The sequence below is a fragment of the Achroia grisella genome, unplaced genomic scaffold, assembly GCF_030625045.1.
Source record: "Achroia grisella isolate CSIRO2021 unplaced genomic scaffold, CSIRO_AGI_Agris_v1 utg157, whole genome shotgun sequence".
Classification (NCBI taxonomy): domain Eukaryota; kingdom Metazoa; phylum Arthropoda; class Insecta; order Lepidoptera; family Pyralidae; genus Achroia; species Achroia grisella.
This window is the reverse complement of record NW_026712653.1, coordinates 605,229-1,758,661: the sequence shown is the minus strand read 5'-3', so window position 1 is coordinate 1,758,661 and position 1,153,433 is coordinate 605,229. Positions and strand designations below refer to the sequence as shown.

General features: G+C 34.5%; 11 protein-coding genes and 1 non-coding gene across 14 annotated transcripts; 7 read left to right on the top strand and 5 right to left on the bottom strand.

Moving 5' to 3' along the window:
- Window positions 1–17,289: 17,289 nt before the first annotated feature.
- LOC131841018 (uncharacterized) lies at window positions 17,290–17,904 on the bottom strand. Its single transcript, XM_059189248.1, has one exon. The coding sequence runs from the start codon at window positions 17,902–17,904 to the stop codon at window positions 17,290–17,292; it is 615 nt and encodes a 204-aa protein (XP_059045231.1).
- A 134,721-nt stretch (window positions 17,905–152,625) lies between these two features.
- LOC131841040 (prisilkin-39-like) lies at window positions 152,626–153,849 on the top strand. Its single transcript, XM_059189273.1, has 2 exons — window positions 152,626–152,664; window positions 153,124–153,849. The coding sequence occupies exons 1-2, from the start codon at window positions 152,647–152,649 to the stop codon at window positions 153,739–153,741; spliced, it is 636 nt and encodes a 211-aa protein (XP_059045256.1). The 5' UTR covers window positions 152,626–152,646; the 3' UTR covers window positions 153,742–153,849.
- A 162,348-nt stretch (window positions 153,850–316,197) lies between these two features.
- On the bottom strand, window positions 316,198–771,428 carry LOC131841043 (protein tiptop). 3 transcript variants are annotated; one of them, XM_059189277.1, is made up of 5 exons: window positions 771,305–771,428; window positions 674,776–674,815; window positions 629,132–629,230; window positions 328,827–329,001; window positions 316,198–319,418 (listed from the first exon to the last, which is right to left on the bottom strand). In XM_059189277.1, the coding sequence occupies exons 3-5, from the start codon at window positions 629,187–629,189 to the stop codon at window positions 316,391–316,393; spliced, it is 3,261 nt and encodes a 1,086-aa protein (XP_059045260.1). In that variant the 5' UTR covers window positions 629,190–629,230; window positions 674,776–674,815; window positions 771,305–771,428; the 3' UTR covers window positions 316,198–316,390. The 3 variants fall into 3 exon arrangements, with proteins under 3 accessions (XP_059045260.1, XP_059045259.1, XP_059045261.1); XM_059189276.1 differs by lacking the exon at window positions 771,305–771,428 and adding an exon at window positions 717,153–717,611; XM_059189278.1 differs by lacking the exons at window positions 328,827–329,001; window positions 629,132–629,230; window positions 674,776–674,815; window positions 771,305–771,428 and adding an exon at window positions 321,183–322,862.
- On the top strand, window positions 639,759–639,989 carry LOC131841045 (large ribosomal subunit protein eL39-like). Its single transcript, XM_059189279.1, has one exon. The coding sequence runs from the start codon at window positions 639,780–639,782 to the stop codon at window positions 639,933–639,935; it is 156 nt and encodes a 51-aa protein (XP_059045262.1). The 5' UTR covers window positions 639,759–639,779; the 3' UTR covers window positions 639,936–639,989.
- Window positions 771,429–771,796: 368 nt separating the features above from the next.
- Window positions 771,797–824,108, top strand: LOC131841037 (zinc finger protein 808). Its single transcript, XM_059189270.1, has 6 exons — window positions 771,797–771,909; window positions 813,625–815,543; window positions 815,628–816,125; window positions 822,604–822,696; window positions 822,978–823,134; window positions 823,874–824,108. Exons 2-6 carry the CDS (start codon window positions 813,625–813,627, stop codon window positions 824,093–824,095), a joined length of 2,889 nt encoding a protein of 962 aa, XP_059045253.1. The 5' UTR covers window positions 771,797–771,909; the 3' UTR covers window positions 824,096–824,108.
- Window positions 798,260–798,331, top strand: Trnam-cau (transfer RNA methionine (anticodon CAU)). The gene has a single exon. It is a non-coding gene; the product is annotated as a tRNA-Met (tRNA).
- Window positions 824,109–825,893: 1,785 nt separating the features above from the next.
- On the top strand, window positions 825,894–886,189 carry LOC131840992 (ankyrin repeat domain-containing protein 29). The gene is made up of 8 exons (XM_059189216.1): window positions 825,894–826,361; window positions 873,187–873,297; window positions 878,730–878,828; window positions 881,033–881,131; window positions 882,602–882,700; window positions 883,129–883,326; window positions 884,753–884,848; window positions 885,918–886,189. The coding sequence occupies exons 1-8, from the start codon at window positions 826,350–826,352 to the stop codon at window positions 886,125–886,127; spliced, it is 924 nt and encodes a 307-aa protein (XP_059045199.1). The 5' UTR covers window positions 825,894–826,349; the 3' UTR covers window positions 886,128–886,189.
- Window positions 886,190–895,687: 9,498 nt separating this feature from the next.
- On the bottom strand, window positions 895,688–900,747 carry LOC131841029 (lymphokine-activated killer T-cell-originated protein kinase-like). Its single transcript, XM_059189260.1, has 5 exons — window positions 900,486–900,747; window positions 899,674–899,969; window positions 898,152–898,347; window positions 896,577–896,786; window positions 895,688–895,894 (listed from the first exon to the last, which is right to left on the bottom strand). Exons 1-5 carry the CDS (start codon window positions 900,583–900,585, stop codon window positions 895,734–895,736), a joined length of 963 nt encoding a protein of 320 aa, XP_059045243.1. The 5' UTR covers window positions 900,586–900,747; the 3' UTR covers window positions 895,688–895,733.
- Window positions 900,748–930,086: 29,339 nt separating this feature from the next.
- Window positions 930,087–944,595, top strand: LOC131841016 (uncharacterized). The gene is made up of 3 exons (XM_059189247.1): window positions 930,087–930,184; window positions 940,674–942,024; window positions 942,484–944,595. The coding sequence occupies exons 1-3, from the start codon at window positions 930,087–930,089 to the stop codon at window positions 944,278–944,280; spliced, it is 3,246 nt and encodes a 1,081-aa protein (XP_059045230.1). The 3' UTR covers window positions 944,281–944,595.
- Window positions 944,596–961,457: 16,862 nt separating this feature from the next.
- LOC131841015 (nuclear receptor-binding protein homolog) lies at window positions 961,458–969,960 on the bottom strand. Its single transcript, XM_059189246.1, has 10 exons — window positions 969,913–969,960; window positions 965,315–965,539; window positions 965,112–965,242; window positions 964,775–964,953; window positions 964,351–964,525; window positions 964,120–964,238; window positions 963,752–963,905; window positions 962,896–963,103; window positions 961,818–961,937; window positions 961,458–961,571 (listed from the first exon to the last, which is right to left on the bottom strand). Exons 1-10 carry the CDS (start codon window positions 969,958–969,960, stop codon window positions 961,458–961,460), a joined length of 1,473 nt encoding a protein of 490 aa, XP_059045229.1.
- Window positions 969,961–1,027,284: 57,324 nt separating this feature from the next.
- On the top strand, window positions 1,027,285–1,028,100 carry LOC131841014 (uncharacterized). The gene has a single exon (XM_059189245.1). It carries the CDS (start codon window positions 1,027,285–1,027,287, stop codon window positions 1,028,098–1,028,100), a length of 816 nt encoding a protein of 271 aa, XP_059045228.1.
- Window positions 1,028,101–1,139,968: 111,868 nt separating this feature from the next.
- LOC131841013 (uncharacterized) lies at window positions 1,139,969–1,141,700 on the bottom strand. Its single transcript, XM_059189244.1, has 2 exons — window positions 1,141,689–1,141,700; window positions 1,139,969–1,141,456 (listed from the first exon to the last, which is right to left on the bottom strand). The coding sequence occupies exons 1-2, from the start codon at window positions 1,141,698–1,141,700 to the stop codon at window positions 1,139,969–1,139,971; spliced, it is 1,500 nt and encodes a 499-aa protein (XP_059045227.1).
- Between the last annotated feature and the right edge of the window lie 11,733 nt (window positions 1,141,701–1,153,433).

Genomic DNA, 1,153,433 nt, shown 5'->3' with positions numbered 1-1,153,433 from the left:
TGAAAATTTAAATTTGATGATTCTTGACATTCTTGTATTGTATAATTACTATTATTAATATATAATAATCAAGTTGCATTAAGACAATAATTTATAATTATGAAAGATATTATTTTTTAATTCTAACATATTTCAAATTTTCATGCATCATTTCAAATTGGGTCAAATAAACAGTTGCTAATAATAAACCTGGACGTCATCTAACTATTTTCTGCAAATAAATTAATTTCATATAAGAAAACAATGTTTGACGGTCAGTTAGTTAGTAATTAATCCGGCTCGAAGAACCAATAATATGGCTGGAAACTGTAAAATATATTTTCTGGTAAAATAAATAAATATATTTTATAAAGAGGTCTGTCTGTCTGTCTGATTATAACCCCGCAAACGTTGTTCTGCCATAAAAATAACGCTATTAGCTTCTATTTTTAAGTCAACATTATAAAAAAAAATATTTTGTTCAAATAATAAGTAAAAAATGTTAAGGATTTTAACTTTTATCACTTAGGAGTATGAAAAATAGATAGTAGCCGATTCTCAGACCTACTGTATGTGCATATAAAATTTCATAAAAAACGGTCAAGCAGAGGAGTACAGTCATAATATCACTAGTATTATGACACGACACTTTTATATGTAAGATAACAATGTTTGTTATACATAAAATTGTTGTGTTAAAATAAGAAAATATTATAAAGAGGTCTGTCTGTCTGATTATAAATGTTTTCACATTGATTTGTCAAGATGTTTAAATGTTTAATACGTAATAAAACGGATTTGTATGGAATTCGGCACAGTATTCACTCGAACATGCCTCGCCGCATTACGTTATTACCCGTAATAACCCGTTCGCGCTCGATGAAAAGTATCGCTGTAATTAGCTACGTCCCGGCGGGACGGGTCGCAACGACCAGCGCCATAAACATGTCCCAGTTAATTCTGTCCCAGGTGCGCCGTACGTCTGCCAACATGACGCGTTTAGATAACCGCTGAATTTTGATAATGCTAACGGGTTAATGATTTGTTTGCGGGTTCACGATTATTTTTAATTATCATGTATGGAAATTAATTTCTTAAAAGCGCTTTTGCGAGTAATATATGTATTTACTAGCTGTGACTGCGGTTTCATCAGGGTTAAATTTCGATAAAAAATATAGCCTATATGTTATTCTGATACACAAGCTACATTACTGTAATGGTTCATCAAAATCTGTTTAGTAATTTTTGCGTCAAAAAATAAACATCCCTACTTACAAACTTTCGCATTTATAATATATAATAATAATAATAATATAATAATAATCTCAGGACAACTCACACAGGACCAACTAGTCCCAAGTTAACCTAAATAAAGCTTGTGTTATGGGTGCTAGATAACTGATACAAATATACATAGATACAATTTTTTTTGTAAATAAATACATAATATACATAGAAAACTATCATACTCATGAATACAAATATTTGTACCGTGCGAGGAATCGAACCCGCGACCATCGGATAGTAACGTGGTGTGCTAAACCACTCCACCGAAATCGAATTTATCCACTTAGGGGTGGAATTTATCAAACTCCTAGTAGCTTTATGCATGCAAAGTCTCAGCCCAATCGGTTTAAAAATGACAAACTTTCATATAAACTTTCATCCCCTATTTTATCTCCTTGGGGGTAGAATTAATCAAAATCCTTTCTTAGCGAATGTCTACGTCATAACATCTACCTGCATGCCAAATTTCAGCCCGATCCGTCCAGTGGTTTGGGCTGTGCGTTGATAGATCACTATGTCAGTCACCTTTGAGTTTGAGATATTTAAATTAAGATGCTCACAAATTTTTACGTTTCACATCTCTTTTGCATATTTTATAGTCATTCTACTATAAGATAGACTTCCACCGACTAGCGCATTTTTTTTATGGATGATTATGACCCGCTCAACTTCGTCTGTATCATATTTGATTTTATCATTTTATCATTATATAATGTCTTCTTAAATTAAAGCTTACGTGTTACTCTGTAAATATGTTATTGTACATTTAAAATTAGTGCTAGTTGGTAGTTTGTATTCACACATTTCGACTTAAAAATGTAAAGTCAAAACGATTATATTTAAAACAGCAACGCGCAAGTTTCTTGCTCGTTCTTCTTGTGATGAGACAGCTTTCCGAATGAGCGGTAGATCATAAGAAGGATAAGTGTGACTATTCAGAAGTGTTTATATTTATTTGAATAAAGGATTTTCTATTCTCTTCTATATTAAGTTTCATCAAAATCAGTTTAGTAGTTTTCGCATGAAAGAGTAACAAACACCCATCCATACTCACAAACTTTTGCGTTTATAAATATTATGTTATCTGTGATATTAGGAAGATAAATATATATATATATATATATATATATTTATTCATGTGGTTAGGATCTCCTTTCAATACAGCGGTTGAAAAGTGAAACACAACAGTTTGTTACACTTTTACTGGAGTCGACGGCATGCAACGCAATTATACTTAGTATGAAAGTACTACCAACCACAGACGATCAGTCACTCAAAGTTGGTTTAATTCTGATTAAAAATTTTTAATTCGCTCGTGATATATTGTATATGTACTATAAACGTATTTGTTGCGGTTTCCTTACTTGTAGGCTATAGGCCTATAGGCCTTTTATATTTAACATAGATAAATATATTCAAATATGCAATATTTCAAATTCAAATTCAAAATATCTTTATTCCTGTAGGGCTATTACAGACTCTTATGATATGTCAAATCTACCGTCAGTTCGGAATGATATCGAGATGAGAAGAACTGACAAGAAACTCAGCTCGTATTTTTTTCAAATAAATAGTGGAACATGTTTATGATAAATACAGTTATTAAAATTCAAATTTGGGAGAATAGAGTGACCAGCATATGCTATCGCAAAGAACAACAAATTTAATCAGTGTTCACAACCTGAACAGACCAGTCCCCACAAGCAGCACCCGTTCACGAGTATGACGTATGAGCCAGCCATCATTGTACTCAACCATATTTGAGGGAGCACATCGACCCGGCCCACCACGCCGCCACAAGTTTGAACTTTATAGCGAGCATGACTGTTTCAGGTTACTCCACTACGTCAATTATATTATTTACAGCATAGGCTGTACCGATCACAGTTTTCACCCATTACAATATTAAATTTACATTATTTAATTTACAATATGTCATTACAAAATTTATAATAAGTTTCTTTAATGTTATTACATTATCCATGTCAATGGGAAAAATTATATGCCTCATAACAAAAGTTAAAATTGTAATTAAGTCCACACATTGTAGTCATTTAAGTAGACGTTTATTTTATAATAAGCTTTAGAGCAATAATATAAATAATATAAATAGTTATGAAAAATAGAATCTTTGATTTTATTTAGTTTTAATGCGAAAGTATAATAATATTCCCAGTTTCTCAATGAATATGAACATTGACAGGTTATTTATCGGCGTGACCTCACATATTGAGTCACGGACAACTAACAGAGGCATCAAATCATCAGCACTTACCTCGCTGGAAGGTAACCCGACAAATTGAGGTGACACTCAATCTCCCAGCGTCCCTATGTGTGCGCCCGCCCACAAATTAATCCGGTTAACGTTGGTTAACGGGCCATCACCTGAAGGCGACCCCCCCCCCCTCACTCTCCGCCCACCATTTCTCACGATGTTGACATATGACCACTGGATGTGATACTTATATCTTATTAATATTATGCGAAAGTTTCAGTATGGACAGATGTTTGTTATTCTTTCACGCAAAAACTACAGAACGGATTTTGATTAAACTTTACAGTGATATACGTTATACAGAATAGCATATGGGCTACAAGTATCATCAAGGTGAAACCGCAGACAGCAGCTAGTATTAAATAATATGAAATCAAAATATATTTAAAGGTTAGGTCTCGTATAAAATTCTTACACTTAATCTTTTTCCTTTTTTAATTATTTAGTGATAATTATTATCAATTAGATTAAAAAAATAGTAAATTCATCTTCGGACATAGCTAAAAATCGGTGTTTTTCTCTACAGTATGCTATGAGTAATTTTTTATTGCTGTAGTGCAGGTTTATCCATATTGTATTGTATTGGTCTAAATATTCTGTAATGTAATTAAGTCTGTATGTGAGTACAGAAATACAAATATAACTTATATATCTATTATATAAAATACTCTCATATTAAAGGTACTTATGATAAGTGAAATTTACTGTTAGTTCAGAATACAATCCGAATCGTGAACGACTGACAAGATTTTGATAGAAAATATTAGAAGATATTGAATCCTTCAAGAAAAGGGGCTTATTACCTCTTAAAAGGCCAATAACATTTCAATTCCCCTGTTGTTGCGCGTGCTCATGGGCAGCGGTCTCTTACCAGGTGACCCGCAAGCTCGTTTGTCCCCTATACTATGAAAACAAGTTTAAGGTCAATATAGTAACAGCACACGTATATGCTATTAGAGAAAAAAGAGGCAAATATTCTCCGTTGCTTCTCAAATATATTCAAATATCCTAATAAACAACCGACTTCAAAATCCGCGTAATTTTTAATACTAGATTTAATCAAACTTGCTGTTTATCGTTTAGAAACGTAATATTTTTATGGTTTATAAAAATTTACTAATATACTATATCCCTTAAATAAATTCAAAACATCTGTTAAATCATATTTACTGAGCAATGCCTATTACTTGAATGACGAGAGTGCATGGCAATAGTTTTCATGTTCAGGATTTTCATTTAATGTTTAGACACCTATATAACCTATATTGTAAATAAACTAGATTAAAAAAGCGCGCGTTTTAATTTGAACTATAAACCGAACTCGGTAGGGAAAAAAATATAATGTAAAAACTTGACGTTCATAAGCGGCTTGTCCATGAATAAATGATTTTTGAATTTGAATTTGAATTAAAATTATTATCACTAAATAAACTAAAACACTAAATAATTCATTGAATAGACAAAGGACATCCTACGTAAATTCAAAGGTTGCAATGCAATTGGGTTACAATGAAATAAATAAAAACTAGTAAACCGCCCAGGTTTACGTGGTTCAAGTATATGACGGAGGTTGTATTACACATATAACCTTCCGGAACAATTTCTTGAAACGATGCTCAAAATGATATCAGTATCCGTTGGTTTAAGAGATGCCGGTAGAACAAACATATGAAAGCCAAAACTTTATATATTTATTTATTTATCCTTTATTGCACTATCTAAAGTATTGTACAATTGGCGAAATGCCATAATGTGTTTCGTAAAAACAGAAAGCGGTTGAAGGGCAGTAATGGGGAAACGCATACTATTAATACTTAATAAATAGTATAAAAATATTTACCTACTTAGTAAATATATTTATACTATTTACTACCAGCGCCGAGAATCGTTCGGGTGTATATGTATTATAAATATAAACCTTCCTCTTGAATAACTCTATCTATTAAAAAAAACGCTTCAAAATCCGTTGCGTAGTTTTAAAGATTTAAGCATACATAGGGATGGACAGACAGCGACAGCGACTTTGTATTATACTATGTAATAATGATAAAGACTTTGTCATTTCCAGATGACTTATATCCTAGGCCACCCATCAATATATGCTGACAACAGGAAAGGAACACGGTGGGAATTAGACAAGACTGTTTGTGTTACGGCGACCGTATGTTATTGGGACAGACCTGCGATATTTTGTCTTCCTGGAGATGAGAATTGCCAACCTTAAAAAAAATGCCTCGTATGAAGACAAAACGTTTAGCAGACGGACTTGGTGGTCTAGCGGTTTAGTACATTGCCTTACGTCCGATGGTAGCGGGTTCTATTCCTCACACAGTAAAAACACCACTCCGATTGATCCCCCATCTAATTCAAACGGGGATCGAATTCGGGCTCAGCCGAAGTTCGAACCCCTAGCGGTGCCCTCAGATTGAAGTCGTATTCGTCAGGCCTGCGGTGTTTTGTCTTATTGGGCATGAGAATTACCAACCTTAAAAAAATGCCTCGTATGAAGAAAAAAAGTTTAGAAGATGGACTTGGTGGTCCAGCGGTTTAGTACATCGCCTTACGTCCGATGGTAGCGGGCTCTATTCCTCACACAGTAAAAACACCACTCCGATTGGTCCCCCATCTAATTCAAACGATCGAATTAGGCCTCAGCTGGGTGGTCCAGATCGAAGTTCAGGCGTGAGTTCTTCACGGCAACCGTGTGTTATTGGGACAGACCTGCCTTCCTGGAGATGAGAATCCGATGCCTCGTATGAAGACAAAACGTTTAGAAGACGGACTTGGTGGTCTAGCGGAATAGAATATTCTATTCTATTCTACTTCCGATGATAGCGGGCTCTATTCCTCACACAGTAGAATAGAATAGAATATTCTATTCTATTCTACTTCCGATGATAGCGGGCTATATTCCTCACACAGTAGAATAGAATAGAATATTCTATTCTATTCTACTTCCGATGATAGCTGGCTCTATTCCTCACACAGTAAAAATACCACTCCGATTGATCCCCCATCTAATTCAAACGGGGATCGAATTAGGCCTCAGCCGAAGTTCGAACCCCTAGCGGTGGTGCCCTCAGATCGAAGTCGTATTCGTCAGGCGTGAGTTCTTCACGGCAACCGTGTGTTATTGGGACAGACCTGCGATATTTTGTCTTCCTGGAGATGAGAATTGCCAACCTTAAAAAAATGCCTCGTATGAAGACAAAACGTTTAGAAGACGGACTTGGTGGTCTAGCGGTTTAGTACATCGCTTTACTTCCGATGGTAGCGGGCTCTATTCCTCACACAGTAAAAACACCATATAGATCCCCCATCTAATTCAAACGATCGAATTCGGCCTAGAAGATTCGTATTAGTCAGGCGTGAGTTGTTCACGGCGATCGTATGTTATCAGGACAGACCTGCGGTGTTTTGTCTTATTGGGGATGAGAATTGCCAACCTTAAAAAAGCCTCGTATGAAGACAAAACGTTTAGAATATAACTTGGTTCTATTTAGTACTATTTACTTCCGATGGTAGCGGACTCTATTCCTCGTGTAGCGGTTTAGGATAGCTCCTTACCTGTGTCTGATGTATGATCGCGTTTGTAAAAGAGTAACAAACATCCATACTTACAAACTTTCGCGTTTATAATATTACTAGCTACTCGCCCTGGCTTCGCACGGGTGTACATGTATTATATATATAAACCTTCCTCCAGAATCACTCTATCTATTTAAAAAAACCGCTTTAAAATTCGTTGCGTAGTTTTAAAGATTTAAGCCTACGTAGGGACGGACAGACAACGACAGCGACTTTATTTTATACTATGTACTGATTATGTGTGATTTTCTAAATGTTAATTTGTATGTTTGTCTTAATGTCCTCAGGTACATAAAATATTAATTTTTAATTTTAATTTTTCATAAACTATTCCATTAAACTCCATAAATTGAATAAAACATTTTGCTTTCTTTTAGTTTCAAAGATATTAGCATACATAGGGACGGACAGATAGCAAGAGCGACTTTGTTTTATACTATTTTTTTTTGGACTACTCTAATGCTGTTGGCCGTAACTTCACCAGACGATAGGGGGCGAGTGCAGATGGCACTCCAAACCCGCGGAAGTACTTATGGAGCGACTGAAGGCCAACTCCCGTCTGACGGATACGACTTTAGTCTGAGGGCACCACTAGGGGTTCGAACCTCGGCTCAGGCCGTCGTAACATCGGTCCCCGTTTGAATTGGACGGGGGATCGATCTGAGGGGATTTATGCTATGTAATGATTAAGATGTATGATTGGCACTATGGCCATAAGACATAAAAGGTGAGATTACTAGTAATAATATTTAATTTTTAATTTAATTTATTCCATTGACCGATTTAATATCCATTAGCTTATATTAGTAATGTATTGTACTTACACATAGTTAGAGAACTATCGAATATCTATTGGGAGCCACACACTATCTCATGTTTAAATTTATTAACTAACTTGGGCAGTTTGTATCGTGCATGTGCAAGTTTGCCGCTATACCACATAAATTGATAAGCTTGCATGCTACACACTGATTTACTGTTCCTATTGATTACTGGCTGTTACCCCCGACTTTGTCTGCACAAACTTCTATCCCCTAATTCAACTACGGATTAATAATAATAATAAACTTGTCACCTTGTATATACTGCCAATTACAGGAGGCTGTAATTCTAAATACATAAAATATAATATTATATATAAAGACATAAAAATAACATATATATGTATATATAAACATAAACTATTTCATATATAAATAATGTAAACATGTCATCTATATAAATATATATAATAAACACCTAGAGAAACACATCTAGCCGTACGAAAATTTCTGCTGTATCAAATCGCAGCTGAAGTCAATATGTTAATAAAAAAGAATAATGTCAGATAAAACAAATAAAATAAAAAAAATATACATGCCGCGTAGTTAGAAAATTTCTTCAAACAGATCAGGCCGATGTCCAAATATATTCACGTAAAAATATAACATTGTTATGTACATAACTTAGGTCCGTACGTAGCAAAAATTCCGATGAAAACTGAGAAGAATTATAATAATAATACAGCACACACTGTACTTATTTGGTGTCGGACCGTAAGTGTCAAAAATATGACCAAAGCTGAGAAAATAAGACAACTATTGGTCAAAATATTCTGCTACCAGATTAGATCGCCAGATCAAATATATCGATAATATATCGATCTATCGCTTATATATATAATATATAAGCGATATATCGAATTGAGGTAAGTGTCAAAAATATGACCAATGCTGAGAAAATAAGACAACAGTGAAAATGATAATAATAAATTAAACATATTAGAAATACTTAGTTAGTATGACCCGTAACTCTATGTATTTAAAAAAACCGCTTAAAAATATGTTAGTTAGTTTTAAAGATATAAGCATACTTAGGGACGGACAGACAGCGATAGCGACTTTGTTTTATACTAATATATGTAATGATATATATGACTGTCTCGGTGGTATATGTAACAACCTTTGCTTCTGATAGTCGCAGGTTCGATTCTTCGCACAGTCTAACATTTGCATTCATGAGTTTGATTGTTTGTATCACTCTAGATGTTTTCTATTATGTATGTATTTGCAAAATAATGTAACTATGCATTTATATCAGTTGTCAACACAAGCTCTGCTTAAAATGAGACTAGATGGCGTTGTGTGAATTGTCCTGGGAAAAAAATCTTTACAACATATATCATACTGCAAAGTGACTTTACTTTATACATATAAAAGACAAACAGACGAGTGTGTAAAACGGTGCGCCGTCGGTGTAAGTAAAAATTAATGATGACAAACGCTAGAGACAGGGATGCCAACCGTACGAGGATATTCGTAGAAAAATGATATTTTTTATCTTTGGTACTGGGACATTTTCACCTCTGTACAAGATTTTACCAGTTTTGATGGACGTAATGGTCAAAATATACTACCAGATTAGATCGCCAGATCAAATATATCGATAATATATCGATCTATCGCTTATATATATAATATATAGAATTGAGGTAAAGTACAATATAATATCACATTTTTATGTTTTAGTTGATGTTAGGCTGAGTGTTTTAAGTTTGGCTTGTACGAGTTTTTGACCTACGAAAATGGGTCAAAATGCTATAATGTACTAGATTAGATCGCCAATTTGATATATTGAATGAGAATTTTTGAGATTTTTTAGGTTTTTGTTTGAGGCTGAGTGTTTTAACTTTGGCTTGTACGAGTTTTTGACCTACGAAAATTGGTAATAATGCTATGATGTATAAGGTTAGATCGCTAAATTGAAATAACTAAATTAACTTGTACGAGATTTTATCACAGTTTTTATTTTTTAGTATGAGCCTGAGTGTTTTAAGTTTGGCTTGTACGAGTTTTTGACCTACGAAAATCGATCAATATACTATGCGATATATGAGGTTAGAGAGAAATGAGAATTTTGCCAATTGAGTGAGATTTTAGCAGATTTTTTATTTTTTAGTACAAGGTTGAGTGTTTAAGATTGCTTTGTACGAGGTTTTGACCTTAGAGAGTCAAATTGCGTGCAAAATTCTCATTTTGGCTCTCTAACATACTAACTAACTACTAACGAGGCTGAGTGTTTAAGATTGCTTTGTACGAGTTTTTGACCTTAGAGATAAAGTATGAGAAAATTAAATTAAATTGAGGTAAAGTATGAGATTTTAGCAGATTTTTTATTTTTCAGTACGTGGCTGAATGTTTCAAGTTTGACAACCCTGGACCGCGGCCTGTTCTCACGTGAACATGTCGCCAGGTGTACCGCCATGTAGCTGTATGAATTTTAAGCCACTCGTATGATTTACAAGACTTTTTTATGGGTTTAAGTGAGATGCTGAAAATAATGATAATAATAACAATTTTATATTATTTAGCGGTTAGTTGGACTATTAGTATATTTTTAGTTAGACATAAGTGTAATGGGATAGAAATTACACAATATGAAGTAATGTGTATACAGGTAAAATTGGTATAATTTTTTTTTTTGGGATAAATCTAATGCTGTTTGCTGTAGCTGGTATTTACAGCTTCACCAGACGATAGGGGGCGAGTGCAGATAGCACTCCAAACCTTACGGAGCGGCTGAAGTCCAACTCCTGCCTGGCGGTAGGCGCTAGTGTAAAATGGTAAAGTTCGCGGGATCGAACCTCGGCTCAGGCCGTCGTAATTTCGATCCCCTTTAGAATTGGATGGGGGATCAATCGGAGGGGGAAATATTAACAAACTGCTACTACTTATACATTGTTTCAAAATGAAAACATCGCGTGTTGAAGGAATTGAAAAACGTCATTCAGTGACAATTCATAATAATAATATTGTATCTTTACGACTGAAAGGCCAAATGGGGTAGTCTAAGCACTGTCAAGTGACGATTTCGTGGTAAACGCAATACTTAACATGGCCATCTACATTTCAATATATTTGAACCCAACGTGGCAAGAGAACAAGCCTACCACCGTCTCTAGTTTAATTTGTTACCTGTGTTTCCATCGTTAGAGAGTCAGTTAAATCTTGACAAAGTAAATATTGTAAACGCAAAAGTGTTTTGGTATTGGTCAGATTCGAAGTCACGACTTTTCCTGCTGAAACCATTAGGCTAGTATATTCTTAACGTACGGTATCAGTCAATATAAATCTGCGGTCACGTGAGTGCGTTATATGCACCGGGTGCATATTACGCACTATATCTATATATATCACCCGGGTAAGATCCATGGCATGGTATCGAATATGGCACTTACGCAGTTACTGGACCATTGATAAATGGCTTTACATAGATTAAAGTTTAGGTATATAGATGTAGATACCGGGGGATACCCAGGCTAACAGCATGATGTACTGGATTGACTGATAGAGGAGAAGTCCTCGGAACCTGTATGAATAGAAATAAAGTAAGAATTGTATGTAAGAATTCAAGCTAAATACTTAAGTATATTGCCTTCTCCTTAAGAGATTTGCCTCATCTGAAAATGAATACGTTTAGGTATATATGTCAAATGATTTTATAGAACTAAATAATGTTTGAGAAAATTTAAAAAGTTGGAAAAAAATACAAAAAAATCTTTATTGAAATAAACTTAAATTTAAAACTTTTGATATATTATTATTTATTCATGTAGGATATTTTACCGGATAAGGTAGTCAAGTTGTTTCTGATAACGCTTTTTTCCTAATATTACTTTACTATTTTTATTATTATTTAAAATAACATTATTTACTTATAAGCAAGTCATATAGAATAAATAAAAATATCATAGTCACTGTTTAAAAAAATTGTAAGTAAGTAAAATCTTTTTATTTTTGTTAATTTAGAGACCTTGTCCATTTTCCGCGCCAAAAATAGATAAAGACACAATCCTATCGTACCTTAACCTCAAAAATAAAAATATTACACAAATTTGAGTAGCAAATATTAGTCGTAACTTGTCTTTTTGAATAAGTGTTTAAAGTAAAATAGCGATTATAAACTTTATAAACAAACATTATCTACATCTCAATGCACGCTTGTTACTGTGTGATAATAAATAACTCCATACTTGCAAGCACGCAACGCGGATGGCGTTGCTATCGAAAAATTGTAATTGATTTTTTCACGGGTGATGCGTCAAGCGCGGACGCAAATGGCTTACGTCGGCCATATTGAATTAGTGCGTGGACGACGACGTCCTGCCGACGCGGGAGGCGTTGAGTCGCCACCAACCAAAATTATTTTATATTTTCTTGTACTATAAATAAATACAATTAGTTTTACGGTGATAAAACACCTTAAAATTGATTGCACTAATTGTTATGAAATAGGTTCAAATTATAAATTACCTTTTTGAATATCTTGTGTATATACAGTTGATACTTAGTATATTATGATGACATAAATATAAAATAGATACTATAATATGAAATGTAATATCAGACATTTTTCATATTGTTTTAAAACAATATGAAAATACGAGAAATGATATTATCTGTTCAATTTGCTAGCAAAAAAAATAATGGCGATCCCTGTTGAAGTGTGCGACAAGCATATACTGAATTAAATAATAAAGCTTATATTAATAACTTAGGTAAAAGTTAAATTAATATAACTTTATAAAAATATTCTCATAATTGAAGCAAATAAAAGTATAAATTCAATGAATTTACATTTATAAACTTTATTACTTTTAATATTCAATATACTTTCTTGTGCACACTGCATACTTGCTGATTAATATAAGAACTACTTTTGGTTTGAAAAAAGTTTGTGACATTATATTTATTTAGGGCATACCCTCTATAGCACTTTTGTCCCGCAACGAAATTCACTCATGAAATTAATTAAAAAACACTTCACGCCGGTGATTCTGCCAAATTGACGGAGAGCGGCCTGTGACTTTACTAATGGACCGACACTGTTGCTTAATTTTTGCCCTAACTGCATTACTTAAGTTTCGTTAATTATAAAAAACGCGACGCCTGCTAAAAATAAGGTCACAAACGTCTAAGACAAAGACAAATCCGTTATATCACATTCAATTATTAACTCAAGAAACAATTCAAATTAAAAAAAAAAATATTAATAATTTTGGACAATTCACACAGCGCCATCTAGTCACAAGCTTAGCTTATATTATGGGTACTATACAACTGATATAAATACTTACGTATAGTTTTTGTTAATACATACAAACACCCTGACCGATATAAACAATCATACTCATGAGTTCAAATGTTTGTACGGTGCGGGGAATCGCACCTGCGACCATCGGAAGTAAGGCAGTGTGATAAGCCGCTAGACTATCTAGACCAATATAAACTATCATACTGTTAAATATAAATGTCGAATCGAACATGCGACCGTTGGAAATAAGGCTGTCTGCTAAACAGCTAGACCACCGGCCATCATATAAGGCAGTTTAAGTAGCTTTATACATATACTAGCTACTCACCCCAGCTTCGCACGGGTGTATATGTATTATATAAACCTTCCTCTTAAATCACTTTGTCTATTAAAAGAAACCGCTTCAAAATCCGTTGCGTAGTTTTAAAGATTTAAGCATACATAGGGACAGACAGACAGCGACAGCGACTTTGTTTTATACTATGCAATGATAATGAAGCGTCATACTTGGAGGATTAAAAAATATAAAAATATGTGTTGTTCATTATTAATAATTTGTTATGTTATTGCCTTTATGATGCCACTTTTTCTCTTTACTGCCGCCTTTTGTGCCGCCTCCTAATACTCTGTTATTTTTGAGTCTTGTTATTTCTATGGTGAGTATATAGTACTTTTACACATGCATATGAATATAAATACGGTACATACACCAAAATAACATTTTTTACAATTTTTGTCTGTTTGTTTCGGCTAATCTTTGAAATGGCTGAATAAATCTTAAAAATAGAAGTTCGCCGGAAGTCCCTTCACCTTCCTTCAGAAGGTTATGAATGAGAAAATAATAATAATAATAAAAAAGGAGTTCGTCGCGAGGCCAAATCTTCACCCCTCTAGAAGGTATGTACGACCTGTGTTATATAATAAAATATAAGATAAAAAAGATCAGTTGTAATCAATCAATCTAGTGATTGTAGTCAGATGGTCTCAATCAATGTATGAAACTATTTAGACGGCCATATATATATATACGACCCGCTAAATAGTTTTAACTATGTTGTAGGATTAAAAAAAATGGGTTCCAATGGAATTTCTAACCATCATCCGCAAGGGGTATGTATGACCTGTATCATATCAGGAAATATAAGATAAAAAAAGATCAGTTGTAATCAATCAGTCTAGAGATAGTAATCACATGGACTCAATTAACAGAATCTGCTTTGGGATCCGCTGCGCCCGCGATATTCCGCACGCCCTCATAAATTGACAAACTGTCCAACTCACATGAGCAAGGAATAAGTTTGCGCTTCCGGTCAGTGCACGAAACAGCATTGAAACACACGGTCCCGAAGTTGTAGCGGTTCTGCTGAGGTTTTTTTTTTATTTTATCATGAACAGACACACGTCACTTTAGATTTATTAAAAAGAATGATTATTACAATACTATATATATAAGATTGTAAAAAAAATGCTTAAGTTAAATTCTTGCAATTTTAATTACAACCGTAATAATGAGAAAATTGCAAAGATATTATTAAATTCAATTTAATTTATTTCATTTTTAAATTTTACATAGATTAACATTTACATTTGTATATAGATTTACATTTACATGTTTACAATATAATACAATTTTTATATATTTCTATTGTCTGTACTCCCCAAACTAGTAGTATCTTGGGGGCTGGGAGCGCGGATACCAAAAATATGCAGTATATCACTTCAATTGACTATTTTACAATTATATATACATGTAATAAATACCAGAACGTGTTTCCCACATTATATTTATTTATTTACCTATATTTGGAAAACCTAGGTCATTTACAGGCATAATTATAAATATAAACAAAATAGGGAAGTCACTTATAAGACACTATTAAGCATGTCTTACATGTCTTAAAATCTATTAAAAATAGATACTGAAATATTTAATGATAAGTGTTGTGATCCATAAAGTAAACACCGCTTCACATCCTATGTGGTTGTAGCCCACTCATGCATAAACAAAATCTCTCCTTTGGAAAGTTTACATACACTCTTTCCCGAGGAGATAAAAACCATGGCTCCTAAGAATATCCTTCAATTCTTGTCCCTGACGGGTCTGGGTAACGAACTTTGAAAAGGGCGAGCACAATAGATCTATGTAGGTCACAGTGCTACAGGTGTTACACATATGACAATAGCCTAAACAACCCAATAAAAAATAAAAAAATCCATTAAGTGCTGAAATCTATAAAAAAATAAAATCATATTTAAAAAGTAATATAAATCAACTAAAATGTTAATAATCAAAATTGATTACTTTAAAAAAATTATTCCTTATCGTGTTGTATAGAAGGTATTCCATTAGATTGAGATTGCTATTTGCTCTCCACATACCTAAAGTTTTGCCTAAAGTTTGATGAACCTGATGACAAATACATACCAAAAATATGCCGAGAAATCATCCAAGCTAATATAAATAATCAAACATACTCATGACTAAAAAGGTTTCTACAGTACCGAGGATCGAAACCCTGACCAGCAAAAAGTAAAGCGGTGCTCTAAACCAATAGACCACCATGGCTTTTAAATTAAGCAAAATGCCTGTGAAAATCTCTCGTTTCTATACTGTAAACAATCTATCTATATATATAACTCAAAGGTGACTGACATAATGATCTATCAATGCACAGCCCAAACCACTGAACGGATCGGACTAAAATTGTCATGCAGGTAGATGTTATGACGTAGGCATCCGCTAAGAAAGGATTTTGATCAATTCTACCCGCAAGGGGATAAAATAGGGGGTGAAAATTGGTATGAAACTTTGTCAATTTTAAACCGATCGGGCTGAGACTTTGCATGCATAAATGACGTAGGCATCTCCTAAGAAAGGATTTTGATAAATTCCATCCCTAAAGGATAAATTAACGCGAGCGAAGCTGCGGGCAAGAGCTAGTAAAATATATTTTTTTTAGTTTGCTAGCGTGTTTAATGCGCGTATATAGTTCCAATGTTTAGACGTATATCTTATTAGCAAGGTCCGCAGGCACAGAACGTGATTTAGCATCCAACTTGGCCGGTGTCCTGCTGCTAGTAGTCATACGGAACCAACCGTTGTTTGGTTAATGAACCATGAATTCCTATTTGTTGTGAACTGTCCAGGTAATTAACTTGTACGTTATTGTCGGTAATATCATATAATTTTGCCACTGATTTCAAAACTATTGTCAAAATTCTAAATTTAAAAATGACTAGTGGTCGAAACTATGTTCGAAATTCGACTATAATTATTTGACGTTCAGTGACTATAGACAAATGTTATTAAAAATAAACAGTATTCAACTTGAGCACAGACCAGTGATCGAAATTCGACCTTAACTATTTGACATTCAGAGAGATTATATACAAAAATATTAAAAACAGACAATATTATTCTATACTTAATTTGAGCACAGACTATCTATTGCCGACAGATCTTTATAACATATTCTTATTTTGAATCATATTTTTTTATATACACATTTTGTTTCTTAATTTATGTTAATTCTATACTTTTGTGTCAAATATACTCACACTGTCAGACGTTGCCGGTATTTTTAACAATACATTTTGTTGTTGTTATTAATAGGTATATATGCTATCAGCCGCCAAGCAGCTTGTTTTTAAGCTATTGTTGAAGGGTAAGATGTGGTACAGTAACTATAAATGAGGAGTTATTCTTCAGAGAAGAGATCTCACTGGTACAAACAACAATAATTTGATGAAGAAAATTTCAGTCCAAATCTATTTCTTCGTTGGAGAAGAAAAGAGTTACGGAAGTTGAGAAAAATATAGTGACTCACTAGTTACTGCCTTTCATTTAAGGAAAAACATTGGTTCCTGAAAAATAAACTTCTGAAGAACAGAATTAGACTAAGAAAGAGATCTTAATTTGTTGTATTATATATAAGTACATAAACTCAGTATAAATAATAAAAAAAGTAAAAATTTTATAAAAAAAAATAATTTATTACAAATACTATTTACAAAATCACTTATGCTAAAATAAATACAATAATTAAAAATTACAATAATTAAATTAGTAACTACCTACAATTAAACATTCAAACTATAATACTATTAGAGATCGTGCAATCAATTTGTCCAAACGCTTCATCTATGAACGAATCCAAGCCGTCTTTATTCTCTTCTACTTTTTCAGAAACAATAGTATCATCAAACGATAGGCCATCGTACGATATACTACGTTCAACAAATGAAGGAATAACTCTCTTTCTCTTGCCCGGCTTCTCTTTGCAACGAATTGTGCTTGTTGTGCAACAAAATATCTCCGCAGATTTGAAGATCTCATCAATCTCTTCGCATATATTCTCAACTGACGCCGCTGATAGGACTTGACCACCGACGTAGTAAAACTGCTTAGCAGGTTGATCGCTCGGATCGAATTGCTCTAAATCTTCAATGAAATCTGCATAATCCAGTGAGGGTATTTTCGTTGGCTTTCTGTTTACTTTCTTCGTCTTTTTGATCTTGAAAAGATGTGATGAATTAAACGTAGTCCTTTTCAAATCCAATGTATCGCATAGAGGTTTGGACGTTGATGGCATGAAGTCCTCTTCTGTGTCTAGATCCACAGGTTTTCCCCATTGTTCTTCGAGACGCCTCCACTGCTCGTTTGTAGCAAGTATCTCGTCTATGTCAAGAAGATAAGACGCCATTTTGTTTTCAAAGCCTTCTGATAGCGTGTCAACGTCACTGCAGTGTTTATATATTTGACGGGGTCTGGAATTGTGACGCCGCTTATATAGTCTCTAAGGGCAGGCAATTAGTTAATTGACGTTGCGGCTCAATATACGTGTTATTATATTTTCTTTCTTGTATCTATTGTTTAAAGTATATTGTTATAATTTAACATTTAACTTGACATTATACTTGTTTTGTTTAAAATTATTGTATATTCTTATTATTATCGTCGCATATAAAAAAAAATTAAGTAATAATTATTTATAAAGCGAAATGCAATGCAGAGGAATATTGTTATATAAAATAGAAAATTTGGGCGTTAGTCTTTTTTTTATTACCATTTATATGTTAAATTAGTCAAAATATTATTATTATATATATAATGTGTTGTGAGCTACCAACAGGACAATATGACCAATTTCCTTCTGGTTGAGATTTTAAAAGGCGATAAATTTTAATTTTTTTTTATTGTTACAGTAATTATTACGTTGTATATATTTATTTTTTCGCTTGACTTACACCACCAAACCACATGCATGAAATCACGAGCATGAACAGTTGTCAATAGATGCATAGTTAATTACTTATTCTAGGAATGACCAACAGTCCTAGCACTAATTGTTATGTTTATTTCAAAACTGCAAAATAAAATAATAACAAATTAACTATCACGAGACTTTCCACAATAGGCATTAATAGCTGTGATAAACTTGGTACAAACAATGACAATAAAATAATAACAACGCCGCCCGGGCATCGGTCATTAGTTAATGACTTTGCCCAAATAGTATTAATTCGCATAATGCCTTTATTGACATTGGCTATTGTTTTCTTTTAACAATAGCAGCATGTTGCGAACGTTTGAATACTATAAAACTGCTGTTATCATATGACCTGTTATCAGTCGTACTGTAACTTTGACGACATAAACACCTAATTTGTACACAAGCTAAAACAAAATGGCTTTTATTCTGGATACAGAGGAAGTACTCTCTAGAAGCGAATATTGGAAAAGGCTTGAAGAAGAATGGGGTCAGCCTGTAGACCTAGATACAGAAGACGATTTATCGACTACAGATTCTAGTATTTTGAATTTCGGAATCACGCAATTTGATTCATCGACCAGATTCCAGAAATCAATAAATGAACCTGCTGACGACTTCAATGAGTTTATAGAAGATTTGGAAGACAACTCCATGCAGTTGGATTATGATAACTGCTGTAACGCTTCGTCGATGACGTTTGAAGAGATATGTAACAGAATTGACGTCATGTGCAACGAGATCGATGATATGTTCGAGTCTTTGGGGATATTTCCGAGTTCTGGCAGTACGTCTCAGCATGAATCGATATCAAGTCATTCAGAAAATGGCGGAGATGTCATCGGAAGTTTCTCTAACGATGGAATATCAGAAGAGGCATCCAGTACTGAGTCTCTGATTGAAGAATCGCCATCAGTAACGGAGCTGGTCAAGAAGTTCAGTTCCGCATTGAACAGTCCGGCAATCAGATGCGAGCGACGGAGACGAAGAGAGTTTGGCCAGTTGATGGATCTTTGGAAACATCGAGAATCCCATTAGTTATTAGATGTAGTAGTTATTGTAAATAGATGTAAAGCTGTACAGTTATATTATATAATAAATATTTTATATTTTTAAATATACTGGTTTTATTCAATATACTATAATATCTATATATATTGTGATACATCATATAGATATAATGTATGTTAGTGTTTTTTTGATATTCATCGGATACAAAATTATAATTAAATATTATTTAGTTCAGGAAAATCTGAATAAAAAGGCTGTTTTTGATTTTGACACAGCACGAGCAATCGATAGATCTTATAATATAGCACGCCAGTAGATGCATCGATATTTAAAAGATTATTCGTGGCTATTATTTTCTGTAGCTTTATAGAATTAAAACATGGAATTACCTAATCATTACATAGTATAAAACAAAGTCGCTGTCGCTGTCTGTCCGTCTCTATGTAGGCTTAAATCTTTAAAACTACGCAACGGATTTTGACGCGGTTTTATTAAATAGATAAAGTGATTCTAGAGGAAGGTATATAATACATGTACACCCGTGCGAAGTCGGGGCGAGTAGCTAGTGTTATAATGAAATACTCTATTGTGATTACTTTTTACAATTCTTACACGTTTAGATACTGGTAAATACAGATTGCATCATTCTGTATATACAAATCTACTGTACCTTAATCTTATTTATCGCATTTGCAAAGCATCCGTGGCAATTAAACGCATCCAGCGCTTGCCATGTATCACGGACAGTAATCCGGGGGACAGGATCATAATAACAAAAAACAATAAAAATAACGAATTACCCCGTGAACTGAGCTCGAATCGGGGCTGAGGAGAAGAACATGAAATGGCGTGGAGACGGTATGTGCTTCTAATATTCTAAAGCTGATAATTTTATTTATTTATTTAAACACGCTACATTCACAAATTACTAATACGAATTATAAAAAAAATAAAGTGTTAGATATATCGAGGTAGAATATATTATATAACATCACGCTACGATTAATCGTACGATTAATCGTATCCAATTAATTGGAGCGGAGTAATAATGAATATGTATAGTATAAAAAGGTGAAAAACTGACGCAGATGGATTTGTGGAGAGCAAGTCAATCAATAAAGTTGGTAGAAGATGAAAACTTTATGGTGATTTATAAATTACTGTTCGAAATTTTAAACCTTAGTATTGTGTATGGAAAATGTACTTTACATGTGCCTGGAAATATTTTTATAGTTACAATAGATTTAGAAAAACTTACTTGTTCCTGACACCACGGTAAGCTCCGTGATTGTTACCGTGGGTTGATAACTGTGTTTGTTATATTTGAAATCTCTCACAAAAAGTTTAAATTTAGTCTCTCACTAAATCTATCACTTCTTTCTATCACCCAATTACATGATTTTTAAATGTAATATTGTTTTACAGAATGACGGTGATACTTTTGAGCAACAACACTGTTCTCAGTTATGACAATGCATGATACTCCGAGCGAAGTCTTTAAGTAATGATGTATATTTTCCATCAGTACTATATAAAACGCAAACCATTAAAAAAGTTAAATTTTGTATTTCAATTTTTATCTAATTGCAATTTAAAGTAATCATTTGCGACTCCATATAAGTTTGTGTTCGGAATCCACATTCTGTTTGTGCTCATTCTTAATATGGGGCAAAACAGTTGGAAGAACAACAGTTTTTGTTGTATATTTTATGTCGTGTGACGCCATAACTCAGTCGTGTGACACGCCGCCCTGAGCCGCTGTGGAGTACAGTTAGACTACTCCACTGTTATTTATATTGGGCAGTTATTTTTATTTATATACTTGTTTTATTGGTTTATTGCGTTACGGGCTGTTGGTTGCGCTTTTGGTTTTAGTTAAGTGGCTTTAGTTGTTATAGATCATGTAATAAGTTTGTCCTCGATGGTAGATATGATTTGTATTCGTTAGGTAATTCTGTTACAGCAAATATGTAATAAAAAGGAAAGATATGGGTTGTTTTATTAAAAAAAAACAAAGCTCACAATGAAAAAATTCACTAAACAAATTTAAATGCAAATTTGTTAATTGCAGAGAAATGCGAGATTCGAATCATATATAGATTTTTTATTGTGTATAGGAGATGTTAAGTATCTTATAAAATTAGTTATGAATATCAATAATATCTCAGGACAAATTAAACAGCGCCATCTAGTGCCACGCAAAGTAAAGCTTGTGTTATGGGTACTAGACAGCCGATATAAATACTAATAAACGTTTTTTATAAATAAATAAATAAATAACCCTGGACAATTAACACAGCGCCATCTAGTCCTACGGTAACAGAGCTTGTGTTATGGGTATCGGTATCGGTTGTCTAGTACCCATAATGCATTATGTATGTATTTATATAAATATGCACTTAGACATTTTTTTGTATATACATATATAATAGAGATATAAGAAATATATAAGAAGAGTATGTTCAGATATGACGAACGATAGAGAGCAGTGGAAGAGAATACTGCGCCGACCACAAATAATGGGATAAAGGCAAGGCAATGATGATGATGATATATAATATACATAGAAAACACCCAGATCAATAAAAAAATCATACTCATGAATACAAATGTTTATTCGGTGCGAGTTTTATGAGTACTAGACAACTGATATAAATACATAAATACATATAAATATTTTTTTGTAAATACGTATATAATATACATAGAAAACACCCAGACCACTACAAACAAACATACTAATGAATATTTATACTATATGAAGAATCGAACCTGCAACCATGCGAAGCAAGGTGGTATACTAAACCGCTTAATATATAAAGAAAACACCTAGAGCAATACAAAAAATCATAGTCATGAATATTTGTACTATATGAAGAATCGAACCTGCGACCATGCGAAGTAAGGCGGTATGCTAAACCACTAGATCACTGCGGCCGTGATACACACAATAGGTGCATCCACAAATGTATTAACATTACAATCGTCCGCCGTGCACAAAGCGTTGACACGGAAATGTAATGGGGTAATTATTTAACCGGTAATTAATTTACGATAATGTTCCGATAAAGGTTTTCGGATATTAACGATATAATGCGTTGTGTATGGACAGTACAGCGTTGTGTGTAACATTTCCAACTGACGCCGGTGGTCTGCCGGTTAACACGTCTTTCTTGGTCGCGGGTTCTATTCGCGGAAGATACAAACATTGTTATTCATGAATTTTCTTCTTTTTAGTCTAATACTATTATAATATTAAAAATAAATATAGATGTATGTGTTATTGAGGAAGTCAGATACTTTCTAGTAATGCGACAGATATTCAGTATTATAGTATAGCTTTATGTACGACTAGCTACCCACCCCGGCTTCGCACGCGTGTACATGAATCTATACATAAATAAAATAGAGTGTCTGTTTGTAATATTGAAATAACCGTTTTTTACTACATGCATATGAATATAAATACGGTATATACACCAAAATATCATTTTTTTACAATTTTTGTCTGTCTGTCTGTTTGTTCCGGCTAATCTCTGAAATGGCTGGACCGATTTTGACGGAACTTATACTTATACTTAACGGAAAAAATAAAGGAGTAAATTAGGCTACTTTTATTTTAGAAAAATAAAGTCAAATTCCACGTGGACGAAGTAAGCAGTAGGAAGACGCGGGCGTGTACAGCGAGTTATACATATAAACATTCCTCTTGAATCACTCTATCTATTAAAAAAAACCGTTCAAAATCCGCTGCGTAGTTTTAAAGGTTTAAGCATAAATATAGACAGACAGCGATAGCGACTTTGTTTTATATTATGTAATGATATATGTAGTTTATATATAATAATAATATAATAATTCACTCATATATAATAATGATAATGATATCTATGCTTCTTAAACTACATGAAATATATCAATTATACATATTTTAATAAACATTAAAATATCTATATTAATAATTCCGTAAAGAGGTACGGTAGACTCGAACGAAACCTTATATGAATAACAAAACATAAAAAAATATTGATTTCGAGTCGACAACATATATCCGCAAAATTCGGATTATAGAGTATTTCGTTAAATTCTAATGACACTGACAAACAAACCGCAGTCGCCATCTTTTCATTTCACTAGCTAACAACCAATCAACACATCGCGTGAGTTCTGACTACATAAAACCACAGATAACATAATGTAAAACGAAACGTCTTGCCGAAACCAAACAGTGAAGCCTAACAAAATTAATTTTTTTTTCAGTCGTTAACGTTTCGCGAAAAGACTTTGGCACTTTTTATATTTATAAAACGACAATGAAATAAGCTATATGCATCTATGCCGTGCTTACGTTTAATATGAAGCCTTCATGAAGGAGGACTACTGGCCGAAGGGGGTGGTCTATCGGCGCTACCGTGGCAGATTGCCGTCGTCAGTGCCGTGACCATAGAGACAATTTTATTTACATATTTTATTATTATTTCTTATGTATGTTAGTCTATAAGGTATTTATAATATGGGCCATGTAGCCTGAATTGAATAATAATAATAATAATGTCTCAGGACAATTGACACAGCGCCATCTAGTTCCAAGCTAAGCAGAGCTTGTGTTATGGGTACTAGACAACTGATATAAATACATGGATACATTTTTTTTTGGAAATAAATACATATTATACATAGAAAACACCCAGACCGATACAAACAATAATACTCATGAATACAAATGTTTGTACCGTGCGAGGAATCGAACCCACGACCATCGGATAGTAAAGCGGTATGCTAAACCACTAGACCACCGAGGCTGTCAAATAAATAAATAAATATTCCTTGAGAACCGATGACTACAGAAATATCTACCTACATTTCACCAGAGCGAAGATGTGTTTTCATCTAGTGTGGGTATAATTAAACAAAACTAATGGCAGTTATAAAACATCAACTAAAACAAGGTGCAATCATAACAATGACAGAATATCGTTACGGCACGGGATCGGTACGCATGAAATTACCATTACTGCAATCGTAAAGCCGTCATCGAGCGCGATAGACCGCGTGATTCCGCTGCATCGCTGCGCTTAGGACAATTTATAACGCAGCATAGTTTAGCGGACGGGTTATAGTTGCTGTTAAGTGTTATGAGCCACTTCGAATTGTGTTATTCATAGTGAAGGGACTTAGTAGTAATTAATGTATTTATATTTTAAAATCTAAATATATATCACTGAAAGGTGACTGACTGACATAGTGATCTATCAACGCACAGCCCAAACCACTGGACGGATCGGGCTGAAATTTCGCATGCAGGTAGATGTTATGACGTAGGCATCCGCTAAGAAAGGATTTTGATTAATTCTAACCCCAAGGGGATGAAATAGGGGATGAAAGTTTGTATGAAACTTTGTCAATTTTAAACCGATCGGGCTGAGACTTTGCATGCATAAAGCTACTATGACGTAGGCATACCCTAAGAAAGGATTTTGATAAATTACACCCCTAAGGCGTTAAATTAACGCGAGCGAAGACGCTGGCAAAGCTAGTAATGCATAAAAGTATATTATATTTATTTATTTACTCTTTATTGCATCAAACGTATGTTACAAAGAACATAAATGCATAATAAGTAATAAGGCTCAAAAGGTGGTCTTATCGCGTAAGCAATCTCTTCATATTAAGCAATCCTTCTATCATTATAGTGATACAATAAAATTCGAAACAATAGTTATTATTAAGAATAAATAAATATAATAAAATAACAGTGAATCAATAAAGTTGGTAGAAGATGAAAACTTTATGGTGATTTATAAATTACTGTTCGAAATATTAAAACTTAGTATTGTGTATGGAAAATGTACTTTACATATACCTGGAAATATTTTTATAGCTACAATAGATTAAGAAAAACTTACTTGTTCCTGACACCACGGTAAGCTCCGTGATTGTTACTGTGGGTTGACAACTCTGTTGTTATATTTGATTTTGAAATTTCTCACAAAAAGTTTTAATTTAGTTGAAATCTATCACTTATTTCTATCACCCAATTACATGATTTTTAAATGTAATATTGTTTTACAGAATGACGGTGATACTTTTGAGCAGCAACACTGTTCTCAGTTATGACAATGCATGATACTCCGAGCTAAGTCTTTAAGTAATGATGTATATTTTCCATCAGTACTATATAAAACGCAAACCATTAAAAAAGTTAAATTTTGTATTTCAATTTTCATCTAATTGCAATTTAAAGTAATCATTTGCGACTCCATATAAGCCTGTGTTCGGAATCCACATTCTGTTTGTGCTCATTCTTAATATGGGGCAAAACAGTTGGAAGAACAACAGTTTTTGTTGTATATTTTATGTCGTGTGACGCCATAACTCAGTCGTGTGACACGCCGCCCTGAGCCGCTGTGGAGTACAGTTAGACTACTCCACTGTTATTTATATTGGGCAGTTATTTTTATTTATATACTTGTTTTATTGGTTTATTGCGTTACGGGCTGTTGGTTGCGCTTTTGGTTTTAGTTAAGTGGCTTTAGTTGTTATAGATCATGTAATAAGTTTGTCCTCGATGGTAGATATGATTTGTATTCGTTAGGTAATTCTGTTACAGCAAATATGGAATAAAAAGGAAAGATATGGGTTGTTTAAAAAAAAAAAAAACAAAGCTCACAATGAAAAAATTCACTAAACAAATTTAAATGCATATTTGTTGCAGGGAAATGCGAGATTCGAATACTATATAGATTTTATATTGTGTATAGGAGATGTTAAGTATCTTATAAAACTAGTTATGAATATCAATAATATCTCAGGACAAATCAAACAGCGCCATCTAGTGCCACGCAAAGTAAAGCTTGTGTTATGGGTACTAGACAGCCGATATAAATACTAATAAACGTTTTCTAAAAAAAACATGTATAAATAAATAAATAACCCTGGACAATTAACACGGTAACAGAGCTTGTGTTATGGGTTGTCTAGTACCCATAATGCATTATGTATGTATTTATATAAATATGCACTTACATAGTTATTTGTATATACATATATAATATACATAGAAAACACCCAGATCAATAAAAAAATCATACTCATGAATACAAATGTTTATTCAGTGCTAGTTTTATGAGTACTAGACAACCGATATAAATATTGTTTTGTAAATACGTACATAATACACATAGAAAACACCCAGACCACTACAAACAAACATACTAATGAATATTTGTACTATATGAAGAATCGAACCTGCGACCATGCGAAGCAAGGTGGTATGCTAAACCGATTAATATATAAAGAAAACACCTAGAGCAATACAAAAAATCATAGTCATGAATATTTGTACTATATGAAGAATCGAACCTGCGACCATGCGCAGTAAGGCGGTATGCTAAACCACTAGATCACTGCGGCCGTGATACACACAATAGGTGCATCCACAAATGTATTAACATTACAATCGTCCGCCGTGCACAAAGCGTTGACACGGAAATGTAATGGGGTAATTATTTAACCGGTAATTAATTTACGATAATGTTCCGATAAAGGTTTTCGGATATTAACGATATAATGCGTTGTGTATGGACAGTACAGCGTTGTGTGTCACATTTCCAACTGACGCCGGTGGTCTGCCGGTACACGTCTTTCTTGGTCGCGGGTTCTATTCGCGGAAGATACAAACATTGTTATTCATGAATCTTCTTCTTTTTAGTCTAATACTATTATAATATTAAAAATTAATATAGATGTATGTGTTATTGAGGAAGTCAGAAATTTTCTAGTAATGCGACAGATATTCAGTATTATAGTTTAGCTTTATGTACGACTAGCTACCCAACCCGGCTTCGCACGCGTGTACATGAATCTATACATAAATAAAATAGAGTGTCTTTTTGTAATATTGAAATAACCGTTTTTTACTACATGCATATGAATATAAATACGGTACATACACCAAAATATCATTTTTTTACAATTTTTGTCTGTCTGTCTGTTTGTTCCGGCTAATCTCTGAAATGGCTGGACCGATTTTGACGGAACTTATACTTATACTTAACGGAAAAAATAAAGGAGTAAATTAGGCTACTTTTATTTTAGAAAAATAAAGTCAAATTCCACGTGGACGAAGTAAGCAGTAGGAAGACGCGGGCGTGTACAGCGAGTTATACATATAAACATTCCTCTTGAATCACTCTATCTATTAAAAAAAAACCCCTTCAAAATCCCCTGCGTAGTTTTAAAGGTTTAAGCATAAATATGGACAGACAGCGACAGCGCCTTTGTTTTATAGTATGTAATGATATATGTAGTTTATATATAATAATATAATAATTCACTCATATATAATAATGATAATGATATCTATGCTTCTTAAACTACATGAAATATATCAATTATACATATTTTAATAAACATTAAAATATCTATATTAATAATTTCGTTAAGGGGTACGGTAGCCTCGATCGAAACCTTATATGAATAACAAAACATAAAAAAATATTGATTTCATATATCAAAATCCTTGGCAAAATTCGGATTATAGAGTATTTCGTTAAATTCTAATGACACTGACAAACAAACCGCAGTCGCCATCTTTTCATTTCACTAGCTAACAACCAATCAACACATCGCGTGAGTTCTGACTACATAAAACCACAGATAACATAATGTAAAACGAAACGTCTTGCCGAAACCAAACAGTGAAGCCTAACAAAATTAATTTTTTTTTCAGTCGTTAACGTTTCGCGAAAAGACTTTGGCACTTTTTATATTTATAAAACGACAATGAAATAAGCTATATGCATCTATGCCGTGCTTACGTTTAATATGAAGCCTTCATGAAGGAGGACTACTGGCCAAAGGGGGTGGTCTATCGGCGCTACCGTGGCAGATTGCCGTCGTCAGTGCCGTGACCATAGAGACAATTTTATTTACATATTTTATTATTATTTCTTATGTATGTTAGTCTATAAGGTATTTATAATATGGGCCATGTAGCCTGAATTAAATAATAATAATAATAATAATAATGTCTCAGGACAATTGACACAGCGCCATCTAGTTCCAAGCTAAGCAGAGCTTGTGTTATGGGTACTAGACAACTGATATAAATACATGGATACATTTTTTTTTGTAAATATACACACATAGAAAACACCCAGACCGATACAAACAATCATACTCATGAATACAAATGTTTGTACCGTGCGAGGAATCGAACCCACGACCATCGGATAGTAAAGCGGTGTGCTAAACCACTAGACCATCGAGGCTGTCAAATAAATAAATAAATATTCCTTGAGAACCGATGACTACAGAAAAATCTACCTACATTTCATCAGAGCGAAGATGTGTTTTCATCTAGTGTGGGTATAATTAAACAAAACTAATGGCAGTTACAAAACATCAACTAAAACAAGGTGCAATCATAACAATGACAGAATATCGTTACGGCACGGGATCGGTCCGCGTGAAATTACCATTACTGCAATCGTAAAGCCGTCATCGAGCGTGATAGACCGCGTGATTCGGCTGCATCGCTGCGCTTAGGACAATTTATAACGCAGCATAGTTTAGCGGACGGGTTATAGTTACTGTTAAGTGTTATGAGCCACTTCGAATTGTGTTATTCATAGTTAATGTATTTATATTTTAAAATCTAAATATATATAACTGAAAGGTGACTGACTGACATAGTGATCTATCAACGCACAGCCCAAACCACTGGACGGATCGGGCTGAAATTTCGCATGCAGGTAGATGTTATGACGTAGCCATCCGCTAAGAAAGGATTTTGATTAATTTTACCCCCAAGGGGATGAAATAGGGGATGAAAGTTTGTATGAAACTTTGTCAATTTTAAACCGATCGGGCTGAGACTTTGCATGCATAAAGCTACTATGACGTAGGCATACCCTAAGAAAGGATTTTGATAAATTCCACCCCTAAGGCGATAAATTAACGCGAGCGAAGACGCTGGCAAAGGTAAAATGGCAATAATGTATAAATGTATATTATATTTATTTACTTTTTATTGCACCAAACGTATATTACAAAGAACATAAATACATAATAAGTAATAAGGCACAAAAGGTGGTCTTATCGCGTAAGCAATCTCTTCATATTAAGCAATCCTTCTATCATTATAGTGATACAACAAAATTCGAAACAATAGTTATTATTAAGAATAAATAAATATAATAAAATAACAGTGATTACCCTGGATAATTCACGTTATCTAGTTCCAAGCTAAGCAGAGCTTGTGTTATGGGTACTAAACAACCATACATTTTATTTTATAAATACATATATAATACACATAGAAAACACCCAGACCGATATAGACAATCATATTAATGAATACAAAATTTGTGCCGTACGTGAATCGAACCCGCGACCATCAGTCATCAGATTTAAGTAATTACAATTTACACTATGTAATAATTAAACACAATATAAAGTGTTCAGAATAAATTAAATTAAATTACAGTATAGAATATATGTATTAGGTACATAAAGTAACAGAATGACGTCATTACCCCAACCATAGCACGGCAGCCATTCTAAAATACGACCGTAAAATTAGCGAGCGTCCCAATATCTGTTATTTATTGTCGCAGCACTCAATAATATCGCGCGAACCGTGATAATGACTGCACTAAATATGATTTAGAGATAATCAGGCAAAGCCCGCTATTTGTAATGTGAGCTAACGGGTCGCACCCTTATTTAGTCTACGTGTTTATACTTATTTATATAATAATTGTGTAAAAGTAACAAAACCTTCATGGATGTTATCTTATTTAGTCGACGTCTTTATACTTATTTATATAATAATTGTGTAAAATTAACAAAACTTTCATGAATGTTATCTTATTTAGTCTACGTGTTTATACTTGTTTATATAATAATTGTGTAAAATTAACAAAACCTTCATGGATGTTATCTTATTTAGTCTACGTGTTTATACTTGTTTATATAATAATTGTGTAAAATTAACAAAACCTTCATGGATGTTATCTTATTTAGTCTACGTGTTTATACTTATTTATATAATAATTGTGTAAAATTAACTAAACTTTCATGAATGTTATCTTATTTAGTCTACGTGTTTATACTTGTTTATATAATAATTGTGTAAAATTAACAAAACCTTCATGGATGTTATCTTATTTAGTCTACGTGTTTATACTTGTTTATATAATAATTGTGTAAAATTAACAAAACCTTCATGGATGTTATCTTATTTAGTCTACGTGTTTATACTTATTTATATAATAATTGTGTAAAATTAACTAAACTTTCATGGCTATTATCTTATTTAGTCTACGTGTTTGTACTTATTTATATAATAAATGTGTAAAATTAACAAAACCTTCATGGATGTTATCTTATTTAGTCTACGTGTTTATACTTCTTTATATAATAATTGTGTAAAATTTATTAACAATTAAAAGCTTCATGGATGTTATTCTACATGGCTTCGGTGGTATAGTGGTTCAGTACGCCGGTTTAGTACTGATGGTCGTGGGTTTGTATCCTGGCACGGTACAAACATTTGTATTCATAAGTATGATTTTTTGTATTGTTTTCTGTGTATAATATGTATGTATTTACAAAAATATATATAGTGTAATATACCTTTATGGATGTTATTATATACGACCTCGGTGGTCTAGCGGTCTAGCACGCCGCTTTACGACCGATGGTCGCGGGTTCGATTCCTCGCACGGCACAAACATTTGTATTCATGAGTAAGATTGTTTGTATCGGTCTGGGTGTTTTCCATGTATAATATGTATGTATTTACAAAAAAAAAACTATGTATTTGTATCAGCTATCTAGTACCCATAACACAAGCTTTAGCTAGCTAGCAAGCTTAACTTGAGTCTAGATGGCGCTGTGTGAATTGTTCTGAGATTATTATTATTGTTCTATATGAGTATTTATCATATCAGTTGTCTAAATATCTTGAAACTAACTAACGCCGTGTGGATTATTCTTCTTTTATTAATATTATTAAATCCAAATGAAATAATAAATAATTTGCACTGAATTGATACAAAAGACATCAACGAGCGCGGTTTGAACTCGATGTATAATATAAAATACCTAACTTTGTAAATACTAGTACATACATAAAATACATAGGAAACATAACCAATACTAATGTTTGTACCATGCGAGGAATCAAACCCGCGAAGGACTATAAAACTACTACAATAAATAAAGAAAATACTATTATTAGATACACATACGTTTATTTTATTGATACTTTAAAACTAATAAGTGATTGAGAGCACTGTAGAGAAGAGAGAAGTATGTTCTAAAACCTAACAGGATACATCTATACATATAAATAAAATCGGAGAGTCGGTTTGTCACCCCGGCTTCGCACGCGTGTACATGTCTGTACATATGTAAATAAAATAGAGCCTCTGTTTGTAATATTGAAATAACAGTTTTTTACTATATCCATATGAATATAAATACAGTACATATACCAAAAATACATTTTTTACAATTTTAGTCTGTCTGTTTATTCCGGCTCATCTCTGAAATGGCTGGATCGATTTTTACGGGACTTTATTTGGCAGGTAGCTGATGTAATAGGGAGTAACTTAGGCTACTTTTATTTTAGAAAAATGAAGTTCAATTCCACACGGACGAAGTCGCGGGAACAGTTTGTCCTAAATATATTAGAACTTAAAGGAACTGAACATGTTAGAGATTCGACAGAATACTGTAGTATCAAAAAATAATAGAATTGAACTACATACGAGGTATAACGTAACAGTAAATCAACTAAAATTGTCTAATTCCATTCAGCGGACATCTTCCGTATGCACAATTGGTGCTAGTACTAAATCCAGTACACAATGTTCCACTCGCAGCCTGCGCCCAAGTAATAGCTACTCAGATATTGCCAATACACGGTCGGCAGATTTAAGATGGCCGACGTAGACTTGCCTTGTTTTAATTGGTCAGTTTGGTGACTAATTATATAGAGATGTTAATACCTCAACGAGGTTTTAAAGTTTTTTATGCTTCGTTGTTCTTGTGATGAGGCTACGTTCCGATTGAGTGGTAGATTTAAAAAATATGACTTTACAAAAGTGATTATATATATTCTTTGAAGAGATAATTTCTATTCTATTCTATATTACTTTATGAACGACATGTTATATATGCTTACGCTAGCGGTATATGCTGGCGGGCTACTAATTATGCTGATCATATAGTCAGGTACGCTGGCCCATTGCGTCGTGGCGAATTCACCAGAAATAAACTATAGGGTTTTCTAGAAGGAGACCGAGTAGGTCGATCTGACATTTCTAACGATGAAGCTACTAGTCACCATTACTAATAATACCTTTTTTCCTATTTTTAAGTATGTGTTGGTTTATAATAATTATTTTGACGACCTATTCTAGTGATCTAGCACACCGCTTTACGACCGATGGTCACGGGTTCGATTCCTCGCACGGCACAAACATTTGTATACATGAGTATGATTGTTTGTATCGGTCTGGGTGTTTTCTATGTATAATATGTATGTATTCACAAAAATAATCTATGTATATGTATCAATTATCAAGATAACACAAGCTTTAGCTAGCTTAACTTGGGTCTAGATGGCGCTGTGTGAATTGTCCAGAGATTATTATTATATTATATATTAATTATGATTAATTTTATAATTCTACTATAATTAATAATTTGAAGTGCATCTATCTGTCTGTAGGTCTCCTTGCAAAGCAAGTACGGAAGAACACCAACAGACTGCATATATATATAGATAACGAACACTACTGTCTATTAGATTACAGGAAAAGGATCACAAATTTAGAATGTAGGCTACCAACTTCCTTACAATCACAACAGTCATATGATACAATACATTTACTGACAAGTATATTTTTAAAATGGGGATCAAACTAAGTGACAAAATCAACTGGGACATCAGACAGAGAACAAAAGTAACAAATGTACTCTCTAGAATACACCATTTAAAATGGAGATGGACTGGGTATATACTGGTGAAAGAAATGGAGCAAGCAAGTGACTCTCTGGTATCCTAGAGACGGGTCCAGAAGACAGGGTCGCCAAAGAACACGCCAGATGATATCAACCTGACTCTGGGATCGTTCTGGAACAGGGTTGCGGAAGACAGAGCTCAGTGTAGAGAGCTGGAGGAGGCCTATGACAAAAGGTACACCGAGTTGCGTGATATTTTGTAAACATCAAAATATATCCCAACTTTCGGAAAAAAGGGCTATATTATTATTATATTTTTAAAACGTCAAATAATACGTTTACTAATTATTGATCTGAAAAGTTGTTACATTTAATTTTTATATGTTCGTCATTTTATATTAATTCGTCCATTACTTTCACTCCGTCTGTTATCCACACGTCAACTAAACTACTCTGGTCATACCCTATTGAACATTTTCATTTGAAATATTTGGAAGATAAAATATAACGGCATCTATTGTACGAGACAGTAATAAAAGCACTACACTTTTAGCTCGAATAGCTGAAAATATAGTTTTCTCAAGTAGAAGGGCAATTCGCTATTTAAAAAATTACTAATGAATCAACTATGGTAATAACAGCTCTGTATAGATTGCTGGCAGTAGCAACAAACCGCACGGCTCAAGTTACGGCGCGCTGCGTGTGGACAACGTCCGTATTGCAGCACAGTTTATTGCACAGTCACATCGCACAATTGCACAGACACACCCGCCACACTCGTGTGAAGTTTCCGCACCTATGAATTTTTGCATAAAACATTCATTCATACAGGGCTATGAGAGTTGTTATTACCCGTGACTTTGTTTACTATTAGTTAGATAAAAGATAGATTGTACGTACTACGAGGACATACAGCGTCCTCGTAATACGTACAATCTATCTTTACGTCAAATTTCATTAAAATCTGTTCAACTGTTTAATATATAACGGATATGTTATCCATAGATATCTAAAGATATACTGGAATTACCTTTAAATAAATTCAAAACATCTGTTATATCATACTTGCTGAGCAAAGCCTCACTCATTACTCACTAAACGATTACTTGGATGACGAGTGTGCATGGCAATAGTTATTCATGCACGGGATTTTCATTTAATGTTAGACATAGACACCTATATAAATATACATTGTAAATAAACTGGATTTAAAAAAAAGTAATTCAATTGAATTCCTCAATTGGATCTATATACTAAACTGGACGGTAGGGAAAAATTAAAATTATAATGTAAAAAAATTTGACTGAACGTCAAATTTTTTTACATTATAATTTTAATAAATAAGAGGCTAAAATGTCCTACATGAATAAATGATTTTTGAATTTTGAATAACATTATTAACAAGAGATATGTTACAGTCACTGGTAGTACGGTATAAACATTTGTATTCATGAGTATGATTGTTTGTATTGATCTGGATGCTTTCTATGTATATTACGTATGTATTTAATTTTATGTATAAGTACATATAATACAAGCTCTGCTTAGACGCTGAATTACCCTCGAGTTATTATTATTATACTACTGCTCGCCAAGAAAACTCCTAGAAAACACCTAGACCGATACAAACAAACTTACTCATGAATACAAATATTTGCGCCGAACTGGGAATCAAACCCTAAACTGTGCTAAACTGCTAGACCACCGAAGCCGTCGATTAATATATAGCTTACTAACTACTCGCCCCGGCTTCGCACAGTTATACATGTATTATATACATAAACCTTCCTCTTGAATCACTCTATCTATTAAAAACCGCTTCAAAATCCGTTGCGTAGTTTTAAAGATTTAAGCATACATAGGGACGGACAGACAGCGTCAGCGACTTTGTTTTATATGTACTATGTAGTGATTAAATCTATGCTAGGATGTTATATCAATAACATTATTAAAAAGCGATATGTTACAGTCATTAGTCGCAACGGTACGCCGAATTAAAACTGCATCGGGTCCCGTATAAACGATAATTGTGTGTAATTAGAACGGACGCGGTTGTACGGCTGTAACGCTAAAATGAATTTTATTATCGCAAACGGCGAGAAAATTATTTTTGTATTACCGTTTTTATGGCTTTGTATTGAGTTGAAAAGAAACTGATTTTAACTAAAGTACGATTATTAATTCCAGTCAGTAAAATGACAAGTGCAACTGTCATTGATACAAAAAAGGGTGACTCGCTACAATAGTGATGTGCGGAAATCAATAGACTTAGACATTTAGTCATGCTTTATTTTATTAGGTATCGAAGACTTTTTTTTTAATTTTTAAATATTTAATACATATCGTATTAAACAATACGATTTTAGAAATATGGACCTTACTAGCATATTAAAATTTCTCACTACAACATTATTACAAAAGCTGAGAAAAAATGTAAAAAGAGATTCAGAGGAATTGATACTAGAATTTTTATTTGTATAAAGGCAATTTGATATTGAATAAAAAAATGTAATCTCGACTAACTTTTAATTGTAAAAACTTGATTCTACCACATAACTATTTATTTGGGACTAATAACCTGCAACACTGGAAATGTCATTTTACTGACTGGAATCAATAATCTTACTTTACAATATTATGGCAATAAAGTCTTTTTAATACCTATTATTCCATCATATATATGACAAATTTGAATTGATAACTAATATTAAAAATGCGAAAGTAACTCTATCTGCGTGTCGCGCTACGACGCCACAACTACTGAAACGGTTGAAACGAAATTTGGTACACAGATAGGCGAGATCCTGAGAAAGAGTGTTTTTATCGAGATTTTTGATTTCATGGCTGTTGATTAAATATAAATGAATATGACATTCAAAGTTTGTAAAAATGTTACCGTTAAGGGTGTAAAATAAAATAGGGGATGAAAATATGCACGGAAATATTTTATTTTTGAAGATAGAACCATGAAACTTTTTTAATTTGTCTTTTATGGATTACATTACTTACTGTTATGGTTACTACATAACTGATACAAATACATAGATTTTTTTTCATACATTCTCGTCAATACAGACATAGAGAATTGAATTGAAATATTTGTTATTAACAGAGTTGCTTATTTATAATATTTATTTACAATGTTAATGACTCATCTTTACCCTCAGAGAACTTTGTAGTAAGTCATCTGCGTGGGTACTGTTACGGAGTGGATCTAAGGATAGTTTTTAAAAAAACAATCTAAATATATATAACTCAAAGGTGAGTGACATAGTGATCTATCAACGCACAGCCTAAACCACTGGACGGATCGGGCTGAAGTTTGGCATGCAGCTAGATGTTATGACGTAGGCATCCACTAAGAAAGGATATTGGTTAATTCTATCCCCAAGGGGATAAAATAGGGGATGAAAGTTTGTATGAAACTTTGTCAATTTTAGACCGATCGGGCTGAGACTTTGCATTCATAAAGCTACTATGACGTAAGCATCCCCTAAGAAAGGATTTTGATTTTCCCCTAAGAGAGGAAATTCCACCCCTAAGAGGATAAAATAGGGGATGAAAGTTTGTACAAATCTTCTTGGATTTTCGATTGATTGAACTGAAATTAAAGATTGGAGCTACTATGATGAAGACGTTCGCTTAAATAGGATTTTGATAAATTCAACCCCCATGGGGATAAAATAAGGCATTATGCAGGATGTAAATGTATTACTCTGAACCTATCAGTACCTAATGGAACAAATCAATTAATAAGAACAAAATAATTTTTAGATCTTTAGAAATTCTTTTATTTTAGAAAAATAAAGTTAAATTCCACGCGGACGAAGTCGCGGGAACAGCTAATTATGTATATTTTAAGAGGAAAAGCGCATCTTAGGTGAAGATCAATAACAGACTGCTCATTTCAGTCGTTGTCTCATAGCCGAAAACCGCGAGGAATACGAAAGGAATGTATTAAAAGGGTATTGTATTTGTATATTATATTGTATATGTAGCGCGGTGGTATCCTCATCACTGTAGCGTTATATATGTTGTGATGAGGTCACGCTACATAATATATTATTTATTGTAGTACATAGGTAGTGAGTGTACCAGTATTATGATTGTACTAGTTATTAAACATTATTAAGTTTATTGGTAGTGTGCTATATGGTTTATTAATAACGCATCCAGTCGACGCGCAGTCAGGACGTAGACTGATTTTACACTTAACTTAAATCTATGTTAGTGGAGGCGTTAACTAAGGGAAGTGTTGTCAGAAATACTACAAGTGTAGGCACAAATATATTGATGTGGAAAGCTAACACGGCTATTTCGGACCCGTAAGTATCGTGATTGTGAAACTGTAAAGTACCTCAGTTTCTTCAAAAGTGTTTTGTAGGACACTTGACTTTATACAAAGTCTACCATTCATAATTCAGAACACGCTCTTGTTGGTAAAAGTTGGTGCCACCACTTTCCACGATCATCCTATTTAAATGTTGATATGAAACAACTCCAATTTTGACTTTAATTTGCTTGATGTAGTTTTCCATTAGTCATCCACTACCAGTATTTCCTTCGATATTTCTAAAATAATAAATTTCATAACTACATTGTGCCATATATTTAAACCTTCTAGAAATATTATTGTCAATAATAATTATCTTTCTTAATTATATTTTCTACCGTATTTACAAAAATAAAATTTAAGTGTCTGTGTATAATTTATAATTAACAGCTTTTCATTTAGTAAGCATCTGAAAATATATACGGTACTTGCATAAAAAAATGCATGTATATCTGTATGTTCTTGTTAATCTCTGGAACGGCTGGACTGTTTTGTTGGGACTCTCACTGTCAGATATCTAATGTTATAAGAATTAGAAATAGAAATAATCTCTATTAAAAACTCATATAAGAACTTTTGAATAATCATTTTTCTATTCTACCACTCATTCGGAACGCAGATTCATCTCAAGAAGAATGACCAAAAACTTGTGTATTGCTCTTTTGAATAAATGTTAAAGGATAAGAATAGAATAGAAAATCATTTATTCAAATAAACTTACATTGAAGCACTTTTGAATAGTCATTACATTTTTTAATCTACCGCTCGTTCGGAAAGCTGTCTCATCACAAGAAGAACGAGCAAGAAACTTGCGTGTTGCTCTTTTAAATAATTTTATTATTACTTTACATTTTTAAGTTTAAGTGTGTGAATACAAACCACCAATTAGCACAAATTCAATGAAATACTCAAAAAAAAATATATTGAATATATAACCAACTGGTTAAACAATTAATAAGAGGAAATCAGTCATAGTGATTAGAGCAGACCAGTCCCTACAAGCAGCACCCGTTCACGAGTATGACGGATGAGCCAGCCATCACTGCGCTCGACCATATTTTAGGGAGCCCAATGACCCGGCCCACCACGCCGCCACAAGTCTGGACATTTTAGTGAGCATGACTACTCAAAACACTAGACCACGTCAAAGTAAGGAGTAACTTATGGTACTTTTATATTAGAATATTCATTTATTTTAAATCCACGCGTAAGAAGTCGCGGGTAAAACTAGTTGTTGTATAAAAGCAATCAGACCTCGAAATCAAATACAATGTTGAACATTTTAAACCGAGTGGCAATGAGTTGAAACAATTTAACCGTATTTATGCCGCTATTATTATGCTGCCAGTGAATAGTGTTGGCTGTAATTATCGTAAAATGTTACATGTTTATGTATTTTTAATTCCGTCGTATATTCTGCGATGGTGACGATAAAGCGCCAATACGGGACATTCGGATATCGGTTACAATAAACTCACTTTAATACATTGATACTGTGTAATGGTTCTTATAATATATTTTTTTTAAATACTTATTATTTTTCCCTAATAATTCGATAATACCTATACATACAGGCCAATGTTTTTAGAGTAGTTTCTATACCTATATTTTTATTATTGATTTGAGCCGTGAAATCTTACCCTTCTGGAATGGTAACGTATAGGTGGTATCACTGGAGTTAGATGTGAATGTAATGTAAGTAGTGCTATTCATGTATACATATAGGCAAGAGTTACCGCTTACCATGAGGTAGGCCGTAAGCTTGTTGTCATTTAAATATATATAACTCAAATGAGACTGACATAGTGATCTATTAACGCCCAGCCCAAACCACTACACGGATCGGGCTGAAATTTGGCATGTAGGTAGATGTTATGACGTAGGCATCCGCTAAGAAAGGATGTTGATTAATTCTACCCCCAAAGGGATAAAATAGTGGATGAAAGTTTATATGAAACTTTGTCAATTTTAAAACGATAGGGCTGAGACTTTGCATGCATAAAACTACTATGACGTAGTCATCCCCTAAGAAGGGATTTTGATAAATTCCACCCCTAAAGGGACAATTTAACGCGAGCGAAGCCGCGAGCAAAAGCTATTTCTAAAAATAATAATCTCAGGACAATTCACACAGCGCCATCTACACCCAAGGTATGGGAACTAAAGGTTGTATTATGGGTACTAGATAACTGATACATCGATATATTTTTTTCGTAAACAAATAAATAAATATTACATATATTATATATAGAAAACACCCAGACCGTTACACATAATCGTATTCATGAATACAAATATTACCACCGTGCGAGAAATCGAACCCGCGACCATCGGAAGTAAAGCGGTATGCTAAACCGCTAGACCACCGAGCCAGTCAAAGAGTTATTATATAGTTATAATAGCTACTCGCCCCGGCTTCGCCCGGGTGTATATATATTATACAAGCTAAGCTTCCTCTTGAATCTAGAATAAATATAGAAATAGAAATAATCTTTATTCAAATAAACTTATATATATATATAAGCTATATATGTTAGTTATATAGCTATAAGCACTTTTGAATAGTCGAGTTTTTTTTCTACGGCTTATTCGGAATGCAGGTTCATCACAAGAAGAATAAGCAAGAAACTTGTGCATTGCTCTTTTAAATAAATATTGATTTACTTATATTTAATTAACAACAAGGATTAGGCATGCGACAATCCACTTAGAAACCGCTACGCACTTAATCATCTATCTATTTAAAAAAACCCGCTTCAAAATCCGTTCCATAGTTTTAAAGATTTAAGCATATATAGGGACAGACAGACAGCGATAGTGACTTGTTCATTTTATAGCTTTATATTACTTTTCATGTAAAAAAATAATTCAATTTATATATTGGAATATAACGCGGATGAAACCGCCCGCCGGCACATATACATAATTTTATGTAAAAAAAAATCAAAAGAGCATACCTCCAATTGGATGTAGGCATTAAACTCATAGCCTGTATCTGCAGTTATATTTAAACTAAACCAATACTAAACCGTAACCGATCGAACGGCTGTAATAAACAGAGTATAACGACGGTCATTCTATCGGATGGCCGCTGTGGCCACTAGATACCGTCAATCCGCTATGTCCATCACCCGGCGCTGTCGTAAAGTAGGGTTAAACATGCGGATTTGGATGGTCCGCCGCGCCGTGCTGGTTAGTTTCGGGCAGTAGTAAAAATTGGTTGGTAGGTATATGGGATCTGACAGAAATCGTTCGTTCGTTCTTGTGATAAGACAGCTTTCCGAATGAACGGTAGATTAAAAATGTGATGACTATTCACAAGTGCTTCGATGTAAGTTTATATGAATAAATGATTTTCTATTCTATTCTATATATCTTCAGAGTTATATCATTATGAGAACGGGAAATAAAATATATTTTTTATTGAACTTTCTATAAATGCAATTTTTTTAATAAGAGAAAGAATAAATTAAAATAAGAAATTATTATTACTCTTATGGTATGGATGGACACTAGGGTCCTTGTACCCTACAAGGAATCGAACCCGTGACTATGACAAACATTTTCATTAGTATGACTGTTTGTACTGATCTGGGTGATTTCTAAGTTTATTAATATATATATATATTCATTTACAAAACAAATGTATTTACTTATATCTATCAGTCTTAGTACCCATAACACAAACTGTGCTTAGCTTGGGACTAGATGGCGCTATGTAAATTGTCCTTGGTTGTTGTAATAATAATAACACTACTAGAGAAGTGATATACATATTGTTTAAATATACATTCATATATGATATACGTAGGAATTGCCTACATGCAAAATGAAAAAATATAATTTCAATGAACGAGGTAACTTCTCTTCTTCTTTGTCGGTTCCTCTGAGACCTACCTAAGACGAGGGTCGTGACCACCAGGAATGCTTCTTCCAACCAATACTCTCCAGCCATTTCTATCTTGTGCTAAATGGACCGCCGATTGTATATTTTGTTTGACTGCTTCTCGTACAGGATCAGTCCAACGTGCAGGTGCCCTACCTCTGCCCCTTCTACCGTCCGTGGCCTAACATTATAATTTTTTCCAAATTATCTGGTTGGTTTTCGGCGGGCCACGTGGCCGAAAAAAGTTAGCAGACGCTGGAAGCACACAGTAGAGAGACGGGTTCTGATACCCAGTTGTTCCAAAACAGATGCATTAGTGCGGCGCTCCGTCCATGATATTCCTAACATTTTGCGCCAACACCACATCTCGAAAGCATCTATTTTGGATTTTACGTGTGATTTCCAGGTCCATGTCTCAGAAGCATACAAAAATATGGAGAAGATTAGAGTCCGTATTAGCCTAATCTTGGTGTTTCGAAATATGTTTCTGTTTTTCCATATCTTCTCTAGTTGTTTTACCGCTGTTTTAATTTCTCTATACACCATCTAAACCGTGGGGGTTGAGGTGGTGAATAGAGAAGTTACCTCGAGTACGGCACGGCGAAACGCCATATCTCACATTTAAGTCATTTTCATTCGTTCTTCGCCGCAAAACGCAGTTATTCACAATACAAATAGCATACCGACCGTAAAATTTAATTCACCATCTTTATAACAATGAGAAAACGACAAATTTGTATAACTAGCCACGAAGAATGCGAGGAGTTTGATACTACGTTCAAATCAAGTTGCAACACATTAAGTATAAGAGCTTAGCTTGCTCCGCGAGATGATATAAGAATAATACAGTGGATACGACTATAAGAAAATATTAAATTTTATTTTTTAGAAAGCTTACAATATAACTTCAAAAATTCATTATTCATGTAGGACATTTTAGCTATTTATGAATATCAAATTTTTTGTTAAAATTATTTTGTTTCCCTATCGTCCAGTTCAGTATACAGATTCAACTGAGAACTGGCAGGAAAGACAATTGAATTAATTTTTTTTTAAATACCAGTATTATATAATAACTTTATACTAACTCAATTAAATTTTTTTATTTTTAAATGCAATTTTATATATAATATTTTTTATTATGGTTGAATCTCGACCTCTGGGCGTAGTCACCCAGAAAAAAATACAAAAAGATCTTTGAATTAGCAATAGTAATTAAAGAAACGAGTATATCTATAATTTCGCACTCCTGCGTACGAAATTTTACACTCTCGGTTTGTATAGAGAAGGAGTGCAGAATTTCGCCCTTTTCAAAGTTCGCTACCTAGATCAGAAGGATATTCTTAGGAGCGATGGTTTTTATCTCCTAAAGAAAGGGAAAGAGTGTAAATTTTCCAAAGGAGATATTTCTTTTTTTTAGTTGATAACTTTTTTTTTGTAAAGGTACGTCCACACTATCCCAATGCGGCGGCACCACAGCACGGGAAACCAACAAATTCTCGGCTCATTTGTTTTTTATTCATCCACCGGCAGTGTAATCGAAAGTATAAATTCGCTTTAACTGCGCTCGCAGGCCTCGCCGGCCGATAACACAGCCCTTGTTAACTGGTAATAAGAAAAATACACTTAAATTATACTTAAGTCAGACGGTGGCTTATGAAATATCAAAGTTGAAACTGAGGACTAGTGGCGGCGCGGCGGGCGTGTCGCTTACGTGGATTCTTTTATTGGTTGTACTCAAGGTGTAAAACGAAATCTTTATATAATATATATATAAATTCGAAAAGGATTAACTGTGTGTATGTTTCTACATCAATGAGCCATAGTTTAGAAGTCATTAATTTGAAAACTGTAATTGAATTTACTTTGGGTACATTTGAAAAATATATATTTTTACTCTCTTTTTAATTAGACCCCAAATGGAATCTCAACATCATCTAATAGCTCGAATAATGTTTTCTTTTAAGTTATGGATATAAATAAAATTTTTGTTTTGCTCTTAAAATCTTGAATATTTATCGTTGTCAAAGATATTTCAGTAAAAGAGTCACAATATACCTAATATAACTAGCACAGTTTTAAGGAATCATCAAAAATTCATCACGTCAATTTGAATTTATATTACATAAATATTGACGACCTCGGTGGTCTAGCTGTCTGGCATGTAAAGGCGTAAAGCAGTGGCTTTACGTCCGATGGTCGCGGGTTCGATTCCTCGCACGGCACAAACATTTGTATTCATGAGTACGATTGTTTGTATCGGTCTGGGTATTTTATAATATGTATGTATTTACGGAAAAAAATATCTATGTATAGCGGCGGGTCTAGTCGCATAACACAAGTTTTAGCTTTTATTGGTTGATGGCAAGGTGTGAAACGAGATTATTATAAATATTATATATTTGTTAATCACTATATTAAATATATGTATACAGTCTTTGTTGCACTTGTAAATTAATATGATTTGACAAATTAATACGGTTGTATCTTTATTATTTTGATAATGAACTTGTAGTTTCTATTCACATATTTCTACTTAAAACTGTAAAGTTACAACTAATGTTTTCTTTTAAGTTATGGATATAAATAAAATTTTTGTTTTCTTCTTGTGAAATCTTGAATGAATTTCGAATTTCAAAGATATTTCAGATTAAAAAAAATGTGATGACTATTCAAAAGTGCTTCAATGTAAGTTTATTTGAATAAACATGCCAACTTTTTTAAAATTTATAATATGTATATATATTTATAATAGAAATAGAAATAGAAATAGAAATAATCTTTATTCAAATAAACTCATTACAAGCACTTTTGAATAGTCATATTTTGATTCTACCACTCATTCTACTAATCATTGAATGCAGATTCATCACAAGAAGAACGAGCAAGAAACTTGTGTGTTGCTCTTTTTAATAGATGTTTTTTTTTATATAAATAATTACAGTGTAACAAATAAGAGGCATGCGATAATCAACATAGTCCTGAGACTCATTATTATAAATCATTATATATATTGTCAATCACTATATTTATATGTATAGTCTTTGTTGCACAGTAACATTATTATGTTAACGAATTAATCAATTTTATAGTTATTATTTTGATAATGAATTAGTGTAACTTTGTTTCTATTTAAATATTTTTTAAAACTGTAAATTTATAACAGACTTGTATTTTATTGTAAACCTTACGCAATTTCTAAAACGTTCTTCTTGTGATGAGACATGAATTTGCGTAAAATCAGTTTGTTATTGTTACGATTAAAAAAAATTAGTGCAATCACTAACTCAAAAACTGTCTATATTTATTTGAATAAACATGATATTTTTAAATATATTGAAATTTATAATATGTATATATATATATAATAGAAGAAAGTTGGAGTAAGTAAACGGCTATAACAGTCATTCAATACCTCCACAGTATACTAAGAAAGGCCTCTTAAGCCCGGGCAAAGTTAAAAAATAATTAATGCTTTCGTAAATATTCATACCTTGAGAGGAGTTAGAGTTAACCCTCCAGATTTGAAAACATACGACGTTGTATTGCGCGCGCGTCCTTCGCTGTTATATGTAGACCTGCTTATTCAAATTAATATAAAATTTAGCCTATACCACCCGTATAGGCTAACTTTTATGTATATACCTAAAATAAAATCAAATAGATACATTGGTATGTAATATAATGTATTTAAATAAAAAATAATGACAGTGAAGTATCTGCCTTTTTCCTGAATTCGAGATAGCCGTAGTGTTGTGCAATTTAACATACTGCCTTTCTTGGCCGCGGATTCTATTCCTCGTTCCGTTAATTTTTTTTATTTTAGTTATTTGTACCTTTGAATTTATGAAATTGTTTGTATTGGTCTGGGTGTTTCCCGTATATATTATGTATGTATTTATAAAAAATGTATTTAAGTGTATTTCTATCAGTCGTCTAGTACTTAGCTACACGAGATCTGATTAGCTTGGGGAGAGATGGTTTGTTTGTTGATGAATTGTCCAGGAATATTATTATTATTATTATTATTATTATTGAAAGTATGAATTTTATGTACAGTAGTGACAACTTAAGTAAATATTTTTTTAATTTTGATTTTTAGTAATCATCGTAATCGGCACGAATGCGAACCCGTGTATCCCCAAATGAAGGGTTGGTCGAAACCCCTCCGATTTAATTTAAGTCCAGGCGCCGTTATCGCCAGCGCCCATTGTTTTTCTTTCTTGAAATTTTACGGTCAATTTGACGTGATTCGCGTTTTTTTACGATTAATTTGAATTTAATTAGTTCCCAGCATTGTCGGGATCCGTTTCGACGGCGCTCGTTCAACATTCGATCTTGTATTTTTCATAAAGTTAATTAATGAACGTTTAATATTTGAATTGCGAGATTTTAGATCCGGTGATTAAATTGCAGTATTAACTGTTTTAAAATGGATTTTTTTATATTTTACTAATTTAAAATAGTTATTTGATAAAATTTGATAAAAGCTCTAGGACTATTTTAAAATATAGAGATGTAAAATGTTATATATAACTAGGAGACTTCTTGGGTATTATACATACATATACAATTATTACAGTTTATTATTAAATATTATAGTGGTAGTTTTCCCTGACACTAGGACTATTTTGCAATGAAAAATAGCAATTAAACATCAATATTTTAATGATGATATAGTTTATAAATAGTATAATTTCATACTCATATCTTCATCGCAGTTAATTACCGGTTATTTCCGATTTTTATTCCGGTTATTAATTATAGTAATAACTTATAATTTATTTGTTACATTTTAACGTTTAAACGGCTGAACAGATTTTAATGAGATAGATCGTACCGTGACTGATATAGACTATCTTAAATTTCAAAAAATAATCCCGAAGGGGTGAAATAGGGGATGAATGTTTGTGCACACTTTTATGTACTTTACGCGTCCAATCAAACAAAGGCCTCACTAAACACGCTCTATTCAAAGATAAACTGCGTACATAACTCAATATAAAGCTAAGTACCCACAAGCACCCTAAATCCTGACACAGTGCAAGTGTGGAAAAAATCTCCTTCTATATATATCCTTAGATATTGGCGTATGTTGACATATTTACGATCTTTCCGACTATTAAGTGGTGATTTACTGTAGGCATATCGGGATGGATACGTTTTTATCGTCTGCCATATATCCAGTGGGCTCCTGGCTCTATTATGTGCGCCATTGTGACTCGGTTAGGAGATTTCCAGTTGTATATAAGATTTGTTGTAAATGAATGCGTAAGTTTTTTTCTTTTTGTATTAATAGCGAGGTTTAGGTGTATGAATTGGCGGTTTATTGCTGTTGTGTTTGGTTATTTAAAAATTGTGTTCCTCCGATTATTTTTTTTATTGACTTGTTATTTCTGTGGATTATGTGAGAGATTTTCGAGAGTTGTGGGGCACAAGATGGCGGCCTATGAACAGTGATTCGGACACAAGAAAGTCATACAAGCAGCTCGCGAACGGAACGGATGAATTATGCGCCTAATATGTATGTGTCTAATATAATTTCATATTTTGACATTATTAGACAAATATATATATATATATAGATATCTATCTATATATATATAATATAGAATACTATTTTTTATGAAAAATTAGGAAAGTGAATAATATTATGGTGTACCTACACTAAATTTAAAAATATATCAGTCTGTATGATTTATGTATATGTTTTTAATAACAATGAGTTAATCTTTTACAATATTTCACAAACTATTCTAACCTGACAAAGGTTAGAATAGTTTGTGAAAATTTACCATACTTACACCATATTCAAAAAGATAACAAAACAACCATTCGATTTTGCTTTTATTTACTTACTTTTATTGATAATAATAGAAATAGAAAACTAAAATTAGAACCTAAAACAAAATGAATTCGGAATTTCAAAATGAAGTAATTTGAAGTCAATATATTTAAAATTAAAACATTTCGAATTACAAAATTCAATATTAAGAAATTTCGAATTACGAATTTTTTTTATTTATACTACGATGGTGGCAATCAAGCATATGGCCCATCTGATGGTAAATGGTACTGTAGCCTATGGACGCCTGAAACACCAGGGGTATCACGTGCGCGTTGCCGATCCTTAAGAAACCTTAATATACCCTTCTTGAAAACCCCATGATGTAGTCTCGTGGGAAGCCCTCGGCAGGATGTTCATTCCACAATCTAAGTGTAAGTTAAATTTAAAATTAAGGAAATTCGAATTATGAAATTCTTCAGACGCCATTTTATTTCATCGTAGATACGCTCTCACTTCTCATACGACACGTTGATCTTCCAAACGGCCGGAGAGCAACCTTCTGGGGCAAGTACAAGTTAATTCTTAACATTAATCTATGGATATTTACTGTTTACCTTTGACGAGGTAATCATGGGCATTGTTTTAATACTGACGCCCGCAGAGGGAGATCTATACGTAGATGTAGTATTACTAGATGAGATTTTATATTTTTTTGATGAATCTTATTAATATTATAAAAGTGAAAGTTTGTGATTATTGGTGGATGGATAACATATCCTTATCCTTACTTCCTTACTAATATTATAAATGCGAAAGTAACTCTGTCTGTCTGTCTGCCTTGCTTTCACGCCAAAACCACTGATCCTATTGAAAATAAATTTAGTACACAGATAGTTTAGATCCTGAGAAAGGACATAGGCTATTTTTTAATGCGTTAAAAGGGTTGTAAGGGGTTAAAAGGGGAGTTGAAAGTTTGTATGCAAGTGTTGTTATTTTTAAAGCTAGAAGCTTGAAACTTATTCTTTAGGCGGTTGATTAAATATAAATAAATATGTCATTAAAAGATTGTAAAAATGTTACACTTAAGGGGGTAAAATAAAATAGGGGATTAAAATTTGTATGGAAAATCATTTATGAAGTGAGGACGATGAATTTTTTCATTATTTGGTCAAGGTCTCTATAACACGAGGACGAAGTCGCAGGCACAGCTAGTAGGCTATAATTTAAAAATATAATGATAAATGTCAAGTAAGTGTGATGCAGATATAGACGAAGTTGCGCGAGTCATATATTAAACACGAAGATTGGTGAGTATGGATGGATGTTTGTTACTCTTTCACGCAAAAACTACTCAACGGATTTTGATGAAACTTTACAGTAATGTACTTTAGACATTAGAATAACATATAGGCTATAAACTTCACGTGGGTGAAAGAGTAACAGTCCCTAACTCGTACCTATTGCTGACAGCTGCTGAGCAGCTTGCTTTGTAAACTACAATTCGATTGATGGATACGATTAGACGGTGAAATAAGAGGCATGATATCTTAATAATGAATCATAAGTATTTATATCTGTTGTCTAGTACCCAAGCTCTGTTTAGCTTGGGACGTGATGGCGCTGTGGGAATTTTCCAAAAATAAAATATTTATAATGCTGTTCATTTGTATCGTTCGACGGTTACCATTTACCATCAGGTAAGTCGTTGCAGTTTTTGTCATTCTAATTACAAATAAAAATCTGAATAATCCGTTATTGTCTCACTTCTAGATGCTGTCTCTAAATAAGAAGACGATATTAATTTATTACTATGATATTGAGGCGACTTCATATAGAAGAACTCGATGAGATATGGCAGTCAAATGGTAGTGTCCGATGCACTATACAGTAGTCTTTATAATAGCAATGTATATGCATAGAGAGGCCAGCCTCCCGTCATCTATTTGAGCAATTAGGTTTATTACCAATATTGTGCACCAAATAAGTGATTTCTGCAGCTCATAAAAAATTGATAAAATGCATATATTCTATTTTGAAGAAACAGAGCATATTAATGCTCTTTTCCTTAAATGGAAGTAATCAATATAGTTTTCGTTCAAAATTAAAATATCTTTATTCATGTAGGTCTATTACAGACTCTTATTAGGTATATGTCAAATCTACCTTCAGTTCAGAGTGCTTTCGAGCTAAGAAGAACTGAAAAGAAACTCAGCTCTTCATTCAGGAATATAAATAAATCAAAATCAAAAATATTTTTTTTTATGTAGGACATTATAGACTCCTATAAACGTAAATTTTTTATATTAATATTTTCAGTGTCCAGTTTAGTATACACATTTAAATAAGAAGAACTGCTAAGAAACTTAACTGAATTTCTTTTTTTTTTTTAATGCCATAGACAATAAAGATTCAGTTGAGAAGAAATGGGAAAAATCTCAACTGAATTAATTTTTTTGTAAATGCCATAGACAATAAAGATTCTCAAACTCAACTGAATTTCTTTTATTTTTAAAGTTATAGTAGTGAACTATCGGATCTAGATGTGTAGATATCCTGGATAGTAATCTAAGGTATAACAATATCGGTCGGTTACAACGCTCCGTAAGGACGCGTAGCCTGTAATGGTTAATGCCTTAATCTTGAGACGTGGACGCTGATAGAAAGGTTTGTATGGATTTATAGGTCCGAAAATGGAAAATAATATTCATATAAGAATATTATTTTCCGTTTTCGGACCTATCATACATTGTGATTCTTAAGTATTAATGTTTTATTTGACGAATTCTATTCTATAAGTAAAATTAGGAAATCAACACACAACACGGTTTCTTTTAAAGTTTTATTTTTTCTATTAAAACAAATAACACGGCGTAAGATTCCATGATTTTTCCAAATTTTAAAAAATAATGATCGCGACAAATTAAAAAAGCATTCCATTCTTTTTTTATTGTAATGGTGTAAGTTCTAAGTTAGTCTTACTAACAAAACGGGTAGACAGATTTGTGTCGAAATGATAACAAACGGACAGACTTTCAAATTTATAATGTTACCACCAACTTGCTTAGACTGCAAAGGACAGTTCCTCAATTGCAGTTTCTACTAGTTAGCTACTTTTCCCATTTAAATGTATAAGAAAGCAAAGAATATATTTTTATCGAATTTGATGTTACTGATAATTTTGAATATGGTAGTAGATACAATAACGGTAGGAATTCATAACTAATAAAGAAGGTCGTAAATCTTCTAATAGCCATGGTCAGGATTCGGTATTAAATATTAGTAATTTCACACATGCTAATGGTAGTAATAAACAAAATAATACAAATCCATCCGCACTATAATATAATGATAGCGGAATAAAATAAAACAATACAAATACATCCGCACCGTAATATGCTAACGATAGCGGAATAAAATAAAACAATACAACTCCATCCGCACCATAATATGCTAATGATAGCGGAATAAAATAAAACAATACAACTCCATCCGCACCGTAATATGCTAACGATAGCGAAATAAAATAAAACAATACAACTCCATCCGCACCATAATATGCTAACGATAGCGAAATAAAATAAAACAATACAACTCCATCCGCACCATAATATGCTAACGATAGCGGAATAAAATAAAACAATACAACTCCATCCGCACCATATATGCTAACGATAGCGGAAATAAACAAAATAACACAAATCCATTAAGTAAGCAAAGAATATCCTCACAAATCCAACATCCGTGGCCGTATCACCTTGAAGGTGTCTCCCCAGGCTATAACTCTTAACGGCGAGGGCTCCGTCGACGCGTTGAGGAATTATTATTATGCGAATAAATACTCCAAATGTCACGACTAAATGTCTCCCCTCTGCCCGTATAATCCGGGGGGTGACGGGTGGGGGGACCAGACAAATGCCGTTCGATTCAGCGGAATGTTCGGGTAATAGTTTTAAAGTGGAGACACTTTCGTCGCGTTATGGAGTAAAAGTTTGACGGTAGTGTTTAGTTTTTTCAGGCCTTTAATGGATGAATATGGGATGTATGGGATGGAGTATCAGTGGTGGATGATAGGATGAAGTCATAACTCTGTCAGGTTGACATCCCCCTTGGAAACCATTATAATCTATTTCTGGTGAATTTGTCACGATGGCGTAATCTTATCATCTTCTACTGGTGCCCTACCACTGACAGCTGGAAAATAAGTTGAAAAACTTTTTCCATTGTATTTTCAATATGGGAACTTGATATTTAATTGATATTTTGTTACCAAATCTGATCTGAGATTTTAGCAATAAATTACTATATTAATCTTTAGCTTAAAAACAATTTGGAATCCACTTATTTATTGTGTTTCTAAGTTGTAATATGTGTAGGTATTTAACTGTATGCTAAATTTGCAATATTTTATGGAAGTTTGGTTATATCTTTAATGAGCATTGAATTGTACCTATTACTTTTAAATTTAGATGGCAATTTATATGTTTTTATATATGCCACACTGGATTCAAATATAATCGCCCAAATGCGAACGGATCGTAAGTTGGCAATGCCTTATGACCACCTCAGTTGAGATATCAGTCTTTAAGATAAATTATCAAAAATTTTAAAAAAAAAGCCTTCAACAGTCTAGAAGTAATCTTGAACTCTTTATCATCACCATATCACTCGACCCCCATACATCATACTCCCAAACGCTGACTCCACTGAAACTTGCCGGGAACTTTTCAGGCGGACACCTTAAGGCCATTAAGGCCTTAATGACTGCCTGTAAATTGGCCATAACTCAGGCCAGGCCGTAAATAACGCGTGATAAGGGCCGCTGACTCGTCGCAAATGTCCAAACGTGTCTATCTTAGTTTAGCATGCGAGTGGATTTATGGGTGCCCATTTATTTAGTGTGTGAACTTACCAGTCTTAGTAAATTAAACTTGTTTTCGATAGACAACTGTTGGGGTGGGGGTGAATGTTTTACCGACTTCATAAAAGTGAAATTTTAATAACAGGATTCCTTGTATTTTATATTTTTATTATCAATTTCGCGACTTCGTCCGCGTGGAATATAAGCTTAGTTTTCTAAAATAAAAGTAGCCTAAGTTACTCCTTATTACATCAGCTACCTGCCAAAAAAGTCCCGTCAAAATCGGTCCAGCCATATCAGAGATTAGCCGGAACAAACAGACAGACATATAAATATTATAAAAAATGTTATTTTGGTGTATGTACCGTATTTATACTCATATGCATGTAGTAAAAAACAGTTATTTCAATATTACAAACAGACTCTCCAATTTTATTTATATGTAAAGATATCGTAGTATCTCTATCTTATCAGAGCTTCATAATTTTCTATTGTAATCATTTTATTATTAAAAATCCACTATATTATGTTTACATAGTACGTACATATACACAATAATGAAACGATAACAGAGTTAATTTGTTGACACAAAAAATAACTTACAAAAATTTGAGAAAATGAGCAAAATCCATTAAAGACAACGCTAAGTTATTTAAAAATACATATAGAATGAACAAACCTTCCCTTTTTCTGTCAGTCGACAAAACATAGCTTCAGGAGACCTTAGATTCTTTCAGGAGAGCTACTGCACTTAAAGATCTCAAAATATAACATAGAATAGAAAATCATTTATTGAAACTTATATTGAAGCACTTTTGAATAGTCATAACATTTTTTTTTTAATCTACCGCTCATTCGGAATGCTGTCTCAGCACAAGAAGAACAAATAAGAAACTTGTGTGTTGCTCTTTTAAATAATTTATTCTTACTTACAATTTAAGTTTAAGTGTGTGAATAGTCATAACATTTTTTTTTCAATCTATCGCTCATTAGGAAAGCTGTCTCATCACAAGAAGAATGAGTATATTTAATGAGATTATATAATACAAGTATTATAAATAGTATTATTTTCCCATTTCCCCATTACTGCCCTTCAACCACTTTCTGTTTTTACCCCATGGTTAGCTGGTAGAGAATGCCATATGGCATTACGCTCGCCAATTGTACATTATTTTAAATAGTGCAATAAAGGATAAAATAATAAATAAAAGTGAGCAAGAAACTTGCATGTTGTTCTTTTAAATTATATATATATAAAATAAAAATAAAAAATTAGGGGTGGATTACCATTAACATTTAGGGGGATGAAAAATAGATGTTGGCCGATTCTCAGACCTACTCAATACGCTCACAAAATTTCATGAGTATCGGTCAAGCCGTTTCGGAGGAGTATGGGAACGAAAACACGAGAATTTTATATATAAGATAATAATAATAATCTCAGGACAATTAGACCCAAGTTAAGCTAATTAAAGCTTGTATTATGGGTACTAGATAACTGATACATATACATAGATATTTTTTTTTTGTAAATACATACATATTATACATAGAAAACACCCAGACCGACACAAACAATCACACTCATGAATACAAATGTTTGTGCCGTGGAATCGAACCCGCCGAATCGACCGCTAGACCACCGAGGTCGTCAATATGATATATATATATATATATTGATAAATATCAAACCTTACCTTGTATGTTGGGCCCAAAGCTATCAACATATCAAAGAATCTTCCACGTAGTTCTGTCTGAAAATGGATTGAGGAGAACTTGGTTAATTCCTGAAGAAATTACCACAATCGATTAAATAACTTTATTTTGTTATTACTCTGTCTTTTTTTACTGATTCCCCACCACATGCCATTATGCGGATCTCTATTCTAATATCATTACATACAGTATAATATAACCTCATTTTCTTTACATAGTATAAAACAAAGTCGCTGTCACTGTGTGACATACATAGTGATGTATGCTTAAATCTTTAAAATTACGCAACGGATTTTGAAGCGGTTTTTTGTAATAGATAGACTGATTCAAGAGGAAGCTTTATATATATAATACATGTACACCAGCGGGCGAGTAGCTAGTATACTATAAAATGATGTTGCTTTCGCTGTCTGTTCGCTTAGATCATCTAAACTACGGAACGTATTTTAATACAAGTTATTAGCAATAGATAGAGTGATTCAAGAGGAAGTTTTATATGTATAATACATGTACACCCATGCCAATCTAAAATTAATTTCCAATCACTAGTGTAAGAATTCAAACATGCCTATTTGAAAATATTTTTATAAAGAAGAACAATTTCATAACTATTTTGTGTCTAAGGGTTAAACTCAAAAATACTTAAAAGATATTAAAAATGTATAATTTGATTATTTGTTAGCGTATGACAGCGAGTAATATTGGATGTACATATACATATATATAATTTTGTAAAATAATCGTGTTCTCTAATATAATAGCGCCTGTGTAAAACCGCAGCAGGTGGTTAGTGTAATATATTCAATACTAGCTGTGCATGCGGTTTCATCCGCATGAAATTTATAGCCTATGTGTCATTCTGATGTATAATCTATATCAAAATCCGTTACTTAGTTTGTGCGTAACAGAGTAACATCCACCCATCCAACTATATATACTCACATTTCGCGTTTATAATATTAGTTTAACTTTATCGAAAAGAATACAGACGAGGCAGCTCGAATTAAGCTAATTAGCATACTCCACTCGCCGCTAGATGTCGCTACAGACACATCGATACCGCCCAAATCCCGAAGCGCATAGACAAAGGCACAAACAAACAATTATGGCACCCGCCCTTCCTGCCGAAATTAGCAATTACTTAGCTGAAATCTTCTCGGCCGCGCCATTATCTCGCGTCGGTCGTAACTCGGCTGCTAACTGTTATTGCCATCATTCCGCGCTTGATTTAAACAAGACGTTACGCTACAGTCTCTGGCTCATCAAATACAAAGAAGTGGGAAACGTTGTAATTATCATTTTGATGCGGCACATTTTATGATAATTTTTATCAAATCTAATCAAAATATCTTTATTCTTATATGTCTATTACACTTATGATACGTCAAGTCTACCATCAGTTTGCTTTCAGCTAGATGTAATTCAAATGATATAACATAAAGCAAGCACTCTTAAAGTGCTGTTATGAACAGCATGCCGCGCTTGATTTAAACAAGACGTTACGCTACAGTCTCTGGCTAATCAAATACAATGAAGTGGGAAATATAATTATAATTTTGATGCGGCACATTTTATGATAATTTTTATCAAATCTAATCAAAATATCTTTATTCTTGTATGTCTATTACACTTATGATACGTCAAACAATCAGTTGCTTTCACGATAATTCAAATGATATAACTAAAGCAAGTTAGTCTTAAAGTGCTGTTATGAACAGCATGCCGCGCTTGATTTAAACAAGACGTTCACAGTCTCTGGCTAATCAAATACAATGAAGTGGGAAATATAATTATAATTTTGATGCGGCACATTTTATGATAATTTTTATCAAATCTAATCAAAATATCTTTATTCTTGTAGGCCAAAAAAGACTCATACGATACGTCAAAATTAGTTCAATTTAAATCAAACATAGTTATTAAGGTGCCGTTATTAACAAATGCTCGTTTGATTTAAATTATAATTTTGATGCAGCAATTTTATGATAATTTTTATCAAATTATATAACTTGTCTTTGTATGTACAACATCTTTTTATAATTATTAGTATAGGAAAAAACAAAATTAAGATATGAATGTGTTAAATATTGCTAAAATAATCTTATTAACATCATGATCATTTTGATTTAAACAATCAACAAATAAGTAGGGAAAAATTGTTATAAATTTTCTTTTGAGAGGAGAGGCACATTTTACGATAATGTTTATCAAATTAAAATATCTTATTCATATAGTCGTTAAATATCACAAGAGTCTGTGATAGTAGTAGACCTATTATTACAGACTCTTATGATATTTGAAAGGTACCGTGTCAGTTCGGAGTGCTTTCCAGCTAAGAAGAATTCAAATTATGTAACTTATCTTTATATATACAACTGATTTTTTTATAGTTTTTAGTATAGGCGTACACAAATATAAAGTAGGTGTTAAAAATAGCTATTAAAATGATGTTATTAACATCATGCTGATTTTGATTTAAACAAACAACAAATAAGTAGGGAAAAATAATTATAAATTTGCTGAGGCACATTTTACGATAATATTTATCAAATCAAAATATCTTATTCATATAGTTGTTAAATATCATAAGAGTCTGTAATAGAATATAGTAGTACAGACTCTTAAGATATTTCAAATCAACCGAATACTAAAACTGACGCGTCAGTTCGGAGTGCTTTCGAGTCAGGAAGAATTCAAATTAAGTAACTTATTTTTATAACAAACTGATCGTTTTATAGTTTTTAGAATAGGCTTAATAATAGCTATTAAAATGATGTTATTAACATATGCTAATTTGATTTAGACAAGATATTACGCTACAGTCTCTGGCTCATCAAATACAAAGAAGTTTCCTACTTCCCTGTTTGTTTATAATTATAATGCGGCACATTTAATATCAATAAAATTTATCAAATCAAAATATTTTTATTGATAATATAGTCCTGTCCATTCTTGTCACATCACATATCCGTTTCAAAATTATTTTTATAATGAAAGAGTATCATGAGTTTTTATAATTTGTCGCAAAAAATAACTTTATTACTAATATCTAAGATGCAAAGTTGAATGCGGCAATTCTTATTTTTATTGTCATACTTTTAATATATTTTAAATATATATATAATTCACTTTTTTTTCCATTTAACTCTCTTTAGTTCTGTGACTGTCAGACTATTTGGTATATATTTAAGTTTATTGCATATATATGTATGTATTTATGTGTATATAGGTATCATATTTGTATATATTTATGTTATATATCATTGTATCTCTTAAGTATATATATATATATATTGTATATATATTTTTGTTCTGTTTATATTTTGTTGCATTTTGTTTATGATTATAATTTTGCACCGCCAACAATTATTCTCTGCATCATCTATGGTTGGCTGGTAGAAAATGCTGCATGGTGTTAAGTCCGCCAAATGTACTGTACTATATATTATATTGTGTGCATTAAAGTTAAATAAATAAATAAATATATATATTGTTCTGTATACAGAGTTCCAGCGACTTTGTAATACTGGAATATTATATTTAAAATCTAAAATTCAACGTATTAATACAGATATCAAAATATCACCTTCAATCAAAATGTCTGGTATGACTGAAGGCAATATTTCGATATCTTTTCTATGTTAAATTTTAGTTTTTAAGTAAATCTCGGTGATAAATTACCAGTCCATCTAAATGACCAGTTCTAACGTAGGAATCTAACGATCTAACGACGGCTTATTTTTTATTGTTAATTTTGAACACCCAAGCAAAAATTATTAGGAGAACAGTATATTATAATAGACTTATATTAGCATTGAATTAACTCGAATATTTTGTGCTTGTATTCTTGTTTTTGTTTGTTTACTTACAAATAAGTCTAAGTTCATTTGCAAAAGAGGGATTTTTGCTTTAAGTGAGGATAGCGGGATAGATATAGACAATCCAAAGTGTTCCCGTATTGATTATTTAGCATTTACCACAGCTATGCCAATAGATGTCGTAAATGAACGTTTTAAACATATTAATTGTATAAAAGCAATAAATCGGCCAGAACAATAAGTGCGCTATGATTTGTAACAAAACGACCACAGCGGTCGACAATGGAATTCATTACAGTGGGCGTCGCGTCGCTGCAAATGATAAGCTCATTTGTGAACGAAACTGGAATGAATCAAACGAGCATTAAAGCATTGTCATACGGGAGAATTATTGTGACGCCTCTCGTTAGCGGTACACTTCGACGCTGCCGGCGCGCGGCGGGTTGGCACACACAATCTGTGGATACGACAGTCATAAAAATTTTGCGAGGAGTTGTGTCCCACAAAAATTTCAGGTGACATGTGGCGGGGAAAACCTGCAAAGTTGATAGTTGAGTTAAGGCGAATTAATTAAACAAACAAACTTACTTTGGCATTTGGAATATTATAATTCTTTATTAGAAATATCAGGAAAATGTAGATTTTATAAGTTCATACTTAGGCAAAGCTATGTTAGTTCATTGTGATACATTGCAGAGGGCTAAAGTACTAGAAAGCGTAGCCTTATAAAATAGTCTGACCTAATTTATTACATATCTTTTTAGGCCATAACTATATAGAACAGCTGACAGGGTGGAAAATAAACTTAAAAGAAGTCATAGCTCAAAACACTAACCTAATTTTTACAAGATCTTAATTGCACAATATTCCCATTGTGCCAGAAACCGACATCGAAAGACGTCATTTATAACCGATAAACCGACATAATAGTGTACATACCTGAGACAATTATTGTATAAATTTATAGTCAATACTGCTCCACGGATCCCGTAGCCAGCAAATTTTGCATTATCGCCCACCAGTATGACAGTCCAATGATATATACTCGATCGTATTATAAAAGCAATAAATAAATAAATTTTGGGAAATTTAGAACAGCACCGATTTTATTATGCCGATAATATAATGAACGGTGCTTTGTCGCCGCCATTTTGGTTTGACAAGCCCTTTGTGTTTTCATTATCGAGATTTATAGTGGTGTGCCAAATGATTTGAATATTATCCCGAAATTTATTTTACCTGTGGAAGCAAATTATGTAATTCACAAACGTTATTAATTTCACCACATACGCGAATGTATCTCCATAGTTTTCATTTTGAATATATAATCTACATATTTTGCAACAAACAAAAGTTGATTGATTTTTCTAAATTTGATAAAACATATTTAAACATTTAAGTTTGCGTACTATATTTTGCGTGGTATGTTTTCGTGCTATATTTAGCAATATATGTTGTATGTAGAATATGTTGTAAGTGTACCTATATAAGATGCGGTTTTAGTAGCGAAATAATAATTTGTCTCTCAATAAAAATATATGATTATATTTTTATATTTTCTTTATTAATATTTAGAATATAATGAATATTAATTTAAAATATAGAGTTGATTGAAATTATTAATGCTAGCCACGGTGAGCTAGAATTCTCTGTCAGTCCAGCTTTTTACTTGGTTAATAATTATTTCAAGAAATAAATAAAATGTTATGAAATTATCCAAATTTAGTGAATTTTTTTTAATGACACATCAATTATTATTTAAACTAGTTGTGACAGTAATTTCACTCGCGTGAAATTTATAGCTGATGTATAAGCTATATTATTATAAATTTAAATTAAAATTAAAATCTATTCAGTAGTTCTTGCGTGAAAGAGTAACAAACATTCATCCATCCACACTCCCAAGCTTCTACATTTATAATACTAGCAAGATGGGATAAATAAAATTGTATACCTTTATCATTTGTCTAGTCTTTATAGTATAAGCTACTTAGTATAGCACTAACAAGTGCTGTGTGTGTGTGTTGTGTGGAATGATTTATTAATTATAATGGTCGAAGTCATCACTAGTAAAACCCGATTTTAATCAGTTTTATCTAGTTTTTGTGGTAAATGACATCGCGGCAACGTCCGGATGTGCATTGTTTTGACATCTGTGGCATATACGCGATATACATATATAAGTATATACGGTGCTTTAGTATTATTGAATGTGGATGGATGGATCCATCCAGGATAAATGTTTGTTAGTCTTAACAAACATTCATACGTCTATTCACACTCACAAACTTCTACGTTTATAACATTAGCAAGATGTGTTAAACAAAATTGTAGATCTCTATCATTCACAGTCTAGTGTTTATGAACACTAGACTGTGAAGAGCTTGTAGAGAAGTAAGTAGAGCCTGTACTATGGTACAGGCTCTACTTACTTCTCTACAAGCACTAACAAGTGTTGTGTGTGTGGAATTATTTATTAATTATAATGATCGAAGTCATCACTAGTGAAATCCGGTTTTAATCGGTTTTATCTAGTTTTTGTGGTAAATGACATCGCGGCAACGTCCGGATGCGCATTGTTTTGACGTCTGTGGCGTGCACACGCGCTCACGAATAAATATAAACTCATTTTTGTAATAATGAATCGCATTTAATGTGCGACTGTGTTTGATTGCGGTAATGGACATTCGTTTGTAGTGTCCGCATGTAATTAATAATTACGTTTCTATTTTTAGTTACAGTATTTGTTCATAATAATAAAATGCCTAGACCAGTGTTTTCCAATTAGTGGTACACGTACCCCTAGGGTACGTAAAGTTGCATCAAGGGGTATGTACGGCTATCAGTATAAACATACACACACACTCACAAACTTTCATATATATAATAATTGTGTGATTGGTACAATAAGAGGTACGCGAGGTTTGAGATCTTATTTGAAGTGGTATGCAGCAAAAACAATCTGGGAACCACTGGCCTAGACAATTCACACAACGCCATCTAGTTTCTAGCTAAGCAGAGCTTGTTAAGGTTACTAGAAATCTGCAGATTTTGTCAAACTGAATAGGAAATGCCACCACGCATCCTATGTGGTTGTAGCCCACTCATGCATAAACGAAATATCTCCTTTGGAAAGTTTACACTCTTTCCTGAGGAGATAAAACCATCGCTCCTAAGAATATCCTTTAATTCTTGTCCCTGACGAGTCTAAGTAGCGAACTCTGAAAAGGACGAGCACAATAGATCTATGTAAGTCACAGTGCTACAGGTCCATGCACGTGACAATAGCCCAAACAACCCAATAACAAAAAATACTAGATAGTTGATAAAAATTATATGGAACGTGAATAAAATATTTTTATTATATGTTTTGAAAATTTACTTACTGATTAATTAATAATTTCTTAAGGAGGGAGGGGGTGCTCTTTTATGGAAAGCCTAAGGTGAGGAATGTCCGTAAAAAGGTTGGGAAACATTATGTAACTTATTGCATTCTCTCAGTCCTTATTTGGAAAGTGCAGAGATACTACATTGATAGTACTATCCTATTATCTACCGCTCATTTGGAAAGCAGACTGAACAAGAAGATCGAGCAAGAGACTTGCGTATTGCTCTTTCAAATAAATATTTTTCAGAAATATATTTTCAATAAAGTGTCATTTCTATTAAATAGTAAATAATACTAATTACGTAATATCCATTCTCAGAGTTGACAACTTAACATCAACTTATAGGATTAATTAACAGACGTTAGACGGAACGAATCGAACGCTAAGTCGGTAAATATCAACTTATAGATTTAATTAACAGACGCTAGACGGATCGAATCGAATGCTAAGTCGGTAAATATCAACTTATAGATTTAATTAACAGACGCTAGACGGATCGAATCGAATGCTAAGTCGGTAAACATAAACTTATAGATTTAATTAACAGACGCTAGACGGATCGAATCGAATGCTAAGTCGGTAAACATCAACTTATAGATTTAATTAACAGACGCTAGACGGATCGAATCGAATGCTAAGTCGGTAAACATCAACTTATAGATTTAATTAACAGACGCTAGACGGATCGAATCGAATGCTAAGTCGGTAAACATCAACTTATAGATTTAATTAACAGACGCTAGACGGATCAAATTGAATGCTAAGTCGGTAAACATCAACTTATAGATTTAATTAACAGACGCTAGACGGATCGAATCGAATGCTAAGTCGGTAAACATCAACTTATAGATTTAATTAACAGACGCTAGACGGATCGAATCGAATGCTAAGTCGGGTCTTGTGTAAATGCTTTAAAAATGATATAACCCCGTATTCAATATGCAAACACAGCTCACCGTGGTCATCATTCACCACCTTTCGTTTAGACAAACGAAGAGATTGAGAGAGCACGGAATCAGTGCCCTTTATTTATTTGGATGTAAACTTATGCGATTAATAGATATGACAAGTTATTTTTTTAACCTCCTTTATAATGTAATTCTGAACCACATTTATTTAAAAGCGCTTCACGCAAGTTTCTTGCTCGTTCTTCGTGTGATGAGTCTGCGTTCCGAATGAGTGGTAGAATAAAAATATAGGACTTAAAAAATATAGAAATTAAATTGAAAGATTATTTTTATTTCTATTTCGAATGGTAGCATGGTGGACTCCTTTTCTAATTCCTTCCCCTTTATAAAAGGCTGGCAACTCATCTGTCCTTGGTGAGTATGAGGTGAGTGTTTACTGCAGCCTATAAATACCCATGAGCTGCTGTAATGTCACATCATTTGATGGGCTATATAAGTACTACAATTTACAATCATAAGTAGAAATACAAATAACATTTATTCAAATATACTTAATATAAACACTTGTCAATAATCATATTTTTTAGATTCTAGTACTCATTCGGAACGCAGACTCATCGCAAGAAGAATTGAAGAGCAAGAAATTTACGTGTTACTCTTTTAAATCAATTTTGTTTTAAAACATTAACAAGTAGGAGGCATACGATAATTAACATAGAAACCGCTACGCACTCAATCAGACAATATCGTCAGCACTATTGATTTGAATTTTTTTTACAAAAACATTATTATCGTTAGTAATAATCAAAATTGTAGTAAAAATAAAATAATCCTTGAAATAAATTAAATTGTATTACCAATTGAAGCGTCTGTTCTAGACGTTTCCAATGCACATATCGTAGCAGCAGGCGATGATCGATTCATTCTACCGATGACGAACTGCTCGAGCGATCTCATGCAAACGTAAACACTGCCACAACTGTACCCGTGGGTGACCATGCTACAGTCAAATGTAGGACATTCCTGACAAAAATAAAAACATCGATAAAGTGTTATTTTTATACTTTCTTCTTTAATATACATTATTTATATTATTAAACGAGTCTTAACACGAATAATTTTGGGTCGAAACGTTGTGAGAGGTGACCTTTATTTGCCATAATATTATTCGTGTTAAGACCCGGTTAATAATATAAATAATCAATGAAGTGTTTTCATATTTTAATGTCTTTTTAGTTAATATTATGCTTTAGTAGATATTAAATTAATTAAAAACAAGAACAAATAATTTCTTCAAATAAAACAATTGTTAAACTTGACTTAAAAATGATTAGTGTTTAGTGATATGCGTGATGATATGCATGAAAAAATACAATAATACCTAGAACAATGACTTATTATTTAATACTGTACACTTACATATAAAAATTTCAATAATTCTAAAGATGACAATATATTTGTACTTAAAACTATTTGCTCAATATGTATTTATTTAAAAAAAATTATCTTAATAACTCTTATTTGTATATATGTATATAATGTTCGTTCTCATTATATATCTAATCTTCTTATAGAATCAATCCTTGAACTTGAATTGAATGAAATAACTTTGTACAAAGTCATAAATCATATATACCACTGCTTCACTTCGGTCTACAGTTGCTTGAGCTTGTTTTGGAAACTCATAATCAATGTAACAGTATATCAATTAAATTACAGGGTACATCACTATACTGTAACATTCAGGTATGGCAACACTTGAGAAATGGAGGCTACGTGTATTTATTTTTTATCAAATTGGGTATTACTTTGTGGAAGTCTATTTTATTACATAAAAGATTTATAGTGTTTTGTCTAATTCCGCTAGCATTAGCATGTGTGAGACTATAAATATTCAGTGTGGAATCCTGACCACCGCTGTTGGTGGTCAAATTCTGATGACCTATATTGCGAAGCATTACGACCTTCTCTATTGGTGGTCAAATTCTGAAGACCTATATTGCGATATATTTAAGTGTATATAGTGACATCCATCACATATAACACATTGTTTCCCATTCCAGTAAAATATAAACATTTCATAGGACAAAAACAGGACTGTTCTCTGATTTGCGTTAATGTGGTCACCTTACCTGCGCGGACGCACGTTTCTTGATTTAAACGCTACAACAAAATATGTACTGTTTTACGCAGAACCAACGATGGATTTATATGCGCTAACGGTCTGAATCATGGCGTTGTTGCCATATAGCTTTTTACGAGGTAAATATTTATACTAATGGTAGATGCGGGCGTGATGGTTATCGGGATCGTTATTGTAACGTGAGTCAGCTATGAATGTAACGGCCGTGTTGAATTATGCAATCTGTACATAAATACTTAAGTTATTTTGGGTTTTGTCTATGGAAGTTTGGTTATGGGCAGGTTTATTTTGTGTTCTATTTTTTAATGTGCTAAAGGAGCATGATTGGCCACTTTAGATGTTAGAATAAGTAATCGACATATGTTCCATTCTTAAAATAAAAGTTCTAAATTAAAATTAATTAATTCAAATTATGTTTGATAAGTATATGGTAGATTTGATGATTATGAAAGTGGCACCGATGTCAGAGAGGTTAAAGAGTAATCGTCTATCGTGGTATGGGCATGTAATGCGTAGGAATGAAGATCATATCCTAAGGACGGTGTTACATATGAATGTAAATGGTTATATGGGTAGAGGAAGACCGAAAAAGAGATGGATGGACTGTGTGAAAGATGATATGGTGAGAAAGGGAGTAAATAACGGAATGACTGCGAACAGAGATGAATGGAAGAGAAAACATATTACGCCGACCCCAAATAAATGGGATAAGGAAGAAGCAGATGATGATGAAGTATATGGAAGATTTGGTTACATAGAATACGCTATCAGCATATGTTCGATTCTTAAATTTAAATGTTCTAAATTTAAATTAAATCCAAAAGGTATGTTTAATTAATCTGACGTAAATCTAGTTATATACTATTTTATTTTGTGTTCTATTTTTAAATGTGCTAAGGGATCGCTCATTGGCCACCTGTTAGAATACGTAATCAGCATATATTCGACTATTAAATTGAAATGTTCGAAATTTAAATTAAATCCTTTAAATACGTTTTATGTTTTATTTATGTTTATTAGTCTATCCACAGATAACACAATGTTACATATGTATCGTGCTTTTGGTTACATACTGTTTAATTTTCTGTTCGATATTCAAATGTGCTAGAAAACTTAAGTATTGGAATTTACTTATGTACGTAAATTATTAAGTTATTTTTGATACGCGTATTATTGTATTTGTGTTATTAATGTATTTGTGTTCGATTTTCAAAAATACTAAAAGACCAGTGATCGGTTATCTTAACTGTTGGAAATACTGATGGTTCTCCTGATGAAAATTGTACGTCTGTTAACAAACTTTTATAGGCAGTAATATGGTTTATTGAAGATTTCAATATCGTATTTATGCGGAAAAACTTATAAAAATACAAATTAACAGTGATATAGCTGATCTCTTCAATTCACTGTTACCACAAGAAGTCTCCGTGGGTACCTCTATTGTCTATTTAAATATTAAGAAACACCCAGACCAATACAAACATAGATTTATGTATTTAAAAAATGTAAGTATTTCTAACATTTGTTTATTAACCATAACAATGGGTACTAGATAATCGATGCAAATACATAGATTTGTTTTTTTTCGTAAACACATACATTATACATAGAAAACACCCAGACCTATACAAACAATCATACACATGAATACAAATATTTGTGCCATGCGAGGAATCGAACCCGCGACCAACGAAAGTGAGGCAGTGTGCTAAACCGCAAGACCACCGACGGCTTCCGGCCGTCCTACCAAAACTATTACTGTATCATTATTATATATTTTATAAGCTAGACTTTCGCTAGTATAAATATAATTATTCTGCATCCTACCAACGTTATGTTATAACAATGCACTCGTTAATGCATTTAGGCGCGCTCGCCAAAAACTAAGCTCTAAAAAGGTGCAAATCTCCCTGTTTGCACGCCAAATTTAATATCTGTTTAGGGTAGTTGCAGGCTGCTCGGCGCGGGGTGGCCACACGGGCGCCGTAAACAGGGACACACTTGCAGTTTTTGCGTCGCGAACTTGTGGTCACTGCATAATTAAGGAGAATATTTATTGCTTGTAATTTTTCGGTGTTAATTTGTTTTTGTGTTTGTATACGATAGAAATTCGAGGATGTATCTCGCCGTGGTAATGACTGTATAGAGCGTCTCGGGAAAAGAGGGAGGCACCAGGCTACGTGGTAGATCACCATGAAATGGACAGAACAGATCAAGGCCGCAACTAAGTGCTCAGTTTACGAATGTACCCGGAAAGCTGCAGGCCACGAACCAAAAACCTCACTCATCGTGATTCAAAATGTTGACCACAACCACTCTGACAAAAGTGTACCGACTAAGAAAAAGAAGAATACGATAGTAATAGAAATAATCTTTATTCAAATAAACTTTATATTTTTTTTAATGTTCTATCACTCATTCGGAATGCAGATTCATAAGAAGAAAGGTATATTCTCAGAAATGGGATAACCAATTATTTTTTCTATACTAATATTATAAAGAGTCAACGTTTGTGAGTTTGTATGTTTAGAGCAATCTTCGGAACTAATGATCCGATTTTGAAAATTCTTTTAGATAAATAGATAGTATCTATCTAAGTGCAAATTACTCCTTTATCTAGATAGATTTCAGCAAATATTGGACATGATAATAAGTTTTAGTGTTGGATTTATCGAGGACTAGCTACTCGCCCCGGCTTCGCATGGGTGTAGATGTGTTATATACATAAACCTTCCTTTTGAATTACTCTATCTGTTAAAAAAAATCGCTTCAAAATACATTGTGTAGTTTTAAAGATTTAAGCATACATAGGGACGGACAGACAGCGAAAGCGACTTCGTCTCGTACTATGTAATGATAATAAAGAACATATAAGATGCTATATCAATACAATGAAAAATTAAAACTGATGCAAAAATAGAGAAAATGCGCGGTTCAAGTATAAAATTAATAAATAGAAATAAAACAACAAAGAAATTTTAAGTAGCTATTGTAACAAATAGGAATTCAAGAATAAATCTAATACATAGAAAAAAAAATTGAAAAAAAAAATATTTACAATAAAAATAAAGAGAATGTGTAGTAACTTCTCCTTAACTACGTAGCAGGTATTTAGTGCAATATTTATGGCAGTCAGTTAAGAGGCTGAGTTAACTCCGATCTGAGCGGATATTAAACTATTTCGTGCATTCTGTTCTCCTTACATTATATAATAGAATCTGACAGTATGCTAAACAGGTTCCGTATGAAAACATATTAAAAGTACATTATAAATTTATTTTTTTATCCTGGTGAATATGGTTTGAAAGTTGCGCCAGTTGCTAAGTAACAGATTGAGCTGGTACGGGCCTGTTATGTGGAGGAACGAGGACCATGTCTTAAGGAAAGTGTATATGAACGTGGATGGATGGAATGGGAGAGGATGCCCTAAAAAAGATGGATGGATTGTGTGAAAGATGATATGAATAAAAGAAGAGAATGCTCAGATATGACGACCGATAGAGATTAGTGGAAGAGAATGACATACTGCGCCGACCACAAATAATGGGATAAAGGCAACGCAATATTGTACTGGTCAATACACAACAAGAGCTCAAACTAAGAAGACACTCCAATTTTATTTATATGTATAGATTAGTTTATTATATTAGTGTGTCTGTGTGTAATTATATACATATGTATGTGTGTATATGTATGCTAATTTAATTTCATCTACGCTATTTTGTAATTATTATACGAATACAATATTTAGCACATCGCTTTACTATCCCATGGTCACGGGTTCGATTCCTCGCACGGCACAAATATTTGTGTTCATGAGTATGATACAAACAGTATCAGTCTGGGTGTTTACTATGTATAATATTTATGTGTTTACGAAAAAAAACATATCTCTGAATTTGCATCGATTATCTAGTACCTATTGTTATGGTTAACAAACAAATGTTAGAAATACTTACATTTTTTAAAAACATAAATCTATGTTTTGTATTGGTGAACACCTAGTGTTCTTAATATTTAAATAGACAATAGAGTTACCCACGGATACAACTTCTAGTAATAGTGAATTTAAGAGATCAACCATATCAAAGTTAATTTGCATTCTTATAAGTTTTCAAAAAAAAATGCGTCTAGTACCCACAACACAAGCTCTGCTTAGCTTAGGTCTATATGACGTTGTGTGAATTGTCCTGAGATATTATTATTATTATTTTTATCAGTTATCTAGTGCCCATAACACAAGTACTACCTACCTTACCTTGGACCTAGATGGCGCTGTGTCAGTTGTCTTGAGATTATTATTCTTATCGGATGAGATAAGATAGTGACATTACTGGATAGGAGGCATGACATTTCAATCCTTTGCAATAGCAACAATTAGATAGATAAAAAATTTATTCACGTTAAAGACACACACACAAGGCACTGTAATATTAAGAACAAAAATAAAAACAGATGTACAATTACATTAGTCAAATCAAACAAAATACAATACATAACAGAATAGAATAGAATAGAAAATAATTTATTCAAATAAACTTACATTGAAGCATCTTTGAATAGTCATTACATTTTTTTAATCTACGGCTCGTTCGGAAAGCTGTCTCATCACAAGAAGAACAAGCAAGAAACTTGCGTGTTGCTCTTTTAAATAATTTTATTATTACTTTACATTTTTAAGTTTAAGTGTGTGAATACAAAGCACCAATTAGCACAAATTCAATTAAATACTCAAATAGAAAAAATATTGAACCAACTGGTTAAACAATTAATAAGAGGAAATCAGTCATAGTGATTAGAGCAGACAAGTCCCTACAAGCAGCACCCGTTCACGAGTATGACGGATGAGCCAGCCATCACTGCGCTCGACCATATTTTAGGGAGCCCAATGACCCGGCCCACCACGCCGCCACAAGTCTGGACATTTTAGTGAGCATGACTAACATAACAAATATACAGATAAAATAAAATGCAATACAGTTAATAAAAAAGAAAAAAAATGGTATGAGTAATGTAGTGTGTGTGCATAGCCCATACGCAAAAAGGACCTCAGTGTATTGTTTGCAGCATCCAAGCAGCAAACCACTAATTACTAGATAAGGCTGATCTTAGCCCTCTGAAATAGCAACGCTTGAGTGTCATGATGACGTGATTACGTGATGCCACATGATGACGTGATTACATGATGTGTTGCCACTATAACGAACTACCTAATGGCAAGTGACAACATAGACTACAGTAAGTTAACGAAATCATTTCGCAGTCTAATCTTATAAATAAGATTGATTTTTTTTTATAAATTTGCTGCGATGTCCTCGACAATTAAGTTCCGATTTTGATGATCCTTTTTTGTAATTAACTAGCTACCCACCCTGACTTCGCGCGGGTGTACATGTATTATACATATAAACCTTCCTCTTGAATCACTCTTTCTATTAAGGAAAACCGCTACAAAATCCGTTGCGTAGTTTTAAATATTTAAGCATACATAGGGACGGACAGACAGCGACAGCGACTTTGTTTTATACTATGTAATGATAAGGTTAACTTAATAACAATTTTGGTTAAGATTGAAATCAAATGTTAAAGACGTTTACACTTTATATATTTGTGTATCCTAGATCTTATTTAATATATTTTTTTTGTGTTTAAATTATATGTATCTGTATGTAGTAAAAAACCAGCATCTTAGTTTTTTTTTATGAGTAATGGGGGCTGCCTGAAAACCAGCGCTGTATAGGTGCATCTCACTAAGGTTGTGCTTATATCAGCAACAGCTGAGGCAGCTCCTATTGCCAACTTCCATGTTATTATTTATTTCTTATTTTGTGTCTTATTGTAAATTGTATTATTTGAGTTATGTTGGCAATAAATCAATTATCTATCTTATCTATCTATCTTATCGATCTATCTTATCTATCTATCTTATCTATCTATCTTATCTATCTATCTTATCTATCTATCTTATCTATCTATCTTATCTATCTATCTTATCTATCTATCTTATCTATCTATCTTATCTATCTATCTTATCTATCTATCTTATCTATCTATCTTATCTATCTATCTTAGAGTACCGACTACCTCCCCTACGATATCAGGCGCGAAGATATATTTTTAAGACAGAGGCTTCATTTTGAAAACTCTAACTCGGTTGGCAGCCGCACTGCATTTAGATAGGAATTTTAAGTGTAACAATACCCTTATATATAAGGCTGCGCACACACTGTCGCACGGCGCATTGTCGCACTGATGTACGCGACCGAGCCACCCGTAAAGATTGCCACCTGGCTTTACTAAACAGTACGGAAAGATTGCACCGACAGCAAAACAAATTGTTTTTATATCTTACTAATATTATATACGTAAAAGTTTGTGAGTAGGGATGTATGTTTGTTTAATCTTTCACGCAAAAACTATTGAACGGATTTTGATAAAACTTTTCAGTAATATAGCTTATACATCGGAGTAATACGTGGAGTATAATTTAAGAAGATATTTCGTAAATTGGGAGAAATAGTGTGTGCGTGTGATGCAGACGAAGTTGCATGGGGCAGCTAGTATATATATAAAATTCTCATGTCACAATGTTACAAAATCGTTTAAGCCGTTTCGAGAAGGCAACTAGCTATATTTCGCTGAAACTTTACCGATTTTGATGAAATTTTATTATATGTACAGTCGGTCTCAGAATAGGTTGAAATATTTTTTATACTTCAAAATGTGGGTGGTCCATGCTAAAATAGTTTTTTTTATTTTTATGTTTAAATCGTTATTTTATACGTACACTCCTAAATTTTCACAGCATCAGTCCTAAGTTTTAATAATGATATTAATGTATATGGCAACACAACGTTTGCAATGTTTCTATATTGAAACTTTACAATCGAAAATTAAGAAAGACGAACCACATGAGCACTTTTTTTCACGAGTTATTACTTATGAAAACCCACCAGGTAAAGGAAAACCAGTACTGTAAGTCTATTTTTTTTTTAATTTTAATTTGGTACTTTTTCCGCTGACGGTAATTCTAACCTGCAGCGCCCAGTATCGGAGATATCAAAAAGCTTACGTCGAGTTAGAACACTCGATTAAGCCTTGTTTGCATCGCTGCGGCTGCATGAATTTGCTGACCATACACACTGGCGAAGTTAAGCTACTTTATTGTAATTAAAAATTTAACTACCTTGCCTTATATACATATGTACTTATTAGAGTACTTGTGTATTTATTTTACTCCATTTAGCAAAGAGAAATATATATACTAGTGTACCTACAAATTTCATCTTTATTGAGCAAAGCATATTAAGATAGGAAGGTAAGAAAGAAAATATATCTTGTATACGATACAATTACTCAATACACGTAAAATAAACAAAGGATTATTAATTGTGATATAGAAAACGCTCAAAATATGCAGCGACATAATATATATATATATATATATATATATATATATATATATATATATATATATATATATATATATATATATAAGGTATATATATATATAACTACATATAAACGATTACTTAAATAACAGAACGTGCATGTCAATAGTTGTCCATGCACGGGATTTTCATTTAATGTTAGACATAGACACCTATATATGTAAACAAAGTAAATAAACTGTCTTTAAAAAATAACAGTTGTGTTTCTTTCCAGTACTTCCCAATTGTATCTGTATACTGAACTGGACGGTAGAGAATAAAATATTAATATAAAAACAGAACACCTATAATCAGCTAAAATGTCCTACATGATTAAATAATTTTTGATTTGATTTAATAATAATAATAGTAAAAGATTTAGGAGGATTCTTAGTAATGTGTTAAGAATCTCCTCCCCTGTAATGGACCTATTGCTAGGAATATACCACGTCAAGTTGACCTCCACGCGGTTCAACTATACCGAAACCATTGTTATAAACCCCGGGTGAATTTGCCACGAAAATTTTAGTGACCATAACTCAAAATACTCGACCACTTCATATCTCATATCTACTTAGACTTACTTAGAAATATTACATACCCATTTCTAAGTAAGTCTAAGTAGATACTTGTACTACAACTACGTACTTATAATATAGTGTTTCTTTTTTATTTTAAACTTATAAATAACATTTTATGCATACAAATTCTATTTATTTAAAGCAAACATGTCAAGTACAAGGTACGAACTTTGCAGAAGATGGTCTATACTATTTTAGGGTTCAGTAATCATGTTTAAAGAACCTTAAATAAACTGAAGTAATCTGTCTATATGCTCTGGAAATTAATTCGGATCTATCGACAACGCAATCCAATATTATATACATTTACTAGCTACTCGGCCCGGCTTCGCACGGGTGTACATGTATTACATATATAAACCTTCCTCTTGAATCACTCTATATATAAAAGAAAACCGCTTCAAAATCCATTGCGTAGTTTTAAAGATTTAAGCATACATAGCGACGGACAGACAGCGACAGCCACTTTGTTTTATACAGTGTAATGATTTATTTCCATACCTCGTATTAGATGAAAAGATAACTGACATTGTAACTAATCGCTTTATTTAGTTTAATCTTCATTATGTTTCAAATAATAATATTAATATCTCAAAACAATCCACACAGCATGAACTTGAGCTTAGCTTGGCTAAGCAGAGTTTGTGTTATGAGTATTCATAAATACATAGATATATATTTTTTTGTAAATACATTTATACATAGAAACACCCAAACCTAACTATACATGCATACAATGGATTATACCGTACGAGAATCGAATCATCGACCATCGAAAGTAAGACGGTGTGCTAAACCGCTAGATCACTGAGGCCGTCAAATGAAACAGAGAACATTTCAATTTAGTAATAAAAAAACTTATCAAAAACGCTTTGACAAGTTTGAGTACGGATATATCACGGTGCATTTTATTTTCAGTAAAATTAAACAACACTGGGCAGAATGTTCCGCTATATATAAACTTTATTCTTCTAGTATTATACTACTCCAAACCTGTACTATAAATTATAGAATTAGATTGATAGAAAAACATAATTACATTAAAAAATGTAAAATTTTGAATTAATAAATATTAATTCCAAATTTTCCTATGCCAATACAAAGATATACTCATAAAAACAATTGTTTGTAACTTGAGACGATCGAACATTAAAGCTGTGTAAACACCCTAAAGTAAATTTTATTACATGACCATAATAAATATTCATTTATTCTGCATTCCATGGTGTTACTGTAATGGTTGACATAATATTATTATAAGAGCACTATGTACCCTAATGGGCGCAGCAAGCTACAATGAGATACAATGGCGTTCATTCATTCATAATTTAAGAGCTGTGCTCTTGTCGGTGGAGCTCCCGCCATCTTCCACGATCTTCTATCAGTCCCTTTAGCTGTTGATACGACACGACTCCAACTTTTTCTTTAACTTGCCTAATATAGCTGTGTCTTGGTCTTTCCCTTCCTCTCTTTCCATCTATTTTTCCTTCTATAATGTTGTTAATTAGTTCGTCGTATCGTATCAAGTGCCCCAACATTTTTCCCTGCCTATTCTCAATAATATCTATGATCTGTCTCTTTTCTTTAATCCTCTCAAGCACTTCTTGTGGCGTTAACAGAATTTAATTATTAATCTGATCGATTTGTATACATTATTATTGTATACAGACTTCATAATTTATATGTCAAATATTCGATGACATTATTCAAATTCAAATTCAAATTCAAAATATCTTTATTCATGTAGGTCTATTACAGACTCTTATGATATGTCAAATCTACCGTCAGTTCGGAATGAATCGAGATGAGAAGAACTGACAAGAAACTCAGCTCATTATAATAATATTTCGTAACACACACGGAACTCTTAACATTCCAAACACCTCTCTACTGCGTTTGTATTAAAAAAATCAACACAAACTCTTTCTTTGACGGGCACCGGCCACTCGTTACGTCGCGCACACAAAGCCGATGCGATTACATAGAAAAACGCGAGAAACGCTTAAAAGAGGGGGGGTGACCCGGCCGGGTGGGGCGAGGGGGTGGAAATGCAAATATGAAATATGAAAATGAAGATGGCATGTAATAAAAGTGATATACTGGGCTCCGTAGAGCCATTCCGACGCGGGGTACTCGCTCTCTCGTCAGTTTTATACTGGGCCGTCCATCATTTTGTGACAGTGTTCATGGTTGCCTCCTTGGAGTGAAGTGTTGCCATCTTTGTGGTTTTACCACTGGAACTGAATTTAATATATAAAATATTTAATAGAATATATAATAGAAATATTTATAAGAATAAACTCAACAAAGAGAGGGTTTTGTTTGTTTGTTTTGTTGGGTGACGATTTGCTTCTGTACGGGATGTATTTTCTTTGTATATCAATGCGCAAGTTTTTTACGATAAAAGTATGTTTGTTACTCTTTCACACGCAAACTACTAAACCAATTCGAAATATTTTTTACACAGGTATGTCATATTCTGTGGTGGAGCGAGGATAATGTCTTAAAATGAGTATTTATTTTGAACATGGATGGATAGAAGCAGATCCGTTTCATCCATCCATGAGAAATAACGACAGAAAAAGATGTGTGGATTGTGTGTAAGACGATATGTATAAAAGGAGAGTGAACTCAGATATAATGACCAATAGAGATCAATGGAACAAGACAGCATACTACGGCAACTAAAAAATAATATGAAGTAAGGCAATGATGATGCAGTATAGCAAACTCTAATTTATTAAATTAGGACTCTGATTTTATAGTGATAGAATAGTTTCTAACACGTAGCTTACGAATAGAATAGTTTTACACGAATTCATTTTAATAACATTTATTTATTGGTAAATACTAATTAAAAAAAGTATCTATAACTTACATATTAGAAATTGTCTGTAATTAATTTACCGTTAGTGATAATAATACGATTTTAAGATATATATTAACGTTGTATGTCTATGTGATGAATCTAAAACAATATCTTAATAATATTGTAAACGCGAAAGTTTGTATGTATGGATGTTTGTTACTCTTTCACGCAAAAACTACTGAACACAGCTTATGCATCAGAATTATACATAGGCTATATTTTATATTCAAATTTAATGCAAGTGAAACTAGTTAAATATAAAATAAATTATGCACCATCACAATTTAGCAGTTGCATTAATAAACATTTTTTTTGTTTATTTTTATCACGGTCCAACTACAGGCCTTGCTCAATCTATGTTGGCAACACTGACACTGAAGTAGGGGTGGAGGGGCCGTTTGGACCCCCGGTCCGTCAGATTTATTATTTCAATGTTGACGGGGGATGTTTTATATTTGGGCCCTGGTGTCTGATGCTTTTGAGTGCTGACGGATTGTTGAGGTTGCTGTCTTCAAGACGGTAGCCCTTATTGTTAGTGGATAACGGTTTATGCTTGAATTAACCTTCGTCGGATATTTGTGGATATAATTTTAACCGCCTTCTAGAAAAGTTGTTATTTTTATTTATTTAGTTTTTATTGTTAATAATAATCTTATTGACTGATTTAATCTTATTGCATGATTATATTTGACCCAAAAAATTAGTGCTTGTTAGTAGTTTGTATTCACACGTTTCGACTTGTAAATGTAAACTTACAAAGATTATTTAAAAGAGCAACACACAAGTTTCTTGCTCGTTCTTCTTGTGATGAGACAGCTTTCCGAACGAGTTGTAGATAAAAAACAAATTGTTATGACTATTCAAAAGTGCTTAAATTAAGTTTATTTGAATAAATGATTTTCTATTCTATTCTATTCTATTCTATTCTATTCTATTGTATACAGTGCATTGACAATATTGGATGGCGTATTAAAAATGAATACAAATTTATATGTTTTATTTTTGTATGATTTTAAGATTACTTTAGTCTATATGTTCACCAATAACAACATATTATTTGAAAATTTAAACGTAATGTCAGCTTAAACAACGTAGTCGCGTCGTATTTCTCGTAAAGCCAGGTGTTAGGTGAAAGCTAAAAGTACAAACAGATAATCAGTTTTCACTCTCGTTTTCACACCCGTCGCTATTTACTTTTTATTTATATTATATAGTATATAAAATTCTCGTGTCACAATGTTAGTTACCATACTCCTCCGAAACGGCTTGACCGATTTTGAAAATTTATATACATGTTCAGTATGATTGACAATCGGCTACTATATATTCTTCATATTCCTAAATGATAAGGGTTGTCCGACCTAACATTTTTTTTTATTTTTGTATAAATTGGCGTTAATAAATATATACAACAATAAATTTTCACCCTTCTCTAACCTCTATTATTCTATATATAGGTTATACATACATACCGATTTTAATTTATAATGAAAAACAACGTTTGCGGGCCTGCTAGATAGATGAACAGCTAGATTTATATATATGCTAAAAACCTATGCTATAATAACCACATTTAGGGCAAAATTCTGAAAATAATATATGTATGTACGATATTATATGTATAGTCTAAAACATATGGTATACGATTAATTTGTTAAAACTCAATTGAAGTTCGCAACATATTATGCAATTCATTTTACAGTATTAATTTGACAACCCTTGTGATATATACCAAGCTATCAATTATCAAAGTGGGAGTCGGTACCAGTAGATCTTGCATAGGTGGCGAGTAATAATTCCTCACCATTCGTACACGGGAACAATACCGAAATTAATTAGTGCCCGCCCCAAGCGTTGGCCGTGTTAGAAATGGGCAAAAACTTGGTCAAATCATTATTAAAAATAATATTCAAAATAAATAAAAACAGTGGTTTTTAAATAAAGAATTAAATTAAGAAGAATTATTGTAAATACATTTTAAAAAAAGTTGACAAAACGTCAACAGTCAGTTGCTTAATATTGTCTATTGATTAAGCGATTGACTACTTTTTATCAATTGAGTCCGATTGACTAATCGATTAATATTACAGTTAAACAATTAATGATCGGACTCAATCAATTTATTTAAGAATTCAACTAAAAAGGATTATTGTAAATCTTTTTTTTATTGAAGTAATTTGCTGCAATAATTATAGATTTGCAAAAAGTCAATAGTCAGTTGCTTAATCTATTGATTAAGCCATTGACTATTGAGTATTTGTCAATTGAGTCCGAATGACTAATTGATTAAATATATTATAGTTAATCAATTAATCATCGGACTTAATTAATTTATTTAAGAATTTAACTAAAAAGGATGTGTAAATCGTGCACCGCCATACTATCTCTGATCAACGCTACTGTTGACTGGTAGAGAACGCCATCAGGCATTAAGTCTACCATGTATACAATTTTGTGTGCAAAAGAATAAATAAATTAAATAAATAAATAATATTAATTATGAGCTGGCTATTTTTAATAACTGTCTAAAAGCTTAAAAATAGTTTTTCCTATTAGATTTAATTTGGGTTGTTATCGCCGTATACCAACATTTAATTAACGAGTGTCTAATTCCATTTTATTTATCACAATGCATCTAACAGTTCGATAAACATCTGGATATCGATAAAGCACTTGAATTTACTAACTCTGTTTCTTTTATGATTAATAATTATTCAATAACCACCTGCTTATTTTCAAAGCACTCTTCGCTCACCATAAAAGCACGACCCTATTTCTGAGTTTCTGTCCCTGTTCTCTCTGACTTGCCGTAGATATGTACAGCCAACAAAATTATAAAAGGGTAAATAAAACAGAAAGCTTACACAAGTCATAAATTTGATTTATAGAGATTAAAAAAGGCGCTTTAGAAACGGCTCGAACGAAAATTTTCGGTGGGACGAATCGGGAGACGGGCGCACGGTTTGAAGGGAATTCAGCAAAAAAGTCATGGCGTTTAACTAATTTTTTTATCGCAATCAATTTTTGTTACAAAAATCATTAAAGACATGATATGATATGTTGGTTTATATTGTCATGTCCTTGTACATATATATTTAGTTTCGTAGTTTTGGATTGAAATATGTTTTTACAGTTTTGGTATATTACTTGAAACCAATAAACAAAAAAATCTATCTAAATTATTACCCATTATAAAAATAGAGGAAAATTCTTACTTTTGAATATTATTTTTTATATCTATTTATTTATTAATTTATGTAAATTTATGCACTCTTAAATATTTGTAAAATAGAAATCTTGTTTTCATAAAATAAATTACCTATCCTATATCTATATCCTATTTTATGACTAACCAATATGTCATAAAATAGGATACACACTAATATTATCAAGAAACTTTAATTTTAACACTTTTTGTATATAACAATTTTTTTTATTGCAAGATTATTTAATTAAATTAGTGCCAATCTGTAGTTTGTATTCACACACTTAAACTTAAATTGTAAAGTAAGAATTAAATTATTTAAAAGAGCAACACACATGTTTTTGTTCGTTTTTCTTGTGATGAGACAGTTTCCGAATGAGCGGTAGATTAAAAAAAATGTGATGACTATTCAAAAGTGCTTCAATGTAAGTTTATTTGAATAAATGACTTTCTATTTTTTTATTTTAATATTTACAAAATATTTAATTAAATGAAATAATATATTTGCAGAATACAATGCTTATAGGTACAATATTAATATAATGTCCAGTGTATTCAGCTTGCATACAGACGTGCAAATTTACAATGAAACTACTATAGTAGTAGTGAATATAAGAATTTTATCTAATTTTAAATAATGGAAAATATTTTTTATTCTCATTTCATTATCAAATTCAAATTCAATTCAAAATATCTTATATTCATGTCGGTCTATTACAGACTCTTATAATATGTCAAATCTACCGTCAGTTCGGAATGATTTCGAGATCATCATCATTATCATTACATAGTTTAAACAAAGTCCTTGTCGCTGTCTGTCCCTATATACGCTTAAATCTTTAAAACTACGCAACGGATTCTGAAGCGGCTTTTTTAAATAGATAGAGTAATTCAAGAGGAAGATTTATATATATAATACATGTACACCCGTGCGAAGCTGGGCCGAGTAGCCAGTAACTGTATATAATATTGGATTGCGTTGTCGATAGATCCCAATTAATTTCCAGAGTATATAGACAGAACGTTTGTTGTGCTTTAAACATGATTACAACCCTGTATAGCGCATATTCTGCAAAGGGGCTAGTTTTGTATATAATAGAAAAGAACGTTTGTTGTGCTATCTGTACACATGTCAGCGCACTGTCGATGTTCCCGAGCGTCAGAGGGGGTGTCGTAAGAAAATTTACAGGCCCCGCCGTATTTCACCTCGCTTTTTCTGTTAATCTACCCTCTTAATGCGCCGCTTTGTTTACCTGCTGACCCTCCAGTGACGCGGTTTGATAGTCCATTGTTCTATTGCTGTTTCAATACCGGATAGTGGGGGCACTAATTTATTAGTTTCGTTTCCATCCACTTTGGAACGTTTGGGAAATATTCTAAACCTGTATTTTATTTTTAATTAATTAATTTAGTATTTTTTTTTAATTCACTTTTTAAGGAGTCGTAACGTGGGTATCTGTGCCTACCTGTTTTAGCAAGCTGTTTGCTTTGTAAGCTGTCCTGAAGAGTAGTTGATTGAAGGTTGTTATATCATACGTTTAACACACCGCCTTAAAGACGGTCGCGGGTTCGATTCCTCGCATGGCACAAACATTTGTATTCATAAAAATTATTGTCTGCATCGGTCTGGGTGTTAACTTGAGTCTAGATGGCGCTGTGTGAATTGTTCTGAGAACACAAAAATTGAAATTTTTATGAGAATAAAAATTTCCGGACATACCTACAAGTGTTACGTATTATTATTGTTATTATATTATTATTTAACAAACTATTAATAGTAGATAGATAGAAAAATCTTTTATTTGCACTTTTATCTCTCTTAATCTTAATCTTTTTTTGCTCGTATAATAATAATAAATAAATAAATATAAAGTAAAACATTAAATATATAACTAAGCACCTACAAAATTGAATATTACTTAAAATGTATATAGGTACATACACTTTTTCATTGATGTCTTTGAATTGAACAACCCAAAAACACATTTTTTCATACATATAGTATTTTTAGAGCGACAACTCAACAACATTTTTTTTATTTCAAACAACGACAACTACAAAACAAATGATTATTGTTATATTGTTATTTAACAAACTTTCACATTGTTTTACAATAGGAATAACATCTTCAACGCAACATTCGGGACGTGATGTAATAATACGAACTATTATGACGGCGGGCAGAGTTTCCCCAAAAGGGAGACGTATATTTTCCGCACGATGGACCGCGGATCTAACAGGCTGAAGGGACGGCAATCTTCAACGTCTGTCAAAGACATATGGATACAGTTTGATAACGGTCCTGATAGCGTCGTGGATGAGTATCTCTTTTCATGGGTTCAGATCTCCGTTGGAAAATTTGGCAGTAACAGTTATTAATAGTAAATAGGTAGATAAGTCATTTGTTTGCATTTTTAGGTTCGTACAATTAATAAAAATAAGAAAAACTTTTATTTCTGAAACTTATAATATTAATAAATAAAAATAAACATTAAATAGATAACTTAGAGGCAACAAAATTAAATATTATTTAAAATGTATATACATAAACTAGTGTTTTCATTGCTATGTTTGAATGAAACAAGAAAAATACATTTTTGTTTATTTCCGTGCATATAGTATTTATATTGTATTAAATTACAACCCAACTATTTTTTTAATTTAACTGTTAAATATTTTATACAGGTGTATGCTTTATGAAATATACGATGTACAACTATTGTATAAAGGAGGCAGTCTGTCTATATGTGTAATATTTGCCAATTAAAAAAATATATTTTGATATAACAACCTTACATTTATTAACTAGCTGTGCCCACTTTTTATCCGCATAAAATTGATAGTATTGTTTTTCTGGGGTTTTAGCGTTACGAATTTTGATGAAACTTTCCTATAGTGTAAGCTATACTAGGAAAGTTTCATCAAATTCGTTTCTTAACTTTTGCATGAAAGAGTAACAAATACATCCATCTATCTATCCATCCATACTCAAAAACTTTCGCGTTTATAACATTAATAAGATAACAACAGTTTATTAATTTTGTATTATTGCATTTTAAATAAAACACCTCATTATTCTGAGTAAACTATAAAAAGCGCTGATTAATATTATCTTCTGATATAAAAAAAATCAAGAGTAGTTATTACCAATTTAAAAAAAAACCTAAATAAAAGAACAAATACCTTAATGTCGTTTAAATATAAAATTGTTGTAAAAATAATGTTTAAAAAGACTCATTGTCTGTGTAACGCTAAAAAAATATGTTACTGTACTCTTAGGTGTATCGTCATTGCCTTATATTTATCCCATTATTTGTGGTCGATGCAGTATATCATTCTCTTCCACTGCTCTCTATCGGTCGTCATATCTGAGCATACTCTTCTTTTATTCATATCATCTTTCACACAATCCATCCATCTTTTCTTAGGGCCCCTCCCTTTACATCCACCCACATTTATATTATACACTTTGTTTATTTATTTGTATTGATTTTTTATACTTATATAAAGAAGAATTAAATAAAAAAATATAAAATTCACAATAAAAATTACGACATATACCTTTAGTTACCATTATTCTAACTAGATGGCAGCACATGCAGGAAAAGTCGAGTTGCGTATTCTTATTACATGCATTTGTTTAGACTGTATACCCTGATTTTGCTTCCATTATCTCGAATGATATGATATGATTATGTATTTAAGTATAATGTGCAGTAATTTAATAAAGTCATTATATTTACCGTCTTTCACTGGAATTCCACTTTATTCAGAAGTGTTTTTAAGGGTAAATGCTGCAAAATTCAAATTCAAATTCAAAATTTAAATTCAATAATCATATATTTATGTAGGACATTTTAGCCGCTTATGAACGTCAAATTTTAACATTCTAATTTAATTTTTCCCTACCGTCCAGTTCGGTATATAGATCCAATTGAGAAGAACTGGCAAGAAACTCAATATAATTTTTTTTAAAGCCAGTTTATATACAATGTATATTTATATAGGTGTCTATGTCTAACATTAAATGAAAATTCAGTGCATGAACAACTATTGCCATGCATGCTCGTCATTCACATAATCGTTTAGTGAGTAATAGGCTTTGCTCAGTATATATGATCTAAAGATTTGCAGCATATCGCCTTACACTTAGTATAGTAAGTTTAATATTAATTATATTATATACCTTACTAGCAACTCGCCCCGGCTTCAGATGGGTGTACATGTATTATATATATAATCCTTCATCTTGAATTAGTCTATCTATTAAAAAAAACCGCTTCAAAATCCATTGCGTAGTTTTAAAGATTTCAGCATACATAGAGACGGATAGACAGCGACCGAGACTTTGTTTTATACTATGTAATGATGTAATGATTAAAACTTAAAATTTAATTAAATTCTAAATATAAAAACTTTAAACATAAGTTTATATCCCGACATACTACTTTTTTATCTGGTCTCTGTACGAAAGATATAAGAATTATTATTATTTCCCGAGTAACAGCACAATATGTAACGTGGTCCAGCCAGCTAGATTTACCACTACCTTAACTCCGATGGTCGCGGGTTCGATTTCTCGCACTGTATATTCTTAAGTATAATTGTATTAGACTAGGTATTTTCCATGTATATTTTTATAATAAAATATATTTAAGCACATCTATCAGTTGTCTATCAATAACACAGTGCTTAGCTTAACACTAGATCGCACTGTAAAAACCGTCCTGGATTATTATTATTATTAATTATATGACGCACAAGAGGTAACTGAGTTTTGACAAAAAATAAATACGTAATGTAAAAATATGTAAATACGTATATATGTACAATATATGAAACCATTTGAAACCATATGCTTGCAAATTACCACCAATAGAGAAAAGTTGGCCAATAGCGCGGGCCGAAGTTATGAGCTTAGCTTACTTTTCGATTTGGCAAGCGGAGTCGCAATATCGAATCTTGTTACGTACGGGACAGGCAACATTATGTTTGTTTCCATTCGACTTACAATATGTCCTGATATTGTTGTTGGTATTGAAATACTTAATATTTAGTTCAGTCATCCGTCATACTCGTGAACGAGTGCTGCTTGTAAGGTCTAGAGGACTAGTCTGCTCTTATCACTACGACTGATTTAGTCTTATTGTGTATTTTTATTTGACCACAATAAATTAGCGCTAGTTGATGGTTTGTATTCACACGTTTCGACTTGTAAATGTTATTTAAAAGTGCAACACACAAATTTCTTGCTCGTTCTTCTTGTCATGAGAGAGCTTTCCAAATGAGCTGTAGATAAAAAAAAATATAAATAAATTAAGTTTATTTGAATAAAGGATTTTCTATTCTATTATTTTATTTATTTTATTTATTTATTAAAACTTTAATGCACAAATACATAAATAAAGGTCATAACACCTTCTCCCAGATTATTATTCATATTCTAGTTGTAACAAGTTTACATGATTGTTATCACGCGAAGTAATTTTTTTAAATGGTTGATAATGGAATAAGCGGGTGCTTGTGCTAACGGTTTACGCTAACTCTCTTGCTCATCTTGTTATCCTCGACTGGTGGGGCACCAGTGGAGGCCGCTTGCCTTAACTGTTTACGTGAGATCTCTTGCGACATGCTCATCTTATTATTCTTCACTGGTGCCTATTAACCTCCACTGGTGGGGCACTATAATAAGATGAACAGGTCAGGACATCCATAGTGATTAAATAAATCAGAAATTAACCACGATAGTTTCCAGGAGAAACCACTTCTCCTATACACACAGACAATGTTACTGATAGAACAAAGATTAAGTGTGTAGCGGTTTCTATGTTGATTGTCACATGCCAAATCCTTGTTACTGTACATTTACTTAGAACTACATTTATTAAAAAGACAACAGTTTCTTGCTTATTCTTTATGTGATGAATCTGCATTCCGAATGAGTGGTAGAATAAAAATGTAACTATTCAAAAGTGCTTATATTAAATTTGTTAGAATAAAGATTATTTCTATTTTTATTTATTTGATTTTCCGTTTTAGTCTGCGACCATTTTGGCTCACTTTCATCAGTGTTTTTGCTAAGCGATTGCGATTTTTGTATAGTTTCTTTGTGTAATTTTGTTGGTTTCAAACCTTCTTGTTTTATAATGTTAACCTTCAGATCTTTAGATCTTCAGATGCAGCTGTTCATTTGTGACATACCAAGGTGCGTTGGATACTATTCCAAGTAATGAAATGAACTTCCGTCCGTTTCATTACTAATTAAAATAACATCTAATTCTATAAACAAATACTATAAAATAATTACTAGCAGACCCGGCCACGCGTTGTTGTAGCTAAGGTTCTTGAATAAAATAATATTGCGGCTATAAATTGAGGTGTAAGCTATCTATATCTTTCAAGTTGGATTCAATTACACACTATGTGCAAATCAACTTTGCAATCGGTTCAGTAGTTTATACATAGTCCATCGCGGACAAACAACGTGACAGATATTTTTTATGTATAAAGATAGTTAAATATTCCAGTTTCCCTTCCTCCACCATCAGTTTAGAATCTAGACTAAAACCGGGTAATTTCAATGAAAATGTTAATGAATGGTAATAATAAAAAGTCCGGATACTGTAGCCCGGACGCAGCCGGATCAACTGCAATCCGAGCGATAGAATTTTACGAGGCCAGCGGTCGGTAAGCAGTGCCCGTAAATAGTAGAATCATGATGTAGAGTGCAACTAGAATAGAATAGAATAGAATAGAAATAATCTTTACTCTAATAAACTTAATATAAGCACTTCTGAATAGTCACATTTACTTTACTCTACCATTGTTTCGGAATGCACACATCAAAAACAATCAGTATTAAGGTGACGCCTATACTGGAGCATATTTTGAAGAGTCTCCTAAGGTGGTACGGTCATGTCATGCGGCGACCGTCAGACTAGAGATGTGTCAACTCAAGTTAACTGGAGTTGTGCTGAATTCAGGTTTATTCGAGTTGAATTCTGAAAAATGGCGGGTTTTAAGAGGAAATCCCTTATTTGGAACATTCTCGAATCGCTAGTGAATGGACGTGTAAAATGTAAGAAATGCTCGTATTAATTTTAAATATGTAAGAAATACGAGGTCGTTATTGAATAACTAGCTATTCCCGCGGCTTCGTCCGCGAGGAATTTAACTTTATTTTTCTAAAATAAAAGTAGCCTAAGTTACTCCTTATTACATCAGCTACCTGCCAAAAAAAGTCCCATCAAAATCGGTCCAGCCAATTCAGAGATTAGCCAGAACAGACAGACAGACAAAAATTATAAAAAATATTACTTTGGTGTATGTACCGTATTTATATCCATATGCAAGTAGTAAAAAACGGTTATTTCAATATTACAAACAGACACTCCAATTTTATTTATATGTACAGATTACCACATCTAGTTGTTTGCACAGCATCCGTTGCCTTGCACATTAATGCCACACAACTGTACCTAACTATTACATAGTGAGTTGTGGATTTGTTTTGCTGTCCCGATTGCTGAAAATATGAAAATTAGTTTCAAGTTTCCCTGAAGAAGCAAACGCTGATGTATTTTTATTGCCAAACTAGACGGTTGCTTTAAAATCATTAGTATCCGAACGAAAATAGGTATTAAATAAGAAACAGAAACCGAAATTCGGTTTTATAAAACTTTTTAAGTATTCTATGTTATATGGTATTATATATTTTTAAGCTTGTATTAAAGTTAAATATATGTTATAGCTGTTGCTAGTAAGAACATTGCTGATGAGGAGCACAGCCTTGTACTTTGTGCCCATACATCGAAAATGACGAGGCAGCGCTCCACATCTTCGTTGCTCCACCGCGCTAAGCAACTGCTGACTAGACACCGTATTGCAGTGTTTCCGCAGCTCATTGTCCGAAGATAATTATAGTTGTACTAGCTGTCCCGGCAAACGTTGTTTTGCCTTTAAATCATAAAAAAAAAATTAGGGGTAGACTACCCCTAACGTTTAGGGGGATGAAAAATAGATGTTGGCCGATTCTCAGACCTACTCAATACGCTCACAAAATTTCATGAAAATCGGTCAAGCCGTTGCGGAGGAGTATGGGAACGAAAACTGACACGAGAATTTTATATATAAGATTTTAATTTGTAATATTTTATTTTTAACTAGCTGTACCCGAGACTTCATCCGCGTGGTTTTTAACTTTATTTTTCTAAAATAAAAGTAGCCTAAGTTACTCCTTATTATATCAGCTGCCTGCCAAAAGAAGTCCCGTCAAAATCGGCCCAGCCATTTCAAAGATTAGCTGGAACAAACAGACCGAAAGACAGACAGACAAAAATTATAAAAAATGTTATTTTGGTATATGAACCGTATATATATTCAAATGCATGTATGGTACGGTCATTTCAATATTACAAATAGAGATTCCAAATTTATTTATATGTATAGATGAATATTCGTATCTTACTGAGCCACAGAATAATAAGTGTCCACAGAAAATTAACATCATATATAAAATATTTGTATACAGTAATGAAAGACCTATCTATATGTCAAAAAAAAAATATATTTTTAAAGAATTTTGTAAGGATTAAACATCATATGTTTAATTCTTACAGATAAATTTTTTTTATACAAGTAGTGGTATACTAATTAATATTTTTTCATCATATATAAAATATTTGTAAACAATAATGAAAGATACTAACCTACCTATATGTTAGTATTGAGGCGGTCGAGTCCCGGTGCCCCGACAGATGAACAGATTTCAAATATTAAAGTATATTGAATGACGAGCGGTGGGTGACGCGAGACGGACAAAGGTGGAAGATTGCTCTCACCACCCTTTAAGGGGAAGGTTATTAACATTTTTTTTATTTATAATATTTTCACGTAAATTATAACTATATTGTTGGGGCTCCCTCGGTTCTGTAGCGCATCAGAGATGTTTGCAGCAGCGCGGGTAGATGGATTTGAAGCCATAATGCGTAAAAGAGCTGCATCACTGATGTCTAGAATTCATGGGAGCTCAAACAGCATCCTAAAAACTGTTGCGAATATACCTGATTGTCCGCTCCAGAGGCACTGGATAACGTTGCATTGTGGACCCAGTGCTTCTGGACGTGGACACAGATATATGAATTAAATATATCTACGTATATGTATATTATAAGTTACTAACATAGTTTTATAAGTTTTTACTAACATAATATGGATGTAATCCGAATTAAAATTAAATAAATAAATAACATTTTTATGTACTTGTCTTAGGCCCGTACATACCAAAATTACTGGCGACGGCCGAGAAAAAAAATAAAAAATAAATTTATTTTTGTTCTAATCATATTGGATTGCAATTCTGAGAAAATATTCCGAGGATGTCAATATTTTTATACTCGCGGCCAATGCGGTTTTCTTATTACTGAAAGACTTTTTATTTTTCAAAGATAATCTTATATATAAAATTCTCGTGTCACAGTTTTCGTTCCCATACTCCTCCGAAACGGCTTGATCGATTCTCATGAAATTTTGTGAGCGTATTGAGTAGGTCTGAGAATCGATCAACATCTATTTTTCATCCCCCAAAATGTTAGGGGTAGTCCACCCCTAATTTTTTTTTTATTTTAAGGCAAAACAACGTTTGGCGGGACAGCTAGTGTATTATAAATATATTAACATATACTATCCCATTCTAAGACACTGGGTGGGACAGGTGGGACAGTAAATTAAAAGTTACATTTTTACTTAGTTTCTATTTTTATTTTATATTTTATTACTAACATAGTATAAGTTATGTTATTAAGCTGTTACTAACGAAATGGATCATGCTATCTGAAGATAAAAAAAATAAATATTATTTACAAAGAATTTTGTAAGGATTAAACATCATATGTTTAATCCTTAACACATTAATATGTTTAATCCTTACAAATTAAAAAAAATTTTTTTGAAGTAGAAGTGGTATACTAAATAATATTTTTTCAGTTTATTAATTCTATCAAAAAATATTTTTAATCCTAAGAAAATTATTTCAGATAAACGGGAGTGGTACTTAGTTTACCTTTTGGTTTATAGAATGTACTAAATACTTAGAATACTCTTTTACGTGGTAATGATGTTAGAATACAAAATGATTTACGGAAGATATGTATTCTTACGAGTATAAAGCTATACAAATAAATAAAATTCAATTTACAGCTTTTCTTCAATAAATACATAAGAAAGTACATACTTATACTTACATTATAAAGTTAATAAAAAAAATTGTAACTCTGTCTGTTTGCTTGTGTGTCTTGCTAATCTTTGAAATAGCTAAACCGATTTTGATAGAACTTTCACTCACAGATAGCTAATATTATAAGGAGTATCTAAGTTATTTTAAAAATTAAAATAATTTTCGTACATGCTGTAAATTAATGATAGTGTATAAAAATGAATAGTTACATAGTACACATATAAAAATTAAAATTTCATGCGAGCGAAGTCACAACCAGTCTGATAATAAATTTCACCTGAGATAAATATTCCATTTACAAAGATAAGTTTATTACGATTGAAATTTCAAGACGGGGGAAAGGTAATAGGACGTTTTATTAGAGACTGTTTCAATTGTAACCAGTAATGGAAAGATGTGTTTCCCCTTAAATGCGGATGCAGCGGATTTCAAGACGGGGGAGAGGTAAAGGGGTCAAACGTCATCGATCGACTGTACCGTCCACTCGACCCTACACCACTACATACTCGAGTTTTATTAGAGACTGTACCTCTAGTATGATCAATTGTAACCAGTAATGGAAAGATGTGTTTCCCCTTAAATGCGGATGCAGCGGATTTCAAGACGGGGGAGAGGTAAAGGGGTCAAACGTCATCGATCGACTGTACCGTCCACTCGACCCTACACCACTACATACTCGAGTTTTATTAGAGACTGTGCCTCTAGTATGATCAATTGTAACTAGTAATGGAAAGATGTGTTTCCCCTTAAATGCGGATGCAGCGGATTTCAAGACGGGGGAAAGGTAAAGGGGTCAAACGTCATCGATCGACTGTACCGTCCACTCGACCCTACACCACTACATACTCGAGTTTTATTAGAGACTGTGACTCTAGTATGATCAATTGTAACTAGTAATGGAAAGATGTGTTTCCCCTTAAATGCGGATGCAGCGGATTTCAAGACGGGGGAAAGGTAAAGGGGTCAAACGTCATCGATCGACTGTACCGTCCACTCGACCCTACATCACTACATACTCGAGTTTTATAAGAGACTGTGCCTCTAGTATGATCAATTGTAACCAGTAATGGAAAGATGTGTTTCCCCTTAAATGCGTATGCAGCGGATTTCAAGACGGGGGAAAGGTAAAGGGGTCAAACGTCATCGATCGACTGTACCGTCCACTCGACCCTACACCACTACATACTCGAGTTTTATTAGAGACTGTACCTCTAGTATGATCAATTGTAACCAGTAATGGAAAGATGTGTTTCCCCTTAAATGCGGATGCAGCGGATTTCAAGAAGGGGGAAAGGTAAAGGGGTCAAACGTCATCGATCGACTGTACCGTCCACTCGACCCTACACCACTACATACTCGAGTTTTATTAGAGACTGTGCCTCTAGTATGATCAATTGTAACTAGTAATGGAAGATGTGTTTCCCCTTAAATGCGGATGCAGCGGATTTCAAGACGGGGGAAAGGTAAAGGGGTCAAACGTCATCGATCGACTGTACCGTCCACTCGACCCTACACCACTACATACTCGAGTTTTATTAGAGACTGTGCCTCTAGTATGATCAATTGTAACTAGTAATGGAAAGATGTGTTTCCCCTTAAATGCGGATGCAGCGGATTTCAAGACGGGGGAAAGGTAAAGGGGTCAAACGTCATCGATCGACTGTACCGTCCATACCCTACATCACTACATACTCGAGTTTTATAAGAGACTGTGCCTCTAGTATGATCAATTGTAACCAGTAATGGAAAGATGTGTTTCCCCTTCAATGCGTATCGTCATCGATCGACTGTACCGTCCACTCGACCCTACACCACTACATTTTATTAGAGACTGTACCTCTATAACCAGTCATGCGGATGCAATAAGAAGGGGAAAGGATCAAACGTCATCGATCGACTGTTTCGACCCTATACATACTCGAGTTTTATTAGAGACTGTGTATGATCAATTGTAACTAGTAATGGAAGATGTGTTTCCCCTTAAATGCGGATGCAGCGGATTTCATGATATATATACCCTACACCACTATATACTCAAGTTTTATAGGAGACTGTGACTCTACTATGATCTATTAAATCTCAAATAAGGGTAACTTTAATAATTTGGAATAGACATAATGACGGTCTCGGTAACCTAGCGGTTTTACACACCACAATATATTCGAAGGTCGCGGGTTCAATTCCTCGAACGGTACATTTATAGTCATGAATATGATTGTTTCTATCGGTCTGTGTATTTTGAATGTACGTTATATATGTATATATACATAAAAAATGTCCCTAAGTATTTATGTCAGTTCCCATAACATAAGCAATGATTAGCTTAAGTCAAGATGGCGCTGTGTAAATTAGCCTCGAGGTATTATTATTATTATTAAAAAAAAACTACATGTAACCTCTCAATAATTATTATTTTAAAATGAAATAATAACTATATTATAAAAAAAATATGCCTCTTTATTTCCAATGAATATAATGCCTGGGAACAAAATTTGACTGGACCTTTTTTGAAATATTGCATAAGGCCTTTTTAACTGCATTCTAGTAACATAGATTCAAGACTGTTCCTAGATGGAGTTGTCAAACTCAACACATGACGTACTTACATTTCCCCACATTTGATTGAACCTAACATGTACTAGAACTTACCGTAATTTTTCGGATAAATTTAATATATTAACGGTTTTTTATAGGATAGTGAGACAAACGCTTGCGGCTCAAATGATGATTTTTTTATTGGATTGTTTGGGTTATTGTTAGGTGCTTAGACATGTAGCTCTGCGACCTACATAGATCTACTGTGCTCGTCCTTTTTCAGGGACAATAATTGAAGGATATTCTTAGGAGCGATGGTTTATCTCCTCAGGATAGAGTGTGAAACTTTCCAAAGGAGACATTACTTTTATGCATGAGTGGGCTACAACAACATAGGATGTGTGTGACTGTGACCACCTGGTGGTAAATGAACCGCCGCCCATGAGTATCCCAACACAGATGGAATTGCAAGTGTGTTTACTTTTAAGAAGGAATAATATTTTTTCTTGAATATATCAATATCGTTTCGGAAATACCATTGCTAATTAATTATGTTGTTTTTTCTTTTTATGTTTGATGTACATATTAATTTATGTAATTATTCTTTCTGTGAGAAGAACAATAAAGTGTTTTCATTTCATTTCATTTCATTGCTGGAAAGTGATTCTACATTGTGTATTCCAATGAAGTACCCATAACACAAGCTTTAGTTAGCTTAACTTGGGTCTAGATGGCGCTGTGTGAATTGTTCTGAGATTATTATTATTATTATTATTCCAATCACAGAGAGTATAAAAATAATACAAAAGTTTTTTGATGTCTGTCATAATCGAATTCACTACCTATAAGTCGGAGTAATAAACCGCGGCTATCACGACCTACGCTCTTACAACGCTCTCTTTGGAGTGCATGCACGGTATTTGCAATATATTTTAGTAATTTCAAAGGAGATTGCCAGGCGCATTCCCTGATGGCTGCGCGTGCAGGGATGAGTCAAAGCGACGGCAGATAACTTAACACCTTACTTAAGCGGTAATGGATGTTTAATAGTGGTCACTTTGAGAGGACACACGTCGCTCACAGTAGCACATTCGAGAGACGGCGTGTTTCCATTGTTCCCTTATATTAATATATTAATACGTGAAGCAAAAACTTTATACACCTTACGAAAACCACGCGGACGGAGCCGTACGAAATTCTGCACACTTACGGCCTTATTACAAAAAGATAAACCTGGTTTAGCACTAGTAATAAACCATTCACCAATGTATTCCTTATTACAAAATGAAGTTTATCTCTAAATCGTGATTCGTCTATGGTCTAAAGTTAGACCTGCGATGCCCCTAGTTTAACAGTGGTCTAAATGCAAAAAGTCAAACTCCATTTTAAAAATTGTATTTTAAGTTGTTGATTTAACTGTAGTACTAAGTAGTCCTCTGTTAGATCTGGATTCGTAATAATGTTAGGTTTATTCCAAGTATTAACTTTAAGAATGGTTTAAACCTCGACCATTTAGACCACGTTTCGTCCGAGTTTTAACAGATTTTTTGTAATAAGACCGTTATAGTTTATGTAGAGAAGAATAGAAGAGGCGCAGAATGCAAATATTTTTTAGAAACTAATATGTATATACTGCATATAATTGATGAAGTGACACGGATTGACTTTTCTTTTTATCTTTATTATTTTTTTTTCTTTTGATACTGTTATTGTAATTGATTTTGGTTTTTGTGAGCATTGAATATTGTAATTCATTTTATATATGTATATTTATATTTGTGTATCCTAGATCTTATTTAATACATTTTTTTTTGTTTAATTTATATGTATCTGTATATAGTAAAAAACCCGCATGTTGATTTTTTTAATGAGTAATAGGGGCTAATAGGGATAAGGGACTAATAGGGGCTGCCTGAACACCAGCGCTGCAATAGGTGCACCTCATTGAGTTTGTGCTTATATCAGCAACAGCTGAGGCAGCTCCTATTGCCAATGTTATTATTTATTTATTATTTTGTGTCTTATTGTAAACTGTATTATTTGTGTTATGTTAGCAATAAATCAATTATCTATCATATAAAATACATTATTATTATTATTATTAAATAAATAAAAAACATTAAACACTATTAATTAAATTATACGACTGATAATCAAACGTGAATGTCAATATTGTAATTGTTAAATCAGTTAGGTTTGTTAGTTATGCAGTTATCGAAGTATCTATACATATAAATAAAAACGGAGTGTCTGTTTGTAATATTGAAATGACAGTTTTTTACTACATGCATATATAAGTATGGTACATATACCAAAATAACATTTTATAAAAATTTTGTCTGTCTGTCTGTTTGTTCCGGTTAATCTCTGAAATGGTTGGACCGACTTTGACGCGACTTTTTTGACAGGTAGCTGATGTAATAAGGAGTAACTTAAGCTACTTTTATTTTAGAAAAATCAAGTTAAATTCCACGCGAACGAAGTCGCAGGTACAGCTAGTAATAAATGTTATATATAGTATGTGTTGTAAGTCTTTATCAATTGAACCCTAATAATGTTCAATCATATAATGTAAATTAATTATGGTCGTATTTCGACCATTTCCCGTTCACTAGTCTATATTAATATTAATATTTGGGGGATTGGACTGTTCTCTGATGGGGAAAATAGATATGTATGAGAGAGATAGAAAGCTAGCGAGAAAATCAAAAGGGTAATAGGCTAAACAATAATAGGCTATAAGTATAGCAATACGATGTTGAAATTGATTAGTATCTTTATTACAGTTTTGGGCAACCATACGTACCCGAAATACTACCGGTCTTATTACAAAAAATCTGTTAAAACTCGGACGAAACGTGGTCTAAATGGTCGTGGTTTCAACCATTCCTAAAGTCAATACTTGGAATAAGCCTAACATTATTACGAATCCAGATCTAACAGAGGACTACTTAGTACTACAGTTAAATCGTTCATTATGTATTCCATACAGAAATCAGTCACTCATGTCTGTTAGCGTACAATTACGTTCCGTTTTACCAGAAAACTGAAACGATCAAAAATAATATTACTTAAAATAAAAATGTATGGACTAAAAATAAATTTATTTCTATTTATCTATGTCTTCATTATAACTATTTCATTAATATATAATATTTGTTAATGTATAATACTATTAGGCTGAAAATCAGTTTTAAATTACAAGTAGGAGACCTATACGGAGAAAAGGAACGGCGGGATATTTTTATTGGATCGATTCGAATGACTATTTCAAAGTCAAATGAGTGAAAAAATAACAAATAACGTCTTTTATATATTTTTATTATCGTAAAATTAGCTTTAAATTTATTTAGTTAATATATTTTTAATTTAGTTAAAATATTTTTCGAAAAACAACAATTACAATATAAATTTTAAAATGGAGTTTGACATTTTGCATTTAGACCACTGTTAAACTAGGGGCATCGCAGGTCTAACTTTAGACCATAGACGAATCACGATTTAGAGATAAACTTCATTTTGTAATAAGGAATACATTGATGAATGGTTTATTACTAGTGCTAAACCAGGTTTATCTTTTTGTAATAAGGCCGTAGGAGAATTACTGACAGCAGGACAGATCCGTCTGAATTAACCATTTCCCGTGCCGTCAATAACCTTGGAAACATTTCCTCGACCACCTCTATAAAGGCGTGACCACACGAACTGTCTTACCACACCTCTCTTTGTAAAGGTCCCCTCAATACAGAGCTTGCATATTTCAACTAGCTGCGGCCACAGCCAGCTCCGTAAACGCTATCTTCGCATCTTAAACAGAAATTTCACGTGGCATATGTTAAAAAAATTAAGCCAAATTCAACCTTAAAACTTTGTTACTAAAGTTGAGGTTTTAAATGCGAACAGTAAATGTATGTTTGGAGAATTGAAAGCACTAGCCATTAGTCGCGCTTGAAATATTAGTATTTCGGTATATCTGGATGTGTGCATTCATGGGGACAGCTATCACACCTGAGGTATTTGGATGTTTGGTCTTCTTAGAGTTTTGCAATTTGAAGTGCTTGTTCTGTAAAATCCATTCAGACTGTACCTAAGTCTAAGTCTGATTTGTTTTTATGTAATCTAATATGTATTCTTGGACTATTCTACGAGCCATCTAGCCCCAAGTTGAGTAGAGTATGTGTTACGGGTTCTAAACAACTGATATATCAATCACTAGCTGTACCCGCGACTTCGTCCTCGTAAAATAGTGACCTTGACCAAATAATGAAAAAAATATTTAATGACCTAACCCAATAAAAGCCAAATGAAAAAGTTTCATCGTTTCATCTTCAAAAATGACGACACTTCTATACATAACTCTTTCAACCCCTTATAACTTTATAAAAATGGTAGCAATATTAGTAGTAACAAGATGACCAGACTAAGAAACTGGGACCAGATTAAAAAAAAATGCTGTAGGAACCAGCTACATACATAAATGACACCAGTGACTTTTTTTTTGGACTACTCTAATGCTGTTGGTCGCAGCTGGCCTTTACAGCTTCACCGAACGATAGAGGGCGAGTGCAGATGGCACTCCAAACCCGCGGAAGGACTTATGGAGCGGCTGAAGACCAACTCCCGCCTGACGGATACGACTTTAGTCTGAGGGCACCGCTAGGGGTCCGAACCTCGGCTCAGGCCGTCGTAATATCGATCCCCGTTTGAATTGGACGGGGGATCGATCGGACGGGGCACCACTGACGTACCACCAATTATGTGATACCTATGCATTACCACTCCTAATGACATGTAATGCTTACGTACTTTATAATTTTTTTTAATATCTCACCATTATATAGAAACACAGCTTACAAATTAAACTGCTTGGCGGCCTAAAAAGTGAGTTATAGGTATCCTATGCCTTATCATGCAGACGAGGTTGTACGAAGTCCATACTCGTATGTAAAATTTCCAGTCGATCCAAGACCAGAATCCTTGTAAACAACGTCAAAATATCGGGAACTCATAAAAACATAACCACGGCTAATATTCCGCTCTACAAAGTACGGTACATACAGTAACCAAAGTTTTGCAGCTGAAAATAATTAGTATCTTTCATTTCACATCCGCAACCAAAACACCGCGGACCATTGTTCTTGGGGGCGTATGAAAAATAATTGGTCGCAAAACTATTGTTCTTGCCTGTAAACTTGATGAGTTCGTACCAACTACTCAGATGGTAAACATGACATGCGTTTCTGCGAGATAGTCATTTTATTTCGCAGTTCATCTGTAAAGAAAGTCAGACAAAATACACTGCAAATATTTGTAATTTCGTTCACTTTGGAACAAACTGTACAATAATTGTATATAAATATTTATTTTACATGTATAAGTAAATTAAATCAATTCAAAATATTAAACCAGTAATTTACAACGATGGTTGAGCTGAGTACATTGCTGGTAACGGCGATAATAGCAATTCCTTTCTACCCGCAGGAATACAGTGGTGAAATGTTAAGGTTGGTGTGTTAGTAGCAAATGAAATAAAATGGATTTTGGAGCAAAATTTTAAACTAAAAGTCAATTTAAAAAATAATAAGTAAAACAAACGTCTTTTAGAATTGTTATATTAAAGAGGAAAGATTGTGTTTTTAGTTGCAATGAACACATTTTAATATATTCTTTCATATATAGAAAGACATAACATCAGGGAGTTACATGGATTTAATTTAATTTGTGAGAAAGTAAGAAAATTGGCTTCAATACGTCTTTCAACAAATATGTACGAAATTTAAAAATTCATATATAAATTTAGACGATTATACATTCTGAGAGAATATACAAAAAATTGTATATTTATATTACCTGTGCTCATATTTTAATAGAAAACCAAACAAACAAGTGTCACACCCTGTGCCCTGCTAGTTACAGACAGCAGACACTGGTTTCGCCAGGCGAAAAAATTAAAATAAACAAAAGCAACAGTCGCCCCATACCCTGGAGCGGGTCGTAATAAAGCTTTTGTCCCAAGATTAGTTTCAAGAAAGGCTTTAATATGAGCGTTTGTGTGACTGCTAAATTAGGAGTATACGCTCTTGTTTTTGTGACTGTTCTGTTGAAACGATGATCAGTAGCTGTGTAACAAAAGATGTTACATTGGTCGCAGTCTTGAGCAAGTCATATTGAATAAAAACAAAATCTACTTTTTAAGAAACATAAGATAGGCAAAGAAACTGGTGGCTCCAGCTACCAGCTAAATGGTACTATAATTGAAAACAGATTTGAAATTAAACGCACTAACAATTGTTGATGACACAAAATATTTGTCAGGGCATAGAGAAAAGTGTCAATTATATTTATACATTCAACACACCAGCAATATTTATAACTAGCTTTTGCCCACGCCAGATTTATGCATGCAAAGTCTCAGCCCGATTGGTTTAAAATTGACAAAGTTTCATACAAACTTTCATCCCCTATTTTATACCATTGGGGGTAGAATTAATCAAAATCCTTTCATAGCGGATGCTTACGTTATAACATCTAACTGCATGCCAAATTTCAGCCCGATCCGTCCAGTGATTTGGGCCGTGCGTTGACAGATCACTATGTCAGTCGCCTTTGAATTATATATATATAGGTAGATATAAGGTAATAAAATCTGACAAAAGCTGATCGCAAATAGACAAGAAAAAGAAAAGAAAGTGCACCAGAAATTTTCTAATATTGCGTGCAAACTTTGCTATCTGTATTGTAAAAAGTATAAATATATAAGCTACAAGATCCTAAGTGCCCAAACTACAATTCGGAATACAGTAAACGAAAATGCACCCCGAAATGAACCCGCGAATACGGAGTCAAAAAAAAAGGAAAACTCTAAAGACGGCAGGATAACTGTAACACATTTTCGTCGCGGGGTCTAACATTTCCAAGTGAACTGTCCCATAAATCTGGGGCACCCTGATTGATACATGGCGGTGGGTTGACGCCCATTCAGTAATTTAGTGCCTCTCCCCGCCCATCGCGCTGATACTCAGACTTTTGTTTTGCATTAATTCCTTTTGGATTCCTCCATCGAGTCGGCAAATTCGTATTTAAGAGTGCTGCTTGCTCGTTTGAGGGATGGGGCGTCGCTGGTAAAGTTTCCGTTCTTTTAGGCTTATATATACGTTTGTGGAAATTATTGTATTTATAATTGCTAAATATATATTTAAGATTTATTCTTATTTATTCGTAGGAATGGTTTCATTCTCATTTCTCGAAGTATTGAGACAGCCCGAACAAAATTTGTACTATTAAATTACTGCTGACTTGATGAAAACATTAATAGAAATATAGAAATGTAAATCGTATTTATTCAAATAAACTTAATATAATAATTAAGTGTAAATTGTTAAAAAAAAAAATTTAATCGTCAGATTTATATACATAGTAAGTACATAGTAAGTATTTCTCTGTATATTTTTATACGTGTTACTTTTATATTATATTTTGGCTTATATATTTTTTTGACATGTCTCATTTATATTAGTTCACCACCAACAATCTTTCTCTGCACCACTCATGGTTGCCTGGTACATAATATCGCAAGGTCTGTCACATGCATACTTTATTTCTGTGCATTGAAGTTAAATAAAATAAATTATCTATAAAAAAACTTTTGCTTAATTTATATATATGAGTTATTTTTTATATTTTATATATATTTTGTCTTATATATTTCTTTGACCGTAGGGTCTCACTACCGACCCTACCGTCAAACGACCCTACCGGTAGGACGGTAGAGAAAAAAATTATAATGTAAAAACTTGACGTTCATAAGCGGCTAAAATATCCTACATGAATATATCATTTTTTAATTTTGAATTGTGAATTTTGACCTGTACTATTTATATTACGGAGTGCACGGCCAACAATCTTTCTCTGCACACTCATGGTTGCCTGGTACATAATATCGCAAGGAGTTAAATCCGTCACATGTACACTCTATTTCTGTGCATCGAAGTCTCTCGCTTAATTTATGTTATTTTTTATAGTTTATATATATTTTGACTTATATATTTTTTTGACCGGTATCATTTATTAGTGCACCGCCAACAATATTTCTCTGCACCACTCATGGTTGCCTGGTAGATAATATCGCAAGGTCCGTCACATGCATACTTTATTACTGTGCATTGAAGTTAAATAAAATAAATTATCAGTAGGAATACTCTCGCTTAATTTATGTTATTTTTTATAGTTTATATATATTTTGGCTTATATATTTCTTTGACGTATTATTTATACTCGTGCACCGCCAACAATCTTTCTCTGCACCACTTATGGTTGCCTGGTACATAATATCGCAAGGTCCGTCACATGCATACTTTATTTCTGTGCATTGAAGTTAAATAAAATAAATTATCAATAGGAAAACTATCGCTTAACACAAATAGCATCGTTTACAAGCGAAATTACCGTTCGCACGCGTCCTTTGTCGAACGACATGGTTATGGCGTTTTGACGTAAATGGGAAAAATGCTTGCGGACACAACGCTAATTTCCTTTGCAGTCTGCTCGTCCCGTGACGTCACTCTGCCGTGACACTGCTTTCATGTTTCACTGTGTGTTCCCGTCACACATGTATTGTTAACGTGATGATATTTGTACAAACTCCTCACAGTCAAGCGTGACATTTAACTTTTTTTTATTAAGTATTTTTACGGCTCTGGAAATTTCCTTTGAGTCAAACAATTACATTGTAATACAAGTCAGCTATTAATTACTAGATATTATTACAGCGTCCTCATAGTATTGAGGATGAATTCATATAAAAATGGACAACTTGTGTTAAAATGTTTTATAAAAAAAAGCATATTACCGTCAATTAATCACATGATTTTCTTTTCACATGTAATTCAAAGGATTAAGAATTTTCATAGTAAGATGATTTAAACTATAACTTGATTATAAATAGATTAATTCATATAAGACATTCATTTGATGGTCACGGTGGTCTAGCGGTTTAGCACACCGTCTTACTTCCGATGGTCGCAGGTTCGATTTCTCGTAAAGTGTAAATATTTGTATTCATGAGTATGATTGTTTGTACCGGTCTGGGTGTTTTCTATGTATTTTAGAAAAAACCCGTCGGAAGCAAAACGGTGTGGTAAACGGTAAGCTAGCAAGACTGGTTATGACTCTATGTCTCCCTCCTCCAATACCCCGTCCAAAACAAACTAAGATCGAAATTACCACAGCTCAGTCGAGGTTCGAACCCCTGGCGGTGCCCTCAGACTAAAGTCGTATCCGTTAGGAGTTGGCCTTCAGCCGCTCCATAAGTCCTTCCGCGGGTTTGGAGTGCCATCTGCACTCGCCCCCTGTCGTCCGGTGAAGCTGCAAAGGCCAGCTGCGGCCAACAGCATTAGAGTAGACCGAAAGATTTAAAGATTTAAAGACAAATTTGCTGTCCCCAAGTATCGTTTAGAAAAAGTTAATAGGTCTTTTATGGGAATAGGTATAAAAATTTACAATAAGATACCAAAGGATATGTTGGAATTACCCTTAAATAAATTCAAAACATTTGTTAAATCATATTTACTGAGGAGAAGGGTAGTACGTAGGGAAAAAAATAAAATTATAATGTAAAAATTAGACGTTCATAAGCGGCTAAAATGTCTCATATATATATATATATATATATATATATATATATATATATTAAAAAAATATATGCCTCTGGCTTATAAAAAGGTATATTATCGTAAATTGAATTATATTTATAGTCATAAACACGCTCGATATGATAGTACATCATGCAATAGTTTACGCAGTTCATCAAATGCATTCCCGTGAATGAACCATTATATATATACAGCCAGTGTTGTATAGTTCGCTAAAGAAATAGTTCAAATGAGCGGTTCCAAATACGAACTAAGGAAACGAGCTTTTTTTATATACTTGAAATGTTTAAATCGCTGACGGCCTACGTTTCATCACATCATAAGGGGTAACCGTTTTTATATAAGATTGTTATACAAACTTAATAGACGCGCGTTATATTACTCATGGATTGCAATTCTGGAGAACTAAGATGTCATACTTCTTATCTGTCTTTGTATTCATGGGTATGAGTATTTGTGTTGGTCTGAGTTTTTTTTATACACATACATTATGTATATATTTAAGAAATAAAGGTATCTAGTATTTTATTTATTATCTAGTAGACGTACTACCTCGAATAAGGAGTGAATTAAAAGAACGAACTAGTTTGCAAATGAACTGAGAACTAAACTGAGCGATCGCAATACCGAACTATTATGTCCAAGACTAGTGGCCGCTCTATTCTGATTGGCAATAACTCCTGCCCAAGTAATTACCTGGAAGTGTAAAACAGGCATCAAATAAATTCAGTACAACACTAACACACTCGTATCGTGTAAACATGACACGTGGGTGTACGGAAACTTTTTACAACCGACTTCAGAAAAAGGATGAGGTTCCTAATTTGGCTAATTTTTATTTGTATATGTTGATAACTCTGATTGTTTGAATAGATTTTGATAATTTTTTTTTCGAAGGGCACGTCTTTTTGCCATAAAATTTGACTAATAATCAATCCAATCAAAATATATTTATTAATATAGGTCTATTATAGACTCTTTTGAAATATCAAATTTACTATCATTTCTGAGCACCTTCGCGCTAAAAAGAACTGACAAGAAACTCAACTCGCATACTTTTCAAGTGAGTTTGTACATGATTACAAAAATATAGATTTCCTTTTAAATAATTTAGTGAATTAGAAGTAACTCGAACAGACCAGTGCTGCTAGACAAGCAACACCCGTTCACGAGTATGACGGACGGGCTCATGCATCATTGCGCACAACCATATTATTATTGTAATAGTGCAACCGCCTGCTCTGATGGTATACGCTGGCGAGGCCCATCAAGTCCATCGCGGAAAATTCACTAGGAATTTACCACGATCGTTTCTAGAAGGACTTATTAAAGACATATTTGTATCCTACATTCCTACATTATTAGCAACCCCTATTTAGAAAATACTCATAGGTTGAGACCTATGAGTATTTTCTAAAGCATGCTAAAGGAATGGGGTACCAGCCTACCAGCTAACGGTTTACGCTGCGAGGCACCTGTAGAGGATGGTACTAGTATCGCCCATCCTACCAAAATTACCAGGAATTTATCACGGTAGTTTCCATGGCAACCGTTTGGAGAACTGACGAGTATTGATAAATACGTTTTATCAATGCGAACGTTTATAAATCTGTAGCCAGGCTTTCCATCACGGCACCCGATTAGAGCCGATAAGGCGAGGTGCAGATAAGCCGTTTCATTACAGACGCGTCCCGCAAAATGAATGGCGACACAAATCTCGCGCTCTGAGTTATTTGTTGCTCTGTGCATGTCACTGATCTGTTTGCTCCCTAATCTGTAACCTAAAAACATTAACTTATGTTTAATACATTGTTTTGTTTTAACATCATAATAATAATCTCAGGACAATTTACACAGCGCCATCTAGACCCAAGTTAAGTTAGCTAAAGCTTGTGTTATGGGTACTAGATGACTATTAATACAATTAAATATTTATTTTATTAAATAAATACATATTATATATAGAAAACACCCAGACCGACACAATCATACTAATGAATACAAATGTTTGTGCCGTGCGAGGAATCGAACCCGCGACTATCGGTCGTAAATCGGTGTGCTAGAACTTTAGACCAACGAGGTCATAAAAAAATAATATATTAAGTTTATTTGAATAAAGATTCTCTCCCTCTTCTCCGCTGATATAAACATTGTATCATCGGAGAATTGAACCTGCCAATATCGAAAGCAATAAGGTGTGCTAAACTATAGACTAACAGGGCCACCTGGTCTTTTCCTTATCCATTCCAAATACTATATAAAAATTCGTGACGTTAGGTTAAGCTATTATTGTTTCTTATTATTATTGACGACCTCGGTGGTCTAGCGGTCTAGTCTACCGCTTTACGACCGATGGTCGCGGGTTCGATTCCTCGCACGGCACAAACATTTGTATTCATGAGTATGATTGTGTCGGTCTGGGTGTTTTCTATATATAATATGTATTTATTTAATAAAATAAATATTTAATTGTATTAATAGTCATCTAGTACCCATAACACAAGCATACACACCCATAACATTCATGAGTATGATTGTTTGTATCGGTCTGGGTATTTTCTATGTATAATATGTATGTATTTACGAAAAAAAAAATATATCTATGTATTTGTATCAGTTGTCTAGGACCCATAACACAAGCTTTAGCTAGCTTAACTTGGGTCTAGATGGCGCTGTGTGAATTGTCCTGAGATTATTATTATTATTATTATTATTATTATATTTAATTAAGAAATCTCAATCGTCTCGTTTATTGTTGTCATTACACACGTTGTGGACGCTTTCAAATTGATGTACGACAATGAGTTTCCCACGGTATAATACGTAGGTATGTAACTGTACAAACAATGGCGTAATTAGTATTTTCACTGAGTATTTAAACCGGATATTATATGGTTAACTGGCCTTTGCCCGCGGCTTTGTTCGCGTTAATTTATCCCCTCAGGGGTGGAATTTATCAAAATCCTTTCTTAGGGGATGCCTATGTCAAAGTAGCTTTATGCATACAAAGTCTAAGCCCGATCGGTTTAAAATTTAAAAGTTTCATATCAACTTTCATCCCCTATCTTATCCCTTTGGGGGTAGAATTAATCAAAATCCTTTCTTAGAGGATGCTTACGTCATAACATCTACCTGCATGCTAAATTTCAGCCCGATCCGTTCAGTGGTTTGGGCTGTGCGTTGATAGATCACTACGTTAGTCACCTTTGAGTTATATATATTTAAATGGAGGCAAAAGTATGGTTCTTATACTGTTTTATTGAATTTGATATAATCTATGGGTGTATCTCTAAGTTTCAAGTCGAAGATTTGGATAACGTAATGTATTTTTCAGTATAGGACGCAGGTTAATTTACCGCCGGCTATAGATTTAATATTGTGTGTTATCAGCTATCATAGAACAGTCAATCTATACATATAAATAAAATTGGAGTGTGTGTTTGTAATATTGAAATAGCCTTAGCTTGACCAAATAATGAAAAAATTTTTAGTAATTTAACCCATCAAAGACCACACGGAAACGATTTATTAAAACCTATATCTGGAGTATAGCCTTGTATGCGTGTGAGACGTGGACATTAAATCAAAAGGAAAGAGACAAACTGGAGGCTTCTGAAATGTGGTATTGGAGGAGGATGGAAAGAATTAGCTGGAAAGATAAAGTAAGAAACGAAGAAGTACTACACAGGGTAAAAGAAAAAAGGCACAATAGAAAATAGACGAGGAAAAATGTTAGGACACTTGATACGGCACGATGATTTCATGAAAATTATTATTGAGGGGAAAATAGAAGGAAAGAGGGGGAGGGGAAGCCAAGGAATAGCTACATCAAACAAATTGAGGACAAAATGGGAGTCATGTCGTATCAAGAATTAAAGAGCATGATGGAAGATCGCGGAAAGTGGCAAAAGCTCCACTGACAAGAGCGTAGCTCTTAAATTATGAATGAATGAATGGACCCAATAAAAAAGTTTCATCAGTCTAGCTTCAAAAATGAAAATTTCCATACAGATTTCTATACAACTTAATCAACAGCCTAAAAATAAGTTTCAAGTTTTTAGCTTTGAAACTGACGATACTTCAATACAATCTTTCATCTCTCTTTCAATCCCTTACAAGCCAATTTTTTGTTTTATAGATATATCGATTTGATATCATTTAAGACTGAAATAGACTGCCGTTTTTCGTAGAGCCGCGATAAAAATTCAAAGGGTGTCCACGGCAATGGAATTAAAACTAGTTAGCCAGCAGGGGGCAGCTGGCAACTCATAATTGAAAAGGCCTAAAACTTACTTATTCATCTCACGGGCCCCGTGAACTTTGCCAAGACTCACTTACTGTCTGATTTTTAATTGCCCGATATGGGTGCTGGGTAAGAATTCAACATTTTTATTTACTCATCTTAAGGATCATAAAACGAATGGACTGTATATGTGAGAGGAAAAAACAATGGACAAAAAAATATAAAAATAGTCCAGTCAGCTCGTGACCACGTCTAGTGCAACTTAGTCAAAACGTCAAGTGAGGTAAATAGTTTTATTTGACATAAAACTGGTGGTGTTAAGACCCGACTATTGATTCTATTCTATTCTACGTATATATAGTTTGTTATTATTATATTCTACAAGTTATTCTATAAGAATGAATCAGAATGGTATCGGCTTGACCGATTTTTATGAAATTTTATATGCATATTCAGTAGGTCTGAGAATCGACTACTATCTATTTTTCATACCCCTAAGTGATAAGAGTTGTCCACCCCTAACATTATAAATTTTTTGGGCATTATTTTTATTTATGTTTTATTAAAAAATACATACAACCCTAAATTTTCACCCTTCTATCACCAACCCCTATTTTTTTATAGCGTTATTAATATATATGGTAAAACAACGTTTGCCGGAACAGCTACAAAGTTATAAATAAAGGGGTTTTATTCTACTCTATATATATATATATATACTTTGTTATTATTATATTCTACAAGTTATTCTATAAGAATGAATCAGAGTGGTATCTTACTCGCAACAATTGTGTAAAGTGCAGACATTGCAGAACTCAGCCCGAGTTAATTTAGTGACCGATAATTAAAGCAAACCGACCCACCAAGTTGCTGAGAAGGATTTTTGTGTAACAAGACCTGGGGTGAGGCATTTATGGATGTGAAGCTTTGGACTCGGTGGACATAAATTTATTGAATATAATATAAATTCTCGTGTCACAATGTTAGTTACCATACTCCTCTGAAACGATTTGACCGATTTTTATGACATTTCCTATGCATATTCAGTAGGTCTGAGAATCGACTACTATCTATTTTTCATACTCCTAAGTGATAAAGGCTGTCCACCCTGTATGGTATAAAATATGGTAGGTCACGGTGATGGCAAAAACAAAGACTTTTAAAACAATTGGATTTATTTTCGACACATAAATTTTATAAGGTTAATTAGAGATAAGACGTGTGGTGTCGATCGCATCTAGGTACAGACTGCATGGCGTCCGTTGCGCCGGTAATAAGTTTTTTTTTAAAAACTTCTACGACACCGCACGCAGAGACAATAACATAGACAAACATCATTTTAATTATTTTGTTTTTTTTTTAAGGCATAGAACGCGTCGCTTAAACATGCCAAAAAAAAAATTTTTTTTTTATTATGTTTCATTAAAAAATATATACAACCCTAATATTTCAGTCTTCTATTAAGGATTTTTGTGTAACAAGACCTGGGGTGAGGCATTTATGGATGTGAAGCTTTGGACTCGGTGGACATAAATTTATTGAATATAATATAAATTCTCGTGTCACAATGTTAGTTACCATACTCCTCTGAAACGGTTTGACCGATTTTTATGACATTTCCTATGCATATTCAGTAGGTCTGAGAATCGACTACTATCTATTTTTCATACCCCAAAGTGACAAAGGCTGTCCACTCCAAACAAAAAAAAATTTTTTTTTATTTTTTTTTATTATGTTTCATTAAAAAATACATACAACCCTAAATTTTCAGTCTTCTATTAAGGATTTTTGTGTAACAAGACCTGGGGTGAGGCATTTATGGATGTGAAGCTTTGGAGTCAGTGAACATAATTTTATTGGATATATATATCGACGGACTCAATGCTTTAGCGGTTGGCACACTGTTGGTCGCGTGTTCGATTGATCGGTACAATTTTTTTTATTAATGGCTATGATTTGTTGTATCGGTTCAGGTGTATATATATAAAATATCCTTGGTAAATTCATACAACCATTTACCTTGCCGTAACACAGTTATCTATTTACCACGGGAGGTAATGATTTTTAACTGTATACCCTCAGAAATATTTGTTTAGTTTTATATAGTTTATACAATGTTTTTTTGTGGAAATAAATAGTATTATTATACAACGCCGTCTAGTCCCAAGCTAAACGAAGCTTGCGTTAAGGATCCTAGACAACTCACAACAAGAACACTTTTTGTATATACATACATAATATACATTTAAAACACCCAGACCGATACAAACAATTATCCAAATTTTTATTCCGTACGAGGAATCGAACCCGCGACTATCGGAAGTAAAGCGGTGTGCTCAATCGCTAGACCACCGAATCCGTCAAATAAAAATAACAAATACAATTTCTTCAATGAACTGTCATAAAATCCATAAAACACTATAACAAACAATGCATGCACAATACACAGGAAATAGAATTCGTTTTTAAAACCACTTCCCAATGTACAAAATAGTTATTCACTACTGTCCATCATAATAAAAGGCGGCGGAAAAAAAGGTATTTATAAATTCAGTGGATTTATCACTCGATGCAAATCCACTACGATTGACGCAGCAGTGCAAACAAAAAAAAGAAACGGGACTCTTGTGTTACCGCTCTATTAAAGTCTCTACACACGCTACGATTTGACGTCCGATCGTTACGATCAGATTTACTCTTAGCCTACTCTTTAAAGAATAAAATAGAATTTAATAACCCGTATATATATAATATAATAATAATGACAAAAAAATTCAAACAACGATTTACACACATTACAACACAGAATCAATTTGGACCATTTTATTAAATTAAATCAAAATTTATTAATATCCATGCAGAACAGTTTAGCCCGTTACAAACATGGGCTATTTTATTAAATCAAGTTAAATCAAAAATTATTTATGAATAAATAATTTGATTTGATTTGACATCCGCGGTGTTAACAATAATGTTGTCACAGACATTATTATGTGACATTTGTGGTACCCTGATGTGTCACGATATTCCGGTACTCTCATATGACAAGCCTCCGTACCATGTAATGACGTAGCAAAATCGTGTCGTCGCTACCCACTTTAAAACAATCAAAATAGGCCTTGTCAAATTGACTTTGAATCGAGATACTGGAATGACAGTATCAAATAAGGTGCAATTATATGGTCAATTTTTAAACCAACCGTGACAGGAGACCTATTTCTAATTTGATTTAATTTGATATCCGTGGTGTTAACAATAATATTGCTTTAGACGTTACTATGTGACATTTGTGGTACCCTAATGTGTCACGATATTCTGGTACTCTAATGTGACAAGCCTCCGTACCATGTAACGACGTAGCAAAATCGTGTCGTCGCTACCCACTTTAAAACGATCAAAATAGGCCTTGTCAATTTTATTGACTTTGAATCGAGATACCGGAATGACAGTATCAAATACGTTGCAATTTTATGGAGGATTTTTAAAACGCCCGTGACAGGAGGGCAATGTATTGCGTTCGTGGATGGACGATACATTTTAGGAGTTATAAATATGATGTTATTAGAGACTAGTGCCTGTATAGGTAGAATTGGTTACTTATTAAGTCAATAGAATCATCAGAATTAATTACTATTGTGTATTATGTTAGTTTTAGTGTATAGTATTATATACGCGGAAGTTTGTGAGTGTGGATGAATGGGTGGATGTTTGTTAGTCTTTCCCGCAAAAACTACGGAATGAATTTTAATGAACTTTACAATAATATAGCTTATACATCAAACTAACACATAGGCTTTATATATATGAAAAGAGTCATTTACGAAATGGCTACACTCTTTCAACAGAGTCTATGACTACGACCTCGGTGGTCTAGCGGTCTAGCACACCGCTTTACGTCCGATGGTCGCGGGTCGCAATTCCTCGCATGGCACACACTTTTGTATTCATAAGTATGATTGTTTGTATCGGTCTGGGTGTTTTATATGTATAATATGTATGTATTTACTAAAAAAAATTATCTATGTATTTGTATCAGTTGTCTAGGACCCATAACACAAGCTTTAGCTAGCTTAACTTGGGTCTAGATGGCGCTGTGTGAATTGTCTGAGATTATTATTATTATGTGTGTATTATTAATATTATATGTAAATAAGTGTAATTATTGTATACTAACTGATCGCGGACCTAGACTTTGTCTGCGTCATGCTTAGTCAACTTATATTATATCTTTTTAAATTATAGCCTATGTATTATTATGATGTATTACTGTAAAGTTTATCAAAATCCGTTCAGTAGTTTTTGCGTGAAAGATTAACAAATATCCATCCATACTCACAAACTTTCACGATGGGCTATCTGACCTGAGCTCATGTTCATCTTATCATCCTTAACTGGTGCCCCGCCAGCGTAAACCGTTAGCGCAGGCAGGCCATTCCATTATCATCCATAAGAAAAATAATGTACACAATTATTTATATTGTTCTGTATAGACAGCCGAATTATAAAAAGAAACTCATTGCAGATTATAATGAGACTAAGGCACGTGACTGTTGTCACATGTCATTGTCACAAGCACCCGCCCGCAGGTACCGCTGCGATACGAGCGGGACCAAATATCACCTCGAGGGTTGCATATCGCGGTCACATCAATGGCGTCTTTGAACTGAATGAGATGACTGTAGTGCCACTGCGAAAACTGTGGACAAGGTAACTAGTCAATATTTGGCTAGGGACAAATAAACCGTTAAAAGTACCATGTGCATTATTTGAAAAAGGAATTGTATATCCAATTTTTTGAAAATAGAATCATTATTGTTATATCGCGGTCACTTAGTCAATTCTTGGCTAATAATAAATAAACCGTTAAAACTCGTGTACATTATTTGAAAAAGGGATTATTCATCCAGATTTTTGAAAATAGAATCATTTTTGTTGTATATGCAGTCACCTAATAAATTTTTGGCTAGCAACAAAAAAATTGTTAAAAACACTATTGCATTATTTGAATACAATCCTTCAAATCTTTTTTAAAAATAGAATCATGATTGTTGTATCTTGATCACATTAATGGCGATTTTGAACTGAAGAGATAACTGCACTGTGAAAACTGCCGGCAACGTAATTAACAATATTTGGCTAGTAATAAACCTCCAAAAACTCGTATTCATTATTTGAAAAAGGACCTATACATAATTTTTTTTTTAAATAGTATAAAAAATTTATGCTACAATATGTCTATTTACAACAATACAGTTTTAAATTCGTATTCAAATGATATTAAAATATTTTGGTGATTTAGAGTGGAAAAATCTATAGTCTCATAATTAGGACATGTTGACCGTTGTCCGACCGATCGGGAGACCGTTGCACTACTCCTATGATAAGATGACTTCCTATAGGCAAAATATTAACATCGGTTAGGTAGTCTTTGACATTCTTCATTACAAACTAACACAAAAAAAAACTCAATTATTTCATAAGTATAATATTAAAAGCATAAATAAAAAATATAACTAAATCACAGATAAGACACATAAACAAAAAAATATATAGTAGGCAATCTTTAAAAATAATAATTAATTAATACTGGCAAGTTATAAAAAAAGATTACGAAAAACAACATAATATTTTTAAAACAAAACAAATTCCGAATTGGGAATCCAGTAATAATATCTCACGAGGCAAATTTAAAAATGGAACGAGAAAATGAAAACATAAATCCGATCTCATTAATTTAATAACAATTCCAGTGGTCTAACCTCGGCCACGAATCCAACAAATGACGATTAGAATTTATGTTAAAGACAATACACATAATGGAGGCAAACAAAAGAAACTGTATCCGAACAAAGCGCACAATACAAAGTAAAATAATAATTACCCGACCCACCTCGGGCTACGCGCAGATAAACCGGCATCCGTGGATAACCTTTGTAATATAAAGATTTACTTTTTTATTCAATTAGTCATTTAATACGAACGGAATACCATCTAGGTCTTTGAGTTGTGATACGGACGTTTCCTTTGATACGTTAAATGCAGTATGAAGTATTTTCAATTATATAATTTGTCTCTTATACATTTTCTATTCAGATAAAAATGTTTCTAGAGTTCGCGTGGAATGTTCTCGAATTTTCTATTCTTTAGGTTGAGGTTTTAACAGGACTTATTATATTATTTTTAATTATTATGAAGCAAATAGAAACAGGATAATGTTATGTGCTCCCAATATTTCGATACTGTTTTTTTTAATGGATTATATTGTAATGGTGCACCCGTCTGCGCTAGCGGTTTACGCTGGTAGAGCACCAGTGGAGGATGATAAGATGACCATGAGGTCAGGTCAGTTAGCTCATCATGACAAATTCTCCAGTTATTTATCCAGGGGGAACCACGAGGTATGACATGGTACATTCTTAGCAATGGAATCACAAGTCCACATTACTAACAATCCCCTCATTTCGATACTGGTACAAATGTCCAGCTAAAAAGTCTACTAGAGGTGGCGGTGGACGTAAACAGTTTAACGATTCTGTAAGCATCACTACATTTATATTCATTATAACAATTGTATTCTCTAAAACTCGATAGCGACTGCAATGTTACATGCTCAAGAGCGGAATGGAGGTAAAATAGGCAATAGTAATTTTTATAGAAATATAGGCAATCTCGATATCCCTGTAGGAACTTTATATTTGATAAGTGGATACGATGCCTTGAGTGAAGAGTTGAGTGAAATGATCTTTAATTATAGATATATTAACAAAATACCAATACACATCACTATTTTGAAATGCTTTCAATAGTACACATTTTAAAAATGTGATATTTAGGAGAGACTATTGTAGTTTTGATATCTATAATAATAATATTTCAGGACAATTCACACAGCGCCATCTAGTCCCAAGCTAAGCAGAGCTTATGTTATGGGTACTAGACAACTGATATAAATACATGGATACATTTTTTTTGTAAATAAATACATATTATACATAGAAAACACCCAGACTGTATACAAACAATCATACTCACCCACGACCATCGGATAGTAAAGCGGTGTCCTAAACCACTAGACCGCCGAGGCTGTCAAACATACAATATGTCAAATATATGTGGATACGATATAATGCATTAGTCTTAAAATCCAATCAAATAGTTCAATATAGTGTTTATGAAACTCAAAATCTTGTCTAATCATAGAGAAAATGGAAAAATAAAAATGTTTCAAAACCTTCATATATTTGCGCGGTTACGTGATCAATGTAGTAAGAAAATTTTAGGAAGAAAAGTACAAATTTCCACCTGGTTTTTTGCTGAAACCGTTCAGATCCATGAGCCTTTTTTTGTGCTGATGAGTACACCTTTTGTGGTTATACCTTTCTCCTTAGTATACCCATGAAAGAGAAAATAGAAAAATATTAAATATATTTCAAAACCTTCATATATTTACGCGGTCCTGTGATCAATTTAGTAATAGAATAGAATAGAAAGAATAGAAAATAATTTTTCAAATAAACTTACATTGAAGCACTTTTGAATAGTCATTACATTTTTTTAATCTACCGCTCATTCGGAAAGCTGTCTCATCACAAGAAGAACGAGCAAGAAACTTGCGTGTTGCTCTTTTAAATAATTTTATTGTTACTTTATATTTTTAAGTTTAAGTGTGTGAATAAAAACCACCAATTAGCACTAATTCAGTTCATAAGAAAAGTTGAGGACGAAATATTTAAATTTTCACCTTGTTACTTGCTTAAAACCATTCAATTTCATAAGTACTGTTGAGTATACCTTCCTTTCTACCTGGTATACCTTTGCTGTCTAACCCTGTACATATAATAGTTGCTATTGCCATAAGCTTGTTTACCATTCCAGTAAAATTAATTACCCGTATTGTAGCACGCATAGTTAGAATTAAAATATTATTTTTGCCCAACATAATATCTTGTATTAATTAATATTAGAATTAAAGGTAAATTAAGGGCCAAAAACCTTATCCGTGTAAGGTTAAAGCACAAATGATTGTACTGACATCTCATTAGCTTAGCGGGAGCGGTACGCCCGAGGCACTATCGCGTGTGGTGCAAGGTATAAGCGTTGAGTTGAGTTGAGTTTCAAAAGACCATATGATCGTTTGAACTGTTTTAATTCAAACGACGAGAGAGGTAAATAACTTTATTTGCCATAAAATTATTGGTGCTAAGATACGAGTACGGTTAATAATATAAATAATGTTATAATTCACTTGCTGAGTACACGTTTTATGTATTCATTAGTTTAAACATCATTTTCATACCGTCAATGATTTATTTCGTAATATTTTATTTACTTTTTTGTTGTCTAAATATTGATAGGAATGTAAATATAAGATAATTAATGAACGGGTCATTTTAAGAATGTATTTCTATCATTTCAATTAAATTGTCTAATTCTAATTACAAATAATTTCATAAACCAGTGTTTTTTTAGATTTTAGTGAACAAATACTAATACTGAATTTAAATGAGAATGCAAATAATGACCTTATATTTTGTTTTCAATCATATATATTGTACATCTTATTTAAGATTAATTAATAATTAAATATATTAACTAACATATTCGAGGCTTTTTATCAACGATTAATGAAATAAGCAATTTATTAATTAAATAACCATAACTCCATTATGCAGCACATATTCGACGTTTGTAGTAATTGTCTATTTTATATATGCTTAAAGTAAACTTACGATTAATTATAAAAACCTATTTATGTGCTAACTACATATGTACCAATCTCTGCTGGCGAGAATACACGCACCCTCTCGATATAAATACCTTCATATGTACCATACCCGCTCTCGCTCCAAGGATACCCGCTTCCTCTCGTTACTTGGACCACATAGTAACGTAGAGTACACCACATATCTGTATTTTTGCCCGATCAAAGGAACATTGCGGATGACGTGCTTTTGAACCAGTAATCAAATTAGCAATGCTTCCTTTTTGGAAGAAAAATGTGTCTATCAGTGGGGGCTTATTGACTTGCTGTATCAGTTCTGATTACGGCGCAATTAATTTTTAACCTTAATCTCAATGATATATAGTTCACTTTCATAGTCTTGCTTATAATTAACAGTTTAACAGTATTATATTAATGATGCTACTATATTTTATATATGTTGATGCAATGAACTGCGAAAACAGTATGCGCTGGAGAAATATCAGCGAAGAATTCAAGAGAAGAAGGTCAGACCTAAGATGGTATACTAACGAATTTGACACCATATTGTTGTGGCAATAGAGTCTATAGTCTCCATTACTAACAAACCATTTTTATGATATTTACAAATGAATAATATGTATAATTGAATGAGTTCTCTTTATTAATGATAATGGAATGGTGCACTTACTTTCGCTAACGGCTCATCTGATCTGACCTCATGTTCAAATTCAAGAATAGAATAGAAAATCATTTATTCAAATAAAATTACATTGAATCACTTTTGAATAGTCATTACATTTTTTTAATCTACCGCTCGTTCGGAAAGCTGTCTCATCACAAGAAGAACGACCAGAAACTTGCGTGTTGCTCTTTTAAATAATTTTATTATTACTTTACATTTTTAAATTTAAGTGTGTGAATACAAACCACCAATTAGCACTAATTCAATTAAATACTCAAATAGAAAAAATATTGAATATATAACCAACTGGTTAAACAATTAATAAGAGGAAATCAGTCATAGTGATTAGAGCAGACCAGTCCCTACAAGCAGCACCCGTTCACAAGTATGACGGATGAGCCGGCCATCACTGCGCTCGATTTCTCAAAAATCATTCCAATTAAAAATCGTTTATTTATTTAGTACATTTCATTTATTTATTTATTTATATAACTTCTATGCACAAAATACAAAGGTAAAAGTACTTATGGCGGACTTAACGCCTTATCGCATTTTCAACCAGTCATATATATACATATTATTTATTTATTTATTTATTAAATCTTTTCTTTATGCACAAATACACAAATATAGTTGCATATGGCGGATTTAACACTATGAGGTATTTTCTCCCAGTCAACCATTAGGCAAATAGAGATCTATGTGGACAGTGCATTAAAAATAATAATAATAATAAAAAAATAGATATACCATTTAAAATAACAATAAAAAAAAATTACAAAGATTATAGATATATACTAAAAGTAACATATAAACACATGCATATACATACACAAATACATATAACATATATTAATCTATAAATAAATATGAAATAAAATATATAAATCAAATATACCATATACATATCATATAACATAGTCTGACTATGACAAAATGAAAAACAGTGAGAGAACGTAAGCCGCTTATGAATGTAAAATTTTTTGTACTATATTTTTTCCCCACATGTTCATCTTATCATCCTCCACTGGTGTCTACACTATGAGTGTATACCAATAGCTCGAAAGGAGCACCCGTTAACTTCCGTTAAAAATATACGATGATCTCTTCAGCAATTGTCCATAGAGAGGTTATGTATATCTTGTTCCCTGTAGATGTAAATATACTATCACGGTTTATATTCCGGATAGTGTAGTTAGAGTCAATTTTATCAATAGTCAATGGTGAAAGCTACATTTGACATGCCCATTTTGCTGCGAATATTTCAATCATCTTCAATTTCAAGCAAGGGGAAATCTACTGCTGTCTATCAGATTAATTATTGATTTATTATAGCGGTATAATATAATATAATAAAGTGAAATTAAATGAAATTGTTTAATTGTTCATTTTGCGAGGAATGTGATGTGCGCAGAGGTTATAAAGTGGGTACATATGGTTTCATACAATCCGCCTTATATGAAGACATGCAAAATTTTATATTGGTTATGCTTCTGTAAATAATTACATAAGTATGTCTTTCGGATTGCGTATTACATTATTATATTGTAATATTTTAAAAATTATTATTGTTATATTATTATTTAGTCATTATATTAATATAATCCAATTCTTAACTCATTTTTCCATTAAAATTTTCAAATTCTTTTATTGTATAAAAATATTTAATAATATAATATAAGTATAATATCCCTAGACAATTCACACAGCGCCATCTAGTCTCAAGTTTAGCAGAGCTTGTGTTATGGGTATTAAACGATTGATACTTAGATACAGTTTATTTTATAAATACTTACATAATATACATAGAAAACACCCAGATCGATACAAACAATCGTCGTGGATCACCGTGCGAGGAATTGAACCCGCAACCATCGAAAGTAAAGCGGTGTGCTAAACTGCTAGACCACCGAGGCTGTGTTCCCTTTACCGGAAAGTCAGTCAGAATTAATTATATAACAATTGACACACAAAGTTTTTTATGACGGTCAGATTTGAACTCACTACCTTATGGATGTTGACTTACAAACTATTAGGCTACGACGCTATCAATAGGTTGTGATGAACATAAATATTTCTACGAGTTCTGAATTCATGGATATAATTAGGGTACTTTAGTTTTCCATCGCAGCCTATCACTGATATTACATGGGGCGAATGTACATGCACCTTATCATAATCCCTTGATCCCTAAATTTTGTAGGCTTGCTGATTTAATGACGTCACCCGACGCCCTCTATCGAATGTCAACTGACATCGTAACCGTCACCGAAAACCAAAACATCCCAATCACCACACATATACAAAGCATTTTGAATCTTAAATTGTGGATCAAAGAATTGAGTTTGGGTTGACGCTAATTTAGAGTTAGGGCAGCAATAGAACCAATTACACAATGCATAGGTTAGATATTTGAGTCACGAACCCATTTTATGACTAATTCCATAACTTTGTATGAGCATTTGGGATCAGGTACAGAAAGCGGTGTTTACAATGCCGTATCTCAGTTCGATCTCGTGTGGTGAAGCTGAAGGGATTTGATTTAACTGTACGATTATACGTTTGGTACAATCCTGTTTGGTTAATAGTGGGGACGTGAGGTTCGAGGGATTGGGTTCGTATTTTGTGCGATCTTAATCCCTAGGTAGACTGAATTCTTGAATGATTTTCGAATCTGCGAATCCTTCTCATCTCGAAATCATTCCGAACTGACGGAAGATTTGACATATCATAAGTCTGTAATGGATCTACATGAATAAAGATATTTTGAATTAGAATTTTAATTGGATTCGACAGCTGACGGTTGATCTGTATTTTTAGCAGGCTTTTTCTTTTATTTTTATGTATTAAGGAGCTAGGGATAATAATATAACTTTCAAATACATAGATATAATTTATCTATGTATTTAAAATTTATTATCGAGTAGTATTATTTCTATCATAACCATAAATAAAAATAGATTTAAATGTAATACAAAATAGTTCATTTACAAAATAGCTTACTATGAAATTGAAGAATTTGTTAACGACAATAATGTTTTTATAGAAAGACTTAAAATCCATGGCACTGACAATATTATCTGATGGTGTGATCAGATAATATTGTCAGTGCTATGGATTTCTATAAAAACATTGATTATCGCATGCCTCTTACTTGTTATACTGTAATTATTATATAAAAAAGTCATCTATTCAAAAGAGCAACAAACAAGTTTCTTGCTCATTCTTCTTGTGATGAATCTGCATTCCGAATGAGTGGTAGAATCAAAATATGAATATTCAAAAGCTTGTATTGCTTGTAATGAGTTTATTTGAATAAAGATTATTTCTACTTCTATTTCCATCTATAGCACATGTGTGCTGCAAAAAACGAAGGTAAAAAGAAGTAAATACGAGTCTAAATAAAAAATAAATATGCTAACGTTACACACAAATCCATTATAATGAATTTTGCTATAAAAATGGGCCAATGTTATTATAGGCTATTTTTATTGAAGGGATGAAATATGGGTTGAAAGTTAAAGGATGAAATGGGGGTTGAAATGAGTTCTCAAATAAATAATATAAAATTCATCGTAATCTAAAAATAGATCACTCTAATTATTAATACTACACAGACAAAGTAGCAGGCAGCATCTAGTCGTAAATAGTATTAAAATTAATGCACTACAGTGATGTAAAATTACAACTCCTTACATAAATATACAAGCCATTATAATTTGTACTCAAAGGCCCAGTTGTTCCAAAAGGATTGCGTCATCATTACGGCAGACGCATCACTATCTTTATTAACACTAAATTCCTGACCGCCATATAACTATAATCTTACTTTCACTGTTGAAACATCTGTACGCGGCACGGATGCTGAGAGGATGCTGGTGTGACAGACGTCATTTAGGTGTGATTCGCTTGTTGAAAGGGATAGTACTTACGCCAATAGGAAATGCGCTAGCAACAATGGAAGATATATTAGAATGAGGATAAAACATCAATTAATACGTTCTGGTAAATTCACCAGAAATTCATCATGGTGGTTACCAGTAAAAGTAGCCAACCCAGTTGAACAAAAACTGTCAGAAATTTGACTATAAGGTTATCAATCCTTATTAATTTTTCGCCGATTCAAAATAAAGCCTATTAGTTGTATTTTTTGTATCCGCGATTTTTTGTAAACTAAAATCTAAAAATATGCATAGAGCATGTATGTAAATATTACATATTAAAAACATTATTTTGTTTGTTAAATAATATATCTAATAATAATAAATTAAATGGTATAAGACTTTATTATTATATAGACTATCATTAACCATCTAAAAAGAAAAAAAATAATATTTTATTTAAAGAATAGATTCTAAACATACTTAAATCTAATTTTACTCTTCTTTATTTTGTTACAACAAATAGTTATTGTATAATTATAAAATATATTTGTGATTATTAGTCATAAAATATTAAAATGCTATAAATAATATAAAGAATCCTCATAGTATTCAATTAGTAGTAAGTTTAAATATTTTTTATCGAAGTATATTACTGTATATTAATTAATAAACGGTATTTATCAACTCTATATTATATACGTCCGCAAAATGTAAAACTGCGCGGGCGTGCTTTATATCACAAGTGTATTATTTTTTAATTTCATTTCCGGTAAACGCTCAACTTTGACATTTATGTGTAATCTGGTGTAATCAATACTTTCAACAGAAAAGAAAGAAAAAGTTGAGTTCGGTTTATTAGATTATGTTACCTATTGTATGGTATTATGAACCATTTTTATAAAACCTTATCAAATTATAGGTACATCTGAAACTTGCTCAGAAATCGCTCTACGATAATGATAGTAATAATCCTGGACAATCTATACAGCGCCATCTAGTCCCAAGCAGACTTGTGCTGTGCATACTAGACAACTGATATATTAAAAATACTTAGATACTTCTTTTTGTAAACACATTCATAATCTTATATATAAAATTCTCGTGTCACAGTTTTCGTTCCCATACTCCTCCGAAACGGCTTGACCGATTCTCATGAAATTTTGTGAGCGTATTGAGTAGGTCTGAGAATCGGCCAACATCTATTTTTCATCCCCCTAAATGTTAGGGGAGGATGATGTCCACTCCTAAATTTATTTTTTATTTTAAGGCAAAACAACGTTTGCCGGGACAGTTAGTATATATATATATATATATAGTCTTTAATATTATTCGCCTATAGTCTTACTGATTATTAATTTAATTATGTTTTAATAAAACATCAAATATCACAGTCGACGGCCTCGGTGGTCTAGCGGTTACACACACCGTCTTACTTCCGATGGCCGCTGGTTCGATTCCTCGCACGGTATAAACATTTGTATTCACGAGTATGATTACTTGCATCAGTCTAAGTGTTTTATTACATATATTTACAAAAACATATTTATATTAGTTATCTAGTGCCCATAATACAAGCATTAGCTAATTTAACTTGGGTCTAGATGGCGCTGTGTGAATTGTCCTGAGATTATTATTATTATATGCCGTGTGAATTTCATTAGATAATACAATGACCTTTAGTTGACTTAAATGGACCATAAAACACCGTGTTACTTTTAATACTTTCTTCATACACTTTTTGTGGTGTACGATATCAAGATTGTTATTTTAATGACGTGTGACGTAACGTGACCATCGTGACATAAATGAACTGGAGGACTGGACGTCATACTTTCAGATGGTCGCGGGTACAATTCCTCTCATATTACACATTTGTATTTATAAGTATGATTGTTTGTATCAATCTGGGTTGATTTTACTATGTATATTATATATGTATTTACAAAAAAATATCTTAGTATTTATATCAATTGTCTAGTACCCATAACACAAGCTCTGCTTATCGTGGGACTAGATGATGTTGTGTGAATTATTCAGTTCAATTATTCACTTTATCATTATCCTTACTTTCTTACTGATATTATAAATGCGAAAGTAACTCTGTCTGTCTGTCTGTATCGCTTTCGCGCCAAAACTACTGCACCGATTTAAATAAAATTTGGTATACTGATAATCTAGACCTTGAGAAAGGACATAGGCTACTTTTTAATGCGAAGTAAGGGTTATAAGGGGTTGAAAGGGGAGTTGAAACGTTCTATGGAAGTATTATCATTTTTAAAGCTAGAAGCTTGAAACTTATTTTTTAAGCTTTTGACTATCAATATGACATTCAAAGTTTGTACGAATTTTACCCTAAAGGGGGTAAAATAAAATAGGGGATGAAATGGAAATTCCTCATTCGTCCTCTATTCGTTGCGAACGAAGGTACAGCTAGTTATTACTAAATGCTAAACATGCCCTCTATAAAGAAATAAATTTATACCCCTGGACAATTAACACAGCGCCATCTAGTCCCACGGTAAGCAGAGCTTGTGTTATGGATACTAGACAACAGATATAAATACTTAGATATTTTTTTTGCAAATACATACATAATATACATAGAAAATACCCAGACCGATACAAACAACCATACTCATGATTACAAATGTTTGCATCGTGCGGGAATCGAACCCGCGACCATTGGATCTAAACAGGTGTTCTAATCCGCTAGACCACCGAGGCCGTCGTGAATAATGCTTTTAACGATAATTTAGTTTTAATTTTCAATAATAATATAACTGTATGTTTAAACTAAATTGAATATCACATAACAAAATTAAATTACAATATGTCATCAACAAACGTAGTAATTAACGCGAAGTTTTAAATTAAACTAGCACAACTCGAATATATTATTAAAACATAATTAATTCAACACAATACAAATTCATTCAATTCTCAAATATATTATTAAAACATAATTAATTCAACACAATTCAAATATATTCAATTTACGCCAGTGTGTTCACGATGCATTATAAATTGACGAATTTTTGGTTTGAATTTTGTTGCAACAATGTTTTTTTTTTTGTATGTGATAATGAAATGGTGCACCCGCCTGCGCTAACGGATTACGCTGGCGGGGCACCAGTGGAGGATGATAAGATGAAGTTAGGTCAGTTAGCCCATCGTGATAATTTCCAGATGAATTTATCACGACGTTTCATCCTGCCTTTCAACCCCTTATAACGCTTACTTCGCGTTAAAAAGTAGTCTTTGTTCTTTCTCAGGATCTAGACTATCTGTATACCAAATTTTATTTAAATCGGTGCAGTAGTTTTGGCGCGAAAGCTATACAGACAGAGTTACTTTCGTATTTATAATAGCCCATCGCGATAAATTCATCTGGAATTTATCACGATGGTTTCCAGACGCGATCCCCGCGTGGAGGTCAACCTGACATGGTACATTGCTAGCAATGGGGTCGAGAGTCCACATTACTAACAACCCCCCCCCCCCCCCCCCCCAATGTATTTTAAAGTTACCCACTACCAATTTTTGTTTTATTTATTTAATACTCGCTACCTGTACCGGCTTCTTCTTCTTAGTCGGTACACTCTTGTCGTGGTCGTGGTCAACGTTTTGAATCACGATGAGTGAAGTTTTTGGTAATATATGAACGGTATGAAGTATAAATATAAAGAAGAATATATATAAACATTCCTCTTGAGTCGATCTATTTATTGCTAGAAACTGCATCAATATCTGTCGCGTACTTTAAAAGCGAACAGACAGTTTTCGGACTACTCTAATGCTGTTGGCTGTAAGTTCACCGGACGGTAAGGGGCGAGTGCAGATGACACTCCAAACCCGCGGAACGACTTATGGAGCGGCTGAAGGCCAACTCCAGTCTGACGGATACGACTTTAGTCTGAGGGCACCGCTAGGGGTTCGAACCTCAGCTCAGGCCGTCGTAATTTCGATCCCCGTTTGAATTGGACGGGGGATCGATCGGAGGAGGCGAACAGATAGTGGAAACGACTTCATTTTATACTATGTGAAGATGTTTTAGTCACAGCTTCTTTTCATAGCATAGGGTACAAACGAGTTTGCATCTCACATGATGGTAAGTGATTACCATCGCCCATGAGCACCCGCAACAAAGAAGGAAGCTTTTTTCTTGAAGGTATATCATAGCGATTCGGATCCTTACTGGAAAGTAATTTCACAATGTGAATGAGATATTAGCAGTTTTATTTACACAAAATCTTAAAAGTCGATTTAAAAAAGGAATCGGTAAGTTTCTGGCTCATTCTTCTTGTATTGAGACTGCTTAAGACTGCTTGTATTGAGATCGCTTGAAACTTATAGTCTATGTGTTATTCTGATGTATAAGCTATGGTACAGTACCATCAGTTTTTTGTAGAAAATATCTAACTTAAAATTCATAGCGCTGACAATGGTATCTGATTGAACAGAGATTAAGTGCATAGCGATTTCTATGTTGATGGTCGCATGCCTAATCCTTGTTGTTAATTAAATATAAGTAAATAAATATTTATTTAAAAGAGCAACACACAAGTTTCTGCCTATTCTTCTTGTGATGAGTCTACATTCCGAATAATCGGTAGAATAAAAAAACTTGACTATTCAAAAGTGCTTATATTAAGTTTATTTGAATAAAGATTACTTCTATTTCTATTTCATCAAAATCGATTCGGCAGTTTTTGCGTAAAACATCCATCTATAGTCACAAACTTACGTATTTATAATATTAGAAAGACTAAAAACTCGTCGTAACAAAAATTTATAGAAGAAAATTCTTGAAGAAATTAAATGAAGGTATTACGTAATTTAGTGTGTTAATCAAGCGGCTGGATTAAGCTCTCACAAGCGGCTAAGTTCTCTTGACCGCTGCTTATAGCCGCTTTACCATTTAGTAACATCATTAACTCTTTTATTGTTATGAGGAAATAATTTAAAATGTTCTAGAACACCAATGTACTTTCACAGCTATACGTAATTTCTAAGTGCCACATGTTTAGTCTTCATTTTGAAACATTGCTATATGTTCCGTTGGGAAACAAGCTGACATGTATTGATATATCGGCTGTCAAGTATGTATGTATGTTATATATTATATTTGATGTTTCCTAGTTTATATTACGGTTTATAACCGACTTCATAAAAGAGAAGATTATTAGAAATAGAAATAGAAATAATCTTTATTCAAATAAACTCATTACAAGCACTTTTGAATAGTCATATTTTGATTCTACCACTCATTCGGAATGCAGATTCATCACAAGAAGAATGAGCAAGAAACTTGTGTGTTGCTCTTTTTAATAGATGTTTTTTTATATAAATAATTACAGTGTAACAAGTAAGAGGCATGCGACAATCAACATAGAAATCGCTACGCACTCATTATTAGTGTAATCAGATAATATTGTCATATTATTTAAAAATTTTCTACAAAAACATTATTATCGTTAACGAATTCTTCAATTTTATAGTAAGCTTTTTTGCAAAGGAAGTGTTTTGTTTGACATTTAAATCTTTTTTCTGGCAGATAATTATATTAATTTCATTATAAAGTCCCCTCCGATCTATTCCGCGTTCAATTCAATTGGGGATCATTATTACGACGGCCTGAGCCGAGGTTCGAACCCCCAGCGGTGCCCTCAGACTAAAGTCGTATCCGTCAGGCGGGAGTTGGCCTTCAGCCGCTCCATAAGTCCTTCCGCGGGTTTGGAGTACATCTGCACTCGCCCCCTATCGTCTGGTGAAGTTGTAAAGGCCAGCTGCGGCCAACAGCATTAGAGTAGTCCGAAAAAAAAATTATAAAGTTTTGGCTGGACTTGTTGCTATAATCGGTTTTTTTTTTTAATAAAGGTAAATACAGTTAATAGGTTGTGCTTGGCCTTAATAAATAATTTCTTGTGCAATATAATCATAGATCTTGTCAATTTAAATAGTAATGTAATAAAAATAATCCAGGACAATTTCCAGAACGCCATCTAGTCTCAAGGTATTGCATACCTTATGTTATGGATACTAGACAATTTGTATGAATGTATAGATACATTTTTTTTTGTAAATATATACATAACTAGATGTGCCCGCGACTTCGTCCGCGTAAATTGTTGATACTTCCATATAAGCTTTCATCTCCTCTTTCAACCTCTTACAACCCTTTTTTTGGATTAAAAAGTAGCGTATATCCTTTCTCAGGTTCTAGACTACTTTTGTCCAAATTTCGTTTAAATCGTTTCAGTAGTTTTGGCGTGAAAGCGAGATAGACAGACAGACAGACAGAGTTACTTTCGCATTTATAATATTAATAAGGATTTACATAGAAAAGACTCAAACGGATACAAAGTCTTACTCATTAATATAAATGTTTGTATCATGCGAGGATCGAACCCGCGATCATTGGAAGTAAAGCAGTGTGCTAAATCGCTAGACCACCGAGACCGTCGCTATTTAATCTGATATCTGTAGTACAGATTGTTTCATTCTACCTTCAATTTATTTCAATATATGATAAAAAAACATACACTACATCCAGAAATAGATGAATATGTTTAGTTCATCAAATTATAATGTTTCGGTCGAAATGACACGTGTTTGAGAATAAAAAACGAAAATATTATTAGTGTTTTAACTAAGCAAAAGTAATAAAAAGTGGGCCAAGTCTGTACATTCGCTTTTAATATAAGGTGAACAAGTTCAAATTCTTTTTCTCCTTTAGTCATAAATAGTAAAAAATAAATTTCCCGTCGTTGGAGTATTACGTCAAATTTTTTTTAATAAAGAATGTGGGTTGTAGGTAATAGGTAGCTAGTAGAATAGCTAAGGTAATTATTCCAAAATTTTAAATTATTTTACACATAAATTTGATTTTATAATATATATTTTATTAATATACGCGCGAAACTGAAAACCACAAACCAGTTTTCATTTCATACGCCATTTCCTAATCCATAAAAAAACTATTACCAATTATATGTATATCAGTTGAAATAGAAATAATTTAGATTTTTTTTATTACAGTATGTTTTTATTAATAATATCTTTGTAAACATGTAATTAAATAAAGACTTGGCCCGATACACTACCTCTATAACATAGTGCATAACTTTAATATATTGGCAAATGCGCCATAGTGCCAAGCCATTACAAAATAAATAAAAAAAAAAACTTTAATATGATTAAACAATAGCCAACCTGCAGCCTTGGAGCTAACCAGAGTGTAAACATTATTTTTTTCTCTCAGCATCATTTCGACACGCCCTCGCTTTATCCTTTCGAATCAATTTATTTCGACATATTTGTATTAAGTTAATGTGCAAGTTATGATTGCATTGTGGAATAAATTTTATTCAAATATATTATACTAGTGACCTACCCCGGCTTCGCATGCATTATAAATCTTTGAATTTCTCGACTTGTTCTATACTATAACACTGATGTATTACACATATAATTTTTTTAGTTTTCTCCTATTTGCATATTACCAACCTGTTCGTATTTCAATCCGTTCCCCTCAGGTTGCTTTGAAAAGATTGCTTTTAGCTATAAGGCCGCCTTATTATAACGATACATGTGTCCTTTGTTATATTGTTTGTACTTCTTCTTTACTGTATGTTGCAAATAAATTATATTCTATGGATCTATCTATATAATTCTTCCGCTGGAAAAAAAAAAAAATATTATACTCGATTTTGTCCGCGGCTTCGCTCGCGTTAATTTATCCTCTTAGGGATGGAATTTATGAAAATCCTTTCTGAATGTCTACGTCATAGTAGCTTTATGCATGCAAAGTCTCAGCCCGATCAGCTTAAAATTGACAAAGTTTCATACAAACTTTCATCCCCTATTTTATCCCCTTGGGGGTAGAATTAATCAATATCCTTTCTTAGCGGATGCCTACATCATAACATCTACCTGCATGCCAAATTTCAGCCCGACCCGTTCAGTGGTTTGGGCTGCGCGTTGATAGTTCACTATGTCAGTCACCTTTGAGTTATATATATTTAGAAGATATTATACAATTTCCATAAGACATGATGCTCGTTCCCCTGCATAACATAATAATAACCTCGGAGAATTCACACAGCGCCATCTAGTTCCATGCTTAGCAATGCTTGTATTATGGGTACGAAACTATTGATATCATCATTGCCTTGCCTTTATCCCATTGTTTGGGGTCGGCGCAGTATGTCATTCTCCTCCACTGCTCTCTATCGGTCGTCATATCTGAACATACTCTTCTTTTATTCATATCATCTTTCACACAATCCATCTATCTTTTCTTAGGGCGTCCCCTCCCTTTACATCCATCCACATTCATATTATACACTTTCCATAAGACATGGTCCTCGTTCCTCCGCATAATATAAATACTTAAATTTATTTCTTTTGTAAATACATACATAATAAACATAGAAAACACCCAGAATGATGCAAAGAATCATACTCGTGAACGATAAGACCCTATTTTAACAGACATTATTGAATAGTTCGGTACATATATAAGAAATACGCAAGTACGCAGTATTAAGCACTTAAAACAAAGCACAATACAAAAAAGGAAATGTATGTATGAAAGTTTTTCATTTCACATAATGGTCGAATAATTTGTGATACAATCAAATCTGCGGTTCGGTCACGACATTTAAATCTATTTACTGATTTCTCTTTATCAACTCATAGTTTTATGACAACCATAAAACAGATTTCACAACATTGTAGACGCAAAATACTATTCGAAAATATGATTTAAACGTTATTTCTAGCTATTACAATGATTATTTACAAATCTATAATAGACGAGAGATTTATGTAATCGGTAATGACGGTGTCAATGATTGAGCGGTTAGTACCGCATTATTTCGAATGGTCGCAAGTTCGATTCCTCGAACGCTGCAAGCATTCATGATGATTGTTTGTATCGCACTGGATGTTTGCTATAAATATTATGTAGGTATTTACAAAAATGTATCTAAGTATTTTTGTCAGTTGTCTAGTATTTATAACACAAGCTCTGCTTAGCTTGACACTAGATGGCGCTTGGTAAATTGTCAGGGTAATAAATATTTGTTGATATTACTTATCAATTGAGACGTCAGTAATTTTTTTTCGGACTACTCCAATGTGACTGGCCACAGCTGGCCTTTACAGCTTTACCGGACGATAGGGGACGAGTGCAGATGGCACTCCAAACCCGCGGAAGGACTTATGGAGCGGCTGAAGGCCTACTCCCGCCTGACGGATCGGTTTTAGTCTGAGAGCACCGTAGGGAGTAGGGGGTTGTATTCTCAAAAACAATTGAAAATTGTAATTCTAAACAACATGTATTTAAAAGAGCAACACGCAAGTTTCTTGCACGTTCTTCTCGCGATAAGTCTGCGTTCCGAATAAGTGCTAGAATAAAAAATATGACTCTTCAAAAGTGGTTAGGTATATTAAGTTTATTTGATTAAAGATTATTTCTATTTGTATTAATATTTTTGGTAATTTATTTATATTTCTAACTGTCTCTCCGATCTGATAACAAACTAAACTAATCAGATACACAACGGTATGCTCGCCTCGATTTACCGATTAAATGTTGCAATCATTTCATCTATCATTGACTATGCCTTCATCTAATCTAGAATATCTCTGTAAATAGACTAAACTATCTCTATCTATAAAATTCATTAAACTAATGAAAATTTATTTATATTAAAACTTAATTGTACAACTATGAACCTAAAATTAAAAACCTTAAAAATATAATATAATAACTAAAATACGACTAAAAGACGAGGAAAAATGTTAGGACACTTGATACGGCACGATGATTTCATGAAAATTATTATTGAGGGGAAAATAGAAGGAAAGAGGGGGAGGGGAAGATGAAGGAATAACTACATCAAACAAATTGAGGACAAAATGGGAGTCGTGTCGTATCAAGAATTAAAGAGCATGATGGAAGATCGCAGAAAGTAGCAAGAGCTCCACCGACAAGAGCGTAGCTCTTAAATTATGAATGAATGAACTAAAATACATTATCCAAAGGAGTCTCTTTAATTTCATTTAAATCGGTTTAGTAGTTTTATTGTGAAAGTGAGACAGACAGACAATGTTACTTTCGCATTTATAATGTTAGTAAGAATTACTAAAAAAATCAGAACCTTCCTTTTACATTGATTGAGTAATGTTACATCATACGTCCATCTGGACCACTGCATCACCAGTTTTGGATGGAATTCCGATAGTTGTTTAACTGGAAGCGAGAGAGACAGACAGACAGACAGAGTTACTTTCGCATGTACAATATTAATAAGGATTACTAAAACTCACATTCCCACTCTTTAATGGGTAACTAGCCACCCACCCCGGATTTGCACGGGTGTACATGTATTATACATATAAACCTTCCTCTCGAATCACTCTATCTATTAAAAAAAATCGCAGCAAACTCCGTTGTGCAGTTTTAAAGATTTTTTTTTTTTATTTATTTAGGACTAACAAACAGTAATACAATATTAAATATACATACAATATGTGATGAGATGAAAGATAAATGTATCACCAACGACGTTAATCACAGTTTACTTAAGACAATAATTATATAATCATGCAAATTTGTCTAGAGTAGTGGTGAATTTTATACAAAGTTACAAATATCGACTCAAAATGCAACTTATCTATTAATATAAGAAAGCGTAAAATGAAATAAAATTTAAGCATACATAGAGACGGACAGACAGCGACAGCGATCTTGTTTTATACCATGTAACTAGGTCCTCGCCCTGGCTTCGCACGAATGTACATGTATTATACATATAAACATTCCTCTCGAATCACTTTACCTATTAAAAAAAACCGCTGCAAACTCCGTTGTGCAGTTTTAAAGATTTAATCATACATAGAGACGGACAGACAGCGACAGCGACTTTGTTTTATACTATGTAATGATGTTACACAATAAGTCCATCTGGACCACTGCATCACCAGTTTTAGATCGAATTCCGATGGTTGTCTAACTGGTAAGTCTACGTTATGTATTACCAAAGTATTCACGTGTCTGTTTGTTCATCATTTAATATGTATATACAAGGCTAACGTAACAAATCGATCAACTGTCAAAATATTATTAATCGATATAATAAATGATATACGTATTTCATAAATAAATCATTCTATATTGACCTCAGTGCGCGATTAATATTGTCTCTGTAACTATTTATACAAAAAAAACATCTATTAAAAAGAGCAACACGCAAGTTACTTTCATTCTTCTTGTGATGAATCTGCATTCCGAATGAGTGGTAGAGTCAATATATGACTATTCAAAAGTTCTTGTAATTATTTAAATAAAGATTATTTCTATTTCTATTTCTCTTTTTCATGGTCCCAGGTTTGATTCCCACATAATACAAATATATTTCTAGACAACTATTTGTATTTGTCTGGATGTTCATTGTTGCGAGTAAATAATACAATGTTGTTGGTTGAGGCGATGTATATTACAGATGATAATTGAGTGACAATATGTACATATATACTAATCTTGTCAGTTCTTCTTGGCTCAAAATAGAATACACAACGAACTGACGTAAATCTAAATATATATCACTCAAAGGTGACTGACGTAGTGATATATCAACGCACAGCCCAAACCACTGGACGGATCGGGCTGAAATTTGGCATGCAGGTAGATGTTATGGCGTAGACATCCGCTAAGAAAGGATTTTGATTAATTCTACCCCCAAGGGGATAAAATAGGGGATGAAAATTTGTATGAAACTTTGTCAATTTTAAACCGATCGGGCTGAGACTTTGCATGCTTAAACCTACTGTGACGTAGGCATTCCCTAAAAAAGGATTTTGATAAATTCCACCCCTAAGGGGATAAATTAACGCGAGCGAAACTACGGGCAAAAGCTAGGTTATTTATATAATAGAAATTAATACAAATATTTTAATTAGACTCGATTCAAATCTTTGACGTCCTCGGTGGTCTTGCACTTTAGCACACCGCTTTCATTCCTATGGTCCCGGAATCCATTTCCCGCAGGGTACAAACATATTCATGAGTATGATTGTTTGTATTGGTCTGGGTGTTTACTATGTATATTATGTATATATGTATACAAAAAAAATCTAAATTTAAAATTTGTCTATAGTTAATTTGGGACTAGATGGCGCTGTGTGAATTGTCCAAGCATATTTACTTCTATATGGCTCGATATGTAAAGTATTATTTTTGTAAATATTTTAAAAATATATCTAAATTTAAAATTTGTCTCTGGTTAGTTTGGGACTAGATGGCGCTGTTTTAATTGTCCATGCATATTTACTTCTATATGGCTCGATATGGAATCGATATGGATCCAAGGATCGACGATAAGGCTCGATATATAAAGATTTCTAATTGTAAATATCATATCTGTAATTATTTATCTGTGCGCATTACAGTGTCACTCCTATTGTAATCATATTTTCTGTGCAATCTGAAGTAAATATTAATAAATAATTACATCTCTTGTATAATCATGTAATGTGTCGGACATTACCATAAACAAGTTTTATACATTCTATAGAACTAGTTGATACACCATAAAACTACAAACCTACTAACATGCGGGTCAATGGCATAAAATATGTGATACATACTAAAAACACATGTCCGACGGACTGTGGTATGGCTCAAGTTAATAAGCGATCGCGATTTTAGAGTTTAAGATTAGTGAAATATCGGTATGATTTCGATTTATATAAAAGATGAATTCATATATATATATATATATATATCCGTAATAGTCGCGTGAAAATACTTTTAATATAAAAAGTGCACTCTTGACTACTTTCAGAGATATATTTTGTTACGCTAAAACATTCAATAAAAACATATTTAAAATCAATTTAATACAACCATTACTAGAGTTAATTATACGGTTATGCATTAATAAAATAATAATAATCCAGGACAAGTAACACATCGCCATGTTGTCCCAAACGAAGCAGAGCTTGTTTTATGCGTGATAGACAGCTGGTACTTAGATGTTTTTGGAAATACACACATAATATACATAGAAAACACACAGACAAATACAAATAATCATATTCAAGAATACAAATACTTGTACCGTACAAGAAATTACACCCACAATGAAGTAAACCACCAGACGCTGTCAGTTGACTCGTATTTTTTTTGATACTATAGATGTAGTATTAACCAATACGCCAATTATTCTCTATAACCATCTATTTTTAACCCACTTTAGGACATAAATCTGTCTTTATAAGGACATAATTTAAAATGGTCTGTAAAATATCTTATGTATATTTAGTATATTGCATTAGTATACTTGTTAGTTTATTATTATATAAAATAAAATTTATACACGGAAATATTATCACTGTAAAACTTTGTCAGAAATAATATTATCATTTACACAACTCGGAAGTTAGTAAAATTTTAAATCCGCTATTTCTCATGAACTGTGCCATACACAAATGGTCACTATTATAACATATATGATTATATAATTGTAAATGATCTACTTAAGTAGCTACGCCGACACATACAGACTGAATTGTGTAAAATGTCGTTTATCCGACTGCGCACGTAGTGTTATGTTAGTGCAGACGACTATTTTTTATTGTGAAATTAAACTTCGACTACGTTTGCGTTTCTAAACAAGATTGTAATTGTAATTTCTTTATATAAGTCCTACACTTATATGAAGAACTAGCTTTTACCCGCGGCTTCGCTCGCGTTAATTTATCTCCTTAGGGGTGGAATTTATCAATATTCTTAGGGGATGCCTACATCATAGTAGCTTTATGCATGCAAAGTCTCAACCCGATCGGTTTAAAATTGACAAACTTTCATCCCCTACTTTGTACCCCTTGGGGATAGAATTAATGAAAATCCTTTCTTAGCGGATGCCTACATCATAACATCTATCCGCATGCCAAATTTCAACCCGATCCGTCCAGTGGTTTGGGCTGTGCGTTGATAGATCACTATGTCAGTCAGTCACCTTTGAGTTATATATATTTAGATGCTTACAAATCATTTAAATCTTCTTCTACTAGTGCAGATAATACATTTATTTGCGCCCTCGGTGGTCTAGTGGTAAAGGACACGGCTTTTCTTCCGATGGTCGCGAGCTCGACTCCTCGCACGGTACAAACATTTGTATTCATGACTATGATTGTTTGTATCGGTCTGGGTGTTTCTATATATATATTATGTATGTTTTATATTTACGAAAAAATAATCTATAAAATAATATTTGTATCAATTATCTAGTGCCCATAATACAAGCTTTAGCTAGCTTAACTTGGTTCTAGATGGCGCTGTGTGAATTGTCAAAGATTATTTATTATTTATTTATTTTATTTATTTACTATATTTAACTTCAATGCACAAAAATGTGTACATATAACGACACAAAACGGGTTTAAATGAAATTTGGTACACAGATAGTCCATACCCTGTGAAAGAATATAAGCTACTTTTTAATGCGAAAGAAAGATTTTAAGAGATAGGGGAGATGAAAGGTTGTATGCGATGCGTATCGTCATTATTAAAGCTAGAATTAAAATTTTCTTTTTTGGTCAACGTCAGTACTCCACGCGGACATAGTCACGGACACAGCTAGTGATAGTATACTAATATAGTACTAAGTTTACAGATATATTTCTACAAATGTATGTACTGTGCGAGGAATTGAACCTGCGACCATCGGAACTAACTAATACGGTTTGCTAAACCGTTAGACAACCGAGGCCTTCAATATTAGGTGTATACCAACATTATCATATAATTATATAACATCCATAACCCTGTTCAAGATTATTTCCTATTAAAACTGTCCATCCATAAGTCTGTTTGCATAATATAACAAGATTTATATAGATTGAAATATTAACATGCAAATTCTTTATATAAATGTTGTTCTGTCTAATATGGGCTATATATAACGCATCTGGCACATTTGGTGAGAATTTTTCTATTCACATTGTGAATCGTTGGTTTCTTTTTATGTATGACTAGCTTTTGCAAGATTGTAATTGTAATTTCTTTATATAAGTCCTACATTTATATGAAGAACTAGCTTTTGCCCGCGGCTTTGCTCGCGTTAATTTATCTCCTTAGGGGTGGAATTTATCAATATTCTTAGGGGATGCCTACATCATAGTAGCTTTATGCATGCAAAGTCTCAACCCGATCGGTTTAAAATTGACAAACTTTCATCCCCTACTTTATACCCCTTGGGGATAGAATTAATGAAAATCCTTTCTTAGCGGATTCCTACATCATAACGTCTACCTGCATGCCAAATTTCAGCCCGATCCGTCCAGTGGTTTGGGCTGTGCGTTGATAGATCACTATGTCAGTCACCTTTGAGTTATATATATTTAGATAACGGAAAGGTGCTCCCGCCTTTGCTAACGGTTTACGCTGGTGGGGCACCAGTGGAGGAGAATACGATGAACATGAGGTAAGGTCAGGTAGCATCGTGACAAATTAAACAATAATTTACCACGATGGTTTCCAGGGGGAACCGCGTGGATGTCAACCTGACATGGTACATTGCTAGCAGTCAGTTCATCAGTTCACATTACTAACAATCCCCTTTCGCCCCTGAAACATATATATAGGTTATAAATAATAATAATAATAATGAACTCTTTATTCTGCATACAAGAAATACAATAAGAAAACAGTAAATAGAAAATTATTAACAAAAGGCGGCCTTATCACTAAACCAAATATTATCCTAATTAATATCTGTGGCTTACTATTGGACTAAACGTATCGATTTTATGCATTGTACATATAGTTTTTTTTTTATTCTTACATTTATTTAGGGACTTTTATCATAATATGATAATGCCAGTCCCATCGTATCTTATTACTAATCTTATCTTCTACTGCACAATGAAAATAAAAATTTTGCTGGCGATGATACAGGATCAGACAGTATACCGTGGTACATACCATTTTTTTTTTTTAACACGTCAGGAAAATCCATCATGGAGAACCATTCCCTTAGGGAAGAATGGATACTGCCGGACTCCTACCTGCTAAAAACCTGACGACTGTTCCTCCTCGACATAATCGCCGTGGCCATGGGATACGCAAGCATTCACCAAGACCACCGGCATGGTTCCCATCGAAGGGACCTCCATCTAGGCGTGCAGGGAACAGTGTCTGCACGCCACCTCCAGACCCTAAAACCTCCCCGGCGAGCTTCGGATTGCCCTAACAATCCTCCACCCTAGGGTCAATTTTGGAGTCGATGCATACCTGATTTTACTCAAGTGTACCGTGGTACATACCAACATCAAGCCGATTCAGTCCAAATTTTTTCAAAAACAATTCCCTTTTAACAGCGTCTCGGACACACTCCATTAATATGTGATGCAGATCTTCTATAGTATTGCATGTTTCGCAGTTGGGTAATTCGATTTATGCATTAAAAAGGCAAATGAATTTAATAGATAATGTCCGGAACGCAGCCTTAATGCTGTGACAATTAATTTCCTATTGATTGTACATATAGTTGGTCTCTAGATAAATAAATATATAATTTAATGAATGAAGACTGATTAATTACTACTATTTTTGTTTATAAAGTTGAAAAGGTGGATGCAAAGTTGTATGGAAGTGTTGTCATTTTTAAAGCTAGAAGCTTGAAACTTATTTTATAGACTGTTGATTAAATATGACTAAATATTAATAAATATAGACAAAATGTGTAAATATTTAATCTTAAAGCGTATAATTAGATAGGGGATGAAAGTTTGTATGGAAAGTCATTCATCGTCTATGCCACGCGGACGAAGTCGCAGGCACAGCTAATACAATAATAATAATAGTAATATTATTCATCTACAGGAACTATTCCTAAAACACTACATAAAACAATAGACGATCTGAAATTAAATAAACTAATCTACATTCCACTACAAAAGGCTGTTATCAAATGGTATATGTGCAATAGTCTATCGCTTTCTAAATGCCACAGAATAAACCATCAAGCAAAATAAAGTAACGAAAGATTTGGCATGTCCCGTCCCCGGTACTAGTCGCTTCCCTGTGAAAAACATATAATAATAGTAATATCTCAGGACAATTCACATAACGTCATCTAGACCCAAGCTAAGCAGAGCTTGTGTTATGGGTACTAAACGCATTTTTTTTGTAAATAAATACATATTATATGTAGTAAACACCCAGACCGATATAAACAATCGTACTCATGAATGAATACAAATGTTTGTACCATGCGAGGAATCGAACCCGCGACCATCGGATAGTAAAGCGGTATGCTAAACCACTAGACCACCGAGGCTGTCAAAGTCTAAGTGCAAGTCCGTCACTTTTGTATATGTTTTTATTGATGTTGTGAAAGTTTCAGGGTCGATTGTTGTTTGTATTTGTCTGGCTGTTTATGTTGTGTGTTGTTTCTATGTATATTACCTATGTATTGACAAAAAAACTTGTCTATATATTTATATCGGTTGTCTAGTACCCGTAACACAAGCTATGCTTAGCTTTGGACTAGATGGCTCTGTGTTAATTATCTTGGAATATTATAATTATTATTCATATCATAAGTATATATATAGATTTGGGAAGTCGTGGGCGGATAATCAGACTATATTCAATTTATATAAATTTACTTGCTCCACAGATCTTTTACAGAATTCGAATCATACCCCATCTTTTTTCATTCATTCGTCGACCAATCATATTTGTATCGTGCATCTCTTTTACTCATCACCTTTACTCTCATTACTATTTCTTTCACACGCCTTCCAGAAACATCCAATCTCACATAGACATAAAAAAAAAATTACGAGTAATATGATAGTGTAAAATATGACTGTAAGTTAAGTAACAGTGCTTACAGTCTGTACATATGTGTTTCCAGACAGACAGTATTTCCAGATCATTATCTAGATCTCAGATAAAGTGAGACAAGTAGTAACTAATGCATCTTCTAACTAACAGATAATATTACTTTGTTACGCTATTCAAATTAAGTAATTTAGTCTGTGGTTTGCAACATTGATTGCATTAAAAAATAAAGTGAAATTGATCATTTTTTATACCACGATTGTGGCTGTCAAGTATATCTGATCTTATTAATAATATAACGCGAAAGTTTGTGAGTATAATAATAACAATATAATAATAATAATCTCAGGACAATTCACACAGCGCCATCTAAACCCAAGTTAAGCTAGCTAAAGCTTGTGTTATGGGTACTAGATAACTGATACAAATATACAATTTTTTTTTCTTATAACATATATATTATACATAGAACACACCTAGACCGATACAGACAATTATACACATGAATACAAATGTTTGTACCGTGCGAGGAATCGAACCCGCAACCAACAGAAGTAAGGTCGTGAGATAAACCGCTAGACCACCAGGGCTGTCGGAGTATGGATGTATGTTTATTACTCTCACACAAAAACTACTCGACGGATTTTGATGAATCTTTACAGTAATATAGCTTATACATCAGAATAACATATGGGCTATAAATTTCATGCGGGTGAAGCCGTGAGCACAGCTAGTGATAAATAAACCCATAAGAAATCGATTACCATTTTTGATGAAACCTCGTAATGTAGTCTCTAGAGAAAACATCGGCAAATAGCACAATCCACAATCTAAGTGTACCTACGCGGGAGGAAGCTTCTCTGAAACCGCACTGTCCGAGACCACTTCGATTCCAACGTGTTTAGAAGAATATAGTGTATATAGAAAACACCCAGACCGATACAAACAATCATACTTATAAATACAAATGTTTGCACCGTGCGAGGAATCGAACCCGCGACCATCAGAAATAAACCGGTGTATTAAACCGCTAGACCATCGTGGTCGTTATTATTATTATTATATTACTATTGTAGCAGCATGCTTTCTACACGTGCCACCTTTAGTATTTGCAGCTTCCTAGAACTCTTATCACGTGTAACTTTCTATATAAGGCCGAAACATCTTCTCAGTAAAAACACTTCGATCCTGTCTGTCAGTCTCCCTCATTTGAAGCTCCCAGGTTCTCGACGAAGTAGGTCATAGACCTAACCCTAAAGGGACGTGTAGTCACACCCCCTTAAAGTTGGCCTTCAGCCGGTACATAAGACACTCGTCCCCGATAATCCGGTGAACCTGTAAAGGCCAGCTGCGGCCAACAGCATTAGAGTAGTCCGAAAAAAAACCCCACTAGTAATTATTAATATCTACTATACAGCTATAAAACAATTGCCTATAAATTTATATCGTTACACAATGTCCATTCAATAACCACGATCATATACAATTGGGCCATAAAACGTCCATACACCGAGTCATAAGGTCTCAACGCGGAATCTATTAACCAATCGATCGACGCTCCATATATCTGGATTCAAACGGACACAGTATAGATGCTATCGCAGTTCACAGAGTAATATGTCGCAGAGACAACATCTATAGACGTGACGTCACTAGACATGCATCTGTAATGGAATATCAGTTGTGGCTTATATTTTCGTAATGTTGAGTTGTGTGTTTTAAGTAGTGTAAAACTATTATTTGACGACGACCTCGGTGGTCTAGTGGTTTAGCACACCGCTTTGCGTCCGATAGTCACGGGTTCGATTCCTCACACGGCATAAATATTTGTATTCATGAGTACGATTGTTTGTATCGGTCTAGGTGTTTTCTATGTATAATATAATATGTATGTATTTACGAAAAAAATCTATGTATTTGTATCACAAGTTTTGGTTAGCTTCACTGGGGCGCTAAAATGGCGGTGTGTGAATTGTCCTGAGATTATTATTATTATTATTATTTAATCTGTGGCTTTGGCCATTATAAAACCACAATATTAGTAATATAATAAAATATATAAAGTGATTCAATTGAGAAGAACTGGCAAGAAACTCAACTCAAAAGATTGTGAAACTTAGATTGAGTTGTCCAGAATACTGTAAGGATGTTGTCATCATCATCTCAGCCCAGAAGACGTCCACTGCTGAATAAAGCCCTCCCCCAAAGATCTCCACGACCATCGGTCCTGCGCTGCTCGCATCCAATGCCTTCCAGCAATCTTGACTAGATCGTCGGTCCGTCTTGCTGGAGGCCTTTCCACACTGCGTCTTCCAGTCCGTGGTCGCTCTCGAGGACTTTATTGCCCCAACGGCCATCTGTCCTACGAGCTATGTGCTGCCATTGTCATGATCCGGGCAGGGCCGCCCCTTTGTGCGAAGTGTGCGGCGGCGCACATAGGCACAAAGGCGATAGGGGCGCCGCGCCGCCATCCTATTTTTTTTTTAGTTGTAGCCAACAAAAATATCTCGAACTATTTCAGACCATATGCCACCTATTAAGGATATTTAGGAAATCAATGTTTTCTATTTTCAATTAATTAAACTCAATAGCATAAACTATAGCAAATAGCAACAACAACTTTTAGGATAAGTCGCACAGGCGCTGCATGGGGTCAGCTCGCCCCTGTCTCCGGGTAAGATCAGGCTACAAACGTTGGGAAAGTATACATTCGTAATTGTATTACTCTGTGCTCGACAGGCATCGCGACATTGCGCAAGAGTAATAAAAACAGTTTATTATATACGCTAACATACTCGTAATAAGATGAATTTACTGCCTTGTATGCACTAAATATACTTTTTGCATTGCAAAATCCGTACTGTTGGCTCACACATATAGATACACAGACAGCAACCGCAGCTTAATGTTTTATTAACTAATTATACATATGTGATGTGTTTTATAATCGCTAACATAACTTATATTAGTCATATCTTAATTATATTATAAATGCGAAAGTTTGTACGTTAGAATTTTGTTAGTCTTTCACGCAAAACTACTGAACGGATTTTGATTAAACATTACAGTAATATAAATATATTATTCTGATAATATCACATAGGCTACATTTTATATTGAAATTTATATATTGAGATTTAACGCGGGTAAAACCGCGGCAAAGCTAGTTAGTCATATATGACTTAATTTCAGGGTTCAGAGTAACTATTATTTCAATAGAATAGAATAGAATAGAATAGAATAGAAAATCATTTATTCAAACAAACTTAATTTAAGCACTTTTGAATAGTCATAACAATTTGTTTTTTATCTACCACTCGTTCGGAAAGCTGTCTCATCACAAGAAGAACGAGCAAGAAACTTGTGTGTTGCTCTTTTAAATAATCCTTGTAAGTTTACATTTACAAGTCGAAACGTGTGAATACAAACTACCAATAAGCACTAATTTTTGGGTCAAATATAAATATGCAATAAGATTAAATCAGTCGTAGTGATAAGAGCAGACCAGTCCCTACAAGCAGCACTCGTTTCACGAGTATGACGGATGAGCCAGCCATCACTGCGCTCGACCATATTTTAGGGAGCCCAATGACCCGGCCCACCACGCCGCCACATGTCTGGACATTTTAGTGAGCATGACTACTCATTCCACACGACCACGTCACAGCTACAAAAATTACTATATAGTAGTTACAGTATTCGCACTTTACATACGGATGCATGCGGCAATCAATATAAAAGCCGCAATCAAAATAAAAAATATAACCTCTAAAATATTCGGATGCATAAGTTACATTACTGTAAACTTTCATCAAAATCCGTTCAGTAGTTTTTGCGTGAAAGAGTAACAAACATCCATCCATACGTACAAACTTTCGCGTTTATAATAATTAGTAAGATATAGCAACACTGTCTGAATACGACAAGACAATTGAAAGATAGGAAATTGAGCCTTACCCACTGAGCTATAGGGTTTTATGCTGCTAGTGGTCAATATGTTCTCAATTACACAATGAATCTATATCATAGGGCAAGACGTAAAAGGCGTTGGGTAAGTGCCCTATACACTGGCACCCACTATTTCTCTTACATAATGTGCCTCAAACACCCAACAAGTCACTTAAATAAGCAGGGCCGTCTTTCACCTAGTACAGGCCCTGGGCACATTAAGATAGGGGGGCCCTATGACCATAGAAGTAGAAATAGAAATATTATTTATTCAAATAAACTTAATATAAACACTTTTGAATAGTCAAGTTTTTTGATTCGGCCGCTCATTCGGAATGCAGACTCATCACAAGAAGAATGAGCAAGAAACTAGTGTGTTGCTCTTTTAAATAAATATTGATTTAATTATATTTACATTAACAAGGATTAGGCATGCGATAATTAACGTAGAAACTGCTACGCAATTAATCTCTGTTCAACCAGATAACATTGTCAGCGCTATCAATTTTAAGTTAGATATTTTCTTATGACCATAGTAATAAAGCACTGTTTTGTTAGAATAGTCAGTCATTTTTTTACATGAGATGTATATAGGAATGCCCTATCTTCAAAACGAACCAGGCAAAAATAATTTTAAAAAATCGTTACGTTACGGGGTTCAAGTTATTGCTAGACATTTATAAAAAATATAAATAACACAAACGAACAAATTGACCATAGTCGGTAAGCATTTGTTAAGACTGATTTTCAGGCGAGAGTAGTGTAGCTATCGGTTATCGTTTGGTATGGAGTAGGGACTGGACTAAGGGGGCCCATTCCATCGCGGGGCTCTGGGCACGTGCCCAGTGTGTCCATTGGAAAAGACGGGCCTGTAAACAAGCAATCTCTAACTGTATATACGGAAATCAGATAAATTTACTACTTTACCTACAAGTGTATGATACTAGCTACTCCACGCACTTCGTCTGCATCACACTTATCATTATATTCCGCCCAATTTACCATAATATCTTTTTAAATATAGCCTATGCGTTATTCAGATGTATAAGCTATATTACTGTAAAGTTTCATCAAAATCCGTTCAGTAGTTTTTGAGTGAAAGAGTAACAAACATCCATACTCACAAACTCTCGCGTTTATAATATCTTCTAAATATATATAACTCAAAGGTGACTGACGTAGTGATCTATTAACGCACAGCCCAAACCACTGGACGGATCGGGCTCAAATTTGGCATGCAAGTAGATGTTATGACGTAGGCATCCGCTAAGAAAGGCTTTTGATTAATTCTATCCCCAAGGGGTATAAAATAGGGGATGAAAGTTTGTATGAAACTTTGTCAATTTTAAACCGATCGGGCTGAGACTTTGCATGCATAAAGCTACTATGACGTAGGCATCCCCTAAGAAAGGATTTTAATAAATTCCACCCCTAAGGTGATAAATTGACGCGAACGAAGCCGCGGGCAAAAACTAGTTAATTAATAAGATTAACACATGAAAAAAAACTTTCAACCCCTTTTTCCAAAAATGCGCAGAAGGACTTACTTCGGTGCGAACATGTTACTCATGAGTATGATTGTTTGTATCGATTTAGATATTTTCTTTTAATTCAATTCAAACGGTGATCGAAATTACGACAGCACATGAAGATCTCATGTCATTGGTACTAATCACGTATTTGGGTGAAGGTTTCCACAGTCAGGCAGGCCGAAAGACCGCCATTCCAGTTACATAAAAAAAAAGAAAAAAATGGTTACCTAAGAAGAAGTCTTGATATTTAAAAAAAAATCGATACAGTGACTATTAAAACTAGGTACCAATTTTACAGACATGTAAATAGAAGAAATAAAAGTGAACTGGGAGGTACTGATCGATTCATTGTTGCTCCATAGTTAAGCGTAGGGTTGTCAATTTAATTTACTTAAATATGTGTAATTATTAGAAATAACTGATACTGGTTTTTGTAACTACCCTTATCACCAAGAAGTATTAAAAAAATAACCTTCGATCTATTCTCAGACATACCAAAAATTAAAAAAAAATCGAAGAAGCCATTTCGGGGTGATCAAAAAATAAATACTGTAACACGACATTTTCATTTATTAGTTATATAGATTAGTAGGGATATATATGTATATATATATATATATATATATATACTCACTAATGCTTCTTATATGTAGGTGAAGCAAAAACTTTGTACCTACTTTTATGAAAATTGCTCCCCCTGAGTATGGTATTTCGCACACTATAGTTTGTACAGAAAAGAAGTACAGAATGCCAACAGTTTTTTAAATTATGGATAAGAAATTCATTAAATTAATAAAAAAAAACATTATAACCACCATATATAATATTTGACATACACACACGCAGTCATTCGCAATAGAACCTTTACCTGAACCTGTAGCACTGCGACCTACATAGATCTATTGTGCTCGCCCTTTTTCAAAGTTCGCTACCTAGACCCGTCAGGGACAAGAATTGAAGGATATTCTTAGGAACGATAGTTTTTATCTCCTCGGGAAAGAGTGTAAACTTTCCAAGATATTTCGTTTATGCATGAGTGGGCTACAACCACATAGGATGTGTAGTGGCGTTTCCTCTTCAGTTTGGCAGAATCTGCAGATTTTTGTCTCTGTAAAATCTGAAAATTATAATCTATATTATTTATGATCGAATTTCGAGCATTAGACAACTTATCTTTATTAATTAATTTTTTTGTAAATTCATCAGGAATTTATCGTGATAGTTTCCGTGGGACCCGCGTGGGGGTCAACCTGACTTGGTACATTCCTAGCAATGGAGTGACTAATTAATTCACATTACTAACAGTCTCCATCCCCCCTAAGATATGATGTTGGTAGCCCTGACATAACATTCAAATAACGCAGTTAGTGCAAAACTCTTGCATCACACGCTGTTGATCTCATTGTCTTATCATCAAAATATCTTCACGGCTCGACCCTCGAATAGAAGGCTGCAGTGATCAAAACGATAGTGCCACTTACTATGCCAGTCATTACTGTAATATATTACGATATTATTGTAAAACAATACTTATATGTGTTTGTAATTGTAACAATAAAAATCATCTTTATTTGTTTTAAATAATAATCTATTACAATTGCTGCTTATAATAAAACTAGCTGTTCCCGCGACTTCGTCCGCGTGGAATTTAACTTTATTTTTCTAAAATAAAAGTAGCCTAAAGAACTAAAAAATATTTTGTTCGTCTTAATTTATTCGTTCCATAAGGTACTATTTAGAGATAGATTCAAACTAATACATTTACATCCTGCATTATCCCTTATTTTATCCCCATGGGGATTGAATTTATCAAAATTCTATTTAAGCGAACGTTAGTAGCTCCAATGTTTAATTACAGTTCAATCAATCGAAAATCTAAGAAGATTTATACAAACTTTCATCCCCTATTTTATACCCTTAGGGGTGGAATTTATCAAAATTCTTTCTTAGCGGATGTCTACGTCATAACATCTACCTGCATGCCAAATTTCAGCTCGATCCGTTCAGTGGTTTGGACTGTGCGTTGATAGATCACTATGTCAGTCAGTCAGCTACTTTTGAGTTATATATATTTAGACTAAAATGTATTCTACCGGTACCAGGGAATAATTTAAATTTTAAATATTGGATGAAAAATAAAAATTATTATTATTAATCCAAACAAAACGGTCTATAATCAGAGGGGCAGTAAGTCCACCTTCTCTGCTATTCTATTATAGCCTTTATTAGTAAACTAATAAAATAAAAATTAAAAACGACCGATAATAGTTTATAGGTTGAAAACTGTCCTCTATCAACAAAGTAGACATAAAAAATTGATAACAACAAAATTATAACCTAGAAGTTATTCGTCATATTAATATTATAAATGCGAAAATTGTGAGTATGGATGGATGTTTGTTACTATTTCACGCAAAAACTACTGAACGGGTTTTAATGAAACTTTGCAGTAATATAGCTTATAGATTAGAAACATATAGGCTATAATTTAAATATATATTATATATATTGAGCGAAATATAATGAAGTAAGTGTGATGCAGATGAAGTTATACGGGTAAGCTTAATTATTCATATAAATTAATCAAAATTACTAGTAGTATTGGTTATTTTGTATCTTTATATAGTTTAAAAAAAAGTCATCGCTATTGTCTATTCGATTATAACTTTTAAATTACACTACGGATTTTAGTTTGGTTCAAGAGGAAGTGCATAATACACCTCAATTTTTTTCCTTAGTATAGAACGAACCGAGAAATTCAAATATTTGTAACGTGTCCGTGTGAATCCGGTATGGGTTATCAGTAACAAAGAAATCAGAATTAACGAAGAACTTCCTGCTTCTTAAAGTCGTTTAAGAAGTTGTAAAAAAATCATACATTTTTTTAATTGGCGAGCAAGTTAAACATATGAATTTCGCTCGATAAATAGATACGAGTACATATATAATATATACGTGTCATGCACGTAGTATAGAACAAACTGAGAAATAGAAATTTGTAATCATCAATGCGAATACGGGATGGAATCTGTGTATTGACCGTTTTGTTCTTTTTCAATTCTGATAAAAAAAATAATCAAAAAAAGTTAAAAGTTGTAAAAACATGATACCGAACTTCTTGCTTCTTAAAGTCGGTTAAGAAGATGTAAAAGTGTTGAACATGATTTTTTTTTAATTGACGAGCAAGTTAAACACTTCAACTTTGCTCGATAAATAGGTACATACGAAAAGGTTAGTTATGACACGCAATCGGTTCTCGTAATCACTTACAGTCACGCTACCAATACAAAATGATAAAAGACCAAAAAGTTTTGGATTTACATAATACATGTGATCGGTGAACGGATGCGCCGGCGCAGGTCAGATTTATCTGTTCGAGATTGGACACATGCCAGTTAGTGGGACGTTTCCATTGTAACACGTAAAACTTTTTGGCGAAATAGATATAAATAAGTATACGTTTTGTTTTGTCATTTGTCTCACATCCATACATATATATATTAATGCATGAATGTGTCTGTTTGTTATATTTTCATAAACCAAAGGCGGAACTAAATTTAATGAAATCTAAATATATATACATAACTCAAAGGTGACTGACATAGTGATCTATCAACGCACAACCCAAACCACTGGACGGATCGGGCTGAGATTTGGCATGAAGATAGATGTTAAGGCGTAGGTATACGCAAAGAAAGGATTTTAATTAATACTACCCCCAAGGAGATAAAATAGGGGATTTTATGAAACTTTGTCAATTTTAAACCAATCTAGCTTCATGCATAAAACTACAATGACGTAGGCATCCTAAGAAAGGATTTTGATAAATTCCACCCCTAAGAGGACAACTTAACGCGAGCGAAGCCGCGGGCAAAAGCTAGTTTAATAACAAGATGTATTGTATCAAGAGGATGGATAAGTTAATTTTTTATCTGTGTTTTTTAAAATGACGAATCAAATCAAATTTAAAATCATTTATTCATGTAGAACATTTTAGCGGCTTATAAGCGTCATTATCTGTGTATTAATATTTCTTCTCTATCGCCCAGTTCTGTATATAGATGTCGCGGACAACGAGAATGTATAATTTTTATAATGCAATATTGTTTAGTAGTAAGACAAACAAATGGTAACTATTTAAAAAAGCAACATGCATGCCGAATGGGCGGTAGAATAAAATTGCTATTATATGACTATTAAAAATTGCTTATTTGAATATATATTATGTTCATTTCTATTTGTAATGAATACTGTATAATTCACACCTTCGATCCAACCCCCATCCAATTCAAACGGGAATCAAAATTACGACTACCTGTGCCGAGTTTTGAACCCCTAGGGGTGATCAGATTAATGTCGTATCCGTTAGGCAGGAGTTGGCTTTCAGCCGTTCCATAAGTTCTTCCACAGGTTTAGACTACACTCGCCGTACGTTAGGTGAAGCTGTATAGACCAGCTGCGGCCAACAGCATTAGAATAATTTGAAAAAAAAAGCGTATACAATGGAAACAAACCGTAACGAGGCTCACTCGAATATCAACAGATCTCCTTTCTCTACTATGAGCGATGACTCCACGCCGTCAGGTGCAAACTCAATGAAAGTACGCTATGGGTGTGGCCTGACATCTAAGGTCGACCGTAGACGTTCAAACGATTTGATCTGCTTTTAGCGAAGTATTTTAAATTTGCCGTAGCTGTCCTTTGCAGCTTCGACTTGATCTGCTTATATCGAAGTATTTTAAGTTTGCCGTAACTTGCCTTTGTAGTTTTACAGAGACAAAAATCAGGGCGACTGCAGAATAGAATAGAATATCATTTATTCAAATAAACTTACATTGAAGCACTTTTGAATAGTCATAACATTTTTTTTTTTAATCTACCGCTCATTCGGAATGCTATCTCATCACAAGAAGAACAAGTAAGAAACTTGTGTGTTGCTCTTTTAAATAATTTAATCTTACTTACAATTTAAGTTTAAGTGTGTGAATACAAACCACCGATTAGCACTAATTCAATGAAATAATAAAATAGAAAAAAACATTCAATACACAACAACTGGTTAAACAATTAATAAGAGAAAATAAGTCATAATAAGTCAGAAGATACTTCAAAACCGCTAAAGTACTTATGGAGCGGCTAAACGTCACGTTCTTGTCGAACTATTCTAAGTTTGCCGTAGTTAGTAGCTTTATCAGAAGAAAATAGGGGCGACGGCAGAAGACACTCCAACCCCGCTGAAGGAATTATGGAGCGGTTGAACATCAACTGCCTGGTGGATACTAGTTTCATTTGAAGACCCCGCTATACTAGCATATTCTCTACTTACAGAATATTTTGTATCTACAAAAAAAAAATTGAAGTCTTATTTATGCTCAAATTTATTCGTGATAATAGAAATTTCATTAATTAAGTCACCTAATGCTGTATAATTTCTATTAATATGTCATTTAGAATGGTTTTAAAAAGAAATAACAAAAACAGTCATTAATTTCTTAGGTTTATAATTTAAAAAAAATCTTGATTTACTCATGCACTACTATTTATGTATTGTCATGAGGGCTGTTCTTTGTACATACACGCATACTCATCGTATATAATATAAAAGAATTGACACACTTTGTAAATAAATTAAATTAACATCATTGTTCTAAATGTTGAATTTTGGAAGACGATAAGGTTTTTAATCTTATTTTTAATCTTTTTAATCTTATAAGCGGTCAAGCTGAATGTATTAAAACATTACATGCGGCGAATGACGTCATGACGTAGATTTTTTTTACACTACTAAGGTGGCAAACCTTAGTAGTGTAAAAAAAATCTACCAGTATTTGAAGCATAGTTAACATACGTCATGACGTCATTCGCCGCATGTAATGTTTTAATACATTCAGCTTGACCGTGTGCGGGACCTCTTATCCATATTCGTTATTAATTTTGAAGAATAGATTGGTGGGTCTCTGCCGAGTGAAAGAGGTCGTAAGCAAAGTTGTCGGATTTAACATTGCAAAACCGCGTGTGGGTTTTTTATTTTAATTGCTCTGAACGAGTTCTTTACCGACTTCAAAAAAGAGGCTTAAAATTAGAACTCATATATAGTTTCTCTGTTCTTATACATGCAGATCTTAGTGCTAAATTAGAAAAGAACAGATACCATATTAGGCGTACAATTTTCTAAGTTTAAATTATTACGTATTTTGAATTTATGTTACATCATTTTATATTTGTTATAAATCGGCTTTACTATTGCTGCTATTCATTGCGTCTTAATACATCTTCTATTTTATATATATGTATGTATGTCACATATAGTGTATTGCGAAACTGTTCGAATTAATATATTCTTTTTAATTATATGATCATATATTGTTGTTTGTCCACATAATAATATAAATAAAAAGAATAGAATAGAATAGAATAGAATAGAAAATCATTTATTCAAATAAACTTACATTGAAGCACTTTTGAATAGTCATAACATTTACAAAATTAATTTGAGCCGAAATATCCAATAGAAAATAATTTAATTCTACACGCGATGTAACTACGTAAAATTAAGAAAACTTATAGAAATAGGCTTAATTTAATTAACCTTCAAATTGGTTGACAATAAATTAAGAAAATGTGGAAATAAACACTATAATCATCACTGAACGTACATGACAAAAGGCTCGAGTTGATGACACAAAACGCAGATTTTTCTAAATACAATGACGACCTCGTGTCATTGACCCGTTGACAATCATTTAGCGGAGTTGGCGGGTCATGGATGAACTTGCACTGCAGACTGTACATCACATAACAATACCCCAATGTCACATAGAATACCAGCGTAACTCCAGTGTCAAACATTCTTCAAACATTTGACCACTATTCGAAGATGTTTCAAGAGTGTTATATAACAAATATTTGCAGGTTTTTCAAAATTGAGGATGAAACGCCACTACACATGCTGTGTAGTTGTAGCCCACTCATGCATAAACGAAATATCTCCTTTGGAAAGTACACACTCTATCCTGAGGAGATAAAAACCATCGCTTCTAAGAATCCTTAAGTAGATGGTCTATCTCTAACAACTATTTGAAGATGTTTTAAAAGAATTATATTATATAACAATATTTTTAAAAATTAAAAAAGAAACGCCAGTAATCAAGCTATGTGGTTGTAGCTCACTCATGCTTAAACGAAATATCTCCTTTGGAAAGTGCACTCTATCCTGAGGAGATAAAAACCATCGCTCCTAAGAATATCCTTCAATTCTAGTTAAATTTGAAGGATATTCTTAGGAGTGATAACAAGGCTATCAGAGACTTTTGACGGGCCTTGTTAGTCTCGTGTTATCATCTAGTTATACTTGGGTATACCTATATCGATAATTTTTATTTAAAAATTAATTTGTATAATTGTAAATAATATTTGAAAATAATACGAGCTGAGTTTATTGTCAGTTCATCTCATCTCGAAAGAATTCCGAAGTGACGGTAAATTTGACATTTCATAAGAGTCTGTAATAGACTAACATGAATAAAGATATTTTGAACTTGATATAACAAGCTAAGATAAAGATAGTCAGACCAAAACACGACTACATATAGACGATGCAAAATGCAATCCTTTTCTTATATATAAACGCTCGGTAGACGCAGTTGCATAACGTCCGCTCGCATACCGGTTCAGTTCCCGTGAAGAGAATTGGTACATACAAATAATTGTACCGTTATACATATACGGACTGATTGATGTTAGTTAATATTAGATACTTTAATTGTTTTGAAATGCTGTAAAAAATCCTTCAATAAGCATAAATAGTTCGTAATTGTTTTATTTCGAAGTTTCGATATTCTGTTTTCTAATTGCAGTCAACCTGGTCATGACAACCGCTCTTGCATGAGTAGCATGACGGATATTACGTCATCATATGATGTCCATGGGACCACTCCTTGCATTACAGCGTTCATTTCAATCTGCACTCGCCCCAAACGCTCGGTGAAGCTGCAAAATCAGCAATAGAGTAGTTCGAAATATTCAGTAAATAAAATAACCTTTTAAGGAGAGAACTCGTGTCCAGCAGTGGAACTCTAATGAGTTGTTGCAACGACGGTTACAGCTATTTACATTGAATGTGTAATCTAAATATTTGTTATTATTCCTCTATATAGATACCGCCCACGTGCAACCAATAAAAGCACCATTCTAGCCTAATATAGGTTAAATATATCGCATATATATCTCAATGTAATACTGCAGTAACATATATAATAGATTTTTTGAAATTCGACTTTAAAGTTAAAACTTTAGGGTGGATTTCATAATATTTAGAATTTTTTAGTTAAGGCAGTGTTACATTAAGGGTGTAACATCGTAGAAGACTAAAACGGACACAGCTTGTGCATCGCTTTCATGACCTAGTTTTTTATAAGATCATCGTTACTTGCATCTAATTGACCGACTGTGAATAATGGTAGTATTGTAATATTATGCAATCACTTTGTAGATAATAAATATCATGATGATATGATCGTTTCATCGACTCCGAAAAGAAGGTTTTTGATTCCCCTTTTTTTGAGCGGTTTAACACACTGCTTTACTTCCGATGGTCGCGGGTTCGATTCCTCGCACGGCAGAAATGTTTGTATCCATGAGTATGATTGTTTGTATCGGTCTGGGTAGTTTCTACGTAATATTTCAGATATTTTTATAAGTTATCTAGTACCTATAACACAAGCTTTAGTTAGCTTAACTTGGGTCTAGATGGCGCTGTGTGAATTGTCCTGATATTATTATTATAAGCTATTTTAATGTTGATTAGTCGATTTATATAACGGTTATTTAATTAAATATATTTACATATTTGGCATTATGCTAATTTTGCTAATTATAAAAGATAATAAAGTTTATTTATTCATGTATTTATTTACATTTGTATATAAATATAGATAAAATACTTTAACAACAATATCTGCACTAAGCTCAAGGCTTGCACTGTTAAACTAACTTTAATGAAGTGGTTTAATACATTGTCTCTCTATTCGTCGATTGTAGGTTCTCTTCCCGCACAATACAAATGTTTATATTCATAAGTGTATTTGTATTTGTAAACTTAATAATTTTAATGACGGAAATATTGACAGCTCTCTTGAATCAAATGAGAAACTAACTTTTGATTTCTTTTATCCATTTCTTTCTATTTTTATTATTTGAAATAAAAGTAACAACACACTAGATAAAATGGTATTGTCTGTTTCAAAGTCAAAATACTCAAGTATTATTAATAATAAGGGAGAAAAAGAACGGACAAACATAATTTATATTGGTTTATTTAAACTTTATTCGTATGTGCTTCAAAATAAATTTATATCCTTGAAAAATTGACACAGCGCCATCTAGCCCCACGTAGACTTTGTATTATGGGTGTACCAGTGATTAGATTTTTGTGTGCTTAGATTTTTTTTTTATTACAATACTTAGGAGACACCTAGAAAAATACAAACAATCATACTAACAAATGTTTGTACGCTATGAGGAATCGAACTCGCGACCATCAGAAGTAAAGCAATGTGCTTTACCGCTAGACCACCGTGGCTATCATAATAGAGCTTTTTAATACAAATATAACTTTTAAATACATTACAACCATTCATAATAACAGATAAAGACAATTTGATGGATTTTTAATTTTTTTAACAGTCAATTGAAACGACTTCTTAATCTTCGATCTTTAGTACAAAAGATTCGGAACTAATGACAGCGGGTACAATAACTTTTGTCTTTTTTAATTTAGGAAACCTTGACACAGTTCTTTTTTTACTCTACGATGGTGGGAAAAGAAGCATACGGCCCATCTGATGGTAAACTGTTACCGTGACTTATGTACACCTGAAGCACCAGGGATATCGCATTGATGATCGTTAAGAAACCTTAATACAGGGTGTATCTGTTATGTATATATTTATGGAATGTAAAACTCCAAGCTCTAGTCTCTCGAGTGAAACTGGCAGGTAGTGTATTCCATATTTTATGAATGAAAAAAACATGTCACAAAATTGTCACTTTGAAATAAAAATGTAATAATTACTTCTTTCTATATCTACATCGAATTAAATTATTTATAATTTAATTAAATTGGAAAATTCGATAATTTCTTATCTGTATCTAATTTTATCAAAAAGGTTTCAGGCGACGCGACCATACCTGTTGTTTCAGGTGTCATCCATAGAGGGTAAAGGTTTACCATGAGAAAGGTGGTATTCTTGTTTACCATTGTTGTATAAAAAAAGCCTTCAAAAAGCCTTCAAAAAATTCAAACATTCAAAAGTTCTTCCAATTCGACGATGATGATTTTTGAACATTCTATATTATTTGCTGTCAAATACGAATGAGAATGGCATTGGAATAAAAATATCAATTATCTATGTATTTCCCAATTCTACCCACACTTTCAATTATAGGATTTACCATATTAAGGCATAGTTATCTACTATGACTTTACATAACTAATATATGTCTTAACAAACCATTAAGAGAGATCTGTCTCAATTTACAAAGAGTAATTTTCTATAATTATTGCACCGATAAAGAATCAAACGCGGAACCTAATTTACGCAAACAACCAAACCACTAGGTCAAAATACATAAATTCGTAACATTTTTAATATAACAATTAAATAAAATATCAAACCGTAAAATATTATGCAACCGAAAAAACGTAATTACTTAGCTGTTATTTAATTTACATAAATTATATTTCCAATAATCAATGCGATTACAATAATGAATTGTATAATTAATATGTAAGTTACACTGCAATTATAGCATTATACCACGGACCTTTTGCCCGAAATTAAAAAAAAAATGGTCATTTGTAACCCGTATTCGTCCTCGCCGAATCAGATGGTCCAAAGTAAAAGTAGAAGGCAGAATCCCCCCTATAAAAGGCCAGTGGCCATTCGGTACAGCATCACACAACCTCTGACTATCGTGCAGAAACAACCAATATGGCAAAGTGGACCATAGTAAGTTTCCCCAAAATTGGAGTGCAGTGTAGTGAAGTGTTAGACCGTGATATGTAGTTCGTGCGTTATGTGATACAGTGATATCCCGTTACGGATCACAACTGAAAATCTATCTTATTATTATGGGAATTAGAGTGATTATTCACTAACCATATGAGTTCTTAATATTAAAATTAAAGTTCGAAGAAAAATTAATTCTAAATTTAAATTAAAATAAAAATTTTCAAATTTAAATATTAGTTCTTAGTTTTTTAATTGGGCTTGTGTCAGATTAAACCAATTAGAACGTTACACAATATTTTGGACTTTATTACACGCAAATTGAAACACTTTTGTAATATGTAGACTATTATAATATGAAACAATGTTTTTAATACATGCTCTGTTTCCTCTGTTAATAAGAAATTTGAATTTATATGAATAGAATGGTGTAATTATAGTATTTTTGTTTGTTTCTAGGTTGCTCTGGCGCTCGTTGGCTGCGCAGTAGCCGAGCCACCAGTAGGATATAGCTATTCGGCTCCATCATCCCTAATCCTAGTCGGAGGTCACAGCGGCGGAGGCTACAGCAGCGGAGGCCACAGCAGCGGGGGATTAAGCAGCGGAGGTCACTACAGTCCCGTCCCAGTGGGACACCAGACCTCAGAGGGCTACCACATCGACCCCCATCTATTAGGCAAAATCAAGCACATTATCCTGAAGGATGAGATCCAAAACCAGGCTTACCAATCCTCATCATCTGGACATGGACACGGCATCTCGTCTCACTATGGTGCTCCAGCGCCAGTATACGGTGTCCCACACGACAGAATCGTAGGCATCGAACTTGATCACATCCAGCAAGGCATCCAAGTTGCCCAGTACCACCAGGCTGATGAGGGATACGCCGGCGGTTATGCTGGTGGATACTCAAGCGGCGGATACTCAAGCGGCGGATACTCCAGCGGCGGATACTCGGGTGGACACGGTTCCATCTCCTACTCCGCACCTTCCGTCACTTACACGACAATCGGAGTCCCATCAGGATCATACGGAGTGCCCTCACCGTCATCCTCATACGGCGCCCCGCATCATTAATCGGCCATCGAGCCGTAGTCACCTCATCTCATTAACTGTTATGAAACTCATGTGATCGCATCCTAGGTTAATGTATTATATTTGTTGTCTAATTTAAGTTTCTGTAAATAAACCTCCTTTTGTACAACGACTACTTAATTTCTTGTTCCGTCAGACGTCAGTCGGTTTAATGGGTGAAATTGTCGGATGCGGGTAATTGCATCACTTTCACATGTAAACTTGTCCAGTAATAAATGTTTTGGCAATGGAACAATTGTACCGCCTTACGAGGCACTCGAAAAACGCATTACCGTTTCTGAGAACGCAGCCGAACTGCCGAATCTTGATAATAGGGCATTGTGGAAAAGTACTCGATATTGAACGAAATCGAAAGTATATCAAGAACGAGCCACTTTATGATCGATGTATCAATAAGTGCAGTGAACGTAATGTCAATGACGTAATTATGAACCAAAGTCCGTGGCTTTCCTTAAGCTTCTAGAATTAGTTGTCGCTTTGTCTTCGCAGTGGTCACTTTTACTTTTACACTTATCCGGTAGCTCACACGGCATAGACAAACGAGACGGGTTTTGAGTGGCTCCAACTAGACACTGGTTTTTGGAGTACCAACCGGCTCTAATTCGTCCAAATAAGCGAAAATGTTGCTTCAAGCGACATCAAGGAATCTTGTACTTCGATTAACATGGATGATTTCATAATCTTTGGACGCGTGAAGATAATAAGACCAATCGTAAATGGTTGCGTCACAGAATGGTTGCTGTTTTAGCAAAATTAGTGATTTTCGCCCGCACTACAATCCGACTTACTGCATCATGCACTTTCTCCTGCAGCGTCGGTCCAAGTAGTCTGAATCTCAGATCGGGTTGCGTAACGCGTATGTTATGAGAAAAAGGCGGAATTGAATAGTGCCCTAATTTGCATTTTTGTAATTTGATGTCATATGGGAATTACTGATTGCCTTAAGTAAGTATTTATATACGTAATGTAAATGACTATTTACTTATTACATATTGTTTTTATTATTTTAAGAAAAAGTTCATTTAAATTAATGTTATACAACTACAATTTTGGAGAAATATTAATATGAAAGAAACTATAGGTGTGGATTTATATATTTATTATTTAATATCTGACTCTAGCTTATATACAGTTGAGTCTAATTTACTCCTACGAAATGTGAAATGGGAATTCCTACATAATATTGAAAAACAAATAGGTAAAGTTATATTGTATAAAAGCACATATGATATGGTTCGTAAAAATGAAGGTTTAATTCTTCTTTCTAATGAAAAAGGAATTCTTTTGGTTCAATACCTTAAAGTGATAAGTGATACAGTTAAACTATTAATAAATGATAATTTTATAATTATAATGAATTTTATGGTCTATATGTTATTCTAACGTATACCACATATAGCCATATATATATGTATATAGCCATATACCGTACCGTTACATCAAAATCTGTTCTGTAGTTTTGGCGTGAAATACTAACAAATATCCATTTATCCAGCTCACTATCCATACACACAAACTTTCGCATTTATGCTATTAGAAAGATTAGATTATTTCGAAAAATATAAAAACAAAATCTTTCATTTTTCAATTGTTCATATTAATAGTTTATTAGTTACTTAGGAAAAACAATAAGTCTTAAATACCACTATATTACAAACAATGATACCTTATTTGCATTTAAATCGATATATTTTTTAATAAATTTACTTAAATACATATTTATTATAAATAATTGCATATTTCTTTTTAGTATTAAAATTATTCATCATTTCATATTTTAAATTCATATAATTATAATGATTCTCTAATTTCACACTATTTGTATTCAAATCGGGTATTTTCTAATAATTTTGTATAAATTTAATAAATTTAGATTTTTGAAATTATTTCTTAAATTGCTATGATGTAAGATTTCAGAAGTATTTCTTTATATATGAGAATGTGTACGTAATAATGAGTAGCAGGGTCATGGCAATAATACTGGAATTTAAAAATATCTGTAATATGTATTTGGACATATTTTTTTTTATATACAATTTTCCACAGACATATTCGTCTGTGCCTTTTTTAATATACTTTAATATTATTATATTTATTTAATTTCCACTTTTGTACAACTCCAGCCGAGATGTTACAATTTGCCTAATAGTGGCACCGAGGCAGAGGACATATTACACGTGTACTCGATCGTTATCTTATTAAATACTAGCTGTTACCCACAACTTTTTCCGCACGATTTTTTTTTTATAATTATGAATAATAATTATAAAATAAAAGTAGCATAACTTACTCCTTATAACATTAGGTGTCTGAGAGTGGCAGTTCCGAATAAAAGCCGTCCAACCGTTTCAGTGCTTAGAATGAACAAACAGACAGACAATTATTTTTTTGTTTTTTATTGTGTAAGTACCGTATTTACTTCCATATGCATTTATTGAAAAGCTGTTAATTTAAAATTACAAGCAGACATTTCAATGTATTTCTATAGGGTTCATTTTTTTTTAATATTTTATTCTGTCATTTAAAAAACAACACAACATATACAAACTATATAAACTTTTATAAGATTTTTTTCCGGAATGTTAAAATGTAATGTTTAAATACATATATAGTGGTTATATGATCATCGTCACATACTCTGTAAACACGTGCAAAGCAAGGACACGTCTCTAGTGTTAGATAATACACATTTCTTTAGCATTCACATGAGATTAAACATACAGATAGATACGATGCGACCGACTCGAGATATAATGTAAATTTCTTACAGCTAACCCAATGGCTTTCTTGGTAGAATGTAGTAACACTGGTTTCAAGTAGATTGTATAATGATGTATCTCAATTACTGTCACTTGCCTTGGACGGTCACTGTAAATTCGGAGGCCAATATTGATAGGTGAAGGTGAACTGTCTTACAGTTACCAATTTCTGAAGGTACAGTTACGACAATGTTTACAAAGTTGAATCACATCTAAAAGTGCAGTCTGATTTATCAAACACAATTAAACAGAAACAGCATCCTAACAACTGTTACCTGATTGTCCGCTCCAGAGGCTCTGGATATCGTTGCATTGTGGACCCAGTGCTTCTGGACGTGGACACAGATATATTAATTAAATATATCTCTGTATCTGTATATTATATGTTACTAACATAGTCTTATAAGTTTTTACTAACACAATATGGATGTAATCCGAATTAAAATAAATTATGAGCGAATTTCAAATTAAACTTAAAAATAATCTTAAGACATGCTTATGTTTAAGAATTATAACTTTTAAAGAATACTATTTTGTCCTATATTTGCTGATTTAAATTGAAAATAGATCACAGACATAAAACTAATTTCTTCTTAATATTCATGATGTTTTTTATAAAGGGAATCTTCTATACTAACAATGAAAACTGTAATCACTAAACATACATTTTTATTTTGTAGCCTTTAATATACTTGTACTGAACTTCCAACCATTACATCACTTTAAAAACTATTATAATGTATTTAAGTAATAAATATGACAATATATATATTTTCTCTACAGTTCCCTTCTGATCTCTATAATATTATATCCTTTTTATTTTATGTCAATATATTTTGGCGCCAAGTTATTTTACCTTTTTAAAATGGACTACAAGCAACGGAACAAACCCAAACAGCTATAATAATGAGACAATATTGAAAGTGGTACATTTAACACATGAGGTTATTAAAAAAAACAAGAGGTGTTTATTTCTACGCGTTTTTTTATTAAGAATAATAATAATAATTAACCCGCCCCGGCTTCGAACGGATGCATTACAAAACTTTGAATTTCTCACACTCATATACACTCATATAAAAAAAGTCTAATCAACACATACTATTACAAATTATTAAATCATTTTTTACCAAGTAGGTAATAACTATGTTACCTTTTGTGATCTGAAGGATATACTGGCTGGTTGTAAAAAAAATCGTGTAACATTTGTTTTTTTTTTACACAAATTCAAAAGCGAATGCATTTGTTCGAATTTTATAGCGTCTTCTGTGCTTATTAAAATGTATTATTCTGTTATTAATTTTATAATTTAAACAATAATTTGAAAACAGTTTTGGATACATTTTTGGATTAGGCACCTTACTTTGTACTACGTACATACAGTACTTACTCGTAATTATTGTTAATTAAGATTATTAAAAAAAAATTGTTGTTTAATATCAAAATACGTATGTCAAAAGGTTTATCATTTTTTTACCTGTCCCATCTCTAGCAAGCTACATATATTATTGTAAAGTTTCATCCGTTCAGTAGTTTTTGCGTGAAAAGTAACAAACATCCATACTCACAAACTTTCGCGTTTATAACATTATTAAGATTAAGTTATCTTAATCTTAGTAATATTATAATAATAATAAATAACAATAATAATAATAACAAACGCGATTATTATCATTCTACTAGTACATATGTATTTAAAAAGTATATCTATATTTTTTTTAACTTGGCTTATCGCTTGACATCTACTTATACGGGAAATTAGATAATAAATTGTGTAAATAGAAAAGTATTTCTATAACTTTATATATATGGTTCTGTTTGTGTAGACGAATTACAGTTTTAGATTCGCCTAAAATGGATTGGCATATTGGTGTTACGTTCTTTCTTTTCTTGATTATTTTCTATCTTTTTATACTTTTAAGTTATGTGTTATTCAAATTTGAACAGCATTTTTAGTTGATTAGATCGTTTAATTTAAACAGATATTATTTAATAGTGCAGCGGTTATGCACTCCGTTTTACTTCCTTAAAAATTTATTTTTTATTAAGTGTTAAATTCTTGTCTATTATAAAGATTTATATACAAATTATCCTGATCATCTAGATAAATGACGTCCGCCACAGTTTTTCGGTTACGGTTTTCTAGAAACTTTTTGCCACGCACAACCACATTGTGGAATCACCTTCCAGCAATGGTATTTCCGAACTGATACGATATTGACACCTTCTAGAAAATAACTTATTCCTTCTTTAATGGCCGGAATCCAACTTGCAATTACCCTGGTGTGCAGATGCTAATGAGCAATGGTAATAACTTACCAACAGGTGATCCGCAAGCTCGTTTGTCCTCTATGCTATAAAATAGAGGTACGCCTGCATCCAACAAATTTTAATCACCGGAGAGTCATCATAAGTAACTAGATTCTCAAAGTTTTTGTTACGAAATTCTGTCAAAAAACTAAAGATTTTGGTAAGAAAAAGTACCTTTAGTTTATTGCCGGATCAAAATGTGAAGGAAGGAGATCAAGACAAGACGAGCAAAAAAAACTGCACCGGTATAGCCGTAAAATGTTGTAATGACTTATATTACATGTAAAACAATATAACATTTATAAAAAATATATAAAAATGTTTCCAACAGGTGATATAATCACCAAAAAAACGTTAAAATATATATAAATAAAATTGGAACGTCTGTTTGTAATTGAAGTAACCGTTTTTTACTACATGCATATGAATGTAAATACGGTACATATATCAAAATAACATTTTTTACAATTTTTGTCTCGTCTATTTGTTCCGGTTAATGTCTGAAATGGCTGGACGGATTTGACGGGACATTTTTTGGCAGGTAGCTGATGTAATAAGGAGTAACTTAGGCTACTTTTATTTTAGAAAAATAAAGTTAAATTCCACGCGGACGAAGTTGCGGGAACAGCTAGTATAACATAATAATATATATTAACATATTAACTGCTAATATACAATGTACAAATTCGGATGACTGGACCGAATGGAGATGACTTTCTCTCGCTGGCCTCAGTCTAGATTGACTCATTGAGTATTAATAATATTTTTTACATACGTATACATTTAGCCTTGCACCGTTTTTTTATTTAATTGCAATGACCAACAAACTGACGGATCACCTGATGGTAAATGGTGACCATCGCCTATATATGTGATAGCGTAATACTTTTATCACACAGCGCCATCTAGCCCCAAGCGAAACAGAACTTATGTTATGGGCTCTTGACTACTGAGTACTGAGATACATGTTTTTTGTAAATACATACATTTTATATATAGAAAACACTCAGACAGTTACAAACAATCATAGTCATGAATACAAATGTTTGTACCGTTTGAGGAATCGAACCTAGGATCATTAGAAGTAAGGCTGCATCCCCGTAAGCTATCATACTTTCCATCATGTGGTTCATCAATCTGTTTACCATTCCACTCGTATGAAAAAGACATTATTCTACATGCACGCTGAGAACTCACGTAATAAAAACTGCTTTCTTAAAGATCAAAGTAGTCCGCAATCCGCATCCTACATTAAGATCCTAGTTTACGATTATTTATTCTGTGGACAAATCCTAATAAAACTTTATCTGTGAGGTATCTCTGATATAGTGCATTTAATAATAATATATTCTTCTTTCAATGTTAAATAAGTTATAGTCGAATTTCGACCACTGGGCGACTGACTAGTCAATTTTAAAAAACCAAATTATCTGTGTAACACTACATATATAACATAATGTTATATGTGTCAACATTAAACTTTTATGTTGAGATACTTTTAGATACAGTTATTATTTATTAAAGTCTTAATACACAATTGCTAAATAAAGGTCTTTAAAGTGTTGGTTACCTGAATCTTTTGCCAGAGTTACGGAAATGCGAGAGCAATCTTCTGCAAATTCGACAGCTGTGGTCCGCCTATGTACACCCCTTCTAATTTTTTGAGGAATTTTCTCCATAACTTTCAACCATATGTCAAACAGAGATTCATGTGGGCAGTGCATTGTCAATATACATATAATACATAATCATTACATAGTATAAAACAAAGTCGCGGAGGAGGAATCGAACCCACGACCATCGGAGGTAATGCGGTCTATTATATATACCACAGAGGCAGTCATATATTTTATATAGTACAAAACAAAGTCGCTGTCGCTGTCGCTGTCTGTCCGTCCCTATATATGCTTAAATCTCTAAAACTACGCAATGGATTTTGAACCAGTTTTTTTAATAGATAGAGTGATTTCAGAGGAAGGTTTATATGTATAATACATCTACATCTAAGCGAAGCCGGGGCGAATAGCTAGTACTATTATATATATTCTATTTGTATTAATTTTATTACAGATGAATTTTATTTTTTATCAAAAATATATATCTATAGTGCATTTCTATATATATTTACATATATTTCGCAATATATCAATGTGATTTCATTAGAGAAAATTTATTTATTTATATGTTATGCAGTTATGCTAATATAACGTGATGTCATATGAATGAATTAATTTCGCTGTGTTTGTATGTTATATATATGTTGTTTGTGATTTGTTTTCATAATAATATTAACTTGTTTACACTCACTTTTAACTATCTAGTTTTATGACGTTTGAGATTAGATAAGAAAGTTGTTCTCAATTCAATGCACTTAATAATAATAATAAATCTTTTTTTTCGGACTACTCTAATGCTGTCGCAGCTGGCCTTTACAGCTTCACCAGGCGATAGGGGCGAGTGCAGATGGCACTCCAAACCAAAGCAAGGACTTATGGAGCGGCTGAAGGCCAAACCCCGCCTGACGAATAAGACTTTAGTCTGAGGGCACCGCCGGGGTTCGAACCTCGGCTCAGGCCGTTTGAATTGGACGGGGTATCGACCGGAGGGGTATAATAAATCAGGACAATTCACACAGCGCCATCTAGTCCCAAGCAATACATTTGTAGATTAGATTGTAGAATAGAATATAGTACTAGACATCTGATATAAATACACACATACATTTTTTTGTCAATACATACATAATATGCATAGAAAACACTCAGACCGATACAAAACATCCTACTTATAAAAACAATAAAATCTCAGGACAATAGCGCCATCTAGTCTCAAGGAAAGTAAAGATTGTAGTGTAGGTACTAGACAACTGATATAAAAACATAGACACATTTTTTCTATAAATATATACATAATATACACAGAAAACACCGAAACTGATACAAACAATACTCATTAATACAGTGAAAGGAACCCGCGACCGTCGATAATAAAGCGGTGAGCTTAACCGCTAGACCGCCGACACCGTCATATGTTTATAATAATATTTTCAGGGTTTCTTTATAAAATAAACTAAAATTTGTTTCTCTGTAAACAAAGAAATGTTTTATTTAATTTTAAAACACTACAATTATTTAACACTGAAATAATGAATCACACATATAACTCACCTGTAAACAAAGAAACGACATTTAAAGTTTATTACAATTATTATTCAACTATTACTGTCTTTTTATAATATGTTTTATATAACCTTATTCACGCACACTTGTTTTTGCACGATCCATTTTTATGTTATTTCTATTGACAGCTCCTTTTGACACTCCTTGCAATCAACAGATCGGAACGTGCCAAAATTTTAATTGTTGAAATATTTAATTATATTATTATAAAGAATTTCTTTATATGTTTATTTATTTATTTATACACCTATCATTACAGTCCTAGGCCCAATACTACAGTGTATCTAATACTATATCATAACATGTTCGACAATGTTTAAACAACAATACATTACAAATAGAGTTTCTAATAAGATCTCAAGCAAACTCCTTTAGTGGAACTGTTTTGTAAGATGATTATTACTGTTAGAGAAATTTGTATTCTCCTTATGGTACTATTGACTAATTTACTTAAATCTGTGTTTATATAACTAACAGCGGTGAATGATTGCACAATGAGGGCTCGAGATTGAGGTAAACGGTCACAACCAGTACCATCTTGCACACCCCGGTTATAGTTTCAAAATACATGTAAAACTTACAAGTACATAAATATATGAATATTACGAAGTGACAGCAATGTAGGTTGCGTGGATACCTGCTGAGTAACGGCTAAACATTTTGTTGACGGCCCCAGTGGCCTAGCGGTTAAGTACGCCTTACTTCAGGTGGTCGCGGGTTCGATTCTTCGCACGGTACAGACATTTTCATTTTATTCATGAGTATGATTGAATTAGTCTAAATGTTTTATGTGTATATTATGTATCTGCAATATATATATATATATATATATATTTGTATCAGTTGTCTAATACGTATAATACAAATCTCCTTAGCTTAGGACTAGATGGCGCTGCGTGAGTTTTCCTGGGATATTATTATTATTATTATTATTAATGAAGTAAAACTTCGTGCCATATTTATACCGCATATATCACGGGGAGTGTTCTGAGGAATTGTTTTTTACGGATTAATACCAGCCTGATCATCTGGATGAATGGCGATCCTCCACAGTGCGGTTGTCTAGAAACTTTTTGCCACGCACAATCACATTGAGGAATCACTAGTACAATGGTAATACAATGGTATATCCGAACCGATGCCATATTGAAACCTTCAAGAAAAGAGCTTATTCCTTTTTTAAAGGCCGACAACGTACTTGCAATTCTCCTGGTGTTGCGGGTGCTCATGGACGACGGTAATCACTTACCATCAGGTGAGCCGCATGCTCGTTTGTCCCCTGTGTTTTAAAAAAGCGATAATTGCGAGGAGTATAAAATTTCGCACACTTACAATGTGTGATATTTTGATTTTTTTTTCAATTTAATAATAATAACAACTGTGTGGCCTGAATTGTTAGGGTTTACTATTATTTCATATTCGTCAGTCCATGACTAATTTTCATAAAAAAAAACAAAGATTTTTCTTTCAGTATTAGTATCCAGAATATTTTATATCTGTATTTTTAATAAAATATTTTAACACTCCATTTATGCTATTAATTTCAAATGTGGAAAATTGGCAAGAAGATCAACTGGTGAGATCTCTGACAGCACCCACGCGACTTTCTACATCTACCTATGGTGATGTATCAGTATAACATAACAGCTTCTATTGAGTAAGGAGCCTATTGACCGTCACCAAATACGATATGGTGCTAAGTGTCACCATATCAAACAAACTGTAACTAAAACATAGCAAACTTAGAAATGTTTTCAACAAAAATCTGCACATTTTGCCAAACTGAAGAGGAAACGCCACTACACATCCTATGTGGTTGTAGCCCACTCATGCATAAACGAAATATCTCCTTTAGAAAGTGCACTCTATGCCGAGGAGATAAAAACAATAGCTTCTAAGAATATCCTTCATTTCTTCTCCCTGACGACTCTAGGTAGTAAATTTTGAAAAAGGGCGAACACAATAGATCTATATAGGTCGCAGTGCTACAGGTCTAAGCACCTGACAATAGCCGAAACCTCTCGATAAAAAAAGTGTCACGATTTTAGAACATCTAACATATATGATACTAGCTGTGCCCACGGTTTCACCTGCGTCAAAATTTATAGCCTATATATTAATCTAATGTATAAGCAATATTACATTAAACTTTCATCAAAATCCGTTCAATAGTTTTTTTTTTAATGGGACGCGCGGGTTTGATTGGAGAGAATTAAGAACCATGCAAATATTCTGCAGAATAATTATAATATTATAGTTAACTTTTTTTTTTATAACACAGGGGACAAACGAGCATGCGTCTCACCTGATGGTAAGTGATTACTGCCGCCCATGAGCACCCGCAACACCAGGGGAATTGCAAGCACGTTGTCGGCCTTTTAAAGGGGAATAAGCTCTTTTCTTGAAGGTTTCAATATCGTATCGGTTCGGAAATACCATTGCTGGAAGGTGATTCTACAATGTGGTTGTGCGAGGTAATTATATGAGTTAATTTTATTCAAATGAAAGCGTTCTGACCCAGTGGTTTCCAACCCTGAATTAGATCCTATAGGTTGTAATTCAGGACGTTAGAATTTTTCTGTCTGTTTGTTTGTGTGTTCCGATCTAAAAACGGCTTAACCGATTTTCACAAATATATTATAGTAAGCTTTATTAAACCTTGCAGTTTATATTATTTCAATTAGTTAACAAAAAATATATATTTAGTCCCTATGTATAAGTTACGTAACTTATTCTAGTATGTATATAAATATAATGATATAAAACACTCAAATCAATTACCTTTAATACGGATATTGATTGAAAAGTCAAGTTTCCAATAAAAAACCTACAAAATTTCTATAAAATCACCAATAAACTCTGAGAAACCAAATGGAGCCCATATATTATGTCAATACGTATATAACTTCTTTAATGCTAAGCGAAATGCTTTTGAATTGCTAATTACATTACGTCCATATTACGATGGACACCATTCACCGACACGTCCGATGCACTTCCTGTACTTACTAGCATTTACAACAAATGTAATAGACACGGCAAATATATTATTTTTATTGGATGATAATGGAATTATACACACGCCAGCGTTAACGGTTTTTGATGGCGTGGCACCAGTGGAGGATGATAGGATGAGCATAAGGTAAGGTCAGTTGGCCCATCGTGGCAATATCATCAGGGATTTATAACAGTGCGGAAACACGGGGGACCGCGTGGAGGTCAACCTGACTAATGGGGTCGTCTGTCTACATTACTAACAATCTCTTCCAAGTAACTCAATTCCTAATAGTTTGCCAGGGTTAGGTCGACTTTCACGCACCCCTCACCCCCCTCTGGTAACCATGGTGGCAAATTCCTGGTGAATTCGTCACGATGGGTTAACCGATCTAACTTTATTTTTATGCTATCCTCGTACACTGGTGACCCCTCGTGGGTCCGTATACCGTTAGCGCAGGCGTACGACTCATTCCATAACCATCCATTAAAAAAAATGTATGGATACTAAATCTTATAAGATAGTATCAATAACACATAATACTCAACACTTTATTACAATGTATAGAATCAGTAATAAATTCAACACCCGTTGCCATTGACAAACCACTTTATTGTGAAAGTATGTAAGTTCAATAATGAGGGTAAAGCTTTATAAGGCCAATTTAATTAATAATTTTATTGAGTCTGTCATTGATGCTTTTTATTTCAGTTAGGCTATGTGACCTCGGCCCGGAGCCTTTCCTCATCAGGTATTGATGGATAAACGAAAAGAAGTTTTGGTGATTATATTTGGTGAAATTACAGGATAAAAGGCAGAAGATATTTTAGTCTTCTGGAACGCAGGAGTAGTATCGTCTGATACGATCTTCGGTCTGTTACATTTCAGGATGAAATGTTTGAAAGATTCTTCCTACCCTAAGCAGATCTCAGATCTCGTTTAGAGTCCATTGTCCTACAAATATTATAGTATAATATTCTATGTAATATATGTTCTATGTTTAAATGTGTTTAGAAAATAATATAATAATTGAATAAATAAATGCTCATTCATTCATTTCATACGAGGACGAAGATAAACATTATTTTATCTTAAGAAATGCGGATCAAAACCTTACTAAATCTAATAGAAAATAATAAGAATATCGTATTAATTAATCTACAATATAATGTACCACACTCTACATATACCTATGTATTATACCATAATTATATTAAAAAATGTATTGATTTTCATAAACTTTTGCATTTATAATAATAGTAGGATATATATACATAATATAGGATGCCTTGTCTATTTTTATCTAACTCTACGCGGTAGACGATTAATCTTGCGCGCGCGCACCTATTCCGATGTCTGCGCAATATGTAATAAAAGATGAGCGGCGCGTTCTGATAGACACGTACTTGACCTAGCAACGTATTCATTATAGTATATATATATATATTTATTTATTTATTGGCATTAATAGAATACATAATATAACATTGTTTATTTTCAAGCAAACACGGTAAATAGTTATTTATATTTTTACATAGCACAATACATATACGTTAGAAACTGACATGCAAAAATTTTTTGCAAAATAAGTATCAAATAATTATTAATAACAAAAAATTATATGAAATTAAACTAAATAAAAAAAAACAAAATTGGTATAGATAAATCAAGTTTCATATTATTATATAATTTTAAAGATATAATAATACTAGCTGTACCCGCGATTCCGTCCGCAAGGAATTTAACTTTATTTTCTAAAACAAAAGTAGCCTAAGTTACTCCTTATTACATCAGCTACCTGCCAAAAAAAGTCCAGTCAAAATCGGTCCAGCCATTTCGGGGATTAGCCGGAACAAACAGACAGACAGACAGACAAAAATTGTAAAATTTTTTTTTTAATGTATGCATGTAGTAAAAAACGTTTATTTCAATATTACAAACAGACACTCCAATTTTATTTATATTTATAAATTATAGATTATAGATAAATACTTGTCTCTAAAATGTACAGTTTGAATACAAATAAATAAATCGCTATTTAGCGATAAGGCCGCCCATTGTTACCTCTTCATTATAATTATGATTTTTTTTTATATTTGATATACATATTAAATTATGTAATTATTATTTTCTTCCTGCGAGAGGAACAATAAAGAGTATTTAATTCATTCAAATAAACATCAACATTAATTCTATAAAAAAACTGTTGTAATCATCTCGAATTGTGCAGAACATCAGATTCGTAATGGTACTTTATTCGTCGCATAATGCTCGTTACACGGATTGCATGTCCGGTTACAAGATATGATTTATTTTATTTACTTTAAATTACTCTATTGTCGAGATAAAGTATTATTATCTATTATAAAAGATGAACTAACCATCTCATAGATGACTAGCTACGTTCGCGGTTTCACCACGTGAAATTTATAGCCTATGCATTATTCAGATGTATAAGCTTATTACTGTAAAGTTTCATCAAAATCCGTTCAGTAGCTTTTGCGTAAAAGAGTAACAAACATCCATACTCACGAACTTTCACGTTTATAATATTATTAAGAAAATGTAATTGTTGTTTTGTGGAAAAAATGCCACTTGAAATTCATAGCACTCAAAATAAAACCTGATTGCAAAGAAATGAGTGCATATCGGTTTCTATATTGTTTGTCGTATGCCTAATTCTTGTTAATGTGTATTCACTAAGAACAACATTTATTTAAAAGAGCAACACGCAAGTTTCTTGCTTACTCTTCTTGTGATAAATCTGCGTTCTGACTGAGTGGTAGAAACAAAAAATATGCGTATTCTAAAGTGCTTATATTATGTTTATTTACTATACACTAGTTAACGTTTAAATAAAAAAAATAATTAATTAATTAACGCTGTACTTAATTATTATCTTTTATATAAAATTCTCGTGTCACAATGTTAGTTACCATACTCAGCCGAGGCGGTTTGAGCGATTTTTATGAAATTTTATATGCATATTCAGTAGGTCTGAGAACCGGCTACTATCCATTTTTCATACCCCTAAGTGATAAGGGTTGTTAACATATTTTCTTTTTTTATGTGACATTAAAAAATACATACAACCCTAAATTTTCACCATTCTATCACCCCTATTTTTTAATAGCGATTTTAATTTATATAGCAAAACAATGTTTGCGGGATCAACTAGTCTAATATATATAGAATTCTTGTGTCACAGTGTTTATAAAACTCTCTTAAACGGCTTGACCAATTCTTACGAAATATTGTACATTCAGTAGGTCTGAGTATAGGACGTAAATTCATGTAATATTGGACAAAACTGTGCTGTAACATATATACTCCATATTGGGAGTCGGTTAAAACAGTGATTTGCATTAAAATATAGTAATTTACATGCATCTAAGGATGAATATTGTGGTTTCCTTATTAGATACCGTTATGCAAGTATGGCGGTGGTGACTCGAGTTTAGCAGTTACATATCACGTACAGGTTTAAGCCATACCTACGCGATTTGAATTGTATCACAAATAGCAATAGAATATATTAATGACCCGGGTGGTCTAGTGGTGGCACACCGCTATTTCCGATGGTCACGGGTTCGATTCCGTACGGTACTAACAGTTGTATTCATTAGTATGCTTTTGTATCGAATGTTTTATATGTATGTATGTATTTACAAAAAATCTATGTATTTGTTTCAGTTGTTTAGTAATATAACAAAAGCTTGGCTTAAGTTGGCGCTGTGTGAATTGTCCAACAATTAATATTATTATATATTTGTTTTTTTTTTATGTAATCAAATTTAAGAACTAACGGTTAAAGTTCCCATCAGTTAGATGGGAAGTGATAAACAGCGCCATGGAAAAAAAGCAAATTCTGTTGATTTACTTGCCAAAAAATTTTTTTAGAAATAATACAATGAAGAAAGCAAATAGTTACTGTTTACTTTTTTTTTAATCTTATTCAAAACCTAAAAGTTAACGGCTAACCCTATCTTATTCAATATTATAAACGTGAAAGTTTGTGAGTATGGATGGATGTTTGTTACTCAGTCGCGCAAAAACTGAACGAATATTGATGAAATTTTACTGTAATATAACTTATACATCAGAATAACATGTGTGTTTCATGCAAGTGAAACCCCATGCACAACTAATATTAAATAAACCGAATGCGTTTCTTTGGAAATTTAATAATAGTAATCTCAGGACAATTCACGCAGCGCCATCTAGACCCAAGTTAAGCTAGCTAAAGCTTGTGTTATGGGTACTAGATAACTGATACAAATACATAGATATATTTTGTTTTCGTAAATACATATTATACATAGAAAACACCCAAACCGTTACAAACAATCATACTCATTAATACAAATGTTTATCCGCGCGAGGATTGAACCCGCGACCATCGAAAGTAAACCGGTGTTCTAAACCGCTAGACTACCGAAGCCGTCAAATTTAAATTCAAAACAACTAATGAAAAATTATAACAAATTGAATATGCTTCTATGGGAAATAAATTTAAATAAATTAATGCAAAAACGACTAATTACAACACACCATTGTGTATTAACACTGTTTAAAACTGTAAAAACAAACACAAAACGGTGAGATCCGATAAATCTAAAAGCTATTACCGGACTGCCAGCATGACCGGATACTGTTATGCAATCATTGAAAGTGAATGGTCACATATGGCGATGACTGTTAGAATTAGTGGCTTTACTTGCATTATGTGATTGTATACTTCACTTGAGATTTGTGTTACTTAATTAGCAACCACTATCCGAAATAGATTTTAAAATATAAAGAATTGTATGTAATTAAAAATAGAAAACTACATTAATTACTACATCAATACACACACACACACAAACACAATCACAATCTCTGTGCATTTTCTACCGCATTTATCACGGGGAGTGTTCTGAGGAATTGTTCGGATTAATACCAGCTGCTGAGTTTCAACACCGTACCACCCGCCAGAAATTGAAATACCATCCTGATCATCTGAATGAATGGCGGTCTTCCACAGTACGGTTTTCTAGAAACTTTTTGCCCCGCACAACCACATTGTGGAATCACCTTCCAGCAATGGTATTTCCGAACCGATACGATATTGAAACCTTCAAGAAAAGAGCTTATTCCTTTTTAAAAGGCCGACAACGTACTTGCAATTCCTCTGGTGTTGCGGGTGCTCATGGGCGGCGGTAATCACTTACCATCAGGTGAGCCGCATGCTCGTTTGTCCCCTGTGTTATAAAAAAAAAACACAAACACATACTTATTTAGTACACAAATCACATACTAAATTAAGTATAAGTAAAAATGAGTGTCCTTATTAGCCAACTAACTGCAAACCAGTTTGGGGATAGTTGTAAAAATAAATTGTATTAAAAAAAAACACGCGATCACGCATGCACACACACACATACACACAACATGCTCAATGCACTCCACATTTAAGCTTAAAACTAGATATATTACAAATTTATATGAAGGGGAGGCCTGGTGTAAGGAAATTCTGTCTAAGGAAAATCTGGAGCCACAGCCTACAGGCCGTGGCTTAGTTTGGGCTCCATATTTCCCACAAATTATATTTGTGAATAGAATAGAATAGAAAAAGGTAAAGACCTGAAAGAGTACATTCTGAAATTATTGTGTATTCTATTCTCTTTTTTTCCCACAAATTATATTTGTGAATAGAATAGAATAGAATAGAATAGAAAAAGGTAAAGACCCGAAAGAGTAAATTCTGAAATTATTGTGAGTAACAAGAAACATAATTAAAATTCTATTTTTTATTAAATGATTACTAACTGTCGTCTATATACAAGAAAAGTACCATGAACATCATGTTATCATGTGATAACCGTGACACAACTCATGCATTGATGCCATTCTAGAGGAATTCATGCTTTTTAACCTGCAATTTCACTGCCTTATTAGGCATAAACCCTGAACAATTTACACAGCGCCATCTAGACCGGTAAGCAGAGCTTGTGTTATGGGTACTAGACAACTGATATAAATACTTAGATACTTTTTTTGTAAATACATACATAATGTACATAGAAAACACCTATATATGAACAATCATAGTGATTAATACAATTTGCACCGTATGAGGAATCGAACCCGCGGCCATTGGAGATAAAGTGGTGTGACAAACCGCTAGACCGCTGGAGCCGTCCAATCGCATCCTAAAAATTAAACACTGGTTGCAAGCTGCTTGGCGGCTGATATAGGTGAGACTGATACACGCAGACTTTTTACAGTCTACCTTTGTATATATTTCTTCTATTATCTCTTATTGCGTACAATAATATCACGTTTTTTTTTATGCATGTTAATGGAATAGTGCACCCGCCTGCGCTAACGGTTTACGCTGGCGGGGCACCAGTGGAGTATAAGATGAGCATGAGTTCAGGTCAGTTAGCCCATCGTGAGAAATTCACCAAGAATTTATCAAGATGGTTTCCAGGGTAAACCGCGTGGAGGTCAATCTGACATGGTACATTAATGGCAATAAGATCATCAATTCACATTACTCCAAGTAATGGCAGGTTTATTCAACCATCACGGTTAACACACACTGTATAATATCTGTATAAAAAGTAAATGTAACTGGCAGCCTACAAACATGTGCATTGCCATGTCCGCAAAACATAATTTTGCCGTCGTCGCTAGCAAACCGGCTGCTTCAGTACAGCGGCGTGTGCCAAAAACGGCACTGAACATTGACCCTACGTGTGCTGCCACTGGCAACCGCGACGATGATGGCTTCGTCGTGGTACAAAAGAAGAGGCGCACAAACAGGGGCAATAGGAATCATTGTGGCACTGCACTCACTGGGCCCAACTTTCTGCTGCGTGCTGCTACACCGACCACGACAATGTACCTGTCCCGTCTACATTACGCCACTAAGGAGCAGGACATTGTCGATTATATTCGTACCAGGAGTGACATTGAGGGTAACGCAGCTGAAGTCGAGTCACAACGCGAGTTTCAAAGCGTTTGTGGCCCTGGTCCCCACCGACTTGCTGCCCACCTTCATGAAAGAGGACTACTGGCCGAAAGGTGTGGTATATCGGCGCTACCGTAGCAGATTGCCGTCTTCAGTGCCATGATCACACAGACAATATCATTGTATTAGTTTTTAAATATTATATTATATGTATGTTAGTCTAGAAGGTATTTATAATATGGGCCTAGTTGCCTGAAATAAATTAATAAATAAAAATAAATAAAAAAGAAAGTTGAAAAATAATAAAACTCAAAATTAACAGAGACATTAAAGCAACATTGCATGTTTATTTAATAAATATCCTCGATCAGGTTTAAACACACAGGTAAGTGGTGTAGTCGTGATTGCCGTAGGGTAAATGGATCATGTGTCAGTGGTAAGCGAAAGGTTAATACGACTGGTAGCACATACTGTTATGGTAAGTCATGTAAGAATATCTATCATCACTAAATGACATGATGACTGACGTTGAATCACTTTTAGTTTCTATTCTCTGTACCAATACATGAGTATATATAAGAATGAAAATAAAACGTTAGACTATAGATGAATATTATTTTATTTATAGCACTAGTTGTTCTGTTCTGCTGTGGAATAAACTTTTACATTTTATTTCTAAAATAAAAAAAATCTAAAATAAAAGTAGTCTAAGTTATTCTTCATTACATCAACTACCTGCCAAAAAAAGTCCCGTCAAAATCGGTCCAGCCATTTCAGAGATTAGCCGGAACAAACAGACCGACAGACAGACAGACAAAAATGATAAAAATGTTATTTTGGTATATGTACCGTATATATTTTATGTGCAATATTATTTTATTAATATTACTAGCTGTTCCCGCGACTTTTCGTCCGCGTGGAATTAATACTTACACATTATTTTTCTAAAATAAAAAAAAAATCTAAAATAAAAGTAGCCTAAGTTACTCCTCATTACAGCAGCTACCTGCCAAATAAAGTCCCGTCAAAATCGGTCCAGCCATTTCAGAGATTAGCCGGAACAAACAGACCGACACACAGACAGACAAAAATTATAAAAATGTTATTTTAGTATATGTACCGTATATATATATTCATATGCATGTAGTAAAAAACAGTTATTTCGATATTACAAACAGACACTCCAATTTTATTTATATGTGTAGTAACACATCCATGCATACTCACAAACTTGCGTATTTATAATTTTAGTAAGATTTTGTTTTATAACAAAAAGGTAACTTTAAAAAAGTCGTTGAATCATTAATACTAAACATACTGCTTCAAAAACAAGACAACATAAATAAGTAATACAGAGTAATCCCATCGAAATGACTTTGTATAAAGTCTATTATGAAATTATTATTAAAATATGTTACATCTTATGAATGTAGTTATAAAAAAACTTTACAGTTAAAATTTTGTCAAGAAAATATTAGTTAAATATCTCAGTAATCCAATTGTTATAAATATTAATTAAAATTGATATTTTTTTTTTTAATTTTTTATATCTTCACTAGATGGGAGATATTTTTAACAAACGTACAGACAATATCAATCATTACCATCCAATCACTCACTCAAACACCTGCCTCGAAGAAAGCATTATTAATATTGCCAGTTGCATAATTATATACTATGATATATTATAACTATTCATATTGCAGGCACATCATTAATTTCATGCTTCCAATAATAACCGTTCAAATTGTAATTAATTAGATATTAATAATCTGTACATATAAATAAAATTGGAGTGTCTGTTTGTAATATTGAAATAACTGTTTTTTACTACATGCATATGAATATAAATATGGTACATACACCAAAATAACATTTTTTACAATTTTTGTCTGTCTGTCTGTTTGTTCCGGCTAATCTCTGAAAGGGCTGGACCGATTTTGACGGGACTTTTTTTGGCAGGTAGCTGACGTAATAAGGAGTAACTTGGCTTAATTTATTTTAGAAAAATAAAGTTAAATTCCACGCGGACGAAGTCGCCGCTATAGGTAGTATAAAATAAAATAAGTTTTGTGGAAATTTCATGTTTTTAAATTTATTTATATGTATATATATATATAATATTTTTCTAATTTTTTGATGTAACAGTTACCATTCTAGGTAACTGTTGATGCAAAGGTACATCTGTCAGGTAATTACTATTATAGAATAGAAGCAAGATAAATTTGCCATGTGAATACACTTAGGCCCATTATTCGCGTCTAAGGTATCATACCTTACTGTTACCTTACCCTGTAATTTCACTGCCATATCTAAATAAAACATGTATACAAATAAATGATAATTCAGGATATTCAGTGCTATCCAGTCTCATGGTAAGCAGAGTTCGTGTTATGGGTACTTGACAACTGATATAAATAAATAGATACAGTTTTTTTTTGTAAATACAATCGAAACTTCGTCCGCGTGAAATTTAACTTTATTTTCCTAAGAATAAAAGATTTTTTCTGAAATTAAAGTAGCCTAAGTTACTCCTTATTGCCTTAAAATAAAATAAAATTTAAGAGTGGACTACCCCTAACATTTAAAGGGATGAAAAATAGATGTTGGCCGGTTCTCAGGCCTACTCAATACGCTCACAAAATTTCATGAGAATCTGTCAAGCCGTTTCGGAGGAGTATGGGAACGAAAACTGTGACACGAGAATTTTATATATAAGATTATAAGTAATCATAGTCAAGAATACAAATATTAGTACCGAACCCGTGACTATCGGAAGGCGGTGTGCTAAACCACTACACCATGAGGTTGTTAAGATGTCGCATAAGGTCTATAGAATATATGCGCCGCATATAAATCTGCCTAATCATTTGAATTACTTCGTCTCCAGCGACGCCCGAGCGAAGATATAGTTACGTGAGTGATGGGTATTAGAGATTTATTTGGGTTGCAGATTAAATTATTCACCCGATACTAGCTCCATACCCTGGTTCCGCATGAGTAAAGCAATAATCTAAACGAATGAGACTAAATCTTGCCTTTACAATAGTAGCATGTTAGGAAATAAAATATTTCTTTCAGATTCCTTGTTCTAGTAGTATATGTTTTATTTCTGTATAAACAATTTTTTTATCTATCTCTTTACTAGCTACTCCCCCCGACTTCGCACGGGTGTACATGTATTATATATATAAACTTTCCGCTTGAATCACTCTGTCTGTATTAAAAAAACCGCTTCAAAATCCGTTGCGTTGTTTTAAAGATTTAAGCATACATAGGGACGGACAGACAGCGACAGCGACTTTGTTTTATACTATGTAATGATGAGTACTGTGTACTTTTTTTTAAGTTAATAAACATTATAATAATAATAACAATAATCTCAGGACACAGCACCATCTAGACCCAAATTAAGCTAGCTAAAGCTTGTGTTATGGGTACTAGATAACTGATACATATACATAGATATTTTTTTTGTAAATAAATACATATTATACATAGAAAACACCCAGACCGATACAAACAATCACATTCATGAATACAAATATTTGTGCCGTGTGAGGAATCGAACCCGCGACCATCGGTCGTAAAACGGTGTGCTAGACCGCTAGACCACCGAGATCGTCGTCGTCGTATTATTTATTAAATACTCTATATTTAAATAGATTACAGATATGTTAAAAGATAAACTTAAAGATAAACTGACATTGTTTTTCAATACCTGATTATTACATAAAATTTTTCAGTAGTCCATACCACTCTTTAAACATTTTCAAGCGAAGATATGAGTGTCACTGCCCTAGTTATTTATTTCACCGACTTCTAAACCAAACAGGTTGTGAGTTCGAATTTAGCTATCCATAATAGTTAACCAAAAAGTTTTAAACAATCAGTTTATTAGTTAGTTAAAATTTTCATAGTATCTACTATGAAATTAAATTATTATTAAAATTTTCATAGTATCTACTATGAAAATTTTAACTAACTAATAAGCATTCTTTGAAATAAAAATAATCTTTATTCAAAAAACTCATTACAAGCACTTTTGAATAGTCATATTTTAATTCTACCACTCATTCGGAATGCAGATTCATCACAAGAAAAACGAGCAAGAAACTTGTGTGTTGCTCTTTTTAATAGATGTTTTTTTTTATATAAATAATTACAGTATAACAAGTAAGAGGCATGCGATAATCAACATAGAAATCGCTACGCACTCATTATTAGTGTAATTAGATAATATTGTCACTGCTATGGATTTAAAGTTTTTCTATAAACATTTTTCTTGAAACAGTGATGTCCAAACAAACACTAAACCCATAAAACATCATTACGTCAGACACAAAAACCATGACAGTCTCCATACCGTTCCGAGGAGACGCCATAAAAAAACCTCATCTACTAAAAGCATCCGGAAATGCAGGAAGCTAATTAGCAATAATATTTAAAACAAACAAACAGCCGAAACGTTAAGCGAAATTTATACCAAGACAATATTAGAAGAGAGAAATGAGCGGAGCGAATGCAATAACAATAAATAGCAATAAATAAAAGGATTCAGTTGTTGCTTGTATTGTATGATACTAATCCTGAAGGACAAGAAACTGTGGAGACGACCGCTTTTATATTTTATTTTAATATTTTGTAAGCTTTGTTCTGGATTGAAGTGTGATTTCTGGTCCCTCTTGTATTCTCTATAAATGTTAGATATATAGTATTTTTTTCTATATCACAATAAGTAACTAAATAAATATCATATTTACTTCGATAAAAACTTACTTAAGAAAGTTTGTATATTATCGTATATCTTATATATATAACCTTTTTGAATCTGCTTTAGTTTTTGTAGATTAATTTAGATAAAAACACATACACATAAATTTAGATACATACCCATATATAATTTAAAAAGCAGATTAATGTTTAAAATAAAGTAAATTAGCCTAAATAAATCTGGAAGTAACTAAATTACAATTTTTGTCATTAACAAAATCTAATTTAGTAGTCTAGTAAATTGTTGATTTTATAAAAGATGTATGTATATTTTATAAAAAAATGTTTTATTTATTGTTATTAAGACAATGTTGTTTATTATATCAATCAATTATTACTTAAAAAAGCATATTAATATTATTCAGCACTTATGCTGCTTAAATAAACGTTTAAACTAAAAGATAATTAATGTAGCACAAATCGACTCCACTCCAACAATTTCCACAGAACTAATCCAAGGCAATGCCGACTGTTACGGCGATTACTTTAATTGGCTCAATCTCCATTCAAAACCACCTCGCGGCCGGGGGAGGGGTGGGGGTCGCCAGATTTATAGCGAAAGGGTAAGGCTTCTGATCCCTGTTTATGAAGGAAGATACCGAAAAAAGCTCGAGCTAATGCGGTAATAGTTTCGCGTTTAGGAATTAGCATTTAAAATGGACTTTATTTGTTAAACTTATATATAAATACAAAGTAATTAATAATAATCTCAGGACAATTCACACAGCGCCATCTAGACCCAAGTTAAACTAGCTAAAGCTTGTGTTATGAGTACTAAATAACTGATACAAATATATAGATTTTTTTTCTAAATATATACATATTATACATAGAAAACAGATCGTGGAATTGAATTTAATTGAAAGATTTTTTCTAAAATAAAAATAGTCTAAATTACTCATTATTGCTACAGTCTCTCCAGCGGTGCCAAATTGACTATCGATATATCGAAGCGTTGAGATGTTTGTATGAAAACGCCACTATGTCAGTTCGCCTCCACGACCAGAATTCGAAGCCTATCCAACTGCAGCGAGGTGTCAGACAAGGCGATGTTATATCGCCAAAGCTGTTTACCGCTGCGTTGGAAGATATCTTCAAGCTTCTGGACTGGAGCGGGCTGGGCATCAACATTAACGGCGAGTACATCAATCACCTTCGATTTGCCGACGATATAGTGGTCATGGCTGAGACCCTGGAAGACCTTAGCAAAATGCTCGAAGACCTCAGTAGAGTCTCACAAGGAGTGGGTCTTAAAATGAACATGGACAAGACGAAAATTATGTCAAACGTCCATGTCGTACCTGCTTCCGTAAAAATCGGAGATTCTACACTCGAAATTGTCGATCACTACGTATACTTAGGGCAAACTATCCAACTAGGTAGATCCAATTTCGAGAAAGAGGTCAATCGTCTAATCCAACTCGGATGGGCAGCGTTCGGGAAGCTCCGATATATCTTTTCGTCCAAATTTCCGCAATGTCTCAAGACGAAGGTTTACGACCAATGTGTGTTGCCAGTGATGACTTACGGAACAGAGACGTGGTCGCTAACTATGAGCCCCATCAATAAGCTCAGAGTCACTCAGAGGGCAATGGAGAGGGCTATGGTTGGAGTTACTCTGCGTGATCGAATCACAAATGAGGAGATCCGCAGAAGAACCAGAGTGACCGACATAGCACGAAGAATTGCGAAACTGATGTGGCGATGGGCATGGCACATAGCTCGTAGGACAGATGGCCGTTGGGGCAGTAAAGTCCTCGAGTGGCGACCACGAACCGGAAGACTCAGCTTGGGAAGGCCTCCAGCAAGGTGGACCGACGATCTGGTCAAGCTCGCTGGAAGGCATTAGATACCAGCAGCGCAGGACCGATCGTCGTGGAGATCGTCTTCCGGGCTGCGATGATGATAATGATGATGACTCATTATTACACCAGCTACTTGCCAAAACAAGTCCCGTTAAAATCGGTCTAGCCATTTCAGAGATTAGCCGGAACAAACAGACCGACAGATAGACAGACAAAATTTGTAAAAAAATGTTAAATGGTGTATGTACCGTATTTATATTCATATGCATGTTACAAACAGACACTCCAATTAAATTGATATGTACAAATAGATATTTACTGAGCAAAGCCTATTTCTCACTAAACAATTACTTGAATGACGACCGTGCATGGCTATAGTTGTTCATGCACAGGATTTTCATTTAGACATATGGACACCTATATAAGGAAATAATGTAAATAAACTGGCTTTTAAAAAAAAATTACCTTACAGAATTTTTGACATCTCAATCTGAATTTCACAATCTTTTGATTTGAGTTTCTTGCCAGTTCTTCTCAACTGAATCTGTATATTGAACTGGATGGTAGGGACAAAATTATAATAAAAACATTTGATGTTCGTAAGCGGCTAAAATGTGATACATGAATAAGTTTTTTTTTATTTGATTTGATTTGATTAAAACAGTGAGCAATCTCTATAATAAAATTGACCGAAAATCAGCGGAACGTACGTGTAAACGTTACGCTCAAAGAATCAGCTGAGTCAGCCCCTTTTGGTCAGAGTATGCAGTGAGAGGTACTAGTGTTGCTATTTCATACGTAGCTTAATCAGGCTTAATTTTTTATAATTTTTGTTCAACAGTGTACGAACTCAAATGTACATGTTTATTTTGTTCTGGCAATAAATAAATATTTATTTATTTATTTATATTTATTTATTTATAAACTTTATTGCACCAATCGAATTAATACATAAGAATTATACAGAAAAGAGATATGGAAGTACAAAAGGCGGTCTTATCGCTAGAAGCAATCTCTTCCAGACAACCTTTAGGTAGAGAAAATATAACAAAAATATTATTATTATTATTGTCAGATTTTCTCAGCGTTTGCTGTTTACCACACTTAAGGGCCGAAACGAAGTAAGTGCAGTGTGTGTGTGTATGTATGTATTAATATTGTTTTTTATATATATTATATATCTCCCTTTGATGGGGGTTTAACTTGTTATTATTATTTTTTAAACTTAAGAAACATTCTCATCTCTCATTCTTAAGGAGATGGCAATTATTATTATTATTCGGACAGAATAAGCACTACTTTTGCAACTGTACTTTAAGATCTTGTCTGATCGTCATAGACGGCCAGTAAAAACTTACGACCTATCTTCCAGTGAAACTGCATAAAAACCTACGACGTCGGATATCTTCGCCCATTTTATAACCCATCCGTTTCATATTGATTTTTTTATATAGTGTAGAGGACAAACGAGCCCGCGGCTCACCTGATGGTAAGTGATTACCGCCGCCCATAAGCACCAGCTCACCAGGGGAATTGCAAGTGCGTTGCCGGCCTATTAAGAGGGAATAAGCTCTTTTCTTTAAGGTTTCAATATCGTGTCAGAAATACCATTGCTGGAAGGTGATTTCCACAAAAAAAGCACGGTGGAATATAGTACTATTCATCCAGATGATCAGGATAGTAATGAAATGAAATTTTATTGCATAAAATGTGGTACATTGGGTGTGGTATTTGAATCATTAATTTTTGTTCCGCACATTTTCATTTCTGACATGCAACAGACAATTGTCAATTGAAATATTGTCATTATGCATTGCTTATTATAATTTAATAATGATTATCATTTTCTAATTAAAAAATATGAATATTGTAGGAACAATGTCAACAAGGAACAATAATCTGTGAGCACCAGCACATGTTATTGCAATAAACAAAAAATCTAATCAGTGTTCGCAACCTAAACTGACCAGTCCCCACAAGCAGGACCCGTTCACGAGTATGACGGATGATCCAGGCATCATTGCACACCCGACACACCACGCCGCCACAAGTTTGAACTTTATCGCGAGCAGGACTGTTTCAAGTTACTCCACATCAATTAGTAATATAAAAGCCTTACCAGTACCCCAGAAAAATGGAAGATCTGCATAACTCAACTACATCAGATGATATACATAATCGATTCTAACACTGTCTGATAAATAAGTGGTTGAATTAAACAGAGCCACAAGACAAGTAACCGTCCCTCTCCGAGGGTTGTCCACTTCATCACCGCTAGAGTCGTGTTTTCATTAGTTAGCTTTAACGTATGACGCGACGAGGGGCTAAATCTTCATTTTTGACGTCCCATGGGTGATGTTCAGAGATAGCTGTACTGGAAGTGACTGTTTTTATCTAGTTACATATATGTTATACTGTATATATTGGTGTTAGAGTTTACATCAATATTGTAGAAAAAATACGATATTTTAAAAAGATATTAAAAGAAGGTAGTTTGTATTTAGTACTAATGAAGTACCTAATGTAAAGATTATTACAAATATTGTAAATAGCGCCATCTAGTGTTTATAGACCGACTACACTGACTTCGGTCTATAAATACGGAGGTCGGTAGTTGAATAATCCTCTTTCGTTGGGTGAGCTACGGCATTCAGTCGATGAGCGCAGGGCGTGCCGGTTGTGTTTTGGATACTAAAGTGAATTGTATTAGAAATGGGTTTATCTCGGTCTTAGTTGGGCCTGGGGGGAAGCTACAAGTAGTGGAGGTGAGTGTTAATGCATTCTAAAAGGGCCTTTTAAACCTACACCCGTGTCATAAGTCACGGGCGCTACTTGGGGTTTCTCTTGCCGTAGCAGGCTTCAAAGCCTAAGTCATCATCATAATTAGTGCTTCTTACATTTGTATAATAATCATTTCACATCATTACCTCTTTTCATGGTAACTGGCCGCAGGTCTATTACTGACTCTTATGATGTGTCAAATCTACCGCCAGTTCGAAATGATTTCGAGATGAGAAGAAATGACAAGAAACTCAGCTCGTATTCTTTTGAAATAAGTATGTTTGTTTGTTTGCAATACGTATTGTACAATAATATTATAAATAAAAGGACTTTTGAAAAAAATAAGTATTGTACATGTTTACAATATTGCAGATTCATTTTTAAATTCAAATTTGGGAAATAGAGTGACCACCAGAATATGCTATTGCAAAGGCAAAAAGTCTAATCAGTGTTCGTAACCCGAACAGGGTCTGTTCAGGTTACGAACACGAGTTCACGAGTTCACGAGTATGACTGATGAGCCAGCCATCATTGCACTCAACCATATTAGAGGGAGCACATTGACCCGGGACACCACGCCGCCACAAGTTTGAACTTTATAGCGGCCATCACTTTTCAAGTTCTTCAAGTTACTCCACTACGTCATTTATATATTTAATTTACAATATATCATTGCTAAATCTATACATATAAGGAAAATTGGAGTGTCTGTGTGTAAAATTGAAATAACCGTTTTTTACTACATGCATATGAATATAAATACCGTACATACACCACTATAACATTTTTTACAATTTTTGTCTGTCTGTCTATTTGTTTAGGGTAATCTCTGATTGTTTTGGCCTTTTATCGCTAATCTCTGAAAAAAAATATCTGGTCTGTTTGTTCCGGCTACTCTGATTTTGATTTTGACGGGACTTTTTTTAGCAGGTGGCTGATGAAATAAGGAGTAACTTAAGCTACCTTTATTTTAGAAAATAAAGTTAAAAGAAGTCACGGGTACAGCTAGTTTATAATAAGTTTATTTGATGTTTAATACATTGATGTCAATGGTAAAATTATAGAAATAGAAATAGAATTAAACTTTATTCAAATAAGCACTTTTGAATAGTCCATTTTTTTTATTCTTTTTTTTATTATACTATACCTCATAACATCTAATTCGATGTTTATTCTTAGTGTCACATCTAGTAATACAATTGAATCTGCGCATCTCGTACCGACCTCCGGCCGGGGACATCGCTAATGTTGATATATCGGCCGGAGTTCGGACGGACAGACGAATTTTGTACTCACACGTTAAATAATAAGACCTTTTGTTCCCCATCTACGTGTGTCTACATTTATAACAACTACATTCTCAATAAAGGTTGCCTACGACTACTCTGTTGTTGAACGTGATCCTTTATTTTATTTAACTGGAATGGCAAACAAGCTCACGGCCCGCCAGATGGTACTTGACAGGTTCAGTGGTCTAGCGGTTTAGCACAGCCTTGCTTTCGATGACCGCAGGTTTGATTCCTCGTATGGCACAAACATTTGTATTTATGAGTATGATTCTTTGTATCGATCTGGGTGTTTTAAATATTTATCTCTATGTATCTATATGTATTTATCTATATCAATTGTCCAATGCCCTTAACATAATCTTTGCTTAGATTGAGACTAGATGGCGCTATATGAATTGTCTAGGTTTTTTCTTAATTGACGACCTCGGTGGTCTACCGGTTAAGCACACCGCCTGCCGTCCAATGATCGCAGGTTTGATTCCTCGTATGGCACGAACATTTGTATTTATGAGTATGATCGTTTGTATTGGCCTGTGAGTTTTCTATGTATATTATGTAAGTATTAAAAAAAGAAATCTCAGTATTTGTATCAGTTGTCTAATACCCATAACACAAGCTCTGCTTAGCTTGAGACTAGATGACGCTGTGTGAATTGTTCTAGGATATTATTATTATTATTGTTATATATACTATACTATCAATGACAGAACTAGTTCCCATTACTAATCCACCCCCCTATCCTCCACGTGTATTAGTAATTACAGTGTTCGCGATACCCTCCAGTAGTCAATACAGTGTTCTCGATTAACTGCCTCCAGGAATAACTGTAAAATTTCTACGTGAACGGGTTTTGCGCGGAGGAAACCGAGGGAAATAGCTACTCATATAAATCAAAGGCGTCCAGCATCCGCGTCTGGGTATGATCAATATCGCTAGGTATGATGTAGTGATCAGACCAATATATCAGTCTGACTAAGTTGCTGCCCCTTGAAAATTATCGGAGCTTAATTCTTCTGCACAGATCGTATGTTACAATGCTCTATTTAATAATAAAAACAAACCCTCTACTTTGAAATCTACTTTGTACTTTGTAATCTACTATTGCAATTATATCAGAACTTCTATGCTTCTAACATAATCTTCTTTGACATAACACTTTAATATTGATGATTTAGCTTTATTAATTGAAATAAAGTATGAATACAAAAGAAATGAAATGTATACACCTCGGTGGTCTAGCGCACACCGCTTTACATCCGATGGTCGCGGGTTCGATTCCTCGCACAGCACAAACATTTGTATTCATGAGTATGGTTGTTTGTATCGGTCTGGGTGTTTACTATGTATAATATGTATGTATTTACGAAAATTATCGATGTACTTGTATCAGTTATCTAGTATCCGTAACACAAGCTTTAGCTAGCTTAACTTGGGATTAGATGGCGCTGTGTGAATTGTAAAAAAAAATGTCCTTTAATTTACACCCTGCGTTTTTTAAGTCGGTTAATAAAAATCGAAGTAGAGCAGCTTCCAGCACGCATCAAGTGCAAGTAGCCAATCTCGTTCATAGATAATTTATTTCGGAACGTCACGAGAGGTTTACTCTTATCTGGGTTAGATATTACTTCATGTTTGACGACCTCGGTGATGTAGTGGTTAAACAGACCGCCTCGCCTTCTGGTCGCAGGTTCGATCTCCACATAACCTTTCTTTTCTTACTTGTCTGGGTTAGGTATCACTTCATGTTTCCTCACCTTTTACTAGTCGCAAGTTCGATCTCCACATAAGACATACACCTTTCTTTTCTTATCTGGGTTAGGTATTACTTCATGTTTGATAACCTCGGTGATGTAGCGGTTAGACAGACCGCCTCGCCTTATACTCGTCGCAGGTTCGATCTCCACATAACACATACACCTTTCTTATCTGGGTTAGGTATTATTTTATGGTTGACGACCTCGGTGATGTAGCGGTTAAACAGACCGCCTCACCTTCTAATGGTCGCAGGTTCGATCTCCACATAACACATACACCTTTCTTATCTGGGTTAGGTATTATTGTATGGTTGACGACCTCGGTGATGTAGTGGTTAAACAGACCGCCTCGCCTTTTACTAGTCACAGGTTCGGTCTCCACATAATAATATATACGTATTTTAATAATAATAATAACCGTGCACAATCCGCACAGCGTCATCTCGTTCCAAACTAGCAGAACTTATGTTATGGATACAAGAGAACTGATACAAATACATAGATTTTTTGTAAATACATACATATTATACATAGAAAACACCCAGACCGGTACAAAAAATCATACTCATAGATATAAATGTTTGTGCCGCGTGAAAAATCGAACCCATGACTATCGGAAGTAAGGGGCAGTGCTAAACCACCAGACTGCCGAGGCCGTCGTTAATGCAGGACATTGTCGATTACATAAGGATCTAGAGTGACCTGATATTCAAGGTTGATGTTCAAAGCGAGTTTCAAAGCGTTCGTGGCCCGGGTCCCCACCAACATGCTGCCCACCTTCATGAAGGAGGACTGCTGGCCGAAGGGTGTGGTGTATCAGCGCTAACGTGGCAGACTGCCGTCGTCAGTGCCGTGACCATAGAGACAATTTGTGTTAGTATATATTATTAATTCATATGTATGTTAGTCTATAAGGTAATTATAATATGGGCCAATAATAGCCTAAAAGAAATCTTATATATAAAATTCTCGTGTCACAGTTTTCGTTCCCATACTCCTCCGAAACGGCTTGACCGATTCTCATGAAATTTTGTGAGCGTATTGAGTAGGTCTGAGAATCGACCAATTTTTCATCCCCCTAAATGTTAGGGGTAGTCCACCCCAAATTTTTATTTTTTAGACAAAATTTTTAGTTTCTATTTTTTTATGATACTACATACAAAAATACATACAATCCTAAATTTTCACCCTTCTATCATAAACCCCTATTTTTTTATAGCGTTATTAATTTATATGGCAAAACAACTAGTACAGCTAGTAATATATATAAATAAATAAACATCCAGAATAATGTTTCTCATACATTAGTAATATAATTATGACGAGCGTGCAATGCAATAGTTGTTCATGCACGGGATTTTCATTTAACGTTAGACATAGACACCTATATAAATATACATTGTAAATAAACTGGCTTTAAAAAAAAAGTAATTCAATTGAGTTTCTTGCCAGTCTTTTCAATTGGATCTATATACCGAACTGGACGGTACGGAGAAAATTATAATATAAAAAATTTTGACGTTCATAAGCGGCTAAAATGTCCTACATTTATAAATTTGAATTTGAATATGTATGTACTAATGAATAATAATATTTGTATTATAAATACATACATACTTTTTAGTTAGTACGCATACATACTATACAGAGAAAATATTCAGAGTGAAACAAACAATCGTACTAATGAATAAAAATATTTGTACTATGCGAGGAATCGAACCCGCGACCATCTGAAGTAAAGCTGTGTGCCAAACAGCTATTCCGTCAATATATATTTTATACCTGTATTAGTATATATTATTGGTTTAAAACCTATTAATGTGTTCAAATTGGGATCCTCAGAGAGACTGACGAAAGGGTCCCGTGGGATACCCCTAATCACTCACGAGCGCGGCTGCCCGTTGACGTACAGTCGACTACCGCGATGGGATTTCGTGTTCGATTCCCTTTGAATTGTGAAGTAAAATATAATTTTTAAGACTAACTACGGGGTAATGTCTAATCTATACATATAAATAAAATTGGAGAGTCTGTTTGTAATATTGAAATAACCGTTCTTTACAACATGCATATAAATATAAATACGATACATACACCAAAATAACATTTTACAATATTTTTGTCTGTCTGTCTGTTTGTTCCGGCTAATCTCTGAAATGGCTTGATCTATTTTGACGGGACTTTTATTGGCAGGTAACTGGTGTAGACTCCTAATAAGTAACGTAGGTTACATTTATTTTAGAAAAAATCTTTTATTTTAGAAAAATAAAGTTAAATTCCACGCGAAGTCGCGTGTACAGCTAGTGTCATATAATAATATTTCAGGATAATATTACACAGCGCCGTCTACTCCCAAGGTAAGCCGACCTTGTGTTATGGGTGCTAGAGAACTGATATAAATACATAGATATATTTTAATTTTGTATGTTTTGTTAATACATACATTAATATATTTCAGGACAAATCACACTGCGCCGTCTACTCCCAAGGTTGGGCAGGCATTGTGTTAAGGGTACTAGACAACTGATACAAATACATACATACTTTTTTGTTAGTACGCATACATACTATACAGAGAAAATATTCAGAGTGAAACAAACAATCGTATTCATTAATATAAATATTTATACCGTGCGAGGAATCGAACCCGCGACCATCGGACGTAAAGCGGTGTGCTAAACCGCAAATTTTTTTTTCGAGATCCTCTAATGTTATCAGCCGCAGCTGGACTTTACAGCTTCACCGGACGATAGGGGGCGAGTGCAGATGGCACTCCAAACCCGCGGAAGGACTTATGGAGCGGCTGAAGGCCAACTCCCGCCTGACGGATACGACTTTAGTCTGAGGGCACCGCTAGGGGTTCAAACCTCGGCTCAGGCCGTCGTAAATTAGATCCTCGTTTGAATTTAAGGAAGTAGTGTGACCGCTACACGATTAAGATGTAGGTATTCATAAGTGTTTCTTCTATATTTAGTTCTCTAAAAAAATTGGTGTTTCTTATAATAATTGCCGAGACTGTACGTTAGAGTCTGATAATTATGTAATTAAAAATATTAAACACATTTAGATACAACAGTCGGAAAAGCACGGATTTTTGTCAATGTGAAAAATCTATATAGATCTGTACATTGTTATAGTTTAGCTATTCGTCACTAGATGTCGCTACTCTATTAGCGCTTCCAACGGATGCAGAAATAATTTATAATGAGCAATACTAATCATTAATCATGATTTAATTATCTATAATTATAACGTTACCATGAAGTATGTATTTAATTATATTACCTCATTGTTTATAAACATATAAATAAATTTGAAACCTATATTAATTGAGAAAACATTGAATTAGGTACATATATGCATGTTATAGATAAAAAAGAACAATATTTCTAAAGCAAGTCGTTTATTTTGTAAACAATATTAATCAAACCCGTGTAGCTCACCTTCGATGCGCCCGCGCATTCCAAACACCAACTCCATCTATCAATCACCACTATACATTACACCTTTACGTGTTGCCCGCCATGTTTGACAGATGGCAGCACTTGCTGATAGATTTATCGACTCGACGATGTTTTTATATCGCCGCTTGATGCGTTTGTAATAACATAATGTTTTTCAGTCTTGAAAGTGTTAGATGCTCGAGTTGTATTATTTTCAGGTGAATGTTTACTAGTTACGATATTACATATAGGTTTATATATACAGGGTGTTGTGTTTTTTTTAATTGATTATAATGGAATATCCGACTCCGCTCCTCCGCTGACAGGGCACCAGTGGAGGATGATAAGACGAGCATGAGGTCAGGTCAGTTAGACTTTGTGATAAATTCACTTGGAATTTAATAGGATGGTTTCCAGGGCGAACCGCGTGGAGGTCAACCTGACATGGTACATTGCTAGCATTGGGGTTATTAGTCCACATTACTGACAGTCCTCTTCCCCCCTATATTGTAATTTATCACTGCTAATCATTATCAGATTCTATGAAATCATCTATACATATATGTAAGTAAAATTGGAGTGTCTGTTTGTAATATTGAAATAACCGCATATGCATATGAATATAAATACGGTATATCATTTTTTACAATTTTTGTCTGTCTGTCTGTCGGTCTGTTCCGGCTAATCTCTGAAATGGCTGGACCGATTTTGACGGGACTTTTATTGGCAGATAGGTAAGGTAATAAGGAGTAACTTAGGCTACTTTTATTTTGGAAAGAATAAAGTTAAATTCCACGCGGACGAAGTCGCGGGAACAGCTAGTTTTAAATAAAACAAACATACCGTTATAAACAAAACAAACACGCTTACTATTCTACTATAGTCAACTATCGATGTTGTGGTGATCGCAACAAGTCATACTAAAAACAATTATAGGTAAATTTATATTTCTGACTAACTTTTCGATGATGGAAACACCGATAATAAATTTATTAATCCGGGAGAAGACATCTCGGTTCCAGCCGCGTTGAATTCAAATATACTGACAGGTGTTTATGTCAGCTGCCTATAGTGTTCACTTATTTGTTATTTATGTCTTCTTGTATCTCCTGGTATGTAAGTTGTTATCGACATAATATCGGCTCGTTAGCCACAGCTCCACTTCTTTACTCCGCGGCGCTTGCGCAGGGAATCCGTCCCCTCTTGCGCACGGCAGCCCGTGTACGCTCGGCTCGAGACGATTGATAATAACTGCTAGTGTTTCCACATACACTACACTGGCCCTAACAGTAGTTACGGAGTACCGTATGAGATAAAGTAAAAAAAAAAATACTACACCGATTTTTTAATTCTTTAAATGTTTGAAGCGGATATTTTTTCAAAGTGACACAGGATATAATAGGTAATACATACAAAACTCACATTATGAACACCAAGGCGAATCCAGATCGGTGCACTAGTTAAAATCGTTTATTCAAATAAACTTACATTGAAGCACTTTTGAATAGTCATCACATTTTTTTTTTTAATCTACCGCTCATTCGGAAAGCTGTCTCATCACAAGAAGAACGAGCAAGAAACTTGTGTGTTGCTCTTTTAAATAATTTTATTCTTACCTTACAATTTAAGTATGTGAATACAAACTACCGATTAGCACTAATTAAATGAAATAATAAAATAGAAAAAACATTCAATACACAACAACTGGTTAAAGAATTAATAAGAGAAAGAATATACTTGAATTATAAGACAATGCACAAACGCATTAATAATTTGTTATATATATATATATATGTTTTTACCACTACTAACATTAGATTTAAGAATTTAAAACTAACATTATGGATAATAATCTGAATTAAGAATTAAATATATTATTAGTATTAACACACTTTCGGTCGGATAAAAAAAGGGTACCAATTAGGAAAAGAATATCACTTTGAAGAAGAATGTAAAAAAAGATGTCGCGTACAAGCAGCAACAAAACGCGATTCATAGGGAGCGTTCTGATTGGAGTACACACCCATCCAATTAAACGCAACCTAGCGAACAGACTTTAAAAAATCAACCGATAGATTCACACTCCACCAAAACTGTAATTTATAATAGTGTTTACCCATTAAATAAGAATATATGCAAATTCTATCATTTCTACAAACCGTAATCTGCTGAAGCCATCATTTAGTACCATCTATTCATTCGAGCCGCATCATCACCTACCAAAAGAATATGAATGAAAAATTATTATTTCTTTAATAAAGAATGTCAATTAAAAAAGGAACTCCGATAGACCGATCATAAACGATAGGCAAATTCACAATCACCTACGTGCTCCTACCATCAACAAAGACTCGCATTCTTGCCAACTTTCTAAACGTACCCTCGTCCAAATTGTTCTCGTATTAGATTTATCGGCGGCCGCGACGAAACATCGTAACAAAGGCAGTAGCTCATCTGTTGACAGGTTTATGATCCCAGCAGTTTTTGCTAACAGCCACCTCAACCGGCCCGCTTGAGTTATAGCGCAAGTTTTATTAATTAGTCGTTAGCGAGATATCGCATCGGTTCGACTGTCCTTCTCCTGTTTTTTGTATTTATATTTTTGGTAAATTATTACCTATAGTGTTTAATCTTCGATATTGTATTATACATTCATAAATTCGACTGTACGTAGCAATTTGGTATGAGTAGGTGAATATATGCGATATTATAACTAACGTGAACAGACGTCAGTTTAATGATGATGATGTACGTGATGATGACAGTATAACTAACGAGACCAGACGTCCCGTTTTGAACAGGACTATCCCATTTTCTAATTACAAATCCAGATGTCTCCGAAACGAACTCTGGGATGGAAAACTAGAAGTCAAAGAATAAATGGTTGATAATAGTTATAAATGAGAAATTGAGCTAGTCTGATACGGTTTCATGGCTTACGTAAACAATTTTTAATTCGCAATCATGTGTAGCCTTTAGATAAATAGACACATGATCTACGACCATTACAAGATTGGGATAACATAAAATCTATACCTCTACATGATGAAATTTTAATTTATATTTCTACAGACGATGATAGTAATCATTGTAAGTCAAAGAAATTAACAGCACCACGAAACTAAAATTTATTGACATTACTGATGATCGAGGTGATAATCGAACACCGTCTACTATAGGCAATGTCATTACTACAAGCATATTATTTGTTAAGATACAAGATAGGATTAAGGCGCAATTAAGACAAAATAGAGATATCTATATTTACGTAGACAACCATTGGGGAAACTTTTGTGTAAGTGATGCATTACGAACAAATATCACAGAGTATTCATTTACATTACAAGTAACATAATAATTATTAATTGAAATGAAATAAAATGAAATTAATATTTATTGCTTAATATATTTACGTAAGTCAATCGTTGGGGTAACAAAATGTATGTAGATGATAAATTAACATATTTATCATCCAATATTACAGATTATTAATTACAATAAACGTAAACATAACTATTAAGTTTAATTTCAAGCACAGATGCAGATGCGATAGGGTTATTTACTCTGTATATCTAACAATGCTCTCTCTGCCGAAATGTTAAAAATTATATAATCGATTCTAAATATCACCATTATGCTTCACCCCAATTCCTTTTTCCCATACAAAGAAGCACTAAACTGCTGCAAATCGAATCAACACTACATGTGTGATGTGTCACATGACGACAGTGGGCGTATGAGGGTGGGGGAGGCGACGATGGAGTTACATCTCGCGTATAAAACTAACATTTACTTGCAGCTTTACTTGTGTCATGAAGTTATCAAGGAAAAAATAATATAGGACATGTATACCAATATAAAACAAAAAGTTTTGTTAGCTACATAGCAAGCTGCTTAGCGACTCAAATAGGTGGGACAAACGAATGTAAAGACTTTTTAGACTGTCAAATTTATCTAATTTATACCTAAGTTGTTGGGCTGAAGTCATTTAAATTCTGCCTATCGTCTAGCTCTTCAAATATGAGCACAGCCTATAACTAGGTTATCAAAATTAATTCATGCCTATTATTATTAAACTATATGGAATCTTAAGTTTATTACAGTACCAGAATTGTTTATTCAAGGACACTGCTAAAGAATAAAGGCAGTGTAGGGTGTTAAAAGTGTTCCAAAAATATCAGCCATTTACGAATATCACCGGCAAATGTCAACCCTGAAACTATGTCACCGTAAATCAAAATTAACGCACCTCGATATTAAGAACACGACATAACACACGCCAACCCGCCTGTGCCGGGGAAAAACCACCCTCGCATCAAGCCCGAGGCGGTCGATCCGACCCATAAATAATAAATACTACCACGGTGCGTCTGCAGATAATGGTAATTTACGATTCGCTACCATTGGCGTCAAATCTTTGGCAGCGGGACGGTAGGATCGACGTTCGGGGGTTTTTCGGGGCGCTTCGGTCGTTTTCGCCCGTTTCTAGAGTTTAAGGGTTAAGTCGGGTGGCGTAGTAACTGGATGATTTTGATGCAAAGATCACAGAATCCGTTCTGCAACTGTTGTCATCTTCAAAACAAGGATAAGGTGTCAACTATGTTTGTATAATTGTGAATAGTCGCAATGGAAGAGTAGAAATGATGAATGACAAATGAGATGAACTTTATTAATCATATTTGAATGGGAAACAAGTTGATGATGATGATGATGATGTTCATACGCCACAGAGATCGCATCCTCGCTTGACCCAAGTTGTCATTCTCACTCATGCGTTGTCATTTTGGAGAACTAACATGTCATGTCTATATTTCCCGTAACTAATTTTAATGACTATTATTCTTAAATTATTCTTTAAAGAGCCTTTAGTAAATAGATACTTTACTGCAGGAAGACTTTGTAAAGGCGTATGTGAGATTTATGTGACGTTCTATTTCACTTGATTTTGCCATTAATAAATTTACTTACCAAACTGTGATCTGGTTTGAGGAGTGAGAGTAGATTGGAGTGATTATGGCAGTGACATCACAGGACATAAAGACGCATAACATGTTTGTGTTCAAATAACCAACGCATGGAAATAAAAAATTCTAATTCTATATTTTTTATTTGGGTGACAAAATTTTTAGTTAATTATATGAAATTGTTGTATCTTTCTTTTAAGTATAATTGAAACGGGATGAGGCAATGTAAAGTGCTTTATAGCATTCCGTTGATACTATTCATAGGTACCATACATACATACATACATAAAAGACATATTTAATTTTTGTTTTTTTTTTATTTTGTATATTGGACCGTAATTATACGACATCGGTGGTTTAGCGGTTTATCACACTGCTTTAGTTCCGATCGTCGTGAGTTCGATTCCTCGTACTAAGACACTATAAACATTTGTATTCATGAATATGATTGTTTATACCTTTTTTTTTTTGTATGTATATTGTGTACATCAGTTGTCTCTACTCTAAGGTCTGTTTAGCTTGGGCCTAAATGACGCTGTGTGAATTGTCCAGGGTTATTATTATTGTTACACTTAGGCTCAAATTACCAGCTAAACACAAACCACTTAATATGAAAAGTACTTAACACAAGCAATATCGAGTCGTAAACTTGTTCATAACTCATCGGCCGCGTCGATCTGTGCTAAAATACGAACAAACGCCATTGCCACCGCCGATCGAATAAATTACAAAGATATATTATTATTAAAATTTGGGCGAGAACTTTGGAGCATTAACTTCGGGATGGCAGACCGGGGGTGCACTGGGAGAGATGTGAGTTATGTTTAATTACCCTACAGTTTCGCCCCATACGTGCCGGTGTATGTAAGGGTTTGTAATGAACTGTGACCATAGATATTTAGTGATCTGCAACTGCAACAGTATATTGGATATCGTTATAGAGATGCGGCCTCTTTGATAGCACCTGACAGGCTTGCTGGCCGCTTATAAGATGTAACTAGTACAGACAAAACAATTGAGGAGACACGACATACGACAGATACAAAGACGTACGACAATATACGAATTTTACAAATTATATTTTATTATAAAACAAGCAGACAAAACAATTGAGGAGACACGAATACGACAGATACAAAGACGGACGACAATATACGAATTTTACAAATTATATTTTATTATAAAACAAGCAGACAAAACAATTGAGGAGACACGAATACGACAGATACAAAGACGGACGACAATATACGAATTTTACAAATTATATTTTATTATAAAACAAGCAGACAAAACAATTGAGGAGACACGAATACGACAGATACAAAGACGGACGACAATATACGAATTTTACAAATTATATTTTATTATAAAACAAGCAGACAAAACAATTAGGAGACACGAATACGACAGATACAAAGACGTACGACAATATACGAATTTTACAAATTATATTTTATTATAAAACAAGCAGACAAAACAATTGAGGAGACACGAATACGACAGATACAAAGACGGACGACAATATACGAATTTTACAAATTATATTTTATTATAAAACAAGCAGACAAAACAATTGAGGAGACACGAATACGACAGATACAAAGACGTACGACAATATACGAATTTTACAAATTATATTTTATTATAAAACAAGCAGACAAAACAATTGAGGAGACACGAATACGACAGATACAAAGACGGACGACAATATACGAATTTTACAAATTATATTTTATTATAAAACAAGCAGACAAAACAATTGAGGAGACACGAATACGACAGATACAAAGACGTACGACAATATACGAATTTTACAAATTATATTTTATTATAAAACAAGCAGACAAAACAATTGAGGAGACACGAATACGACAGATACAAAGACGGACGACAATATACGAATTTTACAAATTATATTTTATTATAAAACAAGCAGACAAAACAATTGAGGAGACACGAATACGACAGATACAAAGACGGACGACAATATACGAATTTTACAAATTATATTTTATTATAAAATAAGCTCTTTTCTTTAATTACCGACTACACGATAATGTTAAAGGTCGGCCGACCAGCATACAGTTCATATAGTTTAGTTATTTTGTGATGATTTTAAAGATATCGTTAGCTGTAATAAAGTGACGGTCTGTCGGTGTCTTATAGGACACACTTTGGCGAGTGCGCACAGGACCTCTATAATTTAATCTTGCCTTCCCATTTTTATCACCGAACTATAAGACGACTTTTTCCTTACATCGTGGAAATTTCACATATTAGCAACGAGCGATTAACATCGTCATTTTTAATACAGGTTTCGTGTCTCGGAGAAATATAACACCGGATTCTTCAAGTCTTTGGTGAATAGATTTTTTTTAGGTAAAGCATTACAAGGTTTGTACCATATCAGGTAGACCTCTACGTGGATCTCGCTGGACACCATTGTGATAAATTCACGTCACGATGGGCTAACTGCCCTAACTTCTTGCTCATCCTATCACCGTCAGCGCAGGCAGGATTTTATTATCATTCTTTAAATTAGTTAAATTTGTATTTTAAAAAGTATAATATTAGTAGTATATTTGTTTAATAATTATTGTAGAAATTTCTGCAATAATATGAAGTAACTTTAAAAATTATTTAGCTTGTTGTCCTCATATTCATTGTTGTGTGTTTAAGGTAACTTAATAAGGTATCCGCCATTTCTGTTTAATTTATATGTCTTGTTATTTATATGTTTTTATTGTAATTTAAATGACACAATAAAAGAAGACAGAAGGTGATAGAAGACTCCAGAAGAAAAAAGAAAATTCTATTAAATTCTTTTAATCAATTTAAAGATATACCCAGTGAAATGTGGGCAAGCTAAGTGTTGCGTTCACAAAATGAAGTCACTTCTGCTGTTTGTTCGCTTAGATCTTTTCAATTACCTACGGATTTTATTGCAGTCCTTAGTAATAAATAAAGTGATTCAATAGGAAGTTTTATGTATACATCGATGTGAAGCCAGGACGGGTAGTTAGTTTTATTATTCTGGCTGCACTCGTTGTACCAACATCCCAAGGCCTACGGGCCGCGGTTTGTGACATCTCCGAAAATTAACGAGTAACCGTTTGCAACGTGCGATCAGAAGCCGCGATAACGGCCCTTCCGCGATTCGGTGCGATTGCGATTGCGACAACGGAACCGCGCTTCCGCTGTAAATCACGGCGCGGCGTCTTAACGCGATCAATTACCAACGCAATCGGAATTATTTTAAAAGAGCAAATAAGCAGTAGCCAAGTGCTTCAAATTTGTATTTGAAATTGGAACCTAAAGGTATATTTTTAGGCCCGCCCTACAAAAATAAATGTTTTATTAGTGATGGGACATAGTTGGTCCAAAGTCCATTACTAACAATCTATGTATCATGTCTGATTAAGATCCTCGCGGTCCATTCTGGAAACTAATGTTGTTAATAAAGAAATACTATTCGAGTATACTCAAAATAAGACATAAGGTGATATTACTCACTGCAGTCATCATTTACCAAAGCAATCGGAACTATTTTAAAAGAGCAAATAAGCAGTAGCCAAGTGCTTCAAATTTGTATCTGTAATTGGATCCTATAGGTATTTTTCTTGGGCGGGAATGGTTTGTTAGTGATGGGAGGTAGTGGGTTCATTATCCATCCAATCCACCCAACTTCAAATGTATTGGGTCCATCTTTGGTCCTCTTACCATAACAGCTGAAAAACCTAAACTCGGAACGACTCAAGCGCATAAACGTTCTCTATTTTAAAACCCATTTTTAAAGTATTTGAGCAGTGAAAAGTTCCTTTATTTATATTATTCTATTCAACTCTGTTCTAGTATTATATTATCTGTGGTTCTAGTATAAAATTCCCATAGTACCTATCGGCCTCTTGTGACTGTCAAATTTTTTATCACTATCCCTACACTTCACTACTTCAGTTGAGAAGAACTGGCAAGAAACTTAAATATTTTCTTCTTTTTTTAACATGTTTCATTAATATTATTAAAAGTATATAGCATATAATATGTACATTTTATTTGCTCTTTTTGTTTTCGTTTGTTGTTTATATTGTATTTTTTACATTGCACTGAATAAAATATTTTTCTTTCTTTCTTTCTAGGTATACGTTAATACCCTATACTATATGGTGTGTGATTGAGTACCAAAAAACACAGATGTGGGGTCGGTAATAATAGTTTTGGAAATAAAATAAATCCTCAACAAATAATCAGTGTATTAATATATTAGAATATAAGAATTAACAAGAAAATGTATATATGGAACAGAGCTGCATAAGGCGAGTGACGGAGGACGTTAGAATATTTTATAGGTGAACTATGGAATGCGTCTGTCTTGTCTATAAGCGGCCAGTTGTCATGAAATGAGGTAATGATGTGAAATGATTGTTATACAATACAATATAACACGATCCAGACATAAAAATATCATTTGATAAAAGATCTCACTAACCATTCGATTAAAAAATTAGAAAAGTCAATTCAAAACATGAAATAGCGCCATCTAGTAGTATATTGCAATACTATAATGAAATATCGAATGTTTATGGTCACTGACCATAGCAACTGACCATTCACCTTTGGAACGCCATCTATACATATTCTCTAGAACTTGTAATTATCAAAACGATTCATTTAAGGAACTGAAGTCATAGATCGTTATTTATGTGTAATAAGTTTTTTTTCCATAAATATTTACTTTTATTATTACATAATTGATCATTAATTTTATTTAAATAAGAATGAAGAATTACCGGAATTGAATGATTTATACATACTTATAAATATTTAGAACAAAACTTGTTTTAAATAAATACTTTATTTATCAGTTATAAAACTAAATAATTGTTACTAAATACAAACAATGATTTTATAATTAATTTGTTTATTTATTGTAATATTTTGTTAAATTTTGTTCATATAGTCAATGACCATTTAAATAGTACCCTCTATGTTACAATAGCTGAAGTAAATTAATCTGACATCTATAAATCCAATAATAGCAAATTTCTTTTTGTTTGCAAACTAAATGTTTATTTCTATTGCTGTGAAATGAAAACTTTAATAAAGAACGCAACCAAATTCAAAATTCGAACACGAAATAAATATTTATTATCATCATTAAATGAAAACTTCAATAAAGAACGGAACCAAATTCAAAATTCGAACACGAAATAAAATTAAATGTTCATTATTATTATGAAACGAAAAATTTAATAAACAACGAAACTAAATTCAAAATTGGAACACGGCGATATTAAGCAGACTAATCAAAAACAGCGCAGGTGATTTATAACGTTATATTTGCCGCCCGCCGCTAGATGGCGTTGGCCGGCTAAGTGGCACCATTCTGGCTTGTACTTAGCGTTGTGACCGCGTTATTTATCGCGCCATTACTGCGCGGACCCTTAAATCATCACGTGACGTCGCCCTTGCTTGTACGTGAGTTAATGAATGGCGCGCTGCGGACGGTTTCGGCTAAAAACTTTTTTCTTTATGAAATTGTTCGGAGTACAGCACTTAACTGGGATATCTGTTAGACATATGCCCATAATACATATATATATATATATAGATATATTGGTAGATCTAACCCATTCATATATATAATATATGAATTTGAATTTCTTTATGAAATTGTTCGGAGTACAGCACTTAACTGGGATATCTGTTAGACATATGCCCATAATATATAGATATATTGGTAGATCTAACCCATTCATATATTATATATATATGAATGGGTTAGATCTACCAATTTAATATACTCGTATACGAAATAAATAAAATTGAAGTATCTGTTTTTAATTTCTATAATATTCGGCGCTGCTGGCGCTCGAGCCGCTCAACCACCGCGCCTTCTTCGCCCTCGACCTGCACCATGTGCTCTCCGCGTGTTTCTTAGATGGCTCTCCTCATAGTTATGCAGAGAAGCAGGATCTCCGTCACAGGATAGCAGTTCTACAACATACAATGCTGCAGGACATACCTGTTATCACCAGGTTTCTTGCGCAGTTCTTGCCTTTGTGGAATGAAAAGGATTACTTTCCAGAGATCATGGAGCTTGTAGAATGGGTCAGCGTAGACAGCCCAGCTCAGGTGTTGTCAATTGTGAATATCTTCTAATTTATAGCTTTCACTAAAATGTATACCTACGGCCCTTACATCAAAAATCTAATATTAAATTTTTTTGCCTGTCTGTCTTATCTGTCTTGATAATCTCTGAAACGGCTGAACCGATTTTGACGACGTAGCAGTAGCAAATAGCTAACGTTAGCTATACAGCTGAAAATGTCGTATTATGGAGTAACTTTGGCAAGTAGTCCAAGTTCCACCTAACTAACTTATTTTACAAAGTTTATTTGTTATAATTAAAAAAATATAAACTCATCGCGCACAAATTCCGGGTAACAGCTAGTAAATGATACATAACTTAAGTTTTTTTTTAAATATTGGAATTAACCTGAAGTTTACCTGATGGTAAGTTGTAGCCGTCGGTTACATATATGAACAGCACTACGGTATCACGTCATCATGGGTCTATGATACTACTCATGCGTGACCATACCGGAGAACTAAGGTGTTATGTCTTTTATCCTGTAATTTTCACTGCCTAATCTCAACAAAATACAGCATACAGTGCAAGCTGCTTGCCGGCTAAATTAGTTCCCCACTACTGCTTTTTACAAAGACTACCTTAATTTCTATGATAAATGTCTTACTAATATTACTTGTTTACTAGTCTGTTACTTTTTCAGGTAAAAACTACTAAACGGATTTTGATGAAACTTTATAGTAATACAACTTATCAAATCAAATCAGAATAAAACATAGGCTATAAATTTCACAGCACAGCTCATAATATTATAAACATTGATTACAACATCCATGCATCCATACACTTCTGAGTATGGATGTTTGTTACTCATACACACAAAACTACTGAATGGCTTTTAATGAAACTTTACAGTACTATAGATTATACATTAAAATAACACAGACTATAAATTTCTGACGCGTGAACCCGCGGGCACAGCTAGTAATATTATAAACGCGGAAGTTTCTGAGTATGGATGGATGTATGTTTGATACTCATACACGCAAAAACTACAAATTTTAATGAAAATTTACAGAAGTATATATATAACCCACATCAAGCGTGTGAAATCGTGGGTACATATATATATATATCTTTATATGTAGGTCTATTACAGACTCTTATGATATGTCAAATCTACCGCCAGTTCGGAATGATATCGAGATGAGAAGAACTGACAAGGAACTCGGCTCGTATTCTTATGAAATAAATGTTGTACATGTTTACAATAATACAGGTTCATTTTTAAATAATATTTTGAAATGAAAGTGTAGATTTGCACCTCAAAATAAAATCATCTAAGAACTCAACGATCTTTTTTTAAATAAAACTTCCGGTATTAATTTTTAATATTCAAAAATTTCTGAATTTTGAATTTTGAATTTGTTGAATTTTGAATTTAGAATATCTTTATTCATGTAGGTCTATTACAGACTCTTATGATATGTCAAATCTACCGTCAGTTCGGAATGATTTCGAGATGAGAAGAACTAAGAAGAAACTTAGCTCGTATTCTTTTCAAATAAATGTTATACATGTTTACAATAATACAGCTATATATATAACTATATATTATATATAACTCAAAGGTGACTGACATAGTGATCTATCAACGCACAGCCCAAACCACTGGACGGATCGGGCTGAAATTTGGCATGCAAGTAGATGTTATGACATAGGCATCCGCTAAGAAAGGATTTTGATTAATTCTACCCCCAAGGGGATAAAATAGGGGATGAAAGTTTGTATGAAACTGTCAATTTTAAACCGATCGGGCTGAGACTTTGCATGCATAAAGCTACTATGACGTAGGCATCCCCTAAGAAAAATTTTGATAAAATCCACCCCTAAGGGGATAAATTAACGCGAGCGAAGCCGCGGGCAAAAGCTAGTGTACATATACACGAGCGTTTTCTATGACGTTAGAAATAGTCATAAATTGTGACAAACACAAAAATATACCAACAAAACGCATACATTATAGACATTATCGCGTCTCTTAGCCCACAAAAGGTTGAAAAGTCGCATTTCGCACGTATCGCGTTATCGCCGGTCTGTTCAAACCCTTACGTTGAGGGAGAATTACGTTGCGGCGCGTGCTATAGGCGATTAGCGATTTTGTATGACGTATTTAGGAAAGTTTCGTCATGGATCATACATTCAAATTAACAGTTTCTCACTAAATGCATATAAAAGTATACACAGTACTTAAATAATTTTTTTTTTGTATGTCTATCTGTCTGTTTGTTCTTACTAAACTCCGAAACGTCTACATCGATTTGTACTTTCACTCGCACATAGCTAATCATTACACAGTATAAAATAAAGTCGCTGTCGTTATCTGTCCGTCGCTATGTATGCTTAAATCTTTGAAAATACCAACGTATTTTGAAGCGTTTTTTTTAAATAGATAAGGTGATTATAGAGGAAGGTTTAAATGTATAATACGAGTAAACCCGGGTGAAGCCGGGGCAAATAGCTAGTATTATTATATACTTATAATACTTCCGATGGTCGCGGGTTCGAATCCTCGCACTGTGAAAACTTTTGTATTCATAAGTATGATTGTTTGTATCGATCTGGGTGTTTTCTATATATAGAAAGAAAGAAAGAAGAAAGAAAAACATTTATTGTCAACCATTATTACATATACACATTTGACAATTGTACACTTTACACATATATATATATATATATATATATATATTAAGTATGTTTGGGAAACTACTCTGCTACCAAAGTGTTAGGGAAAGTACTTTATATATGTATATATATATATATATATAGGGAAAAATTAGTGTGAGCGTCAGTCACGTGCCGTATAGGTAGTTTTTTGTTGATCCTTTTCGCTAGCTTGTTGATCACAGTTCTAATTTATTTTAATTCACAACACAATGCGCGCATATATAACAGTGTTGATCCGTTTTGAGCCACAACTGTCACGACGTAAAGGAGGGGATAATAATTAAGCGATTTATACTAACGGACTCTAATATAATAATCTGTGCTTACGATGTTACAGGGTAGATTTTGAACAATGTATATCAACTGTCTTATATTCATAATACAAGTCTCTGCTAGTCTACAATGGGATGGCGCTGTGTTAATTGTCCATGGTTATTTATTTATTCTTTACTAGCTGAGCCGCGCAACTTCGTCTGAATCACACTTATGTGACATTTATGTTGCCCAACATACATATTTCACCTAATTTCCACAATACCTTTCAAAATTATAGCCTATATGTTGTTCTGATGTATAACCTATATTACTGTAAAGTTTCATCAAAATCCGTTCAGTAGTTTTTGCGTGAAAGAGTAACAAATGCGAAAGTTTCTGATTATGGAGGTACCTACCATAATCACAAACTTTCGCGTTTATAATGTTAATAAGATATAAATAAATAAATTATTACAAAAAAATTCACAAGTCATTTGCAGCCAAGGCATCCCCGCTATCCGCTCCTGCCTCGAACCGGACAGTTGAGTCGCAGGGAGAATTATCAGGAGTCGTTCAAATGATTTATGTACACAATTATTGGGTTATTCAGGTACGATGTTTTGTTCGATCCGATCCCACGCCGATAGAACTTTGAGACAATGAGCTTTAATTTAATGGTGTTTTGAAGGTTTGACGCGGACGGCCGCGTGTGTTACGAGTGAACCCCTAGGTCAACAACTACCTTGGTACACAAACGAGGATTGTTCTTGGAAAGTATGTCCCAATACCAACAGTTGATGACTCAAAAGAACGGCATCCAAGAGGTACAAGAACAGGACGGCAGGTGGACAATCTCTCTAGATTTACTCGCGAACGCGAAATAGGTTAAAGTTGAGGGGATGGGGATTATTAGTTATTAGACCCCATTACTAGTACTATGTCTGTATGAACCATGAATATACCATGTCAGTACGCGGTTCCCTCTGGAATCCATCCTGGTGAATTTGTCACGACGGGCCAATTGACCTGACCTCATGTTCATCTTATCATTCTCCGCTGGTGCCCCGCCAGCGTTAGCGCAGGGTGCATCATTTCATTATAATCCATAAAAAAAACCCCTAGGTCCATACAACTACCCACTTGTTACAATCGGCATGGATACAGCGATTGTTCTTGGAAAGAATATCCCAATACCAACAGTTGATGACTGAAAAGAACGGCATCCAAGAGGTACAGAACACTGGAAGGCAGGTGGACGGTCACTCTAGATTTACTTGCGAACGCGAAATAGGTTAGGTTAGGTTAGGTTAACGGGCATTCTGAGGTGGATTTTGGTGGACTCACCGGGAGCGACAGTAACTTGTTTGCTGATGCTCCGAATATATACGCTAGCCTCCGTATTACCCGCCCGACTTAGGTTGGGCGTGCTACTTACGATCTGAAGTTATTACTACCCCCTCCTTTTCCCGTCCCCGTCGGACGAGGAGTATTTTATTTTTGGTCGAAACTCCGTCAGTAGTAGTACGCCGACACGGTGCGGTCGGCGGCGAGGTCGCGAACCCGTCTCGCGAGCAAGGTCGCGGGCATCTCGGCCCTCAAAATCGTCGACGCGCTCCACGCGCTCGACGCGCTCGATGCTGGTGGAGGACGATTTGTCCGGCTGCCTTGTGTCGAGCGAGGACGGGCTGGCGAAGGCGGCCGTGCAAAACGGCCGCACGTGGATGGACCGATTCCCGCCGGCGGGCGATTTTTTTTCCCCTTGTCGTCCGGGAACGGGGTTTTTTTTGGGCCGGTCTTTATTCGCCGAATTTTACAGGAAAAACGGGGGGACGACGGGGTTTTAAGGTAATTCCCCCAAATCGCAGCCTGTGGCCGTCTTCAATCGGAGGCCCAGAGAATGCTCGGGGCTGCCCTGGACACGGTGCACAGGTGCGGTTTCTAAATTTACACCGACCAGAGGCAGCTAACAATTATATCAGATCCGTGCTGATGATAACTAACACAACAAGCCAAAACATTTTAAATGCCGTCAAACGGCGAAAGTATGGATTACAAATATTTTTTAAGGAGAATAAATCCGAAACCAGCTCCAATCCAAATACAAATGCGGCAACTCGCGGCGAACTCGGGGTCGCAACCTCCTCTGGCTGCTTCCCGCGCGCCGCAGGGGTTCCGAGGGTAAGGGCACCTGGCCCGACCCCCGAACCGGACGAAGTCGGGGCCTTCAGAGGATATCATGAGGGCGACCGGGGAGCTAATTGATGCCCGTATCGGTGCCCAAATTGAGAAGGGCATCCGTGAAATCAAGGCTGCCCTGGGCATCAGCTCCCCGGCGTCAACAATCCGCCCTGAATACCGCCCGCCGCTACAAAGCGATGGGCGGTACGAGGTTTGGGCCCGCATCCCTGGCGCGGGGGGTCCGGGGTTTAGAGATGCCCCCCATCTGCGCGGGGCATTATATACTTCCCGCCGCTTGGGTGGTCAACCCGCTAGCCGGCAAACATCCGGAAGCGAACAGCCGGGGCCGTCGGGCGCAGGGCGCGCGCAAACGATGGCTGGAATACAGTGGTGAGACGGGGCGGCAAAAACCGCAGCGTCCCTGAGAGGCAGACCCAGAGTACCCAAAGTACTCAGAGGAGCTCTGGGGCTCCCTCTCAGGGGAAGAAGGGCAAACCGGCCCCGCCGTCACCATCCAAACTGCGCGCACCGCGCTCGGCGGCCGTAGTCGTTCGCTCTGCCCGGAAGCGGAGGCTGCGGGTATGACCTACTCGAAGGTCCTCAAGGAGGCGAAGGAGAAGATCGACCTGCCTCCTTGGGTTTGTCTGCGCTTCAAGACCGCGGCTACTGGGGCCCGGATCTTAGAGATCCCGGGGTCCCAGACGGGAACCAGGCTGACGCGCTCGCGTCAAGTTTCGGGACGTCTTCCCGGACGGTACGGTTCGCGTCGCCAGGCCCACCAAAACGGCCGAGATGAGGCTGATGGGCCTGGACGACAGTACCGACCGGGAAGAGGTGGCGGCCGCCGTGGCACAACACGGCGAGTGCACGGCGGACGCCGTCAATGTCGGAGAAATTCGGCGCGGCGCGTCGGGCCTGGGCACCTGCTGGGTGCGGGCCCCATTTTAAGAAAAATGACGACGGCAGGGCGGATTCGTGTCGGCTGGGTATCAGCCGCTGCGGAACTGTTGCGGCAGAAGCCGCTCCGGTGCTTCAGGTGCCTGGAGAGCGGGCACGTGGTGGCGTGGTGCTCGCACGAGGAGGACCGGAGTGGCTTGTGCTACCGGTGTGGGGTTCCCGGCCATAAAGCGGCCGGATGTTCGGCGACCCCACACTGCGTGGTTTGCGCAGCGGCGGGTCGCCCAGCCGACCACCGGGTGGGGGCCAAAAAGTGCCCCCAGTCCCGGTCCAAAAGACTGAGGGGATCCGCACTGTCGTCGGCCCGCGGCAATGGCCGCCGAAAGAGGCTGAGGTGATGGACACCGGTCAATAATGGCAGTCCATCGCCTCCTGCAGGTATCTGATGTAACTGCGCGCGCGCCCAAGATCTGCTTCGGCAGAGCGCGGCGCTGTGGGGAGTTGACCTTGCTGTGGTCGCCGAACCATATCGTGTCCCACGTAGTGACCATTGGTTCGGCGACCCCTCTGGCCTGGTGGCCATTGTCGGCGCGGGCAACCCCGCGACCCCGCTTTTTCAGCCGCCTATTCGGCGGAGCGGGGTACATAGGTGTGAGTTGGGGGGAAACCGTCGTTGTCGGGACATACTTCTCTCCGAACAGGACTCTCGCCGAGTTCGAGCAGTTCATGGACGGGCTGGGGGCCGCTCTGGAGCTATACTCGGCCCGTCCAATGATGGTGATGGGGGACTTCAATGCCAAATCCACGGCATGGGGCTCCCCCATCACCGACTCTCGAGGCAGGGTCCTGGAAGACTGGGCGGCCGCGGCCGGCCTGGTGGTGTTGAACCGAGGGTCGGCTTGCGTGAGACAGCGAGGGTCGCATGTCGACGTATCCCTCTGCACCAGCGATCGCACAGATTTGCGGAGCTGGCAGGTGTTGGATGAGGTGGAGACTTATCCGATCATCGGTATATCCGGATAGATGTTCTCCCCTCACCCGTATCCGCACCCCGGTCGCCAGGAGAATATATATGGGTGTTGAAACGTCTGAATAAAGACGTGCTGATGGATTTATCGTCCAGTTGGGTTCCCATACCGGAGGGGCCTGTGGAGGTCGACACAGAGGTGGGCTGGTTCGGCGAGGCTCTGTCGCACATCTGCGACGCGGCGATGTGTCGACCTCCTGGCGTCAGGTGTACTGGTGGTCGGAGGAGATAGCGGCGTTGAGAGAGGAGTAAACGCCGGTACAAAGGCACCGCCGACTCAGGCGGGGCCGCGACGCCGACGAGGAAGCACAGCTGTACGAGCAGTACAAAGAGAGGAATAAAGCTCTGCAGCTGTCCATCAGCAGGGCCAAGGAGACAGCCATTAAGAACTCCTGGAGACCCTGGACATTCCATGGGGGCGCCCTTATAGGTTCGTCAGGGGCAAATTACGCCCCTGGGCGCCCCCAGTGGCAGAGGGTCTCCAGCCGCAGCATTGGAGGGGGTGTTGGAGGAGCTGTTCCCGAGACAGCCTCCCTATATATATATATATATATGGATATAAACTTGCACACATCACCGTTGATCCAGCCACGATAAACTCCGGGGCAGAATGTCGCCCCGGGTCCGGATTCCACGGCCGCGTCTCTCTCTTTCTATCACTATCTCCGGCGCTTGTTTAACGCGTGTCTGGAGTCGGGACGGTTTCCCAATCAGTGGAAAGCGGGTAGATGGTCCTGCTCGCAAAGCGGAGCACCCTGGGTTCGGTGGTTCCCTCGGCGTTCCGCCCCAACGGGACGAGATCGCAAGCTCTTCGAGCGTTGTTGGCAAATGATTCGTCCATAGTCCCAGTAGGTCCCGATCTCGCGATATATATTTTTTCCAAGGGGCCTGCGATCGACGTGAATCCGTATCGGTAATTTTTTTAAATGCACAAAGATTTTTGTTGGCGGTCTCGTTGACATAAAGAACGCCTTAAAAATCATTTACTTGTGTGGCGATGAATTCGCGCGCCTATATATTCGGGACGTGATCGGGGCCTACCTCGATACTTGTTTTGATTTGAACGGCGTTGTAGTGCCGATATTATGAATTTCCATTATACGTAATCTAAAGATTTGTGGAACATCGAAATACGCGGGGCGCCCTTTTAACGGGTTATCTGTGTGTTACGCGGATGACACCTTGGTCACTGCCCGGGGCGGCACCACGGGATTATCAGATGATGCAAGCGTGGCGCTGGTCGTCGGCCGAATTAGACTTGGGCTCCAGGTGGCGCAGAGAATAGGTCCTGTGTTTTCATTAGGGCCTAGCGTCGCCACCTCGATGCCCAGCTGGTCGTCAGTGGCCAGAGGGTGGGGGTCAAGCCCTGTATTCGATAAATGGTAAATTAGAAGTAATGTTAGCTTCCGCGCTTACGTAAAATTCAACCACCGGCGCTTAATAATAATAATAATTAGTGAGAGAAAAGGTTCCCGCCGCCTATACTCGGCGTGGTGCGTCCATGATGGGGCCCCCATCTGGGTGGGGGCCCTAGGTAATATTGTGGCCTGCCTCAACAGGCCACACAGGGTCTGGCCATACGGGCCATAAAAGGCTACCGCACCATATCCGGGGAAGCGGCGGGTCTGCTGGCCTCCTCCGTGGGACTTGGTAGCGGAGCTCCACGCGTCAGTGTATCACTGGCGCGCGGAGCGATTCCATATACAACCCGCTGGCCAATTGGAGCGCGGAGGTCCGAATCCTCAGGATCAGGTGGAGAGAAAGGCTGGCCAGTCCATCGGCCGGCCTGAAACCGTCGAGGCTGTCCGTCCCATCCTCAAATATATAATAGGAGATTTTACCATGAACAGATACTGTCCGGGCACGGGTGCTTCGGGCGGTATCTGTGTCATGTGTAGGAAGGAGCCGACGACCGGCTGCCATAATAATAGGAGGTGTGGAGGACACGGCGCACACACGCTGGACATGTCCAGCGTTCAAGTGAGCGCCGTGTCCTCACACGATTATGTTATGGGTACGATCTCTCGCTGATATAAATGATCAAAGATTTTTTTCGTAAATACATATATATTATCTATAGGCGGAAAATACCCAGAGTCAGATCGTCCAAACAATCCCTCCGCCGCATGAATACCAGGCCTGCAGCGTGCGGGGAATCGAACCCTCGACCCCCACCCGGGGTGACTGCCTTGAGCAGTCCCCCAATCAAAGGCCCCGGAGGTGTGCGCGTGTAACACGCCTCCACAATGGAGTAGGGCGAAATAGGTCGCCCTAACCACAAAACGAGATGGGGCCTGCCCTACAACATCTACAGGGCGGGCCGTCGCCGTCGGAGCTGGGGTAGAATGCACGGACGAAATCCCCTGGCTCCGGCATAGGCGCTAAAAAAACACCGTGTGGTTCTTTATATTATACAAGTCCCACACACCACCTCGCCATCCCTCCGTCGGGGTGACGGTTTTTAAGATTTTTCCATTTTTCTAAAAAAAAAAAAAAAAGTAACGGGCATTGCTACAGTTACACGTGAGGTAGTTTTGTAGGTTTATTAATTATCAGTTTTCTTTGTTTCCTTTCTTTTTCTTTTATTAATTAGTTAGGTTAGTTAGGTTTGTATATATAGTCAAAATCGGTCCAGCCATTTCAGAGATTAAGAACAAACAGACAGACGGACAAAAATTGTAAAATATGTTATTTTGGTGTATGTACCGTATTTATATTCATATGCAAGTAGAAAAAAACGGTTATTTCAATATTACAAACAAGCAGTTTGTGGAGGCGCCAGTCTCAAGTACCACAAAAAAGATCGTTTTTGCCGGGTTAAAAAGTTGGCTGGTGGTAGCAGCCCCTTCCTTCCCGCCCCCGACGAGGAGTTCGTCCGCGTGGAATTAAACTTTATTTTTCTCCAATAAAAGTACGCCGCCAGTTGCGGTCGGCGAGATCGCGGCCCGTATAAATCGCGCTACTCGGCCAAAATCAGCGTCGTCGACGCGCTCAAAATCGCGCTCGACGCGCTCGATGCTGGTGGAGGACGAGATGTCCGGCTGCCTGGAACAAACGAGACAGACAGACAGACAAAACTTGTAAAATATGTTATTTTGGTGTATGTACCGTATTTATATTCATATGCAAGTAGTAAAAATCGGTTATTTCAATATTACAAACAGACACTCCAATTTTATTTACATGTATAGATGTACCCTCGATTAAAAAAAGTAACAGTCATAAGGCTAGTGGCCGTCTTCAGGGCCTAATATATATAATAATGTAATAAATGCATTTAAACAGAAAAGGCTGCTGGGAATATTATTTAAATTTGTAACTTTTTGTGAACTGTCCCCTCCAACAACATCTTTCTGTTATAGCGCCGGGATATAGTTCTCTCTATATTTTCTGTTTTTCTTCCACTTTCAATTTGCGGCGAGCAGACTGTACTTATAATTTGATTACCGGGTCATTATGTATTTATTTATACATTTATGGCCGGATATTTATGTATGTATATTGTTATTTTTTTATAGAAATGTATATTTTGCTTTGTATTTATATATCTTTTTTCCGGCTGACATTTCTTATTTATATTAGTGCACCGCCAATAATCTTTCGCTGCACCCCGGCGCAGGGTTGCCGGGTAAATAACGCGCGCGCAGATATTAAGTCCGCTTCCAGCGGCACATGTCAAATTTTTTTGTGCGGGAGCGGGGCGCGCAAACGATACGGTGGTGAATACGGGGCGGTAAAAAAATACAATCCCTTAATGAAAATGCGTATTGTCTAGTGCTTTGAGATGTATCAAAATAAGGTCAACAAAAAAGTCGCGTGATGGTAAGCGGCGGGAATGTCTATCTCTCAAGGATAACCAACAATAACCATTTTTTATCTTTTACATTTTACGGAAATTTTTTTTATCGTATGTTTCACTTAAAATCATGTAAACTATGCTATTATGTCATAATCTAAAGAAATAATAATATTTTATAGTGAAATATCCACTATAAAATAGTAATGTAAGTAGCAATGTCAATGTCGTTCGCGCGAATCAGCTGTTATAAGGTCAAAGGTCGGTGCTGGGTCTCCCGCGTATTTGATAAATAGTGCTTCTGCCTGGATGTCTGGCCAGGTTCGCAGAGAGGAAATGGCAGTATGCTACCGGTGTGGGGTTCACGTACAAGTCCTTAAGTGTTAAGTTTTTCAAATGTACAATAAAGAATAAATATTTTTAAGTACAGTACTTACGTACATTAATATAATACCTACTTTTTACTTGTATCTATTGTTATCAAAATTAAATTATAAGTTCTTAACTTGACCACGACTATGTGACCCTCTCTAGGCGCCAAAACGAGTGAAAAAATGAACAGCATACGACGACGACGCATACCTATAGAGTGGAGCAACTGCTTATTCAGTTTTATTCAACTATTTAGTCCCTCCACCGTTACAATGAATGGAGGCGGATATTACACTGTATGTAGCATAGCGAATATAAAATATCTAGATTAGGTATAATAAATTCATAATTGATAGACCGTTACGGTATCAGAGGGCCAAAAAGTCGGCCGGCCTTCTTTATTTATGTACTGTTAGATGCGACATCGACTTTGTTTTATACTACACTATGTAATGATTGATATACCTATGTAAAATAAATAAAATATCTGAGGTTATAAATTCAAAAGGTACTTTATTTTGAAAAAGGCGTGCTATTTTGAAAATACCTATTTTGCATTTAGTGATTTGAAATACAAAACACAAAACTATTTTTGGTTACGGAGAGTGACATTTCTCCGCCGAATTCACTGTCGATAGCGGGCCGGACGCGATGGAAAAAGATAACCGTTTATAAAAATATAATAAATAACACTAGACAATTAACACAGACTGATACTGAACTGATATAAATAGATATTTTTATTTTGTAAATACATATATAATATACATATAAAACACCCAGACCGATGAAAACAATCGATGACCGATGAGTACAAATGTTTGCACCGTGCGAGAAATCGAACCCGTGACCATCGGATGTAAGCGGTGTGACCCGGGTCCGAGGCAGTCGAAATATATAAATAATCTTATGTATTTAATTTATTCTAATTTGTTTGTGTGCGCGGGTGTGTGGTGTACGGAGCACCCCGCAGGTGGTGGTTCCTCCACCGTTGCTGGAGCTTGCATGTATGGAGCATTGCGAATATAAAATATCTAGATTAGTAAATTAATAAATTCATAATTGATAGACCGTTACGGTGCGCTCTATATATATTCGGATGAAAATAAGTATCGCAGTAAGGACGAGTATATAAAGTGATCAACATAATTAATTGATTTTTGAAATATATTCAGAGCCAAAAAGTCTTTGTGTATACCAAAAATTTAGCCGTTCGGAGCCAGTCATGCACGAATTATTAGTAAAAAAAGGTGACGAGTATATCGTACTATCGACGAATATATATGGAGGCACCCGTATTTGCCAGAATGGACGTTGCCATACCGCCTGAGATATACGCGAAGACCGAGGTCCTAGTTATTCAATGCAAAATGCCCAGTGGTCGTCATCGGCAAGTGTTTAGGTTGTGGTTGGAGATCAACAAAGTCCCTCGCCTCAAAGAGGTGTTTATATATATATATATATATATATATATATTATGTATGTTTGGGAAACTACTCTGGGTACCAAAGTGGAAAATTGGCCTGCCTCAACAGGACACAGGGTCATTTATATATATATAATAATATATATATATATATATAGGCGGGGTCTTAGTGTGAGCGTCAGTCGTCAGTGTATCACTGGCGCGCGGAGCTTCCATGGGGGAGGGTCACCCGAAGATATCGCGGAGGTAGCTTTCCAGTTTCACAGTAGGAAAGGCTCCACAGGCCGGCCTGAGGACACAGTTTCCAGTTCCTAATTTATGAATAATTCACAACGTACCGCATGCGCGCGCGTCATGGCCGCCTACAGTGGGCGGTATGAGTACTAGCGTAAAGGAGGGGCTGCCACGAATGCAAAGGCGCGGCGAACACACGCTGGAAATATGTCTAACGGACTCTAATATAATAATCTGTGCTTACGATGTTACAGGGTAGATTTTGAACAATGTATATCAACTGTCTTATATTCATAATACAAGTCTCGCGGAAGGATGGGCGGATGGCGCTGTGTTAATTGTCCATGGTTATTTATTTATTCTTCTACCCCCAGCTGAGCCGCGCAACTTCGGGAGGCAGTCTGAATCAAACCCCGGATGTGCGTGTATGTTGCCCAACATACATATTCGCCCTAACCACAAACAATACCTTTAAAAATTATAGCCGTATGTGTTGTTCTGATGTATAACCTATATTACTGTAAAGTTTCATCAAAATCCGTTCGGCGAGTAGTTTTTTCCACACGTGAAAAAAAAAAAAAAAAAAGGTTAACGAAATTTCAGGGACGTGATTATGCGAGGTACCTATCATAATCACAACAGCCGGGGCCGTCGCGTTTATAATGTTAATAAGATATAAATAAATAAATTATTACAAAAAAACGTCCCTGAGTCAGACCCAGAGTACTCAGAGTACTCAGAGGACCTCTGGGGCTCCTCGAACTCAGGGGAAGAAGGGAAAAGCCGGCCCCGCCGTCGCCATCAAAGTTGCGTGCCCCGCGATCGGCGGCAGTGGTGGTTACACTGTGCCCGGAGGCAGGCGGGAGACCTACTCAGGAGTCGTCCTCAAGGAGGCGAAGGAAAAATTATCGCCTCCTTGGGGATAGGTAGCCTGCGTTTTAAGACCCGATCCCACGCCGATCCTGGAGAAGACGGGTGACTTTGAGCACGCGCTCGCGTCGAATTTCCGGGATGTCTTTTGAAGGTTTCCGACGCGGACCACCGCGTGCCGAAATGAGGGTCATGGGCCTGGATGACGGTCAACGACCGGGAGGACCGCCGTGGCACAAACGGCGAGTGCACGGCGGACGCCGTCAACGTCGGGGAAATTCGGCGCGGCGCGTCGGGCCTGGGCACCTGCTGGGTGCGGGCCCCATTGGCCGCGGTCAAGAAGGTGACGACGGCAGGGCGGATCCGGATCGGCTGGGTCTCAGCCGCTGTGGAACTGCTGCGGCAGAAGCCACTCCGGTGCTTCCGGTGCCTCGAAAGCGGGCACGTGCTGGCCAGGTGCTCGCACGAGGAGGACCGGAGTGGCTTGTGCTACCGGTGTAGGGTTCCGGATGTTCGGCGGCCCCACACTGCGTGGTTTGCGCAGCGGCAGGTCGCCCAGCTGACCACCGGGTGGGGGCCAAAAAGTGCCCCCAGTCCCGCAACAAAAAGACGGGATCCGCACTGTCGTCGGCCCGGCAATGAATGTAGAGGCCATGGACACCGGTCAATAATGGCGGTCCATCGCCTCCTGCTGGAATCCACCACTGCGCGCGCGCCCAAGATCTGCTTCTGCAGAGCGCGGTGCAGTGGGGAGTTGACCTTGCAGTGGTCGCCGAACCATATCGTGTCCCACGAAGTGACCAATGGTTCGGCGACCCCACAGGCCTGGTGGCCATTGTCGGCGCGGGCAACCCCGCGACCCCCCTCGTCAGCCGCCTATTCGGCGGAGCGGGGTACATAGGTGTGAGTTGGGGGAAACCGTCGTTGTCGGGACATACTTCTCTCCGAACAGGACTCTCGCCGAGTTCGAGCAGTTCATGGACGGGCTGGGGGCCGCTGGAAAGAATATACTCAATACTCCAACATGGTGATGGGGACTTCAATGCCAAATCCACGGCATGGCTCCCCATCCAACTCTCGAGGGGTCCAGAACGGCCGCGGCCGGCCTGGTGGTGTTGAACCGAGGGTCGGCCGCCACGTGCGTGAGACAGCAGGGGGAGTCGCATGTCGACGTATCCCTCTGCAGTCCAGCGATCGCACAGAGTGTGCGGAGCTGGCAGGTGTTGGATGAGGTGGAGACGCTATCCGATCATCGTTACATTCGGATAGACGTTCTCCCCTCACCCGTAGCTCCGCACCCCGGTCGCCAGGAGAGGAATGTCCCACAACTCCCCAGATGGGTGTTGAAACGTCTGAATAAAGACGTGCTGATGGAGGCTTCCATCGTCCAGGCCTGGGTTCCCATACCGGAGGGGCCTGTGGAGGTCGACGCAGAGGTGGGCTGGTTCGGTGAGGCTCTGTCGCACATTTGCGACGCGGCGATGCCCCGAGCCGGCCCTCGACCTCCTAGGCGTCAGGTGTACTGGTGGTCGGAGGAGATAGCGGCGTTGAGGAGGAGTGCTCCGCCGCCCGCCGCCGGTACCCCCACGCCGACTCAGGCCCGCGACGGACGAGGAAGCACAGCTGTACGTGCAGATACTGTCCGGGCACCTGCTTTGGGCGGTATCTGTGTCATGTGGCGAAAAAAAAAAACGACCGGCTGCCACGAATGCGGAGGTGTAGAGGACACGGCGCAACACACGCTGGAAATATGTCCAGCGTTTGAGAGTGAGCGCCGAGCAGTACAAAGAGAGGAAGAAAGCTCTGCAGCTGTCCATCAGCAGGGCCAAGGAGACAGCCAGGGAAGAACTCCTGGAGACCCTGGACAGGGATCCATGGGGGCGTCCTTATAGGTTCGTCAGGGGCAAGTTACGCCCCTGGGCGCCCCCCGTGGCAGAGGGTCTCCAGCCGCAGCAGCTGGAGGGGGTGTTGGAGGAGCTGTTCCCGAGACAGCCTCCCTCACACCTCCTCCGATGATGCCGCGTGGCAATGGAGAAGCGGCGTCGCTGCTGCGTTCCTATTCACCGAATATTATGGATAAACTCCGGGGCAAGAATATATTAAGGGTCGGATGGTATCCACGGCCGCGTCCTGGCCTTGGCCCTAAACACCCTAGGGGACCGACTCCGGCGCTTGTTAAATGCGTGTCTGGAGTCGGGACGGTTTCCCAATCAGTGTAATGGGGGTAGAGTGGTCCTGCTCCGAAAAGCGGAGCACCCTGCAGGTCGGTGGTTCCCTCGGCGTTCCGCCACATATTGCTGTTGGACGAGATCGACAAAATCTTCGAGCAATAGCACTCGTCCAACACCTGTCTCAGTAGGTCCCTATCTCAGCCCGAAGCAGTTCGGGTTCCGAGAGGGGCGCTAACGATCGACGATCTGTGTGCGCTCCCTCTCGGAAGAGGCGACGTCAAGGGTATGTTGTTGGCGGTCTCGTTGGACATAAAGAACGCCTTCAACACCCTGCCCTTCATTGTTGTAGGCGCTGCAGTTATATCGCGCGCCTCCCTACATTCGGGACGTGATCGGGGCCTACCTAGAAGACATATTCTGTGCTTTGCACGGGGCGGAACGGCGTTGTAGTGTAAAATCATTGTTCCACATCGGTTCTGGGCCCGATCCTGTGGAACATCGGGTATGATTGAACCTGCGGGTTTAACGGGCACTGATTCGTGTGTTACGCGGATGACACCTTGGTCATACTACCTAATTTTCAAACATGCGTGGCGCTGGTCGTCGGTCGTATAAGAAGGCTTGGGCTCCAGGTGGCGCTGGAGAAGACCGAGTTATTTTCATGGGCCTCGGCGTGCGCCATTCCGAACTGCCCAGCTGGTCGTCAGTGGCCATATCATCAAGCCTGTATTCGATACTTGGGGCTTGACCTGGACAGGTTGGAGCTTCCGCGCTCACTTCCGAACCTGGTCCCTCGCCTTATGGCAGCCGCCGGCGCCCTCATGGCTGCTGCCAAATGTGAGGGGCGTAGAAGGTTCCCGCCGCCTATACCTCGGCGTGGTGCGGTCCACGATATGTACCCCCCATCTGGGTGGGGGCCCTTGGCAAAATGTGGCCTGCCTCAACATACACAGGGTCAAAAATACGGGCCATAAGAGGCTACCGCACCATAGTTTTAGCGGCGGGTCTGCTGGCGGGGTCTCCTCCGTGGGACTTGGTGGAATCCAATTCAGTCCAAAAGATTTCCATGGGGGAGGCACTCGCCCCTCTATCCCCCACTGGGGCCGGGGTGACTGCCTTGAGGGAGGCAGTCCCCCCAATCCAAATATAGGAGGTGAGCGCGTGTACCCACACGCCTCCACAATGGGTGGGCGTAGGTCGCCCTAACCACAAAACGAGATGGGGCCTGCCCTACAACATCTACAGGGCGGGCCGTCGCCGTCGGTGTGTTGATTTATATCCCCTGGCTCCGGCATAGGCGCTCGTAGGTACACCGTGTGGTTTTGGTGACTACAAGACCCACACACCACCTCGCCATCCCTCCGGCGGGGTGACGGTCTTTTGAAGATTTTTCCACACGTTAAAAAAAAAAAAAGGTTAACGGGATTATTAGTAATGTGAACTCATGACCCCATTAGGTACTAGCAATGTACTACTACTAAACCATCGTGATAAACCCAATGAATTTGTCACGATGGGCTAATTGATCTGACCTCGTGTTCATCTTATCACTCCACTGTTGCCCCGCCAACGTAAATCGTAGCATTATCATCCATAAAAAATAGTTAATGTATTATTAAAATATCATTAATGTATTATATATTAAGTCGAATCAATTGCGATTCCTAATTGTAATTAGAAGTAAATAAGTTAATAGAACTTTTTTTGTGTATCCGTCATACTCGTGACCGGATGCTGCTTGTGAGGACTGATCTGTTCGAATTACGAACACTAATTAGACTATTTGCCAAAATTGCAATAGCATATCCTGATAGTCACTCTATTCTCCCAAGTTTGAATTTAAAAATGAATCTGTATTATTGTAAACATGTACAACAATTATTTGAACTTGTGCAATAACATTGTTAGTTCATTGTTATATATAGCTTCTAATATATTCCGATACATATTTAGATCGATTGTATACGAGACTATTCAATACAATGATAAGGTAATAAATACTAAAATCATTTACATTTCTCAAACAGAACAAATAGGAAAATGTGTGTAGTAGATTTGTAAACTTACATACTACCTAATTTTCAAACTGGAATGCGAGCTGAATTTCTTGTCAGTTATTCTCATCTCGAATTCATTCCGAACTGACGGTAGAGTTGACATATCATAAGAGTCTGTAATAGACCTACATGAATAAAGATATTTTGAATTTGTCTTTTAAATAACCCATCATCGACCGTCAGAACGTAGTTCGTATGTCTCTGGCTAAGCAATTAACGATATGTACCAGTTTGGCAAATGTGTTTAACATACAACCAAAAATAGGACGAGACACCATAGTTTTATGGAGTTGAGTGCTACTGGAATGGTGTTGAATTAATTTCAAAAGATTTATTGCGGTATGATTATCTTAATGTTCTGCCAAAGTAATAGATATAGAGTTGAGAGCATGTGAGCAACGTGGTCTGGTGGTTTACTCACAGATTTACAGCCAGGAGGTCGTGAGTTTGTGTGTTGATTTATATTTCTGACTAAATTTCTAGTGAAGGAAACACCGATATCAAAACTGAAAACTAATCCAAAAGACAACAGATAGGTACATCACTAGCTGTGTAATTAGTGATTTCCGTAATGCTATTCACGTCTAAAATAAACAATTATTTCCATTAAATAGCCATTTAGTTTATTTGCCATTTCATGTAAGTAAAGTAAGTATATTAAAAGTGATGGATAAGTAATAGACAGGTCCCAAAACAGATATCAAAGCGATGCAGTCGATCGCGTGTGAAATACCAAACATTTCCCCACCAATCTGAATCTATCACTGTCCCGATTGCTTACCGCAACAAGCCTGCATAAATCCCACAAGTATAACACGATTTTGACATATCATTGATCTATCTCGACCGGGGATCACCTCAACACCTAGCTCCTCTCTCCCGCAGGATAGAACCAAAAACCATTCGAATTTAACATAACCTATCGCTGCTATATCGAACTGTTGATCATCCATTGCTGTTTTTAAAAGGAACGTATATAAGAATACAGTAATAAAAAAGGTAATGGATATGAAATGTGAATTACGATTGTTCTGTAGAAATTCTTGAACCGAAATTGTAGTTTCCAACACGTAAATGATGTAAGTCGCAGTAAAGACGCGTTGGACTTAAGACTTATGAGCTAAGGAGTTATGATTGATATTTGTATGTGTTGATGGGTGATTTGCATGATCAGGGGTTGATAAAAGGGTAGATAGTTTGAGAGACAGGTCCTATCAACCGTTGACAACTACATATTGTTTAGACGTTTTATTTGCTAGGTGTGATCTCTGTTTGGAGTGGCTTCTGTGAAATTGTCTTCGCTGATCGAACACATTATTCAGACACCTGAACATATGTGATGTTGAATGTTATCTATCGATTTGGTGTCAAAAATAGATACACTCTTTATCTTACTACCGCAAGTAGTTATTCTAAACTTTTACGTCGGAAACTGACAAGTTTTTAAGTTGATGTATTAATGATCAAAAATATATTTTTCATTGTCTCTCTTCCTTTGTCTAATGAAGTGAAGATGACTTGTCTCAATTAGTAATATTCAAGGTAATAATAACCTATGACAATTCACACAAGATCACCTAGTCCCAAGCTAAGTAGAGCGTAAATATTTTTTCTTGTAAGTGAACACATAATATACATTCTTAAGGGTCGGCAACGCGCACGTAACACCTCTGGTATATCAGGTGTCCATAGGCTGCGGTAACCATTTACAATCAGACGGGCCGTATGCTTTTTTCCCACTATTGTAGTATAAAAAAACATAAAAAATATAAACAATCAGATTCGTAAATTCAAATGTTCCTACCGACAAAGGATCGAACCTGCAACCATCGGAGGTAAGGCGGTACGCTAAACCGCTAGACCATAGACTCCGTCAGTAATATTAAGGCGTATGTAAAAAAAATAATAAGTAGACATTATATATATATAGATTTCCCCTGGAAACTATCATAGAAAGTGGCCATTTGCCATGATGCGCTACCTGACCTGACTTCATGCCATCCTCCTCCACTGATGCTCCGCCAGCGTATACCGTTAGTGAAGGTAGATGCAGTATACCATCATTTTGCATTTAAAACCCATCACGTCATCATGTGACGACCGTGATATCGTTCATGCATTCTTTCCAGACGATTAACATGCTATAATTTTAGAAATTTACATTTACCCTTAATATTTATATATCTTGATATATTGAAAATAAAATAAATATAATAATAATAATAATCTCAGGACAATTGACACAGCGCCATCTAGACCCAAGTTAAGCTAGCTGAAGCTTGTGTTATGGGTACTAGATAACTGATACATATGTATAACATAAAACAAGCACATAGATATGTTTTTTTTAATATATACATATTATACATAGAGTATTGACACCCAGACCGATACAAACAATCGTACTCATGAGTACGATTGTTTGTATCGGTCTGTATTCATGAATACAAAAGTTTGTGCCGTGCGAGGAATCGAACCCGAGACCATCGGTCGTAAAGCGGTGTGCTAACCGCTGGACCACCGAGGTCGTCATATATTCATGTACATATATTACATTTCTGAAGATTTCATGATGGGTTCATGAATGCATGATAAGATATTGAAATCTCATAAAAATAATGAATCCCATAATGAATTCACATAAAAACACGAATACACCTGTGCATAAATCATTGTATTTTGACTAATATAGGGTATGACTTCACCGTTTATAATTTATTCATACACATGTAGTAATATTTATTACCAATCAGATAAAAAAAAAATAGAGAAATTCAAATCAACAACGTTTGGCAGATGATGTTGAAAAAATCGAACGGCTAAACTATAAATATGACTGACTTATCAGATTGGGCGGGATTTAACGTTTTAATAAATAACCAGTTCGGATACGTTAGTAGTGTTTTTTTTAAATTAATATAATGCGAAATAAATCAATAAAAGAATTCCTTTCAGAACGCGCCACGGATGAATGATTTGTTGTAATGCGAGTGTGCGGTGCCCTCTGTGCTGTGAGAACACAACACGATTTGATACTTTATACATCTATACATATAAATCAAATTGGAGTGTCTGTTTGTAATAACCGTTTTTTACTACATACATATGAATATAAATACGGTACATACACTAAAATAATATTTTTTTAAATTTTTCTCTGCCTGTTTGTTCCGGCTAATCTCTAAAATGGCTGGACCGATTTTGACGGGATTTTTTTTGGCAGGTAGCTGACGTAATAAGGAGTAACTTATGCTATTTTTATTTTAGAAAAATAGAGTTAAATTCCACGCGGACGAAGTCGCGGGAACAGTTAGTATATAAATATAAATAGTAATTATATATTATAACTAGCAGACCCGCCACGCGTTGCTGTGGCTGAGGTTCTTGAATAAAATAATACTGAAACTAAAAAGTTGAGATGTACTTACTTAATAGATAGGATGGCTCTATCTATTAAGTTGGATCAAATTGCACATAATGTGCAAATCAAATTTGCAATCGGTTCAGTAGTTTAGGAGTCCATCGCGGACGAACAACGTGACAAGTAATTTTTATATATAAATACCTATTCAATAATAATAATTTTTAATTATTTTATATTTTGTAATGATAAATTATTAAATGTTAATAGTTTGTTTTATATACAATGCAATGTGTAAAATTGATTTAGTTTTTAATTTCATATTGAATTTTATAATAGCGGTAGTTAAAATGATATCCATGATTAAAATATGATTTGTAAAATTAGTAAAATCTTATTAATATTATGAACGCGAAAGTTTGTGAGTATGGATGTTTGTTAGTCCTTCATGCAAAAAGTACTGAACGGATTTTAATGATATTTTACAGTAATATAGCTTATGCGTCTGAATAACATATAGGCTATATTTTTACATATGCATTTACTATTAGAATAGGATAAACTTATGGTCTCTGTGAAAAATATAAATATATGTAAATGTTTTTTTTAAATATAAATCTACGTATATTTATATTGCACATTTTAAACTAAATTGGAACTCCAATTTTGCGCCGTAAATTGTGGTAACAGAAAATTAAAAAATATCTAAAAAAAAACATTAATAGTTATTTTAAATAGTAAAAAAGACTTCCTTTTTTAACATTATTTTTATTTAAAAAAATAACACACTACATCTATGATTAAAATGAGTTTACATGATGTTTTAGTGGTAAGTAATTACCACTATTTATTCACTTCACTGCACTTTCTTCATTTTTTAGATAGATAGATAGTATACACGTTGTCCTTTAATATATATTATATCTTATTCTATCTATCTATAGTTACAATAAGGCGGCCTTATTGCTGAAACCAATCTAATCTAATAATTTTTTTTTATTTCTAATTTGAGCGCGCTTGAGCGAAATCTCACCTGATGTTAAGTGATGATACGGCCTAAGTTACACGCAAGCTCAAATAGTGTCTATTCACTCTTAACATGAAAGACTCAAGGTTGTAAGAGGCAGGAAACAGACGCTGCGAGAGAGTTCCACTCTTTAGCTGCTCGCAGAAGGTAAGATGATGCAAATCGGTTGGTTCAAGTAGCAATTTTAAAAATTATTTTCAGTGTACCAAATAAACAATTTTCTTTCTTTCAGGGATGTCAACAGTGTACAGGTGGAGCCGCTCTCCACGTCTTGTTGTACGGTAGTCGCACAGTGCTGAGGGGACGAGGTTGTGGAGTTATATTTTTCAAATTGTAAACATCAAGTATCAAAACTGTTGTGTCGTGACATATAAACCGTAGTATTATATCAGTTGATATCGGCCGCAGTCGACTCTAGATGCTGTACCTCCTCCAATATACTGAAGCCATCAATTCTACCAACCTCAAGGTATACCTGCGAGCGTGACAGATGGACGGACAGCGATGCAATGGAACTAATTTGCAATTTTATTGCCAATCCGCATATTATTATTATTAATATTACATAGTATAAAATAAAGTCGCTGTCGCTGTCTGTCGCTATGTATGCTTAAAACAACGCAACGGATTTTGAAGCGGTTTTTTTTAATAGATAGAGTAATTTTAGAGGAAGGTGTTTATATATAATACAGGTACACACGGGCGAAGCCGGGCCGAGTAGCTAGTATAGTATAAAACAAAGTCGCTATCGCTGTCTGTCCGTTCCTATGTATGTTTAAATCTTTAAAACTACGCAACGAATTTTGAAGCAGTTTTTTTAGTAGATAGAGTGATTCAAGAGGAAGGTTTATATATATAATACATGTACACCCGTGCGAAGCCGGGGCGAGTAGCTCATATTATTATATAGGTACTTTCAATATGAATGCTAACTCACGGGAAGTTAGTTTTTAAAAACAAATTAATTGTGCATGTTTTTTACATAGATTACCCTTGTGGTCTAGCGGTTTAGCACACCGCTTTAATTCAGATGGTCGCGAGTTCGATACCTTGTACGGTACAAACATTATGGTATAGTATTTATGAGTATGATTGTATTGGTCTGGGTGTTTTCTATGTATATATTAAAATATTTATCTAATTCTACCACTCTACGCATGATTCTTTTTATTGCCGTTAGTGATGTCTATGTATATTATATTTAAAAATGTATCTTAGTATATCTATTACTTTTCTAGTATCTATACACAAGATTTGCTTAGACTGCCACTAGATGGCGCTGTGTGAATTGTCCAGGGATATTAATTTATTGATTATCAATAATAAATGCAAAATAAACTTTAGGACTTGTAAGTATAATAAGTAAAGCACGGGATCTTACCACGTTTTATTTTTGTTGAGTTCCGGATATTTCCGTGATTTACCAATTATACTTATAAATAATGATCGCGACGAACTTAAAACAGTATATAACTTTAGGACTGCCTGTTTTTTTTAATAATAACGAATTGTTGTGAATTTTATAGTTGAAACAGCAATTTTTCGGTGTAGAAAAAAACTGAATCTTAGGGAAGGATATATTCTGCTTTTTGTTCTGAAAACTTGTAGGGGTGAAATAGGGGATGAAAGTTTGAATAGGGAAACAGTAATTTCTAAAATTCATTCGAGATTTCATCGAGAAAATAAGATCAAGAAACATTCTTTTCAAACGAAATGTATACACTTTAGTTGTTTACTAGCTGTTGGCCGCGGCTTCGCTCGCGTTATTTTATCCCTTTAGGGGTGGAATAAATCAAAATCCTTTCTTAGGGGATGCCTACATCATAGTAGCTTTATGCATGCAAAGTCTCAGCCCGATCGGTTTAAAATTGACAAAGTTTCATATAAACTTTCATCCCCTATTTTATACCCTTGGGGGTAGAATTAATCAAAATCCTTTCTTAGCGGATGCCTGCGTCATAACATCTACCTGCATGTCAAATTTCAGGCCGATCCGTCTAGTGGTTTGGGCTGTGCGTTGATAGATCACTACGTCAGTCACCTTTGCAGCAGTAACGGCATTCTGAAAATACTGTGAAATAAATTTGACAGCCCAATACTTTATTTTTAAACCCAAATTGTTACGGGGGCTCTTAAATGATAATGTATAATTTTAGGTATACTAACATAGGCTAAGTACAATTGTTACTGACAAATTGGAAATTGGATCTCTGTTATCTGAATAAATAAATAATTATTATTACTATTAAATATAACTATTTCAGCCGTCAACCAGTTTGATTTGTAGGCTGTGTTTAGTTTTAATTGCTGAGATATGGCGGTGAAACTACAGGATAAGAGTTGTGATAAAAAATGACAAAAATTTCTACTAAATAGAAAACAAACATTAATATTATATATGTAAAAAAATAAAAAATAAAACATTCGTTGTGACAACAGCAGACCGATTCTTAGAACTAGCTCTCGTTCCCGAGTATGATGAATAATATGCATGCAATATAAATAACCTTATACATATAAGTGTGAGCAATAAATTAAAAATAATGAAATAATTTAATTGCTTTTTACAACAATGTATAACATAACATCTGCCAATCGTTTGTGGAGAATAAAAAATACTATAACCTGAGATCACATACAACAGTCAGCGGCTTGGGGCAAGCACCATGACGAATGGATGGGTGGTCATCCCCATCCTCTATAATTATTGGCCGTGTTCAATAATTATAGAATGACTTTTGTTATTAGGGTTCCGTACCATCAATAATTAAGAAAACGTCTACTAAACCTAAATAGGAAAAACTTTAAATTAATGATAGGTAGAATAACACGTTAAGACCGCATTGAAAAATCTTATTTCTCACATAGGGAGCGGCATTTTTTATTGTTAATTACGTTAATTAAATTAATTATTAATTAATTAATTATATTATTTTTTAAATATGTTTTTAGTATACAATAATTTGAGGTAGACATTATTTAACCCCTAGATTTATTTCAATTTAAGTGCCCACGGGGATATCACCCGGTCCCAACGTGTAAATTTACTTACGTTGCGGAGTGACCCACCAGTGGGCATGCTGTATTTAACATGTTAAACATTTGTATACAATAGGTGCTACAGACAGTCCTCTTTGTTGGGACTGCTTTGAAGCCGAAGAAATGGCCGCTCACGTAGTCCTGGAGTAATTGGAGTGGCCACACAACGTACATCAGTCCTCGGAACGGTTAGGTCGCTACGCGAAGCCTGTGAAGACACCAGGAAGCTTCTGCGCTTCTGGGAGGAGCTTGGCAGGCTACTTTAGTAGCACAACGGCCCAGATGAGAGGATAAATGAGGATAGAGTCCAACGTATTTTACTTTACGGCCTCGGTGATCCAGCGGTTTGGTGGACCGCCTTATTTCTAATGGTCGCGCGTTCGGTACCTCACACGGTACAAACATTTGCATTCATATGTATGGCGTGTAGGTATTTCCAAAAAAACTGTATATCTATGTATTTGTATCAGTTGTCTAATACCTAAACACAATCTCTGCTTACCTTGAAACTAGATGGCACATAGTAAAAACCATAACTATGTATTTAAATAATGTTTGGCAAGATTAGTATAAATAATAATTCTAAGAAGGCAGGTATATAGATAAATGAACACATAAAGATAAAGAAAATATTTGTACAGAACCCTCGGTATATTAGTCAATTCGCACATTACCTGTTCTGTTTTGCTATCCGATCGAATTCGATCGATAGCAAACAAATTAATCTAGTCCCAAGCTTATTATGGGTACTAGACAACTGATATAAATACAAACAATCATACGTATAAATACAAATGTTTGTGCCGTGTGGTGAATCGAATCCGCGACCACTGGAAGTAGAGCAGTGTGCTATGTCGGTTTGTAAATAGAACTAACTTTATAAGTTCGATCTGGTCAAGATAACTGGTAGGCATTAGATGCGAGCAGCACAGGACTGATTGTCGTGGAGATCTTTGGGGGAGGCTTTTGGTCAGCAGTGGATGTCTTCTGGTCTGAAATGATGATGATGATGAAGAGCCTCGCGCACCAAAACATAAGTTTCACTGAAAATCAGCGCTGGTTGTCGACATTGACTATGATTTTTAATCTGTGTATATAATATCATCTATACCAGGAAAAATATAGACAGTTTCAAAACAGTTAGTGATTGCACCAATAAAAGCTTACGTAAGAATAACAAACTGATTTTACCTAAATGTCGTTTGGCTAAAGTTAGTAATTCGTTTTATGGAAATTGCGTAAGGTTTTACAATAAAATACCAGAGTCTGTTATAAATCTGCCAGAAAAAAGATTTAAATGTCAAATAAAACAGTTCCTTTGCAAAAAAGCTTACTATAAAATTGAAGAATTCGTTAACGATAATAATGTTTTTATAGAAAAACTTTAAATCCATAGCACTGACAATATTATCTAATTACACTAATAATGAGTGCGTAGCGATTTCTATGTTGATTATCGCATGCCTCTTACTTGTTATACTGTAATAATTTATATAAAAAAAAACATCTATTCAAAAGTGCTTGTAAAGAGTTTATTTGAATAAAGATTATTTCTATTTCTATTTCTAATACATTGCTTGTGGTTGACACAACACAACGAGTCAATAAAATTCTATTCTATTCTTTTTGAAATATTTTACTAAATTTGATACACCCCCATCGATTGACCCCATAAAAACATGTCGCTCTCCCAACCGTACAATAGTCTATTTCTAAAACTCACCCGGAATGTTGCCGAATAGGAATTATATAAATCAGACCTAGGGAGGGCGATGTCAATTCAAGATGGAGGCACATCAAAATTCAAATAGTTACCGTAACAGAACGTCAAACCCAGCTGACGGCTGTATGTATACTTGCTGATGTAAATCTCTCTGTCACGAAGTATCTTTATATGGAAATAATCAGATAAATGTCGTTTTATTACTAAGTCTAAGCTGTACCCGCTACTTCGTCCGCCTGGAATTTAACAAAAAAATTAATTAGAGAATTTTTCTATAATGAAAGTAGGCGAAGTTAGTTATTACATCCGCTACCTGCCAATAAAAGTCCAGTCAAAATCGGTCCAGCCATTTCAGAGATTAGCCGGAACAAACAGACAGACAGATAGACAAAAATTGAAATAAATGTTATTTTGGTGTATGTAGCGTATTTATATTCATATGCATGTAGTAAAAAACGGTTATTTCAATATTACAGACACTACAATTTTATTTATATGTATATACTAACTGGGACGCGCAACATCGTCTGCATGCGTGATGCTTCTTAATTTTTATAATTATACTAGCTTTGTCCGCGGTTTCACCCCCATTAAATTTCAATAAAAAATATAGCCGGCGTGTTATTCTGATGCATAAGCTATTTTACTGTAAAGTTTCATCAAAATCCGTTCAGTGGTTTTCTGTGAAAGAGTAACAAACATCCATACTTACAAACTTTCGCATTTATAATATAAATAAAAAAAAAAATATTTTGCATTATTTTTTTTCATGCATAATAATAATAAGATGATATATAAAATAAATAATAATAATTAATAATATTAAAGTTTAAAGACGCGTGAAATGATTTGTGAATGTAAATAAACTACATGTGGTAAAGTAACGGATGAGGCAAAAACGCAAAATATTCAAATGGATTCTATTCCCTCTATGAGTAGGTTAAAAATTAACAACAAAATAGATGTAAACGCCTATATATCATCATAAAACGATAGATTTCGTGTTTCATGAGCATAACTCAGATAATATTAACATATGTTTATAACTATTACCAGTAATAAAATATAAAAGTTCATTAAATTTACCAATTAAAAGCGATGTTAGAAAAAAACACACGATCACAAAATATCGACGATTAGTTATTAGAAATCATAAGATAATTTTCATTTGATTGATTATTAGAAATATTTTTATACGATATCTCATTTGTTAATGTCTCGCCTACATAACTATATTTTATATGATAATCACCATTCATTTACAATATAATAATAACCTCTATTAAAATGCATATAAAGTTGAAAGTTCAAGTTATCTCAACATTTCTATTATAAAAAGTAATGCCTAGAGGATACTCAACCTACTACTAAAGTTTTGATCTACTGCCCATTAGGATCTTACTTTACATTGTAACTGAATTTATATCATCGTACAAAATTCTACTTTATCACTACAATTTAAAGTTTAAACTTATTCAAAACGATAATATTAATATTGAAAATGCAAGTGCGATTTGGGACAGATAAAAAGGAACTCTATTATCATAGTTCAATCGATCGGATTCGAATATCGAAACGCTTTGTGGAGCAAGTACAATAATTGACATGCGAATGTTGACTGTATGGTATATGGGTTGAAGTTTAAATTTGTTTGCGTGATGGGGATATGCAGAGGATAAAGCTGGGGTATATAATATCAATCACAAATCAATAGTGACGTGGTACAGCCCAGTACGAATGGTCGTTAATTGGTGGTTCCGCACATTATCATTAGACGTTTTGATCGTGCGCGCGCGCATCGGATTTATAACTGATGCTATCTCCGATGGCCAGATGAATCCGATTGTTTGTGTGATTGTTAATCGAAATGTTATAGAGGTTATAAATAAAGGTTGTTCTATAGTCTGTACTAACAATTAATTGTAAAGAATCTGTCTTTTTGTATCGTTCGCATGTGTTATAGTAGAGATGGCTCAGGTATCATGTAATCCTAATTTTACTACCCACAAACTACCAATTTAAAAGAAATTAGTAAAGAAAAACGGCAGGCAAGGAATGTTTGATTAACTGCAAATTTTAATAGCATTTTCTCAAGACAGACGAAAATACATTTTTACTTTATCTCTACCTACTTCGTTGCTATTAAAATTTATATCATTACATAGTATAAAACAAAGTCTCTGTCGCTGTCTGTCCGTTCCTATGTATGCTTATTATTATCTTTAAGACTACGCAACGGATTTTAAAGCGGTTTATTTAATAGATAGAGTGATTCAAGACGAAGGTTTATTTATGTAATACATACGCGGGTGTACCGTGTGAAACCGGGGCGAGTAACTAGTAGCAGATAAACAAAATATGCTTTCTTGTCATTCTAGTTATATGAAAATTATTTAAGACTATTGTAATATGAAATATATAAATCTATAGTCATTTTATAGAGATCATCATCATCTGCTTCTTCCTTATCCCATTTATTTGTGGTCAACGTAATATGTTTTTCTCTTCCATTCATCTCTATTCGTAGTCATCCCGTTATTTGCTCCCTTTCTCACCATATCATCTTTTACACAGTCCATTTATCTCTTTTTCGGTCTTCCTCTACCCTTATAACCATCCACATTCATATGTAACATCGTCCTTAGGATATGATCTTCATTCCTACGCATTACATGCCCATACCACGATAGACGATTACTCTTTAACCTCTCTGACATCGGTGCCATTTTCATACTTCCTCTGATGTATTCTTAAACTTTCTTTTAATTCATTCTTTTCAACATTCGCATTTCAGTTGCTTGCAGTCGTCTCTCATCCGTCGCCTTTATGGGCCAGCACTTCTTCACTTCACTTCACTTCAGTCTTGTGAATTTTGCCCTTAAGTTTAAGGGGAACTCGTGAGTCGTAACCTGCCGCCACTTCATCCAACCTGAGTAGATCCTGTGCTTTATGGTCATTTTATAGAGATATAGAGAGGATTTGGTTACGAGGAAATTAAACTTAGGAATCACTGGACCGGTTCAAGAAATTCTTTGAATGTTAGAAAGGTACATCCTACCATAGTAATATAGGCTTTATATGTTGATATACAAAACTCAAAGTTCGCCAAATATCTACAAAAGGACAGATACATTACAATTAAATATTAGTACAGACTATAGAACAGATGCTCTTTATTTATCACTTTACTAGCTACTAGCCCCGGCTTCACACGGATGTACATGTATCTTTACATTTACATCATCATCTCAGCCCGGAAAACGTCCACTGCTGGACATAGGCCTCCCCCAAAATATCTCCAGGACGATCGGTCCTGCGCTGCTCACATCCAATGTCTTTCAGCGATCTGGACCAGATCGTCGATCCACATTGCTGGAGGCCTTCCCACGCTGCATTTTCCGGTCCGTGGCGCCACTCGGGGACTTTATTGCCCCAACGGCCATGTATTATATATATAAACGTTTCTCTTGAATCTGTTGTTGAAATCTCTATCTATTAAAAAAAAACCGCTTCAAAATCCGTTTTAAAAAGCATACATTGGAACGGAAAGACAGCAACAGCGACTTTGTTTTATAAAATGTAGTGATAATGTTACTGATAACTACATGCTTTGTCAACCGACTTCAAAAAGAAGGAGGCGCGCAATTCTACTGATTTTTTTTAATATATACCACACTAGAAGTTACGAGATCAGTAAAAACAGTTAGGTAACTTGTTCTCAACAACTCAAGCGAGTAACAATTTTCTCTCTCATCACCATACAAAAGAATTATGAAGTTATGATTTTTGGAAGAACACTCAATAGGCAATAATTCATTGAACAATAGACTTTTTCCATATATCTTGAACGCAACGGTATAGAGAGTTGTTAACTGTATTTATGACGTCACTTTCCATTGGTGACGTAATAGGTTTTTTTATGTATGATAATGGAATGATGCACCCGCCTGCGCTAACGGTTTACGCTGCTGGCAGCAGTGGAGGCTGATAAGATGAGCATGAGGTTAGGTCAGTTAGCCCATCGTGATAAATTCATATAGATTTTAACACGATGGTTTCCAGGAGGAACCGCGTGGAGGTCAAACTGGCATGGTATATTGCAAGCAATGGGGTCGAGAGTCCACATTACTAACAATTCCCTTTTCTCACACGTGATAGGTGTTGAAGATACTATAAAATATATAGATAATAGTTTTTATTTGTATCTTAGTACACACATATAGGCTTAATTATAACATCACATGATAAGTGCCTACAATATAACAATTCAATGAGGGTAAACCTGCATGTGTGTGATACAGCAATACAAAACTGGTACATAGCTCAGTGTGGAGAATCACTCAAGCAGCAAAACACTGATTTTCAGCTATGTCCTCGAGGGTGAATAATGTACCTTGTATTTTTTTTATAAACTAAAATGAACTGAACGAAATGTGAAATAAATAAGTAATAAAGGAACTTGGAAAATAGGAATTACAGTTAGAGTACCAGAACTTTATAAATACCGAGATACTATACTTTAATTTGATATATATGAATACTATGAATAGGAATATAATAAATGTAAAAAAAATAGAACATTTAGATAGATATTTTAAATTGTATAAGTATTAAAGTATGGTCGTACTAAGGGGTAAGGGATGTTATATATGTGAGTAGATTAAGTGATTGAGGGATGGCTGCGAACACTCTTTATTGGAATATTAAATCAGTGTGTAGCCAACCTCGCTGTTTGCTTATCGCGTACCTACCTCTCTAGAAACACAATAGTATTGTGCTTTCTTTTTGGTACTACCCTAATGCTGTTTGCCGCAGTTGGCCTTTTCAGCTTCACTGGTCGTTAGGGGGCGGGTGCAGATGGCAATCCAAACCCGCGGAAGGACTCATGGAGCGGCTGAAGGCCAACTCCTGCCTGACGGATACGATTTTAGTCTGAGGGCACCACTAGGGGTTCGAACTTCGGCTCATGCCGTCGTAATATCGATCCCCGTTTGAATTGGACGGGGGATCGATGCGAGGTGTACAATAGTATTGTATGCGAATAAATAAACTGCCTAATAATACAAAGGTACAGCAATTTGGCCTGTCCACTCAGGAATTTGGAGACGAGATATTTTGTGATTATAATTCAATCTCCCAATGTTACTAACACAAACTGGTAACCTAGAACGTCCGACCATCGAAAGTTAGTAATTAAGACGACAATAAATAACATCAAGGCGGGATTGGTGTTAGGCGAGGTGCACACGAGCGAACATATCGCGCAAAGGGCCACATGACGCAAAACGGTTTAAGGAGGTGTGTGTACACGCTCCTTTAGGGTTAGGTATATGACCTACTTGTTGAGAATTTGGGAGCTTCAATGATAGACTCGACAGACAGAAAGGAAAGGATTCTAGGAAGTGGATGGTGGCACGTGTAGAAACAGTGTTGCTACAACGGTAAATTTTACAGGAGAGCTCATCAAAATTTTCACTGTGATATTTTTACTTTTTTTACGAATTTATAAGTGGTATGTCTATGTATTAGCTCTAGAGACATGGGTGTCTTTTTTTTTTAATTTAAAAATTATAACGATTTAGATACCATTTTTGGAAAAGAATATAGTTAGTTTTTTTGCGTTGTGGCACTTTGGCATTTTATCAGCGATATATAATTAGTTCGTTATATTTTTAAATAAGGAATGAAGATTTAAAAATGGAATACTAATCTACTAGAATACTAATCGGGTGTTGTAAATGAGTGTAACCGTTACATCAATTTTTTTTTTACTTAGGTGTGCACCGTTTGACTATTAGACGATAATTATTTGACATTTGGTGGACCTTGCATCTTGGTTACACTGCCTCAAGTGTTTACATTGTCTTTTTTTTTTAATTAAATGTAATTGTTTTTTTTCTAATAAAGTTAACTACTACAATCCTTGAAGTGTTTTGTGACAATCTTTCAAATTGAGAAAGTCACTCGGAAGAAAATGTTATAACAGTGCAAACTCATAAATTAGTTAAAAAACTTGTAAAAATAAATAAAAAACTTTTTTTTTATTATAAAAATATATTTTAAGATCCACAACTAATCTACAATTTTGAACAGAACTTACAAACAGAGAAAAAATCATTTTAATTGAATTAGTTATTTCTACATTAGAAAGAAAGACTGAGTTCGAGATGGATCGTTCACTAGTTTAAAAATTATAATAAATTAAACAGTTGAAAAACTAAATTATATTGAAACAATATTTTCTGGTTTAATTTATGTAGTTTAATTTGTCTGGTTTTCCTAAGGTTAAAATTTTATCTTCTAACGGTTAACAGTTTCGATTGTGACATACAATTATACAATAAAAGCCGGCAGTGTGCACGAGGCTTAAGCCATGAATCATGTCGGGCAGAGAGAATGACATGACGCTGGGAGCTGTTAATTGCAATAAACATAGGGATTTCGGTGAAACTTAAGATTTATGGGAAACTGCTATAATTTCTAGTGAAGACAGTGCACCTTTAAGAATCCAATAGATCTGTAATGTTACGCAAATTTGAATTTTAAGGGGAGAAAAATAACATAAAAATTTAATTGCATATCTTAAATATTCGTAATAATACAGTGCACCTTTACAAATCCAAACGTAGATTTGTTATGCTATGCTATTTTGAATTTTAAGGTCGAAAAAATAAAATAATAATTGACTTGTATATTTAGCTTAAATATCTCATATTAATACGGTGTACCTTTACAAATCCAAACGTAAATTTTTATGCTATGCTATTTTGAATTTTAAGGGCCAGAAAATAAAATAATAATTGACTTATATATTTAGCTTAAATATCTGATATTAATACAGTACACCTTTAAAAATCCAAACGTAAATTTTTATGCTATGCTATTTTGAATTTTAAGGTCGAAAAAATAAAATAAAAATTGACTTGTATATCTAGCCTAAATATCTGATATTAATACAGTGTACCTTTACAAATCCAAACGTAGATTTGTTATGCTACGCTATTTTGAATTTTAAGGGCCAGATATTAAAATAATAATTGACTTGCATATATAGTTTAAATATCTGTATTAATAAATAATAATAATAATAATCCTGGACAATTCACACTTGCATAATTGGCTAAAATATCATATTAATAATAAATCGTGATGGTCCGTGAATAGCTCTTTTCGTGGCTGTATAAACCGATACGAGAGCGGCATGGCCTACCAATAAATAATAACCACTAGATAAATCACACAGCGCCATCTAGTACCAAGGTAAGCAGAGCTTCAATTATAGGTACTAAACATCTGATACAAATATCTATAAACATTTGTTTTTATATGTAAATGTCTTTACATATAAAATAAAGTCGCTTCCGCTGTCTGTTCGTTTAGATCTTTTAAACTGCGTAACAATTTTAATGCAGTTATTAGCAATAGTTTGATTTGATTTTGATGAAAATGGAATGTTGCACCCGCCTGCGCTAACGGTTTACGCTGGCAGGGCACCAGTAGAGCATGATAAAATGAACATGAAGTCAGATCAGTTAGCCCATTGTGATAAATTCATCTAGATTTTATAACGATGGTCTCCAGGGGGAACCGCGTGGAGGTCGACCTGACATGGTACATTGCTAGTGATGAGGTCATGAGTCCACATTACTACCAATCCCCTTACCCCCTTTAGCAATAGATTGAGGGATTCAAAAGGAAGGTTTATATAGATAGATAGATACATTTTTATTCACCAATTACAGATACTAATATACATGAGGTACAGAAAAAATACATGAACTAAACAAAACTAATGTAGGTAACTTTATGTGCCGCAAAGGTATATAGGTAGATAACTCAGCATAAAGTTACAGATGAATCTGCAGCACTGATATTCTGTTGGATCCTGTACTTATAAATACTGCTACTTATTACTAAATATATATATATATATATATATCTATCTATATATGTTAAATAATACATGTACACCTGTGCGAAGCCGGGGCGGGTAGTTAGTTAACAATAAAAAAAATATTCGGCAATGAATTACAATATTCAACATTACACTTTTACTGTAACTTTTTGATGTTTTTTCAATATTAAAATTAAATAAATTTATAATTAAATATACAATTACAAATTACAAAAAATTATCACCGATTTTATTAAAATCGAAGCGAATAACACTAATTCCAAAATAAATATCATTTAAAATCCATGGTCGTTATAATTAACCCACATAGTGGTGAGTGGTCGAGTACTGATATCGATAATAACGCATATCGATTAACACTAAGATATCAGATCCGCACCACTTCAACGAGAATCCACTCGATTTTGTCGATAATAAAAAGTTTACGATTTTTAAATCGACCGACGATGTGTTTGAATCGATTCTATCGAACTTTTGACACGTCCATGTGACCCGGTTTGTGTGTGTGTCCACTGCACGTCTTAATGCGTTTTATTATTGTATAATAGCTTTCCGCCCGCGGCTTCGCTCGCGTGGACATAGGATATATTGGTTATCGTGCGTTTAAAGATCCGTTTTCAGTAGTGTTTGTTTTTGTTTCGGACTACTCTAATACTGTTGGCCGCAGCTGGCCTTTACAGCTTCACCGGACGATAAGGGGCGAGTGCAGATGACACTCCAAACCCGCGGAAGGACTTATGAGCGACTGAAGGCCAACTACCGCCTGACGGATATGACTTTAGTCTGAGGGCACTGTTGTATATGATTGGAATAATGTCGTAATAATCTCAGGACAATTCACACGGCGCCATCTAGCTAAAGTCTGTACTAAAGAACTAATCCAATAAAAGTAGTTAAACAGATAATATTTTCGTAAATAATTACATATTCATTCATAATTTAAGAGCTGTGCTCTTGTCGGTGGAGCTCCCGCCACCTTCCACGATCTTCTATCAGTCTTTTTAGCTGTTGATACACCACGACTCCAACTTTTTCTTTAACTTGCTTGATATAGCTGTGTCTCGGTCTTCCCCTTCCTCTCTTTCCATCTATTTTTCCTTCAATAATGTTATTAATCAGTTCGTCGTGTCGTATCAAGTGCCCCAACAATTTTCCCCGCCTATTCTCAATAATATCTATGATCTGTCTCTTTTCTTTAACCCGTTCAAGCACTTCTTCATTCCTTATTTATCTATATATATATAACTCGACTGACATAGTGATCTATCCGAAACTACTGGACAGATCGGGCTGAAATTTGGCATGCAGATAGATGTTATGAGAGATGAGAGATGTTATTAGGGAGAATATAGTGACCACCAGCATATATTATTTGTATATGTTTGTCTAACGGATATAATCTAACAGAACATATTCAAAACGTTCAACCGACTTTTTCATCGGTCGTAACAATGGACACGTGTCCATTGTCACCCGGACGCATCAAATAGCTTTGCAATTACTACTCAAAGTGATTATCGGACGTAAGACGTGAAAGGCTCAAGTTTTGTAATTTTTAATGATAACAAGAGAGAGGACTACCCGTTATAACCACTCATTACCCAAGTTATAGTTATTGCTTGAGCACATTACGTACATACGCGGATTTCAATAAACAAACACACTAGATGTGATAAGCGGAGAGCGTAGTTAATAGTTAATTTTATTTAGTTGAATAAAACCATGTGGTTATATGTGTTTATAACCTTTTTAAATTAAAAATATCTTTATTCATGTAGGTCTATTATGGACTCTTATGATATGTCAAATCTATCGTCAGTTCGGAATGATTTCGAGATGAGAAGAACTGACAAGAAACTCAGTCCGTATTCTTTTCAAATGAATGTTGTACATGTTTACAATAATACGAAATCATTTATTCTTAATTTAATTCGAATTTGGGAGAATGGAGTGACCACCAGCATATGCTATACCAATTTAGTCAAAAGCAAATAGTCTAATCAGTGTTCGTAACCCGAACAGACCAGTCCCCACAAGCAGGACCAGGTTCACGAGTATGACGGATGAGGCATAATATATTATTTTTTTATTTATAAAGGCATACATAATATAATAGAACACACCCAGTCAATGAAAAATATATTTTTTATAAGTATGTAGCAAATAAGCATATGGTATGTGTATATGTTGTGTATGTTGTATATGGTACATGATGGTAAACGGTTACCGTAGCCTATGGACGCCTCATACTCCAGGGGTAACACGTGCGCGTTGCCGACCCTGAAGAAATCTTAATACACCCTTCTTGAAAAACCCCATGCTGTAGTCTCTCGAGAAAACCTCGGCAGGTAGTTCATTCCACAATCTAAGTGTACGCGGGAGGAAGCTCCTCTAAACCGCACTGTCCGAGATCGCTTAGTTTCCAGCGTGTATGGATGTATCATATGTATGAATATAAATGTTTGTACCATGCAAGTAATCGAATTCACGACCATCGGTAGTAAAGTATGCTAAACCGCTAGAATATCGACGCCGTCAGACATAACATATCAGTATTGTGTAAAAAATTTAAAGTACCTTCATCAGTTTTATTACTACCATATAGTAATTTTAAGTAGCTATGACGTATCCGAGTGGAATGAGTAGTTATGCTCACTAAAATGTCCAGACATGTGGCGGCGTGGTGGGCCGGGTCATTGGGCTTCCTAAAATATGGTCGAGCGCAGTGATGACTGGCTCATCCGTCATACTCGTGAACGAGTGTTGCTTGTAGGGACTTGTCTGCTCTTATCACTGCGACTGATTTAATCTTATTGTGTATTTATATTGGACCCTAATAAAATAGTGTTAGTTGGTAGTTTGTATTCATACGTTTCGACTTGTAAATGTAAACTTACAAGGATTATTTAGAAGAGTAACACACAAGTTTCTTACTCGTTCTTCTTGTGATGAGACAGTTTTTCGAATGAGCGGTAGATTAAAAAAAAATATGACTATTCAAAAGTGCTTAAATTAAGTTTATTTGAATAAATGATTTTCTATTCTCTTCTATTCTATACTCAGCTGATTAGTCAGAAATCATCAGCTAATTTACGACCAAATCAGCCACTGCACTTACAATGTTTTTGGAATTTTTTTAAAGTGACAACATTTACGACCCTCCGACGTCTTGCCATAAAGTCGAGCATCGTAAATTGCAATTTAGGAATAATGTACCTACATACCCCTCGTGATCGAGTCGTGAACATATCGCTTGAATTTATTGTACAATAAAAATGTAATATCCGATAACTTCTTGATAAGTGCTTTTTGTTTTATATCCGCATCAGAGAGGCAAATTCTGAGTAGCAGGTTGGTTAATATGCGTCTTCGGTTTTTATGAACTTACCCATATGGTGTGACCAACGTTTTATTTTTATTGAATTCCCGATATTTCGGTAGTCTACCTTCACACGTCTAGACGCATGTGTCTGCCGATAAAATACAACACTAATATTTGTATCGAGGAACAGAACCCGCGACCATCGGAGGTAAGGTGGTGTGGTAAACCACTAGACCATCGAGGCCGTCAAACTGTTTAGTAATAACATAAATGCACTTGCAGCTACCGAAATCATTTAAATGATGATGTTAGTAATGTTGATTGATGATCTTATTGCCAACAATGTACCATGTTAGGTTGATCTTCACGCGGTTCCCCCTGGAAACCATCGTGATAAATTCTTAGTGAATCTGTCACGATAATAACTGATCTGACCTCATGGTCATCTTATCATCCTCCACTGGTGCCCCGCCAGCGTAAACGGGTGCATCATTCCATTGTCATCCACTAAATAAAATATTTCAGTGAACTTCCTCAATAGTTTAGTTGTTTTGTGATGACAAAACAACTAACTTATCGAGTGAGTTTCAATAGTAGTAACAAAACGAAGACGTGTGAAGGTAGACGAATATGTGTGCCCATAAAAGATTTATTTACCATCTACCCGCTGCTCTTCAGTTTACCAGTTATCATGGCGGTTGAAACACTGCCGAAATATCAGGAACTCGATAAAAATAAAACGTCGTAAGATATCCAGAATATGTGTCAATTATTTCATTGATGATTGGTGCATGATGTAGGCCTAAGAAAGTGATTATTAGATTGTTAAATCTACGAAAGTGACAGCACAGTGGCTCTTAATGAATTACAATAATTCAACAACCAAAATTAGGAATTAGGTTACTGGGTACATTCGTGATTTTTACTAATTGTATATAGAAATAATGTTGTGAGCAAAATGTAGAATTATTACAATTTATAAAATTTGTCTATTATTTTTTTATTCAAAATTCAAAAATCATTTATTCATGTAGGATTTTTAGCCTTATGAACGTCTCATTTTTATATTACAACTAGTTGTCCCGGCAAAGGTTGTTTTGCCTTAAAATAAAAAAAAAAAATTAGGGGTGGACTACCCCTAACATTTAGGGGGATGAAAAATAGATGTTGCCCGATTCTCAGACCTACTCAATACGCTCACAAAATTTCATGAGAATCGGTCATGCCGTTTCGGAGGAGTATGGGAACGAAAACTGTGACACGAGAATTTTTCATCCCCCTAAATGTTAGGGGTAGTCCAACCCGAATTTTTTTTTATGTTAAGGCAAAACAACCTTTGCCGGGACAGCTAGTTTCAATACATATACATATATAGAATTTTCTGATCTATTCTAGAAATTATAAATGATATATTTCTATAATTGTACAATATAATAGTCAAAAAGTGGACAGTGCATTGAATTATTTTTCAAAAATACTACGATTTAATTTGAATCAGGGTTATTTAATTTTTTTTTTAACTTAATGAACAGATACATTTTTTTTTAGAAAATCTTATCTCCCGAGGCATGTTTGTACAAACAGCCTGATCCGTGGATATAGGGCAACGATTTTGATGTGACAGACAACAGCCGGATTAGAATCTGTTATCTAGTTTTATGGCCGATGTGTGAGGTGCAGAATATGATCCATATCGTAAATCATAGGTCTTTTCTGATGTTACTCTTATCTCGCGCTGTGTCCTCATACGCATGATGTACAGGTGTCTGTCTGTCTACTTACACTAATCTCCTATATTAGCTTATAATAAATACCTTAGGAATATGCTTTTTATTTACAAAAAAACAATTATTTGAATGTTGACGACATCGGTGATTATCAGTTTTACTTTTGTATGGTCTCAAAAACATTGAGTTTTATGGTATTTTTCTACCTACATATACTATGTATAATTTTTTACATTTTTTTTTTAATTAAAATAATAATAATAACCCTGATCAATTAACACAGCGCCATCTAGTCCCAAGCTAAGCCGTGCTCGTGTTATGGGTACTAGACAATTGATATATTTATACTTTGATATTTTTTTTTTGTAAATACATACGTAATATAAATTTGTACGCATTTTAATGAAAATTACACGGACGGAGTAGTATGAAAATTCAATACTTATACTGAATAGAATGGGTGCTAAATGCAAATTATATTTTTTAATTATTCCTAAAAAAATACATTAAATCAATAAAAACTATTGCACATATTACCATGTGTTAGAAACACACATGCATAGACATCACACTATAACCTTTATATTCAAACTTATAACTTAAACAAGCTTTTGCTCGTTAATTAGGGGTGGAATTTATCAAAATCCGTCCTTAGAGGATGGCTACGTCATAGTAGCTTTATGCATGCAAAGTCTCAGCCCGATCGGTTTAAAATTGACAAAGTTTCATACAAAATTTCATCCCCTATTCTATCTCCTTGAGGATAGAATTATTCAAAATATTTTCTTAGCGGATGCCTACGTCAGAACATGCCAAATTTCAGCCCGATCCGTCCAGTGGTGTGGGCTGTGCGTTGATAGATCACTATGTCAGTCACCTTTGAGTTATATATATTTAGATTAAGTTAATTATTGTTAATGTAACTTAACTTAATTATTATTAATGTAATTTGTGTGTATGTACAATAACCAATAAAATAAACATATATAGATATGACAAAAGACTCTTAAATACATACGGATACAATTCGCTACTGTTTAAAACAGCGTTACAGAAATGTAATATTTATAACAATTTTATTACGATCCAAAATTGCATGTTAACTATTTATTTAAGGATTACTAAGGAATGTACGTAGACTTTATTGTAAATTACTTGTTAGCTATATAATAATAATATAGCAGATATAATGCAGTAATAAAATTACTCTTATAGTATATCCGTGACTGAGAATATTTAAATTTATATTACACTAGCAGTAGCCGCGACTTCGTCCGCGTGAAATTTAACTTTGTTTTTCTAAAATAAAAGTAGCCTAAGTTATTCTTTATTACACCAGCTACCTGCCAAAAAAAGTCCCATCAAAATCGGTCCAGCCCTTTCAGAGATTAACCGGAACAAACAGACAGACAGACGGACAGTTAAAAATGATAAAAAATGATATTTTGGTGTTTGTACCGGATTTATATTCATATGCATGTAATAAAAATGATTATTTCACTATTACAAGCAGACACTCCAATTTTATTTATATGTATACACTAGTCATCCGTTCCGGCTTCGCTCGGATGCATTACAAATCTTTGAATATCTTGGCTTGTTCTATACTATAACACACATGTATATACAATAGCTGTGCCCGCGATTTTACCCACGTGAAATTTATAAGCTATATTACTGTAAAGTTTCATCAAAATCCGTTTAGTGTTTACGTGATAGAGTAACTAAACATCCATCCATACTCACAAACTTTCGCATTTATAATATTAATGAGATCTAAACCTTCCTCATGAATCACTCTATCTATTGCTGACAACAGCATGAAAATCCGTTGCGTAATTTAGAAGATGTAAACGAACAGACAGCAGCGTCGATTATGTTTTATAATCGCCTGGGTGTACATGTATTTTACATATAAACCTTCCTCAGGAATCACTCTATCTATAAAAAAAAACCGCTTCAAAATCCGTCGTGTAGTTTTAAAGATTTAAGCATACATAGAGACGGACAGACAGCGACAGCGACTTTACTTTATACTGTGTAATGATAAAGATTAAACGTCATACGTAACCTTCCACATTTGTATTAATTCCGTATAGTTATAATTAACTGTATAAACAATAATTACTTTAAAATATTGTATTAAATTTTGTATAAGTGTATTTTAACTTATTGAGAATATTTTTTTACACAAAAGGATATTGCTATTGAGTTTACAGACTCTATTTGGTGAGAAACTAATTAAAAATACTTAATAAAAACCCTGGACAATTCAAACAGCGCTATCCAGTCCCAAGCTAAGATCAGAGCTGGGAATCTAATATCCGGGAATAGGTATTATTATAAAAAAAAAAATTAAAATCAGCCTGTGTTATCGCGGTTAAATGCCGGTGTTGGAGAGGTTAAAGAGTAATCATCTATTGTGGTATGGGCATATAATGCGTAGGTATGAAAATCATATCCTAAGGAAGGTGTTACATATGAATGTGGATGGTTATAAGGGTAGAGGAAGACCGAAAAAGAGATGGATGGACTGTGTGAAAGATGATATGGTGAGAAAGGAAGTAAATAACGAGATGACTGCGAACAGAGATGAATGGAAGAGAAAAACATATTACGACGACCACAAATAAATGGGATAAGGAAGAAGCAGATGATGATCAGCTTGTGTTATGGACACTAGACAACTGATATGACATACATACATTTTTTATAAATAAATACTGTATACAATACACATAGAAAATACCCACATCAATACAAACAGTCATACGCATGGATAGTAATGTTTGCACCGTGCGAGGAATCGAACTCGCGACCATGGGGAGTAAAGTGATAAAGTATTAAACCGCTATACCCCCGAGCCCGTCGAATAATGAATATTGGATATTCTAGTGACCATAAACATTATTTTTTCAGATATTTTTATTTAAAAACAAAACTACTGACTCAACTTAATTAATAGTTTTTTTTATAAAACCATTCTCCAAACATATACTTTCAAATAGAGTATATTTTCAAATGAATACTAAAAATAAACGTGACTGTTTGTCTGTCTGTTTGTTTGATACCATTTCAAGACCCCTCCGATCGATCCCCCGTCCAATTCAAACGGGGATCGAAATTACGACGGCCTGAGCCGAGGTTCGAACCCCTAGTGGTGCCCTCAGACTAAAGTCGTATCCGTCAGGCAGGAGTTGGCCTTCAGCCGCTCCATAAGTCCTTCCGCGGGTTTGGAGTGCCATCTGCACTCGCCCCCTAACGTCCGGTGAAGCTGTAAAGGCCAGCTGCGGCCAACAGCATTAAAGTAGTCCGAAAAAAAAAACCATTTCAAGACAAAACGGCTGAACCAATTTTAATCAATAGTATCGTGAAGACACTTACTACTGAATCACGACTTTTTTGAGGCTAATGATAGCCTATGTCAATTACAAAGCCTATCTTTGTCTCAAAAAAGCAGAGGAAGTAGCGAGTAATAGCCAGTCAGTTCATAACTGGCAAGATCTGAGATAAAAACGTTTTTTAAGTCGGGTAAAACAGCGTAACGCTATCAGAAAGGTAATTGCCTATCAAACAGCGATGTGAGTCGTAAACTTTTACATCAACGCAACGGTGATTCCTTATAGGGGACGAAATCTCTGATGTCCGAAATTATTGTCTTTTTATTATAACGATGTATATTTTTATTGCGCTTAAAGTGCTCATCAGCGCATGAGGGGTGGCCGAAGAAAGTCGATAGCATCGGTACAGACCCCGATATGAGAAGCATATTCGGATATGCTTAATATTCTGATTTACATGTATCTGTTCATTTATACATCTATACATATAAATAAAATTGGAGTGTCTGTTTGTAATATTGAAATAACCAATTTTTACTGTATTCTGTCATTATAGAATAAAATTATTTAAAAGAGCAACACGCAAGTTTCTTGCTCGTTCTTCTTGTGATGAGACTTCTTGGATATGCTTTATATTCTGATTTACATGTATCTGTACATTTATATATCTATACATATAAATAAAATTGGAGTGTCTGTTTGTAATATTGAAATAACCACTTTTTACTATATTCTGTCATTATAGAATAAAATTATTTAAAAGAGCAACACGCAAGTTTCTTGCTCGTTCTTCTTGTGATGAGACTTCTTGGATATGCTTTATATTCTGATTTACATGTATCTGTACATTTATACATCTATACATGTAAATAAAATTGGGGTGTCTGTTTGTAATATTGAAATAACCAATTTTTACTGTATTCTGTCATTATAGAATAAAATTATTTAAAAGAGCAACACGCAAGTTTCTTGCCCGTTCTTCTTGTGATGAGACAGCTTTCCGAATATGCGGTAGATTAAAAAAAATGTGATGACTATTCAAAAGTGCTTCAATGTAAGTTTATTTGAATAAATTATTTTCTATTCTATTTGATTCTAATATAAATACGGTACATACACCAAAATAACATATGTACAAGTAGCTCTATGCATGCAAAGTCTCAGCCCGATCGGTTTAAAATTGACAAAGTTTCATACAAACTTTCATCCCCTTGAGGGTAGAATTGATCAAAATCCTTTCTTAGCAAATGCCTACGTCATAACATCTACCTGCTTGCCAAATTTTAGCCCGATCCGTCCAGTGGTTTGGGCTGTGCGTTGATAGATCACTATGTCAGTCAGTCACCTTTGAGTTATATATATTTAGATAACTAAAAGATATTAAAGGAATCTTTTTAGGCAAGGTTCTGAAGATACTGGCAGCGTTCCCCCTTTGAATGGCTAGACTAATTCTTTGTCCGAGGTAGCTTCCAGCTGTTCGATCTCCGGTGATGTCGATTAATAATCTTTTTGTTATTTCATAATATTTACTACTATCTAACTATTGTAGATAGTTCGGAATATAGCTTCATATCAAAACTAACATGAAACTCATTTCTCTAACTCTTTCACTGACTAATCTCCACTTTTGTCTTAGGTTTGCAAGTAAGATGGGTAACTGTATGTTAATAAACCGATTTTTTTGACGATAGCATAAGATACCACATCATATATTCTTCGTAAATCTATATAATTATATATATGACAAACAGACGGTATGGAATATTTCAAAGAACCCTTTAAAAGAACGGACAATATCAGAGCACAAGTTTAAGAGATCAAAGTGGACATTTCATTATATTTTTACGAGCCAAACAACAATAACTTGCGCCTATTTGATAAGCATAAAGATACACATCGAGGCAGAATTACATTTATTTTTTATATACATACATAAATATATATATGTTGAAACTAACATTTAATATGTTATTCTATAGTACAATTTTATTATATGTTATGAACGTTAAAATAAAAAAAACTCACAAGTGTATTGAGAAGTGTTAATTTAGTAGTAGAGGTACACCTTGGGGTTTTAGCCGGTGGAAGTCCGGCAGTACCCGCTCGTTACCCCTGGACCGAGGGGTGTCCATAAAGGATTTCCCGAAGAAAAAAAAATAAAATAAAAGAAAGTGTCAAAATCAAATCAAAAACTTCATCTAATCATATAGGACGTTTTAGCAGCTTTATGAATTTCAAGATTTTTGTAATAATATTTTCTTACTATCCAGTTTAGTATGCAAATTCAATTGAGAGAAAGAGAGAGTATTAGCAAGAAAGTAAACAATTTTTTTTTCATAATCAGTTTGTTTTCATTGTATACTTATACTAACTTTTGACCGCGGCTTCGCTAGCGTTAATTTATCCTCTTAGGGGTGGAATTCATCAAAATCCTTTCTTAGAGGATACCTACGTCATAGTAGGTTTATGCATTAAAATCCAAAAAAACTCACAAGTGTATTGAGAAGTGTTAATTTAGTAGTCAGAGGTACACCTTGAATATAAAACTAACCGAGGGGTGTCCATAAAAAAAGAAAAAAATAAATAAAAAAGCAAAGTTTCAGCCCGATCGGTTTGAAATTGACAAAGTTTCATACAAACTTTCATCCCCTATTTTATCCCCTTGGGGTAGAATTAATCAAAATCCTTTCTTAGCGGATGCCTGCGTCATAACATCTACCTGCATGCCAAATTTCAGCCCGATCCGTCCAGTGGTTTGGGCTGTGCGTTGATAGATCACTATGTCAGTCATCTTTGAGTTATATATATAGATAGGTGTAACTTTAAATAATCCCGTACATGAACTATCGCCATGTGTTGGACCGAAATTCACTTTGTAAAAAGTCGTCTGCAGGAATACCACTGTCTTACATATTTCAATCTCCAACCAGCTGGACCTTGTATGTGACTACTGACTATGTATTAACAAAACAATATTTATGTATTTATACCAGTAATCTAGTATCTATAACACAAGCTCTGCTTAGCGTGGAACTAGATGGCGCTGTGTGAATTGCCCTGAGGTATTATTTTTATTTACTTGTCATTACAGATTAAAAATATACCCATTATATATTTATATTTCTATTCTTTTTAATTCATTGACGGGTATTAATTTTGAAATAGCATTTTTTAAATTTAATGTACTTGAAGACTACCGTGCGGGTTCCAAAGTAACTTGTTAGAAAATCCAGTGATCAGCGGGGAGTAGAAAATTAAAAGGTCTCACTACCCCGCCACCACCGGCCGTTACGCACAAAGAGTGTAAGCCGAAAGAAAGTAAAAAAAGGGTCGGTCAAGACGTCAGTGGACACAACAAATCACCGGGAGTGCCCTCAAACAAATGCGTGAAATATGAACAGTTGCGCCTTTATCACAAACGACCAAAACATAGATATTTTTGTGGCGCAAACACATTCACGAGCGATGAGAAAGGCAATGGTAATTTAGGATTTTTATTAAACACATTTCTTATTAAACCTATATCTAAAACATTAGCAGTTTCCTACAAGATTTGCTGGGCAGGGAAAGAAACATGATCTGTGAAGATGAGTGTTGATGTACTATCGTCAACAGCGACTCCTAGTCAGGAGTTTTTAATATTAAAAATCAATCCACCAATAGCATTCAAGGAACGGAGCACAAGATTTTTGTTAATTAGGAATTTTCTTGTCTATGATAAGCGAATGCAACATCTAGCGACGTATGTCAAAGAGGTCTCTTAAATCTACACCCTGGTCACAACTGCTCGGAGTTTCCCTTTTCGCCACACAATGGACCTGGCGCCCAGACTGTGAATCCATGAAATGCTAAGAAATTTGTCTCTTTTATAGAGGTAGACTTTGTTCATCATCCACGTTTTTATCAACTCTATCTGATGGAAATTCATAATCATCTTCTGTAACATCAGTAAAAAGTACAGTAAAAATATCAGCATCACGATCATCACGTCAGCATTCGGTTGGCCAGCATGTCCGGCTCCTTGTACTTAATTTCACTATCTTATCTCAACTCCTTCAGGAAGTTTACCTCTGGCTGGATCCTAAGTGGTATTGTGGACAGTGCGGTTATCGAGGAGCTTTCTCCCGCGTACCCTTAGATTGTGGAATGAACTACCTGCCAAGGTTTTCTCAAGAGACAAAAGCAAAGTGGTTTTAAGAAGGGTTTTTTAAAGTTTCTTAAAGGTCGGTAACGCGCACACGTTACTCTTGTTGATTCAAGCGTCCATAGGTTATCGTTTACCGTCAGATGGGCCGTATATATTTTTGCCACCATTGTAGTATTAAAAAAAAAAATGCTGAAATAGAAATGGATAAGACTTCGTATAAAGTCCTCCGTGGATGGTCCGCTAGGTTTCCCTCGCCCGCCAGGCGCTGGTCCCTCACACCGACCCCAAGTTCACGTAAGACGTTATTTATAGGCAAGAGGCGGCCGTGTCCAAAAAGCTTAGTTGTGTCAAAAGTTGAGCGTTAAATCATCGGCCACTATCTGGACAGCGCAGGCTGGACGGTGGCCACTAGTGTTGAACACGAGTCCATTGTCTTACGATATCGCGACACGTGATTTTTGTAATATGACTTATAATTATAATCCGACACGAATTCAAAACGTTACTATTGTTAATAATAATCAACATAACCAGATTATGGTAAAAGGTGACTGTAGTTTTTTTGTTAGGAATGGCAAATAAGCTAATGTCTCTCTAATAGCCGTATCCTATATATAGTAACTACACTACGGATATCACATTGTCAAGTGACGCCCTCGATACCATTAATACGTTGTTATTCCGGAGAACTAGGATGTCATGGCTCTAATGCTGTAATTTCGCTGCCTTATCTCATCTATCAATTGAAACACATCCTATAAAGCTGCTTAGCGGCTGTCAGATGCTAATAGGTGAGACTGACGTACCCACGCAAATGACTATTATAAAGTTAGGAAAACTTTAACCGCATATGAAGCTACCTGACTTAGTAGTAGTAATTTTAAGACAATATAATTTACATACGGTTTTGTATGGTTATGGTGGATATAATCTGAAAGATTCTAGTTCAGTGATTATCATTTATTTATAAATTAAAATAAATTCTTATTCGTCTATTCAACAAAATTCCTATTATTTCGTTAATAATGAAATTTCATGTACCATTATATTTAATTAAATCAAACTAAATGTATATTAATTTAATTTAGTTTTCAAACATAAGAAAATACAGTTCATAATAAATTGACGTCAATATTCCGTACCGTCACAGACTAAAGAATACTAATATAGCACCGTATAACAATGGAAACACAGACGAGCTAAGTGATCCGGCATAAAATGAAATATGAGGACACTTTTACACATTACAATACGAATTTTTCGTGTAAATGAAAAAAATAACAGCACACATCTTATGTGGCCGCGGAGAAAATAACTGGGTACCATATATTTAGTGTTGAGAGAGCCGAGTGTAAACAAGCATTATTTCTCAAGTATATACTCACGCCATTGTCTCTAAAAGCGGATAGACAGAGCATTGATATTACTAGGTGGTTCTGAGAGCGTAGACAGTATCGCTGGCAGTCTGGACTGTTTATGTGCTGCACCGTATTTGGTGGAGTTTTTCAGCAATGGTGAAAATACTTCAGTACGATTTTGTTATTACTATTTTTTGTTTTACTAATATTGGATATAAGAAAAATGGTGTAAGTAACAAAATGAACAGAATGACCTGTAAAAAACTAAGCTGATTTAAAAAAATCTTGTATATTTAATAGTTAATTAGATATACAGGGATTTTATGTCTAATAACGTAACTTTCCGGTGATAGGTGACACCAATAGCAAATTGAATCAATTCGAGGGAGGCATGGATGCTCTTCAGCTTTTTGAATATATTTTCAGCAAAATGTGGGTATGTTATTTTTTTTCACCACGTCATCGACAGTTGACACTGTCCGTGGTCTTGCGGTTTAGCACACCGCTTCGATTCCTCGCGCGGTACAACATTTGTATTCATGAGTATGACTGTTTGTATCGGTCTGGGTATTTTCTATGTATGTATTAACAAAAAAAATATCTAAGTATTTATATCAGTTATCTAGTACCCATAACACAAGCTCTACTTACCTCGGGACTAGATGGCGCTGTGTTAATTGTCCTGGGTTATTTATTTATTTATGTGTATGGTAAGAAACTTTAATTAATTAACTAATTTCAATATAACGTAGGAGCTTCCTCGTCCTAACTCGATTTACCTATCGATTGGAAGGCTGCACCCAATCTAGTGAAACAGCGTCGAATAACTCAGCGCGGTTAATGGAAATCGATCGGAATCAACGGCCAGTTAATTGGTAGCATACTGCAGTTTATAATGCACAATTAACAATAAATAATACCGCAGTAACGTAATCTCATTAACCCCACATCTGGTTTATGCAGTTCGCGCTAAATTGAAACATAGTGTTCATAATTTTGGGGCTACTTGTTTATCTTAATCCTCTTTCAATAACTATTATTATATCATTATTTTTAAACTTATGTTTAGTAAAGATAATATGTTCGATCTACTTTTTTATAGTGATCATAATTTAATTATCCTTAAATAAATTTAAAACATCTATTAAATCATTTAATCAATCATCACTCTGAACCAGAGTGACCGACATAGCCCGAAGAATTGAGACTCTGAAGTGGCAATGGGCAGGGCACATAGCTCGTAGGACAGATGGCCGTTGGGGCAGTAAAGTCCTCGAGTGGCGACCACGGACCGGAAGACGCAGCGTGGGAAGGTGGAAAGGTCCAGAAAGGTGGACCGACGATCTGGTCAAGATTGCTGGAAGGCATTGGATGCGAGCAGCGCAGGACCGATCGTCGTGGAAATCTTTGGGGGAGGCATATGTTCAGCAGTGGACGTCTTACGGGCTACGATGATGATGATGATGATGATCTGTTAAATCATATTTACTGTGCAAAGACTACTCACTACTAAACTTATTTTTACTTGAATGATGAGCGTCCATGGCAATAATTGTTCATGCACGGGATTTTCATTTAATGTTAGACATAGACACCTATATAAATATACATTGTAAATGGCTTTTAAAAAAAAAGTAATTCAATTGAGTTTCTTGCCAGTTCTTCTCAATTAGATCTATATACTGAATTGGACGGTAGGGCAAAAATTATAATATAAAAAATTTGACGTTCATAAGCGGCTAAAATGTCCTACATGAATAAACGATTTTTGAATTTTGAATTTAGTGATCGTGGACTCAATAGCTTTCGGAATTTGATCACCATTAGAGAAAGTCATAACGCTAGTCATGTTTCTGCACAGAATATTTTGTGATCCCACACATATTAATTGTGGCGGAATAAAAAAATCCCTCCTATCGATCCCCCGTCCAATTCAAACGGGGATCGATATTACGACGGCCTGAGCCGAGGTTTGAACCCCTAGTGGTGCCCTCAGACTAAAGTCGTATCCGTCAAGCAGGAGTTGGCCTTCAGCCGCTCCATAAGTCCTTCCGCGGGTTTGGAGTGCCATCTACACTCGCCCCTATCGTCCGGTGAAGCTGTATAGGCCAGCTGCGGCCGAGAGCATTAGAGTAGTCCGAAAAAAAAGGAATAAAAAAAAAATTAAGTACTGTAATGTACTTCCGCAAAATAACACCTAATTCGATAAAATGTTTTATCTATCTATGAAATTGTATCTCAGTTTCATAGATAGATAAAGTATTACTACGCAGACCACTTTGACTGTCTACCTCTGGTGAATATTTCAATATACTAATTCAACCTCTTTTAATATAAAATCAAACATAATGTAATCCAATATGAAATAATAACAACTGGTTATCATATAAAGATAAAATCTTCACACATAAACTTGGTGATTGATGATCACCGACGCCATCTTGGATTTAGACAGTTCATTTTAATCTGGATTCGCATATTCAAACGCATCACACAAATTTCACATGATAATATGAAAAAACTCGTAAAAGCCGTCTATTGCATGTTTTAAAATGAGAAATATGTGATGGGTTGTGTTTTGTACGATCAATTTATTCAGGATATGTGGGTAATCGTGAAACGAAGGGCAGGCATGTTAATATGGAATAAGCTTTTCTACACTCATACCGAGTACCAATCAAATCGAATATCATTACTTAGTATAAAATGAAGTCGCTGTCGCTCTCTGTCCGTCTGTCTGTCCGTTTAAAGCTACGCAACGGATTTTGAAGCGGTTTTTTTAATTGTTAGAGTGATTCAAGAGGAAGGTTTATATGTATAATATATGTACACCCGCGGAAGGCGGGGCGAGTAGCTAGTATTAAATATAGTAAATTGTACTTTTACGTGGTCAAGCTTTTTTAAATATTTTTCTGTTCCGAATAATATTTGAACATCTAATGTTGATACTGGCTGTGCCAGTGACTTCGTTTGTGTGGAATAGTGACCTTGGATAGCTTAAAATATTTAATAATCTATCCAAAAACGACAAAGAAAAGATTCATAGTTCTAGATGCAAAAATGATGAATCTCCATACCAACTTTCATCCCCTATTTTATTTTACCCCCTTAAAGGTAAGATTTTTACAAACTTTGAATGTCATATTTATTTAACAGCCTAAAAAATACGTTTCAAGCTACTACCTTCAAAAATGACGAAACTGCCATACAAACTTTCATCTCCACTTTCAACCCCATACAACCCTTTTTCGGATTAAAAAGTAGCCTATATCCCTTCTCAGGGTGTAGACTATCTGTGTAACTTTATTTAAATCAGTTCTGTAGTTTAGCGCTTAAAAGCTCGACAGACAGACAGACAGTTACTTTCCCCATTTATAAGTAAGGATTACTTTGTCCAAATCTTGTCATATCTTTACATAGTATAATATGAAGTCGATTCTAAAAGCTCGACAGACAGACAGAGTTACTTTCCCATTTATAAGTAAGGATTATTTTGTCCAAATCTTGTCATATGTAATCTTTACATAGTATAATATGAAGTCGATTCCGCTGTCTGTTCGCTTAGATCTTTTAAACTACGCAACAGATTATAATGCAGTCTTTAGCAGAAGATAGAGTGATTCAAGAGGAAGATTTATATGTATAATGTATTCAAATACACATATAGACACGCGATAGTTTAAATGCAATAATTTCATTAATGTTTATATATAAATAAAAGAATCCCCTTCTATACTAACGTATCATCTTATAAAACCCTATAAAAGGTACTAAATAGTCATATTTATTCGATACTAAACGTCTCGAGGTTTAAAAAAACACCGATAAATTTGTCAATATATCGGTTTTTGTTGGGTTTTGATCCCGTCACTTCGGTTAATTTACGTGGCGTATTATTACATGTGTTATGAACTTATTCGATATAAAATCCAACGATCCAGTTAGCTGGCGGGTAATGGACGCCGTTTACGACTTGTGGGTCATAGTTTCGATTCCCGTTTCAGTACAAATATGTATATTATGTTAATTTATGTGGAGATGCTCGTCACATTAATAATTGACACAGCAACATAAGCTAAGTAGAGCTTGTGTTATGGTTACTAGACAACTGATATAAATACTTAAATATTTTTTTTGTAAATACATATTATACATAGAAAATACCCAGACTGATACAAACAATCATACCCATGAATACAAATGTTTGTGCCGTATCGAACCTGCTACAATCGGAAGTAAGACGGTGTGCTAAACCGCTAGACCACCGAGGTCGATAGTAATTGACATGTATTATTGTTAGTATATTTATATATTTAAAGTAATAATACTAATAATAACCCAGGAGAAATCAGTCAGCGTCATCCCAAATAACTATCATCCATAAGTAAATAACTGATAAAGAGATAACAAATATTAAACTACAGTTTTATTATAAACTAGTTTTGCTCGCGGCTACGCTTGCGTTTATTTATCCCCTTAAGGGTGGAATTTATCAAAATCCTTTCTTAGGGGATGCCTACGTCATAGTAGCTTTATGCTTCCAAAGTCTCAGGCCGATCGGTTTAAAATTGACAAAGTTTCCTACAAACATTTCACATCATCCCTTATTTTATCCCCTTGGGGGTAGAATTGATCAAAATCCTTTCTTAGCGGATGCCTACGTCATAACATCTACCTGCATGCCAAATTTCAGCCCGATCCGTCCAGTGGTTTGGGCTGTGCGTTGATAGATCACTTTGTCAATCAGTCACCTTTGAGTTATAATATTTAGATACATAAATAATATACGTAGTAAGTAATTATAATCATGAATACAAATACTTGTAGCATGAGACGAAACGAACCCGCGACTATGGGAAGTAAGGCGGTGAGCTAAACTCCTACACTACCGAGGCCGTCTGGACACGTTTATTTAACACACTAGTTATATTTAAAGCAATAAAGAAATATAATATTCACGACAACAATCCTAGATGGAGTAGACAGCTGTTTGTTGAACTGTTAACATTTAGAAGGATGTACTACCGCTGTCACTTTCTGTCGATGGGAACACCATTAATAATCAAATTGTTGTTAATGGTGTTTCCATCAACAGAAACAGTTAGTGAATTTTAAGTGGCAAAGAATGTTTAGAGCAATTTTATTCTTTGCCAATGTAATTTTCTCTAATTGACTTTGTGTTGATGAAAACACCGTTAACAGTATCCAGTAGCAGTATATATATGTACATTATACATCCTGCAGTATATACTTAGCGCAATATATGTATAATTTGGTTGTTATTCGGTTTGTATCACTAAGTCTATATCCATATGTCACAAATAAAAACTCGTAAATATATCTACATATATTAAACACAAAAGAACAATGTAAAAAAGAACTATACATGTTCCTATTTAAAAATAACCCTTGCATCTAACAAACTCTCCTCCAATTATGAAATTAGTCAAGTGACATATGCACTCCAAAACCGAAGGTTCCGCGGGAAATTTTACTTTCGTCAGTACTAATTAATACATAGAAATATTATAAATTTCAATATAATTACAATAATATCACAGGAATATTCATGCAGAGTAGTCCGAAAAAAAAGGTATTTGGACAGGACAGTAGGTATTTGACGACCTCGGTGGTATAGCGGTCTAGCACACCGCTTTAAGTCCGATGGTCGCGGGTTCGATTCCTCGCACGGCACAAACATTTGTATTCATGAGTATGATTGTTTGTATCGGTCTGGGTGTTTTCTATGTATAATATGTATGTATTTACGAAAAAAAAAATCTATGGACTTGTATCAGTTCTCTGGTACCCATAACACAAGCTTTAGATAGCTTAATTGCGGACTAGATGGCGCTGTGTGAATTGTCCTGAGAAAAAAAAAATAAATATATATATTTATTGTTATCTCTATTTATTTATATCAGTTAACTAGTACCCATAACACAAGGTTTAGCTAGCTTAACTTGGGTCTAGAGGGCGCTGTGTGAATTGTCCTGAGATTATTATTATTAAATAGATGACATGTAGGGAACCCTAAAAAGCACGTCCATATTCTGGTGGATCCCATTCAGTTGACAATGGAATCAATCCAGTCTATTTACGACGTGGAACTAAAGCGGCGAGTTTTTCACTATAAGCCGTATAAATTAGAATGTAGCTAAATATTTAACTGACTTGTATATAACTACGAGCGCCTCCTAAATGTAACGCATAAATTCGACCAAGTAAAAAGTCGTCAACTGACGACCGAAAGAAATGTATGGATGTTCATGGAATTTTTAATTTATTTTTCACTTTTTTTTAGGTTTGTTTACATTTCCACACATTATGATATTCAACCATTGATCATTGTATTATTTATTTTCAAAATTACGTATATATTTTTATTTGATTGGCAATAGGTACAAGCTCAGTTATTGCTGGACCGAAGGGCGGCCAGTGCTGGTTTTCAGTTTGTACCTACGTATAGTACGTTAGTAGATATGTATATATTAATACGTACAGCGAAAACTTTATACCCCACTTTACGGACAGATAGAGGAGTACGAAGTTCCTCACACTTATATTTTATATAGAGGAGTGCAAAAGTTTATCACTACATAAATAGCACTACATAAGTAATTTGCAAAATCACAACATTATTATATTTGAATTAAAAAGAAATATATATTTATTTATTTACGTATGTATATAACTATAATATAATCTTATATATAAAATTCTCGTGTCACAGTTTTCGTTCCCATACTCCTCCGAAACGGCTTGACCGATTCTCATGAAATTTTGTGAGCGTATTGAGTAGGTCTGAGAATCGGCTAACATCTATTTTTCATCCCCCTAAATGTTAGGGTAGTCCATCCCTCATTTTTTTTATATTAAGGCAAAACAATGTTTGTCGGGACAGCTAGTATAATATATATGTATTTATTTCGATAATTTTGCATCCCCTCCAGAGGAACACATTATGCAATTACAACTTTGGCCATATCAAATCGCGGCTGAAGTACTACATAATGTATTTATAATCCAAAAAATAAGGAAAAAATGTGATAATAAAAACAGTAGAGAAACAAATAAATTTAATAAAAAAAAAATTATATAGTATAAAATACACAGGTCCCATCCACACAAATCCAACGCTCCAGTGCCATTAAACGCAATAGTTACGGGTACGGAATTTATTGTTTTTCATCTTTGAAATCTTAGCGGAGTCAAGTTGTATAAATCATGCGTTAATGCCAGCGCATTATACAAATTCAAATTTATAACCCGATAAAATTACGGAATGGCCGATGGGGTGAACACCCCCCGCCCCCTATGGGGCGCTATCATTACGCCCAAACTAAATGCCGCTGTATTTCATTAGCTATTGGCCTTTGAAATTCACTCAATAATACGATTTGCTTGAAATATTACAATTTATATTCATTGTTGTTATTATGTCACCTTAATTATATATATATACTAGCTGTCCCGGAAAACGTAGTTTTGCCTTAAAATAAAAAATAAAATTTTGGGGTGGACTACCCCTAACATTTAGAGGGATGAAAAATAGATGTTGGCCGATTCTCAGACCTACTCAATACGCTCACAAAATTTCATGAGAATCGGTCAAGCCGTTTCGGAGGAGTATGGAAACGAAAACTGTGACACAAGAATTTTATATATAAGATGTATAAATTTATGTGAGTTAGAACTTTGAAATTTTTTTGTATAATTAATATAAATAGCCCTGGACAATAAACACAGCGCTATCTAGTCCCACGGTAAGCAGAGCTTATGTTATGGGTACTAGACGACTGATATAAATACTTACTTTATTTGTTTTTACATACATAATATACATAGAAAATTCCCAGACCAGGCAATGGCATGTTTGTACATTATGAGGAATCGAACTCGCGACCATGAAAAGTGAGGCGGTGTGCTACACCACTAGACAACCGAGGCCGACAATAATTCTTACCATATCTCACACTCTAAACGAAATAATCCTTAAAAACAGACAAAGCCTGGCGATACACAGACACAGGTATCCATACATACAGAGTTTCTCCAGTTTAAGTATCCGTTTTAGATTGTCTTTTTTATAAACTACATATATTATATGTAAGCATATAACTATTGACATATATATCTAAGTTAGGTATTGAGTTTCTTGCCAGTTCTTCTCAATTGGATCTATATACCGAACTGGACGGTAGGGAAAAAAATAAAATTATAATGTAAAAATTTGACGTTCATAAGCGGCTAAAATGTCCTACATGAATAAATGATTTTTGAATTTGAATTTGAATTTGGTAAATACAAATAGTATGCCTTTCCCCATTACTGCCCTTCAACCGCTTTCTGTTTCTACCCAATGGTTAGCTGGTACAGAATGCCATATAGCATTAAGCTCGCCAAATGTACATTATTTTAAATAGTGCAATAAAGGATGAAATAATAATAAAAATAATATTCTATTATTTAAAATTCTCGTGTTTAAAACACTGTTTGTAATAATAAACTACTTGATGTATTTATATCATTTTGCTACAATTAACATGTGTGAGACTACGAATATTGGGTGTGGAAACCTGACCAGCGCTACGACCTTCTCCAGTGGTGATCAAATTCCGACCGTTATTGAGTCTACACCCATATCGCGACACGTGTTTCGCCTCTGAACGAGGCATCATCAGGCGTTAATTACAGTTCGGGTACAGCTCGGAAGCCTAGTGTTGACTCATCGGCGACCAAACCGCGACTCGCCGTAGTCTCACACATGTTAATTGTGGCGGATTTAAACAAAATAATAGAAATCCATCGAGTAGTGAAACGGACTTCCGCAAAATAATACCTAATTCGATTAAATAATAAACTACATATATCATTACATAGTATAAAACAAAGTCGCTGTCGCTGTCTGTCCGTCCCTATGTATGCTTAAATCTTTAAAAGTACGCAACGGATTTTGAAGCGGTTTTTTTTAATAGATAGAGTGATTCAAGAGGAATGTTTATATGTATAATACATATACATCTGTACGAAGCCGGGGTGGGTGGCTGGTTGTATTATATAAAATTCTCGTGTTTTTCTAAAAAAAACTCCTCCGAATATTCAATAGGTCTGAGAACAAGACGTTAACTATTTTTAATAACCCTAAGTGATACAGATGCTTCGCCCAATTTTATTTTTTATATTTTGTAAAAGAAATATATTTTTTTTTATATTTTGTTTCTTGTATTTATATTTTGTTTTATATATATATTTTTTTTATTTTCTTTATTTAATTTTAGTTTGTTTTATGATATGGCATAGAAATAATAAACCCTAAACTTTCACTCTCCTAGCGTCAAACTCGGTGTAAATTAATATAGGGTATTATTTTAATTATAACAGCAGAATGTCTTAAATCAATAATCATTCCTGTATAGCCTATATCACAACGGTAGAAATTATTATTATTATTCATATATCTGTGTCCACGTCCAGAAGCACTGGGTCCACAATGCAACGATATCCAGTGCCTCTGGAGCGGACAGTCAGGTATACTCGCAATAGTTTTTGTCACATACTTATTGATATAAATAAAATGTAAAAGTAAAAAAATGTATATAAAAACATATGTCAAAAGAAGTACATATTATAAAAAGAGTTGAACACACCGCTTTACATCCGATGGTCGTAGGTTCGATTCCTCGCACGGTGTATACATTTGTATTCATGAGTTTGACTGTTTGTATCGGTCTAGGTATTTTCTATGTATAGTATGTATGTATTTACGAAAAAAAAACTATGTATTTGTATCAGTTATCTAGTGCCCATAACACAAGCTTTAGCTAGCTTAACTTAGGTCTAGATGGCGCTGTGTGAATTGTCCTACGATTATACTATTATTTATCGCACAAATCGATCACTCAATCGTACAAATCATAATTTGAAATCTGATGACGATAATAAAAATAGTAATCGATTCAAAAATCGTAACTCAAGGAAACTTCGATTGCGATAAGATTCAAAAGCGAGTTATATAATGCCCCAGGCAATTATTATCAGGCATTTTGATTTATAAGGATTTTCGACTCTTTTCTTTTCCATTCGCGTTTAATTGAATGATCAAATCGATGGTATTATTCGAGAAGTCTATTGTCTCTGGCGTGAGACAAAGGGATCAATCGGTGATGCCGTGGTTTCGTGCTGCGCATCCGCGTTTCCCGCTGTAGTATCCGCCATTTTTATTTAATTACTTTTTCACAGTTGTTTTTCGAGACTAAGGAATATGTATTGTACAGTTATAAAGATTGTCCCATAGTTATAATCAAAATATTTTATTAAACAGATTTTTATACAATTCTTCTTCTAGTTATTTAGACAACAACAAAGTATATATGATATATGTATTATTTGTTATACAATATAAAATTAGGCAGTAGACATAAAATATATAATAATAATAATAATAATCTCAGGACAATTCACACAACGCCATCTAGACCCAAGTTAAGCTAGCTGAAGCTTGTGTTATTGGTACTAGATAACTGATACAAATACATAGATAATTTCTTTTTTCGTATATATATACATATTATACATAGAAAACACCCAGACCGATACAAACAATCATACTCATGAATACAAATGTTTGTGCCGTGCGAGGAATCGAACCCGCGACCATTGGATGTAAAGCGGTGTGCTAGACCGCTATACCACCGAGGTCGTCTAAATGTTATGTAAATACAGTACAAATATATTAGAATAACTGATTTCTTAACTAGTTTCTAATTTTTTTCAAATATCCATATCCATACTATATATTATTAAAAATGTGAATATATATTTATTACTTAGTTAGATTTTCCCCACAAAATGGCTCAACTTATCTTAAAAAAGATAAAGATAGATTTAATTAAGAGAAACGGACATAATCTATCTTTTATCTCATAAACAGCAAACGAAATTGCGAGTAACGAGTAGTATTTAACGGCCTCTATCTTTTATCTCATAAACCACAAACGAAATTGCGAATAACGAGTAGTATTTGTCGGCCTCGGTGGCCTAGCGGTTAAGCACAAAACTTTACTTCCGATGATTGCGGGTTCGATTCCTCGTACGGTCCACACATTTGAATTCATGAGTATGATTGTACTCTGGAATTAAATTAAAAAAAAAGTATTTAAGTATTGTAACAGTTATCTACTACTTATAAAACAATCTCTGCTTAGCTTGGGACTAGATGGCGGTGTGTGAATTATCTGGTTTATTATTAACTAGCTACGCACCCCGACTTCGCACGGGTGTACTGTACATTGTATGTATTGTACATATAAAACTTCCTCTTGAATCACTCTATCTACTAAAAAACCGCTTCAAAATCCGTTGCGTACTTTTAAAGATTTAAGCATACATAGCGACAGACAGCGACAGCGACCTTGTTTTATACTATGTAACTAGCTACTCGCCCCGGCTTGGCACGGGTGTACATGTATTATACATATAAACCTTCCTCTTGAATCACTCTATCTACAAAAAAACCGCTTCAAAATCCGTTGCGTACTTTTAAAGATTTAAGCATACATAGGGGACAGACAGCGACAGCGACTTTGTTTTATACTATATAATAATAATGTTATTGAATAAATGATTTCCCAAATGAACATAATAAGTGTAATACATAATTTTAGATGCTAATATATGTCTCTAAAACATTTAATTTAATAGCAGAGCTTTGTCAGTGTGCTGGCGTATGCAAAATTCACATCAATCAGAATTAAAGTCGGACCTCGGCCAACTTCGGCCATAAGTAATAATTATATAAACCGAACATACAAATGAAATATAACAAATACATCCCTAAGCGCAATACGGTGGACGGGGCTACGGTCGCCACACGTTATGGTCTTAATGGACAGTCTTGATTTGTTTGTTTTCATTTTATGTGTAAGTTAAAGTTTCAAAAAATTATACATAAGAAAAAAAAATGTTTTTTACTTATATATAAACTAGCTTTTGCCCGCGGCTTCGCTCGCGTTAAGAAGTATCATTATTAATTTGGTATAGTTTTTGCGGCTTTACTTTTGTTTCCTTTCTTAGGGGATGCCTACGTCATAGTAGCTTTATGCATGCAAAGTCTCAGTCCGATCGGTTTAAAATTGACAAAGTTTCATACAAACTTTCATCCCCTATTTTATCCCCTTAGGGGTGAAATTTATCAAAATCCTTTCTTAGGGGATGCCTACGTCATAGTAGCTTTATGCATGCAAAGTCACAGCCCGATCGGTTTAAAATTGACAAAGTTGCATACAAACTTTCATGCCCTATTTTATCCCCTTGTGGTAGAATTAATCAAAATCCATTCTTAGCGAATGCCTACGTCATAACATCTACCTGCATGCCAAATTTCAGCCCGATCCGTCCAGTGGTTTGGGCTGTGCGTTGATAGATCACTATGTGAGTCACCTTTGAGTTATATATATTTAGATAAATATATATTCTTAGACGTTTATATTTATTTATAGCATTTTGTTTGAAATATTAGGATACCAATAACATACTGCAGGTACCTATCGACATAGACTATGGTAAATAAAGTTATTTACCTCTCGACGGTTCGACTCGGTTGCACTAACTCTGGTAAAGAGATGCCTAGATTAATATAAATTCTAAAAATTTAAAGATTCTAGAGATAAAAACCTTTATTTACCATAGTCTATGTCGAGAGTTGCCGACAATTTGTTCAACTACCGTCATTGAAACGTCGAGAGAGGTAATACCTTTATTTACCATAATTAGTCGGTTATTTGTCCTGGAACCGCATGAAATGTGGTTACACTAGTGGTTGGGCCATTCAGTAACACCTGAGATGTAGTTATACGAGATTTGCCATTAAGCCATTAAAGCACTCTGTTACACTGACTGACAATCTCACACGGGGGAGCTACTTTTTTTTATTAAAATCCAGATTTTTTTTTTTTAATTTCAATAATAACAACATCTCGGGCCTATTCACACAGTACCATCTAGTTTTAAGTTAAGGATACTAGACAACTGATAAAAATACTTACATATTTAATTTTGTAAATACATAGAAAAGACCCAGACCGATACAAAAAATCACGCTCATGAATTTGTATTGTGCGAGGAATCAAACCCGCGGCCAACGAAAATAAAGCTAAACTACTAGACTACCGAGGCCGTCAAATACATATAAATAACTACATATATTTTTTTAAAGATAATGGAATTGTGCACCCGCCTGCGCTAACAGTGTACGCTGGCGGGGCACCAGTGGAGCATGAGGCCAGAGGGAACCGCGTGGAGGTCAACCTGACATGGCGGGGGGAAAGGAGATTGTCAGTAATGTGGACTAATGGTCATATTGCTAGCAATATACCATGTCAGATTGACCTCTACGCGGTTCCCCCTGGAAACCATCGTGATAAATTCCTTGTGAATTTGTCAAGATGTGCTAACTGTTCTGACCTCATGCTCATCTTATCATCCTCCACTGGTGCCCCGCCAGCGTAAACCGTTAGCGCAAACGGGTGCAACATTCCATTATCATCCATAAAAAAAACCTGACATGGTACATTGTTCGCAATGGGGTTATTAGTCCACATTACTAACAATTATATTCCCCATATATGTGTATTATGTACTGTCTTAAACTATTTAATTCATTATGTAAACAAGTGCCACATAAGCGGCGAGACAAATAAGACTCTAATTCGCAGGTCATAGATAAGTATATCTCTCAGCACACAAACTGTACATAACACTGCTGTTTGATAACAAGCACATGTACCCGTTCTATGTACAGTCATCAGCAAAAGTTTTGTTTTATATACCTGCAAATGACTAACAAGTTGCTAACCACCTGATGGTAAGCTGTAATCGTCACATATAGTAATAGCCCTGGACAAATGATACAGCGACATCTAGTCCCAAGCTAAGCAGATCTGTGTTATCAAACTGATGAATATATATGTATGTTTAATAATAATATTTCTAACGTCCGAGCTATTGGAAGAACCCGCGACTATTGGAAGTAAAGCAGTGTTCTAAACTATTAGACCAAACGCTGTCTGTTTGTCTGCTGAGTTAAAAAGAATATATGACATATTCTTTATAACTAGGCTACTAGATTTTTTTTTTATTATTAATTTATTAATTAATAATAATAATATACATTCCATGCTCCATTTAATAGGGAATTTAGTGTAGTGGTTTCCCCATTTGCCTTTCACACCGTGGTTCAGCGGCCAGTGGCATCTGCCTGCTGATACCTGGTCAAAGGCCCTTCCAGAACTATTTCTTCGGCCCCTTGCCAGTACTAGGGGAAGACCTTTTTGATGGCGGTCATTTGTCGCCATGTCACAACGTCGTCTTTAGACTTCTGTGGGTTTTTATAGAAAGGTTCACCCCCATGAACCTCCCACCACGTCCTGATAACGCTGCCACTGTTTGGTCGGGGACTGCTTATTCAACTTATTCGCAGCTAACCATCATATCTGATGGCCGTTCACCGCCATCAGATATGATGTCAAAAGAAAACAAGACAAAAGAAAAGGGACAGATCATATATATTATTGAGAATAGGCGGGGGAAAATGTTAGGGCACTTGATACGACACGACGAACTAATTAACAATATTATAGGAGGAAAAATAGATGGAAAGAGAGGAAGGGGAAGACCGAGACACAGCTATATCAAGGAAGTTAAATAAAAAGTTGGAGTCGTGTCGTATAAACAGCTAAAAGGACTGATAGAAGATCGTGGCGGGAGCTCCACCGACAAGAGCACAGCTGAAGGTGGCGGGAGCTCCACCGACAAGAGCACAGCTGAAGGTGGCGGGAGCTCCACCGATAAGAGCACAGCTGAAGGTGGCGGGAGCTCCACCGACAAGAGCACAGCTGAAGGTGGCGGGAGCTCCACCGACAAGAGCACAGCTGAAGGTGGCGGGAGCTCCACCGACAAGAGCACAGCTGAAGGTGGCGGGAGCTCCACCGACAAGAGCACAGCTGAAGGTGGCGGGAGCTCCACCGACAAGAGCACAGCTGAAGGTGGCGGGAGCTCCACCGATAAGAGCACAGCTGAAGGTGGCGGGAGCTCCACCGACAAGAGCACAGCTCTTAAATTATGAATGAATGAATAATAATATTTCGGGGAGAAGGGGGTTGTTCGTAATGTGGACTAATAACCCCATTGTTAGCAATGTACCCTGTCGGGTTGACTGCCACGTAGTTCCCTCTGGAAACCATCGTATTAAATTTATGGTGAATTTATCACGATCTGCTATCTGATCTGAGCTCATGCTCATCTTATCATCCTCCACTGTTGCCCCGCCAACGTAAACCGTTAGAGCAGGTGGGTGCACTATTCCTTTATCATCCGTAAGAAAAAAACTAATATATAATATCTTATATATAAAATTCTCGTGTCACAGTTTTCGTTCCCATACTCCTCCGAAACGGCTTGACCGATTCTCATGAAATTTTGTGAGCGTATTGAGTAGGTCTGAGAATCGGCCAACATCTATTTGTCGTACTAGGGGTAGTGCACCCCTAAATTTTTTTTTTATTTTAAGGCAAGACAACGTTTGCCGGGACAGCTAATATATATATATATATATATACTAGCTACTAACAATTTTCCTCCCGTCTGTACATTTGTAAATAATTTCGTTTACTCCGTACGTATCGCCCATATAGTGTATTTAAGCAGTACATCTCATTAAGTCAATAGTCCTGAAGTTGCACGCTTCATTTCATACAACGATCTAGAAGAATGGACGAAAATATTAATGTGTTTATTATTAACTAGCTCAGGGCCCCGAGTTTGCACAGGTTTCTTTTATGAATGATAATGGAAAGGTACACCCGTCTGCGCTAACGGTTTACGCTGGCAGTGCACCACTGGATGACAAGATGAGCATGAGGTCAGATCAGTTAGCTTATCGTGACAAATTCGCCAAGAATTTATTGCGATGGCTTCCAGGAGCATTTGGAATGACATATCTCGCTTTCCCCAGAGAACTTTTTGGAACAGGCAAGCTATAGCGTTCCAAAAGGGTCTCTAGGAATGACAAGCTATAGCGTTCCAAAAGGGTCTCTAGGAATGACAAGCTATAGCGTACTAAAAGGGTCTCTAGGAATGACAAGGTATAGCGTACTAAAAGGGTCTCTAGGAATGACAAGCTATAGCGTACTAAAAGGGTCTCTAGGAATGACAAGGTATAGCGTACTAAAAGGGTCTCTAGGAATGACAAGGTATAGCGTACTAAAAGGGTCTCTAGGAATGACAAGGTATAGCGTACTAAAAGGGTCTCTAGGAATGACAAGCTATAGCGTACTAAAAGGGTCTCTAGGAATGACAAGCTATAGCGTTCCAAAAGGTTCTCTGGGGTTCACGTTATATCTCGGGAAGACAAATGCGCCCAAAACCGGCACTTGGACAAACGATTCTACTAATTATGAAGCATTACTAATTTTGACGACGTGGTCTAGCGGTCTTAGACCACCGAGGTCGTCGTCATAATTAGTTACCATCAGATGTGCCGTATGCTTGTTTGTAACCATTGATGCGACAAACAAGGGAATTTTTAGTAATGTAACATCCCCATTGGTAGGAATGTCCCATGTCAGGTTAACCTTCACACGGTCCATCAGCATCATGTTAAATTCCTAGTGAATTTATCACAATTCGCTAACTGACCTGACCTCATCCTCCACTGTCGCAGGCGGATGCATCATTTTATTACCTATCTATCTATAAAAAAATAAAAAAATTAATGACAGTAAAATTTTATAAATGGTGAATACCAGTTAGATATAGATAACTAAAGATAGCCCTATCTATGAATCACTAAGTCTAAACCATGTCCAATATACACTCGTATATATTTTTTTGGGTTGCCTTATGACAGATGGCGTCAACATTTGAATAAGTATTGCGAAAATATCCCAACTTGAAGACTACTCAGAGTGTACCTAACACATTTATTTGATAGATTTATGGCGAAATTCTGTATTTTATAACGCCATCACATTGTATCATTGATTTATAGCTCTATCCTAACCGTATAGGGTGCATTTTTAATAATTTGCTACAATACACATTTTAGGGTGCGGTCAGGAATATATAACTTCGAAATTATTTGAAATTTGAATAAGGAATTGATAAATTTTATTTTTATTTAATTTTACCGCGAAATTATTTGAAATTCGAACAAAGATTCACTATTATTTTTTTTATTAAAGTTACTGTTTAAGGTACTCGAGTGCATTATGCCATCGTAATATAACATTGCCTGTCACATATTGCTTTGAGTTTCAATATATTGTAATTTTAATGTAATTGGAATAACATACAAGTTGAGATTTCACATGATGGTAAGTGGTGACCACCTGTATTACATAAATAGCACTACGAAAATCCTCATGAACCACCGAGGCCGTCGAATGCTGAGTGGTAGTCAAATTTCAGCGTTATCAGTAAGTTTTAACTTTTAAGTTATATTATTATTATTATTTATTTTAATTCGATTACATCAATATTGTGTTAGTAAAAACTTATAAAATGTATAGTAAACTGACGACACATTTGTATTCATGAGTATGATTATTTGTATGTTTGTTTGTAAGGTCTGAGTATATCCTATATGTATGTATATTCAGAAAAAAATATCTCAGTATTTATATCAGATGTTCCATAACAAAAGCTCTGCTTACCGTAGGACTAGATGGCGCTGTGTTAATTGTTCAGGGTTATTTAATTACTATTAACTGTGCCCTGGTTTTAGCCGCGTGACATTTATAGCCTATGTACTATTCCGATGTATAAACTATATTACTGTAAAGTTTCATCAAAATCCATTCAGTAGTTTTTGCGTGAAAGGGTAACAAACATCCACACTTACAAACTTTTGCGTTTATATTTTCAAAAGGTTATGATATTGTTAAATTTATATTTCCCTATCCAATTATAAAGTAGCATGCACACAATCACAAGCGCATCGCGAAACGAAACATTTGGTCGGACGCATTACGGCGTTGTACAGAATTAATCCCGCGTGAAGGAAACGATAAATCACGTCATTACGACGAAAAAACGTCATGTCGCGTCGAGTCGCGTCAAACGATATATGTCGCCGTTCTGTACGCGGCTTTAGAATAGTGTCGCTTGTTAATTAATGGGACGCTTGCTTTCATCTGTGACTTTGTCTGTATATGTTAATAACTAGCTTTTGCCCGCGGCTCCGCTCGCGTTAAGAAGTATTATTATTAGGTATAGTTTTTGCAGCTTTACAGTACTTTCATCCCCGATTTTATCCCCTTAGGGGTGGAATTTATCGTAATCCTTCCTTAGGGGATGCCTACGTCATAGTAGCTTTATGTATGCAAAGTCTCAATCCGATCAGTTTAAAATTGACAAAGTTTCATACAAACTTTCATCCCCTTTTTTATCCCCTTGGGGGTATAATTAATCAAAATCCTTTCTTTGTGGATGCCTACGTCATAACATCTACCTGCATGCCAAATTTCAGCCCGATCCGTCCAGTGGTTTGGGTTGTGCGTTGATAGATCACTATGTCAGTCACCTTTGAGTTATATATATTTAGATAATAAGCGTAAAAAAACCAGCAAATGCTGAGAAAATGAGACAATAGTAATAATAATAATATTACAGGACAATTCACACAGCGCCATCTAGTCCCAAGCTATGGCAGAGCTTGTGTTATGGGTACTAGTCAACTGATATGTATACTTAGGCACATTTCTTTTGTAAATACCTATATATATATATGTATATATATTTTTTTGTAAAAACTTACATATATAATACACATAGACAACACCTAGATCGATACTACTGTAATGATACTGATGAATATAAAATTTGTACCGTGCGAGGAATCGAACCCGCAACCATCAGATATAAGAAGACAAACCGATAGACGACCGATGCCGTCAATCTTGATTATCAAATTACAATCTATCAATAACTATATGCTATTTTATAATTCCCACTTTTTATAGTTTTGCCGAGCTTTCCCTGCGATTACCCATAAAAAAAAAACTATTTAATACCATAAACAAAAGAAAAAGAAAACTTATGTCCTTCAAGATTTTAGCTTTATCTCACCGCATCAAAATCGGTTCAGTAATTTAGGCGACAAACCAACCAAATGGACGTATCGGATATTTTTTCATTGCCAATATTTATTAATATTAATTAGTAATATATCCAAAGATTATGTTATTACAATCAGGAACAGTTAAAACATACGGAACTCTATTTTATAAAGTGGGTCGTCAAATATAGTATTAGGGATCCGTAGCGAAATAACTAAGGTACCCTTATAAATGCATTATGCCAATTTGTCTGTATGACCATCAGTCGAATAGTATGTTATGAAGATAATGTTATATTTAGAGATTATTAATAGAATACAATTATTTTAAAATCAAACAAAAATGACGAATTTATAATATGAATAGATAATTAGTAAAAAAAATTTTTTGTATTTTTATATATACCTTATAGAGACTGATTTTTATTACAAAATATTTTTTTGTATTTTTTGTAAAAGATTTTTTTTATATCAATATATATATGTTTTATTTTTCTTCAATATTATAATTTGATTACTATGAAACTCACAGGGAAGTAATATACCATACAGATATATAAAAAATAGTTTTAAAATTAAGGATATTTAAAAATCTATATAACATTAGTCTGATATTTGCAAAATTTATATGAGTTCTCAAAAAAAAATCAGCTTTCATGCATAAAAAAAATGAATTCTAAAAATGGATTAACGTGGAAAAATATTATTTATTTACTTTTTATTGCATCAAAAGTAAATTATATAGAGTTAGAAACAAAAAGAATTCAGTCGAGTTAAGAACTACGGATAAATGTTAGGAGTTAACAAATAAAATAATACTGTCGAATTAAGGACACTCAACGTTTTTTTTAGTCCGTGGAAAATAAAATAAGTCTAATAACTCCCCCTTATGGTCATTTGTAACTGGTTTACTGGAGATAATGTGCGGAACCCATTGGACTTACGTTAACTCCCCCTTATGGTCATTTGTAACTGGTTTACTGGAGATAATGTGCGGAACCCATTGGACGATACGTCCGAGACGGTATTGGCCTGTTTTTTCTTAACAACATTATCGTGTTGGGCATGGAGTTAATAAATCGGGCGGCGCCGCGCTCGTACCCGGAAAGCATGCGTCTTGTTGATTTGTGACGAGCGCAGATGGATTGGGGCGGTGCTGAGAATGAGTCGCGGTTCGATTCCCAACATGTTTGATTTGTGTGAATTTTTGCTTTTGACATGTGTTTTGTAGTGGAAGTATATTTTGTAAATCTATATTATTGACTTGAGATGCCCGTAATTTCTAACAGGCCATATATAGATAACTTTTAAAATAAAAAACCAGAGATCTTTTTTCTGTTTATCCTTTAAAAGGCAAAGGGAAGCGCCCATACAGCCATGTCTTCATGTTTTGATTTTCTTATTTTTTTAATATTTTGAAATGTAGAGGTAATGTAGTCGTACAGTGCAAAAAATGTTCGTGAGTTTCTTAATATTTTTTTACTTTCATTATGGTAGATTCAAGAAGTTTTCCAGATAGAAGAACTCGTTGAAAAAGTTTCACACTTAAAAAACTTTTGTTCCAATAATTGAAAATCTCCTGCGCTGAATATTAGAGACATAGTTTTAAGACAGATGACATATAATATCTACTGAATAAATATCATTTAATTTAATTTCATATCGTAAATCCTGTACCAGATCAGCTGTTGCAACATGATTCTCATATATGTGACACAATTCCCCCTTTACCCAACGGCGTAACTTAAATCAGTGATTAAGAAATATGAGGAAAGTCAGTAAACAGTGGTATGTATGCGATAGCGAGCCGAAAGTGTCTGCCGCCTTTGGCTTGGTTCACGCGGCCGCCTATTATTTATTTATCAGCTTAGCGCGGCTGATTTGAAGTTATGATAAGTAATTTTTTAAATAGGCTAGTCAACAATGTCTTGGATAATGTTGATGGGTATTTTTAAGTTATTTTTATGTTTATAACTAGAGCTTATTCAGAAATATTATGGTTTATGCCAAAGGCCAATTGAAATTTTAAATTCTAACTGTCTGCACTAACAGTTATTTGACTTTTATCATTATATTTCGCATAATTTATATAATATCTTTTTAAATAATAATAATAATAATAAAAAAATAATAATAATCTGAGGACATTATTTAAATTATTTACCGGGTCTACATTGACATCGCTGTTACTCCAGTCAGCTCGTGACCACGGCTAGTGCAACCTAGTCGAAACGTCGAGAGAGGTAAATACCTTTATTTGCCATAAAATTATTCGTGTTAAGACCCGGTTAATAATTTAAATAATGTATATTAAACACAAAACTTTAAAATTAACAATCTGAGGACAATTCACACAGCGCCATCTAGACCCAAGTTAAGCTAGCTAAAGCTTGTGTTATGGGTACTAGACAACTGATACAAATACATAATTTTTTTTAAATATATACATATTATACATAGAAAACATCCAGACCGATACAAACAATCATACTCATGAATACAAATGTTTGTACCGTGCGAGGAATCGAACCCGCGACCATCGGATAGTAAAGCGGTATGCTAAACCACTAGACCACTGAGGCTGTCGAATAGTAATTATAGCGTGTGTGATTCTGATGGAAAAGCTATATTACTGTAAAGGTTCATTAAAATCATACATACTTACATCTTCTTTTTCTTCTTAGCACTGTCCCACTTTATATGGGGTCGTCTCTCCTAATTTTGCGGCGCCAGGACAACCTCTCCTAGGTTGAGTTGGGCAACTTTTCCATCAGGTGGCTGGAGTCCGCTACCTCTTTTACGTTCGGATAGCGTTAAGCCTTTGTTGACCACATATATACTTTTTACTATACTATATCAAGCAGATTAAGGAAAAAGTTGAAGTCATGTTGTATCAACTACTAAAGAGATTGATGGTAGATCGTGGAAAATGTAGAGATCTCCACTAACAAGTGCGCGAAGAAATGAAATTATCAATGAAGAAAAAACGTACTTACACACGATGTATAAATATATATTGTACTATCCCTGAATAACATCACTGTCTTTAGACAGACCAACTCCAACTGAAGCACTCCTTAAATTTATGGCCTATTCCTTAACCGACTGTAAGAAAAGAACGAAACAAAAAACACCTCGGATCATTCTAATACGGCGGAGCGGAGTGAATCAAATACTTTCCCTACTCGGGAGAAAATAAAATGAAATTTATTTGGCTCCACGCTGAACTAACTTTCGAAACTGTTTAATTCTAAAGTCTCCCAATGAAGTCGTTTTTCCTGTTTATGTAATGTTTTCAGATATTTTCCAAGTACGTCAAAGGTTTAATAAGGAAATACTGGAATTAAGTAAATATATTTAACAGAGGGTGATTTTGTTTGAGAGGGGGTTTTACATACATTGTTAATCAAAGTATATTTAAAATCTGCTTTAGTCTTGTAATGTCAGCGAATCAAAGTGATGCAAAGCAAGAAATATATATAGATAGGTAAGCTATTTATATATTTTTGCTATATTAACATTATTATTATAAAGAAGATAAATTATATCTTCTTTAAGTTTGTTAGTCTATAATCAATATTTAAAAAAAATCTTGAGTAGTAAGAATTTTAATTTTTTCAAAAAGCATTCAGCGAGGAAAATAGGCAGTAAGCATCACGACAATCGCCTGGTGATTTTAATGTTAAAAAGGACATGGGTATTAATTTAAGTAATTTTAAAATTGTATTATATTTACTTACAATTAAAGTTAGTATTTTCATGAAGCGTAATCCAAAATAGTCAACCTTAAGCATCAAGAAAACTTACAAGTTGAAGCAACAACATACAAAACTTGTAACCCATTAAATGTAACGACACGGCCCGTTATAGCGTCAATAAAAACTTCAATCTTCTTCTTACTCCCCCACCGGTGCTTCCTAACCTCAAACTATTCCGAAAAACTTGCATTCCCACTCATATATTCGTGAATGGACTATTCATAAATATGTACGTTGTAACAGCACGCGCCCCTTGATTATACTTGAATAATAAATTCAATTTGCTCTTGGAGCCATCAAATATTTTCCTTGTGATAACATTTCTATATTTGGACGGGCGGATCGTGAAAGTAATGGTGTTATTTAGAGTCTTGCAATATGCTAAGATAGTAGGCTGCCGCATTAACAAGTCAGGAGATGGTTGTGCCCGGGTGCGGAACAGCGAATGCGTAGAAACGCCGTTTATTTTACAATTACAAACAGTTTTTATTCTATTTAGTTTGAAAAGCTTATTATTAGTCTTTATTTTTATGCTGTCGTCACATTTATAACGTTTAAAGTATACGTTATAAATGTGACGACAGCATAAAAATAAAGACTAATAATAAGCTTTTCGTGTCTATCAGACTGAACTAACAACTGCCGCATGAGTCCACTTTAAAAATTTTACAATAGTATTTTTTTATTCTATCGTCATGTTCACAGTGTTGAGTCTAAAGCAGTCTCTAAAACTACTTCAAAAATCCTTTCAAAGGTTTGGTCTCTGCACACACTCTTTTTAGTTTTGTAATACATTGAAAACCAGCTGCGATTAACAATATTAAAAAGATACCATAAAAAATGTTAAAGAGAACAATGAAATTACAATCAAACTTACTTATTTGTATTTAATCACTAACTTTAAATTTGATATATTTTTAAAAATGTACAAGGAAGACTACGAGGTAAAAGTCAATATTAAAGAATTTACTTCTCTAGACGTTTCGGTTTCTAGGTTGCACTAACCGTGGTCACGTGTTAAAACCCGGTTAATAATATAAATAATGCATATTAAATACGAAAGTTTAAAAATAACAATATTAAATAAATTTATATAAAAAATATAAAAAACATAGCGACTCCACGCCACGGGTGGAACAATTTTTACGAGATCGCCGAGCGCACCACCGTACCTAGTGGGCTCTTACAATTTCGCGCGGGCCTTCTGGTGCGCCTGTTAAAAACACAATGAATAATTATTGGCCTTTATTTCGCTGTTTTTCACTAACTAAACGCTATACGAATGAATTTTATTATGTGATTCAAATCCGAATAAAATGGAGTGGAGTGGGACTGGAGTGAATTTTTTTATGTAATTGGAATGCTTACGGCCTGCCTGATGAAAAGTGATTATACCTATAGTTATTAAGGTTGTCATGGCGTGGAATGAACTTGGTAGCTCTTATGACCGAATATTCCTGAGTTGTTATTTTTGTTTATTTATTTTTCTACTTCCCGTTATGCCTCTATATCCTGTAATAGAAACTCAGATGTACGACTACAAAATTCAAAATTCAAAAATCATTTATTCATGTAGGATATTTTAGCCCCTTATGAACGTCAAGTTTTTACATTATAATTTTTTTTTACCTACCGTCCAGTCGGTATATAGATCCAATTGAGAAGAACTGGCAAGAAACTCAATAGAAAGACAGCCTGAGCCAAGGTTCGAACTCCTAGCGGTGCCCTCAGACTAAAGTCGTTCTGTCAAGCGGGAGTTGGCCTTCAGCCGCTCCATAAGTCCTTCCGCGGGTTTGGAGTGCCATCTGCACTCGCCCCCTAACGTCCGATGAAGCTGTAAAGGCCAGCTGCGGCAAACAGCATTAGAGTAGTCCGAAAAAAAAGACTACAAGAAATTATTTACGAAGTCATCAGTCTCTCTTTTTCACCAAATGTACAAATTTATAGTCATTCCCATAAACTATTTCATTCTTATTAAACGCAGCCTGTAGTGGTAAATTCTATGAAATGTATTCATAGAATTTAGCCCGAAGAATTGCGACTTTGAAGTGGCAATAGGCAGGGCACATAGCTCGTAGGACAGATGGCCGTTGGGGCAGTAAAGTCCTCGAGTGGCGACCACGGACCGGAAGACGCAGCGTGGGAAGGCCTCCAGCAAGGTGGACCGACGATCTGGTCAAGATCGCTGGAAGGCATTGGATGCGAGCAGCGCAGGACCGATCGTCGTGGAGATCTTTGGGGAGGCCTATGTCCAGCAGTGGACGTCTTCCGGGCTGCGATGATGATGATGATGATTCATAGAATTTACCACCACAGCGACAAAAAAGTAAAAATTAAAATGGTATAATTGTATATTTACATTTTTACTTAGTGCAAAATATGTCATGAGTTGCCTACCTCGGTGGTCTAGCGGTGTAGCACACCGCTTTACGTCCGATGATCGCGGGTTCGATTCCTCGCACGGCACAAATATTTGTATTCATGAGTATGATTGTTTGTATCGGTCTGGGTGTTTTCTATATATAATATTCTATTCTAATTCTTAAATTAGAATTAGAATAGAATAGAATCTAATTTAATATATATGTACTATGACCTATAATAGTGACGGTTTGCTGAAAGAGATCTGTTATTTGAGATAAGCTTGTGTTTACACACTGCACCTCTTTCTGTTAACCTTATTTATTTTCCGTATTTCATACTATATTTTTATCAAAATAAGTACAGCCAATAGTGAAGTTAAAGCAAGATCGACTAATATACACACATGTAATATTACATGATTAATATTAATAAAAATAAATACTTTATTTCGCAACAAAAGGAACGACTGAAACAAATCATCACACATATTTCACTAAAAAATTGAATGCCATAGAAAATTATATTTAACGTTCTCAAGTTGCAGTCAAACCCACTAAAACGACATAACAGGAAATGGCCACAATAAATCAATCACAACAAATCTGGCGCTAGACAAATAAAACACAACAAAAAAAAATAGAAAAAAAAATGTATTATATATCTGCACAAATTTCGCAAAAAGAATTACAAGCAATAACATGCAGTAGTGTTAACATTAGCTGTTTTGGGGGTGCTGGGTCAAAGGAATTTGTTGTTTGCGTCTTTATTATAAGGTGGTTGTCGATCGCAATGTTACGTTTGCTAGTGATTTAGTCCCTATCGACCGTCAACCTGATTAATGTCGCTAGTAAATCAGCGGATTACGACAATGCGAGAAATGACGAGTCGTGGCCGGATCGCAAGCGATACTGCTGCGGAGTACAAGCGAAAAGAGGGTAGCTGTTATACTGGCATCCGAAATAAATGAATGACCGGTATTACAGTGGTGGTTTTTAATAAAATGTTACTTTACACTACACCTACGAAAAGAGTACTGTATAATAAACAAATTGTATACTTCGCTACGTAGTTTTCGAAAAATCAAATTTAAAATGATATTTTTTGGATTCTGTGTACTGAAATTTTCATTTTATTGAGCAATTGCTACACTGCTTGACAATATACGCAATCTCAATCAATCTGCGTAACAGATTTTGACCTTTATTTTATAAAGGTAACAAATTTTTATACCTTCTCTTTTATAACCATACTACGAAAAGAATTCCTGTTTTTATTGGTTGATTAAATTAGTCTTTTTGTCTTATATCGGGGATAAAAGTAAACACTAAAAGACGTAATATCAAAAATAAAATTAATATTTTCTTAATAGAGATAGCGAATATTAGTGGTACAATATATACCTAAGAGTATGAATATAATGACAGTTAACAACGTGTGTTTCTTTCTTGTCAAATAGAGCTTAAACAGATTCAAATGTAACGTTAAAAATTTTACAGTAAATATAATTAGTTTAAGAGACTATTATGACGTCATAATAGTCTCTTAAACTAATTATATTTTAACGATCTATTTAAAAGTTCTTGTTGATTACTGTAAAATTTTATTACACGTGTGTTTTTGTTATAAGTTGTTGATGATTCTTTATAAATATTATTGTTACCCGCTGGGCTCATAACTTGTACCAGGATATTACTCGTATCGAATTATTGAGTAAACACGTAGTGTAATCGGGCGATCGTCTCATTTAGAATGCGGTGCAGGGTATCGGAGAAATATTGCCAAGAATATTTCTAATAATATGTGTGAATTGGAAGTAATAAGATTTTACGAGAAAAATTATACGGTTTGAAACAGAGATTGCAATTCCACCGTTGAATGACTCCGGTTCTACATCTAATAATAACTTTAAATGGAATATTTTGTTACTAAATAGCAGATATATATTTTATGCGTATATTATGTTATATTAGTTGTAATATTATAAAAATATTCGATAGATGTATAGGTCTATGTATAACATGTATGTATTTACGAAAAAAAAAATATCTATGTACTTGTATCAGTTATCTAGCACCCGTAACACAAGCTTTAGAAGCTTAACTTGGGACTAGATGGCGCTGTGTGAATTGTCCTGAGATTATTATTATTATTATAGGTAGACTTATGGATTTGAAGGTATATTTTACTTTTAATAATTGTGATGATAATTTCTGTTAACTGTTACAACAAATAAATTTTTTTTTGATGTAGGTTTTTTGGAATATTACAGTTATTCCCAATAAGAAATATGTTAGCATTAAGTCCTTTCGGATCCGTTTGTAGGTTTCCAAATAATATAATTAAATCAAGGCAAACTATCCCGTGTTATCGCTTACTTATATTTTGATTTATTTTCGATGTTTCAAGTCAAAGTTAAATATCTAAACGATGTTCAAGTCATCAGTTACAATGGAATAATTTCTTAACTTTATAAGTAGACAACACAATAATTGTACATTCGAATTTGAATTCATTGTTATTAAAAGTCCACTGTTTTACTGCAAAGGACTTGATAGTTTACCAGAGGTAGGTATCTCTCTTATTTCATCCGTTAAGCAGTTACTTTTTTAATATTTCGTTTTAGGGTGCAGATTAGGCAGTAAAATTACAGGATATGAGACATGATACTTTAGTCCCCTGGAATGACAACGCAGCAGTGATATCAAATTCAAAATATCTTTATTCATGTAGATCTATTACAGACTCTTATGATATGTCAAATCTACCGTCAGTTCGGAATGATTTCAAGATGAGAAGAACTGACAAGAAACTCAGCTCAATTTTTTTTTTAATGTTGTACTTACGATAATACAATTTCATTTAAATTCAAATTTGGGAGAATAGAGTGACCACCAGCATATGCTATTGAAAAAAAAAATAAAAAAATCAAATCAGTGATCGCAACCTGAACAGACCAGTCCCCACAAGCAGCACCCGTTCACGAGTATGACGGATGAGCCAGCCATCATTGCACTCAACCATATTAGAGGGAGCACATCGACCCGGCCCACCACGCCGCCACAAGTTTGAATTTTATAGCGAGCATGACTGTTTCAAGTTACTCCACTACGTCATTTATATTATTTACAGCATAAACTGTACCAATCACAGTTTTCACCCATTACAATATTTAATTTACATTATTTAAATTACAATATGTCATTACTAAATTTAGGATAAGTTTCTTTAGTGTTCATCAAGTGTTCATTATAGTGTTCATCATTTCTTCAGTGGTGATCATGGGTGTCACATGACAACATGATGTCCGTAGTGCTGTTCATGATATAGGTGACTGTTACCTACCTGCTTATTATTAGATGGTCGTCAACTTACAATCCAAATATTCTATTTCAAATATGTATAATTAAAAATGCCATCAAAAAACCGTTACAGGTTATTTACAATGTTCATCACAACAAACAAATATTTTACTAATATATTTTAAACAATTATAATCATACTGCCATTTATGAATTTCTTCCTTTCCAGACATGTGGCGTGGTGGGCCGGGTCATTGGGCTCACTAAAATATGATGATGAAAATATGACGCAGTGATGGCTGGTTCATCCGTCATACTCGTGAACGAGTGCTGCTTGTAGGAACTGGTCTGCTCTTATCACTACGACTGATTAATCTTATTGTATATTTATATTTGACCAAAAAAAATTAGTGCTGGTTGGTAGTTTGTATTCACACGTTTCAACTTAATGTAAACTTACAAGGATTATTTAAAAGAGCAACACACAAGTTTCTTTGCTCGTTCTTCTTGTGATCTACCGCTCGTTCGGACAGCTTTCCGAAGGAGCGGTAGATAAAAAAATGTTATGACTATTCAAAAGTGCTTAAATTAAGTTTATTTGAATAAATGATTAAATGTTTTTTGTATTCTATTCTATTCTTATTTCACGTCTATCATATTATTGTCATTAACTTCATAAATAATTACCAGCTAATTAAAATGTTCAATCATCAATCAGTCAATTGCAAGCCGTCATTACTATTTTTATCTTCAACTAGAATAATGCAGAAATCAATCAAATGTTATCACACAACAGTTCTCACCAAGCATGATCTAAACAAAGAAGACAATCGCGCAATAAATGGAGAAAAAAAATTGCGTTCACGGTCGTAAAAACAGTCTGTTGCTTTTGTGTGCGTGAGTCGGTCGCATGTCACGGTGTTACTGACAAATTGATTTATTTAGTTGGGGGAAGTGGAGAGCTCGCGAGCTGGCAACTTGCTGCTTTGGCGGAATGAGCCCGCGCTATGCAACATAGTGTTTTAAAAATGATAGTCCAATGATGACGTCGCAATGATTCGATATTTAAAATGATGGAAGTAGATAATGACTTAGTGCCAACATTTAATAGAGGGATTTTGTACTATTTCAAAAAAGAACAAATTAATATAACTGTTTATGCAAAATGTTTATGCATTCTTGTATTAAATGAAAAAAAAACGTCATAGCTACTTATTTTACAATGTTAAAGTACATAAAATAATTATGGGAGCTAAATAATAAGAAATTTTAATATATTATTAAATTAATATAAATAATAATAAATATAATATTGGTTATAAAATTTACAAAAATAAATATTTTTATTTTTTATAAGAGTATCTTAAAGCTAATTAAAATACAATTTAATCATGCAAAATCACAAGAAAATCATGTATTCGTTGACTGGCGTCCATAATTAAACTGCTGACAAAATTACAGAAAGCGATGTAGTAAAAAAGTTTTATTATGCTAGAATCGAACCTGCGACCATCTAGACACAAGGCACTTATTCCACTACACCACTCTAATCGTCAGGAAATACACAAGTATTTCCCACGCAAACTATTTTCACTGAATTTCCAAACCCAAACTACCTCTCATACAACCGGAAACAACTTAGTACCAACTTAATTTCCCATCGTGGCCATTTTTATGGTACAACTTTAAGAAACATGCCGCTTATTTAATTGGGTCCACTTTTAAGCAATTGACACCTTAATTTTTATGGTCGAAACCCCATAAAGTGTGTGGCCATTAAAACGGTGGATTTATGGCGCGTTCTCCAATCGTGTGACGGTTGGTTTATGGGACAGCGATGTCCCATGAGGTATCGCCAATGGTAAGCTGGTGTAAGTCGTAAAAAAGATAAATAATGTTCTCGTGGGACATGTTTTTTTTTCTTGTTTTTCGTGGATACACCAACGGATTGTGTTCACTCATTTTATGTAAAGCAACATGTTGCAGTAAGATGGCTATTTGTCATGATGTAAGTTTGATTTCGATGAATGAATGGGTTAATATTTTGTACTATTTTTTTTTATTAATGGGTTTCCACTTGGCCTTACCTCATTTGATGGGAAATGATGGCGAGAACTAGGATGTAGCGCTCTTACCCAGAAGATATCAATTCACCACAGACTTGCAAGAATCCGGGGTTGTATGTCTCCGGGAATACAAAAGCTGGAAGTATGTTCCACTCTTTGGTAGTGCGTATGACAATGACTACTCGAACCACTTGGTGTGAATGCATGATAAGAATAAAGAGGTTTTTTCTAGGGTCTATAGTCCCTATTGCTAGCAATGTACTATGTTTTGACCTTTACGCTCCCCCACCAGAAATATTTTGTGCAAATTGATTAACTCCTGGTAAATTTATCACCTTGAGTTAAATCACTTGACCCATTAGCGTAGGTAGATTACATTCCAATATCATTAATTAAAAAAAACAATATGAGTTACTTGATACGACAATTATTTCAGACTAGCTGTGCCTGCGACTTCGTCCGCGTAAATTTGACTTTATTTATCTGAAATAAAACAATCTTTCTTAAATAAAAGTAGCCTAAGTTACTCCTTAGTATAGATACCTGCCAAAAAAAGTTCCGTCAAAATTGGTCCAGCCATTTCAGAGATCAGTCGGAACAAACAGACAGATTGACAAGCAAAAATTGTAAAAAATGATATTTTCGTGTATGTACGGTACGTATGCGTGTAGTAATAAACAATAATTTCAATATATATAAACAGATGCTCGAATTTTATTTGTATAGATTGTTTGCACTTGCCAATTTGAATTTGTGCAAATGGCTCGAATTTTTGAAAACATTGTCCTCAATATATGTTATATTGCAAAGTAATGTCATAAAAGTCCCAAATTACACGGAACCGATACCCAAAAACAGTGCTTGATCTATTAACACATTTATTGTAATTTATACCCTAAATATTTCTAGGTAAAATACAAAATCACAAATTCCCGAAGACACATGCAACTATACGAGTGAATAACTTTTTTCAATTACAAAAGACTTAATTCGTTTATCAAGCGACACGCGAAAAACGATCCTTGAAACATCTGCATTAAATCACATTTCACGTCGTCCGAACCGTGACATATGACCTTGCAAAATCGAGTGGGTTATCCACGAAAATGTTAATATAATAGTTGCTTCAGTACTAGGGTTTTGTTGGCGTGAAAACATAAATCAATTTTATAGCCCCATCTAAATCAAACGCTTTTAATGGGCGGCTCGCGTCATAGAGTATGATAATTTACGGCTACTATGTGACGAATGTTAGAAATAAAGGCCCCCCACCCCACACCCTATGTCGTAGAGATTAGTTTTATACCCTAAACCGGCCTCGTAAATATGTCAGCCGATATCTTGCAGGGAGACTGCGGCTGCGAGATAATTTTTGGATTTACGAACTTGGACGCATCGTGATCTGATGGCATTTTAATAAAATTAATTTGTGGGTATCGTATATATTCTATTATGAAGCCTATATGTAAATGCGGAATGAGCCTAAAGTGACTCTGAAAATTACCCCTATGTGTGCAAAGTCTGCTGACCTGCTGTCTGTTTTGTCACGGTACAAAAGAAGAGGCGCACAAAGAGGGTCAATCGAAACCATTGTGGCACAGCACTGACAGGGCCCAACTTCTTGTTACGTGCCGCAACACCGACCACGGCAATGTACCTATCCCGCCTACACTACGCTACCAAGGAACAGGACATTGTTGACTACATCCGGACTAAAAGCAACCTGACATTGAGGGTGACGCAGTTGGAGTCGACCCACAACGCGAGTTTCGAGTTGCGTTTGTGGCCAACATGCTGCCGACCTTCATGAAGGAGGACTACTGCCGAAGGGGGGTCTATCGGCGCTACCGTGGCACCTTCATGAAGGAGACACTATTTTATTATTATTTCTTATGTATGTTAGTCTATAAGTATTTATAATATGGGGTGGTTAAATATAAAAATAAAAAATCGGCGCTACCATCAAAAACTGTATAGGCAGATATATCCATCCAGCAGCTCGGCTCCTATAGTCCATAGCATGATGACATATACATATTCTTAGGTCTATGTAACACTGAAAGAATTTTCAAAATCGATTCAGTAGATCCCTATTACACGCAAATATTATTGATATTAACGTAAATTATATATGTTATGATTTTAGCATTAGTACACACATGTACATATACTGTTAGACCTACAATGAGAGTCACTGGCAGTTTTTATATATTTTATCCATATTCAAAATATGATGTTCTTTATAACATTATGTTTTATATTATTTCTGTGACTGCGCTCTGCTATAATAAACGTCTATACAAGCATCTCTCTATTCTCATTCATTTTTACTTATACACATAGAATAAAACATTTAGAAACCAATATGCTACCATGAAATATTTGCTAAAAAGGACTCCGCTCAGCATTGCTGCAGCCGAAGCTACACCGCTGGTTTCCAGTGGTGGCCTTAGGGTAAGTAGTAAGGATATAAAACAAATTGTACAAAAAAATAATAATGGATCGAATTATAACAAATGCGAACATAAAATCAATTAAAGTTAGATGATTTATTCATCGACTGCTTAGTTTAAAACTATTATACATAATATGTTTGTTTACATCGGTATGGATGTTTTCTGTATCTATGTATTTATATCAGTTGTCTAGTACCCATAACACAATCTCTGCTTAGCTTGGGACTAGATAGTGCTGTGGAGTTGTCCTGAGATATTATTATATTATTTATTTTATTGTTTTTTAAAGTAAGACATCGGTGCGTGACGGAAATCGTGTCGAAACACAGTGAGCAGTCGCCCACGGCGTCCACGGTCGCCTCTATCGCCTTGTTAAATGTCGACAAGCGTGAGCCGTGGGTACACGCACGGGGTTCCAATACAGTAAGTATTGGAATCCCGTGTGAAATACTTACAATACTACAGGGTTTAAAAAGTACAGTAATTTTTGTGTTAAAAAACGTAGAGACTACTCCACGGGTTCTAATACTTAGTACTACAGGGTGTTAAAAAGTATATCAGACATTTTTGTGTTAAAAAACATAGAGACTACTCCACGGCGTCCACGGTCGCCTCTATCGCCTTGTTGAATGTCGACAAGCGTGAGCCGTGGGTACACGCACGGGGTTCTAATACTTGGTACTACAGGGTGTTAATAAGTATATCAGACATTTTTGTGTTAAAAAACATAGAGACTACTCCACGGCGTCCACGGTCGCCTCTATCGCCTTGTTGAATGTCGACAAGCGTGAGCCGTGGGTACACGCACGGGGTTTTAATACTTAGTACTACAGGGTGTTAAAAAGTATATCAGACATTTTTGTGTTATAAAACATAGATTATTTCATATATAATGTCGACAATACTTGGTACTACAGGGTGTTAAAAAGTATATCAGAATTTTGTGTTAAAAAATATAGAGACTGCGTCCATCTATATCTTAAACTAATTAGTGCCTCTTTTAATACACATTTTTGTGTTAAAAAACTCAACGGCGTCCATGGTCGCTAAATCGTAAAAAGTATAATGTGGTTGAAATACTTTCTGAATTGATTTTTGTGTTAAAAAACATAGCATTTGACGCCTTGTTATAAGTTTCTCTAATTGATTCTACAGAATATACAGACAGAAAAACATAGAGACTTCTTCAGCATTCCATGGTTGAATGTCGACAAGCGTGAGCCGTGTGCCGGGTCCGTCGTCGGCGGAAAGAGGATATCAGACATTTTTGTTTTAAAAAACATAGAGCAGGGCGTCCACGACTTGTGAATGTCGACAAGGTGTAGGTTTAAGGTACTACAGGGTGTTAATAAGTATATCAGACATTTTTGTTTTAAAAAACATAAACTTTCACCGCTGGTGTTTTTCTTCCAGCCCAGCCAAATCTGGTAGGACAGGGTGTTAATAAGTGCAGCTATTTTTTGTAAATACACACACAATTTACATAGAAAATTCTCAAACTGATAAAAACAATGGTAGTCATAAATACAAATATTTGAACCGTGCCAGCAATTGATCGATCCATCGAGAGTCCGCCATACTTTCGAAGGTCGCGTGATCGATTCCTGCGCTAAACCGCTAGACCTCCAACGCCATCATATTCATACACATATCATGTCTGCGTGCACTATAATTTGACTATCATATCTCAGCATTCCTACGGGAATATAGATTTCAAAGTTGATTGTAGGAAGAAAAGATGAGACAGATATACCAACGACTTTGTACAAAGTGTACCTCGGTATATTATTGTTTTTATTTCATTTTCATGATCTTTTTATGTAATGCTTTTATGTTCAAATTAATTTATTATTTTATTTTTCTGATGTGTGATGTCATAAATATTATTCTAATCTATTCTGTCCTGTTTTGTTCTGTTCTATTCTATTCTGTTATTATTATTTGGAGATGTAAATATAGAATAGTGTCTATTCACACCCGACGGGACCCTAGAAGCAATGACCTCATTCGCCCGGTTTTCGTGTATCACATAATATAGCAACAATAAAATTTATGACACACATAAATTTCATTAATTACCCGCGCAGCGATGATTAATGGCCACTACATGTTGTAGATTCAACAAAATATTTGTAAAATAACAATAAAACTGTATTTGTGTGAGGCTGTCTATGTGTCACGTGTACTGTTCAGTTCTGCGATCATATTCCCAATTACACTGAACTTGTAACAAAGATCCAGACCTTAGTATCCTAACTTTAAGTTATAATCCATAAAAAAAATTAATAGCATTATAGGCTAATTATTTACTATCCCAATTTTAGAACCTGAAAGATCTGTTGTCTGATTGAACAGAGATTAAATGCGTAGCGGTTTCTATATTAGGAATGAAGATCATATCCTAAAGAAGTAAATACTTAATAATAATAACCCTGGACAATTCAAACAGCGCCATCCAGTCCCAGCTAAGATCAGAGCTGGGAATCTAATATCCGGGAATATGGATTATTATTAAAAAAAAAGCTAAAATAAGCTTGTGTTATGGCGGCTGTGGCGCCGGTGTCGGAGAGGTTAAAGAGTAATCGTCTATCGTGGTATGGGCATGTAATGCTTAGGAATGAAGATCATATCCTAAGGAAGGTTTTATGTATGAATGTGGATGGTTATAAGGGCAGAGGAAGACTGAAAAAGAGATGGATGGACTGTGTGAAAGATGATATGGTGAGAAAGGAAGTAAATAACGAGATGACTGCGAACAGAGATGAATGGAAGAGAAAAACATATTACGACGACCACAAATAAATGAGATAAGGAAGAAGCAGACGTTGATGTTTTCTATATTGATTGTCGCATGCCTAATGCTTGTTAATGTAAATCTACTTAAAACAACATTTATTTAAAACAATCATACTCATGAATACAAATGTTTGTACCGTGCGAGGAATCGAACCCGCGACCATCGGTCGTAAAGCGGTGTGCTAGACCGCTAGACCACCGAGGTCGTCAATTATTTGTATTTATATCAGTTGTCTAATAATACCCATAACATATGCTTTGCTAAGCTTGAAACTGAATGGAATGATTTGGGTTTAATATTATTATATCAGTATAAATCATATTTATTGTACATTAATGACGTTTGAAATATGTTTTTAAATAAAATTATGTTTACATTACAAAAAAAATTGTTACAATTTTTTTTTTAGTATAAATGTATTTTTCATACCTCTTCCTTCCTACACAAATCTCACAAATTTCACCAAACTAATGATAGAAATAAAATATTATTATATACAATAAATGCACATAAAAACTTAAAACATAAAATTTACCTAAATTGCATTTTATCATGTTCGTAATAAGGTTAGAAATGTTATAAAGGGCAGTGATAGTAGCTGTTCTTATTTATACATATAAATAAAATTGGAGTGTCTGTTTGTAATATTGAAATAACCGTTTTTTAATACATGCATATGAATATAAATATATACACCAAAATAACATTTATCACAATTTTTGTCTGTCTGTCTGTTTGTTCCGGCTAATCTCTTTAATGGCTGGACCGATTTTGACCGGACTTTTATTTGCAAGTAGTTGATGTAATAAGGAGTAACTTAGGCTACTTTTATTTTAGAAAAATAATGTTAATTTCCACGCGGACTAAGTCGCGAGTACAGTTAGTATACAATAAATGCACACAAAAACTTAAAACATAATATTTATCTAAATTGCATTTTACCACCTTCATAATAAGGTCGGAAATGTTATAAAAGACGGTCATAGTAGCTGTTCTTATAGTAAATGTGTATCGTTGACGGGAACACGGCGTAATGAAACGGAATGAAACAATTTCATGATTTATTTTATGCCTCTAGCCGGCATTATGCAGTTTTGCTGACTTAATAACTTATTAAATTCAGCCCTATGGGGGTGAGAATTGAGATTTTTAGTAATAAGGATCAATGGGCTAATTGCTGACGATATCAGATTCCACGTATTTTTTTATGCCTTTAGCCGGCTTTATGTAGTTTTACTAACTTAATAACTTATTAAACTCAGCACTATGGGGGTTTTTTTTAGCAGTGGCCTAATTGCTGGCGATATCATAACTTTTTTATGCCTTAAGCCGGCTTTATACAGGTTTGCTAACTTATTAAACTCAGCCCTATGGGGGTGAGAATAGAGATTTTTAGTAATAAGGATCAATGGGCTAATTGCTGACGATATCAGGTCGACCTCCACGTAGAAATAGAAATAGAAATAATCTTAATTCAAACAAACTTAATATAAGCACTTTTGAATAGTCAAGTTTTTTGATTCTACCGCTCATTCGGAATGCAGACTCATCACAAGAAGAATGAGCAAGAAACTTGTGTGTTGCTCTTTTAAATAAATATTGATTTACTTATATTTAATTAACAACAAGGATTAGTGCGACAATCATTGAAACCGCTACGCACTTAATCTCTGTTCAATCAGATAACATTGTCAGCGCTATGAATTTTAAGTAAGATATTTTCTACAAAAACGTTTTTATCATTTATAAATTCAATTTTATAATAAGCTTTTTTACAAAGAAAATATTTTATGACACGTTTGTATTTTTTTTCTGGAGGAAGGATCAATGGGCTAATTGCTGACGACATCAGGCCGACCTCCACGTAGACACCCCTTTTTATGCCTTTTGCCGGCTTTATGCAGTTTTGCTAACTTAATAACTTATTAAACTCAGCACTATGGGGGTGAGAATTGAGATTTTTAGTAATAAAGGTCAGTGGCCTAATTGGTGGCGATATCAGGCCGACCTCCACGTAGACACCCCCTTTTATGCCTTAAGCCGGCTTTATGCAGTTTTGCTAACTTAATAACTTATTAAACTTAGCACTATGGGGGTGAGAATTGATATTTTTAGTAATAAGGATCAGTGGACTAATTGCTGACGATATTAGGTCGACCTCCACGTAGACACCCCTTTTTGTGCCTTTAGCCGGCTTTATGCAGTTTTGCTAACTTAATAACTTATTAAACTCAGCACTATGGGGGTGAGAATTGAGATTTTTAGTAATAAGGGTCAGTCGCCTAATTGGTGGCGATATCAGGTCGACCTCCACGTAGACACCTCTTTTTATGCCTTAAGCCGGCTTTATACAGGTTTGCTAACTTAATAAACTCAGCACTATGGGGGTGAGATTCTAGAGGAAGGTTTATGTATATAATACATGTACTCCCGTACAAATCCGGAGCGGCTAGTAAAAAATAAATTAAACAGTCCATGTGAAGTGAGAAAGAAATACCCAAGATATATGTATATATACATTCTCGCCGCGTCTATCACCCTAATGCACAATATTTGCCCTATTATTTCTGTGTAGTCCCATTGATTTATTGGTTATGAATCAACCTGCCCCCCCTTCTCGCCCCTCTTTAGGGCCATTACACTCGCTTGATGTATCGCCCTGATAATGAATCTAGCTGTATTTTTGCTGGCAGCGTGTGATGGAAATATGAAGGTCTGGGATCCGGGGGGTGGGGAGGACGGCAGGGGGAGGGGGTGAATTATGGCGAGTGGTGATGGCGGTCTTTATTTACTACGTCTCTGACTTCCATAAGTGTTCCGTGGAAAGTTCGAGAAGTGTTTTGGCTGTACAACTGAATGTTTGTGTCAGACTAAGCAAAAAAAAATTGTAGACTACGTATAATTATGATTACTTGTGTATTGTTATATAGGCACTAGATTTTTTTTAAGTTGGTAAATTATTTTATTGTCCTAAGTTACCTAATTTTTATATTAGAACAATAAAATAATTAGATTACTTAGACCACCGACGACCTCGGTGGTCTAGCACACCGCTTTACGTCCAATGGTCGCGGGTTCGATTCCTTGCACGGCACAAACATTTATATTCATGAGTATGATTGTATGTATCGGTCTGGGTGTTTTCTATGTATAATATGTATGTATTTACGAAAAAAAAATTATCTATGTATTTGTATCAGTTGTCTAGGACCCATAACACAAGCTTTAGCTAGCTTAACTTGGGTCTAGATGGCGCTGTGTGAATTGTCCTGAGATTATTATTATGATTATTATTACATTATTATCTGCAAGCGAAAGTCCCATCAAAATCGGTGCTACATTTTTTTTTATTTGTAAATTATTTTATTAGCCTAAGTTACTTTTTATAATATTCGCTATCTGCAAGCGAAAGTCCCGACCGGTCCAGCCATTTCAGAGATTATCAAGAACAGAGGACAGACAGTCAGACAAAAAATGTTTATGTTATTCATTATACAAGTTTCGTCTTTCATACATATTTAGTGAAAACCTATTAATTTGATATATCGTTTTGTAGATACAATTTAATTTAATTTATTTGTATAGATATTCAGAAAATATTATTTTTTGTATATTCTTTTGAAAGGTACATTATTTCAGAGTATTATAGGTACATATCATGTTAATATATACAAAACTCACAAAGTTTTGAGCACCCGGGCAAACCCGGAGTAGGCCACTAGTCTTACTAATATTATAAACGCGGAAGTTTGTGAGTATGGATGGATGTTAATTTGTGAGTCTTTCACGCAAAAACTACTTGTTATTCTTTCACGCAAAAAACCACTTAATGGATTGTAATGAAACTTTACAATAAGTTTCTAAGCTACATATAAGCTTATTGTAAAGTTTCATTATATATTATCATACACTGAAATACTGTAAAGTTCCATCAAAATCCGTACAGTAATTTTTGCGTGAATGAGTAACAAACATCCATTCTTACATACATATATATATATATATTAGTCATATTAGTAAGATTATCGCAAAAAAATATCACCAAATCATTATTATAAACAAGAAATATATTTATCATAATAACAATATGTTTTCCTCGAGGAAATGTCATTAGAATACGAAATAATTTATTTTATACACTTTATATATCTTACTACCAGACCCGTCCACACGTTACTGTGACTAAAGTTAAATAATATTGCGACTATAAATTGAGATGTACGCTATCCTATCTTTCAAGTTGGATCAAATTGCACACAATGTGCAAATCAAATTTGCAATCGGTTCAGTAGTTTAGGAGTCCATCGCGGACAAACAACGTGACACGTATTTTTATATATAAAGATATAAAATTCGCGAGTCACAATGATCCATACTCCTCCGAAATGGCTTGACCGATTTTTATGAAATTTTATGTGCATATGTGCAATATTCAGTAAGTCTGAGAATCGGCGACAATCTATTTTTCATATTGTGAGTGATAAGGTTTGTCCTGCAAGATGGACAGACGACGTTACAAAGGTGGCCGGGAGTGGGTGGATGCGGAAGGCGGAAGCACACATGGTGGAAGTCTTTGGGAAAGGCCTATGTCCAACAGTGGACAGATACATGCTGTTGTGGATGATGATGATGGGACCGAATGAGCGAATAAAAAAATATGATTATTCAATTGCTTGTATGAGTTTATTTGAATAAACATTATTTCTGTTTCTATTTCCAAATTTATTGAAATCATCAGGGCGGAGTATTCAAACTTTGGACACAAAATAAGACTCGATAAGACCGCCCCACAATGTCAAGGTCGTGAGGTCAATGCGCTGAAAAGTAATTCTGTGGATACGGCTATATTACACTATCATAATGCAATATTGTTTATGAACGATTATAATATAAACAGCTTTGCCAAGTAAGTAATTTAGACTAGACCTTGTTTACGATCGTGTATACTTTATATATTTATATAGACTACTAGCTGTCCCGGGAAACGTTGTTTGACCTTAAAATAAAATAAAAAAATTTAGAGGTGGACTACCCCTAACATTTAGGGGGATGAAAAATAGATGTTGGCGGATTCTCAGACCTACTCAATACGCTCACAAAATTTCATGAGAATCAGTCAAGCCGTTTCGGAGGAGTATGGGAACGAAAACTGTGACACGAGAATTTTATATATGTTTATATATAAGATTTATGTAAAAAATTGACCAAAATTTAGGTATGTCTTATTACTTTTTTTTTGCAACATTTTAATACATTTTTTAAAAGAAATGTTTATATATAACTAGAATTTCTTATTGTCTAAAAGTAAAATACATATATTAAGGTTCTCCTTACAATAATAATTTTTTTTCTTTTTGAGCTATAGAAATAGCTCAAAAAGAAAAGTTTTTAGATTTACACGATGTAGCTAATTAAATTAAATCTGTTATAATAATTTAATAAATTACTAAATATTTTTAAATTAAATTAAAAAGGGCTAAATTGATACTTTTTGATCGTACGTATGTTGTTGCAAACTCTTTGCATTTTTTATATATTTCTTTTTGTATAAATTTAGAATGTGTTCCTTATAAGTTATATTTGTTTTTGAATAAATTTTGTATGTCTTTTTTTAGGTTTTAGAAGTGTAATGTGTTACCAGTATTTAATATTTTTTATTCGCTGTTTTATTAGCCTTAAGATACAGTTCGTTCATTCTGTCACCCACAGTATATTTTTCCCCTTGGCTCTAGCAACACTGTTTGTATATTTCATTATCATTATTGTAGAATTGAGACTAAAATAAATTTGAATTATTTGCATTAAACATAACAAGACATATTTAAAAAAATAATAAATTTGTTATCTTATAAAGTACTTCCTTTTCCCATAATCATATAAACCCTCAACCCCGTAAAAAGTGTTGTTGTATAATAAAAAACTAACGAGATACCTTCGTAGTAACTCCATTATAATGTGAACTGATAAAAAACCTTTCATAGCACAAAATCAATGGGCCGTTAAAAACGGTGTAAGTACGAAATTGACATTTTATTCAATGGTCCGGCTTCCCGGCTGAGTGACGCGCGTCAGTGATAACATCGCAACTGACAATTGACGAAGGATCACCGATCGACAATTGCAGATACGGCGTTTTGCCGCGTGATAGACGCGAAAGAACAGACACTCTGTTTTATTTCAATCTAGAGCCGGTACGATTCTGAAGGGTTGCTATTGACGTCGATCGACGTATAAGATCGTATCGGAATGATTGCTGTGAATAATCAAAGGGAAATTATTTAGGTATTACGAGTCAATTTCATTTATAAACATACATATTTGTAATAATTAGTATTTAGTTGTATTTTTAATGCGAATCAGTCAACTATTAAGCCATGTAAGAAATATGGCTTAATAATTAACTGATTTTTTTATTTATATTGTATTGTAATAATGACTGTGCGTTGATTTAACAGAGCCTTATACAGTACTAACAGCTACCTGCGACTTCACCTGCTTTTCCTGAAGTAAATTATTCTATGTCTGTCCCCGTGCCACAATGTAGTTTGACGTTTTTTTAATATATTCTGTAGAATCATAGAATGTTAACAAACGGACGGACAGACAATCATATTTTCGCATTCATATATAATATATACTACAACAGTACAATTGCAATATACACGTAATTTACTATGTTTTATTAAATATTCTATGATATTATAAAAACGTTTCGTAATTTTGATGACGATTCAATGACTTTTTTTGTTGATTAAAGTCTTAAAAATGTTGGAATCGGTATACTATTAGCTTAATTTAAAATATTTTCTACGTTCACATTATATTTATTTATTGCAACATCATTATCGCACTGAATAAAGTAATTACACAAAAAAAAACTCGAAATGAACACTTCTATCATCTATAAACGCGTCAACACCCGCAAGTCACGCTACTATCATTTAAAATAAAATTAAAAAAAATAACCAACAGGGCTGCAGCAAAAACCGAGTCTTTTCAGTGCCACGTTGCTTCTGACATTTGTCAATCATCCCCCCGCGCTGTCAGCTGTCAATGACAATTAATGGCGTCCCATACAAAGTTTTATGGGTTTTATTACCCCGATTGTACGAGGAAATGATTAATGCAATCACTAATGCAAATCCGTACAGCCGGAGCACGGACGGTCATTGTGTTATCGTAGTTTTCTATAAAATTGATTTATTGTTATATATAACAATTGTGCAGTTACGTCTGTCTTCGTAACGACCGTGGGCGGTGTGCCGAAATTAATGCGAAATACCATTTTTTGTTATTCTTGAGTTATGGCGTTTCGCTTTGAGTGTGCTTATCGACGTTCTAGAATGATCTGCAATGCAACTGTTAGTTTATTACATGAGTAAATAAACACTACAGAGGAAAGCCCATTTTATGTGTGTTCAAAGTTACAATTTCAATTATTTATAGTCAAATTTCGACCACTGGGAGACCACTAGTTAATTAAAATGTCATAATTTTAAATATTTGTTTATATTTAATAGTGTTCGCTTCTCGTATGGTAGTTTGATGAAGATCTGAACCATTTTTAATTATCTTTAAAAAAACTATAGAAGCAGGTTTTTTCGTAGTCTAAACATAGTAATCTATATATTATTTTTTTATTTTATTTACTTATTTGTAAAAAAAAAATGCATTGACTATAATCCCCGCGCTAACCAGGTACCACTGAAAATCAGCGTTTGGGCATTACAGCCCAGACACAAAGCTGAGTGGAATCCAATTTGGTCGCAGATGTATTCTTTGAAATAATTAATTATAATTTTTGTAATATGTTGTATGAATGTTTTGTATGTGCCAAATAAATATATTTTTCTTTCTTTGTTTCTTTCTAGCTTTCTTTCTTTCTAACTTCTAGGCTTGTGTCTCAAACTTTAGAGAATCATATCTCTAAATACAGAAACTATAACTCATTGGGCTCCCTAAGTATGGTCGAGCGCAGGGATGGCTGGCTCATCCGTCATACTCGTGAACGAGTGCTGCTTGTAGGGACTGGTCTGCTCTTATCACTACGACTGATTTAATCTTATTGTATTTATATTTGACCCAAAAAAATTAGTGCTTGTTGGTAATTTGTATTCACACGTTTCGACTTGTAAATGTAAACTTATAAGGATTATTTAAAAGAGCAACACACAAGTTTCTTACTTGTTCTTCTTGTGGTGAGACAGCTTTCCGAACGAGCGGTAGATAAAAAAAAATTGACTAAAAAAAAATTGACTATTATTTATTATATTATGACTATTCAAAAGTGCTTAAATTAAGTTTATTTGAATAAATGATTTTCTATTCTATTCTATTCAACTAGGACTCCAGTTCAAATAATAATAGTATTAGATCTTAGAAAATTACATAAATCCATATTATTGAGATGTTTGTCTGTCTGTGTCTAGGACTACGCTCGTATATTATCTCGTTTCATTTGCCATCAAAAGACTTTGTTGCAAAAATTACTAATGTTATTCTGTTAACGTAATCATTAATTTCCAGTCGTAAAAATACGGCGCTCCATTTTGTGTGTGGTGCAAAATGTGAATTGAAGCGTTTTGATATATTTTTCATCTGTAAACTTAATTTTTTTAAAGATTTTTCATAAGTAATCTCTGTAACATTTTAAGGTCATCGCCCCTTTAAGTAATCTGAAAAATATGTAATAATTCCCTGTATTTCAAGAAATATTTGGGTGCAAAGAAAACACGTGTTGCTGCTCAATATAACGGGCAAAGACAAAACAGCATCTACCCACATTGTACACATAATTGTTATCTTACCTAGAAGTACATATACATATATAAAAATTGCAGTATCTACCACAATATTACCCACATTAAAGTAAGTTTATGTGGTTTTGTTTGTTTTTTAAACTGTTCTAATTTTTTATAAGTTATAGGAATAACAAACAGCCGTCCTCCCTGATGGTAAGTGGTAATCGTTGCCGTTGCACTAACAGTCTTTGGGATGTCCATTATGATGTAACACCTGTGATCTGCAATCAGAGGACCTTAGTGGATAAGAGGCGTAACAACTAACGTAACTTAAGCGTAGCGAAACTTTTGTTATTTTAATTTTAATTTTTCAAGTTTTATTTGGAGTAAACTTATTTAATTACAGCCTTTGTTAATACAATTAAAATTCTTAAAATTTTTTTTCCTACTTTATCCCCATGGCACTGGCAACTCTGTTTGTATATTTCATTATCATTATTGTAGAATTGAAACTAAAGTAAATATTAATTATTTGCATCAAACATCACAAGAAATATTTAAAAAATAATAAATTTGTTATTACTCCTACTTTTTGAGAAACTTCGCATACCAATAATCGCTGTAATCTTCTAACTTGACCTACCCGATTCAATGTCACAATTTCATTACGGCAGACAAGGCTGACGCCGCATCGCATCAACGTCCCGTCCCCGTCACGTCACGTCACGTCCCCGTCACGTCACGTCATGTCACCCGTCTCGTCACGTCACCCGTCGCCCGTCATTTACCTGTCAGGCGGGGAGACAGTTTGTTAATTAGACTGTAACGTAACATAGTTTATGTAAGGACTGTAGTGTGCCGTCCCCTTTAACAATGGCTGCGGTCGATTGAAACTTGTTACCAGTATTTAGTTCATATCCGATTAACAATGAAGGAAATTGTATAACTAGCTGTATAAGAACTTTCAGTTAAGATAGATTCGTATTAGTAATAATAATAATAATAATCTCAGGACAATTCACACAGTGCCATCTAGACCCAAGTTAAACTAGCTAAAGCTTGTGTTATGGGTACTAGATAACTTATACAAATATTTAATATTAACTGATACATAGATTTTTTTTCGTAAATACATACATATTATATATAGAAAACACCCAGACCGATACAAACAATCATAGTCGTGGATACAAATGTTTGAGCTGTGCGAGGAATCGAACCCGCGACCATCGGACTTAAAGCGGTGTGCTAGACCGCTAGACCACCGAGGTCGTCAGTAATTTTTTGTTTAATGGTAAATGTTTTCATGAAATTAAGGGTACGGATAGGGTAGTTTTCATTCCTATTAGCTGAAAACCAGATGGTTATTCCTCCTCAAACATATTGCTTACACCATGACGTGGCCACGACTTCATATTAGCCCAAGACCACATGGTTACCATAGAAGGAACCTTTTCCCTCCGATCGATCCCCCGTCGTTAATACCTTCGATGTTCGAATGCTGCTTAGTGGTGCCCTCAGAAAAGTCGTATCCGTCAGGCAGGCACCATGACGGAGTTAATGTCCAGGTGTTTCAGAGTGTCCATCTGCACTCCCTCCCCTCATCCAGCAGCCCACGAGTCTTAAACGGCTGTAAATTTGTAGAGGCGTCCTAGCGATGGTCGGTCTTGTGACCTGCTGCATTACGATAGATAAAAGTTTTATAGCCAACAATAACAGCCTTATGGCCAGTACACAAAAAATAATAAGACTATAACCAGCACTTCTTTTTGACAAATAGAATAGAATAGAATAGAATAGAAAATCAGTTATTCAAATAAACTTACATTGAAGCACTTTTGAATAGTCATTACATTTTTTTTTAATCTACCGCTCGTTCGGAAACTCCATCTCATCACAAGCAGAACGAGCAAGAAACTTGCGTGTAAATAATTTTATTATTACTTTACATTTTGAAGTTTAAGTGTGTGAATACAAACCACCAATTAGCACTAATTCAATTAAATACTCAAAAAGAAAAAATATTGAATACATAACCAACTGGTTAAACAATTAATAAGAGGAAATCAGTCATAGTGATTAGAGCAGACCAGTCCCTACAATCAGCACAACTTCACGAGTATGACGGATGAGTTAAAATCACTGCGCTAATATTTTCATATTATTCAACCTTTAATGACCCGTATACCACGCCGCCACAAGTCTGACATTTTACGGGACAAAATGACTATCAAAACAAACCACTCATTTATTCCATCTGATAGTTATAGTATTCACATTGTACATAAGAATGCATGCGGCAATTAATACAAAAACCGCTACGCTTTCATATTTCTAAAATCAATCAATTAAATCAAGAAAGCAATGAGAAAATAAAATTATAACGTTGTATGCTAATAAACTAATTATTTACTTGATATGTTGTACGACTTGGCCTTGTGCTTATGATATATTGCTCGTAATAATAACAATCCCCTCATCTTGTAATATTAGGTTATAGAAATAAAAGTAAACAGTCGAGAGATTTAAACACATGACAAAACTTGCAGCTGTTAATGATTACGTTAAGAAGGAAATTATTAAAAGAAAACCAATGTATTTTTCGCTAACACCCGCTCCCGCAAACACGGCGGACTATTTTAGTTTTAGTGATAAATCGTCTAGTTTTCTGACAAACGATGTAAATAGTTAACGCAGAGGGGGCGTTAGGCACAAAACTTTATGTAGCTATTAACTTTTGAAATAATAATAATCCAGGATAAGTCACGCAGCGCCATCTAGTCCCAATCTAAGTAGAGCTTGTATACTAGACGACAGATAGACAACTTGTAGACGTCAGAAATATCCAAACTAATATATAAACAATCATACTAATGAAATAAAATTTGCGTACTGTGTGAGGAGTTGAGTTGAAAAACAAAAAGTAATTCAATTGAGTTTCTTGCCAGTTCTTCTCAATTGGACGGTGGACGGTACGGAATAAAAATATATTGTAAAAACTTGACGTTAATAAGCGGCTAAAATGTCCTACATGAATAAATGATTTTTTAATTTGAATTTGACTATCGGAAGCAAGGCGGTGAGCTAAACCGCTAGACCACCGAGGTCGTCAAATGAGGGAAGATAATAAAATAACTAAATAAAAGTATATGTAATTAGTTACTTTGGATCCAGGATTTAGGCCAAAAACTCGTGTGTGACGTATGAATGTTATTACTATTAGTTTTTCCCTTAATTATTACATTTGAACATCAAGCATTAAATAGCCCAGGCAGGCATTCTACATACAGCAAACATTGTAAGGGATGAATTTCTTAGCAATGCGCGGGTGTGGGGTCCACAGTGTGGCAGAGAGAAAAACTCTGAACAATTCCTGGGACATGCGACCCGGGTGTAAGTACCTACACCTCTTATTTCTCTCCCTGCGCAGACAAATCTGGTAGGAGGCTACTAGTACTGCTTTTGATGTACGTTCTAGTCCACTAACTGCAGTTCTAGACAATGAAGTGGACCCCATTGCTAGCAAATGCAGCTACCATTTGTCACGACGGACAAACTGACCTGATCTCATGTTCCTCCTTTCATCCTTCACTGGTCCCCCAGCGTAAACCATTAAAGGTAATATAAGGAATAAAAATAGACTGTCTGTATTCCCGTATAATCTTTGACCCTTACTTGTTGTAAGACGGCAACGGTGGAGGCGCGGAGGGGCACAGATGCGCCCGCGCAGCGCCGTGACGAGGCTTGACAGACATAAATCAATTGTCAAAACCACCGGCTCACTAATCTCGTGAGACTAATGGCGCGTGACGAGGGAAATGTGGACATTCCGTTTTAATAATAAACCCGATACTAGACTCATTCATAATTGATTAAAAAAAGTGGGCCGTTTGAAATACGGGACAGTCTGATGATATTTGCAGAATAATATTGGTCTTTTCTCATATAATGTACAGTAATATTATGAAGATTGATTGCGAATTATGTGAGGGAGTAGAAATGTTTTTAATTTTATACAACTATGCTGGCAATCAAGAATACGGTTACCATAGCCTATGGACGACTGAAACACCAGGGGTGTCACGTACACGTTGCCGACCTTTAAGAAACTTTAATATAGTCTTCTAGAAATACCCCATGCTGTAGTGTCAAGAGAAAACCTTGGCAGGTAGTTCATTCTAGAATCAAAGTGTACGCGAGGGGAAGCTTCTCTGACTGTTAGGTTCCAGCGTGTGGCGGTGAATTGTAATATAATAAATACATCATCATCATCATCATCATCATCATCATAATCAGCCTACAAGCGATATTACTATGGCCCGAACCAAGGTATTTAACCCCTAGTGGTTCCCTCAGACTAAAGTCGTATCTATCAGACAAGACTTGGCCTCCAGCCGCTTCATAAATCCTTCCACGGGTTTGAAGTGCCACCGTTCAGTTGTTTAAGAGTCCATCGCGGACAAACAACGGGACACGTAAGTTTAATATATAAAGATATATATTTCTGAATTGTATAATTTGATAATGAGTGGGGTCTATTTATGAAATGACACATTCCAGAACCTTCTAAAGTCTACACAAATAACCATACGAGAGGCGAAAGTTTAATAGTTACAGACATTTATAAATGTAAATAAAATAATATATCTTACTTAAACTATGAGCTGTCGGCCGATATTTTCTCAGATTGTTCGAGAAAAACGAAATTTAGAAAGTCGCCATGTAAATCAATCATAACTATGGGCACAGACACAGTATCCGTTATTATTGAAATGGATGGTCTGAGAATTATGACATCACGTCTTAAAGAAGCAAATCGGCGTTGGTATACATGTAACACTAAATTTAGAAATATAAAGAACTATTTCTTCTCTTAAGTTTTGGCAATTCTAGATATTGTTGCAACTTGTATTTGTAACTTTAAAATACTGTTAATCCAATATAAAATGCCAATTGTATCGTTAATACATTAATTATGATAAACAAAAAATTGAAAAAGAAGAAAAAGATAAACAAATATTTGCTGTTGACTTGATGACATGCCATATGCTGTTGCTATTCTCCCTAATATGAATTTAAAAATGAGTCTGTATTTTTTTAAACAATATTCGAAAACAATACGAGCTGAGTTTCTTGTTAGTTCTTCTCATCTCGAAGTCATTCCGAATTGACAGTAGATTTGGCATATCATAAGTCTGTAATAGACCTACATTAATAAAGATAATTTGATTTAATTGCAAGTTGTGGTTAATGTCACAATGATAGACCATGTAGAGGTCGACTTGGAGTGATTTATTTTTAGCAAGTGTGTATAATGTATTATTTTTTTCATGACATATATTTTAAATAAATAATAAATAACCCTGGGCAATTAACACAGCTCTATGTAGTGCCATGCTAAACAGAACTTGTGTTATAGGTACTGGACTACTAGTGCCTAAATACATTTTTTTTTGTAAATACCTGTAACATATGTTATACATAAAAACACTCAGAGCAATATAAACAATCATACTTACGAATACAAATGTATGGACAGTGCGAATTATCGAACTAAACAAAACCTCCGCTAAAACTAACCAACTGAACTAAATGGTAGGATAAAAATTAAAATAAAATTACAATTTAGGCAGTTAAGAATGTCGTGTCTTAATAAATGATTTTGACTTTTATTTCAAGTCATAGTTCAACCGATCTTCGTCCTTTATGAAGTCGGTGAGGAGTATCGTATCAACACTATTCTTACCCAATTTATAGGCCATACATACACACAACTCTTAATAAGAGCAAGTGGTGTGCCGACAACGACAAAAAGTGTCGTTAACTGTCTATCGTGGGAGCCTACCGCTGCCTCAAGTGATGTCATATGTGACGGACTCGATCGACATGTGATGAGATAAGGCACTTAATAAGGTCTGCTCTGCGCCTTAATGACGCCTCTTAAGCGCATTCATAAGGCAATGTTACAGTGCCATCATTTCTGCTATCAAATATGTTAAATTTAGTGAAGACATGTATACTATGTACCCTCATGTTAGGTATGTTTTTTTTTATTGATGATAATGGAATGGTGCAGCCGCCTGCGCTAACGGTTTGCTGGCGGGGCACCAGTGGAGGATAATAAGATGAACATGAGGTCAGGTCAGCTATCGTGACAAATTCATATATATTCATATATACATAAATTCCTGATTTATCACGATGGTTTCCATGGGAAACCGCGTGGAGGTCAACCTGACTTGGTACATTGCTAGAAATAGGTCAAGAGTTCACATTACTAACAATCCCTTTCTCTCTGTTAGGTATGTTACTAGGGGCTGTCTGTACTAGCTGTACCCGCTGGACTTCGTTCGCGTGGAATTTAACTTTATTTTTCTACAATAAAAGTAGCCTAAGTTACTAAGTTACTCCCTATTACATCGGTCACCTGCCAATAAAAGTCCCGTCAAAAAATCGGTCCAGCCATTTCAGAGATTAGCCAGAACAGACAAACAGACAGACAGACAAAAATTGTAAAAACTTATTTTGGTGTATGTACCGTATTTATATTCATATGCATGTAGTAAGAAACGGTTATTTTAATATCACAAACAGACACTCCAATTCTATTTATATGTATAGATGTATATTGAAATCAAAGTAAATTGGAGAGATATAAAGTTATGTAGAGCAGTAATAATTAAGTATTAGGAGCACAAGAATAATAATAATAATAATCTCAGGACACCATCTAGACCCAAGTTAAGCTAGCTAAAGCTTGTGTTATGGGTACTAGACAACTGATACAAATACATAGATATTTTTTTCGTAAATACATACATAATATACATAGAAAACACCCAGACCGATACAAACAATCATACTCATGAATACAAATGTTTGTGCCGTGCGAAGAATCGAATCCGCGACCATCGGACGTAAAGCGGTGTGCTAGACCGCTAGACCACCGAGGTCGTCGAAAGAAATAATCAGTATGTCTTCAGAAGAAGCCATTTTTGTTGAAGCGCAAACATTCATATTCATGATAACAAATGTTTGTACCGTGCGAGGAATCGATCCCCCGACCATCGGAAATAAAGCGGTGTGCTCAATATCTAGACCATCGAGGCCGTCAAAAAAATCTTTGTACTGTGAAGCTCATGTGTTTTCCAATTTGTGATAAATCCCTGGTGAATTTGTCACGATGGGCTAACTGATCTGACCTCATGCTCATCTTATCATCTTCCTTGGTGCCCCGTCAGCGTAAATCGATAGCGCAGGCGGGTGCACCATTCCGTTATTGCTGCTACACTGACCACGACAATGTACCTGTCCAGCCTACACTAAGGAGCAGGACATTGTCGACTACATACGGACCAAAAGACCGGATATTGAGGGTGACGCAGCTGGAATCGTCATAACAAGATTTTTAAGGCGTCTGCGAACCGAGTTCCCACCAACATGCTGACCACCTTCATGAAGGAGGACTACTGGCCGAAGGGTATGGTGTATAGGCGCTACCGTGGCTGATTGCTGCATCAGTGCTATGACCACACAGAGAATTTATATTTATTTCTATATTAAATTTAATATCTTTCATATATATGTTAATCTGTGAGGTATTTATGATATGGATTGCCATTAGAAGCCTAAAATATCATCACTTAAAAAAAAATGACAGACAAACAAAACAATGAACATCGTCGATATTGTACGAGTACAGCAATCCATTAATTTTTATAGATATCGTCCTTTCTGTGTGTACACTTCATAAGTAATGGCCGGGAATCGAAACCCAAACCGCACAGGTCATTGTATACTTTACATTAGAACAAACCCCTATAAAATTGGTGTGGTACAAGTTATAAGCGTATATCGCTTTGAAGGTAGAGACTAGTGTTTTTATAGCATAGAAAGCTACCAACCTAATTGGTAAATAATTACCATCATCAATAAACACATAAAAAGTGGAATTGGAGGTGAGTCTGACTTTTAATGGAGAGATTTAGATTTACTCTTTTCTTGAAGGTTTAAATACTGTATTTTTTTTATTGGGTTGTTTGGGCTATTGTCAGATACCTGAATCTGTAGCACTGTGACCTACATAGATCTATTGTGCTCGCCCTTCTTGAAAGTTCGCTACCTAGACCTGTTAGGGACAAGAATTGAAGGATATTCTTAGGAGCAATGGCTTTTATCTCCTCGGAAAAGAGTGTAAACTTTTCATTTCAAAACCGTAACGGTGGGTCATAAAAAAAATTACATGCATTTATGGGACTGTTGGCACATAGCTCGTAGGACAGATGGTCGTTGGGGCAGTAAAGTCCTCGAGTGGCGACCACGGCCCGGAAGAAGCAGCGTGGGAAGGCCTCCAGCAAGGTGGACCGACGATGTGGTCAAGATCACTGGAAGGCATTGGATGCGAGCAGCGCAGGACCGATCGTCATGGAGATCTTTGGGGGAGGCCTATGTTCAGCAGTGGACGTCTTCCGGGTTGCGATGATGATGATGATGGGACTGTTGAATATATAATATTGTATGTTGTTATTTTCTCCAATAATAAGAATGACAAATTTTGATTCTTATTTTGCAATAATATTAATTTCAAAACAAGAGTCAAGATTTTTCAGTAATTTTTGAACTCAATTGAAGAACTTCAGATTAATTATGTTATCTGTGGTATTAGTAAATATGATAGTATTTTTACTTCTATTATCAATTGTTTTTTTTAAATTTATTCACATTTCTGTAATTTTTAATGATATATTGTTTTCAATTAAAGAAATATATTTAAGATCTTATTTTATTTGATGTCTTTTAAAAAAAATGTGTCAAATGTTAACCTACTGATTGAGAATTATAAATACAATATTTTTTTAATTATAGAAAAATAAAACCAAATGTTGTATTATTTGAAATTAAGGTAATAAAATAGGTTTATATAATATACCATTTATTAACTTTTTCAATTACAGTGCACGTTTCTATATGGTTTACAGTGGGTGCTTGATAGGTTGACGCGGTTCTAGTACAGCCCGCTGCCGCTTATGCCTCGGACCACAGCCGGCATGACGGGCACACCCGCTTCGTGCACACGTCAGTCACTCCACATCAATCACTGTTCGTAGCGACTGTTCCACTCATATTTCAGGGGTCGATATCGAAGTCAGCCAGCCGCTCTTATTGCAATAGACTTAAGGTGCAGAATACCTTGACACTTCGGTAAGGAAGTGAGTTTTCAATCGATTAAGTGCCGTTCCGGTAAACGAGTTGGATGCTCGTTAATACATATAATTATATTATTTTGACATGTACTTTGTATAAAATATTAAGTGTTTTCAATGAAACAATCTTAATCGTATTTCTTTAATTGACAGGTTTTTTTTTTGTAACTGGCACATAAGAATGACAGAAGAGATTGCATACTATTTTTTTTTTATTTTAAAGTATGTTAAAGTGGTACATTGGGTGTGGTATTTTCAATCATTAAATTGTTATACCACACATTTAGTTATTTCTGAAAATTGACAATCTAATGTTATCCATTTAAAAAAATCTATACTGATATTATAAAGACGAAATAATATAATAATCTCAGTTCAATTCACACAGCGCTATCTAGACCCAAGTTAGGCTAACTAAAGCTACTATAAATAACCAATAAATACATAGTTTTTTTTGTAAATACATACATATTATACATAGAAAACACCCAGATCGATACAAAGAATCATACTCTTGAACACAAATGTTTGTGCGGTGCGAGGAATCGAACCTGTGACCGTCAGAAGTAAGGCGGTGTGCTAAACCGCTTGACCACAGATGCCATCTAGATTTGATTATTTGTTTGTTTAGGATTGAATGGGCTCCGAAATAATTGAACCGATTTGAAAAATTGTTTTACCATTAGAATCATACTATGTTGGACATAGGTGATAGAGTGTCCCATATCCAATAGCGAGTTCCCTGATACATAACATAGCCTATAGAATATTTTCAAAACCGTAAGGGATCCGTAATTTCAAAAAATTCGGTAATGTAACCCTAACTATAAGATATCCGATAGCGAGTAGATATCCCTGACAAACATAGGCTACAGAATATTTTCAAAAACGTTAGGGATCCGTAATTTCAAAAATTTCGGTAATGTAACCCTAACTATAAGATATCCGATAGCGAGTAGATATCCCTGACAAACATAGGCTACAGAATATTTTCAAAACCGTAAGGGATCCGTAATTTCAAAAAATTCGGTAATGTAACCCTAACTATAAGATATCCGATAGCGAGTAGATATCCCTGACGAACATAAGCTACAGAATATTTTCAAAAACGTTAGGGATCCGTAATTTAAAAAATTACGATAATGTAACCCTAACTATAAGATATTCAATAGCGAGTAATATTTTGAAAAACATTAAGAAACCGTATGGAAACTTCGATAATGTAAATACCACAAAACTATTCTATCTGTATATAGTATGTATATAGTATGCTGCGGAAATTATTCACAATAGAGCAATGATATTAGAGGACGTCAATATCGAAAGTTGTGTGTATGTGTGTGTTTGTGCAGGTATATGTGTGTGTGAGTGCGTGTCTATGTGTGGGTGTGTGTGTATGTTAATGTATACATATGTTTTATTTTTTTTAAAACTCGTGCGGAGCCGTGAACTGTTAGTATAGTTTAGTATATTTATAAAACGATATTATTCAATTCTATAACTTCATTAATTCAATTCTAATGAAATGTAAATACACAAATTATAGATACAATAAATTATAGGCTTATTTCAACAATAGACTATTTTAGTTATGACAGTCGGGACTGTCAAATGTCACTCTCACGTCAGTTTGAGTCGCCGCTGACAAAATGTGGATGGTGGGCGGCAGGTGGCAGGTGGTAGATGGTGTGGGGGGGTTGTGCGCGCTCTGTGAAGGACGAGTGTCGAGTATCAATCAAACTTAAGTATTTATTGTTACCGTTTATTTTTATTGATTAAATAATGTTAATAATATCACAATTACAAACTGTTGTAAAACAATTTAAAATGCAACTAGCTTTTGCCCGTGGCTTCGCTCGCTTTAATTTATCCCCTTAGGGGAGGAATTTATCAAAATCCTTTCTATAGGGATGCCTACGTCATAGTAGCTTATGCATGCAAAGTCTCAGTCCGATCGGTTTAAAATTGACAAAGTTTTTTACAAATTTTCATCCCCTATTTTATCCCCTTGGGGGTTTCTTAGCGGATGCCTACGTCATAACATCTACTTGCAAGCTAAATTTCAGCCCGTTCCGTCCAGTGGTTTGGGCTGTGCGTTGATAGATCACTATGTCAGTCAGCTTTGAGTTATATATATTTAGATAAATGTTTTAATTGTAATAACAGTGTTGTGAAAAGTACTTAAATTAATTTAAGTTGAATAAATGATTTTCTATTCTGTTCTATTCTATGCTGGCAGTTTCTCTGCCATTCTTTTTATAAACGTTGTATTTTTGGTATCTTACTTTTATATGTAACTTTAGACTTCTTCGCTGTGAGAAAATGCTTTGGGAAATGTACAACTAGCATTTAAAATTATTTTGATTTTTAATAAAATAGTCGTTGTGTTCCCGCCCCAGTCACGAGTAGAGACACTAAAGTAATTTACAATACCCAGATGTTATAACGAAAAATAATATTAATAATCTCAGGACAATTCCCACAGCGCCATCTAGACCCAAGTTAAGCTAGCTGAAGCTTGTGTTATGGGTACTAGACAACTGATACAAATACATAGTTTTTATTCGTAAATACATACATATTATACATAGAAAACACCCATACCGATACAAACAATTATACTCATGAATACAAATGTTTGTTGCCTGCGAGGAATCGAACTCGCGACCATCGGACGTAAGGCGGTGTGCTTAATCGCTAGACTGAAATAACTTACCAATTCCGAATTTGTTACACTTCATTTTCATACAATGTATAACTATGTAAATCTTAGAATATATTAATGTATGTAATTGTTAGGTTTATTAATAAAAATTGCATTCCTTACTGAGAAAAAAATATTACAGCGTTACCCGCTAATATTACGAGAAAATTCCAAAACGATGATGATCACAATTTATAGATTGTAATAGTTGTTCATGCACAGGATTTTCATTTAATATTAGTCTCGGACACCTATATAAATAAACATTCTAAATAACTTTTAAAAAAATATAATAAATTCAATTAAGATTCATAAACTGGCTATTTAAAAAAAAAAAGAAATTTAATTTAAATTCAATTTAATTTAAGTGTTTCTTGCCAGTTCTTCTCAATTGAATCTGTATGCTGAACTGACCGGTAGGGAAAATATATAATATAATTTTTAAATTTAAATTGAATTTAAAAAAAAAATTAACTATCGAACGACGGAAAAAATATAATTTTTAAATTTTAATTGAATTTAAAAAAAAAAATTAACTATCGAACGACATTCAACTTGAATCTTTATTGTTAACAGCTACTAAGTGGAAATTCAAAATAACCCTACACATAATTATTACGGGAAAATATGTATACTTTCCCGTACGGCACATAGCCATTTCATGCAACCCGTCAACGTCAACTGGGATTGATAGACGGGAATATATCTAGAGCGGGTCTTGGAGGCCCCCAACCGTGCGGAAGTGTGCGTCCGTCATCCGTCATCGTCAAAACGTGCGCACACTGTTCTCGGTCGAGTCTGGACAAAACTGTGTTGATTTTTTATTTGGAATTTAATATTTTTTAAACGCTATGTCAAAATTTTTTCCTAATCCGTATATATGTAGATGTAGACATATATGTCTACATTAGATATAGCGGTCCGCTATGTTTTTTTTCGGACTCTAATGCTGTTGGGCGCAGCTGGCCTTTACAGCTTCACAGGGCGAGTGGAGGCTCCAAAGGTTCCAAATACGCGAAAGGACTTAAGGAGCGGCTGAAGAATACGACTTAGGGCACCGCTAGGGGTTCGAAACTCGACTCAAGGCCATCGTAATTTCCATCCCCGTTTGAATTGAACGGGGGATCGATTGTGGGGGGTCGTTATGTGTATGTACTCATGTACATGCAGAACATTTAAATTGATTCGAAATACACAATTAATTTAAATTAATAGTAATGTTTAATGAACTAGTTCTCGGTCTAGAACTAATCTAGTCTCTAGAAACGTGATTTGTATTAATATTTAATTTTATTTATTATATTTATTAACTTATATATTTTAAGTACTCATAATTTTAGTTACGTTAAATTTTTTTTTCTATAGATTTTAATTTGCGTAAAATTTATGGATTTTTGGATTTTTAATTTGGATCAATTATAGAATTAATTATTTTAAAATTAAAAATCATTCCGTTATTTATTTGGAAATTTAAAATAAAATTAGATGGAATAGAAAAGAATAAGCCAGAGTAATTTTAAAATAACACCTATTCTATTCCCACGTCAAAAAAAAACCATAAATCTGATATTTTATTATCACATTGTAAGGACACCGATTCTTTTATTAGATGCGTGAATAAATGAAATTCAGAGTCATCATCCCCGTCACATCTTACTGAGATGCACAACCTCAGCGATTTATTGTACAACAAAAATCGCATGTAATTTGATTAATGACACGTCTGAGTTTGAATTTTTTTGTCCGAATCTTTTGTCCCCGATGCACGCGCTCGGCGCAGTGGGCAGGCGATAATGGACACATGTCCCGCCATCCATCAGCGCCGACAGATGCCGCGGAGTGGACGGCATTTGTTTCGCCAACTTATACGAGAGATCGGACGGTTTCAATATAGTGGCAGGCATAGGGGTGCGAATGTAGATTTTCGTGGGCAAATTATTTTTTTTTTGGGAAAATGTCAGTTCTTTTTATAGAAATGCATGTTTTTTTTTAATGAAATAATTTGAATGCCTTTTAAGGATTAAAATATTGTAGGTTTTTGTTTTAGCAAGTTATAAGTTAGGTGCATAGGGGCTCGAATGTAGATTTTCGTGGGCAATTTTTTTTTATTAAATATCTAGACTCCTTTTGAGGCTTAAAACAGTGTTGGTTTTTGTTTCGGCAGGTTATAAGAAAGACTAACGTACAGGGACTCGAAAGTACATTTTCAGGGGTTTTTCTGAAAATTTCTATTTATTTTGCGGCTTAAAATAATGAAATAAAATGATATCTATTCAGTAGAAGATAAAACTAAAACACACATTAAACAAACAAAAAAAAAACAAACAGACACAAATTACGTGTGAGCGCGTGTGTGCGTGTATGTATGTCTGTCCAAGCCTCTACCGAGTAGGTCCGTGCTCAGCATAATGCTGCAGCGGCTGGAGCGCTGCAACGCTGTTTTCAGCACACCTGGGGTGGTGTATTGCCGTGTTGTACACGATTTATGATATGATATACTAAATATATAATAAATAGATATAAATTAATATACATAAATACACATTTAGCTAAAATAGAGATAGTACACAAATAACAAGGCGATAATAGATATAAATACAGTCAAACAAAAGAGATACAGGAGATTGATTGATTTTTGTACCTGCAAAAGGTATTTTTTTAGGTGTTGTTTAAAAGTGGAATCAATGGATATTTCAGTTTCACTAAGTTATATATACATCCGTATATATCAGATTGATTTTTGTACCAGCGAAAGGTTTTTTTAGGTGTCGTTTAAAAGTGGAATTTATGGATATTTTAGCTTCACTAATATACATCCGTATATATCACACACAGTCTCAATATATCACCGTGAAGTTCACATGCAAATAACCCTATTCTGAAGTAGCGGAAAAACAACCCTGAGCCGTCACCATTAGCTACAATAGCAGCCACTATCGGCTCTGACTGATGGCTCCCCATGACCCCCTCGTTGAGTAAATAGCTAGATTTAGATCGCACAATAAATGATTTACTTTGAGGTCGCCGTAATAAGTAGATTGATGTTCAGCGGCGGCCCGTCATTTGTCTCGACAAGTCGCCGCGCTCAGTTGGCGGGGTTAACTTTGTAAAAAACAAACGCCTCTGTTTTATTTTCAACTTGCTGTTGTTTTATTTTGTTTTCTAATATGAAGACAATGTCACTTATATTGGACCCTGTGGTTTAGCGGTTGAGCACACCGCTTTAATCCCGATGGTCGCATGTTCGAATATTTCGGTCACGGTACAATTGATTTATGATTGTTTGTATCGGTCTGGGTGTTTTCTATGTATGTATTTGCAAGAAAATATCTCAAAATTAAAGTCAAAATATCTTTATTCATGTAGGTTTATAACGAACTCTTATGATATGTCAAATTTCGGTAGATCTCGGAACAGTTCGGTGTCTATTCGAGCTAAGAAGAATTGATAAGAAACTCAGCTCTTATTCTTTTCAAATGAGCTTTTACACGAATACAAAAACACATATTCATCTATTTATATTAGTTACAAGCTATTCCCACGACTTCGTCCGCGTGGAATTTAACTTTATTTTTCTGAAACAAAATAAAAGTAGCCTAAGTTACTCCTTATTACATCAGCTACATGCCAAAAAAAGTCCCGGCAAAATCGGTTCAGCCATTTCAGAGATTAGCTGGCACAAAAAGACAGACAAAAATTGCAAAAAATATGAATTTGGTGTATGTACCGTATTTATATTCATATGCATGTAGTAAAAAACGGTTATTTCAATATTATAAACAAACACTCCAATTTTATTTATATATATAGATGTATACCCATAACCCTCTACTTAGCTTGGGATTAGATGTCTGTGAATGTTTATTAAGATCTAAAACTACATCAACACTAACTTCTATTCAATAATTGTATTATTATTATATTTATAAAAAAGCAATTAAAAACTATAATATAAATAACCCCACCCTCAGAATTATAAAACGTTAATTCTATTATTTAAAAAGTTACGGCACACAAAACAAAACAGATGTAGTACACACATCAAAGTCGTAAATTAATAAATATATTTACGACCCGACAACAAACTATAATTAAACAAAACAACACGGTATTATTTCGGCGTTTGCCATAAAAAGATGATAAACAGCGTATAAATCACACTATCCATCTCGGACCTTTACATAAATCCTGGGAATGCGCCTCCCCCTGTACCCCCCTGTACCCCCCTGTACCCACGGTGGGGGGCTGTGGTATTCATTAATTTGATGAAATAAAACAAAACGTCATTTTAATTAGTCCCCATTATTAGATGTACAATGACAGACAGCGTCGGCGGGCCCCAAGGATTTGGGGACGGTTGTCTTGTTCGAAGTGGGGGACAGGCCGCTCGGGGTTTGGAAACATACGAATTTCAAAATATGACTCGGCACCTTTCTCCTTATTAATCTGACTAAAAAAAATTTTTTTTTATATAATAATAATAATAATAATCTCAGGACAATTCACACAGCGCCATCTAGACCCAAGTTAAGCTAGCTAAAGCTTGTGTTATGGGTACTAGATAACTGATATAAATACATAGATATTTTTTTTTTGTAAATACATATTCAAAATTCAAAATTCAAAAATTCATTTATTCATGTAGGACATTTTAGCCGCTTATGAACGTCAAATTTTTACATTATAATTTTATTTTTTTCCCTACCGTCCAGTTCGGTGTTGAGAAGAATTGAGAAGAACTGGCAAGAAACTCAATTGAATTACTTTTTTTTTAAAGCCAGTTTATTTACAATGTATTTTTATATAGGTGTCTATGTCTAACATTAAATGAAAATTCAGTGCATGAACAACTATTGCCACGCACACTCGTCATTCAAGTAATCGTTTAGTGAGTAATAGGCTTTGCTCAGTAAATATGATTTAACAGATGTTTTGAATTTATTTAAGGGTAATTCCAACATTACATACATATTATACATAGAAAACACCCAGACCGATACAAACAATCATACTCATGAATACAAATGTGCCGTGCGAGGAATCGAACCCGCGACCATCGGACGTAAAGCGGTGTGCTAGACCGCTAGACCACAGAGGTCGTCAAAAAAATCTTCATCAAAAATTCTATATAGCAACGTGTTCGGGAGTAAAATCGACCCGTATATCCAACCTACCTGTAGCGACGAGCATTCAAGGGTTTGAGTGACAGGTCGTCTGTCACACCAACCGCTCTACACTTTCCCTCACCACGTATCCATTACTCGCTGTCTACAACACTCAACTCACTATACCATAACAAACCAGCAATGTACGATTAATAATGAAAAGTGTTGTGGAGTAAATAGCGTCAGTGGTGCAGAAAGTGTGTAAATGGCGACGAATGACGTCATTATCATGATTAAAGCGAGGTTCCCCAGAGTTAAGATGTTGCGAGTGATCCCGGCGAGACAGATTTAAGGCGCCGGCCGCGTTGGCGGTTTATGGTTAGGTAATTAACAATTTTCTTATCTGCAACATGACGAATATATGGAGATGTGTTTGGGAAGAGCCACAGTTTGGTTAGCTTCAGTCATAGGGTTGCTTCAACTTGTTGATGTAAAAAGGTTTTGACTCGAAAAAAATATGATCTATTCTTGAAGATCAAGATTGTTTTTTTTTTGATTGAATGATAATGGAATGTTGCACCCGCCTGCGCTAACGGTTTACGCTGGCGGAGCACCAGTGGAGGATAAGATGACCATGAGGTCAGGTCAGTTAGCCCATCGTGACAAATTCGCCATGAATTTATCACGATGGTTTCCAGGGGGAACCGCGTGGAGGTCAATCTGACATGGTACTTTGATAGCAATAGAATTATCAGTCCACATTACTAACAATCCCCTTTTCCCCCAGATCAAGATTGTTTACTTATGGCAAGTAAAACGGTATATGTTAGATAGATATATAGATAATAGTTTTTATTTGTATCTTAGTACACACATATAGACTTAATTATAACATCACATGACAAGTACCTATAATATAACAATTCAATGAGGGTAAACCTGCATGTGTTCGAGGGTAAATCTGCATTCGGGAAGCTCCGATATATCTTTTCGTCCAAATTTCCGCAGTGTCTCAAGACGAAGGTTTACGACCAATGTGTGTTGCCAGTGATGACTTACGGAACAGAGACGTGGTCGCTAACTATGGGCCCCATCAACAAGCTCAGAGTCACTCAGAGGGCAATGGAGAGGGCTATGCTCGGAGTTACTCTGCGTGATCGAATCAGAAATGAGGAGATCCGCAGAAGAACTAGATTGACTCTGAAGGGGCAATGGGCAGGGCACATAGCTCGTAGGACAGATGGCCGTTGGGGCAGTAAAGTCCTCGAGAGGCGACCACGGACCGGAAGACGCAGCGTGGGAAGGCCTCCAGCAATGGACCGACGATCTGGTCAAGATCGCTGGAAGGCATTGGATGCGAGCAGCGCAGGACCGATCGTCGTGGAGATCTTTGGGGGAGGCCTATGTCCAGCAGTGGACGTCTTCCATGCTGCGATGATGATGATGATGAAACCTGCATGTGTGTACTACAGCAATACAAAACTGGTACATAGCTCAGTGTGGAGAATCACTCAAGCAGCAAAACACTGATTTTCAGTTGTGTCCTCGAGGGTGAATTGTAATGAAAAATAAAATGTAATGTAAATGTGTGTAAAATGTAATGTGATGTGAAAAATAAAAAAATAAAATGTACCTTTTATTTTATTTTTTCATAAATTAAAATGAACTTAACGAAATAATGTAAAATAAATAAATAATAAAGGAACTTGGAAAAGTAGGAATTACAGTAAGAGTACCAGAACTTTATAAATACCGAGATACTACTATAAATGGGAATATAATAAATGTGTAAAATGTTCCAAAAAACAGCAATATTCATAATATTAATACTAGATTTAAAGACAAACTTGCTGTCCCCAAGTATCGTTTAGAAAAAGTTAATAGGTCTTTTATGGAAATAGGTATAAAAATTTACAATAAGATACCAAAGGATATGTTGGAATTACCCTTAAATAAATTCAAAACATCTGTTAAATCATATTTACTGAGCAAAGCCTATTACTCACTAAACGATTACTTGAATGACGAGTGTGCATGGCAATAGTTGTTCATGCACTGAATTTTCATTTAATGTTAGACATAGACACCTATATAAATATACATTGTAAATAAACTGGCTTTAAAAAAAAAAAGTAATTCAATTGAGTTTCTTGCCAGTTCTTCTCAATTGAATCTATATACCGAACTGGACGGTAGGGAAAAAATAAAATTATAATGTAAAAATTTGACGTTCATAAGCGGCTAAAATGTCCTACATGAATAAATGATTTTTGAATTTGAATTTGAATTTAAAAATAATAATAATAATAAATACAAGTATATAGAATAGAATAGAATAGAAAATTCTTGGTGGCGACGACAGATCAGAAGCGCCAACAAGGACCGACGACCTCAGTCGCCAACCATCACAACGGTCTCGGTAGGTTTAGCGCACCGCTTTACTTCCGACGGTCGCGGGTTTGTTTCCTCGATGGTACAAATATATTCATGAGTATCATTATTTGTGTCGGTCTGGGTAATTTTTAGGTATGTTATGTGTGTATTTAGAAATAAATATGTGTGTGAATTCTCCTAAGATTTTTATTATTATTATGTAATATTTTGTTAATTGTGTTATTATTAAAAGAAGGATAGATTCTTTTAAGTTTTTCTATTTCTTTAACAGCCTGGTTACCACTGTTATACCTATTGTATAAGGCAAAGTCACCTACATTACTTTTATTAATTCGTATTTTTTCTGTATCTCATGTATGTTATGTGTCTGTAATTGTGAATAAAGAATTTATCTATATATCTATCTATTTCTTTCACCAATTAGATTGCTTTGTAAGCTGTGTTTTGTTTGCATGCAGAGCGAGGAATCGAACCCGCGACCATAGGAATTAAAGCGGTGTACTAAACCGCTAGACCACTGAGGTCTTCAAACACCATTTAGTCAGTCAAAATAATTTCTTAAGGTTAAGGCAACGCGCACACCACTGATGTTTCAGCGTCCATAGATTACGCTCACCATTTACCATTAGATGGTCCGTCAGATTATTTACCATTTCAGTTGCAAAAAAGGCATGATTAGGTTCTGCAGTTCCCTTATAATCATGGAGTTTTCCATGAAGGGTATATTAAAGTTTCTTAAGAATAAGCAACGCGCACGTAACACCCTTGGTGTTTCAGGCAACTATAGGCTATGGCAATCATTTACCACCAGATGGGCCGTCGGCTTATTTACCATTTCAGTTATAAAAAAAAGTTGATCAGGTTTTTCAGTTCTTTCATATGTTTACCAATTGTATCCTATACATCATCGATTGACCTGCGGATTGAACGGAGCAACGTCGACTGCACCTATTTCCCCTGTTCCACCAACATGTTCCATTGAAGCAGCGCTGCTATTGGTCGTACCGTAATGTTATATACCCTACAGCCTTCCTTGATAAATGGGCTATCCAATAGTCAAAGAATTTTCAAAATTTATCGAACAGTAACAGAGATTACCCTTTTTTTTTGACTTGGAGAAAATCCCTCATGGAGACCCGCCGGCCCCGGGGGAAGCCCGCGGGTACTGTGAGACTCCTACGCATTAAAAACTCCAAGATGTCCCTCACCCAACGCCTAAGCCGGAGTCGCGGGATCGATGACAGTCAACCGCAACTCCGGCGGAACAGAGATTACCCCTAACATTCAAATTGGGAAAATTTACCACTGTACAATATTTATTTATTTATTCTTTTGACTTAATGTCTGTTGGCATTCTCTACCAGTCAAACGGCGCGTTGATCAGAGACAATAAGGATAGTACTAGTGGAGTTGGTTATGTTATGGATATTATCAACTAGCTGTTCCCGCGACTTCGTCCGCGTGGAAATTAACTTTATTTTTCTAAAATAAAACTAGCCTACGTTACTCCTTATTACATCAACTACCATAAAAAGTCCCGTCAAAATCGGTCCAGCTATTTCAGAGATTAGCCGTAACAAACAGACCGACAGACAAACAGACAAAAATAAAAAAATTGGTGTATGTACCATATTTATGATCGGTCATATGCGATCTAGTACACCGCTTTACGACCGATGGTCGCGGGTTCGATTCCTCGCACGGTACAAACATTTGTATTCATGAGTATGATTGTTTGTATCGGTCTGGACCGTGTTTTCTATATATAATATGTATGTATTTACAAAAAAAAAAGTCTATGTATTTGTTCATTATCTAGTACCCATAACACAAGCTTTCAGCTCCAGCTTAGAGATTAGGGTCTAGATGGCGCTGTGTGAATTGTCCAAAAAAAATAAAAAAATTTATATTCATATGCATGTAGTAAAAAACGGTTATTTCAATATTACAAACAGACACTCCAATTTTATTTATATGTATAGACTTAGTAGTAATCCACATTCGCGATTGTTTCCAAATGGAGTAGATAGGTGATGTATTCGCTTTCAGCAAACATACAAAACTAAATCATATTAAATCAGATTTCTAATTTTTGCAATATTAGTGCAGTTGATTTGTATTTATCCATTACCAATCTTATAGATTTAGTTTTATGACTATTGAAAAGACTACTGTATTGTATTATTTACGCCTTAAAGTAAAATCCCATCAAAAACATAAATGTGAAATGATAGCCGAGTTTAATATTATGATATATGCCTTGATTGTTGACTTCTACGACAAAAGAGGTGAGATCTAAATGGGTGCCAACTTCAATGGTCTGTCCTGAAATGTATTTATAACAATATAAAATATCATTTCTTCTTATAACTTAGGATAATATACTGTAGCCTAAGGTCTGACTTGGCTAGTTCTCATATACTAATTATTACTTTCGATTGCTAGTTACTACTAATAATAAAATAGGAACCGACAAGTAACATGTTTAGAACTTGCGAAGGCTACAGTATATTTCGTATATGAAAACTAGCCAAGTTAGACCTTAGATCGGAGAGCATTCGAGCTAAGAAGTGACAAGAAACTCAGCTCTTATTCTTTTCAAATGTGCTGGTAGATTATTACAAAAATACAAATTCAATTTTTAATTCAAAATTAGGCAGAATAGAGTGATCACCAGCATATGCCATTGCAATTTTGTAAACAGAATATTCACCTACATCATATGCTGTCCACTGAGAACTCTAGTCATAGATCATCGCCAGGTACAGTCCAGACTTCTGTCTAGTGATTCACATTTCCATAAAAGATACTAGCAGACCCGGCCACGCGTTATTGTGGCTAAGGTTCTTGAATAATATTACGACTATAAATTGAGATGTAAGCTATCCTATCTTTCAAGTTGGATCAAATTGCACACAATGTGCAAATCATATTTGGTTCAGTAGTTTAGGAGTCCATCATGGACAAACAACGTGACACGTAATTTTTTTATATAAAGATTTGAAGAAAGAACTTAATTAAAAATTTAAGCGTTTTACCTTTAATCACCAGATTATATATTAATTTCTTCCTTATAATGAGTTAATAGGAGTATCAATAAATAAAATAAACATTTAAAGTATGTAACATATATATTTCTTTGAGCTTTTAATTGCATTTTGAAATACAACATAAAATATTAAATAAGATTATTAAATTTGGTAAAATCAATATTTTCAACACCATTTTTTTTTATTAAAGAATGAGCAAAAATCTCTCATCAGAGCTAGCGTATACATAATATTTGTCGTACCTTTTCAATATCGATAAAATGATAGTTATTCTTTAAATCCTTTACTTTACACTGATTGGTATTGACGCAGATGTGAATTAAATCTAAATTGATACATCCTCAAAATGCGATCCAAAACAAATGTTTCCATTTAAGTACAATGTAATATAACCACGTTTGCGTCAAATACCAGCAGTCGACAGTACTTCAGCATCACTGTTTGATATCGTTCGCCTTAATAATTAACCGTTTACAATATTTTTTTTATTAAATATAAAAGAGTTTACACTCGCTTGTACCGTATATACACATCGTATATCTGTCGTTTCATTGGAAGATATTCAATACACTTGAATGTTCTAAACGTATACTCATGTAGTAAATCCTTTTTAAAGAAAAAACTGGTATAACATATTATCACTTTTAAATATATTGGTTTGGACAACCAATTGTTGCATTGATATACTGGTATACAAGTGTTCACAGACATAGGTCACCTAAAATTATGTACTTAACACTAAATAATAAATAGCCACCTCACTGGGAGAGCGTACCTAGAGCAAATTTACACTAAGGAGATAGTATTGCATCCTATGTCGATTCGTATGTACAATACGAACTCAAAACGATGAGATTGGATCTCCGAGATTACATGCACCGACGCTCAACTTCGCGAAACGAGAGAAATTCAAAATATACATAGAATAAACTAAGAACCATTCTAATCTTAACTCCAACGTTTGATTTACATAAAAAAAATATTAAGTAACTAAAAAAAGATATTGCAACGAATTTTTTTCAATACTGAAAACACGATAACACGACCGAGTTGTGGCCTATCGAATCACATGCAAAGGCGAACCGCAATTAAAATTAAGTATTCATTTTTAGATTATTAGCAAAAAATATACATTTACAAGAGATCGAATCGAACTTTATGACTTAATGTGACTTATATTTACAATTACCGAAATGGAATTACGAGTAGCGTGGAAGATAAGCGCGGCCCGAGGGCCCCCGACGACGCGTCGACTTCACCTAAAGGCAAATATTTTGAAAATATTCTCTTACATCTAAACGAACGTAAGACGTTTGGCGTATACTTAAGTCACTAGTCGTAAATTACACTAACCGAACGATGCGGTGAACTCTAACAATAATTATCTAAATAATTAAATTGGCAAAGAGTTTCGAAATACTTAGCGTCGCCGCGGCGACCTAACCCTAGTAAGGTTTAACGTAGCTGGATATGGTATCATCACAATTGATGGCCCGTTGACCTATGTACAGTCTACACGTATTTACTGGAAAGCTGCTTCGCAAGTTCGGTATACTTGAGGAACTTGGAATGAGGACTTTCGTCGAACGACTGAGAAGGACTACGAGGGTCCTGCGGCGAAGCTGTGTTCGAGCCTCCACTCTTGTGAGTGCCCGGTGACGCGGCCGCTGGAGGTGCTTTCATCGGAACCGGCTCCGGCAAAGCCCCGTCTTTCACGAAATGCATTTTAGAAAGATGATGCCGATAGGCTCCCTTCGAAATAAATGGCGTGTCGCAAAGAGCGCACTTCATTATCGAGTCCGTAACTACTGCATCATTACAAGCCCAGCTAAACGTAAGAATACTCGGGGGACCAGCCGGTGATGGTGCCGGTGCGGGAGCACGAGATGGATTATTCTCAGTTTTATCGCACAACTTCTGAAGTGCCGCTAATGGATGACTGCCGCTACGGCGAGACGAACTCGGTTCGTTAGACGAGCCACCGCTGGCTAAATTGTCGAACATAGAAGATAGCGCGCCTAAACTGGAAGCCGGCTTTCTATCAGCTCCAGGAGTGTGAGCTGAACGATCGCTGGCTGGGCTACGAGGACTAGCAGCGGGGCTCGGGCCCTCGCTTTCTCGTTTTGGAACCGCTTTCATTTCTTCCTCATTCGAGCTACCTGGTCGAGGAGGTTCCTCATCATCATCGACCTCAGTCTTTACACGCACTGGCTGACTGCTTAGATCTACCCCATTCTCACGATCATCCTCCTCAGTAACTTCCCGTTTTATTCGTACTTCAGTGGGACGATCCTCAGAAGCGGGAGTTTGAGAGCCGCGAGTATCTGGAGTGGTTCGTGGAGTCATGTGATACGCATCTAATTTCCTATCAGGTGTAAGAGATTCAACTCTGCTACCGCCTCGCTCTGACATTGAACTAGATTCACTGCCACTACGTTCGCGGCGACCGTAGCCTTGTTGGTGATGGTAGTTCCTCAACATATTCATTGTTTGAGGATCTACCAATGGTTTCGTATAGTCTACACTCTCATCTATTCCTAATCTTTTAAGAATACTAGAACCGATGGGCGCATGTGATGCCCCGCCAGGCATTCCGGGTACAGAATGTCGCGATCGCGTATCGAAACTCTTTTCTATCAATTGTTCTATGGCATTTAGAACCGAAGGCGACGAACTTTTATCATTACTCGCATTGGGATCTTTGGAACTAGGGGAAGAATCATTCACGGAAGAAGGTGAGCGATGGTGAGCTGAACCCGGAGAGGGTAATTCTTCATTAATACTCTTTCGACCGTCGCGACTAGTTGGCGTAACATGACCAGGTACATCAGGAGGAATGGGAATATTATTTGAAAGAAGAGCACTCTTCAGAAAATTCCTTTGGCTATTTGACATGGGTGCACCTATACATTGTCGAATGTGTTCGACAAATACAGCAGTCTCAATTTTATCACCGCATTTTTCACAAGTAATACGGCTACCTGTCCCGAAGTCCCTAATTGGTTTTCCCATAGGAACCCCATTACCCTCCCCATTTTTGAACTCGTGCTGTGCCCTTTCTAACTCTAAGAGTTTCCTAACTGGTAAAGATTTCTTCCTCTTTTCGCGAGTTTGGCGTCGCCTACCTCCACTCTCCGTAATAGACCGCATGATGTGCTCTTTATAATGTGAATTTTTGACCATATGATTACTTAATTCTTTCAAGGAACTAAATGCTTGATCGCACACTTTACAAGTTAAAACAGCGCTAACGTGACTACTTGTACCTGTGGTTGGAGGTACTGCATTATTTGCCCCGGGGCCGCTAGAATTAGAACCTTTTGCTTCATCGGAAGACTTCCACGATATAATCTGTTCTTGTGAAATAATGTTTGTATAGTGTTGAGTTCGTTGCATGTGGCTAGTCATTTCGGCCAGCGAACGGAAGCTTTCCGCACACCACATGCATTTCAATATTTGCCTAGTTTGCTCGGCACCTTTACCTAACCAAACGTCTTGACCTCGAACTAACTTTCTTGGAATCGGCATATTCTCTTTTATTAGCATATTCAGGTCGCTCTGATTTGGTTTAGAAGAACCACTAGAAGACGATGAATTATGAGATGGCGTTGAAGGTGAACTAGACGGTGGCTGCAAAGAGGGAGGTATCGGTGCACCAGTCCCTGGAGGTACGGGCACGTTGACTCCGCAATGCTTGGCTTCTTTCATGTGAACTGTCAGGTCTGCAAGGGAGTTGAAACTCTTTTTACACCAAACACATTTCAGGACATCCTTCGTTTGATCGGCGCCTTTATTAAGCCAGTGCGATTGCCAAGCAGAATGTCTGGCAGCTGCATTTGGAGCGAGACCAGCGCCCAAAGCCGCACTTTGTACAGATCGAAACAGTTCCTCACCACCCAGTCTGCTTAGCTCGCTCATCTTTTCTAACGCTTTAGTCGCATCACTCGGTGTCGGCGCTCCATGTTTTAATTTACCATTCCAATCCGCAGGTACTCCACCTTTTGGAGATAAGCTTGCTGCGGCTACAGCCGCTGCAAAATATGGCAAATGAGGTGCAACAGGAGTTGTCCATGGTGATGGAGATGGTTTAAACTCTATAGACCGAGAACTTTTCCTCGTAGGGACCGGAGATGGTGATTCGTCCGGTCCTCTTTTCCTCGTGCCCACCGACAGGTCCAAAGGACCATTCTCATTTTTACTGAGATTAACAGCATCATCAGCATCTTCGTCGTCGTGAGGTGAATCACTCCGCTTGGTGCTGAAATCCAAGACGGCATCAGCTCGTTCGGAATCGGTCATGTCATCTTGACACGACATGAAGAGTCGTTGCTGCGCTGCGGCCGCTGCAGCGGCGCCTAGGTAGGCGGCGACAGCTGCAGAGTGCGGAGGGAGGAGTGCAGCGGGCAATGCGGCGGGTAGGGCGGCCGTCAGCGCAGCGGAGAGGGGGAGGCCCGGCCCGCTGCGCCCGGAGTACACCGAGTCATTGGAGGGACATCGCGGAGCACCCGACGACTCCCGCGACAGACATCTCGGGCTCTCCCTGCGGACAAATGAAACACGACGTCAGGTTGACATAATTAACTTATTGCCGAAAAGTCGGCTTGTCGAGCACCCAAACCGGTTTAGCATTGAATAGATAGTAAACAAATTTTATGTCGTAACATTTTAACACATTTTCCTCGTTTGTTGACAAAACATTAACAATGTCAATGCAAATCTTGATATTCATGTCATATATCTAAATATTCGTTAAAATACTTAGAAACAGCTGTTATGAGTAAGACAAATTTCTTCTTAAAATTTCGTCACGATTTAAATTACAGTGTCAATTTCTGTATCTTCATTTATTACTCAATACAAACTTAATTCTTTATATATGACGTCAATAAAATCAATAGCAGTTTATTTACAACTAATGGATTCGTCAACCGTGATCGTGGTAGTGGATTCGAACAAACATATGAAACATTTATTAATATTAACCCAATAGAGATCTAACAAAAGTCGTACAAACAAAATATGACAAAGAAGAAAAGTGGGCCCTGAATTTAAACAAAATTGAGGTAGCCATTCTTAAATGTAATCGATTACTTTCAAACGTTTCAATAAATTAAATAAACAAAATTATTGAAATGTAAATAAAGTATACTAATAATAATAATAATCTCAACAATTCACACAGCGCCATCTAGACCCATTAAGCTAGCTAAAGCTTGTGTTATGGGTCCTAGACAACTGATACAAATACATAGATATATATTTTTTTTTCGTAAATACATACATATTATACATATACCCAGACCGATACAAACAATCATACTATGAATACAAATGTTTGTGCCGTGCGAGGAATCGAACCCGCGACCATCGGCCGTAAAGCGATAGACTAGACCGCTAGACCACCGAGGTCGTCAAGTATACTCAATTCCTATTGATATTGAAAATATTAAATATGTCATCCATTTAATGTGATTTGGATTTGATCCCTATTGGATCACTCCAGCGCGTGGTATCAGAGGTGTCTGATTATCAAGCACAATGTAACGTAGGTAGCATGTTACGTTAATTGAAATACCAAATCAATATTGTAGTTTTATCACAATTATTCAGGGATAAGATAACACGGCATATACAACATTCAACGACACATCTAATCAATGATTTATGGGACAATTAACATTATCAATAGATTTTAGAATTTTACAAACAATAAGAAATGTATCACAGAAATGTATGATAAACCATTTTTGTGATATCAAAAATAATCAACGAAGTTTCGTTTTAGACTCTACTTGATTGTCTTAAGATCATGTAGTTCAAAAAGTTCATGTTAATTTACATTTTAATTCTTGGGTGCATGAATAATTCCATTTTACCTAATTTGTTTTGATATTATGTTAAAAAACAATTTTGTCATCCATAACTTTTCATTGAAATATGTGTATTTTTGTTATTAGACAGTAGATTATATTAATGTGACAACGAATGCTTCAATAAAAAGTTTCATTTTGTCTGAAATAATAACATAGAAATCTAAATGAGATCATTTTATAACATTATACAAATAAATAAGTTATAAAACACTTCATGAAGATAAAAGATAAACAATATTAAACAACTTAAGCTGTGGTAGAAATGTAGAAACCATTCTAAGTCCAAGATGTACACAAAATACTAAATACAAATACAAAGAAATCTTACGAAATTGATTATGAAAATATAACGAATTAAAATAACAATACGAAGAAAAAAAATTATAAATTAGTAGTTAATATTGAAACACTTGTACAAACATAAAACCTACCTCACGTGGTCGGGCTCGACGATCATTTTGGACGAAATTTTTTCAATATATCCGAAACGGAGCGCGCAAAAAGTCTCTCGGATCCATCAAATATCACTTTTTAATAAGAAAAACACCATTCAAACAAGACAACTTGTGACTTCCCAAAAATAGGATGAAGTGTAAACACGTCGCGAAAGACGCGCCGCGAGACCCGCGGTCGGGAGGGAAGTGCGCGAGCCGGCGGCGACGGCGGCGCTCCCGCGTGGAATGAGACACCGCGTGATTTACGACCCGCCTGCAGCGCCCCCGCCCCGCACGCCCCTCGCTAGAGCAGGACAGACGCCGCCGCGATGAGCGCTGCAATGCGACAGACAGAGACGGCGACACGTATTCTGCTTCGAGGGGTGGTGCGCTGCGTAATGCAAGCGTGCGTGCGATGCGCGAGGTGGACGTGCAGTGACGGCCGATCGTTCTGATGACAGCCGGGTGACACAGCAAAGCTACTCCGCATAGCTGACTCACCGTCGTAACCCAATGAAAACTGGACGCAACATCCTCCACGGCCAATAGGCGCGGTATACTTTTAATGAGTATGTTTACGAATCTACGTTGATATGTTTGCTCGTGTCAGCGGCACTATCCGTCCGAGAAACTCTCCGGGGCTTAGAGAAGATTACCCCGGACGGGGTTGACGGCGTTGACAAGGAAATGGCGCGTTAACAAAACGCCGAGACGAGTCCTTTTAACAACACCGGGACAGACAGGGGACGAGGACGGATTTACGCGTATCATGAACAGATTTCCTGCCTTGACAAAGGAAAATATTCTTTAGGTTTATTTATTTTTACGAGGGTAAGGTACGACAAACTTACTCCGAATGACAATATAAACGTCAATGGGAGAAAGTGTGGACGAGAGTCCAATAAGACGACAAAGGAACGTCTCAATCAACGGCGTATCATTTCAGAAAATCACTACGGAGTCTATGCGCTCCTAGTAGGTCCAACAAACGAGCCGGACCAAATTTTGTCTGTCATCTCCTCGATAATAATGTCTGTCGTGATTTGACGAAAAGCATAGTTGGAATCCTATTACAAACAAACTTGAACAAAGTTCCGAACAAAATCGCCAGCTGTTTATAGCTTCCTATAAGCATTAGTCGGGTGCGGGTCAATCAATCACTTGTGTTTATGTGACAGGTATTGCGGTCTCTTTCGCGCAGGAGCATGCATGCGATCGGAAATAACCAGTCTGGGATGCTACGCGACATAAACAAAAAATATTCATGCTCTATTTTTCCGTGGCGCTCCAGATAGTAACAATGTGGGGGCGATAAATTCTACACTGTGGTCGTGTTTTGATGTGTGGCGTTCGAATTGGGACGGGGTGAGGCATGTGCGCGAAGTTTTAGTTCGCGTGGTGCGGGCGACGGGCGACGCAGGGACCCGAACACCTGACACCGTTTGAATAATTTCGCAGTTACAACGTGAATTTTAAAACCGACACAGATGTCTTGGAAGCGATAAAACACAACTACTAATCAATCTACTAAGTATAGATACAACGTTAAGTAAAATGGATAGTGCAATATGAGATATTGATTTTAATGATAAACAACTTTATTGTATGAGTCAACGGAATAATAACCGTTTTATCGAAGTATTTCAATTGAAACTGCATACAGAATATGAACAATTTTTTATAGCTTTGGAGACAAACGAGCACGCGGCTCACCTGATGGTACCAAAGTAATTACCGCAGCCCATGAGCCCCTCTAACACCAGAACCTTTTAAGAAGGAATAAGCTCTTTTCTTAAAGGTATCAATATCGTATCGGTTCGGAAATTGTACATGGCAAAAAGTTGCTAGAAAACCGCACGGTGGAGGACCGCCATTCATCCAGAAGATCAGTTAGACTATGCCTTCTAAAAATCTTCGCAAATTTCTTTAACTTTTACTAAATCGAGATTCGCCTAAAAATACTAGCTGACTGAAAGAAAATATACCTATTAGAACTGACAAAGAATGATAAACTGAAAACAGTAGTATTAGATCATGTTATTTAAATTACACAATATGCAATTTATACACATAGTAAGAAGCTAAACGTTCTGACTTCCGTCTACAAAATTTACAAATAAAAAGAATGGTTTGTTAGCATAATGCTCGATGAATTAATAATTGCATATGCACATCATTACTGACAGTAATTATTATCGCTGTAATCAACATAATGATTTACTGAGGCATAAGTACAATAACCGTCATCTTCATACATAAAAATAACAATACACCTCCCAAATTCATTAAGAGACGAAAAACTGATAAAAAATATAGGAAATCTCAAGATCACGAGGAAAAAAAGCAATTGACAATATGTAAAATAATAATAGTAATAACATACCTGTACAATTTACACAACGCCATCTAGTCCCTAGGTAAGCAGAGCTCGTGTGATGGGTACTAGACAACTGATAGAACTAATAGATATTTTTTCGTAAATATATATAAAATATACACAGAAAACGATAAAAACAATCATACTCATGAATACAAAATGTTGGTAAGTACTGTGCGAGAAATTCAACCTGCGACCATCGAAAGTAAAAAAGTGTGCTAAACCATTAAACCACCGAGACCGTGTGGATATTCTATCATTAGAAACTGAAATATACGTGAACAGGAAGACAAAGTTGGATCGATTTAAAATCTAAACAATGGACGCTCAGGGTGGGAGCATACTAGAGTTGTGTTTATGATTGATGAAGTGTCTTCACTGCAACTAATTGACAGTGATGGAACAGCCAACCTGCAAACGTATTAAACACACGGATCTATCAATATCCACCATTTTCATTCACAATTGAATGGACTTAAAGGTGATATTTGCTTGAGTGTGGGATTTCGTGACTCTGACGATGACGTGGCGATGACAATCGTACCTGTCTTTGCAGCAGGCATATCTAGTAGATAATTAACAGGTTTTTGTTAAAATCATTTTCATTTAAATCAAATCGATCAAATCAAAATATCTTTATTCATGTAGGTCTATTACAGACTCAAATCTACCGTCAATTTGGAATGCTTTGGAGTTAAGAAGAACTGACAAGAAACTCAGCTATGTAGCTAGCAGAAACTTTGCAAATGAGCTAATACATGTTTAAAAAATACAGATTCATTTCTAATTTCAAATTAGAGAGATAATCTAGAAGACTGATAGATAATTGATCAATCAAGATGAGCTAGTAGTAACTACAGGTTAGATACAACAGCATATAGGTACAAACTGGAACCCAGAGCTGTGAGCACACCAGTCCAGCAATAGCTGAGTTTGTATCTATTGCCAAACATTTTATAAAATTCATTATATAATTGTATGACTGTATTATTAAAAATATTAAAATATAAAAATATTTATTTACCATTTTTATTTTTAGTTGCTTCTTTTAGTTTTTTAAATTAAAGAAAAAGAACGCTTTGCATTGGGCATTTTGAATGTAATATACTTTTAGAATTTCTTTACTTCTAAATCTATTTAGAACATATTTATTTTATTGTAATAAATATTTCATATTGCCTCTAAAGAAATTTTTATTAAAATCGCTTCAGAAGTTTGCACTTAAAATACATAATTCAGTTGATAACGATTTATTGTTTTTATATCTGTAAACAACTTATCTTTGTTTAAATACTAAACTATTGCTTATCACAATATCTTAGATTCCAGTTATATTACAAGTTACTTAAGTAAATAAAGTGCATTTTCCAGTATTATATAAAAGAACAAAGAATAACTCCGCGCTGTATATTTAATCTTAGATAAAGAAATTACACTTGCAATATGGATACGGTCATAATAAATAACAAGTTCTATATGTTTGACACAATTGTAAGTCGTAATTTTTGTTGAATTGATAGACAATGGTATTTGTGACAAAGATTTATAACGTGTAATAAGTTTCAATTAGAATTTTATTGAATTTATCACTCCTAAACAACTGTACAAATATGAACGAGACGCACGAAACAATGCGAACTGGACTGCAATTAGTAAAGCATTTCAAAATTAATCAAACACAATAAATTGTTGAGAAGGCAAACACACTTGAGGAGAAACAATGAAGGTTTGAACACTTAGCGGTGATGATACATCGGCATGTTTGGACATGTGTTTCTCGTTTTGAAACACCTTTCAATATATCAAATGTAATATTACCGAAATGTTTTCATTCATATATTATAGTATCATGAATAACACGGCCTCGGTAGTTTAGCGGTTTAGTACACTGCATTAGATTCAATAGTTGCAGGATTGATTTCCACGCACGGTACAAGAAATTGTAGTTTAGAATACGATTGTTTGTATCGGTCTGGATGTTTTATATGTATATTATGTGCATTCATTCATTTATAAACTTAAGAGAACTTGTCGGTGGAGCTCTTGCCACTTTTTACGATCTTCCATCGTACTCTTTAAGCCTTGATACGACACGACTCCAATTCTGTCTTTAATTTGTTTGATGTAACTGTGCCTTGGTCTTCCTCTGCCCCTCTTCTACTTTTCCCTCAATTTTCAATAATTCATCGAGCCGTATTATGTGCATATGTGTTTACAAATGTAATCAGTATTTAGGTCAGTTGTCGAGTACCCATAACAATAGGTCTGCTTAGCTTGGGACTAGATGGCGCTGTGTGAATTGTCCTGATATTATTATTACATGGAAGAAATACCTAATCGTATTTATATTATTTGTCTAGTACCCATTATACAAGGTCTGCTTACCTTGGGACTAGATGGCGCTGTGTGAATTGTCCTGATATTATGATTATATGGAAGAAATGACTAATCAAGGTTAGAGAATTAAAAATATTATTTTGGTTACTACCTAAAGAAATAGTTGTATTTCAACAACAATAATAGATAACATTACGCAATCGTACAAATCAAACATAGACAAGTCGATTAATCAGTTTTTTGTCTATACCCGTATCATATTTAATCTGTTGTCTGTGTAGTTTTAATGATAGTTTATCTGTTTATAAAGAAAATAACTAATATGGAGAAAATATAACATACTATGAGTGAATCAGAGCTTACATTACTTAATATAGTGGGGATTGTTAATAATGAGGATAGTAGCCCCTAGCTAGTAGTAGTAGTTGCTAGCAATATAACATGTCAATGCCCCCTAGAAACCGTCACGGTCAATTTCTGGTAAATTTTGCCACGATTACCATACCTACCTGAATTCATGCTCATCCTATCATCATTCACTGATGCCCCGTCAGCGTAAACCGTTAACGCAGGAGCATTCACCATTTCATTATGATCCATTAAAAAAATATTAGTAATTATTATGTAACTCGGGCAGTAATAATTAATAAATTCATATTCGGATGAAACTGTACATTCACTTTTTAGCATTGCATATTTACAAGCAATTGGTTGTATATATCATTATTAAAGTTTTCGTCCTAAAAGAAGGTCGCGTCACTCATAGCAAAATTATTGATCTATGAAATATAAGTAAAATAATCTATATTCAAAACCTAATGTAAGAAATTTTGAATAGTCATATAATATTTTTTTATTCTATCACTCATTGGGAAAGCAGACATTACAAGAAGAACGTGGAAAAACTTGTGCGTTATTATTTAAATCAGTAAAACTCTAAGCGAATTTAGGCAGTTGATTAAATGTAAATGAAAATAAATAAGTTATTAATGTTTAATCAACAGCCTGGAATATAAGTTTCAAGCTTCTAGCTTTAAAAATGACAATATTTCAATACAACATTTCATTTCTCCTTTCAACTCCTCACAATCCTTTTTTTTCGCATTAAAAAGTAGCCTATGTCCTTTTTACGGTTTAGACTATCTGTGTACGAAATTTCATTTAAATCAATCAATACATCAATTAAATCGTTTTGACAGAAATAATTACTTTCGCATTTATAATATTATATGGCAACCGCAAGTGACACCCCTGGTGCTTCAGGCGTCCATAGGCTACGGTAACCATTTACCATCAGATGGGCCGTATGCTTGTTTACCACCATAGTAGTATAAAAAAAAATATTAATATTTTTTTGTGAATACAAACCACCAAATAAAGATTAACTAGATTAACAGAATTATGATTCTGTAAGCACATTTTTATTTATACCTAGATGTACCGCGACTTCGTCCGCGTGGAATTTAACTTTATTTTTCTAAAACAAAAGAAATTTTCTAAAATAAAAGTAGCCTAAGTTACTCCTTATTACATCAGCTACCTGTCAAAAAAAGTCCCGTCAAAATCGGTCTAGCCATTTCAGAGATTAGCCGGAACAAACACACCGACAGACAGACAGACAAAAATTATAAAAAATGTTATTTTGGTGTATGTACCGTATATATATTGATATGCATGTAGTAAAAACGGTTATTTCAGTGTTACAAACAGACACAATTTTATTTATATGTATAGATTAATTTAAGCTTTGCTCTCATAAATACAATATTGTTAAAACGTCTACTTTATGTCCTTTGTGAGTGAACTACTATTAATCTAACATTACTAGAGACAACGGCTTGTGTCATCACAAACTAGAACAAGAATAGATGAACCGTCACAATGAAATTCTAGATCATTTTTAAAGACAATGCCCACTATAACTGTCACTGTAGTTTGTCTATTTGTTTCTCTAACTCTACCAAACTCTACAGTCTCGTTTATGTCAAATTCAACTTTATTCCTTGGTAATAGAGGTTGTAATGGTAGTTCTCCGTTATCGAGTGAGTTGACGGTTGACAACTGATTGTGGAAAACAATGGGATCGTTAAAATGGACACCAGATGACGACCGGACCACCGCCGTCACGTGCACAATGAGGTTGGATGCTGTGAATGTGTTGGGTTGAGCAAGAGATTATACTATGATTTGTTGACTTCCGAAGTTTCCAATGATATGGATTGGAATTAAGAAAGTAATTAGCCATGTTATGAATAGAATAGAAAATCATTTATTCAAATATTTATTCAAATAAACTTACATTGAAGCACTTTTGAATAGTTATAACATTTTTTTTTTTAATCTACCGCTCATTCGGAATGCTGTCTCATCACAAGAAGAACAAGCAAGAAACTTGTGTGTTGCTCTTTTAAATAATTTATTCTTACTTACAATTTAAGTTTAAGTGTGTGAATACAAACCACCATTTAGCACTAATTCAATGAAATAATAAAATCTTTAAAGTAATATAAATTGTGAATAGTGTAAAAACTAAATATATAAAACATTTAGGTTTGGGATTAAATCTAAATGTTTCCGTGATATATGGATCAGAAATTGCACAGGGATGCAATCTCGACGACCTCGGTGGTCTAACTTAATACACCGCTTTAATTTCCCAAGGTCGCGGGTTCGCTCCTCGCACAGTGCAAACATTTGTATTCATGAGTATGATTATTTGTATCGGTCTGAGTGTTTCCTATGTATATTGTCTTTATTTAAAAATAATCTAAGTATTTATATCCGTTGTCTAGTACTTATAACACAAGCTCTGCTTATCGTGAGACTAAGGTTATTTATTGTCTCGAATGAGACGAGTCTAGTACTAGTAATTTTTTTTTTAAATATGAATAAAAAAATATTTGTTATGATGTAAAATAAGAACTGACCGCTCTGCATTGGGGTCCTGTATCAGCGTGGCCGGTATGCTGTGCTCGATGTCTCTCTCGTCGGGGACGGGAGAGGCGCGGGATGCTGGGGACACGGAGCGGGACCCTTCCCCCTCGCCCCGCTCCTGACGCTCGACGCGCTCCTTCACACCGCTCTCGGGGCTGGTTGCTTCTTCTGTGAACAAGAGGAAAGAGTAAAATTAGTCATCATTATCATTATCATCATGTGAGATCTGTCCAGCTGTAGTAATTAACTAATTATATTTTTATAATAGAATGGTGCATCCATCTCCTCTGACGGTTTACTGCTAGCGGGACACCAGTCGTGGACGATAAGATAAGACGGTCACATTCCTTAACGCATTTCGTTAGATAGTTTGCAATTCATAAAAAAAAATAAAGAAAATTATAAATTGGCATAATAACTACTAGATATTGTATACTATGATTATGTCAATAATCAGTAATGAACTACAAACAGAAAAGAACTTGAACACGCACCTAAACAATACAATAGTGGAGAGCTCGGCTGTACTCACAATCGATACAATTAATCACGATAACCGCGACACTTTAAAACTGTATTTAGGTTGAATTAAAAAGGAAATTACAGATAACAACAATCGATTTATTGCGATCGTCCATCATCAATACAGTAATAAATAGATAGATACTGATATTGAAGATAAAACGAGGAAAATTACCCTAAAACGGGGGCATCATAGCGGACACACTGGTACGAACATTGCGCAAACAACATATGATTAATGATTGATTGCATATTACGTTAGTCATCGGACTGGACGGATCAATTATTCAAAGTTCGTTATCTATTGACATAATTCTTGAAGATAAACCAATTGATATCGTAGGCATAGGTTTAAACGATTTTTCTGGGTAATTTCAGATTGCCGGTCAAAGCGAAATAACTTTACGTAAGTATTTTGAAGAAACTGTCGTCATTTATAAATGTAATCCAGTATCGTTTAAAACGATACGATACGATAAACGATACTGGATTTTGAATACTTTTCAAATGAAACTATATAATTACACATTGTTTTTAAGCATGTAGGGCGTAGATATAATTAAATCTATATATCTATAAGTTTATATATATAATACATATACCCGGGTGAAGCCGGGGCGAGTAGCTAGTTCAACTATAAATCAAAGTTCAGAATTTTAGCTAAATTTTAATTGGCCATATACTTTTAATATAGATCAGGTCTTAAATATAGGAAAATAAATAGACATAAACAAAACGCATTCAATCAGCAGTCATGACAGTCTAAATTCACCCACAATCTAACAGTAAGAAATCAAGTGTAAAAACCAAAAAAGGAACGCACCGAGCAACTTTCGCTCCGATTATGAAGTTATCGTCCGAAATCGACCAAAAAAAGTTATATGAAATCGGAGAGCGCCGAAAATCGGCGCCGCGGTGGCCTGAGGTCCGCTTATTTCACTGTCCACTGGCTCGTAAACCGCGTTTCTGTTCGCTAATTGATTAAAACGCAGCACGTCAATCCGGCGGATGGTAAAGATGTGCTGGCGAGCCGAGCGCCCCGGGCGATTCGATGCATCGCTCTCGGAGAATCGTTTGAATGAACTCGATCCTGATCAAAGGAAGCCAGCGCATCCGCTCAGTCGTCTGTTTGTGAACGTTCTCCAGAGTCAATTTTAAATGACATGTTCCTTTAACGTGACGCGTTTGAATTATTGCTGCAGACAAATGCTCCTACCATTGAGTTACACCGGTTTAGTCAAAACTAGCGAATGCATCATAATGTAGCTATCATTGGGTCAAAGTTTTGGATTAAAGTATGAAGTATTGAATGATCTGAATACTAGTATATAGTGTGAATGAGACAGAAGGATGGTGAAACATATATATATATTTTATTTTAAATTCAATTCTTCACACATCATATTTTTTTAACTTCTAATATATGGAGTATCAGGTGTTTTATACGTATAGCATCTTAGAAGATCTATAACATTCAAAGTTTAATTAATTAGGAAAAATTATATTTGTTCCTAGGACATTTTTCTTTATAACATAACAAACGAGTAAGTAATTACCGCCGCCCATGAGTACCCTCAACACCAGGGGAATTGCAATTGCATTGCCAGCCTTTTCAGAGGAACTAAGCTCTATTCCTGAATGTTTCAATATCGGTTCGGATAAAATATTGGTAGAAGATGATTCCACAAGATTGTTAGTTTTTGTATATTTTAATTTAAATTAATTTTTTATCATTTTCTTGCGAGTTACCTTCTTAATTAGGCATATTGTGATAAAAAACTGTATTAGTAAAATGAGTCTACATAATCCAATAAATAAAGATTAATACAAAAAATGTCACCAATCTGAGGATGTAAATCATCAATTGATTAAAGCATCCGAGATTAACTTAAAGATCTATTGTTCTAATCAAAGAATTCGTTACAGCAACTTACTTACCATTCACAATAGGAACTGACTCAGCACATTTTAAAGCGTACAAAAATCACGAAACAATGGTTTAATTTCACCGAGATTCGGCGTGAAATCGACATGATATCCTATGATCGATAATAGGCATCGATTGTAACAGAAAGGCAAACGAAAGGAATCGAATCGTACATCTCGAATAATCTCGATTAAATCGATAACAACAAAATTGGGACGTCAGAGACATCGCGTTTCGTTCGATTTTCAAATTTATATTTTAGATATTTAGTGATCACTCATAGTTTGGAATACAAAGTGTATTCGATTTTCAAATTTCTATTAACTAAGAATATAAATTTGAAAATCGAACGAAACGCGATGAATTACTGTCAAACTCAAATAAAAATTAAAATACAAATTAAAGTTGATATATATGTTTAATATGTGCTTTATAGATATACATATATTAGAATACATATTAATAAAAGTAAAAGTACATATGCACTTAATAATTAATTCTAATTAACTTTATAATAACTATTAATTATATTAGTAATTGCCCCTACTAGCCCCTGGCCCTATTATTTACTACTAGCTACTGGGCCCATGGTATTGAATCAAACAACGTGATCAAGTATGAATATAAAAACTTTTTTACTTTTTGTTTAAAAAGTAAAATATAATTAGAATTCCGAAATTTGAAATTTATAAATTCTATAAGTTTGATACCATAACATGTGTTAAGAATATATTTTTATTTTGTTAAAGTATTTAATACACAACAAGAAAGTGATCTTATTTTTTGGGCCCGTTATTCATAATATTTGGATGATAACTGATTTATTTATCTTAAAAGAAAGGTATTTTTAAGTTCTACAATAATTATAGCTTAATATGAATATGTCCACTACATACCCTAACTAGGTATGGCCGGCGGATTCGTCTGCTTATTGACATATATCTGTGCTCATAGTAATTGTATCATCTCAATGAAAATTAAGATGAAAACAAATTGTTGTCTTCATATTAACTTTCATTGAGATCTCTTTAACCGTCACAAGGTAACTGACAGACAGACTTTTGAATTCTTATACTAATATTACGAATAAAAAAAATAAAGTACCACCTATTTCAGTCGCCAAGCTGTCTGGTACTTGAATAGTGTTACAGAGTTCGAAGATGTCATTCATAAAGTGATATTTCACTTTTAAATATAAATTATACAATAACTTATAATCTATATTATATATTATTCATATATCTTGATAAGTTCGTCTGGTACATTTGTCACTAAGTGATAACACCGCGTACATTATGTTTTTCCTATCTTTCAGTACAGTCCTTGAGCAAAGTTTATATATAACCTTCTGTATTATATAAATGCAATATAAACATATAAGACCGATTTTTGTTTATGACTACTCTAATGCTGGCCGCAGATGGCCTTTACAGCTTCACCGGACGATAGGGGCGAGTGCAGATGGCACTCCAAACACGCGGAAGGACTTATGAAGCGGCTGGTAGCCAACTCCCGCTTGACGGATACGATTTTAGTCTGAGGGCACCGCTAGTGGTTCGAACCTCGGCTCAGGCCGTCGTAATATCAGTCCCCTTTTGAATTGGATGGGGGATTGATCGGAGGGGTTTCTTTTGTGTTATTGACAAATTCATAGGACTCTGACTCTGATTTACTTATTTCCCCCCTCTTATGTAACATATGAGGTGGTAAATACGGTAAGAAATCCTTCATTACTAATGTGGTCCATTGCTATCAATGTACCATGTTAAAATCCCATGGAAACCACCGTGTTAAATTCCTAGTAAATTTGCCTCGATGGCCTAACTAACCCGACCTCATGCTCATCTCATCATCCTCCACTGGTCCCCCGCCAGCGTAAACCGTTAACGCAGGCGGATGCACCATTCCATTATCATCTCTTAAAAAAAATATCAAAGTATATTACAAATATAAAAGGGGAAAAGGACTTATTAGTAATGTGATCCAATCCCATTGCTATCAATATACCATGGTAGGTTGACCTCCACGCGGTTGGCCTTGGAAACCATCACGTTAAATTTGCCACGATGGGCTAACTGATCCGACCTCATGCTCAATTTATCATCGTCCACTGGTGCCCCGCCAGCGTAAACCGTTAGCACTCACGGGTGCACCATTGCAATATCAATAAAAAATCATTATCATTACATAATATAAAACAAAGTCGCTGTCGCTGTCTGTCCGTCCCTATGTATGCTTAAATTTTTAAAACTACGCAATTGATTATGTAGCGGGTTTTTTTAATAGATAGAGTGATTCAAGAGGAAGGTTTATATATATATATAATATGTACACCCCGCAAAGCCGGGGCGAGTAGCTAGTATATAAATAAGTAGAAGTACAATGCCTATATTAACATTTTTCACATTAAGCACTGATTGAGCTTACACGATATACGGACGGTCACGTACACTGATAATCATTTTAATGTTTATTTACTTTGTCAAAGCGTCATTATTGACATGTACAAATATTTTTAAACATGTTTTAAGTACCGTGCAGACTGACTGCTTTTGGCGTCATTGTGCAATGACAACTTTGTTGATTACTATAAAGGATATGGGTTTGATTTAAATTGGCCAGGATGGGCTAACTACCTCCATTGGTGCCCTGCCAGTGTATACTGTTAGCGCAAACTTGTGCACCATTCCAATATCATCTACAAAAACCACTTTGGGTTATTTAGCCACGATAGGCTATCTGACCTGACTTATGGTTGTTATATCATCCTCCAAAAACTGGTTTAGCCTTATTTGGCAATAACATGGGCTAACTGACCTAACCTCATGGTCGTTCTATCATCCTCCACTGGTGCTCCAGCGTATACCATTACTGCAATCGCGTGCACCATTCCAATATCATCTACAAAAACCGCTTTGGGTGATATGTATATCATCCTCCACTGGTGCCCCAGCGTATACCATTACTACAAACGCATGCACCATTCCAATATCATCTACAAAAACCGCTTTAGCCTTATTTGGCAATAAGATGTGCTAACTGACCTAATCTCATATCATCCTCCACTGGTGCTCCAGCATATACCATTACTACAAACGTGTGCACCATTCCAAAATCATCTACAAAAACTGCTTTAGCCTTATTTGGCAATAAAATGGGCTAACTGACCTAATCTCATGGTTGTATATCATCCTCCACTGGTGCTCCAGCGTATACCATTACTACAAACGCGTGCACCATTCCAATATCATCTACAAAAACCGCTTAGCCTTGTTTGGCAATAAAATGGGCTAATTGACCTAACCTCATGGTTGTATATCATCCTCCATTACTATACAAAATCGCGTGCACCATTCCAATATCATCTACAAAAACCGCTTTGGGTTATATGTATATCATCCTCCACTGGTGCCCCAGCGTATACCATTACTGCAATCGCGTGCACGATTCCAATATCATCTACAAAAACCACTTTGGGTTATATGTATATCATCCTCCACTGGTGCCCCAGCGTATACCATTACTGCAATCGCGTGCACCATTCCAATATCATCTACAAAAACCGTGGAAATACTTTTACGTGTACTAAGCCCGGCTAATCTATGTTTTTCTAATTTTTTTTCAGTAAATACAGTAATAACTCTATCACTACTATAACTAATATCCAATGCAAATAAACATTATCGTACCGCAAACAAAACTTACAGCTAAGTTGCGAAAGCCATGTAGTTATCTACATGTCATGTAGATTAAATACCATCTGCTTTGTGATTGATCACGAGATATATGACACGATCCTCAGCGTATTTATTAAAATACACTGATAATAGGTTTGAGGCCTTAACTTTAGTTAACTATTCCGATTTAGATAGGTCGCGAGTACGAATTTGGTTGATACTAAAAAAGCTGACTCAGCTGATATGCCAGAACCACTGCCACTTCAGCTGACTTTGACAGGTAGAGTGAAACTCCGAGGATAGCTCTCCAATCCATAATTATCTATAAAAATAACAATCATCATCAATCATACATTATCCTTCCACGTCATGTCTATAGTCACAGATTAAAAACAAACTGCTTAGGTAGACTTTAACATTAGGTCTACCTCGGTGAAGTATAAATTATTATACATAAACTAGAGGTCGTTCATTAATAGACTTGACAAGATTTATGGTGTGATAAATTAAATTTATAACCGAAGTTCCCAACTAAAATCAATAGTATCAAATCAAATTGCTTGAATCATAACCGACCTATCAGTTGAAAAAGTTCATTGCATTTGAATGTGGGCTGTGGGCTAAAATGGTAATAAATTCCATTTATTAACGAACTAGCAGATGACCCCGGCTTCGTCTCAATTCTTATTACTTTTGTGAAATAGAAGCAGAAATAATCTATATTCAAATAAACTTAATATAAGCACTTTTGAATGGTTACATTTTTTTTCGGAACGCAGACTCATCACAAGAAACTTGTGTGTTGCTCTTTTAACTAAATGTTGTTTTAAGTATATTTACATTGATGACATATATATGAGATTTGTATATATTGATCTGAATCTAAACATGTATAACATATATTTGAAAAGAATAAATACAAGCTGAGTTTCTTGTCAGTTCTTCTCATCTCGAAATCAATCCGAACTGACGGTAGATTTGAGTCTGTAATAGACCTACATGAATAAAGATATGTTGAATTTAGATTTTTTTTATATTAATATTTTGTTTATACTATCACGGTAGCAAACAAGCACACGGCCCATCTGGTTAAGTCTCTTACTCCTCGTGTTACGGGTGCTCATGGTTGGTGGTTACTTGATCACTTACCATCAGGTAAGCCGCCAGCTCGTTTGTCTCCTATACTATAAAAAAATAGGCGATCTAATAACCTCTCTTCGTAGTCGGTTACCAGAAGCATCATTATCACGTCGATAAATATTAATTAATGAACTGTCACGTTGAATATTGGCTTTCACTCAACGTTCGAAATAATACAAAAAATAATTACAGATTAATCACATAAATATATAAGATATATATAACATAATTTCTGGCGGTTATCATAATATTAGATACTCCCTGAAGTAATATTCAATGTGTGTTAAAAGATATTTTTAAACTTTAATATTATGACGGTCTACGATGGTCGCGGATTCGATCCTCGCACGGCACAAACATTTGTATTCATGAGTATGATTTTTCGTATCGCTCTGGGCGTTTAATATGTATAATATGTTACGAAAAAATATATATCTATGTACTGATACAAGTGTATCAGTTATCTAGTACCCATAACACAAGCTTTAGCTAGCTTAACTTGGGTCTAGATGGCGCTGTGTGAATTGTCCTGATATTATTATTATTACACTAATATGAGATTATTATTATTACACATACAAATGTATGAATTTCTCGGCTTGTTCTATACTATAACACGCATGAATTATATATATAAACCTTCCTCTTGAATCACTCTATCTATTGCTGAAAACTGCATTGAAATTCGTTGCATAATTCAAAAGATATAAACGGACAGACAGCGGCAGCGACTTTATTATCATACATACGACAATTTTATTTTAACAATATATATATTGTCCTGTCTTCATCTAATGCCATGATATACAATAGTAAGAGTGTGGTACTGTTCATAGGCGGTTATCATTTATTAATTTTCTATCACTCAATTTATTAGCAAATTTCGTTCTACAAAAGTACTATAATATAAAACATGCGTGTTAAGGGTTAAAAATGGAAGGTATTAATGCGCCCCACGATTGTAAGAATCTACTCGAGATCCATCTCAATACGTCAGCCGTTCGTGTGTAGAGATGGCAGTCAATAAATCGCAGTCAAGAGACGATAAATCGTAATGCTAATTGGCACACACGAATGTTCGAATAATCGAATTTGTCCACCCGGGAGATGGTTTTATTAACTCGATCTAACCGGTTTATCTGGAGACGAACTAAAAAATCATTATTAGGTGTAGAAACAATAGTACCTAATATTTCAATTCAAATTATATCTTAGACCGCCATAACTGAGACGGGCACCATATGTAGACGGGTGTTTGGTCATAAAAAAAAATCATTACTAGGTAAACTTAAAATTCTTAGCCCTGAATATGACTATTATCTGACTGCACTAAGAATCAGTTTTTATTTTTCTAACTACTCTAATGCTGTTGACCGCAGCTGGCCTTTACAGCTTCACCGGACGATAGGAGGCGAGTGCAGATGACACTCCAAACCCGCGGAAGGAAGGAGCGGCTGAAGGCAAACTCCCGCCTGACGGATACGACTTTAGTTTAGGGCACCACTAGGGGTTCGAACTTCGGCTCAGGCCGTCGTAACATCGATCCCGTTGAATTGGACGGGGGATCGATCGGAGGGGGAAGTGAGGATGAGTGCATAGCGATTACTATGTTGATTATCGCATGCCTCTTGTTATTGTGTTATTATTTATATAAAAAAACATCTATTCAAAAGAGCAACACACAAGTTTCTTGCTCATTCTTCTTGTGCTAAATCTGCATTCCGAATGAGTGGTAGAATCAAAAATATGACTATTCAAAAGTGCTTGTATTGAGTTTGTTTGAATAATGATTACTTCTAATTCTATAACTTTTTTTATTCGACTGTGACCTGCATAGATCTATTATGCTCGCTCTTTTTTAAGGTTAGCAACCTTCTTCTTCTATTCTGCTTGCTGTGCCCAACAGGATCCATAATTAACCTACTTTGAAATATATCTGTCTATTATAAAATTATGGAATGCAAAGCATAAATAAATAAATAGACTCGTCAGGAATAAGACTTGAAGGATATTCTTAGCAGCAACTGTTTTTATCTCCTCAGGATAGAGTGTCCTATGCAAAGGAGACATTTCGTTTATGCATGAGTGAGCTACAACAACATAGGATGTGTAGTGGCTTTTCCTCTTCAGCTTGGAAAAATCTGCAGATTGTATTAGGTACAGAAAAAACAATATTTCAATTAAAATCAATTTTTAAAGCTGAGAAAGAATCTCGATATGTTCAATACAGTGGATACTATGGAAATCAAATAAGGGGAGGATTTTATTAGTAATGGGGATTAGAGATTAGATTCCATTGCAAGCAAATACACTATGTTAGCTCGACGAGCACGCGGTCACCCCTGGTAGATAACTCGTTAGTTAATCTGTGAGGTTGAACTCAACCTGACAGATTACTAGCAATGAATCCATTAGTCTACATTACTATCCTATTCCCTCAACATTGCCGATGTTATATATGTGTTAATAGTGCAAATAGATGATTTATCTATCTATATATATTTATAAAAAGCACCAGAATATTGTTGGGTAACAGGACAGACCGCGAGAGGCGCCGAGGCGCAACAAGTACTCGTAACAATTTGTAATTGTCACTCGCCTGTCCCCGCGCCCTGCACTGTCGACGATTTATTAAGAAGTGTACCCCTAATTTGGTATACTCTACAGATTGGGTTAGAATTATGTCATAGAAACATAATAAAAATTTATAAAAAAGAAATTCATAAGTGCTTAAAAATTATAGGTTGCTAGATGTGCTCGTGGTTTCACTCGCGTGAAATCTATAGCCTATATGTTATTCTGATGTATAAACTATATTACTGTAAAGTTTCATCAAAATCCGTTCGGTAGTTTTTGCGTGAAAGAGTAACAAACATCCATCCACACTCACAAACTTTCGCAATTACAATCTATACACATAAATAAAAATGGAGTCTCTGTTTGTAATATTGAAATCAAAATAACATTTTTTACAATTTTTGTCTGTCTGTCTGTTTCTCTGTTTGTTCCGGCTAATCTCTGAAATGGCTGGACTGATTTTGACGGGACATTTTTGGCACGTAGCATTAGCTTGTATTACATTAGTAATAAGGAGTAACTAGGCTACTTTAATTTTAGAAACATTAATTTATTTTAGACAAGTTCCAAGTTAAATTCCACGCGGACGAAGTCGCGTGTACAGCTAGCATTAAAATGAGATAACTAGGTGACTCGGTAAATGTTGTTTTGTCATATATATTAGTATTGCTATTATAAAGTAGTGGTTGTTGGTAGAAGAATGAAAATATAGAGTGTCGAGTCATTGTGAAAAATAGATATAAAAAATATTTAAAAAAACATTGAGAGGGATCACCCTTATCTGTGAGATGTATGAACAATAGTTTACCTACTCTCAGACCTACTGACAATATATACACAAAATTTCATAAGAATCGGCCAAGCCGTTTCGCAGTATTTTTGTATATAAACATGGTTACACGTGAATTTTATACATATATTAGATTATTATTATTATTATTACATATCTTAAAAAAGGGAAAATATTGCAGCCATTGGTTTTCAAATATAATTTAGACTATATCACTATATCAAGTATACACCATGTATACTTAATTTGTACGAGTTTAAATATAAAAAAAATGTATATAACATATTATTACATAAATATTCTATTTTGCAACGGAATATCCCACATTACTTCATATTTTTTCCAAAAAAATATCCTTAACATATCGATTAGAATTCACAAAAAACATTAATATCTTAGTCAGGTCTGTAATACAATATTTATTTATAAGAACAATAGTTTTTAGTTAAAACAAGTATTCATTTACATCTAAAACGTTTGTAGATTTCCCATAACATCTTTATAAAACGAACAAAATCCAAATTCCATTAAAAAATCATTAGGTAACAATCGATTAATTCACAGCAATACGTGTACGATAACGATATCACCATCTAGGTATGACCTCACCGATTCGATACATCAATCGATAAAGGACATCGAGCTCTCGATAAACCAGCCACGTAATTATATATCGCATTAATATCATAAATATCAATCAATGTCACGGAGCGAAGTTAAATTAATACCTTTATGAATCGAGTGTCGCCGGGTATCAATCAAGTGTCGGCAGAGATTGATGGGTGGTGTCGAGCGACGAAACAGTATAAAACATCCATCATATTATGGGTTCGATATCACGATTTTTTTCAAAATTAGTCTAGCTTTAATGAGCGTACAATGTGGGCTGAAAAGTTTAAATAATACACGTCCATTGGTTGAAATTTGAACGTAATTAATAATCACAGACGTTGGCAGTTACACAGGCAATAGAGTATCTGTGTGTCAAATACATGGTAGTGTGTAATGTTTTTTTTTCGTTTTTTATTACATTTTATACGCATAATTACAAAAAATATGAACATTCTGCACTCCTCTATATCTTCTAAATATATATAATTCAAAGGTGACTGACATAGTGATCTATCAACGCACAGTCCAAACCACTGGACGGATCGGGCTGAAATTTGGCATGCAGGTAGATGTTATGACGTAGGCACCCGCTAAGAAAGAAGATTTTGATTAATTCTACCCCTAAGGAGATAAAATAAGGGATGAAAGTTTGTATGAAACTTTGTCAATTTTAAACCGATCGGGCTGAGACTTTGCATGCATAAAGATACTATGATGTAGGCATCCCCTAAGAATTTTGATAAATTCCACCCCTAAGGGGATAAAATAGGGGAGGAAAGTTTGTACAAATCTTCTTAGATTTTCGACTAAGGCATGATGCAGGATGTAAATGTATTAGTTGAACCTATCAGTACCTAATGGAACGAATAAATAAAGACGAACAAAATAATTTTTAGTTCTTTAGGCTACTTTTATTTTAGAAAAATAAAGTTAAATTCCACGCGGACGAAGTCGCGGGAACAGCTAGTAAACTATAAGTGTGCGAAATTTCATACACCTCCGTCAAATGACTTGTAGTTAGTAGTAGTTCAAATTGTATATAAACGCATTTTTTATAGCACGACCAAATAAGCTGCGGTGCCACTGGGGATAAGAAACCTTGACATTAGACGATGTCAGTGTCCAGAATGAGTGTAATTTAAAACGTCATTCAGTCGATATGTCATCATCAGTCAACAGTCCGGTGGCAAAAACTGTGAAGTCACGAAACACGGCCATGTTTATGTTAAGTGCTCGATAATTAATTTGTGTTCGTGATATTTTAATGGCGTATTGATTTAGCTGGCCCGCCGTTTCCCACAATAAAACCTTGGATACTTATCATTTGGTTTACGTTGAAGCAGTCATAAACTATTGCTATAGAAAAACTATTACATTTGGGCATCTGTTCCATCAAGTATTCGCTCGTAAATTAATACGTAATGTTATTGATAAGTTCATATCTAACTTTGGCTTACAAACAAAAAACTTAAAGAATGTTTAAATATATCAATATTTAAACAGTAGGTTTTTTTAAATAGATGATAATGGAATGGTGTACCAGCCAGGTTTAAAGGTTTACGCTGGCCAGTGGAGAATTGTAAGATGAACATGAGGTCAGATCAATTCATCAGAAATTTATCACGATGGTTTCCAGTGGGAACAGCGTGGAGGTAAACCTGATGTACCGTGACATTGTCAGCAATAGGGTCAACAGTCCACACTACTAACAGTTCCCTCCCTTAAACATTAGTTAAGTTTTTCGGTTTGTAAACCGATTGGAATAAAATAAGCACTAATTAAATAACTTTGGACTAGATGGCGCTGTGTGAATTGGCTAGGATTATTATTATTAAATCTAGGAGGGAATTGTTTAGGGAATCAGTGACTCCACCTTGTTACCCTATGTACAACATCTTATCTATATATATTTTTTTTTCTCTCAAGTATCTATGGAAACCATAAAATAATAATTGCATTTAATAATGTCTAGTAAGACAAATCCAATATTGTCTACTAAGCACTGCTGTGTCTAAACTGTGTCACCCCACCTTATATTTTCCTATTGTTATTTAGTATATAAGATCATTATTTCTATGTACATATTGTCAGTTTATCATCATCTGTAATATATATCGTCTCGACCAACAACATTTTATTATTTACCCGCAACAATTCTCATTCTTACCTTCAATGATGCCAGCATCACCGTTCCATTAATTCTTTTAAAAAATCTTAATATAATATATTAAAAAAAATAACAAAAACTAATCTTAATAATATTATAAACAGGAAAGTTTGTCAGTATGGATGTTTGTTACTCTTTCACACAAAAACTACTGAACTGATTGATGAAACTTTACAGTAATATAGCATCAGAATAACACATAGGCTATATTTTTTATTGAAATTCAACGCGTGTGAAACCACGAGCACAGCTAGTTTAACATAATACTTAGATTACTTATAATAATAAACAATAAAACCTAACACAAGGTTCACATAAACCCTTCATCCCTAATCTTCATCGAAAGTATACTCACAATAATATGAACGTAAACACCGCGGGGAAATATCTCTCGTGTCTGTAACAAACACCAAATCTATAGGGGTCGATTTGACCCCGCGGGATTAACCGGGAATGTGTGAAAAATCCGGGACGAAATCATGTCGGGGCCGTTGCGATCCGTATTTGTCAGCTGGCAGACGGCGGGACATCATTTTCATTAGTGGTGGGACACCAGACCATTTGTACTAATGTTTGGAAAGAGATGGGACAGGGTCGCGCAAATCCATCCATATTTTTTCCGGCTTTTTTCCCCGTCCGACCGCGGACGGGCTCGATGTACTTGTTTTAATACGAGAATATTTTTTGTTGGTTTATTAAACGCGTATTTCTAAGGGATATTTAAAATTATTATGTTTCTAATTAATTTGTGACACCTATTCAGATTGCTGTGATAGACTTTACAACTGGTAAAGCGTGAGAGCGACTCAAAGAGGTTTTTCATATTAAAATAAAACATACATTAATTTATTTATTCACCATCCACCCGCTGCTCGTCAGGTTACCATCATGACGGTTGTAACACTGACAAAATATCAGGAAGTCAATAATCTCTATATAGTATACTAGCTGTCCCGGCAAACGTTGTTTTGCCATATAAATTAATAACGCTATAAAAAAATAGGGGTTGATGATAGAAGGGAGAAAATTTAGGATTGTATGTATTTTTGTATGTTATATCATAAAAAAAATTCTCTAAAAAATAAAAATTTAGGACTACCCCTAAAATTTAGGGGGATGAAAAATAGATGTTGGCCGATTCTCAGACCTACTCAATACGCTCACAAAATTTCATGAGAATCAGTCAAGCCGTTTCGGAGGAGTATGGGAACGAAAACTGTGACACGAGAATTTTATATATAAGATTATGAAGTCCCTTCCGCTGCCTATTAGCTTAGATCAAAGGTTCCCAAACCTTTGTGTCGTAGACCCCTTGCCATATTTTCGGTTTTGGGTAGGCCCCTCATTCTTACCTGGTATTGATTTTTTGTAAATTGCAACTGTAGTAAAGTTTACAGTTAAAAACATAAAGTAAAAACAACAAGATGAGCGCTGTCGTAGACCCCTTGCAGTTTGTCATAGACCCCTGAGGGTCGATATAGACCAGTTTGGGAATCACTGGCTTAGATCTTTTGAACAACGCAACGGATTTTAATGCAGTTTTTAGCAATTGATAGAGTGATTTAAGAGGAAGGTTTATATAATAATAATAATCTCAGGACAATTCATACAGCGCCATCTAGACCCGAGTTAAACTAGCTAAAACTTGTGTTATGGGTACTAGATAACTCATAAATACATAGATATATATTTTTTGTAAATAATTACATATTATATATAGAAACCACCCAGACCGATACAAATAGTTATACTCATTAATACAAATGTTTGTGCCGTGCGAGGAATCGAACCCGCGACCATCGGAAGTAAGGCGGTAAATAAATACGATTAGTAAGAATTAAAAAGTGGTAAGGTACTGTGTTTTTTTTTTAAACATCAATTTCAGAAGAAGTGTCTTCATATTATTTTTCGTTAGTTTTATTCTGTTGTACAGATTTTTTTCTAACCACCTTTTTGAAATGTAAAAAGCTATAGAAACTTCCATCCCACTCAATCGTGTTCTCGAATGTTCTTAGAATGAATATTAACTAACAAATTAACACTGTTTTATCACTTTTAATAAATTATCACTTATCAATGGTTGACATCGCGTAATTAAAATTATAATGAGCCCAATGTTATTTAAGAACAAAACGCGCCAATATCTCTAGATCTCTGTCATAAAACGATGTTTTTACGATTGACATTTGATGTAAAAATAATCAAAATTTAATTTTAAATGTTTTTTTATAATGTATAATTTGAAAATTATGAGTAGTAGGTGTATATTAATTAGTTGGGAGTTTGAGATATGTTTTCAACATCACTTAATATTATTAATAGAAACAAATATTTATAATTAGTTAATTTATTTTATAATAACCATGCTCGTGGTTTCACCAGTGTCAAATTTCAATATAAGATATAGCCTATGTTATTCTGATGCATAGCTATATTACTGTAAAGTTTTATCAAAATCCATTCAGTAGTTTTTGCATGAAAGAGTAACAAACATCCATACTCACAAACATTTGCGATTATAATATTATTAAGTTATAATTATTGTTTTTAACAGATTCTAATTTTTTTCGGACTACTCTAATGCTGTTGGCCGCAGCTGGCCTTTACAGCTTCACCGGACGATAGGGGGCGCGTGCAGATGACACTCCAAACCCGCGGAAGGACTTATGGAGCGGCTGAAGGCCAACTCCCGCCTGACGGATACGACTTTAGTCTGATTGCACCGCTAGGGGTACGAACCTCGGCTCAGGCCGTCGTAACATCGGTCCCCGTTTGAATTGGACGGGGGATCGATCGGACGGGAAACAGTCTCTAAAAGATCAGAGAAAAGGAATATAACATTAAAATTTACCTGACAATAAAAAAAAGTAATTCTAATTGGACTGTATGTTTGTTTGTGTTTCTAAAAACACACTAGATGTGCTAGGTATGACATAAAGTTACGGTCATATGTTAATTTTGTAAACCATAATGGGTTGTATAGTTAGTTTTCTAGAGCAAACTAAATACCTGCTAAATATATTTATCTTATATATAAAATTCTCGTGTCACATATAAAATTCTCGTGTCACAGTTTTCGATCCCATACTCCTCCGAAACGGCTTGACCGATTCTCATGAAATTATGTGAGCGTATTGAGTAGGTCTGAGAATCGGCCAACATCTATTTTTCATCCCCCTAAATGTTAGGGGTAGTCCACCTCTAAATTTTTTTTTTACATTAATTAGACAAAATTTTTAGTTTCTATTTTTTTGTGATACAACATACAAAAATACATACAATCCTAAATTTTCACCCTTCTATCATCAACCCCTATTTTTTTATAGCGTTATTAATTTATATGGCAAAACAACGGTTGCCGGGACAGCTAGTATATACATAAAATTCTCGTATCACAATACTAGTTACTTCTCATCCCATACTTCTTAACCGGTATATTCGGTGCTATCCCTCTCCGAAACGGCTTAACAGATTTTGATAAAATTTTATATGTACACTCGATGAATCTGAGAATAGGAGTGTTATCCATTCTATATTATTTAGTAATAAGGGTAGCTGATCCAAATTTTAATTTTTTTTCAACATTTTAAGATTTTTATGATGTAGCATTAACGTATTTATATCAGTTAGTTTAGTACCCAAGCTCCTTACCTAGGGTCTAGATGCCGTTGTCTGACTGACTGACTTCTCTATAGATATTATTATCATATAAACCTCATTAACACTACCCTACCGTGCCGGTACATTTGCACCCCGCCGTTATTTTTTAAACCGTCAATGCACCACACGTTAACAACACATAAATGTCAAATGTCAAGTTCGTATCAAGAAGCAGTCAGTACAATGCTCGCGACAACAAAAACACATTTTCTTGTACAACAAAACACGTGTCTGCGAAGACTTTCACACTTGCTGCGACGTTTATTCTACTCGTGACTTTGATATCTAGGGTTCCGTACATCAATCTTACAATAGATATGGCCTTTGTGTATGTATTTACGTTTAGTTATTCAATTGTAACATCATATGTGAATATTAATTTTGCTCCTAAACTTTTTTTCCAAAATTACGAATGTATCGTATCTTATTATATTTACTTCGAATGATGTTAGCATACCTAATTCTTAACAGATAGCTGTATCACAAAACCATATATATTGGAAAATCGACTTTGAAGATCAAATTTTAGAATGCTTTTTCCAAAATCGTAAATTTTCGTCTTGGGTCGCAATGGACCTATTGAAAGGAGCTCCCAGGTTGAACTTAGTAGAAATTACTTATGATTGTGTCTAGAGAGAACCGCTTCGAAGACAAGATATTTTATCAAAGCCAAGTGTTGAATGTTCCATTCCACTGACTGACAGACTGCCAGTTGAAATTTAGTTAGATAAGTCAATATTAGGCTTCCAGAATTGTATTCAATACCTGATAATGCCTCGTTCAGAGATGATACAGATGTCGCAATACGAGTGTAGATTGTACAGCCGGAAATTAATCACCAAAAAGAGGTCGTAATGCTTCCAGTATTGATGGTCACATTTCCGCACTAAATATTTGTGGTCTTATACATACTAATGGAAACGGAATTAAAAAAAATAATATAAATTAAGAAATCAATCAATCTGGAGAGATAAAGTGAGAAATAAAGAAGTACGGTAAAAGAATAAGGCAAATATTGAATACTTTAGAAAATAAATGAAGAAAAATGTTAGGTTTGATATGGCATGATGAATTTATGAAAATTATTAATGAAGGAAGAATAGAAGGAAAGACTAGGGAGGGAAAGACTAAGACAGAGCTACATCAAGCAAATTAGAGACAAAATTGGAGTTGACCCGTATCACATTTAAAGAAGATAATGGAAGATCGTGGAAAGGCAAGAGCTTCACCGACAAGAGCGTGGCTCTTAACTTATGAATGATGAATCAAACTGATATGATACGTACGATGCTAATAATAGGGTCACTTATCCCATTACCAAAAATAATTTGCCCCCGGCAGGACATCAATTAAAGAATGCAAAAACATTGATTGGTTGTGTTGTGAACTCGTGCAGATAATGGTTGTAAGAAGTTGTGTACTTACAGTTGTAGGTGCTCGGGCGTGCACGGTGCAGTGCCGGCTGGTCAACTATTGCATGCTAGTACCGTCAGCAAAATTGTTTTTCAGAAAAATGGTAATGAATTTACAACCTTAATGGTATGGTGTTTGAACACAACGCTCATGTGATAGTAACTGGAAGGTAGTAACTGAAAATCAACGGTTTTTCTCCCAAAGCAAACATTGCACTGAGATTGCACATCTTCATTTGCATCACTTTTGTAGGTACACATATAAAGAAAGAGGATAGGAAGATATATGTTGATGTGAATAAAGTATATATCTATATATATATGATATCGGATATTATCGACTTTTGTATTCGTAGATTTGTTAATCTTTTTATAAAACCACCTTTCTATGAAAGATCAAAATCAAGATTAAAATTTATAGATATTGTATAATTACTATAATGTACTGGTTCGTTTAGCACACTACTTTATTCCCGATGTCCACGGGTTCGATTTCTGGTACTATACAAAAATTGGTATTTATGAGTATTATTATTTGGATATTTTCTGTGTATATATGTAATGACAGTATTTACAAAAAAATAACTATGTCTATAAGTTGCCTGTACTCGTGACAGAAGCCCTACTTAGCTCACTAGATGGCGCTGTGTGAATTGTTCTCTGTTATAATTTTTATTAAAAAAAAATGTCCAATATGTCTCTATAGTTTTCCCTAGTTAGTATAAAGTACTAGTAGTAGTAGGTCTACTCAGCTACCTCAGTCTCAATGCTTCCTTAGTGAGATATGGCAGTAAAATTACAAGATTCGGAGGCATGACAAATTAGTCTTAAATAATGCATTACAATTTAAAGTGATATCATGCCTTTGGTATTGTTCAAATTTGCAAGTTTTCTATTTTCGACTTTGTTTCTTGGTGTAAACGATTCAGTTTCATCTGTGTGTATTCCTCATTTTTTTACTTGGTACATCCTTTATAATTAACGATGATCAATATAGTAACTAGGTTTTCATCAATCGTGACTCTGATTGCTGACGTTACATTCGATCCAATTCAACATGCCAGTACCTGCTCTAACGCCGTCGGAGGCGGGGTCTGGCCCAACGTTTTGACCAATCACTTTACTCCGTTGAGGCAAAACTAATTATACTGATTTATGCTCCCATTGTTCATTGTTATATGTCTTTCTCTTGCTAAGTTTTACTTACATACGGCTTGAATGCATCTCGAATATCGTGAGATATGTTTTTTTGTTAGATTGAAGTGAGATAATTTGTCCGGTACATCAACTGTGAGTGATCTATAGACAATAGTAATCGTGAATCTTAATAATAGATATTAATTTATGTTGCCAGACTTATAATTTTATTCTTTGAAGGATATAAAAAAGAGTTGTCATATATAAATAATTCTATTATTTTAGATACGCAACATTTATATTGTCCATTTATGGGAATTTTTATTTCTTATGTGTTTAAAAGTAGGATCACAAGAATCTATACGATTATACTATAAATGACATTAAGTTTAGTAAACATAACGATGAATAAGATAACTGTTAAAGTTATTAACTCGTAATGCACAATATCTGAACGAATCTCGTCATGCCGAACAAAAAAAATTCTTTCACTTGGGAAAATAATTGGCAAAAATTACATAAAAATAAAAATGGGGAATTCGAAGTAAAATCTCGATGAAATTTGTTTTTGCGAAAACATAATTATATTTGTATTATAAAGAGTATACCGCATACGAGTTATTTTACTTGCTTTATTAGATCTAAACGTAAAATGTATTTATGTGCAATTTTAATGATCATACATTTTTTGTTCTTGCAATACAATTACTGCAATTCTACAGACCAAATGAAGTACGGTACATCACACTGAGACTCTCAATGTAAACGCATTTGAATAATCCAAAAAGAGACAACTGAACAGTAAAAAGAGAGGACTTTCATTCCATTTCAAGAGTCAAGATAGCGCGCTGTCACTCGCCATTGTATATCAATATTTTGTAAAATATATTCCACGTTCGAAAAACAAACGAGCAAATCAGAGCGTCCGGCACGGCAGCTGCGCCCGCGTCGCATTCACCTGTCGCGCGTGGGCGGGGCCTGCATTTGAATTTGGAATGTCAGGTTTTCGCGCTTTTTTCCATTTGGACGTCAACCGAACGGAATTCGGGTGCGATATTTTCTTCGAGTGGAATCCGATGGCTGTAGCGCGAGTTGAGATATTTATTCTTCTGCATTTAGATTTATGGCCCGTGTTTTTGTTTTTTTATCGGATTTAATGGCGAGGTTGTATCAGTGATTGCTGTAGACTGCTGGTCTTTTAGCGATATTGATTAATGAACGTATAGACTGTTGGTGAATTGATACTAAATATAAAAATTGTATTCAAATTAAAGTTGATGTTTTTAATTTAAACCTACTTTGACTTGACTTTTAAAAAAGGTTCAGGTTATATTTTTAAGTGTTATAAAATGATACAATTAATCACAATAATTGGAAATAAGGGGCCAAACAAAAAAGTCAAAGTGGCGTCCGTAGAAACAGTGGACTTCAACCCTTAGGATTAAAGTAAAATGTTTATATAATACCTATACGTGTATAGGTATTATGTAAACATTTTACTTTAAACAGATGAACAGACAGCGAAAGTGATTTTATTTTACACTATGATAGGATAATGATGAAACCTGATATGTTGTTAATTTTTTTCTTAGTTTTTTCGTGAACATATAAAAGAAAATCCATATCAATATTAAAATATTCTTACACTAGCTGTTCCCGCGGTTTCTCATAAAATTTATAGCCTATGTATTATATCTGATATATAAGCTATCTATTAGATATTATTGAGTAATAAACATCCATCCCACATCCCACCATCACATACATACTTTCGAATAATATTACTATGTTTCTTACACATTTTATTTATTTTATTTATTTCATTAACACAATATAAACTTACAGCTAATTGCCAACACGTTTATATTTTAAAACTATTTATACTACTTATAATTATACGACGATAAAAATATTCTTATTTCAGTAATTATGGAAGGCAAAGCTTCTGTATAAACGTCACATGATTTTTTTACATAAATAAAAACGTCCAGAACATTTGTTTTTTATAAATACCGCTAAATTGTAGTCGCCGAGTGGAACTACTGCCAGCTATTTTACTTTTCAAGTATAGTGCATAGGCACTAAAAAAAAAGTGCAAAGTTGACTAAATTTAGTCAATAAGTGAAACTATCGCCAAGGCTACTTTACTATTCAAGAATAGTGTCTATAAAAAAAGTGTAAAGTTGACTAAATTGCTTGCCATCAACAAAATAGTGTGGCAAGTGACGTGTCGGGAGTCGCATCAACACGTTTAAAATAAGCATGCTTTACAAGTCAAGAGGCGCCTGCTTTAGACAACGACTCCGCGACTCCAATTTTTATATAGCCATGCATATCTTTATTAGTTTGAATTATTCAATAGCATCTAGCGTTCATTTTATATTTTAAAATATTATAATATGGACGCTACAAAAGATATGTTTCTTTAAGATAAGTTTGTAGTTATTGAAACTGCTCTGATGTTACTAACTAGCGATCTGCGACGGATGAATTTTCATAGGTTTATTTTTTTTATAGATAAAATACAAGTATATTCATCATCAGTCCACTGCAGTCCAGTGCTGGACATAGCCCTCTCCTAAGGCACGTCACTGGACAGGATCTTCATCCCTTCTCGTTCTTTACCCGCAACCCTAAGTATGCCGTCGCTCTACCTGCAGGGCGACTTCGCTACATTTGCCAATTTGAGGTCTCCACAAATATAATGTATTTAGTTTCTTATAAATGAAAAGAAACAAAACATAAATTTTTTCAATCGATTTAAAAAAAGAAGGTTCCATTTAATACTATTGCATTTTTTTTGTTAATTTTTGTATTTATCAGTACATAGTATAAAACAAAGTCGCTGTCGCTGTCTGTCCGTCCATATATATGCTTAAATCTTTAAAACTGCACAACAGATTTTGAAGCGATATTTTTCAATAGATAGAGTGATTCAAGAGGAAGGCTTATATACATAATACATGTACCTACACTCGCGCGAAGCCGGGGCGAGTAGCTAGCTTATTTATAATGCTTTATTGCACCAACATCAAAATTAGATACAATGGCAAATAAAATAAAAGAAGAAAGAAGGCAGGTACAAAAGGAGGTCTTATCGCTAACGCAATCTTTTCTAGACCACAGTATGGGATTTTTCTCGAGAGACCACAATATGGGTCTAAAAGAATATATTAAGGTTTCTTATGGGTCGGTAATCTACACGGGGTATCAAGCCCTGGTGTTTTAGGTATCCATGCACTATGGTAACCGTTTACCATCAGATGGGCCGAAAGGTAGTACCATCGTGACAAAAAAAAAATTTGCTTCTTATAAAATACACATGTATGGATATGGAGATAGGGCTGACACAAACCAAAATTTTGTCCTCCACTAGCAAAACGAAAAAGCTCGCCCGTCCGCGCCAACCTTAAGACCTAAATATAAAAATATGGACTAATTCGTTAACAGATATTATCGTCTGTCACAAGAATTCTTCCTTCGTGAACGTATTTTCATGTTTGTAATCGCGTGCTGGCGATAAGTATATAGGTCAGGTAGCCGAAACGCCGGGCTATCCGTCAAAAACTAAACAACAATAATAGCCGAACGTATGAATCGGGGCGAGGTTGAGTGCCTTCCGTCGACGACGCAAGATTGATCGCTGGATCGCAATTATGAAAAATGATTTTGTAATAAGTCTCCGGTCCAATTCACAGGCGGTAGCGAGAGCGAGTCAAAATGTCTGTGGGTGATAAAGGTAATCCTACAGTCCACACATATATTGATAATGACAAATCTAGTCGAGACTACTGTTAATAAAAATGCATATTGTAATCAATTTAATAATAAGTAAATAAATACTTATATTGGATATGGACAGTACAAGAACAATGAAAGTGACAAAAAAACTCTGTAATATAAAAAAGGACATTCAAAATTAATGAAAAATAAAATATATAAAAATGTGTAAAGAATTTGCAACAAAATCGTTATCATTTCCTTGGCCTTTTCCCAAAAATTTGGGTATACTTGGGGATATTACATGTTAATTGGAGGAAATTATTATAGAACTAGAATTTTTTTTCATATAACGTGATATTTTATTAGTTCCTATAAACACTTATTTACTATTAAACAACCTTCACCTTTTAAATACTAAGCATCATCATTTAGCAGTTGTTGAACCCTCATACTTCAAATTTCGATAATGGATTGAAAGCTTCTAACAAGCTGTATAAAAAAACATTGCTCTAAACTATCACACGAACAAATATTTTACACAGATGCTTACTTTCATTATTTTCAAAAACTACATAAAATTTTCGTCCGCCAATTAGAAGTTTTATTATCAAGTTTGCTGCCAACCAAAGGATAGAATTTAATTCTATTAAGCTCTTATGACTTGCGCCAGCTCCCAAGTCCGTGACTCCCTCCAGTTAGCTGTTATGTCAGCTTTCACATGGGATTTTAACCTCGTGATTTGATTTTAAAGATTCTAACTTAAATTCGAGTAAGGGTGATCATATACTGATTATACAAATTTATTAGACTCAGAATTATTTTCATTATTCAAGACTAATTGTCCCCAATACTTACTTAGCTGGCTTGATATGCTGACTGAATCATTCTGTCTTGGTGATGCGAATGAAGAGGTTCTTAATAATAATAATAATCCTGATCAATTCACACAACACCATCTAGCCCCAAAGTAAGCAGAGCTTGTGTTAAGTGTACTAGACAACTGATATAAATCCATAGATATTCCTTTTGTAAATACATACGTAATATACGACGAAAACAACCTAACCTAGACTGATACAAATAATCATACTCAAGTATATCCCAATAAACAATCACATCTTAAGATAACTAACATTTTAACCTCTAGAACGGCAACACAGAAGTATACCAATGTCGTCAGTAGCGTCACATAATGACGTGATATTCATGGTGCTGTTCTAAGTATGGTATAGATATAGGTTTTAACTTAACACTAGGGCCGATCCCTCCAATCGATTCCCGTCTAATTCTAACGAGGATCGATATTACGGCGGCCTGAACCCCTAGAACCTCAGACTAAAGTCATGTCCGTCAGGCGGGAGTTGGTCTTCAGCCGCTCCTTAAATCCTTCCGCGAGAGCAATCTACACTCGCCCTCTATCGTCCGGTGAAGCTGTAAAGGCCAGCTGCGGCAAACAGCATTAGAGTGTCCGGATCAAGGGCCGTCAACTTGCTTACCATTCTATTCACAAAGCAAACAAAAACACGAAAGTAATGAAGTTAGAAGCAGCAAACGACGAATATTTGAATCTATTCGATTAAATAATCGATTATTGATCACAAAATGAAATAACGCCAGCAACGATAACGAATTCGACGCGACTATTCGAACAAGTCGAATGTCCGAGATATTTGCCGGCGATGCGGTCACGCCGCGTCCAATTTCGAATTCGATCTTATTAGCATAACGCGAGTGGTGGCGAATGCTCGTTGCAGTGTCCGAGACATTGGGACACACTGCTGTCACGGTTAGAGAACAAATATATTTCAAACAAAGTTGTATTTTTTGTGTGATTGTAGTAGTAAATAAAGTGTCGGATCGCATGGTAGAAAATAGCAACAATTAGCGTACGTAATTCAATACATTATATCAACAATACATTTTTAGAGAAAGCTATTATTGAATAGGTTTTGAAAGACTTGGCAAACAGAATGAAGATTATAAGTAAATTTAGAAAGTACAAATCAAACTATATTAAGCAATCGATAAAAAAAAAATAGAACCACTTCTTTTAAGAATTATGAGAATACGATATGAACACGTTGCTGCTTTTCAATGGTACTAGTGTGAAAAAGATAGAGGACACCAATTAAAACAACAGTAATAATAATAATAAGGAAAATAAAATAACAGATAAGCAAACAAGAGAAAAGAATACGTTATAAATTAAAATATTGCCATATATTATAATATAAAATAGAGATCTACTATGACATATATTACATATGGCAACAGTTTGACATCTGATGGCTAAGGTTATGCCTTATCCTGTAATTTCACTACCATAATTAATTCTATAAACTGGAACACAAATTTCAAAGCATCAAATATAAGTATAGATCCACTATGGTAAAAATTGTACGCATGTTGAGTCGTGAAGCAGTGACAAACAAACTCACTCTAACATTTATTATATTAATTAAAGTAACCTGTTATAAGCAATAAATTAAGAAAATGTTTTTTAATAATTAAATATCGGAATATATTCAACATAAATAATTTGACTAAAGAAATAATTGCTGTAAGTTCATGTCACGTTTTTCCATTTAACCATTACAAAATAAAATTCAAATATTCTAAATAATAATTGCACAAGCTCAGTTAACTTAGTGGCCGTGTGTAGCGACATTTATACTCCTATTTTATATAGTATTTAGATGCACATTAAGAGTCATCTTTAACTCGAGAATGTACCGATCGAGTTTCATTACCATACCGCTTGTCGAGGACACTCCGCTGCAGACATGTTCACTGTTATATAGGACTGTATACACAAGTCAAGTATACACACTTATGTAGTGTGATATGCAGGCAAGATTACGGCTTTGGTGCTTTTTGAATAGATAGCAGCTTCATTATCATATTTGCTAGTTCACGAAACGCTGACTTGGTTTAGGGTTTCGATCTGCTCGGTCAACATGAGATACAACAGATAATCAGTTCTAAGAAAATATAACGACTAAAAGAAACTAACTAGATATCTGACTAAAACAAAATTAATCGAACATAAATATATTATTTGACGGCCTCGGTGGTCTAACGGTTTAGCAAACCACCCTACTTCTGATGTCGCGGATTCAATTCCTCGCGCGTGCAAACATTTGTATTCATGAGTATGATTATTTGTATCGGTCTGGCTGTTTTCTAAGTATAATATGTATGTATTTACGAAAAAAATTCGATGTATTAGTATCAGTTATCTAGTACCCATAACACAAACTTTAGTTAGCTTAACGTGGGTCTAGATGGCGCTATGTGTATTGTCCTGAGATTATTATTATTTATTACTTAAATAATTTACGATCATTCAATAAAACATTTCTATAGTGATAATGTATATCTAGAAGAACTCTTTAAAAAATCAAACGACTAGAATAATGTGTTGCACGGTGATGATAGAAACAGGTAACGTAAGAGAATTGCATGTGACTGTCTTTAGGAAGCCTATGATATATTTGATGACCAATAGAATAATAACAATCAACAAGGAAGTAGGAAATAATTTAATTAAGTTATGTATATTGAAAAATGAACATAGTTTTGCAGTATCATTACGATAAGTAAAGTAGCCACAACTTCGACAGAAAGAATCTTCATCAAAGAAAGTACGATGACATTCCATATTTCTAGCGTCTAACCGTGGAAGTAACAATTCTTTTTTAATAACATTTATATTATGCTTAGTATAAAACCTGTGCATATATCTGCAAGTCGTACTAAATTAAGAAATAAATGAATTGAATCTTATTCTAAATAGTTGAAGGTGTTAAACGGTAATTATAAGAAGGCTGAGTGAAAACAAAAGGTTCTGCTCGTATAGAGGTTATATGTCGAGAATGCGATTCCACGAGCAAGGCCCGGGCGCATTTTATCGCCGACTAATGATCTCCAGCGGGTGCTCTAATGAGAGAGGCGGTCGCTTGCCTCGCCACCAATAAAATATTTATGAAACCGTCCCAACCCGTAATGGGACGAGTCAACTCGCCCGTTAGAAAAGTCCCCCCCTATTAACATCTATACGGAAAATTAGAGCGTCCTGCTCTCGTATGTTCAGGAATAAGTAAAGACAATAGCCGATCGCATGTCGTGGAGAGTCGTTAAGTCGCAGCGGATTTAAGAGACAGCTTCTAAATATCCAGTGGCAGTGTGCGCATGCGTCGCAGATCCGTATCGCGCGCACAATACCGCCGCCCCGTCACGACGGTAGCAGAAATATGGACGCGCGCCCGCATACTCGCTTGTTTTATGTTAATGTACGGCATAAACGGCGAAAAATATCGCGTCGCCGCCGTGATGGAGCCAGATATCGGATTAACTATCGGCATTACAATGATTTCAATTAGGCATTCGGATGTGCGCGACGCACGGGAATAATTAAGGCAAAGTCGACGTTCTCTCCCGGCGCTATCGCGCTGTCGATCGCGGGGCGAAATTCCGAAACCTAATAAGTCCCGGCCAGTCTCATTTGTGTAAGGAGTCGCCCGGGAAAAAAGAACAATACGCCCGATAAAGGAGACGGCCCAATAATTTAGGGTCATTGTTTCGCCTCTCAATTTATGGAGTGCGGGTGCACGATTGATTTGTAGGCTTAGAAGGGGATTCTTGGGAGTGTTGGCTTTTTAAAGATTATCCAGTGACGGTTGCGTCAAGAGTTCAATTTATTCGCGTGATATACATACAATGCGCATTGAAATACGCGATAGGATTGGCCAGTGGCGCTGGGCGGGGTGATGACCATATACGTGCTGGTCGTGATGCACATATTAAGTTGGACTCTCTACATGGATTGCGGTGGGATGCCGAGGAATTACGATAGGCACCGATGACGGCCGCGATCGTGTACCAACCACAATGAAATGAACATCCGGAGATTCGAGCCCTCGGCGACTTTGTTATGGGTTGATATTAAATTGTCTGCTGATATACGCTAATTCGTAGGCGTGAAGCAGAACGTTGTAAGGCATGTTCCATTTGCTGGTTCGTGTCGTGTTCCATTCTTGCTTCGGGAAATCGTTTATCGTTAAACATATTAGACTATTCTTTATCTGGCTTTTGTATTTTTATTTATTAAACAAGTAGTGATTTTACATTAATTTAGTTCTTAATGTTATGTGACTATGATATCCGTTTCTAATTGTTTAGCTGATGTGATAATTTCAATTGATCAAAACAGTCCAGAAACAACTAACAATTGTTTTATGGCTTCTCTATTTATATAGATAATGCCTTTTGAGTTTCGCATCTCGCCTGACACTTGTCTATACTATCATCTATGGTCCGTCCTCATTAATTGGTACCCAACGCATTCTCGACCGTCCTCTATAAATGGCACATCGCTTTATGGTATCGGTGCGTTGTTGCAGTCAGTTGCGCCCGCGCATGTAATTGGTGGACCGCCGTTTGACATTTACACGCGCCAAGATGGCCGCCGATGCGATATGGCGACGAAGAATTGACAAATAGGCAACTCGCAGCTCGTTAACCCTATGGATAATTGGGTTCGCATGCTAACATGAAATCTGTAGATTTTTCGCATGTATCTAATACCTATATATCACTGTCAATCACTCTTAATCATTGAACAATCTTGATGAAACATTAAATATTACTCGCAATCTCATTTTAAAAGAATAAGAGCTGAGTTTTTAGTCAGTTCTTAGCTCGAAGGCACTCCAAAATCATGGTTGCTTTACCATATCATAGGAGTCTGTAATAGACCTACATGAATAAAGATATTTCGATTTGTTTTTACTTTTTTTAAGTGATAAGGATAAATTGTTTGAACCTGGTAGATACAGTTAATTCCGAGAGATACAAACCTTTCTATTTAAATTATAATCTGTATATTAAATGTATATCTACTAAACATGATTAGTTGGGTTCTTAAAGCATCAAGACAAACACTTTTTTAACTATATATATATCTACTAGCTTTTGCCCGCGGCTTTGCTAGCGTTAATTTATCCCCTTAGGGGTGGAATTTATCAAAATCCTTTCTTAGGGGATACCTACGTCATAGTAGCTTTGTGCATGCAAATTCTCAGCCCGATCGGTTTAAAATTGACAAAGTTTCATACAAACTTTCAACCCCTATTTTATCTCCTTGGGGGTAGAATTAATCAAAATCCTTTCTTAGCGGATGCCTACGTCATAACATCTACCTGCATGCCAAATTTCAGCCCGATCCGTCCAGTGGTTTGGGCTGTGCGTTGATAGATCACTATGTCAGTCACCTTTGAGTTATATTATATATTATCTATAGTACGATTGATATGATGCATCGGTCTGAATGATTGTTATATATATTTATTTATGTATTAAAAAATGTATGTACATCTAAGTATTTATATCAGTTATCTAGTACTCACAATATAAGCTCTGCATACCTCGGGGCTAGAAAGACGTTGTGTGAATTGTCCAGTGGTTTATTAATATAATATTCTTTACAATATTACTATTTTCTAGTTATTTTTAAACTTTCGTGTTTACTATACATTATTTATATTATTAACCGGGTCTTAACACGAACTCATTTTATGCCAAATAAAGGTATTTACCTCTCTCTTACTATTTTTTCTGCCTGCGATATAATATATATATATATATATATATAGATAGATAGATATTTACTTTCTTATTATTATTTATATTTATATAATGTACCATATATTTATGTATCTTTCGCTATGATACAACAGCTAAGGTCCTCAATCCCAAATCCAATGTATATACTAAGTTTTATGATTACTTAGCTACGTAAGCATAACATACAAGTGTCATAAAACCTTAGTATATTGGTATATTAATTAAACTGATATTATAATTATTAACAGCATCCTATTGAGCCGCAACAAAAGCGAGCGTCTTCGTTTCCGCGTTAAAAGGGTTTTGATCGATCAAGTAGCGAGGCGACGCGACGGCGAGGCGAGTCGACCGATGATGGATGCTGTACCAGACAAACTATTCATCAATCTGCAATGACAGCCTCAACGGGTGTCGCCAGTGTGGCCTCAGCTTTACACAGTTAAGGATGCGTTTATCTCTCTCAACGTTGACAAACGAAACCATCTTATAAATTGCAGTATTCTGCATAAGTGTTTAATTATACATTTTTTTACGCTAGTTGGCATTCATAAGATTGCTCTAGCTGGTTATGTAATTTCATATGCACTCAACAGACAGAAACACGAGGTAGCAAATCAAACTATTTGTTGCCAGAAATTGTTGGTAAATAATATTAATATTGTGGCAACACTGCTGTGTTATTATTAATTCTCTTCCATCCCTACCCACAAGTGCACAGGATAATTGAAAGAATTTAAAGAATTGTACTCTTACCATACAAAAATGTAACATACGTTTTTCCGTAAAGTTCCTATTTCAATCGATGGCCAGCAACAGCCTCCTGCAGCAATAGTTAAAGCCTAGGAACCCACACAAATTTCCTTACCATCTTTATAAATAGCAATCCTTCTTCTGTCCCTCCATTACAACCTATATAAAAATACATTGTAAATAAACTGGCTTTAAAAAAAAAAAGTAATTCAATTGAGTTTCTTGCCAGTTCTTCTCAATTGGATCTATATACCGAACTGGACGGTAGGGAAAAAAATAAAATTATAATGTAAAAATTTGACGTTCATAAGCGGCTAAAATGTCTTACATGAATAAATGATTTTTGAATTTGAATTTGAATTTGAATTATCCATTAGTAATAAAATTTAGGTATGACAAGTACTTCTCCAAAATATAATCGAATTATTTTATGTTGGGCTAAAAAGGACTTGTATCCAGAGCCGTAAAATATGAAATAAAAAAAAATATATATATAATCGAAAATCGAATTTCGAACATTGTAATATTCCATTTTTAAACCAAACATTATTCCAAAAAAATCCAGAGAATAATTAGCAATGCAAAAACACAACTACACATTTCCAAGTCGGGCAGACTGGCGCCGGCGCAGATCCTATGATTGATCACTTCCACCTAAAGACCATTTGGGGTGACACTGACACCCTTAATTGATACAATCACTTTATCAGATGTCTGTTCACCTTTGTTTAAAAAACAATTTTTAGTTGCCCTTTAAGTGTAATTAATAATAAAAAACTTGTTAAATTAATACATTTCATATTGTTCCATTTTATGCACAATGAACAAAAAAAAACAATTTTTAGTTCCTTTTCCCCATTAGGTGTAATTATTAAAAAAATCCTTTTAAATTAATAAAATTCATATTGTTCCATTTTCTGCTCGGTGAACACTATACCACTTCTATTTATTTATTTACTGTCCATGCTTTTGTGGAATATAAAATCTTTATATGCTCACCATTGAAAATATACATACGTCATTACAGTAAGCAGAATATTTATATTATTACAAAATTAAAATCAGAACACATATAGATAAAGATAATAAAAATATTAATCTAGAATATTTCGGAAAACGTGTTTAATCTCAAAGTAAGTAAATATTATATTGGGTATTAAATAACTGACAGAAATACATATATATTTTAACTATTCTTATACAGAAATGCATAATACGAGAATCGAACGCGCGACCATTACAAATATATATCTATATAGTATAACTTTGATATATTATTATTATTTACGTTTCTTTCATTCCATTCTAGCGTCATCTACCTTCTGTCTTTTGTTTCTTTTCTGCCCAGAGGTTATCTGGTAGAGATAGCTTAAGGAATAATTGCAGCCTTTTGTATAATCATACTCTATAAATGTTGTTCGTTATATTTTCAGGTGTAATAACGAGTAATAAATAAAAAAAATACTACTGCAACTGATATACAGACAGACAAATGATACTAAACTGCATTGCTTTAATATACATTTTTGTAAAAAGTGTAAAAATCCATGTTAAAGACCGCGACAAACTGATACAAAGGTTTGAAGTTTATCACATCTTTACTTGTATCGGAGATAAATAAAATTAGAAATTGATGTCTCACACAAATTTTACCGGCAAGACGCCATTTTATTTATCACCACAGACAAACAACCATATTTACCAATAATATATATATACTGAAACGTTTACACAAAGATCGAAATTGTACATTTGTAGGGTGTCCATAATAAACCTGTCGGAGACGAGACAGTCCGATACTCGACATCGCACTTATCAGTGGACATAATGTCCTCAATTTTACGACAACCTTGTGCGGTGCGCGTGCGCATAAATTTTAACAAACGTCACGATCGGAGGTTTTATTTTACGGATCAAGGAAATTGGAACGATATTTCAACGATAATGTTATTGTACTGCAGATAAGATATTTTTATTATATCTGTTCGACTTAGAATTTACATAAATTTCACTTCTATCTTCAGGTAACCCCATATCCTTAAATAAACAGATATATCTCTAATAATAATATCAGGACAATTCACACAGCGCCATCTAGACCCAAGTTAAGCTAGCTAAACCTTGTATTATAGGTACTTGATAACTGATACTAATACATAGATTTTATTTCGTAAATACATACATTATACATCGAAAAGTCACAGACCGATACAAACAATCATACTCATAACTACAAATGTTTGTGCTAAGCGAGGAATCGAACCAGCGACCATTGGAAGTTAGGCGGTGTACTAAACCGCTATACTACCAGGGCCGTACCATATATATCTGTGCAACTGCAACACAGTTTTTCTATAAGCTAATGTAGTTAATAATTTTGTATTGGTTTAAACAAATTCTTTGGCCGGTCCAGAACTCCAGTAAGTTCTATATTAGAATGTGTATCTACTACTATGCTACTACTAGCAGGTTCCTACCAGATTTGTCCGGGTAGGGAGAGAAACACGAGCGGTGAAGGTGAGTGTTGATGTACGACGGTAAGAGCCCCTAAACCTACACCAGGGTCACAAGTCCCGGGAACTGCTCGGAGTTTCTCTGGCACACGATGGACCCGGCACCCGCAAGGTATCTCCATGGAGAGTTAACTCTTTTTTCCGAATACTCTAACGCTGTTGGCCGCAGTTGGCCTTTACAGATCACCAGACGATAGGAGGCGAGTGCAGATGGCACTCCAAACCCGCGGAAGGACTTATGGAGCGGCTGAAGGCCAACTCCCGCCTAACAGATACGATTTCAGTCTGAGGGCACCGCTAGGATTCGAACTTCTGCTCAGGTCGTCGTGATTTCTCCGTTTGAATTGGACGGGGGATCGATCGGAGGGGTGAAAGTGAAGGAGCTTCTCTCTATATATATTTAATTTATTTGTTCGTTGGTTGTTGTCAGTCGATCCAGTGATAATATTGGCAGTGTACAAGTCACACGCGAGCCAGCGTTCACACGCAAGCGATCGCTAGATTAATGCGAACATGATGTATATAGCGCCAACATTGTAATCATTTAAACCTTATTAATATGCGAAAATAACTTTGTCTGTCTATCTGTCTGTTTGTCAGGATTTCAAGCCAAAATTATTGAACTGATTTAAATGAAATTTGGTACACCGATAGTCTAGATTCTGAGAAAGGACATAGGCTACTTCTTAATGCGAAAAAAGGGTCGAAAAGGTTAAAGGGAGAGATAGATGGTAGTATGGAAGTATCGTCATTTTTAAAACTAGAAGCTTCAGACTTTATTATTAGGCTGTTAATTATAAATAAATAGGACTTTTCAAATATTTATTGAAATTCGTCATTTTAAAAGCAAGAACGATGAAACTTATTTCTTTGGCTTTTTATAATTAGCCTAAGAAATTAAAAATACTTTCCCAGGTCACTGTTCTACGCGCACGAAGGCGCGGGTACAACTAGTGTAATAGCAACGGATAGTTAGTGTAAGATAAATATAGATAATAGAAGACTTTCTACAAAGCCTAACTGACTTTGCGTGAAGTTGAAGGGAGTTTAACAGTGGATAATCCAATATTTAAATATATATGAGCTAGTCCCAATAGTCAAACTAAAGGTTGTATTGAAAATGTTCAACATTTGTTGATGGAATGCGTCAAGAATAAGACAGACGAGTCTTGCTAAAAAAATAATAAAAAAAATAGGCATTTTACAAAGTATGTTATCGGAACCTGAAATAGAACAGTAAAAAATTAAATAGCTCCTAAATAAATAAAGAGAAAATATCTATGAAATTCTATCATTAGGGGTTTTAGGCTATTGTGAGATGCTAAGACCTGTAGCACCTGTGCTGTGTAGATCTCTTGTGCTCGCCCTTTTTCAAAGTTCGCTACCTAGACCCGTGGGGGACAAGTTTCGAAGGATATTCTTAAGAGCGAAGGTTTTTATCTCCTCAGGACAGAGTGATTACTATCTATTTAATCCAAACATACGCGTTTAATACTATAAATATGAAATTCTGTCTGTTTGTTGTAACATTTTCACAACAAAAGGCTAAAGAAATTAAAGATACTGTATCACATGGACAGTAGGTTTATTTCAAATTTAAAAAATGCAGACGAAATCATAGGATATACTAATACTTGACATATTTTTCTAAAAAATATATATTTAAGTTGTGTAATTATTTACAAATAAAATATCTCCGTCCCTTTCGCTCTCTAACTGCGTGAATGAGACACATATAAATTGGCAATTGTCAGTGGTTAGAACTCGCGTGGGCGCTAGGGTGACAAAGCATCGCATGTCCGCGGACAATGTCGTTGGGACACGAGGACAGCGTGTTCACACGATCAGATTGTGCTTGCTTTATGGTACCGAACGGCTGCCATTAGTTAAGACCACTGCTTGTATTGCCTAATTAGAATTGCTGGTCTCGATGCGAGCAGGTCGTCTACGGACTCCGTTTCTTTAAATCTTTATTTATTTATTTATTTAGTAGCTACCCACCCCGGCTTGGTACGGGTGTACATGTAGTATATATATATATATATATATATATATATATATATATATATATATATATATATATATATATATTCATCTTTTTAATTATTAATGTATGTATATATTTATATATAATATGTATGTAATTAGTGTATTTAATGTATGTACGTATTTATGTGTATTATTTTTTTAATTATAATTCTATTAGCCGCATTAAATTATCTCTGCACATTCCAAAGGTTGACTAGGAGAGAAGAGAATGCTATACCATTAAGTCCCGTTTTACCATTATAGTGATCAATAAAGCAAATAAATAAATAAAATAAAATAAACCTTCCTCTCGAATCACTCTATCTATAAAAAAAAACCGCTTCAAAATCCGTTGCGTAGTTTTAAATATATAAAAATACATAGGGACAGACAGCGACAGCGACTTTGTCTTATACTGTATACAGCAGTGAAAATATTTAGTAAGATATATGTATGTACATAAAAATAAAGACTTCTAATTATTACATATACAAGAAAAAACATTTCTTATTATTTAATTTTCCTACTACTCTATTATTTAAAAATAGTGTCTCACCCCGGACCGCTCGTGTGCTCATAACTAATAACTATTTACTTGAATTGTGTATATGTTACTATAATATGTACTCACCTGTTTTGTTTTGCTAAATATTTTATATCAACTTAATAGTTGTATAAATTATATTAGTACAAAAAAATTAAATAAAAATACAAAATTATACAGTCTATCTCTTAACATTCATCGTATATTTTCAGCATTCCCTAACCATTTAAATCGATACCTACGAACTACTGTATTACGAATTCGTTCTGTCAAACGTTGAAGACAAAATCTACTAATAAACCTCAGATGTTGACCAAATTTATTCTACTTTAATACTCATTATTACAAGTATCTTCACCCCTACTATAAAATAACTAGATATACGTACCAATTAATATACATAAAAAAGTATTTCAATATAAAACAAAACGCGTCGTTCAAAAAATGCATCGACCTTCAGTAATCGGCTCCAAATTTTCAAAGTCAATAAATCAATCAAGCGATCGGAGGACCGGCCAGGGATATAATAAATAAAATAAAAAGTTGGACTGGTCGCCGCAACAAGGATAAACACTCAGTCCGTTATTGATGGACACATTTCAAATGCCATTTAGATAGTGTAGTGGCGTTGACGCATGATTATTGTCGCACGCGAATGGACACGGCGTTCCGTTTGAGGTGACTTTGTTGTGGGGTCGATTTTACAATAAATAATCATATACACATATCTATATTATATCATACATCATTTATACGTACGAGGCGCTACTGCGATATAAAATAAATATAATTACTCATATCAAACGTACATAAGGCTTGATTTTCCAGTATTTTTTGTTCCATTATCTAGTTATCAACTTTATTGTTTTAGGTATTAATAACGTTGTTTGTTGAACTCGTGTTTGGGACATTAGATAATGGAAATTAGATTTAAATTTCATAATACACTAGCTAGCTACACGCCCCAGCTTCGCACGGGTGTACATGTATTATATATATATATAAACCTTCCTATAGAATCACTCTATATATTAAAAAGCCGCTTCCAAATCCGTTGCGTAGTTTTAAAGATTTAAGCATACATAGGAACAGACAGCGACAGCGACTTTATTTTATATGTTGAACTTGCTACTCGCCCCGGGTACGCCCGGGTGTATTGTATTATATATACAAACCTTCCTCTAGAATTACTCTACCTATTAAAAAAACAGCTTCAAAATCCGTTGCGTAGTTTTAAAGATTTAAGCATACATAGGGACAGACAGCGACAGCGACTTTTATACTATGTAATAATGATAAATGGATAGCTGTAATCTGGATATGACATTTTTTTTTCAGAATAAGGAAGACAATCTATAAAGGTACCAAATGTTTTGTAACTTTAACGTGTAGACATCTAATGCCACTATAAAATAGTTGACAAACAACAAAAATAAAATCCCCAATTAACACCTTATCGTATCGCCATAAAACAATTCGAAAACACCTAAATCGACTTACATGTGTACGGTTTAAAACAATAAAAATTTTAAGTCGTCAATCGAAAATCTCTTAAACCTTGCAGCTCTGTTGAAGCCAGGGTTCGGACGTGCCACTCGGTTTAGAACTAGCCACAGAGTAATTATAATTACTGTTTATTTTTGGTCTACTGTACTTTTTTTTTATTTCTTTTTAAATTTAGAGACTTTTGTACCATCTAAGTACATGTCAGTCCCATTCGGTTTAGAACTAGCCATAGAGTAATTAAAATTACTGTTTATTTTTGCTCTACTCTACGTTTTTTTATTTCTTTTTAAATTTAGGGACTTTTGTACTCTTAGTTGTCAGTCCCATCGGTTTAGAACTAGTAGAGTAATTATAATTACTGTTTATTTTTGGTCTACTGTACTTTTTTTTATTTCTTTTTAAATTTAGAGACTTTTGTACCATCTAAGTACATGTCAGTCCCATTCGGTTTAGAACTAGCCATAGAGTAATTATAATTACTGTTTATTTTTGGTCTACTGTACTTTTTTTTATTTCTTTTTAAATTTAGACCTTAAGACAAACAAATGTCTGGGAAACTACGACCATTTTTTTTTTATTACTTTTTATTTTTGGGACTTTTGTACCATCTAAGTACATGTCAGTCCCATTCGATTTAGAACTAGCCACAGAGTAATTAAAATTACTGTTTATTTTTGCTCTACTGACCTTTTTTTTTATTTCTTTTTAAATTTAGGGACTTTTGTACCATCTAAGTACATGTCAGTCCCATTGTACCCTAAAACCAATCAATACTACTGTACTTAAAATTTGCTTTTGGTTTTGTGATTCAAAGAGGCAAGTTATTTTTATCACATTGAAATTACTATTTTTGAAGCCTGACATTACATGTTAGCATTATCGTATAACAATTTAACTTTATTCTGCACAAAAATATATTTATAAAAAAAAAAGCATTTTATCTATACATATAAATAAAATTGAAGTGTCTGTTTGTAATATTGAAATAACCGTTCTTACCTACATGCATATGAATATAAATACGGTGCATACACCAAAATAACATTTTTTACAATTTTTGTGTGTCTGTCTGTTTGTTCCATTTAATCTCTGAAATGACTGGGCCGATTTTGACGGGACTTCTATTGGCAGGTAGCTGATGTAATAAAGAGCAACTTAAGCTACTTTTAATTCAGAAAAAATAAAGTTAAATTCCACGTGGACTAAGTCGCGAGTACAGATAGTATATAATAAATGCTAAACAAAAAGAAACCTTATCGTTTAAAGCAATCTTTTATAGACGACGTAGGAGATCGAAGATTTCAGTAAAGAAAAGGTAGATGGGGTACTATAAAAATCAAAATATATGTCAATAAAAATACATACACATAAAAATACTAAATGTATATATGTTGACGATGATCAGTTAACTCTACTCTATAATACAATTTAGAAATATAATTTCCACAAACTACAAACTAAGTTCGTGAACCGACGCGTAGTATTCAATCCACAAATTCATTTAACGTCAATGGGTTGCGGAAAAAGTTGACCGTCACTGAACTGACCGATTTGGCCGTAAATTAGAGTGGGACAGACTGAAATGCGTCGAATTGACTCCGTTTCGACGATAAAATACGTCAAAATATAGTCCGTTAAAAGTCCAATAACAAGGTATAAATAATACGAAGTGTTTGTGATTACATATATAATTTATTATGTACTAGCTGTACCCGCGACTTCGTCCGCATGGAATTTAACTTTATTTTTCTAAAATAAAAGTAGCCTAAGTTACTTCTTATTACATCAGATACCTGCCAATAAAAGTCCCTTCAAATCGGTCCAGCCATTTCAGAGATTAGCCAGAACAAACAGACAGACAGATAAAAATGGTAAAAAATGTTATATTGGTGTATGTACCATATTTATATTCATATGCATGTAGTAAAAATCGGTTATTTCAATATTACAAACAGACTCCAATTTTATTTATATGTATTGATAAAATGTTTATATATTCTCACAATGTGTATATCGTTGTAAAATAAATATGCATCCCCACAATAATTATTGATATTAAACTTCATTTAATAGGCCTCAGTGGTCTAGCGGTACTTCCGATGGTCGCGGGTTCGATTCCTCGGACGGTACAAAGATTTGTATTAATGAGTATGATTGTTTGTATTGCTTCGGAATGGTATAGAATGTGAGGTACAACTGTGGATGTTGGATAACATGATATTCATGGTACTTACTGTTCATGTATAAGCTACGTTTACCACTTACCATCAGGTGGTCTGTTAGCTTGCCAGTCAAATATATATTTTTTAAACAACCAGTACCAGGCCCCCGCACCAGGTGACTCCATGGAAAGTTAAGTTTTTTGTTTCGGACTACTCTAACGCTGTTGACCACAGCTGGCCTTTACAGCTTCACCGGACGATAGGGACGAGTGCAGATGGCACTCCAAACCCGCGGAAGGACTTATGGAGCGGCTGAAGGCCAACTCCTGCCTGACGGATACGACTTTAGTCTGAGGGCACCACTATAGGCTCAGGCTGTCGTAATTTCGATCCCCTTTTCAATTGGACGGAGGATCAATCGGAGGGATGAAAGTTAAGGAGCTTGTCTCTCTATATTAAAAATTAAAAAAGCCTTTTTATTTCTTGCTTATTACAAATTTATGGTGTTAGTAACTTAGAAATATATATTTATCACTATTTGTTAATTTATAATTATTCAAGTATTTTTATTATTACTATTATTTACTATATGTATTTATTATTTAATCTATTTGATAATATGTATTTATATATTTACATATATTTAGATCAAGAACCCCATTTTGGGTAAAGGCCTCCTCCAGTCTCTGTTTTGTGCTACTAATGTCCAGTTTGAGCCAGCTACTCGTTTGATATCATCCTCCCAGGGAGTCAAAGGTCTTCCTTTACTTCTCTTGCCTGGTGGTCCGCTCCACAAAGTTACTTGCGTTGTCCATCTCTGGTCTGTTGCTCTCGCGATATATCCTGCCCATTTCCATTTGATCCCTTTAGTTCTCCCTCTAATCCTGGTGTGTCTTATTTTGTCATTTTTTAATATTAAGCATGGTCCTCTTTGACATACGTTGATTCTAATCGGTTTGACATCCATACGGCATGGTAAGAGACTGCAATTCATAACTTTTGTTTTTATAGCTATTGGCATATTATAGTCTCTCTATATATGTTTGATTTATTTGTTCCTTGGCTATTGTCAGTCGATCCAGTAATAATATTCGCAGTGTAAGTGTAGTTAAAATGGACGTGCAGTTCAAAAATTTAAATACTAACCCTGTACGGAACACCGTACCATAACAATAATATACTTATAAATTATCATTTACGTAGCATATATCATTTTATTACATTTTACTATACAATAAATATGGGCGCTCACTACGGGACGTATCTTTTATTTATCATCCCCGTAGATTATCAATTATAACTATCAATTATCATTATCAACAAGTGTAGGAACAACCCCTACAAACCCTAATACCAATAAACTGATCGACTTAACCGTTACATATCGGGAGTGAAACGTATTGCTAGTAAAGGACTGTTGACCCCATTTCTAGCAATGTAGATAGTTAGATAGATAATTGATTTATTGCCAACACAACAAAAATAATATAATTTACAATAAGACACAAAATAAGAAATAAATAATAATATAGAAAGTTGGCAATAGGAGTTGCCTCAGCTGTTGCTGATATAAGCACAACCTCAATGAGGTGCACCTATACAGCTCTGGTGTTCAGGCAGCCCCCATTACTCATTAAAAAAAAAACTAAGATACGGGTTTTTTACTATATACAGATACATATAAATTAAACAAAAAAAAATTAATAAGATCTAGAATCCACAAATATAAATATATATAACATGAATGTACATGTCAATTGACCTCCACAAGGTCCCCCTGGAAACAGCTTTGTTAATTCCTGTTGAATTCGTCACGATGGGTTGACCTAACTTCTGTCTCATCCTATCATCCTCCACTGGTGCCCCGCCAGCGTAAACCGTTAGCGCAGACGTATGCACCATCTCATTATCAACCCTTCAAAACCGTAACGTATCCATTAAAAGAACATTAACAAAACATCAATAACTCAATAGAAACAAAATACAGCCGTTGCATTTTAGTAACAATGAAAATTAATCTCACGTTTTATACGGATCAATAAAATATATGCATATAAAAATCGTCGTGGATCGTTAAAGAGACGAACTATATCCGATTTCTGATCGTAAAACGGCAATGAAATCTTTTGACGGACTTTTAACGATCATCTAAACATTGCTATAAAAAAACAAATATTTATACGGAACTAATAAACACGATGAGGTCCAATATTGATTATGAACTCAAAACAAAACGATATACGATTGAGATTTATGTAAAAAAAATTAGGAATGAATAAGATAAATGTAATTGGGAATAAATATAATTTATATTATTACGAGTATTTTATTACTGTTTTGATTGTGTAGTTGTTTCTACATTTATAAATGGCAAGCAGTGTGTATAGTAATAATAACATCTAGACATGTTGCAGAAAATTTCAACACATGTCTTCATCATTATATAACTCATCCACGCGTGGCTAAAACCCGCGTGTTTGAACGTATTACACCCGTCAAAAGGGAGATATATAAAACATATATTTATATATTAACAATAATAAAGCCTTAAGCCTAGCCAGTTTCACTCACTTACTTTCATACTTCTCCAAAAACCTGTAATTCTAAACACATGTAGAATAGTCCGCAGATTTTTGTCATCATAATGATTTCTTTTATAATTGTCATTGTTTGGTGATATTCACCCGCAATGACAAGTTTAACACCCCATCAAAGGGAGATATATAATATATATATATATAAAACAATAATAATAAAAATAAATGATCACTATAAAATAACCGATATATGTATATTGTGAAACTGTATAATAATTTATTTTTTGCTTGCTACATGGTAATTTTGATCTTACAATATATGTGTTATTCTGATGTATAAGCTATATTATTGTAAAGTTTCATTAATATCCATTCAGTAGTTTTTGCGTGAAAGAGTTTTTTTTTCTTGGCTTGTTTGGGTTATTGTCAGATGTTTTGTAGCACCTGTAGCACTGGGACCTACATAGATCTATTGTGCTCGCCCTTTTTCAAAGTTCGCTACCTAGACCCGTCAGGGACAAGAATTGAAGGATATTCTTAGGAGCGATAGTTTTTAACTCCTCAGGGTGCTCTACCCTAAACTTTCCTAAAGAGGTATTTCGTTTATGCATGAGTGGGCTACAACCACATAAGATGTGTAGTGGCGTTTCCTTTTCAGTTTGGCAGAATCTGCAGATTTTTGTCGTGCATAGGCCTAGGTAAGCCATATGCTTGTTTAACTTGCAGTGTCAACGTGCAGTGAAAGAGTAACAAACAACCACCTTCACATCACAGAAACTTCCGTGTTTATAATATTAGTAAGATTTCTAACGCTATAAAAGTAATGAATTGAGTATCTACATAAATGTCTGTTATTTACATGTTTTTGTTATTTTCATAAAGTGTCCATTTATCAATTGATCGCAGAAAGAATTATTAGAATCTGTTTATATTAAATGCAATTTTATATATATAACGTTTCGCGTTTTTGTATTCGATTGTTTTAATTAAAAAATTTGTATTTAAAAATGAATCTGTATTATTGTAAACATGTACAACATTTATTTGACAAGAACTCGAGCTGAGTTTCTAGTCAGTTCTTCTCATCTCGAAATCATTCCGAACTGATGGTAGATTTAACATATCATAAGAGTCTGTAATAGACCTACATGAATAAAGATATTCTGGATTGGAAAAAATCCGTAAAAACGGAAACTCTTTTAGAAGTTGGTCAAAAATATACAAAAAAAATAGATTTATATAATTCTGTCACTTTGAACTAAGAGATAAATCATCAGAGATTAGTTAATTAAAACGGAAACTGTCATTGGAACGTCCCACCACTCAATCAAGTCCCCGATTGTGCTGGCGCCAGTAAAAAAAACGGCTTTCATCTCAAAGGATGGACTATTATGGAAAAAAAACAAAAACGGCGGAAAACAAGTGATGGAGATGGTATCGACTGTCGATAGAGTTATGGTGTGAAATTAAAGAAAGTTAGTTTTACACGTGAGTTTGTTTTGGTGACAATCAGATTGAGCGACATAAAATAAGATGACTGGATGACGCCTTGCTGACGTGTGAATTGTCGTTAGTCGGTGGTCTAGTGGTTTAGCACATCGCCTTACTGACAATGGTCGCGGGTTCGATTCCCCATACGGTACAAACATTTGTATTCATGAGTATGATCATTTGTATCATTCTAGTTTGTTATATATATTATGTATGTATTAAAAAGTATATCCTGTTAATATTTATTTATACATTTTTTTTTGTGAATACACACATAACTGAAATAAATATATCATATATATATATATATATATATATTGTACCTCACATATTAATTATTTAAAAAAGAATATATTTTCAGGCAATAAAACAACTATACATATATGTACTAGTCACGAACCTAGGTACTTTATTACAAAACTATTATACATTAGCTACCTTTTCTTGTAAAAGATAAACAAGGCTCCATCACACATTGACAATCTAAATAAGGCCCGCCGCAAACCGGCTACCGAGAGACGCGCACGATCTCCTAAATATTCCAATTCTCTCCAGGCAATTCATAAGAGATGCATGCACTAGATAGCCAATTTGTAGAGCTGGGGCCGGTTGCCTGCGATTCTTAAATGCTGATATGGTAATAGGAAAAACTTTGGTTAAAGGGCGCACGTGCGGTTGCCCTATGGCAGTGATTCCCAAAGTGTCTATATCGACCCCCAGGGGTCTATGACAAACTGCAAGCGGTCTACGACAGCGGTCGTCTTGTTCACTTCACGCTTTTAACACTAAACTTTACGCTTAGAAATTTACAAAAAATCAATATCAGGTGTGGGGTCTGCCCAAAACCGAAGAATATGGCAAGGGGTCTACGACACAAAAAAAGTTTGGGAACCTCTGCCCTAAGGCCTTGCGGTAGGTCAATAATATTGAATATTTTATATCACTAGATGTGTGCGAAAGATTATAGTACTATTATATTATATTATGTCGAATGGAGTTCTAAATTATACATTATTACTAGCTTTCTCGGTTGGTTTCACTTGTAGTGTCCCGTTATACATTTATTTACTGTTTTCTTAGTGGATGAGTGGATTAAAAACGATTTGAGTATGTTTATTAGTTAAATCATATGTATTCTACATATGATTATTAATCAATTCAAATCATGTTTAATTTAGTACTTAATAAATACAGACAACATATGAGCACTAACTAATTAACTAATAAACTTACTCAGATATAGAGACCAAACACAAAATTCGAAAAAATAACACGTGAGAAAGTTGTATGTTTGCCACCAGCAAAATGTGATGTTGCGTCCACCACGACAGATGTGACTACCTAAAAACTAACTCAGAACCACGTCAGATTGTGCCTTCACGCGGTTCCCTCAGGAAACATGATAAATTCCTGGTTAATTTATCACGATGGACTAACTGACCTGACCTCATTCTCATCTTCCTCTACTAGTGCTCCGTCAGCGTAAACTTACTGTTAGCACAGTCGGTTGCACCATTCCATTATCATCTATTAAAAAACACAAAAAGCGGCTTTATCGCTGAAATTTACAAAGAGGAATTCTTAAAATGTAAATTATAAGTAACATGCATCAAAATTTCATAACGAGAGGTAATTAACCCGAAATCACTCTCCTCAAATCACGTCCTACCCCATAGGTACGGCGCGTGTCAATAGCGAACTTCTTAATCTTGCCCGTGCTGATGCAGCATCCCGGCGGGGAGATGGGGGCACGTAGGCTGGACAGTGGTCGTACCCGGAATACTAATTAACAATTAGTAGCGTCGCAGGGGACGAGGCTTTACTGGCCATTTTTAAGTGGTCAGTCGGTTCGGTTCCGGTGTAACGTAGCTTTACTTGGTACATTTGTATTTACGCTTGACCAAATTGTATGTAGTTCAAGGATATTTAAAACTCTTGTAGATTATATGTATATACATATATATAAAATTCTCGTGTCACGATGTTAGTTACCATAACTCCTCCGAGAAGGCTTGAACGATTTTTTGTGACATTTTATCTGCATATTCAGTAGGTCTGAGAATCGGCTACTATCTATTTTTCATACACCTAACTGGTAAGGGATATCCACTCCTAAATATATATTTTTTCATTTTTTCGTTTTTTTTAATATTTTATTATTATTTAGGATTGAGAAATACATACAACCCTAAATTTTCATCCTTCTAGCATCAACCCCTATTTTTTAATAGCAATTTTAATTTATATGGCAAAAATCCGTTTGCTGAGATAGTTTTTAGATTAAGTAAAGTAAATTTAAGTTCAGTAAAATCATATTTGGTATAGCTCCTACAATCTTACATCTTAAACTACGCAACGGATTTACGGAATACATATATATCCGTACGAAGCCGGGGCACGTAGCTAGTTGAGAATTAAATACTGAAGAGACTAAAGTTATCTGATGATAAGAACTATTATAGTGTAAAAGAATATCTGGATGACGAATATTAAATCAAATGAAATCAAAAATCATTTAATCATTTTAGCCGCTTATGAACGTCAAACTTTTTCTATTAATATTTTCTCCCTACCGCATTAATTAATTATGTAATCTTTCAACAATACATATATCTTATAGACTAACACACACACAGACTAACACTGTGATTAGATCTATATTTGTACGTTTAATTACTAATGAATTAATAATAATAATCTCAGGACAATTCACACAGCGCCATCTAGATCCAAGTTAAACTGACGCTTGTGTTATGTGTACTTGATAACTGATACAAGTACATAGATTTTTTTGTAAATACATACACATTACACATAGAAAATACACAGATCAATACAAACAATCATACTCACGAATATGTTTGTGTCGTACATAGGAATCGAATCATTTTTGTTTCTAAATACATACGTAATATACCTAAAATCACTCAGAACGGCACTAATAATGATACTTATGAATATATTTGTACCGTGCGAGGAACCAAACCCGCGACCGTCGAAAGTAAGGCGGTGTTTTAACTCGCTAAACCATCGTGGCCTTCAACTTGTTGATATTTAATTTGTTTTATTTTCTTCATTATATTCAGAACCATACTACATTTTACAGTAAATAAAATAACATAGCTCTGTATCCAAACCGACAATGTCAGCAAGTCTAGTCTCTATTTTCAGACGCGACTGAAATCTTGATTTCATTTAAAACTACCCTCAACAAGACGAATCGAATTACCTGAACACTACTTGACTTTATTTGGGGGGGGTAGAGGGGTGAGGGGTGAAATCAATTATGCTTGCTATTGTTTAGTTAGTCGCATCGTTTTTTTCATCCCCACACCGCCCCTTTCTGTATTCACTCCACGTCTGTCTGTTTGAACTTCTTGTGGGGAACTTGTGTTCGGATTGCGTCGATTTTGCATTTTCTTTCGATATGCAGCCGACGTGATTTGTAATTTCAGCCCTCCTTCATAATTATTAAGGTATTTATACCTACTATTATTCTCACTGTTGCTCTATTTTGATCTGAACTCTTTTATTTAAAACTAGCTGATTCAGCGAACTTCGTTTTTCCATATAAATTAGTATTACTATTAAAAAAGGGGGTTTATGGTAGAAAGTTAAAAAATATATAGTGTATTTTAATGCCGATACATAAAAACTTTCAAAAAAAAAGTTTAAAAAAAAAATGAAAGCTGGGTCACCCTTATAAACTTGGGGTTTTAAAATAAAAAACAACCTATTTTCAGACCTACTCGTACGTATAAAATTAAAAAAAAATCGGTTAAGCCGTTTCGTAGAAGTACGGCAACTGACTCTGTGATAATAATAATTTTATATATTAGAAGATAAATGTATGTATGTTTGTTATTTTTCAAAAATTATTCAACGGATTTTGATGAAACTTTACAGTAACACAGCTTATTTATTTTAGGCAACTAGGCCCATATTATAAATACCTTATGGACTAACATATACATCAGAATAACATATAAGCTATAATTTGAAAAGATATTATGTAAATTAGCGAAATATAATGATATATGTCAAGTAAGAGCCACGCAGACGACGTTGCTAGCTATATATATATATACATATATACTAGCTGTCCCGGCAAACGTTGTTTTGCCTTAAAATAAAATAAAAAATTAGGGGTGGACTACCCCTAACATTTAGGGGGATGAAAAATAGATGTTGGCCGATTCTCAGACCTACTCAATACGCTCACAAAATTTCATGAGAATCGGTTAAGCCGTTTCGGAGGAGTATGGGAACGAAAACTGTGACACGAGAATTTTATATATATATAGATATATATCTAATAAATTATGTAATTTAATACATAATCAATAAAAACATGGTCCATGCAAATTACTTTTCATTCTTATAAGGGTGGGTGTACACTATTGTCGCTTGATGTCCAATAAATGTGTGTACATTCATTATGCAAACGATCCCCCTCACCACCTTTTTTATCTCGTAGCCGGTTTTAATGCGACATGGTCGTACGTGTTATTGGGAGTTCGCTAAATTAGAACTTCGTAATATTGAAATGCAAATAAAATTAAAAGGTCTTAACTGTTAACCATCGGACTGCGAATATCCACTTTGGATTCTACGTTAATTGTATTATGCAAGATGTTTGTTGGTAATTGGGAATCATCATCATCGGTCTGCTCTAATCACTATGACTGATTTCCTCTTATTCATTGTTTAACCAGTTGGTTATATATTCAATATTTTTTCTATTTGAGTATTTAATTGAATTAGTGCTAATTGGTGGTTTGTATTCACACACTTTAAGTTAAAAATGTAAAGTAATAATAAAATTATTTAAAAGAGCAACACGCAAGTTTCTTTCTCGTTCTTCTTGTGATGAGACAGCTTTCCGAATGAGCGGTAGATTAAAAAAATGTAATGACTATTCAAAAGTGCTTCAATGTAAGTTTATTTGAATAAATGATTTTCTATTCTATTCTATTCACAGCCCGGAAGACGTCCACTGCTGGACATAGGCCTCCTCCAAAGATCTCCACGACGATCGGTCCCGCGCTGCTCGCATCCAATGCCTTCCAGCGATCTTGACCAGATCGTCGGTCCACGTAATTAGCAATATTGACCCTTAATTATTTATTTATTAGCTGACCCGTGCAACTTCGTCCGCAACATTTATTATTATATTTCGCCCAATTTGCATAATATCCTTTTAAATCATAGCCTATATGTTATTCTGATGTATAAGCTATATTACTGTAAAGTTTCATCAGAATCCCTTCAGTATTTTTGCGCGAAAGAGTAACGAACATCCATCCGTACTCACAAACTTTCACGTTTATAATATTAACTAGCTTTTGTCCGCGGCTTCGCTCGCGTTAATTTATCAAAATCCTTTCTTAGGGGATGCCTACGTCATAGTAGCTTTATGCATGCAAAATCTCAGCCCGATCGGTTTAAAATTGACAAAATTTCATAAAAAATGTCATCCCCTATTTTGTCCCCTTGATCAAAACTATTTTGTCCCCTTGATTAATCAAAATCCTTTCTTAGCGGATGCTTACGTCATAACATCTACCTGCATGCCAAATTTCAGCCCGATCCGTCCAGTGGTTTGGGCTGTGCGTTGATAGATCACTACGTCAGTCACCTTTGAGTTATATATATTTAGATAAGATTTGTTTATAAACAAATTCTTTCAGTTAGAATTTTAGCAATTATATATACATTTTAATTAAACATTTTTACGACATGAAACATTTTTTTCTAATAATAATGACTTCAAGTAAACTTACTTAATTCATTCAATATAATTTTTATATGCGCAAACAATATTATCTGGTAAATATACTCATATGGATATTAATTATTTTTCATATAATTTACTAAAATAAAAAAGTATATATAAAATATTAAAAATATTTTTATATGTTATTTATATATATAATTATAAAATAAAATTTATATAGTCAACGTCGTTGATTACACCTCTGATTGTCAGATAAGCTTGTTTCAATATATAACCTATCATACTAAACTAACACTAAGCTATTATAAATAGATAATATTTCGAATATTTTAAAAAACTCATTATAAAACTCCGAATATAAAAAAAAACAATGGTCGATTTTAAAAATTCTCTCCCATATATAAAGTTAGATATCCTGATGTACATACGCTAATTACATAAGGGCATCGCCAGGACTGTACGGTATATTGTATTGTTTAATAATGTTATACAGTGGAGGTCTAGATTACTCTAGAACCAGATATCAGCGTGCACCAGACTGTCCCAAATAAGAACAAACATTAGCAACTTATTCCGCCGAAGTATTAGCAGTCCGCCCGATATTGGTGAGACCGTTATTATGTAGGTACGTGGGAGATTTAATTAAAAATCGTAAATACGGAATCGCTAAAACCGTTATACCGTTTTGGAGACAATGTTGCTGCTTTGTCTCCAAAACGGTATGATAGTTATATGGAAACATTACTAAAATATCGAAGGTAGTCTATCTTGCTTGATTGTTTGTTAGACCTGACTAGGTTTGTTTTATAAACATGTAAAATATCTTATTAACGATTCTAAACAATGATACCGCGTTCAACATTTATGGTTAATAGAGTTCAATCAATATCCAAAAAAAAAATATATTTTGGATATAATTTTTTTACTGTAACATTTATATAAAAAAATTAATTAAAGTAAAATTCCGTTATATATAAAAAGGTAAAAGAGCATAAGTAAATCTATTACCTATACTACTATAGAAAGGCAATTTATTAAAATTGTAAATTTTCATTTTATTTCATTTATTTGATATCGATAGACTGAATTCTCACCTATACCAAATCATTACGTATGTACTATTACATAGTTATTAGTTAATTAAACTAGTGGTTACATTTGTAATCGTAAGTTCGTAATGTAAGTTAAAACTGAAACATATAAAGGCAACTTCATTTACCAAAACTGACATATGTAAGGCATCGTCATTTACCAAAACAGACACATCTAAAAGCAGTTTCATTTACTAAAACTGACATATGTAACGGCAGTTTCATTTACCAAAACAGACACATATAAAGGCAGCTTTACATTATTAAAAAAACATTTCCATTATTCAAACACAAGTACTCACACGTCACCGAACCATCCCTATCAGTGCGGACGGGCGAAACGAAAACAAAACAGTGGCGCGGGTCAGATCAACCCTCGCTGGCCAACAGAGCACGCTTACCTGAAACAAAAGACAGTTTCCATTAAACACCCTGTTAATTACACAAAACGTAAGATTTACAACGACATTGCCCGGAGCGTTTGGCAATTATGAATAGCCATAAAACGACATTAGAGCACTCCCATACACAAGTGCGCCGAAGGGACCTTCCCTAATCCATTTACGATATAAAGAGTTATAAATCAAACTTAATATTAGCTACATGTGTTGATAAAGCCGCTTGGGTACACACACACAGAGCTGCAGTAACATGGCGTCGGACGTACGTAAGTAACGTAAGGTAACGCACACGTGTTTATCTAAGTACGGTATGAGAATAATGTTCTTACGTATGATTTTATTTAAATAATGGAATGTTAATAATATATTTTTATGTATGTCGCTAGAAACTAAATTGACATCCTGACATCATTACATAGTATAAAACCAAGTTGTTGTCGCTGTCTGTCCCTATCTATGCCTAAATCTTTGAAACTACGCAACGGATTTTGAAGCGGTTTTTTTTAATATATAGAGAGATTTAAGAGGAAGGTTTGTATATATAATACATGTACACCCGTGCGAAGCCGGGGCGAATAGCTAGTAAGGTATACATATAATATATATTTCTATTTAAGTATATGTTTTATGATGATTAATTTGCTTTAAGCTCCATTTTTTAATTTTTAGTTAATGCACAAAATGGACCTTAATACAAATTTTCAGAAACGATATTCTGAAATAGAAATAAATATAGTTTTTATTCAAATTAATGTAATATAAGATCTTTTGAAAAGTCAAAAATGTAGTAGGTACTTTTTGATTCTACCGCTCATTTGGAGGACAGATTCATCACAAAGAGAACGTAAAAACACTTACGTGTTGCTCTTTAAAATAAATATTGTTCAGCATTATATATTTAAGATTTTGTATGAATTAAAATAATATATCTTTTTGTTAATATATATTTATTAAATAGTCATTAACGAAATAATAATCCAGTTTCCATAAAACACATAAACTAGAGCAACAAGATTGCTGCAAATACCTTATTTTGTAATTCAATTGTTAAGTACAGTCTCGACTGATTTATGTCTCCTTATTGCGTAATAGTCAGCAGCTGCGGCCACCCATCCATATATAGGTTGCAACGAGTGTTGCATAACCGTAAAAATACTTTCCCACAACTGCCTGTTATGACAATAAAATAATATTGAAATAACTATATAGACCAACTAGGTTATATTTGAGATTTCTTCTGAGCAAACTTTCATCCCCTATTTCATCACTATCAGAACATTTTTTGAGATAAAATAAATCTTATATGCATCTTCATAGTACAATCTATTTGTCACATTTAATTAAGGTCCATTCAGCCGTTTAGTAATAAAAAGGTTACAAGATTTCATCTGAACAAACTTCATCCCCTATTTCACCCCTATCTGAACATTTTCTGATATAAAATGTATCTTATATCCATCCTCATGATGCAATCTATCTACGTATCAGATTTCATTAAGATCCATACAGCCGTTTAGTAATGAAAGGATTACAAGATTTCATCCGAACAAACTTTCATCCCCTATTTCATCCCATCAGAAAATTTTCTAATATAAAATGTAAATAGGATGGATGTAAGATCATTTTATATTAGAAAATTTGAATATTATTGAATATTGAAGATATAAAATGTATCTTACATCCATCCTCATGATACAATCTATCTACCTACAAAATTTTATTAAGATCCATTCGGCCGTTTAGTAATAAAAAGCTTACACACAGTCAGATAAAACCAATTCCGCGTCTACGATATTCCTACGGATATTAAGTGGAACAAAAGTTTTGCTTAATACGTTCAATTCAATCTCGTACAACCCCAGCCGTAAGACACAACACATTCACACACACACAGCACAGATGAGGCGCGAATGTGTGCAAGGTGGCATGAAAATGGAATTAAGGGGGAAAATGCAAAGGAATCAACCGGCGGGAGAGCGCGGGGGTAAAATGTCCCAGACCGGACACTTTGAACGAATTATGACGGTCATTATTAGAACGTGGACAGAATTAAATTGCCTCCCCCTGGCATCCCCCTAGCCCCCTCGCCCCCTTACCTTCCGGCTAAGTATGCCCGCATAATGATACCTGTCCAATACTTGCAACACTTATCTAAGTGAGTAAGCGGATCCCTATCGAGCTATGTGTTTGTGATCGGTTTTTTCACAAGTGTATTGGTATGTTTTCTGCTTAATCGGATTATAGGATAAGTTTTATGATTAAAATCTATTTTGATTTAAAAGCAACTCTTCAGCTCTGAGTTTTATAACCATTTAATGAAATTGAAGAGTCATGAGTTCTTGGAATTGGTTCATATGATGAGTTACGAAAGTGATGTATTGTCATAAATAAATGAAATGAAATTAGATATTTAAACAAACTTTATAGTTAGACAGGTATATAATATACAATATTTCAAAGTCTATATTTGATTGAATTTCAACCATATATATAATGAAAATAACTAATTATTGTCTGTAGATAGAAGATATATAAGAAAAACTATAATTGTTGGACTTCATGAACATAACAGAACCCAAGTAACGATTGTTAAAGTTAGTCTTTTTGTCTGTGCGTTTGTGTGCACTAATCTCAGAAATGGCTTAAACATTTGGGTGCAATTTCCACTAATGTATCGTGGTAAGCTTAACTTAAAATTCTGTTTGTTTTTCTGCAATAGGTTTAATAACTAAAATGATATATGCATATAAAGTCGCTAGCTCAACTTGTATAAATAGCCTATAATTTAAAAATAATTCTCTTGCGTTATATCAAAGTTCATATTTAATTAACTACCATTTTAATCGGAGATTTCGCAATAGGAAAATGTATATCAGTAGTTAACTTTAACAGTACTTAAGTAGATAAATAAGATATCACTAAATGAACATATTGTATGTTTGTTTTGGATTCAACAATCATATAACAAAGCAGCGTAAGCGGGTCGGTAAGTTTACAAAAACAAAGTCAACATTAGCAATAGATTAGTGATGTTAGTGCGGTCGCTACGATGCAAAGTTAATGCTTCTATCAATATAGGCTGACTGGACTGAAGCTACAATCAGTAGATTTGCAGTAATCTCGGCAAACGCGGTGAACGATAAAGACTCGGTTTAGTTACTGGCGCAAGTGACAGACGCTCGGTCTGTGTGAACTGCCTCTGAAAGGGTTGATTTTATTGTTTTCATTATTTGACGGCTTCGGTGGTCTATCGTTGTTACACCGATGGTTGCGGGTTCGAGTCCTTGCACGGCACAAACATTTGTATTCATTAGTATGATTGTTTGTATCCGTCTGGGTGTTTTTTATGATATGCATGTATTTACGAAAAAAATACATGTACTTGTATCAGTTATTTAGTATCCATAATACAAGCTTTAGGAAGCTGAACTTGGGTCTAGATGAGGCTGTGTGAATTGTCCTGAGATTATTATTATTATTGATTGAGTTTCTTGTCATTTCTTCTCAGCTCAAAAGCAGTTCAAACTAACGGGAGTTTAGACATATGTATCATAAGAGTCTGTAATAGACCTATATGAATAAAGATATTTTCATTTTGATATTTAAAACCAGCGACCCGTCAAAACTTTGTCCGGATGTATTAGAAATCTTTGATTTGCTCTGCTTGTTCTGTTTATTGTTAATTATATTTAATATTTCCTGTATATATTTATAGATAGCCAAGGTTGTTGATCTATTTTTTCGGAATCCATTTTGACTGTCGTCAAGTATTTTGTATTTTTCACAGTAGGAATGGATACGGTCACACATGGCTTTTTCATATATTTTAGAAGCTGGGGGCAATAGGGCAATAGGGCGAAATTGATTAATATTGGTTTTTATATTATTTTTAGGAATGGTTTTATAAGAGCTTTTTTTAGGCGATCAGGAAAGACGCCTTCAGAGAAAAATTGATTTATTAGCATATAAAACGGTAGAGCCAATTCTATGTTCTATACTATGACATGTAGGAATTATACATATAAACCTTCCTCTTGAATTACTCTATCTATTGCTGAAAACTGCAATAAATTTCGTTGCGTAATTTAAAATATATAAACGTATAGACAGCGGCGGCGACTTTGTTTTATACTACGTAAAGTTGTGAAACATGGGCATTTGTATGAAACAACTTTAAAAAAAAAAAAAAAATATCCAACGTCCTCTACGTTGGACATTTAATTTTTTATCTATAATGTATACAAGAACAATACGGTTGGCTCTAAAAGACGTTGGAGATTATTATTACTTAAAATTATTATTTATACACAACGGATAATTGATAGTCTGTTTAATGTTTTTTCATTGATTTAATGTAGTTTTTATACTTAAAATAACATATAATTCTGCACTCCCTCTACATAAAGAGTAAGTAACTTCATACTCCATCGACCGCAGGATTTTCTTAATAAGGGGTACAAAGTTTTTGCTTCACGTTGTGAGATGTGATAAACCAAGTAGATCTCAAGAGTTACATAGTGTCTGCTTTGATCACTATAAATGAATTATCATATTACTAAAATATATTTATTACTAGCGGTTATCTACGACACTACATATACATTGTGAAATTAATTAGAAGAGTGTATCAAAGCGATTGTTAGAATCCCCCGCTAGCCACTCATCACTTACAAGCCACTATTATCTTGCAAAATTGATACAGAAGTGGCATAAACCAACCGAGTTAAGACGGTCGGCACTGTACAAGATCCCACGTGCCCACTTTATCTGTGAGATATGGTAAATATTAAGTACATTCGTACCTAACAACCAGAACAAAGGATTAGGGCCGCATATGTGATTGTTTGCTTTTACATTGCGTCGTTTGCTTGGAAATAGTATTGGTTTGCTAGTAAGACGGTAATCTCGCTGAATCGACCTAAATGGATGTCCATCAGACGGCTTTTGTGGTCGAAGGTTAAATAAGATACGTTACATCTTATATATAAAATTCTCGTGTCACAGTTTTCGTTCCCATAGGGCCGAAACGGCTTGACCGATTCTCATGAAGTTTTGTGAGCGTATTGATTAGGTCTGAGAATCGGCTAACATCTATTTTTCATCCCCCTAAATATTAGGGGTAGTCCACAACAATTTTTTTTTTATTTTAAGGCAAAACAACGTTTGCCTATTTTAAGGCAATATTTTTTTTATTTTAATATTGCAAAAGCAAATAGTCTAATCAGTGTTCGTAACCCGAACAGACCAGTCCCCACAAACAGCACCCGTCATACGACGACGACGACGGATCAGCCCGCCATCATTGCACTCAATCATATTAAAATAAACTAAATAACAATTAAAACGTCCTTTCTAACAATGGAAATTACAATTCACAATAACTACGAATAACCGAGTATAATACAGTGTCAATGTTTCAAATATAACATTGAATACAAACACGAGTCCGACCATCAAATTAATTCAAATTTCACAACACATCGTTACATATTAAATAACCGAAATAACGTACACGTAACTAGAATAAAGCCTAATTCTAATATTATACAACACTAATTCTAAAACCGGTTGTAATCGTTATACGGTCTACGGGAAATGTAACATGTTTTGGGTAAAACTGTTATCTATACTGTAATATATATATAATATTATAAAGTTGAAGAGTTTGTTTTTGTTTATTTGAACGTGCTAATCTCAGGAACTAGTGGTTCGAATCGAAAAATTCCTTTTGTGTTGGATAGTCCATTTGTCGAGGAAGGCTTTAAGCTATATAACATTACGCTACGACCAATAGGAGCTGAACTGCAATGAAAGATATTGCAAAAGGTGGGGAAACGAAATGCAAACGAAATTGCGCGGATCAACTAGTAATATTATAAAGTTTTTGTTTGTTTGAATGCGCTAATCTCAGGAACTACTGGTTCGAATTGAAAAATTATTTTTGTGTTGGATGGCTTTAATCTATATAACAATACCCAACGACCAATAGAAGAGAAGCATCAGTGAAAAATGTTGCAAAAACGGGGAAAATTCTCCATATTTGAGAGTTTCAAAAACGGGGGAAATTATTCACTTTTTAGGGCTTCCATTGCGTGTGCTACGCGAACATAGTCGCGGGCACAGCTAGTTATTAATATCGATGTACAGCAAACAATTTGCATTGACGCTCGTAGTATAGACTACGTAGAGTGAAACAATGGTTTCTGTACTAAACAACGGAGGGGCGAGTGGGGTTATTACAATATTTGCTAGAATCTCGTTATTTTTAAGTATCTGCTGTCAGTAGTTCTCAAAGTGTTAGTCGGTTTCTGAATGTGAAGCGTGTTATTGTGTTATTTCTAATATATAACATTTTCACGTCACAACAATGTTTTAAAAAGAAATTCTTATCTGTTCTTCTCAGTTGAATCTGTATACTAAATTGGGCGGTACGAAAAAAAAAAATTAATGCCAAAGACTTGACGTTCATAAGCGGTTAAAATGTCATAAATTAATTTTGATTTTGTATCTAATGAAAGTCTTCCGAAATGGCTTGAGCGATTCTTATGTAATTTTGTGTTTTTCAATTCAGTGGTTGAGGATAGGACGTAAACTGTTTTTCACAGCCTTAAGTGATAGTTCACACTAAAATTGTATTATTAATTTTTTAACAAATATTTCAATTCAATATAAAAAATATATACAACCCTAAATTTTCACCCTTAAACCATCAATTCTAATAGCAATATTAATACTTCAATAATTATCAACTCATAATAGGTGATAACTGATAAATTTACATGCCATAACAGACTTGCTACAATGATACTAACTACATACATTAGGCATCACCAGTAGTACAACTATTGAGTAACAACATCATATTTGAGGGGTCACTGTGAACAAAGTTTGAGAGCCACTGAACGCCGACTGCGCAGCGTCATAGCACAACGACATAACGCTGTAAATTATAATGTTTTATGGTTTAATACTGCAGATAAGGCGGGAGGGGTAAGGAGCCTATTATTAAGCGTGTTAACCGAGAACGCGGGGTGGTTCCGTGCTACCTCGCCGGCGTGTAAGGGCGAGCACACGGGATGCAGTTACGCTGCTACGAATACAATTTGTAGAAACTCTATATATAATTTTACTGATTTTCTGTTTGTTTGCACCTTAGATGCAGATTATATCTAATAATCTGCATCTTAGGATATTAATTTTGTATTTGTATAATTGTATAGATAATAATAATGATAAATAAATGAATGAAAGCTAACTAACTAAACTAACTACTCTCACAGAAAAAAAAAACAATTATATAAACTAATACGTTCCTTTCAATTTAACAAAATATCTGGAAATTGTGTGAATTAAGAATATTCTAAACAATACAATAAAAACAATTATTACATTGTGTCCTAATAAGTGTTTTATACTAAACTAGCGACTAGTCCCAGCTTCGCACGGATGCACTACAAATCTTTCATTTTCTCTGCTTGTTATATACTATAACACGCATGAATTATACATATAAACCTTCCTCTTGAATCACTCTATCTATTGCTGAAAACTGCATTAAAATCCGTAATTTAAAAGATATAAGCGAACAGACAACAGCGGGTATTTTGATTTATACTATGTAAAGATTTGAAAATCTTTTGCGTAATTTAAACGATATCAGCGAAAGGTCAATGGTGGCTAAAGTAGTTTTATACTAATTAAAGAATAGAAATCAACGCTTGAAATTTTTTAAGTTGCTTCAACAGGAATTCGCGACTAAAAATCGCCCGCATCGTAGTGGCCTAGTCGCCCGTCTGTCCAGCACCCAGAATATGATTTTTAACGAGCCATCCCCAAGTATGTAATTGTGTATGAATGCGCTTTGTAATGATTATTTATGTAGTACGAGGCGGGCGCTAACGAAAATTATTTTTTATTGTCTGTTTTGTTTATTATAGCTATATATTGATACAGTTGCCAGGTTACACACTCAATAGATAAGACATTTTATTATTCATATTGTTTTATTCACAAATGTAACACATCTCGTTACAATAGCATATCAAAAGTAATTATAACAATATGTCAATAGATAATTAAATGAAAATCATATTTTTTTTTAATCTACCTCTCACTCGGAAAGCTTTCTCATCACAAAAAGAACGAGCAGGAAACTTGCGTGTTGCTGTTTTAAAGAATATTGTAACTTACATTTCCATTTCGAAACGTGGGAATGCAAGCAGAATTACAATTGTGTTAAATAATAAATTAAAACAAAAAAAATAAAATTATTAATATGTCACAGTAAAACAAAATAAACATCCGTGATAAACAACGATTTTAATTATTTTAAATAATAAATAAAAAAAATACACTATTAATAATATGTAATAATAAAACAAAATAAACTTCAATAGTGATAATAGAATAGAACTAAACAAATGGCTCGTAAAAAACTGAACTGAACTGAATTGACTTAACATTTAATTTGTCCGATTATTAATTTTTAAGTCATTAAGAAGAATTGTAATTTGTAATTACAATTACAATTATATTGATTATAAATATAAGGCGAACATTCATACCTAAACACTCGTAAGATCTCCACTGTAAATGTTCAAGCAAAAAAAATATCTATCTATTTAAAAGTGACAAGTATTTAATAAAAACAAAAGATAATAAATGGTAAATAATTATATCTCTGAACAATTCACACAGCGCCATCTAGTCCCAAGCTAACCAGAGCTTGTGTTATGGGTACTAGATAACTAATATAAACATTTCGATATTTTTTATTTCGTAAATAAATACATAATAAACACCCAGACTGTTACAAACAATCATACACATGATTATAAATGTTTGTACCGTGGAATCGAACCCGCAACAGGGAACATAAAGTGTAAACCACGAGACCAGCAAGGTCGTCACAGTCTACAATATATCTGTCTATCCCATCTAATATAACAGTCATGTATATATAGTTTTTATTATGGAGAATTAAAGAAAGAAAGAAAGAAAGAATACTGCACCCACCTGCGCAGCGGTTTACGCTACCAGGCCACCAGTGCAGGATAATAAGATGAGCATGAGGTCAGGTCAGTTAGCACTTCGTGACAAAATCACCAGGAGTTTATCACGATGGTTTCAAGGGGAACCGCGTGGAGGTCAATCCGACTTGATACATTGTAATGGAGTAATAAGTTCAGATTACTACTATTCCCCCTGTATATATCATTACATAGTGTAAAACAAAGTCGCTCTCGCTGTCTGTCCGTCCTTATGTGCTTAAAAATTAAAACGGATTTTGTTGCTGTTTTTTTTAATAGATAGAGTGATTCAAGAGGAAGGCTCATATATATACATGTACACTCGTGCGAAGCCGGGACGAGTAGCTAGTATAGTTATAAAAACAACTTTATTCTGCAACCACATACACACAAACTATAACGTCATTAACCAATTTTCCAAAAGTTACACAGTGATTGAAGCGACCCGCAAAAATTCGAGCCAACCGACCAGCGCGGCCAAACCGCGGCCCGATTTATATTTCACTATTATATCCGGTAGCGGGCCTCGATTTACGATTTCATTATACCGCCGTCCGTAGGTACCAGCGGGATATATTTTCACTGTACACTGTTTTTGCGTAAACTTCACAAATTGAGTGGTAATGAGGCTTTATGTAGCTTGCGGGGTTTGTTTTGTATTAATTTGGATGTTTTGTGTCTATCTGTCTGTCTATGTGCAGATTTATAAATATTATAATTACGTTTTGCTATCGATGGTCGCGGGTTTTTTTTTTAGTGAATGATAATGGAATGATGCTCCCATGTTTACGCTGGCGGGGCACCAGTGGAGGATGATAAGATGAACATGAGGTCAGGTCAGTTAGCCCATCGTGATAAATTCACCGGTAATTTATTACGATGGTTTCCAGGGGGAACCGCGTGGAGGTCAACCTGACATGGTAGATTGTTAGCAATAGGATCATCAGTCCACATTACTAACAATCCCCTTCCCCCCGATGGTCGCGGGTTCGATTCCTCGCGCGGTACAAACATTTATATTCTTGAGTATGATTGTTTGTATTGGTTTGGGATTTTTCGGTATAACGTGGGGAGGGGAGCATCATTGAACAATGTTAATGAATAAGAAGGAGGAGGGACCCGTGGAGGTCGACCTAACATGATACTTTGCTGCCCCTATAGGCTGTAGTCCTTTTTTCTAACAATTGCCTTATCTCTCTAAACCGTATTACCGTTGTATCCTAGCTTAATATATAACTAGCGTAGAACAAAGTCACAATTAAAATAAATTAATCGGATTCGACACAGCATTTTTCTTATAGTACAGGGGACAAACGAGCTTGCGGCTCGCCTGATGGCTAGTGATTACCGCCGCCCATGAGTATCCGCAACACCAGAGGAATTGCAAGTGCGTTGCCGCCCTTTTAAGAAGGAATAAGCTATTTTCTTGATGTTTTCAATATCGTATCGGTTCGGAAATATTGCTGGAAGGTGATTCCATCATGTGGTTATGGTTGCCTCTCACGCCTGTCAAAAATTCTAATTATCTATACATATAAATAAAATTGGAGTGTCTGTTTGTAATATTGAAATAACCGTTTTTTACTACATGCGTATGAATATACATACACCAAAATAACATTTTTTAAAATTTTTGTCTGTCTGCCTATCTGTTTGTTCCGGCTAATCTCTGAAATGGCTGGACCGATTTTAAAGGGACTTTTTTGGCAGTATGTTTGATGTAATAAGGAGTAACTTAGCCTACTTTTGTTTGAGAAAAATAAAGTTAAATGACACGCGATTTCCAAGTCGCGTCGCGGGATCAGCTAGTATAACATAATAATATATATTAGCATATTAACTGCTAATATACAATGTACAAATTCGGATGCTAGTCCTTAATACAAATACGACTAAAAAGTACAATCAATTCATGAAGGTTCGAAAAATACATGCACTAAAACGGTATATAAACCAGAAATAAAAATCGTACAGCAAACTGTACGAAAAACACTAAAACAACTCACTCCCAAACGCGTCCTGTTAGTAACAAAACCGGAGCAATCAAATGCTAAATTAAAACGCACTAAAACCGCAACAAAAACGCTCGGCGCGCGCCACACGTAGATTTATAAACTGGGCCCGACGCTAACACACTTTCACGTGTCAATGGATCCGCGTAAAAGCCTAAAAACGTAAAAAAAATCGCGTGTACATGCATCTTTTTCACTCGGCTGACAAATGGCTATAAAACCGGGATGAGTACGTGGTACACGGGACGCAGAAATCATTCACAAATTCTGACGCCGCTCGCTTAGCGCGGGCCGAGCCACTTTTTATCCAAGCGCCATCAATAAAAAGCCAGGAAAAAAACAAAACCATGACGTCACTGGCTACGTTTTCGCGCCGAAACACCGGGCGGTGAATAAATCAAACGCTACGCTAGTGTGGAGTCGGCTGCCGTCGAATTGCGGCGGTTTACGGCTATTTGATACACCACTTTTTCGACACGGATTTTAATGACTCAAAGTACGACTTGATCCTCGTGACCACAATTGACTATAATAACAACAATCCGATATCCTTCTAGAAATCAAATGCTATGTACTTAAGCTTGAAAGCCTTTGGAAGGCGACCGAACGCCGAACAGTCAAGACTAGGCTTCCAAGCTATAACAGAATTCTATTCATTGTCTGATGATATCGCGTTCAGACACGAAAACGTGTTGGAATATGGATGTAAACTCAATAACGCTCAATAATAGAGAAGATCGTAACGGTATCAATAACACATATAAATTCGAATATTACTAAGTTAAATTAATAATTTCAATAAATTATTCAAAAATATACAAAATGTGCTGTCGAAAATTATCAATTTAAGACCTTGGCAGTATAGGAGTTAAGAACACTCAACCCGCTTCTAACGTTCGTGGGATCGATCACAGCATACTAAAAAAGTTTTTAGTAATTCGTTAATTAGGCGTAGGCATCTCTTTATTTATATGACAATATATTTATTAAAAATAAAAATTCCATTGACTAACAATACACATGTGTACTTAAATTAGATACAATTGACAATAATTCATATACGCCACACGCTTAGACAATAAATAGTTGACATTTAAACAATTTACATCCAACACAATGCTGAAATAATATTATCAGACACACATGTTCAAACTAACATTTGAATTATGACTAATAAAATTAATTAGACGCCAAAATATAATGTTCTCGGTGTATTAATTAAGGACCTTACTTCATTTTTACTACATACAGCGAATAACTTACATCTGCTACATTAATTAGGCATATTTATTTTAAGATATGTCACAGAAAGATTGTAAGTAAAGTGTCTATATTTATTTTAGAAATTCTGTTGAGTATTTTTATTCCAGTTTCTGAAAACTATTTTCCGAATGGCCAAAGTAAATACAAAAATACTACACGCGACTTCTACATGAAATATATTTTTGACTAGCTTTTGCTCGCTTCGCTCGCGGTAATTCATCCCTTTAGGGGTGGAATTTATCAAAATCCTTTCTTAGCCTACGTTATAGTAGCTTTATGCAAGCAAAGTCTCAGCCCGATTAGTTTAAAATTGACGAAGTTTCATACAAACTTTCATCCCCTATTTTATCCCCTTGGGGGTAGAATTAATCAAAATCCTTTCTTAGCGGATGCCTACGTCGTAACATCTACCTGCATGCCAAATTTCAGACCGATCCGTCCAGTGGTTTGGACTGTGCGTTGATAGATCACTATGTCAGTCACCTTTGAGTTATATATATTTAGATTTACATTACAAATAATGTAAAATTTGTTTGTTAAAATTTGTTGTAGAAACTATAGCAACTTTCTATGTTACAAGAATGTGCATTAATAAGTAATATCTCTTTCTTCCCTCTTTTATATTTCTTCTATTTTATTTTGAGTACATTAATATTGTCAACAGTGCTATATTTTATTTCCATTTGAGGCAATAAAATTATCATACCACATTAGTGCTAACAAAACATCCTGCCCTATTTTTCTAGAGACAGGTAATAAAATACGCTTGTCGATCGAAATATAAACCTGTACTTATGCCTGAGGAGAGAAGAAAACGATCGAATCGCGTGTCGAGTGCTGTGACCAAAACTCAAAATATGTGGGTGAGTACATATTTTTCGTACACTTATTAATTATGTCGCCGTCACGATATCTGAATTACCATTGTCGATCAATGTGAAATACACTTATTTACAAGCCCTTATGATATGTCAAATCTATCGTCAATTCGGAGTGCTTTCGAGCTAAGATGAACTAACAAGCAACTCAGCTCTTATTCGTTTAAAATGATCTTAGATATCATTATAGAGATTAGGTTCACTTTCACACTCAATTAGGAAGAATATCCTTACCATTAGCATATGCTATTGCATATTTGCTAAAACGAGATAATCAAATAGTGGCCGTAACCCGAAAAGACCAGCATCCGTTCACGAGTATGACGCACGCCAGCCTCAACCATTTTTATTTTTGAAATAAAGACACAAAATACATCAAACCGAAATGACATCGTTACTTTCAAGTCTCTTAGTGTTTTCAATCGTGGACCATAAAATTTCAAAATTCCAGATTAAACCAAGTAATGGTATCCATTAAATATCGTAAAATGAAACTTACTTTAAAACCTTAATTAGTCTGACATTCAAATATCAAAAACAGCTTACTCCTCTCTTATCTGACTTTGATGGACACGGCGCATCAGCGATCAACTGGTGTGCCGCGGACGGGCGATCCGTTCATTCACTGATTCATTCACTCTCACGTCGGTTTCGAGTGATCTCTGATCGGCTTGCGTGGAATATTCTCGAATATTCTCCTTTTTTAGCGTCCGAATGAAATGGAAGAGTGAACGAAATTTGTTTATTAATCTGACTAAAATTTTCGCTTTTGTCGTTGTTTTATTAACAACTTAGCGGTTATGTGGTTGATTTAATTTGAAGAATAAAATTCTTTCACGACTATTATCTCCAATGGGATAGTCAGAGGCATTGTCAACTAACGATATTGTAGTGTCCCCAACACTGCTATATACATAAAATGTCTCCAATGGGATAGTCAGAAGCAGTGTCAACTAACGATATTGTAGTGTCCCCAACACTGCTATATATGTACATAAAAGATCTCCAATGGGATAGTCAGAGGCATTGTCAACTAACGATATTGTAGTGTCCCCAACACTGCTATATACATAAAATATCTCCAATGGGATAGTCAGAGGCATTGTCAACTAACGATATTGTAGTGTCCCCAACACTGCTATATACATAAAATATCTCCAATGGGATAGTCAGAGGCATTGTCAACTAACGATATTGTAGTGTCCCCAACACTGCTATATACATAATGCTAACTTTGGGTTCTTTTGTCTAAAATTTTGACATGCATGAGAGACACAAAAATATCCAATATGAATAAATGATTTTAACTTTAACGTAACGGGAGTCAGTATATAGCATAAATTTGTGACCCTTTCCTGATGGATGATAATGGAGTGGTGAACCGCCTGCGCTATGTAGGTTCAGTAATTTTGGAGTCCATCGCGGACAAACAACAGGACACGTAATTTTTATACATAAAGATGTAGGTTGACGTCATTCCATTCCGTCACTCATATCAGTTGGAATGTCACTTCATGCATTTTAACATAAAAATAAATTCAACACGAATGATTCATTCATATGAATGAAGAGAATGTACGTTCACTTCGCATTTGCAGGATGCGCGGTGGGCGTTGTGATTGCTTACTGCGACATCTGACGACCGCGGCTGATGTGGTCACCACTGCCGTCTGCCACCCACTTGGCGGGATTAAGTGATTTAAGATATATCTATTTCAGGATTAAGTATACTCAGGTAATAATAATAATAATAATCCTGGACAATAACACAGCGCCATCTAATCCCAAGTTAAGGATAAGTTGTGTTATGGGTACTAGACAAAAAATCTATGTATTTTATTTATTATTATATTATATAATACACATAGAAATCGCCCAAATACAAAGAACTCATAAATACAAAAGTTAGTACCGTGCGAGGAATCGAACCGTGACCATCGGAAGTAAGGCCGTGTGCTAAACCGCTAGACTACCGAGGCCGTACATGCGAAACTTACAAAGTTAAGAAATGAGTATACTGAGCATATTTCAATCTAACAAAACACGGGACGGGTTTACTGCAGTTTCTGGGACCCCCTTTAAAATAAATCCCAGAAACTGCAGTGGCAAATGGGGCAAAATGCTTGCCAGACAGACCAGGTCACATAGTCAACTAGTCCAAAAATAAGGGGTGAACGTGGCAAAACGTTCATATGGAAATAGATTTTAACGGGACCTGGGGCAAATGTTTTAACCCTGGGTCTCGATAAAATCAATCCCAGCTGAGGTACTTATTTTGGAACTAGTTGACTATGGGGAAATTATTCTAGGTTATTATATTTTTTCGTTACTTAATTGAAAATAAAGTGATGGCTTATCAGATGGCAAAAGCTGACCGACACCTATATACGTGAACAGCACTATCACTCTATCATATGACAGCCGTGATATTATGCGATGTCACCCCAGAAGACTAAGATTTAAAGTTTCCAATCCTGTAGATATTATATTAGCGAAAATTTTACCATAATAATACAAGTGGGAGTACTAAATCCTTAAAATTAATAAAAATAAAATATTATGATAATTGAAAACAAAAAGTTATCTATGGCAGACAGCAAGAAAATATTCTCAAAGAAATGTACTTTGAAAACACTATGAATTTTTCCAACGAGCAGCAACTTAAATCAGAACTCTTAAGCCTAAAATATATTTATCGTGAGACCGGCTAGGTCGCTGTGATACCAGCTTTGCGGTTATAAAAATTATTCAATGTTGCTAGTTCACTTTGCAAAACTTTATAGTCTTTGTGTAACAGATAAATATATATTAACTAGTTTGTGACTACAACTTTGTCCGTGTGACCATGATTAATTTGAAATTACTAATCTTCGTGTATCTTCTTCCCTTCCTTCCCTAATGCAATATGCTATAAAAATAAATAGAGGTGGAAGGGGATTGTTATATAATATTAGAGACTAAGAAATCCATTGCTAACAATGTAGTACCATCTCAGGTCGACTTACACAAAGGTCCTCAAAAACGAGTGTGACAATGGCCACGTAGAAATTTGTCATGATGGGCTAACTGACCCGACCTCGCGTTCATCTTATCATCCTCCACTGGTGCCTTCCAGCGTAAATTTTTAGTGCAGTTGTGTACACCACACCATTCCATAATCATCCATAAATATATACACGGTGAAATGGTACGGTGTACGGTAGAGGACCACCAATCATCCAAATAATCGGGATGGTACTTTTTCTCGGATAGTGCGATGGTGAAATTAGACAGCTGGTATTAATTCGTACGTGAATGTATAAAAATAAGTTTTATTAAACAATCTGTCCTACTGTAATACAGTTGTTATTAGTTTCAAGTGTCTTGAGTAGTGATGTCAAAAATGTCAATACATGTGGAGTGGAGTGGTGGGCCGGATCATTGGGCTCCCTAAAATATGGTCGATCGCAGAGATAGCTGGCTCATTCTTTACTCGTAAACGAGTGCTGCTCTGCTCTAATCACTACGACAGATTTAAACTTATTGTATCTCTAATATTTTCACTCTAATTAATTTTCCCTGCGATCTATCCCTCGTCTAATTCAAACGGGGATCGAATTTACGAACCCCTAGCGGTGCCCTCAGACTAAAGTCGTATCCGTCAGGCGGGAGTTGGCCTTCAGATGCTCCATATGTGCTTTCTTTGATTTGGAGTGCCATCTGCACTTGGCCTCGATCATCCTGTTAAGGTCAGCTGCATCTAACAGCATTAGAGTAGTCCGAAAAAAATTGTAATGAATTAGTGCTAGTTGGCAGTTTATATTTACCCATTTTAACTTAAAAATGTAAAGTTTCAACAATTATTGAAAAGAGCGACAAGCATCTTCAAGCTCGTTCTTCTTGTGATGAGACAGATTTCAGAATAAACGTTAGATTAGAAAAAGATAACTGTGACTATTCAAAAATGTTTAAAGTTAAGTTTATTTCAGTAAATCATTTCTATTCTATTCTATTCTAACATGTCTGTAGATAGACCCTGAACTAAAACCTCGGGTACACATAAACGTGATTACGTGAATGGCGAATAATCGGCGATCATAAAAAAGCGTCTTAACGTGCTGCGAAAGTCCCATAACATTCGGGTCACGTCGGGCCAAACTGATTGACGCGAGACGTCCGCGCCTTCTGGAAATCACCCCACCCCCATCGCCCCCCGCCCCCGCCCCCCGCGGGGTGCTACCCCCTTCTGACTTGACCTGTGATCCGAGCAAGAAACATGTGAAAAATGTCATTAATGCACTCCTGGGGTCCGTATTGAGTGCTTTATAGAGTCGTCGCTGTTGCTTGCTTAGTAAAGAGGTCAGTACACTTAGTATGTATGCATATATATATGTATATACGTATGTATAACGGCCTCGGTAGTTTAGTGGTTTAGTTCACCGCTTTACTTCCGATGGTCGCGGGTTCGATTCCTACCACAGTACAAAATTTTTTATTCACGAGTATGATTGTTTGTATAAGTCTGGGTGCTTTCTATGTATAATATTTATGCATTTGTTAATATATCTATGTATTTGTATCAGTTATCTAGCACCCATAACACAAGCTTTAGCTAGCTTAACTTGGGTCTAGATGGCGCTGTGTGAATAGTCCTGAGATTATTATTATTATTATAAAAATGACGACCTGATCTAACGGTTTACCTCCAATGGTTTCGGGTTCGATTCCTCGTATGATACAAACATTTGTATTCGTGAGTATTTTTGGATTGGAGTAGATAATCCGACATACATGCTGTAATCGTTGGGAGGCTGTTTGCTTATATTTGTTTATAGTAATGAATTACCTTTGTGTTGTCATAGGTCAAGACGCTACGAGATCCTGAATATAGATACAATTTTATTTTGTTTTTTTGTTTTTTAATTAATTTAATAAAGATAATTGTACAGTTGTTTTTATACATTGACTCGCAAAACTGTAGAACAGTTTGTTGGCAAGATATCGCTCAGTTTTTTTTAAAATACTTTAGTACCCATAAACATCTATCCACATAAATACACGTTTTTACAGATAATTACATTTTTTGTCTTTATAGTTTATCTAAAAGTGCTCTTTTTAATTTTGACTTCAGTACTGGTCTACTTAAATTAGAATTTCGTTGTAACCCATCTAAATTGTTATATATTTTTGGCACCAAAAACCCCATAGTTCTTTCCCCTTTATTTAAAACAGTAGGTGGTACCCGCGATTTTGGTTCGATAAATAAGGTACATGAAGAATATAGTATATTATATGTACAGTAAAAACGCTTGGAGTAATTAAAATGATATTTTCAAAGAATAAGTTATTAAGCAAGTAAAAATATGAACAAAAGAAAGCCGAGAGAAGTAATAAGAAGCAGTAGTAAACATTTTACTTGATAAAGTAACGAAATCGAACATCGTCCATACAGAAGAAACAAACGTTTGTAATATAGCGCTCGCAAACAATACACATTAATAAGAAGGCGCGTAATGGTGTACCGTCGGTCGCGTCCGGGATGCGCTTATTAAAACATTTCACCCGACAATATCTGACGATGGCCGACGTGCACAATATGTGTCCGCAAACTCTAGCCGCATGTGACGACCTGTGGGAATCGCCGAGAAAACTTCATTAACTCCAACGACTGCCCCCGACGCCCCCGACGCCCCCGCCGCCCGTGACGGACGGGGGCAGCCTTATTACGTCTCGAACGTGCTGCGAAATCGAAGAAATGTGACGCAAATACGTGAAGCGTTCGAAAAGAATCGTCCCGCTGATTGGTTCGGCTTTGTTCGGTTGACCGTTAATTCGGTTCGTATCTCGTTCGTTTCGCGGGCTTATTTTTTGATGTGATAGTTTTTATTGCTCTCAACATGATACGGTTGTTTCTCGTCATATCCTATTCTGTGGATACATGCGTTTAACCTTCTAGAGTGTAGATAGATAGATAGATATAGGTAGAGTGTTTTTTGAAGACTTTCAAGGCGTTTGAAGCTAGGGTCAATATGCTACCCACCTTCATAAAGGAGGACTGTTCGAAGAGAGTGGTGTATTGGTATTAAAGTGGCAGATTGATGACCAAAGAATTTACGTAAATATAATTATTACAAATGTATGATAATCTATAGGTATTTATAATAGAGGTCATTATGTAGATTATGACTTTTATTTATTTCAGGCTATGACAATGACAGTTTTACTACCTACTAGAGTTGAGAAAAACTGGCAATAGATAACAAATAGACTATACATTTGCGGGTGAATTCGTGGGTACAGCTATTATGGAATAAGAAGGCGTGATGCAGTACACTGTCATTAGGATAGAAATTATTTTCCAAAGCAGCGTCAATGATGGTGGAATGCAGTGTATTCACAGCATTACACTTCGGGAGGGTCCGGCTTCAAATTCTTGGAAACACTGCAGACCACACACGACACCGTCATTCGTTGATGTACGAATGGTATAATTGTCTAGTTAGAGAGGTACAGTCGGCGCGGTAGATACGTGACGCTTTCGGTAATTAATTATTTAATTATTAATAATATCGGAAATAACCGCGTGGTCACGTGATGAATTTAGTATTATAGATTTATACTAAATTGATTTAGTATTATTTATTTATTTATTTAATTTTAATTCGGATTACATCCATATTGTGTTAGTAAAAACTTATAAAACTATGTTAATAACTTATAATATACATATACGTAGATATATTTAATTCATATATCTGTGTCCACGTCCAGAAGCACTGGGTCCACAATGCAACGTTATCCAGTGCCTCTGGAGCGGACAATCAGGTATATTCGCAACAGTTATATATTATATATTTATATTAAATTTATCATGTGACCACACGGTTATTTTTTTCGATATTTTACAAGATCAAAAGTTAGATTTCTGCTTTGCTATTTGCTTAAAGTGGTTCAGTTGAGTGTGAATTGTCTAAGGATCTTACATATAAAATTCTCGTGTCACAGTGTTAGTTACCATACTCCTCCGAAACGGCGTGACCGATTTTAATGAAATTTTAAATGCATATTCAGTAGACCTGAGAATTGACTACTATTTATTTTTCATACCCCTAAGTATAAGGGTTGACCATTCCAAACATTTAAAAAGTTTATATACAACTCTAAATTTTCACTTTACAACCACCAACCCCTATTTTTTAATACCGATATTATTACTCAAATTTATATGGCTAACCAACATTTAAATTTTTTATAATATGGCATTAAAAAATAGATTCAACCCTAAATTTTCACCCTTCTACCACTGACTCCTATTTTTTAATACCGATTTTGTTTTGTATGGCAAAACAACGTTTGCCGAGACATCTATTTATTATATGTCGCTGAGTGTACTCGTTTGGCAAACAGACGCGCGGACGTCTGAGTGATTGAGTGTCACTGATGCCCGGCTGGCATTCTCTCGACCCGTGACGCACCGAAATAACCAACATAAGTACGCCATTGAGAGGTTAGCATTATTAACAACCGATTTTGACACCTTTAGCTTTATTAATTAAGATATTTTTACAGCACTATCATATCCAGCGGCAGAAATATAATTGAATTACACAAATCTTTCATATTTATGCTGCAAAGCAGCTACTACGGCGTAAGTATCAACCTATATTCTATTTCTCCGTAAAGCAGCTTACTTTCTCGATAGGTTAACTGACCTGATTTCGATTGACGACCTCGGTGGTCTAGCGGTCAAGCACACCGCTTTACGACCGATGGTCGCGGGTTCGATTCCTCGCACGGCACAAACATTTGTATTAATGAGTATGATTGTTTGTATCGGTCTGGGTGTTTTCTATGTATAATATGTGTGTATTTTCAGAAAAAAATATCTATGTATATGTATCAGTTATCTAGTACTAGATTTTTATTATTAGAGAGATTATTATTAGAGATTATTATTATTATTTAGAAATAAAAAAAGAAAATCATTGATTTCAAGCTCATTTTATCATTCTCCACTGGTGTCCAGTTAGAGTAAACCGTTAGTGCTGGCGTGTGTACCATCCTACTTTTTTTCATATGGATGATAATGGTATGGTACACCCGCCTGCGCTAACGGTTTACGCTGGCGAGGCACCAGTGGAAGATGATAAGATGAGTATAAGATCAGGTCAGTTAGCCAATCGTGGCAAATTCATCAGGAATTTATCACGATGGTTTCCAGGGGGAACCGCGTGGAGGTCAACCTGACATGGTACATTCTGTAACATCCCTAACCCTACATAACCTACACTGAGTGACGACAGACAGTCGTAACACAGACCTAACTATCCCTATCGAAACACGTAATATATGTCGTTGTGATGGCCAAGAGATCGTTTAGGACTCTGTTGTTACAATTTTGTACATTGCGAGCAACGGAGTTATTGATCCATATTACTAACAATCTCTTTCTCCCCTGTACCATTCTCATCATCATCTGCGTCTTCCTTATCCCGTTTATTTGTGGTCGTAATATGTTTTTCTCTTCCATTCATCCCTGTTCGCAGTCATCGCGTTATTTACTTCCTTTCTTACCATATCATCTTTCACACAGTCCATCCATCTCTTTTTCCGCCTTCCTCTGCCCTTATAACCATCCACATTCATATGTAACACCTTTCTTAAAATATTATCATCGTTCCTACGCATTACATGTCCCCTGTACCATTCTATTATCATAAAACACAGGACGAAGTTGGACTACTTTACATCTCAAAAAAATCAGACGAACCCGCGGTTAAAAGCTAGTGTAATAAACTGAACTGAATTGAAATAATACTTGACGAAATCAATAAACGGAACGTCACAGTCCACTCCTCGGAAAGAATTAATCAACAATATTTCAAAGCGAAACAGGCGAGCTTAGCCGTCTTTTTTCCGACCTTTACCCGTCAATCACACGTCAGCGACTGGATTTCTGTCTGTCTGTCTGTCTGCCCGTGACGCGTAACCCGACTCTCGGTCCTTAATCTTTATTGACGTCGTATCCTGGCCTACAAAAATATCCTTCTACTATTCACACAAGTTGAGACCTTAATGAGTGAGTATAAGGTTGAAAATTAATGTTTCCGATAAACTTGTGACATTTAAGCAGTAGGTTCATTAGTAACTCATTTTCGACTTAAGTAGACGTTTCTTCTTTTGATTTTTATTGATGGATTTTTTTATTTTTTTTTCTGTGTTATGTTATTAACAATTCTTTTTGTAATCGAGACGCAGGATTAATATGACATTATTTGTTATAGAGCTATAATCAAACGCAATATACCAAGGTTTTGATCGAGGGCGGTGTATAACCTTTGAAATTAGATTGCATTTTTTTTTTTGCATTCTTGTATCAGAGGTATAATTAAAAAGTAAACAAAGACATGTCGAAATATACCCGAGGAAACCTGTATATGACAACGATTAGAGTAGTCCGAAATAAGAGTAGTGGGTGGGACTGTGTAGGGCGCTGGAGGCGGTGCAGCCAACGATGGTGGTAATTGAAAGCGCAATATGTAAAAGTAACAGGATATTATAAAAATATATGTCGTAACAAACTGTGTATGAAAGCAAGAACAATAGAAGGAATGAGGAATAATAACAAAACCATAGCAACCAATATCTTAAATATATATAACTCAAAGGTTACTGACATAGTGATCTATCAACGCACAGCCCAAACCACTGGACGGATCGGGCTGAAATTTGGCATGCAGGTAGATGTTATGACGTAGGCATCCGCTAAGAAAGGATTTTGATTAATTCTACCCCCAATGGGATAACATATGGGATGAAAGTATATATGAAACTTCGTAAATTTTAAACCGATCGCGCTGAGACTATGCTTGCATAAAGCTACTATGACGTAGCCATCCCCTAAGAAAGGATTTTGATAAATTCCACCCGTAAAGGGATAAATTAACGCGAGCGAAGCCGCGAGCAAAAGCTAGTAAAATATAAATATTTAAAAATAAGGAATTGTCAGCCAGCGGCCCGAGTGTAAGAAGTTCTATACAGGTAGTCATACTGAAAATTACAAGAAATAACTTTTGTATTAACGACTCTGTTTCCAATCACACATTTATTATAACTATATTAAAGTAGATAGTAACAGATAAAGACAAAATATTTTTTTATGTATGATAATGGAGTAGTGCATAGTTTTTTTGCATTGTGACGCAAAAATATAGCAATTCAGTGCTGCAATTAATGCAGTGGTACACGTGGTGGTGGTGAGGAAAGTGAGATCTGTATGAAATGTAATTTTTTTTAAACAACTGGTTGAAAATTCTCAAGGTCTGCCATGTGCACTTTTATATCTGAATTTGTGCATTGAACTTTTAATAAATAAATAATTTATATATATGTATATTGTACCAGTTTCTTTATTTTTATACTCTTTTTTTAATAGATATATAATATGCTGTATATGTAATTTATACTCTGTTGTAAAATGTATGTATGTCTGTTGATATGAATAAAGTAAATATCTATCTATCTACTTAACACTGTGTAAACCGTCTTAGACAAGGTAATGACCGCTTAAGACATTGTGAAAGTGAGCCAGTCACAAAAGCTGGGATGCATGCACCTGACCGCACCAGTTTACACTGGAGAGCAACGAAAATAAACAGCCCGCCACACAGTGTTGTGACCGAGCACGCATCGTCCTTCCTTTCAACGTCTTATTGTTAGACAAATATAACGTTTTTTTGCTCCGCAGTGTACGATAGCATATTATGGATAAGCAGTAATAATAACTAGGTCTAGCTGTAATCTATACATATAAATAATATTGGAGTGTCTGTTTGTAATATTAAAATAACCGTTTTTTACTACATGCATTTGAATATAGGTACATAAACCAAAATATATTTTTTTTATCTGTCTGTCTGTTTGTTCTTAACTTATATAATAAAGAGTAACTTAGGCTACTTTTATTTTAGAAAAATAAAGTTGAATTCCACGCGGAAGAAGTCGTAATAACAATGTCTCATGGCAATTCAGAAAATTCTCGTGTCACAGTGTTAGTTGCCATACTTTTTCGAAACGACTTAACCGATTCTAATGAAATTTTATGTGTACTCGATAGGTTTTAAAATTCTTAAAATTCGATTGTTATCTGTTTTTTATATCTGTAAGTGATAAGGGTGCCCTACTCCAAATTTTTTAAATTTATTTGTCATTTAGTGGTGGAATTTATCAATATTTTAGGGGTGGCCTACGTCATAGTAGCTTTATGCAAAGTCTCAGCCCGATCGGTTTAAAATTGACAAAGCTTCACACAAACTTTCATCCCCTATTTTATCGCTTTAGGGGTAGAATTAATCAACATCATTTCTTAGCGGATGCCTACGTCATAACATCTACCTGCATGCCAAATTTCAGCCCGATCCGTCCAGTGGTTTGGGCTGTGCGTTGATAGATCACTATATCAGTCACCTTTGAGTTATATATATTTAGATTTATTAAAAAAATGCTGTCCAACCGTATGTTCGTTCTTGACAATTAGCGAAACAGCTGGACCAATTTGACGGGACTTTCTTGTACTCTGTACACGTATATATTTAGATTTATTAACTCCAGATTGAAGTCGCATCCACGTTAACATCATTGCAACTGGCCAGTTTTTGTTCCACGTTTAAACATATCAAGAGTATTGATTGATTGATGTTTATTCAACCAGCATTAGCGGGCATACCTGCCATTTGCCTTTATTGATATTAAGATATATCCCGAGGCGCAATTATAATATTATTCATCATATGAACGCCCGTTGAAGATTCAATCAAAGATTCAATCAGTCGGATTTGATGGAACTATTTCGGGGTTATTGATAAATTAATTGGTATGGAGTGTGTTAGGTGTGAACTGCAATTATGATGATTGATAGCTGCCTGTTAACTATACACAAAGAGGTCTGCGTTTTTTTTTTATTTTATCACTTTTTGGAGGTCTCGGTATGAAGTTGTAAGTTTTATGTTTAAAATATAGACGGTAGTGGAGTGTGATTTTTTGAAATTTCTTAATTGGTAACTCATATTTATTTTTATTTATTTACTTATTAAAGGTACAATGTAATGTTGTATTTCTTTCGACGGCCTCGGTGGTCTAATGGTTTTACACACCACCTTACTTCCGATGATCGCGGGTACGATTCCTCGCACGGCACAAACATTTGTATTCATGAGTATGATTGTTTGTATCGTTCTGGGTGTTTTCTATATATAATATGTATGTATTTACGAAAGAAATCTATGTATTTGTATCAGTTATCTAGTACCCATAACACAAGCTTTAACTAGCTTAACTTGGGTCTATATGGCGCTGTGTGAATTGTCCTGAGTTTTCTATTATTCTTAAAATATAATGATTTACTTTCCAAAAGCCACGGATTTGATCTCCGCACCGAATGTAGTTTTATCAGTTCGAAATGTTACATCGTTTTTGTTATAGTCTATATAATAATGAATCCCATGCACTAAGCTTTATACCTAGATAACGAATATAGTCAGAGAGCCGTAGTCCCGGCGGTGCTGTAACGATGAAAGCTTAAGAACTGTCCTCATTTGCATTCTCTAGTGGTCTGGTTCAGCGTGGAACGTACTCGTAGTTCAAGATAGCGCGTGTTATCGTTACCATTATACGAAGTAAGGTATATAAGGTCAGGTTGTAGTACCTACTTTTACTATAGCGTTTTTTGTGAACAGCTCTTGGACTATTTCGACGTTATACTAAGTATTGCATATTTTTTATATCGTGCGAGAATTGAACCTGCAACCATTGGTCTAGCAATTTATCACACTATTTTACTGCCAATGGTCACAAGTTCGGTTCTCGATTTCTCGCACGGTGCAAACATTTGTATTCATGAGTATGATTGTTTTTATATAGGTACCTGCGGTTTCACCCGGTTCAGTAGTTTTGCATGAAATAGTAACAAACATCCGTCCATACTCACAAACAAGATGTATGTATATACAAAAAAAGGTATTGAGGTCAGTATATCAGTTGTCTAGTACCCATAACACAAGCTCTGCTTAGCTTGGAACTAGATGGCGTTGTGTGAATTGTCCAAAGTTATTAATATAGTTTTATATACATATATGTATATACTTATTATTTAATGTATTAAGCAACAATTTCATTGGATTTAAAATGGAGGGTGTAGTGCATTTGGGTTTATCGCGTGAGATGCGATACTGATCTCGAGGCTTTATTTGTTGGGCTTTGTTTCATGCCCACTACGTAACCAGCCGGCGAAGAGTCCATATGGGTCGAGGTGGAACGACCACTCCAATTTCTTTAAATTTGTTGGTAGGTAAAGTACCTCTGAAGCGGAGGTATCTAATGTGTCTAATGAGTGAGAGGTGCTGAGGGTTTTAATAAGGAAAATACGGAGATAAAATAGAATGCGACTAATATGATATGTATGTATATGTAGATATGTATATATATTTATATTTACTATTGATGATATCAAACAAATCGCATTTGAGATATTAAATTAAATTTCAAGTATAGAATTTTTATTTACATAACTTAATTGTACAATTGTTAAAAGATATAATATAATAACCAAAATATATTATTAAAAGGGGTCCCTTTAGGCAAAGTTCCGAAGATACTGGCAGCGTCCCCTCTTTGAATGGGTAGACTAATTCTTTGTCCGAGGTAGCTGCTTGTGTTTATATTTATGTATATTCGAGTCGTATATATTTATTTTTGTTTATTACGTGCGTCACCTACCCTGTTCTTATTTTTATTTCTCTATCCACCTAAAGGTAGTCTGGAAGAGATTGTATCAATGTATATTTTCTATTATTATTGTTTTTTTGTTTTGTAATTGCTGCAATAAAAAGTATAAATAAATGACAGCGATATATAATAGAAAGTAACAAAATGAATATGTCAAAAAAATATGATTGTAAAATTCAAAAATAATAAAAAAACCTATTAAGGAGATCGTTACTACCCCAATAAGGGACAAACTTACGAAAGTCATCTCAGATGTCTCTTACAACATTGGGTCTTTCAAGTCAAAAGTGAATAGGCATTATTTGAGCTTGCGTGTGAACAGCTTAGACCACATCATCACTTAACATCAGGTGAGATTGCGATCAAACGCACTCAAATTTTAATATAAAAAAAAAAGAAGTTATGAACAGAGAATAGGGAATCCTCTATTTTAATAAACTTAATTTAAGCACTTTAGAATAGTCACGTGATCGAATCAGAAATGAGGAGATCCGCAGAAGAACCAGAGTGACCGACATAGCCCGAAGAATTGCGACTTTGAAGTGGCAATGGGCAGGGCACATAGCTCGTAGGACAGATGGCCGTTGGGGCAGTAAAGTCCTCGAGTGGCGACCACGGACCGGAAGACGCAGCGTGGGAAGGCCTCCAGCAAGGTGGACCGACGATCTGGTCAAGATCGCTGGAAGGCATTGGATGCGAGCAGCGCAGGACCGATCGTCGTGGAGATCTTTGGGGAGGCCTATGTCCAGCAGTGGATGTCTTCCGGGCTGCTATGATGATGATGATGGGACTGTTGAATATATAATATAATATACAACATTAATCTATTCTCAATTTGACCACAGACTAACAATTAACGAGAGAGTAAAGTCCGCGACCACGGACCGGAAGACGTGGGAAGGCCTCCAGCAAGGTGGAACGACGATCTGGTCAAGATCGCTGGAAGGCATTGGATGCGAGCAGCGCAGGACCGATCGTCGTGGAGATCTTTGGGGGAGGCCTATGTCCAGCAGTGGACGTCTTCCGGGCTGCGATGATGATGATGATGATGATGATGAGAATCATCATCATTTCTTAATCTACCGCACATTCGGAAAGCTGTCTCATCACAAGAAGAACGAGCAAGAAACTTGCGTGTTGGTCTTTTTATGGGTCAATAAAGCAAATTGTGAGCAATATATATATCCTTCTCTGTCACAAATTCTAAATTTTATGACAATTTGTTTAGCAGTAAAAATTCGCTTCCTCTCACTATACTAATATTATAGGGGAGAGGGGATTGTTAGGGATGTGAATTAATAACTCTATATTGATGGTGGAACGACAACTCCAAGTATTTTTTAATTTAAGTAAATTTAAATAGTAATAATAATAATAATAATAATAATCTCAGGACAATTTACACAGCGCCACCTAGACCCAAGTTAAGCTAACTAAAGCTTGTGTTATGGGTACTAGATAACTGATACAAATACATAGATATTTTTTTTTCGTAAATACATACATATTATAGATAGAAAATACCCAGACCGATACAAACAATCATACTCATGAATACAAATGTTTGTGCCGTGCGAGGAATCGAACCCGCGACCATCGGTCGTAAAGCGGTATGCTAGACCGCTAGACCACCGAGGTCGTCAAATAAATCCATAATTGTACTTTACGCCTAAACCAATAGTCATACAGTTTTGCATATATATATTATTTAGACCCTTTTTTATATACATAATTTCAACCAATTATCACCCCAATACGATCGCAGATCAAAATTACCCAATGATTTATAAAATAGTGCTATAGCTGTGTCGCCCTAATGAATTTCCCCATACGAACAGCCGTCAAGAGATTTGCATCGGGCTCGTAGCCATCAATCAGCCGGACGCTCGGGGCGCGGGTTCGGTTCCTGGGCCGAGATCTGCGAGATAGCGCGCCGTATATGATGCGATTATTCGCGGTATCCTTTCTAAGTAAGGAACTTTAATTTTTTTAATGGATTGTTATGACCATATGTCTAATATAAGAAATAGGATAAGATCAGGTTATCACTTAATTATTTATTCTTTCATAACCTTCCCTTCAAAGTAACAAATACAGCAAAAACAGAATTAGCGAAATCGGTTCAAGCGACATGCCGTGACAAGGGAAATATTATAGGAATTCATTTTTATATCTTAACTATCTGTTCCTGCGACTTCGTCCGCTTGGAATTAAACTTTATTATTCTAAAATAAAAGTAGCCTAAGTTACATCAGCTACCTGCCCTATTACATCAGCTACCTGCCAAAAAAAGTCCCGTCAAAATCGGTCCAACCATTTCAGAGATTAGCCGAAACAAACAGACAAAAATTGTATAAAATGTTATTTTGGTGTATGTACCCTATTTATATTCATATGCATGTAGTAAAAAACGGGTATATATTTATATGTATAGATAATATTATAAACGCGTAAGTTTGTGAGTGGATGTTTCACGCAAAACTACTGAATTTTGATGAAACTTTACAGTAATATAGGTTATGCATCAGAATAAGACATAGGCTATATTTTATATGGAAATTTATGTACTGCAATCTGACGCAGGTGAAACCGCGAGCACAGCTTTTACATAACTCAAAGGTGACTGACATGGTGATCTATCAACGCACAGCCCAAACCACTGGACGGATCGGGCTGAAATTTGGCATGCAGGTAGATGTTATGACGTAGGCATCCGCTAAGAAAGGATTTTGATTAATTCTACCCCCAAGGGGATAAAATAAGGGATGAAAGTGTGTTTCATACATACTTTCATCCCATATTTTACTTACGTTAACTTGACTTCGTCAATTCGACGTAGGCATTCGCTAAGAAATGATTTTGATTAATTCTACCCCTAAAGCGATAAAATCCCTATTTTACAACAGCCCAAACCACTGGACGGACTGAAATTTGGCATGCAGGTAGATGTTATGACGTAGGCATCCGCTAAGAACGGATTTTGATTAATTCTGCTAAGAAAGAATTTTGATTAATTCTACCCCCAAGGGGATGACAGTTTATATGAAACTTCGTCAATTTTAAACCGATCGGGCTGAGACTTTGCTTGCATAAAGATACTATGATGTAGGCTAAGAAAGGATTCTGATAAATTTCACCCCTAAAGGGATAAATTAATGAGAAAGCGAAGAAGATAAGAAGATAGCGAAGCCGCGGGCAAAAGCTACTTATAAAATATGCTGTTTAATAAACAATTTCACTATAATGTGGGTACAATACCTAACAACCTATACTTTTGTATTCTGACATGTCTCATTAAACGCACAGAGCAACCCCATCCAACCTCATTCCCAGACTCCCATAAAGAGACTTAGTTATTTACTATAAAACGTATTCGAATGACAAAATTCACAAAGCACGACTTGAGTCCAGGGGTAGGCTGGATTACCCACCCCCGGTGCACCCCCGTCCACCCCTTGTCACTCCGGGGTGGAGATAAACGTCACTCGTGGACCCGCTGACGGCTGGCTTTGAAGATTACAATCGGTCATCTTTAATCGCTGAGTATTGCTTTAATATTTGTGTTATGATACAAACGTTGGTTCGAAGGATTGCGATATAGATTCTAATTCTTAAAAAAAATCTTATTTTACAAATATATGTGGGATTGGATGTTTCTGGAAGGCGTGTGAAAGGAATAGTAATGAGTGAAAGAGATGGCGTTACGATTGTAAAAAAGAGCTGTGGAGCAAAATAAATTTATAAAAATTTAAGATAGTCTGATTTTCCGTCCACGACTTCCCATATATATTTACTTGTTCAAAATAATGATAATAACTTGCGGTCGTAACTAACCCAATGTTGATGACCTCGGTGGTCTAGCGGTCTAGCACACCGCTTTACGTCCGATGGTTGCGGGTTCGATTCCTCGCACGGCATAAACATTTGTATTCATGAGTATGGTTGTTTGTATCGGTCTGGGTATTTTCTATGTATAATATGTATGTATTTACGAAAAAAAAAAGTATCTATGTATTTGTATCAGTTATCTAGTACCCGTAACACAAGCTTTAGTTAGCTTAGCGTGAATTGTCCTGAGATTATTATTTTTTATATTCTCTCAGCTCTTGCTGGTTTTTTTTTTTATTATTAATGTTATAAATATTTTTTACGTCTATGGTAGTTTAGCGGTTTACCACCTTACTTCCGATAGTCGCGGGTACAATTCATTTGATTTCAAGAGTTTGTTTGTATCGTTCTATATTATATGTATATTATGTGTGTATTAAAAAAAACTATTTTAGTATATCTATCAGTTGTTACCCATAACACAAGCTCTGGTTAGTTTGGGACTAGATGGCGCTGTGTGAATTGTCTCTATTGTTATATATTCTTGATTTGTAACGGTTGAGGCTAAAAATACTCATCCAATGTTACATATTACACTTGTATCCGTTCAGTGTAACAAACGGATATACTTTCATATTTATAATAAAACTAAGCCAAATCAAATCAAATCAAAATATCTTTATTCATGTAGGTTTATTATAGACTCTTATGATATGTCAAATCTACCGTCAGTTCGGAATGATTTCGAGATGAGAAGAACTGACAAGAAACTTCGCTCTTATTCTATGTCTATCTATATATATATATATGTGTAGAGTATATTTATATTATTATTTTAATTTACATGCCAGAAACGATGTAGTGTTTTTGATGGTGGCAATGACGTTCAATTGAGAGGTCAGTAATATACCACGCTAGCAATGTACCATGTTAGATTGACCTGCCTCTGGAAACCATCACGAAAAATTCCTGGTAAATTTGCCACGATGTGCTAACTGTCCTGACCTCATGTTCATCTTGTCATCCTCCACTGATGCCCCGCCAGCGTAAACCGTTAGCGCAGGCGGATGCATTCCATCATCATTCATTCATAATTTAAGAGATACGCTCTTGTCGGTGCAGCTCTTGCCTTTCCACGATCTTCCATCATACCTTTTAAATGTTGATATGAAACAACTCTCATCTTGTCCCTAATTTGCTTGATGTAGATATACCTGTATATTATACAACATTATAATTTATAAAAACAAAATTTTGTTTAATTTTATTAACATTATAACTTTTATTAAAGTGTAGTATCAAGAGAACAGGATCATTTTATATACGATCTCAATAGTAATTCCAATAACCGCACAATGTTGCGCATGCGTCGACGCATTTAATCAGCCTCTTGCGCAGACAGGGAACGCGTCAGATTATAGTGCAAGTGACGGGTAACGCCGGTAATATAGTGCTGTTGTTTGTCTGTTTGTTATATTTTATTTTACAATAAAGTCTTACTAATATTAAAAACGCGAAAGTTTGTGAGTATGGATGTATGTTTGTTACTCTTTCACGTCAAAACTACTGAACGGATTTACAGCTTATAATATATAGGCTATATTTGAAGAAGATAGTGCGTAAATTGGGCGTAATATAATGATAAATGTCAAGTAAGTGTGATGCAGATGAAGTTCCGTGATTAGTTAGTTAAATAAAAAGACACAATTGATTTAAAGAATAAATGCGTACAGTGGCGGATTTATCCCAAAAGAAGAATTTCTTCCAGTCAACTATAGAGTGACTGAAAAGAATTGTGAAGTGGAAAACAGAAAAATATCTTACGCAATTCAAGAAAAAAAATCATTAATGCAATATTCGTGTGGCATATGCTGGTGGTCGCTATATCCTCACTAATTTGATTTATTGGAAAAGAATAAGAGTTGAGTATCTCAAGAGTTGAGTATCTCCAGAGTTGAGTGTCTCCAAAGTTGAGTGTCTCCGGAGTTGAGTGTCTCAAGATTTGAGGGTTCTTCTTATTCCTAAAGCTTACGATCATGTACAAACTCATTTGAAAAGCTTAATTTCTTGTCAGTTCTTCTCATCTCGAAAGCATTGCGTACTGACGGTAGATTTGACATATCATAAGAGCCTGTAATAGACCTACATGAATAAAGATTTTATTGATTTGATTTGACTTATTTTTATTATACTATAATTCTGAGATTTAAAGTTATTTCCCAGTTTTGTTATAAAAAATATATAACCATTTATGTAAATTCTTGCTATTTGTGTACTTATGTCATATTAGTGACGGTTCTAACGATTAGTATTAAACTTTATATCTACGTAACATTGATCATTTAATTTTTTTAAATTTATATATACGGTAAAATGTCTTCCTTAAAAAACACTCACACATAAGTAAATATATTTTTAAGAAAACATTCATTGCTATTATAATATACATTAGCATACTGGTACGTATGTTAGTACGTCTAAACGTCTAAACTACAGATATGATTACAAATCAACCACAATCCACCTACCATAAACTGTTAGAGTTTTATTTCAAAGAATCTTATATCTAACAATTGTTTTTCCAAAGGTACTTTTACGAAAAAAACAATTGTACTGAAAATATTGGTTAATTCTGTAAGGTTATAGCTATATTTATCATACTAGAACTTCGATAAATCACAAGCGTGTATTACTAAGCCACCAGGATCTTACGATCACTTCATTATAAAAATATAACCAGACTACAATGAACTACATACTTCCTACGCAATAGAGAAAGACAAACAAAATAAAAAAAAAAGTAAATCGCTCCCGCTCCGCTCGTCACGTAACGCTAGCCTTACAAGTGCAACGCCCCACCTGCGTTGCAGATCAGGAAGTTTTCACCCTTCACAACAGTAACACTGACGGACGGACGGCTAGTCATAGACTTTATATCTTATATATAAAATTCTCGTGTCACAGTTTTCGTTCCCATACTCCTCCGAAACGGCTTGACCAATTCTCATGAAATTTTGTGAGATTTAGATTCTATTTTTTTATGATACAACATACAAAAATACATACAATCCTAAATTTTAACCATTCTGTCATCAACCCCTATTTTTTTACAGCGTTATTAATTTATATGGCAAAACAACGTTTGCCGGGAGAGCTAATATATATATATATATATATATAATTATATATAAATATTTATATGTCGCAGAAATTACTATATTCATATTAATATTACAAAATGTGTCGTAATATCGATCCCCGTTTGAATTGGACGGGGGATCGATCGGAGGGGCGTATAAAAATAGATATGAATACAAATGTTTCTGTAATTCTCATCTCTTCATTCTTAATCAAACCCATGCCATTCAAATTCAAATTCAAATTCAAAAATCATTTATTCATGTAGGACATTTTAGCCGCTTATGAACGTCAAGTTTTTACATTATAATTTTTTTTCCCTACCGTCCAATTCGGTATATAGATCCAATTGAGAAGAACTGGCAAGAAACTTAATTGAACTACTTTTTTTTTTTAAATCCAGTTTATTTACAATGCATAGGCATTTATATAGGTGTCTATGTCTAACATTAAATGAAAATCCCGAACATGAAAACTATTGCCATGCACGCTCGTCATTCAAGTAATCATTTAGTGAGTAATAGGCCTTGCTCAGTAAATATGATTTAACAGATGTTTTGAATTTATTTAAGGGTAATTCCAATATATCCTTTGGTATCTCATTGTAAAATTTTATACCTATTCCCATAAAAGACCTATTGACTTTTTCTAAACGATACTTCGGGACAGCAAGTTTGTCTTTAAACACATTGGTACACGAGGCAGTTAACTAAACCATCGAGGTCACCGATCCTCAATCGATGCCTATAATTGGAATATTATCAACCACAATTACGCAGTTATTGTGTCAATCAATTGTCAATCAGTCTGAATTGAATCAGACATAAAGGGTCATTGTCATCTAGTCAGCGCCGCGGTGACGTGAGGTCATGCAGACTTATGTCATACAATACATACATACATATCCAATTTAATACTAATCAATAACACATTTAATAGAATATAAAAAAAAATACAAAAAGATGACGCAGTAGTTTAGTACCCGATCTACATAACAACGACGATGGTTGTCAGTTCGATTCTGGGCGATTCAAATAACTTTGTGTGTCAAATTATATTTCTGACCAATCCTCTGGTATTGAAAACACCGATGTTAAATTGTAATTTTTTAATATTAATCGTTAATTTATAATTAAGTACAGAACAAAATGGTACTTTTTTATCTAAATCGTTTGAGGGAAAAAAAAAATATAATAACAAAAATATATATAATAAAAAAACAGAATAAATATACAATATATATGCAACTGGTTTTGCAAATAAATTACTCTTACATGTATATGTAAGAGTAATTTATTTGCAAAACCTAAATATATATATGTATGTATATACATATATATATTTAGGTATATGTATATATATATATATTTACATATACATATATACATATTACATGCATAGAGCCGTGGACATCATGAAATTACAAATAATATTTGACCTCTATTTTATACTAGCTGTGCCCGCGGTTCACCCTTGTTAAATTTCAACCAAAAAATATAACCTATATGTCATTCTGATAAGCTATATTACTGTAAAGTTTCATCAGAAGCCGTTCCGTAGTTTTTACGTGAAAGAGTAACAAACATCCATACTCACAAACTTTAGCGTTTATAATATTTTTAATTTTTAAAATTTAATTTACATTTTATATTAATAATTTTTTTTTTTTGAATTTTCGATAATGACAATATATATTAATAATTTTTTAAAACTCAAATATACATTTATACATAATTCCTCAATATCAATTTTCTATATAAACAATTACAAAAAACAATCATTGTAATCCAACGCGGCACATCGAGGCAGCGTACCCAAGATACTGGCAGCGTTGCCTCTTTGAATGGCCATACTTAGCCTTTGGGCAAAATAGCTACCAGCTCTCAGGTCACAAGTAACATATTTTTAATATTAAGAAGGTGCTTCATAGAAATTATAGGTCTTTCTTAATTGGACATCATATATACAGAATGAGGTTAGAGTAGACTATCTGCGCTCGCGTCCACTTAAACAAAGGAATTTCTCTCATAAAACAATCAAATAAAACATTCAAATAATCACCTTACATTCCACGTTAGGGCTGTCATCTGCGTAGGCGCATTATTTAAATGGAGATAGCTTTCACCCATAAAACCTAATCGAATAGTCGCGAATTTCTACACCACATACCGACATAGCATCATATTTTATTGCAAACACACACCGCCAAACAGAACTTTCCCATCTGAGAATCGAACCCGCAACCCACCTACACTTGTTTACAACTGCACTGGAGCGATATATTTCGAATCAAATTGTCGACTGCTCATCTTGTCTGACGCCTACGCTTTACCACTTAGTGTTTGTTTGATCGGTAAGCAGAATTAAACTTTATTTCTGTAGCGTAAAGTAGATTTTCAATTGAGTACAAAATTTATGTATGATAATAATTTGCGACCACTTAACGTCTCATGTGATCCTAGTACTTCAATAGCGGGGAATTTATTAAATTAATAAGAATATTTTTTCAATTTTTTTTTGTGTCATTTTTAACCAATCTTAAAAATAGATATTTCAATTACATTGCATTTTTTATACGAAGATTGGTAACCCGAACTTTCTCCGCACTTATACTGAAAAGAGACGTGGCTGTTTAATCCTGGCAAGTTATAGTTAATATATAATTACAAGGTATGTTACAGAAATTATATATTTTTAATGAATTATTAAAAATATGATTTAATGTAAATTATTAAAAAAATAATATACACAAAATAATTTTCTATAATAAAACCTATTCCTATAACTCAAACAACAAATGGGCCAATCTGATGGCAAATCTAAGAAAAAAAAGTTTCTTTTATTAGCAACTAGCTACTCGCCCCGGCTGTACATCTATAATATATATAAACCTTTCTCTAGAATCACTCTATCTATTTAAAAAACCGTTTCAAAATCCGTTGCGTAGTTTTAAAGATTTAAGCATAGATAGGGACGGACAGACAGCGACAGCGACTTTATTTTATACTGTGTAATGATAAAAAATTAATTAGGAAATCACTCTATTTGATAATAAAACCTTGCAAAAAAAATAGACCAATCTAAAGGCAAATCTGAAAGAGGTTTCTTGTATCAGCAATAGGAAATAACAAATCACTCTATTTAATAATACTACCTTGCGTTTCGTATATAAACAAATATTTCCATTAGCAGTTATTCAGCAAACAGACACCATCAAAGGAAAGCAACACACGGGGTGTAAATAACGTCCGAGACACAGGACAGACAGACAGATCGCCTGTCTGACTATTGCGTGCGATACCGGATTAGCTACGCCTGTATTATCTGTAACATAATGAGATTCTGTGGGATGATACGATTGCTCCTACTTCATGTTCTTTTGGTAATAATAATAATAACAACTTACCTCATATCAACAACGTTTCCAAAAAGCTGTACAATTCTTTGCAAAGTTTTGTCTTCCATTTAAAAAATCTTAATCTATACATATAAATAAAATTCGAGTGACTGTTTGTGATTTTGAAATAACCGTTTTTTACTACATGCATAGGAATATATATACAGTACATATACCAAAATAACAGTTTTTATCATTTCTGTCTGTCTGTCTGTCGGTCTGTTTGTTCCGGCTAATCTCTGAAATTGCTGGACCGATTTTGACGGGACTTTTTTTGGCAGGTAGGTGATGTAGTAAAGAGTAACTCAGGCTACTTTTATTTTAGAGAAATAACGTTAAATTCCACGCGGACAAAGTCGCACAGGTACAGCTAGTCTTCAATATAATTTCTTTTATGGGTGTTATTGTTTGGTGATTTGCATCCGCAAAGACAAGTCTATCACCCCACCAAAGGGAGAATACTAGAAAGTTTATAGCAAATACATAATAATCAAAATAATAAGGATATTGTTAATCCTTGGACAATTCACACAGCGCCATCTAGTCCCAAGCTAAGTTTAACTTGTGTTACCTTGTGTCAAAGTACATATGTACTACAGCTATAAATACACAGATACTTTTTTTGTAATACTTCATATGCATATAAAACACCTAGACCGATACAAACAATCATGCGAAGAATCGAATCCGCGAACATTGGAAGTAAAACGGTGTACTAAATCGCTGAAACACTGAGATAGTCAGTCATCGATATATAAACCCAAATTATTCACTTAATACCATTCTCCAAGAATAAGTTTTTATACAAATATGACAATTTTATAAACAAACCAAAAAACACTAGCCAAATACGTTCTGTCCCTCTAAAGTTATGCTTACATATATTTGGCAAATGATTTTCATTAATATAGATAAGTGTAGATAAGTAAGGATAAATGAGACAGGAGGATCACTGTCGGTTCTAAATATACTATAATTATACTTACAGGTGGCTTATAAAAGTAAATTGAAAGCAAACATGTCCCAAACACTATTAATTATAATTAAATGAACCCAAATACCGGACGCGGCGCATCCATCAAGCGACGCAACGGAATACGATACCTAATTACACTTCGCAAAGCGCATTAAAAACATGCACTGTATTTTAATTCATTACAATATCCCGCATAAAAGATATGCAAAACAAATTGTTACAACAACCATAATTCTCAAACGAAACACAAACTTAAGAAATTGTGAATAGAGATAGAAATGCAAGAGAATGAGCGTGGCGGTAAAGACGTTATGAATTGAGCTTTTCAGATCTCGCCTGAGCGCATTAAGTCTACAGTCAGTCTCAATCACTCAGTCTGTCCACCCGTCACTCATAAGCAAGACGGACGGGGGAATGCCAGTGGCCTCCACCGGGGGGAGCTACCCCTCCTACCCTTACGTGTAGGTGAACAAGGGGGGTGGTCAGCTCTTGAAGACAATTTACTGAGTCGAGTCGGCCGTCCGGCCGGGATTCGTGCACTGATGAAATTTATTTGAAAGAAGTGCAGTTTGCTTGCGTTATGGGATTTCCATGGCGACTGTAGAGTGTTATATTTCATGTTTCATTTGTAGAAGATGTTTTCGTATCAGAAACTTTATGTTACCTAGTAGTTTGTTGGTTCTTTGCAGTTTCTTACCTTTACGGCACATGAAGATATTTGTAGGTACTATTTATATTTTCTGTAATAATTACTAATATATGCTATGTGTTTGTAATTCGTGCATAAAAAAAACATTTATCTATCTATCTATACCATATTTCCATTATATATTAATAATATACATAGCAATTTTCGAAGTTAGTTAAACATCACGCTACCTACTTTAGGAGCTGGAGTCGAGCGAAAAGGAAGTCAGAATGACCAAACTTAGCCAGCACAAAGAAACCGTTTGTATTTGTATTATGTATATATTTGGTATTATGTATTACTAACTCTCCGATGACGAAAACACCGATAACAAATTTATTTAATCCGAGAACTTTTTTTTACGACTGTAAAAAGTAAAAATTAAGACTGTAAGAATTACGTGGGTACTTCTGTCTCACCTGTATCAGCCGCCAAGTAGCTTACAATAAGCTGTGTTGCTGTATATACTAGCTCTTATTATTACTATTATAAACGTGAAAGTTTGTGAGTATGTATGTTTGTTACTCTTTCACGCAAAAACTACTGAATGGTTTTTAATTAATCTTTACAGTAATATAGTTTATATATCAGAATAACATATAGGCTATAAATTTCATGTATTTAAAATACGAGCACAGTTAGTTATGTATATAATTTCCTAAAAGAACCTATTGCATTTTCGATAACTATTGCATCTTGCCACAAAGACGTTAGTCTCAAAATCGCAACAAAGCGCTCCGTTCACAAACGGCGAGTTAACATCATTATCGGCGACGGACCGTCGTGGGGGCGCTGGGGGTCGATGGGGGGTCGCTGGAGGGTCGGTGGGGGGTCAGTGGGGGGCGGGGGGCGACACACGTCGCTCAGATGTCGCGCACAGACGGACGTCTTTGTCGGCCAACGCTTTATTTACCCGGGCTTGCGAGGGCTAGAGGTGACAGCATTGAAAATATTTTTACGAGCCCAGTAATTAGATGTCGGTACTACATTCCCGGCTCAGTCTCTCTTTATATTACGAGGAGGAGTTATTACTTTAATTATTATTAAACTTTCTTTCGCATTTCTATTATGTATATAAAAGCTGACGTTCAATTTCAAGTATTTTAATAATTTGTTTGAAAAAACTGTCTCAGTGAATATATAATTAGGTCTTAAGGTGACCTGGATTACAGGATTTTCGTAGAGAAATATAATAAACCAATTCACAAGCGCCATCTAGCCACAAACTATAAGCTGATCTTATAAATTATTTTGTCGGTCTGGGAGTTTTTTATATATAATATGTATGTATTTACGAAAAAAACGTATCTATATATTTGTATCAGTTATCTAGTGCTTTAACACGAGGTTTAGCTAACTTGTGTCTAGATGGCGCTGTGTGAATTGTCCTTAGATTATTATTATTATAAATACTAGATAACTGACACAAATACGTAAATTCATCTTTCTGTAAATGCATACACAATATACGTAGATAACACCCGGACCGATACAGACACTCATAATAATGAATACAAATGTTTGCACCGTGCTCCGAGGAATCGAACCCGCGACCACTGGGAGTAAGGCGCTGTGCTAAACTGCTAGACCACCGAGACCACATAGTAGTACCCATTACATATATGAGGAAAGGAGATTGTTAGTAATATGGACTAATTAACCCATTGCTAGCAATGTACCATGTCAGGCTGACCTCCACGCGGTTCCCCCTAGAAACCATGATGGTTTCCAAGAGAAACCCCCCCTCATGATATATTCCTGGTGAATTTGCCACGTAGAACTAACTGACCTGTGTGTGCCAGTTAGGGCTAGCTGACCTGACCTCATGCTCAACTTATCATCATCCACTGGTGCCCCGCCATTGTAAACCGTTAGCGCAGCCGATGCATCACTTTACCATTAAAAAAATACACATTTTACTAATGCTCCGAATAAATATAATATTTAATAAATAAGTACAGCCATATCTAGCGATTTAATAACTCTACGTAGAATTGATTCAATCAAAATTGACATATCAAAGTCGATGTAGGTCCGACATGGCTGATCATCGATTTTTCTTCACTCCTGTACACTACAGAAAACTAATAAATAATATAACACACATACAGCGTCGTGGTCCAGTCGTTTAGTACCATAATATTACCTAAACATCATGGGATCGAATCTCGCCGACACCAAAACTTTGTATATCTATTTTAATATTCTACTAACTTTCCGGAGATTGTAAACACTTTTAACAAATACATATTAAACTCGAGACAGCCTGTCACGTTGTATTTAAATATATCTGTCGTATGCTGAGCAAAATGCAGCCGAGTGTTGCAGTATTATAGTAGTTATAATATTATTCCCACTCGTGGAAAGGGGTCGTTACTAAAGTCGGGTTGACCTCCACGCGGTTCCCTCTAGAAACCACCGTGATAAGTTCCTGATGAATTTTTCAGTATAGGCTAACTGACCTGACCTCATGTTCATCTTATCATCCTCCACTGGTGCCCCGCCAGCGTAAACCGTTAGCGCAGGCGGATGCACCAATCCATTATCATCAGTTTAAAAAAAAATCGACTGTTTGTGTCATCTGGCACACTTCAAGTATCAAAGTCCTTACATTATCAAATATTAAAAAAGAATGAAATAAAATATGATTTATGCTCGCAAATAACATATATTCTCGCGGCACATCTTAAGATCTGCATCAGTGCGCTCAATCAAACGTACATACATACAGAACCCTATCCTATTTAATTGACGGGCCACTCCATCAAAACAACCTTGAAATGTACACAAGTGGACTCCATTTGCAAACGAATCAAACTCAACCTTACGACCCTCACAATAAAGGTGACACGAAACGCGCTGAAGTTTCGCACGTCATGTATAAATATTTTCCTTGCAATTCAAGCGATTTTGAACCCTAAATGGGTAGTTTTAGAGGTGTGTTGGTATTAATGGGAGATAAGCTAATACGGGCTGTCATCTCCACGTCAGCCGTCACAGAGCTGTCAAGGAGTCGCCGTTGTGTCTGTATTGTGTTGATAGAAATTATCGGGAGAAAAAAAATAGGGTGCCACTGGAACAATTGGTCTAAAAATCTAAGATAAATATACTTTTGTTGGAATTACTTCGCATTTCCCTCCGATCGATCCCCCGTCCAATTCAAACGGGGATCGATATTACGACGGCCTGAGCCGAGGTTCCAACCCCTAGTGGTGCTTCAGACTAAAGTCGTATCCGTCAGGCAGGAGTTGGCCTTCAGCCGCTCCATAAGTCATTCCGCGGGTTTGGAGTGCCATCTGCACTCGCCCCCTAACGTCCGGTGAAGCTGTAAAGGCCAGCTGCGGCCAACAGCATTAGAGTAGTCAAAAAGAAAGGGAATTACTTCGCTTTGTAAAGGACAATCTTTAATAATATAAATATGGAAGTAAATTTGTTTGTTTGTTATCTATTGATATTTTTATGTCATTCAAAAGGTATGCCTGATAGTAATAAGTACCTAGTAAAGTTATTGTGTGGGACTGTGTAGGGCGTTGGGGTCGGTGCAGCCAACGATGGTGGTAATTGAAGGCGCAATATGAAAGAGTAACAGTATATTATAAAAATATATGTCGTATCAAAACTATGTACGAAAGCAAGAGCAATAATAAAGGAATAACAAAACTATAGCAAATATTCATTTAAAATTATAAATATTTAAAAATAAGTAATTGTCGTGCCAGCCAGCGGCCTGATTGTAAGGAGTCCTGTACAGTTATCATATAGGACCCGTGATATCACTTATTTTTTTTATTGGATGATAATGGAATGATGCCTCGTCTGCGCTAATGGTTTCAGCTGTCGGGGCACCAGTGGAGAATGATGAGATGAGTATGAGATCAGGTAAGTTAGCCCATCGAGACAAATTCACCAGGAATTTATCAGGATGGTGTCCAGGGGTACCGCGTGGAGGTCTATCTGACATGGTACATTGCTAGTGATGGGGTCATCAATCCAGGTTACTAACTATCACCTCGTGGGTTGCTATTCCAGATAATTAAGATGCCATGACTTTATCTTGTAATTCATCTTAGAGACTCAATTACATTAAATTATTACTTACTAATTCAAAGTATATAGTAATAATGGTTGAAAATAAAACTGCAATATCATAATCAATAAACCCTGATCAAACTGATGAAGTCACGGGTAAAAGTTTTTTTTTTATTTTGTGAATTATCCAAAGATATTAAAAAATATTATCATTAATAAATAAATAAATTTAAATTTATTTGAATAAAGACTTTTCTATTCTCTATTGAAATGCCTTAAAAAAGTTAGTTACAGCGATAAGGTCGCCTTACTGTAATTGTGCACGCATATTAATATATTGTTTATGTATTTTATCTCTTGTATTGAAATGCCTTAAAATTTGCTTTCAGTAATAAGGCCGCCTTATTGTAATTAAAGATGTATATTCATATATTGTTCATGTATTTTCTTTACTATATGTTACAAATATAGTATATCCTATATAATCTTTATTAAGAAGTTACCACGACAAATACCAACGAAGTGAGTTCCGCTCTCGCAACGAAAATAGTAAACGATGTTTGACAAATAGCAAGCAGATGTCGCCGCGAAGTGTTCGTGAAGAGTTACCAGCAACTGACGCGCCGGAGAATTACGGAATTGCTACATACGGATACTAATAACATAATAAAGCCTTTCAGGTTTCATCGGGGACAACTATTTATTAATATGACGGCCTCGCTGGTTTAGGGGTTTAGCACGCTGCTTTACTTCTGGTCGTGGGTTCGATTCCTCGTACGGTGCAAACATTTGTTTTCATGAGTATGATTGCTTGTATCGGTTTGGGTGTATTCTATATATGACATTACAAAAAAAAGTATATGTTCATTTCAAATTCAAAATCAAAAATCATTTATTCATGTAGGACATTTTAGCCGCTTATGAACGTCAAATCTTTACATTATAATTTTATTTTTTCTCTACCGTCCAGTTCTGTATATACAGCCAATTGAGAAGAACTGGCAAGAAACTCAATTGAATTTCTTGCCAGTTCTTGCCAATCTACATCCTGTTGTCTAGTATCTAAAATACAACCTCTGCTTAACTTGAGACTAGATGGCGCTGTGGGAATAGTAAAAAAAACTCTATCAATATATAATAATAATAATAATACCCCTAGACAATTCACACAACGCCATCTAGTACCACGGTAAGCAGAACTTGTGTTAACGGTGCTAAACAATTGATTTAAATATTTACATTTTTTTTGTAAATACATAGAATATACTAAACAATCATACTTATGAATACAAATTATTCATAAGTATGATTGTTTATATCGGTCTGAATTTATATATTGTTGAATATTGAATTTATTTATTGGATATTGGAATTGAATTTATTTATTGCATATTGTTTGAAACTAATCACATTTATGTTAAAAATAATCTGGAAGGTGGGAAATAAATAACAATTCTCCTAGATGTAGACATGGGTAACAGCTTGTATTCTTCCCATAGCGGTGCCCTCAGACCAAAGTCGTATCCGTCAGACGGGAGTTCGCCTTCAGCTGCTCCAAAAGCCCCCTATCGTTCAGTGACGCTGTAAAGGCCAGCTGCGGCCAACAGCATTGGAATTCGAAAAATAAATTTCTATAAATAATGTCTTTCATCCTTATCTGTCAAAGTCGTATTTTATTAATCTAAAACAAGACAGAACAATACACTGCAGACCATCCATAAACTCCTAGAAGTCCAATAAAACGTAGCCGACCGTATTCAAAGTTGGGTGTTGCAGAATCAATCCATCAATCAATAAATCGTGCTAAAGATTGAGATATTTCACTCGGGGGGCAGACGGGGGGTCGGGGGCGCTCCGGGGATGGCTGGGGGTCTGTTTACCTCGCTCGTGACGGATATATCCCCGCGTAGACACCCGTCAATCACCCGCGATATGATGAGAATTAATATTTCAGGGGAGCATGTACTGCGAATCATAAGTTTTGATACTTGGTATTTATTTTCCTTTTTTTTATACTACAACCTCTGTATTATTTCAAAATTTAATTTAAAAAATTGTGGCAATCCATTATAATCAATACTAGCTGTTGCCCACGGCTTCGTTCGCATTAATTTATCCCCTTAGGAGTGGAATTTATCAAAGTCCTTTCTTAGGGGATGCCTACGTCATTGTAGCTTTATGCATGCAAAGTTTTAGCCCGATCGGTTTAAAGTTGACAAAGTTTCATACAAACTTTCATCCCCTATTTTATCTCCTTGGGGGTAGAATTAATCAAAATCAGTTCTTAGCGGTTGCCTACGTCATAACATCTACCTGCATGCCAAATTTCAGCCCGATCCGTCCATTGGTTTGGGCTGTGCGTTGATAGATCACTATGTCAGTCACTTTGAGTTATTATATATTTAGATTTATTAAAAAAATGCTGTTCAACCGTCTGTTCGTTCTTGACAATCAGCGAAACGGCTGGTCCAATTTGACGGGACTTTCACTCGCATATAGGTAATGTTATAAATAGTAACTCTGACAACTTTTAATAAATTAAATATTTATTTATTTTAATAAAAAAAAATATTACTATTTTCACATTCTTTTTTATATCTGTTATGCATATATGACCGTCCTCATGATGCTAAGTATGTATATAACAAATTTCATTACGATCTGTTCAGGCATTTGTCAAAAAAAGGGAGCAAATAGACAGACAAACTTACATTTACAATCTATGTATCTAATAACTTTCTTATATCTCAATTTTTTATTTTTTTTTTATTAATAATATATTTATTAAGATATTTTCTTTAACAATCAAAACCACATGCTCTCCACACCTCACCAAATACGTGTAGACGTCAATGCGAAATCAATCAAGTCCGAGTCTTGCACCCGACCCCCCACCGGCCCCCTCGGGGGTGGGGGCCCCTTGACCTGTCGCGTGTTTACTTTGCAGGGAGCCTTGACGTTTGATTGATAGAAGCAAGGTGGGCAGATTTTTACAAGGCCGTTTAGAAGTACTTCTCTATGTTAGGCTTTGTTCACACAATGGTATATTATAGTTCTTTGAAAGACGAGGTAAAACCTTATTTTATTCATATTAGCTACCTTGATTTGTACACATTTGTATGTATTTATAACAGCTAAGCCTATATATGTGAAACAAGAACTTTGTTTCGACGATTGTACATATTCAAATTAAATAATTAAAAATTTTTGTAATATAATAGAAAAATATTAACCATTTTATATCTTTGATGTCTTTATTAATGACAGCGTAGAATGTACCAGAAGAATATGTCAATATCACAATTTTATGTTCGATGTTCCATTTTCGAAATGATTTTATAAAAACAATATAAAAATCTACTGCAGCTATATATTCGACGTTCTATTTTCAAATTGATTTTATAAAAATCATAAAAATATCTATTGCGGTTGTATATTCGATGTTCTATTTTCAAAATGATGATATAAAAATAATCAAAAAATCTATTGCGGTTGTATATTCGACGTTCTATTTTCAAAATGATTTTATAAAAACAATCAGAAATTCTATTGCAGTTGTATATGTGACGTGTGATTTTATAAAAAGCATAAAAAAATCTATTGCGGTTGTACATTTGACGTTCCATTTTTAAAATGGGTATTTTATTTTTAATAAATATCTGTAATATCCATACATGAAGAAGAATGTTTTGATTTATTTTTACTGCACATAGTTGTGTGATCCACACATCCACTAAAGGTGGCGCTGCTTTCCCGGGGAGAACTACCAAAGTAATTAAAAATTTAACGATATACTGCGTTTTCAAAGTCAAATAATTTATTAGTATTATATAATAGGTTATTTTTTTACTAAAATTACAATCTTACTAATGTTATAAACGCGAAAGTTTGTGAGCGTGAATGGATGTTTGTTACTCTTTCACGCAAAAACTACTAAATGGATTTTAATGAAACTTTACAACAATGCAGCTTTTACATCAGAATAACACATTGACTATAAATTGCACGCGAGTGCAATCGCAGGCATAGCTAGTTATTATATAATAATTAGACACCTTTTTTTAACTGTGGAATCATATAATAATTGTAATGGAATAATAAACCTTAATACAATAAACATTAATATTATATTAGCAGAACACAGTATAAGAATAGAGAATATTAGCAATTTTTCCTCGGCCAAAATGGGAAATTTCCAAAGGAAACTTGCAACAATAATAACAATTATCCAATACAATGTCGACCTTACTGCTGTGACAAACAGACTTGATATTGATTGACCGAATGCACTTGACATAATTACACAGTGACTTATAACGCGACTGGTTGGTTTGCATCACCCGCATCCTCACATAACGCACGACGGAGAAGAGATCTAACTGATGTTCGATTTAGGGTTCAAAATGTATTGAAACTGATATTTTTCTTTTTAAATATATGAGTATAATTTATTTATGTTATTTTTTTAATTTTTGGATATCTCATCTCTTCCAGACCTAAAGTAATAAGACTTCTGCTATGGGTACTACATAACTGCATATAGCTATGTAGTACCCATAACATATATAAGCATAGCATAAACGGAAAATAGGATCTAACCGTTTTTGAATTCACGGATGTTCGATTTAGGATTCAAAATACATTGATACTATTTTGTTTTTAAATAACATATTAATCTCTATTCAACTGGTTTAGTATTGTTTTTTTTAATGCGTAAGAAAGCAATAAGCAAAGCAACGTCTATATAGGAAAAATTTGTATTTTTTTTACTAGACTATTAGTCCATGCATTTATCAATTTCTTTCACCCATTCGCTTCACTTCTGATTCTGATTACTTATTTTTATATAAATGATTTTCACTTCCATTACTTTTTTTTTAATAATTAATACAAACAAACACAAAAAACGATCATTGTAATACAACGCGGCACATCGAAGCAGCGTACCCAAGATTCTAGCAGCATTGCCTCTTGAATGGCCATAGCTTTGGGCATTAGCCTTTGGGCAAAGTAGCTACTAGCTCTCGGGTCACAAGTAACCTCGATGAGCCGTGCTGTAATATATGTTAAAAACAATATGGTTTCCGGGTTCCATAGGCCCAACGTCTCCACGGCAAATGGTAAAAACAATACGACACCTCCAGATTCATATATTTTCGTCTTCTTATATTATACATTTAATATAATATCAGTTTATTAAAAACATACTTAGAAAAATACTTGTAGCGATCGTTTTAAAGCTGTTGTGTTATACACCAAACTTACAATTAAAATGTGTTATGTCAATTAACGCTAAAACGTGTCAGTCAACGGACAGACGGCTCATGTGATTATTAATCGACAACACAACCTGTTTATTATATACTAGCTGTGCCCGCGAATTTGATCGCAAGTGTAACAAACAGCTGGTTTCTTATATACGGCGGTTCCTTATATAAAAAATCTTATGGGATGAAGGCGACAATAGGGGGTGAAATGTGTACAGATGAAGTACAAGAAGTCTGTACAATTTTCACCCTTTATTGGACCCCTTTCCAGATTTGAGTTAAAAGACATACCATGTCTATCGTAGTTACATAGGTTAACAAACAGCTGGTTTCTAATGTAAAAAAATCTTATGGGATGAAGGCGACAATAGGGGGTGAAATGTGTACAGACGAAGTACAAAAAGTCTGTACAATTTTCATCCTTTATTGAACCCCTTTCCAGATTTGAGTTAAAAGACATACCATGTCTATCGTAGTTATATAGGTTAACAAACAGTTGGTTTCTAATGTAAAAAAATCTTATGGGATGAAGACAAAAGGGGTGAACATAGAGAAAAAGTGCGATATAGGGGTGAAATGTGTACAGACGCAGTGGATTTTATCTGTAAAATTTTGACCCCATCCAAATTTCTTTATGACATTATTGACAGTCTATTTACGTCATAGTTTTATGATCTATCTTCATGCTAAATTTAATTAAGATTCGTTCAGCCGTTTAGTCGTTAAAAGGTAACAGACAGACAAATACTTTATATCATAGTAATTTTGCAAATAGTGTCAAAAACTCTACTCGACAAAACAGGGAGAGGTGGGTATTGTTATTAATAGAGATATATAGCGCCATTGCTGGCAATGAACCACGAGGTTCTCCCTCGAAAACCTTCATAATATCACTATTCCTAATAAATTCATCTGTATGACTGTCTGTATCACCAATAAAGTTTTTAATCTATAGATAGTTTGTCACTTACTGCATTTTGCATTTTTAGCATCAATCGATTGTTCCAATTGCTTACCTGAAAGAGAAATAAAAAGATATATTAATATGTGCATATATATATACATTTGAATATAGTATTGAGACTAATGAATGATATAATGTAGTTATTCGTTATTAATCAAAATAAATTTGTAACTATACTGACATTCAAAGGTTGTAAAAATTTTACCCTTAAGGAGATATTATAATATAAGGAGATAAAATTTTTGAAGCTAGAATGCTAAAAATTTTCTTAGACTTTTTTGTGTAAGACTATTAAATATTTTATGCCATGCAAAGTCACTATTTCATGCGGACGAAGTCGCGGGCACAGCTAGTTATTAATACGAACATGTTTACGTAAGTGTTTGTTACGGCTTTACCAATTGTCATGAAACTTGTCTACATACGTATCGATTAGGATAGAGAAGAACATATGTTACTACGTAGTCACCCCAGTGAGCATTATATGTTAGGTTGACCTCCACACGGACACCCCTGATAACCATCTTGTTTAATTCCTGGTGAAGTCGTGACTGATAGGTTAACTACCTTATTGATTTCAAATTCGTCGTATCATTCAGCATTGATGTATCGGCACCGTATATTTCTAGAGCAGACGGCAGCATTGTAATAGGATCTGTTAAAAAAAACCATTGATGTACCGGCACCACTAGAGCAGACGGGAGCAACCTTCATATGATCCATTAAAAAAAACTATCGAAGAAGTGAACCAACTATGGAGTAATATCTTAAACACCGCCAAATACAGTTCCGAACACAAAAATCCGAGTTCTATCCTGTGAAGCAGCAAAAACCCCATATCTACCAGAAGTTATAGTCACTTGCGCCGCTCAGTTATTGGCCTAACTAAATCGCCTATCTTCTATCTCGCTCGCACCCACCAAAAGCCCAGAACAATGGCGGGGATAGTAAAATTTTATTTCCAGCACACGTGGTCGCAACCTGCATAATGCAAGCGTAACTCCTCTAAAAAGAAGGATAACTGCATATTTATACTATCCGAACGCGATATTTCCAACCTAGAGTCATTGGAAAGTGTTCGATTACAATTTAATGTCATGACGGTACTTGGCATCCGTACATTTTAAAACTCAACTCAATCCGTTCTACATACGAAATTGTACTCTGTGCTATTTGCGTTAGATTGAAAATTAAATCACATATATTTGCTGATACGTCGTTCTGCGATAATGTGTCGGGGAATAGGTTGTTCCGTACTAGGAAAGTACTAGGAGTCAGCGACAGAGGTATATGTCCCTCCTTTTTTAATAAGTAGCTCTAAAGAGGTGTTTTATTATCTGTCTCGTTAGTGCTTGATGTGTTGATGTTTACTGTGGATTTGATGGTGTCTTCCACAGATTCAATAAGGCTAGAATTTAATACAATATATTATTTTCTAGTTTCATCAATAGTACATAATCAATGATGTGGTATATCTATCCGTCATACTCGTGAACGAGTGCTGCTTGTAGAGAGACTAGTCTGCTCTCGTCACTACTAGAAGGGCATTGTCAGTAATATGGTTTAAGAACCCCATTGCTAGCAATGTACCATGTCAGGTTGACCTCCATCGGGTACCTCCTGAAACCCATCATATTAAATTCCTGGCGAAAGTATCACGATGGGCTAACTGACCTGACCTTATACTCATCTTAACCTCCTCCACTGGTGCCCCCCTTGGAAATAAAATAAACCCATTAGCAATGTATAATACATTATCAGGTTGATCTGGACATCATCATGTTGCTCTAGTATAAAAATCACATCCTAATCTTTTTGGAACTTGGTTAAAAAAAACCCATAATGCTACGCAAACGGGAGTTCACGATCTATCACTTTACGACATGTAAATTGGTTTAGTTTGTCTAAACAAAAAACTGTTGAATTAATCACAACCATAAAAATATCTTGTTAGAATTAGCATTCGACCATAAAATCGACTTCCCAATAAATTATATTCACATTGGTTGTAAACGTTTAGTTACGTCACCACATTGTGGAATCACCTTCCAGCAATGGTATTTCCGAACCAATACGATATTGAAACCTTCAAGAAAAGAGCTTATTCCTTTTTAAACGGCCGACAACGTACTTGCAATTCCCCTGGTGTTACGGGTGCTCATGGACGGCGGTAATCACTTACCATCAGGTGAGCCGCATGCTCGTTTGTCCCCTGTGTTATAAAAAAAAACTTCATCTGCTTCTTTCTTATCCCATTTATTTGTGGTCGTCGTAATATGTTTTTCTCTTCCATTCATATCTGTTCGCAGTCATCTCGTTATTTACTCCCTTTCTTACCATATCATCTTTCACACAGTCCATCCATCTGTTTTTTGGTCTTCCACTGCCTTTACAGCCATCCACATTCATATGTAACACCTTCCTTAAGATATGATCTTCATTCCTATATATTACATGCCCATACCACGATAGACGATTACTCTTTAACCTCTCCGACACCGACGCCACTTTTTTTTTTATAACACAGGGGACAAACGAGCATGCGGCTCAGCTTTAGCCCGCGGCTTCGCTCGCGTTAATTTATACCCTTAGGGGTGGAATTATGCCTAAGGATGCCTACGTGACAACATCTACCTGCATGCCAAATTTCAGCCCGATCCGTCCAGTGGTTTGGGCTGTGCGTTGATAGATCACTATGTCAGTCAGTCACCATTGAGTTATAAATATTTAGATAAAACACTTTCCCGCCAATTTTGTTGCATAGCAAAATGTAAGTAGGTTATGTTAACAGTTTACCTGCTTCGTCATACTATATGATACCATATATTAATACAAATGTATATGTAGGCGTGACAAATGTGTATACAAAGATGACACCATTCGTTATATGATAAATGATTAATTATCATATTTTTAGTATGAACACAAATCATATAAACAAACGAGTGTCGCATAGTATTTTTTATGGATGATAATGGTATGTTTCACCCGCCTGCGCTAGATACAACAAGCGAATTAAAGAGAAACTGGGAGTCGTATCAACATTTGCCCAATTTCCACTCAGCCCGAGTGGGCAGGGAAGTGAGCTCGGAAGTGAGCAGCGCGAGAGTGTAAACACGAGTGGAAACACTTCCCATGCCATTGGAGCTGCCACTCGCGCTGCCCGGCTCTCACTTGATTGTCGGTTTTTCGTGCGTGAGTCAAAGGACTGGCAGCGCGAGTGGCTCAGTTGTCGCCCGGCAATATTTCCGGCAGCGCGAGTGGCAGGGGAAGCGGCTGAATGTAAACGTAGAATAAAGAGCCACAAGAGTGTCGCTCTTAAATTATGAATGAATGATAATGGAATGCACAGGCATGCGCTAACGGTTTACGCTGGCGGGGCACCAGTGAAGGATGATAAGTTGAGCATGAGGTCAGGTCAGTTAACACAAGTTTGAATAGCAGTGTTTAGGTCAACCTGACATGGTACATAGCTAGCAATGGGTCATCAGTCCAGATTACTAACAAGTCCATTACCACCTGTGTCATAGACCTCTTCGAAATTTTATTTTATATATTATTAAGAGGTTTGGGCTGTAATTCAGTGCTAAAAAGACTGGAGCAAGGGGATCTGCATGCATCTATAGTGCTCGCCCTTTTAAGTAGGAATAGAAATGATGTTTATTCAAATAAGCACCTTTGAATAATCATATTTTTTATTCTAATTGTGAACCATGTGGGAAAGAAGAACATCTGCATCATATTTTATTTTAAGAACTTGTTCATAATGCATCTAAAAGAGATAATACCATCCAAGCTTTAAAGTTAAATAGGTTAGACATAGGAGTATTCCATGAAATGGCAGAACCATCTTCCGATGCAGCCAAATTATTGCTCTGGATGGTATCATATTAGTTTAAGTTTTTTTAGTTTATTTTTGTTATATAGGTATGATGGGATTGTTATCGTCACATTTTGTATACAAATATCCCAAAAAAGAATATAGAGAAAAAAAATATTCTACCACTCATTTGGAACGCTTTTGTTAAGAGCTCGCTGCTTAGACCCGTCAGGGACAAGAACTGAAGGATATTCTTACGAGCGATGGTTTTTATCTCCTCACGGTATAGCATATACTTTCCAAAGTAGATATTTTGGTTATGCATGAGAGGGCTACAACCACATAGGATGTTTAGGCGTGTCTTCTTCCATTTATCAAAGTCTGCAAATGTAATACCCCTGGTGTTCCAGGCATCCATAGGCTACGGTAACCGTTTACCATCAGATGGACTGTACACTTGTTTGCCACCATCTGTCTCTCTATCTCTCTCTGGTTAGCCTTTTCCCATTTCATTTGAGATCTCTCGTAGTCCTTCTTCGACAGACACAACTGTCCTGGGTCGAGGAGTCATTTCCGTTTTCTTTAGGTCGTTATTGATAACGGATTGCCAAGCTAGTAGGGGTCATCCTCGTCTCTTTGGACCGGTGCTAAGGTTTAGATTTCAGGCTTGTTTGCCACGTAGGATAAAAAATGTAAAGGTCTTCACCGACGAGGAACATTCTATTACAGAACGAGTACGACCATACGTTTATACGCTTTGTCAGTGCCTCGTCAGAGTAGGCATCTTACACGGAAACGTCCGACCAAAATAACTAGATCACACAAATAATTCAGGCGATAAAACTAATATCTGAGACAATAAAACGCAATATTACGTCCGTCGGTTACAACACTCGTAAACCTGTCGCTGAATGACGAATCATTAACAAGACGCGTTTGATTTGGCATTTTTATATTGGCGTTTATTCAACATGCGGTTTTTTATAACCCTGTGTTATATTGCTAGGTTTTTAAGTGTCACGGAAAATGCCCGATGGAGATAATAACAATCCGGACGGAATTGTTCTCTGATGGCATTGGTGGTTTGGCGGTTTGGCATACGGCTTTACTTCCGATGGTCGCGGGTTCGATTATTCGCACAGTACAAATGTGTTATGTATGTATTCATGAGTATGATTGTTTGTATCGGTATGGGTGTTTTCTATGCCTAAAAAATATATTATGTATTTATATCAGTAACCCATAACAAAAACTGCCTAGCTTGGGATAGATAGCGCTGTGTCAATTCCCCTGAGATATTATTAATATCTTCCTTACTAAAATTGTATATGCGAAAGTAACTGCTTGTAGGGACTGGTCTGCTCTTATCACTACGACTGATTTAATCTTATTGCATTTTTATATTTGACCCAAAAATTAGTGCTTGTTGGTAGTTTGTATTCACACGTTTCGACTTGTAAATGTAAACTTACAAGGATTATTTAAAAGAGCAACCACACAAGTTTCTTGCTCGTTCTTCTTGTGATGAGATAGCTTTCCGAACGAGTGGTAGATAAAAAACAATTTGTTATGACTATTCAAAAGTGCTTAAATTAAGTTTATTTGAATAAATGATTTTCTATTCTATTCTATTCTAACTTTAACTGTCTGCCTGTCTCGTACATACATATTATCGTTTCTGTTCTGTAACCAAGTAATTAAGATTTTCATCACGATCATCAGCATCATTGGGAAAAAGCCCAGCAGTAGACTACAGTGAGTCGACTGCTGGACTTAAACCTTTCTCAAGATACGCCAATGGGCGCGATCTTCAGCCCTTCTCTTCTAGTTATTAACCCTATGTCGTGGCTCCTACCTGTGGGGCGTTTGTCAATTCGCGGTCTGCGAATTAAGATTGTAATTACCAAATCTTAAGAAATTATCAGGAATATATTTGTAAAAAAACGAAGTCTTATTTTAGCGTGTGTATTGTAAGATTTAATTTAAAACCCCTGAATATTTAGGCGTCGCTATTTAACGAGAAGTGATGTGAATTAATACTCGCGACCCATTAAGATTGACAGTGACAAATTAAAAGCGATCCTTTACGTCTGATAACACGTCAGGTTTTTGCGTGCACCGTCACGGACTCCTCAAAGCCCGTGCCACGTGGGCGCCGTCCGCGAAAACATACCGATATAATAATTATTTACGATCATAAAAATCAAATACGATGCTGTCATAAAGCAAGGAAAATAACGTGTTACTTTTAATATTTTACGAGGCGAGCTGGTGGGCGGACGAACAATAAACGTGCGACATTTCACTAACGGTGTATATTTATTTTTGCAACGATTTGTAGTGTTATTTGCGCGGGATAATAGACGATAAAAGAAAAAAGCTAGGTCGTTATTTTGTCTTGCACTGTAAATTATGACCGGTTTTTGATTTAATATGAACTATAGTTTACGATAGTGATGTTACGGAGCTCCGAAACCGTAAACAAAACTATCAGTTTTGCGATATTAATAAATATCCGTAACATTAAACGAATTCAAAATAAAAGTGTCGGATAATATCGGATAGAAGCGGAGCCTAATTTAGACACATTATGTGACCATTTTATTAGCTACTAGCTGTTCATAACATCTACCTGCATGCCAAATTTCAGCCCGATCCGTCCAGTGGTTTGGGCTGTGCGTTGATAGATCACTATGTCATTTACCTTTGAGTTATATATATTTAGATTTGTATTTTACTTTTGAAATTCCTTAAAAAATTAATATCCGTAACCGAAATTATCCAAAACTAACGGGTAATCCGAAATAATTTCATATCCGTATCGGTATAATCATTCCTATATCCGAAACTTATCCGTATCCGTAATTTCGTATCCATAACATCCCTCGTTTAGGATGTAGAGTAGAATTTTTAACACGGCACTGTAGCGGAAACGGAGCGAGTGATTGATTGGTAACCCACCTAAAATTGTAATCATCACTACATAGTATAAAACAAAGTCGCTGTCGCTGTCTGTCCGTCTCTATGTATGCATAAATCTATAAAACTACGCAACGGATTTTGAAGCGATTTTTTTTAATAGATAGAGTGATTAAAGAAGAAGGTTCATATGTACAATACATGTACACCCGTGTGAAGCCGGGCCGAGTTGCTAGTCTTATATTAGTTCGTTACCATACTCCGAAACTGCTTTACCGATTTTTATGAAATTTTATATGCATATTCAGTAGTTCTGAGAATCGGCTGATATCTATTTTTCATACATCTAAGTGATAAGTGTTGTTCACCAGAAAAAAATTTTTTCGACATTAATTTTTTTTTCTATAATGTGACATTAGAAAATACATACAATCGCAATTTTTCACAATTCTACCATCAACCCCTATTTTTTTGTTTATATAGCAAAACGTTTGTCCGCTAGCAGTGTATAAAAACTAATTATTAACTTATATTGGGCGCAGTGCAGGTTTTATATAAAACATATTTATACTAACATAGTTTATACATTAGAATAACACATATATATATATATAATTTAAAAATATATAATATAAATTTAGCTATATATAATAGTAAATATCAAGTAAATCAGTGATTCCCAAAGTGGTCTATATCGACCCCCATGGGTCTGCAAGGGGTCTAGATAGCGGCCATTTTGTTTTTACTTTATGTATTTAACACTAAACTTTACTACAGTTAGAAATTTACAAAAAATCAATACCAGGTAAGAATGGAGGGTCCAAAACAGAAAAATATGGCAAAGGGTCTATGACATAAAACAGTTTGGGAACCTCTGAAGTAAATCGTCTGCACGCAGACGAAATCCCGCGGGCTAGCTAGTCGCATAATAACAGAATAGTCCGTTGATTCGATGTAGATAATGATAAAGCTATAAAAAGGTCATAAGCTACTTATTGACACCCGTTCAAAATTGTACCCTACTACCAACGTCATAAAGAGTGAATTTCGTTACCCGTTAAATCGTATACCATATTTGAATAGTGTAAATTATTCTTAGAATAGCATTAATTACTTTGAATTATGATTTATGTTTTAAAATTCCCACGTTTTAATTATTCTTTACTATTTTATCTATACATATAAATAAAATCGGAGTGTCTGTCTGTTTGTAATATTGAAATAACCGTTGTTTGCTATATATATGAATATAAATATGGTACATACACCAAAATAACATTTTTTACAATTTTTGTCTGTCTGTCTGTTTGTTCCGACTAATCTCTGAAATGGTTGGACCTATTTTGACGGGACTTTTTTTGGCAGGTAGCTGATGTAATAAGGAGTAACTTAGGCTACTTTTATTTTAGAAAAATAAAGTTAAATTCCACGCGGACGAAGTCGCGGGAGCAGCTAGTATTTTAATATAATCCTATACATCATACACGTTCAAGGACGCAATATGCAATTTAAATATAAAAACGATAAAATTAGTCATTCAGAATTATGTTGAAACTTAAGACGTTATGGTAATTAGCAGTCGATACGTTTTGCTTCTAGAACAGCATGGAAGTGACAATAAAAAAAATTAAAGCAGATATGTACAAAGATATTTGTAATAAATGTACATCGATTTATTATGTTATTAGAGTACATCTATCTTGTAACAATACAATTGCAGTGTAAGTGCTGCAATCAATTTGGTTGTTGACTTAGAGATCTTAAGTAACGTATTGTATTGATTATAATAAATATAATCTATTTATGTAAACCAAACTAAAACAAAAGGACTAAAATGTCATATTTTCCCTCATATATGCCTCTTGACGTTTGCATTCCGATTTTTCAACTAAACTAGTATGCGATCCCTCATTTGCTTAGAAATAAGAAAAAATATATACAAATGCCTCCACTAATCATAAATATCATCATTTGGAATGTTGACCGTCACATAAAACATTGTCGTTTTTTATTTACATCCGTTTGTGAGTGAATTTATTAACATACGAATTAATCTGAATTCCAAATTAAACAGTCTTATATTTAGGTGACAGCTCATCTTAAAATAGGTTCGTGTTTTAAGGAATGGATGAGTGGATTGAAGGGAAGATGAAATAGATTCTTGTTTTAAGGAATGGATGAGTGGATTGAAGGGAAGATGAAATAGATTCTTGTTTTAAGGAATGGATGAGTGGATTGAAGAGAAGATGAAATAGATTATTGTTTTATGGAATGAATGAGTGGATTGAAGGGAAGATTATGAATACATGGATACATTTGTTGCAATTATTATGGTAATCTAGCACTTCACTTTGTAAGCTACATCTATGCACCACATATGTATATCTTCTGTAATTCTTTAATAATAATAATAATCTCAGGACAATTCACACAGCGCCATCTAGACCCAAGTTAAGCTAGCTAAACCTTGTGTTATGGGTACTAGATAACTGATACATATACATAGATATATTTTTTTTGTAAATACATACATATTATATATAGAAAACACCCAGACTAATACAAACAATCATACTCATGAATACAAATGTTTGTGTCGTACCAGTAATCAAACCCGCGACCATCGGTCGTAAAGCGATGTGCTAGACCTCTAGACCACCGAGGTCGTCTTTGTAAATATAATAATGTACTGATGAAATGAAATGAAAATGCTTTATTGTTTACATTCATAAAATACAAACAAACATTTATATACACTATTAATATATAAATATGTATAAACATACAACATTAACAAAGAAAAGAGGCAACAATAGGCAAGAAAATTTGTTATAGCAATAATTTTATAAAGTACTAGCTGCTCTAGGGTACATGTATTATATATATAAACCTTCCTCTTGAATCACTCTATCTATTAAAAAACCGCTACAAAATCCGTTGCGTAGTTTTAAAGATTTAAGCATACATAGTGACAAACAGCAACAGCGACTTTATTTTATACTATGTAATGATGCGTGCGCAAACAGCGTCCGATCACACCTACCCATTTAAATTGTAAAATATCCTAACAAATTCACATAAAGTACACCTCAATATGGTAAACGACACCGTCTTCTGAAACACAGGTATTTTCTATACCTACCTCAGAAGTCAGGGACTTCACGAATTATTTGTAAAACATATGTGAAATAAATAAAAAAAAAATTCTGAACTAAATGTACCAGTTGTAAACACCTGCAACTAGAAACTTTATAGAATGCAATAAAATATTGAGTATTGAGTATTAATATAGAGCTAAAAATGAACACGCTAAATACATACACTTGCGATATCTATTACTACCTACATCTATGGTCGCGCCTAAATTAATTTTAATAGCTTTTTTAATAGTTTCATTTTAAACATAATTTTTTGCCCTACAATTTGATAGAAGCTTAATTAAATCAAAAATAGCAACACGTTTATTTTATATACAAGTCAAATTGAGCCAACTCCGTTTTTATGTTCCACTAGCTGCACACGCGACTTCGTCCGCGTGGACTTAAACTTTATTTTTATATAATAAAATATTTTTTCTAAAATAAAAGTACCCAAGTTACTCCTTATTACATCAGTTACCTGCCAAAAAGAGTCCAGTCATAATCGGTCCAGCCATTTCAGAGATCTCCGGCTGATCTCTGAATCGATTTTGACTGGACTCTTTTTGGCAGGTAGCTGATGTAATAAGGAGAAACTTAGGCTAGACAACGATAAACAGACAGACAGACATACAGACAAAAATTGCAAAAAATATTATTTTGGTGTATATTCATATGCATGTAGTAAAAAACGGTTATTTCAATATTACAAACAGACACTCCAATTTTATTTATATGTATAGATAACTTTGGACGTCACATAAACCTTATAATTTACAGAGCCATTTCATAGGTAAATTTAAAATAAAATGTCACATTGATGGAATAACAAGAATGAGGTCAGACAGCTGGCTGGATAGTAGATAGTAACACATACAAACGGACAAGTCGACGAAGGAAAGATATGATAGCGGAATGACTGGGTACTAACACGTAACCTGCATGACTACATTTTTTTTATTGGGTTGTTTGGGCTATTCTCAGATGTGTAGCACCTGTAGCACTGCGACCTACATAGATCTATTGTGCTCGCCCTTAAAAGTTCGCTGCCTAGACCCGTCAGGGACAAGAATTGAAGGATATTCTTAGGAGCTATGGTTTTTATCTCCTCGGGAAAGAGTGTAAACTTTCTAAAGGAGATATTTCGTTTATGCATGGGTTACAACCACATAGGATGTGTAGTGGCGTTTCCTCTTCAGTTTGGCAGAATCTGCATGACTCCTTACTACATGCATGAGGAATTTTTATTTAGTTGATGATGGAATAGTGGATCCACCGGTATGTATGATATGCACTGAAGGGGCAGCAGTTGAAGATGATAAGAATGATATCAGTTCAATTTTCAGAGGAGGTTCATATGATCTCACTCATACACCTCATACATAGCAATGTGCAGTAACACAATCCACTATGGCCAATGAGGATTTCAGCTTTGATGATCTAGTAGTTTACAAAACATCTTTACTGCCTGTCGCGAATTCGACTCGTCGCAGGCGCAAATATTTATATTAATGAGTATTGTTGTTTGTATTGGTTTATGTGTTTTGTATGTATATTATGTATATATTTACAAAAAAGTAATGAAGTATTTATATCAGTTGTCTAGTACCTATAACACAAGCTTCCAAGAAATGGGTCCTGAATTTACCAATTCGAATTGTGTAATACAATTCGAAATATTCGAATTGTATTACACAATTCGAATTGGTAAATTCAGGACTTAATTGGTAAATTCAGGACTATCGAATAAATAATATCGAATAAATTTGGTATTTCATTATTTATATTCCAAATTTAAATGTTATTTAAATTTGGAATAAATAAATTCGTAATATATAAATTTGGTATTCCAAATTTAAATGTTATTTAAATTTGGAATATATATTACGAATTTATTCAAATTTGGAATACCATAATTTGGTATTCCAAATTTGAATATAATTCGTTATATAATATACTATTAGGTACCAATTTAATATATGACGAATTTATTCAAATTTGGAATACCAAATTTATACATTGTAAGACGATTATATTTGAATATGGAATACCCAAATAATAATCACACTCAGAAATAAAGGCGAATGCACACAGATACGTATATCGCAATACAGCGTATTGTTAACGCGTCATCTCTCATCACTTGCAATATGCTTATCATCTGAGTAGCGCTGGGAATGAAATAAAACAGGTGCGCTGACACATACGCCGATGATGTGTGCACCGCTTTATGACATGATGTACTCAGGGTTGTCACGTCTATGCAATTGGTTCTAAAATAAATAATATGTTTGATGGTTGAAAAAAAATTAATATAGTTTTATTACTCAAGTTATATTTTATTTCTCAACGGATCAGCTAGGAAGAGAAATTTACATATTGCTCTATTAAACAAATGCTGTACAAATTAACATTTTTGAGTTTATGAGATTGAGTACAATGAAAAATATATTTAATGGTAAGATGGTAGACAGTGAAGTGACGTAATACATAATTTTGTTTTTATAGTTTTGATTATAGAATACAAGAAAACTTTAAATATATTAATATCAAAAGAGTTTGCCAACAATAATACACGCGATACGACGCGTGATATGGTAAAAGGTAGCCATGGGCATCATGTCGAACCTCAGAACGCAGTCCGTTGTGTATTCGGTAGCAAAAAGAAAGCGATGGGAATTCTCACCTCAAGCCAACATAGTTAGTTGGTGTTGGCGACAATCCTCCTTTTACAGCTCTTTCTTACTTTAAACCATGTTTTTTATTTCCAATTTTTAACATATATATTTTTCTATACCTTTTTTTTAATTCTGTAAAATGTGTGTAATGTCACTAAGGATTGGTGAGTAATTTATTTATTTTATAATAATAATAATAAGCATGTGATCATGGTTTCATCCCAACATCCCTACACACTAGCCTCAAGGTATTACAACTTCACCCACTTACTTTCATACTTCTCCAAAAAGCTGTAATACTAAAACACTTGTAGAATAGCCCGCAAATTTTTGTATTCCGCTTAAAAATTTCCATCCTCATTATTCATCATTTATACTGTCATTGTTTATTGACTTTTACCCGCAATGATAAGTCTTTACCCCATCAAAGGGAGATATATAATATATATATAAAGAATAATAATAATCTCAGGATAAATCACACAGCGCCATCCAGACCCAAGTTAAGCTTGCTAAAGCTTGTGTTATGGGTACTAGATAACTGGTACAAATATGTAGATTTTTTTCGTATATACATACATAATATACATAGAAAACACCCAGATCGATACAAACAATCATATTGATGGATACAAATGTTTCTGCCGTGCGAGATCGAACTCGCGACCATCGGGAATGAGGCGGTGTGCTATACCGCTAGACAACTCAAGGCTTACCCTACTACTGTCGTTGGCAGCCGTATTAGGTGGCAACCCTATCGCAGTTGCGTACGCGCAGGTGAAAATGTGCAGTGCACGTTACATAAACATGCGAATTCGAATTCAATCATCACGTAAGTCTGTTTGATGTTGTTAGTAAACATACTCGCGATCAATCAGCGGTTTGCCTTTGTCCCATATCTAAATAGTATCAAATAATATAAATAGTAATTGTATCAATAGTATCAAAATACAGGTGGCGGCACATGTATTTTGAAATGAATTTTTATTAAAAATTTTTTCTTTCCACAGACACAAAGTTAGTGCTCTTATTATGTTAATCTTTTACATATCTGTTTGACTTAAATTGATTTATTTAAGTAAATCTATTTTGGTCAGGCCCCATGTAACAGTTTTATGGATGTCAGTATATTAATATAAAAATAGAAAAATAATAAAAATTTACCAAAATTAAGTACAAATATGTCAAGTCGGAATTGTATAAATAATTAAATTTAATAATCTAATAATTATATTACAATTAAAATAAAAAATAAATTAATTTACAATTATAATGAAAATTAAATACTAATTCATAATGTTTTTCAGGTTTGAATGAATATATACATGGCAATTATCATGTAATTTACTACTTGGTGTTGTACCAGGGCCATCCTGCAACCTTCCCTATCCTCAGTTTCAGCTCTGTCACTACCAACTTCCATCCTATCTATACTTATAAGTTTTGAGGGAGTATTTTCGTTTGTTTTTATGAAATGAAATTTATTCGTGACACGCTGTAGGCGCGATTTTATCCGTGTGGAATTTAACAAAAAAGTTAATTAGAGAATCTTTCTCCTTATTACATCAGCTGCCTGCCAATAAAAGTCCCGTTAAAATCGGTGAATTTCACCGGAGATTAGACGGAACAAACAGATAGACAAAAATTGTAAAAAATGTTATTTTGGTGTATGTACCGTATTTATATTCATATGCATGTAGTAAAAACGGTTATTTCAATATTACAAACAGACACTCCAATTTTATTTATATATATAGATAAAAGTGGTATAAGTGGTATGTGATGATTTTATGGCCTCGGTGGTTTTACAGTTTAGCACACCGCTTTACTACCGATGGTCGCGGGTTCGATTCCTCGCACGATGTAAAACATTTGTATTCATGAGTATGTGTATGTTTATGTATGTTTGTATCGGTCTGGGTGTGTGAAAAATAATCTTAATATTTATATCAATTGTCTAGTACCCATAAAACAAGTTCTGCTTACCGTGGGACTAGATGGCACTGTGTCAATTGTCCACGATTATTTGTTTATTTAAAAGTATGTTTTATATTAGTAAAGATATTCTCGGTCAATCAGCGATCTGTCTTGGTCCCATCTAAATAGTATCAAACAGCCTGTATGTTTATTTCTGTGCTTACATCTTCTAAACAACGCTTAGTATTAGTTTTAGGGGGGAAAGCGAATTAGTACTGTAGACTAATCTCAGGTTAACCTCCACGTGGTTCCTGGAAACCATCGTGATATATTCCTGGCCAATTTGTCATGATGGTCTAACTGACCTGACCTCATGTTCATCTTATCATCCTCCACTGGTGCCCCGCCAGCGTATACCGTTAGCGCAGGCGAGTGCATTATTCCATTATCATATATTAAATATGTCTTATAAATACATAACATATGTATGTAATATATATATTTATATAAGAAATATATGTAGCAAACAACCAGATCGATACAAATAGTCATAATACTAATAAATACAAATGTATCGACCGAGGTATCGAACTTGCCAGCATCGGAAGTTAAACGGTGTCCTAAACCGTTGGTACTTCGCGGTACATATATACAATAAAATATGTAACACAGACACCCTCAGCCCCAAAGGAAAATAAGCAATTAAAAAAATCGAAACAGTTTAATTAAAAACTCAATCAAACTTTGCAATCTATTAATTGTCACAGAGTACCTTTTCTATAGAAAAAGTAGCTTCTAAACTGCAATGCAGGTGCATGTAATAGTATAACATTCATAATTTATGTCTCCTTTCTTCTTTTTAGATATTTCTGTCCATCCTTCTCAAACACCATCAAAAGGTTTCAGTTTGTCCCATTCTTTTTGCTTTTATATCTACATACGTAAATAATAGTAAAAAAAATAACCGCTGTTTTTTTTTTAATACCTATGATAGCTTCCAGTTTGCCCCTTTTTCTTTTAGATTACACTACACTCTATTCCAAATTTGAATTTTAAAATGAATCTGTATTATTGTAAACATGTACAACATTTATTTGAGAAAAGAATACGAGCTAAGTTTCTTGTCAGTTCTTCTCATCTCGAAATCATTCCGAACTGACGGTAGATTTGACATATCATAAGAGTCTGTAATAGACCATGAATATAATAAATATGGCGGATCATGAAGTGAAAAAGCCCAAAAGGGTAAGAGTTACGAGGCATGTTATAAAAATGGAAAACTATAGAATTTTTTTTAATACCTATACAAGCGACCCATTCTGTCAAAAAAACAAATCGTCGCATTGTCCATAACTCAAGAATGGACATTCCCTGGCATCCCGTGCACTGGCCGCGAGCCAGTCACCTCTGACATTACACTTGCGTTCATATACTGACAGATTTAAGTGACACCCTCCTGTTTAACAGAGGCGATTGTTGTGTACACCAGTGTAAATTAATTGATTTTACGAGGTGTTAATCAAGACACTTCCTTTACATACGCCCCTATAATTTTAGTGGTACATATCCAGAGACTCAATGGTGTAGCGGTTAAGCCCACCGCTTTACTTTCGATGGCCGCGGATTCGATTCTGATGAAACATTTGTATTCATGAGTATGACTGTTTGTTTATGTCTGCGTGTTTTCTAAATTCTTTATTCACCAATTACAGTCACATAGCATATATGAGGTTCAGAAATACATTAATGCAAAGGTGAATAGGCAACCAACTCAGCATGAAGCCACAGATAAATCTGCAGCGCTGATATTCTGTTGGCTCCTGTACTTATAATACTAAAACTTATTATAAAAATATTATACAAATATGTATTAAACTTCGAGCTCTTTAATAACAATGCTTCAACATATATAAAGCCTATATGCTAAGCACAACTTATATTATAGGTACTAGACAAATGATATAAATACTTTTTTTAGTAAATACATATAACACTAATACTAGCTGTGCCCGCGCTTTGACCTGCATGAAATTTATAGCCTATATGTTATTCTGATGTATAAGCTATATTACTGTAAAGTTTCATCAAAATCCATTCAGTAGTTTTTCATGAAAGAGTAACAAACATCCATACTCACAAACTTTCGCGTTTATAATATTAACTAGCTACTCGCTCTGACTTCGCACGGGTGTACATGTATTATATATATAAACCTTCCTCTTGAATCACTCTATCTACTAAAGAAAACCGCTTCAAAATACGTTGGGTAGTTGTAAAGATTTAAGCATATATAGGGACGAACAGACAGCGACATTGTTTTATACTATATAAATGTATATAAGATTTATCTTGTATGTGATAGTGTTTTATGGTAAAAAGTACCTCAAAAATAAAGAAATAATAACGAATCTATATTCCACTACATGTCATCTAAGAGATCCGTTCATTTCAACATTTAGACTCTAAAAGTCACCTCTCTTGGCACCTTCCATAATATAATGGCCAAGACAAACAGACATTCCCGCTAGAAATAGTGTCTGTTCGTACGTTTTCTTCTGTTTTCTATCTAGACTGGAATCCTTTTGAAACTAACTATTAAACGGTTGACCGGTGCCGGTTATATTAAACAAAGGATAATTGGACAACGTAACTAATACAGTTACACGTTTCTCGCTGTTAAACGTATAAGTATCTTGTATCGATTATATTGCTGGAATTAACATAAAGATGTTATTTTATTGATACTAAAACTAGTGTAGTATCAACCTAAAATAGAATAGAATATAATTTTTATTGAAATAAACTGAAATTTAAACACTTTTGAATAGTCAAACTTATTTTTTTTAATCTACCGCTCATTCATCGATTATATTAAAGGATTTAACGCTGAGATGTCAAATTCCAGGCATTTTTCTTATACTTAATTAAACACACACACACACATATTTTTTTTGTTTGTCTTAACCTAGTTCTACTATTTTAGGGATACACTTACAGGTCTTGGTCCTTACTACTATTTTATTACTATTTGTAATTATTCTATTTCTATTTATACTACTTATATTACATTACATTATATTTTACTATTTCATTTACATTTTTATTACTATACTAGCTACTCGCCCGGCTTCGCTCGGGTGTACATGTATCATATATATAAACCTTCCTCTAGAATTACTATCTTTTAAATCTTTAAGCATACATAGGGACGGACAGACAGCGACAGCGACTTTGTTTTATACTATGTAATGATAATGATTGGACACTCGTATATCCAAGTTTATCGGTTTAGCACACCTCCTTCTAATGTACGCGGGTTCCATTCCCTTTCACTCGCAGATAGCTAATATTACAAGGAGTAGATAGGACACTTTTATTTTTGTATATATTTTAATAAAAAAAAACTTTATTAAATTTATTATGGTACTTTTTTTTTATTAATAATATTAGAAATGCATATGCGTTATCATTATCTTCTTCATAAAACTTAATGCCGGCGACAATCGGCATTAATTTGGTATTAAATGCACATTTATCAAATGATATGCAAGGAATTTCAAATTACCCACTCCGAGTGGGAATTTAAGAGTCGATAAACGTGTGTCCAGTAGCCGACAGGAATAACCGGTGTCCCAATCGTGAGTGACCGCGGGACACGTTGTTTATAAACTATCTACTCGCCCCGGCTTCGCACGGGTGTACATGTATTTGCTTGCTTCTATTTAAAAAAAAACCGCTTCAAAATCCGTTGCGTAGTTTGAAAGATTTAAGCATACATAGGGACAGACAGCGACAGCGACTTTGTTTTATACTATGTAATGATGATGATAATGATGTTACATGTCTAAGTATCTGGGCGACCGGGCTCTGTTGATTTGAAAAGGAATAGGAGTGAAAAACTTACTTAGTGCCATTTAATTCCAAGCATAACAGAAGTTCAGCTTGAACTTGTGTTATGGTTAATATACAACTGATATATATGCATTTTTTGTTAATAAATATATTTATTACCTATTTACATACGATAGCTATAACAAAACTGTGCCCTATCTTCGGACTAGATGGTGTTGAATCATGGAATGGAATCTGCTTTGTTATTCGGATTTTCTACGTATAATTAGTAAGAATCAAGGGATCTTACAATGAAAGAAAGAAAGAAAGAAAGAAAAATATTTTATCACTGAATAAATAAATGTAAAAAATACAATATAAACAACAAACGAAAAAAAAGAGCAAATAAAATGTACATATAATTAAACTTAATTTACCATAATTAAAAATAAACATAAAATAAACATTTTTTACATCCAATAATGCACTGAAATGGCTCCACTCAGCTTTAATGTATGTCCTATGTGAACATACAGCTGGTTTTCAGTGGCACCAAAAATATATATATAAAAGGGGGGGAGAGAGAGGGCACTATTTAAAATATTAATGATAATAATTAAAACAAAATTACAACTAATAAATACAAACCAATTACATATACTAGAAATAAGAAAATAGAATAAAATAACATTAATAAATATAAACATTAAACATATATATACAACTACTTTGCCGTAAGATTTATAGGTTAAATAGTACATAGATAATTCTTGTATAGTTTTTTAAAGCTGAATAATGACAATGTATATTTTTATTGAGTTTCCTATACTTCGGCTGTGTTTCAACCGCCATGATCATGGGTAAACTGAAGAGAAGTGGGTAGATGGTAAATAAAATCTTCTATCGCTTAATACAATGTATAGTTTGTTGCTACTATTGAAAATTGTTACCATATAAATAATGACCGCGTCAAAAGTACAGTACATAAGTTTTCTATTCTATTCTCCTTTCAATTGAAGAATTCGTTAACGATAATAATGTTTTTATAGAAAAACTTTAAATCTATAGCACTGACAATATTATTTGATTACATTAATAATGAGAGCGTAGCGACTTCTATGTTGATTATCGCATGCCTCTTACTTGTTATACTGTAATTATTTATATATAAAAAAAACATCTATTAAAAAGAGCAACACACAAGTTTCTTGCTCATTCTTCTTGTGATGAATCTGCATTCCGAATGAGTGGTATAATCAAAATATGACTATTCAAAAGTGCTTGTAATGAGTTTATTTGAATAAAGATTATTTCTATTTCTATTTCTTTTGCGCAATAAAACCACATATACAGAAACGTATGCGCAACTATATGCGCATACGCACCTCGGCAGCCGATGCCCGCACAAGTAGGTAGCGCTCATTTAAATTTGTGTATCGAACATGAAAAGTCAATTAGTTCGGGGGCGATTGCAGCGCCATCTTTTAATTGCGGCTGACAGCTGCGCAGGCGCACACGTATACTGCACGTGGGTGTCCCACCGGGACAAGACGTGTTACATTTATCGGCGAGATATTCTAATTGAGCACGAAGAGTTTTACAGACGTGTCCAATACTGGACTCAAATTGAATATTTAATTGAACTTTTCCATACGTCTCCAATACTTGGATTCAAACTGAAGATTTCTTTTAAATATATACCATTCACCTATAAATTATTACATAGTATAAAATAAAGTCCCTATCGCTCCGTGTATGCTTATATCTTTAAAAGTAAGCAACGAATTTTGAAGCGGTTTTTTTAATAGATAGAGTGATCCTAGAGGAAGGTTTATATATTTGTATTTTTGAAGGTTTGACGACCTCGGTGGTCTAGTGATCTAGCACACCGCTTTACGTCCGATGGTCGCGGGTTCGATTCCTCGCACGGCACAAACATTTGTACTCATGAGTATGATTGTTTGTATCGGTCTGGATGTTTTCTATGTATAATATGTATGTATTTACGAAAAAATATTATGTATCTGTATCAGTTATCTAGGACCTATAACACAAGCTTTAGGTAGCTTAACTTGGGTCTAGATGGCATTGTGTAAATTGTCCTGAGATTATTATTATTATATATAATACATGTACACCCGTGCGAAGTCGGGGTGAGTAGCTAGTATAATATAATCAAGCGTAGATGTGTCTCTTTGTCTGTCTACTGTACATTTAATTGATCTCCAATACGTGAATAATATACCTATCCTCCGGTGAAGCTGTAAAGGCCATCTGCGGCCAACAAACTAGAGAAGTCAGAAAAATAAATTATAATAATTAAGTATGTAAGAGTTTATTCAATCAACCCACTTAACAAGCATAAACTTAAAAAAATGCAATAACCCCAACACTGTCAGGGAGTGTTTCATGACCATAAACAAATATATTTATGCGTCTTTTATAACCTATTCATATATTTTCATTCACGTACATATGTTAATGAATATCATAATAATTACTTATTTGTTATGAGCGTAATGAGTAGACCGCGTGCAATAACCTTGCATGGAGGTAAGCCATTACTTTTATCGCGTTAACTTTAAATTATGTGGGTAGATGTGATAAAATTCAATTCAACATAAGTGGTCTTTTCGAATCGAAATTGGACTAACTTCAGTTAGAATGTTAGTGTTAAAAAAATCCATAATCTGCTTCTTCCATATCCCATTTATTTGTGGTCGGTGTAATATGTTTTTCTCTTCCATTCATATCTGTTCGCAGTCATCTCGTTATTTACTCCCTTTCTTACCGTATCTACATTCATACAGTTTATCCATCTCTTTTTCGGTCTTCCTCTACCCTTATAACCATCCACATTCATATGTAACATCTTCCTTAAGATATGATCTTCATTCTTATACATTACATGTCCATACCACGATAGACGATTACTCTTTAACCTCTCCGACGCCGGCGCCACTTTCATACTTCCTCTAGTTAAGTACTTCTCTGTTAGTACCAAATATTCGGTAAAACTGTATTTTTTTATACCACGTAGATGGCTAAAAAGCAATGGCACATCTGGTGGTAAACGGTTACCGTAGCCTATAGATATCTGAAACACCAGGGGTGTCACGTGAGCATTGTCGTCCTTTAAGAAACCTTAATATATCCTTCTTGAAAAACCACATGCTGTAGTCTCTCGAGAAAACCTCGGCAGGTAGTTCATTCCACAATCTAAGTCTACGCGAGAGGAAGTTCCTCTGAAACCACACTGTCCGAGACCACTTAGGTTCCAGCGTTTGGAGATGAATGAGTATTTTTGATATATGGTTTTTTAATCAATCTAGCTGTATAAAAATATCTATGTGATCTTCTATCCATTTTTATTTATTTTATTCTATTCTATGGGGGACTAATGACACCTTTTCTAGCAATAAATCGTGTTAGGTCGACCTCTACGCGGTTCTCCTGGTAACCGTCGTGGTTATTTAATCACAATGGGCTAACTGACCTGACCTCATGTTCATCTTATCATCCTCCACTGGTGCCCCGCCAGCATATACCGTTAACGCAGGCGTTTGCATCCATTATCATTAAAAAAAATACAAATCTATAATGAAAACGGTAAACAGACACCATACATAATTAGTGTATGTACATTTGTGTCAATAGTTTTATCACCTCATTAACATTCAACTGGTGTTTATGGTTTTCAAATACCATAAATTAACGAAAGCCGATACCTCACTGCGTGTAAAGGTGCAGTATATTCAATTAGTTTTGTCACCATATTGAATAAAGAAAATATACAGCCAATAATATTGGTTTATGTATCCAGTCTTTAGTAATAAGATACTTGTATCGGTTGGGACGTAATGGTATAATGGATATTAAGCCCAAACTTAGAGACAGCAGACCGCTTTTGCACGCGGCTTCGCTCGCGTTAATTTATCCCCTTAGGGACGGAATTTATCAAAATCCTTTCTTAGGGGATGCCTACGTCATAGTAGCTTTATGCATGCAAAAGCTACTATGACGTAGAGTAGTCTCAGCCCGATCGGTTTAAAATTGACAAAGTTTCATACAAACTTTCATCTCCTATTTTATCCCCTTGGGGGTAGATATAATCAAAATCCTTTCTTAGCGGATGGCTACGTCATAACAAATACCAAATGCCAAATTTCAGCCCGATCCGTCCAGTGGTTTGGGCTGTGCGTTGATAGATCACTATCTGTCATCACTATGTGTCAGTCACCTTTGAGTTATGTTTTGACGAAAAAAAATATTTGTATCATTTATTTAGTAGCTTACGTTGATGGAGATATTCAGTGGATTATATACAGCAGCAAATATAATTTATTCTCGTTCCGATCAGTTGCTCGTTACATATCAACTGTGACTTAGCAACATTACTTATTTTAAATGTAATGGATTTGACTTTTTCTTCTAAAATCAATGTGCCTAATATACGTCTTGATGGCGCTGTGTGATTTATCCTGAAATATTATTATTATAAATAAATATTGATAGTACCAAAATGTTTCGAATTTAATTTAAATTCTGAAGCACCATATTGTTGCGCACGCGCTCGCTTCATCTGCATATCAAACGGCCACCCCCCGCCCCCTCCCCCGGCCCGATGGGGTTTGCTCTAAAGAAGACGTATCTCCATTTCTATTGTCCATTGTTTTTGTCCGCAGTTATTTATGATGGGCGACGCTACACCCATCTCGCTCCAACACGCGGACCCACCACACCGCTCTCTGTCTTCTAGGCTTCCGTCGTATAATGCCGTAGCTAATAAATTTTGTAAAACATTATTTATTAGATTTATTCATGGTGAGGTACGGTGCCGTATTGGTTTGAAGGACATTTAGTGGATGTAGTTAGTTCTTTTTTTTAATACGATTGATTTGCGATGCCCCTCGGGATTTCGTCGGACAATGGGGTTAGAGGTTTTTTTTAGACATCCCGATTTGATATATGTGTACAAGTTTTTCTGTGCCTTTAGAAATTCATATGCATCTCCTAAACTGAATATCATCATTTATTATAGTTTTTAACAGCTTTTTTTACTACATTTCTGGAAAATACTCCCTTAGGGAGTTTTCTTTAATAAAAAAGTTATTTAACACACTAGTGTATAGAAAGTGTTCATGGGCGACGGGAGCTACTGTCAGTTTAGTGAAACACCAACTCGATTGTTTCTCAACATAAAAAAATACTAAATTTAATCATCTACTATTTTTTTTTTATTTATAACACTTTATTGCACCAACATATAAAGGACATGAAAAAACATTTAAAAAAATCAAACTAAGTACAAAAGGCGGTCTTATCGCTAATGCAATCTCTTACAGACAACCTTTGGAAAGAGAGTATTTACAAAAAATATAGTATGTGGCGCATTAGTAGGAATATAAAATTATATACACCTATGTAAACAAAATATAGTATATATCAGCGAACGTACACAGAAATTGGCTTTAAAAAATTCAGTACTACAATATAACACAAACTACTACTATTAGGTTTTGTGATTACAAAGATTATTTTAAAATATAGATAATTTAGTTACTAACTAGTTATGTCGGGAATCTCCGCTCAATTTGTGTGCAAACAATATAATAATAATAATAATAAAACTCTTTATTGTGCATAAAAGAAACAAATAATTACAAAACAGAAATAAAACAATACTTTACTAATTTAATACAAATACATGAAATTCAATATTATCCGACTTATTGTATTTATATAAATATATTGATACATTCTATCTATCTGTCTATAAATATAGATTAGATCGAACGTAGCAACATTACCGGAAACGTAGATCGGCAAAGGAATAATTATGCGCAGCCATTAATTAACCCACACGAAAACTTTTAATTAAAAAAAAAATCGTGAACTTTCCATAAGAAAGGAGACAGAGACGCGGCGACGAATTCAAAATCCCCCGCGTCTCGACCGCCATAAATAATTGGGACAAAACCGTCCCGGGCGTCCCCCCCGTCCCGGATAAGTGTCTAAAATTTTCACAATCCGGCAATAAAAAGATAATTTATTAGAATAGCTCTTATTGTTTCGGTTATTTATGTGTATGGAGTAATGTAATCTAGCTGGCGGGCCCTAAATAAATAATTTCACTTTAATGTCGCTCCTTGCCTAATCTCCTGAGCGGTCGTGCAGTCCGCCGTTTTGTACGATATAATGGCCACCCGAGGTATTTTTAGGTCTAAATAAATATGATTTGTTGTGTCGTTTGTGACAGAATTTAATTTCGTTCCGCCACCGAGGATACAGTCGCAAATCTTTGAATTATTTTAATGAGTCATCGTTGGATTCGCATTAGCGCCATTTTGTTTATCTGCCCTATTGGGAGCTATCGGGTCGTTGTACCTACCAGTCAGCAATGTCATCCGCTGTTGATAATTAAAAAAATTACATGTAAGCAATAATAATTTAAAAGAAGTACAAAAAAATAAATAAAAAAAAAAAAATGTTAAATACATTATTTTTTATCCATATAATCTATATTCAAATAAAGAATCTTTAAATTGTAATTTTTATACCTTAAAAATATATCGTAAACGCAATATACTTTAAATATGTAGATACAGAAAAGTCAAATATGTGAAAATATAAAATTAACGTGTGTATAACAAATTCAATAACAGTAATATAACTTACTTTGATATAATGTTAAAAATGTTGTTATAAACTTAGTAATCTACTTAAATAATAATAATTTAAATAAACAAATAGAATTTACAAATATTAATAAAATCATTCAAATATAACTAATTAACATTTTAATGTAAATTAAAACAAAAGAAGCTCAGTATTTAAAATGTGTCATCGTATACCATACTTACAATATTGATTAATAAAATAATTAAAAAAAAATCAACCATGTAATCTGAATATATCTAAACAATGTATATGAATTAAAAAAACCTGCAACATAGTTCATTACATTTATAATGCATTAAAAGTAAAACTAAAAGCACACCAAAGTAGCATCTTACCATCAAATGGAACGTCAACTCGTATGCCATCCAAAAAAATAAACATAAAAAAAATCATTACGTTTTGTTTCTACATTGTAATTTCAACTTCTACTTTCAAAGTACACACGAGACCATAATTACTACTCGAAAAAAACGGAAAAAAATTACGGCAAGCAACAGAAAAAAACCTGCAAACATCACATGCAGATTTCAAAGCGCTCCTCGTAGACTGCCTGAACTTCAGTGGCCATTTCTGAAAATTAGTGGACGTGTGGGGGTGGGGGGTCGCCGTGGGGGGTTGTAGGAGCACAATGCCGTGGCGCATGATTTACGCCACTCCCGTATTATGTTTTGACTTTAATAAACAGTACGTTTGTCAGCGTTGAGACGGGGTGGCGCCGGAGACCCGCGGTATCCTAGAAATGCTGTGGTCAAGTCTACACACCTTTATATTTGCCTTAACTATGAAGTAATATATATTTTTATATGATATATATATATATATATATATACTAATGTGTATTAATAATAGTAATAACCTAGGACTATTCATACAACGCCATCTAATTCCGAACTAAGCGTGTGTTATGGGTACTAGACAACTGATACCTAAACACTTTGTTTTTATACGTACATTCATTATAGACATAGAAAACAACTAGGTGTTAACTTGACCATGATTGTTTGCTGTCTGAACAGATACAAATAATCGTACTCAAGAATACAAATGTTTGAAACTTCGAACCTGCGACCATCGGAAGTAAAGCAGCGTGCTAAACCATTAGACCATCTGCCACCTGCCGATATTGACATTGCTGTTCTCAATTAACTCTGTAACTGACTGAGTACAGCTGATTGCAGTCGACCAACCGTTATTATATATATGTATAATAAATGCGAAAGTGTGTCTATATGTCCAACACCTTCTCAAGACTAAACTGATTTTAATGTTTAATTTGACGTGGAGATAAATTAGAAATATAAAGAAGACTATCTTTTATTTAAAAAGAAACAGACAAACCCGCGAGTAATAGGTAGTATTTTCTAAATTTATCCATTATGGTAGCATACTTATTATAAATGCAATAGCATCGCGCACTCAAGAGATAAAAAAAAACATGAAAAAAAATCCCAGTTGTTCTCAAATGAAGTGACTATCCAAACTGGACGGTAGGTACAGTGATAGCTGTCCCGGCAAACGTTGTTTTGCCATATAAATTAATAACGCTATAAAAAAATAGGGGTTGATAATAGAAGGGTGAAAATTTAGGATTGTATGTATTTTTGTATGCATGTCATACAAAAATAAAAACTAAAAATTTTGTCTAAAAAATAAAAAAAAAATTAGGGTTGGACTACCCCTAACATTTAGGGGGATGAAAAATAGATGTTGGCCGATTCTCAGACCTACTCAATACGCTCACAAAATTTCATGAGAATCGGTCAAGCCGTTTCGGAGGAGTATGGGAACGAAAACTGTGACACGAGAATTTTATATAGAAGATTTTAAAAGTATTTAGATAAATGATTAAGACTGCGTGGTTAATTTAATTAACTTATACAAAAGGAGGCAATTCTAGCTTCTAATTTTGAAAAATGACATTTTTCTATTTAATCGACGATTGATTACGAATCCGACATAAGCGAATTTTTGTTTAAAATAAACAGACGATTTCGCAGGTCACAAGTATAGAATAAAATGTTAAAATGCAGACGAGCCAGTTTGCAGGGCTGGTCGGCGTGACCGATCATCCCTGTACCACTATTACTGCGTTTGTGGCACACAAACGACCTTAGTTCCTCTCTTAGTCCCGTATAGTTTCACCCCCTCGTTCCAGCTTTTAATTATAATACTTTATAGCCCAATAAATCACGCTGTACGTCCCTCGACGCCGCCCTCCCACCCTGCGCCCCCCCTTTCGCCTTTGAAGGATATGAGTTCAATTCTCGCCGACTGTAATAATTTACAAAGAAATTATTCCCTTTTTCTGCGAGGGGTTTAAGAATGATGTGATCTTTGCGTTTGATCGAATTCTGCCATTTATTATTTAGCAGAGCATACACGGGTATATCTGTATAATATATACCAGGAATTCTTAAACAATATAGTTAGAATCAGTAGTATGATATGTGAAATAAAAAAATAAATTATGAGGCATATAATTTTTCCCATTGACATGAATAATGTAATGACATTAAAGAAACTTATTATAAATTTTGTAATGACATATTGTAAATTAAATAATGTAAATTTAATATTGTAATGGGTGAAAACTGTGATCGGTACAGCCTATGCTGTAAATAATATAATTGACATAGTGGAGTAATCTGAAACAGTCAAGTTCAAACTTATTGCGGCGTGGTGGGCCGGGTCGATGTGCTCCCTCAAATATGGTTGAGTACAATGATGGCTGGCTCATACGTCATACTCGTGAACGGGTGCTGCTTGTGGGGACTGGTCTGTTCAGGTTGTGAACACTGATTAGATTTTTTGTTCTTTGCGATAGCATATGCTGTTGGTCACTCTATTCTCCCAAATTTGAATTTTTATAACTGTAGTTATCATATACATGTTCCACTATTATTTGAAAAATACGAGCTGAGTTTCTTGTCAGTTCTTCTCATCTCGATATCATTCCGAACTGACGGTAGATTTGACATATCATAGGAGTCTGTAATAGACCTACATGAATAAAGATATTTTGAATTTTAATTTTGAATTTATAAAAGTCATTTAATAATCTATATTATATAAATAACCGTTTTTTCATTAAATCTGTTTTGAGTGTCTTAAACCTATATTCAGAAATTACGGTATATTTTACTCATAATGTAGATTTTACTCACGTATATGTAATAGAGATGATATTGATTTGAGAAAAATTATGTATGTATATTTATCATAGACTTGCGTACATACAAACAAACAGTATAACCATTACTTTCAATCACTTGGCCTTCCGGCTCCCACGGCGAACACGCCGGTGGTAAAAAACGTAAATCCCCGACCGCGAACTGACTGACTTATAGCATTGCTGCACTTTCAGCGTCATAGAGCAGAGAGTAATTGAAAACAGAGGCGTCTAGTGACAGACTATAATGCCTAATGTATACACTAATGATCTGAAAGTAAATTAACCGAAATGCTTTTTTAATAATAATAAATTGTTTATTTGCTAATACAAATTAAGTTAAAATTAATGAATAGTTTTATTATTTTTTTTTGTTTTATTTTGAATGCTTTTTAATGTAATCTAATGGTAAGTAATCTGACGGGACCACCTGAAGGTGAGCGGTGACCGTCGCCTATATCCATGAACAGCACTACGGAAGTCACATTATTATATGACACCCACGATACCACTCATGCTATTGCAATACCAGAGAACGAATCCGAAGAAAGATAAGAAAATTAAAAAATATATATTATGGAGAGGAACTGGTAAGAAACTCGACTGTGTCACAGGCAAAAACACAAAATTAGTCACTTGTCTTCATAGTTTTACCAATAAGTGTTAATTTAAAGATAGAAAGCGAATTTTGTGAGTTCTTGTATATGTATAAAGATAATAATCCATATAAAAATAAAAGACTCGACATACAAAAGATAGAAAAGACAGACACTACTCTTTGTCAGGCCAATGCATCGTAGGTGAAAACTGATAGTCATTTAATATTAAGAAAATTGAATGAGCTATCTACAAAACATTGTGTATTCTATGAGAATGCACCAGGCAAGACTATGCCAGGCCATGAAGCGAACGTGAATCACTTTGAATAGATGTATTACGCTATACAAAAGCACCTAGCGGAACAACGGCGTATATAACATTATATTTTAAACCATCTTCAGATGACTATAAATAAAAACGAATCGCTTTATATATGAACAACGTCACTTTTTATACGAAAGGAAAGCTTCAGATATCTTATAGAAAAAAAAATTAAATTTAGGGAAAAGATGACGTTAGCTTGAATTTAGAAATTCAGCTGCTTTTCGTGCCAGTTCTTCTCAATTGAATCTATGTATTGACCTGGACGGTAGGAAAAAAATATATTACAAAAATTTAACGTTCATAAATGGCTAAAATGTCTTGCATTAATAAATGATTTTGATTAATTCATTTCATATTTGGACCAAAGTAATAATCTTACCAAAAATCAAATCATTGAGATCTCCATAACAGGATCTTACCTGAAAGCAAATATAAAACAGCAGGTTAATGATGTGCTATTAATATTTCTTAATATGAATGTATATACATACTTTTTATCAGCTACTATTGTAAGGAGCACTTGTAAAAGATGAGGACTTAGGCTTTGAAGCCGGCTACCGCAAGGGAAACCTCAAGTAGCGCCCGTAACTTGTGCCACAGGTGTAGGTTTAAAGAGTTCTTTTAGAATGCATTAACACTCGCCTTCACTACTTGCAGCTTCCCCCCAGGCCCAACTAAGACCGGGATGAACCCATTCCTAATACAATTTACTTTTGTATCCAAAACACAACCGGCACGCTGTCATCGACTGAATGCCGCCTATTAACCAAAGAGGATTATTATATATTGATTTATAGACCAAAGTCAATGTTATAAATACTAGATGTACAATATTCGTAATAATCTTTACATTGGGTACTTCATTAGTACTAAAAACAAACTACCTTCTTTTAATATATTTTTATAATATCAGATTTTTTCTACAATAATTTTGTGAATTCTAACACTATTAGCATGTGTGAGACCACAAACATTCAGGGCGTAAACTGAGGCGAGAATTTTCTAATCGCCGAACAGTTAACACTAGGGTTCCAAACTCTATTCGTGGCCTGATGTTGCCTCATTTCCAGGCGAAACACGTGTCGCAATATGGGTAACCGTCGGAGTTTGATCACTAGTTGGAAAGGTTGGTAACGCTTCCGGAACCGGTGCTCAGATTTCCGCATTGAATGTTTGTGATCTCACACATGCCAGTAGCTCTTTGCACATTTTTATATATTTATTGTTGTATCAATTTTAAATATATTTTCTTTAGTTTATAGAATTGTCATATTTTTTATTTTGATATTTACGTTGTTACTGTTTTGATATACCTTCAAAGTATTTACTATTTTCTATCCATTTATATCAGGCAAACAGTCCATTCATACTATCGCCCAAAAGTGGGCTTAAACAAAGTAATACATATCAATTATGAAATAACATATGCTAAATTACAAATCTTCAATATAATCGTTTAGAAATTATAATTTCTAACGCTCCAAACGTTCACTAATCACAGATCGACGATGGAAATCTCAGCTGTCACTCCATCCGTACTTAAAACTTGGCATCCATCGGAGCGAGGGAATATGACAAATTTATGCAAAGCGCACAGCTCTTTGTGAGCGCCACCCGAATTAGTGCTCATTTTGTGAGATGTTTATGGATGCTGGAATGAGCAAAAATATGGTAATACCTCTGTGGTCGCGTCTTCTGTTTGGATCGATTTGGATTTTAGCTTGTAGGCATGCTAAGATTTCTTTTGTTTATTAAAACCAAATATAACTCGGGACAAATAGCATGGCATGATCTAGTGTCAAGCTAAGCAGAGCTTATGTTATGAGTACTAGACAACTGATATAATACAATAACACTCCTTGGACATTTCACACAACGTCTTCTAGTCCCAAGCTGATTAGAATTTGTGTATATTAAAAAAAAGATGGAAGGATTGTGTGAAAGATGATACGTATAAAAGGAGAGTAAGCTTAGATATGATAGGGACCAGTGGAAGAACGTAACATACTGCGCTGATCACAAATCATAGGATAAGGCCAATAATGATATGTGTATTGCGACGTTATAGAAATATATATATACATATACAGGACTTTCACCATTTAGCACACTTCCGATGGGTTAGATTCCTTTCACGGTAAAAAAATGTATTTAAGTATTTATATCAGTTGTCTAGTACCCATAACATAAGCTCTGCTTAGCTTGAGACTAGATGGCGCTGTGTTAATTGTCCAGGGATATTATTATTATCTCATCCCTTCCGATAGATCATCCGTCCAATTCAAACGGGGATCGATATTACGACGGCCTGAGACGAGGATCGGACCCCTAGCGGTGCCCTCAGACTAAAGTCGTATCCGTCAGGCAAGAGTAGGCCTTCAGCCCTCGTCGTCAGTGCCATCTGCACTCGACTCTATCGTCCGGTGAAGCTGTAAAGGCCAGCTGCAGCCAACAGCATGAGAGTAGTCCGAAAATGATTATCTCATACGTAAGATTCTAGCTCTAGTGGAATAATACCAATGACTATTGACACAAATGGCGGATTGTGTCAAAACCTTCGCACTAATCTTGACACATTGTTATATTTTCGTTTCGACTCGTTACGAGGAGCGACGGGTTTAGGGCACCCACGAACTGCAAGACTAGTCGCAGCGAATTCATTATGGATATATCCACCACCGATATTTATTTCCGTACACAAGTTAATTAAGTTTATAACTAGTAAAAATCACAGGATCTTACCACGTTTTATTGTTACTGAGTTCCCGATATTTCTGCAGTGTGTCAACCGCCATGATCACGGGTAAACTGAAGAGCAGCGGGTAGATGGGAAATGATACCGTGATTTTTACTAACTATACGTATAAATAATGACCGCAATTTAAAACAGTATATACGTTTAAAACTCTGATTAATTAAATTAAACTTTAAAACAAAGTGTAAGTTGGTATAATTTTAAAGAAAATCAAATATAAATTAATATAGAAAATCACAAATAATAAGAATATCAATATAAATTTCAAATAGTACAATTTTCAAAATTAATTGCAACTTTATCTGCTTATCTCTTTTAGTTTTTACTAGCTGCTCCCGCCCTGACTTCATCTCACGGATGTATACATGTATTATATGTTTGGTTGCCATATTTCTCCAAAACGGCTCAACCGATTCGTTCTATGGAATTTTATACCTACCGTAGATCTGAGAATAGGTTCTGGTATTTCTTATGCACCTAAGTAATGAAGAAACCTTCAACCTAAATATTATTTTTTTTTAGACAAAATTTGTTATTTCTAAATTTTTTGTATTCAACATTAGCAAGCACATACAACCCTAAATTTTCACCCTACATCTTATCATCAATTTTATTTTTTAATATATCGTAGGTCTGAGAATAGGTGGTTATCTATTTGTTTATTTATAACCCGAAATAATAACCTACCCCATTTTTTTTGTGGAGAAAATTTTTATTTCAAATATTTTAAGACTCGGCATCAGATAGCATTTTTTATATTTCAACCTTCTTAGATTTGCCATTTTAGAAATCAAATACAACCCTAAATTTTCACCCTACATCCTACTATCAATCTTATTTTTTAATAGCGATATCAATTTATATTTTAAAGTCCACGGCCAGGTTTGCTTACTCTGCTACTGCAACTATATATAAAAACCTTGCCTCGTCGCATCCAGTCGCCCGCGTGTACCGTGCCTATACACTGACAGATAGAAGTCAGATTTATGTGTTTACTGTATAAATCACTACAGGCACGTCAACGTTTTAGTCGTCTTTTTTCGTCTGCAGCTCCTGTTGGCTATATATCATAGACTATACTTTATGTCTTCCGCGGTTGTATTTCTCAACTTTTTCTCTCATCTGGTCATGTTAAGATCTTTCAAACGTATCGGATTTCTAACGTTGACATCAAATGGGAAAATATTTTTTAGGTTGGCAATATATTCATTTTAATTCTGTCTTCCTAATCTTGTATGTATTTAATGAAGATGAGCATTTATATATTACTAGTGGTCTAGTGAACGAAATTCCACCTTAATCTATACATATAAAGATACAGACAACGTTGAGGGTACAGCTAATAAAAAATACAATCAAACTTTTGAACCAGGAATAACAAATTAATAAATAAACATACGATATAGCAATACAATATCATGCTTCAAAAACTACATATACTAGTGATCTTTAAATTTACTGTAAAATATCCCACGATTTATAAATAGTAAATATATACATCAGTAAAACAAAATCATCCAGATCAAGATAAACAATTATACGCAATGATACAAATGTCTATACTGTGCGAGGAATCGAACCAGCGACCATCGGAAATAAGGATTCTAATCCGCTACATAACCGAGACGGTCGTGACGTGGAGATCGAAGTTTAAAGCGTCATCAATAAACAATTCAGAGAGCGACATAAACAGCGAAACACGTTATATCACCAACATTCGACACAACATAAGAATAGATAAAAACGCCTAATCCCATCTAGAAATACCGTCACGATTTATTTGTACAATGTCGCGCGACGTCGCCAGATCAATCATCGTCGCGTTAACGAGTGGCCCAGCTGTTGTGCGTCCGATTGATAGAGCTATAAACTATATTTATAGTTGCTAGAAGTATTCGAGAATAGTCCGTGATGCGTGTCGCTCAAGACCAGGATTATGGTGAGCGGATGTCGGAAAATTCGGATATGGTATTGGCTGATGGTCTACGTCGGTTTCTTTACGACGAATGCAGCTGCTGTTAAAGAACCTGCTGTTACTACATGGCAGAAACCTCCAAACAGTGACATTTACACTTTACAGAGAGTCTTATCAAAGCTTTTTTAAAAGTTCTTAAAATTTTGCATCCTAATACCCCATTCCCAAACCTAAAACGCAACATTGTGAATTTTGGACAAGACTTGCCAAAAAAAGAAATAAAATTTGTTTGCATACTAAGAACTTTTCAATGAAAAGAGAAATAAACGTTTGTACCTGACAATCTAGCTATACATAGCCGAACAAAGTTAAAATCAAATGACAAGAATTTGAAAGATCCATATGAAGGATTCAAAAGTTTGCGGATATCAAATTCCGAATGATTTGATTGTAAAAGGTAACATACGTCTAAAAGTTGAACCATATGATTTGACTATAAGGGTTATTTAAAATTATATAAAACATCTTAAAGGATTTTCTATAAAATGACCAAGATACAAGAGACCACACCACATTTTCGACTAATAATACACATCAGAAACACTTTAGAAGAAATTATCAAATCTAGTTCAGAAGAAATCATCAGAGGAAATCACACCAAAAAAATAAAACTGTTTAAACCAATTAAGGATGAGATCTTGCCTTAGAAACCAAAGACCAAAAATGTTTTATCATTCCACGATGTTCCAGAGATTGACATATCAAAACCAATTGCCGCATCCAATGTTCACGCTCTTAAATCCATATATGACGAGCAGATATGTCGCAAACAGTAGCAGCCGCCCACGTCGATATAGATCTAATAAAACATACGTTATTGTCATCAAACCAGCACATTTTAACAACTGATATAGAATGATCTAGATGAAAATTTATTTTGAGTCAGTCATGTGATTCTGAAAGTTGCTAAGTCTTTATATATTTCTAACGCAATGGACCGCAATCTCACCTGATGTCAGATGAAAATGTAATCTAGGCTACTATACGCGAACTCACTCCAGCCGTAATAAACTCGTATTGGAAGAGGCGAGACTGGTGTAGATATAAAAGAAGTGGAATTCTCGCTTAATCCTGGAATATTTGAAATAAGTTCAGGAGAAATCAGTCTGCAATTGTGTCATTTTAGCTCCAAATCTATAAAATTCATTAATGTTTCCTGATTTAAAGTCGACATATAATAGTTAGTTTCTTGCGTTGCGTTGGCACCTTGCAGGCGACTATTGCCAAATATGCCTGAGAAGAATCTTAGGTATATAAAATTAACTTGTCACTGTCGTAACTGAACAAAAAGCGTTTATCATAAGCGTCTTTCATACATCTGCATTAATTAACATTTATCAAGTACTTTTTGAGTCCGAAATCGGTTCCGTGAAATATTCCGATAGCATCTTCAAATTGTAACTTAAAATAACTTAAAATCGGTATATACTCGCCATGTAGTTTTGAAAAGCTAGTACACCGTCCGATGCACTCCTTGACAATCGATTGACGGGTGTCCCCCCTTACCACCCCCACCCAACATCTCGGCTTGCACCCCGAGCGCATTCGCCTGACCCACATAGACGCCATATTTATAATAATTGAACCTCGCTGGATCCGAACTGGTAATAAATCGCATACTTTTACTATGGTAAGTCGAGATCGGTTTAATACCCGATTATTGTGAGTGGTCTTTGCAATCGGGGAATATTAAAATATAGCATTAAGTTTTACGGATAGATGTGTGTGATGATTTATTGTTGCTACTAGGTTATGTTGATCATTTATTCTACTTTAATAGTAAAGTAGAAAGAGAGCGTAGATCTATTAGAGTTATTTTTTACTACACATTTTTTTTATTGCAATTTAAAATAAGTCGAAGACCCATGTAATAGAAACTATTTTCAGTCCCCTATAAAATTTTTATATTTATTTATATATACATATTGACTAGCTGACTAGCGTAACGTCTGCGTCACACTTACTTGAGATTTATCATTATATTCCGGCGAATATTCATAATATCTTTTTCAATTATAGTCTATATTTTTTTTTATTAATAATGGGATTGCGCTTGGTCTTACCTCATCTGATGGTAAATGATGGTAAGACCTAGGATGTAGCGCGCTTACCCAGAAGATATCTTTTACCATAGACTTGAAGAATCAGGGGTTGTATTTCTCCGGAAGTGTATGCTCAGATGTATACTGAACTACTATATACTGTATAACTATAAATTATGTATAACAAGATACACAAAATGCGTGAGCCTAGTTCTTTTAAGTTTATTGACCTTTATTAGGAGAAGACCACTCTTCCTTAATATACATATTAACTCCGGCCTTGTTGTATCATGATGATGACGACCTCGGTGGTCTAGCGGCACACCACTTTACGTCCGATGGTCACGGGTTCGATTCCTCGCACGGCACAAATATTTGTATTCATGAGTATGATTGTTTGTATCGGTCTGAATGTATGTATTTACAAAAAAAAATCTATGTATATGTATCAGTTATCTAGTACCCATAACACAAGCTTTAGCTAGCTTAACTTGAGTCTAGATGGCGCTGTGTGAATTGTCCTGAGATTATTATTATTATTATTATACATATAGTTAATATGTATCATGATATAACACAAGGCCGGAATATATAATAAACATATTTTATTTCACTAAAACAAAGCTTATTTTCCTCGGTTGCTTTTGTCACCAACTTTACCCAAGTATGTACACTGAGTGCACTGTACCAACATCATTCATTATTATTCACTGTACGTCACTATCAATCCAACTCCACGAATATTCTTTATTTGCGCCATAATTCTCTGTACGTCCCATAATTCTTCGGATTGTGTGCACGTCTGTACGGATTCCTATCACGTGAGAAATTTGATGGTCATATTGTTCCAACATTATTTGGTTCTTTCATGTAAAATGCAAAGATCTTAAGAATTAACTAAATTAAAAGCCATTGATAACAACAATTAGTTGAAACAGATTTTTATAGTTTTGTTTGAGATTTTTTTATTTAAACTATTCTAATTTTGTTGGCCACAGCTGGTCTTCACAGCTTCGCCGAACGATAGGGAGAGAATGCAGATGGTGCTTCAAACCCGAGGGAGTTATATCTTACGCGAATACCACATTTGACATGCTGGATCTGGTTGATTCAAAAGTGACAACAGGCGAGTGTGCTGCTTAATCTTCTACTAATTTTGGTGTTTCCAAGATGGCTGATTTGATTAGGAATATAAATTGACCAAGTGCTTCCAGAGTCAGCTAACTTTGTTCGGCAACCAGATGATTTGGAAAAAAAGTATAATGGAAGACGCGGACGGAATGAGGAGCAGAACTAGAGCATCTGCTCGATAGACTGATTCCGTTCAATGTATTGTAAAATTAAATATTATGTACTTTATTTCACTAATTATACAAATAAATTTCGAATGTACAATTCACAGATTTATATTAAGTATATGTTCATGACACTCATGGTGCATACACGGCTACCGAACAATGTGGTTTGTTAGTTACTGTATAAAGTCCGAGACACCGTCAAGAAATATGCAGTCTGTCCACTTGCCACAGGATAGAGATGCCTGGAGAGTTTCGGTTGGAAGAAACATTCCTGCTGATCACGATCCTCAGCCTTGAGGAATCGAAAAAGAAGTATAAATTGACACTCACTTACTTGTAGCAGCCAGATGTGGAGACCCTAATGTTCCTAAGCTCCTAATAAACTTTGTATATAGGAAAAAAATCAATGCAACAAATACAATTTGACGAATCGAATGAACGGGCACAGACGGACGGACCCACTTTGACTCCCATCTTAAATTATCTCCGGGACGTGATAACGAACTGGGGGGGTGCGGCGGGGGCTGAAGAGGTGGGGGGAGGGGGATATTTACTTTCGCGACACACTCCCAGCTTGTATTGTTTTATCGGCGTTCGCTTGACAGCTCTGATCAAATGCTGAGATGTGTGTAGGTACGTCTGTGTACTGACGATGTCGTGTATTGTTGGAGGGGGGATTGTTAGTAACGGGAACTAGTGGCCTCATTGCTAGATGTGTACCATGGAGGGTTGAACTCATATTAAAGCTAGAGTCCCTGAGTTGCGAAGTGCTTTCATATCCTATTTTAAAATTAGAGAACTTTCTACACAATAAAAAAAAATGTTACATGCCTAAACTGAAATAGAGAGTTATCAAAACTAGGTTAATAAAACCTAGCTATTTAAATTAAAAGTAACTTTGTAGTCAATTATTTATATAATAATCTTAAAATTGTAATGCTGAACAATGTTTTTTATCAATTTTATCGCCCATTCTTCTTTGTGATAAGTCAGCATTCCGAATGAGTTGTAGAATAAAAATTGTTTCAAAAGTATACAAGTTTACTTGAACAAAAAATCTGTATATTTCTATATAAACTTAGATAAAACAAGTTTTTAACAAAGCCAAAAAAAACCCAAAGTATCAGAAACATCAAAACGTCGATTGGAGAAATAAGAAATAAAAAAAAGGCACTAATATTGAAACAGATAACAAATGTAACAACAAAACGCCGTTTCAAAAAGTTTCATTTCAGCGCGATGGGGACAAGACGCCCCGTGACGTCATAGCGATAACGTCAAAAGGGTTGAGTTCCGCAAAAAGTTGGAAAAAAAACCCTTATCTGAGTGAGGTTGTTTTGAACGAGCGGCCGGCAGGACGATTGTCTCTCCGCGTGAAAATGTCTCGCCCGTCCATACTAATATATACAGTTCAAGAGTTCGTTTGTTTGGACGCGCTAATATCTGAAACTACCAACCGGATGAATGAATGAATGAATGAATGAAATACTCTTTATTGTTTCTCTCGCAGAAAAATAAATATATAAGATAATATGTATACGAAAATAAAATAAAACAGTTCTTCAAGACAACTTTAGAATATAGACGAGTGACTCTGAGTTTGGTTCAGGCATAAAAGTAATTAGTTATTAATAATAAAAGTCGAAGGCTACAAGCATTATTATATATAACTACATAATCTAATAATAATAATAATAACAAAAGCTGAGAAAATGCGACAATAGTGAATATAATAATAATAACGATATATTTTTAGAAATGCTTGTATATAATGTTGTCTTTGAATAAAGATTATTTCTATTTATATTTCAATATAATAGCAATATTACTGTGACGACAATTTTCTGAATAATAATTTTTAAGCGATATAAAATTTTGTATGACTGACTTTAGCAAAATTATATTCTATTTAACATCACGCTATGATTTTTAGGAGCCGAGCAAATAGAAAATTTTTAAGTAAAATAATGCATTGGCGACTCGATGCGATCAGTAAAATATATTATAGATTTATATGTTTGTGTATAGTAGATAAACTAGCAAATCTGTAATGTTCTCTTTATGAGAAATGGAGGCTGCCTGAAAGCCAGCGCTGTAGACAGTTCATTGAGGTTGAGCTGATATCAGCAACAGCTGAGGTAACTCCTATTTAGAATTTTGTTTTGTTTACTTATTTTGTATAATATATATACATACATATTATCTATCAAATCAACGGGAGCTAGAACCGCAGGGAACAGCTAGTGTCAAATACGATTTGAAAACCACTTAACTGCTACATTTATGATTTGGTCCCAAGTTGTTTTTGTCCCAACCCCCGGTAAAACTGTGTACTTTAAAACGTTGGATTTATCCGTTCCACTATTGGTAAATCAATGGCTACTAGAAATGTCACTCTTGTATCAACAAACTATAATTATAGAGGCTTTTTATTTTCTATCAATTCACAGATCGCAACAGTCGAATATAGATCGAAAGTCAAATTTGCGCGAATCAATTTTGAAAACCACTTAACTGCTACATTTATGATTTGGTCCCAAGTTGTTTTTGTCCCAACCCTCCGGTGGCCGCGTCTAAGTTTTTGCAACTGTGTACTTTAATCCTTTTAATTCGTTGGTTTTACCATTCCACTATTGGGACATTAATGGCTACTAGAAATGTCACTATTGTGTCAAGAAACTATAATTATAGAGGGTTTTTATTTTCTCAACAAACTATAATTACGGATAGCAAGTCAAATTTGCGCGAATCAATTTTGAAAACCACTTAACTGCTACATTTATGATTTTTATTTTTTTGTCTATCCAATTCATTAATGCTACTAGAAATGTCACTATTGTGTCAAGAAACTATAATTATAGAGGGTTTTTATTTTCTATCAATTCTGCAGAAGGTAATACCGCAGGGCACAGCTAGTGTCAAATACGGATCGCAAGTCAAATTTGCGCGAATCAATTTTGAAAACCACTTAACTGCTACATTTATGATTTGGTCCCAAGTTGTTTTTGTCCCAACCCTCCGGTGGCCGCGTCCTTTTAATTCGTTGGTTTTACCATTCCACTATTGGGAAATCAATGGCTACTAGAAATGTCACTCTTGTATCAACAAACTATAATTATAGAGGGTTTTTATTTTCTATCAATTCAGCAGAAGGTAATACCGCAGGGCACAGCTAGTTTCGAATACGAATCGAAAGTCAAATTTGCGCGAATCAGTTTTGAAAACCACTTAACTGCTACATTTATGATTTGGTCCCAAGTTGTTTTTGTCCCAACCCTCCGGTGGCCGCGTTTAAGTTTTTGCAACTGTGTACTTTAATCCTTTCAATTCGTTGGATTTATCCGTTCCACTATTGGGAAATCAATGGCTACTAGAAATGTCACTCTTGTGTCAACAATCTATTTAAAGTTGACGGGTAAACAAACTGAGAGCGCGCAGGGAATTTCTCAAAAGGGTAAATTTAGTTTTGTACTTTAATAAACGAATTGGCTTTGTTCTTCCATTCCAATCAGAGGATACGGTCTGGAATATTCTTTTAACTATTATTAAATTTACTGTAACTTAATAAATTCTTTATATAGTAAATATACAATAGTTCATAAATTGAGTACTAGTTATGCTCGCTGTATTGACTTATATCCTATATATTATACTGTGACCGCGATTTCATCCGTGTGAAATTTAAAGCCTATATGTTGTTCTAATGTATAAGATATATTACTGTAAAGTTTCATCAAAATCCGTTCAGTAGTTTTTGCGTGAAAGAGTAACAAATATCCATCCATACTCATGAACTTTCGCGATTATAAAATTAATAAGATTACTTAACAAATTTCATAAATATATATATATATATATATATATATATATATATATATATAGATATATATATTTCGAAGCCAAAACCAATACGAACGTATAAATGAATAGAAAGAAACTCGAGCCCCATTATCAATTCGACATCGCTAAGCATGTCCACACGTTCACTCCTACGGTGGGACGTGGGACGTGGGACGGGGCGAAGACGGTGGGACGGGGCGGGGGCGACGTCTCCATCGTCGGACGCGTCACCGGCAGATCAATGCTGGACATCCCCCACCTGCAGTTTTAATTCGTGAGATGGGAGACAGCACAGTTCGGGACGAAATGGGACAGCGTCATTGCTGCCTTCCTTTGTCTTAAACGTATATTTTGTATTTAGAATTTGCTATATAAATATTACATTTATTTGATTAAATATTTTATTTTAATTTATAACTATTACTTTTATTTGATGATGATTGATATGTAATATTGTGCAGTGGTGCCTAAGTGTAAAGATGAATGTATTTAGTAAGTAAGTAAGTATACAAGTATCATTATTATTAAATAGTATAAAACAAAGTCGCTGTCGCTGTCTGTCCCTATGTATGCTTAAATCTTTAAAACTACGCAACAAACCTAGCAAAAATCTTATCAAAATTCAATATACAATTTGCTCCTTTTAATAACAGATTTTATTTATTATATTATATTTTTTAAGGTTTTAATTTTTGGTTAATAGTGAGTTATCTTTTAAGTTAAATGTATATCATTACATAAAACAAAGTCGCTCTTGCTGTCTATCCGTCCTTATGTATTCTTTAATCTTTAAGTACGCAACGGATTTCGGCTTGTTCTTTTTTAATAGATAGAGTGATTCAAGAGGAAGATTTATATGTATAATACATGTACAAATATATATACATACATAACTCAAAGATGACTGACATCTATCAACGCAAGTCAATGGACGGATCGGGCTGAAGTTTGGCATGCACGTAGATGTTATGACGTAAATCTAAATATATAATTGTACCCCCAAGGGATAAAATAAAATAGGGGATGACAGATTGTATGAAACTTTGTCAATTTCAAACCGATCGGGCTGAGACTTTACATGCACAATGCTACTATGACGTAGGCATCCCCTAAGAAAGGATTTTGATGAACTCCACCATTAAGAGGATAAATTAACGCGAGCGAAACCGCGGGCAAAAGCTAGTTGGTTATAAGTATACCATCGAGTATTTTCGATGTAACCAAACATTATACAATTACCTATAACTGGCAGTATGCGTTTTCCATATGGCGGCGATAATTTAATATCTATCGGAAACAATAGCGACTAATGAACCGTAGAAACTATCGGCAGATCAACTGCCCAACTATTTCTCAAATTAGTCGCCGTGTCCGTGTCCCATCCTCGCCGTCCCGCGCCGTCCCGTCCGTCCGCACCCGACACGTCTCAGGGCTGTCAAATTCCATAACTATAAATTACATATCATTAAATTAATACATAAAACAAACAAAATTCTATCTGTTTTTACGAAAATTGTGCGTATTGAGGAGTATGAAGTTTCTTTTCCTTACTAATAATAAAAATACGAATGTAACTCTGTCTGTCTCGCTTTCACGCCATAACTACTGAACTGATTTAAATGAATTATTAACCGGGTCTTAATATGAATAATTTTATGGCAAATAAAGGTATTTAACTCTCTCAACGTTTCGACTTATAAAACACATACTTTCGAATTTATTATACATGAAATTTCTAGTCTATATATTATTCTGATGTATAAGTTATATTACTGTCAAGTTTCATCAGAATCCGTTCAGTAATTTTTGCATGAAAGACATTCATACTCACAAACTTTCGCGTTTATACTATTATAATAGTAATAATAATTAATAAGAGTAGTTTTTGCGTGAAAGGCTGACAAAAATCTATCCATACTCATAAATGTTTGCGTTTATAATATTAATAAGATATATATTAAAGTGGCAACCCTATTGCATTCGGACCTCGCCGTCTTGCGTTTGACTGAGCGAAATCACTCAAAACTTTTAATGCCGCTTCCGTGGGGACGGACGGACGGACAGACCGTCGCGTCGCTCCGCCTGAACAGTTCGTGTGGTTTACATACACTCGTATGCAGCTTGTATTCAATGCACTTATAACGAGAATTCCGTATGTACGAGCTTTGAGCTTAATCAAAACGCTAAGTTAAATTAAACTTTAATACGTTTCATGCAAGCTTTCTGACTTCATTCGTTGGCTTCATTTATAAGTTTCAGGTATATTGATTGTGTATATTTTTCATTGAGAATTTCAGACTTTATTTATACAGCTGATTTAAAAACTGTTATTACATACATGTACAAACATATCAGAAGATTATTCCACAGTATAGCAATATATAAGTATTATGTGTATGAATCACTATGTCATAATTATGCAACGCTATATAAATAAATAAATTGTACGCGGAAGATTTTCAAATTTTTTTTTTATTATTTTTACGGCTTTGGATACAGTGATAACTAATGTAAATTATGTTGCATGCTTAAAAATAACTAACTTATATTCGATCATATGGCTTAGATAAAACTAGGGAAAGATGATTTTAAAGACATCTTAACAAGTGTGATTATATGAGTAAAACTCATTTATTTATTTATGTACTCTACATTGCACCAGATATCTTAAATCTCTGAAATGGCTGGGCCGATTTTGACGGGACTTTTTTTTGGCAGGTAGCTGATGTAAAAAAGAGTAACTAAGGCTACTTTTATTTCATAGCCATTTTGGAAATTAGCTGGAACAAACAGACCGACAGACGGATAAAAATTGTAAAAATTATTTTGATGTAAGTACCACATTTATATTCATACGCGTGTAGTAAAAAACTGTTATTACAATATTACAAACAGACACTCTAATTTTATTTATATGTAATGGTGTTCCCCACGTATCATCGGAATATTAGTTAAGTAACTGAGCGCGAAAACAGCAATTTAACATGTTAGTAAGTTACTTGTCATTTTATAAGTAAATTAAAAATTAAACTGTTCTTTAAACGTTTCGCTACGTAACAAGACTAAGTGGCAGCCCTATCCCGCTCCGGACGTGGCCCGTCTTGCGTTTGACTGGACGAAATCACTCAAAACTTTTAATGCCGCTTCCGTGGGGACTTTCCGCCCGTCTGGCGAGTGTGCACGCTCCTTTATATTTATATATTAATGTAATGTAAAATAATACAGTGTAATAAAAACTTCGTGTAACAGATTGTAATAATAATAATGATATGGGACAAGTCAGAACGTGTGCAAATGAGAAAATAATTAGAAATAGAAATAATCTTTATTCAAATAAACTTAATATAAGCACTTTTGAACAGTCAAGATTTTTTATTCTACCGCTCATTCGGAATGCAGATTCATCACAAGAAGAATGAGCAAGAAATTTGTGTGTTGCTCTTTTTAATAAATATTGATTTACTTATATTTAATTAAAAACAAGGATTAGGCATGCGACATTCAACATGAATTAAATGTATAGATACATTAAGAGGAATTAAGAGGAAGTATTGATTGTTCAAAATCAAACTGCTACTAAAATGTCTCATAAAACGACAGTTTTGTTTTCATTTCATAACCGCGGTGGTGTAGATGCTTCATAAGACTCGCGGACAATATTCAATGGGTTCAATTCGCGCACATCACAAACACTTGTAAACATCATGGTTATGTTATCTACTTTTTACGGTATTCGTTTATATATTTTTTATCGCAATCTTTACAATATCATATAAATACTGCAATAGATTTATTACTAAACTGGCTTTTGCCCGCGGCTTCGCTCGCGTTAATTTATCCCCTTAGGGATGGAATTTATCAAAATCCTTTCTTAGGGGATGCCTACTTCATAGTAGCTTTATGCATGCAAAGTCTCAGCCCGATCGGTTTAAAGTTGACAAAGTTTCATACAAACTTTCATCCCCTATTTTATCCCCTTGCGGGTAGAATTAATCAAAATCCTTTCTTAGCGGATGCCTACATCATAACATCTACCTGCATGCCAAATTTCAGCCCGATCCGTTCAGTGGTTTGGGCTGTGCGTTGATAGATAGGTCAGTCACCTTTGAGTAATATATATTACTAAATATGTTGACAATTCAATAAGTGGGAAATTCTGAACAGGCTACCAAAACTGTCCGAGATAATGTAGACTGCTGGTAACCCTAACTCTGATGGACTACGACATGTCTTTGTAGAGGCCACATTATTACACCTTGTTAGGGGGAACAGGTGGGGTGGTAGCAGGTGAAGGGAGGGGGGTTATAATTGGGTATTAACAGATAGAATCTGTCATTCGACGCCGGCTTCGTGGTTAGGACTGGATTCAATTAATTTTTGCGTTTCGTTTCAGTCTCTACCATTGAATAATTAAAATGTCTGTCTTTGGAGAGTTTCTATCGCAGTGTTTGCTAAGTTGATATGCTACGTATTCCTGATTGGACGCTCATGACCTATAGCCTCTAACTTATATTGTTACATGTTAACTGACATGGAGAATTTTCTGGCCTAGTTTACAACTAGATTTATGCTTAAATCATTCGACTCTACTTTTGAGTATAAAAAAACATGTTGAGTTTCTATATTTTGTCGTATCAGGTTTTATTTTCTGGAAGTCCATATAATTTAATGGATTTGTATTATTTTATTTAATTTCGCTATTATTAGCATCTGTGAGACCACAAAAATGCGGAAAACTGATAACCACTACCGAAAAATTTGCCATTCCCTATTAGTGATCAAACTCCGATCATTATTGGATGTTGCCTCATCATGAGGAATAGAGTTTCGAAGCCTAGTGTTGATTGTTCAGTAACCAGACTCCGATAGTTTTAGTCGTTTTAGTTTAGGGATGAATGGAAGAGAACAACATATTACGTCCACCCCAAATAAATGTGATAAGGAAGAAGCAGATGATGATAATCGTTTCAGTTTAGAGGCGAAACACATGTCGCAACATAGGTGTAGAACCGATAACGCTTGGAGTTTGATCACTAATAGGGAAGTCCATAGTGCTTTCGGTGGTCATGTTTCCACCATCAATATTTGTCTCACAATTGCTAAGTAATTCAGAACGCTAATAATGTTATCAGATTGACCAAAGATTGAGTGCGTAGCGATTTCTATGTTGATTGTCGCATGCCTAATTCTTGTCAATGTAAATCTACTTAAAACAACATTTATTGAAAAGAGCAACACACAAGTTTCTTTCTTATTCTTATAATGTGTCGGCGTTCTGTATGAGCGGTAGTATAAAAAAATATGTGACTATTCAAAAGTGCTTATATTAAGTATATTCGATTAAAGAATATTTGCATTCTATTCTATATGAAATGGACTTCCGGAAACCAACACCTATATTCTGTGCGCTGTAACATTGTGCGGGTGACAATTAATAATTTTACATTTAGCAATGATTTAATATATTACGAATGTGGTACACATGAAATACAAAGTCATAATTTGTAAATCGCGGCAACTTTTAAGAGTAAAACGAAACGTTAATGAAACTGTGAACTGCACCATGCTACAGTGCACATGGTATAATTTGACTAAATAAGTACCGCATACTTGTAAGTCGGCTAAAAGTAATACGATCACGACTGTCCTCCTAGATTCCAATATGAATTCCCACCATCATGATACCGTCATTACCGTCCCATATTCAATAGGTACGCGGTATGTGCGAATATTCACAAAATGCACTTATTACGTGGGGACGGAGGTCGGATCAGATCCCGGGATCCCGGGATGATTGGCAATCCCGGCCCGCGGGATAACAGCAATTTTAATAGGATATTCGGTGTCGCGGACCGTGCACCTCATACGATCGAATATAGTGCGCTCATCATATTATTTTTTCTTATATCAGAATTGAATGAGTTGAAGGAAAAGAGGAAAATATTTGTACAGTGCTTTCTAGTTATTTACAATAGAAACATAATACAAACACATACAATAGGTACTTTTAATTGTAGTCCTGAAATGTTTATTTTGCTATACTTTTTAGTAGGACAAATGGCTGTTGGGGCAATAAAGTCCTCGAGTGGCGACCACGGACCGGAAGACGCAGCGTGGGAATCCCTCCAGTAAGGTGGACCGACGATCTGGTCAAGATCGCCGGAAGGTATTGGATGAGAGCAGCGCAGGACCGATCGTTATGGAGATCTTTTGGGGAGGCCTATGTAGCGGCTTCGATTCCTCGCACTGTACAAACATTTGTATTCATGAATATGATTGTTTGTATCAGTCTGGGTGTTTTCTATGTATATTATATATGTAAAAAATCTGTGTTTGTTCAGTTGTCTAGTACCCATAACACAAGTTTTACCTAGCTTAACTTGGATCTAGATGACGCTGTGTGAATTGTTCTGAGATCTTTATGATTATTATTTACGCTATTGTTGCATTATTTCATCTTTTGCTTTTGTTTTTACATTATTATTATTATTAACTAGTATATAATATTTTTTAGTAAAGACGCAGTATAATTCAGCGTGTGAGTAATAAGATTCACAATTGTTTTGCGAGTATACAATAAGTTACTGTATTCATCTCGTAACTTTATTTGTCGGTTCAACAAACACATTCAATTGAAGTATATATGTGATACTTCCTTTTTGTAATCGTAATGGTAGACTAAGTGAGTGCCCAATAACAAACTAAGTCAGATCTCCTGATGGCTGGACAGATCACATTTGTTTTCGAACTACTTTAATGCTGTTGGCCGTTGACCTTTACAGCTTACAGCTACGACAGGGGGCGAGTGCACATGGTAATCCAAACCAATGAAAGGACTTATGGACAGGCTAAAGGTTCAGGCCTGACGGATACGAATTTAGTCTTAGGGCACCGCTGGAGGTTCGGACGTCTCAGGCCGTCGTAGTTTTGATCCTCGTTTGAATTGGACGGGGAATCTGATCATATGTGGCTACCGTCCCTAATATACATGAACAGCATTGCGTCATCAGGTCATCATATGCTCGTAGCACTAATCATACCTTGGGGGAAAGCGATTTTTAGTAGAGTGCCTAGCCTCAGCGGTATAGCGATTTAGCATATTGTTTACTTCTGATAGTCTCAGGTTCGACTCCTCGATCGATGCAAACATTTGTATTCATGAGTATGAATGTTCTCTATGTATATTACTTATGTATTTACAAAAAAAAAATGTATTTAAGTATTTGTAACAGTTATCTAGCACACATAACACAAGCTCTGCTTAGCTTGGGACTAGATGGCGCTGTGGGAATAGTCTAGGGATATTATTATTATAATAATAATAATCTCAGGACAATTCACACAGCGCCATCTAGACCCTAGTTAAGCTAGCTAAAGCTTGTGTTATGGCTACTAGATAACTGATACAAACACACAGATATTATTTTATGTAAATACATACATATTATACATAGAAAACACCCAGACCGTCACAAACAATCATACTCATGAATACAAATGTTTGTGCCGTGCGAGGAATCGAACCCGCGACCATCGGAAGTAAGGCGATGTGTTAAACCACTAGACAATCGAGGCCTTCATAATGGCACAATATTATAACATATACCATACCAGCAAGGACAGTCACTTCTGTATGATGTTACGTCTTACCTGTAACAAATTTAATAAAAGGAAATTAATAATTAAATTACAATGTTATTACTTAATATTTAATTAATTAAATATTAACTTTATATTACTTTGAATATATCTATGTGCGTATTTTTTTTTATGGATGATAATGGAATGGTGCACCCTCTGCGCTAACGGTTTACACTGGCGGGACCCCAGTGAAGGATGATAAGATGAACATGAGATCAGGTCAGTTAGCCCATCGTGACAAATTCGCCAGGAATTTATCATGATGGTTTCCAGGGGGGACCGCGTGGAGGTCAACCTGACATGGTACATTGCTAGTGATAGGGTCATGAGTCCACATTACTAACAATCACTTCCTCAATCTGTACATATTTATAAACATCTCTTTGAAATCAGGCGTTTTTATCTGATTGTCTTTTGTTTATTTCATTCCTGTTCATCACCCCGGTAGCCGGGTCCCCACCAATATGCTACCCACCTTCATGAAGGAGGACTACTGGTCGAAGAGTGTGGTGTATCAGCGCTGCCGTGACAGATTGCCGTCATCAGTGCCATGACCACACAAATAATTTCAATATCTTAATTTTTTTCAAATGTGTGTCCGGGTTCCTGCCAACATGCTGCCCACCTTCAGGAAGGAGGACTAGTGGTCGAAGAGTGTGGTGTATCAGCGCTGCCGTGGCAGATTGACGTCGTCAGTGCCATGACCAGGCAGACATTATCAATATTTCAGTATCTCAATTTTATATTTGTCGGTCTCGATGGTCTAGCGGTTTAATACACTGCCTTATTTCCGATGGTCGCGGGTTCGATTCCTCGTACGGCACAAATGTTTGTATTCATGAGTATAATTGTTTGTGACAGTCTGAGTGTTTTCTATGTATAATATGTATGTATATATGAAAAAAATATATCTATGTATTTGTATCAGTTATCCAGTACCCATGACACAAGCTTTAACTAGCTTAGCTTGGAATTAGATGGCGCTGTGTGAATTGTCCTGAGATTATTATTATTATTATTAATATTATTTCATATGTACAGTCTATAAGGTATTTATAATATGAACCTAGTAGCCTGAAATAAAATAAACCCGACACAAAAGTAGGGGTGAAATTAGTTTGACGTACTCGTATCTGTGTGTTTGTATGTACTCGTAACCTGACTTGACGGATCTTAGCTACAATTTATTAGATTTTGTTTTTTTTTTTTTTATTCGGAGTGCACACTCCTATTCTAAAGAATTAACTTCGCCTTCAAACATTACAGGATCAAGTTGAAAAGAATCAAAAGAAGGAATCGAACCTGCGACCATCGGAAGTTAGGCGGTGTGCAAAACTCCTAGACTACCGAGGCCGTCAATGACATTTGTCATATAGTGGAGAATATATAAGGAATAATCTTGCGGACGAAGTAGGTGATAGAAGTTAGTATATAGATATATAGTATGAAAACATCATTTGCGAAATGTCTAGAAATAGGTTGTGTAATGTAGTTCTCAACAATACAACAAGAAACTACATCAATACTTAAAACGGACATATAGCAGTTAAACATAATCGCAACAATGTCCCTTGTCCCGCGGAGGCAGGACTCGACTGGGACAGAGGGAGTCCATTGGAATTCCTAGCAGAATGAAGTAGATTTAATATCGGTCGGAATGCCACATTGAGAGATAGTGTCCCGCCCGTAGACGATTGTCGGGACACTCACTTGCGATTTTGCGATTTTTTTTAATCTACTACAACTGATTCAGGTATTAAATCTAAATATATATAACTCAAAGGTGACTGACTGACATAGTGATCTATCAACGCACAGCCCAAACCACTGGACGGATCGGGCTGAAATTTGGCATGCAGGTAGATGTTATGACGTAGGCATCCGCTAAGAAAGGATTTTGATTAATTCTACCCCCAAGGGGATAAAATATGGGATGAAAGTTTATATGAAACTTCGTAAATTTTAAACCGATCGCGCTGAGACTATGCTTGCATAAAGCTACTATGACGTAGCCATCCTCTAAGAAAGGATTTTTATAAACTCCACCCCTAAGGGGATAAATTGACACAAGGGAAGCCGCAGGCAAAAGCTAGTAAGATATAAGATATTAATCATAATCATCATCATCATCACATAGTATAAAACAAAGCCGCTGTCGCTGTCTGTCCGTCCCTATGTATGCTTAAATCTTTAAAACTACGCAACGGATTTTGAAGCGGTTTTTTCAATAGATAGAGTGATTTTAGAGGAAGGTTTATATGTATAATACATGTGGGTGTACATGTATTATACATATAAACCTTCCTCTAAACAAACAAAATTTCTAACATGTATTAAAATGTGTCATACAGATTATATATATATTTATATATACATATATATATTTTAACTAAGTTTTACGACTGCTATGCAATGGAGGGTATTTAAAAAAATGCTTTTTTATTTAAATAAAAGTACAGTCGACTGAATAGTCCTAGATATTGATCGGCGACTTAATTTTATACCATGTAAAGATTAGTATATTTTTACTAAGTTGTTCGACTACTGTGCAATGTACGGTATTTTAAGATTTTTTTTTATTAACATATATATCACGCCTTGCGTGGCGTCATATATTTGATCAAGTTAATCAGACAGGGCTGACTTTCTAAAAACGAGGAGCTGCTATATATACGGAACACCACGTGGACTATAAGCAGTTATATAGTCCACCTGACTGATTGCAAGATTTCTAATAGGAAAAAAATAAAAAAATAAAAGTACAGTCGACTGAATAGTCGATGGGCGGGCGGGCAGCCTTGCAGCCACCTTAACCCTGTCCTCGACCCGTGAATTTTATAACGCGCCCGCCGGTCGCCGAGGCCGCTCGTGATCGAGTTTTATTTTACGAAGTGAGAACTTTTTATTGGGGCCAGTTACTTGTAGCCCTATTGAAACGTATTTATGTTTTATTTAACGCCCACTAGGTGGATTTGCATGGATTTGATTCCCTTTCTCGATGATAGCACTGGATTTGAGGCTTCTTTCACATGGGTTTTGGCTGTTTTATTTTATTACAATTGAGGTTTGCCATTACGATTTTCATTGTAGCAATATAGACAAGGTTATGAAAGTGACCCTTATTATGATAAAGATTTAATTTAAATACAATTTGAAATAAGAACAGAAATTTTAGATGCTACAACAGAACATGTTCTTGAAAAACATACATAGTAATTCAATCAATTTTTTTTGGATGTTAATGCCGAAAAACTCACGGCCATCCTAAGAGACAGTGCTGACCGTCGACTATATATAATAATAATAATAATCATCTCAGGACAATTCACACAGCACCATCTAGACCCAAGTTAAGCTAGCTAAACCTTGTGTTATGGGTACTAGACAACTGATACAAATACATATATATTTTATTTGTAAATACATAAAAAACATCTAAACCGATACAAACAAACATACTCATGAACACTTTTGAGTTGTGCGAGGAATCGAACCCGCGACCATCGGACGTAAAGCGGTGTACCGCTAGACCACCGATATCGTCATGATAATAGAGAACCTTAGAGTATAGAAAAAAAAGGTTAATAGAATTACATAAATAACTATACTTCGTACGGCAACCATTCAAATCAATCGTCAAGATTTTGTAATTTTTGAAAATTCGAATTCACACTATCTATCTATATAATCTATCCAACCGTTTTTTACATAAACTGCCGACATATTCAAATGTTGCAGTATAGAAAAAACAAATCGGGCTATCCACGTCAGCCGACATTACCAGCATGGGAGACAGACGCTGTAAACACGAGCAATATTGTTACCCGACCGCAATCTCGTATCAACCGGCCAAATAGCTGGGATACTTATGTAAATCGGGCCACAACCACGCTTATTGTATATCTAATTTGATTTCTTTTGCAATACCGTGATGGGATTCAACGAATATTGGTCCTACCTGCCCATCTAATACTGTCGGGACCGAAATGTCCGCCGTAGCATTTCAAGGGTTAAGAGATCACTGATACGGGTAGTTTCAGGGCTGAGTTTTTAAAATATTTATGAGGGAGTCACTGCGAGAGGTCCCGTTTCTAGTGTAATCCAATTTCGGGTTATGTCTTTGGGAAGTTACTTATTTTGCGGGTTAAATTTTCGGAGGTCCAATGTTTTTTTGTAAGTATTAATTACAGTATTTTATATTCATAGGGTGTTCACGAATAGTTTGCTCGCAGTGGAATTTGGGGAAACAGCGTTAAATATTAATGCATTGCGTTTAATTTTTAATATAGGACATCCTTTATATATGCACTCAAACTATAATATTATGTTAATGGGTAGACTTTAGAAGGAAAAACGGTAGAAATTCTTATATACTTTCAATTAAAACAACCTCCTTAAAATGGATTGTACATAGGGTTAAAGATAATGTACAATTAGCAGTAACAGTAAAAAGTCTAATATGTAAAAATATTTATTTATTTAAACTCTTTATTGCACCAGACAAAGAAAACACACAAAATGATATATTACATAAACTGATACAAAAGGCGGTTTTATCGCTAAGCAATCTCTTCCAGACTTATACTACCTTATTATACTATATTTATAAGGTGTTACCAACTTACCTGCTGAAAGTTCTAATTGGAAATATTATAATGTAACAGTCCAAAGAGATTTTAGTCGTGGAACGAGTAGAGCCAAGTACCGATCTCTTGGTCAGCGTATAAACAAGATAATGTGTGTTCAAGATTGAACGAGAAAGTCACACCGATCCAATTTTTAATTTTAACTCCGTTGATTTTTTGTTTATAAATAAAAAAAAACATAAACAGATGGCATATATTAGATAAAATAGCTTGGTACGAGTAGAGCCAAGTGCCGATCTCTTAGAAAGAGAAAAAGTCACAGCGATACAATTTTTAGGTTTAACTTAGTAGATTTTTTTTATAACACAGGGGACAAACGAGCATGCAGCTCACCTGATGGTAAGTGATTACCGCCGCCCATGAGCACCCGCAACACCAGGGGAATTGCACGTTGTCGGCCTTTTAAAAAGGAATAAGCTCTTTTCTTGAAGGTTTCAATATCGAATCGGTTCGGAAATACCATTGCTGGAAGATGATTCCACAATGTGGTTGTGCGTGGCAAAAAGTTTCCAAAAAACCGCACTGTGGAGGACCGCCATTCATCCAGATGATCAGGATGGTATTTAAGTTTCTGACGGGTGCTAAAAAGTCACAGCGATCGCTGTTTTTAATTTTATTTTTATTTATTAATTTTTTGTTTATTAATGAAAAAAAAAATACCATAAACAGGTGACATATATACGAAAAATATTTGCCAAACACTTCATACAAATTTAGTGCGTGTTGTTTCAGAAATTACAACATTACAAGAACATTCTTATTAGCATATGTTTTTGAACGACATAATGTTTTTGTAGATGAAAATGTAAATACATATGTTGCAACACGCAAATTTTGCATAATACATTAATTACCGATTCGTAATACAAAATACACATTAAAAACGTGTTTAAAGGATTTGTGTTGTGTGTGTGTGTTGTATGGAATTTTTTTGGCAGGTAGCAGATGTAATAAGGAGAAACTTAGGCTACTTTTATTTTATTAAAAATAAAGTTAAATTCAACACGGACGAAGTCGCGAGTGCAACTAGTAATTTAAATAAATTTAATATTTTGGTGGAAGTGCATTTACTTAATGTATTTATTTGTTTAATTCTGCTACTATTAGCATGTTTAACTACAAAACTTAAGTGCCGAAATCTATGGATTTGATCTCACACATGTTAATACTGGCGGAATTAAACAAAAAAATATAAATCCATTAAGTAAATGCACTTCCACCAAAATATTAAATTTATTTAAATTACTAGTTGCACTCGCGACTTCGTCCGTGTTGAATTTAACTTTATCTTTCTAAAATAAAAGATTTTGTCTAAATTAACAGTAGTATAAGTTACTCCTTATTACATCTGCTACCTGCTAAAAAAAGTCCCGTCAAAATCGGTCCAGAAATTTCAGAAGAAACAGACAGACAGACAAAAATTGTAAAAATGTTATTTTGGTGCATGTATATATATTCATACGCATGTAGTAAAAAACGGTTATTTCAATATAACAAACAGACACTCCCATTTTATTTATATGTACAGATAACACCTATTTCTATAAAATATACATTAAAAACGGTTGCTAGTGGAAAGGTAATTTTTATTCGCTTGTATTACAACTAGTTTTAAGTTATTCGTTATTTGAGTCGATGCCAAAGTTAATTCTAGCTGAATGGGGGGTGAGCACGCCACACAAAACTAAGTTGAAACTTTACAAAGTCGTATTGCTGATTGCTATAATTTATTACTAACGCGAATGTAATTAGAATCTCTTTTGAAATCGTTACATATATAAAACAAAGTCGCTGTCACTGTCCGTCCCTATGTATGCTTAAATCTTTAAAACTACGCAAATTTTGAAGCGGTGTTTTTAATAGATAAAGTGATTCTAGAGAAAGGTTTGTATAAATAATACATGTACATTCGTGCGACGCCGGGGCGAGTATCTAGTTTTTATATAAATGTTGTAAATTGTGTAAATGTAATAAAGGCTTTTGTGTGAATACAAACAGACATATAACAAGACTGACAGAAGTAAATAAATACAATAGTCACTTGAATGATAAAATAAATCAGTTATAGGTAAAAGAGCAGACCAGTCCCTACAAGCAGCGATGACAGGATGAACGTAAGGTCAGGTTAGTTAGTCCATCATGATAAATTCTCCAGGACTTTATCATGATCATCATACATGATATGGTACAGCGTTAGCAATGAGATCAACAGTCCTTAATGATGTGAATGTTGATTGGTGGAAGCTGATGACCTAAAATATGTGACTTTCGTCCTTAATGCATAGATATAAACACCATTTTTCAATTTCCATCGTGTGGACGGGTTTCCTTGTACATTATTAGATATAAATAAATAATTTAACGGCCTCGTTGGATTGTCACACCTGGCGATGGTTTTAAAAACGCTGAGTTTCTTGTCAGTACTTCAGATAGAATGTCGAATTTGAATTTAAAATGGATCTGTATTATTGTGAACATGTACAACATTTATTTGAAAAGAATACGAGCTGAGTTTCTTGTTAGTTCTTCTCATTTCGAAATCTGGATATATTTATTTATTATTTATTTATTTACTTTCGATAATCGCGGGTTCGATTCCTCGCACGGCGCAAACATTTATATTCATTGTTTGAGAGTATGATTATTTGTATTGGTCCGGGTGTATTTTATGATATACGTATGAATTTACAAATAAAATCTGTGCTCTGCTTACCTTGAAACTAGATGGCGCTGTGTTAATTGTCCAGGGTTATTTATTTATTATTTCTTATCAGTGACCCTATAAATGTATAAATTACTTTACGTCTGCTCGTGATGAGATAGCCTTCCGAATGAGCAATGAGGTAGATTAAAAGAAAGATAACTATGACTATTCAAAAGTGCTTAAATTAAGTTTGTTTGAATAAATGATTTTCTACTCTATTCCTTATTAATTCCATATTCACATTTATTACAAATATCAAAAAGTTATGATTAATCTTATTTAAACTTGTAAACCAAACGGCAACTAAATAAAACACAAAGCTACGCTACATCAAAGTCAGTTGAGCTGCATCCACGCTACGCTCGCTACTTGTGAACCTTATAGTACACTTTGGAAGCTGAATGGCTGGCTCCGATGTGCTGGAGTGTTCGCGAACAAATCAACCGTTGTAACTGCGACGTCAACTTAATTAAAATAGCGAAAAGTTGCCGATTTAAACGCAGTGCAGCGACTCCTCAAGGTATGAGAGTTAGCGGTGAATAAAATAATATTAGTAAAAATACAAATCTTCAAGATAAGCTGACTGCCCACTTGCTAAGTGGTAAGAGATATACGGTCATCTAGCACACCGCCTTACAATGGTCGCGAGATTGATTCCTCGCACAACATTTGTATTCATAAGCACGATTGTTTTTATCGATCTGAGTGTTTCCTATGTTTTATAGTTGTCTAATACGCCATAAATTCTGCTTAGATTAGGACCAGATGGCTCTCTGCGAGTTATCTATTACTATTTCGGAGTACTAAGATGCCACAATACTCCGTAATTTTACCTTGTAATGTACTAATATAGTGTAATGACGGTGTACCTACGAATATAATAATAATTTAATCCAGTAATGGCATAATAGGCACCTAATAAAGTCCATTAAACACATCGAGACCAGAGAAGGAAAACGCGAAAATCAAACTTCTATACTTAGCCGACTGGAAACTGTAGTAGAATTAGAGTAAATCCTCTTATTAGGAGACCAGTACCCTACAAGAGCAAGTTCCATTTATGGCTTGTTATAATAATAAGTAAGGATAATATTGCAGTTAGAAAACATTGCGTCACCTGTTTTTTGTATCCTTTTTTATTGTCTTTCCAATGAGCATGTTATGCGGGAGAGCGAGGACCATGTCTCAAAGAAAGTATTTATTATGAACGTGGTTGGATGTAAAGGGAAATGACGACAAAAAAGATGGATGGATTGGGTGAAAGGAAAGTACGCTCAGATATGACGGCAGGAACAGTGGAAGAAGATGATATACTGCGCCAACCAAACCAAAAACCAAATAGGATAAAGGCAAGACAATGATGATTGACAATCCAATGTCTATAACCATGGGAAATCCTATTGAGAAGAAATACCATAAGATTTTAAATCTGTCATAATGCACTACACTAATATTATTTATGCACTAAATTCTTAAAAAGCAACTAAATTTAATTTATTATTATTTATCGCCTCAGTCCTATAACTTGGGCGCGTCTTAACCACGACCGTCTGCACTAGTCGCTGTCGAATGAAAAGAAACAGTTGCGAAATATGGTAACTAATAACTTATTAATGTTGCGATGAATGTGAACCATTCAAACGATTTTACTTTACCGCTCAGTTCATACGCTAATTACATTCTTTAAAAAACTACGAACAAGAAGCAGTGCTTCGGTTATTATTAAGAGAAAATTATATCCTGCATACTTTTTGCGGTTATATGCATATAAATTATATATTATTGCATAGTTTTTCTTCCATTATATTATATTCTGACTTCATTATATTATAAACTTTTGACCCCATTGCTAGCAATGTCATCAAATTGCCATATCATCATTTTCTGGTGAAATTGTCACGATAGGATGATTTGACCCCATGTTCATCTTATCGTCCTCTACTAGGGCCCCGCCAGCGTAAACCGTATTACCGTACCAGCCGTACCGTACCGTTACCAGCGTAACCGATGGGTGCAGTATTCCATTATCATCCATTAATAATAACTAGCATATAAAATTTCTGAATTTCATCGTCAACTATAAATTTATAGTCTTCAAACAGGTTCTCCTAAAGTATATTTAAAAATAATCTCGATCAGATCAGTTTTAAAACATAACTGTATTGGAATTTAGGACCTTTTAGAATTATAATGGCACAGACAGACACATAAATGGAGAAGTTAAATTCATAATAGTCCTTTTGCCTGGTCGGTGATTAAAAATACTTTTAATTTCTATAATGAAACAGGCATGTCCACATATGTCTCGTTCCGAAGCACGTCAATACAGAATTTAAACAACCGTACAACTTGAACGGGAAAAGTTGGTTAATTCGCGTGACGTTTACAAGTTCCTTGTCGGACCGTCTGTCCCGAAGATAATAAGCTGCAGTTACAGAGTTTTTGTTGCAGTCCAAACTTCGATGGAGTTGGAGCTGTGTTCATTTGCTATTTTTACAGAAAATTTAATTTTTGCAACGAGCAGTGAATCAACTTGTTTCGTTTTACTGCGAATCAGAAGTGCTATGATTCTTCTATAGAACACGAAGTATCATTAGAAAGTCGACAAACTGGTGTTATAAATACGGAACTATATTTTTTTATCATAATATCAGTATTTCAATATTTTGGAATAAACTCCAATTTGGAATTGTAAATGCATTAGATGACTACGGAACCGGAATGAAGTAGTATTACAGGGGACTCAATTAGGCCCACTTAAAATCCTATTTTGGAACTAATTTTTCATTAGATTTAATTTGACTCATTTCAGCGCCACACTGTCTTATACTTTCCAAAAACAAACTTATTTTGAAAAAGTAGATGCATTAAGCCAATACTAACAGTAATATTGTATTCGAGATGCTTGTGTATTTGATGAATAAATAATTTTCCTTAACATAGTACGATAATAAGATCTACATATTGCGCTGATACTAAATGTTGCAGGATATAGAAGTATGTAGTAGGTATTTCAGCGGAACCTCATTTTGAAAGAACCCCATATTAGAAAAAAACTCATTTTGGAAAACTAGATGCGATAGATTTAGATGACTGTCGACTACTAATGCATTTATATTCAATTATTATTAATACATTTACTGAAAAAGTAATAGACTAAACGACATTCTATAAATTTGCTAATTTTGTATTGAAAATTGTAACACGTAATTTTAATGTCTTTTAATTTTATTCATTTCATTACATAACTGCAATTATATAATACAATTTGTTATTCCATGTAAGTTCTTTCATTGATCTTTCCTTCTATAATCATCACGCCAACATGATATTGGAATGGGAAGGAAGTAGCGTTCCAGTGGGACTTTATTTTATCCCTATAGAATTCCATTTGGAGGGGAGGGGATTGTTAGTAATTCTTGGTGAATTTGGGCTAACTGACCTGACTTCATGCTCATCTTATCATCTTCCACTGGTGCCCAGCCAGCGTAAACCGTTAGCGCAGGTGGGTGTACCATTCCATTATCACCATAAAAAATCCATTTTGGAAAATTTAATGCATTAAGCTGACACAAACAGCAATGAGCACTAATCAATACGTGTGAAGGTGGCGAAAAATAACGAATGTTGTATTCGCGATGCTCGTGTGTTTCCGTGCACAGCCGGCCGCGTGGTACCGACAGCAACAGTACGACGCTACCACCAAGATAATTTTCCCACAGGTACACTTTGTACAAAGTCATTACAACTGATGACTTTATATAAAGTCATCAACGTCTAATCTAAACCGTGAACAGCGAAATGTTGTAGTGACATTATTTGATACGATAGCATCACACGTTAGTCCTCATGCATCATGAGTGTCCTCCATGACGGTTCTAATGTAACATGCTGCTGATCATGGAGGTCCATAGGCGATGAGCATTTTCCACCAATTTCCATCAAGTCAAATTAACTAAACGGCCCATATCGTCAAGTCAATCAATTTCGGTATATAAGCTAAGCTAAAATATGCGAAATTTAGTCAATATTATTTGATCAATTACTTTTTAACGATTTTTATTGCACTACTGAAAATCTACTTCACAGCTAAAGTTTATTATTATTAAAAAAATATTAAATCTCTTTATAATTAATGAATAGCTAATTTGTTATTCTGATGTATAAGCTATATTACTGTAATGTTTCATCAAAATCTGTTCAGTAGTTTTTTCGTGAAAGAGTAACAAATATACATCTATACTCATGAAATTTTGCGGTTATACTATTAATAAGACAATTGTAATATTAATAAAATTCCGATTCCAAAGATGCCGCACTACAGATAACGCCCAACTATTGTGTAACTCAAAAAGCAACTACTAAAATGTGACAATACAAAGAGAGTATCAACAAAGTTGCATTTTAAATCCCAATTTACTGGAATGTCGTAGTAAATAAATGTTTAATCGCCTTTTCTGCTAACCCTACGCTCGCATATGCACTGGCGTAATCGACGGCCGGCCGGGGACGTATTGGGCCGTCGCGGAGACGCCGCCAGCTCTCTGTGTTTTTAAAGCTTTCTTTCCCCATCCCGTCCCCTGCCCCCCTCCGCCCCCAACTCCCCCAACCCCCAACAATCGATGGACGGCGTCACGTTAGTGCACCGCCCGATCAAGTGCATACGTGAGGACTTTCTTTGATGTGTCTTGTCTTTGTGGGGTCGAGTGGGGGTCGGGAGCGAAAGGGGTTAATTGTTTGGTTCTTTTTATTCTGAGTCGAGTGTTATATACGTTTTTCACGTTCCATTAGTAATATAGGTTTTTTAATCTGTCTATAATAGATCGTTTGTATGTACACGCTATATATATATACATATATATCGCAGTACACAGTTTTGAAAATGATTGATTCGTAGCATTAATCCTATATATAAAATTCTCGTGTCACTGTTTTCGTTCCCATACTCCTCCGAAACGGCTTGACCGATTCTCATGAAATTTTGTAAGCGTATTGAGTAGGTCTGAGAATCGGCCAACATCTATTTTTCATCCCCCTAAATGTTAGGGGTAGTCCACCCCTAATTTTTTTTTTTATTTAAAGCAAAACAACTTTTGCCGGGACAGCTAGTAATTAATATAAAAATTCATATAGTGCCTATAAAATTCTTAAAACTAAATTAACGGAGTTTTGTATGTACACACTATGTATATAATGGAGAAAACATTTTGGAAATTAGTTACATATTTTCAGATCGCTATTTAACATAAAAGCCTATGTAACTCCTCCAAAGATTTTGAATACTAGCTGTGCCCACAGTTTCACTCGCATTAAATTTAAATAAAAAATATAGTCTATGTGTTATTCTAATGCATAAACTATATTACTGTAAAGTTTCTAAGTTTTTAAGTTATGACTGATTTCCTCTTATTAATTGTTTAACCAGTTGGTTATATATTCAATATTTTTTCTATTTGAGTATTTAATAGAATTAGTGCTAATTGGTGGTTTGTATTCACACACTTAAACTTAAAAATGTAAAGTAATAATAAAATTATTTAAAATAGCAACACGCAAGTTTCTTGCTCGTTCTTCTTGTGATGAGACAGCTTTCCGAACGAGCGGTAGATTAAAAAATGTAATGACTATTCAAAAGTGCTTCAATGTAAGTTTATTTGAATAAATGATTTTCTATTTCTATTTCATGAAAATAACCTAACTACTGAATTACAATTATTTTATTATCAAAAATAAACTAATATATCTACCTTTTATATAAACAGCCGTAATTACATAGTAGATAGAGAATCTAAAAAAAAAATACTCATCGCCTAGCGGTGAAAATAATCTAGTTTCATGAATACAAATCAACCCACGGTCATGTGTCCATGAAACAGCTTAGCACAGCTGACGAGGCGACAAGAGCATTTCCTTTGATATTATTTAGTGCAACGCGACTTGCTCTTGTGCAGTGAGCAAGTGACTTGTGACAACTTGTCACTGACACGCCCCAACGGCTGCGATACTCGTCAGTGACGTTGATTAAAAACGCTATATTGTAAAGTCACACAAGAAAATTACATTTCATAGATAAGCTAGCTACTTGCCCCGGCTTCGCGCGGGTGTACATGTATTATATATATAAACCTTCCTCTTGATTCACTCTATCTATTAAAAAAACCGCTTCAAAATCCGATGCGCAGTTTTAAGGATATAAACATATATGGGGACGGACAGACAGCGACAGCGACTTTGTTTTATACTATGTAATGATATATAGGATTATCGCCAAACAGTAACAATGTAAAATTATCATATTTTATATATAACTAATTGTCCCGGCAAACGTTGTTTTGCCTTAAAATAAAAAAAAAAATTAGGGGTGTACTATCTCTAACATTTAGGGGGATAAAAAATAGATGTTGGCCGATTCTTTCACAAAATTTCATGAGAATCAGTCAAGCCGTTTCGAAGGAGTATGGTAACGAAAACTGTGACACGAGAATTTTATATATAAGATTATACTTTTTATTGCATACAATAAACAATAACAATATAAAGGACTACCTGTGCCCTCGGTTGCAGTCGCGTAAAATTTATAGCCTATGTGTTATTCTGATGTATATAGTATATTATTGTAAAGTTACATTAAAATCCATTCAGTAATTATTCATCATCCATCTACCCACACTTCCGCGTTTATAAAGTCAGTAATACGACAACAGCAGGTAGTTAACATTCATATTGTTGCATTAGAATGCAATCATAAAGTTTCCTTTTCAATATAATATTTTGTATATAAAGATAATAATAATAATCTCAAAAATCTTGACGTTTATAGGTGATCAAATTATATAATAATCGCTATAAACAATTTCTTACACACAACCTGCAAGATAGATCTAACGTATATAGAAGAGGTAGATGGCCCTATATAAATGATTTTTGATATTATAATAGAGTGATTCAAGAGGAATGTTTATGTATATAATACATCTATGATATAGTATATAGAAGAAACGGTAAAAATACATAATCACTTTCTTTTATACAATATATTACATAATATAAAAGAAAGTCGCCACCACTGTCTGTCCATTTATATCTTTTACGTAACGAATTTTAATACAGTTTTCAGCAATAGTATAATCACTCTATGTGATTCAAGAGGAATGTTTATATGTGTAATACATGCATGTTATAGTATAAGGAAAAAACGGTAGGAAAAAAAATGTTACTATAAAAACTTGACGTTTATAGAAAGAAGAAAAGAAGAAAGAAGAAAGAAAAAACATTTTTTGTCAACCACTATTAAAGACGGTTAAAATGTCCTGAATGATGAATAAATGATTTTTGAATTTGAATTAGAAATTTCAATAGACGTTCCTAATCATCTAAAATATACTAAATGAATAAATTATTTTTAATATGAACAAGCTGAAAAATTAAAAGATTCATAATGCATCCATGCGAAGCCGGGTAGGGTAGATAGTGAAAATAATGAAATTTACCACCAATCGGTTTCAGTTGAGACAGCGGCACCAAATAGAAATGAAGGATTGGAATTATTTAGTGCAACGTACAGGAGCAGCTGTCTCGGCGCTTTGTGCAGTGATGTGACAACTTGTCATAAACACGACCCCACGAGTTAGTAACAAAAATATTATATAACGTTTATAATATTATATATAATTATAATAAATTTAGATATCGCTGTATCCAATTGTCATAGCTTACATAAAACCATTAAAAATAGTAGTAGAATATGCAATTTAATATTATTTAGTATTACTATGCCTTTTTTATTACTCTAGTCCATTCTTGCGCCATCTACCACTTACTGTCTTCTCTGCTCTATCCAAAGGTTGTCTGGAAGAGATTGCTTAAGCGATAAGACCGCCTTTTGTACCTTGTTACTTATTATTTGTATAAGTGTTTGTCTTTCTGGTGCAATAAAGTATTAATAAATAAATAAATAGAATTTTGAAAAACACAGAGCTTAAGGAAGAAGTGATCAGAATTTGTGTGCGTGCATAGTCCACGTTCCTTCTGGTGATCTCCAGTATGCCTATCAGAGTTGCTATTAGTAAATTCTATATTTTTTTAATAAATTAGGTATTTAGATAAATAAATAAAAAAACTTTGGACACAGCGCCATCCAGTCCCACGGTAAGCAGAGCTTGTGTTATGGGTATTAGACAACTGATATAAATACTTAGATTTTTTTAATTAAAAAAAAAATACATATAATACACTTAAAAACCAAAAACAAAGAAAACACCCAAACGGTTACAAATAATCATACTTATGAAACAAATGTTTGCACCAAGCGAGAAAACGAACCCGCGACCATCGGAAGTAAAGCGATGTGCTAAACTGATAGACCACCAAGACCATCACGGCCTCATGAGATGCATATTTTTCTCTTAGTAGTCAGTAATACAAAGTAACAATGGTTTTCTTCTGTGATATTTGAATTCACGACCTTTTTGGGTAGATAACAATAGGCCACGACTCTATGTGCAATATCATTATTATTATTACATAGTATACTATAAAGTTGCTGTCACTGTCTGTCCGTCCTTATGTATGCATAAATGTATAAAACTACGCAACGGATTTTGAAGCGGTTTTTTTATTAGATAGAGTGTTTCTAAAGGAAAGTTTATATATATAATACATGTACACTCGTGTGAAGCCGGGATGAGTAGTAAATAATAAATAGTATGTCAAAATGTTCCTTGTGCTAGCAAGAGTCTAGTTTAAGCTATATCTTGACAGCTCTGAGTATAGCGTCCTTTGTTTAATTATACAGTGCATCACGTTTGGAAGCGTTCCGTACTCTTCTCCCCGTACCCGCTGCACTGACGTGACACGCTGTCACGCTGTCACGCTGTCACTGACACGTCTTTGTTGAGTAATGCCACTTTAATATCAGGGCAAGGAAATATAAAATCAAAATCCTTTATGTACAACTAGCTGTACCCGCGACTTCTCCCGCGCGGAATAGTGCCCTTCGATTTCATCCCCTTTCAACCCCTTACAAGCTTTTTTTCGCTTTATATAATAATAATATTAATAATCTCAGGACAATTCACACATCTAGACCCAAGTTAAGCTAGCTAAAGCTTATATTATTTGTGTATTTTTATCAGTTATCTAGTACACAGATAACTGATACAAATACAGTCCTCTGAAATGACAACGCATGAGGTTACGTGATATCTGTGGACGATTACCAACAGGTAGGCCGTCAAATTTCAGCATGATTGCAATTCTAATACACAAAAAATAAACATACCAACTTACTTTCGCCTTAGTATTGTTAGGATCGTTACATGCATTTAATTAACTCGTAATATTTATATATAAGTTACTTATTTTTTTCTAAATACATACATATTATACATAAAAAACACCCAGACCGATATAAACAATCATACTCATGAATACAAATGTTTGTGCCGTGCAAGGAATCGAACCCGCGACCATCGGAGGTAAAGCGGTGTGCTAGACCACTAAACCACCGAGGTCGTCATAATAGTAGTAAGTAGTATAGTAGGCTATATTCTTTCTCAGACCGATTTTATAAAAGTTTTGTCTGTATGTCTGTTCCGGCTAATCTTTGAAATGGCTGGACAAATTTTGACCGGACTTTTATTGGCAGGTAGCTGATGTAATAAGGAGTAACTTAGGCCACTTTTATTTCAGAAAAATAATGTTAAATTCCACGCGGACTAAGTCGGTACAGCTAGTATAGAAATAAAGATACAAAAATCTTACGTTAGTTACGTCCGTAAACTAGAACAACTCTATTTTCTGCATCAATAAGATCACGAAGTTCATGCGTGTAGGACAAACAAATGGAACTAGATCTAACAGACAGTCTAACTTGTCCTAACCATTAAATCTGCAATCAAACTGCGTCCAAACTTGACGGGACTTCGCAACTTTTGAAGTTTAACTGGATGGGCCAACTGGACGTGTATTTAAATATCAATTATTGCTATATTGCGATATAAATAAATTATAGTGATGTGTGAACTCGAGTTACTAATTCGAGTTGGGCATAATACGAGTTAACTCGAGTTGAATTCTGCCAACTCGAGTTGGAAGAATTCAACTGGTAAATGAATGAATCAAGTGAAAGAGCGAGAGCATGATTCTGTCATCGAATCGACAATGACATGAAATTTTCCGATCATTTCATATCATACAATTTAGTGAAAATTATATTAACGATTTATAATTACTGAACGAAATGTATATAACATTTCGTTCGTTGTGTTTTGTGACATTTGTCACAGCTCTAGTGTTAAAAGCACACAAAAATACATTTTTAAAACAATAAAAACCTGAAATTTGAAATACACTTTTTTACAAAAATAATTAAAAAACTGTAAAAATACACAAAAAAACATGAAAACAGTTTATACCTTTTTATTTTAGTCAAAATAAGTTGGCAATATATATATATAGGCACAGCTAGTTTACTATTGTAAGATTCTACTGCAAACGAATATATTGTTATCATATAGTTATCTCTTCCAGCTGGATATCCGGCTATGGTATCAGATCACAAACTCTATAACAGCTGACTAAAGCAGCACCGCGACCGCTGTTGCCAGAACTTCTCTGAGTTACGTCACGTTACTAATTTTGTTCGTCACCGATATACCTAGTTTGTCCTCAATATCCAGATAACTGTATAATGAACTTACCGGACCATCATAGAAGACGCTGACGCCTCGGTGGTCTAGTGGTTTAGCACACCGCCTCACTTCCGTTTGTCGCGGGTTCGATTCCTCGCACGGCACAAACATTTGTATTTATGAGTATGATTGTTTGTATCGGTCTGGGTATTTTATATATATAATATGTTGTTATTCAAACGTACAATTACATAATCCTATAATTGTATCCGTCATAATCGTGAACGGGTGCTGCTTGTGGGGACTGGTCTGTTTAAGTTACGAACACAGATTAGACTTTTTGCTTTTCCAATATCATATGCTGGTGGTTACACTATTCTACCAAATTTGAATTTATAATGAATCTGTATTAGTACAAACATATATAACATTTATTTGAAAAGAATATGAGCTGAGTTTAGTCACTTCTCATCTCGAAATCATTCCGAACTGACCGTAAATTTAACATATCATAAGAGTCTGTAATAGACCTACATGAATAAGGATATTTTGAACTTCAATTTGCATATAGGTTATCTCTTCCAGCTCTATATATGGCTGTGGTAACTGAACACAAACTCTGCAACAGCTGACAATATCACGACACTGTTGCCCGAACTTCAGTCGGTTACAACACAACACGTCACTAATTCCCGTTCGTCACCAATATTTGTCTCTAACATTTTCAATTCTCTTTTAGGAATTCACTATTTCGCTGTAACTTGTAAGCTGCTGTAAAGAAACTTTATAATGGATTGAAATAAAAACCAGAGTCCTGTGAATATACCAATAACACAAAAGAAACCCCTCCGATCGATCCCCCGTCCAATTCAAACGGGGATCCATATTACGACCGCCTGAGGTTAGAACCCAGGAACTTCACCACAGAACCTCACCACACCACACACCACAGAACTTCGTAGTCGTATCCATCAAGCGGTAGTTGAAATTCAGCCGCTCCATAAGTCCTTCCGCGGGTTTAGAGTGCCATCTACACTCGCCCTTATCGTCCCGTGAAGCTGTAAAGGCCAGCTGCAGCCAACAGCATTAGAGAAGTCCGAAATAAAAATCAAAAGAAACTAACACAAATTATGAATAACGTAACCAATGTCCTATGAATTTGCCTTGAGTACATCTTCGTTTTACCGAAGGTTAACTTTGTACGAAGTCATTTGTGTGGATACTTCTGTCTCACAAATTTTAGCTCCAAAGTTTGTAAGCTATGTTTCTGTTGAAGCCATATGACTGTAAAGTGGCATGACACCATATCGTCCTCTGGAATGGCAATCATTGAGAGCTATTACATGCCTTACATGATGTAATCCGTGATGCTGGTATACTATTACTGTCAGATAGGTCATGAGCTTCTTTGGCATTCTAGTTAGATAAAAAATCGTAGTAGGTATGAGTATGGCAACTATAGACTCAAAAACGGTCGCAATTTTATTACCAATAGAGAAAGTATAAACGCATCCAGTAGCGGTGGTCAGGTTTCCACACTGAATATTTGCAGTCTCACACATGCTAACAGTAGCGGAATAAAACAAAATAATGCAAATCCAGTAACAAAATGGACTTCCGCAAAATAATACCTCATTACATAGTATAAAACAAAGTCGCTGTCGCTGTCTGTCCCTATGTATGCTTAAATCTTCAAGGCTAATAGATAGAGTGATTTTAGAAGAAGGTTTATATGTATATACATATATAATACATGTACACCCGTGCGAAGCCGGGGCGAGTAGCTAGTCATTCTATAAAGTATATAATGAATAAGTCTATCAACACAATAAACCCAATTAACTAAATATACTCAACTTACAGTAAGTAAAAACATTATCGACAACAATACTGAGTTAACACATCAAATAGTCGAATTCGATAATGACGTAGCAGACGTGACAACGAACGTGACAATCAATAACGCGCACTATAGAAATAGTGAACTAAGACGACAGCGTGACAGCACGGGACAATTCACTCGCGGCTTGTCATCGTCGCGAGACAGTTCGGTGCAGTGACGTGACAGCTCCGACTCGCTATTATGTGGAACAAGTGACGAGCGCTAGCGGTGTTAGAAATGTTATTTTAAAGCGACAGATTGATTTTCAATATTTATTTCATTCACTTCTTAATTATAAACAAGTGTAGTAGAGACCATAAGCAAACGAGAGTTTGTCATATGATAATATTATTAGACACCCATTTATGCCTATATACGAAATACGAATATTTATTTATTCAAATAAACGTAAAGCTCTTTTAAATAGTCATATAATATTTTTTTATTCTACCGCTCTTTTGAAAAGTAGCCTCGTCAAAAGAAAAACGAGAAAGAAACTTGCATGTTCCTGCTCTAAATAAAAGTTGTTCAGCATTACATGTTTAGAATTTTGTGTAAATACAAACGGACAAACAGCAAGACTGATAAAAGTAAATAAATGTAATGCGATGACACACAGTCTCTCTTTACAATAAATTCGATTATTACTTTTGTATTTTAAGTATAAATATCGTAATCATGGAATATACCGGTACCATAATCGATTAATATAATCGATACCGATATTATAATCGATTAAACAGTTCACTTTTGCATGCACTTCAAAAGAACTCAACAAAACTTGATTGTCTAGAAATCGACATGGGGACTTTTATAAGTACATCTGTCGATCTCAATAGCAGACACGTTTCAGTTCATCCCCGCATTGAAATGGTTGATTGAAAACGCTCGGCGCCTGTCACTTGTATCAATACAAGCAAGTCTAGAGTGAAATTTCCAACGGAGCCGAGTAAACTTGAGGACGTGACAGCGACAGCGATGCTCGCGTCATCTCGATGCAAGTTGATAATGCAACTGAGTGTTCCCGGCTGACGGGCGACGGTAGACGGCAGCCATGTTTTAACTTGTACCCGCTAAATACTATAGTTTAAATATTCGCAATTGTTTATTCAGCAACGCTATCTATTATGGAAATATATGCAGTTTTAAAAGTGTAACTACTTTGATGTAGGAGATATTTTATATAAAAATGTTTGTCTAATTTTCCTACATCCGTAATGAGTACTAAGTAAATAGAGTTCTGACGAGATAACTAAGGAATTTACAGGATTACGTACATTTTCAGTTATAAAGATTCCAAATTCTTCCACATATAGAAAATTAGATTTTATTAATACAGTAATAGAAAAATTACGAGGTATGTTTTGACATGGCCATGCACAGGAGCAGGAACCATATCTTAAAGAAAACTTAATATGAATGTAAAAAGAAAGAACGACCGAAAAATGAAAAATGATTTGTGTGAAAAAGTATATGCAGAAAAGGAGAGTGAGCTCAGATGTGAGGGCCGAAAGGATCAGTGGAAGAGAGTGATGTACTACGTCGACTCCAAATAATGAAATAAAGGCAAGACAATAATTACGATGATCATGATAATGATGGTTATGATGACGATAATGGTGGCGATGATGATGGTGATAATAATGATGATTATGATAACGACAATGATGTTAAAATGCTACAGGAACATGGCTTATATTTCACTCAGACAAGTAAATTGGTCAGTCTTTAAAATCGAACCTAGTGCTCCGTATATACTTGTTTGTTAGTCTGAGACGTTAATGATATACATTTACACTAGTGTCTGACACTACCATACACTTTTATATCCCCACGTAAAGTGTCTGCCGGGCTTTGCAACACACAAACATACAATAACAAATAACGACGTAATATCAAACCGGGGTACATTGTAGAGCCGTCCGTCCACTGTTCTTCAGGCGAGTGGATGGCGCTCGAGTGCGCCCGTGACAGTCATTTAAGACAGTGACGTGACGCGCAGCAGGGGTGGGGGGTGCGATGCAACCCACCCCCCCTCACTCCCTTACCACCCGCCAGATGGATTGATATTGCTGCGCTGAGCAGCAAGACGGAGCGATTGCATACGAGCTTGTAACTTTTTTTTTTATTGAAACCATCAGAACTGACAAAGGACGCAAATGAAAAAAATAATCGATGTTATTAAAAGCTTTACGCGATTTTTTTTGTTTCAGGTAACATTATCAGCGATTTCAAGGCGCGTAGGTTGGATTAGATGCAGTAGTTGATATTGGTGAAAATGTCAATCATATAGTTTTTTATATCTCATACAGCGCCATCCAATCTAAAGATAAGCACAGTTTTGGACACTAGACATAAGATATTTTATTTTTGTAATAATTTATATAGAATACACCCAGACAGATACAAACAATCATACTCTGTTTATGCATATATATAAACATACATCAGAGCGCTAGCCCGACGAGGCTATCAAATCTTATATTATATACAAATCTTTATTATACAAAATTAAATAATATAAAACAAAATCTAAAAAATCAAATCTCATAATATATACAAATCTTATATTATACACACATCATAGACCCTCTCTCCCCAAACACACAGACACACAAATACTTTATTTTCACACATCAGATGTGCCTGAATTTTGTTTTCTTTTATGTTAAATCTAGCCTAAACATATAGCTGTTATAACACAAGTGTCATTCCAGATTAAGCTAATCAGAGGGATTATCAACTGCCGAAGCTGTAGTCAACGCAACACTTGATATGCCCACATTTCATTCTCCAAATTCGAATCCCAATCTTTACATCTGAGGCTGTATTGTAAACCTCTCGACGTTCTCATGATGGAAATGCTGTCATAAAATACACAAGTTACATGTACAGTTAGTATCATAAAAAGCTAGTTTACATCCAATCCAATATACTTATCGAGGTAAATTTATATTTCATTACATAATATTGCGACAAAATACATATTAAATAGATAATTTACTACTGTCTCTTTTATAGCTTCTTTAATAAAGATATGAATAAAATATACACAAGTATATAGATTTCCCTGTAATATTTCTGATCTTGGTATCTCCTGTTATTCTACGTTCAGAATTTAATACAAATCAATGTAGTAATTCGGCTTGTTCACAAGGATTGCATAGAACGTATACTCATTAACATCAGTCCGTTATTGAACATTGATCTCTTTTCATAATATCTCTTATCTACTCTCATCGTAGAACTTTTCTCCCGTTATACTTTCTTAAGATATTATCTAATCTAATAACATCTATCATGTTTACATTTCCAAACGAAGTATAGTTGTCTGGGGAATCAGTAACACGAAAAACTCTATATTTTTATAAACATTTAAAAATATTAATAATTAAGTTTCTTAAGCATTATTCTTAGCTAAATCTGCATCCCTAGTGCTCATAATGATTTTTGTATTTTACATTATTTCTATTCTATCCCAATAAGATTATTTTTTAAAATAGCAGTAATCGAGATTTCTTGTCAATTCTTCTCTATTAGAATATAATATATATATATATATATATATATATATATATATATATATAGAGAATATAGAGATACAGAGATAGATATAAAAAAGAATATATACAATGTAATTCATAAATATATTTAATAAAAGTCCATAAAATAAAGAATATTATGAAAAAAGTTAAATTATATTGAAATTTACATTATTTCTATTCTACAAAATTAACAGAAACTTCAAGGTAAACGTTCTCTAAATCCACAAAACCTTAATAACAAGCGCAATGTTGGATATCGAGATGTTTTACATTCAACCCTTCAAGTTGAGAAGTGGCCCGCTGGCCGGACGAGACGCCACGACGGCGTGACGGGGTCCCGGCGACAGTGACGTGACGAACCCCCCGTGCCCCCAAAAGGGGGGGCACGTTGACCCCCACCCCCCAGATTATAAGTGCCAACTGCAGAGCGCACAAGTCTAGAAATATTTTCTCGAAACACAATTTTCTCTACATTATTAGCATTGTTTCATAAATCTAGAGAGCAAACTATTAATGAAAGTTTTTAATGGCCAGCTGACGAAGTCTAATAGACCGATTTTTTTTTAAATATATAATTTTAAAATCTATAAAAAAAAATCTGGAAAACTACAGACATTACATCGTCATGTGAACTGTGCAGGACGCGCCACATTATATATATATTTTTCCAAATAAATCGAATAAATGTAGGACATTTTAGCCGCTTATGAATTATATTAATTCCTTTTTTTTTAAAAGATATCTCTATAAAAATATCTGCAAAACTACAGACATCACGTCGTCACGTGACCTGTGCAGGACGCACTTATATATATATTTTTATCAAATCAAATAGAATAAATGTAGATCATATTAGCCGCTTATGAACTATACTAATTTCTTCTTAAAAACAGCGTTGTTCCATAATCATATTTAGCATAATAATACTATAGTCCCTACACAAAACCTATGGTACTCCACATGCATTGCTATTCCTTCATAGTCTATTATTTCACTGCCAAATCTCAGCTTTTAAACTGAAATAGAAATAGAAATAATCTTTATTCAAATAAACTTATTTTAAACACTTTTTATTCTACCACTCATTCAGTATGCATACTCTATGGAAATATGTAAAAATAGGTTAAACCCACGCATATGACTTTGTAAGAGTGTATTTAAATACCTTATTATAAGAAATAAACGTTACATTTAATTTAGTATCAAATAAAAATTTGTGCAGTGATATTGAATGAATTTAGTCTGTTAGTCATGCTTCCATATACATTATTTCAATGTCGAATATCACCTTTTAAACGAAAATACACATATTGTGCTAATTATAATGAATATGTATCACGTAGAAATAGGTTAAACTGAGGAACCCACGCATATGACTTTGTAAGAGCGTATTTAATTACTAATAAACGTTATATTTAATTTAGTTTAGTTTCAAATAAAAACTAGTGAATTAAATATAAATGAACGATCATATAGAATGAATTTAATCTGTCAGCGATGTCTCCTTGTATTTTATTTTACTGCCAAATTTCACCTTTTAAACGAAAATACACATATTCTGGTAAGCAAGATGCATGACGGTAGAAATAGGTTAAACTGAGGAACCCACGCATATGACTTTGTAAGGTCGTGTTTAAATTAAATGTAACGTTTATTAAAGATAAACGTTACATTTAATTTAATTTCAAATAAAAAATAGTGATATAAATATAAATGTGCAGTAATATTGAATGAATTTAGTCTGTCAGCGTCGCGAGCAAAGCTCGTCATTTGCACGAAATTAAATACCTTTCAAAGACGTGCCGTCAACTTCACCGGACCCCCGGCCCCTGGTCACCGCCCCCCTGCCCCCGTCGGTCCCCACCGCCCCCCGTCGCAGCAGATGGATTGATATTGCTCCACGAATGCAGGTGGGCAGGGAAGGCGATCTCGGTACAATGGCGATTTATAAATTCTGTCTTGGGTAACTGATGCAACACCGACCGTGTTACAGGTAAAGTATATATATATATTACTATATATATATATCTTATATATAAAATTCTCGTGTCACAATGTTAGTTACCATACTCCTGTTATGACTATTCAAAAATGCTTCAATGTAAGTTTATTTGAATAAATGATTTTCTATTCTATTCTATTCTATTCCTCTGAAACAGCTTGACCGATTTTTATGAAATTTTATATGCACATTCAGTAGGTCTGAGAATCGGCTACTATTTTTCAACTACGTGATAAGGATTGTCCACTCCTAACATTATTTTTATATTTATTAGGCATTTTTTTTAAATTTATAATGTGGTATTAAATAATACATACAACCCTAAATTTTCACTTTTATCCCCAACCTATTTTTTTATAGGGTTATTGATTTATATGGAAAACAATGTTTTTGGGGTCAGCTAAAAGTGCTTGTAATGAGTTTATTTGAATAAAGATTATTTCTATTTCTAAGGATGTATGTCAAATACACGGTAGTGTGTGTAACTTTTTTTTATAATTTAAATTATTTTATTCTTAATTTTAAAAATATAATATATTTTGCTCTATTTTGCTCCTTCTAATAAACTATAAGTGTGCGAAATTTAACAAAAAAAGTTCGCGCAATATTCATAAAATGTGATACAAAGATTTTGCTTTATTTGTTAATATATAGGTAAAAACATTTATACAGCACTAAAACCACATGACTGTGATAATTGAAAAATTAAAAAGTAACAAAAATATTATTTTACTACACTTAAATTGAAACTTACTGACCATGGCGTAGCGGTTTAGTGTGGGTTCGATTCCCGCACTTACAAACAACAATCAAAAGTCACTGCAAACAAAATCAACAAACAAAACGAAAATGTTACCTACATCGCAAATATCTATATTAATACAAAACTTCTCTTAACTGTCATAAAAACCGGCACGTTTGAGTAAATTAATAAGACATGACGCCGGTAACGTGGAATGGGAGTGACAGAAACTATTAATAGTGGGGAGTTAAAAAAGCGAAACACCTCATCCCGTTGCACCCCATAAAAACACGACAAAGACATATGTCCCCCCTTATTATCTTCAATTAAGAGGCGCTGATAATGTACCGTGACATACGTTCGACGTGACCGCAGTAACGAGAACTTCATCTCGCATTCTAACTCTATGAAGCTGCAGCTCAGTCTGCGCTGGAGATGTGTGTTCGACAAATTTATTTGCCGCTAGTGGGGCAAACAAAAATGTGTTTTGCGTCGGCGTAATAGAAGATAATGTTAGTGCAGATATAAATTTGCAAGTGGAGGTCTGGTGAGTGATGTGCGAGAGACTGTGATGGATGGGTGACCGTTACAAGTGATTAGTGGATACAGCACGTTTCCGTAATCATGAGAAATAATGACTGCCGATAGATATAATCACTTCTGCTGAGTTACACATGTCATTTGTTAGCAAAAACGGAGACTTGAGTAATATACGTTCACGACTTCAGTCCCCGATGGGGTAAGCAGACATTGTCAAATGACCTCAACATGTTTACATTTCGAATCATATATTTATTCCTTTCCTCCTTAACTATCGGTTGTCTCATAGACTAATGTTGTTTGTTAACGGTGTTTCGATTACCGGAAAGGCAGAAAGATAAATAATGTCAGAGAAAACACAAATTAAGCGGAATCGTGTCAGCTTATGAGACAGTGCCCTGGTTTTACTACAATGCTTCTTTTTCTACAAATCACAATTACTTGACAGGGTTTAAGAATGAATACTAATGTCTATACCGTGCGAGGAATCGAATCCGCGACTATCGGAAGTAAGGCGGTGTACTAAACCCCTAGAGCACCGAGGCCGTCAAAATTATTATTATATCTACACAAGTACTAAGTTCAATTAAATAATTTGCTATTTCTGGCTGACGGTTACTTGATAAAGCGCAGTAAATATAAAAAAAAAACATTTCGAATATTTTCTATCGAGAGAAGCAAAAAATATCAAACGTCGATATGACAGTGGGATGTCAAGTTTCGTCCGTCTCGATATGTCAAATGACACTCGGCTGTCAATGTGACAACACGTCACAGCTTCAGCGCGTCGTGTCACGTCGTGTCACGATGTATTCGACGTGACGACCGTGACATACGATTTATTTTCTGTTTTTATACAACGTAGATTTTCGATAAAAATACGTTGCTATAAACTGAAAGATTTAATGTTGGACACCATTTGGGCCGTTGTACATGTAAAGCCAAGACTAACTACTACAAAAATAGCCAAGCTCCTCCCAAACCGTCATAGTAGCTATGTGCATGCAAAATCTCAGCCCGATCGGCTTAAAATTGACAAAGTTTCACACAATCTTTCATCCCCTATTTTATCCCTTTGGGGGTAGAATTAATCAAAATCCTTTCATAGCGGATGCCTACGTCATAACATCTACCTGCAAGCCAAATTTCAGCCCGATCTGTCCAGTGGTTTGGGCTGTGCGTTGATAGATCACTACGTCAGTCACCTTTGAGTTAGGGTACTGGCACCAGTAGTCAGCCTTTTAGTGGTAAGTCTGGGTTCAAACTTATATAAGAAAATATTAGAAAGAGTAAATTGAAAGTCTTTTGTATAATTTAACTTACTTATTTATTAAACTTTGTTACAAAATTAACAAAAATTACAAATTTATCCTTTAATAAAGTGAAAAATACTTTTTAACAAAATAAGGCACTTTTCACCAGTGCTCAGCCGCCAAAAACTAGTACTCAGCCATATTGCCACCAGTGGTCAGCCTCTCTTAAGATCAATAGTTTCAAGCTTAAAGATTAAGAACATTAATAAATAATTAGTCCGGTCATAGAACCTAAAAGGACTTAACTGTGCCCTAACAATCACAACAATCAAATACCTATCTAACTTATATTTAAATCAGTCGGAAACTTCTTTAGTAACATCAGTATTTAAAAAGATTTCAAGTTCTTCTTCTTTCTAAAAGTCGCCGATTAACAATTTTTTTAGGAGCTTATCTTCCTTACAGGTCCTTCTCCTTCTGTGTCAGGAGTTTCAGGATATAGAAGTATATTACTGAGAATTTTAATTTTATTTTGTTTTGATTTCCACTAAATCACAGCCTGTCTTTGTGCATTTTACGCTCAATTCCTTATTATAATCATAATTTTTCTTCTTTGTAGTCTCCTTCACTTTACTTTTGGTAGAATCTAGAGCTGCTTTTTTTCTTTTTTTGTATAAAAAACTATATAAAAAACAATTTAAATATGGACGGTTGAACACTGGGTCTACTGTCACCATTACTCAGCCATGCAACAAACTCTAACTATTTAAGTGGCCGACTATTGGGTTTTTGACAAACAGCGTTAAAACCAGTAGTCAACCAGGGGTGGTTGAGTACTAGATAATGTATATAAAAATGGGACCCAGTAGTCGGCCACTTCATTATTTAATAATTCTTAAGAAAAACATGATACTTTTCATTGATTACAATGCCAAAACTATTAATTAATGTAAATTTTAATACAATGTGGCCTAAAATTAACAAAATAATGAAATAAATTACCGTTTCTGTGAACGCTTCTCACTAATAAAAAAATGGCGCGCACGCCGCATGTCGCCTCGTCAGCCGATGACGTCGAAATAGATTCATATTTAATGTACTTCGCAGCCACGTAGCTATTATGTTTGGATTTAATTATAGCAATGAGAAGTCATAGAAGCTATTTAAAATAATTTGATTAGGTATTTTCTATTATAGCGCTATTCCTATTGGTTTTAAACCGAAAAAGGCTGAGTACTGGTGCGGGGCCGACTACTAGTGCCAGTACCCTATATATATTTAGACACTTCACTTCCTGATACTTCAAGAATAATTTAACACGAACTATTCTTGTTCTTTACTTATTGTATATATATTATTGTATATTGTATATAAAAAAAGAGGCAAACATTTATGTTATCTTATTTATATCAACATATATATATCTAGTCGACGAGCTCATTAAAAGCCAACGTACAGTCACCAACGCCTTATATAGAAATGTAAATACGACAGCATGCTCACATATAGAGACGGAATGTTCGTAGTTTGCGGCAACAAGAAAAAATTGCACTCGGAGACAAAAGGAATTAATGCGGCCGAGGAACCTTGTACAAAAAAAAAAGTGGAGTATATACCCTGCCTCGATCAGTAGGTAGGGACGGATTCGCGACAGAAGCGGGAGGGTTATATATGTATAGTAACCGGTTTTATCTGACGTGAGATATTGATAAGTATATTATTACTGCTTATTATCGAACCTGCGACCGTCTGAAGGAAGGCGGTGTGTTAAACCGGTAGACCACCGAGGCCGTCAGAATTGTCTGTGTTATTTTGGTAAACGACCGTTTACCATACTTTTAACTAAACTATCTGGGATTGTATTCGTGGTATACTATTGTATACCAGCTGTGCCCGCGGTTTCACCTCTACGAAATTTATAGCCTATGTATTCTTCTGATATATATATACAGATTTGATATATATAATAATAATAATAATCTCAGGACAATTCACACAGCGCCATCTAGACCCAAGTTAAGCTAGCTAAAGCTTGTGTTATGGGTACTAGATAACTGATACAAATACATAGATAATTTTTTTTTTCGTATATACATACATATGTATGTACATAGAAAATACCCAGACCGATACAAACAATCATACTCATGAATACAAATGTTTGTGCCGTGCGAGGAATCGAACCCGCGACCATCGGACGTAAAGCGGTGTGCTAGACCGCTAGACCACCGAGGTCGTCAAATATATATATGTAAGTGTGTAGTATCAATATATATATATTGATACTATACACTTAATACGGCACGATGATTTCATGAAAATTATTATTAAGGGAAAAATAGACGGAAAGAGGGAGAGGGGAAGACCAAGGCAGAGCTACATCAAACAAATTAAGGAGAAGATAGAAGTCGTGTTGTATCAAGAATTAAAGAGCATGATGGAAGATTGCGGAAAGTGCCAAGAGCTCCACCGACAAGAGCATAGCATTAAATTATAAATGAATGAATAAGCTATATTACTATAAAAGTTCATTAAAATCCATTCCGTAGTTTTTGCTTGAAAGAGTAACAAACATCGATCCATCCACACTCAAACTTTCGCGTTTATAATATTAGTAAATTATTATATACTAGCTATTTACGGTTTCACCCATGTTAAATTTCAATATAACATATAGTCTATGTGTCATTCTGATGCATAAGCTATATAAACCTAAAGTTTCATCAAAATCCGTTCATTAGTTTTGCGTGAATGTGTAACAAACATTCATGCTTACAAACTTTCGCGTTTATAATAGATATTATTAAGATTATGATAAAATGTATTATTCTAATGTTTAAGCTATATTACTGCAAAATTTAAACATAATCCATTTAGTAGTTTTTGCGTGAAAGAGTAACAAACATTCATCCAGCCACAAACAGCCACGTTTATAATATTAGTAAGATATATCAACTCAAGCAAATTCAAATTCAAAATATCTTCCTGTAGGTCTATTACAGACTTATGATATGTCAAATCTACCGTCAGTTCGGAATGATTTCGACATGAGAAGAACTGACAAGAAACTCAGCTTGTATTCTTTTCAAATAAATGTTGTACATGTTTACAATAATACAGATTCATTTTGAAATTCAAATTTGGAATACAGTGACCACCAGCATATGCTATACTGATTACCACTTTCCATCAGGTGGACTGTCAGAACGACGCAATTCCAGGACCGTAAAAAAAGAGCACATAAGTCGGGGCCGGTGGCTTAATGTAACAGCAAACAAATTCTATTTTTTAGGTTGAGAGCACACGTTCGGATCACATAGCGCCTTTACAATCGCGAAACTGACGCGTGCAGACTTCCTCTGAGAGACGACGGGCCGCGTCCATGTCATAAGCGTATAGCGATTTATTTATTTTTTTATTAAAAAAATGGAATAAACATGACTGACATGACTCATTAGTCTGTACTAGTATCCGTCATAAAGAAGTCACGTCTATGTCATAAGCGTATAGCGATTGATAATTTTTTAGTTGTGAAAAAATGGTATAACTATTAAATAAGTACGGTCAAATTGACAGATTAATGTTACTAATGCCTGTCATAAAGTATTCACGTCTATGTCATAAGCGTATAGCGATTAATTATTGTTTAATTTAGAAAAATTAAATAATTATTAAATAAGAACGGTCAAATTGACAGACTAATACTACAAACACCTATCATAAATGTATAGTAACGTCTATGTTATAAGCTTATTGCGATTGATTATGTTTTAGTTGTGAAAATATTTTAAACTATTAAATAATAACAGTTAATTTACCAGACTAATGCCTAACATAAATACGAAACAATTTACATTACATCCTAAATTTATACAGAGGATATTTTTACTCGAGTTTATACAAGCATATAGGCCGCGGTATATAGGTACTACTTTAGAAATTTTAAAAAACCATTTCAACTATTCATGTGTTTGACTATGAAATATGAAATTTAACATAATTTGTAAACAAAGAATACTTCTCGAACGATATGACGTTCAAAGTGTTAATATAAAACAAAATTCTGGTAATCTATATATTTAAAATTTACGTGTTACGTTGTCTGTAGAAGTCTAACGCGTGACTTCTAACCTACTGAACCGATTGCAAATTATGCGCAATTTGATCCAACTTGAAAGATAGGATAGCGTATATCTTAATTTATAGTCACAATATTATTTAACCTTAGCCACAGCAACGCGTGTCTGCTAGCTAAATATATTTTCTAAAATAAATTATTAATTAGATATAAATAAATAATTAAAGCAAAACGTTTAATTTGTTTCTTTCACGCTTCCTTGTTGCAGAGGGAATCATAGCGCGTACCACAATAATCACACAGCTGACGCTCGCAGATTTCCTCTATCAGCCGCCAGACGTGGAGATGGTCCATGTTACAAGAGGTAAGCGTATGTAAGAACTATACTTGAATAACGATCGTACATGGCAATAGTTGTTCATGCACAGGATTTCCATTTAATGTTACACATAGACACCTATATAAATATAAATTGTAAATAAAGTGGCTTTAAAAATTCAATTGAGTTTCTTGTCAGTTCTTCTCAATTGGATCTATATACCGAACTGGACGGTAGTGAAAAAAATAAATTTTAATGTAAAAATTTTGACGTTCATAAGCGGCTAAAATGTCCTACATGAATAAATGATTTTTGAATTTGAATATAGCTTAAATTAACTTTTTAATGTATCAAAATTTTGTAAAATAAAATTTTCAATCAATTTCATCATGATTGGTTAAACCTTTACCGTATGAAAGTATATACAATTAACAAACAAAACTCATGTTGTAATTATACAAGAATAGTCTGTCTGTTTGTCTTTGTTACTTGTTCTCATTTGAACGTGTCTTAATCAAATTTGAACATGACATTCAAGAAAATCAGAAATCGTGTGAAATAGATAGTTTATACATATTATAATAATAATCTGATATCGTACAAGGAATATGATAACTGATATCCACGATGTGGATGTGTGACTCACCTTCCAGCAATGGTTCTGAACCGGTATGGCATTGAAACCTTCAAGACAAGAGCCTTTTCCCCTTAAAAAGCCGCAAATCACTTGCAACTCCTCTGGTATTGCGGGTCCAACAGTCGTCATTACACTTAATCACTTACCACCAGTCTCGTTTGTCACCTATTTTATAAAAAATAAGCATTGTACATTTACTGATACGCTTTACAGCAAAACAATAACCACTATATAGTTGGGTCTCCATTATATTATGCAGCAGTATCGTTTACACGACCCCGTCATCAGCATCAGTAACAGGACGGCGTTAATTCCGCAACACTAACAATTTCCTGCTAGCGAAGTAAGCGAATTAAAATCGCCTCAAAGCGGACCGTCGCAAAGAAACGCTTGCATACACTGAGTGGGGGTTTATTTTTAGCTTATTTGCACTAGGGGAGGACGTGAGTGACGGCCGGACTGCCTTTGAGTCTATGGAGGTCGTAACATTTTCGACCACTTTGTATAAATTGTCCAGTTTATAATGAAATACTTTCGCGCTATAACACTCCATTCAAAAACTTGATAATGTAAAGTACATATATATACATATACATATATTTGTAAAGAGAGAATTTGTTGTGAAACTGGAAGAAAATGTAAAATTTCGAAATTTAAAGCTTTTTCGGTAAAGACTTCAGAAACAATATTAAGATAAAATATATGAATGTATCGTAAATACATGCATATTACAAACACCTACGATAAGTCAAATCTTATCTTATAAATTATTTGTATATAATAATAATAATATCACTCAACTCAATAAATACACATATTATAAATAGAAAACACCCAGACCGATACAAACAATCATACTTCATCTTGAATATAAATGTTTGCATCATGCGAGGTATCGAACCCGCGACCATCGGCAGTAATACGATGTGCTAAACCGCTTGACCGCTGAGGCCGTCAACATCCTACCTAAATATCTATTATATTGCATCTATAAACAAAATTACCTCTTTATTATTTACAAACTATACCCCCAATTTCGTCCACGTGGAATTTACCTTTTCCAAAATAAAAGTAGCCTAAGTTACTCCTTATTACATCACCAGCCCAAAAAAGTCCCATCAAAATAGGTCCAGCCATTTCAGAGATTAGCCGGAACAAACATACAGATAAAAATGGTAAAAAACGTTATTTTGGTGTATGTACCGTATATATATTCATATGCATTTAGTAAAAAAGTGTCTTAGTAATCGGAACGTCTGTTTGTAATATTGAAATAACCGATTTCAATATTACAAACAAATGCTCCGATTTTATTTATATGTATGTATAAACATATAGATGTACTAGCTTTTGCCCGCGGCTTCGCTCGCATTAATTTATCCCCTTAGGGGTGGAATTTATCAAGATCCTTTCTTAGAGGATGCCTACGTCATAGTAGCTTTATGCATGCAAAGTCTCGGCCCAATCGGTTTAAAATTGACAAAGTTTCATATAAACTTTCATCCCCTATTTTACCCCTTTGGGGGTAGAATTAATCAAAATCCTTTCTTAGTGGATGCGTACGTCATAACATCTACCTGCACGCCAAATTTTAGCCCGATCCGTTCAGTGGTTAGGGCTGTGCGTTGATAGATCACTATGTCAGTCACCTTTGAGTTATATATATTTAGATAGATTAATATCCCGCTAAGTACATACAAATAGAGAAGAGATAGAATTTTTAACACGCGTTTTATATTTCGGCGAGACAAAGGCGCCAAAGAGACTATAAAAGTTATACAGCCAAAACAGAATGCGGGTGAAAGCTGGACTCGGCTTAATTAAATTGTGGGGCATTTGATGAACAAAGAATGTTTCCAACGTGATCATTAACATAACAGTGTTCGAGACAAATTCCTGCATCCCTATTAGAAATTGAATTATCATTTTAACTATTCAGATAATTTTTGATAAATCTTTCACTTGTGCTTGTAAAAAAATATTGGAAAACAGCTGCGCGTGAAAAATGAACTTAAAAAAAAAAACATAATACAAAGACAACTGATACAGATACATCTGTTTATACAGTGCAAACAAATGTGCAAATGTTTGTGCCGTGCGAGGATCGAACCCGCGACCTTCGGAAGCGGTGTGGTAAACCGCTAGACCACCGAGGCCGTCATTATTATCATCATTACATAGTATAAAAAAAAGTCGCTGTCGCTGTCTGTCCGTCCGTATATATGCTTAAATCTTTAAAACTACGCAACGGATTTTGAAGCGTTTTTTAGTAGATAGAGGGATTCTAGGGGAAGGTTTATATGTGTATTACACATATGTACACCCGTGCGAAGCCGGTGCAAATAGCTAGTTAACATTAAAGTCTATTTTTCCTGCCTCTTACAACATTGGGTCTTTTCAGTCAAGAGTGAATAGGCATTATATGAGCTTGCGTATAACAGCTTAGACCACATCATCACTTAACATCAGGTGAGATTGCGGTCAAACGCGCTCAAATTATGATATAAAAAAAAGTATTGTGACGAATTTAATAATATCAACTATCTTTGTAAATCGATACAAAATCAATGTTCTAACGGTATATTTCGTCATTAAATGTAACATTTTATTTAATATCGTAATATACTTACGAGTTTGCCTGCATTCATTTTGCAATTATTGTAGGTACTTGAAGTCTAAGTAAAATATTTATGCTCATTAAAGATGGCAACTGGCTTCGAGCCAGTTGTATTGGCCTCAACATGTGGAGTTGCCCTCATGTAATTAACATTTTTATGTCAAACGAAGGCTACCAATAAACCAGTTAATGACAGCGTGTGGCAACTATTGTGTTTATTATTTAATAGGGTTTAAAAATTTATAAAAAAAATATATATATTCTCGATGACGACAAAGTCCTCGTTGGTCTAGCCGTTTAACACACGGCTTTACTTCCGATGGTTGCGGTTCTTAGCATGGTGCAATCATTTGTATTCATGAGTATGATTGTTTGTATAGGGCTGGGCTTCTATGTATGTATTTATAAAAAAATATCTAAATATTTATATCAGTTTAGTAAACATAACACAAACTCTGCTTATCACGGGACTAGATGACGCTGTGTTAATTGACCAAGGTTATATTTGTTTATTGTTTATTTAATTTATAGAAACATACCAGCTGAGACAAAAAGATCAAAGTCAATGGTCTACTTTTTAGATAAAGTTTACTTTATAATAATAATCATCCTGGAAAATTTACACAGCGCCATCTAGTAACAAGCTGTAAGTTCTTTAAAATACTGTAAGTACATCATTATAAGTGTGGTGATAAGTGTAGCTTAAAATCCGTTGTATTTATAAGAGGTAAGAAAAGAAACAAACAGAAGAAAAAGTAGCTTATTCCATATTATTTAACTTTAAAATATAACTCATTTTGGTACGACTAAAGTTACCGATATGATAATTAACATTTAAAAAAATAAGTAGAGCTTATAGCTCTCTTAAACAACACATTTGCTAAAGACATCCCCTACCTTATGCAAATAGTCCAATAAAATAAAAAAACACAACTACATAACGTCGCATTCAAATGGCAATAAGCGAAAAAAGCGTAGGTACCTCATTAGGTGGAATCGCTAATTGCGCAGTCAAATCGAAAGGCCCCTAACTTTATTTCCGTCGCTCCGCTAATACGGGAACGCGAGTTATGCAATGAGCGATCGTTTCATTCGGATCACGTGCGACTGCCTCCGGTTTCCTAATTAAAAATCGAACGATTTTTGTTGCCGACTGTACATTTGTTAGGCGGTCCGAACGACCCCGCGTACAATGAGCATTGGGAGGGTTGATTTCTTTAAAATTCTTTATCAATTAGGTGACAATATTATTGATCAGATCAGAGGAAGTATGAAAGTGGCACCGATGTCAGAGAGGTTAATGAGTAATCGTCTATCGTGGTATGGGCATGTAATGCGTAGGAATGAAGATCATATCCTAAGGACGGTGTTACATATGAATGTGGATGGTTATAGGGGTAGAGGAAGACCGAAAAAGAGATGGATGGACTGTGTGAAAGATGATATGGTGAGAAAGGGAGTATATAACGGAATGACTGCGAACAGAGATGAATGGAAGAGAAAAACATATTACGCCGACCCCAAATAAATGGGATAAGGAAGAAGCAGATGATTATAATAAACATACTCGTGAACGGTGCTGTGAGAGTGAGACTGAGGTGTGTCTGTTCGTGTTACGAACACTGATTAGATCTGCTTTTGCAATAGCATACGCTGATGATCACTCTATTCTTCCAAATTTGAATTTAAATTAATTTGTATTATTGTTAACACGTACAACGTTATTTGAAAAGAATACGAGCTGAGTTTCTTGTCAGTTCTTCTCATCTCGAAATCATTCCGAACTGACGGTAGATTTGACATATCATAAGAGTCTGTAATAGACCTACGTGAATAGAGATATTTTGATTTGTATTTTTTATTTTGATGTCAGTCTACCGGTTTGGCATACTGTTTCTGTTCTGATGGAAGCGGGTTTGATTCCTGCACAGTGAAAATTGTTTGATTTCACGAATAAGTAAATCTGTTTGTATGGGACTGTCTGTTATATTATAGATGTACCAGTGTACTTCACATCATAGAATGACATTATACACACAAGTATGTATGCATGTATCGATTTAAGTCATATTTTCTATTGTTTTCTAAAACTTTCTAGAGCGTCTTTTGTAATGAAAAACACACCAAAATTGTTATATTTGAGAAAAATAAAAAAAAAAAATAAAAATATGACCAATATAATTGGAGGATAATTATTAATTGTGCATATTGCAAATTGTCATTTCCATTTCAAATTTTATTGCATTGTATTAAGAGCCAAAATAGAAACATACGTTGTATAATTTGAAGGGTTCCCTCCGCAGCTGTCTAGGCCGGAGAAGTTCCAACGATACCGTGATGGTCGGATAAATAAGAAATATTTACGGCTACCTCAAGGTACTACACCCAACTTTGTACGTATTTCTTTACGACCTGCACCCCTCCCGCGGGCCTCACCCCCGCACCACCCTTCCATTCGAAGCTCATGCTTACAAACTATCGCATTACCTACCATGCTTTGCACAACAAGCAACAATATAGATGCGCCACGCAATTTTCAACTCTACGCATATAGCATAACAGTAGGTATAAATGCAAAGAATAATATTGCAGACCAGACAAAACAACCCAGAGAGTGCATACCTATTTTGAACCTTATGCATTGGTGATAAGTTTGTTTTGTCGCAATGATAATAACTGGGTAGAGTAATGTTAATTCAAGGCTAATGACATAGGAAAACAGACGGAGTGGTTCCGCATGGAATAGGATTGTAGGTGGAGCTGTTTTTTTTCTTTAATGGCTAACTTCCACCCTTTATCTAGTATAGTCGTAGAAATGTCTACAGATAATCTATATAATTATGTTTTTATTTTGTAAAGAAAATACAACAAAATGGTGGCATGCAATTATATATTCTATTCCGTATATAACTAAGTTTAAATTAATATTTAAACTTAGTTATATATGGAATATATATAGCATTCCAATTTCAAATGTATAGAAAATAAAAGAACACTAAACAAAAATTCCAGAATAAAAATTATTTAATTTAATAGTATTATCTTATGAGAAATGAATAGAAATTAAATTATTTCTATTCTTCATCAATGGCTTCAATTTAACAATGCTGAACTATATCGCTGTGGTGAACTACTAATTGTAAGTGGTGAGATGCCGTTGTCCTGTCAATACTATAAATGATAATTTCTAACAATTGAAATAAGAGATTCGAATAATATCTGGCACTATTTAAAAAATCAAAATCAAAATATTTCTTATAATAAGTCAAATTTACAGTCAGTTCGAAGTGTGAGCTAAGAAGAACTGACAAGAAACTCAGCTCTTATTCTCTCCAAATAAGCTTGTAGATGATTACAAAAATATAGATTCCATTTCAAATTCAAATTTGGGAGATTAGAGGGACCTGCATATGATATTGCAATTTTGTCAAAAGGAAATAACCTACCCAGTGGTTTACAATATGATGGCAATAGATCATATGGTAGATTAACACACAGACACCATTTATCTGTAAAAGCAGGAAGGCAACACTGCGTAATGCGATTATTTAGTTCTATAATTCAAACACCACGTCCTTTTGTCAACACCAATAATTGTATATAAACACATGAGTGAGCATAATCTATAGAACTCAACACACTAGCAGTAAGTATACGTGACGAACAAGAAAATGCACTAGCACCAGTGCAATATTACGAAAGGTGGGCCCAATCGCTCTGAGTGAAAACTGCCATAAACGGGAAATACTTAGGCTGCTGTCATAGAATAAAGCCGTAGATGTGCACGTAGCCGTTCCAACACTGCACTTTCCTCTCAGAGAATATAGCGTGAAATAAAAACTTAATACGTACTTAGAGATATACAGTCACTACATTTATATAAATGGAAATTAATAAAAATAAAATATGTGACAATACATAGGTTTTTGTAGCAATTGCTATTTTTTTTTTCAAACATTCTAGTTTGAATAAAGTAGCAAAAATACAATTAACATTGAGAGTTATCATAAGATGCTAATGAAATTAATATAACAAATATTGAGATACAAAATAGATATTATACATAAAAATCAGTGTCAGCAGTCAAGTTTAAAAATAAATTTTATACAATATCAAACAATATTACAATTGTAATCCATAGACATAAACCTGAAATTGGAATAACTTCAGCGAATGGAGGATAAGAAAACTTTACAATTCCGCTATTAAACGTAACTTATTATAGACAATTTCCTACATTCGAGCGCGACCAATTGGACTGAGTGAGAATCGCTATAAAGGAAACGGTTAATAGTGAACGCGGAATTACAGGCTCTAGTCTCGGAGCGTAGGTAAAATACTGTGTCGCGTCTGCGACGTGCTTAGTCTTTGATCGTTAAAGATATTTAATGTTCTATTGTGTGGATCGGTTTGTAGCACGCTGGGTTATCTAGCATAGTTAGTTTTTACTCGATTGTGTTCGTGAATAGTGTAATGTTTTACCTGTTTGTTATTATTAGCGCGTTGACAACCTAGTTAGACTTCCATGTAAACGTTTTGTATACGTCATTATGTTGTAATTATTTTAGTCATTTATCGACTACTTTTTTAAGAAAATATAACTTAAGAATTAACTGTGGTTATAACATATTATTGATGTTTATATTTACGTTAATAATAATAATCCAAGACTTCCGCAAGGTGCTAACTAGTCCCAAGCTAAGCAGAGCTTGTTTTATGGGTACCCGACAACTTATAGAAACACTTAAATACTTTAATTATACACTCATGATATAAATAAAAAATCCAGATCAATACAAACAATCATACCCACGAATACAAGTGATTATAGCGTACCAGAAATCGAAACTAGATCACCAAAGTCCTTATTAATGTTTTGCTAATCTTTTCTGAACGGCTCTATATCAAATTATTGAATAAATGTATGATTAATTAGGGTCTAAATATACCAAAACGAAGGATTTAGAGCTGGCAATTGGACTAAGCTATAAGGGCTAAGCTCGGAGTTTTTCTGCGTGATCGAAGCAGAAATGAGGAGATCCGCAGAAGAACTAGAGTCACCGACATAGCCCGAAGATGGCCGTTGGGATAGTAAAGTCCTCGAGTGGTGACCGCGGACCGGAAGACGTAGCGTGGGAAGGCCTCCAGCAAGGTGGATCGACGATCTGGTCAAGATCGTTGGAAGGCATTGGATGCGAGCAGCGCAGGACCGATCGTCGTGGAAATCCTTGGGGGAGGCCTTTGTTCAGCAGTGGACGTCTTCCGGTCTGAGATGATGATGAGTAGGACTAATAGTGCCTTTACTACCAATTTCAGAAATCTAATTAAAACTACAAATAAAAGATTAAAACTATACATCTACCTTCTATTAATTTCTTAATCAAACAGCGTGTATTAGAAAGCAATAAACTTTACATTTATAAAGTAAGAATTATCACAAATGCGACATGACACAATGGGGTAAGCGATTTATGTAAATGATGATACTGTAAGACACACTAGCGGACCTACCTAATATGCTATTAAGATATCAATCAATACGAGGGGGTCCATTTATTGTTGCCAGCAATAGTCTGGAGCAATAAAATTAGCATCGAAATGGTCACGTCACATTCCCGGTTGAAGTTCTTGGTGTCGCCGCTGTGGAGGTGTGGTTCAAGTGATAAACGGCAAGCGGGTTGAATAACCACCCTGAAAATCTAAACAGCAATTGTCTTTATAAAAAAAAAAAAATAATGTAAACACTTTTGGTATGTATTATTTAAAATCGAAAAATATTACCATTCCAATTGGTATTAACATATCTGATATGAAGTCCTAACCAAGCAGAATGGAATAAGAAACTGAGTCATAATTTGGTTATGGAATATTCTGGCAGTACAAAGTTTAGAATAATAATAATTATAAGTAGTTTAGATATAGTTTATTATATTATATGTTACGACAATAGCTTTGTGTATTTTAAACTGTCCCAATGGAGAGAAAGAAGGAGTTCTATAAGTTAACGTTAATTTACTAACATAGTTTGTAAGTTGTTTACTAAAATAATATATATCCGATACATATTTGAAATACATAAAACAAATGAGATGGTTGGACGTGAAAGATGATATGCAGAAGAAAGGAAGTGAATAATGAGATGACTGCGAATAGAAATGAATAAAAACCAAACCATTACGGTGACTCTACACCACTATTATAAACCAACTAGTTTTTAATATGGAATGCAACACTTATTTTTGAGCTTTCTCGTACACAACATCAATATACTTAAACGGATTTGAACATAAATAATTTTATGGCAAATAAAAGTAATTATATATTTTAAAATTATTCGCGTTAAAACTGCTTCAGCTATTTTAATAATGAATCTTCATGTAAGAGATAATATATACGAGTATATTTATTAAAATATATATTTAATAAATCGCTTCCGCTTTGAACTTGTGGTATAATCCATTTGTGGTACTCAACGACGTTTGAGATAACTGCATACAGTTAAAATTACACAACCGTGCTCGAATACACTCATGGGCTACTGTGTATTACTTGGTATCGGTTAACTAACCACGGTACTGTTCATTGTATTTAGTCAAAGTTAACCCCGCTCCTTCCAGTGGTATTCTGACAGATTCTTCGCAGATTCAAACCTTACTAAAAAGATGTTTTTTTTATACTTCTAAGAGGATAAATTAACGCGAGCGAAGCTGCGGGCAAAAGCTAGTTTATACATAAAAACGTTTGGCGGCTCAGCTAGTGGTATATAAAATATAAAACTAGTCAAAACATTACATCACCAATACAATACTACTATTAAGTTTATATTATATCACTTCGATCATAATTCAACGCTGGTTGACATAATTTATGAAGCGATAAATAACGAAATAAAAACACAATGAGATACGGTTACTGATGAGTCCAGAACTACAGACGGAGTATCGAGAAACGATTCCCGACTAATTAAAAGGGTGTGTGCTGATAGATTCGTGAGATCCGACGTTACAGACATATAAACTATAGTTATGATCAACTGTATTGCTGTATTTGATGTTTTAGGGTTACGCTTGCTTGCTTTTGGGATCTGGTCTGTGGTAAAAAACCTGAGAATAGAATAGAATAGAAAATCATTTATTCAAATAAACTTACACTCAAGCACTTTTGAATAGTCATAACATTTTTTTTTTTAATCATTCGGAATGCTGTCTCATCACAAGAAGAACAAGCAAGAAACTTGTGTGTTGCTCTTTTAAATAATTTATTCTTACTTACAATTTAAGTTTAAGTGTGTGAATACAAACCACCGATTAGCACTAATTCAATGAAATAATAAAATAGAAAAAACATTCAATATACAACAACTGGTTAAACAATTAATAAGAGAAAATAAGTCATAGTGATTAGAGCAGACCAGTCCCTACAAGCAGCACCCGTTCACGAGTATGACAGATGAGCCAGCCACCACTGCGCTCGACCATATTTTAGGGAGCCCAATGACCCGGCCCACCACGCCGCCACAAGTCTGGACATTTTAGTGAGCATGACTACTCAAAACACCAGACCACGTCCACGACCACGAGAAAGGACATAGGCTACTTTTTAATGCGAAAACAGGGTTATATGGGGTTGAAAGGGATGATGAAAGTTTGTATGCTAACTATAAAGTGATTTTTTAGGCTGTTGATTAAATATGACAAAGTTTGTAAAAATGTTACCCTTCAGAAGGTAAAATAAAGTAGGAGATGAAATTTTATATAGAAAAACGTCATTTTTTAAAGCTAGATCTATGACAGTATCTTCTTTGGGTTAGATTGTTGAATATTCATACTTTATTTTGTCAAGTTTACTACGGGCTCGTTATAATATATGTACGTAGGGATGTTTTAGTCTCTACAACCGGTTACGTATGTGATCATGCATCATTTATCTACTTTCGGAATCCTTGAATCATCTTATTATAATCATTAAATATCTCACACTTATAGTTTATATAGCGACGGCAGAGTGCAGAATTTTAATATATATTTTTTTTAATTAAGTATATTTTTAGTTAATTAAAAAAAACACATTACACATACTACCATGACTCAGAAAAGGTCAAAGTATTTTTTTTTTTGTTATGTTTTTCCCTTTTCAGGGAAAGGCAAAAGGACTGACCCCATACAGCCATTGTCTTCATTAGTGTTGTTGGCAAATTATTATTAAATATTTTGTCAAAAGTTTGTTGTCAAACTGTTAATTGTCAAATCAGCGTGTCGAGGTATGTTTCTGTGCTGTTATCAAAGAAATCTATATATTATTACGTGAAGTAATTCTTTGGCAATAGAACCTTATGTACAGACTTATAATTTAAATTAACTTACAGTTAAATTTCGACTAGTACTGTAATTACGTACGGAACCCATCGTCGAGCACGGCGTCGCATGACGTCGTCAATAACCAGGTAGGGTCAAATGGACTATAAATCGTGAACAGACGTACCCCAATACATTATAGAAATGATATTTTGTAATTTAAAACATGTTTCATATTGGGACGGGACTGTAAATCAAATGTTTAATAGGATGGGTGGGCGGGTGATTTTTTACTAGTTAATAGCTTGCAATTAATAAGGTTTTATGTAAGAGACGGTCGTGGGTTCGATGCCTGACGATATATGTACCAACTTTCTAGTAGCTATGTAACAGCATCACGGTATTACATATATGTAGACTTTATACAAAGCAGCTTGCTTTTCAAGCTATTTCAGCTTAAATAATGAGATATGGTAGTAAAATGGAAAATTCACACAACTCCCTATAATTCCAAGCTAAACAGAGTTTGTGTTATGAGTACTAGACATGAGAGAAATAATTACATATATAGCCTTTACAGCTTCGCCGGACGATAGGGAGCGAGAGCAGATGGCACTCCAAACCCGCGGAAGAACTTATGGAGTGGCTGAAGGTCAACTCCCGCCTGACGGCTATGACTTCAGTCTGAGACTGATGCCGTCGTAATTTCGATCCCCGTTTGAATGGGACGGGCATCGATCGGAGGGGATTTTCATTTTTCATTACTAAAATGATGGGTCGAAATGCGACGTGCCTATCTTATGACAAGTTGCCACAGGCAACGTCTGGAATCTTTTATATACTAAATCCGAGATAGCCTATCTGTCTATAATCTTTGTACGCCAGCGCCGAGCGATCTGAGTGTAGATAGTTCCTGAGTTACGCTCAGACAGACAGGCCGCAGGCATTTATATCGATTCTTAGAGTTATATCGACGAGTTGGCTTTGACTCGAGATGGATTTGAATCAGATTTTACGCGTACAAATGACAAAGTTTAAAAAAAATATAAAATTAAAAAAAAAGTAGAAAAAATTAGGAATAATTATTGTAAACGTGTACATTAATTTGAAAAAAATACGAGCTGAGTTTCTTGTCAGTTCTTCTCATCTCGAAATCATTCCGAACTGACGGTAGATTTGACATATCATAAGAGTCTGTAATACACTTACAGTACCAACATGAATTTAAAAATAATTTATATAGCTCATATAGATATTTCAGCTGTTCATGAATACCAAATTTTTTATATTATATTTATATAATATTTCCCTTCCGTACCGTTTTTACTTTGTTATTTTGTGTGACATGGGGGTAGGGGAGTCTGGATGGTGATTATGTCATTGTTAATTATTCACTTTTTACAGCAATGGCTCACACTGTCTTTGTTAAAAAAACAATATATTAATTGAAAAATATATATCCTCGTTCCTACGAATTAAGAATGATAGACGATTACTCTTCAACCTCTCTGACAACGGACTTAGAAAAATATTTACGTAAGCATGGGGGTAGGACTTAGAGCTTTGCTTATTTTGCTGGTGAGGGGATGGGGTGTAAATAATAGTAATAAATATACTTTCGTTATACTTGAAACATTCATATATGTAATGAAATGAAGAAAAAAACTCTTTATTTTTCCTCTCCCAGAAAGAAAATAACAATTACATAAATTAATATGTACACCAAATAATAAAAACAACACAATTGCAATATATAAGTTTATATAAATGACAAACGGTTTCAAAACATACTTGACATAGTATTGTTTGCTGATGACACATCACTTATTTTCAAAGTGAAAAGAAATACAAAGGATTTTAATAATATAAATATTGCTCTTGAGGATGTTCTAAACTGGTTTACATCAAATAATCTAGCGCTTAATTCAATGAAAACAAAATGTGTTAAATTCTCTTTACCAAATGTAAAACAAGTAACGACAACTGTTAGTATGAATCATATATAAACGGACTTTGTTGATGAGACTTCGTTTCTTGGTATTGTAATAGATAATAAATTGCAGTGGGGTCCACATATATTCACACTAGCCAAAAGACTAGTTTGCTATCAGAAAAATTAGACAATTGACTGATACTGCAACAGCGAAACTAGTGTATTTTAGTTACTTCTATAGTATAATGTCGTATGGTATTATATTGTGGGGAAGACAACAGAATCAATTTTTATATTACAAAAAAGAGCAATTCGTTCAATATATAATTTACCGTTTACACTGGTCTTAGAGAAGTTTAAAGAAACAGGTATTCTTACTGTTCCCTCTCAATATATATATGAAAATATTATGTATGTACGCAAAAACTTTTTATTTCCAAAAAATAGTCAATTACACGTTTTAATAAAAATTAAAATAAATTAAATATGCGTTATCGTCTCAAAAAAGTAAGTACATCTTTCATGGGACATTGTATACGTTTTTATAATAAATTGCCAGATAGTGTTTTAAATTTAAGTGAAGCCAAATTTAAGATACATGTAAAAAAAACACTTTGCTCTAAAGCTTATTATAAAATAAACGACTACTTAAATGACTACAATGTGTGGACTTAATTACAATTTTAACTTTTGTTATGAGGCATATAATTTTTCCCATTGACATGGATAATGTAATAACAATAAAGAAACTTATTATAAATTTTGTAATGACATATTGTAAATTAAATAATGTAAATTTAATATTGTAATGGGTGAAAACTGTGATCGTACAGCCTATGCTGTAAATAATATAATTGACGTAGTAGTAACCAAACAGTAACTCGCTATAAAGTTCAAACTTGTGGCGGCGTGGTGGGCCGGGTCGATGTGCTCCCTCTAATATGGTTGAGTACAATGATGGCTAGCTCATACGTCATACTCGTGAACGGGTGCTGCTTGTGGGGACTGGTCTGTTCAGGTTGTGAACATTTAAATTTTTTTTCTTTGCGATAGCATATGCTGGTGGTCACTCTATTCTCCCAAATTTGAATTTTAATAACTGTGTATTATTATAACATGTTCCACTATTATTTGAAAAAAATTACGTTTAGTCATTAACTCAACTCGATATCATTCCGAATGACGGTAGATTTGACATATCATAAAAAATCTGTAATAGACCTACATGAATAAAGATATTTTGAATTTTAATTTTGAATTTGAATATATTAACAAACCAATCGCTAAATAGCAATTTCTTCTAAGCAACTTTAGTGTGAGTCTGTCGAAATAAAGGGGTAATTACATAAATGCATATTAAAGTTGTAGAGTAATATAGCTCGCGATATATAAACGCGCATTTGTATTCGTCAGTCTGTACGTAAGTACAGATCTCGGGAATGGGGTGAAATTTCGCATGCAAATAGTTTGTAGCGACGAGCTACACAATCATCATAATTCTTTCATATCAGATTATGAACACAACACAATTTCTTACGCTTAAGCACCGTTTACACTAGTCTAGCTAAGTTGGTATTAGGTAACCGACTTTAAAATGAAAGTACAATATATTTTTTTAATATTAATAGATAATATTAATTCGAAAATCTAGCGATGTACATCGCCTTATTCCGATGAATCGTGGGTTCGATTAACACACACAAACATTTGTATTTATGAGTATGATTGTTTGTATCGATCTGGGTATTTTATGTATGTATTATAATATGTATGTATTTACGATAAAAAATATTTATGTACTAGTATCAGTTATCTAGTATCCATAACACAAGCTTTAGCTGGCTTAACTTGGGACTAGATGGTGCTGTGAGAATTAAGGAAAATTCAAAATTTAAAATATCTTTATTCAAGTAAGTCTATTACAGATTCTTATAATATATCAAATCTAGCGTCATAATCGTTTAGAAATTAACACAACCAGTCAAGAAATGGGAAATATATCACATATAAAAAATATAAATTCAAAATCAGAATTTATTCTAGAATCGTTTAGAAATTAACACAACCAGTCAACAAATGGGAAAGATGTCACATATAAAAAATATAAATTCAAATTCAGAATTTATTCTTTTTAAAAGTTTATCATCATCTGCCTATTGCAGTCCACTGTTGGACATAGGCCTCTCCCAAGGCGCGATCTTTAGCCCTTTAAAAAGCTGGTTAACATAAATAAGTACAGTGTACACACCTCTCTTTATGTGTTACTTATGTGAACAGCACAAACACATACAAAGACGTTCCATTTAAAAATGGTAACAGACTCAAACAAAAGAATTTCCACGGTTGTCTCTCAATCCCAACATAAATTTAAGACTCCCTAATCACAAATCACCAACCTTTTCCATTTTGAACACGCACAAGAGTACAGGGCTCGTCAACATTCGGTGTCATTATTATTCTGAAATATTAGTCTTGGCAATTGTTATTAATAAACATTAAATATTATAAAACTATAATAAAATGTGACATACACTAAATTAATTACGTAGTAATATTAATATTGCTTTAATTAAAACTTTATGTCCTTATGATTTATATTCCAACCCGAATTAAGAATTGCATTGAAATAAATATACATTTTTTGTTATAAGTAAATGAACAGTTTGTTATTACAATTTATATTCTAATGATATTTAAAGTTGAATGGAAAAAAAACTATTATTTTTCCATTTTTAAAATAAAAAGTAATATATTGTAACGCAGTTTCGATGTTTGTTATTAACTGTAAACTACTGAACTAACATTCAGTACTAATACACAAATGAATATCACTGTATAAGTTACACAAATCCGTGTATAAATATAATAAGACAAAAAAAACATCCATTCAAATAGCTGATAGAAATAAAACAAAATATAACTGTTCTTACGAGGTTAATAATGATCTCAACAACATATTTTTAACACCTTATTGTTTACCTAAATTTGGCAAAGAAAGTATTATTATTATTATTATTAAATTTGACGCTGACGATGTATACGTATAATTACTAAAAATCATGAGATCTTACCATGTTTTATTTTTATTGAGTTCCCAATATTTCGATAGTGTTCACGGGTAAATATTTCAATCACATATTTGAAAGGATGTACTATAAAAAACTTCCATTCAAACAGTTGAGCACCCCTGGCGTAGATCAAGATGTGTGCGTTACTGTGCGCCCGCGCAGCCAGTTGACAGATTTATGTGGGACGGCCGCGATCACGCGTCCCGTCCCAGTCCCGTCCCAGCGGGCCGGCCGGTTCATTACGGCGGGCCGATTGCGTGCGCGATTAGATAATTAACGCTTTTATGTTGGCCTCGGCTATGTCCGTCGGTCAGCCTGTGACGTCACTACCGTTCAAGACACCTACTTAAAAATGTTGCACTCTGGTCGGTTTGGTCAGATCCTGTGACGTCACTACCGTTCAAGACAGCTACTTAAAAATGTTGCACTCTGGTGTGTTTGCGATCGCAAATAGCCATATAATTAAATTTAAAAATAAAATTATAAAATTCAAATTTGGAACGTCACGCATGGAACATCGATGTTCTTTTGTTTAACTTTACATACAAATTTTCAGTTCTTCTCGAACTTTCCGTGGCGTCACTATTAAAATCAGTGTACAATAGGTATATTGAAAACATTTCTTATTTCATTATTACAACAAAATAAACATTGCAATATTCCTTCAGCGAACATATATATATATCTAGTATAAAGGGAAAACGCCGATTTTTAAGATGAGAAATTTTGTCCTATAAGCATTTGGATGAAGTGATTTTTAAATAACAATTCCACTTTTATGTAGATGTACCACAGATCAAAGAAGATCAAAGAACCTCTACATTTGTTTCTTATGATAAAAATATTTATGTGTGATTATAAATATATATTTGTATAAATATTTATGTTTGTTTATATACGTATTTGTGTATATTACTTTTATAGCACGTTCACTAAAATGTCCAGACTTGTGGGGCGTGGTGGGCCGGGTCATTGGGCTCCCTAAAACATGGTCGAGCGCAGTGATGGCTAGCTCATCCGTCATACTCGTGAACGAGTGCTGCTTGTAGGGACTGGTCTGCTCTTATGACTACGGTTGATTTAATCTTATTGTATATTTATATTTAACCCTAATAACTTAGTGCTGGTTGGTAGTTTGTATTCACACATTTCGACTTGTAAATGTGAACTTACAAGGATTATTTAAAAGAACAACACACAAGTTTCATGCTCATTCTTCTTGTGATGAAACAGCTTACCGAATGAGCGGTAGATAAAAAAAAATTTATGGCTATTCAAAAGTGCTTAAATTAAGTTTATTTCAATAAATGATTTTCTATTCTATTCTATTCTTATATTAGATTATACACTTTGTTAGTTGTATTCTATTTAGTAGTTTTTGACACTTTTTTTTCACACCTGTTATTACCCACTCTATATTTTTCTTCTATACTCTAGATCTCTTCTATACTCTTCTTCAAGTCCATCTTTGCTCACATTTTCTCTAAATTACAGTATCATTGTATTATATTGTGCAATAAATAATATTTATTAAAAGACTTGTAGGACTTATAGACTTATAGGACATCCTGTAGAAATAGAAAGATTCTTTATTCAAATAAGCACTTTTGAAGAGTTACATTTTTTTTTAATCAGCCTATCATTTGGAACGCAGACTCATCACAATGAGAACGAGGAAGAAACTTGCGTGTTGTTTTTTTAAATAAGAAAATACATATATATTGAATCTTGAACAGAATGAGAAATATGTCCGTTAGATTTCAATCTCGAATGTTACCTATGTACATATATTCAAATTCAAAAATCATTTATTCATGTAGGACATTTTAGCCGCTTATGAACGTCAAATTTATTACATTATAATTTAATTTTTTTCCCTACCGTCCAGTTCAGTATATAGATCCAATTGAGAGGAACTGGCAAGAAAATAATTTTTTTTTTAAAGTCAGTTTATTTGTAATGTTATATGAATTTCATAACGATTAGATCCGTAAAACATGACAACGTAACAAACAAACACTTTCGTATTAAAAATATTAGTTAGAATTCCCGATAAATATTTATTTTATGAGTTTACATCTGACAGCCCTAATAGGGTACACGCAATACTTAGATAAGACGCCGCGATGTATGGACTATTTCGCGTTATTTAGGGCTGTGCCTTCGATTCAAAACTGATATTCCGCATTAGACTAATAAATAAGTCTTAACAATCTGAAATAGGCGCTCGTAGATATTATAGAAAAAGCTGGAGCAAGTTCAATGTTATCGACTTAAGTTACGGCCGCAATTTATGAAGTGGAGCAGCGGTTCCTAAACTTTAGAGGTCATTGAACTGTCTTTTTCTATAAATTTCTTTACAGATTTTGAGGTCATTGAATTTTTTTTTTTTATAAATTTCTTTACAAATTTTGTGGTCATTGAACCCTATAATTTTTTTTTATAAATTTCCTTACAACATCGATTTTTCACCTATTTTTGCTAGTTAACGTGTTTTATATGGCAGGTAAATTACAAGGCGTGACACCTTAGTCCTAATCAGTTGCCATTCCTGATATCAGGAATACCATTCAGAACACAAGAAGACGTTAAAGCGGGTTGCTTTGACTGTCAACTTTTCATAAAAATCATAAAAAAAAAATTTTTTTATTGTTTTTATAAGATGACGTGCTGGCAAATGGACAAACAAATTTTGACTCAGTCTGTTCGTAATATTCATATACGTATATATTTACTTAACGTTACCATCTGTGTTTATAAATAACCATACATCCATACACGCACATGTGTCCTTCTGCCTCGTTAACCCATTTAACTATATACTAGCTCTGTTCACGACTTCGTTCAAGTGAATTTAATCTAAGAAACTATACTATACTACTGTACCAATACATATAAATACGAAGAAATAAAATACAGTTATATCTAGTATTATTTCAATTATATAAACTAACAGATTTACCATGCCAATAATGATATGAACAGCCTCAATGGTATAGCGGTTTAGTACATCGCTTTATTTCCACTGGTCGCGGATCAAACATTTGTATTCCCGAGTATAATTGTTTATATTGATCTGGGTGTTTTCTATGTATATTATGTATGTATTTACAAAAATATGTGTCTGAGTACAAGCTCTGCTTAACTTGGGAATAGATGGCGCTGTGTGAATTGTCCTTGTTATTTTGACTAACTGTACCCGCTATTTCACCCGCGTTAAATTTCAATATAAAATATAGCCTATATGTTATTCTGATGCCTAAACTATATTACTGTAAAGTTTCATCAAAATCCGTTCAGTAGTTTTTGCGTGAAAGAGTAACAAACATCCATACTTACAAACTTTCGGTCTAATATTATTAGGATAAGCAAACTTCTTTAATATTTGAAAATGGATATAACCATGAAACTCAATTTGACAACCACCTAGTTTACCATCCGTGGGACATGGAGTGTTACCACTCAACGGCCGCATTACCACAACAGTCGACACACTATTTAGCATATTTATGGAATTATACATATGAAATACGACGTCATCCATCATGCTGCGCTAATAAACATGGGCAATTCCAGTCCGAGCGGACACGCGATCGTAAATAGGATTCAGCGGTGACGCATCAGTCGCACAAATCATTCAAACTTACATCAGATCGGGCCGTAAATACGTTCAAGTGAATCATTAATCATTCAGTGTAAGAACTGCCCGCGGCACCCCTCATTGGTCGATAGTGAACGAACAATTATTCAAATACCGCGCACCGATTGGCCGAGCGGCGATCCGTTTTTTACGTTGACAGCGTGATGGATTCGAGACCCTACGACTCTTGCGCAGTGCCCAGTTTTATTGTTATATGCATTGATATAATATATGCACGCGATCAATTGCTGTCCGTACGTAAATAAATATTTGTCGGCCCATTTTACTGAACTCGCGTTATTTGAACATTAATGTTTTTGAGTAATTAAGCATGGGAACAATCAATTACTATTAATACTATTTTTATAGTACTTACATATTATTCTTTTCTTATCTTAATGTTACTTTCTCTACTGGTAGTCTGGAAGAGATTGCTTAGCGATAGGACCGTCTTTTTTTTATAACACAGGGGACAAACGAGCTCACCTGATGGTAAGTGATTACCGCCGCCCATGAGCACCCGCAACACCAGGGGAATTGCAAGTACGTTGTCGGCCTTTTAAAAAGGAATAGGCTCTTTTCTTGAAGGTTTCAATATCGTATCGGGTCGGAAATACCATTGCTGGAAGGTGATTCCACAATGTGGTTGTGCTTTTATATCAGTTTATATAATATATCATTTGGTGTGTTTTCTTTGTCTGGTGCAATAAAGAGTTTAAATAAATAAATAAAAAACAGATAAAATAATACATATGAATAATTTAGAGGATATCACCTGTTCGATATTTAAATCAGTTTTCCTAAGGTTAACCTGAAATCTTTTCAGGTTTTCAGCGATAAGGCCGCCTTATTGTAACTATACATGTTACTTCTAACATATTGTGTATATTTTATATTTATTGTATGGTAAAAATATAGTATATTATATCTATCTATCTTATAGTGGTAGTAGTGGATCCATCATACGAAAATCATGCCTAAATGTTCTAATTTACCAAATAGGGAACATGACATACCATTTCAATAACAAAACCTATATTTAAACAAACTAATTACTTCGTCCCAACTAACATTTATATCGAAAGAGGAAGTATATGATCATTGGATGAACGAGCATTGGCCATAAATATTATTCTATTGACCATCCGGAAGTAGATCGATGTAGTTGCGTGGAAAATGGCTGCCGACGACGTTACCCCATTGGCTAGCGCGTATGCGCCTGCGCAGGCCATCTGTCAAACAGCCGCTTTACCTTTTTATGTGTACCTTTACGATTAATTTTACGGCCAAAAGCCTCGTATCCCGATACGTTGAAAATATTTAGACGCCGTAACATTTTATGATCTTATGAAAGGTAATGGATGTGATCTAAGTTTTATCAGTTCAGGCTAAGTATTGTCGGTGGCTTTGATTTTTTCTTTTAAGTTAATTATTGAATTTCGTCAGTTAAATATACTGATTTCTCCCATTTTGATTGTTTAATGGTTAATTAACGGTTATAAAGTTTTAGTTGGTATGTATATTATACATAGCAATCTATTAATTAGAGTGTGGGCAGATAGGTCTATCAGTAGGACAATATTTTATTTTGTCATTTATGAAGATTACTGTTAAGTTTTTGCTTATTCACCGTCTGCTTTATTTGCCCTTTTGTGTTTTACTAATATTTAATTTTATATTACTTAATATTTTTATTTTATAATAAATATATAAAATCGTAATTACTTTCTGTAATTTGTTTTACTAAGATAATAATTTTGGAATAAAATTAAAAACAGAATTTAATATTACTTAAAAATAAATAACATTAAATTATTCCGAATTGAAATTCGTTAGTTTTAAAATAATATCTTAAAATGATTTCTCATAAATGGCATTGTTCAGAATATTTATTTGCTCTATAATAGTTTAATTTAAAAAATCCTCTATCAAACTGGTATTTTCCCTAAATATCAGCTTTTTGAAGTCACGGTACCTAGCATTGTAACAATAACAATAACAAATACAATAACAATTGTAATTTAAACAACTTACCAGAAAGAAGACATGACAATATGTTCCTATTCATCCATCCATTATAATAACCATTTATATAATGATAAGTCCACATACCTGCAACAAGTAATAAAATCAATTAAACAAAATAATTATTCGGTTATAAAAAAAAATCAAACATTTAGATAGAATATTTAGTAAAGAAGAGGTACAAATAATTTAACAAAGGACACGTTTATCGTTACAATAAGGCGACAATATATTGCTCAAAGCAATAGTCAGCTTTATTGTTTATGAATGTACAAAGTACTATAATTAAATAAATAATTTTAGATTAATTAAAATAAAGACTATACTCCCAAACAGATGGCCAGGCCACAAAAAAGCATACAATAAGCTCCTAGGATACAGTTAGTTTAGTCTATTTAGGATTTTTTTATATTGGGGATAAACAACCTTGCGGCTCACCTGATGGTAAGTTATTACAGAGGAATTGCAATGAAAGTAGAAGCTCTTTTCTTAAAGGTTTCAATAACATCAGTTCGGAAATAACATTTTTTTGTAACAGGCTAATCAGAAATGTTTTATATTCTAAATTTGTATTTTAGTTTCTAATTCTGTTATTGTATAAATTTATTTATACTTCACTTCTAGATATTCCTTTAAAAAAATATTACAGGGGAATTGCAATCAAGGGTTAGGCTCCTTCTTTAAAGGTTTCAAATATCGTATCGGTCCGGAAATACCATTTGTTAAAACTGATCAGAAATGTCTCCATATTATATTGAAGTTTATAATTATGTTGTTTTCAAATTTTGTTTGCATTTAACTTCTTCACAATCCTTTAAAAAATCTCCCTATTCCTAGTATTTTTCTTGTATTTCTATATATATATACATGTATATAAATATATACATATAATATAAAAAAACAACAACACGCTTGTTGTGATTGGTTTGTAGGTAATTCCACAATGTTGTGCATGGCAAAAAGTTTCTTGTCAAACGCATGGTGGACCACCATTCATCAAGCTGATTAGGATAGCCTTCATTGGGACGATTTTATTTTAATGAATCTAAAATTAAGCACACTTTCTTGAAATGGGATCTTCAAAAACATAATTCTCGCTCAGTGGAGCTGAAACAGCGACAAATTGGAGTCGAGAGCGGCGATGCACTAAATAGCCTGCGACGAACGAATTCTCATTGCAACTGTAGTCTGAGATGGAGACATTCTCAGTGCAACCGTAGTGCAACCAAACAGCGGTTACCCTGTCATCACCAACTGCGACTCTGGTAAATTCTTTAAGAATAAACTCACTGCTTGGTTGATACTTAAATTATTTGAATTTCATAAAACACTTGTAATTATGTAACTACAAATTCATTTGAGCTGAGTTTTTTATCATTCTTCTCAGTTAGAAAGTGAAGAGTACTGGACGGTAATCTTGAGAAGAATAAGAGCTAAGTTTTTTATCATTCATCTCAGTTAGAAAGTGAAGAGTACTCATAATAATAATATCTTTGCACAATTCAAACAGCGCCATCTAGTCCCAAGCTAAGCAGAGCTTGTGTTATGGGTACTAGAAAACTGATATGAATACTTAGATACATTTTTAAATAGATACATAATATACATAGAAAACATACGGACCGATACAAACGATCATACATATTAATAAAAATATATATACTGTGCGAGGAATCGATCTCGCTACCAGAAGGTGAATTGGTATGCTAATCGCTAGACCGCCAAGGTCAAACACACCTCCTAAGGTCTCATATATGATACCCTGCAAACTTACTATCATATCTCACACTTCATTCAAAATTCAAAATATCTTTATTCATGTAGGTCTATTACAGACTCTTATGATATGTCAAATCTACCGTCAGTTTCGAGTTGACAACTGACAAGAAATTCAGCTCGTATTCTTACCATATGACAAAGGTTACAGACTAAGCTCCATTGCAGCTTAAATAGTTGCTAAATTATAAAGAACTACTTTGATGCTATTAAAAAAAATTACGTGAGTACGCAGACGACTTCCTACGAAGTTTATTATAGTAATTGATTAGTAGAATCAAGGATATAGTTTTACGACTTCCTTTTGTACCGTAATATAGCTACTATCCCACCAATGCCCACCATAGAATTCGATCATCGCCATAAAACGCCATTAACTAACCGATTTCCATTTAATGTGTCCAATTACAATGAACTATTGGCACCATTAAATACCCATAAAATTCGTGAACAGTAGATGTTATTTAAAAAAACGCTATAACTATAAAAATTTACAGCGAAATCAGCACGGTGGCGTTGACAAGATTAATCCGCGAGATTAGAACCCTTGGAGGTTGACCAGATAATAAATAAAACCGGCCAAGTGCAAGTTTGGGATTGCATATTTATGGTTCCGTGATAAACTAATTAAAACAAATATCTACGTATTGATATAAAAAAAGTACTAACATCCTTCTAAGTAAACGCTGAATTGTTCTGCTATAAAGTTGTAATTATAGTTTAAATTTTAGAAGAACCAATTCTGAAATTGTCACCAAAAAATAACCAATTCATGTAGAACGAGCCGCAGCAACTAGGTAGTACTAGAATTTATAAATAAGTACAGTTTTTTTTTATTGAGAAGTTTGGGTCTGTCTCGTGCTTGGACCTGTAGCACTGCGACCTACATAGATCTATTTTGTGCTCATCCTTTTTCAGAGTTCGCTACCTAAACACGTTAGGGACAAGAATTGAAAGATATTCTTAGGAGCGATGGTTTTTATCTCCTCAGGATAGAGTGTAAACTTTCCGAAGGAGATAGTATAGTATTGAAAATGTATTTAATTGTAAATCAATTTGAGTGAGATATTTCGTTTATGCATGAGTGGGTTACGACCACATAGGATGTGTAGTGGCGTTTCCTCTTCAGCTAAGTACAGTATATAAACAATTAATACAAGCAATACGCTTATCATTTACAAATAAAATTAGTAAAAATTCTAACTTTAAAATCGAAATAATCAACAGTTGATAAATTCTGATTGATTCTAGCGATCATGGTTTCATTTTCTATAGAACCCTAATAGTAGAAATAGGATGTTTTAATAACATTTAATAGTGGTTAAAACTGATGTTATTAACTGCGGTAAACGATTAAACATGGCATTCGTTTCTTTGACGTGGGCGGAGCGTTTGGTAAAGTTAAATATTTACGATGTGAAAATATTGATTTTAATAAATGTTATAAAGTATGTACAAACATTTTAAAATTACTTATTATTAACAGATTGTTATATACGTAGGTACAAATTGTACATTTATTCAATCTATAATGAAATATTTTAAACTCATTGCATATTTCTAAAAAAATATTCACTTTTCTATTAATTTTGTAGCTGACGGCCCTACTGCCTACCTTTTTTAATAATGGAGTACCAGACCAATAAAAAAACATACTTATTTGTATTTATAAGTATATATTTTTTCATACGAGAAATCGAACTCTGAAACACAGAAAAAAAAGCAATGTGCTGGTCTACTAGACTATTGAGGCTGTTATATGAGAAAAACGACAAAAATCATATAAACGGATTGAAATATAATTTCTGATACAAAACCGGACATCGAATGCATGCTAACAAAGTTAGAAACTTTACTCGAATACAAGCCACATTGTCGAGTCGACCGATCAAGTCAATACTAGCAGTTATTTTCAGTAATTGCGCCCGTCTTACGACTTGCCCGACTTGTTACGATCCGAGTACGAGATTACCCATTACCATGAATTTACGATTCAATCCCGATACGAATCCGAACACGAACGTAATTTGATAACCGGCTGCTAATAGTAGCGCCATCTGTCCCGGAATAGGCGATAACGTCAGGTAAAATTAGGGTTGCCATCCGTTGCATTGTTTTAATAATATAAAAAAAGATGACAGTCTGTCGGTGCGATGATGGCAATAATTTATTGTAATTGGCTTTTGTTTTATTATGTATTTTATATTAAAATATTATACTGATGTTTTTTGAAAGAGATAGAATGCGATTTATGTAAAGAAGATTATCTGTGATTTTAATAAACATATATAACTATACTAGCTACTCGCCCCGGCTTCGTACGGGTGTACAAGTATTATATACATTCTTGAATCACTGTATCTAATAAAAAGAACCGTTTCAAAATCCGTTGCGAAGTTTTAAAGATTTAATACATAGGGACGGACAGACACTGACAGCGACTTTATTTTATACTATATAATGATGGTAATAGATTTTTAGATATTAAAACAATTTTTTTAGACAATTTTAAAACCAACCGACACCATTGTACTACCAACCCAAATATATAAATAAATACATATATATATATCCCAGTAACTAGTTGTCAATTTAAAAATCAAAAGAATATATTTAATAAGACATCTTTTGGCACTTTTTCAAAGAAATAATAACTATTGTACATGATGTATATATACATATATGATTCAAGTTATTATAACACAAAACATTGTACGTTCATAAGCAGCTAAAATATCCTACATGAAGAAATGATTTTTGATTTAATTCAATATTCGTGACTTTAACAGACACTGTACTTACAAATATGAAGTTTAAATATGTTTTTACTGAAATGGCAAAATAAAGTACATTCTTCATTTTCTCATGAAAACAACAGGCTTAAATTAATCATGAAGCTATAAAGTATAACAATAACATACAAGATTCATAAACATCTCAACAGGTAACCCTAAATAACCTAAAGGAATGTACAAAAGGTGTAATTGATATGCCTGAATATAAGTTTTTAAATAATTGAACAGCTGTTAACATCCGCAGCGAATTAATGTGAATTATTATCTATTAAATATATGTAAATAATATAAATAAGTTAATTAGTTAGTATACAATAAATTATTTCTAACTGACACCTATTTACGTCACATTATTAATAATAGTGTATATGTACAGAAACAATTATATTTTAGTCAAACTAATTTAGATAATAGCTATATATCTAATAGCTAATAGCTAGCTCTGCTCGCGAGTTCGTCAGCATGGATTTAAACAAAAAAGTTAATTAGAGATTTTTTCTAAAATAAAAATAGCCTAAGTTACTCCTTATTACATCAGCTACCTGCCAAAAAAAGTCCCGTCAAAATCGGTCCAGCCATTTCAGAGATTAGCCGGAACAAACAGACCGACAGACAGACAGACAAAAATTAAAAAAAATATAATTTTGGTATATGAACCGTATTTATATTCATATGCCAATAGTAAAAAACGGTTATTTCAATATTACAAACAGACACTCTTTAGACACTTTATATGTATAGATTAAATTAAATTGCCAACTACAGACGCAGATGTTTTGATAATTTATTTTGTATGTAGATTCAAACATACGCACAAACGAATTGTATATTTAAATTTTGTTTTTTTATTTGTATGATCCTGTATTGAAGAGAACTATCATCTCAAATATATGTAGAACGAAAACTAGATACCTTGTCCAGCTCCTTCGAGAAAAAATATGATAAAAAATAGATAGTTTGCAAGACTTAATTATGATAAATCATCGAACTAAAACTAAGTACCTACATGTGATAGTCTGTCTATGAATCATTGCGTACATATATGAGGGACACCTCGAACATATATTGACAATTTACACAGCAAGTTATGAATACTAGACCAGTTGCCGTCTGTATCAGTATAAATGAATATTTGAAATACTTAAACACATTTTTTGTCAATACATAATATAAATAAAGGGGCTGGGGGGGGGAAGGGGATTGTTAGTAATGTGGATTGATAACCCCATTGCTAGCAATGTACAATGTCAGGTTGACCTCCACGCGGTACCCCCTGGAAACCATCGTGATAAATTCTTGGTGAATTTGTCACGATGGGCTAACTGACCTGACCTCATGTTCATCTTATCATCCTCCACTGGTGCCTCGCCAGCGTAAACCGTTAGCGCAGGCGGATGCACCATTCCATTATCATCAAAAAAATATATATAAATAAAAAATCCCAGACCAATACAAAGCAATCGAAGAATCGAGAATCGAAGTTACTGGATTCTTGTCTCTGTCCACGTCAATAATGTGCAAGTTAGAATTGCCAGTTGAATATAAATTCTAATCCAAAACGTGTCAGATTCAGTAATTAAGAACACAAATTTACCATTCCAGTCTAATTCCGTGCGAGTGAGTTACATCACGCGATCTATAGTAGGGGTAATATACCATGAAGGTAGAACTAAAATCAACACACTTGCCTCAGACTTTGACCCGTGGTCCATTATTTATGGATGCCGCAGACAAAAATACATCGTCACGTTTGACTAGATAAATCTAGAGACAGTCTAGAAATTATTGAACCTTAATACGGCCCGAACACTGCTACTGATCTATTAGATATTTTTACGTACTCCTAAGAATAATCCGAATTAATACTTCGTTGGGGATTATTTTTGTAATTTGTTTAAATAGCTTTTTAACAATTAGATTTTTTGTTTAATTTCTTAAAATAGCATTTTATTAAATATCTTTGAAAGTTTTTAGATGATACTAGCTGACCCCGCAAACGCAATACATTTATATATATATATATATATATATATATATATATATATATATATATATATATATAGGATTATATATGCCCTGTTAAAATTGGGATATTTTTTTAATTTCAGACTTAGGTAACAATATAAATATATTGTTACCTAAGTCAGTAATATTTTTTATGTAATTGAATTTTCAATCAACTAAATGAGATAAGATAATAAAGTTTTATATTTAACCGACGGCCTCGGTGGGGTAGCGGTTTAGTACACCGCTTTACTTCCAATAGTCGCGGGTTCGATCTCGCAGGATTAATCATTTGTATTCATGAGTATTATTGTATCAGTCTGAGTGTTTTCTATGTATATTACTATATTCTAATCTATTTATCTCAGTTGTCTAGTACCCATAACTCTGCTCTGCTTACCGTGGGTCTAGATGGCGCTGTGTTGATAGTCCAAGGTTATTTATTTATAATTTAACTTAAAAAAATACTGTCGATAGTGATGTACAACAGCGGAGGGTCACCTGAGATGGATCGTCGCAGATGCGGTTACTAATCGTCGAGTTTAATCCGTCCAGCCCGTATAAATCAGTACTAATTGTGGCCATTTATATTTATCAAGTCCGCAACTCGGCACTAACTAGTTTGCGGCTGACTGTACCGTGTCTGGTTGTACCACTACCTTCAATTTCATAATAATATCTGCAATTCACGCAGCGCCATCTAGTTTAAAGGTAAGCAGAGCTTGTGCATATAAATACAGAATATCATATGCTGGTGGTCACTCTATTCTCCCAAATTTAATTTTTTTTGACTGATTATTGTAAACATGTACAACATTTATTTGAAAACAATACGAGCTGAGTTTCTTGTCAGTTCTTCTCATCTCGATAACATTCCGAACTGACGGTAGATTTGACATATCATAAGAGAGCTCAGTTTCTTGACAGATTTTCTCGTCTCGAAATCATTCCAGACTGCCGGTAGATTTGACATATCATAAAAGCCTGTAATAGACCTACATGAATAAAGATATTTTGAATATTGAATTTAAATTTGAATACATTTTATATCTACAGAATATACATGGCAAACACTCAAGAATAGAATAGAATAGAATAGAAAATCATTTATTCAAATAAACTTACATTGAAGCACTTTTGAATAGTCATTACATTTTTTAATCTACCGCTCGTTCGGAAAGCTGTCTCATCACAAGAAGAACGAGCAAGAAACTTGCGTGTTGCTCTTTTAAATAATTTTATTATTACTTTACATTTTTAAGTTTAAGTGTGTGAATACAAACCACCAATTAGCAGTAATTCAATTAAATACTCAGACCGATATAAATAATCATATTCACAAATACAAATGTTTGTACGGTGCAAGAAATCACCATCGAAGGTAAGAGGCGTGCTAAACTGATAGACCAGTACACTAATTGAAGAATTTATGATATAGAAACAAAATAGATTATAATATTAATTCAATCACTATAAATAGTCTATACGGAACTGAACATTATCGCAAAAAGAATAATTAAAATGGGTGCAAATTACACCAATTAAACATTTTATATGTTTTTCTTTCTCGGATCTTTTTATACGACAATAGCATACGGCTCAACTTATGGGACGCGGTTACCGGTCCTAAAAAAAATTTTATATATAAATTAATAACAATATATTGACGACCTCGGTGGTCTAGCGGTCAAGCACACCGCTTTACGACCGATGGACGCGGGTTCGACTCCTCGCACGGCACAAACATTTGTATTCATGAGTATGATTGTTTGTATCGGTCTGGGTTTTTTCTATGTATAATATGTATGTATTTACAAAAAAAAATATCTATGTATATGTATCAGTTATCTAGTACCCATAACACAAGCTCTAGCTAGCTTAACTTGGGTCTAGATGGCTCTGTGTGAATTGGCCTGAGATTATTATTATTATAGATTAGATTATTATATATAAAAAAATAAGGTTTTTTTACACTTGAAAGAAAAAAAAATGTTTTATAAGTAAAAAGATAAAAGTTTATAATATTTGAAAACAAATACATAATTATTCGAATAAACGTGTTGAAATTTCTTTTATTATATTCTTATTTAACAATAAAAATAAATACTTTCGAAAGCGTATTCGAAACGAGCGAGATACCGGCGAAATTATCGCAAAAGAATCACAATAAACGGTTACATTATTTAAATTTTTATATTTTTATAATTATTATATTCAATTTATATAATAATATTGGAATATTAACGATGAGTTTGTACAACAGAAATGGGGTTAATACTAAAACGTATTTTAAAGTGACCGAATTAATGGATTTACATAAAATTAATAACCTATAAACATATCTATAAAATCATTTTATAACAGCCTCGGTGGTCTATCGGTAAAGGACGCCGCTTTTCTTTCAAAGGTTGCGGGTTCGATTCCTCGCACGGCACAAACATTTTTATACGTGGGTATGATTGTTTGTATCGGTCTGGGTGTTTACTATATGTATGTAATTACGAAAAAATCTATGTATTTGTATCAGTTATCTAGTGCTCATAATACAAGCTTTAGCTAGCTTAACTTGGGTCTAGATGGCGCTGTGTGAATTGTTCTGGGTTATTTATTTATTATAACTATCAATTCGTCACTCCGCTGCCGCAGTTTTTTTAACGTAAGAAACATTATGTTTCTACCTAATTATACACATACAGTCATAGATACAGTCGCCCTCGCTGTCTGTTCGTTTATATATCTATACTTACTAATATTATAAAACTGAAGCGTTTGTTTGAACGCGCTAATCTCAGGAACTACTAGTTCGAATTGAAAAATTCGTATTGTGTTGGATAGTCCATTTGTCGAGGAAAGCTTTAAGCTATATAACATTAGACTACGACTAATAAATTACAATTGACAAAGACGAAGTCGCAGGTCGAATCTAGCCATTTTATAACGCATATATAAAAAAAAATTGTAAAATTCTATATTCATAAACATTCGCTCCCTATACGCAATAACTTAAAATATATACACTCATATGGATTAATATAAAAAATAATGTAATAAGCCCCTAAACATAATGTATAAAGGAATTTCAACATAATAAAAATCTCGTCTCGGCCCCTATCGGCAGCTCGTTCGAAAAAAGTCGCGCACGGACAACGCTCGTCAATCGACGCAACAATAACATATTTCTAGTGGTTGCTCATTGTGTTCGCTGTAATAAACTATCCACAGAAGTTATTCCGGGCGGTTTATAGCCGCCTCTGACATATTTGTGATGGTCTGAAGATAGGGATCCTCATAGATTTATAGATTCCGAGCCATTTCTTCCCATTTTCTGTTCGGTCATTCTTTGTAGCTTTTTTGTTTTGTTCCGCTTATGATTTAGTGTTATGTGTCCGGGTTTGTTGTGTTTAAAATTGATTTTGTGCACTTTGTACCCGAAATAGTATTTTTTTCCTATAATACTAGATATATAATTTATTTATATTTGTAAAGGAAATATTGATTTATGTATGGGTAAGTTAAATTAATGAATTTCTTTATTTCCAACACTGGGAAGAAATTATAATATTTTTTTAACGTTTTGTATTTTATGTTGGGCTAAAAAGGACTTGTATCCAGAGCCGTAAAATATTAAATAAAAAAAAAATGCGGAAATTTAAAACCTTAGTTTATTAATAGCAAACAAATAAAAATGTCTTATTCATTTTGTATGTATTATAGACTAGCAGTGCTCGCGACTTCGTTCGCGCAGCGCACACAACCGCAAATCTCTAATATATTCATATTGTACATAAAAATTTTACAAAAAAATTTGAAAAAAAAAACATTTTTCGTTGATGCTTCGCATCTATTGGTCGTAGCGTAATGTTATATAGCTTAAAGCCTTCCTCGACAAATGGACTATCCCACACAAAAAGAATATTTCAATTCGACCTAGTAGTTCCCGAGATCAGCGTGTTCAAACAAACAAACTCTTTAGCTTTATTAATCGATGAGTTTTAAATGATATCAATAAAGTTGAAGTTATATTATAGTAGCTGTACAATTACTTAAAATTTAAGAGTCTGCTTGATATTTCAAATTATCATAAATACATAATATAATACAACATAATATAATATAACCCTGCACAATTAACATAGCGCCATCTAGTTCTGAGTTAAGCTAACTAAAGCTTGTGTTATGGGTACTAAACAGCTCCTACAAATATAAAGAAATATTTTTTTTAAATACATCCATAATATAGAAAACACCCAAACCGGTACACGGTTTATCGCCTACGTGTTACTCCGATATATAAGCTATATTACTGTAAAGTTTCATCAAAATCCGTTCAGTAGTTTTTGCGTGAAAGAGCAACAAACATCCGGCTTGTAAGGACTGGTCTGCTCTAATCACTATGACTGATTTCCTCTTATTAATTGTTTAACCAGTTGGTTATATATTCAATATTTTTTCTATTTGAGTATTTAATTGAATTAGTGCTAATTGGTGGTTTGTATTCACACACTTAAACTTAAAAATGTAAAGTAATAATAAAATTATTTAAAAGAGCAACACGTAAGTTTCTTGCTCGTTCTTTTGTGATGAGACAACTTTCCGAACGAGCGGTAGACTAAAAAAAATGTAATGACTATTCAAAAGTGCTTCAATGTAAGTTTATTTGAATAAATGATTTTCTATTCTATTCTATTCTATCCATACTCACAATTTTTGGGGTTTATTCTAAACATTAATAAGTATTCATTAGGAAGATATTTAAAATCTGGCTACGATATATATACCAAAAGTACTAAAAGTACAAACATCGTTAGATACAGTCAACCAGAATAAAGCAGGTAAGAATTCTAAGAACATTTACATAAAAAATGTTGACTTATAGCAAATTATGGGCGATCCGCTCTGCCGACTTTAATTCCGTGGATTCATATTAATATATGTATATATACATATGTAATACAAAATGTTCTTATTAGCCCTTGTGATGCTATGGCTTTGTACAATATATACGGACAGACGCGTCATAATTTATGATTTATGTGATTATAGTGTAATTATTGTATAGGAATTTTGTACTTGGTTGTGAATAATGTGTGCGTGAAGAGATTTATGGATGATGTACAAGGTCTGCTTGTTTCATAATAAAACTGTGTATGGATATACATATATTTATCTTTTAGGTCGCTGTGACACGTGTGAATTGCTATATTTATTTACGGTTGACGATAAAGAAAAATATCAGGACAATTCACACAGCGCGATTTAGTTCCAAGTTAGGCAGAGCTTGTGTTATGGGTAAATAGATAGATTTGTTTTTATAAATACATAGAAAGAACCCAGACCAAAATAAACAATCATACTTATTATGGATATAAATTGTACCGACAGAGGAATCGAGCCTATAGCCTACGGAACCAAGGGCGGATCCAGCTTAGGCGTCCGGAGGGGGTCACATAGTCGTGGTCAAGTCATGAACTTATAATTTAATATAGATAACAATAGATACAAGTAAAAAGTAGGTATTCTATTAATGTACGTAAGTACTGTACTTCAAAATACATATTAAAAAAGTATTGTTACAAAATATATACATCTAATATATGTAAATAAATATAAATAAAATCATTATGTTCAATTAGTCGTCCACCCACGTCCTGGGCTCAGTGGGGAGGGTCATGACCCCCTGAACCCAGGATCCCCCATGACCCCCCCTGGATCCGCCGGTGTACGGAACTAAGTCTAGTAAGGTTTTAAAATTTTAACCAGATTTTAGAAATATCAATCCTAAGTACATGGAATTATAATATAATACTTGACTACCGACTTCTTTTACTTGGCCTGGTGGCCTTAAAAGGAATTACAATTTAACCTCCTCGGGGATTAACTTATTCAATCCACAGACAAACAAAGTCGCGAGCGCATCTAGTCTATAAATAAAGTAAATAATAAAAACAAAACAATATTTATGGTTATGCAAATTAGATTCAAATTGCTTTGTATTAAACAACTAAGATGAAATTCGAATAGCACCCCGCCGCTTTATTATGTTTCTAGTTCCACGTTTAACCGACTTAAAATATGTTGGATGCTGTGATTAGTCACATGGGCGAACGTTTCTTAGTCCCCATTCCATTTAAATAAACAATAAATTAAGATAAAAGACTTAATTCTACGTCGTATTAGCATATTTAGATAAATAAGCTCTCGCGCGTTAGTTGAAATGTCAAATTGTGAGATACAAACGTGTTTGTCTTTTGTTAATTATCATTTTGTTTACAAGACATTGTAGTGTTATATATATATAACGACTACTAATAATCTCAGAACAATTCACACAGAGCTATCGACTTTTCTAAACTTCGGAACAGCAAGTTCAAGTTCAAGTTCAAGTATGTACTAGTTTAATATCTTGTATATAAAATTCGTGTCACCATGTTAGTTGCCATACTCCTCCGAAATGGCTTGATCAATTTTTATGAAATTTTGTACGCATATTCAGTAGGTCTGAGGAACGGCTTCAACTTATTTTTCATGCCCCTAAGTGATAAGGGTTGTCTACTCCTAACACTTCATTTTTACTTTTTGGATATAATTTTGTTTCAAATTATAGTATAGCATTACAAAACCCTAAAATATTCACCTTTCTATCACCAACCCCTATTTTTTAATAGTGACTTTATATACCAAACCAACATTTGCGGGGTCAGCTAGTACATATAGTGTTATATATATATTAGTATATATTTGACGACCTCGGTGGTCTACCAGTCAAGCACACCGCTTTACGACCGATGGTCGCGTGTTCGATTCCTCGCACGGCACAAACATTTGTATTCATGAGTATGATTGTTTGTATCGGTCTGGGTATTTTCTATGTATAATATGTATGTATTTACGAAAAAAAAAAAATATTTCTATGTATTTGTATCAGTTGTCTAGTACCCATAACACAAGCTTTAGCTAGCTTAACTTGGGTCTAGATGGCGCTGTGTGAATTGTCCTGAGATTATTATTATTTATGGTCAAATTCCGACCGTTATTGTATCTACACTCATATTGCCATACGTGTTTACTGGGTTATTATTAAACACAATAATTGACGGCCTCGGTGGTACAGCCGTTTAGCACACCGCTTTACTTCCGACGGTCGCGGGATCGATTCCTCCTTTGGGTGTTCTCTAAGTATATTATGTATGTATTTAAAAAAATCTAAATATTTGTATCAGTTGTCTAGTACCCATAACATAAGATCTGCTTACTGTGGGACGAGATGGCACTGTGTTATTTATATTATTGATGGCAACCCTGAAGAATGCAGTCCTATCTATACACTAGAACATTTTGTTTCCTGCCTAACTTCATACAAAACAAAAGAAAAATCTGAATCTACTCTAAAACTGTGTCGCATCTCGAAGGGTTAACATAAATATGTCTTTAACGCAACTGTCATTATCTCTTTGACAAATACACGGCACCTCGAGTGCGGGATCGCTACTCATTATCTATTACTGTAATGTAAACCTTATAGCCAAGGTAATAAGGACTATTTGGAGATTTAATTATGATAACATATAAGTGTGTGAGGCGTAAAGCATCTGTCATTGGTTAACAAATGCAGACAGAAATTGATGCGCGTACGGACAGTGAAAAACGCGGAATCGGGCGTCCGGCCACTATTTTTGTCGCGCAGCTGTCGCGTCACATCGGCACGTATCAAATCGGCCGTTTCTCAAACTGTAACATGTCCTAGACGAGGTAGGTGGAGGTGGCCAAGTCAATTTTGAGTGGCTTGACATGATATTTCACGTTACTGCGATCGAAAAGCGATCTTTTGCAGGCAACATTTAAGACTGGTACTTGTTTGCAAAAGATCGCTTGTACACAACAAGCGATTTTTTGCAAACAACTTCCAGGTATCAAATCGGCCGTTTCTCAAACTGTAACATGTCCTAGACGAGGTAGGTGGAGGTGGCCAAGTCAATTTTGAGTGGCTTGACATGATATTTCACGTTACTGCGATCGAAAAGCGATCTTTTGCAGGCAACATTTAAGACTGGTACTTGTTTGCAAAAGATCGCTTGTACACAACAAGCGATTTTTTGCAAACAACTTCCAGGTATCAAATCGGCCGTTTCTCAAACTGTAACATGTTCTAGACGAGGTAGGTGGAGATGGCCAAGTCAGTTTTGAGTGGCTTGACATGATATTTCACGTTACTGCGATCGAAAAGCAATCTTTTGCAGGCAACATTTAAGACTGGTAGTTGTTTACAAAAGATCGCTAAATAAATGGTAATAATAATGAAATGGTAGTGAAAAAATTAGCAATTGCTGAGAAATTGAAGCAAAATAATATAATAATAAGTCTGGAAAATTGAAACAATATCATTTAAACAGAGCTTGTGTTAATAGTACTAAAAGTGATACTAATCTTATTAATAATACAAACCCGAAAGTTTGTGAGTATGGATGCATGTTTGTCACACTTTAACCCAAAATGTACTTAACCGATTTTGATGAAACTTTGCAGCAATATAGCTTATACATCAGAATAAGATATAGGCTACAAATTTCATGTAGGTATGTAAGTACTAGCTAACCCTCGCAACTTCGTCTTAATCACGTTTACTATCTATATATTTCGCGCAATTTACATAAAATTACTTGTAACCTGTCTTATACTGATATAAATAGTAAGATTTTTCTTTTAAATACTTACATATTAAAAAAAATAATTAAATCAACACAAACAATCATACTCATGAATACAAATATTTGTACCGTGCAAAGTATCGAATGTGCGACCTAGAAGCAAGACGGTGTGCTAAACCGCTAGACCACTGAGGCCTAAAAGACATAACCTATCATTACACAGTATAAAACAAAGTCGCTATCGTTGTCTGTCCGTCCCTATGTATGCTTAAATCTTTAAAACTACGCAACGAATTAAAGCGATTTCTTTTTATAGATAGAGTGATTCGAGAGTTAGCTTTATATGTATAATACACGTACACCCGGACGAAGCCGGGGCGAGTAACTAGTATACAATATAACTAATCTGCGGCAATGGATAAAAGCAGATTCCTACCCACAATTAATACAATAATGTCCATTAACACTATACTCGGATTAACTCATAAACTGGCACGCGATCTAACCGCTCATCACATCGCAAAGACAAAGCTCTAGAAATAGTCCGACGACAAAATGGCGCGTCACAATCAAAATGGCGACGTAATCGCGCGATATATCAGTCGGCGAGTGTTAATTGCGCGCGCGCACCTATGACAGCGGCACTTTGCGCATGATGCACTGGCCGTGTTAATACGGAATGGTTGCAATTGATTTATTGTTAGAAATAATTGAGATAATTTTACACTAGCAACATTAGGGGGCATACATAAATTGGGGCACACGTTATTGTATGTATGTGTATTATTATTATTATTTTATTATGTTTATTGTATATGAAGGTCTCCGCTGAAAACCAGCGTCGTGGCACCCCGTCACGACATATGCTGAGCGGAGACCTAGTTGGTACTGTAATTAATAGAATTCGTTAACGATAATAATGTTTTTGTAGAAAAATTTTAAATACATAGCACTGACAATATTATCTGATCACACTAATAATGAGTGCGTAGCGATTTCTATGTTGATTATCGCATGCCTCTTACTTGTTACACTGTAATTATTTATATAAAAAAAACATCTATTAAAAAGAGCAACACACAAGTTTCTTGCTCATTCTTCTTGTGATGAATCTGCATTCCGAATGAGTGGTAGAATCAAAATATGACTATTCAAAAGTGCTTGTAATGAGTTTATTTGAATAAAGATTATTTCTATTTCTATTTCTATTAATATAAAATGTAAATTATATTTAAAAAAATTTTTTATGTGTACCAAATAAACAATTTTCTTTCTTTCTTTCTTTCTAATTGTACAAAGAGTGACTTAGACAGAAGACAATCCGGGGCGGAATGTGCATTCTGATACAGAAGATATACAGTCTGTTCGGGCTACGAACACTGATTAGACTATTTGCATATGATATGCAGTAGCATATGCTGGTGATCACTATATTCTACCAAATTTGAATTTATAATAAATGAATCTGTATTATTGTAAACATGTACAACATTTATTTGAAAAGAGAACGAGCTGAGTTTCTTGTCAGTTTTTCTCATTTCGAAATCATTCCGAACTGACGGTAGATTTGACATATCATAAGAGTCTGTAATAGATCTACATGAATAAAGATATTTTGAATTTGAATTTGTAAAGTTACATCAATAATCCTTTCAATAGTTTTTGCGTTAAAGAGTGACACACACCCATCCATCCATACTCACAAACGCTCGCGGTTATTATATTAATAAAATTAAACAACGAGTGAAGTCGGGTGAACTAGTCTATACATATAAATAAAATTGAAGTGTCTATTTGTAATATTGAAATAACCGTTTTTAACTACATGCATATGAATATAAATAGGGTACATACACCAAAATATTTTTTTTTACAATTATTGCCTGTCTGTCTGTTTGGTCCGGCTAATCTCTGAAATGTTAATAAAATGATAATCTATACACATATAAAATTGGAGTTTGTAATGTAATTAAAACTATAATTTGTAATATGGAAATAACAGTTTTTTACTACGTGCATATGAATATAAATACGGCACATACACCAAAATAACATATTTTACAATTATTGTCTGTCTGTCTGTCTGTTTGAATGTTCCGGCAAATCTCTGAAATGGCTGGACTGATTTTGACGGGACTTTTTATTGGCAGGTAGAGCTGATGTAATAAGGAGTAACTTAGGCTACTTTTATTTTAGAAAAATAAAGGTAAATTCCACGCGAACGAAGACGCGGGCACAGCTAGTATAATATAGACATTGTAAGGGTGGATGCACTACATATCATCTGTCGTATTTCAAAATCAGATGTCAGATGAAAAGGGCACCGCTAGAGACGTGCCAAGACTAAATGATTTTATGTTTGTTTGTTAATCGCTGCTACAATACAATGTACAGGTGATCTAAATGAGAGTCTGACTGTCTGTCTCTTAGAAAATATTAATTTAATAATAATTTATTCACAAACTGGCTGTGCCCACGGTTTCACTCGCATGAAAATTATAATATCAATTGCTAAAAACTGCATCAAAATCCGTTGTTTCAGCGATGATTGTAAGAAGTTGTTTTATGTATTGACTTAATAACTTTTGTTATGGGGGAGGAATTGCTATGTTATGTATAGATGTGCTTACTGGGCCACGCTTTTATAATGCATTTATATGACAAAATATTATAAATGCGAAAGTTTGTAAGTATAATAATAATAATAATTTTGTCATCCACAGGAGTTATACCAAAAAGTCTGAACAAACACCTAGACACGTTGCATATCCCCTCCTCTACAATAGACCTATTACAAAAAGCCGTCATACTAAACACATGCCGAATAGTCAGAAAATTTCTATCTTCATCACATAACTCATCCATGCTTGGCTAAGGCCCGCGTGTTTGAATATATTACCCCCGTAAAAAGGGAGATATAATAAATATATATATATATGTAATAATAATAATAACAGGTGTAATCCCAACATCCCTACACACTACCTCAAGATATTACAACTTCACCCACTTACTTTCATCCTTATCCAAAAAGCTGTAATATTAAACACTTGTAGAATAGTCCGCAAATTTTTGTCTTCCACTTAAAAATTATCCATCCTCATCATTCATAATTTATACTGTCATTGTTTGGTGATTTTTACCCGCAATGATCAGTCTATTACCCCATCAAAAGGAGATATATAATATATATATATATATATATATATATATATATATATATATATATATATATATATATATATAAAAATAATAATAATAATACTGTGCTTCCGCCGGGGGTATGTTGCCATCTCCTCTCCTTAACCCCTCTTAAGGAGAGGAGATGGCAACACACCCCCGGAGATGAGAATTTTTGGAAAAAAAAAAAAAACTTTATTGGCCAATAAAACACTTTTACATTTAATACATTTATTTAAGTATGGTTCAGTTCATTTTAGTATATAAGAAAAAATAAAAGGTACATAATTCACCCTCGAGGACACAGCTGAAAATCAGTGTTTTGCTGCTTGAGTGATTCTCCACACTGAGCTATGTACCAGTTTTGTATTGCTGTAGCACACACATGCAGGTTTACCCTCATTGAATTGTTATATTATAGGTACTTGTCATGTGATGTTATAATTAAGCCTATATGTGTGTACTAAGATACAAAAAAAAACCATTATCTATCTATCTATCTTTATCTATGGATGTTTGTTACTCTTTCACGCAAAAACTAGTAAACGGATTTTGATGAAACTTTACAGTCACATAGCTTATACATCAGAATAACATGTAGGATACATGTTTCACGCGAGTGAAACTGTGAGCACAGTTAGTATGACAATATAAGTCAGTACGTTGACAACAACTCTGTGTCTCACTCATCCCTGTTTGCGTATGTATTACAGAGCAGTTTTTTATGTATTGTTATGGCAAACTCCTAAACTACTGCGTCGATTTCATACATTATTTCACGGAATCAAAGTTTGAGAAATACATTAGCAAAGTGTCATATAAACATAGTACATATATTATGTTAATGTATACATAATGATATCATTAAATATTATGAGCATCCGAGCAGAGCTGGGTCCTGCCATTAGTCTCAAATATATTAAATCAAAGTATTTGCATGTGAGACAGCACTCATGCATATGGAAGGACAATTGATGCTATAGAATATATTGACTTAGAAAAACCCACATCGCGTATCCTAATCGATAGAGGACACATAAATAATCGAGTTATTAGATAAGTAATCGATTAAATTGAACGATTTATTGCAATTACAACAGCAAATGGTCTTAAAAGGTAAGTCTTTAAAATAAGGATTTGGAGTTAAATTTTAAAATCGAATCGAAAGTGTGACGAATGAACGAATTTAGTATCGATAAAAACTATTTAAATCGCCAGTATTTTTATTTGGAAACCGGATCAAAATATTTACGTTCTAAAACATACTTAAATACATATTTATAATTATTTTTGTACGTTCTCGTTTAAGACACATACAGTCATTTTGTTCCAAGATAAGCAAAACTTGTAGTATGGGTACTAAACAACTGACACAAATACTTAGATTCTTATTTAAATACATACATAATATACATAGAAAACAATGATAGAAACAATCATACGCATAAATAAAAATCTTTGTGACGTGCGAAGAATCGAACCCGCGACCATCGGAATTAAGGCGCTTTGCTAAACCACTAGACCACCGAGACCGTCATGTAACCTGTTAGACCTACAATGAGAGTCACTGGCAGTTTTTATACATTCTTTTATCCATATTCAAAATATGATGTTCTTTCTATACATTTTGTTTTATACACTTCTGTGACTGCGCTCTGCTATAATAAACGTCTATACAAACATCTCTCTTACTTTTCATTTATTATTACATACAATGAATGTGGATGGTGATAAGGGTAGAGGAAGACCGAAGAAGAGATAATAATAATAATCTCAGGACAATTCACACAGCGCCATCTAGACCCAAGTTAAGCTAGCTAAAGCTTGTGTTATGGACAACTGATACAAATACATAGACACTTTTTTTTTGTAAATATTATACATAGAAAACACCCAGGCCGATACAAACAATCATACTCACGAATACAAATGTTTGTGCCGCGCGAGGAATCGAACCCGCGACCATCGGACGTAAAGCGGTGTGCTAGACCACTAGACCACCGAGGTCGTCAGAGATGGATGGACTGTGTGAAAGATGATATGGTAAGTAACGAGGTGACTGCGAACAGGGATGAATGGAAGAGAAAAACATATTACGACGACCACAAATAAATGGGATAAGGAAGAAGCAGATGATGATAATGATTCCTTAACGTATCCAAGTTCTTTATATATTTTTTAATTACATTACATTATTAAATATTACTTATTGTGGAGTACAGTTAATTATATTTATATATGACAGTTGTTACACAGACCAACCCACTTAAAGGCTGCATTCCCATACATAAACGTGTATGTATAAAAAAAACCACATCAACAATATGTCGTATCGGGCCGTAAAACAGATAAATAGCTCACGTCATGCGCTCACAAAAGTATCTAATTTAATTTTATGTCTACGACCCTTATGTGTAAAGCGTGCAATTGCCAACCTTATCGCACTGCAATAAGGGTCAATCGGAATTGGTCGTTGTATATTTGTGGCCGACTGTACCTGTCCGGACCGTCATAGATTCCGATGTCAAAACGCAGCAATATAGTAGTGTGTATATCACCAGAACTTATGTGTCACATAATAACTTTCCTAAGTCAAATTTATTGTTTTTATACGGTGGGAGGCGAGCCGACCTCTTTAGGATGACCGACGGACATACAGCTTGTGTCGATAAATATTAGGGTTCTGTTGCGAAATACGTAATACAAGAAATTGATTTTTGTTATATTAGTATTATATATATTTTTTTAATTAGTGAATAAAATAAATAATTTTAAAATATCAACTTATTCATTCAATTTCCATACTGACCCAAGCTTAACATAGCCAAACTTGTATTACGTAAAGTAAGTATTTAATTATTTTTTGTACATACATTATGTAGATAGAAAATATCTAGAACAATACAAACAATCATACTCGTGAAAACAAATGTTTGCACCAGAAATAGAACCCGTGATCATGTTTAGAAAGTCTATCTCGGTAACAGATATTTATACACAGATAAAAAGAATAAAATTCCGATATATGTATACACGCATTTATCGTCGATAGACAACTATCGATTTTTGAGGAGAGATTCGTAACCTAAAAATCGTAACCTATTGTGGTTTAAATCGTAGTGACTGACAATCAGATAACATATATATAACTAAAAGGTTACTGACTGACATAGTGATCTGTCAACGCACAGTCCAAACCACTGGAGGCTAAAAATTGGCGTGCAGGTAGATGTTATGACGTAGGCATCCGCTAAGAAAGGATTTTGATTAATTCTATCCCCAAGGGGATAAAATAGGGATGAAAGTTTGTATAAATCTTCTCAGATTTTCGACTGATTGAACTGAAATTAAAGATTGGAGCTATTATAATGAAGACGTTCAGAATTCAACCTCCATGGGGATAAAATAAGATGATGCAGGATGTAAATGTATTAGTTTGAAGCTATCAGTACCTAATGGAACGAATAAATTATACTAGATGAAAACCCGGCTTCGCTCGGGTAGATATTTCTGTAGTCATCGGTTCTCAAAGAATATTAAAGGTAACCAAGGCATATATTCGTAAAGCTTCGTTCATTGTGTTTAATAAACACTATAGTAAATAATAAATGCAAAAGTATTTATACAAATAATTTTTATTTTAATTAAACATTCAAAATAAATTGACAAAACATATAACTTTTAAGGTTTATTCTCTGTTAACCTCTTTGTTTTAAGCACTCTCTACTTTGCCAGATATTTAAAACCAATTGCTTCATCCAAACATCTTTCCCATTCTTGATCGTCATTTTCATTCATTTTTTTTATTCTGGGATTATATGTGTAATAATAAAATATGAAGAAATTGTGATTGTTAATATTTTTTTTTAATAAGTTCATCAGAACAGAGAAACAACATTTGACATTTATTATTATTTGACATTGGACACTGACTTTATTTTTTGTAATTTATATTGTAAAACTTTAAGTTGGGCTAAAAAGAACTTGTATCCAGAGCCGTGAAACAAATTAATAAAAAAAATTATTGTCTAATTTGTCTCGCAATTGGCCAATTTAAAGAAAAAACACATAACTGTATACTCTTTTATCATAAAAAAGTGTCAAAAACTATATTTTCGCGAAACGTCAACGACGTCAACGTCACATGTCACAGTTCTTTGTGATGGATCTTTGGCGCGAACGCACGCGTAGTGTTGATTGGTTGTTAGCTAGTGACATGAAAAGATGGCGACTGCAGTTTGTTTATAAGTGTCACTAGAATTTAACGAAATACTCCATAATCTGAATTTTGCGGATATATGTTGTCGACTCGAAATCAATATTTTTTTATGTTTTATTATTCACATAAGGTTTCGTTCGAGTCTACCGTACACCTTGACGAAATTATTAATATATATATACATTGTCAACCATTTAAAAAAACCACTAACGAAATTTTGCTCTTCTACTATTAAATTCTACCGTACGGAGAATATATAATTCAAATTCAAATTCAAATTCAAAATAATTTATTCATGTAGGAGTTTGCCGCTTATGAACGTCAAATTTTGACATTATAATTTTATTTTTTTCCCTACCGTCCAGTTTGGTATATAGATCCAATTGAGAAGAACTGGCAAGAAACTCAATTGAATTACTTTTTTTTAAAAGCCAGTTTATTTACAATATATATTTATATAGTTGTCTATGTCTAACATTATATGAAAATCCAGTGCATGAACAACCATTGCCATGCACGCTCGTCATTCAAGTAATCGTTTAGTGAGTAATAGGCTTTGATCAGTAAATAGCTTATATGTAAATAATTTGGAGTACATTGATGTATATATGTAATAATATACTAGAACATCCTAGAGATAGTTCGATCACTGTAGTTATGATCAACTGCGGTAACAGGGCCGCAGTTCAATCAGTAACACGCACAGTCACGCTAATCTTATATATAAAATTCTCGTGTAGCGTAGACTAGGTACGTATCATCTGCCTACATATATGCTCGGTATTTTTCAGTGCATTAGAAACACATGTAAATAATGTTTCTCATGTACAAAAAAAATGCATTATATAGCCAACAGGACCGAAAACGGAACCAGTTGATTTGCACATTGTGTGCAATTTGATAAACTATATAAATTGTCTGTCGACAAATAGACACTGGTTAAAACAAACAACAAGTGCAAGTTAAAAAGTCCATCAGTACTGATATGATACCCTCAAATAAAAAAACTATATAACAACAAAGTAAGTACACACTGCCGAAATATCTTATATATAAAATTCTCGTGTCACAGTTTTCGTTCCCATACTCCTCCGAAACGGCTTGACCGATTCTCATGAAATTTTGTGAGCGTATTGAGTAGGTCTGAATCGGCCAACATCTATTTTTCATCCCCCTAAATGTTAGGGGTAGTCCACCCCTAATTTTTTTTTATTTTAAGGCAAAACAACGTTTGACGGGACAGCTAGTTGTTAATAAAAATATTTTTCGCTGAATATGTTTCTTACTGACGTTCACAATAAGGTTTATAGTTGACATTGAGACTGACTACCCAACTTGGGATAATAATCAACAATTCAAATTGATGGTATATATCAATATTGTCTACATAATATATTGTATTATCTAATACATAAATTAAATATTCAAGCAATTCAAAGCATAAGTACCTTTTCAGTGTTTTACCGTCACATAATTATAACGCATTGACGTAAGCTTTGCATACAATAATCTTATCTAATAGATTAGAGTACATAACACATCAATGTTTAAATATTTGAGAAACTAACTAGAAAATTGAACTGGAATTTGCGCAGGCAAAAGCGCAATATATATTTATATGCATTAATATTTCTAATGGATATTATAGAGTAACATTCAACCAATTCAAGACATACACTATAATTTTTTTCCCCACATTTTAAGATCTGTATACGCAATGTCTTATCTAAAAAACCATACTATATAATACATCAATGTTTAGATGTTTTAGATATAAACTATAAAATGGCGGGATTTGCGCAGGCAAAACCGAAATATATCATCATACGTATATACGCATTAAGATACATACATGTACAACAAATAATATCAACAATTCAATCAATTAATGACATACCTTTTATTTTTTTCGACCTTAATACGCAACTTCATCATTACATAGTATAAAACAAAGTCGCTATCGCTGTCAGTCCGTCCATATGTATGCTTAAAACTTTAAAACTACGCAACGGGTTTTGAAAAGATTTTTTTAATAAATAGAGTGATTCATGAGGAAGGTTTATATGTTTAATATATGTACACCCGTGTGAAGCCGGAGCGAGTAGCTAGTATCTAATAAATTATAGTATATAATACATCAATGTACAAATATTTCAGAACCAAACAAGATAATACAACGGGGATATCAGACAAAACCGCGGAAATAGCATCTCGAACTTGCATTGCAAGTTAATGAAGTCGACACAATCACTACGGATCCCCCGCATACCAACACAGAAAGGACTCCAATCAAGATTCTTTAAAACACAATAATAGACGTAGCATTCAACAGAGATGCCGGTTATAAATTTTAAATATTACGATAGGGCATTAAGATTTGAATAAACATGTCACACGGCGACGCGACGTAAGTCGTAAGTCTGTCGCGGGTGGTGACATACGGCCGTTGATGATGTTATTGTCGCTGCGACGCCATTTAAGTCTTCATTTACATGAGGACGAGGCTGGTGGCTGGGGGCGGTCCAAACAACATAATGAGCCCTGATGTACGGATGAAGACACTCTGTTTGGTCATAGCGAAATCGTATTAAAACAATAAATATAACTTTAATACTTAGAGATGATTTTCTGTATCTAACAATATACCTTTTTATTTACTTGTGATTGCTTATTTGATCAAAATTCGAGCATGATTATTATAATCATTACATAGTATAAAACAAAGTCGCTGTCGCTGTCTGTCCCTATGTATGCTTAAATCTTTAAAACTACGCAACGGATTTTGAAGCGATCTATTTAATAGATAGAGTGATTCAAGAGGAATTTATATATAATACATGTACACCCATGCGAACCCGGGTCGAGTAGCTAGTAAGGAATAAATAACAAATAACCTTGGACAATTAATACAGCGCCATCTAGTCCCAAGGTAAGCAGAGTTTGTGTTATGAATAGGTACTAGACTACTGATATAAATACATAGATATTTTTTTGGTAAATACATACATAATATAATATACATAGAAAATGGCTAGGCTAGTTATATATTCAATATTTTTTCTATTTGAGTATTTAATTAAATTAGTGCTAATTGGTGGTTTGTATTCACACATAGCAAATTAAAAATGTAAAGCAACATAAAAATTATTTAAAAGAGCAACACGCAAGTTTTTTGATAGTTCTTCTTGTGATGAGACATATATAATCCGAATGAGCGGTAGATTAAAAAAATGTAATGACTATCCAAAAGTGCTTCAATGTAAGTTTATTTGAATAAATGATTTTCTATTCTATTCTATTCTGTCAAATCTTATTTTCCTTTTATTTCTTTTAACTAAGGGTCTTTTTTTCCTTCAATTTTTTCAAATGTATATTTGCTATTATGTATATGTATGTTATTATTTTATTATATATTAATATGTATATTTATAGATATATATTTATTTCTGTTTATTATGAGCGTCACCTACCCTTTTCCTTTTTTTATTTTTATCTTTCTCTATCCACCCAAAGGTAGTCTGGAAAAGATTGCTTTTCTTTTATAACACAGGGGACAAACGAGCTTGCGGCTCACCTGATGGTAAGTGATTACCGCAGCCCATGAGCACCCGCAACACCAGGGGAATTGCAAGTACGTTGTCGGCCTTTTAGAAAGGAACAAGCTCTTTTCTTGAAGATTTCAATATCGTATCGGTTCGGAAATACCATTGCTGGAAGGTGATTCCACAATGTGGTTGTGCGTGGCAAAAAACCATAAGACCTCATTTTGTATCAGTTAATGTATATATATACTATATTCTGTAATTGATGCAATAAAGAATAATAAATAAACTAAAATATGAGAATCCAATACTACATAATCAAGCTTCTTTTCCGATTTCACTCGAATTATACCATCATTTTGTGAAGCCGGTTAAGAGACTGTTGGAGACTAAAATTTCGGGCACATTATCCATAATTCAGTCGTAGTCTCATCCACTTAGAAATACACAAAGCGAGCCATCCCGTGCTTTACCACGTCCGAGATTTATTTCGACGATATCGCTGATCTGTGGCGGTGTGTGTAAGATGCAGCCGCACTTGTCTCACTGTTGAATACGGACTAAATAGGCTGTGTTCACAGTGAAATTACACTTGTTATTTTTTTAACTAAAGTAATATTAAGTAGCAAGCAGTAAAGTCATCGAGTTTTTTTATATTAAAGACAGTAAAGTCCTCGAGTAGCGACCGCGGTCCGGAAGGTCTCCAGCAAGGTGGACGGACTACCTGGTTAAGATCGCTGGAAGGTGTTGGATGCGAGCAGCGCAGGACCGATCGTCGTGGAGATTTTTGGAGGAGGCCTTTATTCAGCAGTGGACGTCTTCCAGGCTTAAATGATGATGAATATTATGAAAAACTAGCTGTTACAACAAACGTTGTTTTGCCTTAACATAAAAAATAAAAATGTTGGGGTGGACTACCCCTAACATTTAGGGGGATGAAAAATAGATGTTGGCCGATTCTCAGACCTTCTCAATACGTTCACAAAATTTCATGAGAATCGATCAAGCCGTTTCGGAGGAGTATGGGAACGAAAACTGTGACACGAGAATTTTATATATAAGATAAGTTTTGAATTCATTGGAATGGCAAACGAGTATATGGCCTACCTAATGCCTATATAGAAATTTATTGATAATAATAAATTCATAAATATAATACATAACCGATTTTAGAAATTCTTTCAATTATAGAAAGGTACAGCAATATTGACAAATATAAGATATTCCTATAGTAATTACAGCCGTGCCGTGCAAGTTTGACATATAAATAGTATCAAAGAATATGCTGCCGAATTATGTGAAGTTTTTGTTGGCCCAAAGCAACCACTCACATGTTTCCCCCTAATAATAAAACTTTTATACATATATATATAAATAAAAGATTTTTTAAACATGTAAATTTTTTTTAACGTGTCTATTACAAATTAAAATGTAATAGAAACAAGCACTTTTGAATAGTCATTTTTTTGTTTGTTTCTACCATTCATTCGGAACGCAAACTTACTACAATAAGAATGAGCAAGAAACTTGCGTGTTCTTTTAAAAAAATGTTTCGAATTACATTTCTAAATATTTTGTGTGATCTTTTATAACATAGGTTAAAATAAATAAATTATTATACATATTTTTCAATTGTAATTTGTGTACGTCCATATACACATTACAATTGAATAGTCTAACTGAAAATCAGCACTGGAAACTATGTTTCCAGCATTATTCAGTTCAAATTACACACATTGCAAAATGACACTATTTTGTAATGTGTGTAATTTATTGCTTCTATTTTAAATGTCATTAATATAGTGTGGAGATCCATGAATAAAATTCTATTCTATTCTATGTGTGCATACCTAATCGTATATTACCGCCGATGTGACAGGTGCCTTACACGTGTCGCGAGCGGGCGATAGCGCACGGCCACGGCGCGGCGGCGAGCGACCACAAATCGCGACCGACAGCTTACAGGTAGCAACTCGCACGCATTGTTTCCTGGAAGCGAACCTGCGACGCTATCGAAACGATTGATATACGATCAGCCCGAGAATGTTTTAGTAAAATGCACCAGCTTTCCGTTTTAACCTCTGAATACCTAATACGGTCCGATTTAGAATAATTTATGGGGGATGCCGGAGACAAAAACAGAACATTATGGGCCCGCCGCGGGTCAGAGATTGGCCGCGTGGCCGATTTCGCAAGATTCTTTCGCTGCTGCAGCCATTTATCTGTCACTTTATGTCACTGCTGGTAAAAGGGAACGCGACATGTACAATTGTGAAATTCACAAGCCCTATTTTCGCTAAAGTATACTTTGGAAAATCTCACCTATTCCTGCGTGTATCAAGAACGAGAGTCATACAATAATGACAGATCGTAAAATTAAAATATTGGCTCTTGGATCCTTACATAGTGTTTGTTAGCGCAGACGGGTGTGCACCATTCCATTATCATCCATAAAAAAAATCACAAATGTCACATGATGACCTGTGGTCAACCATTACCATTTTTATAACATTGGCCAACATTACTATTCTATTTTTAGGTACTACTCTAACGCTGTTGGCCGCAGCTGGCTTTTACAGCTTCACCGGACGATAGGGCTGAGTGCAGATGGTATTCCAAACCCGCGGAAGGACTTACGAAGCGGCTGAAGGCCAACTCCCGTCTGACGGATACGACTTTAGTCTGAGGACACCCCTAGGGGTTCGAACCTCGGCCCAGGCCGTTGTAATTTCGATCCCCGTTTGAATTGGCTCTCGATCGGAGGGGACGGTTCGACCTTAGCTCAAGCCTTCGTAGTTTCGATTGACTTGGCCAGATGATCGATCGGATGGGCAATTACAAAAAAAGCTATAACGGAGCGATTCGCATAGGATATCATAATAGCTAGGAAACGGCGATTGAGTGCGGTCATTAATTATAGGCAGGTAACAAGCGAGCGAGGAAAGGCGACGTCTGCGATTTATCCGCGCAATCGCCTCGTTATTCAGATCGGGTGCTCGCGACGATAGGAGCCGCGGCGTCGGTGCCGTGAAGAGGCGTGCATATCAGATGCACGACCGGCGGGAGACGCGCACTATCCACTGATTTGCGGATGCTGTATCGATGGCTGCGCTCGATCAAACTTAGTCTTCACTATTAGGCAATATTACATTATCATATACTAGCTGTGCCCGTGACTTCGACCAAATAAATAAATAACCAAAATATAGCAAGGAAATAGTGTCATTGTTCTAGCTTTAAAAGTAACGATTTTCCATATAAATTTTCATCCCCTATTTTATTTTACGCCCCATAAGAATAAAATTTTTACAAATTCTGATTGTCATATTTATTTATATTTAATCAACAGCCTAAAAAATAAGTTTCAAGCTTCTACCTTTAACAATATTTCCATACAAATTTTCATCTCCTATTTCAACCCCTTACAACCCTTTTTTTGCGAAAGTAGCCTATGTCCTTTTTCAGGGTCTAGACTACATGTGTACCAAATTTCATTTAAATCGGTTTAGTGGTTTTGGCGTGAAAGCGAGACAGACGGACAGACAGAGTTACATTCGCATTTATATTAGTAAGGATTGAAGTCTTAGAACGACAATTTTATTAAAAATCAGAGTAATTTTAATACATGTGTACAAAAAGGGTTCACAGAGAAGAAGACTGGTCAAAATTGACATAAAATACAAAGTTTACATATAAAAATGGTGGACAAGGTGCCAGCAACAGAAGACATAAGTACAAAGAATATTTTCCTACATTATTATAGTATATTAGCTAACCCCACAAACGTATTGCCATATAAATTAATAACGCTATAAAAAAATAAGGGTTGGTGATAGAAGGATGAAAATTTAGGGTTGTATGTACATATTTTTCAATCCTAAACAAGAAAATAAAATATTATGTCGAAAAAATAAAAATAAAATATTTAGGAGTGGATATCCCTTACCACTTAGGGGTATGAAAAATAGATAGTAGCCGATTCTCAGACCTACTGAATATGCATATAAAATTTCATAAAAATCGATCAAGCCGTTTGGGTAACATTGTGACACGAGAATTTTATAAGATAAAACATTTTAAAAGTTTATTATGATTCTATCTACTTTGTCTAAATAGATATACCACACGATCTCGTTGGTCTAGCGGTTTAGTACGCCGCATAACTCCCGACGATCGCAGCTTCGATTCCTCGCACGGTACAAACATATTCAAAAGAACACAGTCAGCGTTTTACTGATTCAATATGAAATTAACAATATTACTATTAAAAATGTCGTACTACTATACAGAAATTGTGACAATGCGGGTTCGTTCATTCCTCCTCGCGTGTGATATGGACTTGGCACTTTTCTATAGGGCTGTGCACCATATATGTGATAAGGTAAATAATAATAATCTCAGGACAATTCACACAGCGCCATCATTCCCAAGTTGAGTCAGATAAAGCTTATGGGTACTAGATAACTGATGTATGTATTTGACATATATATTTTTATTTCTTAAATACATATTATACATAGAAAATACCCAGAGTGATACAAACAATCATATTCATGAATACAAATGTTTGTGCCGTGCGAGGAATCGAACCCGCGACCATCGGGGTAAAGCGGTGTATTAAACCGCTAGACCACCGAGGCCGTCAAACCTTTATGTGTGTTAAACCCCGTTTAAATATATTAATAACCTCTAATACTGGATTGGTAGTTAACTAAAAAGATAAACGAAATCACAGTCCTATAGACAATTGCAAATGTCGCAGTGCACACCGCTAGAACTAGCGTAATTCCGCAGAGCTAGGGTTGCCATCCGACCGGGTTTCCCTGGATTTGTCCTAGTTTATAGGGCATCCGAGGAGCGTCCGAGGTAATGTAATTTTTTTTATATTTAATATTAAAGTATAATAATTTGTGTTTTATTTTATGAACAAAAAATTTTTACTAATTATTAAAATATTTGTAACAAACTGTAATAAGATATTATAATAATAAATTATTTAATTTTAAGTAACATACATTTTTAACAGTAATAAGACTATCTGTTTTGTTAAATTTAGGTCTGGACTCTTTGTTTTCAGCGTCTTGTATAGTTTTATGGATGGCACCCTTCGCAGGGCGCATTAAATAGGTGATTTATGACATTATAAACATTTTTTTTTATTATTAATATACTGACTATGTTTAAAAAATCCTGTTAACATATCCGAGTTCTAGACTCTAGAAACTGTGGCTTTCACGCGTCTTGTCCTGGTTTCCAAGTTTTTATAGACGGCAACCCTTCGCAGGGCGCATTAAATAGGTGATTTATGACATTATAAACATTTTTTTTTATTATTACTATACTGACTATGTTTAAAAAATCCTGTTAACATATCCGACTTCTAGACTCTAAAAACCGTGGTTTTCACGCGTCTTGTCCTGTTCTCCAAATGTTAGAGATGGCAACCCTACGCAGATCGCATGTCGCGCCGCGTCGCGCCGCGCAACCTCGCTGTCGCGCGATGTAACTGTCTCCTAATTGGGCCGCTACCGGCCCGAGATGGAATTCATTAAGAACTCTAATTAAATATATAAACCCATGATTTTCCGGTTAAGGCGATTGAAAGCGAGCGTAGGTGCACCAACTCGGTTCTTGATTAATTAAGAAGGGCTAATTTGCGAGTTGGCAATTGTGTCTAATTAAACCAAATACAGGTTATGTGCGGCGGTATTGTTCTAATATGCAAATGAATTTTATTTATAGAAGAATAACAAAACGGTGTGAATGGAGTACATCTGTGTTAGTGTCATCTGCAGGCAGGTTGATAAAAGTAAAGTAACCGATCTGAAATTTGCAAAATTTGGATGAAACCCATCTAAAAAATTGTATGCAAATCATAAAAAAGAAGAAATAACTCCTAAATCAGGCGCTAGATATGTTATTATTTACTAGCTGCCAGGCGCGACTTTGTCTGCATCGCACTTATTATTATATATCGCCCAATTTATATAATATAATTTTAAATTATAGCATATATGATATTTTACCCCCTTAAGGGTAAAATTTTTACAAACTTTGAATGTCACATTTATTCATATTTAATCAACAGCCTAAAAAATAAGTTTCTTCCATACAATCTTTCATCCCCACTTTCAACCCCTTACAACCCTTTTTTCGTATTCAAAAGTAGCCTATGTTCTTTCTCAGGGTCCAGACTATCTGTGTACCAAATTTCATTTAAATCGGTTCAGTAATTTTGACGTGAAAGCGAGACAGACAGACAGACAGACAGTTACTTTCGCATTTATAATATTAGTAAGGATTTGCAAAGGAACAAGTCACATAATGAGAAGGAATACAGTAAAATTTAAGTTTAATCAAATGAGGATGAGGATGAGGTCAAAAGCTTAAGCATATCAAAATTAAATTTCTGATATTTTATATATGACTATTAGACGACTATAATATTTTATGAAATTTAAAAGGAGTTAATCAATTGGGACAAAAATTGGTATCAGTTTCGACCAATTTTGGTCCAAAATAAGCATTACAATTAAAAAAAATGTTATGAAGTTTCCTGAAGTCGTGATTAGTGACAATTTCGATATACCTTGCCATGCATGGTGAGCACTTATATACAGTGACGATCACATACCTGTAACAAAAGAAAATACCATTATATTTATGAACGAATGCTGATTAGCTAAATTGATCAGTGTTTCTCTACAATATTATACATATATCATCCTGAATCAAACTATCTATTAAGAATAATAAATAATATACTATGTAAAGATAAAAATATAAACTTAAATCTAACATGTCAGTTCAAGCATTAAAATCAACGTTCAAAAACAAGCTGAAATTGCATTATACAGGAGTAACAGATGTAAATCCACGTAATAAATTTGAAAACACTCCATAATTACACGGCCATCCGCTTGCCTTATGATTTTGGCGCCTCCAATGTCACTCGTGACGGTGACAGTTTCACGCCTGACGTGAGGCTACGCGACGTGACGCGATGTGACGCGACGTGACACAACGTGACGCGACGTGACGTCCGCTTCGACGTCACATTTTCTTGAATTACAATATAATATATTATGATTAAGAAAATTATATATATTGCCTTATTTTTGTACAACGAACTACACGTCTCGGATTCACACGAGTGTACGTGTATTATACATATAAATTTTCCTCCTAAATGTATTGTATATATGTATATATAATGTACTGTATTTCTTGCTAAAAACTGCATTAAAATCCGTTGGTAGTTTAAAAGATCAAAGCGAACAAACAGACAAACAGCAGAAGCGACTTGATTTTATGCTATATAAAGATATCACGTGTACAAAGGGGGAGCTTAATGCGATATGGCATTCTCTACCAGCTAACGTTTAGGTAGAGACAGGAAAAGTTGTAAGGAAAAACTGTGATAATAATAAAATATGTTAAATAATTATAACATATATTTAAAAACTATAATAGATAAATATAATTTATATATATAATAAAATATACAGCTAAAAAGAAACATTTGCTAATCTTCTGATTTAGAATTAAGATTTATCTACACCATTCCTAAATTTTATCTTCTGAACTTGCTTTGTGTTTGACAATGCAATTTCAATTTGGTGGATCAGCGTGCAATAACTGTTTCTCTTATTTATAATACTTATTAAAATTTACATAAGTTCTCAATTCTGACCGGACTAGGTTCTGACCGGACTAGATTCTGCCCGGACTAGATTCTGACCGGCGCGCATTACACGCAGGCCGGTCTAAATCTTAGACGGACTGAGTGAGAGATTACATCGGCATCGGCCGCCTGACGTTAGATCGCAACAAATCATTGGCTAAGAGGTTGTCGGTGCGCCGTGTCGTATACGCAACGCTTGTAGATAAAACACTAAACAGATAAAAATACTACAATATTAAAAAATCTACTAATTTAAAATAGAACGCGATTCTCAAATACGCAACGCTTGGAGATAAAACACTAAGCATGTAATTACAGATTAAAAAAAAAACTATTTAAAAATATAACTCTATTCTCAAAACGCAATGCTTGTAGATAAAACAGTAAACAGGTAATAACTGATTTAAAAAAAAAATACTGTTTAAAAATAGAACGCGACTCCCAAATAAAGTTAAAGTGCTTATCACTGACAGTACATTTGGCTCATTTGAGTCGCTGTGCATGTAAGGCCGAGTTTATAATAATAGCCAGCCAAATTTCTTCTAGGAACGCAGAAGCCTCCTTAGGAAGCTCCTGTAGTGGGAAAGAATCCAATACACTCCCTCGTCGACCCTCTCAAAATCTTCAAAAAACGAATATTTCATTAAAGATGAAGATTTTTCCACACGATACGAAAAAGGGTTGATAGTAGAAAATAACAATGTTTTCTTCAGGTCAACCTCCACGCGGTTACCCCTGGAAGCCGTCGTGATAAATTCCTGGTGAATTAACCACGATGGGCTAACCGATCTGACCTCATGCTCGTCCTATAATCCTCCACTGGTGCACCGCCAGCATAAAACGCAGGCGGATGCACCATTCCATTATCATCCAACGAAAAAATTATGTTTTCTGTTCAATCCTCACGTATACTGCATTCAGAAGGTCCGCGGCCCGCAATTTTCGCGGTAACTTGCAGACTGACGTGATTTACTGGACACGTTACCACACCACCGCCGCCATGCTAACTACCTCCTAAACTGTATTAAAAACATGATTAAGAGCCACGCAAAGCCCTCACCGATTGCTTTTCTGTGGATTTCTTCGATTTTCTAGAGTTATTTATTAGTACAGAATATATTGTATCGATATTAGAGCTATAATATCAAGCAATACAGAATATACTATGATAGTTGGGATGGAGAAACAATCTCTCTTAAAGATAATAATGGAATGATGCCCCCGTCTGCTCTAACGGTTTACTCGGGCACTAGTGGAGGACGATAAGATGAGCATGAGGTCAGGTTAGTTAGCCCATCGTGATAAATTCACCAAGAATTTATCACACTGGTCTCCATTTGGAACCGCGTGGAGATCAATCTGACATTATACATTGTTAGCAATAAGATCATCAGTTCACATTACTAATCCTCTTTCTCCCGATACGGTCTATTAATCCCGGACAATCAAGTTATGAGAAAGTTAGATCCAGATCTGTCAAAATCAGAAAAGGAAGGGATTAACATGTTAATAGGGCTAGAAATAACATCATTTTATAGACGAGTTACCAGGGTAAATCCACAAAGTCATCTGAGTACCTATGTTTCACCTATTTCAGCCCTTCAGGTAAGTAGTGGAGTTACCAATAACGTCACGTGAGGAGGAAGTGTCTATGTTGATTAATATAGACAAGAAATAGCTCCTATTTACCGTCTGGCAACTAGATTGTTTGCCATTTCTAATAAACAAAATTTCGCTAGCAATGCGCCATGTCACATCGACCTATTCTCTGGTCGCTCCTGGAAATTATTTTTTTCTAATGTTATTAGCCGTAGCTAGTCTTTACAACTTAACTGAAAGATAGCGGGCGTGTGTAGATGTCACTCCAAACCCAAGGAAGTACTTATGGAGCGGCTGAAGGCCAACTTCTGCCCGACGGATACATCACACCGCTAGGAGTTCCAACCTCGGCTCAGGTTGTCGTAATTTGGATCCTCGATTGAATTGGACGGGAAATCGATCGGAGGGATAGAAATGATTTGCCAGGTTGGGATACGAGTAATTCATCTGACTGAATTCTTACCCTGCTGTCACCATTTCGAAAGATGAAAGAATTTCTGCTATGTTATATAACTTTAGCTGTCAGATGTTAACTTTATCCAATCTTAATCAAACTACATCTAGGTTGAGACAGCCATTTCATCAGAAACCAGTGTCGTACATGTGTTCGCCAGAAGTAGGTACACCACTAAAGTGCAGATAGCGTAAACAAAATGTACTAGTTCCACCCACTGCTTTATCTTTATTATTAGTCTGCCGAGCAAAATTATGACGACTGCAAAACGTCTATGCTCCCGTCTCGTTCTAGACCATACGGTCCCGTATAGGGCCGTCTCGTTCCTACTCGGCGCTATGCAAGTCTTGCAGTGATTCCGCGTGATGGCCGTCGGGGGACGGACAAGTGAAGCTTTATAAGGCCGAGAGGAGCTAAGTTTTGTTTAGTTCGCTTATCTTTGGGTTATTCGCAAGAATGGGGTAAATGACTTTGGATTTTTAATTACTTTTCTACATTTATTTCATGTTGTATTGTAAGACTAGCTTGCCAACTCGGCTACGTAACTGTTCCTTATATTAGTGTGTCAATTAATGAACATATTTATTAATGTAATTGTCCTACGTGAATAAAGATGTTTCTGTTTATCAAATCAAATATAATTATTAATATATCATCCCTCGACAATTCAATTAACACTATCTATTCCATAGCTAGCAGAGCTCGTGTTATGAGATGAGTACTAGACTGCTATAAATACTTAGATATATAATTTATTGGTAAATACATACGTAATATATATTGAAACAGACCTTTCTCTTATCTTTGTCTTAATATGTGGGTATATTTAGGATAGTCCAGAATTATTAATATAATTCGAAAAAAAACTATATGCCTAAATTTTGCCTACTCATTACCTAGAAGTTATACCTAGATATCTTAGATTTGGCTTAAGATATTTCTCAATATGTCTTGAAATCACAACAATAGACCTAGTACACCAATGAGACATAGCCACGAGAGACAAGCGGCCAGCGTTTGACCAGAGCAGAGACACTGGTGATTTGTGGTCGGTCGCGACCGCCCTCTGTCGGTGACGTGCCAATTGTCTCCGTCTTAGGGTCTGTCCCAAGTGATCAGAGGCAGCGGGGGCGATAGTGAAACGCTTATCGCTTTATTATTTAATTTCATAAACGTTAATATCATTATACCAACGACAACATTGTTGAGAATTGAAGCCTGAAGAATATGCCGTGAAGTATTTAATTTCAATCATAATTTACATGCTACGCTCTTATCAGTGACGCTCTTGCTATTGCCCGCAATCTTCCATCAAACATTATAATAATAGTAATAATTAATTCAAGAAAGTACTATCCAAAAACTACATTTTAAATCAGTTAAAACATATGATATTTGGCTACGAAAATGTCCTAATTAAGATAATACTCGTAACATCGTTGCAATAAGAATCGAGTAATTTTTGTTAATCCCTAAATGGTAGAATGTAATAACGTTTAGAATAATAATTCTATTTATTTTGGGATTAAGAAATGATTATTATACTATAGATCTTAAAAAAAACTATTAAATATATAATACTGGATAGACATGAAAATAATGTTATGTAAAATATAATAAGGTTATATTTAACTGGACCTTACATTTGTTATTTTCCACGAATTGGTTTCAAATTTAACCGTTAGCCTGTATATGAGTTGATTTACAATATTCATAGTAGCTCCCAAATTTTATTTTCTTCTGTACTTAGACTTACGTTACTATATAACAAAGATATATTACGATAAATTTAAAACATATTAATTAGTTATTGTATATATGTTATCGCCCGCTTATCTCCCATGGCGTGGACCACACCGCGTCTCTGTCACAAACAGTGCACTGCGTAAACGCTCCTTGTTATCCATAGAGCCTTAGTACGTCATATTAATATGCATAATAATAATATACATACTACATATAGATTTATTATATATATATAGTATTTATTATATCTCAGGAAAATTCACAAAACGCCATCTAGTCCCGAGTCGCCGACCTCCACGCGGTACCCCCTGAACCATCCTGGTTATTTAATCACGATGGCAAACTGACCTGACCTCATGCTCATCTTATCATTCTCCACTGGTGCCCCGCCAGCGTAAACCGTTAGCGCAGGCGGGTGCATCATTCCATTATCCATAAAAAAAACATCCAGACCAATGCATACAATCAAATTCATGAATACAAGTTTTTGTACTGTGCGAGGAATCGAACCCGCGACTATTGAAAATAAGACCTACTGAAGCGATTTTGATGAAATTTTATACGTACACTGAGCAGGTCTAAAATAGGTTATCTTTTTATATACCCTTAATTTAAAGAAAAAATAAAAAAGTAGGATTTTTGTTTTAATTCGTCATATAATAATACATACAACCCTAAACTTTTACCCCTTTACTATCGACCCCTATTTTCAATAGCGATATTAATTTATATGACAACACAACATTTGTTGGAACTGTACTGTAGTATATATATATATATATGTATTACTTGCGGATACATCTGTCACACTTTTACAACGCCGTTCACGTGACAGGAGTGACGCAATCACGGCTGCATGTCACAGATAAGCGCACCGTGACAGTCACGTCACAATGCAATTGTGTGACAATAGCGTCAACTGATATCGCTTGATTGCTGATGGCCTGATGGCGGCCGGTGATCATACTGTCGGGATATATCAGTTAGACTAATTGATTGATAGGTCAGTTTGACTTGTGGCTGACTCTATAAACTTTTTCTAACAGGGAAGGAAAAATTTTGTTCAAAGTGTGATTTTTTCTTTCAGAAACTGTATTTTACGCGATGAAATGATACAAATACATGATAGATATGTTGGTCTTTTTCGTAAATACATACATATTATACATTCTCCAATAATAACACAAGTTTTAGGTAGCTTAATTTGAAATGTCCTGAGATTATTTATTTATTTATATCATTACATAGCATAAAGTCAATCATGTATGTATCCGTTGAAAATATATAATTCAAATGTTTGTATATATACTATATAATATTCATATAAAATGTTTGTACCATTGTAATGTGGACTAATGTAATGTACCATATATTCCCATGAAAACCATCTTGATAAATTCATGGTAAATTTACCACGATGTGCTAACTGACCTGACCTCATGCTCATCTTATCATCCTCCACTGGTGCCCTGATAGCGTAAACCGCGCCGCGCATTCCATTATCACTCATTAAAAGATTAAAAAATATACACATATTGGGCGAGGAATCGAACCGTCGACCATCGGATCTAAACCTAGACCACCCAGACCGTCACTGCAACGGCATCCCATATATAAAAAAATACATATTAATTCATCTATACAATATACATATACATAAAAATACGGTACATACACCAAAATAATTTTTATTTTTTAAAAATTCTGTCTCTTTGTTCCGGCTAATCTCTGAAACGGCTGGACCGATTTTGATGGGACTTTTTTTGGCAGGTAGCTGATGTAAAAAGGCTACTTTTATTTTAGAAAAATAAAGTTGAATTCCACGCGGCCGAATTCGCGTGTACTGCTAGTATATAATACGATACTACTAAATAAGCGGTAAATATTACTTTTTAACAGCATAATTACGCTCTATAACTTTGTCAACAAGCGAAGTGATTTCAATATGATTTTTAAGGCACTTCAAAATTTGGGGCATTGAGTATATAAAACTGTCATAATATTCAATTTATAATATCTAAAGCTCGTATGATGGAATTCATCTGGAAGGCAGTAAACGGTGAAATCACGTTTGTACCGAACCAGTAGTGACATTGGACCGATTATGGCCGACAGGTTGGGGCGCCACATCGAGCGGATATTCCATTCGCAACAAATAACTCGAAAATAATAATAATACCCCTCAACAATTGACGTAGAGCTATATAGTTTCAAGGTAAGAACAGCTTGTGTGCACTAAAAAACCGATGTAAATACTTAGATACATTTTTTATAACACCTAGATCGATGCAAACAATCATACTCATGAATACAAAATTTTATTCCCTGTGAGGAAACGAACCCGCGACCGATGGAAGTAAAATGATATACCAAACCACTAGATCACCGAGTTAAATAGTCTATTTTCATCTCAAATTTTACTAAATACCGTTCAGCACATTTTTGAATTAATATTACTCGCGTATCGGTTTCTATATTGATTGGCGTATGCCTCCTCTTTGTTAATGTGTATTTACTTATAAGATGACGTAGGTGGTCTAGCGATCTAGCACACCGCTTTACGTCCGATGGTCGCGGGTTCGATTCCTCGCACGGTACAAACATTTGTATTCATGAATATAATTGTTTGTATTTACGAAAAAAATATCTATGATTTGTATCAGTTATCTAGTACCTGTAACACAAGCTTTAGCCAGCTTAACTTGGGACTAGATGGCGCTGTGTGAATTGTCCTGAGATTATTATTATTATTAATGATATTTATTTAAAAGCACATGCAAGTTTCTTGCTCATTCTTCTTATACCAATCTGCGTTCCGAATGAGTGGTTGTATTATAAAAATATGACTATTCAAAAGTGCCTATGTTAAGTTCCACTACATAGAATAAAACAAAGTCGCTGTTGCTGTTTGTCCGTTCCTATGTATGCTTAAATCTTTAAAACTACGCGACGGATTTCGAAACGGTTTTAATAGATAGTGTGATTCAAGAGGAAGGTTTATATATATAATACATGAACACCCGTACGAAGCCGGTGCGAGTAGCTAGTATTTAAATAAATTCAAATTCAATATCAAATTCAAGAATAATATTCATGTAGGACATTTTAGCCGCTTATGAACGTCAAGTTTTTTTACATTATAATTTTAATTTTTTCCCTACCGTCCAGTTCTGTATATAGATCCAATTGAGAAGAACTGACAACTCAATTGAATTACTTTTTTTTAAAAGCCATTTACAATGTATATTTATATAGTTGTCTATGTCTAACATTAAATGAAAATCCTGTGCATGAACAACTATTGCCATGCACGCTCGTCATTCAAGTAATCGTTTAGTGATTAATAGGCTTTGCTCAGTAAAGATAAAGGCTTCTATTTGACAGGTATTCTCTCCGCTAATTGTAAGCACCCACAACATTACAGCCTACGTGTGAGGATCGTGAACATAATACGATGTAAATGGCTACCGATGTGATCAGAAACCTGCGTGGGCGCAGGTCAGCAGTCAGTCTCTCCAATGAAGAAATTCCCAGTGAAATATATTCGCGTATTTTTTTTATCGGTTACACGAAATGTGTTGACAACACATTCCAATAGACATGTTCAATATATATAAAATTCTTGTGTTACACTGTTTGCCGCTAGCCACGTCTTGAAGAACCGGTTTTGATCAAATTTAAGAAGAATACTCAGTAGGTTTGGGAACTTCTCCGAAATGGACTGACTACTTTTGATAAAATTTTATATGTATACTCGGTAGGTGTAGGTATAAGTTGTTATGTATTTTTATAATTGGATGAACCGATTTTGATGAAATTTTAAAAGAATACTCAGTAGGTCTGGGAACATCTCTGAAACGGACTAACCGCTTTTTATAAAATTACACATTTATGCATCCTCGGTAGGTCTAGGAATAAGTCGTTTTATATTTATATATTCGGATGAACCGGTTTTGATGAAACTTTAGAAGAATACTCAGTAGGTCTGGGAACATCTCTGAAACGGACTGACTGCTTTTGATAAAATTTTATATATACACTCAGTAGGTCTAGGAATAAGTTGATATGTATTTTTATACTTCTAAGCGATAAGGGTGGCCCTCAACGTAAAAAAAAGACATTATTTCTTTTTACGATTTTAGGTTTTGATGAAATTTTAGAAAAATAATCAGTAGGTCTGAGATTAAGTTGTTATCTACTTTTTAAACTCCTAGTGATAAGGCTAGCCCTAAAAAAAAAAAGATATATTTTTTTTTACGATTCGGATCGGGCTGAGACTTTGCATGTATAAATCTACTCTGACGTAGACATCCCCTAAGAAAAGACTTTGATAAATTCCACCCCTAAAGGGATAAATTAACGCGAGCGAAGCCGCGAGCAAAAGCTAGTTACTAATATAAAATGAGGAATTTATGAAAGCGATTATATTTAATATCAAGTTCAGGGGTCAAATGGTAATAACAGTGTACATTTGTATAATCATCAGCTTGATGAATATTCATTATGGTCAATAGGGGAGATCGTAAGATTATATCGAGATCTAACAAAGAAATATACATATATGTATATTAATATACTCATTTATTTTATAATTAAAAGCTATCTCTCGTAACCACATTATATGTTTAACTATCTACTCGCCCCGGCTTTGCACGGGTGTATATATTATATATAAACCTTCCTTCTAGAACCACTCGATCTATTAAAAAAAACCGCATCAATATACGTTGCGTAGTTTTAAAGATTTAAGCATACATAGGGACAGACAGCGACAGCAACTTTATTTTATACTATGTAATGACTTTGTTTATAACCATATTATAGGATTAATAAACCTATTTTTATACAGTTGCTGCTTGTAGGGACTGGTCTGCTCTAATCACTATAACTGATTTCCTCTTATTAATTGTTTAACCAGTTAGTTGTATTCTTAATATTATTTCTATTTGATTATTTAATTGAATTAGTGCTAATCGGTAGTTTCTATTCACACACTTAAACTTAAATTGTAAAGTAAGAATAAAATCATTGAAAAGAGCAACACACAAGTTTCTTGCTCATTCTTCTTGTGATGAGACAGGTTTCCGAACGAGCGGTAGATTAAAAAAAAATGTAATGACTATTCAAAAGTGCTTCAATGTAAGTTTATTTGAATAAATGATTTTCTATTCTATTCTATTCTTTATAATACTAGCAAGCCATTCGCATGCATCGGTTGCATCGTCTGCATTTCGCAGGACTAATCTTTGAATTTCTAGGTTTATTCTGTACTATACATATAAACCTTCCTCTTGATTCACTCTATCTATTGCTGACAACTGCATTAAAATCCGTTGCGTAATTTAAAATATATAAGCGAACAAACAGCGTCGGCGACATTGTGTTATACTATGTTATGGTGTTTTTTTTTAACGGATTAGTATATATATATATCCGCCTATGTCGCGAATCATCGCGATATTTGTCTGTATATGATATCTATTCGTGTAAGATGTGCATTAAATTATGACGGTAGAAATTCAATACACAACGTTTGACGGTTATTAAAATAGTCATGAGGGTAATACATTTTTCATTCATTCTGTTAAATGGAGCTTGGCTGTTCTACGAGTTTGTTCCCGAAAATATTGCAGTAAGTGCTTTGTAACTATTATAATACAACGTAAACTTGTTTATTGTTGAATCTTTAGTGTTATTTATAATAATTATGACGAAATGGTGTGTCTCAGTGTTGTGTATATACTTCGATCCAGTAGTTGCCTGTTAGCAAGAACCGTGTCTAAGGCGTTTAAGACCTCAGGATTGTGCTCAGTATCATGCTTTTTTTGTGAACAGCGCATTTACAATGTATATTTATATAGCTCCGAATGTTACTCATTGGTACACGTAATATTAGTTTACTATAACAATGTACTGCATCCCTTTGGACATAGAACAACTCAGCCTGCTCAGTATCAAACGTACATATGGTCACTCTCAGTTACTCGTCACACGGCTCAGTGTTATGAACCATTTAGGTTGCATTTTCGCATCCAACTCAGTTTCATAAATGAATCTCAGCTCAGATCTCCATTCTATTATAAGTTGGTATATGCATATATATATGTGTAATCGTGTGTGTATGCTCACACATATAATGGTGGTGCATGCATGTGTGTGTGATATATATATAATTAGTTCATACAGTGTTTCATCGTTATTGCGTAGCGAGTTACGACTTTAACGACATGGTGGAGGTACTGGGACACTGAGTTAGCTGAAGAAGCTCTCGTAGAATGGCAAACAGCCAGTGCAGGCTTGAAACTAATTAGATACATTAGTCTCTCCAATGGAAAGGAAGATTTTAATACCTCCATAAAGCACGAATATATTCGCAGACGCATCGCTTTTGTACTTACGTAGCACTCACCAGAATAAAAGCGAAATTTCCTTCATAATAGACAACACGTTTAATAAGCAAAAAGGATCAATATATATACCGAAGTTGGAATTATTGGGTCTTTAATCGGTTTGCCGCTCATCAAAACTGTTCTTAAACACTCAAGACTTCCAATCTCTAAAACTTACCTGTGGTCAGATAGTTTAGTCGTAAATTGGTGTAACTCAGAAAAAGCTGCCATTTGTGGCGAAACGCGTTGACGAAATTAAATTAAATTGCAATACACATATTCGGTACGTACCTTCACATATGAATCCCGCCGACGTAGCAACACGACCCAATATTTCTGCTGAAAGTGCGCAACGTATATCCAGATTTTTTATACATCGTACTGGCCGATACACAAAAAGACAACGAGTTAGATACACACATTCAAGTTGTCGCGGGCCGGGAGGATCCTTCGGAAACAGAGCCACAAGAATATACAATAGATAGCTCTGAACAACTCTGAAATAGAAACTCACTCTCAAATAAATGAAAACATTCCACAGATTCATGCGTACTGCGGTCATTGAATCAATGGAAGTCGATAAAAACCATTTAACATCATTATATATATTTCAAATAATCACATTGATCAGATCGGTTTTGATGAAATTTTCTCGAAGGAACTTACGGGTATGAAGACAGATCTGTGAGAGCTATACATATGGAGCTCGTAAAAGATTTGACTGCAGAGGAGTGTTTGTTAGGATAAGGAGGTTTTATATATCATCTCAGATAACGCTCTGCAATTCAAACTTGCAGCCGATGTCCTCACTGGGGATTAGTGTAACGATATAAAGTATTTTTCCGGAACTCGCGCCCTGGTTCGGCGGATACGAAAGATTGATCGGTATTGTCAAGAACTGCTTAAAAAAACAGTCGACAAACATATGTTAAATCATTCTTTTAGGTACGATTATTAAGGAAATTGATTGTAAATTCACGGCCACTCACTGTAAAAATTAGAGCACGTTTTAACACCTGCAGATTTCCTACGAACAGGTGGTACTTCTATACTTGTAACTTCAGATAATGAGTTCTTAGAATCAGCTACGATCACAAAATCCAATTTGGTCGAAAAAAAGTCATATTTTTTATATTGACATGTTCTCCAATCAGTACCTGACTAGTCTAAGAGATCGTAGATCTGTGCATCGTCAACCTCGTATAACGGTAGATTCTACCCCAAAAATAAATTTAGTACAGATAAAAGGCGATGCTAACAGAGCGCTATGGAAAGTCGGCAGAGTATCAGGCATAAAAGAGCGGATGGGAAAGTCCGTGATAAAGTCACTACCTCCCCACATGAGACCCTGACCAGGTCGATAAATTCTATCCACTAGAAATTGAGTCAGAAATATCAACAGAAAGCAACTCTCAAATGCCTCCAACTAAAGTTCCGAATAACACCCCACCAAATGACAGGGCACAGGCTACAAAGAACAAAGGCACCTCAGCACCATCTCAGTCCCCAACGGAAGAGACTCAGCTTAGACCGAAGAGACTCTCTTCTCAAAGGGCAGCGGAAAGAATCAAGGCCTGGACGGCTCAGCTTCTCAGTATTTTGCAATTGATTGATTGAGGTTTAATTGAATATGATTACAATGATGTAATACTGTTGATTTTGAGTACGTATTGAACTAATTTTGTTATCTGTTCTACATTAAACTGTTAGCAATCATAATTCTATGTTTTCTTTCTATTTCTATCCTAAACCTGGGCGTGGAGTGTCGCGAATCATCGCGATATTTGTCTGTATATGATATCTATTCGTGTAAGATGTGCATTAAATTATGACGGTAGAAAGAAAGTACAATACACTAACGTTTGACGGTTATTAAAATAGTTGAGGGTAATACATTTTTCATTCATTCTGTTAAATGGAGCGAAGAGGTTGGCTGTTCTACGAGTTTGTTCCCGAAAATATTGCAGTAAGTGCTTTGTAACTATTATAATACAACGTAAACTTGTTTATTGTTGAATCTTTAGTGTTATTTATAATAATTATGACGAAATGGTGTGTCTCAGTGTTGTGTCTATACTTCGATCCCAGTAGTTGCCTGTTAAGCAACTTGAACCGTGTCTAAGGCGTTTAAGACCTCAGGATTGTGCTCAGTATCATGCTTGTTACTCAGTTGTGAGGACAGGGGTCGCTGTAAGGGGTGGTTGGAGGCGACTGCTCAGAATACTCAGATCGAACTCAGCTCCGAATGTTACTCATTGGTACACGTAATATTAGTTTACTATAACAATGTACTGCATCCCTTTGGACATAGCCAAGGGACTCAGCCTCCTCAGTATCAAACGTACATATGGTGTGCACTCTCAGTTACTCGTCACACGGCTCAGTGTTATGAACCATTTAGGTTGCATTGGATTCGCATCCAACTCAGTTTCATAAATGAATCTCAGCTCAGATCTCCATTCTATTATAAGTTGGTATATGCATATATATATGTGTAATCGTGTGTGTATGCTCACACATATAATGGTGGTGCATGCATGTGTGTGTGATATATATATATAATTAGTTCATACAGTGTTTCATCGTTATTGCGTAGCGAGTTACGACTTTAACGACAGACGGTATATCCTGGCAGGGCATACCCTGGCGGGGCAGTGAATGACGACAGCATGAGAATGAACTGAAGTTAGTTAGCCTTATTACGTAATATTATTTTCTTCCAAATATTTAAAGATTTTTTTATGCAAAAACGAGTTATTTGTAAAAAAAAGTTATTTATGAAAAACTGTGTCTTAGTTTGTTGAGTGACTTAGTTTTAATAGAAATTGTGTCAACATATACTTAATTTAGCCCTTGTTTTCCTGTAATAAATAAATAAGAATAAATATCATACCCATTTTGTACTTGATATATCCATTGTGAAAAGCGTATTTCTTACCTGTAAAAACAAAAAAATTGCATTGGTTAATAAAACTGCAAGTTAGCACTTCCGATTGTCGATACTTGTGAAAATAAAAACCAAGATATTGAAGAAACTTTAATTGAAGAGTTTAAATTCCCAACGGAAAGAAACATCTAACCAAAAGTAAGTTATTAATATCTTAAGACAATTCACGAAGAGTCATCTAGTTCCAAGGTAAGCAGTGCTTGTATTATGTATTGGTATATGTACTTATATCAGTCGTCCAGAACCCATACATAGATACATTTTTTTTTGTAAAAATACATAATAACATAAAAAAATATACATAGAAAATACCCAGACCGATACAAACAATCATACTCATGAATACAAATATTTGTACCGTGTGAGGAATCGAACCCGCGACCATCGGAGGTAAGGCGGCGTGCTAAACCTCTAGACCACCGCGGCAGTCAGTTTCATTAGTTAATATTATTTTTTTCTTTTCCTTCCATGTGTAGTACTTAACCTATTTAATGTTCTGTAGACAACCCTTAAAACACTCTAAGAACCTACCCACCATCGTCTGTCTTTACCAAAATTCGTACATTTAAACCTCCTTAACCCCAAAAAGGCACCGCACAGAGAAATACTTCAACCCTTCGCAATCACAACACTGCGAAAAGCCTTTCAATTCAGTAGTAGACAAGAACCTTTCAAAGGTAGACGTGTTAAAACCTTATACTGGCCTTTAATTAAAGCCTGCTGGGGGGACGTAGTGGGTGGCGGAAGCGACGGCGGCCATTTCAGTCCGGCTGTCCACTTCCGGCGTAACGTATGGACGGAGCTACTTCATTTCGGACTGACGAAGGGAAAAAGAAAATCCAGGTGCCGCGTCTCGGGACAGGGGTGGCGTGGAGCGTCCTTTTATTTCTCTGTGCTTTTTACGGATTTTTGTTGTGATTGCTGAATTGAAAATGTACTACTTAATTTATTGATTTTTAATGGTAATATTCCTAAAATACAAATGTCGACAGTTTACAATGCTTCTGAATAGCATATCTGAGATTCATATTACACAGCGTGATACAGTCCCAAACTTGTGTTTATGCATTACAAAACTGATTGTAATAGCTAAGTATTTTTTTATAAAGTATCCAGAAATCAACAGACAAATACCCAATACAGACAGCCACACACATAATCACAAATGTTTGTATAGTGCAGAGTTCAATCAAGCGACCATGGCAAATTAAAGAAATACGTTAAACAAAGAACAAAAATATAAAAAACTAATTAAAAAAAAATAAACGGTGTATACTCTACGGAACTTCTGTTATCGGATCCATTGAAACTCATTGCGAGCAGTAGGTAACGACTTCTGTTCGAATAACTTAAATGATTAATTTGAAATATGTGTTGTATGTATATAACATTATGTTTTAATTCGGCTTGTTGGGACAAAGTTTAGTAGCATAATATTGCTGTGTTTGTAACATTAATAATAAATAAAAAAATTGACAGATTGCACTGTATATATATATTTAATGGCGACGACGCCGTGGAATATTCGAGAAGTGTTTGAAATTCATAAAAATAAAACAAAACAATACCGATATTATTATATAAATTTGAAAATAGAACGTCACACATAGAAATGAGTAACTTTATTTTTCTACAATAAAAGTAGTTTAAGTTACTTCGTATTACATCAGCTACCTGCCAAAAAAAGTCCCGTCAAAATCGGTTCAGCCATTTCAGAGATTAGCCGGAACAAACAGACAGACAATAATTGTAAAAATGTTATTTTGGTGTATGTACCGTATTTTTATTTATATGTATAGACGAAATAAATTTTCGAGAAGTGTTTGAAATTCATAAAAAGAATCAAAACAATACCGATATTCTATTTTCAAAATGAATAATTTTATTTTTAAATACATTATACGGCTATTTGCAATCGCAAAGTTAGTTTCGGCCTTTTCTGCAAGTCATATTTTCTGTCGGTATTTCGTACAGTTCTTAATTTGGTAATACATATAAAAAGGTTATATATTTATATAATTTTCTTAGTCGAATTCGCGACTGTTCTCAACTGATGCAGTCTCCTGAACTGGACGGTAGGGGTAATAAAAAAAACATTTTCTTGCCGTCATCCTACTATTTTGGGTCGATACACTATACCATCTTCCACCGTACCCTATCAACTATAATATATGAGCAGACTTTCCTCAGTATTTTAAATTAAAAAAGAATGCCTGATAATACTTTTAACTTTGTCTACAAAAATGTATATATATGTAGGGAATACAAATACCAATGTTTTTTCTTTTGTTCTTTAAAATAAATACACTAAAAGATGACATATACATAATTTTTTTTTTATCCAAATTTTACAGTTTAACAGTATTAAGTAAGTATTAGTTACATATACAATTTCTTTGTACGCATAATAATAAATAAATAATATGCATTTAGTTCGCAACAAACGTTTCATTAGTAAAACAGTCGCTATGGCCGATCCTACTTGATTAATTCCAGCGCCGAACAAAAAGAGCGTCCGATCGCTGATTTATAATCGAGTGAGTGCCGGCCGTCTCACTTGTGCCATTTAATTATCTCGCTTTTGTACTTTTAACGAAATTAATCAGGCAGGCACGACCACTTTATAAATTTTAATGATATCAATACATATAAATAAAATTCGAGTGTCTGTTTGTAATATTGAAATTACCGTTTTTTACCACATGCATATGAGTATAAATACGATATATACACCAAAATATTTTTTTTTCAAAATTTGTCTGTCAGTCTGTCTGTCTGTTTGTTCCGGCTAATGTTTGAAATGACTGGACCGATTTTGACGGGACATTTTTTGGTATTAAAAAAATGTTTTTTTTTAGAAAAATAAAGTTAAATTCCACGCGGACGATGTCGCGGGTACAGCTAGTTAAACATAAAATGAGATTTTATAATAAGTAAAAATGAATGAAAATAGAGAGATGTTTGTATAGACGTTTATTATAGCAGAGCGCAGTGACAGAAGTGTATAAAACAAAATGTATATAAAGAACATTATATTTTGAATATGTATAAAAGAATATATAAAATTGCCACTGATTCTCATTGTAGGTCATATACATAATACCTAAGTAACATGAGTACCTACTGTCAGCTTTAAAATTTAGCTTTTAGAATTTAGAATAACAATAAAATTATTATTTTTTATTAATACGCCACTTTGGGGATGCAAGTTTTGCGACAAAGAAGATACTCAGTTGGTGCTGTTTTCGGCCATAATTTTATATTTAAATATTTTTTACTATACAAAAGCACAAAATCAAATGTACCAAAATTTGTGCTTATAAAATCGTTTTTACTGGTTGACTACCATACGGACAGACTACTAAACTTTTTTATTCGTTTTTATTATGCGTTCGTAAGTACGAAAGTACCCTAAGTAAGAGATGACAGTTAGTAAAGGGACGTGAAGGCTCTGGGTTGAGTAAACAGCGTCCATGGAAACCATCGTGGTTTATGGTAAATTCGCTGCGACCTGACTTCATTATCACCCTATAATAATTCTCTTGACAAAAAATAATTCTATATTCATAAAAAAAACAAAAAAGCAATCGTTACTTTTTTATTTCAATTTGACGCCACCAACGAAAACCGGAGGCAAAGACTAGATTTCTGATTACCTAAAATGCAATTACAATACATTAGACATCTGTCAACAATTAGAAACAAAGGCGCGTCGACACATACGTACAGACATAGTAAATCACTAATACGTACAAAACATCCCCACATTGTACTTGATTAGGGTCAGTCTTGGCCGGCAAGACGTGTAGGTGGTCGCAGAGAGTTTTTTTCACAACTTGAATTGTTAATGTGTCCACCCAGAGTGTATAAAAAGTCCATTTTATATTTTTTTTCCCTTTTTAGCGTAGATAATTAATGGATTTCCACGTGTACACTGTGTAGAGTAAATAAACTGGCAACGAAAGCAGTGGTGCAACTTCGTTCAATATTTAAAATACAAGTTAGAAAATGTATAATAATTATTTTTCAAATATAGAACACGTAAATGTACTCATATATATATAAAATAAATTTTGAAAATTTTAATTAATTCTTTTTTCAAATATAGAACGCATAAACATACTAATAAATATTAAAAATTGAATTTTGAAAATTGTAATTAATTCTTTTTTCAAATATAGAACACTTAAATGTACTAATAAATATTTAAAATACAATTCTGAAAATTTTAATTAATTCTTCTTTCGAATATAGAACGCATAAATATACTCGTATATATTTAAAATACAATATTGAAAATTTTAGTTAATTCTTTATTCATTCATATAGAACGCATAAATGTTCTCGTATAAATTTAAAACACTAATTTGAAACCCTATTTTGATTGAATTTAAACCGATTGGGCTGAGACTTTGCATGCATAAAGCTACTATGACGCAGGCATCCCCTAAGAAAGGATTCTGATAAATTCCACCCCTAAGGGGATAAATTAACGCGAGCGAAGCCGCGTGCAAAAACTAGTAAATAAATATGCTTAAAACCTATTTTCTATTCTATTATATGTACCAAATACGGCGATTGGTTGAGCCGAGGACTAACGCATCAAGAGGTGACAAATTTCCTTTAACGTTTATAATAACAGAAAGGAGTCGGAATTGTTCTGAAACACTAAAATTATTACAACTTTGATTAGAATTTCATACATTAATAATAATAAAGTTCAGTGGCGTTGTGGTTCCGCTGAATTATTTATTCTGTGGCGAGGCAGGCAGGTGACGAGCGTGCAGGGGTTCAGACCTCCGCAGTTTGCTAATCAGTACAAGATAACTTAATTAAACATATTTTTTTTTAAACATATATTAAATTATTTAACTTATGTTGTTCATTACAAAAATGACTTGATCTTTTTGAAGTTTCAACGTTAATTGTATTAAAAGCATCTCCTTAATTTATTATTATTATTTAATACTAGACATACACGTGAATTCGTCCGCATGGAATTTAACTTTATTTTTCTATAATAAAAATAGCCTAAGTTATTCCTTATCTCACATCAGGTACCTACCAAAAAAGTGCCGTCAAAATCAGTCCAGCCATTTCAGAGATTAGCCGGAACAAACAGACAGACGAGACAAAAATTGTAAAAAATGTTATTTTGATGTATATACCGTATTTATATTCATATGCTTGTAGTAAAAAACGGTTATTTTAATATTACAAACAGACACTCCAATTTTATTTCTATGTATATATGTATAGATAAAGGTTCTAGGCTAGATTTCAAGATAGGTACATACCTTAAATACTATAAAATTATTCGCTCAAGATTGATTATTAAAAAGGAGAGTTAAAAAAAACTCAAATATAGTAATTAATAAAACAGCAGCCAAATGTAGTGATTAATGATTATTAATTATTGATTAATAATTAAATAAATTCAAAACATCTGTTAGAACAAATTTACAGACCAAAGTCACTAAACGATTACTTGAATAACGAGCGTGCATGGCAATAGTTGTTCATGCACTGGATTTTCATTTAATGTTAGACATAGACACCTATATAAATATACGTTGTAAATAAACTGGCTTTTTTAAAAAAAAAAGTAATTCAATTGAAATTCTTGTCAGTTCTTCTCAATTGGATCTATATACCGAACTGGACGGTAGGGAAAAAATTAAAATTGTAATGTAAAAAATATGACAGTCATAATCGGCTAATATGTCCTACATGAATAAATGTTTTTTTTTAATTTGAATGTGAATAATAATGTAACAGTTCACACTTGACCGGTTACTTGCGCGAGTACTAAACACAGTGGTTAAAGGTTCCTTATTGGAATGAACAATGATTCCAGTAAGTTACACGCTATAATCGCAGCTTGAATGAGACGTTCCGGGCGCGTTGACCCCTTGCATAACAAACCAACAAACAAACAATACAAATAAAAGTTGGTATATTTGCAACTTCACGACTGCAATCCTAAACGGGGTAGACAGAGACTGCAAAATGGTCGATATAGTGGTGGTACACCGCCTTACTTCCGATGGTCGCGGTTTCGATTCCTCGCACGGCACAAACGTTTGTATTCATGAGTATGATTGTTTGTATCGGTCTGGGTGTTTTCTATGTATAAAATGTATTTGCGATATTACGAATTTTATTAAAAATTACGAAAATCTATGTATTTGTATCAGTTATCTAGTGGCCATAATACAAGCTTTAGCTAGCTTAACTTGGGTCTAGATGGCGCTGTGTGAATTGTCCTGAGATTATTATTATAATATGTATGTATTTACGAAAAAAATCTATCGATTTGTATCAGTTGTCTAGTGGCCATAATATAAGCTTTAGCTAGCTTAACTTGGGTCTAGATGGCGCTGTGTGAATTGTCCTGAATATTAAAAAAAAACATTATTATTATTACGTTTCTTTCGCCAGTAATAATGTATTACAAACAAATGTATTGTTTGTACAAGCCTTATCTGAGTAACAATTACTTGTTACAAGCCTCGATAAAAATACGATAGGCACATACCTAGTTAGAACAATGCGTGTTTAGTTTACCGGTCTATGAACTCGGTTTAGCAACTAACAGTTCAAATACACGCAGAAAATTTTAACATAGAAACGTACGAATTTAATATTGTTATATGGAGTTAATTCTCAGTTAATTCTCATTGAGACATTAAAAAAAAACTACAAAAAAATCTAATAATTCATATACGTGTAAAATGATATCATTTCACAGTGTTAGTTACTCATTTCTTCGAAACGACTTAACGGGTTTTAATGTAATTTTATAGGTATTAATCGGTAGCTCTTAGAATAGGTTATTATCTATTTTTTATACTCCTAAGTGACAAGGATAGAGGAAAAATTTGTTATTTAAAAATAAAATTATTATTTTAAAATATATTTTTATTTTATCCAAATTTTTACACTTCTACCATTCTACCGTCAGCCTCTATTTTTTATTAGCGATATTAATTGAAAGGCAATACAATGTTTTTACGGTCACCTAGTATTATTACTCGCCCCAGCTTCGCTCGGGTGCACATGTATTATACATATAAACCTTCCTCTTGAATCACTCGATCTATTAAAAAAAAGGATTCATAATCCGTTGCATAGTTTTAAAGATTTAAGCATAGGGACGGACAGACAGCGACAGCAACGTTATTTTATACTATGTAATGATGTGTTATTCTAATATATAAGCTATGTCAATAATAATCAGCTGGCATCCTCTCCAAACAACGGACAATAACAACCCAAACAAAAATCGAACCCAAAAACTCGAAATAGTTCCTAAACCAAATCTAAACACAAATTCCAAAAAACGGACATGGACTACGCAAAGAAAAATCGATCCTAAAAAAAGTAGTTCCTAAACCCAATCTAAACACAATAAAAGCCCACGTCACCTGCAATTAATTCCCTCGGAGTCATAAACATGGCATTTTATGGATGCGGCAAAAGACAGATGGACGAGTAATTATGGTTCGTCACAGAATGCGTCCGGCCCACGCCACGCGACGAAAAAATTACCGCGTGGGTATCCCGGGATGAGGAACCCAGGAAACCCCAAGATATACACAGAAATGTACATAAATAACATTATTGTGCGGCAGTTTGTTTTTATGCAACTTAATGGCACATAAACTGCTGGAAAATGGTAACAGTAATTCAAACCAAATCTTTATTCATGTAGATCTATTACGGACTTATGGTATGTCAGTTCGGAATGATTTCGATATAAGAAGAACTCAAATCAAACCAAAATATCTTAATTCATGTAGGTCCATTACTAGCCCCGGATCTAGGTAATGCGTGGGCAGCTCAGTATAGTCAGGAATCCCCAAGACATATACATAAATAATATTGTGTGGCAGTTTGTTTTTATGCAACTTAATGGCACTTAAAACTGATGACAGATGGTAATTCAAACCAAATCAAATAAAAAATATAAGTTTGAGAACTTAAGCACTGACAGACTGATGTCAAGTAAATTGTGTTGAATGCATTTGAAAATGAAGATATAACTGTTAATAAAGTCAATAATTAACAGCAATAGTATGTAGACAAATTGTTAATAAGTATATTGTAAAATGTTGACCGGAGTCGAAAGATGGGGGTGCGATAGGGGGCGGCATTTTTTTGTTTTAGTCCCACCTCGCAAAAAAATGAATACGCGGGGCTGCCTATTATAGACTCTTATGATATATCTATTCTATTGTCAGTTCAGAGTAATTTCAAGCTAAGAGAGCTTGTACAAAAACTTGTTTGTACACTAATAATTTACTGCTATAACTCGCCGTTAAGCGAAACACAGTTTACACCGCAAGCTGCTTAACAAATAACATTTTTCATTAATCTATTGATATATGAAAACCGTATCAATATTAGATCAGTTATAGACACATGCGGCGGGACCGGGAGGTCCCCTCTTTGTTTTATAACAAATATAGAATTGACATGACATTTCAAAATTCAAAATTCAAAAATCATTTATTCATGTAGGACATTTTAGCCGCTTATGAACGTCAAGTTTTACATTATAATTTTTTTCCGTACCGTCCAGTTTGGTATATAGATCCAATTGAGAAGAACTGGCAAGAAACTCAATTGAATTACTTTTTTTTTTAAAGCCAGTTTATTTACAATGCATTTATATAGGTGTCTATGTCTAACATTAAATGAAAATCCCGAACATGAAAACTATTGCCATGCACGCTCGTCATTCAAGTAATCGTTTAGTGAGTAATAGGTCTTGCTCAGTAAATATGATTTAACAGATGTTTTGAATTTATTTAAGGGTAATTCCAATATATCCTTTGGTATCCTATTGTAAATTTTTATACCTATTCCTATAAAAGACCTATTGACTTTTTCTAAACGATACTTGGGGACAGTAAGTTTGTCTTTCATTTGTTCAATCAATAACCTTGTGACATTTACATAAATTGTAACCTTTTAAACATGTAAATATGGACTGTTATCCTTTTTTATAGTAACTAGTTTTATTTTATCGTTATCCATATTGATGCATAAATATGATATTGTAATTTACATAAAACAGTAAAAAGGAAATCACCGACGTTATGGGAACAAAAGAAATCAATGTCACAAACACAATATATTTATGTCACACTCATAAACATGAACTGAATTTCGCATAACAATTTAAAAAATAAATATAATTATAATTTTATTTATATTCAGTCAGTTTTAGCCAAAGTTTTAACACGAAATCCTTAATATGTAATACTGTATAACATATATCTAAAAGAGTAGCAAGTTTCTTTTCATTCTTCTTGTGACGAGTCTGCGTTCCGATTGAGTTAGAATAGAATAGAATAGAAAATCATTTATTCAAATAAACTCAATTTAAGCACTTTTGAACAGTCATAACAATTTTTTTTATCTACCACTCGTTCGGAAAGCTGTCTCATCACAAGAAGAACGAGCAAGAAACTTGTGTGTTGCTCCTTTAAACAATCCTTGCAAGCTCACACTTACAAATCGAAACGCGTGAATACAAACTACCAATCAGCACCAATTTTCTTGGGTCAAACATAAATACACAATAAGATTAAATCAGTCGTAGTGATAAGAGTGGTAGAATAAAAAAAATATCACTATTTAAAAGTGCTTACATTAAGTATATTGTAATGAAGATTTATTTCTATTTCAATACGTTGAAATATTACTTAACGATTTTTTGTTTTCAAATTTGGGTTGCAATCATAATTAAGTGACAAAAAAAATGTTTTCCACCACCATTCCTGAGTCGTACAAAATGCCAATTTAAGTAACTATTGAGGCAATTAATTATATAAGTTGCCAAAGAATAATTTAATTAATCAAAATGTAATATAAATATTAATATAATATAACTACTGTAGGGATTCTAACAAAGAACCTACTTGTTATTGTCTTTTTTTTCATTAATAATACCAAATATTTATTTATTAGAATAAAATAGAAAATCGTTTATTCAAATAAACTTGAAAGCATTTTTTAATATCATGACATTTTTTTTCAATCTACAACATAACATTATATAGAATAATAAATAAAAAATATTATTAAAATTTATAATCAAAATATTATTATTATTAATAGTGTCACTCGCAACTTAATTAAACTCTAAAATCATTGAATAAACTTTTTATTCACTATATTTCAAAATATCTCCCGTGAAAATAAAAGGTTCCGAATAAATAAAAAATATTATTAAAATTTATAATCAAAATATTATTATTATTAATAGTGTCACTCGCAACTTAATTAAACTCTAAAATAAATCAATAAACTTTTTATTCACTATATTTCAAAATATCTCCCGTGAAAATCAAAGGAATAGGAACCGAATCGTCACTGCAGGAATATATACAGGCCACAAAAATCCCAAAACGTGACATAAATAACAAGTGAAGCCACTGTAATCACAATTCACTATATCTAGCTATTTAATTATTCCTAAAATAGCCATTGCAATGTATTACAATTACAACAGTGATAAACAGTTGTGGGTTTATTTCAGTGTGGTGGAGGTTCGATGCTTACAATGACGCGGCCGAGTGAATTGGCCGAATGAATGGACAGCGTCGTGTATGGTCGATAGTGGGTGGTAAAGTACTGTTTACTCGCCAATTTACGACCGTACGGACGTCAAAATTACATTCATTCGAGTGACGTGGTCAATTGACGTTGATGGCACATCCATATTAGGATTTTAACGTCTTTGAACAACAAAATGTGGAACTAGGCAGAATGGAGAATGTGGAACTATGCAGAATTGTAAATGGTGATATTATAAGAAGTGTAAATTTAGTTTGTTTATGCGGTGTTATTTGAAGACTGTTGCTGTCAGCTTGACCACTAGTCCGCGAGCCAGCAACAGGTCACTGTGATAAAATTTGGAAGTTTTCGGCTAAGAGGAAATGATTGGCGAAATTAGGCGCTGACTAACGGAGTAATCATTCTGTTTATTTTTTAATATTTTGATAACCCTATTTTATATGTCATTTTTTATTTTGTTGTGAGCCCTCTTGTACACTATACATATAAGTATTTCAATTTTTTTTTAATAGTATAGATATTCATCCTGCACCAGTCACAGACTGAATTCAAGATATCGAACTAGAAATTATTGCAAATGTATTTCATTTTTATTGGGCATATTGCTACAGTTCAATAAAATATTGTTTATATATACCAGATTTTAATGAAACAAGAATTACTTATAATTAAATTACAATTGATAACAAATATACTGTGCTGTACCAATATTTAACGATAGTGTTTCTAAGGGCTGTATTCAAGTGAATTACTGGTGGTCGCTTACGGCAAACACTCAAGAGTCTCAAATCGCAAGAGTCTCAATAATAGAACAATCGAAAAATCCGGCTCGAAGGACCAAAAATGTAGTTTTACACTTGAAATGCTCTATTCATTGTATATTAATTTTAGTATATATACATTAATATTTTCTTTCCATCTATTGTATGTATGTGTTGGCAAATAACAAGGGGAATAGTATTTTTTTTTCAGATTTACAAACTTACAAATAAAGTATACATTAACCACCAGTTATCTGATATTTTAGTAAACTAAAACTAACTTATTGTACTCAATTTACATAATACCATAAACTATACATACAATTGACCATAAACAACTTACTTTGTCTACCTATAAATGTCCATTTTAACGTAACTTCTCCTTAAGATGTGAATATTATTAATTGTACATAATTACGATAAAATAACATACCCTTAACGGTACATAAGACCTCAATTTATAATAGACAAGCCACCATGTACCGCGTAACGAATGGCCTAGACTGGACATCGACGCATGACGTTGTACATCGTACATTGCGCCTTTGTCATGGCTTCCATTTTATTAATGCCGTCAAGGCATTTGTGCGACGCTGTATGAGTTATATACGACGGAATACCGCGGTCTTAGTGGTAGCGGGTTGCCCGCTTATAATTAAGATCAATTCGCAATGTTGTTTTCCTAGAGTAAACCTCTCGGATACAATAAAAAACAACTATAAATAAAGCGAACAATAATATAGATATAAGTGAGTGGAAAAATCACATGAAAATATTTTTTTTCTACGAGATTACTCAAAAACTCTTAATATAATATAAAGTAAAGTCACTTCCGTTGTCTGTTCGCTTAGATTATTTAAACTACGGAACGGATTTTAATTAAATTTTCAGCAATAGATAGAGTAATGCAAGGGGAAGGTGTACATGTAAAATGCATATACACGAGGACGTGCGAAGCCGGGGCGATTATCTAGATAGTAATAAAAAATAGCAATTCCAATGTAACAAGTAATCAAAATTAAAAGTATTAATTTAGCCACACGAGACTCGATATTGTTGTTTTATTTAAATCCGGGTACTCGTTGTTTACAAACTGCTAAAAAACTGCCGTTACTAAAAACATTATTTATGGTTCTTGATATTTTTAATCTCTCATAAAGATTTTGCTCTTTAAAAATAATTATAATATTATAATTAATACCTATACGGTAATTAAAAAGGATAAATTTTATGATCCTTGAATTTGAAATGAAATTTGTGTATGAAACTTGTATTTCTTATATTGAATTGAATGCCAAATGATTATAGACTTGAACACTAGTGCAATCTGGAAAATTATATTAGTCAAAGACTTGCGTAACACGACATCCATACGGCCTCATGTCTAGCGGTTTAGCATATCGCTCAGCTTCCAACAGTCACAGGTTCTCAGCTAGCATCTCGAGAATCTAGCGGGTAGTTTGCAATTATCGAGTGTCTTATATATATATTATGTATGAATTTAGAAAAAATATTGCGCAAGCAACGTACTCAAAACACAATCTAGAACTTTAATTACTGCAAATATAAGTTTTATAATATATAATATATATATATAGATAAATAAACATGCGACGGTAGAGCGGATGGGTCCCAGAGTCTACATATATACATACAATTGCAATTATATGTCGTTTTTACATCAGATTTTAAGAAATCATTACAAACACTATTGATAATTAATATATCTATTACATATCATATGATCATTATTGAAATAAATATTAAGTTACAAACATTATTAATATTTAATATGTAATAAATATTATTATTACTGAAATAAATATAAAATATAAAAATAAATTAATTTATAATGCCGCTGTCAGTGAGACCGCAGCCCTAGAGACACTGCATTTCACACGTGGGTGTACGTACAGTATTTCTGTTCTTAACGCCATTTCAAAGGGATTTGATTTTACAACAACATTGTGTTATTACAGTAATATGTATGGACGCGTATTTACATTGACTACTTTATTGCTTTAAGACCGAGTTGAGTGCTCATTGATATAAAATATAAATATGGTTGAGTCGTGACTAAGCCGCGTCTAGTTTGGACATCATCAATGACTTAACAGTGTCTGGGTATATATTTCTTAGCATAATGTTTCAGCTTATTTGCAATAAGAAAAAAAAAATTAAAAGTACTACTTGCGTGCCATAAGCGTTTAGTGGATTAGTACATTGCGTGCTTCGCAATTTGGGATGATGGATTCGATTTTTGATAATACAAATTGATGTATTGGTTCCGTTTTTTTAAGTACCTACGACATTTGTGAATATCTAAATATATATAACTCAAAGGTGACTGAATAGTGATTTATCAACGCACAACCCAAACCACTGGACGGATCGGGCTGAAATTTGGCATGCAGGTAAATGTTATGACATAGGCATCCGCTAAGAAAGGATTTTGATAAATTCCACCCCTAAGGGGATAAATAATGCGAGCGAAACCGCGGGCAAAAGCTAGTTTGTCCGTATGACCGGTGGAGATAAACAGTATTAGCTTTAATTTAATTCAATTCCTCTAACATCAGCACATTTAAATGTGACCAAACATATTCAGTACATAGCCATCTATACTTTTTTTTTCATAAATGATAATAAAATGGTGCACCCGCCTGCGCTAACGGGTTACGCTGGCGGGGCACCAGTGGAGGATGATAAGATGAGCATGAGGTTAGGTCAATTTGCCATCGTGATTAAATAACCAGGAATTAACCACGATGGTTTCCAGGGAGAACCGCCTGGAGGTCGACCTAACCCACCTAACCAATGTACCAACATTGATACCAATGGGGATACTAGACCCCTTACTAACAATCGCCTTCTCCCCTAGTCCCCTATATTGCAACAGATATTTCTTCGTGTAACTGCTAGCCACAGTTTGAAATAATCTGTCAAAAACAGCATATATAAATATATACAAACATATACATACAATAAAATACCAGAGTCTGTTATAAATCGGCCAGAAAAAAGATTTACATGTCAAATAAAACACTTCCTTTGCAAAAAAGCTTACTATAAAATTGAAGAATTCGTTAACGATAATAATGTTTTTATAGAAAAACATTAAATCCATAGCACTGACAATATTATCTGATTACACTAATAATGAGTGCGTAGCGATTTCTATGTTGATTATCGCATGCCTCTTACTTATTATACTGAATTATTTATATAAAAAAACATCTATTATAAAGAGCAACACACAAGTTTCTTGCTTATTCTTCTTGTGATGAATCTGCATTCCGAATGAGTGGTAGAATCAAAATATGACAATTCAAAAGTGCTTGTAATGAGTTTATTTGAATAAAGATTAATTCTATTTCTATTTCTATACATAAGACTAAGAATATTGCGACTTCAAAAATGATTTATCACAATATACATACAACAACACCAAAAAAGCACAAATATGAATCAATTCATTAAGATTCATGAAATATTATGTCCATATGCATGCAAAGTCTCAGTCCGATCGGTTTAAAATTGACAAAGTTTCATACAAACTTTCATCCCCTATTTAATCCACTTGGCGGTAGAATTAATCAAAATCCTTTCTTAGCGGATGCCTACGTCATAACATCTACCTGCATGCCAAAGTTCAGCCCGATCCGTCGAGTGATTTGGGCTGTGCGTTCATAGATTACTATGTCTTGTCACCTTTGAGTTATATATATATATACATGCTATGTCTACATAAACATATACATTTATTCTTAAAAAAAATACAATGCTGATAACTCCAATTGCAATACATTACCTCTGTCACAACTTCAGTCAACAAAGGTTTATCGCAGAAAAACTTCATTGCAAAGTCCAGTTACGACCAACTACAAATAGTTATAAAAAAAACTCTGACGGAGTCTCCAGGATCGTCGCAGGCGCAGCTTCTCGTGGGCGTGGAGACGCATAAACATGCTACCATCTTCTTCCAGCGAATACAGCTGTCTCTTTCGAGGAATGTAAATGATGATGCCTTATTTATTATCTCGCGGTGCATTATCAGGACTTACTGAGACGGATATTGTACGCGAAATGGCTGTTGAGGAACCATTGTACTATGGGAATGTATGGCGATTTCTTACTATAGATTGCAACTGATTATCGTCTATTGTCGAATAGGCCGTTTCGTAGTTTAGTATACAAATAACATAACGTCTATATGAAGAGACTAGCTGTACTCGCGACTTTGTCCGCGTGGAATTTTATTGTATTTTTCTAAAATAAAAGTAGCCTAAGTTACTCCTTATTACATCAGCTACCTGCCAAAAAATGTCCCGACAAAATCGGTTCAGCCATTTCAGAGATTAGCCGGAACAAACAGACAGACAAAAACTGTAAAAAATGTTATTTCAATATTACAAACAGACACTCCAATGTATATAGATTATAAATGTGAAAGTAAGGATGTTTGTTACACTTTCACGAAAAAACTACTGAACCGATCATCATGAAATTTTGTACACATGTTCTTGGAGGTATTATAATGAACATAACATACTTTTTATTAAAAAAAAAAAACAAAAAAATCAATATTTTGATACTACAGCTCCAGTACTGGCTGCTAGCCAGTAATTAAGTTATGTGATCGAAACCGCGGGTAAAAGCTATTAGTTAATAATTAAATTAAATAAACTTAATGAGGATTTGCATGTGTATATATGCTTATTCACACCCAACTCAGTGTCGTAGAGAGATGATTACTCGATCATTTTTAATCGAAGACGAATTTTAATCAATCTTTCTCCAAGTTGGATGTTCACGTCTGAGCTTTATCGGTTTTTACGTCCAACCAAGTGATCGAAGCTGAATAACTTGAACACTTTTGAACTGTTAATTGATAGAATTGTGATATTATGGAAATCTATTTTATTTGAAACCCTGATTGTATGAATGTTGAATGAGTGGCAGGTGAAGTGTCATTCAGTTTGGAATAACATAGTATAAAACAAACTCGCTGTCGCTGTCTATCCCTATGTATGTTTAAATCTTTAAAACTAAGCAACGGATTTTGAAGCGGTTTATCTTAATAGATAGAGTGATTCAAGAGGATGGTTTATATATATAATACATATATGATGGTAGGCTAATTGATGGCGCCAATGAATACATTAGAGGAAGTATGAAAGTGGCGCCGGTGTCAGAGAGGTTGAAGAGTAATCGTCTATCATGGTATGGACATGTAATGCGTAGGAATGAAGATAATATTTTAAAAAAGGTGTTACATATGAATGTGGATGATTATAAGAGCAGAAAAAGGCCGAAAAAGAGATGGATGGACTGTGTGAAAGATGATATGGTAAGAAAGGGAGTAAATAACGCGATGACTGCGGACAGGGATGAATGGAAGCGAAAAACATTACGACGACCAGAAATAAATGGGATAAGGAAGAAGCAGATGATGCTATTTGATGGCGCCATCTAGTCCCAAGTCAAGCAGAGCTTGTGTTATGGTTATTAGATAACAAATATAAATATTTAAACATATATTTTTTGTAATTATTTGCGTAATATTCATAGAAAAACGCATACCGATACAGTACCTTCGAGATGCCTTTGATAGTAAGTTATTTCAGTTTCTGGTAGACATACAAACATACATGATATTAGATAGATTCTGATGTGGTGCCGCGGGGTGAGGTGCAGGGGGAGGGGTGAGTTGAGATGGTAATAAGCCGCGGCACCTGTGGATCAACTTGTTGCATCTAGTTCGGGGTTGATGCAAATTAGTAATGCACGGTAACCAGCAACATACGGCGCGAAGAGTGAAAGGGTTCACGCGGCGCTCACTGTGGAAAGTTGTAGCTGATATAACTCAGCGTAGTCGCCGCAAGACTTTGTATAAAGTCAGGAAACTTTGTATAAAGTCGGCTACTTTTGCGGCTCTGTAGCATCTTTTTTTTCAGTCTATAAGGGGCAAATGCGTATATAGGCCAAAAAATACGGGAATTTAGTTTTTTAGCCGGGACAAATAAAATCAAAATTATATATATCATTCTTATTTTTTTTTTTATATCTTTCTGAGGAGCAAGTCAGCTTTAAGATAATTTTATTGGTTTTAACATATTTCTAAAAATCAATACAATTATAATCGTGATTAAAAATGTTTATCAACTCGCTTTTTATTAAAGTAGGGGTACGAATGTTGTGTGTGTGAGTACTTTTGACTAGCATAGATCGATCGATTTAATAATAAAAACGGAACACGGCTCGAATACACAGGGACAGAATCAGTCCCACCGGGACATTTTAAACTAAGCCTAAAATATGTGACGTCCCTGGAAATACGGGAAGTGTGGTAATCTAATGGCAACGCATGACTGGGTCGTTGGCGTCACGTGATAACGTGATACGGTTGGTTCTGTTGGTATGTGTATTGTTGTAATTTTGAGTGTTTTGGAATACTTATGTAAGTAATAAAAGGAAAGAGATTGTTCTCCGAACGGAGAGCGTCAAAAAATGGATGAACTAAATAGTATAGGAACAGAACTGTACAGAAGAAACTTAAATATAGGTTTAGAATATTTTTATCAGCGATTTACATATATTATATATGTATATACATACATATATGTAATTATCCTAATACAAACGCAAAAGTTTATGAGTATGGATGTTTTATACTTTTTCACGCAAAAACTACTAAACAGATTTTGATAAAACTTTACAGTAATATTAAAGAAATCAAGAATTTATTTAAACCAAAAACAAAGTTATAACAATAACATATTAAATGTAAACAACTACATTAGTTTACAAAAAACTGTGTTGCAGCTATTTGCGCCCATCTCCAGAGCATTGTATACAATTTAAATAAAAACAACATACATAATAATATATACATAAAAATATACATAACTAGTACATCAGAATAACATAAAGACTATTTTTTTTTTAATTTATATATTTAAAAATAACGCGGGTCACTGTGCGGGCACAGCTACTATATTTATATATGTCTTTGACATATATATAAATATACTAGCCACTAAAGAATTATGATGTTAAAAAAATATTCATACTAGGATCATATAATTGGGTACATTTTATTTCCTTTTCTCTTTCGCGTTCTGGAAATAGTTTCATACGTAGCAATATGGACAAGGTACGCCTCGATGTGCTTCCTTCCAGTCTACGTGTATAAGGGCTGCAGATAAAGAGGAAATCAAAATAATCCAAGTGCACAGAATCAATCGGAGCGATCAGACATGGCTCCCGAACAATGAAGCTGGGACAATGGCTCTCATCGGTCCGCGGATGGCACGCGATCATCTCACGGCGAGATTGACCGTGGCAGATTAATCGGGTCCTGATTAAAAATACAGATCAAACGTACACTTGTTTGTTTTGCTCACTAGCAGATACCGCAGTTCTGTTCCCATGTATTATAACCTATTTTGTTCAATGATCTATACTCTATGAAGAGAAAGAAATTTTCAACTTTTAAGTTAAGTGTTTGTTGAATTTATCTGTTACATTGAACAAAACAACATATATTTACTTTTTATTATATTTAAAGAGGAAATATATGTTTTTTTGTACAGGTAACATCAGATGTGTTACGTACCCTTTGCCATCCCTTAATAAACCATCAAATATTCATAAACGACGGGTTTAAAATAATAAAACTATTACCAAATTAAGCAAAGCATATATTATATGTATTACACAACTAATATAAATACATACCTAATTCAATTTTTTTTTGTAAATACATACATAATATACACAATACACAGAATGCACCCAGCCCAACACAAACAATCACACTCATAAATGCACTGTGGGAAGAACCCGCGACCGTCCGGAGTAAGGGAGTGTACTAAATTGCTAGACCACCGTGATTATCCTCCTATATTTTTGATATTAAAATATAAAACTTTATAGAAGTTTCATTGCACCAATTATAAGTCTTAACCAATTTTTTTGCTACAGATCATTAATAATGCTACAATTGTTGATTGCAGTACATTGTACATCAAATGCTAAAGACCGAGGTGTACCTGGAGCGCGGATAGCATTAACTCCCTAATAAGTACAGCACAGCATAATGAAATCCGGCGTGGTAGATCATTATCGACAATTTCGCAATATAATTTATAGCTGGTAAACGTCTCGGGTGCACCGGGATGTGCGGACGCCGATAAAACTCGCTATTATCTTATACAGGCGCCGTTAGCACACTGAGTGCTTTATTCATAAAAATGTTGCGCATTTTATAACCTAACTACCTGCATGTTCTTTATAATGGATTTATAATTTATACGCCTATAAGCGGGGTTAAGAATTTATTATACACTAGCGTTAGCCCTTGCTTCGCTTGCATGTACTGCTACTGCAGTACCGGTGTATGTAAAGAAAATTATATACCTAAATTGTAGCAATGATAGAGAAAATTATATCGAAATATATTTCTTTGTTTAGAAGTAGAGGCCGCAACAGAGACACGAAAATAACAACTTTCCTTTACTATACTGTTTAAAACTATTTTCTACATACTCCTTTTTTTTTATAAGAGGAAATCCGTCATGGAGATCCACACGCCCCGGGGGAGGCCTGCGGATACTGCCCGACTCCTACCGGCTAAACCCCCTTGGTGTCCACTGCTCGCTACTGGCGCCAGGGTTACGGGATCGACATTGCAGTCCGCCGTGACTTCAGCAGCGCGGGCTCTGCAGCCCCCTCCGTGAGAGGCGCGCGCGGACACTACGTGCGCCTACTCCTAGACTCACCCTCCTTAGGTGATGGCAGACGCCCCTGCGTCTGCCGCCGAGAGGCTCTGGGTTCTACATACTCCTGTCTCAAGCTAATCCAACCCGATCCCTTATTCGTCTATGACAATATAACATGTGTATTACTAAAAAAAAAACTAAAAATTTGTGCAATATTGTTCCGGAGAAACATGTGACTAAAATCTATTGATTACAAAAATAATCGTTCACTCGTAATGCGATCATGTTTTATAGATAACTGGCATTTGCTTGCAGCTTCGCTCGCATTAATTTATCTCCGTAGGGGTGGAAATTATCAAAATTCTTTCTTAGGAGATTCCTACGTCATAGTAGCTTTATGCATGCAAAGTCTCAGCCCGACCGGTTTAAAATTTCTTTCATTCCCAATTTTATCCCCTTGGGGGTCGAATTAATCAAAATCATTCCTTAGCGGATGCCTACGTAATAACATCTACCTGCACGCCAAATTTCAGCCCGATCCGTCCAGTGGTTTGGGCTGTGCGTTGATAGATCACTATGTCAGCCATCTTTGAGTTATATATATTTAGATATTGCGTAAAATCTACAGATCATCAAATCATGTCACGCTTGATCGAAAATAAATCTCACCACGCTCGGAAAAACATTCAGATACATCCTTTTTGAATAGAGTATCTATAAAAAAGCATGTATGAATTGATAAGTAATACTTAAAACAGTTCACAGTTCGTTAATATCTTGTTATTTATAATAGAAAATAGCGTAAGCGTCTTATATTTGTAATTGGTGGTAAAATGGAATATTCTAGACCGGCGCTCTCAGTGTACCACCAGCTTGTAGGTCCCTTATTACTCTAACATCGTAGTGTTGTCCATTAAACAGGCACGGCCAAGGTGCGTCTTATCGTTAATTACCGGTTCAACTTACCGGTAAACCGATTACTGACGTGATTTACCTGTACATGTTTCTTATAATTTCGCTATTTTCAATTAGCTAGGCTTTTAGATTATAAGTTCAAACTATAGTACATCAATTGAACATTGATGTAGTTTGTAAATATTCGTTACACGATAAACAAAGATTTTGCTGTTGATTATTAATTCTCCACTAGCTGTTCCCGCGACTACGACCGCGTGGAGTTAAACTTCATTTTTCTAAAATAAAAGTAGCCTAAGTTACTCCTCATTACATCAGCTACCTGCCAACAGTCCCGTCAGAATCGGTCCAGCCATTTGAGAGATTAGTCGAAAATTGTAAAAAATGTTATTTTGGTGGATGTACCGTATTTATATTCATATGCATGTAGTAGAATGAGAGATGTAAGGTTGTATGGAAGTGTCGTATTTTTCAAAGCTAGATGCTAAAAACTTACTTTTAAGTCTGTTGATTGCATTGTATGGAATTCTGTATTGTCATTTTTGAAGGTAAAACGATTAAATTTTTTTTTGGGTTAGGCCATTAAATTTTTTTTTATTATTTGGTCATGCGGACGTAGTCGCGTGTACAGCTAGTATTGTTATATAAATAATATTAACTTACCTGAAGTAAATTAACTAATTTATTAACAACAAATAACATAATGTGTATGTGTGTGTATCTGTTTATGTAAATAGAGTAAATACCTAATATACTTACATAGAAAACACTCGATACAAACAACAATACTCATGAATACAAATATTACCGAGCGAGGAATCGAACCCACGACCATCGGTAAAGCAGTCTGTTAAAAATCTATTAGAAGGAACGTTAGAAATGGTAGTGTCAAAGTGAATAGGGCTACATTGTACAATGTAGCGCAACAAGTTGATCCACAGGTGACGCGGCTCGTTAGCATTGCGCCCTATCTCCTCTCCTCTCCTCTCCTCTCCTCGCGAGGTAATCACACAAGACAGCAAGGGCTGGGACGCTGAGATTGATTAGTTTGCAACTGCCGTGGCTTCGCCATTTTTCTTTGTGACACTTGCTTTTACTTGTTGAGTGCTGTTAGGATTCCAACGTCGCACATTTGTTATGTCCAAAGCATTGATTTGTTATAAAAAAAGAGGAATTTCTATAAAAAAAAATTGCGAAATCCAGCTCTTAATTGATTTTAATGATTCATTATTAATAGATGTTATGGAGATATAATGCGTAGGAATGAGGATAATATTTTAAGAAAGGTATTACATATGAATGTGGATAGTTATAAGGGCAGAGGAAGGCCGGAAAAGAGATGGATGGACTGTGTGAAAGATGATATGGTAAGAAAGGGAGTAAATAATGAGGTGACTGCGAGCAGGGATGAATGGAAGAGAAAAACATATTACGACGACCACAAATAAATGGGATAAGGAAGATGCAGATATTGATTATCAATCAATCATTACATAGTACAAAACAAAGTCGCTCTCGCTGTCTGTCCCTATGTACCTATGCTTAAATCTTTAAAAATGCAATGGATTTTGTATCGGTTTTTTTAACAGATAGAGTGATTCAAGAGGAAGGTTTATATGTATATACATGTACAGCCGTAGCTAATTATTGATAACTATTTTTCGATAAACGAAATTAAGAATTAATGCTATAGTAGATTAAAACTATGCAATTTTTTTTCTTTTTTTTTCCTTTTACCACCGCACCGCTCGCCATCGACAGGTGGTTTTACGAACAGTTTTCAACTTACACTTAACTTCCTGCCGAACCCACGATTAACGATTTACCATCAACGATGGGCAGGCGTTCATAGGCTACGGTAACCATTTACCATCAGATGGGCCGTATGCTTGATTGCCACCATCGTAGTATAAAAAAAAATGGATTTTGTATCGGTTTTTTTAACAGATAGAGTGATTCAAGAGGAAGGTTTATATGTATATACATGTACAGCTGTATCTAGTTATTGATAACTATTTTTCGAAGTGAGACATCAGGTGAGACTGCGGTCAAAAGCGTTCAAATTTTTATGTAAAAAAAAAATACGACTTTAGTCTGAGGGCACCGCTAGGGGTTCGAACCTCGGCTCAAGCCGTCGTAATTTCGATCCCAGTTTGAATTGGACGGAGGATCGATCGGAGGACCTATAATCGATATCTACCTACGAGAAACTTTTACAACTACTGTACATATTAAGATGCGTATATTCTAAAAACTGTTCGACATCCGTAACAAGCAATGTCGCACACTGTACCGATTATCCGCGTATTTATCTATACATATAAATAAAATTGGAGCGTCTGTTTGTAATATTGAAATAACCCTTTTTTACTACATGCATATGAATATAAATACGATACATTCAGCAAAATAACATTTTTTACAATTTTTGTAAGTCTAATCTCCGAAATGGCTGGACCGATTTTGATGGGAATTTCTTTGGCAGATAGCTGATGTAATAAGAAGTAACTTAGGCTACTTTTATTTCGGAATAATTATATTAAATTCCACGCGGACGAAGTCGCGGGTACAGCTAATCTAACGATAAATCTCGTCAACTCGCGGCCGTTCTAAATACGAGCGGTGTAAACATAACGGTCGCCGGCAAATAGATCAAAGTGCGAATTTCGAAATGTCACGACTATATGACTTATTCGCTCGTGATAGTTCAACGCGCGAACCGGAGTGCCGTATCTTTTGTTTAATTGTGAATCTATCGATTATAGAATATGCCCTTTATTGACTTTTTTATTGTGGATTTTAATAATAATAATATTTATTGCAGTTAAAGGTTGTGTTACATAATTAAGTTGTACATAAGAGTCAATAATTTTAACATACAAGTGTAATTGTGCCACCTGAACTAGTATAAAATTATACTGTATCTCAGATGTCACATAACATAACATAACATAAATAAACATAACATAACATTTAATGGCAAATTATTACTCATTGCGGTTGTAATTACATCAGCAACAGCTGAGGCAGCTCCTATTGCCAATTTTCTATGCTGTTTTTATTTCTTATACATTTGCTACCTGCCAATAAAAGTCCCGTCAAAATCGGTCTAGCCATTTCAGAGATTAGCCGGAACAAACAGACAGACAGACGGACAAAAAACGTAAAAAAAGTTATTTTGGTGTATGTACAGAGCTCGTGTTATGAGTACCTACAAAACAACTGATATAAATATTAACGTATATTTCAAAGTCGTGGTCGCTGTCTGTTCTTAGAATCTTTAAAACTACGGAACGGATTTTGAAGCGATTTTTTTTGTAGATACAGTGACTCTATAGGAAGGTATATGTATAATACAAGTACACCCGCGCGAAGCCGGGGCGAGTAGCTAGTATACAATAACAAGACAATATCTACCTAACAAGTATATATACAAAACACGAGTCAACGCAACACCTGCTGGAAGTGAACCTGCGAACGTCAAGTCACGACTTACATGTAACCAGACGAACATTCCGATCACCAATGTACTGGTGCAACCACGATGTCTTTAGTATTATATACATTGAAGTTAAGGAGATCATACGAGGATAAATGTACAGAAATGTAACAATCACTACTACTCATTTAATCTTATTGTGTTTTTATATTTGAGCCTAAATAAATTAGTGCTGGTTGGTAGTTTGTATTCACACGTTTCGACTTGTAAAATGTGAACTTACAAGGATTGTTTAAAAGAGCATACACAAGTTTCTTGCTTATTCTTCTATTATGAGACAGCTTATGAATAAGCGGTAGATTTAAAAAAATGTAGACTATTCAAAAGTGTTTCAATTAAGTTTATTAGTAGTAGTATTAGTATCCATAACACAAGCTCTGCTTACCGTGGTACTAGATGGCGCTGTGTTAATTGTCCAGAGTTATTTATTTATTTGTATATATTGGTTTATAAAATATATTCCCAATTGTACCGGGATGACGAGGTAACTCGCTGGCACGGAACAAATTCAAACAAAATACAAAAGCATAATGGATTTTTATTAATTATTTAAATAAATTAAATAATATAATTGAAGTACGGGTTTTATAACTATCAATTGATAAAATTGAAGTGTCTGTTTGTAATATTCTAATAATCATTTTTTATTGCATGTACTTACATAAATATAAATATGGTACGGTACATACACCAAAATAACATTTTGTACAATTTTATTTTTTCACTTTACATTACTATACATTAGGTGTAGTATAGTTTAGTTTATTATTATTATATATTATTATAATATATTAATTTAAATTTATTACTAGTATTTACATAACCTAATTGTACAACTAAGAACCTAAAATTAAAAAGCTTAAAAAAAAAAAAATATGATGACTAAAATATATTATTAAAAGGGATCCCTTTAGGCAACGTTCCGAAGATACTGGCAGCGTTCCCTCTTTGAATAGCTAGACTAATTCTTTGTCCAAGGTAGCTGCCAGCTCTTCGGTCTTCTGTGATGTCGACTAACCTTTTCGTTATTTCTTTGAAAAGTCTTATAGCGCTAGGACCCCACGGACCAAGGGTCTCGACACCGAATGGGACGAATTCATATTCGGGGCCAGCGTGTCTATCAATTTATTATAAAAAACAACAACAATTAAATAAATAAACAACAAATAACCCTGGACAATTAACAAAGCGCCATCTAGTCCCACGGGAAGCAGAGCTTGTGTTATAAGTACCTACTAGACAACTGATATAAATACATAGATTTTTTTTGTATATACATACATAATATATAGAAAACACCCAAACCGATACAAACAATCATCAATACAAATATTTGCACCGTGCGGGGAATCGAACTTGCAACGTACTAAACCACTATACCACCGAGACAATTGCTATGAAACTTAAGTAATGCAACTGCGAGTACACATTCCAGGTAAACACTATTGAAGGCAGCCGACACCGCTCGCCTCAGTTATTGATAGAATTTATCAGCGACCTCGCTCCCCGCTGGCGCGAGTGACAAGCGATAGCGGATAATGAAACTACACCAATTAATACCCTATCGCGAGATATCCGTGATTTATATGCGCATGCGCTTATAGCAAATGATCAGGGATAACAAGCGCAGATAAATACGACCGGTTACAAATAGAGTCTACAGAGCTAACTTTCTCTGATTGATGAGAGATCGTGAACGGAATGGCTTCCCGCTAAGACAAGACGGGTTCGCCGTTCGAGTCCCATTTCGCAACTAATTGGAAACGAAGGGGTCGCTTTATATATTATATATAATATGAGTTATTGAAGGAAATATGAATTGAACATATTATAGTAAATATAGTATAGCGTTAGCTATAAGACCAACTTTTGTACTTGTTTTTTCCTTTCTTGGTGCAATATATGTTTTAGTTACAATTTTCAGACGAGTATAAAGTGGGCGTCTATAAATTACGTGAGATGTTTAAGGGGGGGAGGGGGTCGAGTCAAATCTTATCTAATCTTAGGTCGTCATCTTATTTGCCGAGACTAGTAATCAATATTGCTGAGAGTCTCTCCAGAGAGGGGGGTACACTTATAACTCTCAGCAATGTTGATTACTAGTCTTAACTAGTCGTAAATAAAAGCACGAAGCAAATATTTCTTTCTTTTTACAATAATGATCCAACGCGTTTACGTAAGAAACCCACATTAAGAAAAATCTCACTTGAGATGGGGGGTGGGGGATGGGGGGGTGGAATAAAATCTCATGACATCTCACGGGGGGGGGGGGACAGAAAATTAAAAAAAACACCTCACGTAATTTATAGACGCCTCCAAATTATAAGATGTGCCACTGGATATGCATGATCCATTCTGAAATATTACGATATCAACCCTTCATATTCTGCACTTACACTGCCGTATCTCAGCGATAAACCGAAACACAAGTTACATAGCACCACGCAGACGATTTTGTACAACATGTGTTACATAGATTTTTATAAATAAACTAGCTGCACCTACGACTTCGTCCGCGTAGAAATTAACTTATTTTTCTACAATAAAAGTAGCCAAGTTACTCCTTATTACATCAGCTACCTGCCAATGAAAGTCCCGTCAAAATCAGTCCAGCCATTTCAGAGATCAGCCAGAACAAACAAATAGACAGACAGACAGACAATAATTGTAAAAAATGTTATTTTGGTGTATGTGCCGTATTTATATTCATATGCATGTAGTAATATTATTTTATTTCCATATTACAAATTATAGTTATAATTATATTACAAACTCCAATTTTATATGTGTATAGATTATCTAATATTATAACACACATAATGGAAAAATGAGTTCTTTTTTTTTCATTGACGACTTAAAAACTTAACAGTGTTATTTTGGGCATGTTGGGCATATTCGTAGTATTTAGAAACTGAAAATGATGTTTATTATTTATTTATTAATATTTTGGAAAATATATAAGTTATCAAGTAGGATTAATAAACAAATTTATCTAATATTATTATAAATTAATATTATTTTTCTAATGCTCGCTGATCGTTCATAAATTGCATCACAACTATAAACTTGTAGGAGCGCAGTACGCCGCGTCAGGCCGCGTTAAGATCATAGCGGGCGAACTCTGTTACCTGAAGTTAGCCGCGAGTCGTGGTCGCGCCTGTTGCGTCCCATTTACCCGTTAGTGTGAAGCCACCTTTATAACAGTTCATTTATAAAGTATTAGTTGACCGGTCAGCTTCTTTCGACTTCGCCTGCATCAGACTTACTTAACATTTATTAATATAATTATATTAATAAATGTATCTTTTTAATTATAGCTTATGTCTTATTCTAGAATAGAATAGAATAGAAAATCATTTATTCAAATAAATTTACATTGAAGCACTTTTGAATAGTCATCACATTTTTTTTAATCTACCGCTCATTCGGAAAGCTGTCTCATCACAAGAAGAACGAGCAAGAAACTTGCGGGTTGCTGTTTTAAATAATTTTATTCTTACTATACATTCTGATGTATATCTAGATGATACTGTAAAGTTTCATCAAAATCCGTTCAGTAGTTTTTGCGTAAAAAAGTAACAAACATCCATACTCAAAAAACTGTCGCGTTTTGGAATATTATAAAATAAGATTAACAATATTTTGAAAGGTGGGTTTCGAAAACGAACTCCGTTACCTGAAGTTAGCCGCGACTCGTGGTCGAGCCTGTTGCGTCCCATTTACCCGTTAGTGTGAAGACATCATCATCATCATCTGCTTCATTTATATTTATTTGGGGTCGGCGTAATATGTACATATATTATAAAGTATAATTATAAAGTACTAGTGGTCGCCCTATGGTCTAGAGCCTAATTTAAGTACCAAAACTAACCTAAACATAAGGGTAAGGCACCTGGAATGTTATTATATGTACGGTGTCAGATTACAAGCACTAAGTTCTGTGTATTACTAGCTGCACCCATGACTTCGTCCGGGTGCAATTTAACTTTATTTTTCTAAAATAAAAGTAGCCTATTTTACTCCTTATTACAAACAGACACTCCAATTTTATTTATACGTATATATGAGATGTTTTAATTATTCACTCGAATATTTTAGAACATATCTTCTCAAGTTTACTGTTACCATAAGTTGAGTAAACAATATTTCAACAAAGTTATGTTTAAATTACGATTTAAGTTATATATATTATTAATTAAGTTATATATAAATATTATTAATTAAACGATTAAACTTTACTGTACTGTGACTGTGAAACTTAATTTGTATGTTTGTTAGTTACATTACTCTGATTTTTGCTGCCGCAGCTAATCTTGAGAAGCTAGTCTTTAGTCAACTATAATTGCGAAACTAGATATGTCCTTCGCGGGTTTGGAGTCCCATCTGCACTCGCCTCCTAACGTACGGTGGAGCTGTAAAGGCCAGCTGCGGCCAACAGCATTAGAGTAGTCCGAAAAAAAAAACGTATTTAGTGACTCTTTGATTTTTACCTCTTCAACATGTCTTCATAAAGATCATACATCTATTCGAAATTAGGGATACGATACATTCGTACGCTAAAATAAGCCGGTAAATGCTAGTGTAAAACAATTTGTTACACCAACTAGCTAATAAGATGAACATAAATAATAGACATTTTAGCTGCCCACACCTACAACACACTCACATAATGATGCCACTAGAAAATTTTAATACAGATGATATATACCGATATTATATCACAATTTCATTATTACTACCAATAAAACGTACAAATTGCTCTGAAAATATAACAGTTTCCTGTATTTATTTGATTAAACAGTTAATAAATTTCTTTTATTATGGCAACACTCGAAATTTGAACAGATTTAAATTTCGAATTGATTCCACGGTGTTTGATTTTGTCGCGGAAACGTTAGTACAGATTTAAATTTCGAATGATATTTGAATTTGTCGCGGAGATGTTAGATAGATAGATAGAATTCATACTCATACTTCAAATTATGACGTAATCATTTGAAGTACGAGTTCATTCGTTCGTTTCATTTTAAATACGCCCCTCCGAACGATCCCCCGTCCAATTCAAATGGGGACCGATGTTACGACGGCCTAAGAGGTTCGAACCCCTAGCGGTGCCCTCAGACTAAAGTCGTATCCGTCAGGCGGGAGTTGGCCTTCAGCCGCTCCATAAGTCCTTCCGCGGGTTTGGAGTGCATCTGCACTCGCCCCCTATCGTCCGGTGAAGCTGTAAAGGCCAGCTGCGGCCAACAGCATTAGAATAATCCGAAAAAAAAGTCACTTTAAATAGTGTTTCCCAACCTCCTTAGCCTTTCTAAACTCTACCCCTCCACCCCGTACTATCAAAAATTTAATTGTTCATTGAAGAAATTTAAATAATAAGTTTTAGGAAGAAATCAGTAGGGAAATCTATGAAACAGTAAGTAAATTTTCAAAACATAATGAATTCACATTCCATATAAAGAATGAATATATTAGAGGAAGTATGAAAGTGGCACCGGTGTCAGAGAGGTTGAAGAGTAATCGTCTATCATGGTATGGACATGTAATGCGTAGGAACGAGGATAATATTTTAAGAAAGGTGTTACATATGAATGTGGATGGTTATAAGGGCAGAGGAAGGTCGAAAAAGAGATGGATGGACTGTGTGAAAGATGATATGGTAAGAAAGGAAGTAAATAACGCGATGACTGCGGACAGGGATGAATGGAAGCGAAAAACATATTACGACGACCAGAAATAAATGGGATAAGGAAGAAGCAGATGATGATGAATGAATTTAATAAAGACTCTATTTTCTAATTGCCCCCCTTTTCACTGGAAACACTGCTTTGAATAGTTTATATTACATTTATTTCATTACTTTTAAATGTTCAAATCTATACATATAAATAAAATTGGTGTGTCTGTTTCTAATATTAAAATAGCCGTTTTCTACTATATGCATATGAATATAAATACGGCGCATACACCAAAATAATATTTTTTACAATTTTTATCTGTCTGTCTGTTTGTTCCGCTAATCTCTGAAATGGTTGGACCGATATTGACGGGACTTTTATTGGCAGGTAGCTGATGTAATAAGGAGTAACTTTGGCTACTTTTATTTTAGAAAAAACAATGTTAAATTTCAAGCGGATAAACGAATAATGCGAAAGAATTAGATATCTTCGTAAAATGATCATGTACTTAGTTCATAATTATAGTAGAAAGTAACGTTCAGACAAATAAACTTTACTAACGTAGTAGTTAATTAGTTAATTCGATGCCCTACAGTCTGGAGTTCAGTTTTCGTCGCCAACCGTAATTAAGTGGAAACATAATGGGACGTAAGTATGATAGAGATATTGAGTGGATTACATATATAGTAATAAATATAATTTACTTCGTTCCGATTGCAGTTGCACGTTACATACAAACTGTTACTTAGCAAAAATACTTATTTTAAATGTGATGGATTATACTACTTCTACTTTAATCAATGTGCCCAATAAAGTACAATATAAGGCCAGACGAATAGCAAAAATAATTACAAAATAGTTGACAGAAGCAATGAACACGTCACCCAGGGGTCTATGACAAACAACAAGGGGTCTACGACAGAGGTCATGTAATTTTTACTTTATGTTTTTAACACTAAAGTTTACAACAGTTAGATACAAAAAATCCATACCAGGTAAGAATGGGGAGTCTACCCAAAACCGAATAATATAGCAAGAGTCTATCGCACAAAAAGGTTTGGGAACCTCTGATGTAAAGGATGACAAGAAATTATATAGAAGGAAATCAAGATTGTTATATGTAGTCGTATCTATCTCTAGATTTTTTTTTTAATTGTACAATAACGGAGCAAAGCCCCTATGGTTTAGCTTAATATTAAAAATCACCATCATCACAGCCCGGAAGACGTCCACTGCTGGACATAGGCTTCCCCCAAAGATCTCCACGACGATCGGTCCTGCGCTGCTCGCGTCCAATACCTTCCAGCGATCTTGGCCAGATCGTCGGTCCTCCTTGCTGGAGGCCTTCCCACGCGGCGTCTTCCGGTCCGTGGTCGCCATTCGAGGACTTTCTTGCTTCAACGGCCATCTGTCCTACGAGCTATGTGCCCTGCTATTGCCACTTCAGTGTTGCAATTCTTCGAGCTATGTCGGTCACTCTGGTTCTTCTGCGGATCTCCTCATTTCTGATTCGATCACGCAGAGCAACTCCAAGCATAGCCCTCTCCATTGCCCTCTGAGTGACTCTGAGCTTGTTTATGAGGCCCATAGTTAGCGACCACGTCTCTGTGCCGTGTATTAAATATAATTAAATCTAAATACGCATTGCAGGAATCAAATCCGTGACAATTGTGAGATCAAACATAAAAAGAATCAGCAAAAGAGCTCTAAGAAAGAATAATAAGATATTATTAAATAAAGTATCATTTGAGACTGACTATACTAGTGTTAATACTCATAGTATTCACATCGCGCATACTGCCATAATGGCGGCTGCGCGCCGTCCTTATATTTTGACTCTGTGGCGCATTGCGTTTGCGCGGGAAAATACTATCTACAATTTAACTTCTTCTACAGACATTCTTCAACTATTGTACTTCTGATCACTAATTTTTGTATACTGTTCTTCATTACTATATATAGCTGTAAATTACTATTATTAGAATAAACTTCTTATATACAACCAAAACTGGCATATAAATAAAGCCCCTTTTCATACCGCTAACACATAGTTTTCGAGATACAAAAACGTTGACACACAAACAAAATATATATTTTAAATGTTAGATTCCACTGCGATGACAGTAATCGATAAATTTAATATGAACCAGGTAATTTTATAGCTTAATAAACTTGTAAACCGGTTTATCTCGTATCGAAACCGAAATATATATATATTCACGACAGTTTCCCGGATGAGATAGTCAGAGTCAATTCACATAACAAGCTAACTTAGTTTCCGTCGATGATAACACCGATAACAAACCCAATTAATTAATTAACATGACGGTTGGCGGTAAAATTCAATTGTTGCGTTCAACACGTTAATTGACAATGAATCTGCCTATCTCAAGTGGGGTTATAGCCGTGAAGATTTTAAGAATTATTAGGTATTATTATTACTACATTTTCACCACAATTTGATTTGGATAGTACATAATAGTACATACCTACCCATATGTATTATGTATACATAATACACATAGAAAACACCCAGGCCGAAGCAAACAAAATTCATGAATACAAATGTTTGTACCGTGCGAGGAATCGAACCCGCAACCATCGGAATTAAAGCGATATGCTAATCGAGGCTGTCTTAATAGCAATGTCTATTACAGTGTAATGATTAAAATGTTTCTGTGTGAATATGTCATTCACACAGAAACATTATAATCATTACACTGTATAAAACAAATTGTCTGTCCGTCCCTATGTATGCTTAAATCTTTAAAACTACGCAACGGATTTTGAAGCGGTTTTTTTTAATAGATAGAGTGATTCAAGAGGAAGGTTTATATATATAATACATGTACACCCGTTTTGAATTGTTATATTTTTTGATGAGTGATTCAAGAGGAAGGTTTATATATATAATATATGTACAATACGAGTAGCTAGTTTCTAATAAAACCAATTCACCAATATGTTGTACTTATACATCAGGCGTAGCAAAACTTAATAATAATAATAATCTTCTAAACCTAATAATAATCTAACTAAAGCTTGTGATATAGGTACTAGATAACTGATACAAATACATAGATAATTTTTTTTCGTAAATACATACATAGTATACATAGAAAACACCCAGACCGATACAAACAATCATACTCATGAATACAAATGTTTGTGCCGTGCGAGGAATCGAACCCGCGACCATCGGTCGTAAAGCGGTGTGCTAGACCACTAGACCACCGAGGTCGTCAACTTAAATTATAGGTTTGTGGGAGTTATTCTAAAAGTACGGATATTGCTAATAAAATAACTTATTGCACTTGATGGACTCCTGCCGACCATACGATGTCTATGTTCTGAATAAATTACGGATTTCACAAATTTTACGATTCGTAACGCTACAACCAATAAGGAATACGCAATATCACCCACTCGACTTTCAACAGCTCTCGATCTTAACCACAAATAGATAACGTACATCGATAAACTCTATCCGATATTTATACGATTGTTTCCACTTCTACTGCCATCTACGTATCGGTAACTCACGTCAGCAATAACAATTTATATCGATACGAAACGGTTATTGAATAGAGCATCGATAACGATTCCACGAAATCGAGTTAAGTGAATAAACCGATGAATACGTTCGCCTACCGATCGGACTGTTCTCCACAAAATTGACTTTCCGTGTTTACAAGTTTGAATTTAGAATGCGTTCGTCGCCAGCGACAGCATATTCAAATTTGCCAGCTATTAATACATGTTTAAGTGGGTTATTTAAATAATTTATAGTAATATCGCCCGAGCTAATAAACATGTCGAGTTTGAAGACTGTCGACCCCTCGATACGATTGTAAATCGTTAATTCGAATGATAATCGAAATGTATGAACATTAATCTGACTGATTAATTTAGTGCGGGACTTTTCGTCAGTTATTTTCGTGATATTCGACGGTTCGAATTATGAATATTCAACGTTCGATTATTAAATTAGTTATTTTATTTTGTGATTTCTATTCGTTTTTATTCGATATTCAAATATTGAGTTTAGGCACGATGCTAATCTCAATTTGAGTGATATTTATTATAAATAGTTTCACATAAAAATGTTTAATAAAATAACGATTCGATTTGTAAATGAGCGCGGTAAATGACCTTGTATTATTAATTTATGATAAATTAATGGCGCTAAATGATTTCAACAATTATTCTCGACTGATGGCTCCTAAGTTCCTAATTCATCTGTTTTATTTTGTTTAAAACTGAAATTACTTTAATGAATCCTTTTTCAATTAAAGCGGTTAGGATATCGGTCCTACAGAAATATCTGTGCACACTGATGCCCGGCCAGTATATATAATATTAATAAATATAAATATATGTACATAATAACAATAATAGGGGAGGTGGTGGCAAGATGGGGTACTTAAGCTTTAAAGGTCTGTAATATAAAAAATTACATAGTGAAACAATCATATTTATTTTTTAAATAACAACTAATTATTATTATTCTTATATTTGGTGTCATTAGGAACTTTAGGTAACACATTTGAGAGAAAAAAAATAAAATAAAAAAAAGGTGTTTTGCCCCGTCTTGCCCCATGGTGCTGGTAAGATGGGGTACCCCCCTGAGGTAAGATGGGGTGATGAGAATGATCCTATGATCTCTGTAGAACAATGATTATTCGAGCTGGCAGAACACGTAGACATGGATGACTTCATCATCATCATCATCATCTTATTTCTACGCAGCTATTATGAGTCTATCTTCCACTTAATGAACATGATATCCACCCTTCAATGGAAACGGAACAAACTTCATCACAATACATACATGGTGTGTTCCCCCATCTTCACTTTCATCTTCAGATGTTGAAACTCTTCATTGTTTTGCTGTTTTCGGTGATCGGCTATTCTTCTTTAATTTTTTATTTTGATCTTTTGTAGTAGTTTTCTTCTGTTTTTTTTATATTCATCTTTTCTCTTTTTTGTTTCTATTTTCTATAGTTTTTCTGTTCAGCTCTGTTTTTTTTGTGGGCGATGACTTCTAATTCTTTTTTGTAGGAGGCGACGTGATAATTGCTGTGTGTCCACGCTTTTTAGCAACACGAGAGAATTTCCTTAGGAAGCCTTAACTTTTCTCTCTATAACCCATTTTTTCATCCAAAACCGCTTGAACTCTTCGCTTCCCGCATGGATTCTTCGGATCACGACCGACGACGTTAATCGTAGAATCATTCTAAAAAGACAAACTCACAAAAACGAACTCATTTTTTGGAAAACAAACTAGACCCGAATTATTCTCATCGGTTACCCCATCTTGCCTGCAGAGCCCTTTTACATAAAAAAATAAATAAAAACAAAACAGTCAATCATATTTAAAGGTAACCAGGTAACGTTATTTAACAAACCACAGTCACGTGTTAAGCCAGAAGAAAATGTGATAAGCAACTTGCAATAAAACACTTATTTTGCATTTTTTTCGACACTGTGCACTTGTGAACCACTAAACACACGGCGACTGATAAGTCTCATGGTGGCGCGTCGCACGATGATTGAAAGAGCGTGATTGATCAATTTGAACTGTAAATTTTGGTGGGTACCCCGTCTTACCCACTACCCCATCTTACCTCCATCTCCCCTATATCAAAAGAGTAATACGCAAGTTTCTTGCTGATTCTTCTTATGATGAGTCTGCTTTCCAAGTGAGCGGTAGAATAAAACAAATGTATGTAATTTTATTTATTCTACCATTTTTTCTATCTAGTTGTTTAAATAATTATTCAAAAGTGTTTTCATTATGTTTATTTCAATATTTTTTTCTCTATTTCTATACTATTAGTATAGACGGGTGGAACATTCCATAATCATCCGTTAAAAAAAATATTTTACAAAAATCTGAACTCGAACCCCTGACATAGAAAGACAGTATTAAACCATAACACCGATCACTTAGTAATCAAACGTCACCAAATCACGACATTATAATACTTAACAGGTAATTTAACTTTCTTAGCGATTAACACGCGCCGACCCCGTCAAGAGCTTTTACAAGAACTTTATTACAATACTAGCTGTACGCGCGATTTCGTCCGTGTAGAATTTAATTTTTTTTTAATAATTTTTTTTCTAAAATAAAAATAGCCTAAGTTACACCTTATTACATCAGCTACCTGCCAAAAAAATTCCCGTCAAAATCGATCCAGCCATTTCATGCCGGAACAAACAGACAGACAGACAAAAATTGTAAAAAAAATTATTTTGGTGTATATACCATATTTATATCCATATACATGTAGTAAAAACGGTTATTTCAATATTAGAAATGGAAATAGAAATAAACTTTATTCAAACAAACTTAATATAAGCACTTATGAATAGTCAAGTTTTTTGATTCTACCGCTTATTACAGACAGACACTCCAATTTTATTTATATGTATAGATATATATTTATATTAATATTCTGGTGGTATAGGAATAAATTAGCATAGTAAAGATAAAAGATTAAAAATCACACATGGTAATGCGTGGACGGTAACGGTAGCTTACTGACCATCAGTGGTAACTCGTTGTGCATTAGCATACCAAATTAATACATAGAAGCTATATATTATAACTTTAAGTTAGTCGGTGGTCAATAATGATGGTCAACGGTGAATATAGTATTTACATGAGTGACCTTGGGGTCATGTTATTAAATATTATACATTGTTGTCTGTACGTGGAAGATAGAATATGGAAAAACCTATTATTGAAATATTTTATAGAAATAGAAATAATCTTTATTCATATATATATAATAGCTCTATTGACTAGGCATATAATTTTAACCTACCATTTATACGGAAAGCAGACTCATCCCAAGAAGAACGAGCAAGGAGCCTTGCCGAGCCGATTTTGATAATTCCTTACTTTATTTGATATATAGAACATAAATTACGTGTCAGTTATTGATCAAATTTATATAAAATTGTATAAAAATCATCAGCTATATATATATATCAAAGTAAAGTAAAGTATATCAAATAAAGTAAGGAATTATCAAAATTGGTCCAGGTAGACAATACGATTGTTTGTCATGAATACAAAAGTTTGTACCGTACAAGGAATCGAACCCGCGATCAGCGGAAGTAAGACGGTGTGCTAAACTGCTATACCACTGAAGCCAATAGACGCTATCCAATTAAGAACCTTATCCTTTCTTCAAGTCAGTTCAGAACTAGTGTTGTTTAAAACCTTTTTTGTATAAAAATACTAGCTGTCCCGGCAAACGTTCTTTTGCCTTAAAATAAAAAAAAAATTAGGGGTGGACTACCCCTAACATTTAGGGGGATGAAAAATAGATGTTGGCCGATTCTCAGACCTACTCAATACGCTCACAAAAATTCATGAGAATCGGTCAAGCCGTTTCGGAGGAGTATGGGAACGAAAACTGTGACACGAAAATTTTATATATAAGATTTAAAAACAATTGAAATATATTCATATATGTCAACAGTCAACAGTCTTATTTCATACATAATAATGTATAATAAATAAAAAGAACCGGCAAATAAAATTATACTAACTGGTATAAAACATACCAGTTAGTATAAAAAATAGAGTGGTTACTATACGGATGATGGTAATAGAAAATAAATCTATTGCGAATCGAAAATTAATCACTTAATTTGTAATATCAATTAATCAGATTCAGCGTTAATTAAACAGATTAATACGACATATAATTAGTCCGATTAAGAAAGTTCCACTTTACTCGTTTACTTTCTACATAAGTCATAAATTGTTCGTTAACTGATTTTTAAATTTTGCAACCAAAATTTTTTGGATTTATATGGCATAATTGAAACTTGTAATATATTAATTAGTAGCTGTGCCCCCGGTTTTATCCGCATGAAATTTATAACCTATGTGTTATGACGTATAGACTACATTACTGTAAAGTTCGTACATCAAAATCTGTTCAGTAGTTTTGCTATAGTGTTGCGGGTGCTCATAGGCGGCCTTTTTTTCGGACTACTCTAATGCTGTTGGCCGTAGCTGGCCTTTACAGCTTCACCGGACGTTATGGGGCGAGAGCAGATGGCACTCCAAACCCGCGGAAGGACTTATGGAGCGGCTGAAGGCCAACTCCTGCCCGACGGATACGACTTTAGTCTGAGGACACCACTAGGGGTTCGAACCTCGGCTCAGGCCGTCGTAATTTCGATCCCCGTTTGAATTGGACGGGGGATCGATCGGAGGGGTCTCATAGGCGGCTGTAATCGCTTACCATCAGGTGAGCCGCAAGCTCGTTTGTCCCCTACACTATAAAAGAAACCTGGATGCCTGTAACATCTATTAATGCCTATAAGAGACGAAATATTGTTAGTAATATTATGAACGCGAAAGTTTGTGACTATGGATGGATGTTTTTTCCTCTTTCACGCAAAAACTACTAAACAGATTTTGATGAAACTTTACAGTAACATAGTTTACGCATCAGAATAACATAATGGTTATAAATTACATGCGGGTAAAACCGCTGATATAGCTAGTATAATATACAACAGTGTCTATACATCCCGTTTGAAGTATACAAACATACGTATCTCTAATGATCCGTGCACAGAGTAGGCGTGTGTTTTACAGACAGACCGGTAGCTAGTCAACAATGTAACCAAAGACAAACTGCATTTATCACAGATGACATTGCTCACCGTTCTACCTTGCGTAGGAGTGCAGCCTCCAACAATGACTTGCGCCTAAGATTACCACTATATAAATACACAAAGTATCTTAGTATACTTTAGTCAAATGAGCTCTAATCTATGTAGATTAGACATGAGCAAGAAACTTGCTAGTAGCAGATTATATATATACTATCTACTCGTCCCGGCTTCGCACGGGTGTACATGTATTATACATATAAACCTTCCTCTTGAATCACTCTATCTATTTAAAAAACCGCTTCAAAATCCGTCAATTTTAAAGATTTAAGCATACATAGGTACGGACAGACAGCGACAGCGACTTTGTTTTATACTATGTAATGATAATGATTGACATTATATAACTTACACATGTAAGTTAGGTTCTTACCCGTTCTTCTTGTGATGAGTCTACGTTCCAAACGAGTGAAAAATAAAAACATATAACTATTCAAAAGTATATTAAGTTTATTTGAATAAAGATCATTTCTATTATATTCTAATACTAGCTACCCACCCAGGCATCGCACGGGTGTACATGTATTATACATATAAACAACTCTATCTATTAAAAAAAACCGTTTCAAAATCCGTTGCGTAGTTTTAAAGATTTAAGCATACATAGGTACAGACAGCGACAGCGACTTTGTTTTATATTATGTAATAATAATAAAATCTAGTGTCACAATGTTTGTTATCGACCTCCTCGAAGAAAAGGCTTTACCGATTTTTATGAAATTTTTTGTCTATTTTGGGACACCTACTATATACTATTCTGCTATAACACTAATTAGAAATATAGAAAAATAACAGTTTTTCAAGACGGGTCTATTAAAGTTTCTTAAGGATCGGCAACGCGCACGTGACACCTGGTGTGTCAGGATTCTATGACCTACTGATTATTTACCATAAGATGTGCTGTATACTTGTTTTCCACCGTCGCAGTATAAAAAAAAATTAAACAGTACAAATTGCAATCCAACTGCTTAGCATCTAAAATATACGACAGAAACCTACGCTGAGGACTTTGCACAAAGTCTAACGACATCCATTAAGCATTCTTACAATAAACTTTATAAACAAACAAATGATCTAGTTAAATAGCCTGAGAGAATGCTAACTCTCGTAAGTAAAAGCCGGTAACTAGCTCCTTTGTGGCCATATTTATGGTGGAGCTGTAGTTTTGTAAATCTTGCACCTAACTAGATATCCTGGATGTCGAATGCAGCCAATCAGAAATACTAATGATGCATTATATTATTGATTAACTAACATTTTATTTTCTACTAGCTTTTGCCTGCGGCTTTGCTCGCGTTAATTTATCCCCCTAGGGGTGGAATTTATCCAAATTCTTTCTATGGGGATGCCTACGTCATAGTAGCTTTATGCACGCAAAATCTCAGTCCGATCGGTTTAAAATTGACAAAGTTTCACAAAAATTTTCATCCCCTATTTATCCCCTTGGGGGTAGAATTAATCAAAATCCTTTCTTAGCGGATGCCTACGTCATAACATCTACCCGCATGCCAAATTTCAGCCCGGTTTTGTATTGATTGCCGCATGCATTCTTATGTAAAATGTGAATACTATAACTATTAGATGGCAATTGTAAGTAGCTTTGACGTGGTCTAGTGTATTGAGTAGTGATGGTCACTAAAATGTCCAGATTTGTGGCGGAGTGGTGGGCCGTGTTGGGCTCCCTAAAATATGGCCGAGCGCAGTGATGGCTGGCTCATCCGTCATACTCGTGAACCGGTGCTGCTTGTAGGGACTGGTCTGCTCTAATCACTATGACTGATTTCCTCTTATTAATTGTTTAACCAGTTGTTGTGTATTCAATATTTTTTCTATTTGATTATTTAATTGAATTAGTGCTAATCGGTGGTTTGTATTCACACATTTAAACTTAAATTGTAAAGTAAGAATAAAATTATTTAAAAGAGCAACACACAAGTTTCTTGCTCGTTCTTCTTGTGATGAGACAGCTTTCCGAATGAGCGGTAGATTAAAAAAAATGTGATGACTATTCAAAAGTGCTACAATGTAAGTTTATTTGAATAAATGATTTTCTATTCTATTCTATACTATTAGAAGTAACGAAAGTAACGACATAATGTAATTTTTTGTAAACATAAATGTAACATATCTAGTTGAGTAACAAGATAAAACATGTCGGGCCACACAAACCGCGTTTACGAGCTGACACCCAACTTGGTAACAATTTAAACAAGTTTATTGACAAATAAACACTTTACAGCGCGGCGACCTCCCAAATGTGCTTTAATGATTTAATACACGATCGCCAGTTTTATGACTGTATTGTATTAACATAGTTTGACTTATAATGGAATATATATAGTCAAACTACCGTAATGTGTCGTGAGATGTTGTTTTTCTTGAGAAACTCTGTTTATATTCATAATCATCGTCATCTTAGGCCTGAAGACGTCCACTTCTGAACAAAGGTCTACGCCAAAGATCTCCAAGTTTTAATATATATATAATATTGACAATCTTGGATCTTAGGATAATTAACACAGCGCCATATAATCCCGAGGTAAGCAGAGCTTGTATTATGGGTAGCAAGTGGGTACTACCTCGGCAACTGATATAAAATACGTACATAGATTTTTTTTTTGTAAATTATATATCAGTTGTCTAGTACTTCGAAATCACAACAGACTGAGTCGAGCGGTGCCTCAGACTAAAGTCGTATCCGTCAGGCAGGAGTTGGCCTTCAGCCGTTCATAAGTACTTTCTTTGGTTTGGAGTGCCCCCAATCCTTCGGTGAAGCTGTAAAGGCCAGCTGCGGCCAACAGCTTTAGAATATTTCGAAAAAAAAAACGCCACAGTAGCTCGTCAAAAGCCCTTGATACTGATCATACGTTTCCATGCTGTTAGACTAAGCTGTTTCGTTTTGTAGGGACTGGTCGGTTCGGGTTACAAACGTTGATTAGATTTTGCTTTTGACAAAATTGCAATAGCATATGCTGGTCCCAAATTTGAATTTAAAAATGAATGTGTAAACATGTGCAAACATAATTGAAAAGAATACGAGCTGAGTTTCTTGTCAGTTCTTCTCATCTCGATATCATTCCGAACTGACGGTAGATTTGACATATCATAAGTCTGTGATAGACCTACATGAATAAAGATATTTTGATATGATTTGATTGTAATAAGAACGAGTGCGTAGCGGTTTCTATGTTGATTATCGCATGCCTCTTGTTATTGTGTGATTATTTGTATTAAAAAAAGTTTCTTGCTTATTCTTCTTGTGATGAATCTGCGAATGAGTGGTAAAATAAAAAATATGACTAATTAAAAGGGCTTGTAATGATGTGACATTGATATAATTATGTGTGACTATATATGATTACACGCACAACGGCCCAGAAGAGAGGCCAATTGAGGAAAATTGAGTCCAACTTACAAGGATAAGTAAATTCTAGTTCTATTTAAGTTCTTACTCCTTAGAAAAAACGTCCACAAAAGTGACGTCACAGCAGAAACTTATGAACTAAACAGCGGCAATGCGTCAGTGCCCTTAATGAATAGCCCAAATCGCCTTATAAAAGTTTACGACTGATAAAATCAGTTATAAAACTCTATTAAGCCGTAAATTCAGCGTTCAGACGGACCGTTTAAAAGAGGGCAGCTATTCCAGAACTCCATAAATCAGGTATCGGCCGTTTTCGGGCCTGTTCGGGCGCCGATCGTAAAGATTAACATGCCACTGTTTGTAAACACTACTTTTATGCGGAATCGACACGGTTTTTTCGATTCATAAAAGGGATTTTACTACTCTGTGGTTCATTGGTTAATAAAGTCGCGGGAGGCGCTTGATTTATTCTGTAATCGTGGGTGCTCTGTGCTGTTCCTAATGTGTTCCTGTGATACAAAGTGTTTTGTTTCGACAATACTGATCCGACAATACCTGCAAGTGGTGTGAAAGGGATTGTTAGTAATGTGGATGTTATGATCATGTAATGTGGAATGATCATATTACTAGCAATGTACCGTGTCTGGTTGACCTCCACGCGGTTCCCCCTGGAAACCACCGTGATAAATTATTGGTGAATGTGTCAATACTTTTAGATTGGTCCCATTTTTTTTTAAATGTTTGGAGTGGGATTTTCTGTTATTTTTTTTAGTTTTATTTTTGAATAACAAACGTATTTTCTTAAATGAGTATATTATTTAGGAGTTATTAAGTAGCAAACATTAAAAAAATAAATTCGTAGTCAGAACTTCCTCCTCCTTCTACAGAGTTGATCGCTAAATAAATCATCACATAGGTTAACGCACAACGACCCAAATGATAGGCTAATTGAGGAGAATAGAGTCTACATTACATCATCACATCGGCCCATCAAATAATCTACTGCGGTAAAAAAATCGCCGAATTGAGAACTTTACTTTTTTGGAGTCGGTTAAAAAGAAATCATCGTATCGGTTCAGTTAAATAATCATCTGCGGTTAGTGGCGTAAACAGTAAAGTTTGCAATAAAAGCATAAAGACGAGAAGTCGGGGGTGGGTCGTAAACCCACAAAGTACCAACCGAGCGTCAGGTTTATGGTCCATCGACAGTTACCGTTGTGGTCCAACAATCGTTTTCTCATGCACATAAAAGGGCTAATAAAATTTCGGTCAAACGATTACGAAAGAGTAGCGTCAGCGGACAAAGCCGGGTTGAATAACAATGCGGGGTGTGTATGGTATTTAAACATTCAGGTGGTTGATGATGTTGAATTGGTAATTCATATTCTAATGAGTTTACACGGCCTCGGTGGTCTAGTGGTTTAGACCTCCGATGGTCGCGGGTTCGATTCCTCGCACGCTATGAACATTTGTATTCATGATTGTTTGTATTGGTTTGTTTGTTGTATCAGTTGTCTACTACTAATAACACAACCCCTGCTTAGCTCGGGACTAGAAGCCATCAATCCAGGGCTTTCAGAAAGCTCTCGTAAAGAAAATCAAAGAGATAGACAGACAAAAATTAATATTTTTTTTTTTATGAAAGTAAGTACTGTATGTACTGGACATTAGTGATAAGCTCACATTTTAAATTAAAAACGAACATTTCAATTTCATTTTTATTGTATAGATTTTATTCATATTAATTGAGGATATCTGGTGTTTTATATTTATACAAAATCTTTAAAATGTCAAGATAAATAAAATGTCTTTAATGGAGCAACAGGCAAGTTTCCTTCTCATTTTCCTTATACCAAATCTACTTTCTGAATGAGTAACATAATAAAATAACTATTCAAATATGCTTATATTAAATTTTATTTATAAAAAAATATTTATATATGAACAACATAAAAAAAAATTATAACAAGCAAGAAATATAACAAGAAAATGAAGACATTAATAAAACCTAATTACAGTATAAACGCATTAATATACGACAAGGGTTAATAGCAAATATCCAAACCCTAAACTGTATGTGTATATGGACGGGCCATGACGAATTTACCTTCACACACTATCAAGTTCCTTTAACAATACGGCACCTTTAAATTAAAAATACCATAATTGGCATATCTAGCAAGTGGGGCCACACAAAGGACGGAAAGAGAAAGTGGTTGTAAATCAAATCCGCTACGGCTCATAAGTTAAAGCAGTTTTTATTTTTGTGTAACGTCGTGCGAGCGACACGACGCGACGGTTTTGTCGCAGCTGTCGCATTTGAATAGTTGTCGAAAGTTGAAGTAAAACCACCCAAGTTTGGGTCAGTAGCCTGTATTTACAGCTTTATAGGATAATAAAAATTGTAATAACATTTCACTGTTTTTTGAATAAGAAAATATTCAATCATAATTAATTTATTTGCCATAAAACTTTTGTAAGCATATAATATAATATTCTTAAATAGAGGCAAGGCAATAAAATAGAATGTAGAACAATTTTTAATGTGATATTAAAATTATGATAATAAAACTTCCTCAGAAACGGTATTTAACAAAAATTTCAATTTTTTTAAAGGTATGAATAATAATAATGTATTTGAAAAGAATACGAGCTAAGTTTCTTGTTAGTTCTTCTCATTTTGAAATGATTCCGAAAGATTCATGCCGGTCTCTATTCTCCCAACTAGAATTTAAAAATTAATCTGTATTATCGTAAATATGTATAATATTAATCAGAGTTTCTTGTCAGTTCTTCTCATCTCGAAATCATTCCGAACTGACGGTAGATTTGACATATCATAAGAGTCTGTAATAGACCTACATGAATAAAGATATTTTGAATTTGAATTTGTAAATAGCCTAGTTTGTACCGGCGTTACTGGATATTTTAACATGAAAAAGAAGTTATTTCAAAATAACTGTAATAGTTAAACACATAGTGAGAACCAAGGACTTTTTTTTGATCTTTACAGATTATTTAAATTATTAACCGGGTCTTAACACGAATAATTTTATGGCAAACTAGCTTTTGCCCGCGGCTTCGCTCGCGTCAATTTATCCCCTTAAGGGTGGAATTTATCAAAATCCTTTCTTAGGGGATGCCTACGTCATAGTAGATTTGTGCATGCAAAGTCTCAGCCCGATCGGTTTAAAATTGACAAAGTTTCATACAAACTTTCAACCCCTATTTTATCCCCTTGGGGGTAGAATTAATCAAAATCCTTTCTTAGGGGATGCCTACGTCATAGTAGCTTTATGCATGCGAAATATCAGGCCGATCGGTTTAAAATTGACAAAGTTTCATACAAACTTTCATCCCCTATTTTATCCCCTTGGGGGTAGAATTAATCAAAATCCTTTCTTAGCGGATGCCTACGTCATAACATCTACCAGCATGCCAAATTTCAGCCCGATCCGTCCAGTGGTTTGGGCTGTGCGTTGATAGATCACTACGTCAGTCACCTTTTTATGGCAAATAAAGGTATTTACCTCTCTCGACGTTTCCATTAGGTTGCACTAGCCGTGGTCACGAGCTGACTAGAGAGAGCAACAGTGACGTCATTGTAGACAGGTGACAGCAGTTTTTTCATCTACCGCCACAAAATTGTTCAACGATATAGGAATAATGTATATTACAATATTCAAATATAATAATAATAATCTCAGGACAATTCACACAGCGCCATCAAGACCCAAGTTAAGCTAGCTAAAGCTTGTGTTATGGGTACTAGATAACTGATACATATATATATATTTTTGTAAATATATACATATTATACATAGAAAACACCCAGACCGATACAAACAATCATACTCATGAATACAAATGTTTGTGCCGTGCGAGGAATCGAACCCGCGAACATCGGTCGTAAAGCGGTGTGCTAGACCACTAGACCACCGAGGTCGTCACTCATATTAAACACGAACGTTAAAAAAAAACTTTACAGATATTAATGTTCTCCATAAGACTGTACTACAGTCAATAATTTCCACAGCGTATGTTATATAAGCATTGTTTTGGTGTTTTTTGCACATTATCGAAGTTTCCATAGGGATCCCTAATGTTTTTGAAAATATTCTATCGCCTATATATCAGGGATGACGTAGCTTTCTAATGGAAAAAGATTTTTTCAAAACGGACTGTGTTCTGAAGAATTATTCGACATGATGCCCACGGCTACCTTTTACCATCGCACCGCTCGCCATCGACAGGGAATTCATTCCTACAGGCTGGAACGTAAGTGGTCTCGGACAGTGCGGTTTCAGAGGAGCTTCCTCCCGCGTACACTTACATTGTGGAATGAAGTACTTGTTGAGGTTTTCTCATAAGACTCAGCATGGGGTTTATGAAGAGGGGTATATAAGGTTTCTTAAGGGTCGGCAAAGCGCATGAGACACCCCTGGCTTTTCAGGCGTCCATAGGCTACGGTAACCATTTCCCATCAGATGGGCCGGATGCTCATTTGCCACCATGGTATATTTTTTTTTATTAGTTTCGGAGTCCAAATGAACAAACAAACAATCTTAACTTTTTATACTATTAATTAGTATAGATTATAATACTTTTCTTAAATGTGATGTAAATACTTGTTAATTTGCTTCTATAAATACATTGTCTTTAGTAACACAGAGGTAAGTACAGGCACGACTAAATGACCTGACAAACTCCTAAATAAAATAGTACAGGCAACTCTTAGGTTACAAATTAAAGTCGCAATTATTAACAACATGTTCTTTGTGTAATGTTATTAAACTTACAGCGTCCAATAAGTAAGCGACTATAAATTAATCGGTTATTCGATTAGTCAGTAATACCTAAAACTTTATATATTTTTTAATTTAACAACGAGTGAGCACTTACAATAAACTATAAGTTATTGTTGGGCCACAGAAACAGCGTTAAAACTCGCAGATGATACAAACATTACTATATTCATATACTTGATTAATTGTTTATATTTTCAAAATTTATCTTTTATATTTAACTGTTGAATAATATTAAAAGTATGAAGTTGTAACATGACTTTTTTAATTTATAAAATGAATTTAAAATTAACGATTGACTATAAGTAACACAGTCCATATAAAATGTACGTCACACTTGTAAAAAACAACAGTATCGAAGTTTCTCTATTTTTTTTTCTGTTGCCTAAATAATTTGACTAAGTCAAATATAATATTATTTTAAAAAATAATCATGACGCAGTTTCAGCTGAACAGTCAGCAATTTTGCAATATTACTCGTATCTACATATGTTACGCGAACTGGCGTCCTCAATGGTTTAACGGTTTTGCACACCGCCTTACTTCCGAAGATCGCGAGTTCGATTCCTCTTACGGTACAAACATTTATATTCATGAGTATGATTGTTTATATCGATCTTGGTGTTTTCTACATATATTATATGTACTTGTATTTACAGAATCAAAATATCAGCATTTTTATATCCATTGTCTAGTACTTATACCGTAAACTATGCTTAGTTTGAGAGTATATGACGCAGTGTGAATTGTCCTGAGGTAAAAACAAATGTGATTCGAAATGTCAGCTTATTCAACACAGCTATGCTTAGCTTAGGACTCATATAGTAGCTATGTGAATTGTCTTAAGTTAAAAAAAATGTGAGCCGTCAGTCAGGGACTGACTGACTGACTTCTCACATTCTAAGGATTTTCTGTAGAATATTAGAATTTGTTACATAGTATTTACTTAATTATTCAAACTCAAAATTGTTTCTAGAATATCATATCATTACATAGTATAAAACAAAGTCGCTGTCGCTGTCTGTCCGTTCCTATGTATGCTTAAATCTTTAAAACTACGCAACGGATTTTGAAGCGGTTTTTTTTAATAGATAGAGTGATTCAAGAGGGAGGTTTTTATATATAATACATGTACACTCGTGCGAAGCCAGGGGCCAGTACATAGTTTAGAACAAAGTCGCTGTCGCTGTCGCTGTCGCTGTCAGGGACTGACTGACCGCGCGAGTCCGAGTCCGCCGGTTGTGCGGCCGCACATCCCCGCCCAAGTTTTACACCCATTACAACTGACAAAAACGCGTATAATAGCAAAAATAAATATTATTTATCGCTTCACGGTGGCTTAGTTCAGTACAAAAAGACCTATGAGTTATTACGGAGTATTACATTTGCGTTTTGTACAACGCTTTTTTCTATGGCCGTAACTTTATATTTATTGCGGGTTTTAGTTGAATATTCAAAGTTGTGACGTCACGGTGTCGCTTTCGATTGTGCGGCAAATTAAAATGTGCAATCGACAAATTATTGTCAATTGAATATATACTGTAACACCTGGTTTTAAAGTGAAGTTTGGTCTGTGTGACCGCTGACAAATTATTAGCGGGAAATCTAAATTTGATAGAAAAGAAAATGTGCAGTCGACAAATTATAGTCAATTGAATATATACCGTAATGCGTGTCGATAAAGTGAGATTTGGCCTGTGTGGCTGCTAACAATTATATTAGCGGGAAATCTAAATTAAATAAAAACTTCTTTTCTTTCTGATAGAAAATACAATGTACAATCATCAAATTATTGTCAACTGAATATATACCGTAAATGCATGACGACAAAGTGAGATTTGGTCTGTATGGCACCTGGCAAATTACTAGCGGAAAATATAGAAAAAGAGAAAATAAAATATGCAATCGACAAATTATTGTTAATTGAATATACACCGTAATGTAAGTAAATAAAGTGATATTTCGGCTGTGTTTCCTGTGCTAGAAATATAAATTTCATAGAAATTAAAATGTGCAATCGACATATTATTGACAATTGATTATATACCGTAATGCATGTTGATAAAGCGAGAATTGGCCTGTGTGGCCGCGGAAAATATAAAATTTATAGAAATTAAAAAGCGCAAGCGTCAAATTCTTGTCTAATGAAATATAGACCGTAGATGTAGTCATTTAAGGTAAAATTTTGCTTGTATGGTTGTCAACAATTTTTGGCGGGAATAAAAACTTAATAGTTATAAATGTGAGTAATCAACGGCTTTAAATAGTATGTGATTGATATAGTAATTATGATTGTATCACCGTGTGAACGTTGTGTATTTAAATAGTTATAAAAAATAAGATCTAGTTTCCGGAACTCTATAAGTATCAGTAAGTAGGTAGGTACACATAATTGTACATAAACTAGAGTTTTTTTTTGTTTATTGAAAGTTTTGGGCCATTGTCATGTGCTAAGACTTGTAGCATTTTTTTTAAGGCCGATAATCGAATTGTGTACCATCCTGTGCTTTACACTGGCAGTGGAGGATGATAAGATGAGCGTGAGGTCAGGTCAGTTAGCCCTTCGTGACATATTCATCAAGAATTTATCACGATGGTTTCCAGGGGGTACCGCGTGGAGGTCAACCTGACATGGTACATTGCTAGCAATAAGATCAGTCCACGTTACTAACAACCCCCTTTTGCCCCGACCTGTAGCATTACGACCAGCATAGATCCATTCTGCTCGCTGTTTGTCAAAGTTCGCTACCTAGAGCATTCCTAGGGAATCATCCTCATCTGGTCTGCTCTAATCACTATGGCTGATTTCCTCTTACTAATTGTTTAACCAGTTGGTTATGTATTCAATATTTTTTCTATTTGAGTATTTAATTGAATTAGTGCTAATTGGTAGAAATAAAAATGTAAAGTAGGAATAAAATTATTTAAAAGAGCAACACGCAAGTTTCTTACTCGTTCTTCTTGTGATGAGACAGCTTTCCGAATGAGCGGTAGATTAAAAGAAATGTGATGACTATTCAAAACTGCTTCAATGTAAGTTTATTTGAATAAATGATTTTCTATTCTATGAAGTACAAGCTAGTATAATTATATATTTATGAATACTTATTATATATATAAGTTATAATTAATGTCTTACCGTTTTCGTTGGTGTTGAGCCAGCGGTAGGATGGTCGCGGTTGTTGCTTGGAGCGCATCTCTGTCAGCCCCACCGGTCCGCCCTCGCGCTCGCTCTCATCTGAACAAAACCAAATATCACATTAACGATTAAACTACAGTCGGATCAGTAACTATCATATGTGACACAACTCTGTCACATATGATATTTACGTATAAACCACATGTGACAAAGTTGGTTGTAATATATCAATATTTACATTTTCACATTAAGACTCGTCGATTTTGTAAATACGATACGTAACATTGATTATCAATACACTTAATTATTAGATTAGAACTCAAATTAGCACTTAAAGTACAGTCGGCTTCGTAAATAGCGCATGTGACAGAGTTTTTTCTTTTAATAATAATATTTCTAAAAAAGCCAGCAATAAATAAATAGTAATAATAATAGATTTAATTCGCATATTAGCACTTAAAATACTTACTCCTTAAATGTAATTTATGACTCAAAAACAAGGATTTGATTCAAAAACTCGAATTGTTCACAATTATTTATCTTAATCTTAATAACATAACACACAAGTTTCTTGCTCATTCTTCTTGTGATGAATCTGCATTCCGAATGAGTGGTAGAATCAAAATATGACTATTCAAAAGTGCTTGTAATGAGTTTATTTGAATAAAGATTATTTCTATTCTATTCTATTCTTTATGTAAATACTCTCTGTTAACACCAGGTTGTCTGTAAGAGATTACTGATAGCGATAAGACCGCCTTTTGTAAAACATTTATTTTCATTGTTTTGTTCTATTTCTATTTCTAAAAACGCGAAAGTTTGTAAGTATGGACGTTTGTTACTCTTTCATGCAAAAACTACTGGACGGATTTTAATGAAACTTTACAGTAATATAGCTTTTGCTTCAGAAAAACATATAGGCTATAAATTTATAGCTTGTATCACATATTTCTAAAGTTACCATTAAATATTGTGGAGGATCAATAAATTTCATATTATAAAGACAGGTTGGCATTTATCTAAGGTGCAACGTGGTTGCAGTCAGCTAATGCACAGGTTGCCTCACAGACTCTTAACTGCCGGACTAAAATGTCCACTTTGATGATTCATAACATAGCGTTCATATTTGTATTCAATTTTATTAACGTGTTTGCGAATACTTGTGACAGAGTTTATTGTTAGATATAATATTTATTGTATTCTTAATTGCATAAAGTCATTTTATAATTTTTTTAGATTATTAGTCTATATATAAATATTTAAATAAAATTGAAATGTTTTGTCTCTGTTTGTAATTGCAAATTAACAGCTTTTCACTAAATGCATAAGAAAGTATATACGGTAGTTAGATGTATGTTACTCTTTCACGCAACATCTACTAAACGGATTTTCATGAAACTTAATAATAATATAGCTCATATAGGCTATATTTTTAATTGAAATCACTGTAACGCGGGTGAAACCTATTTTGAAGCCTATTTTTATTTCATGTAAACTATAAAGGAAGTTATTAGATATTTCCTTTATAGTTTACATTAAATAAATCAAATTTATTATATGCTATTTAATTATAAACTTAATTCGTTTACCCTAAACTATATTAACTTAATTTTATTTCATTCAGGTTAATTTAATTTATGGTTAACAGAATCAACCACAAATTCAGTGACTCAGAAATATAACTGTGGAAATAACTTACATTGCGAAATTCTTAGAAAAACAACCTCATCAACAAATGTGAATCACTAAAGTGAGCATTTTAGCTCGCCTAATGTAGAGTTGCCAACCGTCCTGTTTTCCCAGGACATGTCCTAGTTCTTGTAGTGTCCTGGGGTGTCCTGGATAGTTTTTAACAGCGTCCTGGGTTTTTAAAACGCCCTGATAAGATCATGTATTTTCAAAATTCGCGCGCCATTTTTACAATGCTTGCTCGAATTGTAGAGTTTTTTTAAAATACTTTTAAGTATTAAAGACTGTTACCATTACTTGAATTTTAATAACTTAGGCTATTGACATTATATAATAATATAATTATAACAAGTATATTACTGAGTCCTGGTTTTAAACAAAGTTGTCCTGGTTCTTCCAACTTCAATTCCTAGTTTTTAAATTTGGTGTTGGCAACCCTAGCCTAATGTCGATTCGATTAAATATAAATAGAAAATGTATTTCTTGACATTCATTCAACATTCCCTACTTACGTTTTAAATTATTGACAATGATCGAATAATCTCGATACGTTGTCGATTCTCAAAATCGAATGATTCTCAAAATCGGTACAACGCTCAGATTCCCAAATTCCACACCAAATAAATACGCCCAGAAATATTCCCGATAAATTAAAAAGAATACAACCGTCATTAATATGAGGCAAGACGAACAAGATTCTTACAAGTTAATACATTTGTGTCATCAAAAACCACATTCTCGCCTTTATTGCTATTGGCATAAGGTGCAATGATATAAAATACGATAGCAAATACGGAGTTTGATTTTATACAGAAAAATCTGAGAACTCGAGCGATATGTCACCGAATTTATGAGCGGCGAGCGACAGCGGGTGACGTGTTTCGAGTGATTCGAATAAGCCCCTCGTAATAAATTCGATATCAAACAGACATGTTGTCAGGGCCCTCTTCCCCACTGGGCACACGTGCCCAGGGCCCCGCGATGGTTTGGGGGCCCCTAGTCTAGTCTAGTCCCTATTCCATTACCAAACGATAACGGATAGCTACTCTACTCTTGCCTGAAAATCAACCTTAACAAATACTTGCCGAGTAGTGTCAATTTGTTCATTTTTGTTATTTTTTTTATAAATCAAGAACTTGAACCCCACATCACATAACAAGTTTTTAAAATTATTTTTACCTGGTTTGTTTTGAAGGTAGGGCATCAGGGCTCTCTACTCCACTGGGCACACTGGCTACGTGTCCAGAGCTCCGCGATGATTTGAGGCCCCCTAGTCTAGTCTAGTCCCTATACCATTACCAAACGATAACCGATAGCTACTCTACTCTCGCCTGAAAATCAGTCTTAACAAATGCTTTCCGTCTATTGTCAATTTGTTCGTTTTTATAAATGTCTAGCAAGAACTTGAACCCCACATCACATAACGACTTTTAAAATCATATTTTCCTGGTTTGTTTTGAAGGTAGGACATCCCCATACACATCTCTAAAGAGTCATGTTCAAAAATGGCTTTGTCTATTATAAGACAATAGATATAAAATGCTTTATTACTATAGTCATAGGGGCCCCAGTATCCAAATGTGCCCAGGGCCCCTAATAGGTGAGAGACGGCCCTGGTCGTAATGCGATACAGTGACGCGCGATGCCGTGATACGGCCCCGATTTATGACAAACAGAGTTCCTCGATTACCATTGTTGCTTTTGATTAATACTGTTTTGTTTAACAAGATATGAATGGTACGTTCACGGGTTCAATCTCGGACCGTCAGTCCTGTGTAGATGAAGTCATGACTTATGGGCGCCGCAGAAGAACCAGAGTGACCGACATAGCCCGAAGAATTGCGACTCTGAAGTGGCAATGGGCAGGGCACATAGCTCGTAGGACAGATGGCCGTTGGGGCAGTAAAGTCCTCGACCGGAAGACGCAGCGTGGGAAGTCCTCCAGCAAGGTGGACCGACGATCTGGTCAAGATCGCTGGAAGGCATTGGAGGCGAGCAGCGCAGGACCGATCGTCGTGGAGATCTTTGGGGGAGGCCTATGTCCAGCAGTGGACGTCTTCCGGGCTGCGATGATGATGATGATGATGCTTAGGAAAACCAAGTATAAACATGCACGGCAATACTTATTCATGCACAGGATTTTCATTGAATGTTAGACATAAACACCTATATAAATATAAAAAGTAAATAAACTGGCTTTTAAAAAAAACAGTAGAATTCCTTGCTAGTTCTTCTCAATTGAATCAGTATACTTAACTGGACGCTAGGGTAAAAACATTAATACAAAAAACTTGACGTTCATAAGCGGCTAAAATGTCTTATATGAATAAATTATTATTTATTTTGTGATTTTTTATTTTAATTTTGCACTTTAATTTTATAAATGCGTAAATAAAACAGCAAAAGAGCAATAATAAAATAAGATACAGGCTGTTATAATCTGTATTTAGGAAACAAATCTGTCTGTTCTTCAAATTACTTCTCCTAAACTGCGCAACAGATTGTGCTACGGTTTTGCCTATAATACTATATATATAACTTAGTTATTCAGTGTTTTTAGTGATACGTACAGGAAATAGTACCTACTTGAACCGAGAAGAAAGAGCATAAAAGTTATTTTAAAAAAATGGTTACTTCTCTATAATTTTACAAAACATGGCGAAAAATAAAAATTATTTCAATATTTTTTTTTATTAATAAATTCTTGTTTGATTTATCTTAATAAATACTACCCTATCTACAGATAAATAAATAAATAACCCCGTACAACTCACTGAAGCTAGTCACAAGCAAAGCATGTGTTATGGGTATTAAACAACTAATACAAATACTTGAATACATTTTTTTAAACACATACATAATATACATAGAAAGCACCCAAAACCGTTAGAAACAATCATACTCATGAATACAAATGCTTACATGCGAGGAATCGAACCAGCGACGATCAGTAGTTAGGCCACTAGACCACCGCTCAATACAAATATTTTAGTACTTACAAACCATTAAGCTAAATGCTATTGCATTATCAATGTAAACATATGGAATGCTATCACGTCGATATCTGCCGTCAATTTAAACGCTATCAAAGTGGTCTTGTATATTTTAATCCTATAAAAAATTAACGTCTTGTCTTAACGATTATTGGAACGGTGGCTCACTGCGGCATCAAAGATGCTTCGACTACGAAGGCTTTATAAATCAGTCACCTAATGTGGATACACACGGTGCCATATTGCGGTCGGACGCGCTCCGATTACGGTAATGTCATTTGGACGAGGTGTGTACTGTGTATAGATTTGTGTAATAATAATAATTTAATTGCTCCTGTACTATAAGTATAGGACCTTTAAATTGACTGTAAATATATTTCTTTTTATAATTAATTACCCGCCCCAGTTTAAAACGAGCACAATTATTGTAATATAATAATAATAATAATAATGTATTTTTGACACCAATTTTAGTAGTTATAGTTAGTCATTCTTCTTATAAACTATTACATTTCTGTTAAATACGCATCATATATAGAATTTACCAGTAGTACCTATACTAAGCTGATTACATTCCTTATGTTAAAATGAAATACAGCACATGTCTCTCGCATACATTTAGTGAAATGTTATTAATTTGAAATGACAAACACTTTTAAAAAATGTGTTTCTATTTTTTTTTATGTATTCTTCAATTTTGTATACAATCCTGAATTAGTTAAATAGAAAGCTTAAATTTCCTAAATAGCTTGCCAGTACGAGAACATCTTCTATGTACAGGAGGCTGGTAATATTTCTGTCTGTATAACAATAATAAATCGAGACACTAACATAGTTCCGCCACTGACGAGGCCACGTCCTCGTTTGTGTGCGGGAAAATATATTTACGAGTGAGTTTTATAGTGTTTACTATAAAAAAAATACATATATATGAATAATATTAATTTACCGTGGTGTACTCAGAAGCATCGTCAACTATATTTAAATTCACATTGAGAGAGGGCAGGCGTATCTTCGTATATCAGTTTACTATTAGTAGTTTGTTTTAATTGTCTTACTAAACACAAGAATAGTCCTAAATATAAATAGACACATAACGTTTCTTTGGTATCAGCTAGATTCGAACTTACGACCTTCTTCAACTTTAATGTAGCAAACGACTTCTCAACGCTCAACTCGTAATATTATTTAAACAAACGTGAATATTAATATAGATCAAAATAATCATAGACAAATTTAGACATTATATAACTTAATCATACATAACGAATCACATTTAATGTTAAAATTATATTAATGACAAAACGGAATTACCAAATGTCAAAAATTGGCCAAAGAAATACATTTAACAAATACACGAATACGTCGAAACCCGTTTATAACAGCAAGAGACTTATCAACACTATTTAACATATTATAACAATATTTCATACGATAAAATCTTTATTAATATATATTTTGTTGGGTCGTTGTAATGCGTACGTGTTAAAATACTACAATTGTATCATCCTATCTCTATTTGAATGGTATGTTAATCCTCTAAACTACACAAAGTGTAATAATATCCTTGCTAATACTGCAAATGTTTAGAAATTTGTTTGCTATGTCAGTATAGTCGGTTTAACATCTAAATCCATACGTCATGTACAATAATTTGTCATATATACGTATATTCGTGTTATTTCTCATGATAACTGGTTATATCAGATACCAATCTTATTCTTAAAAGCTAATTTTTACACGAACCTATCTTTTACGTAGCAAATTTTAGCCATTTATGTACGTCAATTTTATATATGTTTTTTTTAAACTTGACGTCAGACTAAAATTAGTGTCAGTTGAGAATAACCAGCAACAAACTCGAATATGAATCTGTTAATATGACTTACATATTTCATTAAAATATGAATATGAACAAAACAATTCACGTTTGTTTGGTTAAAGCTGTTTGGTGAACTATAATATATTTTGTACTGTATTCTACAGATGTTTTGCTACCGTACCAATTCGTAAATCAATATTTTTACGTGTATCTAGACCCCAGATCAATCAAATACATTGCAATAGAAAACAACACACGTTATATAAAAACATATAATTTCTGAATATGTAGTTGTAAATAAAAATAATATCTGTGCCAGTAGAATTAAGTTCCAAAATTGTGTGCGTTTTCTAAGCGTTCGCGTGGACTAACCGCTCACAGTCCACCCCCGTGTGTCCCCACATTTAGTGTCAATAAAGAATCGTCGGCCCGATAACACATTTCAAGGGCATCACATAAACTCCACACTATAGTGTTATTGGTGGTTCGATTTATATACCTTTTTTCATGCAACCTACAGACAATTTATTAAGTGGTCCGACAGAAATCGTTGCTTTTTTTTTCGTTATATTTGGATTAAAGTTATACGGTTTAAGTAGGTATTAATTGCTCGTAAATGTTTTATACGATGCTTCTACGGTTAGTAGATGACGGTTCGTTTTGTGACTAGCTATTCGCCCCGGCTTCGCACGGGTGTACATCGATATATATATAACTCAAAGGTGACTGACATAGTGATCTATCAACGCACAGCCCGAACCACTTGACGGATCGGGCTGAAATTTGGCATGCAGGTGGATGTTATGACGTAGGCATCAGCTAAGAAAGGATTTTGATTAATTCTACCCCCAAGGGGATAAAATAGCGGATGAAAGTTTGTATGAAACTTTGTCAATTTTAAAGCGATCGGGCTGAGACTTTGCATGCATAAAGCTAGTATGACGTAGGCGTCACCTAAGAAAGCATTTTGATAAATCAACGCGAGCGAAGCCGCGGCAAGAGCGAGTGTATTATATATATAAACCTCCCTCTAGAATCAGTCTATCTATTAAAAAAAACGCTTCAAAATCCGTTACGTAGTTTTAAAGATTTAAGCATATATAGGGACAGACAGCGACAGCGACTTTATTTTATACTATGTGATGACAATGCAAAGATGAAACCGCCTGCGCTAACGGTATACGCTGGCGGGGCACTAGAGGAGGATGATAAGATGAGCATGAGGTCAGGTCAGTCAGCACCTCCATGGAAAATTCACCAGGAATTTATCACTATGGTTTCCAGAGTTACGCGCATGAAGGTCATAGTCAAAGTGACATGGTACATTGAACTTTATGTACATGTCTAGTGTATTTTTTGAAGTGATGTTTTATTTATTTATTTGTATTTATTTATTTACGTTGCTTTACACAATTATGGTGTTGCCGATGGCAACCTTTTTGATAATTTTTATGTTTTTTATATATATTTGAATTTTATATTTTGACGTTCTGTTTTTATATACTATTTGTTTTCTTATGCCATATTGTCTTTATATTTTTGCTAGTGAGCTGATTACATCTATTTTACGTCACCTAGGAACGTGTCTCATTTTTTACCAGTCCTAATACAGTCCATCTTTCCTTCCGTAACATATGGTATACATTATATAGTAGTTTTAGTAAATGATATATTTACTAAAATATCACGTCAGTTGTCTAGTATCCATAACTAGCTTTGTTTAGTTAGGGACTAACTGACTAACTAACTAGCTTTGTTTTTTAAATATAACACGCTGCACGTGTTATATTATAAAAATAGAACAAAACTGTGTTAATTTAACATTGAAAACCATGTAGTTTTACGCAAATCTATACATACAAATAAAATTGAAGTGTCTTTTTATAATATTGAAATAACCGTTTTTTACTACATGCATATGAATATAAATACGGTACATACACCAAAATAACATTTTTTACAATTTCTGTCTGTCTGTCTGTCTGTTTGTTCCGGCTAATCTCTGAAATGGCTGGACCGATTTTGACGTGACTTTTTTTTGGCAGATAGCTGATGTAATAAGAAGTAACTTAGGCTACATTTATTTTAGATTTTTAATTTATTTTAGAAAAATAAAGCTAAAGTCAATGCGAACACTAGTACTAAGTATATTAAGACACAAACTAACTTATAAAAAATAATATTTCTAATTTATATTCCATACAAGCTGAAAATCCGCGTGAAATTTAACTTTATTTTTCTAAAATGAAAGTAGCCTAAGTTACTCCTTATAAATCAGCTACCTGCCAAAAAAAGTACCGTCAAAATCGGTCCAGCCATTTCAGAGATTAGCCGGAACAAACAGACCGACAGACAAAAATTGTAAAAATTGTTATTTTGGTATATGTACCGTATATATTTTCATATGCCTGTAGTTAAAAACGGTTACTTCAATATTACAAACAGACACTCCAATTTTATTTATATGTATAAATATATCAAATCAACATATAACAATAATAATATGACAGACTATTTTTCGCATATAGTTCAACGACATTCCTTCCACAACAATAAACTCCAAACCAATCTATTTCCGAGATTATTCCTCGTAATATTAAACGATGTTTTCAGATTGTTTCCTAAAATAGTTATGTAGAGAAAGAAACGTAGATTTAGACAGGTATGTAAAAAGGTAACTATTTTGAACATATTTCATACATATTAAGCAATATTTTATGTTGAAAACATTTTGTTATTTATTGCCATCATGCAGTACTGTCTTTACAGGTTCAACCCAATACAGCAATGTTCTTACTACATTAGTAAATTATGTACCAATCTTAATAAATGCGACCGTTTGTTTTCGGACTACTCTAATGCTGTTGGCCGTAGCTGGCCTTTACAGCTTCACCGGACGTTATGGGGCGAGTGGAGATGGCACTCCAAACTCGCGGAAGGACTTATGGAGCGGCTGAAGGCTAACTCCCGTCTGACGGATACGACTTTAGTCTGAGGGCACCACTAGGGGTTCGAACCTCGGCTCAGGCCGTCGTAATTTCGATCCCCGTTTGAATTGGATCTCGATCGGAGGGGACGGGGGATCGATCGGAGGGGATTTGTAAGTACGGATGTTTGTTACACTTTGACGCATCAACTACTGAATGGATTTTGATGAAACTTTACAGTAATACAGTTTACACCTTAGTCACTACGAATAACAACCACATCCGCACCACGGATGTCGCGGATGTGCTTTTTGATGTCTTGAAATGAAATGAAATACATTACCCAGGAATGTGGTGTTCACAAATTTATACTTGTGACCCAGTCCTGGTTGCTGCTCTGATAATTATATCTGTTGGTCCGTTGTTGTCGGTTGGTCTGCTCTGATAACTATATCTGATTCATTTTGTTACCAAAATAGCTATTATGTTATTATACTGGCTTTACTCGGTTTCCCGCCTGAAATTTATAGCCTATATGTTATTTTAATATATAAGCTATATTACTGTAGTTTCATCAAAATCAATTCAGTTACTTTTGCGTGAAAGAGTAACAAATATCCGTACTCAGAAACTTTTGCGTTTATAATATTAATAAGATTAATACATGTAGTCAAACCTTTGCACCCCTTAACATTGCTCAAAACCTACCTAGTGATACAAGCTATATATAATTCGAATTTCATTGAACTCTGATCTATATTAACTGGACACATAGTTATTTTTAATAATAATATAATAATAATCTCAGGACAATTCACACAGCGCCATCTAGACCCAAGTTCAGCTAGCTAAAGTTTGTGTTATGGGTACTAGATAACTGATACATATACACAGATATTTTTCTTTCGTAAATACATATATATTATACATAGAAAACACCCAGACATAAACAAACATACTCATGAATACAAATGTTTGTGCCGTGCGAGGAATCGAACCCGCGACCATCGGTCGTAAAGCGGTGTGATAGACCGCTAGACCACCGAGGTTGTCGAATTTATTTATATATATAATGTAGGATATATTCTATACACTAATTTGTTGTATAAAAAATCTGATAAGCCATTCAGCCGCGAATAAGTAAGAGACAGGCACTTTTGTCAGTAATAGTATGGATTCAGAAATCAAACCATTTTGTTTTGACAGCTTGAGGCAAAATGTCGGCCCATAAGACATTTATTGTTAAGCGAAAACTAGCTAAGAAGCTCAAACAAAACAGACCTATTCCCCAATGGGTTAGAATGCGCACTGGGAACACTATTCGGTACAATGCTAAGAGGCGTCACTGGAGGAGGACAAAACTCAAGCTTTAAGCTTCTTTCTATGTCCGTTATCTAATAATTATACTTCCTCCCAAAACTAAAAAAAAAAAACTTGGAGCCCGTACAAGCAAAGCATGGGTAGATGGGTACTGTGGCTACATTGGGCAGGTGCCTTTTAGGAAAGCCATATCGACTGTCAAAAATTTGTAAAATATGGAAGTGCGCGGGGCCGCGAGCGTCTCGCGTCCCTCACAAAGATATCTCCAAGATTTATTCAGCCGTCCACAATGGGGAACGTTTTAATTCTTTGCGTATGGGACAGATTTATGTAAGGACAGATGCCCGGGCCCGTTGCGAGATAACAGTTGTTACAGCCTTTGTGAAAAAACATAGAGCATAGATATAGTCCCGGGCGTCGGATTGTCGATCGGCTAGTTTGATTTTCGGAAGTTTCTGGAAGATATTTTTCTATAAAGAATAGAAATGGAAATAATCTTTATTCAATAATACTTAATATCGACTCTATTTGACGACCTCGGTGGTCTAGCACACCGCTTTACGACCGATGGTCGCGCGTTCGTATCCTCGCACTGTGCAAGCTGTTTTATTCATAAGTATGATTGTTTGTATCGGTCTGGGTGCTTTCTATGTAAATATTTATGTATTTACAAAAAATCTATGTTTTTGTATCAGTTATCCAGTACCCATAACACAAGCTTTAGCTAGCTTAACTTGGGTCTAGATGGTACTGTGTGAATTGTCCTGAGATTATTATTATTATTATTATATTTATTTTATCACCCTTTCGGAAAGCTAATTTATAAAAATTAGAGATGATGAAAGATGCAGCAGTGAGTTTTTAACTTTTAATTCAAATACAAAAACATCTTTTCCTCGTTTATTTTAAAAGATTGTGCTGTTAATTCTGTTAAATCTATATGCATATTTAATTATTGTAAACTATATGCATATGATGTAGAATATCATATATTCAGAATCAAGCAAAAACTGATAGAAGTACCTATTCGAAAAAATAAAAAAAATAAATTGAATTCACTGTTTGAAGAAAAAAAAATACAATAAAATTTACTAAAATAAATATCAGAATAATGATGCAAGTACATATCCTCCACAAAATATATTAGTACTCAATTTGTACATTCATTAGTATATTAAAATAATACACAGCTATAGAAAAACTATATGTTATATATCTGACATACTCTTATTGGTACACTTAGTGCTAACAAGACCAAAAGTATAAATAAATTAATTATTTCAATTACAATAGGTTTTGGATAAAATATCGTATAACAAAAAACCTCAAAAAATCTAAGTGCACGCGGCATATTCACTAAATATACAATAATATATGTATTTATATATTTGAAACTTTATAAATGTTAACACATCAAATTTGACACAGATTCGATTAGGATTTGACGATTATGATTAGGTCAAAATATACATGAAATGTAAAAAGGTTAATATATTAAAATATCAAGTCATAAAATGTTATGCCATTTGAGATTTTATTTACATATTGAGTAGGCAGTTATATAGTTATTCACGACTAATAATAATATCTATGGACAATGCACACAGCGCCATCTAGTCCCAATATAAGCAGAGCTAATGTTAATACCCATAACACTAGCTCTACTTAGTACAACTGCTAGACAACTGAAATAAATACTTAGATAATTTTTGTTTAAATACAAGCATAATATACATAGAAAATAAACTGGTTGAGTAACTAAATAAGAGTAAATCAGTCGTTGTTAGTTGTAGTAATACTTTTACAGTAACAAAAATGTAACTAATAACTGTCTCTCATGCGAGAAGAATCATAAAGATTTTCATTCATTTGTGTATCAAAGCTTTAGTAAATATATAAATAACTAGCTTTTCCCCGCGGCTTCACTCGCGTTAATTTATCCCCTTAGGGGTAGAATTTATAAAAAATATTTTTAAGGGGATGCCTACGTCACAGTAGCTTTATGCATGCAAAGTCTCAGCCCGATCGGTTTAAAATTTACCAAGTTTCAAATTTTCATCCCCTATTTTATCCCCTTGGGGGTAGAATTAATCAAAATCCTTTCTTAGCGGATACCTACGTCATACCATCTACCTGCATGCCAAATTTCAGCCCGATCCGTCCAGTGGTTTGGACTGTGCGTTGATAGATCACTATATCAGTCAGTCTCTCTCATCTTTGAGTTATGTATATTTAGATTTATACAAACGCCAAGTAAGTACAGCCACTGTAAAAAGACAGTTTTAAAGCTTTATTGAACAAAATATTTGTAAAAAAAACCCCTTAAGTACAGCCACCGTAAAAAGCGTGTTCAAGACAATGTGGGTAAGAACCCGACATATTTATTAGGACATAAATCGTCCATACGTTTAATTATAATGTAGTATTGCATGATTTACAACCAGACGGAGTATGTCTGCCTGCGCGGCGACCTCGTGTTTTTTGGTAATTAAATTGGCTATTTGCGTATAAAAGTAATTAATATCACCCAATAACGGCTTGCTTATCCGGAGTTCAATTCTGTCTACGAAAATTGACGACCTTGGTGGTATAGCGGTCCAGCACACCGCTTTATGTCCAATGGTCGCGGGTTCGATTCCTCGCACGGCACAAACATTTGTATTCACGAGTATGATTGTTTGTATCTATCTGCGTGTTTTCTATGTATAATATAGTATGTATTTACGAAAAAAAGGATGTCTTTGTATCAGTTATCTAGTACCCATAACACAAGCTTTAGCTAGCTTAACTTGGGACTAGATGGCGCTGTGTGAATTGTCCTGAGATTATTATTATTATCTACGAAAATGATATCATCATTTATGTAATTCAGTCCCACTAGTGGGATCAGTATAATATTAATAACAACTAGAGTATAGTACCCAATTCTAGTTCAAGCTTAGCAGAGCTTGTGTTATGAGTACTGATATAAATATTTAGATACATTTTTTTTTGTAAATACATACGTAATATGTCTATATTGAGAACACCTAAACAATCATACTGATGAATACAATGTTTGTATCGTGCGAGGAACCTAACCCGCGACCAATGAAGTAAGGCGATGTGTTATACCGCTATGTAAAACAAATGACAAAAGAAATATCAATTTTTTATGTAAGTTTTTTTTTATAACACAGAGGACAAACGAGCATGCGGCTCACCTGATGGTAAGTGATTACCACCGCCCATGAGCACCCGCAACACCAGGGGAATTGCAAGTACGTTGTCGGTCTTTTAAGAAGGAATAAGCTCATTTCTTGAAGGTTTCAATATCGTATCGGTTCGGAAATACTATTGCTGGAAGGTGATTCCACATTGTGGTTTCTAGAAAACCGCACTGTGGAAGACCGCCATTCATCCAGATGTTCAGGATGGTATTTCAGTTCCTGGCGGGTGGTACGGTGGTGAAACTCAGCAGCTGGTATTAATCCGAACAATTCCTCAGAACGTACTTTTATGTAAGTACCTTATATATATACCGTATATAGTATATTAGCGGAAAGCTGTTAATTTAAAATTACAAACAGACACTACACTTTTTACTGTATACATTTGAAATATATGGAAATAAATTCGCACCAATACAAATCGCAATACGAAAAATATAATATTATTTTATATAGGCTAATTCAAACTGCCCAATCAAAGGACATGGATCTTATCTAATTATAGTAATTAACTACTAAAAAAATATTGCCAGTATCACCAAAAACGTACTCACTATAATACATCCTGTGGTCTCTATAATACATATACTTAATGCATTTAATAGTCGAATGAATGATATAATAAGAGGGGTTAATACCGAGTAACGCGAAGCACAGGGGGGTCATGGCGTCACAATATTCGAAACTTGTGAAAGAAGTGTCATAAATCTGTCAAATTTGACAGGAACGGCTAAATTATGACGGTAAGGTGGAGTGATTTGTGACGCGGGCTTGACAAAAACGACGCTTACTTATAGTAAGTATAATGTAAGTTATACAATTGCAAATTTTTAAAGTCGACGTGATATATTGCAGGCGGTTGAATGAGTGTAGCGGATCGGATTTCAGCGTGGAAATAAATATTTTTGTAACTCATATTCAATAGCAAAGGATGTGAGTGAATAAATCTTTGTAGACACTTTATGAACTTAGAAATTTGCATCCTGCAACTCGACTGTCAATATATATATACTAGCTGTCCCGGCAAACGTTGTTTTACATCTATTTTTCATCCCCCTAAAAATTAGGGGTGGACTACCCCTAACATTTAGGGGGATGAAAAATAGATGTTGCCCGATTCTCAGACCAACTCAATACGCTCACAAAATTTCATGAGAATCGGTCAAGCCGTTTCGGAGGAGTATGGGAACGAAAACTGACAAGAGAATTTTATATATAAGATATATCTCAACTACATGCCCCGGCTGTACATATATTATAAATATAAACCTTCCTCTTGAATAACTATATCTACTGCTAAAAACTGCATTAAAATCTGTTGCATAGTTTGAAAGATCAAAGCGAACAGACAGCGGAACTTCATTTCTATGTAAAGATATACATATTTTTATGTATTTAATTGTCAATCTAATATAACATATGAAAATATTATTGTATGTATCTAATTATGATTTATTAACATTCACATATTGTGGTTTCTGGACTACCCTGGCTAGTAAATCAATGTAAATGTGATACAAATACATTTAATAATTAATCTTATTGAACACCAAAATGTAAACTACATATAGGTGCAACAGGCACCTACCAGGTCTAATTGTGTTCGATATACAAAAATTTTATCCAAATCGGGCCAGCCGTTTTAATATACATGAAGATTGCTATAATTTAAATTTAATTATTCATTAAATAGACATAATGAATAATGGTCGCTAAATGGTCGAGATTCTACTATAATTAATTTAAATTATAAGTATGAAAATTATTAAGGAAGTGTGTGAAAAAAATACATTAATTTTTTTGATACATAAGTTTTTTTTAATACATAGAGCGATTCAAGAGGAAGGTTTGTACGTATAATACATAACGCCCGTACGAAGCCGGGGCGAGTAGCTAGTATTAAATAATAGCCTGTGTATTCTGATGTATAAGCTATAATACGGTAAAGTTTCATCAAAATCCGTTCAGTAGTTTTTGCGTGAAAGAGTAACAATTCATCCAGCCACCCATTCATATTCATCAACTTTCTCGTTTATAACAATAGTAACAATTAACAATAGTTAACAATTTGTTGATAGTCCTGCCTACAATTCTCGGTAAATACGCGCACGTACCCCTGGTGCTTCAGGCGTCCATAGGCTACGATAACCATTTACCATCAGATGGGCCGTATGCTTGTTTGCCACAAAAAAAAAGATATCACAATTCCAACTATAGAATTTTACATGCGGCTTGTGAACAAATCTATTTTAATAAAGATGTTTCCATAAGCTACTTTATCAGTAAGAGTATCTGAGTGCTATCGACTACAATATTCGGTAATGGCGAAAGAAGAATCGTAAATCTGTCAGATTTGACGGGCCCAGCTGAATTATGACACAGAAGAGAGTGATTTGCGATGAGACGTCTACACAAACGGTACAACGTGACTGAAGACTTATTTGATAACATGGAGGTGATAGCAAGCGGCCCCAGTGGTTTAGCGGTTTAGTACTCAGCTTCACTTCCGATGGTCGCGGGTTCGATTCGCACGGTGCAAACATTTGTATTCATGAGTATGATTGTTTGTATTGGTCTGGGTGTTTTTTATGTATATTATGAATGCATTTACAAAAATATATATTTACTAGCTGTCCCGGCAAACGTTGTTTTGCCTTAATTTAAAAAAAAATTAGGGGTGGACTACCTCTATCATTTAGGGGGATGAAAAATAGATGTTGGCCGATTCTCAGACCTAATCAATACGCTCACAAAATTTCATGAGAATCGGTCAAGCCGTTTCGGAGGAGTATGGGAACGAAAACTGTGACACGAGAATTTTATATATAAGATGTATTTATGTCAGTTGTCTAGTACTCATAACAGAAGCTCTGCTTATCACAGGGCTAGATGGCGTTATGTTAATTGTCCAATGTTATTTATTTATTACTTATGTACATTATGTATGTATTTACAAAAATATATATTTATGTCAGTAGTCAGTACCCAAAACATTATTTGAAAAAAATACGAGCTGAGTTTCTTGTCAGTTCTCATTTCGAAATCATTCCGAACTGACGGTAGATTTGACATATCATAAGAGTCTGTAATAGACCTACATAAATATAGATATTTTGAATTTAAATTTGAAATATAAGTTCTACTTAGAATGGGATTAGATGGCACTGTGTGAGTGTTTCAGACTGATTATTATTTTCAAAACTGCAATAGCACTTGATCTACTGAGAACGGCCTGTTATCCATCTTCAGTTTGCCATTCGTCATTGCCATGTTTGTCACACATGCCGTCCCGTATGATTGCTGGTGGCTGTCGTAACTCAGATGGGCGCGTCACATGTGACAGATTTATTATTCTTCCTTCCTTAACCTTAAAATATTGGATCCCGTATGATGTATCTAGTCATATGTCATTTTAATATTCATATATAATAATAATAATCTCAGGACAATTCACACAGCGCCATCTAGACCCAAGTTAAGCTAGCTAAAGCTTGTGTTATGGGTACTAGATAACTGATACATACACATAGATATTTTTTTTTTGTAAATACATACATATTATACATAGAAAACACCCAGACCGATACAAACAATCATACTCATGAATATAAATGTTTGTGCCGTGGGAGGAATCGAACCCGCGACCATCGGTCGTAAAGCGGTGTGCTTGACCGCTAGACTATCGAGGTCGTCAAATATATATAAGTACTAGCTATTCACCCGGCAACGCACGAGTGTACATGTATTATATATATAAACCTTCCTCTAGAATTACTCAATCTATTAAAAAAACTCGCTTCAAAATCCGTTCAGTAGTTATTGTGCGAAAGTGAAACAAACATCCATACTTACAAATTTAAAATTACAAACAGACACATCAATTGTAAATAATTGTATATATTTATTTAAAATAGCCCTTGTATCAACAGGATGTCAAACTATTGGAAAATTGAGCAAATCCTTCGCATTTTCCGCGCGAGCGCTCGCCAATATGGTGGACCACGTGACGTCACCGGCCGCCATTTTGGATAATAATTTGACGGGGCGACTTTGACAGACGACATTTAATTACCGACCCCTCATTACCTGGATATTGGCGGATATTGATATTGTGTTCTTTAAACTATACGACACGATCACGACTCCGATTCGAATTATGAGAATTAAATTCAATAAAATATATATGTTATTCTATTGCATAAGCTATATCAATGTTAAGTTTCATAAAAATCCGTTAAGTAGTTTTTGTGTTAAAGTGTAACAAACATCCATCCACACTCACAAACTTTCAAATTTATAATATTAGTATGTATATTATGTTATCTGTAATCTAAATATATATAACTCAAAAGTGACTGACGGACATAGTGATCTATCATCGCACAGCCCAAACCACTGGACGGATCGGGCTAAAATTTGCCATGCAGGTAGATGTTATGACGTAAGCATCCACTAAGATAGGATTTACGAAGCCGCAGGCAATAGCTAGTATTAGTATAAATTAATTACTTTAGCATTTAATGTTTAACCATAAAAACATAGCGCTCTACACAAATCTGTAATATATATATAAATTATATAACGTAATTGGCAATGATCGTGAAATATAAAAACCATTGGGATTTTCGTTAAAAATGTGCATTGGATCCGTTTCGACGGAGTTTATTAATAAAGCCTTAATTAAGACATGTCGCTTCATTCCTGTCAGTGATTTATACGAATGATATCCCGACAAGTTCGTTGATTAAAAATATTTCACCCGAATAAGTTTTTTGTTCGTTTCACTTGTCATCTAATTAGTATATTTATATGTTCCTAATATGAGTAATGTCCGATGGCGACCACGGACGGGACGACGCAGCGTGGGAAGGCCTCCAGCAAGGTGGACCGACGATCTGGTCAAGATCGCTGGAAGGCATTGGATGCGAGCAGTGCAGGACCGATCGTCGTGGTGATCTTTCGAGGCCTTTGTCCAGCAGTGGACGTGTTCCGGGCTTAGATGATGAGTATTATAGAAAGTATTATAGTATATAATATATATGCTATAGCCCTTTTTAAACTTTTCGCGGTTGTTGATAATTTACATAAACGTTCCGTCATAAATAATATTATATTTATACACCAGTGGGGAATCCAATATTTCATTTCATAAGATGTTTGTTTATTTCCGGCTACTCTAATGCTGAACCGCATCTGGCCTTTACAGCTTCACCGGACGATAGGGGGCGAGGCAGATGGCACTCCAAACGATGGAGCAGCTGAAGGCCAACTCCCTCCTGACGGATACGACTTTAGTCTGAAGGCACCGGTAGGGGTTCGAACCTCGGCTCAGGCCGTTGTAATTTCGATCCCCGTTTGAATTGCGCCTGTGCTAACGTTTTAGGCTGGCGGGGCACCAGTGGACGATGGTAAGATGCATGAATTCAGGTCAGTTTTCATTATCTATATATATAAATAAAATTGGAGAGTCTGTTTGTAATATTGAAATAATAGTCTTATACTACATGCATATGAATATAAATACGGCACATACACCAAAATAATTTTTTTTACAATTTTTATCTGTCTGTCTGTCTGTTTGTTCCGGCTAATCTCAGAAATGGCTGGACCTATTTTGACGGAACTTTTTTCGGCAGATAGCTGATGTAATAAGGAGTAACTTAAGCTACTTTTATTTTAGAAAAATAAAGTTAAATTCCACGCGGTAGAAGTGGCGTGTACAGCTAGTTATCTATATATATATATATATATATATATATATATATAACTCAAAGGTGACTGACATAGTGATCTATCAATGCACAGCCCAAACCACTGGACGGATCGGGCTGAAATTTGGCATGCAGATAGATGTTATGACGTAGGCATCCGCTAAGAAAGGATTTTGATTAATTCTACCCTGAAGGGGATAAAATAGGGGATGAAACTTTATCAATTTTAAACCGATGCTGAGACTTTGCATGCTTAAATCTACTATGACGTAGACATCCCCAAAGAAAGGATTTTGATAAATTCCACCCCTAAGGGGGTTAAACGCAAGCGAAGCCGCGAGCAAAAGCTAGTTTATATTAAAAAATCTAAAGTTGAAACAATAAGCATCCTGTAGAAGCCAGAAATGGAAACGTAACTAAACGGCACTCGATCTAACATGACGTTAATTATCATATGATTGTTTTTATTTAACATATGATTTGAGTACGCGGCCGGGTGTCAGCCATCAACAATGATTACCTGTAATGATTGTATGGCGATGACACTTGAGTGGCATTGAGTGTTCATTAGTTTGCAGTGATTTACGTGGATATCATTTATATCACGGCCGCAGTGGTCTAGCGGTTAAGCACACGATGGTCGCGGTTCGATCCCTCGCACGGTGCATTCATGAGTATTATTGTTTGTATCGGTCTGGATGTTTTCTATGTATATTATGTAAGTACTAGCTGTTCCCGCGACTTCGTCCGAGTGGAGTTTTGCAATATTACTTTATTTTTCTAAAATAAAAGTAGTCTAAGTTACTCCTTATTACATCAGCTACCTGCCAAAAAAGTCCCATCAAAATCGGTCCAGCCTTTTCAGAGATTAGCCGGAACAAACAGACAGACAGACAAAAATTGTAAAAAATGTTATTTTGGTGTATGTACCGTATTTATATTCAAATGCATGTTGCGGGTGCTCATGAGTGGCGGGAATCACTTACCATCAGGTGAGACGGAAGCTCGTTTGTCCACTGTGTTATAAAAAAATCTGTATCTATCATTCTAACACAGTTAGTAGTAACAGAAAGTTGAGTAAAGCAGCGAAACTGCAACGAACAGATTAGCAAAACAAAATCCGCAGAGAATCTTATAAGCAGACACTTTCACATCACTGCAACTAGTCTGACCGGGAATCATATTATACGCACAGACAAACATACTACCACATCAACAGTACACGAAATTCGTCCTTATAACCTTAAAGATAAAGTCGATATGGCAGTACAGCGACAAGTTTGCATTTAATATGAAAATATCTGTGGCCGCATTACAAAATGAGGCAAAATTATGATGGATGTTGATGCCTCGTTTCTCGCTTAATAAGATGGGTACATACCCCGTTGTTGCATTATTAACTGTAACGATGTGTAATATTAAGTCGAGATTCGTGTAAGTGGCATTAGGTTGAGCAGTCGCTGGTGTACGTAATGAACATGACAAGAAGCCAGTGTTAAGTTACTAGTATCATTCCGTCGTTGATATCAAATAGTGTTTTTGATTCAATTGAAACAATATGCTTTTATATACTGTTTTAAACTTGACGCGGTCATTATTTACACGTATAATTAGTAAAAATCCCGGGATCTTACCACGTTTTATATTTATTTGCTATTTTATATATATTTCAACCATCATGATCACGAGTAAACTGAGTTTAGGAATAACTTAGGAATAAACTCAGTTTACCCGTGATCATGGTGGTTGAAACACTACCGAAATATCGGGAACTCGGCAAATAAATATAAAACGTGGTAAGATCCCGTGATTTTTACTAATTATACGTATAAATATGCTTTTATTCTAACATTCGTTACAGTTATAAAATCTCTGAACGATTCACACGACGAATATATACAACGTCATCTAGTCCCAAGTTAAGCAGAGCTGATGTTTTGGATACTAAACAACGGATATAAATGCATAAATATTTTTTTGTTAATCTAATACATTAACACCTTCACTGGTGCCACTATCCCTATCCTATATCAGACATAAACCCTTCAATATCTATAATTATATTGTCTACTAGCTGTACCCACGACTTCGTCCGCGTGGAATTTAACTTTATTTTTCTAAAATAGAAGTAGCTTAAGTTACTTCTTATTACATCAGCTTCTGCCAATAAAAGTCCCGTCAAGGTCCAGCCATTTCAGAGATTAGCCGGAACAAACAGACAGTCAGACAGACATAGAAAATTGTAAAAAATGTTATTTTGGTCTACCGTATTTATATTCATATGCAAAAAATTTAATTACATGTATAGATGTATAGATTATTTATGGTTTATATTATGATGAAAACGCCGATTGCATACCAAAGACGGTCGTCTTTGATTATCGTCTTTTCATCACCACAGAGAAAGAAATATTAAATGACATAAAAATTTTTATGTTCACCAAATTCTAGTTACGACCTTACGATTCTACAATCTCTTAGAAGAAGATGAGAGATAATCATGACTTTTGTATGAAACTCTGGCAGATATGCAACTACATATAGCAACATGTGATTAACATTTAGACAAATAGTTTACGTGTGTGGGTGTCACATCTGTACATTTCATGTGCAGCTCTCTTGAGTTACTCATATCATAATAAAACAGGTTATTGATTGCAGCGATGTAATTGACTCACAGGCTGGTCGGACCAGCAACACCAGTGGTTTTCAAATAGAAATCTGTTAGGATCAAATGTCGAGCTTTTAGTTTAGCAAATAAATCTAATTAATATCGTGAGAAGCGCGAATGAGTCGTGTTTTAATTAGTCATCCATTTACTATCATTAAAACATATAACTGTCATACTACTGGACTTTCCACTCCTAAGAGATACGAGGCTATATATATTTTTTATTGATGGTAATGGAATGGTGCGCCTGAGCTGACAGGCAGGCAGGCAACAATGGAGGATGACAAGATGAATATAAGATCATCAGTTAGGCTAATTCTTGGTGAATTTGTCATGATGGTTTCCAGAACGAACTGTGTGAGGTTAACCTGACCTGAGCAATGGGATCATCAGTCTACATTACTATGAATTCCTTTTCCACCATATGAGGATTTATTACCACGGTCGATAAATGACAGGATTTTTTCTAACATACTGAGCTTATTTGTTGTTTACCATAAAATATTACCATAAGCTAGAACTTATTGTTTATTTTGAGGCAACCAGATTTTATTTATATCACTATAACATAAGAAGTTAGGCTTACTTTTTTTTATCTCATGTAGCAAACGAGAGCGTTGTCCACAAATAATTTCAACAGGACAAGCTAGAATGCGTATATGAATGTTAGTTTAATGAAGCGTTACAACATACCAAGCTACATCTTATTTCATAGAAACGAAAAAGCAGGCCACAAGAATAGAATAGAATAGAAATTCTTTATTCAAATAAATATTAAATATTACATTAAAGCACTTGAATGGTCATTACTTTTTTTTAATCTAAAACTCATTTGAAAATCTGTCTCATCATAAGAAGAACGATCAAGAAACTTGCATGTTGCTCTTTATACAAAATATTGCAATACAACATACTGAGCTAGAATGTATACTATATTTGTGCAGTCAATGATCATACAATAAGGTGCAGCCGAATCAGCTAACACAACATTTACTGGTTTTTGAGAATATTAATAACCTGTCCATATATCAAGTTATAATAATATAAATTATGAATATAAATGGGGATTATAAATTATGTATAAATATAGACATGTCCTCTCTGACATTTGACTAATCTGTGATAGCTGAGCCGGTGACATCCTCGATCGCCTCCAATTATAAACCTACGCGAGAGATTACCGAGCACAAATCACGCAGACAGACAGACAAATTGCGCCGGCGCATGGCATTTGGCAACGAGATGACGATGTGAACTGGCAATTTATTTACGAAGTTACGAGTCTTGATTGGCGCTTTATAGCGTGTAAACTATCATATATATACATACACGTATAGATAATTGCTTTTTTATTATATATATATATAATAAAAATGTAACTGTCTGTCTGTTTGCGTCCATGGCGATCAGTCGATGGAATATGTGAGATTTTTTTTATCTTTTGGAGACTTTATCAATATAAAAAACCCAAAATTGTTACTGTTAACTTTTTCTGATATCTGATTGAACAGAGATTAAGTGCGTAGCGGTTTCTATGTTGATTGTCGCATGCCTAATACTTGTTACTGTAAATATGATTGAAATAATATTTATTTAAAAGAGCAACACACAAATTTCTTGCTTATTCTTCTTGTGATGAATCTGCATTCCGAATAAGCGGTAGAATAAAAAAAACTTGACTATTCATAAGTGCTTATATTAAGTTTATTTTAATAAAGATTATTTCTATTTCTTTGTGCGTTTGTACACGGTAATCTCATAAACAGCTTTACCGATTCTAACTAACAAATCAGTACTAAAACTGTTTGACGCATAATGGTAGATATTTACAAAAAGTAGGTAAAGATATGATTGATAGCACTGCAAGCATGATTGTTCAAGTTAAGTGAATACGCATTAATTTGTTTAAAATTGATGCTGAAACTATAGGGCATTGCATAAGAAATTCTACAATGACAATAATAATAATAATAATCTCAAGACAATTCACACAGAGCCATCTAGACCCAAGGTAAGCCAGCTAGAGCTTGTGTTATGGGTACCAGATAACTGATACAAATACATAGATTTTTTGTAAACACATACATATTATATATAGAAAACACCCAGACCGATACAAACAATCATACTCATGAATACAAATGTTTGTGTCGTTGCGACGAATCGAACCCGCGACCATCGGTCGTAAAGCGGTGTGTTTGACCACTGAGTCGTCACAAAGTTTGGTCTTACTAAATGATGGATTTAGAAAGACAAAACTTTGTGACGGCTCGATGATCTAGCAGTTTAGCCCCCTTACTTCCGATGGTCGCGGGTTCGATTCCTCGCACGGCACAAACATTTGTATCAATAGTATGATTGTTTGTATCGGTCTAGGTGTTCTCTAATGTAAGGTAATGTAACTTGCATTTTATTTTTCGCAGTCAGCGTCTCTTTCAGGCCATCCAGATGTTCTCTATGTATAATATGTATTTACAAAAAATGTATCTGTATGGTACTGGAATAAACATCATAATTTAATTAAAGTATAGTCGTAGTAGTTTGTTAATTACATTGATTGTGTTAGTTTGTTAATTACATTATTGAAATAGTGTTCTTATTTAACCTAATATCGTGCAAATGTGTTTTTGAAGCAATGACCAGTGTACATAACCAAATCGGATGTAAGCACTTCTTCCATTAATATTCTCTTGCCTTCACTATTTGGGGTCACTGCAGAATGCATGAATTACTCCCGCCGTCACGTCAGACCTTACTCTCCCTTTGCGTTATCGTCTTTCCTTTGCCTTTATCCCATTGTCCCAGAATTTTATCTTCTTCCACTGATCCCTATTGGCCGTCATATCTGAGCTTACTCTCCTTCTACACATTGTCTTTTCCTAGCCTTTATCTCATCGTACCAGAATTTTACCTTCTTCCACTGCTCCCTATCTGTTGTCACTTCTGAGCTTTTTCTCCTTTTACGCATATCGTATTTCCCTAGCCTTTAACTCATTGTCCCAGAATTTTACCTTCTTCCACTGCTCCTTATCGGTTGTCACTTCTGAGCTTTCTCTCCTTTTACGCATAACGTCTTTCCCTTGTCTTTATCCCATTGTCCCAGAATATTTATCTTCTTCGACTGATCCCTATCGGCCGTCATATCTGAGCTTACTCTTCTTCTACACATTGTCTTTTCCTAGCCTTTATCTCATTGTACCAGAATGTTATCTTCTTCCATTACTCCCTGCTCCCTACAAGCCGTCATATCTGAGCTTACTCTCCTTTTACGCACATCGTCATTTCCTTGCCTTTATACGACTTATCCCAGTATGTTATCTTCTTCTTGCTCCCTGTTCCCTATATCAGAAATCACTCTCATTTCCACATATCACCTTCCTCACAAATATGTATTTCACTTATTACAATAAGTTTTATTCGTCTACTTTTAAATCTTTAGCAACAATCCACTAAAGTGCAAACAGTTATGACTAAGAACATTGTATACATTTCGGCCATTACGCTAATGTACTCTGCAGAGAACTGAACTAGGAAGCATAAACATACGGAATCACTTTATACACTGAATCACCTGAACTAGAAAATAAATAAATCAGCGGTTGTAAGTGAGAGTTTTGTATAACAATACTAAAGTACCGTGTCCTGGTTCCCCTATATAGACTCCTCGTGTATCATACACAGAAATTGAATATTATCAGCTGCGGAATTTCACCATCACAAAACCCGGTAGAAAAGAGGGAAAGTGATTTACTAGTTAGTACCCTATTGCTAGCAATGTACCGTGTTGGGTTGACCTGCACGTGGTTCTTCCTGGAAACCATCGTTACAAATTCCTGATGGATATGTTATATTATATTTATATTATACTAGCTGTCCCGGCAGACGTTGTTTTGCCTTAAAATAGAAAAAAAAATTAGGGGTGGACTACCCCTAACATTTAGGGGGATGAAAAATAGATGTTGGCCGATTCTCAGACCTACTCAATACGCCCACAAAATTTCATGAGAATCAGTCAAGCCGTTTCGGAGGAGTATGGGAACGAAAACTGTGACACGAGAATTTTATATATAAGATATTTCGGTAGTGTTACTTACTTTGTTGTTATATAGTTTTTTTATTTGAGGGTATCATATCAGTACTGATGGGCTTTTTAACTTGCACTTGTTGTTTGTTTTAACCAGTGACAAATAGACAGACAATTTATATAGTTTATCAAATTGCACACAATGTGCAAATCAAATAGTTCCGTATTCGGTCCTGTTGGCTATATAATGCATTTTTTCAGTACATGAGAAACACTATATACATGTTTGACGACCTCGGTGGTCTAGCGGTCTAGCACACCGCTTTACGACCGATGGTCGCGGGTTCGATCCCTCGCGCGGCACAAACATTTGTATTCATGAGTATGATTATTTGTATCGGTCTGGGTGTTTTCTATGTATAATATGGATGTATTTACAAAAAAAAAATCGATGTATTTGTATCAGTTATCTAGTATTCATAACACAAGCTTCAGCTAGCTTAACTTGGGTCTAGATGGCGCTGTGTTAATTGTCCTGAGATTATTATTATATGTTTCTAATGCACTGAAAAAATACCGAGCATATATGTAGGCAGACGATATATATCTATTCTACGTTTCCAAAGATACAGATGAAGTAATATATAATATTATATATATATATTAAGAACTCAATAAATATAAAACGTGGTAAGATCCCGTGATTTTTACTAATCATTACATAGTATAAAATAAAGTCGCTGTCGCTGACTGTCCGTCCCTATGTATGCTTAAATCTTTAAAACTACGCAACGGATCTTGAAGCAGTTTTTTTAATAGATAGAGTCATTCTAGAGGAAGGTTTATATATGTAATACATGTACACCCGTACGAAGCCGGGGCGAGTTGCTAGTTATATATTTGATTATTTATACAATAATGACCGCGTCAAATTTAAAACAGTATATATAAATTGTCTGTCTATTTGTCACTGGATAAATTTTTTTTTTTTTATTGGGTTGTTTGGGCTATTGTCAGATGTGTAGCACCTGTAGCACTGCGACCTACATAGATCTATTGTGCTCGCCCTTTTCAGAGTTCGCTACCTAGACCCGTCAGGGACAAGAATTGAAGGATATTCTTAGGAGCGATCGTTTTTATCTCCTCGGGAAAGAGTGTAAACTTTCCAAAGGAGATATTTCGTTTATGCATGAGTGGGCTACAACCACATAGGATGTGAAGCGGCGTTTCCTCTTCAGCTTGGCAGAATCTGCAGATACTTGTCGTGCATAGGTCTAGCTTAGCCATATGCTTGTTCAAACTGGATAAAACAACTCAAAACAAACAACCAAACCGTCTCTACAAGTGCAAGTCAAAATGCCCATCAATACTGCTACGATGAATGTTGATTAGTGACCACATGATTCAGACGCCCCTTCATTGTCCGAGTGGTGACGGTGACACGCATGAATCTCAATTGTGACCAGCCACCGTTGACAGCTGGGCAATCAACTTCGCAAGTGCTGATCACTTGCGACCATTTTCTTCTGTTTTCTGTTGGTTATTGGATGATGCAATGACACAATGGTTTTATAAATAATATACGTTATGATAAGAAAATATAAAATACTAACTGATACGCGAAACTTTATGTATATTTTTTCCCTGTTGGGTATGAAATTTTTCATTAATGCTCTGCTTCTATTGGTCGTAGCGTGATGTTATATTTATTACCCTTCCTCAATAACTGGGCTGTATAACACTAAAAGAATTTTCAAAATCGGATCAGTACTATTGGACTTTGCCTCGAACATACAAACTCACAAGTTTTACCTCTTTATAATATTAGTATAGATATCTTAACTGATTAGGGCGGTAGGAAAAATTTAATACAAATATTTGACAATTCGTAAGCGGCTAAAATGTCCTACATGAATAAATTATTTTTGATTTGTTTTTTGAGATAATAATAATAATAGACCGGATAATTCATAAAACACTATATAAATACTTATACATTTTTTTTGTACATACATAATATACATAAAAACACACAGGAGCTACAATCATAGTCATGAATACAAATGTTTGTACCATGGAAGAAATCGAACCCGCGACCATAGGTAGCAAAGCAATGTGCTAAACCAATAGATATAATAAGGATAAGGTAGAGTGCAGTTATGAAGTTATAGTTAAGCATATACATACACAAGTTGCAACTTAACAGTAGTACTTTGTTAAAACCAGTCGATTCGAGGCAATAAAAGATAATAATCCCAAAGTTATAAACATCGGGCGATTTTATCGTAATACACGGTAATGCGGGCAACGCCGCGGCTCAATCATAACTTACTGGGTAATGTCTGCCAGTCTCACCCGATTGGGTACAAATACACGCACAAAATAAATTATACGAGTGTAAAATTTTTATAGCCGAGATAAGGGAATGTGAAGAGCAGTTTGCGTTGAGGTCGGTAGATTAACGGTCGCTAATAAGTATCTACAACTAGTTTCTAACCGCGAATTTGTGATAGGTCTCCAGAAAGTACCTACCTCGGTACTTAGAGATAATAAGAATCATTTATTGCTGCCAATGAAATTACATTTAAAGGGTACTTAAATGAAAAAAAGTGGCAAATCAGCGTATAGTTCTGTGTGATTTATAACCTAGCATTTTCTCACAACTTTGAACATTTAAAAAGACTAGGATGTTTTTTTATTTATTGTGTTGTTTGGGCTATTATCAGGTGTCTGTATCACCTGTAGCACTACGACCTACATAGATCTATTGTGCTCGCCCTTTTTCAGAGTTCGCTACCTAGACCCGTCAGGGACAAGAATTGAAGAATATTCTTAGGAGCGATGGTTTTTATCTCCTCGGGAAAGAGTGTAAACTATCCAAAGGAGATATTTCGTTTATGCATGAGTGGGCTACAACCGCATAGGATGTGTAGTGGCGTTTCCTTTCCGTTTGGCAAAGACTAGAATAGCAAAATAATAATAATCTCAGGCCAATTCTCATAGCGCCACCAAGTCCCAAATTAAGCTAGCTAAAGCTTGTGTTATGTGTACTAGATAACTGATGCGAATACATAGATTTTTTTTCGTAAATACAAACATATTATACACAGAAAACACCCATACAAACAATCATACTTGTGAAGACAAATGTTTGTGCCGTGCGAGAAATCGAACCCGCGACCGAAGTAGTGACGAAGTAAGTCGGTGTGCTATAAAGCTAGATCACCGAGGACGTCAGCACAACACATCAACTTACCTACAGCACAACATTCTTAATTATGTCCAGTGCGACTTCAACGCCCTCTCTACTGTAAATTAATTCAGAATTTTCAGAATCCTCATTGATTAATCAAACCAAACCAAAGGATTCTAAAGTCTTAATATAAAATTAAAAAGTCAATTTAGTCTTCATTTTAGCATCTAATCAGGACTCAAAATATAACAAACAAATTTACCCGCACATAAACAACGTGAATAATTTTAAAGATTATGAAATTCAGCGTCTTTCCATCAACAATACACCACAGACAATACATCGGATTTGACAGATTAACAAAAAAGACAACACAAACGTACCTCTCGCGAGCTGAACACCAAATAAAGCCTCCTTCAACTCACAGCAGCATCTGAGCACGAATCAATACGGCGGCGACACACAAAAGGTGGGAAAAACAAAACGAGGAACAAAAAACGCAAGAACAAAATATAACTCATCTGAGGCAGGGCGCGGCGGGTGAGTTGCTTGTTTTTCCGTGCGCTATCTTCATATCCGGACATGGACGGAAAGCCATGTCTACGGGTGCTAGGAAACACGTGGGTATTAGAAGAAACGCAACGGATCGCAACGGATCGCAACGGAACGCACCGCAACGCAACGCACATCGATGCTGATTAAAAAAATGTACCAGTTGAGTCTCTTGCCAGGTCTAAAGTAACTTGCCTAGATAGACATCATCAAGACCAATTTCGTCTCGATTGGAAACTTCTAAGACAGTTGTATTATGAAATCTAGTGAAAAGAATAAGAGCTGAGTTTTTTTGTCGGTTCTTCTTAGCTCGAACGGTACATTTGATTTGATTTGAGTTAGCTGCAGTTACGAGGGTGGGTAGAAAAGCAGCGTCCTCGTGAAGGCATAGAATCAAGAACAAGGGCAAATAATTAAAGAAATATCAGTCGATATAGGCCTCTGACTTGGAGACAATTAGGGATATTGATTAAATATTTTTTGAAATGCAAATGTCCTACAAGAAATCCTAGTATGAACGATGAAGTCAAATGGATATCATACATATAAAACACCTAGAGAGGTACAAACTCATAAATACAGATGTTTCAACTGCGCGAGGAGTCGAACCCGCAAGCATCGGAACTAAGGAGGTGTCCCAACCCACTAGACCATCGAGGTCGCCATTATTGTATGTATACATCTCAAACCAACTACTGAAACTGTTCATATCAACGGCACTGAAAGTGACATCCGAGAGATCTTCGTATCTGTGAAATAATAAATTGCATTTCAAATCTCTTATCTCGACCGTATCATACCTGAATCGCAGCGATACCGCACGACAATCCACGTGAGCGAATCATGGATTTGTCATGGCGAAATAAATGGTATTGATGCGAGTTACCTATATGTATAGACGAACGAACCAACTAATTGTAGATTTCTATTTACTTATTTATTTTCACAGGCAGCGGTCCTCGCTCACCCCCCGAACTCCATTCCACCTCAAAATTAAACATGTCAAAGGTTTTTTTTTAAGTTTAGTTACGCATTAATTTCTGAACGCCCCCTGTTTGACAGGTATCAGCAGTTTATTTGAGAAAATAAAATTCTTGTTTTTACTATTTTACATGCAATTGCTTTATATTTTATCACCGTTTAAACCTTCCCTTGACTCCCACGAATATTTCCAGACTAAAATTAGCCAAATTGGTTCAGCCGTTCTCGAGTTTTAGCTAGACTAACGAACAGCAATTCATTTTTACATATATAGATTTATTTCCACAGACAGCAGTCCCTGATTTAATTTGTTCTATTGTTATTACTTAAATTACATTTTTATTAACTTTTGTTTTGTCGAAACCTCGATCATCGGAAGTAAGGCGATATCCATGAAGCAGTTCGCCTTCAGCCGATTTAAAGCCATCCACGGCTTTGGAGCCATCTGCATTCGCCCCCTATCGTCCGATAAGGCTGTAAAGGCCAGCTGGGACTATCAGCATTAAATTAGTCCGGAAAAAAAATCTGACTGACTCTAGCATTTGGAACCAACCAGGAAAATGAAGTTTGGGGTCTCGGGGCGTGCCCATTTACTCCGGGGACAGCAATCCCTGAGCAGCTTCTTAAAGCGGATTCCGTTAGTCCAGGAAAAAATTGCAACAACATAGGCACTGCAATAAACGTCAACCAGCGTTGAACGTCAGCCGCTCGCGCTTCACGCAGCGCGTGGGCGAGCATTGCAATTTGCATAGCTTCATTAGCTTTATCCGCACGCACCGCGCCCTATCTCCGGCGCCTCTGAATTTTGCCTTTTTTTCTTCAAATCGACATTAATTAACTGTGTGTGCGGTCCGGCGCCTTAATTATAATTGGTCCGATACATCAGCCGCCTTAACTAACTTTTAACTGATAAACTTGGCAAGGTGCTGCGTGCGTCTGCCGTTTAGATCGAACCCACTCTACAGCGCATGCGTAACTTATCTGACACTATATACCTTTTATGGGTGAGTATGCGCATACGTTGGTCTGATAGGAATAACACGGAATGCGTTGTAATTCCCACCACCTTCATGCAGAAATCCTTAGCTAAAATTATAAATAAAAAAAAAACAAATATTTATTTATTTTTTGAGATAAAAACAGATTTTCTTTTGACTTTAGATTCGAACTCAAGATCTTTCGATTTAAATCCTGGTTGTAAATTACTACGCCGAAATGGAGATTTTTTATTTTAAGGATAAAATAAACATAAACACATTAAAGATTAGAAATCACGATTTTTCGATTTAAATCATAGTAATGTGCTCACAATCATCACGATATCTTTTCTTATACGACAATGATGAATCAACCATAATCGTAAACGGTCACCATAGCCTATAGACGCTTAAGTTACCAGGGCTATCACGCGTTGCCATCTCCTAAGAAAACTTAATATAACCTACTTGAAGAACCAAATGCTGTAATCTGTAGAGAAAGATGTCTTATAATTTTTTAAAATGAAACACCGACGAAAACTACGATTGCTCGTGATCAAAGTCTCGGACATTAGCTAAGACCATAAACCTAATAATATAACAATCACCTCATAAATACCCATCTAAATACAACAAACAAACAAACAAAGTAGCCAATATGCAAGGCTCCTAACTGCGTTCGTCCATACTGCGTTGGCGGACGATTTACAAGAACAATCTAATTTATGAGCTGCAGCGATTTGATTAATACTATTTTATTCGCAAACTTGTAAGTGTGCTTCGCTGTCTTGGAAACAAATTGATCAATTTGTAAATTAATGTTAACCATGCCGCAATATAAATTTTTGCCTGTTGTGTGTAGTGGAGTTTTCAGTTTTCGTCTATCATCATTAGTACGAACAATGATCGCGCTAGATCAAAATCTTGAGAAGATCGCGTTTTTACAAGAAATTTATTGAGATAAAGTTGAAATAAAACCATTGACAAGGTACGAGATGTCTTCTCGCAGAGTATTTTTGAGCCGGTAATACTGCTTTTCACTATAAATCAATGGTGAAAAGAAAACATTTCTATAGTAACACATCAAATCAAAATATTTTTATTAATAAAGGCCCATTACAGACTCTTAGGATATGTCAAATTTACCGTCAGTTCAGATTGCTTTCGAGTCAAGGACTTAAAAAACTCAACTCCGATACTTTTCAAAACAAACTTCTACCTGATTACCAATCGTAAGTATATCTTACTAATATTATAATTGCGAAAGTTTGTGAGTATGGATGGATTTCACGCAAAAACTACTGAACGGATTTTTATGAAACTTTACAGTAATATAGTTTATACATTACAATAATACATAGATATAATTTAAAAAGATATTATGTAAATTGGGCGATATATAATGATAAGAGTGATGTAGACGAAGCTGCGCGTGTATGCTAGTATTCTATATATAGATATTACAACTATTACTTCTTTATTACTATTACATTCATAGATCTATATAATTGAATAACAGGAATGCTTGTTAAAGTCATGCAAATCATCCGCTCGCTGCTTATAAATTGTACCACACACATGTGGGCGATACTGGCCGATAGAGTCATGTCGTTCTAACAACATGACGAGCTACTATTGAGTACGTAATAATCCGTTGTCAAGTATTAAAACAACATACAACTCATAACAGATATAGATAGTTATTATAAGCTTCTATTATTGACGGCCTCGGTAGGTTAGGTTGCACTTTCGACGGTCGCGGGATCTATTCCTCGCACGGTAAATATTTGAATAAATTAAATCTGGTCCCTATGCAGAACTTGGGCTGTCGGCAGTAAGGCGATGTGCTAAACGGCTGAACCACCAAGACCGTAAAAAAAATTGGTAATGAAAGAAACAGATAAAATGTATTTGTTACTTTAAGATTTTTTCTATGTCACTAAGTTTCTTCATATCGCCTTTAACATTTTCTACAATATAGCAGTTTCAGAGGACATTTTTATAGCATAGGAGACAAACGAGCTTGCGGCTAACCTGATGGTAAGTGATTACCGCCTCCCATGAGCACCCGCAAAACCACGCAAGTGCGTTTCCGGCCTTTTAGAAAATTGAGTGCTTTTCTTGAAGGTTTAAATATCTTATCGATTCGGAAATACCAATGCTGGAAAGAGATTCCACAATTATGAGTATATGCGTGACAAAAAGTTTATTGAAAGTCACGATGAAGGACCGCCATTCACCCAGATGATCTCATGATCGTCTGGGTGAATGGCCAGAAACTAAAATGAGGGTCATCCCTCATTTTAGTTTCTGGGGGTAGTGTCATGGTGAAATTCAACAGGTGATCATAATCAATATATATACCAATAAAGAGCAACACGTAAGTTTCTAATTCGTTCTTCTTGTGATGAGGCAACTTTGAAATAAGCAGTAGTTTAAAAAATAAGTGATAACTATTCAAAAGTACCATGTAATTTGACGATCTTCTATTCTATTCTAATCCGAACAACTCCTCTGTGTATGATACGCGAGGAGTCTATACAGAAGAATCTGGAAGGAGATTCCGCAATATTCCTATTCAGGTAGGTAGGTAAACTTCAATGCTACAGTAGTAGTACATTCAAGTAGTAAAAGAAACTTAATAAGAACTAAATCTCCGTCCGCGGACGGAACTTCCTCCACGTGTAAATAAAGTGAACATCGTGTTTGCAACAAGCGACGTACAAGAGATCTAATATCGACGTACCGACGTGCCGACGCGTGTGACGTCGCGCGACGTCTCCGCGACGTACGTGCGACGTCTCCACGACGGTCGTGCGACTAGGGTTGCTAATCATACTTTTTAATAACGTATCCTACTTTATTTTAGGTAATTATATTTTATACAACTGATTTAATATTATTGTGTATTTATATTTGACCCTAATAAATTAGTGCTGGTTGGTAATTTATATTCACACGTTTCGACTTGTAAAATGTGAACTTACAAGGATTATTTAAAAGAGCAACACACAAGTTTCGTGCTCATTCTTCTTGTAATGAGACAGCTTTCCGAATGAGCGGTAGATTAAAAAAAAAAATTATGACTATTCGAAAGTGCCTAAATTAAGTTTATTTGAATAAATTATTTTCTATTTCATTTCTATTTATACTTTTACATAGAAATAAAGTATCCAAAAATATTTTCAACCTTTACTGTGATGCGTAAAACAAAATACCCGTTATGGGTACTTAACGATTTATAATTACTAAATGAAAAGTTAGATGTCAATTGTAAGTTATGATATTTTCACAGCTCTAGTGTTAAAGAACACAAAAACACATTTTTAAAACAATAAAAACATGAAATTTGAAATACACTTTTTTTTCCTAATACTTTATTTTTCCCTATCCCAACCAGTTTTTTTGTCAAAAAAAGTTGGCAACCCTAAGTGCGACATCTAATAACAGTCCATCCGATGCAGTTACCGTGACGTTCTGTTTGCATATGCGGGGATGCTGACAGTTTGCTTATCTTTAATATTGTAGTGGATCGATGTTTCAAGATGTGAGTTCGAAATTTCTAGAAGTGTACTACATGTAGTTTCTTTACTAAGTAAATGTTTTATGAATGAATACTAACTGCAAAGTAAATATTTTGTTAATCAAGTATCTATTTATTTATTTATGTCAACTTTGCTATTCCAAGGGACTACCTTAACTAGAGTCATGTTGATTTTAGAGTCAAATTTACTATTTTATTTAAATAAATCATTCTGCTCTATATGGATTCTTAATATATAAATAATTATCTACAGCAAATATTTCAAAATATAAAAAATTACAAGTAAGATTTAAAAAATGTAATATTTCGTAGATGTACACTTAAGATGATTGACCCATTCACACAAATTATTAAAAATGTCATTCTGTACAATTTGGAATGCAGGCTCATCACAAGAAGAATGAGAGAGAAACTTGCGTGTTGCTCTTTTAAATAGGTTATTTTTAACCTTACATTTTGATTTGAAATGTATGAATACTAACTACCAACTACCACTAATTCATTAGAGTCAAAATATTGAATACACAAACCAACTGGTTGAATGGTTGAATAAACAAATAAGAGTAAATCAGTCGTAGTGATTAAAGCAGACCAGTTTACAAATAGCACTTGTTCAAGAGTATGACGGATGAGCCAGCCTGCACTCGACCATATTTTAGGTAACCATGACCCTGAGAACAGGAGAAGAAGAAAGTTGACGCGTTGGAGATGTGGTGCTGGAGACGGATGCTAGGAATATCGTGGACAGAGTTTAGTACAAATGATTCCATATTAAAAGAACTCTACATCAGACAGCACCTATCAACCACAATGCAGTCACGCATTCTGACCTTCTTCGGCCCTGTATCTCGCCATGGTAATGACTCCATAGAGCGTCTCGGAGTGCAGGAAAAAGTGGAAGACATCAGGCCACGTGGTAGATCTCTAGTGAGATGGACGGACCAGATCAAGGCCGCAACTAAGTGCTCAGTTTACGAATGTACCCGGAAAGCTGCAGGCCGCAACGAATGGCGCCGTATCACCAAAAACCTCAGTCATCGTGATTCAAAATGTTAACCACGACCACTCTGACAAGAGTGTACCGACTAAGAAGAACCATGGCTCACTACGCCACCACAAGACTGGACATCTTAGTGAGCAGAACAACTCAAGACAATGGACCACGTCACAATAAATAAATACACCTAAATTACTTACATGTTAGTAATAAATTCATTAGGAATAGCTAAACAAAAGCATTATGTCTTAATTATTTTTAGATAAAAACTGAAACATTCGTATCAAATGTTAATAAGTCAATCATTTATTCGTCTGATACACACAGACCGCAAATATATTTAGGTAAGTAATATTGTAATGTAATATTAATGTAATGTTGTGTGTGTACATATTATGTTATCTGTGGTACTAGTAAAACTAAGAACTTATTAGCACTACCCTGTTACTACGCTACTACCTCTTTGTTTTCTCTATCCACCCAAGGGTAGTCTAGAAGAGATAGCGTAACGATGAGACCGCATTTTGTATCAGTTAATGTATATTTACTATTTTAATTATATAGTATTTGGTACAAAAATGAGTATAAATAATATAATATACTTGCCACAGATTCTAGATTCGATATTCTGGATATAAAAAAATATATTCATATGTAACATTGTAAGTGCTATACTGCATGAAAGGGTTATATTAATTTATGAAAATGATAGTGAACCCGCTGCGCTAACGGTTTACGCTGGTGGGACACCAGTGCAGGATGATAAGATAAACATGAGGTCAGGTTAGTTAGCCCATCCATTCCATTCACCAGGAATTTAACATGATGGTTTCCAGAAAGATCGCATGGAGGTCAACCTGAGAACTTACAAGTCTGCTTCCCTCGCACTAATAAACTAAAGAGTAACTAATAAACTATATTACAAAGTCGCTGTAGCTGTCTGTTCCTGTGTATGCTTAAATCGTTATGACTATTTAAAAGTCTTAAATTAAGTTTATTTGAATAAATGATTTTCTATTCTATTCTATTCTACTATATCTATGGACACATAAATTACACATTCTTTCTTCCTTCCTACACCACACCGTCCGGTCAATGTGAATCAGCCTGAGAGCGTGCATAAAAACGTAAAGCGCCGTGCACAGTGGGAGCAGCGAGCCGTGAATGACCAGTGGTAATTACCAACTGCCGTTAATTGAAAAGCATAGTCATTCAATCATCAATAATATTTAGGAACGAAACGGCGAATTTGATTAAACACTTAAACAAAATAAGTAACACTGAATATTCTGTGATAAGCACCGAAATTAACGTGCTTGTTGGAAATTTGACCAGGAAAAATGTTGGGACTTATCCCAACATTTTACCTCGTTTATTTTCAATAGTATTCAATATCAGTATTTTTTTCTTTTACTTTGTAGTTTAGTACTTCTTCTTTCAAAAGCTAACACTTAATAGTCTGTGATAATTACAGAGCCAACATTTCCCCACGTCTATATTTATCATATTTCTTTTACTCTGTGTACTTCTTAATTTCTTACTTTATCTTTTCATTCTTCTCCAACACCACCTATCAAAAGCTTCTATTTCCATAATATGTAGGCTACACGCAAGTACATTGTACTTGAACTTAAATTTGTCTCATTTATTCAAATAGTTTTAGCTAAATTTGCTGAAGACCTCACTGAAGGAAGAAAAGGAAGAAACGAGGAAACGCTACTATACGTGTTATGTGGTTATTAGCCTGGTCATGCATAAACGAACATAATGAAAATATCTTTCTTGGAGAGTACATATATAGATACACTCTATCCTGAGGAGAAAAAGACAATCGCTTCTATGAATATTCTTCAATTCTAGTCTCTGACGGATAAATGTAATGAATTTTGAAAAAGTGCGGCACAGATCCCTAGATCGCAGTGCTACAAGCCTAAGCTACTGGCGTAGGCCGAAATACATAAAAAGTTACTCCATCAGAATATTAAACTTAAAAATGTATATTATACTCAAATTAATTTTAATCCAAACGCATTAATAAAAGAGATAACAAGATAAAAACCAACAAAAACTCCATCATCGGATCAATAAAATTTCAATAGGTATGTCAAACAGACAAACAGCATAAAACGGTCCCGAGCTCATTATCTGATCATCTTCGGTAACACTTCAATGAGGTTGTGCGAGCGAGACGAACAGATTCAATCGAGACGAGATTACACACTGCGCGGATATAACGCCGAACAGATTTACTATCATTCCAACGATGGAAATACTTCCAAAATCTACATTAATAAAAACAAATTTCAAAAATTTAGGACATTTTAGTCGCTTATAAATGTCAAGTTTTTGATTTTATTTTTGTTCCTAACGTCCAGTTCTGTCTATGGATTAAACTGAAATCAAAAGAAATTAAAAAAATATAACACATTTCAGTGGCTTATGAAGTTTAGTCTATTGATTCAATCGAGAAGAACTGGCAAGTAACTCAACTGAATTTGTTTATTTAAGCCATTTTGCTAATATTATTTAATTATTAAAGTGTCTATTTGTAAAATGGAATGAAAATTCTTGTATAAATACCTACTGCTAAGCATATTTATTTCATAAATATAATTTAACAATATATTTCCATAAGGAATGGATATAAAGAATATTCTGGAAGTCCTAAGTAAGTTTCAATTTTCTACTTAATTCTATTTAAACGCTTACTAAAATGGCCGATTAGGCAATAGATATTTATGCACGCAATTTTGAGTGAACACATATTTGAAGACTTTTCAATACACGTTCGGACTTGATCTATCAATTTTCGTACTATAGGTACGAAAATTATGATTTCATTTTCTGATTTTATTTTTATTTTGATCAATTTTCGTAATAAGGTACGAATAATATGTAATAAAAGACAGCGGCTTTACTTCTCACATTTGCTAACCAACAATCATGCTTAATTCCTAATGATAATTTCTTAATCTAAATTCCTTAATTCGCTAAGATGGGCTAACTCTTAGCGTAAGGTATATTTTCCATTAATATCCGTATCATAAAAAAAAACTACTAATGTATAATATCCGTATCATAAAAATAATAATACAAATTCTTCTGCATTTGACGGCCTCGGTGGTCAAGTGGTTTAACAAATTCCGATGGTCGCGGATTTGATTCGTTTCACGGCACAAACATTTGTATTCATGATTATGATTGTTTGTGTCAGTTTGGACGTATCTATGTATAAGATGTAAGTATTTACGAAAAAAAAATTGTATCAATTATCTAGTACCCATAGCACTAGTTTATCTAGCTTAACTTGGATCTAGATGGCGCTGAATTGTCCTGATTATTATATTAGATTATTTGAAACGCGTTCCGACCGCTGCGTTTTCCCAACCGCGTGCGTTCCCCAGCAAATCAGAGTGGATCTCCCAATAATGAGTTCCGTACGTTTTCGCATCACTCGGACAATGGGACAATGGTCCGATCTGCGTATAGCTATCGACGATTAACGCTTTCTTTGTCGTACAACAAAGGGAGGATTTTTTTTTAATTTCGACGCTTCGCATTCAAATGACCTGCTTAATCAGCAATTTCAGATTATATACAAGTGTTTTGGGATAAAAGAAATAAAAGAAGTGATGACAACCTGTTTTTTTTAGACTGCTCTAGTACTGTTGACCGCAGCTGGCTTTTTCAGCTTCACCGGACGATAGGGGGCGAGTGCTGATGGCACTCCAAACCCGCGGAAGGACTTATGGGGGCTGAAGTCCAACTCCCGCCTGACGGATATGACTTTAGTCTGAGGGCACCGCTAGGGGTTCGAACCTCGGCTCAGGCCGTCGTAATTTCGATCCCCGTTTGAATTGGACGGGGGATCGATCGGAGGGGGACTGACTGGTAGAACTTTGTGTCTATACGTCTAGGTAGTTACGAAGGGGGAATAATTTGACCAGACCATTTCTTTCCTAGAACATAAGAAACGAGTAAAGAAACCAACCAAACTAACCTAGTCACCAGCTGGCACTTATTCGATGTTTATATTTCGCTCAATTTTTTATAATCTCTTTTTAAACTACAACCTATGTGTTATTCTAATGTATAAGCTATAACATTGTAAAGTTTCATTAAAATCCCTTTAGTAGTTTTTGCGTGAAAGAGGAACAAACATCCATCCATCCATATTTAAAAATTTTTACTTTTATAATATTATTAATATTATTTTTTGACGACCTCGGTGGTCCAGCGGTCTAGTGCACAGCTTTACGATCGATGGTAGCTGGTTCAATTCCTCGCACGGCACAAACATTTGTATTCATGAGTATGATTGTTTGTGTCGGTCTGGGTATTTTCTATGTATAATATGTATGTATTTACGAAAAAAAAACATATCTATGTATTTGTATCAGTTGTCTAGTACCCATAACACAAGCTTTAGGTAGCTTAATTTGGGTCTAGATGGCACTGTATGAATTTTATAAGATTATTTATTTATTTATTCATGTATTTCCAATAAGAAATATTCATTTATTTCTATCCGTTGTCTAGTACTCATAACACAAGCTCAGATAGGCTTGGGATGCTGTGTGAATTATTATTATAATGGTTTTCAAAAGCACTTCTGAGTTTAGGCAAGAAGCATGAAAATTCATTCACCAATGAACTCCAATACGATTTTCATAAAACCGTACCGTCTGAACACTTCCAAACTGTAGTCTCATCTATAAACAGATCTTCTAGAAATCTATTCTAACACGCGGTGACATAAATAATAATGACAGCCAATGACAGCACGCAACGTAAACTCAATCTCTAACGAGATCTGTGTACAGCGAGTAGACAATTGTGCGATAGTTGGTCGGCCATTCTATACCATTTGTACCATTATGTAGCTTTGATTTACCGACAATATTAGCCGTCCACGATAAAAGTCATCCAACAATTACACGCCGTAGTACCGTATTAAACATTAATTTCAAACTCAGAACTTGCAGCCATGTCTTATTTGATTCATGCGTGCGCTCAACTCTTCTGTTCGACGTAACCGCCGCTGGTAGAGCGATCGAAAGAGGACTCTCCTATCTATAAACATTCGATTGGATTTGCCTTGTGAAGAGCGGTTGGGTCGATAGCTCCGTACCAATTGTCTTTGCAGTGAGATTAAATTGATTTATACGACAGCGTTTCGTCCGTCAGTAGATTCCTGGTATCGAATCGTAAACTTGGAGTACGGATCGTGAGCGTTACGTGAACTTTATGAAGCTACCCTTTTGATCCGATGCTAAATCACATTTGATTTACGGTCGCGTATCCGCAGAATGTTTCCTGTTTCTTAACGAATTGAGTTATTATTTTTACTGCTTGATTAAGTCACGTCATTATGTTTATTAATATTGTAAAGATTTGTTTGTTTGTTCGCACTGGAGAGTCTCCTAAACTATTGTATTAAATTCAAATTGTTTTTACGATTATACTACTACATTACTCCTGATGAATATAGGTGGTAGAATATGTTCAAAAACTTTACAGATCTACATGATATAAATGAAACTTTAATAATGTGAAAAAAATACCAACAAAATTCGTACGTAGGTACTCTTCTTAATAAACACGCTTTATTAAATATTTTAAATTTATTTAAAAGTCCTTATTATTGTTTAAACAAAAACTTTAACGTAAAACACTATACTCTCCTTAGAATGCAGTTAGTTACTCAATATTAACACGATCCACTCACGAATCGAATTTTACAGACATCGGAAAAAAAATCACACCCGCCCAAAACGCGTTACCGGAGAACTCAATAAACATGCGAACAGTCGTTCAGCGTCGAAAGCGCTTTCCTCCCAAATAAACTCCACAAGTAACTCGCTGATACAAGCGCTGCCGTCATCGAGTACGGGCCGGGACATGCCGTGGGCCGTTTAGGGACAAACACGCTCAATTATTCAGGGAACATGTCCCGCGAGCTTATTCCTGCGTGTCGCGCTCTTATGGAATTAGAACAGTGTACTCTGCAACTTGATTTATGAGCCCGTAATGCCGTTTAGGTGCTGCATTCACCGTGTTTCAAGTCGGTATCAATTGGCCGGTGACGAATGCTATGGATTTGAATACGTCAAATTATATAACTTGACGACCTCGGTGGTCTAGTGGTCTAGCACACCGCTTTACGACCGATCGTCGCGGGTTCGATTCCTCGCACGGCACAAACATTTGTATTCATGAGTATGATTTTTTGTATCGGTCTGGGTGTTTTCTATATATAATATGTATGTATTTACAGAAAAAAATATCTATGTATATGTGTCAGTTATCTAGTATTTTTTTGCAGATAGCTGATTTTACAAAAATTCTTTTATTTTAGAAAAATAAAAAGTTAAATTCCACGCCGACGAAGTCGCGGGAATAGCTAGTACTTAATAAACTAGGTTACGACGCCCTCAAACACATTCCAATTCCCTGATACAAAACTCCCAAAGATATAGATTCCCAAAGTTATAGGGTATCATGTACACTGGACGTAGTTCCCGCCCAACTGATCGGATCTCAATATGCCATCAATTATTCCTGTAACACAGTCGACACACTCCCGGAATAGAAGTCACTTTGCAGTCAGTGGACACGGAGGCCGGTGTTCGACTCCATCTCAATTAAGCCAGTTACACATATATCCAGCGGCTAATGGCTTGTATTGGAACAAGACGTTCCACAGGATTTAGCAATCATCGAATTTGCAATGACAACGGGCAGATGGTCGGTCATTTATGCGTTATGATTAATTCATATCATTCTCGAAACTTCTCACTACAATTGTTAACAATAGAGACTTTGTATGAAATTGTAGAATCTCAAGTTACGTTTAATATTTTTATTGTATTCAAATAAGTAAGTTATCTATACATTAATACGATAAGAAGAAACTTTGTACCCCTTTTTACGAAAATTGCGCCGTCCGCAGGTGCATGCAACTTCATACACTTATCTATACATATAAATAAAATTGGTGTCTGTTTGTAATATTGAAATAACAGTTTTTTACTACATGCATATGAATATAAATACGGTACATACACCAAAATAATATTTTTTACAATTTTTGTCTGTCTGTCTGTCGGTCTGTTTGTTTCGGCTAATCTCTGAAATGGCTGGACCGATTTTGACTTTTTTTGGCAGGTAGCTGATGTAATAAGGAGTAATTTAGGCAACTTTTACTTTAGAAAAAAAATCTTGTATTTTAGAAATATATAATAAAACTCCACGCGGTCGAAGTCGCGGGAACAGCTAGTGGTATATATAGAGAAGGTATGCAGAAACTTATATATTTTTTTAACTATGCATAAGAAGTACATAAAATCAAAAGAGTCAACATTACTCACACTACCTTGTATTACACACACACGCATAGAAGTATAGTCTTTGACAATAGTACCTTAATAATAATAATAATAATAATAATAATGTATTTATTATCAGGCTTAATTGCAAATTTATAAATTGAACGTACAGACTTTACACACACAAAAATAATAATAATACAAATAATATCAAAAATTAATATTAAATTAAGTTAAAATATAAATTAAAATACCTTAATAATGTTCAAATTTATAAATTGAACTAGCTCTTGCCCGCGGTTTCGCTCGCGTTTATTTATCCCCTTCGGGGTGGAATTTATCAAAATCCTTTTTTAGGGGATGCCTACGTCATAGTAGCTTTATGCATACAAAGTCTCAGCCCGATCGGTTTGAAATTGACAAAGTTTCAAACTGTCATCCCCTATTTTATCCCTGTGGGGGTAGAATTAATCAAAATTTTCTTAGCGGATGCCTACGTCATAACATCTACCTGCATGCCAAATTTCAGCCCGATCCGCCCAGTGGTTTGGACTGTGCGTTGATAGATCACTAGGACAGTCACCTTTGAGTTATATATATTTAGATTTATGGTTAATTTTCGAACATTGGGTGATTTTTTTAATTCCGCTAAAACTTGATTACCTCCACTGGAGATGCCTAAAGAGAGGCGTCCACTGTGCAGATGCCCTCTGCCTCATCTTCCGTCTACGGAACCTAGCTGGATAGTAGTGTTAAAATTTTGTAAACTGTCGTAAGCAACCAACTGAAGTGTTTTGCATACATAAAATATTTTCAACACTGCCCACTCAAATGTAAGTAAACAAAAAAGAGCCATCATTTTCAGCTGATCAAGATGAATAGAGGAACGTGGTACAGTTGTTACCGTCAGTCCAACGGTGACAGTAACACAGCGTTGAAATTATACAATACACATTGTTACAGCTGAAATTTATAGTTCATGATGGTGAACTATAAAGATTTATAGTTAGTATAGATATACTTTGTTTGTTTGAACGCGCTAATCTCAGGAACAACTGGTTCGATTTAAAAAATTATTTTTGTGTTTAATAGTCCATTTCTCGAGGAAGGCTTTAAGCTATATACCAGTACGCTACGACCAATAGAAGCATCATTGAAAAATGTTGCAAAAACGGGAAAAAATATTCATATTTGTGGGCTACCGTTGAGTGCGCTGCGCGAACGGAGTCGCGGGCACAGCTAGTTTCATCTATGATGAGAATAATAGTCCGATTGTGACAACTATAATTTCAAAGCTAATTTTAATTTATTTTAATTTTCTCAACGAAACATGAAACTGTGTTTTACGGGTTCACCTGCAGTATAATATAACAAGATGTCCACGATTCTTACCTAACACATTACACAGTATCGTCCAGCCGTGTTAGAACTACGTTTTTGCTTAGTATTTCTTTGAACGTATTTCATTTTATACTCTGTCACTATAAGAAATAAATATACGAAAAAAACAAGAATGAAAATGAAGTGTATAAATAACTTATTATGTTTATATGCGTAATATTTAGACTTAATTTTAAACGTTAATTACTATTTAATTATATCAGTTATGCAATTAACTTAGGGTTAATTTTAAACGTTAATTACTTACTAATTGTATCAGTTATGCAATTAACTTTACCATAACTGTTAGTTGGGTTTAAACTTACGTTGCTCAGTCCTATTCCATAACAGTCACAGCATCCAAATCTGTAAAGATTGAAAAAAAAATTAATCATGATAGGCTCTTAAGAAACCTTAATATAACCTTTTTGAGAAACCTCATGCTGTAGTCTCGTGAGAAAACCTAGGCAGGTAGTTCATTCCACAATGAAAGTATGCGGGAGGAAGCTCCTCTGAAACCGCACTGTCCGAGACCACTTAGGTTCTAGCGTGTGGGGATGAAGTCTCTGTCGATGGACTGAAATGCGATTGTAAAAGGTAAAAAAGTAAAACTAAGCATCGTGAATAAGGTTAGATAAGGTTAGAACGGGGGAAGGGGGTTAGTAACGTGAACTATTGACCCCATTGATAGCAATGGGGTCAGGTTGATCTCCACGCGATTTCCCCTGGAAACCATCATGATAAATTCCCAGTGAAATTGTCACGATGGGCTAACTGACCTGGTCTCATGTTCATATAATTATTTACTTCAAAGCCTAACAATAGTGTCCAAATAGTTTGACGACCTCGGTGGTCTAGCACACCGCTTTACGACCGATGGTCGCGGGTTCGATTCCTCGCACGGCACAAACATTTGTATTCATGAGTATGATTGTTTATATCGGTCTGGGTGTTTTCTCTGTATAATATGTATGTATTTAGGAAAAATATATCTATGTACTTGTATCAGTTATCTAGTACCCATAACACAAGCTTTAGCTAGCTTAACTTGGGTCTAGATGGCGCTGTGTGAATTGTCCTGAGATTATTATTATTATCATATAGTGGACTTAATCTACCAATCAACCATAAATGCAGAGAAAGAGAGTCTTATCATCCTCTACTGGTGCTCCTCCAGCGTATACCATTACCGCAGACCACTGCACCATTACACTATCATACTTTAAAATAAGGTAAGAACAGAAAAAATATGACAGTACACGAAAAACGCAACACACTGCCAAACATGCAAGCATATCCAGTGCAGCAATCACTAAATCATTTCGCCATCATAACTATCCGCAAACACGGCAGTTGGCATTATGAAAATTTACGACACTCATCCAAATATCTTTCCAATAAACCATAAGTCATCCCTTGACGCACACGTGACCAATTAAATATAAACTTGATTGCACATTCAAATTGCAGATTTAATTAATTTTTACCGGAGCGCCGGCAGCGAGTCGTAAAAGCGCTGTAAAACGCGCTGATCGATTTACTGACGGCGGGTGATGAGTGCTTTTTATTTTATCTAGAAATATATAAATACATTCTAAATTAATAATTGAGAATTAAAGAGATGAGATATTGAAAAAGAAATAAAAATAATCTATATTCAAATAAACTTAACGTGTTATGGACCAGGACATTGTCGAATACATCCTAATCAGAAGTAACCTGACATTGAGGGTGACGCAGCTGGAATTCAAGCGTTGGTGACCCGAGTCCCCACCAACATGCTGCCCACCTTCATGAAGGACTACTGGCCGAAGGGTGTGGTGTATCAGCGCTACCGTGGCAGATTGCCGTCGTCAGTGCCGTGACCATAATTTATATTTTATTATTGTTTCTTATGTATGTATATAAGGTATTTATAATGTGGGCTATGTAGCTTGAATAAAATAAAATAAATAAATAAAAAATTAATATATTTTTGTTACAATCTATATTAATCATTTCGTCAAGGGGTACTTAAACTCGATCGAAACCTTATATGAATAACAACATAAAAAAATATTGATTTCGAGTCGACAACATATATCCGCAAAATTCGGATTATGGAGTATTTCGTTAAATTCTAATGACACTGACAAACAAACCGCAGTCGCCATCTTTTCGTTTTACTAGCAAACGTTCAGTTACATACTAGCTCTTAGATACGCCTCAACAATCAACTAACTAAAAAAACTGTCCATAACAAAGATCTATGACTCATGTAATAATAAGAAATATCTACCCACATTTCACCCGAGCGAAGCCGGGTTTTCATCTAGTATTATTAAGAAATGTACTAGATATGTGTAATACCTTTACAGATTACTCTAATAACAATATAGTATGAGAACAGACATCTCGATTCCGAGCACCGTTACTCGATTACTTTCCAAATGTGCAAATCCCGGAAACACAATATTATCGATACAAACAATCGGATGTCTATCATTCGGAATATCGAATTAAAATCGTAAACGAAATAATACCGTTACGTTTTGTTCCGTTCTATTTAATTACGCCCTCCTAAAATCGTGAAACTAGTATTCGGCGATCATAAAAGATAAATTTGTTGTATCTATCGATTACTATAGAGATTTCTTTGCGGTTAACAAAGCGTTTTCGTATCAAATCACACAATTAGAAGTGATCTGTTGTATGGGCCGTCGGGCGCTTTGTCGGCGCGCTTGTCATTGCTCGCTTCGTTCCGCTTTGGTACCGATGATTTGGTGATGATATAATGACGTCATCATGAGAAATTCACCCAAAGCCCACTCGTTAACAAAAGCTATTTAAATTTCGATATTATTCTGTAATTTACACGAATTATACGATGATATATTTATTACATGTTACGAGATCTTATATATAACATTCTCGTGTTACAATGTTAGTTACCATACTCCTCTGAAACGCAAGCCGTTTCAGAGGAGCGGATTTTTATGAAATTTTATATGCATTAGGTGAGAAAATCGGTTACTATCTATTATTCATACCTCTTAGTGATAAATAAGGGTTGTCCACCCCTAAAATTTTAATTTTAATTTTTATAATGTGACATTAAAAACACATAAAACAATTATTTTTTAATAGCGATTGTAATTTATATGCCAATACAATGTTTGCGGGTCAGCTAGTTTTATAATAGAATAATGTGAGAGAGCGTGGTAGGCTAGAGCCTCCTGCCAAAATAAATATTTACACCAAAATATTCACTGCTGCAGTTACCGTACCATCAACAGGTGATTATGATGACATATTATTTTTTATAATTTAGAAAAAAATAAAACAAGCTGTTTGTAATTTCAAAATAACATCTTTTCACTATGAAAGTACATACGGGATTTACATTTAAAAAAATTGTCTGTCTGTTTGTTCTTGCTAATCTCTGAAACGACTGTACAGATTTTGAAGGGATTTTCACTCACAAATAGCTAATATTATAAGGATTAAGTTACGCTATCATTATTTTAGAAATTTCCTTTAATTTCATAAAAACAATTTTCACGCGTAACAGCAAGTTTCTTTATAAAAACAAAATACAATCTAACAGATCGTTTAACATTTTAAACACACATGTATTTCTGTTTTAAGAACACCAGTTCTAGTAGGTATCGAATTAATTTATTAACCTGAAGATTTTAATCAGAAAACATACAGATATGTCACTTGACCGACTAATATGGCGCTTTAAGCGTTTGAAATTAACGATAAGCTTTTAAAAGTGTGACGGGGCATTTTAAAAATGACTTATAAAGCAATTACTCCTTTAATCCAATAATTAACTCGTAACTTGACATTGTTAATAGTAATTAAAGTCATACTTTAATAAGCAAGTTTATAATCGATTTCGTAAGCTGACATGCCTTATTTGCTAAATTAATGAGTACAGACCAAATAATGTAATGTAATGTAATGTATGTTGGACTCCATTTTCCGCAATTGGCCTCTCATTCGGGCCGTTGTGCGTGTAGAGCCAGGCTACTAACGTAGCCAGCCAAGCTCCTCCCAGAAGCGGAGAAATCGCCTGGTCTCTTCGCAGGCTTCACGGAGCGACCTCACCGTTCTGATTTGATTGCGTTGTGTGGCCACTGCAAGCACTCCAGGATTACCTGCGCAGCCGTTTCCTCGGCTACAAAGTAGCCCCGGCACAGGGGACGATACAGACCAAATATGATAGGTATACGTTCACAAGACTTACAACAACACATAGGTTACAACTCCCGGGAACTGCTCGGAATTTCCCTCTTTTCGTATTTTTGATATAGAACTTAATATTATATTCTACCGCTCATTCGGAACGCAGACTCATCAGAAGAAGAATGAGCAAGAATTTGCGTGTTGCTCTTTTAAATAAGTGTTAGGTAATATGGAACTACTGATACTAATGAGAACTAATATGTAAAATTAGAAATAGGATATATCTATACATCTATACATATAAATAAAATTGGAATGTCTGTTTGTAATATTGAAATAACCATTTTTTATTACATGCATATGAATACAAATACGGTGCATACACCTAAATAACATTTTTTTAAATTTTTGTCTGTCTGTCTGTCGGTCTGTTTGTTCCGGCTAATCTCTGAAATGGCTGGATCGATTATGACGGGACTTTTTTTGGCAGGTATGTGATTTAATAATGACTAATTTAGGCTACTTTTATTTTCGAAAAATTCTTTCATTTTAGAAAAATAAAGTTAAATTTCACACGGACGAAGTCCTAGTCCTAAATAAATGTAAGAAAAAGGAAAGTGGAACTAATCGCGGGCACGTAGCGGAGTAAACCAGCGCTGTTTGCCGTCACAGAGCAGATGGACAGCTCAAAAGAAACAGAATGATCGTTGTGATGACTGGCGTTTACGTGCCCACGACGATGATAGCGTGATGATTTCCGCCTAATAACAAGGACCACGTTTATTTCCCATCTAGGCGGTAAATTATTAAAATATATAACACTAGCCGTGGCCGCGACTTCGCATGTCTTTAGTGACCTTGACCAAATATCGTCTTCATCGTCCTAGCTTCATAACTGACTATTTTCTATACTTTAACTTTCATCTCCTATTTTATTTTACCCTCTTAAGGGTAAAATTTTAAAAACTTTGAATGTTATTATTTATATTTAATGAACAGCCTAAAAAATAAATTTCAAGCTTCTAGCATTAAAAATTACGATATTTCTATACAAATTATCATCTCCCCTTACAACCCCTTATAACACTTTTATCCCATTAAAAAGTAGCCTATGTCCTTTCTCAAGGTATAGAACTGTAAACAATCTGTAATAGCATATTTTATTTGAATCGGTCCAGTAGTTTTCATATGAAAGGGAGACAGACAGACAGGCAGACAGAATTAAGCTTAGAGTCACTCAGTAATGGAGAGGGCATATTTTATTGCGTGATCGATCGAAATGTCCGCAGAAGAACCAGAGTGACCGATATAGTTCGAAGAATTACGACTCTGAAGTGGCATCTGAATGGGCAGGGCACATAGCTCGTAGGACAGATGGCCGTTGGGGCAGTAAAGTCCTCGAGTGGCGACCACGGACCGGAAGACGCAGCGTGGGAAGGCCTCCAGCAAGGTGGACCGATGACCTGGTCAAGATCGCTGGAAGGCATTAGATACCAGCAGCGCAGGACCGATCGTCGTGGAGATCGTCTTTCCGGGCTGCGATGATGATAATGATGAAAGATAAGGAAAAGAAGAAAAAGAATCCACCGAACCGATTGCCTTCGACAAGGTGGACCGACGATCTGGCCAAGATCGCTTCAAAGCATTGGCAGCGAGCAACGCAGGACCGATCGTGGTGGAGATTTTTGGGGGAGTTGTTCAGCAGTGGACGTCTTGACAACGGACGGGCTGAAACGATGATGATAAGAATCTATATCACAGAGTGTCCTGAGGCATTGTTCGGATTAATACAAGCTGCTGAGTTTCACCATCGCCCGTCACAAACTAAAATAACATCCTGATGATCAGGATGGTAAAATAATCAGATCAGGTGGCCACGCACAACCACATTGTGGAATCACCTTCCAGCGAAATATTTCCGAACCGATACGATATTGAAACCTTCAAGAAAAGAACTTATTCCTTCTTAAAACGCCAGCAATGCACATGCAATTCTTCGGATGTTGCAGTTGCTAATGGTCGGTTAATTATCTTATATTACGCGTCGCAAGTTTGATTCTCAGTTATAACCTTTATAGTGATATATAAGTGTTATATATTTGTAACTATCTATTAATCAATATACCACAGTTTATACAATAATATTTTATTTTATTTAATTTCAAATCAATACATACATAAACGCATATCATTAAATGTGCGGGAATCGAACCCGCGACCGTAGCAAAGTAATATAGTGTGCTAAACCACTATACCCTTGGCGTAGTGATGATTAATATCCATTCGCAAACAACGCAACATTACAAAGATCTTTGTCAATCAAACGAATTCCTTGTGGATTGGACAGATCATCTTTCTCGTAATTGATGTTATTCAAGTGTGTTTTTTTATCTTTTTTTGTCTAGCAATGGCCCTTGCAATGAGTTGCAAGATTCCTTGAGAATATATGACAAAATTATCACCCATACCTGTTGTATATTAACAATGTAATTTTCTATAGACATATTATATTAAATCAAATTGAAGTGTTTTTATGTAATTTCAAATTAACAGGTTTTCACAGAAAGCATATGAAAGTGAATATAAAAAAAAATTAAATATATATCTGCCTGTCTGTTTGTTTTTGCTAATCTCTGATACAACAGACAAACGAATTTAAAGTACAAAGTTGACAGCCTTGGTGGTTTAGCAAATTTGCACGCCGACTTACTTCTGAGGTTGAGAGTTCGATTCCTCGCACGACGTAATTATTTGTATTAATGATATGATTATTGGTATCGATCGGGTATTTTCTATATATATTGTACATGTACGGTACCCGCAACTGCGTCCGCGTGGAATTTAACTTTATGTTTCTAAATTAAAAGTAGCCTAAGTTACTTCTTATTACATCAGTTACCTGCCAAAAAAAGTCCCGTCAAAATCGGTCCAGCGATTTCAGAGATGAGCCGGAACTAACAGACTCCCTCGCTCTCCCGATTCACTGTTAGAAAATTCTGATCAAATCGAAGATGTAAAATACGTTCCTGTTCTAGACTGTAAGAAGCTTTGTCGTGAGCATGACTTGCATAGCAGAAACGACCCTGTTGAGCGCTAGGGTTACCACACATCATTACATAGTATAAAACAAAGTCACTGCCGCTGTCTGTCCGTTCCTATGTAAATCTGTAAAACAACGCAATGGATCTAGAAGCAGTTTTTTTTAATGGATAGAATGATTTAAGAGGAAGTTTTATATACATATAATATATGTATATAAAAGCTGAGGCGAGTAGCTAGTACCAAGATAAAAGGTTAAGTAATTCCTAATTATTATAATACACTAGAAATAATTTATGCACACCCTGATAGCAGTGAGGTGAGTATGATTTTTTTTCTTTCAAATTTACAGCCGTTTGTCCAAACGTTAGATAGACGGCCTCGTTGGTCTAGCGGTTTAGCACACCGCCTTACTTCCGACGGTCGCAAGTTCGATACCTCAGATAACATTTGTATTTATGAGTATGATTGTTTGTGTGTTTTCTATGTATAATATGTATGTATTTACGAAAACAAATATCTATGCATTTGTATCAGTTGTCTAACTTAACTTGGGTCTAGATGGCGCTGTATGAATTGTCCTGAGATTATTATTATTAATATAGTTAGAATGTTATAAACAGAAAAGTATATGCCTGTCCCATACAATTCAATTTATTAATATGTGTGTACATTTATCCCGAAACTAATCACTACATCACCTCGAGTAAAAGCAATAAGCCTGTAGAAAGCTAGATTACACTACATCTGAAGATAAATATTATACAAGGTCCCAAGTTACAGGAGCTCGCAGAAACGGGACACGCTACAAAGTGGGCCACCATAGACTGAATCGCGATGGATTGCCATTCGACCCCGCGACTCAGCCATATGGTGTTAGATGGGACATCTTGAAGTTTTTAGTGAGGACTCACCCAGCTTGTCCACACCCAGTTGAGCAAGTCTCCACGAGGATTTACTCCAATAAAAAAAAGGTCCCAAATCCTAGTAGAATCATCATCTGCTTCTACCTTACCCAATTTATTTGGGGTAATATGTTTTCCTCTTTCATTCATGCCTGGTCGCAGTCATCTCGTTATTTACTTACTTTCTTACCATATCAAATACCCAAATCATAGTAGAATATAGAATAAAAATAATAGAAATAGCTAGCCTTCCCCTATCGTAGCTCAATGTCGCGACACGGTGAACATGACTTGCGAAGTAACAAGGACCCTGTTGAGCGCTAGGGTAACCACACATTCTAAAATAAAAGCTTGATTAATTCCTAAACTATAATTCTTACTAGTATTATAAATGCGAATGTAACTCTATCTTACTTTCACACTAAAAATACTGAACCGATTTAAATTAATTTTGGTACACACATAGTCTAAACCCTAAGAAAGGACATAAGGATACTTTTTAATGCGAAAAAAGGGTTGAAAGAGGAGATGAAAGTTTCTATGGAAGTATATTAATTTTTAAAGCTAAAAGCTTGAAACTTATTTTTTAGGCTGTTGATTAAATATAAATAGTTATGACGTTCAAAGTTTATACGGAAAATCATTTTTGAAGCTATAATGTTGAAATGCTTTATAAATTTTTTTGGGTTAGATTATTAAATATTTTTCTTTATTTGTGTGTCAAGGTACACGCGGACGAAGTCGCGGACACAGCTAGTACAATATAAATAGCAATAACAGCAAGCTTTCGCCATGTTATAGTAACTTAAAGTCACCATACATATGTAGCTCAAGAAAAACTAGATTAATTCCTAAATTCTGATAGAATAGAAATAGAAACATAGCTATTTGTCCCGTGTTTGAGCGTGGAAGTCGAACAAGGGCGAGAGTGACTTGCGAAGTAGCTCTAACCCTGTTGAATGCTAGGATCACCACACATTCTAAGATCAAACCGGATTAGTTTCCATAGAGTAAAATGGCAATAATACCAATCTGTCTCCGTTAGAACATTGTCCAAAATAGCGTGATGACCATGACTTGTGAAGTAGTACGGACCCTGTTGAATGTTAGGATGACCACACAAACATCAGGACAAATAAATCTACTGATTATAATATATATAGTGCATTACCAATAATACATGGAAACGTAGTTAAGTATCGTAATAAATATGTCAAGTTGGAAAATAGTGGTGATCTTGTCATATATTTACACAACAAAGTTATGAAGGATGTTGATTAAGTTTTTTTAGAATAAGTTTAAATATTAATCAATTGATTTAAAACAAAAAATATTGTGTTCTTACTAAACGTTTGGTTTTATTTATACTTATAATTTATACAATATAACTTATAGAAGATATAAACAGAGATGTAACTTTCGAAATGATTTATCAATTTAATTGTTGTGATTATGAGCAAATACATTGGTATAATTATTTGTGTCATATCGCACATATAATTACAGATTTTTGCTAATTATCATTAATTTCCTTTTCTCTGACTCTTTCTCGTTACTGAAGATATAAATTAATCAATTTCAGTCCTACAATCTGCAAGTGTGAATTGCAGCAATACAAAATGTTTCATGACATGTTTCATTTACACCGTGGAATTAATTAATCACTTGATTAATTTATTAATATACAAATGAATTAATCAAGTATTTATTAATTCATCAATGCATCTATAATTATCTAATTATATAATACTTAATCATTAATTAATCAAAATTTTCTAAACAGGACAGTCCCGTGGTTTCCCAAAACGACGGTCACAACAGCAGTCTGTAATTATCTAATTATATAATACTTAATCATTAATTAATCAAAATTTTCCAAACAGGACTGTCCCGAGGTTTCCCAAAATGCTGGTCACAATAGCATCCGACGCGGCTAAGTGACGATGATCGACAAAAAGGTATCTAAGTGCAATTTTATTAACAGAAGCTTTCATCGGATCAAAAAATAACATTGAATGAGTATAACAAATGATGTTGTTTGCTATAGCCGGCTGCCGGGTGCCGGGTGTCGGGTGGCGCAGAATGGCCGGTGATGTATGGAGTTCGACTCCCGCCATTGATGGCGGTGACGAGGCGTCTTCCCGCTACAGTATGACCTTCTTTGACTACTGAACGTTTTAAGATCACGTCTGCGTTGCTATCATTCAACGCTTTTAGCGAATCTAACAATTGTAGATGATAAAAATACTAAAGAGGGAAAATTATTTATTAAGTACTAGCTGTTGCACGCGACTTCATTCGCGTGAGATTGAGATAAATAAAATTTGTGAAATATGAGTAGCCTATGTTACTCCTTATAACATTAGCTATATCAGAGTACTGGACTTTCTCCAGTGAAAATTGTACCAGCCGTTTCAGAGATTAGCAAGAACAAACAGAAAGCTAGACAGACAAAATTTATTAAAATTAATATTTTGTGGCAAGTAAGAATTTTAAGCAAATAAGCAAAATTCAATACATATGCAATAACATTTTTTTAAAGTTAGCTATACTATTTATATTTATATTTGCATATTATACACATTTTATTATTTGACGACCTCGGTGGTCTAGCGGTCTAGCACACCGCTTTACATCCGATGGTCGCGGGTTCGATTCCTCGCACGGCACAAACATTTGTATTCATGAGTATGATTGTTTGTATCGGTCTGGGTATTTTCTATGTATAGTATGTATGTATTTACGAAATTATCTATGTTTTTGTATCAGTTGTCTAGGACCCATAACAGAAGCTAGTCAACTTAAGTCTAGATGGCGCTGTGTGAATTGTCCTGAGATTACTATTATTATTATTATATTTATTATTTTATTTTTGTTTATCTATCTGTATTTATATTTTAATGTCTGTAATAATATATATACTAAAATGCACCTTCTTTATTACACCATACCAGTGCCTGATGGCATTCTCTTCCAGCCAAGGCAGTCAACAGACTGGTAGACAATGCCATCAGGCATTAAGTCCGCCACGTTTATATTTGTGCAATACAATAAATATGAAATCAAATCATTTATTCATGTAAGACATTTTAGCCGCTTATGAACGTCAAATTTTTATTAACGTAATTTCTTCTCTACCATCCAGTTCAGTATACAGACTCAATTGTGATGAACTGGCAAGAAACTCAACTGAATTTGTTTTTTTTTTAATTTATAAATGTAAACTGATCTTCATGCTATAAAAGGTTCAATCATTGATATTTTATAAATGAATTGGAATATATCATTTCCTTGCCGGCCGCATCTGAGTCATAAAACTTTAATGATACTCGTGTCATCGTAAAATAATGATTTTATAAGTTGATGTCATTGGCAGATTGGGAGTAGGTATTTGCATTTAATGAGTGGCTATCTGACCATCAAGGTATCATTCAAAAACCTGTCCTCATTACCACATATGAAGGTATAAATTGTATTGCACAGAAAAACTTTGTAATTAATATTTTAATATATGAGACATACAGTCTCGGTGATCTAGATGTAGAGCATGATTTACTTCCGATTGTCGCAGTTCGATTACACGGTACAAAAATTTGTATTTGTGAGTATTGTTTGCATCGGTTTGAGTTTTTTATATATATATTACTAGCTGTTCCCGCGACTTCGTCCGCGTGGAATTTAACTTTATTTTTTCTAAAATAAAATATTTTCCTAAAATAAAAATAGCCTAAGTTACTCCTTATTAGATCAGCTAACTGCCAAAAAAAGCCACATCAAAATCGGTTTAGCCATTTCAGAAATTAGCCGGAACAAACAGACCGACAGACAGACAGACAAAAATTGTAAAAAAAATATTTTGGTGTATGTACTGTATTTATATGCATATGCATGTAGTAAAAAACTGTTATTTCAATATTACAAACAGACACTTCAGTTTTATTTATATGTACCTATAGATGTATGTATTTACAAAAATAATGTATATAGAGGTATTTGTTTAGTACACATAATATAAGCTGGGCTTAGCTTGGTCTTTATGCTAGCAATGTATATGCTTAGCTTGGGACTAGATGGCGCTGTGTGAATTGTCCAGATCTATTATTATGTGACCACTAGGTCACCCAGTGGTCGAAATTCGAGTATATTTAATTTAACATTCAGTATAGACAAATAATCTTAAATACAAACAACATTAATCTATTCTCAATTTGACCACAGACTAACTATTAACAAGAGAAGTCCTCGAGTGGCGACCACGGACCGGAAGACGCAGCGTGGGAAGGCCTCCAGCAAGGTGGACCGACGATCTGGTCAAGATCGCTGCAAGGCATTTTTTTTTCTTTTAGGGTTGATAATGGAATGGTGCACCCGCCTGCGCTAACGGTTTACGCTGGCGGGGCACCAGTGGAGGATAAGATGAGCATGAGGTCAGGTCAATTAGCCCATCGTGACAAATTCACCAGGAATTTAACACGATGGTTTCCAGGGGGAACCGCGTGGAGGTCGACCTGACATGGTACATTGCTAGCAATGGGGTTATCAATCCACATTACTAACAATCCCCTTTCCCCCCCCGCTGCAAGGCATTGGATGCGAGCAGCGCAGGACCGATCGTCGTGGAGATCTTTGGGGGAGGCCTATGTCCAGCAGTGGACTTCTTCCGGGCTGCGATGATGATGATGATGATGTATATGCGTGTGCATGTAGTATGAAAATAGGAGTTTGAAATTTGCGAAAATAATAATAAAAATTATACTTACTCATTTCATTTCATTGGTAAAGTATAGAAATCTAAATATATACAACTCAAAGGTGACTGACATAGTGATCTATCAACGCACAGCCCAAACCACTGGACGGATCGGGCTGAAATTTGGCGTGCAGGTAGATGTTATGACGTAGGCATCCGCTAAGAAAGGATTTTGATTAATTCTACCCCCAAAGTGATAAAATAGGGGATGAAAGTTTATATGAAACTTTGTCAATTTTAAACCGATCGGGCTGAGACTTTGCATGCATAAAGCTACTATGACGTAGGCATCCCCTAAGAAAGGATTTTGATTAATTCCACTCCTAAGGGGGTAAATTAACGCGAAGCCGCGGGCAAAAGCTAGTCATGTTATGTATGATAAGAAGTCTACCTTGGTAAAGTATATAAATCATACATAACGATAAGGTGACAGTACTGAACTGTTAGACCAATGGATCCCGGAACATACAGTTTAAATAAATGATGGCCACCACAGTCTATTACTGCCGGCTATTAGTCCCTATCACTACTTGAGTATATCAATTTGTCATACACTTGTAATACATTAATTGCAATCGTGCAGGATACACTCTGTTTGTTTATATTTTCCGCACGAATTTGTAGTAGTGTGTATTCACACATTTCAACTTAAAAATAATCATTACATAATAAAACAAAATCGCGGTCGCTGTCTGTCCGTCCCTATGTATGCTTAAATCGTTAAAACTATGCAAAGGATTTTGAAGAGGTTTTTTTAATAGATAGAGTGATTCAAGAGGTAGGTTTATATATATAATACATGTACACCCGTGCGAAGCCGGGGTGAGTAGCTAGTAATAAAAAAACCTGGACAATTAACACAGCTCCATCTAGTCCCACGGTAAGCAGAGCTTGTGTTATGTATACTAGACAACTGATTTAAATATATTTAATACTTAAATATATTTTCTTTTGTATATACATACATAATATACATAGAAAACATTCATACCGATACAAACAAACATACTTATGAATACAAATATTTGCACCATGCGAGGAATCGAACCCGTGACCATCGGAAGTAAAGCGATGTGTACCGCTAGACCACCTAAACCTTTCTTATAAAGTTAAAATAATTGTTTAAAAGAGCGACACGAAAGTTTCTTGCTTGTTCTTCTTGTGATGAGACAGCTTTCCAAATAAGCTGTAGATAAAAAAGTAGATCGGTCATACCTATTCAATAGTGAATTTAAATTTACTTGAATAATGTTCTCTTCTATTCTTGTATATCGAATAGCACACTCTACATATTACTCATGATTTTGTTTGCATCGTGACTTTTTTTTTTTACATATTCATTTGTTTCTTTATTCTCATTTCTTCTTTTCTATTCCTTAGAACTAACGTTATACAAACTTCAGTAATAGAAGAAATAAGGACTATGCAGTATTGTGAATTGGTACAATTAATTCTTACACGCAGCAACTCGTTCATGAATATTCCAGTGTTATTTATTCACGAGCATCCAAAAATAAATTTATTTTATAGAGCTTTCAATCAAGCACCGCACAAACTATTACGGAAGCCTAGTGACCGCCATGTTGTGTCAGCTGATTGACAGCTGATATTATTTAGTGAATACCGCCAACTGTGGTACCACAGGCTCGCGAATGATAGGGAATCCATTTTTTTATACGCCTTTTCATGGTGGACATGGTAATGACATACTCGATGGAAAAAGGTGATAATTGATAAGACAAATACGAATATAACAGAACGCATTATAGTATCTGCCGATGTGATGATTTTCTTGAGAATTAAACAGCATTTCTCTATTCTATACTGTTTGTCGCATGCCTAATTCTTATCAATGGATATTTACTTAGAACTTCATTTGAAAGAGCAACACGCAAGTTTGTTGCTCATTCTCATTCGGAACACAGACTCATCACTAGAAGAATGTCCTTGTAATTCAGTATGTGTTGATTCTGTTAAAAAAATGACACATTTGCTTACATTAAATTTATTTGAACAAAGATTCTTATTCCATTCGCTCTTTTCGTAGTCAAGTAATTAGATCGCTGACTGGAATCGGAAGAAACATCAACAACGTTACATCAAGATGTACAAACTCGTGCATGCGTATGGCAAAAGATCGAATTGGGAAAGAAAAGAGGAATGGAAAGGTGAAAAGAAGAAAAGATTGAAGAGGGAATGTTTGAAGAAGTCTATAATCAATAATAGACAATTAAATTACTATTTATCTAGATAGGATATGAAAAAAAGTTCAAATTAGATTAGACAAAGATTCCTCTCAGGTGTTTGATGGTATTCCAGAAGGAAATTCGGGTATAATACAGGACTACTGTAAGATCTTACTAGAGTTGCCACATTTTTTTCAGCCTATAAGGGGCAAACGTTTAAATAGGCAAAAAAATACGCGAAATTAGTTTTTTACCCGGGACAAATTGTCTAGCTAAGATCGATCGATTTAGTAATAAAAAACGGAGCACAATCCGAATACGGTACAGAGTCATATCCGCGGGGACATTTTAAACTAAGCCTAAAATACGGAACGTCCCGGGAAATACGAGACGTCTAAACTAGACCTAGGTTTCTTGTAAATAAAAATTTGACTCATGTCAAGTTGATACACTGTAAGTTCGTCCAATAATCTTAATGCCTGACTATATCCTTTCCTTTCCTATAACAGGACGCGTATCTTCTACGCAATCAACTAAGACCAGTTTATCGGGCTTTCCTAAAACACGTCCTAGGTTTCTGATGACCTACACTAGTGGGATTATTTGCAAAGTCACGCAATATTTGTCACGATGCGGAGAACCGGTTGAGTCGCTGACAGAATTGAACTGTAATAGCTTATAATACGCACCTGCTTCTAGTGTTCCTCAAATGAGCTGAATTAATGGAGTAGTTGTTATTGTGTCGGTGTTGTTGTTGTGTTTCACATTCTTTATTAGCTATTCAATATAACCATCCCGCAGTTTAATGTTTAGCAGTTAGTTTAGTCAAAATATCAGAATCACTAGCATTTCTTCTTTCACGCCTTACTTTAAAAATTTGGTGTTGTAAGTAATAGGAATCGTGCAAAGTAAGACAATGAGGAAGTTTCCCATTTTTTATTATGTGGGATTTTGTTATATTGAATAGCCTAATGTGACTATACCACAGTTTAATGGTCAACAGATAGTTTGGTCAAAATCTAAGAATCTATCATTGTATTTATGCTGGCGATTGTTACTTGACAACCTGACTTCTTCCACGCCACGCTTTAAAGCTTTGGGATTCTAAGTAGGAGGAAACTCATGGAAAGGAAGGCATTTCCACAATGTTGATGAAGAATTCTACAATCTGTTTGAAATAGTACAGGTGTACCACGTATACCACGACCGTTTTGTCAAGAAAGTATTGAATATAAGAAGATAATATTAATATAAACGAGTTACGTGTAAGAAACAAATGGTAGGGGCCATGATCTGCGGTGCATATCACCATTGGAAATTGTATAGTCAGTCGAATATAGTTAATTTCGCTATCGATCTCGCAGTTTCAAAATTTGGTACCACAGTTTATTAGCCATGTTACGTGTTCTGACAGCGAAATCGGCTCGTGTTGCACGACTGGAAACGCCGATAAACTTTTATATATTTTAACACAAAAATATTAATGAATGAATGAACGTAAAACTCTATATAGTACCTCTCATGGAAGGAAAATAAAAATTACATTAAGTAATATGTCCACCAAATATAAAAAAAAAATACTATAGTATGGAGGTGGGCAATGGGCACCTTTATCGCTGATAGCGATTTCTTCCAGGCAACCTTAGGATGGAAAGAAATGATTAGACTGTGTCTGGTCGAGGCTTGTCAATTAATGGGTAAAATATTTGTGCTCGTTTTGAAACCCTGCCATGGCTCATAAAGTGAATATTAGAAATTTTGAACTGTTTTTATGAGAATAATTTTATATAAAGATATACGAAAATTATAATTCTGATCTATGTTCAAAAGATGGTCTTTCTCTCTATAACCAGACTGTTATAAACACACAAAAAATTATAGAAATGTAAAAAAAATTTATGCGACTAATATCTTTATCTTCTTATATATAAAATTCTCGTGTCAGAATGTTAGTTACCACACTCCACCGTAACGGATCGACGGATTTTTATGAAATTTTATATACATATTCAGTAGGTCTTAGATCGGTCGGCTACTATTTATTTTTTATACCGCTTAGTGTTAAGGATTGTGCATATCTAACATTTAAAATAATAATTATAATGTGTCATTAAAAATACATACAATCCTAAATTTTCATCTTTCACAAACTCCTATTTTTCATAGGGATTTTAAGTTTTACGGCAAAACAACTTTTGCGGGATCAGCTAGTAATACATATACAAAAGTACATAGGTATTTGTTGAGTATTTGCAGTGCATATGATTAAAATTAGATGAGATATTATTAAAAAAAAATGTTGGAGTCGTGTCGTATCAACAGCTAAAGGGACTGATAGAAGATCGTGGAAGATGGCGGGAGCTCCACCGACAAGAGCACAGTTCTTAAATTATGAATGAATGAATGAGATATTATTATTATTTATTCAATTCAAATTCAAAATATCTTTATTCATGTATGTCTATTACAGACTCTTATGATATGTCAAATCTACCGTCAGTTCGGAATGATTTCGAGATGAGAAGAACTGACAAGAAACTCAGCTCGTATTCTTATGAAATAAATTTATGAAACCTCAAAACCAATGTCGGTATCTACCCTCAATAACAATAATATATAGTACATACATACATCAACTTACCATAAATACCCATTACACTAGGGTTACCAAGCCCAAATTTAAAAAACCAAGATTGCAATTTCAAAAAACAGGACAACCTAGTTTAAATACAGAACGCAGTAATAGTGTTGCCATAGTTATTAATATCAAGTAAAATTCAAGTAATTAACACAATCAGGTTTTTAATAACAAGTCATTGCATAGTATAAAACAAAGTCGCTGTCGCTGTCTGTCCGTCTCTATGTATGCTCTACGTACGCAACGCATTTTGAAGCGGTGTTTTTAATAGATAGAATGATTCATTAGGAAGGTTTATATATATATATATATATGTACACCCGTGCGAAGCTGGAGCGACTAATATTTGATAAAATTATACTTTTAACAATCAGTAATTAAAAGGCGCGCATATTTTAAAAACCAGGACACTTCAAGAATTAGGACATGTCCTGGGAAAACAGGACGGTTGGCAACTCTACATTACACCCAACCTATCGACTACATTTATATTCCATTCCGTTCGATTTGCATGCGACAAAGGTTAACAATGCAATTATGAACCGTGACGGCAGTCAGAAAACAAAAAACAACAGCCAATAGCCAGCAAACTAGCATTTAGAGTTAGTTTTAGTGCACACGGCTACGTTGTAGATCGTACACGTCACGGACTCGTCGGGGTGTAAATGTATTATTTCATATTTCGCTTACTGACCAATGAAATTTGACGACCTCGGTGGTCTAGCGGTCTAGCACACCGGTTTACGTCCGATGGTCGCGGGTTCGATTCCTCGCACGGCACAAACATTTGTATTCATGAGTATGACTGTTTGTATGGGTCTTGGTGTTTTCTATATATAATACTAGCTGTACCCGCGACTTCGTCCGCGTGTAATAGTGACCTTGGCCAAAAAATATTTCATAATCTAACCCAAAAAAGCTAAAGAATAAAGTTTCATCATTGTAGCTACAAAAATGACGAATGTCCATACAAATTTTCATCCCCTATTTTATTTAAGGGTATATTTTTACGCACTTTGAATGTCATATTTACTTATATTTAATCAACAGCTCAAAAAATAATTTTCAAGCTTCTAAAAATGACGATACTTCCATACAATCTTTCATATCCTCTTTCAACCTTTTACAACCCTTTTTTCGCTTCAAGATGTAGCCTATATCCTTTCTCAAGACTACCCGTGTATCAAATTTCATTTATATTGGTTCGATAGTTTTCGCGTGAAAGCGAGACAGACAGACAGACAGAGTTCCTTTCGCATTTATAATATTAGTAAGGTATATAAGCTACATGTGTTCCATTTAAAACTCTCTATTTTAACTTGTAACAACAGATGTATATATAAATAGTACATTCTCGCTCTAGTATTTGTTTGTCTGTCAGATCTATCAGCTAAGTGTAAAACTGCCACTATCGTAAGTACATGTCACTATTCAACGGTGTATAGCTTAATGAATGTTTACACGTTACGACACGATTCCGTAAGTGCTTTTAGATTAATAAAAACGAGCAAATATGTTCTGGGGACGTGAAAAATAATTGATAATGAAGAAGATCAATGTTATACTTATCCAATTTTTTTATACAAGAAAATGACTTTGGACAAAGTCTAGTTCAATTATAGATTAGACTAATTGCGGGTGTCTTTCTTTATATATCTAAATAGTAGCATAAAGTAGTATAAATCTTATATATAAAGTTCTCGTGTCACAATGTTAGTTACCTACCACAATGTTTCTTTGAAACGACTTGACCGATTTTTATGAAATTTTATATGCGTATTCAATCATATAAAATTCTGATTTCTGGTATGAGAATCGGCTACTATCTAATTTTCATACACCTAAATGATAAGGGTTGTCCACCCCTAACATAATTTTTTTATTTTATGGGCAAAATTTTTTTTTATTTTGTCATTAAAAAATACATACCACCCTAAATTTTTACCCTTCTATCACCAACCCCTATTTTGTTACAGCGTTATTAATTTATATGGCAAAACAACGTTTACCGAGACAGCTAGCACCTATATAGATATATTTTTATACTAGCTGGCCCGAGCATCTTCGTCTGCATCACACTTACTCGACATTTATCAATTTATTTCGCCCAATTTACATAACATGTTTTTAAATTATAGCCTATATGTTATTCTGATGTATAAGCTATATTACTGTAAAGTTTCAACAAAATCCGTTCAGTAGTTTTTGTGTGAAAGAGTAACATCCATCCATCCCTCTACACTCATAAATAATATTTCACGTATATCTCTATATTTGCACCTTGTGCTTTTTCTATGCAAATTCAGTAAGTGAACAACGTTCATTCGTATGTCTAGCAAACCTCCTAAACTGATGTAATAATCATATATATACCTGAATATATTATTATATAATATTGATTTAATTTTATTTATTGATAGTTTTGATTTGATTAATTCTACCCCCAAAGGGATAAAATAGGAGATGAAAGTTTGTATGAAACTTTGTCAATTTTAAACCGATCGGGCTGAGACTTTGCATGCATAAAGTTACTATGACGTAGGCATCCCCTAAGAAAGGATTGTGATAAATTCCATCCCTAAGGGGATAAATTAACGCGAGCGAAGCTCCGGGCAAAAGTTAGTTTATTTATAAGAGAAAATTGTAATCAATTTTAATGGAGATAGATAAAATTAACAAAGGTAGGTACGGTCCGCTGTCTGTGGTAATGAACAAATAAAAAAAAATAAAAAAAATGTAATAATAATATAATATAATACTAATTAACGAATTCACTAAACCGTTGACCCGTTTTTTGTTCTATCGATCACCAATCTAGATCGCGTCAATGCCAGACGCTGTGATTGACAGACAGACAGACAGGCCAACTGATTGGATATAATTACGATGCATATTTTATTAAACTTGCTATAACATTTATTGTCACATATTTATGTTTTATGTCCAGTGAATACGGTTCAGAGTCGTGTGCGCGCGTTTGGGTATGTCGTATTTGATTGGGTTTATGCTAAATGAAGACAGTTATCAAGGGAATAGAGTGATAAAATCTCGCATTATAGGGCATTGTTTGATGTTTTTTTTTGACTTTGCAATTATGTACCTACATCATCATCATTAACAACCTCGGTGGTCTAGCGGTTTAGAACACCGCTTTTCTTCCGATGGTCGCAGGTTCGATCCTGGCACGACACAAACATTTGTATTCATGATTGTTTATATAGGTCTGGGTGTTTTCTATTTATAATATATATGTATTTACGAAAAAAATTCTATGTATTTATATAAGTTATCTAGTATACGTAGAGCTTTATCTAGTATAATATGAGCTTTAGTTAGCTTAACTTGGATCTAGATGGCGCTGTATGAATTGTCCTGAGATTATTATTATTATTATCGTCATTATCTGCTTCTTCCTTATCTCATTTATTTGTGGTCGTAGTAATATGTTTTTCTCTTCCATTCATCCCTGTTCGCAGTCATCTCGTTATTTACTCCCGTTCTCACCATATCATCTTTCACACAGTCCATCCATCTCTTTTTCGTCCTTCCTCTGCTCTTATAACCATCCACATTCGTATGTAACACCTTCCTTAAGATATTATCTTCATTCTAATTATGTACCTACATATTATTAGTAACAATAATATTAATATCTGGAGGTCCATCTATAATAATTGAAAATCGTATCCCTACAGAAATGAATTTATTTGATTATTTATATAACTTATGTTTGTTACCTCAGAACATTTTTCTAAGTGAACCGATTCCTAAGATCTTTTACTATAACATTATATGTTATACTAGCTGTACACGCGACATAGTCCGCGTGGAATTAAACTTTATTTTTCTAAAATAAAAGTAGCCTAAGTACATCAGCTACCCGTCAAAATCGATCCAGCGATTTCAGAGATTAGCCGAGACAAACAGACAAAAAATGTTATTTTGGTGTATGTACCATATTTATATTAATATGCATGTAGTAAGAAATGGTTATTTCAATATTATAAACAGACACTCCAATTTTATTTATATGTACAGATGTATAGATTAACAAGATTATATAATTTCAATGTAATTTACCCGTATTTATTAATCAATAAATTACTAATCGCACAAGCAAATTCGCAGTAAGGTGCTAGCTTAAAATAAAATGAACAACCGAAACTGGATGTTTATGTTTACCTACGTACAAATAAATGTAGAATTTTATCAGTAACCAGTTACCCGCCCCGACTTCGCATGGGTGTACTTGTATTACATATATGTATAAAACTTCCTCTTGAATCACTCTATCTATTGAAAGAACCGCTTCAAAATCCGTTGCGTAATTTTAAAGATTTAAGCATACATAGAGACAGATAGCGGCAGCGACTTTGTTTTATACTACGTAATAATTTATTTGCGATTGAAGTGGAGTAAGAGGTAAAACAGCAAAATCTTTATAATCTTCTAAAACATCTTGGCCTGTCTAGAACTGTAGTAAGTACTATACTTGAACGTATATCTGAAGATGCACTAGCTTCTAGCAGATTTGTGTGGGCAGGGAGAGAAACACGAGAGGTGAAGGTGAGTGTTGGCTTACGCCGGCAAGCGGCCCCTTAAACCTACACCCGGGTCACAAGTCCCAGGAACTGAGAAAAGTTTCCCTCTCTACCTAAAACATCTATTCAAAGAGCAGCAGACAAGTTTCTTGCTCATTCTTCTCGTTGTTTTTTTTTATACTACGATGGTGGCACTCAAGCATACGGCCCATCTGATAGTAAATGGTTACCGTAGCCTATGAACGCCTGAAACACCAGGGGTATCACGTGCGCGTTGCCGACCCTTAAGAAACCTTAATATACCCTTCTCGAAAAACCCCATGCTGTAGTCTCGTGGTATAACCTCGGCAGGAAGTTCATTCCACAATCTAAGTGTACGCGAGAGGAAGCTCCTCTGAAACCTGTGTTGAATCTGCATTCCGAATGAGTGGTAGAATAAAAAATATGACTATACAAAAGTGCTTGTAATGAGTTTATTTGAATAAAAATTATTTCTATTTGTATTTCTACCGCACCGGACCCGGCACCCATGTGGTGAATCGAAGAAGAATGGAATGTTAAGAAGTTCTTCTCAAATAATTTACTTAAATTTAAACATATTTAAAAATAGAATGATCGAGAACGATTAGTGCGCGATTGATCCAATGCAGTGTTTTTCAATCTGTGCACCCCAAGGGAGGTCGCGAACATTACTCGGAGGGTCGCCGGCTGAAAGAAGTCGAGGTTCATATACAACAAAAACAATTTTAGTGGGAAAAAAGTGCTTGTTTAGTTTTCAAAAGTTTATCAAATTTTGCTGATATTTTTGAAACGTTAATAATCAAATCATTTTCTAATTGCAGTATCTCTCTTTTTAGTTTTAATAGATAGATAGAATATACTTTATTTGCAACATACAGTAAAGAAGCACAAACGATATAACAAAGGACACATGTATCGTTACAATAAGGCGGCCTTATTGCTAAATGTTAGATATTTTAGTTTTAATATCTAACATTGAAGAAAATATCAGTTCACACAAGCATGAAATGGCGATTGGCACTAATAATTTAATATCTTCTCTTGCCAGTTTTACCTAACTAATATATATAGGTTTTTAAGTAAATTATTTTTTTTATTTTCTATGACACCGCCTTCTATATTCTATTCCATCGACCCCCTTCGACAGAATATTTTAACCTGTAAATGGGTCGCGAAATCAAAAAGATTGAAAACCACTGATCCTGCGTATCGTCAATTCGCCACACAACGATGTAGCCATCCGAAGCTGATTGATGCTCTCTGATTGACACGTGACGAGTGCACTGTACACTTAACACTGGTGAATAAGGTACAATATCGCATGGCGTTAGTTTAAACAATTTGATTAGGTATGATGAGAATTAAATTTCGAAATGAAATGTTGTTTATAATTTAATTACGTACCTACATTGTATTCGATCGTTGTACCAGCGTCAACGTTCGGCATTGATAAGTAGAGATCCATCTGAAAATATCTGCAATCCTTTTGAATATATTATACTAGCTAGCCCCTCAGTTTCACTCGCGTGAACTTTATAGCCCACTAGCTGAGCTGCGACGTCTGCATCCCCGTTTTTGTTATTGCATTATATACTTTTGAATATATAATACTAGCCGTCCCCGTGATTTCATCTGCGTGAAATTTATAGCCAACTAGCTTTTCTCCGCGGCTTCGCTCGCGTTAATTTATCCCCTTACGGGTTGAATTTATCAAAATCCTTTCTTAGGGGATGCCTACGTCATAGTAACTTTATGCATGTAAAGTCTCAGCCCGATCGATTTAAAATTGACAAAGTTTCATACAAACTTTCATCCCCTATTTTATCCCCTTGGGGGTAGAATTAATCAAAATCCTTTCTTAGCGGATGCCTACGTCATAACATCTACCTGCATGCTAAATTTCAGCCCGATCCGTCCAGTGGTTTAGGCTGTGCGTTGATAGATCACTATGTCAGTCACCTTTGAGTTATATATATTTAGATGTAACAATAAAGAAAATGTAAAAAACTATTATTTTAAAATTCAAAATTAATATTAAAACCTATCAAGGAGTTGGCTACAAAACTGTTTCTTATATTTAGTGTGTTTTGCAAAACTATTGGAATTTTGTTTTATTGACAAATAAAATATTATTCAAAAAGTGGTCTTATAGTTATATGTATACTAGCTACTCGCCCCGGCTTCGCATGGGTGTACATGTATTATATATATAAACCTTCCTCTTGAATCACTGTATCTATTAAAAAAACCGCTTAAAAATCCGTTGCGTAGTTTTAAAGATTTAAACATACATAGGGACGGACAGACAGCGACAGCGACTTTTTTTTATACTATGTAATGATATATTATGCAGCATTATAACATTCTTTAAGCGACATCATAGCGAGAGCACTAAGTGTCATCCCTTACTATTAATTATCATCCCTTAGACCATCTAAGGTATGATAATTAATAGTAAGGGATGATACTTTTCGTAAGTGCTAATGAAGTAATAGTCGATTGCAGATTCTTCAAATTCCCAAATTAAAAATTAATACATATATTTACGCGCCCCATTTTTTCACCGATACCATAACGTTACGTGCAGCATCTTCACAAGTCATTAGACGTCGCGCCCCTCACCCCCGTGCTCCCCTCCTCAAACCCCACCCCTCCCCCGTCAGGGGACGGCGCACCCGTTTGTAATTAACCGAGGGCCATAAATTGACCGTAACTGTCATATCATATTGATTTAGTCCCGAGAGCGTGAGCGGTTGCCGGTTCGAGGTCTGCCGCGGCTGCAATGGCGAAAAATTTAAATTGTTTGAATTTGATGTCATTAAAAAAATATATATTAATCACCTTTGTTTTATAAAATACCTTTATAAAAAAAATTAATATCTGTTAAATCATATGTATTGAGCAAAGCCTATTACTCGCTAAACGATTACTTGAATGACGAGCTTGTATGGCAATAGTTGTTCATGTACGGGATTTTCATTTCATGTTAGACACCTATACAATGTAATAAACTGGCTTTAAAAAAAAAGAAATTCAATGGAGTTCCTTGCCAGTTCTTCTCAATAGTATCTGTACTGAACTGGACGGTAGGAAAAAAATATTAATTACAAAAAACTTGATGTTCATAAGCGGCTAAAATGTCCTACATTATTTTTTAATTAAAATTTTAATTTATATACTTTATTAAACTATATCATAGTTTAATACCAGTTTTTGCCTGCCACTTCGTCTATATCATCATGACTGACCAGAGCAAGCAGTAGTCTATATACTGTGCCGATTTCAAATTCCTTCTGTTAAAAGTTAAACAGGTAAAATACAATAGTTTTAATTTAGAACTAGTTAAGCGTGAATATACATTAGAAGTAATAACTCTAAATAAAATATCACCACTTTCCTGAATCTGAACACAACTTACAGAACGAAATGCCCAATAGAAATAAAAACACTATAATTTAACGACAAACCAAAGCGGGCTGTGATTTAATCGCATCTCTTTCATACAGGCTCGGTCTAATTCGGCCCACACACGCGGGCCTGGTGAAGACAGCATTATTATACCAAGAACGCGATTGAGACTGTCAAAACAAAGCTAACTAGTGAAATCCAACAACATTTGGCCAGCGAATGATAGAAAACAAACATTTACTTGCCATATTCTTAAACAGATCAACCGATTCAATAAACATTATTGAAGGAATTTACGATCTATCAAGATCAAAGTCTTCGTGCAAATATAAAACGTCGATCGGACGAGAACGACGCCATCTTATTAGCGGCTGTTAGAGCACGAATTTGAATGGTTAATCGAATAATGAGCGCAGAGCAACGCTGGCGGCCATGTTTTTATTTTCCCGCCAACAATGGTGAACGGCCGGTGTTGCCACATTAATAAAATAAGGTTTTCTTTTCCTGCATCTTTTATTGCACTAATTTTTATTGTGCACACTGTTTCTGATGATTACATATTTTGTTTAACACTTTTGATATATGAATATCTGTTCTGTAGCAATCTGTTAACTAGAGATGGCGGATCAAACGTTTAGAATTATGATTTCGGGAAATATTGAACACTCAACCTTGATACGAGAATGATTAATTCATTGATGAAATAAAGTTTGATCTTTTGTTTCAGTTATTTATGTTTAGTTGAAGATAGACAACTGTTATATTGCATCACAATTAAACTGAAACACTTATTTACAAGATTTTGTTTTATCGAAATCAAACAATAGTATTAAATAACTTTACTCTATTTAATATTATCCAATTTCAATTTAAAATGAATCTGTGTTATTGTACACATGCACAACATTTATTTAAAATGAATACGAGCTGAGTTTCTTATCAGTTCTTCTCATCTCGAAATCATTCCGAACTGACAGACGATTTGACATATATTTTATACAGATTAGTCATTATATAGTTATTAGACATTATAGTTTATATTTTATATTTACCCTTGGTCCGCCCTAGAGCTATAAGACTTTTCAAAGAAATAACGAAAAGGTTAGTCGATTTTATATATACTCTTGGTCCGTGGGGTCCTAGCGCTATAAGACTTTTCGAAGAAATAACGAAAATGTTAGTCGACATCACAGAAGACCGAAGAGCTGGCAGCTACCTCGGACAAAGAATTAGTCTAGCTATTCAAAGAGGAACCACTGCCAGTATCTTCGGAACGTTGCCTAAAGGGACCCCTTTTAATAATATATTTTAGTCATCATATTATAATTTTTTAAGCTTTTTAATTTTAGGTTCTTAGTTGTACAATTAGGTTATGTAGGGACATACACATTATATATGGATATATGAGCCTAGTTGCCTGAAATAAAAGGAAGGTGTTATATAAAAATTTCGCTAAAAATAAGTAAGTACTATTTTAAACTGATATTAGGTACATTAGCATTGAAGAGTGATATAATGTAAATAATCAATATTTCAATCAAACGCAGCACATAAATGTTTCTCTCGATTAAATTAAAAAGAAACTGAACGAAATATTGGCACTGTTAATTAGAGTCGATCAAAGAGTTGATATCATTATGAATAATACAAGTTAACTTAGCCAAAGCTTGCGTTATGGATACTAGATAACTGTTACAAATACATAGTCTAAGCTCCCACCCCTCTGATCGATCCACCGTCCAATTCAAACGGGGATCAAAATTACGACGTCCTCAGCCGAGACTAAAGTCATATCCGTCAGGCGGGAGTTGGCCTTCAGCCGCTCCATAAGTTCTTCCGCGGGTTTGGAGTGCCATCTGCACTCGCCCCCTAACGTCCGGTGAAGCTGTAAAGGCATGCCAACAACATTAGAGTAGTCCGAAAAAAATACCAATTGTGGCTAATATAGGTACGTGTTTTGACTTAGTGAAGGGCAATCAGGACACATATATATCGATACATATAGGTATAATTATATTTATCTCATACAATTTGACAGGCCCCAAACATATTTATCGATAGAAAAAAGCAACAAGTTATACCGCTGCCACTAAAATTCCAAATGATTTCACCTCTTTGTAAGGCAACGTATAAATCGTGAAATGTGTCAATTAACTCAGGTTTAATGTTGTATTTATGTAAATTGCGTCAAATGGACGTCTCGGGCCCGACAAAAAGACGCAGGACACAACCGCTGTTTAGATAAATTACCTATTTTTCCAAATGTCAGATGTACGAGGTACTTGGGCACCGACAAAAACTTGTTATGTGGCAACATCGCCACTTATGACGCTTTTACAATAATAATAATCAATCTGGGGGAAAAGGGGATTGTTAGTAATGTAGACTGATCTTATTGCTAGCAATGTACCATGTCAGGTTGACCTCCAACGGTTTTGCCTGGAAACCAGTTAGTGTTAGTGTGGAGTCTATACGATACAGGAATTTACACGATCGGCTAACTGACTGATCTACTGACCTAACGAATGACTGGACTGAACCTGCCAGTGTAAACCGTTAGCGCAGGCTGGATTGCATATTAGATGACAAATTCGTCAAGTGAATTTGTCATGATGGGCTAACTGACCTGATCACATCCTCGTCTTATCATCCTCCACTGGTGTCCCGCCGGTTTAAACGGTTAGGGCAGGTGATTGCACCATACCATTATCATCCATAAAAACGACAACCCGGAATAATTCACACAACGCCATCTAGTTCTAAGTTAAGCAGAGCTTATGTTATGGGTATTAGACAACTGATATAAATGTATAGACGTATTTTGTTTGTAAATACATATACAAAAAAATTATTATGTAACAACATCACATCATGTGTAATGAAGCTTAAATAATAATAATAATAATAACCCTGGACAATTCACATAACGCCATCTAGTCACGAGTTAAGGAAACTCTCCTTATATTATTTGTATTGGACAATTGGTACAAATACATAGATAGAATATTTTTGTAAATACACACATCATTACATAGTATAAAACAAAGTCACTGTCGCTGTCTGTCCGTCCCTATGTATGCTCACATCTTTAAAACTACGCAACGGGTTTTGAAGCGGTTTTCTTAATAGATAGAGTGATTCAATAAGAAGGTTTATATGTATAATACATGTACACCCATGCGAAGCCGGGGCAGGTAACTGGTATTATATATAGAAAACACAAAGACCGATACAAGCACTCATACTCACGAATGTTAACATTAAATCAGTATATAGTTATATTGAGTAACAAAACGCAAGCATACTTACAAATATTAATTTTAAATAAATAGTCAGTTGAGTAACAAAATAAATTAGTGTCTACATCAGACCAGCAGGTACCAGCCCACATACAAAAAGTATGGTAACAACAAATCAAATAGCATTTAAACAACTATTTTATTTGACCATTTACTTTATGATTTGTATGAAATAAAACAAGCGACTAAACTATTTATTAATACAAACCACTCGCTAATCACTTTCCAAACGAATCATCATAAAAATAATCATAATTTATAATAAATACGGTCATAATTATGAATTTATAATATCAATACCAAAATCGATTAATTTAAAATATCAAATATTGACTAAGATGACCCGGTTCGATGTTAAATTATGTAAAGGCCATTATACTGAGTTGTGGCACACATAACCACATAACCAATTACGTTTATATATATACTAGTTGTCCCGGCAAACGTTGTTTTGCCTTAAAATAAAAAATAAATTTAGGGGTAGACTACCCCTAACATTTAGGGGGATGAAAAATAGATGTTGGCCGATTCTCAGACCTACTCAATACGCTCACAAAATTTCATGAGAATCGGTCAAGCCGTTTCGGAGGAGTATGGGAACGAAAACTGTGACACGAGAATTTTATATATAAGATATTACTATTTTACAAAAATTCTCATCTCCCCTCTTAAGGAGAGGAGATAGCAACTTACCCCCGGCAGAATTACAGCTTTTTGGAGAATTATGGACAAAGGCAGAGGAAGGAAGAATACTGAAAAAGAGATGAACGGACTGTATGAACAGAAATTAATAGAAGAGAAAAACATATTACGCCGACCCCAAATAAATCGGATAAGGAAGAAGCTAAGCAAGAAATTTCTTACTCGCCGGTGAAGGATACATAGGTAAAAATAATTGTATTTATTTCGTATATATATATGTGTATGTATATATTTATATATTTTATAATTATATGTGTGTATTCGAAATATGTTATTTGTATATATATATACCTCGACCAGACTCAAGTCAATCACTCGTCTCCATCCTAAGGTTGCCTGGAAGAAATCGCTTTTCAGCGATAAGGCGCCCATTGTTGCCTCTTCCCTTTAAGAATGTTGTATGTTTATACATATTTATATATTAATAATGTATATAAATGTTTGTTTGTATACTAAGAGAGAACAATAAAGAATTTTCATTTCATTCATTTCATAAATGAAGAATCAAATCAAATCAAATCATTTATTCGCAGAATACAGTACTTATAGGTGTATACAATATTAAATATACAGTCCAGTGTATTCAGCCTCCATACAGGCGTGCAAATATTTAAATTTTTTATATATTAATATATTTAAGTCATTCTGATTAGTCAAAAAATAAAATAGAAAAAATCTTTATTCAAATAAATTTAATATAAGCACTGTGATTACACAATGTGGTCGTGCGTGGCAAAAAGTGGAGGGCCGCCCTTCATCCAGATGATCAGGATGGTATTTTAGTTTCTGGCTGTTGGTACCATGGTGAAACTCAGCAGTTGGTATTAGAATTCCTAACAAATAAGTAATATTTACATTTTTATGGGTAGTATACTTATTTATTTTATTTATACTCTTTATTGTATTGTATTGTATTTAATAAATGTTTTTCTTTCTTTCTTTCTTATTGCACCAATTATAGATCAAAAAAATCTATAATCTAAATATATATAACTCAATGGTGACTGACATAGTGATCTATCAACGCACAGTCCAAACCACTGGACGGATCGGGCTGAAATTTGGCATGCAGGTAGATGTTATGACGTAGGCATCCGCTAAGAAAGGATTTTGATAAATACCACCCCTAAGGGGATAAATTAACGCGAGCGAAGCCGCGGGCCAAAGCTAGTAAATACATATACTTACATTAAGTGAAATTGTATGATATATGATATTGGACACAAATATTTGTATGAAATAACAAATTAACTTAACTCAAGTATTAAGTTCATTTGTTACTAATTATTCTTCTTGAACTCTTTGTCCCGAATGAGTTGAAGAATAAAAAAAACTATAACTATTCAAAAGTGCTTAGGTATATTAATCATTACATAGTATAAAACAAAGTCGCTGTCGCTGTCTGTCCGTACCTATGTATGCTTAAATCTTTAAAACTACGCAACGGATTTTGAAGCGGTCTTTTTTAATAGATAGAGTGATTCAAGAGGAAGGTTTATATGTATGATATATGTACACCCGGGCGAAGTCTGGACGAGTAGCTTGTTTTATATAAATAAAGATTATTTCTATTTCTCACATTAATATAAGTAGGTCATATTATTTTCAAATACTTTCGGGTCCCGTATAAGTAGTGTTTCTAAAGTTTATGTGTGTATATATGTGTATTATTATATTTCTTGGAAACTATTTCAGATTATGTCAGATGATGTTTTTCATATTGCATGAGATGATTTCTGAATTATATCGTTGCTGGGGATGTTGAAGTTTTGTTACAAGGTCAAGGTCAGAACTGACCAGATATTAACTTCATTTATTACTCACTAGCTACTCGCCCCGGCTTCGCCCGAGTGTACATGTATTATATATATATAAACCTTCCTCTTGAATCGCTCTATCTATTAAAAAAACCGCTTCAAAATACGTTGCGTAGTTTTAATGATTTAAGCATATATAAGGACGTACGGACAGCGACTTTGTTTTATACTATGTAATAATGATGATAAATAAATAAACTTACATATATATATACATATATACAACACATTGGAAGGTTTCAGAGATTATTCAAAAAAATATATTATCACAATATATTGAATTATGATAAATTAGATATTATATACCTAGGTATATCTCACTTTTATATCTCGTTTTTTATATTTTGTTTATTAACCAATTTAAAAAACTTATTTACATATACGGCAAGTCATTTAATTATATTATAAACTAGCTGTACCCGCGACTTCGTTCGCGTGGAATTTAACTTTATATTACTAAAAAAGAGAATTTTTCTAAAATAAAAGTAGCCTAAGTTACTCCTAGTAATAAGTACCAAAAAGTCCTAGCCTGAGTTACTCCTTATTACATCAGCTAACTGCTTAAAAAGTCCCGTCAAAATCTATAAATCTATCTAAACTACTTTTTTGATGTATGTACCGTATTTATATTCATATGCATGTAGTAAAAAACGGTTATTTCAATATTACAAACAGACACTCCAATTTTATTTATATGTATACACATATAAATAAAATTGGAGTATAGATGTATAGATATATATATATGTTTGTAATTACCTACACTTGTTTGTTTGCTTAAAAACAAACTGGGGGAGGACATTTAGTAATACATAAACCAATAAAATAAAAAAAAACGTTTTGCTACATTACATATAATAATCTGTAATATGAGTAATAGAAATAAATGTAACGTTTAAGGCGACGCATCGCAAATATTGAATACCTTAACTTTTCTCACATTACAAATCATTCGGGGCTGATATATAAGGTATATTTTTCAGATCTTTGACATCATATTGACAGTTCCCGTTACATAATTGATTAACTTTTGTAGTAGAGAAAAAAAAATCTCAAAGATTGGTCATAAAATATATTTTTGATTCGTATATGGACAAAGGCTGATTTAAGACTCGAATTTTCTAATATACATTATACTAAAAGAGATAAATAGTACCATTCAGATGTATATAATAACCAATAGTTTTTATTTTAAACAAGATAAACTGTTTTTCCCAAAAAAATCTCTTGCTCACAAGTTGTTTTGTATGAGAGTTAAGCAAGTCAGTCAGTCCCCGGCCCCTGCCAACGTCGGACCTGTGCTTAGCGCATAGGAAGCTCGCCTCGCTATCAAATCGTAAATTATTTCGTATATATATATGCGTGTATAGTATATATTTATATATTTAACAATTACTGTATTTAAGTTAATACAGTGTGATTTATTGTACATATTACGAATGTAATACTAAGTAATAATTTGTATATATATATATATATAGTATTAATGTAAAGAAATGGTTAAGAAAATATAAACAAATTTTACATTATTTTGATTTCGTAGTTATTTATAAATAAAAATGGGGCACTCCCATTATCTATACATATAAATAAAATTGGTGTTTGTTGGTAATATTGAAATAACGTTTTTTACTACATGCATATAAATATAAATACGTTATACACCAAAATAACATTTTTTACCAATTTTGTCTGTCTGTTTGTTCCGGCTTCTCTGAAATGGTTGCACTGATTTTGACACTTTTTTATATTAATAAATATAAATAGTCTTGTACGCCGTTTGGTAGAGATTTTACATTATTTTATTGTAAAACTAATTTTATTTTTTATTTCTTAACTCAAGAAGTTTTGTTTTGCTTAGATGTTTTTTTATTTCGTTAGTTGCCTGAAGTAACATCAGGTAAATAATACTTATTTATGCAATTACCTTTCATTAGACGTTAAGAAGAATTTTAAATGTTGATAACTGTTTATCTAGAACAGGGGTGAGCAACCTTTTTTATCAACAGGCCAATTTAAATTTTTAATATATTGTCGGGTACCTATTTAAGTAACACTTATTAATAATAAAAAATTATATAATTACATGATAATTATAATATTTACATGATATTGAGACACAAATAATAATTAATATAAGCCTTTTTACCAATATGTCCCGCCAAACTGGATGGTCTGTTCGGCTATTAGGATTGGCGAAGTGACAACCCTACACCCAAAGAAAAAATCGACTGACTCATTATAACAAAGTAAAATCGTGGAGTCGTCTATGAATTTATACAAAAATTAAATATTGCTGTAACTTAATTCTTTTACTATTTCAAGTAATGTAATCATTTAGTTAACCTTTTTACAATTTTTACACTATTTTATTTACTTATACGAATAAATGTTATACGTACTAATACTAATAATATATAATATTGAATCTAAAGTATTTTTTTCTCATGTTACTACATATTTAGTGTAATCAAAAAATTATTGATTGTCTAAATATATATTTAATTAATCATTGTTGTCTGTCCGACTATATGTTGGATATCACATAAATATTTGTGACATATTTTCAACTTTATTTTCCCCGATAAGTACTTTTTATCTGTAGTAAGTCTAGATAAGTACTTTTCTTTGTAGCTATGGAAAGCAAATCAAAGTAATGGTGAAATATTTGGCTTCGATTATACTATACAGGCTGTCCCAGAACTCAATTTCAAGCAGTGAGAGAATTGATTGTAACCATCATGAGAAAAATCAGAAAAAATCTATTCCATGCAGTTAAAATTAGGGGCATTAAAGAAAAACTTAGAAATTTGGTCATACTATAACCATTATTCGGTCATTGTCGTTAATTTTTATTATTTGTGTTCATTTAAACTTTGGAACCATAAAGCCAAATAACATTTCTAGAATCACAGTAAAAAATAATGACACAATTGCCCCAAGTTTTCTAGAATTAAGACTATTTGTTAAACTATATTTAAAATTTTCATAAATTGTCGAGTTTGAAAAGTTGAAGAATAAAAAATGTACTAAAGTGCGTTGGCAAGTCATTAAAAGTTCGGACATTTAATCAGGATTGTAAATTACAATACTTGTTACATATCATATAAAAAAAACGAGAAAAAAACTTCAAGTAACCCGATTTTTGCTAACCCATTTTATTCCGTTCAAATGTAGGTTCTTAATCTTACGGCAAAATGATGAGAGAAATGGGTAGTGGACATGTTGTCGTGAGCGAGAGAGACAGATGTGCCAAGCAGTGAGACGGAGATGCGTCGTTTAAACGCGCGCGAATGAAATATGATACAGTCGCCATACCAAGCAAATGGCTACGTTATATAAACACCAGTTAGTACATTTTGCTCATTCTGTTTCTATTCAGCTCAGCCTACTGCGCGTCTTTCCGTATTCGCTGTTGTTGGCTTCTCTTTTTGGACTATTTTTGTGAATTGAACTTGTTGATTCCATACCGACAACTTTGGGTTGTCTCTTTGGAATTGGACTTTTGTGTTGGTATCCTTGTTATTTACTGTGTGTGTAACAAGCACCTCATTTATGAGGAATGCAGATTATATTGCTGCCGCTAGGCTTTATAAAGATATCCAAATTTAGAGCGCTATCCAGATCATGTTTTTCACCGGCCGCACTCACGGAGGATTTCTGAATCAAATACGGGCTGGAGGTAGAACTCGCTTTCCTTACGAGGAAGAAGTGTTGCAAAAGGTCGCAGATGACCAAAGTATTTTCGTTTGTACACAAACGAAAATTTTTCTTCATTTTTACTTTTTTTTTTTTTTTTCCCGTTCTTTCTTATTGTAATAGCACAGCACATCGTATTTTTCAAAGACCCGAAATGCATCCGTTTCACGTACAACGAGTTCAAACTAAAAGTTTTCCTCAATATTATCCTTATATATATATAAGATTTTTCTTTATTTTACTTACTTTTGTTGCTTTGGTAAAAGTGGCGTCATATCTGTCTCGCTCAAAAACATGTCCACTATCCATCTCCCTTATTATTTTGCCGTAAATTAAGATTCCTTGGTAGGTCCAAGGAAATAAATAAATAAAAAAGTGAAATAATGAAAAGCATTATATAAATTTATTAAAACGTATGTATTAATACGTGACAACTTTTTATCCTTTTCTTTTTATCGTAATAAGTTTTTATCCTTTTTACGAAAAACGATGAATATGAAATTTCATATATATACATATATATAGAATATTGGAATAGTCATTAAATTATGCATAAAAATATATAATCATGTTCAAATATAATTATTCAATAATTTCATTTGTATGAAGTTAATAGATCTTTTATGATTAGGTTGTAATTGTTCACGTCCTTTTTACATGTAATTAAAACTTAATATTTATTATAATAATTTATAAATTACTGTAAAAGTTTTACTATTTTGTGTGTGTGTCTGAAAGTGTATATTTAATTATATTAATGTTAAATTACTTACGCATTTTTAAAAATATACTAAAACATAAAGAAATAATGTCCATAAGCGTATCAAATAAATAAAATTAAAGTCACATACATTATTGCTAAATTTGGTTTATTGTATCAAATATATAATATATATAGATTTTTTAATTGATATACCTATCATTCACAGAAACGTAGACTGTCTTTTATAAAGTACCTTCGTATATTTTCACATATATTAACGTAAGTAAAATGTAGTATACATTAAAATATCTAGCTGTTTCAAAAAAATGTCGTTGGCAAATAAATAAACGTCGTAATTACCAATTACAATATATACGGAAAACACAAAAATTATTTTTTAGTGTTTCTTTCAAAGATAGTAATAAAAGCACTAGTTTACGTTAATTATAATCACGGAAATATGTAACTTTCAATATTTCTATTTAATTCTTTACTTTAAGAATCTTTATAATTAATTCGTATGTAGTTAGTTCCACTGTATTGTAAATTCTAAAATATATATATGTTCATAAATAGAAATTATATAAACAAACAGGAAGACTCCGTAATAGTTTTGTTCAATTGGGGACCGAAAACTTGATTCACGCGTTACATTGCGACACGGATGCGTGTTCGTGATATCGTGGTACGGGGAAGCGAGCGAGCGCTGGCGGTCGATCGGCGATACGTAAAACTATCGGGGTGCATGAGGTGCGCAGACGGCGGGGCCCAATTTTGAAATAATAGTTTATCACGTCGCCTTAAACTAGCTGTTTTATAACCAATAGCACAGATAAGATAATATTACACGCCAATAGTAACTCGTATAATTCGGTTTTATTTTTTTTTTAATTATGTATGTAGTTTATAATAATAATAATTTATTTATCTGCTTGCTACATGGTAATTTTGATCTTACAATCTTATATATAAAATTCTCGTGTCACAGTTTTCGTTCCCACACTCCTCCGAAACGGCTTGACCGATTCTCATGAAATTTTGTGAGCGTAATGAGTAGGTCTGAGAATCGGCTAACATCTATTTCTCATCTCCCTAAATGTTAGGGGTAGTCCACCCCTATTTTTTTTTTAAATTAAGGTTAAACAACGTTTGCCGGGACAGCTAGTATAAAATAAGTACAGGACATGCACCACCCCGTAGAGGTATGCAAATATTGAAATTGATATCATAATTATTTTAATACAATATGTCTTTAAAAACATTATAATAGCTACCACAATAAAATAATATATATTAATATTCCACTAATGTCAATCAATATTATTAAAACTATAATTACATGAAGTCAAAATTCGTATGTCAAATCCCTTATACTGTCGAAGTTACTTACAATTAGCCACTCATGTAACTTGCTCTTGCTCTTATATTACATTGTTTGATAGTATCAGGAACTTTATTATCTTTCGTTCTTCTTGTGATGAGACAGCTTTCCGAACGAGCGGTAGATTAAAAAAAATGTAATGACTATTCAAAAGTGCTTCAATGTAAGTTTATTTGAATAAATGATTTTCTATCTTCTATCTTCTTCTTCTTCTATTATAAATTTTAATAAACATAGCAGTTCTATTATTTTGGTACAGTGATGTTCTCGGGATAATATCTCAAACTAACCTCTCTGCATTACGAGTGTTACGTGGATATATATCTTTGGCTTTCGTAAAAAGTTCCTGATGCCGTTTAACATCATTACAGACTTCCAATATATACATTGAAGGTACATATATTAATACTCCAAGTTTGATAAAAAATAGCCTACAGGACTTTAGATACCCCGTAGGGTGGTGCCGCATATTGCCCTCAGATTTGCCATATAGAATATGTATGTAGTTCATGTAAGTGTATCTAGTTTAATACATATACTGTCCTCAATTTGTCAGAAAAAAAATTCAAATGTGTTATAAAATATTTTCTTTGTAAAAAAGATAATAAAATTGAAGAATTTATAAATGATAATAATGTTTTAGTAGAAAATGTCTAACTTAAAATTCATAGCGCTGACAATGTTATCTGATTGAACAGAGATTAAGTGCGTAGCGGTTTCTATGTTGATTGTCGCATGCCTAATCCTTGTGGTTAATTAAATATATGTAAATCAATATTTATTTAAAATATAATATTCAATATATTATTAATATATATATTCGGAATGCAGACTCATCACAAGAAGAATGAGCAAGAAACTTGTGTGTTGCTTGCTCATTCTTCTTGTGATGAGTCTGCATTCCGAATGAGCGATAGAATCAAAACACTTGACTATTCAAAAGTGCTTATATTAAGTTTATTTGAATAAAGATTATTTCTATTTCTATCTATATAATTATTATAGTTTACATATCTATGTATTTGTATCAGTTATCTAGTTCCCATAACACAAGCTTTAGCTCTAGCTTAACTAGGAACAAGATAGCGCTGTGTGAATTCTCCCGAGATTATTATTATTATTACTTTTTAGCATTCTCCCTTCGATGGGGCGATAAACTAAATATGGTCCTTGCGAGTGGAGACCATCAAACAAGAAATATTAGAAGTATGATTAATTTCTTTTAAATAGTAGATAAAAATTTGCGATAAATTCTAGAGGTGTTAAATATTTTTTTTAATGCTACTGGAATATCGGTCCAGACACCAGTGGAGTCGATAGGATGAGCATAAGGTCAGGTCGGTTAGCCCATCGTTGCAAATTCACTAGGAACCTATCACGATGGTTTCCAGAGGGCACCGAGTGGAGGTCAACCTGACATGGACACTTTGTTAACAATTCCTTCCCCCCAGATGTTTAATATTACAGCATTTTAGAATATAATGAAGGTTATTTGTAATGCTTTTACAACGCAATCAGTGATAAATCATTTGCAATACCATCGATAGTCGTGATACAGCAATATAACCTTAAACATTAAAGTAACACAGGCTAAAATTTCATGGGTATGAAACCGCGAGCACAGCTTGTTAATATATCTGTATGTTGTATTCCATCCTTTTCGTATTGATACGTGCGTGACTGATCTAATGACAGACGGACAAATAACAAAATGGCCGCCAAAGTGCGCGCGCGCAACACACCAATGTCAATAGTGACATAAATCAGCCGCCATATTTATTTTGACAAAAGCAATTAATTTGTTTTTGATAGCTCGCCTCGTAAACTGGTTTTATGTTCAATTTGTGTTATTCGACACTAGAATCGACCGTGGTAGACTGTAAAAATCATTAGAACATTTGAAAAACATCAAAAAAATATTTATTCATATATAATAAAAAAAAGTACTAATAAAAATCTTATAAACACTGGTTCTATCCAGATGGCTATATCCATTTGTAAGCTCATATTCAGCGGATCTTGATAAGCAGTGAATATCTCAACATATCCATCCAGCGTTAGATAGATAAGTGATTCAAGAGGAAGTTTTATATATATAATACATGTACACCCGTGTGAATCCGGGGTGGGTAGCTAGTATCTATATGTATGTTTATATATTCGTTCAATAATTATAGAGTCTTATGTGCCATCTACCTCTTCTATATATGTTAGTCCTAACTTACTAGTTATCTGTAAGAAATTGCTTATGTTTAGTGATGTTTTTCTTATTGTAGTCTATGTACCCAATAAAGAGTTTATTATTATTATTATCTTTATATACAAAATGTTGCATTCAAAAGGAAACTTTATGTTATACTAGCTACTCGCCCCAGCTTCGCACGGGTGTACATGTATTATACATATAAACCTTCCTCTTGAATCACTTTATCTATTAAAATAAATTTAAACTAAATAAATTTGTTTAAAATAGTGTAATCATTACACAGTATATAGTCGCTGTCGCTGTCTGTCCGTCCCTATGTATGCTTAAATCTTTAAAACTACGGAACCGATTTTGAAGCGGGTTTTTAAAATAGACAGAGTGATTCTAGAAGAAGGTTTATATATATATAATACTTGTACAACCGTGCGAAGCGAGTAACTAGTAATATTATAAAGCAAGTCAATTAAGATCTTAGTAATATTATAAACGCGTAAGTTTGTTAGTATGAATGGATGTTTGTTACTCGATCACGCAAAAACTACTGAACGGATTTTTCTGAGACGTATCAGAATAACACAAAGGCTATTTTCACGCGGATGAAACCGCGAGCGTAGCTAGTACCACGAAAAAAGACCTGTTTTTATGAAACTAGGTAACCCACGCAGCTTCGTCTGCATACCCGTTTTTGTTTTTGCAACATCTATATTTACAGTTCCGCTCGTATCCGTCATATCTTTATGTTAGAATAGAATAGAAAATCATTTAAACAAATAAACTTACATTGAAAAACTTTTGAATAGACATCACGTTTTTTTTAATCTACCGGAATCATTCGGAAATCTGTCTCATTACAGGAAAAATGAGTGAGAAACTTGCGTGTTGCTCTTTTAAATAATTTTGTTATATATCCTTCTTTAATAAATTAACAATTTGACTTTAAAAGATTTTTTATAATCGGATCAGTATTGGACAATATTCTAAGGAGAGTTCTTACTCTTTTTATCTAGTTATCTCTTTTAATGGTTATTGATTACTCTTGATTATTCTCTTGATTACTCTGGAACTGTAAACAATAGATCTTTCAAATTTTACCGTTTATAAAAATTTGTATAGATTCAAAAATCATTTATTCATTTAGGATTTCTTAGCCGATTATGAACATCAAGTTTTTACATTATAATTTTTTTTCCCCACCATCCAGTTCGGTATATAGATCCAATACATTTAAGTATAAATCCATTATGAAATTGAAACATTGTTGAGAATAAACTCTATTAAAAAATTAGTAGGTAAGTACAAGTACATAATAAATCCTATTTAAAAAAATTATAGATAATAGTACATACTATTAAAAAGAGTTAGGATTTTCCTCAGAATAATATCCATTATATAAATGCATTAATTTCCTGATACTGGTGGGTATTGTTAATTCTATGGAATAATTTTAGATCTGTAGAATTTTTATTATTTTAAACTTTAAACACTCAAAGTAACTTGGGTACTTTGATTTATTGTCTAACGACTATTTTTAATTAATAATTTTTCCAATTAAATAAGTAATAAATAATCGTTTTTTTACTATTATATACATACTATAGAGAGGAAGGGTATGAATAAAGATGACTACCAACAAGGATGAATGGTAGAGAAAAGTAACGCCGACCACAAACCAATGGGATAAAGAAGATACAGATGATTATGAGTATATACCTACTTAAAGACAGTGTTACATTCAAAAGTAACAATTAACAATACATAAAAAAAGTATGCAATAATTATGGCTATAAAATAAATAAAAAAAAATACACAATACTGTACCGTCAGTTTAAAAGAGAATAGAATAGAAAATCATTCATACCAATACACTTAAATTTAATAACAATATATAGGTACTGTAATATTTATTATTTGCCAATGTAATATTGTAGGGAATGAGCACTGCTTATCCTAAACTACAGAATTTTCTCGTATTTAGGGAGCAGAATTTCATGTTATAATTCAAAGATAAATAGTAATATTGTATTGTATTATAAATAAATAAATAAATCATTAACCCATCGCAATACTTAATAACTCATAACAATAAATACATTTGAATAATTCATAATAAAAGAATTAATAAAAATGAAGAATAATTAAGTTCTATTTTCAAAATAAACGGTGCAATGTTTTAAAATAATTATAAACATTTAAGAAGGGTTCTGTTCTAATTTCAAAATGAATGGTGCAATGTTTTAAAATAATCAATAAAATCGAAGAAAAAAACTGTTCTATTTTTAAAATACACGGTGCAATGTTTTATTATATTCTTTATTTCACAAATAATACAAAGATATTATAATTTAGAGATACTGTGAGCAAAGGTGGACTTTTCAAATAATTAAAAAATTTAACGAATGATTCTGTTCCATTTTCAAAATGAATGGTGCAATGTTTTAAACTAATTAAAAACATTTAAGAATAAATCTGTTCTATTTTCAAAATGCATGGTGCAATGTTTATGTCCCGTCCCTGTCTGTCGCCCCGCCCCCGTCCTCCCCGCCGGCCCCCCCTCTCGCCGCGCCGCACATAGCGCGAGCGTGCGGTGTGCACGCGGCCTAATACAACTAAAAATGGCGGCTAACGAAACTTTGTTCAACTCGCAAGTTTCTTACAAATTATTATAAAATTAATAATAATAATAATAATCATTAACACATATATTATTCTATTATGTTATTTAAACATACTGTTTTTAAAGTTCATTATCAATCGATCATTGTAAAAGCAATTAAAGTATATAAAAGCAGATGTTTTCGTGTGTTTTTGGACAACTTAACCCTTCGATTTCTGCATGAAATAATGACCTCATAATAAAAAAAATAACTAAGTTACTTTTTACAACTTTTTTTTTATAACCAATTACATAGTAGTGAATAAATATACGGCATGATGATAAACTGTCATTAGAATGTAAGTAAATTGTATAATTAATACTATATTGAATTAAGGAAATTATTTTTCATTGCGTATCGGATTCAATAAGTTGATTATATACTGCCGACGCATTCCATCGCGGGAACATTACCGAATTCGAAATTCAAAACTTGGGACTGACACGCGGTCATGTCAACAGTTTAAATACACACAACAAAACAAAACACGAGCGTGACACTTAAAAACAAACACTGATGTAGTGACAGCCGTTCAAAAATCTTGAGCAACCACAGCCGTGAAACTATAAAATAATTCTCACCTCCTGTCGCTATGAATATTCTATGACTGGACACGGGACACGGACAGACTTCGGACACGATCCACCTGTCACCATGGGCACCTAAACAAGCAATGCCACTACAGCTTCTCAACTATCCTTTGTTTTCCCAACTTTATTTGTTTTCGACATACGTGAAACGAATTCCTCAGCACGTCAAACACTGTTCGATGTCGTCGAACCGTCCAATCCATCAATAGGTAAATTAAACAGATCAACTGTATTTGTACAGATGGCGACGCAAACACGATCACTTCGGGAGTACGTGCCGTGTCACTGCACTGTAGTTTAACGGGACACTAGAACTTTTGGCACTCGGGACACGGGGGTATCACGTCGCGGAGCGTGCACGTAAACACGTCGCGTAGCGCGAGGGAGCGGCCCCGAGCGACGCAATGCGGTCAGGTCGCGCGTCGCGGCCGGAATGGTCGGGAGCGCGGCGCGGAGGACGACGCTAGCGCCGTGCGGCGCCCCGCGGTACTAGCCGCACTCGGCCGCACGCCGACGTGATAAGGTGCATTCTACGGTGCAACGCGCCGTGCAACCGCCGACCGACATCACTATATCTATTTATTATTTTGCAATATTGTATACACGACTTAATGTCTGATGACATTTTCTTATTCTACTATTGCGTTGATCAGAGATAATAAGACGATGCAATTTAATAATTGTTATTAAGATATATTAATACAGTTAAATAAGGAAAATAATGTATATGCAATAATTACAAAAATGAGCTTATGGATTATATACAAATTAAACTATAATACAATATTGCTGCTAATCATAATAATACTGCATTATTGGAATATTTTAATCTTTTTTTTTATTTATACGTCAATATACAACCTTTAGAAGCGTACAATCAGAAGAATCAGTGAAAATATATTTAAATATCCATTAAATAGGAAATTTTAATTATTTTGAACAGTATACAAATTTATATATATCAATTATACATATACAGTTAGAATTAAAAATAATTATTCATTATAAATATTAGTTTACTAGATATTTCGTTATATTTATAAACATATCTTTATTTTACTAATTAACCTATTATCTATCATTGTATCATAATAATAAATCATATTCTATATATAAAATAAAAATATTATATATATATATACATATACGCATGACGTCACAAGGACAGCGTCTCGAGTTGCGGCTGCAGCGTGGTGTATCGTGCAGTGCACCGGCAGGCTGGTGACCTTGCAGCGTGCAGCGTGCAGCGTGCGGCGTCACGGCGCGGGGCGGGCGGCGCGGGGCGCGGGGGCCGCCGTCTCGCTCGCGGGGCGGGGTCGCAGGCCCCGCCCCCCGCGCCCCGCCCACCTCAACACCCGCTTTTTACCTTTTCCCCGCGCGACTCACTTTCGCCCCGTCTATTGCTGTATTTACGTTTTGTTTTGCAACTTTATGTTGTAGGTTCGAAGTTGATAGTTAATTTGTTAATTTCTGTTAGTTTTATCAATGCAGTTGTGTTTTTTTTTTAATTTTAGTAGATACTTATTATTTTAATAATTAATACGTAAAAAATGTTGATTGAAATGTATTTTTTATATATTTTTTATTTTATAAATTTATACTTTTTTTTTAACATTTTTTAAAGCTTAATTTTTATACAAAATTAAATAATAAATAAATAACCCTGTACAATTAACACAGAGCTTGTGTTATGGATACTAAACAACTGATATAAATACTTAGATATTTTTTTGTAAATACATAATATACCTACATAGAAAACACCCAAACAATCATACTTATAAATACAAATTTTGCACCGTCCGAGTTTGCACCGTGCGAGGAATCGAACCTGCGACCATCCAGTAAAGCGGTGTGTTGAACCGCTAGACCACCGAGACCATCTAAAATAAAATGTATACCTTAAGTTAAAATTAACAAAGTGTTTGTTTCACGTATTAATATATACAAAAGAAGTACCTAAGGGAAGATCTTTGTCTTATTGGACTATGATAACAATGGAGTAGCTGGCTCAAACTGGATAGTACCTACTACTTCAAAACAGAGACACATGGGCATCATTGCAGGAGACCTTTACCCGATGGGGTTCTTGCTGACCAAATATATATATATATATATTATATATACTTGGTCAGCTACTATACTAGCTACTAGCTAGACCCGCGACTTCGTCCGCGCGAAATAGTGACCTTGAACAAATAATAAAATAATATTTAATAATCTAACCCAATAAAATCATCAATAAAAAAAGTTTCATCGTTTTAGCTTAAAAAATAACGAATTTCCATACAACCCTTTCATCTCCCTTTTCAACCCCTTACAACCCTTTAAAAAGTAGCCTATGTTCCTTTTCAAGGTCTAAGCAATTTTTTTTGTTGGGTTATTTGGGTTATCGTCAGATGTAGCACTGCGACCTGTACAGATCTATTGTGCTCGCCCTTTTTCAGAGTTCACTACCTAGACCCGTCAGGGACAAGAATCGAAGGATATTCTTAGGAGCGATGGTTTTTATCTCCTCGGGAAAGAGTGTAAACTTTCCAAAGGAGATATTTCGTTTATGCATGAGTGGGCTTCAACCACATACGATGTGAAGGGGCGTTTCCTCTTCAGTTTGGCAAAATCTGCAGATTCTAGGTCTAGGCTATCTGTGTAACAAATTCCAATCAAATCGGTTAAGTAGTTTTGCCGTGAAAACGAGACAGACAGACACAGTGACTTTCGTATTTTTAAATATAAGTAAGGATAAATAATGAAGGTGTTAAATATGAATTAAATATTCAAATGATGGATGGTTTTACAAGGGCAGAGAAAGGAAATATCAAACGAGCTGGACAAAGTAGCACAAAACAGAGAGAAATGGGCATCTTTGGAAAAGAGATAAATAAATAAATATTCAAATAGGATGGATGGACTGTGTGAAAGATGATATGGTAAGAAAGAAAGTAAATACCGAGATGGCTGCAAATAGAGATGAATGGAAGAGAAAAACATATTACGACGACCACAAATAAATGGGATAAGGAAGAAGCAGATGATCATATAGGTATGTAAAAATACATATTAATAACAAATAAATTGTTTAGTAATAATGAATAAGTACCTACATATACTTAGTAAAAAACTTTAATAGTTATAAACTAACAAATAGATACAAAAAAATATATTTGTACTAACGCAATCTTTGTAATCTTATTACTATTATAAACGCGATAGTTTGTGAGTATGGATGTTTGTTACTCTTTCACGCAGAAACTACTAAAAGGATTTTGTTGAAACTTTACAATGATATAGCTTACACATCATATTAACATATAAATTTATCGCGAGTGAAACCGCGGGCACAGCTAGTGTTACGGAAGGATGGACTGTATTAAGGCTGGTTAAAAATGAGACACGTTCCTAGGTGAGGTAAAATAGCTGTAATCAGCTCGCTAGCAAAAATATAAAGACAATATGGCATAAGAAAACAAATAGTATATAAAAACAGAACGTCAAAATATAAAATTTAAATATATATAAAAAACATAAAAACTATCAAAAAGGTTGCCATCGGCAACAGCTAGTATACAAAAGGCAAGGTAAAAAGCCTTTTTTATGTTTATTTTCTTTATTAATACATATCTTAAAAGTTAATAAATGGATGCGGTCATTGCAACAATTAATACGAGTCAAGATTAGTGGCAACTGGAGTCAAGGAGAACACTGCAATAACAAGGTCCGCGACCCGCCGCTGATGACTCTCGTTTGGAACTTATTGCAGCTGTCTCGTGCTCGCATCTCCGTAACTATACCTACACGTGTGTAATTTTAAATACACACATACCTACATTAGGGATGATTGTCTATATGTCGGTACTAGCAAATTTTAAATATTTATATATATTCTTTTGTGGTGTCGCATCTCTGTATCTTTTAGCAGCTTCTAGATACAGTATTATTATTAACAAGGATTAGGCATACGACACTCAACAGTGTCGTATGCCTAATCCTTGTTAATGTAAATCTATTTAAAACAACATTTATTTAAAAGAACAACATACAAGTTTCTTACTCATTCCTCTTTTGTTGAATCAGCATTCCGAATGAGCGGTAGAATCAAAAAAATGTGACTATTCAAAAGTGCTTGTATTAAGTTTATTTGAATAAAGATTATATATTCATGTAACGTGTGCAAGTTTAAATTCCCCCTATATAAGTTTAATCCCCTTAGGGGTGAAATTTATCAAAACCCTTTCTTAGGGGATGCCTACGCCATAGTAGCTTTATGCATGCAAAAAGTCTCAGCTCGATCGGTTTAAAATTGACAAAGTTTCTTATAAACTTTCACCCCCTATTTTATCCCCTTTGGGGTAGAATTAATCAAAATCCTTTCTTAGCGGATGCCTACGTCATAACATCTACCTGCATGCCAAATTTCAGCCCGATCTGTCCAGTGGTTTGGGCTGTGCGTTGATAGATCACTATGTCAGTCAGACACCTTTGAGTTATATGATTATGGATGTCAATGTCTATATATTTGTTGCCTTAATAAAAAACTAACGGATAAATACGTATATATTATTGTGATACAAGCATACCTACTATTGTTGATATAAATTCTAAGGAATTATTCGGTTTAACACAAGCTGCTAAATTTCAACATCTCACTACCAGAGCTAAAACCCCATCTTTGGATCAATGGCGGTCCTCCACAGTGCGTTTTACCAGAAACTTTTTGCCACGCACAACCACATTGTGGAATCACCTTCCAGCAATGGTATTTCCGAACCGATACGATATTGAAACCTTTAAGAAAAGAGCTTATTCCTTCTTACAAGCAATGCACTTGCAATTCTCTTGGTGTTGGGGGTGGATGGTGGCGGTAATCACATACCATCAGGAGAGCCGCAACTAAAATTACCTAAACCACCACCAACCAAAAGTGATCTTTTCCCATCTTTGCTCTTCAATCATTTTCTGTTTTTATCTAACGATTTAGCTGGCAGAGAATGCCATGTGTGGCTCCACAATTATACATATATTTTAAATAATAAAATAAATAATAGACATATAAAAACATCCTGAACAATATTAACAATCATACTCATTAGTACGTTTGTATTGTTGCGAGGAATCGAACCTGCGACCATCGGAATTAAGCGGATATGCTATACCGCTACACCAAAAGTTTCCCCAATAGTAAAATGGAAGATGTAAACATAATCTGTTAACTTCCTAAAACTCAATAAAAATATCAAATAACAGGTCACCTACAGACATCATCCCACGATACAAAGTTACAAACAAACAAACAAAACCATACGTCAGCAAGCATTCACCTGTCCATCAAATCAACACAAATGTCTTCATTCTAAAAAGCATTCTATTCCCTTACGACATAAGATTAAAAATCGTGTAACAAACACTCGTGGATCAGTGCTATACGCATATATATAGGTTCAAACCTTAATATGCTTTGTGCTACACGAGATAAGGTTCAAAATTGAGTGGTTTATTTGTGTAATAGTATTACAGTTGGCGTGTAATTTCGGCTCATAAAATTGCCAATTTCCATGATGGATCTGTCATCAGGATGTACGCTTTATGCAGCGTTTTATGGCTACAAATTATATAGCGGGCGCTGCGTACGCGCAGTTCCTAGCAATGATCAGCTCGGGTGTCAATCAAAAGTCAATCACAAGGCGATCCATGCATCCAATAATTGTACACGGACAGACAGACAAAATTCTGGAAATTGAAATTAAAACTGTATGTTGTTTCGTAGTCACTATTGATGTTAAAATAATTGTAGACGGACAGACAGAAAGCTCTGGAAATTGAAATTAATCAGACAGACATAAAGTTCTGCAAATTAAATTAAACAGATAAACAGAAAGTTCTGGAAATTAAACAGACAGACAGAAAGTTCTGGAAAATTAAATTAAACAGACAGACAGGAAATTCTGGAATTTAAAATTAAAACTGTATCTTATTTCGTAGTCACTATTGATGTTAAAGGGTGCGTTTTGGGGACAGACCTCTCTAATTCGGGTACAGGGTGTTTTTTTTTATTTCATTATACACTTTCACGGGTATTAATTTCCGGGTTTTTTACAACTGGTTTTAATACAATTTTAATTTTATGGTATTTCTTAAATCTGGATAGTGCATGGTCTGTGGGTAAAGAGTGTTTTGTGACAGACCATTGTACAATGTTTTCTAATTTTGAACCATATTCTTTTATATACAAATTTTGACTATAGTAAAGGATTGGTGAAATATTTATTTTGCCATAAACGACATATGTTTTTGGTGAGTGAGAGAAAATAGGTAAAATTTCCCAAATGGTTACCACTCACCATCAAGTGGGTCGTCAGTCTAAGTACTTGTTGTTACCGTAGGTATGCTTGCTAAACCGATAGACCAGCGGTTTTATATTTAACCATTTTTATCACATCTTACTAATATATAATAATATACGCTAAAAATTTGTGAGTATGGATGGATAAATGTTTGTTACTCTTTTCTAATTTTGAAGAAACTTTACCGTAATATAGCTTATACATTAGAATAATACATTTAAAAAGATATTATGTAAATATAATGATAAATGTCAAGTAAGTATGATGCAGACGAAGTTGTGTGGGTCAGTTATCTATCTATACATCTATACATATAAATAAAATTGGAGTGTCTGTTTGTAATATTGAAATAACCGTTTTTTATTACATGCATATGAATATAAACACGGTACATACAACAAAATAACATCTTTTACAATTTTTGTCTGTCTGTTTGTTCCGGCTTATCTCTGAAATAGCTGGACCGAATGTACAAGAATTTATTGGCAGGTATCTAATGTAATAGGGCTAACTTAGGCTACTTTTATTTTAGAAAAATGAAGTTAAATTCCACGCGGACGAACTCGCGGGAATAGCTATTATTATATATAAATGTTGCACTTTCCAACTCTGTAACTGGTAACAGCGACCGTTTACTATACAATTCCTCATAGTGGTAGGACATGTCGATAATACCAACACGGCACAACACGTCGGAAACTCCTCGAAACGGAAACAGCATCGGAAGGGCAAAGTTGCATGCAACCTCGTTTAATTGCCATGCTTACTGTACCCTCCGTTGCACAGATAATAAATACGGTCTTCGCACGCACTCATACCACCACCACTTAATTGACTGTTTAGTTACGTGGCTCTCAAAGTTTGTACGATGCACTTAAATTTTATCTTTAGTTCATTAAGGAATCCCTTCCCTTTCTCTGTCCTTGTAACACTCATATGTAGGATGTGGACGATTATAAGGGCAGAGAAATTTGGTTGGCTACTTTAGTAATCTCGGCTCTATGCATAAAAGCTCAAATGAGAGACTGAATGCGGAAAATGGAGTCCAATTTACAAGGGCAGAGAAAGGAAAGATCAAACCAGTTCACCAAACGAGTAGTCGGCTCAAACTGGATAAAGTAGCACAAAACAGAGAGAAATGGGCATCTTTGGAGAAGACCTTTACCCAATTTGGGGTTCTTGCTGACTAAATAAATATATATACAAATAGAAAGTTGTTACATATAAATGTGGATGGTTATAAGGGTAGAGGAAGGCCGAAAAAGAGATGGATGGACTGTGTGAAAGATGATATGGTAAGAAAGGGAGTAAATAACGAGATGACTGCGAACAGATATGAATGGAAGAGACAAACTTATTACGACAACCTCAAATAATTGGGATAAGGAAGAAGCAGATGTTTTTTTTTATAACGCAGGAGACATAGGAGCATGCGGCTCACCTGATGGTAAGTGATTACCGCCGCCCATGTGCACACGCAACTCCAGGGGAATTGCAATTGATGATTATATAAGTATGTATTTGCTTCTTCGTTTATTATATATAGCATATCTATTAATTATATTAGTTCTTTATTCAAATAAACTTACATTAAAGCACTGTTGAAAGTTAGTGTCTTTAGTTAGTTATGAATCTACCCACTAATTCGGAAACTGCCTCATCAGAAGAAGAATGAGAAAGAAACTAGTGTGTTGCTCTTTTAAATAATTTAATTGTAACTTTACATTTTTAAATTGGAATGTGTGAATGCATAGTACCAACTGGCACTAATTCTTCTTTTAATTCTAAGTTCTTCCGGTAACTTGTAAAGTATCACAACTTGGTTCTACTAACTAGTACTAATTCTTCTTTTAAATCTAAGTTCTTTCGGAACCTTATTGTAAAGTATCACAGCTTTGTTGAACAGGGTGTTATTACATTTAGCGTAGGAATTAAGTGATCTAAGAAGATCCATTCTCCTTCTTTTCAAACCTTAATTCATATAAGCGTTGATATGGAGGATGTTATTCGTGATTAGGCTTTACGCTTACCATCAAGCAGCTTGTTTAGCAGTGCAGGCAATCTAAAAGAGGTGCTACATAAACAGTACAAAACAGGAATCTGATAGTAATATGAATAAATAATTCAAACCTAGTCACAACTATAAGATATTAGCACGGTGTTGTTTTAGTACAGATTCCCATATTTTAGTGTGGACACATAAAACAATGTGACGTACCTGTCACATTGTGTCGACGCTTGTCTGCATTCGTGTTATGATCAGGGTTGTCAACTTAATTATTTATATTTCTATTTTAACTGGTCCCGATTTCGATGCTGGTACAAATGTTGTGGAAATATGTAATTTAATTATTTGTAACTGAAGAATGTTTTAATGGTAAGATGGTAGACAGGGATGTGACATATTGTATAATTTTGTTTTGATTAAAGAATACAAAAATAAACTTTAAATATAGTAATATCAAAAGAGTTTCTCAATAACAAACTCTTCGTCATGGGCTTTGAGTCGACCCGTTGGGAGGTCTTTAATTATATAATTATAGTTAATATTTCGTTTATATAATGTTTGCAAATGTAAACAATCGTAAAAAAAGACATAAAAACATGTTGAAAAAACGTTTCTTAGTGTGGATACAATAACATACAACGTAACAACCTCTAGCGATGCCCACACACTAAAGTCGTATCCATCAGGCAGGAGTTACCTTTCAGCCGCTCCATATGTCCTACCTTTGGTTTGTAGTGCCATCTACACTCGCCCCCTATCGTCCGGTGAAGCTGTAAAGGCCAGCTGCGGCCAACAACATTAGAGTAGTCCTAAGAAAAGTTTAATGTACGAAATTGAGTGATAATTCGAGTAAGCTCGAGACTTTTGAGTTATTTTGTACTGATTTTGAGTTATACGAAATTGAGTGATAATGTTTAATCAGTAATTTTTAATCAGTACAAAATAAAATAAATGAAGTCGAGAGACATCATTTATTTTATTTTGTACTGATTAAAAATTTGCAAAGTTGACAACCCTAGTTATGATGTAGTATCTAGTGTGAACGCTGCTTGAACACGACCGTGTCACTGACGTCTTATAGAAATTCCGTAAATATAGCACGCAAATTCAATCAAAATAAATATATACATATATTATTAGAGGAATTGAACCCGCGACCATCAGAAGTAAGGCGGTGTGCAACTGCTAGACCATCGAGGCTGTATTCATGACGATGGTCTGGGTATTTTCTATGATATGTATGTATTTACAAAAAAATGTGACTGCAAATTTATATCAGTTGTCTAGTATCCATAACATAAACTCTGCTTAGCTTGGGACTAGATGGCGCTGTATGAATTGACCTGAGAAAAAAAACCAGACTAACCACTTATAGTGAGATTGGTGGTCACTCTAGTCCCACGAATTTGAATTTAAAAATAAATTTATATTACTGTAAACAATATTTGAAAATAATACGAGCTGAGTTTCTTGTCAGTTCTCATCTCGAAATCATTCCGAACTGGCGGTAGATTTGACATATCATATGAGTCTGTAATAGACCTACATGAATAAAGATATTCTAAATTCAAAATTTAGAATTCAAAATTCAACAAATTCTAAATTCAAAATTCAGAATTTTTTGAATATTGAAAATGAAATCCGGAAGTTTTATTTAAAAAAAGATCGTTGAGTTCTTAGATGATTTTATTTTGAGGTGCAAATCTACATTTTCATTTCAAAATATTATTTAAAAATGAACCTGTATTATTGTAAACATGTACAACATTTATTTGAAAAGAATACGAGCTGAGTTTCTTGTTAGATCTCATCTCGAAATCATTCCGAACTGACGGTAGATTTGACATATCATAAGAGTCTGTAATAGACCTACATGAATAAAGATATTTTGAATTTGATTAGCGAGTATCGAGTAGCAGGTTGTAGGTATTCTACGAAACCAGTAACATACCGTCCCGGATAGTTCTTACTGATGCAAGCTATTGGTATATATTTTATTGTATACTAGCTGTTCCTCCGACTTCGTCCGCGTGGATTTAAATTTATTTTTCTAAAATAAAAGATTTTTAAAAAATAAAATTGCTAAAGTTACTCCTTATTACATCAGCTACCTGTAAAGAAAGTCTCGTCAAAATCGGTCCAGCCATTTCAGAGATTAGCAAACTGACCGACAGACATACAGACGAAAATTGTAAAAAATGTTATTTGGTGTATGTATGGCATTTGTATTCACATGCATATAGTAAAAAACAGTTATTTCAATATAACAAACAGACACTCCAATTTTATTTATATGTATAGATGTTTTTTATAGTAATAATATAATTTTATACATGGCATTAGTCAGAAAAACATTTGCTATCATACTAGTACTGTTTTTGATCTATTATATTCGTCTTTGATTTCCCTCCTATACAATTGGTACGCACAGTTTGAGAACCAGTGTACTGTAATATGACGAGCATAGTCCCGCCTATAAGGTGGACGATTGGAAAACGTTCGTTATGACTACGTAATTAATAATAACAGTTATGCAATTTTTTTTATAATAATTAAATTGTTTTATATATAACATTAGGTACTTATTTGCTCCTATTATTTTCGTCTTTGATCTCCCTCCTTTGCAATGATCTGATACGCACAGTTTGAGAACCAGTGTATATATGTAATATGACGAGCATAGTCTGGGCTATAAGGTGGACAACGCTCGTTAGTGACTACGTAATTACTAATAACAATTATGCAATTTTTTTATCTGTGTTAATTATTAATAACAATTTTTTTATCTGTGTTTTTTTATAATAATTAAATTGTTTTATATATAACATTTGCTCTCATTACTTTCGTCTTTGATCTCCCTCCTTTACAATGGTATGCACAGTTTGAGAACCAGTGTATATTGTAATATGACGAGCGTAGTCTGGGCTATAAGGTGGACAACGCTCGTTAGTGACTACGTAATTACTAATAACAATTATGCAATTTTTTTTATCTGTGTTTTATTATAATAATTAAATTGTTTTACCTATAACATTAGGTACTTATTTCCTCTCATTATTTTCGTCTTTGATCTCCCTCCTTTGCAATGATCTGGTACACACAGTTTGAGAACCAGTGTACGTTGGGTTATGACGAGCGTAGTCTGGGCTATAAGGTGGACAACGCTCGTTAGTGACTACGTAATTATTACCAATAATTATAAGCAAATAGTATTCAAGCGTAAGCTCACTTCCGAACGTAAAGTATAATTTGTACCCACGATAGATAGATACATAGATAGATAAGATTTTTTATCTGTATCATAGTACACACATGTAGGTTTGACGACCTCGGTGGTCTAGCGGTCTAGCACACCGCTTTACGACCGATGGTCGCGGGTTCGATTCCTCGCACGGCACAAACATTTGTACATTCATGAGTATGATTGTTTGTATCGGTTTTCTGTATATATATATATATATATATAATTTTGTCATCACATATATACATTTATCATTGTCTAGTACCCATAACACAAGCTTTAGAGGGTAGCGCAGAGGGTAGAACCACTAGTGCACGGATCCAACCGTTGTCTATGTTATTTAATATTTATAATTATTAATATCGTGTAATTGACTAGTAATACTATATATTTTAATTCTACCAATATTAAAGGTGCGTAGGGAAGTGTAGTTCAGCTGTGTTGGTGTTTTTCTTGCTGGAATATTCATATATCTTAGTGACCACTCTAAAGTACCTACAATATGTCTTCCGTAAATGCCAAATGTGCGGGTTGTTTGAAGAAAATCGACGATAAGCGCTCGTTGTGCTGCAGCAAATGCCATCAAAAGTACGACCTTGTTTGTGCAAACGTTTCGGAGCAGCGCTTCTACAACACCATGTCAGCGGAGCACAAGGCAGCATGGCGGTGCGTTCTGTGTATGAGCAAGCTACGCAGAACTGATAACACAAACACGCCCGTGCGAGAAGCTCTAGATAACGTCACTCGGCGACGTGGAGCTGCTGTTATTAGTCCGGGCAAAGCGCCTCATGACTCGCCGGAGAGCTTACCATCGGTTGGTCAGAATAGTGTGGTGGATAATGGGCCGTCAGAATTTCAGGCGAACTGTCATTATTGCATGAAATTCGCTTGTTCAGAGAGGAGATGGCAGCCACGCGATCTCAAATGAGCATTCTTAATGATTCTCTTAATAAACTTACATCTAGAATGGACCAGTGTGATAAGCGTATAGATCATCTTAGTGCTCGTGTCGAATCTCTCGAACGTCAGAGCACTCAGAGAGGTGAGGACAGAAGCACAGAAAAGCTTTTAGGGTCTATAGAACAATTAAAGACAGAACTCAATGATAGAGACCAAGAGTGTTTATTAAACGACATCGAGATATCGGGCATTATTGAACAGAAGGGTGAAAGTCTGCAACATTGCCATGACTATTGCAAGCAAGTTAGGTGTCAAGTTGGTTGACGAGGATCTGGTCAGCGTCATGCGGGTTGGTCCAATACAGGCGCCGCAGGAGTTTTCATCATCATCGTCTAAAAAAAATCGTTATTCGACTTTGCCGCAGAGTTCTTCGTGATCAACTGCTTAAAGCTGCTCGCGTACGGAGGGTTGCCACCACATCAGACACCGGTCTGCCCGGGCCAAACAGCATTTCTATGTTAACGAAATTGACGAGGGTCAATCGTTTCCTGTTTCGACGGACACGGGAACTTGCTGGGCGCTTCAACTGGCGGTTCGTATGGACCAGCGGTGGTAGAATATTTGAAACAGAACCACGGTACAAGTGCTCTTCCTCAGCGCATTCGAACTGAACAAGACCTTCTTAGGGTTTTTCTGACGCAGTTGGCTCAACTCAAATTCAAAACGAATAAGATAAGTATAAGTCCACTGAAGGTCACTTCATATATCAATATCGGTATCTGTATATCCATTATTTTGCATACACTATTGTTTTGAATTTTATATTATTTGTTCCATTCTGCCGGTGTTGTATAGCATACTAAAGATAAAATCTATTCAATTATTATTATCATAATGTATATACTTTTTATTGTATTATCCATATATTCACATAATCTGAAACAATACAGAATCAATATAACTACTTATTTCATGTATGAACTATTCAGCGAGTATAAATTATTTATTAATTGTTATTTAAATCTGTATTACGTATTACTATTTATTGTATCAATAAGTGCACAAAAGATAGTACAGTTTCTACACTATACTAGCCTCACGCAAGTAGTTACTGAGCCAACACACTTGTCAACCGACACTGAAACGCTTATTGACCTGGTGTGTACTAATGCACCGGTCCGCAGTATTTCGAACAATTTTATTAGAGGTTCCTTAAATGCGATGATTAATTTTGAGCTCACAATAAAAAAGTGTAAAATGCCAACTAAATATTTTATACTTACCCATCAAGGATATCAACCTGGAATATTTTAATCTACATTTAAATTCTATACATTGGGAATATATTAACAGCCTGCCTTGTGTCGACTTGATGGTCGACACTTTTAACTCGATGTTGCTATTCCTTTTTGATGGACATGCTCCTGAAAAAAGGATTAAAATTAATGGCAAACATTCACTACCATGGGTAACCGATACCATCAGACGTATGATTGACTTGCGTAATAAAGCACTGTTAATGTATAGGAGGACAGGATTGGAGGTACATAATAGATATTATAAAGACCTTAAAAATCTCGTTCACAGTAGTATTGATCGGGAAAAGCGAGCTTACTATAATTATCATATAAACTCTCAACAAAGTAATGGTAAAATTTTCAAAAAAGTTAAAGGAAAATATTTCCGTGGACTCCACTAAAAGTGACATACTACCGTTCTTCTTCAATAACCCCGATAACATTAATGCACATTTTTTAAAATGTACCTAGGACCAAATAATGTAATCTTTATCAAAACTCACTTATTTGAGTTTCATAGGTATGGTACAAACTTTTCAATTGCAGCCGGTGTCAGAGAGTGATGTCGCTAGGTATATCTCGGCAATAAAATCTAATGCATTGGGTAGTGATCGGGTGAGTGGAGACATGATACTACTGACTCTTCCTCGTACACTAGCAATTATAACCAACATAATTAATAAATCTATTGTTACGTCAAAAGTTCAGTCAATGGAAACATGCATTGGTTACTCCTTTATCCAAAATTAATAATCCTGCCGAGTTTAATGATCTCAGACCTATAAGTATACTATCCTTTCTGTCCAAAGTCTTGGAGAAAGCCGTTCATACTCAGTTGCTGAAATACGTTGAAACAAACAACATCCTGCCAAAGTATCAGTCAGGATAAAAGGTAAAAGCACTACCACTTTTTACTGGATGTTGTAGATAATATTCTTAAATCACAAGATGTTGGTAATGGTATATTTATCGACTACTCTCGCGCTTTTGATTGTTTAAATGTACCTCTTTTGCTTTCTAAGCTGACATATTATGGTTTGGATCGGCACTCTGTGGGATGGTTTCATAGTTACCTTAGCAACCGATACCAATCGGTAAAAATACAAAAGCTGGATGGTTCCTACTCAGTGTCGGAGCCCAAGCTGGTAGACCGTGGAGTACCTCAGGGTTCGATATTGGGCCATTTTCATTATTTATTGTGCTGACATTGAAAATGCAATAAACTATTGTAATTTTCATTGTTACGCTGATGACATACAAATTTATATCTCTGCAACACCCGCTGCGATTACTGACGCTGCTCATAAACTTAATAGGGACTTGGAGAAAATTGCTGCCTGGTCACAAGAAAATGCATTGGTTATTAATCCTAACAAAACAAAGTATATGATTCTTGGATCAAAAAAACAAATTACTGACATAATAAATAAAAATATATATAGAACGAGTTGAAGAAGCGCGAAACTTGGGGATTATTTTTGACAGTCGGCTGCGATTTGAAAAGCATATTTTAAATGTAGTACAACAATGTTTTTATCGCCTTAAGGTCCTATATAAAATTCGTAATTTATTATCGGAAAGAGTTTGATTACACTATGCGAATCATTAATCCTATCCAAATTTAATTATGGAGACATTGTGTATGGACCACGACTATTGGCTAGAACTCAACGCCTGACTCAAAGAGTGCAAAATGCATGTTGTCGTTTTTGCTTTAATATTCCCCCCCGAAGCCATATTAGTCCGTATTTAAACAATGCTTCAATTTTAAATATGGAATTGCGAAGACAGTTACACCTGGCTAGTCTATTGTTCAATGTAATAAAAAGTGAACTAAATTTCTCTTCTCGTATGTATGGATGCAGATTCATTTGTTCGAAATTATCATTTCAAGTACACAGAACTGTGGCATTTACTGGCAGCTTCCGCTACCAAGCAACAAAATGTTGGAACAACATCCCGCCGCCATTTAGGCATATGACTACCGTACACAGTTTTAAAAAACATCACAAAGAATACTTATTAGAAAAACAAATTTTAGGCATTCCACAGAAATTTCTTGGCTAGCGGTTGTAATCTCCGGTAAAGGTTCTTAAAAAAAAAAATTGTTTTTTATTTCTCTATGTTACTCTTATTAATATTTTCTTTTTTTTTTTTTTTTTTTTTTAAGAACCTTTACCACTCAGTTAAAATTATATGAAATTATACTCTGAACTATTTACATTATTTTTATTATAAACACACCACACAGACAATCACTAATAATATTGCTCCTTTTTATTTTTTATTTATTTTAATTATTATTTTCACGTACCCTCAAATGGGTTGAAGCTGAAAATCAGTGTTTTGTTCCCTGAACAATGTTCCACGCTGAGCTTCGACCTTTTTGTATTGCTACAGATCACACATAAAACACAATTTTATAAATCTTATGTTGTATTATGTATTTTTATATTCTTATGAACATGTTATGTGTGTGACTAGTAACAAACAAATAAACGATATATCTATCTATCTATCTATCTTTAGCTAGCTTAACTTGGGTCTAGATGGCGCTGTGTGAATTGTCCTGAGATTATTATCATTATTATGTGGTTTAATTACAAGTTGTATACTAGTGAATTGAGTCAACGGTATCTTAAAAAAATAGCAATTATTTTGTGACAGACTCAAAGTATTGGCTTTGCGACGAGGCATTGTATCTCTATGTATTTTCTACCTCAGATATCACCGTATTTATTTAACTTTATTATATACTAACTGCTCGGCCCGACTTCACCCAAAACTACTGGAATTGTGTTTTATTGACAAATAAAATATTATTCAAAAAGTGGTCTTATGTATATTATGTATACTAGTTACCACGGCTTCGCACAGGTGTACATATATTTAACATATAAACCTTCCTCTAGAATCACTCTATGTATTAAAAAAAACCGCTTCAAAACCTGTTACGTAGTTTTAAAGATTTAACCCATTCCCACTGTCCTATTTTCAGGACACTACATTTAATTATATTTTTCAACAAACTATATATTTATACAATAGCTACTAATGAAATTTGCATTTTCAAAATATTTTTTCTATTGAAATTTACATTCTTTAATACATATTATAACTTTTTTTTAATGTATTAAGACCTTAATCCTATTACATCGATGCTTGGGAAGTAATGGGTTAAGCATACATAGGGACGGATAGACAGCGGCAGCGACTTTGGTCTATACATGTAATGATGGAACACCAAATTCTAAATTGTTCCTCACTATTTTTAAGTAAATATTAATCACTTAATAGACGAGGAAAAATGTTAGGACACTTGATACGGCACGATGATTTCATGAAAATTATTATTGAGGGGAAAATAGAAGGAAAGAGGGGGAGGGGAAGACCAAGGAATAGCTACATCAAACAAATTGAGGACAAAATGGGAGTCGTGTCGTATCAAGAATTAAAGAGCATGATGGAAGATCGCGGAAAGTGGCAAGAGCTCCACCGACAAGAGCGTAGCTCTTAAATTATGAATTAATTAATTAATCAGTTTACATTACATTTGTTTTTTCTGAAAACTAAACTTTCCAAATTTCCGCAGTGTCTCAAGACGAAGGTTTAGGACCAATGTGTGTTGCCAGTGATGACTTAGGGCGCAGAGACGTGGTCGCTAACTATGGGCCTCATGAATAAGCTCAGAGTCACTCAGAGGGCAATGGAAAGGGCTCGGAGTTTCTCTGCGTGATCGCATCAGAAATGAGGAGATCTACAGAAGAACCAGAGTGACCGATATAGCCCGAAGAATTGCACTGAAGTGGCAATGGGCAGGGCTCGTAGGACAGATGGCCGTTGGGGCAATAAAGTCCTGGAGTAGCGACCACGGACCGGAAGACGCAGCGTGGGAAGTCCTCCAGCAAGGTGGACCGACGATCTGGACAAAATGGCCAGAATAAGAAATGAGGAGATCCGCAGAGGAACTAGAGTGACCGACATAGCCCGAAAAATTACGACACTGAAGTGGCAATGGGCATAGCAAAGCTTGTAGGACAGATGGCCGTTGCGGCAATAAAGTCCTGGAGTAGCGACCACGGACCGTAAGACGCAGCGTGGGAAGTCCTACAGCAAGATGGACCGACGATCTGGTCAAAATCGCTGGAAGGCATTGGACGCGAGCAGCGCAGGACCGATCGTCGTGGAGATCTTTGGGGGAGGTCGTCTTCCGGGCTGCGATGATGATGATGATGAAACTTTGCTACCAACGTTTCTACTAAAATGAACAAAAATTGTGAAAAAATGTGTAGACATTTTTTCACAATTTGTATTTTTTGTTATTTCAGTAGGAAATAAATACTGAGGAACATTGCTAGAAAATACTTTAATCTATTTAAAAAGTCTTCTAAGGTAACAGTAGGATAGAGAATTCAAAATATTCTTCGTTTTGACGTCGGTTCAAAGTACTCCATTCCATTATGACATAACTAAATTTAAAAGTCGTTACGTAACATTGCGCTGTGAATATTAAGGACACATTTTAATTCGTCTGGTTATCCTTTACACAGATTATGTTTGCCATAAAGCACAAAATTACGTTTATTGTCTTACATTATGTCGGATCTCCTAATCGTCTAAATCCCATTCTAATAAAGCATGATTAGACTACGGTTTATGATGTTTACACGAGTTAAATGGATATCTACTTGTTAATACATGTTAATAATAATCTCAAGACAATTCACACAGTGTCATCAGTTCCAAGTTAAGCTAAAGCTCGTGTTATGGGTACTAGATAACTGATAAATACTAGATTTTTTACATACATACATATTATACATAGAAAACACACAGACCGATAGAAACAATTATACTCATGAGTACAATGTTTGTGCCGTGCGAGGAATCGAACCCGCGACCATCGGAAGTAAGGCGGTGTGCCAATTCGCTACATTACCGAGGCCGTCAATATAGTAATAATAATATTAACATAAGCAGGCCCCTTTTCCCCACTGAGCGCACTGGGCGCACTGGGCACGTGGTCAGGGCCCCGCGATGGATTGGGGCCCCCTAGACTAGTCCAGTCCCTAGTCCATTACCAAACGATAACCGATAGCTACACTACTCTCACCTGAAAATCAGTCTTAACAAATGCTTACCGACTATGGTCAATTTGTTTGTGATTTTTTTTATAAATGTCTAGCAAGAACTTGAACCCCACATCACATAACGACTTTTTAAAAATATTTTTGCCTGATTTGTTTTGAAAGTAGGGCATCTCAATATTCATCTCTAAAGATTCATGTTCAAAAATGAATTTGTCTGTTCTAACAAAATAGTGCTTTATTACTATGGTCATATTATCCTAATGTGCTGAGAGCCTCTAACAGGTGAAAGACGGCTCTGAACATAGGACGATTCACACAGCGCCATCTAGTTACGATAAGCAGATTTTGTGTTTTTTTAAATGGCTGATAACAGATGATATACCCGCCTGCACTGGAATACGCGGGCTGGACACCTGGATGATAAGATGAGCATGAGGTCAGGTCAGTTAGCTCATCGTGACATTTTACCAGCAATTTATCACGATAATTTCCTGGGGTAACCACGTAGAGGTCAATCTTATATGGTAAATTACTAGCTATGACAAATTCCTCGAACCTCGTGGAAGTAGTAGTACCAAGTAAGAAGCAACAATACCTTCAAATAAAAAATAGAACCTTAAAAATCTGATCACCTAGAAAAAAAATCCGAGGCAACAAACATAAAAAATATTGACTATTATATATGTAGTTTTTGGGTTATAAACCCTAATGGATGACCTCACAAGACTCTATCAAAGTTTCGACACGATGTGATATGGTTTAGGAATATCTTACCTTAATACAAATTTAATCAGTTACCTGATATTGTACCTGGTACATTGGGGGTCATCAGCCACATTACTAATAATCCCCTTGCCACATACTTGTCTACTAATCACATATCTTGTGTTATGGGTACTAGATAACTGATATAAATAATGAAATAACGTTTTTCTATAAATCCATACATGATAGATAAAGAAAACACTCCGATCAATGCAAAAGAGAAAAGCGGCTAATATATCCTATAATGAATAAATTATTTTTGATTTGAATAAATAAAAAAGAAAAAAATACTGAAATATTTTTCTTCTATAAATCCATACATAATATATAAAGAAAACACTCCGATCAATGTAAAAGAGAAAAGCGGCTAATATATCCTAGAATTAATAAATAATTTTTGAATTTGAATAAATAAAAAAGAAAAAAAAACAGAAATATTTTTTTTCTATAAATCCATATATAATATATAGAGAAAACACTCCGATCAAGGCAAAAGAGAAAAGCGGCTAATATATCCTACATGAATAAATTATTTTTGAAAAAAGAAAAAAGTCCAATCATACTAATGAATACAAGAGTTTGCATCGTATCGGGTATCGAATCAGCAACCATTGGAAGAATAGCTGAGCGCTTAACAGCTAGAGCACTGAGAGCGCTCCCAAATTGCTCTCCACTGAGCTCGATTTTGGAAAAAAGTATTATTATTAAGAAAAATAAATCGATTTTATTTATCGATATTAGTATTCCGAGTCATAATCGTTGTCTTTATCCCGTAATTTTAAATCAGTAATCAGTATGACATTATTATGTAAATATTCCATCATTCATTCATTCATAATTTAAGAGCCACATTCTTTTCGGTTGAGCTCTTACCACTTCCCACGATCTTCCATCATCCTTTTTAATTTTCTTTCATTCGTCGCGCGGCACAAAGATTTGTATTCATGAGTACGATTATTTGTATTGGTCTGGGTGTTCTATGTATATTATGTATTTACAAAAACGTGTATAAGTATGTCTGTCAGTTGTTCAGTACCCATAACACAAGCTCTACTTAGTTTGAGATCAGATGGCGTAATGTGATATTATTATATTACATATTATAAACGCGAAAGTTTGTGATGTGTTACTCTTCCAAGAGAGATTAAAGAACTGGGGTCTCATACGTTATTCAAACGCAAACTAAAGAATTGGCTGTCACTTGGTAATTTTTACAGTGTCCAAGAATATTTGAGTGGAAGCGCCTTCACGTAATTTGCATGCCTGTATGGTAAATATTGCTGATCAATGGATTTCATGTGGCATCGTATTAATTATACTACTGTACCAATATTTCGCAAATAAATTATTTCATATTATTTCATTTCATTTCATTTCTTTCACGCAAAAACTACTAAAGAGATTTTGATGAGACTTTACAATAATACAGCTTATATATCAGAATAATACCTAGGCTATAATTTAAAAATATATAATTTAAATTGAGTAAGTATAATGCGGACAAAATTGCGCGGGTCAGCTAGTTAATATTATAAATGCGAAAGTTTGTTAGTATGGCTGCATGTTTGTTACTCTTTCACGCAAAAACTACTGGACGGATTTTGATGAAACTGTACAGTAATATAGCTTATGCATCAGGCTATAAATTTTATGAGTGTAAAACCGCAGGCACAGATAATTATATTCTTAATACGAAACTGTATTTTGTTACTTTTTACACAAAATCTACTGAACCGATTTTGATGAAACAGATATACAATATGACAGATAGAGATATACAATATTTTGATGATACAATATGACTTATGCATCAGAATAACTCATAAAAGATATTATGTAAATTGAGCGAAATATAATGATAAATGTCAAGTGTGACGCAGATGAAGTTGAGTCAGTTAATATTGTTACATTATCTTACTAATATTGGATGGACGGATGTTTGTTACATTTTCACGCAAAAACTATGAACGAATTTTCATGAAACTTTACAGTAATATAGCTTATACATCAGAGTAATACACTGGCTATTAATTTTATGCAGGTAGCATCGCGGACACAAATAAATTCTTAGTCCAAAACTCTCGTTTCCAGCTTCCTGAGGTAAGTATAATTGTTACTCCGAATGCTGTATCGGTCATTGATCTTTGAAATTATCAAAAATGGACATTACCTCTTAATAAGTGGTGGAACGATGTCACATCTAATGGAAGCAATAAGTTGTCGCGAGTTACGTCGCCTCGCTCACTCCAATTTTATATCTCCGTTTGCGTTGCGCCCGCGCAGTAATGTGGATAAATTGATCGCCTCAATCCCTTATTCGATTAATTTATGATAATATGTTCAGATCGCGATAGCCAGGCCCGAGTTACGATTAAACGGTTTTTATGTAAATCCGCCATCTTTGTTCGCAGCAGTTGGTATGTGTTGTGCTGGTGGCGCAAGTTATAGGCGGCAGTGGGATGTGCGAAACCGATCCGATCGATCACCTGTCACATTCCAATGGGGATCGAAATTACGACGATATGGGTTTATGTTAGATGCTTGTAAACTAAAATTACTTCTGTCGAGCAGAAGTAGAATTTCGCTCAGCCCCACTAAAATCAGGTGAACCGTAAAGGTGCGGGAAAAAATATGAAAATAAAAAAAAAATCACGACGATTTTTTATGGACTGTGTATTTTGCGAATATATGCCATATTTCGACAATTGTAAAGTTCTTTTTTTAACATAAAATGTTTAGCAACGTGATGTTTATGATGAATGTTTTTAAACTTATTATTTTTCTATTATCGAATATTTTTTAAAGGTCTTAAAATTATGTAAAATACAAACGGAAAACATAAACTTCATTCTACGGTAATCCGAAAAGGAACCTGAACATAAAAACAATATGATTTTTTTTATTTAAAAGTCAATGAATTCATTACTATTAGAAGTAACTTTTAACTAATCAAAACGGGACAGACAGACAGATTTACTTTCGTGTTTATGATATTAGAAAGGATATGTATTTGTCAATAGAAACTTCCGGTACATAAAAACTTACAATTTGATCAATGACTTAAGGGTAACGATCAGGCACAATAATAAAGGACTTATTCTGCTCACTTCTAATAAAGGATAAGTCCTTTATTGTTCTTTTTTATTATAACATGTGTATTATAACCACACACAATCAGGGTAAAGGGGATTGTTAGTAATGTAGACCCCATTACTAGCAATGCACCATGTCAGGTTGACCTCCACGCGGTTCCCCCTGAAAACCGTCGTGATAAATTATTGGTGAATTTGTCACGATGAGCTACTTGACCTGACCTCATGCTCATCTTATCATCCTCCACTGGTGCCCCGCCAGCGTAAACCGATAGCGCAGGCACTATTGCATGAATAAAAAAACACACAACGCTGTCGCTCGTGCCTTACTCCACGACGTACGTGTTAATAATCATATAGCAATGAATGGCGATTCTGATTTTATGACATTCCGCGTTCCTGCATAATTTGATGTTTTGCATCTAGACACCGTCGCGTCCACTCCGACTTGAAGTCGTCACCTGTAATTTGTGGATTTTCGGTGCGTGCGAGATGCAATCTGCGTAAATCAGCGTTTAACGATGTCATTTCGTATTTTCGGAGTGGTTTGATGGAGAAGTCGATATACTTAATCCTTTAACCAACCGACTGATAAGAGGAATATTCATATATTTGAGACCACTGATAATCGTTATGATATACCGTGAAGATTTTCGGGATATAATCATCAAGTTTCTTACTCCTTATGACGGCCTCGGTGGTCTGGTGGTTTAATATACTGCTTTACTTTCGATGGTCGCGGGTTCGATTCCTCAGCACAAACATTTGTATTCATGAGTATAATTTTGTGTGTTGGTCTGGGTGTTTTCTATGTATATTATATATGTATTGACAAAAATAAATATATCGACGTATTTATAGTATATCAGTTGTCTAGTACCCGTAACACAAGCTTTCGTTACCGTTGGACTAGATGGCGCTGTGTTAATTGTCCAGGGTTATTTATTAATTAATAAAAAACAAACGTAAGTAGCTGAAACGTAAGTCCTGACTATAAGTGTCGATCGTAATATACGACTTGCCAACAAGTAAGTTCGTGATCCAATACAAAAATGAGTGAAACACCCCCAACCTTTATCCAATTACTGTATGAAAACAAAAGGCAAGTTTAAACGACAGTTCTGCCATTGTTCAGCGAACGGGAACACGGCCGGGAGCCCGCAGGAAAATGCCAACTTTCCCCAATAAACAAGAGCTTGTGATCGGGGAAAAACGCGCTCGGCCCACATTGGCGCACATTTTATACAAACGATGACATAAATACTCATTTGCAAGAACAATATCCGATATTGAGTGAGGCCTGTCTTGCCAGCGACGGAATACACTGCCGGACAAAAGTATTGGGCGCGATTTGGAACGTTCATATATGAAAACAACCACATTATGGAATCTCCTTCCAGCAATGTTATTTCCGAACCGATACGATATTGAAACCTTCAAGAAAAGAGCTTATTCCTTTTTAAAAGGCCGACAACGTACTTGCAATTCCCCTGGTGTTGCGGGTGCTCATGGGCGGCGGTAATCACTTACCATCAGGTGAGCCGCATGCTCGTTTGTCCCCTGTGTTATAAAAAAAAAAATGAAAAGACATTTGGGAAGTGGACAGCTCCTGCGTTTGGTTACATTTTTAAATGGAAATATTCTTGTTTCTCTATATAACACGAGTCACAATGCGAAGATTGTGTAAACATGTCCTTATTTATGACAGAGTTAAGTTATAGTGATAAGTGACCGAAATATATATTCCAAATTCAAATCCAAAATATTTTTATTCGTCAGTTCGGATGATTTCGAGAGGACAAGAACTGATCAGGAACTCAACTCGTATTCTTTTCAAATAAGTGTTATATTTGCAACAATGTACAAAATAAACCAACCATTACGCCGACTCCAAATAAATGGGATAAGGAAGAAGTAGATACTAATTTAATTTTATTTAAATCTTTATAACTGCGCAATGGATTTTGAAGCGGTTTTTTTAATAGATAGAGTGATACAAGAGGAAGGTTTATATAAGGTTTTATTTTTTATATTTCATTATTTTTAATTTTTTTTTAGATAGAGAGATACAAGAGGAAGGTTTATATATGTAATAAATATGTAATACATGTAGACCTGGGCGAAGCCGGGGCGAGTAGCTAGTTACTGATAAAATTATACATTTCTTTGTGCGTAGGTAAACATAAGCATCCAGTTTCGGTTGTTCATTTTATTTTAAGCTAGCACCTTATTAAACAGAAATAATAAATAAAAAATGGTGTTATTTTATATTCAAATATTTACCCTCGTCCTATTTAATGAACACTTGCACTTGAGTAAATTATGATACTAAATTGAAAATATATGTGTGTATACTTTATTGGGCCGGCAGTGTATCGCGTTCATGTTTATTCACTGCCCTCCCCGAGCCCTCAACCGATATATTTATTGGGCTGCATCCACGAAGTACCTACGTGGAATTTAGTACACGCCACTGCTCAAAATTTGTCTTACAGTTTACAGCTATATGTAAATTGTGATATGAAACATGTGTGCCGTTTGCAGGCAACGAGGTGTATACCCAAATATATATAGTATCACTGAAATAGTGCTCGATATTTTTAGTAGTTTTGGCGTCAAAACGGGACAGACAGACAGATTTACTTTCGTGTTTATGATATTAGAAAGGATTTGTATTTGTCAATAGAAACTTCCGGTAAATAAAAAATTACAATTTTAATGACTTAAGGGTGAATATCGAACACTAGTCATGTTTAATTGTTTAATCTTAATATAGTAATATAAACGCGAAAGTTTGTAAGTATGGATGTTTGTTACTCCTTCACGCAAAAACTGCTGGACGTATTTTGATGAAACTTTATAGTAATATAACTTATGCATCAGAATAACATATAGGCTATATTTTTTATTAAAATTTAACGCGGATGTTACAGGCACAGCTAGCCATTTATATATATAGATATTAAACAGAATTACTTATTAGTATTTTTTTTTATAACAAATACGTAATAATAAAGTACGTAATTTTTATATTTGGTCTGCTCAAATTCGAATATAAATCATGTAAACCCATAACAAGGCACATTAACCACTTTTTACCAGATTCCAGTAGGAGAATGTTATATTAATACTTCACAAAAACTGAACATAATAATAATAATCTCAGGACAATTCACACAGTGCCATCTAGGCCCAAGTTAAGCTAACATAAGCTTGTGTTATGCGCACTAGATAACTTATACAAACACATAGATTTTTTCATAAATACATACATTAAAAACAACCAGACCGATACAAACAATCATCATGAATACAAATGTTTGTGCTGTCCGAGGAATCGAACCCGCACCATCGGAAGTGCTAAACCGCTAGACCACCGTGGCCATCAAAATATGTGTTTATATATGTACATACATCAAATAAATATAGATAAAAATAGATACAATGAGCAGCGTATTCATCAATATAGTTGAGGGAACCCAATAGTTTTTCGATATCCATTTCGTTAGAATATATTGGGAAAGACTCCGGAAGATGAAGTACGGTAGCACTACGGAAATGCTAAATTATTGTACATAGACAGATATATAGATAGATGTGTATAGATATAATTTAATTTGCCTAAAAGGACACGCTTACAAGGTACGGTGTGTGTGAAAAATAAGTCATCCTAAATACACAATATTACAATGAATAAGATCTTATAATTCATATTAACAAATGTTTACATATAAAATTTACATGTCACGTTGTTTGTCCGCGATGGACTTCTAAACTACTATACTAAACTGATTGGTCTTATTATTAATCCTTTTTTTCTGCCAGTAATTCAGTGCTTCCAGTTTGATTATTGACTTGAGATGTCCCAGATGTAGACATCGCCTCAATGTCTACGCCACTCTAATGTATGCAATGTAGGGAATAGTTAGAGTATACTCAGGCTTCACCTGTAAACTCCACTCATTACAAGCTTGAGTGGAGTTTACAGAGAAGCCTCATGTAGCCAGCCTCGTGTAATGGAGTCACTCATCAATCCACTGCACCTCGATGCCTTATATTATTTCGAAACTATAAATATTTTTTGTTTTTTTTATAATACAGGGGACAAACGAGCATGCGGCTCACCTGATGGTAAGTGATTACCGCCGCCCATGAGCACCCGCAACACCAGGGGAATTGCAAGTACGTTGTCGGCCTTTTAAAAAGGAATAAGCTATTTTCTTGAAGGTTTCAATATCGTATCGGTTCGGAAATACCATTGCTGGAAGGTGATTCCACAATGTGGTTGTGCGAGGCAAGAAGTTTCTAGAAAACCGCACTATGGAAGACCGCCATTCATCCAAAAATATCCATAAATTCTTAGATGCAGTATTTTTTACGGATGACTACTTGTACTCGCGACTTCGTCCGCGTGGAATTAAACTTTATTTTTCTAAAATAAAAGTAGCCTAAGTTACTCCATATTACATTATCTACCGGAACAAACAGTCAGCCAGACAGTCGGACAAAAATTGAAAAAAAATTACACTCCAATTTTATTTATATATATAGATAATAGGTAGCACACACAATAGTGTATTTACTATTCAAACAATACATACGTACATAAGTTTGGTATAAATAAATAAACCTACATATATATGTAGGTACTTTTAATTTGAACATATGTTCAAATTAAAAGTCAAAAATCATTTCATTTAGTTAGGACATTTTAGCCGATTATGAAAGTCAATTTTTTTGTATTATATATTTTCCCTACCGTCCAGTTCAGTATGCAGATTCAATTGAGAAGAACTGGGAAGAAATTCTATTGGTATTTTTTTAAAGCCAGTTTATATACTATGTTGATTCCGTGCATGAATAACAATTGCCATGCACGCTCGTCATTCAAGAAGTCAAGAGTGAGTTACTCACTAAGCGATTTCTTGAATGACGAGTTGTTCAGTAAATATGATTTAAAGATTGATTGAATTTATTTAAGGTTAATTCCAATATATGCTTTAGTATCTTATAAAAGACCTATTGACTTTTTCTAAACGATTATAATGGCTATTTGCGATCGCAAATGCCAGTTATTTTTTTTTAACACTATAAACGTATATACATGGCCCGCTTACAGCGTGGAACGGCGCACCTTTGTTTCGGATTCCACTTTAACAGTCTCTAAGTTGTTACATTAGAATCGATATCGGAAAACAATACCGGGCGTCGTATCTTTAGTTATTGCCCTCGTCGTGATCCGTCTGCGAAGTGGCTAGTACACCATGCGATTTATTTGACAGAAAAATAGGTGATGTTAATGGTACAATGGAATTTGAGTTCTATGTCTATGTTTACACAGACGACTTCACATTTAACATACAACTTGTAAATATGTATGTACTGAACCAATCTTATCTTAATAATATCATAAACGCGAGAGTTTGCGAGTATGGATGTTTGTTACTCTTTCACGCAAAAAGCACTGAACGGATTTTGATGAAACTTTACAGTAATATAGCTTATGCATCAGAATAACATATAGACTATATTTTATACTGAAATTTAATAATAATATAATAATATCTCACGACAATTCACACAGCGCCATCTAGTCCCAAGCTAAGCAGAGCTTGTGTTGTGGGTACTAGACAACTGATATAAATACATGGATACATTTTTTTTCGTAAATAAATACATATTATACATAGAAAACACCCAGACCGATACAAACAATCATACTCATGAATACAAATGTTTGTACCGTGCGAGGAATCGAACCCGCGACCATCGGATAGTAAAGCGGTGTGCTAAACCACTAGACCACCGAGGCTGTCAATTTGACTCGGGTGACACATATTTGATAAAAAATAAATTTATTAAACTTCAAAATTATGTAAACTCCAAAATATTCACGACTGTTATAATCTAGAGGTATGTCAGATATTCTTAACTGATAACGTTGAGGGATCTCTGTCAATTATGTCATTAATATTTAGTATTAGCTGTTCCCGCGACTTCGTTCGCGTGGAATTTAGCTTTATTTTCCTAAAATAAAAGTAGCCTAAGTTCCTCCTTATTACATCAGCTACCTGCAAATAAAAGTCCCGTCAAAATCGGTCCAACCATTTCAGAGATTAGCCGGAACAAACAGACAGACAGACAAAAATTTAAAAAAATGTTATTTTGCTGTATGTACCGTATTTATTTTCATATGAATGTAGTAAAAAACGGTTATTTCAATATTACAAATTTTATTTATACGTAAATCCAATTTTATTTATACGTATAGATTAGCTTCTTGCCCCGGCTTCGCACGGGTGTACATGTACTAAATATATAAACTCTTCTCTTAAATCACTCTATCTATTACTGAAAACCGCATTAAAATCCGTAGCGTAGTTCAAAGCTACAGCAGAAGCAACATCAATTTTACTATGTTAGAATTTATTATTGTTGTTCATATCACAATTGTAATGTTACAAATTTATTTTTTAAATTCATTTTATTTATTTCTACACTTTTACATTAATTTATATAGACAAACTGTTTTAACAACTAATTACCTCTACAATAAGAATTAACGAGCATCTAAGCAATCTACCACACAGTTCATATGCGAATTAAGATACACTTGCAAACAGCTTGAGCTCTCATCTCAGTGTTATATCACAAGAAACTACCGACACCAATGATTGACAGGAAAATACCATCCGCCAATCGGAGAGTTCCGCATCAGCGACTTGACTCCACTGTCGGCTGTAGCAATAGTCGTTCATCGATATATATTCTATAATGCTATATTTTTAAAATGGCTTCCGGCATTGAAAAGTTGTCGCTAACTATGTGCTGATGAATAAGCTCAGAGTCACTCAGAGGACAATGGAGAGGGGCTATGCTCGGAGTTTCTTTGCGTGATCGAATCAGAAATGAGGAGATCCGCAGAAGAACCAGAGTGACCGATAGCCTAAAGAATTGCGAAACTGAAGTGGCAATGGGCTGGGCACGTAGCTCGTAGGACAGATGACCGTTGAGGTAGTAAAGTTCTGGAGTGGCGACCGCGGACCGTAAGACGCAGCGTGGGAAGGCCTCCAACAAGGTCGACCGACGATCTGGCAAGATCGCGGGAATGAATGCGAGTAGTGCATGACCGATCGTCGTGGAGATCTTTGGGGGAGGCCTTTGTTCAGCAGTGGACGTCTTCCGGTCTGAGATGATGATGATGATGATTTTTTTCAATAATAGTCCAATCTAATGTCCCTGTTATTTCGTAATAGGTTTACCCCTTTCAACCTTCCTCTACACGTGAACGAGTGCTCTTTCTAGGGTCTGACCTGTTCTAGTGACTACCACTCGTTTAATCTTAATTAGTTATTCACCCAGTTGATTGTGTATTTAATATTTTAACTGGTCGCCGAATAGTCAAAAGTTACAACAGGCTTCCAAGCTACATCTGAACTCTATTCATTGCCTGATGATGCTTCGTTCGGAGGTGAAACACGTGTCGCAATAACGGTAGGAATTTGATCGCCATTAGAGATGTTCGTTACGGTAGTCAAGTTTCTGCACATAATATTTATGGTCTCGCACATGCTAATCGTATCGAAATTGAACAAAATAATGAAATTCTTTTTAAATTCATCGATGTTATAATCAATGTTTTTCTAAAACGGATCGTCCCTAGACTGTGCGCGTCCGAGCGTTAACACCATCTCACGGCCTACTGCGACCGTTACGTGTGAAATTATTATGATCTCCGGTCCAATCATGTTTTCCTAGTAACCTAATACATATCTTTGGCGAGTTAACATTTCCAAATTAGGCTGATTTCTTACCAACATATACTTTATGTCTCTTTCAAATCTATTTTCGACGCTAAGCGGCTTGTAAGCTATATTGTAGTCCGAGCATTAACACCATCTCAGTGTCTACTGCGACCGTTACGTGTGAAATTATTATGATCTCCAGGCTAATTATGTTCTCCTAGTACCCTAGTATCTTTGGCGAGTTAACATTTTCAAATTAAGCTGATTTCTTACCAACACTTTGTCTCTTTCAAACCTATTTTCGACGCTAAGCGGCTTGTAAGCTATATTGCAGTCCGAGCGTTAACACCATCTCACGGCCTACTGCGACCGTTACGTGTGAAATTATTATGATCTCCAGGCTAATTATGTTCTCCTAGTACCCTAGTATCTTTGGCGAGTTAACATTTTCAAATTAAGCTGATTTCTTACCAACACTTTGTCTCTTTCAAACCTATTTTCGACGCTAAGCGGCTTGTAAGCTATATTGCAGTCCGAGCGTTAACACCATCTCACGGCCTACTGCGACCGTTACGTGTGAAATTATTATGATCTCCAGGCTAATTATGTTCTCCTAGTACCCTAGTATCCTTGGCGAGTTAATATTTCCAAATTAAGCTGATTTCTTACCAACACTTTGTCTCTTTCAAACCTATTTTCGACGCTAAGCGGTTTGTAAGCTATATTGCAGTCTGAGCGTTAACACTATCTCACGGCCTACTGCGACCGTTACGTGTGAAATTATTATGATCTCCAGGCTAATTATGTTCTCCTAGTACCCTAGTATCTTTGGCGAGTTAACATTTCCAAATTAAGCTGATTTCTTACCAATACTTTGTCTCTTTCAAACCTATTTTCGACGCTAAGCGGCTTGTAAGCTATATTGCAGTCTGAGCGTTAACACCATCTCACGGTCTACTGCGACCGTTACGTGTGAAATTATTATGATCTCCGTGCTAATTATGTTCTCCTAGTACCCTAGTATCTTTGGTAAGTTAACATTTCGAAATTAGACTGATATCTTACCAAGACAGACTTTATACAAAGTGGTCTGCCGGTACCTCTTTCCAACTTGTTTCGACGCTTACTACTTGTAAGCAATGTATGTTGCAATTGAAGAGAGGCTGTACCAGGATACGGAAGTGAAAATGTCATATTTTAGTCAATTACTGTACAAATAAAGATAATCCGTATTCTAATAAACTTAATATAAGCACTTTCGAGTAATCATATTTTTCTATTCGGAACGCAGATTCATCACAAGAAGAATGACCAAGAAACTAACGATTTGCTGTTTTAAATAATTGTTAGTCAGATTTTCATTTTTAAGAATTTTGTGTGCAAACTGCCACATAGCAAAGTTGATATAAATAAATAGTTATCAAAACAGATTAGTTCTTACAAGCATAAAATAATATCCGGTTTACGCAGTTCAAAAATTCGTTACAAATTTTGTATCCAATTGAAATCGACATTGTGTTTAAATTAAGTACTTTCTTTGGCAATTTGCATATATTATAAATTAACAAAATATTATAGAAGTTGTGACTGCAATTTTTTCGTTTGTACAATTTTGTCTATGTTCTGACGACCTCGGTGGTCTATATTATATTCTCTATATCTATATTATATTTATAGTATGCTAGAATCGATCTCGCGACTTTATAACTCTATGCATACGGTTACTAACCCCTCGTTTATGACGCCCTAATACAAATTAAACAGCAACGGATAAAACTGTTACAAATTCATCACTGCTACAATATGTCAATTATCAATTTCAAAATAGCACGGTTTAATGCATAGCGATGTGAGTTATAATAATAGGTTATATAACTGAAAATGCATTATGCATTGGTCCTTAACTTGTTAGAAAGCTTATATGGGTAGATAATTTATTAAAATTTACGTACCCCGTACGCGAAGGAAGGAAATAATCAAACACTGACGGTGGTGGTCATCAGTCATGCGCGCGCGCATCCATCATCTTTTAACGCATGCATACGGCTCGTGACGGGGCCCACTTGTAACATCCATGTGCGATAACGGTATTTTGTTTTTAGAATATTATAAGAAAAATAATAGACGATTTCAAAAAAGTTAGTTATTACACTAATAAAAGCTATGGGACACAGTCACCTAGATACATCAAAATAATAATTGCATTTAATAATGCCTAGTAAGACAAATTCAATATTGTCTACTAAGCACTGCTGTGTCTAAACTGTGTCACCCCACCTTACATTTTCCTATTGTTATTTAGGATATAAGATCAATATTTCTATGTACATATTGTCAGTTTATTATCATCTGTAATACACATCGTCTCGACCAACAACATAGTATCACTCACCCGCAACAAAAGCTTACATAATAAATTGATATTACCAAAATGCCGTTTAACTAAAGTTAGCAATTCGTTTTATTGTTTATTATTATTTACAACTACCAGAGTCGGTTCCAAATTTGGTTGAAAAAAGATTCCAATGTCGCCACTCATTGTTACCCCTGTGTCTTATTGTAATAGTGTTTTTTTTAATATTTATGTACATATTAGTTTATGTAACTGTTTTTATTTTCGTAATAGAAAGAACAAGGAGATTTTCATAATTATTTTATTCTGTTTTTCCCGCGTGTATTACTTAATTACTCGCTAATAATAGAGGCATGAGTAAGTGAAAGTAATTTCAAAATCGGTAATGCATTTTTCGGTTTTATGTTTTATATTTATGACTAGCTGTACACGCAACTTCGTCCGCGTGGAATTTAACTTTATTTTTCTAAAATAAAGGTAGCCTAAGTTACCCCTTATTACATCAGCTACCGGCCAATAAAAGTCCCGTCAAAATCGATCCAGCCATTTCAGCCGGAACAAACAGACAGATTGATAAAAACTGAAAAACAATTATTTTGGTGTACCGTATTTATATTCATATGCATGTAGTAAAAAATGGTTAATTCAATATTATAAACAGATACTCTAATTTTATTTATATTATACATATAAATAAAATTAGAGCATATGAGATTTCGAAACATCGTGTAGTTTGTGGAAACAGTTCAGAATCACGTCGCCAGTCATAACTGATGGAAGAATGACTACTCAAACACAATGTTCCCATGACGTGAGAAAAACCAAGCAATTATCTGCAAGTGTTGTTTATTATACTGTGCTACCAATCAATCATAGTATTTTTTTTTAAACAATCGAACAATGCAGACAGACAGACGATATACTTCATGATTAGATATTTACAGCTCGGTGTATGTTCATTCACTCCATTTTTTATATATATAACTGTCTATTATTTGCGACATTGTTTGTGAGCAATTTCACTTATTTTTCGAATGAATGTATATTTAACTATCTAAAATAAAATAGTAAATTACTCCTTATAACATCAGCTATCTGCCAGTGAAAGTCCCGTTCAAATCGGCCGAGCCGTTTCAGAGATTAGCGTGTTTAATTTAAATATACAATATTTCTAACATAAAAGTGCATTAATAACTTCTTATAACATTAGTAACCTGTCAGTGAAAGTCTCTTTAAAAATTTCAAAGATTAGCGAGAACATGGAGACAGACATCATCATCTGCTTCATCCTTATCCCATTTATTTGGGGTCGGCGTAATATGTTTTTCGTTTCCATTCATCCCTGTTCGCAGTCATCGCGTTATTTACTTCCTTTCTTACCATATCATCTTTCACACAGTCCATCCATCTCTTTTTTGGCCTTCCTCTGCCCTTATAACCATCCACATTCATTTGTAACATCTTTCTTAAAATATTATCCTCGTTCCTACGCATTACATGTCCATACCATGATAGACGATTACTCTTCAACCTCTCTGACACCGGTGCCACTTTCATACAAAATCAGTACAAGAAACATGGTATGATACGGAGATTCGTTCGAGAGCACGTCTGTCGATCTAAAGAGATTGCACTCTTTTTTTTTTCGGACTACTCTAATGCTGTTGGCCGCAGCTGGCCATTACAGCTTCACCGGACGTTAGGGTGCGAGTGCAGATGGCACTTCAAACCCGCGGAAGGACTTATGGAGCGGCTGAAGGCCAACTCCTGCCTGACGGATACGACATTAGTCTGAGGGCTCTAGGGGTTCGAACCTCTCAGGCCGTACACCGGGATTCGCAGCCTTTTATAGACGCGCCGCACGACGGTGGCGCCACCAGAAAGTTACAGCTAACAATATATATTTCAAACGCATTAAATGAAAAGCTGTTAATTTGAAATTACAAACAGACACTCCAATTTTATTTATATATATAGATTTTGACTGAGCTATTGTATGCTCTTGGAGTAAGAATATAGAGAAATAACCGTTTTTTACTACATACATATGAATATAAACACATTACATACACCAAAAAATTTTTTGTTTACAATTTTTGTCTGTCTGTCTGTTTGTTTCGGCTAATCACTCAAATGGCTGGACCGATTTTGACGGGACTTTTTTGGCATGTAGCTGATGCAATTAGAAGTAAGCTACTTTTATTTCGGAAAAGTTAAATTCCACGCGGACAATGTCGCGGGAGCAATATATAAATATAAACCAAAGTACTTAAACGAATTGATCAAACATACATTTGCATTTTCCAGTTGCAATTATAAACAGATACACATCGAATTATCGATCTTGCGGGCCAACAGTCGATACGTGTGGTCCGGGACAGGTGTTCGATTCCAGCGCAGTAAAAAAACGAAAGGTCACGAGCATTAGCGGTGCTGTTTGATGTAATTGCACATTTCGTGTTGCTGCCTATTAGCGAAACGCATTTTTGTATAAACAATGTTAGTTACATTAAGATTTTTAATTACTAATCATTACAGATGACTTTCATTAATCAACAATTACGTTATATTAATAGAATAGAATAGAAAATAAAGACGACTACATGCAACTGAAATGCGAATGTTGAGGTGGATGTGTGACAAGAATGGATAAGATAAAGAAAGAATACATTAGAGGAAGTATGAAAGTGGCGCCGGTGTCGGAGAGGTTGAAGAGTAATCGTCTATCATGGTATGGACATGTAATGCGTAGGAATGAAGATAATATTTTAAGAAAGGTGTTACATATGAATGTGGATGGTTATAAGGGCAGAGAAGGCCAAAAGATATGGATTATCTGCTTCTTCCTTATCCCATTTATTTGTGGTCGTCGTAATATGTTTTTGTCTTCCATTCATCTCTGTTCGCAGTCATCTCGTTATTTACTCCCTTTCTTACCATATGATCTGTCACACAGCCCATCCATCTCTTATTCGGTCTTCCTCTACCCTTATAACCATCCAGATTCATATGTAACACCTTCCTTAAGATGTGATCTTCATTCCTACGCATTACATGCCCATTTTTAATAATCATACTTATTTTTTAAATCTACCTCTGATATGAAAGCTCACAAGAAGAAAGAGCAAGAAATTTGCGTGTTATTTAAATAATTGTTATAAATGAGAAATTAAGCAGAGAAAATAAGAGAAGCAGATATAATTAAAAACTACAATTTCTAATGGTAATAACAGTGTTACCAGCAAAATATTAATCAAACAATTTGTTGCTGGGACATGCGCGCGCGCACTAAATCGATTTTGCGAATAACCTCTATTATTAACTCATAGGGTTACTACACAACTGCATATGTAATGTAATATATACTCAATTCTCCGCTTTTAGCCACTCATCTGGACCGTTGTACGTGTAGAGCCGAGCCTACTAAATTAGCCGATCTCCTTCCAGAAGCGGAGGACTCTGTGTCTTCAACGTCACAACTTGACATCCCATACTATATGTATAATACTTATGAGTAAGTGGGATCAGCAATGAGAAGAGACTACGTCAAAAAATAGGTTGTATACCTTATACAACCTATTTTTTGGCGTGGGCCTCTTAATTCTCACCATTTCATTCTATTTTTTTCCAGTTATTTCAGTTATTTGTAAATTTAGATATATAGACCCACGGAGTTCAAATGTTAGATAAAAAGTAATATCATATGCTGGTGGTCACTCTATTCTCCCAAATTTGAATTTAAATTAATCTTTATGATTGTAAACATGACGTACAATGTTAAAAAAAAAACAGAAAAAAGTTACAGAGACGATCTTAGCATTCCATGGATTCAACTATTCTCCCAAATTTTAATTTAAATGAATCTGTATTATTGTAAACATGTACAACATTTATTTGAAAAAAATACTGAGCTGAGTTTCTTGTCAATTCTTCTCATCTCGAAATCATTCCGAACTGGCGGTAGATTTGACATATCATAAGAGTCTGTAATACACCTACATGGATAAAGATATTGTAAATTTGAATTTGAATTTATTAAACTGTTATCTGCAATATTTTCGTTGACATCCTTAAAGACTAGTCAGGCCGTGCGCGCTCGCCGCAATTACACCTGATAATTGAATGGACGGCAATATGTAGTTGCAAGTGGCAACGTGTAACTAAATATCAACCACACTATGAACATGCACATTCTTTAGGGGAGAGGATTATTAGTAATGGGGGATACTGGCTACATTGCTAGCAAATTGCTAATGGTCTCAAGACTCTATCGCATCCAAACAGTTCCACTTCTAACTTTATGCTCACCTTCATGAAGGAGGAGTACAAAGCGTAGTTATTATTTCTAACTTCTTACCAGTTCTTCATAACTGAATATTAAACTGGTCGGTAGGAAAAAAAATTCAGAAAAAAAATAACCGGCTAAAATGAATATGAATAAATTATTTTTGATTTGATTTTAACCTTTTAACAGAAGCAGCTTACAAATCAAGCTGCATGGCATCTGATATAGAAGTATCCGCAGAAGACTCTACATAATCTCATCTTAAATTGATATAGAATAATCCACAGAAGATTTTCCACAGTATCTACCTCATTGTTGTAGATCTCGCTAGTAACGCGCTACGAAAGTAACATAAATTTTTTTGAAACTAAGAATGAAAAATAAACGAAAGTATGTGGTGATAGCGGCGCAAGCGCACACCAAGCCGCTACAAAACGAAGTGGCGAGCGGAGGCTGTAATCTGGCCGCCGCTAATAAATTAGATTGCGCTCGTAAACATGCGCCGGCGAACTAACCTCGTCATCTGATACCGCGGACATTGTTTCGACGCGTGCCCACTGTTACACGACACGTCAATCACTATTGCCGTCACTGCTGATTATATACGTGATTTTATGTACAAATAGATCATAAGTCAGATGTTGAATTTTAAGGTGTTTGTGGTCCTGGACCCCGACATACTGCCCATCTTCAAAAAGGACCACACTAGGAACATGCACGTTCTTTTGGGGCAGAGGATTGGTAATATTGGCCATATTGCTGGAAAAATTGCTAGTCCAAACCAAAACCATCCATAGTCCTTATCCAAACAGTTCTGCACCTAACTTCATTACGCCCATTATTATGAATGAGGACTACTGACCAAAGGGTGTTTCGGTGTTACTTTAGCAGATTGCTGTCCTCAGTGCTATGATTACAGAGACAATTTCTATGTTTATTATCATTTCATATGTATGTTAGACTAGAAGGTATGTATAATATTGTCTTTGGTAGTTTAACATAAATAAATAAAAGACTCGACATCTTAGTCAAGAAGCAAAGTTTATTAATAGATATACTGTAATTATTTATATAAAAAAACATCTATTAAAAAGAGCTACACACAAGTTTCTTGCTCATTCTTCTTATGATGAATCTGCATTCTGAATGAGTGGTAGAAACAAAATATGACTATTCAAAAGTGCTTGTAATGAGTTTATTTGAATAAAGATTATTGCTACTTCTATTTCATATTTTAACGCAAGCCATAGACCAAAAAACTACTATATAGAATTGTTTCAAATGAAATATATTTGTACAATATCATTTCTATTCTATTTGATACGTTCTAATTATCGGTTATTTTGAAATAAATTTTGTTTCTTTTGATGATCGTGTCGTGTGGTACAATGGGAACATGTCACCACTTGTCTTAAGCATCGACAGGAGCGTCTTAGCAGCAACTTACCGGTGGCAGGTACATTCTGCCCTGGCGCTGCTGACTTTGATCTATAACTCGTCCAACTCGCGCGGACTGGTTAACGACCGATGGTAGATGGTGATAAACTCCAATTGGTGGCGAATTTACTAAGACTGTTATGTTCAGCGTTGTTCTAGATGTTTCTAGAACGTTATAGAGTTTACTAACCTCCTTTTTAGTCACTTTCTCGATGCTTTTCAACGCGAATTTATCCGCACGATAAAGTCTCCTACTATATCGTGGGATTTTGGAGAAAATTCTCTCTTCTTGGATATATTTCTTGGAATGGCTATGGAATCTATATATATATATATATATATATATATATATATATATATATATATATATATATATATATATATATATATATTAAAAATCTATATATTTATTAATAATCTATATACCTATATATGTCTATGCTATCTATACTAATATTATAAAGCTGAAGAGTTTGTTTGTTTGAACGCGCTAATCTCAGGAACTACTAGTTCGAAATGAAAAATTGTTTTTGTATTGCATATTCCATTTAGCTAGAAGCTCCAGTCCAGTTGGCGAGAAAGGCTTTAAGCTATATAACATTACGCTACGACCAATAGAAGCGAAGCATCAGTGAAAAATGTTGCAAAAACGGTAAAAATTATTCATATTTGAGGGATTCCGTTATGTGCGCTGCGCGAACGTAGTCGCGGGCACAGTTAGTATATAGTGGCAAACAAGCATACGACCCATCCGATAATAAATGACTACCGTAGCCGGGCGATGCGTGAAGCACCAGGGGTACCAAGTGCGCATTACCGACCATTAAGAAACCTTAATATACCCTTCTTGAAAATCCTATACTCTAGTCTCTATATAAAGCCTCTAGTTCATTGCACAATCTAAGTCTACGCGGGAGGATCACTACGCTCTTATTGCATGATTATATTTGACCCAAAAAATGAAACACCGCACTTACAAGTCCACACAAGAGATCACTTAGGTTCCAGCGTGTGGTGTTGAATTCCCTGTCGATGGCGATCGTTGTGATGGTAAAAGGTAGCCGTAGGCATCATATCGAATAATTCTTCACAGTTCTGTGTTCCTGGTACCTGACATTGTAAATCTCCTAAACGAATGAACCGATTATGATGCAGTTTTTATTTGTACCAAAATTGATCGAGATGGTTCTTAGCTACAATTTATTACATTTGTTTTTTATTTGAGGAATAGTAATATTATTACTTTATACACCTATATGAAGAAGTGAAAAATATGGAAATGGGGCAAATTTTCGCCCAGCAGTGGGACAACATTTTATTTAATCACAGGCGACAAACGACCTTGCGTCTCACCTGATGGTAAGTGATTACCGCCACCCATGAGCACCCGCAACACCAAGGGAATTCCAAGGGCGTGGCCGGCCTTTTAAGAAAGTAAGAATCTCTTTTTTTGTAGTTTTGAATATAGTATCGGTTTGGAAATACCATTGCTTGAAGATGATTCCACAATGTGGTTGTGCGTAGCAGAAAGTTTCTAAAAAATCGCACTGTGGAGGACCGCCATTCATCCAGATGATCATGATATATCAGTTCCTGATGGGTGGTACGGTGGTGAAACTCAGCAGCTGGTATTAATCCGAACAATTGCTCAAAACACTCCCCGTGATATTTGCGGTAGAAAATGCACAGAGATGCAATATCTTGCCGAAGAAACAGTGGGTCGAGTCTGTCACAAAGACGTTGATTACCAACGTGGGTTAATAATAAAAAATATACATATATAAAAATACGATATGTCTGTACATCTATATTAGTGATCAGAACTAATAAACAACTCGTATTGCATTCGTGTATGTTTAGTGATCCCTTACGTTTAATTTTCATAAAGACTTGTACCGACAGTAGTGGGCCCAATGGTGTAGTCACGCGAACGTCGGCAGCATGAATCCAGTTGAGGATTCGATAATTAATATGCTAATAGTTCAGCTTTGCCCACCCTCGCGTACGTGAGATGCATACTGCTTTACTGTCCATAGACTAGATATTAAAGACATATCATTATTATGATTATTCGATCTTTAAATGCCTAAGATATGCAATGTAGTGCTTATATAGTATGTAAACATAACCTTATAGGTCCTAGAAGCTATAAGGTTTTTAGGTAAGTCGTTAACCCTTGTATAACAAGAGATATCAAGAGGAATAAAAGAATAAATGTTCAATTGATTAGTATATGATTAATATATATAGTTTGGAGAATGCGCATTTTTTAAAATCTAAGCAATGCATGCTTAGATTTTATAAAACGGTTTTCCTCGTCATTTAAAATTTAAAGATATATTTTAGCCATTGCTTTGGCTTGATATAAAATTAGATGTTTCAAAAAATTAGTAAAATATATACGTAATTACATCATGAAGCAATCATTAATTATAAAATACATCTTTTCCCTCTCTGACATCTAACACGTTGAACTATATTTTATTCAATTTCAAAGATATTCTTATTCATGTAGGTCTATTACAAACTCTAATGGTATGTCAAAAAAATACTGTCAGTAATGATTCCGTATATACAACTGACAACAATCAGCTCGTATTCTTTTCAAATAAATGTTGTACACGTTTACAATAATACAGATTCATTTAAATTAAAATTTGGAGAATAGTTGAATCCATGGAATGCTAAGTTCGTCTCTGTAACTTTTATGCCTACTGAACGCTCTGAGAAATGTATTAAATCTGTGATAAGTTTATTTGCGTGCGCGCGCGCAGCAAAAACATAGTGATTTACGAGATGACGCGTGAGTGACAGCCCGCGAGACCATTCAGCCGTGTCGCGATAAAGTCACGAATTATCACTTACATACAGATAAACGTATTTATTTGTATACACCATTATGGAACTGTATTGATTTATTTACTTCCTGCTACCATGCAGTTGTTTTTGCAAACTGTATTGGTTGAAGGGTAAGATATGGTAATGAGATTAAAAAACCCGAAGCATGATATCTCATGATATAACATGCTGCCCAGATGGGCACGTTTCGGCCAGTGGTCCTCCTTCATAGAGATCTATGAAGGAGGACCACTGGCCGAAGCGTGTGGTGTATTTTTTTATTGGGTTGTTTGGGCTATTGTCAGGTGCATGGACCTGTAGCACTGCCACCTACATAGATCTATTGTGCTCGCCCTTTTCAAAGTTCGGTTTTGAAAAGTTTACACTCTTTCCTGAGAAGGTAAAAACCATCGCTTCTAAGAATATCCTTCAGTTCTTGTCCCTGACGAAAAAACCATCGCTCCTAAGAATACCCCTTCAGTTCTTGTCTCTGACGTAAAAACCATCGCTCCTAAGAATATGACGCTAGACCCGTCAGGGACAAGAACTGAAGGATATTCTTAGGAGCGATGGTTTTTACCTCCTCAGGAAAGAGTGTAAACTTTCCAAAAGAGATATTTCGATTATGCATGAGTGGGCTACAACCACATAGGATGCGTATCGGCGTTTCCTCTTCAGTTTGGCAAAATCTACAGGGTGTGGTGTATCAGCGCTACCGTGGCAGATTGCCGTCGTCAGTGCCGTGACCATAGAGACAATTTCAATATCTTAATTTTATATTATTTCATACGTATGTTAGTCTATAAGGTATATATAATATGGTCCTAGTAGCCTGAAATAAATAGCTATCTCAGTCTTCATGACCAACAGAAAAGACCTCTTTTTGTGTTGTTTTTGAAAATGCATGCGACGTCTTATGGGAGAGTGGAATTCGAAGCATCATCATGAAGATATGACCTCGCAGATGTTATGTTTAATTCAGAAGGCCAATTTGTTTTCTTCCAATACAATTCACAGCGCCATCTAGTCCAAAGCTATACAGAGTTTGTTTACGGGTGCTAGACAACCGATCCAAATATTTAAGCGAAGCAAATTGTGTAATGAGTACTAGACGACTGATACAAATACATAAATACATTTTTTTTTATATATAATACAACATCCAGATAAACTATCATATCATACTCATAAATACCAAAACATCAAATTCAAAATATCTTTACTCATGTAGCTCTATTACAGACTCTTATGATATGTCAAATCTACAGTCAGTTGGGAATGATTTCGAGATGAGAAGAACTGACAAGAAACTCGGCTCGTATTCTTTTCAAATAAATGTTATACATATTTACAATAATGCAGATTAATTATTAAATTCAAATTTGGGAGAATAGAGTGACCACCAGCATATGCTACTGCTAAAGCAAATAGTCTAATCAGTGTTTGTAACCCGAACAAACCAGTCCCCACAAGCACTTATGAAATTTGTATTCATAACTGCTTGTGGGGACTGTTTGCGTGCGAGGAATCGAACCCGCGACCATCGGAAGTAACACTGTGCTAAACTATTAGACCACCTAGTTTGTTATTAAAAACAATATAATTAATAACAGAACATTGTAGCAATTATTGCGACATGTACATATGGATTTTTATTCGTCATTTTCACGCGATTGTAGGGAATAAATATAGCCTAATTTACATGAGAATGTTTTTGTTAACATCGTTATGTTAATTGTGACATTTAAGTATTATATAGTTGGTTATGCCTAAATAGATTATTTCTTCTGTATATGGATATAAACTTATTAATATAAATAGCGTATTATTAATAAAAATTTAACGCTCGTTTCACTTGAATCATAACAGTTATAAATAATTACGAAATCATCCGGCTCTTATTATCTACACATATTACATTTAACACCTGTTTCAGACAATAAGTATAGTTGTCTTTTAAACGAATCAGGACGTTATGTTAACGATATTTGGTTGCTTTTTAATTGGCGAGAGATTCGTTTTTTTTAATCGTATGTGATCAGTATAGGTTGAGGAAATAAGTTTCAATAGTGAAATTGTCATATTCTTTATACATTTATTTGTATATAGCTCACTTATGTATACACAATTTCATGCTGTGGGCGGTCTATTTATTTATTATTGAGTCTAGATCTACAGATGTAACGAATTTCATGTAAACTGACTGATGATACTTTCTATTTCTATCCTCGAATATACAGTATATAACATACTGTATATTCGAGAATATATATACTTACAGTTTGTAAGTTTATATATTCTCGATATAACTACTGTAACTTTATGAACTTCATGAACATAACATTAAATTGCTGGTGAAACCGCGGACCATTCATACAGCGCCATCTAGTCACAAGCTAAATAGAGCATATATATGTTATTAGTATTAAACAACAGATATACATACTTAGATACTTGTTTCTTTGCAAATACATATAATATACATAGAAAACACGCAAACCAATACAGTAATACTCATAAATACAAATATTTGCAAGGAATACGATTCCTTACAAGGAATCGAACAAGCAACCATAAAAGCAGCCGCTAGACCACCGAGTCCATCAATCTAATAATAGTGTAAACGTCAGAGATAGGTTACCGTAATTTTTACAAGTGAGATGTAATTAAAAAGTCAACGAGTACTGGTGCCATTTTGATATTAATAAAAAAAAAATAAGAGTTCCCGCCAATTGCATATCAGCTGTCTGTCATGTTCGACAGTAGAACTGTCATGTCAAAATCAGGCGACACAGTCCATCAAAATACAGAGCGTTCCATATTCGAATATAAAAATTGACAGTGACGTGTTACGAACTGTCACACGGCTTTATTGCATATTTAAAACAGAACGGATATGGCTGTATATGGATGTGTACCTTTGCTTTTACTATTGAAAAACTGAGATTAAAAAAATATGTTTAATATGAGTGAACTAAAAATTGATTTCGTATTTATTTTTTAAACGGGATTTTCTATGACAAATAATTATATAAGTCGGTATGACATCAATGATGGGCAGCAATGAAAATCTTACTAAAATTATAAACGCGTAAGTTTGCGAGTATGGATCGATGGATGTTTGTTACTTTTTCACGAAAAAACTACTAAACGGATTTTTATTAAACTTTACAGTAATATAGCTTATACATTAGAATAACACTTATGCTGTAATTTAAAAGATATTATGTATAGTATATAAGATAGATAGCATCTAAGAATACTGTAATGCTGAATGTCTTTATTATTATTATTTATTATTATTATTATTATTATTAAATTGGACGAAACATAATGGTAAGTGTGATATAGACGAATTTGAGCTCGTCAACTAGTAATATCACATTACTAGCATTTAACCGTGATTGTTTCCAGTTTATATCTATATCTAAAACTATTGATTTTAGATATAGATAAACGTCTAAAGAAAAAGTTTAAAAATAACAATTGTTATTTAATCTAAAGTAAGTAATATTAAAAAAATTATTTATTTCGATTCTATTCTATTTGTATTCACAATTTTTTTAACAATAAACATCGTATATGTCTTTAGAAATACTTTGTTAACACCTTTATTTTTATCTGTACTTTGTTTTTATTTATTTATTTTTGTTATGTATTTAATTTACTTAATCATATACAGCAAATGTATATTAAAATACGTATAACATCATTCGTATCTATTGATTGATCTCAGTTATTATTATATTTGTTTAGACTTCTCTTTCTCTATTATTACGAAAGAACAGGAGTCGATATTGTGCTCTTATTTTCTTTATTCCATCACCATACGGAAAAACAAACATGCGTCCACTGTATTTATTTTGCGAATAGTTTTTTTAGATATCGGCCAAGGAATCAGGTGCCTTAATAAGGCAGACTATGGAGGGGAGCGGCCTTAAGTGAATGAAACAAAACGAAGGGACACTCGGTTGATGTAGATTTACGTGGCTGTGGACGCTGGGTGCTCTACTGGGCTGACCTACACAGCGACGACTATGGAGACGATGCTTATTTTATTTTAGAAATATAAATAATCTTTTAATTACATAAAAAAAGTATTCATGCAAGTTACGAGGTTAATATGGAGGAAATAAAGAATATATAATACGAGATAATATTTATCTGTGATATCTAACTTACGTGTTGAAGTTTTTGCTCGTTCATTTTATAATGAGTCAGCATTCCGAATGACCGGTAGATTGAAAAAAAAGTAAGTATGACTATTCAAAAGTGCTTAAATTTTAAGTTTATTTTAGTTAAAAATTTCTGTTCTATACGTACACCTACAAATTTTTTACGGTATTTGTCTGCTCATTATCAAATAAGAGCCATGTTTTTTTGCGATTGAAACTATCCTTTGTAATTTATGTTGCCCCTGTATTTATTTATTTAAAACTAATATTATTCAATTATAAAATAGAAAGTCACGCATAGAACATCAACATTGATGTGTTTTTTTTTAATTAATACACATTTCTTCTCGACCATTCTGTGGTATCATTAATAAATATATCTAGTATACAAGTGATTTTTTTTGTTATTATAATACAAATACTGCATGTAATATTCCTCCATCAACACATAGAATCATACACATTTGCAATAGGTTACCATGTATTCACGTGAATTATAAGTACTTCCTGTTTCAGTGAAAACATAATAAAGATGAACTAGACGTTCTAATAAAAATGTCGAATGTTTAATAAATAAAGCGAATAACAGCAACAAAAACTATATTGCCAGTCAAGCGGCAACACCGCATATGCATTCGATTTTAACAAACACGTTCTGTCTCGTCATTAAATCAATTATACCTGAATTACATTAATAAAACAGAGAGTGCAATGCTATTATCATAAAAGAATTAAATTGAACACATCTTTTTTCTACCTGTAAGAATCGTTATTACGATTAGTTTTAGAGTTGTCAGTAATAATATTAGGAAATAATTATAATATACACATACTATGAGTGTTATACATATATACATAATAATAACTAATATTAAGTATTTAAATAGCTTAAGTTTAATATAATAAAGAGTTTAAGATATGTAGTAATAGTTAAATTGAAGATAAAAAAGAAAATAAAAGTAAATATGAATATGCACTAAAACCTACAAATCACGAAAAATTGGTTATACTATTTTTAATACATAGACACTGCTTCTTTTTGTCTTTAACCATTATGTTTACGCATTTACGTTATTTCTAAATCATAAACATAAATAAGTAGATTGTTATAGTTTTGTTTAGATAAAATAATGTATTCATATACCTAATACAATTTTTTATTACATATGGACATAAATATTTCATCACAATCCCTACCGTCTAATTCATCTAGTCTACTTCAGTTAATAAGAACTGACAAGAAAACCAATTGATATTTTTTTGTTATCAAATGCGACTCTACGGTTTCCGTGTAACCATTATTTGAGACAGGATCGCGGCCTGTAGATAGCGCGGTGGACAGACATTTTTTACTCGCTCCTTTTGTGTTATTTTTGTTTCGTGTCCACATACGCTAATACTGGCAGACATCAGATCAGTTTGAAAAAGATCTGCGCGTGTGATGTACAGCACTAGATAGAATTTTCAACTTTTTTTTTAACTCTGGACAATTCACGCAGCGCCATCTTGTATTAAACTATGTAGAGTTTGTGTTATGGGTGCTTCTTCTTTCTTCCTTGTCAATTCCTCAAGGCTGAGAGTTTTGACCACCACGTATGCTTCGTCCAACCATTTATGTACTAAACAACTGATAGAAATACTTAAATACTTGTTTTTAACAGAATCATGAATAATAAAGTTTGCGTTGTGTTAGGAATCAAACCCGTGACCAATAATACGGCGATATGTCATATTACTAGATCAGCGACTCCGTCAAACCTTGTAATATAAACGGCAGGTTCTAAAAATTATAATGCCCTCATACGTTGCCATTCCTGAAACCTAAGGTATCATGCCTCCGTACCTAAATAGTGGTAATACAATGTAAATAGCTGACATTGTATTACCACCCTTTAGACCAGTGTTTCCCAAACTTTATAGTACCATGCCCCTACTAAACTTTCTAAGATTCTTATCTTATCCCCATCTAACATCCATAATCTATAACATTAAAAATCTAAATATTCAGTTCAATAAACCTAAATAATAGTTTTAGAAAAATAACTAAATTTTCAAGACACATAATGAAAACTTGAAAATCAAATTACTGTGGGCCCCATGTTGGGAAACACTGCTGTAAACAGAAGCTTCTGTCTTCACAAATACTCCCTCTGAAAACCTTCTGGCAAATCATCTATAGACATATTGATGAAGTGATATCGATACGATCATATACATATGACAGTAATAATGCAAGTAGACAGCTGCCACCTGCAGTACGTATCTATGTACTTCCAACGTGATATTTTGATGGACGAGACGCTTTTAATAAACCAATTATATATACGTTATGTTGTCGTTAATATTAATTATCGGGTAAGCGAATTGTAATGAGTGTACATAACCATTAACGGTAGCAAAAAAGAATGGCACAGTTTTTAAAAATAGTTTACCGCCAGCGCGAGCCCTTAATATCCAAGTTCAAGACATGTCTTGGCAAGAATAATAATCTAATAATAATAATAATCTTAGGACAATTCACACACCGCCATCTAGACCCAAGTTAAGCTTGATTTCAAAGAGTTCATCTCAAAAGTTTGTGCCGTGCGAATTTCTAATCGGCAATGGCATTAGCAGTGTGTTAACATATAACAATCATTTTCATTCATTCAGTCATAATTTAACTGGTACCTCTTAGAGGGCTCTTGTCGATGGAGCTCTTACCACTTTTCACAATCTTCCATCATGCTCTTTAAATGTTGATACGACACGACTCCCAGTTTGTCTTTAATTTGCTTTATTCAATTATTTAGCTTGATATAGGCCTTTAAATATCTAAATTCGTTGTCAATAGACATAACTATAATGCGATTATGATTTATTTACGTACATAAAATATCTATGCACTACACAATTAGTTGGGCATATTTTACAAAATTTCGTCTGTATATTGTTCTTGCTAATCTCTAAAACGACTGCACCGATTCTGACGGAACTTTAAACTGCAGATATCTAATGTTGTAAATCGTAAGTTAGTCTACATTTATTTTAAAAAGTTACAGTCAATTGAGCACGTCCCAAATTTTTGTCTGTCTATTTGTTAATGCTAATCTCTGAAACTGATGCAGATAGCTAATCTTATAAGTAGTCATTTGGCGTCCTGTATATTAGAAATTGTATTTATTTTAATCCCATACGAACTAACTCGCGAGTGTAATTACAAGCAATGAATACAAAATATATTTTTTACACTCTTATAATTCAATTTAATAATAACGTATAGTTATTATAGATAATACTAAATGTTATATTACAGGAAATATACATATTACATTGTACACGATAATTGTAAACAAAACAACATGAGCTGTAATACCTAATTTAAACATTAGCCTGCAAACAGTTGTCGGTTCAAACAAATGTACAGTTATTAATGTTTTAACGTCTCCGGGACGCTAAGTTGACACTGCCACGTCGCGATACGGTGGTCACCTGCTCATTACGGAATTTCAGTGGATGCGCACGCGCAGCGTTCCAAGTTTAAAATTTTAAACGCATTCACTCGCTATCTGTCATCGGCTGCGGACGCGTATTGGTCCGCTGCACGATTAAATCTCACAATGCGATGCCCATTAAAGTAAAGTGGCTTAATAGTCTCCGATAATGGCGAATTAAATAATGCTCAGATGTAAATAAAGCACTAATTTTGATTAATAATCTTATTTAAGATAGCTTTTCAAGGATGCTTTTTTATTATATCGTTTTATCTGTACAAGTAAATAAAATTGTAGTGAGTTTGTAAATTTCAATTAACTGCTTTTCACTAAATGCATATGAGTGTGTATGTACACTACTTATATGAAAAAAAATGTCTGTCTGTATGTTCTTGCTAATCTCGGAAACGGCTGAACCGGTTTTGAAAGGACTTGCAATCGCAGATAGCTAATGTTATAAGGAATAACTTAGACTACTTTTATTTTAGATATTTTATTTATAATCTAAAAAAAAGGTAAATACCACGTTGATGAAATCACCGGTAACTGCTAGTTTTTAATAATAAAGTCATTTGATTGGATATCTTTATTTAACTAAACTTAATATAAGCACTAAACTTAACATATACTTTTATTCTACCACTCATTCGGAACGCATACTCATCACAAGAAACTTGTGTGTTCCTCTTAGTTTGATTAAGCTCAAATACTTATGAAGAAAAACAATGTGTGTATACATTTTATTAAGGTTTCATGACTATTTCGAATTACTGAAAATTCTCATTTCATTGCGCGTATATATCACGAGTTAGTTTCAAGTTTAACGAATTAATTATAAGCATAATATTAAGTTACCGAAAACATTATTCTCGTGTTCGTCGAATTAGACACCTGATATTAGGAATGGGGTATAACACTAATTTCGCAACGTAATAATATAGGTATAGTATTAAAGCAGGCCTGGCGGGCCCTCAAAGGACGTATAATAGAGCGGTAATAGGGCAAAACGGGCGAAAACGCGTGTAAAGCCGGTTAAAGGGTTTAGAACAACTAATTAGGTTCAACGCTCACTGTTTAGTTGTAACCGAATATTGGAGTCAATTTCACATACTTATTTCATAAATTTTGTTTGTTTAAGCCAGAGGTTCCCAAACTTTTTTGTGTCGTAGACCCCTTGCCATATTTTTCGGTTTTGGGTAGATGGATGGTAGAAAATCAATACCAGGTAAGAATTAAATAATACAAATGCTAAGAAGTTTTTGATTCGAACCAGTAGTTCCTGAGATTAGCGCGTTTAAACATACTGTACAGGACTCCTTACATTTGGGCCGCTGGCTGGTACGACTATTCCTTATTTTTAAATATTTATATTTTAGATCGGTTGCTATGGTTTTGTCATTCCCTTTTTATTATTCCTTGTATTGCTCTTGCTTTCATATAGTTTGTTACGACATATATTTTATAATATACTATTCTTTTACATATTGCATCTTTAATTACCACCATCGTTGGCTGCACCGACCCCAGCTCCCTATACACAGTCCCACACACATACAAACAAACTCTTTAGCTTTATAATATTAGTATAGATTCATAAAAAAATGTATTTGTGTATTTATATCAATTACCTAAACACAAGCTATGCTTAACTTGGAACTAGACTTCTGTGGATCATCCAGGGATATGTATTAGAAATTGTTTATTAGATGAGACATTGTTAGACGACATGCTCAGACAGGAAGTCAAATCTATTCACAGAGGTCAAGGCTAGAAGCACCAAGTATCTTCCATAGTTAACATATCTTTACAATTGTTCCATCTCAGGCGACTCCATATCAGGCTGTCGACATCGACCTTGTATCAGATTGCGCGTGCCGGCCCGTCAAAACTTCAGATATTGTCAATCAAGGAATCAATCAATCTGAAGCCCCATATCTGGAATTGAAGTGCATATCTTAAGACAGACAGCTCCTCAATCGAAATGTTGTTGTGATTCTAAAATAACAAAATTACGTCATAACTTGGATCAGAAATAAAAAGGACGCTGTTAAAAAACGGCCGAGATTTCATCGTTGCTTATTTGGTAATTAAGGATTAAGTCTTGGATTAGGTGACAAAGAGCTACCAGAAATCTCATGCCTAACTCTTGTATTAGAAGACAAGGCGGTGGTAGAACCCAATTCTCATGCCTAGCCTAAGATTTTTTTATTATTTTTATTATAGCCTTTTATTCCGACGTGACATTATTTCCAGTTTACACACTATCAAAAATTTCTTGGTCCATCCTTCATTCTTGGTCCAAGCAAAGGCCTCGTAATTCTTTCCATTCCGTTCTGTCTCAAGTAATTCTGATCCATAGTTTCCCTGGTGTATTAGCTATTTCATGATCCCACCTTCTATTTGGTCATCCATCTAGCTTAGGAACTTAATTAGGAAATAGCCATACTGGAAGCATCTAAGTATGATTTCTTTTTCAATTACCCTGAGGTTGACTTTGATTATATTATTGATAGGTATCGTATTACACTCGATATTAAATTCTATACCGAGACCCTAAGCCACAAAATACTTTGAAGAGTCTTGTGACCCAGAGGTAAGACAATAATGCGTTGTTATTATATTGATAGCAGCCCAACTAATACCTGAGTTTTAAAAAAAATGATATACATATATTTTATTATTTATTTATTTACTTTTAATGATCTCTAAAATAAGGTACAGCAATACAATATGTTGTACTTTAATACATATACTAGCGGTGTTCGAACTAACTGTTCATATATTTACGGGTAACCATAGCGTGCTTTGTGTTACATTATATTGCTATTACATGTCTATATCCTAAATTAGTACATATTAGTATAACTACAAAACATATCGAATCCTTTCCTTTGAATTGTCTAGACTATATTCTCAATTTAGAATGATAAGAATATTACCTTGTTTTCTTAAATTTCATCAGAACACGAAATTTTCTTTAATAAAATATGCAACGTCTCTATCATCAGCGTAGTTACGGACCATAACCAACTAAACGAAATGAGCGCAACAAAAACAGCGTTCATGCTAATTCATTAAAACTTTCGCCAGTGATGACCTCTGAACCTCTTCCATTTATACCGGGATGGCAGAACTCGGCGCGACTGGCAACACTAACGGAGCGACAACGAGCCAAAGTTAGATTGCAAGAGGCCATAACACGCCCCCTTCAATCTCCCCTCGAAGATGAGAGGTGGCAACACTTTTTGGGGAAGCTAATGTAATTTAGGGTGTAAATGCTTTTTTTAATAAATAAGCCGGATATAGAAGGGTATGGCGATCGCCCGGAACAGTTTTGTATGCGTCGAATTTTTTGTAAGTTAAGGAAAACCGTCGAATCTGGGAGCGGGTTTAAGATAAAAATCTTTGTAAATTACCTACCTACCTGTTATATGATGATGCTGCATTTTTTAAAGTAAAATTTTAGCTTAATGTTTTTTGAATAGGACAAAAAACGTAGAAAAGACAAAGAAAGTGCAATTTCATATGTTTGATCACAAGTCTACCGTGGCAGACTTTGTGCAAAGTCGTGTCTGTGGGCTCTATCTCACTTCGTAAGCTGTTCTTCAGGGAACGCCTCTACACATCCTATGTGGTAGCCCACTCAAGCATAAACTAAATATCTCCTTTGAAACGTACACACCATCTGGAGCAAAAACCGTCGCTGCTAAGAATCTTTCAATTCTTGTCCTTGATGGGTCTAGGTTGCGGACTCTGAAAATCTATGCAGGTCGCAATGTTACATGTTCTATTTACCAGGACAGAACTCTGTATTGATTTGCGTATTCTGTGCATATTAAGTATTATAAAAAAAATCTATGTATTTATATCAGCTACCTAAACACAAGCTATATTTAGCTTGGGACTATAGCATCGTAAATAGCTCAAACCCTTTAATAAAAAAAAGCTGTGCTTCGGTTGAAATATGTGATATGGCAGTGGAGTTACAGGGTATGGAATATGATACTTTGGAATGGAATTATCATATGATGATGTGATGTCGTGATGACGGTTACCACTTAAGGTAAGGGACCACTTGTTTGCCATTTCAGTTAATTAATTAAAAGCCTTATCTTTTTTAAATAAAGTGCTTTTGAAGTATTTATTCATATTGGATATTTTACTTATGCATGCGTTTAATTTTGATACGTTATTTTCTTAACTCTGCCGTAATATTCGATCTTAATGCAATAGTTAATACAATTAATTTAGGTAAGATAATAACTTGTACCTTTTCTGCTACAAAGAAATAAAATAAAACAATAGTAACTATTTATATTTGTTATCGCAGAAATGTGTATTTTTTTTAATTTGTTACTTAATAATTACTTGTACAATAGTAACTATTTATATTTACAGTATTGTTTTAGAAAAATGATTTTTCTAATTGTAGCTTTTGGTACCTACCTGAGTGTTTGTGGTACCTGCTGAATCCTCATAACATAGTTTGGTTTTTTTTTAAAGAAAATAACTATTTTAATTAATTATTGTCCATATAATTAAACAAATAATTGCATTCTTAAATATTATTTATAAGAAAATTAATACATACATACATACCTATACCTGCAGTCTGGTTGTAAGAATAGCTTGTCTTAATTACCCATTAGATTTGGTGTAGGTAATTATAATTGTATATAAAAACATTCAACGCATTAAAATTTCATAATAAATCTAAAATTACAAGAATTTTACGTCATAATAAGAAACAAAATTATATTTTAAATATAGTAACATAATAACATATCATACATTGTTATACAATTAAACATTTTGTATCAAATTTTAGTTGTTCAACTTCCTACATTCAGAACTGGTAGCGCCATCTGTTGTCACAGCGAGATAACAAAATTTTGTAACAAATGGACGAAATAATCTGTAAAAAGACACGAGAAATTCTAAAATAAAATACATTTGTAAATAATAAAATAAAATTTAAAATAAAAAACGAAAGCAAGTGCATTAATTCATCAAAAACAAAGCAGTGTTGTGCGTGTAAACGTTGTTTCTTTTATTTAAGTTTAATTAGAGGACGGCGGCCGGATGACCATTGTCCGACTTACCTGCTCGACGATTCAAATCTCTGCCCACCGACCGGTTGAACACGCTCGACAAGACTTTATTTTTATTATTAGTATATTTACTTCTAAAAATATACCACGATCACCCATCATATATCGCACAAATATATTAAAATATCAATATCATATAAAAAATAATTACACTTTAACACTTCTGTCTCAAGTTCTTTCTTTAATTTAAAAAAAAACTCGTATATAAATATACAATTTATTTAATTCATTTAACAAACTGCCATAGTTTATAGTTTTTTTTTTTTGGTAGTTGTTACCTTACATGTTGGAATATCATACTTTACATTCAGCCAGAACGACCAAGTTTGAAATCATAGAGTTCGATTTTCGAATCGTTCCAAATTCGAATGCGGTTGAGATTCGCGCCGCGCGTACAAAACATTCGGCGCGTTTCGCGCGTCTGCCGCGCTGTCAGCGCTGTCCGTCAAACTCCGGGGGCGGTACAACGGGGACGGGCCTCGAACGCGCTCGGCTAACTTCGGAACGGTCGTCTCACTCTGTACACAGCGAAATGAACTGAGTCACATTACGTTGTTGGCGTCATTTTTACACATTTCACCTGTATATCAGCACTGGTAAGTCATTTTATTTATTTAAATCTTCTATATTTACAGTTAATTATCATTATTTCTATTAGTATTGTGTTTAGATATGAAATTGCATGTGATATGTTAATGTTTCTCTTTCCATTGTGTCTGTATTTCAAACTCTTGTGTTACTTAAATTCAACTCTGTTATTATCAAGTTATATGGTTATGAAACACAGAAAAATACAGGTTATTGTTTTTTTATAACTGTACTATTTGCAAGGGATTAATTAATAACTTATTCTCTGATATTATAAGTATAACCTCAAAGCGTGTATGACAGCAGTGGTTTTCACTCGGCCGCCAACAGATGGCGCTAGTTTCGTGGGCGGAGTTTGCCACACTAGACGTATGTCATTCGATATAATTGAAGGTTAGTTGGGTATTGTCGAAAATTTTAGATAAAGCGTTGTTTATTTTATGACTGTCAGCCCCCTCAGTCGCGGTCGTAAACATAGGGCTCCGAATTGGCATACCAGTATTTTAAATCTCAATATTTATTGTTGTTGATAAACCGGATGTAAGTTAAGTAAGTTTTTGTATTACCATACAATTATTTGGTACAGAATTTAGTTAAAATAGAAGTATTTTATCAAAAACACTAATTCTTCTTTTTGTATACGAACAAAAAGAAAAAAACTTATTCACTAAAAAAGTGCTTTAAGTTTGTAATAGATAAACTCGGACAAAACTTAACTATTTTTTTATTTCGTACGTATTTTTTTTTCTACTTGCAGCACAGCCCATAAATATTCAGATAAAACGATTTGGAAAAACACTTTCATCCAAACACCCTAAAAGTATGTTATTATACATTTATATGAGCATAAAAAAATTGTTCCTTTCAATTTATTTTATTTAATTTTGTGTCAATTCGAAACGGCACAATATTAGTAAAACCGAATATTTAGTAAAAACTATAGAACTAAACTCTTGCTTCGGCAGTACATATAGTATTTCGGCTAAAACTACTGAAGAGATTTTGATGTAACTGTACAGTAATATAGCTTATACATCAGAATGTGTAAATTTCACGCGGGTTACAATAAAAAAGGAATTACGTGTATTAGTAGCACTAAATCTTAGCTTAATGCCTTATTAATATTATAAACTCAAAAGTTTGTGCGTATGGATGTTTGTTACTCTTTCACGCAGAAAGTACTGAACAGATTTTGTTGAAACTTTACAGTTATATAGCTTAGACATCAGAATAACATATAGGCTATAAATTTGGCATACCATGTTACGATTTTTTTTTTTATTTAGATATATAATTATTTTAGCCTACTTATGGCCTTATTATACTACATTATGGTAGTCCATAAGGTAATTATAATATGTAATAGTGCTACATTGGTAGCAATAAATTGTTTAAATATACATTAAGCTTTCAATTTTGTGTAGGCGACGCCGCGGGTATAGCTAGTTACGATATTTTTTATTTATTTATTTTAGTCTACTTATATAGTTAGTGCTACCAATAAATGTAATTCCTTTATTAGTATAAAGAAATTAGGCACTACATTGTCTAAAAAATTTACACCAATATGTTTGGGGAGCATCACATATAGGTATCGCATGTAGTCGGCCATTATTTTTTTTAACTCGCCAACTCGGAGTGTGTAACACTTCTTCATCGTCAGCTTTGAATCGTCGCGAGTGCGTACAGCGTTGATCCACTGCGACCTTCTCGTTGTACCGTCAGCAAAACAAGCGACATGATTATCTTTACAAGCAATACTTTCAGCTGACAATGACCTATGACTGACCGTTGAAATAAAATAGGAAAAAATTGAATCTCCGGACGAGACGAGTGACGGTTGAAACAAAAGATGAAAACGATTACTCTGTCTTGAATCTCTGAAAGAGACATGATGGAGGCTCGTTCTAATCGGCGAAACACGTGTCGCAATATTTGGTGTAGACTCAATTCATTCATTCATTAATAATTTATGAGACACGCTCTTGTCGGTGGAGCTCTTGCAACTTTCCACGATCTTCCATCATGCTCTTTAAATGTTGGTGCGACACGATGATGTAAACTCAATAACGGTCTAAATAACGGTAGGAATATTTGAGATCTCACACATATTGATTATAGCGGAATTAAACAAAATACATAACATTAATCTATTAAGTAGTGAAATGGAGAAACTACATACTAAATAACTACAAAATATAGAAACTATTAAAAAAATATTGCTGGACTTCTGCAAAATAACCCCCAAAATTTTGAAACTATTAAAGAAATATTACAATTAAGATTATTCTTCAATTTTACAAATTAACAATCTCTTGTTTACTCTCCTCCACCCGCACACTACAGAGAATGAAATATAGTCAGAGAATTGTAGATATGTCCAACGGACATGTGTAGTAGCACAGATAACAACTGTATACATCGTAATTCTCTACGATGTATACAGTTGTATTATATCCGCCCAATCAGAGGTATACTAACTCCTTTGTATTCTAAAGAATTTTTAGTATCTTTTTTTATATTATTCGAATATCAAACAAGTTTACGGCCCACCTAATGGTAAATAGTGACCGTCGCTTATATACATGAACAACACTATATACGTTATCATATGACACCCGTGATACCACCACCACTCATGCGTTCACATTCCAGTGGACTAAGATGTCATGTCTCTTATCCTATAATTTCAGTGCCTAATCTGAATCCTACAATCGAAAGCCAAGTAGCTTGCTTTGTGTACTACAAAGCTAGCTGCTTGGCGGCTGAAATAAGTGAGGGGAACTAGTGGCCCAATGGCATCAGGTCTGCTTTCACTTGGTAAAATAAAATATCTATGATAATTTGCCAAGATGAGCTAACTGACCTAATTCATGCTCATCCTGCCATCATAAACTGGTGCCTCGCCAGCGTATACCTTTACCGCAGACTGTACTTACATCGTAGGCTTTTCCTTTTTATTGCTTTAATAAAATAAATACTATTTCTACATTAAATAAGGTATCTTATCGTCTACTACTAATATTAACTCTCGCCAATCACTATAACAAATTAATCAGTGAAATTTTAAATTGTAAAATAGAATTGAACAAAAAACGCGGATGCCTTGCGGACGCTCCAAGGCGTCGCTGGGGGCCGACTCTTGACAGATTTATGGCGTGCGTGGCTGTTACTCGTACGCACCACCCCCTCGCCGCGCGCCCCCGCCCCGCCGCCCCCCGTGCCCGTCTCACGAAAATTAAAACGTTCCATTTTCGAAATTCTTTTAAATCCCGCACGATTGAATTAATTTTATTTATTGCACGCACACCTGAGTTTTTTTTGTTGTTCGTACATACGTCGTACGTAATGCGTCGGTTGTGTACGGTGGAATTGTACGTAAATATATTTTATATAATTTACGATAACATCATTGTACGTTTGACAGAATCAAAACGGTGTACAGTTGACACAAAAAACGAAAGTGCAAAATGTAAAGGTGCGAAATTAAATTTTTCACAAGCAAACTTATTGTTATTGTCTTGTTATGACCAGAGATATTAACACGGAACAGCATAAGTCTCTGACTGTCTGTTTGTTCGGTTCCTCCTTTAAATAACGTACTTTAACTTTTATATTTATAAATTTCCATGCTTTTTTTTAATAAGTATCATTGTGAACGAAGGACTGTATGTATATATTGGGCTGGTAAATATAATTATGGAAAGACGGTTTTTAGGAAGAAATAATATATTTGTCAAAAAGTAAAACAGTTAGCAGAAGAAATACAATCATTATATAATATAAAACAAAGTCGCTGTCGCTGTCTGTCCAAATGTATACTTAAATCTTTAAAACTACGCAACGGATTTTAAAGCGGTTCTTTTTAACAGATAGAGTGATTCAAGAGGAAGGTTTATATGTATAATATATGTACATCAATGCGAAGCCGGCGAGTAGCGAGTAACATATAACATTTTTCTTCATCAAAATAATATGTAAGAAACATAAAAAAAATGCGTCGTACACAATCATTATTGGTTTTAAACCTTACATAGTTCAATCGTCGCAAAGTTGAACCGTTAGTTCATTGTCATAGTTAACAGATTCGGAGACAGTGCCACATAAAAGAGAAAAGTAAGTAAAATTTATGAGTGGCAACAAACAATAGAGTGTAATGCATCACTCGTCATAAAGGACAGATTACTGCTGTCTGGCGAGACAGATTTACGAGCAGATTGCATAATAGACGCCGCGTCTATTGAGCGATGACAAAAACAACAGCCCATAGTTTTGCATTTGAAAAAAAACGTGCTGAATCACAATCATTATTGCCACTGAGGGTTCCCACTTGTACTCTCTCTTCCAACGTATCTCCAATATATAAAGTTCTTATGTTACAGTGTTTGTAACAACGAAACGGTTTGACTGGTTCTTAATTTCTTTGTGTGTATTCAGTAGGTCTGTATTATATATATATATAGGTAATTTTCATATACCTAAGTGATAATGGTGGTTGACCACTAAAATTATTTTTATTTTTTCTAGAAAAAAATTCTGTTTTTTTTTATGATTCGGTGTGAAAAATACATGCTTACAACCCAAAATATTCACCCAAAAAATAGGGGTTTACCAACAAGTACTATTTTTTAATAGCGATATCTTCTAAATATACATAACTCAAAGGTGACTGACATAGTGATCTATCAATGCACAGCCCAAACCACTGGACGGATCGAGCTGAAATTTAGCATGCAGGTAGATGTTATGACATAGGCATCCGCTAAGAAAGGATTTTGATAAATTCCTCCCCTAAGGGGATAAATTAACGCGAGCGAAGCCGCGGGCAAAAGCTATTTTATTTATATATGTACAAAAGTTTGCCAGGCCAATTGGGCCATATATAAAAATTTCGTGTCAAGAAATATACACGGAAAATTAGAATGTAAAATAAATATGTGTATAGTATAGTATCTTACATATGAAATTCCCAAAAGTGCTATATTGATGCAAAGTTAAAGAAAGTCTACATTTTAATTTAAAATTACTGGCATCCCTATTGCCACTCGTTATAATATTATTTCGTACTGTAATAAGGATGGTGGTCTGTTTATAAGTTGGTGATTTAGTCAAATGTATTAATATTATGACTTACACTTATAATATGGTGAATTAAAAAAATATATGCTATGATATTTTTTTTCTTACAGTTAATTGATGAGCACACCTTTTACTGTGGTTATTAAACGTTTGATTTTAATAAAAACATTCCTAAATATATTTATACATAGAAAATAATCGGATACAATTAGAAACAATATTTTTTTAAATCATTGACTGGAACACAAAGTAGAATACAGACGAATAAATTTATTACAACACAATAATGATGTTCACAGCATCTTATAAATTATTATGTCATAAAAATTTTAATAAAAAAATTACAATAAATTGGTGATAAAATAATTACATAAAAAAAAACAAGTACTGTATTCTTCTCTATCCCAAATGCTACATATAACTTATAGCTAATGTTGAGATGATTGGTTAAGCTAAACAGACTAACAATCTCACTTGATCATCAACATCATCTCATCCCGGAAGACGTCCACTGCTGAACAAAGACCTCCCAAAGATCTCCACGACGATCGGTCCTGCGCTGCTCGCAGCCAAAGCCTTCCAACGATCTTGACCAGGTCGTCGGTCCACCTTGCTGGAGGCCTTCCCACGCTCCTTCTCCCAGTCCGCGGTAGCTACTCGAAGACTTTACCGCCCCAACAACCATCCTAAGAGCTGTGCCCTGCCCATTGCCACTTCAGTTTCGCAACTTTTGGGCTATGTCGGTCACTCTGGTTCTTCTGCGGATCTCTTCAATCCCTCTGAATGACTCTGAGCTTATTAATGAGGCCCATTGTTAGCGACCACGTCTCTGTGCCGTAAGTCATCACTGGCAACACACATTGGTCTTAAACCGCACCAAATAAACTCACTTACGCACTTATAATTATTTAGTTATATAGTTGGTATTCCAACCGAAGATCCCACAAAGTTTAAAAAAATATTTTCTAATAAAAATAATTTTTCTTCCTGATTGTACATTTTCTGCGAAAATCTATTAGATATGTATAAATCTCATCTGACCACCTGACCAGTTTTTTTTATACCACGCAACTGGCAAACAAGCATACGGCCCATCGGATGGTAAACTGTTACCGTAGCGTATTGCTATATAGTCAATGAATATAAAACGAAATATTTTTATTCATTAATCATATTGCTATTAGCATGATAAATTGACGTCACTTGTTCATATACAGGGTGCTCCCAAGTCTTCTGTACTGCAGTAATACAGAAGATTTTGTAGCACCCTGTATATGAACAAGTGACGTGAATACAAACAAAACGACTTTAAATCAAATCACAAATACACCGATACTCGTATATTAGCGATACCTTTTTGGACATAAACCGTGCGACCATTAAAATGGTACATATATCAGCGCCGATCGAGTTTTCAGCTCCCTAGTCTATGACACACCCGCTAAATCTCTCGGAAGGCGGTCTGCGAGACCATAAATTTTTATTTCGTAAATAAAAATAATAAAAATAAATAAAAGCTGTTCCGTGTGCGCCCGGAAACATTTGTCCCGCCGCGTCACGGATTATCCGGACGGGGGACGGGGATGGGGGGCGAGGGGGGGGGGGGGTCATGATTTATTATTAATTAGCTTCTGTGTATATTATTATAAATCAACTCGTGTGTGTTTGGCACAGATTATAATAATATTATCATTGGAATAAACACAACGCCATCTAGTCCCAAGCTACGTAACTGATAGAATACTTAGATACGTTTTTTTTTGCAAATATATATATTTAGAAAATACTCAGACCAGTACAAACAATCCTACTCGTGAATACATATCATTGCAACGTGCGAGGATTCTAAACTGCGACGATCGAAAGGAAAGAGGCTTGCTAAACTGCTGGACCGTCGAAAGTATAACTCTTGTGAGTATGCATTTCTGCTATTGCATGTTTGATACAATACAGAGTTATTTTATTAAATAGCTACCGGCCCCGGCGTCACACGGGTGTACATGTATTATACATATAAACCATCCTCTTGAAACACTCTATTTATTAAAAAAATTGCGATTATTTTGTGACAGACTCAAAGTATTGGCTTTGCGACGAGGCATTGCATCTCTATGCATTTTCCACCTGCAATATCACCGTATTTATTTAACTTTATTATATACTACTCGGCCCGACTTCACCCAAAACTATTGGAATTGTGTTTTATTGACAAATAAAATATTATTCAAAAAGTGATCTTATGTACATATGTATACTAGCTACCCCGCCCCGGCTTCGCACGGGTGTACGTGTATTTAACATATAAACCTTCCTCTTGAATCACTCTATCTATTAAACACAACCGCTTCAAAATCCGTTGCGTAGTTTTAAAGATTTAAGCATACATAGAGAGGGACTGCGACTGCGACAGCGACTTTGTTTTATACTATATATGTGGGACTGTGTAAGGCGCTGGAGTCGGTGCAGCCAACGATGGTGGTAATTAAAGGCACAATATGAAAGAGTAACAGTATATTATAAAAATATATGTTGTAACAAACTATATAAGAAAGCAAGAGCAATAGAAGGAATAATAACAAAAACCATATCAACCAATATAAAAATATAAATATTTAAAAATAAGGATACGTGCCAACCCAGTGATGGCTGACTCATCCGTCATACTCGTGAACGAGTGCTGCTTGTAGGGACTGGTCTGCTCTTATCACTACGACTGATTCAATCTTATTATGTTTTTATATTTGAGCCTAAATAAATTAGTGCTGGTTGGTAGTTTGTATTCACACGTTTCGACTTGTAAAATGTGAACTTACAAGGATTGTTTAAAAGAGCAACACACAAGTTTCTCACTTATTCTTCTTGTGATGAGACAGCTTTCCGAATAAGCGGTAGATTAAAAAAATGTTTACTATTCAAAAGTGCTTAAATTAAATTTATATGTATAAATGATTTTCTATTCTATTCTTTTCTAACCAGCAGCCCGAAGGTAAGGAGTCCTGTATGTAATGTTGATGTATATACGAAGTATATGTCAGTACTCCCGGCCAGTCTTAACATACATATATTGCGCAGTAATTAAGTAAGAATTAAAACATTGCAATCTTATCTCAACTTTAATTCGACCTACACTTTAATTGCAAACAATTCCGCGAAGCCACTCACCTCGGACTGGTTCCGGAATCCTTCCATTAACGAGGTACCGCAGAGCTCTGAAATACGCCATTACTATATCATAAATCCATTGGTTTATAGTCCAGACGTTTGTCCGCGCGCACCTATAGATAGCAAACGATCAGTGTTGCCAACAATTATTCATCAATCACCCACAGGTTATTATCCGGACTACTCTAAAGCTGTCACAGCGGGCCTTTACATCTTCACCGGACGATAGGCGAGTGCAGGCACTCCAAACCCGCGGAAGGACTTATGGAGCGGCTGAAGGCCAACTCCCGCCTGACGGATACGACTTTAGTCTGAAGGCACCAGTAGGAGTTCGAACCTCGTCGTAATTTCGATCCCCATTTGAATTAGATGGGGGATCGATCGAAGGGGCATAAATAGGATAAAAGATTATTTATTCAAAGAGCACTTTTGAATAGCCATACTTATTTTTAATCCACCGCTCGTTCGAAAAGCTGTCTCATCACAAGAAGAACGAACAGCACTTCATGTTGCTCTTTTGAATAGTTGTTATAACTTTATATTTAATTTGAAATGTGTGTAGATAATAAATACAAACTATCAAACTAAAACTAATTCATTGTAGATAAAATATGAAATACACAATCAACTAGTACGCTGGTACAATAATAAGATTAAATCCTAAGATGTCCCTACAACCACGTGACGGAGAATTTTTGACTTGTGGATTTAACATGTGTGTTGCCAGTGATGACTTATGGCACAGAGACGTGGTCGCCAACTATGAGCCTCAAGAATAAGCTCAAAGTCACTCGGAGGGCGATGGAGAGGGCTACGCTCGGAGTTTCTCTGCGAGATCGAATCAGAAATGAGGAGATCCACAGATGAACCAGATTGACCGACATAGCCCGAAGAATTGCAAAACTGGAGTGGGAATGGGCAGGGCACATAGCTCGTAAGACATATGGCCTTTGGGGCAGTACAGACCGGAAGACGCAGCGTGGGAAGGCCTCCAGCAAGGTGGACCGACCATCTGGTCAAGATCGCTGGAAGACATTGGATGCGAGCAGCGCAGGACCGATCGTAGTGGAGATCTTTGAGCGAGGCGTTGTTCAGCAGTGGACGTCTTCCGGGCTGACATGATGATGTTGATGATGGATTTTACAAATAATAATCATATCCCTGGACAATTCACATAGTCCTAAGCTACTCAGAGCTTATGTTATCTAGATCAGAGCTCGGTTCTAGAGAGTTGATACAAACACAAAATTTTTCCCTGACTGTATTGGCAAACCTGATTGCTTTTAGCAATAAGACCGCCTTATTGTAAATGTATATATACATGTTCTTTAATATACTGTTCTTGTTTTCTCTTTACTATATGTTACAAATAAAGTATATTTTATACACTCCCAGACGAATACATACAAATGTTGTACTGTGTGAGGAATCAAACCCGCGAACATTGGAAAAGAGGCGGTGTGGTAAACTAGACTACCCAGCGGCGAAATCCATCAGATCTAAGACTAATAATATGGCAACACTCACAGAAGGCGCTGTGGTAAACATCTTGCATCCAGACTATCCCAGGCCGTCAAATCCACCAGATCTATTGGTAACACTAATAATCTGGCAACACTCACAATTCGCCTACACAATCGGCCTATTAAACAGAGAAAGAATCAGTATCTGGCTCAATTTATCTGCAGCTGGCTAGCACGTACAAACACACACACGAACAGACAATAAGTTGTAACACAAGGCCGGGTACAAATTTAGTCATCCTCCTACTCGAGCCCACTCGATTATTTATAATAAAATATCTTTTTATACATTTTGTTTCTGATTCAACATAAATAAGATATGTTATTTAGGGCCCATATATCACTTGACAGGTGGTAGGCAGGTCTGTACACTCTGATATGCCGATTAACACTCAAATCTCCAGCGATTAGAGATTCTTTTCGCGTGGCCGTGGGCAGGAGTTCGGATCTCGGCAGACGTTTCATAAGATTTATACATATATCAATGTAAGGCTTTGTGTGAATGTAGTGAGAGATTTTAATCAACGTTCGAATGCACTGGCAATAAGTCGGAGCCGGACGGCGCGGTGGTGCCGGTTCGATTCCGTGGTAACTATGTTCGGGGCACGGGACGCTTGATGCGAGTAATTAACTTTAATCGATTAAACATATCGGTTCCTTGCATCGATTACGCAATCGTATATCGTATCCACTTGTTAACAGATACGATTCGAATAAAATTTCTGTGTAGTGATTGAGATAGCTTTGTTTTACCTATACATATAAATAAAATTGGAGTGTCTGTTTGTAATATTCAAATAACCGTTTTTCGCTACGTGCATATGAATATAAACACGGTATCAAAATAACATTTTTGCTAATTTTTTACTGTCTGTCTATTTGGTCCGGCTAATCTCTGAAATGGCTGGACCGATTTTGACGGGACTTTTTTTGGCAGATAGCAGATATAATAAGGAGTGACTTAGGCTACTTTTAATTAAAAAAATAATGTAAAATTCCACACGGACGATGTCGCGGGAACTGCTAGTTATTATATTATATATGTGTGATTAGTAGATTAATTATTAAATTAATTGTTGTCTGTCATTAAACGCTGTTCAGTAAACATATATTTTATTTCTCTCTGCTATAGAACATTCCAGAATTTCTCAATAAGTTACTATATAACTGTATAATAATAATAATAATATCCAGGACAATTCACACAGCGCCATCTAGTCCCAAGCTAAGCAGAGCTTGTGTTATGGGTACTAGACAACTGATATTAATGCATAGTTACTTTTTTTTTTGAAAATACTTAATATATATAGAGAACACCTAGACCGATATAAACAATTATACTTTTGAATACAAATATTGTTACCGATCGAGGAATCGAACCCGCGACCATCGAAAGTAAAGCGGTGTACTAAACCGCTAGACCACCGGCTGTCAAAACTATATACTACACTATAATATACTTTCACGGCAGTTTATCTAGATGCTGAGCCTTTGGTAACTATAGATGACATATAACCTCAACTCTTGACGTGCCCACATTTCTCTTCTTCATTTCAGTCCAACGTGGGTAGAGCGTCTCTCTGCTAAAATTGGTTTGTTATCAGTGTTTCCATTACCAGAGAGTCCGTCAAAAGTATGAATTAACACACAAAGTATTTGTTATCGATGTTTCGATCGACGTTGAGAGAGGCAAAAATAAAATTCGCATAAGGTTTTCAGTGCCGGTCAGTTTGAACTCACGACCTTTCGGCCGAAATCGAGATAGTGAACTACTAAATCACGATGCCTTCATATGAATAAATTTGTATAAATTATAGGTACTTATACTTAAGTGGATGATACGATATACTTACCTATATTGTATTACAAGTTCGGTTCCTCGATTAGTACTCGTAATCAACTATTAAAGACGAATTAAGATTTCACATTATTACAATAGATTATTCATAAATATTATTGAGAATAGGCGGGAAAAAATGTTAGAGCACTTGATACGACGAAAATAAGATACGAAGGGAAAAACCAAGACCCAGCTATATCAAGCAAGTTAAAGAAAAAGTTGGAGTCGTGTCGTATCAACAGCTAGAAGAAGATGATAGAAGATCGTGGAAGGTGGCCAGAGCTCCACTGACTGCTGTTAAATTATCAATGAATTACAATATATAAAATATTTAGAGGTGGGTTACAACCCTTATCACTTAGGGGAGACCTACTGAATATGGATATAAAATTTCATAAAAATCGGTCAAGCCGTTTCGGAGGAGTATGGTAACTAACATTGTGACACGAGAATTTTATATGTAATATATGTAAGAAGAAACTAGTCATCAATAGCAACATATATGCGAAATCTTATATAATATAAATTATCCGTGTAAGTAATATAGGTATACAGGTGTAGGTTATCACTTCCTATCAGCTTCAGCCATCAGCCTGGATGCCATACATTGTAATAACGTAAAATAAATTTGATGTGACTGTTTCCTGTGTAACGAAGAAATACTCAATTACAAAATACTTATGTAAGTTTGTACAGTTCTAATTAATATTAATTAAATTTCAAATTAGTTGCTTTGAGTGCTTTAACTAGATGTAACAAAGACTCGTTGAGTGGTACAATGGTGGTCTGTTGACAGTAAAGATATATACATGTAGCGCCATCTATTATCGATTTTCTGAAACTGAGCGTAGAGCCTATTTGCTATTGCTCTAATTCATACTCGATTTGCTCTCCTCGATTACGCAAAAACTATTTTTGACGAGTTTTATTTGAAAATCCTAAAAAAATATAATGTTAACAATTATTCTAAATTCAGATTTAGAATAATACTTAAGTAATTTTGATAACTTTTGGAATGATTTATATTTATGATTTTAACATGACTACCTATTCGAAATTTGAATTTGAGAATTCAAAATTGGAATGTTCGTTTCGAATAGTGTGTGGTGTGGTGTGGAGTAGTGTCAGTCTATGAGTGGAGTATCAGGGACGATTTTAATTATGATTTAAAACTGACAACAAATTCGAATTTTGAATTTGAAAATTCAAAATTGGAATGTCCTTTTCGAATAGTGTGTGGAGTAGTGTCAGTGTATGAGCGGAGTGTCAGAGGCGCGTTGCGTCGGCGGCTGACGCGGACGCGGCGCGGCGGCGGCGAGCGCTAATCGATGCGCGCCACTGCGCTGTCTTCCGACGGCGGCCATTACGCACCTTTATGGCCACCCAGCCCCCGTCCCCCGCGCCCGGCTCTAAGGCGGCACATGACGAATCAATATGCCGCCAACCGACTCAACACTTATTTATTTGACACGATTTATTAGCCGAATGCTTGTAAACTTTTATGTGCCCCTCTGTTCCATCCCCCCCACTTACCCGCGAGGGATGCTTTATGATGGACACGGCCGTGATAAAATTCTATGTTTCTGCTGCCGTCTACTTTTATTGGGACGGAACAGATGCTAAATTTAGGGGCTTCTAGCGGAGAAATTATACTCGCAGTTTACTAGTTAAAGTGTAGGAGACGACGAGACCGCTCGCCGTTTTTAACGTTAACTTTGTTACCTGGCAATAACAATTTCTTTTTGCAATTCGCTTCATTAATTACCGTTTTATTTTGCGAGCGGTGCAATTAACATTTGTTAGGTTTTTTGCGGTCGCTCTACGACCGCCGTAGAGACAAAATGTCGGCCGGAAATGTGTAAATTTTTCACAAATATTGCGGAAGGAAGGCAACGGCTTCCTGGCCTGTTTAGATGGTTTTTATGCTAATCGCCGAGATTTGCTGGGTTTTCTTTTAGCACAACAATTATTCACCGGGTGCGCTCGCCAGCGCCCTTAAGAAATTAGTGCTACGGTGACCAAGTTTTTATATAAATGATTTTTTTTTTCTGATTTTGATAGGCAGTATAGCCCAAAGTTTTAATTCCTAGATTTGGGTCTAAAAAAGTGATAAATTCGAATCTGATGCAGATTAAGTAACTATATTTACGACAAATTGATGTCATTAACATTCTTTCATGATTAAAAACCACCTCTACCAGAGATAAACTTCTTGCTTCTTCTTGACGAAATTCCATAGATTCTCCGTATGGAGGCTGGTCAATCTAGTAACAGAGAGGGAAAATCCGAGCAGTATCCGGGACTTGTGACCCGGGTGTAGGGTTAACAGGCCGCTTGTCGACGTACGTCAAAACTCACCTTCACCTCTCGTGTTTGTCTCCCTGCCCAGACAAATCTGCTAGGAGCTAGTGCATCTTCAGATACACGTTCTAGTATAGTACTTACTGCATTTCTAGACAGGCCAAGAATATGACAGTTAGCTGTCATGGTAAAATCTTGATATAAATATTATAGTTTATTTTTTACGAAATTTTATTTAATTAGATATCTCCAATACACTTTATATATTTTTATGTGTGTATACGTATGTATGTGTGTATGTGGGCATACATATATATATGTATATGTGTAATAAATAAATAATGACTTGCGATTGCAAAAGCTATATTCAAAAAAGATGAACCTTGATGTCGTACTCCATTTTATTTATTTGTATAAATAAATTAATGACACATATTTGTGAACATGTTGTGTGTGATTAGTAACAAACAAATATACTAGAGAACTAAATGTGCCAACTCAATGTTACCCTAGCATTAGCAGTTATTCTTTATGTCCTCCATGAATTGGACATTATGGTCTCCCTATCTTTGATAGACTCTATGCAGAATTAGTGATATACACCTCCCGGATTTTGTTTATAGGGCTCCGAGTACTTGCATTTTCAGTCTATTATAATACATCATTATTTTTTGGTGATCTCGATGATTATCATGAACTAGCTAACGCGGAACGTCTGCGTTTCATTTCCCCACGTTTTGCAATATTTTTCATTACAGCTCCGCTCCTATTGGTCGTAGCGTAATGTTATATAGTTTAAAGTCTTCCTCGATGAATGGACTATCCAACAAAGAAATAATTTTTCAATTCGAACCAGTAGTTCCTGAGATTAGCGCGTTCAAACAAACAAACAAATAAACTCTTCAGCTTTATAATATATATATATAAGTATAGATGTATAAAATTGATGAAAATTTTGTCGTCAGATAATAAATGATTGACAGTAAGCTGCAGTTGTTGTATGGACTTTCATTTACATACCTACCTATATTTATTTGTACTATTTTTATCAGCATTACCAACCATATTGTTTGCCATTCCAACGAATAGCAAATTCTCCACACAAGTAACATACTCCCTTATCTATATCTGAGTTTGTGGATTTCGACGGTGACCCGACCGTACGCAGTGAGTGAGCTAGTCGGCAGTTTCACTAATCTGATTTGGGATCGCGTCCTTGAAGATGCCTCGAAAGACCGTCTCTCGTACTGTGACATTTATTACAAACTAAATCTTTTATCGTTAATTTTGTGGAATATTCTAACCTCGTTGGACCCTAATCTTGTACATTACGTATAGAAAAAGAAATAATATTTATTCAAATAAACGCACTTTTGAATAGCAATAAATTTTTTATTCAATCACTCAATCAAAAAGCATACTCAATACAATAAGAGTAAGCAAGACATTTGCATGTTGGTCTTTTACATAATTGTCATTAAGTCTGCAAATACAATTTTTTTTATAAAAGAAGATACTAGAATAGTCCATATGCGAAAGAATTGACATAAAAACAAATAATTCATATTTTATTTTTAAAAAAGGAATGCAAAGTTATTCTTTTTTTTTTTGTTTTTTTTTCCACAGACTTTGAGTCCGTGCTCTTATTATATTAACCTTTTACATTTCAATTTAACTTAAATTATTTAAATAAATCAGTAAATCTATTTTGGTCCGGCCCCGTATAACAATTTTATGGATGTCAATATCTTAATATAAATAAAAGTAAAATTATTATAAAAATAACCAAAATTGAGTACAAATTTGTTAAGTCTGAATTGAATAACTAAATAATAATAATAATCTCAGGACAATTCACACAGCGCCATCTAGTTCCAAGTTAAGCTAGCTAAAGCTTGTGTTATGGGTACTAGATAACTAATACAAATACATTTTTTTTTCGTAAATACATACATATTATACATAGAAAACACCCAGATCGATACAAACAATCATACTCATGAATACAAATGTTTGTTCCGTGCGAGGAATCGAACCCGCGACCATCGGACGTAAAGCGGTGTGCTAGAACGCTAGACCACCGAGGTCGTCAAATAGATTAAATAATAAATACTAATTCATACTGTTTTTCAGGTTTCAGTCAATATATAGGTACATGGCAACGATCAGGTGTTATTCACTATTTAGTTGTAAAATGTAAAATTACTTATCACATTCCATTTTTTAAAATATGTTTTACTGTAGTACGACGCCTAGTCATTTCAAGAATGCACGGGAATATAAATTACGAGCAATATTCCTGAATGAATTGAGTTATTGGTAATTAGCTCGTAGATAAGCAATTAATGCTAAAAGCCTTTTGTATTGCATTCACTGCGCTATCATATCGTATTAATCCACCGAAGCAGATGTCTGTTCGATTTTTAAATTGGAAAAAATGGACGACTTCACTCAATACTGCCAACAAAATACATGGGAAATTTGAAAAAGGAACATCCTAATTCCAATAGTATGCAGCGGTTCGGTTCGAGACTGGGTTGCGTTCCGTTTCGCACACGTTTCGCACGTCGACATTGTAAGTTCGCTACGTTTCGTTCCACACTCGAATGCATAACAGACAAACAGGCTAATCCCGGCGTTATCGTAAATTGTCAGTTTATGACGTGCGGAACGGCCGCGGGGGGGGCGCCGCGGTGGGGGACGAAGAGTTTTCTAATTTCGCCCCCTGCGCCCGTTTTGATGCGCTAATTCGTGTAAGCAGTTTCTGAACGTGCTTGTTTCGAGTTCACTTCAATAAACAACCTGCAAATGTACAGTTGGCATTTCCTTAAGACTACAGCAATAAGGTTGTTATTCGTTCGGACGAGGCTGCCGGTCACTTGGCAAGGCTATCGTCGGCTTTTACATAGAGTTGCGCAATTTACATACATTTGTTTGTTTGGTTTTTAAATTGGGAATTAACTGTGTTAATCGTGAACTGTTGTTTTGTAAATGTACAATGATAATTTTGAATAATTTGTGTGCGGGTAACTTAAGAATTTTGTTAGACGCAATATTAATTTACAGGACTTATAGAAGAGTATCTGTGCCCGCGTGAAGTAGTCACCTTGGCCAAAAAATATTTCATATTCTAATCCAAAAAAGTTATCATCGTTGTAGCTACAAAAATGACGTTTTTTCAAACAAATGTTCATCCCCTATTTTATTTATAATTCTTTAAATGTCATATTTACTTATATTTCAATAAATAACAGCTCAAAAAATAAGTTTCAAGCTTCGAAAAATGACGATACTTCCATGCAATCTTTCATCTCCTCTTTCAACCCCTTACAACCCTTTTTCGGATTAAAAAGTAACCTATGTCCTTTCTCAGGTTCAGAGTTCTTTCTCAGAGTATCTGTGTACCAAATTTCATTTAAATTGGTTTAGTAGTTTGGCGTGAAAGCGAGACAGACAGACTCACTTTCGCATTTATAATACAAGTAAGAATTACTCATTGCTTATTCGCGTTTATATTAACTTTATTTGAAAGAAAGAGACAAAAAAAACCACCGCAAGAAAATTTAAACGCGCAACAACATGAAAGTTCTACTATTATACGCGGAGCAATATGTACAGACAGACAGACGGACGGGGCCGGTTAATATAACATTACGACGTATCAAAGCGGGCGCGCGATGCGATCGGCTGCGCGGGCGCATCAGCAATTAATACTCTTCATTTAATCGATTCCTTCAATTATTCCACCTTGATATATGTTAATCCTTTTCGGTCTCGGCCTCCCCGGGATATTGTTGGCTATAATTACGTGGGAGGCGACCTCTATTGACAAGTATTGATGTTTTTAATCTGATGTTGGATAAAGCATTAGTATGCGCCCGTACATTGATTTGTGGGCCGTGGCTCATTGCCTCGTAATTATTGGATTTCGGCGCTATTTTTATTGGCATCTCTCAGTCTTGATTTATCATTGGATAGAAATGTAGCTCCGTGGAGCTCCGTGTTGCGCGACTAGTGTTGCCAGACGTCCGGGTAAAGATGGACAGGGTTAGGCTTTTTGATGGCGTTATGGCGTATTGTATACTAGCTGTGCCCGCGATATCACCCCCGTTATATTTCAATAAAAAATAAAGCCTATATGTCATACGCCGGATAAAGATGGATGTAGTTAGGCTTTTTGATTGCGTTATGTATGGTGTATTGTATATATAGTGTTCACTTATTTGTTATTTATGTCTTCTTGTATGTAAGTTGTTATCGACGTAATATCGGCTCGTTAGCCATAGCTCCACGTCTTTACTCATTTGCGCAGGGAATCCCTTCCCTCTTGCGCACGGCGGTCCGTGTACGCTCGGCTCGAGACGATAGATAATAAACTGCTAGTGTTTCCACATACACTACATCTCTCTCCTTTTAAGTTTATTTTCTTTTCAAGCATGAATCAATCCACTCTATTAGGTATTTGTTCCTTGGAGGCATGTGTGCTACGTTACAACGATGGTGGACTCATTTTGACACTATACTGCCACACATAAGCCGAATGCCTCTAGTGCGATTGGCCTTTCCAGCGTAACCAGCACCGTGATTTTTCCTCCTCTTTTGAATATAAATTACATTTATATATTAACTCCAATTTACTCTGTGTTTCACATACTTCACCTTTCTTCTTTTATATTTGTTTTCATATAATCGTTATTCCACTTTGTTATTGTGTAATATTATGTAAGATTAGTATAAAGCACTTCTGAAAAAATGTTGTATGTTTATGACCAGAATATCTCTATCATAGTAGTCACTACTTTATATTTTGTAGGTTTAAGGTAAATACTTATATTTTTTTCCATTCTATCTGTCTCATGCAACGTGTTATTTACATGTAGTATTTTTCTTTATCATGTACATTTGAAAACTGATTATCTAAAACATAATCTGGAATTTCTTCAAAACTCCCCACTATTTATTATTATCATTCCATAAAATATTGATGGGTCCTGTGGTGGTATACCAGAATATTATTATTATATCAAGAGTTGCATCAACAATTGCAAACGACTTTCCACTATATTCTGTTTACACATCTGATATCAGTCCATGTAGTATTAATTGGGTATAACTATAACCATTCTTCATCGTACCAAAATTATCTCTCTTATCACCTGCTTTAATTTAGTGCTAAAATATTAGGAAAGGTTATCAGACCAGTCTTTGAGTGATCGACATATACCACATATATCACCACAGCGACTCTACGTACTCCAGCAATCGTCAATTATATTAGTTATAGAAATTATATTTTCGACCAAAATTAATTTGTGTCCTATGACTTTTGATTTATTATATTTTACTGAATCCGCTCCATTTCACTCCGATAATTAATATGCAATAAAACTGGCAATTTTTTATTACTTATATTCAACCGCAATTTAATGCAACATTCTATCAATTTACCTTTAATGAATAGGACACCATTCATCAATACACAATACAATGCTTGATGACCCCGCCAAAGACAATTTAACACAAACTGGACGTTAATACGCAATTTAATGCTTAACGACCCAGCCAACTTTAATGCAACCTGTCCGCCAATACGCAATTTAATGCTTGACGGCCCAGTCCAACGCAATTTAATGCAATCTGTCCATCAGTTCGCAATTTAATGCCTGATGGCCCAGCCAACGCAATTTAATGCAACCTGTCCATCAGTTCGCAATTTAATGCCTGATGGCCCAGCCAACGCAATTTAATGCAATCTGTCCATCAGTTCGCAATTTAATGCCTGATGGCCCAGCCAACGCAATTTAATGCAACCTGTCCGTCAATACGCAATTTAATGCTTGACGGCCCAGTCTACCTTACCTCTGTAGCTCCTTTTTTAGAATATCAATGCTATTGTCACCGTCATTATAACTCCATTGAACTTCTTAATTCATCCTCTTTAAGTATTGGTTATTAGTATTATGCTCATTGTTTTTCTTCCTTTGCTAATTTCTTTAAGGTCATCTGAGCCAATAGTCACTTTATAAGCAAATCATGAACTCCTGCAAAACACCAAATTTTATAATTATAGCACAATTAAACGCCACTCTTATCCATTTAATTTTCACAATATATACATTTATGACTACTAATATTAAACATATTTCAGATTTATTTACTCCACAAGAATGTCCAGTAAATAATTCTAATCTAAAGTATAGGAATACTAATAGTATCCTCAGAACTATTTTATTTTTCCAATAATGTATCGTTAGTAATTGTTACTATCATGCATCATGGTTTACATTATTATCTAGTAATAATAATAATAATTGTGCAGCCATAATATAACGCACCTCATTCACAATAATATACCTCGTATATAACGACTTCCTTGATTTAACTAATTCTTTGTAATCCCTTGGATTTTCCATAAGAATCGATGTAAAATATACCTTTACATTGCGACATTATTATTTTTTTTTTTTAATTTGGAAAAACACCTCATTCTAAGGAATTTTCTTAACCCAAAACCTTTATATAATGTTCCCACCAATGGTATGACTCTAACTCTACTTATCTCTTATCTCATAAAATGTGATTCATGTCAGGACATGTTTCGACGTACTTTTGTTCGTAGAACAATAATTGTTGTTCGATGGAAAGTAATGTAAAGTTTTGTAAACACTGCTGCTCGTCACTATTGTTAAAGATTCAAGTTGAAATGGCTTAGCAGGTTTTTTTTTTTTACCTTTTTATAACGAAGTTTAGACCAACGTACCTTCAACATAATAAATCTCAGTTCAACGAATTACTTGATATACTATATATATATATATTTTTCTTTTTTCGATTTGTTTTATCGAGGTTGCACTGTAGTACGTATGTAAAAGTTAAAACACGCTAATTTGTCTTTGGCTACCCTGCAATGCGGCCAAAGTATTTAGAACGACCAACACCAGTACTATTACGATAAACAAATACATGTATATATTTTACAAATACTACAATGAAGCAGGTATCATTTCCTATTAGCTATCTCAAAACTCAAAACCACATTAATACACTTATTTCGCGTATCGCGACACTACACAACTCCAGCCGCAACTGGATTAACTGTCAATTAAAAATGACTCCTCATCGCTCCAACATCCCCGTCACATTCATATAAAACAGCTGTCAGCGCTGTCTGCATGTGATCACAAAACAAATTCTAACTCCATTCCACAGCTACTAAATGCGGTACATTAATGCAATTATGGCTATTATTCCTATTATTTATTCAAGCTTCTTTAAATAAAGAATATTCATATTCTATTCCATGTTCCCGAAACTTCAAAGAATATAAAAACTTTTTTTTTTTCCACTCTAATAACCCCTTCACTCATCCGCATAATGCATTAGGCGAGTAGGTACAATAATTCAGAACTTAATAGTAGTTCTATTTCATGTAACCATTATTGTGCAATTTCTAATTTACTGGTATTTTTAAATTAGAGAGAATCTTAAATATGATTCCATAAAGACATACTCATCACCACTGTACTATACTATAGCTTATTATTAAAAGTTAATCACTGTCATTGCTGTAAAAATAATAGAATAATTCTATATACATAATTAGGTATCCTTTTTCTCGTTCTAGTGTTACTGACTATAGAAACCACACACCGCATACAGAAACAGCACCCCTGTACCTTACATCCGGCCATAACTAGCGACACACTTCCTCGCAATATAATAGTCGGCATCTCAACCTCTTGACTACGTTGTTTTTTGTTTTTCTTCAACAAATTCATTAGACACTAAATTCACCAAACCAAAAGATTGCCTTCTAAAGTGTAGATGCGCGCTTCATTTTAACACAAAGCACAAATTGTTAAATATATGCCAGACAAGTAGATAGGCACCTTGCACTACACAACATGTATAGTAGACCCCAACATAATATATCAAACTAATAATTAATCTCCATTTAAAACCTTCCTATGCAGAACAATTGCAATTCCCACCGGCATCCATTGGAATGCTCACTAATAATTATTATTTATAAATTATATAATCCATAAGCCAAATAAAAACATTTTAACCACACTACTTCGCGGCTCTGCTCGAATACCAGAATAAAATAGTCTGCAGGTATTCCGAACAACTCATCCGCATCGAAATGTATGGGACACTGTTACCCAGATACTTCAACACTTGCAATCAATTAAGGCAAATATAAATATTGTCCACCAAGCACTGCTCAAACCGTGTGTGTCACCCCACTTTAGATTTTACTATTGTTGTTTTGTATATAATACCCAACATCAGTACTATAATGCAGGTACAATTGTCAGCTCCCCATCATTTGTAATAATATCGTATCACTCGACAACATCGTAATATTATCCCTTACAAAATGTAATATTAGGTTATCATGTGATCCTTACAGTTAGAAAGAGGAACTTTAGACCACTTCCATTTGCAGCAATACCCTAAAAGAGAATAGTGACATTTGAACACTAGTCACCACATCTGTATAAATACAATAAGGCGGCCCTATTGCCAAAAGTAATTAAAGTGCATCGACACCTAGAAAAGATAAAGCAAAACAAACGTGTCGTCCGCACAGTGCTCTATTTTACTTCATACCCACAGGTCTATTGCATCACATAATATGATGTCCCACTAAACATCTCACCGTCACCGTCCTCTCATGAAACGAACATGCAGCGGCAACTACAATCATTACCGATTTTTTATTTCAACACGGAAATACGGAAGGGGAAATGGGATTGTTAAAATAATCCCACTACTAACAATGTATCACGCCAGAGGGACCTCCACGCGGCTCCCCCCAGAAACAATCGCGACAAATTAACACGAACCCACCACGACGGGCCTACCGATCCTATCCCCCCCCCGCTCATTCAACCATACTCCATCAGTGCCACGTCAGCGCAGGCAGTACAACATTATGAAATGAAATTCTTGTCTCGAATAGAAATATAGATATTTTCCATTCAACGCTGGTCCAGTTCCGGAGACAATTAAATTTCCACCGTAAAGAGACAAATTATATTTAACATTGTACCAATTTTCTTTTCTTTAATATAAATAAAATCCTGTTAACATGATAATTCATTGCATTACGTAGTTATATATCATTTTCTATTTAGTTTACTTTTTATTATATAACCTTATCTAGCTATCTAGCGTATATTGAATGCGTCTATATAATTTAGCTCTTAGGCATACATAGTGTTGGATTACAATCCAGTTCTGTACCGAACTACACGCTCCTAATTATATTATTATATTGACTGTAATCTGTTTTGTATGCTAATAAATAAATAAATTATCACACATTAAAAATAATAAATCACGGATATACGTAAACATATTACTACAATGATTATTAATACGACTATTCCTACCAGCTAGAGACACTATAGGTATAGCAAGTACAATTTATAATTAGGTACCTACTTACTTGGCGCAAATCGATCGTAAACCGATGTTACCCAGCTATTGTTTTTTCTGTATAGGTATATAATTCGCTCCCCGTGCGGCCCCACCATAATCCTTCTAAATTTGTAATTACTCCGTACCCGTAGGTATATGTATATCTTATTAAATGATTTTGTACTTATCTTTATTTATATCCATTTTGCCTCGTCGCCACATATAGTGTTCACTTATTTGTTATTTATGTCTTCTTGTATGTAAGTTGTTATCGACGTAATATCGGCTCGTTAGCCATAGCTCCACGTCTTTACTCCGCGGCGCTTGCGCAGGGAATCCCCTCCCTCTTGCGCACGGCGGTCCGTGTACGCTCGGCTCGAGACGATAGATAATAAACTGCTAGTGTTTCCACATACACTACAGTATACTATACGCGTTACATTTCAATAAAAAAATATAGCCTATGTATAATTCTGATGTATGAACTATATTACTGTAAAGTTTCATCAAAATCCGTTCAGTAGTCTTTGCGTGAAAGAGTAACAAACATCCTTACTTACAAACTTTCGCATTTATAATTTTTTTTTATTTGCGTATGTCCGTTTTGTCCGGCTTTTGTTAAGCTTATTACATTATTTTTATCGTAAAACAAATAATTATTTTCAATGTTTAACTTTTTTATTATGTATTGCTTTTTGGGGTAACAGCAGGTAAATAAGATTTATCTGTGTGATGAAGGACATTAGAATTTAAGAAGAATTTTAAAATGTTTATCTAGATTTTATTTTTGACTTGAAAAATCTTAATTCTACCTATTTTTTTATATTCTTTTCAAATTTGCCGTGGTAGCTATTGACATGTATAATTAGATAGTAATTTATGGGGCACGTTTTAATATGTCTGACCATAAAAGAATTATTTCCCATCTACCCGCTGCTCTTCAGTTTACCCGTGATAATGGCGGTTGAAACACTGCAGAAATATCGGGACCTCGATAAAAATAGAACATGTTAAGATCCCATTTTCTAACTATATGTATATTTTTTTTAACATATCTATTAATACTGTGATACAAAATCCTCGATAACGTACTGGTCTTTTCAGCTAAATATCCTGCCAAACTGGCCGGTCCATCCGGCCATTAGTTTTGTCAACCTGGCAACCCTAACCGCGAGATGCCTGTTTTTTTGTTTATTACCTCGCAATCCCCCGGGTATACCCAATACGTCATATTTCAATACGTTACGCGCCAGGACACATGATCACCTCCATTAAGACGCTCCGGCTCCCGACGGATTATCGTCAGCGCTCGAGTAATGAGATGGCGAAAATATTGGAAATAACATGCGCCAATAATAAGCGAATAATGGGCACCAGACGCAGCTGCGTCCAACAGCCGCTAGGGGCGCTGGCGTCGCGCGCACGTGTGAACGCGTGTGAATGATTAAATTTTATTGATTGTTTGTCCAAAATTATTGGAAATTTTATGGAGTTAGATTTCTTATTTCACTTCTCAAGTTCAATTTAAAGTCGATTTACAAATTAAAGACATTGGAAATTTGTTTGGTAAAATTTCTTATTTCATTTCGCAAGTTCAAATACAAGCCATTTTAATGTATTATTTTATATGAATAGAGAAGTAATGTAAACTATAGAATCGCATATAAAAAATATATTAGTAAAACACATTATTTTAAATCTAAATATTCTACATAGTATAATTATTACATTGAATGTATGAAAATGAGACCAATAATTTTTATGATTACAAACATGTTTAACAGATTTAAAAATTATACCACTTTCTTGTCAATGGGGTTATTAGACCCTATTACTAACAATCCTCATCCCCTCTGTGAAGACAATTATTTGAAGGAAATATATTTAATATGAGAATACTACTGAAGACAATAACTGTATGGGCTAAGTCCTTTTGTCTTTCCTGAAACAGGAAAAAAAATATGAGTTGTCATATCAAACCTAAGACAATGGCTGTATAGGCCGAGTTCTTTTGACTTTCCCTGTAACGGGAAAAACAAAAAAATATGGGTTATCAATTCGAACCGAAGACAGTGGCTGTATGGGCTGAATCCTTTTGCCTATCCCTAAAACGGGAAAACAGAAGAAAAAAAAATTGTATTGTCAAATCTGTCAAATGTATATTTAAAAAAAGAACACAATTCCCGCGCATTAGCGACTTGGCGCGAATATGATGGATTAACGTCACACGGGTGTTTTCTTTAAAAACTGAAGCCAACAAAATTGCAGCGAGCTAATATTGGTTGCCAATCATGTTGCTCAGTCAATTTTCAATTTCTCCGTTAATAAGCACGTCACCGCCTCGCCGGCGAACAATATGCCATGCCTTGTGTTTTTATTACGTTTCGTCGAGACGCCAGTACTTACTACTACCAAGCCAGTGGTACTATTACGTACATCTATAGATATAGAATAAGATTAAATTTAATAATTGATGATAATAATAATAATCTCAGGACAATTCACACAGTGCCATCTAGACCCAAGCTAAAACTTGTGTTATGGGTTAGATAACTGATATAAATACGTAGATTTTTATATGTATAAGTTATATTATTGTAAAGATTGAGTAGTTTTTGCGTGAAAGAGTAATAAACATCTATTCGTCCATACTCAAAAAATTTCGCGTTTATATATTAGTATGAAAGATTATCCAGTTATAATTATATAAAAAATAATTACTAATATAATATGTGACGTAATAGTTCATTCATTTGCAGATCTGTTTCGGAGCTGCCGATTTATTACAAATAAAATAAAATATTATAATAATGAATTTAGTGGTAAAAAAACATTTCATTTCTATTAATTAATTTATATTATTACAGCCAAGTAACTAGGTATATATGTTTTGCTATAAAATTTTATAAACTGTCATTACATCATAACCCTCTTTTTTTCTTTCTGTGTAATCGGAAAATATATTATCTAATGTTTATAAGCGGCTTGCGGAAAGTATACGGTAATTTCGAACATTCAAAATGTAGCAGAGTGGCGCAGTGGAAGCGTGCTGGGCCCATAACCCAGAGGTCCGTGGATCGAAACCACGCTCTGCTAACCACTTTTTTTTTGTTTTTTATAAATTTTTTTATTGTATTGTTCTTTTTTAATAATATTGTATATGTTTTAATACATTTACAACGTGTAAAAAATTTTGTTTAAGTATTTTTAAAATAGTTACTATTTATTTTATTTAGCCTCCTAAGTCTTTACTATATTTTTTATCAAAAGGGAGATATTTCAATTATAACTGTAACCATTTACAGTAAGAATTACGTAAATTTTTATGTCATTTAATTTTAACATCACTGCAGTAGAAAAAGTTTGGATAATATTCTCCTACTAGGAACATTAATAGGGTATTAAAATATTGACATTACTGCATTTTCGATCCGCATAATCAATATATATACACAACTAATAATTGCATACAAGTAACCACAATCCAAGAATCCCAGTTCCAACTCCATTAGGACCGCGTCCCTGGAGATTTATGTATAATTGAAATCTTCGAGTTCTGCCACTGTGTTGATTTATGTCCGAGTCACGTCCGCGGAGGGCCTTCGCTCACGGCAATCCAAGATGGCGAGTCAATAACAATAGACATTGTTTGGTTATGAATTGGTATTGGGAAGCATTAATTTTATATTTTGCCGCGGGGATGCAATATTAAATGCACGTTGCGTTCTGGTGGTATGATGTTGGTACTACTAGCGACATCTAGCGACGCCGAATATAATTAAAATAAGAATTCTGTTATTATAATCCTAATATTGTTAATATAGATAAGATATATCAATCCGGTATTGTTGCGTCAATAAAATGGTTTTATCAATCATTTGATTGTTAATTTCAATATTTTTTATTATTAAATTCAGAACACAGTAGATATCTACTAATACAATAGTATTATAGGTAGAATTAACATAAATAACAGATAGTGAACATAAAAGTAAAAATTTATCTTATATTAATGTTAAATATCAAAGTATAAACATTTGCTATTCTTATAATTTGACACAGTTCTGATATTTTTAATATTGCAATGAAAACTACTAGCGTAGCTACTAGCGCCATCTCTTGGTGCCTAATCGAAAAATCGATATTTTCTGTTTAATTAAATAACATTGCAATTCAAGTGTGCAATATACTGGTATCTAAAGAAACCAAGAATAATAGTTATCATTAGTAATAATAGATAACTAAATTTAAAACAGTTAAATTGTTATTACACAGTTTCGACTAGCTTCCTGCTCGGTAGTGACATCTAGTGAGAAATAGGAAAAACTGTTATCGATGGAACATTCACTTTGTAATTATTAGAATTTTTATCTAGTTTAGTTTTTTTTTAATTGATCTTTCATCCCTAATCTAGTTTTATTCTCTTGCGTTATGTAATTGTTTTTTTTTAATTGATTTTTTTTTCAACCCTTGTACCTAATTTACATAAAAACTACTCATGACACATTGTACGTTTATTCCACAAAACAAAATGGCCAATAAACTGAACGCTAACATTAAATATATTTAAAAGATACACAACGAGTATTTGTCGTTCAGATATTTTATTCTTTGTAAAATATCATATTCTATCTATTGCAAAGCAGAATAAATTAAAATGAATAAATAACCATCACCATCAATACAAATTTATTCCTAGAGAAATCTACGAAATAAAAAAAATGTGGATTCCAAGTCGTAACTGACAAAACGTCAGCCTGTACTACATATATAACGCACTCAATATAAATTGTATTACCGACCGATGTCATTTCATTAAGTGGTACCTGCATGAATAATTTTTATTATAAATCCACGGACACGGCTCTCGTTTCATATAAAAATAACATTATCATAACACTCAAACACTCGATTTTCAATTTTATTATTATGTACACAAGGTCTAAAATCGTACATTGATATTGTAGGACAGAACGATCATAACCGAACGTATCCATCGCCACAAATCCGTGTCAAGAATCGAACGGACTTAAAAATTCTACTGACAACCAATAAATAATATGTTTTCGTGTTATTATTTATTGGCCGCCGTGGGCAGGCTCGGTATAACGATGACGAATACAAGATACGTTTGTAAAAAACCCTTTTCGAGTTGACGCGTGATATATTCGTGCGCTCTCGCGTTATAAAGAACTCGGCGGGGTGCGCGTGCGCCGACCGCTGATTGGTTACAATAATGGCGCCGCGCGCGAACTCTCAATCTTCTAACTGGCGGTGTGACGTGGAGTAATGACTTCTGTAAGCTAAACCAATGACGGATATGCACCTTTGAACCTATTGTGAGTTGAACGCAGTTATTTGTCGAGTAAGCAGCTCTTTGTATGGAATCCTGGAGAGATTGTAATTTCGAACCGTATCCTTACTTGTATACGGGCGAAGACCAAAGTCCATCAGTGTAGGTTATTGCTGTTTTCAACATCCGTCTGCATATCTGAAGCTAAGTCAACTCGTAGTGTCATGGCGCAGAAAAAGAAAGAAAAAAAGACTCTAAAAGAAAACGCAACATACATTTTTGCGTTTCGTTTTAGAATATTTTTTTTTCTTATACTTCTTAGACTTAATAGTCTATGGAAAGCAAGAGCGTAACTAATATTTAAAAAAAGTGTCATGGCAATTATAAGTGATGTGTTTAAACATTGCAGATTGTAGCGTAAAAATAAGGTTGGCTTACACTAAATGTATCTCGAACAGCTTATACACATAAATTTTATTCGTCTATTCATCGTTACTAATCTTGATTATGACTATTGGTCTAGTAATATAGTTAACTATCAGATCGATCTTGACGCGGTCCCCCCGGAGACTGGGAACCTACGTGGACAATACACAGTTAATTTTATCGAATTAGGTGTTATTCTGCGGAAGTCCATTTCAATACTTAATGGATTTATATTATTTTGTTAAATTCCACTATATTTGATGACCTCGGTGGTCTAGCGGTCTAGCACACCGCTTTACGACCGATGGTCGCGGGTTCGATTCCTCACACGACACAAATATTTGTATTGATGAGTATGATTGTTTGTATCGGTCTGGGTGTTTTCTATGTATAATATGTATGTATTTACAAAAAAAAATATCTATGTATATGTATCAGTTATCTAGTACCCATAACACAAGCTTTAGCTAGCTTAACTTGGGTCTAGATGGCGCTGTGTGAATTGTTCTCACTCTCTATTGCATGAATATTTCTCACTTTACAAATATTTAGTGCGGAAAGTTGACTACCTTTACGACCTTCTCTAATGGTGAACAAATTCCAACCATTATTGAGTCTACTTCCACGACACGTGTTCCGCCTCTGAACGAGGCATCATCAGGCATTGAATAGAGTTCTAATATAGCTTGTCTTCGGTTTCAAACCAACCAATACCGCCGAACAGTGAACACTAGGCTTCCAAATGTTTATCTGTTATGCCCAATTTACACTCAGCCCGAGTTGGCAGGGAAGTGAGCAGCGCGAGAGTGTAAACACGAGTGGAAACACTTCCCATGCCATTGGCGCTGCCACTCGCGCTGCCCGGCGCTCCCTCGATTGTCGGTTTTTCGTGCGCGACTCAAAGGACTGGCAGCACGAGTGGCAGCATGTTTTTACATTCAGCCCTCTCGCTCAGTTGTCGCCCGGCAATATTTCCGGCAGCGCGAGTGGCAGGGGAAGCAGCTGAATGTAAACGTAGCATTAAATGTCTATGTACATGCGAAGATATGGCATATGATACACAGAAAAACTGCCAATGTCTTGCAGTGACTCTTCTTGTTATCAGTAGGTTAAAACTCTATATCATACACACAGAAAAACTGCCAATGTCTTGCAATGGCTCTTCCTGTTAGCAATAGGCTAAAACTCTAAACATATATCTATGTAATTGCGGTAGTATTTGTTTAATAGGTGTCATCGGCGGGCAGCCAGGTAATGCATCAGTCAATCCCCCGGGACACATACGTTGTCCGGCCGGACGGGCAACTTCCGCGCCCGGACGCCGCCAGATTGATGACTTTGGTGAATTTGGTTCGATTTTAATTGATTAAGCAGTAAACTTGGGGACGAGATGCGGGAACACGTGGGAATTGGGACCTCAGCCTGGTCAATGTTTCACACGTTTGAAGAACAAACATGTTATGGTTTGCGTACGGATGCTGTGTGGGAGACAACTGCTAGTTTCTATTTTAAATACCTCTCCAATCGACCAATTGTCCAATTACGATCGCCTGAGCCGAGATTCGAATCCCTATGCTTTCAGACTAAAGTCGTATCTCGTATATCCATCAGGAAGAAGTTGATCTATAAGTCCTTCCGCGGTTTTGGAGCGCCAACGGCACTCGCTCACAATTGTTCGGTGAAGCTGTAGAGCTACTTTACAGTACAAAGAGAACATGTGTTTTACCATATCAATGGCATACAAAATATAATATTGTATTAAATTACACCCACATAAACTAGGATCTCTCCTGTCAATAACACCAATCGAGTATTATTACAAAGAAAATCTTTCACTTTATAAAACTTCATTGTTTCACCATTCATGTAATTTTTTTATTTTTTAGGTCACCAACAAGGTTTACACAATAGAATAGAATAGAATAGAAAATCATTTATTCAAATAAACTTAATTTAAGCACTTTTGAATAGTCATAACAATTTGTTTTTTATCTACCACTCGTTCGGAAAGCTGTCTCATCACAAGAAGAACGAGCAAGAAACTTGTGTGTTGCTCTTTTAAATAATCCTTAAAAGAGCAACACACAAGTTTCTTGCTCAATTTTTCAATTACATTACAATCTGTTTATTATACTAAGCGCAACCTTAATTATAGACAACTACGACATTTACGTGACAAATTTGTGCTTACAATTAACAATTACTATTAATTTCTTTTAAATAATCCGCTACTGTAAATTTTTATACAAATATTTTCATTACAAAACTTTTATCCCTTTAAAACAATGTCTAACCAACAGAACCATGCTCTTGTAGATTTTCCAACTTTGCGAGAACCACCTGAATATATTTCATGAGTACGAGCATGTAATTCATCGTCATTGTTACCAATCACCTTAATGGCAATCCAATTAATATATTTCTTTCCTTCAATACTCAGCCGTATACCGTCAAAACGAAATATATATTAAGGAACAATTTAAATCCAACATTACGATCACAAAACGACCTAGCTTGGGAGGGAATCAATTATAATTTCCATTAGATGAAGGCGGGCCGGCTGATTTATTGCGGCTAAAAATTCACATTGCATACTCCATGGTGAGTACACGAGTACCCGAGTACCTGAGTACACCTGCATTGCATTACATACCTCGATATGCACGATCGATGTTAATTGCTTGTATTGTATTATTTTTTATAATCACATTCGTGTTCAAAACTGGTAGTGATTTCCGGCTTTTTCTAACATGTTCAGAACGTTTTTCCATAGGCCATAAATGGGGATCAACCTTAGATACAGTTAGAGGTAGACATCTTAAATGCTAGTGGCATGGTAACACATAGTAAGAAACCAAACAGTTGTATAATAGTGGTAGAACAAAGTTCTTCCTTGATTGTGTCCAGAAGATGCAGAGTGAATTGTAAGGATTACTTCTAAATAGTAAAACATCAGATATTTTCTTGAGCTCGGTTAAATCCCATTAAACCTCTACGTCTCCACTTAAATTACCCTGTATTCCTTCTTGCTATGTGACTTGATCCTTTGCATATGACATTGTTGTTTTGTACTTGCATATTTGTGTTTTTATATATTTATATATATTTTTTTTGTATGTAGTTAGTAATTATTTACTATTTAAGACGTAGTAGTCACATAATTGAAAATAAGCTTAAAAATATAATACAATAACTAAAATATATTATTAAAAGGGGTCCCTTTAGGCAACGTTCCGAAGATACTGTCAGCGTTCCCTCTTTGAATAGCTAGACTAATTCTTTGTCCGAGGTAGTTGCCAGCTCTTCGGTCTTCTGTGATGTCGACTAACCTTTTCGTTATTTCATTGAAAAGTCTTATAGCGTTAGGACCCCACGGACCAAGGGTCTCGACAACGAATGGGACAAAATCATATTCGGAGCATGTATATACGTATGTATATATTGCTTGTAATTTTTGTATAATTTTGTATTTATATTTATATATCTATGTATGTATATATTTTATATATAGTATAATGTGTGTTATTATCTAATATTTGTTGGTATTATTATCCTATACCTATTATTACCTTTATATATATATTCTTCCATTCTATTCATCCGTCAGCTACCACTTTTGTTGTATTTTCTCTACCTAAAGGTTGTCTGGAAGAGATTTCTTCTAGCGATAAGACCGCATTCTGTACATATCTCTTTTCTGTATAATTCTTATGTATTAATTCTATTGGTGCAATAAAGAGTTTATACATATATAAATATCAATTCAGTCACTACTAAAGTGTTGCCCTTATGTTAAGTTATATATTACATCTCAATTCTCCATACTGTACTAACTTCTACCGTTTACAGTAGTTTATTTGTACCCGTTAACTTTTTTCGACTGGATTTGAAAAGATACGAGCTAAATTTCGTCAGTCCATCTGGCTCGAAAGCATTCCGAACTGACGCTAGCTTTGAAATATCATAAGAGTCTGTAATAGACCTACATGAATAAAGATATTTTGAATTTGAATGTGATTAAATCAGTCGTAGTGATTAGAGCAGACCAGTCCCTACAAGCAGCACTCGTTCACGAGTATGACGTATGAGAACACTTCTACTGGTAATTCATTTGGTAAGAATTGGTAGGTATATATGTGTTAGGTGTGTTTGTTTAAAAAAAAGTGTACATTTCGCAGAGTTGACCAGACGGACAGTAGGCTATATTCGGCGTAGGCTATATTAGCTTATCTGATGGTAAACGGTTACCGTAGCCTATAATAGTAAGTACATATATACTAGCAGTTCCCGCGACTTCATCAGCGTGGAATTTAACTTTATTTTTCTAAAATAAAAGTAGCCTAAGTTACTCCTTATCACATCAGCTACCTGCCAGAAAAAGTCCCGTCAAAATCGGTCCAGCCATTTCAGAGATTAGCCGGAACAAACAGACCAACAGACAGACAGATAAAAATTGTAAAAAAAATATTTTGGTGTATGTACCGTATTTATAGTCATATGCATGTAAATGATGATAATAAAAATTCTAGTATTAATTCCTCTGAATCTCTTTTTACATTTTTTCTCAGCTTTTTTAATAATGTTGTAGTGAGAAATTTTAATATGCTGGTAAAGTCCATATTTCTAAAATCGTATTATTTAATACGATATGTATTAAATATTTAAAATTAAAAAAAAAAGTCTCCGATACCTAATAAAACAAAGCATGACTAAACGTCTAAGTCTATTGATTGCCGAACATTACTATTGTAGCGAGTCACCCTGTTTTGTATCAGTGACAGTTGCACTTGTCATTTTACTGGCTGGAATTAATAATCGTACTTTAGTAAACGGTTATTTCAATATTACAAACAGATACTCGAATTTTATATATACGTATAGATGTATAGATATATATGTTAGGTGTGTTTGTTTAAAAAAAAACGTGTACATTTCGTGGAGGTGACAAGGCGGCCAGCGGGGTGCAGCGGGGCGGCGCGATCGATGCAGACGTCGTTATTCGGGCGACAGCCTTTGACGACATCGCGGCCCCGTTCTGTTTGCAAACTATAGATGAATGCAACTTTTTCCTTTGACACCTTTTGTTTTTTTTTTTAACTAAATTAACTTAATTTTATTTATAATATCAGTTATTGTAGGTAGTATATATATAAATGTATGAAATAATTTCTTTTGCCTTTGACACCTTTTTTTTTAATATAATTTAATTTATAATACTAGTTATTGTAGGTAATATATAGATGTTTGACAAAATTTCTTTGCCACCTTTTCTTTTTTTAAATTAGAATTTGATTTGTGTTATGATAAGAGTTAGTCAGGTGATATACATATATATATAGATGTATGAACTTTTTCCTTTGCCACTTTTTTTTTTAACATATTTAGATTTATCGTGTCGTGTATAAAGAGCATGATGGAAGATCGCGGAAAGTGGCAAGAGCTCCACCGACAAGAGCGTAGCTCTTAAATTATGAAGGAATTAGATTTAATTTGCAACACCAGTTATGAATCATTGCTAACAATGTACCATGTCAGGTTGACATCCACGTGGTTCCCCCTGGAAACCATCGTGATAAATTCCTGGTGAATTTACCACGATGTGCTAACTGTGCCTACCTCATGGTCATCTTATCATCCTCCACTGGTGCTCCGCCAGCGTAAACCATTATCGCAGGCGCAGGTGGGTGTACCATTTCATTATCTATACATCTATACATATAAATAAAATTGGTGTCAGTTTGTAATATTGAAATAACCGTTTTTTACTACAAGAACATAAATAAAAAAAAAATTTTGGTATATGTACCAAAATAATTTTTTTTTCCTCTGAAATGGCTGGACCGATTTTGACGGGACTTTTATTGGCAGGTAGCTGATGTAATAAGGAGTAACTTCGGCTACGTTTTATTTTAGAAAAATAAAGTTAAATTCCACGCGGACGAAGTCGCGATTACAGCTGGTATATAATAAAATTATGACCATTTTCCTATTATATTTCAACTATATTTTAATTAATAATGTTTGTACATAAATACTAATAATTTTAGTTTGTACATAAATATAAATAATATATTTTAAATATTATATTATATGTATGTTAGTCTATAAGGTATTTATAATATGGGCCTAGTTGCCTGAAATAAATGAATAAATAAATAAATAAATAAAAGTCGTAATTTTTTTCTACCACTGTCAGTGACGAATTGGAAAGCGGCCGCGTCAGATATTGGGTCCGTCTGACAAGCTGACTTGTAGCCGACAGGCTAGTACCGTTCATGTGTGGTGGACAGTCACCACTTACCATCTGGTATTACTCCTCTATGTAACCTGTAAGTCCACCTCCATGGGCCCCCCATATTGGTTGTGCTTCATCCTGACCTTTTTTTTTTATTTATTTTATTTATGACCACGAATAATTGTTACAATCATACAATTTATTTATTTACATGTAATGGATTATGGTACAAATACACACATTTACAGGCGAAGACGGTATTCAAAGTAGTATACAAAAGTTATATAACAAGAATCTTAAATTAACTGTTTTATAATGATTATGTTTATTATCAACTAGCTGTACTCGCGACTTCGTCCGCGTGGAATTTAACAAAAAAGTTAATTAGAGAATGTTTCTAAAATAAAAGTAGCCTAACTTACTCCTCGTTACATCAGCTGCCTGCCAAGAAAGTCCCCTCAAAATCGGTCCAGACATTTCAGAGATTAGCCGGAACAAACAGACAGACCGACAAAATTGTAAAAAATGTGATTTTGGTGTATGTACCGTATTTATATTCATATGCATGTAGTAAAAAATGGTTATTTCAATATTACAGACAGGCACTACAATTTTATTTATATGTATACATGTATAGATTACTGTACACGTTTATGTATGCGTGCATATGTGTGTGTGTTTAGTATTAAAATAATAATTAAATATTTTGTTTTCACTACTCCAATGGAATCCATAATTTAAATTAATCTCCAAAATAAAATGGTCATAATATTTTTGATATGCACTGATTATGTCTAGTTGGATGTCTACGATGTCACTATATTCATTTCGTCCTTTCATCCTTTACTGGAGTCCCGTCAGGGTCGTTCCTTTAGATATTGTATACCACAATGTTGGCAATCAAGCATACGGCCCATCTTATGATAAACTGTTACAGCAGCTCATGAAATAGACTGCGTTGCAAACTCTGAAGAAGCTCTTATATACCCGTCTAGAGAATACCTCGATTTCGTTCCGTCTCAGTGGTTTAGCGGTTAAGCGCTCCGCGTCACTATCGATGGTCGCGGGTTCGACACCCCTCCGATCGATCCCCCGTCCAATTAAAACGGGGATCGAAATTACGACGGTCTGAGCCGAGGTTCGAACCCCTAGTGGTGCCCTCAGACTAAAGTCGTATCCGTCAGGCAGGAGTTGGCCTTCAGCCGCTCCATAAGTCCTTCCGCGGGTTTGGAGTGCCATCTGCACTCGCCCCCTAACGTCCGGTGAAGCTGTAAAGGCCAGCTGCGGCCAACAGCATTAGAGTAGTCCGAAAAAAAAAAAAGGGTTCGACATAATTTTTTTTCCATATCCAACCAATGCAGTTTACGAAACTGCTTGGGGGCAGAAATAAATAAAACAAATGTAAAATCCCACGCAAGTGATTTTCCTCCCCTCGTTAATTCAGACGTTATGGGTTCTAGATAACTAATACAAATACATACATACATTTTTTAGTAAATAGATCTTACTAATATTATAAACGCGATAGGTGTATGAATATTTGCTACTCTTCCACGGAAAAAGTACTGAACGAATTTTGATGAAACTTTACAGTAATTACAGCTTAAATATCAGAATAACAGCTAGGTAGACCTTGTGGAAATTGTCTACGTTTACATCAATCTAATCCAATTCAGACGCCAACCAGTTTGCTTTTCAAACTGTTTTTTATATTTCAAAATCAAAACGCGGAATTCTGTGACTGTGGATTTATGTTTGTTACTGTTTTACTCAAAAACTACTGAATTGATATTGACGAAACTTTACAATAATATAGTTTATACATGTATAAATTAATAAATAAACCGCCGGCACAGCTAGTAAATAATATACATAGAGAACACCCACACTACGAACAAACTTCAGAATGCAAATATAAACTTTTGCAACAACTGCTAGTCGCAAAAATTCAGTAAAATATTATATATGAACCCTACGAAACGTATATGTAAAAACTGTTCACGAGCAAAGAAAATTCTCGAAAAATCAATATGTCATAGAGACGACGTGTGAAAAACGGAAAAAGCGACAGACAGCCTACAATAATTAAAACTTCCACGAACGGCCGTGTAATGACAATAATGACATTAACGACACGCCACTGACAGCCCGGCCATTTGTCAGCTTTCATTTGTCAGCTGTCATTTGTCAGGTGTTTGTCAGGCGTTTGTCAGCCACAATGGTGTCAGGCGGCGCGGGGACGATTGACGCGTGTCACTGGAACCGGAGGACCTACTGTTGGTTCTCGAACGCGACGCGGCAGGATGTCGCGAGTAAATATCTTAAAAATATTATAATCGCGAAAGTTTATAAGCATGCATGTTTATTACTCTTTCACGCAAAAACTACTGAACGGATTTGGATGAAACTTTACAGTGATATAGCTCACAAGCTGATGCATAGTTCAGAATAACACATAGGTTATATTTTAATTTAACGCGTGTGAAATCGCGTGCACAGCTAGTAATAAATAAGTAAAAAAAAAATTGTCCCCAAGTATGGCACTAAGTTTAGCAAGTTTTTTTATATGGATGATAATGGAATGGTGCATCCGTCTGCGCTAACGGTTTACGCTGGCGGGGCACCAGTATTCCCAAACCTTTTTATGTCATAGACCCCTTGCCATATTTTTCGCTTTAGGGTAGACCCCCCCATTCTTACTTGGTGTTGATTTGTAAATTTCTAACTGTAGTAAAGTTTAGTGTTAAAAACATAAAGTAAAAACAACAAGACGTAGACCACTTGCAGTTTGTCATAGACCCCTTGGTGTTAAGATAGACCAATTTGGGAATCACTGATCTAAATTCCCGAACTATCTAGGTCAGTGTTGATATTCAAAAGATTTCTAGGTGTCAGGGTATTTTTTTATTGGGTTGTTTGGGCTATTGTCAGATGTTTGTAGCACCTGTAGCACTGCGACCTAGATAGATCTATTGTGCTCGCCCTTTTTCAAAGTTCGCTACCTAGACCCGTCAGGGACAAGAATTGAAGGATATTCTTAGGAGCGATGGTTTTTATCTCCTCGGGAAAGAGTATAAACTTTCTAAAGGAGATATTTCGTTTATGCATGAGTGGGCTACAACCACATAGGATGTGTAGTGGCGTTTCCTCTTCAGTTTGGCAGAATCTGCAGATTTTTGTCGTGCATTCGTACTTAAGTGTCAGGGTAGGTCTTCAGGGCAGTCCAATTAAAGAAGTCAATACCAAAAGTATATATAGTATATACCAAAAATATAATAGCAAACATAGCGAATGTAGGTCGCGACAGTAATAATGGAAATCTTTGATTTCTATCTTCGATACCCGGACAGAACCTGGTATTTATGGTCGGAATTATACAGCTAAAACTCATAAAGGACAGACTCCCGCGTAACTTTAGTTCAACTCTAGAACCGGTTGATTCACGTACGTTTCACTAAAGTCAATTGGCTAATGGAAATATATTAGGCACATTGATTTTAGAAGCAAAAGTGTAATCCATCACATTTAAAATAAGTAATGTTGCTAAGTAACGGTTGATATTTAACGTGCAACTGATCGGAACGAGAATAAATTATATTTACTGCTGTATATGTGTGATCCACTGAATATCTTCAATCCATCAAGGAAGCGTTATAGGTTCAACTACAATTAGTGTTTAATATTTTAACGAATTTAATTTTGGATATATTTTTGCTACTATTGTTCTATTGTTTACTCTTCTGTATATTGTTTTATATTATGTATGTTATTTAAATGTAGAGATGTAGAGTGTCCCAAATGTATTGGATTAAGGGACCGTATTAGGCACATTGATTTAAGAAGAAAAAGTATAATCCATTATATTTAAAATAAGTAATCATGTTGCTGAGTAACAGTTTATATGTAACGTGCAACTGATCGGAACGAGAATAAATTATATTTACTACTGTATATGTATCCACTGAATATCTCCAAAATATATTTTTTGGATAGACAAAGCATTAAATTCTGTATATCATGCTAACGTAACAAAGAATTTTAAATAAAATTAATAATGACTAGCTGTTCCTGCGACTTCGTCCTAGTGGAATTTAACTTTATTTTTCTAAAATAAAAGTAGCCGCAGTTTCCCGTTATTACATCAGCTACCTGCCAATAAAAGTCCCGTCAAAATTGGTGTAACCATTTCAGAGATTAGCCGGAAAAAACAGACAGAGAGACAAAAATTGAAAAAATGTTATTTTGGTGTATTTAATTCATATGCATGTAGTAAAAAATGGTTATTTCAATGCTACAAACAGACTCTCCAATTTTATTTAAATGTGTAGATAAGAAAAAAACTCAATTTCTATCAATCCGCCGTAGTATAACTAAATTGATAATTTAATTGTATAAATACCAATATTATTTTATTATACGTCTTAATCATCATCATCATCATCGCAGCCCGGAAGACGTCCACTGCTGGACATAGGCCTCCCTCAAAGATCTCCACGTCTTAATATATAAGAAAAAATACAATTGAAATTAAAATTTGTTATGAGAATAAATAGATAGTCCTTTGCGCGTAGCAAAGTAGTAATAAAAAAATGTGACTATTCAAAAGTGCTTATATTAAGTTTATTTGAATAAAAATTATTTCTATTTCTATACCGCCAGAAGACGTAGAATAGAAAGAATAGAAAACATTCCTAAAAAAGATTTTTAAAATGTAGGTTGATCGTGCTCAATCTTCATCCTTATAAATCTTTGTTACGCTTCCACGCTACACTAAACTAAACTACTGAACCGATCATCATGAAATTTTATACACAAGTTCTTGGAGGTGTTAAAATGAACATAGGATACTTTTTAACAAAATATCAACATTTTACTACTTCAGCGCCACCTAGCGGCCAGTTATGAAGTTTATGAGTGTAGATGGACGTTTGTTACACTTTCACGCGAAACTACTGAACGGATTTTAATGAAACTTTACAGTAATATGGCTTATGCATCAGAATAACATATAGGCTATATTTTTTATTGATATTTAACGCGGGCACAGCTAATATTATAGAATAGAATAGAATATAAAATCATTTATTCAAATAAACTTACATTGAAGCACTTTTGAATAGTCATCACATTTTTTAATCTACCGCTCATTCGGAAAGCTGTCTCATCACAAGACGAACGAGCAAGAAACTTGTGTGTTGCTCTGCTATATGTTTTACAAAACAGACATTACCGCAACTCCATTTGCAAATGACGAAAGAAGTTTTTTCCTAATACAACGTGTCGTCATGCCACTTGTTCGATGTAATCTGTCAATGTTTCCTTGTTTCTTTCTTCTTTATAAATCTGGTTAATAATTTCATATTAAAGTCTTGAACGCCTTGGTAAATAAAAGTGTGCTCCAATCGAGTAGGTAGGAACGAAACATTAATAATCTTATGAGTCACTATACGTTCGTCCTTCACCCGTCTTGCCGCGTCACCTTCATAACTAAACCAAAGCAATTTTTAATCAAATAATCGATACAAATATTATAAATGCGAAAGTAACTCTGTCTGTCTGTCTTTCTCGCTTTCTCGCCAATACTACCGAACCGATTCAAATGAAATTTGGTACACATGTAGTCCAGACAATGAGAAAGGACATAGGCTTTTTTTTGCGAATAAAGGGTTTTAATGGTTTAAAAGGGTAGATGAAAGGTTGTATGGACGTATCGTCATTTTTAAGGCTAGAAGCTTGAAACGTATTTTTAGGCTGTTGATTACATATAAATAAAAATAACGTTCAAAGTTTTCAAAAATGTTACTCTTAAGGGGGTAAATAAAATAAGGGATGAATGTTGGGTTAGATTATTGAATATTTTTTCTTTATTTGGTTAGAACTACTGTAACACGCGGACGAAGCCGCGAGCACAGCTAGTAAAAAATAATTCCCGAATTTACCATGACTCCTCTAAGCTCCACCAATTTGATTAATCCTTTCTTGGATATGCTTGTAAAACTTGAAATAACATTTTATGTATTTGAAAATGTTTTAAAGTGTGGAAGGTAGAGACAGTTGGTAGCTAGTAGTTGTAACTTCATGGCTTATTCAAAAACAAAAGAATTCTGCAACAACTCCATTAATCGAGTGATAGATCGCTTCATGCAAATCCGAGTAGCGACGAAGTTCCGCAGTAATGAGCCCCCATAGTGAGTTGCATACATTATCGATCATCACGAAACAACTATGCCGTGGCTAAATAATTCTCATTCGAAGCGTATTTATTGCCCTAGTTACCAGTACACTGACGGCCTCGGAGACGTCACAGTTAATATCCATGCACCACGCGATTAACGAGTTATTTCCACCCTGCGACGATGTCACCACCCCGGCCCGCCCGGCTAAAACCATCAATCTTATCTGCAACTTGCATTTAATATGCATGCAACTTTCCAGATGCTGTCACCGCGCGACGACGATGACGACGATAGTCATCTCTGCATCAAGTGCAACGCCACCATCATTGGCCTTGACAACTACGTCAAACACAGAAAGCAGAGATGTCAGAAGAAAAATGCTACTTCGAAGTCTGACATTCCAAACATCAATCCACTGGAACCCACCTACAGTCTTGGAGCCGACGTCTTCTTCCAGTCTTTGGAGTTACAGAGTAGTGTTAAGAAATCTACGTTGGCTAGACTTACACCACCTATATCCGCTTCCAAAGTAGTTATAGACCCAAAAACCACGCTAGCTGAAGCCTCAACTTCTAGGGACCTACCAAGAATGAGTCCTCTAGAGAGTAACCTAGGCGGAGAAGACTGGATTGGTGGCCATAGTTTAAGAATAGGTATGAACGAAGATAATCAGACAAAATTAATAAATGCAGTGGCCAGTATTAGTGGCACAGTCAAGAAAGATGTTCCAACTACCTCTTATAATATAGAAGGGTTTAACGACTTTAAAGCAGATGAAGATTTTGAGGACTCGGAAGATTCAGAGGATGATGATGATGACGAAGCTCATGCTGCTGGAGGCAAGTGGAAACCTCCACCAAATTATACGGGAGGAAAATGGCGACCTGCATCACCTGAACATGAAGACTGGGATATAAGAGATGAACAGGAGCATATGGGTGGTAAATGGAAATCCTTTATTACAAATGAACGTGATGATGATTATGATGCCCCACCACCAGGGCACACCAAAGGTAAATGGGTACCTGGTGCACACGAAAAAACACAAATAATGCAACCAACTATACAGACAAAGGGAACAGTACAATACTGGTGCGGACCTTGCAACCGACGCTTAGGTTCAAAAGCTATATATGATAAACATTTAATGTCAAGCCTACACATGAGAAAAGTACTGCCGGAACATGAATTGGAATTCTCTGGACATTTGGAATCCTTGAAAAATGTGGTGGAAAGACGTGCCATTCGTCCAACACGATTTTTGAATAGCACTCATTCACAAAGAAAGAAGTCACGCCTGTCGGGAAAATTCAATATGAAGATTCAATATAAAAAAAAAAAACGAAAATCTCTGTTCGTACATTGCTGTGGATGTAAATCTCGCGTGAAACAACATCTAATGGGAAAGCACTTGATATCTCATTATCATTTCAGAAAAGCCAGTGATACACAAAGTAGTGTATATCAGCAGTTGATTCTAGATAATATAGATGCTATTGTTCATCAGTCACCATTTCAATGTAGCCCGTGCAAATTTTATACTAACTGGCTCTCAAATTTTATGCAGCATTGGTATTCTGAAGAACATGAGCAGAAAATGGCTGCAACAGATGGTAGATACTGGTGCTCGTTTTGTAAACACGAATGTGAAACATCTCAAGAAATGTCACAGCATATGTCGAGCTTGGAGCATAGTGAAGTGGTTGCAGTTATTAATAGATCAATGCCTATTATTATACGAAAGAAAAGCGTCTTGAGATGCCAAACTTGTAATCTGGAATTCCGATATAACATTGAGATAAAACGGCATTGTCAGAAAACTGGACATACCTTGGCTTATACGGCTACTGAAAACTATCAAGACCTTCATAAATGTCAGCACTGTAAAGTTAAATTTAAATCTTCATTGTCACTCGCTGCACATTTGAAGACTATACATAAACAAAAAGCATTTTTTTGTTTGGTCTGTTCAAGGTCTTTTAACACCTCAGAAGAAGCGAAACATCATCGTCAAACATCAGAACACAGAATAAGAAAGAAAGAGATATTAAAGGAAAAAGGTTTGATTTCGAAAGATTTGACTAAAAAGTGTCCACACTGCAAAGACGAATTATTTTTAAAGAATATCTTGGAACTAAAGGATCATATTAGAAGAGTGCATCCACACATTAAAAGAAAGCAAGTACTTTGTATTGTATTTATACCAAATAAAAATATTTTTAGTATTTAGGTCATACTTACTTATATAATTTATTTTTTCAGATGCCCCAAATGCGGTATGTCGTTTGTATTATCGCAAGAAGTTACCCGTCACATCAGAAACAATGCTTGCCAATTTCATAGTGTCAGTCCTCCAAACGCTTCCATAATATGGAACTGCAGTCAGTGCATCTTCACAACTGACTCGCAGGCCGAGTGTTTTTTTCACGAAGTCTTGCATTCAGACCCTATCCAAGATGTCCGCAAAGTCGGCAACAAAGAAAAAGTGTATGAAAAGTATTTTTGCCCGATTTGTCAAAAGGCATTTAAAAAAGCGTCTTTACGGGAGCATTTGAGATTACACACGTCTGAAAGACCATTCGTCTGTGCTACATGCGGAGCCAATTTCACTAGATTGACCAGTTTAGTTAATCATAACAACAGTCAGCATAAGTTAGAGACATCTGGTGCCCAAACTTCACAGGCAGAGGTTACAGACAGTGTTGATACGAAGACATTAGACTGGAAGTGCGGTAAATGTCCGAAAAGCTTCGCCAACAGGTGAGTGCAATAATTCTAATATAGATCATGTTTATCCATATCACTGATCTCCAGACTCGTGTCGGGAGAACGCAAGTGCATTAGAAATAATATGCGGTGAGTAGCTGCCATTAATTTGCGATAAAGAGGCGCGTGCGCAGCGGATGCGTGCATGTCACCTGTCTCACAACTCCTTCACAAATATCGGGAAACATTCATAATTTGACAAGACCGCTTTGATTATGCGGCGGCGTGCGACATGTATACCACTGACGCTGTGTTGCCAGCGTTGACGTTTTTATACGTCGAGGCAATAAATTCATGCCCGGATGCCCGGTATTTTGAGCACTGTTGGATCAAAATATTAGTCAGAAAGATGGTGACATTTGAGTTTTATTGTCGGCACGTGTTGCCGTGTAATGTATTACGGATTTGCAGTATCATCGTTCGATTTGAATCGCAGTCGGTTTGTTGTTGTATGCTATCGTAATGAATTAGTTGAGAATAACTACTTAAATATATTCTGGATTATAGCACCGCAGTAATTTCGAATACGACACGTGGAAATAGTTCAGGAGACTCTTTGAACTAGTCTGATCCTTTGACGAAATGCATGATTGCATGTTTTGTTTTTTGTAGATATAAAATACGCTATTTACATGTGAATAACATAATAAATTCAATTATCTTGTCTTAACTGTAGTGTAAGCGATATGAGGATATTTTTTTCTATTTCATTCACACGTTAACTTACATTGTCAAAGTTTTCATACGGATCCCTGATGTTTTGGAAAATATTCTATCGATTATATTAATCAGGGATGTAGGATTCTAATGGTAGAAGAATTTTTGATTTCACTCCTGAAGTTTCGGAGCCTATTCATTGCAAACAAACAATCATATCTTTTCTCCATATGTATAATACTAGTCGTGATCAAAGAAAATCTATAAGTTAGTAATTATAAAAAAAAATGATTACTGTGTGGCAGACTCTGAATTTAATTCAAATTTAAAATTCATAAATCATTTATTCATGTAAGACATTTTAGCCACTTATGTACGTCAGATTATTTAAATTATATTTTTTTCCTACCGTTCAAATTTTCGATTATTAACTAAGAACTCTTCATTACTTAATATAAAATAAAGTCGCTGTCGCTGTCTGTCCGTCTCTATCTATGCTTAAAATCTTTAAAACTACGCAACGGATTTTGAATCGGTTTTTTTTTTATAGATAAAGTTATACTAGAGGAAGGTTTATATATATAATACATGTACACCCAGGCGAATCCGGGGCGAGTAGCAGGTGCTTTATAAATTTTTAAACTATTATACGATTATCTTCAAGCACTGTAATTTCAAATAGGATCTATGCATCGTCGTTTCCGATGGCAATATTCCGTAGACAGAGAAAGTCATAAAATAGAAATTTTGGCGCATCTTCAGGTGTAGGTAGGGGCCAGTAATTATGTCTGAAGACGTTCTTAGCCACTAGAGAGTTAAAAAAATGACAACATTTTAGAGAGACAGGTATTGTATTACTAACATTGACATACAATATTTTTAATATAGAACTGAATATCTTCAACTATCTAGCGGAATATATTTTCCCAACGATAACCTTTCGCTTAAATCATAGTACTCATAACGGATCGGTGGACTGTATGGATGTCTAAATGATGAAAACAAGTAGTTTGGAATAATAATATATTAATATGTACAATTGCGAACGACAATGATAGAATAATTGAAATGTATCAAAAAACATGACGTATAAAAAGAACTGTTCTAAAAATATAGATTTAAAAATAATAAAAGTATCAAAAGAGGTTGCGGCGGCCAGTCGCCAACAGTACTAAAAACTATGCATATAGTATTTTGTTAAAATTCTATCTGTATTATAATAGCGAAAGTTTGTTAGAACTGATTAATCTTTCACGCAGAAACTGCTGGACGGATCCGAATGTAATTTTTTACTCAAATACATTAAATTATAGGATAAATCTCAACGACCGGTGGTCTAGCGGTCTAGCACACCGCTTTACGACCGATGGTCGCGGGTTCGATTCCTCGCACGGCACGAACATTTGTATTCATGAGTATGTTATAGTTATAGTTATATTGTTTATTGTTACTGTTATAGTTATATATATATTATATATACAACTAGCTGACTCCGCAAACGTTTTTCTGCCATATATATAAAAATCGCTATTAAAAATTAGCCTATTATAAAATTATATATACTATATTTTATTATATATATTTACCTATATTAGGTAAAATTATAGGTTAGTCCTTTCCCACCACTGCCCATCAACCGCTTTCTGTTCTTACCTAATGGTTATAGAGAATGCCATATGGCATTAAGCTCGCCAACTTGTATTAAATAATAATTGATAATAAATTTAGAACATTATTTAATTTGTTGAATTTTAAATATTTTTTTTCTCAAATATTGGACATTTCAAAGTCATATTGTTAACTAGCTGTTCCCGCAACTAAAAGATTTTTAAAAAAATAAAAGTAAGCTAGGTTACTCCTTATTACATCAGCTACCTGTCAAAAAAGTCCCGTCAAAATCGGTCCAGTCATTTCAGAGATTAGCCGGAATGAACAGACCGACAGACAGACAAAAATTGTAAAAAATATTATTTTGGTGTATACCATATTTATATTCATAGGCATGTAGTAAAAAACAGTTATTTCAATATTACAAACAGACACTCCAATTTTATTTATATGTATAGATTGCACATGTGTTACCCACTCACTAACAGTTATGTCTGTTGGGTTGACTGGTAGAGATCTCTTTTGGAGATATCCACCTTTACTCACTCTGTATATATTTAAGTTTACTAATCTATTTAAAAGTGCAATAAATATATATATATAATTCAGATTAGATTACACAAACAGTATCAACAAGAGTTAATTCCGGCCACAAACCGCATGAATCAACTCGACGCCTCTATTGCCAGAAGTTTCAGCATATCTAGACAATTGCAGAACATTCTGGAGCCATTGGGGCCGTCTAACCCTGCTGATGATCTAACTTGCCTAATATCTTATACGTTATTGCCAGGACTTGCATTAATGCAGTCGCATTTGAGGCTGTACTTAACACGGTAGATCGTCCAGTTGTTTGCAGTTCGGACGTTTAAGAACATGCCAAAAAGTTATGTAGTTTGAAACGTACATTTTTGTCAACAGTTTTGCAGTTGCAACATACAGACAAAGTAATAATGTACCTTCACAACTGTAATCACGTATATGGATAGACAGAGTATTTTTTTAATGGTTGATGATTAATTGGTGATGATGATGAGATGATTGAATAGTGCCCCGTCCTGTGATTTATGCTGAATACCAGTGCAGGCTGATAAGATAAAAGTCAAATCAGTTAGCTCATCGTGAATTCACCAGAATTTTACAATGATGGTGTATAAATAGAAAGTAATGGGGTTATTAGAACATACTTATTTCTAGCAACCCCCTATACTCATGAACAGAAATATTTGTGCCGTGCGAGGAATCGAACCCACGACCATAGTCGGTGGTCTAGTGGTTTAGCACACGTAAAGCGATGTGCTTAGAAATGGTAGAGCATCCAGGTCTTGGCAGTTTGGACGTTCAATATTTTTGTCATGCAGTTTCCAACATACAGACAAAATAATAATGTACTTTCCCAACTGTAATATATAATAATCTCAGAACAATTCACACAGCGCCATCTAGACCCAAGTTAAGCTAGCTAAACCTTGTGTTATGGGTACTAAATAACTGATACAAATACGTTTTATTTTTTCGTAAATACATACATATTATATATAGAAAACACCCAGACCGATGCAAACAATCATACTCATGAATATAAGTGTTTGTGCCGTGCGAGGAATCGAACCCGCGACCGTCGGAAGTAAGGCGGTGTGCTAACCCACTAGACCGCTGAGGTCGTCGATTTTCACAACTGTAATCGCGTATATAGATGGCCAGAGTTTGTTTTAATGAAGATGATTGCATAGTACCCCCAACTGCGCAAACGGCTCACGCTGGATACCAGCGGATGATAAGATGAGCATAAACTCAGATCTAATTGATCTTGAGCCCGTTGTGATAAATCACCCATTTCAGTGGACGTTCGCTCATTTATATTTTGCTAGCTTTTGCCCGCGGCTTCGCTCGCGGTAATTTATCCCCTAAGGGGTGGATATTATCAAAATCCTTTCTCAGGGAACCCCTACGTCATTGTAGCTTTATGCATGCAAATTCTCAGCCCGGTCAGTTTAAAATTGACAAAGTTTCATACAAACTTTCATCCCCTATTTTATCCCCTTGGGGATAGAATTAATCATAATCCATTCTTACGGCCCATCTGATGGTCACCTACTCTATAGGTTCTCTTCCAAAGGTTGTCTGTAAGAGATTGCATTAGCGATAAGACCGCCTTTTGTCCTTAGTTTTATTTTTTTTATGTTTTTAATTTTGTTTGTATAACATTGTATGTTGGTGCAATAAAGTGTTATAAATAAAAAAAATCACCAGGATTTTACAATGATGTTGTGCAATGAAAGTAATGGGGTTATTAGACCATATTACTAGCAACCCCTCATGATCAGAAATGTTTGTACCATACGAGGAATCGAACCCACGACCATAGCCATATGGTCTAGTGGATTAGCACACGTAAAGCGATGTGCTAAACCGCTACACCATGGGGGCCGTCATAAATAAGTGTACCATATTAGTCAGTCAGCAATATTCATTTATACCCGATATTTACATTGCTAGCTATTCACTAGGTCTCAATAATAGCAAGTTTTTATGTACAAGTAGTGTTACTATAAAAATTATTTTAATTGAATTAAAAAGCGTTTATTATTATACTAATTTTTACATATGGTTATCTTAATCTATACATACAAATTAAATTGGAGTGACTGTTTGTAATATTGAAATAACCGTTTTTTACTACATGCATATTAATATAAATACGGTATATACACCAAAATAACATTTTTTACAATGTTTATCCGTCTGTCTGTCTGCCTATTTGTTCCGGCTAATCTCTGTAATGGCTGTACCGATTTTGACGGGACTTTTATTAGCAGGTAGCTTATGTAATAAGGAGTAACATAGGCTACTTTTATTTTATAAAAATAAAGTTAAATAGTTAGTGTTATGTAAAATGTAACATTAGTTACATTTTATATAACACTTTTTATTAAAACATATGCCATTAACGGTACAGCTTGTTTTTCGACATAGGCATCCTCTAAAGATTTCCATTCTGTCCTGTCCTTTGCTTTACGAGCCCATATTGAACAAGTTATTTTTCTAATATCATCTTCCCATCTCATATTCTGTTTACCTCTACTTCTTTTACCACCTCGTGGGTAACATTCCGTTATTATTCTTCTCCATTTCTCTATTCTCTTATCATGTGACCTATCCGTCTCAACTTTAGCACTTTATAAGTTTTTAACGCATTCTTAAAATTTGTTTTGTTTAATTATTTTTAGTTTCACTCGATCTTTTCTTTTTAAGTCTATTATACTTCTGTCCATACCATTTTGATATTTTTTTTTGTTTTATTAGATTTCTGTCAACGCCAAGGTCTAACATATAGACAAAAATTATTTAATTAATTAGTAGTAAATAATTTTTATTTCTTTGCCTTCATAGGCATTTCTTTGTTCTTCATGAGTGTGACTATAGTGATGAATAAAAAAATTGTCTATCCATATCTCTAATTAAACACAATTCCAACTGCGCTCCGTAACAACAATATGCTAACGAGACAAAAGAAATGTATATGAGCGAACTATTGTATGTAGTCCAGTGTTACATTCCCGTCCGCTGCAAACTAGCGCTGAAGGAATTTCTTGGCTGCTGTCCACCGCTGTAATTGGACATTTGAATGCTAGATGTGGCGCTTTATTTACATTTTTATGTGGTGTCTCCCTAACTAAATCTAATTCATCGTGGTCAGGAACATACTTATCTGGGAGTAACACAACATTTCTGGCTTAAAAAAGAACATATTGTTAGTTTGTCGTTTGTTTTTATTTCCGAGTAAGAGGAAGTCAACTGTATTTTTATTTGTATTTTCGTTTATTACGCAACTCATAATAAACGAAAATAGAGCGAAATTTCGGCGTTTCTAATTTTTTCTTGAACCGAAACGTTTCGCTCTTCAAGTATAGATGGCGCTGTATTTATTACTATAATTTTTATTTTCACTTTGTTTATAACCATATATGAATTAAATTATTGTTATAATGAGTTGTGATCATTGTTTTGAATACTTACTAATGTAAAGGAAGGAATCATAATATAAAAATACTAGAAGTTTGTTGGATGTTTACCATAAACAGCCAAAGAATGTACCAGTGATGGATGAAAAAGATTAATGAATTTAATATGGTCGTAAGACCTTACCAAATGTATTATTACTAAATATATATTTATTATTATATTAACTATTGTCTAATTTCAGAACGACCCTGCGGAAACACGAATCAAAATGTGGCAATATGGGTCAAAAATGTCCACACGATGAATGTACTTATGTATCATCCAATTTATCCAGGTATGTTTTTAATTTTATATGTTGCAATCATAATAGTAAAATATTTAAGATCATTTTTTTAAACAAATATAAATTTGTGATTACTGCCATCTAGCGGTCATCGTGATAACTATATATATATAGCAGGTTGATTGTTCCAACTATGCTTAAAAATAACTTTACATTAGTTTTATTCGCAATGGAAAGATGGCGCTGTACATATTATTTGTGATAAAATTATGACAATAGATACTTTTAATTTTTTTTTTCTTCGACTATGTTATTTCTTTTCACTTTTATAGACATCGGCGAGCTCATGGGGATGAAGTGAATAACCATCAGTGTCAACTATGCACGTTTAAAACGAATCACTCGAGCCACCTGAAGAGGCATATGCTATGTCACAAGGGAGTGAAACCTTATGGTTGTCCTCACTGCCAATTTATTTGTGGTAGTTTGGTAAGTAGATAACAGATGGCGTTGTATATACATAAGTCACTATATCTACATTATGAAATCATTGTTAAAGATTCTTATTTAGTACAGATTATAGTGTACAAGTTAAGGGATTATGTATTGATTATGTCACTTTTTACAAGTTAGATTTTAACTGTCAGTTTCGAATAATAATAATAAAAACGGAAAATTATAGATTGTAACCGGTTTTTTTCGAGAATTGTTAGCAACTAAGTTAAGCCCCAGTAACAATAATGTATACTTTTTTCTTTACTGAATCGTCTTTAGAGCCAATAGGCACTGACAAGAAAATCAGCTGTTACGCTTCTCAAATGAGCTTGTACGATTACATAAATCAAAAATACAAATTCATTTGTTATTTTATTATTCTGTTCTGCATTTAACTTAGCCTAACTTAAAAAATAGTGCGTTTTTTATTATTATTTCTTTATATTGAAGAAGCATTTTTAGGCTCATATTTGGAAATTATAAGTGGTTTTTTGTTTTTTATTATTAGTTTTTAAAGGAGCATATCCGAGTCTCATAATTGGGAATAATACTTTTTGCTTATTGAAGGAGAACCTCCACAGGCACTAGTCCCTTTTTATTAAAAGAACATATCCTAGGCCCATACTTGAGAATTATAAGTGGTTTTTCGTTTTTTTATTAAAGTCTTTTAGTAAAAGAGCATACCCTAGTCCCATACTTTTGATTATACTTGTTTTTTTTTTATAACTTAAAGGAGAACCTCCGTAAACACTGCCGGCGGCTGCACCCCGGGCAGCCACTCTACCGGTGCGGTCACTGCGAGTTCCGCAGCGACCTCGCCGCACAGTTACGTCTGCACCTCGCCACGGGACACCCGGACCAGTACGACACACACGCAGCACTCGCACACGTCAAGCGACACCTCATGACCCCGCAGTATAAGAAACAAACCGATGTCGAACAGTGGCGTAGTTAGGTAACCAAGGGCTCTGTGGCAAATAAAAAAATGGGGCCCTACAATACAGTTTTATTAAAACATAAACATATTGATTGAACACTGCCAACCCACAGAAAGAATTTAGGGGAATTCCGAAGGTATAACTTCCGAATTTCTCTCAACTGAGTTGCCATGATTAAAGTCGTGTTGCAACTTGTCATATTTATTTTGAAAATGGAAGAAATTTTCAAAAGTTCACTTCGATCGTGATTTTCTGGTAAAGGTTCGAAGGCCCCCTGAGCTTGAGGGCCCCGGGGCACTGCCCCGCCTAGCACCTAGGTAGCTACGCCACTGATGTCGAATTAACAGCCTCGTTGATCTAGCGATTTTCGACACAGATAAGAATTTTTTTTTATGGATGATAAAGAAATGGTGCACCAGCCTGCGCTAACGGTTTACGCTGGCGAGGCACCAGTGAAGAATGATAGAATGAACATGAGGTCAGGTCAGTTAGCTCATGACAAATTCACCAGGAATTTATCACGATGGTTTCAAGGGGGAACCGCGTGGAGGTCAACCTGACATGGTACATTGCAATAAGATCATCAGTCCACATTACTAACAATCCCCTTTCCCCCAGATATTATAATTGATACTAGATACTACCACAGATAATATAATATATATATTTCTACACTACTAGATATTTCTCAGTTCAGCCAAATCTGGTAGCAGCCTGTCACTGCAGCTTTAGATACACGTTCTAGAATAAAACTATATAATACTAGCTGTACCCGCAATTTCGTCTGCGTGGAATTTAACTTTATTTTTCTAAAAAGTAGTCTAAGTTACTCCTTATTACATCAGCTACTTGCCAAAAAAAGTCCCGTCAAAATCGGTCCAGCTATTTCAGAGATTAGCCGGAACAAACAGACAGACAGACAAAAATTGTAAAAAATATTATTTTTGTGTATGTACCGTATTTATATTCATATGCATGTAGTAAAAAAACGGTTATTTCAATATAACAGATACTCCTATTTTATTTATATGTATAGATTATTTTATTTGTTTGATTTGATACCCTTTTGGTATATTTTACTTTATTCTTTGGATGGAATTTACTGCAGTTCTATACAGGTCAAGTTTTAAGATTGTAGAAATTTCGCTAGTATACCGCTTGCTAGTATCCACTACCTACCTACTTCTGGTTAATTCGTTTATTAGTTCATTAAAAGCAATTACATATTTCAATGATGTTTGTTTGAATTTATTTAATTGCTTTTAGCGATTACTAGACTAAGTAGTAGTTTTTTTTTTTAAGAAATACAGGGTTATTTATGTCCTTGTACCTTGTACTTAATTGCTAAGTAAGTAATTATTAGTTTTAAGATTTAAATGTATTAATAACAAGCCTAAGAAAATAAAAGTAACTAAAACATAATCATTTCGTCTGTCATTCAAAAGTTTATGTAATTGTAACTCGTGTAGCTATTATTATATTTGATGTAACATTCCAAAGAGTAAAATATCTACACTTAATTCACAACATATTAAAGCGAAGTGGTTACACGTTGTAATAAAACATTAATTTACTGTCATTATTTATATTCACAAATATTCTGATAGATTTTCTTATCTTATTATGTTTACCGCCATCTAACAGTATCAAAGCAATTCATTATAAAATACTGAAAAATTCAGACTATCATATATAGATGGCGTTAGTAGTAAGATTACGAAGGGTAAAGCAACACTATTGAATTTACATCTATATACACAATATACACAATCTAAATTTGTATATAATAAAACTTATATCTAGAATTAACAATATTAGCGGAAATTAGAAAATTCTATTTTAGGTTACACTTGCTTGTTTATTATTTTTTCATATGGCAAGTTTTGGCTGTTTCCAATTGTCAACTTGACAGCTTGTTCCAACTTCTGCCACAACCCACCAACCAATCAGAGGCAAGTCGTGTGCCTACCCAAGCGAACGTATAGCGAGGGAAAATAAATATTCTGCCGAAAGGTATCGACTACGCGTAATGTTCTTAGTGGTTTTCTCTGTATTATAATCGATCAACCGCCCAAAAATAAATACAAATATTTTCTTATAAGAACGGCTGAGCTGTTTTAAATTAATTAAACTGTTACATAATTAACTTGTGTAAGTTTGGTGTAAGACGATATATATTCTCGCAAATCGTGTGCAGTGTGAAATTTTGAACTGAATATTATGACTGATTGTTTACACGTTTCGTAAGCTGAAAATCTATTGAAATTCACAATGTCCTTGAAGGTGAGTCTTTGAAATATTTATTTTCATTTATTGTAATTCTTAAAATGTTTGTATTCTACAATAAATTATATTATTTGATAATTACATTGTAGAATGTATTCAATTTTATTTTTTCATATTATATATGCAGTAGGTAGGGTTGTATCCTGATTATCATATTTAGTACCTGGGTAGAATAGTACTGCATGATTGTAATATTCAGAGTAGCTGATTTATTATTTTTTCTTATAATATATAAAATTCTCGCGTCATAGGTTTCGTGTTTATACTCCGAAGCTTGGTTTTGATAAAATTTTATATGTATATTCAGTAGGTCTGAGAATCCGCTAGTATCTATTTTTCATACCCCCAAGTGATAAGGGTTGTCCACCAATTTTACTTTTTATAACGCAGCATTAAATAATATATACAATCCTAAATTTTCACCCTTCTGTCATTCAGCACTTAGGGGTATATATATTAGTTATCCCTAAGTGTTAAGGGTCGCTTTATTTTTTCATTTTTGGCGCGACAGCTAGTTACTTTATAATATTTTGAATTTGCTTATATAAAAATATTGCTTAATATTTTACTAGCTGTGCCCGCGACTTCGTCCGCGTGTTATAGTAGCTCTATCATATATTAGTATTTAATAAAAATAAAACAGCCTTAAAAATAACATTCAATTTTCTAGCTTCAAAAATGACGATTCTTCCATACAACCTTTCATCCCCCTTTTTAACCCCTTACAACCCTTTTTGCGCATTAAAAAGTCCTTTCTTAGGGTTTAGACTATCTGTGTACCAAATTTCATTAGAAATAGAAATAGAAATAATCTTTATTCAAATAAACTCATTACAAGCACTTTTGAATAGTCAGATTTTGATTCTACCACTCATTCGAAATGTAGATTGATCACAAGAAGAATGAGCAAGAAACTTGTGTGTTTCTTGTGTTGCTCTTCTCTGTTTCATTGCTCTTTTTCTTCATTTAAATTGGTTCAGTAGTTTTGATGTGAAAGCGAGACAGGCAGAATTACTTTCGCATTTATAATATTATAAGTATGGATTATCTTGATGTTATTATAATGATAGGTGATTGATTTATTATCAACAGGTAGATATACTAATGAAATTTTATTTAATCATTTGTCTATTTATAGAATATATTTGCTTTATTATTGAGTAAATAATTTGTATTTGATTTTATACTGTAATAACAAAGATATGTTTTTATACAAACCTTTAATATTTTATTATTATTGTGTTGATTGTACAAATTACAAGTATAATAAGGAATTAAGTTATGACTACACACAGTATGAGAAATATTTTAATATGTCACCATGATTTTCTGTGATATCCTTTCTGTATTCTGTATTTTGAAATATTTTATGTGGCGCAATGTTTTTTTATGTTGTCAGATCTATATCTAGATTCTCAATCTATCGGATATTCTCTATTTCTTTCTTCAAATACATGTAGGTACCATGTGGATTACCAAGTTCCATCATGTGGACCATTCACTAGTTTACTACTTGGCTAACAAAGAAACAGAACAGTATTTATTGACTCATACAATGAGAATGCCAAAAACAACAATTTACACACATTACATGTATACCTTACAGTCAATTTGTAAGAATTAATTTCTTCCAAACTGACTCTGTAATAAGATTAAAAAACATATATGAACAAGCAAAACTTGTTTTCTTTCTTATTCATATCATGACTACTTTCTTTATGTTGATACTAGAAAGAAAATATTATTTTCTTAAAATATACAAGCATTATTATTATTAAAATCAATAAGACTCTTTTGATTTTTAAACTTTATCTTAGTATTAATAATATCTTTAAAGTAATTACTAATAACTTTATTATAATTGTTACAAGTACTATAGGTAAAGCTATCTTCAAAAAGATATACAATCTTTTATTATTTTTTGGAGAATTTATTTATATATGAATTAAAAAACTTTAAACATGTGTTATAGATTTTTTATATGTAGTGATGTCAAATTTCACATTGTTATTTTGCTGTTTTGTGTAATCCTGACCTATCAATGAGTATAGGTATTTAATCTATTCTAAATTAGTTGTGAAAATGAAAATTCTAGAACCCAATTATGTCTTTTCAACTATCTCTTCTCCAAACTTATCTTATTCATTCTTTATGTGATGAGTTTGCATTCCAATGAATAGTAGGATAAAAAAATATATGTAGAAAATGCTGCTTATCCTATTTATTGGGAGTAGCGTAATATGTTTTTCTCTTCCATTCATCCCTGCTCGCAGTCATCTCGTTATTCACTCCCTTTCTTACCATATCATCTTTCACACAGTCCATCCATCTCTTTTTCGGTCTTCCTCTACCCTTATAACCATCCACATTCATTCACGGGTGCACCATTCCATTATATTAATAATATTATAAACGCGAAAGATTGTGAGTATGGATGTTTGTTACTCTTTCACGCAAAAACTACTGAACGGATTTTAATAAAACTTTACGGTAATATAGATTACACATACATATAAAAAATATAGGCTATAAATTCCACTCACAACAAAGGTCGACTTATCAATAGAAGAGATCTCTTCCAGTCAACTCAAAATAGTGGTACGTAAAAATTAGTGCAAAACATAAATACAATATTTTAAAAGATATTATCTAAATTGGGCGAAATATAAAGATAAATGACATGTATGTGTGGTGCAGACGAAGTTGCGCTGGTCAGCTAGTCATACATACAATCAAATCGTCTTTGTATGCAATTTTTTATTAATATATCTGCTAGATTTTTTTTCTCGGCCGGTGTAGGTATGTAGGTTATATTTAGCTCGGCGGGGTCTGAACTCAAACCAGTCTGGATGGAGTCAGTGAACCGCGCATCTGGCGCCATCGTGACATTTTCCTGCGAAGCCTTCCTTTGTTTTGCTCTTTCGTTTACCTACAAATATAATGTTTTTATAGAAAAAAACTTAATATTTATAGCGCTCATAAAATTATTTGATTTAAATACAAAATAATTAAAATGTTGAAAAACGAAAATATTTTATGTAATACAAATACAAATACATTTTTCTCTATTTTAGCCGCTTATGAGCGTAAAATTTTTTGTATTAATATTTTTTCCCTACCGTCCATTTCATCGTATACATATTCCATCGAGAAGAACTGACAATAAACTAAAGTTTTTTTATAGCCAGATTTTATCATCGTACTTATGTAGGTGTATCTATCTAATTATCTAATTCACAAATATAGTTATTTTTTCCTTGAAAGAACAACAAACCATTTGACAGCCTCGGTGGTCTAGTGGTTTAGCACACCGCTTTACTATCCGATGGTCGTGAGTCCGATTCCTCTCACGGTACAAACATTTGTATGATTGTTTGTGTCGGTCTGGGTATTTTCTATGTATAATATGTATTTATTTACAAAATAAAAATGTATCCATGTATTTATATCAGTTGTCTAGTACCCATAACACAAGCTCTGCTTACCGTGGGACTAGTGTCAATTGTCCTGAGACATTATTATTATTATTATAAATAAAGGCTAGACAAAGGCTAGACACTCACAAACTTTTGTATTTATAATAGTACATTTACTACTAAACCCTCTCCTCCGCTCGTCTCCCTGGTATGCCAGAGAAAAAAAATATCCCCCTGTCTCGTCTGGTTAAGTTGGTTGACATGAATAACTCGAGATAAAGAGAACGTATAATTTATTCCCCGTTTATTACTGTCGCAGTAAACGTCAACATAAATCTGGACTGAAACTGGAAGTCTAGGACAATGTTAGGTCAGCTGAAAATATCTCGTCCATCCCCACCGCCTATGCCTGGATTTAGGTCTAGACAAACTCGTTCGGAAACCCGTTTTGACACCTCCGTCTCGTCTCGATATATCATTCAAGGTACTGTGTCTTTATTAGAAATACTAGTGCTATACTGCAGTTTTGCGTTAGCTTTTACACGAATTACAACACATTGGGGATTTTTACAATCTTCTAAATATATTTCTGGCGTCTATGGACTACGGTTTACCATCAGATGGGTCACATGCTTGATGTACCTACATAGTTTTTTTTTAAATGATCTTGGCCTGTCTATACTTCAGCAAGTTCTATAATAGAACGTGTATCTAAAGCTGCACTAGAATGTTGTTACGAGAATTGTCTGAGCAAGGAGAGAAACACGAGCGGTGAAGGTGAGTGTTGACTTACGACAAGGGTCCCCTAAAGCTAGGCAGTCCCCCCAATCCAAAGGCCCCGGAGGTGTGCGCGTGTACCCACACGCCTCCACAATGGAGTAGGGCGAAATAGGTCGCCCTAACCACATAACGAGATGGGGCCTGCCCTACAACATCTACAGGGCGGGCCGTCGCCGTCGGAGCTGGGGTAGAAATGCACTTGTGAATCCCCTGGCTCCGGCATAGGCGCTCGTAGGTACACCGTGTGGTTTTTGGTGAGTACAAATCTCACACACCGCCCCGCCCTCCCTCCGGCGGGGTGACGGTCTTTTGAAGATTTTCCACACGTTAAAAAAAAAAAAGGGTCCCCAAAGCTACACCCGGGTTACAAGTCCCGGGAATTGCTCGCAGTTTCCCTCTCTACCACACGAGAATCCATGGACTGCTAAGAAGTTTGTCTCTTTGACCAAGTATCCTATTTTTCTGTAACTGTTCCAAAGAGTAAAAAATATTTTCCACTCTCTGACCAAGTATACTAAATTTTCCTTAACGGACCCAAACAGCAACAATCAATTAAACAAATTACATACTTGCAATTTTTTACAACACATTGATATATTTTATTATATTTGATACATTTACAATTATAATATTAATTGTATAGATTTATCTATACAATTATTATTATTATTATATAGTTCACAAAATAATAATAATAATAATCGGTGACATCTGTGCGAATTGTGAAACTCTTTCTGCAGTTGGTTAGTTAGCGAGAGCACGAACCAGTTGCATCTGTCGACACCTACGCTCTGTCTACTACCATAATCGAGTGCTGGGTTCGATTCCCATATTTGGACAAGAGAGAACTGTATCTTGGAACTAATTTCATACAAGTTTCACCTTAAATAAATAATACATATTGATATTGTTGTTCTCTTTACCGCAGAATCTGTCAGAAACGTAAATTGACAGTATTTTCTTGTCAGTGTGATTTGAACTGACGACCCTTTGGTTGCAATTCAGGGAGTAAACCATTAAATCACGTCGCTCTCATACTCCCATACAATAAGGCAAAAAACCCTGACCATTACATTCAGTCTTACACATTAATTGAAATATTTATATTGGGCGGAGATTGTAAACTTTCTACTACGAGTTCACTAAAATATTGAATTTAAGTAACCTCGTAAAATTTCTAATTTTAACAAATGTTATTTTTTTATAATCTGAGGAATTTTTCGGATTGATGCCAGCTGCTGAGTTTCACCACCGTACCACCCGCCAGAAACTAAAATTTCCGAATTCAAATAATAATCATAAATTCCGGATTTCTGAACCGATACAATATTGAAACATTAAGAAAAAATAGCTTATTCCTTTTTAAAAGGTAGGCAACACATTTGAAATTCTCCTGCTGTTGTGGGTGCTCATGGACGGCGGTAAACACTTACCATCAGGTTCGCCGCAAGCTCGTTTGTCCCCTGTGCTATAAAAAAAAAAATGTTTTGTAAAGAGTAGTTCAGTAGTTGTATCGTGAAATAGTAAGAAACATCCATACAATAATAAATAATAATAATCTCAGGACAACTCACACAGCGCCATCTAGACCCAAGTTAAGCAAGCTGAAGCTTGTGTTATGGGTACTAGACAACTGATACATATACATAGATTTTTTTTTTGTAAATAAATACATATTACATAGAAAACACCCAGACCGATACAAACAATCGTACTCATCAATACAAATGTTTGTGCCGTGCGAGGAATCGAACCCGCGACCATCGGTCCTAACGCGCTAGACCACCGAGGTCGTCAAAGATAAATAGTTATCATGTTCATAGATCAAATACTCTAATATTCTCATACCACTAAAAAATCTCCCAATAATATTCTCATACCACTAAAAAAATCTCCCAATAATATTCTCATACCACTAAAAAAATCTCCCAATAATATTCTCATACCACTAAAAAAATCTCCCAATAATATTCTCATACCACTAAAAAAATCTCCCAATAATATTCTCATACCACTAAAAAAGTCTCCTTTATTTATACGGACGAGAATGATTCTTTAGATTACTTTAAATGAAGTAATTGATAGTAAAAATGAGTGGATTACGACAGGCACCGGTGACCTATATACTGAGTACTCCCACTGGGGATGTGGGTAGTGGATACACAACTTTGTTAGTCAATTTTTCAGTACAATGATTCATTAGTTGACAAAACACAACGATGTGCTCTTTGCATCTCAGTTAAGTTTCCTGTCTATAAACTTGTAATTGTATCGTACCAGTATATGATAAACCTTATAATAATAATAATAATCTGACGGCCTCGATGGTCCAGTGGTTTACACCGCTTAACTGACGATGGTCGCGGGTTCGATTCCTCGCACGGCACAAACATTTTGTATTCATGAGTATGATTGTTTGTATCGGTCTGAGTATTTTCTATGTATATATTATTATATTAATAATCAATCCTATTTATTTCTTCGATCCGTAGTTCTTACAAATAAAAGTAAAATGTAGTTAGTATATTTTTTTCTTATGATCTATGTATGTATCTATCTACATATCTTCTGACTAGCCAGGGTCCTTAGCCCAGGGTCTTATTAGTGATAAGCCTTATCATTAATAAATTTACGCAGAAGAATTTTAATTAATCTTTTATTCATCCGAGCGTTTACAAACAAGTGGCGGAAGTCTGCTTGCTTATTCGAGTTACTCTAATCTCTGTATTTAAATTAAGGCAGAAGGTCGAACATGTGTGGCGAAATTTAATGTTTATCGTACTAATTTATTAATGAACTGTCTGGTCCCAATGAATAAGCTAATTTAAATATTTTACCATCATCTACTAAAATTTAATTGAGTTTGTCATAGTTTTACTTGAACCAAGCTATACCCGCGGTTTCTGCCGCATGCAATATGATATTCTGATGTATAATATATAGGCTATAAATTTCAGATGTGTCAGGTGTTAGTAAAGATTGATCAAAATCAGTTCATTAGTTTTTGCGTGAAAGAGTAACAAACAACCATCCATACATCTATCCATTCATATGTGTATCCATCCATACTTACAAACTTTCGCGATAACATTGGTAAGATATTTAACAATGATCTACCAAAATTTACTTGAGTATAAAGTTTTATTAAAACTGTAAAGTTTTATTGTTAATATAAAATAGTTTTGTTAAGAGTTAGTAGTGGTAGTTAAGTAATAAGTAACATAATCTCTGTAACATGCCTTAGGCAGTATTGTATAATTATAGTAATCAGTGGTTAACGTAGTGGGTGACACATTTGTTAAAATTTATTACTAAATAGCCATAAGTCATATATATAATGTGTAACTGTTTGTTGACCTAAATAAATTAAAAAAAAAAAAGCGCTTCAAAAATTCATCGCTATATGGCATATAAAATCATAATTGTAATCGTCTGATTAAAATAAAAGTCAATAAAATTGAACTGATAAAGTTTAATTAAGATCCGGCCAATCGAAGACAAATATACCGAGACAAGGTTGAGGTCGTATGGTCACGTAATGAGACGAGAAGAGTCATATGACTAAAAAATACTGAACCTTAACACCGGGCCAAAGAGACGAAGTTGACCTTTACTAACTTGGCAGTACGTTATCAAGAACTACCTGAAGAAAACTGAAATAATCAACTCGACGATCAAGGACAGATGTGCCTGACAAAGGACTAGGAGAGGTGACAAATGAAATTGGAAAAGTCTAGGCAGAGAGAGAGGGATAAAGTTTAATAAATAAAATCTATTTCACAGATCATTAAACGTAATCTATTTAGTAACCTAAATATTATATACTATACAGCCATAATCAAGTAAATGTGTGTGTTCTACCGAATATACAACGGACTGTGTTCTAAGGAATTGTTCGACATGATGCCTACGGCTACCTTTTACCATCGCACCGCTCGCCTTCGACAGGGAATTCATCCCCACACGCTGGAACCTAAGTGGTCTCGGGCAGTGCGGTTTCAGAGGAGCTTCCTCCCGTGTACACTTACATTGTGGAATGAACAACCTGCCGAGGTTTTCTAACGAGACTACAGCATGGGGTTTTTCAAGTAGGGTATATTAAGAAAGAAGTTGTTGTTGGGGTTTTTTAAGAGATATAATACTCTATTAAGGTTTCTTAAGGGTCGGCAACGCGCACGTAACACCCTGGTGTTTTATACGTCTGTAGGCTACCGTAACCATTTACCATCAGATGGGCCATATGCTTCTTTACCACCGTAGTGGTATAAAAAATCTCTTGGTAGGTGAATGAACTCGCAGTTACAGCTTGTTGCCATGATCCAATAACGTAACGACCTGTAATTCTAATTTTTATACAACCTCGAACGTTCTTATTTCTATACCACCTCGTGACGTTAGCAGAGCAGTAGGTTACCGAGTTCTGACCCTGACCCGTGACCTACCGACGTGTGTACTCTGCTTATATAACATGAAACGCTAATGAGTTGATAAAATATCTTTTAGAATTCTTTATGGTATCGGAAAACGATGGATATTTGATGGTGCGTTTTTTAATAACATTTATGTTTATACATTTGACAACAATCTTTTGACGGCCTCAGTGGTCTAGTGGTTTAGCATACCGCCTTACTTCCGATGGTCGCGGGTTCGATTCCTCGCACGGCACAAATATTTGTATTCGTATGATTGATTGTATCGGTCTGGGTGTTTTCTATGTATAATATGTATGTATTTACGAAAAAAAATGTCTATCTATTTGTATCAGTTATCTAGTACCCATAACACGAGCTGTAGCTAGCTTGAGTCTAGATGGCGCTGTGTGAATGCGACTTCAGTCTGAGGGCACCGCTAGGGTTTAGGGCCCTTAGAACCTTAGCTCAGGCTGTTATAATTTCGATCCCCGTTTGAATTGGACGGGGGTTATATTAATTTATCACGGTGTTGCTTGTTATGTAACCGCCATATTTAGCTGACCCTTAAGTCTCTTTGTAAATATAAAGTTTTTTTAACAATTGATTTCCAACTTATTAATAATTTTATGCTCTTATATACTAAAATATGTATATACTAAGCACATGTAGTGGCGTTCCGACACACTTAACTCGTGCAAGTGTTGTTAAATTTATCACGGTGTTGCTTGGTGTGTAACCGCCATATTTAGCTGACCCCGTGTTATCAAATACTAGTTTTCCTATACGAAACCTCGGTTATAGATTGTTTGCAAAGATAATTGATGTCACGCGTGATTCTGTCGTATTCTTCAAGGTAGGCAACAAATGACGGCAACTGTGACGGTATTTATAGGTACCTGTTAAGTTATATTTTACTAGCTGTTACCCGCGACTTTTTCCGCGTGAAATTAAAGTATAAAATGTTGCCTTAAATATATCCTTATATAATTAGTTCACTAGAGAATGCTCGTCAAAATCGGTTCAGACGTTTTAGAGATTAGAAAGAACAAACAGACAGACAGACTACAAAACTATTTAAGTATATTAAAACAGCTGTTTAAATAATAGATATATAATTCCAGTTTAACATATTATTATATTACAACCAATAATTATTTGAAATAAAGACATATATTGAAGTTTTTCCAGTTTTACAAGACAAAGGATGTTTTCTTCTCGACTTTTCATATATTTTTTTTTGTTTTTTTTATCCGTAATGGAAAGGCAAAGAGTCTTATCCCATACAGCCGTTGTCTTTGGTATCATTTCTGTATTTTAATTTCTTTTTTCCTTCTTCAGATATCTTCTACTGTGGAGACAATATATATCTCAACCGACAATGCCCTATCTTGGTATTTTCCCGTTTTGATCTTAAAGTTTTATTTAAAAAAAAATTACTTTGACATCTGAAGAATTGAATGACATTGACTTCTAAAGATGTATGTCAAATTAACGTAATATTTAGAAGGTAACATTTAACATTACAGATTATATTAATCCAATAAATATCTATTTTAAATATATGTATGTTTTATACAAAATAAATTATAATTAACAAATAATGTTACAATATATTAATTGTTATGGAACGAATATTCGAATGAAATCAAAAATCATTCATCTATAGAACATTTTAGCTATATACTATTAATACTATTGCCATGCACGTTTTTTTTTATTGGGTTGTTAGGGCTATTGTCAGATGTTTGTAGCACCTGTAGCACTGCGACCTACATAGATCTATTGTGCTCGCCCTTTTTCAAAGTTCGCTACCTAGACCCGTCAGGGACAAGAATTGAAGGATATTCTTAGGAGCGATGGTTTTTATCTCCTCGGGAAAGAGTGTAAACTTTGCAAAGGAGATATTTCGTTTATGCATGAGTGGGCTACAACCACATAGGATGTGAAGCGGCGTTTCCTCTTCAGTTTGGCAGAATCTGCAGATTCTTGTCGTGCATGCACGTTTGTCATGTAAGTAATTCGTAAGTAATAGACTTTGCATATTTTTTAAATTTATTTAAAGGTATCCTTTTGGTATCTTTTTGTAAATATTTATACCCATTCCCATAAAAGACCTATTTGCACGAGGTATAATTAACTTTTTTGTAATTATTTTAAATTTCGAATGCGACCGTGATTTGTTTTAAGAATAAAAAATATTGAATAGATGTGAAAATACCATCATTGCGTTTTGTTTAACTCTACAAATATTGAACTATGATTTATACATAGTTTCGATACATAGCTTCGACTTTTCCTAAACTATACTTTAAAATCGCAAGTTTAGTATACATGTTCCTTTAGCTATCATTTCTCATATTGTCACCATCGACACACATTTTTTTTGTAAAATTCTCTCTAACCATACTGTTTAGCTGTGTATAATGTTTTTCTAGTAATTTCTGCGGTTCTCACTCATTACAATAAAGTGGTGCAAGCTATAATTATGTACTTAGTGTATTAACAAAAAGTATCTTTGTTAGTTCCACGTGTAACGACTGTATGTGTAATTGCCTATATTACTAGGTGTAATATAAGCATAATGATTATTGTATTCCATTTTCTTCTATGCAGACACTTCTGTTTTACTTTCTTGACCCTCGTAAACAGAGCAGTAATGGCTTAATAAAGGTTTGGAGTCGGTTGTGTAGTGGTTTAGCTCACCGTTTTTTTATTCATGGAATGATATTTTCTATTTACAAAAATAATGCATATATATGTATCTATAAATAATAATGTACCTAGCTTGGGAAAAGAGTACTGAGATATTATTGTTATAGAGATCATCTATAACTTGCTGGTACAGTCCCGCTGTAGAGTTAGAGTTTCAGAAAAGACTTCTACTTTGTCTCTCTTGCTCTTTCTTTCTTTTGTATAGAATATATTACACTAGGCCGTCGGCTTTATGGGTTTTATTTCAAACTAGCTTTTGCCCGCGGCTTCGCTCGCGTTAATTTATCCCCTTAGGGGTGGAATTTATCATAATGCTTTCTTAGGGGATGCCTACGTCATAGTAGCATCATGCATGCAAAGCCCGATCGGTTTAAAATTGACAAAGTTTCATACAAACTTTCATGTCCTATTTTATCCCCTTGGGTAGAATTATTCAAAATCCTTTCGTAGCGGATGCCTACGTCATAACATCTACCTGCATGCCAAATTTCAGCCCGATCCGTCCAGTGATTTGGGCTGTGCGTTGATAGATCACTATGCCAGTCAGTAACCTTTGAGTTATATATATTTAGATTTACGTCTTCTGTATTTGATTGTGTAGACCCTGAGAAATAATATAGGCTACTTTTTAATGCGTATTTTAAAGGGTTGAAAGAAGATGAAAGGTTGTATGGAATTTCTAGAGCTAAAGCTTGAAACTTATTTTTAGGCTGTTGATTAAATATAAATAAATATGGCATTCAAACTATTTTACCCTCAAGGAGTTAAAATAAAATAGAGTATGAAAGTTTGTTTAGTAATTTTTAAAGCTAGAACTTGTAACTTTTTTCTTTGTCATTTTTGGGTTAGATTATTATAATTTTATTCTATCCAAGGTCATTCTAGGCGAACAAAGTCGCAGACACATCTAGTATAAATATAAATATAAAAAAAAAACAACTGTATTTGTTCATGAATAACAATAGTCAAGGAGCTTTGATTACAGCTTAGAATAATAAGCTTACAAAGCTCATTCAAGTGTAGTGCAGTGTAAAGAGGAGCCGCCGCGTCGTCTGCGGTATATCGACCGCGGCTTATAACCCTCCACGGCTTTCACGACCCTTGCAACATATCTGTCTGCAAAACTTCAACTCATGCTTAATCAAAATCCAATCTTAAACAGCAATATTAAAGTTTATTTTCAAAACTAATGAACATTAGAAAATTATAGATTTTGTGTTTCTATAGCAGAGTTCCTTGCTCTTTCTTCTCAGGTGTATCTGCATTTTTCTTTGTGTTATGGCATCCTAATAGAATGAAAGCAAATGAAAAATCATGTATTTATGTAGGACATTTTAGTCGCTTATGAACGTTAAGTATTGTATATTAATATTTTTTCCCCTAACTAATCTATATATATACTGAACTGGAGTTCAGTACATATATTCAATTAAGAAGAAATAGCAAGGAACTCAGCTGAAATTTAAAATGCAAATTTCGTGCATAATCAATTATAAGACAATAGTAAATAAAATATAGACTTTGGACAATAAATATGATGTAACAGACATTTTAAATTTATTTAGAAGTAATTCAAAATCGATGTGGAAATGGAAGGTGATTCCACAATGTAGTTGTGTGTGGAAAATATTTCTGGAAAAACGCACGCTGTAGGACCGTTTCATACATCCTGTTAGGGTTCACATCGATATTGTCGAAAAATCTGATATTTTAAAAATATTAAAAGTGGGTAGTTTCATTATTACTCGGTATCGTTAAACTAGTTGCGTATAACCCCCATTCATATCTTTGCATAAAAGGTTGATCTCCACAGGATGTGCTGGTTGTATTTTAAATTATAAAGTGAATTGTGTTAGAGACATAGTTAAATTAATGCTATATAGTTGTTATTTTATTATAATACATACTTTTACTAGTACATAGAGTTGATATATCTTACAATCCTAAACGAATGAGGCAGTATAATGAAATAATTCTATTTAAAAGTTTTTTTAAATTATAATATTCTATCATTGTAGGAATTGAAATAATTTCTATTTCTATAGATTGAACAAATAACTCATGTAACTATTGCATTTGATAGTTAATTTTAAACTTTCGTGTTTAATATACATTATTTCATTGACGTAATGATTCTAAAACCCATACCATAAATAGAACGTCTCTCTTTTGTAAAATAAATATAGTATTTATATCGGCAGCTTTACCCCATAGCAGTATGCCAATTAATGCTATGGAAATAAATAAAGGTATTTAATTGCCTCTCTCGACGTTTCGACTAGGTTGCACTAGCCGTGGTCACGAGCTGGCTGACTGTCAGGTTTAAATACCTTTGATTACATTGGCGACCAATTTTAAACACTAACGAAGTATCATCCGCAAATAACACTATATCTGCAACTTTCTCTACCATGTAGGGAAGGTCATTTATATAAATTACAAAGAGAAATGGGTCTAATATTGAACCTTGAGGAACGCCCATTTTTATATTAGAATATTATAACTTAAAAAAAACTTCATTGTAGGAATTGAAATAATTTCTATTTCTATAGATTGAACAAATAACTCATGTAACTATTGCATTTGATATCAAGATTACTTCTTGTGTTACCGGAATTTTCAAATTGAATCAGAAGGTGAAACTTCCAGTTTACCCTTGCGATCGCGTTACGTATATTCATGAAGGTCTGTTCTAAGGGAAATAGTTATTAAACATGCGAACATAATTCATACTGATTCAGAAAGAAAATAGAAATAATCATTCTTCAAATAAACTTATTTTTAGACACTTTTCATTTGCCACAGTCACAATGATATTTTTTTTTCTGAAAATAGTTAATATTTTGTATGTGGAAACTATCAAATATTGTAAGTGACAAGTTCATCACTTACATTGATCTAAAGGAACAAGTAAGTAACCTACAAGTAACACCCGTTCTTCAAGTTCATGTTGATTTTATAATGTTATCAGTTCTTTTTAGCTCGAAACCACTCCGAACTGACCGTAGATTTGACATATCATAAGAGTATGTGATAAGCCCACATTAATAAAGATATTTTGATTTGATTTATAACTGACGTAATTAGTATACAAAAACAGCGTGTTTTTTCCGCCGTCGAAGAGTCTGTAATAGACTTACGTGAATGAAGATATTTTCATTTTATTTGATGTATAACTGAAGTAATAATATAGTAGTAATGTGCTGAAGTAGTAGTAATAATATATAAAATGTTCTATTTAATAATCTAAAAGATTAGCGGAAGAGAGGAGTCGGTAAGTTTTGAAGTTATAAAAGAGTTATACATATAATTAGTGAAAATCACGGGATCTTACCACGTTTTATATTTATTTGCTGAGTTCCCGATATTTCGGTAGTCTTTCAACCACCATGATCACGGGTAAACTGTTTACTTACAACCACATTATGGAATCACCTTCCAGCAATGGTATTTCCGAACCGATACGATATTGAAACCTTCAAGAAAAGAGCTTATTCCTTTTTAAAAGGCCGACAACGTACTAGCAATTCCCCTGGTGTTGCGGGTGCTCATGGGCGACGGTAATCACTTACCATCAGGTGAGCCGCATGCTCGTTTGTGTGTGTGTGTTATAAAAAAAAAATCCCGTGATTTTTACTAATTATAAATATATAAATAATGACCGCATCAAGTTTAAAACAGTATATATGAGTTATTTAATAAAGATATTAGGATAAAAAAAATATTTTAAAGATTCTACATCAACAACAATCTCACAAAGTTTAAGTTTGATATAATTTGAATTATGTCCAAAACTGACAGACATTAATAAGGATATCATATTTTCGTTCGACGTTCGTTTCGTGGATGATTACAAGGGCAGAGGATGGCCAAAAAAAGATGGATGGACTGTGTGAAAGATGGTAAGAAAAGGAGTAAATAACGAGATGACTACGAACAGAGATGAATGGAAGAGAAAAACATATTACGACGACCACAAATAAATGGGATAAGGAAGAAGCAGATGTTGTATATTTTCGTTCGACATAAAAATTTGCTTTTGAATTTTTAAGTTAATTATTATTTATGGTATAGTTTATAGAATCCGGTTTCCTATTACGCAACGCAAGTACATAGAAATGACGTGTCGCGTGCGTGTTTAAAAATATCTGACGCTTATTCGACAAATTGTAATGTTTGACATTATTTTTATTGCTTGCAAAGAACTTTAATTATTATAATATAATAATAATCTCAAGACAATTCACACAGCGCCATCTAGACCCAAGTTAAGCTAGCTACAGCTTGTGTTATGAGTACTAAATAACTGATATATACATAGATATTTTTTTTGTAAATACATATTATACATAGAAAACACCTATACCGATACAAAGAATCATACTCATGAATACAAATGTTTGTGCCGTGCGAGAAATCGAACCCGCGACCATCGGTCGTAAAGCGGTGTGCTAGACCATTAGACCACCTAGCACGCCGCTTTACTAACTTTAATTATGGTGTAGCAAGTATTTAGTATCCATCGCCTAATTGTTAACTGTACTGCTGATTACACTATTTAGAAATATAAATAATATTTATTCAGATAATCCTAAACTAATATTATACAGCTGAAAAGTTTGTTTAGTTGTTTGAACGCGCTAATCTCAGGAACTACTGGTTTGAATTGGAAAATACTTTTTGTGTTGGCTAGTCCATTTGTCGAGGAAGACTTTAAGCTACGAGTATAACACTACGCTACGACCAATAGGAGCGGAGCTGCAATGAAAAATTTTGTAATAGGTGGGGAAATCAAACGGGTCACCTAGTTTAATATATGCACTTTTCAATAGTCATATTCTACCACTCATTCAGAACATTTATAAGATAAATAAGTAAGAAACTTGATTCTCTCTTTCGGAATGCAGACACACAAGAAACTCGGGTGAGGCTCTTTTCAAAAATGTTGTTCTAAATATATACATTAACAAGGTATAGGCATGCGACAATCAACATAGAAACCGTTACACACTCAATCATGTAATGTAATTTTTTTTCTTAAACTTCTTTTTTTTGCTTGTTCCTCGCAAGTAATGGTTTGGCGCCTTGTCTAGAAGCGTTAAGTTGTAATATCTAAATATATATAACTCAAAGGTGAGTGACATCAATCTATCAACGCACAGCCCAAACCACTGGACGGCTCGGGCTAAAATTTGGCATGCAGGTAGATGTTATGACGTAGGCATCCGCTAAGAAAGGATTTTGATTAATTCTATCCAAGGGGATAAAATAGGGGATGAAACTTTGTTAATTTTAAATCGATAGGGCTGAGACTTTGCATGCATAAAGCTACTATGACGTAGGCATCCTCTAAGAAAGGATTTCGATAAATTCCATACCTAAGGAGATAACTTAACGCGAGCGAAACCGCGGTCAAAAGCTAGTTAATAATAAGATTTTATTTAAATTGTAAAATAGATGTAATACAATTCTATCTTGTAACTCACATGTAATATTTACACTGTGATAAATCTACCATAGTTATAGAATTACTACCATTTTTGTCTACCGCTACTATTTCTGTGCTACGTACGTCGTGTACCTCGCTAATGGTGTTTCTTTGATGTGGTCTGTGAGGAGCCGTTTAAGCAATTTCCTTATAAAGTTTTTGTGCTATTTCAAAATATCCTGCTGTCTATATTATTTCCGTCGAAACACAAAACGTCGAAACAGTCTTATGTTTCGTTTTGTTCTGTTCTTTGACGTCGGTTGTTTTTTTTATAATGTCTTACTTATATTGGTTTACGGCTTTTGTAGTTTTGGAAGCATTATGACTAGAGCTGAGACATCTATTTCTAGGATATTTAAACGAATATATTTATTTATTTATATAACTTATTTATATCACTTCAATGCACAAAATACCAAGGTAAAAGTACATATGGCGGACTTAACGCCTTAAGGCATTTTCTACCAGTCAACCATAGGCTGTGCTGTATAATCAATAAAACAAAACAATAGGTTAAAAAAAAATATAGTTACCAGCTGTGGCCTCAGTTTCACCCGCCTGAAGTATATAGCCTATACGTGATTCTGATATAAGCTATATTGCTGTAAAGTTTCATCATAATCCGTTCAGTAGTTTTTGCCTGAGAGTAACAAACGTCCATCCATACTGACAAACTTTAACGTGTAAATACATATAAACCATCCTCTTGAATAGCTCTATCTATTAACAAAATCCGTTGCGTAGTTTTAAAGATTTAAGCATACATAGGGACAGACAGCGACAGCGACTTTATACTATGTAATGATTAAAATATGATTATAAGGAGATAGCTGATTTGGTTCCGAGAAAAGGAAACTCTGATCCGAATTTATAAATTCATTCGCTGTTTAATAGGTACATACATAATTGTAAATAAATTAAAATAAGATATACATATATTATGTTAATATATGCAAACATCACAAAGTCCCAAAACTGGTTCAAGCTATTAATACAAACAAAGTAAACAGAAATATTAATAGTATATTCAAACAAACTTACTCTTAGAAATTTTTGAATAGTCATGTTTTTTTTGCTATACTAATATTAAATAGGAAAGAATATTGATTTTGTCTGTAATTTTGTTTATTTAAAAAAGAAGAAGATATAAATAGATCCCTCGCAGTTGGCAATTATTTGATTGTTTATTATTTTTAAGAAAATGTGTTCCGATTAGTTTGCAATAATGGGGTTGACATGTCTGAAAACAAAAACCCCAAAATAAATCTAGATCAAATAAAAAAAAAAGAAGAAGATATACTACAGAGGGTGAAAGAAAAAACGCAGATACTGAAAATAGAGGGAAAATGTTAGTTCACTTGATACGGCACGATGATTATATTAAAATTATTATTAAAAGACAAATAGAGGGAACAAGGGGTAGGGACAACCAAGGCACAGCTATATCAAGCAAACTAAAGACAAAGTTCGAGTCGTGTCTATTTATATAAAAAATTACCGTCTCTCCATAAGCATTTTCTTCGTATTCTGTCTATTTGCTTTCTGTATATTCTGTCTTCCTTCTTTTACCCTCCATCCTATTTTATAAAAAGAGCAACACACAAGTTTCTTGCTCGTTCTTCTTGTGATGAATCTGCATTCCGAATGAGTGGTAGAATCAAAATATGACTATTCAAAATGCTTGTAATGAGTTTATTTGAATAAAGATTATTTCTATTTCTATTTCTATTTATCCGCCATACAGAAAGAATTAAAAAGCATGGTGGAAGATCGCGGAAAGTGGCAGGAGCTCCACCGACAAGAGCGTAGCTCTTAAATAATGTAAATTTAATATTGTAATGGGTGAAAACTGTGATCGGTACAGCCTATGCTGTAAATAATATAATTGACGTAGTGGAGTAACCTGAAACAGTCATGCTCGCTATAAAGTTCAAACTTGTGGCGGCGTGGTGGGCCGGGTCGATGTGCTCCCTCAAATATGGTTGAGTACAATGATGACTGCCTCATACGTCATACTCGTGAACGGATGCTGCTTGTGGGGACTGGTCTGTTCAGGTTGTGAACACTGATTAATTTTTTTGTTCTTTGTGATAGCATATGCTGGTGGTCACTCTATTCTCCCAAATTTGAATTTTAATAACTGTATTTATCATAAACATGTTCCACACTATTATTTGAAAAAAATACGAGCTGAGTTTCTTGTCAGTTCTTCTCATTTCGATATCATTCCGAACTGACGGTAGATTTGACATATCATAAGAGTCTGTAATAGACCTACATGAATAAAGATATTTTGAATTTGAATTATGAACGAATGAAATGAACAGAAAAAATATACGATTCCAAAACCAACCAACATCTTAACAACATCCATTCCAACATCTTAAAAAATATTATTGAAAGAAAGATAGAAGGAAAAAGGGTGAGGGGAAGACCAAGGCACAATACATCAAGCAAATTAAGGACAGAATGGAAGTCGTATCGTATCAACAATTAAAGAGCATGTAGGAACATCGTGGAGCTCCATCGACAAGAGCATGGCTCTCTAATTATGAATGAATGAACAAAAATATAGGAATCAATTAACGTTCATAATTTAGAAAGCTGTCTGAACATTTCTGATTGTCTCTTCCTATGCAGATTAGTTTAATAATATTATATTTAAATGTTGATGTTGTATCTTAATCCAATTATATGTGAGACAGTTGACCTTGTTGCTGTCACTTGCAAATGAAAATACGAGTAAAACGTGTATTATCTATACATCTGTACATATAAATAAAATTGGAGTGTCTGTTTGTAATATTGAAACAATAGTTTTTTACTACATACATATGCATATAAATATGGTACATACACAAAAATAACACTTTTTACAATTTTTGTCTGTCTGTCTGTCTATCGGTCTGTTTGTTCCGGCTAATCTCTGAAATGGTTGGACCGATTTTGACGGGACTTTTATTGGCAGGTAGCTGATGTAATAAGAAGTAGCTTAGGCTACTTTTATTTTAGAACAATAAAGTTAAATTCCACGCGGACAACAACCAACAAGTCTTGCCAAGAAATAGACTATTATTTTGTCTATGTCAAGGATTTTTTCGGCCGAAAAACAAGTAAGTGTAATAACAAAGTAGCTGCTATTAGTCATAATACAATTGAGTTTTGTTATTCCTTTAGTGTCCATCTTATTTATTGGTTTGCTCTAGAATAGTCTTGTTTTCTATTATTCTTCTATTTCTTGTTTATTGCCACATGCCGGCCTCGATAGTCTAGCGGTTTAGCATGTCGCCTTATTTCCGATGGTCGCGGGTTCACTCCGCGGGTCGATTGTTTAAACATTGTATACATGAGTATGACTGTTTGTATCGGTCTGGATGTTTTCTATATTGCCTGATATCTATGTATATACATCAGTTTTTTTTTTCGGACTACTCTAATGCTGTTGGCCGTAGCTGGCCTTTACAGCTTCACCGGACGTTAGGGGCGAGTGCAGATGGCACTCCAAACCCGCGGAAGGACTTATGGAGCGGCTGAAGGCCAACTCCTGTCCGACGGATACGACTTTAGTCTGAGGGCACCACTAGGGGTTCGAACCTCGGCTCAGGCCGTCGTAATTTCGATCCCCGTTTGAATTGGACGGGGGATCGATCGGAGGGGATACATCAGTTATCTAGTACACATAACACAAGCTCTGCTTAGCTTAGGGTTGCCATCCGTCCGGGTTTCCCCGGATTTATCCTAGGTTAAAGGGCATCCGGGGAGCGTCCCGGGTAATGTAATTTTTTTAGTTTTAATATTAAAGTACATTAATAATTTGTGTTTTATTTTAAGAACAAAATAATCGAACCGATTATTAAAATTTGTAACAAACTGTAGTAGAATTCTGTTTTATTAGGTACATTTAAAACGATGGTAAAAATTACTACATTTAATTTTAATGTCTGAAAATAAATAAAAAGGTGTTTTATGACATTTTTAACTTTTTTTTATTACACTGACTATGATAAAAAAAACCTGTTGACGTGTCCGGTTCAATCCGGGTTTTCACGCCTCCTGGCTTCCAAATTTTAGAGATGGCAACCCTAGCTTAGCTTGACATCACAGCGCAGTGTGAATTTTCTTTAGATATTATTATTATTATATAAAATGTAGTATTTGTTCCAAAAACCACTGTCCATTTCCATGAGAATATTTGCCAGTATTCTGTCTTCCTTCTTTTATCTGCCATTCATAAGAAATATACAATTTTTTCCAAAACCCAACGTCTTACAATAAAAATATTTACCGGCTTATTAATACAGTTCCTTCTAATGTAATTTGAACTGTAAGTAAATTATATTTAAATTGCATTTCGTACGAATCTGTTGGGTTGAAAAAACTGAGGACAAGAAAAAACAAAGCCGTCATTTAGCAGAAGAATGAGCAGACAATTACCAACAGTTATGCAACTGTGCACTGCGCACTGCGCACGCTCACCCGCTCCGCTGAGTTTGTAAAAACGTACTCATAAATCACATATATCACTTCGATTCACTATATGCATATCTATACATATAAATAAAATTGGAATGTCTGTTTGTAATATTATTAATAATAATAATACAAACACAATAAACCTGATATCGTGGTGATGGATCGGGCACTCTCGAGGGTGTTTTTGGTGGACATCACCATACCGCATGACGAGAACCTCGTGAAAGCCGAAACTGAGAAAAAGAGAAAATATCTCGACCTGGCTCACGAGGTGACCGAAATGTGGGGGGTGATGTCCACCGAAATCATTCCAATCGTTATGTCGGTGAACGGTCTTATCACAACCAGTCTGGGGCAACATCTGGGCACAGACGGTTTGGATTCCGAGTCAGCTCACTACCGGGAAAGATGCAGAAAGCGGTGCTGTTAGATTCTGCCCGCATTGTACGCCGGTTTCTCCCCCTGGGGCCCTGAACCCCGGCCGACTGTGCTTCTGCCGGGGGTAAGTTGCCATCTCCTCTCCTTAAGAGGGGAGATGAGATTTTTTTTGGAAGTTAGGAATAATAATAATTTTATTTCAGACAACATGATCCATTTTGTTAGTAACAGCTTAATGACATAACTTATCCTATGTTAGTAATAAAATATAAAATAAAAATGTAACTTTTAACATATTACCTGTCCCATCCAGTGTCTTAGAATGGGTGTGTCTTAGTCTAAATTACAAGCAATTGTATTGAAATAACCGTTTTTTGATACATGCATATGAATATAAACACAGTACATATACCAAAATATCATTTTTTATAATTTTTATCTGTCTGTCTATTTGTTCCGGCTAACCTCTGAAATGGCTGGACCGATTTTGACGGAACTTTTATTGGCAGGTAGCTGATGTAATAAGGAGTAACTTAGGCTACTTTTATTTTAGTAAAATAAAGTTGAATTCCACGCAGACGAAGTCGCGGGTACAGCTAGTATATCATAAAAATATAGGCTATTACATATAGCTATTTGAGCAGTGAAAATTTTTTTTACTACTCGCACACGCACAAAAGGGTGGAAAGGGGTTTGTTAGTAATGTGGACAGGGTCCTGCTTGTGGGGTCTGGTCTGTTCGGGTTACGAACATTGAGATTATTTTCTTTTGCAATAGCATATGCTGGTGGTCACTCTATTCTCCCAAATATGAATTTAAAAATGAATCTATATTTTTGTAAACATATATATTTATTTCATAAGAATATGAGCCGAGTTTCTTGTCAGTTCTTCTCATATCGAAATCATTCCGAACTGACGGTAGATTTGACATATCATAAGAGTCTGTAATAGACCTTACATGAATAAAATTATTTTGAATTTGAATTTAAATTTGGAGGTTGCACGATTGATACAATGAGCATGAAGTAAGGTCAGTTAATGGCAAATGGCAATTTACCACGATGGTTTCCAGGGGGAACGTATGAAGGTCAACCTGATATTGTTATTAGTTCTCATTATACATACATTATTCACAATTACAGACACAACATACATGAGATACAGAAAAACACGAATTAATAAAAGAAAGGTAGGTGACTTTATGTGCCGCAAAAGTGAAAAGGTAGCCAACTCAGCATAATGCTACAGATAACTCTGCAGCGCTAATATTCTGTTGGCTCCTTAATTATACTATACATAATACTAAAACAAAAATTACATAAATATTAAACATCGAGCTCTTTATCAAAATATATAAAGTATGAATAAACTGCAAATAATGTGATGAATTATGTTATTAAACTATTTATACTACATAAATACTATAACAAGGAATACACATATATTTCATATAGAAAGAAAGAAAGAATTTATTTAAAAGAGCAACACACAAATTTCTTGCTTATTCTTCTTGTGATGAATCTGCATTCCGAATAAGCGGTAGAATAAAAAAAACTTGACTATTCAAAAGTGCTTATATTAAGTTTATTTGAATAAAGATTATTTCTATTTCTAAAGAAAAACATTTGTTGACAACCATTATTACATTTACACATTTGACAAAGATACATTTTACATATATATATAAATATGCACACACACACTCATATACATATATACGTATACACATACATACACACTTAGAACAATTAAAAAAATCATCTTATATTATTTACACATATGGTTGGCAACATGGCTGACACTCAGCATTTACCATGACAGCTAACTGTCACGGCGCTGGTATGTACCTGCCATTAGTGAGATCACATACAGCTCGATGTTTCAGTTCATATCATTATCACATATCATTACAATCCCCTTCATCCATAGCTCAATGTGATCAGTATTTCTCAAAATATCAAAGCAAGTTAGTTCTAGAACAGTCACAGTTAGTAATGCAGTTGTCTAGCTGAAGGTCAAGACGGCCATTTCGTTGTTTCTTTTATTCTAGTGTGACGCATTGCATTTTAAGTAATACTTTAATTTCCTCTATATTAAAACTAAAGTTTAGTAATTTGTCTCAATGATTGGTAATATATAAATATGTAAATTATGTACATATATATTAGTTGATAAGTATCGTTTAGAAAAAGTTAATAGGTCTTTTATGGGAATAGGTATAAAAATTTACAATAAGATACCAAAGGATATGTTGGAATTACCCTTAAATAAATTCAAAACATCTGTTAAATCATATTTACTGAGCAAAGCCTATTACTCACTAAACGATTACTTGGATGACGAGCATGTATGGCAATAGTTGTTCATGCACTGGATTTTCATTTAATGTTAGACATAGACACCTATATAAATATAGATTGTAAATAAACTGGCTTTAAAAAAAAGTAATTCAATTGAGTTTCTTGCCAGTTCTTCTCAATTGAATCTATATACCGAACTGGACGGTAAGGAAAAAAATAAAATTATTGTGTAAAAATTTGACGTTCATAAGCGGCTAAAATGTCCTACATGAATAAATGATTTTTGAATTTGAATTTGATGACAATAGTATATATATATATATATATATATATATATATATATATATATATATATATATATATATATATATATATATATTATAAACAGTATTAGCAAGTGTTAGGTATATTTTTTTTATGATTATGGAATGGTGCACCGCTGCGCTAACGGTTTAAGCTGGCGGGGCACCAAATTTACGAAGAATTTGTCAGTATATTCTAATAAATAAATAATAATAATAATTGGGACTTTGGAACTACCTCCCGATTAAATGTTTAGGAAGTTAGATCAAAGAAAATGGGACTAGCTGTGGCCTCATTTAGCAACATTGCTAGTACTGCAGTAAAAAAATATCTCAGTCACGAACCCACGACTAGTCAATATCGATATCCCTCCAATTGATTTCATCACAGCCGCTCTGCAATAGGTGCATTGCGTTATGCAACCGTGTTCGGCAGCTGTTGTATTGTTACGGGGAACAAAACCCTGGACCACGGGCGTTGACCTCACATCTCCGGCGCCGCGTGAGAACACGGACACTTTTTTTTTTTAAATATATTGGACAAAGGAAGTCTGTACAAACAAACCGGCCCCGGTGGTTTACGATTTAGCACACCGCCTTACTTGCGACGGTCGCGGGTTTGATTCCTCACACTGTCGCTGTCTGTCCGTCCCTATGTATGCTTAAATCTTTAAAACTACGCAACGGATTTTGAAGCGGTATTTTTTAATAGATAGAGTGATTCTAGAGGAAGGTTTATATATATAATACGTGTACACCCGTGCGAAGCCGGGCGAGTAGCTAGTTACATAGTATAAAACAAAGTCGCTGTCGCTGCCTGTCCGTCCATATGTATGCTTAAATCTTTAAAACTACGCTACGGATTTTGAAGCGGTCTTTTTTTAATAGATAATGATCAATGCGATTATTACCTGATATAAATAAAGAATTACAAGTTTAAAGTAGTTTATTGTTCATAGAGTTTTTTGTACAGAGAGACGTGACAATAGATGCAGAAGAAAAACAACACTTGTTCAGTGTTGCCAATCTTATTTCCATTTTAGGCGTAGACAGATAGAGTAATTCTAGAGGAAGGTTTATATATATAATACATGTACACCCGGGCGGAGCTCCAGATGCATTGTGACCTCACCAATGTAATGACATTCAGATAATATAATTATATTAAATTTAATGCTATTTCTTATAATTAAACTTCCATTCATAATACGTATTTATTGTTGTCATCCTGATGGCATGTGAAGTCGAAACGGTACTTAGCAATCAACAGTGCATCAACTTTCGCTGATGACTCATCAGTTATAGTGACCTCTAAAATATATCTTCATTGGCCAATAGAACATGCGTGATCTTTATTCAAATAAACTTAATTTTAAAACTTTTGAATAGTCATCTCACATTTTCTATGGCCACATTGGATGCAGATTTAGCCGCGCTAACCAATGTGTTTGACTACCTCTTTATGACTATCTTTTTTTATATAACCAATATCTTATATATAAAATTCTCGTGTCACAGTTTTCGTTCCCATACTCCTCCGAAACGGCTTGACCGATTCTCATGAAATTTTGTGAGCGTATTGAGTAGGTCTGAGAATCGGCCAACATCTATTTTTCATCCCCCTAGTCGTCGTAGTCGTAGGGGTAGTCCACCCCTAAATTTTTATTTTTTATTTTAAGGCAAAACAACGTTTGCCGGGACAGCTAGTATATATATATATATATGTACTTGAATACCTAAACAATTTTAACATTTTCTTAAAGCAACCAATTGATGGACTTTCCTGTTTTCTTGTTTCCAGTGTACAGGTAGTTTGTTCCATAACTGAGCAGAAATTTCTTAAGAATAGCGACTTGCCAAGTGGAAGTTTTAACATGTTGGAGTGGTGTTGGCAAAGACATACATAAACCAACCACTCCAGGCTTGGCACCAGTGGAATCTGATAGGAAGAGTATTCGCAAGCAACTACCCAAGATTGTACGTCACAAATGAAATGCCATACAAGAGTACGTTGCAAGTAATGGACATATAACTCCCTTTCACTCCACCAGGAACTGTCGCGGTATAAGCTGATAAGTTATCTCTATTACATTATGGTTATGTCTATAAATGTAAATATTTACTAAATAATATGCATCTTTGTTTTTATATCAGTTGTCTAGTACCCATAACACAAGCTCTACTTAGCTTGGGACTAGATGGCGCTGTGTGAATTGTCTAGGGATATTATTATTATTATTATATCTATCTCAGACACACACTTCTCATAGAAATGGTTTGTCCTACTAAGTTTGCATTATATTATTAAAAAATACTACATATAATTGTCGCCATCCATGTTTTCGACGAGAAACAAAGAAATAATTATAATATTAATTATTATTGATGTAAATTCGCAATTGCAATTTCGTTGAGCATGCTACTTTCAAATTTGTAATCAGTAGTTCAAGAAATAAAAATTGTAGAAACGAGGTCACCTAGGACTGACATTAGAAGGTCGCGCGATGCATTTCCATACAGTGACAAGAATAAACAAGTAGCTGCTCATTGTTATTCAACAATTAACTTTACCTTTATTCATATTCGAGTATAAAGGTAAAATGGTGAAAAAAAATAAGGAAAGTTGACCTGGTGACAGTTGACATGGTGGTAACCATGTGGGATGTACAACTAGGAAGAGAGAGAGAGATTAATAATAAATCTAGTTATTGCCAACAATTATAGATCGACTAAGTGCAGGTAAAACGGCGAAAAAAAATAAGGAAAGTTGACTACTATGTAGGATGTGCAGCTAGCAGAGACACAGAGGTAGAGATTTTTTAATGTTAATAATAATAATCATAAATCTATTTACTGCCAACAATAGTACATGGCACAGTTCACAATTATACAAAAGTCTTTTTATAAAAATTGGCAGAAGGTACAAGCTGAGCTATTGCTGGACTGATGTGCGCCCAGCGCTGGTTATCGGTTTGAACCTACGTTATCTGGACATATATGAACCTATGATATGTCGTCAGTTCGGCAGATCACAAGAAACTATGCTTATTTACATTAATACTCATTTAAATTCAAATTTGGACATATATAATGTCTTATGAACAGCATCAATGAAAAGCGAATATTATATAGAAATATTAGTAACGTCTTACGTCGTACGTATAAAAACAAATCGTGTTACTTTCTTACATTTTATAATATAATATTTTAAGGAAGGTGTTTCCAAGCCCAAGGCCGAAAAAGAGATGGCTGGACTGTATCAAAGATGACTGCAAACAGGGGTGAATGGAAGAGAAAAAAATATTACGACAACCACAAATAAATAGGATAAAGAATAAGCAGATAATAACTTTCTTACATTTTATGTACCGTGTTAAATTCATGTAAAAACATTTTCCTTGTTTGATTATACATATACAGATATAAAAAGAGTGCTCTTGTTACAATATACATTTGTAAATATATGATAATTTTCTTCGAACAACCTTCAAGGAATCTCTTAATGCAAATAACACGTTGCTGATTACTACCTATTGAAATAAAATGCGAACAGTTCATATACTTTATGTACTTATATATTATTGTGTCTATGTCTAACATTAAATGAATATCCCGTGCATGAACCATCCTGTTCAGTATACAGATTCAATTGAGAAGAACTGGCAAGAAATTCAACTGAATTTCTTTTTTAAAAAAACCCATTCCTTTACTTTTTGTATTTATATATTATTATGTGTCTATGAACCCCGTGCATGAACCATCCTGTTCAGTATACAGATTCAATTGAGAAGAACTGGCAAGAAATTCAACTGAATTTCTTTTTTAAAAAAACCCATTCCTTTACTTTTTGTATTTATATATTATTATGTGTCTATGAACCCCGTGCATGAACCATCCTGTTCAGTATACAGATTCAATTGAGAAGAACTGGCAAGAAATTCAACTGAATTTCCTTTTTAAAAAAACCCAGTTCATTTACTTTTTGTATTTATATATTATTATGTGTCTATGAACCCCGTACATGAACTGTCCTGTTCAGTATACAGACTCAATTGAGAAGAACTGGTAAGAAATACAACTGAATTTCTTTTTTAAAAAAACCCAGTTCATTTACTTTATGTTATTATATATCTATGTCTAATATTAATTGAAAATCCCGTGCATTAGGCACCTTTGTCGTTTAAGTAATCGTTTAGTGAGTAATAGGCTTTGCTCAATAAATATGATTTAACAGATAAATTTTCTTAACACCTTAGGCGCCATGTGCATCTTTTTGTCACAGTGTCTGGAACACTGTGTATTCAAAAGTATACACAATACAATATCTTTCTACTTAGTAATCGCGCTGTGTATCCTTTAGAAACACGTTCTCTGTACATATTATGAGTATTACACAAATGAAAGCCCTTGGCTGTCGCATTTTTCGAAGAAAATGGATTTTACAAAAATTTTATATTCTTTTTTTTAAAACGGTGACTTAGGGTCTGGTGCTGAAGGTGTTAATATTTTCATTATATCCTTTATTGTAAATTTTGTGCTTGTTAAAAAGTGATTTCAGATATCTTTCGATACCTTATTGTAAATTTTTATACCCATTCCCATATCTATACCTATTGACTTTTTCTAAACGATACTTATTAAATTTAAGATGCTTGCTCTTGCGCTAATCTGATATTATGCTACGTGTAGTTACTTTCTACTGTTTGAACAAGATAGCATATTTACACGCGATATCTAAGTTAGTGTCATACCGGGAAAGTTATAGAGATAAGCCTACTTGCAGGTCACTTGCGTGTGTGAGCTACATTGCAGTATACGGCACTGTTTTTATATTATACTAGCTGTGTCCGCGACTTCGTTTACGTAATAATGATCTTGGATAGCAATTTTAATTGTTTAGGCTAATTATTTTATAAGCCATTAGAAATACTTTATATAAGCTATTTGCAATAGTTTCTTCTGGATTCAAAAATGAAGATCCATTTAAACTTTTATCACCTATTTTATTTTACCCCCTTAGAGTGAAATGTTTACAAACTTTGGTTGTCATATTTATTTATATATAAATGACGGTACTAAGTATAAATAAATATGTACATACTAAGTTTTTAAAAATCTATGTATTTGTATCAGTTATCTGGTACCCATAATACAAGCTTTAGCTAGCCTACATGGGTCTAGATGACGCTGTGTGAATTGTCCCGAGATTATTATAATCGTTAAAATTGTAAACATGGATGTGTAAAATATAACAAAGGTCTATTGTTTATAGCTGGTGTTAATTGTGTAATTAGCAATTCTGACACCAGACAAACATAAACCGCGTGTAATGTTCTTTGTCACGAAATTGTCATTAACAGTTCTCGGTCGACAACGGTCCAAATAACTGCCTTTACACCACACGTTATTTCACGCGCGATCAGCAACGCGCGATTTACCGCGAGAAAGGCAGCGCGCGCAATCGCGACTGATTGTGCATTTGAACTATTAGAGCAACAGCCCACGACGGCCAGACATTCGTCTTGTTAACTAGCTGTTCCCTCGACATCGTCCGCGTGGAATTAAACTTTATTTTTCTAAAATAAAAGTAGCCCAAGTTACTCCTCATTACATCAGCTACCTGCCAAAAAAAGTCGCGTCAAAATAGGTCCAGCCATTTCAGAGATTAGCCGGAACAAACAGACAGAGAGATAAAAATTGTAAAAAATATTATTGTATGTGCCGTATTTATATTCATATGCATGTAGTATAAAACGGTTATTTCAATATTACAAACAGACACTTTAATTTTATTTGTATGAATAGATGTGAAAGTTCTTGTACATATACAATATATATTTTACAAATTAAATAATACAGAAATATAATATTACAAAATAAAATAAAAATGGAAATGTTACACCTTTGTAAGTACCTGTTGGCCTGCCAAATTTTACATCTTTGTTACCTGTTAACCACGATCCAAGTCTCATGTGTGGGGATCGTTCTTACCTGTGTTGGGGACACATATACAAGAACTTTCACATTTATTAATAAGACGAATGTCTGGCCGTCATTGGCTCTTGGGCTATATATTTTGTATTCACTCTTTTGCGAGATTGCACGTATGTTTTAGGTCATTTAACTTTTAAAATTTTATTTTCCTAAGACACTGAAGATTATATATCAATAACTCTACAATTATGTATTTTCTCCATAGTTATATGTCCGCCATTTTGCAATTATAATTATTACAAAAAGACGCTAATGAAGAGCTTACATTTACATGCACATTCTTTTCTGAGTGTAAGGCGATTCGCGCGTTTTTACGTGAACGTAAGTGTAAAAGCAGTTATTAACAGTCGTTGATCGACGATGATCCACGGCTGTCATAATTGCATATACAATTATACATACAATATGTGATGAGATGAAAGATAAATGTATTACCAACGACGTTAATCCAGTTTACTTAAGACAATAATTATATAATCATGCAAATTTGTCTAGAGTGCGTCTAATTGACCAACACTAGTAAATTGTACCATCGTTAGTGATTTGTATGGTAGAAAAGAATGTTTTTATAATAACGTTTAGAAATTCTACATAGTGCCATGCTCATAATTTTAATGATTTGCGCCAAAGAAATTAACGAGGTCGACTCCCGTCTATCAGATACGACTTTAATCTTAGGGCATCGCTAGTGGTTCGAACCTCAGATCAGGCCATCGTAATTTCGATCCCCGTTTGAATTGGATTGGATCGATCAGAGGGGATAAAGCGATTCTCGCCTGAAAGAGCGGACGTGTAAAGTCAGCTATTAACAGTCCTTGGTCGACGATGGTCCACGGCTGTCATAATTGCATATTTACATGCCGCCACGCCACCGCTGCGTCTAATTGACCAACACTAGTAAATTGTACCATCATTAGTGATTTGTATGGTAGAAAAGAATGTTTTTATAATAACGTTTAGAAATTCTACATAGTGCCATGCTCATAATTTTAATGATTTGCGCCAAAGACATTAGCGAGGTCGACTCCCGTCTATCAGATACGACTTTAATCTTAGGGCATCGCTAGTGGTTCCCTTAGCTCAGGCCATTCATCGTCGATAATTAGATTGGATCGATCGGAGGGGATTTCGCGCGTGAAAGAGCGTACGTGTAAAAGCAGCTCTTAATAGTTGTTGGTCGACGATGGTCCACGGTTGTCATAATGGCATATTTACATGCCGCCACGCTACCGCTGCGTCTAATTGACCAACACTAGTAAATTACCATCATTAGTGATTTGTATGGTAGAAAAGAATGTTTTTATAATAACATTTATAAATTCTACATAGTGCCATGCTCATAATTTTAATGATTTGCGCCAAAGACATTAACTAGGTCGACTCCCGCCTGTCAGATACGTCTTTAGTCTAGGGCACTGCTAGTGGTTCGAACCTCAGATCAGGCCATCGTAAGTTCGATCCCCGTTTGAATTGGATTGGAACGATCGGAGGGGATAAAGCGATTCGCGCGTGAAAGAGCGTACGTGTAAAAGCAGCTCTTAATAGTTGTTGGTCGACGATGGTCCACGGCTGTCATAATTGCATATTTACATGCCACCACGCCACCGCTGCGTCTAATTGACCAACACTAGTAAATTGTACCATCATTAGTGATTTGTATGGTAGAAAAGAGTGTTTTTATAATAACTTTTAGAAATTCTACATAGTGCCTTATTCATTATTTGTCATTAGTACTATTTGTATGTTTTTAGAAAGAATGTTTTTATAATAACTTTTAGAAATTCTACATAGTGCCATGTTAATTATTTTAATGATTCGCAGCAAAGAATTGAACGTGAACGGACTTGTTTGTTTCATATTTTATTATGTCTTTTGGTGTTTTTCTCATAATTAGAAATTTGCAATTATGAACATTTCCTGTTTATCTACTTTTAATACAGATGCTGTTGTTGTTTTAATAACTCAAGATAATTCACACAGCGCCATCTAGTTCCAAGCTAAGCAGAGCTTGTGTTACGTGTACTAGGTGACTGATATAAGTACATTTTTTTTTGTAAATCTTATCGTATTAATATTATAAACGCGAAAGTTTATGAGTATGTATGTTTGTTACTCTTTCACGCAAAAACTACTGAACGGATTTTGATGAAACTTTGCAGTAATATAGTTTATGCATCAGAACAACACGTATGCTATATTTTTTATTGAAATTTCACACCGTTTAAACCACGGGTATTAGCTAGTATATACATATAATAGAAAACACCTAGACCGATACAAACAGTCATACTCATGAATATAACTATTTGTACCGTATAAGAATCGAACCCGCGACCATCGGAAGAATCGCTAGACCACTGAGACCGTTATTTACTGTATATATCTAATTACTATGTCTTATATTACATCGACACTTACGTTGCTGAGTCTTAATTAAATTTATTTTATAACTACTTATATCTATGTGCTTTATCTCGGGTAACAGTTATATAATATCTATAAGACTGTCTGTCCCCAATTGAAATAGAGAGTTGTTTACAGCCTTTCATTGGTGTTCACGTTTTTTTTGACGTCAGTAAGTTTGTCGGTCAAATGCTCCATCCGTAATAACTGGTACACCATTGATTTATTATTAAACTAGTTGTACACGCGACTTCGTCCGCGTGGGATTTAACTTTATTTTTATAACATAAAAGTAGCCTAAGTTACTCCTTATTATATTAGCTACCTGCCAATAAAAGTCCCGTCAAAATCGGTCCAGCCATTTCAGAGATTAGCCAGAACAAACAGGCAGACTGATAGACAAAAATTGAAAAAAAAATGTTTTTGGTGTATACGGTACATACACAATTTATATTCATATGCATATAGTAAAAAATGGTTATTTCAATATTACAAACAGACACTCCAATTTTATTTATATGTATTATGATTAGTGCTATTTTTGTAAGAATATTCTATACTCAAGAACATGAGCTGTATGAAATCTCAGGAATTTAATGAATTTCTTATCGGCTTCTGTTATCGTATACGTTGTTAATCGCATGTACAGTGATAGCACAAATAATGTTTATATATAGGATATTATCGTTATAAAACAATAGAAAGTAGATAGAAAATATCGCGCTCGTTTAAAGTGGCTCCCAATCCACCTTCGACATTATATGCACATCCTGACCAAGCTCTATAACATCCTTAACACGTTAAACGCCATTGTAATAATTACAAAAATTCATTTTATTTAACAAAAAAATCCTTTTATGACATCGGTAAACATTAAAACGTATTGATTTTTTAATTTGGAATTGAGATTTTGTCCAGGAAAATTCATTCATTATATATAGTGATATTATGGCGCTGAGACAAAAACACATTTTCTAAATTCGCGTGCGCCGCGAGCTCAAGAGACCTATTGTTATTGAGCGCCGAGGTAGGTTCTAGCTCTATAACATCCTTAACACGTTAAACGCCATTGTAATAATTACAAAAATTCATTTTATTTAACAAAAAAATCCTTTTATGACATCGGTAAACATTTTTTTTTTAAATCCTTTTATAACATCGGTAAACATAGAAATAGAAATAGAAATAATCTTTATTCAAATAAACTCATTACAAGCACTTTTGAATAGTCATATTTTGATTCTACCACTCATTCGGAACGCAGATTCATCACAAGAAGAATGAGCAAGAAACTTATGTATTGCTCTTTTGAATAGATGTTTTTTTTTTATATAAATAATTACAGTATAACAAGTAAGAGGCATGCGATAATCAACATAGAAGTCGCTACGCACTCATTATTAATGTAATCAGATAATATTGTCAGTGCTATGGATTTAAAGTTTTTCTATAAAAACATTAAAACGTATTGATTTTTTAGTTTGGAATTGAGATTTTCCAGGAAAATTCATTCATTTCATTACCAGCGACCTCCGTGGCGCTGAGACAAAAACACATTTTCTATTCGCGTGTGCTGCGAGCTCATGAGACAGTATTGTTGTTGAGCGCCGAGGTAGGTTCTAGTACTACAAATGGGGGGAAAGGGGATTGTTAGTAATGTGGATTGATAACCCCATTGCTAGCAATGTACCATGTCAGGTTGACCTCCACGCGGTTCCCCCTGGAAACCATCGTGTTAAAATCCTGGTGAATTTGTCACGATGGGCTAACTGACCTGACCTCATGCTCATCTTATCATCCTCCACTGGTGCCCCGCCAGCGTAAACCGTTAGCGCAGGCGGGTGCACCATTCCATTATCATCCACAAAAAAAAAAGTACTACAAATGAATGAAAATGAAAAATCACGCGACGGCACTCAACATATCTCTGAAGTGAGGTCACGGGTGCCTACGCGGCGCAAAGATCCAGACTTTATGACGTCACCGGTGACCTACATGGCGTTTCACGTGTTAATAATCCCAATACTCCTGCTTACCTTAAACGAAGCTTTAAATTCTCACGCCCTCCTGCTAGACCAAGACGTCTTTGCCAACTTTTTTTTTTTAAAAAAAAAAAAACGTCCTTGCCAACACCACTCCAACATGTTAAAACTTCCACTTGGCAAGTCGCAATTCTTAAGAAATTTCTGCTCAGTTATGGAACAAACTACCTGTACAGATACAGGAAAGTCCATCAATTGGTTGCTTTAAGAAAAGGTTAAAATTGTTTAGGTATTCAAGTACATATATATGTACTAGCTGTCCCGGCAAACGTTGTTTTGCCATATAAATGAATAACGCTATAAAAAAATAGGGGTTGATGATAGAAGGGTGAAAATTTAGGATTGTATGTATTTTTGTATGTTGTATCATAAAAAAATAGAAACTAAAAATTTTATCTAATAAAAAAAATTTAGGGGTGGACTACCCCTAACATTTAGGGGGATGAAAAATAGATGTTGGCCGATTCTCAGACCTACTCAATACGCTCACAAAATTTCATGAGAATCGGTCAAGCCGTTCCGGAGGAGTATGGGAACTATGGGAAAACTGTGACACGAGAATTTTATATATAAGATATTAATATTTTTTATCTTTATGTATATTGTATTAGTATCTGTATTTTGGACATTATATATTAGTTTTAATTATTTATGATATTTTTATTAAATTATTATATACACATTATAACCCACTCAACACTTCCTATGCCACGCTCTATTGGGTTGACTGGAAGAGATCTCTATAGAGATAAGTCCTCCTTTGTTAACATTAGTTATAATTAACATAATGTCCTGAGATTATTATTATATATAGTATGAAGTGATCGTTTTGGTCTGTTTCTCCTCATACAGCTTCAAATCAAACACTGTAGGGCTTGTTGAAGCCCGGGCTAATAACTATATTTATAAAATCACACTATTTATCGACCTTAGTATGATTAATTTCGTCCTGTATTTTATTATTTGTATTTTGTGTAATATATGTAGGTATCAAATTTTTTACATTATATTTTTTTTCCTACCGTCCAGTTCAGTATATAGATCCAATTGAGAAGAACTGTCAAGAAACTCAATTGAATATTTATTTTAATTTTTTAAAAGCCAGTTTATTTACAATGTATATTTATATAGGTGTCTATGTCTAACATTAAATGAAAATCCCGTGCATGAACAACTATTGCCATGCACACTCGTCATTCAAGTAATCGTTTAGTGAGTAATAGGCTTTGCTCGGTAAATACGATTTAACAGATGTTTTGAATATATATTTTCATATGGATTTAGTGGAAAGCTGTTAATGTAAAATTATAAATAGATATTGTTTTCAGTTTTAGTTATGGTAATAGATTGCTTTGATTATTTCTTCATACCTTCATGTATTACCTAAATGTAAGAGATTCTTTTTCCTGTATCGTACTTGTGTAAAAATAACATATCTAATACAAACGTCCCAATGACGCAATTCGCCAATAAATTTAGAACATCTGTGTCTTCTGGCCCTTGTTTTCAAGTGTTGATGACGTGCCCCACTTCAGTCATATGACGTAAACCAGATTTAAAGATCTATTTAGTTTTATAAACGACTAGCTGTGCCCGCGGTTTCATCCGTGTTTTATTTCAATTAAAATATAGCCTATAGATATGTTATTCTGATGTACAAGCTATAATACTGTAAATTTTCAAAAAAAATCCGTTTTTGCGTGAAAGAGTAACAAACATCCATACTTACAAACTTTCGCGTTTATAGTATTACTAGCTTTTGCTCGCGGCTTCGCTCGCGTTTATTTATCCCCTTATGGGTGGAATTTATCAAAATCCTTTCTTAGGGGATGGCTACGTCATAGTAGCTTTATGCAAGCAAAGTCTCAGCCCGATCGGTTTAAAATTGACGATGTTTCATATAAACTTTCATCCCCTATTTTATCCCCTTGGGGGTAGAATTAATCAAAATCCTTTCTTAGCAGATGTCTACCTCATAACATCTACCTGCATGCCAAATTTCAGCCCGATCCGTCCAGTGGTTTGGGCTGTGCGTTGATAGATCACTATGTCAGTCATCTTTGAGTTAAGGTAGGTGACCCAAATAAGGCCTACCTTAATTTTTTTATTATCTAACTAGCGGATTTATAATAACAATGCACTGAAAATTTTACTACATGCATATGAATATAAATACGGTACATACACCTAAATAACATTTTTTACAGTTTTCGTCTGTCTGTCTGTTTGTTCCGGCTAATCTCTGAAATGGCTGGACCGATTTTGACGGGTCTTTTTTTGGCAGGTAACTGATATAATAAGGAATAACTTATGCTACTTTTATTTTAGTCCTGTTATTTTATAAAAAGAAAGTTAAATTCCACGCGGACGAAGTCGCGTGCACAGCTAGTTATAAATATTTTAAGATTATTTGCAGGTATTAAAAACGCACGTGATTTTAGCGTTAAAAAATTATATCTCTATCTATCTATGGATCTATCAATCGACAATCACGACCGAATAGAAAGTATCTGCTGTCACTTTCTGACTATCATAGTATGATTTGACACATTGCTTGATTATTTTTGTATTATAAAGTGGGTCACGGCGAGCTCACATTATCCATTGCTAATGTGAAATTGTGTCATATATTTTTATGGTTCAAGAAGGATTGAAGATCAGTAAAGGCAATTAGATACATAGATAGTGTATGTACATAAATGCTAACTACGTAGTGTTATAATTCCAAAAGAAATTAAGAGAGAAATTCAATGAGGCAAATATTCCCACCGTTGCTTCTCAATTTATATATTCAAATATCCTATATGTTCATAAAAATCTTGACTTATTTCCAAAAAAAACAGCAATATTCATAATATTAATGCTAGATTTAAAGAGAAACTTGCTGTCCCCAAGTATCGTTTAAAAAAAGTCGATAGGTCTTTTATGGGAATAGGTATAAAAATTTACAATAAGATACCAAAGGATATGTTGGAATTACCCTTAAATAAATTAAAAACATCTGTTAAATCATATTTACTGAGCAAAGCCTATTACTCACTAAACGATTACTTGAATGACGAGTGTGCATGGCAATAGTTGTTCATGCACTGAATTTTCATTTAATATTAGACATAGACACCTATATAAATATACATTGTAAATAAACTGGCTTTTAAAAAAAAAGTTATTCAATTGAGTTTCTTTCCAGTTCTCAATTGGATCTATATACCGAACTGGACGATAGGGAAAAAAATAAAATTATAATGTAAAAATTTGTCCTACATGAATAAATGTATTTGAATTTGATTTTGAAAATCAACTATTTAGATATGTAGATATATAGTCAAAAATTAGCATTGCTGAAGAAATTACCTACGATATCAAAATACAAAAACAGTTTTTTGGAACTATTCTATGCTGTTGATCGTAACTGATCTTCACAGCTTCACTGGACGATAGAGGACGAATGCAGATGGCACTCCAAACCCGTGGATATATGGAGCTGCTGAAAGCTAACTCTTTCTTGATGGTTACGACTACAGTCAGGGGGCACCACCAGGGGTTGGAATGTAGGCTTAGGCCTTCGTAATTTCAACCCTCTTTATATTGGACGGGGTCTGAAAAACTCGATTGTTCACCAATACACAATATTAGCTAATTCGCATGAAAATCCAATAGAGTATAAACATTTTTAAAAATGTGCATGGTGTTGGATTTATAATTAATTTTCAGAATAATGAATAATATACTTTTATATTTATTGTAATAATAAAGTAAGACGAGCAGAGCGTAACCTAAATATTTACGGCTAAAATTTCGTTTGAAAGTATTGTTTTCGCGCTTGGGTGAGAGAAGACGGAAGGTTTTAATATTCATCCATTTAACTTACTCTTCATATTATGTATTTAAAGTAATAGAGTTTTTTTTTCCTCGTCTATTTTCTATTGTGAAGACGAGGAAAAATGTTAGGACACTTGATACGGCACGATGATTTCATGAAAATTATTATTGAGGGGAAAATAGAAGGAAAGAGGGGGGGGGGGCAAGACCAAGGAATAGCTACATCAAACAAATTGAGGACAAAATGGGAGTCGTGTCGTATCAAGAATTAAAGAGCATGATGGAAGATCGCGGAAAGTGGCAAGAGCTCCACCGACAAGAGCGTAGCTCTTAAATTATGAATGAATGAATGAAAGTAATAGAGTAAACCGAGTAGAGCTTAACGTAAATTTAATGTAATGTAAATGTAATTTACGGCAAAATTACGATAGCAAAATTTTGTTATCGCGCTTGAGTGAGAGAAGACGGGAAGGTCAGAAAATTCTTAATATTCATCCATTTAATTTACTCTTCACATATTTCAAGTCAATAATATCAAGATTACGAGTGAGATTTCTTATTGAGTGGTTCCACTGAAAATCAACGCTGCAGTGACAAGCTGCGGCACCAGCTGATTGGAGCCCCTTCAGCTCATAGCGCGATATTAGTTTTTAAGTTTTTCTATATTTTTACTCTATATTATGATGCTGAATAAATTATTATTGTTATTAATATAAGGAATAGTGATACGACTGCCTACGTCGTAATTTTATAGAGAGGACACACTCCCCTTAATACTCCAGGAAGCATATAGTGCGCATACGGTGTGTGGTCATAGATCGATGGTAATGATAACGTATTATATTCTTTGTACTATAATCATTGCGGCCGACTGTTTCTGATCGCATGTGCAATCAAGATTATGTTTATAGCGGCTACCGTTTTTGTTTCCCTGTCGGTTAATAATTTTTAGAAAACGCCCGGATGTCACTTTCCTAGTCGTTGTCTATGGTAGTATTTTTTTAATCTTAATATTATTAATAATAATATGATATGACACCAGTCACACCAGGCACACAATAAGTACACACACACTCACACATACATACACGCGCACACACACATACACACACTCTGCACTTACTTGGTTTCGGCCCGTAAGTGGATATAGCTGAGAAAAAATAATGAATAACAATAATAATAATAATAATAATAATCTCAGGACAATTCACACAGCGCCATCTAGACCCAAGTTAAGCTAGCTAAAGCTTGTGTTATGGGTCCTAGACAACTGATACAAATACACAGATAATTTTTTTTTTGTAAATACATACATATTATACATAGAAAATACCCAGACCGATACAAACAATCATACTCATGACTACAAATATATATCACCATCGGACGGAAAGCGGTGTGCTAGACCGCTAGACCACCGAGGTCGTCGAAATTATTTATTATAAACGCGAAATTTTGTGAGTATGGATGTCTGTTACTCTTTCACTCAAAAAGTACTGAACGGATTTTGATGAATTTTTACAGTAATATATGCATAGAATAACACATAGGTTATATTTTATATTGAAATTTAATGTAAAGCCGCAGGTACAGCTAGTAATATTATAAATGCGAAAGTTTGTGAATATGGATGTTTGTTATTGTACTGACCGGATTTTGATGAATTTTTACAGTAATATAGCTTATATATCAGAATAACATAGGCAATTATTTAATAAAATATTATGTAAATTGGTCAAAATATAATGGTAAATGTTAAGTATGTGTGATGCAGACGAAAAGAATTTTTAATAAACTTATTGGCTAAGTTATATATATATCATTGGTCATCGGCAATTTGTCCACGTTTTTACTCACTCATTAACACAATCATCAATTAACAAAATGGCTAGGACCGCCAGGAAAAGGCGAGTAAAATAGAAAAGATGGATCGATGACATCAAAGAAGTAGCAGGTAAAACTGGATGAGTGTAGCTACAAATAGAAAGTCATGGAAATAGGAAGAGACTTTTATCATGGGACAATATATAAAGAAACCAAATTAATTACACTTGATACATAAATTTAAAATCCTAATTATATGGAAAATAAAACTTCCATGGGTTGTTAATTACCTTCCTATTTTATGTACCTAATATCACAAAATAAATGATTGATTGATTGCAGGTTGATTTGTTTTATTGATAGGTTTATCTGATCTATCGGTCAAGCCTCTGCTACTGATATCTCTCTTTTTTTAATAGAACTAATACTCTAATTTGAATGTTTTAAAATTGACAGTAAGGTTCCTGTGAGACTATAACTATAAAAATTAGATATACTGACAATGTAAGATGCAGAACAGCAGACATATATCCAAAGCAAAATATGTTTTTAACGCTAGACTACGTAATGGTAAATTATTCTAAATAAAAGTGATACGTTTGTTTTGAAAAGTTGTAAAATGAAGTTTCTTTTTATTGTAAATAATTAGAATTAAAGAATTTATTTAAACCAAAAACAAAGTTTTAACAATAACATGTTATACGTAAACAACTACATTATTTTATAAAAAAACTGTGTTGCAGTTATTTGCGCTCATCTCCAGAGTATTGTATACAATTTAATAAAAACTAAATTCCTTAATTAGTATATCTAATAGTCTATGGTATGGAATGAAAGCAAAGCATGTCGCAGATACCCAGTCATTTTAACAATATCAACACGACTGAGTCAATAATTATAGACTACACATGGTATTATGGTCCACACCATCAATTTCACAAGTCCAGCGTTCTCGCGTGTCAATGATTGCATGGATCCAGTTACAGTTATGGCGATCTGTAGAACTATTCTGTGAGCATCACTTACGAATTCGAAAGCGGAATCCAGGGTGAGATTGTACATTATTTTGTAAAACTCTATAGCGACTTCAGTGCCACACGCTCGAGAGCAGGATGGAGGTAAAACAGGCACTTGTGATTTTTTTAGATATATAGACAAACTCGATAACACAGTAGGAACTTTATATTTGCAAATGGATACGAGTCTCTTAAATGAAAAAAATCCGTCATACGCGTGAACGGATGCTGCTTGTGGGGACTGGTCTGCTTTTGCAATAGCATATGCTGGTGGTCACACTATTCTCCCAAGTTTGAGTTTAAAATTTAATCTGTATTATTCTAAATATGTATAATATTAATTTGAAAAGAATACGAGCCGAGTTTCTTGTCAGTTCTTTTCATCTCGAAATCATTCCGAACTGACGGTAGATTTGACATATCATAAGAGTCTGTAATAGACCTACATGAATAAAGATATTTTGAATTAAAGATTTTTGAATATTGAATGAAGTGATGAGTGAAATGAGTCGATGATCGAAAACGCTTACAGAATACCAATGCGGTTCTTTTATCTTACTGCACTATAAATGACGGGAGAAAGTACATGGGTACCACAAAATATTCGTATCATATTACAAACTCTCAAATTGTTCGTACGTAGCTGTAAAACTTTCAATTTCATCAGGCGAATGAGTATTAAATTTCATCTGATTTCCAAAGCAATAATCACTGCGATGTTTTAATGAACTAGCTAACCCGATAGTTGAACTGTCTTAACTATGAATATTGAATTTTCATTAGTATAATTAACAACAAAAATCCGGGAAAATTTCATAATTTAATCTCTCTTAACAACCTTCTCCTGATAATAACAAACACAACAAAACATCTTACAATAAAAAACACGAGAAATTCGAATTTAAACACCATTTAGTCATGAAGGGGCTTAGGCGCTTATGAACGTCAAATTTTTATATTATAATTTTTTCCATACCGTCCAGTTCAGTATACAGATTCAATTGAGAAGAACTGGCAAGAATCTCAATTAAATTTCCTTTTTTTCAAAGCAGAGGTAAAAAGTAGCGAATTCGGTCCAACCGTTCATAGTGCCGTTATCAGGGGAAATAGAGATTTTTTTTATATATGCATGACATGGTTCTTCCGCTACGGTTCCCCTTCTAACCAAGTTCGCTCCACGTGTTAAATTCAGCAAGATGGTTTTTAGGGCGACTGAGCAGAAACCTAACTACAAGGTAGATTATTAACAATGGGGTCAATTACAAATCCTTCTCTCTGCTAAATGTGATTAGAATTATTGTATTTGGCTTCCTGTTACTAAATTTAGCGTACTAAGTCAATTTGATGGTATTCCAATCAGAGCATATTTTTCTAATTACATAAATAGTTCAACGCAATGTAAAACATGACTAATATAGAATTTCGCAGTTACTAGTTATAATATTTGTACAGATGTAGTCTTATTAATAAACAATGCCTTCAAATGTACTACGTCTGAATTTGTTCAATACAAACATTGAAATTTTTACCTAAATGTCGTTTAACTGAAGTTAGTAATTCGTTTTATGGCAAATGCGTAAGGTTTTATAACAAAATACCAGCGGCTGTTATAAATCTGCCTGAATAAAGATTTAAATGTCATATAAAATACTTTCTTTGCAAAAAAGCTTACTATAAAATTGAAGAATTCGTTAACGACAATAATGTTTTTATAGAAAAACATTAAATCCATAACACTGTCAATATTATCTGATTACACTAATAATGAGTGCGTAGCGACTTTTATGTTGATTATCGGATGTCTCCTACTTGTTATACTGTAATTATTTATATAAAAAAACATCTATTCAAAAGAGCAACATATAAGTTTCTTGCTCATTCTTCTTGTGATGAATCTGCATTCCGAATGAGTGGTAGAATCAAAATATGACTATTCAAAAGTGCTTGTAATGAGTTTATTTGAATAAAGATTATTGCTATTTCTATTTCTAGAACATATCCACAACAAATCAGCAACTTTAAAGTACAAATTTAAAGAAGAAATGGCAAAATTTAAAGTAATAACCACGATTGTGTCAATCTAGGTAAATTTTAGAAAGCTAATAAAATCCTGCCCTATCTAGAAATAAATCTCTTTAGGTATACTCCTAACAGTGGTACTAAGTTAGACTCTGTATCTGATACGCTTCTAGTTGTCAAGATACTACATGTATTCGCTTTTAGGACTGATGAAAGTTTCCACCTCGGGTCAGCCTTTATTTAGATACTGACCCCTTTTAATATAACTTGAATACTATATGCTTTTGGAATAGCCTATGCTGGTGGTAACTGTGTTGGTATTCTCCGAAATTTGAATTTGAAAATGAATCTGTATTATTACTAACAGGTACAACATTTATTTGAAAAGACTACAAGCTGAGTTTCTTATCAGTTCATCTCATCTAGAAACTTCTCATTCCGAACTGACGGTAGATTTGACATATAAGAGTCTGTAATAGACCTACATGAATAATTCAAATTTAAAGTATATTGTCAATTCTCTTGTCACAGTGTTTGAAAGTCATCGAAACGGTTTGACTGATTCTTATGAAATTGAGTAGTGTATTGGGTGGATCATCCAAATTTTTTATTATTATAAATAGAATACAATAATCCAATAAACTTATTGTATCTATTGTCCTTTTTTTGTAATTTAAAGGAAAATTATTAATCACTGGTAACAGTAGAAATGTTCACAAGTTAATGCTAACTGGCATATAACACTTGTAAGGCTAGATAATGTAGTCCTTAAACAAAGAAATGTGATAGTAATCTTAATTTAAGTAAATTATAGAGATTCAACGACCATCAGTGTTATTAATTTTCTCTCAATCAATTCCTCATTGCGCATGTTAATGGCATACCATAAGAACCGTGATCATGCAAGTACAAATTATCGTCCGTGAGATGTACCGTAATCGTATACCGCAAGAAATACGATAGTATGCGATTAAATTGCATCGGAACACGGGAAATGGCGAGCTACCACTCACTTTTATCCCGATGAAATGATAGTGTAGTTTGTATGACACCCTCTGCTGGGTTTCTTCCGTCAGAAAAAGTCTATCATTACATAGTATAAAATAAAGTCGCTGTCGCTGTCTGTCCCTATGTATGCTTAAATCTTTAAAACTACGCAACGGATTTTGAAGGGATTTTAATAGATAGAGAGGAAGGTTTATATATATATAACAAACTGTATACGCGACTTCGTCCGTGTGGAATTTAACTTTATTTTTCTAAAATAAAAGTAGCCAAGTTACTTCTTATTACATCAGCTACCTGCCAAAAAAAGTCCTGTCAAAATCGGTCCAGCCATTTCAGAGATACATGCACATCCGTGCGAAGCCGGGGCGAGTAGCTGGTCATTAAATAGACAAGAAATATACCATGATAATCACGGTATAACGGTAAAATACGACAGTTGTACAATCAAACAAACAAGTGCACAATTGTAAACAACTATGGAGAATCACTGTCATTAAAATTAATGACGATTATAGTCTATAGAAAGGCTTCACTTATTAAAACAAAAGAATACTTAATTCCAAGATTACAAGTGCAATCTTTGATGGCATCTTACTCAGTTTGATGCGTAGTATCAACTGATTCTCTACTTGTTATACCCGAGGAGGGTAAGGTTAATCTTCTTATATTAGAAATAGAGCAGGGTATATTAAATTTTTTAGAGCGAAACAATGCACGCATTGCTATGGATCATGTACGAGTATGCCCCTATTGTTGGTGAAGGTCCGTCCGCAGTTTTGCCTAATTATTTCTGTAATTCTGCTTACATAATGAGATATCGCAATTAATTAAACATTAATTACTAGCTGTACACGCGACTTCGTCCGCGTGGAATTTAACGTTATTTTTCTAAAATAAAAATAGCTTACGGTACTCCTTATTACATCAGCTGCCTGCCAAAAAAAGTCCCATCAAAATCGGTCCAGCATTTCAGAGATTAGCCGGAACAAACAGATAGGCAGACAAAAATTGTAAAAACTGTTATTTTGGTGTATGTACCGTATTTATATTCATATGCATGTAGTAAAAAACGGTTATTTCAATATTACAAACAGACACTCCAATTTTATTTATATGTATAGATAATATTGTTTCATGAATAGCTATTAAACAACGTACATAATGCGACCTCGAGATAATTAATTTATTTTTAGTATTCAGATACGCAGCATCAGTGTCGGTAATAACATGATCATGCGAGATGCAGCTGATAATGTGATCTCCACTGTTTGCAATGCGCTAGAATATTCATAGAGTTACAATTATACAGTTAAAATACGTTTTGCACTCTCTTCCCGTTATTTGTAACTGTGGTTTATATTTTTGCTGGTTTTTTCTTGTATATTTGCATGTGTTATTTTTTCTTTATCAGTAATGAAAATTGCATGTTCAGTTAATTGGTATATTGATTACCTTTGAAAATAGTACGTCTCGATGTTTATAATGATTAATTATAATAATGATAAATGAAATATTGATAAAAATTCAAATTCAAATTCAAAATATCTCTATTCATGTAGGTCTATTACAGACTCTTATGATATGTCAAATCTACCGTCAGTTCGGAATGATTTCGAGATGAGAAGAACTGACAAGAAACTCAGCTCGTATTCTTTTCAAATTAATGTTATACATGTTTACAATAATATAGATTAATTTTTAAATTCAAACTTGGGAGAATAGAGTGACCACCAGCATATGCTAATCAGTAATAATAATAATAATCCTGGACCATTCTCAAAGCGGCATTTGTAACTAACAGCCTTCTTAGTCTAGCCATTTAGCACACCGCTTTACTTCTAATGGTCGCAGGTTCAATTCCTCGCATGGTGCACATATGTATGTATTTACAAAAAAATATATCTAAGTAATAAATACTTAGATATATTTTTTTGACATAACATAAGGTAGGTAGGGTTAGGTAACAGTTACTATAACCACAGATAATATATTACATACTATAACATACCTTTTTTTTAGAAATTCAGTTGAGTTCCTTGCCAGTTGCCAGCCTCTGTGGTCTAGTGGTTTAGCACACCGCTTTACTATCCGATGGTCGCGGGTTCGATTCCTCGCACGGTACAAACATTTGTATTCATGAGTATGATTGTATCGGTCTGGGTATTTTCTATGTATAATATGTATGTATTTACAAAAAAAAATATCTAAGTATTTATATCAGTTGTCTAGTACCCATAACACAAACTCTGCTTACTGTGAGACTAGATGGCGCTGTGTTAATTGTTCAGGGTTATTTATTATGTAAAACATTTTTGTACCCAGAATTTACACCTGTATAAGATACGTTGTGACAAGTTGAGAATAAATACTCAATTGAAAACATACTTGTTTTGTTTTCTATTACTAATGTAATACACTTTCTTTTTTACAGAAAGAGTCTCGTACCGATGTGCAGTTCCACCTGGCAGCGCTGCGGGGTGACTGCAGCAGGCTCCGGCAACTGCTGGACACCGGGAAGGTGCACATCGACTCCAGGGACAGGGTGAGTGGTACTTAAAGTTGTTAGTTATTCTGAGAATAGTGATGATCATCATCATCATCGTCATGTATGTTTATCTATATGTGTATTATAAATATATTGTCTACTGTGTGCCTTCTACCTTCTCCATGTGAATAGACTGACAATACCAGGTTGTCTGTAAGAAATTGTTGTTAGCGATAAGACCGCCTTTTGTATAACATTTTTATATACTTTATTGTTGTTTGTCTGTCTGTGTGCAATAAAGACTGAGTTATTATTATTATTATCATCATCTTAATGAAACATAATAACATATTTTTTACAATGTTATTTTAAATCTTATATATAAAATTCTCGTGTCACAATGTTAGATACCATACTCATCCGAAACGGCTTGACCGATTATTATGAAGTTTTATATGCATATTTAGTAGGTCTGAGAATCGGCTAGTATCTATTTTTCATACTCCTAAGTGATAAGGGTTGTCCACCCCTAACGTTATTATTTTATTTTTTGGACAATTATTTTTCAGACTGTATTTGTATTTTCTATGTATATTATGTATGTATTTACTAAATATATATATATATTTAGTAAATACATATATATATATATGTATGTATCTATCTATGTATTTATATCAATTGTATAGTACCCAAAACACAAGCTCTGCTTAGCTTGGGACTAGATGGCGCTGTGTGAATTGTCCAGAAAATCTTATTATTATATTAGAGTAACCGTGATTGAACCTACTACCGTTATGTATTAGGTCAGAGTTGCGCAAAGGGCACGGAGCGCACTTTGTCTATGAGCCTCGGTTGTGGTTGGTTGTGTAAGAGATTACGTGACTCAGTGGATCGCGGGAACTATAAATCATACAACAAAGCGCTGGCATTACGGATTTACAGCCTATTTGCGGACGCGAGTGAGGGACGGTAGCGTTTTAACTTAATTAACAGTATTTTTATAGTAATACTAGCTGTACCCGCGACTTGGTCCGCGTGAACTTTACCCTTATTTTTCTAAAATAAAAGTAGCCTAAGTTAATCCTTATTACATCAGCTACCTGCAAGAAAGTCCCGTCAAAATCGGTTCAGCCATTTCTGAGATTAGCTGGAAGAAACAGATAGACAGACAAAAATTGTAAAAATTGATATTTTTACACCATAATTTCATTACCGTACCGTACGAGTACCGTATTTATATTCATATGCATGTAGTAAAAAACGGTTATTTCAACATTACAAACAGACACTCCGATTTTATAGATAACTCGCCCCGGCTTCGCACATGTGTTCCTGTATTATAGATATATATATAAACCTTTCTCTTGAATCACTATATCTATTAAAAAAAAACCGCTTCAAAATCCACTGCGTATACTATGGAGGTTGATCTCCAGGTGGTTCCTCCTGGAAACCGTCATGATAAATTCCTAGTGAATTTTGCCACGATGGGCTAACTGACCTGACTTCGTGTTCATCTTATCATTCATAAAGCGGGTGCATCATTCCATTACAATTAATAAAAAAATTGAATTTCAAAATGAATCTGTATTATTGTAAACATGTACAACATTTATTTGAAAAAATACGAGCTGAGTTTCTTTACAGTTCTTGTTATCGAAATCATTCCGAACTGGCGGTAGATTTGACATATCATAAGAGTCTGTAACAGACCTACATGAATTAAGATATTTTGAATTTGAATCAAATTCAAATTGAATTTGAGCAAACCGCTGCGGTTAATAAAATTAGTTATATATTCCGCTACCGCTTATGCTATACACCACGCAATAGTAAGCTTATAAAAAGTAGAAATTGTCCGAAAGTGGGGCATGCGTTTTATTTCAGTACTAAAGCTCAGTATACAGAGTGTGGTATACAAGTTGTACCACTCCGGTGAAGCTGTAAAGGCCAGCTGCGGCCAACAGCATTAGAGTAGTCCGAAAAAAAAACCACAGAACACATAATAACCTATCGGTATCGGTACACAATGCAGTCGGTACTCGTAATTCCCATGTAATTTTTTTTTATAATTGAGTTGTTACAACATTACTGTTGTTAGATAATAAAGTTCATACATTCATGAGTGAGATCACAGAAGTGTATATGATTATGTAGTAACGATATGTTGATTACTATTCAAATTTAAATTCAAAAATTGTTTATTCATGTAAGACATATTGGCAGCTTATGAACGTCAAATTTTTTACATTATGTTTTAATTTTTTCCCTACCGTCCAGTTCAGTATACATACATACATATAGATCATATTATCATCTGCTTCTTCCTTATCCCATTTATTAGTGGTCGTTGTAATATATTTTTCTCTTCCATTCATCCCTGTTCGCAGTCATCTCGTTATTTAGTCCCTTTCTTACCATATCATCTTTCACACAGTCCATCCATTTCTTATAACCATCCACATTTATATGTAAACCTTCATTGTCCTTGAAAGGTTTTTTTCATTCCTATAGATTACATGCGAAAAATAATTGTATCTATGCGCATACGAATACACCATGCATTCGTATGCGCAAACGATTTATTTCTTATAATATTATTATAAAAATTTTAAGAAATTAAAAAAAATATCTACATACTGACTATGCCATGTATAAATAATTATTTATTCATAAGCTTCCCACATGATATCTTTTTGGATCTTACTAAATAACCTTTCAATCAATATTTGCATACCGCTACGATGCTACTTGCATCGTAATGAATTGAAAATAAAGTTATAATTAATCTAAAATAAATATAATAAATAAATTTCAAATAAATGTTATACATGTTTACAATAATACACATTATTTAAAAATTCAAATTTGGGAGAATCATTCATCAGTCCATTTTATATACTTCTGTAAGCATCATCATTATTGTGATGTGTGATCATTGCAATGTTATTCTATACTTATTTTATATCTACACACTTCAAATCACTAATCCACTTAACATGACGATGCTTGATGATGTTAATCATCGAATGTAAGTAGTGCCTTATCATTATCAGATGTAATGTCTCAGACTGGAAGGTCATTGACCTCTAATAGTGATATCAGAATTAAAGACTATATTAATTTATATATGTTTTATATTATAAATAAATCTAAGAATATAAATAAAATTGGAGTGTCTGTTTGTAATATTGAAATAACCGTTGTTTACTGCATGCATATGAATATAAATAAGGAACATACTCCAAAAAAACACCTTTTAAAATTTTTGTCTGTCTGTCGTTCTGTTTGTTCCGGCTAATCTCTGAAAAGGCTGAACCGATTTTAACGGGACTTTTTTTGGCAGGTAGCTGATGTAATAGAGAGTAAGTTAGGCTACTTTTAATTTAGAAAAATAAAGTTAAATTCCACGCGGACGAAGTCGCGTGTAAAGCTAGTAATAAATAAATGACCCCGGACAATTAATTTATAGTTCCCGCGATCCATTGAGACACGTATCTCTTACACAACCTACCACAATGGAGCCACCTAGATAGAGTGCGCTCCGTGCCCTTTGCGCAACTCTCAACTAATACGGTAGTAGGTTCAATCACGGTTATTCTATTATTAATAATATCTTCTGGGCAATTCACATAGCGCCATCTATTCCCACGGTAAACAGGTCTTGTGTACCTCGTACCCACAGTACTAGACAAATGATATAAATACTTAGATATATTTTTTTAATATACATAGAAAACATCCAGACCGACACAAACAATCATACTCATGAATACAAATGTTTGCACCGTGCGAGGAATCGAACCAGCGACTACTGATACACTCCTCCAAAAGTCTAGTACAAAGGATTCGATCGTACGACTACCAAATCGTACCAAAGACTAAAATTCTGGACCCTTACGAGGCTTCTCCGACTACCTAGTACATAGTGATTATCTCACGACAGAAATTATTAGAGAGACTATTAGAATATGCAAAATACATTAAAATTCTGAAAGTACGGATCTATAAGAAACACTAGTGAAACTGCTGGCTTCACTCGCATGAAATTTATAGCATGTGTTATTCCGACGTATAAGCTATTTTAACTGTAAACTTTCATCAACTTCTGATTAGTAGTTTACGAGTGAAAAACTAAAAAACATCCATCCATCTATACGTCTATATTCATAAACTTTTGTGTTTATAACATATAAGCTGTGCTTGCGGTTCCACCCGCGTTAAGAAACATAATAACCTATGTGTTATTCTGATGCATAAGTTATATTACTGTAAAGTTTCATAAAAATCCGTTCAGTAGTTTTTGCGTGAAAAAGTAACAAACATCTATACTCACAAACTTTATAATATTAAATGATTAAAAACTGTTAAAAACAAATAGGTATCGGCTCGTATTTGAGCCTAAAAATAACATCACCATACTATAATAGTATAAACCTTATTTTTAACATGTTTAGATAACCAGCAGTTAAGTAAGCAGCAAGTTAGGCGTTAACTGTTTCAATTAGTGAGTTGTTTAACGTACGCGTTTATGTCTCGTCGTAAAACTTGTTGATTGAGATGTATGTATGTATTTGTGCAATAAGGAAGTACTCTATACTCTATATTATTACATTGAAGCCAAGAGTGAGAGTAAGATATCTATATATGTATATTATGTCTATATATATACTAGCTACTCACCCCAGCTTCGCACGGGTGTACATGTATTATACATATAAACCTTTCTCTTGAATCACTCTATCTAGTAAATAACCGCTTCAAAATTCGTTGCGTAGTTTTAAAGATTTAAGCATACATAGGGATACATAGATAATTTATCTATGTACTTTTATCAGTTATCTAATACCCGTAACACAAGCTTTAGATAGCTTAACTCGGGTCTAGATGGCGCTGTGTGAATTGTCAAAAAAAAAAAAAAGGTGACTGACTGACTGACATAGTGATCTATCAACGCACAGCCCAAACCACTGGACGGATCGCGCTGAAATTTGGCATGCAGGTAAATGTTATGACGTAGGCATCCGCTAAGAAAGGATTTTGATTAATTCTACCCCAAAGGGGATAAAATAGGGGATGAAAGTTTGTATGAATTGTCAATTTTAAACCGATCGGGCTGAGACTTTGCATGCATAAAGCTACTATGACGTAGGCATCCCCTAAGAAAGGATTTTCATAAATTCCACCCCTAGCGAGCGAAGCCGCGAGCAAAAGCTAGTACAATATATGTACATAATCGGAATGAAAGGCCAATTTCTACCCAAGGTTTTGAATTTTGTAAATGTTAATGCCTTTGCTCCTTGTTATTGTAAAATGAATTTATATTACTATGAAGAAATGTACATATAAATCATAATCATAATCATAAATATGGCTGGGTAGCGGCAATATCTTGGCCAACATCGAGATCTGATGTTTTTTTGTCTTAAATGCCATATTAATATTTGATGAATGATTAATTTTTTAATTATTTATTTTGTTTGCAGGATGGCACGACGCCCCTCATCCTGTCAGCAGCGATGGGCCACACTGACTGCGTCCAGGAGCTACTGGAACAGGGCGCAGACCCCGCCTGCTGCAGAACGGTATGACCCAACACATGTGTCACTCTACGTGGCTTTTTAAGTTTAAACAGACGATCTTCTTACCATTTTTTAACGGATGTCACTGGAATAGTACCCCTCCTGCGCTAACGGTTTACGCTGGCGGGGCACCGGTGGAGGATGATAAGATGAACATGAGGTCAGGTCAGTTAGCACATCTTGACAAATTCACCAGGAATGTATCACGATGGTTTCCAGGGGGGATCGTGTGTCAACCTAACATGGAGCATTGCTAGTAATGGGGTCATGAGTCCACATTACTGACAATCCCTTTCCCCTCACTTCTTAGCATTCCATGGATTAACTGTGCATGTGCCAGATCCGTCGTGAGGCAGAGAGGGAAACTACGAGCAGTTCCCGGGACTTGTGACTCCAGTGTAGAAATAGAAATGAATGCATAAAGAATGCCAAAAAAAATTATTTAAGCACTTTTGAATAAACATATTATTTTATTCTATCACCCATTGGGCACCAGACTCATTACAAGAAGAATGAGCAAGAAAATTGCGCAGATCCGTCGTGAGGCAGAGAGGGAAACTACAAGCAGTTCCCGGGACTTGTAACTCCAGTGTAGAAATAGAAATGATCTTTAAGCAAAAAAATTTAATTTAAGCACTTTTGAATAAACATATTATTTTATTCTATCACCCATTGGGCACCAGACTCATTACAAGAAGTATGAGCAAGAAAATTGCATGTTGCTCTTCTGAATAGTTATTTTAAGTAAATTTGGTTTAACTAGAAGACAAGTTTTAACAAAGAATGTTGATGTACTTCGGCAAGGGGCCCATTTTGCCAACATACACTCGACGTACATACACCTTCACTGCTCGTGTTTCTCACCCTGGTAGATAAATCTGATAAGTCTGCTAGTGCAGCTTTAGATTTGACGACCTCGGTGGTCTAGTGGTTTAGTACACCGTACGTCCGATGGTCGCGGGTTCGATTCCTCGCACGGCACAAACATTTGTATTCATGAGTATGATTGTTTGTGTCGGTCTGGGTGTTTTCTATATATAATATGTATGTATTTACGAAAAAAAATATCTATGTATTTGTATCAGTTGTCTAGTACCCATAACACAAGCTTTAGCTAGCTTAACTTGGGTCTAGATGGCGCTGTGTGAATTGTCTTGAGATTATTATTATTTATTTATTTTCCCAAAAATTCTCATCTCCACTCTTAAGAAGTGGAGATGAGAATTATTATTATTATTAGATACACATTCTAGTATAGAACTTACTACAGTTCGAGACAGGCCAAGATGTTTTATATTGCAGGGAGCTCTCCCGCCCGCTCCGACCACAATTAAATTGGCCATAGTCTTTTTAAAATATAATTAAAATAATATTAACGCAAAAAGTAGCAGTTTTCTTAGTTCTTCTCAACTGCTGTAGCTAGCCGAACTAGGCGTTATGGATAGTGATACAAGTTAATGACTTGCAGAAGTGTCAGACTGAAAATGTTGAATATAAACAAATTTTTATTTTGACTTTCTATTGCCACAAAATTACTTTGTAAGCTGTATCGGTTTTAAAGCTAAGGTTCATTCATTCATTCATAATTTAAGAGCTGTGGTCTTGTCGGTGGAGCTCTCGCCACCTTTTACGATCTTCTATCAATGTTTTTAGTTGTTGATACGACCAATGGCGTAGTTAGGTAAGCAAGGGCCCTGGGGCAAATTTGGGGCAAAAAATGAGCTACTGCGTTGTGGACATTACAGTTTTGTTAAAACGCACATATCGCTATCAGTCAAATTGACAACACTGCGAATCCACAGAAAGAATTTAGGGGAATTCCGAAGGTACAATTTTCAAATTTCTCTCAACTGAGCTGTCATATTTATTTTGTATTGGGAGAAATTTTGAAAAGTTCTGTTTGATTGAAATTTTCTGGTAAGGTTTCGAGGGCTCCCTGAGCTTTAGGGCTCCGGGGCGCTGCCCTGCCTAGCCTCTAGGTAGCTACGGCACTGGATACGACCCGACTCCAGCTTTTTCCTTAACCTGCTTGATATAGCTGTGAGTTGTTAAGATTGAGCAGTCAAATTACAGAGTAATGACATCAGAAATGGAAATTCATTAGAAGTACGGCACTACCAGTGTCGTAGGTAAATTTTTTGAGGTACATAGTGCTTTTAGATAGGTATATAGTGTGTACCCAATTTCTAAAATTCGATTTATGTTAGACAGGAACGAGTGCGTTGTTCTTCGCGGCTCAGGGCGGGTTCCTGGACATAGCCAAGCTGCTGCTCGACGGTGGAGCGGCCATAGATGCACCCAGCACGGTATGTACTGAGATCCTGAGTGATTGTTTGACGCCCTCCGTGATCTAGAGGTTTAGCAGAGCGTGTTACTTCCGATGGTAGCGGGTTCGATTCTTTGCACGGTACAAACATCTGTATTCATGAGTATGATTGTTTTTTTAAAATCACTAGTATCCTGACGACTTAGGCGTAATGCCGGTTAGTCAGGGAGAGAAACACCTCAATGCCTACAATATTCACAATTACCTATCTCTTATTTGTTTTTATAGTAATATAAACACTTTCGCTCCAAAACTCCCGCTGCCTACGTTCAATCATCCGTCATCCACTTGTCAATGTCACATAGATTACTTTGGCTCTGGCCTCTGACGTTCCGTTTCAGGTTACATGATTATTGACTTTACCATTTTTAATTAATGGTGCGTCACACGATAGTTAACAGTTTGTATCAGTCTGGATGTTTACTTGCCAGTTATCCGGTGTCACACATAAGCTTTGCTTAGCATGAGAATAGATGGCGCTGTGTGAATTGTCCCGAGACATTATTATATGAGTTAAATTCCATAGACTCTACCAATTCAGAGAACACAATAAAGTGAAGTTTCACGGTTAAAACTACTTCACATAATGTTAGAAATGGCAAAAATTAATCAACTCACGACTAGATGGATTCCGATGAATAATCGTTGCCGGCACTGAACTCCGAACGTTTGATTTGGTCAGTTTAATTTAAATGACTAATTTTATAAAAATATATATTCTTCAATAATAATAATTTATTATTCAAAGAATGGATTACTTAGTTTCTCGTTTATTTAATATCATGTTCTCGCGACTTCGTCCGCGTGGAAATTTACTTTATTTTTCTAAAATAAAAGTAGCTTAAGTTATTCCTTATTACATAAGCTATATGCGAAAAAAAGTCCCGTCAAAATCGGTCGAGCCATTTCAGAGATTCGCCGAAACAAACATACAGAATTTTTTTTTAGAAATGTTATTTTGGTATATGTACCGTATTTATATTCATTTGCATGTAGTAAAAAACGGTGATTTCAATATTACAAACAGACACTCCAATTTTATTTATATGTATAGATTATTACATAATGATAGCGGAAGTAAATAAAATAACATAAATCCATTAAGTACCTTTACATACAGTCTTTCCTGCATGAAAGACGATCCGTGCGTGAGAGAGCGTACGTGTAAAGGCAGGTATCATCATCATTATCATCAACATCACCATCATCATCATCATCATCACCATCGTCATCATCACCATCGTCATCATCAGCCGGGAAGACGTCCACTACTAAACAAAGGCCTCCCCCAAAGATCTCCACGACGCGGACGATCGGTCCTGCGCTGTTAATGGCAGGTATTAGGGGGACTATTTAGATAGTAGTATTTCAAATTATGGTCTATGTCCAGCAGTGAACGTCTTCCGGGCTGAGACGATGATGATGATGATGATGATCTCAATAATTTCAGGACGGTGGCACCCCATTATTCGTGGCGTGTCAGTGTGGACATTTGCCAGTCGTTGAAGAGCTGATACGGAGAGGTGCCAATGTTAATTCCTGTATGAAGGTATGTAATATATGTTTATTATTGTCTTTATTATTTGTGTGTATATTTTGTATAAATTTAATTACACAACGTAAAATGTACGTTTATATTTGTAGCTCGGTGGTTATCAGCTCAATGCTGTAACGTTATATATGATGTGATGAGGTGTCGGTAACAATGTATGTCTGTAGCTTTAGGATTTGTCGTCGTCGTCGGATGGGCCGTCATCTTGTTTACCATTCCATTTAGTAATAGTAGTAACTTTTGTCAATGTGCATGAGAGTAATGATGATGACGACTTTGGTTGTGATGATGAGGGCGACAATTATAATGAGGTGGTGATGGTGTTGCTGATGATGATGTTTTATGTATACCATCATCGTAAATGTCATCATCATCGTCATCAATAGAAACGACACTATGTGAATGTGGAGTGTCTGTGGTCACAGGACGGCGCGACGCCGCTGTTCATCGCGGCGCAGAACGGACACGCGCACGTGTGCGCGGCGCTGGTGGCCGCCGGCGCGCGCGTGGACGCCGCGCGGGCCGACCGCGCCACGCCGCTCTGGATCGCGGCGCAGTGCGGACACGACCACGTCGCGCGCACGCTGCTCGCCGCGCGCGCCGCCGTCGACCACGTGCGACAGGTAACACTCCACCACGTGCGACAGGTACCTACCATCACTGGGACGCCGCGCGGGCCGACCGCGCCACGCCGCTCTGGATCGCGGCGCAGTGCGGACACGACCACGTCGCGCGCACGCTGCTCGCCGCGCGCGCCGCCGTCGACCACGTGCGACAGGTAACACTCCACCACGTGCGACAGGTACCTACCATCACTGGGACGCCGCGCGGGCCGACCGCGCCACGCCGCTCTGGATCGCGGCGCAGTGCGGACACGACCACGTCGCGCGCACGCTGCTCGCCGCGCGCGCCGCCGTCGACCACCGTGCGACAGGTAACACTCCACCACGTGCGACAGGTACCTACCATCACTGGGACGCCGCGCGGGCCGACCGCGCCACGCCGCTCTGGATCGCGGCGCAGTGCGGACACGACCACGTCGCGCGCACGCTGCTCGCCGCGCGCGCCGCCGTCGACCACGTGCGACAGGTAACACTCCACCACGTGCGACAGGTAACACTCCACCACGTGCGACAGGCGCGGGCGACCACGTCCGAAAAATAATCGCGCCGCACAAAATGATCGTAACCGTTTGTGTCGCGCGCGCCGTCCTACTATCGATAACAAAGACATTGTAGCAGTGTCGAGCGAAATTAATTTGATTTTTTAATAATAATCGCGCGCAGTTCGTCGCGCGCGCCGCCGTAAAGTTGAAATGATTAAAAATATGCATGTTTATTATTAATACATAATTTAATTAACTATTGTATTTGATTAAGTATATCCAAATTTAACTTGACCCTTGTGGCCTTTTTTGTACTAATTCATCTGCTTTAGTATCATAAATCTACGCATTTCTGTCTCGAAGCTTCTTGCTATTTAATTTGTTAAGTGTGGAAACGAAATTACAACGATGAGTAATGTTGTGACCGACATATAAGATGTCATATAATATAATGTAATAATAATATATGTATGCGTCGATATCTATTTACCTTCTAGATGGGCGTTAGCTTATTTACCATTGCAATTAGTAGTAGTATTAATGATGTCAATGATGATCTCGATGATAATGATGGTGATGATATAGGCGATGATCAAGCATACCACCCCTCCGAAGGATTACCGTAGCCTACTGATGTCTAAAACGTCAGGGGTGCGTTGTCGAATCTTAATAAACCCTTAAAAACTCCATGCTATAGTTTCTAGAAAGAACCATGGCAGGTATGCTGATTATTATATCCATAATGATGCTGATGACGTTGATGATGAGATCGATGATGATGTCAATATGCCTGTATTATACTTTTTTTATACAAAATTGTTAAGTACATTTACCGTGTCGTAGAAAATGATCATCACTTATCAGCAATTTGTTAAAGTACACTCAATACTTAATTATTTATTTATTAATAAAACTAACAGCTTACAATTACTTACTTGTTTCAGGATGGTGCGACTCCATTGTTCAAGGCGGCACATAAGGGTCACGTCGCAGTTGTTGTTGAATTGCTCAAATATAATCCTAACTTAGGATTGTTACCTGTAAGTATTTTCTTTTTAAGTTTAATTTTGAATACATATACTTAGTTCGATTTTGTGAATTAAAGTAATAAGAAATTAAGTAGCTTTCCGAATGGATAGTGATAAATAATATGATGTGTACAATAGACTACATTGTGCTGTATTAATAAAAGGTTTTGAGTTTTGGTTTGTGATATTTAGGTCATTTGTAATATTTTAGGTTAGTGTACTTGTTGTTGCAATGCCATTTTTTCTGTGTTTTTATATTTGCTGGTAACGGGTTACAGTTACTAATTTGGGTGCATGTAATATTATGTGGTGATTTTAGACTTATCATGAGAAAATAAACACTAAATTAAATACAAGTAGATATGGATGATGGCGTTAATAGCATAAATACAGTAGGGTTAATTTGTTTTTAGTGTCAGACGCATGGTTGTTGCGTTTATGCATAGTTTATTTTGTGACTCAAACTCGAATCCTAATAGGAGATTCAGTTGGAGGAGGGTAATGAGTGGGAGGGCAGGTGGAAAGGAAGGAATAGGAAGGATCATGTCGTATTAGAAATACCACGGAATGACATCCATCCCTTAGGAATTAGCAAGTCTGGGATGAGGCGCTCGACCAGAGGTCGTGTGGGAAGCGGTGCAGCTTTAGGTGGGTGAGGGTCATTGTCGGCGTAGCGCATGTTTCTCACGAACTCCTCCACTGAGGGGTTTCTTTCGAATGGATGATAATAGAACGGTGCTTTCGTCTGTGCTAATGGTTTATGCTCAGGTTTAGCAGATGGGACACTAGTGGAAGGAAATAAGATAAGTAGAAAGTCAGGTCAGTTAGCTTATCGTGGCAAATTCACTAGGACTTTATCACGATGGTTTCTAGGGGAAATCGCGTGGAAGTCTACCTGACATGGTCGCTAGCAAAGTTATTATTCCATATCACTAGCAATCCTCATCGAGAGGACGTCGGGGTCGCCCGCACGTTTTCGTAAACTCGCATCATTGTAATCGCACCGGGGTAGTGGCATTCCGTTACCGACCACTGCTCGATCCTTTCGCGTGTCGTAACCGGGTGTGGCGGTGGTCCTCAGAACGGTCAGTCGGCGCTGCACGGCGCGGCCATGTTCGGTCAGCTGGGCTGCGTGCGCGCGCTGGCGGCGGCGTCCGGCGCGTCCGGACTGCGGCTGCGGGACGGCGCCGGACGCACGCCGCTGCAGGCCGCGCGCGCCGCCGGACGCGCGGACGTCGTCCACTACCTCGAGCGGCACCCGCTGCTGGCCGCCGCCGCCGGGCGACGCTAGCGGCGGCTACTACGCACCGCCCGCCTCTAGTGCGCCGCCGGGCGACGCTAGCGGCGGCTACTACGCACCGCCCGCCTCTAGTGCGCCGCCGGGCGACGCTAGCGGCGGCTACTACGCACCGCCCGCCTCTAGTGCGCCGCCGGGCGACGCTAGCGGCGGCTACTACGCACCGCCCGCCTCTAGTGCGCCGCCGGACGACGCTAGCGGCGGCTACTACGCACCGCCCGCCTCTAGTGCGCCGCCGGACGACGCTAGCGGCGGCTACTACGCACCGCCCGCCTCTAGTGCGCCGCCGGACGACGCTAGCGGCGGCTACTACGCACCGCCCGCCTCTAGTGCGCCGCCGGGCGACGCTAGCGGCGGCTACTACGCACCGCCCGCCTCTAGTGCGCCGCCGGGCGACGCTAGCGGCGGCTACTACGCACCGCCCGCCTCTAGTGCGCCGCCGGACGACGCTAGCGGCGGCTACTACGCACCGCCCGCCTCTAGTGCGCCGCCGGACGACGCTAGCGGCGGCTACTACGCACCGCCCGCCTCTAGTGCGCCGCCGGACGACGCTAGCGGCGGCTACTACGCACCGCCCGCCTCTAGTGCGCCGCCGGACGACGCTAGCGGCGGCTACTACGCACCGCCCGCCTCTAGTGCGCCGCCGGACGACGCTAGCGGCGGCTACTACGCACCGCCCGCCTCTAGTGCGCCGCCGGACGACGCTAGCGGCGGCTACTACGCACCGCCCGCCTCTAGTGCGCCGCCGGACGACGCTAGCGGCGGCTACTACGCACCGCCCGCCTCTAGTGCGCCGCCGGACGACGCTAGCGGCGGCTACTACGCACCGCCCGCCTCTAGTGCGCCGCCGGACGACGCGTCTCTGCTAGCGGCAGACGACGACATCTCCTAACGAGCTGTACACTATCCACGTCTAATACGCCCAGCTACAACCGACTACGCATACTAACGAATACACGCCGCTGGTAACTATAAGTAGTTACGACCAAATTTAATTATGTTCCGCCGTTGCTAATTAATAATTCTTATAGCCGACAAATTAAAATGTACAGCTTCATGATATATATAAGTGTTGGTCGAAAGTTAACATGATTAACGATTAAAAATCATAACTAATAATTCGGTTAACTATTGAATAACGATCATAATCAAGGTTGTAATGATTACAATTAAAAATGTTGTTAATTAAAGTTAAAAATTGTGTCCGAATTTAGGTTAATTTGACCGAGGTAAACTTCGTCGTCTGCCTTGGTACCAGTCATACATTTGGTTGTAATGATTACAATTAAAAAATTTGTTAATTAAAGTTAAAAAGATATGTCCAAATTTAAGTTAATTTGACCGAGGTTCACTTTGTCGTTTAGCTTGGTACCAAACATTTTTTGTCTCCAAACTTTATGCTATGTAAGTTGATATTCAGCTCGTTTACTATTTCAATTAAATTACTATTGTTGATGTGGATGAGAGTCACGATGATGATGTTGATAGTAGTGATAATGATGGTGATGTTCATCATCATTAGCATAATCGTCATCGATATTATCATCATCAACATCGTACATACACGACACCGATAGCAAAATCGAAATTACTACAAGAAGCGATTGGTTAACAGTTGATAGGTATTTTTTATAACTGAACTTCATGCCCGTTGCTCAAAATTAATCATAATTCAGTCTTCAGTCAACCTTCAATTAATCAAGCCTCAATAAATTACAAATTATAATTAATGATTAACGCCAGTAATTATAATTATGATTACTTTTTAATGATGATTTATATCAATCAAATTAACTGATTAAAATAGAGCAATTACTGCCAACATTATGTATTTATATATGTAACGTTTACTTATTTAAACTATGATTTATATATTTTTTAAATTAACTACAACAGTCAATTAGTGAAACTATAAATTATAAGCGTTTCAACTAATAATTGTTAGTAACAACATGAAAGTACTGTCTGTACAGTGGGCTAATTATGTAACACGATATGAAATTGTTTCTGTTGAAGTTGTGATGCAATATGAAATCATTTCAATTTAAAAAACGCGATCAAGTAAGGTCGAATGACCGCAACATAAATCATTTCTATCGATAAAACACTACTATGAAGTTGCAGCGGAATATTGTTAATCCGACCAATTTAAAAAGTCAGTACATTAGATAGCTTATACCTTTAGAGGGATACATTTTAATTTATTGGGTTGTTACACTAGTTGGTTGATTTGAAACAATTTTTATTGCGTTCAAAAATTACAAAATATACTGCAGCGTTCACTTGATCTTTTATTTTAATTTTATTAATAGACATTTAATAAAATAAAATAAAGAAAGTCTATTCTATTCTAATGAAAAAATAAGGTTAATAATTTTGAATATAAAAGCATATTTTATACAAACTATTTATAATCATTAATAATATTAATCTAACCTACAAATTAAATTTTCTTTTCTGCTATAGATACCTAGGTAAGTACGTAGGTATCCATATAAATTTAAAATGATATGGGCACATCTTTTTAAATTTGTACATAATTGTAAAAACTTTAAACAAATAAATTTATTTACTTTAAACAAATCACAGAGCATCATAAACGTTGTATTCCGTTCACAGAGCACCGTATTCATTGAAATAGTTTTTTAATTATATTAATATCATAATCAACCCTAATTTTATATTAAACATTTACTCTAGTTAATACAACATTCTATGTGATTTGGGACGAAAATAAAATATCGAATTGGCAACACTGATGTCGTGTTGTGAGTCGTGACAATTTTCCCATTTTAATAAATTTAAAACCTTTTCACGACTTTCTACGTAATATTTAATATAATAAAAATATATGTAATACTGAAAATTACCAAAACAAGATAAATAATGCTGCTAATGCTGATATTTTAAAGATTGTAACCAAAAGAAACACCTTCTAAATTGTTTCTCATAATGTAAAAACCGTTTCAATTCCACGCTGTCATTTCGGCAAAATAGCGATTACGTGACGTTGCAACGAGGTTACTAAATCGACATTCGATAGAAATAATTTTTATCGATATGTAAAGTTGCGTTTACGTTGCAATGCTAGTTGACAGCGTCAAATGGCGTCTATATGATCGCATTATTGACAGATGACGTCATTTTCACTACGTTACATACGAAAATCGTTGCGAACGAAGTTACATAATTAGCCCACAGGTCTATTACAGACTCAAGATATGTCAAATCTACCGTCAGTTCAGAATGATTGAGATGAGAAGAACTGACAAGAAACTCAGCTCGTATTTTTTTTAATGTTGTACATATTTACAATAATACTATTTCATTTAAATTCAAATATGCTATATTAAAAAAATCATAAAATCTGACATCAAACCACAGCTCCCACTTTCCCATGTCTACAAACTTTAAAGACACTTAATACATAACTTAGAATGAAATTACATTATGTATAGTATACACCTATTATAAACAAAGTCACCACATTTTGTATAATCGTTGTATTTTATACATCTTGCAATTTGTCAATTTGTGTTTTTTACTCTACATAACCTTCAAAAACATTTATGACAAGAGTTCCTACTTAATAATTAAATAACTGACAGAAATAGCACTGCAGATATTTTTGTAATTTAATATGATTTTTTTTATTTTAATGCGTAGTTCAGTTACAGAAATACTATAAATGTAGACCAAAGATTCCCAGACTTTTTTGTATCGTAGACCCTTTGCCATTTTCGGTTTTGGGTAGACTCCCCCATTCTTACCTGATATTGACTTTATGTAAATTTCTAACTGTAGTAAAGTTAGTGTCAAAAACAAAGTAAAAACAACAAGATGACCGCTGTTGTAGACCCTTTGTAGTGTCATAGACCCCTGGGGGTCGATATAAACCACTATGGGAATCACTGAAGTACACCTTTTATTGTAAGTTTCAGAAAATTGCAAATTACTTTCGTTTAACATACATAACAGTCAAAACTCACAAATCTCCAGCTACAAAACTCATACACTTGTATCTTATATAAAAAGAAACGTTCAATGTATTAATAAAACAACACTTTTTATATTCATTTTTTAATTATATATGTATAATAATAATTATACAATGTAAACATGTCCATTTTTATATAACGTTTAATTATTATTTACTTAAACATTATGCTACCATAAAATAAGTACTATGTAACTTAAAACAACAATTACTAGTGTTAGTTATTAAATAGTAATTATATATCGTCGGTTAAATAGAAAAATGACAGTATTCAAAATGAATTTTTTTTCCAAGAAAGTTAAAAGATTTTAAATTTATTTAAATTATTCTCCCCTTTAAAGTTTTTAAATTTTCACACAAGTATTATATATCATTTTAAAACTATTTAGATAATGATTAAGACGGCGTGGTTAATTTAATTGACTTATATAAAAGGAGCCAATTCGAGCTTCTAATATTGAAAAAAGTCTTTATTCTATTTAATCGACGATATTTTACGATACTAGGCACTAATGAAACTCTTGTTGTAATCTCAGAATAGGAATAAGCAATCTAATATCATAAAACATAATAACTATTTTGTATACCATGTACAATTATATATATATGTGTATATTATAATATAGCTAACCGCTTAATCATCCAGTCTTTGAAATTAATATTCTCACTGAAATTATTCTTTATTATCACAATTCTTTAAGAACTTACGAAATTATTTTAAGATGGAACATTCTGTAATTAATTAAAAACTTATGAAAGTATCTTAAAATGGACCATGAAATATTACAGTAATTTGAATATAAAATACACAGACGTAAATAAACTAAAATATCATTACATTTGTGTTATACTAGTAAATTATTAAAAACACCATAAAATAATCCGTTCCTTATTCGATCTCGATTTGATACAGTTAAATATCATTATTATTATAATTTACTGGTTTTTAAGACTAATAATTCTATGGTAAATATAGGTATTTACCTCTCGACGTCTTTTACTCACCTAGTGCAACTTGGTCGAAACGTCGAAAGGTAAATTTTTATTTACCTATTGACGTCTTTCACACAGCTCGTCTAGAGCAACTTGGTCGAAACGTCGAAAGGTAAACCTTTATTTACCTATTGACGTCTTTCACACAGCTCGTCTAGCTTTATTTACCATAAAATTATTCATGTTAAAACCCGTTTTACTGTATTAATACAGTACTAAACACGACATTTTAAAAATAAATAGTATATCCTGCCTGCACATATTAGCTTTGTTATATGTTATAGTGAAGTAAATGAGATATGGTTTCAGAAACTGGTTGTCAATCACCTGCCTTCATCATACCTCACATGTAGATTTTTACTAATAAATATATCAATACAAAAGTGATTATATTTAAATTCATCGAAACACAAACACAAAATCGAGCGTAGGTCGAACTTATTTTTTAAGATTTTTGTCACGGTTGCCTCCAATAATGATAGTAATATGCATGTACAATTATATACAGAAGCGAATACATGTGCAGTTTTTATCACTACACAAAATCGATTTAAATCAAAAACAAACGCAAAAACTACACAAAATCAAGTGTTGGTCGAACATACATTTTTTAAAGCTAATGTCACTGGACAATTGACACAGCGCCATCTAGTCCCACGCTAAGCAGATCTTGTATTATGGGTACTAGACAACTCTGCTACCAAGGTGCAGACATTTTATACGATCTGAAATAATTAACATTCTGTTTTTTATTATATAAGTTTGATAAAGTATACAGTTTGTCTAATATTGATCATTTTCATTAGGATTTATAATTTCGTAGTTATTTGGTTTTAACGAAAATATCATTTCGGGCCTTCGTCCGCGTGGAATTTAACTTTATTTTTCTAAAAAAAAAGTTGCCGAAGTTACTGCTTATTACATCAGCTACCTGCCAAAAAAAGCCCCGTCAAAATCGTCCCGCCACACCGGAACAAACAGACAGACACACAAAAATTGTAAAAAATGTTATTTCGGTGTATGTACCGTATTTATATTCATATATGTATAGTAAAAACGGTTATTTCAATATTACAAACAGACACCAATTTTATTTATATGTATAGATAATAATGGAATGGTACATCCGCCTGCGCTAACGGTTTACACTGGCTGGACACCAGTGGAGGATGATAAGATGAGCATGAGGTCAGGTCAGTTAACCCGTCGTGCCAAAAGACAATTTTCCACGATATTTTCTAGGGAGAAGTACGTGGAGGTCAACTTGACCATACATTGCTTGGGTTTTACAATGGGGTTATTAGTTCACATTATTAACAATCCTTTTCCCCCAATACTAAGAAATTATAAATTCAATTTTTGAAATGTTAAAATGATATTTAAGTTAATTAAAATTTAACAATTAATTTTTGCATTACTAATCTCATTATTATAATTTTATTATAATTAAGTTTATGTCGGTGCTCTAAATTAATTTAGGATATATCATAATTTTATTTTAAGCTAGTCAACCACTGTTGTAACAGTTTTTTAATTGGTTTACTTTTTAATAATTAAACCTTATTTTATAAGATTGGAGTACACTAATTACTTGTTGGTATTTTGTTTACTAATTGACAACTTATTAAGAGATGAAACTTGTTATATTCAATACTAGCTGTACCCGCGAATGGAATTTAACTTTATTGTAAAAATAAAAGTAGCCTAAGTTACTCATTTTTACATCAGCTACCTGCCAATAAAAGTCCCGTCAAAATCGATCCGGCCACTTCAGAGATTAACCGGAATAAACAGACAAAAATTGTTATAAAAATATATAATATTCAGATGCATGTAGTAAAAAACAGTTTTTTCAATATTACAAACAGACACATTTTATTTATATGTACATATTTATGGGAAGCACTTTTGTAGTGAACTAAAATTTTATTTAATGAATATATTGTAAATAAATATAACGTACATTTGTTATCACAATCCGAAACTTCGGTTATAATTTACTTGTTGTTTACAAATATTTTTACACTAATGTTTACAAAAGTAACACTTTCTGCCTGACTTTCTGCCATTAAAATCATTTAAGTTTTTTAAAGAGCACAATTTACAGTCAGATTAATATATTTTTTCCAAAATAATATATTTCCTGCCATTAAAATAATATAAGTTCTTTTAAAGGTAGAATGTACAGTCAAATTAAAATATTTCTAAACATTTCATGCTCGCTGGTGTTATGACGCATGTTCATGTTGTCTTAAGATTTTTTTCGGACTACTCTAATGCTGTTGGCCGCAGCTGGCCTTTACAGCTTCAACGGACGATAGGGGGCGAGTGCAGATGGCACTCCAAACCAAAGGAACTTATGGAGCGGCTGAGGCCAACTCCCGCCTGACGGATACGACTTTAGTCTGAGGGCACCGCTAGAGGTTGGAACCTCGGCTTAGGCCGTCGTAATTTCGATACCCGTTTCAATTGGACGAGGCATCGAAAATAGTTCTGTTATACATTGTTTACAGCAGTTTTATAATAATCGTAGATCTGTAAATCTTTTGTGGCATGTGTTTGAATCTTTCTTATACAACATCTGTAAGAATGTATTTCTTATGCAATCCTTAACTGTTGTATTATGATACAAGTTCTTATGTTAACTTAAATTTAATGTTAATTCGCATTTTAATATTACAAAAATGAAATGAGAAACTTTACAATATAATTATATAGATAAGATAATATTACCATATGTAATACTGCATTATAATTTTTATCAAGTTTTATATGTATGTTGTATTAAAATGTGGTTGTACATGTATACTAGTTGTATAAGGTCCAGTATTTTGTTGAATAATTATTTATGTTATTGGAATATAGTTGTTTTTAATTATACACTTGTTTTATTAAAACCACAAGGTCTTAAGGGTACTATAAAGCAAATCACTGTTTTTGAGTACACAAGGGTTTACTAATCAAGTTTCAATACAGGTACAAAAATATTTATATTATAATATTTATTATTATTTTAATAATATATGCCTTCCCGCGATCTTGACCAGATCGTCGGTCCACCTTGCTAGACCTTCCCACGCTGCGTCTTCCGTCCGATTCGCCAAACTGCCCCAACGGCCATCTGTCCTACGAGCTATGTTGATTGCCATTCAAAGTCGCAATTCTTCGGGCAATTCAAGTTTCAATACAGGTACAAAAATATTTATATTATAATATTTATTATTATTTTAATAATATATATATTTGGCTGTTAAGACCAGCTGCCAACAGATTCAACGGACGTTAGAGGCCGATGGCATTTCGAATCTGCAGAAGGACTTATGAAGCAGTTGAAGGTCTAGAAGTAGTCTAACTCCTGACGGATATGACTTTAGTCTTGAGGGTTTAGTTGAGATTAGACTTTGATCTAAACCTTGGCTCAGGTCGCCATAAGAAAATTCATTGAGAAAAGAGCCGACTTCCTTCTTTTTTTTCTTTGGACCGGGGCTTGTGACTGACTCGACTATCCAGATTAGAGTTAAAATCAAAGATGAAGGTTCCTGCGTCGAAATGCTCGCATAGGTCTCCAAGTCCACAGACTTGCAGACCTATGGGAACACTTGGACGCAGTAGCCGTCATCTTCAACCGTCAACTTCTTGAACTGGCGGAGTTAGGAGGTATTCAAAGCGACCTGTATAGGATCGACTGGCAAGGCGAGCGACTATTGCAAAGTCCTACACTAGGGACCCCCCGTAGGCCTTGGGGGCTGAGGGTAGAGTTTGCAAGATGGGTTGGGGTATGGGCGGATGAGGTACCACCTGGCAGTGCTACAATGAGCGGCTATAATTATAAGTCTATGCCTTCAAGAGTGTCATAAAGACTCGCAAGTATAGGGACCTTTTTCGGTTGGTACATATGATGTACTCCGTGAGTTGAGTTTTGTTCAGGCTGAGATTTTTGTCTTCTTCGAGAGGGTAAACGTGGTAGCCTATATTTCTCTTCCGGAGAAAGGTGATGAATATAATGGTTGTCTGTGAGTTGAGGTATGTGTAGGGTCAACCAACATTATGTCTGAGCTCGGTGGTTCGAGTCAGAGGTGGAGCTGTATATCGCCTGCGTCAGAGGGTGCGGAGAAGACTCGTGCACTAAGTGAGCGGGAATGGCTGCCTTAAAGGCGATGTAGGCCTTCAGGAGCCGGGGATCTTGCTTCGAGAAGAGAAGAACCTCGGATAGGGACATTTTGGCCATAATATGTAAGATCACTGGGCTTATTGAGTGATAAATGAGTACCTAAACGAACCTATTAGTGAATGATGGAGGATGTGATCATGGACTGTTGCTAATAATGTTGATCCTTTGAGCCGGATCACGAGATCTACCGTAATTATCGTACTTCCCGAAACGACTTGTAATCCCTACATTGCTGTCAGAAGACAATCTACAGATTCTATACTGTTTTAAATTAGACGTGGTCAATATTTACACGTACAACTAGGAAAAATCACAGATTCTTAACACGTTAATTTATTTTTATTGAGTTCCCGATATTTTGGTAGTGTTTCTGCAAGCTAAAGACTACAAATGGCAGACACGAGATGTCAATATTAGTGTTGGTACAATACTAACGAAACTATAATGTCATTACATGTGCGAGCATGTCTGCGGAGGCGGTAGCTAGCGTGGCAGCTGATGGTCGTAGACTCGGCAGCGTCTCGGTGCAGCAGCAAAACAGCGTCAGAGGTTCCGCGTATGTCATTTCAGAGATGTTCACTGGCACCAGGGGACGAGTGCCTGTAATTTTATTTCGGAAAACTTAACTTAAGTAACATTTTACCTATGAACCCACACTAGGCTATACTTAAGTTTAAGTCTTCAATATCAATAAGATACGGAAATGCCATTGCTGGATGGTAATTCCACCATGTGGTTGTGCATAAGAAAAAATATCTGGAAATTGCACAGTGGAGAATCACTGCAATTTGTGAACATCCAGGTGCTCAGGATTGTATTTTATTTCTGGCTGACAATTGGTAAAATTCAACATCTGGTAATAATCCAGAGTAATTATTAAAGGCTATGCTAATAAACACTTTGTAAAAATGCATATTATAAAATTGAATAGTTTGTTAACAAACTATTCAATTTTATAATATGCATTTTTATATAATAATGTTTTTGTAAAAGAACTTAATTCATAGCGCTAACAATATTATCTGATTACACTAAGAATGAGTGTATTACGGTTTCTATGTCGATTATTGCATGCTTCTTACTTGTTGTGGTGTAATTATTTATATAAAAAAATCTATTCAAACGAGCAACACACAGTCTTTTCTAGGTCATTCTACTTGTGATGAATCTGCATTCCAAATGAGTTGTAGAATCAAAAATATGACTATTCAAAAGTGCTTGTACTGAGTTTATTTGAATAGAGATTATTTCTACTTCTATTTCTAATACTGAAGGAACTGACCATAGTCCTCTGAGAAGAAATCATCCTCCATGCTAGCAGCACTGTCATCTAAGTTCACCACACTGTCATCGAGTGTGTCATCTTCTATCTGTGTGTGTGGTGGCATCATTGCCATCATCTCCCACAGTGTCAGACCAAGTGGCCAGATGTCGGTTTTGTTTGATATCTCCCCACCGTGTATCACTTCTGGAGCGCTCCATGCTTCAGTCCCTATAATAATAATAATAATAATATCAGGACAATTCACACAGCGACATCTAATCCCCAGTTAAGCTAGCTAAAGCTTGTGTTATGGGTACTAGATAACTGATCTAATACATAGATAATTAATAATACATAAATACATACATAATATATATATAAAACACCCAGACCCATACAAACAATCATACTCATGAAACCAATGTTTGTGCCGTGCAAGGAATCGAACCCGCGAACATCGGACGTAAAGCGGTGTGCTAGACCGCTAGACCACCGAGGTCGTCGCTATAAAATATAAAAAAAAATATTATATAAATAGTTAATTAGCCGGTCATATTGTTTTATTGCGGTAAGTCCAGTGCCTACATTCTGGTTTCTTAAAACTATGTGTCTATTCTGTAAGAATTAATCTTTCACTTAAAATTATTTATATATCGGATCGATCCCCCGTTCAATTCAAACAGGGATCGAAATTACGACGGTCTGAGCCGAGGTTCAAACCCCTAGTAGTGCACTCAGACTAAAGTTAAATGTATCCGTCATAAGTGCCGCTCCATAAGTCCAGTGCCATCTCCATATTCCGGCTGTAAAGACCAGATGCAGCCAACAGCATTAGTGTAGTCCGAAAAAAAAAATGTATTTAGTGCCTCTTTGATTTTTACCTCTTCAACATGTCTTCATAAAGAGCATACATCTATTCGAAATTAGGGATACGATACATTCGTACGCTAAAATAAGCCGGTAAATGCTAGTGTAAAACAATTTGCTATTAAGACAGACAGAAGAATACACCAACTAGCTATTAAGACAGATGCAGCCAACAGCATTAGAGTAGTCCGAAAAAAAAAACTTTTCTATACTAAACCTTCTATACCAGTATGTCACTGATCTGATTTGCTAACCATATATATCCAATGTCAATCAATAATATTTTTTTTATGTACGATTATTTATATGTATAGACAATGGAATTGTGCACCCGCCTGCCCAAATGGGTCCCCAGTTCAGGATGTTAAGATGAGCATGAGGTCAGGTCAGTTAGCCCATCGTGACAAATTTATCAAGATGGTTTCCAGGATGGTGGTCAACCTGACATGTTACATTAGCAGGTTTACCTGACTAAGACTTATGATCTTATTGCTAGCATGGTGCTAATCGTCAGTCTACATTATTAACAATCGCCTTTCTTCCAAACCCATAATAATAATGCAAATTTATTCAGCCTACTGGGACTGTGTATAATCCCAACAGGATCATATGTTGGACTCCATTCTCCGCAATTAGCCTCTCATTCGGGCCGTTGTGCGTGTTATCCCAACAGGATTAGATTGTTCTAATACCCACAGTGTGACAAATAATTCCATTTATACTCACCAAAATATACAGCTTTCCCAGCATGCTGCTTATCAAACACGCCATTCTCATCCAATGGCAAAGTGACACCAAAATCACACAGCTTGCAAACAACAAAGTCTCCATTAACTAGAACATTGTAGGACTTCATATCACCATGCAACAATTGCATTTTGGTGTGCAGGTAGTCGAGTGCACTTGCAATATCTGTTGCAACCTGAAATTACATTTTTTTTATATTGTATAATTGTTACTATTCATATATAATTATTGTGCATAAGACAATAATTTTATATTAAGACATTATAGATTATTGAATTTTAATATATTCAAAATTTGCATGCCCATAAATTGGGGCAATAAACAGTTGCCAATAATATTATTACCTGGACATATTACGGAATATCTAACTGTATAATATGCAAATAAAATTTAATTGAATTTAATAATAATAATAATAATAATCTCAGGACAATTCACACAGCGCCATCTAGACCCGAGTTAAGCTATCTAAAGCTTGTGTTACGGGTACTAGATAACTGATACAAGTACATAGATAATTTTTTTTTCGTAAATACATACATATTATACATAGAAAATACCCAGACCGATACAAACAATCATACTCATGAATACAAATGTTTGTGCCGTGCGATGATTTGAACCCGCGACCATCGGACGTAAAGGGGTGTGCTACACCGCTAGACCACCGAGGTCGTCATAATAATATCATGATATAATTAATCCATTTAGGATTGGATAGCTTAATGGTTTTAAGACCCTGAATTACATCCAACAGGTTGAGAGTCAATTTATACTACTAAATGACTCTCAGGTCAAGGAAACACTGATATAAAAAAACACAAGTGATCCTTCTTGCTATGTTGTGTTAACCAATGTACAGAGAGGAATGAAGGCACCATAATATTGAAAGTTGACAGTGTCTCTGATCACCCCATCAGGATTGCAGTCGCAATGGTATATTTTATATATAATATAAACTAACTGTACCCACGACTTCATTTGCATGGAATTTAAGTTTATTTTTTAAAACAAAAGAATTTTTCTAAAACAAAAGTAACCTTAGTTACTCCTTATTACATCAGCTACCTGCTCATAAAAGTCCCGTCAAAATCGGTCCAGGCATTTCAGAGATTAGCCAGAACAAACAGACAGACAGACAAAAAATGTTAAAAATGTCATATTGTTGTATGTAGCGTATTTATATTTAAATTCATGTAGTAAAAAATGGTTATTTCATTATTACAAACACATACACCAAAATATTTCGTTTACAATTTTGGACTGTCTGTCTGTTCCAGGAAATCTCTGAAATGGCTCTCTGATTTTGATGCGACTTTTTTTAGTATGTAGCTGATGTAATAAGAAGTAACTTAGGCTACTTTTATTTTAGAAAACAATCTCTAATTTCTTTGTTTGTTCAATTTCATGCATGTGAAGTCGCAGGTACAGCTAGTTGTATATGTAATTAAAAATTGACAAATAATGTAGATATTTTGATAAGGTTAAACAAAATCTTTACCTTCAAAATCTGTTTTGGTGTAAATGGCTCTCCAGAATCTTCTACCCGCTTCTCTATTAAATCACCCAGGGACACATCACACGCCTCCATGCCCAGGTACAACGTTTTAGTCTTGCTAAATGCACGGAAACCAACAATGTTGGGATGTGACATACGTTGTAACAGTTCCGCCTCAATTGTAATACGTTCTGAGTAAACTTTATGCTGTTTAACACGTTTATTCAACATTTTGAGGGCCCATGGTGATCGAATTTGACCTGCTCGCGGTGATCTTACTAACTGCATTACTGAAACTCCTAAGGGAGGAAAATACATATTTATGTTACTTATCAGTGGCAGTTAATTCAAAGTTGTATTGGTGGGGAAAAAATTTTGGGGCACTTGATTTCTTTGTAAACTACTATGATGTCAAACAAGCATACGGCCCATCTGATGGTGAATGGTTATCTGGATGCTTGAAATACCATAATACACCCTTCTTGAAAAATCCCATGCTGTAGTCTCATAGTTCATTCCACAATCTAAGTGTATGCGGGAGGAAGCTCTTCTGAAAGCGCACCGTCCGAGACCACTTAGGTTCTAGCGTGTGGGGATGAATTCCCTGTCGATGGAGAGCGATGCGATGGTAAAAGTCATCATGAATAATATTATCGAAGGAAAGAAGAGAATGGGAAGACCAAGGCACAGCTATACCAAGCAGATTGAGGAAAAGTTAAGTATCAACATTTAGAGGAACATCGACAAGAGCACGGCTCTTAAACTATGAATGAATGGGTGGGTGAGAAATGTACAACACATGCAGTTCAGTTTACCTGTACCATATCCGAGTCGATTTAGAAACGGCGATGGAGGTATTGTAATTTTGTCATCACTAACTTTGTTCTTCCTTACTGGAGTTTGAAATTCTGACATTGTTTTCACTTTACTCTCACAATTACAGAACACAAAACAACGAGTATAAATTATTTTCCAAGTCACTATTAGCAATGGATTTAATTTAATCTAGAACTTAGTTAATTCGTGTTTTAAGTTATTATGTAGTTGCTGGCTGGGTACTGGGACTTTCTAATATAATTACTACCAAAGAATATACTACTCAAGAGATTACTACTATGCAGCGGCGTCGGTTACTAAATTTGAACGTTTGAAATTCCTTCTTTTCACGTCCTATGCGTTGACATTTGAAATTTTTAACATTGACAACTGACTGACATTGACAGTCACAACGTCAACACAAATATAAAGTATTTATCCAAGCCATAAAGAAGAAAAAAAAGTATTTATTTTTAATTTGTGTATTTGAATATGTATTATCAACTTTTGAAGAGTTCTGATAGTGGATACAATGAATTAAAAATATATATAGTATAAGAATATTACCGAAGATAATGGCTGTATAGACTAAGTCTTTTGCCTTTTCCTGAGATGGAAAATACCGAACCGAAAAATAACATTTCTTTTTAATTAGCTCATTAACATTAATACACATACTGTAATGTACAGTTTTCGTCTATATTTGTAGTAAAATATATTTTTAACTTTTGCTTATTAGGGCTATTTTTAATATTATTCTTTTAAACAAGTACTATATATTTTTCTATTTACTTTAACTTTAACTTTAAGCTGCAGGTATAGGTCACCGGTTACCCTGTGTGTAATGTTTCTTGTAGTATAATAAAGTCTAAAGTATCTACCATAAAGAATCAGCGATGACTTACATATTGTTACATATTATTTTATGTTATGCGTGGTACAATAGGCGCTTTGCCAATATTTGCCCGTTATTTCACCTGTGAAATCGACGTCACGTCGTGTATTTGCGATTTTGCGTAAACTGAATACAAAAAAGATTACATCAATACATCACATAATACTCGTAATTATAATGCCTACCCAGTTTTTTTTAAGATATAGGTGTTTATATTTACACAATAAGTGTTTACTGCAGTTTCCTCCAGTTTCCTTGGGAGAATTTCAGGAAATCCTCTCTTAGTGGTTTCTACATAAGGTAGTTAGTTTGTTTTTTTGTGAAACAGTTTATAATTCTTTCCGTTACACTATAAACGTACAAGTATTTTTTGTAGATAACTAGAGCACAAAGCAAAAATTCTTCACTCAAAACCTGCTAATACCGATTGTGGAAAATAGGAATTTGTGCAATTTGTCTTGTAGCTGTCTATGAATCGCACGCAACTAGTTATTTACTAATATTATATAGCCATATAGTGTACTCGTAATCTTTATATATAAAATTACGTGTCACGTTGTTTGTCTTTTTTTTTATGGATGAAAATGAAATTGTGCTCCCGCCCACGCTAACGGTTTACGCTGGCGGGGCACCAATGGAGAATAAGATGAATATGCGGTCAGGTTATTTAGTCCATCGTGACAAATTCTCCAAGAATTTATCAGGATGGTTTCCAGGGGTAACCTGACCCGCCGTTAACCCAGGCGAGTGCACCATTCCATTGTCTTCAATTAAAAATGTAAAGTTACGTCATTCATTTAATATCTAAGGCAACACGCTAGTTTCTTGCTCGTTCTTTTTGTCATGTTACAGGTAACCGAATCAGCGGTAGAATAAAAATAATAACTATGACTACTCAAAAGTGCTTCATTTAAGTTTATTTGAATAAAGAATTTTCTTTATAATCATATTTTTTTACATATACTTTTTTGTAACAATATTATATATCGCTAAAGTACTGCATTTTCAATTGTCTTCGTATTTTTCCTCATATAACCCTCGATACCTGTCACTCATCAGGTATACCATATACCACCGCTTCAACATTATTACAAAGTTGTATAGAATCGAGCAAATCCAAGTCACCTGTTAAATAATTCATGAAAGCGTTACACAGTAGGCACTGACTTGTAATTATTTGGCCCTACACGGCATTACTAGTGTTTTCAGTGTTGTCAGATGACCGCTCCGTTTTCCACTCAAATTATGTTTTTCCCCGAAGAGAATTGTACTATAGGGAGGAATGGGGATTGTGAGTGATGTCATTGCTAGCAATGGCAGGTTGACCTCCACGCGGTTCCCCCAGGAATCGATCGTATATCGTGATAAATTCTTGGTGAATTAGTCATGACGGCCTAACTGACTTCATGCTCATCCTATCATCCTCCACTGGTGCCCCGCCAGCGTAAACCATTAGCGCAGACGAGTGCACTATTCCATAATCATACATAAAAAAAATGTACTTATAGGTTATCATTATTTTTATTCTTTGTATACGCACATGGAAAGAAATAGTTATATGTTAAATTTACAAGGAGCGAGCTCATCTCTCAAAAGAGATTACCTCCAGCAAATCTTGAAAATGTTATAGCAGAGGTTCCCAAACTTTTTTGTGTCACAGACTTCTTGCCATATTTTTCGGTTTTGGGTACACCCCTCATTCTTACCTGGTATGGATTTTTTGTAAATTTCTAAGTTTAGTATTAAAAACATAAAGTAAAAACAAGATGACCGCTGTCGTAGACCCCATGCAGTTTGTCATAGACCCCTGGGATCTATATCGATCCCAAAGTGATCGATATAGATCACTTTGGGAATCACTGTGTTATAGGATAATTAACTATGTCACCTATACAATAATGTACCAAACAATTTTACATTAAGATATTGTTGTATAATGCAATAGACCAGTCTTCATTAAGTAAAACTTTAGAAATGAATAGACATACATAAATAACAGTATTTACCTTACCATAAACAATGTAACCACTTAACAATATGATATAAAAACTTACACAAAAATACTTCCAATTAAATTTACTTTCTCCCACAAATCCCATTTGTTTACTTATATTTTTTAAACCCCGCCAAATTGTTGACCATACACAGCATTACCTTGTTTACAGTTGATAAACGCCTTGCTTTTCTCTCAAATTTTGTCAAAATTCCCGTAAAAAGAACACTGCATCTAAGATATTAGTGCTACAAGCGTACCATACACTACGTGTCCACTGAACAATGTGGTGGTCACTTTTTTTTTGGCTCCGGCGGTTTGTGTTGCCATTAGCCATTGCTGGTCACTTAACAACGACATTCTTCTATAAAAATCCTTCAAATTAAATTTTCTTCCCCTACAAATTCCGTCAATCATTTCTTTCACAAATATTTCCTATTAAAATTACCCAAATTTAGGGGACTCGTATTAATCTGGCAACACTGTATACTCCACGTATCAAACCTAGTGGGTGTTAGAGAAAGTTATTTTCCTATACCTATATAAAATCTATCTAAGTATTTACTACCTATATACGTGTTTTGTGAGTTAAACCGCTCTGTCTTATCCGGTACTAAAGTGAGGGTAGGAAGCGATTGTTAGTAATATTCCCCATTACAAGTGACGTAAAAATGACCTCTGTTAGCCCAACCGGGTGCATTACTCCACACTCCATCATGCACCACTCCTAATCGTACTCAGTCTGCTTAAGGGTTATCTATCTAGACACACGGGAGCGTGTCAAAGCCGAGTTCAAGTAAGAGAACTGGCGAGCAGCACCGTGTGTAGTATTACACGAACCATTTGAACCCACGAAGCATTTTGGTTCATATATTGAGACTGGACTGGACTGGAGCTGGACCAATTTTGAGGGGACTTACACTCGCAGATAGCTAATGTTATAAGAAATAACTTAGGCTACTTTCATATTAGAAATTTTATTTAGGATAATTCCATGCGGCCAGTCGCGGGTAACAACTAATGTTAGTTATAATAAAGTCATAGACAAATTATAGATATAATAAAGTGCATACGGAATACAAAACAGTGATTACCATTCAATATTCTGCAATAACACTCGTATTCGTTATAATACGTGAAGGTTACGGGCCGGGAAGAATAATTTTATGCCTATTGTATTTAACCGACCGTTTTTTTTTTAATTAATATTTTACGGCTCCGTATACAAGTCCTTTTTAGCCCAACATAAAATACAAAACCTTAAAAAAAATTATAATTTCTTCGCAGTGTTGGAAATAAATTTATATAAAGTCTTGAATAGTGCAGGCCTTGATAAGATCTCTTTAACCGACCGTTACTCAATTAGTGCTGGAATTTGAAATATTTATTTCCAGCTAAGGAAAGTATTCGTAATGAATAAAAAGGTAAAGAAATATATATATATATTACAGTTTATTATCATTTCTCGATGACGATATTTTATTTTATTCATCTATACATATAATAAAACAATAAAAAGGCCGAATGTACATAGGAAAAAAACGCCAAGAACCGAGTCAGAGGGATATTAGAACAGAAACAGAACACCTTTAGATTTTTTTCAAATTTATTTATTACTATCTGTACCCGCGAGTTCGTCCGCGTCGAATTTAACTTTATTTTTCTAAAATAAAAGTAGCCTAAGTTACTCCTTATTACATCAGCTACCTGCCAAAAAAAGTCCTGTCAAAATCGGTACAGACATTTCTGAGATTAGCTGGAACAAACAGAGAGACAGGCAGACAAAAATTGAAAAAAAATGATTTTTTTTCTATGTACCGTATTTATGTTCATATGCATGTAGTAAAAACAGTTATTTCTATATTACAAACAGACACTCCAATTTTATTTACATGTATAGATATAATTCAATAGCATATAAACTTAAATTTATTATTAAAAAAAAATATTTCCAAGTTATATCTTGAGTACATGGATCAAGTTTCTACATCTTTTCTGGTTATATTTTATTTATTTATTCTTCTCCATAGAAAATCAATTTATTTAATTTTCTTTTGTTCGAAAGTAAATAACAAAATATATCGCTTTATAGGTCTTGGAATAAAAAATAATAGTGTAAAAAATAATAGTGTAAAAAACAAAATAATAGTGTAAAAAACATAGCTCGTAGGACAGATGGCCGTTGGGGCAGTAAAGTCCTCGAGTGGCGACCACGGACCGGGAGACGCAGCGTGGGAAGGCCTCCAGCAAGGTGGACCGACGATCTGGTCAAGATCGCGGGAAGGCATTGGATGCGAGCAGCGCAGGACCGATCGTCGTGGAGATCTTTGGGGGAGGCCTATGTCCAGCAGTGGACGTCTTCCGGGCTGCGATGATGATGAGTGTAAAAAAATAGAAAATTTTGAATAGTTTTTAGTTTCATTTTATTGACCATTTGAATTCACCATTTATTAATTCGTTTAAAAAGGTAAAGGTAACATTTACTTGTATATGTTGGCAAAACCACTCCGCTCGATAAGTCCTGCCGCGGGCTGGGAGTGCCATCTTCATTCACCCTTTACCGTTCGATGAGGCTCAAATCTATGGGCTTAAAATCTTATTAATATTATGTGAAAATTTGTGAGTAATATTACTTACACGCAAAAACTACTGAACGGATTTTGATGCAACTATACAGCAACATAACTTATAACTATCAAAAACACAAATAGTCTACAAATTTAATGCGTATGAAACCGCGGGAAGACCTAGTAAATAAATAAAGTTGCCAAAATTCTGTAGTGCACATTCTTGTGTAAGATGAACGAGTGTAATTCAATCAAATCTTTGACTAGTTGCGTATAAGTTTACTAACGTTTTTGCAACGCAATGTGAATATGTACTAATAAGTGTACAATCTATTCTCTACATCGAGGCACTGCTGCATTCACTCTAATTAATATTGTCACCTAAATAACGTGTTACAAGGCAATTATAAATTATTACTCTAAGATGTCGCTAAGTGTTTACATGTACTAGCTTTTATATGTACTAACTATGCCCGTGATTTCAAACGTGTTTGTAGCCTATATGTTATTCTAGTATATAAGCTATATTACTGTTTAGTTAAGTTAGTTTACTGTTTTTTTTATTATTATTATTATTATTAACCACAGAGACAAAGTCCGTGCTCTTATTAAGTTAAATTTTACATTTTTGTTTGACTTAAATTGATTTATTTAAGTAAATCTATTTTGGTCAGGCCTCATATAACAATTATATGGATGTCAATATAATATAAAATCTAATATAAAAATAAAATAATAATGCAATTTTACCAAAACTAAGTACAAATATGTCAAGTGGAATTGACTAAGTAATCAAATTTAACAATAAAATATAAAAATAGTCATATAATAAATTAAATTACAATTAAAATAAATGTTAAATTAATTTACAATTATATAGTTTACTGTTTAGTTGTGTGAAAGAGTAACAAACATTTAGATGTTTATTACTCTTTCACACAAAAACTATTGAACGGATTTTGATGAAACTTTACAGTAATATAGCTTATATATTAGAATAACACATAAGCTATAAACATACCAAATATACCAAAGTCACAAACTTTCGCGTTTATAATATGTAGGTATTAATAATAAGATCTTCATTTATTAAATTTGAATATTTCGCATTAGTGAATTTGGTATAATACTACGCTGTCCCTAAAGGTAGAGACTGATTCAGAATTATTCTAGCTTTAAGTCTGTGGGGTCGGTAACAATAAATATATAAATAAAATAGAGCCTCAACTAATAATTAGTATATTGAAAAGAATATAACATTAACAATAGATTATCTTAAAGAAAAAATATATATGGAACAGAGTTGTATAAGACGAGTGACGGATGACGTAAGAATAGTTTATAGGTGAAATATGGAACGTGTCTGTCTCGTCTGTAAGAGGCCAGTTGTCATAAAAAGAGGTAATAATGCGAAATAATTATAATACAAATATATACAGTATAGAAATAGGGTCCAGTATAAGTCCATATATTGGACCCTATTTTTATTTAGTCCACAAATTCATTTAAGACGATGCATAGCAAATATTGGCGTTTTTAATCTCATTTTTTCTCAGCAAATATAAATCATTAGGGGCTGATGTTTATATATTTCAATTTACATATCTTTGGCATTATTTTATAGGTTCTCGTTACATGATTGATTAACTTTTGGAGCAGAGAAAAAATCTCAAAGATTGGTCTTAATGGTATGGTAGAAGTAGCGAGCGCTGGCCGTCGATAGAAAAAACTTAAAAAACATGTAAACATCTGTAGCCTACTGATCCATAAGCTATATTATTGAAAAGTTTCATCAAAATCCGTTCACTTGTGAACGCATCAGAATAACACATAGGCAATATTTTTTATTGAAATTTAACGAGTGAAACCGCGGGCACAACAAGTAGGCTATAATTTAAAAAGCCATTATGTACTAGCTGTGCCTGCTACTTCATCCACGTAAAATAGTGACCTTGACTAAAAAATGATAAAAAAAATTTAATGACCTAACCCAATAAAAGCCAAATGAAAAAGTTTCATCCTTTTTGCTTCAAAAATGACGACACTTCCATACATAATTATAAGTAGAAAATATATTAGCTTTATGCGTTTATATATATTGAATAAATATCTTAAAAATATAATTTGTGATCATGCATGTTGGGTTTAACAATAACAATATTTCTATATAAAATAATTATAAGTTTCCTAATTGTGAACCTTTTTTTGATTTATATATATATATATATATATATATGTATATATATATTATATATATAATAAATAGGCTGAAAATTAAACTTCAAGCTTCTAGGTTTAACAATGACAATATTTCTATATAAACATTTAATTCTCCTTTAAATTCTTTACAATCCATTTTTCTTTATTTATATATATATATATATATATATATATATATATTATAACAGCCTCAAAAATAAGTTTCATTCTTCTAGCTTCAAAAATGAAGCTAGAAAAATGAAGCTAGAAGAAATTGGCATTAAAAAGTAGCCTATGTCCTTTCTCAGGGTCTAGACTATCTGTGTAGCAAATTTAATTTAAATCGGTTCAGTAGTTTTGACGTGAAAGCGAGACAGACAGACAGACAGAGTTACTTTCGCATTTATAATATTAGTAAGGAATTAAGGATATTGGAGCATTATAATGACAAATGTCAAATAAGCGTGATGCAGACGAAGTTGCGCAGGTCAGCTAGTCTATAATCTGCTAGCTTAGTTTAGTATGCACTTGAGTTTATTTAAAGTGTCCAATAGTTTTATCAAAATATGACATTGTCAGACTTGTGGCAGGCAACAACGACATACCTTCACAGGCAGTTGCACTTAGCCCACAGTTGTTCCTTCGACCATAAAGCGATTTGCACACAATAATTATGAGACGTTGAAAAATATTTAAATGCTAAATAATAGCTTATTTATTATAATAGTCTCTTCCCATAAAACTGAAGGTTTTAATTGTAGTATATTTTTGAGGTAATTTATTTATTTTAATCATATATTAAGGCTGTATGGTTTTAGGAAAATGTCGGAAACTCTCGACTCCTCATTCTATATGACCATATGACTATATATTGAGTATGTAGGTATATACAGATTAAATGTAAATTATTTATAAAAGAGAGATATCTATACATATAAATAAAATAGATGTGTCTGTTTGTATTATTGAAATAATCTTTTTTACTACATGCATGAATATAAATACGGTAAATACACCAAAATAACATTTTTTAAAATTTTTGTCTGTCTGTCTGTTTGTTCCGGCTAGTCTCTGAAATGTCAGGACCGATTTTAACGGGACTTTTATTGGCAGCTAACTGATGTAATACGGAGTAACTTAGGCTACTGTTATTTTAGAATAATTCTTTTATTTTAGAAAAATAAAGTTAAATATCACGCGGACGCAGTCGCAGGTGTAGGTAGTATTGAATATAGAGTAAAAATAAATATATTCAACAACGAATTTCTCCTAAAAAAGTAATAGCTAATTATAAAAACGTTCAACGAAATTAAACAACGATCCATCGTGTGACTTAACATGTAATTTATTACCTCATCGCGCGGTCAAGAAAATCGGAACCTAAGACCTCGCGGAGAAACGTTAAGTCCTTAAGTTTCTCAATGGGAGGAAATTCGCGGTACGTAGACCAAAACAAATGCGGTGGGTTTGTTTGTGGTCGGTGGTAGAGTGTAGTTTGTTTGTGTTCGGTGGTAGAGTGTAGCGGCGGCCAGTTATGAAGTGGCTACCGCGGATTGCGCGCGCACGCTCGATGGCGCATCGCAACACTTTCAGGTGAGCGCAAAGTTTTTTTTACGGACTACTCTAATGCTGTTTTTTTATGGATGACCATGGAATGGTGCACCGGTCTACGTTAACGGTTTACGCTAACACCAGTGGACGGTTGATAGGATGAGCATGAGGTCAGGTCAGTTAGCCCATCGTGACAAATTCAATAATAAATTCTTGATTATTCTTCGTGAATAAATACTTGATTAAACAATGGTTTCCAGGGGAAACCGCAGGTCAACCTGAGATGGTACATTGCTAGAAATAAGATCATTAATCCACATTACTAACAATCGCCTTTCCCCTTCACTCTAATGCTGTTTTTTTTCGCGGTTGATAATGGAATAGTGCACCCGCCTGCGCTAACGGTTTACGCTGGCGGGGCACCAGTGGAGGATGATAGAATGAGCATGAGGTCAGGTCAGTTAGCCCATTGTAACAAATTCACCAGGTATTTATCACGATGGGAAACCATCATGGTCAGTTAGCCCATCGTGACAAATTCACTAAGAATAAATTCTTGATTATTCTTCGTGAATAAATACTTGATTAAACAATGGTTTCCAGGAAACCGTAGGTCAACCTGACATGGTACATTGCTAGCAATAAGATCATCAATCCACATAACTAACAATCCTCTTTCCCCCACTCTTATTCTTACCGCAGCTGGCTATTACAGCTTCACAGGACAATATTGGACGAGTTCAAGCACTCCAAACCCGCAGACTTATGGAGCGGGTGAAGACAAACACCTGGATATGACTTTAGTCTAGAGTTCCCAACCGTCCTGTTTTCCCAGGCCATGTCCTAGTTTTTGAAGTGTCCTGGAAAGTCCTGAAGGTGATATGGCAGCGACCTGGGTTTTTAAAATATGCGTGCCTCTTAATTATTGATTGTCAACAGTATAATTTTATCAAATCCTTTTTATATAAACCTGATTATAATAATTACTTGAATTTTACTACATATCAATGTAATCTGTTTTGAAGCTGGATAGTTCTAGTTTTTTTTTTTTTAATTCGGGCTTGGCGACCCTACTTTAGTCTGAAGGCACCGCTAGGGGTTCGAACCTCGGCTCAGGACGTCGTAATTCCGATGCCCATGTGAACGCAGCGTGCGTTACGCACGCTTATTTACTAGGCCATTGTTTTGCTCATCGACAATAATTGTTGCAACGAATCAAGCGTATACAGCTATAGGTTTTTTCATTGGAGTTAAAGTCCTGTTAAAAATAATTGATTAAGTTTTATTAAGCATTTTGACGCTTTATAATTCTGGTTGATGCTTTTGGAAATGTGTTTTTTGTAACTACTTATTACCCGCGAGTTAATCTGCGTTTTTTGGAAACAAAATATAATAATAATAATAAAAACTCTTTATTGCGCATAAAAAAAACAAATAATTACAAAAAATAAAGAAAGAAAAATATGCGAAGAAAAGGCAGCCTTATCACTCAAAGCCATCTCTTACAGACAACCTGGGAGATAAAAGTATTGGGTGAGGGAAAAGTAGGTGGCGCACTATAAAAAGAGAGTTATATATTATATGAATACTAAATACTTACATATAAATACTAAAGGTATATAATATAGTCAATGTCTGTCATCGTAATGCAGTTATCTTCACGTCAAATATTAAGCCCCCTGTTTAGTTGTGAAAACAAACAGACAGACACCAATTAGTTTATGTATATGTGTCTAAGGAATATTAGTGTAATCGTATCGACGAATACAGATTTATACTAACATCTTATTATATCCTTTTAAATAGATTTTAAAACACTCTTATTTCAGTAAGAGAAAAGTTATTCTGGTAGCGGAGCGCAGTTGCATCTTAGTCGTTTTTTTTCTTAAAATCTTACATTACACTTAAACGTTTTTCATTTTTTATATATACATATATATTTTCTTCTTCTTCTTTATTTTAAATGGCCGCCACCAATTTTGATCGGTGATTTTGCCAATGTCATGGTTTGAGAGACACAGTGTAATTTGTAGCTGTGGCTTATTTTAGTTTACTCTGTAAACTTTGACAGTTTCGTTCAGGTTTAGTATATGATAGCACAGATAATATAATATTACATAATTATGGTTGAGGACAACACAACACCTGAGGGACAACAAACAATTATTAGTAGGGTTTTCTATATATTTTATATTATATTACAATATATACGTAGTTCTTTTTTACACATATTTTATTATCTCTTTGTACTATTTACCTATATGTCGCTAATTAGGTACATTATAGTTTTTAAAATATAGTTAAAAAATTCTGGTAAAATGGTGTGTCCTAAAGATCCAAACAAATAATCTTATCTATCTATCTAATACAGTATTAATCATAATAACAATTTTATATTATATTATTTTATAATAACATTTTTATATTTTAGATTTCATAAGAATTCTATTACATTATAATAAATATGGATCTCAGTGATCTGAATAAATAAATAATTATGATAATAGTCCTTTATATTAAATTAATATAATTTAAATTACATTCTTAGAAGTTATCATAAATTAGAAACTACTCGTGAGAATATGCTCTCGTTATTTTATGTCATTATAAGTATTGTATTTTTGTATTACTTTCTGCAGCCATCATTTGTGTTCTACCCGAAGTATTTATATATGTAATTTAATACGTATATGTTATTCTGATGTATAAGCTATATTACTGTAAAGTATCGTCACAATCAGTTCACTAGTTGTTGTGTGAAAGAGTAACAAACATTCATCCATACTAACAAACTTTGGCGTTAATATTATTATTAAGATTTAAGATATACATATATATAGAACAATTACATATATATATTTCGACGACCTCATATAGTCTAGTGGTTTAGCACACCGCCTTACTTCCGATGGTCGCGGGTTCGATTCCTCGCATGCCACAAACATTTGTATTCATGAGTATGATTGTTTGTATCGGTCTGGGTGTTTTCTATGTATAATATATATGTATTTATCTATGTATTTGTATCAGTTATCTAGTACCCATAACACAAGCTTTAGCTAGCTTAACTTGGGTCTAGATGGCGCTGTGTGAATTGTCCTGAGATTATTTTATATTTATATAACCTTAATGCACACGGTACCTACAATAAGGAACAATATAGTTCTGAATTATAAATAGAAATAATCTTTATTCAAAAGCACTTTTGAATAGTCACATTTTTTTTTATTTTACCACTCATTCGGAACGCATACTCATCGTAAATTCTGTGGGTAAATAAATAAAATATGTGGAACAATCACGAATTAACATTTCCTCTTCAACAATTATATCAAGCATAACATTATATACACCTTTAATAACATGTAATTACCGAGGGACGATGCCGTCACTAAATTTACATTTCATTTTGGTGTCTATAATTTACATATAGAAAATAACCGGACAGGTGGCACCGGTCTAACCTTTTGACCTATGAGTACGTACTATAATTGCATAGAATTCGTTGAAAGTATTATATAATACTAAACTTTTGGCTATATGACCCACATAGTGGTAGTTTTCGCTGTGATTGTTTTTGTGTTAAGTTTCTTCCTATGGGCGGGGCAGCTTGATCGTTATATAGTATAAAACAAAGTCGCTGTCGCTGTCTGTCCGTCCACATGTATGTGTAAAGTTTCATCAAAATCCGTTCAGTAGTTTTTGCGTGAAAGAGTAACAAACATACATCCATATTCACAAACTTTCTCATATATAATACTAGCTCGCCCCGGCTTCGCCCGGGTGAACATGTATTTTATATATAAAACTTCCTCTAGAAACATTCTATCTATTAAAAAAACCGCTTCAAAATCCGTTGCGTGGTTTTAAAGATTTAAGCATGCATAGGGACGGATAGATAGCGACAGCGACTTTGTTTTATACTATGCAATGAATATTAACATAGGATATTTTATTAAGTTATTACTAACAAAACGGACCATATTGTCCGAAAATAAATTATTACTATTATTACCATACGACCCTACATTTTCACCCAATTACAATCAACCCCTATTTTTAATAGCGATATTAGTATCCTAATAACTTATCTCAATCCTCCATCAGTCATATTATACAGTTTAGACGTGAAAGAGAAGCATACAGACAGACAGAGTTAATAGACAGATAAAGGGGGAAAGGGATTGTTAGTAATGTGGTCTAATGACCCCATTACTAGCAATGTACCATATCAGGTTGACCTCCACGCGGTTCCCCCTGGAAACCATCGTGATAAATTCCTAGTGAATTTGGCACGATGGACTAACTATTCGACATGAGTATTTTATATATGTATATATAGATGTATAATTCTGTATGTACGTTCGTTCCGCCTGTATCATATCATAGTAATGTACAGTATTTGTACTTGGCGTTCATATTTCCTATTATACTGTGAATTACTGATATCCATGATTTCCCAGGACGGTAATTACGCGTTATCTTATAAGTTAAACAATAAACTTCATAAACTATAGTTAACTCACGACTAACGGATATACATTCAAACAATAGGTGATAAAGATTTTTATTTATACTCATAACTATTTCCGTTTTTTACTTAATGAAATACGTAGAGAAATTATAGAAAGTTTGTCGTATTATATTTTTTAATCCTGGAATAACGAAATGGAATGTCCACTTTATAGAAAATCTGCGTATAAAAAAACTTACTTAGGTACGTGTGTCAGAGATAAAATAATTGAAAATCATACAAGACCATCTAGTAATAAAATAATTTGAACCAATTCTGTGGGTAGAAAGAAAAGAAATTATTTGAAAAGTGGCTGTTAAATCTATATAACTTTCTGCGAGCTATTAGCTATTTGCGAGTGAAAGTCCCGAAATCGGTGCAGCCGTTTCAGATTTTAGAAAAACCAGATACAGTTTTAAATAATCATTGATATAAGTATATATTTTTAAATGCATTTAGTGAAAAGCTAAAGAAAATATTATTTACTAGCTACTCGCCCCGACTTCTCACGGGTGTACATGTATTATATATATAAACCTTCCTCTTAAATCACTCTGTCTATTAAAAAAACCGCTTCAAAATCCGTTGCGTAGTTTTAAAGATTTAAGCATAGGTACATAGAGACACATCAGCAGCGACTTTATTTTATAGTATGTAATGACTGTACACTTATGACCTACTGATTCTGGATATATATAGTGTATGGTCGTGATCACGGCCGTTGAAACACTGCCGAAATATCGGGAACTCAACAAAAATAAAACGTAAGATCCCGTGATACGTACTTTTAATCCCCATTTAATTTGTATATATATATAAATAATTTACATATTTTTCATTTAGATCTCTTCAGCAGTTTACTCTTAAAAAGTTAACAAACCGACAGACAGACTGACGCCTTAAACCTCACGCAGTCCATACTAAGCGACAAACATTATTTTCTTCTTTACTCTATGACCAACGCAAGGTGAAAGATACGCCATAATATCTTATAGGAATAATTTAAAAATAAATTACAGCTAGACAAGACAACAAACGTACAGAAATGAATTATTAATTAGGTATATAGTTAGTAATAAATAATATAATAATAAATAATCCGAATCTACATAATATAATAAGAAATGAATAAATTTTCGTATCCTTTAACAATAAAGTTTCATAATATCTCACGCAAGCGCAATAATCTTTAAATATTAATAATAATATTACTATAATTTAACAGCTTTATTAAATTATAGGCTATTATTATTTATGAAATTATTTTATTTTATTATTAATAAAAAATATAATCATTTGTATTTTAAATATAAGGATATCTAAATATATACATATAAATTGGAGTGTCTGTTTCTAATATTGAAATAACCGTTTTTTACTACATGCATATGAATATAAACACGGTACATAAACCAAAATAACAATTTTTACTATTTTTGTCTGTTTATTCCGGCTAATCTCTGAAATGACTAGACCGATTTTGACGGGACTTTTTTTGGCAGGTAGCTGATGTATTAAGGAGTAACTTAGGCTACTTTTATTTTAGAAAAATTATCTAATTAACCCTTTAAAGTCCACGCGGACGAAGTCGCGGGTACAGCTAGTTATATATATATTTATGGTGATGGTGTGTACATTACAGAATATTATCACACTTAAAAAATATTAGATAGATAGTTAGATAACATAACATAAGGTAGGTACGGTTAGGTAACAGTTACTACCTAGGCTGCCTTTTAAGTCTTGTCGTTCGCCAACCTCCCGCGTTTATTAAAAAAAAAAGCATATGGCATTTACATCTTTTTGAATTTAGAATTCGAAAACAAAAGAATGTTTTCAGATTGGTCGAATAGTTTTATTGTATCGTCTATTCAAAGGTGACAAGTCAGTTGTAAAAATGGAAATCACTAAGGAAAATTTGCGTGCGATAATTTTTTACAACTATCAAAGGGGATTATCGCGAATCTTGTTTGCTGATGTAGCACCATGTCGTAGGACTATAGAACGATGGTATATAGAATTTCAACTCTAGCCTCAGTGACAAGCCACGTGAAGGTCGTCCAAAAACCGCCATGACGCAAGAGAATATTGAAGCCGTGCGGCAACTAATCCTCGAAGATCGTCATGTGACATACCGTGAGATAGAGGCATCCGTGGACATTTCAGGGACCACTGTCCAAAAAATCCTGCATGGAGAACTTGGCGTAACAAAGTTGATCTCTCGTTGGATACCACATTTGCTTAGCGACGACCAAAAAATAGCCCGTGTTAGTTGGTGTCGCAAAACTCTGCAGCGATTCAACCGAGGAGAGTCAAAGCATGTTTATGATATGGTTAGTGGTGACGAGTCTTGGATAAATGCTTACGATCCAAATTCTAAGCAGCAGTCAACTGTTTGGGTCTTCCAATGAGTCCAAAACCGACCAAAATCATTCGCTCACGGAGCAATTATATATATATTTTGTGATGGTGTGTCGCCACTATTGTACAGAAGATAAGACGGTTATCACACTGGTAAAAAACTGTTTGTTTGCCAGTTATCACCGAATTTCGAAAAAACAATTCAAGACGTCGTATGATACTGCACCATGACAATGCAAGTTCGCACACCGCCCGTCAATCAAAGATGTATTTGAGCACCCAAAATGTCGAATATATCATCCGCCTTACAGGCCTGACTTAAGCCCTAACGATTTTTTTGCATTCCCCAAAATTAAGCAAAGTCTTCGTTGTCAACGTTTCTGCTCACCAAGAAGCTGTTGACCACAAATCGGCCATTTTGACTACCCCAACTTTGTTTAAAAACTGGTTTGAACAACGAAGTATGCAAAAGTGTATTAAAAGTGGCAAAGAATATTTTGAAAAACAATAAATGATCGAATCTATTAGATTATATATACTTATTTCAAACGACACAACACGTATAACCACGTATAACCACGTATAACCACAGTAATATATTACATACTATAACATACCTTTTTTTAGAAATTCAGTTGAGTGCCATTGCCAGCCTCTGTGTATCGGTCTAGCACACCGCTTTACTATCCGATGGTCGCGGGTTCGATTCTTTGTATTCATGAGTATGATTGTTTGTATCGGTCTGGGTGTTTTCTATGTATAATATGTATTTATTTAAAAAAAATGTATCCATGTATTTATATCAGTTGTCTAGTACCCATAACACAAGCTCTGCTTAGATTCTTAGGTCTAGATGGCGCTGTGTGAATTGTCCTGAGATATTATTATTATTATTAGTTCTTCTCAATTGAATCTGTATACTGAACTGGACGTTAGGTACAAAAAACTTGACGTTCATAAGTGGCTAAAATGTCCTACTTCAATAAATTATTTTTGATTTGACTTGATTCATTGCGTAGTAAAATCTACTAGGATAAACAACAGGTACTGACTGTTACGAGTTAACTTTAATTACTGGTGGTCCCTAATTTTGTAAGTTCGTATTTTTATTGATGACTACCATTTACATTTTAAAAAAATCTGTTGATTCTAATGCTAGTTCTTCTTGATTGAATCTGTATACTAAACTGGACGTTAGGGAAACAATATCCAAAAAACTTGACGTCCATAAGTGTTTTTTTTTATTTTTATTTTTACTGTTTGTTGTTATTTCTTTTTTTATTTTCTTTTTTATCACTTGACAAGATTACTACATATAGGACTGAACACAATGACTTTTTGATTTTAAAAACTATGAATGGATTTAAAAAAAATATTACATTAATATAGATTAGGTAGGTAGGTATAGTAGATCAGGTTGTGAACACTGATTAAATTTTTTGTTCTTTGCTATAGCATATGCTGGTGGTCACTCTATTCTCCTAAATTTGAATTTTAATGACTGTATATTTTTATAAACATGTTCCATTATTATTTGAAAAAATACGAGCTGAGTTTCTTGTCAGTTCTTCTCATCTCGAAATCATTCCGAACTGACGGTAGATTTGACATATCATAAGAGTCTGTAATAGACCTATATGAATAAAGATATTTTGAATTTGAATTTGAATTAGACATCGGAATAACACAGACTATACAAGTGGTTGCAACTGTATGCATTTTTGTGCACTGTGTATTAATATCAAGGGCTGATCCAGCTTAGGTGCCAGGAGGGGGTCACATAGTCGTGGTCAAATCAAGAACTTGTAATTTAATTTTGCTAACAATAGATACAAGTAAAAAATAGCTATTTTATTAATGTACGTAAGTATTGTACTTAAAAATATTTATTCTTTATTGTACACTTGAAAAACTTAACACATAATAACTTGTACATATACACGTACATATCGCCATCTTCTCTTGAAGACATCAAGAGAAGCACTATTTAAATATTGAAGGTATGTAGTTACATAAAATCTGTATGGTGACATAAATATATAAATAAAATCATTATGTTCAATTAGTGGTCAAACTAAGTCATGACCCCCCATGACCCCCCCTGGATCCGCCGTTGATTAATATATTGAGGAGTAAAAAAGTAAGACTCTTAAGGCAGGCCTTATAGTAATAGTTAATTGTAATCCGTGTGGTATATACCTCTACCAGCCAATGTTATTGCGCGTAACAGTTTATAAATAGCCGATGATACAGAATCGTAACTGCAATTACCACTTTCACGTGACCGGTTTGTGTTGTATGGTGTTTCTTTAATAATATACTAACGATTTATTATTAACAGACAGACATATATACTACCAAAAGGTCGCGGCTTCGTTTGTTTGTTTTGAGTTTTAATTTTGCTACGTTTACATTTAGCCACATCCCCTGCCACTCGCACTGCCGGAAATATTCCCTGGTGACAACTGAGCGAGAGGGCTGAATGTAAAAACACGCTGCCACTCGCGCTGCCAGTCCTTTGACTCGCGCACGAAAAACCGAAAATCGAGGGAGCACCGGGTAGCGCGAGTGACAGCGCCAATGGCATGGGAAGTGTTTCCACTCGTGTTATACATATTCTTTTTTTAAAGGATGATAATGAATTGGTGCACCCGCCTGCGCTAACGGTTTACGACGGCGGGGCACCAGTGGAGGATGATAAAATGAGCATGAAGTCTGATCAGTTAGCCCAACGTGACAAATTCACGAGAATGTATCTCGATGGTTTCCAGGGGGAACCGCGTGGAGGTCGGTAAATTGGCGGAAATATAATGAAAAATGTCGAGTAGGTGTGATGTAGATGAGGTTGCGGAGGTCAGCTAGTAATATTATAAACGCGAAAGTTTGTGAGTGTGCATGTTTGTTACTCTTTCATGCAAAAACTACCGAATGGATTTCAATGAAACTTTACAATAATATAATTTATGCATTAAATAACACGTAGGCTATAAATTTCACGGGGATGAAGATTATAGTTCTATCATGACGAAACAATTATTGTGCAATAAAGTGTTACAAACAAACAAACAAATTTAATTCGATTAATTTTTACACCCCCTATATTAAACGACGGCCTCGGTGTAGCACACCGCTTTACTTCTTATGGTCTCGAGTTCAATTCCTAAGATGGTATCAACATTTCGTATTCATGAGTATTGTTTGTATTGGCTGAATGTTTCCTACGTATTTTTTTTTTATAACACAGGGGACAAACGAGCATGCGGTTCATCTGATGGTAAGTGATTACCGCCGCCCATGAGCACCCGCAACACCAGGGGAATTGCAAGTACGTTGTCGGCCTTTTAAAAAGGAATAAGCTCTTTTCTTGAAGGCTTCAATATCGTATCGGTTCGGAAATACCACATATGTGGTTGTTCGTGGCAAAAAAGTTTCTAGAAAACCGCACTGTGGAAGACCGCCATTCATCCAGATGATCAGGATGGTATTTCAGTTTCTGGCGGGTGGTACGGTGGTGAAACTCAGCAGCTGGTATTAATCCGAACAATTCCTCAGTACACTCCCCGTGATATATGCGGTAGAAAATGCACAGAGATGCAATATCACGCCGCAAAGACAATGAAATTAAGCCCTTATGTTAGTTGTCTAATACCCATAATATAATACATGCACATTGCAGATAAATGTACTGGCATAGCAAATAATGTTTGTTCTTTAAGTATACATTGGAATATCTATGGTTATGTATTACAACCACTTAAAAACTCAAGCACTATCTTTGCCCGCTTTGCTTACCACCTCTGTCACAGCGTTAGGTTGGCTGGAAGAAATCTCTTGCAGAGATAAGGCCGCCCTTGCTCACAATTTAGTATAACTGTCTTTGTCTATTAATGTAATAAGTGCAATAAAGTATATATATATATAATGAATGGCAATAATTTTGTACTTGAAGTTTTACGGGCAGATTTTTTACTTTTTAGATTTTTTTGCACTTGTTCAAAATTGAAGACTTGCGTGTAAAACTTCAAACAAAAATTTTGTTGCCATTTTTTCACTTGTACGTTGAAGTTTCCCTTCTGCTAGGTTCTTTTTTATATAACTCACAAAATAAAGAAAATTATTGAGGTTTACCAAACTGTGAGTTATAGCTAGACTTGGATAATCAATCGATATTGCATCTTGCAATTTACATTTGCGCATATGGAATAATGTATTGCACTGACCACTTGTGGGTCTTACATGCAATGTGTTTATAATTAGCTGTACACGCGATCCTCCGCGTACACTTTAACTAAATTTTTCTAAAATAAAAAAAAATCTAAAGTAGCCTAAGTTACTCCTTATTACATCGGCTACCTGCCAAAAAAAGTCCCGTCAAAATCGGTCCAGCCGTATCAGAGATTAGCCGGAACAAACAGACAGACAAAAATTGTAGAAAAAATTATTTTGATGTATGTATAGTATTTATATTCATATGCGTGTAGTAAAAAACGGTTATTTCCATATTACAAACAGACACTCCAATTTTATTTATATGTATAGGCTAGCTGCACTCGCAACTTCGTCTGCATGAAATTTATCTTGATTTTCCTAAAATAAAAGTAGCCTAAGTTACTCCTTATTACACTGGCTACCTGCCAAAAAAAGTTTCGTCAAAATCGGTCCAGCAATTTCAGAGATTAGCCGGAACAAACAGACAGACAGTCAGACAAAAATTGTAAAAAATATTATTTTGGTATATGTACCGTATTTATATTCATATGCATGTAGTAAAAAGCGGTTATTTCAATATTACAAACAGACACTCCACTTTTATTTATATCTATGTATAGATGGCACGCGCCGTCTGTGTGCGCCGTGAAATATCTTGGATTGTAAAACGCGACCCGTCTAGAACAGTTGCATGATCGTGGTCCATGTAACCACGAAACAAATCGATACAGTTTTGACACGCCTGAAAATACTCAGCCTAATGAAGTTAATACTGGTTTTGTGTAGGGTTGTCACACTTTATTTTACTAAGTAAGTGGCAAACAAGCATACGACCCATCAGTTTTACCTAACTGCCGTTTGACGAAAGTTAGTAATTCGTTTTATGGAATTTACAACAAACTGCCAGAGTCTGTACTCTGAAAAAAGAAAAGAAAAAAAGCAAATGTCTAGAAAATATTTTCTTTGTAAAAATATATATTATGATAATATAATAATGTATATTAATTATTATACTTTGTAAAAAAGGTTATTATAAAATTGAATAATTTATAAATGATAATAATGTTTTTGTAGAAAATATCTAACTTATAATTCATAGCGCTGACAACGTTATCTGATTGAATATATTCAAATTCAAATTCAAAAATCATTTATTCATGTAGGACATTTTAGCCGCTTATGAACGTCAAATTTTTACATTATAATTTAATTTTTTCCCTACCGTCCAGTTCGGTATATAGATCCAATTGAGAAGAACTGGCAAGAAACTCAATTGAATTACTTTTTTTTTAAAGCCATTTTATTTACAATGTATTTTTATATAGGTGTCTATGTCTAACATTAAATGAAAATTCAGTGCATGAACAACTATTGCCATGCACACTCGTCATTCAAGTAATCGTTTAGTGAGTAATAGGCTTTGCTCAGTAAATATGATTTAACAGATGTTTTGAATTTATTTAAGGGTAATTCAAACTTATCCTTTGGTACCTTATTGTAAATTTTTATACCTATTCCCATAAAAGACCTATTAACTTTTTCTAAACGATACTTGGGGACAGCAAGTTTGTCTTTAAATCTAGTATTAATATTATGAATATTGCTGTTTTTTGGAAATATGTCAAGATTTTTATGAACATATAGGATATTTGAATATATAAATTGAGAAGCAACGGTGACAATATTTGCCTCTTTGAATTTCTCTCTTAATGAGTCACGACTCTTCATACAGTAGATCGCTAGATTTCTATATTGATTGTCGCATGCATAATCGTTGTTAATGTAATTATAATTAAAACAATATTTATTTAAAAGAGCAACACTAGTTTCTTACTCATTCTTCTTGTGATGTTTTTTGATTTTTGATTATAAAAAACTTGACCGTTCAAAAGTGCTTATATTAAGTTTATTTGAATAAAGATTCGAGAAGATAGATATTTCGATATCTATTTAGATATTTAGATAAGATATTTCGAGAAGATCTAATTTCGTAATATTTAAAAATATTACGAAATTAAAAACATTATCTATTGTTACATTTTCAATTGTAGTTATTTCATCATAGTGATACATTCCTGAATAATCTGTCACGATGGGCTAAATTAGCTGACCGCATATTCATCTTAATTTCCACTGGTGCCCACTGGTTCCATTGTTATGCATAAAAAACAAATGTTTATTTAAGAGGCCTTTCACATTTTTTGGCCTAAAAGCAGGGTCTTTGGGGTTCTGGTTCTAAGAAATTAAGAGTCGGATATACATTTTGATTCCTGAATTATATAGATAGATATCTAATCTTAAAAACAACATCTTTGAAATGTTAATTTTCTCTTTGTTAGTCTTCTTAATTTCTAAAATAGTTTATTCAAAAACTCTAAATGACAGAAGTTTGGGGTCGCCGTTCATTAATAAACAAACATAAATTAATATGATATCTTTACTAAAACTTGATAATTACTTTATAAATTGAGACAGCATCGTCCTTTTTTTCATTTCCAACTTAAATATCTAAAAAATTGATCATAATTAAACCCGAAATTTCAACAAAACTTTGCCATAATCATTTCTAATTTTCTCATAAATACAACGAAATTTTTGCATAAAAAAAACATAATAATAAAGTTAATATACTTGTAAATTAGGAATATGAAAAAAAAATATAAGTTTCTAAGAAAAAAATAAACAATAATAATAATTTAAAGTTGTATAAATTCCGTTGCGCCAAAAGTAAATTCTCAGTGCTGCGCTAGCGCTCGTCGAGGTAGGACCTATACCATTTTTTACAACACCGCTACGATAAGACATTCGTCAGTGAACATTAGTATAGAGCGACTAAACAATTTTGATAATTTAAGTAATATTTAATTAATTTTGCTAATATATACTTATTTCTACGAATATTAATTTAAAGTTGTTGTTAAATATATATATAATATTTATTTTAACATGCCAAGACAAAAGTACAGTTATGCTACAAATAAAACCTACCTACCCTGCTGGACTATGAAAAGCACAAGAGCATGGTATTTCGTCACACTAATGGCAATTAATTGTTAAAATTAAAAAAGAGAACATTTTAGTATTTTTAAAAATAACGCTTATCTGAGAGAAAAATGTAAGAAAATGTAAACCAATTTTACTCTATGTTTATTTTGTAGTTTTTTTCTAAATTAAAATAGGGTTATTGTTTATAAAAATACCATTATTATTTTTACGTACATTTGTCTTGTGTTATATCATCTAGTATGCAATGTGGATTGTAAATAAATTACCAAATTATATATAAATTATATTCCTTAATGTTTAGAGATATTTTATCCAATTTTATTTTATTTTACACAATACAGATATTTCTAAATTGCAGCTATTCTGTTATTATACTCGTTGGACTTTCATTACTGTACAGTTATGTCAAATAATTATGCGTGTTTGGGTGAAAAGTCAACAACATTATAAATGTTTTTATTTAGAGACTAGCTTTTAGCTCGCGGCTTCGCCCGCGTGAATATGAGATATATAGGTTATCGCGCGTTTAAAGATCCGTGTACAGTATTGGGACGTTATATATAAACCTTCCTCTTGAGTCTATCTATTCTGTCTATTAAATAACAACGAATCAAAATCTGCGTAGTTTTTTAAGATCAAAACATACATAGATCTATTACATGTGTAGATGTTATTTTAATCGGAAATTGAAGCGTTAAAATGGTATTGGCAGATCAGTTGGAATCATCGGTATTCTTGGTATATAAACTGGTTGCCCAGCTAACGTACCGGTTATAATGGTCTACAATTAAATTGTCTTTCAATTCTTTAGTAAGCAATATATCCAATGGGACGCCATTGCACATGTTCGGCGGGCTTAAATTTCATGACTGGATCATGCTTTTGAGAAATTCCTTCCTCAAGTTTGAGCAGTTAGTGTGGGAAATCACTATCTGTGCTTCCATAAAAATGAGCTTTCAAATTTGTCAGTAGTTTTAAACTTTCAATTAAAGTCCATAAGGGAGACGATGTTAATGACACAGAGAGTCTTTCAGAAATCTCCAGCAAAAGTATAAAAGTAATCCCGCCAATGAGAGCAGAGGTGTTTCTAAGGTCTTTTAAGGTTCTGTCCAAAATCTCTATAGCTCATGGTGATTTCATTACATATAATCAATGAGGCGTCTTATAATAATTTATAAAAAGGTTTGACATTAACAATTAATTATTTATCAAGAATCAAGAATCGGCCAACCAAGAACGAGAAGCTGCAATATCAGCCAATATCATGCGGCGACGTCAATGATGCAGGAATAGCAATGATAGCAGTTGAAGCTTTTTTTTTACAACTTAGAATGGCAAACAAGCTGACGGCTCTCCTGATGGAAAGGGGTAACCGTTGCCTATATACTTGAGCAGTACCTGACATGTTCATACCAGCATATTGTTTCCCTCATGCCTTGCCATTCCTGAAAACTCGGGTGTTATTCCCCTGTACCTTGTAAATTCACTACCATATATATACACAGGTAGTCTATATAGATAGAGGTAGTCTATATACACAGATAGTATACCCTGAGAAAGGTCATAGACTACTTTATAGTGCGAAAAAAGTATTGTAAGGGATTAAAAGCGGAGATGAAAGGTTGTATAAAAGTATCGTCATTGTTTAAGTGAAACAAAGAAACTTTTTTAGGTTATAATCTAAATATATTTCCTTTATTTGGTCAATTTCATTATACCACGCTGACGAAGTCGCGGACACACCTAATATACATATAAGGATGGGACCTTTAAATCAAAACAAAGCCTTGAAAACACAACTATTATATATAAATAAAATAATTATTTGCTAAGTATAATATTTAGAACAAGTGAATATGGCAATAATGTATCCGACTCTTATAATAAATTATATTGTATCTATTAATAAATAAACTGAATTAATATGTAAGAAGAATTAATTAGTAAATTTATGTTATAGTAATTTCATCTTCCTGTCCTTATCCCAATTATTTGTTACTCATATTACTTAAGGTTTTGGCTTTTAGTTGTACAATCGGCCAGCATCCTGACATCAACCCTCTAGAAATAATATAATAAAAAAATATGGTCATTATTAGCACTTTGATAATTAAGATAAATCACGTTATTTAAAAAAATCCAATAAGTAGTTTATGTTACTCAGTTAAGTAGAAACATATCACATTATTAATTAAAATATTACAAGGATCAAAATGGTTCATACTAAATCCACACCGATTGAGCTACACGGTTATTTGCGTCTGTGTGCGTGTATTACTGTGTGTGTGCGTAAATCCATGCGATTAAACCTAAAGTTGAGCGGCATCGTTTTGTAATAGGCATCTTAAGTGTATATCGTTTAATTATACATTATAAAAATACTTTCATCTATACATATAAATAAAATTGGAGTGTGAACATGAAATGAATATAAATACGGTAAATACACCAAAATAACATTTACAATTTTTGTCTGTCTATTTGTTCCGGCTTATCTCTGAAATGGCTGGACCGATTTTGACGGGACTTTTTTTGGCAGGTAGCTGATGTAATAAGGAGTAACTTAGGCTACTTTTATTGCAGAAAAAATCTTTTATTTTAAAAAAAGTTAAATTCCACGCGGGCGAAGTCGCGGGTACAGCTAGTAATAAATAAATATAAATACTTTTAGGTAATGTGAATGAAGCAACAGTTGTATATAAAGATATACAACTCTTGCCATTCATCACATGTCTCATACATGCTCGACGGTTCCATATACATCATGTTACACACGATCAATCTCGGTTTTTAATTTAAATTACACTAATCAATAATTAATTTGAACATATGTGCATAATTAAATAATTAATCAAAAACGACATAAATCTTATAAACACACTAGTTGACCCGGCAAACAGTTTGCCATATAAATTAATCAGTTATCGACCGGCTTGTCTAGAAAATTGGTAAATTACTAACATTGCTATTAAAAAATTGGGTTTGATGATAGAAAGCAAAAATTCAGGATTTAGTATATTTTTTTTTTACAAAATCATAAAAAATTGTCAAAATTTATCATTACTCTTATGACTTGAGGCACAGATAACATAATTAAACATACTTAAGGTATGAAAACTAGTTTATGTCCTATTACCAGACCTACTTACACACACAAAATTCAAAAGAGCCCCTCCGATCGGTCCCCCGTCCAATTCAAACGGTAATCGAAATTACGACGGCCTGAGCCGAGGTTCGAATCCCTAGTGGTGTCCTCAAACTAAAAAGTTGGCCTTCAGCCGCTCCATAAGTCCTTCCGCGTTGTGGCATCTATCTGCACTCGCCCCCTAACGTCCGGTGAAGCTGTAAAGGACAGCTGCGGCCAACAGCATTAGAGTAGTCCGAAAAAAAAACCAATTCAGACGGCTTTCGAGTCATATGAATATAACTAACTCACGCATATCATTCATGGAATCCACTACATTTTTATAAAATATTGTGCCATAGTAATAATATTCTCAGGAGAATTCACACAGCGCCATCCACACAGACCCAAGTTAAGCAAGCTGAATCTTGTGTTATGGGTACTAGATAACTGATACAAATACATAGATATGCTATATCCTGTAGACTTTGTATAAAGTGTTCTGTACTAAACTTTGATACACTTTTCACACTTCACTTTGACTACGACGACCCGTAACAGAATTGCGCAGCCCTGGTCAAAAGGCATTATTAATCGATCAAACGGTAAATTAACCTTTATGTCGTTTGAATTAGACACAATCCATTCTTGATAGTTTGTAACTTGTGATCTATAAAAAGCAATCGAACGATTCAATGATTGCGTTGCCATTTTAATAATTGGAATTATTTATAATAATAATAATAATCTCAGGACAATTCACACAGTGCCATCTAGACCCAAGTTAAGGTAGCTAAAGCTTGTGTTATGTGTACTAAACAACTGATACATATATACATAGATACTTTTTTTTGTAAGTACATACATATTATACATAGAAAACACCCAGACCGATACAAACAATCATACTCATGAATACAATTGTTTGTGCCGTGTGAGGAATCGAACCCGCGACCATCGGTCGTAAAGCGGTGTACTAGACCGCTAGACCACCGAGAATTAGTGGTTTTTAATTAGTTAATTTTTGAATTAGTGCTAATTGGTAGTTTGTATTCAGACGCTTAAATTTAAAAATGTAAAGTAACAATAAAATTATTCATAAGAGCAACACGCAAATTTCTTGCTCGTTCGTCTTGTGATGAGACAGCTTTCCGAATGAGCGATAGATTAAAAAATGTGATTACTATTCAAAAGTGCTTCGATGTAAGTATATTTGAATAAATGATTTTCTATTCTATTCTATTCTATTCGGAATTGTACTGTTCTAATTAGGGTTGCCAACTTTTTTTGATAAAAAAACGTATAATCTGGTTTGGTTAGGAAAAACAAGTATTTTTCTAATTCTATATTTTTATTGCCTTAAAAACGTATTTTTGTGTGCTTTTAGCAAATCTGGTTTGGTTAGGAAAAAATAAAGTATGTATTAGAAAAAACAAGTATTTTTCTAATTCTATATTTTTATTCCTTTAAAAACGTATTTTTGTGTGCTTTTAACATTAGAGCAAATGTCACAACTCACGATTGACATCTAATATTTCGATCAGTAATTATAAATCATTTTAAGTACCCATAATGAGTTTGTTTTTAAATTTTTGTTTTTCTTGTTTTCTTTCAATTAATTATTAAAGTGCACCGCCTTATTATCTCTGATCAACGCGACGGTTGACTGGTAGAGAATGCCATAAGGCATTAAGTCCGCCATGTATACATTTTTGTGTGCAAAAGAATAAATAAATAAATAAATAAATGAGTATTTTGTTTCATGCATCACAGTGAATGTTGAAAATAAAGTATTTTTAATAATAATAATATATTTATTTGTCAGAATATAATATATGTTTCATCATAATCTGCTGTTTCCAGCGTACAAATATTAATTCTGTAATCATCATTATAAATCAATCAAGTCATTATAAATTCTAAACATTAGTCATTCACCATAACTTCTTACTATAAAAACATTATGGAATATAATAGAATGCCAATATTTGATTAATTGTCAATATTTTATTTTGTAAAATATTTTGCATACTTTATTTGTATGTAAAAGTATAATTATTAAAAATAAAGTAGGATACGTTATTATAAAGTATGTATGCTAACACTAGTTCTAATTGTTCATTTCTTTAACTATTGATCGCCTAGTAGTCAAAATTATACCATAATGAATTTAAATTATAAACTTATAATTTAAATTCATTATGGTCTAATTTTAAACATTATTAAGTTTATATTGTCAAAAACTATACTTCTAAACTTCACAATTTCTTCGCGCTAAGCCTAAACTTTGTATGTCTGAAATTTCATACTCCGAGGGAGTTTTTCTCCGTGCAATTTTCGTAAAAAGGGGTACAAAGTTTTTGGTTCTAATTGTAACTGTATATAGATAGTTAGAAAAAGAATAATAATAAACACATAATCTATACATATAAATAAAATTGGAGTGTCTGTTTGTAATATTGAAATAACCGTTTTTTACTACGTGCATATGAATATAAATACGGTACATACGCCAAAATAACATTTTTTACAATTTTTGTCTGTCTGTTTGTTCCGGCTAATCTCTGAAATGGCTGGAACGATTTTGACGGGACTTTTATTGGCAGACAACTGATGTAATAAGGAGTAACTTAGCCTACTTTTATTTTAGAAAAATAAAGTTAAATTCACGACGAATTCGCAGTTACAGCTAGTAACAAATAAATAATAACAGTAATATCACAAATCATTACGCATAGAGAAGAAATAAAGTAGGTACCTAATGATTAGAGAAGGGTAAATATAACAAGTGAATATCTAAATCACATTTTTTAATTCATCTTGTTATCCACTCGGGTTGTCTACCTAAACTATATATCCAATCTATAGGACACAGTCACCTAGATACATAAAATAATAATTGCATTTAATAATGTCTAGTAAGACAAATTCAATATTGTCTACTAGGCACTGCTGTATCTAAATTATGTTATCTGTGATCTAAACTGTGTCACCCCACCTTACATTTTCCTATTTTTATTTAGTATATAAGATCATTATTTCTATGTACATATTGTCAGTTTATTATCATCTGTAATATACATCGTCTCGACCAGCAACATCATATTATTTACCCGCAATTTAATATCTTTTAATAATGCATCGCCTATAACCTTTGCAACATACTGAGAAATTGGAACAATATGGTAATCAAACGAGCGCAGGCGCCGCCCGATGCCGCCTTGCCGGCCGGCAAGAATAAAAACAAAATTAACATACTCTGTGTTTACGTTTGCCCGAGGTTTATATCTTACTAGCTTTTGCCCGTGTCTTCGCTCGCGTTAATTTATCCACTTAGGGGTGGACTTTATCAAAATTCTTTCTTAGGGGATGCCTACGACATAGTAGCTTTATGCATGCAAAGTCTCAGCCCGATCGGTTGGTCCCCGTGGCATATAACTTTCATTTTCTAAAATAAAAGTAGCCTAAGCTACTCTTTATTACATCAGCTACCTGCCAATAAAAGTCTCATCAAAATCGGTCCAGCCATTTCGGAGATTAAACGGAACAGACAGACAGACAGACAAAAATTGTAAAAAATGTTATGTTGGTGTAAATACCGTATTTATATTCATATGCATGTAGTAAAAAACGGTTATTACAATATTCAAACAGACACTCCAATTTTATTTATATGTATATATGTTATACCATTATTTGCCATAGACCCTGTTAATAATATAAATAATAAACTGTAACTCACTGCCATTCATGCGTAAATAAAATATCTCCTTTGGAAAGTTTACACTCTATCCTGAGGAGATAAAAACCATCGCTCCTAAGAATATTCTTCAATTCTTGTCCCTGAAGTCTAGGTAGCGAACTTTGAAAAAGGACGAGCACAGAGCAAGATCTATCAGGTCGCAGTGCTATAGGTCTCTCTACCACTGAGTAATAGCTAAATCCTCTCAATAAAAAAACAGAGTACATTACTGCTGACTTATGTTATCTGTGATGCTGACCATTGGATATTCCATATCCTGGAATTACCCTGAAATAATTTCAAAACATCTCTCAAATCATATTTACTGAGCAAAGCCTATTACTTACTATTACATCCTATGTGGTTGTAGCTCAATCATGCATAAATAAAATAAATAATAATAATAATAATAATCTTTATTTGTCTCAAACAAAAACTTTTTACACAATACAACTATTGCCCATAGAATAATATAATTTAAAACTATTGAATGAGTCAGAAAGGTCTATAACTCAGTGGGGGCAGTGAGTCCACCCTCTCTGCTATTCTGTTATAGCCTTTATCAGTAAAATACAATGTGAGATCAACGACGACGATAGCATATTAAGTTAAGTTTTAAATTACAACTAACAAAGTAAATATCTCCTTTGGAAAGTTTACACTCTTTCCTGAGGAGATAAAAACCATCGCTCCTAAGAATATCCTTCAATTCTTGTCCCTGACGGGTCTAGGTAGCGAACTTTGAAAAAGGGCGAGCACAATAGATCTATGTAGGTTGCAGTCCCTACTACTCCCTACTCAATAGCCCAAATCGCCCCAATAGTGGGCAAAGAGATTGTTGGTAATGTGGACACATGACCCATTACTAGCAATGTACCATGTCAGGTTGACCTCTACGCGGTTCCCCCTGGAAACTATAAATAAATAAATTCCCGGTGAATTTATCACGATGGGCTGACTGACCTGACTTCATGTTCATCTTATCATCCTCCACTGGTGCCCCGCCAGCGCAAACCGTTAGCGCAGGCGGGTGCACCATTCCATTATCATACACATAAAAAAAAATCGCCCCAATAGGGGGGAAAGGGGATTGTTAGTAATGTGAATTGATAACCCCATTGCTAACAATGTATAATATCAGTTTGACCTCCACGCGGTTCCCCCTGGAAACCATCGTGACAGATTCCTGGTGAGCTTGTCACGATGGGCTAACTGACCTGACCTCATTCTCATCTTATCATCTTCCACTGGTGCCCTGCCAGCGTAAACCGTTAGCGCAGGTGGGTGCACCATTCCTTTATCATACAAAAAAAATCGCCCCAATAAAAAAAACTCACGGCTAGTTTCTCATTAAAAGGATTCAATTGACCAGTAATATTGGTGCGTAACAAGTTGAATGCACCGCTGAACCAAATAAACATAACGATTATCGAAACGAATGTTATAAAAAAATTAAACGATCTAATATTGTGTAATATTTGACATCAAGCTTCAGTCTTCAGTGATATTGTGACGTTGGCAACATTTTTTCATGTAACTGGTCATTCTGTGATATTGTGACATTGGCTGAATGTTTTTCATGTCAAAACTGGTCAAATATGTTACTAGCTCAGATGGGCAGTCACCCATCAGCGGGTTCGATTCCTCGCACGCTACAATCAATTGTTTTCATGAGTAAGATTGTTTGTATCGATCTGGGTGTTTGTTATGTATATAATATGTATATTATGTGTGTACTTATGTTTTAGATTATTTTTATTATTAACCGGGTCTTAGCAAAGTTCAGTAGCATCAATACTCAATAAGTGTGCAGATAGATAGATAGTTATATCGTTTACTTGATTGATAAGTATAATAATATTGATATAACTATTATTTTTTATATTATTAATAGCGTTATATAACTAAAACCAACCAGCCTTTTGACTACCAACTCCATCCACTTAGTATGTTACGACATAGGCAGTTCGAAACTAGATGATTACAAGAATAATGTAATTTTAATAAACATGAGATTGGTTGGAACACACCCAACAAATCACGGACCCATAATATACACGTTCAACATATTTCGGCATTTGTATAACAAAACGAAATTCGACGAGTCGCGAGAAAGCGTATTCGTTTTGGCTGCGACATTAAAATTTCTACTCGGTTTTAACATTTTGATGTGGCCTATCGATAGGGTTGCCAACTTTTTGAACAAAAAAAAACGTGTAAACTGGTTTGGATAGGAAAAAATTAAGGAAAATAAAAGAATTTTTCAAATTCCATGTTTTTATTGCTTTAAAAAGGTATTTGTTTTTGCTTTTAACACTAGAACTGTGTGTCACAACCCACAATTGACATCTAGCATCGTTCAGTAATTATAAATCGTTAACTACTCATAATGAGTATTTTGTTTTACGCATCACATAAAGGTTGAAAATGGAGCATACTATATTTGTATATAAAAGTATAATTACCAAAAATAAAGTAGGATACGATATTATAAAGTATGGTTGGCAACCCTATCGAATCGTTCGTGATTTGATTAGCATTTAGATGCTATTCGATTTTCGAGGAGATGCTAACCCTAGAAGTTGATGATTCTCGAAGAAATTTATTGGAAAATGCCTCGATAATGCTAAGAAAAAAAAATCTAACTTTTCTAATGCTAATATCCGCAACTAACCTTTACAGCTTGAACTAAGGATAGGTGGCGAGTGCAGATGGCACTTTTACTTACTTATACAATATCTTCATAAACAATGAATATGATTATTTGACGGTAGGGAAAAAATAAAATTATAATGTAAAAATTTGACGTTCATAAGCGGCTAAAATGTCCTACATGAATAAATGATTTTTGAATTTGAATTAAAAATAGTAGCTCTTTTTAGAGCTAGAAAAAACTGTACACCTAAACCTTCCTCATTAATCATTCTGCTGATGGATTAAAATCGCATGAAAATCTGTTCAGTAGTTTTTGAGATGGCGAACATAAAGACAGGCGACTTTGTTTTATAATATGTATCATGACTACAGTTAAAACAGAGTCGCTTTCGCTGTCTGTCCGTCCCTATGTATGCTTAAATGTTTAAAACTACGCAACGGATAATGAAGCGTTTTTTTTAATAGATAGAGTGATTCAAGAGGAAGGTTTATATATATAATACTTGTACATACACCCGAGAGCAGCTAGAGCGAGTAGCTAGTAGATTAATCTATTTGGTAAAACTAAATATATATAACTCAAAGGTGACTGACATAGTGATCTATGAACGCACAGCCCAAACCACTGGTCGGATCGGGCTGAAATTTGGCATGCAGGTAGATGTTATGACGTAGGCATCCGCTAAGAAAGGATTTTGATTAATTCTACCCCCAAGGGGATAAAATAGGGGACGAAAGTTTGTATGAAACTGACAATTTTAAACCGATCGGGCTGAGACTTTGCATGCATAAATCTACTATGATGTAGACAACCCCTAAGAAAGGATTAAATAGGGGATGAAAGTTTGTATAAATATCTTCTTAGATTTTCGACTGATTGTACTGAAATCAAAGATTGGAGCTACTATGATGAAGTCGTTCGCTTAAATAGGATTTTGATGAATTCAACCCCCATGGGGATAAAATAAGGGATGATGCAGGATGTAACTGTATTAGTTTGAACCTCTCAGCACCTAATAGAACGAATAAATTAAGACGTACAAAAATTTTTAAGTTCTTTAGGCTACTTTTATTTTAGAAAAATAAAGTTTCACGCGGACGAATACGCGGGAACAGCTAGTAAATCATAAAAGTGAAAATGTAACAATTCAGGCAGAGTACTAGGAGGTAAGAGATATGCACTAGGAGAAATTTCTGATACACAATTTTTATACTATTCTTAACGACTATGATAAAGCGGACGATCGAAAGTGTTATTCCTCACCACACTATATATACATATATATGTATATATATAATCATATATGTTCGTGATGAAGTATCATTCAATCGGATATATTACGAAATCGTGTATAATTTATAGATTACATTGATGTATGTAATTTTTATTTCTTATTTATATTCGATGTACCTAATATATAACATCTATCACTTAATAGTGAAAATGAAATGCCTAAGAATATAAATGAAAGGGAATCCAATTTGCTTATTGCAATTACGTTTCTCATAATCTTTCGATTTCATTGCAATATCTTCTTAATTAACATTTGTTTAATAACCTGCATATTACTTATTCATACATATAAATAAAATTGGAGTGTCTGTTTGTAATATTGAAATAACCGTTTTTTACTACATGCATATCAATATAAATACGGTACATACATCAAAATATTTTTTTTTACAATTTTTGTCTGCCTGTCTTTCTGTTTGTTCCAGCTAATCTCTGGCTGGACCGATTTTGACGAGACTTTTTTTGGCAGATAGCTGCTGTAATAAGGAGTAACTTAGGCTGCTTTTATTTTAGAAAAATAAAGTTAAATTCCACGCGGACGAAGTCGCCTGAACAGCTAGTATTTAAATATGATTAGATTTCAATAGAATAGGATCTACCCAGTGTGCTGGTTTAGTACACAATAGTTTTAATATGTCTGAATTACAAAACTTTCTCAAAGGTCAGTTAAATTATTTATAGGGTTATATTTATGGCCCATAAATATGAAAGTATGTCTATCGTTCTATGTTTTGGCGCCATAACGGCTATAACTGTACCAACTGTGGTAAATTTTGGTATCGATAAGTTCTCGTGCTATTAATTTGAGATGAAGAAAACCAACTTTCTGTCCCGGTCAATTGATTTGTCCCGGTCGTAAGAAAGTGTGGCTCGAGCGGACGTAAAAATATTAAATGCAATAAATGCATATAAATGAATAATAATAATAATCTCAGGACAATTCACACAGCGCCATCTAGACCCAAGTTAAGAACTAAAGACTGTGCTATGGACAACTGATACAAATTCATAGAATTTTTTTCATATAAATACATACATATTATACCTAGAAAACACCCAGACCGATACAAATAATCATACGCATGAATACAAATGTTTGCACTGTGCGAGGAATCGAACCCGCGACCATCGGACATAAAGCGGTGTGCCAGACCGCTAGACCACCGAGGTCGTCATGATGTAGTAGTTTAGTATATCCTTTGGTATTTTATTGTAAATTTTGACCCATAAAAAACTCATTGACTGTCTCTAAACGATACTAATCACTACTATCACTACTGTGTCAGAGATTTCAATGGAAAAGCTGATGATTTTATACATTATACATAACTAGCTTTTGCCCGCGGGTTAGCTCGCTTATCCCCTTAGGGGTGGAAATTATCAAAATCCTTTCCTAGAGGATGCCTACGTCATAACATCTACCTGCATGCCAAATTTTAGCCCGATCCGTCCAGTGGTTTGGGCTGTGCGTTGATAGATCACTATGTCAGTCACCTTTGAGTTATATATATTTAGGTTATTGTTGTAAATTGTGGGCTCATTTAGCGGAAGCTATTAACTATATATCATTAGAATAGAATAGAATAGAAAATAATTGATTCAAATAAATTTAAATAATCATAACAATTTTTTTTATAAACCGCTCATTCGGAAACTGACTCATCACGAGCGAGAAACTTGTGTGTTGCTCTTTTAAATAATCCTTGTAAGTTCACATTTTACAAGTCGAAACGTGTGAATACAAACTGCCAACCAGCACTAATTTATTAGGCTGAAATATAAAAACACAATAAGATTAAATCAGTCGTAGTCATAAGAGCAGACCAGTCCCTACAAGCAGTACGTTCACGAGTATGACGGATGAGCCAGCTATCACTGCACTCGACCATATTTTAGGGCGATATATATGAAATATGGATCATCTGGAGTGGAGCTCTTGCCACTTTCCACGATCTTCCATCATACTCATTAAATCTTAACACGTCATGATTCCAATTCTACTATATATGTGGTAATAAAATATCGTAGCATTTAAAGGTACGGTATTATATGAAAATTTCCCCTTATAAAAAAAAGGTATGTTGAGGCTGATATCTATGAATGGATGCTGCTTGTAGAGAGTGGTCTGCTCTGATAAATATAACAGATTTATTTTATTACTCAAGTAGGTATTGTATTTATTTACATTTGTCCATCTTGCTGTTTGTTATTTACACAAAATGCTGAACAACATTTATTTAAAAGAGCAACACGCAAGATCCTTGCTCGGTGCGAATGAACGGTAGAATTATTACACTATTCAACGAGACATTAGACTATTCAAAAGAGCTTCAAAAGAGCTATATATATATACACTAGCTGTACCCGCGACTTCGTCCGCGTAAATAATGAAAAAATATTTAACTCAATTAACACAATATAAGTCAAATAAATAAGTTTCATCATTTTAGCTTAAAAAATGATAAAAAATAAAAATAAATATTTAATCAATAGGCTAAAAAATAAATTTCAAGCTCCTAGCTTTAAACATGACGATACATCTATATAACCTTGGATCTACTCTTTCAATCCTCTTGCAACCCTTTTTCACATTAAAAAGTAACCTATGTCCTTTCTCAGGATCTAGTCTATCTATGTCTGTTTCAAATTTCAATTTAAATCGGTTCAGTATTTTTGGCGTGTAAGTGAGACAAACAGACAAAGTTACTTTCACATATATAATATCAGTAAGGTATTTAATAAACTAACCCTAAAAAGACAAAGAAAAAAGTTTAATCGTTCTAGCTTCCACAACCACACAAACAGCAAATTTCCACAATAACTTTCATTCCCTATTTTATTTTACTACCCCCCTCCCCCTAAGAGTAAAAATTTTACAAACATTGAATGTCATATTTATTGATATTTAAACAACAGCCTAAAAATGAGTCTCAAACTTCTAGTTTTAAAAAATGACGATTCTTCCATACAGCGTACCATTGCAACCCCCTTACAACCCTTTTTTCACATTCAAAAGTACCTTATATTCTTTGTCCGGGTATAAACTAACTGTGTACCAAATTTCATTTAAATTTTTATTTTGTTTTGGAGCGTAAGACTGACAGAAAGACAAACAGAGTTACTTTCACAGTTATAACATTAGTGGGGTATTTAAAAATCTACCCCAAAAGAACCAATGAAAATAGTTTCATCGTTCTAGTTTCAAAAATGACGATTTTACATAAAAACTTGCATCCCCTATTTTATTTTACCCCCTTAAGGGTAATTTTTTTACAAACAATGAATGTCATATATATTTATATTTAATCAACAACCTCAAAAATAATTTTCAAGCTTCTAGCTTCAAAAATGACGATTTTACATAAAAACTTGCATCCCCTATTTAATTTACCCCCTTAAGGGTATTTTTTTTACAAACAATGAATGTCATATGTATTTATATTTAATCAACAGTCTCAACAATAAGATTCAAGCTTCTAGCTTCAAAATTGACGTGTTTACATAAAAACTTGCATCCCCTATTTTATTTTACCCCTTAAGGGTAATTTTTTTACAAACAATGAATGTCATATGTATTTATATTTAATCAACAGTCTCAACAATAAGATTCAAGCTTCTAGCTTCAAAAATGACGTGTTTACATAAAAACTTGCATCCCCTATTTTATTTTACCCCCTTAAGGGTAATTTTTTTACAAACAATGAATGTCATAATTATTTATATTTAATCAACAGTCTCAACAATAAGATTCAAGCTTCTAGCTTCAAAAATGACGTGTTTACATAAAAACTTGCATCCCCTATTTTATTTTACCCCCTTAAGTGTAATTTTTTACAAACATTGAATGTCATTTTTATTTATATTTAATCAACAGTCTCAAAAATAAGTTTCAAGCTTCTAGCTTCAAAAATGACGATTCTTCCATACAATCTTTCATCCCCCCTTTTAACCTCTTACAACCCTTTTTTCGCATTAAAAAGTAGCCTATGTCCGTTCTCAGGGTCTAGACTATCTGTATACCAAATTTCATTCAAATCGGTTCAGTAGTTTTGGCGTGAAAGCGAGACAGACAGACAGAGTTACTTTCACATTTATAATATTAGTTTTTGTCGCAGCACAAAAATATATTTTTATCGTTTCCGTACAAATAATAATTTTACAGTATTAATCTACAAACCAACATTTTGTTTCTTACAATCAGCTAAATAATTTTAATAGTACCATAATATATGGCACAATGAAAAGGTCATTTATTTTATAAAAAAGACAGTTAGTTTTTATTTTAGTGAAAAATAAGAAAATTCTATTTTGATACAACAACCATATATTTATTAATACCTATACTTTATTAGTTTTGTGTTAATGCTTTTTAAATAAACATCCACACATTATTTCTGTATAAGCTACAAAAATGGGTAAATAATTTAATTTCGGATAGTGCCACACCAAAACATTCTTTAAAAAATGTAAATAATAAAATGTGAAGAAATTGTGATTGTTATTAAGTTTTTTTTTAATAAGTTCGTCAGAACAGAGAAACAACATTTGACATTTATTATTATTTGACATTTGACATTGACTTTAATTTTTGTAATTTATATTGTAAAACTTTAAGTTGGGCTAAACTGGGCTTGTATCCAGAGCCGTAAAACAAATTAATAAAAAAAATCGCCAAATTTGTCTCGCAATCGGCCAATTTCAGGTTTAAAGAAAAAACACATACACACGATATACGATTTTATCATAAAAAAGTGTCCAAAAACAATTTTTTCACTAAACGTCAACGTCATGTTTCCGGCAAGATCTTTCGTTTTACATTATGTTATCTGTGGTTTTGTTCTCTGTGATGGATACCTAATTGGCGCAAACGCACGCGATGTGTTGATTGGTTGTTAGCTAGTGAAATGAAAAGATGACGAATAAGGATTCAACCGCATAAAGATAACCTTGTATTTCCATTTTGAACCCCTTACAACCCTTTTTACGCATTAAAAAGTAGCCTATGTCCTTCCTCTGCGTCTAGACTATCTGCGTACTAAATTTCATTTAAATCGGTTCAGTAGTTTTGGCGTGAAAGCGAGACAGACAGACAGACAGACAGACAGAGTTACTTTCGCATTTATAATATTAGTTAGGATATCGTCGATAAAATAGAAAAAGGACATTTTTCAAAATTATAAGATAGAATTGCCTCCTTTTATATAAGTCAATTAAATTAACCACGCCGTCTTAATCATTATCTAAATACATTTAAAATGATATATAATACTTCTGTGTAAATTTAAACTTAAAAAAGAAAATAATGATTTAAATAAATTTAAAATCTTTATATGCTTGTCTTGTAAAAAACATACATTTTGAATACTGTCATTTTTCTATTTAGCCGACGATATATTCATATATTAAAAAAAACTACTGTTAAAACTTTAAACGATAAAAAATATTTATATAAATTTATAAACTTTAAATGCCTGTCTTGTAAAAAATATACATTTTGAATACTGCCATTTTTTTTATTTAACCGACAATATATTCATATATTTAAGAAAAACTACTGTTAAAACTTCGTTCTAAAAAAAAAATTTTAATAAATTTAAAAACTTTATATGCTTCTCTTGTAAAAAATATACATTTTGAATACTGCCATTTTTCTATTTAACCGTCGCACAATATATTTGTGTGACGTTTACTTCTATTTCTGTTTACCATATTACATTTATGAGAATTTTCTACAAGTAACTTAACTTCCTTCGTGGAAATTAGCGGAAGTTAAAACAATTGTACATTAATATATTAATAAGTTAATAACACATCCAATTACGTAAGATATAATAACAGGGTTTTTATAAACAACTCGTAGTACCTGCATGTTTGTAATAACAATCTGATTCATTACGTAGGTGCGTTTGTTTTAAAAATAATCCATTGTCTACTGTAGTAAATTGTTCCCAATATTGAGATGATAAAATCAATTATGAATACTCGTACAACACTACTCAAACTAAACCAACGCTACGAGATACTAATCCGTTGAAGGTAAATGAAAGGGTTTATTAAGATAAACATGTTTTGTTTCAGGTCGTTCGTGTTTTTATCAATAGTTGCCATATCTATGCTAGAATCTAGTGCGTTCACTATACGTCGTATGAAAGACGTAACTGTGAAACTCGAGCAAGATCTAGTCGGAGAGGGAAGTTCGCTGGTGGACGTGAAAGAGGAGTTGCCTAAAGCAAACAATATTAAAGTCATTGATTTACAAAATACTTCATTAGAGAAAATAGTTCCCGGAAAGACAACAGCCAAAGTGTATGAAATAAAAGGAGACTATCCAGGTAAAGATGAGAAAATTGAATTAACTACGGCCTACATAGTTTTGAAAACTGATGATGGTTATTTAAAAATAACTGGCCTACCGGTTTATACAAGTTCTGTAAATGAAGATACTTCATCCATCGCAATTACCTATGTACCAGATAAGAATGAAGAAGTTTTAAGACAACGAAGACAGAAAAGTGGAGAGAATGAAATCACTACTGCAACAAATGCCTTTACTACGTCTGGTGGTAATGATGAGGCTGTGTCGACGCAACCTTCAGAGACGTCGCAACAGATATCAACAGCGGAAATCAGAAATATTTTAAGCGACATCATATCACAGGAAGTCACAACTGTGGAAATTCCTTCAGAAATTGCCACAGCTGTTACCGATTATACAAGTGGTGTACCTACCATAGAATCGAAATCTACCAGGCGTAATAATTCCAGTAGTATTAATTTGTCACAAGCCACGGGAAACACAGCAAATATCAAATTACCTACTACTTCAATAATTAATTCAAGTAGTAGAACAATAGATAAATTAAATAGTACAGGTTTTGATGAGCCTATTTGGAAAAAATATAATACAATCAACAGAAAACCTGAAGAAATAGTTACAGATAGTATAATAGCCACCCATGAGAACATCGAAGGAACAACTAAAGAAGATGCACCGGCTCGCGTTACTTTAGAGAAAGTATTGAACGAGACTCCAATATCGTCACTGGAAGCCCTTAAGGAAGAAATGCTGTCGAATACCAATACATACAAGAGTATCCAAATGCAGACAGACACATATGCTACATCTACAATGCAACCAGCCTTTAGCGATGTCTACATAAGTGAAAGTGATAAATTGACTTCATCTCTAGAAACTAAGAGAACTTCACCGAGAATTCGACACTCGTCGTCAAAAAGAGCTGGTTTTCTAGATTATTCGGCAAAACCAATTGCAGATAATATAGCAGAAGAGGCAACAACAATAATAGATAATTACGACACTACCAGCATAACTGGTAATGAGAATTTGAGCACAACATTTGAATTTGAAGTACAAGATAGTGATAGTGTATTGGACAGCAAAAAAGAAGCGGAATCGCAAAGACAATTGGTAAGAATATTCTTATTACTAACATAGATAGGAATTACACATTAATTATCTGAAGTTAAATACTGGTTGACGTTTTTGTATTATTGGACATGATCTTTTCAAAAGGTTTTGGTCAATATAATAAACCCAGAAAGTTGATGTAATTAACAAAACAAAACATAGAATTGTTAATTAGGCTAGGTTTATTTCTTCTTATGACTTGATTCGAATGAATAAATATAAATGTATTCATGTTATATATCCTTGGGAGACATTTGAAATACTTCACGAGAATCTGAAAGACAAATAATGACCATTTCAGTAAACACCGCAAAATTGGCGACGTGTCTATATCAGAATATGTTATATGTCAAATATTTAAAATTTATAAAAAACAAGTCACAATACGAGTAATAAAAACATGTAATGAAATTGTAATTGAATCAGACATTTTCATAATAAGATATTTTATTATTTCAGGCGGAGGACGCAATAAAGGAAGAACTCCTGAAAGAAGAATTGCTTAGTGATAATGAAGAATATGCTAAGAGATACCGCCTCGAAGCTGGGGCTACTATCAATCGTACAACAGATATACTAACATTACCGAAAACAAATCAACAGATATTTGACGACAATTTAAGTGTAAAACCAATAAACTATGAAAAAGTAAAAAATCCTGTTAAGTACACAGTAAGTCCTAATTATAAACCATTAAAAAAAATAGAAGTACAATCACAAAAGCCTGTCTTAAGAGATCCTGACGATAATAGCTGGAGAAACGAGAGCATCAGTAGTTTAGGTATAGTATTTAAACCAAAAGCAGCCTCGAAAAATTATACTGAAGTTTTGAGAAATAAAACAGAAGCTTTGTTAAGTGGTTCTTTGATCAACGATAATAAGAATGATGTCCCTGATTTAAAAGAACGCTTGGAAAAAATAACTGAAGTCAGAAAGTCAAAGAAGAAGAAGGTCATAGATAAATTTGGTGAGCCAGTCTACAGTGATTACGACGAGGCTGTGTATTCTGTAGAATCTATAAGTCCCAATACGCCACCTTTAGAAACTACATCTGTTTATAAATCTGTGGCACAAAATATTATAGGAACTCTGCAAAGTACACCTTCAGTTGAGCCTGAACTTACAACATACACTAGTAATCCAGACCAACTCTATATCAGAAAGGATATAAATAAAGAATTAGATGGCATAACTACAGAAAAACCAAAGAAATATAATAGCGTCCTTGAATACTATGACACAACCGATGAATATGACGTTGACTATTTAAATCTTGCCAAATTAGATTTAAAGAAATATACACCAGGTGTCCTAAATAAGGAAACACCTATTTCTACTGTACCATCATCGGGGTCCTCGAAACCGGCCATCAATACTTTTCCTGAAAGAAAACCTACCATTCAATATTTCCCACCACGTGTTACGCAAAAAGTTAACTTTAATGAATACAACGAAGATTTCCAAAGGAAAGTGAATTCATATCCACACAACATACCTAAGAATAATGTTGGCCTCACATTCACCACGATACCTACTCAGTCCGTACCACGAAACAACTATGACCAGTATAATAAGAAGAATACAATTATACCATCGAATTACAACTCGCGCTCAAAACCGGCTACTATTGAAAAGAATGTACATACATCTAACGACCAGCGAGTACCGGGGGCACTGATGCAAAACAACGGATACGCAGTGGACACCGGAACTTACGACAGAGGCTCCTATGTTATTAGACATTACAAAGACTTCATAGATGAGGCTTCGAGAGACAACGATTACGATAGAAACGCTGAATATATCCCATACACAGAAGCCCCTCTCAGAGGCGTGACTTTAAATAATGTAGCTACATTAAAGGATAGGCCCAATGTGGATGCTGGTTATGATTACGAAACGCAGTTCCGCAAGGATATATTAAATAGATTTGTCGATAATTTCAACCAAAACAACGAGCGGTTCAAGGTCGATTTCCCGATATTATACAACAATAGTGTACTACACAGGAAGACGGACGAAAGCGGCAAGGTTCTAGCGACTTCGACCGCATTCATGAAGAGACTGTATGGAGAGGGTAATACTGCAACAAAGGCCAACAATTACGTGGTACGGGGGAGGCCTTGCGAGAATTGCGACAATATTACCGTAGAGTTGTCGCCGGCGTACGAACTGCATTATTATGTACCTGAGCAGGAAGAAAGGGAAGAGGCGGAGCCTCGATCGGTCACTTTGGCGTACAGATATACATTATGAAAGTAATTGTGGTTCTAGACTACGGATAGTTCGACTTTCGACCGCCAGTAACTATGTAGCTATTATATAAAATAGTCGAGCTATCGAAATAAGCACTAATTTGAATATATCGATAGGTAGTTAATATGTTTGGGCGGATTTTCTCCAGTAGAAACGTGCTATCAGTTTAAAAGTATTAAGTTGTAAATAATTAAATAAATAATTGTAAATACTTATGTACCTAACTTAATTAGTTTAGAGTGCGTTTAGATATGGGTATTTCAGTCGTACCGTACTTGTAGATTATAATGATAAATTACCAGGTCAGTAGCTGCCCCCGCGATTTCACCTTCATGAAATTTATAACCTATGTGTTTTGTTGTATAAGCTATATTATTGTAAAGTTTCATTAAAATTCATTCAGTAGTTTTGCGTGAAAGAGCAATAGACATCTATTCATTTATACTAACAAACTTTCGCGTTTATAATATTAGTAAGATAAGATATAGTCTATGTACATAACCACTTATGAACGTATTTTTTTTTTACAAATCTGTCGTCTATTAATGTAAATCAGTAATTATGAATATATTTAATTTATTCAATAAAATAAATATAATATATTGAATATCCCGTGTATGATCCACTAGTGCAGGGTAGCCTTTATTATCAACGTGCCATTTTTCAAAAAATGTTTAATGGGGTCATTGACGTACCATCAAATAATTTTGAGTTTCTGATTATTTGGAAAATAATAATAATAAATACTATCAAAACTCTCTATGAAATAAAATAACCAAAAGAGGCACATTTTGGATTGTTTTCATTACATGAATAAATTAAATTACTGTGACTTCTGTTGCTGCAGATTAGATGACAAATAATTTATGTCACAGTTGTACGATGTTACTTTTAGCAAAATGCATGCTGAACTGGATTCATCTGTCAAACGGTTTCTAATCGAGTTTTCAATGTTATTCATCTCTGAAAATAATGACTGGCAGGCATAGGTAGGTGAAAATATTGTTAAAATAATATGAGCCAGCTTCTTCAAACAGTTTTATGATCGACGACGTGCCCAAATTATTGTGTCGCGTGTCATCAATGGCACGCGTGCCATTGGTTCGCCTACCCTGCACTAGTGCATCCAAATTTGTCATTTGCAATTGTACGTTCACTGAATAATGTGTAATGCAATTTTATTTATTTTCAATATCATTTCAATAATTTATTTTTTCTCTACATTGTCGATCGAATTTCGGAGTGACGTGTTTGTACGTAATCGTTATTTATATCTAGTTATAGGATGCTAATAAAACTCATATATTTATAAATATTTATATAAAATTCATGCTTATAATTACATATAATGTTTTCTTTATATGTAGAATATATTGTAATCTTTGATGGTTTCTCTTCTTCGATGAAAATATCTAATAGGCATTCAATGTTTGAAGTTGGTATCAACTATATTTAGATATTTAATAATTATATAACCGAAACGATTAGAAATAAGTTCATTTACCAAAGATATGGTCATTAACGTGTTTGTCTGATTATCAGATTCCAAAAGGATTGAAACATTATTTGGACCGAAAAAAAATTAACATTAGTTACAATTTTTTAGGAGAAAGAATGTTTTTTACTTTTATTTACTTCTTTCCAAAGACAGTGGTTTTTTTTTTGTGGATGATAATGGAATGGTGCACACGCCTGCGCTAACGGTTTACGCTGGCGGGGCACCAGTGGAGGATGATAAGATGAGCATGAGGTCAGGTCAGTTAGCCCATCGTGACAAATTCACCAGGAAAATTTTCATGATGGTTTCCAGGGGGAACCGCGTGGAGGTCAACCTGACATGGTACATTGCTAGCAACGGGGTAATCAATCCACATTACTAACAATCCCTTTCCCCCCTAAGACAGTGGTTCGTGTCCTTGTTATTTGTCCCCCCGATCGATCCCCCGTCCAATTCAAACTGGGACCGATGTTACGACGGCCTGAGCCGAGGTTCAAACCCCTAGCGGTGCGTTCAGACTAAAGTCGTATCCGTCTGGCGGGAGTTGGCCTTCAGCCGCTCCATAAGTCCTTCCGCGAGATTAGAGTGTCATCTGCACTCGCCCCCTATCGTCCGGTGAAGCTGTAAAGGCCAGTTGCGGCCAACAGCATTAGAATAGTCGGAAAACCTTGTTATTTGTCTATTGGTATTAATTTAATAACATTTTTTTAACATTCCATGTTATTCCGCACTTTGTAATTAAAGCAAGAAATACCCGCGATTTCGTTCGCGTGGAATTTTATTTTATTTTTCTAAAATAAAAATTGAGTTACTCGTCCGACATTTTTGGCAGCAAAAAAAGTCCCGTCAAAATCGGTCCAGCCATTACAGAGATTAGCCGGAATAAACAGACAGACAAAAATTGTAGAAAACGTTATTTTGGTGTATGTACCGTATTTATATTCATATGCATGTACTAAAAACTTAACAGTTCTCTGTCTTAACTTAATAGTTCACAATTACAAACATACACTCCAATTTTATTTATATGTATTAATTTATAACTGTAAATTGAAAATTAAATGAAGTTCACATATAAATTAATAAAAAAAGTAAATTAATGCGAGAGAATGTTTCAGTCCTTTTGGGAATTTTATATCAATAGTATTTATATATTGTATATACAATATTTATGTAGTAATTTGAGAACTATTACATAGATTAAATCAGACAGACATGGCAATATATGTATATATAATTTAAGTACTTTATTTGAGTTACCAGATTGTATAAAATTCTGAATAGAGAAAGAGGTTCTGGAGATCAGGAAACATTTATATTACTTATAATATATTGAATGAAATACAGTTATGAGATTACAACCGCATATTTTGTTTTGTGGCAATAAAAATTTAAAAAAAATTACATATATTATCATAAGGTATAACAAAATTATCTTAATAGCGCGTTTTAGAAAATTGTCTGAAAAATACAGCGCCATCTAGTTGTACTAATATGAAACAATATTGTCTCGAACAAGATAATTGTTTATATTAAATTCATTTTTATATATATTTTAGTTTTAGTGTTGTATTTTATAGTCCAATTGTAATGACCACAGACCTCATATTGACTGTGTTGTGATAGTGTGATATAACAATACACGTCTTAATAAAAACATGATACAGGTGGTTTTATTTTTTTTTTAAATTAAGTGAGTTCTTTATTAGTTTGAGATTACCCATCTCCTCAATGTACATTGTTGCTCCTACATTTTTTTTTTATAAAAATTCTGAACAGTTTATAGTATAGCATTGTAGCGTCATCTAGTCCCAAGTTAAGTAGAGCTTCTGTGATGGCTAGCCAACTGACAGATATACTTGAATACATTTTTTGTAATTGCATACATAATATAAACAAAACATAAAAATAATCATAATCATGAATACAAATGTTTCGAGCGAGGAATCGAACCCACGACTATTGGATATTATGTACACCGCCTGGCGTACAAAACCGCTAGGCCATCAAGGCCAATTGCTCCTGTGTACGCCAGAGCGGGTCGCTAATTCATTGCTATAAATATTAACTATAAAAACAACTATATCATTGTACATTCATATTAGGGACATTGATTTTAGAAGAAAAAGTGTAATCCATCACATTTAAAATAAGTAATCATGTTGCTGAGTAACAGTTGATATGTAACGTGCAACTGATCGGAACGAGAATAAATTATATTTGCTGCTGTATATAATCCACTGAATATCTCCATCAATTCAAATATTAACTATAAAAATAACATGCATATAACAATTGAATTGTTTTAAAATCTATTTCAATCTTATGCAAATTAGGCAGTAGCAGTCCATTGCAGTAATTATGTAGTAATTTGGTAACATTTGAGTAATCAGCGCCACGGCGACACGCCAATCTATTTTTATACCCATTGTACATTTCATAAACATTATACAATATGAAATTCCTAATGTAAAATACATATTTTATATGCAAATTAAAATTCAAAATCTAATAACAAGGTCTATTACAGACTTTTATGATATGTCAAATCTACCGTCAGTTCGGAATGATTTCGAGATGAGAACTGACAAGAAGCTCAGCTCAAATTCTGTTCAAATAAATGTTGTACATGTTTAAAATAAAATCTTTCTAATAATACATAAGGAAATATGATGCCTCGTTCAGAGGCGAAACACGTGTCGCGATATGGCTGTATGTAGACTCAATAACGGTCGGAATTTGATCGCCACTAGAGAAGGTCGTAATGGTAGTCAAGTTTCCACACCGAATATTTGTAGTCTCACACATGCTAAATGTAGCGGAATTAAATCTAATAATATAAATGTTGTATATTGTTTATTAAATATTGTGTCATTCATTTTTAATCTATGGTATCTATACATCTTTATCTTAGTTATCTGTGTTTTTACTATTGGCAAAAAACCCTGGTTTATTCAGGGAAAAATATTTTTAGAGAGATTTTATACTCAAATTTGTCGACTGCGATTTGGACATTGTAAATTCAATGCACATTTACACCGAATGAAGATCATTAATTCTCCGATTTGTCTTTTATGCTCTAGTAACGAAAATCAAACAGAATTTTGCTCATTGCTAAGCTTCAAGAACTATATAAGATTATTCCGCCATCGCTTCAAGAACTATTCAAATGCACTGCAACTTTTAAACCAATTTACGACTTCATCATAGCAACTATCGGAGAATTATAAACATTTCAATTATGGACACATATATGGACTTAACACAAACTTATAATTAATGAAAAGATTTGGTTGATATCGCCTTGAAGAATTTTTGAATTTCATGGAAATACTACTGAAGATTAGGCTGTATGGACTCGTACCTTTGCCTATCCACTTGTGGATAAAATATACCACTACTACTACCTGTGTTTTTGTTATGCACTACTCTGTGCATTTTTGGTCTTAAGAAATTTTGTACTTTGAAATCGGTTGTTCGTTTTTTTGTGTGTTACTGTAATAAAGTATTTCGTATGTGATTTTAAAGTTTTATTGAAGATAAATAACAATAAATCCATCAAGTAGTGAAATGGACTTCCGCTAAATAACACCAATTCGATTAAATATAAGAAAATATATTTGTGTGAAGAGATCGCTGTTCTTGACCTAATATGTAATATAAATTAGGTACATAAATTAGTAATTAATTGTAGTAAACACGTACAAATTAGCCATATTAGGCGTGTAGCTGTCTAACATTGTTTAATTTAATGATCCGTTGAAATCTCGCATCCTATTATGAGAATTAATTAATAATTACCTATTTTCATTTATGTCATTGACACGTATGAAAGCATTACGAAATACCAGAGGAGCTGTTTCATCATTCAGATCAGATATCGTCGATTAAATAGAAAAATGTCATTTTTCAAAATTAGTATCTAGAATTGGCTCCTTTTATATAAGTCAATTAAATTAACCACGTCGTCTTAATCATTATCTAAATACTTTTAAAATGACATATAATTTTTTAACTTCTGTGTAAATTTTTGTTAAAACTTTAAAGAAATAAATAATTTAAATAAATTTAAAAACTTTAAATGTCTGTTAAAAACTTGTCTTGTAAAAATTGTACATTTTGAATACTGCCATTTTTCTATTTAACCGACGATATATTCATATATTAAAAAAAAGCTAAAAAAAAACCTAATTCTCAAAATATTCATGTAGGTCTGACACGCCCTCGGTGGTCTAGCGGTTTAGCACACCGCCTTCCGATGGTCGCGGGTTCAATTCCTCGCACGGCACAAATATTTGTATTCATGAGTATGATTGTTTGTATCGGGCTAAGTGTTTTCTACGTATAATATATATCTATTTACAAATATATATATATATCTATGTATTTGTATCAGAACCCATAACGCAAGTTTTAGCTAGCTTAACTTGGGACTAGATGGCGCTGTGTGAATTGTTCTGGGATTATTATTATTAGGTCTATTAAAGACTATGTTAAATCTGTCATCAGGTTGGAGTGCTTTCGAGCTGATAACTGACGAGAAACTCAGCTCTTATTCTTTTCAAATAAGCATGCATATTTTTACTATAATACGAATTCATTTTTAAATTCGAAGGGACTTATAAATTTAAATGTATAATACTGGTTGGTCAAAGTACCATGGGAAACAAATATATCCAAAGATCATGCAATAAAACAAATGAATATTACGAATTCAGTTATTAGAATTCACTAAAAATGCCTGTATGGTTAATTTATATACAGTCGAAGTGGTAACGAGAGCGAAATCTCTACAATCTTCTGAAACATCTTGGCCTGTCTAGATCTGTAGTAAGTTCCATACTTGAACATGTATTTGAAGATGCACTAGCTCCTAGCAGATTTGTCTGGGCAGGGAGAGAAACACGAGAGGTGAAGGTGAGTGTTGACTTACGTCGATAAGGGCTTAAACCTACACCCGGGTCACAAGTCCCGGGGACTGAGTGGTGAATCGGAATTCCAATTCGTAGTTAGGATTATAATAAAACAATACAGTGTTCCTTTTAAAATACAATTTTATTGACATTTTCATTTAAGAATAGGTATGCAAACATATTTCAATCGTTCGATCACTTGTAATGGGCTATACGTTTTGAGCATAATTATGTTATATTACATTATGTAGGTAGTAATACATTTACCATTACATCTAAATTAGACATTACTGACTCAGCGCACTAAAAGAAACAAATAAATATCGAGTAGAAATGCAACTCTGGATCAAATAAATAAAGTTACAATCTCAATGCATTAAAACTCAAAATATAATGACAACTCTCAAAACGAACACATTACTCTTTGGAAATGTTGTCACAGAAATACGGTTTAAAAATTATATATTTACAAATACGCGTGACATATATACGCAAAATTCAAATTCTTTCATTAATGTGTCCATTTTTATAAAAGAAAACAAAAAAGAAGTGGTTATAAAAAAATAAATAGAAACGAGACACGAAAGGTAACAAGTGGGAAGCTTAAGGGTAACATTTTTGTGCAGAATATTAAAATATATGTATTAATAAAAAAAAATGTAATTGATACTGCTACAATAAAAGCTTCGCGTCGGCGTACTGACTGACCATTGTCTTAATAATGTTTCACTATAATACACATAAATAAAAAACTTCTTTTTTATAAAACACATAATTTAAGAAATTAAAAGATAAGTGGTAAAAAAACAACTGCCCGAACGTAAAAGAGGTAGAGAGGACGTCCTCCAGCCAGGTGGACCAGCATGAGTATTTTTTTTATAGGACAAGGGACAAACGAGCATGCTCACCTGATGGTAAGTGATTACCGCCGCTCATTAGCACCCGCAACAGCAGGGGAATTGCAATTACGTTATCGGCCTTTTAAGAAGCAATAAACACTGTTCTTGAAGGTTTCAATATCGTATCGGTTCGGAAATACCATTGCTGGAAGGTGATTCCACAATGTGGTTGTGCGTGGCAAAAAGTAAACGTGACTTTCTGGTCTCTTGATGGTAAAGGAATTTTCAAAATCGGTTCAGTAGGTACAGAGTTTACTCCTATAACCTCCCAATTATATAAAGTCAATAATATCATCATTCATCCTCCACAGGCTCCACTGAAAATCAGCGCTGCAGTGACACGCTGCGACACCAGCTGAGTGGAGGCCCTTTTAGCTCATAGCGCGATATTAGTTTTTAAGTTTTCTATTATATATTTTTAGTCTATGATGCTGAAAAAATGATTATTATGATTCAATTTTACCTCTTTACAATACCATACCATAGATATACTATGTGAATAATTCGTTAATACATGTCGATATTATACAGTGAAACAATACTTCAGACAAGGTCAGGGGTTTGAGTTATAGCAGGTCTCTATACAAAAGTTTAAAGTTATCATTTCAAACCGCATCACGACGCCGAGCATCGACCTTATATATTTGTTATTTAAATTAACAAAAAACATACACACTATTCACTTCGCTATGAGACAAAAACATATAAATATAAAACCACTTAAATACAAAAACGTCATAAAACTGCTAGTTAATAAAGTTTTGTCCTTTTCTCGTGCGTTATTTTCTCCATTCGAAAGAAAGAGACACAACTTCACAAATCCTTAAAATGGTTTTATATCTTTTAGGTTATACACATATTTTTAAATTTCTACCGACATAAAAAAAAATCCTTAAATAGTTTATTAAAAAAAAAAACCATGATCTCATAGCCACATGAATAGTATGTAGACACTATTAAAAACATAGCTGTATACCAAGTAACGACGGGTGAATACAATAGTCTATTAAATACGCAGTAGGTACATCGATTCAGTTATAACCGTAATAATAATAATTTAAACGTAGTATATTATACTAAAAGCGAATTATTTACAAGGACACGCCACTTTACAAGCTAGATACCTGCCTCCCGACTTTGTCCCCGGGCCCTCGGCGCGTACCGGTAAACTCTACACCAACGTAAATATTTACAAACTATTTATTTATACAAAAACAATTAGGAACACAGAACGAGCATATATACATACAGTGACAAACATTACGCTAATTTTGATAATAATTTCAGAACTGATTTTTTTTTAATCGACTAAAATTTAACTAAAGTCACATCACTATACAGACAGAACTCTCTGTCTAACATTAAAGGAGTAGAAGAGACAGAACGAGAGTCAGCCCTGCCTCATTAGTGATGCGTTGAAACAGAAAAATATCGAATCGATATATTTTTTAATCACGTATTTACTGCTAGGGTTGTCAATAAATTATAAACCTCACTTTTTCTTATCGACTAAAAATTGTCTAATAAAATCGATTACAGAACGCAATATAAAAAATAATACGCTTTTTTCACGTTTACAAAACAATATTGACGTAACCGTATTGGTTATTTTGTAACATTTCACCTACGTACCAACTATATTATAAAACCCGACTTTGACCGACTGATAACCATGCATAACATCAGTGGCGTCCGATTTTGATGACTCTTTTTTTCATTCGATAAAATCATTAAAGTCTAGGATTTGATAAAAAAAAAATACACATCCATGTGTAGAAAAAGATTGTATGTATACATTATTTTAGACTTGTTTTGACTTTTATTGAAATTCTCCATACATACTGAGACATATTATTAAATTGACATAAAACCCACTTTACAATATATAAGTATAATTGGTTAAATCAAAAGTCCAAAATAGAGAGGATTGACCATTTTGAAAAGAATACGAGCTGAGTTTCACATCAGTTCTACTCATCTCGAAATGACACCGAACTGACGGTAGATTTGACAAGATTCTATAATAAACCTACACGAATACAGATATTTCAATTTGAAGGAGGCATACACCAAAACTATAGAAAAAAAAGAATAATCAAAATCGGTCCACATTGTTCGCTGTCGCGCTCGGCCGCAGTTTACCAGCACGCGGGTCCCGTGGACCTTGACCTTACATTTAGCTATATCCAGTCTTTCGTTTACACTACACACTAACGGCCCTACGGTGCCCTAGTCCGCTCGGTACACAACCATCTTACTCTGCACCATATATTACACGCTTGTTATTCTGTACCGTACTGTGCTACAAATAAATGTTATATTCCAACAAACGACGCGATTCTGAATACAGATTACATAGTTTGATATGTCATTTTCGAGAATATGGCAGTTGAATAAAAAAACTAAATAAAACGTGGTAAGATTCCTAATTTTAAGTAGAGATAATATCAGCTTCATATTTAAAATAACTATAAAAACATAAGGTCATTGAATAAAAATCAACTGTTCTATCTACAAAAGTAGAATATTTCAAAAAGTGCTCTTAAAATGAATTGAAATGTTATTCATAGCAGGTGTAGATAAATCTGACACTTATATATTGTAGTTATTGTATATTTTGATATTAAAACATCCATATATATTGTAAGTATATAAATCTCGCACTAAAATATTATAATTACTGCATATTTTGATATTAAAACGTATAAATATACACCATTATTGTAGAAATCCATTCAATCATACAGCTAGTCTAAAATTAATTAACTCAATCGAGTTTCTTGCCAGTGTTTCTCAATTGGATCTATATACTGAACTGGACGGTAGGGAAAAATTATAATATAAAAAAAATTTACCTTCATAAGCGACTAAAATGTCCTACATGAATAAATGATTTATGAATTTGAAAAAAAAAACTAAAATACGCAATCACGTCTTTTGTTAGAACACAACATTATCACGTCATCATACTATGAACGTAAATACATAAATATTCATTTATATATACTTCAATTTATGTATAAATATTGTATTTAATATATATATACATTAAAATAAATTGGCTTTTCATTTTAGGTGTCGACGAATGACGTGTGAATATTACGTCATGTTACATTGTAACATATAACAGTAAGAAACGTAATGTTACAATTCTCAAGCGTTACCAGTTCAGACATACCTGAACAGAAATTCTATAACTCGTATGTAATTATTAAATCCAAAATTAATAGCATATTTTCGAATGGATGCTTCCAAAACATACATATGAAAAAAAAAAATGCAAACGTAACAAAACGTTCATTATAACGTACCTTAAGGATAAAGTAAGGCTGTGTACACAGTACGATGACGTGATTTCTATTTAGCAAATCTGATGTATTACTAAATCCATTTGATAGTATTTTCTATTATCTCTTTTCCACGTATGCATTTAGAAAAGGACGTGTAGATATCGACCTGATTGGTTAATCAGGTCGATATCTACACGTCAATTGAATTTAGTTCTTACATCAGATAATAATAAAAACTGTTTTTCTTAAATGGTGAATGCACATCTAATGGACAACAATAACAGTACCGCACCTAGCTCTCGAGTGAAATTATATACTTATATTATATAGTGATAATTATATTGTTTAAATTATATTTGGGAAGCTTGGTAGTAAAACAAAGCGGTAGTAGATTACTAAATTGAAAATAAAACATTAGTGTTGGCACCTAGTTATTTGGCACCGCTAATAATAACCGAAACGAATTAAATAAACCGGTTACATGTTAAGCACCGGATGGCGGAACGAAAATTAGGAACAAGACGCCTCTCGGAACTTGGGATTGTAAATAAAACTATTTGAAACGGTTCCTGCGATCCTAGCACTTATATGCGTATATGTTATTAAGAAAGAGCTGGTATCCGGCGCATTGCCGCAGTGTATGTTAAAAACACTGATATTTTTTCAAGTTGAGCATATTAAATAAAATAGCAGTATGGTTAGAAACCTAAAGATATTCAAAATAATTAACATTAATAATCGTAAAATAAAAGTTCTATTACTCTATTTGTAAAAAATCTATGGTAGAAATAAACAAATTTTTAGACTACAACCATAGACGTAACCTTGAAACTGTTTCAAATAGTTATATTAGTAATCCGGCTCGCGAGGACCAAACTGTCATTACGTAGGCTTAATTAATTGTACAATAACGAATTTAGACCACCGTGTACATACTAGCACCACTATAACGTCACGTATAGAAAACCAAACGTATGACGGAACGGACTGTGTATAAATGCTGAAAAATTCGACTATTATGTACAATCACATCTACGAACAATTGACTCGCCACTAAGAGGCACATTTCATTCCATGAAGCGTTAAGAACGTCCACTACCAAAGAATCGCAACGCAATATCTGTCAATTAAAAAAAAATTGATCATAGACTATTGAACAACACAGACTTTGTCCAGAATGAACATTGTGAATTTCTGTGGTATGATAATTAAAAAAAAAATAACTTAGTCTTTTTAAATCCTTCTGACAGTTTAGATGATCTTATTGCATGATAATTATAATATCTAAGGACAATTCACACAGCGCCATCTAGTACCAAGCTACGCAGAGCTTGTATACTCTAGTATACAAGCTCTGTGGCGCTAGGTACTAGACTACTGATATAAATAATTTTTTTTAGATATTTTTTTTCGTAAATATATACATAACATACATAGAAAACACAAACAAAAACAGACCGATATAATCATACTAGTGAATGCAAAGTAGTAAGTATACCATAAGTAAAGCGGTATGCTAACCGCTGGACCGAGGTAGGTAGTCGATAAATGTTCTAGTTTTCAGACTACTCTATAAATATTATGTATATATAATGACAGATAATACAAAAGTTACGTTATTTTTGATAGTGGACGCTGTTAAGTTATTTTTTTTAATATGTAAGTATCGCAGATTGTTAAGACTTTGTCACATGATCGGTTTGTGTAATTGTATTAATTTTATTATTATTTTATACATAACTGTGCGTAAAAAAGTAGAGAAAAGGACGAAACCAAATGTAATTACAACATAAACCAATCAATGTTCGTGGTTCAGTGGTTTAAAGCACGGCTCCACATTCTGATGGCGCAGTTTCGATACCAAAACAAAACATTTTTTTTTTCTTATTTAGTAGAATTTATTCTATTAATTAATTTAAGAAAACGACAATTAAGCATTTCACTGCACTGAGTGACCTAGGTAGTAAATAACTCACAGATATACAATTTTTTTTGCAAATACCTTCATAATGCATATAATAAATATTGGATCAAATCGAACCCGCGACCATCCAGTTCATGTAGTAGTATGCTTAACCGCTACACCTTTCGGCTGGTCTAAAAAATTTAAAATATTATATTGATAAATAATTACAGTGAATTAAGAAAAATTAAATAAAACAATAAAAAAAAAAATCTGCGACACTTTACTCATACAATAATAGGCCGTCATTGGATGAAGGCTGCCTCTTACATTGACACCCTCATTCATAACAAAGTAGAACAAACCAATTTCATTTATTAACGTTTGTCCCTTTCCCTCAACCTTTGCTCTTCATATCACAGAAAGGGACAAAGCATTAATAGACAATATAGATCGAGATTTTACTTTTTATGAATAAAAGGCTAAGGTTATGGACTTGTAGTTATCGAATTTAATTTTCTAACTCAGAAATACACGATCCATATTTTTTATTTAATTCTAAAGCGAAAGTTAATTAATACTGACGTAAGAATATATCCAATATTATATGAAATTATAATTGATAGATTGACAGCATTTAAAATTACATATAATTTATATATGAAAAAAAAAATGTAAAAAAATAATGATACTGATTCAACTTATTCAATTAAAAACTAAATAATTGCTTTTAAAGTATAATTTTATGTTCCATAGATAGTGTACTTCCAACTTAATTTATACATATACATATACCTGTATTTGTCTACCGTTAATTCGCAATAAAGTAACAACGAGCGCGTTCACAGTACAATTCTCAACCTTATTCCCATAGTGAGTATGTTAACATTTCCGTATACTTACAACCACATCCATAAAGCTTTAAAGGAAGCCTCGCTATACATACATGAATGGTTCAATTAAATATATATATATATAGATATACTATATATACAGTAATCCCTCTATAACACGGTACTTCTATAAACGCATTTCTATAGTACGCGATTTCAATCACGGCCATTCCCCTCATATAACTCGGATATTTCCTACGTTATATTTCTGTATTGTGAAATTTATGATTTGTACAGTTCATAATCAGTTTCTTTAGTTCATATGCATATGTTTTTGATTTAAAATGTTCTTAGTTGAGTTTTTAAAAAATGGTACCTACATATTTCTTTCAGAAAATAGTTTTTTCTTAAGCGATTTAAACCCTATTTAACGCGTTATATATTGTGGGGTGACGTTTATATATTGGGGGGTGGAAAGGGGTTAGTAATGTGGACTAATAACCCCATTACTAGCAATGTACCATGTCAGATTGACCTCTACGTGGTATCTCTGGAAACCATCGTGATAAATCCTTGGTGAATTTTCACGATGGGCTAGGCCGGGCCTCATGTTCATCTCATCATCCTCCACTGGTGCCCCGGTAGAGTAAACTGTTAGCGCACCATTCAATTATCAACCATAAGAAAGTACTCCTAAAACGCATTTTCCTATAACACAGAACTAATCAACCGTGTTATGGAGGATCACTATATATATTTCGTAACATACACAGTCGTACATAACCTACCCTACATTATTTTGAACAATCTCGATTATCGCGTGGACCGTTCCCGAGTAGTACGGTTCACGATGACGCGCTCCCAACGCGGCGTTTCGTTACAATTTCCATTATGAAAGCGTACCGATTTCATTACAATATATAACAACGAATTTATCTCTGCTTAAGATTCACTCGACTAGTATTTTTTTTAGGCGAAATGCAAATATTTGTCAAATATTAATTTTAAATCTCCTTATTCATAAAAATGACATTGAACAATTTTGTTCTTTTCTTACGCAGTACTTTCTTCATATGGTAGAAAGAGACAACGCTAACAATTGAAATTAATGTTGAATTTATGTTACAAGTTTTAGTATTGAACTGTTTCTGTCTTTTTCTTACCAGCTATTGTTATAATTGGAAAGAACGTGATAAAACAAAATTAAAATCATTTTTTATGAATAAGGAAGACTGAACTGTGGTACAATTTTGAAAACCGTATCTTATGAAGAACAACCCATTGTCGAGACAACATTAACATTTATAAATTTGTAACCAATCACAAACTAATCCAAAACTATCTGAAATTCATTAATTGTATTCTTTTTTTGGGGTTTGGGCTATTGTCAGGTACTAAGACCTGTATAGATCTATGCTCGCCCTTATTCAAAGTTCGCTGCTTAGACCCGTAAGGGACAAGAATTGAAGGATATTCTTAGGAGCGATGGTTTTTATCTGCTCAGGATAGAGTGTGTACTTTCCTAAGGAGATATTATAGTGCATGAGTGTACTATGACCAAAGATTCTGGTATTAGATTTTTAAGTTTCTTGCTCGTTCTTCTTATGATGAGACAGCTTCCAAATTAGCGGTAGATTAAAAAAAAATTGTTATGTCTGTTCAAAAGTGCTTAAATTAAGTTTTTTCAATAAATGATTTTCTATTCGATTCTATTCATTCAAAGAGTTCAAGACATTTGCTAATCAAATGCATACAGTGAATGAATTTCAGAGGTAGTTTCATAGAATGCTTTTTGAAGAATGAATTTTTGTTATAATCACAGACAACTATTCAATAATTTTCTAAGAGATCCTATTTAAATTGAAATAAATTATATAAATGTTATTTACTGACCCTATTGTCAGCTCCATTAAAAAAGACCTATCGGATATTTTATCCTCTTATTTATAAGATATAAACCCATAAAACTTATTTTGACCATTACTTTTTGTCACACTCCTTTGAAAGAACTGAACAGAGTTATTTATGTTAAAATAGGTTTAAATAGCAGTTTTATCGAAGTTGAAGTTAAATTAATTTAATATAGAATAGTTTAAATTAAATTACAAATTAATATATTCCACACAGCAGACGGAGAAAAAATTTAGAGATAGAGAGCGAGATAGAGATACATTGGTAAATGTTATGTCTGCTCATTTTTTTTTTTAAATTTGCAACGGAAAGAAAGAGTTAAAATTGGAAAATTATCTATGGATTTTCGTAGTTTCCCAAAGACTTATCTTTAACGCGACCTTATAAATGTTACGATGGGATGTCAATAGCCAATTGTCTATGGATTTTCGTGAATTTCCAAAGTCTTCCAAATGTTTCGATGGGCTGCTAATAGAGGTCAGTAGTGTTGTATTCGACAATTGGTTTACACGTGAAATTATTATGATAGCTCTATTTTGACATCAAAACGTTTGTAATAAAGTATATTTTTCAACAATCGTTTTTAATCTTTATATAGTATAAAACAAAGTCACGCAACAGATTTTAATGCAGTTTTCAGCAATAGATAGAGCGATTGAAGGAAGGTTTATATGTATAATACATGCGTGATAGTATAGAACAAGTCGAGAAATTCAAAGATTTTTATCATCCATCTATATCTTATAAAATAAAGCTACCATAATAAAAACGTGCTAAAACTGATAAGGTTTAAAACATACAAGTTCATACCGTACCGTTCGCCAGCCCGTCTTATATTCAACCGTATGCAAAAATACATGTAATTTGGCGATACAAAATCTCGTCATAAGACCCACTTTTAAGTATAAATATGCATTAAATCCTACACTATAACTAGGCTAGCCCGAATTTCATACAATTGCGGTGTTTGAATTAAAATGCGTACCGTTTACAGCATCAAATTCGGGTACATTTGACTATAAACTTCGATCTGTAAAGTGCTGCGGAAGTATATCTATGGGGACGATGGGTTGCTCGTCGACCGCCGGGTCGCGGGTTCGGTGTCCGGCGAGGCAGCGGTCGAGAGCCACGTTTCCTACTACATTCACGCACCATTCCACTCTTATAGTTACGATGACCCTACTACAATACTAATGCGATCATATAAGCTGTACTCCGTGATCGAGTAACTTCATTATCTCGCAAACGTGGCCATATATATTAGAGTTTACATGTTGAAGGTGTTTACACGGACAAGTTCATCACCACTCGCCTAGCCTGGATGGAATGGATGATTAAATAGATGCATACCGCTATGGAATTAACTGCATTAATTAGAAATGGACTTTAAAGGTATAACTTCAAAGTCTATTTTCCAAATTTTTTTCTAAGTTGATTAGTGCAGCAAAGCACACCGTACCGGCGCAAGAGAACTGGAATCAAAAACCTGTAGATACCTCTTGATTTTGGTGATGGTAGTTTGATATCGTCTTGTTGAGATGAGACTCCACCTCCACTGGTCGGTCAGCATATACCATTACGGCAGAAGAGATTACCATTGCATGATGTATAAAATAATAACGGATCCTGAGGCAGCTTGGTGACGGTGGTAGTTGTGGCGACGGTGGTGGTTGTGGCGACGGTGTGGAGTCGCCAGTGATGGCTACTGCTGGACTTCTCCATCAGTCGGCAAATCTTGTCGCGGTCCACCTGTGGCGACGGTGGTGGTGGTGGCGTAGTTGGTAGCCTCACAGGTGATGGCTGCTGTACGACTCCTCCATCCGTCTACAAATCTTGTCGCTGTCCGCCTGCGGCGGCGGTGGCTGTGGTGATGGTGGCGGCGGTGACGATGGTGGCGGTGGTGATGGTGGTGGCGGCGGTGGTGGCGCCACTAGCTGGCGACGAGGTGTGCGGCGCGCGGCGGTGGCAGCGCTGCGGGCGGCGGTTGTCCGAAGCTGCCACGCAGAGACTCCTCCATCAGCCGGCAGATCTTGTCACGGTCTGCCTGCGGTTGTGATCATTTCCATTAAGATATATCACCAAAAGTATAGGGTAGGGAATCCTGTAATGTCACCTTATATTATTATAAAGCAAGTGGTTTGACTAGATTATATTTTACAAACGTATTCAAATCGGTTACATATGTGCAGTAGATTTTGTATACATGCATATTTTGTAATTTTTAGGAGTAACGACAGTTGTTAGTGAGGGTTTTGATGGTAGTGGCGATGGTGGTGGTGGTGGTACTCACCTCATGTATGAACCCGAGCTGCACGAGGTCGCGCGCGAGCGCGGCGGCTGAGTCGCGACGCGACACGGCGCAGGTCAGCTGCCGGTTCATCTTATCGTCCATGCGCAGCAAGATTGTCATCTGTGAACACCACGTACTTTCTGAAACACTTCTGTTTTGCTTCTAATCATTTATACTATTATTTCTTTTTTTCTGTGAATGCTAGGCGGGAAGGTGAGACTATGAATAAACATCACGTCGATGACGACTGACTCACGAGCGGGTCTTACGGTTGTTGAGGTTGAGGAGCGATGTTTGAGGCTGCACATCATGTTGACGACGCGGCGCGTCTCCAGGGGGGCGGCGGGGGCGGCGGGGGCGGCGGGGGGCGGTACTCACGAGCAGGTCGTGCGGCGGCGAGTCGGGCGGCGCGGCGTGCGGGTGCGGCTTGAGGCTGCACATCATGTTGACGACGCGGCGCGTCTCCAGGGGGGCGGCGGGGGCGGCGGGGGCGGCGGGGGGCGGTACTCACGAGCAGGTCGTGCGGCGGCGAGTCGGGCGGCGCGGCGTGCGGGTGCGGCTTGAGGCTGCACATCATGTTGACGACGCGGCGCGTCTCCAGGGGGGCGGCGGGGGCGGCGGGGGCGGCGGGGGCGGCGGGGGGCGGTACTCACGAGCAGGTCGTGCGGCGGCGAGTCGGGCGGCGCGGCGTGCGGGTGCGGCTTGAGGCTGCACATCATGTTGACGACGCGGCGCGTCTCCAGGGGGCGGCGGGGGCGGCGGGGGCGGCGGGGGCGGCGGGGGGCGGTACTCACGAGCAGGTCGTGCGGCGGCGAGTCGGGCGGCGCGGCGTGCGGGTGCGGCTTGAGGCTGCACATCATGTTGACGACGCGGCGCGTCTCCAGGGGGGCGGCGGGGGCGGCGGGGGCGGCGGGGGCGGCGGGGGGCGGTACTCACGAGCAGGTCGTGCGGCGGCGAGTCGGGCGGCGCGGCGTGCGGGTGCGGCTTGAGGCTGCACATCATGTTGACGACGCGGCGCGTCTCCAGGGGGGCGGCGGGGGCGGCGGGGGCGGCGGGGGCGGCGGGGGGCGGTACTCACGAGCAGGTCGTGCGGCGGCGAGTCGGGCGGCGCGGCGTGCGGGTGCGGCTTGAGGCTGCACATCATGTTGACGACGCGGCGCGTCTCCAGGTCGCGCGGCTCGGGGGAGGCGGCGGGCGCGGCCTCGGCCAGCGCGCGCTCGGCGGGGGAGGCGGCGCGGCCCGCGCCCCCGCGCCACCCGTACGCGGTCAGCGGGTAGATGCCGTACCTGCCACCCACGACATCCTTAGCTCGACACAGTAATTTTACACTCTTTTACGCGAGAAACATGAAAGAGTATGAGAGGCAAAGAGAACGAGAAACACCACTCACGTCACCGGCTCGCGTATTCCTACGCTCATCGATCGTGAGTGCTTTAGCTCCTTTTTATGCTGATTATCAATACAAAGTTAGTAAAATAAAAGAGGGAAACTAAAAAAAAAAGAAAAGTAACTTGAAAAGTACGTTTAATCCACGCGCAAAAAATAGTAAAAAAACAATGCGCGCGCTCCTAATCGCGCGTTACAGAATATGTCCAGTAAAGACAATGGATTCACAATCGTCTCAAGATACACTCTGATATCCAACCTACCTCTTATTTATTCCCATGACTGAAGACTGACCATATGGCGATTCCGTATTCTGTATTATACTGCCCTTAAGAAGCCAAAATACGGTGAGTGAGGTGAATGAACGACAATTTAGATCCAGATGAACTTTATACGACAGCTCTGTTCAAAAATTCTACTTAGATGACGATACATTAAAAAAAAAAATAAACATATCTTATGCTTATTGCTAATTAAGTCTTTTTGTCTAAAATCCTCAATGTACAACATAAAAATAATTATGCCAAAATATGGTACTAATAACTCACTTGACATCTTCAACAAATTTTTCCAGCTTCTCGCCGTGCGGTGGGAGATCTTTGGCCGAGATCTCCGTTCGCTCGCCGTCCTTCACGCACCACGCTAGCGCCTCGCCACTCGATCCGCCAGCCACCTCGTCCGTTATGGTCTCCGAAATATTTGCTGAGGAAACATATCGCATGGCATATGTTCATAAAAGTTTAAGATCGGCTACAAGTATTGAAGAGATCACATTTCAATAAGAAATTGAAACCTAAAAGTTGAAATTTAGTTTGGGATTGTACACACAAAATTGTAACTAAAATATTATGATGATGCCATTTTGCCATCGCATATTGTTTTAACATCATATGAGAAGTCAATTTGCTGTACTTACCAGTTGTGTTGACGAGAGTGTGAGCCGCTAGAAGCTTCAAGGAGTGCACTTCGAATAGCAACGGATGGAAGAGGAGCTCTCGAGCCGTCGGCCTTTTCGACGGGTCTTTATTTATGCACCTGGAAACATAAGTGCAAGCGATTAGCACAACGTTTGCGGCAGAGGACAGCCGAAACCTATACGAGACAATGCACTTACCGTTAAATGCCCACCTGTGAAAAGTTACAGTACCTGTAAATAAAGTCCTTCTGCCTGGGCTCCTCCAGAGACTCAACAGTACGAACGATGTGCTCCTCGGTGACGTGGCTGCCAGAGTCGCCATTGCCCTGAATCTCAAGAGCCGCGGTCTCCAGAGCGCACATTCCGAATGAGTAGATATCCATCGCAGGCGTCACCATTTGCGATGCTAATTCGGGGGAAACAAAATTGGAATAAATACATAAAATAAAGTTTCTCCTCCTAAGATCCTGGTACACATCTCTTGCTTTTTCCATACAAGATAATTTATTAAGACATTGAACAAAGCTCTTTCTTGTACCTATTGCAAGTGTATAAGTACAAGTGTTGGTACGGAATAAACGAGAAGTAGTGCTAGGATCCAAGCCGAAGAAACTGTTTCTTTCCCTCTCTACTGAAGGCGATACTATTTACTTACATCCATATTCTGGAGCAATGAGGTGCATATTCCTCATGTTCTCTCGGCAAGTCTTCACGTGGTGGTTGATGGCATCCGGCGCCACAGAACCAATTTTCACCAGCCCGTTGTGTTGAATGAAGATAGTGTCGCAGGTCAAGTTGCCGTGGACGATTGGAGGTACGCAGCCGTGAAGATAACTGGATATGGGATCATTTAACTAATTAGTATTGGTTTGCATTGAATCTTAAACGCGGAACTGAAATAAAATATTAAAGAAAAACGAGATCTGTGGAGAAAATCTATGATCGTCAAGTGCATATGAATTGTAAAACTAATGCTACGTTCAGATATTCACCTGAGCGCCGACAGTATCTGTGTACACCACCGCTTCCACGCCTGCAGCGGCAACCGTTTCACGTTGCGCTTTGTGCGTTTTAAGAATTGCTTAAGCGACCCGCACGACATGTACTCGGTTATGAATATCACCTGAATAGTAAAACAATCATAATCACAATCGCTTCAAATGAAATGTTTAAGAGAAGTTTTCTGGAAACTTACCCGTGGCTTATCGTTATGTGTATCGGTCCAATACCGATGGAATTTGACGATGTTGGGGTGTTCCAGCCTGGTAAGGTTGTCGAACACCATCTGTATTTTGTCCTCTTGAGCTTTGAAGTTTTTCCTTTCGGAGAACTGCACCTCGTTCCAAACGACCTCGACACCTTCTTCTGTGTCCATTGCCAGATGTGCGCAGTCGATGCCAGGTACATCGCGTTGTTCCACCTGGAAACAAGCAGAACATATTACGTCAACAATTGAATATAATTAAGCCAACCAATTTATATCTGCATCGCATTGGCAAGAGCACTTTTCACAAGTGGCTCCCATTAGTTAAATGACATTAAAGGTCAGACCGAACATTCAGCCTTTGAGTACTTGTTTTGTCGCTACATTTATGAATAGACGTCAAGTGATTACGTCCAAGCGTTCTCTACTCAATTGGTTGATTGGTCCATCGAGAGGGTGGACTATCTGAATATATATGTACACACTAATAATTGACAAGATATTATTTTCTTGTAATGTAATATCAGAAAAACGAAGAGTGGTTTGACAACTTGTCTATTTTAGGTCATGTTTCGTATAATGGTATCGAATCAAATTTCTTTACAACAGTAGGTACTTTTAGGCACATTGACTTCAGAAGAAAAGATCTCATCCATTACATTTAAGATAAGTATTCCAGTTGCTAAGTAACAGTTATGTGTAATGTGTAACTGTGATGAAAAACATATTAATTTATACTTGTTGCTATATATGTATATCCACTAGGGTTCATTCCCGGGAATTCTCGGTTCGAGAATTCCCGGGAAATTCATGGGTTTTGTTCCCGGGAAATCAAGCTCGAGAAAAGTCGAGAACTCGAGAAATCATGTACCTATATAGAAATTAATTGCCCTTTGTTTTGTTGCGTGGCGGCGCAATAATTTAAGATATTATCGTTTTTGTTTTCTATCATGTTAAATTTTTATGTTGTAGAAACTATTTATGTTTACATTGTTTTTTTTTATTTCCAAATAAGCAGCTAAAAATGGTGCTATCATTATAAATATAAGTCTGAATAATTAGGTCCTAAAAAATTTAAATTGGCGTTTTGTAAGGGACTAACCTGAAGTATTTTTTTTTTCAAAATATATCAAAATAAATAATATATAAAATATATTTATTTAATCAAAGTATGTACCATTTCTATTTATGCACTTTTGCCTTTTGTTTTTGCACTTTGGACTGCCCCATCGGAGTGTAATTTTTTCCCTTGCAAGAAGTTATCCAAATTTCGAAAAAAAATGGTAATCTGTTGGAGCAAGGTCCGGGAAGTATGGTGGTTATCTTAGACATTCCAATTGAAGCTCTTCTAATTTGGTAACTGTCTGTTGTGCACTATGTGGTCAAGCGTTCTTGGCGATTGACCAGCCTCGGTTGTTTAGTAGCTAGCTTTTCCATCATGGTTTCTCAATTGCTGACAATACACATTTGCCGTAATCGTCTGGCCAGATTTAAGAAAGCCGAAGTGAATAACACCGGAAATAGTCCACCAAACGTTGACAAGTAACATTTTTTGAGCCAATTTTCGCTTGGGGCAGGATTTGGTTGGTTCGCCAGGGTTTAGCCATTGCAATGAGCGTTTCCGATTATCGTACAAGATCCACTTTCCACCACAGGAAATTATTTGATTTAAAATTTATTTTATTTATTTATTTATTTTGTACACATTACATCGATGGTTGTAGACAAGACAATTAACAGCAATCCCTGCACTAAGCTCAGGGCTTGTGTCGCAGGAATCAGAAATCCTTAATTACAAAAATATTAACTTAAAACAGGCTCCAGTTCAACGAGGTACAAAATTAACCAATATTATATCGGTACTTTTTTTTTTTACAAAGAATAATAATAACTAAAATAAAGGTAAAGTTTGGGAAAAATCCCTTCATTATTATGCCGGTTGATTAATGTAACGCAGCAGGCTTCGCGCGTTTGTCGATTTACTCCATTGAATTCATGAGGGACCCACTTTTCAAGCTTTTTCACCTTCCCAATTTGCTAAAGGATTAAAACAGTTTTGTCACTAACACCGCAGCCTGCAGCTAACTCGGACGGGTTTGGGATGGATCCGCTTCCACAATAGCCTTCAATTCTTCATTATCAACCTTGGATTCCGGCCGCCCACGGAGATTGCTTTGCAGGTCGAAATTTCCAGAACGAAAACGTTGGAACCAAAAATGCACGTGTTTTCTTTTGCGAGACCACTGCCGTACACATCATTAATACTTCGAGCCGTTTAGCACCGTGTAGCACTGGTGCCACAGCGGAACTCGTACTCGTAAATAACGCGATATTTTAAGTTTTTTCATTTTGTATGCTGTGAGTGACCCAAAGTGCATAGCTGTATAAATTTGGAAATAGAATTCCTAACCAAAGAGGAGATATTTGAGATCAAAGTGACCAGTACGACAAAACGCCAATTTCATATGTAAGGATCTAATATTATTTTTCTATTTAAAAAAAAATATTCATTATCCTTATGTTTTTAAATATACTCAATAAAAGTTTAATTTGATACTTTTATTTGAGAGGAAAACCACTGAATTTTTTGACGTTATTGGAACCAAATAATATCAGAAAACGTACGTAAATGTAAATTTCTCGACAACCCGAGAAGACCCGAGAAATTAACCTCGAGAATTCTCGAGACCCGAGAAATTGAGAAGCTCGAGAAATCATGAACCCTAATATCCACCGAATACCTCCATCAGGTACAAGTTTTATGTAACTGTATATTTAAATACTACATCATTAGTATATCACACTCATTTCATTTATAATACACAATTTTTAAACTAAAGTAAACATTATAATTTATGTTATAAGCCGGTATAGTTGAAAGAAAAGAACTCTACTAATAGCCATACGGTGCAATACATCACAGATAAAAATATATAAATAACTAAGATTAAAAATGTGACAACAAATATTGTGTATATTGACGATATTTTTTGATATCTTACAGGAATAGAATAGAAAATCATTTAATTTTGAATAGTCATCACATTTTTTTAATCTACCGCTCATTCGGAAAGCTGTCTCATCGCAAGAAGAACGAGCAAGAAACTTATGTGTTTCTGCTTTAAATAATTTTATTCTTACAATTTAAGTTTAAGTGTATGAATACAAACTACCGATTAGCACTAATTCAATTAAAGAATCAAATAGAAAAAATATTGAATACACAACAATTGGTTAAACAATGAATAAGCGGTATGACCGTCTTACATTGCAAAAACAGAGTATCTATCTGTCTTCGGAAGCTAGGTTTTGCAACTAGTTAATTTCAGATACGTTAACTATTAGCTAAGGCCCAGTGAGTGAAGTTGGTCGGTCATTATGTGTAAATTTAATGCGTAAACTAGTTATGAGAACAGAATGTAAATAGCCCGAAGACTGCTAACTGTGACACTGAGGCTTAAACTAATGGAGTACATTTAAGGAGCTTCCGTATTTTATGCGACACTATTTCCTACTTAATCGTGATGTGACTCATTGCAGTGAGAAGTCGCGACGAGTTCATGAATAAGTATCGTTGTTTCTCTGCGGTACGGGAACGTCTTTCATGTGGCTGTAAAGCCAGTAAAGCTTAAAGAATGTATAATGGAAGCACCGGCCACGACTACGACTTGAGAACTTGGTAAATTTATGTTTCTTTTAATGTAGGAATCACTTTAGTGTGTTTATTCTTCTATAGATCTGTTGTTTTGATAAAATAAAATGCTGCTTGTTGGACACTACAAGGACGCTTTCACTCCGCATAGAATGACACAAATTATGAAATAAAATCTTGTTCAGTAATAATACGTTTATTAATGATAAAATATTAGACAGATTATCCTCGTCCATTATTATGTAAATAATACTAATTAAAAAAAATACAATAAATCCTATTCAAGAAACTGTTTCATGTGATCCGCAAGACCGAGATCTGCGCATTATACATCTTTGTCTGGTAACCCCTCCTCATTCTACTAACTTCTTTTCTCATTCCGTTTCTGTCTGTATATGTATTTAGTATTCATATAATATTTAACTCTCTTTTTATAGTGCGCCACCTACCTTTCCCTCACCCAATACTTTTATCTCCCTGGTTGTCTGTAAGAGATAGCTTTGAGCGATAAGGCCGCCATTTGTTCGCATATTTTTCTTTCTTTCTTTTTGGTAATTATTTATTCTTTTTTTTAATGCACAATAAAGAGTTATTATTATTATTATTTGTATGTTTCGCTTTCTCAGCCTTTTTGATGGGTTTTTACTCTTTGTGGCGTATTATTATTATTACAAACTAAAAAAAATTAACCAATTTGAAAGTCTCTTTCAAAGATTCTAAAAGAAACAAATATTTTTTCAAATCGGAGTCAAAATAACGGAGCTACAAAGTGACTCTTCCTTTTTGGAGGCAGTTAAAAATAATTTTGCCATTCGTAACAAAACGAACATTTTAAGTATACTATAATGTACCGAGGGAGTAACAATCTACAATAAACATACATCACTAATAGCATATAATACTAAAAAAAGAGTTCACTACAGACACAAAATGTTACTTTGCATAGCAATAATGCTTTATCAGTATCAATTGTACAACGAGACATTCTGTTTAATTATAACCGAGTATTATTAGATGCGATATATTAATAGCAGGGTTATCAGACGATAATGTCATCATTTTATTATTCATTGTAAAAAGGCGAGAACGGGGCGCTGCTGCTGAAATTATTACTTCTACTGGTCGTTGCTTAGTGATCAGAATTTAAACATATCGCAGGCCATGCCGCTCTCTTATCGGGTTATACAGTGTCGCGTACAAGCAGCAACAAAACGCAAAACAAAAGGAGCGTTCTGATTAGAGCGCACACCCATCCAATTCAAATACGCAACGTAATGTAACAGACTTAAATACCAACCGACCGATCTAACGTACATTTTGTTCACTCCAACAAATTTGTAATAAATAGTATATTTGCCATTAAATTCGAGACTATCAAGCGAAATCTATCATTTTCTACAACCCGTAATCTGCTGAAGCCATCATCATCTACCATCTGAGCATTCGAGCCGCATCATCACGTACCATACAGCCAAGAAGAGCTGTTCAAGGACCATCACCATAAACCATATATAACAGACGCTAAGGCCATTATTTAATTTAATATATTGAATGAATACAAAATGTCTTTCACTAAAAACTTAATAAACGTAAACGTATAATTCCTTATTAATTTTAAAACATGAGATAAAATGACAACAGACGAAGGGCCCGGAAATCTATAGTAAAATATATTATATTATTTGGTTTTTATAATTTAATTAAAAATTATCAAGTTATAATTAAATTATTGTACTTTGGTGTTACACCTGAATTTATAATCTTATATATAAAATTTTCGTGTCACAGTTTTCGTTCCCATACTCCTCCGAAACGGATGACCGATTCTCATGAAATTTTGTGAGCGTATTGAGTAGGTCTGAGAATCGGCCAACATCTATTTTTCATCCCCCTAAATGTTAGGGGTAGTCCACCCCTAAATTTTTATTTTTATTTTAAGGCAAAACAAGGGTTGTCGGGACAGCTAGTAAGTGTATATATTTGCTATATACCATTTTCTGTATTTTCTCTTCTACCCAAACGTTGCTGGAATAAATTGCTTAAGCGATAAGATCGCTCTTTCTACTTTCATACTCAATTTTTTTTTTCATAATAAGTCATTTGAAAAGTATTCTTTCTGCACTGCTCTTCGGTTTAATTACGTCAAATCTCATTTAAAATGACAGCGAATCTCCTACTTCTCCGTGAGCGTATTGTGTTTAGACTAGGAGAGGCTTTATCTTCACATTTATCATGAAAAATGTTGCTATTTTTGAGATCATTGGTTGTCTTCACATATATCGTCAAAATTGTTGCTATTTTAGAAATCATTTGATAACATCCATGTTTTTATTCTCTGCAAAGCAACACCATTAATCTTCATTCTAAAACGATCGCAAACTATTATAGTGTTCGGTCTGGTGCAGATTATAGCAATCAATTACTGTGGCGAGGTAAACACCAATATAGACAGACAGTGGGCGACAGCCGCGGCAAATATTTGCAAATTGTTACATACGGAACACCCGACCGCTGTTTGCGTCTAGTATAAATCTGTCGAGTGGTTGTTTGTGAAAACTATTACGTACACGGTGCTTGGATTCAATTCCCTCAGTCTATTTCACAACTGTTATTGGTGACATCCTTTATTTTATTTCTCGATGGTCTAGTGGTTTAGCACACCGCTTTACTATCCAATGGTCGTGGGTTCGATTCCTCGTACGGTACAAACATTTGTATTCATGAGTATGATTGTTTGTATCGGTCTGGGTGTTTTCTATGTATAATATCTATTTATTTGCACAAAAAAATGTATCTATGTATTTATATCAGTTGTCTAGTACCCATAACACAAGCTCTGCTTAGCTTGGGACTAGATGGCGCTGTGTGAATTGTCCTGAGATATTATTATTATTATTATATAGTTATTAGTCCGAATTTTTTTCAAATAAGTTTCTTGCCAGTTCTTCTCAATTGGATCTATATACTGAACTAGTAGGTAGGGAAGAATCATACTATAAAAAAAATTTGACGTTCATAAGCGGCTAAAATGTCCTATATGAATAAACAATTTTTGAATTTGAAACAATGTAAATATAGGGTAAATTGTTTGGTAACAGAAACTAAGTTTCTTGTTTATCCTTAGCTGAAACCGCATTTCCGATGAGGCGGTAAAAAAAAGTATTAGTGTTAGATTATAATCGTTTCGATAATAAATATGCAGAGTGGTATAGTAGATATATTTATAATAATGGAATATTAACATGATCTTATGTGCAATCAGCACATAAGACAATGAATTGTTTAATTACAAATAGAAGTAATGTTATTGATATCGACTGAGTTAGTTTCATAATTTTTATTAAAATAGTGAGGGTACAAAACTGATCTGTAAACGATATTTAGAGACACTTATTCATTCTTGTCTTGGCCACGGTTCTGTTAAGACGTACCAATAAAGTATTACGAATATAAAATACGTTTTCATTTCTGGTAATAGCTAGAAAAACCTATTTAGCTATTATTAGTAAGTTGCTGAAGGTCGAAATTCGACCTAATTGATTCAAATTATAAGTTTGAATATTATTAAAGTTCTATTGTTAAAGACATGTGAGTAATGTTTTTATAAATAATTTTCTTTTTATCTTGTAATTTTTTTTCCTTTTGATACTGTTATTGTAACTGATTTCGGTTTTTGTGAGCATTGAATATTGTAATTCATTCTATATATATTTATATTTGTGTATCCTAGATCTTATTTAATATTTTTTTTTGTGTTTAAATTATATGTATCTGTATGTAGTAAAAAACCCGCATCTCAGTTTTTTTTATTAGTAATGGGGGCTGCCTGGAAACCAGCGCTGTATATGTGCACCTCACTAAGGTTGTGCTTATATCAGCAACAGCTGAGGCAGCTCCTATTGCCAACTTCCATGTTATTATATATTTCTTGTTTTGTGTCTTATTGTAAATTGTATTATTTGTGTTATGTTGGCAATAAATATCAATTATCTATCTATCTATAATTAGTTTTATGTATTGTTTCTACAATTAAAAAAAATATTAGCATTTGTCCACTCCTTCTCTATATATATATATATATATATATATATATATATATATATATATATATATATATATATATATATATATATATATATATATATATATATATATAAATTGTTATTTTTGTATAAAAGGGTATAAAGTTTTTGCTTTACGTATTAATTTAAACATATTAAGCTCTTGAATAAGCAAATTATAAATATTTTCTTCTTTAATCATATTTGCTGCAAATCTGAATAACACTTCACATGTAACTTGTTGACAGGGCGAAATAATTTCGATATCGGTCAAGTATTTTACAGTTCATTATTTCCCCTGTACTATTCTGTCGGCGTTCATTTAATAAAATCTATACATGTAAATAAAATTAGAGTGTCTGTTTGTAATATTGAAATAACTGTTTTACTACATGCATATGAATATAAATACGGTACATACACCAAAATATTTTTTTCACAATTTTTGTCTGTCGGTTTTTTCCGGCTAATCTCTGAAATGGCTAGATCGATTCTGACGGGACTTTTATTGACAGGTAGCTGATGTAATAAAGAGTAAATTATGCTACTTTTATGTTAGAAAAATTAATTTAAAGACGAAGGCGCGGGTACAGTTAGTACATCGACGACCTCGGTGGTCTAGCGGTCAAGCACACCGCTTTACGACCGATGGTCGCGGGTTCGATTCCTCGCACGGCACAAACATTTGTATTCATGAGTAAGATTGTTTGTATCGGTCTGGGTGTTTTCTATGTATAATATGTATGTATTTACAAAAAAAAATATCTATGTATATGTATCAGTTATCTAGTACCCATAACACAAGCTCTAGCTAGCTTAACTTGGGTCTAGATGGGTCTGTGTGAATTGTCCTGAGATTATTATTTATTATAGTACATATTGTTGGCGATAGCTGGTGTATCACTAGCCACTTGCATCCTTCTCCTTATATGCATTGTACGGGCCAATTGAGGGCTAAATATAACTCGGTACGGACAATACAATGAGTCGTTTGTAGTTGTCGCTGCCCGGAGAGGCGATATGGTGTTGATATTTTAAAATAATTGATATTGCGTCTACAATGTTAGCATTTCGTCGGTTAAATAGAAAATGGCAGAATTCAAAATGTACATTTATTACAAGACGAGCATTTAAAGTTTTTTAATTTATTTAAATTATTCTTCCCTTTAAAGTTTTAAATTTACACACAAGTATTATATATCATTTTGAAAGTATTTTGATAATTAAGACGGCGTGGTTAATTTAATTGACTTAAATAAAAGGAGGCAATTCTAGATTCTAATTTTGAAATATGCCATTTTTCTACTTAATCGACGATTTATTGAATATTTCACATTTGTAGGTCTACTAAGTTATCGCTGTTCATTTTTTTATAACTTGTTACATTAAATTTAACTTAAGTTTTATTGTATCTAAAGTAAACGTAGCCTAAGTTATTCCTTATAATATTACCTATCTGCAAATGTCGTCAAAATTGGGCCAGCGGTTCAGAGATAAGCACAACCAAAAGGTGGGTCAAAAATTGTTCAATTAATATTTTGATGTAAGTACCGTATCTAGTCTCAACTCGGATGGCAGCGTTCGGGAAGCTCCGATATATCTTTTCATCTAAATTACAGGAGTGCCTCAAGACGAAGGTTTACGACCCATGTGTTGACCAGTGATCGCTAACTATGGGCCTCATGAATAAGCTCAAATTCACTCAAAGGGCAATGGAGAGGGCTATGCTCGGAGTTTCTCTGCGTGATTAATCCGCAGAAGAACCAGAGTGACCGACATAGCCCGAAGAATTGCAAAATTGAAGTGGCAATGGGCAGGGCAGATGGCCGTTGGGGCAGTAAAGTCCTCGAGTGGCGACTGCGGATTGGATGACGTAGCGTGGGAAGGCCTCTAGCAAGGTGGACTGACGATCTGGTCAAGATCGCTGGAAGGCATTGGATGCGAGCAGCGCCGGACCGATCGTCGGGGAGATCTTTGGGGGAGGCTTTTGTTCAGTAGTGGACGTCTTCCGTCCTGAGATGATGATGACCATATATACTTTCATATGCATTTAGCGAAAAGCTATTAATTTTAAATTACAAACAGAAGCTTCAATTTTATATATTAAAAATTTAGGTATTATATAATAACCATTTGCCCCGGCTTCGCCCGGGTGTATTATACATATAAACCTTCCTCTTGAATCACTCTTGTCTACTAAAAAACCGCTTCAAAATCCGTTGCGTAGTTTTAAAGATTTAAGCATACATAGGGACGGACGGACAGCGACAGCGACTCTATTTTATACTATGTAATGAAGATGATATATATTTCTATTTAATTAATCTATTAAGGACATGGTTTTATTTAATCATCGTGCTATTTAGATATGCGAAGAAAAAATTGGCCCACCTTTTTTATCTAGCGGAATGGCAAACACCATAAAAATGATCCATATACATTTTGATGTATACGCAACAGAGATAAAAGTTAGTTGACAAAAAATAAAAAAAAATAGAATAGATAATCATGTATTCAAATAAACTTATATTTCATCACTTTTGAATAATAATACTTATTTTTTAATCTACCGCTCATGCGGAATGCAGTCTCATCACAAGAAGAACGAGCAAGTAACTTGCGAGTTGTAAATAATTTAGTTGTAACTCTACATTTTTAAGTTGAATACAAACTACCAACTAACCTTAACTTATTAGAGTTAAAATATTAAATACACAACCAAGTAGTTGAGTAACTAAATGAGAGTAAATCAGTCGTAGTGATTAGAACAGACCGGTCTCTACAGCACTCCACGAGTATGACGAATCGCCCGCTATCACTGCGGTCGACTATATTTTAAGGAGCCTAATGACAAACAGACAGCCCACCTGAAACTGTCAATATAAATCTTACTAATATTATAAACACAAAAGTTTGTGAGTATGGATGGATGTTTGTTACTATTTCACGCAAAAACTGCTGAACGGATTTTGATGAAACTTTACAGTAATATACATATATATTTTTTTTAAAGGATGATAATGGAATGGTGCACCCGCCTGCGCTAACGGTTTACGCTGGCGGGGCACCAGTGGGGGATGATAGGATGAATATGAAGTCTGATCAGTTAGCCCAACGTGACAAATTCACGGGAATGTATCTCGATGGTTTCCAGGGGGAACCGCGTGGAGGTCGGTAAATTGGCGGAAATATAATGAAAAATGTCGAGTAGGTGTGATGTAGGTGAGGTTGCGGGTATCAGCTAGTAATATTATAAACGCGAAAGTTTGTGAGTGTGCATGTTTGTTACTCTTTCACGCAAAAACTACCGAATGGATTTCAATGAAATATATATATAGCTTATACATTCGAATAACATATAGGCTATAAAATTCACGCGTGTGAATCCGCGGGCACGGCTAGTATCGACTGTAGTTACCAGACTCTGTATCCGCGCGTTCAAAATCCGCTTCATTTTTATTCTCAACTATATCTCTGAATCCTTATTAATTTTATCAAGATTAAAGCCGGATTTTGCAGAATATAATATTAAAATAGAGATGTGCTAACTCGTAATAAACATAACTCGAGTTAACTCGAGTTACTTGGAATAAACAGTTTTTTTTTTTTTTTCGAACATATCTAATGTTTTTGGCGGCAGCTAGCCTTGAAAGCTTCACCGAACCATAGGGGGCGAGTAGAAATGGCACTAGCCGCGGAAGGACTTATAGACCGCATAATAATTTTAATTTGATAACATAATTGGACAATATGCGAAAAAAAAAATGATAACGACCTCAAATCAATATTGAAACATTTGTGACGAGTGAAAATTGTATGATATGAAATGATCGGAAAATTTCATGTCATTGTCAGTTCGATGACAGAATCATACTCTCGCTCTTCCACTTGATTCGTTCATTTATCACTTGAATTCTTCCAACTCGAGTTAACTCGAATTCACCGCAACTCGAGTTAACTCGACACATCTCTTGAAACATCTCTATATTAAAATAAGGTACTTGTATTGCTATTATTTCATTTCGTATCATCCTTCTGAAGGCGGAATGTAAACTCGTCTGATTGTTCACACCCACACACCCAATTCCTGTTTCACGGAAGTTCCTCTATAAATACAAGTTTCTTTATAGGACACAAAAAAAATAATTATATATTTGTGATCCGCAATTAGAGGGAACCAAATTATTTAATTTGTACGAAGCGTTTGAGTAAGCCAGTACCTATGCTGTTTCCAAGAAGATAATATATGTATCATTGCCTCGCCTTTATCCCATTATTTGCGGTCGGCGCAGTATGTCATTCTCTTCCATTGCTCTCTATCGGTCGTCAAATAATAATAATCACAGGACAATTCACACAGCGCCATCTAGACCCAAGTTAAGCTAGCTAAATCTTGTGTTATGGGTACTAGACAACTGATACAAATACATCGATTTTTTTTTGTAAATACATACATATTATACATAGAAAACACCCAGACCGATACAAACAATCATACTCAGGAATACAAATGTTTGTACCGTGCGAGGAATCGAATCCGCGACCATCGGACGTAACGTTTTACGTTCGATGGTCGCGGGTCCGATGCCACACCGCTAGACCACCGAGGTCGTCAATCATCGTCATATCTGAGCATACTCTTTTATTCATATCATCTTTCACACAATCGATCCTTATTTATTTTAATTATACTCTTTATTACACTAAATACAGAAAATAATCAAAATAGTAAATGTACATGAACTGATACTCATAATACGATTACGTTAAGTTTATTATAAAAAAAACTAAAAACTTCAGACCAGTTTCAATAGTAGCAACAAACGAACCCGTGTGAAGAATATATCTGCCCATAAAACATTTTATTTACCATTTACCCGCTGCTCTTCAGTTTACCCGTGATCATGGCGGTTGAAACACTGCCGAAATATCGGGACGTCAAAAAAAAAAAAACAACGTGGTACGTTCCCGTGATTTTTACTAATTATATTAACTAATTATATGTATATACTATAACTTCTTCCGCGTGGTATACAACTTTATTTTTCAAAAATAAAAATAGCCAAAGTTACAGCTTACTACATTATCCTGCCAAAAAAAAATCTCATCAAAATCGGTCCAGCCATTTCAGAGATTAACCGGCACAAACAGACAGACAGACAAAAATAGTAAAAAATGTTATTTTGGTGTATATACTGTATTTATATTCATATGCATGTAGTAAAAAAACAGTTACTTCAATATTATAAACAGTCCCTACAATTTTATTTATATGTATAGATGTATAAGTAATTATATATAACAGTATATATCTTCATTGACTGTCCCATAAATGGTAAGAGCAGTCTTCCCACAGTCCGGGCACAAATTTCCTGTTACAGTTTCACTCCGCTTTCCAGCTACGATTTATGACGTTGTCTGAACGCTGCAAATTCTCGATTAGTGGATTGGCGGCCTGATAACTGTTAAGGCCACATCCAACCATTAACTCTAATTTTAGATTATACTAAAATTAAATAATTTAAGTTTTAGTAACTGCACCGGAGCGGCAGATTTGTATCTTAAGACTGGGAAGTCTTAAGATACATGTCTAGCTTGGTTTAGGGACTACTGATAATACCCAGCTTTTGCCGTGCGTAAGGTTAGACAGTACACTGATACTGATACTGCTAGATTGGTCTATTTTTGTTATTTTTATAGTTTACTCTCTTATGGAATATTATTATGGGGAAAAGCGGCAGATATTAAAAATATATTCATATTACAAAAACGTGCCATTCGAGCGATCTACTGTATGAAGAGTCGTGACTCATTAAGAGAGAAATTCAAAGAGGCAAATATTCTCATCGTTGCTTTTCAATTTATATATTCAAATATCCTATATGTTCATAAAAATCTTGGCTTATTTCCAAAAAACAGCACTATTAATAATATTTATACTAGATTTAAAGACAAACTTGCTGTCCCCAAGTATCGTTTAGAAAAAGTCAATAGGTCTTTTATGGGAATAGGTATAAAATTTTACAATAAGATACCAAAGGATACATTGGAATTACCCTTAAATAATTTCAAAACATCTGTTAAATCATATTTACTGAGCAAGGCCTATTACTCACTAAACGATTACTTGAATGACGAGCGTGCACGGTAATAGTTTTCATGTTCGGGATTTTCATTTAATGTTAGACATAGACACCTATATAAATATATATTGTAAATAAACTGGCTTTTAAAAAAAGTAATTCAATTGAGTTTCTTGCCAGTTCTTCTCAATTGGATCTATATACCGAACTGGACGGTAGGGAAAAAAATTATAATGTAAAAACTTGACGTTCATAAGCGGCTAAAATGTCATACATGAATAAATGATTTTTGAATTTCAATTTGAATTGAAACAAATATAGATCCAAGGGTCCACATCGCGCACATAACACTTCTGGTATTTCAGGCGTCCATAGGCTACTGTTTATTATGAGATAGGGCATATACTTGAGTGACGTACTTCACGTCGCCGAGATGAGAATGCTCAGGTGGTGTCTTGGACAAAATGCCAAATCATTATATCACAGATACATTCACAATAAGACCCATACCGGAAGCACCTACATGAATAAATGATTTTTGAATTTGCATTTGAATTTGACCCAATGCAGACTCCACTCTTGCATTCGGAGCATTCAATCTCTTGCCAGCTTTAAGGCCTCTGTCAAATACCATTTTCTTTCCCTTTAATTCATTTCTTATTATTCTCTTACCTAACCTTCATTCTTTCCAAATGTATGTGCACTATTAAGTCTATATATGTGTATGTAGATATGTATTAATATGTATATATATTTATGTGCCTATATTTGAGTCATAAATATTTATTTTTATTTATTACGTGCGCAACCTACTCAGTTCTTATTTTTATTTCTCTATCCACCTAAAGGTAGTCTGGAAGAGATTGCTTAGCGATAAGACAGCCTTTTGTATCAATGTATATTTTCTATTTTAATTGTTTTTTTTTGTTCTGTAATTGGTGCAATAAAGAGTATAAATAAAATAAATATAAATAATTATTAATAAAACTATAACGAGTGATCCATGTATCTTTATATGATATTAAACAAAGTCACCACCGTTGTCTGTTCACTTATATCTCTTAAATTACACTGTTGATTAAATATAAACATATTTAATCAACAGTGTAAAAAATAATTTTCAAGCTTCTAGCTTTAAAAATAACGATACTTCCATACAATCTTTCTTGTCCCCCTTTCAACTCCTTACAACCCTTTTTTTGTATTAAAAAGTAGCCTATGTCCTTTGTTGGGGTCTAAACTATCAGTTTATCAAATTTCATTGAAATCACTTTTATACCTTGAAAAATAACTTGACCATTTAAAATAAATCAGCATCGAGTTAAAATTAACCGAGATCTTTTACTGCAATAGTTATCTCTGACTGGAGCAGCAGGGCAACGCCCTTGTTGCTATCAAAGCATATTCTATACTTATGACATGCTTCCAGAAGTAATTTAGTAGATAACCTTTAAATTATTGTTAATAATGTTACTTCGTTGCGTTAAAGAACACTCCGTCAAACTGGGCCTGGTCTGTTAGGGTTACGAACACTGATTAGACTATTTGCTTTTAACAAAATCGCAATAGCATATGCTGGGAGTCACTCCTTTCCCCCAAATTTTAATTTAAAAATGAATCTGTATTATTGTAAACATGTACAACCTTATTTGAAGAGCTGAGTTTCTTGTCAGTTCTTCTCAGGTCGAAAGTACTCCACAATGTCGGTTGATTTGACATATCATAAGACTCTGTAATAGACCTACGTGAATAAAGATGATACGGCACGATGATTTCATGAAAATTATTATTGAGGGGAAAATAGAAGGAAAGAGGGGGAGGGGAAGACCAAGAAATAGCTACATCAAACAAACTGAGGACAAAATGGAAGTCGTGTCGTATCAAGAATTAAAGAGCATGATGGAAGATCGCGGTAAGTGGCAAGAGCTCCACCGACAAGAGCATAGCTCTTAAATTATTAATGAATGAATGAATAAAGATATTTTGATTTGATTTGATTTAAACTGAAAATACGCATTTGTACTACATCTAAATGATTTGTACGTTAGACGCCTTAACAAACCACTTTCTTGTTCGGCTGTACCGAAGCTTGAAATGAAAGTTTATATTGAATAATACTGCTATGTAACATATATTTGTCTATATACTAGCTGTCCCGGCAAACGTTGTTTTGGTTTAAAATAAAAAAAAAAATTGGGGACTAAATGTTAGGGCATTTAGGGGGATGAAAAATAGATGTTAGCCGATTGTCAGACCTACTCAATACGCTCACAAAATTTCATGAGAATCGTTCAAGCCGTTTCGGAGAAGTATGGGAACGAAAACTGTGACACGAGAATTTTATATATATTTAACTGGCCTTTACAGCTTCACCGGACGATGCGATGTGCAGATGGCACTCCAACCACGCAAGACTTATGAAGCGGCTGGAGACCAACTCCTCCTTGACGGAAACGACTTTGTCGGCCGTAAGGTGTGGATTTTTATCTCTCATTGTAGAGAGATGCAGAGCACACAAAAACAACTACGTACCAACATTTTTTAATACAATGTATATAGTTATATTTCTAGCAGAAAACGTTAGCTAAAGGTGTCAAAGGATAAACAGGCCATCAAATGCAATCAGAAATGTTTCCGGGTTGTTTGTTTACGAACCACCTACGCGGAATCCGATCCTACTGTGTCGTAAAATTGAAAAAGTTAAGTGAGGTGCTATAACTGTTAACTTTGCATGTGAAAAACTTGATGTAAATCAGGACAGATTTATATGTATGTGCATTATTATGTATAATTGTTAGATTTACTATAAATATTATTATATTTATAGTAACCACGCGAGCGGCGTCGCGGGCACAGCTAGTTTATTAACTAAGGTTATCAAAAACACTATCGCGACTATCGTTGGAAGCACTCAAATATGAATTATCTTCCTCAATTTATTGCAACATTTACAACAACAGCTTACAACTATTTACAATTTAGTAATTTACAGACTCTTAACCAAATCAAATTTAAAAAAAAACCAACCCTTATCAGTCGCTTATCAACAGTTGACCGGTACACATCTTTGCAACCTGCTTTCATTGTTTTTAAGAAACCATGGATATACGAGAAAGATTGTAGTTGTTACGACACATTGTGTGGACAATTTCACATAATACCTTTCTCTCCTGAACATGTCATGAACAACGCCGTAAAACGCCGAGCCTGCGTATATTTACAGCAAACAACTGAGATTTTATGAGCTTTACTTTGCAAATGGCTTTAGGCTTTACTTTTAAGATTTTTTTAACGCTCTCATGAGTCTGCGAGGGTGGTAAAAAAATATAAACACCTAATATAATAGATAACAATAGATAGATAAATAAATAATTTAACACGACGGACTCGGTGGTTTAGCGGTTTAGCACGCGGCTTTACTTCCGATGGTCGCTGGTTCGATTCCTCACAAGGTGCAAACATTTGTATTCATGAGTGTTCATCATCTGCTTCATCCTTATCCCATTTATTTGGTGTCGGCGTAATATGTTTTTCGTTTCCATTCATCCCTGTTCGCAGTCATCGCGTTATTTACTTCCTTTCTTACCATATCATCTTTCACACAGTCCATCCATCTCTTTTTTGGCCTTCCTCTGCCCTTATAACCATCCACATTCATTTGTAACATCTTTCTTAAAATATTATCCTCGTTCCTACGCATTACATGTCCATACCATGATAGACGATTACTCTTCAACCTCTCTGACACCGGTGCCACTTTCATACTTCCTCTAATGTATTCATTCTTTATTTTATCCATTCTTGTCACACCACACATCCACCTCAACATTCTCATTTCAGTTGCATGCAGTCGTCTTTCATCCGTCGCCTTTACGGTTGCTAGCAATAAATAATCATTTTATGTTTATATTTATGGTAATACCATGGAATAAGTGCTAGAGGGTGGCACCACTGTATTCCTTTTTAACTAACTGTTCCCACAATATGTCTTACATAAACTATACGTTGCTCAGTGTAATTGTATAATTGAAATATAATTAGTTTGGTCCAGCTAAGGTGTTTTTATCACATCAGTAACCTACTGTCCACGCTCTCAACAATGAGTATGATTGTTTCTATCGATCTGAAATGAAATGAAATGATATTTATTCAGTAGAAAACTAAAACACACATTAAACAAAAAAAAAAATAGAATAACAAATAGTGCGAACAATTACATACAAATAACAGTACACAAATTACGTATGGGCGCGTGTGCGTGCATGTGTATGTCTGTCGAAGCATCCACTGAATAGGTCCGTGCTCAGCATAATGCTGCAGCGGCTGGAGCGCTGCAACGCTGTTTTTCAGCACAAGACCTGGGGTCACCAACCCATTTGATTTGATCTGGGTGTTTTCCATGTATACTATGTATGTATTTACAAAAAAAAACAATCTAAGTATTTATATCAGTTGTCTAGTACCCATAACATAATCTCTGCTTACCGTGGGACTAGATGTCGCTGTGTTAATTGTACGGGGTTATTTATTAACATGAGCTAATAATTTCATGTAGTGTGCTTTAAGAAAAAAATGAAGACTATATTTCTTTGTCTCACCCAATTCAACTGCCAAACAGCTTGGTGATTTAAATGAAATAGAGATATTTTTATTCGTGTAGGTCTCTTATAGATATATTATGAATATCAAATCTACTCTCCTTTCGAGCTAAAAATCAGAACTGACAAGAAACTCTTTCTCTAGCTATTATTCTTTTCAAATGATCTTCTACATACATAGTTTTAATCATATTATATATATTTAATAAAAAATCATGTATGATTCAGTTATCTGACCACATAACACAAGCTTTAGTTGAAACGTAGAGACTAGTGGCTAATTATCTAAATTGATCGCAAAGATTATTATTATTATTATGATATATCAAATGTACTCTCCTTACGAGCTAAAAACAGAACTAACAAGAAACTCTCTCTCAAGCTCTTTCAAATAAACTTCTTCATACATAGTTTTAATCATATTATATACTAGCTGTACCCGCGACTTCGTCCGCGTGGAACTAAAATTTATTTTTCTAAAATATAAGAAATTTTCTAAAATGTAGCCTGAGTTACTCCTTATTATATCAACTACCTGATAAAACTCAAAACTCCAGCCATTTCAGAGATTACAAACAAACAGACAGACAGACAAACAAAAATTGCAAATAAAAAACATTTTGGTGCATGAACCGTATTTATATTCATATGCATGTAGTAAAAAACGGTTATTTTAATATTACGAACAGCCACTCCAATTTTATTTATATCTATAGATATTTAATCATATCATATTATACTAATTCAGTCAGCTGACAATTTTTTATAGTGTTACATAATTAGTCCACTGTTGATAAATTTTAAGATTATTTATCAAATTACGAGAGAATAGACCGATATAATATTTGTAGAAGACAAACAATACATTAAAAAACACATAATTTCAATTACGCTGTTTTATTACCAATAAAATAATATTTATTACGTATGAACACCTTTACGTTGCTCCGTAAGAAAGCTGTTCAATCATATCGTACGATTCTCCGATACACCAACATGTGTTGTTTTCAGCTGACACCCTGCGGTCTGCCGCCCCGAAGGGTGTGTTCGTAATACTGATGATATATTATAGGATTACGCGTGTTCCGTCATTACCAGCCCAGTTTGAAGACGCAAAGCAGTCTGCTAATTGAATTGTTCCGCACGGGGAATCGGTCGGTCGAAAATTATAATCGAGTTGTGTCGTATCATCCACAACGGGACCTAACAATGACAACGTTGTTTTAAATCTATATTTATAAAATAACAAGTCTTTTATTCTATTGCAATTTTGTTAAAATATTTTATGTTATTGTGCTTATTAGTATGAAATAGAAATAGAAATAATCTTTATTCAAATAAACTCATTACAAGCACTTTTGAATAGTCATATTTTGATTCTATCACTCATTCGGAATGCAGATTCATCACAAGAACAATGAGCAAGAAACTTGTGTGTTGCTCTTTTGAATAGATGTTTTTTTTTATATAATAATTACAGTATAACAAGTAAGAGGCATGCGATAATCAACATAGAAATCGCTACGCACTCATTATTAGTGTAATCAGATAATATTGTAGATATACAGCTGGAGGGGTTGTTTCTTGAAAATAATAATGTCTGAAACTATTAGTTGCATTTTAAAAAGTCTTTTTACTTTTTGTAGCGCAATGCAGAGGAAAATTGCCGGCTTCTAAGTGATATCACCCTATTTCTAAGAGCCGAGCACAAGGAAAAAGATTAATTACAGTGTTAAGTGAAAACGAAGCAACAGCGCGAGGGAGCGATGTGACGCGATTTCTTTTAAGGACCTTCGGGGTGAACCACGGAATACAGTTTGAATACACTCTAGTGTTGTCTACACTTGCGAGCAATCGAATAAACCCAAGCGCTACCTCTGCATTCAAACATTGTTTTAAGTGAAAGTATGCAACATTTTAATAAAATTTATATGTCATTTGAAAGCTTGAAATCTAAGCTTTAAAAAACATCAACACCATTAAACAAAACAAGTAACAACATGTTCATTTGCGCAAAAAAACTATAACAACATCAAATCAATACTGAAATATTTGTGACTAGTGAAAATTGTATGATAGGAAATGATCGGAAAATTTCATGTCATTGTCAGTTCGATGACAGAATCATGCTCTCGCTCTTTCACTTGATTCATTCATTTACCAGTTGAATTCTTCCAACTCGAGTTGGCAGAATTCAACTCGAGTTAACTCGAATTATGCGCAACTCGAGTTCACACATCTCTACTTCAGCCCTTATCAGTCGCTTATCAACAGTTGACCGGTACACATCTCTACAACCTGCTTCCATTGTTTTCAAGAAACCGTGGATATACATATAACATATAACAGAATTTCCAGGGTTCTGAAGTGAAGAGACAAAACTTAATCATTAAGGTACCACATCATCCGGCCTTCCACTGTCACAGTATTGTTTAAGAGAATCCTAATGCTAACAATTTGACATTTGCAATAGTTTTGGATCACATATTTAGCCCAATTCTAATGAAAATAAAGATTCATGATAGGAGATCGAAATTATATAGGAATTCTACTAAGTAAACCAAGATGTATCGTATGAACTAGTTTCTTTGTCAATTTCAAAACTTAATTTTTATTAACAGGCTGTTTCAAAACAATGAAGGATGAAGTAATGTAATGCATAATTAAAGCACAATTCTTAATCATTCTTGAGCACAATATAAATTTACATTGGAAACATAATGGTCGAGAAAAACACGAACATTAACGAGACAGCAAACCAATCTATCGATTAAGCAATAAAAGCTCTCACAATGCAGCCTACACAAAAAGCTGGCGTGTTCAGGAATCGTATAAACAATAGCTCATGAGGATCTATTATGTCGCTCCCTGGTATAACTTATTTCATTAGTTAATGTGTTGCCAATGGAGAATTAAAAAGTATTAATAAATATTTCGGTGTGGTCAGTATTGTCAGATGACAAGAAAGTAATGCGCTTTCCCCCAAATTTACATCTATACATATAAATAAAATTGGAGTGTCTGTTTGTAATATTGAAATACCCTTTTTTTAGTACATGCATATGAATATAAATACGGTATATACACCTAAATAACATTTTTTACAATTTTTGTCTGTCTGTCTGTTTGTTCCGACTAATCTCTGAAATAGCAGGACCGATTTTGACGGGACTTTTATTGGCAGGTAGTTGAGTATATGGTAGATGTTATAAGGAGTAACTTCTACTTTTATTTTAGAAAAATTCTTTCATTTCGTGAACGAGTACAGTTAGTTTCCAATAAGATTGGAGTAGATCGTTTGCTATTACAATTACATAAATAAAGTTTGTAAATGATAATAATATTTTTGAAGAAAAAAACTTAAAATTCATAGCTCTGACAATATTATCTGACTGCACTAGGAATGAATGAGCCGTTTCTATGTTCATTATCGCATGCCTCTTATTTGTTGACCTCTTAATTATTTATTTAAAAGAGCAACACATAAGTTTCTTGATCCTATTTCTTGTGATGAGTCTGCGTTCCGAATGAGTGGTAGAATAAAAAATATGACTATTCAAAAATGCTTGTACTGAGTTTATTTTAATAAAGAATATTGCCAGTTCTATTTCTAAAGGTGCTAAAAATATGTTAAATGAAAACAAAGTATAATCACTTGAGATGGTTTTTAAAATTAATAACTTTTAAGACAATCGATTGGCGCATTCTCTATAGATACGGCAAGGTCGAGGCGCTAGACGCTTGCCAGAACACGGACTGGTGTCATTTGTCACACTGCCTGATAGAAAGCAGCTGACAGATATCTTGCTAAATCCTAAGGACTAGTCTTATTAATTATGACAAAAGGCTAGTAAAATTATCATCATAATTTTGCCTTGAAATTATCCGAATTTATTTATTTATTTATTCTTTATTGCACTTTTAAAAATTGTACAATTTGGCGAGCTTAATGCCATATGGCATTCTCTACCAGCTCCATTAGGTAAGAACAGAAAGCGGTCTTTATAATTTTACTTGTCAAAAATAATTACAAATATACATACATAAATAAATTTATCCCATTATTTGGCGGCAATGTTTTCTTCCTCTCATCTTTATTACTTGCCATATCCCTTTTAAGACTCTATCATCTTTTCATAGTCCATGTATTCTTTAATCTTTTCTTCCACTCATTTTATCAGCTGTAATATCCATTTTCTATGTCTAAATGCCATATATTTTTGCTATGTATATTCATCACATTCTCCCATTCAAAATTAAGTTAAAAAACAGAAAATGCTCAACACAAATAAAGAAAAAAAAACTATTTGCATGATATGAATTCTGTATTTAGGCTTCTTATGGAAACTAGGCGTATAAAATTCAATGACATAATTATTTCCATATTTGATTCCTTCATTCCTAATGGCATGATTGACGGCCTCGGTGGTCTAGTGGTTTAGCACACCGCCTTACTTCCGATGGTTGCGGTTTCGAAGCCTCGCACGGCACTAACATTTATATTCATGAGTATGGTTGTTTGTATCGGTCTGAGTGTTTTCTATGTATATTATGTATGTATTTACAAAAAAAATGTACTGTATTGGTATCAGTTATAGTACCCTTAACACAAATTTTTGCTAGCTCAACTTGGGTCTAGATGGCGCTGTACACATCCTGAGATTACAGATTATATCATTAGTTCCTAATCTGAATAAAGTTTCTTGTTCTTTGCTGTTACGTCGATAGTTTGTCGCTTATACACCATTGGTCGGACAAGCATCTTACAATTTCGAAGCGACGCCAAAGCTTGCCATCGCAGACAGACCTAAAACCCTAACTAATCCCCTATAAATTTTGCTGTAGCCGTATACGAAGATTTATATTTATGAACGCGATTTAAGTGTTGCTCTAAAAAGTTAAATAACCATATTGTCATAACAAACAGAGTCACGTTAAAAATTGACGAGTTTAAGACTTGGGGAGAGTATAAACAAACGAACAGATGTAAAGACGGAGTATATTCCTTCGTTTACAATGTAAATTATTACACATAGTATAAAACAAAGTCGCTGTCGTTGACTATGCCCCTATGTATGCTTAAATCTTTAAAACTACGCAACGGATTTTGAAGCGGTTTTTTTAATAGATAGAGTGATTCTAGAGGAAGGTTTATATATATAATACATGTACACCCGTGCGCAGCCGGGGCGAGTAGCTAGTTTAAAAATAAATCACAGTGATTTAAAGACAACTGCACTTGCAAGTTTTTTTGCAACCAGAACTGTAATTTATATCCTGTAAATGAGGTATGAAATTGTATACTCTAGTTATATTATTCATGAACCTCATTAAATGTTCTACAGAATCAGATTATGAATTAGTTTTAAACTTCTAAATATATATAACTCAAAGGTGACTGACATAGTGATCTATCAACTCATAGCTCAAACTACTTGACAGATCGGGCTGAAATTTGGCATGCAGGTAGATGTTATGACGTAGGCATCCGCTAAGAAGGATTTTGATTAATTCTACCCTTAAGGGGATAAAATAGGGGTTGAAAGTTTGTATGAAACTTTGTTAATTTTAAACCCATCGGGCTGAGACTTTGCATGCATAAAGCTACTACGACGTAGGCATCCCCTAAGAAAGGATTTTGATAAGTTCCCCCCTAAGGGGATAAATTAACGCGAGCGAAGCCGCGGGCAAAAGCTAGTTTTTCATGAAGTTGACAAGGAAACCGCGCGTTTAAATATAACATTAAAAAGATTGAGTTTTCACTTTATTCATATCTTTCTTTTTGAATATATATATATTGTCATCATAGTTAGGGTTTCCAAGCAGTAAGACTTTACAACTTTTTGACCAATAGGTTAAAGATCATACATAATTGGAAGCTTTTTAGGGACAGGTTGCGGTGTTTTCTGTTGTATCTTTTTGCAGTGTCGATGAATTTCTTGGCAGCAAAAATTGTATAATTTCATACATTACATAAATTGTTACGGAATAAATAAATATAAATATAAAATATCTTGAAGACTAAGGAATTATTTCCTGCAATAAAAACTGAAAATTGTGAGCCGCTTGAAGTATTCAAGGAATGTCAGGCTGAGTCGATAAGCGTGCGTAATATTTTGCCAAGAGATTATTACACGCGCAATATCGACGTCGGGCTAAACGATGGTTATTCTGAACGGAGCACTCAGGGCCGCGACATTGAACTCGGCATCACGGCAACGATTGAACCAACCCCCGAAAGAGGCACGAGCCCTCCGCAGCGAATCAATGTCAAGAGCGGATCTATTTTTAGACGCGGGTACACCGCTAGCGTCACTAACTCCGTCATTACCGGCTCTCCTATTAATCTGGTAATGTATCGCGCCCACGTCCCGCTGAGACGAATCCGATTGAATTGATCGTTTATGACAGGTAGGTACCGTTGTTACGTTACCTGGGGGTTAGAGACAAAGGAATTTCCATCGTCGTTCTTCTAATATTGATATGGTAATGGAAAATTGTGAAATACACAATAGGGTGAGATGGTCATAAATGATAAGCGACCTCATTATAAAGCCAATACAGCATATAGTAGAAAACCAGAAAAAAACAGGCGGACATGTTTCTACGATGGCATTGGTTAATAACTTCATTAGCAATTCACCATTTCTTTTATAAATATTATGTACAAAGACCACAAACAGCACACAGCAGTTCACCAGAGAGAAAAAATATTCAGGCGGGCAAATTTTCAGAATGGCAATTCTTAACAACTTCATTAGAAATTCACAATTTCTTTTATGAATACCACGTTCAGTCTGCCAATCATGCAGGACTAAATAGAAAATTCCCGATATAAGATCCCGATTAACCAGTATCTTCTTATTAGGTTTTATGTTGGTCTTTGGGAACATGGAATCACCAGGGAGTCCAGTATTTAGATATGTATATATTGCAGCAAAGTCTGTCAATCATGCAGGACTCAACAGAAAATTCTGGGTATAAGATCCCGATTAACCAGGACAGAGTCTTCTTAATAGGTTTCGGTTTTAGCGAACGTGAAATCACCAGGGAGTCCACTATCTAGCGATGTACTTATAGCAACAAGATCATTTAGTAGCTCTGATCGTTCATGATTATTTACCATTTAAGTTGCTGCAACTTAGTCATAATCTATTTAAGATTATCTGTTAGAACAAAATAATATTTCTTTTCATACAAAATGCGAATCACTACAGTATCTTTAGTAACCAATTGAGGTTCCACGGAAGGGATTAGACTTTAGAGTTAGTTTAGAGTTTTCCTTCACTAGTCAGATGGGGATTTTTTGTTAGTCGGCTATTAAATCGTGAAGATGAAATAAAGTGCCGTATATATGTAATCCACCACAACATTAGGTAAACAGTCATTTTAGTAAATTAACATTGGTCGAGCAGATATAAAATTAGACGCTGTTGTTATTTGTACATTTTTTTTTATCAATGATACGGTCCGATTCTCATTGTCAATGATTTCATTCAAGTTATTTTCCGCAAACTGTATCAATATATAAATGTGTTCTAGATCTGTGACATTCTGATGACCGATGGAATTTTATTCATTAATTGAATAAACAAATACATGTTTTTCCGTTTGTAAATTGGTGACTCCGTGTATTGTTTGATGTCATTTTATTAGTACCGGCGCGTGTTCAATAGCATGTTAATTATCAGTGAAGGAAACACTGATATCAAACCGAAAATTAATACGAGAGACGAAAATTAATAATAGAGAGATAGAGCGAGAGACAGAGAGAGAGAGAGAGAGAGAGACCTTACCCCCTAGAAATGTAGGCATATCAAATATTGCGTTCATCGTAACAATGGCGGTTAATAATAACTCTGACTACCCCGTCTGGGATAATAGTGATGTCTGACACAAATTTTTATAAAAGACTGATAATCAAATAGACAAAAATCTAATCAAATGACAAGTATCTAAATAAATGCTGTAGTAATTGAAAACATTAGAGATTATTATAGAAGGTAGGTGCAATCCCAATAAAATATAATAATATCAGTCAATCCTTGTTGGAATATCGGGATAGGGCTAACTGCGTTATAACCGCAGGCTAACTGGCATTGCTCAGTTAATAACTTTTTTGTAACCAGAACAATTGACACAGCGCCATCTAGCCACAAGCTAAGTAGAGCTTGTATAGTAGGTACTAGACTGATGTAAATACATCTATGATACAATTCATGAATATGATTGTTTGTATTGGTATAAAAAAATAAAAAATATTTTTTAGACCATACATATGTATACATATTCATGAATTGACGACCTCGGTGGTCTAGCGGTCTAGCACACCGCTTTATGACCGATGGTCGCGGGTTCGATTCCTCGCACGGCATAAACATTGATTGTTTGTATCGGTCTGGGTGTATTCTATGTATGTTATGTATTTATTTAAAAAAAAAAATCTATGTGTATGTATCAATTATCTAGTACCCATAACACAAGCTTTAGCTACCTTAACTTGGGTCTAGATGGCGCTGTGTGAATTATCCTTAGATTATTATTATGAATACAAATGTTTATACTGTGCGAGGAATCGAACTTTCTACAATCGGAAATAAGCCGGTGTGTCAAATCGCTAAACCAACGAGACCGTCATTTATTTAGTTTGATCTATCGCTCTAGAAATACCAATGGACTCGAGAGTATGTACAACTCTATCATTTTTCTAATTACAAATTTAAAATCTGGATTAAACTACTAATGCGTAGTAAAAGATTGAATTAACCAACATGGTATATATCTTAATGATTCTAATTAATTTCAACTGAAATACATTCACAATTTCGCGTAAACATCGCGTAAATTGCAATACAATCATCGTGAAATAGGGTAGAATTGAACACCTTACCCTTTTTGAAGAGAGGACGATATAAATTGACGTCACAACTCTAAATTGGGAGCAATGACGTAGTGGCTCTCGATGACGCTCCCACCGTCATAACTACAGTTTTATATCTGATTATGTCTATTTGAGACTTGGCTCAAAGCGAGCTCTATATTAATCCATGATGAAAACTATCACAAGACTGAGTTACGTTAATGAACGTTTAATTTGGAAGGAAACGTACTACCAACATGGCGAAAGTAATACATATTGCAAGACAAACAGCACCGCACGTGTACCTCAGTTTGACCTACATTCATGTTGCGAATTTTTCATTCTAGCTGTAATTAAATGGAAGATCCAAAGATATCTCCATATCTATAGAATAGAATGGAATAAAAAAAACTTAAATTTAAGCACTTTTGAATAGTCGTCAAATTTTTTTAGTCTATCTCTCTTTCCTCAAGCTGAGAAAGAATCTTGCGCATTGCTCTTTTAAATAATTGTTGTAACTTTACATTTTTGAGTTGATCTGTATGAATACAAACTACCAACTAGCACTAATTCATTCGGGTCAAAATATTAAATACACAACCAACTGGTTGTGTAACTAAATACGAGTAAATCAGTCCTACTGATTAGAGAAGCAGCAAGCAGCACTCGTTCACAAGTATGACGGATGAGTATATTTTAGGTAGCTGTATGACTCAATGATATATCACTATCATTACATAGTATAAAACAAAGTCGCTGTCTCTGTCTGTCCGTCCCTAGATGTATGCTTAAATCTTTAAAACTACTCAACGGATTTTGATGTTTTTTTTTAATAGATAGAGTGATTCAAGAGGAAGGTTTATATCTATAATACATGTACATCCGAGCGAGTAGCTAGTATAATACATAAAGTAAATATGCAATATAAAAGACGTACAATTCTGAAGGTAACGAAACAGTTTTCTTAAAAGCAAATACTGACAGATATCCAATCGCCAATTCTTATACATAATTCTAAAAAGCACCGTCGATGTAAGTGATACTCGATGCGTTCTCATTGAGGTCTTTACTCCTGCGTAATTTCCGTTCTACAAAACGCTCAAAGGGGAACATAGTTTGCGAAGGAAACTGCTCAGCAGCGGAAATAGATGAGACAGAGGTGCCCCACGCAGACGTGTTTGTGGAGGTACACAACATGTCAATGATTCAAGCATTAATATTAATGAACAATGTCTGCAAGGTTGCATGCTAATTGTGACAATCACCTTCTTGGGAACCTATTTATAAACGTATGTATACGACCGAGACGGTCTCGGTGGTCTAGCGGGTAAGTACACCGGCTTACATCCGACGATCGCGGGGTTAATTCCTTGCACGATGCAAACGATTGTTTGAATTAGTACGGATGTTTTCTACGTATATGTTTAAAAAGAAATGTAGTTAAATATTTCTATCAATTATGTAGTAACTGCTTTGTTTGGCACTTTATTATTTCAAAGGATATATTGGAATTACCCTTAAATAAATTCAAAACACCTGTTAAATCATTTATTGAGCAAGGCCTATTGCTCACTAAACGATTACTTGAATGACGAGCGTGCATGGCAATAGTTTTCATGTTCGGGATTTTCATTTAATGTTAGACATAGACACCTATATAAATACCTATGCATTGTAAATAAACTGGCTTTAAAAAAAAAAGTAATTCAATTGAGTTTCTTGCCAATTCTTCTCAATTGGATCTATATACAAAAAATATAATGTAAAAACTTGACGTATCGCTCAAAGCAATCTCTTACAGACAACCTGGGAGATAGAAGTATTGGGTGAGAGAAAGGTAGGTGGCGCACTAGAAAAAGAGAATTAAATATTATGAATACTAAATACATATACATACAAATACTAAAGGTATATAAATATATATAAATAAGATACACATACATAAATAAAATATATGAAAAAATACACGTTTAAAGCACATAAACATCATGTACACGTGTACAGAATTAATTAATTGCATTTACATTGGCACCTATATCCAGAATGTTTAAGCTTAATCAATTTACAATTGATGGCCGCGGTGACTTAGCGGTTTAACACATCGCTTTACTTCCGATGGTCGCTGATTCGATTGCTCGCACGGTACATTTGTATTTATGAGTATGATTGTTTCTATCTGCGTGTTATCTATGTATATTATGTATGTATTTACAAATATATCAGTTGTCTAGTACCTATAATACAAGCTCTGTTTATCTTATGACTAGATTACGTGTGAATTGTCCAGGGGCATTAATATTATTTTTTTTTCTTTTTTTTTATTTTTAAATACATTTTCCACAGACATATTCGTCCGTGCCTTTTTTAATTTACTTTAATATTATAATATTTATTTAATTTCCACTTTTGTACAACTCCAGCCGAGATGTTACAATTTGCCTAACAGTGACACCGAGGCAGACCTTATCCGTCTGGCCCAGAACCACCGCTGGCCGGCCGGGTGAGTTGACAACATGCAGTGTCACCCATCTTTATTAGGAGGATCAGATTTACCAATATGCATATACAATTATATAAATCTTACACTACTACTAATTCACAGTTTTCATTACATTGTGCAATGTAAGAATTCATAATGTAACAATACACATTATGAATTTTTACACTGCATATACAATTATATGAAATCTTATTTAACATTATTTTAAAAGACTATTTGTTATAGTCCAGGTTTTATTAGTATGTAATTTGGTGTGTATGGTTGATCTAATCTGGTGATGTCATCGACCCTGCCGACAGGAACTATTCACAATACCCTGGCACCCCTCCAAGCGCCAGATAGTTTCGATACATCGGTTGCATATGCAAGCTACAAACTATTTTATGTTAAAACGACGACATTCTCCTCTTAAATAACACCTCTATATTTTGCGAGATACAGTTTATCTGGGAAGCTAAAATCTATACATATAAATAAAATTGGAGTGACTGTTGGTAATATTGAAATAATCGTTTTTTACTATATGCATATGAATATAAATATGGTACATACACCAAAATAACATTTTTTACAATTTTTGTCTGTCTGTCTGTTTGTTCCGGCTAATCTATGAAATGGCTGGACCGATTTTGACGGGACTTTTTTTGCCAGGTAGCTGATGTAATAAGGAATAACATACTTTTATTTTAGAAAAACAATGTTAAATTCCACGCGGACGAAGTCATCTACTTTACAGCTTCAACGAACGATAGGCGAGTGCAGATGGCACTCCAAACCCGGGGATGGATTTTGGAGCGGCTGAAGGCCAACCCCGTCGTGCGAGGAATCGAACCTGCGACCAACGAAGTAAGGCGGTGTGATATACCGCTAGATCAACGGGGCCGTTGAAAATTTTTTAATTCTTAACTGACCAATTCAATTTTTTAATGTTATAAATAAACAGATAAGCACGAGGTCAACTCATTTAGCTAGCCCATCGTGACAAATTCACCAGGAATTTATCAAGATAGTTTTCAGCGGGAAGTGCGAGGAGGTCAATATGACATGGTACATGCTAGCAATGGGGTTATTAATCCACATTACTAACAATTCTTTTTCCACCCTGTACAACTCTATTTAAACACACTTTGATGAAAGTTAAACAAACAAATCATTAACACGACCATAGACAGTTTAGCGAAACAATTAACAATTCATTGCTTGATTGAATTTTCGATTTGTTTCATTGAATGACCTATATTCTCATTGAAGTGCGTTTGATTGAAGCATCATCGATGTTTATTTTTATATTTCCTTTTAATGGTATATAAATACTAATTTTAGTACCTATTAAACTATATAGTATTTTATAAGAATTTAAATATTAAACTACAGTAAATTATATATTAACTAGCAAACGTTGTTTTTCTATATAAATTAATAACGCTATAAAAAAATAAAAAATAGAGATTGGTGATAGAATTGTGAAAATTTAGGGTTGTATGTATTTTTTATGACGTAGGCATCCGCTAAGAAAGGATTTTGATTAATTCTACCCCCAAGGGGATAAAATAGGGGAAGACAGTTTGTATGAAACTTTGTCAATTTTAAACCGATCGGGCTGAGACTTTGCATGCATAAATCTACTATGATGTAGGCATCCCCTAAGAAAGGATTTTTATAAAATAGGGCATGAAAGTTTGTACAAATCTTCCTAGATTTTCGACTGATTGAACTGAAATTAAAGATTGGAGTTACTATGATGAAGACGTTCGCTTAAATAGGATTTTGATAAATTCAACCCCCATGGGGATAAAATAAGGGATGATGCAGATTGTAAATGTATTACTTTGAACCTATCAGTACCTAATGGAACTAATAAATGAAGACGAACAAAATAATTTTTAGTTCTTTAGGCTACTTTTATTTTAGAAAAATAAAATAAAATTCCACACGGACGAAGTCGCGGGGACAGCTATTTTATAAATATTACTCAAATTATTATAATTGTTGAAAAAAAAAACCAGCAATGTATAAATATCAAACATTTCTAATACGCCTACTTATTGTACATTAAAATATCTATATATCTATTGTTATTTTATCAATTTATGTTTAAGTGATAATTTAATCCACACTTGATAGTCATACATTTTCCTTAAAGTCTTTTACTTTTAGTTAAAAAGTATGTGTGTATGTATATGAGGTGCTACAAAATTTATCGGCATTCTCTATTAGATGCTATAGTGTCAGTTATATATACTATGTTTAAAATTAATCTATATTTTTGTAAACATGTACAAGCTCATTTGAAATTACAGCTTTTTCGCTATTCTTGTGATAGATTAAAAAAAATATGTCTATTTAAAAGTGTTTGTATTAAGTTTATTTGAATAAAGATTATTCCTATTTCTCTTTCCCTTTGATTAAAATAAAATAACATAAGCTGGTGGTCATTGCATTCTTCCTAACTGAATTTAAAATTGGTTCTGTATTTTTCTAATAATGTAAGCTCATTTGAAAAGAATACGAACTGAGTTTCTTGTCAGTTCTTCTTGGCTGGTATACGAACTGACGGTAGATTTGACATACTATAAGAGTCTGTAATAGACCTTCATGAATAAAGATATTTTAAATTTTAGGTATTACATAAAGTACTGGATCGACTCAAAAAAACTTTCACTATTGAGATTCTAAATTATTCCTGAACATTATAAAAAATAGGGATCCCTACTAAAACTTCATAATAAAACTAAAAGGATAAAAAAATTGGCCATAAAATATCTTTCAATCGCTAGTGTCCTACATACGTACACTATCTACTCGCCCCGGTTTCGCACGGGTATACATGTATTATATAGGTATTATACATGTATTATATATATAAACCTTCCTCTAGAATCACTCTATTTATTTAAAAATACCACTTCAAAATTCGTTGCGTAGTTTTAAAGATTTAAGCATACATAGGAGCAGACAGCGACAGGGACTTTGTTTTATACTATGTAATGATATAGTTAGTAATACCATTCAATTAGTGTTTGAGTGATAATTTCATCAAAAACCTGATACATATACTTTTTCCTCATTGTCTAACACTATTTCAATTGGTATAGAAGATTGATTTCTTATCTTAAGGTAAAACCTATTCAAGACTTAAATCCTTATCAAGACGATTTGGTCAATGGCTGTCGCGACACACAAGATTATTAGTAAACATATTAGATAATTTCGGTTATCTACTTGATAAGAGAATTATGTTATAAGAATATCAACAGGTATATGCTGATGTTATATTATAATTACTGTACATAGTAAGTATATTGCTTACTAGTTTTAGGCTTCACATCGATATTGGAGAAAAATCCGATATTTTAAAAATATTAAAAGAAGGTAGTTTGTGTATACAAATATTTTAAAAATATTAAAAGAAGGTAGTTTGTGTATACAAATATTGTAAATGGCGCCATCTAGTATTTATAGACCGAACTAAGTTGTTTCTGACTTGACTTCGGTCTATAAATACGGAGGTCGGTAGTTGAATAATTCTCTTTCGTTGAATAAGTCACGGCATTCAGTCGACGAGCACAGAACGTGCCGGTTGTATTTCGGATACTAAAGTGGATTGTATTAGAGACTGGTTTATTCCGGACTTGGGTCTGGGGGGAAACTACAAGTAGTGAAGCTGAGTGTTAATGCATTCTAAAAGGGCCTTTTAAACCTACACCCGTATCACAAGTCACGGGCGCTATTTGGGGCTTCTCTTCCGGTAGCCGGCTTCAAAGCCTAAGTCGTCATCTTAATTATTGATTTTTACAATTGTAATAACATATGTTGGTGCTATCTCTAATCTCCTAAATTTGAATTTAAAAATAAATCTGTATTTTTGAAAACATGTACAAGCTCATTGAAAAGATTAAGAGCCGAGTTTCCTGTCAGTTCTTAGATGGAAAGTACTCCGAACTGACGGCAGATTCGATATATCATAAAAGTCTATAACCTGGACAGGATGCGCCGAAAATTGAGCAAAGTGGAAAATTATGCAAGAGGCATACGTCCAGCAGTGACCTAACAGATGCTGAAAGAGATCAGTCTGTAATAGACCTACATGAATAAAGATATTTAGATTTGATTTGATTCAATAGGACAGTAACATGATCAATTCTGATGTATAAGCTATAAAGTTTCATCAAAATAGTTCAGTAGTTTTTGCGTGAAAGAGTAACAAACATACATTCATCCATCCATACTCACAAAGTTTCGCGTTTATAATATTACTAAGTAGTTAAATGGTAACTGGAAATTAAACCTACATGTGTGTACTAAGATACAAATTAAAATTCTTATCTATCTATCTATATCTCTGTGCACTGTATTAATATTAATATATCTGTATATAAATAAAATTGGAGTGTCTGTTTGTAATATGGAAATAACCGTTTTTTACTACATGCATATGACTATAAATACGGTACATACACCAAAATATCATTTTTTATAATTTTTGTCTGGCTATTTGTTCCGGCTGATCTCTGAAATGGCTGGACCGATTTTGACGGGACACTTATTGGTAGGTAGCTGATGTAATAGGGAGTAACTTAAGCTACTTTTATTTTAGAAAAATCTTGAAATAACCATTTTTTACTACATGCATATGAATATAAATACGGTACATACACCAAAATATCATTTTTTACAATTTTTGTCTGTCTGTTCCGGCTAATCTCTGAAATGGCTGGACCGATTTTGACGGGACTTTTATTGGTAGGTAACTGATAATAGGGAGTAACTTAAGCTACTTTTATTTTAGAAAAACAAGTTAAATTCCACGCGGCCGTAATCGCAGGTAGAGCTAGTATATATATATATATATATATATATATAGATATATAAGTTAATAGTCAGCCGTAATAGAGCGTGTGCATATTTTATTCTGCCAGTTCGTCAGTTTCCATGATGCAGGTCATTTGGTCAAGGTGCGGGGTCCGCGCCAACTGTGCCAGCGTCGCCAAATCTTGTTTTACGTCATTCAGTACATTAGGTAATCGACGGAGCGCTGTGTTTACTTTGACGAGTTATTTTATAATTAAAAGTGTGACGTGCGACTTTCATGTTATTACAAGATTCAAAAAAAAAAACGGCTGGCCGGGTGTATGATATAATGCTAAAATTGTTCTATTTTTGTTTCATTTTTTTTTAATTAGTATATTAGAGACGATTTTTAATTATTATTATTATTACTCACTACGTTGCATGGTGTTCGATATAGTACGATAATAGTGATGTTAAGAAAAGTTCTGCTACCAAAAAATGTAGGATAAATATGGAAGCGCGTGAGGGATAAAGTCATCGGAAAGGTACAACCCTTTCGATGCGCCGAGGTTTTCGGTGATCTTCAGCTCGTATCAGAGTCCAGGATAGGTCACTATATAACTGTTAAGGAACTTACACTCGTTACGTTTATAACACGTTATTACTTTTAGGTTAGGAACGTCTCGCGCGCGTGTCGGTAAGGTGTTCTTTTCAACAGTCCACGTCATGGTAGGGAAAGGAGGAAAAAAGAGGGTAGGCCAAACATGCCTACCTACAGTTTTTAACAATTAGAATTTTGTGTATTTGTAGCATTCAATTGTTAAAAAATATACTTCACATAAAAAATTCTTTAGTGCATGTAAATAGACAATTATTTAAGTACTTAAGCAGTTCATTGAACCCTTATAGTACCTAATATAAAAGCACAGAGGAAAGGGGATTGTTAGTAAAGTGGATCAAGACCCCATTACTAGCAATGTACCATATCAGGTTGACCTCCACGCGGTTCCCCTTGGAAACCATCGTGATAAATTCCTGGTGAATTTGTCACAATGGGCTAACTGACATGACCTCATGCTCATCTTATTATCCTCCACTGGTGCCCCGCCAGCGTAAACCGTTAGCGCAGGCGGATACGTCATTCCATTATCATCCATAAAAAAATATAAAAGCACAAGAATTACCGCCACGACAACGGCTGATTTTAAAGACTAATTTACACAAAGCGGAATAAAGAAATAGATAAGACTCCGGCAAAACGAAAACTCACTTCATGTCTGACGTTGGACGTGCTTTGTTTGAATTCGCGTTAGAAATAGGATTGCAGCGTGCAAATAAGACTTACTAGACCTATGTACTCGTACAGACTGGTGAGTATGTTGATTTATTTTGTTAGTCAAGTATGATTAAGATTTTTTTTATTGGGTTGTTTGGGCTATTGTCAGATGTTTGTAGCACCTGTAGCACTGCGATCTACATAAATCTATTGTGAGTCCCTTGTCCCTTTTTCAGAGTTAGCTACCTAGACCCGTCAGGGACAAGAATTGAAGGATATTCTTAGGAGCGATGGTTTTTATCTCCTCGGGCAAGAGTGTAAACTTTCCAAAGGAGATATTTCGATTATGCATGAGTGGGCTACACCACATAGGATGTGTAGCGGCGTTTCCTCTTCAGTTTGGTAGAACAGTTTGGTTTTACGCTGGCGGGGTATAAGGGTGGTGCTCATTAGGCAAATGATAGGTACGACATTTGAGTGTATACTGTCCCGTTTATTATAATAATTCCACACAGATAGGTATTAATAATAATAATAATCTCAAGACAATTCACACAGCGCCATCTAGACCCAAGTTAAGTTAGCTAAAGCTTGTGTTATGGGTACTAGACAACTGATACAAATACATAGATATATATTTTTCGTAAATACATACATATTATACATAGAAAAGAATAATCAATGCTTATATACTACTTACTAAGTACATCCTTACAGGGTACCAGTGGAGGATGATAAGATGAGCATGAAGTCGTGTCGGAAATTCACCAGGAATTTATCATGGTTTCCATAAAGGTCAACCTGACATGGCACATTGCTAGCAATGATGACATCAGTCCACATTACAACAGTCCCTTATCCCTCCGAAAACCGTAATGTGCCCGGCGGGTTACACAAAGCAAATCCTAGATTCGTACCTGTAATGCTATTTACACGAAGCAATCCGCCTACCCACTACGCTGTGGAGGTCTTCGAATTTAAATATAAGTACAAAAGCGGCCTTTTCGAAAACGTTGCTTACATTGTCGATGCTCATTTATTTCCTTTCCACCACCGGGGATGTTCAATCAACTTCAATTTCACTGCAATCTTCACACGTCTTTGAAATATTTTCATATTTTCGCGAAGTAACGAGAAATGAACGTGTTTACTAACACATGGTCGCTTTATTAGTATTTGTAGTTCTATTTATTTCTAAATTTAAGGAAAATATTTGTTACTTCTTTAGTTATCAAATTGACTACAGTAGGTACAGTTAACAGCAATTATGAATCTTATTAACATTATAAACTCTAAAGTCTGTGTGTTTTTTACTTTTTCTATCTATATATATATATATATAGCTGTACTGTTCGCAGTGAATTTAACTGTATTTTTCTAAAATATAAGTGGCCTAAGTTACTCCTTATTACATTAGCTACTTGCCAAAAAAAGTCCCGTCAAAATCAGTCCAGCCATTTCAGACAGACAGACAAAAATTGTAAAAAATGTTATTTTGGTGTATGTACCGTATTTATATTCATATGCATGTAGTAAAAAATGGTTATTGAAATTTATTTATAGATATAGATATAACATACAATAAATAAATACAAACTACAAAATAATGCAAGCAGCAAGTATCTAACATAAGTATGGATCCTTTACATTGTAGTGGATGTCTCATAGAGACATGATTCATCTCCGAATCGTTCCCCCATCTTCCACCACATCTCTGCACGCTATTTTTAGATCGCCAGTCCGCTGCAGACACTTGGTAACACGACGAGTAAGTATGGGGATTATCTGCACACTGTACGCGTTCCCAATTGAATCACAAGTGACTCACGCATTACTTTGATATGCCTGTACTAGTACATATACCGCGGCGGCACTCGTATTAAATACATACCACGTTACTCACTAAGAAAATGTTCTATAGATGAAAGAAATTTTAAAATCGGAAAACATTACATAAATCTACACTTAATAAAAAAAAAGTATCATGACGACAAGGATGACTGCCTCGGTGGTCTAGCGGTTTAGCACACCGCTTCACTTCCGATGGTAGCGGGTTCCATTCCTCGCACGGTGCAAACATTTATATTCATGAGTTGTTTGTATCTATCTGGTTGGTATGTATGTATTTATAAAAAAAAATCTAAGTATTTATACCAGTTGTCTAGTACTCATAACACAAGCTCTGCTTACCATGGGACTAGATGGCGCTGTGCTAATTATCCAGGATTATTTATTTATTATAATCATCTTTAAAATTTGAAATTGTTTAAAACTAATATAATAAATAATTTAATTGAATTATTTAACAAAATATATAAGAAAATGCAACGTATTTTTTATACAAAAGAGTGTCACAGGATAACGTGATGTCCGTAGTGCTGTTTACATATATACGGTTACCGTTCACCATCAGGTGGGTCATCACCTTGTTTGCCATTTCAATTTATGGCAGTGAACCTATAGCATAAGAGATCATGCCTCTCATGATCTTAGTCCTCCGCATGTGTTGCATCACGGATGTCACACGGTTCAAACTTTACATTAAACAAATGTTATGTAAAAAAGCCTATTATAGGATAGATGAATTTATAGATGAAAGCAATATATAGCAAGTATAAGTTTATTTGAGGACAACGTTATAATTTATTTTTCATACTGCTTTCTTGATATATGATAGCGTAGCGGCTTTTGTATTGATTGCCGCATGCATTCTCATGTAAAGTGCGAATACTGTAACTACCATATAGTAATTTTTGTAGCTGTGACGTGGTCGAGTGGAATGAGTAGTCATGCTCACTAAAATGTCCAGACATTGTGACGGTTCACCTATACCCATAAGTATATTATAAATATTTAGTTCAAAAATTGTATTAGATTTTAAAAACAATTCATTTTAGGACTTTAATTCGCTAACTAAACATTGATTTAATTTCTATAAACTAGATTATTTAAAAAAATAAAATAATTATAAATAGAAACATCATATGGTTTAATAAATAATATATATTAAATAATTTTACGTAAAAACAATACAAAAATAATATTAAATAAAAAATGTTTCAATCTTATTTCATAGAATTCATCAGCTCAAAACGATAGCTTTGATTTACGCACACTAATGTATATCATTATTAACACATACACATTGGTAAACAAAAATGTCTATAAATAGCCAATATGGGTGTTAGAAGGGATTAGTCGGGAGTGACCGTGAGGTGAGCAAGTGTTTAATTAATTATTTTATTAGTGGTTCCTGTCGAGCATCTCGGTAAGTGATTTAATTCTTTTACTTTAGATGAGACACTCTGAAATTTATTGAGAAGATAATATTTAGGATGTGTTGATCCAGCTAAATTTATAATTGCAAATAATAGGATTATTAAACTCGTTTAGATGTATGTTAAGTCGACTTATGGCCATAATCTAAGCCTTGTTTAAATGTTAGATATTAAAGTTATAATAAGATTGAGAGCTCTATGGTTTAGTGGCTTAATGTACGCTGTTTCCTGAAGTCGCGGGTTCGAGTTACATGCGTAGCGCATGTAAATTATTATGCAGACATACATGTGTATAATTTTGTTATTTTCTATTATTGAGTTATTGTGTGCATGTTAGTATTATAAAATCATTTTCTCTAGGTATTACATATGTTTATTTACTTTTTATAATTTGTGTGATTTTATTATTTTTATATTATTGTTTTATTTTGTGCATGTTAGTATTATAAAATTATTTTCTTTAGGTACTACATGTGTTTATTTCCTTTTCTATAAATTGTGTGTTTTACTATGTGCTTAAATCCTATGTAATTGTACATCATACAATGGGTAAAATATATATTAGAATAATTGAATCTTTACGTACGTTATAGTCTCTAGAAATTCGTGTATCGGTTTATATTAATTTATTTATTTCTTAGGCATATACGTTATACAGCGTTTGGTATTTTATTGTTAGATGTTAAGGAATTTCCTCATGTTAAAATCTTCAACGGTTATAGGTAATTTAATATTTACAATAAGAATTCGGATAATAGCAAATTTACTTTAAATAAATAAAAGTAATCTAATGGAGTTATAATAGAACTTTGTTGCACTTGTGTAGCTATTAATAATTCAATTACTTGCAAACGGTAAATATTTCCCTTACTAAATTCATCTATTAATTATTTATTTCAAATATTTTATTACTCACACTGAATAACTAGCTTTGTAGTATTCTTTGTTTGTGATAGTAATGCAAGGTTGCTATTTCAAATAGAGGGATACTGCCTGGTTGGGATTTAGTACTTAATCATACTACAATTATATACATTCTACAAAAGGTGTCGCATGGGGGAGTTCTTGATTACTGAAGGCTTCACTAGAAGGAGGAAAATACTTGTATCGATGATTGAACTATTGAAGTGACATTTTCCAAGAGTTTTTGATGATATATTATGATCCGTAAATCTCTATGGAGGCTTTAGTAAGGAAGTATAATTTTTGTAATAGTTGTGGAAGTTTTCATCAGGAGGAGAGAGAGGCTCAGATCGATGAATCTATGATGAAGTCACATGTTCCATCATTTGAGGAGAGATGGGTCAAAGCTCGCAATGAAGGTTTTAGACCACGATCCCTGTGGAAATTTCTACAACCAATAGGGACTTCAGTTTAGTTGATAACTATGTGGTTATCTAGGTCTCACACCCTGAACTTTACTATATGTGCGTTATATGTGTGGTGTATCAATATAGAGATATGTTGCTACCTTGGACATATGGTGTTATGTAGGTAAAGATTTAGGACACATATCACATTTATTATATAATACAAATTATTACACTGCACAAATATGTATATAATAGATGAATATTCCGTAATCAATATTATCTATATTAATCAGCTGAAGCAATAGCAATGCTGTTCAGTATGACTCCCTTATAGATATAGAGACGTATTATGCTTTCCGTAAATAGTGGAATTGCCTAATTATAATATATAGTTGTGAAAATTGTAGACATTGGGGGGATTTATTAGATGAGATCTGGGAGTTTACCAGAAGTAGTGAAGGTGAGTGTTAGTGCATTTTAAAAGGGTCCTTTAAACCTACACCCGTGTCACAAGTCTCGGGCACCACTTGTGGTTCTCTCCCTGAACCATCAGTGACCAGTATGAGGGCCTAAATCGTCATCATAATTAGTGGGTTTAATAAGCGTATACATATAAAAATATAATTACTAATTAAACCGGTATCTATTAATTCTTATTGGACTTTGGTTCTTTATTAATTAAGATATTTATTATTATTTTCCTTGTTCCAGTCAATTCAATAAAATAAAAGTTTATTTTAAGGTCCTTGGCCTTAATAACAAATACTAATTACTTTAGTGTATATGCTCAACTTAATCATATTAGGACTCTTAATCCTTTAATTTATATATACATATTATGTATATATGTTTATGTATACATAAATATAATCACTTCTATGGGCTTCGGTCCTCAATCTATATATACTTATGATTATCCATTTTATGGCTAATCATTTCATCAATTATCTTAGGCTTTGGCCTTTACATCTAAGGACTCCGGTCCTGTATCACATCGACTGTCCGCCTAGTGGATGTTCATACATCACTTTAATCCATGTCATAGACCTTTGACATTATTATCTATATTATTCTGATTATTTCACTATGTGATTAATCAAATCTTACTGATATATATTTGGACGTGCAGTCCTTCTATAAACTAAACATTATCTTCTGGTTGGTTCATCATGTGGATCATTCAGATATCTCTATTTAGATTTGGGACTTATAGTCCTCGCTTATAATATCTCACTAATATAATGATTACTTTGCTATGTAAGTAATCTTATTTAAATATAAACAATCATAACAGAGTCTAGCTCTGATTAACGAATACACAATCCTTATTTCCTAGAGTATTCTTGGTATTAAGGAAATTTATAAATTATACATGCTATGTTTGTAATATAGCAATTATCAACATTATATATTGGATTGACCAATATTGTGGTGTTGATGGCATCGGGCTATCATACCACTCTACTATTTATCGTACTGCAATTACGGGTGATCTCCAATGTCACATTATAGGGCTGAAAGGATACTGGGATCTATTAGTAAGTTCTGGCTTTTGAGTGACCTCCTAGTTTCTGTTACGACTCGTATCTTCAGTCTGATCTCCACTGTCACACTTGGGGCCGGGGTGTTCCCCATTAGGTGGGCTCTGTGACTGAGTGATGCTGGGATTTAGTTTCGAGGTCGGCAGTCTATTTGACGGTCTCTCTATCGCCTCATGGAACTGAAGGGGTCAATATCCATAAGTAAGCTTCTGTGTCGTGAGTGATCCTGAATTCAGTTCGATTTGCCTTTGGCAACTATATCTTTATTTATTTACTTGAAGCATCACAAGCTTGGTGAAGCCACTTGTAATGTTGATTTAATAATATAAACTAAACTTGTTTTGGTGCTGAGAATACTCATCCCATCTCACCTTCAAATGGTGTATATCGCAATCCTACTTTGCATATTCCATATTCAAGGGGGAAGGAACAAGTTAGTTGGTAAGTCTTCCACTTGAGGCTTGGCGTGTGGATGGAGCCAGTCTCCTCTGCCCCTTAGGGGGCCCTCTTAATTATTAAAACCATAATGATTTCACTTTAAATTATTTACTGTATAATTATTATTCATAACATATACTTTGTATCATAATTTGTATTATCGAGATATGAATTTATCTCGTAATTATTACTCCGTCATATACCAATCAAAGAATCTATAGTTACTACACATACACAACAGGTCCTCCGATACTAGACGATCACATATTATTATTTATATGGCCAAATGATTGAGTGTTCTCGTTTCTGATCTGTATATTTAAATAATTATTATATTATCCAATTAATTAGAAGAAGAGGTTAAAATATTATCCAAAAATTTTATTAGGGAAAGGGGCGATCGTTACAATTGGTGCCGTGACCAGGATACCAGGATACCAGGATATCAGGATACTAGGTGACCAGGATACCATCGTGACCAGGATACCATCGTGACTAGGATACCATCGTGACTAGGATACCATAGTGAAATGATAGCAGGTTATCAGGATATCAGGATTTCAGGATAGGGTTATGGTTAATTTTTATTACAATAGATCATTGAGAACACTTGATCACAATTGGCGTCTGTGACTGAGTGAATTGGTTTTAAAATATGATGAGAGTAGCAATAATATGTAATTTAAATGTAATTGTATTATGAAAATAAATTTACGAATAAATTAGGTAACTAGTGGAATATTAGGTTCGTTAAACTATTGAAAATTAACTGACTATTAAAAACTCAATTCTTTAAATATTATGTATCTAATTCTTAGTTGTCATTTTATTCCGAATTATTAAGAGGTAATCATGTAAAACTATATAATCTCGTTCTGTTAAAGTTGTAAGTCAACACAAAGTCATTTCAATTTATAAATTCAGCGGTACAACAGCCAAATCAATTACATATACTAGGAAGAATAAAAAATAACATAAATAAATATAAACATTGAATATAAATATACAACTAGTCATTGTGCTCTTTGTTCTATATAAAATACTTCGGAACAGTATTAGTTATGTGCCTGTTGATTGTTTAATTGCATCGTAATATAATTTGAATCCTTGTTATGTGGCCATCGAATAAACTAAGAACAGAGGTACTTTTGTTTATCACGTCTGTTATTGTTCTCAACTATAATCAAACAAAATATAATGTGTACCATTCTGTACCTTTTAGTTAGCACTTCGCAACATAATCTTTGATTGTTGTAGACAGTTGAACTTATTGTTAGACATTATACTGTTTATGAATTCATTGTTAAAAAGTATCGGATTAACTACGCGGCTATGTTAAATAAATAAACGCTAAACATAATAAACAGTTTCACTATAACAGTGGTCAATTGTATTACCGATCGGCTACTTATATAAATAATCAACGCTAAGCATAATAAACAAAGTTTCATGATAACAGTGGTCAATTGTATTACCAATCAGCTACTTATACTCAATAATTAAATCTGTAATAAGTCATAATTAGTTCATGTTTAATCGACTTATCGCTTGCAGATCTTCACTGTCATGTGCCCGGTGAGATGGAACTTAGGTGTTAGGAATAAATTGTTCCTTTATTTCTCTCCATACAGTCCACTTACCTTATCTCTCAGTACTTCATGTTGGAAAGACTAATATGAACTTTCACGAAAAAGATTACCGAACCGATCATCTTCAAATTTTGTACACATGGAGATATTAGAATGAACATACACTTTCACGAGAAAGATTACTGAACCGATTATCATGACATTTTGTACACATGTAGATATTAGAATGAACATAGGAGGTTTTACTTATAAAGAAAAACTATTATTTTTATAAAATAAATAAATAAGATATCAACATTTTGCACCATCTAGCAGCTGTATTTTAAATTATTGGATTAATCAAACAAACTTCATTGCGTTCAAACAAGAAAAAAAAAAATGTATTATAACTATATTTAATATTATTGAATATACATATACAGGCATAGTTTATATGAATCATTTGTTTTATATCAATCTAATCTATAAATCATTTGTCTTCCTCCTCAATAGATATCAAGGTAGTTACGAAGGTATTCCGAATCTAATTGTTTAGCAACGAGGTTATTAATTCGATATTCGATAGAAATATTTTTTTATCAATTTGTAAGTTGCATTTATGTTGTAAAATGATAGTTGACAGTATCAATAGAATTGCTGACAGATGACGTCATTACATACGGAAATCGTTACTACTATATTTTATTGTTTTCAAAATTACTAAAGGTTTGGGGGTCGCTTATAAATTAAGACTGTTGGGGGGCGATAGAATAATTACAACAAATATACTATATGTGTCAAATTAGTTACTATGTTATTGTTTTCCGAAATTACTAAATGGTTGGGGTCGTTTATATATTAAAATGTTGGGGGTCGATAAAATAAATAATTTTATAATATATAAATGTAGTAAACTAGTTACTACGTTATAGTTTGGAGGGTCGTTTATAAATTAGAACCTGTCGGGGGTCGATAGAAATACTGACAACATAATTAATTATATATATAATAGTTGTTTCAAATTAATTATTATATCATTATTTTTCGAAATTACTAAAAGTTGGTCCTCGATAGAGAAACAATTATTACAAATTAATATTTATTTAAATAATCAGAGTTTAGTAATTATATTATCATATGTGTGTAGTAAGTAAACATGAGTTTAGGGGTTGATTAAAAATAGATTTAAAACTATTCAGGGTCGATAGAAATATTATTACAACATATGTATTATAAAATAGGTTGGGACAACTTGAATTTAGTTAGTAAGAGAAGAGACCTAACAAATTGAAATCTCCATAGGCATTGTAGTGCATAGCATAGAGAACAAAATGTGATTTGTCTAGTTTCAGATAGTCTAGATTATAATAGATTACCCAGCACATTTAAAATAATATAATCGTAAACTGTGCCAAAATAACTAATGATACAATGTTGTTTAGTTTATGTGTAAATATTAGGACGGTTGATAAATGGATATCTACAAAATTAAAAGAAACTGAAATTTTTGCATACAGAGGGAAAGGATAATATTAAGCAAGTCATACTATAATGAAATATTCCTAAACTAACTTTTCGTACTTTGGAATTAGTAGATTTATATTACATAAATGTTGTACTTGTTAGATTGTCAATAGTAACAAATTTCAATGCGTAGGAGAATATATAATAAATTATTACAGAGTAAATAGATATATATGGTCCTTTATCAAGTGGTATATTACTTATATAATATATTTTCTATATATGTATAAAAAGTTATGTTCGGTGATTCTTCTATTAAAGGTAAATAATTCTATTATTACATACAATATAGAAATGCATAAATTATATCAAAAGATTAGGAAAGACATATTTTGGTAATAAAACAAATTGTCAATTTAGATAATAGTGGGTGAACCTGATATAAAATTTCTGTAATTATCACTCTGGTGGAACTTCTTGATAATTAGGGGGTCGGCTGTGACGGTTCACCTATACCCATAAGTATATTATAAATATTTAGTTCAAAAATTGTATTAGATTTTAAAAACAATTCATTTTAGGACTTTAATTCGCTAACTAAACATTGATTTAATTTCTATAAACTAGATTATTTAAAAAAATAAAATAATTATAAATAGAAACATCATATGGTTTAATAAATAATATATATTAAATAATTTTACGTAAAAACAATACAAAAATAATATTAAATAAAAAATGTTTCAATCTTATTTCATAGAATTCATCAGCTCAAAACGATAGCTTTGATTTACGCACACTAATGTATATCATTATTAACACATACACATTGGTAAACAAAAATGTCTATAAATAGCCAATATGGGTGTTAGAAGGGATTAGTCGGGAGTGACCGTGAGGTGAGCAAGTGTTTAATTAATTATTTTATTAGTGGTTCCTGTCGAGCATCTCGGTAAGTGATTTAATTCTTTTACTTTAGATGAGACACTCTGAAATTTATTGAGAAGATAATATTTAGGATGTGTTGATCCAGCTAAATTTATAATTGCAAATAATAGGATTATTAAACTCGTTTAGATGTATGTTAAGTCGACTTATGGCCATAATCTAAGCCTTGTTTAAATGTTAGATATTAAAGTTATAATAAGATTGAGAGCTCTATGGTTTAGTGGCTTAATGTACGCTGTTTCCTGAAGTCGCGGGTTCGAGTTACATGCGTAGCGCATGTAAATTATTATGCAGACATACATGTGTATAATTTTGTTATTTTCTATTATTGAGTTATTGTGTGCATGTTAGTATTATAAAATCATTTTCTCTAGGTATTACATATGTTTATTTACTTTTTATAATTTGTGTGATTTTATTATTTTTATATTATTGTTTTATTTTGTGCATGTTAGTATTATAAAATTATTTTCTTTAGGTTCTACATGTGTTTATTTCCTTTTCTATAAATTGTGTGTTTTACTATGTGCTTAAATCCTATGTAATTGTACATCATACAATGGGTAAAATATATATTAGAATAATTGAATCTTTACGTACGTTATAGTCTCTAGAAATTCGTGTATCGGTTTATATTAATTTATTTATTTCTTAGGCATATACGTTATACAGCGTTTGGTACTTTATTGTTAGATGTTAAGGAATTTCCTCATGTTAAAATCTTCAACGGTTATAGGTAATTTAATATTTACAATAAGAATTCGGATAATAGCAAATTTACTTTAAATAAATAAAAGTAATCTAATGGAGTTATAATAGAACTTTGTTGCACTTGTGTAGCTATTAATAATTCAATTACTTGCAAACGGTAAATATTTCCCTTACTAAATTCATCTATTAATTATTTATTTCAAATATTTTATTACTCACACTGAATAACTAGCTTTGTAGTATTCTTTGTTTGTGATAGTAATGCAAGGTTGCTATTTCAAATAGAGGGATACTGCCTGGTTGGGATTTAGTACTTAATCATACTACAATTATATACATTCTACAAAAGGTGTCGCATGGGGGAGTTCTTGATTACTGAAGGCTTCACTAGAAGGAGGAAAATACTTGTATCGATGATTGAACTATTGAAGTGACATTTTCCAAGAGTTTTTGATGATATATTATGATCCGTAAATCTCTATGGAGGCTTTAGTAAGGAAGTATAATTTTTGTAATAGTTGTGGAAGTTTTCATCAGGAGGAGAGAGAGGCTCAGATCGATGAATCTATGATGAAGTCACATGTTCCATCATTTGAGGAGAGATGGGTCAAAGCTCGCAATGAAGGTTTTAGACCACGATCCCTGTGGAAATTTCTACAACCAATAGGGACTTCAGTTTAGTTGATAACTATGTGGTTATCTAGGTCTCACACCCTGAACTTTACTATATGTGCGTTATATGTGTGGTGTATCAATATAGAGATATGTTGCTACCTTGGACATATGGTGTTATGTAGGTAAAGATTTAGGACACATATCACATTTATTATATAATACAAATTATTACACTGCACAAATATGTATATAATAGATGAATATTCCGTAATCAATATTATCTATATTAATCAGCTGAAGCAATAGCAATGCTGTTCAGTATGACTCCCTTATAGATATAGAGACGTATTATGCTTTCCGTAAATAGTGGAATTGCCTAATTATAATATATAGTTGTGAAAATTGTAGACATTGGGGGGATTTATTAGATGAGATCTGGGAGTTTACCAGAAGTAGTGAAGGTGAGTGTTAGTGCATTTTAAAAGGGTCCTTTAAACCTACACCCGTGTCACAAGTCTCGGGCACCACTTGTGGTTCTCTCCCTGAACCATCAGTGGCCAGTATGAGGGCCTAAATCGTCATCATAATTAGTGGGTTTAATAAGCGTATACATATAAAAATATAATTACTAATTAAACCGGTATCTATTAATTCTTATTGGACTTTGGTTCTTTATTAATTAAGATATTTATTATTATTTTCCTTGTTCCAGTCAATTCAATAAAATAAAAGTTTATTTTAAGGTCCTTGGCCTTAATAACAAATACTAATTACTTTAGTGTATATGCTCAACTTAATCATATTAGGACTCTTAATCCTTTAATTTATATATACATATTATGTATATATGTTTATGTATACATAAATATAATCACTTCTATGGGCTTCGGTCCTCAATCTATATATACTTATGATTATCCATTTTATGGCTAATCATTTCATCAATTATCTTAGGCTTTGGCCTTTACATCTAAGGACTCCGGTCCTGTATCACATCGACTGTCCGCCTAGTGGATGTTCATACATCACTTTAATCCATGTCATAGACCTTTGACATTATTATCTATATTATTCTGATTATTTCACTATGTGATTAATCAAATCTTACTGATATATATTTGGACGTGCAGTCCTTCTATAAACTAAACATTATCTTCTGGTTGGTTCATCATGTGGATCATTCAGATATCTCTATTTAGATTTGGGACTTATAGTCCTCGCTTATAATATCTCACTAATATAATGATTACTTTGCTATGTAAGTAATCTTATTTAAATATAAACAATCATAACAGAGTCTAGCTCTGATTAACGAATACACAATCCTTATTTCCTAGAGTATTCTTGGTATTAAGGAAATTTATAAATTATACATGCTATGTTTGTAATATAGCAATTATCAACATTATATATTGGATTGACCAATATTGTGGTGTTGATGGCATCGGGCTATCATACCACTCTACTATTTATCGTACTGCAATTACGGGTGATCTCCAATGTCACATTATAGGGCTGAAAGGATACTGGGATCTATTAGTAAGTTCTGGCTTTTGAGTGACCTCCTAGTTTCTGTTACGACTCGTATCTTCAGTCTGATCTCCACTGTCACATTGGGGCCGGGGTGTTCCCCATTAGGTGGGCTCTGTGACTGAGTGATGCTGGGATTTAGTTTCGAGGTCGGCAGTCTATTTGACGGTCTCTCTATCGCCTCATGGAACTGAAGGGGTCAATATCCATAAGTAAGCTTCTGTGTCGTGAGTGATCCTGAATTCAGTTCGATTTGCCTTTGGCAACTATATCTTTATTTATTTACTTGAAGCATCACAAGCTTGGTGAAGCCACTTGTAATGTTGATTTAATAATATAAACTAAACTTGTTTTGGTGCTGAGAATACTCATCCCATCTCACCTTCAAATGGTGTATATCGCAATCCTACTTTGCATATTCCATATTCAAGGGGGAAGGAACAAGTTAGTTGGTAAGTCTTCCACTTGAGGCTTGGCGTGTGGATGGAGCCAGTCTCCTCTGCCCCTTAGGGGGCCCTATTAATTATTAAAACCATAATGATTTCACTTTAAATTATTTACTGTATAATTATTATTCATAACATATACTTTGTATCATAATTTGTATTATCGAGATATGAATTTATCTCGTAATTATTACTCCGTCATATACCAATCAAAGAATCTATAGTTACTACACATACACAACAGGTCCTCCGATACTAGACGATCACATATTATTATTTATATGGCCAAATGATTGAGTGTTCTCGTTTCTGATCTGTATATTTAAATAATTATTATATTATCCAATTAATTAGAAGAAGAGGTTAAAATATTATCCAAAAATTTTATTAGGGAAAGGGGCGATCGTTACAACATGTGGCGGCGTGGTGGGCCGGGTCATTGGGCTCCCTAAAATATGGTCGAGCGCAGTGATGGCTGGCTCATCCGTCATACTCGTGAACGAGTGCTGCTTGTAGGGACTGGTCTGCTCTTATCACTACGACTGATTTAATCTTATTGTGTTTTTATATTTGAGCCTAAATAAATTAGTGCTGGCTGGTAGTTTGTATTCACACGTTTCGACTTGTAAAATGTGAACTTACAAGGATTGTTTAAAAGAGCAACACACAAGTTTCTTGCTTATTCTTCTTGTGATGAGACAGCTTTCCGAATAAGCGGTAGATTTAAAAAAAAATGTTGACTATTCAAAAGTGCTTAAATTAAGTTTATTTGAATAAATGATTTTCTATTCTATTCTATTCACATGATAACGTGATGTCCGTGACATGTATTTAGGCGACGATTACCGTTCACCATCAGATGGGTCATCACCTTGTTTGCCAATTCAATTTATGGCAGTGAACCTACAGCGTAAGAGATCATGCCTCTCATGATCTTAGTCCGCTGCATGTGTTGCATCACGGATATCACATGATAACGTGATGTTCGTGACATGTATTTAGGCGACGGTTAGTGTTCACCATCAAGTGGGTCATCACCTTGTTTGCCAATTCAATAAGGCAATGAAACTATAACATAAGAGATCATGCCTCTCATGATCTTAGTCCTCAGCATGTGTTGCATCACGGATGTCACATGATAACGTGATGTCCGTAGTGCTAGTAATATCGTTTACCATCAGGAGGGCCGATGTTGCGCAATTTTTATACCTTTATTATTATCTATGGTTTTTATATTATATTGTTTTTATATGACATAAGTCATTATTACACAATATTTTACGACTATACCGGTACCTTACCTTACCGTACCTTTGCTCGTCGTCTTGATCTGTATCCTCCACATTATGGTCCTTCGAGCCGGATTTACCGTTCCAATTGCATAAACAAAACAACTAAGTATTTCAATGTCAAGAATTCAAAGACAGTGTTTTCGTGCTGAAATGACGCTGAAACGCGCAGCTTTCCTGAATCGCTACAAACAGACGGCGCCACAAACACACGTCAATATATTATTTTTGAAGTGTCGCCATTGTTTTTCGTTTATTTCCACCCGGGCCCACAAATTATCGCGGACTGCTGTTTACAGTTCGTCAAAGTATTACGTCAAAGTATTGAAACGGGAAGTTTTGGCGCCGGCGCATACGGTTTGTTTATTTATGTTGCGATTACAGATTTTTTTTATAATGGCTCTAGCAGATTATGTTTGTATCTATTGTGGTGGTTATCTCACTCAAACCAGATGGCGTTGTAGTCGCTGAAATCTGCTTTAGTGGGGCACACTAGCGAACGGTTGCCGTTGACGGTAACACATCAGTTTCGACTGGTGGTCAATTTACACTGCCTATATAGATATTCAGATCTTAAAAAGCATTAACAGCGTTGTGGTTTATACTTTACAAAAAATATTACCTACTTTAATAAGTCGGTAATATTTTTTCATAAATAATGAAGTACCCTATGTAAAGATTATTACAAATATTGTAAACAACGCCATCTAGTATTTAGAGACCAACCTACTACACTGACTTCGGTCTGTAAATACGGAGGTCGGTAGTTGAATAATCCTCTTTCGTTGGATGAGCCGCGGCATTCAGTCGATGACCGCAGAGCGTGCTGGTTGTGTTTCGGATACTAAAGTGAATTGTATTAGAAATGGGTTTATCCCGGTCTTAGTTGGGCCTGGAGGGAAACCTGCAAGTAGTGAAGGTAAGTATTAATGCATTCTAAAATGGCCTTTTAAACCTACACCCGTGTCACAAGTCACGGGCGCTACTTGGGGTTTCCCTTGCGGTAGCCGGTTTCAAAGTCTAAGTCGTCATGATAATAAGTGCTTCTTAGAAGTAGTATTCTAAATAATTTCTTATCATGTTATTTCTAATTACTTCTCTATTCTGTGGTCGATACCTAATCGCAAATTAGTAGTATGTAATTTCTAAATAAATCTGCTTAATGGACGATCTAATAATGTAAATAAACATGGTCTTCTACTGACCATGAGACGGTATTAAGATATTTGCATTATGTAATGTTGGAATGCGAATATATTTAGCAAATCCGAGGAGTATGCGACATTCTGTTATATAATACTGTTTATATATAAATGTCTTTAGCGAGTTACGTGGATACATAAATACTATAGAAGCGTAATATTGTGAGTAGGCAAATAGAGCAGAATCCACATATTGAAGTCGCAAATATGTGTGTGATGTATACGCAACATAAGCGCATGTGTCAGTTACAAGATTTGTGAGATATAATGTAATTGCATCTACTATCAACTACTACTGAGAGGATTTTATTTATTTATTCATCTAAAATATTATGAACTGTATAGGATAACATACAATGTCTAGACAATCGCAACTTAAACAGTAAGTCAGCAAGCCATGCAATAGATCAACTGAATTCTTTATAGTCATTCAATTCAATAAAACTGTCCTCAATTTAGTTTTAAACAATGTAATGTGTGTATTATAAATAGCTATTAAATAAATTCGAGAAGGTCTTTGATATAAAGTTCATAACTTTGAAACTGCAACTGGTTCCTACTTAATGATAAAACTTTAAACTTCAATCTGTATATTAAATCAACTGCAACTGGTTTATACTTAATCACAGAAATTTAAATTTCAATGTGTTTAAGAAACGTCTAAATATATATAACTCAAAGGTGACTGACATAGTGATCTATCAACGCACAGCCCAAACCACTGGACGGATCGGGCTGAAATTTGGCATGCAGGTAGATGTTATGACGTAGGCATGATTTTGATTAATTCTACCTCCAAGGGGATAAAATAGGGGATGAAAGTTAGTATGAAACTGTCAATTTTAAACCGATCGGGCTGAGACTTTGCATCCATAAAGCTACTATGACGTAGGCATCCCCTGAGAAAGGATATTGATAAATTCCACCCCTAAGACCTAGTTACAAAATAAATTAGTAGATACTCTTGTCTCACTGAACGTCAAAATTACTGTAACTAAATTAGTTATAAAAAAGTTAGAGAAGGACTTATAGTAACTTGCACTACGGAACTGGAGTTCTCGTTTCAAGTCTAATTAAGTAAAAATTTTGCCTCGGAAACTTTTCGACTTGATTTTCGTCCAAAATTATTTTTTAACTGAAGCATTAATTTTGCTTTGACACTATAATTAGAAAAACATAAAATAGTTTGAGTGTCAGGACAGCAATTTTAGAAAGAAATATATATATATTCGTTACGTTGAAATGTAAACATAAATTTCTTTCTAAAAGTTCATTCATAAAAAAAATTCTATCCATATAACAAATTACTACGAAAAAAAAGACAATAAAAAAAAGAATGGACACGAATCCGCTCAGCGTTATCAGAATGTATTGAAACATTCAACAGTACCGATGTGTACATAGCAACAAAGAACCATAAACGTAGAGAATTGATAAAACAATAAATTAGAATTAAAGAAAAAACAAAATAAAAAACATATAAAAAAAAAATACGAACACAGTTTCGCTCAGCGTTATCGCAATCCCATGGGAACAGGCAGCTGGTGTCCTTTTTTTTTCGGACTACTCTAATGCTGTTGGCCGCAGCTGGCCTTTACAGCTTCACCGGACGATAGTGGGTGGGTGCAGATGGTACTCCGCACCCGTGGGAGGACTTATGGAGCGGCTGAAGGCCAACTCCCGCCTAACGGATACGACTTTAGTCTGAGGGCACTAGTGGTTCGAATCTTGGCTCAGGCCGTCGTAATTTCGATCCCCGTTTGAATTCGACGAGGGATCGATTGGAGGGGAGCTGGTTTCCAGCGGTGTGAGTGTACAAAGTGATACGGGACCAGCCGAATATTTCTGTTCATCTGTAAGTCTGGCTACATCTATACATACATACATATAAATAAAATTGGAGTGTCTGTTTGTAATATTGTAATAACTATTTTCTACTACATGCATATAAATATAAATACGGTACATGCATCAAAATAACATTTTTACAATTCTTGTCTGTCTATCTGTCGGTCCGTTTGTTCCGGCTAATCTCTGAAACGGCTGGACCGAATTTGACGGGACTTTTTTTGGCAGATAGATGATGGACTAAACAGTAAGTTAGGCTACTTTTATTTTAGAAAAATAAAGTTATATTCGCGGGCACAGCTAGTGGTACATAACAGATTTATCACATCTAAACAACAAACGATGTCGTGATCCATCATGTTCACGCCATATTCACACACAATGTGGAAAATGCGCAGTTAGTGATTTGATAACAAACATTTGATCATTCTCTAGTCATTCGTCAATATGTGATTACCGAATTTGCTGTCCTTGAACCGTTTTGATAGCGACGTGTCATTCCCTATAGAACTTATATGTATACCTAGCGTATGTATAACGTCCGCGTGGAATTTATCTTTACTTTTCTAAAATGAAAGTAGCCTAAGTTACTCCTCATTACATCAGCTACCTGCCAAAAAAAGTCACGTCAAAATCGGTCCAGCCATTTCAGAGATTAGCCAGAACACACACAGACAGACAAAAATTGTAGAAAATGTTATTTTGGTGTATGTTCCATATTTATATTCATATGCATATGAATATAAAAAAGCATATGTAGTAAAAAAGCGGTTATTTCAATATTACAAACAGACACTCCAATTTTATTTATATGTATGGATTACGACCGATTGTTTCTCTATTTGACGCAATGTACAGTACAGACATAGGTATTACATCAGCCCTGTATTTTCATCTTGATTTATAACAACATCATAATACGAAAAAAAAATTGTCACACATAAGAAACAATAAGCTTCCATTTGTTTGACAGCCTCGGTGGTATAGCCGTTCAGCCCGTTTTACATCAGATGCTCGCGGGTTCGATTCCTCGCACGTACAAACATATCCTTTATTCCTGATCCAATCTATTTAGGAAAAATGTTATTAAGACCCGTTGAGTCGTTTAATTGTGACAGAAAGACAGACACACTTTAACACTTATAATATTTAGTATGGGTGACTACAAATGTTTGTATTCTGCGGGGAATCCAACCCACGACTTGTCAAAATATGATTATTATTACATTCCAACGACGTACATACATACATGAGATAGTATAATCAGATAAGATTACAATCGCATTATCTCTCAAGACAACTAACTCATGCATAATATAAATTTTCTATCACACAAACACATAAACAATCCAAATACATAGGGACGACGATCTCGGTGGTTTAGTGGTTTAGAATACCGCCTTACTTCCGATGGTCACGGGTTCGATTCCTAGCAAAACATTACAAACATTTATGTTCATGAGTACAATTGTTTGTATTGGTCTGGGTAATTTCTATGTATGTTAAGCATGTCATCATCATCTGCTTCATCCTTATCCCATTTATTTGGGGTCGGCGTAATATGTTTTTCGCTTCCATTCATCCCTGTTCGCAGTCATCGCGTTATTTACTTCCTTTCTTACCATATCATCTTTCACACAGTCCATCCATCTCTTTTTTGGCCTTCCTCTGCCCTTATAACCATCCACATTCATTTGTAACATCTTTGTGTTAAGCATGTATTAAAAAAAAATCACTTAATACATAAGTATATTATTACCTTTATATATATATTCTTCCATTCTATTCATGCGCCACCACTTTTGTTGTATTTTCTCTACCTAAAGGTTGTCTGGAAGAGATTGCTTCTAGCGATAACACCGCCTTTTGTACTTCCATATCTCTTTTCTGTATAATTCTTATGTATTAATTCTATTGGTGCAATAAAGAGTTTATAAATAAATAAATAAGTATATTTTTTTACTAGACAACTGATAAGTTGTCTAGTACCCATAACACAAGCACTGCTTTATCTGGACTATACGTCTCTGTATGAATAGTCTATATTTCGCCATAGTCGTAGAATATTGACGGATCTGACTATTAATTTAATAGTCAGACTATAACGATTTATTATTAACAATATTATTGATACTAACGACGTCACTAATATATTTATATACTAGCTGTGCCCGCGGTTTCACCCGTTAAATTTCAATAAAAAATATAGCCTATATGTTATTCTGATTCATTCATATATTACAGTAAAGTTTCATCAAAATGCGTTCAATAATTTTTGCGTGAAAGAGTAACAACAAACTTACAAACTTTCGCATTTATAATATTAATATTAATAATTTGGGATTTATAATACCATTTTTTAAAAATTTTGAAGATTTTATAAAGATATCTTTTTAAAATCAAAAAAATTAAAAAGCAAGGGCAAAATTAAGTTAGATTTCGTTTCAAAATCTACGCCGATTTATACAAAATCGTACAAAATCTGACGATTAACTCAGGACTGACTTGTACTTAGATGGTACAAAAGTCCCTAAATTTAAAAAGAAATAAAAAAATAAAAAAACTAATCAGTAACAGATAGTAGCAATGAATTTCTAAAAAAGACAGAAATAATGAAGACAGACCAATTCTTTTGGGATTCCTGTTACCTTTTTTTCGTTTGTTGTTTATATTGTATTTTTTACATTGCACTGAATAAAATATTTTTCTTTCTTTCTTTCTTTCTTTCTTTCTTTCTTTCTTTCTTTCTTGCTTCCTTTCTTTCTTTCTTTCTTAAAAAGTTGTTATGTTAGACACTAACTCATCAATTAACGGACCCTACCCTACCTTAGGTCTGTTCCGTCACGAAACTTGTAACTAATTTAAGAATCGACGTGCCTTAATGACCCAATTCGATGTAATCAGCAGTTTACGGTTTAATAACTGTTTACGAGCGCGTCCGCGGGTTCCAAATAGGTTAATTTATTTTCGGGGGGAACAGGTATTTATATTACACTAGTTGACCTGCGTAATATTAAATCACACTTTGTCTCAAAACGTTAAAAAGGTGTTACTTATAAATGTATTAGAACCTCATTTTGCTATATTATGTAACTTTTAAAAAAAGAACACAGAACACTAACTAAATTGTCATTCTGAGCTAATTCATTGGAGGGAAAATACAAGATCCTTTACATGAGTACAAAATATTTGTTTTATTTACAAAAGAACAAAAGGATAGTACAAACACACTTAGTTGGTATTTATGTGTTATTTTGATATATAAGCTATATTAGTGTAAAGTCTCATGAAAATCCGTTTAGTGGTTTTTGAATGAAAGAGTAACAAAAACACAAACTTTTGCGTTTATAATATTACTAAGATTTTACAATAGATGATGATGTAATGGTCCAGCCGCCAGCGCTAACGGTTTACGCTGCCTTAAAAAGTTGTTATATTAGAGGACTAACTCAAATTAACGGACCCTACCCTACCTTAGGTCTGTTCCGTCAAAACTTCAAAAATTTAACATGATTTCCTTAATGAACCGCGATGTAATCAGCAGTTTACGGTTTAATAACTGTTTACATAACCGTCATCTTTAGGTTATATATCACTCGGGGGGAACCGTGATTTATATTAACTAATTAAATTGTATAACATCACACTTAGTTTGTATTTATGTGTTATTTTGATATATAAGCTACATATATTAGTGTAAAGTTTCATGAAAATCCGTTTAGTGGTTTTTGAATGAAAGAGTAACAAAAACACAAACTTTCGCGTTTATACATAATATTACTAAGATTAAGATTTTACAATAGATGATAATGTAATGGTCCAGCCGCCAGCGCTAACGGTTTACGCTGCCAGGGCACCAGTGGAGGATAACAAAATGAGTGAGGTCAGGTCAGTTAGCCCATCGTGAATCGTACCAAAAATATAACATGCTGGTTTCCAGGATGAACCGCGTGGAGGTCAACCTGACATACCTACATAACTGACATATTTGTTTATAACGGTCGTAATGGTAAAATTAAAAAATATTAAGTTAATGGTAATAGATTTTTTTATATAAAATATGTCTATTCTGTTATAAATAAACATTAATTTCGTTTTATTTAATTTAATTTCAATAAACGTGACAGCTTTACAGTCAAGTATTTACATTTAAAAATAATACACATATACTTTCCATATACCACACAAATCACTTGAATATAGTACAACAGATAACTGTGACGACACATTCGTTACACTGTATCTCCTTATCATTAGAATAGGCGTACAAACAAATAGATGCCTTTACACGTACTGCCTTTCACGCGCGAATCGCCTTACACGCAGAAAAGTCTGTGCGTGTAAATGTAGACAGAGAACGAGAAAGACCGCGCGCGCTAACAGTGAGCGCATTCCGGCGTTCTCCAATGCCTTTACACGTACGGCCTTTCACGCGCGAATCGCCTTACACGCAGAAGAGTCTGTGCGTGTAAATGTAGACATAGAGAACGAGAAAGACCGCGCGCGCCAACAGTGAACACATTCCGGCGTTCTCCAATCGTACGTCACGTACGGCCTTTCACGCGCGAATCGCCTTACACGCAGAAAAGTCTGTGCATGTAAATCAGGGATGTTATGGATATGAAATTTCGGATACGGATAGGTTTCGGATATAGGAATGTTTATTATACCGGATACGGATACGGATGCGGATATGAAATTATTTCGGATTATCCGTTACTTTCGGATAATTTCGATTACGGATATATTTTTTTAAGGAATTTCAAAAGTAAAATACAAATAACTAATAATATGGTTACATAACGTGTCTCAATTAGGCTCCGCCCCTCTCCGATATTTTTTTATTTTATTACCGGCTTTTATTTTGGATTCGGTTACGGTTACGGATATTTTTTTATATCAGATATCCGATAGTTTCGGTTACGATTACGGATCTCCTTAACATCCATGATGTGATATATATCAGTTATTGATAATTTATAAATCTTAAATGTGTCTTTTGTTAAATCTTTGTTAAATAAAATGATAATAATCTATACATATAAATGAAATTGGAGTGTCCGTTTGTAATATTGAAATAACCGTTTTTTACTACATGCATATGAATACAAACACGGTACGTACACCAAAATAACATTTTTTACAATTTTTGTTTGTCTGTCTGTTTGTTCCGGCTAATCTCTGAAATGGCTGGACCGATTTTTACGGGACTTTTTTTGGCAGGTAGCTGATGTAATAAGAAGAACTTGGTTTGTTTTTATTTTAGAAAAATAAAGTTAATTTCCACGCGGACGAAGTCGCGAGAATAGCTAGTAAAATAATAAAATGCAATCACTCGCGATTGCGCGCGATGACTTTCCCGCGCTAAATCGCGCGCGCTGCTGATCGCGCGTGAAAGAACGCGACGTGTAAAGGCATCTATTATCATAGAGTTGACACACGCCACTGATAAGCAGTTATTTGACCAATAAATGCTAATTGATTAATTAATTAGGTGAGACCTTTGTGCGGCTGCGTCATTGGCACGCCCGATACCACTTAACCGACTTTAAAAAACGGCAACTTAACCGGGTTTGGATAAGCGGACCGAATTTCTTAATATATATATAGTATGAAGAACATCGGCTGCTTCTTATAAAATATTGACGAAGTGCAGAAGTTATTACCTCGGTGGTCTAGCGGTCTAGCACACCGCCTTACTTCCGATGGTCGCGGGTTCGATTCCTCGCACGGCACAAACATTTGTATTCATGAGTATGATTGTTTGTATCGGTCTGGGTATTTTCTATGTATACTATTATCTATTGTATCTACGAAAAAAAAAACATATCTATGTATTTGTATCAGTTGTCTAGTACCCATAAGACAAGAATTAGACTTTGGGTCTAGATGGCGCCATGTGAATTGTCCTGAGATTATTTATTTATTTATGATGGTATACATATATGTACGACATATAAACATTTTTTATAACCCGAATGCTTGCAATGATGGCTGGCTCATCCGTGTAATATTGTGTATATTTACAATATTACTATTTCATTTAAATTCAAATTTACTCAGCTCGTATTTTTTTTAATGTTGTACATATGTACAACATTAAAAAAAATACGAGCTGAGTTTCTTGTCAGTTCTTCTCATCTCGAAATCATTCTGAACTAACGGTAGATTTGACATATCATAAGAGTCTGTAATAGACCTACATAAATAAAGATATTTTGAATTTGAATTTGAAAGATTTCTTTGAGGATCAACAATCTCTTTTTAAGGCAATTCATTGATTCATATAATATCTATCAAAGAAAACATACAGACTATAAGAATGTTACATACAGGAATAAATCAATAGCAGAAAAGATTACTCAAGTCAACGCCATTAATATCGTTAATTCTGCTGTGTATAATTCCAACTTAATTTCTACATTCACGCTTTTGTCTAAGTCTAAATCCGCCTTTACACGCTGGACATGTATGCACAGTTGTTATATATTGTAAATCTAGTGACAGGTGTTCGTTAGTCTATCGTGTTGCTACGACGTAACTCCATCGATCAAATATTTGCATATATTTTCGTATTGATTGCAATACCGTCAAATATTACATCATAAGTGTAGTACAAATAAAAAAATCTTTACATTACTAATAGATATTTCCTGGTCAATAGTATGGCCCACAACCTATGTGACCAATTTCTTCACGGTTGAAAACTTCTATAATGGTTAAAGTAGTTGTATATGATTGACGAATTTAGACTCTGGGTCGCGGACTATTATAAAAAGTATCTTATATGCAACTATGACCTACGTGTAAACATTTTAGTTGGCCTGTACTTGTGAGATATTTTTGAAAAATAGGAGTAAATCATAAGTAACTAATAATAATAATAAAAGCCTTTATTTACTGTTAACATTACATTACAAATTTACAGCAGTAACTGCAGTCCTGTTAGCCTACAATTTTTTTTCCACACCTGAATGTCTACAGTCTGTCATGTGACATAGGCCTCCTACAAGTTATTAGGTTAATTTTGTCTCTTAGCTTAACACCGATAACACTTCTTTCTATTGAGTTTTGACATACTCTTAGTCTCTGCATATGTTTTTCTGTAGTACTCCAAGATTGGCACCCATATGTTAGACAGTTTTAAGTGAAGTGATAAAAAAAATAAATAAAGACATACCGTTGAAAGAAATCATAAGTAACTAAATAGGAGTAAATCAGTCCTAATGATTAGAGAAGTCGATGAGTATATTTTAGGAAGCTGTATGACTCAATGATATATTATTATCATTACATAGTATAAAACAAAGTCGCCGTCGCTGTCTGTCCGTCCCCATGTATGCTTATATCTTTAAAACTACGCAACGAATTTTGAAGCGGTTTTTTTTAAATAGATAGAGTGATTTTAGACGAAGGTTTATATGTATAATACATGTACACAAGGGCAAAGCCAGGGCGAGTAGTTAGTAATACATAATAGAGTAACAGTATATATAGTATAATAGAGTAAGTAATAATAAGTTATATTATCATAAAAAACCGATCGCAAATATATAGTGATACCTATAATTAAGAATAAATCTGGTGATGTATCAAATAAAAACAACTACAGACCCATCTCTCTAGCCACAGTTATCTCGAAGGTATTTGACGGCATGCTTAACTCTAGGTTGACTCAACATATAAAAATACATGACAATCAATTTGGCTTTCAAAAGGGATTGTCAACTGAAAATGCAGTGTTGTGTGTGAAGCATGCCGTCCGATATTATACTAATCGGAAAACGCCAGTCCATGCATGCTTTCTAGACCTGTCAAGAGCATTTGATCTGGTTTCTTATGATATTTTGTGGAAAAAGCTTGAGGAAATTAATTTGACACCAGATCTCATAAATATCCACAAATACTGGTATGCTAATCAGGCCAACAGCGTCCGATGGGCGGGTACCATGTCACAGTCATACAGATTGGAGTGTGGCGTGAGGCAAGGGGGGTTGTCGTCGCCGATACTTTTCAATCTGTATATTAATGAACTGATAGTTGCATTGGGTAGCACTCATGTCGGCTGTCATATAGACGTTGTAAATGTAAATAATATAAGTTATGCGGACGACATGGTGCTTCTGAGTGCGTCAGTATGTGGACTTAGAAGACTCATGGCTATCTGTGAGTCATATGCGCGTCGGCACGGTCTGGTTTATAATGCAATAAAAAGTAAAGTCGTGGTCTTCGAGGCCAGAGGCAATAATACAGATGTTTTTCCCGAAGTCAAACTCAATGGCATAGCGCTGGAAAGGGTGTATAAATTTAAATACTTGGGACATCTGTTGAACTCTGACCTTAGAGATGACGATGATATTGAACGAGAAAGGAGAGCGCTGGCGGTGAGGGCGAATATGATAGCGCACAGATTTGCGCGGTGCTCTAGGGATGTCAAGATCACTCTGTTTAGATCATTTTGTACATCCTTTTACACTTGCAATCTGTGGGCTGCATACACCCGAAAGTCCTACAGCGGGCTTCGCGTTCAGTATAACAACGCATTCAGGGTGTTGATGGGGCTGTCGCGATGCTGCAGTGCATCAGGGATGTTCGCGGAGTACCGTGTGGATTGTTTTTATGCTACAATGCGGAAAAGATGCGCATCCCTGGTGCGGAGGGTACGTGCCAGTACCAACAGCATCCTGAGCATGATTGCGGGGAGGCTGGACTGTGCATATATTAATCACTGCTGTACTATTTCTAATGGAATGGTACAGCGGTGATTTTTATACTGATTTATATGTGAATGTATTTTAATTTATATTTTAACTTAATTTAATATTAATTTTTGATATTATTTGTATTATTATTATTTTTGTGTGTGTATTTTGTGTCTGTAGTCTGTACGTACTAACATTAATTATAAGAAATCTGTAATACTAACAAAGTGGGCAATTAAGCCTGATAATAAATACATTATAATAATTATAATAAAAATATCGTTTGATTACATACATTAGGCATATTGATTAAAAAACCAAACGACTGAACCGATATTAATAAAATTTCTTAGAAACAGAACAGAAACTATATCCAATCAAGTAAAAAATATATTCCAAACAAAGAAAAAATACTAGAAAAGTATTTTTTTAGAAGTACAAAGGTGTGTTTATCTTTAAAAGATCGGTTTGTTCAGATGAAACAAACCGATGTACAAGATATTAAATCACATACGCAATGAACGTGTTATACAATACATTACCAAACATCTCGATATTTTGAACTGAATTATTTACCTGAAACAATAAATTCAAATCATTAAATATCTTAATTGTATCATCATTACATAGTATAAAACAAAGTGGTCGTCGCTGTCTGTCCTTTTTTTATGCTTAAATCTTTAAAATTACGCAACGGATTTTGAAGCGGTTTTCCAATAGATAGTGATTCAAGAGGAAGTTTTATATATATATAATACATGTACACCCGTGCGAAGCCGGTGCTTATAGCTAGTAAATTATAAATGAATAAATATTAGTATTTACTGAACATTTTGAACATTAAACATGTAAGAAATATAATAATATAAGAGAGTAACGGAAGCTTAAAGAGAATTGAATGTAACCATTCATTGAAACCACTTTTGTAATCGATTTCATTTTATTATTTATATTATTAACCGGGTCTTAACACGAACTAATTTTATGGCAAATAAAGGTATTTACCTCTCTCGACGTTTCGACTAGGTTGCACTAGCCGTGGTCACGAGCTGACTGGAGCAACAGCGATGTCAATGTAGATAGGTGACAGCAGTTTTTTCATCAACCGTCACTAGATTGTTCGTGTTAAGACCCGGTTAATAATATAAATAATGTATATTAAACACGAAAGTATAAAAATAACGATTTCATTTCAAATTAAACAATCTATCTAAATATATATAACTAAAAGGTAACTGACGTAGTGATCAGCACAGCCCAAACCACTGGACGGATCGGGCAGAAATTTGGCATGCAGGTAGATGTTATGACGTAGGCATCCGCTAAGAAAGGATTTTGATTAATTCTACCCCCAAGGGGATAAAATAGGGGATGAAAGTTTGTATGAAACTTTGTCAATTTTAAACCGATCGGCTGAGACTTTGTATGCCTAAGGTTACTATGACGTAGGCATCCCCTAAGAAAGGATTTTATAAATTCCACCCTTAAGGGGATAAATTAACGCTAGCGAAGCCGCGGGCAAAAGCTAGTACAGAATAAAGTTGCGCAATATTACAATGATACTGCTATTTTGGCTCCGAAACGAGTTTGCTCTTAAAAATATTTTTTCAAACATCAAAGCAAGTAGTTTAGGAGTGACAACTTTAGTATTCTAATAAAACGAGCCAATTGCGCGGTAACGATAGACTATATTTTTGTCTGAGCTATATGCTACTTACGTCAAAGAATCTCAGATTGAAACGTAACAGAAAAACATATCTACTTATGAAAGTCAAAACCAAATTTGGTCGATCAAAATTAAAATGCGACAATTTCCATACACCTTTTTTATTATACATCTTCATATTGTGTGTATAGAAATAGAAATGATCTTTATTAAAATAAACTCATCACAAGCACTTTTGAATAGTCATATTTTTTAGTCTACCACTCATTCGGAACGCAGATTCGTCACAAGAATGAGCAAGAAACTTGTGCAAGAAGCTCTGCATCTAACTTCATTATTCATTTCCAATTATATATAGATGTAATTGTCTATCATTTAGAAGCTCAACTACTCTGCGGAGCATCATCCTAGACAATGCTCCACTTACTCCTGTCCTTAGTGCGCATAATCCTGTACAAAAGAAGACCAATACGACCGAATGAGCTAAAGTCGTCGCAATTTCCTGGGGTAAAAACATTTAGTTGTTACTGAATCGAAAGAAGAATTGTCTATTGTAGCGTAGTAGAACATAGGCAGCTTCTTGAATCTCTTCTTGATGAAGTGCCGTGCAGAAGGTACAACCTAATAAATAAAAACTATTGCTACCGGTACACTCCTGGTTGCGTTGCAAACATCCTGTTTTTTTATAACACGGGGAACAAATGAGCATACGGCTCACCTGATGGTAAGTGATTACCGCCGACCATGAGCACCCGTAACGCCAGTAGAATTGCAAGTGCGTTGTCGGTCTTTTAAAAAGAAATAAGCTCTTTTCTTGAAGGTTTCAATATCGTATCAGCTCGGAAATACCATTGCTGGAAGGTGATTCCACAATGTGGTTGTGCGTGGCAAAAAGTTTCTAGAAAACCGTACTGTGGAGGACTGTACAGCACTATTGAATTGAAATGGATATTGTGATTAGATTCAAGACTAGCCCTATCGAATTTGAATCAATAACAGAGGTGGGAGCGGCAGCACTCCCATTGTGTCTGTTCACTATCGATTGCAGGTATTGTATAAGAATTTCCATATATTTTCCATATGCAGTATCTGTGTACCTAAGTCTGAATACTAACCCTAGTAGATTAGTTTAGGTAGCTGGTTGTAGTGAGATATAGCTGTAAAATTACTGGGCATTTTTTTATTGGGTGTTTGGGATATTGTCAGGTGCTCCTGTAACACTGCGATCTGTATAGATCTATTGTATAGCCCTTATTCAAAGTTACGCTACCTAGACCTGTGAGGGACAAGAATTGAAGAATATTCTTAGGAGCGATGGTTTTTATCTCCTCAGGATATAGTGTACACTTTCCAATGGAGATATTTCGTTTATGCACGAGAGAGCTACAACCACATAGAATGTGTGGCGTTCCCTCTTCTGCTTGGCAGAATCTGCAGATTCTTGTCGTGCATAGGCCTAGTTTTGCCATATGCTTGTTTAATTTGCAGTGTCCTGTGAGTGCCCTACTCATCATGCATATGTTGTTTTTACTCAATAGCAGTAGTCTATTGGAGTATTAGTTTGAGTAGCCCGATATTAGGGCTTTTGAATGTATCAATCCTGGCATTTCTTGCCAGTGCACAATATATTAGTATATCCAGTAAAGAGGCATAAGAACATAATTCACGAGGCATAAGAACATATCTTATGCCTCCTTACTAGGTAAGGTAGCTAGTAATTTTACTGCCATACATTACAGAAATTGTAAAGTATAAGAGTATTACGAGCGTTACATGATAGACAGATTTTTTTTCTTTTCACATACATACACATTTTATAATACAGTATAATTGAAAAAAGTGGAATATACATATAAAAAAAACAATCAGCGTTGCAAATTGAGCTGTAATTTTATGCTGAGTTGGTTGCTTGGTCTCCTTTGCGGTATATATAGCTAAGCTAAGTGTATGGAGGTTGTTTTCTTTGTATATTTACATTTTTTTATAATTATACATTACATTTTTTTATTTTTTCTTAAATTATGTTATCTACTTGTAATTGGTGAATAAAAATTTTATCTATCTATTATTATCTAGAATAAAATTTTATTTATTCTATCTATCTATAACAATTACCAGCCCATTGGTGAAATTAGCGATGTTGGTCGTATCTGTAAGCAACTGTTAAAATTTTCCATACGGCCAAACAGCTTGTTTCCATTTCCAGAAAAATAAAAATAATCTTCACGACTATTATACTTAATAGGGTAGTCAGGAATACTGATTAAAAAAAATAAACATACATATACCTACGTTCATAAAATACTAAAGGCAGTGATATTCAATCTGTAATCAGATCACACCGACAGACCGCGGAACTAGCCGCACTCGTATATATCGAGTTACACCTATATTGTTACACGTGTTTAACATTTGATTACGTTGTTATAATGTTGATATGATTTTAAATTGAATATTACGTAAGACTAAGTCGAGTTAGGGGTGTCCCAGATATCTGGCCGGCATGTAAGGACATACTGGTTGCAACTGAATTTGACAAGAATACGAGCTGTGTTTCTTGTCAGTTCTCAGCTCGAAAGCAATTGAACTGACGGTAGATTTGACATATCATAAGAGTTTGTAATAGATCTACATGAATAAAGTTATTTTGATTTTCGATTTATAACTTCGGCATTCCGTGTCACTCCGGTACAATGAACAATCATATAAAATCACTAGCTAACCCACGCATCTAAGTCTGAATCACACTTGACATTTATCATTATATTTACATATCTTTTTAAATTATACCCTATGTGTTATTCCGATGTATAAGCTATATTACTGTAGAGTTTCAATAGAATCAGTTCAATAGTTTTTATGTGAAAGAGTAACAAACAACCATCCATACTCACAAACTTTCACGTTTATAATATTAGTAAGATACAACAGCTGTCCCTCGCCCCTTATGAATTCTTACACTGGCTAACTTCCTTTATTCACTCACATTTCCGCCAGTTCCTTCTGTAGGCACTTAAATTTTTCTATAGGTATTCCGTGTATATATATTTATTTCAGGCATATGTGCCCATATTATAAATACCTTATAGACAAACATACATATAACTAACTAGCTGTTGCCCGCGTTAATTTATCCCCTTAGGGGTGGAATTTATCAAAGTCTCTTTCTTAGGGGATGCCTACGTTATAGTAGCTTTATGCATGCAAAGTCTCTGCCCGATCGGTTTGAAATTGACAAAGTTTCATATAAACTTTCATCCCCTATTTTATCCCCTTGGGGGTAGAATTAATCAAAATCCTTTCTTAGCGGATGCCTACGTCATAACATCTACTTGCATGCCAAATTTCAGCCCGATCCGTCCAGTGGTTTGGGCTGTGCGTTTATAGATCACTATGTCAGTCACCTTTGAGTTATATATATTTAGATACCTTATAGACAAATGTACATATGAATTAACATTACTAACTAATATATAGAGCCCGGGCCACAAACGCCTCACATATTTTTGTTCATAATACCACCCATGGCGCAATGTCGCGGGTACAGATACAAAATAAGGCTCGACATAACACCAGAATCGTACGAAATCCGTTCTAAACTTATTAGAAACTGTATCCTGCTACTAAATGAAGTAGGAAGCAGAAATAATATTATACTGAGATGGGTCCCCGGGCATTCAAATATTGAAGGCAATGAGAATGCCGACCATCTGGCAAAGTTAGGGGCAAAAACCGTCCAACTGGGCCCCGAACCCTTCTGTGGTGTGCCTCGTTGCCTAAAACTGGGACATCTCAAATTAATAACCAAACGAGAAGCACTGAATCACTGGCAAGAAATGCCAGGATTAATACATTCAAAAGACCTAATATCGGGCTTCTCGACCAAATACTCCAATAGATTACTGCTATTGAGTAAAAGCAACATATGCATGATGACTAGGGCCCTCACAGGACACTGCAAATTGAACAAGCATATGGCTAAGCTAGGCCTATGCACGACAAGTATCTGCAGATTCTGCCAAACTGAAGAGGAAACGCCGCTTCACATCCTATGTGGTTGTAGCCCACTCATGCATAAACGAAATATCTCCTTTGGAAAGTTTACACTCTTTCCCGAGGAGATAAAAACGATCGCTCCTAAGAATATCCTTCAATTCTTGTCCCTGACGGGTCTAGGTAGCGAACTCTGAAAAGGGCGAGCACAATAGATCTATGCAGGTCGCAATGCTACAGGTGCTACACATCTGACAATAGCCCAAACAACCCAATAAAAAAAAAAATAATAACACCAGGAACGTGTCGTTCCACGTGTGCTAGATCAACGACCCCGACGACCCCATAACGGCAGGTAACCTCCCCACGGGCCCACCCGTTCCACACCAACCACACTTTTACACACACAAGACACCGTCCTCGCCGGCGAAGACGACGACCTCAAACACACATTATCGCGCATTCAACCGGGCGCTCCACACCGGCGCCCCCGGGCGCCCCTCCGATCGATCCCCTGTCCAATTCAAACGGGGATCAAAATTACGACGGCCTGAGCCGAGGTTCGAACCCCTAATGGTACCGTCAGACTAAAGTCGTATTCGACAGGCAGGAGTTGGCCTTCAGCTGCTCCATAAGTCCTTCCGCGGGTTTGGAGTGCCATCTGCACTCGCCCTCTAACGTCCGGTGGAGCTGTAAAGGCCAGCTGCGGCCAACAGCATTAGATTAGTCCGAAAAAAAATAAGTGTGCGAGTTTTGGCAACCCTGGTCAGATGTCAGAGTGCAGGTGTCGTTCACCTTTCGTTATGTACCTACAAGTTATGCAATCCGAGATGCCGATTATTGAACTAGGTTTCGCAATCAGTAAATTGCGTTCTCTCTTAATAACAATAAGCTATTACTGGCGAACGTCGATAAGATTAATGTGTATGTGTTTGAAATTTAATTAAACTACAAAAAAAGTCTTAAAGTTAAAAACAAATTTTACTAGTCTATTTTTAGTAATAATAATAATAACCCAGGATAACTCACTCATCGCATCACACAACATCTAGTCCCAAGATAAGATGTTTTATTATAATTATCACATACACTGATAGTTATATATATATTTATCTCATTGCTTCATTCAATTATTTTAGAAATATGAAAGCGTAGCGGTTTTTGTATTGATTGCCGCATGCATTCTTATGTGAAATGTGAATACTATAACCATCAGATGGCAATTGTGAGTAGCTATGACGTGGTCTGGTGTTTTGAGTAGTCATGCTCACTAAAATGTCCAGACTTGTGGCGGCGTGGTGGGCAGGGTCATTGGGCTCCCTAAAATATGGTCGAGCGCAATGGTGGCTGGCTCATCCGTCGTACTCGTGAACGGGTGCTGCTTGTGTGGACTGGTCTGCTCTAATCACTATGACTTATTTTCTCTTATTAATTGTTTAACCAGTTGTTGTATATTGAATGGTTTTTTGTATTTTATTATTTCATTGAATTAGTGCTAATCGGTGGTTTGTATTCACACACTTAAACTTAAATTGTAAGTAAGAATAAATTATTTAAAAGAGCAACACACAAGTTTCTTGCTTGTTCTTCTTGTGATGAGACAGCATTCCGAATGAGCGATAGATTAAAAAAAAAATGTTATGACTATTCAAAAGTGCTTCAATGTAAGTTTATTTGAATAAATGATTTTCTATTTTCTATTTAATATATACATAATATATTTAGACCCAGACCGATACAAACAATCATAATCATGAATACAAATATTTATACCGAGCGAGGAATCGAACCCGCAAACCTCTAAACTAAGCCAGCCTGCTAAATATCTAGACCACCGAGACTATATTTTAAATTTCCATAGACGACCTACTTATTCCAGATTCTTCATAGACGCGCTCGAACTTTCGTCAAACCAGGACTCTCCCATCCCGAGCCGTAGACTTATTACTTAAAAAAAAAACTATGAATATTCTACGTAGTCCATAATGCTCTTAAAATTGATACTGTCTAACAAGAGTCTTTAAAGCGGAAGGGGATTGTTAGTAATGGGGATTTAAAACCCCGTTGCTAGTAATATACCATATCAGGTTGACCTCCACGCGGTTCCCCCTGGAAACCATAGTGAAAAATTCTTAGTGAATTTCTCGATGGGCTAACTGACCTGACCTTATGCTCATCTTATCATCCTCCATTAGTGCCCCGCCAGCGTAACCCGTTAGCGCAGCGGCCATTCCATTATCATCCATAAAAAAAACAAGAGTCAGTGCGGGCTCGTCCGTTATAATCTTACAATGAACAGAAATTGAAAGGCGTATCCTACGCACGGCCTGCCCGGGACGTAATCCGCTGTACCAACACTGTATGCCAGCAACTGTGTGTATGTATGTACCCAACTGTGATATTGTGACGTGAGTATTGACACCAACATCATGCTGGTTTTAAACTATTGTAAAGTTAAAACAAAGTAGTGATCGTCCAGAGACCGAAATTCAACCATAATTAATTTAGCCACAATAAAGATTCCATTCACGTATTAATATATAGAATACTATCTGTTGCCGCGACTTGGTCCGCGTGGAATTTAACTTTCATTTTCTAAAATAGAACTAGCCTAAGTTACTCCTTGTTACATCAGCTACCTGACAAAAATAAGTCCCGTCAAAATCGGTCCAGCCATTTCAAAGACTAGTCAGAACAAACAGACAGGCAGAAATTGTAAAAATAGTTATTTTGGTGTATGTACCGTATTTATATTCATATGCATGTAGTAAAAACGGTTATTTCAATATTACAAACAGACACTCCAATTTTATTCATATGTATAGATTACTTTGATAACAGCACAGAAATAAACCTCGATTCGCTGATTTGACAATTAACAATATTGGCATTATTTGACATAAACCTTTTGTTATCAGTCGTGTTATATAATAGTAATGTATATAATTTTTTTTTTAATTAATTTATTTTTAAACATATTATTACAATGTATTAGCATTCTGCAGAAACTAGGATAATAAGCGTGTGAAATGTCATAACCTCCGTCTCTAGATCCAATTGAGAAGAAATGGCAAGAAACTCAATTGAATTACTTTACAAATGTGTAATATGTAGTATGTTTTCACAAGACTTGTTTTGTAGTTATAAAAATAATGATTTGTAGTTAAAAATTAACGTCATTTTTATACCAAATACAAATTAAGATATATAAAAAAAAAACTGTATTATTATGGGATTAACATGGGAAAAAATCTTACCGATTGCAAAAACCATCATCAAAATCAGTACAGAATTGACAAAGATAAAAATTAACGTCATTTTTATACCAAGTACAAATTAAGAGATATAAAAAATGAAAACTGTATTATTATGTGATTAACATGGGAAAAAATCCTACCGATTGCAAAAACCTTCATCAAAATCAGTACAGAATTGACAAAGATATCGTTTAACATACAAAAACATCATTGAAATTAGAAACACCTAATCCGTTAAAAGAACACCCCGTTTAAAAGATCAATTCCTTAGCTGACACATGTCTGTTCAACAGACGGATCTACGATTCAGATAAAAACAGAAACCGCTTTGAAATCGGTTCATTTGTCTGGAAGCTACGATGTTACAGTAGAAGCCTTCAAAGTCATAACAGCCTCTTGCGTTGGGGGCTAAGGAAAGGTCATACATCTTTAATTCCTTTGAATTTCGCCTACAACTGACTAAAGCTTGCTAAAACTGTACGTGGGTCCAGTCACGTACCCAAGCTCTCGCTGTGTGGGACAATCATTTGTCACTACACTGTCCCAATAGGGGAGCAAATCATTATATTAATCATTCACAGCGTACGATTTTGTTATCTGTTACGTTAGACTTAAAATACATAATCGATTGTGTTGATATGATTTTGTAATTTTATAATTTGTTAATAGCCGTACACGAAGTAGCAATTGTCAGTTTCAATATAATGTAGCAAGCGCAATTAACCCTTATTCCTAGTATTCAAAATTCAAATTCAAATAATTCCAAATTCCACTTTTCCATAGCTTATAGTGTAATATTAATAATTTTGAAAAATATTTGTAATTAATTATATTATATTTTATTTCGTCTTCGCTCGCATTAATTTATCCCCTTAGGGGTGGAATTTATCAAAATACTTGCTTAGGGGATGCCTACGTCATAGTAGCTTTATGCATGCAAAATCTCAGTCCGATCGGTTTAAAATTGACAAAGTTTCATACAAACTTTCATCCCCTATTTTATCCCCTTGGGGGTAGAATTAATCAAAATCCTTTCTTAGCGGATGCCTACATCATAACATCTACCTGCATGCTAAATTTCACCGTATCCGTCCAGTGGTTTGGGCTGTGCGTTTATAGATCACTATGTCAGTCATCTTTGATTTATATATATATTTAGATTTTAAATGCATACATTATAGTATGACTGAGAATATACGAGACTTGACATGAGAATATAGTGTGTGTGAGTGTGAGTGTGTGTGTTTGCCGTTTGGCAGTATACTTATATGTATATGCAAATTTCATATATATTTTTATGGATGATAATGGAATGGAGCACCATCCTGCGCTAACGGTTTACGCTGGCGGGGCACCAGTGGAGGATGATAAGATGAGCATAGGGTTAGGTCAATTAGGACTACGTGGACCAACCTGACATTGAACATATATGGAACATTGCAATGGAGTATTAGTCCACATTACTAACAGTTCCCTATTTTTCAGATGACAAGGTTAATGATTTAAATATAAACGTGTTTTGGCATCCGATCGGTTGGGCCAATATGCAGACATCCTGACAAAATGCTTCATGAGTGTTAGTCCAACAATGCAGCGACCTCTTGGTGCTGGACTTGGAGTCGGCCTGACCCAATTCTGGAGATGATTCGTTTTTTTTTAGTATTGCAACACGCAGATCTAGACTTGGATGAGTGAAATGCATAGAAAACCCTATTCAGATATTTGATACAATTTAAATTCTAAAACACCAAACTCCGACTTCATAAACTACCAAAAATACAATTGCATTTTTTTTATTACTTATAGACTATGTTTATGGTAAGATGATGGTACCTGCTTTGAGTACCAGGTACTCTGGGAACCTAAAACGAAACATAACATAATGTTTCGTTTTAGGTATAATTTTCGGAACAATATTTTGTTCCCTTCTCTAGAGTATTATTCGGTGTCGGCTTAACATTGCGCAGGCTAACACTCTATCCTATTGGTCTAACACCTACATACTAATATTCCCCTATTATTTCATTACATTATACTCTTATTTTCGCCTTGTTAGTCTAATTGCCAATTATAATAAATCCAACATATATTGTGTGCAAATCTGAAACGATCCGTCAATGAAGTATTTCGTTTGACAAAGTTGACTTTGCAAGTTGATAGTATTGACTGGAGTTGCAAGATAAAGCCTTTGAGACGTTGCGAACTAAAACATAAAGAAAATAACAATGAAGACCCCTTTGTGATACAAAAGAAAATACTTTGATAGAGGTTTCGGTACAGTTACCCTACATTTATGAGTCACTAACTGTGCTATAAAGATAATGTTATAGTATCTAGAAGTTGTGTCCGCGAGTTTTCGTCTATACATTTACAAGCTTTCACTATTGGTGTATCACAGCGTATATATCTTCGACTAAAATCTATCAATTTGCATAAACAATTAAAGAAATTGCCATATTAAAGAATGATTACGAACAAACAAAACTGCTTACGAACTAGAACATTAATCATATTACAGATTTTTCAAGTAAATTTAAATCACGATTCATTGAATGATGTAGCGCCATCTAGTCCCAAGTTAAGCAGAGCTTGTGTTATGGATACTAGACAACTGATATAAATAAATACATATTATACATAGAAAACACCCAGACCGATACAAACAATCATACTTATGAATACAAATGTGTAAGACATTTTAGCCTCTAATGAAAGTAAAATTTTACGTATTCCTACCGACCAGTATAGTATACAAATTCAATTGAGAAGAACTAGCAAGAAACTTGACTGAATGTCATTAAACCTATACTGAAAAATAAGACTTTAGATTATGAAATGGGATTGCTTAGAAAAGTACATGGGGACTTAAAAAAAAAGTGATATAGGTGCATTATTATTATATATACTCATGAATACAAATGTTTGTACCATGCGAGGAATCGAACCCGCGACCATCGGTCGTAAAGCGGTGTGCTAGACCGCTAGACCACCGAGGTCGTCAAATTATCAGTATGATTGTTTGTATCGGTCTGGGTGTTTTCTATGTATAATATGTATGTATTTAAAAAAAATATATCTAGGTATATGTATCAGTTATCTTGGGTCTAGATGGCGCTGTGTGAATTGTCCTGAGATTATTATTATTATACTAGCTGTCCCGGCAAAAGTTGTTTTGCCTTAAAAAAAATTAGGGTTGGACTACCCCTAACATTTAGGGAGATGAAAAATAGATGTAGGCCGATTCTCAGACCTGAGTAGGTCTGAGAATATATATAGAATACGCTCACATTTCATGAGAATCGGTCAAGCCGTTTCAGAGGACTATGGGAACGAAAACTGTGACACGAGAATTTTATATATAAGATTACATATTTTGTGTGAATACAAACTGCCAAATAGCAAAAAAGACAAGTAATAATTAAAGAGTACAGAGTAATAATTAAATTCCAACAGGGTTAGAATTTAAATTGCCATTATTAGTCATTGTTGTACCATAATTATGTTTACTATTAATTTATGCAAATCCATTCATCCGTTTCCTAACATACTATAGTCTCCATTTTGGCGAATGTGCTCAAGAACTGCACAACCTCATTCCTCCAGCACTGTTCCATCAACGTACAACAAGACAGAGAGCGGCTCCACCCCTACACTATTGACATCCCAGCTGCTCGAACTAATCGTTTTGCATCATCTTTCCTTATAGGAGCAGCTAAGGAGTGGAACTCTCTACCAGCGTCTATTTTTCCTGCCTCTTACAACATTGGGTCTTTCAAGTAAAGAGTGAATAGGCATTATTTGAGCGTGTACAGCTTAGACCACATCATCACTTAACATCAGGTGAGATTGCGGTAAAACGCGCTCAAATTTTAATATGAAAAAAAAAATATATATATATATGATGAAAAAATTCAATACAATGACTATTTTCATTGTTAATTGATTAATTTAATTATATTTGGCCTATATTGATCAAATCAGTTATTTAATACTTAACATAGTGATATTAAAGTTAAGGATTATTATAAATATTGTAAATAGCGCCATCTAGTACTTATAGAAGAACTAAGTTGTTTATCATACGATAACTGTTACACCTGCTTTACTCCCTACTACGCGGACTTCGGTCTATAAATACGGAGGTCGGTAGTTGAATAGTCCTCTTTCGTTGGGTGAGCCGCGGCATTCGGTCGACAAGCGCGGGGCTTGCCGGTTGTTTTAGATATTGAAGTGAATTATAAAATGGGTTTATCCCGGTCTTTGTTGGGCCTGGGGGGAAACCTGCAAGTAGTGATTGTTAATGCATTCTAAAGGGCCTTTTAAACCTACACCCGTGTCACAAGTCACGGACGCTACTTGGGGTTTCCCTTGCGGTAGCCGGCTTCATCAGCCTAAGTCCTCATCATTAAATATTGCTTCTTACAATCCTTACGATGATTCGTCTGGTATCAATACCCGCTCTTACATGTATATATATAAAACAAAAAGTCCTAAAATTAGAACTCAGTTTCGGTAAATGGATGGCGAGAATGATACTTTACAATAACACTTTTACTCATAGAAGAACTCATATTTCGTAGAATCAGTTCGATGACTGTGATGCGTCATGAGCCGAAATCATCTCGAGAGCTCGGCTGTTCTTATCTTTCTTAATATGAATATTATAAATCAGCTGTATCCGCGTGGGATTTAACTTTATTTTTCTTAAAGTAGCCTAAGTTATTACTATATTATACTAGCCTTACTACATCAGCTACCTGTCAATAAAAGTTCCGTCAAAATCGGTCCAGCCATTTTAGAAATCAGCCGGAACAAGCAGACTGACAGACAAAAATTGTTAAAAATGTTATTTTGATGTATGTACCGTATTTATATTCATATGCATGTAGTAAAAAACGGTTAATTCAATATTACAAACAGACACTACAATTTTATTTATATATATAGATATATAGATAAATGACTATGACTATTTTTCTGACCGATGGACCCTAACATGCATCATTTGAATGTTAGTCGTTAGTAATTATGACTAAACACCGATCGTTACCTACTGGAATCTCCAGCCACACAAATAGAGATGTGAAAATATTTATTGTATTGGAAAAAGGAAAAAACACGCGATTTATTCCTCTTCACGAAGCAATTAGTACAGAAGAACAAGTTATTGTAGGTATGAAAGTATTTTATATAATACAAGTTATTTAAGTAAACACTTTGTTTTATACAACAAAAATATATTTTGCAGTATGTATGGTACAGCCCATGACTCTAGTGCTACTCTACGATAGCCTCGGTTGTTTTGCTGGTCAGCTATACCGCTTTACTTCCAATGGCTGCGGGTTCGATACCTCGCACGTTGCAAAAAATGTTAATTTTAAATTAGAACTGTGTTAAACCTACTGTGAAACTGGAAAGCTAGCGAAGATATCTTCGAGACCCTGAAGCCCAGGAAATCCGCAGAACCATACAGGTACGTGACAGACGTTTCCACACATATTTTTTCCTATATATATATACATAGTACTTTCCCTAACATTTTGGTAGCAGAGAGTATTTTCCCTAACAAATATGTATTAAAAAAAATGTATTTAAGTATTTGTATCAGTTGTCTGGTACCCATAACACAACATGTGTTTAGGTTGGGACTAGATGGCGCTGTGTGCTATGTCCAGGTCTATTACTATTATTTATGTCTTTAATAGTGACAGAATACCCCTATTCTATATAAAGAATTGTTTTACTTACAATGGAGGATTGGAAAATAGTCCCATTGCTATTATTACATATACCCCTGGTCCGCATGAAACCATCGTTCTCACTTTGCCAATATATGTGAGCTGACCTGACATTCATACTCAAGGTGAGTCCAGATCATCAAAACGATTCTCCAGCAATACAGTATCGCGCGGAGTATCTACTATAACCATTAAAAAACAGTGAAAGAATTTCCACTGACCCCAGACTTTACATACTTCAAAATAAATTCCACTCTCTCTATGATCATATTAGTATAGAATGAACTTAATTAGAAAAAAAAAATGAAAACAAACGCTCCATTAATGAAATTTCAAAATAGCGTATAAAAATATAACATACACAATACACATACGTATACAACTGCTTTTGTGTTTTTTTATACTTTCCTCCTTACTGTTTTTCTTATATTTCATTTCTGTGCACAATAAAGAGAACCCTCTGATCGATCCCCCGTCTAATTCAAACGGAGATCGAAATTACTATTCGATCGAATTTAATTGACGGCCTGAGCCGAGTCGAATGCGCGGTGCCCTCAGACCAAAGTCGTATCTGTCCGGCCGGAGTTGATCTACACCCGCTCCATAAGTCCTTCCGCGGGTTTGAAGTGCCATCTACACTCGCCCCCAATGTTCCGGCGAAGCTGCTAAGGCCAGCTGCTGCCAACAGCATTAGAGTGGAAAAAAAACAATAAAGAGATACATCATCATCATTTCAGGCCCCAAAGATCTCCATGACGATCGGTCCGGCGCTACAATACGGATTATTGTTATAAAAATAAACATGATAATAGTGGCGATAACGGTTAAAACTTGAGCATCTAAAAATAGCCGAGCGAGTGTCTTGTGAAAAGCCACCAGTGAACTGCTCGTAAAGCATGGATTATGATAAATGATGCACGTCACTTATAATCGATCTAGGGTTGCCTACAACGACGAGGATCCCAGAAAATATACAAGAATTAGCCTTTCACCAGAGGTATACAAGTCTGCGTAACCACGTACCTCTGTGTCATCTACATCACCCGCCAAGCAACTAATTTTGTAAGCTGTTAATCTCGGGAGAAAACCTTGTTAGGTAGTTCATTCCGCAATCTAAGTGTACACGGGATGACACGAGGAGTTTCCTCCTGAGTTTCTTCCTGCCGAGGTTTTCTCCCGAGACTACAGCATGGGGTTTTTCAAAAAGGGTATATTAAGGTTTCTTAAGACATGCGACGCGCACGTAACAGCGCGTTGCCGACCCTGCCCTGGTGTTTCAGGTGTCAATAGGCTACAGTAACCATTTACCATCAGATGGGCCGTATCCTTGTTTGCCAACATAGCATAATATATAAAAAGGATCCTAGAAAATATACGAGATTTGGCCTTTCATCAGAGGTATACAAAAGTAGTCTGGGGACTCACGTACCTCTGTCTCATTATCAGCCGTCAAGCAACTTGCTTTGTAACCTTCCTTTTCGGTTGTAGTGTACGATTAGCGTTGACTGAACAGAGATTAAGTGCGTACCTTGTTAATGTAAATCGAATTAAAACAATATTTATTTAAGCTCTTTTAAATCCATACCATCGATGGTGGATGGCGGTGTGTTAAACAGTTTGACCACCAAGGCCATCAATGCCAAAGAGCTACAAGGTTTGAGGGCAAAATTGAGCTAACATACGAGATTTGATCACTTTTTTTTTGGTATGAGGTTAAATATATTAAGGTTGGCAGCCCTGAATAGAACGCTAGAGCGTGCGCCGGCGCCGATGTTTTTGCGGCACTGCGCTGTAAAAAATCCTAACAACGATAGTGCTGTGTAACGCATCATTAGAACTTATTATAAACATCACTTTCAGGTTTCATTATTATTATTTTAAAGAAATAATTATGTTTTCATTATATGGATAATATATGGAAAGGCAATTAAACTTAACGCCAACCTAAGTCAAACTTTCCATAAGCATCCACAATTTTCGTAACCGTCATCTGTAGACAAGTACAGCACTAACAGACCTCAGAAAAATAAATTGTGAATATTTAACTTTACATTGATTGGAATAAAACTTACAACATTTTATGTAAAGTATCACAATACATTACTGAAAACTACACCCATATCAGTTATGGAGTTTCCGAGATTAGGACGCACAAACAGAAATAAATATAAGGATTACTGTTTGTTTAAGTTTCTAATAAGTCAATAGAGTCCTCATTAATACTTTTTTCACATATCTTCCTTTTTTATCTTTATCTCATAAATTGTCATATATTCTTATACATATACTAGCTTTTACCCGCGGCTTCGCTGGCATTGAATTCATAATTAGTTTTTTAATACAAAGTATTCTATTTTCATTCTAATACCTCCAAGAACATGTGTACAAAATTTCATGATGATCGGTTCAGTAATTTTTGCGTGAAAACGTAACAAACATCCTTACTTTCAAATTTATAATATTAGTAAGTATGTACATATAGATTAACAAAAAAAAAACAATCCCATATAAAACTAGACGCATAGCTAGTATTCAATAAATTCGATACTTAATAAATTTACTTATAAATTGGTTCAACATTATCCGCCATACTGAAATATTTCAATTTGTTTACATTGCTGTTTATTGAGTAGCTAAAACCATTTCTAAATGGCGCGCGGGTCACATCGACAGCAATGGAGACCATGAGTAAACGGTTAATTTGTATGAATCATCACGCCCAGGGTCCGTTGATGAATCACGACATGATTTAATGATCACAATCACTTACTTGTACAGACACACACGGCCGCGTGGAATAAATTAAATTAAAACGTAATTAGAATATACTAACTGACTTCGAAAACAGTGTTTTGCTATAATTAAAAACGATATTAAAAATAGGGGTTGGTGATAGAAGGGTGAATATTTAGGGTTTTTTTTTATGTGGTTATATATCGGATTTCCTTTCAATACAGCGGTTGCGCTATCGGTGTACGCTCTCTAGTATTAGGAGTGAAACTCAAATTAATATTTTTGTACATTTTTACTGGGTCGACGGCATGTAGCGCAATTATACTTAGTTAGTATAAAAGTACTACCAACCATCATCAGTCACTCAAAGTTGGTTTATGTCTGATTAAATTTTTTGAATTCGCTAACGATATATTGTATATGTGCTATAAACGTATTTGTTGTGGTTTCCTTACTTGTAATTTCTTTTAGGTTATAGGAGTCTTTTATATTTAACATTCGGCATGCGGTTTCATGATCATTTCTGGTTGTGGCAAACCTGTCGCAATCTTTAACAATGTGGAACATAGTTTGTGGAGTAGTATTTACTTTTTAATACCACATTACAAAAAAATGTACAAAAAAATATTAGGGGTGGACAACCCTTATCATTTAGGGGTTTGAAAAATAGATAGTAGCCGATTCTCAGACCTACTGAATATGGGTATAAAATTTCGTAAAAATCGGTCAAGCCGTTTCGGAGTAGGGTAACTATATTGTGACACGAGTTTTATATATAAGAAGATAAACCTTAGCTTGGCGGTACATAGTTATAGTTAGTTCTATTCTATTCTATTCTATATACCTGTTAACAGTTATATAGTAAGGGAAAGGGTATTATTAGTAATGTGGACTGATTACCCTCTTGCTAACTTTGTACCTTGACAGCTTAACCTGGAAAAACCTGGAAATATTTTTTATAGTATAGGGGACAAATGACTTTCTGCCACGCTTGATGGTAAGTAATTAGGGCTGCCCATGATCACACGCAACAGCGGATTTGCGTGTGAGTTGTCAGGAGGAATACGTTTTTTTCTTGAAAATTTAGATATCGTGATTTGACAGCCTCGGTGGTCTAGTGGTTTAGCACACCGCTTTACTATCCGATGGTCGTGGGTTCGATTCCTCGCACGGTACAAACATTTGTATTCATGAGTATGATTGTTTGTATCAGTCTGGGTGTTTTCTATATATAATATGTATTTATTTACAAAAAAAAATATATATTAGTTGTCTAGTACCCATAACACAAGCTCTGCTTAGCTTGGGACTAGATGGCGTTGTGTCAATTGTCCTGAGACTAATAGTTAAAGAATAATAATTATTATTATTATCGTATCAGTCGGAAATACTATTGCTGGAAAGAACTCCACAGTGTCATTGTGTGTAGCAAAAAGTTTATGGTCAAACGTATGGTAGAGGACCGCCATTCATCAAGGCCTTACGGCCTGCCTGACTAACTAAAATATTAAATACATTAAGACCTCGTTTATTGCGGGGGATACGTTCCAATAACTTCTAGCGCTAAACGAAACAGCCTTAATGAGGCTATCTTTCTTTCTTTTCTTCAGAATCACTACTATCGATATATTTGTTTTCTTGCTCAGTTAATGCCTTGAACTCATTATTAGAAAGACTTGCTGTTTCTTCAACTATTTCCTCGAGGTTTTTCCGTTATGTTCCAAAACCCCGGGTTGGAATAAAGGAGCGCTAAACCAAAAACAGCGTTAAGCGGGGTCTTACTTAAAAGTACCACATATTGTAGGATATTCTCAAAAACATCAACGTTAACAATTGCTTGAGAATCTTTTGAGAATATTCTATAATATGTGGGGAGGAGAAACATACTCTTAGTTAACGATGACTCAGTGCGACGAATGAGTCGTTCGGAACACTGTATAGCTTCAGTAGTACCACTTGTTTAATAGCCTCACGTTTACACATTGTAGTCAATGCGCTTTTATCTAGGAAAATTTCTGTACTAACGTCTTATGAATAGCACACTTAATCGCATGGGAGCGTACAACAATAAATAGCACACCTTTTACGGCAACCATGAATACGGAAGTAGACTCGGTCAATAACTGAGAGTGCTGAAATAATGTGGGTGGTAAAATGATTTATACGTAAACATAATCTAAATATTAAAGATTTTGTGGAGTGCAGAAACCTAATAGTTTTTTAAATAATAATAACAATAAGATAATTCACACAGCGCCATCTAATATTAAGCTAAACAGAGCTTGTGCTATGGATACTAGGCAACTGATGCAAATACTTTTATAAATACTTACATATTATACATAGTAAAGACCCAGACCCAACATTATTAAAACTAAATATACTTATTAATGTAACTACATTAATTGAAATGACAGACAGTTAAACAGAAACAGTAAATCAAATTGTAACCAACATTCATATATAACGTCACAAATCACAATAAGTAGTAATTAGGGACTTCTGTTGCCCAGAGGTAAGTATCAGGAACACTGGACTAATTTGTTAAGTCTATGTGATCTGTAATTTAATTACCTTTGCAATGAGGCACCTAGGCAAGATGAAGCAATCTACGCAGATTACATTGTTTAATGTCTTCTTTGTGGATCCGGCTCGAAGGACCAAAGATATGTTGTGATATTCATTAATCACAATCTTTATTACTGATAGATTGATGATTTGAGTCTCACGTATTTGATAATAATTAAAGTACAACGATGTCAGTTACGTCTACTTTATTGGTAACTAGATCTGTCCACGGTTTCACTCACATTAAATTTATAGCCTATATGTCATTCTGATATATAAGATCTATTACTGTAAAGTTTCATCAATATCAGTTTAGTAGTTTTTGCGTAATAGAGTAACAAACATCCATCCATATTCACAAACTTTCCGCGTTTATAATATTATTAAGATAAGATAAAAGTACTCATTACATTATACTAACTAAATTGTACGACGTGTCCCGTACACCATTTACCTGTAGTAATAATTGGGATAAAAGGCGTTGTTATATGCGTAGGTACGAAAACATCTTTTAAACTCGTAAAGGTTGAAAAAAGGCAAGTGCGAGAACTTTAGCGCCTTATAAAGGTTGGCAGGTCGTGCGGAAGGGTGTGTTGCGAGGGCGGCCGCGACTCCGAGACGGTTATAAATAACTCACTTTAAAAGCGACTACAAATCACCTCGTACACTTAATTGGGAAATATTCTGAGCGCACTGTAACGAGTTAATGCTTGCGTGTATTGTAAATGCAAATCATGAGCGTAGATCTTTAATTAATGAGATTTTTTATACTATTGAAAATGGTAGAGACTAGCTTTCCACATAATGAGAAATAGTAAGACTTCGCCTTTGTCAAGATCAGTTATAAGATAACCTCTTTTATAAGTAGTTGTACCTATTTATGGAGTAACTCTCTTGGAGTATTTGTTTCGACGCGTCAAAAGCAGGACCTATTAATTAGACTAGTTGTAGCCCAAAGCTTGAAATTCGATCATAATTAATCTAAATATATATAACTCAAAGGTGACTGACATAGTTATCTATAAACGCACAGCCCAAACCACTGGACGGATCGGGCTGAAATTTGGCATGCAGGTAGATGTTATAACGTAGGCATCTGCTAAGAAAGGATTTTGATTAATTCTATCTCCAAGGGGATAAAATAGGGGATGAAATTTTCTATGAAACTTTGTCAATTTTAAACCAGCCAGGCCTGAGACCTTACATGCATAAAGCTACTATGACGTAGGCATCCCCTAAGAAAGGATTTTGACAAATTCCATCCCTAAGGGGACAAATTAACGCGAGCGAAGCGCGGGCAAAAGCTAGTTTAAATTATAAGTTTTGTACATTATTAAGGTTCTTTTGTTAAAGACTATACTTCAATGCGTGTGTGTCACATACATGTTAATGTGTGCAATGTATTTTTTATTGATTTAATGTATTTTTAATGCATAATTTAAAAAATATTTAGGCATTTTGCACTCAACATTATCATCATTACATAGTATAAAACAAAGTCGCTGTCGCTATCTGTCCCTATGTATGCTTAAATCTATAAAACTACGCAACGGATTTTGAAGCGGTTTTTTTAATAGATAGAGTGATTCAAGAGGAAGGTTTATATATAATACATGTACACCCGGGGCGAGTAGCTAGTTCTCTATATAAACTATAAGTTTTCGAAATTGCCAATTACTCCCTGCCTACATATCCTTTACTAATAATTGTTTCACGTATAATATAATGATTAATTTCATATAAAAATTATGTTTCCAACATTAACAAAGGTTTTATTTCATAAGGCACAAGAAATAGAAATAGAAATAGAAATAGAAATAGAAATAATCTTTATTCAAATAAACTCATTACAAGCACTTTTGAATAGTCATATTTTGATTCTACCACTCATTCGGAATGCAGATTCATCACAAGAAGAATGAGCAAGAAACTTGTGTGTTGCTCTTTTTGATAGATGTTTTTTTTATATAAATAATTACAGTGTAACAAGTAAGAGGCATGCGACAATCAACATAGAAATCGCTACACTCATTATTAGTGTAATCAGATAATATTGTCAGTGCTATGTATTTAAAATTTTTCTACAAAAACATTATTATCGTTAACGAATTCTTCAATTTTATAGTAAGCTTTTTTGCAAAGGAAGTGTTTTATTTGACATAAATCTTTTTTCTGGCAGATTTATAACAGACTCTGGTATTATTACGCAATTGCCATAAAACGAATTACTAACTTTAGCCAAACGACATTTAGGTAAAATCAGTTTGTTATTGTTACGTAAGCTTTTAAGTGCAATCACTAACTCTTTTGAAACTGTCTATATTCTTCCTGGCATACATGATGTTTTCATTATATTGAGAAGCAACGGTAGGATATTTGATTCCTTAAAGCACTCTCGCAAAGACTCCCTAACCCATGCTATAAATGGAGCGAATGGCCCTCTTTTGTAAAATAAATATTGTATTTATATCAGCTGCTTTGCCCCAAATGCTATGGAAATAACTAAAGTACACAAGTTTAGCTGTTGCCACGTCTGTTAATTGTCTAATTCTTCTTACCGCATAAGCGGCAGAACTAAGTCGACTCGCTAATTTAGTAATATTAACTTGGAATCTAATGTGATACCTAGAAATACAGTATCATCCACAAAATTAATAGGTTTATTGTCCAACATTACCGGTCCGGGGAGAGTAAATTTGATACATTTAGTTTTATTTGCATTTAGTAACATATTATTAGCCGTAAACCATTTTAAAACATAAGAAAGAGCACCGTTTACTTCGTCCAAATCATCAATATGTCGATTGACTTTGAATACTAATGAAGTTCATCAGCAAACAGTATGTCATAACCATATAAGGAAGATCATTGTAAACTAAAAATAAGAAAGGACCTAAAATAGAGCCCTGAGGAACACCCATTTTAATACTAGTTCCTTCAGACTTTACACCATTTATTTCGACAACTTGCATTCTATTATTTAGATAGGATTTCATCATGCTTTGTGCTTCATATCTAATACCGTAATGTTCAAGTTTGAGCAAAAGTGTTTCATGTTCAACGCAATCAAATGCTTTTGAAAGATCGCAAAATACACCGACTGCATCCTGAGACCTCTCCCAAGAATCAAATATATATTTAATGAGAGCTACACCGGCATCAGTAGTTGATTTACCGGCCGTGAAACCAAATTGTCGACTGTTTTACTTTAAAGTGTTGTAGCATTTGATTGAATAATTTTTTCAAACACTTTACTCAATACTGGTAAGATAGATATAGGCCTATAATTACCTACCACAGTTTTTCCTCCTGACTTAAAGAGTGGAGTTATTTTGCTATGTTTCATTAAATTGGGAAAAACATCAGAAATACATTTATTGAAAATAATTACTAAATATGGAGCAATAACATCTATAGCGGTGTTAATAACTTTAACAGACATGCCCCAATGGTCTTCAGTATTTTTTAAATTTAATTGTTTAAATGTTTTAGTAATTGTAGCAATGTCAATAAATGTAAATTTAAATGTAATCTAGCCGTAAAATATGACAAAAGCAAACTGGAACTATGAGAGGAGGTTTCAGAAGTTTGTAAGAGGCACCATTGTTAGTAAATTATACTTGAAAAGATGCCGAAGTCTACTTCATTTTTCACAGGAAAAGTTTTACTACATTCCGTTAAGGTCTGTTGAATAGGCGATATCTTTCATTCATCGAGACAGTTTATAATCTTTTGTAATGTAAATCTAATTAAAACAATATTTATTTAAAAGAGCTACACAAGTTTCTTGCTCATTCTTCTTGTGGGACTAATAAAAAAAATGGGACTATTCAAAAGTGCTTATATTAATTGACGACCTCGGTGGTCCAGCGGTCTAGTACACCGCTGATCTAGTAAGACCGATGGTCGCGGGTTAGATTCCTCGTACGGCACAAATATTCATATTTGTATCGGTCTGGGTGTTTTCTATGTATAATATGTATGTATTTACAAAAAATAAATATCTAGGTACTTGTATTAGTTATCTAGCTAGCCATAACACAAGCTTTAGCTAGCTTAACTTGGGTCTAGATGGCGCTGTGGGAATTGTCCTGAGATTATTATTATTAAGTTTATTTGAATAAAGTATATTTCTATTTCTATTTGTATTTTGGAAACCGATGTTATGTGCCAGAGGGGCATACTGTGTGGGAGTACTCGTTCCCGGTGGGTTGAAGGCTTGTCAGTCCCATGTCGATTGGAATTTCCCATGGGAAATTATTACGCTAAAATACCGGTTAGGCGAGATGTTTGTTAATCACGAAACAAATGCTATTTCATTGTTTTCCAGGATGAAAATGACCACGGGAGAGCATAAGAAGGCAAATAGAGAATACGAACCTATTGCTGACTAATAATGAATGAAATTAATGAATGAATGAAAAACACTTTATTGTTCCTCTCACAGAAAGAATAATTACATAAATTAATATGTACATCAAATATAAAAAGAAAAAGAAACAATCATAATATAGAGGTAACAATGGGCGGCCTTATCGCTAAATAGTGATTTCTTCCAGGCAACCTAATAATAATAATAATAATATCTACCTGCATGACAAATTTCAGCCCGATCAGTCCAGTGGTTTGGGCTGTGCGTTGATAGATCAGTGTCAGTCACCTTTGAGTTATATATATTTGAGATAGATGGACACAGATTAAAAACAAAGTTAGGGCTGCTATACATTTCTTCACTAAATATAACAGAAGGCATTGTCATTGGCATTGTCAACTGAAGTTGTGGTAACCCTAAAACCTGACATACTTACATTTATATGGTTGTAGGGCCTGCAGCTCTAATCACTACGACTGATTTATTCTCACTTAGTTACTCAACCAGTTGGTTGTGTATTTATTATTTAGACACTAATGAAGTAGTTAGCACTACTTCATACATTTCAACTTAAAAATGTTGTTACAACTACACTATTAAAAAGAGCTACACGTTCTCGTTCTTTAGCTAGGTTCATAGTTAGGTAGGTACAATTGTAAGATCTAATATTCAAAATATGATGTTCTTTATATACATTTTGTTTTTTATTACTTCTATCACTGCGCTCTGCTATAATAAATGTATCTACAAGCATCTCTATTATTTTCATTCATTATTACTACAATGAAACTTCAAACCAGGGATGTTATGGATATGAAATTTCGGATACGGATATAGAAATGGTCATTATACCGGATACGGATGCGGATATAAATTATTTTGGATTATACGTTACTTTCGGATAATTTCGGTTACGGATATTATTTTTTTAAAGTAAAATACAAATAACTAATAAAATGGTTACATAACGTGTCTCAATTAGGCTCCGCCCCTACCCGATATCGTCCGAAACTTTTATTTCGGATTCGGTTACGGTTACGGATATTTTATTATATCGGATATCCGATAATTTCGGTTACGGTTACGGAGCTCCTTAACATGCCTGCTTCAAACTTGTGTAATAAATTACATATACCAACGATGTCTCAATAGAATCCATACAATAGTACTATTTGTAAGTTACGATGAACATGATTAATGTGAAATATAACTTATCAAAGTTACCATAATAATAACTTAGGACAATTTAAGCGCCATCCAATCCCAAGTTAAGCTGGATAGAAAAGAAAATTATTTTTTCAAATAAACTTACATTACTGTTCTCCAAAGAGTACAAAAAAAGACAGTAGTACTAAACACCATCAAACGCCATAAACTGCTGTACCTGGGTCACATAATGCGGAATGAAAAATACAGTCTTCTGCAATTAATAATACAAGGAAAAATCCAGGCGTTGCCGAAGACCAGACAGACGCCGGACTTCCTGGTTAAAAAACCTCAGGCAGTGGTTTGGGTTGAGCACCAGGTCCAAGGTTGGCGGTCCAGGTAAAGATCGCCAACCTCCGATAGGAGATGGCACTTGAAGAAACTTACATTTAATCACTTTTGAATAGTTATTACTTTTTTTTAATCTACCGTTCATTCGAAACGCAGACCCATCACAAGAAGAAGGAGTAAGAAAGTTGTGTGTTGCTCTTTTGAATAAATCTTATCTATATATGTAAAAAGGTATTACTGTTCGTTAGTCTCGCAAAAAATCGAGAACGGCTGAACCGATTTGGCTAATTTTAGTCTTGAAAGATTCGTGGAAGTCCATGGAAGGTTAAAACGGTGATAAAATATAAAGAAATTGCATTTATAATAGTAAAAACAACAATTTTATTTTCCCATACAAACTGCTGATTCCATCAAAAATAGTGCGTTCAGAAATTTTGCGTAACTAAACTTCAAAAAACCTTTGTCATATTTAATTTCGAGGCGGAACAGAGTACGCGTGGCCCAGCTAGTTTTAAATAAATAAACACACAGTAACAAGTATTATAATAAGATCTAAAATTGAGATGCAATAACAATTTCACTTAAATGGAAACTGCAATATACGAGTAATGCAACGTCAAGTTCTCATAAGCTGTAAGTTGGTAAGCGACTTTCTATAAATCAGTATATACCACCACACTAATATTATAAACGCGAAAGTTTGTGACAGATTGATCTATAGAATACAATACAATACAATTTTAATGAGTATTACTCATTTAAGTTTAAGTTTTATTCTTTACTAGCTTCTGCCCGCGGCTTCGCTCGCGTTAATTTATCCCCTTAGGGGTGGAATTTATCAAAATCCTTTCTTAGGGGATGCCTACGTCATAGTAACTTTAAGCATGCAAAGTCTCAGCCCGATCGGTTTAAAATTGACAAAGTTTCATACAAACTTTCATCCCCTTTTATCCCTTTGGGGGTAGAATTAATTAAAATCCAATTTATTGCACTTAAATATATTTGTTTTTATATTAATTACAACTAATGTTAACAAAGGAGGACTTATCTCTTAAAGAGATCTCTTCCAGTCAATCCAATAGAGCGTGGCATAGGAAGTGTTGAGTGGGTCAAAATGTTCAAATAATAATTTAATAAAAATGTCATAAATAATTAAAACTTTTATTATTATTAAAAAGTTTATACTTATTTTGATTCTTTTTATGTTATGTTTTCGGTCAATTGTAATTCCAAGAATTGTAAATTGTAAAAGGAGGTAACTGGTCCCTAAAATATAGTTTTCTCCTTTGGTATCAGGGAACAATGTAAAATGTAAATATTGGCCGTAAAACTAAAAATGATTACTTATTTACTTTTCAAATATAATAATTTAATATAATATTGTAAATTTTTACAACTCGGAAATGGTAGGGCATATTCGAAAATTATAATCTTAAGACCATTATGTACACATGTTCACACATTAAATTGTATAAATAATAATAAAGAAATAAAAATAAATAATAAAGAAATATAAATAAATTGAATTACTTTTGGGCAGTAACAAAAGGACAGATTCCAAATTCTCCAATAACTTGCGTTCATTTAAAAAATGGGATATCTACATTACAGTTAGTAAGTCGATAAACATAAAAAAATATAGTACTAAAGTTTATTACTTAATCATGCGGTATATACAGACAAACAGATTATATGCTAGATTAACAGATTCGTTCATAATATGAGAGCTGTGCTTTATTATCCATGATATATCCAGATATTTTTTTCGGTTTTACGCGAACCGTACCGGGAGATTCTGTTAGTAGTGGCATAACACGCCATACATCACACAGTCGTGTCTTGCTACCCATAAATAACAACCAAAGACATCTAGTAGGACATGGGTACATTAAGAAAATAATGCAACGCAGTATTGATTCCATAACTGAACTGTCTGGGATGTGGTCCAAGTCACAAGCCGTCATACTCGTGAACGTGTGTTGCTAGTACGGACTGGTCTGCTCTAATCACTATGACTGATATCCTCTTATTAATTGTCCAACCAGTTGGTTGTATACTAAATATTTTTCTGTTTGAGTATTTAATTGAATTAGTGCTAATTGGTAGTTTGTTGTATTCACACACTTAAACTTAAAAATGTAAAGTAAGAATAAAATTATTTAAAAGAGCAACACACAAGTTTCCAGCTCGTTCTTCTTGTGATGAGACAGCATTTCGGATGAGCGGTAGATTAAAAAAAAATGTGATGACTATTCAAAAGTGCTTCAATGTAAGTTTATTTGAATAAATCTTTTTCTATTCTATTCTATTCTAAGCTTATTTTTTTATTTAGTCCATTAAATCAACTCCTGTACGCTATACCGCAATTTTTAATTCAATCTACGCCGTTTACGCTATCCGCTCGTGTATTGCACCGTGTCAGCTTATTGAACAAAGCTTGTTCCGCGGCCCACACTGCAATTTACTACGCAGCTGGCCGTTCAATTTATTGTCGCCTTCAACTTGAGCTGTTGCATGCCCAGTGCACCGCGCCTTGCTATATATCACTACGGCCGGTCCCACCAACGTTCACAAGTTAAAGAGACACATTATTATAGTGTGATATTATTCTCACGGCAATATTATAGTGTGATTTTATTCTCACGGCAATTTTATAATGTGATTTTATTCTCACAATTTTTAGCTACATCCTGCGGTTGTCTAGAATTTTTATTTAGACTTTATATACTTGCTATATATATATCATTACGGCCACCAGGGTTTACAAGTTAAAGAGACACATAATTATAGTGTGATATTATTCTCACGGCAATATTATAGTGTGATTTTATTCTCACGGCAATTATGCCTACATTATGCGCTTGTCCAGTTTTTTATTTAAACGGAAAAAATGCACTGAGCGTAGGATTTATTATTAACATTTTGTCCGGCATTTTGATAAACTGGCGTGTTAAACCAACAAAAAAAAATTAATGGAAATATATTTTTAGTCTGTCTATACATTACAAGCGACTATATATATGGCTGTTAAGAAGAAAACATTTAATATTTTTTTAAAACAGTAATTATGTAATTTAATGGATATATATGACATATTACTATTATTATTCATGTCCATTCATTCTATCTTGCGCCATCCACCACCTTCTGTCTTTTCTCCTCTACCCAAAGGTTGCCTGGAAGAAATCGCTTTAGCGATAAGACCGCCTTTTGTACCTAGCCTACCTTTCTGTACATTATGAATATTGTTTTTTTTTTGTATTATTTTTAAGGTGCAATAAAGAGTTATAAATAAAAAATAAAATAATTATGTAATTTACATTATCGCGTATTCAAATAAGTACTATATCAAGTAGGCAACATAGACAACTTTTTATTTTTGAATAATTAGAGATCTTTACAATAGTTGAAACTGTAAAAAACCAGAGAGGTTCTTTAGCATCATGAATATTAAACAAATATATAGAGAATGCAAATACAGAGTGAAAGCTTTTCAGACAGTGCTAGTTACACTGTCAACTTGTAACTGTTGCATAGAAACACAAAAACTATGAACAATAGGCACTGGCGATGTCACATCTCTGTATATAGTTTTGTTCAAATTTTATACATATGAGTATTGTTTGCGCTGTTTGAGTGTACCACACTCCAGATTGATGTAGTGCTCAAGTTTTCACTCTGTACTTGTAGGCGTTCTTTCTGTTTTATTTAATAGTAATTGGCATTCGTTGTCTAAACACATCATCAGTATTTGGAACACAAAGTCTCCTCCGATCGATGCCCCAATACACATGGGGATGGTAATCATGCCTGTGCCGAGGTTCGAACCCCTAGCAGACTAAAGTGGTATCAGTCAGGTAGGATTTGGCCTTCGGCTGCTTCATAAGTCCTTCCGCGGGTTTGGAGTGCCATCTGCACTCGCTCCCTATTGTCCGGTGAATTTGTAAAAGGCCAGCTGGGGCCAACCGCATTAGAATAGTTCGTAAAAAAAAAACATGTCCTCATGTGGCGCCCTTATGCGTTGTCATTACAAAGAACTAAAATGTCAGACCTCAGTACCCCGTAATTTTGCTGACATATCTCATCATTAAACCGAAATAGAGTACAAAAGAAGCTGCTAGTCTGAAATAGATCAGACAGAAATTATTCAAATATTGCATATGACGGCCTCGCTGGTCTAGCGGTTGAGCACACCGCTTTACTTCCGATGGTCGCGGGTTCGATTCCTCGGACGGTGCAAACATTTATTATTTATTTATAAATTTTATTTATTTATTAATAAGTACGATTGTTTGTATTGGTCTGGGTGTTCTCTATGTATATTACGTACGTATTTAAAAAAATCTAAGTATTTATATCAGTTTTCTATCCATAACACAAGCTTTACCTAGCTTAACTCGGGTCTAGATGGCGCTGTGTGAATTGTCCTGAGTTTATTATTATTGTTCACGTAATTGAAATACACCTCTTCAATTCACTCTCCAGCTTGATCTAGTGCTCAAGTTTACACTCTGTATAGTCTGTGGGCTTGTCTTTGTGAATAGATAAATAATGTATCTGTTAATGACGTAGCCGGTGGCATTGAATGCAACCAATGACCCGTGACAACGCCTCGCTGCGATCCAAGTTAGCGCTTAGTTCCGTGGTATATGTATACATTATAGCCAGTTCCGGTAATACTATAACATAATACTAATCCAGTCATATCATAAATAAAAATCGCAAAATGTAGTTCTATTCAAAACTCGAGAATGGCTGCATCAATTTTCTTAATATTCGTTGAAATTCGAAGAAGGTTCTTGTGAAACATGAATTTGTCAAAAAATCTTAAAATCACTTTTATTTTACAGTAACTACAAACTATTCCTAGCTCTCAGTTCCAATTAAAGATTTCATAAATAATAGAATGGAATGGGGTGGAATAGAGTCAATCAGAGAAGAAACGGAAGAACGGCAAACAAAAAAGATAGTAGAGAATTTAAAAAGTTTAGTAAGAAAGAGATAAAACAGGAAGTGAAGTAGGGAAAGGAAACAGGGGAAGTGAAGAGATTATTATAGATATAAATGAATTGAAATTTACATGAAAATGTACATGAAAAACTGACGCCATTTAAATATTAGTTCAATAAGGCTTTGTTATATAAGAGAGGTTATTTGAAGAAAATTGTTCATTCGTCTTGTGATGAGTTTGCGTTCCGAATGAGTGATGAGTGGTAGAATAAAAAAATGTCACTATTCAGAAGTGCCTACATTAAGTTTATTTGAATAAAGATTATTTCTAAAATGTTCAAAACCTATTCAAAATTTCTGGAACTCCAGAATATTCTTTGATATTTTATTATATCTTTTAACACGGATATGTATAAAAGACTATTGATTGCAAAACGAAAATTATGCTATCAGGCGGCCACAGTCTCACTGCAATCATGTAATTGGTATCGGATCATTGCTCTCCGGTACTTGAGTCATGCCTTTCGCTCGTCTGCTAGCTGTCTGGCCTCGCCGTCACGGTCGGGCAACGCAACGAGCAGAAGTGTTAAACCAACCTACGACTATAGTACCTACAAGGTTGTTTTAAAATTATTCTTGCAAACACCTCTTAATAACTTTTCACGTTGAGCAAAACTATCTGTCTGTTCTATCACTGTCTGTCGGTCGTCAGTCGAAAAATGTTTTATTTTTCTTTGCTTTTTCTACTAGATTCTGCCCTCGACTTAGATTATTCTAACCAACCTGTCTTCATTTCAAATGCTGCGTACTTGCTCACTATTAATTCTGATTGATTACTGTTAAGGCATAAAAGCGTACTAAAGAAACAATTTCACTTTCTTACTTATATTAGTTAGAGTTTCTTATAATATTGTATCCTTACATTTTATATTAAAGTAGTAGATGCAGCAGTTGATGTATCAATCAAGGAAATAAGACCATTTTTTCTTTCTATTATGTTCTTCAATAAGTTATTATTAAATATATGCAACATTTATACTTTTTCTATCACATAAATCTTAACTTAACATTTAGCAATCCGGAGAATGTTATGACGTAGGCATCCGCTAAGAAAGGATTTTGATTAATTCTATCCCCAAAGGGATAAAATAGGGGATGAAAGTTTGCATGAAACTTTGTCAATTTTAAACCGATCGGGCTGAGACCTTGCCTGCATAAAGGTACTATGACGTAGGCATCTCCTAAGAAAGGATTTTGATAAATTCCTCCTCTAAGGGGATAAATTAACGCGATCAAAGCCGCGGGCAAAAGCTAGTGAAATATAAAACTGACAAAGTTTTATACAACATAGCATGTATACGAATGTTACATACTATACATTCATCAGATAAACCACACTAGGTGAATACACTTTTATGTATTTTCTGCTATTGTTATACATAACAGTATCCGAGGAGTGTTCTACAGGTCGGTAATGTACAAATTGCCTCTACGTCATACACGTGAACCGGTTCTCTTCAACTAAGCGATTTCTTAATGGCTCATTGTTGACGTCAATCTTCAGTCAATCATCAGTCATATTAGTTAATGACCGACGAGTCATATTTTTTATCTGGTTTAATTCGGTTTCCTATATATTGCATAACGTTGTAGAAGAAATAATATTATTGCGTAAAAGGAGGCAAATAATTCATGACGTAGCATTATTAATAGCGAATTCCAACCCTCGATAATTATTTTTTAATACGATATGATTATAGTAGTCATATAGACAAAGTTTTCCCGTACAAATAAAAAGTAAAATCATGTTTTCTATTTTTTTTTTATAGTAAATAACCCCGTACAAGTAAAGATCAAGTTTTCTTATTAATTTGATAGTAATTTTTTATATTTGGATAGTAAATAACCTTACAATGCTGGAGGAAAAGGGATTGTTAGTAATGGTCAGATTGACCACGCAGTTTTCCAAGTAATATCATGAGAAATTGCTGGTAAATTATTCATTATGTTGCGCTGACTGACCTAACCTCAAGATGTTATCGTCCTCCACTGGTGACAGCGTAAACTATTATGGAAAAAGTGCACCGTACAATTTTAATTCATTAAAATAAATTCAAAAATAATTTATTCATGTAGGACATTTTAGCCGCTTATGAACGTCAAGTTTTTTACATTATAATTTTAATTTTTTCCCTACCGCCCAGTTCGGTATATAGATCCAATTGAGAAGAACTGGCAAGAAACTCAATTGAATTACTATTTTTTTAAAGCCAGTTTATTTGCAATGTACATTTATATAGGTGTCTATGTCTAACATTAAATGAAAATCCAGTGCATGAACAATTATTCCCTTGCACGCTCGTCATTCAAGGAATCGTTTTAAAAAAACTAATACTTAACGAGGACTTGACATTTGAACTAATAATCGTGAAATTTGACATGCGGCATGACATATGGCTCCTTTTTATCTTTGTGACTCACAATGACGAAAATGACGAAAATCACAGGCTGTGCTAGTAAATTTAATATACGATCATCATCATCATCATCTGCTTCTTCCTTATCCCATTTATTTGTGGTCGTCGTAATATGTTTTTCTCTTCCATTCATCTCTGTTCGCAGTCATCGCGTTATTTACTTCCTTTCTTACCATATCATCTTTCACACAGTCCATCCATCTCTTTTTCGGCGTTCCTCTGCCCTTATAACCATCCACATTCATATGTAACACCTTTCTTAAAATATTATCCTCATTCCTACGCATTACATGTCCATACCATGATAGACGATTACTCTTCAACCTCTCTGACACCGGTGCCACTTTCATACTTCCTCTAAATATAATATACGACATCATGGCTAATTAATAGTTACCGTAGCAACACAATTTCCCGAACAGATTACGAATTAATCAATAGGAAAGTGGCGTCATGCAACATACGATCTAATCTATACATCTATACATATTAATACAATTGGAGTGTCTGTTTGTAATATTGAAGTAACCGTTATTATTATATGCATATGAATATAAATACGGTACTTACATACGCCAAAATTTTTGTCTCTCTGTCTGTCTGTTCCGGCTAATCTCTGAAATGGCTGGACCGATTCTGACGGGACTTTTTTGGCAGGCAGCTGATGTAATAAGGAGTAACTTAGGCTACATTCATTTTAGAAAAATAAACTTAAATTCCACGCGGACGAAGTCGCATATACATACTTAATAAAGATGTAAATAAACAATTGGAGTGAACAAAAAAGAGAATGTCTGATATGAATGTCTAACTAAATAATTGAACGGAATTGAATTAAAAAGCCTACCTCGGTTAAAACTCGTATGTACATAAATAAATATACTTTTGGTTTTGATAGAGATGCATGTCGCAAATGCTATGAAGCTAATTTAGATGCTAATCTAGATCTCACGTCTGGCTGCATGCTTGGTAAACCAGATACTGCGACGCGCAACCACTCCAGTTATGTCCAGTTAATTGGTCAGTTAATTCACTTTTAATTGATTAATGCAAATACCACTAGAGTGGTAAATATTCTCGATAGAGTGCTGTTTGATTCTAATGTCCTACGTTTCTATAAAATCACAAATAGATTTGGGATAATGTTCTCGAAATTTCTGGACTAAGGTATTATCACGGAGAAATAAAGAGAACCGACAGACAGATACAGTAATTATGAGCTAAATCAGTAAAGTATTTTTTTAATTAATGATAATGTAATAGTAAATCCTTCAACATTGAGATCAATCTGGAAAGTGATATTATATTTTTTTTTTTGTAGATGATAATGGAATGGTGCACTTATCTGCGTTAACAATTTTCGGCGGGTCGCCAGTGGAGGATGATAAGATGAACATGACGTCAGGTCAGTTATCATCTTGACAATTTCACCAGGAGCTTATCATGATGGTTTCAAGGGGGAATCGTGTGAAGGTCAACTTATTTATTTTATTTATAACTCTTTATTGCACCTCAAAAACAATACAAAAAAAACAATATTCATAATACACAGAAAGGTAGGCTGACAAAAGGCGGTTTTATCGCTAAAGAGATTTCTTCCAGACAACCTTTGGGTAGAGGAGAAAAGACAGAAGGTGGTGGATGGCGCAAGATGGAATGAATAGACAGAAATAATAATAGTAATATATCATATATATACACACATAATATAAATACATATACATACATCATACATAATATAAATATAATTAATTAATGGATTATAACTTAATGGATGATAATGGAATGAAAAATGGTGGAATGGTGCAACTGTTTGCGCCTAGAATTTACGGCGGGTCGCCAGTGGAGGATGATAAGATGAACATGACGTCTGGTCAGTTAGCATCTTGACAAATTCACCATGATGGTTTCCAGAGTCTGAGAATAGTCTGAAGGTCAACCTCAGACGGTTCATTAACCGAGTCAACTGTCCACATTACTAATAACTCTCTTACACCAGTGGTATTAGTTAAACAAAACCATGAACTACTTATATCGTGATCCTAATACAATCGTAATAGTCACGACCCACAATAGGAATATCAAATACCGGTTAACCGCGCCAGGCAATAGTTTAGCTACTCTATGATTAAATCGATTAATCGGTATCATGTAACAATTAATAATGTTGTAAAAACCAGGTAAATACGACGCAGATGAAGTCTTTAGTTGCTTGAAGAGCAGGAAAATAAATACTGAAAACTGAAAAAAACTTGGAGACAAAGACAATAAACTGTAATTAAAGAATTTGTACTTTGAAACGAAAGCAAAAACCGTTGAAAGGAACTTTTGATTTCTTAACTAGCTACTGTTAATTAGTGAAGAATTAATAAATTCGTTTTAAAAGGTAACATTTCCAAATGCTGTTTTGTATATTTTTCTAAAGTAAAATATTATTTTCATTAATATTTATATACATATTATTATATAACTAGTATTTACATAACCTAATTGTACAACTAAGAACTAAAATAAAAAGCTTAAAAAAAAAATATAATATGATGACTAAAATATATTATTAAAAGGGGTCCCTTTAGGCAACGTTCCGAAGATACTGGCAGCGTTCCCTCTTTGAATAGCTAGACTAATTCTTTGTCCAAGGTAGCTGCCAGCTCTTCGGTCTTCTGTGATGTCGACTAACCTTTTCGTTATTACTTTGAAAAGTCTTATAGCGCTAGGACCCCACGGACCAAGGGTCTCGACACCGAATGGGACAAATTCATATTCGGAGCCTAGACCCCTGTATTTACATATTTTGGCTTTTTCAGCCGCTTCTAACTTATACCATAACCATTAACTAAAATTATAAGTATAAAAATGAATAATTTTTACTTGAGAGGGGTGTCATAAGAACTCTACGACGTTGATAAATAAAAAAAATAACATAATGACCAAAAATATCTTTAATTTTATTGTACGTAATACAATGTGTCTGGGGGCTACCATCAGTTCTGAATGATATCGAGATGAGAAGAACTGACAAGAAACTCAGCTCGTATTATTTTCAAATAAATGTTGTACATGTTTACAATGTGTCTGGGGGCAATGGGAATGTTAGCAATATGAACTAATAACCCCATTGCTAGCTATGTTCCATGTCAGGTTGACCTTCACGCGGTTCCCCCTAGATACGTGGTAAATTGCCATTTGCCAAGACCTGGGCTGACCTGACTTCGTGCTCATTTGAGCATTCTCCACTGGTGCCCCACCAGTGTAAAATGGTCCACTATATTTTTTTGCATTACATATGTTTATATTTAATAAAACATAGTTGCGAAAAGTGGAAGTAACATAATGTCGTGCCCATTAACTATCTTTCCGGCAATGATATTCGGCGCGGACGTCCTGCCTTAGGTCAGATAACTAAATTATTTTATCAAATTTCATTTTAAGAATAAATTGTCCTTAGTTTCTAGAATTAACCCAAAAAGGAAGGGGGGATTATTAGTAATGTGTATTGATGGGGTTAATGAGTGGGGTTACCCATTGCTAACAGGATGGTAATATACCATGTCAGGTAGTTCCCCCTAATGAGTGGGGTTACCCATTGCTAGTAATATACCATGTCAGGTAGTTCCCCTTGAAAGCATTGTGTTAAATTTCTGGTGAATTTGCCACATTGGGCTAACTGACCTGACCTCATGCTCATCTTATCATACTCCACTGGTGCCCCAGCGTAAACCGTTAGCATAGGCGGTTCCATTCAATTATAATCAATAAAAAAACCCAAATATATATATATATATATATATATATATATAATATGTTAAGTAGAAGAGCTTATGTTATAGATACCAGACAACTGACATACATACTTAGGTATATATTTTTTTTTACTAAAGATCTATATAATATACATAGGAAACACTCAGAGCTATAGAAACAATCATACTCATCAATACAAATAATTGTATCGTGCGTGGAATCGAATCCGCGACCATCCAATAATATAAAAAAGTGCCAATAAGTGGAAAAAAAAGTCTTTTGAATACATATATTATACATTACACATTATAATTATTCATACATCCATATCCTATTTGTTTATATATTTAAACATGTATGTAGTCTATTGTATTAAATTAGTTAAATTTTCTGCACATTTGTCCGTGAGTCACTTATTCGGGGTTCCACTGAAAATCAGCGTCGTGGCTTTTGTCATGGCATAATGCTGAGATGGGCCCCTTATACACAGATCAGTACACTGATGGATACGCATTTTTTTTTATTTTTCATTTTTATCATTGTTTTTATATATGTAATAATAATAATAATAATCTTAGGACAATTCACACAGCGCCATCTAGACCCAAGTTAAGCTAGCTAAAGCTTGTGTTATGGGTACTAGATAACTGATACATAGATCTTTTTTTTTTGTAAATACATACATATTATATATAGAAAACACCCAGACCGATACAAACAATCATACTCATGAATACAAATGTTTGTGCCGTGCGAGGAATCGAACCCGCGACCATCGGTCGTAAAGCGGTGTACTAGACCGCTGGACCACCGAGGTCGTCGGTGGTCCAGCGGTATATGTGTTTATATATATTATTTTCTTTTGTTTGATTTTCTTGTTCGCTTTTTTTTTATTTCATTATTTTTTTGTTATCTTAATGATTTGTATTTATTATTTCTATTTATATGTTATAATAATTTACATGCTGCTGTGAGCATCGTCATTGTTGTGTTGTGATGTGTTATAGTAATAAATATTATTCTATTCTATTCTATTCAATAGACCGTGCCTTGAGCTGGCCAGGGATTGTACAAATGGTGCCGTACATTGGGTGTTAATGAACTCGTTCATTCCCTATTCCGTTTTATTGTCCGCTATAAAACCAACTAATAGCAAGGGTTTGGGCAGCCGCCTGTTATAATAACGATGTTTCTTGTTCCCCCATTATGAGCTGTCTGGATTTAGACAGTATCTTATATAATCTGATGAGTTAAAAGCATATTATGTAAACGGATAACTGACGGATCTCCTGATTGAAAATGGCAACTATAATAATGTATATACGAACAGTACTAGTGGGATGAGATTCCAGTGCTACCATTCCCGAAGACTAAAGTCATTCTTGTATACAACTCATACATCGATTCATGAATTGATTCAAAATCAAAATATCTTTATTCATGTAGGTCTATTACAGACTCTTATAATTCAAATCTACCATCAGTTCTGAATGATATCGAGATGAGAAGAACTGATAAGAAACTCAGCTCGTATTCTTTTCAAATAAATGTTATACGTGTTTACTATATTATTGTATACATTCAAATTTGGGAGATTATTACGAAATAATTACTAAGATTTCCAATGATTTTGTATGTTACAATCAAATCACTTCTTTACGGAAGCAGCATTACTTTTTTTTGCATATAAATTCATTCATAATAATAAATACTTGAGACGCATAGCTGGCAATAATATGTCCAAGGTGTATGAATAATACGTTTTAACTTTCGTAATAACTTCATATCTATGTGAAAGTAAAAGGGTGGAATTGTTCCACGTGTCGAGTTGGATTGGTGTAATTACTGACATTTAACAAACAACAAAGGCTATTGGAGGTGTTATCATACAAGTAACGTTAGCTATGTCGTAACTATACACAGCAAATGATTAAACACAATTGTATTTTGCTTCATTTACGCAACTACAACTATATATTGTGTTTTAGAATATACCATAGACTTCGCACGCATTCTGAAGCATGCGATCTGCTTCGCGCGCATTCTACAAAATGCGGTCTGCTTCTCGCGCATTCCGCGGATTTATTGTTGTTAGGACGCCAAACTGTTATCGTCGCCTATTGACATCTCCAAGCCTATTAGATTAATCTACGCCGTTTTAATACTTTTTTTATATAAAGGAGATATTAAGGTCTTAGAAATAATAAAGTAGATAAGCTACATACTCGATGCTTTCACTGTACGCGAACCAGTGTGTACAACAAAAAAGAACGTACCAACTTTCTTCGTTCAAAATTATATACGATATGTCGGGCAGTTTTCACTTTCATAGAAAAAAATCTAAACAAAAAAAAAAACTAGCTCGTGGGTCTTCAAACTGTGCCACTGACCTGATGAAAGTGTGTGCCATCTAAAACAAACTATATCGATGTATCGTGTACCAATAAAATATAATCCTTACTACATTGTATTAAGGTCGATCGTAAACATTCGAATGGTGGCATTAAAATATGATGGCAAAAAATACAGACGCATAATTTATAATGATGAATGAGTCTACGCGTGGGTGCCTCATTGACAGTCGGTGTGAAAAGTTAGAAAGCTCACTTATACAGTTTAAACAATGCATATCTATACCAATATAACAGAGCTGATGAGTTTGTTTGAACGGGTTATCTCTGGAATTGCAAGTCGGATTAAAAAAATAACTTCTGTTCTTGATAGCCCAATCCTTGAGGTATGGCTATTTATTATCCCATCAAGGGAAAAAAAGAAACAGAGTCAGATGGAAGACGAAGCGAAGTAATGGAGCGGGTAAGACCGCACGACAAAATCCGAACACTAACGAAATTTGCCGAGCCGGACATATAATTGGAAAGATTTTAAATTAATACTATGGTTTAAAGGTAAATCGCGTGGTGGTCGACCTAGTAACATGGTACGATAAATTCCTAGCAATAAGACTAAAAATCTCCATGACTAGCATTACTTGTATTACATACCGGAATATTAATCCGGATTCAGATGATAGTTAAGGTTGCGAGTCCATTTAGCGTTTCATAATTAAATCGATTACGGTTTAAAGGGTCATTGTTAACAGAAAACGTAGCGCTAAGTATATTCAAGTGTTATTGACCCTTAATTGAATATACCGTAATCAGGTCTTTAGAGCGTCTGTGGACGCCCCGATTCAGCACCTAATTCATCGGACTGAGTTTGGGTGTTCTCGCCACACTTACAAACTTTGCATCCGTCCAACTTTAGTTTATCTTATGACTATACTACTCCATAGTACTATTGATTTGCGGTCTTGGAACTTTATTCATTGATTTACTCTTTAGCATAGAATTGAGTCAACCCACCACAGACATGTCGGTTTGAATTACCCAACTGGTTTTACGTATCAATTTGATATTTATTTTGCGTGTAGTGCACAAAAATCATTTATTACTTTGTCGTTACCACATTATTTGGGATCGCTGCAGTGTGCATGTCTTTTTCCACTGATCCCTATCAACCGTCATGCGTATTGTCTACAAATTCTTTTATTTTCTATATATAATGATTTCATCTCTAATGCATTGTATTTATTTACGTTTATCTTATATAATAATTTGTATGCAGCTGTCAGCATCGTTTTTATTGTGTTGTTATGTGTGATGTAATAAATGTTATTCTATTCTATTCTATTTATTACCTTGCATTGATCCAATTACTTCAGATCGGTGTCGTATGTCTTCTTTTTGAAATGATCCCTATCAGCCGTCATATCTGAGCTTTCTCTCCTTATATACAGGCTACAAGTTAAACCTCTAATAAACTAGTCGTTAATAGCTCTAAACACAATTTTATAATTAATGATATACATCTGCGACCAAATTGGTCTGTGTCTAGGCTTTAATGTCCACACGCTGATTTACAGTGGAGTCCGTGAGAGTAGTAGATAAACATGAACTAATTTGTAAAGATTCGAGAGATTGAATTGCCCGATCAGGTAACATATGTCGTGAATGACTGTCATGCGTAGCTGGTTTTGAAAAGGACAACGTATTATCACTGAAATACAGACTATTACTACCAACAATTTAGAAGTAACACGTAGGACCTACGTGAACCGCTTCGGAAACCTTCATAAGTTCATCATCATCAACATGATCAGAGCACTGTAGTCCACTGCTGGACATAGGCCGCTCCCAAGTCACTGGGCACGATCTTCTGCCCATGTCTTCCAGTTATTATCCGCAACTAGGAGCAACTACATATGTACGGTAGATATTGTTGCCCCACCTACTTGTTACGCGGCCTAAGGGCCTACACTACACTTGCCAAGTGGCCTGACTTCATCCTTATCCTTTCAGCCTTTACTACGCATACCATTACAGTGGACGGAACTTTAACTGTTCGAAAAAAAAATTTTCAAATTCGACATAATAGCGAATGTTTTGACATTACATCTAGACGAGGCTAATGGTTTTGACAAAGAAGATTTGCGAGCTGACAATTGATGAGAGCTGGACAGTTTGACCTTTGAATCGAGGTTGACCTCGCACAAGAATAGATGGACGTTGTATGAAATACTAGTTAGATCCTTCGGTTTTACACGCGCAAATCCGTTTTGTTCCCAATCATATTCAAATTAAAAAATCATTTATTAATGTAGGAGATATTTTTACAATATGCAAATCAAGATGTTTTTTGTAGTATTTCTTTATCACTTTCGTCTAATTCAGGCTTTAGATTCAATTGAGAAGAATATGAATCACAACTGATATAGCTTTTTTTTGTTAACATTATTAACACATTAAGTTTTTATGTTTAATAAATGAATATACCGTAATTGTACAACTATATTTTACTAAATAAATTAAATTATATTAAAAAAAAAACATAAAACAGCGTACGTACGTGTATTGTTTGGTGTAAAGGTGACAAATAAACGTAAGAGTAAAAGGTGAATTAGTATGCTAAATTAAAATTTTTATAAACTTTAGAAGTCTGTTTTTATTATTATGTTTGTTACGTTGATTCATCAGTTCGCTAAACCAAGTAAGAAAGACCTTTACGTACCACTAGAGTTCATACAAACGAAATATCAATGTTTATTTCAAGATTAGATTGACTTTTGATACAACACGTTAGTACGTCAAAAGTTAATGTAATCTTTTTACTACGTCGATTACTATAATTGAGTTATAACAAATTTGTTATAAAAAAACAAAACATAAACACAATTGTTACTGGCAGCTTGTGTACTAATCTTTTTATAAAGTTTATATGTTTTATATGTCACTTTTTACTAATATTGTTTTGTTACTTTCTTCGCTGTGAGCCCTTTTGGGAAGAATACACACTTTTACTAGTATTTGGTTTTTATTAAAATAGTAGTTGTGTTCCCGCTCCAGTAACACAATAATTAAATGTTTACGTATGTATTTAGCATAATTGTATCTATAAAATTTACAGTAATCGGTTTTATGAAGATTGTTGTGGAAAATAATTTTAAACTATGCTCCAAACATATTATGGACTACTATTATATTGATATTTTGTTGTTGCTTTATATTTATGAAATGCTGCCTTTATGTATATGTAGATTGTTATATTGTTATTTCATAATTGATCAATATTGGTTGATTTCATAAATATGCAGTTGATATCCACAACTAGACGATTTAAAGAAATTACTTCTGTATGTCAGGGCTACTACACTAATAAATGATAATAATAGAGCCTGGACAATTCATACAGCGCCATCTAGTTCCAAGCTAAGCAGAGTTTGTATTATGGGTACTAGATAACTGATTTAAATACATAGATACATTATTTTGTAAATACATACATAATATACACAGAGACGGGGGAAGGTGTTTGTTAGTAATGTGAACTCGTGCATGACCCCATTACTAGCAATGTACCATGTCAGGTTGACCTCCACGCGGTTCCCCCTGGAAATCATCGTGTTAAATTCCTGAGGAATTTATCACGATGGGCTAACTGACCTGACCTCATGCTCATCTTATCATCCTCCACTGGTGCCCCGTCAGCGTAAACCGTTAGCGCAGGTGGGTGCACCATTCCATTATCATCCATAAAAAAAAATATAGTATTGTATACATAGAGAACAGCTAGACTGATATCATGATATCATAACCATGAATACAAATGTTGGTACCGTACGAGAATTTGAACCCACGGCCATCGGTTGTAAAGCGGTGTCCTAAACCGCTAGACAACCGAGATCACTATACACTACTACATAAGAAGATAGTTTATAGTCTACAGTTTTAGACGAATCGAATAATCTTTAGTATTTAGGTATACTTACCTATATACTAAAGTTAATTCGATTCCCCTTCATTCCTCCTAACCGGGAGTATCAGAAACGAAGGTTGTTGTTGTGTTGTTGTTGTTGTTGTTCTATTGTGTGAATACCACTAACAAAAGCGACGCGCAATTCCTGAACAATGGTGGACAAAGATATTTGGCGTATCCTACATTGTGCTATAGCGCACGTTGATGAAACTGACCACGCGTGCCAAATAGCACGTAGCCACATTTCTCACTACATTGTTACGATAGAAACAAAAAAAATGTGTTTTCTATGTATAATATATATGTATTTACGAAAAATAAATCTATGTATTTGTATCAGTTGTCTAGTACCCATAACACAAGCTTTAGCTATCTTAACTTGGGTCTAGATGGCGCTGTGTGAATTGTCCTGAGATGATTATTATTATTATTACCGTAGTCTATACAAGCGTAAAAAGCCAGGGGTGTCACGTGCACATAACCGATTTATTTAGATATAGAATAGCAAACATCTCTAGACAACCAGTGATCTTTTGACCAGTTTTAATAACTAAGGATTCGCTATACTATCCCATCAGACTACCATCAGACTATCCCATCAATTATTGTAGAGACCTCTAATTGATCTCAGACTAAAATACAGTCTAACTTTGTCATTGATAAGAACTGGGTGATAGCTAGCTAACGTATATTTAGTAAAAATCACGGGTCATCAATTTTTATTTTACCCGTGATCATTAAACTGATCAATTTACAATTAAAAAGTTTTAAGATCCAGTGAATTTTTAAATATTTTGTTTCTGATTCTGTGGAGCATTTTTTTCAGTTCGTCCATTCTAAACAAAATAATCAAACGTATAAATCCTTACAATATCAAATTTACAGATATTTTAAATATTCTGTTTCTGATTCTGTGGAGCATTTTTTTGAGTTCGTCCATTCTAAACAAAATAATCAAACGTATAAATCCTTATAATAGCTACAATACATGGTCCCGTGAATTTACAGATATTTTAAATATTCTGTTTGTGATTCTGTAGAGCATTTTTTGAGTTCGTCCATTCTAAACAAATTAATCAAACGTAGCATACGTTTGATTATTTTGTTTATCTTATAATAGCTACAATACACAAAAAATACCTAACCAGACAATCTAGCCCGGCTGTTTTTGATCGCAGACTAACATAATATGTACTTGACATTGACAGATTTTAATTATCCGCAGTATGTCACTCGGAAGAGATATTCTTATAAATAGTCTATAAATAAACTTCCTCTTGGAGTGGATTTCACTGAAGGGAGACTAAATCAATTACAAATCATTTCATTTCCTTCCCTACTGTCACATGAACCTAAATAATGAATATTTTAAATTGTAATTATATAATTATATCATTACATAGTATAAAATAAAGTCGCTGTCGCTGTCTGTCCCTATATATGCTTAAATCTTTAAAACTACGCAACGGATTTTTTTAATAGATAATGATGAGACAGATAGTGATCTAGAGGAAGGTTTACATGTATAATATATGTACACCTGTGCGAAGCCGGGGTGAGTAGCTAGTTAATATATAATATTAATATCATTATATAATTATACAATAAAATCTGACCCTCACTTTACATTTATCATATTTCGCCCAATTCACATAATATCTTTTTAAATTATAATTTAAAAAGATATTATGTGAATTCACATAATATCTTTTTAACATTATACCCTAAGTGTTGTTCTGATGTATAAACTTTCTTAGTGTAATGTTTCATCAAAATCCGTTCAGTAGTTTTTGAGTGAGAGAGTAACAAACATCCATCCATCCTCACAAAATTTCGCGTAATAATGTTAGCAAGATAGTAAGATATCTGTAATAGGTACATGTTATACCTAAATATTATCTTTCTGCACCCCCACATGAACTTTAATAAAAAAACACAAAGCGCAATGTACTCAAAAAGAGAAGTTATCACCAAATAGAACTTAGTTGCTAATCAAATTGCTTGGTAACAGGAAAAGGTATGTAAGAACTTTTAAAAAAATGAATAAAATATTCAATTGAGTTTCTTGCCAGTTCTTCTCAACTAGATCAATATAACTAGGGCGGTAGGGAAGAAATTAAAAATATAATGTTTTTTACATTTGACGTTCATAAGCGGCTAATATGTCCTACATGAATAAATGATTTTTGAATTTGTATTTCAGCCCTCTGGTTCTCATTTTTTATGCCCATATCATCTAACTATCAAATTGAAATCGTGTTTTAGGTAGTCTGTTGAAAAATATCTATTATTATAAAAAGCATAAAAGGAGTAAAAGCTCTATGAATATCATATTATACAGGCAATACACAGGCCACGCCCACACCCCGCGGTTTGAACTGTTTTGACCCCTAGGTCATAACATAGATCCAGTGCCTAAATAAAAATAACAAATCCATATGAACAGAACATACTAGAAACATCGACTGAAGTAATAAATACTTTTTTAATTGTTTCCTAATCGAAATTGTGATGTGCAGTAATGAGTATTCTTGGCGGGTCTTTTCACAGAAGACTAATTACAAAACCTTTATGATTCAGATAAAGTTCTAGTGCTTCAACTTCAATTATTACATTTGTTTTAAAGACTAACCCACTAAAGACTAGATTCTAACCTTGAGTATAGATATTTATAATTCCAATTTATTACTTTTAGAAAACAGTATTCAAAAGAAAAAAGTCGCAAAGTAAATCGTGACATTCGCCGCAAACTCAAGAATGATGTAACAAAATTCATGTGAACGTCACACCAAAACCATATTGGAAGAAACAGGAAGTGTTCTGCCCGTAGTAACAATACACTCAACAGTAAAGTTTCTTAAACGACCAGCAAGCAATAATACATCGTCGTCATTTTCCTTAACGTTAAAATTCTTTCCGTATCTTAATCGTGGTTTCCAAATCACCGATAATGGTCCATTAATGTAAATATGTAATCATTGTTAATAGTTGTAGTATTAAGGATTGTTTAATTAGCTTCTTTATGTACTACATCCTTTGTAGGAAAAGGCTAAACTGTTTGACATTTAGATGTTGTTGTTTTGTACACATGCTTATTAGTAATTTATTATTCAGCACGTATCGTCATATCTGTGATGTTAGGAATGAAAATAGGAATTTTCTCACTTATATTTTCACGAAAATCCTGTTATCCATCTTTACTTAACATATTATCACTTGTTATATTTGCTTTTATAATTCATTAATGTACGTAATCCAGTTCTGGAGATTCATCGTTTTAGTTAGGTTCCATGTTCTGCATATATTTGAGAACTACGATCTTCAGTCTAAAAGTTCACGTACTTGTTGTAATTACAAAACAAGCATTAAAATCAGTTGTCGACAGTTGGCATCGTCTCACTACTTCATTAGACATAGTTGTGCAGATAAATGAATCTGTTATATTTTTGTAATCACGTACTAGCTCATTTGAAAAGAATAAGAGCTGAGTTTCTTTCAGTTCTTCTTAGCTCGAAAGCACTGCAAACTGACGATAGTATTGACATGTCAAAAAAGCCTGTATTAGACCTATATGAATAAAGATATTTTGATTTGATATAGAATGTTCTTATTGACCGCATTCAATATTCAGCCAGCAGGGCTATAGTCTAGAATTCACGACAACGCTAATGCAATACAGGCTTTAGATGAAGACGTGTGCATGTGATTCGGGGGTACAGAAATCGATAGCTATTCTCGGAATGAACTCCTAAGACCGTGTCTTGTTTGACCTGTTACTAACAGGAAAATAACGTTGCAAGATGTTCTGAGACCGAAACCTATAGGATGGAAGACTTTGGTGATGGAATAGAAATCAAAAGTGGAAATATCTAAAATAGTTGGGGATGTTTATGCTGCTGAAATTCGAATATTAAAGAAAGAGAAAATTAAAAATGTGTGATTTTAAAAGACGTGGCAAATATATCTTCGATAATGTCTAAAAAGGGGCATGTGTCATTAACCATTAACTATTTATCAGCAACATCACCATCCCATATTGTTCAATTTTTTTAGTGTAGGCCTTCTTAAACCTTGTTTTTTTTTATTCCGTTTTGGACAATTAAAGTCCCGCTATGCCCTGATACGTTAAATATATACTTTTTCCATCTCATCTGTGCCGGTGAGTTGCATGTGATTTTGATTCGATTTCATTTCTTTTTGATCCCAATTCGATTCCACCAAATGAGCCTGTCGTTAGTAGAGCGTAAGTTAACACTGAAGGTATAAATACTTATGTTATTCTACATATATTAAATGTCACCGTAAGATTGTAATTTGCGTCAGTTTTTAATAGAGATTATAAACTGTCAATCAATTGTGAACCGCTACAAAATTAACACAATAGAATATAAATAATCTATATATTCAAATATACTTAATTTTAAGCACTTTGTAATAAATTTCTCATTACCGCTACATTATTAACGGAATGCAGATTCAGGCAAGAAAGATGATAAACATTCATTCTCGGTATGACGAAACAAACACCTTTAACTTTAAATAACTTTAAATTTTGTAAGAATTTTAAATGTTAGTAAGAGAAAAAGATATTGTACTGCCAAAAGTACTTTGCTAACATTTTTCCGAACAAATTCTAATCCAACTGGATACTGAGTAATCAGGAATGCTGTATTGCCACGATTGAAATTCCAAACACTAAATAAACCTTATGTTAACGACACAAGAATTACAAATGTTCAGGGCATTGCTGACCTTAATTAATATACCCTTTTATGTGTTTACCCAATTCGAGGAAATATTGTCCAACTTAAAAGCCATTAAATTAAGTTAAAATAAACACGAAGCAACTCCCTGCGCGGTATCAAATTAATTGTTGATGATTCTAATGAATGGGACGAAGCTATTAATAATTTCAATTATACAGCAAATAGCGAAGATTTGTATTTTATTTTTGGTACCGTTTTGGATTAGTTACTTCCAATTTATAAGTCGTGAGATTGAATGTGGCAGACATCAAAACTATGCATGATCGATAACAAAGCAATTTGATCCGAGAAAGGATGGTCGACGCGTTGTTTTCAACGTTGAAATGAAATATTTTCAGCGAATTGGTTTCGGTCACCGCAACGTCGACATTTGACAATGCCTCTGACTCCATACGGGATAACAAAACTGTTTTAGTTTAGAAATTGACTGAAGGTCTCGTATTGAAATGATGTAGGTACCTTTAGGATTATTTTTCTGTAAATTATTCATATTGTGTGGAAGGTCTATTACAGTCAAACTTTTTCTTATAACAATGTGCTAATTTAGAACCTATATAGGCAATAAACTCTGCAATGATGACAATCTTGTCCTTTAATAACTTCATTAATTGGCTTCTTGAAACTGTTATATCAAGAAATATGTATGACTCAAGTGAAATTTAATGACGTGCATATCTCATTGATTTATCTGCGTGTCAGTCATATAACTGTTTCTAACACGCAGATTCTAATAGTAAATTATTATATCATGCACATGGTCCTTCGAACCGGATCAATGTTTGTAGAAACTTATGTGGTTAAAATTGCAGTCTTGGTGGTCTGGCTGTTTAGCACAGCGCTTTATGGTCGCGGTTTCGATTCTCTTATGCGGGGATCGAACTCGCGAGTAATATAAAGTAAGACATCATTTTAAAACGTTACACAGGCATGGTCTTAGTTGAGTAACGTAATCTGCGCCTATACCCTGTGATTACTCAATTATAAGTCATAACACCACCTGACATGGTGTCAAAAGACACCATAACGACCACCAAATGGTCAATCGGACCCTAAGCCTAGAAAGTGACAGTGATTTTAGTTGCGCAAGCGCCGAATGAGACGGTCAATGACCGGCGCGCCGTCGGAGTAGGAAGGAAAGTAGGTATGTACTTGTCAAGTAATGACTGCTTATGCGTAATTAGTTTGTAGCTAGCCTACAGTCGCTGAAGCGAAATCGAAACTGCAAACAGTATACGGTGACCTCGGTAGTTTAGCGGTTGAACACCAGCTCATCTGACATTTGCGTATTCGATTCCGCATAATAAAAAATTGTATTCATTATAATCTATGTCTGTTTAAATTGTTATGAGTATTGTAGCACAAGTATTGCACACTACGCTCACGGATTCGATGCCCAAATGATGCAAATATTTGTATTCATAAATCATGTCTGTTTATATGTTTAGTTACAACTATTGAAGTAGGTATGTTTTAATCACCGGAGAGTGTCAGTAACATAAAATGTGCATGTCATATTAAAAAAAAACTCAATTATAAAAAGTTATGTCGAATTACCAATTTATATACATAAAAAAAACATTTCAAATGTATTCTTTACACGTAAGTACTATTTTACACGTACCACCATGTAAAAATGACAAACTAAAAAATCATTTCAAATGTATTATTTCGTGATTAAACAATCACCCGTCACTGTTATTTCACGAGAGTTACTCATCAATCAATTAGTCAGAAATCAAGAACAGGGCGAGTAGCTGTCATGCAAAATTGTATTGTAGGTAGTTACATTTAACGACTGCCACTGACAGGTTACAGTGGCGCCGGGCACATTCGCGAGTGCCAACTGCCAAGTCAGCCACAAAACTTGTCCAAGGTTCAAAAAATCTAACGCAATAATAGCGGATTAAAAAGATATTGTTGGAGTACACTTAGATTGTGGAATGAACTACCTACCGAGGTTTTACCTAACCTTGGGCTTTCTCTAGTATGGTATATTAAGGTTTCTTAAAGGTTCATAGGCTACGATACCCATTTACCATCAGACGGGCCGTATGCTTGATAGCGAACATTGTGGTATAAAAAAAAGGATGTTCTAATTGTTATATCAATTGCCTAATTATAAGTTTCTAGTCCCAATGATTTAGCACGTGTTGACAAGTTACTTAGTCGTTTACTTTGTAAATGTAGATACGTAATCAGTTAAAATATTAATCACTTGTAATTAAAATGTATTTAAAAAAGAATATTACAAGAAAAACTAATTTTAATTTGGATAAACTTGTCACTCATAATACTAATTATGGCATTACTAGCTACAATAAATTTATATACATATACATATATGTATAAAAGACTACATGAATCACTAATATCTTAGCAAAAGTTTGTGTCTATGGATGTATGTTTGTTAATCTGTCACGCAAAAACTACTTAACTGATTTTTATGAAACTTTACAGTAATATAGCTTATAATCAGAACATATAGGCTATAATTTAAAACTATTATATAAATATATATTTATATATTGTATTATATATAAACTCCGCCCAATTTATATAACACAATATATAAATATCAAGAAAGTGTGATGTAGACAAAGTTGAGTGGGTCAGCTAGTATAAATATAATAATCAGTTTCATGACCTTACTGTAAAAACTTTCACTCATCAATGATGATAAAAATATTGAAAAGTGAGAGGTTACAATATTTCTTAGAGGTATACTTAATGAAACTTTCATTTCAAAGCTCAAATGACTTTTGTATGTTGTTAAAATATAGAAGATAGAAATGTAAATATTAATTGAATACTCAAGTCTATCCTGAAATTTCAGGATAAGTGGACATCTTAGCACTCTGGAATGGTAATGCAATAGTGGTATCATAATGTCCATGTTGTTCATGTATTATATATAGGTAACGGTCACTGTTTACCGTCAGTTGGGGAGACAATTTATTTACCATTCCAATTAAAAAAAAAATCTACGCCCAATTTTGTAATTAATCATCAAAAAAAAAATTATTTTATTAAATTTTTATACTTCTTGTATAATTTCAATTGTATCTCTCTTGTTGCAATTTGCAATACTTACAATAATAAATCTCCCATCTAGTATTTTTCTTATATATCTATTTACCTATATAAATATCAAAATAAAACCCACACAACACCTCTAAATGAGAGGTTAAATCCAGAAAACATAGTCCATTTTAAATAACTTAAGTCTATCTGACAGATCAATAACTAAGTCATATGGAGGATGGTGATTGTTGCTTATGTGGACTGCTCCCATTGATAGCAATATACCATGTCAGGTTGACCTCCATGTAGTCCCCCTGGAAGCCATCATGATAAATTACTGGTGAATTTGTCACTAAGACTTAACCAGATGAAATATTCATTTTATCCATCCCTGGAGCCCTGCCAGCGTAAACCGGTTAGCACAGACAAAATTGCACATTCCATTATCAATAAATTTTAAAAAGTCATATGTTATACTCAATTATACAAGCACGCACAATGGCCCGAATGAGAGGTTAATTGTGGAGACTGGAGTCCAATATACTCAATTATACAAGCCAGACTTAGATTGGTATCTAAGACAACAAAAAAGAAAACAAGGGCGACAGAAAAAGAGGTGGGAGGATGATATATGGGCAGTGGCGGGAACAACATGGAGAAGGAAGGCGTTGGACAGAGGAGCCTGGAGTCTTTTGGAGGAGGCTATGTCTTGGTAAAAGCTGATGATTGTCAGCACAAAGGTTATAAATAAAATACAAGCCAGACTGCAGCAAACTGAACTCCAGTTTATAGAGTAAAACATTATAGTAAGATACCAAGGTACAGTTAAATACATAAGTGCTTAGGATATAACAGCACATAAGAGATACAATGGGAATTACATTGTACTTTGCAACATTGAGACTGTTCATATAGATGAGAAGAGCTAGCAGTATCATCAAGTGAATATACAGCTTCTTTGCCTTAGATGTTAAATAAAAAAAAAGTTTTCAATAATATTGTAATAGACAAATATCCAGAGTTTTTCTAGATATTTGTTGCTAGCAGCTTGTTTACAATTCTTTTTATAAACTTTTTTTTTTGATATCTGTATTTTGTTGTTACTTTACGCTGTGAGCCCTTTTGGGAAATACATAAGTATATTTGTCACTACAATTCTGATTTTTAATAAAATAGATGTTGTGTTCCTGCTCATTACAATATGTTGACAGTTGGTAGAATAGTGAGTAATGGGTCACTTCATAAATACAAGAACACAATGAAAGTTATTAAATCAAGTATTGAATTATTGTATCTCAAATGCTTTATGAATGAATCATAAACTGAGACTACAATGCATTATGCATTCAGTTCAGGGCTTCAGTAATTTTTGCAACATACTGCTAATAGCAAATAAATTAGGTAGCTATAAAATTTTTTACATTTTTCAAGGTTTAATTTGATACAGAAGACTTAAATTGTACACATGTAGGAAGGAAGAAAACGTCTTAGTATATCATGGATTTACCATGCATGTGCCGGGTTCATGGTATGGCAGAGGGAAACTCCGAGCAGTTCCTGGGACTTGTGGCCAGGTGTAGATTAAATGTTATAGTATGAAGAAAATTACACTAATTGAAAACCTGGATCTGTAAAGTCATTTCTAGACATAATTTCGAAATGTACATGTCGAATACTTCATATACAAACAAAATAAATGATAGTTAAATTAATAAATATTAGTCAGTCAAAATAAATAATATGTCATATATTATTTATTTTGAATATATCTTGAACAATGCTTGGAAACTATTACAATATAGTACTAGGATAAGAAGAGTTTGTAAATTATGAACATACTGTATACAATTGAAGTTTCATAAAACAAACTCACTATTAATTAAGTCTCAATTATAGCAACATTCCAGGTGTTAAGGAGGTAAAAAATATTGCAGTATGCATTTTCCTTAATGTAGAACTATTGCAATATATATATGCAATATCATGTACAGATCATCGACCTTTGTTTTGTGAATAAAATAAACATCCAAGTAGATATAGATATATTAAAAGTTTAATTCAATACTAAATCATGTAATGGATTTTATTCATTTGCAATAGACAGGAAGTATTTACACTGATAAAAACTACATTATTATCACAACAATCTTGTTCCTATTTCTTATTTATGATTCTATTTGGATGAGTCACATCACTAGTCATTACTCTACACAAGATATGAAGTAAATTTTAAACATTTCATATACTCTTAAGGTAAGTAAAATAGTTGTATGGACATTCATTTTACTATCCAATCTGTTATTTACTTATAAACCTTTTGGTTTGTACAGGAATCTTCATATTAAAACACAGATGGCAAACGGTCATAAGATCATAATTATTTGCTATACAATGGTTCACATTGTCATTTCTTGCAACAAGGTATAGTCACAGAGCAGGTAATTTCTCTTTCATATTTTATGCCCAGCCAGTATGCTATTTAAATGTACTTCATTCTATACAGCTATATTTATGTTAATTACTCTGTGATAAAATAATGAATTTGACATACTACTTAGAAGGAGAATTATATTAAAACATTACTCTATGACAACACAACAATGCATTTGACAGAAGAACTTGGTAAGAAGGAGAATTAATATTAATAAGAAATATGCCTCAGTCAGACAAATTAGTGTTAAAATATAAGATTTATTATTTTTTAAAAGAAGTTGAAATAGCTTACAATATATAATATGATTTATATAATACACTGGCCTCTAATAGGTAATTCACATTACATATATTCATAGTTGTACACAAATAAACAAGGCTATAAATGCATAACTCTTACAGACAATATTTCATATAAATTTAGACTATATTTTGACGCCCAGCTTATGAAAATGCTTATTTATTATTTCTCAGAGGTTAAATATACACGAAAATATGTGTTCTATTTATTTATAATGCTTATTGCGTCTCATTTGTGACTAAATCGCTTAACCTTGTGAATCAGCTGATGATAATTATCGTTTTGTCCCAGATTTTTGTACGCAACAATAAGTATAAGTAAATGAATATATCTATGCACTTACCTCTTCTCGTCGTTTGAGCCAACGTCCACAGGGGCTTTCCTCCAGAATTTCGCTCTCATCTTCGGAGTCTTCGCCACTTTCTCTGGGCGATTTTCGCTCCTTGTCGATGCTTCTCCCACCCGACATAACACCAATTTTCAACACCACTAGATAAACAAAACCACCGCACAATCGTTTAATACCTCACAGACGTTTTCAATGAGAAAACACTGGATATATTTTCAAAATACACTTTTTCTTGTAACCATAATATCCAAGGCTGAAACTCGAGACGTCACTAATGTTCCATCCAAAACCATTATTCGTTGCACAGCACTTGTTAAGACTTCAACACGTCGAATTATTGAAGTTTTAAAATTTATCTACACGACACGAGAACACACAGCGTCTATAGTGAGCGTACTCATTATAATTGAAATAAATTGTTCACCGGCGTAGGTCTAGACGTATTTCTATCCGACATAAATATAAAAACCATAGTGAACAGTTCACCTTTTTTTCTCTATATAACTGACCATAGACAAAACTCTACATTCATCGCCAATAATTTAAAATATTATCTTACTTAATATTTTAAAATAAAAATGTATAAAATATGAGTGTAAAATAATACAAAATATTATGATAACGTTTAATAATAATAGAATTTAAACATTTTAGTCATATTGACATTATTTCTTCAGAGCGCCATCTATGATACGAACACCTCAACTTTCTCTTTTCAACACCTTGGTTCTAATATCGTTATTGTATTATAATCTAAAGAAAATGTATGCTGAGCAACATTTATAATTAACCATTTCATTTTAATAATTAGTATTCGGTTTAAAGGCATGTAACTTTATTACTGCGAATTAATATACATTTACTACTACTTATAAAAGTGAGTACAGTGCCATCTGTAGTACCATGCAGGGATTTAAAACTAGTACTCACGGGCACTGTATATAATTTTCGGAATAAGATGTAGATGGCGCTGAAAACAGAAAAGTATGTGTTAAAAGAGCTATGTATATAGGTATATATTTTTTGTAGAAAGCGAATTAACTATAGTCAAATGATTCATCACGAATAGAGAAGTTCTTAACGCTTCCAGTAGCGGTGGACAGGTTTCTGCACTGAATATAGCTGTCTCACATGCTAATGGTAGCGGAATTACACGAAATAATATAAATTAATTAAGTAATGGAATTGACTTCCTCAAATTAACACTTATTTTGATGAAATATAAATAATAAAAAATCTAAATTAAAATATAATTCATTATTGCACTTATAAAATCATACAATTTGGCGAGCATAATGCCATATGGCATTTTATTCACGTAGGTCTATTCATCTACCGTCAAATCTGAGTGCTTCCGAGCCAAGAAGAACTGACAAGAAACTCAGCTTTACATATCACAGCTTTGTTAATACATAAGGTGCAACTAGGGGGATTGCTAGTAATATGTATTGATAACCCCATCGCACGCAATGTACCATGTCAGGTTGACCTCCACGGTTCAACCATCATGTGAATGTGTCATGATGGGCTACCTGACCTGACCTCATACTAATAATAATAATATTCTAAGGACAATTCACACAGCACCATCTAGACCCAAGTTAAGCTTGTGTTATGGGTATTAGATATCTGATACAAATACATAGATAATTTTTGTTTTCGTAAACACATACATATTATACATAGAAAACACCCAGACAGATACAAACAATCATACTCATGAATACAAATGTTGGTGCCGTGTGAGGAATCCAACCCGCGACCATCGGACGTAAAGCGGTGTGCTAGACCGCTAGACCACCGAGGTCGTCAATTCATCTTATCATCTTTCACTGGTGCCTCGCCAGCGTATACCATTAGCGCAGGCGATGTCACCATTCCATTATCAACCCTCAAAAACAGGGAGGAAAGGGGATTGTTAGTAATGTGGTTTGATAACCCCATTGCTAGCAATGTACAATGTCAGGTTGACCTCCACGCGGTTCCCCCTGGAAACCATCGTGATAAATTTCTGGTAAATTTGTCACGATGGGCTAACTGACCTGACCTCATGCTCATCTTATCATCTTCCACATGTGCCCTGCCAGCGTAAACCATTAGCGCAGGCGGGTGCACCATTCCATTATCAACCCTCAAAAAAATACAATAGATGTAACTGCGTTTGAACAGCACTCGGCACTGATATGAGCTGTCAGTCTACAAAATACGACTGTTTACGACCTCCGGCCAGTTAGATCCCACTTAGCTCATCCCTATACCCAGCTCTGCACCGACTAGACGCAATAAAACACACAAAAACTACATACTTATTATTCGCGTCGAAATAGGAAAATGAGTTGAGGCACTCAGTTCACATCTATTTTATGTATTCCTTTCGTAAACAATATTGATTTTGTTTGAATGCAATTAAAGATACATGTTCAAATATAAAATTTAATATTAAATAACTGTATAATTGAATGTTCTGTATTTGTAATACATACGTGATTTTATAAAGGTGTACACAATTAATAAAAATTGGCAATAAAAAAAAATATAGTTGAGTTTCTCGGTAGTTCTTCTCAATTGCATCTGTGTATAAAGAATGTACATAATGTAAAAAAATTGGCGATTAAAATTCAGTTGAGTTTCTTGCCAGTTCTTCTCAATTGAATCTGTATACTGAAATAGTCGGTAGGATAAATATTTAATCCTTCATCCGTCATACTCGTGAACGGGTGCTGCTCGTAGGGACTGGTCTGCTCTAAGGGGCCGTTCAAGTATTACGTAAGCACTATAGGGGGGCGGGGGGGTCTTTTCTTTGCTTATTTTAGATGACATGGGGGTGGGGGAGTCTGTATGATGATTACGTCATCGGTCGTAATTTACTTTTTTACATGAATGGCAACCCTCACATTGTCTTTGCTAAAAAAAACAATACATTAATTGAGAGATGTTTACGTAAGCATGGGTGGAGGGGGTAAGAGCTTTGCTTACTTTTGCTGACAACGGGGGATGGGGGGTAAATAATTGTGATAAATCTGCTTACGTAATACTTGAACAGCCCCTAATCACTATGACTGATTTCCTCTTATTAATTGTTTAACCAGTTGGTTATATATTCAATATTTTTTCTATTTGAGTATTTAATTGAATTAGTGCTAATTGGTGGTTTGTTTCACACACTTAAACTTAAAAATGTAAAGTAATAATAAAATTATTTAAAAGAGCAACACGCAAGTTTCTTACTCGTTCTTCTTGTGATGAGACAGCTTTCCGAACAAGCGGTAGATTAAAAAAAATGTAATGACTATTCAAAAGTGCTTCAATGTAAGTTTATTTGAATAAATGATTTTCTATTCTATTCTATTCTAATACAAAAAACTTGGCGTTCATAAGCGGCTGAAATGTCTTACATGAATAAATGATTTTTGATTTGATGTTAGGCACATGGATGTGCCAGACATGTTTACTAATGTTTAGATTAGATCAATACTTACATGCTATAAAAATCAAAATAGAATAATAAATACTAATAATACAATATAATAATCAACGTCAACGTAACATATGCACTTTTATAGTAATATTGGCTTCAATTTTCTGGTATAACTGTTTAATTTATCTCATTCTCTAGTTGTTAACTGGTACCAAGATCTGGTGAGGTAAAGGTACATGATCGTGCTACCGGGATGTTGTGTAACTGTGTTGAAATTGAAACAGTATTATATTTCAGTCACCTAATTTTGCATCAGGCGTTAGCTTTGCAATAACTCCCTGTAATTTCACTGTAATTTCAAAATTACAGAGTACCGAGGAATACTAGCCTGGATACGATTCCACTGTGTACCAAAATAGGTTGTAGTAGCAATACTGCATGTGATATTTCCAAGTAAAATATACATATATTTTACTAGCAGTATCCACGACTTCGTCGGCGTTTAATAGTGATCTTAACAAAAATAATAATGAATCCAGAAAAACAATAGAAAATATTTCATTATGATCAGAGAGATAGAGATAGTTCACAACTCTTTTTCGCATTAAAAAATAGGCTATGCCCTTTCTCAGGATCTAGACTATCTGTGTACCAAATTTCATTTAAATTGGTTTTTCGTCAGTAGTTTTGGCGTGAAAGCGAGACAGACAGACAGAGTTACTTTCGCATTTATAATATTAGTAAAGAAAGTAAGGAATAAGGAAAAGGAATATGAATATGATAGGTAATTAAATGGAGATCTTTGGGGGAGGCCTATGTCCAGCAGTGGACGTCTTCCGGGCTGCGATGATGAGGTAATTAAATTAGTATAACAATATAGTACATATTAATAACCACATATATTGTCATTATGAATGACCTACGACCTACCCATTCTGAAATCAAGTAGCCGGTATACCTTGATGATTTTCTCGAAGGGAAACTTACTGAATCTAACGAGTTACGATGCCGTCTTTTTACGTCAAATTACGAACTTTATACCGTTGTGTTGATGGAGTGTAACGTTAGGTGGAACATTCACATGCCACTATAAGCGATGAAGAACGGAGTTCATTGACATTATGTGTCTAACACGACCCTAACAAGATTAGAGATTAATCGCAGTGTTTTCAAGTACATATAACTGGAGCGAGAACAAAACGACTATTTGATTAAAAATCTGAATAATAATAATAAATGTTTATATTTCCCAAAAGGCCTCGCAACGAAATAAGTCAAAAGTGACATATCAAAAACAGAGTTTATAAAAATAACTAGCTTTTGCCCGCGGCTTCGCTCGCGTTAATTTATCTTAGGGGTGGAATTTATCAAAATGTCTACATCATAGTAGCTTTATGCATGCAAAGTCTCAGCCCGATCGGTTTGAAATTGACAAAGTTTCATACAAACTTTCATCCCCTATTTCATTCCCTTGGGGGTAGAATTAATCAAAATCCTTTCTTAGCGGATGCCTACGTCATAACATCTACCTGCATGCCAAATTTCAGCCCGATCCGTCCAGTGGTTTGGGCTGTGCGTTGATAGATCGCTATATCAGTCACCTTTGAGTTATATATATATATTTATAACTCTAGTACAAATAATAATGTACCTACATTCCGTAGCAAGGATATTGCTTAGAATTAAAAAACGATAGAACTTTTTAAAATTAAGTCTTAAGACATAATGCAAAGACATCCTGCCACCGCGATGTAGAAATTGTACATAAATGACACAGCGACATCTAGTTCACTTTTCGGAACTATTATGTACTAACAATAAGATTAAACACACCAATTTATTATATGTATATATACCTGAGTAAATTCGATAAATTAAATGTCTATTTCTATATTAATATCGGATTATACTGACTGAATTTATTCCACAAACAAAATGGATGGTTCCTCTGTCAATATTGAAACCTTTTTCCAAGGCTCGAACGCTTAATTGGGCGGAAACGGACCTCCGGCCGCTGTTTGCCCTGTGACGTTTTGGTCGCCATAAAATCACTAGGTCACGGAGGAAACCTTGGCCTGTGACATAAAACGCAGGAACTCCACAGATGTAAACAGTGGTGTAGCTAGCTAGGGGCTAGGCGGGGCAGTGCCCCGGGGCTCTCAAGCTCAGGGGGCCCTTACCAGAAAATGTCGATCAATGTGAACTTTTGAAAATTTCTCCCATTTTCAAAAGAAACATTACAGGTTGCAATTCGACTTTAATTAATTAATTAATTAATTAATTAATTTAATCTTTTATGCATAAATATACAAATATAGATGCATATGGTGGACTTAACACCATGAGGTATTTTCTCCCAGTCAACCATTGGGTAAACAGAGATCTATGTGGGCAGTGCATTAAGAGTAATAATAATAATTTAAAAAAAATTTAGGTGTACCATTTTAAATATTTAAAATAACAATAAAAAAAAATAACAAAGATTAAACATGGCAACTCAGTTGAGAGAAATTCGAAAGTTATATAATACCTTCGGATATCCCCTAAATTCTTTCTGTGGGTTGGCAGTGTTGTCAATTTGACGGATAGGGATATGTGCGTTTCAATAAAACTGTAATGTAGGGCCCCACTTCTGAGCAGTGGGACCCCATTTTTTGATTTGCCCCAGAGTCCTTGGTTACCTAACTACGCCACTGGATGTAAGCGAAGATGAATGGAGGTTTCCCATATTCACTCACACAATGGTTTGAATTTATTACCGGCGCTGTAAAGTGACAAAAATCATTTTAAAATACAATGATATCACACACAGGAACATATAAATTGCCTACAGATCTACTCTTCACGCATCACTGAATCTATTATCTTGTAATTTTAACATTTTGCAATATTTCTATAGAATAATGTTTGAACTATCTGTGCCCGCGGCGCTGTCCAGTTTTCATATATCGACCTAAAATGGTAATGATATAATGCAATTTATATAAAAACCGAAAGGTAAAAATCTTTGAATATATAGATTACCTATAAGCTTCTTTAAAATTAAAAAACTTGAAGATTGACTTGAGAAGATTCATATTCTAATTCTAATTCATGTAGGTCTATTACAGACTCTAATGATATGTCAAATCTACCGTCAGTTCGGAATGATGTCGATGAGACGAACTGACAAGAAACTCAGCTCGTATTCTTTTCAAATAAATGTTGTTACATATTTACAATAATATAGATTCATTTAAATTCAAATAATAAGAAATAATAAATAAAACGTGGTGGTAAAAAAAACTATGTTTTAGAAGTAGATTATTTATTTTATTTATAAGGAATTATTTTGTACAAGAGAGAAAACATATACATCAAAAACATTCCAATTATAAATTTATATCAAAATACAAAAATGTTTTCGAATAACTCTAAAGACTTCCACAACATATAGTGTTATTTTTTAATAATATGAATGTAAAACAGTTGGACTGAACAAAAATAACGAACGAGAATTATTTTCAGAATATTAAACGTCGGGTGGAGATAAATCCGGGTTGAAAAAGGTCCGAATTAAATCCTTAATAAAGTTTTAAGGGACATCGGACATGTTGGCGCTTTATTCAATAATTAAATTTTTAGCCCGGCCATCCGCGGGCGATTGCTGTCGCTCGTCATTACAAAGTTATACTTTACAACACTCATCCAATTAACGGGACCTTTTGACCGCATAGTACAATTATACACTTCAATTTAATACAACTCTAACAGAGTCTCCTATGTGCTTGCAGATCACTCATGCATAAATGAAATATCTCTTTTGGAAAGTACACACTGTATAATGACGAGATAAAAAGTATCGCTCCCAAATTATCTGCTCCTATAGTAATCCTGCATTATTAATTATTTCTTCGCCTCGGTGGTCTAGAGTGTACCTATGGTCGCGGGTTCGATTCCTCGCACGGTGCTAATATTTTGTATTCATGAGTATGATTGTTTGTATCGATTTGGGTGTTTTCAATATATATATTATCTTTGTATTTATAAAAAAATATCTAAGTATTTATATCAGTTGTCTAGTACTCATAATGCAACCTCTGCTTACCGTGGAACTAGATGGCGCTGTAAATCCTTCATTATTATATTTATAGGCTTCAACAACTATATATTATAGTACTAAACACTAAATAATTCCCAATAACATGTCGTTACGAATAATGTTTTCAAGTATATTAACTCTGAATAATTGAACAAGTTAAACAGTCATTACATATCTACAATGCTGAATTATTAAGTAGCCTACTTAACAACCATGCGTTAGTTAAACAAAATACTGCATACAATAAACATATAAAAAAATCCCCTCCGATCGATCCGTCCAATTCAAACGGGGATCGATATTACGACGGCCTGAGCCGAGGTTCGAATCCTAGCGGTGCTCTCAGACTAAAGTCGTATCTGTCAGGCTGGAGTTGGCCTTCCGCTCCATAAGTCCTTCCGCGGGTTTGGAGTGCCATCTGCACTCGCCCCCTATCGTCCGGTGAAACTGTAAAGGCCAGCTGCGGCCTACAGCATTAGAGTAGTCCGGAAAATATATATATAAAAAAAATGGGACTATTACATAATGCATTTAAACCGTTCTGGTTCATATATCCCTTTTCAAGTTCATTCGCCTCTACATCACCATATAAAAATTTACACAACTCCATAATATATCATATTTATATATTACTAACTTTCGTGACCATCGTCGGTTTATGTTGTTACAAACTATATGATTTGTTAATAAAAAAAACTCACTTCACGCTTTTCAATATCACTACATCGACAGTGGCATTTTCGGTTCTGTATCTAATATTTTCTATAGACATGTTTATAACGTTTAAAAAGAATAAAATCAGAAAACTAATGTTGGAAATAGAAATACTGTCTAAAGCTATGCATATAAATGAGGATGTATTATTTAAATCGAAGTCCATACATGCAATTTGTTTGTTTTTTGTATTCGTTTTTCAATTTGGTACATCACTAGCTTATTATATAATGGTAAATGATACATCTATCTTTGCGTTCAGTTACGCGAAGTTGATATGTGATGGAGAGCTTACATGTCTGTCGTACTTCGTGTCCATGGTGTGTGTGATAGCTGACAGCATCCTCCAACACCTGGAAGACCTGAAGAACAGGAAGCGGAAGACCATCGACATTTATTACAGCTACAAGTGCATGCGTCATATATTAAAGAGGATTAACGGGATATGGCAGTTTCAGGTGATGTAACTTTTATTCTTAAATATTTTTTTACTAACCTTTTATCGTTACTAATATTATAAATGTGAAAGTAACTCTGTCTGTCTGTCTGCATTTGGCATTCACATCAAAACTACTGAACCGATTTAAATGAAATTTGGTACACAGATAGTCTAGACTAGAAAGGACATAGGCTACTTTTGAATGCGAAAAAAGGGTTGTAAGAGGTTGAAAGTGTGGATGAAAGATTGTATGGATTTTTCGTTATTTTTGAAGCTAAAGGCTTGAAACTTATTTTTGAGGCTGTTGATTAAATATGAATAAATATGACATTCAAAGTTTTTAAAAAATTTACTCTTAAGTGGTTAAATTAAATGAATGAAAGTTTTAAAATCAGAATAACATATAGACTATAATGTAAAAATATATTATGTAAAATGATGAGTGTGATGCAGACGAAGTCGCGCCGGTCAGCTAGTTTTATATAATTATAAATATTCATTTTGTTAAATATAGCATTTACAAAATTAATTTAAGACAAAAAACAAAGCTGTCTTCAAATCGAAAGCGACATTCTGTTCTCATTTATTATTTGTATTGAGTTAATTTGGAAATAATAAACTATATGTTTTACATTAACAAGTAAATGGCCCATGAATAAATAAATATATTTTTTTAATATATATACTACTAGCTACCCACCCAGGCTTCGCACGGGTGTACACGTACTATCTATTAAAAAAAACCGCTTCAAAATCCGCTGCGTAGTTTTAAAGATTTAAGCATACATAGGGACAGACAGCGACAGCGACTTTGTTTTATACTGTGTTATAATGATACAAATACATTTCAAATTTTTAAAGGACATTATTTACAGGGCATTGATGACATAATATATGGTATATATATGTTTTTTTTATTGGGTTGTTTGGGCTATTGTCAGATGTGTAGCACCTGTAGCACTGTGACCTACATAGATCTATTGTGCTCGCCCATTTTCAAAGTTCGCTACCTAGACCCGTCGGGGACAAGAATTGAAGGATATTCTTAGGAGCGATGGTTTTTATCTCCTCGGGAAAGAGTGTAAACTTTCCAAAGGAGATATTTCGTTTATGCATGAGTGGGCTACAACCACATAGGATGTGAAAGGCGTTTCCTCTTCAGTTTGACAAAATTTGCATTCTTGTCGTGCATAGGCGTAGTTTTGTCATATGCTTGTTTAATTTGCAGTGTCCTGTGAGGGCCCTAGTCATCATGCGTATGTTGTTTTTACTCAATAGCAGTAGTCTATTGGAGTATTTGTTCGAGTAGCCCGATATTAGGGCTTTTGAATGTGTTAATCCTATTGTATACATATAGTTTCTATGTTTTTTTATACATTCATTTAATTTAACGTATACATTTTAGCTTTTCAACGGCATATTATTTGAATACTACTTCAGTATACGATGTTTTATGGAGCTGTTACAAGATTATACTACTATGAATGTAAGTTGCTCTTTAGCTTTTTAATAGAATAGAATAGAAAATCATTTATTCAAATAAACTTAATTTAAGCACTTTTGAATAGTCAATATTTTTTTAAATCTACCGTTTATTCGGAAAGATGTCTCATCACAAGAAACTTGTGTGTTGCCCTTTTAAACAATCCTTGTAAGTTCACATTTACAAGTCGAAACGTGTGAATACAAACTACCAACCAGCACTAATTTATTTAGGCTCAAATATAAAAACACAATAAGATTAAATCAGTCGTAGTGATAAGAGCAGAGCAGTATGACGGATGAGCCAGCCATCACTGCGCTCGACCATATTTTAGGGAGCCCAATGACCCGGCCCACCACGCCGCCACATGTCTGGACATTTTAGTGAGCATGACTACTCATTCCACTCGACCACTTCACAGCTACAATTTATTTAATTTAATTTAATTAATTTTAGGTTGTAGTTGTATAATTAAGTTATGTAAATGATATAATTAGTTCAGTATTGTTGTCTTTAAAATTAAATAGTTGTGTAATCATATATATTATATGTTTAAAGTTAGTTATGATGACGACTTAGGCCCTGATGCCGGCCACCGATGGTTCAGGGAGAGAACAAGTAGTGCCCGTGACTTGTGACACGGGTGTAGGTTTAAAGGGCCCTTTTAGAATGCATTTACATTCACCTTCTCTACTTGTGGTATCCTCCCAGTCTCAAATAAAAAACTCCCCAATGCCTACATATTCACAATTACATATCTCTTATTTGTTTTTATAATAATAAACACTCAAACCTTTTCGCTCCAAACCCCCGCTACGTCAGTTCCATCCATCCGTCAATCTACTTGTCAATGTCACAAAGATTATTTAGACTCTGGCTTCTGCCGTTTCGTTTCAGGTTACTTCGAATGCCTTAGATATATATAATAATAATAATCTCAGGACAATTCACACAGCGCCATCTAGACCATCATCATGTAAAGCGGTGTGCTAGACCACTAGATCACCGAGGTCGTCAATGATTGTCGTTAATGAATAGTTTATTTTATTATGGATGATAATGAAATGGTGCATCCACCTGCGCTAACGGTTTACGCTGGCGGGTCACCAGTAGAGGATGATAGGATGTGCATGAGGTCAGGTCAGTTAACACATCGTGACGAATTCATCAAGAATTTATTCCCTGGAACTACATGGTACATTGCTAGCAATGGGAGTTATTAGTTCCCATGACTAACAATCCCCTCCCTTCCTAATGAATGGTATTAGAACAGTGCACTCGCCTGCGCTAACGGTGTATGCTGGTGGGGTACTAGTAGAGGATGATAGGATGAAGTCATCTCAGTTAGTCCTCTGTCCTCTGGAAGAGATTGCGTTAGCAATAAGACCGTTTTCTTTAATGCTTTGTTATTTTTTTTCTATACGTTTAATAATGGTGCAATAATTGGCGAAATTTTAAGTCCGAAGAATTGCCAAACTGAAGTGTAAATGGGTAGGGCATAAAGCTCGTAGGACAGATGGCCGTTGGGGCAGTAAAGTCCTCGTGTGGCGACTGCGCATCGGAAGACGCAGCGTGGAAAGGCCTCCAGCAAGATAGACTGATTTGGTCAAGATCGCTGGTAGGCACTGGATGCGTGCAGCGCTGGACCGATCCTCGTGGAGATCTTTGCGGAGGCCTTTGTTCAGCTGTGGACGTCTTCCGGGCTGAGATGATGATGATGATGAAAGAATATTAAATAAAATACAAATATTTTCCAGATGGATTCAACGATACCATTCAGAGTTTTCGTTAACATGTCGTTAGCTGTGCGACATGTCGCCGTCTCCATCCACTTGGGTGTGATAGGACATCAGATTGCAGTCCGTTTCGATCGAATAGCAGTGCTGGCTGCAACTATTACTGATATGGATCTTGGAGGTGATCATATGTAGCATTTTTTTTAGCAAACAAGTCTATGGTCCATCTGATGAATAGAATAGAATAGAAAATCATTTATTCAAAGAAACTTAATTTAAGCACTTTTGAATAGTCAAAAATTTTTTTTTAAATCTACCGCTTATTCGGAAAGCTGTCTCATCACAAGAAGAATAAGCAAGAAACTTGTGTGTTGCTCTTTTAAACAATCCTTGTAAGTTCACATTTTATAAGTCGAAACGTGTGAATACAAACTACCAGCCAGCACTAATTTATTTAGGCTCAAATATAAAAACACAATAAGATTAAATCAGTCGTAGTAATAAGAGCAGACTAGTCCCTGCAAGTAGCACTCGGTTACGAGCATGACGGATTAGCCAGCTATCACTGCGCTCGACCATATTTTAGGGAGCCCAATGACCCAATGACCCGATGGTAAACAGTAACCGTAGCATATAAACGCCTGGAAAACTACAGGTGTCACGATGCTGTAGTCTCTAGAGAAGATGGTGTGATATCATCACATGACATCCGATTGCAGTCCGTTTCGATCGAATAGCAGTGCTGGCTGATAATGATATGGATCCTGGAGGTGAAAATATGTAGCATTTTTTTAGCAAAGAAGTCTATGTACGGCCCATCTGATGGTAAACAGTTACCGTAGCCTGGAAAACTAAAGGTGTCACGTCCGCGTTGCTGACGCTTAAGAAACCTTAATAGATACTTCCTGAAAAACCTCCCGATGTAGTCTCTAGAGAACAACTTGTCAGGTTGTTAATAACTATTAACTTCTTTAATACAGAGGAAACTCACCGGATCAGCTCCCAAGTGAAGACCATGTGTGCAGTGAACCCTGGAAGGCTGTGTGCGATGGAGGTCTTCAAGATGGACGGACTGCTGCCCATGAGGATGGCTGAGGCCATCATCACATCGGTCATACTTACGCTGCAACTCGGCCTTAGTCCCATTTAGTCAATAATAAATATTTCATTGCGTTAACTATGATGATTCTTTTTTTTTACGTTACTATTATAAAGAGTGAATTTCTATGTTTAGAGCATTCTTGAAACCGCACTGGTTTCTATCTATTTCATAATTTAATATTTACTATTACCGTTTGAAATATTTATAAAATAAAAAGGTATAATATGAATGTAATATCCCCAGCATAGGTCACAGTTGTTAGCAACACAGTAGTAATCAGTTCAGACTAATCAAGACTGAGTTAAGTGAGGCGAAATGCTTAAAATACGCTTCGCTACACCAAACACTCTAAACTTCAACATATTAGTTGTGGTTACGTTCTTTTCGGTTGGTATAGTTTAACATGGTTCAATACGTATGTTAACTATCGTGTGACGCACCATTAATTAAAAATGGTAAAGTCAATAATCATGTAACCTGAAACGGAACGTCAGAGGCCAGAGCCAAAGTAATCTATGTGACATTGACAAGTGGATGACGGACGATTGAACGGAGGCAGCGGGAGTTTTGGAGCGAAAGTGTTGATATTATTATAAAAACAAATAAGAGATAGATAATTGTGAATATTGTAGGCATTGAGGTGTTTCTCTCCCTGACTAACCGGCATTACGCCTAAGTCGTCAGGATACTAGTGATTTTAAAAGTTCAGAAGCGGTACCAATCCCGCCTACAAATTCGACTGTAAGGTAATTCTGACTAGAAGTTGTGGTAAGTGAATTTACGTTAATAACACGCATACCATTAAACGCAGTTTCTCACTTGTTTTATTGAACTTTTGGATGAATTGCTTTCTACATATTAAATAGATTTAGTATGTACGATAACTTGCACAATGACATGACATGTAGCACGATATTGAGGTATACAATATACCTAAGAAAGAAGTATTATGAATACATTAAGTATAGAACAACATGGCTATCTAATTAGTTTAAAATACAGAGTAACTATTGTTATGTTATTAATGCCTATGATAGAGTATGATAGGATATCAACAGATTAGAAACAGTTACATTAACTATGTTGACATACAGGTTGAACATGAGAACACATACCATGTTATACATATAAACAGTGTAATGGTATTACTGAGTTTGTTGCTAATTCACAGTAAATTAGTCAAACTTACTGTTCAGTTTTGTGTGTTTGTTCTACGTGAATTGAATTGAAGAATTGTAATTATTTCTTTACATAGGTACACATATATGTTTGATGATCCCATTTCAGAAAAATGACAATCACAGGCATAGTCCAGGTATATGTCTTGATGGTGGTTATATTCCCAAATTGAGACACTGTCATATGTATATATATTATATTGGTTGATACTTTGATATGTGTTCATTAATGAATTAATAAAGCATATTAATATAGATAGACACAGTATATTGTTGACATAAACTGATACCAGCAACATAACATGTTATATTTCATAATATTAGATATTAAAGACATTTTAGATGCTATCTCATGATTAGCTGTGAAGCTCTCAGTGAAAATAGTACTTAACTCTGATAGTACAATTATTATATTTATTTCTTGCTGTGTTTTGAATTTTATATATATAGCAATGGCTAACAATTGGTAGTAAACTCCAATGTTAAAAAACCGAATAACTGTAAACTATTATTATTAATAGTTCCTTATTTAATCATTATTTAGTATAAAATCCAATTGAGATCTATTAGGATCCTCAAGGTTATCATAATCATATGGTATTGATTATTAATGTGTTGAAAAAGCACCTAGAAATGATATCCAATTCCTCAAAGGTGTCATATTATGCTGGAATTATATATTATATGTATGCTCAGATTGAATGTATTATATGTTTGAGCAATTGGTTCACTTCTTTGATGCTTCTCTTGAAATTCATTAGAATGGCCCTTAGCAGCCATTGTTGATCAATAAAGGTACTTAAAGGTCCTGTGCAGGTACCTGTAGCTATGTACATTTGTCATTTGAGACAATGTTTAGTAAGTGAGTGTTGGAATTTATAAGCACCACATTAATATGTGACATGTTAGAAAGTGATAGATTACAGGTAAGACTATTCTTACATGGTTCAGTTTTATAATTTATGAAGTTGTCTTTTAACCTAAAGAAAAGCTTTTGGTAACTCCAGAAATGAATGTTGTTGGCTCTTGATTGTATTATTGATTGTACAAGAAACCTGTTGAATTTTCTAAATAATACTTGAGCAACAAGCTTGTCTTTAAATTTACTATTAGTGTTATGAATATGAATAAAAGTTTTTGGAAATAAGCTAATATTTGTGTACATACAGAATGTTTGGATATATATATTGAGTCGCAACAGTGAGAGTATTTGCCTTTTGATGAGTTATAACTCTCCATACAGTAAATTGCACAAAATGTCATGATTTTATAATATGAATATGTACAACATACGACAATTGTTATCACAATAATGAAAGTAGACTATTGTAATATATTGCAATGTATTGCTATATTGTCCAATCTTGTGTAGTGCATAAGCTAATGAACTGAAGATTTGCTGCAAGGATCTGAGCTTAAGTTATCCATTGAGTTTTATTATTTAGTGTCATTTGTAGAATGACAGTATTAAGAAACTATAAAGTGGACAGATTCATTGTTAAATCTGTATTGGAATTGAAATGTGAACCAAGGAGGAAATCATTGTTTAAATTCAAATCGTATTATATATTTGTGAAGTACAGATAATAAAAAAAAAAAAAAACAAGTAGAATATATTATTGTATAAATATAAATAAATAATATATATAAATAAATGTATATCAGAAGATGATAATAACTGATTTAAAGCATTCATGAGTTAATAATGAACTCATCTTGAAGTTAGCACATGGATTGTGTCAAACAGTGTGGTCTAGAATTGTGAAATTTGGATAATAAACTTTATAATTCAGATATTATGGCAGGAAAATGGAAATAAATGAGTGCATAGCACTCTTTTGTTGTATATAGGTATGGACAGATGGGAGAGAATTAAGTGAATACATGTAAACTGTGATATGGTGAAATAGAGGAGAAAGGAAAAATTGGATACTATTTTTAAATGGTTTATGTAACTTACCTTCTATGTATTTGTAGACTACAGGATTATAAAATATTTTATGATTTGACTAATGAAGTTTCTGTATATTAATTAGTTATTATTAAATAGTCTCTGTGGGAGGCAATGTTAAGATATTCAAAGTACATAAGCTTTAAAATTATTATAGAGGAAAATTATGAGACACAGACAGACAAGATTGTTAGGAAAGTAAAGAGATATGGATATTCTAGAAAACTTTGCTGATGACCTTGGTAATGTGGTTATTAATAGGCTGCATAATTGTCCATGCATGGAAATTCGTTCCCATTCTATACAACCGTTATATATTTATGAGAATTCCTGATCGTTGGTGTTTTATGCTATGCCTTTATAAGCATGTGGTTTGTTTTATTTAATATAACTTTGTTACCAAAGAGGATGAGACTGAAGTTAGTCGGTTTTATGAAGATAGCACTTCTATACTGTGGCAAGCTTCCAATTATCTTCTGTGAATCTACTGTACTGTAGAGGACAGTGCATGGTGATTTCGGTATAGCTATGACAGGAATATATAAAAAAAAAAAAGAATAGGAAATATCCTCAATATCTTGTGAACACAAGTTAATCACTGCAAATGTAACTTAGATTGAAAGTGAGATGTTGGTATCCGTTGGGATGAACAGTGATTCACAAGCACAGTATCAGTATAATTTATAGAAGAAAAAAATATATAAATAGTAATGATTCAAAAGAAAATTGTATCATATGTACAGGTATAAATACATATAGTAATGCCTATTTAACATTTAAATAGTATTGTGATTGTTTGGATTGTAGGACGCCATATATGAAATGAAAAATTTATAAGCCGTATATATATATATATATATAAGAAAATGGCAGAGACGACAGACAAAAGAAACGTAGGACAGCAGAAAAAAAGATAAGCAGATGCCATAAGAAAAAAAAAGGAAACAGCAGGAGAAGACTGGATGCAAACTTCCATAGAGAGAGAGATGGATAGTCAGCATGGATGAGCTGGTTTATGAATATGGATACTGGCGTAATTTATGAGATTTTTATATGGTTTACTGATGGATAATAAACTACTTTATGAATAGCATATATGTAGAATGAAAAATAAATACTGCATGGTCTAAGTTGTAAGTTTTACATGTTATAGAGAATTATTTGTTGAGAAAATGTTTGCGAGCTGAGCCATTGTTCTTTAATTATAATGGTATTATAGTGAATATAAATTTAAGAAGCACAGGTAGTTAAAAGAAAAACATAAACAAAAGGACAATTGATTGTTGTTAAATGTATGAGCATTAAAGTTTTGAAAAGTGTACATGGGTATACTAGATTTAAGTTGAAAGAATCCTATTTATTTATTTATTTATTTATTTATTTATTTAGGAAGATTAACGGTGTAATTTTACATGTTACTTGTCATATAGAATTGTCCTATGCCAATTAATAATCTTCGCCAATAGTAATTATCTATTGAACCTATAACTGTTTTAAGAGACCTTTATATCCAATGCAAATAAAATGAGAGACAATATAAGTTGTGGAAGTAAGGCTATATCTGTCAATTTAATCCCAGGAATATATAAGAAAAGTTACTAGAGGATATAAATGAAAGTTAAGATATAAGAAAGTTAAATATTGTTAACAATAGATTACAGTTTACAGTTATAAATTACTGTTGTATATGGTTTTGCCAATTTTATTAATTTATATTTAACCTTTGTTAAATCTTGATATATTGTATCTATTAAGATTTTAATTGGTTTAAAAAAAAAAAAGAGTATAATCGAAGCGTATAATGCTAAATTAACGAGCATGTAAGAATTGTTGGTATACATGTTGACTCAATTGACTGGAATATGAGATTGGATGTGTTGTATTTAGACCATTGTCACTTTTGACATAACTGTTGAGTTGAAGTAAAATAAAAGTGTTAACTAAGGCTTTTAATAGTAAACTCATCAACATATAAGAATTGATGTTGTCACTTGCATAGCATACGAGAACGGATGTATTAAATAAGTGAGGGTGTTTTAATGTTGAATTGTACAAAATTACAGGTGTAGAGATCTTGGAAGTTTATAATAATAACGGTGATGTTGTTTTCAAATATTTGGTTGATATTGATCAGATAAATAAGATTGAATTAAATTTAAAGCGTTGTCTGAGACGACGACGGAAGTTAAAATTTTTATAAGTAATGATCAACGCAATCAAATGCTGGGCATTTGATTCCATAGATTAGTCTGAGCACCTATATGCACTTGTATGTGTGGCTGAACGCCCTTTGGAGAAATCGGATTGACTATTGTACTAACTAAATAGTTTAAATTGAAATTAATCCTTTCAGAACTGATTTTATGTGTCTGTTGTAATTAATGGGAAATTAGAAGAGGTGCTAATTTATAGAACCCAGACACCGTATACAGACACTTTAGAAATATTATGAATAAAGCGCTCGAGGTGTACAAGATAGTTACACTGCAAGATTGTAGTAAGGACGATCACAAGGTAAAATTTGATACACCTCTATGGAAAATAGTCGGTAAATATACGCGGTGAAGAGTTGTACATGAACAAATAGATCTGAAAGATTAAGGAATGCTAGTGATACAATGATGAGTTACAATCGATGACAAGCTGAATTATGAGCAAAATGGCTAATAGAACGGGCGGTTGATATGACAATGAAAAATGATTTGCAATACTTTGATGAAATTATGAGATTAATATAATAATCATATGACTATGAATACGATTTATGGATTTTAAGGTAAATGATGGTGATTTAGATTTGATGATATACTGATGAGATGATTGCGCTGAGATCGCGGCTGATGGTTCCGTATACGTTAGTTCACGGAGAAAATGGGGATCCGCGTGTGCTCAATGCGACGTACAACGAACGACTCGCTTTTTGTTGATGCTACTCAAGATTTGGTAGATAATAATAGGAGTAGGGTATGTGGTAGTAATATATTGCATGTTCGTTCAGAAATTGGTAGATACTAGATATATATCAACCAGATATATAATTCGAATTTGGTACATAATTAAATTGAATTAACTTATGATTAAATGTTATAAAGTCCTTTAAAGCGTTGGAGAAATAGTAAAATGGAACCAGGAAATCCAGTTCTTAAAGATATGTAATAGAATAAAAAGTAATAGTAAATTTTGATGGGAGTGCATATAACCCATAGTTGAGTTGCAATGTAGAGCACTTGAGGCTGAAGTAAAAATAGCATAGTACCATAAAGAATATGACTAGTTGGAGGCCGTAACTCCTTGCGTGCGCAAGCGGTGAATGCCTCATTGAGAAAATGACCAGTTGTTAAATATTTGATGTGTTTCAGTTGGAGGCCGTAGTTCCTTGTGGCGGCAAGCAGTGGCTGAGTCTAATGAGAATCTGACCAGTTTGAGGCCGTAGCTCCTTGTGTGGGCAAGCGGTGGCTGAGTCTAATGAGAATTTGACCAGTTTGAGGCCGTAGCTCCTTGTGCGGGCAAGCGGTGGCTGAGTCTAATAAAATCCAGATCTGTTGAGACCGTAGTCATAGTGGGCAAGCGGTGGCATTTTTTTAATGTTTTGTTTTAACAGGTATTTCACTAATTAGCTAGGCAGCCGTGTTTGCAGAGATGCTGACTAGTACCTGGTGTGAAAAATTAAGTGATACAACTTAAGGCGGAAAAATATAACAAAGACTGAATTCATGATGTTGAAATGTAATGTGTAGTTGTCAGTGGCAACTTTCATATTTTAAGTATGTAAAGTATCTCAAACTAAATTTTATATGATTTTAATTTTATTATATTACCCGATGTTAACTGTTATGATAATATCGAATGAGGCCCTTCGATAACGTTGGATGGCCGATGTGGCTACGAATACCATCGATAAAATATAAAGTGAATAGTAGGCTTACTAAACTCACGTTCGTTTGACGAAAGTTAGTAATTCGTTTTATGGAAATTGCGCAAGGTTTTACAACAAACTCCCAGAGTCTGTACTCAATTTGCCAGAAAAAGAAATCAAATGTGTCATAAAATATTTTCTTTGTAAAAAAAAAAAAAAGCTTATTATAAAATTGAAAAATTTATAAATGTCATCATTTATAAATCAGTGTTTTTTTTTTTAGAAAATATCTAACTTGAAATTCATAGCGCTGTCAATGTTGTCTGATTGAACGGAGATTAAGTGCGTAGCGGTTTTTATGTTGATTGCCGCACGCCTAATCCTTGTTGTTAATTAAATATAAGTAAATCAATATTTATTTAAAAGAGCAACACACAGGTTTCTTGTTTATTCTTCTTGTGATGAATCTGCGTTCCGAATAAGCGATAGATTCAAAAATCTTGACTACTCAAAAGTGCTTATATTAAGTTTGTTTGAATAAAGATTATTTCTATTTCACATTAATCTGGAACAGTGGGTTTTGGTTTATGTTAAACTGGTGTTGTAAAGAAAATTGAGATCAGTATCTACAATCATTTATAGTTCCCTAAATGTACAGGGTTCAAAGGGTGCAATAGATTACTTGACCAGTGAGCTGATGGTATTGTTAAGTAAATCATAACTGAAATTCAATGAATTATGTTATATTAAAATAATTCTCTGGTAAATCAAGAGTATCGTCGAAGTAAAATAGTAGTAGTAGTATTGAGGGTATTAGAACCACTTGAATAATATTGACCTGTTATTTTCTATTGGTGAGGTGAAGGCAGGCAGCGATTTTGTTCTAATTTTATGTCACGAGAATATTACTTTCTCTTTATATTTTTTTCTCTATATATGTAGGTAATTAAGTTTTACCTTTTGTAATGTGATATGTTAAATTTATCCGTTAAAATATTCATGATGAGAAATGTCAAGTTCTATTTTGGAGGTATAAAAAAAAAATGCAATGTTCATAAGATCGGAAACTTACATTGTGATGGTGATATGTTACAGTCTGACTCATAGAAGTCAATCACCGCCAAATAATTGTTTGTTACTCTAAAAGGTTGTTCATGTTTTTGGGTGATTTGTATTATGTAAATTAATATATGTTATGTTATATTTTGTGCATTCTGAATGCATGCCGAAACTTAGCTCTGTTAGTATTGATTTTAGATTGTAAACCTTTGACAGTCTACTAATATAGTCAATGTTATGAAAGTAATGTGTATCTTTAGTTTATTTAGTTAAGTATTTGTTATATGATCCTGTAGACACTATATCCTTTGATAAGCATGACTACGCTCATCAGTTACCTATGTGTCTGGGCCAGACACTATTGCAGGATGGCCGACTGTTAACTATCGTGTGACGCACCATTAATTAAAAATGGAAAAGTCAATAATCATGTAACCTGAAACGGAACGTCAGAGGCCAGAGCCAAAGTAATCTATGTGACATTGACAAGTGGATGACGGACGATTGAACGGAGGCAGCGGGAGTTTTGGAGCGAAAGTGTTGATATTATTATAAAAACAAATAAGAGATAGATAATTGTGAATATTGTAGGCATTGAGGTGTTTCTCTCCCTGACTAACCGGCATTACGCCTAAGTCGTCAGGATACTAGTGATTTTAAAACGTGGGTAGTAATAACAAATGCCTCTCGCCGCGTGCCTAAGTGCGAGCGGAAACAGTGGTGGAGGCTGAGGAACAGCGACCGTCGCCCCCAAGCACATGCCTCACGGCGACAGACGTGTGGTCGTCTGCCGTTACCTAAGGAGGGGGACTCCGGGAGTTAGTGCGCGTGGTGAACCGCGTGGTTTGCCGCGTGCCTAAGTGCGAGCGCAAACAGTGGTGGCGATGGAGGCTGAGGAGCAGCGACCGTCGCCCCCAAGCACATGCCTCACGGCGACAGACGTGTGGTCGTCTGCCGTCACCTAAGGAGGGGGACTCCGGGAGTTAGTGCGCGTGGTGTCCGCATGGTTTTAACAGCACAGATTCGCCGTTAGTCACTTCTTTAATTCGTCACTAAAATCTCCTCTCTTTACTCCATTGTAGATAAATCGGTTTTCTAATCGGTTTTAGTGATTATGAATAAGGTAGTAAGATTACGCAATGAATCTGTATACCCAAGTCGGCACGGTGAAATTGGAAGGATCGGTAAAGGCACTCAAGTTAATGTATATCTTACTTCAACTTTAAGTACAAAAGGCAGAAGGGATTGTCTATTTTCTTGTATTAAAATATCTACAACTATAATGAACGCTGATTTAATGTTAAGAGAATTTTTCTATTCATTACATATTAAGGTCTATGTGGGAAAGAGAAGGAAGCATTATGTCGTCTCTACCGCACACTGCTGGCGTCATAGAGCCGTTAAGCTGCGAATCGAGAATGAGAACATTGGTGTCCGTTTGGGATTCGATATTAGAAAGACAGATAGAATGATAGATAAAACATTTAATGATATGAAATGAAAATTCTTTATTGTTCTCCTCATAGAATACAAACAAACATTTGTATACACTATTATTATATAAATAAGTATAAATATGTATAAATACACAACATTGTCAAAGAGCAACAGTGGGCGGACTTATGGCTGAAAAGCGATTTCTTTCAAGCAAGCTTATATATATAATAATATAACCATTTCATTGGATCCTCACCATACATACAACAAAATAAAAATAAAAAACACAATACAATGACTGAAGTAAAATAAGCAGGTATAGATCACAAATATCACACAATGCGTGAACGTGAATGTGAATAATGTATCAATAATCTATATATATACATATATATAAAAAAGAATACAATTTGTCTCATTTTTCGTCATAAGAAAAATAAGAGTTTTACTGTCGCTGTTTCATGGCGTCGTGTTACTGAGTTGAAAAATATTACCCCTCACGTTGGCAGCACATAAATTTACAACATAAGACGTGTGTCATCTCCGGATGCTGCATCGAAGATGAGGGCCGCAATTTTAGAAAGTGTGCACTCGAGGTTAAGGGGCGATTCCATTAGAAATACCAATAGTGCAATTTACTTATCTACATAGTAATTACTTTGATTTAAAGTAGCGATGTGCGCCATCAAATCCTAAGCTACGCAGACCTTGTATTATGGGTACTATGCTACTGTTACATGTAAATGTAATATGGACTCTATAATCCGCATTTTGCCTGTCATCTGGGCCGTGGTTCGTGTAGAGCCGAGAATACTAAAGTAGCCAGCTAATCTTCTCCCAGAAGTTTCAGCCCGATTGGTTTAAAATTGACAAAGTTTCATATAAACTTTCACCCCTATCTTATCCCCTTGGGGGTAGAATTAATCAAAATCCTTTCTTAGCGGACGCCTACGTCATAACATCTACTTGCATGCCAAATTTCAGCCCGATCCGTCCAGTGGTTTGGGCTGTGCGTTGATAGATCACTATGTCAGTCACCTTTGAGTTATATTTGGATTGTACTAATTTTTTTTTCTTTAATATAAATAAAATTCTGTTAACATGATAATTCATTGCATTGCGTAGTTATATATTATTTTCTATTTACATAGTTTACTTTTCATTTTATAACCTTATCTAGCGTATATTGAATGCGTCTATATAATTTAGCTTTTAGTCATACATAGTGTTGGATTACAATCCAGTTTTGTAACTGCACGCTCCTAGTTATATTATTGTATTGATTGTAATCTGTTTTGTATGCTAATAAATAAATAAAATAAATATTAAACAAACTCTCTTCTTTCATAATCGATGACAATCTTAATGGTCGTGCCAATAAGAAGACCGTTCAAAGAGTATATTAAGGTTTTATTATGGATTAAAGAATAGAATAGAATAGAAAATCATTTATTCAAATAAACTTAATTTAAGAACTTTTGAATAGTCATAACAATTTGTTTTTTATCTACCACTCGTTCGGAAAGCTGTCTCAGCACAAGAACGAGCAAGAAACTTGTGTGTTGCTCTTTTAAATAATTCTTGTAAGTTTACATTTACAAGTCGAAACGTGTGCTCTTATCACTACGACTAATTTAATCTTATTGCATATTTATATTTGACCCAAAAAATTAGTGCTGGTTGGACTAATTTTTTGTGTCAAATATAAATATACAATAAGATTAAATCAGTCGTAATGATAAAACACATTTATAGTTAGTTAGTTAGTAGAATCATGTTTTTTTTTTATGATAGCTTGTATTTGGGCTTACATAGAATAATTATGTTGAAGTACCCTACATATTTGACTTTTTTGATAAAAAGTTATATTGAGAGTGACAATAAAAGACACACACAATTACTGTTATACAACAGGTTTTTTAAGGTTAAGCAAAGAGCACGTAACACCCACATAATGATGAATTTAGTTTTGCAAGTCTATAAAGTGTATCTAGTTTCAAACCTCAGGATTCCAGAAGCCCACATACCACGAGTAATACCTAAAGTTGCGAAGGTAAAGTATTAAAACACGCAAACAATGCCCAAGTTATCCTTATTCATGGCAGCCATTCTCGTTGAAGTTTCATCATTGTAAATAGAGCGCATTAATTAGAAGATTTTGCAGATTTATAGCAACCATAATTGGTATAGGCCACTAGTACTTGTTGCTACAATGTTATGATGCCAGCTAAATGTAAAAGACCACAGCAAACGCGATAACTTTATCTTTTTCTTCTTTTCTTTTATATTCTAACTGACCTTAATCAAATAAAGAAAAAATATTTACAAGTCTAACCCAAAATATCAAAAGATAAAAGTAACATCGTTCTAGCTTTAAAAATGGACCACAGCAAACGCGATAACTTTATCTTTTTCTTCTTTTCTTTTATATTCTAACTGACCTTAATCAAATAAAGAAAAAATATTTACAATTCTAACCCAAAATATCAAAAGATAAAAGTAACATCGTTCTAGCTTTAAAAATGGACCACAGCAAACGCGATAACTTTATCTTTTTCTTTTTTATATTCTAACTGACCAAATAAAGAAAAAGTATTTACAAGTCTAACCCAAAATAGCCAAAGAAAACAGCTTCATCGTTCTACCTTCAAAAATGATAAATTTCCATACAAACTTTCATCCCTTATTTTATTTTACACCCCCAAAAGGGAGAAATTCTACAAACTTTGAATGTCATGTTTATATCATATATTTAACTAGCTATTAAGCACCCGCGAATTCGTAATTTAACTTTATTTTTCTAAAATAAAAGTAGCCTAAGTTACTCCTTATTACATCGGCTACTTACAAAAAAAACCCCTTCAAAATAGGTCCAGCCATTTCAGAGATTAGCCGGAAGAACTGACAGACAGACAAAAATTGTAAAAAGTGTTATTTTGGTGTATGTACCGTATTTATATTCATATGCACGTAGTAAAAAACTTTGACGACCTCGGTGGTCTAGCGGTCTAGCACACCGCTATACGTCCAATGGTCGCGGGTTTGATTCCTCGCACGGCACAAACATTTGTATTCATGAGCATTATTATTTGTATCGGTCTGGATGTTTTCTATATATAATATGTATGTATTTAGGAAAAAAAATCTATGTATATGTATCAGTTATCTAGTACCCATAACACAAGCTTTATCTAGCTTAACTTGGATCTAGATGGCGCTGTGTGAAATGTCCCGAGATTATTATTATTATTATAAAAAACGGTTATTTCAATGTTACAGCTGCTATTTTATTTATATGTATAGATTTTTTAGAAGCTGTATTAAATTCAGACATGATCATTAGATAAAAATGACTAAATATTTATTCGTTTCCGTCAAATTTTATTCAGATTTCTCTAGCGGCTATCGCTGAAACGATGCTAACCTCGTGGGATTCTTAGAAGCAAGTATAGAGAAGGGCCGATTTCAGATTCGATTTTCTTGTCCTTTAATTATATATTTATTTTGTAATAATAACTCTTTATTCTGTATTAAAATAAAAAAAAAAGATATAAGAATGTATTTAACAAAAGGCGGCCTTATAGCTAAAAGCAATCACTTCATCCGGTATAAATGAGTTTTATATGAATGCGCTTTTTTACTGTGAATTGTTTGGCATGATGCCTACGGCTACCTTTTACCATCGCACCGCTCGCCATCGACAGGGAATTCATCCCCACACGCTGGAACCTAAGTGGTCTCGGACAGTGCGGTTTCAGAGGAGCTTCCTCCCGCGTACACTTAGATTGTGGAATGAACTACCTGCCGAGGTTTTCTCACGAGACGAGAGCATGGGGTTTTTAAGAAGGGTATATTAAGGTTTCTTAAGGGTCGGCAACGCGCTCGTGACTCCCCTGGTGTTTCATGTATCCATAGGCTACGATAACCGTTTACCATCAGATGGACCGTATGATTGTTTGTCACCTACGTGGTATAAAAAAATTTAATGAATTTTATTTTTAGCTTTTATAGCCTTACTTTGTTGTATTTTAAAAAAAAAACGAAAAACACTTAATGATATATATATATATATTATATATAACTATAAATTTAAATATAATTTTGAAATAGAAATAATCTTTGTTCAAATAAACTCATTACAAGCACTTTTGAATAGTCATATTTTGATTCTACCACTCATTCGGAACGCAGAGTCATCACAAGAAGAATGAGCAAGAAACTTGTGTGTTGTTCTTTTGAATAGATGTTTTTTTTATATAAATAATTACAGTATAACAAGTAAGCGACATGCGATAATCAACATAGAAATCGCTACGCACTCATTATTAGTGTAATCAGATAATAATGTTGTGATTTTATGTTTTATGATAAAAACATTATTGTCGTTAACGAATTTTTCAATTTTATAGTAAGCTTTTTTGCAAAGATAGTTTTTTATATGACATTTAAATCTTTTTTCAGGCAGATTTATAACAGACTGGTAGTTTGTTGTAAAACCTTACTCAATTGCCATAAAAGGAATTACTAACTTTAGTTAAACGACATTTGAATATAACTAGCTACTCACCCCGGCTTCGCACGGGTATCATTTATTTATTGACCTCAAACTAACCGAGCCTTACAGTTTCCTCAATATGCTCACTTAGAAAAAATTATACTAAAATATGAAATATTAATAATTAATATATATACTAAAACAATAACAACATACAATTTTACGTGTTATTTAGGAAATCCACTTCCATGCTGCTAAAACTCAACAAATCACATGTAAATATGTCCAGGTCAAGAAATCGATTGATACCGATTATCTATACATATAAATAAAATTGTGTGTAATATTGAAATAACCGTTTTTTACTACATGCATATGAATATATACATATGTATATGTACCGTATATACGGTACATATACCAAAATAACATTTTTTATAATTTTTGTCTGTCTGTCGGTCTGTTTGTTCCGGCTAATCTGTGAAATGGCTGGACCGATTTTGACGGTACTTTTTTTGGCAGGTAGCTGATGTAATAAGGAGTAACTTAAGCTACTTTTATTTTAGAAAAATAAAGTTAAATTCCACGCGGACGAAGTCGCGGGAATAGCTAGTTATATACATATATAAACCTTCCTCTTGAATCTATTACTATATACTGTATCTATTAACAAAAGTCGCTTCAAAATCCGTTGCGCAGTTTTAAAGATTTAAGCATACATAGGGACGGACAGACAGCGACAGCGACTTTGTTTTATACTATGTAATGACGAAATACATATCTGATTAGCTAACTAGCTAATCAGATATGTATTTCGTCATTACAGTGTAACTACACTTAAACTGTATTGACGTCATCTTTCATTTTTATGTTACTAATAAAAAAGTCGATATAGTAAGGTAGCAATTGGTATAGCGGTTGTGTATATTGCCCAAGGGAGGTATAACGTTCAATTCCGGCATATTACCAGCAGTTAAAATATTACTAGTTGATAAAATGTAACTACATTTATATCTTCTATCCCCATCTGAATATTTTTATATTATACTAGCTGTGCTCACGTTTTCACCCGCTTTATATTTCAATACTAGCTGCACCCGCGACTTTGTCCGCGTGGAATTTAACAAAAATATTGATTAGATTCCCAAAAATAAAAGTAGTGAAGTTACTCCTTATTACATCAATTACCTTCCAATAAAAGTCCCGTCAAAAATGGTCCACCCATTTCAGAGATTAGCCGGAACAAACATACAGACAGATAGACAGACAAAAATTGTAAAAAATGTTATTTTGGTATATGTACCGTATTTATGTTCATATGCATGTAGTAAAAAACTGTTATTTCAATATTACAAACAGACTCTCTAATTTTATTTATATGTATTATGTGACTATTTGCGATCGATATTTGATAAAGATATTTGAATAAAGATTTTTTCTATTTATATTCCTAGACACTCAAATCTCGAACCTAGGCTTGCAGGTTTCTTTGAAAATATGCTAAGTAACAAATAACTATGCGTCTTAAGTCCACTTGAAATATTAGCCCCTTTTAAAATCAAGCTAAAAATAAAAAGAAAATATTTAATAAAATGTTAGAGTTCACATCAATATTGTAGAAAAAAAAGATATTTTAAAAAGATATTAAAAGATGGTAGTTTAGTACTAATAAGTACCCAATGCAAAGATTATTACAAATATTGTAAATAGCGCCATCTAGTATTTATAGACCGACCTACTCAGTGTAGTAGTCAAAGTCAGTGACTTTGGTCTATAAATACGGAAGTCGGTAGTTGAATAATCCTCTTTGGTTGCGTGAGCCGCGGCATTCAGTCGACGAACGCAGAGCGTGCCGGTTGTTTTTGGATACTGAAGTGAATTGTATTAGGAATGGGTTTATCCCGGTCTTAGTTGGGCCTGGGGGGAAGCTGCAAGTAGTGAAGGTGAGTGTTAATGCATTCTAAAAGGGCCTTTTAAACCTACACCCGTGTCATAAGTCACGGGCACTACTTGGGGTTTCCTTGCGGTAGCCGGCTTCAAAGCCTCAGTCGTCCATCATAAGTAGTGCTTCTTATAAAAGGATAGAAGAATAAAATCATTAAAAACTTCCTAACGTCATGTAATTATAAATCTAAAATCGTTTATTCATATAGGACATATTAGCCACTTATGAACGTAAAGTTTATTGTGTGAATATTTGTTGTCTACCGTCCAGTTCATTACACAGATTCAATTGAGATGAACTGGCAAGAAACTGAACTAAATTTCATTTTTATTAAATTAACATTATATACTTATATAGGTCTATGTCTAATATTAAATAAACATCCCGTGCATGAACAACTAAGCCACTATCTCATTCTTCTTGTTTACATCTTGCTATATTATGCTCAAATCAAAGAAATACTCACATAAGCCCATACAAGAAACTTGTGATACCTGGTTAAGTTGGTAGCAACATTTTTATTTAAAACAGCACACAACACAAATTTTTTGCTCATTAATCTTGTGATAACTCTGCGTTTCGACTGAGTTGTAGAATAAAAAATATGACTATTCAAAAGTATTTATATTAAGATTAATTGAATAAATATTATTTATATTTCTATTTCGAAACGACCTCGGTGGTCTAGCGGTCTAGCACACCGCTTTACGTCCTATGGTCGCAGGTTCGATTCCTCGCACGGCACAAACATTTGTATTCATGAGTATGATTGTTTGTATCGGTCTGGGTGTTTTCTATATATAATATGTATGTATTTACGAAAAAAAATCTATGTATTTGTATCGGTTGTCTAATACCCATAACGCAAGCTTTAACTAGCTTAACTTGGATCTAGATGGCGCTGTGTGAATTGTCCTGAGATTATTATTATTTTAGTACTTCCATATATTTCTATATAAAAGGGTAAATGGTTTCACGATATTCACCAGGTATTTCTAAAAGGACATTAAATAATTATATTATGATATTTTTTCTGTGTTACTCATAAGTATAATTTATGACAATGTCCACTTGACGAGGGTTGCCTCGACCGGAACTTTCTGAAGAGATTAATATGAAATTATTGTAGATCAAAGGATAAAACAATATACCCCCGGTAAAGGGGCGCTCGTAAATATTCATATATTTAACCAACTAGAAAAGTAAAGGAGTAATAGTTCTTTTTAAACTTTCGTGTTTAATATACATTATTTATATTATTAACCGGGTCTTAACATGAACTAATTTTATGGCAAATAAAGGTATTTACCTCTCTCGACGTTTCGACTAGGTTGCACTAGCCGTGGTCACGAGCTGACTGGAGTAACAGCGATGTCAATGTAGAATTTCGTAAATTTAGCCAATTTTAACAGAGAGGATGGCTTAAAATTATCATCTGCGTGGAAGTTAAAACTCATAGCGCTGACAATATTATCTGATTGCACAGAGAGAGATTGAATGCGTACTAGTTTCTATGTTGATTATCGCATGCACAATCCTTGTAAATAAAGTCGCTGTCGCGGTCTGTCCGTCCCTATGTATGCTTGAATCTTTAAAACTACGTATGGATTTTGAGGTGGTTTTTTTAATAGAGTGATGTAATGAAGGTTTATATATATAATACATGTATACCCGGGCGAAGCCTGGGCGAGTAGCTAGTATATTAATAATTGTGTTATGAATACTAAACAAATGATAGAAATATTAAATATTATTTTATAAATATGTAAATAATACATATAGAAAACTGCAGAGTACAAAAAATCATAGAAATGAATAGAAAAAATTGTATCGCACGAGGTACCGAACCTGCGATCTTCAGAACTAAAGTCATGTGGCAAACCGCTATACCACCGAGGCTTATCCGAAGCGTCCTGTAAATCCATCTTTTAAATAAAAAAAGACCATGATCTGAAATGTCCTATATTTTAAATAAAAAAAACTCGCAACTAAAACATAAAATAGGTTTGTAACGCGATATGTTTTTCGTTTCGTTTTTACAAATGAAAGGGTTATTGTGTAGAATATTCAGTAACAAATAAAAGTCCACTTATCAAATGGAATTCTGTCGTTGATGTATCGTATGGTAACAAATAGGCATCCAATTTGTATGTTTGTATTGTATCATCGTTATACAAACATTGGGAATCGATACAGACGAATACGGCAACAAGTTTCATATACACTGAAGGATGGTGTAATGGAGCGCTATTTACTTACAAATAAAGATATCACAACTTGAATAATGTCTGGAAGTAAGAAAGGACAACATATACTATTTTTTACTCTCTCTATTCTTTTTTTCACTTGTTAAAACAGTAGTAGCAATTCACTACACTGGTCGATGTCAAACGTTGCGTCAATGACGACATCACACAATCGACCAGTGAGAAGCACCGACGCGACACATAAGAGCACAAATAAAATGGGTGGATACACCTCCATGTAATTTAATAATTTAAATAGTTGTTGCAATAAACGCTTCATGAGAGAAAAGAGAAACGTGTCTGTAACACTTATGATATGTCAATTCTACCATCAGTTCGGAATGATTGCGAAATGAGAAGAACTGACAAGAAACTCATATCGTAAACTTAAACGATTTTAATGAAATTTTATATGCATACTCATCTGTCTGAGAATCGATTATTACATTAATGATTACATGGAATACACCTTCATGTGTAATAATTTAATAATTTAAAAAGTTGTTGCAATAAACGCTTCACGAGAAGAGGTCGCAAGTTTCATTTAAAACAGCACTTCCTTACTAAAAATCTAAAATAACAACTTTTGTACACAAAATGTGAAGTTGACAATCCCATCTTACCTATTGTTGCAATATTCTGTTTATAAATTTTGCCTTTTTGATATCTATGTTTTATATAGATTAAAAGATAAACTTGCTGTCCCCAAGTATCGTTTAGAAAAAGTCAATAGGTCTTTTATGGGAATAGGTATAAAAAATTAGAATAAAATGCCAAAGGATATATTGGAATTACCCTTAAATAAATTAAAAATATTTGTTAAATCATATTTACTGAGCAAAGCCTATTACTCACTAAATGATTACTTGAATGACGAGCGTGCATGGCAATAGTTGTTCATGCACGGGATTTTCATTTAATGTGATACATAGATACCTATATAAATATACGTTGTAAATAAACTGGGTTTAAAAAAAAAGTACTTCAATTGAGTTTCTTACCAGTTCTTTTCAATTGGATCTATATACTGAACTGAACGGTAGGGAAAAATTATAATATAGAAAATTTGACTTTCATATGCGGCTTAAATGTATAATCTACATGTATAAATGATTTTTGAATTTGAATTTATATATGTCACTTTTGACTAGACTTCTACACTGTGAGCTTTTTGGGAAATATACACATTCAATTATTAAAGTTCATTACAATTATTAAAGATTTTTATTAATAGGCGTTGTGCTACAGTAAATAAGAAATAAAAAAACAACAAAATATCTTTATTCATGTAGGTCTATTACAGACTCTTATGATATGTCAATTCGACCGTCAGTTTGGAATGATTTCGAGATGAGAAGAACTGACAAGAAACTCATATCGTAAACGGCTTAACCGATTTTTATGAAATTTTATATGCATATTCAACTGTCTGAGAATCGGCTACTATTTTCCATACCCCTAAGGGTAGAACATTTATTTTTTATTTTTAGACGAAACTTTTTTTATTTTTTAATGTGGTAATTTTTATAATTAAAATTTTCACCCTTATACCACCAACTCCTATTTTTAAAAGGCTACATTAGTACCTAAATTTATATTCCAAAACAACGTTTGCCTGGACAGCTAGTTCGTATATAATATACGTAGAAATACACCCTGGTATATATTTTTTATTAAGATTTCCTTCGCCTAATAATAGACGTACTCTTTAAGTTTATATTAAAATATCTCGGTTCCACCACAAGAATTCCATCCAGTGAGGCTTTGAAAATAAATTCGGCAAGAATTCAATTATCAACAAAGTTGGTGGGTAGGTCTGTAGGTCTGTTGATCAATCGAGCGCACGCATCCAACGCCGCCAGTTCTTCAAACACTTCGAATTTATTTTTACATAATACTAGCTGTTCCCGCGACTTCACACGCGTGGAATTCAATTTTATTTTTCTAAAAGTAGCCTACGTTACTCCTTATTACATCAGCTACCTGCTAAAAAAATCCCGTCAAAATCGATTCAGCCATTTAAGAGATTAGCCGGAACAAACGGATAGATAGACAAAAATTGTAAAAAAATATATTTTGGTGTCTATATCATATTTATATTCATATGCATTTAGTAAAAAACGGTTATTTCAATATTACAAACAGACACACCAATTTTATTTATATGTATTAATAAAAATAGATATAATCTTAAAAGATTAAGATCTTAATAATATTATAAACGCGAAAGTTTGTAAGTATGGATGTTTGTTACTCTTTCACGGAAGAACTACTGAACGAATTTTTGTGAAACTTTACACTAATATAGCTTATACATCAGAATAACACATAGGTTAAAATTTAAAAAGATTACGAAGATTTACAATACGTTTTAAATAGTAATTTTATATTAATACGCACTATTAACATACAAACAAGGTTGTTAATTCCCTGTCAATAGCGAGCGGTGCGAAGGTAAAAGTTACCCCTAGACACTATCCATATTTAGAGATTTTCATCTTAATTTCTCCATTTCATGTCATATAGTTGTAGAGGTAGTGTTATATGAAAGTGGCGCCGGTGTCGAAGAGGTTAAAGAGCAATCGTCTGTCGTGGTATGGGCATGTAATGCATTTTTTTTCGGACTACTCTAATGCTGTAGGCCGCAGCTGGCCTTTACAGCTTCACCGGACGTTAGGGGCGAGTGCAGATGCACTCCAAACCCGCGGAAGGACTTATGGAGCGGCTGAAGGCCAACTCCTGCCTGTCGGATATGACTTTAGTTTGAGGTCACCACTAGGGGTTCGAACCTCGGCTCAGGCCGTCGTAACATTGATCCCCGTTTGAATTGGACGGGGGTATGTAATGCGTAGGAATGAAGATCATATCTTAAGGAAGGTGTTACATATGACTGTGGATGGTTATAAGGCAGAGGAAGACCGAGAGAGATGAATGGACTGTGTGAAAGATGATATGGTGAGAAAGGGAGTAAATAACGAGATGACTGCGAACAGGGATGAGTGGAAGAGAAAAACATATTACGACGACCACGAATAAATGAGATAAGGAACAAGCAGTATCTTCTATGTTATTGTTATGTCAAAACGAGTGAATAAAATTATATTTTATTCTAATTATAAATTATATGTTAATTAATGATATTCTATTCTAAAGGAGATTATCCTATCTGAGCGCTGCCGTAGTAGGTCGCTATTTATTAATAGAAAGTACCATATGGACACCATGGAGAGTAATATAAAAATAATTCAATTCTCATATTGACAGTGATATAATATTTTATTGCCCGAATATTAAACAAGTGACTGTCGCAAGCAAATTCGCCTCCAGCTGCGGCCCTAAATAGTTATACGTACTTTTTATATAGCCATAAAAAAGTTACAACTTTTTTTTATTAAATTTGCAAGCACTCCTATGCCGAATAGCGACATTGGGTCCATAATTTCGATCGTAAAATTTTGTAAATGAGTCAATACTATTAAGTTTAATAATAATTATCACCCTGGACAATTTACACAACGCCATCTAGTCTCACTGTGAGCAGAGGTTTTTTTTATGGATGATAATGGAATGGCGCACCCACCTACGCTAACGGTTTACGCTGGCGGGGCACCAGTGGAGGATGATAAGATGAACATGAAGTCAGATCAGTTAGCCCGATGTGACAAATTCACCGGGTATTCATTTTTTATTTTTTTATTTATACTCTTTATTGCACCAATTACAGAAGAAAAACAAAAAAACAATTAAAATAGAAAATATACTGATGCAATAGGCGGTGTTATCGCTAAGCAATCTCTTCCAGACTATCTTTGAGTGAATAGAGAAATAAAAAGAAGAAAAGGTGGCGCACGTAATAAACAAAAATAAATATATAGGACTCAAATATACATAAATACAAACATATATACATACACATACATATACTTAATAGTGCACATACATTTGGAAAGAATGAAGGAAGATTAGTTATGAGAATAATAAGAAATTAATTAAAGGGATATAAAAGGGGATATTTATCACGATGGTTTTCAGGGGGAACCGCGTGGAGGTCGACCTGACATGGTACATTGCTAGTAATGGGGTCGTGAGTCCACATTACTAACAATTCCCTCTCCCCGGTAGGCAGAGGTTGTGTTATGGGTATTAGACAACTGATATAAATACTTAAATATTTTTTTGTATATACATACATAATATACACAGATAAGGGGAAAGAAGATTATTTATATTCGCAAGTAATAACTCCATTCCTAACAATGTACCATGTCAGATTAACCTCCACGCGGTTACCCCTGAAAACCATCGTGTTAAATTCCATGTAGTGAAGTTTTCTCGATGGGTTAACTGACCTGACCTCATGTTCGTCTTATATATACTCCACTGATATCCCGCCTGCGAAAACTGTTAGTGAATCAGAATGATCTATAAAAAATATATACATAGAATACCCAGATCGATACAAACAGTCATACTTATGAATAATGTTTCGACCGCGCGAGGAATTGAACCCGCGACCATCAGCAAGAAAGCGATGTACTGAACCGCTAGATCACCGAGGCCGTCAGTATAGTACAAGCCTACGCACGTAGCGCGTCGCGTCGTAGACCTGCTACGCGCTTCTACGAGCGAGGTGTATCTAGAACTCGTAGCAGCCCACTCAGTTCGAGCGTATCTCTCACTCGGAGCACACGTGTCGCTTACATCGAGTGTTACTGAAACTTCGTACGTTTATCCGATCGCGTTTGAAACTTTAGTGATTTCGTTCATTATTTTATTGTTTCTATTCTTATGTTGCGAATGGAGTTTGTGACTACGTGGACCAGACCCCAGTGATTACAATGTAAGTTTGTTACAAATTAGTTGTGATATTTTTTTATATATTTTATTGTTATTTTAATTTTAATTAACAATAATAATTTCAAGACAATTCACTCAGCGCCATGTAGACTCAAGTTAAGCCAGCTAAGGCCTGTGTTATGGGCACTAGATAACTGATACAAATAAATAGATTCTGTTTTCGTAAATACATAGAAAATACCCAGACCGATACAACCAATCATACTCATTAATACAAATGTTTGTGCCGTGTGAGGAATCGAACCCGCGACCATCGGACGTAAAGTGGTGTGTTAGACCACTAAACCACCGATGACGTCTAATTAAATATTAATTATACAACATGTATATAATTACAACTTTAAATTGTTATTGCAAATATCGATGTATTTTTCAAAGAGATCTGCATTATTAATTTATGTGAAATGTTTAGACCGTCCTGTTTTCCCAGGACATGTCCTAGTTTCTGAGGTGTCCTGGGAAGTCCTGAATAGTTATGTGGCAGCGTCCTGGGATTTTAAAATATGCTCGCCTCTTAATTACTGATTTTCAACACTGTAATTTTATAACTACCAACTTTCAACTGTATAATTTCATCAAATACTTTTTATTAAAAACCTAATTATATTAATTACTTTAATTTTACTACAATATAACTATTGCTGTATGGGACTGTGGGACTGTGTAGGGCGCTGGGGTCGGTGCAGCCAACGATGGTGGTAATTAATGGCGCAATATGTAAAAGTAACAGTATATTATAAAAATATATGTCGTAATAAACTATATAAGAAAGCAAGAGCAAACGAAGGAATAATAACAAAACCATAGCAACTAATTTCAAAATAGAAATATTTAAAAATAGGGAATCGTCGTGCCATCCAGCGGCCCGGAAGTAAGGAGTCCTGTACAATTGCAACACTATTACTGCGTTTTGTTTTTATACTGATAATGTCCTGTTTTTTTTTAATTTGTCCCTGGCAAATAAATTTAATAAAAAAAAAAAACATAGGTTTTTTTTTTTTTAATTAAATTTATTTGTTTCTCGACTGTTTTTTATTGTCCCATTTTTTTTTGTATTATAAATATATTATGTAGTACTTCAGCCGCGATTTGATACGGCCAAAGTTTTAATTGTATAATGTGTTCCTCTGGAGGGGATGTTAAATTATCGAAATAAAGGCAACCCTATGTTAGTCAAGTATAAAACTAGTACTTATTTTAGTACATAGCATAATTACGTTTTAATTGCTTATTATTTGTGTAACATTGAAGGGTCACTGATAAGATAGTGACAAAGTTCACATATAGATATCATAATAGTTAGGTGTATGATTATATGCCGCTATATATATTACAATATTTACTAAACTTGATTTTAATTACTGTTTCATAATTAGAAAAAACACGTTTATTTATTTATTTATTGACATCAAACTAAGCGAGCCTTACAGCTTCCCAATATGCTCACTTAGGAAAAAATGTACAAAATATGAAATATTAATAATTACAAAATATATATATATTAAAACAATAACAACCGACAATTAAATATTCTTTATTGCACTTAAATACATTTGTAAGTATATTAATTACAGCTAATGTTAACAAAGGAGGACTTATCTCTAAAAGAGATCTCTTCCAGTCAACCCAATAGAGCGTGGCATGGGAAGTGTTGAGTGGGTTAAAATGTGCAAATAATATTTTGTATGAAAATGTCAAAAATAATTAAAACTAAACATAAAAATATAATGTCCAAAATACAGATACTAATACAATATACATAAAGATAAAAAAAAAATATATTAATATATAATATGTACTTGAATACCTAAACAAAAAAATTACATTTATAATAAATATATGACAAACATAAATATATACTAAATCAAACAATAAATACTACAAAGATATATATACAATGATGACTGCGAACAGAGATGAATGGAAGAGAAAAACATATTACGCCGATCCCAAATAAATGGGATAAGGAAGAAGCAGATGATGATGATGATGATGACACTAATCACATAGCAGTAGAAAGGTAATATGATTTTAATTTTACGTGTTGAATAGGAAATCCATTGCTATTCTGCTCACACGCTCATTCTGTCACATGTAAATATGTCCAGGTCAGGACATCGATTAACGACACTGTTGAGTAGCCTCAGTATAAGAATAATGGGAGCTTGCTTGTCCAGCTCTGTTCTTCTCCAAGGAACATCAAATAAGTGCTTTCGACGTGCTTGTACATAATTATTGGGCGCTCGTATAGATATGCTAATACCGTTTGGTTGCATTTTTCTCCTCTTAACACTTTAACTACATACTCCATCAATGCAGTCTTACGTCTTACTTCATGTGTATCATAGCCCACAATCCCCAATAAAAACAAATTAAGATATAATAATAATAATATTATAATATCAGGACAATTCACACAGCGCCATCTAGACCCAAGTTAAGCTAGCTAGAGCTTGTGTTATGGGTACTAGATAACTGATACATATACATAGATATATTTTTTTTGTAAATACATACATATTATACATCATGGATACAAATGTTTGTGCCGTGCGAGGAATCGAACCCGCGACCATCGGTTGTAAAGCGGTGAGCTTGACCGCTAGACCACCGAAGTCGTCAAGATATACAAGATCAAGATATACTTTAGTATATGGAACTTTGTAGCCATACTCCCTTCGACATATATATCTTATGAAAAAGAAACTAGGATATACATTAGTATATGAAACTTTGTAGCCATACTCCCTTCGATATATATATATCATGAATTTCTTTTTGAGTTTCTCCACTATGAGTATGTACTTTGACTCATATGGATTCCAGATAATTGCGTTACTTTCCAATTTACTGCATATGAATGCATTATTGTCTAATTGTTGTGCCTGATGCAATACAAATCCTAGGATTCTGAATGCCTTAGCGCATATTGAAGTAATATGAGTTCTAAAAGTAACATCTTGAGACGTCAAAACTTCCAGGGGGCGTATTATGAACTCTTTAAAATCCAGTCAGTTTCCAGACAGTTCAGTTTACGGCCTTAAACTGAATTGTTCTTTTTCGTATTATGAGGGTCCAAATTCAAACCGTATTCTGCCTGGATAGTTTGTCTCTGGCTGGTTAGTGGATTTTCTCGCGCTGCGTTCGGATACGCATACATTCGTTGCAACGTTAAGTCGAGTTTTTGTATGTCACTTTTTGGACAAAATATTAAATAAATAAATGTAAATTAAATATAGAAAACAGTAATTAAGATACAACGGTAGAATTTGTGTAATATACAAAAATATTCCAGACAGTTTTATGGTCTTTTTTAATAATTCGGATTTATTTGTAAAAAATATTTTCATTGTAATATCCAAACGAACTTTGTGCATCTACTTAAAATTCCGCGCAAAGTACTTAATTCCGATTTTAATGTACAACTTGAAACTTAGCCTTTCCATAACTTTATACGCAAGTTAAATTTAATAATTCAATTATTGTGAAAAATATACCTAATGTAACGTAAGTATTCCTAACATTTTCTTAGTAATGTTTTTTTAAAATGATGCAAATATTTAAATGTTTATATTTGTATATTTATCTAACTAAATTGTAGATCACGGACTGAAACCTCTCGCCTACGTCGTGTATCGTACCGGTAATTTGAAATTATATGGGATTTTTAAAATCCCATAGGGAAATGGCAAGTGGCTTTAATAAGTCCGCCCAAGAATACCATACCAATCGCTTGTGTGAGGACGTCGCTCAACAATTACACTCCTTAGGAAAAGGGGTTTTAAAGACTGGAAAGGATTGTCAAGTTTAAGTGTTATAAGGTAACCATCTGAATTTTAATTTATTTCATTTAATAGGAATCTCAGTAAAATCTGAAATACATGTATCTATGCAAATAAATTGAAGTATCTGTTTGTAATTTTGAAGTTCACCATACAACAGCTTTTCAGTAAATGCATACATATAGAAGGTAAGATAAATGACATTAAAAAAAATAGTTGTCTGTCCGTTTGTTTGTTCTTGCTAATCTTTGAAACAGCTGGACCAAATTTGAGGGATACTTTCACTGTCATATGTAATGAGTTGTGTAAAGGAGTAACTTAAGTTGCTTTTATTTGAGATATTTTATTTCTTTTAACAAAAATTAGGTATGCCATATGGACAAAGTCATAGGAAATAACTAGTATATAATACAATTATCATATCCCTTTAATTATAACTACCAATAAAAGACATAAATAATGTACCTATATCATTTATTATAAAAACAAATAATTAAAACATTGACCTATAACAATATTATTATTTATAAATGTTTCAATTTCTTAGTTCCACAACTAAACAACATGGGTATGTCTAGCAGCTAGACCTTCATTTAGTTCTCTATAAGAGCTCAAAGTACATGTAGGCATCTAAATATAGAAGCCCAATTGTGCTCTCAATGATATTCCATGTTCTTACAGTGTAATATGCTTCTTGTGGTCCTGATATAACATTTGAGATGGGAGTATACTTCTCCAAAGCATATCCTGGATCTCCTAAAAAAAAAAAAACAACATATTATATACTATAATATTAATATTTATTTACAAAAAGTATTATTTCATTAAAAACACAGCACAATAACTGTTGGTGCTGATAAATAACTATGTTTCTAAATTACTGAAGTTTAGAGCTTGGATATAATGATGTTTGTAGTTTCATAATAAAATTTTGTGCTTACCAAGTAATCATAAGGATTTATTCCAGCTTAAGTCCTCTAGATGTTGCTTAATGCCTCTGGTTTGCCCAAATGTCATGAGTAGCTCCAGTTCCAGTTGGCATCCACACTCATAATGTCCATGTCAGCATTACTAACCTAAATTTTTTTTCCAGATTAATTACATAGATGAAGATTATTTGAAACATAAGAGAATAATTAATGGATAAATATTATTTGAAACATATGTCTAAGTGTTATGGTCATTTTATATTTAAGTAAACAATTTATTGTTAGGCTTTAGAGATATATAATCATTAACATATTTTGTATGTCTAAAATCTTGTTTATTGTTAATTTATATAATTATATTAAAAAAAGATATTAAAAGTGCTTATATTATTAAACATGTCTTTTAATTTATATTTCACTTACCAATTATATATTTAATGAATGGTATTATTTTCTACAGTAATATCTCTTCTTAATTTACAATGGGGTGGCATGTGTACAGTCAAATACAGCCCAATACACCCAGCATTCCAAATTCCAATTATAAAACCTAAAATATAATTAATTTAATTTAATTAATTGTCCTCGGAGGAAAGTGCCGGAGAGACTGCATATCATCAGACTGTTGCATACTTGTATACTTGCTTTCTAGGCTCTACTTGTATGCATACATTTTACCATATATATTATCACTATATCATATGGTATGGTACATGGTACTCATAGATGTATTTGCAACAATCACAGTTGCTAATTGTATAGAAATAGATACCTTTGAATATTTATTATCTATCCTTTACTCAGATGTCCTTGGAATGTTATATATGTATTTACTTTTGGATGTTGGGTAAATGCAATAAATCGGTTATTTGCCATTGGCTGTGCTAGCGAATGAAGAGCAATATCACTAGTAGGCCGTTGATACGAGCCTGCAGCATAAATAATAATGCTACTAAAACCTGACATAGTCAGCTAGTGATTTAGTGAAATAATTACAATACAATATACCTTAGTTTCCACTGGTAGGTCTGTAAATTTCGATGATACCGGCATATGAGTTCGCACGCATATTACGCACCAAATCTTGATTTAGATTATAACGTTTTCTAAATTGTTCATTGTCTATATCAATTGGATTGGATTGGTCGCGTAATCGCCGTCTTTTCACTTTCCTTACTTCTTTTTCGTAGGGTGCACACATTTCCAAAAACTCCAATACTTCGAGTTCATCACACATAATTAAAATTAAAACGAAACAAAAACAATTGAAATAACTGCACAAACATGTTATAAACATAATAAAAACTGACATAGAAATAGAAATAATCACCAAATTACAATAATGAAGCTATAAATTAGAAAACAATTCTATAAAAGCTAATATGAAGCCACCGTAAAATGAATTGTTTTTAAACGGTCTTTTTGACAGTTGTGTCCGCTTAGATCTGTCAAATGAAACGCTCATAATACGAAATAGCCGGTCAGTTTTCGGGCAGAAGACGTTCAGCTGTCACGTGACCGCTGACTGGCTGGCTAATAGCGTTCGTAATACGAAATCGCCAGGCAGTTCAGTTTAAGCCGTAAACTGAATGGGAATAAGAGTTCATAATACGGCCCCAGGTCCCTTAACGATGTTGTTTTGTTTAAATGTGTATAAAAACGTATATATATATCAAGATATATACGTTTTTTTTAATTGTGCGAATCAAAATCAAAATATATATTTAAATTGTAATTTAGAACATTTATTCTATTTTAAAAGTGTATAATATGAATGTGGATGGATGTAAAGGGAGGGGACGCCCTGAGAAAAGATGGGTGGATTGTGTGAAAGATGATGTGAATAAAAGAAGAGTATGTTCAGATATGACGACCGATAGAGAGCAGTGGAAGAGAATGACATACTGAGCCGACCCCAAATAATGGGATAAGGCAAGGCAATGAATGAATGAATTCATATATATTTTAAGTTCATAGATATATATATATATATATATATATTATAAGCCTGTGTTATGGGCACTAGATAACTGATACAAATATATCGTTTTTTTTAAATAAATACGTACGTACATAGAAAATACCCAGACCGATACAAACAATCATACTCATGAATACAAATGTTTGTGCCGTGTAAGGAATCGAACCCGCGACCATCGGACGTAAAGTGGTGTGTTAGACCACTGAACCACCGATGACGTACACCGAAAGAAAACACATACACCGATCCATTACAATAATACTAATACAATGCGATACGAGGACCTCGTTGGTCTAGCGGTCTAGCACACCGCTTTACGACCGATGATCGCGGGTTCGATTCCTGGCACGGCACAAACATTTGCATTCATGAGTATGATTGTTTGTGTCGGTCTGTGTGTTTTCTATGTATAATATATATGTATTTGCAAAAAAAATATCTATGTATTTGTATCAGTTGTCTAGTACCGATAACACAAGCTTTACTTAGCTTATCTTGGGTCTAGATGGCACTGTGTGAATTGTCCTGAAATTATTATTATAGATTATTATTACAGTGCAATACAGTTATAGCTCATTTTGGTGAAGCAAGATAAAATTAAATAATTTCTTTTTAAAAATGTTGAATTGAACGAGACTTGAACGAGGCTTCTAGCAAATTGTTAATAATTAAAAAAATCCTCTTATATCTTCCACACGTCCAGACCTATTAACCAGGTTAAGAGCCGTAGTCGTAATTTGCGCACCTGTAGAGTGCTGATATGTTATCTGTAATGTAATCAGCGGTCTCTGTTTGCTGAACCTAATCTATGTTAATATAAGTCCACCCTGTGACTTGTTTGTTCATTTACTATCTCGTTTGATAGCTGACGATTGTTTTAAATTAATAGCGAATAGAATATAACATTGATGTTATTCTGTAATACTCAATTGACCTATTTAAGGGACCATTTGACCTTAGGTTACTGGCTATACAGATCAGCTAGAAAGAAAGTATACAGTAAATTTGCTGGTAAAATCTTTGAGTGTTGTTATTACATTTTTAGTCTTTTTTTATAATTACAACTCACTTAACTACTTTACTACTCTATAATAAGAGTAATGACAATCCGGGATAACTCACACAGCGCCATCTAGTCTTAAGTTAAACAGAGTTTGTGTAGGACATTAGTAGGACAATCCAATGAGTACCAACCCAATAAATCAATGTACTTGCTTCGGCAGTACATATACTATACTAATAGTACCATATATATAGAAAATACATCTTATATATAAAATTCTCCTATCACAGTTTTTGTTCCCATACTCCTCCGAAACGGCTTGACCGAATCTCATGAAACTTTGTGAGCGTATTGAGGTCTGAGAATCGGCCAACATCTATATATATATATATAGAAAACATCCAGGCAGATAAATAATCACACTCATGAATACAAATGCTTGCACAGTGCGAGGAATCGAACCCGTGACCTGAAAAAAAGCGGTTGGCTTAAAGCGACAATATCTACCGTAATTAAGAGTTAAAAGATAATAAAAATGACTGAATATAGAGTAGTAATGGTATCCCTTCACGCAGAACAAAACCTAAACGAGTTTTAAATTTGCATAGAACTAACACAGTCTAGTAAACAATTCCTGAATAATAATATTGATGAAATAACCTTGGTACTGTTCATGTATAAAGGAGATATATTTACTTTGTTTACATCAACAGATATACACACATACACATTTCATAAGACAAAATAAATTACAAGAAAAAAACAGAGTATATTAAAAAAGAAAAATATATATATTAAAAAAAATATATAGATTTCAGTTTCTCATAAGATTAATCGTCAGCTTCACGTATTTCTAATTTTTTAAATGTGACTATATTTTAATAAAAAATTCAAAATATCTTTATTATATACTCTATTACAGACTCTTATGATATGTCAAATCTACCGTCAGTTCGGAATGATTTCGAGATGAGAAGAACAGACAGGAAACTCAGCTCGTATTCTTTTCAAATAAATGTTGTACATGTTTACAATAATACAGATTCATTTACATTCAAATTTGGGAGAATAGAGTGACCACCAGCATATGCTATTGCAAAAACAAAAAATGTAATCAGTGTTCGTAAGCTGAACAGACCAGTTCAACTGTAATCAGCTCATCCGTCACACTCGTGAACGGGTGCTGCTTGTAGGGACAAGCATCCGTTCACGAGTGTGACGGAAGAGCCAGCCATCATTGGTTTAGTCATAAGTTTGAACTTTATAGCGAGCATGACTGTTTCAAGTTACTCCACTACGTCATTTATATTATTTACATCATAGGCTATACCAATCACAGTTTTCCCCTACTACAATATTTAATTTACAATATATCATTACTAAATTTATAATATATTGCTTTATATATCACGCGGTATTCAAGTAGATATATATTTTTTTCAGAAACTGTCAAGGGCAGAGCTAAAATAGCTTCTTAAGTCAAAGTGATATTTATCGCCTAGCGTTGAATAGTCGATGAGCGCATTAACATAATGCTAAGAGCTCTCGCTTACACTGGTGCCGCTGTGGTGCTACATTATTCTAAAATATTATCATAACACTTCTGATAACTCAATTACAGTAGTTATTTGACACGTTCAAAAATAAGTAGCTTATTATACAAATACTTTTAGAATATAACGAGTCTACAGTTTTTTTAGGCGATCAGTTGATCGTTGAAAGTAATCCAGACTGACTAGTTAGTTAGTCAGGATTATTTTTATACCACAGTAGTGGCGTCACTTATACTATGGCATAGATCATGATAAACCATCACCATGGGCTATGGATGCCTTGATATTTTCAAGACCTTTTTCTTGAAAAACTATGGTATCTATAGAAAATAGGCATGTCATTGTATAGCCAGAGTGCAAGCGGGAGGACACTACTACTATAATAAAAGATTTAAATGTATGATGATACATTTAAATCTTTTAGTATACAAGTAGTGGTTCTGGAATGAAACAAGTTTATAGTTTTTTAGACGATCAGTTGATCGTTGACAATAATCTTGACTAACTAGTTAGTTAGTCAGGATTATTTTTTATACCACAGTGGTGGTAATGAAGTGTACGACGGCTCAGATCATGGTAAACCATTACTGTTGCCTATTGATGTCTGAAACTTTGAGGGTGTCAAGGTGTCTTGACATTTTCCATACCCTTGTCTTGAAAAACTATATAAAAAACATGCAGTCTATTACACAATCAGAGTGTGTGTCGGGAGGGTGACACGTTTAAATCAATAGGTTTATTATTCAATCACTATATTATAAAAATAGTGTTTCTTGAATAAAACAATCAGTTCAGATCAAACAGCAATCAGTTAATCGTTGAAAATAATCCTGACTAACTAGTTAGTTAGTGCTTACCAACACTGTGGTATAAAAATAAAAAATAATCCAGACTGACTAACTTGTTAGTTAGTGAGAGGAAAAATTATATGTTGCAATTCCTGACGACTAAAATATTATACCTTCATATTTGTAGGTTCTAAACCTTTCAACATAACTTTCAAAGCTAGCTGCTTAACGTCTCAAATAGACTCAGAGCCACGCATACTTTTTACAAAGTTCCTTTCAATCAACAATAGAATCTCTGTGTGTTATCAGTGGCGATACCTCTGTGTGTGAAGGTCGATCTAACTAAATATTCTCATGGCAACACTATTATGAACACACTGTACATTATACGTAATGGACAATAACGGAGAGCGGCTCCGCGCGACCCGGCCGGGGCCGTAATCCGGCCGCTCAGTTGATCACTTCTGAACATTAATATAATTTTATTAACAAATTAAGGAGCACACGTAGTTATTATGTTATGATAATACGGGCCATTGTTGGCACTTGCTGGAGTCGCATGACTATATACAGAGTGCGAACTTGAGCACTAACTCTTATCTGGAACTGGAAAAACTTCAATATATTTATTTGTTTCAAATAATTATTGGTTCTAATATATGTTAAACTGGAATTATATACATATAGCTTACTGTTAACACATCTTCTTCATACACATTGGTCAATTTCTTTCTGGCTTGAACGACATTTCTGCCCATTCTGTAGTAAAACAGTAAGATATGTGGAAAATACTGTCTCATATTTAAAAGGGCACCAACCAAAAACTACTGCGTAGAATTAATTGTAATTATTCACACACAAGCCTTGCTATATGAGCTCTCAAACCATATAAAAATTATACGGATTAAGTGTGAAGTTGGGTGCAAAAATACAATTAAATTCTCTGTCATAAAAAAACGAAATTACTTTCCGAACAAACTAATATTCTTCAAACAGCTGTTTTAATATGTTGAATACTGACCGACAGTACATGCATACTTTATCAACTTAATTAAATAGTATCCACAACAGTTGTCTGTCCGTAGTCAACTCACGGACTTGTAATTAACGTTACAATATCAAAGCATCTCTCTAAATTAACATCAACATTCCGTCCATCCGACAGGACCGAATTGACGCACTAATCTGTCTATATATCGTTATATTAATAAATTCAAATTCAAATTCAAAAATCATTTATTCATGTAGGACATTTTAGCCGCTTATGAACGTCAAATTTTTACATTATAATTTTATTTTTTCCCTACCGTCCAGTTCGGTATACAGATCCAATTGAGAAGAACTGGCAAGAAACTCAATTGAATTACTTTTTTTTTTAAAGCCAATGTATTTTTATATAGGTATCTATGTCTAACATTAAATGAAAATTCAGTGCATGAACAACTATTGCCATGCACACTCGTCATTCAAGTAATCGTTTAGTGAGTAATAGGCTTTGCTCAGTAAATATGATTTAACAGATGTTTTGAATTTATTTAAGGGTAATTCCAACATATCCTTTGGTATCTTATTGTAAATTTTTATACCTATTCCCATAAAAGACCTATTAACTTTTTCTAAACTATACTTGGGGACAGCAAGTTTGTCTTTAAATCTGGTATTAATATTATGAATATTGCTGTTTTTTGGAAATAAGATACTAGTTGTGCCCGCAGTTATAGCCTATATGTTATTCTGATATATAAGCTATATTACTGTAAAGTTTCATAAAAATCCGTTCAGTAGTTTTTGCGTGAAAGAGTAACAAACATCCATACTCACAAACTTTCGCGTTTATAATATTACATTTCACAACAGAGGTTTCATTCGCGTGAAAATTAAATAAAAAATAAATAAAAACAATCCTAAATTTTTACTCTTCTATCACCAACCCTTATTTTTAATAGATTTTAATTTATATAGCAAAACAACGTTTGCGGGATCGGCTAGTAAATATATGAATAAAAAAAAATCGACATATTTATTCACAAGCATCCGATCAAATCAATGTCAATAATGGCGGACCAAGATTTATCAGAGGTTAGAAAGACAAGATGGCTGCCGACTGTCAAATATTTCTTCCCGCTCACTACGTAAGTCTTATCAGATGTTGTTTCAGTACGTAGAGCTTCGACAATATAACCTTCATAGCTTTCAAACTTAACGTTTAAATAAATTATTGTAGAAATTCTACCATTGGTGACCACTAGGCGGTTGAATTCAGGTTTAATAATAACAATAATAATAATCTCAGGACAATTCACACAGCGCCATCTAGTCCCAAGTTAAGCTAGCTAAAGCTTGTGTTATGGTACTAGATAACTTATACATATACCTACATAGATATTTTTTTTCTAAATACATACATATTATTCATAGAAAACACCCAGACCGATACAAACAATCATACTCATGAATATAAATGTCTGTGCCGTGCGTGGAATCGAACCCGCGACCATCGGACGTAAAGCGGTGTTCTAAATATTCGTAGCGGACGGGCTTTTTTGTCTAGCGGTTTAGTACGCCGCTTTACTTCTGATGGTTGCAGGTTCAATTCCTCGCACGATACAAACATTTGTATGTAACCATTGTATGAGCATAACTGTGTTATGGGTACTAGACAAGTGATATAAATATTTAGATACTTGTTTTAAATACATACATAGGATATGCCTAGACCGATACAAATAATTATACTCATGAATACAAAACATTGCACTTTTTTTAGTAATTGAACCGCAGTTCGATATGTTCGATCGAAAGCAGTGTGCTTAACATCTACACCGCCTAGGCCCAATACAATCAATTACTTACAAATATTACAAAACCATGTGTGAAATTTACCTGCAATTATTGTCATTTTTCGCGGCACTACACCTTCAACATACCACAACACACCTACACTATAAATCTAAATATATATAACTCAAAGGTGACTGACATAGTGATCTATCAACGCACAGCCCAAACCACTGGACGGATCGGGCTGAAATTTGGCATGCAGGTAGATGTTATGACGTAGGCATCCGCTAAGAAAGTAAAGTAATTTTTCCAGTATTCATCTACAAACCAACATTTTTTTTTTACAATCATTTAAATAATATATGACACTATGAAAAGGTCATTTGTTTTATAAAAAAGGCAGTTAGTCTTTATTTTAGTGAACAATAACAAAATCTATTTTCATACAACAACCATATATTTATTAATACCTACCTATACTTTATTAATTTGGTGTTAATGCTTTTTAAATAAACACCCACACATTATTTCCGTATAACCTATAAAAATGGGTAAATAAAATTTATTTCCAATAGTGCCACAACCTTTTTTAAAAAATCCAAATACCTGGCATTATGTGTGTAATAATAAAATGTCATTGTTATTAAGTTTTTTTTAATAAGTTCATCGGAATGGAGATACAACATTTGACATTTATTATTATTTGACATTGGACATTGACTTTAATATTTGTAATTTATATTGTAAAACTTTAAGTTGGGCTAAAAAGGACTTGTAGCCAGAGCCGTGAAACAAATTAATAAAAAAAATATTGTCAAATTTGTCTCGCAATTGACCAATTTAAAGAAAAAACACATAACTGTATACTCTTTTATTATAAAAAAGTGTCAAAAACTATATTTTCGGAACGTCAACGACACATGTCATATGTCTGTGACATATGTGTTCTTTGTGATGAATCTTTGGCGCGAACGCACGCGTAGTGTTGATTGGTTGTTAGCTAGTGACATGAAAAGATGGCGACTGCAGTTTGTTTATCAGTGTCACTAGAATTTAACGAAATACTCTATAATCTGAAATTTGCGGATATATGTTGTCGACTCGAAATCAATATTTTTTTATGTTTTGTTATTCACATAAGGTTTCGTTCGAGTCTACCGTGACGAAATTATTGATATAGAAATGATTTTCTATTCTATTCTATTCTATTATATTATATTCTATTATATTATATTATATTATATTATATTCTATTATATTATATTATATTATATTCTATTCTATTCTATTCTAATACAACTAATACACAAAATTAACACCATGAGAGGAACAAATAATTACTTTTGATAAATCCACCTTGACACTCGACTTGCGTTCATCCGACCGTGAATATCGGACTCATATACTCAGTATATTACTGTCGATCAGACCCTACGGCTCAACTATTTTGAGTTAGTCAATTAGAACTACTAAGATGCGATGGGATGTGAAAGTTCTAGAAGCTTGGATGTTTGAGAAACGGCTCAGTTGAGTTGTTTCAAAGGTACATAGACGGACAGACGGTGTCAAGATAATAACCCTGGCTTATAAACATCAAAATTTGAGGTGGTAGAATATGCCAATGGTAATAAGAAAAAATATGTATGACAGTTTAGCTCGGCACTAGATGGCACTGTGTTTGATAATCGTGTTCGGTATATATAATATATTATGTAAATATATAAGACCAGTACTGAACACAAAATTAAAAAGAGCATTTTTAGATAAACTTTAAAAACAAAAATTGTAATTGTATTTAATTATCTGTAGTATGTAATTATCTGTAAAAACGTGTATTTATGTGGATAGATGTTTATGGGTAGAAAAGTATTAAAAAAACCGAGCGATATCTTATATATATCCAACAAACTGTTCTACAGTTTGGCGAGACAAACTGTTATACATTGATATAAAAAAAACTGTACATTTATCTTTATTAAATAAATTAAAAAAAAAAAAAAATATATATATATAGACACTCAAATCGATACCAACAATCATGAATACAAATGTTTGTATCGCGCGAGGAATCGAATCCGCGATCAGCGGTGTGCTCAACGTAGCGCGTCGGTGCGTACGAATTTTTTTCATCCTACATTATACATTTTTTTTAACAACTCCTTTGAGAACCAACTCCTTATTCTTCAATATCACATTTTGTAGAATTAACCCCCAAAATCCCTCCATTTAACATGTGACATAAATTATAAATAATAATCTATATATATATATATAACTCAAAGGTGACATAGTGATCTATCAACGCACAGCCCAAATCACTGGATGGATCGGGCTGAAATTTGTCATGCAGGTAGATGTTATGACGTAGGCAACCGCTAAGAAATAATTTTGATTAATTCTACCCCCAAGGGGATAAAATAGGGGATGAAAGTTTGTATGAAACTTTGTCAATTTTAAACCGATCGGGCTGAGACTTTGCATGCATAAAGCTACTATGACGTAGCCATCCCCTAAGAAAGGATTTTGATAAGTTCCACCCCTAAGGGGATAAATTAACGCGAGCAAAGCCGCGGGCAAAAGTTAGTAAGTAATAAAATGGAGAAAGGAGGTTGTTTAGTAATGTGGACTAGTGATCTCATTCCTAGCATTGTACCATGTCAGATTGACCTCCACGCGGTTCCTCCTGGAAATCATCGTCATAAATTCCAAGCGAAATTGGCACGGTAGGTTAACCTGATCTCATGTTCATCTTATCCTCCACTGCCCCGCCAGCGTAAACCGTTAGTGAAGTTGGTTACACGATTCAATTATCACCCATTAAAAAAGTGATAACATGATAGTTACAGAAGAATAGACCCTAATATGTGATTATAATACGGTAGATTATAGCTCAGAATGAAAATATTACATCCCAACATAACGTATCGACTCTATCGGAAATTGGACAAATGCGGCCAGTAACAGAGTTACGAGTTGTAGGTAATAAGTTTTGTAGCAACAAAAGATTTTCTTGGGCTATCGTCTCCTCATTTTATTGGGCACTAGTTGTACATATATCGTGTATATAGATAGATAGATAGATATAGGTAGTGTTTAATTAATATTTGTATACAACCTATTTCGTTATTCTTATATGCCAAGATAACGAAAAAAAATAATTGATCTGTCAAAATCTTGTTTGTTTGTTTGTAACACTTTATTGTATAGTAAACTACCCATCCCGGCTTCGCACGGGTGTACATGTATTATATATATAAACCTTCCTCTAGAATCACTCTATCTATTAAAAAAACCGCTTCAAAATCCGTTGCGTAGTTTTAAAGATTTAAGCATACATAGGGACGGACAGACAGCGACAGCCACTTCATCGAGATCTACCACACCCTGGCGAAGCCGGGGCGAGTAGGTAGTTAAATATATATGCATGTAAATCTATTAAATTTTGAGCTCATTATTGAATGAATTCGCATAACATGACGACCTCGATGTTCTAGCGGTTTAGCACACTGCCTTACTTCCGATGGTCGCGGGTTCGATTCCTTGCACGCCGCAAACATTTGTATTCATGAGTATGATATTTTGTATCGGTCTAGGTGTTTTCTATATGTAATATGTATGTATTTACTAAAAAAAACCATGTATTTATCAGTGATCTAGTATCCATAACACAAGCTTTAAGTAGTTTAACTTGGGACTAGATGGCGCTGTGTGAATTGTCCTAAGATTATTATTATTAATTTCTCGTAAATATACGAAAGTTTTATTTTGTTTTAATACGTCAAACAAATGAACTTACAGAAATTTATTATTTCTTTATGAGAGACCAACTACTTAGCATTCCATAGAGTTAGTGTGCCGGGTCCAACATGTGATGGAGAGGGAAACTCCGAGCAGTTCCCGGGACTCGTGACCCGGGTGTAGTCTAAGTGGCGCCTTGACGATGCACTTCAACACTCACCTTCACTGCTCGGGTGCCCTATTTTTTTAATTTACTGCTCATTCGGAAAACTCTCTCATTATAAGTAGAACGAGTAAAAAACTTATGTGTTGCACTTTTAAACAATCCTTGTAAGTTCACATTATACAATTCGAAACGTGTGAATACAAACTACCAATCAGCAGTAATTTAAGGTTGCATTCTTATAGAATTACAATGGAAATTAATAAGAAATATTACAGGAAACCGTTACTGCAAACTAATTTATTTCTGAAATTCTCAAATATCATGAGTATCCGTCATACTAATGAACGAGTGTACGGACTGGTCTGCTCTAATCACTACGACTGATTTACTCTTATTTAGTTACTCAACCAGTTGGTTGTGTATCTGATATGTTGACTCTAATGAATTAGTGCTAGTTGGTAGTTTGTATTAATTAAATGTAAATTTACTATATATATTTAAAAGAGCAACACGCAAGTTTCTTTATTTATATTTGATGAGACAGTTTTCCTAACCTAACCTACACCCGTGGGGGAGGGCATTGTTAGTAATGTGGACTAATGACCAGCAATGGGTGCTAGCAATGTACCATGTCAGATCATGTACATGCCTTAGGCAGTATTGTATAATTATAGTAATCAGTGGTTAACGTAGTAGGTGACACATTTGTTAAAATTTATTAGTAAGTAGCCATAAGTCATATATATAATGTGTAACTGTTTGTTGACCTAAATAAATGAAAAAAAAAAAAAAAGATCAACCTCCACGCGGCACCACTCCACCCGACTTTGCAGCAACGATTTCGTTATTATCCTATTAATATTTATGTTAATTTCCATTGTAATTCTATAAAAATACAATCTTAAATTACTGCTGGTTGGTAGTTTGTTTTCACACGTTTCGAATTGTATAATGAACTTACAAGGATTGTTTAAAAGAACAACACACAAATTTCTTGCTCGTTCTTCTTATGATGAGCCAGATATCCGAATGAGCGGTAGATTAAAAAAAAATATGACTATTAAAAAGTGCTTAAATTAAGTTTATTTGAATAAATGATTTTCTATTCTATTCTATTCTGCAATCGACGCGTCGCTAACGCCGTGTGCACACGCGAGGGGTCGTCGCCCGACACTTGCTCATCGTTGATTACATTTTTACGACTGTGTACACCGGCCCTAAAGTGTATTGGTTCCTCATATACGGACTATGGTGTTTTTACCGCTTTGTTTACGTTATATTATCGGATGAAATGATTTCGAATCAAAAGATTGTTGCTCAGTGATAATGTATTTATTTTGATTCTATATAACTCTGTATAATATAAATAACTTACTGATCTTGTATAATGTTGTATTGCCACATAAATTAAAATCGCAGTTTAAAAAATAGGGGTTGATTGTAGATGGGTGACAATTTGGGGTTGTATTTTTTATTGCCATATAAAAAAAAAATGCTGTCCAATAAATAAAAAAAAATAAAAATATTTTTTTTATTTATTGAACTTTGTCCGAGCATTGTCAAGCACCCTTTTTTAGGAATATGCAAAATCGATAGTAGCCGTTCCTCAGACATACCGAATGTGCATATAAAATTTCGTAAAAATCGATCAAACGGTTTCGCAGGAGTATGGTAACTAACATTCTGACAACGGAATATTATATATAAGACTAGCTTCACCTGCGGCTTCACCAGTGGAGGAATTCATCAAAATCCTTTCTTAGGGGATACCTACGTCATAGTAGCTTTATGCATGCAAAGTCTCAGCCCTATCGGTTTGAATTGACAAAGTTTCATACAAACTTTCATCCCCTATTTTGTCCGCTTGATACAACCCGTATTATCAAAATTCTTTCTTAGCGGATGCCTACGTCATCATCTACCTGCATGTCAAATTTCAGCCTGATCCGTCCAGTGGTTTGGGCTGTGCGTTGATAGATTACTATGTCAGTCACCTTTGAGTTATATATACATAGATTATAAATGCGAAAAAGTATGTTTGTATGTGTGTTCTGTTTAATACCAATACTGAACGGCTGACCTATCTCCTGTCCTCAGCCCTTGTCGCCCAATCTATTCTATTCTATTCTAACGGTTCTCCTACAAATAATAATAATTTTAAAAAAATACAAATCAGTAAAAAAATTTTCATTATTTTTTGAGTTCTTTAATTCAAATTGATTTGTATGTCCTTACATAGTTTAAAACAAAGTTCCCGTCGTTGTCTGTACTTTCATAGCTTTTAAACTTTACAACGGACTTTTATGCAGTTTTAGTATAAAATAGAGTGATTCAAAAGATATGTATAATACATCAATACTATTGTACAGAAAACAAGAAAAATTCAAAGATTCCTAATGCACCCGTGCAAAGCTGATTTATAAGTAAACATCAATGCAAGCAGTTTTTTTTAGTAGACGCTAACGGTTCACGCTGGCGGGGCACCAGTGGAGGATGATAAGATGAATATGAAGTCAGATCAGTTAGCCCAACGCGACAAATTCACCGGGAATTTATCACGATGGTATCCAGGGGGAACCGCGTGGAGGTCGACCTGACATGGTACATTTCTAGCAATGGGATCATTAGTCCACATTACTAACAATCCCCTCTCCCCTAATACGAATACTCAAATAATAATAATATTAAAAAAAAATGAAAAAAAAAAACATTATTTCTTACTTTAACAAATACGCAGCTTCTCACTGGACCACTAAATCTGAAACGAAAATAATTGGCAAAAGACCCTAGTAATTAGGATAAGCATGATTTATGATCTGGCAGAGACTGCTTGGACCAGTAACTCCCAACCTTTTTTTTATTTTGGCTTCTTCCGGGCTGCGAATAATTTGTTGAATCATGATGATAGAGAACGTTGTTTTGCCATGTGAATTATAATCGCTATTACAAAATTGATTGGTTGTATAAACCCTACTAAAATTTAGGGTTGTTTGTATTTTATGTTCCATTAGAATAGAATAGAATAGAAAATCATTTATTCAAATAAACTTAATTTAAGCACTTTTGAATAGTCAACATTTTATTTTTAAATCTACCGCTTATTAGGAAAGCTGTCTCATCGCAAGAAGAATAAGCTAGAAACTTGTGTGTTCCTCTTTTAAACAATCCTTGTAAGTTCACATTTTACAAGTCGAAACGTGTGAATACAAACTACCAACCAGCACTAATTTATTTAGGCTCAAATGTAAAAACACAGTAAGATTTTATTATTTGTATTATAAATATAGTCTAAAAGTAAAATTAAACGTTAGCGGTGGACAACTTAGGACTCACATAGGTGTATGATAAATAGATAGTAGCTGATTCCCAGACCTACTGAATATTCATATAATATTTTAGAAAAATCAATCAAGCAGTTTCGGAGGAGTATGGTAACTAAAATTGTGACATGGGAATTTTGTATATAACATAAGAATAATGTAAATTTTTTCTTATGCCCAATTTACACTCAGCCCGAGTGGGCTGAGAAGTGAGCAGCGCGAGAGTGTAAACACGAGTGACACTTCCCGTGCCATTGGCGCTGCCACTCGCGCTGCCCGGCGCTCCCTCGATTGTCGGTTTCTCGTGCGCGAGTCTAAGAACTGGCAGCGCGATTGGCAGCGTGTTTTTACATTCAGGTCTCTCGCTCAGTTGTCGCCAGGCAATATTTCCGGCAGCGCGAGTGGCAGGGGAAGCGGCTGAATGTAAAGTAGCATTACATAAAGAAAAAACGCTGTAACAAGTAGTAAGTAGGATTGGTACTATACTATACTTCTTACATAGTTTATTGCTCGTATGACGTAAAATAATTAGATAATTGTATAAATGTGAGAAAGGGTGGGCTTATCTCTGAAAGAGATCTCTTCCAGCCAACCTAACGCTGTGGCAGAGATGGTAGTTAGTGGGTAATGGTAGAGCACGAATGTTGTAAAACATAAATACGATATTGTAATGTATCATCATTGCATAGTATAAGTCGTTGCCGCTGTCCCTTCATTCATTCATAATTTAAGAGCTGTGCTCTTGTCGGTGGAGCTCCCGCCACCTTCCACGATCTTCCATCAGTCCTTTTAGCTGTTGATGCGACACGACTCCAACTTTTTCTTTAACTTGCTTGATATAGCTGTGTCTTGGTCTTCCCCTTCCTCTCTTTCCATCTATTTTTCCTTTAATAATGTTATTATTTAGTTCGTCGTGTCGTATCAAGTGCCCCAACATTTTTCCCCGCCTATTCTCAAAAATATCTATGATCTTTCTTTAATCCTCTCAAGCACTTCTTCATTCCTTATTTTATTTTTCCATTCTTCTCCAACAACACATTTCAAAGGCTTCCAGTTTGTCTCTTTCCTTTTGTGTCAATGTCACGTCCCTATGTATGCTTAAATCTTTAAAACTACGCAACGGATTTTAAAGCGCTTTCTTTTAATAGATAGAGTGATTCTAGAGGAAGGTTTATATATATAATACATGTATGTTATAAAATTTATATATTTATAAAATTAGAAAAACTGTAAGATGTCTTATGCTATTGTGATGTCAGTCAGTCTGTTCCTCAACTATTATTATCTTTTTTTAATGATTGGAATAGTAAAAACACGATCCACCTGAAGCTACAATCGTTACCTATAAACATGAACAATAAGCTGACGTCAATAGGTGACGTCAGAGCTGTTACGTCATTATAGAGGACTAAGGTTACATGCTTCATATCCTGTACTTTCACTATCAATTCTTCTGCAGCTGTAAGGTGACCAAGCAAACTGCTTAGTGCCTGAAATATCGGAGACATAGGTACGTAAACTGACGACTTTATACAAAGCCTATAACGAGTAAACGGTACTATTTAAGACGAATTGGCAAAGTTATAAATTCCATGGATTCTCCCTGCGGAAGCTGGGTACATCGTGAGACATAAAGGGAAACTCCAAGCAGTTCCCGGGACTTGTGAGCCGGGTGTAGGTTCAAGGGTACTCTTGATGTACGTCAATTATTACAACTCATGTTACTCTCTCTGCGCAGCCGAATCTAGGTACAGGACTACGTGTAGGTGGGTAGGACGCCCAGTTAAATCTGGGTCCAGGATTAGATGAAAGTGGGTAGAACGCCCAGCCAAATCTAGGTATAGGACTACGTGAAGGTGGGATGGACGCCCAGCCAAATCTAGGTATAGGACTACGTGAAGGTGGGATGGACGCCCAGCCAAATCTAGGTACATGACTAGGTGATAGTGGATAGGACACCCAGCCAAATCTGGGTCCAGGATTAGATGAAGGTGGGTAGAACGCCCAGCCAAATCTAGGTACAGGACTACGTGAAGGTGGGATGGACGCCCAGCCAAATCTAGGTACAGGACTAGGTAATAGTGGGTAGGACGCCCAGCCAAATCTAGGTATAGGACTACGTGAAGGTGGGATGGACGCCCAGCCAAATCTAGGTACAGGACTAGGTGATAGTGTGTAGAACGCCCAGCCAAATCTAGGTACATGACTAGGTGATAGTGGATAGGACACCCAGCCAAATCTGGGTCCAGGACTAGATGAAGGTGGATATGACGCCCAGCCAAATCTAAATACAGGACTAGGTAATAGTGGGTAGGACGCCCAGCCAAATCTAGGTATAGGACTACGTGAAGGTGAGATGGACGCCCAGCCAAATCTAGGTACAGGACTAGGTGAAGGTGTATAGGACGCCCAGCCAAATCTAGGTACAGGATTAGGTGAAGGTGGATAGGACGCCCAGCCAAATCTAGGTATAGGACTACGTGAAGGTGGGATGGACGCCCAGCCAAATCTAGGTACAGGACTAGGTAATAGTGGGTAGGACGCCCAGCCAAATCTAGGTATAGGACTACGTGAAGGTGGGATGGACGCCCAGCCAAATCTAGGTACAGGACTAGGTGATAGTGTGTAGAACACCCAGCCAAATCTAGGTATAGGACTACGTGAAGGTGGGATGGACGCCCAGCCAAATCTAGGTATAGGACTACGTGAAGGTGGGATGGACGCCCAGCCAAATCTAGGTACAGGACTAGGTAATAGTGGGTAGGACGCCCAGCCAAATCTAGGTATAGGACTACGTGAAGGTGGGATGGACGCCCAGCCAAATCTAGGTACAGGACTAGGTGAAGGTGTATAGGACGCCCAGCCAAATCTAGATACAGGATTAGGTGAAGGTGGGATGGACGCCCAGCCAAATCTAGGTATAGGACTACGTGAAGGTGGGATGGACGCCCAGCCAAATCTAGGTATAGGACTACGTGAAGGTGGGATGGACGCCCAGCCAAATCTAGGTATAGGACTACGTGAAGGTGGGATGGACGCCCAGCCAAATCTAGGTATAGGACTACGTGAAGGTGGGATGGACGCCCAGCCAAATCTAGGTACAGGACTAGGTGAAGGTGGATAGGACACCCAGCCAAATCTACGTACAGGGCTAGGTGGTAGTGGGTAGGACTGCCAGTCCAACTTTACCCAATTCTCGACAAGCTAAGATTTTTTAGAAAATTATAGAAATATTTTGCTGGTATACCTCTCATTTTATGATCATTAGGTATAGCTTCCTGTGGTATAATAAGCTCTACCAGTACCATTCGGATAGTTTATTTCGAGTATAGAAAAATATCCGTTGTAGATGATGAAATACCTGTAAATTGATGAAAAAATGTTGTAAATTTTAATTTGGTTTTTGCAGACCGCTGGTTAGGAACCACTGTTTTACACATATGGCCATAATGGGGTTGTAATGGATTGAAACAAACACGTGCTAACGTGTTGTTAGTTGAATATTAAATTTTGGTAGCTCCGATGCCGAATTAATGATGACTTACATGAAGTTACTTAACACAGTTTGAGAGTTAATAGTCAATTATGAACACTCAAACGCAAAAGCAAGCGGATTGTTAGTAATGTGACCTGATGATCTTATTGCTAACAACGTACCATGTCAGGTTGACCTACACGAGGTTTTTCCCTGGAAACCATCGTGATAAATTCTTGGTGAATTTGTCACGATGTGCTAACTGACCTGACCTCAAGCGCATCTTATTATCTTCCACTTGATGTACCCGCCTGCGCTAACGGTTTACGCTGGCGGGGCACCAGTAAACCGGGGTCTAAATAAAATTGGAGTGTCTGTTTATAATATTGAAATAACCATTTTTTACTACATGCATATGAATATAAATGCAGTACATACAACAAAATAACATTTTTTTACAATTTTTGTCTGCCTGTTTGTTCCGGCTAATCTCTGAAATGGCTGGACCGATTTTGGCGGGACTTCTTTTGGCAGGTAACTGATGTAGCCAGTAACTTAAGCTACATTTATTTTAGAAAAATAAAGTTAAATTCCACGCGAACAAAGTCGCGAGTACAGCTAGTTATAAATATAATCAGAAGAGACAAGACATTCTACCACACATACATACATACAATATAACAAATATAAGAAATGGAGTTAGTACACAATTATTCTTACATTATGAAAGTCTGTTGGTATGCTGAACTGTATTTGAGTAAATAATATTTGCAAAGGTTGCGTGCAATTCAGTTATGCCCCTTAATCACTAATATTACTGTTATATTATTACACCCGTCGGGGGTGGTAGACAGGGAGGTTGGTAGGGTGGTAGTCCTAGATCCTCGATAGCTGACACCCTATAATTTATGGCTGTTAATTGTCCACTGTTGATTTGTAAAAAGGTTAATTATACTTTACATAAAAGGTTTTTGTAATTGAATGTCTCTAATAATAGTTGTTTGAGTGTCGGTTAATCTTGTTAGTTTATGTTTAATATGATGTTAGACTTTATTATGTAGCAATAATGAGTAAGTTGCAGAAAGCGGTGCTGTTAGATTCTGCCCGCATTGTACGCCGGTTTCTCTCCCTGGGGCCCTGAACCCCGGCCGACTATGCTTCTGCCGGGGGTATGTTGCCATCTCCTCTCCTTATAATAATAATATAATAATATCCTTCACACAGCGCCATCTAGAGGCAGAGATGGATACTAGACAACTTGTAAATACATGGACGATTTTTTTTTAAATAAATACATATTATACATAGAAAACACCCAGACCGATAAAAAATCATACTAATACAAATGTTTGTACCTCTCGGATAGTAAAGCGGTATGCTAAACCACTAGACCACCGAGGCTCTCCTTAAGAGGGGAGATGAGAATTTTTGGAAAAAGAAAAAAAAAATAATATGGAAGATCAGATATCATACAATCAATCAATACAAAGATATCATACATCAGATACCTGCCAAAAAAACTCTCGTCAATATCGGTTCAGCCATTTCAGAGATTAGCCGGACAAACAGACAGACAGACAGAGAGATAAAAATTGTAAAAAATGTTATTTTGGTGTATGTACCGTATTTACATTCGTATGCATGTAGTAAAAACCGGATATTTCGATATTACAAACAGACACTCTAATTTTATTTATATGTATAGATATTTATATGGATGTGTAGATAATACATCCATTCTTATATTGTCAATGTAAGTATGTATGTATGTTTAACCCTTTAAACAAATTTAGCAATTAATCTCAGTGAAGTTTGAACTGAAGAATGACGATCTCGGTGGTCTAGCGGTTGAACATACCGCTTCACTTCCGATGGTTGCGGGTTCGATTCCTGGCACGGCATAAACATTTGTATTCATGAGTATGATTGTTTGTGTCGGTCTGGGTGTTTTGTATGTATAATATGTATGTATTTACGAAAATAAATCTATGTGTTTGTATCAGTTATCTAGTACCCATAACACAAGCTTTAGTTAGTTTAAAAATAAATAAATAAAAAAAAACAGTAAAATAATGATAAAATATCAAATCAATATGTTTATTCATGTAGGTCTATTACAGACTCTTATGATATGTCAAATCTACCATCAGTTTGAGATAAGAAGAACTGACAAGAAACCTTTTTTTCTCGGACTACTCTAATGCTGTTGGCCGCAGCTGGCCTTTACAGCTTCACCGGACGTTTGGGGGCGAGTGCAGATGGCACTCCAAACCCGTGGAAGGACTTATGGAGCGGCTGAAGGCCAACTTCCGCCTGACGGATACGACTTTAGTCTGAGGGCACCACTAGGGGTTCGAACCTCGGCTCAGGCCGTCGTAACATCGATCCCCGTTGAACTGGACGGGGAATCGATCGGAGGGGACAAGAAACTCAACTCTGACTAACTTGTATAACAAAAAATTACCTCAATTCGACCGATAATAGTGTCTGCAAACGAAGTCGCAGGTAACACCTAGTTAATAGTAGTTGTGTGTTTGTTTGTCCCTCTTCTTTATAGCAAATATACGGAAGGTACACATAACTAGTACTATCCACCTTACACGTAATGGTCACAGCACACCTTACTCGATGCCATTCCAACCATAAAGAATAAAAAAATATAGTCTATGCCAGTGGTTCCCAAACTTTTTTGTGCCGTAGACCCCCAGGTTTACCCAAAACCGAAAAATATGGCAAGGGTGGGTGGTAATGTAATAGTGGTATCATAATAATCATAGTGCTGTTCTTGTATATAGGTAACGGTCACTGTTTACCATCACCTAGACCAGAGGTTCCCAAAATTTTGCCATGCCGTAGACCCCCAGGTTTACCCAAAACCGAAAAATATGGCAAGGGTGGGTGGTAATGTAATAGTGGTATCATAATAATCATAGTGCTGTTCTTGTATATAGGTAACGGTCACTGTTTACCATCACCTAGACCAGAGGTTCCCTGACTTTTTTTGTGTAGACCCCTTGCCATATATTTCGGTTTTCGTAGATCCCCATTCTTACGTGGTATTGATTTTTTTGTAAATTTCTAACTGTAGTAAAGTTTAGTGTTAAAAACATAAAGTAAAAACTACAAGATGACTGCTGTCGTAGACCCCTTGCAGTTTGTCATAGACCCCTCGGGGTCGATATAGACCACTTTGGGAATCACTGGTCTTTGCCCTCTAAGTCGCTGAGTGTTATGTGTTTATCTGACAGCCCACATTATGCCATGCCCTGAAACTCCTGAAACTTGACTAACTTTGAAGTTTATAGGGGTTTGATAATAATTATATAAGTATTATACCCATAAAACGTGGTTTTGCCATATATATTGAAGTATTAATATAGCTAAATAAAAACATGGGTTGATAATAAAAGGATGAAATTATATATATAATATATATATTAAGTTATCTTATATATAAAATTCTCGTGTCACAGTTTTCGTTCCCATATTCCTCTGAATCGGCTTGATCGATTGTCATGAAATTTTGTGAGCGTATTGAGTAGGTCTGAGAATCGGTCAACATCTATTTTTCATCCCCCTAAATGTTAGGGGTAGTCCACCCCTAAATTTTTTTTTTATATTTTAAGGCAAAACAACGTTTGCCGGGACAGCTAGTATATATATATATCTCAAATATTAAGCAAAAAACATAAATAATATATTAAAAGGTGGGTATTTAATATATAACATTCAAATTTGTAAATATTGTACTTTTAAGGGGTAAAAAAATAGGTGGTGAAAGTTTGTTAAAAAATTTAAAAATTCATCACTCATCGTTTACTTCATGCGAACAAATTCGCGGGCACAGATAGTTTAATATACACTAGTAGATAATCTATACATATAAATAAAATTGGAGTGTCTGTTTGTAATTTTGAAGTAACCGTTTTTTACTACATGCATATGAATATAAATACGACACATATACCAAAATAACGTTTTTTACTATTTTTGTCTGTCTGCCTGTTTATTCCTGCTAATCTCTGAAATGGCTGGACCTATTTTGACAGGAATTTTATTAGCAGGTAGCTGATGTAATAAGGAGTAACTTAGGCTACTTTTATAATAGAAAAATAAAGTTAAATTCCACGCGGACGAAGTCACGGGTACGGCTAGTGTACAATAAAATCAGAACAGAAAACTACTAGAGCACCAGAGTATGATAACGAATACAATCACACCACAACCAGTGGAGGATAGTATGTAAATAAATATATAAATAATATCTCTCCTGATTGGACAACGAGAAAGTATATTTACATATTTCTCAGAGCAACAACACTTGTAGCTATTTTATTATGCGAAATCAAGAATATCTCGCAACTAACCTGAAAAAAATTACTAGACTTAGAACTGAAAAAAAATATCTGCGAGACTTCTCACTGTTTTACTGAAGATACTGAGATAATATTGAAGGTATAGGAACATCGTCATACTCGTGAACGGGTGCTGCTTATACTTGGGACTTTTTGGTTACGAACACTGATTAGACTATTTGCTTTTGCAATAGCACATGCTGGAGGTCACTCTATTCTCTCAAATTTGAATTTAAAAATGAATCTGTATTGTTGTAAACATAAAACAACAGCTAGACGCGGCTAGGTGGAGCGACGCCATAAAAAACGTAAAAACTGGAAGAGAAGGGCTGAAGATCGTGCCTTGGGAGAGGCCTATGTCCAGCAGTGGGCTGCAGTGGGCTGATGATTTAATTATACAAGGCGCAGATCCGGCCGCACATGGAATACTGTTCTCACCTCTGGGCGGGAGCACCACAATACCAGCTACTTCCATTTGACCGCATTCAGAACCGAGCAGCCAGATCATTGGTAATCAACGTCTATGTGACAGACTCGACCCATTGGCTTTGCGGCATGATATTGCATCTCTGTGCATTTTCTACCGCATATATCACGGGGAGTGTTCTGAGGAATTGTTCGGATTAATACCAGCTGCTGAGTTTCACCACCGTACCACCCGCCAGAAACTGAAATATCATCCTGATCATCTGGATGAATGGCGGTCTTCCACAGTGCGGTTTTCTAGAAACTTTTTGCCTCGCACAACCACATTATGGAATCACCTTCCAGCAATGGTATTTCCGAACCGATACGATATTGAAACCTTCAAGAAAAGAGCTTATTCCTTTTTAAAAGGCCGACAACGTACTTGCAATTCCCCTGGTGTTGCGGGTGCTCATGGGCGGCGGTAATCACTTACCATCAGGTGAGCCGCATGCACGTTTGTCCCCTGTGTTATAAAAAAAAAATCATAAGCGTCTGTAATAGACCTACATGAATAAAGATATTTTGAATTTGAATTTGAATTTTACTAAAATTATAAACGCGTTTTTGAGTATGTATGTATGGATGGATGTTTGTTACTCTTTCACGCAAACACTACTGAAGGAATTCTGATGAAACTTTACAATTGTATAGCTCGAACATCAGAATAACACAGGCTATAACTTAAAAAGACATCATGCACCTGGAAAAATATATAAAATATACTTACTATAGTCAAATTGAGAGCGTTTCTCTTTGTATATAAGTTGAGAAGAATACAGAAGTAACAGTACTTACCGTATGTACTTAATAAGTAAGAAATTTATATCAAGTAATACTTAGAAATATTTAGAATATAAATATTTATTTCGTCTAAAACATCAGACGTAAACACTTAATAATTTTGTTATGAACAACAGGCGATATCAGCTTATAAAATAAATCGGTAAGATATTTGAAATATTATAATTATATTGTTTTACTAGTTGTCCCGGCAAACGTTATTTTATCGTATAAGTTAATATCGCTATTAAAAAATAGGGGTTGATGTTAGAAGGGTGGAAATTTAGGGTTGTATGTATTTTTAATGCCACATTATAAAAAGTAAAAAAATTGTCCAAAACATTAAAAAAAAATTGGGGTGGACAACACTTATCACTTAAGGGTATAAAAATAGATAGTAGCACATATTTAGTGTATATGCCGATAAAATTTCATAAAAATTGGTCAAGCTGTTTCGGAGGAGTATGGCAACTAACATTGTGACAATTGTAAATTTTATATAGATATAAGATAATAATAATAATAATATTTCAACACAATTCACACTTTCCAACTAGTCAACCTAAGCAGAGCTTGTGTTATCAGTTGTCGAGTACCCGACAACTGATAGATTTACGTAGGAAATACTCAGACCGATACAAACAATACAATACAAATATTTGTATTCATGAGTATAAATTCATGAATGCAAATATTGGTACCGTGCTAGGAATCGAACGTGCGATCATGGGAAGTAAAGTGTATAATCTTCTACTAGTGTCCCGCCAGCGTAAACCATTAGCTCCAGAATCGTCTGGCAAAAATAAAACGGTAAACATTTAATCTGGATTTCACCAATTGTTAACTATGGGCCCTATCAACAAGCTCAGAGTCACTCAGAGGGCAATGGAGAGGGCTATGCTCGGAGTTACTCTGCGTGATCGAATCAGAAATGAGGAGATCCGCAGAAGAATCAGAGTGACCGACATAGCCCGAAGAATTGCGACTTTGAAGTGGCAATGGGCAGGGCACATAGCTCGTAGGACAGATGGCCGTTGAGGCAGTAAAGTCCTCGAGTGGCGACCACGGACCGGAAGACGCAGCGTGGGAAGGCCTCCAGCAAGGTGGACCGACGATCTGGTCAAGATCGCTGGAAGGCATTGGATGCGAGCAGCGCAGGACCGATCGTCGTGGAGATCTTTGGGGGAGGCCTATGTCCAGCAGGACGTCTTCCGGGCTGCGATGATGATGATGATGATCACCAATTGTAATATAAACATATTCAAGGAAACGGAGTTCAGCGTGAACTCGAAAAAATGTTGAATGAAGTGACGTTTAGTTCGAACTAAACGCGATCAGTTTCTTTGGTGAAATCCGACCTTAGTCTATAGTCTGCATTGAGGATTTTATACTAAAAAAGGGTATAGCAGGCAGAGAGTGCTGGAAGTGGCTTCTAGTGGCTAGTGGCTTCCACTCCTTGACAGGAGTGGAACACACTCCAGCTTTTGTGTTCCTGGAGAAATACAACCCCTGATTCTTCAAGTGTATGGTGAATAGATATCTTCTAGGTAACCGCGCTAAATCCTAGGTCTTGCCATCATTTACCATCAGATGAGGTAATCCCAAACGCAAAATCATTATTAATAAAAAAAGAGCACTTGTCTATATTAAAATTTAATAACTTAACAAAGCTGTCAATAAGATACCTTAAACAGAATGAACTTGGAAACTTTAGAACATGTGCCAAGAGCAAAGTGGCTCTTGTCTTACAAAGTTTATCAGTGCAGACGACAGCAAGGTAATTGTGATTATGAATAAATAACCCTGAACAATTAACACAGCGCCATCTAGTCCTACGGTAAGTAGAGCATGTAGGTTTATTATGTATGTATTTACAAGCAAATACATTTAAATGTTGATATTCAAATTTAAATTCAAAAATCATTTATTCATGTAGAACATTTTAGCCGCTTATGAATGTCAAGTTTTTTACTTTATAATTTATTTTTTTCCCTACCATCCAGTTCGGTATATAGATCCAATTGAGAAGCACTGGCAAGAAACACAATTGAATTACTTTTTTTTTAAAAGCCAGTTTATTTACAATGTATATTTATATAGGTGTCTATGTCTAACATTAAATGAAAATCCCGTACATGAACAACTATTGCCATGCACGCTCGCAAGTAATCGTAATATGTAATATTTAATAGTAAATCATAATCAAAGCCTATTGCTCACTAAACGATTACTTGAATGTCTGTACGGTAGGAAGAAAAAATATAATGTAAAAAGAAAAAAAATAATGTAAAAACTTGATGTTCATTAGCGGCTAAAATGTCCTACACGATTTTTGAATTTGAATTTGAATTTAATCTAGAATATAGAATTTATATATAGAGAGTATAGTAAATGTTTGCAAGAGTAAATAAATGGTATGACGCAACATATAGTAAGAGAAAAGAATGTATGTTTTATATTTTTTAACATTTCTCCGTACCAGCAAGCAAGGTTGGTTTACTGTAAGTGGCGCGGTGTGCCGCCTCGGTTTCAGCGAGCGGTGATTAAGTAGAGGCAACGTGTTGCTTTGTTTACACGCCGGCTCTTGACCCCGTGGCTGTATCTCGTAGAATATTCTAGAATTCTATTTATTATTAACAAGTACTACGCTTGCAACTTCGTAATCATTTCGTTACAGTTATTGTTTGCGATCGCAAATAGCCACATAATACATCTGTACATATAAATAAAATTGGAGTGTCTGTTTGTTATATTGAAGTAACCGTTTTTTACTACATGCATATGAATTTGAATACGGTACAAACACCAAAATAACATTGTTTACAATTTTTGTCTGTTTGTCTATTCCGGCTAATCTCTGAAATGGCTGGACCTATTTTGACGGGACATTTTTTGGGAGATAGCTAATGTAATAAGGAGTAACTTAGGCTACTTTTATCTTAGAAAAATAAAGTTAAATTCCAAGACGTGTACGTGTAAGTGTACGAACGTGTGTTCGATGTTGTTTTATATACATTTTTTCACTTCTCGAACATTCCGTGGCGTCACTATTAAAATCAGTGTACAATTAATTCTGTTATTTTTTTATTTCAATTATAACAACTTAAAAATAACAATAGCATCCAGTAAACAGTTATATAAGAGGTAATTTTTAAATATTCAGATCAAATCAAATCGAAAATAATATATTCATTCTGTAGGACATTATCAATGTCAAAGTTTTTGTATTAAATTTTTTACACACGGTCCAGTTCAATATACAGATTCAATCAATTTAATTAAGAAGTACTGTATAGAAACTAAACAGATTTTTTTAAAAGTAATTTTACAATTTTGACAATATATACATTGTGTATTTATATAGGTGTCTATGTCTAACATTAAATGAAAATATATATTGCCATATACGTTTGTCATTCAAGTAATCGTTTAGTATAAAAAAAACTTTCAATATTAGACTATAGAAACATAATATTTTCAATGAATTGAGTTCATGAACAAATAATTTTCTTAAAATACTATATTATTTTATATATTACTAAACATTCTACTTTACCGTCACCCAACTATTCAACCTTTCCAATTGATTTCCCGTCCAATGCAAACATCGAAATTACGACGGCCAAAGCCGAGGTTCGAACCCCTAGCTCTCTGACTAAAGTCGGTCAGGTCATTTGTCAGGCGGGTGTTGGCCTTTAGCCGCTCCATAAGCCCTTCCTTGGGTTTGGTGGGCCCTCTGCACTCGCTCCCTCCGGTGAAGCTGTAAAGGCCAACTGCGGCCAACGGCATTAGAGTATGTAGTTCGAAAAAAAATTGCTTGTGTAAAAATATATAACTCAAAGGTGACAGAAATGGTCACCTTTGAGTCTAAAGTCTAGTGAAAAGATCTATCAACGCACAGCCCAAACCACTGGACGGATCGGACTGAAATTTGGCATGCAGGTAGATGTTATGACGTAGGCATCCGCTACGAAAGGATTTTGATTAATTCAACCCCCAAGGGGACAAAATAGGGGATTAACGTTTGTATGAAACTTTGTGAATTTTAAACCGATCGGGCTGAGACTTTGCATCCATAAAGCTACTATGACGTAGACATCCCCTAAGAAAGAATTTTGATAAATTCCACCCCTAAAGGGATAAATTAACGCGAGCGAAGCCGCGAGCAAAAGCTAATATAGAATATGATAGTAAAATATATTTAAATACAGTTGCGAAGTATCCAAAAGACAAAGAGTGAGTAATAAAGTGAAGTATATAAAAAACATGACGTATAAAAAAGAACTGTTCTAAAAATATATAAATTTAAAAATAACAATAATATCAAAGGAGTTCGGAGGTCGGTCGCCAACAATTATATGGATTTTGCTAAATTCCACCCCTAAGGGGATAAATTAACGCGAGCGAAGCGCAAAAGCTATTTGTATATTTCTTATGTATACATCGGTCACTTATAAACATTTCAAGAAATATGCATATGCAAATACCCACGACTGATTTTGACTGATTTCTTTACGACTTCCGTTTCCTGCCGCTGCTAATTCAGAACACAAAAGTGTAAATAATAGTGTCAATATCATAGCTTCTAAACATTAAAACAGCATAACTACATCGGAATAATAAAAACAAACATCTCCCTTGTGTTCTGAACATCAAGATCATATTTTGCTCGGCGCGAAAATGTACGTAGGTAGATTTTGAATACGATTTCGTAGCCAGAAAACATTGTGTTGGTTTGTTATAGAAACGTGTTACTAATACGGATCAGGGATGTCACGAATATTCACGTCTGCATCCGCAAATGCGGAACTTCCGCATCAATTTAGACATCCGCAACCATTTACGTATCCGCAATAATCGATGCGGAGTTACATGCGGATGCGAATGTCGCGCAAGTTGCTATAAAAAAGAAATAGCTTTTTCGGATTACTCTAATGCTGTTGGCCGCAGCTGTCCTTTACAGCTTTACTGAATGATAGGAGGCGAGAGCAGATGGCACTCCAAACCCGCGGAAGGACTTATAGAGTGGCTGAAGGCCAACTCCTGACTGACGGATACGACTTTAGTCTGAGGGCACCACTAGTGGTTCGAACTTCGGCTCAGGCCGTCGTAATATCGATCCCCGTTTGAATTGGACGGGGGATCGATCTGAGGGGGAATAGCGTGAGGCCGGGGATCAGTGCATGCTCATTGACCAGTAGGAGCGAATTTCCGTTCGATGACAAGTTTCGACGCGTTTTTTATTATATATCATTTGTTTGTATAGAGTATGAAAAACTATTCTATTCTTATTACTTTATTTCTGCACCTATATAATTTTTGTAAACAAAATCTAAATCCGCATCCGTATCCATAGATGTGAACGCAAAAAGATCCGCATCCGCATTCGCATCCGCGGCTGTGAAAAAGTTTCATCCGCAACAGCCCTGATACGAATTATCCGCTCTCCGGCGGCGATAAAGTGCGTTGACCTAAACTAACGTTCCGTGGATGCGGGCGAGGGATATAACCTACTTCTCGTAGGGCGGCGATTCAGGGCTGGCAAATGTCTGAGATAAATTTATATTGTTTTTTCATGTAGAAAAGTTATGGTTTTATCGTTTTGTTACAACGCTAGCGGGAGTTGTTAGTTCGTTTCTTTATACTATTAGTTATTAAGATAAAAAAACTGATGACTGATTTAAAGACAAACTTGCTATCCCCAAGTATCGTTTAGAAAAAGTTAATAGATCTTTTATGGGAATAGGTATAAATTTACAATAAGATACCAAAGGATATGTTGGAATTACCCTTAAATAAATTCAAAACATCTGTTAAATCATATTTACTAAGCAAAGCCTATTACTCACTAAACGATTACTTGAATGACGAGTGTGCATGGCAATAGTTGTTCATGCACTGAATTTTCATTTAATGTTAGACATAGACACCTATATAAATATATATTGTAAATAAACTGGCTTTAAAAAAAAAGTAATTCAATTGAGTTTCTTGCCAGTTCTTCTCAAAAAATGGATCTATATACCGAACTGGACGGTAATAAAAAATAAAATTATAATGTAAAAATTTGACGTTCATAAGCAGCTAAAATGTCCTACATGAA

Excerpts from the sequence above, each read along its gene's own strand:
- LOC131841014 (XM_059189245.1), top strand. The coding sequence starts at position 1,027,285 with ATGTCACAGTCATACAGATTGGAGTGTGGCGTGAGGCAAGGGGGGTTG.
- LOC131841015 (XM_059189246.1), bottom strand. The coding sequence starts at position 969,960 with ATGTCTCGTTGTACAATTGATACTGATAAAGCATTATTGCTATGCAAA. Across the intron at positions 965,243-965,314 it reads CACATAACGATAAGCCACGG|GTGATATTCATAACCGAGTA; the intron begins GTAAGTTTCCAG and ends TTTACTATTCAG. Across the intron at positions 964,526-964,774 it reads CATTGCTCCAGAATATGGAT|CATCGCAAATGGTGACGCCT; the intron begins GTAAGTAAATAG and ends CCCCCGAATTAG.
- LOC131841037 (XM_059189270.1), top strand. The coding sequence starts at position 813,625 with ATGCTGTCACCGCGCGACGACGATGACGACGATAGTCATCTCTGCATC. Across the intron at positions 815,544-815,627 it reads CATCCACACATTAAAAGAAA|ATGCCCCAAATGCGGTATGT; the intron begins GCAAGTACTTTG and ends TTATTTTTTCAG. Across the intron at positions 816,126-822,603 it reads CCGAAAAGCTTCGCCAACAG|AACGACCCTGCGGAAACACG; the intron begins GTGAGTGCAATA and ends GTCTAATTTCAG.
- LOC131841018 (XM_059189248.1), bottom strand. The coding sequence starts at position 17,904 with ATGGCGTCTTATCTTCTTGACATAGACGAGATACTTGCTACAAACGAG.
- LOC131841045 (XM_059189279.1), top strand. The coding sequence starts at position 639,780 with ATGTCGGCCCATAAGACATTTATTGTTAAGCGAAAACTAGCTAAGAAG.
- LOC131841043 (XM_059189277.1), bottom strand. The coding sequence starts at position 629,189 with ATGCGCTCCAAGCAACAACCGCGACCATCCTACCGCTGGCTCAACACC. Across the intron at positions 329,002-629,131 it reads GCTCAACACCAACGAAAACG|AAGAAGCAACCAGCCCCGAG; the intron begins GTAAGACATTAA and ends TCTTGTTCACAG. Across the intron at positions 319,419-328,826 it reads CAGGACCCCAATGCAGAGCG|GGAGAGCCCGAGATGTCTGT; the intron begins GTCAGTTCTTAT and ends ATTTGTCCGCAG.
- LOC131840992 (XM_059189216.1), top strand. Across the intron at positions 878,829-881,032 it reads ACCCCGCCTGCTGCAGAACG|ACAGGAACGAGTGCGTTGTT; the intron begins GTATGACCCAAC and ends GATTTATGTTAG. Across the intron at positions 883,327-884,752 it reads CCGTCGACCACGTGCGACAG|GATGGTGCGACTCCATTGTT; the intron begins GTAACACTCCAC and ends TACTTGTTTCAG.
- LOC131841029 (XM_059189260.1), bottom strand. The coding sequence starts at position 900,585 with ATGTCAGAATTTCAAACTCCAGTAAGGAAGAACAAAGTTAGTGATGAC. Across the intron at positions 899,970-900,485 it reads TCGACTCGGATATGGTACAG|GAGTTTCAGTAATGCAGTTA; the intron begins GTAAACTGAACT and ends TTCCTCCCTTAG. Across the intron at positions 896,787-898,151 it reads TGGGAAAGCTGTATATTTTG|GGACTGAAGCATGGAGCGCT; the intron begins GTGAGTATAAAT and ends TTATTATTATAG.
- LOC131841016 (XM_059189247.1), top strand. The coding sequence starts at position 930,087 with ATGGTAATCAAACGAGCGCAGGCGCCGCCCGATGCCGCCTTGCCGGCC. Across the intron at positions 930,185-940,673 it reads TGTGTTTACGTTTGCCCGAG|GTCGTTCGTGTTTTTATCAA; the intron begins GTTTATATCTTA and ends GTTTTGTTTCAG. Across the intron at positions 942,025-942,483 it reads CGGAATCGCAAAGACAATTG|GCGGAGGACGCAATAAAGGA; the intron begins GTAAGAATATTC and ends TTATTATTTCAG.